Raw genomic sequence first — 968,226 nt, 5'->3', positions numbered from 1 at the left:
CATGCCTTTATTTGTTTATTTTTATGTGGTGCTGAGGATTGAACCCAGTGCCTCGCACGTGCAAGGCAAGCGCTCTTCCACTGAGCTACATCTCTAGCCCTGGTCTCAAACTTTTGATCATCCTACCTCAGCTTCCTGAGTTCCTGGGACTACCACCACATCCACCCAAGCCTTTTGATCCAGGGATTTCCTTTCTGGGAATTTCAGGGAACAATCTTAAGTTAGGACAAAGCTATTTCCTATGAGATATTTGAAGAACATTTTTTGTTTGAAGAAATATATATATATATATATATATGAATAAATAAGGCTGAGTGTGTTGGCACATGCCTGTAATCCCAGTGGCTCAGGAGCCTGAGATAGGAGGCTCACAAGTTTAAAGCCAGCCTCAGCAAAAGTGAGGCACTAAGTAACTCAGTGAGATCCTGTCTCTAAATAAAACACAAAATAGGGCTTGGGATATAGCTCAGTAGTTGAGTGCCCCATGAGTTCAATCCCTGGTACATCCCCCAAAAGAACAAATTATATATATATAACATGTATGTATATATAAAACATGTATGTATATATATATGCATGTGTTACATATATTTATATAAATATGCATGCATGCTGTCAAACCCAGGGCCTTGCACATGCTAGGCAAGTATTCTACCACTGACCTATAATTCCCAGCTCAAGAAATCTATCTCTATGCATATATATGTTACATATATATGATATATATGTCCCCAGCCACCCCCCAAATATACATATTTTTTGTGTGGTGCTTGGATTAAACTGAAGGCTTTGAGCACACTCTACCACTGAGCTATTCCCCCAGTACCTCCCAAGAAATATTTTTGCAACAGTAAAATTTAGAAGAAATGGTACCAAGAGGGGAATGATTAAAAACCATGAGGTACACCTGCCAGATGGAATATTCAGAGCTTGTGAATTGATAGTAATGTAGCCTATTTAATAAAAGGAATAAATTCTTACAAGGTTAAGCAGGTATGCAGTATTACTTCAATATAATATACAAATCTCAAATTAGTCATACCAGAATGGAGAGGACCATCACAAATGTTAACAATGGTCAAAAAAATTACTTGAGCCCTGTGTGATAGCACATGCCTATAATTCCAGTGGCTCTGGAGGTTGAGATAGGAGAATACCAGGTTCAAAGCCTGCCTCAGCAACTTAGCAAGACCCTGTCTCAAAATAAAAATTAAAAAGGGCTGGGATGTGGCTCAGAGGTTAAGCACCCCTGGATTCAATCCCTAGTACTAACAACAACAACAACAAAAAGTTACTTGAAAACCTAAATATGATGGGTGTGTACTAAACTGCTGTTCAATATTTAAATTTTATTTTAAAAACTGTAAGAAGTAAAATGGACTTAAATGTCATATCCATAACATCCTTCCTGTCCTACTATTGAGACAGTGATGGCACATTAAAAGCAGTTTTGGAGTCAGAAAAACTTAGTCCAGATGCCACCTCTACCTAGTAACCAGCTGTGGGACATCAGATAAGACATTTCATCACTCTGAGTTTCTGTTTCCTCCTCTGTAACATGGCATGATCATATCCCTAATTGTGCCTACTTTATAGGGTTATTTTCAGAATGAGACGATTTAGAAGGTTTCTTTCAATTTCTTTCAACCACTAGGTAAGTTTCCTGGTTGCCACCAGGGTCCCCAGCACATATCTGGTGCATAATAGGTGCTCAGGAAAAATTTGAGGCAGAAGGGAGAAATTTTCTTCTTTTTTGGACATCAGCTTTTCAAATTATTTCTCCTTCCTTTCTTGAATTGTTCTAGTCAAGCTCCAGATTTGGGGGTTCCATGTGTTCTCACTGTAACAGGAGAAGCCCATTTTAGGAGTCTCTAGCATTTACCAGATCTTACCAATTTCTCTTGGCTAACAAAGGCCTATTCCTGGGCAGTGATTCTTGTATTTTCTCTCTGATCCTAAACCCACATGCTCCTAATTTTGTTATGTGGAGGGTGCTGGCAGCCCTGGACATTTGGCCTCTAGAGTTTAGGACCTGGCTTACAAAACGCACCCACCACCTGCTCTCTTTCAGCCACTCAATTTTCTCATCTGTAGATTGAGGGTCATGGTATTGAAGCAAATAACACATTTCCTGTAAAGTGCTTGACACTACCCTCAGAGGGTCCTTTAAAGAATCATCCTCCCAAGGTTGTGTCTTAATATTTCCTGAGCTTTCAACTAGTGTTGAGATAGGAAATCCTCTGAGGAGCTCAATTTTCATTTGCTGTGAAATTTATGGAGAATATTTTTCAATATTTGATTCTGATGTTCAAATGAGAAATTGTTGGAAATTGTCAGGAAAACTGGATATGCTGTTGCTTCTAATATTAAACATTCTGAGACTAATTTCCTTTCTTTCCTTCTTTTTTAAAATTGGGTACTTGGGATTGAACGCAGGGGTACTCTACCACTGAGCTACATACCCAATTATTTTTATTTTTTATTTTGAGACAGGGTCTCTCTGAGCTTCTTAGGGGCCTACTAAATTGCTAACACAGGCCTTGAACTTGCTATCCTCCTTTCTCAGCCTCCCTAATGGCTGGGATTACAGGTGTGCACCACCATACCCAGCTAATGAGCTTAATTGTATTTTATGAAACTCACTGTGGGTATCTTTCATTTGATGCTTGCTTAAGTCCTCCTGAGGAAAAGGGAAAGAAAAATGGAGAAAGGAAAAAGGAAGGAAGGGAAAGAAGCAGATACAGTCTGAAAGGAATGCTCGGTGTGCCACATGCTAACGGTATCAGCTAGGATATAGGTTTGGTTTCTCTAACAGACACCAAAAATAACTGTGACTCAAATAAAATGGAAGTGTACAACAGCCTAGCCAAAAACAGACCCTGTCTGACATGGTGACTACATGGTAAGAGGGACCCTGGCTGCCTCTCCTCTATTGCTCCATAGTTGGTTGGGATTGTCTCTGACCCTGTTTGAAGATGGCTTGACACCACATTTCATCTGACTTCAACGGAAGTGAGCACATAGCACAGCCCTTGGGAACCGTGATCACATAGTTACACAAATCTCTTCCACCCTCTACTCACATCTTATGGATCAGAACTTAGGCCCATGTTCAAAGAGAAGCTGGGGTATTGAGTCTTTCAGAGGCACAGGTCTAACTAAAAGTCAAGCCTTCTGTTCCTATAGAAGAAAGACTTTGGAGGACATCTACTGCAACCAGTGTTTTTCTTTGCACATGCTTGTGCTCCCATCTCCCTGACTTGACTTTTACCCCCTCTAATCAGTCCACTAGCAGAGTATGTTCTGATTCAGAGTGCAGTTATGGCACTAATCTGCAAACCAGCCATAGTTCCCTAGTACCTAGGAAAGTGAGTCTCAGACTTTAATGGACACCAAGAATCATGTAGAGGACATGTTATTTTTAATTATTTATTTATTCCTTTTTTTTTTTTTTTTTTTTTGCAGTTCTGGGGATTAAACTTAAGGTCTCACACATGCTAGGTAAATGCTCTACTACTGAGCTACATTTCTAGCCCATAATTCTTAATTTTTTTTTTTTAAGGCAAGGTCTCACTGTATTTTACAGGCTCGCTACATACTCCTGGGCTCAAGTGGTCCTTCTGCCTCAGCCTCCCAAGCAGGTGAAGCTGCAGACATGTATCTCAGCATCTGACTCAGAGGGCATGCTAAAACATGGCTAAATCCTATTCCCAGAGTTTCTGATTTTGGAGGTCTGGGGCCTGAGAATTTGCATTTTTAGCAAGTTCCTAGGTGAAGCTGTTGCAGCTGGTTCAGGAACCATACTTTAAGATTGGCCTGTGGGGCTGGGGATGTGGCTCAAGTGGTAGCACGCTCGCCTGGCATGTGTGCGGCCTGGGTTCAATCCTCAGCACCACATACAAACAAAGATGTTGTGTCCGCCAAAAACTAAAAAATAAATAGTAAAAAATTCTCTCTCTCTCCCCTCTCTCTCTCTTAAAAAAAAAAAAAAAAAAGAACTATTGGCCTGGAGGAAGCTGAACATGGTGGCACATGACTATAATCCCAGTGATTTGGGAGGCTGAGGCAAGATTGCAAGTTTGAGGTAAGCCTCAGTAACTTCACAAGACCCTGTCTCAAAAGGACTGGGTATGTAACTCAGTAGTAAAGCACCCCTGGATTAACCCCTAGTACAAAAAAAAAAAAAATTGGCTTGGAGAATAAACTCCATGCTAAGTCCGCCATCTAAAGCCTCTCCCAGCCTCGTCTCAACCTACTTTCCAGCTTCATGTTTTACCCTTCCTCCCCCTTCCACACACCCAGGGCTCCAGTCACACTGAAGTTTTCACCTCTCTCTAAGCAGGCCAGCTGTTCACACCTCTGTGCCTTGCTATTCCTTTTGTCTGAAATGTCATCTTCTGCCTGGCAACTTCTTTTCCACATCCTTCTGAGCCTCTCTGGACTCTGATCTATTGTTTTTTTGGTTTTGTTTTGCTTTTTAATTTGTTCTAATTAGTTGTACATGACAGTAGAATACACTTTGACACAATGTACACAAATGGAGGACAACTTCTTCAAAGACATGGACAAATTTCTAGAGACATATGACCTACCCAAACTGAATGAGGAGGTCATACATGATTTGAACAGATCAATTTCAAGTAATGAAATAGAAAACACCATCAAAAGCCTACCAATCAAGGAAAGCCCAGGACCAGATAGATTCTCAGCTGAGTTCTACAAGACTTTCAAAGAATAATTAACACCCAATACTCCTCAAAGTAGTCCATGAAATAGAAAAGGAGGGAATCTTTCCAAACTCATTCTATGAGGCTTAAATCACCCTGATACCAAAACCAGACAAAGACACATCAAGGAAAGAAACTTCAGACCAATATCCCTGATGAACATAGATGGAAAAATTCTCAATAATTTCTGGCAAATTGCATACAAAAACATATTTAAAAGATAGTTCACCACGATCAATTGGGGTTCATCCTAGAGATGCAGGGTTGGTTCAACATATGGAAATCAATACATGTAATTCATCATATTAATAGACTTAAAAACAAGAATCAGGGACTGGGGTTGTGGCTCAGTGGTAGCACACTTGCCTAGCATGTGTGACACACTGGGTTTGATTCTCAGCACCACATACAAATAAATAAAATAAAGGTCCATCAACAACTAAAAAAATTTTTTTTAAAAAACAATCATATGATCATCTCAATAGATGCAGAAAAAGCATTTGACAAAAAACAGTACAGTTTCATGTTCAAAACACTAGAAAAACTAGGGATAGTAGGAACATACCTCAACATTGTAAAAGCTATACATGCTAAACCCAATGCCAGCATCATTCTAAGTGGGGAAAAATTGAAAGTATTCCTACTAAAAACTAGAACAACACAAGGGATGTCCTCTTTCACTTCTATTCAACATCATCCTTGAAACTCTAGCCAGCCAGACCAATTAGACAAAAGAAAGAAATTAAAGGTAATTAAAGTAAAGAAGAACTCAAACTTCAGTATTTGCTGATGACATGATTCTATATCTAGAAGATCCAACAAGTTCCACCAGAAAACTTCTAGAACTAATAAATGAATTCAGCAAAGTAGCAGGATATAAAATCAACACCCATAAATCAAATGCATTTCTATATATCAGTGATGAATCCACTGAAAGAGAAATTAGGAAAACTACTCCATTCACAATAGCCTCAAAAAAAAAAAAAAAAAGCCTGGGAATCAGATTGAGGTGAAAGACCTCTATAATGAAACTGCAGAGGGCTGGGGATGTGGCTCAAGTGGTAGCGCGCTCGCCTGGTATGCGTGCGGCCTGGGTTCGATCCTCAGCACCACATACAAAGATGTTGTGTCCGCCGATAACTAAAAAATAAAATATTAAAATTCTCTCTCTCTAGCTCTCTCTCTCTCTCTCTCTCTCTCTCTCTCTCTCTCTCTCTCTCTCGCTCTCTCTTTAAAAAAAAAAAACGAAACTGCAGAACACTAAAGAAAGAAATTGAAGAAAACCTCAGAAGATGAAAAGATCTCCCATGCTCCTGGATAAGCAGAATTAATATTGTCAAAATGGCCATACTACCAAAACGTTATATGGATTTAATGCAATTCCTGTTAAAATCCCAATGACATTCTTCATAGAAATAGAAAAAGCAATCATGAAATTTATTTGGAGAAATAGGAGACCCATAATAGCTAAAGCAATCCTTATCAAGAAAAGTGAAGCAGGAGACATCACAATACCAGACCTTAAACTATACTACAGAGCTATAGTAACAAAAATGGCATGGTATTGGCACCAAAATAGACTTGTAGACCAGTGGTACAGAATAGAGGACACAGACAAATCCACATAAATTCGGTTATCTCAAGGGTGCCAAAAACATTCCCTGGAGAAAAGATAGACTATTCAAAAATGGTGCTGGCAAAACTGGAAATTCTTGTGTAGCAAAATGAAGTTAAATATGTCTCACCCTGCACAAAAATCAACTCAAAGTAGATCAAAGACTTAGGCACTAGAACAGAGATCCTGTTCCTAATAGAAGGAAAAATAAGCCCAAATCTTCACCACATTGGCCTAGGATCTGCCTTCCTTAACAAGACTCCTAAAGCGCAAGAAGTAAAATCAAGAGTCAATAATAGGATGGATTCAAATTAAAAAGCTTCTTTTCAGCCAAAGAAACAATTAATAACATGAAGAGAGAGCCTATAGATTGGGAGAAAATCTTTACCACATGTACCTCCAATAAAGCATTAATCTCTAGGATATATAAAGAACTCAAAAAAATTAACTCCAAAAATATTAATTAATAAATAAAACAAATCAGTAAATGGGTTAAGGAACTGAACAGACACTTCACAGAAGAAGAAATATAATTGATCAGCAAATATATGAAAAAGTGTTCAACATCTCTAGCAATTAAGAAATGCAAATCAAAATTATGATTTCATCTCACTCCTGTCAGAATGGCAATCATCAAGAATACAGGCAACAATAAATGTTAGCAAGGATGTGGGGAAAAGGTACCCTCATATATTGCTGGTGGGATTGCAAATTGGTGCAACCACTATGGAAAGCAGTATGGCAATTCCTCAGAAAACTGGGAAAGGAACCACCATTTGATTCAGCTATCCCACTCCTTGGTTTATACCTAAAGGACTTAAAATCAGCATAGTTCAGCAATGCAGCCACATCAATATTTATAGCAGCTCAATTCACAATAGCTAAATTATGGAACCAACCTAGGTGTCCCTCAATAGATGAATAGATAAAGAAAAGGTGGTGTATATACTCAATGGAATATTACTCAGCTTTAAAGAAGAGTGAAATTATGGCATTTGCCAGTAAATGGATGGAGTTGAAGAATATCATACTAAGCGAAACAAGCCAATCCCACAAAACCAAAGGCCAAATGTTTTCTCTAATATGCAGATGCTAATTCACAATAAGGCGGTGGGCATTAGGGAAGAATAGTTGTTACCTTAGATTAGGTAGAGGGAAGTGAAGGGAGGCGAGGCGAGGGGAGGGGTGTAGGGATAGGAAAGATAGTAGAATGAAACAGACATTTTTTTTTAAGTATTTATTATTTAGTAATCGGCAGGTGCAGCATCTTTGTTTGTATGTGGTGCTGAGGATCGAACCCGGGCCACACGCATGCCAGGCAAGCGCGCTACCACTTGAGCCACATCCCTAGCCCCAAATGAAACAGACATTTTTAAAAAATATTTATTTCTTTTAGTTGTAAACATACCTTTGTTTTTATTTACTTATTTTTATGTGGTTAGGTTCAAACCCAGGGACTTGCACCCACTAGGTGGGCGCACTACCTGAGCCACAACCCCAGGCCCCAGACATTATTACTTTGTGTATATATATGACTACATAACCAACATGATTCTGCAACATGTACACTCAGAAAAATGAGAAATAACACCCCATCTATATATGCTATGACAAAGTGCATAAATGCACTCCACTGTCATGTGTAACTAATTAAAACAAATTTAGAAATTTAAAAAAAAAAAAAGCACATAGTGGCCGGGCAGGTAGAGCACACCTGTAATCCCAGCGGCTCAGGAGACTGAGACAGGATGATTGCAAGTTCAAAGCCAGCCTCAGCAAAAAAAGCAAGGCACTAAGCAACTCAATGAGACCCGGTCTCTAAATAAAATACAAAATGGGGTTGGGGATGTGGCTCAATGGCCTAGTGCCCCTGAGTTCAATCCCTGATACCATAGGAGAAAAAAAAAAAAGCACACAGTGGCTGGATGAATGAGTAAAAAAAATGGATAAAAATCAAGATCCACCAATATGTTTTCTGCAAAATAATTCACTTAAGGACACACATAAGTTGAAACTAAACAGATGGGAAAAAGATGTTTCATGCAAAAGGTAATCTCATAGAGCAGGAATAGCTATACTTGTCTCAGACAAAACAGGCTTGTGTCAAAAACTGTCTTCAGAAATACAAAAGTAATTTTTTAAAAAAAGAATACATTTTGACACATTGTACACAAACGGAGCTCAACTTCAACTTCTCATTCCTCTGGCTGTATATGAGTATAATCATGTTTGTAGATATGGTAATAATATCTGTCTCACTCCACTGTCCGTCCCATGCCCACGCCCCTCTGATGTGTTGTTAAATCACTGTCTGCCCCAGGCGCCTACAGACTTAGTGCATTCTTTTAAGATGCCTCTGTCACCTTTGACCATCCAGTATCTTCCCATCACCTGAGCTTTAGTCACTTCATAGCTCTCAGCCATGTCAATAATGTCACTGGGTGAGACACAGAAGTCTGAAAGAAGAAATGGAGGCTAGTATAGGGCATCAGTAAGTGAATGGAATAACTGGGCACGTGAAGAATAAATGAACCTTGAGGGAGGACATGGCTCATGTGTAGTTCTCTCCACTGAGTCCTGAGCCCCAGGCCAGGAATGAAATTTACTCCCTGACTCTGTTTCTCCAGAGTTCCAGCCATTATTTCCTTCTCAGCAGGAGTTAACTGAGAGGCAAAGTGTTCCCCAGAGCACTCAGGACCCTACCCCCCCGCACACACCATGGGTCAGAGCTGAACCCCTCTACTTTTATTCCCCTTGGTGTTTCCTTTTCTTTTTTGGTACTGGACATTGAACCAAGGGGTGCTTTACCACCAAGGTCCCCAGCCATTCTTATGTTTTATTTTAAGACGGGGTCTTGCTAAACTGAGGAGGCTGGCCTCGAACTTGCAATTTTTCTGCCTCAGCCTCATGAGCAGCTGGGATTACAGGCGTGTGCCACTGGGCTGGCTCCCCCTGCTGTTTCTCAGGGTACTTGGGATTCTAGAGAAACACTGTTGTACATGGTGGCAGCCTGCTGGGGCCAAGACACAAAAGCCTTTCCTACAAATTACTGATAAAGTACCGGATGGTTTTATTTATTTATGTTTTTCAGAATGTTTTAAAATTAAAATTTAAAACTTGAAGTCCTCAAACTAATTTCCCCCTCTTCACGGGGAACCCAGCTTCCTCCAAACCTCACAGGGAGGTCCCTTTGACTCCAGATGTAAGAATCAGCAACTTAGTGAGACCCTGTCTCACAATAAAAATAAATAAATAAAAAGATCTGGGATGTAGCTCAGTGGTTACACACCCCTGTGTTCAACCCCAGGTATAGAGGGTTGGGGGTGAGGGAGGGAGAGAAAATAATTGGTGATTTCACAACTGATCCTTGAAAGTTTGGTCTTTTCCTTAGTGAGCCAAGCCCACTCAGTTTTCTAACATTCTTCCTTCTATTTATAAGATCTACCTTCCTCTCCCTTACAATTCTACTCAACTATGGGACCTCCATTCCCATTCCACCTCCTCCACAAAACCATTTCTGTTTCTGGAACTCTCTACCAATGACGCCTACCATACTTATGGTCTTGGCCTAATGCATATGGAAATTGAGTGGTTAATTAAGAGCAGAGGTGTCCACAAATAGGGCTACCATGTATGCTGCACAGGTTGGGCACTATTCATGTAGAATAATGGGACTGGGGTCCCACTGAGTTATATCCTGAAGAGGCTCTACCATGAAATCAAATGGACTGACATTGAATACTCGCTCAACTACTCAATTGTTTGACTAAGCCTCAGTTTCCTCATCTGTGAATGGTATGGATGCAATTCGTACCACCATATGGAATAATTGGGAAGATCAGGTAGTTGAACAAGCTTCGGACAATACTTGGAATCTGGCTAACATTTACTGAGCACATAATTTCATTATAATTATTGTTATAGCTGATTTCTCATTTCATGTATGGGTTTCTTTTTTCTCTGAAAAGGCTATGAGCAATTTGGGGAAAATGGGTCACTCAAAAATTGTAGCAGCTTATCCCTGCACCTAAAGGGAAGCAGGATCTCATGTTGTCCCCTCTTAGGACCCTATGCTATTTCTCTTTTTGCCAAAGTCCACTTCTACTAGTTAGGGCATTTTTTAAGTTATAGATGACAAAACTTCAGAGCAAGCTAGCTTAGGCTAAAAGCAAGATTTATGGGCTGATGTAACTGGGAAGTTCAAGGGAGGATCAGGCGTGGCTTGATCCAGGCCTCTAGCTACATCATTGGGACTCTATTTCCTTCTCCATCTCTTGGCTCTGCTTCTCCGAGTGGATTTTATTCTAAAGCAGATTCTTCCACATGGCAGGCAAGTGGGACAGTGGGTGGTCAAAGCTTATCATCTGTGGCTTATGATCCAGAAGGAAGTGACACTCAGCATCCATACAGGAATCTTAAGGAGGGCCTGAGTGGCCAGGTTGGGTTACGTGGCCATTCTGCAGGCCAACCACTGTGACCAGAGGGATGGGGTGCTGTGATTGACCAAGCTGGGGTCATGCATCTACCCTCATTTGACAGTGACAGTTACACAATATCCACATGCAAGAGGCAAGGGATATTTATCTAGCAGAAAGAAATTTGCCGTCTTCCTTACAGCTCAGTTCATACGTCACTTCCTCAGGGAAGCTTCTCCTCCCCTGTGCCTTCTGTGGACCTCAACTTTCCCACAGTAAATTATTCTCTGACTCTCCTTCAGATTAGTCTGGGAACCCGAGGCAGGGACAAGAGCTTATTTATCTGTTTCTCAGGCCTAGCTTCCTCCCCAGGCTGAGCTGCTGCTGGTGGCCTGTCTAGCATTCACTGCCCCCTCCCTACTCAAACCAAGTTGGGTTCCACCCTTTCCTCCCAAGGCTGTGGCATAGTGAAGTAGCAAACTCCACTCTATAGACTAGCTTACACCCATTAGAGTCATCCCTTGCCAAGGGAATGTTCCAGGAACAGGCATGTGAGCCCTCGTTTGGGTAGCTGAGACATACAGATACCTAAGAAAGAGCTTTTTGCTCTTCTGAGTGGGCCCTGGGAGCCAGCCAGCTCCTGATCTCTCCAGTGCTGGATATAAATGAGGGAGCATTTGGCCTCAGCTGCCATGGCCTGTCACCCCACAGCTGGCAGGGAACCCCCCTGAAGAGGAAGCTGACATGGTGGAGGGTAGTGGAGTGACAACTGAAGAACTACACCCTTGATGGCCCTGCGAGTTGCTGGATTGGCCCATCCTGAATTCAACCCTGCCGGGAGCCCTGCCACCATGTTTCTGGGGTGTTCTGCTACCTGTAGCAACAGATATCCTCAGGAAGGTGTCCCTGACTAAATGCCCCATTGAGTGGGCCAGGCTGGGCTACAAGTGTGCCCTCTTAGACCCCCTGCCACGCACACAGTCCTTCCCACCTCACAGTCACAGACACTCAAAACACCTGGATGTTTTCTGTTTTTTTTTTTTTAAAAACCACAGCAGTCACTTTATTCTTAAATTTGCACTTTACAAAACCACAAAGGAGAAGTCCTTGGTGGGGGAAGGGAGTGGGGGATGGTGAAGAGGGAAAAGAGGGAGACCCAGAAACTAAGCCTTGCCCCTGGGGACCAAGCAGAAACTGGACCCCAGGACAGCCCAGTAGGGCCTCCTGCAACCTAGCTGTACAGAGCTAGGCCTAAAGACCTCAGAAGAGGGCTGCAGTCCTCTAACTACTGTCACCATTTGATGGGCAACCATAAGCCAAGGCTTTTGCACCCAAAGAAGGAAGTGGGCCTGCACCAGGGCTACCCATCAAGCAGCTTCAGGATGCTCTCACGCTCCTTCAGGGTCTTCCAGGCCTGGTCCTTTTCCTTTTTGGTGGGGGTCCGCTTCTTCTGCCGGGCAGCCATGATCTTGCGAAAGGCATCCATGACCTCATTGTCTGCCATACGGACCCGTTGCCTTAGCTCCTGTCGGCTCACCTCCTCCTTCGCCAACCTGTGGGGAAAAGGGGCCATGCTCTTCCCATCTTCAGAATGTGGCCCCTCCCTCCAGACTCAGCCCATCATCCTCGGCTGGCACTTCTGTTACCATTTCACACAACCGTTAATGAACACGCTTATATGGTGCTATGGCTAGCCACTATTTTAAGCTCCTGAAAAATACGAACTCATATTGATCATGGAGGAGGCTGTGCACATGTGAGGCAGGGGGTATGTGGGGAAATCTCTGTACCTTCCTCTCAATTTTGTTGTGAACTTAAAACTGCTCTAAAAAATATGTAGACACACAGACTTTGATTGATCCTTCTAACAATCCTGTAAAATAAGTACTGTTATTCTCATGTTACCAATGAGGACACTGAGGCTCAAGAAGGACAAGAGATGCCCCAAGATCCCACACTTAGGGAGATTTGGAGTAGGCTGGCTCCAAACTCTTTTTGTTTTTTAAAATTTTATTTATTCTGCTAGGTGTGGTGGTACACACCTGTAATCCCAGCAACTTGGTAGGCTGAGGCAGGAGGATCACAAGCAACTTAGTGAGGAGACTCTGTTTCAAAATAAAAAATAGAGGGGCTGGGGCGGGGCTCAGTGGTAGCGCACTTGCTCTGCATGTGTGAGGCACTGGGTTCAATTCTCAGCACCACATGTAAATAAATAAAATAAAGGTCATTCAACAACTAAAAATAAAAAAAAATAAAATAAAAAATATAAAGGAGTGGGGATGTAGGTCAATGGTAAAATGCTCCTGGGTTCAATCCCCCCAAATTTTTTAAATTATTCTCATTTATTTTGGGGATCTTAGGGATTGAAGACAAGGCACTCTACTACGCAACTACATCCCTATCCCTTTTTAAAAAAGATTTTTTGAGGGGGGGACTGGGGACTGAGTTCAGGGGCATTTGGCCACTGAGCCACATCCCCAACCCTATTTTGTATTTTATTTAGAGACAAGGTCTCACTGAGTTGCTTAGCACCTCACCATTGCTGAGGCTGGCTTTGAACTTGAGATTCTCTTGTCTCAGTCTCCCAAGCCGCTGAGATTACAGGCATGTGCCACCACATCCGGCCCTTTTTAAAAAGTTTTGACACAGGGTCTTACTAGTTGCCCAAACTGCCCTTGAACCTGTGATCCTCCTATCTTAGGTTCCCATGTTGCTGGGATTACACGCACGTGCCACCTCACCCAGCTCCAAACTGTTTTTAAATAACACTGTTTAAAAAGTGTTCTGGCGCTAATAGGAGATCTGTTTACTTCAGCATCCATATTCCATAGCAGCCTAAGGCCTTAGTAGGCCTGAGGCCCATAAAGTAGGGAGTGCTCAATCAGTCCCTCCAAGTAAGATCTGACTTGTAAATTCCGCTGATGGTGGAAGTGAAGTTCATTAAGAGATCTGGTCCAACCTGTTACTTTTTTAGAAGGAAGCCTGCTGCTTAGGTAAGGAGTGTCTTGTTTAAGACCCGGTAGTTGGTCCACAGCAGGGCTCAGGGCTATCTCTGGCCTTCTGATAGTCTTAAATTAACTCTCCACTGCTCACTACCTCTGCAGCTACACATGTGACTCTTCTCTCTTCTAGCTCTTTCTCCCCTTCCCTCTGTGCCTCTTTCATTTGTATTTCTTCTTCTTGCCCTTGAGAGGAAACATGAACTAGAAAGAGGCTTAGATTCAGCCTTGGGCTCCAATCTCAGCTTGGCAGTTTAATGGCCATGTGACCTTCAGCAGAGCATTTCATTTCACTGGACCTTTATTTCCTCATTTGGTAAACAGGGAAAATACTACCTACTACCTGGGTGGTTGTCAAGATTAAAGGAGAAGGTGTGCAGAAAGCCCTGACACATAATAGGCACTCAGGACACATTAGTTCCTGTTATCCTTAAAACCCTACCAGCTTGTCAGCAACTACTTCTGGGAGTGATGCATCTCTTTTTCTTTTCTTTTTTATTGGTATATTACAATTGTCCATAAAGGTGGGATTTGTTGTTATATATTAGTACATGCACACAATATAACAATATAATGTGGCCAATACTGAATGGCGCATCTCTTTACTGATCATCTACCAATAGACTGGAGGTCCTTTGCTCTGCCTTTCTTCCTAGCCCCCAGGAAAATGTCAGAAGAGATGCTAAGAGCTGGCCAAATGAACAAGTGTCTTGCCTTGTCAGGGTTCTGTGAAAATAAGACACAGTACCTGCCTGAGAGAAGCAAACAATCTTGTATAGGTTGTTTCTTTTCTTTCTTTTTGGTACTGGGGGTGCTTTACCACTGAGCTGCATTCCCAGCCCTTTTTATTTTTTGAGACAGGGCCTTGCTAAATTGCTTAGGGCTTAAGTTGCTGAAGCTGGCCTTGAAGTTGTGATCCTCCTGTTTCAGCCTCTCAAGTTGCTGCGTTTACAAGCATGTACCACTGTGCCTGGCTTGGGTTATTTCTTTATCTCCCTAATAACAGGACAGTTCCTACCATGGTCTTCCTCCAAATGTCACCTATATCCTTGTTGTGATCAATGTAGGGCAAGATGGATGGGAATTCATATAAAATGAATAGCACCATAACTGATTCCCTAAAGATTTTTTTTTTCCCCCACCTGGTTCTGGTGACTAAAACCAGGAGCACTCTGCCAGTGAGCTACATCCCTAGGCTTTTTTTTTTTTTTTTCATCTTATTTTTACACTGAGATTACAGGTGTATGCCACTGTGCAGAACAAGTTTTAAAACACTGGTCACTTTCAAGTGATAGACCAATGAAAATCATACATGTCCAAAAAAATGTTAACAGTTGATCAATCTAGGTGGAGAGCATATTGGTATTATTGTATTATTCTTTCTGAATTTTCTCTTTGAATGAAGTTTTTCATAATATGAAATTAAACCATGAAAGAAAAAGAAAATAAGGTGAGGGCAGGAGACAGCTCAGGGGTAGAGTGCTGGCCTAGCATGTGTAAGGCCTGGATTTAATTCTCAGCACTACATATAAATAAATAAAATAAAAGTCCATTTGCCGGGCTCAGTGGTACACATTTGTAATCCCAGCAGTTCGGGAGGCTGAAACAGGAGAATCGTGAGTTCAAAGCTAGCCTCAGCAGTGGCGAGGTACAAAGAACTTAGTGAGACCCTGTCTCTAAATAAAATAAAAAATAAGGCTTGGGGTGCGGCTCAGTGGTTGAGTGCCCCTGAATTCAATTCCCCTGCCTCAAATAAATAAATAAAGTTCCACCAATAACTGGAAAAAAAAAAAAAAAAAGGCTGGGATGTAGTTCAGTGGTTAAGAACTTCTGGATTCTAGCTCCAGTACCAAAACAAACAAACAAAAAAAAACACAACCCTCAAACACCAGGCATAGTAGAGCACACCTGTAATCCCAGTGATTTAGAGGGCTGAGTTAGGAGAAGAACAAATTCAAGGCGAGCCTCAGCCACTTAGTGAGAACCTTCTCAAAGTAAGAAAATAAAAAGGCTAGCAATGTAGCTCAGAGGTAGAGCATCCCTACGTTTAATCCCCAGTACCGAAAAACAAAACAAAAATCCCTCAAATCAATCAATCATAGGTGCCTGAAGGCCTTAGTCCTGTGGAATGAGACTCCCTCACGAGGCATAACCAGAGGGGTGTTGCCTAACACTGATATTTTTTTTCAAGACTTTCCTGGTGATGCAAAGGCTCAGCTAGATTTGAGAAGCCTGTCTAAAACCTTGAGAGGTGACCAGCAGTGGCTGAGGCCTCCTTGGCCTCTTCCTTGAAGCCCCTGGACCATGCCTCCGGTCCACACTCACCTCAGCAGGTCGTGCTTCTTGGTGCGGTTGTGAGCACTGAGTGCCTTTAGCTCAGCCTGTCGTTTGCGCAGCTCAGCAAGGACCTCATCCTCTGAGTCCTCTGCAGGGCGGTCCTCGGACTCCAAAAGGCCCTGGGCAATCAGCTCTTCCTTGATGCGGCTCTCCAGGGACTTGGTATGCGGCACACTGTGGGGCATGGCAGGCCCCCTTAGTCTCCAGAAAATGGCCCCTCAGCTCTAGGGTTATTTTGGAGGGGGTGTACTCAGAGGTTCCCAGGGATTCCCAAGGTCAGGGAACACTTTCTATTTGCTCTGCGAACCCCCTCTATTTCCAAATATAGATACATACATATACATATTTTCCAGATTTTGCTATATATTAATTATAATGTTTGCTATAAATTACTCCAGGGAAAACTATGCCTTCACATTTAAATATATTTTAAATAAAAATAGGATCATACTGTCCATACTGGACTACAATGAATAGTTTCACCATTTGTTACTCTATTGTTTATATGCTTTTATGTCAATTAAGTATTTTTTTAATATGATTCATAGTTGCAAGTTACCTCATCATATGGAGGTAGGACAACTGAGCCAACAAATCAAATCCCCTTCAGTTGGGCATGCAGGCTACTTACACTATAAGCAGTATGAACTAGCCTGTACTCAGCCTGTGTATGCAGAAATGCTGGGCTAGCACTCATGATGAGACTTCTACTGGGCTTTACTAGACTCCCCAGCCTTGCTGTTAATACAAATCTCCCCACATCAAGATGAGCAGAAGCCAAAAGCCAAGCAAGGGCCAGGCTGTGAGGTGTAGACAGGATGTCACTCACCTGAAGGGCTTGTTCTGATTGCGGGGAGAGGTGCTTGCCCCGTCGGCCCCTGATTCTTTCCCAGACATGTCAGGAATAGGAGAGTCCTCCATAGGGGAAATAATATTTTCCTGGAAGACCACAGAAATGGGGTGGAAAGAGAAAGATTTGTAGTATTTCATTTTTCCTACTGATCTTCATAGATAAGCCTTCAGGGGCCGGAAATACCCTTTAATTTTTTCATTTCACCCTTTTCTGGGAAGCCTTCGAAAAAAGTGTTGATCATTCTACAAATTCCTTTTTTGTTGTTGTTGTTTTGGGTATTGATACCAGAAACAGGAAACACAAAAGAATAATGATAATAACTCAACAACAGTAGTAGGAGCAGCTAAGGTTGATAAAGCATTTGCAATGAACCCTGCACTGTGGGACATGTGTGGGAGAGGGGGCGAGCCGACCCAACTGTGCTCTCCTTTCTTCCATAATAGCTGGGTACAACTGCATTTCCTAAGTTCCCTTGTAGTCAGGTGTGGCCATGGAATACTTTTCTCCAGGGGAAAATAATCAAGAGATGTCCCAGCCAGTTATGGCCCCCAAAGCTTCCTTTACATATTGCTCCTTGTTGCCCATCACAGTGGTGTATACCTGCAATCCTAGTGACTCAGGAGGCTGAGGCAGGAGGATCGAAAATTTGAGGTCAGCCTCAGCCAACTTAGCAAGGTCCTAAGGAATTTAGTGAGACCTTGTTTCAAAATTAAAATTAAAAAAGACTGAGGATGTAGCTCAGAACCTGGGTTCAATCCTCAGAACCAACCAACCAAACATACTCTTCCATTTTCAATCTTTGTAGGATTGAAGTAGCAATCACACCCAGAGTGACTGTGCAAAGCCACCATAAGTGGGCATCTGTCTTGGTGGTGTAGGGCCATGACCTTCCCCTACCTCTACCTTATTCAACCTGGAACATGTGCCCCAGATTGTTATATGAGAAATAAATTATTGTCTTTGAGACAAAAGAAGAAACTGAGGCTCAGTGAGATGAGAGGTTGTGCCCAAGGTCAGGCAGTGGGTATTAAGATAAAGACCCTGAAGTAAGGGTTTGATCCTACCTTTGCCTATTAGCTGTGTGATCTTAAGGAAACTTTTCTGAGCCTCAGTTTTCTCACATGTAACACAGAGCTAACCACTGTCATTGCTCGCATAAGATGTGTGGAAAGCCTCACACAAGACTTAGCCCTTTGCCTACACTCAGCAAAAGAGACTGTAGAGAGAAGCTATCTTTGGAGGTTAGAGACTAGGAAGGATGTGAGACTAGCTTCTAGAATATAGTAATGTTTTATTTTGTGATCTCTAGGTTGGTAATACATAAAGCTGATAAACATAAAGCTCCTTCTCCTTTTATTTATTTTTTTTAATTTTTTTGTACAGGGGATTGAACCCAGGGCATTTTACCACGGAGCCACATTCCAGTCCTTTTTATTTTTAATTTTGAAACATGGTCTTCCTAAGTTGCTCAGGGTTTTTCTAAGTCTCTGAGGCTGGCCTCAAATTTGCCACCCTTTTTTTTTCGGGGGGGAGGGGTACTGGGGATTGAAATCAGGGACCAACACTCAACCACTGAGCCTCATCCCAGCCCTATTTTTTTGTATTTAGAGACAGGGTCTTAGTAAGCTACTTGGTACCTTGATGTTGCTGAGGCTGGCTATGAACCTGTGATCCTCCTGTCTCAGTCTCTCAAGCTGCTGAGATTACAAGTGTGCACCACTGTGTCCAGCCAAACTTGCCATCCTTCTGCCTCAGCCTCCTGAGTCACCACACTGGATAAAGCATTTTTTTTAAATTGCACATGGACACAATGCCTTTATTTTATTTATTTTTATGTGGTGCTAAGAATCGAACCCACTGCCTCATGCCTGCTAGGCAAGTCTTCTACCACTGAGCCACAACCCCAGCCCTAAAGCATTTGTTTAAAAAGGAAATGTGGTTCCTGTTTTGAGCTGGCATACCCACCTCCACCAGGGCCTGCAGGAGGCGCTGTGTGAGGGCACCAAAGGGGCACCCATCTTCTGGCTGTTCATGCTGGGCCTCTGACTTCTTCAACAGGGCATCCACATCTGAGGTAGACAGAATAGAGAAGGACAGGTGGGCTGAAGATGGAAACCCAAGTCCTGGCCTGGGGTGGGACAGGAAGGGAGGGGCAAGGAGGAAGGAACCTACCTTTAGTGTCTAGTTCAGTCAGCGGCCCCATGAGGCCTTTCTTCTTGTCAGCCACAGCTGCTGCCCGGGCCCCGTCCTTCTGCTCTTCCAGCAGGTCCTCCTGGGCCCAGCGCTGGGAATAATGCTTCCCCAGGGGTGGGATCTGTGGGAGAAATGCCATTTATCCTTGAAGGGTAAACACTAGCTGGCCATGCATAGAGCATGGAAGGCTCTGCTTGCACTTGACATTGCCAGCAAGCTTTCCATTCACTTATTTTTACTGTCTCCCAAGTCCTTAACCCAGGGTCATAGGTGGTGCCACATACAGATGAAAAGGGACAAAGAAGATAAAATCTCTACACTCACATTCTAGACAGGCACATAAAGAACCAAAACACAGCTGGGCACAGTGACGCACACCTGTAAGCCTAGCAATTTGGGAAGCTGAGACAGGAGAATTCCAAGTTTAAGGCCAGCATCAGTCATTTAAGCAAGAACCTCAGCAACTCAGTGAGACCCTGTCTCAAAATAAAAAATAAAAAGGGGTGGGGATGTAGCTCATTGTTTATATGCTTTTATGTCAATTAAGTATTTTCTTTAATATGATTCACAGTTGCAAGTTACTTCGTCATATGGAAGTAGGACAACTGAGCCAATAAATCCCCTTCAGTTGGGCATGCAGGCTATTTACACTACCTGGGTTCAATCCTGAATTGAAATGATTTCCTAACTATAGAATCCAAAATAATATGGACATATGGGCTATCTCAGTCACAACTATTGCCTCCACAGAAGAGAACTAGGAGATTCTGCGTGAAAGCAAATTATTTTTTGTGTTGCTTGAGCTTACTACTGCCTATATGGATTGCTTTTTCAAGTAATATGGTGGCTGTTTTGTTTTGTTGGTTGAGTATTGACCATAGAGCCTCTCAAAAGCTAAGCATGGGTTCTGACACAGAGGTAGAACCTGTCCTCAAATTTTTAAAAAAATTCAGACACGTGAAATTAAAGAGGTAGATTCAAGGTGTTGTGGTAGTACAAATATGAGAATATTTTGCTGTGAAATGTGAAGTCATTTTGGTGGTGGTAATATGAGATCAGGGCCTTGAAGGGAAAGTCAATCCCTCAAGGGGAGAAGAGCTTATGTATAGGCCTAGAGACCTAGAGTGATGGCAAGGTACTTGGCAGGGCTGGTAAATACAGCAAAGAAGAGGGATGTGGCCAAGGAAACTAGAGAGGGGCACTGGGGCCGTATCACCATGAACCAAGACACTTGAACTCAATCCTGTGGATAACAGCAGCTAGGCCAGGCCTGGCCCACGTCATAAGCACCTCTAATTGTGGCAGGCGAGCTATCGTAAAGGACCCCCCCCCCAGGTACTTTCTTTAATAAAATATGCTTTTATTTTCATTGTAGAAAAATTAACTTTTAATGTGGGCATAGTAGTGCATGTCTGTAGTCCCCAGCCACCGAGGGGACTGAGTCAGGATTGCTTGAGCCCAAGGGTCAAGGCTTACTTGGACAATATAGTGAGATCTGTCTCTTTAAAAATTCTTTTAAGCTGGGTGTGGTGGCACAAGCTTGGAAACAAGCTTCAGGAAACAGGAGGCAGTAAGATCACAAGTTCAAGGACAGCGTGGGCAACTTAGTAGGACCCTGTCCATAAATAAATAAATGGGCTGGAGATATAAACGGGTATATCTCCAGCCTATTTATTTATCTATCTATCTATCTATCTATCTATCTATCTATTTATTTATGGTGCCCTTTGGTTTGATCCCTAGTATCTCTCATACACACACACACACACACACACACACACACACACACACACACAATTCTCATATATTAAAGTAAACTCAGTCTGAGGCAGGAAGACTGTAAATTCAAGGTCAGCCTGAGCAACATAGTGAGATCCTGTCTGAAAATAAAAAATATAAAGGGCTGTGACTCGGTGGTTAAGCACCCCTGGGTTCAATCCCTGGTACACCCCACCCCCACAAAAAAAGAAGCTCTATAAAAGGTGAAGGCTTGAACCAAAGCAGAGTGGATAGAGATGAGGGGACAAGGGGGAACTTCACTGATGAAGCTGCCTGAGGCTGTGGTGCCATATCTGGGGTCCAGAGAAAGAGGTACAAGAAGAAAGCTGAGAGTCTGAGCCTGGAGTTTGGATAGGGTAATGCAGCATACAGGGGGCTGCCAGGGTAGGGAAGGGCACATGATGCATGGCTCTGCTGTCTGATTCTGAGGCACCACTGACCCTCTTGTTCTCCCCCTTGTCTGTGCAGGCCCAGCATTTCTACCTTGTAATGTTCAGCTTCATCTTCTGGGGGTTTCAGGAGTTCCTCCAGCGTGCGCACCTCCTCACTGGTGATATCAGCACAGTAAGGCTCCACAGAAGCCCAGAACCTGTAGGGAGAAGCAGATCCTGAGTGAGTACCCTTCTGGGCCTCAGTCTTGGGTCCTCCCACTATGTTCTCTGACCAGAACCTGTTGGGGGCATCATTCTTGGGGATCCGTGGCACATCGATTGGGTCATCAGTAAATTCATATTCCTGGATCTTGGGTTGAAGGTTTTTGGATTTGGGTCGCCCAGGGCCAGGGCCTGGCCCATGTCCAGCCTTCCCTTCCAGTTTCTGCTTCTTGGGTTTTCCATGTTTAGGGGGGGCTCCAAGCTCATGGTCTCGACCCAGTTTCATGAATCTTCGGTCACCTTTCTTATCCTGCCAGTCAGTAAGGATCTGAAATTTACAGAGACTGTCACTGAGAAGGAGGGAAGACATAGAATAACTCTTTTTTTTCCAATGAATAAATTAGGATCTAGAATTCAAGGAGGCTCCAGGATTTCCCCCTTACTGTTTTGCTTAACAAACTCCTAATCATCCTTTAATGGATCTTTTATTTATTTATTTATTTATTTAATATACTGTGCTAAGGAGTGAACCTAGGGCCTCACACATGCCAGGCAAATATTCTACCACTGAACCACAACTCTAGCCCCTAAAACTCAGCTTTCATAGGATTTTACTCACATACTTCTCAACTTTCCATTCACCTATCTGCCTGTAGTCTTATTCACCTATGTATCACCCAAGCTAGTCACACACAATAGAAAAGTCAAATAAATGATCAGACCCCAGTGCATGTAAGCCCTGGGGAAATATGCTGGAGGTGACTTTTTGTGAAGACTCCCAGTAAACTTTAATTTCAAATGTCAACCGCCTGCAAAGCTTTCCTTGCTTCAGTTACCTAGCTTCCTTGGTTTTAAAACACAACTGATTGTACCACAAATCCTTTTAGGTAAAGTTAAAATGGCATCTCCTCCCTCCCTGAATCTGGCACCTTGTACTTTCACTGGAGACCCAATCATGTTGACTCATCACACTGCAAAAGCACTATACCTTGTCTCTTTACTGGACTAAGCTACCTGAGATCAGGAAACTTATCATAACTATCTCTATTCCCCAAGATCCAGATTGGTGCCTAGGACTTGGAGCTCTGGGGATGTTAATACACTGAATAAAAATAACTGTAATAGTAGCTATAACATTTGGAATGTTTACTTAGTGTCAGACACTGGGTTGAACCTTTGCAAACATTCTTTTAATTCTCACAAAAGATCTAAAGTGAATTCTATTGTTAAGCCCACTTTGCTGACAGGCTCAGAGATAGGAGCTAAGTTTCTCAAAGTCACATAGGTAAGAAACATCAACACTACAAAGTGCTTAGGCAAAGGTTCAAATCTAGATCTCCCCATTCCTTTTAGTTGGCAAGTTCCCTGATGGCAAAATGATTCTAAATTATCTCCCTCTACTGATTAGCACAGGACCCAAAACATAATGGTAAGTGGGATCAATAAAAGCTTAGTGAATGAGAACACTTGCAATTTACAAGGATTATGAACATTATATGTATTTAATGTATCACATGAGCTGTTTGTGTATCTCTCTCTTCCCATCAGTCCCTCAACCTCAGCATATGAAGCTAACCTAATGACCCACCCCATAACTTGACACAGTGCATTTCCGGTGATGTCCCCTCTTTGGGGTATCACCTGGGTTTCAGCCTCCAGCACACGCAGACGCCGGCTGGCAGAGGACAGCAAAGTCTCAAGCTCCAGCTGCAAGGTGTCCAACTCCTCAATGCCGATGCCATCATCCTCAGAGCGGGCCAGCACTGCTGTGTAGCGAGGACACACCTTCAAGTGGTCCACAGATTTGAAGTCATGGAACTGCAACGGGCAGTCCTTTAGCTCACTCATGGCCCAAGAGATGTAACCCTGTGGAGCTGGAGAGGAAAGGGCTGTTGATGGGAGACAGTGGCATGAGAAAAGCCCAAAGGCTTCTTCCACTGGGAAATTCAACAAGAAAGTCAAGTTTCATCCTTACTAAAAAGATTGACAGCACAGGTCCTATTTACAAAGCACCTACCATGCACTAAGCTAGGTGCAGAGCTTATCTTACTGAATTCCTCACCCACCTCCATAAGCAGGGACCACTGTGATGGTCTTTTTTACAGAGAAAGAAACTAAGACTCTGAAAGGGTGAGGACATGCTTAAGTTTCCAAAACTCAACTTGACCCCAGGTAGTTCCTGAGTGTGCAGTCTCTGTGCCCAGGCTTCCTGATGCCCTTCCCTCCTGTTCTTCTCCTGAGTCTCTGAGTTTCAACCATCCCTCTCCTTACAACATTCTCTGTGCCTCCCAGCCTCTCCTTGTTTCATCCTATTCCACCTTTTCCCCTTTCTATGCCACCTTGGCTGGTTTGGAAGGCTGGTCGGGAGACAAAACTGAGTTCAAGCCCATTTTCTACTTATGTGCCCCTGAACACGTTATTTAAACGGAGTCTCAGTTTTTCCAATATGCAAAATGGGGACAAAACAAGAGGTCTCTGTTTCCCCCATAGAAGTATGAATCTGTAAAATGGGGACAACAGTACCTACCTACCTGGGATGTGCTGAGGATTAAGAGATGATGCCCAGTTCAGTGCCTGGCACCGAAGAAGTGGGACTGCTTAATGGCTGCCCCACCCGTGGGTAGCCTCAACGTCCCGCCTCCAGCGTCCCCGTCCTCTAGAGAGCCCCTAACGCAGCCTCCACCCCCTCTGCCTCCTCTCTACGGCCTCCCGCGGCCCCCGGGCCGCAGGAGGGGGCGGGGAGCCGTGGTCTAGCCGAGCAACCGCCCCGGAACTGGCTATGGGCGGAACCCTGTAGTTGACGCGGGGGCGGGGAGATGGCTAGGGCGAGCCCACTGAGGCCAGCGGGGGGTTGGGGTGCGGGCAGCCAGCGAGCCTGCAGAAGGCCTCTGTAATAGGCCTCCAGAGGACCCTTGGGGACAGCCCGAGGCCGGGGGCGGGGCTCGGCAGCCGAGATCTCCGCGCGGCAGTTAGCTCCACCAAGCCCCAGGGGCTGCAGGTAGGAGGGGCGCGGAAAAAGGATGGGGGCACAGCGCCGGAAGGAACGTAAGCTTCTCCGCCTCGGCTTGTCCTAATTTGGTGCCCAACCTGAGGTCGGACTGTACTATTGTATGATAGGGGGAAGGCTACGGGAAAAGGAGGCCCAAGAGTCGAAATCATGAGGGAAAGATGCATGGGTGGAGGGAAAAATTTGATTAGTAATTTGGAGCTTCAGGATTTTAAAGATACCATGATAGCCCCAGCGTGAAAATTTCATGAAGATCCAAACGTTCCTAGACTGTCTTGCCCTGTTCTGAAAACAAGATGGTGCCGCCCGGAAGTCCGGGCGGAGACTGCGGCTGCGCTGCTCACGAAAGGGCAGTCGTCGCGGGGCCGGCCACTTCCGCACTTCCGCTTTCCGGCCCAGCCAGCGCCCGCGATGGTGAGAGAGCCGGGCCCCGCGCCAGGGACCCCCTCAATTCTGTCTTAAGGCTTCGGGTTTAGGGGAGATGCTACTTCGCCGCGGTGACCCGGGGCCGAGGGGTGTCAGAGAGTGTGGGGGCACGATGAGGGTTGGATAAAGGGTGGGGCGCGGGCCAAAGTGAGGAAGGGGCAAGCAGGGAAACTGGCTGATAAGAAGCAGGCCTTGCGGCTTCCTGGTTGGGCATGCCAGGCAGGTATAGAATATTCCTGAAGCATGGAGGAAGCCGGAAACGGGGTATCTAGGCTTGTGGTAGTGCCTGAAGGCCCGCAGTAGGCCCAATAGCCTTGTCTTGAGGCCGCTGAAGTATGTATTAGGGCCATTCCCTTGTCTAGACTAGAGCTTCAGTGAATACACTCCCTCGTCCTCTCTTTCCTTCTTGACTCCACTGTTTTACCGAGTCAGGTGCCCACTTTTCCTTGACCTCCGGTGGGTACCTCCAACCTTTTTTCTATCCCAGTGGAAGGTCACTCTTTTTGTTGCCTCCATTCACGGGTCATCCTATTCAGAGCTAAACTGTGTTGACTTTATGTAAAGTCGTACTGTCCATCCCTCTCTTCCTGGGAATCTTTCCCTTTCATATATGTGATAGTTCCAGGGAGTTGTGACTGTGGCTCACCACCTCTCCCTCTTATCACTTTTCTTGCCTCCAGGCTTTGGTGACCTGTGTTCTGGTGACTCCTCAGTCTGCATTCCCAGCTGTCATTCAAGGATCACCTAGTTGTTTTGAAATTAGACCACTAGTTCAAAAGCCAGTCTAAACCGCCTATTCCTCCTACTTTTCATACCTCGCTGAGAAATATGGTTTATTTTTGTGGTTCAGGAGATAAAATTCAGGGCCTCATTCATGCTAGACAAGCTCTCTGACACTGAACTACCTCTCCATGCCTCTGTGTGTGTGTATGTGAGAGAGAGAGAGAGAGAGAAGGGAATGTCCTTGGAAAGGAATCTGGGGTGCTCTACCACTTTCTCAGCGCTTTTTTATTTTGTTTTATTTTATTTTGCATTAGGGTCTGGCTAAGTCACCCAGGCCACTTGGGATCTTCTTATCTCAGCTGCTGTAGTAGCAGGTATTACAGGCATGCACCATATCTGGCTTGATTTTTTAAAAAATTCAAGTTTGAGACATTTCATCATACTATCTTATTTTATCCATAAAAGTAAGGCATCACAGGGTTGGCCACCTAAATTTTACCTTTATATTTATTTTTTTTATTTATTTTTTTTTATTTTATTTTTTTTAATAGGCAGCACTAGATTTTTTTTTTAAAGAGAGAGAGGAGAGAGAGAGAGAATTTTTAATATTTATTTTTTAGTTCTCTGTGGACACAACATCTTTTGTTGGTATGTGGTGCTGAGGATCGAACCCTGGCCGCATGCTGGCTGCCAGGCCAGCGCGCTACCGCTTGAGCCACACCCCCAGCCCCATACCTTTATATTTATTATCTATAAATGTTGACAGGCATGTAACCATTGCTACAATCAAAGTACAGAATATTTTCATCACCTCACAACATTTTTTCCAGTCCCTTTGTAATCCTCTTCTTTTCCCCAACCCCAAATACCACTGATTTTTTTCTTGCCCTTTTAGTTTTGTTTGCTTTTTCCATATTGTCTTATATATGGAATTCTTTCATGTACTAGCTTTTTATTATTATTATTATTATTTTACATGATGCAGGGGATTAAACCCAGGGCCTGGCACGTGCTGGGCAACCACTACCAATGAACTATACCCCTGTTCTCTAATATATAGACTTTTAAGTATGGCTTTTTGCTCTAATACATTTGAGATCCATTCATGTTGTGTATATCATAGTAGTTATTCCTTTATTGCTTAATAGCATTTTATTGTATGAGTGGACCGTGTTTTTTTTTTTTTAATATCATTATCTTCTGCATCTAATGTCAGTCCTTGTGGTTCTCTGTCCTCTTTACTGTCCCTGTCCAGGTTCTCATAAGAACTTCTTGAATAACCCTCTCTGCTGTATGTCTCACTTCCCTCTCCAGCCCATTCCCCAAAGAGCCACTGTGCAGCTGAAGTCATGTAACTTCCTCCTCAGAAAGCCCCAGTTTAAAAGAAGAGCTAACTTAGTAGCCTAGCGTATAAGATCCTCATGACTTTAGACCAGCCTTCTGTTGGCAGCTTCATCTATACAATCGAAAACGCTTCACATGTACAGAAACCTTATACTTGTTACTGCTATTGGAACTCCTAATGCCCTTTTTGTTTTTTTAAAGAGAGAGTCAGAGAGAATTTTAATATTTATTTATTTTTTTCTTAGTTCTCGGCGGATACTACATCTTTCTTTGTATGTGGTGCTGAGGATCGAACCCAGGCTGCACGCATGCCAGGCGAGCACGCTACCGCTTGAGCCACATCCCCAGCCCCTAATGCCCTTTTTTATTCTATCCTTGTTATTTCATTTTTTTCTATAGAAAGTTGGTAAGACATTAAATGAGGTACTGAGCTAGCTAGGTCCAAGCTATGTAACTGAATGAGGTAGACATTGTTTACAGTCTGGTGTGAAAAAGAAATCACTTTACAGGGAGACATAAAAGATATGTCATGGTAAATTATAATAAATGCAAAGAAGGGGGAAGTCAAGAAAGATTTCTTTGAGGAAGGAAGAGGCCTTCCCTAATAAGCTGAGCTCTGAAGGATTGGAGCAGAAAGAGGAGGAAAGCTTTAGATAGGTGTTCAACTTGTATAATGTCTTGAGGTGAGAAAGAACTTGACTAATGTAACTAACCAGTGTAGGTAGAAGCTGATTCCTCTACTGGGAATGTTTTTATTCTATTTTTTTTTTCCTCATTGCAAACTCCTCATCCTATATCCAGTCAAAACCAGTTTTTTTTTCTGTCAATATAGATTACTTATAATTCTGATTGTTTTGTACTTCGTCCTACATTAAACCACATGTCCTCCACCCAGTTGAGCTATTTGAGGGCAGAAATGATCTACACATCTTTGAATTCCCAGCTAGCTCACTGCCTGGCAAATGGTTGACTCTGTGCTTATTGGCTTAATGTAGAGGTTAAGAACATTCACCTGGGTACCTCTGGATCAATAACTTGGCACCTTTTACATTTGGAGCTGGATGATTCTGTTGTATGTCACAGGATGTTCAGCATCACCTCTGTCCTAACCATAATCCTAACCCTGTCCATTTAATACCAGTTGTACCCAGACAAGTCATGACAATCCATATGTTTATTCTGAATGTCTCTTCTCAGGCAAAATTGCTTCCTGTTCAGAACCACTGCTCTACACTTAAGACTGAAAGGCATCTTGAAAGCCTAATGGGTTCTGTTCACTGTGACATTCCATAGCTGGATGCTCTCAGGCCAGCCTGGCTCCAGGAGAGCTGGAGTAGTGGACCAGTGGGGTGGGTGAGGCAGATTCTGATTCTCCCCAACTCTTGTTTTTTTTCTACAGACTGCCACTCTCCGCCCCTACCTGAGTGCCGTGCGGGCCACACTGCAGGCTGCCCTCTGCCTGGAGAACTTCTCTTCCCAGGTTGTGGAACGACACAACAAGCCAGAGGTGGAAGTTAGGTAGGAAAGGAAAACATCATCGGGGGCAAAGTATTAGTACTATTTAGGCAGTGCCATGAACTGGAATTGTCAGGATAGCTTCAGTTCACATAATTGCTGCCGAGGTGAACAGTGATTCCTGATTTGGAGTGAAGAAAAGAGGGTCAGTGGGTTGGCAGGGCAAAACCCAGGGGAATATTTCTTTTGGAGCCAAGATTGCCTGAACAGGGCTGTTCATGAAGTAACTCCTGTGGCTTTATTGAATTCATTGGCAGTTTAAGCAGAGTTTGGATAATTTGGTTATCTGAGATGCCATCTCTACACGTCTCTGTTGTTGTTGTTGTTGTTGTTGTTATTACCGCACATTGAACCCAGGGGTACTCTGCCACTTAGCTACACCCCCAGGACCACCCCCTGATACCTTTTTTTTTTTTTTTTTTTTTTAATGTTGAGACTGAGTCTCTTAAGTTGCTAAGTCTAGCCTCAAACTTGTGATCCTCCTGCCTCATCCTCCCAGGTTTCTGGGATTACTGATGTGCACCATCACACCCAGCTACTGTTATGCTTCTTAATATACATGGTTTCTAATAGACATTTAAAAATATTAACAGCTCACAGACTGCCACAGTTAACTACCCTAGAGATATCAGAGATTTGGAGGTGTTAAATTGAGACCTGAGCTTATAGGAGTCCCAATGGTACAAAAGTGAATCATTCTAGGTTAATAATTAAAGGACTTTAGGGCTGGAGATGTAGATTAGTGGAAGAGTATTTGCCTAACATGCATGATGCCTGGGCTCAACCCTCAACCATGTCCCCCCAAAAGAAAAAGAAATTAAAAGAGGCCAAACTGTGTTTATTCAGTTTTAGCCTGTCATTATTCTGGAACAGGTGCTTTCCTCATCCCCTAAGTGGCATATTGGTTTGCCAATTATTAAAATCAGCTATCTTTGGCAAAGCTCTTAACATGTAGTAGGCACACTGTTTAGACATTTGAGCCTTTTTGATTTCTCCTAATCTTCACCTGTGAAATAAGAATCAGAGTCATTTTACAGATGAGGAAGTTAAAATTCCAATCCTGTGACATGTCCAAGGAACATAACAGGAAGCTGAATTTCAAAACCTTTTTTTCCTGACTCCAGGGCCTGTGCTCTTTTTGCTGCAGAATATGCTCCCTGGCTTCTGTCTTGGAGCATTCTTGCTTGTTAATCTTCTATAATTTGGATTCTATGGTCTCAGTGATGATAGGACCTGCTGTTAGGTCACCTTAACTATTCTTTCTCTAATAATGAGGTCTCTGTGACTTTGTGTTTTCAGGAGTAGCAAAGAACTCCTATTACAGCCCGTTACCATCAGCAGAAATGAGAAAGAAAAGGTGCTGATTGAGGGCTCCATCAATTCTGTCCGGGTCAGCATCGCTGTGAAACAGGTGAGTCACCATGCAGGAGGCCCATAGTTAGGAGCTCTCTTCAAAGTAAAGGGTCCCCATTTAACAGACCAATGTGGCATATTTAGTTTAGGTTCTGCTTGCTTGAATGTACTCAGGAAATGGTTTGCCAAAGCAGGTCAGAAGAAAAATATGAGCAGTTATGTCCAGTAGAGTAGACCTTGCTGTGGATTAGAATGCAGCCAAGGTTGTAGGACAAGTTAGGGATCAGGTCACAGAACCATTCTTTTTTTTTTTTTTTTAATATTTATTTATTTATTTTAGTTTTTGGCGGACACAACATCTTTGTATGTGGTGCTGAGGATCGAACCCGGGCCGCACGCACGCGAGCGCGCTACCACTTGAGCCACATCCCCAGCCCCACAGAACCATTCTTAAGGAATGAGGAATACATTTACTTAAGAAAAAAAGCAATGCTGGTACCAATTTCATAGCCATACTGTCTGCCACTGCCACTTAGTTTAAGAAATAAAGTACTGGAGCTGGGGTTGTGGCTCAGTGGTAGTGTGCTTACCTAGTATGCATGAGGCACTGGGTTGGATCCTCAGCACCACATAAAAATAAAGACAATAAAGTCCATCAACAACTAAAAAAGTACCAATTCTACTATGTTTCCTCAAACAGCATTTCACCAATATCTATACTTCCTGCTACCCCTATAGTGCTTGACATATTCATGTACGACCTAGATGGTTAATTTACTTAATAGATTTTGAATTTTTGACTTATTTCCCCTTTCTCAAATTGGAAAAGAAACTTTATGCCATAAATGGAAATACAGTATCACTTTCCACAATCTATTACAATTCTAAAAATAAACACAATAAAAACAATGTTATTCAATTCAAACTAGATACTATTGCCTACATAAAGCTCCAACATGAGGTCTGCTGTCTTTATTCAAAATGTAAGATTGCAAAAGCCTGTGATCCCAGCTGCTAGGGAGACTGAGTCAGGAGGGTCACAAATTCAAAGCAGCCTCAGCAACTTAGCAAGAACTTGTCTCAAAAAAGGGCTGGGAATGTGGTTCATTGGTTGAGTGTCCCTGGATTCAATCCCTGATAATAAAAAAAGGAGATCAGCTAGATATGGTGGTTGTAATCCCAGTGACTCAAAAGGCTAAGGCAAGAGGAGTTCAAGTTTGAGGCTAGCCTCAACAACATAGGGAGGGCTTCAGCAATTTAGTGAGACGCTGTCTAAAAATTAAAAAAATAAAATGGAGGGCTGGGGATGTGGCTCAAGCAGTAGCGCGCTCGCCTGGCATGCGTGCGGCCCGGGTTCGATCCTCAGCACCACATACAAACAACGATATTGTGTCTGCCGAGAACTAAATAAATAAATAAATAAATTCATCTCTCTCTCTCTCTCTCTCTCTCTCTCTCTCTCTCTCTCTCTCTCTCTCTCTCTCCCTCCCTCTCCCTCTCCCTCTCCCTCTCCCTCTCCCCACCTCTCCTCTCTCTTTAAAAAAAATAAATAAAATGGACTCGATGTAACTCAGTGCATGTGGCCCCTGGATTTAATCCCTAGTACAAAAAAAAAAATGAAATTGATCAAATAATGTTGAGTTCATGTATGTAACAACAAATTTCACTATTATGTATAATTAAAATGTACCACTAAAAAAATAAATAAATGGAAGATCATCGGGTATAGAGAGGTATTAAGGGCATTCTAGCACCCAGCTATAGAATTCTTCTTTAAGAAATATTGAAATAGTTCAAAAGGTGAAAACTTAGCCGGGCTCAGGGGTGCATACCTATAATCCCAGCAGCTTGGGAGGCTAAGGCAGGAGAATCACAAGTTCAAAGCCAGCCTCAGCAACAGCAAGTCACTAAAAGTTGTGAAACCCTATCTCTATAAATAAAATACAAAAAAGGACTGAGGATGTGACGTGACTCAGTGTTTAAGTGTCCCTGAGTTCAATCCCCGGAACCCCACCACCACCCCCCAAAAAAGGTGAAAACTCTGTTGATTGATGTATAGTGACATTAAAACAGAGACTACCTAAAGTTGTCTCAGTTACCCTGGGTGGTATATGCCACATATTTAGAGAAGTAGTGCACTGTGAAACGAAAAAGAGAGTTTTTTTTTTTTTTTTTTTTTTTAATAATGGCCTAGGCCTGTAATCCCAGCTACCTAGAGGCTGAGACAGGAGGATTGCAAATTCAAGGCCAGCCCCAGCAGCTTAGCAAGACCTCAAAATAAACAAAAAGAGCTGATGAAGATGTAGCTTTAGTGGTGGAACATCTTTGTTTTCAATTCTCACTACTGGAAAAAGCAGAATGAAAGAAATCAACAGGAATCATCTAGGCAGTACGATTGAGGATCCTTTTGCTGGGCATGGTGGCACATACCTGTAATCCCAGAGAGCCGGGAGGCTGATGCAGGAGGATCACAAGATTGAGGCCAACCCAAGAAACTTAGCGAGACCCTAAGTAACTTAGTGGGACCCTATCTCAAAAAGGGCTGGGGATGTGGCTCAATGGTAAAATGTCCCTGGGTTCAATCCCCAGTCCATAAAAAAGGCAGCTTTGAATGGAAATGTGGACTGTGAAAGAGCTGATAAGAGGTTTGCCAGAATTGCCCCCTGGAATGGATTAGGATGCTGTTACAGTAATGCTTCATTAGGATAGGGGCCCTTAAGTAGATCCTCCTTTCAGTTGGCATCTATGTCCCCACCATTCACAGTTCTGTCAGTGATTGACCACAGTACCAAATCCCACTGTCTCCCATGGGCCTGAGGGCAATTGGGTCCAAATACCAAGCTACTAGTTGTTTTTGGCCTCCCCGTGTCAGCTTTAGAGAACCATCTTTTTTCCTTTGCTCTCACCAGGCTGATGAGATTGAGAAGATTTTATGCCACAAGTTCATGCGCTTTATGATGATGAGAGCAGAGAACTTCTTTATCCTTCGAAGGAAGCCAGTGGAGGTAAGACCTTATATATCTATGTCTCTAACTCCTGAGATTCTGTGCCTGAGTGGCCTATAATTGTCTGTTGAGCCAGAATTGCTACTTCTTAGGTGTTTTTTTTGTTTGTTTGTTTTTTTGTGTGTGTGTGTGGGGGGGGGGTGATGGCTATTGAACCCAGGGCTTCATGAACACAAGGCAAGCACTGGGCTACAGCCCCAGCCTGCTACTTCTGTAGCTATAGGATATCCCCTGACTGAGGTGAGAGTCAGCCTTCATCTCAGCTGGAGTAGTAGCAGACAAGATTAAAATCTTAGGGTCTATACATCACTCATTACCAGAGTCTACAATATAACAGCAGAAAGAGCACAATGAATTAGAAACCCTTTTAAACGGGTTAGGGATATAGCTTAGTTGATAGAATGCTTGCCTCGCATGCACAAGGCCCTGGGTTCAATCCCTAGCACCACAAAAAGAAAGAAAAAGAAATCATTTTAAACTCTGCCACCAATTTAAATCTTAGATTTTCAAAGCCACAGTTAACATTGGGTCAGTTGTAGTCTGACTTTGTACTTGACTCCTTTACACAGACTCCCTACCAGGTGAACTTAAAATATCCCTACCAGCTGCAAGGCAGAGCATGGGCAGAACAGGCAGATGTATTGATTAGACACACCAGATGTGTCCGCCAAGTTTTTCCTCATCTTGAGCCAAATTCTCTCTCCTGGTCTTATAGCTAACTTCAGTGGCCACATAGAGTAAATAAAATTGCTCTTTATTACACACCCTCTTGTAGTAAAAGACATTCTTACCTGCCAAGTCTCACCCCTCTTCCATGTTATCTATTCTCTGGAATAAAGTCTTCTTTATTATTTGATTGGATTATTCTGAAGCAAGATTACAAGTCCCTTCATTCTCCCTTAACTTATTTTGAATGCAGGGCTTTTTATGCCACAGATAGTTTTCCAGAGGCATCTGATATATACAAAATTCTCTTCTGGGTTCAGTTGTTTGGATCCACAGGATGTGGACTCCTAACTGACAGGGCCAGTTATCTTGGGAGAAGATCACAGCCAGCTGGAAGCATGTGAGTAAGTAGAGTAGAAAACCTGGCCAGTTAAGTGTCCCCTGGGGCTAATTCTCTTCTGTTTCTTCTCTTCCTCCTCCCTACCTTCCCTAGGGCTATGACATCAGTTTTCTGATCACCAACTTCCACACAGAACAGATGTACAAACACAAGTTGGTGGACTTTGTGATCCACTTCATGGAGGAGATAGACAAGGAGATCAGTGAGATGAAGCTGTCAGTCAATGCCCGTGCACGTATAGTGGCTGAGGAGTTTCTCAAAAATGTAAGTAGGGGGCCTTCCTGCTTTCCTGCCTGAGGTGGAAGGAGTCATGAGTTGTGTGGAGTTAGCACCTGGTGGGAAAGAGATGCCAAATTTCCACATCTTAAAATGTCCACAAAATTCTTAACCTATTCTAGTTCAGCTCCCAAGTGAGGCTAGGGAAGTGCATGTGCCAAGTTTCCAGAAACATAACAGTTAATCATCTTGTAATTCCATTTCTCAAACAGAATTAAATATCTTTCTTTAGTGTCTGTTTCTGAGGCTTCAGGTCCTGATTTCCTCAGCCTGTTTCCCATCACTTTGATGGCTTAAGGCCTCTGGATCCCTCTGAAATTGTTTGTGCCTTTCTAACAGAAAGGACTGCAGTTCTGAAGAGGAGGTAGTGTTTACATTTAGAAACTGATGACATAGTTGTTCTTGTTTAGATATTCAGGACAAGCCTTCTTAGGCATTTTTTCCCCTTTCTTCCAAACAGTCTTTGGTTTGTTGATATGTTCCACTCAAAGTTGACTGTGATCCCCAGATGGTAGGTTTAGTGTTTACTCCTCCCAGTTCATACAGATCACCCAGAAGGAGCTCAGATTTCTAAAAATGGAAATTTAACATACTTCCCCTGGGATTTAATCATACTGAGGGTGGCCCAGTGCACAAAGTCACTGTACCATGTGTGCAAGGGAGTAGTCCAGCTGCCTACCAGTCAGACCTCCTGGGTGTCAGTCTGTTTCCTTTGCCTACTCAGCTATCTCACTGAGCCTCTCAACTAAGCCTGAGTTTCCTCAGCTGTGAAATGAGGATGCTATTAATATTTACCTTTCAGAGTGTTGAACTTTTAATGAGATCACGTATGTCAAATGTAACACCCGATACCTAGTAAGCTTTCTGTGTATGGTGGTATGAAAGTTTATGCCCAGGGCACTAGGAGGCCTCTAGATTCAACTAGCATGTTCACAATTCCTACTTAATATTCAAAACAGGAGTCTAATACTCCCATGCGTTTGACATGTGAAAAATGTAGTGTGTTTTTTCTCCTATTTAAAAAACACAAAATTCTGCTAGCCACAGTGGCGCATGCCTATAATCCCAGTGGGTTGGGAGGATGAGACAGGAGGATTGCGAGTTCAAAGCCAGCCTCAGCAGTGGCAAGGCGTTAAGCAACTCAGTGAGACCCTGACTCTAAATAAAATATAAAATAGAGATAGGGTTGTGTCTCAGTGGCCAAGTATCCCTGGGTTCAATTTCAGAAAACCCAATCTTTTGAGTTAAGTGTTACTGTGTGATTTTTGCGATGTGGAGGTACTGGGGATTGAACTTAGTGGTGCTTTCCCATTGAGTAATATCCCTAGCCCTTTTTATTATTTTGAGACAGGTGTTCACTAAGTTGCTGAGGGCCTCACTAAATTGCTGAGGCTGACCTTGAACTTGTGCTCCTCCTGCCTCAACCTCCCAAGTTGTTAGGATTACAGTAATGTATGCCACTGCGCCCAGCAGGTGTTACCATAATTATAGATGAATAAACTGAGGTCTGGAAGTTATTTAATCACCTGCTAAAGGTTCCAGAGCCAGGAAGTGGAGGAACTAGATGTGGAATTGGGTTTTCTGATGTAAAGATCTAAGACAGTACCTCAGTACCTGGTGGGGTTACAAATTCAGGTACATACACAGGTCAGGCAGCAGCACATGTGATCGAGGTGGGCTGAGTGGCGACCTGGGCCTCATTTGAGGAACATTGCCACCATGTAGCTCCAGCCTGTTGTACTTTTCGAAAGAATTCCAAATCTAGATTTATATATGACATCTTCCATGTTATCAAGGTTGGCAGCTAATTCATAGTCTTTTAAGCACCACGTGGGCTAATCTTTGGGCTATGCTCGGTTATCAGCCATTGATTCACAGCCTCTGGCTTATTAAGTATTGTTCTTGGCACCATGGGGGATACTTGAGGGCAGAAAATTTTCTAAGGCCTGTGCTGGTTGGAGGATCGCCCAAAGCCGTATCCCTCTCACCTTGGCCTGCAGAGTTCCCATGTCTTTTTGTTTTTTTATTTTATCTTTGGTATTAGGCATTGAACCCAGGAGTTTTTGACCACTTGAGCTACACCCCAGCCCTTTTTATTTTCTGTTTTGAGACAGAGTCTTGTTAAGTTGCTTAGGGCCTCTAAGTTGCTGAGGCTGGTCCTGAACTTGTGATTCTTCTTCCTCAGACTCCTGAGTTGCTGTGATTACTGGAGTGCACCCTGCACCTAGCTCTGAGTCCCCATGTCTAAAGAAGGCACCTTCAGTTTATATGTTAGACACTGACAGAGCTTTATGGCAGCATCCATAGCAACAGTCTAGGGGAACTGTGGAGAAGCCCTCGATACTTATCTAGTGCTAGATTTAGGGTCAGTCCCCCCACAGGTCTCTGCTGAAGATTGGCTGAGTTAAGAGTGTGTTCAAAGGATGTTCTGGGACCCAGCCCCACCCTTCAGAACTCTGTGTACAGTGGCAGCTCTCAGATCAACCCACCATCCTGGAGCAGGCCCACCCGGATACAATAATAACCACCATTCACTGCCTCTTGGTTCTCTTGACAGTTTTAAACCATCTGGCTGGATCTCGCGGCCTACCCCCTCAGCCTCTCCCTGTGTCTCTGCGAAAGCATCCTGGAGTCACTCCCCAGAGCGGCAACGGCAGCAGCGGCAGCAGAAGCGGGGAGCTGGGTCGGGTGGGCACTAGGTGCGGGAGGGGGGGGTGGTGTGCTTGCTAGCTGGGCAAGAAAGCAGCAGTGGACCTGCCCCAAGGCCACACGTGCCTGGTCAGGCTGGCTTCTGATGTTCAGTCCCCTGGGCTGGGACAGATTTTTTTTTAACGTCTTGAAACTTAAACTTTGTGCTTGTAGGAGACTGTAACCTTTTTGTCTTTTTTTTTTTTTAAACAAACAACCTCCACCTCCAGTGGCTGTGACTGGTCCCAGTGATTGTACCTTATTGGTCGCTGTGGGTCTGGGCGGGCCTGGAGCCAGAAGGCGACTACTTTTTCTCCCCTGTGCTACCCCAGGTGGGGAGAGAGGGAGGTTTTAGACTCCAGTTTCTCTCCATTGCTGTCTTAATCCCAAGCCTCCTTGGGCCCAGTAGAAGTGGTGGGAACCCTCTATGAGCTTCCTGAGCTCTGCCTGAAGATGGCCTCCCAGCATTCAATGGGGACAAGGGCTGAATCCATGAGTACCAGCCATACCTAGGAGCTGGAGCCCAAAAGCCAGGCAACTTCTGGCTTCATGGGGCCGCTTGGTGCCCTTCCAGCTAAGAGGGGCCATGGTCATGCTTTGTCTCAGTGCAGTGCCTGTGCTAGAGGTGTGGAGAGGTAAGTCCTCCTCCAGAGCTCCCCCTGGGCCCTCTCCGCCTGCTCTGGCTCCTCTGCTCCCACACGCTCGGTTTCTTTTCTGATTCTAGTGGATCCTCCCACCCCTGATTAAAGTCTCTTCTTGCCCTTTTGGGGCTGCATGAGGTCTGAACTCTGTGTGTATATGTGAAGGGAAGGGAGGTGGTGCTATTTTTATTTCCTGAGACCAAGCAGCTGGTGCTTGGGCCTGGAGCTCCCCATCAGTCTTATAGATTGATCCTACCATTATCCCTGCCAAAGACTCCAACCCAGTGACCATTGCAGTCCAAGTACCATGTGTTTCTGAAAATGTTCTGTCTATTCAGTGTTGGTGCTTTTCACATGATCTCATGTGGGCTAAAAGATAACCTCAGAGAAACATCTGTTCTATTTTTGGATAAGAAAACTGAGGTTCAGTGAGATAAAATAGATTGCTGCAAGTCTCCAGACCATGAGCAAGAAGTTTAGACTTCTGCCTGGGCTAAAGCAGTAGTTATTTCTTTTGGTACCAGGGGTTGGACCCAGGGGTGCTTAAGTACTGAGCCATATCCTTACCCCTTTTCATGATTTATTTTGAGACAGGGTTTTTTTAAGTTGCTCAGGGCCTTGCTCAGTTGCTGAGGTTGGTCTCATATTTGTGATCCATCTGCCTCATCCTCCTGAGTCTCTGGTATTACGGGCATGCACCAATGTGCCTGGCTTCACCTTTATCTATTTAAATTACTATAGTTAAGTGAAGTTTATAATCTGATTCCTCAGTTTCACTGATGTCATGTTAAGTATTCAGTAGCTACAGTGACTAGTAACTACCATATCAGCACATATATTTCCATTGTCAAAAAAAGTTATATTGGATAATGCTAGACCTTTTTTAGTGATAACTTGAAGTAAACAAAACTGATTTATGTTTGAGTTCTGACTCTTGTTGCTAGATTTGGATAAGCTGTGTATATTCTATGCCTCGGTTTCTTTTTTAAACTGGGGATTGAACTCAGGAGTATTTTTACCACTGAACTACATTTCCAACTCTTCCTTTTTTTTCGGACAGGATCTTACTAAATTGCCCAGGTTGGTCTACACCTTCCAATCCTCCTGCTTCAGCCTCCCAGGTAGCTGAGATTACAGGCATGTGCCACCATGCCTGGGTCAGTTTCTTGATCTCTGACATGGAGACTATGAAAGTGAACTGACACAATCTCTGCCACACAGGCACTGAATGAACCACTAGTTGTTTGTTCAGTATCTGAGTTGTCTGATAAATTCCAACATGCTAGGCTTGGGGATATCCCTGCTTTGAGAAGACTTGGGAGTCCAGTAAAAGCTAGGCATGTAAATAAATATATTGAAATGTTTCATATGTATTGTTGGAACTCTTGGGACTGGGAGGGGGCCATATGTAGAGGAGGGTATAAAGCTTCTATAATGGTTGGCCTTTGAGCTGAACTTCACAAAAAGATTTTCTTACAGATGGCCAAAGGGGTCTCTTGAAGGGAGGAATAAAGAAATAATAAAGGAAGGAGGGGCTAGTGGTGGGAACAACTTGAATAGGTATAATCCCCTTTATGACATTACCTCTGTGACCTCCTGCCTTGCTAAATTAGCTAGGCTCTCCTCAGAGGCACATGGCTATGTTGTATCATTGCAATGAATGTGAAAGGTACTCACAGCAAAGTGCGTGACCACGAGTGTGTGGCAGTTTCTTACTCCCCTCTCACAGGATGGCATTTACCAGGTGAGCCAGCAAGAACCCTGATTTGTGGCAAATTTCTCTCCCAGGATCCAAAGTTCCTTAAAACCAGATTTGCAGGCTAATGAGAACAGACTGTGTGGTTTTAGTCAGCTGGTTCTCAGGTCTTTTGGGATACCCCAGCTAAGGGGGTTTGGGAAATGTAATCTTTGGTGTCAGTTGGACAGGTAGGTAGTTAAGGGACCTACCTTCACTGTAAGAACGGAACTGCCCAGTGACTGGGTTCCAGCCAGGATTCTCCTGGACTGCACTTGCATAGGCACTGCTCAAATTAGCCTGTCAAACTGCTGATTTGGTCCTTTGTGATCAACAGGTGAAACCCCATTGAGTGATAATCACAGGAAGATATATATAAGTGTGCATCAGACCTGGGTTCCAGTGTTGCCTGTGAACACTGGAGCCATATTGCCCCTATGACTTTTGAGGATAATACTTTACCACTTTCTCTAAATGGTCATTTACAATCGTGACCTTTTGAGTTTATTTTGCATTTGATTTGAATGATGATCAGTTTTTCTGTTTGAGTTACCAGGAGAGGAGGTATGTGTTCTGCACCCATGATTGCTCCCTGTAAATACAGCCTCGACTTTGATTTTCATATCTGGTCCCCACCACCACCAAACTTACTAGCCGCATCTGTCTGCTAGGCTCTCAGATCTGAACTGGGCTCACTAGGCTCCAGCCACTCTGGCTGCCTTGTATTTCCCCAGAAAGGGTCTTCCCTTTCGAGGTTGCCAAAACTGTTTCCCCTGCCTAGAATGCTAAAATGTTACCTCTTCAGGGAGGACATCTTTGCCCTAATGTGTACTTCTTTCCTGGTTTCAGCTCATTGCTTATTCACTGCCCTCATACCTGTAGCTATTTTGTTACTTGCTGTTACCCACACTGGGCTATAAGCCTCTTGGGGTCGGGGTTCACTTGTCAATCCCCAGCCCAGTACTTAGCACGTGGGTGGCCCTCTATAAATATGGTGGGGGGCATTCCACGCAGGAACCGCTGGATAAGGAACCAAGATTCCAGCCCAACGTTCTGTTCTACCCTCAGTGCCTTGCCCATCAAAGGGTTGGGGATAAATGAGGCCCAGAGCCTGGCTCACAGTGGAAAACCCCAGCTTCTCTGACCCGGGGTGGCTCCGGAACCCTCGGGTCTGATTGTGCCCGGGGGAATGGTTTCTATGGTGACAGCAAACAGAGGGCGGGGCCTGAGTGCGTCTCTGAGAGGCAGCGCGGGGAGGGAGGCGGGCTCCAGCGCTGGAAGGGCGCGCGCAGCGAGGGGCGCATGCAGGGCCCTGGCGGGGCACTTCTGAGCACCAGGGAACTGGGCCCCGTGAGCCAGGGCTCGGCCACCTGGTTCAGCCAGGATCAAGGCCCAGCGTGCAGTTGGCGGCAGAAGCCGCAGCCACCAGATCCACACACCAGTTCCCCCGCCTCTTGGCCCTGGGTTCCCTACCCACAATACCGGCTGCCTGGGAGGCTGCCATGGCCGGGGCCCGCCTCCACCCAGCCCGAGGCGAGTGGCGCTGGCCGTCAGCGCCTAGCCAGCAGTGCTGGCTTCATGCCCTGCCTAGGCCGCTCCTCCGAGACTTCTGCCTGCGGCACTCGCGCCCAGGGCGGTGCGGATCCCCACCTATTCAGCCCCCGGCCTGCCCAGGTCCTGGATGATCCCCCCACGCAAGACGGTGAGGCCCAGAGCGTTGCCTGCCCTGACCGGTGGCAGCTGCAAGAAGAAGCATGGGGACGGAACGAAATGGTGTCGGAAGAAGAGTGGCAGTGGGTGGGCGTCCTGATGAAGGGTGGAGGGAGGGAAGAGGGTGCCAAAAAGACCCCGGGCTAAGCCCCAACCTATCCCCACCCCTATAACGCCTCTTTCTGCAGGATCCCTTGTCCTCTGGCGAGGATTCTCCAAGACACCTCACCACATGGGCCGGCTCAGAAACGCCAAAATCCACGTGGAGAGAGCTGTCAAGGTCGGAATGGGTTGGTGGGGAGGAGTTTAGAAAGGACCCTGGAGTAGTTTGTCCTGCCTCCTTGTGGTATTTTTGTCATGTCCTTCAAAAACAACCAAAAAAAAAAAAAAAAAAAAAAAAAAAAAAAAAAAACCTCCTTAATTCTACACTCATCTTCCAATACCTCCCCATTTTCACTTCTCATTCAGGGCCAAACTTCTTGACAGAATTGTCTGGGCATTGTTCCACTTCTTTACCTGGAATTCACTCCTCAGTTCCCTTCCCTCTGATTTTCTGCCTTTCCCATCCCATTCCTCTTAATAACTACTCTCATTAAGGCCCTTCGTGACCTCCAAGGAGCCAAATCCAGCAGCACCTCTTCAGTCCTGCCATCTTGATTGAGTTGCCTGTGGGTGTGCACTGATGCCCCACACACCCATCCTCCTTAGCTATCTGACTGCACACTCCTACTTTTCTTTTCTCTCTTTCTGGCTGCTGCTTTTCAGTTGCTTTGGGCAGCTTCTTAGATATTAGTGGCTCCATAGATCCCTACCCATGCATGCTGCATGCATGCTTCTCTCTGGTTGTGAGTCCAATGTGCTGCACCTACTGCATACCCTCTCCAGCCCCCTAGTTGACATCTCTACCCAGAGTTTATCAACATTTCAATCTCATGCTCTGATATCCTACCCAAACTTGTCATTCCTTCTAGTCTGGACTTTCTCATCTCAGTTGTTCAACCTCAAATCCAATATTTCCGTTTTTTTTCACTACCACATCTAATCCCATCAGCAAAATCATTCATCTCTGATTCCAAAATGAATACCATCCCCACACTTTTGCCCCATCTTCACTGTAAGCACAACAGCCTTCCAAACGGTCTGTTTCCATACTTGTTCCCATCTTTTTTCCATACAGTAGCAAGCCAAATTTAACAAAGCTTCCAACTAAGCACTTCCTCACCTAACCTTTATTGCTTTGTGCTACTCATATAAAAACCCACATCCAAGGGCTCAAGCCTGCAGGGCTGTCCATGGTTTGTCCATACTACCTACCTTCTCATGGGCTCTCCCTTCATTTTCCAAACTGCACTCACCCTTTCAGTTCCTTTTGGTCTCCATTCTGCTTTTGAGCCCTTGCACATGCTTTTCCCTCTCCCTACACTGCCATTTGCTCAGCTCTGTATATTCATGACTCTTTTGATCTTCTCTAACCATGTATTCCTAAGTAGTTTCTCTGGGTCTCATTAAGTATATAGATTTTACACTGTCTGGATTTAAATCCATACTCTTGGGGTTGGGAGTATAACTCAGTGATTGAACTGTGCTTAGCATGGGTGAGGCTTTGGGTTTAATTCCCAGCAGAAAAAGAAATCTCTTTCACTTAACCATGGTATGTCCAAGCTACTTAATTTCTCTGCATCTTTATTTCATAACCAGTGAGCATCTAATAAAAATGTATGTCATTGTAAGTAATACATGAAGCATTTACCACATACTCAGTAAATATCAGCTATTATTGCCAACATTGTTACTATGCATATTTGTTTATTTTGGTACTAGGGGATTGAACCCAGGGGCACATTACCACGTCTCTATAAAGCCTTTTTTTTTTTTTTTTTTTTAATTTTTAGACAGTTCTTGCTTAGGGCCTTGCTAAATTGCAGGGACTGGCCTTGAACTTGCAATCCTTCTGCTCCAAATTCCCAAGTCATTGGAATTAACAATCATATACCACCACCCCCGGACACTATGCATATTTATTTCCCTCCATGTTTTTTAGCTATTTTTCCCAGTGGAATATAAAAATTCCCTACAGAGGCCAGCTTAGAGGCAGAGACTGTAACTGGGTCACTACTATATCCCCTGTGTTTGGCACCTTGGCAATGCTTATTGAACAAGTCTCTATCTCTCACCTTATAGCAGAAGAAGATCTTTATGATCCAAGGCCGCTACCCAGTGATCCGGTATCTCTTACGCCGGAGAGGCTGGGTAGAGAAGAAGATGATCCATCCCCCGGGCACCGCCCTAATGCCATCCCAGAAGGATCTGGACAGCTCAATGCTAGGTGATAGTGACACCACTGAGGAAGGTGAACAGTTCCCTCTCTTTCCACAAGACCCCTCCCAGTCTTCTTCCTTATGTTCTCACCATCCCAGGGTTGAGGATTTGTACCTATGGGGCAGGGACATGGCTCTCATCAGGTCTGGGCTCTGCATACATTGAAGATGAAGAAGAGCATTATCAACAAACACAGCTGTTTGACTTAAATGGCCTTCTGGAATTTGATGACCTAGATGGGACACATGCTTTGATGGTGAGTGTCCTGGGGGCCAGCTGAAGCACAGGATTGGCTGGAGGGTGGCTATTCAGAAGGAGAGGTCTGGCACCCAATGGGGTGACCTCAGACAAATCCTTTTCTTCTCTGGGTCTCAGTTTCCCCATCTGTATAAAGATGATTGTTTCTCTAAAGGCTGGATAGGCCCCCAGAGCAGTGAAGGACTCAGTGGGGCTCTGACAAGGCTGTCACATCCTCTGCATGCTAGTTATCCCTTCCAGGTAAAAAATCTCTTTGTTCATCTGCTTCCTTTGCCCTTAGCAATTGAAGGCTCATAGGAAGGGCTTACACAACTCTGAGAGAGGCTGGTGAGATGGTGTGGAGGACGTGTGTGGAGGTTAAGGACACTTGGATTCATTAGATTGGCACTAACTCTTACTAAGTTGAATTATATGAAATAGCCATTTCTGCAGGTCAAGATAAGTTGAAAATCGGTAGTTTCATGTGGTTCAGCTTTGTGAACCCTGGGGTAGGTCGTTTACCCTCCGTGTACCTCAATTCCTTCATCTGTGAAATGGTAGCTTCTACCTCATAGGGTTGGATGAGGAGTCAATGGATTAACATAGAAAGTATTTCAAACAGAGCATAGCATATGGTGTTATTAGTTACTAATAATCCTACCTCCCAGATTTTTAGAAAGGATGGAGAGGTGGGGACCACAAAAGAACCTCTGTTACATGCTGTGTGCACATCAGTTTGGAGGCTGTGTCCAGCTTCTGGCAAGTGACTGATGGCCATGGGTCAGAGAAAGGTCCAGCATTCTGTTGTAACACTCAGACTAAGCCTGCTCTCTTCTGGCCAAGCATGTGCCCTGGAGAAGAAACGCCCTTCATGCCTTACACAGAAACGTTGTGAGGACCACAGGATAGTTTGGAAGTATCCTGTCCTTTGTGCTCAGGAGGGTTGGGGAGAAGCTGCCCACACTGGCTTCCCTGTCTCTATCTCCTCCCCAGTCCCGCATGGTTCGGAATGAGACACCTTACCTTATCTGGACCACCCGGCGAGATGTGATGGACTGTCGCTTCCTCTCTAAGGATCAGATGATAAACCACTATGCTCGAGCTGGCTCCTTTACTACAAAGGTGGGCTCCTCAGGGCAGTAGGCAGGACAGCTTCCAACCCCACCCTTAGACTAGTAGTCCCAACCCCGTCTTTCCCCTTGTCAGTAAAAGAAAGTTCTCAGGAAAGCAGGAGATAAATAATTCAGTGAGACCTGAAGTCAGAAAGACTTGGATTCTAATTCACCCCCTGTGGGATATCTGGTAGTGTAGACATCTTGACTAAACTGGACTCCAGCTGGATGTGATGGTGCACACCTATAATCCCAACGGCTTGGGAGGCTGAAGCAGGAGGATCAAAAGTTCAAAGCCAACCTCAGCAACTTAGCAAGACTGTATCTCAAAACAAAAAAGGCTGGGGATGTGGCTTAGTGGTTAAGTGCTCCTGGGTTCAATCCTTGGTACCAAAAACAAACAAATAACTGGGCTGCAGGATTCAAATAGGATCTGAAGCCCACACAAACACCAAATCCAAACTGTGAGCAAGGGTACATCTGGCTAATGGCTTCATTCTGTCTTATCTCTGATAGCAAGTGGCTTTACATCTCTGAGCCTCAGTGTCCTCATCTTTAAATGATAATAGCAGTAAGGCCTGTTTTCTAGGGTGAAGGATGAAGAACTTTATAAAATGGTCTGTCATTTTATCATTGGCAGAGACTTGGAGAGGAATTCCTAGACGAGGCAGGTCTTTAAGGATATGAATGAAGGGTGAATGGGATTTGTGACAAAGGGGACCACCAGGCAGACATGGATATAGATGTGAGTAAGTTAAGCCTAGTGAGTGGAATAGAGGCTCTGAGAGCATATGGGCAAGGTCTTCCTGACTGGATGTGTGCTGCCTGTGAGGGAGTCTCTTAGAGCTCCCTGGGCAAGTCCTACCTGCCCCCTCAGCAGCTAACTCCATAGGTGGGTCTGTGTCTCAATCTCCGGAACTTGCCCTGGTTTGATGAGGCTGACGCTGACTCCTTCTTCCCACGTTGCTACCGCCTGGGTGCTGAAGATGACAAAAAAGCCTTCATAGGTAAGGAGAACCCCCAGCCCCAAGCCTGGACCACCCAGGCTGAAGGACCAGGACTAAATCTCTGGCTCACACCAGGGAATAGCAGGCCTCTCCTTATGCCCTCATCTACCCCAGTTCCTTCCCTATCCCCAGTCCTACTATACCCTCACTTAATGATACTCCTAGCTTGGCCAGCCCTGACCTCCAGAAAACTTAGGTAGCTTGCTTGTATTCTAGAGCAGGTTCTAAAAGTTAGTGGTTGGTTGAATTCGGAATCCAGAATGGATTTCAGGCTTATGTCAAGTTCTATTGGCTGGATTGGGTTCCATGAAAGACTATAGGTTGTGAGTTTCTAAGGCAGAATAGCTTCCAGCTCCACAGTATGTTCTAAATAGAATTTGGATCCAGGTCAGATGCTAGGTCTTAAGTTATGTTCCAAATCTGAACTAGGTTTTGGGTCAAGGTTTGGGTTCTTAGGCTAGAATAAGTATCAAAAGTATATAAGGGGGGCTAGGATTGTGGCTAGAGCACTTGCCTAGCACATGTGAGGCATTGGGTTTGAGCCTCAGCACCACATACAAAAATAAATAAAATAAAGTTATTATGTTCATTTACAACTAAAAATATTTTTTAAAACTGTATGAGGAGCCGGGCGCAGTGGCACATGCCTGTAATCCCAGTGGTTTGGGAGGCTGAGGCAGGAGGATCACGAGTTTAAAGCCAGCCTCAGCAGCTTAGGGAGACCCTAAGCAACTTAGCAAGACCCTGTCTGAAAATAAAAACATTAATAGGGATGAGGATGTGGCTCAGTGATTACTCACCCCTGGGTTTAATCCCTGGTACAAAAGGGGAAAAAAAAGTAGATGAGGAACTGAAGAAAGAACTAAGACTTAACAGACAATCTGGTCCACTCCAGATTCTAAAGACAGAGTATAAGCCAAGTCCAGTCTCATTGTCACATTCTGGGTCTGAGAATACAACTGAAACAGGATCCAGGTTCTTATACAGGTTCTAGAGTCAGAAAAGGTAGAGTCAGGTTCCACATCCAAAATAGGGCAAGTCACGATCAGGTTCCAGAACCAGAACAGGCCTTGAGCCTAGGGGCTGAGCAGGGTATCCCCTGCCCCGGGAGCAGAGGACTTCTGGCTGACAGCTGCCCGCAACGTTCTCAAGCTGGTGGTGAAGTCGGAATGGAAGTCATACTCTGTTACAGAAAAGGAAGAAGCCGCAAGTAAGTACTGTGGTTACCTTCACTCCCTTACCCACCGTGCTCCCATTATCCATATCCATATGACCATCCAACACCCTTCCCACCCTTCTTTTCATCCATGTGTTCACCCATCCATCCATCCATCCATCCATGTATCCATCCTCCCACCTACCAACCCACTGTTGATCTCCTCATTCACCCACTTGCCATCAGCACATTCCCTATCCATTTATCCACTCCCCACTTTCCTTCCCATCCTTCTACAAAACCATTTATCCATGTATTATTCTATCTTCTTAACTACTGTTTATCTACCTTCTAGTCTGCTCACTCATCCATTCTTCTATTTCCCAACTTCCCACATACATGTCTTCTGGTTTGTTTGGTGATCAGCCTGTGCATGGGCCTGGCATGTAAATGAGCACCCTACAGAGAGCATCCTCATCCTTGTCTGAGGGAGATAGATCTAGGAGAAGGAAGAAGTGAACCTACAGTTTACAGGAGTCCTGAGCACCCTATGTGACCAAAAATAAGGAACATCTGGGACTGGGATTGTGGCTCAGCGGTGGAGCGCCCGCCTAGCATGGGCAAGACCTGGGTTCGATCCTCAGCACCATATATAAAATAAAGGCATTGTGTTGTGTCCATCTGCACCTAAAAAATAAATATTAAAAAAAATTTTTAAAAATAAGGAACATCTGGGAGTAAAGGGCACACAGAAGAACACAGCCCATTACTTGCCCCTTCCCTTTATGGATTTAGCTCCTACCTCCAAGCCACTAATCCTTTAAATGCAAGGACTCCTTAGCCAGGGATTCAGAGAAGTAAAGGGCAACTATAAGGGAAGGAGAAAAAAATCCCTGTCTCTTCCCCATTCTGTCTCTTACATAAGTGTGTCAGGTACAAGATGACTCTTATTATGTGCTAGGATCAGTAGCACAGGGGTCCCCTACTGGGCAGAGACCCTGCATTTAAGCTTTCTCTGGCAATGGGCTCAGGTGTGGGTCAGGCTGCAGGGGGTTAAGGGCTCACTTATATTTCAGGATGTTCAGGAATGAGTCAGGGCTGTAGATGTGCATTGAGTCTTCTGAGATGTCAGTTTCTAGAGATTCATTTTCAGGTGTGTGTCAGGGCCTCGCACTGCACATGTAAGGTTAGTGTTTCTATGGGTTGATGATGATTGATTTATGTCAGGATTCTGGGAGTGAGTAGATTTCTGTTGTGTTTCAAGACTTAAGAAGTCATATTGGGGGCTGGGGATGTGGCTCAGTGTTAGAGTGTTTGCCTGGCATGCATTCAATTCCCAGCACTGTGAAAAAATAATAAAATAAATAAAGAGGCCATGTCAGGTTTGGTTTCATGTATATCTAGGTTCAAAGGCCAAGGTTTCCAGGTGCAGGGTCTCAGATGTGTCAGAGGTCCCAGGGTTAGAGAGGCTACAGCTATGTGCTGGGGCTTTAGGTGCTATAGGACTTTGGGGACATTTAGGGTGGAGTGGGGGCCAGGGATGAAGTGCTAGAGTTGCAGGTAAATTTCGAGCAAAACCTCAGGTAAGTGACAAGTCCCAGGGCAGCTGGGGATCCGGGTTCATGGGAGGCCTCAGGTGTCTTTCAGGTGAGGCCTGAGGTGAGTGACAAGCCTCGGGTTGGTAAGCACTGTAGCATGTGTCATTTTACCTTCCTTGATGTGTTCTAGTGACAGACAGACTCTTCCCTATCTCTGCAGGAGAGAAGAACCTCAAGAATCAGGAAAAAAAGCTCATGACAGTGTCCCCAGAGTTTGTGGATGAGGCCTTGTGTGCGTGTGAGGAGCACCTTAGCAACCTGGCTCACATGGACATCGACAAGGACTTGGAGGCTCCACTGTACCTCAGCCCTGCGGGCTGGACCCTCTTCCTCCAGCGCTACTATCAAGTGGTCCAGTGAGTACTCCTGCAGCCAGGGCTATGGGCTGAGGCAGGTAATTAGGAACAGACTCTCACAATCTAACACAGCCCTCGCCTCCTCCTGAAGCCTCTCATTTTTGTTCCTATTGCTACTCTTCAGCTCAGGAACCCTCAGGGATTCCCACTGCCTCCTTGATAGAGTCCAGACCACTCTTCCTGGCTCTTAGCACAATGTAGGCACTAAGATGATGGCCTGTGCTGTCAGGTAGACCTAAGTTCAAGTCCTGGCTTTGCAACTTCCAAGCTCTATGACTTTGGCAACATCATTAATCTATTTGAACTTTCCTTTTCTGGACTGGTGGTATAGTTAAGAGTGCTTGCCTAGAATATGCAAGGCCCTGGGATCGATTTCCAGCACCATTAAAAAAAAAGACAAGTTCTAGTTTGGGGAGCCAGATGATAACCAAGTAAATGAATGGATCAGGTGGGGGTGAGTGATGGGAAGAGAAAGGTAGGGGAGCTATGATACAGATGTGCTTCAGTGAATTAATCTAGAAGGGAACCCACCTATCAAGCATTGTTAGGTCTAGATAAAGAGGACAGGAATGCCAAAAAAGCACCTGCAGATGAACTAATCAGGCATTTGAATCCTGGTTCAGCCACCAAGTGGGTAGCCTTGGGCAAATACCCTAATTTTCCAAGCTTTAGTTTACTTTCCTCTAAAATGGGACAGGTGATACCTCCTTGAAAGGGCTGCTAGAGAATTAGAGATAATATATGGAAAGCCCTTGGTGTGGTGCCCCATCATTTGGAGCTGGAATGATTCAGTTTTAATAGGAAGGGAGTGGGCAGAAAATGGAATATTGGAGTGGAATGTGAACTGGGAAGTAAATGGGATTTACTCAGTCATTCCTATTGCTATGGTCTGGGCAAGAGGGCTCGTGGGGTGGCTTGAGGGTGAAGATGGAGGATTGAGAGAGATCAATGTGGATCTCTAGGGGGAAGGCATGACCAAGGTGGTTGAACCATGGCCTAGGGGGAAGGAGGATATGTCTCCCCTTGTCCTGCCCTCCTGCCTGCCCCCAGGCCTTGCCTTGCCCAAGTCCCACCATCTCTCCACAGTGAGGGGGCAGAACTCAAGCATCTGGATGCACAGGTCCAGCGCTGTGAGGATCTCCTGCAGCAGCTGCGGGCTGTGATGCCTCAGATTGATATGGAAGGGGACCGCAACATCTGGATTGTGAAGCCAGGAGCCAAGTCTCGTGGACGAGGTGGGGGATCAGCCTTTGCTTTTTGCACCAATACCCTGTGACCTTATCTCCCATTAGAGGCCAGGGAGGTTAATAGTGCCGTCTGCCAAACTGGATTGACAGCCCAGCTCTGTCACTAATATTCTTTGTGACCTAGAGCAAGTCACATCACCTATCTGAACCTCAGTTTCCTCCTTTGTGAAGTGAAGATTGATAAAGCCTTCTACGAGGTGAGATTAAATGCAGAGTACACCTTAAGTTGTAGGTCAGCATAGTCACCCCCATATGAGGGCTGCTGGGATGATAGTCCCAACTGTTCCTCTCCTGCCCCTGAGTTTGGATCAATGCTTTAGGTAAGTTTGGTGACACTCACAAGCACTTAGTTGCTTATTATCTAAAGGATCTCAGATTTCACCAGCACATCCCTATAGTCCTAAGGCCAGGATCCCTAGTTCAAGGTTAGCCTTCCCCTACTTAAAAGACTTCAGGCAGGGTTAATTAACCTTTTCTGTGCCTCATCATCATCACTGGTAAAATGGAGCCAATACTTCCTGAGAAGATTAAATGAGTATAATGTTTATAAAGCATTTAGAAGCCATGCATGGTGGCACATGCCTGTAATCCCAGCAACTGGGGAAGCAAAAATAAAATAAAAAATAAAAAAAGCTAGGGATGTAGCTTAGTGGTTAAATGCCCTTGGGTTTATTTCCCAGGACCAAAAAAAAGTACTTAGGTCCTGGACCTGTGCATAGTAACTGCCACATTGATGCTTCTATTATTAGCTGTTATTCTGACTCCTCAGCCAAGTGTGACTGGAATTTGAACAGGAAAGCCAGCAGTGCCTTAGCCCGGCCTTTAAAGACTGTGAAAGGATGCCCAAGAGCTAGAAAACAGATTTCAGTATCAGCTTCTTTCGAATACTGCTCTTGGGTGGGTTTTTTTATGCCAGGGTGAAGCCATTGCAGCTCCAAACATTGGAATGCTTCTCTTGAGGATGTCACATTAAAACCAGGAGGGCTGGAGATATAGCTTAATAGTCGAGTACTTGCCTAGCATGCTTGAGTCTCTGGCTTCAATCTCCAACACCACCAAAAGAAACTGTTAAACAACTATCATTCACAGTGGTACACACCTGTAATCCCAGCCACTGGGGAGTCTGAAGCAGGAGGATTTCAAGTTCAAGGCCAATATGGGCAACTTGGCACGAGACACTGTCTCAAAATAAAAAGGACTGAGGATAAATCTCAGTGGTAGAGCACCCCTGGGATCAATCCCACAAAACAACAACAACGAAAAAATCATTGGAGGATTCTTTTCTTTTTATACCTTAGAAATACTTGACTTTTTCCCCAATCATGAAAATATGTGTTTATTGTTTTAAAAAATAAAACAAAACAATATAGGAAATTAGAAGCAAATGTCCCTTGATTTCACCAAAAGATAACCTATTAACTTTTTTTTTAAAAGAGAGAGTGAGAGAGGAGAGAGAGAGAGAGAGAGAATTTTTAATATTTATTTTTTAGTTCTCGGCGGACACAACATCTTTGTTGGTATGTGGTGCTGAGGATCGAACCCGGGTTGCACGCATGCCAGGCGAGCACGCTACCGCTTGAGCCACATCCCCAGCCCAACCTATTAACTTTTTAATGTGTTTCTATCTACACTTGTTTCTATGCATTTGGTGTGTGTATTATAAGTCTTTCTCCTTTTTTAAATTTTTGGTACCAGAGATTGAACCCAGTGGCGCTTAACTCTGAGCCAACTCCCCAGCCCTTTTTATTTTCTATTTCGAGACAGGGTCTCACAAAGTTGCTTAGGGCCTTGCTAAATTGATGAGGCTGGTGTTGGAATTTCGATTCTCCTACCTCAGCTTCCTGAGCCATTGGGATTACACTGCACCTGGCAGTTATAATTTTTAAAAAACATTTCTGTTGAAGATGAACACAATACCTTTGTATATTTTATTTTTATGTGGTGCTCAGGATCAAACCCAATGCCTCACACGTGCCAGGCAAGCGCTCCACCACTGAGCTACAACCCCAGCTCAGCAGATGTAATCTTTTCTTATACAAGGCATTATGGTCTTGGGCGAGGCACAGTGTGCATACTTATAATTCCAGGGTCGGGAGGCTGAGGCAGGAAGACTGTAAATTCAAAGCCAGCCTCAGCAACAGCGAGGCACTAAGCAACTCAGTGAGACGGTCTCCAAATAAAATTCAAAAAAGGGGGCATGAGGCGCTCAGTAGTCGAATGCCTCTGAGTTCAATCCCTGATAACCACCCCACTCAGAAAAAATAAAAAGATATTATGTTCGTGGAAATCCTGATGATTGGTCTACCCACCACCCTTTTTTAAAAAAATATTTTTCTAGTTGTAGATGGTCACAATAACGTTTATTTTGTTTATATATTTTTATGTAGTGCTGAGGATCAAACCCAGTTCCTCACACATACGAGGCAAATGCTCTGCCTCTGAGCCACAACCTCAGCCCTACCCACCACCTTTTTAAAATATTTTTTTAGGGCTGGGGATGTGGCTCAAGCGCAGCACCACATACCAACAAAGATGTTGTGTCCGCCGAGAAGTAAAAAAATAAATAAATAAATATTAAAAATTCTCTCTCTCTCTCTCTCTCTCTCTCTCTCTCTCTCTCTCTCTCTCTATCTCTCTCTCTCCCCCCCCTCACTCTCTCTTTAAAAAAAAATTTAAAAAAGTAAAATATTTTTTTAGTTGACAATGGACCTTTATTTATTTATTTTTTAAATTTATATGTGGTGCTAAAATTTGAACCCAGTGCCTCACACATGCTAGGCAAGTGCTCCACCACTGAGCTACAACCCCAGCCCCATTCTGGCCCTTTAGGAAAAGATCGAGACTGGGAACCAGGCACAAGTTTTTCTGTGCCATTGGCAGGCAATAGGCTACTTTGGGCAAAGGAATGAGATTATTTGTGATTTTGTGTCTGGTGATATGATTCTGATATTTACTAGCATTAAAGCTATACCTTAAGCCAAACAAGCTGGTGCATATTCGAAATCCCAGTTCAGAGGCTGAGGCTGGAAGCTTGCCTGAGCCCAGGGTTCCAGACTAGTCTAAGCAACATAGTGAGAACCCTGTCTAAAAAGAAAAACCTTGATGGGCAGATTCAAAGTCTCTGGGACACAGGTCCGCTGTGTTAGCAAAGCAATAAAACTTCTTTTTTCCTTTTCCTCAAAAAAAAAAAAAAAAAAAGAACATTTTCTATCTAGAAGAAAGTCTAAAATAGATAATCATAATCAACAGGGGGTTGGGTAGGATTTGAACAAACACAATTTCATACATTCTTGCTGGGACTGAAAATTAGAAGAACATCTTTGGCAATATAAAATGAAGAATGTGGGGCTGGGATTGTGGTTCAGCAGTAGAGCACCCCCCCCCCAGCACGAGCGGGACCCAGGTTTGATTCTCAGCACCACATAAAAATAAAGGCATTATGTTATGTCCATCTACAAAATATATATATATATATATATATATATATATATATATATATATATATTCTCTCTCTCTCTAAAAAAAAAAAATTAAGAATGTACACACCCTTTGAGCCAGCAAACCGATGGCTAGAAATTTATTAAACAGGCGATAGTAATATGTGTTAACATTTATTGAATGTTTACCTTTTGCCAAGCCCTATCCCAAACCCTTATCCTGCTTTAATTTGTGTAATACTGTGTAACCAAGGCATGTTTATTCTCCCATAACCTGGAAGAAAATCCTTAAGGATTCCATAAATGTTTAGAAGCAGTAGTTGGTTGCCTCTGAAAAGGGAGATGTATTTTTAATATGCCATTTTTTTTACTAATTTTTGGGTTTTTTGGTTTATATTTTGTTAATTATTGGAGAAAAATAATATATGCACATACTTTTAAGCCCAGTACAAAAAATAAAAGCAGCAGCCCATTACATGGCAGGACACAGTGGCACATTCCTATAATTCCAGTGACTGAGACAGGAGAATCAAAGAGTTGAGGACAGCCTCAGCATTTTAGTGGGACCCTGTCTCAAAAAGTTTGGGGAATGTAGCTCAGTGGTAGAGCACCTCTGGATTTAATCCATAGTACCTCAAAAATAACAAAAAAATCGATACTATTCAGAAATTCTCAATGCATATATTCCTTTTTCAATCAACCCAAAATGACTTGTTACCAAAAAAATTAAAATCATTTTCAGTTTCCCAAAGGGAACAGGATACTAATTGACAAAAGACATCCTTACCCATGTGGCCTGACAGTTTTGTGGGGATAAGGGCCAGCCCAAGTTTGACCTCCTAGACCCTGATTACCCCTTTTCCTGCTAGGCATCATGTGCATGGACCACCTGGAGGAGATGCTGAAGCTAGTGGACTGCAACCCCATGATGATGAAGGATGGCAAATGGGTGGTACAGAAGTATATTGAGCGCCCCCTGCTCATCTTTGGCACCAAGTTCGACCTGAGACAGTGGTTCCTGGTGACCGACTGGAACCCACTTACTGTGTGGTTTTACCGCGATAGCTACATTCGCTTTTCCACACAGCCCTTCTCCCTAAAGAACCTGGACAAGTGAGCCCTACCACTCACCTCCCATGAACTCCCAGACTAGTTGGGGAGCTGGCAAAACAAAACAACACAACAACAAAAAAAAGCAATGAAAATATGCAGTGGAATCTATGCAGCATTGCTGGGTTCCAAACACAAACTGAGCAGGCAGGCAGGACCTCTATCCATCCAAGCATCTTTCCATCCAACAGATATTTACCAAGAATGTACCCTATGCCATTCATTATTCTGGGCACTTGGGATACAACAGAAACAAATGGAGATCCCAGCTCTTAAGTGCTCATATTCTAGCAGGGAGAAACACACAAGCATTGATATAATAGGATAAAGTGCAATATGTGTTTTAAAAAAAGAAAATATAGAACAGGATTAAGGGATGTCAGTGGAAATTCCAGAGGAGAAAGGCAAGATGTGATATTAATTTGGTTGGGGTGAGAGAAAACCTTGCTGAGGCTTCAGTTCAAATTCCATCTCTGTACCTTCCAAGCTGTGAGCCTTTGTTCAAGTGAAAATCTATTTAAGAGCTGGAGATGTAGAGTCCTTGCCTAGCATTTGTAAGGCCCTGAGTTTGATCTCCAGCACCACACATACAAAAATACTTGAACCTGGCTGGGCATGGTGGCACATGCTTGTAATCCTAGCAGTTCTGGAGATTGAGACAGGAAGACTGTGAGTTTAAAGCCAGCCTCAGCAACATAGTGAGGCCCTAAGCAAGACCCTGTCTCTAAATAAAATATAAAAAAGGGCTGGGAATGTGGCTTAGTGGTTTGAGTGCCCCTGGGTTCAATCCCTGGTACCAAAAACAAACAAACAAAAACCTTAAAGCTCACTTTCCACATCTGAAGAATGGAGGAAGGTAATATGAAAGTGAAAACTGTTGATTATCAAGTGCTTCATGTGTGATAGATGCTAAGCACTTTATGTACATAGTTATTTTTCATAAAAGCCCAATGCAGTAGGTACTATCATCCCTATTTTATAGGTTCAATGACTTGCCTAAGATCTTACAGCTAGTCAATGTGAAGATGGGCTTGACTTCATCTTGACAACTACAAGGCTTTATTCTTACCTACCTGCTTATCTTCCAGGCATTGGGAGGACAATCTGAGACTAGGCACAAGCACTTAATACTGTGGCTACCATGATTGGCACCCACAAAGCCTCCTGAGAGATAAAACTAATTGTCGCTCTAGAAGAATATAAGGTCCAGGCCTTTGTCATTCTTGTCCTCCCCAGTAGGGCCCTATTTCAAGTCGAACTGACCAGCCTGGCCCAGGGCCGATGTCGAAATTTTCCTGCCCTCCCTCATTTTGGAGAGGTGGGGCAGCAGGAGCTAAGCCCCAATTTTCTTTCTTTCCTATTTTTTTGGTAACTGGGATTGAACTCAGGCACTTGACCACTAAGCCATATCCCCAGCCCTATTTTGTAATTTATTTAAACACAGGGCTCACTGAGTTGCTTAGTGCCTCACCGTTGCTGAGGCTGGCTTTGAACTCACAATTCTACTGCCTCAGCCTCCCAAGCCGCAGAGATTATAGGCATGTGCCACCGTGCCCGGCTTGAATCCCAGTTTTCTACTTTGTGTTTCAGCTCTGTGCACCTCTGCAACAACTCTATCCAGAAGCATCTGGAGAACTCCTGCCATCGCCATCCCATGCTACCCCCAGACAACATGTGGTCCAGCCAGAAGTTCCAGGCCCACCTGCAGGAGATAGGGGCACCAAATGCTTGGTCCACTGTCATCGTGCCTGGCATGAAGGCTGCTGTGATCCATGCGCTTCAGACCTCCCAAGACACAGTACAGTGTCGGAAGGCCAGCTTCGAGCTCTATGGTGCTGATTTTGTATTTGGTGAGGATTTCCAGCCCTGGTTGATTGAGATCAATGCCAGCCCCACCATGGCACCCTCCACAGCTGTCACCGCCCGGCTCTGTGCCGGTGTACAAGCAGACACCTTGCGTGTGGTCATTGACCGGCGGCTGGATCGTAACTGTGACACAGGAGCCTTTGAACTCATCTATAAGCAGGTAAGGTGGAGGTGGAGAACTCCAGGGAATGTGCCTTCTTTTCTAGGCTGCTCCAAAATGAAGCACAGGGCTCTGCAGTCAGACCAGTTCAAAACCTGGGCTTGAGGCTGGTTTTGCCAAGTTGTCCTAGTATATAACCACATCCCCTCCTCAGTTTCCTCATCTGTAAAAATAGAGATATTACCATCTTTCTCATGAGCTGAGTAAATACAATGAGTTAATTTGCCTGGATAATACTTCTAAAAGGCATGGACTCTGCGACATCCTTGGATTCAAATCCTGGATCACTAACTAAGCTGTATAACTTCAAACAAATTCCCAACCTCTAGGTGGTCTGTTTATTCATCTATAAAGCAAGAACAAAAATACTACCTAATTCATAAGATTATAAGAATTAAATAGTTAATATAAGTGAGGTACTTCAGAATAGTGCCTGGCATACAGTAAATGCTGTACAAGTTTTAGCTATTGTTATAACCTAATAAGATTGTTATTTCATGAAAAATAGCATCACTTGTAAAGTGCCTGGATTATATATAGTAAGAGTTGATTACAGGCAGCTGCTATTATTTTTAATAATCTTTTGGGAGTACTGAGGACTGAACCCAGGATCCCTTTACTACTGAGCTACTTCCCAGCTTCTTTTTTTTTAATATTTATTTTTTAGGTGTAGTTGGACACAATACCTTTATTTTATTTATTTATGTTTATGTGGTGCTGAGGATTGAACCCAGGGCCTTGAATGTGCTAGACAAGCGCTCTACCGCTGAGCTACAACCCCAGCCCAGCTCTCTATTTTATAGGATAAGGTAGGGTTCTTAAAAATTAGGACTGGAATTGGGTGTGGTGGCACACACCTGTAATCTCAGCGGCTTGGGAAGTTGACACAGGAGGATCGCAAATTCAAAGCCAGCCTCAGCAATGGTGAGGTGCTAAGCAACTCAGTGAGACCCTGTCTCTAAATAAACTACAAAACAGGACTGGGAATGTGGCTTAGTGCCTGAGTGCTCCTGAGTTCAATCCCTGGTACCCCCTCATACCCCCAAATAAAATTAGGGCTGGACAGTTCATGAGAATGAGACAAAAGGACTGTGAATTTAAAGCCAGCCTCAGCAGTTTAGTGAAGCCCTAGGCAACTCAGTGAGACCCTTTCTCTAAACAGAATGTAGAACAATCAGTTGGAAAGCTATTTTCAGTTTTGTTTTTTTTTTTTTTTTGAGCTTAGGAAGTAATTTATTTTTTTCAGTTAAGGATCTTCTGACCAGCATTCTGTTTCTGTCAAAGTTTGGTTATATACAGGAAAGGTGCTGATCCTATGAACTACCCCATTCTCTCTGGGATTATAGGCATGTGCCACTGCACCTGGCTCCAAATGTCTTTTATTGCTGATTTGTTTTTTAGGCCAGTGTGTAATCACACCCTGTACTGGTGGTTTTGTCTCTAATCTTTTTAAATCTAGGACAGCTCCACTACCCCCCCCCATCATTTTGATCTTTTGAAGGGACCAAGCTGGTTGTTTTATAGAACTGTCCTACATCCTGGATTTATCAGATTGTTTCCTTGTGGTGTCATTTACTTGGTCTTCTGTTATCTAGATGTCCTGTAAACTAGAAGTTGGGTCAAACAGCTTGAATGAGGTTCAGGTAAAATATTTTTAGCAAAAATACAACAGAGGTGACTCTGGGTACCTCTTGTGACATCACAAGGAACCTACTGTTAGAGTGTCTCATGATAGATTAATGATGCTGAATTTGACCATGGGTTAAGGTAGTGGCTACCACGTCTCTCCATTGGAAGCTCTTCCTACCTTATTAATTATATTGTGTATTAGTCCATTTTCTGTTGCTAATAACAATACCATACACAGGAAAAATTATAAAGAAAAAAGGCTCGTTTGTGCTCACAGTTCTAGATGTGCAAGATCAAGAAGCCACATTTGCTTTTTTTGGCTTTCTTGCTGGCAGTGTCCCAAGGTGGTATAAGACATCATATGTCAAGAGACAGAGGCACTGGAATGTAGTTCAGTGATACAGCACTTGCCTAAGCACATGCATAAGGTCCTTGGTTCCATTCCCAGTACCATACAAAAAAAAAAAAAGAGAGAGAGACCCTGGCGCAGCAGCGTGCACCTATAATCCCAGATAATCAGGAGGATCACAAGTTCGTGTCCAACCTCAGCAATTTAGTGAGGTCCTAAAAAAAGAGAGACAGAGAGACATGCATATGTGTCTGTGTGCCACCAACGTTTAATCATTCAGGCTCTACCCTGATGACTTTATCTAATCCTAATCACCTCCCAAAAGCCTGACCTCTAAACATCATAGTCAGATTAAGTTCCCCCCTCTTAATAACTCACTATGGTGATTATATTTCAAGACATAAACCCTTGAGGGACACTCAAAACATCCAAACATAGCACTTTGTAAGATGGTACTTTGGCTGTCTTCAACTTACCCATTTCCTGTCATACTTTCTACTTGTTTTGATATCCAGTTTTGATTCTTACCTATTAGAGTTCCAATTTCTAGTTTTATTGTTCACTCTACGTTTATTAAATGAGGTTTCTGCCAGGTGTGGAGGTGCATGCCAGTAATCCCAGAGGCTCAGGAGGCTGAGGCAGGAAGATTGTGAATTATTCAAAGCCAGCCTTAGCAATTTAGCAAGGCCCAAAGCAAGTTAACAAGACCTTGTCTCAAAATAAAACATTAAAAGGGCCAGGGATGTGGCTCAGTGGTAAAGTGCCCCTGGGTTCAATCCCTGCTACCAAAACAACAACAAAAAAGAGGTTTCTTCTGTAAAGATGACCTTTCTCCAATCACCTAGGGCTATTTGGTAGCTCAGGTTTTGCAATGGTTTTATTCATTTATTCATTTATTTCAAAACTCAGGGTATTCTACCACTGAGCTACATCTCCAGCCTTCTGCTTTTTATTTTGAGACAGGTTGGCCTCAAACTCATGATCCTCCTGCCCCAGCCTCCCGAGTAGCTGGGACTATAGGTGCACATAACCATACCAGGTGTGCTCTGCCTTCTTTATTTATTTTTATGTGGTGCTGAGGATCGAACTCAGTGCCTCACATGTGCAAGGCAAATGCTTTACCAACTGAGCTACAACCCAGCCCCAATGCTCTGCCTTCTTTAAGGCTCTTAGTTTCTGCTCCCCCGTAACTTGAGTTCATATAAGGTTCCAGGCAGTCTCTAAGCCTGCTGTCTATGTGGGTATCATAAGTCAAATTCTCTCTGTAGAGACTCTGATTGTTGGCAGTGACTTGTAGAACACAGCCACACATATTTCATCATGAACTGGGAGCACAAGGAAACTGAGAGGGCAGTAGATGTGGAGGTGTGGTTGTGGGGACTTGACTGGAATTCCCTCCTCTTCTGAGTTACTAGTCCCTGGGGCTCTGTGACTTCTTGATCCCTCTAGGATTAAGGGATCTCCCAGAGGACAGAGGTGGGCTTCCCATTTCTCAGCTCAGTTTTGATTCTTACCTATTTTATTAGAATTGCAAAAAATGCAAATTTCTAATTTTATTTTTCATTCTACATGACCAGGTGCTTCAGAGGTGAATTCTATCCATCTCTGCCCTGGGTCCTGCTGCAAGGATTCCAACACAACTGACAGGGCCTTGTCTCTTCTTCTTGTCCACAGCCTGCAGTGGAGGTGCCCCAGTATGTGGGTATCCGGCTCCTGGTGGAGGGTTCCACCATCAAGAAGCCCACGGCACTGTGTCATCGGCGGATGGGGGTCCGCCCATCACTCCCTCATCTGCTAACCCAGCAAGGCTCTGGGGAAGGCAAGGAGCTAGGGACCCCTACCCACAGGTCAGCTTCCAGGAAAGTTGCTGGGTCCAGGAGCCAGGGGCACATTGAGAAGCCAGACTCCACTGCTACCACCTCCGTCCCCGGGAAGGGGAAGAAAGGCAAGACAAAAAGTGCCACAGCCCTGCTCTGCCCCATCCCCCATAAGTGGGACCCTCCCCCAAAACCAAAATGGGCTACATTGTTACCATGACCTGTGTTAGTGGGAACAGGCAGTCTCATTCCTTGAAAAGACTGCCACTGAGTATGAGGATGACCTCAATCCCTGGGTAACAGCATTCCCTCAAACACCCGTGTCCCAAAGTGATTTCTTCTGTTCTCTAAGCCCCTCAACCACTTGGATTTGCCCTACCACCAGAACCACCAATAGAAGGAAAGAACCACTACTCACAAAGTAATCTTTTAAAATATACAGCCAAGTAAGCATTGTCCTCTCCAGAGTCTGTCACCCTGCCTGGACTCAGTCCCAGGGTGCTCAGTCTCCAGAGTCCAGGCTTTTGCCACAGCAGTATTCTTCCTTTGCTTCCATGCAGAATGGCCTTTGGGGAAGAAACTAATCACTTAAATGTTCACTACCACTACCTAACCAGCTCCTTTAGTCTTCACAGCAACCTAGTGAGATAGGTGCTATCGTCCCCATTTTCCAGCCGAGGTAGCAGAAAGTTTAAGGAAGTTGCCTGAGGTTGCACAGCCCAGAAGGGGCAAAGCTGGGATGCAGACCCAGGTCTGTTGGACTCCAAACCCTGGATTCTTCCCACTGCCTCTGGAGGAGGAACCGGGAGGGCTCCACTGCCCTCACCCTGCCCCTGTCTTCCCTACCCTGTGCACATACCCTGTTGGGCAGCAGGGCAGCTGGTCAGCCTCTCTAGGCCCTCACAGCTTCCCTTGCTCCCACAGCCCCTTACCACTTCCCCAGCCTCCACGCCAAGGCACGGCTTCCTTCTTCCTGTGTGCTCCAACCCCAGGGGCGCATCCTCAGAGTGCAGCCCTGCAAACTGGTGGGCACTAAGGCCCTGTCGCCCACAGGCAAGGCCCTGATGACTATACCAACGGCCAAGGTTATGATTTCCCTTCCACCAGACTCTGACCTCAAGATGGCACCCAGCATCCCAAAACCAAGAAAGGTGGGCCTGGATCAATGACTCATACCCTGGTGGACAGTGCTGAGCACTGGGGTCAGGGCTGGAGGGCACAGGCAGAGAGCAGCTCCCAGGCTGCCCAGAGGGTGTGGGTTTGTCCCTTTCTCAGCAAGGGACCAATATCAGATAAAAGGGAAGGACTTGTCCCCCTCAAAACCCCTTCCTATACAGATTCCTGATCATCTCTCCCTTTCTCCCCCCCTTTCACACCGAGGCTGTTGCTCCCAAGCGCCTTCGAGGTCCCCAACCTGCCCGTGTCTTGTGGCCTCAGACCTTTGAAGTCGGAACTCTTCCCAGCACTCACAGGAAGGTCAAGGGCAAAGGCAAGTTGAAGGCCAGACTCTGCGACAAACCCAAGGCAGAGGCATACCCTGTGAAGAGGCTGAGCCATCCTATATCCCTGCCCCTTACTGATACATTCCAGAAGCTGAGGGGTACAGAGGTTATGAGGCTAGGGAAATCTTGCTCTGTTCTTGTGGGGCACTGCCTCTGTCCTGGATCTAGCACCAAATAAAGAGGAGGAAACGAACTGTGGAATTGTGGTAGGCTTTGGCTCCACCACTATTGGGTGAAAAACAGATGGGGTGAAGTCTCTACCCAACAGTCCAGATCAAGAGCTAGCAGCAGCCATAATTCCCACTTAGTGACAGACATGGGACTTCCTGTTCAGATACTTCCTTGGTATGTCTGAGCCTTCACTTATATATATATATGAGGAAACTAAGTCTGAACAAGAAGATGTGGCTTGACCAAGATCACAAGGCAGTGAAAAGTCAGGGACACATTGCCAGACTGTGGACCACTGGGAATCCCTAGCCCCAGAGGCTGAGCTGGGCTGGCAGAATGACATCCAGTGGGCATAGAAACATTTACGATACAACACAGGGAAAAGGGTGGACCTTGCTGAAACCCCAGCCTTTCTCCAGAGGGTGTGGGTTTGTCCCTTTCTCAGCAACAGACTAATATCAGGTAAAATGAAATATCCAACAAACCACATCTGTGTGTAAAAATTTGGTATTACCTAGTCTTAATGGATTGAATGGTGGCCCCCTAAAAGATATGTCTGTCACCTGCATGTATGTCCTTAAACAGGCAAGGAGTTTTGTAATTGACGATCTTTTTTTTTTTTTTTTAAGAGAGTTGCTCTTTATTTATTTATTCATTTATTTTTTAAAGAGAGAGTGAGAGAGAATTTTTTTTTATTGTTGGTCGTTCAAAACATTACACAGTTCTTAATACATCATATTTCACAGTTTGATTCAAGCGGGTTATGAACTCCCAACTTTACCCCGTATGCAGATTGCTGTATCACATCAGTTACCCTTCCATTGATTGACATATTGCCTTTCTAGTGTCTTATGTATTCTGCTGTCAGTCCTATTCTTTACTATCCCCCCTCCCCTCCCTCCCCTCCCCTTTTCGAGAGAGAATTTTTAATATTTATTTTTTAGTTCTCGGCGGACACAACATCATTGTTGGTATGTGGTGCTGAGGATCGAACCCGGGCTGCACGCATGGCAGGCGAGCGCGCTACCGCCTGAGCCACATCCCCAGCCCAATTGACAATCTTGAGATGAAAGCACCCCAGATTATCTGAGTGGTCTCTAAACCCAACAATAAACATCTTTATAAGAATCAGAAGAAATGATAAGAGATATGGGAGCCAAAAAATCCTACTTCCATTTTCTTAGATCCTGACTAGATCATAGAATTAAATTACATAAGCTATATTAACAAGAGAAAATATGCCTATAAATTTAATGTAAGTTTGACTTGGCATGGGAGCCCTTATAAATGAAGACCCAAAGAGGCACAGTCAGTTACTTATGATTCCGGCTCAGATAAAGAATAGTTGTGAAGAAGCCACTAAATTATGCAAGGAGGATTAAAAGATGGGAGTTGTTTATTTGCCATGCTTGGGATGGAACCCAGAGCCTCACACGTCCTACACAGGCACTCAACCATCGAGCTACCATCCTCAGCCCTGGAGTTATTTAGAATTCTCTTGGTTTTGACATCTTAGGTATAAGTAGGGATGCTGTATATTTCTAGCACAGGGAGAGTACCTTTCATATTGGAATGGAGTTTCATCTGCTTTTAAGAAGCTGCACAAAGGTCAAATTGATGTTTTTCTATTTTGCCTAATAGGGATGGAACCCAGGGCCTATTAGGCTATGTGAGTTCTCTGCTACTGAGCTACACACACAGCCCGAAAGTGATCTCACACCTACTGCCTTTCAAGTTCCATACAGTCAATCTGCCAGGGTGGATTTTTTTTCCCCCTCCCAGCACTGGGGATTGAACCCAGAGAGAGTTGACCACTAAATGATATCCCCAGCCATTTTAACTTTTTTTATTTTTTTTTAAATTTTTATTTTTTAGTTTTTAGCAGACACAACATCTTTGTTTGTATGTGGTGCTGAGGATCGAACCCGGGCCGCACGCATGCCAGACGACCGAGCTACCACTTGAGCCACATCCCCAACCTTAACTTTTTATTTTGACAAGTAACTGGGATTATAGGCCTACACCACTGCACCTGGCCCAGGGTGGTATATTTTTTAACTCCTTCAATGACCATGTGAAACTGGGTGTGGTGGTGCCTACTTGTAACCCCAGCTACTTGGGAAGTTGAGGAAAGAGGATTACAAGTATAAGGCCTGCCTGGGCAACTGAGTGACACCCTGTCTCAGAATTTTATAGAAAGACTGGGGATATAGCTCAGTGGTAGAACATTTGCCTAGCACGTGTAAGGCCCTGGGTTCAATCTCCAGCACACACAAAAAAAGAAAGACAAATTAGTATGGGATACTGAAAACCACAGAAGAATATAGGAGTGGTTCTCTCCTAGAGCTCTTCATTTTGGATTTGCCGCCTTGGTTTTGGATTTCTGGTCTCCCAAAAGGAGAAAACCCACTTCTATTTTTTTTTTTTTTTTTAACTATTCAAGCTTGTGGTAATTTGTTAGGGCAGCTCTAGGCAGCTTTTTTTTTTTTTTTTTTTTTTTTTTTTAAGAGAGTGAGAGGTGGAGAGAGAGAGAGAATTTTAATATTTATTTTTTAGTTTTCGGTGGACACAATATCTTTGTTTGTACGTGGTGCTGAGGCTCTAACCTGGGCCGCAGGCATGCCAGGCGAGCACGCTACCGCTTGAGCCACATCCCCAGCCTCTCTAGGCAGCTCTTGACACTAGTCAAGTTGAAGGTATAAATGCTATGACCCAGAAATTCTTGTATCCCTGAACCAGGAAATGAGTGCAAGCAGTTTCACAGTAGCTTTGTGGTGACAACCAAAAGATGTAACTGTCCAATTAATGGTAGAATGGATAATTGTGGTCTGTTCAAATTCTGGAATTCAAACTTACATGCCATACAAGACAACTGCAGGTCACAATGTAGAAGAAGAGCAGGTTGCAAAAGAATACACACAGCCTGAGCTCTTTTTTGTTTGATAATTTTTGGTACCTGGGACTGAACCCCAGGGCGCTTAACCACTGAGCCACATCCCCAACCCTTTTTATTTTTCATTTTGAGAAAAGATCTCACTGAGTTGCTTAGGGCCTCTCTAAGTTGCTGAGGCTGTTCTTAGACTTGTAATCCTCATGCCTCTGCCTCCAAAATCACTGGGATTACATGTATCTGTCACCATACTTGGCAGCATGAGCCCTTTTATAGAAGCATCAAAAACGACAAAAATGTAGGGTGTGGTTGGAGCACACCTGTCATCCAAGCAGCTCAGGAGGCCAAAGCAGGGAGATCACAATTTAGAGGCCAGCCTTGGCAACTTAATGAGACCCTCACAAACTTAGTGAGACACTGTTTGAAAATAAAAAAGGGTTAGGGCTGGGCACAGTGGTGCATGCCTGTAATCCCAGGGGTTCGAGAGGCTATGAAGCAGGAGGATTGTGAGTTCAAAGCCAGCCTCAGCAATTTAACGAAGCACTTAGCAACTCAGCAAGACCCTGTCTAAATAAAATATAAAAAAGGGCTGGGATGTAGCTCAGTGGTTGAGCATCCCTAGGTTGAATCCTCAGTACCAAAAAAAAAAAAAAAAGGATTAGGGATATAGCTCACTGGTAAAGTACCCTTGGGATCAATCGCCAGTACCAAAGGTGGGGGGAAAAAGGCAAAATGAAGAGTATTGTTTAGAGATACTTAAGCATGTAGTATAACTTAGAAAGAAAAGCAAGGAACGAATCCTTGAAAGTTGAAAAGTGGCTTCTAACCTAGACTGAACAGAACCCCTTAGGGATCTTTTTTTAAAAGACTGATTGCTTGGGGGGGGGTGTAGCTCAGTAGTAAGGGGGTATGCTTAGCATGTGTGAGGAAGCCCTGGGTTTAATCCCTAGCACTGCAAAAATAAACAAGCATTGCAGTCAGGATCTCCATGCCAAGCCAATTAGGTTAGAACCTTTCAGCTGCAGAATCATGGGGAGTCCTAGGGATTTAAACTTCCTAGGAGGGGAGGAGGATTCTAACATGGGCTCAGGGTTGGGAATGTTGCTCTGCAGAAAGGAGAGGGAATATATCTATGTGCTCCAAGTGGGGTTTATATGAGTATCATTTTATCATTAGTCTTTGATATTTTAGGCATTATCACCATGTTTGATATATTTCAAAAAGTTTTGTGTGGGGAGCGGCTAGGGATGGAATCCAGGGCCTCCTACATGCTAAGCATAAGCTCTACCACTGAGCTACATCCCAAGCCCTACTCTATGTCACTTCTTTTTTTGAGGGGGTACTCAGAATTGAACCCAGGGACACGTTACCACTGAGCTACATATATTTCCAGCCTGTTTTATTTTTTATTTTGAAACAGAGTCCTGCTAAATTTCCCAGGCCTGGAATTATGATCCTCCAACCTCAGTCTCCTGGGTCACTGGGATTACAGGCAAGCACCACTGAGCCCAGCTGTTTCACAATTTTTTATTTTATTATTTATTTATTTGGTTCTGGGGATTGAACCCAGGGGTGCTTAACCAATGAGTCATATTCCTAGCAATTTTAATTATATATTTTTTATTTTTATTTATTTATTTATTTTTTTTTTTAGAGAATTTTTAATTTTTACTTCTTAGTTCTCGGCGGACACAACATCTTTGTTGGTATGTGGTGCTGAGGATCGAACCCGGGCCGCACGCATGCCAGGCGAGCGCGCTACCGCTGAGCCACATCCCCAGCCCAATTATATATTTTTTAATTTGAGACAGAGTCTCAGTCACTTAAATTGCTGAGACTGTTCTTTTTTTTTTTTTAAAGAGAGAGAGAGAGAGAGAGAGAATTTTTTTAATATTTATTTTTTAGTTTTCAGCAGACACAACATCTTTGTTGGTATGTGGTGCTGAGGATCAAACCCGGGCCGCACTCATGCCAGGCAAGCGTGCTACCGCTTGAGCCACATCCCCAGCCCTCTGAGACTGTTCTGGAACTTGCAATCCTCCTGCCTTAGCCTCCCAAGCCTCTGGGGTTACACCACCAAACCTAGCCTCACATTTTTTTTTTAAAGTAAAAAGTCTAATATATCCACTTAGATGGAGATACCTGGAGTAGTCAGTTTCATAGAAAGTAGAATGGTGGCTACCAGGGACTGGGAGTGGGGGAAATTATGAGTTAGTGTCCAGTTGGGTACGAAGTTTCACTTTCAGAAGATGAAGACCTTTCTGGAGGTCGACAGTGGTTTTGGTTATAGAATACATTAAGTACACAATTACCAGGGAGCTTGAGGCAGGAGCATAACTTGAGCCCAGGAGTTTGAGGATAACCTAGGCAACATAGCAAGACCTCATCTCAAAAGAGAGAGAAATGGTTAAGATGGTAAGTTATGGTGTATTTTTTTTTAACCACAATTTTAAAAAATCTAACATCTCTTCCTAGTCAGGTTCAAAACAGAAACTGCCAAATAAAAAGACCACATATTCAAATCAGCAGAAAGCATGGTCCATGGTAAATATTTACTTTCTCAGCAAATCTCCAAATCCAGATCATGAGGTGTAGGAGCTTCTATTATTTCAAGTCCAGACAGAAGTCACTTGCCCAACACCACACAGCAAGCAAGAGACCTAACCAGGTTTGCCTGATCACAGAGCCCAGGACCTTACATCATGGCCTTTACCATGTTGAACACTGATCTCATTCTCTTTGGGCCTGGCTGGCCACAGGCCCTTTCCCCTCAGTGTACTCTGCTCTCCAGCTATGGGGTCAGGAACAGAGGCCTATTGTTGGCAGAGCCCCAGGTATTGCAGGGTCCTGGAGAAATAAGGGGGCAGGGGTGCCAGAAGCTCCATGGGGGTGTCCCTGGGCCCAGGGCCTGGGAGGAGAAGACGATGCAAGTGAAGGTGCAAGGGCAGCTGGGAAGACTGGGAGGGAGTCAGGTGCAGGCATCTGAGGAGACCTTCATCCAGGACCTGGAGAGGAGTGAGTGAGCACTCAGCCACCCATGTTCCCACCAGCTAAGGACCAGCTCTAACCTAAATGGTAGTGAAGTGAGCACTTCCTCCCTCCTCCTCCCCTTCCTCTTATGGCCTACAGCTATTATTCATTTCCTCTCTCTGTAGGAAGACACACATGCATGCACACACACACACTGGTTTGGGATCCACCAAACCAGTTTTCTCCTGGGTGCACAGCTAAAGTTTCTTCTGTAACCCCTCATGCAGTTTGATAAGGCCATGTGATTGAGCTCTAGCCACTGAGTGGAAGTACACATGCCACTTCCAGACCTGTTTCATAAAATCCTCATCCATATGAATCTACACTGTCATCATCTGGCTGGATTATCAACAGCCTGGGCTCCTGAGTGCCTGGAACAAAGCCCGCTCCACATCCACTCCCATGTAATAGATTTCATGTAAGGAGGAGATCACTGATTCAGAGCCTGGACGTCAGGATTACTTGTTAGAGTAGGCAGAGCAGCCCTCATACACACAACCTGTGTTACTCCCCTGCACCAGACTCAAAGAATAGCAGACTTAGAAGGGCTTTTAGAAATCAGACACTTCAACTCCCTTATTGAACAGATGGGCAGAATGAAGCCCAAGAAAGCAAGTGTTTGAGCCACACAGCAAGACAGGGGTACAGACAGCCCTGGAGGCCAAGAGGGTTGTCTCCTAGTCCCAAGCTACATAGCTAATATCTGGAGATGCTGGCCACCCTCACCCCCAACCCTGGAAGGAAGTAGGAGCTTGGTACCTGATTCTGGGGCTTGGTGCTCTGGGCTGACAACAGGAAGCGCTGACCCAGGACAGTGCCCAGGCGAGCAGAATAGGTGTGGTCCCCAAGCAGAGGGCAGAGTTGCAGCATCATGTGTACCTGCAGCTGACCAGGGAACACTGGGTGACAGGACACAGGAGAGATAATAGGCAGCTCCTTTTTTCATCTCAGCCAGGACTATCCGCCCTGCTCCCCTCTGGGGAAACACTACCCCATTCTCAGATCACAAGGAGGCGGTGAGGTAGCCCCTGCCTTCTGGGCAGGGCACAGGAGCAGCTCCTGGCAATGTACCTAGCCTCTGGGGCTCCACCCTGATGTCTCCACCTACTGGCAATGAGGACTGCTCTTTCCTGCTGGGGTGCTCAACTGTGGAGAGTGACACTGGAGTGGTCACTTATACCCTTAGGTCCATCAAATGCCCCCCAGGCTTTTAGGGAGTCACCCTCTTTCACCCACCCACCTTGCCTCCCAGATCTAAGTACAATTCTAAAGGCCGTGAGGCTCCAGACCCACCTGTCAGTGGCTGCAGCTGGACCAGGGCACAGCCTGAGCCTGTGGCCATCACACGGAAGTGGCTGAGAGTCCTTTTGACTCCTTCCAGGATGTCCTTTCGGGATGGGGACTTTACTGGAACTACCTGTGGTGTGAGCAAACTTCACATATACCTGGGAGCTATACCCAGTTCCCAATAGACTCAGGCTAGGCCCATAGTATAAGAGAAGGTCACCCACTTATGTTACGGGACAAGAGAGAGCCAGCCACCCCAGTCTGGACCTGGGATTCCTCTGCAGGACTAATATATCTGGAGGGACCCCTCTACTTCCCTGCCAGTCCCCAACTCACGAGATTGACGCCATCAAAGCATTCCAACCTCAGGGCAGCCTGGATCTTCCCCTCAGCAGTAGCTGGGATCCCATTGGTGATGGCACTGAGAATGGTGACAGGAGGAGGTCACCAAGTGGCTTTCTGGGACCTCCCTTCTGTTCTAGAAGCCTTCCCCTCACTCTCACCAGTAGGTGGCTGTGGGTTTCTGGGCCTTCCTTGAGTGGGTGAAGAACTTCTGGAGGCGGCTTGCTGTCTGGGGACAACTGGAGAGAAGTACAAGCCCAGAGGCTTCCCTAAAAGAACAGGATAAATCACACAGGTTACTTTGGGCTTGCTCACAAAAAAGGAGACCCTATGAAGGAACAATGACTCACTTAAGGGCAAAAAGAAACGCCAGGACTATCACCCAGACTTCCTGAGAAAAAAGGAAGGTCTCCCCTTGTTGAATACCAAGACTATGTAGCTCAATGTATTTCTCATTTTGCCCTTGCTCCCAGGGAACTCAAGCGTCAAATGTCAACAATGAGCCCCAATTACTAAGTGTCTACCAAATGCCTGGTGCTGTACCTGGAATTTTACATATACTAACTGTCAAATAATTATATTCTCTATCTGCATCACTTACTTCCCAGGTGCTTGGACAATGTGAAGCTCCTGCTCGCTGAGCCCCAGGGACTGACTCAGCTCTGGCAGCACTGAGAGCAATGTAAGCTCTCCTGATTTTCCTGGAAAATAAGAGGGGAAAGTACAAGTTTCTGCCATAGGCCAAAGCTGAATTCCACCATCCCCTTCTATTCATATTCCCCATCTCAGACACATTGAACCCCCTATAGAATTTCCTCCCCATAGCCCTTGCTCATACCTGTCACTGGCAGACCCTGGGGCTTGTTCAATGTCACTAGGGGTCCTGAAACATATATTGCAAGAACAGCAACAAAGGCAATGTTAAATCTTTATGCAGAACTTAAGAATTTACAAAGCACCTTCCCATTCATCTTACCATGGGACACCACAAGGACGCTCAGACAAGAGTTATCAACCTCACATAAGCCAAACTTCCTGCCACCTCAGGGCCTTGGCACTTGCTGTTTCCACTGCCCCAGATTTTCACAGGCCTGGCTCCATATCATCCTGGCTCAAATGTCATGAAACAGAGGTGTGAATTCCCAATGTACTGTGTCCCCCCACCCAGTTCCTTGCCATCATAACATCCTGATTAACAGACTGATTTTTGTGGTACTGGGGATAGAACCTAGGGGCACTTTCTTTACTCCTGAGCCATATCTCCAGCCCCCACCTTTTTTTTTTAACTACTTTTTTTTTTTTCTTTTTGTACTGAGGATTGAGCCCAGGGGCACTTTATCACTGAGCTTCATCCCCAGTCCTTCTTAATTTTTTATTTTGACCCAAGGTCTAGCCAAGTTGTCCAGGCTGGACTTGAACTTACAATCTTCCTACCTTAGCCTCCTGTGTCTCTGGGATTACAGGCATGATAACACTGTTTTAATTTATTCAAAGCACTGATCACTAGTAACATTTACTTGCTGATTAAGCAATTTCTCTCACTAGAAGTAGGATAGGAACCATTTCTCTCACAGCACTGCAGAGTCCACCCAGGACAGTGGGTGGCACATGTTCAGCACATAATTGAGGAAATGAACAAATCATTAAAGGTTCAGAGTTTACCAAAGTTCAGGAAAATGAGGTTATTTTTCAAATGTCACACAGCAAACTGCTTACAGAATCTAGATACATGTGACTCCAAAGTTAGTATTTTGACAATCAATGAACAATTTATTATTACAGCAATTTTTGTTACTGATTGCCTACTATTGGTAAGACTGCCTGGTTATTTACACCCCCGCCCCACCACCCTATTCCCATTATGCTGAGGCTCAGAGAGATTATGTGGCTAGTCGCAGTTTACGCTGCTAGTGGGAAACAGAAAAGGATTTGGCTCCAGGGCTGTAGCCAACACCCCAGAAGGCTGGCTCAGGAGTGAGTCTCTGTTCTGGGTCTCTGTGCAGCAGTCCCTCCATCCCTCACCTTTCTGGTCCACCACGGCTTCCCTAAGCACATCAACCAGCTCCTCCCTGCTGAGGTTCTTTAGCTGCAGCACCCCCGGGAAGGGCTGGTCCCGGGGGACACCCGACCGTTTACTGGAGCCCTGTGGTTGCAGCTGATTCCTGGAAGAGGTGGGAGAAGCAACAGGGGAATCACTGGTTTGGCGAAGTTCATTCCATTTCTATCTCCGCCCACCTCTTCTCAAATCCTGCCTCCTCCAAAAGCCTCAAAATACCCAAGCTGGGTTTTTGGGAAATTGAGGTTCGACTTTAACTTCCACAGCGGAAGGATCTAAGGTTCAGAGAGACCCAGGAACTAGTTTAGGGTCACACAGCGGAACCAGGATTAGAACCTACAACGTACGTAAATCCTTATTTTGTACATCCCCTCCCCCTGTCGTAATCTCCCTCCTACACGAAGGTGAGGGAGTTTAATCACCGAGATTTGGTGCTATAGCCTGAATCCTTGGGCGGTGCGTGGGCCCCCAGGCCCCTCCACCAGCCACTCGTGCCCCGACCCAAAATACGGAAGCCACCCATCTTCTGAATAAGACTAGTGCGCATGTGCGTTCAGAAGGGCATCCTTGCTCACCCACTGCACGCTGATTGGTCAAATCAACTGTCAATCCGAATATTGGGGGAGGGACTGAGAGCCTTGAGAAGGTGGGGCTTCGCCTCCGCCCGGGAGGGAATGCGCAAATTCGCGCCGTTGATTTGGAGCCAAGCAAAGCGCTACAGCGGTGTTTACCTGGGGTGGAGGTCTAGTTTTAAGACAAAACCAGTAAGGGCGAGGTGTTCAGATTGCCGTTCAAACTCTTAGGAACCTTCCAATTTAAAGCTAGCAGTGTCAGGGCTGGGGATGAGCTCAGGGGCAGAGCTCCCGTCCTGGCTCGTGTCACCACCGCAGGCGAAGGGCGCTGTCACTTTCAATTCATTGCTCTCATTAGCAAAAGACTATAAATAAATAAATCTAAATCCATCGAGAGGAGTGGTTAAATCAATTGCAGCACATACATAAATTTATTGTGAGTTCCAAGTAAATCAAACTTCACAACATATGAAATCAAAAAAGCAAAGTAAAGGGGTAAAGGGGCCGGCGCAGTGGCGCACACCTGTAATCCCAGCGACTCAGGAGGCTGAGACAGGAGGATCTAGAGTTCAAAGCCAGCCTCAGCAACCGTGAGACCCTGTCTCTAAATAAAATACAAAATAGGGCTGGGGAGGTGGCTCAGAGGTTGTGTGCCCCTGAGTTCAATCCCCCTTACCAAAAAAGAAAAGTAAAGCACAGTGCGACTAGAACATACATACATGTGTGTGTATATTTATTCATTGTGTTATATACTAATCTATTCCTTAAAGGCATACAGAAATGGGGAGGAGTCAAAGGAGATGCTATGGTTTGAATGTCTCCCCAAAATTCATGTGTTGGAAATTTACTTCCTACATTTATATTAATGTCACTTGGAGGCGGGGCCTTTGGGAAGTAGTAAGGATTACATGAGGTCATGAAGGTGGGGCCCATATGTTGGCATTAGTGTCCATGTAGGAAGATAGACCCTCTTCCTCCAAAGCAAGAAAGCTCTGGTTGGGGGGGTGGGGGGGTGGGTAGAAGTTTAGTGGATTAGGGGAAGGGAGGGGGTATAGAAAAGACAGTAGAATGAATCTTACAGAACTTTGTATGTTCATGTTTGAATACATCACCAATGAAACTCCACATCATGTATGGGATCCTAAGTAGAGGAAGTTATACTCCATGTGTGTATAATATATCAAAATACACTCTTCTATCATGTATATATATTTTTAAAATATTTTTTATATATTTATTTTTTAGGTGTAGATGGACACAACGCAATGCCTTTATTTTTATGTGGTGCTGAGAATCCAACCGGGGTCCCGCCCATGCTAGGCCAGTGCTCTACCGCTGAGCCACAATCCCAGCCCCTGTCATGATGTATATCTTAAAAAAAAAAAAAAAGACCTCGCCATATGCCCAAAACACCTGTGCCATACACTTGGATTTGGCAGCCTACAGAAAATGAGCTAAATAAACTATTTTTAAAATAAATTACCTAGTTTTAGCTATTTTGTTATAGCAACAAAAAACAGACAAAGGTAGAGATAAATATGATTAGTTATTTTTATCCTTTAGGACTTGTTATGGTTTGGGTATGAGGTGTTCCAGGAAAAGTTCATGTTAGGCAGTGCAGAAAAAGTTCAGAAGTGAAACCTTTCGATTTTGAGAACTGTAACCTCACCAGTGGATTAATCCATTTGATAGATTAATAATTTGGATTACTGGATGGTAATTGTAGGCAGATTGAGTATGACTGAAGAAAGCAGATCACTGGAGTGTGCCTTTGGGGATTATAATTTTGTCTCTGGCTCCTTTAACTCTTTGGTTCTGGGCTTCCATGAGCAGATCAGTGCTCCTCCATCAAGCCTCCCGCCATGATGTTCCTGTCTCATCGGGGACTCTGAGCAATGGAGTCAGCTGACCACGAACTAACCCTTTGAAACGTGAGTCAAACTAAACTTCGCCTCCTCCAAATTGTTCTTGTCGGGTCTTCCAGTTATAGTGACAAAATGCTGAAAAACACAAAACTATTCAAATTTTTTACTTCGTCAATATATTTCTTCTTCACACCCTTCCACACAAAGTTTAAAATCTAAGCCAGAGAGCTGGGGTTGTGGCTCAGTTGTAGAGCGCTTGCCTCCCATATGTGAGCCCCTGGGTTTAAGCCTCAGCACCATAAAAATAAAGGTATTGTACCCATCTATAACTAAAAAAAAAAAAGGAAAAAGTCCAGTGTGGTGACACACGCCTGTAATCCCAGCAATTTGGAGGCTGAGACAGGAAAATCACAAATTCGAGGCCAGCCTCAGCAACTTAGCAAGACCCTCAGCATCTTAGTGAGACCTGCTAGCACAAAAAGACCAAATTTCACAAATCAGCTCAGTGCTTTTATTCAGGAACCAAAGTTTCACACATGAACAGGGGAAGCAGGGACAAAGTGACTGCGTAGTGGGACTCACTTTCCTGGTGGAAAATGAGCCCCCAAACAACAAAAAAAAAAGGGATTTGGATTATATAGATTATCCTGAGAGGTGATCAGTTTTCTTGGGCACTCAGGAATTTGGAGTCTAATTGATCAGTGAATGTGTCAGTTTTAGTGCTTAGGAATTTGGACTTTTGAGTTGGGGATCTGTGTTTCCATGTCTGAGGGGAATTTACTCTGAGAGAGATCAATGCCTCCCAGATATTTGTCACTTCAGGTATAATGAAACACCTCCTCCCACTTGCAATAAGCATTTGTCTTGAGGGAAGAAAGCTGTCAATGGATGGTTTTCTTTCTCAGGTCATATTATCTTGGGAATTTTTCATTTTCCATATCTATAAAGACCCTATCTCAAAATTTAAAAATCAAAAGGGCTGGGAATGTGGCTCAGTGATCCCAGTACCAAAAAAAAAAAAAAAAAAAAGACACAACTAAACCAAAAGACTGATTCATAATATTTTTTTTTTTAAAGAGAGAGTGAGAGAGAGAGAGGGGGATAGAGAGAGAGAGAATTTTTTTAATATTTATTTGTTTTTTCTTAGTTCTCGGCGGACACAACATCTTTGTTTGTATGTGGTGCTGAGGATCGAACCCGGGCCGCACGCACGCCAGGTGAGCGCGCTACCGCTTGAGCCACATCCCCAGCCCCTCATAATATTTTTTAAATATGCAAAAATAGAAATAAAAAAATTAAAAGACAAAGTCAGGTATGATCCCAGCACCTACGTAGACGGACGCAAGAGGATTGCAAGTTAGAGTTCAGCCTTAGCAACTTAAGGAGGCTCTAAGCAGCTTAGAATGACCCTGTCTCAAAATAAAAAATAAATAAATGGATAGGGGATGTCTGTAGCTCAGTGGTAGAGTGCCTCTGGGTTCAGCCTCCAGTACCTAAAAAATTTTTAAAAAGACAAATACAAAAGTCTGGCCTTGTATAAATCTGTGATTCTCAGAGTTGAAAATTATGTCATTCCTAACACTTAGTATAAAGCCCATTTGGATTTAGTAATTACTAAGACAAAGGGTTGGGTTACCAAAGCTAGTCTGGGAAGCTAATGCTGGCAGCTGTCCCCTGCCCTGCAGACATGTGGGAAAAGCTCCCAAATTCAGCCAAAGAGAGCTTTCTACTCTGGGTTATCCTGCAACTTGCAAGTTGTGGTGGAGGCTGGCTCCATGGAGTGGGTCTTCTGGCAGAGAGGCATAACATTTGTATTAGCACACAAGTTATTCCTGTTCCACTCTTGCTGGAACAGTGGCCTACCCACTCACTGCTCCTGTAAAGTTATTAATAACTGAGTTGGAGAGGGGCAGTGCAAGCTGGTTTGTCCCAAGCTCCATTCCTCCCAAGACCAGGAGTTTCACAAGTGAGTCTTGAGTGACTGACTGTGGTCTCTTGGCACTGAGCCCTCTCAGCCCAGGGGAAATTAGGTTCTTCCTTTTCTTCCAGGAGCTCAGGGTCTAATGGAGTCAAAGCAGCTGTAGGAAGTGAAGAGAAAAGTGCAGTCCTTGGGGAAGTGGGGGGCTGGGAAGGCAAAATTCCAAAGAGCAAAGGAGCCAGGACCTCTGGAGTGCCAGGGGCCAGTCCAAGTGGGAGAATGGCCTTTCCTGGACCAGGCACCGCCAATGGAGGAGAGGTCTGCTGCAACTGTGGTGGGCTGTGAGCCAGACCCTTGAACTTAGTTTTTCCTTAATTCTTTTTTTTTTTTTAAATATTTATTCTTTTTAGTTCTTGGCGGACACAACATCTTTGTTTGTATGTGGTGCTGAGGATCGAACCTGGGCCGCACGCCTGCCAGGCGAGCACGCTACAGCTTGAGCCACATCCCCAGCCCCAGTTTTTCCTTAATTCTTGCTCCAACTGGTACTTGAGTGCAGAGCGGAACTTTAAAAAGGATTCTCAAATACTGAGAGCTTATAACAATGCAGTTATACCCTCAAGGTGGAACATTTTTGCTAAATTTCTTGTCAGTCTTGTGCATCTTTTTTTTTGTACCGGAGATTGAATTCTGAGGTACAATCACTGAGTCCCGTCCCCAGCCCTATTTTGTATTTTATTTAGAGACAAGGTTAGCACCTCACCTCTGCTGAGGCTGGTTTTGAACTCATGATCCTCCTGCCTCAGCCTCCCAAATCATTGGGATTATGGGTGTGCGACACAGCTAGTCTTATTCATATTTTTTAAAATTAACTATTTGGGCATGGTAGCACATGTTTGTAATCCCAGTGATCTCAAGTTTGAGGCCAGCCTCAGCAATTTAGGTAGGCCCTAAGCAACTTAGTGAGACTCTGTCTCAGAATAATAAATAAAAAGGACGTAATTTGATGATAGAGCTGAAAGGAAAGTGACCACAACACTCGGAGTGACCAAGAGATCTTTTTGCAGCAGTGCAACAGAGGAGAAAAAAGAGAAAGAGAAAGAGAGAGAGAGAGAGAGAGAGAGAGAGAGAGAGAGAGAGAGAGGGAGAGAGGGAGGAGAGCATGCACGTAAGGGAAACAGAGAGATCAAGAGAGAGAGACAGAGCAAGAGAACAAGAGAACAAGAGAGCAAGAGAGAGAGGGGCCCAGCAGGAGGGAGTTTTTATAGCCCAAATCCAACGGGGCCTCTGGGTCTGCAAGCTGCCTTGTTGGCACAAGGGGGGGTTGAATGTTCCGCTTTGACGCAAACAGGTGATAAAGGACCAGACAGAGGGGGGTTTGAGTGCGTGGGCCATCCTGCAGCTAACATTTGTTCAGCCTGCCCTGCAGATAACATAGTTTAGCCTGTTCCGCACCTAACAAGAGCACCCCTGGGTTCAGCCCCAGTATCAATAACTAAGTCAATAAATGACAGCATGATCCTATTTATATGACATTTTTAAAAAGGAAAATTATATTGGCAGAAACCAGTGATTGCCAGAGGTTTGGGGTGGGAATAGGTGAAGGGGGGATAGATGAAGGGACGTAGGAAGAATTTAGGGCATGCTGGAAATGGTGGTTACGTGACCACCATGACCATATTTGCCACAACTTATTGGACTATATGTATTTTTGTCTTTCTTCCTGGTAGTAGGAATTTAACTCAGGGGTGTTCTAACACTGAGCTACAGCCCAGTCCTTTTTTTATTTTTTTGGACAGGATCTTGTTAAATTGCTTATGGCCTCAATAAATTGCTGAAGCTAGCCTTGAAGAAATCCTCCTGCCTCTACCTTCTGAGTTGCTGGGATTATAGATTGTGCCATGCACCAGCCTTCATGCTTGTTTTGTGAGTTGCCTGAGATTGAAAAATGCCAGTTCACACCAATGAGACATGAATCTTTACATTTGAAGCTACCCTACGGGCTTATTTTTTTTTTAATTTTGTTTTTGTAGTTGTAGATGGATACCATGCCTTTATTTTATTTGTTTATTTTTATGCAGTGCCAAGGATTGAACCCAGTGCCTCACATATGCTAGGTAAGTGCTCTACCACCAATAAAAGCTCACTTGAAATCCTGAGGTTGAAAGTTCTGAACATGCCAGTCCCAGTGGTGTACAACTATAATTGCAATGATTTGAAGGCTGAGGCAGGAGAATCATAAGTCTGAGGCCAGCCTCAGCAACTTAGCAAGATCCTGTCTCAAAATGAATAATAAAAAGGGTGGGGGGGGGCTGAGGCTGTAGCTCAGTGGTAGAGCACTTGCCTCGTAAGTGTGAAGCACTAGGTTTGATCCTTAGCACCACATAAAAATAAACAAATAAAATAAAGGCATTTTGTTCATCTTCAACTACAACAAAAAAAAATTTTTTTAAAGAGTTAGGGATCTAGCTCAGTGGCACAGTGCCCCTGGGTTCAATACCCAGGTACTAAAAAGACAAGAAAATTCTATCATGAAAGATAAACTAGCAAGCTAGGATAGTAGGATAGGCATTAACAGAGAATTGCCTTATTGCTTGACTAGTACTTTTCCACCTCAACATTTAAAAAGTTGTTATAAAATGTGACAGTGAGGAGTGAGAAGAATGACTAAATCCACCAATGGAAGCTCTTCCAATAGGCAAATTTCATTTTGAAGTTGACCTGGTATTGGTTACATCGTCTGTTCAAGGCTCAGATTCAGCAGACTTTAAATCCAAACTTGTGTGGCTGGGGATGTGGCTCAAGCGGTAGCGCGCTCGCCTGGCATGCATGCGGCCCAGGTTCGATCCTCAGCACCACATATCAACAAAGATGTTGTGTCTGCCAATAAATAAATAAATTCTCTCTCTCTCTCCCTCTCTCTCTCTCTTTAAAAAAAAAATAAAGTCTCTGAAACACCCCTTAAATGTTTTTAAAAAAAAAAATAAATAAAAAAAAAATAAATCCAAACTTGTGGGTTTTTTTTGGGGGGGGGGTAATTGGGGATTGATCCCAGGGGGCACTTTACGACTAAGCTACATCCCCAGCCCTTTTTATTTATTGATTTTATTTCTAAGTTGCTTTTGATCTGGCTTAGTTGCTGAGGCTGGCCTCAAACTTGTGATCCTCCTGCCTCAGCCTTCCAAGTTGCTGGGATGACAGGCATGCACCACTGCACCCAGCTGTGATGGTTTTTTTTTTTTTTTTAAAGAGAGAGTGAGAGAGGAGAGAGAGAGAATTTTTAATATTTATTTTTTAGTTCTCGGCGGACACAACATCTTTGTTGGTATGTGGTGCTGAGGATCGAACCCGGGCCGCACGCTTGCCAGGCGAGCGCGCTACCGCTTGAGCCACATCCCCAGCCCTGTGATGTTTTTTTTTAAATAAAAAGTGCTGTTCCCTGTAATGCCACCTCATACAGAATTATTTGACAGTGGATTCTTCTCTTGCTTTGATCTTTTCCAACCTTCCAAACAGAGCCCCACCCCCAAAGAACACAAGCAAAGAGGATGTATTTGTATAAATAGTTTATTGTGAACTCTCTACTCTCATACATTAGTGGGCTTGACGATTCACTCAGGAGTAGGGTGGGAAGGCAAGAGAGAGGGAGTGGCATAAAGTGCAGCATGTGGAGACAGATTTTTGAGGGACAGACTGAGGGTGACCAGTCTTGGTCAGCTAAGCTACCTGGGGAAGGAAGGAGCTGGGTCAGGCCAGGAACCTAAAGTTCTCCTTTGACCAGCCCACCCCAGGGTCCCAGTCCTTCCTCTGCTTCCTTATTCATGGTCTTCTGCAGTGAGGGAAGTATGGGGGAGGTAAGAAGCTCTCTAGCTGCCAGGCTTGTGGGTGCTACCAGCTGAGCACAGGGTCCCCAGTCTCGTCCTGGGCTGGTGGAAGACCTTGAAATCTGGGCTTTCATTGCAGTATCTTCAGACAACTCGGAATGAGGGATGAGGCCCTGGCCTTGGAGGGCTGCACTTCTTCCTCTGTGGCATCCAGGAACTGCTGCATGTAGCAGGAGGTGCCCAGCAGCATGTGGCCTGTGGCCTGCATGCTGAAGAGGACCCAGCGAATCATTTCCCTGGGGACGGGCAGGGATGAAAAAGCACTCAAGTCAAAAAAATGAACACTGTCCCTCCATGCATCCTCTCAAATGCATCCTCCCCCAGATTCCCACACTGGCCTGGAGGAAGTACTTTCAAGTTAGCTTTCTCCATTAATAAAATGAAATGTCCACTGAGATAGAAAGACTAAAAACACTTCTTGATTTTAGAGCAACATGCAAAAAGGAGCAAGGGTTGTCTTCCCTCTGCCCATCGAACTGGGTTAACAGAAATTAGCTAAGCTATCTGAAACCTCAACTTTCTCATGCAAAAAAAAAAAAAACTTTCTCATGCAAACTTAGGCTCCTTGAATAAGGCCTTTATTTGTATTTTTTGTAGTGCTGGGGATTGAATCTAGGGCCTGGTGCATGCTAGGTAAGTACTTTACCTCTGAGCTACTAGCCCACCTCTAGATTTTTTCCAATTATTTTATTAATTATTTAATTAATTAATTATTTTTAAAGAGAGAGAGAGGAGAGAGAATTTTTTAATATTTATTTTTCAGTTTTTGGCGGACACAACATCTTTGTTGGTATGTGGTGCTGAGGATCGAACCCGGGCCACACTCATGCCAGAAGAGCGCGCTACCGCTTGAGCCACATCCCCAGCCCTATTTGATTAATTTATAATAATATGTGGGGAGGGGTGCCAAGAGTGTGGTTTGTGGCTCAGCAGCAGAGCACTTGCCTAGCACGTACAAGGTCCTGGGTTTGATACCTATCACTGCAAAAAATAAAAATAAAAAATAGAGAGACATACATATATACACGCATTCATATACTCACATATATTTATAAAATGAAATAATATACTTGGGCTGGGGATTTGGCTCAAGCGGTAGTGCGCTCGCCTGGCATGCATGCGGCCCGGGTTCGATCCTCAGCACCACATACCAACAAAGATGTTGTGTCCGCCGAGAACTAAAAAATAAATATTAAAAATTCTCTCTCTCTCTCTCTCTCTCTCTCTCTCTCTCTCTCTCTCTCTCTCTCTTAAAAAAAAATAATATACTTAAGGGATATAGCTGAGAAATACGCCCATTTCTCAAGTTTGAAAACTGAGGCTTTAAACCTAGCTCACCAGCTGTAAAATGGAATGAATTTCTGTCATATGCTACAATACAAATGAGCCTCAAAAAACAGTATGCTATGGGGCTGGGATTGTGGCTCAGAGGTAAAGCGCTCGCCTAGCATGCATGAGGCACTGGGTTCAATCCTCAGCACCACATAAATATAAAATAAAGACACTGTGTTCACCTGTAACTGAAAAATAAATATTTAAAAAAAAATCAGTATGCTAGGGCTGCGGATGTGGCTCAAGCAGTGGTGTGCTCGCCTGGCATGTGCGGGGCTCTGGGTTCAATCCTCAGCACCACATAGAAAAAAAAAATGAAATGGAGATGTTGTGTCCACTGAAAACTAAAAAATAAAAAAATATTGAAAAATTCTTTCTCTTTCTCTCTCCCTCTCTCTCTCCTTCTCTCTCTCTTAAAACAAAACAAAACGAAAAACAGTATGCTAAGTGAAGAAAGCCAGTCACCAAAGTACAAATATTGTGTCATTCCACTTTTATGAGGGACCTAAATAGAAAAGTTGAGAAAAAGTAGAATAGAGGTTGCCAGGGCCTAAGGGCAGGAGGAATGAGGGTTATTATATAAGGGGTACAGTTTCTGTGTTAGGATGATGAAAAAGTTCTGGAAAAGGATAGTGGCCATGGTTGCACAACATTGTAAATGTACTCAACACTACCAAATAGTACACTTAAAAATGATGAGGATGGTAAATTTTATGCTATCAATATTTTATCCGAATTTTTATTAAAAAATGTAGTGACGGGACTAGGGCTGTAGCTTGGTGGCAGAGCGCTTGCTTGGCACGTGTAAGGTGAGAGGCACTGTGTTAGATCCTTAGCACCACATAAAATAAAATAAAGGCATTCGGTTCATCTACAACTACAAAAAAAATTTTTTTTAATGTAGTGACAATACTAAGCTAAGTCCAGCTTGCTTTTGATTTTTTTGGGGGGAGGGAGGGGAGCAGAACCAGGATTGAAGTCAGTAGCACTTGGCCACAGAGCCACATCCCCAGCCCTATTTTGTGTTTTATTGAGAGACAGGGTCTCACTGAGTTGCTTAGTGCCTCACCATTGCTGAGGCTGGCTTTGAACTTGCAATCCCCTTGTTTCAGTCTCCCAAGCTGCTGGCATGACAGGTGTGTGCCACTGCGTCCAGCTGCTTTTGATTTTTGATAATGATATATCTACTTTGCTTAGGTCTGAGAGTTTCATTTCCCATAAATGGACTGAGTTTAAAGGCTAAAACTTCTTGCTTTAGATTTTGAAATCTGGTAGATACTGACAGCAAATCTCATATCAAGACAGGGAATGGTATGGCAATATGACGGGGGAAATAGCTACTGGGGAAAATAGAAGCTTTAGCCACAGAACCAGGCTCCAGTCTGCCCCTGACTTGCCTCTGACAGGTAGCACCTCACAGCCTCAGTTCCCCCTTCTGAGATTGGCTACACAGAGGGGAAACTAAACAAGCCAAGTGGTGCTGAGGATTGAACCCGGGCCGCTTGAGCCACATCCCCAGACCCAATCACATACATTTTTATTAATTCTACTCTGTCCCCCTGCAATGTCAGGGATGGAACCCAGGGCTTCGGTGGTGCTAGGCAAGCACTCTACCACTGAGCTACACCCCCAGCTGATTATTTGAATAATTCTTTGATTATTCAATAATTGAATAATTCTATGATTATTGAATAATTCTATGATTATTTGAGTAACTACTATGTGCTGGCATTCATCAAGGTTCCAAAAGCAACAGACATTCTTGCTCTCATGGAACCTTGTTCTTGTTCTCATGTCTGATTCATCTCTGTATCATTAGTTTGTAGCATAGGACCAGGCACACAGTAGGTACTCAGGAAACACTAAATAAAACAATTGTGGACAACTAGAATCTAGCAGAAGAAACTAGCTGGAGGCCATGCTCTGCTGCTATCTAGTTTTGTGGCTTTGGACAGATTGTATCACTTTGGGATAAGAATTCTCCAGAACAACACTGGGGCAGAAGGATTTGGGAAACACATAACTGTACGTGTCTTATGATTTCATATCCTTTCATGTTTCTTGTGATACGTGATTAAACTTTCAAAAGAAAAAGTTTAAGACAACACAAGTGCTTCTTCTCCATTGACATACAAATTAATTTGTCCCTATGGAAGGAAGTTTATTTCAACTCTTCTACCGCCATGGAAAAATTCAGTTTGTTTTCTATAAATTTTTAACTCATCATTATCAGCAGAACTACATATGTGGGAATTTGAATTGTTCTTTAAACTGATTGTAACTTCTTGCTAGTTCTCTCATTAATTGATGAGTTCAATAAAATCTTTGACACATGTTTGTTTTTAAAAACTTGATTCACTGGCGCAGGGTGCAGTGACACACACCTACAATCCCAGAGGCTCAGGAGGCTGAGGCAGGAGGATCTCGAGTTCAAAAGCCAACCTTAGCAACGGAAAGGTGCTTAACAGCTCAGTGAGACCCTGTGTCTCTAAATAAAATACAAAATAGGGCTGGGATGGGGCTCAGTGACCGAGTGCCCCTGAGTTCAATGACTGGTACTACCCCCCCAAAAAAAACAAAGTTGATTCACTGCTCATTGCTGGAGCATGTGTTCAGTGTATATGGGGCTCTGGGTTCAATCCCTCCCTTCTTTTTGCCCCAAAAAAGTTAATTAGAAGACTGCTTAAGAAAACTTACTTTTTTAGGTGAAAAGATGCAGTTTGCCGTAGTAGAAGGTAAACAACTACCTGTATCAAGGTTCCATCATGGAGTACCTGTACCCCTCTGGCACACACTAGGAGTGCAACTCAAGCACTTAGATATAATTGTAAGTCCTACATGAATGCTTACTGTTATGCTTGTTACTCCAGTGCCAGACCTAGGCCCTGAGAAGGGCAGGGCTCCATATGGACAGATAGGGGCTCTGCCATTGCTCTGTACCCACTCCGACCCCACTTCACCCCAGTTCACTCACTTCACCATGCTCTTGGCTTTGTAGCAGTGTAGATCATAGGAAAGGGAGTATGTATTATAGAGTGTTGCCTTCACATTCAGGCAGCCAATGAAGTCCTGTGGGTTCAGCTTGTACAGGTCAAAGGTTATGCGGGCCACATCAATCTTCTTGGTGGGCTTATGGGAAAGTTGGTACCTAAGCCCCTGCAGCAAGACAAACGTGGTTGGCATACTTCAAGACTTCTCCAAAGCTCTCAGTTTTCTCCCCTACATAGGTAGGAGCTCACCTGTTTTGATGGAGGCTGCCATTTCTCCCCCTTTTGGAGGACCATGAACACCGTATCATCTGCCAGGGCTTGGAAATACTCTTCTGTCTCTACAATTGTGCCATCTTTCTCCAGCACCAGGGAGAAGGGTTTGTTTGCCAGCATCAAGACATCCCGAACCTGGGGAATAAGGTTAGTGATGCTTCTGCCATCCACATGTAGCCACAGAGCTGGGTGTGGAAGACACTCATCATACCACTTCAGTTGCCAGGTAAAGAGCCAGGGTCTCAAACCAGGAGATGGCACAGAGACCCAGGCATCATTCTACCATGGCATCCCCAACAAAGATTTTTATATTATGGTACCTCTTGGTACTTGACCTCAGAGTTAATAGTCTAGAACAGTGCAGTCCAATAAAATATAACAGAGGTTATATATATGAAATTTCATATATATATGAAGTTTTAGTGAGATATAATTTATGTACAATAAATTTCACTCTCTTAAAGTGCTTTTCAGTATACTTGCTAAGTTGTACAACCATCATTACTATCTAATTTCAGAGCATTTTCATTACCCCTGAAATAAACCTACTATCCATTTTTCCCATTCCCCATCTCATAGCAACTTTCTACTGTCTGTATCTATGGGTTTGTCTTTTCCAGACATTTCATATAAATTGAATTATACAACATGGGATCTCCTAAGACTCACGTCTGAGAATGTTTTCAAAAATCATCTATATCATAGCATGATTCATTCCTCATTTTGGCTAGTAATATTCCACTAGATATGTTAATGTTCATCAACAGTTGATGAACATTAGGGTTGTTTCCACTTTTTTACTATTATAAAAATGCTGCTGGGAACTCTTGTGTACAAGTTTTTTGTTTTGGGGTGGTTTTTTTTGTTTTTTTTTGTTTTTTTTTGGTAGTGGGAATTGAACTCAGGGGCATTCAACCATTGAGCCAAATGGAAATAGTAGTAACTACCTTAAGGTTTTAATTAAAATAAATAAATTAATTAAATAAAGGTACCATGTCCACCTACAACTAAAATATATATTTTTAAAAAATGTAAGTGTTCTTTTTAAAAATATTTATTTTTTTAGCTTTTTTAGGTGGATATAATATCTTTATTTTATTTGTATGTGGTGCTGAGGATCAAACCCAGTGCCTCACGCATGCCAGGCCAGCACGCTACTGCTTGAGCCATATCCCCGGCCCTAAAATTGCAAGTGTTCTTGAGTTCACTTCCTGAGTTTAAATGCCAGAATATGGTCAGGCACAATGGTCACATCTGTAATCTCAACTACTTGGGAGGGTGAGACAGGAGGATCTCATTTGCCCAGCCAACCTGGACAACTTAGTGAGACCCTGCCTTTACAATAAAATAAAAAGGGCTGAAGCTAGGTGTGGTGTCGAATGCCTGTAATCCCAGTGGCTCAGGGGGCTGAGGCTGGAGGATCGCGAGTTCAAAGCCAGTCTCAGCAAAAGAGAGGTGCTAAGCAACTCCTCGAGATCCTGTCTCTAAATAAAATACAAAGTAGGGCTGAGGATGTGGCTCAGTGGTTGAGTACTCCTGAGTTTAATCCCTGGTTACCACCCCCACCTCCCAAAAAAAGGGCTGAGGATGTAAATCCAGCACCCCTGAGATTAATCTCTGCTACTACTACTATTAATAATGATAATAAAAATCTCAGAGAATAAACTCAGCCTCTGCCTCTGGAAAATGGAAATTGTAATAACTGCCTTAAAGGTTTTAATTAAAAGAAATGCTGTAAAATGGGCTGGGGATGTGGCTCAAGCGGCAACGCCCTCGCCTGGCATGCATGGGGCTCTGGGTTCGATCCTCAGCACCACATAAAAATAAGGAAAAAAAATAAAGATGTTGTGTCCACCAAGAACTGAAAAATAAATATTAAAAAATTATCTCTCTCTCTTCTATCTTAGGAAAAAACCAAAAGAAATGCTGTAAATCATCTAGCAGAGTACATGATCCATAAGCAGCATTTACTACATTTGTATACTGTCTTGATTGAAATGGAAAAAAACCCATGACATGTCATAGAATATATATATTTATATAAGAATAGGCCATCCCGGACATTTATAACCACATTATTAATTATTTTGGAATGACAGAATTCTCACATTTCTTTTTTTTTTTAAGAGAGAGTGAGAGAGGAGAGAGAGTGAGAGAGAGAGAATTTTTAATATTTATTTTTTAGTTCTCGGCGGACACAACATCTTTGTTGGTATGTGGTGCTGAGGCTCAAACCTGGGCCCCACGCATGCCAGACGAGCGCGCTACCGCTTGAGCCACATCCCCAGCCCCCTCACATTTCTTTAAAAAAAAAAAACTTTTTTAAGTTTTAGATGGACACAACACCTTCATTTTATTTTATTTATTTGTATATGGTGCTGAGGACTGAACCAGTGCCTCACACATGCTAGGCAAGCGCTCTACCAATGAGTTACAGCCCCAGCTCCTCACTTTACATTTCTTGATTGATTCACTAGAGAATATATTTTCCTGCTTAAAATTCTTCAAAAGGGGTCTGGGGTCAGCATTACACCAATAGATTAATATGCCTAGCTTCCAGATCCTGATTTTTGAAATACCATTCTCCTTTGAAATGAAGCAGAATTTTTAGAAGAAAAATGGCCAATCCAAAGACTAGGGCAAGGAAAATACAAGATGAGCCTGCAGTAGGATTCCCTTCAGACCTGTCTATCATCTTGAAAAGATGGAGTCTCACTGTTGTTCCTCCTCACATTTTTTGGCAATAGGACTCTGAGTGGAGGACTCCAAAGCTCAGTGGCTACAAGAATCTCCTTTTGAACCGGAGACAACGAGGCAGGACACTGCATAGGAATCAGGAAGCAGGTTTATTTGGCTATAGCCAGGTTCAGAGGGCAAAGCTTTCTCTGTAATCAATCAATCCCCCTGAACCCCAAGTTCAGGCAGTTTCAGAACTTTATACCCAGCATGTAAGGGAAGGGGCTCAGAAGTTCACAGTCTGCAGAAGTTCACACAAAAGCAGCTTTTTTCTTTCACCTTTCTGGGAAATTAACCCTTCAAGGACAACACCTGAGAAGGGGAGAGCTTCTTCTCCCCTTTCTTCCCTCCCCCTGCCAGCTGTTACCATAGAGCCCAATTAGGAACATCTTTTCTTATCTTTGGAGTAAACATCTCTGTGAAGCTCTGGCTCAAGACCAGAGGCCTTGTTAAAGGATCTGTCTTTTTTTTTAATCACACCTTGCATTTGCAAACACACTTTGACAAACTACTACACTGGATATTCCATAAATGTTTGTGAAAAACTAGTAATGGGGTGTTTAGCACCTGGAGTGCTGATCTCTTGTAGCTGGTGGCCAAATAAGATAGAGCAATAGGAAATACAAAGTTTAACTACATTGAACTCTTTTGTAGAGACTCATGCTGATAGTCCTAAGATCAATTATGGTGAAGAAGATTTCTGGAGAAGCTTAATTAAGATTTTCTGTGAAAGAGGGTTGTGCCACAACACCTTGGGTGCTAATATCAGAAAGGAAGACTTTCCACCCCTGTCAAATCCCAGCTCATGACCTGGAAGACAGGGGCAGCTGGCAGGGCCAGCTCTCAGCCAAGGCCCCAGGACTTGGACTGTGTGGAGTACAGGCGGGCCCCTCACCTTGTGGAGCAGGTCCTTAAGGCTGTGTGCTGTGACACCCTTGCGCACTCTCCGATCTGCTGTGCTTACTCTGCAGGGCCGGGCCCTGGGGGCCTCCAGGCTGGGCTCAGACAGCAGCTGCTGGGTCACCACTGAAGTGCTCACCGCCACATGCCTGGGGGAAGTTGGGAACATCAGGATGAGCCACTTATCTACCACTTTAGACTAGGATCATCATGTGCCTCCTTCATCCCACCCAGACGGTGGGATGTGCTCCAGATGGCCTTACTCAGAAACCTACACAGACTCTGATGGGCATATAAGTCACCTGCAGATCTTGCTCAAATGAAGATTCTGATTAGTGTGGGTGGGACGGGACCTGAGGGTCTCATATGTCTAACAAGTTCCCAAGTAATGACAATTTGGCTGGTTCTTGGACCATGAAGAGTAGCAAGTTGATAAAAGACCCACCCAGCATTCCCCCAAAGACCACTTTCTTCTCATGGCCTTGCTAATTTCACCTGTAAAGTGGGATGAAGTCGGGGAAGCCTGTGAGATGTTTTTGGACACTGAGGTGCACAAAGCAGAACCAAAGGAGTGGAGAGAAGATGGAGCTTGGATTTGCATAGGCCCAAGTTCAAATCTTGGCTCTGTCACAGATCTGCTAGGTGAGGGAGAGTGCCCACCCTGTGCCTCAGTTTCCTTATCTATCCATTTGGTATAATGACCCCTGCTTCCCATAGTCATTGTGAGGCCTACCCAAGATCAGGAATGGAAGCACCAAGCACAGGGCCTGCCCACCTCTACCCCAAGTGTGGTCGTGGCTTGATGGGTGGCAGCGTTCACGTCACCTAGGGGCTTCTCAGACTTGCAAAACCCCAGGTACCACTTCAGATCTCCAGATCAGAATCTGTATTTTAACAAGATTCCCACGTGACTTATGCAACCATTCACATTTGAGAAGGTCTCACTCACAGCTCCTAGGTAGCTCTCCTACCCCTCCACCATTGACTCTCCTTACCTGGACAGGGACTTGGGGTAGAGAAGGCTGAGGGACTTCATGGCATAGTCCATCCTCCTCAGCTGGAGTGTTTTGGATCTGGGAAGGAGGCAGAAAAAGGTGGTTAGAGTGGGAAGGAAGGGTGTCCCTCTCTCCTGTCATTGGACACAGTACAACTCAGCCTCCGGTCCAGCAAGTCCCAGCACTGGTCTCTCATCCCAATTCACACACACCAGCCCCATGAATGTCTATGACCAAGCCACAGGCTCCCATCCTCATCTCTATGCTCAGGCTCAGCTCCCCTGGTAGCTGCTCCCCTGCCCCAGCTCCACTCACTCCATGTTTCTCTGTCACTGGCTCCGTCACACTGAACAGGGATCCCAAGTTGGGGCTGAAGAGGCCCTGCCTGGGTTGCTCCTGTCCCCAGGGCAGAGTTCACTTTACACTGGCAGGAGGTGAGTCACACCACCTCATGCTTGCTTCTGGGGACCTGAAGGTCACCTATAGTCCAGAGACTTCCTAGGCAGCCAGCCTGGTCTGAGCCTGCCCTCTCCCATGAGTCCTTAAGCAATCAAATCACTCAGACTTCCCGCTGGCCCAAAGAACTTTCTGTGATGGTGGAGATGTTCTGTTTGTGCTCTCCAGTACCATAGCTTTGAGCCACATGGGGCAATCGAGCACTTGAAATGTGGCTAATATGACTAAGAAGCTGGATTTCTAATTTTGTCGAATTTTAGCTAATTTCAGTTTAAATTGCCACTGTGGCCTGTGACTCCTGTCACCCACATTGAACAGCACAGGTCTAGGCAGGTAGCCCTGGGCTCACCTGCCTCCACGTTTACTCCTAAATCACCACACTGAAACTTTTGCATACTCCAAACCTTTTGCACAAGTCACTCCTTCCTATAATGTCTTTCCCTGACAAGGAACTGAATGTTGAGTCTTGAAGCCCCAGTTTCTAGCCTCTCCAATCCCTGGCTACCTGGCCTTGAGCTGCTCGCTCTTATTTTTAGCACCAGCATAGAGTGTGCTGGGCACAGAGCAGGGGGCACAAGGAGTGGGCATGGAACAAAAGCCCCCTCCCCAGACAGGTAGCATCGCTCTTCCAAGATCTCCAGGCTCTCCCCAAGCCAGCCCCCACAGAGGCCGAAAGCCCTGCTTTCGCACTTAGTACTATCTCAGCCCACTTGCTTTGGCCACATTCCTCAGTCCTGTCCCTAGGAAAACTCTGCCAATCACCACCACACCTGCTCTCCAGGAGCAAAAACACCCCAGACTCCTCACCTCCCCCTCACAGCCTCCTAGCCTCCTTGCAATTGTGCCCAGCCTGGCCCAGGCCTCCCTCCATTTTATTTCCAGTTCCCAGGAAGCCACTCCCCTGGCCTTCAGCCCAGCCAGGGAAAAGAGCATAGGGAGTAAGTTTGCAGCTCTCCCTAGGGATTCCAAGCCAGTCTGATTTCCAGAAAAGTCTAGAAAGGAGGGAAGAAGGCATGTTTTGAAAGCTTTGGAAATGGGTATGGTCCAGACCATGCTATCAGGTAAGAGGGCACAGAAAGCAGGCATATGCAAGCTAGGATTCTACCTCTGCCCCACATGGGTTGTTTCGGTTCAAACCAGTCCTCTTTCTTCTGTGAGCCCCACAGAGACAGTGATTCCTGTTTTATAGGGTTGAGGTGAGGATTAGTGATGGTAACGGTTTTGCAATGTGGAGAATGGATGGAGTGATATTGGTGTTATTCACGGTAAATTTTAAAAATAGCAGAAAGTAAAAGAAATTGAAATGTGTAGTGGGTAAGAGTGTTAGATTGGCTGTGGAGGCTGAGGCAGGAGGATTGTGAGTTCAAAGCCAGCCTCAGCAACTTAGCAAGACCCTAAACAACTGAGTAAGACCCTGTTTCGGGGTGGGGGATGGGGTTGTGGCTCAATGGTAGAGCACTTGCCTAGCATGTGTGAGCACTGGGTTTAATTATCGGCACCACATATAAAAAAATAAAGTCCATTGACAACTAAAAATAGTATTTATAAAAAAAAAAGACCCTGTTTCAAAATAAAAAATAAAAAGGGCTGGGAATGTGACTCAGTGGTAAGGCACTCCTGGATTCAATTCAAAAGTAAGATCTACAATACAGCAATCTCTCTCTCTTTCTCGCTCACACACACATACAAACACACCCCTATGAGAAATGAAAACATGTTCACACCAAAACTGTATACAAATGTCACAGCATATCTCTTAAAAGCCAGAAGGTAGAACTATCCCAAACGTTCATCAATTGATAATGGGTAAGAAAATAGAGTATATACACAGTATATCACTTATCAAAAAGATAAATAAAATATTTTATTAAGAGATACATGTTACTATGTGGATGAACCTTGAAAACATTATGCAGAGTAGGGCTGGGAATGTAGTGCCATAGTGGACTGCTTGCCTAGCTTCCACCAAATCCCAATACGTAATGTTTTGTAAAATAAACCCCATAATGTTTTATGGGGTTTTATTTATTTATTTATTTGTTGTTGTTGTTTTACAAACCAACCCCAAACATTATACAGAGTGCAGCAGGGCAGTCACAAAAGATCATATCATACACCTACTGTCTGATTTTGTTATGGACCAGAATACATGGACAATGACCAAACAGACTCCATTTTACCCCGAGACTCCGTGTCATATAAGAAATGCTTCTCCCGCGGGAATACTCTGCCTCTGTACCTATCTATAGTTGCTTAGCATGGCATATTTGGCAACACAAAATGGCAATTCTTCTACAATGTAAAATTGTTCTCTCTTTGGTTCCCTTTTTTCTTGGCCTGTCAGAGATTGATTGTCTAGACATTAGTAACTATTCTCTATCTTGTACTCAACTAGGGTCATTTTGACCCAGTTCCCTTCTGCTTGCTTGTTGTTATGCCAACCTGGAAAGTCCCCTGGGAAATACCAATGTACCCATTGCATTGTTTCCCTAACTACTCAATTCAGCTTCTGTACCCCTGCTTGCTTGCAGCTACGTAAAACCAGACGTGGTTTTTGCAGGGTTTTTAAAAACTATTTTTTAGTTATAGATGGATGCAATATGTTTATTTTGTTTATTTATTTTTATGTGGTGCTGAGGATTGAACCCAGTGCCTCACATGTGCAAGGCAGGTGCTCTGCCACTGAGCCGGCCCTAGCCACATAAAGAACTAATTTTGTGGGGGGGGGTTTGGTGTTGGGTATTGAACCCAGGTCCTTGTGCATGTGAGTCAAGCACTCTACCAAGTGAGCTATATCCCCAGCCCTAGTTTTTGCCTTTACAGACCCTGAAATTCTCAGGCTCCATGCTATTCTCCAATTTGGACAAAAATTGGACAAAATAGACTTGGTACGTTTTCTGAGCAATCTGCCCTGTAACAATTCTACATGTATAACATGCCCAGAATAGACAAATCTATAAAATCAGAAAATAAATTAGTGGTTGCTTAGGGGTGTGAGTGTAGAGTGAGAGGGAAATGGAGAGTAGCTGCTATTGGGTGCAGGGTCTCTTTTAGGGGAAAGAAAATGTGCTAATCTGTTTATCTAAGTACAATGTATTTTGGTGTTGGTTGCACAACCCTATAAATATACTAAAACTCATTGAATTGTATACTTGATTGGGCAGATGAATTATTGGGTAGATATGTATATATATATATATATATATATATATATATATGTATGTGTGTGTGTATGTATGTGTATATATATGTGTGTGTGTGTATGTATGTGTGTGTGTGTATATATATGTGTATATATATATGTGTGTGTATATATATATATATATATATATATATACACGCCATCTGAGCCTGACATAGAATTATATTTTAATAAGGTGGCACATGCCTATAATCTCAGCAGCTCCAGAAGCTGAGACAGGAGGAGGATCTCGAGTTCAAAGCCAGCCTTAGCAATTTAGTGAGGCACTAAGCAACTCAGTGAGACCCTGTCTCTAAATAAAATGCAAAATTGGGCTGGAATGTGGCTCAATGGTTAAGCACCTGTGAGTTCAATCCCTAGTACCCCCCCAAAAAAAATAAAAACAAATAAGAATTTAATCTTATCTTTCTTTTAGCACAGGGTTTTCACACTTTAGTGACTCATAATCACCTGAGGGCTTATTGAGGTTCAGATTGCTGGGCTCCACCCCAGATTTTCCAACTCAGATATCTGAAATGGCATCTAAGAATTTGCTTTTCTTTTTCTTTTCTTTCTTTCTTTTTTTTTTTTTTTTTTGTGTGTGTGTGTGTTGTTTTTGTTTTGTGGTGCTGGGAACCAAATCCAGGACCTCCAGCAGCACCATGCTCTTCCATTGAGCCACACCCCCTGCCCCAAATTTACATTTCTTTCCTTTTTTATTAATTAATTAATTAATTTGTTCTAATTTATTATACATGAGAGCAGAATGCACTATAGTTCATAGTACACAAATGGAGCACAATTTTTCATTTCTCTTGTTGTACACAAAGTAGAGTCACACCATTCATGTTTTCATACATGTATCTAGAATAATGATGTCCCTCTCCACCATCTTTCCTACCCATGTGCCCCCTCCTTCCCCTCCCTCCCCTTTGTTCTATCTAAAGTTCCTCCATTCCTCCCATGCCCTCCTACCCCCATTATTGATCAGCATCCACTTATCAGAGAAAATATTTAGCCTTTGGTTTTCTGGGATTGGCTTACTTCAGTTAGCATGATATTCTCCAACTCCATCCAAACACCATGATTTTATTCTCTTTTAATGCTGAGTAATATTCCATTGTGTATATATACCACAGTTTATTTATCCATTCATCCGTTGAAGGGCATCTAGCTTGGTTCCACAATTTAGCTATGCTATTGTGAATTGTGTTGCTATAAACATGGGCTTCATGAATGCTAGGCAAACACTCTACCACTGAGCTACATCCCCAAACCCTCTGTAGTTTTCATTGTAGAGGTTTTTCACCTCTTTTACTAAGTTGATTCCCAAGTTTTTTTGGTTTTTTTTTGAGGCTATTGTAAATGGGGTAGTTTTCCTTTCAGAGGATTCGTTACTGATGTACAGAAATGCATTTGATTTATGAGTATTGATTTTATATCCTGCTACTTTGCAAAATTAATTTATTAGTTCTAGAAGTTTTATGGTGGAATTTTTCAGATCCTCTAAGTATAGAATCATGTCATCAGCAAATAGTGATAGTTTGAGTTCTTTTTTTCCTATTTCTGTTCCTTTAATTTCTTTCATCTGTCTAACTGCTCCGGCTAGAGTTTCAAGGACTATGTTAAATAGAAGTGATGAAAGAGGGCATTCCTGTCTTGTTCCAGTTTTTAAAGGGAATGCTTTTGATTTTTCTCTATTTAGAATGATGGCCTTGGGTTTAGCATAGATAGCTTTTACAGAGTTGAGATATGTTCCTATTATTCCTAGTTTTTCTAGTGTTTTGAACATGAAGGTGTGTTATATTTTGTCAAATGCTTTTTCTGCATCTACTGAGATGATCATATGATTCTTATCTTTAAGTCTATTGAAATGATGAACTACATTTATTGATTTCCATATGTTTTTTTTTTTATTTTTTTTAATATTTATTTTTTAGTTTTCGGCGGACACAACATCTTTGTTTGTATGTGGTACTGAGGATTGAACCCGGGCCGCACGCAGGGCAGGCGAGTGCGCTACCGCTTGAGCCACATCCCCAGCCCCTGATTTCCATATGTTGAACCAACCTTGCATCCCTGGGATGAACCCCACTTGATTGGGGTACACTATTTTTTAATATGCCTTTGGATTCCATTTGCCAGACCAAATTTGTATTTCTTCCCTTTTTGGGGGGTACAGGGGATTGAACTCAGGGGAACTCAACCACTGAGCCACATCCCCAGCCTTGTTTTGTATTTTATTGAGAGATAGGGGTCTCACTGAATTGCTTAGCCCTTGCTGTTGCTGAGACTGGCTTTGAACTTGTGATCATCCTGTCTCAGACTCTCAAGCCACTGGTATTACCTCCACTGTGTGGGCCCAAGTTTGCATTTCTTTTTTTTTAACTTTTTGTTTTTGGTTGTTGATAGACCCTTATTTATTTATACGTGGTGCTGAGAATCAAACCCAGTGCCTCACACATGCCAGGCGAGTGTGCTACCATTGAGCCCCAGCCCCAGCCCCAAAATTTGCATTTCTAACAGGTTCTTTTGTAAAGCCAAAGTTGTGGCTACTGGAACCCCACTTTGAGAACTGCTGGTCTAGCACTAGCTATATGATCTAACTATCTAAACTTCAGTTTGAGCTGATCAATGGGGATACAAATAGCTCCTACTCCATCAGGTTTTCACAAAGATTAAAAGTGATATCAGGGGACTGGGGATGTGGCTCAAACGGTAGCGTGCTCCTCTGGCATGCGTGAGGCCCGGATTCGATCCTCAGCACCACATACCAACAAAGATGCTATGTCCGCCAAATACTAAAAAATAAATATTAAAAATTATCTCTCTCTCTCCCTCTCTCTCACTGTCTCTCACTCTCTCTTTAAAAAAATAAATAAATAAATAAAATTTAAAAAATAAAAGTGATATCAGTCAGATGTAGTGGAGCTTGCCTTGTGTGTTATTCTACTCAGAAGACTGAGGCCAGAGGAATCTCAAGTTCAAGGCTAGCTGGGCAATTAAGGGAGACTCTGTCTCAAAATCAAATTTAAAATGGGCTGGAGGTGTAGCTCAGTGATAGTGTTTGCCCCACATGAGAGAAGCCCTGGATTTGGTCCCCAGAATGACAAAAACAAACAAACAAACAAACAAAAAAACCCCCACACATATATGCACACACACAAACAAATTTAAGGCAGACCAAGGGCCACGGGAAAAGTGTAAGAGTTCAAACACTACATACCAGGGAGGAAGTTCTGGGGAAAGGGTCAGGCCCCTCCCTTGGACATTCACGCCTCAAACATTTATTGAACATTCCTTGTGTACTTGGTGTCCAATGACAGGCCAATGGATGACTCAGAAGCAATCTGGATCTTGAGAAACTCCAAGTACATGGTGGAAAGCAGACTCAGAAAAAGACAAGAGATAACACACGCAAAAGCCAGAGAGCATCTGTCTGTGGGGGAGGGTGAACCTGAGGATTCTGCACAGTGCCTAGGAGAGGAGCATGGTTTGGGCTTAGTTAATGTATTCAATGAACATTTTCTTCAACTTTTACACTATGCCTGGCAGTCAGTGATTCTGGGGACACAAATTATGCTGTTCTTGTTTGTTCCTTTGGAGAATTCATCTTCCAATGAGGGAGGCAATGTCTAAGCATGATTCTCATACTCTATGCATGAAAAAAATCAGAGCAAACGTAATTGCACACACCTGTAATCCCAGGGACTCTGAAGGCTGAAGGATTGCAAGGAGGCTAGCGTCAGCAACTTAGCAAGACCCTGTCTCAAAATTTTAAAAAGATTGGACATGGTGGCACATGTCTGAAATCCCAGCAGCTCAGGAGGCTGAGGCAGGAAGATCATGAATTCAAAGCCAGCCTCAGCAACAGTGAGGTGATAAGCAATTCACTAAGATCCTGTCTCTAAATAAAATACAAAATAGGGATGGGGATGTGGCTCAGGGGTTAAGTGTCCTTGGATAAAAAAAAAAAAATCCCAAACTCTGTGTTTTCAGCTTGTAACACTATGAGCAAAGTCAAGACATGCAATGAGCCAGGCAAACTGGCCCAAGCCTGTGGTCACTGCTGCTTGGGAGACTGAGGCAGGAGGATGCCTTTAATTCAAGAGTTCTGGGAAAACATGGGCAATATAACAAGATGCCTGTCTCTTAAACAAAAACAAAGAAAACCCTGACATACAATCTATAGGGAAAATACAGGGCTGGGGATGTGGCTCAAGCGGTAGCGCGCTCGCCTGTCATGCGTGCGGCCCAGGTTCGATCCTCAGCACCACATACAAACAAAGATGTTGTGTCCGCCAATAACTAAAAATTAAATATTAAAATTCTCTCCCTCTCTCACTCTCTCTTTAAAAAAAAAAAAGAAAATACAGTTCAACTAACATTATATACAAGAAACTAATTCATTTTCTTTCTCTCCCTGTCTCTCTTTTCCCTTCCCCCTCTCCATATAAATTAAGAAGGCAACACAATAGAAAAATGAATATAAGAACATAAACAATTCAGCTCAAAAAATTTTACATAAAAATATCAAATAACCCAGTTAATAAGTGGGCAAACAAGTTAAACAGACACTTCTCAAAAGAAAAAAATACACATGACCAACAGATATTTGAAAAAAATGTTCAACATCATTAGCAATTAGGGAAATATAAATCAAAACTACACGGAGATTTCATGTCATGTCAATGGCAGTTATCAAGAATACAAATAATAATAAATGCTGGAGAGGATGTGGAGAAAAAGAAACACTTTTACATTGCTGGTTACCTTAGCAACAGGTTGATAGGGCGGAGGAAGTGCTCTGAAGGCATTTCAGTCCCTCAGGGGGCAGTCTCCAACTTCCAGGACTCTTTCAAATTGCCTGACTTAATCCAACCTGACTTGATTCACCTATCTATACCGACTGCCTGAATAATTCTGTTTTCACCAGCGACTTGGGAGGCTGAGGCAGGAGGATTTTGCGTTCAAAGCCAGCCTCAGCAAAAGTGAGGCACTAAGCAACCTAGTGAGACCCTGTCTATAAATAAACAAAATAGGGCTGGGGATGTAGTTCGGTGGTAGATTGCCCCTGACACAATCCCCTGCACCCCCCCCCCTTCCAAAAGAAGGGAGGGCAAGGATAGGGCTATGGTTGATTGATCACCTACTGCACTGTAGGCATTATGATTGGAAGACTGAGGACAAAGGGAGATTGGGGGGGGCTCAAATGGTTACATTTCAACTACATGGTTTAGATGACAATAAATACACTCTTTTTACATATTAAAAAACGCAGACTACATGGTTAACTTTTTAAAAAATCTTTATTTTATTTATTCATTTTTGTGTGGTGCTAAGGATCAAATCCCATGCCTCACACATGCTAGACAAGCACTCTACCACCCCAGCCCTACAGGTTTAACTTTGATAGAAAAGAGAACATAAATCTCACAGAGGTATCACCACCACCCATTTTCGGAATGTTTTCATCATCTCACACAGAAACTGCTCCCATTAAACAATAACTTCCCATTCCCCCATCCATACTTCTAGGCAACCAACCACCTTTCTACTTTCTGATTTTACAGATACTATTTTATTTGGAAATTATTTCTTTTTTTCCTGTCCCTCCATTTGGATTTATCTGGCATTTCTTTATGATGAGGTTCAGGCTAAGCATCTGACAGGTGTATCACAGAAGTGATGCTGTGTTCTCAATGTATCAACCATTGAGCCACATCCCCAGCCCTATTTTGTATTTTATTTAGAGACAGAATTTCACCCAGTTGCTTAGCCCTTGCTCTTCCTGAGGTTGACTTTGAACTCACGATCCTCCTGTCTCATCCTCCGGAGCTGCTTGGATTATAGGCGTGTGCCACCACCCCAGCTGATTAAGCAATTTTAACCAATTTTTTTTAATGTTCATTTTTTTTTTTTTAGTTGTAGTTGGACACAATACCTTTATTTTATTTATTTTTATGTGGTGCTGAGGATCGAACCCTGGGCCTCAGGCGTGCAAGGCCAGCGTTTTACCGTTGAGCCTCAACCTCAGCCCAATTTTAACCAAATTTTGGGGATTTATGAATGATGAGTGCTGGCATGGAGCAGGGTGAAAGAACACTTCCTGGCAATCCGTTTCCCTGGCTGTGAAATGAGAACACCTGCGTCTTAAATTCAAGTTGGAGCTTAATAAACAGTCAATGCAGGAGAGGACTTAGGGCAAACTGCACGCGACGCCTAAATTGGAGATTAATTTCCTGCGCGCTCCACACGCGCAGACGTGGGGAGGGGCCCGAGAGAGCGAGAGCGCATGCGTGAGGGCAGTAACCACAGAGGCGGTCCTCCCGGGACAGAGAGGCCGGAAGTCCTCCTCGCAGAGTCGCGCGGCCGTTGGGTAACTGTGCTGAGGCGGCGCGAACAGGGTCCCTGGGGTTCTTGACTGTGTAGTTGTTGTAGCCGGTGGGCGCGAGGGGCTCTGGGGTTCTGTTCGGACACAATGGCGTCTCGGGCAGGCCCGCGAGCAGCCGGCACCGACGGCAGCGACTTTCAGCACCGGGAGCGCGTCGCCATGCACTACCAGATGAGGTATGAAGTGAGGCGAGGAGCACGGAGGCCTTCCTGGCTGGAGCCTGCAAGGGTCTGGGAGGCAACACCAGTCCGGTTTCAGCGTTTTACTCCCCAGACCCGCACACCTCCCCAGCCCTCGCCGCCCGTGACGGCCTCCCCGGTTCTGGGGAAACCCCATCACCCCCGCGAGCTCCACCCATTGATTCGCCCATTGATTTTGCGTTAGGGGATCCAACCCTTCGTGGGCTCTGGAGTCGCGTAAATGCTGGTCATGCCACGTGACCTTGGAAACTTGAAAACCTCATTTCTACTTGAGCCTCTGTTCCCTCATCTGCAGAGGGAGAAAATAATCCACCTTTTAGATTTTGATGAAGCATTAGCGAATGACTCGTGTAAAGGACATAGCATAGGGCCTATCACGTAATAATACATGGTAGTTGTTATATTCTGGGCAGTTTCGGGGAATGTGTAAAATGGGTCCCTGCCTAAAATGAATTTTGTAAAAAATCCCACATAAGGGCTGTTTTCTACATTCATTTATTCTTTCCATAAATTCTTGTTGAGCTTCTACCCATTTTGCATTGTGTTAGGATACAGTAGTGAGCAAAAGCAGATGTAGTCTTTGTTTGCATGTCATACCTTGAAGTTTATTTTAAACCAGGCACTGTGGCACATGCCTTTGTGTAGACACAGTTACTTAGGAGGCCGAAGCTGGAGGGTCGTTGGAGGCCAGCCTGAACAACACAGGGAGACCACAACTTTAAAAAAAAAAAAAGCAACTCTCAACCTTTACCCCTCATAAAGCTTGAAGTCTGGAGGTGTTTGACACACACCCCTTCCCCACACTTTTTTATAATGAATATTTTTAAATTAAATTATTCTCTTTATTAAATTCATTGACTCCTCCCAGGATGTTCTTTACATCTTTCTTCAGGATTTTGAAGAATGACAAGCTCTTTGGATCCTCACTTCATTTTCAACCTTAGGCCCCTGCCTAAGGTGTCCTCACAACCCAAGCAATGTTTTCTTGCCTACCCAGAGCAGAAACATTGCCCACTGGAGTATGAGAAGGATACATTTGGGACCTGAGAGAATTCAAAGAATAGAAGAAATATTCTTTTATATGAAAAATCTATAACTGAAGAATGGGCAGCCTTAGCTGGGTCCTTGTTGCCAATACCTTCTCTCTCTAGGCTGTAGTCCTCTGGTGCAAATAACATTACAGCGTTATTCTGCCTTTAGGCCATTTATAGTCTTTGCACCTTCATGTCCTGTTCCCCTCCTGTCCACATTCAACCATTTGGTTTCCTGGAACACAAATGCTTATGCCTTTGTGCCTGCATGCTATTGTCTCTGCATAGAATGCTCATCTCCAGCCATCTCTAGAGCTTGAATCAAATATCCCAGTTGAGATAGCCTTCTGTGACATTCCATCCCATACAGAATTGATTCCTTTCTCGTGATCCTGTATATCTTGGAACATACATTTACTAAAGCGTTTTTTCATTTTTTTTTCCTCTAATTGTTTTTTCCTCTGTTCTTTGTGCTCAACCTCTGTCAGACTATATCATTCAAATTTGTATCCCCCTGTCCAGTAAAATTGCCTGGCATATAGCTGGTGGTCAAAAAAATTTGAATGAAAGGTGTTTCTCCCTCTGCTCTGCCCCACAGTGTGACCCTCAAGTATGAAATCAAGAAGCTGATCTACGTGCATCTGGTCATATGGCTGCTGCTGGTTGCCAAGATGAGCGTGGGACACCTGAGGCTCATGTCACATGATCAGGTGGCCATGCCTTATCAGTGGGAATATCCATATTTGCTGAGCATTGTGCCCTCTCTCTTGGGCCTTCTCTCCTTTCCCCGAAACAATATTAGCTACCTGGTGCTCTCCATGATCAGCATGGGGCTATTTTCCATTGCTCCACTCATTTATGGCAGCATGGAGATGTTCCCTGCTGCTCAGCAACTCTACCGCCATGGCAAGGCCTACCGCTTCCTCTTTGGTTTTTCTGCTGTCTCTGTCATGTACCTGGTGTTAGTACTGGCGGTACAAGTGCATGCCTGGCAGTTGTACTACAGCAAGAAACTCCTAGACTCTTGGTTCACCAGCACACAGGAGAAGAAACGAAAATGAAGCCTGCCTGATTGATGGACTTCTCTGAGTGAAGCCCAAGCCTCCCTTTGAGCAGAAAAGGCTAGAAGAACTGTTTGTAAATCTCTTCCGGTGATTAAGGCAATTGTCATGTTGGCACCTAGGGTAGACTAAGCCCAAGTTCTGGCTTAGAGTTCTCCTACTGCCATCTGCTGAGGTGGCAAAACTATATTTAATTTATTCCTGATTGGCTAAAACTGGGTGACCAACAGATGTGAAACTTCAGTTGGTTGAAGTTGAGCCACTTAGGACTTTTTCTTCCTTACCTTGCCTCCTCTTGGTCATTCTCCCCACTTCCATCAAGACCAAAGGAGATAAGGAATAAATCATTCTATTTTAATCAATAGGGCAGGAAATATTTGGGAAACTGCTCTCCCTGAAGGCTGTGCTCTCTACTGAAAAGCATTTTAATTAAGTACAAAGAACCTCAATAAAAGTTAAGACTGCCCTCTCCACCTTGTTCCTTGTGTCTGGGATTTGGTAAGAATGTGAAAGGTGTGTTGGAGTAGCCTTAGAAACAGGGGTAAGCAGCAGCTCTCTAAGAAACTTGGCAGTAGCTGGAAAGAAATGAACTGGGCATGGGAAATACAAGTCATAGTTGTAGTCCTGCAGCTGATTGGCATGAACTCCCATGGGTAGACACTTAGTTTCAAACTACCCATAACATGGGCCACTTTCATTTATCTAGCCTGGGTTATAGACTCGTACTAAATACTCATGTTTATCATTTATGTGCACGAAAGAATTTCAAAATACCTTTGTGCACAGGAAGTGTGAGCTGAAGTAAATCAGACAAAAGGTTTATTTTGGCTCTTGGTTTTGAAATTTTCAGTCCCTTTTCAGTTGTCCCATTGCTTTTGGTGAGGTAGTAAATCATGATGGGAGCATGTAGGGGAAGAAGCTACTCATCTCATAACAGCTGGGAATTGAAAAAGAGGAAAAAGTCTCAATATCCCCTTTGAGGGCACACCCCCAGTGACCTAACTTCCTTCTATTTGGCTTTACCCCCTAAAGATTCCATCATCTCCTAGTAGGGCCACAGGCTAGGGACCAAATCTTTAATACATAGAGCTTTGAGGGACAGTATCCAAGCCATACCAGGAAATTTAGCGATCCAGTGGGAAAGAGCTGTGTATGTAAAGTAACCAATAAGAATAGGATCTAATGGTATGGAGCAGATAATTTTTAAAAATATTTTTTAAGTTGTTGATGGACCTTTATATTTTGTTTACTCATTAATATGTGGTACTCAGAATCAAACCCAGTGCCTCATGAGTGCTAGGCAAGCACTTTAACCACTGAGCTACAACCCCAGCCCCCTGAAGCAGATAATTTAAGTGGAAGGCTGTGGTTGTAACTTAGTGGTAGAGCATTGCCTAGTATGTGTGAGGTAATTTGTTCAATCCTCAGCACCACAAAAAAATAAATGTGTCCATCTACAACTAAAATTTTTAAAAAAGAATAGAAGTGGAAAAGAAATCTGTTACTGAAATAACACTTGGAAGTTTGATGCACAGTAAATATTTATTACATGAAAGATGAATGTCCCTTTGCACTTCATTATGTATGAATGATGCCCAGACCTACAACTGTAGAGCTCTGCCCTCTCCAAAATTGTAGTCATTCTTTATTCTAGAAACAGGATTTCTGTACTGTCTTTATTACACACTTATGATAGTTTTAACTGCAGAACCTCTTCCTTTAGATGTCCTGTTATCTCAAACTTATGTCCCAAATTTAATTCTGCCTTCTGACTCATATTCATTACTCTTCCTGCATCCCTGTGTTCAAGTGAGCCTTCCAAGAGCATAGATTTGCATAATCTTCCATTCCTATCTTTTGGCAGAGGGGAAGTTAAACCCAGAGCCTCACACCTGTTGGGCAAGTACTGAGCTACATCCCCAGTCTTTTTTTTTTTTTTTTTGGCGGGGAGGGGGGTTTACCTGGGATTGAACTCAAGCATATTCAGCCACTGAGCCATATCCCCAGCTGTATTTTGTATTTTATTTAGAGACAGGATCTCACTGAATTGCTTAGCACCTTGTTGCTGAGGCTGGCTTTGAATTCATGGTCCTCCTGCCTCAGCCTCCAGAACTGCTGGGATTATAGGCCTGTGCCACCACACCCAGCTAAACAAACTTTTAAACATAAGTACTGGGGATTGCACTACTACTGAGCTACATCCCAACCCTTTTTATTTTGACACAAAGTCTTGCTATAATTCCCAGGCTGGCCTTGAATTTGGAATCCTCCTGCCTCAGTCTCCTGAGTAGCTGGGATTACAAGTGTGCACCACCATGCCTGAACTCCTTTTCTTTATTAACTACCCAACCTTCAGTATCTGGTATCCATTACTATGATACCAGAGTACTTAGAGCTATCCAATGAAGACCTTGAACATAAACATGTAAAAGTTTAGGGGCTGGGGATGTGGCTCAAGCGGTAGTGCGCTTGCCTGGCATGCATGCGGCCCAGGTTCAATCCTCAGCACCACATACAAACAAAGATGTTGTGTCTGCTCAAAAATAAATATTAAAAAAATTAAAGAAAAAACATGTAAAAGTTTATTCTTCTCTCCCAACTCCCCCACCCTGCCGGCAAAAGCATTTCTGGTTTAGCCAGAAACCTGAAAGTCACATGACACCTGCCTGTTCAATCAATCGGCGAGACCCAATGATTCAACCCCAAACCTACTTCTCTAGGCTCTCTGTCCTACAGCTGGCACTAAGTCCATCACTGTCTCTTGCCACCTGGACAGTTGCAACGACTTCCAGTTAGTTTCCAGCCTTGACTTTTGTCTCATTACAATCCAGTCCCCACCCAGCAGCCAGAGTAAGCTTTTTCAAATGCAAACTGTACCTTATTCCCCTCCCTTAGCTTCTGCCTCCTGCTAGAATAAAACACACATAGAGCCAGGCCCTATGGGGCACGCCTGTAATCCCAGAGACTTGGGAGACTGAGGCAGGAGTTCAAAGCCAGCCTCAGCAAAAGCGAGGCATTAAGTAACTCAGTGAGACCCTGTCTCTCAAAATACAAGATAGGGCTGGGGATGTGGCTTAGTGGTCGAGTGCCTCTGAGTTTAATCCCCGGTACATTTGCCTAATGGGTATACATAGGACATACAAATAGTGTATGCAGTTGCTCCAACAGACCTTAAGAATTGGTCAGGAAGATCCTGGAACTGCTGTACCATGGTCTGTCCAGAGTCTCTGCATGGCAAGGTTAGCACCAAAAAAAGAAGGGAGGGAGGGAGGAAGGAAGGAAGGAAGAAAAGCTGCCAGAGATCCCCCATAGGTGCTCTACCTGAGCATGTGCAAAGGCCTGTGCAGATCCAAGTTCCTGACCTGGTCCGCTAGTAAGCGTTATTAGACCATGAGGTCTTGATCAGGTCATTCAGACACAAACCATAGGTGGGTCAAGTCTCAGTCACACTTAGGGAACACAAGGCCTCTGGGCCGAGGTCCTAAACCACACCCCTGTTGCCTTCATACTAGTTGGCCACCTCTGATTCCAGCCATCCAGTTACTTACCTACTTACTCCTCCCGTGTTGACACTTGCCAGTCTCCTCCCTCCTACAAGGAAGGGACTGCTGATCTCTCACTGTCGTAATGCCTACTTTCCTTTATTCTTCCAGCCATTCCAATTTTTCTCTTTGTTGTTTACTCTGCCAACACCGCTAAATCTAGTACCTTCTGTGGTCAACAGGATCCAGAAACCTTCTGATTCCAAGCAGTATGTTCTGGCAGGAAAAAAAAAAAAAAAAAACGGGAAGACAGGGAGATAGGGTGGTATATTCAGTTGTGTGTTGGAACAAGTTACCTAATTCCCCTGAGTGTTTCCCGGTCAATATAATTGGGTCATAAGCCTGACCTCAGGGGTTTTAGTGCCAATAAAATGAGATTAAGTGAGCAAAGCATTTGATGCTGAACCTCATCACAGAAGTTTAGCATTATTGATCTCAGTTTAGCATTATTGATCTCGTCCCCCACTCTTCCTCAGGATGTCCTGGAATTCATTCCTATGCTTTTTTACTTTAAATCCTTTTGGGAACAGGCTCCACACTAAATAAATAAAAGTAAGCCAGGAGGGCTGGGGTAAAGTGTGCGCCTAGCGTGCATGAGGCACTGGGTTTGATCCTCAGCTCTACATAAAGTAAAATAAAGACATTGTGTCCACCTATATCTAAAAAATAAATATTAAAAAAATAAGCCAGGAAAACAATAAAATGTAGACCTACTTTTCTCTTTTTCCCTATTTTTTCATCTTTATTCCTTTTCTACATGCTCCTTTTCTCCCCCTCCCCTTTCCCTTCCCTCTCCCAACCTTCCCTGGTATCTCCATTTTGTTCAAATCTCCATTTCTTTCTTTTCTGCTTTAACCAAGGTCAGAGAGAAATTAACCAAATATTTTCACTTTGAAATTGAAATTGGAAGATTCAGAGGTCTAGAAGGACTAGTGTTACACAATAGAGCCAAGCTTCTCATTTCATGCCTAAGATTTAGAAAAACTCAATTATTTATAAAGAGCAAAGCCACTGACTTGTAGAGTTTGGGGCAAGGCTTCCTAGCCCATTCTTTTTTTTATGTGTGTGTGTGTGTATGTGTGGTGTTGAGGATTGAACCCAAGGCCTTGTGCATGCGAGGCAAGCACTCTATCAACTCAGCTGTACCCCCAGTGACTCCTAGCCCATCCTTGGTATGGCTAGACCACCTTTTCTCTCTTCAAATTTTACTAATTTGTTGCACAGATGAGCTCCAAGGCCATAAAACAGCACTATGTCAGGCAGATCCTTGGTTCAAAGAGCAGAAGAGGATCAGGCAGTGGGAAAAGAGATCACAGGATGCTAGAAAGAGCATTTGAGTTGCGAGGGCCTAGCAGAAGTGGGGCTTCCTGGGCTATAGACTTTGACCTTGTCTAAATCACTCTCCCATCTGCTTCCTTATTTCTCTTTATGAAATGAAAACAATAATTCTCACTTATCTGTCTCATAAGGTGCTTGGCTCAGATAGGAAAATGCTTTGTGAAGTGTGAAACAGATAAACTAGTTAGATGAACTGTATCTAACTTACATTTGTTCAACTACAGAGCACCAAAATTTAAGAGATTCACTACTAGGTATTGGAAAAACATAAAGAATAAGAATTTTTATCGTTTTTTATATATTTTTTTCAGTTGTATGGACTCAATGCCTTTATTTGTTTTTATGTGGTGCTAGGATTGAACCCAGTGCCTCACACTTGCAAGGCAAGCACTCTACCACTGAGCTACAACTCCAGCCCAAGAATTTTTATCCTTTAGTGAGCTCAAAAGGTAGAGGATGTTTTTAGGATAATGGATAGGATGAGGCCTTCAGGTAGTGCACCTGAACATTTAGGCCAAAAGAAGGTCATGGTTAGAGCCAGGTGGGGGGTGTGTACCTGTAACCCCAGCTACTTGGGAGGCTGAGGCAGGAGGATAACAAGTTCCGGGCCAGGCCTGGGCAACTTAATGAGACACTCTCAAAATAAAATAGAAAAGGCTGGGGATATAGCTCAGTAGTAGAATGTCCCTGGATTCAATCCCCAGTACAGCTAAAAAAAGGAAATAGAAGAAGGCTTTGATCAGGCTACTGAGGGTTTTTAGGATTAAGTTGCCGACGGACAAAAAACAACCTCAAAATGCTTTGACTATACTGAGTATGCCCCCAAACTTTCCTTCTACTGTGGGTGTCACCAATATTAGGGCTGAAGAAGCTCAAGTACTCCATGAGGGGGAGGAAGCTGTGGGATGATGGGGAGGGTCCCCACACAGATTGGAGCCTTGTCAGCCTTTTCCTGCACCGGAAACCACAGGAAACCAGGTCAGTGTGTGGGGCCCGCTCCCTCTGCTCCAGGGCTCATCTATGAGCTCTGGGGCTTCCTTAGCAGGCTGTACTGTTTAGTGGGTCCTTGAAGCTGGAGAGCCCTTGACATGAAACCCTTTGCCCAAAAAGTCTAATGGGTAGAAAGAGCCAGCCAGATGGGGGAACCAGGGTAACATTGGGGCATATAAGATTTCTGTGCACCCTATAGTGTCTTTTTCTTTTTCTTTTTTGCTCAACTTTAAAATGTTTTGTCACTCACCTCTAAATTTTCAGCATCCAGCATAGAGTAGTGCTGCTTAATAGCTTTGTTAGTTCTCCAGGTGAGGGGAAGAAGCTTGTGTCTATGGGAGACCTAAATTCAAGAGCATGTTAATGGATGGGTGTTTAGGTGTAGGAGGGGTTAAGAAATGGGTACACCATCCCCCAACTTGGTAGTGGCCCCTTTCCTGTTATTTCTCTGCCACTGCAAGAGCCCCTGATTATTTCAGATGGGAGCGAAAGGTTTTCTAGGGAACAAGTAACCCCAATCCCTTTGCTTGAAGAAGGAATGTGACCTAGCCTGCTGGTTAGGATCAAGGAGGAGCTTTGGGGCAGGGCGGGGCCTGGGCAGGGTAAGGCGAGGGCTCCTGCTGGTACCGTACTCCTACTCCCACTGCTGCACAGCAAGGCCCTGCTGCCCACCTTCAGGCCACAAAGCCATGTCCTGGGTTCCCTGAGCCCCTAGAAGCCCATGGAGAGTCCTAGACCAGCAACCCTGCTACTGCCTCTCCTGCTGCTGATCATTGGCCTCTCTGCCTCTTCTGGGATTGGCTGCCCCCACCTGCCACACTGGATTACCCACTGTCTACTGGCCTCTCATATGGTAAGGTGCCACTGCTATGGGGGGACACCTGCCTGGCACAGGCATAAAGCTCCCCACTCCTCTACCTGCCAGTTCTTACTTCTCTGTCCCTGTGTTCTTGTGGCAGCCACAGTGTGTCCTCTAAAGTCTGGAAGGGATTGTGAAGGTCCTGGTGTGCTGAGGGCCTGGGCAGGGTGGAACTGGGAAGAAAAGAGCCACGGTGGAGGGCTTTTAGCCATGGGATTAAGAACTGGATAGTTCCTAGCAAAAAGCCCAGGGAGAATGCTGCTTAAAGGGAGTATCTTCTATTAATATCTCTTTTCTTCTTTTTGCTGCTGGGCCCTGTGCCTTCAGGACAGGAGTTTTCCTGGTGAGTCTTATTTCCTGCCCCACTAGTGCCTCTTACAATCCCTTTTGTTCTATATCCCCAGTGAGCCCTTTATTGTACTGTTTGGTTCCCACCCTGGGAAGTAACGTAAATCAATGCAAAAGTGCAGGACAGCCTGGACTTGCCCGGCAGTTTACCCCAAACTCCATGAGTAGCCTCTTTTACTTAAATCATCTTCAGATTCTGAGCTATATAGTAGTGGTGGAGAACTGATTGTACCACAGAGACAGTCTTTCTTCTGACCTGTGGGGAGGATTAAGTGAGGAACATGGATACATCTGGCAATCCATGAATGTGGTTCTTCCCCTTAACCAGTCCTTTACTCATAATAATACAAAACTAATTATACAAATAATACAAAACTAATCCTTCATATTTTATAGTACATTCTACTTGGCTAGGCATTTCCTCACATATCATCTTACTTGATCCTAACAGCCCTGCTTTATGAATGAAGAGGCAGATAGGTAGGTCCCATAACTTGCCCACAGTCACATGCCCAGGATGTAAATGTCAGAGTTCAGCATGAAATCCAACGGTTAAAAATCATCATCATCATATCATCATCATCATCATCATCATCATCTAATTGGTCTGAAGGAGGAGAGACCTCTTTATTTTTTATTTTTTGAGGGACCTCTTTACACCCTGTCATTTCCTTTCCTTTCCATCTTGCATAGGAAATTCTGTGCCTGCTGTCTGTCATACCAAGTTGGCTCTCCTTCTCTCCACAAAGCCAAGGCATGCGTGGGTCTGGTACTGGCCCTGCTGTTTGTGCCTGCATCAGGTATCAGAGCCCTCAGGTATGAGAAACAGCCCAATGGAGGTGTGAACTGGGGACCTTTTTTTTGTGTGGGATACTTAGGCTGAGGCAAATGGGACCTGTCATGGTAGAACGATTGTCAACCACAACAGAGACTTAGAGCATCCTCAAATATTACACCATGACTGATATCCACAAGTGTAACTGTATGATTCTGTGAAGATGTTAATCTCTTCAATCAATTCGAAATTTGGGCATTTCTATTAACTTGAAGGTTATTATTTCCTATTTTTTAAATTTTTTTTAGTTGTAGATGAACACAATACCTTTATTTTATTTATTATTTTTTATATGGTGCTGGGGATCAAACCCAGTGCCTTACAACATGCTAGGCAAGTACTCTATCACTGAGCCACAACCCCAACCCCATTACTTTTTATTTTTAAGGTAGGATATTCTTTCTTTTTCAACTATATTTTCATTGCCTTGCATGGTTACATACTAAATATTCATATATTGCTTAAAAATTAGAAATTTCTAAGTTTTTACTATTAGAAATAATGCTACCTTTGATCCAGGCATGGTGGTTCATTCCTGTAATACCATTTATTCAGGAGTCTGAGGCAGAAACATCACAATTTTGAGGTCACTGGGCAACTTTGTGAGACCCTGTCTCAAAACAAAAAATAAAAAGGGCTTGGGATGTAGTTCAACGGGAAAGTGCCTCTGAGTTCTATTCCCCATTACAAAAAAAAAGAAGAAGAAATAATGTTACAATGATCTATTCTGAATATATGCATGTATCACTTTTCTCTTCTTAATAAATTAACTGTTTTTTCATTATGTCTTACTTTTTTATATAAATATTTATTATATTTTTAGGTGTAGATGGACACAACATAATGCCTTTATTTTTATGTGGTGCTGAGGATCGAACCCGGGTTTTGCCGGTGCTAGGCGAGTGCTATACCGCTGAGCCACAATCCCAGCCCCTCATTATGTCTTACTTTTGAGGAGTAAAGAAGCTTGGCATCATTATGCTTCTTGATAAGATGACTTACAATCTGGGTGTGGTGGCACATACCTGTAATCCCAGCACTTCAGGAGGCTAAGGCAGGAGGATTGAAAGTTTGAGACCGTCCTTGGCAATTTAGCAAGACCCTGTCTAAAAATACAAATAAAAAAGGTTGAGTATATACCTCAGTGGTAGAGCATGCCTGGGTTAAATCCTCAGGACCACAAAAAAATTAAATAAATAAATAAAATAACTTATTACCCAACATTGGACCACATCTCCAAATAGGAGAGAGGCATTGAAGCCTAGATACTAAGTATGTCCTCCTCCCCTGTGCAGGCCTTCAGAGGGCCTGGTTCTACCTCTTGCTGCTGAAATCCAAAAAGTCTTACAAGTTCAAGTCCTCTCAGAGGCACAGGATGCCAGCATCTTCTCAGGTACTCTCTCTGCCAGTTTCAGCCCTGCCATGAACCCTGTAGCCCTTTGCTTCTTAGTGTCTCATTTTATTCTCTAGCCACATGAGGGAAGTTGAAAATGTGGAGATTACAGAGTAAGGGAAACTAAGGCCAAAAGAGGTTGTTCAACTTGCCTGTGGTTCCTCAGGTTCCAGAGGCACAAATAGAAGCCAGATTTCCTGATTCCTGACCTAAGGCCAACCTTGTTCTCTGCTTTCAGTGGAAGCTGCTAGGTAGCTGCACCCTGTCTGAGAAGGACCATCATATTTCCATCCCTTCCCCAGACATCTTTCAGAAGGGGCTGCGCTCTAAAAGGACCCAACATTCGGATCCAGAAGTAGTGGAAAGTCTCCCCAGACCAGGTTCACAAAGGAACGAAGGTAGGCGTGGGGAACAATAGGAGTTTGATTGAGTTATGTAGTGCTACCTGCTAAGCCCAAGTGACAGCCCAAGTAACTGAGTACCTAACTCTCCTAAGGACCTGAGTTCTCCATTGATTTTCTGCCTGAGGCACGGGCTATTCAGGTCACCATTCCTCCAGGCCCAGAAGTCAGCGTGCGTCTTTGCCACCAGTGGGCACTGGAGTGTGAAGAGCTGAGAAGTCCCTTTGATGCCCAGGTATGGAGTGTCATCCCTCTGTAAAACAGAGCCAGGTCATGCTGGGTGCAGTGGCACATACCTGTAATGCTAGCTACTTGGGAGGCTGAGGCAAGAGGATTGCAAGTTCAACACCAGCCTGCTCATTGAAGACCCTGACTCAAAATAAAATTTTAAAAATGCCTGGGGAAGTAGCTCAGTGGCAGAGCTCTTCCCTAACATGTATTAGACCCTGGCTTCCATCCCCAGCACACATGCACAAAAAGAACAAGAAAGAAAGAAGCTAAAACACCAAGTGCTATAGCAGATGGGGAGAGTGGGGAGCAAGGTCATTGTCCCAGACAAATTGAGGTGTCTAGCATTAAGCCTTCTTTGGACTAAATAGGAAAAGCAGGGGTCCTGTTACTTGGGAGGAGAGAAAAAAGAGGGACAGGCAGAGTCCTGGAGCGACCAGGAATGATGAGTAGCAAAATGAGTATGTTTTGTACCCCCAATAAGACCTTCAGTGTGATTCAGCTTGCATTAGAAGCCTTTTCAGGGCTGGGGTTGTGGCTCAGCGGTAGAGCACTTGCCTTGCATGCATGAGGCCCTGGGTTCGAGCCTCAGCACCACATAAAAATAAATAAGTGAAATAAAGGTATTATGTCCAACTACAAATAAAAAATAAATTTAAAAAAAAGAAGCCTTTTCAATTCCCACAAGAGGTTCTTATCAAGGGGATCAGAGTAGTGACATGTCTTGATACCCTCCCTTCTCTCATCCTTTGTTCTGCCCCTCAGGGAATGAGCAATTCCTCAAACTCCCTGCCCTGGCCCTAACATCTCACTTCCACCTCCAGTTTCCACAGAAGCCATGTGTACAGTTAGAACAATTTGCACAGATTGATGCCATACCCCAGAGGCCCTCAACACTCTTCATTTATTCAGTGGAGTTGATAACTCACAACTTCTCTCTTATATTAGTATATGGATTAACTTAATTAATACTATTAATACCCTGTCTGACATATAGTTGGAGCTCAATAAATCCATACTCCTTTTCCTGTCTTTTTCCTCCTCACTCCGAGTAGAATACCTAGAGAAAATGCTCAGAATACAGAACAGAGACCCTGAGAGGAAATTTTTCAGTGTAAGAAATAAATGCCATATAAGAGAAAAATAGAGTATGTGGGCCAATGTCCCAGCTTCCTCTTGCCCTTGTTCATGGTTCCCATATTCTCTTTCTCAGATGTCTCTTCTGACCCTTTCTGTCTCATCAACAGAAAATCGTTCCTGGGGGCCACACTACAGACTTGCCTTATGAATTCCTTCTGCCTTGTCTGTGCATAGAGGTGAGCAGAGGAAAATGTATGGGTTGTCGGTGGCTCCTCAGTCAAGCATCTCTCTAGTAAGTCAGGTTTTTAAAAGAACTGGATGGGGCTGGAGGTGTGGCTGAGTGGTAGAGCACTGCCCAGTATGTGTGAGGTCCTGGGTTTTATCTATAGCACTTAATTAATTATTTTCCTTTTAAAATTAATTATTTTAAAAATAAAATTAATTATTTTCCTTTGAGCCTTAGTTTCTTTATTAAAAAAAAAAAAAGGAAGAAAGGAAGGAAAAGATTGAGTGTGACTGAGATGTTTAGGAAGACTGGTACCAGTGTGGTTATGAGCTATATGTAGTCCAAAGTGGAAGAGTGATCCAATCAGCCTCACCCAGATCCAGCATTCCCTGTGCAGATCTGGCTCAGCCTATAGAGAAAATACTGTGTGTTCTGGGGAATGTTCTAGCCCCAAATTCTTCTCCCATCTACCCTTCCATTATAATCCTCCACCTTTCTGTATAAGTCTGAGGTGCCTAGCACAAAACCTTGTTTGGATTAGACAAAAAAAAAAAAAAAAAAAAAAAAGGCAGGGGAGTGTCACTGCAGAGACCAGACAGCAGGCACAGCAGAGAGCTGGAGCAATGAGCAACTGCCAGGTTGGAAAGCAGTTGGGTACTTGGGCAATTCAGAGTGAGGGTAACAAAGGGTACTGGGCACCTTGGGAATGGTCAAGGTGGAGGCCTGGGCAGGTGAAAGTTGAGGAAGGTGAGCTTTGTAATTTTCTTCTTGCTGGGACTAGTTCTCTCCAGGGAGAAGAGGTTTCAGCCCCTCACATGTTGATCTCTCTCATACTCTGGAGTTCTTCCCCATCTCTGCCCACACCATACCTTGTCTACCCTCCGCGGTGCCCTGCTGGCTTGGGTAGCTTGCATTACAGTAAGGTAGAACCAGAATGAGTTTTAGGTCTGAGTGATGCAGGGAATGCTACTCCCCTGACTCTCTCTCCCATTCCCCCAGGCATCCTACCTGCAAGAGGACACTGTGAGGCGCAAAAAATGTCCTTTCCAGAGTCAGCCTAAAGCCTGTGAGTGCTTCTTGTATGTACTGTAGTGCACACACACCCTCTGTTTCTCTTAAACACCCATCACACACACATGCACACACACACACACACACACACACACACACACACACACCCCACCTGTATTGGAGGAAGCCCCACAAGGCATGCAGGCACTTCCCCCTGCAGTTTTGTCTGCCCATCAGCCTGCCAATAAGCCTGAGGGTACTGAGCATTGTAGGACTGTGAAAAGGTCAGATGAGATCCAGGATGTGGTCCTGAGAGGTAGGGCCAGAGACTTGGGTTCACCCCTCAGCTCTGCCACTTATTTTCCTTTGAGCCTTAGTTTCTTCATATATAAAATCATGGAACTTGTGCTGCTTCACTTTCAAACTATAAATCTTTAATAAAATATTACATGTGAAGGTGGTCTGTGACATCTAATGTGCTGCATGCACATTGTCCTCCAGGAGAAACAGGACACTGACACAAATAAGTAGCACCAGGCAGTCCACAGCACATGCAGGGCAGAGTTATAATTAAGGGCTAGGCTTTGGGACATAACCTCAGAGAGGGGACGAGCCCATGAAGGCTGTTGTGAGCAGAGACATTCCCTCAAAGGATCTAGGACCTGAACTAGGTTCAGAAAATGGGAGGATTTAGAAAGAAGAGATAGGAGAGGAAGGCATTCCAGGTTCTGCAAGGAGCCTAAGCAGATTTCCATCATGGAGTACAGCAAGGGGCTGGCTGGAATGGGGCCAGGATGGAAAGAAGGATAATAAAAGGATAGAAAGGTAATCAAAGAGACTCAGAAGTAATGTTTACTCACTGAGTACCTATTCATGCCAGGAAACATGCTGGACACTCCCACATCATCTCCTGGTACCACTGGGATGGGGGCAGCAAGATGGGCCTAGAACAGGGCTGAGGCCTTACTCTTTGACCCTGCCACCTGCCCAGATGGCTCCGACTTCTGGAAATCAGTGCACTTTACTGACTACAGCCAGAGCGATCAGATGGTCATGGCCCTGACACTCCGCTGCCCACTGAAGCTGGAGGCCTCCCTGTGCCAGAGGCAGGATTGGCATGGCCTCTGTGAAGACCTCCCCAATGCTACTGCTCAAGAGTCAAAAGGAGTGAGGACAGACCTCTTTCCCCTCACTTAGGTGGGCAGGCTTGGGACATAGAGACCTTCCTAACCAATACTCTTCTCTCCCCCAGTGGTACGTTTTAGAGAAGGTGGACTTGCACCCCCATCTCTGCTTCAAGGTACAACCATAGGCAACAGAGGAGGGGGAGAAGGAGTGGGTGATTCTTGGAGCTTGCTGACTTGCCATTTCTGAATTTCTCAGTTCTCCTTTGAAAACTCCAGCCATGTTGAATGCCCCCAGCAGAGCGGTAAGTCAGTAAATGACCTCAGTTAGAATCCCCTCCCCATATTTCACCCTTACCCAGCTGTGACTGAACAAACCCCAGTCCAGCACTGACTTCCCTGTTCACCATAGCCCAGCCCCAATCACCTTCCACAAACAGGGTCTCTCATATCCTGGAATGTGAGCATGGACATCCAGGCCCAACAGCTGGTCCTTCACTTCTCCTCGAGGATGCAGGCCACCTTCAGTGCTGCCTGGAGTTATCCAGGTTTGAGGCCGGACACCTTGATTCCCCCTGTGTACAGTGTCAGCCAGGTATGGCCCAGCCAGGGCTGGCTCTACTAGGTCCTGTTGTTTAGATCATGGCCCACACATCTACATGCCACCTTGGTGAGACAAATCCTGGGTGGGTGGAAGCAAGCAAAGCCCTGATTTCTATCTGGTTAATTTATTTACCAATCAGCCTTTGTTTAGCTGGTCCTCTGTCAGCCAATGGGTCCTCAAAGGGGCAATTTCTAAACCTTTCAGTTCCTGTACTGACACTGTCCTTTCCACATTTAGCTATTCTCTAGTCCACCTGAACTGCTGCCACATTTCATATTAATGTCATCCCTGAACACAGCTCTCCTCTACCCATCTCTTATTTCCTCAAGGCACCTGAGCAGAAGTTCTCTGATTCTCTCAAAAGTCAGAGCCCCTAGAAGCCAAAGTGTTCTCTATACAATACTATGAACAGATTTAACACCATATGTAGACTAAGAACAGTTTGACTAATAGACTCTCTTCTGTGTATATGATATAAAAACCACAATCAAACATACCCACAAAACCACAGCACCAAGCTGACACAGTATGACTAGCTTGTTCCAGTTCTTTCTTAAATGCTCACTTGCAGCATTTATATATATATATATATATATATATATATATTTGTTTTGCATTATATATATATATATATATATATATATATATATATATATATATGGATTCCCAAATAGATAGATAGTAGCAAACACATAAGACCAAATTATATGGGATAGCCTAAAAGTAAGACCTAAACCCATTGATTCGTATGGAAAAAGACTGCCTTCCTTTTGAGAATCAAAAGGAAGATATAGTGATTTGAGAATCACTGTATCACTATCTGCTTACAAGCTGACTGGAGAGTTGGGTCTGAGACAGGTGTGAGGCATTGGGTTAGAGCACAGAGGGTACTCCTCAAAGATGGAGACTGGTCAATCCTCTATTTCTCAGAACACAGAGGGGAGCCACATCCCACTTGTAGACAGATAGCAATCATTTCTGTTCAATTCAGCATGTATTTGAGGACCTACTCAGTGCTCATCCTGTATTAAGTCCTGGGAGATACAGGAGAAGTACATAAATTACAGAAGTTCACTGTCTAGTAATAGGTACTACCAAAAAATGAATATATACTGCAGTTTATTAAAAGAGCATTCATATACATATTCCCTTTTGGTGCCCTCAACCCTTTAAAATATAAAGATTATTGCTCCCTGGGTACAAATGAAGAAATTGAGGCCCAGGGAGAAGAGGTAATCATTTCCATGCAAAAATCAGACAGCTAGGATTACAAAGGCAATAGTTAAGCCTGAATGTAGGTTTTCTGACTCCATAACTCACATTCCTCACAATATTACCTCCTTTCTTGGGTGGGAAAGTAAAGGGAGCACATAGAATTAGCCTCTCTGGTTTGTGAGCTGCTGAAGGACAGAGACAGTGTCTGTGACCACCTTCCCCAGGGCTTGGCCCAAAGTAGCACTCAGAAGATGTGTGTTGTGTGACATCTTTTCAGGAGTTGAGATCTGGGAAAGATCAGTGGGAGCTGCAGTAGCCAAGGAATCTTGACTGAAGTGACACTTGGGTCTATAAACCTGGGTAGAATATTTTGGGGGTGGGGAGAAACTGCATAGGCAAAGACTCAGAGGCTGTACAGAGCCAGATTTGCTTCTATGGGACAATCATTCTGCTGTTTGTTCTTACAGACCCAGGGCTCAGGCCCAGTGGCAGTGGACCTCATCATTCCCTTCCTGAGGCCAGGGGGCTGTGTCCTGGTAAGGAATCCTCCTACCCTCACTCTGTGTATACTCCCTAGCATCTGCTCCTCAGGTAGTAAACATGGAAAATATTGTCTGAAAAACTGGCTTTAGCCAGAATAGTTTTTTAAATTGGATATGATTGTCATATTTACATTTTTTTAAAGCTGTATTTCAGCTTTTCCTGAAAAATTAGAAAAGCTAGGGCTCTATGTCCACATTTGGGCATGGTGACAATGGTCTAGGGCTCAGCTGTGTCTGATTGTTTCTGCTTTCCAGCTCCCTCCTGTAGCCCTGGCCAACTTTGTGAATTTACTTTTTGAGTTTGGCCACATCACACTTGCACTTGCCACCCCTGCCCTGTTCTGTGCCAGCCTGGGAACTGGCACACACACAGCCTGAACTGGAAGCATCCCCTAGCCAGTGGGGACTTCCCTTCTTGTCCCCACACCTCCTCACTCAACTCCCCCTGGAAGGCAGGGATGTTGTGGCTCAAAGGGCAGGGGCTCTGTACCCTCAGGTGTGGAGATCCGATGTCCAGTTTGCCCGGAAGCACCTCTTGTGTCCTGATGGTGAGTTCTTGGGAGAGAGCTAACAGAGGTTGGGCGCTGAGGAGCTGGGTTTGGCCTCACCCTGCTTGACTCAGTCTCTCATAGACGCCTGGGGCTCTTGACCCTGGCACTGCTGGGCCTCACCACCCTACTGGGCGTTGTTCTGGTCTTCACCTGCCGGCGCCTACTGCCAGGTATGTTCACCTGGGGGTAACCAGAGGCTTTAGACGAGCTGACTCCTAGGTTAGTTGCTCCCTCCTGTCCGCCCCACCCCCCGCCCCGCCCCGCCCCGCCCCGCCCCGCCCCGCCCCGCCAGCTCCCGACCTGTGCCCCTAAGTCTCTCAGGCCCCCAGTGGGCATAAATGGTTAAGGCAGAGCAAAGGGTCCTCTGTAGGTTATCTCGGTACCAAGACAGTGGGCCAGAGGCCAGGGGGGCAAAACTCCAGTCTGCACGGAGCTTGCCAAGTGTTGTGTGCTCCATAAGGTGTGACTTTATTTAATTAGCCCACAAGAACCTTATGGGTCCAAGCTGCCCTAGGTACTGACTCTTCAGCACAGATAGGAGGCAGCGGGGGTGGGGGGGGGTGGGGTGAGGGAGTCACTCTACGATGTAGCTGGGGAGGAGAGGGCCGGTGTAGCTGGGGAGGAGAGGGCCGGCTGTCCCTTGCCCTCCCCCGCCCCGCCCCACTCTGTTCAGGTGTTGCTCCCACCCTCAGGCCGGGGCAGAGTGCGACTGGTGCTGCTCCTGCACGCAGCGGACTCAGAACCTCAGCAGCGCCTAGTGGGAGCTCTGGCTGAACTGCTTCGGACAGCGCTGGGCGGTGGATGCGACGTGATTGTAGACCTGTGGGAGGGGACACACATGGCACGAGTGGGCCCATTGCCGTGGCTCTGGGCAGCGCAGGCGCGCGTGGCACGGGAGCAGGGCACCGTGCTGCTGCTGTGGAGTGGCGCAGGCCCTGGTCCCACCCAAGGCCTGGATCCTGGCGCCACTTCCCTGCGCGCCTTGCTCCGGGCTGCCCCGCGCCCGCTGTTGCTGCTCGCTTACTTCAGTCGGCTCTGTGCCAAAGGCGACATTCCTCAGCCGCTGCGCGCCCTGCCACGCTACCGCCTGCTCAGAGACCTGCCGCGCCTGCTGCGGGCTCTGGGCGCTCGGCCTTCCACCCGAGCCACCAGCTGGAGCCACCCTGGGGCTCAGCAGTGCTTGCGTGGCCGTCTGGAGCTGTGCCGCCAACTAGAACGTGAGGCCGCCAAACTCAGCTGCCAAAGCTCGGCGGGGTTCCACAGCAGTCCCAGATGTTTGTGGCCACAGTCTGTAGGGGCACTGACTGAGACCCCAGAATGAGCCTTTGGACCTGGATTCCTTAGGGGATCTCTTAAGGACTATTGACAGAAAAGCCTTCTTGTCTGCCTCCTAATCCAAGAGGCCTAGCCTGGGCCTCATAGTTTTGGGTTTCCTTTTCAGACTTGCCTGCCTCTTACAAACTCTAGGGGAGAGAGGTGCCCTTCAACTGAGAACTCAGACCCAGGTTCTGATGGAGAGAGGGCCCTCTTCCCACTCGAGCTCTCTAAAGCTCCAGGAAGAGCTGTCTGCCAGGGCTCTAGTCCATGCTGGAGGGGATGCCACAAGGGTGGTGACTGCAAGAGCTGTCAGTCCTTCAGGGGGTTGGAAGAAAAACACCTGGGGCCAGGGTTCTCCATATTTTTTGGACCAAGGGAGGACTCTTGACCAAGGAAAAGTTGCTTTGGTCCTGGGTGACAAGGCTAAAGGTGGAGCAGGATCCAGAAAGATGAATAAAAGTGTACATTATAAAGGACGGAACACAACATGCTTCTCTAGTATGGCTGGAATGCCAAGTTGGAAGAGGGTCCCTGTGAGCCTGTGAAGTATGGGGGATATGGGGTGTATGGGGGGGTTGTATCAGTTTGTGAGTCCAAATCTTCTGCCTGCACACCTACACCCTTGACCATGCGTTCTCACAAGTAGTACCTGGGCAAGGCAAAGGAGGACCAAGCAATCTCCTGGATCCTCACAGTGATTCTTTCAAGAGGAGGGAGGAGAAACACAAGCTCTACTAGGTGGTGTGTTCATCCTCCTGTGATTAGCCATGGCAATAGCACAGGCAGGACTTCGTCCTGGCTCTGGGTCCTGTTTTCCTTCCCCCATAACATACTTGAGCCTAGTCTGGGCAGTGGGGAAAAGCTACTTTCTGGTACCTTTTAGAGCTCCTGTCCCACAAAGGGACAATGAGACCCAGGAAAGTGTGTGAAAAGGGACCCGAGGTATCCCTAAGAAGGAACCCATTGGCCCTGGGATCTCAGGTTCACAGGGGAAGTGGAAGTGCCCCAGGATTGCCCAAGCCCTGGGCTGGATTCAGTTGGAGCTCCTTTTTAGGACTCCCAGGATGAGTAGGAATTCCCTTGCTCAGCTATGATGCTGCACCGTCTTCCTGGGGTCCCCTCCCAGTTAGGTGTCAGCTATAAAGGAGGAGGAGAGGCCACCATCCCAGTGCAAGACTGCTGGAAGCCAGGATTGGTGTGGGTGGGAGGGACAGGGCGGGGCGGGAACAGCCGGTTGCCTGCTGGGAGCCAAATCGAAAGCACTCGGCTGGAACTGGGACTGGAGTCAGGGCTCCCAGGAGTGGGAGCTCATAAGCTCTCAAGTGCTGGGACCCCTGAGGCTGGGGAGGGATTCCAGCTCCACTGCCCACAGACACTGGGCTGAGTGGGGGCTGGGATAGGGTGTCTGCCCCCCCGTGTGGGGGGGGGCAGGACAGGGCCCCAGGCCTGGGTTCTTCCTGGCACCTGGAAGATGCCTGTGCCCTGGTTCCTGCTGTCCTTGGCATTGGGCCGAAATCCCATGGTTGTCTCTCTGGAGAGGTTTGTGGGGCCTCAGGATGCTGCCCGCTGCTCTTTGGTGAGTCGGAGGCCCTGGGACGGTTGGGGAGGCTCAGGGTTCAGGCTACAGCTCATCAAATCCTTAGTCTGGCTCCTGTCACTGCCACTGCCACCAGAACCGCCCTGGCTGGTCTGTCTGGTATGGATGGGGGAAGAGAAGAATAGGAAGGGGCTGGTCCCGTCTTCTTCTGGAGGGAGACTTGAGATAGAGAACTTCAGAAAGAGGTGGAGGGGGAGGTTGCTTAGACTTGGGGGTATAAATTCTGACTCTACTTTCCCTCCCTTCAAGGGCCTATCCTGCCACCTCTGGGGTAAGTATTTCCACTTTTTTGTTGTTGTTGTTTGGTACTGGGGATTTAACTCAGGGGAAAACTTGACCACTGAGCCATATCCCCAGCCCTTTTTTGAATTTTATTTAGAGACAGGGTCTCCCTGAGTTACTTAGTGCCTCGATAAGTTACTGAGGCTGGCTTTGAACTTGTGATACTCCTGCCACAGCCTCCCAAGCCGCTGGGATTGTGGGTGTGTGCCACCACGTTGGGCAGTATTTCCTCTTTTATAGAGAAAAGAACTTTCCATGTTGATGAAAGGAAGAGAAACCTTCCTAGCCCCATGCCTACTCTGCTCACCCTCATCCCAGGAAGAGCTAAGCTCCTTGGTGCTCTGGGATGTAGGTACAACTAAACTGGGTTCTGAACAACTTCAGCTTCCACCCCACCCTTCATAAACAGATGGTGATGTGCTCTGCTTACCTGGGAGCATCGTGTCCACCCCAGGCCCTGTGCTGGTGCCCACGCGCCTGCAGACAGAGCTAGTGCTGAGGTGCCACCAGGAGACAGACTGTGACCTATGTGTACGTGTGGTTGTCCACTTGGCCGTGCAAGGTGAGTGAGTCATCCTGAGACTGCATGTGTACATGTCAGCATGTTTAGCACAGGCATGAGGGCCAGGGAGTATGTCAGGCAGTAATAGGCATCTTCAGTGTTGAGATGACTGGCCAAAGGACTCCATGGTCCACCTGGTTTCTCGAGGCCTGGCCCATGCTTCTCAGCACTGGACTTTTTAGAAGGAAGCCACGCCCAAAGCCAGCCCAGAGCTGGGGATCTGATCTGGTCCTTGCTCTCTGGTCCTTCCAGAGCATTGGGAAGAGTCTGGAGAGGAAGAAAAATTTGAAGGAGCAGCTGACCTGGAGCTTGAGGAGCCTACGAATGGTAAGAAGAACCTGCTGGCCCAACTGGCCCTCACCAGGGTCCCTGGTCCCTGCCCATAATCCCTGGCCTGCCTGACACCTGCCTGTTGCTCACAGCCTCTCTGCAGGCCCAAGTCGTGCTGTCCTTCCATGCCTACCCTACTACCCGCTGTGTCCTGCTGGAGGTGCAAGTGCCTGCTGCCCTGGTGCAGCCTGGTCAGTCTGTGGTATGTGAAACCCTCCTTCTCACAACCAGAATAACCACCTGCTAGATATGAACTCTAGAAAACACTTTCATATGCATTATTTCCCTTCGTGCCTCTGTTTTTCTGTGTGTAAAATGGGCTTGAGAATATCCTACCTCATATGTTTGACTTTGTGAAAAACTATCAAGGAGAGTTCTACTATTTCATCCCTATTAGCAGTACATGGGAGTTCTAATTGTTTCCCATCTTTGTCAACACTGGTATTATAATTGTAAAATTTAGCCATTCTACTATGTGTATAGTGGTTTATCATTGTGGATTTTTTTCCCTCTCTTGTCTTTCTTCTTTCTTTTTTCCCTTCCTTCCTTCCTTTCTTTTCTTCCTCTCTATCTCCCTTCTTCCCTCCTTCTTTCCCCCCTCTTTTTTTTTTCTCTCTCTTTTTTCTTAGTTGCCTATAATCCCAGCTACTAGTATGGCTAAGACAGGAGGATCACCAGTTCAAGGCTGGCCTCTGCAATTTAACAAGGCCCTGTCTCAATAAAATATACAAAAAGGCCTGGGGATGTAGCTCAGTGGTAAACTACTCCTGGAGTCAGTCCCTAGTACCACACAAAAATAAATAAATAAATAAATAAATTTGGGGGGTTACTACTTTAAAAAAAAAATAGTCCTACTGCATATGGCTAGGTTTTCTTTGTTTTGTTTTTTTTGGTGCTGGGGACTGAACCAGGGCCCTGTGCATGCAAGACAAGCACTTTACCAACTGAGTTATATCCCCAGCCCTGCATATGGCTGTTTTAAGAATTAAATAAATTATTATCTGTAAGACACTTTGTATAATACCCAGTGCTGAAGGATATCAATAATTTTTTTCCTTTCTTTTGTAATACTGAGAACTATCCCCCATGAACGAGGCATTGTTATCACCCTTATTTTCCAGATAGAGAGACTGAGGCTTGGAGAGGGGTAGTTTGTGGTCTGCATGCACTTCTCCAAACTCTTGAATAAGAATCCTGCCATCCCATGGTATATACACCTGGTTCAAGGTGTTGAGACTTCTCCCTGCCTCAGGACTCACACATGTTTCAAAGAGCTATCTTTGCTAGGGTCAGATCACTCAAACTCTATGACTACTCCTGCACACCTGGGCCCCAGCTAGAAAATTGTACAATGGGAGAAATTCTTAGCCCACCTCAGTCCTACTGAGGCACTGGGTATGAGAACCACTTCTGTAGGGAGGGGTGTCCCACATTTGTGCTGGGTATCTCATCAGCTTAGCTTTGGCCAAGTGGTCCAGGCCAGCAGAGGTTGGGGCAGGGACTGGGATAGCTAGAGCCCATTCTTGCCTTGCCCACGCTGCTACAAAGGATGTTTGCTTCAGAATTGGAGACCTTCAGTGGGAACTCTGATGGTAGATTTCAGGCTATTTGGTATAATGGAGTCATTGGTTAGGAAAGGCAGGTGGTGAGCAGAGTGGTCCATGCAGAGAAGCCCAAGCCCTCAGTCTGGATTCTGAGCCCTTTACCAGGGCCTCTCTCCAGCCTTCTACCACCTTTTCCTCACAGGGCTCTGTAGTGTTTGACTGCTTTGAGGCTGCTGTGGGAGCTGAGGTGCGAATCTGGTCCTATACTCAGCCCAGGTATCAGAAAGAACTCAACGTCACACAGCAGCTGCCTGGTAAGTGCCTGCAGAACCTCAGAAGCCCCACATCCTAGCTTCTGAGTTTCTGTCCCCTCCAGCCACTCCCCTCCTGCTTTTACCCTCTTTCCCATTCACCATTCATCTCAGGCAGGAGTCTGAGTTTTGCATCCTCTCAAGGGACTGATTCAGTCCCTCAGGCCTCCTCTCCCCATGTGACACAATTTTCCGGCCCCTCCGGAAGAGCTTTGTGCACTGGATAGATGTGGGTAGTATTTAGGGGACAGGGTGTTCCCCATGGGTTGGATTGCCCCCCTTTCTGTCTATGGTGCCCAGTCCCACTGGAGGTATTTCTGTGATCTCTCTCTCCAGACTGCAGGGGGCTGGAAGTCCGGGACAGCATCCAGAGCTGCTGGGGTAGGGGCTAGGGCCATTGGGCTGGGAAGAGGGAGGAGCAGGGTTTAGAGTTCATGTGAGGGACTCTTGGAGTTAGCTTCAGACTGGGGCTGCCACACTCACAGAGCCCATTCATTCATTCATTCATTCATTCATAACACATGAAGTATGGCAGCTGCTATCTGTGCCAGGCAATGGAAATAACAAAATTAATTTCTCACTTATAACAAATATTTATGCATACCAGGAACATCTAGAAGCCCAAAGCATTGTCAAGATTATGGTGGTCTCATCCATATATCAATTATAATAAATCTGTAATAAGAGCTAAGAAAGGCAAGTTTCTGATTTTTCTCTCCTGTGTGCACTATTTGGATTTTGCTTTCTTTTTTTTTTTAATTTAAAAAAATTTTTTTTTGTAGTTATAGATGGACAGAATGCCTTTTAGTTTATTTTTATATGGTACCGAGAATAGAACCCAGTAGTGCCTCACGCATGCTAGGCAAGTGCTCTGCCACTGAGCTGCAGCTCCAGCCTGGGGTTTTTCTTTTTTGTTGCTAATTTTTTTTTTTTTTTTTGTACCAGGGATTGAACCCAGGGGCACTTAACCACTGAACTACATCCTCAGCACCACCCCTTCCCTTTTGTGGGGGAGTACTGGGGATTGAACTAGGGCACTCAACCACTGAGCCACATCACCAGCCCTATTTTGTACTTTTATTTAAAGACAGGGCCTCACTGAGGTTGCTTAGTGCCTCACTTTTGCTGATGGTAGATTTGAAGTTACGATCCTCCTGCCTCAGTCTCCCGAGCTGCTGGGATTACAGATGTGCACCATCATGCCTGGCTTTTGTTTTGTTTTTATTCTCTGTGTATAACATACATATAGAAAGGTATGTAAAGTGCATTAATTTTAATATCCAGATCAATGAGTCTTTACATATATGTACATATATAAGTATATATGTGTGTGTGTCTGTGTTATATATATATACACATACACACTACATACACACACTTGCATAACTGGAACCCAGATCAAGATTTAAACACTGTGATTGGTTTTTTTAGGATGTAGCTAAGTGGTTAACCCTCCCCCCATTCAATCCCCAGTACCAAAAAAAAAAAAAAAAGCTTAGCTTACATCCTACACTTAGCTACATCCTACAACCCCCCTTTTTAAAATTTTGATACAGGTCTCACTAAGTTGCTCAGGGTCTTACTAAGTTTAGGAGGCTAACTTTAAAATTGTAATCTTCCTGCCTCAGCCTCCCAAGCTGCTGGAATTATAGGCATGCGCCAACATGCCCAGCTAACACTGTAATTTTTTTTTTTGGCCAGAGATTAAACTCAGAGGTGCTTAACCACTGGGCCACATCCCCAGTGCTTTTATAATTTTTTTTAGAGATGGGGTCTTGCCAAGTTGCTGAGGCTCTCTTTAAATTCATGATCTTCCTGCCTCAGCCTCCCAATCCACTGGGATTAATTGTGATTTTTTTTTAACTATTAAATTTTTTCAACTTCATTTTCTTTTTGTTTCCTTAAACTTGGCCTGCCTCTTTGGCAATCCATAAAGATCCATCAGCACCAGAGCTTTGAAAACACAGATGTACATCCTGCATTTCATTTCTTGATTCATTCAATAGACATTGCTTCACTTATTCAAAAGATATTTACTGAATAATTACTCTGCACCAGACATTGGGGATAAATCAATAAACAAAACTGACAAAACTCCCTGATTTATGGAGCTGGGAGCGGGACTGGGGTAGGGGCAAGGGAGGACACAATAAACACATGGAGATATGAAGTAGACACTAAGTTAAATGGTGATTAGAGCTGTAATAAAATTCAAGGAGGAAGGATAGGAAGGTTGGGGTCTGTAGTAGTGGAATGACCTCATTCTAGTGAAGGAGGTGATGGAGGAGCCATTTGAGAGACAAGGGTTCTATCGGGGAGAGAGTAGCTGGTGCAAAGGGTCTGGGGTAGAAATATGTCTGGTGTATTTAAGAAGTAGTAAGGAGGCCAGTGTGTCTGCAGCAGAATAATTAAGGACATAAGTGCTAGAGAATGAAGTTAAAGAAGTCACAGTATCTAGATTGGGTAAAGACTCCATCTTTTACTGGGAGCTCTAGGGGAGGACCATATATGGGTTCTGAGAAGAGGAGAGTGGTTTGTTTAATAGAGATTACAGGATCCAACTGACTGCAGAAGAAGAAGCAGGGAGAAGAGCTATCCCAAGATCATATACTGGGACCTCTATGGGCTTGACCCTAAGTCAGTGGCTGGGGACAAAGTCTGGTCTGAAATGGAGATGCAGAGGACACACCCAAAGCAAGGGCCTCCTAGTGTAAGAGATTTGAAGGAGACCAAAGGGTCATTTGGTAAGTATGGCCCAAGCTTAGGTTTGTAGCAGAGGTGAAGGAAGTCTAAGCTGCCCTCTTTCCCTGTGTCTCCCCCACCAGCCCTGCCCTGGCTCAATGTGTCTGCAGATGGTGACAGTGTGCACCTGGTGCTGGCCGTTTCTGAGGAGCAGCACTACAGCCTCTTACTGTACTGGAATCAGGTCCAAGGTCCCCCCAAGCCCTGGTGGCACAGAAACCTGGTGAGGCTTTTCCCTCTCTGAGTCCATTTTCAGTCCAAGCCAGTGCTTATACTAAGAATGTGCATGTCTTACCAAACGGGATCCTTAAAGAGGACACACACAAAGCAAGGGAACATTGATAGGGGAACTTTAACTTGTTTGATTTCCTTGTTTTCTCCAACTTCTCTCCTTATGCTTCTCCCACAGACTGGACCACAGACCATTACCTTGAACCATACAGACCTACTTCCCTGCCTCTGTATTCAGGTAGGAGCAAAGTCTAGCAGGGCACCAGGAGAAGGGGACTGGGAAGATGTTGAGAGGGTAGATGCCACCTTCCTGGTCTTACAATCCTCCATACTGTTCTTTGAGGCAGAGACTCCTCCTCCCTTGACCCTTACTGTGCTATATCTTCTGCCTATTATATACCTAGAATGCTCTTCCTGTTCCTCCATCCATATTACTCCTGCTTATGCTCCATAGTCCACTGAGACATCACCTCCAACTTGAAGCCTTCCTCTGTTCTTTAATTTCCCTCTTTGTGCTCACATGGAGAGTAGAGTATATGCTGTAGATTCAGACTGTTTTTAATCCTTGCTCTTGTCATTTGCTAGCTGTGTGATGTTTGGGGAGTCACAACCTTTCTGAGCCTGTTTTGTATCTGTAAAGTGGAAATATAATCGTACCAACTTCATAGGGCTATGAGAAGGAAGTGCAACCACATTCTGGCTTAAATTCTGATTGTACATTTAATTGGTCATCAGGTCCTATTCATCTGACCTCTCCACATTAGTGTCTTTCATTCTGTTTCTCCCTGCTTCTATCTCAGTTCAGTTTAGGCCTCTGTCATCTTTCTGCTATACCGTTTCAATAACTCCAGCCCCATCTTCCTTCCCATCACTTCTATGGCATTTTGGACCCCATACTCAATCCCCAGTTGAACCTTCCCCATTAGGTGTTCCCCACAATTCCCTTTTATAGGAATTTGGTATGTCCAGTGGAGCTATTTACTGAGGTACAACCACCTCTGTGCCTTTGCTCAGGCATTGCTCGCTCTCTCTCTCTCTCTGAACTGCCCTTACCTCTTTCCCTACAACCAAATTTTCCCAGCTCATATGGCATGTCTTTCCCAGAGCTTTTCTCTAACCACCTGGCCTCTCCTAGCTCCAAATCCACTTGTACTTCCTCTTTCCTTCCTTGTCTATGTATCATTTCTTTTCATATTTGGACAACCATTAGCTGCTTCTTCTACACGATAGATACTCAATATATACTCAAAAATGATTGATTTATTTCCTAATTTATGTACATATTTTATTGTGACTACTACTGTTTGTGATTACCTTGAAAGCAAGCAAAGCTTATCTAATTTAAATATGATAACTTTGCCAGAGCCTTGCACAGGGCCTGGCATATAGTAGGTGCTAACTAAAGAATGAATGAATGAATCTCTACTGCCTAGCACAGAGGTAGGACACATAGCAGATGTTTAAGAAGGAAATGTTTGCTGTAAGTTAACTGTCTTCATTGCCACACACAATGCCTAACCATATAGTGGGTGCTCTTAATTAAAAGTTTGATGAATAAATTAATAGGTGCTCTTTAAAAAATCTACTAAAAGGGCTTGGGGTATGGCTGGGAGGAAAGGTGCTTGCCTAGGACGTGTCCCCAGCACTGGGGGAAAATTGTTGAATGAAGATATTGCCTGTATTCGGCAGAGTGTTTGCTGACAGAATGAATTTTTGCATCTCTAGAGCTTTGTAAAGGGTTGATGAGACCTGGTAAGTGCTTATGAAATATCAGCTGAGTGACTGTGTCCCTAGTGCCTAGCAGAGGACCCTGGTACTGGCTGGTAGAGGGTTGGAATGAGTTGGGTGAGTTGAATAGAGCTGAGCAGATCCCTTTTTTCTTTCCAGGTGTGGCCCCTAGAGCCGGACTCTGTTAGGACCAGCTTCTGCCCCTTCAAAGAGGGTAAGCAGATCTCCAGAGGTGAGATTGGGGTCAGCGGGGAACCAAGCCGGGTGCACCTTGACCCTCATGCCCTCATGCCCTCCTGCAGACCCCCGCGCGCATCGAAACCTCTGGCGTGCCACTCGGTTGCGGCTGCTGTCCCCGCTGACCTGGCGGCTAGACGCGCCCTGCTGGCTGCCCGCGGAGGTGGCGCTGTGCTGGTGGACACCGGGTGGTGGCCCCTGCCAGCCGCTTGCCCCGCCCTTGCCCCAGGAGAATGTCACTGTGAATGTAAGCAAGGCCAAGGGCAGTGCCCAGGGTGGGGGATGGGAGGGAACCCAGGGGTTCATTTTTACTACCTGACCTCTTCCCTGCTTTTTGCAGAAGGCCAACGAGTTCCCGTTGCTGAAAGGCCACCCCAATATCTGTGTCCAGGTCAGAATGGGATACCAGAGCACTGGGTTTGGGGCCAGACACGACATAGACACAGAAGTCAGTCTTCTGCTTGTACTTTGTTCTTCACTCCCTAAGGCATAGTGGTTACCAGCATCCTCTTTGGGAGTCCCCCAGTGTACTTCAGCAATGCATAGGACCCTATGCACTTCACCTCTCTGAAAGTCAGTCTTCTCATCTGTTTAATGCAGATGATAATAACTACTTCCTAGAGTTGTTATGAGGATGAAATGAGAGAAGTGCTTTGCCTCAGGGGCTGGCACAGACCAAACACTCAATAAGTATAAGTTGCTTTTATTATTGCTCTCATAATCCTATTTCCCCATTTGTAGAATAGGTTGCTCTACAGCTTCAAAGGGTGGTTATATTCAAGATTTATTTATTGAGCATCCACTTTGTGCCAGGTACTGTTTTAGGCCCTGTGATCTGCAAATGAACAAAATAAAAAATGCTCCCTCCCCATACATAGAACCTATTTTCCAAAGGAGAAAGGCAAATAAGATACCATAGTGAGTAAATTAAAGTACATAGTAAGTATGTCAAGGTGGAATACAAACACTATGGTAAAAGGTGAAGGATTGGGGCTGCAATTATAAATGGGGTTGTCAGGTGAGAATGGAACCTTCTCTTTGAGAAGGAAATGTAATAAAGTGCTTGGTTAGGACATTAAAAGAGCTTTAAGATCAGGTGTGGTGGGGCTGGGGATGTGGCTCAATCGGTAGCGCGCACGTGGCGTGCGGCCCGGGTTCGATCCTCAGCACCACATACAAACAAAGATGTTGTGTCCGCCGAGAACTAAAAAATAAATAAATATTAAAATTCTCTCTCTAAAAAAAAACAAAACAAAACAGATCAGGTGTGGTGACTAATGCCTGTACCCCCAGCAACTCAGGTGGCTGAGGCAGGAGGCTCACAAGCTTCAGGCCAGCCTCTGCAATTTAGCAAAATTCTCATCAACTTAGATACTGTCTCAAAACATAAAAAGGGCTGGACATGTCATTCAGTGGTAGAGTGCTCCTGAGTTCAATCTCTGATACCCGTCCCCCGGAAAAAAGAGCTTGAAGGGTCATCAAGCCCTTAAGTGCAGATGACTTTGCAAGGCTGAAACTAAGAAAGATGAAATTACTCCTAACCAAGGAACTGTGAAACCATACCTGCCCAACCTCAGCTCCACAGTGCAGATTCCAACCTGGCTTACTCTTGTCTGCCCCTTCTCTTTTGTCCTTTCTGGCCTTGGCTTTCTGTTTTCTTGTGCCCTTAATTCCAAGCAGGTGAGCAGCTGGAAGAAGCTACAGCTCCAAGAGTGCTTGTGGGCTGGTGAGTGGGACCTATGGGGAGGCTGTGACGAGGCCACTGTAATAAGGGTGAACCCTGGAGGTGCTGGGGGTGAAGGTCAGGGCATGGGAGGGGGATAAGGGGCAACTCCCAGCAAGACTGGATCTTGTTCACAGTCACCTGTCATTCTTTCCAGACTCACTAGGGCCCCTCAAGGATGATATGCTGCTAGTGGACACACGAGGCCCCCAGGACAACAGATCACTCTGTGCCTTAGAACCTAGTGGCTGTACTCCCCTACCCAGTCGGGACTCCACGGTGAGGGATAGTGGAGGCATAGATCTGTCCAGCTCTATCTCACCTGACTTCAAATTTTCACTCCACTTTGTGTCAAGGCTTGTGCTAGTCTTGGGGGATGGATGTGTGAATGTGTTCAAATGTGTGACTTAAACCTGGACCCTGCTCTTTGGCCTCTCAACTCTCCCAGCGGGCCTCCCATTCCAATTCTGCCCATCTGCAGCCTGGTGGTTTCCCCAGGGTTCTGACCCCAGGTGACAGTCCCCATTCCTTTCTTGGCAGAGGGCAGCTCGCCTTGGAGAGCAGTTAATAAAAGACCTGCAGTCAGGCCAGTGTTTGCAGGTGAGTAAATGGCAAAAGGGCCTTGCCCTAATGCCCAAGGGCAATGGGCCTAAAGCTAGTCCTCACCTATCATTTGTATTTCTTTTGCAGCTAGCCTTGGGGAGGTTGAGGGTAGAAGAAGCATAGTTCCTATCTCTGTGGAGTTCACCACTGGCTAGAGACCAGTAAACCAATACTTACACCCACAGTGCTAAGTTTGGGGTCCCAGAGAGAGTTTCAAGGAAGGATCTCATCCTGTGGGTCAGATTTGGCATGGAGGAAATCCACCTAGAGAGTAGATAGCTTTAAAAAGTGCAGAGTATGGTCTGGGATTGTGGCTCAGTGGCAGAGCCCTTGCCTCACATGTATGAGGCTCTGGGTTTGATCCTCAGCACCACATAAAAATAAATAAAATAAAGGTATCGTATCTATCTACAACTAAAAAAACATTTTTTTTTAAAAGTGCAGATTATGGGCTAGGGTTGTAGCTCAGTGGAAGAGCACTTGCCTAGCATGTGTGAGGTACAGGGTTCAATTCTCAGCACCACATACAAACAAATAAAAGTCCATCAACAACTAAAAAATATTTTTTAAAAAAGTGCAGAGTAGAGTGCAGAAACTTACAGTGTGGGGGGAAATCTGCATGTCCCAGGCTGGCCAGAAACTGGTGGATATTGAACACCAACCTGGAAGGAGGTTCTGGACTTGGTTGTTTGTGTCTTGCAGTTGTGGGACGGTGACCTGGGAGCACTATGGGCCTGCCCCATGGACAAGTGTGAGTATTACAAGAGCTGCCCTTCCTCTGCATACTCGGAGCTAGAATCTTGACAGGGACCATTCCTGAGACAGCACATGCAATGGCTTTGTCCTTCCCTGCACTCAGATAAATCAGAGGGTCATTCCTTTATTCAAAAAAATATGATGAGCCATATGTGGTGGTATTGGAAGATTGCAAGTTCAGGACCAGTCTCAGCAATTCAGTGAGACCCTGTCTCAAAATTTAAAAAAGAAAAAGAAAAAAGAAAGATTTTAAATTTAAAAAGGACTGGGTGGGCTGGGGTTATGGCTCAGTAGTAGAGCACTTGCCTAGCACCTGTGAGGCACTGGGTTTGATCCTCAACACCAAAAACAAACAAACAAAGGTATTATGTCCATTTACAACTAAAAATATTTAAAAACAAAAAAGGACTAGAGGTGTAACTCAGTGGTAGAGCACCTCTGGGTCAATCTCCAGTACCACAAAAAACATGAGTGCTTACAGTGATGCCAGCATCACTAAAATGATACAATCCTGCCCCTACTAAAAGAAGATAAAAGATAAGCCAAATAACCCATTACAATTAGTAACTATGAGCTACTGAATATTCACAAAAGTGTGAGCTTACAATAGGGTGAGCTACTGAAGTTATAGAAGCCCTCTAAAATGTTCAGAGCTAAAAAAATAAAAATAAAAAATAAAATGTTCAGAGCTGTAAATGCATATAATGGAGACCTACATGAGATAAGGGGTTCAGAGAAGTTTCTAGACACACTCTGAAGGCTGACCTAGGTGATGGGAACAGGAATACATTTTTATGAAGACTATGAGATACTTTTCTTGAGAAATTCCAAGGTAGTATGGATAGAAGGTCCTGGTCAGACAGATCTCTGTCATGAGATGAAGATGCAGAAGCCAGGCAGGGAATTTAGGTTTTATATTTACAGCAGCAGGAGCTTCCATTTTATTGAAGGGTTATAATAAAATGTGTATACATATTTTTTAATTTTTTCTTTTTTAAATATTTTTTTAGTTGGACATATTTTTATGTGATATATATTTTAAAACTTAGGGCTACAATTTTTTAAAATATTTTTTTAGGTGTAGTTGGACACAGTGCCTTTATTTTATTTGTTGTTATGTGGTGCTGAGGATCGAACCCAGAGCCTTGCATGTGCTAGGCGAGTGCTCTACTGCTGAGCCACAACCTCAGCCCCTACAATTTTTTTTTACATTTATTTTTTAGTTGTAGGTGGACACCATATCTTAATTTCATTTTTAGTGGTGCTGAGGATTGAACCCAGAGCCTCTACCACTAAGCCCCAGCCCCAGCCCTCTTTTAATATATTTTTAATTGTCAATAGACCTTTATTTATTTATATGCAGTGCTGAGAAAGGAACCCAGGGCCTCACACATGCTAGGCAAGCCACAACCCCAGCCCTAAAAAAGTATATTTTAAAAAGATCTTTGAAGATGCCACAGAGGAAATGGATTGGAAGCAAAAAAAGATGGACTGGGGGGCTGGGGATATAGCTTAGTTGGTAGAGTGCTTGGCTTGCATGCACAAGGCCCTGGGTTGATCCCCAGCACAAAAAAAAAAAAAAAAAAAAAGATGGGTCAATGATACCAGGTAGGAGGGTACTAACAATCAATGGAGACAGGAAGGTCAAGGGCCAGTAACCCTAGGCTTAGGGGACAATGTTAGCTAACATTTGAGCACTTACAATGCTTGGCATCCTATAAACACTTCATGTGCAACTCTATTAAGTTGGTACTGCTGTTATGTCAATTTTACAGCCATAAAAACTGAGGCAGAATGTAAATTCACTTACAGAGGTTCGCCTAAATAGATGAAGTTATGTTAATGCACTGGCTTTGATTTTGTGTTTTTGGCAATGAGTTCATTTCTTTTTGTTTTATTACTATTTTTACTTTGTTTTTCAATCATATCATTTTTGTACACCTGTTTTTCACCTCTGTGATGTGGGGTGAAAGTGTAAGATTTTGCTGAGCATGGTGGCTTGCACCTGGGCCAGCCTCCACAACATTTAGCAAATCAGTGAGACCCTGTCTCAAAAAACAAAAAGGACGGGGGTGGGGGGGGGTAGTTCAGCAGCAGGGCACACCTGGATTCAATCCCCTGTACACCAACAAAACAAAACACAAACTAAACAGAAAAAGAAAGTGTAAGGTTTTCTAACTAGCCGTTTTCTTCCCTGGCTTTCTCAGACATCCACAAGCGCTGGGTCCTGGCGTGGCTGGCCTTCCTTCTCGTTACTGCAGCGCTGATCCTCTTCCTCTTTTTAAAAAAGGATCCCGTGAAAGGTGAGTGCTTCCCGGCTCCCCAGGAGGAGGGCCACAGTGGGCTTGAGAGTTCCCCGAAGGAAGGGGCGGACGAGCTCACTGGCTGCCTAGGCCCTCTCCCTCGCAGGGTGGCTGAGGCTCTGGAAGCAGGACCTCTGCTTGGGGAGTGAGTGTGAGCGTGCGTGGCCTAGGACTGACTGCACGCTGAGGCCGGGCCGCTAGCTTTCTCATCTCTGCCCACACCTCTGTCCTTTCTCGTAGTGGCCGCTAGGGGCCGCGCGGCTCTGCTCCTCTATTCCGCTGATGAAGTGGGCTTCGAGCGCTTGGTGGGCGCGCTGGCGTCGGCGCTGAGCCAGCTGTCGCTGCGTGTGGCCGTAGACCTGTGGAGCCGCCGTGAGCTCAGCTCTCAGGGTCCTCTGGCCTGGTTCCACGCACAGCGGCGCCAGACGTTGCAGGAGGGCGGTGTGGTGGTCCTGCTCTTCTCGCCTGGGGCCGTGGCGCTGTGCAGAGAGTGGCTGCAGGACGGTGCAGCTGCGGCCCCAGGGGCGTACGGCCCGCACGACGCCTTCGCCGCCTCGCTCAGCTGCGTACTGCCAGACTTCTCCCAAGGCCGGGCGCCGGGTCGCTACGTCGGGGCCTGCTTCGACAGACTGCTCCACGTGGACGCTGTACCCGACCTGTTCCGCACAGTGCCGGTCTTCTCACTGCCCTCCCAGCTGCTGGACTTCGCAGGCGCCCTACAGGGGCCCAGCGCCCCCCATCCCCGGCGGCTGGAGGAGTGGGCGGAGCAAGTGTCCCAGGCCATGCAGCCCGCTCTGGACAGCTGCTTACAGTTCCCGGGAGCCCCGGAGCTGAGGCGTGGGATGGAGCCTGGGGCGGGGAACTGGATTTGAATAAAGGCAGACGCTATTTTTCTATGGTCATTGCCCACACGTGCCTCTGTGACGGAGCAGCTAGGCTGGCAAGTCCTCTTTTAACCCCGCGGCCCTTTAAAGCCAAGACAGGTGCAGCCCGTCGCCGCCTCTGGTTGGTTATCGTGGGGTGACGCAATGGCACATGGCCCGGCGCTATTGGCTGGGAGGCAGGCTCCGCCTCCCGGACTGCGGCGCTGGTGAAGGTTGTACGTTTTACGCAGGCGGTGGTGGCCGTGGCGTTGACGAGACGTCGCTGGCGGCGCGCAAGGGCTGGGGCTGTAGCTGCTCTTCCCTCCTCCGCGGTCTAGGCGGGTCTGGATCCTCCCCTGCCGATTTGTGAGCCGGGACTTTGCCTACCTGCGAGGCTCCCAACCTGATCCCCTGCTCTTCATATCCGGATCCGGGCTCCTCCCAGGACTGGGGTTCCAGACTCCTCCCCCAAGACCGCCCATCCGGCCTCCTCTCTCCCAGTATTTGGAATCCGGCCCCTTCTCCCTAATTCTGCGGATTTGATCCCTAATAACTCTTATTGGGACCCTAAAACAATGGGCTGACTCCTGTCCCTTTGCCAAGGATTCCGGCCATTTCCCCCACGGTAACGGGGATAATTTATTTATTTTCTGGAATTGAAGATTAAGCAAGCTTCTTTCTCCACCCAACTCCACTCCCTCCTCTCTAATACCCCACGTTATTTTCCTTTACTGATAATTACGCAGGCCTTGGTTCTCTGCCCTGCGGCACCTCAGAACTGACCCTTCCATTCTCTCCTGGAACCTGACTTCTCCAGTGAACCTTCCTCACCCCTTCTTATCTGCAGGTCCTTAACCTGGGAAAAGATGGCCCCCCAGTCCCAGAAGGACTTAATCCCAGCTCTGCTCTGGGGCCTGAGCCTCTTCCTCAGTCTCCCAGGTCCTGTCTGTCTCCAGCCCTCTCCTCTTCCCCATTCTTCTCCCCCACCTGAACCCCATCCTTGTCATACCTGCCGGGCACTGGTCGACAGCTTCAACAAGGTTGGTGCACCAACAGCCTTGAGGGTGGGGGTCTCAGCTATTATAGCACAGCAGTAGTGAGTAGGAAGCTCTCAGAGGCACATCTGCATGGATTCACATCTTGGTCACTTACTAAAACTTCGTTACTGGATGACCATAGGCAAGTTGCCTGTCTTTGTCTTAGTTTCCTGGTCAGTTAGATAGTAAAGTGCTAGAATGTGTCAGTCTCTGTAATTAGCTATTATTAAATGTCTTCATGTCCAGGGCCTGGAGAGAACTATCCGGGACAACTTTGGAGGTGGAAACACTGCCTGGGAAGAAGAAAAGTTGTCTAAATACAAAGACAGGTAAGGGGTTGGGCCAGGGAGGAGTGTACTCTTGTCTCCCAATCTCAGCCTTGGAGCTGTTGGGGAGCACTTACTCAATGAATATCGCAGAACATCTTTAGTACAGGAGTAAACAAAGAAGCAAAGTCCAGTTTTCATGGAGCTTTAGTTCTAGTAGAGGAGATGAGGAATGAATGACTAAATTATGTCAGATGAAAAAAAAAAAAGCAACAAGGTAGATTACAGAAGGGTGGGAGGCAAGATGTGAAATTTGAACAGAGACCTGAAGTAAAGAAGCAAGCTGTGTGAAAGTTTGGGAAGGGATTTGGGCACAGGGTAGGACTGATCTTGATCTATGTCAGAAATGGCTGGAATGTAGTGAGCAAAAGGGAGGGTGATGAAAATTCAGGACAGAGGCCCAGGCATTGAAGGCTACAGAAAGTAGTTTGGATTCTGTTCCGAGTGTAATGGGAAGGTTTTGAGTAGAGAAATGATGTGGTCTTATTTATTCCTTGAAAAGATCATTAACACTGCTGTAACAGGGGCCAGAGTAGAAGAAACAGACTCCTTTGGGAAGCTAAAGAACACCCTAGGCATGAATGCAGCATGAGCTAGCGTGACATCTGGTGGTGGATATGGTAACAAGGGGTCAAAATCTGGGTATATTTTGCAGGCAGACAAGTGGAACTCATTGATAGATTTATTATGGAGGTATGAGAAAACTAGAATAAAACACTCTAGCCATTGAGTGAATAGTGCATGTGTTTTCTGAAATGGTAAGACTACAGAGAAGATTTAGGGGAGAGGTGGGATCAGGCACTTTGTTTGAAGGTGTTGGGCTGAGATGTCCACTACACATCCAAGTAGACTCCATTTTACTCTGTATCTCAGGGGAGAGAGGTAGAAACTGGAAACAGGAATTTGAGGGTTGTCAACAAATAGTCAGTACATAAAGCCACAAGGAAGATAAGGAAGATTCAGAAAGCCGGACCTGAGTGCCCTAAGCTTTCTACCTTTTCTTTCTTTTTATGTACTGGGGATTGAACCACTGAGCCACATCCCCAACACTTGTTATTTTTTATTTTGAGATGGAGTCTTGCCAAGTTACTTAGGGCCTTGCTAAATTGCTGAGGGTGGCCTTAAACTTGTAATCCTCCTGCCCCCAGAGTTGCTGAGATTATAGTTGTGCATCACCACACCTGGCTACCTTCACCTTTTCAAAATCTGATGGAGAAGGGGTCAATGAAGACTTGGAGTTAGACCTAGTTTGTAATCTTGGAAAGGTCACTTATCCTCTGTGAGCCACAGTTTCCTCACCTGTAAGAGAGGGATACTAACACCTGTTTTGCCTCTCTCATGGGATTGTGGAAAGAGTTAAAAGATTATATTGTGATGCTCACCAGAGATTAAAAGTTTTGCTGTACCAGGTGGTACATGTCTGTAATCCCAGCAACTTTAGAGACTAAGGCAGGAGGTTTGCAAATTTCAGGTCAGCCTGGGCAATTTAATTAGAATCTGTCTCAGAATAAAAAATTAAAAGGACTGGGGATGTAGCTCCAATAGTAGAACCACCCTAGGTTCAAACCCCAGTACAGCCAAAAAAAAGAAAAAAAAAAGAGTTTTGTTATTCTATGATGGTCAATCTCCTTTTCCTTGGTGGTCCTCAGTTTCCTTATTTAGGAATGAGGGGATTGGCCAAGATGACCCCTTGGCTATAGTGACTCCTGGGTTATTTCTGTTGTTTTGTTTTTTAATCACCTCCTATATGCCAACCACTGTGCCAAATTTTTTAAGTACACAGTACACCAAGTTTTATACATTAATTTTTTAAAAATTGTGATAAGATACACATAAAAAATTTACTATTAGGAATATTTAGTACATTCACAGTGTTGGGTAACCATCCCCACTATCTATTTCAAGAACTTTTTTTTTCCCTCCACTATTGAGACTTGCACCTGGGGGCTCTCTACCACTGAGCTACATCTCCAGTATTTTTCATTTTTATTTTCTGAAAGGGTCTTCCTAAATTACCAAGGCTGGCCTTGAACTTGCAATTCTCCTGCCTCAGCTTCCGAAGGAGCTGGGATTACAGGGGTGTGTCACAGTGCTTGACCCAGAATATTTTCATTACCCCCACCTAAAACACCATACTCTCCAAGTAGTCATTCCTCATTCTTCACTTCCTTCAGGGAACCACTAATCTGCCTTATTGAAGCAGAAATTTCTATGGTTCCTTGGGAATCATACTGTATATTTCATAGCTTTTGGGGTCTAGCTCATTTCACTTAGCATAATGTTTTCAAGTTTCATCCATATTGCAGTATAGTATTCCTTTTTATGGCTGAATAAGTGAATGGATATACTGCATTTTGTTTAAACATTTATCTATTGATGAATATTTGGGTTCTTTCTACCTTTTGGCTCTTACAAAGATTGGTTGCTGTGAACATTTATGTACAAGTTTTTGTTTAAACACCTGTTTTCTGTTCTTTTGGGTTTATGCCCAGGAGAGGAATTGCTGAGTCATATGATGGCTCCATGGTTAACTTATTGAGAATCTTCTTTTCCATGATGGTTGCTCTTTTTTTTCTTTTTATACCAGGGATTGATCCCAGGGGGCACTTTATCACTGAGCCACATCCCCAGCCCTTTTTTAATTTATTATTTTTAGATAGGATATTGCTAAGTGGTGTAGGGTCTTGCTTTGTTGCTGAGGCTGGCTTTGAACTTGTGATCTTCCTGCCTCAGCTTCCCAAGTTGCTGGGAATATAGGTGTGCGCCACCATGCCCTGCTAATTGTGCCTTTTTTTTCTTTTAAAAAAATTTTTTTTGTAATTATAGATGGACAGAATTATATGATGCGAAGGATCGAACCCAGTGCCTCACATGTGCTAGGCAAGCGCTCTGCCACTGAGTTACAGCACCAGCCCTAGTTATGCCATTTTTTATTCTAACCTATAGGGTAGAAGGGTTCCCAGTTTCTCCAATTCCACTCCAACATTTGTTATATGAAACACACACACACTTTTTTTTTTTTTTTTTTGGCAGTGCCTCAAGCATGCTAGGCAAGCACTCTACTACTGAGCTACATTCTCAGTCAGTCCTATGATACATACTTAATCATATCTACTCAGCAAGGGTATATTCTGTTGTTCACTTGAAGAAACTGAGGTGTCATCTAACAAACCTGCAGGGAAGGTATTGCCCCCATTTTACAGATAAGAAAAACAGGTTCAGAGAGGTTTAGTGACTTGCCCACAGTCACACAAGTAGATTTAAAACCATAAACAATATCCCTTCCATTATGTTCTATGGCCTCTCCTTTGATATTGTCACAGAACAGGAAGGGTAGAGAGATCTGAGGTTGGTGGATGGGGCAGAGCATGTTCTGACCACCCTGCCTTGTTCCTACAGTGAGACCCGCCTGGTAGAGGTGCTCGAGGGCGTGTGCAGCAAGTCAGACTTTGAGTGCCACCGCCTGCTGGAGATGAGTGAAGAGCTGGTGGAGAGCTGGTGGTTTCACAAGTGAGTGACATGGAGGCCTTCCGGGAGTAGGTTACAAGCAGGGCCTGGTGGCAAAATCTTAGCTTGGCCAAGAAGTATAGGGTTGTGTGCATGTCCCAGTTCAGTGTCTTCCAACCCCAGATCTTCCAAGGACTTGCTGGAGGACCCAAGCTCCCGTGCTGAGATAAGAAAAGAGCATGATCAGGTGGCCTTATGGCCAAGATGGGTGGAATCAGAGATTCTGTGGGCAGTAGGGGGCTGAGCAGCACCTCTGACACTGTCTCAGAATCCCCTCCCTTTTACCTAACCTGCCTCAGGCAGCAGGAAGCCCCGGATCTCTTCCAGTGGCTCTGCTCAGATTCCCTGAAGCTCTGCTGCCCCTCTGGCACCTTTGGGCCCTCCTGTCTTCGTGAGTTTCTCAAGTTCCTCTTGGGGAATGGGAGGGGTTTGCTAAAGCCAGGGATTCAGTTCTGACTCTACCTCCTTGTGAGCTGAAGCTACTCAGATAACTTCTCTGAGTGTCAGTTCTTGGCTGCCTCAGGAGCAGGTAAGATGAGCAAATCAGTGGGCTAGGCTTTGAAAAAATATACAAGCGCTAGACTGAGCGAGATGCAGTTGTGATTATTATCAAGTTGTGTTATTATCAAGAGAGCTCCCTTGCCCTCTTCATTTCCTGCGCCAGACCAGACTAAGTTACCTTCCTGGGGAGGAGCAGGGGTTGCCCTGAACCCCGATTATTCACCATTGATGCCCCTCCCCAGAACTGACACAAGAGCTGAACTTACTACCAGCTCCTGAAGATAAAAGGCTGGAGCTATTAAGATGGTCAGTTCAGTCTCTGTAAAAGATTTGGGAGGGATGTAGCTCAGTGGTGGAGTGCTTGACTCCCATGTATGAAGCCTTGGGTTCAATCCCCAGCACTACCCAAAAGGGGGAAAAAGATTTTTAACAAGCTATGTTATAGGATATAGATTGTGCAGTTTTATGACCAAATATGTAATCATTAAAATAAACTTTCCTCTCCAAATGTATTTGATGTTATGCAAAATATACTCTTCTATGTCAAGGTGGTATATATGGTCTCACCCAGTTTGGTGTCTGCCCACAGCTTGTCCTGGGGGCACAGAGAGGCCCTGTGGCGGCTACGGGCAGTGCGAAGGGGAAGGGACACGAGGGGGCAGCGGGCACTGTGACTGCCAAGCCGGCTATGGGGGTGAGGCCTGTGGCCAGTGTGGCCTTGGCTACTTTGAGGCAGAGCGCAACGCCAGCCATCTGGTATGTTCGGGTAGGTAACCAACTGTGTGGTGGTGGGCAAGGGCAGAAGGGGCATCTGCCTGCCCATCCTCATACCACACCTATTCCACCCAGCTTGTTTTGGCCCCTGTGCCCGCTGCTCGGGACCTGAGGAATCAAATTGTTTGCAATGCAAGAAGGGCTGGGCCTTGCATCATCTCAAGTGTGTAGGTAAGTGGTGCCTGTGTGGTCCTGGGGAGGGTGGGCATTTTTTTCAACACACACACACACACACATACAAACAAACACATGTGCCTGAGCTAGACAACACAGTTCTCATCTTCATGGAGATTTCACCCTGGCTGGGAAGGCAGAAAAGTAACCAGTGGAGATTGACCTGTCTGGTGAGGGGTGGTCTGGGATGCAGCTCAGGGGAGGTAGTGGTGAGAAATCAGTGGCTTCCTGGAACATGTGTCACTTTGGCTAAGACTTGAATATTGGAGAATGTTTAGCCAGAGAAACAAGGACACTGAATGTAGGGTCAGGAAACCTGGGTTCAATACTTATTTTGGTTCCTGCTTTGCCACTTAGAGGGACTAAACCATTGTTAATAGAAAGATTCCCAAAAGACTGTGACTTGAAGAATGTAGAGATTTATTTATTGTTTTATATTACAGTCCTGAAGTGAGTGGGCCAGTCTGGCAGGGAAGCTCTGTTTGTCACAGTCATTCAGGGACCCCGATTTCTTCTTTCTTACTACCTAGTCCTCCCCTTGGGCATTATCTGCGTGTTTATGCTGAATCACAGGTCCCTGAGATCCATGTCCAGACATTTAGTAAGTGAGAAGGGGAAGATTGTTTTAAGGCCAGGCCAATAGTGGAGTACATTACTTTTGTTTACATCCTGTTGTTCGGAAGTCAATCCCAGGGCCACGCTCAACTCCAAGGCAGGCTGGAAACCATAGTCTCTGCATGGGCAGCTGAGTCTAGCTACACCTCTACTTCTGTTTGTGGGAAGCTTGTCGTCTCTGCCACAGCACATAATCCTAAGCAGGTTTATTCTTTGACCATCCTGGCCTCAGTTTCCTGCTGATTATTTAAATAAGGATTGAAATTCCCACCCTTTCCATCTCTGCAGACATCGATGAGTGTGGCACTGAGCGAGCCAACTGCGGGGCTGACCAGTTCTGTGTGAACACAGAAGGCTCCTATGAGTGCCGAGGTCTGTGTCTGTCCTGTGGAGGGGATGTGGGTGTGAGGAGGGGAGGAGGAACTGCTGCATGCCTCTCCCTCCAAAATTCTGTCTTCTCAGACTGGAATCCCCTGGGCCTCCTCTTTTGGAGCACTTCCCCAGGCCTAGGGGCAGCTGTCATGTTTGTCTCTCCCTTCCCTAGACTGCGCCAAGGCCTGCCTGGGCTGCATGGGAGCAGGGCCAGGCCGCTGCAAGAAGTGTAGTCCTGGCTACCAGCAGGTGGGCTCCAAGTGTCTCGGTGAGTCTTCTCTGATGGGACCGGCATCTGGGAGGGCCTTGTCTACCGTGAATTGAGAGGGGCTGGAATACAGGCAGGGAACAGAAGGAAAGCAGGTGGAATGTAGATTGGGCAGCAACAGAGGGAAATGTCAGGTTGTGAATGGGATTGAGTCAGGGTGCTGCATGGGGGGGCCTTGCAGTCAGCACTGTGACCTCTCCCCATTCTCCCCCCACCAGATGTGGATGAGTGTGAGACTGCAGTGTGTCCAGGAGAGAACGAGCAGTGTGAGAACACGGAAGGGGGTTACCGCTGTATCTGTGCTGAGGGCTACAAACAGGTAGAGGGCATCTGCGTCAAGGAGCAGATCCCAGGTGAGCCTCTTCTCCAGTTGGCAGCAGCAGGAATAAGCTATTGTCCCATCCCCACTGCCACTCAGTCCCCTAGGAGGCTGCACTGAATTCTGGACCCTGCATCTTCTTTCCAACTTGGCTTTTAGTGGCTTTACCTCCCAGGGAAGAATGAAAATTGAACTTAGGATCAAGTTACCTTGCTCCCTAAGCCTGTTCCTCATCTGTTCAGTGGCACCAGTCCCTGTCTCCTGTGACTGAGAGCTGCCATAGCCCCGAGGTGTGAGAAGAGTAATTACAGCCATGACCTTAGGGACTACTTCCACAGCTCTTATCTTGCCTGACATGCTGTTCCAAGCACACGAAATGTTTTAACTTATTTAGCTCCTTGAAACAACCCAAGGCCATACAGATTCTCATCCCCATTTTATGTATATGGAATCTAAGATGCAGAGAGGCGGAACAACCTACCCAAGCCCACATTGCAAGCAGGTTGCAGAGTTGGGATTCAAATGGGGATGGTCTGGCACTGGAACTGGACTACACATAGTATGTGTTCTGCCCCCAACTTGCCCATTGCATGGCCTTGGACCAGCCCCTCCATCTCTCTGAGCCTGCTTTCCTTTTAGCAAGACTTGGGTAACTGCCCCTTGTGGAGTCATTCTGAGCGGTAAACAATGCTGTGTGCCTGGTGTGCTGTGCAGGCCTGGCAGCAGTTGAGTATGTGGGAGTCCTGGGATAGCTCCAGGAACTGCCAGGAACAGGAGTAGGAATGACAGGCTGCATCTTCTCCTCCTCCGCAGAGTCGGCGGGCTTCTTCTCAGAGATGACAGAGGATGAGCTGGTGGTGCTGCAGCAGATGTTCTTTGGTGTCATCATCTGTGCATTGGCCACACTTGCTGCTAAGGGTGACTTGGTGTTCACTGCCATCTTCATAGGGGCTGTAGCAGCCATGACCGGGTACTGGTTGTCAGAGCGCAGTGACCGAGTGCTGGAGGGTTTCATCAAGGGCAGATAATCCCTGTCACCACATGTAGGTTCTCCTCCCACCCAGGCTGCCCCCACTGTTGGGTCTCTCTCCAGATAGACACTCAGGGCAGCTTGGTTTATTTTGGAACGTGGGATTAACACCCCCTTTCTGCCTTATGGAGGAGCACAGGCTCTCAGGCCTGGGCAGGCGTGGCCCCTGTGGTGAAGAAGTAGCCCTGATGCTGGATCTCATGAAATCTTTGCCTGTAGGGGTGGGAGGGGGGACTGGGCAGCCTTCACAACAGTATTGTGAATTTGAAAGGTTTCCCCTCGGGGTGGTTGCTAGAGAACTTTGGCTCCTGCCTAGGATGAGAGGGGTCTCCACAAGGAGCAGGGCTTCCTCAGCCCTCTCCTGCCAGCTGCATGCTGCCAGCTCCTTTTCTGTATTCACCCCATCTCCCTCAGCCATCCATTTATTTATCCATCTCAGGAAATAAAGAAAAGTATTGGAAAATGGAGTAGCTCCAGTCTTACTACTTGTCTCCCACCACCGCCTTAGGGAAGTTTTCTAACATTCTGGGAAATTGAGAGCTGACCTGAAAAAGTAGAGAGAAGACAGAAGGTTGGCCCTGGAGTAGTGTTAAGAGGAGGAGGATAGAAGAACCAACCTAAGTGAGGGACTCTCTGTGTTCAGAACCAGCTGTCATTTGCAGAAGGACTTAGATAAATGACTTTTACTTCTAAACTTCACTCCTTTCATTCCTAAAATGGGTCTGATAATGTTTTTCAGGCTTCATGTGAGAATTTTTTTTTTAAATGTGTACTGGGAATTAAACCTAGGGGCGCTTTACCACTGAACTACATCTGCAGTCCTCTTGTGAAATTTTGAGACATGGTCTCTCCAAGTTGCTGAAGGTGGAATCGAACTTCAGACCTTCCAGCTCAGCCTCCCGAGTTGCTGGGATTATAGGCGTGCACCATATTGCCTGGCCTTAATATGATAATTAAATGAGATGAGGGATGTTGAGAGCTGAAATCAGTGCCCAGCAGATATTCTGGTGAGACACTGATAGTTGTCATTAACAAAGCCTGGAGCAATTTGTCCTCTTGTTGGACACTGGAGCCTGGCTTGAGCAGAGGGACGCGTGGGCCAAATCTTAAGATTTTATTTCTTTGGCACAAAGAGGACAGTCAATCTGGACAAGCAAGGCTCATCTCTCCTCACTGTGGGGAACCTGTTCCCTGTTCCCGACTTTCAAATCCATGCACCTCCACCCTGTATTCCGTGTAAGTCACGGCCTCTGTGCAAAATACCTGCTGAAAAAAATAGAGAGATTTAAAAAAAAAAAAAAAGTCGGGGGGTCGAGTTCACGCCTGGCTGTTGGATGGGGTCGGGTGTGCTGTCAGGTGGAGGCCCAGGAAAGCCAGTTTTTCAAACGGTCAATTGTCCTGGTACGCCATAGCACAGGGTCCAGGTCCTGCAGCGGGACAGCTCAGAGCTCTATGGTGTCGCTGGAGGCGCTGCGGGAGTCCCCAGCCTTGCAGCGCGGCTTCACCTCACCTTGGGGCTCCCCAGGCCGCGCAGGAGAGGATGTAGGGGCTGGTGTTGCAGCGGGCAGTAGCTGCACCGTGCTGGGAAGTTCATCTAGGGGTAGACTGTCCACCGACGACAGCCCATGACGCCATGGATTCCAACTGATTTTGAGCGAACCTCTGGAGAAGCTGTCTAGGGAGCTGCCAGAGGCAGCTGCCGTCCCGTCTGGCGCGTCCACTACGTGCGGCGGGACAGGCCCGCGCACGCGCACATCGCTGAGTGACCGGCAGCGGCCGCGGAGGAGCGAAGAGCCCGCGCCGTCGAGCTCAGCGTCCGGGTGGCTGCCCCTGCGCGGCCGTAGAGCGCCCCCGGGCGGTGGGGAGGCCAGGCCGCGCAGGCCGCAGCGCTGGAACACGCTGTCTCTCACTAGATGTTCCCGGAAGAGAGCGGCGTCGATGCTCCGGCTCAGGTTGATGGGCGATGGGGGCCTCAGGTCTAGCTCGCTTAGCGACGGCGCCGGCCCCGGCCCCATGCTGCTGCGGGATATTCCCGGGCCATTCAGGGGACCGCGACCCAGCGACGCAGCTGAGCCCCAGGCTCCTGAATTTGGCGTGACAGGCGGCCCGCCTTCTGCCGGGTTGCGGATGAGGCTTTTGCTGATGTCCAAGCCGCCTGTGCCCATGCCACTGGGTCCTGCATAGCAGTTATTGGGTCGCTCAGGCACCTCGCTCTTTCCAGACGGTGCAGGGCACGCCAGGCGCAGCAGCTTAGCCCAGCAAGCGTGCTCCGTGGGCGGCCTGGGTCGTGCAGCGACCAAAGCGGCCAGAGCCAGGGCGAGCGCCCACGTCAGCTCCAGCAGGCGCAGCCAGAAGTGGACGCCCCACCAGGCCCACGAAAAGCGGCCCACCCGGCCTGGGCCTGGGTACAGCCAGAGCGCGGCCGCCAACTGCAAGCCGCTGGCCAGCAGCCCCAGTGAGCCCGCTACGGCCAGCAACCGAGGACCTGGGCTGGCATCCCAGCCCCGAGGGCCTTCCAGCAGGCGGCGACGGCACAGGCATAGCGTGCCTAGAGCCACCGACGCGCCCCAGGCGCAAGATAAACCCTGCGCCAGGAGGTTTAGCACAGGCTTCACGGAGAACAGGTCTGTCATGAGCAACCCCACGCCGTGCACCAATGCCACAACCCCCAGCAGGAGCGGGTTCTGTAGCGGCTGTGGCAGCCCCACTCCCAGGCCGAGTAGGGTCAGGGCCGCCAGGGCCGTGAGTAGCAAGGGGAACGGCAGGTTGTAGAGCACCAGGCCAGCACGCATGCCCAGCCGCGCCTGTGCGCCATAAGGGTCGGTGAGCATGTAGGCAGACCGCAGCCCTGAAGCTACCAGCACCAGCACCGCGGCTACCAGTGCCAGTCGGGGTCCCGCCAGGGCGGCTGCCAGCGTGGCCAGTGCCAGTAAGGCAGGCAGCAGGAAGAGGACTCCCACCCCATAAACATGCAGCTCCCAGGAAAAACTCAACACCCGTCGCAAGGGCCCCCAGCGCAGGGGGGGTGCGGTGGCGTTGGCTGGGGGGCTGGAAGCAGGCGCTGAAGCTGTGGAGCTGGCTGAGGGCTCCGGAGGGGGCGGCTGGCCCAGGGCTCGCTGCGTAGTGACACGAATGAGGCCCCTTCGTGAGGTTGATGGGGCCTGGACTGGGGGTGCCGGGGGATGGCTTTGGGGACGTCCAGGCCACTCCTCCGCTTCATCTGCAATAATATTAAAATGCCTTTTGAAAAGTGCTCTTGATTTTCCAACGTTCTCTACGGTGGTTGGCAAGTTTAACATTTAACTTCTCTAAGAACATCCATCAAATGAAGAGAACAGCACCTGCCTCATCGAGTCGTGGAGAAGAATGTTTAACATGGTGCTGGATGCCAGTGAGCACCCAGTGGGTGTGAACCACCATTTTTATTAAGGAAACTATTAAGGAAATCCCAGCATTTCTCATCATGGCCTGCATATTGGAATCACCTGCAGACCAAGGAATCAATTTCTTGTAATGTGGCCTGGAGCCTGGGATTTTTTTTAAAAATATGTATTTTTAAATTACCTTTATTTTGTTTATTTAGTTCGTTTATGTGGTGCTGAGAATAGAACCCAGTGCTTCCTGCATGCTAGGCAAGCACTGTACCACTGAGCCACAATCCCAGCCCTTTTTTAGTTGTTGATGGATCTTTATTTTGTTTATTTATATGTGGTGCTGAGAATCAAACCCAGTGCCTCACACATGCTAGTCAAGCACCCTACCACTGAACTACAAGCCCAGCCCTCACTGGGATTTTTGCAAAACTCCTCTGGAGATCACAGCACCAAACATGTCCATGTTACATGTTACAACATTCTAGCCCCTCACAAAAGAGCAAATGACTTCTCTCAGAGTACCCAGTAAGTATTAATTTATTATCCTCAGTTCTTGAACAAGGTCTTTGCCAATTTCTTTCTTTCTCTCTCCCCCGCCCCTCCACCCAGGGATTGAAGCCAGGGTCATTTTACCACTGAGCTACACCCTTAGCCCCTTTTATTTTTTATTTTGAGACAGAATATTGCTAAATTGCTGAGGCTGGCCTCAAACTTGCAATCCTCCTGCCTCAGCCTCCTGAGTTGCTGGTATTACAAGCATATAAACAATTTCTTTAAGCAAGTATTTATCTCCAGTTACTCCTGAGCTCCCTTTCCCCTCTGCGAACATCACATGGGTTCCTGATTATTGAACAGAGTATACCCTCTCCCCCCCAGACCCCAAGCCATGCCCTCACCTGGCTGCAGGGCTCCCATAGGGCTCTCTGTTTGGTTTGTAGCTGGGCCAGGGTCTAAGAGACCAGGGATGAGGGACTTGGGGGTTCCTGGAACCTCCATTGCTCCTCTCACCCGCTGTGGGGAGATGGGGTCTGCTCCATTCATTGCTGCTATCTCTGAAATGATTTTAAAAAAAAAAGTCCAAATGAGGAAAATGGGATCTCAAGTCACACAGAACTGGGGTCTTCGACTGCCCAGGAACATTATCCCTTCCCACCCCTGCTCAGCACCCTTTCTTTGATATCTACCTGGCTTTGGCTGCCCATCAGGAGCCTCTGAGGCTGGAGGATGTGTGGGCTGAGGTCCTGGGGGATCCTTAACATCAGGGAGGTCCGTCTGCATGGGCTGGGGACCTGGGGAGCTGACTTCCCAGGTTTCCCCAGCTCCAGTCTTCTTGGGAGGCTCCACTGGTAGCTCCTCAGCAGGAGGAAGGCTTCTAGCCAATGCCAAGTCTGGCCGGGACCCTGCTTCCTGAGTGAGTGCCACCTCAACTGGGGATACTGAGCCAGCATTGGGAACTGCTGGATCTTGTTGGGTGAAGAGGGGGCCTTGAACTGCTTCTTGGAAATCCTCCTCATGGCTCACCTCTTCCTCTAGCATTGGCCTCTTGACAGCACCTGCGTGGGGCTCAAGAGTGTGGGGAGTGCCCTGGGGGTCTGAGGGAGAAGTCTGTGGGAGTCTGATCTTGGCTTTGGCCTTTAGACTCTCATCTCTAGGTGGTGGCTGTTCTGCTTGACCTTGGGGCTCCTGTGGGAGGGGAGGAACTGTGGCTACCCTGCGTTGAAGCTTGGGAGTTGGAATGAAAGGGAGGTCGGGGAGACCCACTGGGTGGGGGACTGCTGCTTCTGGCTCTGGAGGCTCCTGTGAATCAGGGGGTCCTGTCCAGCCCTGGGAGCTGGGCCCTCGAACTATCTGGAGGTCATCAGTTACTGGGAGTCGCTGTCCCTGAATCCCGTGAGAGGCTTTGGGCCCATGCAGAGCTGGGCCAAGGGGAGAGTCTGCAGGCCTCTCGGGGCCTTCAGCAGGGACCTGGGGGACATTAGAGTGCCAAGGGCCCTCATCACTAGGGTTCTCCCAGAGGAAGTCAGAGGCCTGGGACTCTGAGCCGACAGGGCCCTTGGGGTGGGCTCCTGGGGTCAGGTGGGGTTCTGAGTCCTCAAATGGCCTGGGAAGGCCTCTGCCCAGAGCAGGGCCAGCCCCCAGGTTCAGCAGCAGTAACAGCAGCAGGAGGCCATGCACACGGGGCCGCGGGGCCATGATCTACTCTGATGTCTGGTGTAGAGACCTCAACTTCCAATCCTCACTGGATGAGCCTAAAAAGAGGAGAGAGGATGGTGTGAAGGTTGGGGGTTCCTATGGCTTCCCCCAAGGGACTGATGGGAAAGAAAGAAGAGACACAGGCAGTAGCTTCTCCCCTGCTTTTAAAACTGCATCTTTGGTCATGCCACTTGCCCTGCTTCAAAACCTTCCATGGCAGGGCGCGGTGTCACATACCTGTAATCCCAGCGATTCAGGAAGCTGAGGCAGGAGGATCTCAAGTTCAGAGCCAGCCTCAGCAACTTAGCGAGGCACTTAGCAACTCAGCAAGACCCTGTCTCTAAAGAAAATACAAAAAAAGGGCTGGGGATCTGGCTCAGTGGTTAAGCACCCCTAGGTTCAATCCCTAGTACCAAAAAAAAAAAAAAAAAAAAAAAACCCAAGAATTAACAAACAAATTCCATGGCTCATCTCTAGGTGGTTGCTGTTCTGCTTGACCTCGGGGCTCCTGTGGAAGGGGAGGAACTGTGGCTACCCTGCGTTGAAGCTTGGGAGTTGGAATGAAACACTGCCCTTAGGAGAGAATACAAGCTCCTTTCCTGGCCTTCTAAGGCCACAGCCAGCCCCGTCTGCTCACCTGTTGTCCTAATTCCCAGGGCTTTGCTCCTGAGTGCCCTCAGCTTGAATACCCTCTGCCTTCTCTTTCTTTACTAATTGAAATTCTATTTTTGAAGGCCCAGCTTCAATAAGAGAGTGGAAGACAGGAAGAAGAATGTGCACCTGTCTGAGGAGGGACCAAGCTGGAATCCCTGCTTTGCCATTTACTGGGTGAGTGACTTGACTTTTTTTTTTTTTTTTTTTTGCCACGCTAGGGATCCATGCCCTCGGCCTCACATGTGCTGGCCAAGTGCTTTACCACTGAACTACAACCTCAGCCCTTTTTATTTTATTTTGAGACAGGGTCTTCCTAACTTGCCTGGGCTGTCCTTGTGATTCTCCTGCCTTAGCCTCCTGAGTTGCTGGGATTATAGATGTGTTCTGACATGCCTGCCCTTTTTTTTTTTTTTTAATACTTTTTAGTTGTAGATGGACACAATACCTCTATTTTATTTATTTTCTGTGGTGCTGAGAATCGAACCCAGGGCCTCACATGTGTGCTAGGCGAGTGCTCCAACCACTGAGCCACAACCCCAGCCCTTGACTTCAATTCTTTGCTTCACAGTTTTCTCATCTATAAAGCAAGATTATAAGAGCATCTAACTTCAAGGGGGTTCTCATGAGGCTTAAAGGAGAAAACATACAGGACCAGGCCTATAATAGGGGCTTAGTTAACGTTAGATCCCGATTGCTTTTCCCTTTATCCAGAAAGATTTTTCTCCCCATTCTCTTTTTTTAAAAAAATTTTTTTTATACTTATAGATGGACAGAACATCTTTATTCATTTTTACATGGTGTTAAGGATGGAACCCAGTGCCTCAAACATGCCAGGCAAGCGCTCTGCCACTGAGCCCCACCCCAACCCTCTCTGTTCCTCTTAACTATTTTTTTTTTAATATTTTTAGTTGTTGATATTTATTTATGTATTTATTTATTTATATGTGGTGCTGAGAATTGAACCCAGTGAGCTACCACTGAGCCATGGCCCCAGCCCCCCTCTTAACTCTTCCAACAAATAGATTGAGCACATTCTGTGTGCCAGGTCTTGGGGATAAAGCAGAGAATGAGATTGCCCTCATGAAGAAACAGACAATAAATAATTTTAAACAAGTTAAGCTATAAAGGAAATAGAACAGGGTTAAGAAAGAGAGGGATGAGGGCCTCTTTACACAGGGGGTGAGGGCAGGAAGGCCTCTCTGGAGTGATAACTAAGCTCAATGTTGAATGCTAAGAAGGTTGGAAGGAAAAGCAGTTGGCAGAGGGTTCAGAGAGTGCAAAGGCCCGGAGACAGGTGTGAGCTAATGAGTTCAAGAAATAAGAACACTAGTGAGGCTGGAGCACAAAGGAGAGAGCAGAAGATGAAGTCAGAGTCGGGCGCGGGGTGCACACCTATGATCCCAGCAACTCAGGAGGCTGAGGCAGGAGGATAGGAATTCCCAGGCCAGCCTCAGCAACTGAGCGAGGCCCTGCACAACTTAGTGAAACCGTGTCTCAAAGTGTTTAAAAAGGGATGGGAAGGTAGCTCAGTGGTACAGGCCCCCTAGGTTCAATCCCAGTAACCACTGTCCCCCAATCACGAAGGCAGGGGCTAGATCGAAAGGTGTTTTGCAGGCCACCATAAGGCCCTTGGATGTTATTCTTCATGCTCCAGGAAGCCGTTGGAGACAGGACCATGGGAACACCAAGGGAGAGAAAGGCCAGCACAGATACCCAGGAGCATTAAAGCACTGGCTCATTTCAGCCTGGGCCCCCTTCCTCCAGGAAGCCTTCCTTGCCTGACCCTCCTAGGCCCTGGTTGTCATGGTTCTACATGTAATAATCTCCTTTCTCCCCTGCGGGCCAGGGCTCCTGTCTCTTTAATTCATACCTCAGTTCCCAGTGTACACTTGGCCCTGGTGGGTCTTCCCTAAAAGGTTCCAGGACAAGGGTGCCATGGTGCCAGGACCGAGGCCTTGGTGTGTTTAGGGACACAGGCCTTGTTCTTTCCCTTTCTGGGAAGCAGCTGTCCCCAAAGCTCCCAGGTTACTGACCCTTGGTGACTCCTATACACCTTGAGAAGCTGCCCCCCACCCCAGGAGAATGCCCAGGCTCAGCAGTGGTGGTGGACGATTTCAGGGGGGTTCTAAGACCTCAAATCCGAATCCAGACTCTGCCTTTACAGCCTGGTTCGTTGGTTTCTTAGACATTCCCCAAGCATGGTGCTGTGCTCCCAGCCCAGGGGAGGGGCTGGAGACCCTCAAACAGGTCTCAGTTCCAGGGTTGGAACTAAGGGTATGCAGAGGGTGACCCAGAGAGGCCCTTCTGTAACACAGGTACCAGTTATTAATAGTGCTCCTGGGCTGAACTACCCATTAGGCTCCTGTGCTAAGCTTAGCTCTAGGTCATTCTGCCCTCCTTTTACAAGCAGGTGGGAGTATATCCATCTCCCAAGGGAGGAAAACCAAGTTCAGAGAGGTTGAGCAACTGGTCCAAGGTCACACAGCCAGCCGAGTGGACACACCAGGGGAAATGAAGCCCACTATGGCTCTTCTTGCCTAGGGGATTGGAAAAGCTTTGCAGAGGAGGAGCTGGTTCAGTTGAGCCCTCCGTGGTAGAGATGCCATCTGCCTACCACCCCCATCGATGGGAGAGATGTGGGCACGTGCAGATAAGGCGGGGGCTCGCCCAGAGCTGGGGACCCACTGCTGGAGAGACGCTGGGGGATGGGGAGATTTCCCTGCCGCAGGACGGACGGAGAGAATGGCCTGGGGGCAGGGCGAGGGCTGCCGCAGGGCGGCCCGCAGGAGCTGGTCCATCTCCGGTTACCTCTCTTCCTCCTCCCTGGTCTCCTCTCCCTGGCTCCGCGCCTTCCCGCAGTGTCCCTGCTGGGGGTGGGCTCCGTGCAGGCCTGGTCGCCCGCACCCTCAACGAGGGCTGCAGGCCACGCGCGCTGCCTGGGTCCTGCGTCCCCCCTCCCAGGACCGGCTCCTCACCTGGGCGCAGCCCCTTCACCTTGCGCGTCCCGCAGCCGCTCCCCGCCGCAGCCTCGAGATGCTCAGGCTTGGCCAACCGCGCCCGGCGCTGCCGATGGAGCCCGCCCACAGGAGCGCGGGCCGCTTAACCCTTTCCCCTTGGGTGGACGCTTCTCCCAGGCCTGACCTCCCTTCTCTCAGAGCTTCCCTCGGAACCGAGCTGAGGTCGCCTCCCAGGGACGTGGGTGAACCTGCGGCATCCCTGCAAGTAGGACAGCCAGCCTCCCTCCGTGTGCATACCTCCCAAGACGGGGAGCTCACTTCCTTGATATCTTGTGGGGACACACACAGGCATGCGTACCCACCCACTGGTAAATCCTCCCTGCAGCTTGGTGTGTGTATTCTTCCCATCATTTTCCAGTGCAGTTACATATACAATTACATAAATAGGAATGAGATCATACCGTCTGTGTGGTTTTTGTAACTTGCTTTCCCCCTTCACGGTACAAAGCATCCTGGCACACATCTCCCGTATGTATCCAAAGGTCTACTTCACTTCTTGTGTTTGCTGTTGAGAATGCCTGCCTGTGGTCAGCTGGTAATCTTTATTTTTTCCTGTCCCTTGTGGTTAGATATTTAGCTTGGGTTTAGCCACTGACTAGCAGGAATAACGGAGTGGGGCCGTTCTTGCACATTGACACCTGTCAGACCTGTCAAACCGTTTGCTAGCTGAGGCAGGGTTAGGTCTGTGGTTGTGTACATTTTCATGTCTGATATCAAATGTCCAAAGGTCCCTCTTTGGATTGTTCCTAACATACTAAGTATCCACCACTACACTCAATGCATTCAGGGAAATCCACACGAGAAATATATATGAGTGCTTGGTTGGCTGTGGTGGCACGTTCCTGAAATCCCAGTGACTTGGGAGGCTGAGGCAGGAGGATGGCAAGTTCAAGGCCAGCCTCAGCAACTTAATGAGGCCCTTAGCAACTTAGTGAGACCCTATTTAAAAAAATAAAAAAATAAAAAAGGCTATGGATGTTGCTTAGTGGTAAAGAACTCCTGGGAGTTCAGCAGCCAGTGCAGGAAAAAAAAAAAAAAAAAAGAAAGAAAGAAAAATTCTTTCCAGAATTAAGTTAAACCTCCCTCCCAGTGGTTTCCTACCTCTGGCTATGCCAAGGCCTACATCATGTGGTTCTCTCTCTCTCTCTCTCTCTCTCTCTCTCTCTCTCTCTCTCTCCCCCTCCCTCCCTCCCTCCCTCCCTCCCTCCCTCCCCCTCTCTCTCCCTCCCTCCCCCTCTCTCTCCCTCTCTCCCTCTTCTTTAAGATGGGCCTCAATATCTTGCCCAGGCTGATGTTGAACTCCTGGCCAGAAGTGATACTCCTGCCTCAGCCTCCCAAATAGATGAGGCTCCCCTCTCATTTCTCTGAAGTCTTCCTCCATTTCAGCCTTCCCTTTTAGAACAGGATTCTGGGCTCATGGTTGTGGCGTCTCATCCTGTTTGCTTCTTACCCACTCCATGGTGCACCCCTTAAAGTACGACTCTTGGGGGAATGAACCCTGTTGGCCATAAACTAAGCTTTCACCTCCTCTTTCCTAACATCTACTCCTGTGTTAATATGACCTCTTCTAGATTGATTTGCAGTGTCCCTCAAGGGCTCATGTGTTAAGGCTTGGTCACCAGCCCGAGGTGCTGCTGGGAGGTGGTGGAACATTTTGGAGAAAGGGATGAGTGGAAGAAAGTTAGGCCACTGGGGGTGGCCTTTGAAGGGGTTATTTGGACCTCAGCCACTCCCTCCCTCTCTCTCTGCTTCTATGAGGTGAACAGACCTCCCTACCACATGCTCCTGCTGTCATATACCGTGCCACAGGAGGCCCAAACCCAACAGGACCTTATAGTTTAGATATGAGTGTCCTCCCAAGAGACAATGCAAGAATTTCCAGAGGTGAAATGATTAGATCACGGGAGGCATGACCTTATCTGTGGATTAATCCATTCATGTGGATTAAGTGGGTGGTAACTGTAGACAGGTAGGTGTGGCCGTATGAGGTAGGTCACTGGGGATGTGCTTTGGGGGTTTATGTTTTTTTTTCCTGGGAGCAGAGTTCTCTCTCTACTTCCTGGCCATCCTGTCCTGAGCTGCTTTCCTCTGCCACACCCTTCCGCCATGATGTTTGGCCTCATCTTGGGCCCAGTACAATGGATGCAGCTGACCACAGACGGAACCCCTGAAATTGTGAACCAAAGTCAACCTTTTTTTCCTTATGAGTTGCTTATCTCGAGCATTTTGTCACAGTGACAGAAAGCTGAGTAGCACATGACCTCACGCTAAATGGATGTTTTTGGAGGTCAGGTCATTTTGTTGATCAATATGGATCTACTAGGTCTTCCCTATCTCTTGTGTGCTCTTGGTTTCCTTTTCCTTTTAACTTTTTTATAGTTGTAATCGACAGAATGCCTTTATTTTATCTGCTTACTTTTATGTGGTGCTGAGGATGGAACCCAGGGCCTCATGCATACTAGGCAAGCGATTGACCGCTGAGCTACAGCCCCAGCCCCTCTTGGTTTCTTGATCCTCAATCTAGCATTTGACCTGTGTTGGTTATTGCTTTTATCTTGGTAGATCTGGCCAGTTGTTCTGTCCTTGTTGGATGTTCTCCGGATCTTGATTCTATGTATAGCAGATAACTGGCATTTTGGGGGATTGTCCAAAATCTTCTCCTCTGGACAGTCTTAGAGGTCACTTCAGAAGCTGCAGGGTCCAGATTCCTCTTCTCGCTGCTGCCCCTGGTGACCTCCAATGGACCTCCTTTTGAGATGTCAAGATCCCCTTAGCAGCTCAGCCTGGCCTGGTTCTCGTCCTCAGTTTCTTCTGGGGGGGGGGCAGGTGTGTGTTCAGCCCCTGTCCGCAGAACCGCCCTCTGGCTGCCCTCTTTGGAATCAGGAGCCCCAATCCCTTAGTGTTTCCAAGCCACCCATTGGCAGGGGTTCCGAGATCCCAGACAAAGGCAAGAGAGATCATGATCCCTTTGGCCAGAGACCAAGGTGAAAGCTGATCCTATGGAAAGAGGAGACGGGGAGTGGAGTGAATGTGAGTCGGGAACATTAGGCACCAGGTGTGGGCGGGAAACATCTCAGCTCCAGAAGGATCTCTCAGCTTCAACCTGGGGACTCTGGGATGGCAGGGGTCAGGCCCTGGGATGTGTGGGGGGGAGTGGTGGCCGGTAGCTCCCATTGAGGTACACACCTTATGTGCCTTCTTCTTTTTAAGCCCTCACAACAACCCTGTGTATTATTATGCTCTTCATTTTACATCTCACAAGTGGAAGCACAGAAAGGTGAAGCAACTTGTTAAAGGTCACATAGCAGCTAAAAAGGCCGAAAGTCGGACTTTAATGATGATGACACCATTCTGCCTCTCTGGAAGAGCCTCAGAGAGAGAGAAGAGAGGAGGATGAAAACTCCATGCCTTCCAGATGGCCCCTGTAATTTGGAATAGAGTCTATGAAAACAGGCCCTCCAACTGGGAACTCTGGGTAGAGAGGACTTCAGACCAGCACGTCTGGAATCTATTGGGAGCTGTCACTCAGAAGTACCCTGAGGGCTTCCAAGGAAAGAGAGAAGGAAGGAAAAGGTAAGGGAGATGTGGCTGGCAGAGATGAATTCTCAGGCTTGGATAGTGCCCAGAACAGTGGGCCGGATTTTCGTTCTGGCTGGTCACTCTGGAAGGCACAACTGATAAACAAACGCAGGGCAGGTGGGACCTGGTGCGGGCTGGTGCACCTGCCAGCTGTCCTTAGCTCTGGGAGTGTGGCAGTTCTGCTGGCCAAATCAAATCTTCCCCCGTCACCACCACACACAGTGCTGCGGATTGAACCCAAGGGCTTGTGCACGCGAGGGACACATTCTACCAACTGAGCTGTATCCCCAGGCCCCAAAATGAGTCTTAAGGGCTCCTGGAGTCTTAAGCCATTCTTTCTCAGATTTTAACCTCCAGCAATACCAACTAAACAAACCTGATCTTTTTTATTTTATGTTTTAGTATTTATTTTTTAGTTATAGTTGGACACAAATACCTTCATTTTATTTATTTTTATGTGGTGCTGAGGGTCAAACCCAGTGTCTTGCATGTGCTAGGTGAACGCTGTACCGATGAGCCACAACCCAGTCCCCAAACCTTTCTTTTAAACAAGTTATTTTTGGGGGGGGGGCTGGGTGTAGTGACACACACCCATAATCCCAGTGATTCTCTTGAGAGGCTGAGCCAGAGAATTGCAAATTTGAGGCCACTGAGCAACTTAGCAAAACCCTGTCTCAAAATAAAAAAGATTAAAAAATGGGTTGGGGATGTAGCTCAGTGATAAAACACCTCTGGGTTCAATCTCCCATTCTGAAAAAGTTATTTTTTTTTTTGCTGGGTATAGTCGCACAGGCCTGTAATCTCAATAAGTCAGGAGGCTAAGGCAGGAGGACTGCAAGTTCAAGGCCAGCCTCAGCAATTTAGTGAGATCCCCAGAAACTTAGTGAGACCCTGTATCTAGACAAAAAAATAAATAAAAGAACTGGGCGTGTAGGTCAGTGGAAGAGCACCCCTGGTTTGGGTGGGGACTGTGAAACAGTAATTCAAGCCACTTGAACAAGTGTACTGTGATTGTAATTGTCTTCCTGGACATTTTGTTTCCTCTCGTGGTAAGAACTGCTTAATTTTTCATTTGCTCAATCTATGCATCCATCATCAGTGCATTCTTCATCCTTTTTTTGAAGATTGGATTTCCTCTCCAGACAAGAATATTTTCTTGTCACAGAATTCACCAGAATGTACAAATAACATGGTTTCTTCAACAAATGATGGGCCTGGTGGTGTGGGGTACAGGGGAAGGAGGGAGGGAAGGTGTTACATAAGAGAGATTGAAGAGAACATAGCAACCAAATGCCACAGGAGGGCCTCGTTGGGATCCTCCTTCAGACAGACTTGATGTCAAAAGACATTTTAAGACAACTGGGGGAAATCTGAACGTGGACCAGGTCTTTGAACATGGTAAAGAATAGGCATGCTTATGTCACAGTGGCCTTGAAGGTTGTTATTTATTTACTTATTTGGGGTCCGAGGGATTGAACTCAGGGGCACTGAATCACGGAGCTCCATCCCCAGCCTTATTTTATATTTTATTTAGAGACAGGGTCTCCCTGAGTTGCTTATGTCCTCGTTTTTTGCTGAGGCTGCTCTTGAACTTGTGATCCTCCTGCCTTAGCCTCCAGAGCTGCTGGGATTACAGACGTGCGCCACTGTGCCTGACATTATTTATTTTTTATTTTTGTTTTTGTGGTGCTGGGGCCTTGTTCATGCTAGGCAAGTGCTCCTCCATTGCTTTCATGGGTTAAAAAGAATTCCTTACCCATTAGAAATACTTGCTAAGATGTTTATTTGTGACATGATATCTGGGATATACTTTGCAAATATTCCAGTCCCCACCCCCACAAAACAAGTGGTTTGGGAGATTATATATTGATAATTATGAAACAGAGTGACAGATACACAGAAGTCTATTATACTGTTCCCTCCGCTCTTGTGTAGGCTTGAAATTCTCCATAATGCAACATTAAAAATGAAAAAGATTTGAGAAACAGAAGAAAGGAAAAGGGTACGCTGGGCTGGCTCACCCATCTTGAGAGGGGGTTGCAGAGATAAAGTGTTTAGCTGGAGGTCGGGCTCAGTGGTGGAGCACGTGGTGAGCATGCGTGAGGGCCTGGGTTCCATTCCCAGAGTGCTCGACTAGCACTCGTGAGGCACTGGGTTTGATCCTTAGCACCACATAAAAATGAAATAAAGATATTGTGTCCACCTACAACTAAAAAATAAATATTAAATTTATTTTTTTTTTAACTGTGTGATTTGTTAGGTACTCACTCCCTGAAACCCAGGTTTTTGAACCCTGTGGGTCTTCCCAGGCTGACTCCAGTGAGGCAAAGCCCAGAGCTGGAAGAAAGCCAAGGTGGGACCAGGTGGGAGCAGGGCAGCTGGGCTGCGTTAAAGCACAACAGAAGCTCCGGAACGTGCTGGCTGGCCCCTGAGAACCCTTTGCACCCAGCGACACAAGGGTCTCCTTGATAGTCTTTTTTTTGGGGGGTAGGGTCAGTACCAGGGCTTGAACCCAGGGGTGCTTAACCCCTGAGCCACACCCTCAGCCCTTTTTTATATTTAATTTTGAGACAGGGTCTCGCTAAATTGTTAAGGCTGGGTTTGAATCTGTGATTCTCCTGCCTCAGCCTCCCAAGTTGGGATTACAGGTGTGCAGCATGGCACTCAGCTATTCAGTGTTTTTTTTCAGTAGACTCAAACAGTTCTCATCTATCACCACATTATTATTATTATTATTTATTTACATTTTTCTTTTTTTTTATTTCTAAAAAGGGCAACAGAGGCCATCGCCCATCCCTTTGCCCATCTCTCAAGACTGACTGACCCATATTCAACTGCTATTCACATGGAACCCTTCTCCATTTTGGCCTTCAAAGTTCTCATGAAGATTTGCTGCTACCTCCGAGATCTGCACCTGTGGCAGCTCACAGGGCCACGCCCTAGGCTTCCAGGCTCACCACAGTGGCCCTCCTCCTCCTTTAGCAGGTCCACAGGTCTCCCTCACCTTGCCCCTGTCCATTGTGTTAGCTGGTCTGGGCCTATGCTCCAGCACCATCCATTTTCAGGGCTAGTTGATTCTGACACTCCTTAGCGGATTCCAACTTCCATTGCCCTCCTCCTCCTTTCAGGGCTAGTTGATTCTGCAGGTGAATTGATACACACTCCTTAGCGGATTCCCACTTCTATGGCCGCCTCCGTCCTCGTCCTTGTCCTCCTCCTCTTCCTTCTCCTCCTCCTCCTCCTCCTCGTCCTGGTCCTCCTCCCCCTCCCCCCTTTATTTTATTTGTTTATTTTTGTGACCCAGGGCCTCAATGCATTCTAGGCAAGTGCTCTGCCACTGAGCTACAGCCCCAGCCCTATTATTATTTTTAATATTTATTTTTTAGTAGTATTTGGACACAATACCTTTATTTATTTTTATGTGGTGCTGAGGATTGAACCCAGGGCCTCACATACGCTAAATGAGTGCCCTACCACTGAGCCACAACCCCAGCCTTCACCACATTATTATTATTATTATTTTTGTGTGGCACTGGGGATCGAACAGAACCTCATATATGCTAGGTAAGACCACTGGGCCAGCTCTTGTCACGTTCAGCTTTAGAACACTTCCTGTATCTGCTAGTTTACATCTGGAGTGTCCTCCAAAGGATTATGTGTTGAAGACCTGGTCACCAGCCTGTGGCTCTCTTAGGAGGTGGTAGACCCTTAAGAGGTGGAGCCTAGTTGGAGGAAGTTCTGTCATTGGGGGGGCGTGTCCGGGGAGAGGATATTAGAACCCTGGCACCTTCTTTTCTCTCTGCTTCCAGCTGCTGTGAGGTGAGTAACTTTGCTTCACTGCACACTCCCACTGTGATGTGCTGTCTTGCCACAGGCCCAAAAGCCACATGAAGTTAAACCTCCCAAACCGTGAGCCAAAACAAACCTGTTTTCTCCTTTCAAGTTGAATTTCTCAGGCACTTTGGCACAGCAATGGAAATCTGCCTAGTACATTACCTCCAACAAGAAAATCAAGACCCATTAGCAATTACTTCCCAGTCTATGTCCCCCAAACCCTGGCAACCACAAATCTACCGTGTATCTCTTTGGATTTGCTAATTCAGGATGTTTCATAAACCATGGGAGGGGTTATGGGTGTGGTGCAGTGGTAGAGATGAGTTTAACATGTGTGAGGCCCTGGGTCCCATCCCCAGCACTGCAAAAAAGAAAGGAAGAAAAGGGAGGAGTATGTGTGGTGTGAGGATTCACGGTTCATCTGTACTGTAGCGTCAGTACTTCATTTCCTTTTATTGCTGAATAATATTGTCATATGATGTACCATATTTTATTTATCCATTTATTAGTTAATGGGTAGTTGGGCTGTTTCTCACTTGGTGACTTTATGAATAATGTTACAGCTGGATGCCATCGTGCATGCCTGTAATCCCAGCAACTCAGGAGGTTGAGGCTGGAGGAGTTGGAGGTCAGCCTGGGCAATTTAGCAAGACCTTGTCTCAAAAATAAAAGGGACTGGGGGTGTAGTTCAGTGTAAAGTGCCCCTAGGTTCAATCCCCAATACCCGCCCCCTCCAAAATGCTGCTATGAATATTTGTATGTTTTGTGTGGAATGTTTTCATTTGTTTTTACTACTTGTCTATTGATAGGACGTTTAGATTGTTGCCTTTCTCCCTTCTACTGTTTTCATTGTTTCCATAATCATTAGCACATGGCAATAACTGCCTCACATCTACTGCTTGGCTTGTCTATTGGCAGCACTGGTACAAGAGGTGTTCCAGTGGCATGCTATTAAAGGCAATAGCAAGTCCCTCTTTAATTTCTGTATTTAAAATTCACCCGGGGGGGGGGGATTTTTTTTTTTTTTAAATGGACCAATTTTGAGAGCCTCCATGTTTCTAGGTGAGCAGATGAACCGGCACATTGCTTAGCCACTTAGAGCACTTACCCTTCAGCTTAAGATCAGGGAATACCCTGTCCATTTTGTCTATCTGCTAGCAGATCTGCTGGGTCACCTGGAAATTTTGTTAGCTTTTAGAGGACTGCCAGACTTTTCCTAAGTGGCCACACTATGTGATCCCCTTTTGATGGAAGGGGAGACTAAAGCCCAGAGAGGGGAGGTGTATTCATGCAGAACCAGGCAAGGGCGAGTGTAGGAGCAGGCACTACTGCTCTAGGGGAACCCAAGGACACCCCATTCTGACCTCTGGACCATCTCACTCTCACTTCAACACTCTGCGCCCCTTTGCCTCAGTCCCTCCCAAAAGCTCCCTCCTCTACCACCATCAGGGTCAAGTTGCTTCTGAGATGACTCATGAGCTCATCTGCCTCTGGCCTTAGATTCTCAAAGAGGTTCTGTGACCTTAAAAAAGGGTTTGTTATATAAGGTTTTGTTTTGTTTTGTGTGGGGGATGGAACCCAGGGCCTTGGGAATGCTAAGCTCATGCTCTAGGGCTGAGCTACACTCCCCAGCCCCCTCTCTGGGTTCTTTGTGGGCATGGGTCACATCTCTCACTGTTACTCTCTCCAGCACAGGTCTCAGACACTCATAACTGGTGGCAGAAGCTATCAGTGACCCACAGAGGCAACACTTTCACAGGCAAAGAAAAAACAGAACGGTTTAATTTGTAGAGTCAAGAGTCGTTTGTTCTTGATTTTTACAGTGCTCAACATGCAAATTACATCCATCTCTTGGTACAGAAATGGGTCTCTGCCATTTCCCTGGGATTGTTAATCTAGACAGAAAGATTCCTGGGCACCCTGATCAGCAGCTGCCTTCTCTCCCCTCTGACAGTGATATGTGAATTCTCTCCTGTCCAGAGTAACTGGGAAATGAGGTCTTTCGTTCAACTGAGTAGCCATTTACAGTACAGCACCATTGATTTGTCAATGGGTTTGATATATTCTGAAGTCTAGATCAAGAACTTATATTATTGAACCTGTCTTTGATAATCCCAAAGGCACTTGAGAAGCCGGCAGTGCCTCGGGGTCATTGATTTTCACTGGACAATGTTAAGACTTATCAAAGATTTGCTTATCAAAAGTCTGCCCTGGCCCTGGGTATTCACTCTGAACAAGGTTTGGACACATTTTCTGTGTCCTTCTGTGGGCTCAAAGTGAATAATACAGGGATATTCATTTTGCTCATCCATAGTTTCTAAAATTTGGGACGTGAAAAAGGTGTACTTTTGTAAAGTTAAAAATACCAACCAAAAAATTAAAGGTAAAATGCAGAGGGGAAGGTGCTTGGATCCCAAGAAAACAGGAGTTCAATGTGGTTAGAAGTCAGGCTGACTGAACATAATAACTAGTTATAATTGACAATGCTTCTTCGAAAGACGGAATTTTTGCTAAGTTTTTATATATTATCAGTAGCTTGAGTTTTCCCCTTTCTCTGACTGTCACTACTAGAGTCACCAGAAGGAAACTTTAAAACACTTTTTTAAATAGTGAATTGCTGGCATACTCCTCCTCTTTCCTCTAGTTTCCAACGTCAGGGGAACCCAGCTCAGACAAGAACGAGCCTTGCTGCACGCCCGCCAGCCCTTGCACCCTCCTTTTTATTCTCAGAGGCTCCAGCTCCAACGAAAGTTACAAGGTTAAATGCTACTCTTCGCTCCTGACACAGCTAATCCTGGTTCGGTCTTCAAAAAATAGATGTTTGTAATTCCTTTTTGAACATGCCTTCAAAGTGGAGGTCTTTGGCCATGAGCTCCTCTTCTACATCATCTAGTGCCCACTGGTGATCCGTCAGCTCCAGAGCTTCCCATTCTGTCTGTAAAGGAAGAGAAGAACAGGGCAGGGAGAGAGGGGCTTGTTACTGACAGCTCTGGCTGACATGGAGGATTCTACCAGAAGCCGGCTGAGCTATTCACATGTGTAAGCTCACTGTGAGGTAGAGCTACTGCCCTCTCCCACCACCTCTATTTAGATTAGAAGACTCAGGCTAAGAAGGGTCACAATTTGTTCAGAGTCACTGGTATCAGTAACTGATGCAGCTGAGATTAAATTTAGTGCCTATGACTCAAAAAAGTGCATACCCTTAAAGCTCATGGTCACTAAGCACCTACTTATGCCCTGCACTATCCTTGAGGAATACACAATAGTTTAGTGCTTTGTGATTCTGAGTCCTTGCCATCCTGGAGGAAATATCACTAAGGGGTTTAAAAACATTTCCTCTAACCTTATGTACAAATACATGACATTTCATTGTGGTTTGTGGAAATCTAGTAATTTGCTACCAACTTCAACAATGGAAGAAAGAATGATACTATGAATCATAAAACTGCTTTGGAATATAATTATATTTACTTGCACGGAAGCTATTAATATTGAGCAAAACAACATTTGTTTCTTATATTCTGCTTGTTAGAATACCTACTTTTGCCTTAGTGAGTTTTAAAAAATGATTCATGAATTTTTAAAAATATGTATTTTTTTAGTTATAGATGGACACAATATCTTTATTTTATTTATTTATTTTTTTATGTGGTGCTGAGGATCAAACTCAGGGCCTCGCATATGCGAGATGACTACCGCTGAGCCGTAACCCCAGCCCCCTTCATGAAATTTTAATACAATGTTAGCAATACAAATGTTAGTGCATGGGTAGGTTTTTTTTTCTTTTTTTTTACCTCCACATTTTCTATTGGTACACTGTAGTTGTAAATAATGGTGTAATTTGTTGTTACATGTTCATACATGCACACAATATTTGGGTGTGGTTTTTTGCGATAAAATTCATATGCTAGAAAATTCACCTTCTTAATGTATCCAAGGTGTGGTTTTTAATACATTCACAAATATGTACAAACATTTCCACTAATTTCAGAACACTTTTATCACCACAGAAAGAAACCCCTCTCTAAATGCAGGCCAATCCCTATTACTCACTTCCTTCAATCCCTAGCAATAACCACATTATTTCCTGTATCTTCCAGTTCACTTATTCTGGAGATAACATGGCCTGTCCTTATTATTTCCTTTTACTAAGCATGTTTTCAGGGTTTATTCCTGTTGTACTGTTTCAGCACCTCATTCGTTTTATAGCTGAAAAATATTCTATCATATAGACAGTGTATATATACTCCAAAAATATCTCATTTTGTTTACCCATTCATCAGTTGATGAGCATATTTGGATTATCTGTTTGCTTTCTAAAGTGGCTGCACTAGCAATGTGGGAGGGTTCCAATTTCTCCACACTCTAACCATTTGTTATTATCCATCTTTTTGACTGCAACCACCTGAGTGGGTGTGAAGCAGAATCTCAGTAATTATTTTTGCAGTATTGAGGATGGAACTCGGACCCTCACACATGCTAGGCAAGGGTTCTACCACTGAGCTATACTCCAGCCCTTTTTTTCTTTTTCAGGGCAACCAAGAGATCTTTATTGCAGTGGCATCTGATTAATAGGGAAGGAAGAGAGAGAGAGAGAGAGAGAGAGAGAGAGAGAGAGAGAGAGAGAGAGAGAGAGAGAGAGAAGAACAGGGTAAGAGAGAAAAAAAGAGAGAACAAATTGTGTGTGTGTGTGTGTGTGTGAGAGGGGGGGGTGGTGAGAGGAGAGATTGAGAGAGAGAGAGAGAGAGAGAGAGAGAGAGAACATGAGAGCTATATTCCAGTCCATTTTATTTTTAGAAAGTATATTTTATCTAAGAAATCACTGCCTAGTCTAAGGTCACAAAGATTTAAGCCCATGTTTTGTTTTTATTTTTTTGTGGTACTGGGGGATGCTCTACCTCTGAATTCTACCACCATCCTCATCCCTTTTTAAAATTTTAAAAATTTTGAGACAGCATCTTATTAAGTTGCCCAGCTGACCTTGAACTTAAGTCCTCATGCCTCCTGAGTTGCTGGGATTATGGTATGCATCATTAAGCCTATGTTTAATGTTTTTTATGACTTTTATTTATTTAAACAAATGTTTTTGGGTTGCAGATGGACACAATACCTTTATTTTATTTATTTCTTATGTGGTGCTGAGGCTCAAACCCAATGCCTCACATGTGCTAGGCAAGTGTTCTACCACTGAGCTACAACTGCAGCACCCCCATGTTTAATTTTAAAATACCATAGTTGTATCTTTTATATTTAGGTCTTTGACCCAGCAAAAATACTTTTTGAACATTTAATATTTTTATTGGAATAAATAATATGTACAACATCAAGCCTGCCACTTTTAGCCATCAATCACATTCACGGTGTTTTATAACCATCTCCAGTATCTATTTCCAAAAACTTTTCATCCTCTGAATAGAAGCTCTGTTCCCAGTAGGCAATAACCCCCACTGTCCCCTCTTCCCAGACTCTGGTAACTGCTAACTCACTTTTTATCTGTATGGATTTTCCTATTCCACATATTTCATGTGAGCAGAATCATACAACATTTGGGTCTCTGACCCATTTTGACTTAATTTTTGTGCATACTGTGAAGCATGCTTCCATCTTCATTCTTTTTTATGTAGAAATCATTTTCCTAGCACCATTTGTTCAAAAGACTATTCTTTCCTTCACAGAATTGTCTGGCATTGTGGCTAAAAATCAACAATTATATGTTAGTATCAAATGATCATAAATTTATTAAATCATAGCTATGCATTTATTTCAGAACACTCAATTCTATTGCATTAATCTACGTGCCTGTCATTTTGCCATTACTTCAGAGTTTTGATTACTGTCTTTGTAGGCTTTTGAATCAGGAAGTATAAGTCCTCTAACTTGTTTTCTTTCAATTTTAGGCAATTTTGGGTGTCTTATATTTTCCTGTGATCTTCACAATCAGCTGGTTTCTGTAAAAAAGGGAGGTAGATTTTGATAGGGATTGTGCTGAATCTGTAGGTCAATGCAGGGACTACTTTCATCTTAACATGATGTTCTTATCTATAAATATAAATGTCTATTCATTCTAATTTAGATCTTTAATTTCTTTTGGCAATGTTTCTGGAATTTTCAGGTATAAATTTTACATTTCTTTTGTTGGGCTTATTCCTCTTTTTGAAATTATTATACATAAGTGGAATTTTTTTCTTAATTTCATTTTCAGATTCTTTGTTACCAATGTGTTGAAGCAGTTAATTTTTTTCTTTTTTCATTTAGAGACAAGAGTCTAACTAAATTGCCCAGGCTGGTCTCAACCTCATGATCTTGCTACCTTATTACAATGCACCTGATTACATCTAGTTTGCATATATTGATTTTTTTTAATGCATTAATTTTTTTTAAATATAGTTGTAGTGCTGAGGATTGAACCCAGTGCCTCACAAATGCTGGGCAAGTGCTCTGCCACTGAGCTACAGCCCCAGCCCTGTATATTGATCTTGTATCCTAAAACTGCCAAACTCGTTTTTCAGCTCTGATGGTTATTTGTGGGTGTGTGTGGATTTCATCTGTAAAGAGAGGTAGTGTTACTGCCTGATTTATTTCCCATGCCCAGCTGTCCTGGCTAGAACATCCAGTACAATGTTGAATAGAAGTGGTAACAGAAGTGGCAGATATCCTTGTCTTGTTCTTGATCTTGGGAGAAAAGCTTCCAATCTTTCACCATTAAGTATGATAGTAGCTGTAGGGTTGTTTTTTTTTTTTTTTAAATAGATGACCTTCATCAGGGTAAGAGTTTCCTTTTATTTTTAGCTTTTTTTTTTTTTTTTTTGTTTGTTTGCAGTGCTAGGGACTAGAAGTAGGGTATTTTTAGTTTTTATCATGGAAAATTAGTGAGGTTATATAGGATTTTATATAGGATTTTACAAATTCCAGAATCCTTTAATGAAAAGGCTTTAAAGTACTGACACTTTATGGATGCAGTGAATGAATGACTTATGATGCTGGGGATGGAAACCAGGGCCATTTGAATGCTAAACATGTTCTACCACCGAGCTACATCCTTTGTCCCTATGTATTTATTTATTTTTAATGCAATTTACACCTGATGTCTGCCAGGTTCAAGAAAGTTTAAAGTATCCCATATGTTACCTGGGGCCTTTGAAAGAATTGTTTTATAGCCTCATTTACAGTGTGGATTAAATTTGGGTGATCATTTAATACCAGTGAAAGTGCCAAGAATCTCCAATTAACAGACGATTCTGTCTCAGGAACAAAACACACATAAACTTTATTTTTCCTACTCTAAATTCAAATAATGAAACCACACTACATTTACTGCAGAGCTTTTCTTGTTGTTTGATATCGGGTGGGAGAGTGGGTCTCACTATGTTGCCCAGGCTGGCCTTGATTTCCTTCTGCCTCAGCCTTCTGAGTACTGGGACTATAGGTATGGGACACTGTGCTTGGATTGAGAATTCATTTTTATTTTTTGTTTAATTTTTTTTCTTCTTTTCTCCTTTTGTTTTTGAGAATTTGTTTTTAAAGTATAATAATCCCCCCTTATCCCCAGATGATCTATGTTCCAAGTCCACCAGTGAGTGGATTCCCACGACTGCAAAGCAGTACTAAATATACATATACTATTCTCCCTATACATACATAACCTCTGATTAAGTTTAATTTACAAATTAGGCACAGCAAGAGATTTAACCTGAATACCTAGTAACAAAAATAGACCAATCACAAGAATATGCTGTAACAGAAGATGTGAATATGATCTCTCATCTTCCATGAGGTGGGTTGTGTGGGATGTGGATGCACTGGACAAAGGGATGACTTGTGTCCTGGGTAGGACGGAAGAGGACAGAGCAAGATTTCATGACACTACTCAGAACAGTGCAGTTTGAAGACTGTGACCTGTTTATTTTTGGAATTTTCCACTGAATATTTTTGGATGCAGTTGACCGTGGTAACTGAAACTGTAAAAAAGTGAAACTGAGTAAGAGAGCATTGCTGGTTCTGGGAACCATTCAGAGCCTCAATAAAGCTCTGGAAGACAATGAAGCGTACCTTGAAAGCTTTGTTGGTGTCTGCAGGCATGGCCATGGCTGCTCCGGTCATCTGCTCCTGCATCATTCGTGATTGGTCAGCGGCTGCAGTGTAAGACATGCCAATGTGAGTGCTGAGGCTCAGCAGGCACCCCTGCACCCTTGTAGAGGAATGAGCACTGCACCGCATTTAAGCTGCCTAGCAGTGGGTTCGAAAACTAGACAATTGGCCCTGTCACCCACTGGCTGCGTGATGCCAAGCAAGTCACTTTACCTCTCCTGAAAAATGGGGATGACAAGAGCTGGAAAACAGAAGGGAACTAAAGGAAGCTCCAAAGTTTATTTCAGACTTCAATAACAACAGCTACCAGATAATGAGCAACTACTATACGCCAGATTCTTTGCCAACTGCTTTGTGCATTCTTCCTTATCTACTTCTAATCACCCTGTAGATAACTCCCAAGATCCCTATTTACAAGACAGCAAAAAAGACAGGATCAGAGCAGTTAAATAACTTGTCAGACGTCCCCACCATTATATGAGAACCAGAATTAGTACCAGCAAGGCCTCTAGTCAGTGAGCTAACTGAGCCATTCAGGCCTTCTTTAGTCTTCAGATTAATGGTCTTCATCACTGGTGCTGGATTCCCCAGGGGTGTCAGACTTGGGGAAACCAAATGATGTCCCAGTGATTGCCGGAGAAAATCAGATCTTCAGTTTGGGCCTAGGAATTTTGAATATGCTTTCAGAATATTGAATAAACTTAAGGAATGAAGCACCATATCTGAATGTGCTAATGAACAGTATAACCTATATTTTTCTTGCTCTAGCATGGATGAGTCATCTATTGAAGTTTTTGCTTATTGAACTTGATGTGCTTCTTACCATTATCTTGGCCCAGAATCAGAGAGTATATGCTCCGAAGCCCAAATACATTGAGAAAGTACCAGGATGCAGAACTCACCCTAGCAAAGCAAAGTATTAATGAAGTTTAATTAATTTCAGGATTAATGAAGTTTACACGTTCGTACCAGGCAAAGTTGTTCAGCATATGTAAGGAAATCACCCAGGATAGGCTTTATGCAGCCAAAGCACAACCAGAGAAGAAATATAAGTATTAAGACAGTCTGACCAATATAGAAGTATATTAAATAAAAAGTGAAAGAGTCCTCCTGTTTGGTATTCCATTCTTTAGAAAAAAATCACAAGTGTTGGTGTGTTCATGTGTTCTACACTTAGGAAGGATTAGAGGTGGCTTTCAAAGCTGAGGATGACAGCAACTGGGAAAGCATTCCAAGTTTGAATTTTATCACCAAGGCTTCCTTTATCTTAAGTTTCCCACCTTGCCACTGAAAAATAATTTGCATATGATAAAACTAAAGGGAATATGAAAAAATGATACATAAATGGAAAGGTTCTGTACTTCATTCCAATGCTTGGGTCACAGGAGTCTATTTTGGTCACTTCATCAGGTTGTAGGTAAGTAAATGATCTCTCTGTGTGCAATATTGCTGATGTATTTGCAATGGTAATTCTTCACTCAGGCTATAGTTTCCCCTCTGTCCTTGACAGTATCAGACACATACCTGCTCAGAAGCTTAGAAAAGATAAATAAGCTTTTCTTTAACCTATGGAGCTATTGCTTAGCCCAAATGAGAGTGGAAGATCAGAGTTTAGTAGAATCATGCTGCTCATATGAAGTACAGCTTTTCTTCTATACTAGAGCTGTGCAGACTCAAGACACTATCAGCATCTGGTCTGCTCCACCCCTCCCACATAACCAGAGATGCCTCTGCTCAAACCCAGTGAATCCAATCACTGCTGGTGACCCCCATGGTCCATCCTCCTCCTCTTAACTGGTTCTTGCAGAAGCCCATGGTGTTAATGGAAAGTGATGGAACATTTTGGGGCTTAGTGGGAAGTCTTAAGTCATTGGGAGTATGTCCTCAAACAGGACTGGGGGTGTTCTTCCTCTTTTCTCTTTCAGGACCTGACTACAAGGTGAGTGTTTTGTTCCATGATTTGCTTCACTACAAGACCAAAGCAATGGGGCCAATTGTTCATGGACTAAAACCTCCAAAACTATGAGCCAAAATAAATCTTTCTTCATAATAAGCTGATTATCTTGGGTATTTGTTATGGTAACAGAAAACTAATACAAACATCCACTCATAAGCTCCAGGGCACTACTAAAAGATTGGCCTAACCAGAGTTCTTTGCTTAACCTTTCAATTTTTAAGGGGGTAAACACATCCATCCTTGTATTCCTAAGCCCTATGAAAAGAGACTGACATGTTCTCTTTTTTTGCAAGGCTTATGTAAAAACGGCTATAATCCAGCAGGGACATTTTGAGTGGCGTTTTAATGGGACAAAATGCAAAATTAAAATAAAAAAAAAAACTATTCCCAGTGAAATATGCAAATTTGATCTTTAAGAGACACTGGTTTTAGATTTTTATTAGTTAAAAGAAAGTTCTTACCAGGATGCATCTAATGTGAGTAGCTCGATTCCTTGCTGTAGCATAGGCTTAAAACGAAGGGTCAGTGGAAATGGCACCTTGGCTGCAGAGAAGAAAGAGAAAGTTCACAACCACTCCAAGCTGTTTTTATTTTTAGAGCAGTCGAAGTGTGAATGCACAGCACATATTCTTTCCCTAAGGAGGTGAGAACTGAGAGCCACACAGCTTTTGGAAAATGATTTCCACAAGGAAATCAGTGGCAATTTCAGAAGGAAAAAAATAGTCAAGATGTTGCTGTGCTCTAGTTTTCTTGAATAATACCACTTTCTAGGTGGCTGAAGAAGCAAGAACTCAAACTGAGCTGTGACCTAAAATTCAGAAGAAATTTATATTGATCCATTAAACCCCGAGTGGAACAGGTACACACAAAGACCTACATCACTAAGAAGCCACACTGATTAAAACCAAATCAAATAAAACAAACAGAAAACTTACCCCAACACCTAGTAAATGAAGTAAAAAATAGAAGTAGGCTTCTTTCTATCCTATTAACTAGAATACCTATCAGTTGTGGAGGTCAACTAGCAGGTCACTCATTTGAATCTCTATTAGTAAAAAAGCAACCACATATGAACTTAGGATTGGTTTGGAACAGGGTTGCCATAACATCACAGCAGATTAATTTTTTTGTTGTTTTTCAAAGAATGTTCTTGGTTTCCATAAGAAAACATAAGATCTGTGATGTTAGGGTCTCAGTAACACTTGAATTTCTCTGAACAAGGGCAGGAAAAAGAACACAATGATGTAAACATGAAGTCTACAGGGTCTGTAACTTACTTGTAACAAAGCCTGAAAATGTCATGTTGATCCATCCACCAATAAGAATCATAGGGAGGACATTGGTGACATTCCCTTTCATCATGTCTGTGAGCATAGTGGGATCTAAAATAAAAGCACAAGAGACCACTAGGTTTTACCTCTGTTGGCAAAGACCATCTCATTTTCTGTGATTTTTTTTTTTTTTTTTTTTTTTGGGTGGTGCTGGGGATTGAACCCAGGGCCTTATGCATGCAAGGCAAGCACTCAACCAACAGAGCTATTTCCCCAGCCCTCTTGTAAATTATTATTATTATTTTTTTGGTGCACAGGGCCTTATGCATGCAAGGCACTCTACCAACTGAGCTATATCCCCAGCTCTCTTGTAAATTTTTAATATATTTAATGATTTGAGTAAGATGTGTTCATTGCTAAAAAATGCAAATAACAGAAATGTACGATAAGGATGGTTCCTCTCAGTCCACTCTCTAAACACTTTCAACTATTCGTAGCATATCTTTCATCTTTCAATTCACACACACATACTATATATATGTATATATTTTATATACATATATGTATATATTATATTCCATATATTCTGCTTCTTTCAATTTTTAAAAATTTGTTCTAATTAGTTGTACATGACAATGAAATGCATTTTAACACATTGTACACAAATGGAGCACAATTTCTCATTCCTTCTCATTCCACCATACTATTCTGCTTCTTAATCATCCCCCCCACTTTTTTTTTTTTTTTTAATTTGGCATTGAGGATTGAACTCAGAGGTGCTCTACCACTAAGCTACATCCCTACCCCTTTTCATTTTTTATCTTTGAAACAGGGTCTTACTAAGTTGCTCAGGGTGGCCTTGAACTTGCAGTCCTGCCTCAGTCTCCCAAGTAGCTAGAATTACAGGCATCTGCCATCATGCCTGACTTGTGCTTCTTCATCTTTTAAAATGAATAATTTTGTGAAAGGGTTTTCTCATGGGGATAATATCTATCCCTCAATATTTTCAGTGTTTAGGCAGATTCTACTATATGGTTGCACCATTTATTTTTTGATAGACCTAGAGGTTGTTTCCAATTTTTTTTGAGACTAAACAATGCTTCCAACACCATCTTGTACATACTTGCACGTTTATGTAAGTATTTCTTTTCTTTTTCTTTTTTTTTTGGGGGGGGGAGGGTATTGGGGATTGAACTCAGGGGCACTTGGCTACTGAGCCACATCCTTAGCCCTATTTTGTATTTTATTTAAAGACAGGGTCTCACTGAGTTGCTTAGTGCCCCACAGTTGCTAAGGCTGGCTTTGAACTCGAGAGTCTCCTGTCTCAAGTTCCTGAGCTGCTGGGATTACAGGCATGAGCCAACGCCGCAGGCTATGTAAGTATTTCTGTAAGATAAATTCTTTAAAAAAATTCTGGATCAAGGGGTTCATATATTTAAAATTGACAGATGCTAGGACTTTGTGGCAGGGTGTGGTGGTGTATATTTGTAATCCCAAAGACTTGGTAGGCTGAGGCAGGAGGATAACAGGTTTGAGGGCAGCCTGGGCATCTTAGTAGGATCCTGTCTAAAAAAATAAAAAGGGCTGGGATGTAGGCCAGTGGTAGAGCACCCATAGGTTCAATTTTTAGTACAAAATAATAAAAAAGATTAGAGGCTTGGAGTATAGCTCGGTGGTAGAGTGCTTGTGTAGCAGGTGCAAGACCCTAGGTTCAATGTGCAGCAATGCCACTCCCCCCAAAACAAAACAAAAACAACAAAAACAAAAAGACATAAACCGTCAGGCTATCCTTCAAGGAGGCCCCACCATTTGATACTCTCACCAGTGATGAGAGGGCCTAATTTCCCTCGACCTTGACCATAGTGACTTTGGTCAATCTTTTAATTTTGTCAACTTAATGGGTAATAAATAAAAAATGGATATCTTGTTTTGTTTTGTTTGTAGTACTTGGGCTAAACCCAGGGCCCCACTCATGCTAGGCAAGCACTCAACCATTGAGCCATACTCCGAACCCTTTTTTAATTTTAATTTTTTTTTTAAATTTCAAGACAGAGTCTCCTTAAGTTATCCAGGCTGACCTTGTGATCAGGCTGCCTCAGCCTTCCAAGTAGCTAGGATTATAGGTGTGCACCACTGTGCCTGGTAACATCTTATTTTTATTTGTCTTCTGTGGATTATTAGAGAAATCAAGTATATTTTCATATATACTTTTGTGGCTTGGAAGTTTTTTCCTAAATTGTGTTAATTCTAATACCTTATTCATGGGTTAAAAGAACTAGTTATCTCAAGAAATGAATACTAAAGTGAGAAAATAGTCAACAAAGAAAAATAAATTATTTTGTTTTACTTTACATTGTATTTTTCATAAGGCAGAAGTTAGTGGAAGTCAGGTATCTGTTGGAGCAGACATTGTAGGATGGACTAAGCAATCGGGTCTGACCAAGAACTGGTTGCTACTGGGAGGGAGTCAGCTCCTCCTCATTTAGGCAGAAGCTGGGTAGCCATCTGTCAGCAATAGGATCTAGGCAGTGGGTGGGAGCTGGGACTGGAAAGCAATCTCAACTGTGCTCCACAGAGCCATGGGTCTTGAGAACTAGCAACGAGGAGAGACCTAGGGACAACAGTGTTGGCTTCCCCACTTGATCAGCTTTTTAAAATTTGCTTTATAATCTGGGTTCCCAGGAGATTTATTTGAAAAAGAGAACTCCACTATATTAGATCTATATTAGATCATTTCTAAGGTCACTTACATTATTAGTTCCTATAATTTATTTAAATAAAACTACATCTGCCCTGCCTTCCCTCCTCCCCCTCTCACTCAGTACCCCATGTAAACTTTTTTTTTTTTAAAGCAAGAGAAAAGGAATAAACATACCGGTCATAGGAGAAGGTGGCACTACCTTTCTTTTAGTTTTTTTGAAAAATCCATCCTCTGGGTTGTTGAAGTAATATTTTCGTGTCAAGAAAGACTAGTAGGAAAGAAAACGCTTTTTAAATCGAAGAACTGTGACATGGCAAGTTTTCAAGTGACTCCCCAGAGATTTGGTCAGAAGAGCCTTGGAATATGCTATTGCCCTCAGAGCTGGCATCCTACTTGGCAGGCGACCTGACACTTTAGCTGAGTCACATTTAAAAACAATTTCCTAAGAGTGAGGTCACAGTGACAGCAAACACCACTGGGCCACAGCTTAATTACTGAGTGGCCAATCTCCAGTTCTCCCCAAAGAGTCCCCTTATAAAACATTCAGATTATCTACTGATCTCCACAATCAATGGTGGAGCTTTTTAATAAAAGATAAGTAAGTACCTGTTTGGGAATGTATTTTCCATTTTCCCTGAGGACTCTGCTTCGAATTAGGACTTGGCTGAAAAACATGACCAAGACAATGAGATTTTTAAAAGTGAAACACTAGAAGAAAATGAGAGTATAAAGTAGAAGATCTGTCTAAACACGAGAGGACCTATTTGGCAACAGGTACATGTGGAACATTCAAGTATCCTAAAAACCAGCATGACATAATTAACCTTACATTCAGGTTTTCAAAAGAGCAGTCTTCCAAGTGACTGTGGTTCTGTACACAGATTTCTAAGTCAGGCATATTTGGGATATCACACTCAGTTTTTTTTTTTTTTTAAATTTATAATGAGCCAAGAAGGAACTTTCTCTGAGGGAAAAGAGTAGAAGTTGGATGTTGTTCAGAAGATGTGGGGGCTGGAGGAGGGGAAAGGCATAAGATAAAAGAAGGGAAGAAATTCTTAATATGCACAGAGCAATGAGGACAGGTAGCCAGGTCCAGTGGTGCACACTTGTAATCCCAGCTATCTGGGATGCAATTTTGAGGTCATTTTGAGTAACTTAGCAAGACCCTGTCTCAAAATTTTAAAAAGTGAAAAGATCAGGTGTAGCTCAGTGGTAGAGCACTTGCTTAGCCTGCACAAGGCACTGGGTTTAATCCCCAGCACTGGCAGTGGGAGTAGGGTGGGGGAGGGTGGTTGCATATTGTTGTGGGGGACACAGACAAGAAGAAATGAGAAGTCTCAAGAAGATTATTATCTGATTGACAACAAATAGAAATGCCACTCAGGATTCCAAGTATAAGTTCTCAATAAACAATGAATAAATGAAATTATTTGGTGTTATCAGGGCACAGTTGATCACTAAAGATAATAGTCCATATAACTAAGATATAAATAGCAAACAGAGAAAAGAACACTGTTCTTTAACTTTCCCTTCTTTACTTCTGTGTACAAACCACCTGCTGTGAGCATTTAGTGCCACTAAACATATCTCAGCTTCACTGTATGTTGGCAGTGCTTGATGGCACCTCTCCTTTGCTGGTGTTACCCTATCAAGCCTAAATACTTTCCTCAAGCCCCGTCTTTCCCACAATCTCTTCCTGATGCTGGAACTCTTGTGGAACTTTCCCTGGTTTCCCTCCTTTTGGCCTTGTTATATTATACAGTTGACTAAACACAAGCTACAGAAGTGACCTGTAATACGTTCTGTTCCTTGGGAGCTAAAGTTACTCAGAGTGTGGCCTATGTATCAATGCTGGTCTGTGACAAGGTGAATACAGACATATACTCACATAGAGAGTAAGGGTTTAGAGACATAATAATTTGATATTACCAAACATCCAAGCATGTGATCAAAATATTTTAGCCAGTTGGACTAGAAATCAAAAAACAGCTGTATGAGATATGACTCAGTGGTAAAATGCCCCTGGCAGTATCTATCAATCCCTAGTATCTATCAGTTAACCAATTAATTAAAAAGAAATAAAATTTAAAAATAAAAAAACCCCCAAACTGGCCCTTTACCACCAACAGTTTAAGAAGCACTGGATGTAGAAAAATGAATGAAAAGTTAAGCTCTAGAGTTCAGTTCAAATCCTGTTTTTGCCATTTATTAGCTGAATATCTTGGCCAACTCCCTTCAATTCTTTAATCCACCATTCACATTCTGTAGAGTAACAAATTTATGCTTTCAATGAAAATATATTTCTTAAATTTCTAATTGTCAGGTACTGTATGAGGTGACATGAGCAGCAGCGATCAAAATGCAAATATCTCATGATGGTATAATTCTAGTGGGAAATGCCAGGAGTGGTGGTGCACACCTGTAATTCCAGAGGTTCTGGAGGCTAACGCAGGAGGCTTGAATGAGGTCAGCCTCAACAACTTGTGAGACCCTGTCTCAAAAATAAAAAGGGGTGGAGATGTAACTCTCTACTAGAGCACCCCTGGGTTCAAACCCTAATACTGCCCCAAACAAACAAATAAAACCAAAAAAGTCTGATGGGAGAGAAAGAAATGAATCAAATAACCACATGAGCCAATGTGAAATTTGACTGTTATATTCTAGGAAGAGAGATGGATGGAGAATTCCCCCATTCTGCAAAGTTAAGGTCTGAAAGAAAACCTTGCTGAGAATATAGGATTAGGTTGGAATCTTATATGGGAAAATGCTGGAGGGAATGTTATGGACATAGGCCCTGTTGCAGGAGTTAAGTACTAAGTCTCTGAGGACTATGTGGTGAAGAGGAGGCTAGAGAGGTGGGCAAGAGCTGGACTACACAAGGCCATGTGGATCCTACTTACTAAATCATGAAGAGCAAAAGTGAAACAATGGAGGGTTTTAAGCTGAGTCCTTTGTGTGTATTATCTCATTTAAAGCTGAGATCCATCACTATATTTTTCAAAGTCTATAAATCCTGTAAGAAGTTTTTAATTTTGTGTTTTTATTCTGATAAGTATCTAAAATAAGTCATTTACTGGTTGTAAAGATAAAGCTTTGGTTATCTGCAACTGAAAGACCTTTTCTTAGAATAAAACTTTATTTTTTTTTAATATTTAGTTTTTTAGTTGTAGTTGGATACAATACCTTTATTTTATGTGGTGCTGAGGATTGAACCCAGGGCCTTGAGCTTGCTAGGAGAGCGCGCTACCACTGAGCTACAACGCCAGCCCAAAACTGAAGTTTCCTATTCTTGTTTTTTTTGTTTTATAGTATGAGGGGATTGAACCCAGGGGTGCTTAACCACTGATTCACATCCCCAGCCCTTTTAATATTTTTAAATTTTGAGACAGGGTCTTGCTAAGTTGCTTAGGGCCTGGCTAAGTCTCTGGTTCAACTCTACTTCCTCTCAACTGTTAAAATTAGGTTTCAGAATCTAATTCCATTTTCTTTATGAGAGGGGCACAGTTTTTATGTTTATAAAATTTCTAAGCACCAAATAAACATATGAGAAATTGTACTTTATGAAGAATAATATACCACCTAAGAAACTAATGTAGTACTACTTTCTGTGATATTCATCTATATTCACCATCTATTAACTGGTCCCAGTTAAAGTGATTTTTTAGTGAGGTGCATATATATGACTTCTGCATTATGCCTTATACAACAATTGTGCCCAAGCTCCTATGAAATATAAATTACCACAAATTACTTTTCTTTTATTTCTCCTGATTATTACAACTAGATCATAATGTTGCTTTAAAAAAATAATTCCCCTGTGGGCTGAAGAATTAGTTCAGTGGTAGAGTGCTTGTCTAGCATGAGCAAGGGCCTGAATTCAATCCCCAGCACAAGAAGAATGAAACCAAAACCAACCAATCAACCAAACAAACCCAAACAAATTCATATTTAGATTGTACCAACTGTGAATTTCATTTTGGAGATGGAAAAAAAAAAAACCCCAGCTGTGGGTCTGATACCATTCAGAACCACAGCTCTAAAATGACATAGTAAAAACCAGGATAGAAAATTGTGTCAGAATATCTATCATAGCAGGAATGGTGGTTAAGAATCATCATAGTATCTGGTAAAAAAAAAAAAGAATCATGATAGCAGAATCAGTGAACCAACTTAGGTTCAAGTACATGCACAATATTTTACAACTTTGGTTACTCTGGGAATGCTACTTAATTTCTCCAGGTTTCCTTTTCTTCAACTATTAAAATGGGTTTAGGATTACCTAACTCAGAACTATTGTAAGGATAAAATGAAAATAATTTCTAGGTATCATTGAATGCTAATTATCTGAGCTCTCTCCACCCTGCATTTTTCTATAGGATTTCTTTTTGTGGTAAACTGACTTTTTCCCTCTCCTAATGTTGGGATATTGGGGATTGAACTCGGGAGCATTCTACTGCTGAACAAAATCCTTAAAATTAAAAAAAATTTTTTTTAAGTTATAGATGTATACCTTTATTTTATTTATTTTTATGTGGTGCTGAGGATTGAATCCAGTGCCTCACATGTGCTAGGTGAGTGTTCTACCACTGAGCCACAATGCCAGCCCTGTAAAAAAAACTTTTTTGAGATAGTTTCAATAAGTTGTGCAGGCTGTGCTTGAACTTGTAATCCTCCTGCACCTGTCTTCACAGTGGCTGGGATTAAAGGTATTAGCTACCACATCTTGTTGTAAACTGACTTTTAAAGATTGTTTCCAGGAGGGTGGCTCAGGTCAGTTCTGAAATTGATGTCACAAAAAAAATAATCCAAGTGGCTAATTTGTAGTAAAATGGAAAGAGCCCTAGGCTTGGCAACCAGAAGACCTGGCTTAAAGTCCTGAATATTATCATATGTGACCATGGAACCCTCTTAAGCTTCAGTTTCTATAAAATGGGAAAACAGTACCTACCTCATAGTTGCTCTGCGTTTTAAATAAGTAATTTAGCATAGTGCATGGTACAGAATAAGTATTTAATAAATGTTTGCTTATTATTATTGTCAGCATAATTGGTAAGGACAACTGAAAATGATAAATTAGTTTCCCATACTTCAGTAGCACTTATACTATATGTACTTAATATTTTTAGATATCAACTTTTCTTCTGCCTGTATTAGTTTTTAAAAAAATATTTTAAGTTGTAGATGGACAAAATACTTTTATCTACTTATTTATTTATTAAAATGTTTTTTAGTTATAGGTAGACACAATTTCTTTATTTTACTTTATGTGGTGCTGAGGATCCAACCCAGTGCCTCACACATACCAGGCAAGTGCTCTACCACTGAGCCTCAACCCAGCTCCTATAAAATTTCAGCAAATGGAAATCCAGTATGACTTGCCACAAAACAAAGCAATTTTAAAAATAAATACAATAAAATCAAAACAACATTAAATTTTCCTTAGATACTGTCATCTGTGGAAAACTCTTTAAAAAAATTTTTTTCTAGTTGTTGATAGACCTTTACTTTATTTATTTATATGTGGTGCTGAGAATGGAACCCAGTGCTTCACGCATGCCAGGCAAGTGCACTACTACTGAGCCATAGCCCCAGCCCATCTGTGGAAACTTCTGAACCTGATGCTTGCTCTTTTTGTTAAAAAGAGATTCCTAAGTAATCAGGAGGGGTTAAAGATATAGTACCACTTGATTAAGATGGTATCTGAAAATAATCATAACAATTGGCTGAAAATTGTTATTTATTTTAATAGAAGGGCATGTGTCTGGATACCATCTAGAGCCATCTCAAATTTGTTTCTGCAAATACTAAATGAAAGCGTGTGGGGAGGAAGTTGCCTTCACTATAGGAGGGAAAATGATCTTTACAAATCCACACATCTCTAATGGCACTTTTACAGTTTGCAAAGCATTTTGTTTCTTAGCATCTCTGCTGATCATTACAGTAATTCAGTAAAATGCGATTATCTAATATTATCAAAGAATAAAAAGACCTGGCACTCAGTGGGCACTTTTCCTAAGGAAAGGATGGGATCGGACAGTTCATAGATAATCCCACTGAGAGTTGGCTACTAGCCTAACAATGTTAACAAACGTTTTTTTTTTTTTTTTGAGCACTAATATGTCCCAGGCCCTATGATCAGGCTTTAAAGATGTCACCTAATTTAATCCCCACGTCTGTTCTATGAGGTAGGCACTGTTATAGTTCTCATTTTAGAGACGACAAAAGTGAAATACAGGTAACGGCCAAGGTCACCTGCCAGCTGGGGCGCGACGAGAACTCAAGTAAACTGACAGAACTCCTGCACTTTCTTGCCCAAGGTCACGAGGAGTGAAGGCGGCCGGTTAGGGAAGGGTGCTGACCTGTCGGAGACTTGTTCCTGGGTCAATTTCTTGTCGCTCTGCAACAGGATGGACACATAGTGGCGGATCATGCCTACGAAGAAAGTGATGATAACGATGGGTAGGACCACCCAGAGGCGGATGTTGGAGTCGAGCAACAGCTCTGGCCCCGCCATCTTCTCTGAAAGCCGACTGCCAGCCGCAGGGAGTCGAGTTCCTCTTGGATTTCGCCTCCGGGCCTTCTAACGTTCCTCAACCTGGCTGGCCAGGGACTCCGCGACTGTCTTGATCCGCCGCTCACGGTTTCCAGCTGGGCCACCGGGCGCCGACTTCCGGCGCGGAATTTTGACGTCATTCAGCGGCGCGCCTCGGTAGCGTCAGAGCGACGTCGCGCCGGGCGGGAAAGTCAAAAGTGAGGGGCGGTGACGACTTCTGCGTGTTGAGTGGATCTGCAGTTGGCGTCGCTCGAGGCTTCGCGCCACTGGGGCCTAGTCCCTAGGTCCAGGCTGAGCCCAGCCTTTAGTCTGGGGCTCCGCGCCCGGAACCTGGCTTCCTCATCCGCCCTATCGTGGGGTAATTCCCTCAGGTACCTCCAGCGTCGTTACAGGGACGAAATGAGAAGGGACGCTATCGCTCCCATCCCCCAAACCCGAATGGTCTGGTTTTGGTGACTGGCCTCATCCCCTCTTCCTTTAGACTTTTCTGGAAACGAGGTGGTGTCGCACGTGTTGAGGGTGTGTGCTCTAAAGTCGCAAGATCCTTAGTTGTCTTTGTTTTTCTATCTGCAAAATGGCCGACAGTGGTTTTACAGTATTAAATGAGGTAATGGATAATATAGAAGGATTAACACATCGTAAGTGTTAATCCTTGTTGGAAGCCATTGTTAAGTACTGGTGGTAGTTAATGTAGATTCCGGAGTCGGTCTGCTGGAGTTAGAATCCTGGACTATGGGAATAATAATTGTAATATTATTATTTTTATATTACTTTTATAATTTATAATATAATACAAATTTATATTATTATTACTATTATAATTCCTCCCACAGATTTTTGTGAGGAAAAAATGAATTATTAAATACAAATCACTTTAATTAAAAAAAGCCCGGTAGGGCACCTAAAATACTGATAATTTATAACTGATTTAAGCGGGTCGGCAGGCTGAGAAAGGAGCACCGCACGTTCAAAGCCAGGTTTGGCAATTTAGCGAGGCCGAAAGAAAATTAGCGAGATCTTGCCTCAAAAAAAAAAAAAAAAAAAAAGGCTGGGGATGTGGCTCAATCCCCTGGATTCAATCCCTGGTACAAAACAAAACAAGAAGAAAAGACTTTCTGGGGCTGGGAGCGTAGATTAGTGGCAGAGCTCTTGCATAGTGCATGAAGCCCTTGGGTTCCATCCTTAGCCCTAGGGGTAGGGAGGACTTTCTCTGGGAAATTGTCCTTGCTTTTCTTCTCCACCTAGACTAAATTTCATTGTAAGCCTTCACTCAGAGTAACCTGTATTTTCCTTTTATAGGATTTACGCAACTGAAGTTAAATGTATTAAGACTATTTGCCTTTATTCTGTAAACTCCCTCTGGGCAGCGTTCATGTCCATCTTGTTCACAGTTGTAACCCCAGCACCTAGCACAGTCCTTATATTACATTGAATTAATGAGTTAGAGGACAGGTGTCTTGAATCTCAGAGGAATAGCTGTGAATTTTCTCCTTTTAGGAAGTGTTCTAGTGAAAGAGGAAAGTAGGAAAACAAGTCTTGAAGAATTGCCCAAATATGGGAGTTGAAATGTATTGAGCACCTGGTGATAGAATTAGTATGAAGACTAAAATTCTTTTGGTTTTGGAAAGAACATTTATTTTTTTTAACTGTAATTTTGACTTATCAGAATTTTGCTTCTGGAGGATAATTTTTTTCCTGTCGTTTTACTCTTGTAAATTATTTACTCTTGTAAATTATTTAAGTGTGGAGAACTTCACTCAAAATGATTTCCAAAAGAACACTGTCAAAATCTGAGGATAAAGAGACCCTGATGGAAGATGCCTCCAGTAAGTATTTGCCATTTATTGCTTTATTTCCTATAGGAAATGTATGAGACATTTAGTGATATGTAAAGTTTTTACTTTTCAAGTGCTAGGCATCATCAAGGCCTAATAGATACAGCACAAAGAATCCAGTGTCAGGAGATTTGGGATAGAGTTCTCTCTCTGTTTCCACATATAACTTCAGGCATACCCCTCTAAGCATCAGTGGCTACATTCATCAGAGGAATTTGTCTTATCTGTGGACTTCTGTACATTATCTCTGTGTTGGGACACAAAGAAAAGACAGTTCCCATCTTTTTAAAAAGCCTGGTCTTTTCTACCTTAAAAAAAAGTTAAGGTAGCTATGGTAGTGATGTACAAAGGAAAGGTATGTGAAAGCAGAGGCAAAGAAATTGTTTAGAGCTTTGCCCAAATGAGAATGTGACTGACAAAGACCCTAGGAGTTTGGAAGAGAAGAGACTGAAAGTTCTTTTCATTTATTAAACTCATTTAAGGGCTAGAGTTGTGGCTTGGGCTGGGGTTGTGGCTCAGCAGTAGAGCACTGCCTTACACGTGCAGAACCCTGGGTTCGATCCTCAGCACCACATAAAAATAAATAAGTGAAATAAAGGTATTGTGTCCAACTACAACTAAAAAATAAATATAAAAAGAATCATTTAAGGTTCTAACTGATTGAAGTGTTCTTTCTTATTAGGGTATAGGAATTTAGGTCTGACTCATGGTCAAATACAACTGATGTTGATGAAAATGTTATTGACAATATTTAGAATTAAGAAATAAAATTTTAAGGCTAAAACTCTGTTAGTAAAGGCTTGATTTAGGCTCTATCTGTTGGTGAAGGAATTGTAGAATACAGACAAATTGATAAAAAAAATTGAAACTGAAGAAAAATAATATAAGAAGTTACTAAATGAAGATTTTGTACTTTCAAAATACTGTTCTCCAAAAGGGAAGAGACTTCTGAGTTAAATTTATGAGAAGGGATTTTGGTTTTTTTGGTGTGATGAGCAAACTGAATCTTTTCTAGTTATGCCTAAATTTATTTTTTTCTTTTGGGTTCAGGGATTGGACTCAGCGGCATTCAACCACTGAGCCACATTCCCAGCTCTATTTATATTTTATTTCGAGACAGGGTCTCACTGACTTGCTTAGCATCTTGCTTTTTCCTGAGGCTGGCTGTGAACTCGTGATCCTGTCTCAGCCTCCTGAGCTGCTGAGATTATAGGTGTGCACCACTGTGCCTAGCCTAAATTTCTTTAAGGAAGGTTGAAAGTGGTCTTTGTTTCATTCTGTTTAAGGCTTTGTTGTTGGTTTTTTTTTTCTTCTTCTTTGTTAGGAGGGATTAAACTCAGGGCCTATCCCCAGACCTTTTTCTTTTATTTTGAGACGGGGTCTTGCTAAATTGCTTAGGGCCTTGCTAATTTTCCAAAACTGGCTTCCAACTTTGGATTCTCGTGCCTCAGCCTCCCCACCCCCATAGCTGGAATTACAGGTGTGCACCACTGTGCCTGGCTTGTTACTTTTTATTGGTTGAAAACCTTGGGATGAAACCAATGTGTGCTTTGTATTAAAGATCTGATGTAGGAGAACTTATTCCATTCTGGTTTTTATTTATTTATTTATTTTTGCATTACAATTCTTAATACACCATTATACAATAATTTATCATTTCTGATTACATATAAGGTATGTTGATACCAAATTCACATCTGTATTTTGTATAATGATGAGGGTCTCCTTTCATCCATGCTATTCCCCTCCATTCTGTTTTTGTATACACACCATTAATTCTCAAATTTGGTGTACATCAGGATTACTACCTGAGGAGTTTGTAAAAAAAAAAATTAGACTCCTAGGTGCCATTCTCAAGATTTCACTCAGTAAGTTCTAGAATTTAGCCTGGGAATATGCATTTTAATAAGCTTCTCAGTGATTTCAATACAGTGGTTTGACAATAACTTGAGAGAACTGACTGCTTTAGGTTTTGGGTGGAAAGCATTCTGTTTATTCTTGTTTCAAGTGGTATAATTTGATTTCTTCAAATGAAAACCTGGTAAATATAATTCTGTGTGCTGCTTGTTTTATTTTTCTATTTGGAAGTCACTATTGCTGACCATTGTTAGAGATAGTTCATTTCACTGTAGCACCAATTCTAGTCTTAATATTTCAGGAACACCCCAGATTTCCTCTCAAAGGTATTATTCCTGGATTTACATTTTAATCTTTTTAAAAAAAAAAAAAAAAAAAAATATATATATATATATATATATATTTAGGTGTAGATGGACACAACACAATGCCTTTATTTTTATTTTTTGTGGTGCTGAGGATTGAACCCGGGTCCCGCCCATGCTAGGCAAGCACTTTACTGCTGAGCCATAATCCCAGCCCCTTAATCTTTGTTTTACTTTTTTTTGTCATAATCTTTAAAATTTTGTCTATTTTCAGGAACCAGGAAGAAATCACTTTCCAAAAAGACAAAGGAATCTTATGCTTCTAATGAAGTTGAAGAAAATGACAATGTCTTTGTAAGACTTCTTAAGACATCAGGACTTGTTCTTAAAACTGGAGAGAATCAAAATCAACTAGGTAATATTTTATCTAAATCTATTTTTGGGGTTTAGTGAAAGGTCTTAGGATTAAATCGTGTATTTTTCTACATTGAGAGGCAGTGAAGATTAAAGATGAGTAGATCATCTGTCAGGAGATAAAAATGAAATTACTTTTTAGAGAATATTGTTTTATTCTGTTGTCCTGGTTAATGCACATTAAGTACTTCTAATTTTTTTTTTCCAGAAAAAAAAAAAAAAGTTATATGCTAGTATTCTTCCATACTTTCTTGTGAAAAATATATTAATATCCAGGAAGTAAATAGATCTGTGTCAGAATAATTTCAGAGAAAAATGTGTAGAGTTATATAAGGCCCTGTTTTTAGGGCATAATTTATTCTGTTGTGCTAAGGTTATGGCAGGTGTTTTTTTAGGACACTTAGTGACTATCCTCTATTAAAACTACATCTAGGGGCTGGGATTGTGGCTCAGTGGTAGTGTGCTTGCCTAGCATGTGTGAGGCACTAGGTTTGATCCCTGACATCACATAAAAATAAATAAAATAGTTATTGTGTTAAAACAACAACAACAACTACATTTTTACTGTGGGTTTAGGAAGGTTCAAACAAAATTAGGTTGAAGATATTTTAAGTGGTTTTATCAGATTAGAGACTCAGATCTTTTGGGAAGAAAACTGTTAGATGTCACAGACCATGGTAACCAGTTGTCTTTCTTTCCTCATAGCTGTGGATCAAATAATTTTCCAAAAGAAGCTATTGCAGTCCCTGAGGAAACATCCTTCTTATCCCAAAGTATGTATTTTCTCTGGTATTTTTGATTTTTTCAGCAGTCCCTGAGGAAACATCCTTCTTATCCCAAAGTATGTATTTTCTCTGTTATTTTTGATTTTTTGTCTTTCAATTCCTAATTCCTCTGGAATTAGGAATTGAAAGACACTTGCAAATTGTTGAGTGGGCTAGAATGATTTTTAGTTGACAATAAATGTTAAAACTGAAAATCTTACTCTTTTATATTTAAAATCTCACTAAGGTGATAGAAGAATTTGTTGATGGCCTGGAATCTTACATTGAAGACCATGACAGTTTCAGGAATTGCCTTTTGTCTTGTGAACGTCTACACGACGAGGAAGCCAGGTGTGGAGAGGAGGCATGCAGCCTCCATAAATTCATTCTCTTACAGTAACTGGCTTGGGTGTGGGGGGTACAGATTTTTATAATTTCACTTTTGATTTGTAGCTCGTTTTTCCTCAGAGTTTAAACCTAAACTTAAAATTGTTAAATTTGTGATTTTAAGGCTAAGCACTGAGTGTTTTCTAGACTACTTCTACCTGTGTTGATAGAATTTAAAATTCTCTACCTCTCTATCATGATCTGTATTTCTTGTCTAACAAGATTATATAGTGGCCACCCGCATACCTGTAATCCCAGTGGCTTGGGAAGCTGAGGCAGGAAGATCATGAGCTCAAAGCCAGCCTCAGCAATTAAGTGAAGCCCTAGGCAACTCACCAAGATGCTCTCTAAATAAAATATGTGAGGCACTGTCGATCCTCAGTACCACCTAAAAATAAACAAGTAAAATAAAGGCATTCTGTGTATCTATGACTACAAAAAAACAGGGGGCTGGGGTTGTGGTTCAGTGGTTAGGCACTGCTGGGTTCAATCTCCAGTACCCCACCTTCCTAAAAAAGATTATATTGTGGGCTTAATCTTTAGATTGTGTACCTAACCAGTTTTCTGGAGAAAAGATAGTAAAAATGTTAAAAAAAGGAAAACAAAATAGTAAACAAATGTGTCTTTTATAGCATGGGCGCATCTTACTCTAAGAGCCTCATCAAACTGCTTCTGGGGATTGACATATTACAGGTGAGACTCTACTACTTTTTCTGTGAACATTTGATAGATATGATTTGTGGTATGTGCCCAATTATAAGTGGCTAGAACAGGGCAGAGTAGGGTAATTGGAGAGTTTAAGTTTGCAACAGCCTTATCATAGCTCTTTTGGTGAGCTGAGTCTGTTAGGGTTATTTAGGGTATTATTTACATCTCTGAACTGTGCCCATTAGTCCCTCTCATCTGGCAGTCCCTTTTATTCACTCAGCATCTAAGTCCTCTTTCTGAAGGCTGCATCCTGTGTGCACTGAGAACCTTATAATCTTTATCTCACTAACATTTGCATCATTTCCCAATTAGCTTTTTAGTTCCGTAATAATTTAATTTTTCCCTTTCCTTCCCCCTCCTTTCTTTTTTAATGTATTGAGTGTTATGTAGTGGTATATTTTAAATATCTCAAATTATATAAAATTAATGTACAGTGGAAAGTCTCCTTCCTATCTTATCCACCATTTTTCTTCTCCCCATCTTTTATCTCTTCGTTTTCATTGGAAATCTTTTTTTTTCTTTTAATTTAGAAAGAATTTAATGATTCTGTACACTTCTAATTACTAACCACATATACTTGTAGAATATTTGGAAATAGTCTATAATACCAAGTACAAATATACTAGCCTCTTTTTTGTTGTTTTGATATTTTTTTTTATTGGTTGTTCAAAACATTACAAAGCTCATGACATATCATCGTTCATACATTTGATTTAAGTGAGTTATGAACTCCCATTTTTACCCCCAATACAAGTTGCAGAATCACATCAGTTACACATCCACATTTTTACATAATACCATATTAGTGTCTGTTGTATTCTGCTACCTTTCTTATCCCCTACTATCCCGGAAATAAAATATAATGCTTACCTTAAGTCTAAGAGCTCTTGTCCTCTGTCTTCTCTTGAAAAAATATTCGATAATTTTTAAAGACTACATTTCATGGATTAACAGTTATATTTGTTCATATTTTATTATCTGATTATTTTGTCTTAGCAATTGATTTTTAATATTTCAAAAGACATTATTCGTATCTTTGTATTTTAGCAGCTTATGTTCAGTATCTATGTGAACATTCTTATAATTAAGAGGACATTAAGAGCTCTGGTGGGAGAGAATTCTGGCTAATTATATATTTCTGTTGTGTATTTTGAGACTATCTTGTAATGCTCTACATTTTCTTTTTTAGCCTGCCATTATCAAAATCTTATTTGAAAAGTTGCCAGAATTTCTTTTCAAAACGTAAGTGAAGTTTTTCTGGAATACTTTTAGCACCCTGATAGAGTTGTTTCTCTCTGGAACATCATTGTTTTCTCTGAAGACCATGTTAATTATGATGCCAGGTTCTTACATGAGTACTAAACTTTTATTGGGGTACCTTTCTTTGAAATTTCATCTATTATTGGCTTCATAAGAAATTAGCAGAAATTTGGTTAAAAATAAATAATATATATGTATGTACATGCATGGGATTATTCCTAGTGCCAATTGACTGGAGGCAGGTATTCTCTGAATATTGTTCTTTACCTTTTTGTTTTTATAGTGTGTGTGTGTACTACATATTTTTTAAAAGTTTTTTACATTTCATTTAATTTTTTATTTTTAATTTTCTTTTAGTTGTAGATGGACATAATAGCTTTATTTTCTTTGTTTTTATGCGGTGCAAAGGATTTAACCCAGTGCCTCATATGTGCTAGGCAAGTGCTCTACCACTGAGCTACAACCCCATCCCTGCACTATCTATTTTAAAAATTATTATGTCATAAAAAACTGAACAGTTTATAATAGAAAAGTAGACAGAGATCGTGAACAGACAATTCACAAATGCAAGAACATTAAACATTAAAAGTTTAATTTTATTAGCAAAGACACAGTTTTAAAACAATAAATGAATTCATTATTTCCATTCTCAAAAGAGTCTTCTATGTTGAGTGTAATTAACAGGCATGTGCATTCATTGCTAATGAGCTTATTAATTTGTTCAGTCATTTGAAAAAAAAGAAGTTGTACGTAAAACCTAAGGTTTTGGCCATGCGCATGGAACATGCTTATAATCCTAGGGGCTTAGGAGGCTGAGGCAGGAGGATTGTGAGTTTAAAGCCAGCAACTTAGGGAGACCCTAAGCAACTCAGTGAGACACTGTCTCTAATTAAATACAAAAATGGGCTGCAGATGTGACTCAGTGGTAAGAGCCCCTGGATTTATTCCCTTGTACAAAAGAAAAAAAGGAAAAGAAGAACCTAAGGTTTTAGGTTGATGTAGCATAGTAGTAGAAGTGTGTGTGAGGGTCCTGGGTTCCATTCCCAGCATCACATATACAAAAAAAGACTTAAGATTTTGCATACCCTTTAATCCTCACTGCTCTCTCCTGTTTTACCCCAAAATGTTTACTAACTGAAAACAAAGACATAAGATTATTGTCTAAAATAACAAAAAATTAGAACTGGTTATAGATTAGTGATTGAGCTGTTATACAGCATGCAGGAGGCTCTATGTTCAGTCCCCAGCACTGCAAAACAAAGCAAAAGAAAAACAACAAAAACCCAGACAAGAAAATAATAAATAATTGTGAACAACTGACATGTTAAAAAATAGAAACATCATGTGGTCATTAAAATTATACTGACTAGGGCTGGAGTCATGGCTCAGTAGTAGAGTGCTCATCTAGCAGTGCAAGTCCCTGGTTCAATCCTCAAGCACCATATAAAAATAAATTAAAGGTATTGTGTCCAACTACAACTAAAAATAAAATATTAAAAAAAGTTATAATGACCATTTGATGCCATACATTAATTGAAAAAAAAAACCCATGTTATAAATCAATGTCTTGTTTTAAAAAAATATAAAGCATAATAATGCATTATTAATAGTGGATATCTTCGATATGACAGATACATAGTAATTTTCATTTTCTCCATTTTATGTCCTATACATAATATACTTTGAAGATGCATTTTTAAAAATTTCAGGTTTTAGATGATGCTTTATGTTCTGGCTAAGTCTTTCTTAGTGCTTAAGATGGGCTGTGGTGGAAGGAAGGGAGGGCATGGGGAATTACTGGGGAATGAAATCTACAAAATTATGCTGCATCTATGTATGAATATACTAGAGTGAATAATAATAATTCAGTAATTAAAATACAATATTAGGGAGATCAGTAGAGCAGTCAGATGGGAGCTGGAGGAAATGAGGGAAAGAGAAAGTACTTGGGAATGAGATTGATCATATTATGTCCATGTATGAGTATAGTTTAGTGAATCCCACTATTATGTATAATTACAATGTACCAATACAAAAATTTTTTTAAAAGATTGGTTGTAGTAAACAAGGACCAAGAATACTGTTAAGAAAAGGAGCTGGGGGTAGTCCAAAAATTTAGGTTAGGAGGAAGGCATAGATTCTTATTTTGTGGAAAATAATAGTAACTGAGCCAACATTTCTTCATAAGTGAAGAAATGCTTGTCATAATACTTTCATGAACATAATCTAATTTGAACTCATGAGTTTTCATAGCAGTTGATGTGCTTGCCTTTTCTTTTTCATTGATGTAATAAATTTTTACCTTTTGAAAAATATTATTCTATTCAGTTTTAATTTGTTAGCTTTCTATCTTTTAAAAATTATATTATTAAGGTCGGTGTGATGGTGCATGCCTGTAATTCTAGGGAATCAGGAAACCGAGGAAGGAGGATTCTGAGTTCAAACCCAGCCTCAGCAACTTAACTAAGGCCCTGAGCAACTCTGTGAGACTCTGTCTCTAATAAAATATAAAAAAGGGGGGCTAGGGTTGTGGCTCAGTGGTACAGTCTTGCCTGGTGTGTGTGAAGCCCTGGGTTCAATCCTCAGCACCTTGTATAAGTAAATAAAGTAAAAAATCTAAAAAAAAAATCCCAAACAAAAAACCCCAACAATCATACATTTTATATATATATATATAAAATATATATAAATAAATATATATAAATAAAAGGGCTGGTGATGTGGTTCAGTGGCTAAATGTCCTTGGGTTGAATCCCTGGTATAGAAAAAATTATATTAAGAAGTACTATCTTGGGGCTGGGGATGTGGCTTAAGCGATAGCGTGCTCGCCTGGCATGCACGGGGCACTGGGTTCGATCCTCAGCACCACATAAAAATAAAATAAAGATGTTGTGTCCACCGAAAACTAAAAAATAAATATATATAAATAAAAGAAATACTATCTAGCCCTATTTTCCCTTCTTTCTAAACTCTCTCCAGCTGTAGCCGTTGCTAATAGTTTGACGTGTCTTCTTCCAGACCTCTTTCTTAATATGTGTAACCCTATGTCTGCTGCTTTTTGGTCTAGCACATTGCTCAGTGCGTGGAAATATTTCAGTAAATGTTAATTGAATGAATGGAATATTTTGCACAGTATTAGGGCTGTTATAGAAAAGTCAGAAAGGCTAAGATCTGGGGCAGGGAGTGTAGCTCAGCAGCACTTCCTTAGCATGTGAGGCTCAGTGTTCAATTCCCTGCACAAAAATAAAATAAAAAACAAAGTCTAACTTCCTTGAATTCTCATTCTAACATTTCAGTGCAAACAGTGATGGAATCAACATGCCTCGACTCATTTTCAGTCAATTAAAATGGCTTGACAGAATTGTGGATGGCAAGGTAGGCTTTGGAGCTTTATTATTCATATTTAAAGAATGTTTTTTGTACTTGCCAAACTTTTAGAATTTGTAGGGTTTTCCCCCTTGTTTTTATGCTGAGCATTCACACTTTTCCGACTATCCATTAGTTTTTTCCAGTTTTCATAATTTGAGAATTATGATTATTTTTCCCTTTAAATTTTTTCAGAAAAGCTTATCTAATTATAAAATTAGATATCATTTAATATATAAATTAAATGTTTGTAAATAAATTACTTTTTCTAAGTGAAGAGATTGTAGTGTATTTCTGAAGTGATGAGATACCAAACCATCTTACTTCACTACAATTGTTTTAATTTGATTACATATTGAGGAACATTGTAAAAGTTTTTGTAGTTATATGATTTGTTATCCAAGCACCTTGATAAGGTTAAATCTATTTTGAGCCAAGTGCTTTAGGTTCAATTTTCTTCAGGAGTTTATAAATTCATCTTTCTAAGTTGACAGACATTCTGATGCTAAATTTCTGTTTGGAAGAATATGAGTTTTTGGGGTTTCATCTGGGATGGAATTTGGGGTCTACCAATTAACCATGTATCCTTGGGTAATTCATTCATACATTTAAAATATGGGAATTATTGTAAAACCTCATAGTTCTGAAGATTAAATGGAATAATGTATGTAATAGACCTATTAGATAATATACTATCCATCTTATATTTTTTTCTGTTTTGTTTTATATGAAATTATCTGGGCCATTTGCCTCTAAACTTAAGTTTTGAGCTTGCATCTGTAGTTGAGATATTGTACAAAAGATAACTTGAGCTCTGCATTTTATGAGTAGGTAGTGTTTCTGTATTCTGGATAATGTGCTGCAATTCTAATTGTGTCCCTCACTGCAGGACCTTACCACCAAGATCATGCAGTTGATCAGTATTGCTCCAGTGTACCTGCAACATGACTTTGTTACCAGCCTACCTGAGATCTTAGGGGATGCCCAGCATGCTGATGTGGGGAAAGAACTCAGGTAGAGGAGCACTCTGCTACTGTCTCAAAGAGGCACCAATATGGGAGCTTTATTGCTGCAGTGTATAGAGTGGTAGTAATATGGTATCAAAGGAGCATGATATATCTATCTCTCAGGAATAGGGCATGGGATTTGACTTGTATTTTTAATGACAGGTATATATTTGAATAGACCCATCTGTTTGTTTTTTTTTTTCCCCAATATTTTTTAGTTGTAGAAGGACATAATACCTTTATTTTACTTTACTTCTTTATTGGTGCTGGAAATTGAACTCAGGGCCTTGTGCATGGTAGGCAAGCACTTTATCAACTGAGCTATATTCCCAGCCCTATTTTATTTTTATGTGATGCTGAGTATTGAATCCAGTGCTTAACATTTGCTAGACAAGCATTTAACCACTGAGCTACAACCTAAGCCCCAAGACCCATATACTTTTTAAAAAATGATATACCTGTGAATGAAGGTGTCTTGATTAGGATTAGGTATATAAATTTGGCATGTAAGAATTTGAACATGATGACTTTGTTTCCTTAGCATTTCCTCCAAGGAATTCTCAATCTGACTTGCACATCACGATTATTTATGGATTTTTTAAACATCTACATTCTTTCTTTTTTAAAATTCCAATTTGTTATACATGACGGCAGAATGCATTTCAATTTATAGTACACATAAAGCACAATTTTTCATGTCTGTGGTTATACACAGGGTTACATCATTCGTGTCTTCATACATGTTCTAGGGTAATGATGTCCATCTCATTCCACCATCTTTCCCACGCCCCCTCCCTTCCTCTCCCTCCCCTTTGCCCTATCTAAAGTTCCTCCATTCCTCCCATGGTGGCAGCCTACTCCCCATTATGGATCAGCATCCACATATTAGAGAAAGCGTTCGGCCTTTGGATTTTGGGAATTGCCTTACTTACCGTGATATTCTCCAACTCCATCCAATTACCTGCAAATTTCATGATTTTATTCTCTTTTAATGACAAATAATATTCCATTGTGTATAGTTTCTTTATCCATCCATTTATTGAAAGGCATCTAGGTTGGTTCCACAATTTAGCTATTGTGAATTGTGCTGGTGTAAACATTGATGTGGCTGTTTCACTGTAGTATGCTGTTTAACATCTACATTTTTTGATCCTTAGACAATTCATTGTAATATACTCCCTGCATTAGACCTGTTGCTGATACCCATTGCTTACTGCCATTCATTTGAAAAATAGTACTATAATTGGTAGATTAGTAATAAAGAAGGGAGAACTATATCCCTAGAATATAGCTTCTGTATTAATGTAACTTTTTACTTGTCCTAGAGGTAGTTTTTAAAAAATTTGAATTCTGCACTTGCCTACTTCCAAATGTGTCCAGTGATTTGCTTTTATGCTTTTGGGCAGGATGCTCCCTTTGGGTACAGTCCTAACTGTTCACTTTGCCTGCTTCCTGCCAGCTTGTTCTTTTGTACAGCCTTCTTTTAGAATCCATCCCTATACTTTTCACTACTGTATGCTCCTATAGCACCCTGCATATGCTTCTTTTATATTTAATCATGCTCTATTGTAATTGTTTTGGTTTTCTTTTTTTTCTATTTTCAGGAAGGACGTTTGCCAAACTCAATAGTGACCTCTGGGTAGTTGGTGTGGTGAAGGAGGGCTTCTTGTTTCTTAATTTATTTACTTGAATTTTTATAGTGAGCATATATTATTTTTTTGTAATGAAGACAGCTTCTAGTGAAAAATAAAATCATTATTTTAATTGGAACTTAGTACAACTGGCCCTCTGTATGTACATCCTCTGATTCAACCAACTATAGATCAAAACTATTCAGAATAAATGCTGCATCTGTATTAACATGTGCAGACTTTTTCCTTGTCATTTTTCCCTAAGCAATATAGTAGAAGAGGGGCTGGGGTTGTGGCTCAATGGTAGAACACTTGCCTAGCATGTATGAGTTACCGGGTTTATTTCTCAGCACTGCATATAAATAAATAAAGGTTCATTGACTAAAAAATATAGCAGAAAAACTATTTACATAGCATTTACCTAGTTTTAAGTGTTATAAATGATTCAGAGATGATTTACTGTTTATAGGGAACTGTATAGGGCATATCCAAATGCTATGCCATTTTACGTAGGGGACTTGAGCATGTATTCAATTTGGTATCCATGAAGAGTGGGGTCCTGAAATCCAAGGTCAGATACCAAGGGACAACTGTGTATCCTGTCTTCCCATAATCTGATGAGTCATTTTTCTCAAGTGTTTAATCTGCCTAGTTCTCTTTAAACCTTTATACAACTTTGTTTTTCCAACATTCACAGTGACCTATTAATGGAGAATACTCCCCTTACTGTCCCAATCCTGGATGTCCTTTCCAGTCTCCGACTTGACCCAACCTTCCTATCTAAGGTAGGAAAGACTGTGCTCTCCAGAAACAGGGCCAGCTTTTTGACTCTTGGAACCATTGTCAATTAGGCATTACCTTGGAAGAAATTATGTAAAGAAAATTGCCCTTTCAAACTGTACTGAATGACATTTAATCTTTTATTCTTTTCAGTGAGTTTCAGATGCTCTAAAGTTAAAACTTTGTCTCAGCCTCCTGAACTTCTGGGATTGCAGGCATGCATCTCTGTGCCTAGTGGGATAACACTTTTTTATGCTTTCTTAGATCCAATTGTGAATTTGGGCTTCAAAATGTAAGACAATACACTTGCCAGCTGTTTGTGAGGATGTTTTTGCATTAACAATTGAAAACTTGTAATTTGGAGGATAGCAAAAGAAGGCGTTTTTTTCCCCTCAAGTTGTGTATGGGAAAACTGAGAGTTATGTTTCTGATTGTACCTAAGAAGTCAGTTTGGGGTTGAGGTAGAGACATGGAAATAGTTAAGGTTTTTGTGCTTTCTAATTTTAGGTCCGCCAGTTGGTGATGGGTAAACTGTCCTCAGTTGCTTTGGTTGACTTACCTGTGATAATCAAGTTCATTCTTCATTCCATAACAGCCACCAATGCACTTGAGGTATAGTAGTCTTTCCTGCCCAACGTAGATAAAAGTACATCAGGATAAATTTATTTAAATTAATAGGTCCATATTACTCTTCTCTGGCCCCAAACTAAATGATAAATACTGATTAATCCACATAGCATTCAGGGAAAAGAATGATACTATGATTGATTATTATGTATAAGCCCTTACAGGAATTTCTGTGTACCTCAAAGAATTCTGGAATTTGGGTGTGACATACTATACCTGCATTAACCATTGTCATCAACTATTTCAATGTTGCCTTGTCCAGCATTTAAACTTTCTTCAGTCTTTAAGGGGTTGTTATAATTCTATCGAGAGAATGGGCTGTCTCTATCCACTATGACCACAACAACATGGCTAATTTTACTTTCTTCAGGTAATTTCTGAGCTTCGGGAGAGGTTGGATCTGCAGCATTTTATTTTGCCATCAATGTTTCAGGCTTCCCAAATCAAATTGAAAATTACAGGAGCAAGGTAATAGAGCTTTTGACAGTTGCCATTCTTTTTCTAGCAGTAAAAGAAAAGTTTTCCGACATCTGTTTTTTCTGAAAGTCAGGACTGTTGGAACTTAATACTTAAAATTTACAAATAATGGTACATTCATGTACAGTACCATTTAGTTTCTCACTTCGTGTGTGTGTGTGTGTGTGTGTGTGTGTGTGTGTGTGTGTGTGTGAGAGAGAGAGAGAGAGAGAGAGAGAGAGAGAGAGAGAGAAACGCCATTCAGATCACTTCCATCTGGACTGCAAGTTTTTTACATATGCGATTATGACTTGCTCCCAGGTACCTGGCTAGGAAACAGGTACTGAGATGTTCTTTGGTTAGTAGAAGAAATAATTTTTTTCCCCTCTTCTACTTGTAGTTCTTCAGAATACCAAGAAGATGACAGTCCAAACTGTGTTATGCTTCTCTTTGATATCTTAAAGTTGACTGTTAGGTATGAGAAAATCATTTCAGAAGCCTGGATTAAGGTGAGTGAGATCTTTGGACCATCATGGAGGAAAGGGGTGTAAATCAGTGATGGATAATGTAAGTAAAATAAGTAGAAATGAACACTCATTTTTACCCCGTATACAGATTGCAGAATCACATCAGTTACACATCCACTGTTTTACATATTGCCATACTAGTGTCTGTTGTGTTTTGCACTTGAATCAAATGTATGAAATATGATATGTCAAGAACTATATAATGTTTTGAACAACTAATAATAAAAATTTAAAAAAAAAAAAAGATAAGTAGAAATAACTGGGCATGGTGACACACGCCTATAATCCCAGTGTGCAGGAGGAACATGAATTCAAAGCTAGCCTCAGCAAGACCCTATTTCTAAATAAAGTATACTCAGTGGCTGAGTGCCCCTGAGTTCAATCCTGTTCCTGTCCCCCACAAAAAAAACGTAGAAATAAAAACTAAGATAAAAATGATAGATGATTGGCAGATTGGCTGTCAAGTCAGGGAACAGGGCATGCTGAATAAGGCATTAAGAAATGTTCCACTGATGTGTCATAATGTTTTTGTGACCCCTTTTTCCCCAGGCAATTGAAAACATTGAGTCTAAGCACAAGGTAATGCTTTTGTCCTACGAATTTTAAGTATTATAGTCTAAGTAGTGACTTCAGCTAGCTTGTTCTGTTTTCTCTCTCCCTTCAGTTGTTCCTTCTGTGTCTTCTCTAGCTCCTCCAATAAATAATTGCTACTGGGCAACTTGCCAGATGGTCTGCTCCTACTGGTTAATTTTTGCAGCAAAATAAGCCTATAGTATCCAGAAAGAGAAATCTGGACATTTCGAACATAAGTTGTAGTCAAAGAAAGTGACATCTCTACTTGAGTCAGTCCTATCCCTGCTTTGTCTGATAACCCTTTCTTTCTCCTACCTGGTGGAATTGTTGAGATGATGGCATTTTGTGTTTTACTTTATCCATGTAGTCCTGAGTAGATCAAAGTCTTCCCACTGTCAAGATCTGGTAATGGTCTTTCTCTTATTTCTAGAAGCCAGATGATTGAGTTTCTTACCTACTGATTTGATCTCTCTAAAGCTTTTTTTTTTTTTTTTAGTTGGAATCTGTTTTGTTCTGTGGGATTTTTGTTAGACTATTCAGTTGTTTTTGAAAGACTATCTTAAAAGCTTTTCTGATATGGAATAAAAGACTGAAAATAATATTTTTTAAAAAATAGTTTTTTAGTTGTAGGTGGACATAATACCTTTATTTTATTTACTTATTTTTATGTGGTACTAAGGATTGAACCCAGTGTCTTTCTCATGCTTGGTAAGCACTCTACCATTGAGACACAACCCCAGCCCACAAAACAGTTTTTTTAATGATGAAAATATATTCTGGAATTGGCAAGTGATTTGATCTTTTTCTTTTGATAAATGTGAAGATGTTCAAAATTACTTCTTTGATAATATCACTTTCACTTATGTTCTGATGTGTTTTTAAGACATACCAGAGGTTAATAATCACGGCACTTTATTTCTTTGAAAAATATTTCTGGCTTTTGTGAAAATTGAGGCACTCCCATGGGAGTATGTTGAAAAAGTAAATATATCTATTCTGAGTTTTAATGGGAAAATATTGAGAGCCACTCTTTTATTGTAGTAAATGTACTGATTTACTAACTATTTTCATCTGTTGTGTACTTATCAATAGAGTTTCGACCTGGCAATGATTTTCATCATTTATAGCACTAATACTCAGGCAAAGAAGAACATTGAGAGGGTGGTAAAAAACAAGATTCGATCTGGCTCCATTCAAGAAGACTTGCTCGAGAGTACTTTCTGTATTCATTATGTGGTAAGTGTCAGAAAGTTTGGCAATATTAGTCTGACATATAGAGAGAGGTAACTGTTCCTATCCAGTGTAGAATTCCTAATATCTTTGCTGAGTGTTTATTTTTCAGAAGGAGTTCCAACATTTTAAAACATGTGAGAGGTCTGAGGGCATAGCTCAGTGGTAGAATGCTTGCCTAGCATTCACAAGGCCCTGGGTTCAATCCCCAGTACTTAAGGGAAAAATCCAACAAAATAGGATTATTTTTTATTTATTTTTTTTAATATTTATTTTTAGTTTTTGGTGGACACAACATCTTTGTATGTAATGCTGAGGATCGAACCCGGGCCGCATGCATGCCAGGCGAGCGCGCTACCACTTGAGCTACATCCCAGCCCACAAAATAGGATTATTACCTTGATTGAGACATTATCGTCTTAGTAAACAAATCTAAGGTTTTTTTTTTTTTCTTTAAGATTGATTTTCATGAAATTAAAAGTAATTTTAACTGACTTAAATTCAGTTCTTTTATAGGAATTATTTTAATTCAGGTCTTCTAATTCTGCCCTATAAGTTGATTTTTAATCTAAGATAAAAGTCTTCTACAGCTGCCTGTCATCTCATTATTGAGACTTTTGAATCTTTTTTTTTTTAAATATTTTTCAGTTATCGACCTTTACTTATTTATTTGTTCATATGTGGTGCTGAGAATCGAACCTAGTGCCTCACACATGCTAGACAAGTGCTCTATCACTGAACTACAACCTCAGCCCCAGAGACTTTTTAATCTTAATTTTGCATTTGTCATTTTACTTGTCTGGTTCTCTGCAACTTGCAGCTTTGGTAAATTGGCCTTATAAAATCTTGTCCAAAGATGTTTGTAAAAACCTTGAAAAAAATAGGAACCAGAAGAATGCTAGTAGAGATGTAAATATGGATCTGTTGATCCATTTGTGTTTGAACATTTGACATTGAGAACCACAGGTGATGATTCTTATCAAAATGTGAACCATTCAAACTGGAATTTCAGAAGCTGGGAGTAGTGTTTTGCTAGCTAAATATTAGAAGGGTTTGGCTTAGGAATTAACAAAAATATGTAGTTGCGTCTTAAGATTTTATATAGAAAATGGGTTTAATGTTTGTATTATTATGTTATGTATTTTGTGGAGTACTGGGGATCAAATCTAGGACCTCACACATGTAAGACAAGCAGTCTACCACTGAGTTATAAGTTATCCCTAGCCTTTTCTTTTTTTTTTTGACAAAGGGTCTCACTAAATTTCCCAGGCTAGCCTTGAACTTGGAATCCTCTTCCCAAGTCAGTGTGTGCTACCATGCCCAACCAAAAGGGATATTTTCTTAAGAGATACTAGTGGTTAATAGCAACTCTTAGAAATAACCATTATTTCTAATAATTATTTTATTAATTATTAAATAATAACTAATTATTTCTAATAATTAGTTTTTCCCATAGTTTGTTTTCTGTTTATTCTTTGCTTTTTCAGGTTCTGAAGGATATTTGTCCATCCATTCTATTACTGGCTCAGAGTTTGTTCCACTCTCAAGATCAAAATATAATTTTGTTTGGCAGTCTCTTATACAAATACTCATTTAAGTTTTTTGACACTTACTGCCAGCAGGTATGTTGAAATATTTATTTTGGTTAAGGAGGTAAGAGAATGAAAGAATTCTGAGTGAATTGCATGTGATTTAATGTTTGTTTCTTCAGTTGGAAAGCATTAAAAACTGGACTTTAGGAAAGGTAAATTCTGTTCCCCGTCTTAAAATGAGGAGTCTGATGTGGGGTATCTTGTGAGCTTCAGAATTCTTTAGGTCTAAAATTAAAGTCCAAATTCATTCTACTTCAGATAGACATGGTTGAATGGGTTGGGTTTTTAGGTAGTTTTCCCAGTACAGGGATGACAAACTTAGCTTTAAATAATAAACTCCGTTTGATCCTAGAGTTGTCCCTTAAAAATAAGTATAGTAAAAAATAAATGAGAAATACTTAAGTTCTAACACTGTCCCCATGAACACGAGACACAAAATTTAATAGTGCATATCCAGAGGGAGGGCTATACTTGTGGAGAGTAATTATGAAAGCTAAGTAGCTCACCAAGATGCTGTCTCTAAAATACAAAAAAGGGCTGGGGATGTGGCTCAGTGGTTGAGTGCCCCTGATTTCAATCCCTGGTACCCTCCTCTTCTCCAAAAAAGAAAATCTATAAAACTTTTACCTCCTTGAGTGCCATCTTTTCAAGAAATTTCAACAGATGATGTCCAACCTTAACTTTAGGAGTAAAATTCAACTCATATGGGAAAGAGAAAGAAAGATACACCAAGGATCAAAATCAGGAGGGCTGAGATAGTGTTCACTGATAAATTGTGGGAAATAGGTTAAGATGGGATGGGAGTGAAGTTCCATTGTCTGAAGCCAATGACAATGAAAATTAGATAATAAATAATAAGATCAGGTGAGTTGTGATTTTATCAAAGGAGAACCTGGAAGTTCTTGAGCATGAACCCCTTTCGATAGACGGTGCCATATTTTTTTTTCCCCACCCTGTCCTATTGACTCTCTCTGCATTGTACAGGAAGCAGTTGGTGCCCTAGTGACCCATGTCTGCAGTGGGAATGAAACGGAAGTTGATACTGCATTGGATGTCCTCCTTGAGTTGATAAGATTAAACCCATCTGCTATGAGACTGAATGCTGTCTTTGTAAAGGTATGTCTTGGCTCTTTTGTTGTATGTATTGAATAATTTTTCTTTGTTGAATGTGTTTGAGAGTAATCTGATGTCTGTTAGTAGTCATTTATTTTACATTCTTTAGATTCTGAGCATTATAATGGGTGGAAGGAAGTACATTGATGGGCCAATAATAGGAAAAAATGACTCATCACTTACATATTCATTCAGTAAAACTTCTTAATACTTAACTATGTGCCACACTGTTCTGGGTGCTCTGGATGTAAAGATCTTTGCCCTTGATGATAGAGATTAAGACACATAAGCAAGTCACTGAAATAGAAATGATGAAGTCTGTAATGAAGAGAAATTGCTATAGGTATAACAGAGAAGGAATAATTAAACTTGGTTTGCAAAGCTGGAAAAGCCTTCAAAGAGGGGCTACCATTTGAGTGAGGTGTTTTTTTTTGTTGTTGTTGTTTGTTTGTTTGTTTTTTTAAAGAAAGGAAAGACTCCAAGAGGAAGGAAGGAAGGAGTGAGTTCTGGAAGAGAACAGTGTGAGCAGAAGCAAAGTAGTGCCTAAGTCCATGTGTGTCTGAGTGATGATAAGTGGAAAAGCATGGATATAGAGTAGGGTATGGCAGGAAGTGTTAGGAATTGAGACTGGTAGGACATAGGACAGGGCCAGGTATAGAGGGTATCAAAACCATGCTAACACTGGATGTGGTGGTGCATTCCTGTAATCCCACTTGTTTGGGAGACTGAGACAGGAGGATTATAAGTTCAAAGGCAGCCCGGGCAATTTAGTGAGACCCTGAATCAAAAAGGGCTGGGGATGTACAGTAGTAGAGCACCCCTGGGTTCGAGCCCTGTACTGTAAGAATCAAGCAAACAAATCATGCTAAGGAGTTTCAGTTTGATTTTATAAACAATAGGGAGCCAGTACCGACTTTTTTTTTTTTTTTTTTTTTTAAGAATTGGGGATTGAACTCGAGTCTCACACATGCTAGGTGAGCACTTTACCACTGAGCTGCATTCTCAGCACTTTTTATTTTATTTTGAGGCAGAGTCTCACTAAATTGACCTGGCTGGCTTTGAACTTGAGATCCTCCTTAGCCTCATGAGTAGCTTTGATTATAGCTGTCCACCACCATTCCTGGCTTGCTAATAAAGATTTTTATAAGAAGTTGACCTAATCACATATTGTGGTTGGATTGGAGACCACTGAAATGGTCCAAAGGAGTGAGAATAAGAAAAGAGAGGGAATGATTTGCTTTTAAAGACAAGTTAGTGTTACCATCCATATGATTATCAGGAATATTTAACAAATGAGGAACAGAGAATTAGGTCCAAATTTTGTATCTTAGAAAACTATATGATTGGCTGTCAATTTCCTGAGCTGAGAAGAGCCGGAAGAGAGTGCATCTTCTGCAGAAAGGATAATGAATTCAGTTTGTTATCTCCATATGTACCTGATTATGGAAAGTTGGAAATTCTGGTTTGGAGCCTAGGGGACATGTGTGGAGGAGGGTTTAGTTTGAATGTGCATATATCAATAACCATACAGGTGTGAGTTAAAGTGAGACAGCTTTTGAGGCGGAAGCCCGGAGAATGCAGAAATTTTGAGAACATTAAAGTGGTAGACTAGAGCAAATGTCCATGCAAGGAGAATGAGAAAACAAGGTGAATAAAATGAACTAGCAGGATGTCAGGTAGTAAAAGCTCAGTTGAGGGGCTAAGGTTGTGGCTCAGTGGTAGAGTGCTCACCTAGCATGAACGAGCCACTGGGTTTGATCCTCAGCACCACATAAGTGTAAAATAAAGATATGGGTCCACCTAAAACTAAAAAATAAATATTAAAAAAAAAAAAGCCTAGGTGAAAGGGAGCTTCAAGACTCATGGATTTTCTATAGTGTTGGATGGTATAGAGAATGAAGATCGATAAGAAGCCATTTTCTTGGTCAGTTAAGCTATCTCTGGTAACCTTTGTCAAAAGAGTGTTACTTGAATAACGAGCAGTAACTTGGGGGTATGGAGTCAACATTTGAGAAAACTTAAGGGGGGGAGAGAGTAGCTTGAGAGAAAAACAAGGGAGATATATTTAGGTGATGAGGTTTGAGATAACTTGTGGACCAAAATAAGGATTCAATAGAAAGGAAGAAATAGAAAATATTCTTTAATTAATTAGTTGAAAATTTATAAAGCTAGTACTACGTCATCCTCAGGCCACCTTTGAAAGGCCTTCTGTTATCCCTTTATAACAGAAAACTGAGGTGTTGCCCAAGGTCAAAAAGTACAGTTTCCTGGTGACCTCCTCCAGATCTGCAGAGACAGGATAAATAATTCATGGAGTAGAAACTGGAAAGGGATGACATCATAAGGAGTAGGATTGGAGACAACTTTTGGTGGAATATTGTTTTCACTGAGAAAAAAAAAGGAAGAGTGGAAATAAAGAATACAGTGAAGTCAGAGGTGTACTAGGAAGACAAAGCAGAGGTGTTGAAAGCCCTGATTCAGAGTTCAGAAGCCAACGTGATAAGGGCAAATATGCCAGACTCAAGAGTATGGAGACTTTATCTTTCCTGGTGGTGCTTCCTAGTCTCTGATAATAAGATGGGCTTACAAAGCTTCATAAGCCCTTTAGCTTACGTTCAGAATATGAAATCTTTAGGTTCTGAGCATAGTGTTCACAAGTTAAGCTTTTTGTGAATAGCTGTTGTGCTATATGTTTATGTTTCTTACAAGGATTTTAAGTTTCTGATTTAAAGAGAAAAAAATGTTAGTCACTAAACTCACTGTTATTTTACTCCCATCACAGGGTATTTTAGATTATCTGGATAATATGTCCCCTCAGCAAATACGAAAACTCTTCTATATTCTTAGCGTGTTGGCATTTAGCAAACACGAAGCTAGCAGCCACATTCAGGTAAGAGTTTGTGTGTTAAGAAAGAATCTTTACTTCTTTATTAAAATTTTGCTAGGCAAATCACTCTAAACTGTTCAGTAGTGATGTAAAAGAGAATACATAGTGACAGTCCCGAATTTTTCATTCTTTTCTTACCATTAGCATTAAGTGCCTACTGATTGCCAGGCACTGAGGTGCTTGGTAGATTGGATCTTATGTCTTGGAGAAACTTGGTCTTTTGGAGTAAAGATGGGTTGGTAAAATCAAGAAAGAAAAGCTGTTTAGGCCAGGCATGGTGGTGCATGCCGGTAATTCCAGTGGCTCAGGAGGCTGAGACAGGAGGATCATGAGTTCAAAGCCAGCCTCAACAGTGGCAAGGCGCTAAGCAACTCAGTGAGACCCTGTCTCTAAATAAAATACAAAATAGGGTTGGGGATGTGGCTTAGTGGTCGAGTGCTCCTGAGTTCAATCCCTAGTACCAAAAAAAAGAAAAAAGCTATTCAGGTTCTATTTTGAGTGTTTTAGAGATTTTTTCTTCTTAAAAAAAAAAACTAACTCTCTCTTTCCCTCTCCCTCCCCCTCCCCCCACTCCTCTCTCTCTCTCTCTCTCTCTCTCTATATATATATATATATATATATATATATATATATATATAGAAAAATTTCTCTATATATATATAGAAAAAAAATATATATATATATATAGAAAAATTAAGAGCAGTTAGGTTGGAATTGTAACTCCTAGTGATTTTGTATCTTTAGTGCCACCTTGTGGTGGTAATCTGTATTGGACTATAGATTGAACAACCAGTGCTTTCTTAATTAAAAAAATATTTTGGCAAGATAATATATACATGTGATACAAATTTCAAGATGTATAGAAGGGGGCTGGGGCTGTAGCTCAGTGATAAAGCACTTGCCTAGCATGTGTGAGGCACTGGGTTTGATCCTTAGCACCACATAAAAATTAAAATAAATTCTGTGCATTTACAACTACAAAAAAAAATTTTAAAAAACCCCAAAATGTATAGAAGATATATAGTGAAAAATAACTCCATCTCCCCCAGTATTCTAGGCGTTTGAATTGTCTTTCTCATGACAGTATCCCTATTTATATCTTTCTGAGAGTTCTGAGCATTTACAAATTTGTGTTTATCTGTGGTCTTCCCCTCCCTCCTCTTATTCTATGTCTTTGCTTTTTGCATTTAGAAGACTATTGGAGATTGCTTCATTATCAATGATGTAAAACTACTTCATTATTTTAATTTTTTATAAGGTATTGATTCTATTTTATATATATTTATTTTTTAGTTGTAGTTGGACACAATATCTTTATTTTATTTATTTTTATATGGTGCTGAGGATTGAACCCAAGGCCTCACATGTGTTAGGCAAGCACTCTACTGCCAAATCCCTTCATTATTTTTAAATTAGTAAAATATACTTAACATAAAATTTACCATTTTAACAGTTTTTAGGTGAATAATTTAGTGGCATGAGATCATCATGATAGGGCAAATAAGCCAGAGAAAGGAGAAGATGCTGGAATGGCACAGCAAAAGAATCTATGGGTGCTGGGTTAAAAAAAAAAAAAAAAAAAAAACTAGACCAGGAAGGGTTCTATCATTTACTGTGTGATCTTCAGCAAATTGTTTCATCTCTCTGAGTTTCAAATTTTTCCTCTAAAATGAAAAAGATTGCTTTAAGGTTTGGAGACAAATTATAAAAAATTTCTAGAACATTGCCTGGCTCAGAAAGACAAGTATTGAATGTTTTTTCTCCTGTGGAATATAGGGGAAAATTTTAAAAAGATCATGAAAGTAGAAGGGAGTCTGATTAGAGAAGGTAGAAAGGGAGCAGGGAGGGGAAGGGGGCTAATGGGGATGGAAATGATCAAAATGTGTTATATTTCCCTGCTCTCAGCACCTACTAATCTCTAAACCACTGTCTATGGATTTGTCTATTCCAGATACCTCTTATAAGTGGAATCATACAATATTTTGTCTTTATGTGTCTGGCTTATTTCACTTGGTATAATGTCTTAAAGGTTTGTCTATGTAGTAGGATATGTCAAGACTCACTCTTTTTTTTTAATATTTATGTTTTGGTTGTTGTTGGACACAATACCTTTATTTTATTTATTTATTTTTGTGTGGTTCTAAGGATCGAACCTAGGGCTCACATGAGCTAGGCAAACACTCTATCACTGAGCCACAACACCAGCCCCCAGAATTAACTGTTTATTATAGCTGTATAATCAATTTTATATATACCACAGTTTGTTTCATTTATTGATGGACACTTGGGTGGTTTCTACCTCTGGCTATTTGAATAATGCTATTATGAACATTGGTATACATTTGTTTTAGTTTCTATTTTTGGATGTATACCTAGGAATAGAATTGCTGGGTCATTTGGTGATTTATAATATTTTGAGGAAGCCAGGAACAGGGACATAACCATATAGAACATCCACCATGATGATAACAACAGTTTGTTATTGAAAGTCTATCATGTGCCAGGCAATGTTCTAGAAATTTTTTATAATTTGTCTCTAATCCTTAAAGCAATGTTTTCCATTTTATAGAGGAAAAATTTGAGACTCAGAAAGATGAAACAATTTGCTGAAGATCACATAGTAAATGACAGAACCCTTCCTACTCTAGTTTTCTTTTAAGCTCAGCATCCATAGATTCTTTTGCTGTGCCATTCCAGCATCTTCATCTTTCTCCATCTTTCTCTCATTGCAGGATGACATGCATCTGGTGGTACGAAAGCAGCTCTCTAGCACCATATTTAAGTATAAACTTATTGGTATTATTGGTGCTATCACCATGGCTGGTGTCATGGCAACAGACAGGTATGCGTGAAGATTCTGACTTATGTGTCTCAAGATCCATCAATCAAGTTGCTGCCTTAGAAAATAAAATGTTACTTTGTGCTTTAACAGTAGACATTAAAGCTGATAGAAACCAGGTGCAGTATTGTACACCTATAATTCTAGCTACTTGGAGGCTGAGGAAAGGCAAGGCTAGCCTGGGCAACTTAGTGAGATCCTGTCTCAAAATATTAAAGGGAGAGCCAGGCATGATGGCACACACCTGTGATCCCAGTGGCTTGGGAGGCTGAATCAGAAGGATCATGAGTTCAAAGCCAACCTCAGCAATAGTGAGGTGTTTAGCAACTCAGTGAGACCCTATTTCTAAATAAAAATACAAAAATAGGGTTGAGGATGTCCTCAGTGGTTGAGTGCTCCTGAGTTCAATTTCCAGTACCAAAAAAAAAAAAAAATTAAAGTGGACTGGGGATGTGGCTCAGTGGTAGAGCGAGGCACTGGGTTTGCTTCTCAGCATCGCATATAAATAAATGAATAAAATAAAGGTCCATCAACAACTAAAAATTAATTAATTAAAAGGGCTGCAGAAATAGCTTAGTGGTATGGTGCCCCGGTTTCATGCTTCAGTACTGGGGGTCGGGGGAGTCATAAGAGAAGTTAACTAATGTCTTTTGCTACTTTTCTATCTTCCCTTCTAATCTTGACTATGTATACCATATATAGTATTTACAGAATTGTGATCAAAGTCATTATATTTTGTTGGTTAAAAACTAGGAATTGGGCTGGGACTTAAGCTCAGTGGTAGGGCTCTTGCCTAGCATGGGTGAAACATTGTCTTTGATTCTTAGCACCACATAAATAAATAAAGTCATGCTACCCATCTTCAAAAAAAAAAAAAACACCTCGAAATTGCCCAGAGATACAGTTCTAGAAGCCTTTCATTTAAAAAAAAAAAAAAGGAGAAATTTGATCTTCCTGCAATGTATTTTTTTCTGTATTTGCTCCTCATGTAGGCAGTGAATAGTGCAGGTCTACATTGCTGTGTTAATTCTGTCTAAAACTTCATGTTTGGTATGAATAAGGTCTTCCTTGTAGATTTCCTCCCTTTTTACTCCCGGATTGTAACATCTAAAGTCACGTTGGATTTGGGGTTTGATAACAGTGTTGCCATTTCAAACTGACATTAGTTTAATTCATGCTTTTTGGAATTATTTATCAGAAATTCCCAAGACCCCAGGATACATCCTTAGAATCAGCATTAATAATCTGAAGAGGCCGCATTGTGTATTGGTTAAGAATTTATTCACTGAAGCCACACTGCTTGCCTGGAGTCAAATCTTCTTTGTGTACTAGCTGAATGATCTTGGGCAAGTTACCTCACATCTGTTAAATGAGGACAATGATAGTATTAAGTTCATAGTTACTGAATGTATTAAGAGGTTAGAGCAGTGTCCAGCATATAGTGTACACTTAAGAAGTGTTTGCCTTAAGCAGGCATGGTGGTTCACATCATAGTTCCAGCTACCCAGAAGGCTGAGACAGGAGGATCACTTCAGGCCAGGGGTTCAAGAGGCCAGCCCGAGTCAACATAGGTAGATCCAATCTAAAGAGAAAAAAAAGTACTTGCACTTATTTGTATTATTTTTACTAATTTGTTGTGCCCTTAAAAAAATGTATGAGCTGGGTGTGTTGGCACCTACCAAGGTCTTAGCACTTGGGGAACAGAGACAGGAGGATTACGTAAGCCCAGAAGTTTAAGACCAATCTGGGCAACATAGTGAGACTGCCTTCCACACCCCAAGCCAAAACAAAATAAAAATCATAAAAATATATATTAGAGGGGCTGGGGATGTGGCTCAAGCAGTAGCGCGCTCGACTGGCATGCGTGCAGCCCGGGTTCGAGCCTCAGCGCCACATACCAACAAAGATGTTGTGTCCACTGAAAACTGAAAAATAAATATTAAAAATTTTAAAAAAAATATATATATATATATATATATTAGATAGCTAACCTTTGCTCTAATCCACATTTTTGTGGACAAAATATTACTCCTCCATGCCTCCTCCATGCCTTCTGCCTCAGGGAAGGCAGGGTTCTTAAACTTATAAATAAATAAAATTTTACAAAATGAAACCAAAATTCTTGTTTCTAGAATTATATCTGCTTTGATCCAAAGGAGAGATGACCTGAACAATGAGCAGTGTACACAGGTGAGTTTGTGCAGTATAGTCAAATATATTTATGAGTAATAGGAATTGTTTCTCATTACTGTCAGTTCACTAGAAAGAGTACTTGTTTTTAATAATTTGATTTCCTGAACTTATACCTCTTATGATGTTTACCATTATCGGCATACTTAGAATCTATTGATAGACCCTATTTCTATATCTGTTTAATCTCTAATTAAACTATAAATTAAAAAAAAATTTTTTTAGTTGTAGTTGGACACAATGCCTTTATTCATTCATTTAGTTAATTTATTTATTTTTACGTGGTGCTGAGGATTGAACCCAGGGCCTTTCATATGTTAGACGAGCACTCTACTACTGAGCCACAACCCCAGCCCCTAAACTATAAATTCTTACCAAGAACAATGAACCATGTTTAAAGAGTAGCAGGGTGGTTCCGTGTTAGATCATTTACCTGGTGTGTGCAAGGCCCTGGGTTCCATCCCCAGCATAGCCAAAAATGAAAAAGAGTTGCAGGTTGGTTGGAGTATAGGAGATAATAAGTGTACAATGGGAAAGTTGGGCTTAAATCTAATTCAGAGGGAGCCATGGTTATAGTTCAGTGGTAGAGACTTGCCTAGCCCATGTGAGGAATTGGGTTCAATTCCCAACACCACATAAAAATAAATAAACAAATAAATAAAAAGGTATATAAAAAAATAAGCTAGTTCAGAGATAGAAAACATAGGGAAGTGAATATCGGACAGATATTTTTTTATTTTACTTTTTAAGCAGAGGTAATCCTTAAGTATTCTTAGCATAGAATTGAAATAATTGTAGCTTTTGCTTTAGAAAAAATTAATGAGACTGCATATGTCTTATATATTAGAGAAAGCATGTGGCTAGATAGAGACAAGACTAGTCGGGAGGCTCAGGAAAACCTCAAGTGAGAGGTAGAGCTTTACCATTAATGTTGGAAGGAGCTTGATATTGAATGGAGCAAATGGAGCTTAGGGAGGGGTGAAGCATTCATTCTCTTCCACCACTCCAGGTGACCTCCTTGCTGCAGTTGGTTCATTCCTGTAGTGAGCAGTCTCCTCGGGCCTCTGGACTTTATTATGATGAGTTTGCCAACCTAATCCAAGAAGGGAAACTAACTCCAGAAACCTTGGTAAGGCTGTGACTTTTCTTAAATCAGTAAAGCATGAGAGCCTCAAGTTCTGTCTGTTACAGTGTGAAAATAGATTATCCTGCGATTTCTCCCACATTTTAGTTGGAAAGGCTGTTCTACCCTTCCCTGTTTCAGGGCTCTCCTCTGATGCCTCCTTCTCATGATAATAGTTATGAAGAGGAGGAGAAGGAGGAGAGTTGATGGAGGTGTTGATAGACATCATTTGTTTGAGAGCCCTATTCTATGCCAAGTACTCAGCTAAGCACTTTCTATGCATTCTCTCTTTCCTACTTTCTCCTTTTTAGAAATGAGGAACTGAGGCTTAGAAAGGTTAACAATCATTTGTCTAGGGCGAGTACATCTCTATCACAAGTACATCCTGAACTACTGTCTCTTTTTTGTTTCCTGAAGGAATGGATTGGACCAACTGTCTTTAATGATTTCCAAGATGCCTTTGTGGTGGACTTCTGTGTTATTCCAGAAGGGTAAGTACTGGTTTGGTAGTAGTGGTAAAGAAGTTGCCTCAGTTCAATCAGTAACTGTTGCAAACTTCAGAATACCCTTGATCTCAGCCAAATCTGCCCACTCCCTCTGTTTCTTTCCTCCAAGCCCCCAACACTCCTGCACCCCCAACTCCAGAATTGCTAAGATTGCCCACTTGTTCTATTCCCCATTTCTAACTTTTCTCCATAATACTTTTGTTTGAAATTGGCTTGTTCTAGTGGTTTCTCTTATAACCTTACTTAATCCTGAGCTTGAGCATCAGCTTTTGGGTTCTCTTCACAGTGACTTTCCGTTTCCTGTGAAAGCTCTCTATGGGCTGGAAGAATATGATACTCGTGATGGGATCGTCATCAACCTCCTGCCACTGCTATTTTCTCAGGAATTTGAAAAAGAGGGAAGTCAAATGACTTCACAGGAACCAGGCAAAAAGTCAGTACAAGTATTCTTTTCTATAACTCTGTTGATATTTTGAATGTTTATAGGAAATGCCCATAGTTCTTTCCATCTGAGGAAAACTTGAGTCAAAAAACTTGATTCCAAGGGGCTGGGATTTTAGCTCAGTGGTGGAGCACTTGCCTCACACTTATGTGCTACCAGGTTCAATCCTCAGCACCACATAAAAATAAATAACAGTTATTATGTCCATCTATAACTAAAAAATAAAATATTTTTTAAAAAAGACTTTATTCCAAAAGAGATGGTATTTGGAGGGAATAGAGAGACTGAAACAGAGTTCTTGTTTTTTTTTTCCTTGGACCCTAGAGTTGAGATTTGTATTGCTCTCTGAGAGCCAACAGATGTTCTGTGAGGCTATTTTTTCTTATGTTCATTACTTCTTTCTTTCCTCTCATGAATATTCTTGGCTACCTCTGTCTCTGTCACACCTTCCTTGATCTCAGTTCTGCTTCACGTTCATTCCACATACTCTTCACCTTCCTATAATTTAGGTGATTGTTTGCTGAGCATTCTTGCCCTTTGTTTCTTGCCATTTGTTATAAAAGTAGACATTTATTGTGGGCATACTTTCTAATTATAAACTTGAGCTCCTAATAGGCTTGAACTAACATAACTGTGACTATTGAGTGTGTTCTAGCAATGGATTTTTCTTTCCCAGATTGGTGTCTCCGTTGTGCCTGGCTCCCCATTTCCGGTTATTGAGACTTTGTGTGGCAAGACAACATAATGGAAACCTGGAGGAGATTGATGGTCTCTTAGGTATAGGAGAAAGCTCTCAAATCCTTTCTTCTTTGTGACCTTTTGGTATACATAGACAAGGACCAGACCAGTACATAGTGTATGTGGAAAGCAATTTTCTAACTTCATAGAGTGGTATAGCAATAATGATGGGATTCCAGAGACAAAATAGTCTGAATGGAATCCCATATGTTAACAGATCAATTGTTGTTGTAGTTTCATATTACCTCCTAGTATTTCTGTCCATAATTTTTATAGAAACTTCCTAATTATATTTGTTGTTTGCTGTGTAATATCCAAGTATTTTTTTGAAACTAGTATGGAAGTATTTTTTGAGGTGAATCAAAGCTTGACCCTCAAATATGAAATAAGGTGAAAAGTTAGTAATCCAGGGGCACAACCAGATTTTTTTTGGTTTAAGCTAAAGGTGTTGGAAATGTTTTTTCTTCTCCTTCAGACTGTCCTATATTCCTTACTGACTTGGAGCCTGGAGAGAAGCTGGAGTCCATGTCTCTCAAGGAGCGTTCCTTCATGTGTTCACTCATATTTCTTACCCTCAACTGGTTCCGAGAGGTGAGCAGAGTTGCTAGGGTATTTTACCTATTGGCCATAGTTTTTTTCAAAACAAAACTGTTTTCTTGGCTCTCATAAGACTCCCTGAAAAGTGTCCACCAAGCACTAATGCCTGTGTGCCTCTCTAGGTATTACATCCCACATCTCACTACTCCCCAACTCTGTGTACTTCTTCAACTCACTAAATCAAAGTACTTTGCTCTTGTAGCCCAGCTTTGCCTCCTCCCAGCCTCCTCTGCTGAGAATGAACTCTTCACATCTCCACTGTGGAAATGATGCTTATTCTAGCATAGGCATGTGCTGTTGTTTGGAATAAGTGAGATGAGTGCTGGTAGTTTACCTTCCTTCAGAACATGTTTGTGTTTGACAGCAGTGGCAACATCTTTACTACCCTCTCACTGACTTTCCCTTGCATTTTATTTCAGAGAATGTTTGCGCGCTTCAATGAACTTAAATTTGATTGTCACAGTTTTATTTTGATATGGGCAGGAGAGGTGTTTGACCTCGTTTTACACATAGGGTTTCATGTGCAGAGTTCAAAGTCATTAAAATGTTTAAGTGCTGAGATGATTTCTTTATGTTATTTAATTCATACAACAACTATATTTGTATTTTATGGTTGAAGAAATAAAATCTCAGAAAAGTTAGATTGAGCCAAGGTCACAGCTAGTAAGTAGCAGAGTAAGACTAGAATTTGTGTTCTCTAGCTATTCTACTTTTTTTTGTAAAGTAATATAAAGTAGAACTAGGGTTAAAAGTCATCTTTCTTGTATTTTAGCCTAGGGATATATTTTCCTCCTACCACTTTGTTGAGAATAGTTACATTATTGACTTTGTTAATCAGCTTTCCATCACTATTAACAAAATACTTGAGAGGATTAACTTTGAGAAAAGGTTTATTTTAATTCATAGTTTTTGAGATTCCAGTCCATTCAGTTGCAGCACTGCTTTGAGCATGTGATAGTGCAGCACATTATGATGAGGAGCATGTGGTGGACCCCCCATAGCTAGGAAGCAAAAGATGAATAAACGGCGGTCCCATAAGTCCCTTCAAAGGCACACCCTCTGATGTCCACAGAACCTTCCCTGAAGCCCCACCTCTAAAAGGCTCTACCCTTCCCAATAGCACCATACTTGGGGAAATGTGAGCTATTTTTTCCCCCTTTCTTTCTTTTCTTTTCTTTTTTTTTTCTTTTTTTTTTTTTTTTTTATAGTGCTGAGGCTTGAACCTAGGGCCTTGCATGTACTAGGGAAGCATTTTACCACTGAGTCAAATCTGCAGGCCTATTTTTTTCTTTAAAGAAACTTTTTTTTTTCTTTTTTTTAAGTTGCAGTTTGACATTTATTTATTTTTATGTGGTGCTCAGGATTGAACCCAGTGCCTCGCACATGCTAGACAAGTGCTCTAATGCTGAGCCACAACCCCAGCCCTACAGACCCATTTTTTATTTAGGATCTTGCCAAGCTGCCCAGGCTGGTTTCCAACTTGTGATTCTCCTGCCTCAACCTCCCAATTCACTGGTGTTACAGTCATGAGCCACTGTGACTGACTACCACATTAGCCTTTTGGGGATATTCATGATCCAAACTGTAGCACAGACTAAATTCACAGATATGCTGCTTAGTGACATCTTTCAGATCTGGGAAATAATGCAAATAAGATTAAAATCTAAAAAGTTCAAAATATGAAAATGTAGTTTGCATTTTGCAGGTTGTAAATGCCTTCTGCAGACAGACATCACCTGAGATGAAGGGGAAGGTGCTCTCTCGATTAAAGAACATTGTAGAACTGCAGGAAATTCTGGAAAAGTACTTAGCAGGTAAGGAAGTCCTATATTGGTAGCCCTAGTAAGGTCAGTGGCAAGGAAATAAGGAACTAAGCTGTTGAGCCTGGCTCAGTGACAGCAGTTTCCTATACCTCTAGATCAAAGAGGATGTGTGCTCAATAAATTTTTATTTTTATTTTTTAGTTGTAGTTGGATACAATATCTTTATTAATTTTTATGTGGGGCTGAGGATCAAAGCCAGTGCGTCACACGTGTGAGGCGGGTGCTCTACCACTGAGCTATAGCCCCAGCCCTGAACAAAATTTTTGATGAGTACTTCTGTTTTTCTCTGAGAGATTCTATTGCTTAAGGAAATAAAATATAAAAGGAAATAAAATATAAAAAATTATATGCCTAGCATGTGCAAGGCCCTGGGTTTAATCTGTAGTAGTGCCCCAAAAACTATTTTATATAAAACATTGGTTGGGCTATTTTAAAGTTACTTTGCTACTTTAAAATTTATTTATTTATTTGCAAGTATAAGCAGAAAATTACTTAAGAAAGTAAGGAGTGCTAAGTATGGGCTTTCTCAAGAGTAAGAAGCCAGGGCCGGGGTTGTAGCTCAGTGGAAGGATGCCTGTCTAGCACATGTGAGGCACTGGATTTGATCCTTAGCACCACATAAAAGTAAATAAATTTAAAAAAAAAGGTATTTTGTCTATCTACTACTAAACAAAATTAAAAAAAAAAAAGTAAGAAGCCTATTTATTTATTTATTTATTTTTTAAAGAGAGAGTGAGAGAGGAGAGAGAGAGAGAGAGAGAGAGAGAGAGAATTTTTAATATTTATTTTTTAGTTCTCGGCGGATACAACATCTTTGTTGCTATGTGGTGCTGAGGATCGAACCCGGGCCGCACGCATGCAAGGCGAGCGCGCTACCGCTTGAGCCACATCCCCAGCCCCCTATTTATTTATTTATTTTTGCAGTGCTTGGAATTAAACCCAGGGGAACTCTGCTACTGAGTTACACCCCAGCCCACCCCCTCCCTCCCTCTCTCTCTCTCTCTCTCTCTCTCTCTCTCTCTCTCTCTCTCTTTTTTAAATATTTATTTTTAGTTATAGGTGGATACAGTATCTTCATTTTATTTTTATGTGGTGCTGAGGATGGAACCCAGTGCCTCCTCATGCATGGCAGGTGAGCGCTCTACCTCTGAGCCATAGCCCCAGCCTGGCCCCAGCTCTTTTTAAAGTTTTAATTTATTTTATTATGTTAGTCTTGCTAAGCTGCCTAGGCTGGCCTCAAACTTATGATCCTTCAGCGTCAGCATCTGAGTAGCTGGGAGTATAGATAGGCATGTACCACTGTACCAAGCTACTTTGCTGTTTTGAATGTTAAACTTACAGTGACCTTTTGCCTTCTTAAACATAGTCATGAGGGCTGGGGATGTGACTCAAACAGTAGTGCACGCGCCTGGCATGCGTGCGGCCCGGGTTCGATCCTCAGCACCACATACAAAGATGTTGTGTCCACCGAAAACTAAAAAATAAATATTAAAAAATTCTCTCTCTCTCTCTCCTCTCTCTCTCTCTCTCTCTCCTCCCCCTCTCTCTCTCTCTCTCTCTCTCTCTCTCTCTCTCTCTCTCTCTCTCTCTCTCTCAAAAAACAAAAAACAAACAAACAAAAAAAAAAACATAGTCATGAACCAGGAATAAGGATTAAGACCTTGCTGGGTGTGATAGCATGACTGTAAACTCAGCTACTTCATAGGCTCAGGGTAGCCTGGGCAACTTAATGAGCCCCTGTCTCAAAAATAAAAAGGACTAAGGGTGTATTAGCAGAACATTCCTGGGTTCAATCCTCATCAGTACCCCTCCCACACACACACAATAAATAAATGTATGTATGTATAAAGACCTCTTCATACCTTTTGATTATTAAATAAACTGGTTGTTTTGAAGTGCTAGCTTGATTTCTCTGAAGAAAATATGAAGCCTTTCTTAAATTTCATCTAAAATAAAAGGGTATAAAGCAAACTGCTGTGTGATCAAATGTTATTAATATTGTTAGGTTTTAAATGTTAGTCTGCTTATTTTTAGTCCTTATCTGTTTGGTTATTTTATATCATCATTTAGAATGGTTTTATGTTAATTGATCATTATCAATCATGGTAATATAATTTCTGTAAGTTCTCTGGCCATTTGCTTATGAAAACAATATCAGTTGACTTGAATGTATCTTACAAAAATTCACTGCTATAATTGGTAATTTTATTTTTTTTTAAATGATTTTTTATAGAGAGGGGGGAGAGAGAGAGAATTTTTAATATTTATTTTTTTAGTTTTCGGCGGACACAATATCTTTGTTTGTATGTGGTGCTGAGGATCGATCCTGGGCCGCATGCATGCAAGGCGAGCGCGCTACTGCTTGAGCCACATCCCCAGCCCCAATTGGTAATTTTAGAAATTGGTTTTTAGCCAAATGAGTGGTTGCATCCCATGTCGGATGGTGATATATGGTTGGTGTACATTGGGCTTCTGCCTGCTCTATTTCAGTCACCCCGGACTATGTTCCTCCTCTTGCAAACTTTGACTTGGAAACTTTAGATGTAATACCTCATAGCAATTCTGCTGCTTCAGCAAAAAACAGAAAAACAGGAAAGATAGGTGAGTATATTCTTTTGTCTTACCGATACCTGAGCCATGTTGAATTAACCCAAGAGGTTATATATTGAGGCATCAGTAATTGGAAAGATGATGTAATTAAACCTCTTTGTTAGTAGACTTATAAATGTACTATAATTTGGTCATAAAATTACTTCTTTTACCTGTAGGTAGTGTTCAAAGGTTATTTCTTGAGAGCAGAAAAATTTGGCAAAGCATGTGTTTTGATTCTTGAGTTTCTTTTTCTCTTTGAAACACAAGGAGGAAGGAAACGAAAAGCAGATGGCAGCAAAGCACCCTCCCCTGACACACTTTCAAAAGAGGATAATTCAGAATGTGATGCTGTGCCAACTGGTAGAAGCCAGCTAGAGAAGGTATTGGAGTGGTGGGTGTGTGACAAAGGTGTGCAGCAGCCCAGTAAGATCGTTAGAGAGCCAGCTTTATTCTCCCAGCCCTTGGAGGACTCTCTGAATAACAAAATTCAAATTATACTTCTAAATCCTCTTGCCTCCCATACACTTAGTTGTTTTCCCTAATTATTTTCTTGCATGTTTTACTTCCCTTGTTCTGTACCCCAGTGGTACTTGAATTCTCTCTCATAGCAATTATCAAGTTGTCAGTCTTTTAAAATTATATTTCTTAAGCTCTTTCTCATTCTGACCCCAGATTATCAATTTCTCAATGAATTGAGATAACTTGAAATGCTTTGTACAGTTTCTGGTAATTGATTAGTACCAGAACTTTGTACTATTCATGGAATGGTTTTCATGTATTTGTGAAATTGCCTGAACCATGTGGAACCCAATTATTTCTGTTTTTCAGTTACCACTTTTTAATGTAATTTATTATGTATGATTCCAATAATCTTCCTATGGTTGGTATTAATGTCTATATTTAATACATGAGGCAACTAAGACCCAAGGAGGATGAGTAACCTGCCCAAGGTTAGACAGTAAGTGCTTGAGCTAGGAGTTGAAGCCAGATCATCTTCTTAGCCCTAAGCTCATATTTTTCTTTACCAAATTATAATGTCATGATCTGCTTAATATTTTATCCCTAAGCAGAAGCCAACCAAGAGTCTTGGTGTTGACTTATATTTCCACATGAAATTAAGTGCTCTGCCTTAGAATATTTAGGGATTTTTGTGAAAAGAAGGTGATGATGTAATGGAAATGTAAATTTTTGCATAAAATTAATGTGTATTTGCACTTTGGAATCTTCTTTAAAAATTAGATTGATACGGGGCTAGGAATGTGTAGTGTGTTGGTAGATAGTATCAATGGTTCCCCAGTATTGCCCAAAAAAAAAAAAAAAAGTTAGATTAATACAGAAGACCTTTTTTTTATTCTCTTGGTTGCTGATACTTTCTTCCCAGGAGCTCACAGGGAAGGAAGGAAAAACATCAGTGTCACTACAGAATTACAGTGCATTTTTTCGAGAGGTGGACATTGAGGTCTTCTCTATTCTGCATTGTGGACTTGTGACCAAATTCATCTTAGATACTGAAATGAACACAGAAGTAAGTGACATACTGGGATCTTAGAAATTAATCATCTTTCACAAAATTCCTAGCTCTATTTTTATTTCAAAAAGAACACTGTGACATTGAAATTTTTAGAGGGCTGTGGGCAAGGCCCTGAGTTCAATTCCCACCACTGAAAAAAAGGAAAAAGAATGATGACTTCAAATGCCTTTATATGTGAGAATAACGATGCGTATTTGTGCTCGTCTTCTATGGTGTTATAGACTATAATAAAATATTGTGCTGATGATGTTATTCTTGACTTTAGGGTAATAAACTACTTAGTTTACTTTTGTAGAGGAGCACTGTTCTGGTTTATAGAGGTCAAAGCTATGTTTACTTTTTTAGGATGTTGAATGTCCACTAATGTAGACAGTGGGAGTAAACTAGTACTTTTAGCATGATGGATGCTTTCAGATAGGTTATAATCTAATAGAGAAAGTAGAGATAACTAGCAGTACCTGTTCTATTGGTGGCCTATAATATATTAATAGTCTGAACTAAGTGTGTACAAAACTCTGATAAGAGAATGGTTTTTATAATAACAGATTTTTTTAACCTGATACTTGTAAGAATATAGGCACCTTTAGAATATGATTTGTATTTTTTTTTTTTCATACTACATTAGTTTCCCCATGGAGATTCTCCATAAATGTGTGTTAAGTGAATAGTTGAATGTGAGACTATTTCACCCTTTTCACCTATGGCAATGTAATATACTTTCTACCTGTAGTTTATAATAGTAAAATATTAGGAAAAGAAGTATATTAGGTGCAGTTGCCTTGAGTTAAGTCATATTTTTATCGTAGTATATTTAAGAGATACATTTTGGTTACACAGGTGGAAAAATACACAAAGGAATTTATTTCTAGAGAAAAATTATGACTTCTAATGTATACTGTGTCTCAAATTCCTACTTTAATAACTTGAGAATTTGTTTTATTTTGGAAATGCTTGACTTTTTGATAAGTTAATAGAACACAACAGCCATTCTTTATACGAGATAGGGAAATTTTTTTCTTTTTTTTATTAGAAATTTAATTCTTCACCTGTTGGGAGGAGTGTTTATGAAATGTATCAAAAATAAAATGACTAGGACATATCTGGAATTATTCCATCTTTCTTCTATGTCACAGGCTACAGAAGTTGTACAGCTTGGGCCTCCTGAGTTACTTTTCTTGCTGGAAGATCTCTCTCACAAGTTAGATAATATGCTGACACCATCCTTTACTAAGAGAAACCCCTTTCTCAAGGTTAGTGTAAGTACAAGTTTAGAACCTGGGTTCAGTGGATTTGGAAACAAAGCTTGTGGTGGTGAATAATTATCACTTTCTTTTGCATTGTGTTTGGGTCACTGGGTAAGATGGTGGCAGCCCTATTGCCAGATCATATTCACCTTGAATTGAAGGATTCTGGACTAGCCTAGCACACATGAGGCACCAGATCTGATAGCACTGCAAAAAAAAAAAAAAAAGGAAAAGAAATGGAAACCTAGAAAACACAAAAGATACCCATAATAAGACATTTACTTCTAAATTCCCTGAACATTCCTGAATTCTCATCTATGCACAGGTTTTGGGTTTTTTTGTTTTGGATTGTGGTGCCGGTGGCTGAACCTGGGGACTCACAAATGACCAGGCAAGGGTTCTACCACTGAACTACACCTCCTGCCCTTAGTTTTTGGTTTTAACAGCCTCCTAAACTAAGCCTCAGTATCATAATCAGCTGCCTAGAGAGGCCAGAACCTCAGGTATGTACATAATGTGGACCTGCTGGGGGAAGCAATTGATGGTGCAAACAGTACAATGTGAAGGTCTTGGGTATCAGCACTTACACATTGATAGTGATAGTTACTTGATTCTTTGTACTATTTGTTCTAAATTCCTGTCTACCTAAATGATTTTTTTAATAGAACACTTCACAAATTTGTGTGTTATCCTTGTGCAGGGGCCATGCTAATCTCTGTATTGTTCCAGTTTTAGTATATGTACTGCCCAAGTGAGCACAGTGATTTTTACTTTTGTCTGAGTTTTATGTCTTTAGTTATGATAGGTCTGTACTTCTTAATCAGACACCATTCTTCCTCTAGAAAGGTTAATCTCTTAGTCATTTGGAAATGGAACAAGATTTTTATCCCTTTGCTGAATATAGTCTTAGACAAATAACTCATTTCTCCCACCCAGTCCTACTTAATGACATAAGTTTGACTAAACTCCATGAGGAACATGTAGATTCAGAAAAGATGTCTAACAATTTCTTCTCTTATAACTCTGAATTTATTGTAGAATAAAGGAAACCGGAATATTGGATTCTCACATCTCCATCTGAAGTCTGCCCCAGAAGTTGTTCATTGTGTTGTTCAACTGCTGACCCCGATGTGTAACCATCTGGAGAATATTCACAACTATTTCCAGGTCAGAAGACTATCTTATCCTTATAAGTGAACTGGAGATTTCCTTTTCAAAGAAAAATTGAAATTAGGATAATTCGTTTTTCTTTTTAGAGCTTAGTTGCCGAGGATCATGGTGAAGTTGATGGACCAGAAGTGAAAGCTCAAGAGCACCACATAATGGCTTCCTGTTATCAGAGGCTACTGCAAATTTTTCATGGAATTTTTGCTTGGTGAGTGTATGGGAAGTATGATTATAGACAGAAATGAATGAAAAAGTACTTAATTTTACTTGATGATTACGCGCTGGGATGTAGATGGATAGGCCCCAGTCTTTAGGTAACAATGGTGATTTAGTCTTTTTCATTTGCTCTAGCATCCTCTGGGTCTTATGGGGCCATTATCATTAACCTATTTGATAAATTGAATGACTTGCTGATTAGCTAATGATGACAAATCTGGCCATATTATTTCTTTTGTTTCCTGTCGCAAATGTTCTATAATAACTTGGAAGACTGTTACTTAAAAAATTGTGGTAGAGTGCTCACCTAGCATGTGGGAGGCTCTGGGTTCGATTTTCTATACCACATAAAAAAAATAAACTAACAAAATAAAAGTATTGGATCCATCTACAACCAAAAAAGAAATTCTTTAAAAAAATTGTTTCTCAAAAAGTTGTAAATAAATCACAGATTTTGTAGTAAAGAACTGAACACAGTGTGAGCTAGAATATTTTTGGGCACCATGGAAGCAGGTAATCAGGCCTTTAAAGGGTAGGTGGCCTTTGGGAAGGTTATCAAAAGAATTGAAAGGCACAGCATGGGTGAACATAGACAAAAAGGATGTCTGTCCCATAAATTTGATTCCTCAGAGCTAGGTCCTGTCCCCTCTCTCTTTTCTACACAGGTTTTCTGGGTAGTCTTACCGAAGCTTAAAGTTATGCCAAATTTTATCCTTTGAGCTCTAGGCATTTATATTCAATTGCCTACTCAACACCCCCTTAAGATGTGTCAGTAAAACCTCAGACTCATCACATCCCAAGCAGAATGTGTCATCACTGTTCCTCCAGCTTTCTCTGGCTCTGTCAATGGTACCACTAGTTGTCTGAGCTCCAAATTAGGAGTTATTTTTTGCCCCTTCCTCTACTTTCTAACCTTTCTCTCTCCCACATGTGATCTCCAAATTCTGTTGACTTCATCTCTGGATAACATTTAGATAACCATCTGTCCTCTCTCCACTGCTGCTAGACTCCCATCATCTCCCACTTGTACTAGATTAGTCTCACAGTTGGTTTCTTTGCCACTGTTTGTCCTGCCTGGGTCCATTCCTCACATACGAGTCACAATGATCTTCCCAACACAGACCTAATCTGATCTTGTCCTCGTTCTGGTCTCTGATTTGCCTAGTTTCTCAGACTTTCTCCTGCCGCCTCCTGCCCCACCTGTTGTCTTTTCTTCTGCCTGTAGTCATATTGAATTCGAACTAATTCAGCACCCTACATGGTTTTCACTTAAAAGGCTTTACAGGGGCTGGGGATGTGGCTCAAGCGGTAGCGCGCTGGCCTGGCATGCATGCGGCCCAGGTTCGATCCTCAGCACCACATACCAACAAAGATGTTGTGTCCGCCGAGAACTAAAAAATAAATATTAAAATTCTCTCTCTCTCTCTCTCTCTCTCTCTCTCTCTCTCTCTCTCTCTCTCTCTCTCTCTCTCTCTCTCTCACTCTTTAAAAAAAAAAAAAAAAAAAAGGCTTTACACATACTCATCCTCTGCCAGGATCCCCACACTTCTTGATCCTTACTCTTTTCTGACACATCTAATCTCCTGAGAGCTAACTTCACTTCTTCAGTGACATTTTCTTTAGCCCTTAGACTAGGTAAACCTTTTTTATGCCCATCTAGTCCCACTTTCCTCCTACCACTTTTGTATCCTCTTATGATACAATATCACATTTTTCAAAAAATGGCAATTCTTTTTTTTTTTAAAATAGTTTTTTAGTTCTTAATGAACCTTTATTTTTGTTTGTAGTGCTGAGAATCAAACCCAGGACTTCACACATGCTAGGCAAGTGTTGTACTGAGCCACAATTCAAACCCCAAAACATCACATTTTTTATAATTACTTGTTCACCTGTCTTCCCTGTTATACTTTGAGCTCCATGAAGGCAGATATCAGTCATTTTTGTATTCTCTATACTTAAAAGTAGTCCCTGACAACATATTTGTATAAACCATCAAGGAGATTTATTTATTTATTTTTAAAATTTATTTATTTTTTTAAAAGACAGAAGAATTTTAATATTTATTTTTTAGTTTTCGGCAGACACAACATCTTTGTTTGTATGTGGTGCTGAGGATCGAACCCCAGGCCGCACGCATGCCAGGCGAGCACGCTACCGCTTGAGCCACATCCCCAGCCCAAGGAGATTTATTTATGACAGATGATAAATGAAAGGATGTTTTTTATTTTTAGTTATTAAGGAAATTCAAATTAAAAGAAACTTGGGGTGCAGCTCAGAGGAAGAGCACTTGTTTAGTGTTTACTGGTGAGGCATTGGGCTCAATCCCCAGCACCATAGAAAAGCACAGTGAGATAGTACAACACACTAACATAGCAAAATGAAAAAAGATTTTATGCCATGTGTTGGTGAAAATGTGGATCAGCTGATAATGCTCACTTGTTGTTGGTCTTACTTTGGAAAACAGTTTTGAAAGTTTCTTGAAAAGTTAAACAAATACCTACCATATGACCCAGTTGTTCTATCCCTATTGTATTTACCCCCCCAAAAATGAAAACACATGTTCACACAAAGTCTTATGCATGAATGTTTATAGTAGTATTATTTGTAATAGTTACAAAGTAGAAATAACCCAAATGTTGATCAGTTGGTGAATGTATAAATAAATCATGATATATATATATGGGGGAATGCTACATGCAGCAACATGATAAATACATATGCTAAATAAAAAGCAAGAATATAAAGAATCACAGTATTTGATTCCCTTTATATAAAATTCTAGAAAAAGCATATTTTATAATGATGGAAAATTATCAGTTGTTGCATAGCATTGGGCAGGAGGTTCGAAAGAGGAATGGATTACAAAATGGATTACAAAGGAGTGTAAAAAATCTTAGGGGGTTGATGGGTATATTCAGTATCTTCACTCTGGTGGTCTCATGAGTTTATAAATCAAATCTGATCAAATTCAGCTTTTTAAATATATATAATTTATTATTCATCAGTTATACCTCAAAATGGTAGGGAGAAAACCTGACACATAGCCCTCAGAGTACATTTGTTGAAGGAAGGGCAAATAGCACTGGTGATGTGGAGAATGTTTCTGTAGGAGAAGGTCTAGGGGTCACATTGTACTGAGCCTTGAAGGTCTTGCAGAATTTAAAAGTGCAGGGAAGCAGTTTGGAGTTCTGTGATCATAGCCATAATATAATGAAAGCATTTTAAGAAAATCTTTTTGGCAACAGTGTACAGACAGTGGGAAAGGATGCAAAAAGATCAGCAGGTGGGGCTGGGGTTGTGGCTCAGTGGTAGAGCACTTGCCTAGCATGTGTGAGGTTCTGGGTTCGATACTCAGCACCACATATAAATAAATAAAGGTCCATTGACAGCCCAAAAATACTAAAAAAAAAAAGAAAAACCCCATAAACACAGCAGATGTTGTCATGATCTGTGCATGTAACGACAGGGACCTGGCCTGGAATGATAGTCTGGACTTGGGGAGAAAAGGGACAATTAGAAAATCCAAGATAAAATTGTTAAGACAATTTATTAACGTAGAGAAATGGTTAAGTACTTTATTGAGCACCTACCGGGGACTGGACATTAATTTAGCAATTTGACAAAAGACTGAGGCTTACCTCTAAAATGTAAGGAAGGAGAAGAGTTCCTTGCCCCCTTGATAATAAGCCTTGAACCAGGCTTGGTGGTGCATACCTATAATCCCAGTGGTTTGGAAAGCTGAGGCAGTAGATTTAAGTTTGAGGCCAGTCTCAGCAATTTATCAAGGCCCTAACAAACTTAGATCCTGCCTTAAAAGAACAAGGGCTGGGGTTGTGGCTTAGTGGCAGAGCGCTTGCCTTGCACATGTGAGGCATTGAGTTTGATCCTCAATACCACATAAAAATAATTAAACAAAAGAAAGATACTAAAATCAGCAAGAACAACAAAAGACTGGGGATGTAGCTCAGTGGTACAATTACCTCTGGGTTTCATCCCTAATACACAAAAAAAAAAAAAGAAAAGAAAAAAAAGAGAACAAGCCTGTGAGAGGACTGTTAGGTCCTTAAGGATGGACTATTCTGGATGTACCTCAATTTTATAATCTGATTCTTAGAGTTGAGAGTGGATTTGTCAATTGAGGATGATGCAGACTGGAGCTGAGGATCCTGAAATACTGTTCAGGTAATCTTCCTGAAACCCAGCTAACCCACCTTACCTTGTCTTTCCTTTAGGAATGGATTTTTTAACCTTGGATATCATAATTTTCTGTATTCAGCCCTTGAGGTCCTCGCTAGCCGACTGAAGCAAATAGAACATGAGCAGTCATTGGAGGAATTGGTCAGGTGGGTCAGATGCATGTCCTAGAGTGTTTTCCCAAGAGACTCTCAGGAGCTGGATTGTCAATTTCCTTGAAAAGGGCTGGGAATATAGCTCAGTTGGTGGAGTTCTTGCTTCACATGCACAAGGCCCTGGGTTCAATCCCCAGCACCAAAAAAAAAAAAAAAAAAAAAAAAGTCCTTGAAAAATTTTAGGATTCTCAGTAGTTGGGAAGGAAATTGATATTTTCAACACTTTTTTCCTCAGCATATGAGCTTTCTCACTTACGTATTTGGATAAATTGTGCAACATTAGTTATACCATGCTAAATCTTCATGCATACATCAGCCCTTGAATGTGCCTTTTCAGGTAATGATCATGAAAACATTAACCATCTGCATTCAGGTCTTGAGTGTCCAAGGACTTCCTCTGTCTCCTACCAGGGTTGGATATGTAGATAGCAGCTAGTTATCACTAATGGCCAGTCTCCTTTCTCCATCCTTAGAGGAAGACCATATGTGACTGAGGGCAAGGCTATGGAGGAGGGAGGTGAGAATATAATTTAAAGGACAGGCTGTCAGCCTCCTATCCAGCATCAGCCAGAGTGACTTGGTCTTTCCCTCTCCTCCTTGATAGCCTAGGCCATCACTATGTCAGCAGTCAGTACTTGTCTTCCTGCCTGTAGGGCAGGACCTTATTTTAAATTGACTACTTTTAGAGGTATAGCTCAGTGGTTGAGTATTTGCCTACTCTGCTTAAGGCCCTGGATTCTATCCTCAGCTCTGAAAAATGAAAGGGAGGAAGGAGGGGGGTGCAGAGAGAAAGAGAAAATGTTTAATTTGACCTCTTTCTCACCAAACAATCAGGAATTGACTCTGGTATCACTTTAACAACAATTTAACAGTTCTAGACTGATTTTCATTCCCTATCTCCCGTTATTTTATTGCATTGAAACTAGACTGTGTATGATGCATTCATTAAAAGCTGTGTTTTCAGCCAGGCAACTTAGTAAGATACTCTCAAAATAAAATTTGAAAAAGGGCTTGGGGACTGGGGTTGTAGCTCAGTAGTGGAACATTTGCCTAGCATGTGTGAGGCACTGGGTTCAATTCTCAGCCCCATTTAAAAGTAATAATAATAAATATTCATTGACAGCTAAAAATATTAAGGAGGTGGGGTGCTGGGAATGTAACTAAGTGGTAGAGTATTTGCCTAGCAAATGTGAGGCCCTGCATTTGATCCCCACTACTGGGGAAAACAAAACAAATAAACTATGCTTTCTCTGCATTGTATTATAATTTCCTTCCATATTGTTCTCTGTTGGATACCACATCTCCAGCCCTTTTTATTTTTTATTTTGAGACAAAGTCTCATTAAGTTACTCTGGCTTTGAATTTGTAAACTTCCTGCCTCAGATTCCTGAGCCTCTGGGATTACAGGTGTGTGCCACCATACATTGCCAAACTTGGATTTTAAACATGATTTTCAGTTTTCATAAGTCTTTGAAGGGCAACTAATTTATCAGGGGTTACACAAATTGCATTTTTGACATACATGACCCTTTTGAGGCCAGCATTCCATTCCTGGGGTGCTCTTTTACCCTAAATTTCTACATACACAGAGTTTTCTTTTAAGATGCTTAAAACTTGGTCCTAAAGCACCTGAAAATGAGGATTCTGATTTGGCTCTCATTTACAGAGAAGTTGGGCAACTCCTGTGGATTTTAATGTGTCTTTAATACATGTGATGCTATTGTGTTTTGTTGTTTTGTTTCTTGTCTCCTTACAGTCAGAGCTTCAATTACTTGCAGAATTTTCATCCCAGCATTCCTAGTTTCCAGTGTGGTCTTTACCTTATCAGACTTTTGATGGTCCTGTTGGAGAAATCTACAGCTCCTGCTCCAAAGAAAGAAAAAATTGGTGATGGGCCCAATTCCTCTTTTTCAAGAATAGAATTAATGTCTAACTCTAAATTTGGGGCTTCCCAGAACCTTGTACATTTTTGCATGTAAATCTCCACAAAGTCTTGGATATGCCCTCTTTGACACCAAAGAGGCTATTTTTCCCTAAGGATCTCTGATTGACTTCTGCTGACATTGCTTAGTGTGACATTGGTCAGCTGTCTAGAGGATTTTTTTTTTCTTTTTTTGGTACTGAGGATTGGAACCCAGGGCCCTAGCACATGCTGTCCACACACAAACTCTTAACACTGAGCTGCATTCCCAGCCCTGGATAATTTTCTGTTTGGTTCAAGTTTTAATCATATCCTTTAAAAAAGAAAAAATAATTGGGGACTGAGATTTAGCTCAGTGGTGGAGTGCTTGCCTAGCATGTGTGAGGTACTGTGTTCAATCCTTAGCACTGCATAAAAATAAATAAAGGTATTATGTCCATTTTCAACTAAAAAAATTTTTTTTAATTATCTGACACATTTGACAAAAAGACATAAACCATGAGGTTAATAAAGTGGGAGAAAAATATGGGAAGATTAGACAAACTCTAGATAGGGCAAAGGGGAAGGAGGGCAAGGGGATAAAAAAGAATGAGGTGGACATTATTACCCTAAGTACATGTATGGAATTACGAATGGTGTGAATATACTTTGTATACAATCAGAGATATGAAAAACTGTGCTCTATATGTATAATATAAATTGTAATGCATTCTTCTGTCATATATGACAAAATAGAATAAAAAATCTTTAAAAAAAGGGAGAAAAAGATGAAATCAGGATCAGGTGTGGAGAAAGTATTAGCCTCTTCCTTGACTTTTCTTTAACTGTATTATATCATAATTCTTGGAATACATCTCACTGATTATACATCCTAGTTAATAGCACAAACAGCAGCATGAAAATGTGAAACAGTGCTTTGGGAAGGGCCACTGACCTGCCCACCAGGAGCACGTTTGACTTTCCCACTGCCCAGCGGTATCCTTGTGTGGCTCTATTGGTTTATGTTCATAGCAGCCTTCTAAAAATTTTTTGATAAGACAGGAACAACTTAGTAAATTTAGAATAATAATCCCTTTGATCAATGATCATCCCAAAAGCCTGGAAGACAAGTGAGGTTATCTGATCATTATACATTATATACATACATTGAAATGTCACTATACCCCACAATGTATACAATTATTATATTTCAAAATAAAAACTTTAAATATATATTTTTTAAAAAGAGGTCATTTTCCTGCTAATGAGAACTCTCTGTCTTGTTTTCTAACAGCTTCCCTGGCTAGACAGTGCCTCTGTCGGGCATGGTCACATGGGGAAAAAGAGAAGAGCAGCATCTTTAATGAGCAGCTGCATGATATGCTTTGGTGAGATGTTTGGTTTCTTCCATAAGCCAAATACCCCTTTTCCATTTTGCTACTGATGGGATTTCTCCTCTGGTTAGGGGAGACTTGAGAGCAATGAAGTAAGTTTAAACTAAACAGAATTTGGAATCTGGATCTTAAAATCGTCTGCTTCTACCTTCCTATTAGTTAAAACTGTTAAAATATAGAGGAAGTGGAGGAGTCTGCAGTTGTATCCTACCTTATTAATCAGCCAAATACATCTATTGTCTACCATATTCAAGATGTATTAATCACTTCCAAGGTGTCTGTTTCTAATTGGGTCTCATTTACTTTGCCTTTGGACAAGTATCTGGAATCTGTTATTAAAAATAAAAGCCTGGGGCTGAGGCTGGGGCTCAGTGGTATAGCGCTTACCTAACATGCATGAGGCACTGGGTTCGATTCTCAGCACCACATGAAAAAATAAGCAAACAAACTAATGGTATTGAGTCCATCTTTAACTTAAGAAAATAAAAATAAAAGCCTGAAATTGTTTTTATGGTGTGCTGGGGATCAAACCCAGGTCCTTGTGCATGCAGGGTAAGCACTCTACCAACTGAGCTATATCTCCAGCTCCTGAAATTGTTTTAAAGCTTAATACCAGCCAGGCTTGGTGATGTATGCCTGTAAGCCAACTATGGGGAGGCTGAGGCAAGTTCAAGGACAACCTGGGCAACTTACCAAGACTCAGTCTCAAAAAACGAAAAGGACTGGGAATGTGGCTCAGTGGTTAAGTTCTTGCTAGCATGCATCAGACCCTGGGTTTAATCCTCAGTATTGCTGGGGCTGGGGGAAGCTTGATGTTTGGTAACAGCTCAAGAAAGAAATCTGAACTACTTAGAAGTTCAGTAACGTGTTCATACTCCTTCAACTCTCCATGCAGCATCTACCTGGAGCACACAGACAATGTTCTGAAGGCCATAGAGGAGATTGCTGGCATTGGTGTCCCAGAATTGATCAACTCTCCAAAAGATGCATCTTCCTCTACATTCCCTACACTAACAAGGTAAAGGAATTCTTGCCTCCAGTTCTCTTTTTCGGATATGTTTACATTGTTTAGTGTTTAGTGAATATAGTTTCCAAATAACCACCTTACTCCTCTAATTTTTTTAAAAAATATTTATTTTTTAGTTGTAGTTGGACACAATACCTTTATTTCACTTATTTATTTTTATGTGGTGCTGAGGATCGAACCCAGGGTCTCATACATGCAAGGTGAGTGCTCTACTACTGAGCTCCACCCCTCTAATTTTGATACATTTGGTAGGTACCATCTTTAGTTAGTCTATGCATTCCTTCCAGGAGCTCTCAGTCAAACTATGTGAGTGGGCCTTATTGTGGAATAAATTGTCAGAAGTTACAGTTTGAAAGGAGATGAACTTCTCCTATCTATACTTTCATCCTTTAAACTTGAAACTAGGACTGGGGATGGTAGCTTAGTGGTAGTGCATGCCTACCATGCATGAGGCCCGGGTTTGATGCTGAGCATCATAAAAAATATGTGTGTGAGTGTGTGTTTGTGTGTATGTGTATAATATAAGCTTCAGGCTATTGTTCTAATATTTTAACCACTTTGAGAAGGTGATTGTCATATATAATCATGTATGTCTCCATGAGTTTGTGTCTCCTATCAGTAGTTATACTTGTATAGTCTTTCAGATTTATAAAGCACTTTAACATTCTTTATCTCATTTGATTGATCTTTTTAATAATTCAATCAGGTAGGTATCATTACCCCCATTTTACTGTTGAGAAAAGTGAGGGTAAGAGAGGGACTCTCTCCAGCTTATGTAAACAATAAAATGAATGTGGAAGCAGGATTAAACTTGGGTCTTCTCCCTACTGCTTTACTGCTCTTTCCATACCGCTCTATCATCTCCTTCCATGAAGCTAGCTCAGACCCATTGTTTTGTAGGTCTATCTACTTGGACCCATTTCTGAAGCCTTTCCACTTTCCTATTATCTTTTCAGTGGACCCTAGTGAAAGAACATTCAGAGGGTTGGGGGAAGAATTATTGTGGTTCCTGACTTCTTCTTGGGAAGTTCTTCCTAAGCAGTGCATCGTTGTAGGATTATGTGTACTTGTCCCTATTTTAGGCACACCTTTGTCATTTTCTTCCGTGTGATGATGGCTGAACTTGAGAAGACAGTGAAAGGTCTCCAGGCTGGCACAGCAGCAGACTCACAGCAGGTGGGTCAGATGCTCCCCCACCAAGAAATGGACTCTGGATTTCTTGGAATTTCCTGATCCTGCTATTTCTTGGGCCTAGGGTTTCTCCTGAGCTACTTACTTTGAGTTACCAAAATACAGGATATTTTTCAAAGACTCCTGGTTTAATTTCCTTTCCCTCTAGTTGGAGGTGAGAATTGGGCTTTGTTTTCCCTGGCCACTGTCCAATTTGTCACTTGTTTGCTAGCATGAGGTAAGTTAATCTGTTTGAGATGCTATGGATCTTGGCAGCTTGGCTAACCAGAACTGAACTGGATTGTTGAGATCAAAGGCTAACATAGGCAGTCAGAAGCCACTGAGATCTGCTACAGAAGCTGTACCTACTTGGAAATTCCTGAAAAGACACTCTATCAGGCACTCCAATGTTATCACAACATGTAGGCCTTAGAACCATCTTGTGGGTGCACTGGTTGCCACATTTCTTTGGTAGCATAATTAGCTTTAACCTCTGAATAGCTGTGTGATTGAAGAACTGTGCATTAGTTGGGAGTACAGGATAAGAATAATTCTGTGAGCTGTGATTTAGAGGCATCTGTTTGGTTGTCTCCAGATTCATGAAGAAAAGCTTCTCTACTGGAACATGGCTGTTCGAGACTTTAGTATCCTCATCAACCTGATGAAAGTGAGCATGGAGGCTCCAGTTATCCAGATAACTGCGGAAAATGAGGCCCTGGCTTCCAAAATGGATCCTGTTTGCTCCTGTCCTCACCCTTCCTGAGACGTATCTCCTCCATACACACACATTTCTATTGTCTTATTGCCTGTTCTCCTGCCCATCCATGCTAACCCCTTTCTCTCCTAGGCAATGTCTTTTTCCTTTTCTTCCTGCCTCCCGAGACACACAATAATAATACTTATTCTCTGTCATTTTCTCTCACCTTGCTCTGGGTCCTCTCTAATCTCACTCCCTTTTCCAACCCTCAGTGTCTTCATTATTTTTCGAACTAGTGCTTTCTCTCCAAGATTTTGTTCAGGTTGGTCCCTCAGCCTTGGATGTCATTCTCTTACTATTTCACTTCACTTATAAAAAGTTTTTCTTAAAGCTTCTGATCAAGGTTTTGGCCCTCTTATGTCATATTCTAACATCTCCAGTTAGAATCAATCTCTTGTCCCTCTTTGCTCATTTCTTCCTTTCTTTGACTTCAGTTATGGCAGTTACTCTTTCTGTAAATTAATTTGTAATTAAACTGTTGATTTGTTGTCTTCGTTTTAGATTTCTCTGCAGTACCCAGAGCTGTGCTGGGATGCTCAAAGGAGCCATCCTTAGCTTTGGTTTCTTGTCTTTTCACCTCCAGGTATTTGATAGTCATCCTGTTCTGCATGTATGTTTGAAGGTGAGAGCTTTACTGGCCCTGTTCAATATTTCTTCTTGTGGTTGTTCTAAAGAGGCCTCAGCTAAAATGAGTTGCCAATACCTTGCATATGTCAGAGGCTGTAGGATCTATTCTATGCTAACAGCCTTAGGGAAGGCAATAGATATGTTAGCTCAGTGGTACAGTGCTTGCCTAACTTGTGCAAGACCCTGGGTTCCATCCCCAGCGCTGTTTAAAAAAGAAGAAAAAAAAGAGGGAAGAGGAAAGGCCTTTGGTGGCCTTGTGAATGTGGAAACTGATATATTCTATGTCTTCATGACTCCTCTCTATAGGGATTTCCCAGATTAGCTCTAGATTTGATAGTAAACCCAATGGGAATATTGTAGAGAGAATGCTTCTTTCCCACTCCTGATGTCTCCTTCCAAGTGGGTTGGTGCCCCATTCTATCTTCTGGCCTCTCTACTCTCATACACTGGGAGATGGGAGAGTCGGGGACAAGGGATGATTTCTTTGATCTGGTAATATTGGAAATTGGTGTGGGCTCCCTCAACCCTACACAGTTTCCTCCTCTTGGGAGTCATTCATCCTCAAGAGTTGCAAGTTCCCCTTGCTCCTCTCTGCCTTTGGCCTTTCGCTGTGTCTGGAATAGGTAATTCATCAAATTTTGGGTTTTGTAACAGACAATTTTCATATTAAACTATCTTCTCCAAATTAACCTTTTGGACTACTCCCAACTATTTTTTACATATAAAAAAGGAACATAATGCCTTTGGGCTGGTGATGCTATGCTGCTTCAGCAGGGGCCTTTCAAGTGAAAAAAGTCACCAGTGTCTCTTTTCTTCAGTATGGACGTCTCTTTGTGGAAGCATTTCTGAAGCAGTGTATGCCACTCCTAGACTTCAGTTTCAGAAAACACCGGGTAAGAGCAGAGAGCAAAGAGTTACTCTCAGGAGTTGCTTGGGGACTGCTTTTATGGCTCAGTGCTTGCCTAGCATGCATGAGGCACTGGGTTGGATCCTCAGCACCACATAAAAATAAAGATATTGTGTCCACCCAAAACTAAGAAATATATGTATTTTTTTAAATCAAGTTGCTTGGAGGGTATATGCATAGTGGCTTATGGAGTAGGGTAGGGGTGGGAGTGGGAACAGTCTCCTTGCTCACATTCTGGGCAGAACTGTTTAGACCCCTCCTGTGCCTCTGCCCTAATGGTGCTTTTTTCTCTTAAGCTTGATTTCATTGTGCTACTGCACTCCCAGGACCTTGTATTCAGTTGATTGCTACTTTGTGCTTCCCTAGGTCTACTCTGGAATAATAAAGATGGAGTTTATTTGTGTCACAAAATACTTTGCTGTTTTAAAGAACAATCTTGATAGTTTCTTTAGTAAAGTAGTACCCAGGGATAGATTAGTGAAGTAAGGAAAGAAACAAATTATTTCTTATACATATTTAGCAAGTAAAATTTGCAAAACACCAATAATAAAACACCTAGGATATTTGGTTAATCCCTTATAACCCTAAAAGAGAAAGGAGAGGTGGGGAAAATTGAGATGTAACCTATTTAGCTCTATAGTTAATGTCTTTTGGCAGTAGGGGCAGAAATGGGACACTAGAGAAATGTCTTTAGGTAATTCTGTTTCTGAGGGCCAAATAAAGACGATTGTCACCATAGGCTGCAACCTGTAGAATGTATCATCTTTGATTCCCTCAGTTACAAGGATATCTTGCATCTAAAATGAAATGAGAATATTTCATGCTGCATTTATGAATTTTGTTATCTTAGGAAGATGTGCTGAGCTTACTGGAAACCTTCCAGCTGGACACAAGGCTGCTTCATCATCTGTGTGGGCATTCCAAGGTGAGAGGAGAGTAGGTCGGGCACTGCTGGCTGGATCTGCAAGTGCTGTTGGGAGTTCCATTGGTTTATTTACTTCTTCCTTTGTTACCCCTTCTTTAAGCCTTTAGATCTTAGACTGTGTCCAGAGGCATTTTATGACTATTCAGATCCTTAGTTGCTGGTTGATATTGGGCAATTGTCTAAAGGGAAGTTCTGCATCTGTAATTTGATTCAGATCCCATAGCCGTTCTCTAGAAATGCTTCTTGGGTGAGGAATATAGAATGCTACTGGATGGCTGGGCATGGTAGTTCACACCTGTGATCCGAGCCACTCAGGAGGCTGAGACAGGAGGATCACAGTTTGAGGCCAGACTGGGCAACCTAGTGAGACCCTGTCTCAAAAAAATAAAAAGGACTGAGGATATAGCTCAGTAGTAGAGTATCCCTGGGTTCAATCCCTAGTTAAAGAGGAAAAAAAAAAAAAAAGAGATCTTACAAAGTGCTCTGGGTGGGAAAAACACTAGATCACGGGTGGCACTATTGGGCAGGGTATTGCTAAAGCAGCCATCTCAGATTTTCCAGCTGGACTACTTAGTTGTCAAGGGGCACATCTGTTGTGAGAACATTTTTGCATTGAAGGGTTTTTCTGCTTGAAACCCTCTTAGAGTTAATAAACCATTGACACCTTTTTTTCTGAAGGAACACGGAATCCTAGGGTTCTATAGTCACTGGAAAACCAAATGATTCTTTGAGCCAGTTCCTATTACTTATTTCCTCTCCTGGTTTTAAGTTGAAAAGTTCTGAGCAATAGAATTTTAAGGACTCTGCTAAGCAGAGTTTTTTTTTTTTTAATATCCTTGTAATATTGGCTCAAGAATATTTTTGGTGCCAGGTAAGGTGGCGCATGATTGTTACCCCAGCAACTCAGGAGGCTGAGACAGGAGGATTACAAGTTCAAGTCGGGCTTCAGCAACTTAGTGAGACCCTGTCTCAAATTGACAGGGCTATGTTGTCATTCAGTGTACAGATTTATGCTTGACAATAAGATCAGATGAGATGTATGTATGTATTTTCATTCAGATTCACCAGGACATGAGACTCACAAAACATGTGCCTTTACTCAAAAAGACCCTGGAGCTCTTAGTTTGCAGAGTCAAAGCAATGCTGGTCCTCAACAATTGCAGAGAGGCTTTCTGGCTGGGCAATCTCAAAAACCGGGACTTGCAGGTAAGCCTTTGGACCACCAGTGCTAATGCCTCATTCCCATTCCTTGATAGAACATCAGAAGGAATGTAAGGAAGGTCACTTAAGCCCTGCTTTGCCAATGAGACTGCTTTGAAGTCTGGTTGTTTAGTTTTTAAAGCTAGGGTACATTGCTGTGGTCTCTAGTCACAGGCTGTACTAGAGACAGGCAGCAAATGTGCCATTGGTGTAAACAGGTCTCAGAAATAGAGCCAGATTGGTGCAGTCCTCTCCAAGGCAGTTTTAAGCCCTAGTCTGTATTTTTCCCAAAATCATTTTGGCTAACTTTAACAAATGAACATTTCTAGGGTTCTTATAGTTGTCTGATTGAATGAAATTTTGTGTTGATCATAATATTGCTTACAGCATTTTTCATAAAGGATCTAAGCCCTTTTTTTTTTCATGCTGACAATATCATAGTTTTATAATTGGTTATATGTGAAAATAGACCCGAGAATTAGCTTCTTTTGTTCACCTAAGCTGTATGAGATTGATTCTATTTGAGAAAATTGAAACTCAGAGAAGTAACTTATGTAAGGCCTGTCAGCAGCAAGTGAGTGGAGCCAGAGTTTGAGTCCAAACGGTTCTGATCCAGAGTTGATGTTCTTCAACCACTTGACTGTTCTTCAGCCTCTTCATAGCTGTTTGTGGTTCCTGTGTTGGAACTTATTTACTTTAAGATACCAGGGAGGGCTGGGGTTGTGGCTCAGAGGTAGAGAGCTTGCCTAGCATGTGTGAGGCACTGGGTTTGATCCTCAGCACCACATAAAAATAAAGATGTTGTGTCCACCTAAAACCAAAAAACAAATATTTAAAAAAAAAAAAAAAGAAAAAAAAATACTGGGGAAACTAGATCTGTATTCAACGATAACCAAAAGTCACTAATACATTCTTGCCTTGTAAATCTACTGTGATACTAGAATACAAAGATGAATTCTTTTTTGTAGAAATACATATTATATCAGAGCCACAGGCATCCCAGAAACCTGGGGTTGAGTATTCCTTCCCTAGATGCTGTAACACAAGTTGGTGTTGGTATTTTGAATGACTTAGAACATCTTTGTATTGCTCAGCCTTTCTCCTCCTACGAACCCTAATGTAATCATTATAACTCACCATTTGTCTCTGTCCTTCCATATTTAGGGTGAAGAGATTATATCCCAGAATTCCCAGGAGAGTACAGCAGATGAGAGTGAGGGTGGCACGTCATCCCAGCTCACTAAGAGCAAAGCAACAGAGGTATCGAAAGGGCACCAGAGTCTGGCATTGATGGTTTCATGTTAACTGTTGTGAATTGGTAGAATGCAGACCTTTCCCTGCTTATATTTGATGATATAATACTATTTCTTTACTTATGAATTCTTTGGGGCCCAGAAAAAAGAGTTCCACAATTTTAGAATCATTTGAGTATCTCAAGCTGTGGCATGTGTTATGGAGTTGAAAATTGTCGTCCAAGTGACCTGGGCTGTGGCTCACTAGTAATACCTGTGCTTAGCATGCAAAAGTCCCTGGGTTCAATCCCCAACACTAAAAACAAAGGAAAAAAATTTTCCCTTCCATTGTGTATTGTACTGTTTTCTACAAACTCATGTATGAAACTATTTTAGAAGGAAGAAGAGTTTAGTATATTTTCTAAGTGCTGAGAAGATGAGCTAAACTACTTAAACATGTTTGAATAGACAAGAATAAGCAAGTCAGCTTGGTGGCCCACACCTATAATCTAGATGGCTCAGGATGCTGACGCAGGAGGATTATGAATTCAAAGCTAACCTCAGCAAAAAAGAGTTGCTAAGCAACTCAATGAAACCCTGTCTCTAAAATACAAAAAAAAAAAAAAAAAAAAAGGGATGTGGCTCAGTGGTCAAGTGCCCCTGAGTTCAATTTTTGGTTCCCCCCTAGAGTCAGAAGTTGCTACCACATAGGAATAAAATAACAGAACTCCTTTTTTTTCAATGCTTTTGTGAATTTAAAGAAGGCTAAGTAAAAATTTGCATATAATTATAAAATTTGCTATAATTCAAGTGGGTCATGGACATCAAGAAGTTCAGATACAAGAATTCCTGCTGTATGTCCTAAAGGCCGTTTAGTACAAAAAATTATTTGCATAGTTCTCTGTTTTAATGTATAATATGCCTCCTGCACCTGAAGCAGGCAGGTCCCTGTTAGCTTTGTATTTTATCCTAAACAGACCTACCATACTAGATTTTCGAAGCAATTTTATGTGTATTCCCTGTTGAATATGCCAGTACTTTTAATATCTATTTCATTTTCTATTGAAGCATATTGTGATTTTGTTTATGTCACATCCATGTAGAAGAGCTGGATGGGGCTGGGGATGTGGCTCAAGCGGTAGCGCGCTCGCCTGGCATGAGTGCGGCCCAGGTTCGATCCTCAGCACCACATACAAAGATGTTGTGTCCGCCGAAAACTAAAAAATAAATATTAGGGGCTGGGGATGTGGCTCAAGTGGTAGCGCGCCGCCTAGCATGCGTGCGGCCCGGGTTCGATCCTCAGCAGCACCACATACCAACAAAGATGTTGTGTCCGCCGAGAACTAAGAAAAAATAAATAAATGTTAAAATTCTCTCTCTCTGTCCCCCCCCCCTCACTCTCTCTTTTAAAAAAAAAAAATATATTAAAAAATTCTCTCTCTCTCTCTCTCAAAAAAAAAAAAAAAAAAGAGCTGGAAAGCTATGGCCAATTTTAAAAATCATGAAAATTTGGTTTGCTTGCAGTATGGGATAAGTCAGTATCAAAATGATCTCCATCCATGGTCTTGGTTTAGAGCTCAAGAATTAAGATGGTGTTACATGCCTATAATTCCAGCTACTCAGGAGGCTAAGGGCAGAAGATTTCAAGTTCCAGACTAGCCTGGATGACTTAGGGAGACTGTCTCAAAAAATAAGAAGGGCTGGGGATATAGTTCAGTGGTAGAGCACTTGCTTAGCATGTGTGAGGCCCTAAGTTTGATCCCCAATACTTCAGTAAAAATGAGAAGAACCTCTGGTTCATTTTACAAAGAAGGTATTATTCAGCTTTTCATCGCTGTGACCAACATATATCCAAGAACAACTTAAGAAGAGGAAAAGTTTATTTGGGGCTCCCAGTTTCAGAGGTCTCAGTCCATAGACATCCAAGTCCATTTCTCTGGGCCTAAGATGAGGCAGTGCATCTTGGCAGAAGGGTGTGGTGGAGGAGCACTGCTCCACTGTGGCAGCCAGGAAGCAGAGACAGCAGGTGAGGAAGGGGCCACAGGGAAGATGAACCCCCCGTTCACTCACACCTCCTGTGACACTTTTCCTTGCCCCATCTGCCTACAGTTACCACCCAGCCAGTCGATTCAAATTAGAATAATTAGGTAGCAGGTCTCATAATCTAATCATCTCTCCTCTGAATATCCTTGCATTAACACAGGAGCATTTGGGGGTCACCTCACATCTAAACCATAACAGTGGTTTAAAATCTATCATTGGTTTCAACAATGAAGTAGTATAGTATATATCGGTGGGAACTTTTTTGCAATTCATTGAGTCTTGTAGATCAATGGCCTAAAATACTTGTCCTTTGCTCCTTAGGATGGTGAAGATGATGAAGCAAGTGATGGAGAAAAGGAGCAATATAGTGATGAGAGTGACGACAACTCTGATTAGACCCCAAGAGGCTGCTGCTGTCTTTCCCTTCTCTGCCACTCTCTTACCATTTTGTATTCAGGGTTTGAAATCTGCTCTTTCTGTTTGGAAGTATCCTGTTTTGTCCTCCAAGAGGGGGTTTATTTAATTTGTGAATTTCACAGATTGTCTATCATTGTCAAAGTCCTTGGCTTGGAATCCCAGTGAAGCATTGTTTCTGGTTTGGATAAATGTGGCTGTGCTGTACTGCAGAGTAAACTCTCTCAGTCATGATTTTGGACTTTGTGCACTAGTTTTGAAACAGATTTATTCTAGAATTTAGGCTTATATCACTTTAACAAATAAATTCTAAGTTTTGCCTTAGTCACCTTTTTCTTGTTTAGATTTCTTTTATTATTCAAGGACTAGGTAGAATTGAAGTTTGTGCAGAGAAATAATAGGGATAGGTGCCAACATAGTTTTTCTACTGAAAATCATCTCCTCTATTACAAGGACTGTTCTCACATATGATGGCATCATCTTTGTGATCTTTCTAGAGAAGTGACCTGAACTTCTTTCAATACTCAAGACAGAATCAAAAGGAATATTTTACTACCTTATAATTTTTTGGATCCTTATAGTAGTATAAGACAAAGGAAGAAGAGGCATCATCAAATTTATGCTGACTTTGCATACATATAATATTTATTTCCACATTATTCTGAATTGCACCTATAATCTAATTACAAGAATACTACAAAATTGTTTATTAGAAACAGAACATTATGAATATACTTCATCTAAAATGGAGGGCTCTCCTTTCTTCTGCCAAAAAGCCCAATTTCAGTGCTGCTACCAAGTTCTTTCTTGCCAGGCTGTAAAGATTGTTTAATATTTGTTAATATTTCTACCCATTTAAGTACTATCCTGAGGTATTGTTTTTTGGTCATTGTTTTGATGGAGGAAGGCTATTCAATTTTTAAACTAATTCTTGACTCATATAAACATTTTTGACCCCATCTTCCTCTGGTACAAAGAAATGCACACTCCTTTCTCAAAATCCCCTTTTCCCCCAATTCATTATTGTCTTTGGTGTTTAAGTGAGTTCACAGTAGGCTCATTGATTTATATGGTTTAATGGTTCTTTATCACATGTACATGTCAATGCTAGTTAGACTCTTTTAAATGGTCGTTTCAACTTTACAATGGAAATGTTCTCCCTTGCACTGTTATCACTGCCCACCCTCCCCTTATTTTGGAGAGACAGGGGCTCCTGAATTATCACTGCTTCACAGGAAAGCAGAATAGCTGGGGCAGTGTCACAGTTTCATTTATGTGAACAGATTTGTGTAAGCTTCAGGTACATACCAAAGAACATGGTGTGAAGATTGGGGGGTCAGATGGGGACCCTTTACTTGGAGTGTTGTAAGGCGAAGGTGCACTTCTTATATGTTGCATATAGCAGGAGGATGGAGCGCAGCATCTGTTTGCACATAGTCACTGTCATCTGAATCTGAGGCTCCTTAAGTCCAGTGGGCCACTGGTGCTCCCTGCTGATAATTTTGCAGAAGGCTGACTTGTCTGAAACTCTGAAGATCCCAGTCCACTTGGGTGGCTGAGCCGTGATGACCCTGCCAAAGACAGAATCCACTCCACTGAGGCGGATAGGCTGGGGCTTCCTGACCAGTCCTTTCTTGTTGCTCATGGTTCGGAGCTCTGACGTGTGGCAGGGTAACTTGGGACTCACTCCAGTTTCCAGGAACGGGCTGTCTAGGACTAGAGTGACCTCTTGAAAGCACAGCTGCACTTCAAGGTCAGAAGGGGTATGTGGAAAACAGGGGGAGGCCCTAAAGGGGTGCTTGGAGGAAGGGGTAGGTGTTGTATGCCGCAGCCATTGGAAGCTCTCATCCAGTGGGGTCCATGGTGACCAGAGCTGATATCCTGCCATTGACAGTCCTAAAGGAGAGGAATCAAAAACATGGAATTTCCCCGGCGAGGTCATGGCCATGACAGTTCACATCTGTTTCATTACTGACTTAAACTTACTTTGTGGTTCCCACGAACAGATTCCATTAGTGACAGGGTATTAGTAATTCTAGAAAGGACAGTAGGGGATGGGGATGGTAATGAGTATTGAATATGATATGTGCACTAAAATTCTATTAAACCTTTTACAAGCCTCTGAAGGGAGGTTTTAACTCATCCTACAAATGAGGAAATGGATTTGTCTGACATGGAATGTCCCAGTCCATTGTTGGGACTTGTGCTGTGTTGGTAACTGCTCATGACAGAATATATGCCTCTGGGGTGACAGAGGGTGCTGGGACTTCATGATGAGATCTTATTATTTGAGATTAGAAGCAGCTCAGGCCATATCTTAAAAATAGGTCACCCTTAATGCCATGTATTTTAACATCAGTGGTTCCCAAGTATGCTTTCTGGTGGGAAGTAGGTAGAAATGCAAATTCTTAGGCCCCAATTCAGACCTCAGAATCAGAAACTCTGGGGTGGGGTCCAAAAACCTGCATTTATACAAACCCTCCAGGGGACTCCACTGTACTTTTCAGTTCAAGAACAACTTACAGTGTTCCTTTTAAGCATTTTCAGCCAGCTTGCACTATTTTTCATAATGGAGACAGTCTCCTCCCTCTTGCCCCTAAGAGTCTGTTTCCTGATACAAAGGGAACAGCTCTTCTGAGTCCTAGGCAACTGGGGACCACCTTAGAGGAGTTACACCAGGCTGAGGGGAAACACTTCCACGGGCGAGTCTCTTAAAATATTCTAAAGCATTTTTTTGTTTTTCTGGGTATGGGTTTTTGTTTTTTCATCCATGTGAGACCCACTGACCCACTGGTTAAGATCTTGATGATGATGATGATGATTTTGTCTTTGAAGATGAAGGGTTGGGAGGTGGGCTGGGGATACAGCTCAATTGGTAGAGTGCTTGTCTCACGTCCACAAGGCCCTGGGTTCAATCCCCAGCACCACCTCCCAAAAAGGGGTGGGGCGGGGGGGGGTTGGGAGGAGATTGCTAACTCATACTTTATCCAAGTAGATTTGGAGCTTTCCATCATTCTGTTTCAAAACTGACAATACTTAAGGGCATTACTGATTTCAAGAGATGCTCACATTTCTTGAGTATCTACCTTTTATGTCAAGGGACATATATAGCAAATCCCTTTTCTTTCTAGCCAAGTGTATTTTTCTCTCTTTGCTTCTCCCACAAAATACAATGGTAGATTTGATCTCATCCCACCCAGTAATTGTCATCATTGAGAAGTTGACAGCTTCACCATAGTGTTGAAGCAATGAAATTCATCTTTTAAAAAGAATTGTTGGTGACATTTCAACCCAGAACTGCCCCAGCAATGGTTAGTATGAAGGAGATGGGTTGGTTTACTGCAGCTGGTATGTTCTCATGTTCTACGCAGCCTTCCTGCAAATTACTAAATATTCAAATATCTGGGCTGCCTTAGGATGAAAAATTGGCACCCAAGGGATAATTATCTATTCCAGTCTCTGAAGGGCTTTTGATGCAAGATATCTTGACCTTAAAAACATACATACAAGATTGGGGCCACTTTGGTATGCCACTATGACAAAATGGGATGAAGAATATTAATTCCTCTGAACATATGCCCCCTCCCCCCCCCAAAAAAAAGAAGTCAAATCCTCAGGATCCTTTTCTTGACCCTCCTAAGAGGAAACAGCCTAAGATAAAAGGCTTTGTCACATGTCCAGCCTGAATATTCAGAAACAACATGGAAGAGAGGGCTTAGCACCCCTTCACACAAGGTTTAAAAATGGTTCAGCCCATCCCAAGCAAGAAGTCACTGTCACCCATTCCAGGAGGGATTGAATAGGAAGTCTACTAAAGCTACTGTAATAGCTCCGAAATAGGGAACACCTGGTTTTTCTGGCCCCAAAGTTTTCCCTTTCATACCATTCCTCCCATTCCAAGGGACCCAGTCCCTTGATTTCCCCACCTTGGAAAGGGGAACGCAGCGCCCAAATGCAGCTGAGGTCCTCGTGAACTGTGTGAACAGATCCCGAGGAGCTGGAGTGCTTGGAGAAGGGGCTTGTCCCCCTGGGACCCCTCCCCGGGTGCGGTGGCCAGACGGCGCTGGCCGAGGCGGAAGAGGAGGTGGGAGCCCGGGCCCGGTCCCACCATCCGGGCCGGGGGCTCACCTGCTGAACTCCGCGGGCCGCACGCTCCAGAGTGGCAGCAGCATCTTTTCTCCACCGGCGCTTGGCAACCGCCTTTGTGACCCAGGACCCCTGGGGGAGAATCCGAGCCCCGCCCCACTGGGAGGTGTCAGGATTGGCCTCCCACTCACTCCTTGGAACGCCTGGTCCAGGACTCAGGTTTCAGCAGGGCTAGTTAGAATTCCTTCCCATCCCCATCCTACCGTACCTGTGAGCCTTTGATCAGGTCACAGAGAACAGAAACCTCCACCACAAAGGCTGTGGTCAGGTGTAAAAATCCTGGACCTGTAGTTAGGGATAAAAATCTGTATCAAGCCGTGGGTGGTAGTGCACGCCTGTAATCCTAGCAGCTTGGGGGGCTAAGTCAAGAGAATCAGGGGTTCAAACCCAGCTTCAGCAATTTAGCGAGGCCCTAAGCAACTCAGCGAGACCCTGTCTCTAAATAAAATTCAAAAAAGGCCTGGGGGTATTGCTCAGCAGTTAAGCATACTTGGGTTCAATCCCCAGTACTACTACTACTACTAATAATAATGTGTACTATTACCCTCTGCCTATATTCAGAATTAAGGACCGAGGGTCCTGAAGGCTTTTGCTGCTGTATTGAAATGATCCAGTGCAAGGAGACAGAACTTATTACAAATGTTTGCCTGTCAAGAGAGGAAAAAAAAAAAAATCTTTCCTTGACTTCCTGATTGAAAACCTGTCTGCTTCTGTTAAACTTCAGGATTATTCTTCTGGGGAATGGTGGCGTATGCCCTGTAATCACAGCTACTGGGGAGGCTGAGGCAGGAGAATCGAAAGTTCTAGATCAACCTGGACACCCTAGTGAGACCTTGTCCCCCTAAAATAAAAAGGGATAGGGTGTAGCTCAGTGGTAGTGCATCCTGGGTTCATCTACTAGTACTCACAGGTTGGGGAGGGCAATTCTGTTTCATGTTGCAATGCTGAAAAACTGATGCTTTCATCATACTGAAAAAGTGACTTGTCAAGTTTGTAAGCATTGCTTCAATTGCCCTGGATGGCTGAGGGAAGGAAGGAGCCCACCAAGCTAACTCCTGAATCCCCAGTGCCTATCTACTGCATTGTCCAGCAGTATTTGTGTGTGGGGGGAACTAATGGCCCACCTGCCTTTTTCTTGTACACCCATAATTGTCCTAGCACAGCACCATTAAGAATGGTTACCTTGGGCTGGGGATGAGTTCCTGGAAGTGTCATTTATCATCCCTCCAATTGTGATATATAGCAACATATGGAAAACCAGAATCTCCTCGTATTAGCTTTTTTATTCCTGCAATGAAATAGCTGAGGCAGGTTACTTATAAAGGAAAAAAAAAATTCTTTACCTTGCAATTGTAGAGGCTGAATCCATAACAATGTGGTGTAGGCTCTGGAGAGGGCCCCATGGCACATGGTGGCAACATTCATGAAATATGGAAATACAAGGAGAGGCAGGAAGCAGAGAGGTGGGAGGGGCCGGCCGGGTTCAGGCTTTTATAACAACTTCCCTTCTGGAGAACTTGCTCCAGGAGGCCAGTATTACCTTTCCAGGGCAGCCCTAATCAACTAACACATAGTTGCCACTAAAGAAAAATATGTATTGTTTTCCCCTTCAGTTTATCATGTGACATTTTGTTGCCAAAATGATCATAATTAACATTTCATGACTGCATAATATTTACAGTATTAGCCATTCTTCCATAGTTATACTACTACCACGAAGAACATCTTTGTGGTTAAAGTGGTATTTGTGGGTTTTTTTCCCCACTGATTTTTTTTTTTAATGAAATGATTAGGGGTCAAAAGCTTTGAAATGTTTTACTTGGCGATTGCTACCAGATTGCAAGATTCCTTCTGAAAGGATGATACTAGTTAACATTGTGACCAACTAACTACCTCTGACCCTACCTATTCTGGCTTGGCCTCTCCATCACTGGATCTTATCGTAAACGTTTATTTGCGTTACTGGGAACTGAATCCAGGGACGCTCTATCACTGAGCTAACACCCCAGCCCTTTTTATTTTTTTTTACTTTGAGACAGTGGCTAAGTTGCCCAGGCTGGCCTTGAACTTGTGATCCTCCTTGCCTTTGCCTCCTAAGTCGCTGGGATTACAAACGTGAGCCACTGTGCCCGATTGTTGCTATGCTTTGCTCATTTGTTAAACGCAAAGTGGGACGTCATATTACATGGTGCATCATATGAAAGGCATTTCCTAAGTGACTTGTATTTAGTGTGGCTTAATCAACCATGCCTGTCTTACTCCTGAGACAGATTGCGCAAAAGATCTTGGAGCCGCTAAGGGAGGAGGCTAGGGGAGCCCACGCGCCCCCTAATGACCAGAACTGCCAGTGACAGGCGTGGGTGTGCAGCTCGCCCAGGGAATTCAGGCATCTGTTTTCCAGGGCGTGGGAGCGGAGCGAGAACGCAGGCGAGGGCGCTACAGTGCGCAGGCGCACCACAATGTCGGGGTTTAGTGGTTACCGATTGGGCGTGGGCTGGCAGCGCAGGCGCACTGGCGGCCTATGGGGTCGAGGCGCCGGCGCACTCACTCTTCTTCAGACGGCCGCCATGGCGGGACAGGAGGATCCGGTGCAACGAGAGATTCACCAAGACTGGGCGAACCGGGAATACATTGAAGTCATCACCAGCAGCATCAAGAAAATCGCGGACTTTCTCAATTCGTTCGGTCAGCGGGCTAGCTGGGGGAGGCGGGAGGCCTCGGAGGCGGTTCTGCAGGGGCGCGGAGGAGGAGCTTTCCGGGGACCCCCGGGAGACTTCTGCTCTTGCCGGTTTTCGCTTCCTCCTTTAGGCCCCACCTTCCCCCCCCACACACACACACCTTAGGCTCCACTGGGCAGTTCCTGTGAGGTTGCCCAGCCCTAAGCTGATGGTTTCGTTGTCATCTCTCTGGACTCATTAACAGGCCCTCTCCCCAGACACACCCGGCAGCGCCCTCCGCCCTCCGTGGGATTTCTTCTCCTCAGTGGTCTCCTCGTCCTTTGGGCTCCGATCCATTCCAGTCTCCACTTTGCATCTAGACCGTGCAGTCTTGACAGTGTCACTACCCAGTTTAAAGACTCCTCAAACAGTTCCCCGTCTCCTTCAGAATCAAGTCAAAACCTCTTTCTTTAGTCTCTTTTAGTCGCCCCCTCTCATCCATTCACTGTTCATTCTTTCCTGTCTTCAGTGTATGCTGTACTCAGAATGGTAGGCGTGAGATCAGAGTTAAGGCCCCGGTCCTATAGGGCCTTGAAAATGCCCTCTTTATGGATGGTATATTGTTTATAGTAGGTGTTCTGCCTTCTTCTAGCTCATTCTTCCGAGCAATTGTTCTCAGTAGAGAGACAACTTTACCAGAATCTCTCCTGGGTGTAATGCTCGTGACAGTCTTAAATTCTTTATGCACTGTTCATATTCTTCTGGGCAGTAACCTATAGTAGAAACTTCTACCCTATGTTCTCCAAGTGTTTCAGACGTCTTGGTGCTGGATAGACCTTCTAAGATCTCTTATTTTTTAATTTTGGTGCTGGGGATTGAATCCAGGGCTTTATGCTTGCTAGGCAAGCACTTTACTACTGAGCTACTTCCCCAGCCTTGGATAGTGTTTCTTATGATGTCTAATAATCTTTTCTTGGTACCACTAATTCAGCAACATCAAGTAGTTAAGATTAAATAGGAGCCTGAGCAAAGGGATACATGCTTGTAATTCCAGCTCCTAGGGAAGCTGAGGCAGGGGGATCAACTAGCCAAACCTGTCTCAAAAAAAAAGTGCTGGGGATATAGCTTAATGGTAGAGTGTCCAGTGTTCAAACCCCAGTAGTAGAAAAAGAAAAAAGATTAAGTAGGAAAAGCTGATTATTTAAAAAAAGAAGAATTGAGAATGAATTAACTGTTCTGTAGAGAGGACTGTTCCTTGTAAGGGTTTAAGGAGTAAGGGTTTTGTCAGTGGGCTGAAGGTGTAGCTCACAGGTAGAGCATCTGCTTACCATAGAGTGAGTACTTTAGTTCCTTTCCCAGCCTTGTTAAATAGCAAAAAAGAGGCCGGGTGCAGTGGGTGCATGCTTTTAATCCCAGTGGCTTGGCAGGCTAAGGCAGGAGGATTGGGAGTTCAAAGCCAGCCTCAGCAACTTGGGCAAGATGCTAAGTAACTCAGGAGATGCGCTCTCTTAAAAAAAAAAAAAAAAAAAAAAAGCTGGGGGTGTGGCTTAGTGGTTAAGTGCCCCTGGTTCAATCCCTGGTACCAAAAAAAAAAAAAAAGAAAAGAAAAAAAAAAAAAAGACTAGTAGTGTAAACATATTCACACATAAGTTGCTGTAGAAATGTTGGTAGAGGATGGTAATCAGGATATTATAGAGCTCATGTATCTAAAAAAGAACTAATTTTTTTTCTTTTAAGAAATACAAGTGAAGGAATATGATTTGGTGGAAAGAATGGATTTGGAGCTAGGAGACCCAGAAAGGCTAGACTGATTGATTTTAATGACCTGAAGATATTGTAAAAATACAGGCCTTTTTACCCTATTACTCTTGTAGTTTGGGTACCCTCAGATTTTTTTTTTTTTTTTTAAGATGGGGTCTAGCTATATTGCCCAGATTGGTCTTGAATCCTTGGATTCAAGTGACCTTCTCTTATCCTCACAGTGCTATGGCTACAGGTCCATGCTACCACACCTGGCCTTCACTGCAAATCCGAAACTCTTTTTCATTCAGTCCCAAGACTCATCCTAGGAGTAAAATGTACCTGCAAAAACAGTTCAGGATGTAATTCCAGTGACTCAGGAGGATTGAAAGTTTGAGGATAGCCTGGGCAACTTAGCAAGATGCTGCCTCAAATAAAATTTTTAAAAGGGCTGGGGATATAACTCAAAGATAGAAAGTTCCTGAGTTCAATTCCTAGTACCCCTCCTGCCCACACCCCTCCTGGGAAAAGAAAAATTTAAGAGAAAAAAAAGTTGATGTATGGAGTACTAAGATTATATGAAATAAGCATTCAGAGAAGTATCGGACAGCAGGCATGTACAACTGTGGTGACGTGTGCACACTATTAAGCATCCTAATAAGGTAGCATTTGCTGTGAAAATCTGGTGATAATGTATATATTAATACAGTCTGGTTTTAGATTTGTCCAGCTGCTGAATGCTTTCTCAGTGTTTTTTATTTGAATCAGTACATATTTAATGGGATCTGAATATGACTGGAGTTTCTGCAGTTGAACATTTTATATTCTTCAGTGGTGTTTATCCATGTAGGCCAGTAGCATAGTATCATTACTAGATTCTGGTTCATTACCAGATTGACCACTAGAGTAGAAGCAGTCAGCCAGGAAGGAACTCTTCCTCTTACCTCTCCCACCCTACCCATAATTTTGGTGTGTCTCTTTTCTTGGGAAATGACAGGTTGTCAGAGGTGATATTCATGTTTTTACTAAATGGCATACATAATGTGTGCTTTTGAGATGAAAAACAGATGAAAAGCAATTTGATCCTGTTGAAAATGAGAGTGTATCTAGGAATAGTGGGGTATGAGGTGCTCCTGTGCAAGCTAGATCTGGGAATTAGAGGAAGCAGCTCTAGCAAACAGGAAACAAGACTGAAAAGAATAGGGCTATAGTGGCACACATCTGTAATCCTAGTGACTCAGGAGACTGAAGCAGGAGGATAATTAGTTTGAAGGCAGCCTCCACAACTTAGCAAGGCCCTGTCTCAAAAGGGCTGGGGGTGTAGCTCTGTGATAGAGCACCACTAGGTTCAATCCCTAGTACCTCTCCACAAAAAAGTGGGGGTCGGGATATAACTCAGTGGCAGAGCACTTGCTTAGCATGGGAAAGGCCCTGGTTTCCTTCCCCAACACTGTAAAAGAATTTTTTAAAAAATTAAAAAGAAAAGTGAAGAATATTCAGAAAAGCCAATTCTGAAGAGACAAAGATTAGTGGATTCCAGAGAACGAGGGGAGGTACAATGAGGAATGAAAGTACTAATAGGTACAGGTTTCTTTTAGGGATGATGAAAGTATTCTAAAATTGGATTCTGGTAATGATTGTATAACTTTGCAAGTAATACTAAAAACCATTGAATTGGATACTTTATGCAGGTGAACTCTTTGGTATGTAAATTACCAAAAAATAAGAGTAGCAGGCTGGGGATATAGCCTCAATTGGTAGAGTTGCCTCACATGTTCAAGACCTTGAGTTCAATCCCTGCAATCACACACACAAAAAAATAAAGAGTAGCAGTGAAAATAGGCGAGAGTGAGAAAGAAAAGTATAAAAACAGTAAGAAAAATGAGTAGAAAGTGGAAGACTTGTGCTGTAACCAAATTTTAAGAGGTGTGGGGAATAAATTATAGCTCCATAGGCTCTGTAATTTTTAATAACTTTTTTTTTTTTGATGCCAGGGATTGAACCTCATGCTTGCTAGGCAGGGGCATTCTACCACAGAGCTACATCCCCAGCCTCTAATGATTGTTTTAATAGTTCTTCATAGTTTGTTATACTTTACAGACCTTTCCTTTAATGCTGGGCATGTTTTTGTTTTTTCACCATCATAAGTAATAATGATGAACATTCTTGTTAAATCTTCATGTAAAGGGGAAGTAACAACCAAAGACCAAATATGCTAATAACTTAGAGACTAGAAGTTCATCCACAAATGTTCAGATAGATTCAGAAAAGGTTGATTGTGTTCTAGTAAGACCTCCCAAATGGAAGTTGAACTGGGTCTTGATGGAAGATGTTTAGGCAGGCAGGATGAGTAAGATTTGAACAGGATGAAATGAAAGTTGAGGCAGGATCAGAGTGTAGGCAGATTTGTCAAAATCTGCTGAAGCACTTTGCAAAACAGCCAGGGAAGAGATGAAAAGGAAAGTTGTTAGGGTGTTGAATCATTGTGTGGGAGACTCTCAGGGAGTGTATGTTTTAGATATAAAAAGTAAAGGTTATTGAGAGATATGACTGAGCGACGATGTTGGAGGAGGTAGTGAGAAATAATCACCATGCTTTGATGCCTTTCTCTTTTTTATGTTGAGGGTAGTTGGAAAAAGAGAGGTCAAACAGTTTAGGTGAGAGGAGTTTGCAGAGGAAAAGTTATTTTGGGGGAAATCTAGGTTGCATTTTGGGTGAGGTGAAAGGAGACTAGAAAAGGTAGAGGAAAAGAAGGGATTTGGGCTGTTTTTCACAGATGGAGTATGGGTTCCAGAGGGTTCTTGATGTTCTCTGAGTTTTCTCTAGTCCTAAAAGGTCTAGGCAGATGAAGATGAAAGATTAAGTATACTTCTAGGATTGTGGTAATGGTGTGGCTTCCAAGAGCTCAAAAACTTTTGATACCTTATTTCTTCTCCTTAATATCTGCTGTTTTTTGGCCTCAGCTTTTCTCTCTTGACATTACAGACATTACATCCCTGACTTTTGATGGTCCAACGTTAGACTTTTTCAATTTCACCATGGTTTGAAAGCAATATACATGCAGTAAAAACCATACTTCATTTTCCCCCATGCTGAGGATACAACTCAGGACTTTTCACATGCTAGGCAAGTACTCAACCAAGATAAGGGCTGGGATATAGCTCAGTGGTAGAATGGTTGCCTAGCATGCACAAGGCCTTGGTTTCAGTTTCCAGTACCACAAAAACAAAAGCTGTACATGGTGGTACACACCTGTAATCCCAGTGACTGAAGAGGCTGAGGTAGGATAATCAGTCACAAGTTTAAGGCCATCCTGGGCAGCTTAGTGAGGCTCTAAGCAACTTAGTGAGACCCTGTCTCAAAATGAAAAATTAAAAACGGCTGGGGATGTAGCTCAATGGTAAAGCACCCCTGGGTTCAACCCCTAACACCAAAACAATATTGAGCCACACCCCTAGCTTGTCAACTTCCTGTGGGTTTATTGGACATAACCTCATCTTAAGTTTGGGCATGTCTATTTTCTTTGCTTTGTCACTTCTCCTTTTTTCCCCTACATTTTTTATTGGTACATTATAGTTGTACATTATGAAAGGATTTTTTTTAAGTGTTTGCACATGCACACAATATGTCTCCTCTCTTGAAACTTAGTGGCCTTTTGTACATCCTTAGTGTGTTAGTTTTCTATTGCTGCCATAATAAATTTTCACAGATGTAGGAGCCTAAACTAAATAAATGTATTTTACTGTTGTGTAGGTCAGAAATCCAACACTGATCACTAGGTTGAAATCAAGGTGTCAGCAGGCCTTCCTTCTGGAGATTCTGAGAGAGGGTCTACATCTTTGCTTGTTAGATTGTTGGCAGAGTTCACTTTCTTGTGGTGGTGGGACTGAGATTTGTTTCCTTGTTGGCTGTCAGCTGAAGCTATTTCTAGTTTCCAGAGATCACTTACATCCCTTGGCTCATTGCCTCCTCGCCTTTTCAAAACCAGCAATGATAGGTTGCATGAGTCTTCTTCATGCTTTAAATCTCATCTCTTTCTTCCATCTCATTTCGACCTTCTACCATTGTCATCTATATTTTATGGACTTGTATGATACATATTTACAGGTTCCAGGAATTAGGGCACGGACATGTTTTAGGGGCCACTCTTCTGTGCCTTCTATCCTTAGTAGGTTGTTCAGTAGCATCTGAACAACTGTGCTTCTAAGATCCTTCTCACCTTGTCCACTCAGGTCCCATGTATACTCTGCATTATGTATTATTCCTCTTCTTTAGCACAGGATGTGTTTCTGTGTACTGTGTGTGGGTGCATGTGCTTACATGTGTTTGGAGTGACATTAATCCTGAACATCAGTCTCCTTTTACCAGATATGTCTTGTCGTTCAAGACTCGCAACACTAAATGAGAAATTGACAGCCCTTGAACGGAGAATAGAGTACATTGAAGCACGGGTGAGTATGATGGGCAGGGGCTATCCCAGAGAGAATGCATGTTTCCATTTACTATTGAGAAAACTGAAAGCAGAAACAGGCGTAGAGGAATTAATTACCTTGCCTGGATTTAGGTATCTCTGACTCTTAACCTTTGATCTGAATGATCTGAAAAAAGTGTTGTTTTTTTTTTTCCCCCAAAGGCTCCCTTAGTCCCTTTGAATTTATCTGAATGTCAATTTTCCTTTGACAGGTGACAAAAGGTGAGACGCTCACCTAGAACTATGCTGTTCTGCTGCTGGGAAGTTGCTTTACAGAACACAGGCCACGTGGGAAAGGCCCCAGCAGCCTTCAGCTCCTTGTCTCCTTAAAGAACAACAGGGCTTTTTCTTGTTTTTCTTTTTTCAAAAGTGTGGCCTTTGGGCTCTGCCATGTACCTCTGGGAGTGTGATGTGGCATGGGGAAGAAGTCCAGGGGAATTGTTGGAAACAACATTAGGCATTTTACCTTTTCAGTAACATTTTATGGACCTACTTATCAATGTATTTGAGGTGTTCAAAGCCAACAGTCTGAGGTTCTTTGTTAAGGTCCTTTCACTTCTGTTTCTCTCTCAGACTTTTCTCTTTGCCTCTGCACTGATTCTGTGGACAGTCTTTGTCTCATTCCCACCTTGGATAGGAGGTGGGGGGCAGTCCTGCTTGAGATACTTGTGCACTGGCAGTGGCTGCCAGAGAATGTTATTGCAAACCCACTGATTTCCTTTTTTGGGGAGGTCAAGGCCAGGCCCCCACCTGGCTTAAAGGGACATTTCAGAGTTTTCTTTCTGTCACTTGGGGTGTCTATGCCTCTCATATTTCCTTAATAAACTCTTCAACTTCATCTGGCTGCTTTGATTGTGGTGGGGAGAGAAACTATAGATGGTTTTATCTAGGTCACAGAAGCGCTATATATAGGATTATTATTCTAATTTACAACTTTCAGATGTAGCTGTTTGATTCAAAGCCTAGGTAGCTTACCAGCCTGAGTCCTGGTGTTTGTACTTCAGCTAACTAATTCATCCTGGGAATCGTTTGGTCATTCAGTAGGAGACCAAGTATTACTATGCAGGCACTTTATTCACCAATAAAAGAAAGCACTGAATCAGACATAATGGTTATATTCTGTTGAAATACCAGCATCCACAAAATTTAACCACAATCCAGGGCAGATTATCAGTTTTACAAGATTCAAGCTAAATATTTACTTCCTTTGAAAAGCAAACCCTGGAGTTCGGACAGAAGAGTCTATAATGGTTCATCCTGGTATGCACAGCTTTCTATAAACTTGGACCAACCTGCTTCTGAAGGCTTTTGTCCAAAATCAAATCTCCACTTTCATCACATGGAATTCATCGTGTTCTGCACACACTAAATTTCCTCTACACAAGTCATATTTGCCATTCAAAGTCTAACTCAAATCAAATTTCCTCCAGAAAGTACCCACAGACTTTTCCATTCAGTATTTGCCCTGTCCTTTTTCTTGGTTCCTCCTGTCACATTGTGCTAACACTGCCCTTCAGCTCTGGATTTGATCTTGTTGTATATGCACTCCATTCCCTTTTTCCTATACTGCCCAGATGGATGCCTTGAGGAAGGTGTGTAGTCAGTAAATACTAATTAAACTGACTTGCAGAATTCAAGCTGTGTTGCACTGAGTTCTTTCTCTGTGTGTGTGTGTGTGTGTGTGTGGCTGGGGATTGAACCCAGGGCCTTGTGCATGTGAGGCAAGCATTCTACCAACTGAGTCAAAAATCCCAGCCCCTGCACTCAGATCTTTTTTAGAACCCCTGGAAGACCATTTTTAGTAGTACAGATGGAGCATCCATGAAATTCTCCAAAATCCAGTACTTTCTGAGCACCAACAATATGATACCACATGTGGCAATTTCTGTATTTGACCTCATGTGGGCTGCTGTCAAAACAAGCAACCTACACATATAAGATTAACTTCAAGCTATTCTATGTGTATAAAATGTATATGAAACACTAAGAGATTTCATATTTAGACCTGGGTTTCATCACCAGATTATCTTATGTATGTACAAATATTTCAAAACCCCCCCCAAAATCTGAAAGCTGAAAGACTTATGATCTTTGCATTTTATATAAGGTACTTGTATTTAAAAATAGAATCTTATAGTGGAGACAGCTGACATCCTTTACCGTGGTAAGTGCTCTTTTCAACATTATTGAGCTCATGTAGAATATTTTAAAAGAGTCCCTTGAGTGTTATTCATAATATTTTACCTGTCCTTTTTCTTGGTTCTTTTCCAGGATGAAAAAGCACATTTAAAGGCCAAGTGTTAGGTCTTGTGCTCTGTAGTTCAACAGACATTGGCTTCTGCTATGTGTGTAAGGACCATAACATGAGATGGTAATAGGGGAAAAGTAAGGGTAACGCATATATGCAGAAAGGCCCTTTTCATGGGATATGTATGAAAATGCTCACGTTTTATCGCCTTATTGATGCCCATCTGTTAATTTATTGGTATTACAATACTGAGTTTCTGGGTATGGTGGTGTATGCCTGTTATCCCAGCAACTCAGGAGGCTGAGGCAGGAGGATTACAAGTTTTAGGCCAGCTCCAGCAATTTAGCAAAGATCTAAGCAACTTGCTAAGACCTGGTCTCAAAAAATAAAAAGGGCTGGGGATGTAGCTCAATGGTAAAGCACCCTCGGTTCAGTCAGTCCCTAGTACCACAAAATGAAATTAAAAAGAAAAATATAAAAAGGGCTGGAGATAACAGCTCAGTGGTAGAGTGGCCCTGGGCTTAATCCCTAATACCTTGTGTGGTGGTAGGGGCGATGTAATGAATGTTAAAGAGTTAGTGCCCTAAGTACAACATAGGCTGGAAAAATAGCAATTGGTATATACCATTTGTTTTGGAGAAACTGGTAAACCTGGCCTCCTCTAGTGACAGCAATTCCTACATCCTGCATGGTGCTTTAATTTGTCCTGTATAATCATCCCCTGTTCACACCAGGCCCTGGCGTTCCAGGAGATGTGTGTGTATACACACTCACCCTCTAAGTTATTGTTACAACATGTTAAGTGCTTTATGCATTTTCTTTAATTTCATCCTCAAACAACATTCAAGTTGTTTTGTAACACATAGGCATATAGGCATTCTTATCTCTAGGTGATGGTTAGGAACAGGTTCAGAGAGGCTGCAACTTGCTCATGTCTTAAGAAGTAAAGACGTGCTGGATTTGGGCCCAGATCTACCTCACTTACAAACGTCTTTAATCAGATAGGCATGATGGCACATGCCTGTAATCCAGCAGTTGGGGAGACTGAGGCAAGAAGATTTTGAGTTAAAAGCTAGCCTCAGCAATTTACCGAGGCCCTAAGCAACTCAGTGAGACCTTGTCTCTAAATAAAATATAAAAAAGGGCTGGAGATGTGATTCAATGGTTAAGTGTTCTGAGTTCAATCCCTGTTACCCCCAAAATAAATAAACTGCTCTAGCCAGATCTGAAACTGATTTTCTTATTCCTAGTCCAGTGCCTTTTCACTACTCTCAAATATTTTAAGCAATCATGCACCCATGCAAGTCTTATATACCTCCTTATATACCTCCACACTATCATTCTTTTTCATCTTTGGGGATGGAACCTAGGGCCTTAGCATGGTCAGCATGTGCTCAGCCCCTGAGCCATATCTGCCTACGCTCGTTCATTTGTGAAGATGGTTTCATGAATTTCCCTTGCAGAATCTGGACTACTACTACTGGTGTGGCTTCACTTCTGCCAGCTTTCCTTATATTTTATATATATATATATTGTAGATGGAAACAACACCTTTATTTTTTATTTATTTTTGTGTGATGCTGAGGATCGAACCCAGTGCCTCACGTGCTAGGTGAGCTCTCTACCGCTGAGCCACAACCCCAGCCCTCTGCCAGCTGTCTTTTTCCAGAGGCTTCTCACATGCCAGGAAAGTGCTTTATCTCTGAGCTACATACCCATCTCACTATGTGGTGTTTTCTGAAAGTCTTGCCTAAGAAATTTAATCCATTCTAGCACTTCCTGTAGCTATCTCTGAGTTACAGATGCTTCTGGAGCAAAAAGAAACAGCTCTATTTGGTTGGGCTCCAGTAACTGGGATTTTACTTGCAAGTTGCATCTTTGTTCCCAGCTTGTTGCAGTTCATAAATAGTGTTATGCTAAACCACCATTTATTTTTGTCTCCAGTGTGTCACTAATCAATTTATGCAGGCATGGTTCTAGAATACTAGCATTTCACTCTCTTTGGGGACGATAAAATTGCTTTTTACATTTTAATCTAGGTTTGCTGAATGGTTTTTTTTCTCTTTTTAAACATTATGTTTAATTCTCATAGCAAAGCTAAGATGTTGACAAGATGGATATTTTAAACTTGAGATTCAGAAGTTAAAAAGTGTTTCCAGAATACTGAATTTTATTGTTTTCAGTTGCTTCATCATAATGGAAAATTGGATTTAGTCCGTTTTCTTCTTCCTAGGTTAGATAATACAGAGAAAAGACCCACATTGTGCCTCCCTTCCTTTTGTTACAAAACCTTACTGGTCTCTGAAGAAAGATTATGCTGAAAAACTTTCCTGTTTTCTCCTGTAAGAAATGAGCTAAATTTTAAAAATCAGCCATCCAGCTGGATGCAGAGGCACATGCCTGTAATGCCAGCAATTCAGGAGGCTGAAGCAGGAGGATTACAAGTTCAAGGCCAGCTTCAACAATTTACTGAGGCCCTAAGCAACTTTAGCAAGACTATCTCAAAATAAAAAAATAGAAAGGGCTGGGACTATAGCTCAGTGGTAAGCACCTCTAGGTTCAATCCCTAGTAACAAACAGTTGGACAACTGGGTTTGGTGGCCCATGCCTGTAATCTTAGCAATCAGGAGGCTGAGGTAGGAGGATTGCAAGTCTGAATTCAGTCTCAGCAACTTAGCAAGATCCTGTCTCAAAAAATAAAAGACTGGGGATATAGCTTAGTAGTAAAGCACCTCTGAGATCAATCCCTAATACCACAAAACAAAACAAAAACAGCTTGAGGACTGGAGGTGGAGGTTTACCTCAGTGTTACGCAGCATCCATGAGCTCTGAGTTCAATACCAACACCACAAAAAATAACGAAAAAGAAAAACTTGAACTGGATTTTAGAAAGCAGAAAAAAGGGGAACTGATCATTTGGCATTAGAGAAGTACCTACTTCTCAGCTTTCCTTCTGTTACTCAAGCCTTGAACTACTACCTCTTGCATTAAGTTAAAGAAGTACACATAGGAGCCATGTACCATGGCCTGTCATCTCTGTGATTTGGGAGGCTGAGGCAGGAGGATCACAAGTTCAAGACCAGCCTCAGTATCTTAGTGAGACCCTGTTTCGAAAAAGAAAAAGGACTAGGGATGTAGCTCAGTGGTAGAGTGCTACTGGGTTCAATCCCTAGTAACCCCCTCGCAAAAAAAATATACACACATAATTTTTATACTATGTATGGTATACTGTAAGCCATACTAAATGTGGTAGAAAGCCCTTTTATCTCTAGGCTCCTTCCACACATTTGTATTCAAACAGTTGCCTGCTGCCCCCACTCTTCTGGAGAATGATAGATGAAACTTGTTCTGGTAGTTTGTAGACAGTTGCTGCCATTAATAACTACCAAAATGTGATTGGGCTACTGGTAGAGTTCAATGGTAGAACACTTGCTCGAGGATTTGGGTTCCATCCCCAATACCACATAAGAAACAAAAAGAAAAGCTACTGTTGTAGTCAGCTTTTCCATCACTGTGCCCAAAATACCGGATAAGAACAATTTTAGAATAGGAAAAGTTTATTTGGTGATCGGTTTCAGCAGTTCACAGATGGCTGACTCTTACCCGAAGTAAGGCAGGACTTCATGGGGGAAGAGTGTGACAGAGGAAAAGTGGCTCAGGACACAGCCACCAAGAGCTATAGAGAGAGCTCTCCTCACCAAGGCAAAATATAAACCCACAAAGCACACCCACAGTGACTCACCTCCTCCAGCCATACCCCACTTGCCTACGGTTACCACCCAGTTAATCCATATAAGGGGATTAATGCACTAATTAGGTTAAGACTCTCAACACCCAATCATTTCATTTTGAACTTTCTTGTATGAGCTTTTGGGGGTCACCTAATATCTAAACCATAACACCTACCTGCAGACTAAGTTGTCAAAGTTTAGTATTAGCTACAATTAAAACTCAGAACATTAGGGCAAGTAAGATTATCTTTGAGATACTCTTTGTTTCTATAAAAAAAAGAAGCAAACCCAGATAAGCCAAGTAATTATACCCACTATAATGGCAAAGCCAAAACTAGAACCCAGTCCTTATTCCCAAGGTCAGTGCTGAGTCACTCATGTCATAAGGGAGTTTCATTTTCTGTACCATGCTGGTCATTTATCAACCTCTTTCTGGATCTCACTGACCATTCAGAGCAAAAGGGCAGTTGCCCCGTGGCATTTAGTCAGGTGGTGTCCATTGGCATAGACATTTGCATTTGAGGGTGTCTAGGACAAGTTTATCTTTGGCTCCTTTGGGCTTTGAGACTAAGAGGGAGATTGATTGGTATTGTGTCTCAGTCTGCATCTCCCAACCATAATCTGTGAAGCATTTTTCAGACTCACAGAAAATCTGTAAGAATAGTACAAAGAATATATGGATTCATCACAAAACAGTTTTGAATTGAGATTATCCTCAACCTGAACTCATTCAATGTGACAAACTCAGTGTTTCAGAGTGAATACAGGGTGGGCATGGTGGTGTACACCTGTAATCCCAGTGATTTAGGAGGTTGAGGCAGAAGGACTGCAAATTTTAAGCCAGTCTTAGCAGTTTAGCTAGGCCTTAAGCAACTTGGCAAGACCCTGTCTCAAAAAAAAGGACAAAAGATAAGTGTAGTCAAGGATGTGAGGAAGAGAGACCTTTTGTATATTTGGGGGAATGTACATTAGTATGGTCATTATGTAAAACAGCATGGTGTTTCCTTAAAAACTTAAAAAATAGAACTACCATATGATCCAGCAGTCTCACTACTTGCTATGTAGATGGTCCATAACCTAGAATAGCTTTACTATTTTTCAGCTTTACAGTGGTTGTAAGCACAATAGACTTTTCAGTGGAAATTATCGTTTCCCGACTATGCAGTACTCTTATGATGCTGTGTGGCAGCACTGAGCTGCAGTTCCCAGTCAACCAGGAAGTCGTGAGAGTAAACAACCTATGCAGGGTACTGCATTGCTAAACTTTTTTTTTTTTTTTAAACCCCTGTAGACGGTTTTGAACTCTCTACCACTTAGCTACATTCCCAGCCTTTTTTATTTTGAGACTACTTAGTAATGTAGTTCCTCAGTCTGCAATCTTCCTGCCTCAGCATCCCCAATTGCTGGGATTACAGGGGTGTGTCACCATGCCCTGCAGCTGTGCTATTTGATAGACTAAATATAATTAAATGTAATTATATAATTAAACTTCAATTGAAATATTTTCGCCTTCTGAAAATTTATCAAGGCACAATTCTGAGCACAAGTGAAAGAGTATTTGAAATACAAAGGAAATGAAATCAGTATGTTGGGGTTGGGGATGTGGCTCAAGCGGTAGCGCGCTCGCCCGGCATGCGTGCGGCCCGGGTTCCATCCTCAGCACCACATACCAACAAAGATGTTGTGTCCGCCGAGAACTAAAAAATAAATATTAAAAAAAATTCTCTCTATCTCTCTCTTTCCTCTCTCTTTAAAAAAAGAAATCAGTATGTTGAAGAAACATCTGTACTCCCATATATATAGTAGTTATAGCCATAATAACCAAGATATGCTCTTGGTGTGGTGGTGCACACCTATAATCCCCATTTACTTAGGTTTCATCCCTAGATCACAGGCAAAACAAACAAACAAACAAAATCTTCTTAAACTTGTTTAAGCGCTTTCATATGCACAAGTATCTGGTGGTTCACGGGAGGTTGAGTCAGGAGGAGCGCGAGTTCAAAGTCAGCCTCAGCAATTTAGCGAGGCCTTAAGCAACTTAGTGAGACCGTCTTAAAACATACAAATGGGCTGGGGAGTGGCTTGGTGGTTAAGCACCCCTGGGTTCAATCCCTGGTACCAAAAGCAACAACAAACACCGGCTATACTTTTTTGTTTCCAGGAACTCTTTCGGTGAGCGTGGGAGGGGGGGGTGCAAAGGTGGGAGGGAAATTTTTTCCCTTAGGTTCGCTGCTGTGCATGTTAAATTTTGTAGCCCAAAGTAGAGACGAAACAAACGATGAGTAAGAAAAACTTTAAATGATAGGGCAGATGGTAAGAAAAACGTAGCAAATACCTTGAAAGTCTTAGGAACGAAGGAAGATTAAGAGAGGAAATCGCGGTAGAAACGCGACAACGGAACACACCCACTCCGCCCCCGGCTCGAGGTCCCATCTGCGCACGCGCATAGTCTTCGCGGCTGCGTGTTCTATGCCTGACCGAGAGCGCGCGAAGAGTGGCGCAGGCCTGCCCGGGGCGCGCACGCACGTCCCGCCCCGCGTCCGGCCCGCGAATCCTGAGGCCACCGGGCCAGGGTTGTCTAGGCTGTGGAAGTAATGCCCCGGAAGGCGGGGAGCCGGGAAGGGGCTGAGGAGGGCGCCGAGGAGGCAGGCGCCGAAGAGTACGGCCCTGAGGAGTACGGCCGGGAGGAATCGGGAGCTGAGGAGTCCGGTCCGGAGGAGTCAGACCGGGAGGAATTGGGCGCCGAGGAGGAGATGGAGGCCGGGCGGCAGCGGCCGGTGCTGCGCTCGGTGAACTCGCGCGAGCCCTCCCAGGTCATCTTTTGCAACCGCAGCCCGCGCGTCGTGCTACCTGTGTGGCTCAACTTCGACGGCGAGCCGCAGCCCTACCCCACGCTGCCGCCGGGCACGGGCCGCCGCATCCACAGCTACCGAGGTACGAGGCCCGGCCGCGCCGCCTGCTTTGTCCCGGGGCGCGACGCGAGCCCTCGCGGATGCCGATGCAGATCGCTGCTCCGCTCCCTAGACCTGTGGACCGCAGGACGATAAAGCGATGCTACTCAGTCCTTCCCCCATCCTGGAAACCAGGGGAAATTACTGTTTTTCCTATTTCATGGTCGAGGAACAGAAGCCACACAGACGTAGTGACAGATCCAAGTTGATGATGCAGGTGGCAGAACCTTCTTTGTAAAACTGAAAGATTTACATTTGAAGGTGGCTTTTCCTCCTTTCAAGTGCATTTATCCCCCAAATGTGGCTCCATCTCTAATGCCTGTTCGTTCAGCCCTGATATTCCCAGTGCTTCAGTTTCAAATAGGGTCCTGCCATCGTGGAGACCATAGTCCCATTGGGGAGAGAAAATCATGAATAGACAAAGAATAAGCCAGTGTCATAATTGCTGCGATAGGAGCAGAGCTCAGGGGGTTGTGGGAGCGAGGGAGGGGATTGTGGTCTCAGTTCAGAAGCAGGGTTGAGTAGAAGTCAGCCAATCCAAGAAATATGAGTTGAGTTGTAGGCAGAAGGAACCTCGTGTGCCAAGACTGGGGCCTTGCCAGAAGGGGTGGTGGGTATGGAATGGTAGGAAAAGAAGCTCGGAAGTAGCCCTAGTGAAATAGGGCTGTTTGACATAGTCAGATTTACATACCAAGAGGCTCACCCAGGTTGCAGAGGGGCTTGGAGAGGGAGAACTACTTACTGGTCTACCGGTTAGGAAGCTGTTGTAAAAATCTTGGTGAAGGGAGGCCCAGGATGTGACTCAGTGGTAAAGCGCTTGCTTAACATGTGTGAGGGCCCAGGTTCAGTCCCACCACCGCCAAAAAACAAAACAAAACAAAAACCCTGGTGAGGGATAACCAGGCCTTATCTAAGGTGGAGTCAATAAGCTTTCCCTAGCTCAGGCAGAGAGTAGTCCTACTCTGGATTAATTTTCCTAATTTTCTTGTGCTGATCCTTCTTGATGGGTCTTTTCTTCTTTTAGGGTGACATACTTAATAAGCTAATGAATTTTTTATGGTACTGGGGTTTGAACCCGTGACCTCATGCATGCTAGGCAAGCACTGTATCATTGAGCTACATCCCCAGCCCTCTCCTTTTTCTTTTCTTTCTTTTTAAAATTTATGTAGAAAAGAAATGTATTTTTAATAGTTATAGGTTAAGAAATCCTCAGTCAAGGGCCACATCTGCTTTGAATCTTGTGTCAGTCTTCTTGCTGTATTACAACATTAAGTTGTGTCTCAGCCTTTTAGACCAAACTAATGTTTGAAGAGGAAGAACACAGACACAGTGCTTCCAGGGATCCATATTTCTGTAGAACTTATTTTATAGAGGAAATTGTGTGAATTTTGTATTCTTCAAAATTTGCCTTGCTTAATACAAAATTATTTTAAAATGTGGATGTACTTAATGCTACCAAATTGTACTCTTAAAATAGTTAGTGTTAAATTAGGGGGGAGACCCCTCTCACCTGGGTATATTTTGCCACAGCAAAAAAATTACCAGTTTAAAGTTCTTAAAATTTCCCACCCAAATCTTCAAGTACTTATGCCCAAGGAAGGAGTGCGATATTTATTCTGAGCTTCCTTCCTCAAATGGAATCTTGGTTCTGAAGGTTTGCCTCCTTCCCTGTGGCCCCCCCCCCATTTTCCCCATCATTTGTTAATTTTGCCTGTTCATACAGAATGCACCCTATTTTTGTCTGGCTCATTTCTCACACTATGCTCTTTTTTTTACCTCCTTTTTGAGAATTAGATATGAGGAACCTGTGGCTTATTCTCTTACTATTTGCAATGTTTATTGTGACTTGCAATTGATTACTTGACCTAGGCTTTGCTTTTCTGCCCAAATTTTAGATTTGGAGCCCTAGGTACAGGTTCTGCATTCTGTGTGTTGCCTAGAGCAAGTGACTTGCCTTCTTTAACCAGTTTTCTTATCTGTAAATAGATCCTTTTTAAGGATTGCTGTTGTTATTGATGGTGGAAAGACTTTGTGACTTGTCGGCAGAACAAGAGGCAAGCACTTCATGTATGTCAGGGGAGAGAGAGAATAGGTGCCTTGACTTAGACCAGTGTGTCTCCTTAACAGCCTCTGCTTGTGTTAACAGGTCACCTTTGGCTCTTCAGAGACGCAGGCACATATGACGGGCTTCTGGTTAACCAAACTGAACTATTTGTGCCATCTCTCAATGTTGACGGACAGCCTATTTTTGCCAACATCACTCTGCCAGGTACTGATGCTCAGTCTTTTTAAAAAGATAAGATTGTTCCTTGGAATAAGTAGAGGATAGGTTACTTGGAGTACCATTTCTTACTATTTTTTGCTAGAGGTTGGTGAGCCTTCTCATTCAGTCTTTTTATGCTTTGTTCTCTACTGTAAATAATATTTTTTCATATGGTGTGTGTGTGAGTGTGTGTGTGTGTGTGTGTGTGTGTGTGTGTATATGGTATTGCATATTAAGTCTAGGGGCTTTTAACCACTGAGCCACATCTCCAGTCCTTTTTAGTTTTTATTCTGAGACAGGATCTGGCTAAGTTGCTGAGGCTGGTCACCAATTTGTGATCCTCCTGCCTCGGCATCCTGAATCACCAGGATTATAGGTGTGCACTACCACTCCTGTTCAATAGATGTGTATTGAACAAAGATGTTTTGGTATCTCAAAAGCACTCTGGGCTCTTAAAAGATGGTCTAAACTGAATATCTGATTGTAGAATTATGGATGCCATTTGGAATAGGCTTGTCCCTAGGGTCCCAGAAGAATAGGAAAATAAGATATCATGGGGCTGGGGTTATGGCTCAGCGGTAGAGTGGCCGCCTCACACGTGTGAGACCCTGGGTTCGATCCACAGCACCACATAAAAATAAATAAACAAAATAAAGATATTGTGCCCATGTATAACTAAAAAAATATTTTTTAAAAAAGATATCATGGCTTATTTGTTGACTTCTGGTGTTATATTTTTAATTTAATCCATTTAAACTCTGTGTCAATGAGGGATTAATAAATCAATGAATTAAAGATTAACACCATAGTTCACTATTCGTTTAAAGCTCAAAATATTTTGTTAAGTAGAACCCTGTGAAATTAAAGTTCTTCAGAAAAAAACAAAAAACCCAAATAAGTACCTATGGGCTCATTGGGGTTAAAACTAAAATGTATGTATAGATACTGTTTTAAAGAAGTGGGGCCAGACTCAGTGGTGCATGCCTGTAATCCTAGCAGCTCAGGAGGCTGAGACAGAAAGATTGAAAGTTCAAAGCCAGTCTTGGCAACTTAGTGAGGCCCCAAACAACTTAGCGAGACCCTGTCTCAAAATAAAAAATAAAAAGGGCTGAGGAATGTGACTCAGTGGGTGTCCCTGGGTTCAATCCCTAGTGGAAAAAAAAATGGGGGGGGTATACAAAATGAGCACTGTTAGGTTAAATTTTGCCTCATATGATACCTTTAAAAAGTTAGTTCCCCAGTGAGATTAAAATAAAAATTGAGTTATTCCTAAATCTAGTTACACACTGGTTTTGATATCCATTGCAATATGGCAACAGCCCCTAAAACTTAAAAAAAAAAAAAAAATCTGTTCCAATTCTGCTGCCTATGCTGAGTTCAGCTTGGTGTTTATTTTGTAGACTGGCAGTGTTGCTGTCTTCTGCTGGCAGGTGGCCTGGGGTTGGGCCCCTCTTCCAGGTGGTCTCAGGGACTGTCCCTCCCGTGTGCTCTCTCCAGCAGTGAAACTCAGGGCTCCTGAGAATGTAAAAGCAGAAGTCACCAGCCCTTCTTAAGGCTTAGGCTCAGAGAAGCCAGAATCACCTCATCTGCCTTCATTTAAGCAAATCACAGTCTCACTTTCAAGGGGAAGTTACCATACAGGGGCATGAAACTCATGAGGCATCCATTAATGTCACACACAACATATGTGCTCACCTTTTTCTTTTTTTAACCTAATGTAAGGTTCGCCTTTAGTAAACATACTTGCTGGGATTGGCAGAGCCTTTCACTCATTCCTTGCTCTGAGGCCTAAGCCTGCCACTGAGGATTTGGTTTCCTGCCTTACAGTGTATACCCTGAAAGAGCGATGCCTGCAGGTTGTCAGAAGCCTAGTCAAGCCTGAGAACTACAGGAGACTGGACATCGTCAGGTCCCTCTACGAAGATCTGGAAGACCATCCTAATGTGCGGAAAGACCTGGAACGGCTAACACAGGAGCACATTGAAAATCAACGATTGGAATAGGAGACTGAAGAATTTAATTGAAGTTACCGTTCCTGCTTCTCAGCTTTGATCATACTGATGAGGATTGATCTAGATATAGGACTGGTCGGTACTTACTCTCGGTTTCAAAATATCTTTTTTGGAGTAAAATAAGCTCCCATTGCCTAGAAAGAAGCACGTTAACTGACTTCACTAGGCGCTGTGATGCTTAGGGGCGAATGTCAGAAGTGTCACTTAGTACCTGCTCTTTCAAGAAGTACTCACCAAGAGAAAATATTTGCATTTTTGCCTCCTAGTAAGTCAGGAAAGTTTCAGTGTAAGGATATTTGTGTAAGTAATTCAGTGAGAATTGCAGCATGTTCTTTAATGGTAAGAAAGAGGCAGTGTCTGCTTTTAAGGGACATGTGGTGGTTGGGGATATGTCCACCTCCCTCTTTTACAAGACTGCAACGTCCTTGAGACAGGGACAGGTTTTCTCCTCTTTGAGACCCTAGTGCCTCGGACACTGTGCGCCTTCAGTCTGATGGATGATTTAGAAGAAAGCTTTTGGAGGGTTGGCCTCCTCTCTTGTTGAGGGGAAAGGAGGGAGGCCTTAAAGTGTGTGCAGTAAAGAAACATCTTAAAGGGAATCATTTTTATAGAAAGCACTTTTTCTAAGTGTTGCACTTTTCTTGCCAACTCTTGTTGCAATACTGTTTTATTAATGTTTCTAAACGAGGATCAGCTTTCCATAGCCACTGTGATAATAGTGTTTGTGCTTTTTGTTTTTGTTTTTGGTACTGGAGATTGAACCCAGGGGTGTTCTACCACTGAGCCACCTCTCCAGCCCATTTTTTTTTTTTTTATTTTGAGACAGGATTTTGATAAGTTGCTGAAGGTCTTGCTAAATTGCCAAGGCTGGCCTTGAACTTAGAATCCTGCTTCAGCCTCTCAAATCGCTGGGATTATAGGCATATGCCACTATGCCTGGCTGATAATAGTGTTCTTGTAACTTGACGTGTATCTAGGCAATAGCAGGAAAGAGCCATCCTCATGTTTAATTTAGTGTGGAAGAGCTCCTACTATAAAAAAGTTGTTGCCAGGCGTGGATATCTGTTCCTTTATGTAAAACCATTACATTTCTCTTCAGTTCAGCATTTGCATCAGTAGGACCTGGTCACACTTTTTCCTGGGATGTGGAGAAGCCAAACCCCTCTACCCTCAGGCTAGTTACTCCCAACAGTGGGATTGTCTAGGAGCCTGGAACGTTTTACAGTTTTATGAACGTTCACATCCTTTCTTATAGATTGGATTCAAATTCAAAACTTAATTCAGACTTACTTCTTTGTAATTAATATTTTTTGAAAAAAAATCCTTCCATGAGAGAAAATTTAGAAGAGACAGGAAAGTTAAAAAAAGAAAAAAAAAAGATCCCAGTAGACACACTACTTAAATACAACTGCTGTTAACCTTTTCAACTAATTTCTTTCAGCCTCTTACAGGGCATATTTTGTTTTATTGCTTTTGACTTGGTTGAGATCATAATGCATATACAGTTTTGTATCTTACTTTTTCATTTAACTTTATAACTTAAATATTTTTCCACATTATCATAAGCTTTTTATAAACATTAGCATAGTCCTTCTTTATAATTAGTGTTTGGGGTATTTCTTGGCATCTTTAGTTCCTTTGGGCACAATCCTATGTTCTAAAACCAGAGTGAAGAAATGAGACAAATGTGAATAGTTTTCCCTATGCCCTTTAAGCATCATCAAATCTTACTCCTCTCTTTCAACAAATAAATTGGCTTTTTTTTTAGCATGTTATAGTAGTTTTAATTCAGTGACATACCTCTAAATATTTAATTTTCTGTTGAGGAAACAAGGGTGAAGGGGGAGAGTTCCCTGTGCAGCTGTGGGTGGTGTGGTGTGGTGTGGGACAGGGTGGAAGCTGTAGGAAGTCAGCTGGTACCACAATAGGTTCAAGGTTGTTTTAGCTCTTTAAACTTGTCTTTGTGTCAAAATGAGATTTCACATTCGTCCCATGAAAACACACAGGTTGAGTTCTGTGTTTTTTGAGTGGAGACTGAAGGAAGTCAGCTGGTGCTGCAGTAGTTTAATGTTGTTTTTATTTCTTTAAACTTGTTTGTGTGTCAAAATGAGAGTATATGTGTCAAAATGAGATTTCACATTCCTCTGGTGAAAACGCAAGGTTGAGTACTGTGTTTTTTGTGTTGTCCAAGGAAAACTCAAAACATATAGCATGAGTAATGTTGTTTTCATTTTGAATCCTGTGAATGTATTAAATGTATTGTTCTTAAGAGATTGGGATGTTTCCTGTTTTGATTTTTTTTTTAAGGCTGTTTAATATATTAAATGGTACAGAGTACAAGAAACAGGTAGGGCAGGTTATTTTAACCTGATTTTTCTCTGAGAGAGTTTTGAAAGCTGTTTGCTTAATGGCTTTGTGTGGGATGGGGAAGCAAACACAAGTAACCTCATTCAAGTCTCTTTTTCCAACCTTAGGTTGCATATGTATTTATTTATTTAACATTGCTTCTTCTAGCTTTATTGTTTTATTAGAATGAAATACCATTGAGAAAAAAATTAAGCACTGCAGAAAATTTTTAAAAAGGAAAGCATTCATATGGAAACAGTTTTTCTTTCCGCCCATGAAAACAGGACCAAAAAAGGTAAGTTAATATTTTTACCAGCAGCTACATAGAATCATAGGAGAGAGTGCTGGGCTAGAAATTAGAAGTAGGGCTGGGGGAATACAAATAGGTCAGTGGGGAAGCACTTGCTTAGCATGTGAGGGGACCTGGGATCTGTCCCCAGCAACACACACACACACACACACACAAAAGATGGGAAGTCGAAATTGATGCTTTGCTTTCTTGATTCATGAAGTCCAGTCTGCATCTTTTAGGTTTTTTTGACATTATAATTCTGCATCTTGGGCTGGGGGTGTAGCTCAGTGGTAACATGCCCAAGACTCTGGCTTTTATTCCCAGGAGCAAAAGAATAAAAAGTAAGTTGGATATGGTAGTTCATGCCTGTAATCCCAGCTACTTGGGAGACTGAAGCAGGAGGATTGAAAGTTCAAGGCCAGCCTGTGCAACTTAGATGCTGTCTCAAAATTAAAAAATAAATTAAGGGGGCTGAAAGTATAGCTCAGTGGTAGAATACCTCCCAGATTCAATCCCCAGTACCACCAAAGAAATAATAATAAAAGGCTGAGATAAGCTAGGTAAGGTGGAACACCTGTAATCTCAGGTGTGGGAGACCAAACTTGCACGTGATTAAGTCATTCTCCCTGGCTGGGTGCTGAGGTGCTCAGTCGCAGAAATGTGGCAGAGCTTTCCCCACCCTTCTTGGGTGCAAGGATCAGTGTCTTGTGCATGGGAGTGTCTTGCTACAGCCCCATGGGTGAAGCTACGTTCACCTGTTCCTTTGTAATATAACCCCTTGCCCTGTTTAGGATAGAATCTTCCTTGGAAGTGCCTTGTGTGTGTCCCCTTCTCTTACTGTGCCCTTGGGTGTGACCTATCCAGGTGTCAGTCAACCTGCTGATAGTGGACATCATGAAGATACTCAGCCCCCTGAAACCTGATCCTTGCCTCATTTGAATAGCTTCTCCTCAATAAAAGGGGTCAGCATGTGCTCTCACTCTTTCTCTTTTTGCGGACCCTTAAGGTCAGAGGAGCCATCACAGTGACCCCAAATAAAAAGGTATCTCTGTCTCTTGTGTGGTTATTTAGTGTAGCCCAGTTAGCCCAGTTCAATTGGAGTGACCCCTGACCCTTTTAGTCGTGAGAACAGAAACCCTGCACTCAGGGGCTCAGGTGGCTGAGGATTGCAAGTTTGATGCCAGCCTTGGCAACTTAGTGGAAACCTGTCTCAAAATTTAAAAAAGAAAGAAGGGCTGGGAGTATAGCTCAGCAGTAGAGCCCCTGGTTCAATCCCTAGTATTGTTGAATAAAAAAAGTAAATACATAAATACATAGAAAAAGAAAGGGATAAATAAATGGGAGACTATGCCATTAGAGAAAAGGGAGAAAGATGAGGGCCTTGGTTCTCCTTTGTCCCCTTGCACCTGGGTTGTAAGTGCTTTCCTCCTCAGCCTATCAATCCATCCTAGTCTTCCACCTTGGAGTCTATGTGCAACTCTGCGAATACCCTAGAAGAGCATCTCAGCACACTGAGACATGCTTCACTTCTGGCCTCAAGGCCATAGATGTCCAATCTCTGAGCCACATCCCCAGCCCTTTTAAAAATTTTCTTAAATTTTGAGATAGATTCTCATTTGCTTAGGGGCTTGCTAAATTGCTGAGGCTGGCCTGAAACTTGCCATCCTCCTGTCTCTGTGTCCTGTCACTGGGATTACAGGTGTTTGTCTCCCCCGCCCTGCCCCCAGGTTCCTGCTAAGTTGCCCAGACTGGTCTTGAACTTGCAATCCTCCTGACTCAGCTTCCTGAATAACTGGAGTTATGAATATGCACCATTGTGCCCAGCTCATTTTAGAGAATTTTTTTTTTTTTTTTTTATTTTCGGCCGACACAACATCTTTGTATGTGGTGCTGAGGATCGAACCCCGGGCCGCACGCACGCCAGACGAGCGCGCTACCGCTTGAGCCACATCCCCAGCCCCCCAGCTCATTTTAGATGTTCTCTATAGACTGTATAATTTGGTCTCATTTGCTTCCTTCACTCAATGCAAAAAGTTGTAGGGGAATGATCAATCCCACTTGTGAAAAACAAGTGAAAAACAATGAAATTGTTACTGACCTAGCCCTCTTAGACCTAGAGTTGTAGAAATAAACAAAGGACCCTGAAATAATTTAAACATGCAAGGGTTTAAGAACTTCTATTCCAGCCAGAAGGGAGATAGCACTTGGGGGACAAAGATCCCTGGAGAGAAGAGCTTTTATGGCATCTGTGGGGCAGGAAGGAGCTCCAGGAGCTCAGCCACTTGATATTATACATACAGGTGGCACTGAAGTTGCATCTTTGCACATCTCATTCCCTTGGGGGGTGTTTTATTATGCTAATAAGATAAAGGTAATTGTGTCTTACTTTAATGGTAACTATTTTACCTATGCATTTGTTACTCATCTGGGAAAGTCTCTATTATTATTTTCAGAGTAGTGCAGATCCAGCTTTGCCTGACTTGGGCTGGCATGTCTGCTGACCGACTGTGTGGACTCAGACAGCTAAGCCCACTTCCCTAGCCTCCCATCTTTGGGGCTATTACCTCATTTCCGTAACCTTAAAGACTAGCCTACCTTTTAACTCCTCATTTTCTGGAATGGGTGTCAATTCCATAAGACTGCTAGCTTGGCTATATTTCCCCTGAAAGGTATTCATTCCTTAGTTCTAAGGGGTCCTATTTTGCATAGGAGAGGGGTCCCTGACCATGTCAAGGTAAGCTGTCCAGGGTCACAAAGCCTATTGATGGCAGAAGTGAGATTTGGTCCCATGTCTTCTCACTTTGATTTTAGTTTCCCTCTGTGGCAGCCATACTCCCAAGCTGGTGTTTACAGCTACATGTTATACTCAGTGCAGTTGCCTAACCTCTTGAAACCTATTTAGCCCTGTATAAAATGGGAATAATAAGTTGGATGTGGTGGTGCACAACTATAGTTCCAGCTATTAGGGAGGCTTAGGCAGGAGGATTACTTGAGCCAGGAGTGCAAGGCCAGCCTGGGCAATGGAGTGATTCCCTATCTCAGCAAACAAAAAGAATATAACACAGGCTTGTGAGAATTACCTAAAATCAAACAGGGAAAGCACATTGTAGAAATAAAGAAACAGTAGTTAGGGTAACAGGCAATTTGTAGCTAGTGGGGAAGAAGAGTTTGGCACTAGATTGCTTGAGTTCACATCCCATTTCAGTCACTTTGTACTTATATGATTTTAGGCACATTATTAAATCCCAGCTTGGCCACTTGTATATGTGTGATTTTATTTTATTTTATTATTTATTTATTTTTAGAGAGAGAATTTTAATATTTTATTTTTTTAGTTTTCAGTGGACACAACATCTTTGTTTGTATGTGGTGCTGAGGATCGAACCTGGCTGCATGCATGCCAGGCCAGCGCGCTACCACTTGAGCCACATCCCCAGCCCTATATGTATGATTTTAGGCACTTTATTTGACCTGTATCTCAGTTCCCTCATTTGTAGGATGAGGGTTAATCACCATACCTACATAGAGTCATTGTAAGGAGTAAGTAAAATAATCTGGGTGCAATCTGTATATAGTTAAGTGCCTAATAAATATTAGCTATTATTAGTATAAATTCTGTTCCTCCTACCTCGGTCATGTAAAGACAACTTTGGTACTGAGGATTGAACCTTGGGGCACTGTACCACTGAGCTGCATCCCTAGTCCTTTTTTCTTTTCTTTCTTTTTTTTTTTTAATTTTGAGACAGGGTCTTGCTTAATTGCTGAGGCTAGCCTCCAACTCGCGATTCTCCTGCCTCAGCCTCCTGAATGCATGAGGCGGTGTAGTGCCCAAAGCCCTGAAAGTGGACTTATAAGGCTTCCCGTGGCTGTCACAAAATGCCTGTGCCCCTTCTCGCCAGGGCCTTACTTTCCCCCGCCGCACGGCCCCTCCCGCTAGTCTACGTAAGACCGAGCTGTGCGGCTTATGACCGCTGGGGGGCGGTGGCGGCCGGCGCGCCCCGCCCACTTCCCGCGCGGCCCTCGAGCCTAACGCCAGAGCCGTGGCATCCGCGGCTCGCGACACAGTCTCTCTGGGGCCAGCCGGCCAGCCTGACATGGCCTGCTACATCTACCAGCTGCCCGCCTGGGTGCTGGACGACCTGTGTCGCAACATGGACACGCTCAGCGACTGGGACTGGATGCAGTTCGGTGAGTGGGGCCCCGGGCGGCTGTGAGGTACTCCGGCGGCTGAGATTTCTGTACCCCGGCCTCGCCGTGTGGCCCTGTGTACCTCCTTTTAGCCTTCTGGAAGGTAGGGTGGCCTTTGAAGACTTGTGTCACAAGGCTGTCGTTGGGTGGTCATCGCCTCTACCTTGCTTTTACAGTTTACAGGCAAACGACATTTACGGAGCGCTTCCTCCGAGACGGGCGCTCTGCTCTCTCTGATCCCCGCGCGGCCCGGGAAGGGCGTCCTCCTCACCCTGAGTCGCAGATGAGGCAGAGGAACTTGCCCAGGGGTGGCCCAAGGCAGAGTGGGTGGGATTGGGAGCCAGGGCTCACTACCTTGTAAATCCTCGTTGCGTTTTGCTTGTTGTTTGTGGCTTATGATTGGCCGAGAGCCCTGGCAGCTAGGGAGAGGATGCGTGCGTGATGGGCTCAGCTTCCAGCCTCCTTCACTTGTCAGCTGTGGGACGTGGAGACGGTTTGTTACAGCTGCTCTGTAAAGTTGTTCTAAGGGAGGAAAATACTGTGTAGAGAGCACGCAACACTAGTGGTAGTCTTATAAGGAAGTGAAAAGAACAATTGTTATTCTTGGCTATATGATTTAAATCAGTGTCCAGGTGGCACCTAATTTTTAAAATACTGTCACATATCTTTTTTTCTTTCCACACCTTTTATTGGTGCATTATAGTTGTATATAATGATGAGGTTTGTTGTTTCATATTTGTACATGCACACACTATGACAATATAATTTGGCTAATATCACAATCCCCAAATACTTCCCTTCACCTTCCCTTCCTTCCATCTGTTGGTCCCTTTTCTCTACTGTTCTCTTTGCTTAAAATATAGTTATATATTTTATTTATTTTTTAATATTTATTTTTGGGGCTGGGGATGTGGCTCAAGCGGTAGCGCGCTCGCCTGGCATGCGTGCGGCCCGGGTTCGATCCCCAGCACCACGTACCAACAAAGATGTTGTGTCCGCCGAAAACTAAAAAATAAATATTAAAATTCTCTCTTTAAAAAAAAAATATTTATTTTTTAGTTGTAATTGGACACAATATCTTTATTTTTATGTGGTGCTGAGAATCGAACCTTGTGCTGGGCAAGCACTCTAGTGCTGAGCCACAATTCCCCTAGTTATATATTTTAATTAAAATTTTTAGATTATAAAATACACCATTTATCCAAAACCATATATACTACATATGTGCTGTGTATACACACACACCCACACACACACACAGTCGAAATAATAATAAAATGAACATGTATGTGTTTTCCATCCAGATTGAACAAATTGAATATTTTAGGGCTGGGGGTGCAGGTCAGTGGTAGAGCACTTGCCTAGAAATGCTAGGCCCTGGGTTCCATCCTCAGTAAAAAAGAAAAAAGAAAAAAAGAAAACAACAAAAGAAATAACTTGTATTTTAATCTAGTGGTTTTCAATCAGGGGCACTTTCGCACACTAGGGGACACTGCTAATGTCTGGAGAACTTGTTTGTCACAACTTGGTCAGTGCAGTGGATAAACACCAGGGACATTGGTATCTAGCAACATCCAACCCAAAGTGTGAATGGTGCTGAGGTTCAGGAACCCTGTTTTAACCCAGTAAAAACAATACATACCCATTGTAAAATACTGTGGGAAACAAGCAACAAAAAGATTAGCTCAGACTGCTTCTCAGAGATAACCATCCTGAGTATTTGGTGCAGGAAGTCACAATAGCAGCTGATGTATCTTGGCTTCTTACTGTTCATCTAGAGTTCATCTATTCCTCCCATGCCCCCCCCCTCCCTACCCCATTATGAGTCAGTCACCTTATATCAGAGAAAACATTGAGCATTTGTTTTTTGGGGGATTGGCTGACTTCACTTAGCATTATTTCTTCCAGTGTCATCCATTTACCTGAAAATGCCATGATTTTATTCTCTTTTATTTGAGTGTATTCCATGCCACATTTTTTTAATACATTCATCTACTGAGCGGCATCTAGGTTGGTTCCATGATTAGCTATTGTGAATTGTGCTGCTATAAATATTGATGTGGCTGTGTGCCTGTAGTATGCTTTTTTAAAGTCCTTTGGGTATAGACTGAGGAGTGGGATTTCTGGGTCAATGGTGGTTCCATTTCCAGTTTTCCAAGGAATCTCCATACTGCTTTCTATATTTCCACCAATTTGTAGTCTGTGAGAATGTCTTGCATCTAATTTTCTAGGTGACTCTGTGTCCCATTTCTTGGGTGACTTTATTTGAATGTTTCCTGGTCAGTGACCAACTGTGGGTGGGACGACTTCTGATTTCTTCCACATTAGGCCAGCTCTTAATTATAAGCAATAGAATAACTTATCTTCCTAGAAAATTGATTTAGAAGGCACTGTATGATTTAAAAAAAAAAAAAGCTGGGAGCAATAGTTCATTCCTGTAAACCCTGCGATTTAGGAGGCTGAGGCAGGAAGATCACAAGTTTGAAGCCAGCCTCAGCAATTTAGCAAGACCCTGTCTCAAAATAAATAGGGGATGTAATTCAGTGGTAAAGCACCCCAGGTTCAATCCCTAGTACCAAAAGAAACAAATAAAACAAAAATCTAGCCATACAGTTCATAGAGCTGGAGCATATCTTAAAAGGTAGAGCATGTACTTTGTGGATGTGAGGTCCTGGGTTCAGTCCCAGCACCAAAAGCAAAGATAAATAAATAAAAAAGGCATAATTCACATACCATACAATTTACCCATTTAAAGAGTAGAGAGGGCCTGGGATTGTGGCTCAGCGGTAGAGTGCTTGCCTAGCAAGTTCCATCCTCAGCACCACATAAAAATAAATAAAGATATTGTGTCCAACTACAACTAAAAAAAAAAAAAAGAGTAGAGGGTACAGAGCAGTGGCATTCTCCACAGTCTCAGAACATTTCTATTACTGCAGAAGAAACCCTGTACCCCTTAAATGTCACTCTAAACATTTTTCTCCAATATGCCTATTCTGGATATTTCGTGTAAATGGAATCATACAGTGTTCATTGTCCTTAGTGATTGACTTCTTCTTTTCATTTAGTTGTAGATGGACAGGATATCTTTATTTTATTTATTCATTTTTATATAGTGCTGAGGATGGAACCTAGTACCTCATGCTTATGAGGCAAGCACTCTGCCACTGAGCTCCAGCCCCAACCTCTCTTTCTTTTTTTTAATTGCTGTGCTGGTGATAGAACCCAGGGCTTTGATATGCAAAGCAAGCACTCTGCCACTGAGCTGCACCCTCAATTTCTTTTTAAAACAAAAATAATGTTGTTGAGCAAGGCACAAACCTATCATCCTAGTAGACTTGGAAGGCTGAGGGGGGAGGATTACAAGTTCAAAGCCAACCTCAGCAATTTAGCAAGGCCCTATGCAATTTAGTGAGACCCTGTCTCAAAAGAAAAAAGAAAAAACATGGCTGGGGATGTGGCTCAATGTTAAGTGCCCCTGGGTTCAATTCCTGGTATCAAAACAAACAAACAAACAAACAAACGAAGAACCCCACAAAACAAACACCAAACAATGTGGGGGTACAGGGATGCATGTCTGTAATCCCAGCAATTCAGGAGGGTAAGGCAGGAGGATGGCAGGTTCCAGGCCAGACTCAGCAACGAAGTGACACTCTGTCTCAAAAAAAGAAACAGCTGGGGCTCAGTGGTTAATTGCTTCTGGGTTCAATCCCCAGTACCTAATATGATAATAATAGTACTAAGTGATATTTCATTGTATGAAAGTACTACATTAATTTATCCATTTGCTAGTTGATGGGAATTTGGGTTCTTACCACTTTTTGGCAATTATGAAAAATGTCTTTGGATGTTTGTATATAAGTGAGTGTGGACATGTGTTTTCATTTCCGTTTGTCTATGCAGTATGTACCCAGGAGTGGAATTATTGAGTCAAATGTTAATTCTTTTGAACCATTTGAGGAACTGCCAGATTGTTTTCAGAGTGGCTGAACCAATTCACATTCTTACCAGCAGGGTAAGAGGGTTGGGATTTCTCTGAGTCCTGGTCAACCTGTTAGGGTCCCTCTCTTGTTTGCCATCCTGCCAGCTGAGCAGGTATGAGGTAGCATCTAGCTGTGGTTTTGATTTGCATTTCCCTTGTGACCAGTGCTGTTGAGCATCTTTTCACCTGCTTATCAGCCATTCTTACATCTTTGGGAATACCTCTGGGTTTGCAGCCGCTGGAGATACCAGAATTTCCCACAGGAATTGAGGATGTAGTCTACCCTCCTCACCTGACTTGCCAGCTCCAGCCCCTCTGACCTTTCCTTCCACTCCCTGTTCCCCCTGCCTGAGCCTCAAGGGCCTCCTACGTCCAGACTACTCAGGGTCTTTGCATTTAGTTCTCCCTCCCTGCCTTTTCTATGCCTCGTGTTCTAGTCTGTATTATTTTCCTCTTGTTGGTAAAACAAGTTACCACATTTGAATGGTAATTAAAAACCGCACAAATTTATTATCTTACGATTCTGGAGGTATCTTTTGGCTCATGGCCCCTCCCTCTGTCTTCAAAGCTAGCAGTGCAGTGTCTTTTAAAAAAATTTTCTTTTTGTAGTTGTAAATGGACAGAGTGCCTTTATTTGTTTATTTTTATGTGGTTCCAAGGATCGAACCCAGTGCCTCACACATATTAGGCAAGCACTCTGCCTCTAAGCCCCAGCCCTAGCTTGGCAGTTCAGTATCTTTAGATTTCTTTCCAACCTCTGTTTTTGTCATCACTTCTCTGAATCTTATACTCTGCCTCCCTCTTATGAGGATCCTGGGAATCACACTGGGCTGATCCAGGTTATCCAGGATGATCCCCTCATCTCTGAATCCTCACTCATCCCATCTATGAAGTTCCTTTGCCACACTGGGTACTACACTCACCCAGATCTGAAGGTTTGAGACACTGATGTCTTTGGGGTGGGCATTATTCTGTTGGCCGTTGCCCTGTGGGTCAGCTCACTTGGAGAGGCCTTTTCTGCCCGCCCCCCCAAGCTCTTTAGTCCATTGTGGGTTTCATTTCCTCCATTCCACTCAGTGAGCTCTGTATTACCTTACTCCTGATATGTTTATGTCGGTCTGTCTCCATGAGATAAAAATGCCACCAGGGCAGGGACCTTGCCTGTTTAGTTCACTTCCATATTTCCCAGAGCAGGACCCATGACATACTTCTCACCCTGCAGAGACTGCTTTGAGCCCATGGCTGGCTAGCTGTTTTAGGTCAGAGGTCACTGATTGGGTGCTGATTGTGCAACCCAGTCACTTGCTCTCTCTGGGTCTCAGGACTCAGATTTCCTCATTAGTGACATGAGCAAGTCCCTCCAATCCTAAAAAGTCTTTGCTGACATGAGTCATTTTAGAAAGAGAGAGTCTCTCTCTGAGATGATTGTGGTCCTGGGAGGAGGGTGTAGGGGCGTAGGAAGAATTCTAAAGTGAAGTGGAAACTCCCACAGTCACAAATATGTATGTTCTTCTGGATTTGACATCTGTTGCCTCTTGATTGTTTCTCTGTGATTGCAGTTGTGGCCCTTTTTGCTGTTGAAGAAATAAATGCTGGGGGCTGGGATTGTGGCTCAGTGGTAGAGCGCTCGCCTAGCATGCATGAGGCACTGGGTTGGATTCTCAGCACCACATAAATGTAAAATAAAGATATTGTGTCCACCTAAAACTAAAAAATAAGTATTTAAAAAAATAAAAAAGAAATGCTGGAATCTGAGTTCGTGTAAAGTTGGCAACTTTTGAGGCTATGTGCAGTGGAGCCGGGGATGAGAGGCTTTTTAGTGGCCACCTTGTTTGCTGTGCCAGGACTGTGCACAGCCTGCGCTGCCTCGCCCAGCTGTGTGACTTCAGGCCTGTCTGAGCCCTTATTTTCCTCCTCCATAATGCTGCTCTCACAGAGTCATGGAGAGGTAAAGGGATGCCATGGGTGCAGAGGTCCTTGGGGCTTCCCCTTCCTCCACCCAGGGACATCTAGCTGGTCTGGAGCAAGGGCATTTGATGCTGGAACAAGTCATTTCAGGAGGCTGTGCCATCCTTGCTGAAGCCTTTGAGGATAGGCCAGGTTTCCACGGGATTCAAGATCTTGAATATGGAGGGACAGCGTGATGGTCTCCACGTGGGATTCCTCATTGACTAGATGACAGGGTTGCTTGACACTTGTCTTTTTTTTTTTTTTTTAAGTTGTAGATGGATGAAATACCTCTCTTTTATTATTTATTTATTTTGATGTGGTCCTGAAGCTTGAACCCAGTGCCTCACACCTGCTAGGCAAGCGCTGTACCACTGAGCCACAATCATAGCCCCTATTTGTGTCATCTTTTCTCTATGCCAAGCTCTACTCCAAGCATTTCTGTTCTTAGAGCTCATCTAGAGCTTGTTCAGCAGATGAGGAAGCTGAGGCCGGAGAGAGGTGAAGGGCCTTCCCCAGATGCACAGCTTGGGTTCACATCTGGCCTTGGAACCAGGGTTTGGCCTCTGTACTGTTTCTGTACTGTCCTGCTCACTCTTGGTGTCACTATGACAAGTGCCTGAATTAATTCACTTAGAAGTAGAAAAAGTTTATTTTAACTCATGTTTTCAGAGATTGCAGTCCATGGTCAGTTGGCCTCATTTTTTGGGGCCTGAGGCAGCACATCTTGGTGCAGAGCCTGTGACCAAGTAAGCTGCTTACCTCGTGGCCAGGAAGTGAAAGAGGGGAGGAAGAGGAAAGGATAGGGGGTCCTGTTATCTCCTTTACTGGTACAATCTCCAGTGATCAGAACACCTTCTTCTAGCCTCACTTTAGGTTTGTACTACCTCCTGAATGCGACCAACTGGGACCAGGCCTTGAGACACATTTATAAACTATAGCACATATGCATATGTTATTTTTTTTAGTTCTAGATAGACAGAATACCTTTATTTTATTTTATTTTTAAAATTTTTTTTGTAGTTGTAGATGGACAGAATACCTTTATTTTATTTGTTGATTTTTATGTGGTGCTGAGGATCCACCCCAGTGCCTCACACATGCTAGGCAAGGGCTCTGCCACTGGGCTATAGCCCCAGCCCTTATTTATTTATTTTTTTATGTGTGCTGAGGATGGAACCCAGTGCCTTATGCATGCTAGGCAAGCGCTGTGCCACTGAGCTATAGCCTTAGCCTCCACATGTTTTTTTTATCTATAGGAAAAGGTCTAGACTAAAGGATGCAAAAATGTTCCCAGTGGTTTTCTTAGGGTCTTCTAGGTGGTTAGATTGTGGATACTTTGATTTCTTCTGTTTTCCTAAGGTCCTACAGTGACCAGGTATTGAGAAGAAAAAATAAAAAAACCTGTGACTTAGCAGAAGCCCTTGGTAGTGACTCATCCTCTCAAGATCTCTGCCCTGTCCTGACCCCTTTTCATGGGTGTGGATAAAGGCTGATAAGCCAATACCTTAAGATACGTCACATTCTTGGAAACTTAAATGTCTAAGCTAGAGGCTGGGTCAGCAGAGCCCTCTCCCTGCACACGCAAGGCCCTGGGTTCCATCCAGCGCCATGAAAGAACAAAAGGAAAGAAAAAGAAAAAAGAAGTTCAAGCTGGAAGAACCCCAGAGTTTATTTCCTGTTTCTCCTGGATTAGCAGGGGTGGAAAGTGCATCCCAGAGAGGGAGCTGAGTTTCCACTGCCAGCAGCCACAGTGGCAGTGTAGACTTGTCTTTCCCACGACATGCCCCACCCCATGGGTGGGAGGTGAGCACATGACAATAGCATTGTGTAGGGAAGGGGTGTGCTGGAACAGGGTTCCTTCCGCTTCCCTCTACTCTTTGTAGGCTGGAAGCAGCTTCTGTCCCCACTGACATCACTTCCTACCAACCAGGATTCTGGCCTGGGATTTCCAGTGACTAAAGTTATAACTCCAAAACTTTCCATTCCTAACTGGGCACTTCTCCTGCGGACTTTTTTTCTGCGGGAGGCCATCAGAGCTCTTCCTCATCTCCCAGAGAGGAGAGACATAATCTAATGTCACTCCCTGGCTCTGAGATTTTCCATGATGCCCCAAGGCTCTATTTTCTGTTTTGAATTTAGGGGTGCTTTACCACTGAGTTATATCCCCAGCCCTTTTTACTTTTTGCTAAGTTACTGAGGGTCTTGCTAAATTGCAGGGGCAGGCCTCAAACTTGCTATCTTCCTGCCTCAACTTCCCGAATCTCTGGGATTACAGTCATGCACCACTGTGCAGGGATTGATTTTATGTTTTTCAAATAGAAAAGCCACATGGGGTTTTAGTTTACTCACTTCAATATCTCTAGAGTTTGTCGCAGACCTAGTATACAGCACAGGCTCCATGATATTTTATTGAATGATGAATGAGTAAATGAATGATTTCTTGTTCACATAGATTTTTGCTTCATGATTTCTGAAATCCTGGAACTGAAGCTTAGGTTTGTTGTTTGTTCTGTGGTGTTGGGGATCATACCCAGGGCCTTGCACATACTAGGTCAGCACTCTACCACTTAGCCACACCTCCCAGGCTGTTTTATTCCTAGTTTTAAAAAAATGCTTCTTTCACATAATAATAAAATAGATCAGCTATAATAACATATTGCAATAAATGTTATTTAAAACCTATGGGCTGGGTGTGGTGGCCCATGCCTGTCATCTCAGTAGCTCCAGAGTCTGAGGCAGGAGGATCATGAGTTCAAAGCCAGCCTCAGCAAAAGGAGGTACTAAGTAACACAGTGAGACTCTGTCTCTAAATAACATACAAAATATAGGGCTGGGGATGTGAGTCAGTGACCCCCAACCCCCGCTCCCCCCCCCAAAAAAAAACACCTATGAAGTATGTATAACTAATTAAAACAAATAAAAAAATAAAAAAGGGTGGGGGCTCAGTGGTAGAGCGCTTGCCTACCATTCATGAGGCATTGGGTTTGATCCCCAGCACCATATAAAAGAATTAAATAAACAAAATAAAGGTATTGCGTCCATCTACAACTAAAAATATTTAAAAATAAATAAATAAATATGAAACAAAACAAAAGACTCAAGTCATTAAACTTAGTGGAATAGTGGTTTACCTTTAAAAATGCCATTTATGGGGCTGGAGTTGTGGCTCAGTGCTTTTGCTCAGCATATATGAAGCACTGGGTTCGATCCTTAGCACCACATACAAATAATTAAATAATATAAAGGTTTAAAATGCCATTTATGAAGAGCTGTAACAATTTGAAAAAAGTTTATGCCATAATAAATCAGAGCAGGATTCAGAATCTGTTGGACAAAATGTCTGGCAAAACCTATGCTTAAAAGTTACTGTGTGTGCAGTGGTGTGTGCCTATAATCCCAATGGCTCTGGAGGCTGAGGCAGGAGAATCACGAGTTCAAAACCAGCCTCAGAAAAGGAAGCATTAAGCAACTCAATGAGATTCTGCCTCAAAATAAAATACAAAATAGGGGGGCTGGGGATGTGGCTCAAGCAGTAGCGTGCTCACCCGGGTTCGATCCTCAGCACCACATACAAACAAAGATGTTGTGCCTGCCGAAAAACTAAAAAATAAATATTAAAAGATTCTCTCTCTCTCTTTCTCTCTTTCTCTCACTCTCTCTTTAAGATAAAAACAAAAACAAAAACAAAAAAAACAAAATAGGGCTAGTCAAGTGCCCCTGAGTTCAATCCCTAGTACCACGCCCCCCCCACCACAAACAACAAACAAACAAACTACACTTAAAGCTATGCCTATATAGTTGGGGTGATTTTTGGAAAGGGAGAGAGTACCCTAGTGGCCTTGGGGAAGGTGGTGGGATGCTGTGTATCCTGCTCCATATTTTCTTTAGTTTACAAGCATTAATTGTATGTAAAAATTGAGAAGAAGGAATGCATTATTTTTGCTATCACTGGCCAACAGTGGCTTCCTACAGATTTTGTCTGGTATTTCAGAATTTAAGGAGGCACCTACTCTCATGGTCCTGCAAATGCAGAATGAGTCCTGATAGCCAGGGCAACTCCAGGGGCCTCCCTGGCCCTGCTGCCTCAGGCTGACCCTGCCCAACTCTGCCATGCAGTGTCTTCTGTACAGTGAATAGGATGAATGGAACTCCCTGCTGTGTGGGGTGTCCATTCTAGAAGGGAATGTGGGAGGAGTTCTGTTCCTCACTGAGGTTCCAGAGGGTGAAGTGACTGTCCCTAGCAAAGAAACAGCATACATTCAAGACTCCTGTCTGTGTGTCTCTCGTCCTGTGATCTTTCTCCTGCCTTGGGCAGCAGCCATGCTGATACTTATGTGCCAGTCCCCATTGGTATTCAATAGGATCAGTGTGGAGAATGACAAGCGGGGAGTACTCTGCATAGTGGGAGTGGCTAGGTTATTGTGGGGAATCCCTCAGAGGGATTGCTGCTCTGCTCCGACTTTAAGCAGAATTCTCTCTTGCCCTCCAGCCTCCAAAGTAATCCCAGACCTGACCCAGCTGCGGAAGATCAAGTCCATGGAGCGGGTGCAGGGCGTGAGCATCACCCGCGAGCTGCTCTGGTGGTGGGGCATGCGGCAGGCTACCGTCCAGCAGCTGGTGGACCTCCTGTGTCGCCTGGAGCTCTACCGCGCTGCCCAGATCGTCCTGAGCTGTGAGTAACCAGTTGGCTTCTGCAGAGTTTTGGCGTGGGCTGTATTCTCTGGTCTTAGAACCTTTATAAGCACCCTGCACCTACTGTGATCCTAGAGATAGAACCCCAAGCCTTGTCCATGCTAGGTAAGCACTTAGCCATTAGCTCAGCCTTAAAACCTTTTTAATTTTGTGATTAAAAAAAAAATTAAGAGCTTGAGATGTAGCTTAGTGGTAGAGTGCTTGCCTAGCATACATGACGCCCTGGGTTCTATTCTTGGTACTGCAAAGAGAGGAAAAAAAGAGAAGGATGGGTTATCTATTTAAAAAACAATTAAGTGAAAAAAATTTAAAGGTCTGATAGCTGTTACATAAAAATTCAAAATAAGGCATAGAATAAAAATAATTCGGGGTTGAGGATGTGGCTCAAGCGGTAGCGCGCTCGCCTGGCATGCGTGCAGCCCGGGTTCGATCCTCAGCACCACCTTCCAACAAAGATGTTGTGTCCGCCGAGAACTAAAAAATAAATATTAAAAATTCTCTCTCTCTCTCTCTCTCTCTCTCACTCTCCTCTCTCACTCTTTCTTTAAAAAAAAAATAATTCACATTGCCCTGTTTATATATCTTAAGTGGTAACCACTGTTAACAGTTTCTTGTCTATCATTGGTAGAAACTGTCTCTCTGTCTGGACAGCCCCTGTTAACACGCTAGGGCACCCAGTACACTGTTGTACACTGATGTTTCAACCTAGCACTAGGTCTTGGAGACTGTTTCATGCTGACATATTTTTTATTTGATTGTTTATGTATTTATTTTGTGTGGTACTGGGATGGAACCCAGGTTTTTTGGGCATGCTAAGCAAGCCCTCTACCGTTGAGCCACATTTCCAGTGCTGACATATTCTTTTTAACAGAGATTTGGGTTGTTTCTAGCTTTTTCCTCTTCTATACAGCATCATGATGCACATCTCTGGACGTAAGTAACTGTGCTCTGCACACGTTTTGAGTATAGCCATAGAAGACTTTCTAGCATTGGAGTGGCTGGGTTGGAGCTTTGCGTATTTCAAGTTTCATTTGCTGTTGAGATCAGTATTACTAAATTGTTCTCCTACAATCATAGTGGGAACATATTTAGCAGCAATCATATCTCCCTGCCTGGAAGGGTAGCTGTGGAATTGAAGGGTCATAATGTGATAGGTGCCTCATGTTGAGCAGAAGGCAGTAGGGATGTGGCGCCTGGTTACCTGGACCCCTCTCTGTCCCCAAGGACATCCCTTCCATGTGGGTCAGGGAGCCATTCTGAGCCCATGGCTTGTGTCTAGTACTTGTTTGGTTCTAGAAATACCACATACCTGACAGTTAGTCCTCTGCCCTCAGAGAGCATTGTCTTGAGAGGAGGCAGTTAATACGAAAAGAAGTAAAAGTGGATATACCAGTTAAAGAAAGAAGCCAATAGGACAGAGTGACCAGGTAGGGGAGTCTTCTAGGACAAGTGGTCAAGGAGGTACTATCTGCTGAGATGAAACTGCAGGAGTGGAAGGGAGACAGTCACATGGAGTTGGGGTAAGAGATCCCTGGGAGAGGGACCAGTTGGTACAAAGGCCCCATGAAGCCTGGGCTGTGGAAGGAGATGGAGCTGCCTTGTGTGGGGTTCCTGAGCTGAGGATAACCTCGCTGGACCAACACACCCAGGTTCAGCACTTGTCTGAATGTCTCTGAGACCCTTCTGGAATCAGGGAGGGTTTCCAGAAGGAGGGGCTTAGAGCAGGGGACCGAGGGCTGGGTGCTTCGAGAGCACCAATCTCAGATAAACTGGGGGCATCTAGAGCTGCAGACCACTTGTAACTTTCAGAATCACTATGAGCAGATCACACTGGGTGGGGAGGCCAGGCAGGATAGCAGGATTGTCATTACTCTTCAGCTGCCAGGGGACTTCCCAGGACTTGGCATGCTGAGGGGACCTAGAGATTTCACACACCAAGACTTCCTGTCAGAAATAGGGACAGTCCTGCTCCAGTGGGCGTGACATTCCCGCATGAGAGACTCCAGCTAGGCTTGTTTCTGCACAGGCCTGTGATCTACAAATCTAGTCAGTGTCTCTTGCGTGTGTCAGGTCCTTTCCCAGGCTTCTGCCTGGCCTGCCTCACCAAGCATGCCTTCCTCAGCTTGGGAAGGTGAGCTGCCCAGCACACAGCCTGCCCACCTTCTAGAACCCACCCGAAGCCCCTCCCTGCCCTGTTCTGGGACTTTAGACCCATGTGCTGTGGTTAGTCAGAGAGGCTCAGGTGCTTTAGGATCAGTGCTGAGGCAGTAATTTGCTCTCTGGTGACCCTTTCTTTCCTTGGGCCCCAGACCACACCTTTGTCCACTGAGGGAGCTGGGCTGGATGATGTGCAGAGTCCCCCTCTGGCTCCTGGTGTCTTGGCCCCCGTTAACACTGGTTACATGGTAGTGTGACCAATACCTGCCAACTGGATTGGCTTCTCTGTGTTCCCAGAATCTGGTGTGTGGCAGATGCTGAGAAATGATCATTGACTGGATGAGCCCTAAAGTATTTTTGAGATAATTATTGGTAAAGTCCTATGAAATCCAAAAGAGGCAAGGAGAGGGCCATGGGCGACGGCAGGAAGAGCTGCTGGCTCACGTGTGATCAGGAGCACAGGGCTCGGGACCAGGCCTGTCTACTTTGGGGAGGGATGCAGTGAGGCGAGGCCTGTGCAGACCCCACTGTTGCCCTGTGGAGTGGGCTGAGGTGTCCCAGGGGGACACACTTCTTGTGTGAAGTGTGCCCCCTGGGTGAAGGCAGTTCTCTGAGGACTGAGACACAGATCCCGGATAGACACCCTCTTATGGATGTCAAAGCCTGACTGCTGACTTTTGTGAACAGACTCTTTGAGGTCAAGAAATAGCACAGGGCTGGGGATTTAGCTCAGTTGGTAGGGTGCTTGCTTTGCATGCACAAGGTCTGCAATTCCTCAGCACCACTCAGAAAAAAAAAAAAAAAAGAGCACAGCATAAGATTTAGGGAAAAACACCCATGTAGCAGGACTGTGCCTCAGCAGGACACTCACATTCAGGAGTACTTTCGAGGTGCTGGGTCCTCTGTGGAGTGCTTGGCTCCCTCTAGCAGCCTTAGAGGGTATCAGGAGCCTTTCTCCACCCAGGAAACCAGGCCTTGCATGGCTCACAGCCTCCTCCAAGGGCCACAAGATCACGTCTACCTGTCTGCATCCAGAGCCTTCTGCTTAACCTGTCATTGGAGCTTCAGTGGCAGGAGTTGCTACTCAACTGTGGGCTCTCAGCCCTCCCAAAACACCAGTGATGTCCTGCCCATCTGCCTCCGTTCTGTAGAACCTTCCTCACCCATGCTCTCCTGTTCTGCCTCCACCTTGCTCTCTTCTGATCCCCTCAGCTCTGCTGATTTGAGTTGCCTGAGGAAGAGGGACGAAGGCTGTTTCCAAACCATAGTCTCCTGGCTGTTCTGCATAGGGCATCTGGTTGTATTTTTACTATTGCTATGAGTCCTGAGGCAAGGCATTGCCCCTTTCTGTGTCTTGATTGTGGCAGTCCCTGTCACTTTCTAGAGGTAAACATTCAGGCCGTTTGTGGATCATTTTAAGTTTCTATAATCACCTTGTCACCCCCGCTCCAAAAAAAAAGGTTGTTGCTTCCCTAGCATGCACAAGGCGCTGGGTTCAATCCCTAGCACCATCAATCCGCACCCCTCCCCAGTTATAACATTGTTTAAATTTATTACTCAGCTGTACCTGGCAGTCTGAGAGACTGATTTCTGCCAACTTTTTTTTTTTTTTGGTGGTACTGGAGATTGAATCCAGGGCCTCCTACATGCTAGGCAAGCACTCTACCACTCAGTTACATCCTTAGCCCTTTGTCTTTTTTATTTTAAGGCAGACAGCTAAGTTCTTGAGGCTGGCTTTGAACTTGTGATCTTCTTTTTTTTTTTTTTTTTTAAGAGAGAGTGAGAGAGAGGGGAGAGAGAGAGAGAGAGAGAGAGAGAGAGAGAGAGAGAGAGAATTTTTTAATATTTATTTTTTAGTTCTCGGCAGACACAACATCTTTGTTGGTATGTGGTGCTGAGGATCGAACCCGGGCCGCACGCATGCCAGATGAGCATGCTACCACCTGAACCACATTCCCAGCCCTTGTGATCTTCTTGCCTCAGCCTCCTGAGCAGCTGGAATGACAGGCATAGCCATCTAGCCCACTGAGCTCCAGGAATTGTGATGCACTTTAAGTTTAAGGACATCTCAGATACCTGGTTCTGTGGTTTCTGACTTCACCTCAGTGGGCAGCAAGAGTGGAACTTCCTTATTCTTTACTCCCTGAAGCCTTATCTGAAGTGGAGTCAGAAAGCATGTGCTTTTACTGAGAACTCCTTGGTTTTCACATCCTTTTCCTGCTGGTGTGGGTTTGAGGGCCCAAAGGGAGTTGGGGGGAGTCAAATAATCACAAGGTGTTTTCTTTTTTTTTGATGTACTGAAGACTGAACCCAGGGGTGCTTTACCACTGAGCTACATCCTCAGCCCTTTTTATTTTTTAATTTTTTGAGACAAGATCTTGCTAAGTTGCTGAGGCTGGCCTCCAACTTGTGATCTTCCTCCCTCAGCCTCCCAAGAGGCTGGGATTACAGGCCTACATCACTGAGCCTGTTTGCTAATCACAAGCCTTTATCAGACCAGTCCTGTGGTTTCTTTGGTGATACAGTTCTCACGAAAACTAGAAGCTTCCAGTTTATTGGTTTCTAATCACTTCTGCTGTGGTTATCACAGCCAAAGATCCAGCCTAGACCTATCAGTACTGAACCCTGACACCTTTTATCTTTCCTGCACTGGCTTCTAAGCTTAGTTGCCCGCCAGTCCTAATTTAAAGTACTTACCAGGTGCCTCACTTGATGCCACTGGAACCAGTTGGATGGGAAGTGTCAAAAGACAAAAAGTATAATTTAAAGATTTACCTGGTATGAAGATGTGAGGAAAAAAAATAGTGTTACCTTAGATTAGGTAGAGAGAAGTGAGGAGGGGATGGGAGGGGATAGGGAGATAGGAAGGATAGTAGAATGAAACAGACATTATTATTACTGTGTGTATATATGTGACTACATGACCAATGTGATTCTACAACCTGTATACTCAGAAAAATGAGAAATTATATCCCATCTGATTCAAATGTATGATATTTCAAGGTCATTGTACTGTCATGTGTAACTAATTAAAACAAATTAAAAAAATAAATTCCTACATAGCAAACTATTAAAAAAAAGATTTACCTGTCTTAATTTTTAATTCTAGAGTTGTACATTGTTTACTCTATGTAATAGCGTAAATATACCAATGAGGAACAGCAGAGGAGGTTGGATTTAAAGACAAGACAAAGCTGAGTAAAAGAAATAAGGAGCTGGTGATGTAGCTCAGTGGTGAAGCATATGTTCTGCATGCATGAACTCTGGGCAGAATTTACTTTTTTCATATATATAAATGATAGAGTTCTCACGAAAACTAGAAGCTTCCAGTCTCTTGGTTTCTAATCACTTCTACTGTGGTTATCACAGCCAAAGATAAACAATATATATGTTTTTTTTCTTTTCAATTTAGAGAGAGAGTCTTGCTAAGTTTCTTAGGGCCTCACTGAATTGCTGAGGCTGCCTTCAAACTCTCAATTCTTCTGCCTCAGCCTCTTGGGCTGCTGGGATTACAGGTATGTGCCATCTTGCTCAGGGTAAAGTAGCATTTTTCAGACTATGCTCTCTAGAAGAAAGATGTCTCCTGCAAACAAAAGGTTCATGTAGCTGGGCATGGTGGCGCATGCCTGTAATCTCAGTGGCTCAGCAGGCTGAGGCAGGAGGATCGAAAGTTCAGTCAGCCTTAGCAAAGGGGAGGTGCTGAATAACTCAGAGAGACCCTATTTCAAAATTAAAAACAGCAAGGGTTAGGGATGTGGCTCAGTGGTTAAATGCCCCTAGGTTCAATCCCTGGTACCCCATCTAAAAAAACAAAACATAACAAAAAAAAAAAACGATGGTCATGCTCCTGAGAGAACTTGGTCAGGCTCCAGGCCTAGTTGGTGAATGTGAGGTAGCTCTAGAGCTATCTTAGAAGCTTAGGAGCAGGAATTGGGGCAGAGGTCATGGTATCTCACAGTGGCTTCCAGTGAAAGGCAGCGCTCCAGGGGCTTGAATGCCATCAAAGGAGGTGGTGCTACCAGTTTAGGAGCTGAGCCTGTGGGTGGAACTTGACAGTGGGGTCTGGCTGTGAAGATTGGTGCTGAGAACCAGCTGTGTCTAACAGTGAGGTGAACTTTTCCATATATATATGTTTATTTGTTTATTTTTATATTTAGGCAGGGTCTTGCTGAGTTGTGGAGGCTGGCCTCTCACTCATAATCCTCCTTCCTCAGCCTCCCACATGGCTGGGATTACAGGTGTGCACCACCATGCCCACTCCATTTCTCTTGTGTCCTAGAATCTGAATGAGATTCAGTGCTAAACCAACAAAAACACTTACCCAGGACTTACGATGAGCGAAGTAGGGACACAGCCATTAAACCACCAACCTGGTCAGCTTTTATCTGATGTGGGAGACAGATACAATAATTACACAGATGCACTTAACCAGCCATAGTGTAAGGACTCAAAGAAATGTACAGAGGGCAGTTTGGGTAGGCAGTGTTACTGCTGTTGACCGGTGATGAGTCCTTGCTTCCCCAATGTTGAAGAATAACACCAGAGAAGCACGCCGAGGCAACGTCAGAGTAGAAATTAGAAGTTTATTAAAGGACAACAGAAAAGACTTCTCCCGGAGGAAGAAGGGGACCCAAGAGGTGGAATCAGTGGAAGTGCGGTTGTTTCCCCTTTTTATAGTTCTTTCAGTGATGGAATGTAGGTGGGAAGGCCTGAGGGGTGGGACACAGGTGGGCCAAAGAAGTAATAGGCCTAGGGATGTTGCTCAGTGGTCGAGTGCCCCTGAGTTCAATTCCTGGTACCCCACCACCAAACAAAAACAAACAAACAAACAAAAACCCAACCAACCTCTTTAGCACAAACCATCAGAACACTTATTATCTTTTAAAGAATGGAGTATTGTTCAGTTCTAGAACCCCAAATGAAGTCATTTGATATTGTTTAAGGCTGGGTACAGTAGTGTACGCCTGTAATCCCAGCGACTCAGGAGGCCAAGGCAGGAAGATTGCAAGTTTGAGGTCAGCCTCAACAACTTAGGAAGACCCTGTCTCAAAAAGGGCTGGGGGTGTAACTTGTCTAGTATGTGCATGACCTTGGGTTTCATCCCCAGCACTGTGTACATTCACATGTGCAAAATTGTGATTTGAAAACTTACTACCACCCTGTGACTATGAGGTTCCTGATGCTTCAGGTTGCCAAAGGGACTTGGGAGGTGATCAGGTTTTTATTTTCCATCTGATATTACCATCTTCCGGGGACTTTTTTTTTTTTTTTAAAGTTTTGCAATTTTCACACAGTCTCTTGTTGGTTATGCAATCCTGACGGTTTCAAACTTGGGGTTTGACATCTCTGCCAAAGTCATTTCCTTCCTGGAGCAGGGCTCTTTTTGAGAGGGGAATTTTGGGCTGCTGCTGAAATGAAACAGGAGAATGGTCCCTCTGTTTTCCAAAGAGGCTGGGCTGTTGCAAGGCCCAATAAGGGTTTCTGGGTTTGCTCTCCTGAAAGGTTCTGCACATCCACCTCTTTCTGCCCTCTTGGGAAGAACAAAACAGGGATCAGATTCTGACCCCAGGGTTAATAGGTCCTTGTTACTGGAGCTGGAATTGAGTTGGGCCAAGACTCCCAGGGCAAGAACTCAGGGTCTCTGGATTCTAGGAATAACTTGTATTTAGCACGCAATGTATGTTAGCAAGCATCTTTTCTTGTTATTTTTATTTTATACATATGGAAACTGACTGAGAGACAAAGGACCTTGCCCAAGACCACATAGGACTGAGATGGGAAATGAGGTCTGCTTGACGTTAATCCATATTTGAGTAGGTCACTAGATGGCATGAATATTCACTTTTCCCTTCTAAAAAATGGGTACAGACATTTCCCTGTTTACTTTGCTTGTAAACCACGAAGCTTCACTATATAAAAAGTATGGTATTGTTTTAGTTATTGCATTGAGGCTCATGACATAACCTGACTTTTCCTCCATGTATTAGTTCTTCCATAGTTAAAAAAGTGTTAATCATTGTTGGTTTCTTGGGAGTGTTGTGATAATGAACAGAGGTGCATGTGCAGTGCATTTAAACTGGTCCCCAAGTTTTCAGAGGGTGGGTAAGGTGAACTTCCATTTATTTATTTTGTTTTATGTTTTTTGCAGCTCTGGAGATTGACCCCAGGATCTCATGCATGCTAGGCAGGTACTCTGCCACTGAGCCAAATGCCCAGCCTAGCTGTCATTTGGCTTTTCTGCTTGACTATGCTCCTCTGTATTGCAAGTTTTGGACATAGATTATGAATTAATCAGGACAGGTTAGGTCATGCTGCAATAATACAACCCCCAAAATCTCAGTTGTTCAACACAATTAAGATTGACCTCTTGCTCCTGTGGTTTTCTATGGGTCAGGCCACCTCCTGCTTTGTTCTGGAAGTAACAGCATCTTCACTTAAAGCCCATTGGCCAGACCAGTTTTATGACTCCTTCCTAATTGTAAGGGGGGCTTGATATGAGAGGGGAATTAGTGGGTGTTTGGTAACATTGTCTCATCCAGAGGTTATCTCTCTAGGAGCTTATGAGAAGTTTCTGCCTAACAAGGTCCCCTTGGTCTCACTCTTGCCAAGCTCTTTGACCTCATCTCTACCAAATCCTTCCTCTTTCCCTTGACTCCTTCAGCTTGACCACTAGGGTCTTTATTCAAGGGGATGTGCCAAACTGTTTTCTGCCTTGGGACCTTTGCACATGTTGCTCCTGCTCCTTTAAGCACAGATTTCTCCTCACCTCTTCTGCATTCTTCCTGTGGCTGGTTTTCTTCATCTTGTGGGTCTCTGATTAAATGGCACCCACTCACTGAAGTTCTCCCTGGCCACCCTATAGAGGTAGGCCTATTAGGCCACCCTCCTTTAAGCTTCTTTAATTAGATATCTTTTTTTTTTTTTTTGTATTGCTGGATGGAACCCAGGCCCTTGCTGATGTTAGGCTGAGCTACACCCTCATCCCCTAGAGAGCTTTTATTTAATTAGCTAAATGTAGAGATTCAATCCATTTGATGAAGGATGCATCCTAGTCCCTAACAGCAAATGAATGAGGCACCTTTGTCACCTTGGCCGTGGATGAGAATCTCTGGAGAACCAGGGCGAGAGCAATCCAGGAAGACAGATCCTGCCCTCAGATTTGCCTGATTTTATGTCTCCAGGAGGTTGGAGACCGGAGATGAGGAAGGAAAGGTGCCTCATTCCTGGTATGGGCAGCTGGCCCCTGGGTTAAGCTGTGGATGAATCCCTTTCCTTTGTTTTTGAAGGAATCCATTTCATCCAGGAGTCAGCTTCAGAATGAAAACAAATATATAGATATTGCATCACTGTCTAGTTCAAGGGTGAAGGGTGGGGGATTTCCCAAGTGTGCTCACCAGGGAAGGACTTTGTGGGCAGCTGAGCCCTGTTTTCCTCAGTGAGGAGGCCTGGATTTGCTATTGTGCTGAATGTCCCCAGGCAGCAAGTGAGGGCCCTGGGGTCAGCCAAGGCCTCAGCATGCAGAAACCTCCTTCAATCCTTTGCATGGAGGAAGGTGGGAATAAGTACAGAGTGTAAGTCAGTGTTCTAGCTTCCACTTTCATGGAGTAAAAGACAGACCTTTGCCCCAGAGCTGTGATCTGAATTAAGTAGGCCACACTTGGGGAAAGTGCATAGAGAAAGAAGTCCTATCCAGAGTCGGCAGGGAGGGTTGTGGTAATTTTTAACTGTAGTAAATAATAATACCTTGAATCTTTCTCTCTCTCTCTTTCTCTCTCTCTCTCTTTTTTTTTTTTTTTGGTATTGGGAATTGAACTCGGGCACTCAACCACTGAGCCACATCCCCAGCTCTATTTTCTATTTTATTTAGAGACAGGGTCTCTAAATAGTGCCTTGCTGTTGCTGAGGCTGGTTTTGAACTCAAGATACTCCTGCCTCAGCTTCCCAAGCTGCTGGGATTACAGGCGTGTGCCTCTGTGCTCTGCTTAGTCTGTGTCTCTTGAGTACTTATTCATCTCATGGGAAGTCTTAGGTGGTGGAGGGTCCAGTTCCTCATCTGATTGTCAGAGGAGGAAGCAGAGACTGGGGGAGACCACCTTGGGGGAGCCCAGCTGCAGAGTGCAGAACTGATGGAGTCCATGCCGAGCAAGTGCTGGGAGGCCAGTAATTGATTCACACTCATTAGAGAGAATGCAGGACATTCCCAAAATACAACGGAGAGAGAAAGAGAAATGCCCATCAACCAGCCCTGGTGAGTTGTGAATGGGACATACCGAAGTGCTGCTGCCCCCACCTGCTGTCTTCCTGCCGCCCCAGACTCCACTGTCACTCTGGTTTAGGTCTGCTGTCAGCCTCAGTTGTCAAAATCACCCCCATCTAATCTGATTGTCTGAGAACCAAGTTGTCAGCCTCTTCCTGCTCACAGCCACCAGCTTCCCGTTTGTCTTCATAGGCCCCCAAGCTGCCCACTCTGCTGTGTGCCATGAGGCTGGCCACAAGGGCACAGGCAGGGGAGAGCAGGTCCCCGCCTCTTCTGCCACCACCTGGCTCTTGTGTCGTTTTGCCCCCTTGGCCGTATCTTTGGGGTCATTCACCAAGTTGCCACCCACCTGGATTCAGTTTCTATGAGAGCATTTAAAATGTGGAAAATTGTCTTCTATCTTCCATGCTTCCTTCAGAAGCCCTCAATGGGAGCCAGAAGTGTGTTTTAGGTAGCCATAAGGGACATTCTCATCACACTGAGCCTCTGGGTAGGGCCAGGAGGAGGAGGGTTATCATTTATTTCAACTCCCCTGAAGAGGACAGGAAGCTGGGGGTGGGGGTTAAGAAACTTGGCCACAGGCACTCAGCTGCAGTGATGGAGGCTAAGGTGGCCCAACCCGTAACAGAAGCTTTTTTTTTTTTTTTTTTTTTTTTTTAAAAGAGAGAGTGAGAGAGGGAGAGAGAGAGAGAGAGAGAGAGAGAGAGAGAATTTTTTTTAATATTTATTTTTTAGTTCTCGGCGGACACAACATCTTTGTTGGTATGTGGTGCTGAGGATCGAACCCGGGCCGCACGCATGCCAGGCGAGCGCGCCACCGCTTGAGCCACATCCCCAGCCCCCGTAACAGAAGCTTTAACCACTTACTCCTGGAGAAGAAAAAAGGCATAGTTCTGGAAGTGTGAGGCTGTCCTGTGTGTCAGGGATGAGAACTCTAACCAGCTTGCTTCTTGGCCTCGACAGACAGGAAGCCCAGATTGAACCCTCTTTACCCCTATTTATGAACATTTGGCTTCCTTCACCTCATCCTGCATTGCTGTTCTATTTTTATTTCACCAGCATCTTAGGGTGGCAGCCTGAAGGAGTGGGCATTGTATCTGCTTAACAATCAGAGAGCAAATTTCCAGAGAACGAGGACAGAGAGGCCACATTTTCCCTGTCTTGCAGGTGTTTTTTTTTGGTACCAGGGATTGAATGCAGAAGCGGTTAACCACTGAGCTCCAGCCACAGCCCTTTTCATTTTTTTTCTTTTGAGACAGGGCCTTGCTAAGTTGCTGAGACTGGCCTCTAACTTGTGATCTTCCTGCCTCAGCCTCCTGAGCTGCTGAGATTATAGGTGTGTGCCGGCAAGCGGCTGGCCTGCAGCTTTGATTGTAGGAAAAGAGGCAAAGACCTGTCCTGCCTCTTCCAATTCAGATCACATATCAGCAAATCCAGGGCAGAAATCAATATGTTTAAATTTTTTTTGCTTTGTTTTCTTCTTTTGTGGTGTGGGGGATGAAACCCAGGGCCTTGTGCATGCTGAACCACGCCCCAGCCCAAGTTGTCTGATATTTATTCATTTTATTTATTGTTTGCATTTAAAAGACATTTAGCCAGGCCTAGTAAGTCACACCTGCAATCCCAGCTACTCAGGAGGCAGAGGCAGGAGAATCTCAGGTTCAATGCCAGCCTGGACAATTTAGCAAGATCTGTCTCAAAATAAGAAGGGATGGGGATGTCACTCAGTGTTAGTGTACTTTACTAACATGCATGAGGCCATGGGTTCAATCCCCAGTATTGCCATTAAAAAAAAAAAAAAAAAGACATCCAAATCCAGAGCACACTGAGACAGCTGTCAGCTGATGTTGGTGCTGGGTGTGGCCTTCCAAGTGTGACTAGGTACCTCCTGTGTGGGAGGATGGCTGTCACCCCAAGGGAACCGCCAGGTTTCCTTGAAGGCTGGTACCCTGTCCCCGCCCCAACGCCCTTCTGTTACCACTGTTTACCACGAGTCCTTGCTTCCCTGAATGCTGAAGTATAACACCAGAGAAGTGTGCTGAGGCAAGTGGAGAGTGGAAAGTGGAAGCTTTATTAAAGGATAGCAGAAAAGACTCCTCCCTGGAGGAAGAAGAGAACCTGAAAGTCAGAATTCGTGGAAAGGGGAGGTCTTCCCTATTTTATATCTGAAGTCTTCTTTTGTCCTCCCACATCTACCTTTTGTTTCCCACTATCTTGCAGTGATGGGGCATGCAGGTGGGAAGGCCAAAAGTTGGGATATGGGTGGATTGATGGGGCAGGGAGGAGTAATCTGGGCATTGGAAGGGCCTGGGGTGGTTTGATTGGCACCTCCCTGTTTGCTGGGAGTTAGTTCATTAACAGTTCTTTAGGACGGGTCTGGGCCTTGGGGACATTAAGATTTCAATTTCTCCAGGTGTTGTTCCGGTTTCTTGGATTCCATTCTCCACATTAGTCCCAATTTACCTAACTACACTAACTACTTATCTTTAAATCTGGCATCACTTCCGTGTGATCCAGAGTGCCACTGTGTGTCACTGAGGAAAGAAAAAAAGAGACAGAAGAGCTGGACTCTCCCTAGGATGAAAACAGAGAAAGGAGCTTCCTATATTCCACAAGGTTGGAGCCCTCAGGGGTCACCAATTGGGCTGGTGGTTTTGATGTTCCCACCAACTATGACTTGACAAAGGCAAAGATTTGTACTGAACGAAGATGTCATCAGGGGGTGGGGCACTGAAGATAAGTGAGGCCAGATGGCCTCCTTCCCCCAATGGAAACTAAGGCTCATACAGACAGGGCCAGGTGCCTCATCTGCTGTGGCCAGGGCTGTGTACAGTGCAGATGGGACCCTTGGGGAGTGTCACACACTGTGGGCCTGGCCTCTGTAGGTCACTATTGGGGACCCTTCCCCAGCCAGCACGAGGGAGCCACTTCTGCCCTTGGGCTTCACACATGAGGTAACAAGAATGCCACCAATGTGGTGATTGGAAGAACATGGCATTTCCACCCAATGTGGTTCTGTGGAAGGAAGGTGATAGGAGAGAGGCAGTGTCCCTGGCCAGAGAGCCTAGGCTGGGGAATAAGATGCCTTGAAATGGCATGAAGTGGCCCTTCCTCCACACCCTGGGAGCGGGCAGCTCTGTCCCAAACCTGTTTTTGAGTCACTGTTCTCTTGTAATTATTCTAATTGTTCTTTGCTGTTGTTGTGTACCACGACCCATTGTTCCCTTCCTGCCTGCGCCTGTGAAGGCAGGACACCATGGGGCCAGGTGGCTGCCGGGAAGGAGCTGCTGCTAGAGTCCCTCTGCAATGTGAGAGGACCCTGGGGGGAGGGATGACATCCTCTTGGGGAGGTGCCTTCCTGACTCAGGCCCTGCTCCTCTCTGCATCCGTCCGTCCATCCATCCGGGTCTGGTCTCATAACTTCCATGAGTCTGTTTCCTTACCTCAGACTTCCAGGGTGTTAGGGGAGGGAGGGTACTTGGAGTGAGAAATAGAACATGGGGGGGGGGTAAAAGCACAAGTTAGTCAGTCGAATCAGTGGAGGGCTGGCGCATGGGCTCACATGCTTAGGAACTGGGCCAGCGGTGTCCCCAAGGCAGGCTGCTCACTAGGGTGTGGAAGATCCATCTTAGTCATTATTTGAACTCACTTGCTCACTCATTTTTTTTTTCTTAGCAAGTATTCTTTACTTTGCAAATAATGAATGATCATTGTTGAAAAATTCCGTGATATGAATAAACCAAAAACAAAAAAATATACAATATAAAATCCCTGCCACTCTCTCCACCCAGAAATAATCACTGTCACAAATATTTTGATGTATATTCTTTTTTTTTTTTTTAAAGAGAGAGTGAGAGAGGGGGACAGAGAGAGAGAGAGAGAGAGAGAGAATTTTAACATTTATTTATTTTTTCTTAGTTCTCGGCGGACACAACATCTTTGTTGGTATGTGGTGCTGCTGAGGATCGAACCCGGGCCGCACGCATGCTAGGCGAGCGCGCTACCGCTTGAGCCACATCCCAGCCCCCTTGATGTGTATTCTTCAGATTCCTTTTCTCCTTCTCTCTTTTATGTATCTGTTTATTTATTTTTATTTAGTTACTGGGATTGAACCCAGGGCCTTGCATATGCTAGGCAAGTGTTCTACCACTGAATCACATCCCCAGCCCTTTTTATTTGTTTATTTTTATTTTTAGGCAGGGTCTTGCTGAGTTGTGGAGGCTGGCCTCTCACTTATAATCCTGCTGCCTCAGCCTCCCAAGTGGCTGGGATTACAGATGTGCACTACCATGCCTACTCCTTTTCTCTTTATATATATAGACTTCTTCTATACTTTTACACGTATTTTACAACAAGCTATTAACATATGATATATGCTCTTCTGTTGCTTACTCTTTTTATTCAACAGTATGTTCTTAGCACCTTTTCATGTCAATGGATAAAGTCAAAGATCTTTTAACTTATTTTTATCCTTATTCCAGAGTTCAGTTAACTATAAGCCCATATGCCAAATCTGGCCTGCCTTTTGTTTGTATAAATAAAGTTATATTGAAACACTGATGAATTTACGTAGTGTCCCTGGTTGCTCTTGTTGCTATGATGGCAGAAGAAACCATTGGAGGCCCACAGAGTTTCTAGTATGTTCTGGCTGGTGCTTGTCAGCTCTTGCCCTATGTCTTGTAACTGATCTGGTGGGTTTCCTTCCTATCTCTGTGACTCACAGCACCTTTGGGGTTTCTCAAATCCATGTCAATGGGAAGTGATTGCTCTTGAGGAGCAGAGGACTTCTGCAGCCAGCCCAGCCTGCCTCTGGCTGTATAATTGTGGGCAAATCACTGACCTGCCCAGGCCTCAGTTTCCCCATATTTAACAAGGATGAGACACAAAGATGTAAGGATTTAACTTCTCTGACACTGGGCCTGGACCTGACTTGGTGGGTCCTCTGTTGCCCTGCTGAGTAGCATGTCTACAAACTGGGGAAGGGTACTTGTGTTGCATGGCTTATGGAGGGAACCTGTAGGACAGCAAGAACTTTTATGCCTCTGAGTGTAAGGAGCAACTTAGAGGGACAGGTTTTTATTTTTTATTTTATTTTAATTTATTTTAGAGCTGGACTGGAACCTAGGGCCTTGTGCATGCTAGGCACTGAGCTGCATCCCCAGCCTGGGAATTGGTATCTTTCTTTCTTTCTCTTTTTTTTTTTAAGAGAGAGAGAGAGAGAGAGAGAAAGAGAATGAGTCTTAATATTTATTTTTAGTTCTTGGCGGACACAACATCTTTGTTTTTTGTATGTGGTGCTGAGGATCGAACCTAGTGCCTCACACATGCCAGGTGAGTGTTCTACCACTTGAGCCATATCCCCAACCCTGGATATCTTTTTTGTTTGTTCATTTTTTTAGTTGCAGATGGACACAATACCTTTATTTTATTTATTTATTTTTATGTGGTGTTGAGGATTGAACCCAGTGCCTCACACATGTTAGGCAAACGCTCTACCACTGAGCTACAACTGCAGCCCTGGGATTGGGTATCTTTAACTTGCTCATATGCTCACGGGAAATGGATGGTGTTTAAAGCCCTTTCACACTTGTGTTCTCATTTCCTTCTTACATCAGTCCTGCAAGGGAGGCAAGTGGATGTTATTATTATCAAGATCAGGTAAGGAAACAGAGGCTCAGAGATGGAAAGTCACATGTCTGAGGTTACACAGCTGTGTAACACAGAATGTCAGAGCTGGCGCGTTACCATGCATCATGGTGCATAGACTTGATCCAGAGAGAGAAAGACCCTTCATCCCAGGCACTCTGTGAATCTAGGGCACAGCCAAGTCTGTTACTTCCAGGCCCGGCCTCTCCATGGCTACCCTATGCCAGGAAATGATAATGACCTTCTTTCCATCTTGTTTTCAGGGAAACCAGTTCCTGAAACCAGACCTTCTTTCCCAGCCTCCCCAGAGGTGGTGAAGCCAGGATCTGAAGCAGCCTTTGGGAGAAACACCCAGGATGAGCAGGAAAGGGGGCAACCCTTGAGGCCCACTGCCTTCCCAGGTCCAGGTATCTTCAATTTAATTTGATTTTTTTAACTTACAGCAAAAATGTTTAAGGAAATGAGGATGTATCTAGAAGGACAATCAACTCAGGATATCAGATCAGAACTTTAGGGGTGGGGGATAGAAAAATGACAGACCTTCACAGTGATAAAGTACAGTTAATGATGTCATAGATATGTGTATATTCATGGAGACATGTCCACATATAGTGAGTTAAAAGTGGGGAAAAAAAAAACCCATGCCTGTAAGCCCAGCAACTCAGAACCCAAACAGGAGGATCACTAGTCCAAAGACAGCCTCAGCAAGTTAGCGAAACCCTGTCTCAAAATATAAAGGGCTGGGGATGTGACTCAGTGGCTAAGTCCCTCTGAGTTCAATCCCTGGTACCAAAAAAAAAAAAAAAAAAAAAAAAAAAAAAAAAAGTGAGAAAAAACCCATAGTTCTAGCACTTGGGAGGATTGAGACTGAAAGATCGCCTGAGTCCAGGAGTTCCAAATAAGCCTGAGCAACATAGGGAGACTCTATCTTAGCAAAAACCAAAATCCAAAAACAAGCAAAAACCAAAAAGTAAAATAAATTGGTAACAAACAAAAATATACATATGGACTGGTAGTGTAACTCAGTGGTAAAGCATGTGCTAAGCATATGTGAAGCCCTGAGTTTTTATCCTTAGTACCTAAATAAATAAATAAATAATCCAAAAGGACATATAGAATTTGTTACCTTCTTAATATGTGGTGCTGGGGATGGAACCCAGGGCCTTACATAGGCTAGGCAGGCACTCTACCACTGAACTACATCTCAGCTCTCATTTAGAATCATCTTTGTCAAAAGCAAAAAATTACTCAGTAATTAAGGACCTTTAATCCTTAGCCAAGTATATGAGTTAGGTATTATTCTTATCTCCACTTCACCAATGAGGCTACTGAAGTACAGAGAGGTCACACAGTGTAGCCAAGGTCAGGGGTTACCATGTTTTACTGGTGCCTTCCCAGTCGCTGGCATAGGTCAGGCCTGCATGGGGACTCTGAGCTGGGTGCCTGACCCCATCTCTGTCCAGAGCCCAGCATTCACAACCCAGCCATGGAGAGAAGAGGGTGCCCTCCCCAACGCCTCCTCTCTGTCAGTCACAGTTCTGCTCCTTTGTCCTGAGGGACCTGAGATAGAAGGAGAGTGACCCCTTCAAGGGCACATGAGTAGGAAGAGGTGTCTGGGTCAAGGGATCTGGTTGCATAAGTCCCTAAGTACTGCACATGCTGCTATCCCAGAGCCTGGCAGACCACTTCAGATTCATCTCCTTCCCCTGTGTCCAGACAAGGGCTGGGGGACAGTTTGCCAGATGAGAGGATGTCTTAGTTGATGGATGGCTTCCCAGGAGAAACCTATAGTTGGCTTCTTGGTCTTCCTCTTGCCCCTGTAGCTGAGTCTCACCTCCTCTCTCTTGTGGCCTTCTGAGTGGAAGCCAGAGATCCCAAATCCATGAAATCTGTTTACTGACACAGTTTCCAGAGGCCAAGGAGCGCACTGGCCAAGAGGAGCAGGTCTTTGGCATGAGGCAGACCTGTATTTGAATCCCATGGCTGTCACTTTCTAGCAGGGAGAATGACTCAGCCTTCCTGTACTTTCAGTTTCTTCATCTATAAAAATAACAGAACCCATTCCATGTTGTTGGAAGGATCATACACTTCAGTGTTGCCAGGTTGGTAGTGCTCACTAAATGTTAGCAGACACTAGGAACATTCCAGACACCCCAGCTAGGTTGAGTCTGGATAGTTTCCTGTAGCTAAACATACATTTTTTAAAAGTACTCCAGATGTGGTGGCACCTGTCTGTGTTCCTAGCAACTCAGGAGGCTGAGGCAGGAGGATCACAAATTTGAGGCCAGCCTTAGCAACTGAGCAATATCCTCAGCAACTTAGCAAGACTGTCTCTCAAAATAAAATAAAAAGGGCTGGGGATTTAGTTCAGTGGTATAGCATTTGCCTAGCACAGACAAGGTCCAGGGTTTGATACCCAGTACCTGCACCACCCCACACATACACACACAAAAGAAAAGAAAGAGGAAAAATAAATACAGACTTCTAATCAGTAATTAAAGATAAAGGGAACCTGTTCAATAGCCAGAGTGAAAAATAAGATAGGGGAATTCTAGCCAGGCACTCCTCAGGATGGAGCAGGTAACAGGTGTAGCAGTTCCTTCCGGGATTCATTATCCCGGTTACTGTAAAAACAAGCGTCGCCTTGTCACCTTTGCCACCAGTCTTTGCACTGTTTACTTTCTTGCATGGCCCGGGTGTGCCTGGCAGGTCCAGATGATCACTGCAGTGTGAGACAGGAAGTTGATGGTCTCTTTGCCCAAACTAAAAATAAGAGAGTAATCATTTACAGCGTCAGATCAAGGCCTGCTCTGTCTTAGGAAAACCCTAAGATTTTACATCAGAACAGCCACATGGGGATCAGCACAGGGGCCACACCTACCTTATTTAGAGTCACAGGAGATGAACCTGCATTCCATCTAGAAAAGCAGGTGTTCTACAAAGAGTTCTGAAATAAGTGTTTGCTTTTTTGTTGTTATTGTTAACAGTTCTCAAAGGGTTAACTCCAGTGTTTTGGAGGCACTTATGTAGATAGTGCCTCCCTTGACCTTGCTGGATAAAGGAGGCGTGGAAGTGCATTCTGGCTCCCAGGCCTTCTGAGGTCCTCTGTGAAGTTCACAGAAGAGGCCAGTTGCTTACTGGCTGTGGGACACACCAGCCCTGTTTCCTGACCCACTTGTGGCTGTTCTTGTTGAAGATCTTCAACATACATACATGGAAGCCACACAGCAGTCCCACCCATGCCACCCCACAGTACCCATCACCCACAGGTCACCCATGACCCATCTTGCATCATTGGCTATTTTGACCTGTTCTCCTATTTTTCTTTAGATACTCTCTCTCCCCCACCCCCAGTACTGGGGATTGAACCTAGGGATACTCTAGTACTGAACCACCCCCAGCTTTTTTGATTTTTATTTTGAGACAGGGTCTTGCTAAGTTTCCCAGGCTGGCCTCCACCTTGCCAGCCACTTGCCTCAGCCTCTGAGTCCCTGGGATTATAGGTGTGCCACCACCTTACCTGGCTTAAAACATTTTCTCATACAGGAAATTCCATACACTTACAAAAGCAGAGTTTAATGACCTTTCCTGTCCCAATCAGCTTGCTCAGTAGTGATCAAACAATGATGAAATTCTGATTACAGTTGTCCCTTAGTTACCCATGGGCCTGGTTTCAGGACTTCCATGGCTGCCAGATTGTGGACACTCTAGTCCCTTAATTACAGTGTTGTTTGCAGATAACCTGTGCATGTATTCCTGTCTATTTTCAGTCATCTCTAAATTTCTTGTAATACCCAATACAATGTAAGTGTTGTATAGATCGTTGTCAGACTATTGTTTAGGAAATAATGACAAGAAAAAATTCTGTCTGTGTTCGGCACAGATACTGTCTGTTAAGCCTATTTTCCATCTGAGCTTGGTAGACTGCATTGGTGCAGAACCCATAGCCCGATGCACTTTGAACCAGACCCTCAATGGCAGGAGAATCCCTCTCTTCCTCTTCTCTCTGCTCTTTGGACATAGGGAGTCTTTGAAGATTGTTATTGCGGGTGCTGGAAGTCTAGCTCAGTGGTAGAGTGTGTGCTTAGCATATGCGAGACCCTGGGTTCCATCCCCAGTTCTATCTCTTCTACCATAGTCACCCTGAGCATGGGGAGCTAAGACTAAGTCCCAGCGCACCTTACCCGACTCATCCATTGTGCTATATGTCCAAGCCCCATTCCCTTTTACCAGAACCACAGGGACAGATGCAGCCTCTCTCCTGGCTAGTAGCCTTCCTGGCATGGGATAGACCTTAATGATCCACCCAAGTCAAGAGATAAATAACACACGTGAAGCATTTAAAAGTGGGCCTGGTGGATCTGCTGTGCTGGGCCCTCCCGCTGCCCTGCCTCTGCATGGCGGATCCACTGCCTCAGTCCCTCCCACCCCACATCCACTTAGCAAAAAAGTTTCCCCACGGGGTGATGGCAGCAGCCTGGGAGACTGAGGCAGGAGAATCACAAGTTTGAGGCCCAATCTGGGCAACTAGTGGGACTCTGAAAATTGTTGTTTTGGGGGCTGGGGGGTAGTAGTAGAGCACCCCTAAGTTCATCCCAGCAACCCCTGCCAACCTGTTAAAAAAAAAAAAAAGTTTCCCATCTTTCAAGGCCAGGTCTAATGCTCCTTCCTCCCTGAAGTCCTCCCTTTTCCCAGCCCGCTGTGGTCTCTTCGGCCTCTGACCATCATGGGCTTTGACCTCAGAGGTTTCTCACTGCCTTGTGAGCTGCTGTGGAGGCTTCTAGAAGGCATGCTTGACAGCTGGTTGGGCTGACTGGGTGGTGGCACAGGGCAGGGGGAATCCTGGCTCTACCACACACCAGCTGTGTGGTCTTGGGTGTGGCCCCACCTCTAGTGCTTCCACATCTCCATCTGTCAAGTAGAAGGGTAAACAGCACCTGTGTTGTCACATAGCTTAAATGAGGTGATGCCCACCTGAGGAGTGTGTGGCCTGGTGTGTGGTGAGTGGCAGGAAGTGGCAGCACTGAGAAAGTGCCAGTCTTGGTCTGGGGACTAGATGGGAGCCCACCCCTCAGCTCCTCCCCTTCTAGGCAAGTCCTGACCCCAAGTCCTTCCTTTCCAGGGTCCGCTCCAGCCAGAGACCAGCACCAGGCCTCTCTCCCGATTTCTTCTAAGGAGGTTGTGCTTCATTCCTCAAGACCTCACCTCCCCACCTCACTGGATTCAAAGGTAAATCCCCACTCTGCTTCTACCCCTTTCTGCACTGCCCAGCTCACGGAGCCTCTCATTTCTTCATCCTGAGACCAGTTTGAAGGTGGGGAAGAGAAGGGAGACCCATGAAATTACTCGAGCCCTCTATGACTACAGGCATAGGCAGGCAACAAAATCTGCAGGGGTGGAGATGAGTGCACTTCACGGAGTGCATTTTTCTTTTCTTTTCTCTTTGTGAGTTGCTAGGGATGGATCTCCGCGTCTCACACATATCGGGTAAGCGCTGTGGCACTGAGTTACCCTCCAACCTACATACATGCTTTTCATGGATTTCCCCATTATTTATGTTTAAATGAGAGACGAGCTGATTATTGACCTCCTTCCTCCCCAAATGTGTGGACACGGTGGTCATTTGCTTATAAACCCCCTCCCCTACCTTTTTTCAACTCACTTGTTCTGGGTTGAATAACTCAGTCTGAGTTAGCCTGTATTTTGAGTGATTTTGGGTTTTAGGATGCACTAACGTGGGTGGTGGGTCTTTAGTACGTTTGCCTTTATGGGCCCCTTCCTTTGCTAACAGAAACAAAAAAACAAAAAACAAACCAAAAACCAGAATTGTCTTTTCTGACAACATTAATATTCATATAAATATTAATCCACATTGGATTAAAATGAAAACCCTCAGCTGGGAGTGGGTGCAGTGGTAGAGTGCATTCTCAGAGCACATGAAGCTTTGGGTTCCGTCTCAGCACTGCAGAACAAAACAAAATCAAACAATTTTTTTGATTCTAAAAATACATTTATCTTCTAATTTTAAAAGAAACTAACATGTTTTCATGGTCCTTAAAAGTATTACAGGTTCAGTGTCTTGGGTAGAAGGCAGCTGCGTGGATCTGATTAATGAACTTCCGCCATAAAGAACTCTTTCAAGGGGGCTGGGGTTGTGGCTCAGCGGTAGAGCGCTCGCCTAGCATGTGTGAGGTTCTGGGTTCAATCCTCAGCAAGACATTAAAAAAATAAATAAAACAAAGGTACTGTGTCCAACTACAGCTTAAAAAAGCGTTAAAAAAATTTAAAAAAGAACTCTTTCAAGCAGGGATTTTCATTTTAAAAAATGTTTTTAACCCTGGTGTGGTAGTGCATGCCTATAATCCTAAAGATTCAGGAGGCTGAGGCAGAAGGATTACAAGTTTGAGGCCAGGCTCAACAACTTAGCAAGACCCTGTCTCAAAATAAAAAATGAAAAGAGGCTGAGGGTATAGCTCAGTGGTTTAGCAGTAAAGTGTGCCTGGGTTTGGTCTGTAGTACCCTCCCCCCCCACCAAAAAAAAAAAAATGATGGTCTAATCCCTTAGGGGAATGATCATGGTATATTATCAAGAGGAAAATAACCAGAAATCCAAGCTGTATATGTGTGCAGCATAGGCCTGTTTTTGCTCAATAAATCCTGATGTAGCTCACTGGCAGGAAATACACTAAATTTTAATAGCAATTAAATGGATAATGGGATTATGGAGAATATTGTGTCCCCAATTTTCTAAAACTGTTAATAAAAGCACATATAACTTTGCCAAATTTCAATTTGTATGTATCCCTTTTTAAAAAGGGAAAGTGCTGAAGGAGAGCATCTTTTTATAGGGTTCCATGTGCACCAAGACTCTGAGACTGTAGAGAATCACGCTTGGTTTTATGAATCCATTCCCCACTTCCAGAAGTCTGGAGGCCTAGCATCCTGCCGTGTACAGGACTGAGGGCACCAAGTGTGGCAGTTGACCAGATGTGTGACCTCACTTCATTTATTTGACTCCCTACACACCAATACCTTAGTGAATCTTCAAAATGGCCGGGGTACTGTTGTTATATTTGCCAGTGGGGAAATTGAGGGGTTGAGTAATTCATTCAAGGTCACAGAGGTACAACTGGGATCTGAGCTCAGGCCCACCACTTCCTACTGAATAAGATGATCAGCTCTATTCCCTGAGCTCTGGTTTCCAGGGATCTTGGAGGTAGCAGGGGAAGCAAGCTTCCACAGTAATCTCAGTCTCTCTCTCTCAATTCTTAGGACTTCAGTACCTCCGTTCCACAGCAAGAAAAGTGCTCAAACATGACTGAAGAAAACCTTTTCTGGAGTGAGGCAGAAGTGATCCAGGCAACAGGTGACTTTGATCAAAGCCACAGAATCAGCGAAGGCACCTTTGCTGATGTCTACAGAGGGCAAAGGCACGGGATGCCCTTAGCCTTCAAGAAGCTCAGAGAGGTGAGCCTGATAGGTTTCTAGAGAGGGGTGGAGGCTACACAAGAGAGGTTGGGTTTTCATTCATGTTCCAGTGTCTTTCTCCACAGACAGCCTGCTCAAGTCCAGGGTCAGTGGAGAGGTACTTCCAGGCAGAGGTGCAGCTTTGTCTTAGGTAAGTTCCCCTTTAGAAAAAACGCTTTGTCCAATTATGATAACAGATAGCCCCTCTATGGTGCTTTCTATGTGCCAGGGGGGTGTGAAGTGCTCTGTGTTGTCTCTCTTCCTCTTCTTATAAAGCCACTAATGCTGTCTTAGGGGCCCCACCCTCATGACCCCATCTAATCCTAATTACCTCTCAAAGGGCCCACCTTTAAATACCATTAACATGTTGAATTTGGAGATTAAGTTTCAAGCACATGAACTCTAGGGGGCATATTTAAATCAGCATATAAACTCATTCAGTCTTCACAAGAATACTATAACATAGCTACTATTATCACTTTGTTTTACAGATGGGTGAGTGGAGGCACAGAGAGGTTAAGTGTCTGGTCCAAAATCACAAAGCTAGTAAGTGGTAGAGCCACTTACTGATGAACCTACATGGTCTGTGTCCAGAATCCATGCTTTTCCCATGTAGCAAGTATGTGCATAGGTTAGAGTTATAAAGGAAACCTGGCTCATTCCATCCCCTGCTTTCCATGTGGGAAGAAATATGTTTCTGTCCCATGCTTTGATATAGGCAGAGACTTATGAATTGCAGCTCTAATGGTGAATCCACTTTAAAATTGTAGCCCACTAGAATTGGGGCCAGCAAATGCAGACCCACAGGCTAAATCTGGCCCCACTTATGTTTGTACAGCCTGAGAGCTAAGAATTGTTTTTACATTTTTAATTGGTTGGGAAAAAAGTACTCTATGACACAAGAATATTATATAAAATTCAAATTTTGGTGCCTATAATAAAGTTGCATTGGGAACATAGCCATAATTACTCATTTCTAGATTATCTGTACCTACTTTTGTGCTACAGGGTATGGTTGAGTAGTTGGAATAGAGACTGTATGGCCTACAGAGTCTAACCTATTTACTAAGCAGTCCTTTACTGGAAAAGTCTGCTGAGGTGCTGGGAATATAGCTCAGTGGTAGTGCACATGCTTAGTAAGTGTGAGAATGGAAAAAAAAAAAGACGGTTTACTGAACCCCAGGGTAGAGTAATAAAGGCCTTCAAAAGTTATTTTCAGCTGGGTGCAGTGGTATATGCATAAAACCCCAGCTACTTGGGAGATCGAGGCAGGAGGATTGCAAGTTTGAGTTCAGCCTCAGCAATTTAGTGAGATTGTCTCAACATAAAAAATAAAAAGGGCTAGAGATGTAGCTTATAATGGTAGAGCATCCTGGGTTTAATCACCAGTCCCACAAAAACAGAAGTTATTTTTAAATTTGCTCATTTTACAAATTGATAAATTCAGACCAGAGAAGTGAAGTGGGGCTTCCAATTCCAGAGCTGGGTGGGGACTGGGAAAGCTTTTTCACAGTCCTGGGAACTTTGTCCTGACTCTCCCTTCATGGACACATATTGACCACCTATTGCATGCTGGCCACATGATGCATGATTATTATGGAATAATGCATGATTACTAGGGAGTATTTTAAGAAATATAACTTTGAGTACTGGGTGTGTAGCTCCATGGTGGAGCCAGCATGCATGAGCCCCTCCCTAGGTTCTATCCTCAGCACTGGGAAAAAATTATTAAAAATAAGAAAATATATGAGCTGGGATTGTGGCTTAGCAGAAGAGCGCTTGCCTAGCAATGGCAGAATCCAGGTTTGATCCTCAGCACCACATAAAAATAAAGGCAATGTGTTGTGTTCATCTACATCTAAAAAATAAATATTTAAAAAAATATTTAAAGTACCATAGCAGTGTGTATTAATATTTTATTTTATTTTGTGTGTGATACAGGGGGTTGAACCCAGGGAGGGTATAGTATAGCTATACTACTGAGCTACATCCTCAGCTCTTTTCATTTTTGATTCAGGGTCTTGATACATTGCTCAGAGTGGCCTTCAACTTATGATTCTCCTGCCTTAGCCTTCTTCTTCTTTTTTTTTTGGTACCGAGGATTGAACTCAGGCACTTGACCACTGAGCTACATCCTCAGCCCTACTTTGTATCTTATTTAGATACAGGGTCTCACCAAATTGTTTAGCACCTTGCTTTTGCTGAGGCTGGTTTTGAACTCGTGATCCTCCTGCCTCAGCCTCCCAAACCACTGCGATTACAGGTGTACACCACCATGCCCAGCCTGCCTTAGCCTTCTAAGTAGCTGGATTACAGGTGTGTACCACTGCGCCCAACATTTTTTTTTTCTTTTTGCAATGCCTTGAACTTACTAGGCAGGTACTGTATTACTGAGTTACACCCCCAGGCTTTCTAAAATTTGTATTTTGAGAGAGGATCTTGCTACGTTGCCAAAATTGACCTCAAAGTTGCCATCTTCTTGCCTCACTGTCCCAGGTCACTGGGATTACTGGCAGTTGCTGCTGTGCCTGGCATTATTTTGATATATTTTCTTTCATTCTTTTTCTTTTTATTGATGGATATAAGTGTACACAGTGCACATCTCCATCAGTGCAAAAGGCTGCCAGTGCCTTGCCAGGGGGTCCCTTTTCCTGCCCACGAGGTTATAAACCACCACAGAAAAAATTAGTGAAGAACAAAAGATACAGAGTCAGAAATAGTTTTGAAGCAGAGCACCTGATAGATCCAGCCCACACAGGAGTTGGAGCTGGACAATTAGAAAATGGCTCCTGTGGTTTATTTAAGGGTGTACATCAAAGCAGGGATAGGTTTCAGGGATGGAGTCTTGCTTCTGATGTTTTGCAGTCAACAGGTTGATTGTCATCTTGGCAGGTCAAACCCATCTCTGAGAGGCTGTGCTACTACAGCAGGTCATCCCATCTCTGGTACTGTGGGGGACCAGGCAGAGCTGAATAGGGCTCACATGAGTTTGGACGGTTACAGCCAGAGGAGATTTCCACTGGAAGAGTTCCCAGACACCAGATTCTCCTATTCATTGACTGCAATGCCGATTTTTGGTTCACACATAGTGCACGGATGGCTCTTGATACACACACACACACACACACACACACACACACACACACATACACACACACACATACACACATACACTTTATTAAAACTGGAAACATAATTCTGCTTCCACTTTGGCTTAGTGCCTGGGTAGAGTTGGCAGTCGCTCCCTCATTCATTGATTGAAATAATGGAGCCATCCATCCCTTTCCTAGGCTCCAGGACATGCAGACCTGAAGCAGTTGGTCTCTGCCTTTGAGAAGTTAATGGTCGAGTGGGGGACTGGCCTATAAATAACTAATAGGCATGACGAGTGTGGATAGGAAGTAGAGGGGGATAGAGAGATCAGGCAGAAGGTGGAGGGAAGCAGAGAGGCAATGGGATGGGATGGGGGTGACCAAGGCCAAGGAGAGGGAAATTAAGGGGCATTTAGAAAGCTGTCTATGTGACAAATAGTGACTCATTAGATGGGGGAGGTAAGGAAGCGTCCAGGAAGCTGGATAGGTGATGTGCCCATTGCAGATATAATAAATACAGATGGAGAAGCAGGTTTAGTACTTGCTGAGCCTAAGATGACATTAACTTGAGTAGCAGGATACAGTTAGACATTCAGGTGTGGAGCTGAGGATGGGGCTAGGAGTCAAGGGGTTTGGGATTGTTTCTAATAGCAACAGGAGGCACTTAAAGCCAGCTGAGGAGCTCAGCTGCAGGAGACTCTTATTTCAGAGGAAGGCAAAAGAGAAGGGTCTTAGTAAAAAAAGTCTAAGAGTGGCCAGAAAGGAAGGAGGTGATCCTGGAGGGAATTGTGACTGAGACCCAGTAGGAAAGGATGGTGGGGAAGACCTCCAATCCCAGAGTCACACTGTCATGGAGCTGGGTCCTGGCTTCACTGCTTACTGGCTGTGGCCTTGGGCAAGTTCCCTAATCTCAAGGCTTCTGTTTCTGGAAATGGGTTGGTAAAGGTGTCACACTGCAGGGAAGTACAGCAGGGTGAGGTCATTAGGGGTTGGAGTGTGTGGCACCTTCGAGGTTGCCATGGCCTTGTGGGTGGAGAGGGTGGAAGTCTTTGGCTCTTCTTGTTGTCTGAATTGTCACTGTGCACTGATGTCTGATTTCAGATGTTGCCACCCCAACATCTTACCTCTGCTGGGCTATTGCTCCGGAAAACAGTTTCACAGTCTGATCTACCCCTACATGACAAATGGTTCTCTTCAGGACAGACTCCAGAGTCAGGTAAGGGACTGAGTCATAATCAGAGAACAGGAACAGGAAGCACCCAGTTAGGGAATCAAGGTAAAGGACTTATTGGAGGGCAGAGGGGAGAGGGCCACTCGGAGAGGACCAGGGATGGCTTTGAGAAGAGAAGATGGATCAAGGGAGATAAGATCTGAGTAAATGTTTTCAGGAAAAACCTATGCAAAAATTATTTGACAAGAGGCATGTCATTCAAGTCAAGAGCAAGCCAGAGGTATGCCATAGTACTAATTAGGTTCATCATTGTTCTGGAGGTAATAGCCAATGCAGCAGGATAAGAAAAATAATTAAGAAGAAAGAGTATAGAAAAGTGGAGGTGAATTTTTATTACAAATGTTAGTCTAATATATACCTTTTTGCTTATGTATTAATGGACTGTCCCTGAAAAGATATGTAAGGAACTGGTCAACTGGCTGCCTCTGGGAAGGATAACTAAGTAGCTGGGATACAGAGTGGGAGGAAAACTTACACTATCTTCCCTTTGATACCTTTACCATCATGTGAATGTAATACCTGCTAAAATTTGTAGTTTTTAAAATAGACCTCCTGACAGGTTAGAGAGTTCCTCCACAACAAATTGTTGCTTCCCTTGGCAGGGACCAACGAAACCATTAATTGTGATGTATGAAGGGTCACCAACTGTTCCGAGCTCTCACCATGTGCCAGATACCTTGAGAAGGGCTTTACATGTGTCGTTTCTTTTGGCCTTGCAACAACAAAAAAGGTCCCTCCCCCGTTGTCCAAAAGAGGGGTCTCTGGCACAGGGACAAAGTGACTTTCCCAAAGGAGCACATTTGACAAGGGTATGAGCTGAGCCGTTGATTGGGTTCCTCTGGCTCCAGATTTTGGTGTTTTTGAGAAGAAATCTATTAACAGGGGCCATCCAGGCCAGTTGTTGGGGGATATGGGAATTAAAACAGTGGTTGAAAAATAGGTGGTGGTTTCGCCTGGGAGATTCAGTCTCAGAGCAGAATTGCCAACGCCTGGAAGTGGGAGGCTTCAGCCCACCCTGCATTCCTCTCAGAGCACATGAGATGGGCTTAAGGCCTACGAACGAGGCATGCAACACAAGCTCCCTAGCTTCTTTTCCAGGAGGGAAATCTCAAGAGCTGCCCCTGTCATGGTAAAAATGACTGCTGTTTATTGAACATGTACTGTAAGGCAGGCACTATGCTTTTCCACCCCTGAATCTTTACATTAGTCCTATTAAAACAGGGATAAATCTTCCCTTTTTTTTCTTTTCCTTTCCTTCCTTCCTCCCTCTCCTTTTCCCTCTGTTTTCTCTGTCTCTCTTTCTCCCTCCCTCCTTCTCCCCACCCCTTCCTTCTTTCCTTGCTTTTATTTGAACCCGGGACTTTACACATAGTAGGTGAGCACTCTACCACTGAGTTACACCTCCAGCCTGATGTTTCTATTTTTACCCAAGGAAGCAGCCTCAGAGACATTAAATGTCTTTACCAAAGTCACACAGCTAGTGTGTGTCGTGAGGGGATTTACACACAGTTCCGTCTGATGTCAGGGGCCATAGTACCATGTCAGTGAGTCATGTGGCTGAGCCCTGTTGTGAGGACAGACATGAAGGACTAGGGGAGAGAGGAGACCAGGACCAGTCCATCAGGACCTTAGGAAGGGGCAGGAGTGACTGTTTCTACACTTTTTCTTTCTTTTAGGGTGACTTGGAGCCCCTCCCCTGGCCCCAGCGTGTCAGCATCTGCTCAGGGCTGCTCTGTGCTGTTGAGCACCTGCATGGCCTGGAGATTATCCATGGCAACATCAAGAGGTGAGAGTTGGGTTGGACTCACCAAGGGCCTGGGCTACAAGGCTGGGCCTAGCACTAGTTCTTGTGTCTCCTTTCTCCCTCTGCAACTTGTCTCTTTGCTTTTCTCTCCCCACCTTCCCTCCCCTAGATATCTTCTTTCTCCTTGTTATGCCCTCAGAATCATTGCTTTTGGGCTGTGCCTTCTGGTTGCTCTCTGCATTCATGCCTGCCTGACTTTATGTTTGTCTTCCTGAGCTGCTGTTTTCACAGCAAGCCCTCCGTGCCTCAGTGCATTTCACTGTCTACTCAGCAGCCATTGTGGACCCCATTCTTGAGCTTTGGGCCATGTCTGCAAATCCTCCTGGGATTTTGAGCTCCCTGATCTTCTTAGAGACCCCGTGCACTGTTGCTTGTGTATCAAGGTGATAGCATCTTGTCAGGAGAGCTTCCTGTACTCCAGCTTCTCAGTATCATGTGTTCAAGAATAGAGGTCACAACATGGGTTTCAGCATCCGCGATTTTTAAAAGATTTCTGAAAATCTGATAAAATCAGCTGTGGAATCACAAGACTCATAGTTCCCCAGAGGCTTATCTCCATTTGACACATGCAAATGTGGAAGCCCTTTCCTTTTTTCTCTCCCCTGATTTTCATTTCATTGAATTCACAATTGTATTGTCAAGGAAGGAACTGGAAGGGCTAGAGGTCATCACTGGTATGTATACTATCCTGACTCATCAGTGGGCCTTTTTTTTTTTATTATTATCTACACATGACATTACAGTGATCTTGGCAATTCATACATTTGTATCATTGGGGTATAATTTCTCATTTTTCTAATTGTACAGATTGCAGAATCACACTGGTCATAGAGTCACCTGAGCCTTTGGTTTTTTCTTTCTTTTTGTAGTACTGGGATTGGAGCCCAGGCCCTTGTGCACACTGGGCAAGTGCTGTACCACTAAGCTGCTCCCCAGCCCAGCCTTTTTTTAGCTTGTTTCAATTCCTCCCTACACAGATCCTTAGTCCTAGATAATAGTTGACTGGTTGCCAGTTCATCTTCTGTTTCCTCTCTTTATTTCCCCACATTGAGTATCAACCTCGTGGTTAGTGACTCCATAATCTTCCATTAAAGGGTTTTACCCATAATTTACTTAACCCCTCCTAACAGTGAGTGTTGGAATTGGTGTCTACATTTGAAGATACACATGTCACCTAGCTTATCTCCCCACTTTCAAATTCTTTCCCAGAGTTATTTCCCATCAATGAGATAAATGGGTCAAAGAATATTTTTATTGTTTTTTGTAAAATTTTTTATTGCCCTTTTTATATTGCCCTTAGGATCTGGGATGCTGATATTTTGACTTGCATCAGCCATGCAGAGCTGGGGTCAGAATAGCTTTGGAAGGGACCAGATTGGTGCACTGCATGGGCTTGGCCAGCTGAGCTGATCAGGGTTGACATTTGTGGGGAGCAGGAAGGCTCCACCTCTGTAGCCACATTCCTGGGGCAACAAGACTAATTTTTTTTAAATTTATTTTTTAGTTGTAGTTGGACACAATACCTTTATTTTATTTATTTATTTTTATGTGGTGCTGAGAATCAAACCCAAGGCCTCATACATGCTGGGCGAATGCTGTACCACTGAGCTACAACCCTAGCCCAAGACTAATTCTTAACTCCATCCTCATTTGTTAGAGGAAGTGGGTTCCCAGTGCCCTGCCTTTGCCTGACTGGTCTGGCTCTTGAGCTCTGTGTTAAGGGTCTTCAGTAATTCCACCACTTCCAGGGGCTGACATTGCCTACCCCTAAGTCATCTTCCAAAAGAGGGTCCATGGCAAACCTTCCAGCTTAGAATGAGAAGATTCTCTTTGCTTTTCCACAGCTCCAATGTTTTGCTGGACCAAAATTTCACCCCCAAGCTGGCTCATCCAATGGCTCACCTGTGTCCTGTCAACCAAAGGTCAAAATACACCATGATGAAGACCCACCTTTTCCAGGCCTCCGCGGCGTACCTTCCAGAAGATTTCATCAGGGTGGGGCAGCTGACAAAGCGAGTGGACATCTTCAGCTGTGGAATAGTAAGAGCTTCCTTCTTGGCTCAAACTTGGGTCTGTACTCATTTGCCTTCCCAGAGCTGCTTTGTAAGCCCAGGATGTAATGGGTTCTGGGGTGGGGGGACATACGTATGTGATCGACTGTATATGGTTCAAAAAGGCTAAAATATTTCCTCTTTGGCCTGTTAGAAAAAATGTTTGCCAATCCTTGAAGTAAAGGCATTCCTGACTGTCTGGATTCTAAAAGGCTATAGATATTATCTCCTGACTTACCTAATTCCACCCAGTCATCCATCAGTTGTTTATTTGTGGGGTTTCCCTCATTTGTCCACTGTGCAGCCATCTATCCTGTGTCCAGCATCCATTTGTCCAATAGCCATTTAGTGCCCATCTACCCAGCCAATATTCCTCCCTGCCACCACCTCCAACCTTGCCCTTTGTGACCGTGCACCAGGCCCCTGGGGTATAATGTAACTACAACACATTTCCTCCTTCAGGAGCACATGGTCCAAATATAGCAATCCTCAAAATATTTCTCTGTATAACACACCCCAGTTCCTTGAGATCTCTACAGGATCTATGTTGTTAGACCAGGATGCAAGAAAAGACCCCTGATTCCAATTAAAATAAAATTAAAGCAAGCTTATTATTTCGACCGGCCGGGCTGCCTCTCCCAACAAAAACTGCGGGAACAAGACAGCCCTGCAACTTTCTTGCAGCCCAGCTTTATAGCCCAGAAAGTTACACAAAGGGGGGTTACAGATAACACAATTCTGAGGAGCATAACACAAAGGCTAGTTTACATTTTTGCTGGCCCCGACATCAGAATTTATGAAGGTCATTAGAGCCTCAGAGAGGGTCATTATCTGGCCAGGGAAGGCCAAGATTGATGAGGCATCACTAGTTTCAGAGAGGGCTGCTATCTGGTCAGAAAGAACCAGGCATGGGTGAGTTCAAGGCACGGGCAGGCATTCCAAGCTAGTTCAGAATTTGCAAGAATTCATAGTAAAACTGAAATTATCTTTTCATGGCTTTGTGGTGAGATGGCTCTCAATTTTAAGAGAAAATCAGGCTGGGTTTATCAGTGTGAAAAGGGTTTTATAGCCAATCATGTTTGGAAAATACTGGGTTGGTTAACACAGTCAAGCAGGGTTCTTTACGTTGTGAATTCATCAGAGAAAGGTATCCTGAGGTTCCGTTCACTTGACCTTGTTTTCTCAGAGTATCTGTCAACGTCAGTGTTCCAGGGAACCCAGTCTGGGAAACATTGGCTAGAAAAGCGGCAGCCTGTTTGGCTGGGCCTTGCCCTCTCTCTGCTGCTCCAGTCTTGAACTCTGCATTTCCTGTCTCTGACCATGATATCTTACCCAGTAACATCTGCCACAAAAGCCCTCATCCGGACCACTGTGGGCCAGATTCAGCTGCCTTCTGTCTCAGCTTGTCTAGCTCTGCTGGTTTGCTCGCCTCCCTTGGCCTATTTTGAATTTTCCTGTTCCTTTAAGAACCAGCAGGCCAGGCATGGGATACATATCTGTAATCTCAGCTACACAGGAGGCTGGGGTGGGAGGATTGCAAGTCCAAGGCCAGCCTGGGCAACTTAATGAGACCCTGCCTCAAAAAATGAAAATGGTGGGAGATATAGCTCAGTAGTATAGCACCCCAAGATTCAATCCTCAGTCCTACAAAAAATAAACAAATAAAAAATTTAAAAAGTGAAAAAGAATCCATAAGACTGAACTCCTAAGTGCTAAGCACCTAGACCCAGTTGTTACTTTCTATCCTGTGGCCTAGATTACATTACCCTTATCTCTGGGCCTCAGTTTTATCTTCAGTAAAATGGGGATAATGGTACATATGGGATTATATATGTAAACTGGTTAGCACAGTACCCTGCACACATCGAGATATTTATTTATTTGTTTATTTATGCTGGAGATGGGGCCTTGTGTATGATAGGCAAGTGCTGTACTACTGAGCTGCTCCTTAAGCTCTCCCAAGTATTTTTTTTTTTTTTTTTTTGTGGTACTGGGGATTGAACCCAGGGGCATATGTCACTGAGCTATATCTCTGGCCCTTTTTCAAAGTCCAGACTGGCCTCCATCTTGAAATTCTTTTCCTTCAGCCTCCTAAATAGTTGGGGTTACAGGCCTGTGCCACTGGGCCCGGCTATTAGCATTTTTAAAAATATTTATTTTCAGTTTTTCGGTGGACACAACATCTTTATTTTATTTGTATGTGGTGCTGAGGATCAAACCCAGCGCCCTGTGCATGCCAGGCAAGCAGCGCGTTACCGCTTGAGCCACATCCCCAACCCTATTAGCATTTTTTTAAAAATATTTTTTAGCTGTAGTTGGGCACAATACCTTTATTTATTTATTTTTATGTGGTGCTGAGGATTGAACCCAAGGCTTTGCACATGCTAGGTGAGTGCTCTAACTGCTGAGCCACAACCCCAGCCCCCCTTAGCATTTTTTTTTAAATTTCTTATAGTTGTGGATGGACAGACTGCCTTTATTTTGTCTATTTTTGTGTGGTGCTGAGGATCACACATGCTAGGCAAGCGCTCTGCCCCTGAGCTACAGCCCCAGTCTCTTAGCATTTTTTAAAAACTTTTTTATAGTTGTAGATGGACAGAATGACTTTATTTTATTTGTTAATTTTTATGTGATGCTGAGGATCGAACCCAGTGCTAGGCAAGTACTTTGCCCCTGAGCTACAGCCCCAGCCCTCTCTTAGCATTTTTTTTTTTAGAGAGAGAGAGAGAGAGAGAGAGAGAGAGAGAGAGAGAGAATTTTTTTTTTAATATTTATTTTTTAGTTTTCGGCAGACACAACATCTTTGTTTGTATGTGGTGCTGAGGATCGAACCCGGGCTGCACGCATGCCAGGCGAGCACGCTACCACTTGAGCCACATCCCCAGCCCCATCTTAGCATTTTTTGATGAGCACCAAATAACTACTGTAAATGGCTCATCCATTACAGGCCCTGTGAAAGGGGCAGAGGAAATATTTGCTTTGAACTGGCTCCAGTCCCACTTGCTGCAGTGGTGCCCTCTGCTGCCTCCTCCTGGCCACTGGGTCATTCAGCCAGTAAATGGCCCCTATTCCACCTTGGCTGAAAGAGAGTTTTGGGAAAAAGATTTGACCCCAAGGGTCAGATGTTCATTCCTGTAAAATTCTCATGTGCTTGATCCCTATTTCACAATTAGGACACTGAGGCTCAGATTTTAATTACTTGTCCAAAGATCCCCTACATATGGGAGGAACAGTCACAGAGTTTGAACTCAGCCCTTTACCACCACACTTCTCTCTGCTGCAAATTCTTGTTCAGAGGTTTCCTGTTTAGTAAGATACATATCATGGTTTTACATAATGGTGAGGTTCATTGTTAGGTGTGCATACATGCACATGATATGATAATATAATTTGGGTATAATATCATTCTCCAGTATTTTCCTTTTCCTTCCCTTCCTCCTTTCCCTGGTCCCTTTCCTCTGCTCTACTGATCTCCCTTCAATTTTCATAAGACATTCCCCCCAACCATTTTTATTTTTCCTTTTTCTTCTCTAATTTTTACATATGGGATAAAACATACAGATTCTTGACCTTCAGAATTTGGCTTATTTTGCTCAACAAAATGGTTTCAAGTTTCATTGATTTTCCTGCAAATGACATAATTTCATTTTTATAGGTGAATAAAACTCCATTGTGTCTATATACCACAAAATGAAATAATCTTTAAAAATAGCACGTTGGAAGCCAAGCAAAGTGGTGCATGCCTGTAGTGAGGCTGAGGCAGGAGGATTGCACATTTGAGGCCAGCCTCAGCAATTTAGTGAGACCCTGTCTCAAAGTTAAAAATAAAAAGAGCTGGATGTAGCTCAGTGGTAAGGTGCTCCTGAGTTCAATATCTTTACGAAAAAAAAATGTGTATTGGAGCTGGGCACAGCGTCACATACCTATAATCTCAGCTAGTTGGGAGGCTGAGGTGCAGGAGGATCAAGAGTTTGAGGCTGCCTGGACAATGCAGCAAGATGTTGTCTGCCAAATAATAACAACATACACACATTTACACACTTGACTTTTTGAATTCCATCCTCCTGTTTTGCTGTTGGTGAGACTGCTGGCAGCTGGATGACATCTTTAGTTGGAGGAATATTCAGTGATATTCCCATGTCCCAGACTTTGAGCAAGTGTCTGCTGGCAAATGGCAGAGCCATCCTGGGGCTCAAACTGCACTACAGAGAAGCTTTTCTTATGGCCAGTTCTCCCGCTGACCTCGTGCAGGAATGTCAGAGCTGAACTGTGATAACTCCCTGTTCTGTTCTCTCCAGGTGCTGGCAGAGATCCTCACTGGCATCCCTGCAGTGGATAAGGACCGAAGCCCAGTTTATCTGGTAAGGGACTAGGTCACTTCTGGCCAACAGGCTGGTACCTGGGGGTCATTGCTGTGTGTAGGGAGGTCTGGGTCCGTTTTAAACACACTCATGAGGCCTCAGTCCAGGATTTGATTTGCATTTGTGCAAAGTGACTTTCACCGCCCATCTCCATTGGCCAAACAATTTCTTTCTCACGGTGGTTGAATTTAGAATGGGTAGGGAAGACCCACTTCTTCTCTATCTATCAGGCAGTTAGATAAGGTTGTCTTCAACTTGGTCAAAGTTAATTTCTGCCCCTTTAAGTGGGTTTTTTAAAAAAATAATAATAAATGAGGTTTTTGTAGGGCTGGGGTTGTGGCTCAGAGGTAGAGTGCTTGTCTAGCATGCATAAGGCACTAGGTTCGGTCCTTAGCACCATGTAAAGTAAAATAAAGACTTTGTGTTCACCTATAACTAAAAAAATAAATGGGGTTTTGTAATAAAAGCAGTACTTTTATAGGTCAAAGATCACATAGACACACACAAACACAGTGTCATTTCAAAAATGTGCTGACAAGGTATGACTCTGCTCTGTGCTAGGCATTTTTCATATGTAATCTTTTGGAATCTTCTCAAAAATTCCCATGATGGGATCATGATGATGGTCCACAGATGAGGAATGTGGGCTCTGAGAGTCACCTGAGACCTCAGAGTCGTACATGCCACAGTTCTGACTTGGGTCCCTTGGGTTCCAGATCTTAAGCTCTTGACCATGACACTTTTCTGAGTATTTAACTATTGAGACAGCCCACCCATCCAAACTCACCATTATCGTCCCCATATTGCTGCTGAGAAAGCTTAGGCTCAGGTGCAGTGAGGGTGTGGTGCCACATGGCAGGGCTAAGATTGAGTCCCTGCCTTCTGCAGAATTGCTCAGGGGCTGCGCCAGCCCAGGGTACTTTCCCTGCCCAGATGTTGAGACCATTGGAAAACCAGCTCTGTGTGTGTGTGTGTGTGTGTGTGTGTGTGTGTGTATGTGACCCCAAAACACACCCTGTGCTCTAGAGTGGGGAGCCTGTTGGCCTTCCTTTCTATATAGAAAAATCACCCTTGTCCCTTTGCTGAACTCTGTGGGCTCCACCCCTTTTGGCTCTGGATCCCGGATGCTGTAAAGAGGGCATAGATCCAATGTGGATGTGGTTTGGGGCCCTTTAGGGGTGATCTTTCTTTCCTGACTTTTCCTCGAGACATAGTCCCTAGCATTCCTCTGGGACTCCCTGGAGAATGTCATATGAGGAGGAGGTTTTTTTTTTTTGTTATTGTTGTTGTTGTTATTCTTAAATGTTTTCCACAAATGTGGAGGGATATCATTTTTGATAACCCTTTTTTTTTTTTTTTTTTTTTTTTTTTTTTTTTTTTTCAAAGAGAGAGTGAGAGACAGAGGGGGACAGAGAGAGAGAGAGAGAGAGAGAGAGAGAGAGAGAATTTTAACATTTATTTATTTTTTTCTTAGTTCTTGGCGGACACAACATCTTTGTTGGTATGTGGTGCTGCTGAGGATCGAACCCGGGCCGCACGCATGCTAGGCGAGCGCGCTACCGCTTGAGCCACATCCCCAGCCCATGATAACCCTTTTTTTGAAATGAGGGGACAATTAACATTTGATCCCCAAATCTAACCACTTTGTGTAATGTAATTTTTTTTTTTTTTTGGTGCTGGGGATTGAACCCAGGGCTTCTTGAATCCTAAGCATGTACTTTACTACTGAGTTATATCCCCAACCCCTGTCATATTTTAAATTTTAACAAAAACTTCTTGTAATATTTAAATACTACTTAAGTAACATTTTTTATTTCAGTCACTCCATACACTTGGCTTAGGAAACCCAGCAGCTCAGGGACTCCATTCCTCTGTCACCATCATCCCTTCCTACTTCAAGGATGGTCACTTCTCCAAACCCCTTGTCATCACGGACAATTTTAAAGCAAATCCCAGATATTATGTGATTGTACACATGAAATAATTATTTTCTTAGTTCCTTGATATGATTTAATAACCACTCCTTATTAAGAGTAGAGTTATTAATGGAGCCAGAGCCTCGCACATGCTAGGCAAGCACTCTACCACTGAGCTGCACCCCCAGCCCCACGGTTGCTTTTGCAAGGTAGTTTGCTTGTGGACCCAAAAAAGTCCTCAGTCCAGTTGTTTCTTATGGGTATTGTCTCTCGGCCCCTCCTCCCTTTGCCTTTTGTATGTCATTGCATTTTTGTGAGTCAATAGTAGACTGCCCCACTGTGTCCTTATGGTGTCTTTCACTTGTTTCTCTGTTCCCCGTATATTTCCTGTGCCCTGGCTGCTGGCAGTTCAGACTAGGTGTGGGTTCGTGGGTTATTGTCAGTGCACTTCTTCCAGGTGCCCTGGGCTTGCAGTTGCATCACAGGGCCCTGAGCCCTATGTCCTACTCATATGAGTGGTGAGTGCTGAGATTAGCTGCTGACTCCTTCATTGTGAAGTCCCATCATCCTGTCACAGCCTGTTCTCAGCAACTCTTGCTGATGGTGGCTAGATAAGACCTGTCTTTCCATCAGGCTGCTGCTTTTATCAGTCTTGCAGCATAATAACCCCGAGTAGTTTCTGGTTCCATTCCAGCCAGTGGTAACCTATGTGCCTGTCAATCACAAATCTCGACTGTCACTTTGAACACCATTATTTATTTAATTTTATGATGCTGGGGATGGAACCCAGGGCTTTGCCAATGGTAGGCAAGTGCTCTACTATTGAACAACACCCCCAGCCCCCATTACACTTTTTAAAAATATAAACATTTAAAAGGCAGAGCTCATACAAGGGAATTGTGCAAATGCACCCCTTATCAGCTACAGGTTTCTCTCCAGGTATTGAGCTTGTGGCTGCTCCTCAGATCTTCACACCACGCATTGGCTGGATGGGGAGACTGCAGTAGAGTGGGATTTGTTTGCTTATTTATTCATTTATTTATTTAGTTTTTGAAGTAAGCATCACGACCCATGACTGATAATCTTTCAGAGTTGTTTTTTCTGAATTGTAAACATACTTGTTGTAGTTTTTCTTCCTTTTTTCTTTGGTACCAGGCATTAAACCTAGGGGGTTTAAAAACTCAACCATATCCCCAGCCCTTTTTATTTTTTATTTAGAGATAGGGACTCGCTAAATTGCTTAGGGCCTTGCTAGGTTGCTGAGGCTGGTTTTGAACTGTGATCCTCTTGCCTCAGCCACCTATGTCACTGGGTGCCGTAGTCTGGTTGCAGCAAACTAATGGGGGGGGGGTGACGAGCAACTTGTGAAGACTGATACAGCAGGAGTGGAAGCCGTTTATTGTAAGACAGTAGGGGTATATATAATAACTAATTACACACAGCTTATCTTAATTAACATAAACTAGACATAGTAGTCAACCAATAAGGAATCATCATCTTAATGATTACACACAGCTTAACCCAATTGACATAATCTAGACACAGCAGTCACTCATTAAGGAATCTCTATCATCTTAATGGCTCTCTGGCGTTCCTTCTCAAACCACTCCCTCTGGCAAAGTGCCAGGCGCCATCTTGACTTATTTACAGACCCTAACAACTGGGATCACAGTTTGGCACCAGAGTGCCCTGGCACTACCCTTAGCACTCTTGTGTCTTTTGATGGTTACAGCTCCTGTTCTGAAATTCCCAATTCCCAACTTTTCCATTCATTTTTATTCTCTCCTGAAGAACCTGCTGGCAATGGCAGTGCCCAGGATTTAGTCTTCTGTAGGGTAGGCACAGGCAAGGGTAAACTTCAGAACCTGCTTTGTGCCCCAGACTTCGACCACAAGCTTTTTCATGGGGACCTTGATGGCTATGGAGGCAGAAAGAGCCCATGTCATTGTTAGCAAGACTTAAGTCATAAATGTGAGTCAAGTGCTCAGCCTACAGTAAGTAGTGTGCAAATGACAATTGTCACTGGAGTTTACCACCCATGGGCTATTGCATATTGATTCTGCATCAGGTTTCCCACTGTGCTGTGGGTACATTATCCTGATAATGTTTGTGTTAGTCCTAGTAATGAAGTATTTTTGTTACCCTATTTTCCTGCTGAAGCATCTGAGGCCTAGAAAGGTCAGGCCCTAGTGGTTGTGGGGTGAGGGCACTATGGGATGCCTTAGGTATATAAGGAATTTTAGATTTTCCAATTCCTGAGTATTTTTCTCTGGTGTTTGGGACTTGGGTGTTTTGTTTTATTTATTCACTTTTTGGTACTGGAGATTAAACCCAGGGGCATTTTACCACTGAGCTACATCCCCAGCCCTTTTTATTTTTTATGTTGATATAGAGTCTCACTAAGTTGCTGAGGCTGGCTTTGAACTTGGGATCCTCCTGTCTCAGCTTCCCGAGTCCCTAGGATTATGGGAATGTACCACTGAACCAGGCCTGGGCATTTATTTTTAAAATGTCCTATGTGTCTGAGAAGGTTTTGAGGCTCAAGGGCCATCCTGGAGGTGGGCAGGGCAGGTGGGTGACTGCCACAGCCTGCAGCTCACAGGGATCTCACACCCTTCTTCCCACAGAAGGATCTACTCCTCAGTGAGATTCCCAGCAGCACCTCCTCATTCTGCTCCAGGAAGACGGGTGTGGAGAAGGCAGTGGCAAAGGAGATCTGCCAGAAGTACCTGGAAAAAAGAGCAGGGGCGCTGCCAGAGCACTGTGCTGAGGCCTTGGGCACAGCCATCTGCCTCTGCCTGCGGAGGCGCAATGCCAGCCTGGAGGAGGTGAGCTGTGCCCTCAGATGGGCCTCCCTTTCGGAGGATGCCTGTGCTTGCCTTGCCAGGGCTTGCTGGGCATGATCTCATAAATAAGGGCTGTCTTTGGTGACAAGTAGAACCTACTGGAGCGCTCATGAGCAAAAAGGGGCAGTGTGTGGACAGTGGGGGAGCCTGAGAGCAGGTATGTGGCTGGGCCAGACTCTCTGATGTTTACAGACTCTACTTGCTTTCTCCAACGGTCTTTCATTCCCTCCTCTTCTCTCTGGGTACCTCCTTCCTCTTTTCCTCCACCCTCTTTTTTTTTTTTTTTAAATATATTTTTAGTTATACACAGGCATAATGTCTTTATTTCGTTTATTTATTTTTATGTGGTGCTGAAGATCAAACCCAGTACCTCACATATGCGAGGCAAGTGCTCTGTCACTGAGCCACAACCCAGCCCCCTCCATCCTCTTTTTGAGGGTGGGAAGTAGTAGGATCTGGAGATCTACATGAAAACTCATTGTGTGTTATATGTGAAATCTGTAAATTCACACCTGTGCATTTTTTTTTTTATACTGAGGATTGAACCCAGGGACACTTTACCACTGAGTACATCCCCAGCCCTTTTTATTTTTTATTTTGAGACAGGGTCTTGCTAAGTTGCTGACAGCCTCCCTAGTTACTAAAGTTGGCCTGGATCTTGCGATCTTCCTGCCTCAACCTCCTGAGTCACTGGGAATACAGGCGTGCACCACTGCACCCTGACCACACACTGAACTTTTTACAAGACACTGAGGAAATGTGATTTGTTACTATTATTATAGGACTGCATGGCTTGGTGTACACCTCCTGGGGAAAAAACAAAGGTCTTCATGTATGCCTTTGGTGTGTGTGTGTGCATGCACGCACACAAGCATGTGTGTGTGCAAAAGTGGAATTAACGAATTTAGTGGTTCATTTGACCAAACAGCAGAGAGGGCCAGCCTTGCTCTGCTTTCAGGACAGTTAGACCCCCTGGTGAGTCACTGTCATGTGTCTATGTCTCTGGCCCTGTCTCCATCTCTTGCCTTGGGGTTCTGCAAATGGATTTCCTGTGTTTGGTGGGGAGTCTGGTTCCACTAGAAAGCAAAGGGCACTCTTTCCAGCTCAAGATGGGAAAATCCTAAGGAAGGATTCCGGTTGTCTCTCTTGGGTCATGTGCTGAAGCCTGGACCACTCACGTGGCCAGAGGAATGGGGTTCTATGATGGGCCCGTTTGGGCTCGTGTGCTGTCTCTCCTTTATGGCTATGGGGCCAGGAGTCAAGTTCAGATCTTTTCAAAGGCAGGATGCTGTTCTTCCAATAAAACAACAGCCATTTCATGGTTTAGTGTGTCTCTCCCGAGGCCTGGGTGACAAGGTTTTGGCTTTCGATTTTAGAAAGGGTTCTTGACAAGTGCTCTTCTCCCTCCGCTCCAAGGCGCATGGCTCTGTGGCTGTGGTGGAGGAGTGGTTCCGAAGTCAGGAGACCTCGCTGCCTTGGAGCGGGTTCTCTGAGGGCACAGGAGCTTCCTCCAACACTCCTGAGGAAACAGATGATGTGGACGATGGTAGCCTTGATGCCCCCTCCTCTGTGAGGGCCTCACCTGTCCCTGCAGAGAACGGAGAAGAAAGGCTACAGGACACCAGAGGAGTGGAGGCAGACTCCTCTGAGGCCTGCACTGGCCCACGGGCTCCCGAGAATGGTAAGCAGGGAAGGTCCTCCAAGGACTTTTGCACCCTCCTTGGTGTGTCCCTAACTTCTACCCATCATTTCTTCCTCTATTGCCCCTTTCACTCCTTTCTTTAGTTATCTATTCATTCACCCACCAGCCAGTTGCACAATGAGAAACCCAGGAGTTATCCTTTTTTTTTTTTTTTTGAGAATATGTAAATGTTATTTAATTAAATCAATAGCATATGTCAATTTTAGGAGTTATCCTTGACATTTCCCTCTCTTCCTGAACCTCTCTGTCTCCATCTCTGCCTCTCTTTATCCACAGGCTAAACTTCTGTCCTTCATGTGGGATGACTGCACAGCTTCCCTGCATCCTGCTTTACTCACTCCAGTCCCTCCTTTACCAGTTCTTTCTCTGGAAGCCAACTAGAGTGGTTTCTATATTTATATATGTATGTACGTATTTCTCTGGTGTCAGGTGGAACCCAGGGCCTCACATACGCCAGGCAAGTGTTCCACTGAGCTATACCCCCAGCCCTAGAATGTTTTTTGTTGTTGTTGTTGTTGTTGTTGTGTTTTGGTATTAGGGAATTGAATCCAGGGGTGCTTTTCCAGTGAGTTACATCCCTTCCTCTTTGTTTTTTTATTTGGAGACAAATTCTCATTAAGTTTCTTAAGGCCCTACTATGTTGCTGAATCTGGCCTTAAACTTGCAATCCTCCTGTCTCGGCCTCCAGAGATGCTCCAATTACAACACCATGCCAGCCCTGTAGTGGTTTTTAAAAACAAAGTGCTCATGACACACCCTTGTTTAAAGTCCCCATCTCAGAGACCAAGTCTGAACTCTTTCTCCAGACCATCAAGGGCCGGGTGTGGCCTTTCCCAGCCTACCTCTTCATACTCATCAGTCATTTCTAAGAAACCTTCCATTCCTGTCACATCCAGGCTTCCTTCTGAAATAAAAATTAGGAAGATCTTTTCTATGAAGTGTTCTGGTCCCCTTGATATGGCTCAATAAATATCTAGGCTCAGACCACTCCTACTGCTGCTCCTCCCAGCAGGGAGAGAGAGGCTGTAGTGTTGTGGACTCTAAACCTCTTTCCACTGTGGAGAGGAGCATGGGAGCCCCCTCCTGTCTGGAAAGGTGGACTTCCTTGCATAAACATGCTTGTTATCTGAGGCCTGATTGAAAAACCTAATTTAAGGGAGACTGTGCCCTTTCAAAGAATTATAACTTTTGTTCAGGTTGCTCTTTTTTATTTTCCATTGAACTATAGCTACAGAGACTTCATGGGAAGTTGAGATCAATGAGGCCAAACGGAAACTGATGGAGAACATCCTGCTCTACAATGAGGAACAACTAGACAGTGCTGAGCTCTTTGGACCTTGATGACTGGAACATAGCTGAGGAACCTTGTCCTCAATTGGAAAGACAAAGTGTCCAATCAAGGAAAAGGTCTGAGGCAGACTCCAAGTTCTGCCAAGAAACCAACATTAGCTTTCCATATGGAAGGGAAAGAAACTTCCATTTTACCAGAGTGAGTTAGGGACAAGGGACCTCAGCTTTTACAGTCACAAAAATCTACAAAGTGTTCTTCCTGTCTGGGATTTGTTAGAGCCAGGTATCAGAAGAGACTGAAGCAGAAGCCTGGTAAATGGACCCAGGATGTGGGTGATTTTGTGGTTCTGGGGAGACCATGACGATATCCGTACCAGTAAAAGCTGTCACTCCAGCAGCTGTCGGCCCTTGACAACTGATGGAGCAATTCTACAATGCTGATAGTGATTTCCAGAGTTAAGACCTGTGAGTCACATTTGCCAACAACCACCTTTGAACTTCCATACCCTGAAAGGTATTCAACTTGTGTCACAGTGAAGTTCTTGACTTACTCTCAAGGTCTCAGATGTTACATTGCCAGGCACTTGGCAAAGGACTTTCTGAGCTTACTACTTCCTCTTGGTGATCTTGCAATTCACAGATATTTATTAAGTGCCCGCTGAGCATCTGTATCCACCAATCCTACTAATGTTTGTATTTTCAATGGAGCTTTTATTCTTTGTGTTATTTATGGCTGGATGAAGAAGAAAGAGAAATAATCTCATGTCTGATTCTGCTGCTATGGAAGTCATTTAAATTCTGGGACCTCAATTTCTTTGTAAGTAAGAGCACCTGCTCATTCTCCCTGCCTCATTTGTAGGGAGAAACATGTGCAATGTCTACAGAAGCACTTCAAAAACAATACTTGTCCTATTTTATAAAAAAAGTATTAAGTGTGTATTTCTGCCACATTTCCAATGTTTATGCAGTGGGTATGTTTTTGAAAAATCATGTTGAAAATATGTGTAGGAAACAAATGCTATTTTTAATGTACTAGGAGAAATGTCATATTTAAAATAATTCTATTTTTTTGTGAAATAAAAAAAATATTTGTCAATCCAACATATATCTTAAGAGTTGTTTTTGTGTCCGGATGAATTTAAGGTTGCTTGCCTTAGTGATATTTTCAGTTCACTATGGGTTTAATCAGATGTAAACCTCACCATAGGTCAAGGGATATTTATTTCTATATCCAGTTCCTCAGTGGATATTAAGGTTGCCACTACTGTGTTACCTTCCAAGGATCTTGTACTAATATACACATCTATCAGCTCTATAAGGGAATGTGCATTCCCCCACATCCTCAGCTACAAAATATATCATGCTTTGATCACTGCCAGTCTAGTGGGCAGAAAATTATAATTTTATTCATAGTATTTATGTGTTGTGATACTGGGGATTGAACCTCAGGTGCTCTGTCACTGAACTACAGCATCCCCCTCCTTTTAAAGGTTTTAATTTCGAGACAGGGTCTTGCTAAATTGCCCAGGCTGGCCTCAAATTTTGCCATCTTCTTGCCTGAGCGCCCCCCCCCCCCAGTTGTTGAATCATAGGTGAGCACCATTACGCCACCAGGCTTATTTGTGGTTTTTAAATGACTGAAGTTGAGCCATCTTCTCATGTTTAAGAGCTGTTCCTAATTTATTCATTAGTTATCTTATTGGGAGTATTTCTATCTAGTATGAACATCAGTCTTTTATAATATGATGCAAATTTGTTTCTAAATTTGCCCCTTCTTTTGATATTTTTTTGTCAGGCGGATATGCTACATTTTGGGGTAGTCTCTCTTTGAGATTTCTAATCGCAGTTCTGTCACCTCTGTGTGTGTCATTTGGTCTCTCTGAGCCAATTTCCTTTTTCTGTAAAGTGGGTGATAATGCTAAGGACTTGACGTGGGTTCGACGTGCGAATCCGGACATGAAAGCTGCTGGCAAAGGGGGCCGGCCTGAGGCACTGCGGCCGCGCCTCAGCTTCGCGCTTTCCGGGCCCACGTGAGCGGCTCCGCCCCGTCTGGCTTATGACCAATAAGTAAGGCGTTAGGTCGTTCGTAAGGCGTTAGGTCCCGCCTCCACGCCGTTTGACCAAGAGGAGAGCTCCGTCTTGCTCGGAGTTCCGCCCCTTGCTGATTTGAGCAATGGGCGTTCTCCGTTCGGCGCAGGTCCCTCCTCCGCCGCTTGCCGGGCCGCGGGCCGCAGGGCTCCTTCCGGGGGGCGGGCGCCGCGGCGGCCGGAGTGGTCGTAACGCGGGCGGAGGCCGGGCCTGGCTGCAGGACGAGGGCGGGGGGTGAGTGAGCGCCCAGGCGGCGCGGCCGGGCTGGCGTCTCAGCCGCGGCGGCAGGGACGGCTAGACGGCCGGACGGGGTAGGGGGCTGTCCTGAGGCGGCGGGCGGAGGCGCCGCCAGCTCCCAAACGGCGGCGGCGGGCGCCCCTTTCGGCCCGGGGAGGGTCGTCGGGGCCGCTGGAGCAGGGCGGGCTGCGGAGCCGGGTCGGGCCCTGCTCTCCGGCCCGCCCTCAGCGGCAGGGCCTCCCGGCCGCGCGCCCGGCCCGAGGGCTGCGGTTCCGGCCGCCATGTGTGGACCTTAAAGCGTCTGTGGAAGCGCTTTGACATCTGTGAAGGGCTTTGTGTAGCAAACTAAATTGAAGCGCTTAGCAGTCCCGGAAGCGCTTTGAGGTCTGCGAAGTAGCGTGGTGCAAACAGAAGCGCTTGGTGATTACGGAAGCACGTTGTGGGTTTAGAAGCCAACCGAAGCCTTTAGTGAATCTCTAATCGTTGGGACTTCTCCGAAGCGCTTTGGCATCTCTGAAACCTTGAGAACTGTGATGGGCAGTGGAAAGAAGAGGGAAAGGTCAGTGAGGCCACCCGGTGGCCTTGACCTTCTTTCTTTCTGGCTTTCCTTACCCAGGGGGTCGGGTGGCGGGAGGGCTGGTGTTGGAATCCAGGCCCCCTTTTGCCTTGCAGGTGCCCATGGCGTCGGAGAGGCGCAAGGTCAAGTACCACTGGAGCAGCACTTCGGAAGGCTGTCCCAGCAAGCGCAGCTGCCTCCGGGAGCCCAGTGATGTGGCCCCCTCCAGCCGGTCAGCTCACAGCTCTGCGTCGCGTTCACGAGGGGGCAGTAGCTCCAAGCGCCTGAAAGCATACAAGGAGGACGATGTGGCTTGCTCGCCGAGGTTATCCAGGAGCTCAACTCGACGCAGAAATTCCTCCTCCTCCTCCTCTTCCCATTCCTCGGGCCCAGGTGTGGGCGGGGCCGCCTCCAAAGGCTGCCTGATTCGGAGCGCTCGCGCGTTCCTTTCGTCGAAGGGAACCTCTATGCGTCCTGCCAACCCCTCCCTAGAAGAAATGGCTTCTCTGGAGGAGGAAGCCTGCAGCCTTAAGGTAGGTAGCTGCAGTCGGCGAAGCTTCTTCCACGTGGCTTGAGAGGTTTGGGATGGGAACTTTGGTGGGAGGAGACTCAAAAGGATCTTGTCCTTCAAGGTCTCTGGGGGTCTTCCCTACTCCACCCAAATGCGGAAGACTAAGCAGTCTGCCAGGGGTGGCCTGAAGCTCGGTAAAGAGGTACTCTTCAAACTTGGTAGCCTTATGGAACTATTTGGAAAGCTTTAAAATACTTGTGCTTGCTTCCCACACCAGAGAGGAGAGATTCTACTGGGCCGAGGTGTAGTGTGGGCTTCCACATTTTTTTACCTGCTCCCTAGGTAATTGTAAGTGTGCAGCCTGGCTGGAGAATCACTGCAGTAGAAGGTGAATTGCATGCTCAAGCGACAGATGAATCTGTTTTAGTTGGTCATTTTAAGGAATGTTTCCTTAGTATCGAGCTACTCTGAAGCGCAGAGCCAAGGAATTTGGTTGTTGGTGTGGCTTTGCACCAAAGTCATGGTTTCCAGCATTTTGGGGTTTTGTTTGGAAGTGGTTTTTAAGTTGTTGTTTTTTCTCTTTGGGGAGAGGAAGCCAAGTCTAGTTCCCTATTGGAAACGCACAGAGGGTTTCACATGTGCTTGAGGCCCACTGGGGAGTGCTTGAATCAGATTTGAGGAGATATTTATTGAAGGCCTAGTTTGTGTGGTGCAGTGTCACAGGTGTGTGTGATTCTCCTGTAACAAAGACCAGTCTCCAGTTTGCATTGTAAGTTTTGGAGCTTCAGGCCTGAAAAAGTGAGGGGGGACTGTATGTGGGAAAAGTATGTTTATCTTCGGGGAGCCCTTTGCCTAAGTGCCAGATTTTATCTGAACTAAGCACGTGGATTTTTTTTTTTTTAATTCATCAGTTAATGAGCTGAAAAGCTGTCTGGCATAAGAACATGGAATATGATTCAAATGTAAATCACGTAAATATGGGGGCTTTACTCATACAACTTGTCATTAATCCCTCCGAGTGGAATTGGACATATTATCCAAATAATTAGTCGATTATAATTAGCTTCACTGACAAACCTCAAGTCAGGTGGAGGAATTTAAGCTTGTCAGGCAGGAATTTATTTTACTTAGTTTCAGGTGTGCTGCATCCCAGACTGAGGCTGTGCTGATTGGGGTTTAAGACTAGAGGGTGTGGCCAGAGGTGGAAGTGCACACCTGTAATCCCAACAACTCAGGAGGCAGAGGCAGGAGGATTGCAAGTTTAAGGCCAACAGTCAGAAATTTAGTGAGACTTGGTCTCAAAAACTAGAAGGGACTTGGAACTAGAGTGCTTCTGGTTCAATTTCTAGTGGGCAGGGGAGTTTAGGGTGTGGCCCTTGATCTGGATGGGTCTAATCCTGGGGTGAATCCACATTTTTCTCATCAAAGTCAAAGGAGTTTTAGCCCTACAGGATACACCTGTAATCCTAGAGACTCTGGACAGTGAGGCAAGTTCGAGGCCAGCCTGGGCAACTTGGACCTTGTCTCAAAATAAAAAGGGAGGGATGTAGCTCAGTTGGGAGAGTGCTATGGATTGAAACACATTGCTGCCAAAAAAAAAAAAAAAAAGTGAAGGACTCTTGATGGCAGAACCCAGTTTAATAGTTTCAGTAAGCACCTGAGAGTAACTGTGTGCCAGGTGCTACTGGATCCCTTAACTCTGATCACATTGTAGTGGGAGGATTGGAGGTCACATGACTGTCCCACAGTGTGGTATATTGGAGCAGAGAGCCTAGGATGGATGCTGGAGAGCTAGGCAGGGCAGATTACTGCATGATTTTAGTAGCTAAGGGATTTGGATTTTATTGTAAGCAAATTTGGATTGTATTCTAAGCCATTAAAGAGTTCCTATAGGGTTCTGTGCAGAGGAAAGGCAAATTGGCATTGTAGAAAGATTGTCATGCTGAGGGAAGATAACAATCTGATTGTCCATTTCTAGCCCTGCTAAGGTCTCCCTAGAGCTGTATTTATGTCTCTGGTACTTTTCTCCTCCATCCACGCCTTTCACCTTGCACTACAGTCCTATGAGAACTTTTTTGACTGTTAAATCCTAATGTTTCTGAGCAGGCACACCTAAGGGGCACTGACAGAAAAAGCATACCCTTCCAAGGTCACCTTGCCCACCTGTTCTCCTGTGTCTGTTCTGTAAACTTTGAGGGATACATATTTGGCTTTGTGTGCCCCACAACCTTCAGCACAGTTGTGTGTGTCAGGATATGAACATTCAGAAGGGAAGATGTTTGAATATTTTTAGTGGTGCTGGGCATTGAACCCACAGCCTCATGACTGATAGGCAGGTGCTCTACTGGCACTGAGCCACACCCTAGCCCCTGGGCATTTCAAAGTCATTAGAGATTCCTGATGGCCAACCTCACTTTGATCCTTCGTTGACTCCAGGGCAACTGAGAAACTTTCTCAAATTCTAATGTTTATAATCCCTCACTTAAAGAAAAAAATATTGCTTGGCATATTTATGGGGTAAATGTAATATTTCAGTGCATGTACACAATACAAAATGATCAGATTGGGGTAAATGACATCCAGTGCCACAAATACTTATCATTTCTTTGGGTTGGAAGCATTTAGAATCTATGATCTGGAGGTGTGGCTCAGTGGTTGAGTGCTTGCTTCTACTTGGGCTCAATTCTTAGCACTGGCAAAAAAGAAAGTAAAAAAGAATTGTAGATTTTACATATTGAATTTAAGTTTATCAGTCATAGAATGTAAAATAAATATGCGTTAGTGATAGAGCACATACTCAATATGTGCAAGGTCCTGGATAGTAAAAATCCATTTTACTAGCTGTTTGGAAATATACAGTTGTTGTCAGGGCCTTTCTTGTGCCCTGATGATAGGGAATTTGGATAAAGGTGGAATATGATGCTCAGAAGTTTGGGATTTATTCTATAGACAAATGCAGTGCCTTGGAAGGGTTATAAGCAGAGGCAGGACATTGCGGGATTTGCTGGAGAAGAGATAGGAGGGAGCAGGAAGGGAGTCAGTTAGGAAGCGTGGAAATTGTTCTAGGCCACAAGGGCTGGAGTTCTTGCCTTCACAGATGCTCAGACCACGTGGTGCTGCCAGGGGAAAAATCGGGAATTGTTCCTTTTTAAGCCAAGTGATCTCTTTTCCACTTTCTGCCTAGAGTCTGCCTCATCCTAACTTTTATAGGTTTCTTTCACTTGTTGAACTTGCCTAGTGACCTTCATTTGGTTCTTGTTGTCTCCTGCCTCTGCAGCCTTTGTTAGTGTTTCTCACTCTCATAGTTTCTCTACTTTTCTCGCTTGGTTCCAGGGTGTTAGGAGAACTTGAGTTTGAGTCCTGTTTCTGCCACCCATAAGCCATGTGGCAGTTTCCCTCTCTATAAAAGGGGGATGACAGCTGCAGTAGTTCTATTCATTATAAATCCATATGAAAATGTAAGGTATGTTGGCATATTTCTAATTTTTCTTTCTCCTTTAACTACAGTCTTGATCTTTATAGCTGGAATTGGCCAACAGCTGTTGCTTGGATTGAAGGTAGCCTGCTAGGTCCTTAAAATTTTGGAAGACTCCTTTTAAAAATTTGACTCTGGGATGAGGTGTAGATCAGTGATAGAGAGCTTGACTGGTATGCAGGAGGCCCCGTTCCCATCCCCTACAACACTATAAACACACAATTATAACTCTGGAATGGGGGTGTGGCTCATAGTAGAGTGTGTGCTTAGATGTGGAAGCCCTGGGTTCAGTCCTCAGCACCACAAAAACCACCGAACTTAAGATCTAGGTAATGTCTCCCTCCCCCACTCTCTCTTTATCATATACATAAAATAATGCATATATATGTATGCATTTATTTGCAGGGGTCAGGGAAATGGAATCCATGACCTTGCATGTGCTAAGCAGGTGCTCTACCACCCAGCTGCATCTCTCGTTTTATTTTTCTGCTTAGCATTTGTCACTCTCACATAGGTTTCACCAGTTTGTCTTGCCAATCCTCTGGTTTTTCTTTCCCTCACCAACTGGAATATAAGCTCCAGGAAGCAGGTGATTTTGTGTCTTTTATTGAATGTTAAACTCCAGATCTAGAACAGTGCCTTCTGGCAATAATTAGTGCTGAGTACTTGCTGAATGTCTGAGGAGTACATTAAGAGATTCCTGGTTTTGCTTGGAAAAACCAGAATCCATAACTCTGGGTGGGTTCTCCCAAATGTTGGCTTGAGGTGAAGAGCAACTATCCTTCAGTAGGTCCCTTCCATGTTGCCTTGCACCTGGCCTGTGGGGAAGAAGAGGGCAGAAATGGAGAAGCAGCTGAAGGCAGGACAGGGCTTTAAAGGACGAGTCTCAACACAAAATGGGACTAGCGCAAGGGTGTAGCATGAAGTGGAAATGTGACATGCCAGTGAATGTCTAAGAGGCTGTGATGGGCCAAGGGTGCAAAGGTGCCAGGGAGCTGGTGATAATAAGAGACACAGGTACTGTAGAAGCGAACTTGGTAGTTAGCTGTACAGCAGGCCCAGAGGTCATCAAGTTTATTTTTTTTTGTACTGGGGATTGAACTCGGGGGCACTCAACTACTGAGCCACTCCCAGCCCTATTTTGTATTTTATTTAGAGAGAGACTCTCACGGAGTTGCTTAGTGCCTCGCTTTTGTTGAGGCTCGCTTTGAACTTGATATCCTCTGTCTCAGCCTCTTGAGCTGCTGGGATTACAGGTGTGCGCCACCGAATAGCACCCGGGTTTTGCGCATGCTACATAATTGTTCTATCACTGAGCAACGGCCCCGGCCCGCTTCTTCGCATTTATTATACTATTGGCATCAGAGCAGTCTCATGATTTTTCTTTTTTTGGTGGTGGTGTGGCTGGAGCCCATGGCCTTGTGCATGCCAAGGGTGCACTCTACTACTGAGCCATACCCCAGCTTACAAGCTCATGTTTAAAAAAGCCATGGTATTTTGTAGTGTCTGCTTATTGATGGACATCCCTTGGAGTAAATTCCACTTTTCTGTTGTGGAGGAGTGTTTGCTTTTGAGAGGAATTTAATGAGTTAGAACCAAAAATTATAGGGGTTGTAAAATACATTGGGATAAAGGTAAGTCCAGGTCATAGCTAGGGAGATTTGGAGTTGTATGCTTTTGGAATGATTCTTTGTGGGAGGAGATTTTTATGGCTAAGCCATGTCCTCAGCCCTTTTTATATTTTGTTTAGAGACGGCGTCTTGCAAAGTTGCTTAGGGCCTTGCTGAGTTGCTGAGGCTGGCTTTGAACTCATGATCCTCCCCTTGCATCAGCTTCCCGGGCTGCTGGGATTACAGGTGTGCGCCATCACACCTTTTTATGGAGTGTTCTTAATGCCAGGCTGGTATTAGACTGGATCTGAGTTTTACAGGAAATTAAAATTGCAGATAGCCTAGTTTTTTCTTTCTTTTTTTCATTGGTACTGGGGATGGGTCCCAGGGGTGCTTTACCACTAAGCTACATCCCCAGCTTTTGTTATTTATTTTGAGGCAGGATCTTGTGAAGTTTGAGACTGACTTTGAATTTGCGATCCTCCTGCCTCAGCCTCCTTGGAGTTTTTGGGATTACAGGCATGCACCACCATCGCCAGGCCAGTGTAGCTTTCCCTATGGACTCCTGGAGTGAGTGGGGCCTGAGAGGCTGAGACTTCACTTAAGTCTCTAAGGACATGGGCAGGGAGGGTCTTGGGAGAGTGGTCCTGTTTCCAACACCAAGATTTTGGTTTCTAACACCAAGGAAGGGTGATGCAGGGCTTTAAGAAGGCTTTGGTGTGGTGGGAAAGCTCATTGAGGACTCCAAAGGCTGGAGTCTGAGAAGTTGGAGTTCCTTGGTACTGCCTTCTGGAAGCTCACCAGGTCCTTAGGTTTCCTTAGCTCTTAGGTGTGGGACTGTGCTGGCTGGGGATCCTGTGAGCTGCTGTTTGGTGTCTGTTGTGAAGTATGTGCTGGTCGTGGGCTTCCAGGAGCTTGTTCCTTCCAGTGGCTGCAGTAAGAGGGGATCATCTGATGAGCTAAGGAGGTGTGGACAATTAGAATAGCTGCCCTGCAGTTCAGTCTCTTCCACAGCAGCACCTCGTCAGTGGGTGGGACAAAACCACCCTCCGGAGAGGAAAGTGACCTGTCTTACCAATGCTCACTTTCCATTTGACTAGTGGAACCACTGCTGATGTCCCATTTGCTAAGTGCTTCGTGTTTGAAATTCTTTTGGGACCACCTTTTCTAAGTCTTTGTGGTTTCTTTTCCCCCACCAGGTTGATTCCAAAGATAGTTCTCGTAACTCCATGAACTCTGAATTTGCAGCTGAAGCTGAGGGTCAGAATGATGGGATGGAAGAAACAAACAAGGTCCAGAAAAGGAAGAGGAATAGGGTTGGGGACCAGGGCTCCGCAGTGATCTACTTGAAGGCTCTACAGGGCATTCTGGGGAAGTCCATGCCCAGAAGGAAAGAAGCTGCCACCCCAAGGGTGAAGCCAAGCCCAGGAGTGCGTCCCAGCCGTGCCGAAGGACCAGCCGGAAGTGTCACGGTCTCTCCTCCTCAGAAAGAAAAAGAGTCGCCTCCAGAGGTCAAAGTGGAGGAGGAACCTCCTGACACGAGCAGCTTCTGTGACAGAAGGGTGATTGTGGACCCTCAGGAGAAGCCAGTTGAGGAGCCACTTGGTGACCGAAGGACAGTCATTGACAAGCCCTCTCCCCCGCTAGAATTTTTGGATGACTCTGACACTCATTTAGAAATCCAAAAAGTAAGTGTAGATAAAGCATGTACCAAGCATCTGGGTTTGAAGATCTCTTAGATTTTAAATGAATGTTTTCTAGTTTGCTGCATGATATTTTTTATCTGTCTATTGTGGTTCTGGGGATCAATCCAGGCCTCATCACCCTACCTTAGCTACGTCTCTAGCCCTCTAAATGTTATTATTAACTAAAAGCAGAACTTTACTTAACCAGGACTCCAGGAAGCTAGGTGGTGATTATCTTCCAACATTCCTTTTTTTTTTTTTAATTGTAGTTGGACATAGTAGCTTTATTCAATTTATTTTTTTATGTGGTGCTAAGGATTGAACCCAGGGCCTCACCCGTGCTAGGCGAGCACTCTACCGCAGCCCACATTCTTTTTTTTTTTTTAAATATTTTGTTATAGATGAATGTAGTACCTTTATTTTTAGGTGGTGCTGAGGACTGAACCCAGTGCCTTACACATGCTAGACATGTGCTATACTACTGAGTCACGTCTCTAGCCCCCAAGATTCCTTTCAGAATTAATAATAAACCTCAATTTATTGTCCCCCCATCCTGCCCCATTTACGTGTTAGAATATGGGTTTGATTGCTGTAGCAAAGCCCAAATGGAAGTGGCTTTAATTGTAGAGGTTGGGCTTGAGCGATGACTCCTCAGCATCGTGGATCCTGCTGCCATCCCTCCATAGTCTTTTGGTGTGAGATGGCTACTCTGAGAGGGCTCGGAGTTTATGACATGAATACTCGGCCAGTAGGAAGAGGAAAAGAGTAATGCGCTTCATCCCTTTTTTTAAATTTTGGTACTGGAGTTTGAACTCGGGGATGCTTTCCCTCTGGGCCACATTCCTAGTAATTTTTATATTTTATTGAGAGAAAGTGTCTCCCTAAGTTGCTGAGGCTGGCTTTGAACTCATAATATCCTGCCTGAGCCTCATAAGCCACTGAGATTACAAGCGTGTGCTACTGTGCCTGGCCATTTCCTCCCTCTTAAGAGCTTATCTCCAGCCAGGTGCCAGTGACTCAGGAGGCTAAGACAGGAAGATCACAAGTTTGAGGCCAGCCTCAGCAATTTGGCAAGGTCCTAAGCAACTTAGTGAGACTGTCTCAAAATCAAAATAAAAAAGGTTGGGAATATGGCTCTGGCTCAGTGCTGAAGTACCTCTGGATTCAATCCTGATATCCCCTCATAAAAAAAAAAAGTTATGTGTCACATCTGCCCAGACCTATTGAGAAGAGCTGGAAATCTGGCTAACACCTAGTGCAAGGAAGGCTAAAAAATGATCTTCATTGGGGCAGACTTGCATCCACATCAGTTTCTGTGGCTATAATAGAAGGGAAGGATGATAACTGGAGGGAAGCTAGTGATTTTTAATATAGCTTTTGTGGTGGGGGAAGGGGCTATTCCTCTGTTGTCCCCATTTCTGCCCATTCTTTTTTTTTTGTAAAAAAAAAAAAATATATATATATATTTAAAAATATATATATATATATTTTTTTAGTTATAGATGGATACAGTACCTTTATTTTAATGTGGTGCTGAGGATTGAACCCAGTCCCTCAAATGTGCTAGGCAAGTGCTCAGCCACTGCACTACAACTTTAGCCCCAATTTCTGCCCATTCGTCACTGTTGCTCCTCGGTGGCAACCTATTTCAGTCAGCTTTCTTGCTGCTGTGACCAAAAGGCCGAATGAGAACAATTAGAGAAGGAAAAGTTTATTTGGCTCATGGTTTTAGAGGTGTCAGTCCACAGATGGCCAATTCCATTGCTCTGGTCTGGAGGTGAGGTAGCACATCATAGTGGAAGAGTGTGGTGGAGGAAGGGAGCTCAGGACATGGCAGCCAGGAAGCAGACAGCCCCACTCACCAGGGACAAAATAAATACCATAGGCATGCCCCTGTGACCCACCTCCTCCAGCCACACTCCACCTGCCTGCAGTCACCACCCAGTTAATCCCTGTTGGGGTTAATTCACTGATAGTTCTCCTAACCCAGTCATTTTACCTCTGAACTTTCTTGTATTGTCTCACACCTAAGCTTTTGGGGATGTCTCGTATCTGAACCATAACAGCCCTTATCGGCTCTTCCAGCTCTGTGTTTTTGAGTTGCCTCATATTTCTAAATAATATTGTGCTGTTACTGATTTTTCAGTTTTAGAAATCTGTGGATGTCCCCCACAGGGCCATGAGAATTTAGTTTTCTGCTTCCTTTAATAGCACCCACACTGCAGCCCCTCTCCATGGCATCATTTCTGTGCTTGTTTTTGGCAGTATTCGGATTGAACCCAGGGTGCTTTACCATTGAGCTACATTTATCCCCAGACCTTTTTTGTGTGTTATCTTGAGGCAGGGTCTTGCTGGCTTTCCCAGGTTGGCCTCTAACTTTCAATTCTCCTGCCTCAGCCTGCTGATGGGTGGGGTTACAGGTGAGCACCTCTGTGCCTAGCACAGTTTCTGTCTTCTGTTGTGATGTCTATCTGCCAGGAGAGTCTGGAGCCCCAATATGGCTGTTGGGAGTTCTGGGAGTCAGGCTGAGGGCAATGCATGGGTTTCGCTGTGTAGCAGGTATGTGTTGTTCCTGACTGTTTCATAGTCATCTTTCCCAAGCATGAACCTTCTCTTCTGTTGAATGGAGAAAAGGCACACTCATTTGCCTGGGGAGGAGCAGGTAGCTGGGGGATCTCCATCTCTACTTCATTTTGAAGGTCTGATACCTTCTTCATCTTCTTGGAGTCCTGTAGTCTATTTCTGGATTTTCTCCCTGTGTTCTTAGGTTTTGGTCATCTGTGATCTGCTAAGCCAGTAACCATTCATGTGTCTATCTAGCATCCAATTTTTATTTAGTTGCTGTTTACTCTTTATGCTTTCTCCATATAGCTTTATTAAGCCTTTTCTTTTTTCTTTTTTTTTTTTTTAAGAGAATTTTAATATTTTTTAGTTTTCGGCGGACACAACATCTTTCTTTGTATGTGGTGCTGGGGATCGAACCCGTGCCGCACGCATGCCAGGGGAGTGCACTACCGCTTGAGCCACATCCCCAGCCTTTTATTAAGCCTTTTCAAATGCATTTCCTGTGATTTTTAGAAGGGTTTTTGGGTGGGAAGGACAAAAACCACACGTGCTACATATAATTGGAAATCCCACATGAAGGTTTTATAAGCTAATTTCCCCACTAAATGTACATGGTGGCTGTGTTTTCTGTCGTGTAGATTTTTGTCTTGTTTGGTTGCCTACAAACCTAATCATATGGATGAAAATTTCAGTTATATCCACACTCCTGTATTTGTTTGACGGGGTGCTTGGGTTGTCTCCCTTGGGTATAGGGTGGATTAACACATGCATGAATGTTGGGATAGCATCAAAGCATTTGGGTCCAGATCCTGGCCCTGCTGCCTGAATTGTGATACTGAGAAAATCACTCACCCTTCTTGGGCCCTGGTTTCTTCCTCTGTCAAAAGGGATAGTTCTTCAAATGTGATCACAGTTAAAAATAATACAGGGGGGACTGGGGATGTGGCTCAAGCAGTAGTGCGCTCGCTTGGCATGCGTGCGGCCCGGGTTCAATCCTCAGCACCACATACAAGCAAAGATTACTTGATTATGTAAGTCCTGCAGGGATTTAGATGATGACATGGTAAGTTTGTGATATATATTTCTAGTTAGATGTGTGGTTTTTTGGGGGGGAAGGGGCTCTCAACCACTGAGCCACATCCCAGTCTCATTTTTGTGTTTAGAGACAGAATCTTACTGAGTTGATTAGCACCTCGCCATTGCTGAAGCTGGCTTTGAACTTGTGATCTTCCTGCCTTAGTCTCCCGAGCTGCTGGGATGACAGGTGTGCACCACAGCACCTGGCAAGACGTGTGTTTTTTGAAATCACTTTTCCCTCTGATTCTGCTGTTTCCCTACTTTTACATTTCCTTAAACAGCTTCATCAAACCTTTTCACATGTCTTTGACGTGTGTCTTTGTCACTAGAGTTACTTTTTGAATTACTTAATGTGATTTTTGTATACTTCCCTGAGAGAATGAGAGATTCTGACTCAGAAGGTCATTGATGAGACCTGGAAATCTTTCTTTGTTTTAAACAAATCCTGAGCCCTGGTTTTGGAAGTTTGGAAGTTTGGAGTACAGCCAGAAGACACCATCTGTCCTTCCATCTGAATTGGAATTTTATTCTTCATTTATTTTATGGGATGAAACCTAGGGCTTTGTGCATGCTAGGCAAACCCTTTATCACTGAGCCACACCCTGTCTCTTTTTTGACAGAGGGTCTCACTATGTTGTCCAGGCTGGCCTTAAATTCCTGGGCTCAAGCAATCCTCTCTCTGCCTCCTGAATAGCTGGGACCACAGTCATGTGCCACCATACCCAGATGCAATTTTTCCTTTTTCACTTTTAAGTTGGTATGTTATGAACATAACAGTAGGGTTTGTTATATATTCTTACATGCTGACAGTGTAACAGTCTAATTTGGCCAATGTCATTTTCCAGTATTTCCCCCTTTCTCTCCCCACCTTCCCCCTTGGAATTTGATTTTATTAACTCTTACATTTTTAAACCTTTTCTTGGAAAATTTAAAACATTTATGAAATACAGCTACACATCCACTGCTCATCTGCAGCAGAACTCCCTCTAGTCCTGCTAGTCCTGCATTGCTGTATCCCTTTTCTCTCCACGAAGTATTTTAAGGCAAATCCTCTCTCTCATATCTTTTCATCCATAAATATTTTGGTATGCATCTCTAAAAGGTAAAGGATCTATCTATATATATATATAAAAACAAACCCAAAGCATCCTCATAGGTTTATCATACAGAAACACAAACACACACTCTCTCCCCCCCTCCCCCCTCTCTCTCCCCCCGCCCCCCTCTCTCCCCCCCTTGAATGATCAGTTACCCAGTCAGTGATTAAATATCCCATTTTATTTGAAACAGGATCCAAATAAGAGCCATATGTAGCAATTTCTAAATATGGCAAGAATCTTAGTCTCTAGATTCTTCCTTCTCCCTGTTCCGATTTGTTTGTTGTAAACAACAGGGTCATTTGCCAGGCAGTTTCCTGTAGCTGAGATTTTGCTGATGAGATGTAGCATTTTTAGAATCTGCATATGGTCCTGTTCCTGGAAATTTTACTTCGTATTGTAGCTATTCCCATCACATTGCAGGCACACTGATTTTTCCTTCTTCCTGGAGTTGTTCTGAGATTATTACAACAGCACCTCCAGCTGGTTTTTAGGTTCGTTCTCTCTGTCTGTCTGTCTCTCTCTCTCTGTGTCTGTCTCTCTCTCTGTCTCTGTCTCTCTGTCTCTGTCTCTCTCTCTCAGGGACTGAACCCAGAGCCGTGTGTGTATGCTGAGCAAGTACTCCACCACTGAGCTACACCCCGAGCCTGTGGTTCAAAAACAGAAGGAATTTAGTGAAAAGGAGCTTTCTAACACTATCTTGTTTTCCTCTGAGAATATAACTCCAGCCCATGGCTTATTCTTAATATACAAGAAGATTTCTAAGATATTAAATTATTTTATAACTAGTACAATCAATTTAAGAGTGGCAAGATATGCCTCTATAGATGTATCTACAAAAGAGCTGGATTCCAATTATGCTAATTATGTGAGCCCATAGAAAAGAGAGACTTAACTCCTAGTTGTACATATGCTGAAGTAGAGGGACAATTCCTGTGATTGTGCCAGTGTCTCTTACTGGAACATTCAGGAAAAGCAAAATAATACTCCAAAATTTGTTAAGCTCAGGCAAGATTGCAGTGTTTCATTATCTAGGTTGATGGAAATTTTTCATTATAAGCAACCTAGTCTTCAAAGGATTGTTTTCCCTTATAGATTAATTTTTAAATATGTATTTTTCTGAGTTATAGGTGGACACAATACCTTTATTATATATTTTTTTATCTAATTATTTTCATTTTTTTAATTGGTTGTTCACAACATTACAAAGCTCTTGAGCTTTATTATATTTTTATATGGTGCTGAGGGTTGAACCCAGTGTCTCACGCATGCCAGATAAGCGCTCTACCACTGAGTCACAGCCCCAGCCCTTTAGATTAATTTTTAAAACTTTTTTTTAGTTTGCTTTTTATTTTGGTGGTGCTTGGAACCAGGGCCTTATACATGCTACCACTGAGCTATACCCCAGCTCGTTTTGTTTTGTTTTATTTTGAGACAGGGTCTTACTAAACTGTCTAGGCTGGCCTGGGATTTGTGATCTTTTATTTTTTTTAAAATGCTGAGGATTGCATCCAGGGCTTCTTGAATGCTAATAAGCATGTGCTTTACTACAGAGCTAAACCCCCAGCCTATCTTCCATTTTAGAAAAGATTCTACTTTTAAGATTTCTGTTCCTCAAGAAAGCAGTAGCAGAAATATAACTGGCAAGTTTAAAATGGGAAATTTATAATTCATTAATTTTTGTTGCCAATATTTATTTTTGGAGTATAGATAAAGATATGAAGAATTAGTATAGACAATAGAAACTTGTTTTTCTGTTTTAAGTCAGTTTATCTGAAATGCTGTTTTAGTAGTGATTTATTATTTTTTACCAGAGTGCTGGATATTGAATCCAGGGGTGCTGTAATACTGAGCTACATTCCATGCCCTTTTTATTTTTTGTTTTGAGACACTGTCTTGCTGAGGCTGGCCTTGAACTTGTGATTCTCCTGCCTCAGCCTCCTGGGTAGCTTGGATTACAGGTCTGTGTCATTGTGCACAGCTCAATTTATTTTAACGTGTTATATTTACTTACAGAAACACTAAAGAAAAGGTCTCCTGGTCAAGCTAGCTGATGCTGGGAATGTAGATGGCTTTATTAACAAGAAACTGTGAGACTGAAGTAAAGTATTTTTTGCATAAGTTTTTATCTGTTTGCTTTAGTACATTTCTCTAGGCCTTGTCTACATCAAAATTATTGGAGAATTAAACATAGACTCCTTTGCCCTCTCTGGACCTACTGAATCACAGTATCTCAGGGTGGAGTTTTTAAGAATCTGTTTTTAGGATGCTCCTCTGGGCTGGTCAGATAGCTCAGTGGCAGAGCACTTGCCTAGCATGCATGATGAGTTCCATCCCCAGCAATGCCAACAAGAAATAAGATTCTCTTTTGTTGGTGGGGGTGTGAAGCTGAGCTCTGGAACCACTGCACCATTTATTCTACAGTGTAGTTCTGTGGATATTTATGGGCATTTCCTGTTTGCCCTGCCCTCTTCTGGGCATATCATCTGACCTTGCAGAGCCTGTGTTCTATTAGGGCTAAATTGATTTAATGCAAGATTTGGTTGTTTAGGTAACTGTCACTGGTTAGTGGCTTCAATAGAGTTTTATTTTGCTTTCAATTTTGTGGGTCAGGAATTAAGAAAAGTCTGGATTGGGCAGGTCTCGCCTGGCGGCGGGTGTCTTTCTCATGTTGCGGGGGCTGCAGTCCTCTGGCTCACCTAGGCTTGTCAGCCAGGTTGTGGGCCACCTACTGACACCTACGTAGCAGGCTTTTTGGCAGAGTGTCTTAGTTCTGTATCAATTCTCCCCAGTGCTGGCTTCACGGAGGAGCAAGGTGGGATCCCCATGAAGGTACACTACTTCTCTTTTGCATTCTAGTGGTTGCAAGTGAGTCACTAGTAACCCAAGGGGAGAGTTACAGATCCTGTTTCCCAGTGAGGTGTAGTGTCAGATAGCTGGAGGGTACATCTTAGTTCCAATGGTTGTGGTTTTGCGTCTTGAAGGTATTGGAGCTATTTTTCGGCATCACTACTTTCTCACTTTTCTGGAGAGCACTGTTCCCAAGAGGGATCATTAGAATAAGGACACAGGTGAAGCATCTCCTTCAGGGTGGCATTATGACACCATGATCATGGGTTTATTCCCTGAGCCTTCTGTGCGTCACAGCTGCCGCCTGGCCCACTTCTGAAAGTTGTAAGCTGAGGAGCCATCGCAAGGCCTCCAGTGTGGCCTGAGAAAGGAGCCAGAGTTGGTGTTCTTCTGGTGCCTGTGTGTATCAGTCTGCTTGCTGCTGCTAATAACACAGGGTCACAGCCTGAGTAAGTTATAAAGAGGGTTATTTTAGCTCAGTCTTCTGGTTTGGATCTTGAGATTAAGAGGCCATGTCTGGTGATGGCCTTGCTGGTAGAGACTGAGGTAGGGCGGGCATCACCCCCACGTGGTGAGAGACAGGGAGCCCGTGTCTTCCAGTCTCTTCCTTCTCATGAAGCTACCATTCGTCCATCTTGGGGGCTCCACCCATCTAATTAGGTGAGGAGCTCACCTGATTCCAGCCAGTTAGAGTGGCTGCCCATGTACCCCCAGCATTGACAGAGTTCTGTTCCCACGGGACAGTTGACCCATTGGTGTTTCTTTTCTTTTCTGCAGCATCAGGAGAGGGAGGTGGTGATTGAGCACCCCTCTTCAGGAAGCGACTGGTCTGATGTGGATGAGGTCTCCACGGTCAGATTCTCTCAGGAGGAGCCCATTTCGCTGAAGTACTCCGCAGTTCCAGAGCCTTCTTCCTTCCCCACTGATTATGTCATGTACCCCCCTCATTTGTACAGTAGTCCTTGGCGTGACTATGCCAGTTACTGGGCCAACAGTCTCAAGACTCCTGGCCATCCCTCTGTGGGCAGCAGCCAGGACACGGTGCAGGCTGGGACAAGCAGCCACGGCCTCCTAAGTGATTATCCCCCCACCTCCACAGTGAGCTCCCAGAGCACCTCCAGAGACCTGGAGGCCACGAATGAAGGCAGATCCCAGAATTCCCGTTCCCTGCGTTTCTCCAGAAGCTCCGTAGAAGAAGTGAAGGAGAAAAGAACATTCCGAGAGGAGTCTCCACCTCGTCCCTGTGGTGGTCAGGCATCTGGCTCTCTGCCACGGAGCCACTGGGAGTCCAGCCTGGAGGAGGGCTTCATAGACACCCACTGCCACTTGGATATGCTGTACTCCAAGTTGTCTTTCAAGGGGACCTTTACAAAGTTCAGAAAGATTTATAGCAGCTCCTTCCCCAAGGAATTTCAGGGTTGCATCTCTGACTTCTGTGACCCTCGGACACTGACGGACTGCCTGTGGGAGGAGCTGCTGAAGGAGGACCTAGTCTGGGGGGCCTTTGGCTGTCACCCCCATTTTGCACGTTACTATAGTGAAAGTCAAGAGAGAAATTTGTTGCAGGCCTTGAGGCACCCCAAGGCTGTGGCCTTTGGGGAAATGGGCTTGGATTACTCTTACAAGTGTACTACACCCGTCCCAGAGCAGCACAAGGTAACCAGGCTGTCGGTGGTCACTTGTTATGTTTATGTCTTTATCCCTTTAGCTATTGAGACCTAACAGTGAGGTTTCTCTATTTATAGAACTAACGAATTTATAATTCCTGTCCAGATCTGTGGATGTCATTTGTCAAATACTTTACAAGCCATTTCTTATCTTTCAGCCCTTTTTGAGTCTCTTGTTTTGTGGAAGTGGGGATGGAATCTAGGCACCGAGCTGTGCCCCAGCTCACCAGCATGCTTGGGGACCAGGGAGGAGAGGTGTCTTCCGACTTCTCATGGCTAACAGCAGCATGAACCTTTCCTTCTTGGGAAGTAGCCAACTTTGGGTTTTGTTTTTGTTTTTGTTTTTTAAAATTAAATATGTTCATTGCAGGATATTTGAAAAGTGCCAAAAAATTATGTGTAAAGATCATTCTCATTCACCCTAAGATTTTGACTTGCATCTGGTCATTCTTTTCCGCCCAGTACTTTTTGAGCATGGCGTTGTGAGGGTGAGACTCCTTGCAGTATTTCAGTGGAAGTTTCTGATTGGGGAGGAGAAAGACTCTTTTTGTCCCACCTGGTGCCCCAGGTGGAGTTTGTAGCTGGACAGTGTCACTCTCCTGGGATTGTATAGAGGCTTGCTGGGTTGGTCTGGATCCCAGTAGGCTCCAGGACTGGAGTGGAAGGTCCCCCTGTGCAGAATTTGGCTCACCTGCTTCTCCTTCAGTGCTGTCACATCTGGCTCAAAGTGTAATTTATTAGCCAGAATTGAAGACACAAACAGCTAAGGTTGAACACAGGGGAAAATAGATTTTTAGGAAAATGAAACAAATGTTTAATATTCTGCTTTCACAACTGGTGTTTATGGTGCAGGGTGGGGATGATATGGAAAGAGCAGCAGTTCAAGCAGAAACACAGGAGTATTATACTGAATAGTATAGCTGATGCTCAGTGGATGCTAACTTGGTGCCAGGAAATGTGATAAGTATTACACAGTACCTTTTTTTTTTAATTATAAGGATCAGCAAGTGTGGTGGTGTGTTCCTGTGATCCCAGTAAGTAGGAAGCTGAGGCAGGAAGATCACAAGTTCAAGGCCAGCCTCAGCAATTGAGCCAGACCCTGTCTCAAAAAATAAAAAGGACTTGGGGTGAAGCTCAGTGGTAGAGCACCCTAGGTTCAATCCCAGAACCAAAAAAACAATAGCAATAAAACAAACAATTCCTATTATCTAATATTTTCTGGAAGGAGTAGGGGGAGAGAGGAATGCTAAAGAATTGGAGATAAAATGGGTAGTTAAGCTGTTAACCAGAGCTAACTACTACTTTTTCCTTGTGTTGTATTCCCACACTTAGCTATCTAAACCTTCAAAGGTAGATCCCAGACAGTTAATGTCTAACTTGTAAGTTGCACACATCAGACAATAGAATTCTTTGGTTCAAAAGCCAGAATGGAGCTTCCTTCCCCTCCCTGATGCACCTGCCTCCATTTGTGCTGGATTGGAATTAATTGTGGAGGTAGCTAGTGTGCAAGCAGTGCCTGAGGCTTCCCCCAGGAGAGATGGGTTAGCTCTCCATCCCTGGAAATAATGGCTCAGTTGGGAAGCAAGAGTTCATGCAGGCCATGGAAGTAATTACGCTGGGTAAATAATTTACCTGCCTTTCATTCACTCTTCTTTGTCATCTGATGAGAACAAATGCTTGTAAAATAGCTCCAGCCACAAGTTCCTGTATGCTAGAGAAAGCTTCCTCCATCTTTAATGTATTTGGATTTTTTTTTTTTTTTTGGTACTGGGGATTGAACCCAGGGGCTCTTTACCGCTAATCTATATCCCCAGCCCACCCCCCTTTTTAAAAATTTTTTTAGGTATAGGTGAACACAATATTTTTATGTAGTGCTGAGGATCGAATCCAGTGCCTCACGCATGCTAGGTGAGCGCTCTACTTCTGAGCCACAACCTCAGTCCTTTTTATTTTGAGACAGGGTCTCACCAAGTTGCTGAGGCTGGCCTCAAACTTGTGATCCTCTTGCCTCTGCCTTTTGAGTTGCTGGGATTATAGGCGTTTACCACTATACTGGGCAAAATTTGAATATTTCAAGAAACATTACACATTTAATGTTATTTCCCTTGGAAAGTTGCAAGGGATAGTGGTGGCTTGCCTTAAAATACCTATCAAAAATCAAGGAAATGTGTATTACATAGAATGTGCTTTTTTTTTTGTACTGGGGATGGAACCCAGGGAAGCTTAACCACTGAGCTGCATTCCCAGCCCTTTTAATATTTTATTTAGAGATGAAGCCTCACTAAGTTGCTGGCTTTGACTTCATGATCCTCCTGCCTGAACCTCCTGAGCTGCTGAGAGTACAGGTGTGTGTCACTGTATCTGGCACGTATATATGCTTTTTAAAAAAAGGAAATTACAAAGGGAATAGTGCTGAGAACCACAGCCGAGTCAGGATGGCACCAGAAGGAGTGGTTAAGAGGTGATGCCAGTGAGCCATTAAGATGATGATAATTAAGTTATAATTGCTGTGACTGGATGATGCTGGATTGGGACAGGTTGTATATGGACCCCTGCTGTCCGGCAATAGGGTGACTCCAGGAATAAGGTGGTTCCTGCTGCCTCGGGTTCTCCCTCCGGAGAGTTCCTGGAAAGTGTGCGTGGAGTGCTGGTGGAGTTGGTGGAGTGCTGGTGGAGTTCAGGCAATAAAGGAGTTCCTGTTTGAACCTACAAGTGCCTTGAGGCGGCTGGGTTATTTTGTGTCCAGCCAGACTGTGGTAGAATAGTTTTGAATTTCTTTCTAGTTTTAAAAGTTTTGCCATTTCATTTAACTATACCTTGAAAAATATGCTTTTTGATAGCTATGCAATGTTCCACTGCAAGGTTATAGTTTTTTAGAGGCATCAAGTAGAAGGTGGAATTGGAGTATTTTGAAACCTGCCTCTGAGGGTTCAGGGAGGGGAAGATGAACAGGCAGCAAATGTGTCTGGGCCACACCTGTAGTTGCTACCTGCTCTTTAAAACCCCTACTGAGCTTTCTAAAATTCTGGTGTCTGTGGTCATTTTCCTTTAGTTGAAAACACAGGTCAAACTAAGGGTGCATCAGAGTTAGTATTGGCTAGTGTCACTATTGTAGGAAGAGGTGGCATGAGAAATAGACTTGTAAATGTCATTTTCTGGTCGCTATCACTTGACTCTTGTTACCAAAAATGTCTTCGTATTCACTGCTAAAAATGCAAACATGAATTATATTCTACAGTTGAAAAAACTGCTCATGGATGCATTAGGTTTCAGATGTGATGATTTGCTCATAATTAATACTTGTGTTCTTAATCAACCTGGTCTTGTTACAGGACAGAACATTACATTGTCAACAACATGTGCATTTTACTAGCAAGGATTTAAAAGTGGCTAGAGTTAAAAAGAATGGAGTGGCTGGGCAAGATGACGCATACCTGTAATCCCAGGGGCTCAGGAGGCTGAGACAGGAGGATTGCCGAGTTCAAAGTCGGCCTCAGGCACTAAGCAACTCAGTGAGACCCTGTCTCTAAGTAAAATACAAGACTGGTGATGTGGCTCAGTGGTTGAGTGCCCCTGAGTTGAATTCCCAGTCCCCCCCCCGCCCCCCCAAAAAAGAATGGGAGTGGCTGTGTAGGTATTGACCTAGAAGGGTATCCAGCTTGGGTCAAGCACAGGAGGCAAGCTGTAGTAAATAGTGTTTATTTTTTTGAGAACCACCAGGCATTATGCTGGAGGGCACATGGGTGTACAGCCCTTTTGCATAGGGAAAGGTTTGAAAGTTGGTACCTTCTTGGTAGTAGAGGTGGGCACAGCCATGTGCAGGACTTTAACTTTGCCCTTTAGGTTCTCCATCCCTGTCTCTATATCCTAAGTAAGCCTTGTGAGCAGTGACTGGGCACCTGCTTCCCTGTTGGTACTCTGGCACTACAGCTTCTGGCTGCCTGTCACTTGCCTTCCCCACCTGCTGGGCTCCTGCAGCGCCTCCTGTAGGAGCTTGTGTATACTGCAGGTGCTTGGAGCACTCCCTAGCTCTATAGAAAAAACCCAGTATGTGTCTGATTGTCACTCTATTATATCATTTGAAAATAGAGAATTGGGGGCCACAGGGGTTCAAGAAGCAGTGGGCTCTGAAGTGCTACTAAGCGGCTGGTGTTTGTCCCTTTGTCTCCTCCTAGGTATTTGAGAGACAGCTGCAGCTGGCCGTGTCTCTAAAGAAGCCCTTGGTCATTCACTGTCGAGAAGCTGATGAAGATTTGTTGGACATCATGAAAAAATTTGTACCTTCTGACTACAAGATCCATAGGTCAGGAGGCTGCTGCTTCAGCGGGACATGAGGCTCTTCCCTGTCTGGGACATTAGTTGGAAAGAGGAGAGCTCAATGAGGAACACAGTGGTCGTGTGTCTTTTCTTTCTTTTTGAGGCCCCTTTGGGATCTGAACCCATATTTTGTCTTATTCAGCATGTTTTCTGAGGAGTCAAGTATTAAGTTGAACCATGTGAAGTTTCTGAGGATTGAGAAACTTGCTTGTTTTTTGCTCACAGTGACTTCATTTGGCCTTTGGTTTGGGCTAATACCCAGAAACTGCCAGTGGGCAGAAAGGGGATTTCAGTTCTCAGAAACAAGGACCACTGACCCTAGGAGAGGCTGTGGTGGGGTCCAGCACATGGCACTCTGGGGCACCAGAAAAGATACTACTTTCCTGTATTGAATTTGAAAACTCCTCCCCCCACAGTTAGCATTAAAGTCCCAGGGTGTGTTTTATCTGAATGGCATCTTTAAGTTCTTCAGCTCAGTTTGGTAAGCTGCCTTGAACTCCTACCACCTGTGTGTACCAGTGGTGGCCTGGCTCAGGGATGCCCCAGGGGAGCTGCCCAGGTATACCTGGGTCACTTTGGGCTTTTGTATGTTGAGAGTGGACTGAGATGGGCTGTGCACAGTTGGGCCTTTATTTTGCCATGGATGGGATGGTCAGGAGGTGACGCCTGAGCTGTTTTTTTTTTTTTTTTTGTACTTGGGATTCATCCAGGGGTACTTAACCACTGAACCACTTCCCCAGCACTTTTCTTTAATTTTATTCTGAGGCACAGTCTGGCTGAGTTGCTTAGAGTTTTGCTTAGTTGCTGAGGTTGGCTTTGAACCTAGGATCCTACTGCCTCTGAGCTTAATGATGGGCAAGAAGGGAGTCCAGAGCCTAGAAGAGGCCTTCTCAAAGCAGAAGAGCAGGTGGGAATTTCAGGCCTCTGCTGCGTTTTGGGTGCCTAAGGAGACAGAGCAGGTGGCGCACCCCAGAAGAGGGACATAGGCCCTCGGATCTTATGAACTGGTTGGATTTTCATTGCCTCTTTTTGGGCTGACTTTAAGGGAATGTGAGTGGTGGTAGGCACACCAGGGCTAATTCAGCCCAACGGGGTATTGCTGGAGGAAGCCCTGAATTTTTACGTATGTTGCACTAGGAGCATTAAACAGCTGTACGTTTAGAGAAGAAAATTCACCTATGGCCCATTCTCCAGTGTGTTCATAGTTCAACAGTAGGCCTCACTGTTACGTACTTGGGAGGACTGGTTTTAATTCTTTAGGTTCCTTTGTGCTGCTGCTGTGTGTTCACAGTGGTGGTTTTAAGTGGGTGTATCGTGTTGTGCAGTAGGAGAGGGGCTCGTGAGCACCGCTCCCCCAGTGGCAGCTTGGGTCTGGTGGTGTTGGAACCCCCTCTTGTGTGTGTACTTACTGTGGTATTCTTCCCTTGGATGCAGCCTCTCCATTTCTGGGACTCCTAAAGGGGGTGACCAGCTTTAGGGTTGCTGCCAAGGGCACTAGGGGCAAGCCCTGACCTAGAGCTCTCCCCACAGGCATTGTTTCACCGGCAGCTATCCGGTCATTGAGCCCCTGTTGAAGTACTTCCCCAACATGTCAGTGGGCTTCACGGCAGTCCTGACCTACTCCTCCGCCTGGGAGGCCCGGGACGCTCTGAAACAGATTCCACTGGAGAGAATCATTGTGGAAACGGATGCCCCTTACTTCCTGCCTCGCCAGGTAGGGGTGTTTTCAGGCTGAGTCGAGGCACTGAAGAGAGAGGGTGGGGAGGGTGGTGGTCGTCCATTAGGGTTGGCAGGGCCAGAGCCCCAGTGACTTCCAGGCCCCACCCTGGGCTGTGTAGATGTTTCCTTGTTGCTCTGCAGAACCGAAAGTCAAGGGGGCTGAGAAGCTGAAGGGTAACCGCTCTCTTCCAGGCAGTGCAAAGCCCTACCCTGTAGAGGGCAGTCCACGGAAGCGTGGGACCCTGCTCACCCAGAGCCCCCCTGACTAGGACTCTCCCTGCACCTGCAGGTAAAGGGGTCTCTGCAGGGCAGCCCCGAAGAGGTCCTTGCTGGGGAAGGGACGGGAGGGAGTCCTGTGTTCCGCCTGTGCACAGAAAGCACAGCGATGTTCTGAATGTTTGGTGTCTTCCAGGTTCCCAAGAGCCTTTGCCAATACGCCCATCCGGGCCTGGCCCTGCACACGGTCCGAGAGATTGCCAGGGTCAAAGACGAGCCGCTCTCCCGCACACTGGCCACCTTGCGTGAGAACACCAGCCGCCTCTACAACCTCTGAGCAAGGAGGGTGCCCTCAGGAGTCGCCCAGGAAAGGTCATGAGATTCACATGATGTGCTCTGTAAAAATCAGGAGAAGAAGGTCTTTGGCTGCCTTATCTTAACCTAGACAATGTGAACACGTGAGTTTGATGCCTGACTTGTGCTTAATGAACTTGGCCTGGAACCGTCTTCCTTCTCTCTTCCAGACCCTGCAGGGCGACCAGTGGTCCCTCAGAACATTGGCTGACCTCCAGCCCCACCTGTGTCCTGGGTCAAGGATGTATCTGCGGAGCCCACTGGGACAGAGGGAACCAGGACAGGCTATCTGCTTGCGACCTCGCCTCAAGGCTTCAGCTTCTGGCTGGCGGATGGGTGGCCGCGGAGGGTAGGTGCTGCGGGAACAGCATCTGGGCTCTGCCTGCCAGCCAGGGTGCTCCAGGGCAGTTGGCAAGAGCAGAGTGTGACTGAGGGTCTAGAGTGTGCCAGTTTGGGTCTCTGTTCCCTGCAGCCTGTGTTTTAAGCAGTGTGTGAATAAAGTCGCCTCCTGCTCGCCGCAGCACACGTGGGCGTGCAGCTGGGCCCCTGCTTCTCAGTTATGGAAATGGACTCCCATGTGGGAAATGTCTCGGGAAAACTCACTGCTCCGAGGTTTGTTTCTGGGAACCAGCAAGGTTGCACCCTTCCCTGGATAGCTCTCGCGTTTGCCTTTCACTGTTTCTTTGTCGACTCCAGTGTGGGCACAAGTGGGAGGATTGTGGCTGCGCTCCAGTTCCACCATACAAGTATGGAGGGATGCAGTGGGCGCTCGTTGTCCATGGGAAGTGCTGGCTGGCAGAGGTGCAGGGCAGACTGGGCACTGAGGAAGGTGTCCCCACTTGCGGAAGCCCCAGGGCTGCTGCTTGGTGTGGTAAAGGGTTAGAGTTAAGTCTGCAGCGTGAGGTCCCTGCCAACTGGGTGCTAAGGGCCCAGCTGCCCCTGCTCCCTCTGGATTGCTTGGCCGCGCAGCTACCCATCGAGGGCCCACCCAGGTGGACAGCTGAATTCATACAGGTCTTGGGGCTCCCTGGGGTGGTGCAGCATGAGCAGGCTTGTGTCTCTCCCAGTGTCCCTTGCCTTTGCCGCCTCTGCTGTGTGTGTGTTTTAGGAGAGGGCCTTCTGTTGGACTTGGAGCAGCCGAGTCATCTCAAGTTCAGAGCTCTGCTCTGCTCTCTGCTGTGCCTTGGAAAGGTGTGTGCCTCACAGGCCCCAGAGGTTATGATGGCCAGAGGTCAAGTGTGAGTGGACTCCTGAGCTTTGTTCAAAAGGGTCCTCACCCTTATCTGCAGTTTATTGGAAGCTTACATTGTACAAGCAGTTCCTTACTGTGGATTCCTCTAGGTGTTTCTCGAAGGCACATCTGAAACCTGTAAGCTGAAGGGGATGGATTTACTATTTCCTTTGTGCAATGTGTACCGTGCCCCTGCAACACAGTAGCTGGCCTGGGAAGCAGGCCTCGGTGTCCATCTCCTCTGTGTTTTTGTGCCTCAAAGTTGCCAGTGTGGGGAAATTGGGGGGCCTTAGTTGCTTGTTGGAAATATTTAGGGGGCTGCCAAGTCTATCAGAATGCTTTACTATCACCCAGGTGAACAGCAGCATAGCCACGTCCTTCAAGGACTACCCCTGTAAGTCAGCACTGCCTGCCTGTGAGGCGGGCTGTGTGATGTCTCTGAACTCAGTCCCCTGCAGGGGAAGAGCACAGGATGCTGTCTGCCCGCTTTTTCCCAGGACTTGGGACTGTTGTGTACGCGAGTCACACGGTGAAACCTTATCTCTGTGGGGCTGGCGGCGGTTTGGCCTTGTGTTAGGTTCTGTTGGTTGGTGGCTGGCTTGATGGCTCTTACTTGCTGCCAGGGTGCCTCTGTGCCTCCCTTACTTCGCCATTTCTTTCTGGAATAAAGTGGCGGATCCTCTCTCCAAGTCCCGTTTGTCCACGTCTGTCCAGAGTTCTCTGAGTGATGCAGAGATTAGCCCAGTGTTGGCCGGCTTTGTGACCTGGGCATCTGATGTTGGGAGACATTCCAAGTCCGTGCGTGCCTCGCTGTAAAATTAAACTGGATGTGAGAACAGGTTGTGACTTCCTAGCAGTGCAGAGGACATAGTTGACGTTCCCCACTTGAAGGAGAGCAGTGGAGGAGGGAAACTCCAGGACGGGGGTGTGATGAGGTGGTCTCTCCAGTGCTTTTGGTGGAAAGCTGGAGGAACTTCTCTTTTAGTGTTGGCAGGCAGTTGGATGAAGGTGTTGCTGGTGGGCTTTGTTGTTTGGGTGCTGGGATTGGCCCAGGGCCTGGCATCTGCCAGGCCAGTGCTGTGCCTGGAGCTGCACCCCAACCCCCGTTCTTGGTGCTCCTGGACGTAGCTCGTGGCTAGGAGGGAAGGCTACTCGTGCAGAGGAAGGCTCCCCAGCAGTGCTCCAGGGAGGCCGGGCCCGTGCTCCAGCCGCACCTCACATATCGTCCATAATGTGTTTCCAGCATGTTCTGTGACTTTGAATCTGTTCCTTCTCGGTCAGACATGTTCGGCTATCTGCTCAGTGCTGGTCTGCCTGGGGCTCTCCTGGTGTGTCCATCTTCCTTTAAGGGGTGGGTTTGGGGTTGATGCTGATCATTTACTGTTGCCACTATGTTTTTTTTCCGCATCATTTATTTTTTATTTTTTCCACAATATCTTATTTTTATGTGGTGCTGAGGATTGAACCCAGTGCCTCACACGTTCGAGGCGGGCACTCTACCACTGAGCTACAATCCCAGCCCCTCGTATCATTTATTTGTATTAAATAAGGACGAATGGCCAAGGGGTTGTGCAGCGATGGAACAGCAGCCCTACTGGTCCCTGTCAGTGCTCCTCAATGTGGTTTAATGAGGGTGTGGGTTCAGAAAGATTGCCTAGTGCGGGTGCCTCACCTCTGTTGGTGCATGGTCATGGGAGAGGCTCGCACACCTCTCAGTGTGTGGTAAGTTGAATATATGCCCTGTTGTACTGATCACAAAATAAGAAACATTTTTTTTTCTTCATACTGGGGATTGAACCCAGGGGTGCTTAATCTCAGCCCCACTTTCCCAGCTCTTTCTTTTTTTATTTTCAGACAGGGTCTCGCTGAGTTGCTCAGGCCGGCTTTGTAGTTGCCATCCTCCTGCATCAGCCTCCCCAGTTGCTGGGATTACAGGCATGTGCTACCACACCTGACAAGAAATTTTTTCACATGGATATTTTTTTTTTCTTGAGCACATAGTCTTGCTCACCCTAGGGGTACTTACACCCCACTTCAGAGACCCTTAAGTTGATAGTATCATTAAATAATGCATGAAGAGCTGGGCATGGTGGTGCACACCTGTAATCTCAGTGACTCTGGATCCTGGGGAAGGAGGATCTGAAGTTTGAGGCTAGCCTCAGTAACTTAGAAATTGTCTGAGAATTTTAAAAAAGGGCTAGAGGTGAGGCTCAGTAGTAGAGCACCCCTGGGTTCAATTCTCAGTACCAAAAAAAAAGAAAGAAAATCCCATGAGGTGTGTTTAAGAAAACTAACATAGGAACAGGATAGGAACAGGGTTAGAGTGATACCAGCAGCAGGACCAGGAAGCAACGCTGACTGGGAATTGGAGGAGTCAGATGGGAAGAACTTGCACCTGAGAGGCTGCTGTAGGTGCCTTGTGGCCTTGGGAAGATCACTGTGTTCTCCAAACTTTCAGCCTAACCAAAGAGGCTGGCTGTGAAGGTGAACTGAGATCACGCTGATCTGCGCAGACATGAGAGTGGTGCCTGGTGCAGGGCAGGGCAAGTCAGTGGTGGCTGCTGGGGTCACTGAGTGCCTCCTCTGTGCCTGAGCCTTTGCCAGGTACCCTGTGGTGTTCACTGTGTAGGTCTGGATCTTGGGGCTGGTCCTTCTGTTCTGGCCGAGTCCAAAGCCCCCAGCTTTGCATCACCTGGGGCCTCCTGGCCCTGCCGAGAGGCCCAAGTCTGGGTGCAACTGAGTGGGCTGGAATGTGGGGGAGGCAGAGGCAAGGTCTTGGCTTTGCAGGGGCAGGGGAATATCGGGTGACCAGCAGTCCTCCCAAGGCTGGGTCCCCACCTCCACCCTCATCCAAGCCCAGTCACTGTGTGGTTTTTCACCAGGTCAGTTGATTTCCTGGGCTACTTGGACCGTACTGGGGCCACATCAGGGAGGGCTACGGGCAAGATCCGGGGCTGTCTGGCTTAGTGTGTCAGTGCTCAGATGCCCTGGGGGCGGGGGGAGGCCCTTCCCTCCACTCCACTCCACTCCACTCCAGCTGCTTCCTGCCCTTCCCTCCACTTCTGCTTCTTCCTGCCCTCTTGCCACCTTGCTGACTCCCTAGTCCCTTCAACTGCTTATGACAATCATGTTTGTTACTGAGGCTGAGACAGATGCTTTTGGGAGAAGGACAGTGACGGAAACCACTGGTTGTCGCCGGGTCAGGCACCTAGGTACTTGTCCTGGAGATGGGAGGGTGTATGTGTGTGTTTCTGCCTAGGGGACAGAAACAGGACTGGGGCAGGAGAGATGGGGGAAGGTGGAAACAGGACATCTTTTTTGGTGTGTGCTGGCCTTGTTGCGGGCTTACTGGCCAGGTGTGTGTCCGTCATGGTAGCTGCTGTCCTGTGTGCAGGCCGCCTGGTGCTGTGTGGGGACAGGATCCGCGTGCCTCTAGGCTGTGTTGTGTCAGCACTTGGATGGGCTGGGAGGTGCTGGAGCCCTAGGTTCCTGGGCCTTCACAGATAGGAGGGATGAGGACGCACGGACCACATGGTTCCTCAGTGGGGGTGGCAGTTGGATTGCAGAGTGAGGGCCTGCCCTGTCTGCCAGTGGCCATGGCATTGGCTCTGGGATGGCCGGGGTGTTCTTGGAGCAGGACATGGCCCCTAAGCCCTGTGTCATAGTTTTGCAGGGTGTGCATGTCACCCCCACCTGGTTTCTGCAGAGTGCCCTGGGGCTCATTCGTCTGCATTGGGAGTTTGGAAGGATCTTGTCTCCCTCCCTCATATGGCCCATTTATTGTCGCCAGCACTGGGAAATCAGCCCTCAGATGCTCATGAATGTGAACGTGACCGATGGTGAGGTTCCTCCTGGGGAGAATAGGGTCTTGAGTGGAAGAGGTGGGATCGAAGGGTTGGGGCTCATCTCTGCTGTGAGCTGGACTTGGGGCAGTGTTTGGTGATAGCTACCTGGTGCCAGTGACATAAGCCAAGTGATGGCCAGCCATGCCCAGACCTTGGTCCAAGCATGGGGAGGAAGGAGGGGAGGTCAGTCCAGCCCGGTCTGGCAGGCCTGAGAGGCGTTAAGCACCTCCTTGATATCTAACTTCAGGTATATTCTGGAATTTTCTCATGGTCCTGTTTTAATCGCCGTGACTGATCTGGAATGGGAGTCGACTCGCGCTGTCTCCTAAGGCTTGTATGTTCATAAAGACATTGCTGGTTGCTGATCAGAATTGCTGATTGCTGATCAGCTCCAGTGCAGCTTTGAAGCCTCGTGGAGGCGCGAGGCCCTGTCCCCCTCTTCCCCCTGTTCCTCTTCTTCTAGGACCCCGTCACACACTCCTCCAGTTAACCTGCTTGAAGGGGCAGGTTTAATTTGGGTTTCTGGGCATTGGTGTGTTCTTTTCTCTTCCCATTGACCGTGGACTAAGATTTTTTTTCTAATAAGATATGAAATTTTCTTTCTTTGTGTGTGAAATAAATCCTGCTTTTGAACATTTGGCATAAGTGAAGTGTGAGGTTTTATTCACTCAAACCTAGTACAGGAGGACTGGGGGTCGTTGCAGAAGCAATCTGAATGCCAGATTGGGAGGAAAGCTAAGAGCAGGCCCATCTTGGAGGTGGTCACTGGTCAGCCAGGGCCTCTGAAAAGCAAGAGGTTGGGTCACAATTCCAGGCTACCCTCCTGCTGGCCTTCTACAGTGTGATGGGGGAGGCGACATGTGGTGACGGGGATGGGGAGCATTTGTCCTTGGAGTTGGGAGGTGGTGTTGGAGTGTGGAGTGTGATGCTGGGCAAGTCTCCTGTTGGGGTTCTGGTCTCTGCAGCAGGGTGAGCACCCGCTGCCTACATCATGTTGGGGTGCATGTTTGTGAGGAAGGAGTGTGGCAGATTGTCCCCTTAGGGACAAGCTGGGGTCTTTTAACAGATACTTGGGGATTCAGAATGAATCCAGAATCCTTTGCGTATCTGGCTGTGGAGCCTCTTCTGAAGGCAGCTGAGGCTCCAATTCCCATGTGATGTGCAGTTTCATGGGCAAGATGCTGTCACACCAGGTGGTTGTATGCACTCATGATGGGCTCTGGAGCCACTTTAAGAAGTCTAGGCTCCCCTGGGCCCTAGAGCTGGCTAAGGTGCCAGTGCTTGGAACATGGTGTTCTTTGACAAAGGCTTTGAGCTCACCCTGCTCCGTGTGGCTCTTCAGGACCAGCCTGGCTGCTTCCTTCAGGGATTTGGGGAAGCTGTTGGAGGGGCAGAGTTGGGGAAGGAGGTGTCTTGTGTCACCCAGCTGGCAGGCTCTGGCCAGCTCAGCTCCCATTTAGGATTTCATGGCAAAGGGATTAACCTGACCCAGAAAAAGACTCACCTTTGGCCTCTTCCCAAAGGATGTCCTGAAGAAACTTCCTCAGGGCCCGGCTGTGCTGCTGGTACTGAGCCCCAAACAGCTTGATTGCCATGTCAAAGGGAGCATTGAACTGGGGATAGAGCAGGGACGTCAGGATCTCGCCCGCCCCTCTTCCCAGCATGTCCCCTCACTGGAGGAGGCTGGGTTCTCCTGACTGCTATCTTGAGGACGTTCACCAGCCTCTCTTATGTATCCTGGCCCTAGCCTCAAGGGGGTCTCCTAGAATGTGTTCCCACCCCCTTATAATTTGGGCAAGATTGAATCACTGGTGGTGGTCACGTTTCAGGCCTGTGGGGAGGTTTGGGGGGCAGGGTGTTCCCGGCATGCAGGCCACTAACCTGGCTGAGGTTCTGGCCCCACCTTTCTCTTTGCTTCCTTGTGCTTCCTCCTGCTCCTCCCTCAGGCCCAGGAAATGAAACTGGCCCCTGACTTTTTCCCAGAAAGATGCTCCAGGCCAGATCTTTTCTTCTTAGGAGGAGACTGTCCTCCTTCCCTGTTTCCAAGCCATCTTCTGGGATGGTTTACTGGGGCTCACACCCTCCGGGGTAGATGGGAATGAGCTACTTTTGTGGCTATATCGTAGATCTCTCTGGAGAGCAGGCACGGTACCTTTCTCTTTGCTGGTGGTCACCTTGGTGCCTGGCTGTGGTGGTCACCCAGTGTCTGAATGGGTGGGTGATGGAATCTTAGTGCTGGAAGGGAGCCCGGGCTAGTCCTCACAGCAGGAGCCCAGAGAGGCTGAAGAGCCTGCCTGAGGCCACAGAGGCAGATGAGGGCAAGGACTAGAGCCAGACCTAAGACCCACCCAGGCTTGAGTCCACACCAGGTGGGCTCAGGTTCCCGGGTGGAAAGAGGCTCTGGGAGTGGCCACGGGGAATGGCTGCCCCTTCCCTCTGCAGATTTGGTCTCACTGCAAAGCTGAGTAGGGTGCAGGGCTGGTTTCTTTAGGGACTGGGGTTTTCAGGTCCCTCCTGTCCCTCCTGCTGATAGACCAATTTTTTTCTACCCCTGTGACCACTATGTATGGTCAGGTCACCTTGCAGTCCTCTTGGGAATCGAGGGGTGCTGATTGTGGGATGCCAGGCTGCTGTGACATCGGGATGGTGTAGTAGGGGCAGGTGTGAGGTGGACTGGCTGCATGAGACCTGCGATAGCCCCTCAGTGTTGGTCCTGGTTGTCTGTCTGTCCAGTGAAGGCGAGGCTTGGTCACAGAGGTCTGAAACCCGATTCCAGGGGGAAGGGCAGTGCCCAGAGGGAGGCCCAGTCAGGCACACCCAGGGCCACCCAAGGCCACCCGGGGCCAGCAGCTGCTCTGGGCTGCCCCAGCCCCCTCTGGGCATTCCTAGCTTGGGCTCTAGTTGAGGTAGGTCTTTCTTCCAAGGCCATGTTCATGTCATTCTGGACCCTGTCCCCCTCTGCACTAAGGCAGAGAGCTCCGCTGACTGGGGGATGGCTGTCCCCCAGCTGGGGCTGGCTAAGCCACAGGAATGGTTCCTGGGCTTGGCTGAAGGATTCACGCCATTCCCTTAGGAGCCTCTGGGGCTGAGAATATGCCTGGGTCCTAGTGAGGAGCAGAGCGGGGTTTGGAGAGCTTGAGGTTGTCATTGGCCCTTGACCAGAGAGAAAGGTAGGAACAGGTAAAGGAGGCTGAGGGGAGGACTCGCGTCCTTGTTTCTCAGGTCGCAGAGGCCACTTCTAGGCCATCGTGCTCCATGTGTGGTCACCAGATCCAGGAGGAGGAAGAGAGGCTGCACCCAGTCCTGACCTTGGGCTCCATCTCTGCCACGTTGGCCCTGGCACCTTGGGCAATCACCTCTCTGAACTTCTGCTTCCTGTCTGCATAGTGTGGATTTTAGTGTCACCTTGCTTACTCCACAGGTTGTGGTAGAGATTAAATGGAATGGAATGAGGGAGACCATGGCTGGGGTGCAGCTTCGGGGGTAGACCCCTGACCTGGCATGTGTGGGGTCCTGGGCTGGATCCCAACATCACAAAACAATAGAACAGTTGTTGGAGGAGATCACAGCTCGAGGCAAACCCCAGAAGAATCCCAGGGTAGCTCCAGAGGGGTGTCCCCCTGGGCACAGACCCCCAGCCAGCCTGGGGAGGTTGCACCAACTGGCCCTGTAAAATCCCCTTCTCCCTCCTCGCCTGGAACTGTCTCAGGTCTTCCTTCCCTGTGCAAGATATGTGAGAGCAAAGACCAGCCTGCCCTGCTCCGTCCTTTCTTCAAGTGAGGTCAGTGCCAGAGCCTGAGCTGGCAGCCAGCTCCCCTGACCAGGGTTCTGTCTGGAGCACTCCCGCCCACAGCTCTTACTCCTGGTGCCTTGGCTCTGTGCTCACCAGCTGCCTCTGCAGCCTGCAGACCTCCAGCACCTTCTCTCTGCGGTTGGGGCGGGGCGGGCTCCTCACGTTCCCGCACTCTTGTACAGGTACTTGGCGACAATATTCTCTGACCAAAAACCTTGTGGAGCCCAGTGCAAAGCTCAGCTATCTCAGTGCTGATTTAGAGTTATAATTTATAATCAATCCTCGAGCCCCTGTTCTTAGCTACCTGTTCCTATCCTGGCCTCTTCCCCTGCTTCACAGCCACAGATGCATAAAATGCAGAACCACCAACCCGGATCTCCAGCTCGTCCTCTGCGCCATCCGCCTGGTCTGTGTCCTCTTGGTGGAGCCAGCCATCGATAGCTCTGGGCTGCAGTTTGGCTGGTGGCTTCTTGGACTCCTTTCTTTGCTGAAGAGGAGAGTGTTCTCTTTGGGTCCTGAGCCCCCTGGCCGCCACTCCCCCCCCCCCCCCCCCCCGTGTCCTTCTAGAAACGGAATCAGGCCAGTCCTAGAGTCCTCCTTTGTGCTCTGGGAGAGGCACAGGCCTGGAGAGGTGGAACTGCTGCCCCAGGTCACGTGACTGTTGCTAAGTGGGGCAAGACCTTCCTCTCCCATCAGAACGTGGGGCTTTGCAGTGGAGGGGCTCACCTGGGCTTTCTGATGTTCGGGGCTCAGGAAGCTGGAGCCTGCCATGGCCACGTCCACCCAGAGCACACTGAGGAGCAGCAGGCTGCAGATGGTCCCCGCAGAGAACATGGCTTCAGGTGGCTCTGAGGGAGAGAGGGTTTCCAGGTTGCCTGTCTCATCCCCTTGATGTGCCTCAGAATTGTTTGGGAAGGAGCCCAGCGGACAGGTGAGGGGACTCGAGGACCTGAGTGGTGACTGTGAAGTAGGGAGGGTCTCCCTCTTTAAGGTTGGGGAGAAATAAAGGTTCTGTGAATCTTGGTGTGGCAAACACTTGGGGTGTCCACCCCAGTGCTGGTCGTCCCAGTCCCTGATGATGAAGCTGAACCAGCAGGATCTCCAGGGGACAGCCTGGGATTGAGGCAGCTTTTAAATCGAGCGCTGTCCCTGAGCCGTCACATTGACCTTGGTTGTCCTTCTCCCCTTTGTGAAAATGGGTCTGCTGAGCCCAGAGAGGTTAAGCAGATGGCCAGCAGGCACACAGTAAGGCAGACCTTTAAGCACACACAGACATAAAGAGGAATGAGCCTACCTGGGATTCCTGGTAAGGTGGTGCCCCAGGGGCCCTGTGGTCCTTATATAGCAAACCTGGTGTTTGTTTTAATCCAGCGACCTCATCTCAGAGGCAGCTGGCTCCTGTGTGGGCTGATGGACATTCCTGGGAAACTAAAAATGTTCATGTCCTCTGGGTAGAATCAACAGTGGAGGTCACCTGCCCTGCAGATTGCTGGGTTGGCCCAGGTGGGACTGCTCCAGCTGCCTGACCCTGGGGGAGGGGAGGGGAGGGGGGAGGTGAGGTGAGGTAGGGTCCCGGCTCTGCTACCCTTGACCCGTGACTAGGGATGAGGCGCTTGTTGCTCCCTTAAGAGCAGGTGTAGGGTGGTTTCGTCTGTGGCCACACTTGGTGTTTTCCTGGTAGTACCAGAGGCTCTGGGCTTGGCCTTGGTCTTGGCAGTTGCTTTTGTTTCCTTGGAGGCGCTGGGGACGGACCACCTAGAGCTCCATCAGCCACACTCCATCCCCTAACAGCTCGCCCTCCCCTGAGGCTGTGGTCCTGAGGGCGAGGGGAGGGAGACTGAGTGGACCTGGGGAAGTCCCCAGCCCAGCACTGGTGCCTTCCTTGTGAGCTGTTTGGCCCCAGGCAGATCCTGGGAAAGACACACAGGCTGCGCAGTACTTCTGAACCAGGCCCACAGGACTTGCAAGCAGGTGCCAAGGCCATCGCGCCATCAGCCCAGGAGTTCCTCACTCCCCGTGCTTCCTGTAGATGCTGACAGCTGCTCCCCAGGGTCCAGTGAGTCACCTGTGCAGAAGCCTCACTGTTGAGAGGAGGGACTCACTTCATTCTGGGGCTTGGCTACGGTGGGAAGCTGCGCCAAGTGGTGGCCTGGGGCAGCCTGGGATGCTGAGTGCTGTGCGGGAAGGTGCAGGTGCCGAATGGGCTGTGCGGCAGCAGGGCTTAGTGATCAAAGGGCTGGACGTGGTTTGAGGTCCTGTTGGGGTGGCCTGGAAAACTGCCAGTCTGAGAAGTTTGAGCTCTGTCTGTGGGAGGGCGGCCACGGAGCCTTTGACCTGGGAGAGCCCAAACCATAGCATGGATGAAAGGGTTGAGAAGACTTGAAAGTCCCCGGAGCCTGAGCCCTTTATTTTATGGGGAGAAAACCTAGAAAGCAACAGGGCTGCACTTTGCCCAAAGCCGTGCAGATCTGGGACAAAGCCAGGACTCCTTCCTCGTGATGTGGTGCTTTCCGATAGCCATCTGCTTCCATGGTGACCATGGTGTTCAGGAAGATGGTCGGTTCTGAGTAGGACTGGGGCAGGTCGTCCAGTCAGGAGGACAAGGACAGCGGAACAGACAGTTGCCAGGATCCACCCTGACTTACGAGGTGGCCTTCTGTGGGGATTGGGCCCTTGTAGAGACTTGGGGAGGAGGTGCAGGCTGGGCTGCATCCCTAGGGAGAATGTGGGGGCTAAGAAACTCCTGGAGAGAAACTTTGTCATCTACCAGTGGTGGCCGACATCCCCGCGTCCCAACAGCTCCTGTGCTTTCACAGCCTTGTCATCACCTGAGCCCAGGAGGGGCCAAAGGTGGAGATGGAGAGAACTCTGGAGGCCTTGGAGGCCTGTGGGTTTTTCCAGAGCCATTCCCACCACAAACACTCCGGAACAGACAGTGCCTGACCATGGCGACCAGGCACCTATAGGGGACAGGAGCCGGCTCACTGTGTTGATCTTAGATAAGGCCACCCCCAAGCAAACACCCCCTGCTGCTCTCTTATCTTTAGGGCACTAAGAGGTGGCAGGGGTTGAAGATCCAGGTGCATACCACAGGGTCCCCGAGGAGCATGGGGAGGAGGGAAGAACAGGGATTAATGAGAACATGGGAGAGAGGCCCAGGAAGCACTTCACGCCCCCCCCCCCCAATTGTAGAAGTGGAGTACAAGTCTGACTGGAGAATGCAGATCTGACCCAAAGGAGTGGGGAAGACCGTGTGACGGGGGGTCCAACATGTGGCTGTTTTCTTGTTCTTTAAGTTTGGATAATAACCAAGACTAATTGGGCAGCTTTCTGAGAGTGGGGACCTGACCCGACCCAACTGGACCTGGCTTTTTCCTGGAACTTAGTAGGGGTTTAGTGTTTGGTGATGTCCTTCCTGTGTCCGCTTCCTGGAGCCTGTCCTTAGCGATTGCTGTGTGTGGCTGCCTCTGAGAACAGGTTACCTGTGCTCACTCCTCACTGCAGTTTCTTCTGTTCTGATAATTACTTGGTTGTAGGAAGCACGTTTGTTTTTTAACCACTTTGGCCAATCGGCCTGAGGCTGATTTGGGGGTTATAAAAGAGATGATGATTTGAGTTAGGTTTTTTTGGTGGGCACCTATGTACGACTTCTAGTACAGCATTTTCCAATAGAGATGTAATGCTATTCTCGAATGAGTTTTATGTGTAATTTAAATTTTTCTAAGAGCCATATTTAAAAGTTCAAAAAAGAAACAAGTGAAATGAATTTTAATAACTATTTTAGTTAACCACTACATCTAAAATATTATCACTTAAAGGTATAATCTGTGTAACAAATTCATTTATTTTTTGGTACTGGGAATTGAACTCGGAGCACTTAACCACTGAGCTGCATCTCTAGCCCTTTTAAAATTTTTTTATTTTGAGACAGGGTGTCACTTAAGTTGCTTAGGGCTTCACTGAATTGCTGAGGCTGGCCTTGAACTTGGCATCCTCCTGTCTTAGCCTCCTGAATCACTGGGATTACAGACGTGTGCCGCTGTCTGGCTCAGTGTAACAAATTTATTAATGAGATAGCTTGACTTTTTAAAATTAATCTTTGAAGCCCAGAGGGCATTTTATTCTAGTGGCAGATTTCATGTTGTCAGTGGCTGCACGTAGCTCCTGGCTACCAGGAGGGACAGTGCTTGTCCTCGTGTCCAAGCCAAGCCTCCCACTGGGCTTCCCTCTTCAGGCTGTCTTGGGATTGTAGCCCCAACAACTTGCTTCTTTCCTGTCTTTAGACTCTTTCTTGACAAAAGTGTGTGCCCTTAGCCTTAAGAAATGACAGGTCCCCAATCTTGGAGAAGTCTAATTGACCCCAATCCCGCCGTCCCCTCACATCACCACCCCAAGAATCCATTCCTTTCCCTATGTCCACTTCTTTACTGGGGACTGACCCCTCACCCTGTCACCTGATTCCCCTCATCACTGTTCTCACAGAGGTACTGATGATCCACACTGGGGCCTGCAGACCTGAGTTGGGACTCACTGGGCTCAGTGGGGAGCTTCTAAGAAAGCAGATTGGTAAGATCTCCTCAGATTTGGATCCAGGAGGTCTCTGGAGCAGGCCCCAGAATCAATTTTATCAAGTATTCCAGGTAATTCTCTTCTGAGTATAAAATAATACTTGCTTTCTAGCAGAAGATTTGAAGGTGTGTATGTGTGTGTGCGCGCGCATGCTCTTTCTGGAAAAATTCAGACCTATAAGAGTAGAGCACAATATGAGGAGGCTCCAGGGTTCCACATCCATGTTTTCTGTCTCCAGTATGGCTGTTGCTTTCTCAGGACCCCACTTCTACCCCTGTCTTGTGTACTGGGCCCCGATGGACTCAGAGGAAGCAAGGATAACCCGGTTTTGGCCCTGGCTGATAAGGAATGGTGCCACCAACTCCAGACTCTACCGGGATTGGGGACAAAAAGGACCAATTAAAATTATTTTTTAAATAATGAATGGAACCCAGGCCCTTGCACACCTGCAAAGCTTGTGCTCTCTGGCTGAGCCACACCTCAGCCTCAGAAGGGTTTTTAAAGCAAATCCAAGCATGGTGTCAGCTCATCCTTGGAAATAGCAGTGTTGACAGGTTACACGATGCACGTGGGTGGCTTGAGTCAGGATCCAAAGTCCAGTTTTTGTTGAGACACTTCCCTTCCTCCACCCTTCCATCCCAAATCATTTATTTTTAAAAAAGCTGTTTGTCCTGTACCACGTCCCACACTTTGAACTTTGTTGGTTGCTTTCTCATGGCATTGATTAACTTCTGCCCCGCCCCCAGTGCTTTCTGGAAACTGGCAGCTACACCTGTTCCTGGACACTTGGACTCACCTCTTTTGGTGTGAAAACGTCTTCCTGGTGCTATGAATCTACCGCTGCGCCACACTGCAAGGCTGTTAACATTGGCTGGTTCTATTTTTCTTAAGGATAATTCACGGGCATCACCAGATCCATACTTGTTGAGGTTCCCCATTATTACTAAGGGTCTTACTACCCTTGTCCACACCTGTGATTAGGGGTTACAGATGGCCTAGTGCCCTTCCGTGTTTATTAGCACTTTTTCCTTCAGCAGTTACTTTATTACCTGGATATACAGGAAAGGCAAGACAATGGCTTCATCATTTTTCTACTTAGGAAGTGCTGGAAAGCCAACCTTTGAAAATTACTGTCATTTTCCCATTACAAAGTCATGGGTTTTTATGTATGTTCTGTTTCAGTTAATTACAGTCGTTGGTCTTTTTGATGCTTCCCCATTTGACTAGTGGATTCCTGGGTGCTTTGGGCAGTGACCCCACAGTCTTTTCTTTTTTCCTTTAGTACTGGGAATTGAACCCAGAGTGCCCAACCACTGAGCCACATCCCCAACCTTTTTATTTTTTGAGACAGGTTCCCCCTAAGTTGCTGAGGCTGGTTTTGAACTCAATTCTCCTGCCTCAGCCTTTTGAGTTGCTGGGATTATGGGTCTGCGCCACCATGCCTGGCTCACACAGTCTTTAATAGCTTTTTTGCTTTCTGTCCCAGTAAGACATCTTGGGCCCATTTTGTGCATTTTCATGTCTCAGACCAAAAATCAACACCCGCCCCCCATACCTTTTCTTCCTTTTAAAGAAGACTTGGTTCCTATCAGTGGCAAATAGTTTTTAGAGACCACAATCTAGGTGTCACGTAGATACCAGAGAGGTAAAGAGTGGCATGAGTTCATGTCTGCAGTTCTACTTTCCATAGTTTGAATCACCTCAACTTTGATCTGAAAATACTACATGGAAAATTCCAGAAATAATTCATACGTATTTTCTATAATTTTGTTTCTGTTTTGAGCCAGGGGTCTCATTGTCGTCAGGCTGGTCTTTCAAACTTGGGCTCAGGTGACCTACCTGCCTCCCTTGTAGCTATAACTATAGTCAGATGCACCCAGCTGAAACATTTTAAATAACTTCTATTGCATATGTTATAACTGTTTGTTTTCATTATTGTTGTTAATCTCTTATGTGCCCAGATTCTACTTGAACTTCATTAGAGCTATGTTTGTAGAGAGCTTAGTCCTGGTGGTATCTTCAGTCATCCACTGGGATCTTGGAACATGTGCATAAGGTGACTACTGCAGTTCCAGAGAACCTCAAAAACCAGGTTTTTGCCCTTTCTTTTCCCATTATTCTGAGACATTGATTTCTGATTACCTTCACAAAATAATCTCTTGTTTGCTTTTACTATAGCAACATACTTTCAGTATAAAGGATAGTTCAGTAACTGCTAAGCATGAAACTATTTAATGTAAGCACTAGGGGTATAGAGTCAAAACATCTTTATCTTCTGGTTCCTGAGCTTGATATAAAACTTATATTTCATTCAAGGTTTTTTTCTAGTTTTTAGGAAATTTTCCTTCATGGTTTTGTTAAAGGTTGATTTCTGGAACCACGTAAATGCTTTAACAAGGGGCATTTGGAGAGTACGTCTCTTGCCTGTCCCTTCTACTCTTCCTTTTCTTCCGTAACTATCTTGTTGTGACTTTATTCTTTGAAAGTGTGTTACTTCAATTTCCAAATGTCCAAGGATTTTCCATGTATGTTATTGATTTCTATTTCTAGTTTCCTTTCATTCTTGTCAGAGTATGTCCTATATGATTTTTGTAGCTTGAGGTTTGTTTCAAGGTCCAGAAATTGTGTAAGTATCCAGGTGCAAGGAACAAAGGTATTGTGGGTGGGTGCTGTGTTGAGGCAGCTGGGTCAGGCTCTGAGCTATGGCTTTGTGGATTCTAACCTCGCAGATGCTTGCTGGAAGAGGAGTATGGAGATTGCCCACCAAAATGGTAGATTATTTCTTGCATTTCAGAGCTGTTACGTGTGTCCACATACAGGATTACATCTCTATCCCCGTTATATTTGTTGTTCTCTTTTGATTAATATCTGTACATTACATACATTTTTTTTCTAGTACCAGGCACTGAACACAGGTGCTTTACCACTGAGCTACATCCCCAGCCTTTTTAAAAAATTTTTACTGTGGGGCTGGGATTGTGGCTCAGTGGTAGAGTGCTTGCCTAGCATGAGCTGGACCCGGGTTCGATTCTCAGCACCACATAAAAATAAAGGCATTGTGTTGTGTCCATCTACACCTAAAAATCAATAAATACTTAAAAAAAAAAAAAAAAAATTTCCCTGATATGGGGCCTCGTGGAGGCTGGTCTCACAGGTGAGTACCACACTGTGTCTGGGTGTTATTTTTTAGTGTTCTACTACTGAGGCATGTCCCCCAGCCTTAAGGGGGGGGCCTTTGAGATTTTTTTCTCTTTTGTGATAGGGTCAGACTGGCCTTCAAAGTAACTGTAGATGGGTACCACCCCACCCAACTAATTTGGTTTAAGTCTCCCATTGAGTCACACTTGGTGCAGTAATTTTGTATTGGATACTGAACACTATTAAGAGCTGGATTTTTTTTCTCTACAGAATGTTGGGCTTTTCCCAAACATTGGAATTACTTGTTTGGTCCTTTTCAGGTATGGCTCAGCCTTTGCTATAGAGCTCATTCACGGTGTGTTACTGGGGCATGAGGCTGCCTTCTCCTAGGGCTGTATAGTGAAGTCGTTCCACTGTCAGGAGGTGAGCAAGGGCCAGAGATTGGCCTGTTGCTTTCTGGCCACTAGTTACCATTACAAGGATGAAGTGTCCTGCCACGTTGCCTTGACTTGGCTAAGTGGTGTGAGCTACGGAGCACACGGCTTGTTGCAGCTGACTTGACCAGGAGCCTCAGCCATGGTAGGAAGACAAAACCATTCTCCATTTGTTGAGGGCATCTGTCAGTAGATCTAGGAAGCCTGTCCTTTGCTTGCAGAGCAGAGCTTGTTAGGAAAGGCAGACCTGGACATGAGGCTAACCTGAATCAGGGACACCCCTGTACTGAGGAGTGTGCATGCCAAGGGGTCAGACAAATGGGACCACATCAGACTTAAACACTTCCACGTAGCAAAGAACACTGGCCGGAGAAATTATCTTCATATTGGATAAGGGGTTAATATTTGGAATACTTGAAAATTTACTCTAGATATAAAGGTGGGTGTTTCTGCTCTCTAAGGCCTCTACTGTTATTTCAACCAAAGTGCTTCCACTTTCTTCCATTTTATTGCTGAAAAATAAGGGAAGGATGCAGTCAAGGGGTCCATGTTTGCCTGACCACATTCACATCACCCCTCAAACACTCTTACCACTTAGCAGAGCCTGGTCAGTGCCCTTCTGGTCCACTCATCTGCATCAACCTTCAGGGTGGAGTCCTCACAACTGTGGTGCCTTCAACATGAAGTGAATCTTGAAGGAACTCGCACTGAGGCAGGTTGAGGTTTTGCCTCGTTAGGGGTGTGTTAGGAAAATGAAGAATTCTAAGCAATATGATTTTTATTTAGTTTGGGAACAACCTCCCCCCCAAATAATGCCCCAACCCAAAGGTACATAAAAATGGCCAAAAGTATTTCAAAATAATAGATTTGAAGTCATTTGTAGTTTCTTCAGGACATCAATGCTTTGAGCCGGGCAGTAAATTACAAACCTCATAGAATCGCGTTAAGGCAGATGATCGATCTGTGGTAGCATTTGTAAGTGTTCCTAGGAAGACGGTCCGGGTGGACCTGGGTGCGCCTCTTCCCACTTGCTTGGTCAGTTGTCCCAGTAAGGGGCAGTCCTGGAGTGGCAGGTGGGGAACCAGGCCCCATCTGTGTTGTCACTGCTCATTCTGCTGGCCCTCTGTGACGGAAGCTGACACGGAGCCCTGGCCCTTATTCACGTCACTGATGCAGACCCACTGCCCGTCCACGGACTCCTTCCACAGGGTCACCTACAGGTTAGCACAGTGTGTGTCACTCATCAAAATGAGGTAAAAGCAGGAATGACACCCACGGAGTTGGTTATGGTTTCACAACCTGACTTCAACTTGGAGGTTAAGTTCTTAAGTCAGTAGTGTGCCACTTCTACATTGAGGAAATAGCTGAGAGCAGGCACAAATCTGTCTCTCTGCAGAGTAACAAAATCTAAAAGAACTCCGGAGATAGAATAATGTGTCCTTTGTAGGAAGCCACAGTCCAGCATCTGTGCCTTGTAAAGGTTGCCACACATAAGTCTGGGCCTCACGGGGAGGGCGGGCCTGATCTATCGTTGTAGGACCTCAGCTGCCTGCAGAGGGTCCCCACCGTCTACCAACAAGTAAACAATATGCTCAGTAAGCTTTAAAGTGGGCAATTATTGACACCTAAAGAAAAGGTTAAGGGTGGTAAACTTTACCCCTTCCCTCCTGCACATAGATTTAAAAAACGATTAGGAATGTCACATCATACAGGGTGGGCTGTCATTCCAGCCCTCACCACTCTGGTTCCCAACAGGGAAGTGTGAGATGAATGTCTGTCTTGTTTTGCACCCTGGAGATGGGACCCTAAAATCAACACCTAGCCCTACTTTTTGAGATAGGTTTTTCTCAGTTACTAAATGCCGAACCACTGGGATGATAAGTGTGTACCACGAGCAATAGCTTCTAACGTCCCTTCCAACCCACTAATCAGATAGGCAGAGTGGACGTACCTTATTGTCTCCACCAGAGACAGCCAGGATGTTGGCGGTGATGGACCAGCTCACATGCCACACCACATCGTTGAACTTATGCAGTAACTTAGGTGACCACATATTGCCTGAGGCATCATCACAGGTCCAAATGAACACTCGCCCATCCTGGGAAAAGAGGTTGGAGTTAGGACTGTCTACCCTGAGGCACTTAGGCACAAAGGAGAAAACAGGAGCAGTGGCCTATCAAGCCACTTAAGGGTATGTAGCTCCAACAGTGGACACATAAAGGTACTGTGTCCACCCGGTACTAAAAACTGTTTCACTCAACAATGGCTTCTCACTTTCAAATCAAAACATTCTTGTGGCCAGATGTGCCTGTCCTACGTGATTCTTTCCTGGGCACCTCCAGAGGGGAAAGCAGCCCTGACTGCTGGCAATTCCACTGTTATGTGTGGGTCGGGCCTGACCTGGGAACAGCTTGCGATGGTGCTCGTGGGCAGGCCAATGGAGGGGGCCCAGGCGACATCGCGAACCCAGTCGCTGTGCGCCTCCAGCTTCTGCTCTTCTTTCCACTGGCCGTCCTCCTCCTCCCTGTGGGAACAGCACAGGAGCATTCAGCAGGGAGCTGTGCCACCTTCCTCCCCATCCCACAGGCCTCTGCTAGAAGTGTGGTGACCTTTTAGAAAAAGGGGGTGGGGGGAACAGAAGTGACCTTGTGATCTAGCACTCCAGCCACTCACTTCCACAGCTTGATGAGGTTGTCACAGCCCCCAGATGCAAACTTCTTGATGTAACTGGGCTTCTGTCCTGACGGCTGGTCTATGAGACTTCCGGGGACCACGGCAGGGGCCCAGCTGACTGCATTGCAGCCAATCTGTAAAGAGGGACCCAGGTGACGAGCTTGCCCTCTGCACACACCTGAGGCTGGTAGTCACGTCTCCAGGACTAGACAACATGGCCCTTGAGAGAAGTATTAGGCACGGACAATTCTCTCTCAAGGAAGCCTAACTGCATCTACGCACATGTAGAATTAGGGACTTTACGTGAATGGAGGCCACACTGGGGTCCAATAAAACCACACAGATAAGCCCTTGGCCTAATGAACTCTGAAGCACTCTGGAAACCCGCTCAAGAAACAACCACCCCCCCACCTGAGAAGCCTCTCACTTTGTCCCCTCCTAACCCAGGCTCCCCTCCTGTGCCACCCATGTGCTCACTACATTAATCCATTTAATTAGGACAGTGGTGCTGATTTCTCTCTTCATAGTTTTCCTGCTGAACAAACGAGAGTCACCTGACCCCTAGGCTCAGTTGGGCTCTTCTGAATTCTTGACGCTCATCTGGAGCCAAGACTGAGCAGGGCGAGGGCTGTGCTACTAGGAAGTGCCAGGTTGTTGATACGTGGCCTAGGTTGGCCACTCTGGGCTTCATTCTAATCCAATAGCTATTGGATCCATATGCTCATTTGACAGGTTTTATTTAGTTCACTTATTTTTGTTACTGGGGATTGAACTTGGGGGCACTACCACCAAGCCACGTTCCCTCCACCAGGCTCCTCACCTTTAAGGTTTTTTATTGAGAGACAGTGTCACACTGAGTTGCCAAGGGCCTGGCTAAGTTTCTCAGGCTGGCTCTGAACTCCTCCTGCCTCAGACCCAACTCACTGTATTGTTGTCCCCCTCAGTCTGTGCTCAGCTTGGCTCCTCTGACACCACCTTACTGTGTCCAACACAGCTCTGATCATTTCTCTGCAGGTATGACGTTCTAGGCTTTCCCTGTACATTTCCTGCCTCAGACCTGGGATCCCTCTGGTTTGAGAAACTATTTCAAAATTATAATCTGGGTTCTAGGGATGCTCACAGCCCCAGAATTACATGTGGCTTTGTCTCATTTCACACAAAACTTTCTACTGCCAACATGGTTACTAAAGACATTTAAAGAGACTTTGCAAATGTTTTTTCCCCATTCTCCCTCACGCTGTTCATCCCCACCACTGGGGAGGGAGTCTAGGGGTGCTCTACTACCCCCCACCCAGCCTCCCTTTAATTGAGATGGACACAATATCTTTATTTTTATGTGGTGCCGAGGATCTAACCCAGTGCCTCACACACGCAAGGCAGGCGCTCTACCACTGAGCCCCAGCCCTCCCTCCTTTTTTTTTTAAAAATATTTTTTAGTTCTCGGCGAACACATCTCTGTTGGTATGTGGTGCTGAGGATCGAACCCGGGCTGCATGCATGCCAGGCGAGCGCGCTACCGCTGGAGCCACATCCCCAGCCCCCTCCCTCCCTTTGAGACAGTCTGGCTACACTGCTCAGGCTGGCTTCCAGCTTGTGATCCTCTTATCTCAGCCTATCAGCAGCTGGGATTATGGGTGTGTCCTTGTGCCCAACTCCCTTGAATATTTTATGTTTTTGGTACCAGGAGTTGAGTCCAGAGGTGCTTAAACACTGAGCCATATCCCAGCCCATTTTATTTTTTGAGACAGGGCCTTGCCAAGTTTTTGAGGCTGGCTTTGAACTTGTGAACTGCCTGCCTCAGCCTTTTGAGCTGCTGTGATTACAGGCATGTGCCACCACGCCTGGCTTAGATACTTTATGTGGCCTTCTCTGGTGCTCAGATAAACCCAGGGCCTTGTGAATACTAGGCACACACTATCACTGAGCAGCACCCCCAGTCCTGAACTCCTTTTTCTTATGCATGAATCTGTGATAATCTAACTTGGTTTTGCCCAACTTGTTTTTTTGTTTAAAGTCCAATAATTTTACTAGAATTGTGTCTTTCTTGGTGACTCTGGGTTGATGTTCTTTTTTGGTACCAGGTATTGAACCCAGGGGCACTGATCCAAATCCCCAGCCATCTTTATATTTTGAGACAGGGCCCAAGTTGCTGAGGCTGGCTTTGAACTCATAATCCTCTTGCCTTAGCCTCCCTAGCCCCTGGGATTACAGGTATGTGCCATCGTGCCTGGCGTGGGGTGATGTTCTTAAATACAGAATTAGATCTCTTAATCAAGTTTCAAATCCTTTAAAGGTTTTCTTGAATCTTTTTAGTATTTCGTTTTCTTCAGAGACTTATTGGTATATTTCCCATTTGCCTCTATGAAAAGCTTGCTCCTGTACTTCTAATTTCATGTTTTCTATTTCCAATTCTTTCCTGAGTTCCGTTTCTTCATTTTTGAGTTTCTCCAATTTTGACTTGTGCTTTTTTTTTTTTTTTTTTTGGTACCAGGGATTAAACCCAGGGTTGCTTAATCTATGAGCCACATTCCCAGACCTTTTTATTTTTTGGTGGTGTGTGTACTGTGTTTTTTAAATAATTGTTCTTTTATACATGATAGAGTGTATTTTCACCTATTATACATATAACTTCCCTTTCTTGTGGTTGTATGAGTTTCGCTGGTTGTGTATTCATATAAGAACATAGGAAAGTTATGTCTGATGCATTTTACTGCTACTTTCCTATTCCCATCTGCCCTCCTTCTCCATCTAATCCAATGAACTTCTGCTTTTCCCTCCCCTGCCCCCTTATCATGTTACCACCCAAATATCAGAGAAAACCTTCTGCCTTTTGTTTCTTGGGATTGGCTTATTTCACTTAGCATGACGGTCTCCAGTTCCATCCATTTACCAGCCAATGCCATAATTTAATCTTTATGGCTGAGAAATACTCGTGTGTGTGTGTGTGTGTGTGTGTGTGTGTATGTACACATATATAAAATGAATGATCTGGGAAGGGTGGCCAGGTGTGCCTGTCCCGATTCTTCTTTGGGAATACCCCTGGGCATACACACATACACATATACACACACACACACCACATTTTCTTCATCCATTCATCTGTTGGAGGGTACCTAGGTTGGTTTCCATAGCCTAGCTTTTGTGAATTGAGCTGCTATACACATTGATGTGGCTACTTTTTGAGTCAGGGTCTCACTAAGTTGCCGAGGCTGGCTTCTAACTCACAATCCTCTTGCTTTAGCTTCTTGAGCTGTTGGGATTACAGGCATGTGCCATCAGGCTGGGCTCTCCTGATTTATATACATATCTCTTACCTTGATTTGCAACAGTGGTTACAGTTTGATTCTTTATGTGGGCATGTCTTTGCAGTGTGCTCTCCTTGTAGGGATATTATTTGTGTAATTTTTCTTGGGGTGTCAGTGGTGCTGGGGATGGAACTCGGGGCCTTGAGCATGGCAGGCAGCACCAACCGTTACTAACCTACTCCCAGCCTAGTTTTCTGCTTTATTTATGAGATTAGTGTAGTGATGAAGGTCAGCAAGTGGTGGCTCACAGCAGTTCCTGACCCTGTTTCTTCCCAATGTTGGTCTAACCTCTTCTATCCTTCTGTGTCCCTAACTGGCTCAATTCTGATTTCACCCCAGCAGTCTCCCCTTGTGACAGGACTTGCAGTTCTTTAGTCTTTCCCACTGTGGTTCAAGAGAGTACAAGACCCTCCCAGGCATTTCTCTAAAGAGGACATTAAAATGGCTAGAACCACAGCAACCACCACCTCACACCCACCAGGACAGCACTGACCACAGAGATGGCTGTTGGTGAGGATGTGGAGGAGGAGTACCTCGTGCTGCTGGTGGGAACACAGGATGACGACATGGTTCAGCAAATTCACCTCGGTGCACCCAGGGGAAACCCACCCGTTGATGCAGAAACCTGTCCCTGAACATTCACAGTAGCATCTGGTCATGACAGCTGAAGGTGCCCATCAGCTGGGGAATGGCCAAACATGACATGCACAGCCACAGTGGGAGCATGATTGGCCATAGAAAGGAACATGCAAGACATGCTGTGACATGGGTGAGCCCTGAGAATCTCACAATTGTTAGTTCCTCCTTTCATTCATGAGTTTGTGAGAACAAGGCACAAGGCAGCGGCTCCATAGGTGTGTCCCCAACTGTCCACACTGTTTTCTGGACAGTTTCAAACTTAAGGTCCAATGCCCAGGAGCACATGGAACTCAGACACTGTGATGCTTTCTATAGCCACCTCAACTCTAGGGGTCCCAGTGGCTGTTGCAGGGCGTGTTGACCAAACCGTCCACAGCTAAGGCAACAGGGGGGGTGGGCTGCTGCTGCCCCAGCCCTCCCCACCGGGGGGCTTACCAGGAGGAGCCAGTGCTAACCTTGCCCTGGGCAGTAGAGGCTGTGCAGCTGCTCGGGCTTCAGAACAGGAGGCTCAAGCATGTGACCAGCAGCCCTCCTGGCCCACAACTCGCCACCCCCCAGGCCACACACAGCACTACCCTCTGCATGAAGGCAGGGGCTGGACTTACGGTGTGAGCGTTGTTGATCTTCTTCACTTCCCACTGACCTTCCCCGGTGTAGGTCAGCAGGGAGATGGCCCCATCCGAGCTCCCGCAGGCCAGGATCAGGCCGTAGTCATGGGGGGCCCAGCACACAGAGTTCACTGCAGAGGGAAGGAGGGAGGGAAGGAGGGAAGGGGCAGTGAGTGGGGACAGCAGGCACGGAGCTGCAGACCATCAGTTTCCCAGATCTATGGCTTTACTACATTTCTAAAATAATTGTAGGGATCACTGCGGGCAGTTGTGATTTTGTCAAAGATACAATTATCTACTAACATTATCATTTCATCATTGGTCTTCAAAAGAGTAGAAGGAAAACCACCTGAGAATAAAGGCTGGTACTTAAATGAATAAACCTTAAGGAAAATTCACTGTGTTGTGCTTACGCTTCTCATTTTGCTCTGGACTGGCTTTGGATTTGGGGCCTTATCCCAACCTGTGAGGGGCATCAACCCGAGATACCCACAGCTAGGGTGGGAGTGAGGGACTAGCAGAAGGCCAACCAATCCCAGGGGACAGATAAGCCCCACTACAACAAGGGAGCTAGGACTTCAGGAAGGACAGAGTCCCTCTTCACCCAGGGGTTGACTGCCCACCAGCCCCATGTACCGGAAGAGTCGTGTCCCGAGTGCTCATGGGTCTTCTCCCAGGTGCCGTTTTCCTCTTTCCAAATAATGACTTTCCGGTCGTAGGAGCAGGAGGCCAGGATATTGCCATACATGGGATGGGCCCAGGCCACCTGCCACACAGGACCCTCATGCCTGCAAGGGGAGGGGTTGGAACTGCTCAGGGGGAGTCAGGGAAACCCAGGGCTCTGCCAGGCTCTATTCTGGAGAGAACTAAATAAAGTCTGCCCAAGAATTCCAAAAGGGGGGCTGGGGCCGAGCGGTAGAGCGCTTGCCTAGCACGTTTGAGGCCCAGAGTTCGATCCTCAGCACCACATAAAGATATTGTGTGCATCTACAACTAAAAAATAAATACTAAAAAAAATTTCAAAAAGAGACAGTACAGAATGCCACTGCCACAGGGACACTTACTAGACAGTGAGGACCCTAATGTCCTGAGAGGTTGAGCACCTTGAGGTCATAGTCTTTTGACAGACAGGACTCCAGCAGCCTCCCTGTGGCAGCCACGAGAAACCTCGCTCTGACTGCGGCCAGCAGTGCCTGTGTCCACTGTTGTCTACACCCACAGGTGATCAGCACCTGTAGTTGGAGTCACAATCCACTCTCCACACTCAGCTTCTGTGTGTTTTACTTTGATATTTTTCATCTGTTCAAAAGGCACGTCCTTCCCTTCTCTCATCTGTCCATTCACCTGCTGGCAGGCATCATCTGCATAGGCTGTAGCAGGCCTGGCACGAGGGCTGCTCCTGTGGTCAGGGAGGGCTGCATGCTTAGCACACAGCGGGCAGCCTGCAGGTACTCAGGCCCCTGCAAACCCACTCCCCACTCCCCAGCTCTGGACTTCGGGCCAGGGTCAGATCTCCCTGTGGCTTTTTTTTGGGGGGGGGGGATTTGTTTTTTAGCTGTAGATGGACACAATACCTTTATCTTATTTATTTTTATGTGGTGCTGAGGATCGAACCCAGGGCCTCACACCTACAAGGCAAGTGCTCTACCACAGAGCCACAACCACAGCCCCTTGACTTTGTCTATTTAAAAACGGACCGATCAATAAGATTTCTTTCACAAGGTGGTCACAAGGGTTAAATGTGATAACTCACATTCAAAGCTTAGAAAAATGCTTGGTACAAAAAGAAAAAAAAAAGGATGTGGGGGGAAAAGGTACACTCACACATTGCTGGTTGGGACTGCAAATTGTCGCAACCATTATGGAAAGTGGTTTGGAGATTCCTCAGAAAACCTGGAATGGAACCACCATTTGATCCAGTTATCCCACTCTTTGGTTTATACCTAAAGGACTTAAAATCGGCATACTACAGTGTCACAGCCACATCAATGTTTATAGCAGCTCAATTCACAACAGCTAAACTATGGAACCATCCTGGGTACCCTTCAACAGATGAATGGATAAAGAAAATGTGGCACATATACATAATGCAATCCTACTCAGCCTTAAGGAAGAATGAAATTATGGCATTTGCTGGTAAAAGGATGGAGCTGGAGAATATCATGCCGAGTGAAATTAGCTAATCCCCCCCAAACCAAAGGCTGAATGTTTTCTGATATGCAGATGCTAACTCAATAAGGGGGTGTGTGTGGCTAGGAAAGAATAGAGGTACTTTAGAATAGACAGAGTGAAGGGAGGAGAGGGGGTAGGTAGGGGGTAGGAAGGAGAGTAGAAAGAATCTCAGACATTATTACCCTACGTACATATATAACTACATGACTAGTGTGATTCTACATCATGTACAACCAGAAGAGTGAGACATTATGCTCCATTTACGTATGATGCATCACAGTGCATTCTACTGTCATGTATAATGAATGAGAATTAAAAAAAAAAAAAACTTAGCCTTTAGCTCTGAAATTTAAACGAGACAATGTTAAAAGTGTGCTGCGAATCCCTAAGAGCACTGTTAAGACAATGACAAGACATGAGGTGCTCCTGAATGGCAGCGGTGTGTCGCCCACGACCCCACACACTGTGCAATCCTCATGGCCACCATTTCAGAATCTCACCCTGTGGGTTTGCTTTCTACAGCTACTTGTGATGCCATTATCTTGGGTTCAAGTTCCTCTAAAGAGCAGACCTTAGAAAAGGGGTGTGTGTAGGCAATTTGTTTTGGAAAACAATCCTATAACTAGGAAGAGGAAAAAAATGGTGAAAGGGGAAACCAATCCACTGTTATATTTTTGAGCCGATTCCTACAATGTGGATTTGGGAGAATCAATTGCTGGGAACCTTTGCAGAAACACGGGGAATACACCCCAATATTGTCTGGCCAAGGCAGGGAAGCAGCAGCATATGTCTACTGGCTCTAATGCCATAATTTAATAGGAACATCACTGACCTGGACCTCAAGGTTTACATAAGACTTGGAATGTCGAGATGTCTTATTCTGCCAGACTCATCTCTACCACCCCCTTGGTATTTCTCTGAAGTAATTAAAGTCAGATTTCTTAATGACACATGCACACCCATATTCACAGCAGCACAACTCATAAGAGCCAAATCATGAGAACCAGCCTAGGTGTCAGTCAACAGATGAATGGATTAAAAAAATGTAGTATAGGGGCTGGGGCTCAGCGGTAAAGCACTCGCTTTGCACGCACAAGGCCCTGGGTTTGATCCTCAACACCACATAAAAATAAATGAGGGCTGGGGATGTGGCTCAAGCGGTAGCGCGTTCGCCTGGCATGCATGCGGCCCGAGTTCGATCCTCAGCACCACAAACAAACAAAGATGTTGTGTCCGCCGAAAACTAAAAAATAAATATTAAAAAATTCTCTCACAACCAACAATAAAAATTAAAAATAAATAAATAAATAAATAAGTGAAATAAAGGTATTGTGTCCAACTATAACTAAAAAATAAAAAATATATTTTTAAAATGTGGTATACGTACACACAATGGAGTTTTATTTGGCCTAAAGAAAAAAAATTATGTAATTTTCAGGAAAATGGCTGAAACTGGTAAGCATATGTTAACTGAAATATAACAGACTCAGAAAATCAACAGTCATGTTTTCTCAATTATGTGAAAGGTGGAAAGAAAAACAGGGAAAAAGGATTTCATGAAAATAGAAGGGGGACCAGTGGCTCGGGAGGCTGAGGCAGGAGGACCACAAGTTCAAAGCCAGCCTCATCAATAGCAAGGCACTAAGCAACTCAGCGAGACCCTGTCTCTAAACAAAAAATAGGGCTGGGGGTGTGGCTCAGTGATCAAGTGCCCCCAGGTTCAATCCCCTGTACCCCACCCTGGGGTGGGGTACAAAAAGGAGGGAGCCCTTTAGGATAGAAAAAGTGAAACTGGAGGCACTGGTGATTGATTTGATCAAATCATCATGGGGCGGGGGGGGGGGGGGGGGGGTGGCGCGGGTGCGGGAAGACCACCAAACCAAACCCGCTCAATGCCAGGAGATGCCCTTGGTTACTTCTCTGCCCTAGAGCAGCAGCCACTGCACCCTGGATGGACAACACTATGTTCCCAACACCTGGGAAGGAGCTGCTGATGGCATTGAACAGACTTGAGTCCCAGCAACGGGCAGAGTTCTGACGGAAGCACATGTTTGGCTGTGTCTTTCACATCATTTGAGCATGAGGAAAACCTGCAGGGAGCTCAGCTCCTGCACAGGACTCTGGCAGCTGGCTCCTCAGTCACTTGTCCTCAACACCCAGGGGGAGGGTGACTTTCAGTCTCATTTCTCTAAATGGGTGACTTAGTCTGCTTTAACGCAGCTCAATACATCCTGGCACCTCTGTCAGGGCTCTGCTCCTGGGCAATCTAGCAAGGTCAGGGATGCTCAGAAGAGGGCACAAAAAAGACAGAAGCTGACCACACCGACCCCCTGATCTTGAAATAGGAACCCAGACATTGAAATCAACAACTGATAAGCCCACAGATGGGCTGACTGACTCTAGTGGCACGTCTAATAACCATTGTGATGCAAAGTCACGGTATTGTAAGAGCTACAACTGCAATGTAAAATGAAAATACCTGTGACATCCATTGGTGCCAAAGTGGCAGGCACTACAAACACTACTGTGGTTTCTGCTGCACCTCCAAAATTGAAGGAAGTGTGAAATATCAGTCACGAAAAATAAAGGTGATTCTTTCCCCCCTTGCTCCAGTTCCCCGAACCCTGTGTTCTTCCCACAGCACCTTGTGGATCTCAGGTTAAAATCCACAACTCTGTGAAAGGCAAGGAACTTGGGGGTGAGCAAAAAAGTGATTCAGGATCTCAGTAGGGAGAAGGGGAAATCAAACATATTCAATCAACACCTGCCATTGGCAAACAGAACAACAGATTAAAAAGTTTATTCTTATAGTAAAGCTCTTGAGATCACATAGGCTAAACCATATAAAATGGCATCGTTTACCACTTTTTTTTCCCCACATTCTTTTTTTGGGCCAGGGATTGAACCCAGGGGCACTTCAGTAGTGAGTCACATCCCTGGCCTTTTTTATTTTTTTGAGAGACAGGATCTTGCTCAGTTGCCAAGGCTGCCCTCAAACTTGTCATCCTCGTGCCTCAGCCTTCCAAGTTGCTGGGATCACAAGCACGAGCCCCCACACCCACTGTTTAAATTTTTCAGTACCTGCTCACACTGAAGATGAACTGGGGGCTGGCTGTGTAACACATGCTCCTTGGGAAGGAAGCAGGATGAGCCCATCTTGAGGGTATGTAGATAAGGATTCAAGAGGTCAACTGCCTCACTTGCCCCAAGTACTCTAGTAGGAGTGTGGGTGCAGATCCGGGATTCACAGCCGGATCCACCTGTGCCCTTACCTGCATCCCCCCTAGGGGCATATGCTGAGGTCAACTGGGGTGTTGGGACCCAGCCATCTTTGCTAAATATACTTTGGGGTTGCTCCGAATCCTGGCTCCATCCTTTCCTCAGGCTCAAGGCAGGGCCTGAGGTGTCACATGATTCTGGCAAACCTTCTCTGGGCTTGCCCACACTTACCCCCTGAGGTCGGCGATGAGGATCTGTCCCCCATTGCGCACATCGAAGATTTTGACGGACCTGTCTGAGGAACAGGTTGCCAGGCGGGTGCCATAGTAGTCCATCTGGGCATCATGCTGCAAAGGAAGGACAGCTTAGGAAGCCTGCAGGCTGGGCAGGCGGGGTGAGGGCAGTCACCAGACAGAGACTAGTTTGGACTAATCTACCCGGAACTCACTTTTTGGTATCGGGAATTGAACCCAGGGGCACTTTACCACTGAGCCACCTCTCCAGCCCTTCTTAAGACAGGGTCTTGCTAAGCTGATGAGGCTGCTCTGAATTTGTGATTCTCCTGCCTCAGCCTCCCAAGTCCCTGGGATTACAGGTGTGCACCACTGCATCCAGCCACCCAAAACTAATTTGATCTCAAAGAATTGTCATCACTAGGCAAGGAGATACTCTGTTAAGTGATGTCTTTCCAAAAGGGACAAAACAAACCATACTCAGCTGGTTTTACATACCCTTTACACACTCTCAGGAAGGTCTCTTTAATCCTGTTCTGTTGGGTGAAGATGGGGAAACCAAAGCTGGCCCAACCCCCCTTTCTCCTTTCTCTCAGGCTCCATGGTGTATTGGGAAAGGTACAGAGGTCCAGCTCAGCCCCAGAACCCAAGGCTAACACTTGAAAATAGGTCCCAGACAGGTCCTCGGGACTGCACACAGGGTCCCACTCAAGATATTTGGGTTCCTGACTCCACCCAGAGGCCCTTTTCCATACTGTTGTGCCTAGTAACTCTGACTCCCACCCAACAGAAACAACATCTTAGGTGTCACTGGCTGTGCCACTCATGAACCAGATTCCCAATGCTGCCTGACCACCCAGAGCTGGGCTGGCTCCTGCCCACAGCCCCTTCTCTCTGGGTGATAATTCCTCTGAGGCACTGTGCCTACTGCCCTCTACCCTGGCCCTTCTGCTTGCGGGCTTTTCCCTATTCCAAGGATGCTATTCCCTAACTGTCCTGCCTGGAGGGTTTCAGAAGTGATTAGCTGTCACCCCTGTGGTCACCATGAGCAAGCGTGCCCTGTGAAAGGAAGCATTCCGTGTGTCTGCCTCGGCCCATCTTTCTCACTGCCCCACCCATGGAAAACTGACTCCTCTTTGGAAATCAGCCCCCCTCCCCTGCTGTGTTGGGTCTGGCTTTCTGGGGGGCAGGCAGTGCAGGTGCATTCCCCAGGTTCTTCTCCAGCAGGTGCTACCACACTGTGAGAGGAAGCAAGGCATAATACCAAAGAGATTCAAATCCTAGCTCCTTATCTTATCTGCTGTGCAACCTTTGGGTAATGACCTCACCTCCTTCAGCTTTAATTTCCATATTTAAAAATGGTCTAATGACTGCTCTCTGCTTCAATATTTGTAAGGCAGTCTGACGGAGATATGAATGAAAAGTAGTTAGTATGGGATCTGATGTTTAGTAAGCAAATGTCCATAATTATGATTTTGCCTCACCTGCTTCCTAAACTCATGCAAGTAGGTAGCATAGCCACTATTCTTCCCATGAGGCTTATAAAAGTTAAGACAGCAGCAATAGAGCCTCACACTGGATCTTCCTGCCCATGGTACCACGCTGTATCCAAGGAGGTATGGTCTCACAGCTAGACTGCTTGTGACTAAACCACAAACAGATTAACTCTGCCATTAGGCCAATTCTCAGAAACCTGAAAGCAGCTATTGAGTGGCCAGGCTGAGGGTGGTAACCCAGCATGAAACACTGTTTAAGCCTGTGTCCTGCTCAAAAATTACCTGTACTCCGTGGCCCTACACAAAGCAGCTTGGGCTTTCACTGTGGCTGCTGGCTGGCTTTCTACATCATCTTCCTTCTCTCCTCATTTAAGCCCCTTTGCAGAGGGACCAAGAAGTGACAGCAGGAGGAAGACTGGGAAGACAACAGTCAAGCCTCACACCCATTTGGCCTCCAACCCAGAGCAAGTAACTGTGTTGGCCAAAGACCAAGGGCTCTGAGTGACAAACTGCTCCTAAGCACCCCTCAGCAGGGAGGTCAGACTATCATAGTCCTGCTAACTCAGACGACACTGCTGACACTACTGGGAGAATGACCACGCCCCCTGAGGCTACAGCCTGAATAGCCACACCTGGGTTCATAAAAATGATCAATAGAAAGGGGAATGAAAAATCCATGCTTTGTCCCTCCCACAGAAATGCCCATGCCCAAAGCCCCAGAGGGAGGATTAAATACTCACAATCATATCCTCATGGGATGTATCTACGGTGTTGATTACTGATACCTGGAATCAAAGATGGTACTAGTAAATTAACTGACAGCAGAATGCAATATCTCCTCATTAAGTCCACTTTTTTTTAAGTTCTTGACTGCAAGAGGTAGTTGTCTTTGAGAAGTTTACATGGTAAGATAAATATTTTAACATTATAGGAGTCCTAGGGGGTAGCGGTAGTCATGGAGTGGACCTAGATGAGAAGGAGCAATTGGCCAGATGGCGAGGGGTGGGCGAGTACTGTCAAAGCACAGGGATAAACAAGCAGAGACCCAGAGGTCAGAGAGCTCAATGTGAACTGCGGAATGACAAGGTCTGCCTCTGAAGGTGAGGTGGAGCCTGGAGGGAGTTAGAGTCCACGTTCCCTTCTTGGATGGCAGCCTCTGAGGTCCCAGGCACTTTATGCATAACACGATTAACATCTACGACTTGGAGACTTGATTCAAACTTCTCCTGAGTCAGCTCCCTGGTCTACCACTTGTGATGGACTCTCACACCTAGTGGCATCCAGGTTTAATAGTTTGAAGGGCTGGGACACAGGTGTTACGGCATCAACCTCCTCATTCTGTGAGATATAGCTCAAACGAGCCCCCCCCATTAAAGATTTTCAAATCCTTGACTGGCTGGACTCTTGTGTAATAGCCCCGCACCCCTACAACACTTTGTGCTGTTTCTTCTCCCCACTAGAAGGGGAGCTCCCTGGAACCCTGCACTTAGTCATATGCAGTTTTGAAACCCTTCAAATCATCTATTGCAAACACAAGGAACTCGGTGACTATTTGCTGAATGAATACATGAACAAAAATTCACTACTTTTTCTTTGCTCAACTATTATTCTCTTAATTCACTGGATAGAAAAGGAGACTTGAAAAGATTTCAGTTTGGAACTGACATTTCTTTCCTTTTTGTTTTGATACTAGGGATTGAACCCAGGGATGTTTTACCACTGAGCCATACCCCTAACCCTTTTATTTATTTTATTTATTTTGAGACAAGGACTAAGTTGCCCAGACTAGCCTTGAACTTGTCATCCTGTCTTGGCCTCCCCAATTGCTAGGATTATAAGCACGTGCCACCACGACTGGCTGATACTGACATTTCTTAACTATTTCACCCAGTTCATACTTTCTAGCACAAACCTTGCAAGTATAAAATCTGACTTCACTTTTCAGAAAGATGCATCACGGGAGAGGATGGTAGCAAAGCAGGTCAGAGGCGCATGATGAGTAAGCTTCAGTTTTCTCATAAAATTCTAACACCTGCAAAAGTGGGCTCCCAGGGTCCTCAAATGCAAGAAAGGAAAAGGAGTCTCCTGTGCGTTGAACTGTCAGGATACAAAGTGCTTTCACATGTGCCCTGGGAGGTACCACGTGCAGAGTCAATTACAGTCACCTGACACACTAAGGCACTGAAGAAGCCCAGAGAAAAAGAAACACCTGTCAAAGTCACAGAGCTGGGGAAAAGAGTCATCCCCTAATTTACCAACTCCCAGCCACAATCCACAATCCACTAGACTCTGGTCCACTGAGAACATAAAATAGTTGTTGCGCCGAATTCCCTAAATCCAATGGCTGAGAGTGAGTCAGGAAGAAAGTTTGCTGACAGTCTCCTACTGGATTACTAAAGGACTTTAGAAGCAGCATTCATTTCTAACCACCTTCATCCACCAGCCAAGATTGGCGAACCATGCTTGTAAACAAGTGTGTTTTAAAGCCTTTTGTTCTCCCAAGAAGAATGCAATATCCCCTCATCAATATCTCCTCCTCTTTATCCTGGCGGATAAAGGATAATAATAGCCTGAATATAATTAATATAATAATCTGTTAATATCACTGTTAAACAGTAAGAAGCAGCACTCAAAACCAATTCATCTTTTCAGAATCACAAGTAATTTAGAATGAAGTGAACACTGAGAATAAGTGCTTCCAACTTTATTAAGCCTAAGAACCAGAAGCCAAAAGAGCAGCAGAGTAGCTCGCTGCAGAACAAGAACTAATCCCAGGGCTCGCATTCCTGGGTTCACGAAGGCTCCCTCAAACCTGCAGCTCGGGCATATCCACTTCCCTAAGAGCATGCATTTACCACAGGGTACCAAACTCAGTCTGGAGACTTCCATTCATGAGTTCATTCATGCTCATTGAGCTGAACAGTAAGCGGTAGACACCACAGAAATTTTAAACAACGGCGGCCTCATTCAGTTGGTCTTTCCTGAACCGCCCCTCATACCTGGGGACGCTGTGCTCAACTGGTCACAATTGAGCTGTTAGAGGTGGTAGGCGGCAGAATGGAACGGTTAGGAAGGTTCGAGAACTCAGCTCTGCCCCTCACCAGCTAGCTCTGCAAGAGGCTTTACCTCTCAGCGAAAGCTTTTCTCGTCTGCAGGGTGACGACACCTTCACGAGGCTCGGCGGGCGGAGATTACGAGCAACACCTGGGGTTTCTAAGGCCTCGATATGGCGTTTGGGGTTTTCAATGGCGGAAGGAAAAGGACGGGGATAAGAGGAAGGCAGGGCAGCGGCGCGGCCCGCAGAGCCCCGGGAGGTGCCGCGGCCTCGTCCGGGTCTCTCGCTCGGAAAGGTCCACAAGGACGCGGACAGAGCACCCAAACCTCCAAGTAGTGAGGGGGGAGCTGAACGGCCCCAGCCCGGGCTTTGAGCCTCAGCGTGGCCAAAGCCTGGGTGTGGTCCGAACCCTGCTCCGCGACCCCAGCTGAGCTGAGGCGAGAGCGACTCACCATAGCTGCTGCTGCGAGAGCGACTCCCGGTCTCGGACGTGGCAGCCTGAGGCGTCGCGTCCGGACGTCTCACTTCCGGCGCCGTGTGGGCAGGACTAATGGCCCGTCGCTCTGAAGCCTCCGGGTAGCAACACGCTCGGCTTGCGCGGAGGCCCGGCGTCTTCCACAGGCCGCGCCCCGCCCTTCTGTGGCTCCTCCTCTTTATCCTGGCGGAACGCGGGAGATCCATGGGGCGGGGTTCTGGTTGCCCCGGCGACCCGGGGGGGGGGGAGGGCGGTTGGACTCGGAAGCTCGAGGGAGTTAGCTATCCTGACCTAGCCGTCCCTTTTCCTGAGACCTAGAAGCGAAAGCATTAATAATGGCAGCTTCACGAGCCCCTCGGCGGTTCTGGGTATGACCGGCTTTTTGATGAATATTGGAAGATGATTACTTTTGTGGGGGTTGATTGGACTGGTCTTAGCTCTTCATTTTTGGTCCCTCCTAAGGACCGCCCTGCCGTCCCTAAGCCCCAGGACCTATGACTTTAGAGACTCCAAATTTCCCCTTGCAAACGGAAAGCCTGCGATCTGTGAGGCTGGCTTATCAGGTAGATTCCCCCAGGCGTGGAGGGAGCTCAGCCAAGCTCCTGTGTCTGGAGTCCAGGAGTCCAACCCTCAGTGTCCCCAACTCCTCCTAGATGCCTGGCTTCCCCAAGGGAGGGCAGCCAAGGATCTCTCCACAAGCACGTGGACAATTCCGCACTGCAGGACAGAGCCTGGGCCACACATGGTCTAGGCCCTGGCCCACTCAAGTACTAGCAGCTTACAGGGGAGACTTGCTTTCTCTAGTGAATCACAGTCCTTCAGTTTCCTCTGTAGAAACTGGGGCTAAAAGTCCTGCTCAGTGATGTCCCCAGGAAGATGTTGATAGGCACAAGCTGTCAAGGAGCATTGGAGAGGAGGCCAGGGGAGTTCCCTGTTAAGTAAGCCTCAGGAAGCAAGCCAGCCTTCCACCCCCACCCCAACTTCTGAGATTTATTTCTCTCCAATGAAGAAATATTGCGGGGGCATGAGGGGGTGGTTTTTTTTTTTAATATTTTTTTAGTTAAAGATGGACACGATATCTTTATTTTATGTATTTATTTTTATGTGGTGCTGAGGATTGAACCCAGTGCCCCAGTGCCTCACATGGGCGGGGCACACACTCTGCCAAGCTCCTGTATCTACAACCCCAGCCCAGAGGGAGTGGTTCTTAGGGTAGAGCAGGGAACACAGCGGAGGGGGACCTGTTGGTCTCCTGTTCTTCAAGGGATCCCTAGTCTTGGTTGGGTAGTTGCACCACTGATCTTCTGGGTGATAGGTCAATTCTTTCTGAGCCAGTGGGAAATTGGCATAGAGGCATATTAGATATAATTTAAATGTAATGCAGCAGCGTAGTCGTTATTAATGAAATTTCCTGGTGTAAACATTGAGGTTGAAGAAAGAGAAAATTTGGGACAAACAATGGTACAATTCATATTTGTACTCACAAGATATTTGGAGTGGGACTGAAAGACTTTGTTGTAGAGAATTTTAGGTGCTGACCCTGTCATCAAGATGGACAGGTATCAGTACCATATTCCTCTTGCTTATTATATGAGCAAATCCTTCATTCACCTCTCTGAGCTGCTGTTTCCTTCTCTGGAAAGTGGGAAATATAATACAGGTTGAGTATCTCTTACCTGAAATGCTTGGGAGCAGAAATGTTTGATTTTTGGGGATATGGAAAATTCACATATTCATAACGAGATGGTTTGGGGACGGGACCCAACTCTAAACACAAACACTTTTATGTAGTATTTTTAATAAATTTTTGCATGAAGTGAAGTTTTGTGGTGTGAAAGTTTTACTCATGATGTTATATCAGCATCCAAAATATCTTTTCTTTTTTTTTTCCAAAACATCTTTGGATTAGGGATGCTCAACCTGTAATGCTGCTTCTGAGAACTGATGTTAAATAAATGAACCTTGGATGTGTAATTACTTGGAAGTAGGATGGGCCAGTGGTTCTTGTTCTAAGCATCAGTTCAACCCGAGAAGAGCTGGGATTGTGTGTGTATAAACCTCAGCTTTTGAAGCAACATTGAGAACTGTTTCTCAATCTGGGAATATTCTCCTTCTCTTCCGATGCTCAGCAGAGCTTGGCAAAGTTCAGACTCCCTCTGTCTTCCCCCTCCCCAGTGGAAGATGCCACCTGTATCCTATGTCTGTATTTCCCATCTCCTCCCTCTGGTTAATCCCAGACCCCAAGTCATTCTTAGCTTTCTCTAACCTGTGCCCTTCACCTCCCAGTCCCTTTGGCCCAGAGTTTCTTTATATCCTCTGGAGGCCTTTCCCCCCATTCTCTCTGAGATGGTCACGTTAAGTTTGCCTCCTTCATTTGGTGGGTGGTCAAAAGGTGCGACCTAGTAGAGGGAGAGCAAAGTGTCCTTCCCAACCAGGGGCTTGATTTCCCCAAATCAAGAGGGTGGGGGCCCAGCTGTCCTTCAGAAAAAGGCTTTGTGATGGGAAGCATGCCTGCATTTCCACGTGTGCATTTATTGTTATTGCTCAGTATAGTGTTGAAAAGGCAGACAAATCCCATTAGTTACAAAGAGCACAAGCCAGAGATACAGAGAAATAAAGAGTGTACAGTAAGAGCACAGTCTCTTCCCAGCCCCGATTGTCCCAGAGCCCCCCCCCCCCAGAGCCCGGGCAGCTTATGGAAGCTGGAGGCGGCACCAGTCCCTCACTACTCTGTTATAAAAGATGTGCACACAAGAGTTAGCAAGTGTGGCGACCCCCGAGAGGAACGGCTCGGGAGGGAGAGCACCACAGACATTACAAAACAGACTGAGGGGCTGAGGGGTGGCCCCAAGAAGCCTCGAATCTCTTGTTTTTTGGAGGGGGTGGTGATGGCAGCTGCCCAGGGCCTGGTATCTTTCCCCCTTGCTCCATCTCCTGCCTTTTGGGTGGTGGGATCTCTACATTTAAATCAGGAGAGCTTGATTTGGAACCTGGAAAAGACCTGGGGTTTCCTGTTGTCCCAGTATGGCCTTGGCTCTGGGAGACCCTAAAGCCTTCAGGAAGCAGCCCTTCCCTGCCAGATCCTCTCAAGTGGGGTTCAAATGTTGCTGCGGGAAAGATTTGAGGGGGAGGCTCGTCAGATGCACCAGGTTGGCAGCCTCCGGTAGGCAGAGCAGGAATGGGGTGAGGGGAGGAAGGACACAGAGAACATCCGGGCAAGAAATTTCTGTATCTCACAGGCGCTGAAGCTCTGAATTAAATAAGAGGGGACCCCCACTCTCTGAAAAAAAAAAAAAACAACAACACCTGAAATAAAATAACCAAAAACCAGTTCAGGAAGTGGAGACACGAACAAACGTTTCTCCCATGAACAGTACAGCGTGGGCCCCACATTCTCTCCGAGCTCACCCTCATAGCTCTGGGTCTAGGAGAACCCCTTTTTATCTTCTGATGATTGGCGGAAGATGGAGGGTCCACCTCTGCATGATCATGAAGTGACTTTGGTTCCTAAGCTAAGGCTGGGTGGGGGCTCAGTGGACTCTTCCTCACAACTCCTAGGCCTGGGCAACAGGTGAAATGACAGGAGGGACATCAGGCTTCCTTCGAGATTCAGGATTCCCCTTTTGTCCCTTCTGACAGGACACACTGAATTTAGTGACCCTGGGGAGCAGGAATTACAATGTGGGGAGAGGGATGGCACATAGGGTGACAGGACCCAGGATCTGGGCTGGGAGGAGGGCAGAGGATGGAGGTCTTGGCAGATTTTTAACATTATCTCAGAAGAATAGACAGGAGAGAATAACTAGGAGATTTTGTTCAAGTAGGGCGAAGGAGACTCACCCTGCCATAGAATAAAACATTGCAAAGTGACAGTAAGCAAAACAGTGTGGCTGGTGCCAGAGGAGACATCCAGATGAGGGAATAGAAGAGAAATTGCAGAAATAGGCCCAAGACTCCATAGGACGTCAGGAGGGATAGGCGCGCCATTTTAACACAGTTGGGCAGAGGGGCTCTTGAGTGACAAGGTTCAGAGTCCTGGCTCAAGAGCAATGTGCTCTCAGAAGCAGGGTGCCCCCGCTCTTGCCAGTTCTATGCTGGGGTTGAGACATGGGGCCCTGGTGAGGGTTGCTGGAGCATTGGAGGCCGCTCCTGAGTTAGAGAAAGCCCCGTATTGCAGGAGGAGCCCTCCCTTCCCTCCTCCACAGGTAGGTCAACCTGTAGCATCAGAATCACTGAACACGTCTCTGCTTTTCCCTCATCTCTTTTGAGTTGGGGAGCTTAGAACTCAGAACCACCCCTCCTACCTTCTCCTAGAGCCTGGGTCTAGAGGACAGGACAGAAACAGAGTGTGTAGTCCAAATTAGAACAGCATAATTTACACAGTATATATTTACTATGTTCCGCTTGATTGGTGTTTCTTTTTCTTTTCTTTTTTTCCTGAAACCACATCTCAGAACCACACCGTGGGAGTCAGAAGAGTCGGCAATTGAAAGCATACCCATTGCATAGTATTAAATGAACAGAGACGGTGAGTTCTTTATTTACAATTATTGTCTAGATAAAAAAATTCATAAAAACAGATGAATGGTCATAAATTATTTACCCCCTAATGGGGTGATCTGCCAAACGTACCCCATGCTGCTAGATATAGGACGCAGAGTGCAAGCTTTGTATACTACAGTGAGTTGTGACAAACCAACCATTTCCTGTGTGCGTGCGTGTGTGGATGTGTGCAAGTTGGAGAGTGAGGGGTCTGTGTGTGTGATTGTCCATCATTCCTGACGAGAGGAGACCAGACGCCCATGTGGGGCCTCCCTGGTGGCTTCCGTGGATCCCCGTCACCCTGGCTGGGATCTGCTCAGAGCACCCCTCCCATTTGCCTTGCATCCCGGCTCCAGGAGCACAGGGGAGTCTGGTGAGCAAGTACGACCATCCTGATATCATGGAATGAGGTCACAGAGACGTGATTGAACAAAGAAGGGGAAGATGGGAAAAAACGTGAGAAAGGAAAACTCCAAAAGAAACTACCATGTTCCAGGGCTGCCCCAGGTTTCCTGCGTGCCGGTCTCTCCTTCCTCGGAGGAGCGAGTGGGCTGGCTTTGGTGGTGTTTATACTAGAATCCAATAAGCACATCCGAGGGTGGTGTTTCCTCTGCTGGATACATTCAGAGAGACTTCTTAGCGACACTCAGGCGATGCTCTTTTGCACGGAAGGTCCTCCTTAGAGAAAGATTTTGCCAGGTGGGATGGGCTGACTTTGAACCCCAAAGCTGTCAGGTTTTTCCACAGCTGTGCAGACACGGGCCCTCCCAGCTGACTATGGCTCTTTTCCCGGTGGCTCTCATCTTGGTAGTGGAAGAGTTCTCTGGGCCTGGAGAAGGGGCAGGGGCCAGGCGGACACGAAATGACTGTGGGGAAGGGTCAGCGTGAGGAATGGACTTTGCAAGCGAGGCGGGAAGTGTTTGGTTTTCCTTGAAGCATGGGACATCATCGATCATGGTATTCAAAATGTCTTTTGCACTGTACAAGTTTATGGAAAAAGATTGTATGCTGAAAAGTCTCAAAGCAAACTTTGTATTAAATACAAAAGTTCTTTTATGAAAAAAGCTGAGACCCACAAAGTGCTTAGCAGTTAAGAGGCCGACAGACAATTAAATAAGCTCTTATTAAGTGGGATTACTAGTGCTGTTATTGTCTTGGGGGGAAAATAGCCACCTTTTCTGACCTGTGATATGGGAGGGTTTCAGAATGGCTTTCTGTCTGGGGAAGCAAGACTTGCTGTTACAGGTTACAGTATATATTGTGGCTAAAGGAAGACAATTTGGTTTTAAAAATCACACTGAATACATCTCAATATACACATCATAAGGTTCATTCGGATCTAAATAGTGCAGAGAAAAAGGCTATTCTTCTTCAAAAATAAAAATAAAAGCAGCAAGCCATACCGATCTTCATCCAGTGTGCCAACAGCTTATACGCTGCCATTTATAAGGAAATAAACTTCTAAATTACTAACTAAAAAAAAAATCAACACAATAGCATTTATAATATTTCAACACTACCTCAACCTCTGTGCAGACAGCGCCAAAGACAACCTATTTTGGAAATGCTCTTGGTAAACTCAAGCGAGTTTCATTGAGAGAAAAGTCTTGAGCCAGTGCTTTTGACATCCTTGGGTCGTGACAGCCGCTGGTGCCACAAACCTAGGAAACCTTCTCTCCTCTTCTCCCTTCGTCTACGGAGCCTGTGGCTGAACACCTCTGGATGGATCCTCAGTAGCATTTGGCTTCTGCCTGAGCCTCCCACGGTAGTGACGTCATTGAACGGAAATAGCAGGCAAAAATCAGAGCATGGCTATTGTAAAACATCGAGGATGCAATCCAGGGGAAGTGTCTGTTGGGCCGAGCTATTTTTATAGCATCTCAGCCACCAGTGTTCTTGAACCGTACAAATAGCCAAAGACATTATCTACAGGTTTGTAAACAAATTACATTCTTCTTTTAGGACATAAATAAGTTAAAATAGAGCAATTTAAGCAGAAACAAGGCAACATGCCGGCAAAGAAACTTTATATATCCATGTATATATATTTTTATATATATATATATATATATCTACCTATCTATATGGACGTATACAGTCTTGGAAAGTATACGTTGATATAGATACAAAGAAATGGATATAACCTCGTGAGTGTCTATGAAGTTCTTCGGTTCCATTGGTGCAAATCTACTAGGCGAGTTAAGCTCTGCGATTTCAAAAAGTTATTAAATTAATCTATACAACTGAGACCATGCTGCGCAAGCATTTCAAAAACTCACAGACCAGTGGATCGGATAAATAGTCTCAGAAAAGAGTCCTGTTTGCAGTTCCCGCCTAAGAAAACAAACGAACAAAAAAACCCCTCCCCCTCTCCAACCCCCCCAAAACCAAACAAGGGGAGGATGGAAAGTGTCCAGTACATTCATGCGGGGGGACGTGGTGGCCGGGTGGGTGCATGGCTGGTCCATGTCTTGAGTGGGAGCCAAGAAAGGCTCCCTTTGGGATAACTGCTCCTTCCTCCCAGAGGCCCCCGGGAACCCGGCCCTTGCCTCGAAGTGAAAAATTGTTCAAACAGCATCGCAGCCAGAGAAAGGTCTGTGGGTGGAAACGTCGGGTTTTCTCTCCAGTATTTGGTTTCCTGGGGTTGCTCCTTGCTGCGTGGGTGAGTCGGGTGCCTGGAGGGGTGGGTGCCCGGGAGCGGTGGCAGCGGGTCCCTTAGGGCGGGCCGGCGGGTGGGCAACAGGGTCCTCAGCTAAAGCGACGTCTCCAGGCTGTGAATGGGGCTCCCTGGACTTGAAGAGGTAGCTGATTTGCTCGTGTCGGTCGTCAGGTTGATCCCGCTGTCGATGGCGCTGTTGTTCTTGTTGAGCGATGACGGCGGGCTGGAGTTCTGCTTGAGCGCGGCATCTTCTTCCAGGTCGGTGTCGTCGATGAGGGGGATGTGGGGCTGTGAATCTTCGATCCGGAATTCGGGATGAGCCATGAAGTTATGGATGGAGGTTCGAGACTCGGGCTTTTCTAACCCTTCATAGAGAGAGCTACGGAACGCCTTCACGACGCGGATCTGCAAGGGAAGCACAGGGCTCAGGAGCAGCCCTGGGGCCTGTGGGGGCTGGGGGTGGGGCTCAGAGGATGGGGCTGGAGGAGGGTGAGGGCAGCAGGCGGCTGGAGTCCACAGTCGCTGGGTGCTATGTGCATCGCAGGGAGGGAAGAATGGCAGAGGGGCTCAGGTGATGTGCATCCATGAGCTGGTTTTTAAAAATGGCTTTGGTTTTGGTCAGAACTACAGTATTAGGACAGGAGGGGTCATCAAGCACCATGAAAGAGATGCTGGGACACAGTGGTGAACGGAAGCATGGTCCACTCCAACGGGCACCCCGACCTAGTGAGAGACTGAGCCTGGTTAACTTGACAGCAGAGGTTCGACCATGCAGAAGGGAGTGGGGGGCGGGGGAAGAGACGGGGAAAGAGGAGAGGCTTTTTTTTTATATTATTAATTTTAAAAATAAACCAAAAAACCACACACAGTTAAGAAACCAAACCACATGGAACAGGTTACGTGTCACACAGTAAAGGAACAGGAAGGAGAGACGGCTGGATGAGCGGGGATGAGAGAGGACACATGAGGCCAAACAGAGAACAGGGACATCAAACTGAGGCAGCAAAGCGGATGAAGCCAGCTCAGGTCTTTCTGAGGCGCAGAGCAGAGGCAGCCAGAAAGCACGAAGGAGCCGCAGATGGATGACATTCAGGGGGCAGGGAGCATGCCACAGCAGGATCAGGAAACCACACAGCACACACAGACGGACACACGGCTACACTTGGAAGCCTGGACAATGTGAACGAGATCGTTTGTACCCAGCGTTTCTTTCCTTCATGCATTTGGGAGGTAAACACTCGAGTATAGACTCACAGCCCTGGCCAGTCAGTGGAGCTTGCTTTGGTGGTGGTGGGGGGTTCTCTGGTTTCCTGGGGTGTTTTGTTCATTTCTTTATTTGTGCTTTGAAAACACAAAACCAAAAAATGAGGCCAGAAGCAGATGGCCATGCCCAGCCTCCCCGGGCAGTTCCGGGGGGCGTGTGCAGTGTTTCTTGTCAGTGGTGAGCCACTGAAGACTGGAAGGAGGCTGCTCATTGGGTCTTCAAGGACAGTGGACGGGGACTTGGAAGTAGGAAGAGACCCAAGTGTGGGCTCTGGCTCTGCTGCCTTTTGTGCCTTGGCTGTGGGGGACCCACACTGTCTCTCTGGTCATGCTCTGTCCTGCCTTACAGGGTGCAGAGGGGCAGGACCCTCACCTGGGAGAGAGATGTCCCCTCTCTGGGCTCTTGGGAGAGGGAACATGCCTGTCACCTCAGGGGACTGATGGGCCTCAGGACAAAGGTGCCTTGTGCTCTCTTCCCAGCCCCAACTCAGAGCAGAGTGAGAGGTGGAGGAAACACGGTGGCTGGGTATGGAGTGTGTAAGGGGGGTGGGGCCGAGGGGCAGGGCCTTGGTGACACCTCCAGCCTGCAGGGAAGCAGAGGACCGTGGAGATGGTTGTGGGGAGGCCCTAGAAGTCCCAGCCTGAGCTCTCGGCTAACCCCAGGGCTGGCTCCTCTGATGGCATGGTGTGGAAGCCTGTTCCCTGGGGGTGAATTTTCTGGGTGCCTCTGGTTGGTGATTCTACGAGTCATAACTGAGGCGTATTTCCCTGTTTCGGGGGGAGGGCTTCTATAGCTCTCATGTGCGCTCTGCCTTCTGAGGACGAACACGGGGAGAGTTAACTTGGGTTCTGCTGTCGTCCTTCTTGGTCTGATGCCAGGTCACCCCTTTTGGCTCTCTCCTCCCCCCGGAGTTCCCCTCTGCTGTGGGCCATCAGTTATCAGTGCTGACTTCTGCATGTTTTCTAAGGAGCATCTCTGTCTCTCCAGAGTCCCTCCAGAGTCCAGCACTTGCTGGAATCATGCTTTAAATCAGAGGCAACTGATGCCAAGCAAGAGTTGGCCAGACACCGCATTAGTGCTGGCACTTTGTGATGGCCCTCTTGGCTGCCCTGACTTCCGTATTGGTGGCTCTGTAGAGAGGATAAATACTCGGATCTCTGGATATTTGGGCCATCACACCATTGACTGAGAGAAAATGGCAGAACAAAACAAAAAAGTCCTCAGTTTTCTCATCTGTGAAATGGGAGTGATCAGTGTCACTGGCACTGCCCTAGTGCATGTGCTTTCTGAGGCTGATGTGCAATGAGATGCCGGCTGGAGCACTCGGTACATGTGTGGGGGAAGGGGACAGTGGCAGGCCCCTGTCATGTGACTGACAACGCAGAGGGGACGACACACAATGAGATGAGGCCCTTCCACCCTCCCCCTGGCATGGAGACAACAGAAATAATGAACTGCTCTGGACAAGACTGTGGGGACAAGACTTTTCGGGACACCCCGCCACGGCCATCTCAAGTCTCCACTTCGGTTCTCTCTGTGGCTGAAATGGAAAAAAATATATATGGGAAGAAAAAAAAATGCTCTTCCATCTCCCCTCCCTGCCTGCCGTGGAGATGGGACTTGGGGGCAGAAACCAAGTTTGGGTACAGGGACCAGGAAAGAGGAAGGGCCCAGTGGGCGGGATTCAGCTGGTGTGGCTTGGTCAGCACAGGGCACCTGGCACTACAGGAGGGCTCTGGGGGATGCACAGGCCCCGCTCTGAGACGGGTCCGGGGTTCCACATACTCGAATGTTTACCCGGCTTCAAGGAAGCCAAGAGTCTGGGATTGATTCACATTCATTTCAGGCTCAAGGTTAAAGACTCACAACCTGTTTTAATTTCACTCTCTCTTGCTGAACTCTGTGTCCAGGGTTCTCTAGCCCTCTAGGGAAACAAACACATGGCATATTCAGACAGTAGAGAGGTCTGGGGTCCCCCCAACCCAGAAGCAAGCCATTTTCTCACCAACCCAAGTCTCTCTAAATGAGTTACCAAAATGCTAAAGAGAGGTCCAGCTTTCTGTCCTCCTCCTTGTCTTGATTTCTCTTCCTCACTGTACAATCCTTGCCCTAGCAGTCCTCAAAACCAGGACAGGTGGTCCCCTGTCTGTCTAGGGAGGCATGGTGTCCAAAATGTGGCCCAGGCCTGGCTCACAAGTGGGTCTGAAGGAGCAGGAATTCACTGATGAACACAGAACCTGCTACAGACTTGCTCGGGACAAAGATGGCTTGAGATGAGTTAGGATTTGAGGGGGAGAAGGGGAAGAAGAGGCCGCCGTGCAGCCTGGCGTTTGAATGGGGTTCTGGTCACCAGTGGGAAATCATGCTGCGTCTCGTTCCCTGCCAGGCTGGGGGACTTTTCCTAGTGAATCTGTGGGTGTGGGCGCCTGTTGTGGAATGAAAGTTCAGCCTCCATGCCTCCAGGTCTGTGGACTTGTCTGGGAAGTGGTACGGTGTGATGAGACAGTGAGGGGACAGACTTCCTGCCACTCCTTTGCTGTGGGTGTCTGTCAGTGTCTTCCTCTGTTCCACTAACATGCTGGTAGGCTGTCCTTTCTTCCTAGTCATTTTGTGACAGGATCTTGCTAAAGTTGTCCAGGCTGGTGATCAACTCTTGTTGGCCTAGGGACAGTGGTTTGACTTCTCTAGGGACACACAGACTGCAGCTCTCTGTGCCTCAGCAGGCACATGGCCATCTTTGCTGAAGAGCCCCCAACGTGTAGATCCTGCTTTATGGGGGCAGCCCCTGTCTATCCACCCAATGGGGCCCTGCTGCTGTGTCCTGGACACTTGATTCAAACCTCCCTGTGGGCAGGAAGCATTTTGGCTTCTCAAGGGACCTTGCCTCATATCTAGAGGGTCCTCAGAGTCCTTGGAGACCAGAGGAGGTGACATTGTTATGGAAACTATTCAAGCAAAGGACTAGGGATGTTTACTTAGGGTTTGCACAGTGACCCTCGTGACCAAATGTATATGTTGAGACTATAGAGGTTGGGATCCCTCTTGGAGCCAGTGCCCTTGGGCAAGAAGATGGTGAGGTTCTTTTTGGGATCCTATGCCCTTCTGGGATCCAGTTATCGGCTGGACTCTAAAACAAGAGGGTAGGAACGCTAGGTTAATGGCGATGGGCTTGGGTGAGGGAGTTGGTGTGACCAACCCCACTGGGGCTTTTGGGAGAATGAGGGGTCAGGGGTGAGGACCAGTAGGTCAGCTTTGGGACAGCCTCTGCCTAAGCTCCATTCAGAGGCTTTTTCCAAAGTTGAGGTCAGTTGGGATAAGGGGGGGGGGGCTGATCTGGGCTGGAGGGAGTTTAAAAGTGGGAATAATGTGCATTTCTCTGAAGGAACAGTGCTGTCCCATTACTGGCCTCCTTGAATGGTTTTACAAATGACACAAAGAAGAGTGAGAAGGAGGCGTGGAGGTGTGAGAGGACTGAGCTTTCTTCTTGATCATGAGGGCTAAGCTGAGGGACTAAACCCAGGGAAGGTCTGCCAAGGCTGTGTGGGGGCCCAGGAGTGTTGGGTGAGTTCTGTCCTGGCCGGTGCAAAGAACTGTGCTTCAAGAAAGAGGCTGAAAGAGGCCAGGCAAGGTGGCACATCCCTGGGATCTCAGTGGCCAGGGAGGCTCAGGCAGGAGGATCACAAGTTCGAGGCCAGCCTTAGCAACTTAGCAAGGCCCTGTCTCAAAAATAAAAAATATAAAAAGCAGGGCTGAGGATGTGGCTCAGTGGTTAAAGGGAATGGAAAAAAGAACTGAGCTTGTACCCAGGAGCCACAGTCCTGGCAATCAGGGTCACCAAGAGCAATTCTGGAGTCACCAACAGGGGCATCTCCATGCCAGAACACTTGGTGACTGCACTTCTAGACACGTGGGGTGCTGCGCAAGGCCAAAGTTAAGCTACTACAGGGACAGGAAGGAGTAGAACAGTCATCTGGGTGAAGGTCACCACTGAGGTGAGGGCTTTGGTCTGAAGGCCAGAGAGGGTGGGACCAAAGTGTTTCCTGCCCAGAGGGAGCCTGGCCGTGATCTCCTAGGGACGGCACCTTATGGGAACGTGACTCAGACACAATCTGCTTACATACATGTCCACATCCCCTGGCGCATCTGGTCACCCCATCGCTGTGTTTTTGTGCTAATGAATGAACATTTTCTGCATCCTTCCTGCAGTCTTGTGAACTGGGCAGGAGATGAGTGCAGGCCATGGACAAGATCAGGTTCTTTGTGGTCATATGGAATGGCTCCCACACCACACACAAGTCCTTCCTGCTGGGGAGGGAGGAGTGTTGCGGCTGCTGTGGTTTTGGGTGCAGGTAGGGGCACTTCATGAAGCATCAAGAGGTAAGGCCCAGAGTCTGTTTCCCTCTGTCTGGTGGGAACACTGGACCCAGGGACTCCCTTGAGTGTGTGTGGGGGTCTAACTAGAGACAAAACCAGGGAGCATCTGGGAAATACACACTGACTCCTTCTGGGGCCTAAAGTCATGGAGAAGCCAGGAAATCCAGAGATGAGGGATGAGAGACTCAGGTCAGAAGGGGCGGCATGAGGAGCGGAGGAAGGAGATGAAGGAGGGGGTCACAGTCCCAGGCTATCCCTCAGACCCTCAGATAAAGAAGGACAGGATGCCAAAGGTTAGACCTGAACGCTCCGAGCCTGCTGGCACCCAGAAGAGATGTGAGGCATGCCCCATGCCCATGGGCAGGAGCCTTGTCTTTTCCAGGAAGGGGTCAGAAATTTAGTGTGTCCCAATTTCTAGTAGGGAACAGTGTTTGTAAGTCCCCTGATGCCATCAGATGGGCAAGGGGAGGGACATTCTAGAAGGGAGATTTCAGAATTTTTGGACTCCTGACTGATGGTGACCTCTGGCCTACAGGGACCTCTTGGCTTGTCTGTCCCTCTTGGTCATGATTTCCCACACTGTTAGGTATTATCTGATCATCTGGGAAACCCGAGATGACATGGGGTCCCACTGTGACCCCTGAGGGGCTTTTACCCTGACCCACAGTACCCATTGCTTGACTCTGACTGCAAGATTGTGACCTTCAGGCCAACTCTGACCCTGGTCCTCACGGGCTAGGCTTTTCCTGACAAAGTACAACTAAACTCGATGACACTCTGGCCAGCTCTGTGACTGCCTGTCATGGCCTCTGGGACCTGTGGTGGACTGAGACCATTAGATCACTGAAACCCAAACCCTCCTGACCGCTGGTGATCCTCTGACTCAGACCTTTGGACTGCATGTGACCCTAACGACACTGGTTGGTTGTAACCCGTGGACCCAGCTGACCCTGGCCTGCTGAGTGACTGGCTATGACCTCCTGACCAACTGGGACCCTCTTCAGTGGTAGTGACCCCTTAGCCCCCTGGGCCTGACGTGACCAGCTGCCCCCCATGTCCTCTGGCACCCCTGCCCCTGCCCGCCCCGGGGGCTGGCGTTGGTGGCGCCAGCAGAGGCGGTAAGGAGTCACACTCACGCCCAGCTGCAGCAGGAGGAAGGCTGGTCGGAGAGGAAAGAGCATTGGACAACGACACGCGACTAGGGCTAGAGAGATTGGCTACGTCCTGGCTCTGGCTGGTGACGGAGGACTGTCTCCGCAGGGCCCCTTGAAAGGAGGCCCCGCTCTTGAATGTATTGACTACTTCAATCTGCAACGGAGGAGAGAACGAGACAAGTTGCGAGAAGAACGGACACGACAGCTACACAACTGACAGGCGCAAGGTCACGAGAACAGCCGCAGCCACGGCGACAATGACGACGTCACTTAAATCAAAACAAAAAATACCAGACACACTCCAAGGCTCTGAAAGATGTCTGCTTGGCTCCGGGCCCATCGGTAGGCCCCAGGGTCCCCGGGAGGACACAGGGTTCCAGCCTCTCCCCTGTGCTAAGGGCTGGGGACCGTGGCTGGGGGAGGCTGGGGGTGAGCATGCTGTTTGGCCAGAAGAGTAGCTGCTCAGCCTCCCTGGGCCAGGCCTGGAGCCAAGAACATTGTGGTGGGGGCCCTGGGGTGGGCAGACCTTGGTCCAAATTCTGGCTTTTGTCACTTACTAGCTAGGTGACCTTGGGCAAGTCCCCTGTCTGAGTCCTGTTTCTTGTCCTTAAGAAGGGGCAAAGCCATCTACCTGGCAGGCTTATCTGCAAACGGTAAACACCAGGCCCACGTTAGTGCTCAGGAAGAGGCGGGAATGGAGGTCCTCTGCTCATGCCCACTCTAGAAACTACACTCTTTGGTCCCTCCAGCAATCTGGAGACCTGCGAGGCAGTGACAGTCGCAGGGCTGGAGCCACCGGATGCTCTGCCCCCACAGAAAGTGGGGCCACTGGGGTCCCGGCTAGGGAAGGGGGTGCCCAGGCTGCATCAGGTGGCTCTGGGTCTGAAACCCACTCCCTGTCCCATCTGGGTCATGCCATCTCAGCAGAAGGGCCCCCTCAGGGGCTGAGTGGCTTCTAGAACTGGGGAGGCAGACCCACCTGTCCTCTCAGGCCATAAAGGTCAAATGAGACGAGGTTTGGGAGTGGCCCTGTGGGGTGAGAAGTGGCCCAGGGGAGCCACCGGCTGCACAGGACAGAAATGAAGTTGCTAGTCCACCTCTGGAGACCGAGGTGCAGCGGTGGCTCTTTGCCAAGCTTTCCCAGAGGGTCAGGGAGGGATCAAGGACGACCTCCCCAGCTGGAGTGCCCCTGGTGGTCTCTCAGGTCAGGAGGCCTCTCTCTTGGTTTCTTGGTCCCCTTTTGACCCCGACCTCACAGAACGGTGACAGCGTGCCTATGAACAGCCTCTGACTGGGGGAGGGGGCTCTGGATGAGCATGAGGCTTGTGGAGGGACATGGTTTTTACATGCCACATGGTGGTTCCCCATGCGTGTGCGTGGCAGGCGCAGGTGTGTCTGTGTACCTGGGGAGAGCCACCTTTGCTCCCCACGGCCTGTTTAACACCTGTGGGAGTCTGGGGAGTGTCTGGAGCCCTTGTGGGGGCAGAGGATGCGCGTAAAGGTCTCACCCCAGGGCCCTGAGAAAACCTGAGGCAGCCCTGGCCTGTAGCTTCCACTCAGCCTTGCCCTACCCCTCCTGGTGGCTGTCCCCAGCCACCACAGTCCCCTCACTCACCTCAGCCCTCAGAGCTGCTCCTCTACCACCCTCCCAAGGGACTTCTCCTGGAAACCCAGGGTGGGATCGGCCCCTGCATTGTCTCCTGGGGGGCCACGGTGTGATGGAGTCCTCCTGAGGGGGCTGCTCTGTCCTTGTAGCAGCATGAGTGTGTGTGTAAGGAGCGTCGTGTGCGATGGCTGGTGACAGAGTGAGGGCTGGTCTGGGACCTTGCAATGCTCTTCGCAGGGCGCTATGAAAGCCCCCTGGGCCTGTCTGTGGCCACCCTCGGTGCCAGAGCCACCTCTGGGAGTGGCAGGCACACACTGACCTCTGCCACCACCTGCCAGCAAGGCCTGGGCCCCACCCTGGGGCTTCCTGTACCTGTGTCTGAATCCGATTCAGGCCCCGGAACCACAGGATCTGGCCGCGGCGCAGCTCCCTCTCCGCGTGGTCGATCTCCTCCACGTCCTCGTTGAGCTCCTCCTCGGGGATCTCCTCCTTCTGCGTGAGCCTGCCTGCCTCCTTCAGGAACTTGAGCCTGCTCGTGGGGATGGTGGCGATGACCTGCAAGGGACACCACCCAGCAGGGGTTCAGGGCAGCCTGTCCTTCCAGCTTCTCCTCCACTTCCTCTCCCTCCTCCTCTACCAGCTCGTCCAGCCCCAAGACCCACTTGCTCCTTAGCCCATCTCTCCCATCCCTTGGCTCAACTTTTTACAAGTTCTTGTTAACTTGCTTTTTCACTCACTTGTCTAGACTCAGGGGCACAGTGGGACCTCTGGAAGACATCAGACTGTGACTTGGAAGACATCAGACTGTGCTGGTTGTGTAGCCCTGGGCAGGTCATGTACTCTCTCTGAGCTTTGGTTTCCCCATCAGTGAGGATGCAGCCGGGCGTGTAAGTTGCTGTGTAGACCTTCTCCTATGGCTGGCCCTCAGGTCTCCCGGGTTCATTTCCCCCTGAGGTCACTGGTCATGGGATCCCCAAACTGGGGGAACAAGGGCATAGGTCCTGGTGGCCTGGGGCTAGCCAATCTTGGACGGGGAAGGCAATATGGGAAGGGATGTGCCTTCTCCATCTGAAGGCTTCCCAAATGGCTTATCCATGGGTCCGAGGCCCTTAAATCCATGAGGATAGACACTCAGCCTAAGGGTTCCCTGGGAGTTTAGGGACAACACTGTCCACTGATATTGACCTTAGTCCTTCAGTATCTGCTCCCCCAGATGCTGAGAGCTTAGAGTATGGCTTCAGTGTGATAGAGATGGCCTGGTCCCAAGAAGTGCCCAGAGAAGGGGGTTCCTAGATCAAATTGAGTCTATCAATTTTCCAAAGAAGCTCCAAATTTTAAAGATGAAACTCCTGGGTATAGTGGTCATTTCAAAATGAAACCTGTAATCCCAGCAACTTGGGAAGTTGAGGCAGGAGGGTCACAAGTTCAAGGTCAGCCTAGGAAATTTAGACCCTGTCTCAAAATTAAAAATAAAAGGTGCTGGGAATATAGTTCAGTGATGGAGACCCACTGGAGTTCCACCTCCAGTTCCAGTACTGCTGATAACTTTCTTCTGTATCTTCTAGTTAATTTTTCTCACTGTGGCTTCCTACTCTGGCTTAGGGACAGCCATGAAGGAGAAAATTATGTCTCAGGCCCATGGGGTCCCCACTGCCTGGGTGTCTGACACCTTGGAAATCAAGCTCCTTGGGCCCAGAATGGGCTCTGGACACCTACCCAGCACCTGAGTCATGAGCAAGCAGAATTGTGATGGCATGTGTGTGTGTGTGTACATGTGGGTACACTCAATGCTCATGTGTGTGTGTAACTCGGCAAACACAGGGGAGGGAACTGACTGAAGAATGTCCTGGGATCAGGGCTAGAGGGGTCACCAGAGAGTATTCCCAAAGCCAGGGAAGATCTCTTGTGACCCCAGGCACAGTACTGCATCACACTGCAAACATGGCAGGATTTGTACCTCTGAGTCAGGACACCACTGACTAATGTCCCCTTTCAACACACTGGCTTCAGGCCCTGAGCCTTGGCAGGCCACAATGTCTAGCTAGCACTTAATAACATTGTGTGCTCATGACATTAAACTTTTTGTTAGCTTCTGTTTATGGCAAGTGACTGATTTTCTAGTTTTGTTAGTAATATAATGTTGCCTTTTGAAGTAAATTTGTTAAAAAAAATCCCGAAGTGATTAAAAAATATTAATAATAGGAGCAATGGTAAATTGATAAAAGGCAAAATTCAGAGTAGTGGCATGCAGATATCTAGCATTTGGGACCTGGACAGGCCCCCACTGCTCAGATGCCCAGAGATGGTGAGGGCCTTGCCTGGGGTGGCAGTGAGTCCATGGCAGAGCCAGGACCCATTCCTGGGGGCTCCTGGATTCCCTGTCCAGTGCTCTTCCCTTCCCCTGCAGAGAGGCACCTCCTGCAACCCCCAGGAACCCACCTGGCCCCAGACGAGCTCTCCCAACCCGATGAATATGCACCACATCCACTGGTCCAGCTGCAGCGGCGAGCAGCTGAAGGGCTTCCCTCCAAACTGCACGATCACTATCTGGAGGTCAAAGGGAGCAGAGACACAGGCCCTCAGCGGCCGGCACAGAGGGCTGGGGTGCTCACTGCCCAGCCCAGCCCAGGTGAGGTCAGGGGCCTGGCTACCTGGATGGCGAAGGTGCCCAGCACGATGGTGCAGAAGATGGGATTCCGGAAGATGCCATCGAAGACGTTGCGCTCGCCATGGATCTTGCGGGCGTTGATCTCATTGAAGAGCTGCATCATGACGAAGGTGTTGAAGATGATGGTGTAGTGCTCTGAGGGTGGTGAGTGCAGGGGGGCGTTCCTCCCACTGTCGATCTGGAACATCTTCTCGCCTGCCAAGCCGAGAGGGCAGGGGCTGGGCTGGGAGCAGCAGAGGAGGGAGGCACGGCTGGAAGCAAGGGGCAGGGTACAGCCCGCACTGCTGCCTGGTCAGTGAGGGAAGGGTCAGCAAAGCCCTTTTCCTAAGGGGCAGGGGGCAAAGACCTTGGGGAGCTGTCTTCCGCCTTTCCTGTGGAAATCTGAGAAAGGTGGAATGCCAGTTGCATACTAGGTGACATTGCTTATAAGAAGTGACCCTAGATTGGCAAGTGCATCTGGACCGGGAGGACAAGAAAACCTGTGGGAAGCTGCTATGGTTTGCCAGTGTCCCCCAAAGGCTCAAGTGATAAAGGCTTGGTCCCTATCCCACAGTGCTATTGGGGTACTTTCAAGAGGTGAAGCCTAATGTGGGGGTCTTACGGTCCCTGGGATATGCTATCAAAGGGGATTCTGAGACCCCAGCCTCTTCCTCTTCCTCTCTTACACTTCCCCTCCATGTTGGGCAGTTTCCTCCAGCATGTACCCCCTCACCACAGGCCTAAAAGCAACAGACTGACCATAGACTGAAACCTCCAAAACTGTAAGCCAAAAATAAACATTTCCTCTTTTCAAGTTGATTATCTCAGGTGTTTTGTTACAGCAACAGAAAGCTGATCACATGGAGGCCATAGATTTGAGCTTCCCTGACAGTTCTGCTGCTTGGCACTGAGCATGCCCTTGCTGAGACCTCTGGAAGCTCATGGGGCTGTTATAAGAGATCCCCATTCCTATGTGAGTGTGGGGCTTCTAGGCTGGGATGGCCTCGGAACCACCCTTTTGGGCGTCATCCTTTCACACCTGAGCTGTTGCTTGGGGTGGTCCCCAGATTGCTGCATGGATGCCTGTTGGTGGCATGTCTGATGCATCCTGTATCCTTTTGTAAAACCTCATGAGCTGGTGCCAGGAAGGTCATGGAGTTTTCTGGGAAGAAGGTGTCCAGCCAAACCCAAGAACGGCAGGTGATGAAGTCGGGGTTGGGTGGTGGTGCGGGCAGCAGGCAGTAGGAGCCCCAGTTCTCCTGCCTTTCTCCCACCACTTTCTCCTAGTGTCTCAAGGTTTTCTTTCATGTGGCTTCCTCTATAGCTTTTCAGGATAATTTTTACAACAGTAAACTGTGTCCCGACAACACATCACTTTCCAGATTTACAGAAGGTGACTGCCTTTTTTGGACTGAGACCCTTGCCGCGCCACCATGCAACTCTGGGTGTTGAGGGCGCATGCTCATTAGCATTGAAAACCCAGCTCCAGGCTGGGGATGCTGCACTGGCCTGTCTCTGTGTGACCAACCCCTTCCTCTTCCTGGGTTGGGGACCATGACCAGGGATAGGCTTTGCCAGGATCATCTCGGAGGCTCCACAGAAACCAGGCCATTCTTAACCCCAGCCAAACCTGATTCTCTTTCTAGTTCCTCCTCAGACCAGCTGTGTGCCCTTAGGTAAGCACCTCACATCTGTGAGCCTTGGTGCCTTGGAGTAATGGGGGGTCAAGGTACTATAATTTGGATCTGGAGTGTCCACCAGAGGCCCATGTGTTAAGACTTGGTCCCCAGGGTGGTGCTACAGGGAGGTGGTGGAATCTTTGAGAGATGGAGCCTTGTGCGAGGCTTTCTGGTCACTGGGGCATGTCTTCGAAGGGGGACATGGGCCCTGGTCTCTACTGCTCTCTCTGCCCCCTGGCTCCCAAGGTGATCAGTTTTGCTCTACCCCATGCTCCTGCCATGAAGTGCTGCCTTGCCATTACCCCAAACAACAGGGCCACCTGACTGTGGACAGAAACCTTCAAAACTTTGAACCAAAATAAACTTAGATTCTAAGTTTTCTTGGGTATTTTATTACAGTGACAGAAACAGCTTCCTAACACAGGAGCAAGGGCACCTGCCTCATGGCGTGGCTGGAGGCCTAAATGAGGCAGCTTCGGTGGAAGCATTGTGTAAGTGGCTGGCAGTTACACAGACGTCTCCATGAGGACGCCTTCCCTGGTGCAAGAGAAGGTGCTGGAAGAGGTCAGGGAAGGGGTCCCAGCTCTGATGAGCTGACATGAAGTGCACTCCTCAGCCCTGCACCTACCTTGTGTGATGTGCACTCAGACCTGGGAGCTGCAATCCATGGAAAAAACCCTAGATTTGGGGTCAGCTAGGCCTGTGATGGGGACAGGCTCTGCTCGAAGCTCCCTCTGTGACCTTGAGCAACTTACTTTACCTCCCTAAGCTTGAGCAAAATAGGAAGGTGGCTGTGAATCCAGATGCCAGGTCTGGGCCAAAGTGTCCCTGGAAGGTGGTGACAGGGCCACTGAGGATGTGGGCAGGGGGCTCACCAACGAAGAGCAGGGTGAAGATGAGGGTGAGCTGGTAGACTGCGTGGCCCAGGATGTTCTTCATCATGGTCCGGGAGATGAGGGGCTTGTTGCGTCCATATGGCTTCCTCAGAAGCAGGGTCTCAGTGGGCGGCTCTGTGGCCAGAGCCAAGGAAGCGAATGTGTCCATGATGAGGTTCACCCAGAGCATCTGCACAGCCTTCAGAGGGGAGTCCTGGGGAAGTGGCCCAAGGAGAGCTCTGTCACAGCAGCCAGCCCCTCCTCTGCCATAGAGTGCTGGTAGGATGTGACGGAGGTCACATGAGGCTGGCCTGCCCAGTGGGTTCCTGAGCAGGTGCACAGCAGGTTCTAGAAGCCTCCTCTGGAGGACTGTGTAGAGCTGCCCACCTCAGCCCTGTACCCCACCACCCCAGGAGAAGGCAGAGTCCCCCAGGCCCAACAGCCACCAGCTTCTTGTAATCTTAGCTGCATCCCCGCCACCTCCCTCCCCCCTTCTCCTGGCCATGTCACAGCACAGCCCCTGCCACTCCCCCTTCCCTGCACCTCCTGCTGCCTCTTTCCCCTCAACTGTCTGTGGCTCAAGTCTCTCCTTTCCATGACCCTTGTTCCCAGTTTCTCCTTGCCTTTTATTATCCTACGTTATTCTAAAAAGCCTCTCTTTGTGTTTCTATGAATTTAAAAATAATACATTTTCAAGCTGGGAAATTTTGGCACATAAGGAATAGCAGAGGAGGCTAAAAGTCTCTGGGGATCTCACAGAGGTTACCACTGCCCCCATTCTGGTGTGTGCCCTTCTAGACCTCTCGCTGACTGAGATGGGAGAGTACCGCGTGTCGGGCACAATCACAGCGCATGGTCTCCACTGCCTGAAGGAGCTGAAGCTGCTGGTCGCCCTCCCTCCTCCTGCCCCGTAGGCCTTGTCCACAGCTGTAGGCTTGGCCCCTCTATGTCCTCAAATGCCTTTCTCCGTCACCAGCCACTTCTGTATCAGATTGAGGGATCCATCTTCCAGCCACACCGCAGTGCCAGGCCACTCCTGACCCCACTCTCCTGGTCCTCCCTCCTTTTAAAACTGGGTTCCTGGGCTGGGGTAGTGGCTCAGCAGTAGAGTGCTCGCCTGGCACGTGTGAGGCACTGGGTTTGATCCTCAGCGCCACATAAGAATAAATAAAAAAAATAAAGGTATTATGTCCAACTACAACAGCAACAAAAAAATATTTTTAAAAAACTGGGCTCCTGTGGCCCCTTCCTGGGCCCTGCTCTCCTCTGCGTACCTGTCTCCCTAGCTTCAGGGACCCACCTCCTCCCACCTGGCCTCTCTCCAGCCCAGATCCCTGTGGCTTTAGCCTTGCCCATCTGGGGCCCATGGAACACAGCCTTCAGGAAGCCCACCCACCCTGACCCCTCTGCCTGTGCCCATGCGCTCACTCACCTCCTAGGCAATTGTCACAGCCCCTCCTGGCCAGCTCCCCGGCCTCTGTCCTGGCTCAGCCGTCCCTCTTGGGCTTCCTCCTGCCCCTCAGCTTTCTCTGATTGAGTGCACCTCAGGGACTGGTCCACCTATTCCCCCTGGTCCCTGTTCAACTGGTAGTTTTCTTGGAACCTCAGTTTCCCCACCTGGTACCAGTTAGATCCGAGAAGCAAGAGTTTCTGTTGCCATGGCAGTGTCCCCAAGCTGCCACTAGAGGGAGCTTCTCATCCACAGGAGAAGAGAGGGGACTCTTCCCAGCAGAAGGGAGAACCCAACCATCCCTATCTCTGCTCTTCACTCCACAGGGCTCTGACTTTCAGACTGGGGCAAGCAGTGGTCACCAGCAGTGTCCCCATGACTCGGATGCAAGAGAGGGGAGCAGGGTTCCCAGGGCCACACAGCTTGGTAGTAGTGCAGCACTCTGGGATTCTGGGGCTCCTGAGTACAGGGGCTTGAATACTGAGGTGGCTGCTGGAAGGCATCAGACCTCAGGGACCTCCCAGGGCTGAGGCAGCCTACCCTCTTCCTCAGGCCAGGCTGGTCAGCTCCTGGAGGAGGTAGGCTGGTAGCAGTACCAGGAGGCTTCAGGAGCAGTGGTAGGTGCCTCTCCTACTCTGAGCCTCAGTTTCTGCCTCTGTCAAATGGGAATCATCCCAATTCCTGCCTCAAAGTGAGGACGCAGTGAGGCTGAAGACCTCCAGGTCTTGCTTTCTAAGCAGGCCTCACCTAGCCCAGAGGACAGGGCTGCATGAGACCCAGAAGAAGTGATCTGGATAAACAGATTCCCGCTTCCTGTACTGTCCCCATCCTGCCTCTCCCAACGTCACTGCAGAACCAAGGCCCCTAGGGGCCCCGCTGACCCTCAGCTGGTCCCGTGATCTACATTGGGCCTGCACTGGCCCTGTCTCCCCCTAGCCCTGGACCAAGAGTCTGGCCAGTGCCTGGCCCAGGACCATGGGGGTGTAAGGCTGACATCTTCCACTTACTGGGCCACCTGAGCCATGCCACCTCTCGGGGCCTCATTTCCTCCACTGCACCGGGGCTGGCACCTGCACAAGGAACTGTGATGCGGTTCCTGGCAGGTGCTCCAATCACGTGTGCCCCAATTCAGGCATTCTGACACAGCTCAGGAAGCTCTCAGCTGGGGGTCTCTGCCCGCACCTCAAGGACCCACCTGTGTGATGCATGCGCCTGTGAAGGCCACGATTACAGCCACCACGTTGACAGTCAGCTGGAACTGCAAGAACTTGGAGATGCTATCATAGACGTTGCGACCCCACATCACCGCCTTGACGATGCTGCTGAAGTTGTCGTCTGTCAGGATGATGTCTGAGGCCTCCTTGGCTACATCCGTGCCTGCGATGCCCTGTGGGGACAGGGACAGGAGCCTGGAGGGGTGGCCGGGGGAGGTGAGTGGCTCTATACTGCTGTCCCCATCCCTGGCACATCCTCAGCCCACCACAACCCGCTCCTGTTCCATCCCAATGGGCCCAGCACAGCCAGACCACACACAGGGACACACACAGACCCCCACCTGGGCCCTGCCCTGGACCCTCTCCTCCCTCACCCTCCTGCTCTCCAACCTGCAAGTGCCCCTTCTTGCAAAGCTCTCCCTGAGCAGAAGGACTCCTCCCTTCCAGGAAGACCTCTGGGGCCAGGTGGAGGCTGGAGAGCATTGAATGCACACAGGGCCTAAGGGTCAGCTGAGTGTCAACTGGGGGTCCCACAAGCCACTTCAAGGCTATGTAGCCTATGTGCTCCTGCCAGATTCCACCCCAGACCCCTGAGAGCCGCTCCTACCATGGCGAAGCCCACGTCAGCCTTCTTGAGTGCAGGCCCATCGTTGGTCCCATCCCCGGTCACGGCCACCACCTGCCGCTGCTCAGTGTGTGTGCTGTCGATGATGCCTGTTGGGGACAGGAGTATGCTCAGGGCCTGGGCCAGCCCTGAGCCTTGACCATGGCCATGGCCCCCTCTTTGGCCCCTGCTTAGCTAGCCCCTGCTGGCGTGGCTCTTCCCAGCACCTGCAGGGCATTCTGGGTACTTGGTTAGCCCAGGGCTGGCTGGAGGTCCTGTGTGGTCTGGGTCCTGTCCACTTTCCAGTACTGTCTTTGTTTCTTACAGAACTTGGCCACACTGGCAGCCACCCTAACCAGAAAAACTGTCCCCTTGGTCCCTCTGCTTATACCCAGGGCCCCTCTGCTCTCCAGGGATTCTCAAGGTTTCTCTGGGGTTCTACCATCTTCCCTACCAGCACCTTCCCCTTACTACTCTGACCTTGGCCTATCTCCAGACACTCATCCTCAATAAAAAATTCAACGAAAATGAGAATGAACAGATGACACGTGGCCCCAGTCACCAGGTGGGTCAGTGGAAGAGGGTAGGTGAAAGGTGTCATCATCAGGGCCCACTGGAGTGTGTGGGACTTGTTACTCATGAAGCTACCAGGCAGAGATGGCCATGGGCAGGACAGATATTTGAGTGTTGACCTTGACTCTTATTCCACACAACAGATGCATCACCAAGGCCTTAGATTTCTGGCTCCAAAATGTCACCGAAGTCCTTTGCATTCTTTCCTGATCTCTGCAACTGGCATTTCCACTGTCCCCTCACTAACTTGGGGCACCCTGGAACTTGCTGCAAGACCCTGTTTGAACCTGTCCCTTGCCCCTCAGAAAAGCCGTTCACTTCTTCCCTGGGCCTCATGATAACATGCAGGAACCTCTGAAACCCATGATCGGGCCTCTCCACTCTGATCTCTTCTCTTGCCCCTGGACCTGGTCTCTCTTTGCCACATGCCTGGCTGCCACTGGCCTCTGTTCCTATAAAGGCTGTTCCCTGGGTTGGATATATTCCTGTCACCCACCTATAGCTTCAGCTTGGATGCCACCATCCACAGAAGTCTTCGTAGTGCCCTGAAGACCCCTGTCACTCCAAGAGCATCCCTGTAACTGCTGCCTCCCCTACCCCCTGAGCTCCCTAACTTGGGGCACTGTCCCCTCTAAATTGCTCCCCTCAAGACCTAGCTCCCATGCCTGGTGCCCCTGAATTGCCACCACCCAGTAGCCAGCCCCAAGGCCCTCTGCCCTGGACCTGGTCTCTCCAAGCTGGTCCACTCGAATGCACACACGAGGCCTCTGTCCTCCCTGGTTCCCTCAGCCTGCAGGGGGCTGGCTCCTCTGTGGCTAGATGAGGGGGGATTCTTTTCTCTGTGGCTGGTAATGGGCTTTTCCTGTTCCCAACAGAGCACAGATCTGGGACAAAACCCTCCTGTGGCTGTCTCTTCTCACTCTAGGCCCAGTGTGGCCCTGCCCTGCGTGGCTACCGGGGGCTTCCCTGTGGCCACATCTGTGTCCTGACCCTCCAGACCACATCTGTCCTCCTCTCCCACAAGCTTCCGTCCTGGCTTTCCTGTCACCCATCACTCCTGCTCCTCTGGTCACTTGTCCTTGGTTCTACTGGCATTCTTGGCCACTGCCACCACTCAGGTGGGCACTCCTGGGTTTGGCAGCTCCCCAGCTCTTCCTTCTTGTTCCCCCAGCCAGGCCTGTGTCTCAGGCCCCGCACTCTTCCGCCCTGAGGGCCAGCCACTTCTGGTCAGCTCTGCTTGATTGTCAGAGGCCGCAGCGTGGCCAGTCCTACACTGAAAGCATCAGTTTTCCTCAGATCTGTCTTGTCTCCTGTGACTCCTGGTGCCCAGCTGCCCACCTGAAAGGCACTGGGTCTGCAGTGGGCCCTCAAACAGGCAGACAGCAGAGGTCCTGGGCCCCTGCCCCTTCAACCCCTTACAATGTCCAAACACCCGGCTCAGACTTCCACCTGGAAGGGTTTCTCAGACTTGCTGACGGCTGGCCGCCCTGCCTGCCACCATCTGGTCCTTGTGGCACGCTAGGCAATCCTGGTGGTCCCTCTTGCCTGCAGGTCACTCTCCCAAAGCAGGCTGGGTTTTATGAAATGGTGGTCTTTTCCACATGACCCTCCCACATCCTGACCTTGGGGTAACAGCACAGGTCACAGCCACCTACGTGGCAAATGCTGTGGTCTGCAGGATGTGATGCCACCTGCCTCCTCCAGTCTCCTCCTCAGCTTTCCCTCTTCCAGGACTCCCATCCAGGTAACTGAATTTACGTTCATTCCTTGGTGTGCTGGGGAAAACGTTTTTCTCTGGACAGTTCCAGTGTGGTTCCCTGTCCTGTCTGAAATCCAGACCCTTCCTCCTGGAAACACCTTCCCCACCCACCCCTTGCCTTCCATGGCCTGTGACCTGACACCCTGCCCAGCCAGAGTCAGAGGGCAGCAGCAGGCCCCAGCACAGCCTTCTCTGCCACCCATGCAGCCTTTCACCCTCTGCAGGGACACTGCCTATTTAGTGTCCACTGCCTGGGACCTGCACCACGAATTCCAGAGGGAAGGACCACATCCACCTAGATCAGGGCCTGGATATAACAGGTCCTCAATAAATGGTCACTGAAAGAATAAATAAATGAATTGATGAGCAAATGAGTGAATTAATAAGAAATGAGCATGGGTTAGAGAACTTTTGCTTCAGTATCTGTGCTTCAGGGCTTCTGTTTCTGTCCCCAGGCTAGATCTGCCTCCATTAATGTCCCTGGGTGACACGTTTGAGACAAGAATCCTAGACACCTACGGATGACCTCAGGCAGAAGCCTGGATCCCACAGTCAATTTACAGATGGGTAAATTGAGTCCCAGAGTGGAGAGTCTTGTCCACGGCCACAGAGCAGGTCAGCAGCAGAGCCAGGACATGAACCAGAAACACCTAGAACCTGGCCCCCAGAGCTTAGCATGTGTTGTGCTCTCTCTGGGCGGAAATGGGGAGAGAGAAAGACTGAGGCATTGAGCCTCACTGCTCAAATCGCTGTGCCCAGGACAGCCCATCCCCGAGTCTCAAGATGCCAAGCACACCAAGGCTCTCGAACTCCTGAGCTCTGGGGCCAGACTGAGAGCAAGTGAAGAGGGTTGACTTTCAGATAACGAGCAGTAGCAGTCTGTCAACCACAGAGAGCAAGATCTGTATAAAGTCACTCAAACTCGACATTTAAAATCCCCACTGGCCAAATAAAACATATCTGTGGTCCCCATATGGTAACTGAGCCATGAGTTCGAGACCCTAGATGGGCCCAACCCTAATATTTCTTGGAGGAGTTGGAGGCCCAGAATAGAAGGCTCACAACCTCCTTTGGGCCCTCAACAGGCATCCCTGGGCCGAAAAGCATCCTTTTCATAAGAGCATCCCCAGATGTGTAGACTCCCAGAGAGGGTCCCTTCCCCACGTCCAGTTGTATGGAAACACCAAGTGCCAGGAAATGAGGATTGGTCTCTGGCCTCAGAATTTCCCAAGACCTCCCACATCTCACCTTTGACCAGGGTGTGCTTGTCTGTCGGGGAGGAGCGAGCCAGCACCCGCAGTTTTGGCCAGATCTTGTCAATTCGCTCCTGCTCAATCTGCAGAGGGATGAGGGAGAGGGTCAGCAGGATCAGGGAGAGAAACTGAGGATTGAGGAAGAGCCCAGAGTATACTGGCTGGTCTCTGCACAATCATGCATCACAGCGCCTGTGCCTCCCAGCTCCCCGTCCCATCAAATCTAGTCCCTCTGAGGACATTTACCCTGGGACACGTACCTCCCCCTTCTCGTTGCGGATCCTCCGGTTGAACTCTTTGCCCTCCAGACACAGGAAGTCTTCCCCAGGATGGATGATACCACACTTGATGGCGATGGCCCGGGCCGTATTGATATTGTCACCAGTGACCATGCGGACAGTGATACCTGCCCGCTGGCACTTGCGGATGGCTTCTGGGACCTAGACAGGAGGGTAGGATCCATGGGGGAGGGCACCACCCCTGGCAGGCCCCCGCTGCCTTCATGGGTCTCAGAGTGAGCCCTTCTCATAGGCAGCTCCACTTAAAGTGGAGTAAAAACCCCATGAGATACTGATGGCACAGATAGAATACAGGCCATAGCTTCTCTTCCTGTGTCCATGGCAGACATTGTTAATTGATCACAGTATCCTGGATTGAACCTGATGTGGGCTCAGAATTCCCAGCCAGAATCCCAGGCAGCCAGCACCTACTGACCATGATAGTCTCTCCTGAAACCAAACTACTGGATCCCTCGAACTGCATAATGCTTTGGAAAGACCTTAATGAACACCTTCTCAGATCAGGCTCCAGGCCAGAGTACAGAGCACCTAGTACACTTGAACTGGACCAGCTTTATCTACAAGCTCCATGATAAGTCTGTTTGTGTATTTTCAGGCTTTTTTTTTTTTTTGAGGGGGAGATGTTTGCATTTGGAGGCATTTTATTTACAGAATGTGACATTGGATTAGAATAAATCCGAATGACTATGCTGTCACTTAAAATAGGACATTTTGCTGAGAGTAAGGATTGCATCCTGCCTTCTCTGACTATAATGACAGACTGATGTTTGGGCCAATCGGGTCAGATTCAGACCCAGCCCAGCCAATCTGAAGGCGGCAAGGCCCGCCACCCCCTAGGCCCCAGTAGCTTCCCCAAGCAGAGCAACCAGGATTTACCCAGCAACCAGGATGTGGAAATTAGCCTGGAGCTGTGGCAGCCCTTTATACAGAACACAGATCAACTGAATGAGTGATTCTTACCCATAGGCAATAACAAATAATAAAATAATAAGACTATATTTGCTGCAGAATGTCTTTGAGGGGGAGAGAACACATCAAGGGCAGAAAATCCAGTTGTCCAGAAATACGAAAGCACTAAAGCACATTGGAATTCTGGACCCAAGAGCTGAGTCGTGCACACCCTAGTGACTGAGGCCTCACTCCCATGCCTCCTCTGCCAAGCCACTGCTGAGCTTGGAAATGCATTTCCCCCTAAAGAGACCCCGAAGTCCTAAGCCCCCATAGCTCTGAAAATGGCCTTACTTGAAGAAAGGGTCTTTATGAAGGTAATTACACTAAGTTGAGGTTCTCAGGAAAAGCCCTCATCCAGTATAACCGGGTCCTTAGGCACAGAGGAAATTTGGATGCAAAGACAAGCACAAAAGGAGATGTCAGGGGAGGGAGAAGGCATGCCAAAGAACAACAGAGACGGTCAGCAAACCTCTAGAAGCTAGGAGAGTGGTCTAGAGCAGGCCCTGCCCACTCCTGGATCTTGGGCTTCAGCCTCCACAACAGTGAGACAAATTTCCACTGTTTGAGCTGCTCAGTGTGTGGTTTACCTGCTGCTCAACAGAGTTCAGTCCTGATAAACCCACCGTTAAGTTGAAAATATTAAAAGTAAAAAATGCACCAAATAGACCTAACCTACTGAACAGCCAAGATGAACATCAAGTACCGTGAGTTGTTCCCCCTCGTGATCATGGGCTGACAGGCAGCCGCGGCTCACTGCCCTGCCCAGCATCAAGAGGTTTTTCTGCCCCATTTTCCTAGTCTGGAAAAAGATCCAGATTTGAAATTCCAAGTACAGTTTCCATGGAATGAGTATTGCTTTCACACCTTTGTGAAGTCAAAAAAATTCAAAATCTAATTATCGTTAGGTTGGGGGCTATCTGTACTTTGTCATGGCAGCCCTGGCAAACTGATGAATAAAATACTTAGCATCTACTATAGTTTAGATCTTGAACGTCCTCCAAAGGCCTGTGTGTTCAAGGCTTGGTCCCTAGACTATGGTGCTATCGGGAGGTGGTGGAACCTCTAAGGGGTGGGAGGTCTTAGGTCACTAGGGGTGTGCCCTGGAAGGGGACTATGGAATCTAGGTCTCTTCTTCTTCTTTCTCTTTTGCTTCTAAGCTGTGATGTGAACTGCTTTGCTCTGCCATGTATTCCCACCATAATGTGTTGCCTCGACATGGGCCAAAAAACAATGGGGCCCAAACAACCATGGGCTGAAACCTCCAAAACTGTGAACTCAAACAAACCTTTCTTCTTTACAAGTTGATTCATCTCAAGCATTTTGTTATAGTAACAGAAATCTGACTAATACAGAATCCTTTCCCATCTCCCTGCCTTTGCCCATTCTGTTCCTTCTGCCCTCCCTCAACCTCTGTGTATCCTATGTTACCCATCTTACATGTAAAATGCTTTCAGCTCATGAAGCCATTCTGAATTCTTCCAATCCAGTGGGATATTTCCTTAAACTATTCTCAGTAGTTTCTTCTATCACTCAGACATTTGTTCATTCAATGAACTGTTATTGAACATCCTGTTCAAGGCACTAAAGATGCAGAGATGATTAAGACTGAAACCCCAGAGGCATTGATCTGGTTGAAATATGCTTTCCACATAAATAAAATTGCTGTTAATTTTTTTTTAAAAAGGCTTCTTTTGCTAAAATTATCCTAGATATTTCTCACTGAGGAAAAACAGCCAGGAAATGGGCGCTTCCTGTTTTCATTAAATAAAGGCTTTTAAACATCTGTTGTTTCTGGTGACAGCCGTTGTCTGTGACTCTAAGGGCTCCAAACACCCCCGGATAACCCGGCAAGTCCCAGACCGCCATTCTCCTGATGGCTTCATTGATGTTGGCTTCCGTCAGCCTCAGCAACGTCTCAGGGTGGGAGTTTTGGCAAATATGTTTTTAACTGATTCTTGCCTTTGGTGGTCTCCAGGGGGGAAGGCAATGTGGAGATTCACCCCACTGACAGCTGGGAAACCAAGGGGGGCATAAATCATCTTCCTCCTATTGCAAAATGAATCCTAGCATGTCTAAGGACCCTAGAGGTGGCCCAGGTGGAGGCCATCCTCCTTTCTGGGCCTGGGCAGGCTGGAGGCGCTATGCAGGGTGAACCGAGCTCAGCAGAGTTTGCAGAAATGCACCCACCCTAGGCATGGATGCTCCCAGAGGGTCACTCACAAAACCGGTGACAGTGCTGCTGTGGAGGTGGGAATTGGGGACTAGCATGGTGGTAGGGTTATTTCACACTTCTGTACTTTCTGAATTTGGTTCCATGCACACAAATTACCTATCCTAAAAGAGCAAATCAGTAAGACAACTGTATCCACTGGGCTCCTCGGGGCCTGCACCCATCCCATGCCCCCCAGGGGGAGACGCAAATCAACAGGACTGAGCTTTTATGCTTTCAGGTCGTGTCCCCAGCAGCCCTGACATGTCCCAGGGTTGTGAACATCAGACCGTTCAAGCGTCTGGTTTTTCAGATGAGGAGACCAAGGCTAAAGGGGATACACCTGAGGCCACCTAGAAGGAGTGGCAGGGGCAGAATCAGAGCCCACATCCTCTGACTCTGCCAGGCCACTGCTGTTACATTCAGATTATGTCCTGAGGGCAAGCCTTTGGGGCACGGGAGAGGGCCAAGATGGATTCCCTGATGGAAAGAAGGATGAGCAGATGAGAAGATAGAGGCACAGAGAGGGCCCGTGGCTTATTGGTGGTAAAGTTGGGGGCTGGCATCCAGGTCCTTTCCAAGTCTGCGTCTGAAGCCACTTACTCTTGATGACCCTGCCGCCAACAGCAAATGCCAGGGACCCAGCTCTGCTCCTCTCAGGCCCTGGGTGTGGGGAGTCTTTCCTCAACCTCCGGACACAGAACGACTTGCCCCTTCTGTTTTGTGGCATCTAGGCAAAGGCCGTGGGGCAGAAAGGCAGAAACCTGGCCTAATTGGGACTCGCTCAGCCTCTTACAGGGAGTCTCTGGGAACATCCCCGTCCCTCTGTGGGCCTCAGTGTTTCCATCTGCAAACTGGGATGTGTAGAAAGCTGTCTGGGTGAGATGAGGGTTCAGACCACTAGCCATGCATCTTGAGTGACTGTGAAGACAGTGGGTGTTGATTGGCATTAACAAAAAAAAGGAAGGACAGAAAATTCTGCACTACGTGGCATTACTTTGTGAAATTCTTGGGTTGGTTAAGCGTGTGTGCTGACTTGAGTCATGACATAAAATACATTTCTTCTTATTTTGGGTCAGGGCCCAAAAAATGTTTGTACTGGATTCTCTTTCCCAGCCCACCTCAGAGGTGTTTCCTCAGAGGCGCCGTGGTGATGAGCCAGGAGCTCACGGAGGGGTGGAGGAGGCTCTAGAAAGCAAGGACAAGGGAGTCCCCAGGGCGTGGTTAGGCCCCGCCTCCTTCTGCAGGGAACAAGCCACTGCGGCCTGTTCTGAGAAATTTCCAGTAAGGAGGTAACGCATCGCCGTGAGGCCTGAGCCCATTAGCGGTTGGTAATGAGCAGGCGTCCCCTGGGGGAGCTGATAAACGGCCTGTGTACCCGGGAGGGCTGCGGTCTACAGAAAAACACACGCGGGCTCTGGTGCCAAGCGCCAAGCTCCAGGGTGCTGATTGTCTTTGCTGTTTTAGGATCGGGGTAGGATGAGGGGGCCACAGTGAGACCCATTTGTGTGTGTGACAAGAGGAGGGAGGGAGAGAGACAGAGAGAGAGAGAGACTTGAGCACTAGATACGGTGTTGGAAGAGTGGAGTTCAAGTCCATTCATTCTCATTCATTCTACAAATCTTTATCGAGCACCTCCTGAAGGCTCAGCTGTGGGTTAGGGGACACAATGTGTCATTGGATCCAGAATCTATGGGGAAGGCGGGAAGAAAGGGGACCTTCATTTTGGGGCCATCTACCTCATACCAACACTCTGCTTTTGTTCATTCAAAATGGTACGATCAGACCCTTCACAATATCCCAGGATGTGTGTGTGTGTGTGTGTGTGTGTGTGTGTGTGTACACATCGGGGAGGATATTATTATCCGAAGTCTGCAGATAAGAATCAGAGAGCTTATGTAACTGGCCCAATGCCTCACAGCCAGCAATTCTGGCACTCAGGATCCTGGTCCGTCCCATGCCAGAGTTCATTCACTCTTTGATTCCTCTCCCTGATGCCTGAGTGGAATGTAGAATCTTACGGCATCAGGCCCAAGAACTTGGAGGACAAAAATTCTACCCTGTTTCCCTTTAAAGAGGGGAAACTGAGGCTCTGAGAGAACAGGGACTGGCCAGAACATGGTGTCAGGGCAGGAGGGGACACGGAGGCTGTCCCTGCTGGCACACTCCACACTGGGCAGTCTATCCTCCTCCCTTCCTCCCGCCACACTCCAGCTCAGGATTCTTGTCCTTCTCTCTGCAGGATACAGATTCAGCTAAAGGAGACTGAAGACCTACTGTGTGCTGAGTACCTGTTAGGGGCTCTTCCACAATCACCACCTCCATCCATGTGAGGAAGGTGCTGTCACCTCTGCCCACCTCCTGGAGAGTGTGACCTGACACTGAGAAACTGATGGGACTCCATTTTTGAGAAACCAGCCTCAACCTCAGAGCAAAGCCTGTCCAAGGAAGGGGGCGTGGCCCTTGTCCTTGGAAAAACCCACAGAGCACTCCTAGGCACATACCCACCCTGCTGAGTTGTTTGCAAATAACAGGAGAGATCTGCAGAGCCAAGTGTCCCTGACTCAGTCAGGCTAGGTGAGGACCCATAGCAACCCCCTAGCAACCACCAATCAGCATGAGACAGGGAAAATACCTGGGATGCCAGATGACCCCCCAGTAGTTTATGGTGGTTGATAACATGTTGGGAAACCATGTAGTTTAGACATACACCCCTCATGGCTTAAACCAATCAGTTCAAACGAGTCCCCCTCTTGTACTAACCAATCACCCCTACCCAACTTGTTCCCGCCAGGGAATGCACTAACCAGTGTTAAGAGTTGTTGTTTGACTTTCCCGCGGTGTGGAATGATTTGCTGTGTGATGTTGTGACGCATAGAGTATCCCCAAAAACCTATAAGATCTCACTGAACAAAGGACTGGGGCTCACTCCCTGGGACCGCTGTGAGTCCAGGCTCGAGCTTGCAATAGAGACTCTTGTGTGATTGCATCGGATTTGGCTCCTGGAGGTCCCACGAATTACATGACACCGTGACTTGTGCGAGCTCTGTTCCTCTGAATGTCAGAGGGGTTACCAGGCAAGCTGGCCAGGGGATGGTGATTGCTAAACTGCACCTGGACAGAGAGAAGTGTAAGTACTGATGGGGACACGGCACTTGGTGTTCTCCTGAGAGAGCAACGGCCCTTGTCATTGGGTGTGTCCTTTGCCCAGGCCTGGAACCTGGGCCGAGGGGCTTGTTACCAGAGCTCCTGGTTCCTGTGAGGTAAAAGGCTTCTAAGGCAGGGAACTCCCCACACCTGTCCCTGGGGGGGGGGGACAGAGGGAAGGGCACCTGGCGGCGGGGAGGACAGGCCCCGCAGCAGAGCACCAGGACCTTACCTCAGGCCGAACGGGGTCCTCGATGCCCACCACACAGATGCAGGTGAGGTCATTGAGGATGTCATTCTCGTTGTCCCAGTCGGGCTCGGGGCTGCTGGGGAAGTCACGGTAGGCCACACAGATGGTGCGGAGCCCGTCGCAGGCCATGGGCTCGATCACCTTCTTCACCATCTCGTCCCTGTCTCGGGGCCGGAAGACCCGGGGCTCACCTGCCCCACTGAGGATTTTGCAGCACCTGGGGGAGAGTGAAAGGCAGGTGAATAAGGCCCAGCCAAGGGCCCAAGGGGTGTTCCCCTGCCCACTGGGGATGTCCAACTGGCCACAGAGTTCAGGCAAGGCCCACCCGGTCCATCTCCCATAATGCCTCAGGACTAGGTGCACCCACAAGCGCCCAGGTCTGAGGTAGGGTAAAACCAGGTGACCTTAAAATATCTGCCCAAGGCCATTCAGCAAGAGCAACCCTGCTTTGGTCAGTTATATGTGTTATCTACAAGGTTTCACTTGAGAAATTAAAAAAATGGTTTCCAAAGGCCATCAAACCTCGGCTAGCAGTTTTTGGCCCCACTTGTGTACTAGGATCAACTGGGGGAGCATTTAACAAATACCCACGTGTGCATCCTGCCCTCGGGTCTCCAATTCAAGTTATCTGGGGTAAGTCCAATGATCAATGGTTTTTAAAAAAATCTCCCTGGGGTGATTTGCATGGGGCTGCTGGCGCTGAGAACCATCGGGCTAGATCAATCCCTTCAATGTACGAGCCAGGAAACTGAGGCCCACAGAGGACAGTGACCTGCTTAGTTCCCCAGGTTTATCTCTGGCACACAGAGTCAGAGGAACTTGCCTGATGAAAACCAAATAACTACCACCAACCAGGCCTATGAGAAGGGAAGCAAAATTAAGAAGTGTGACTGTGGGTAGAACATCCTGAGGATCCAGTCTCTCAGAAGGCAGGGAAGACTCTTATCTGTAGATATTTTTAAGAGGATATAGTTAAAAAAGTGGTGGGCAAGGGGTGAGTCTTGCTGTGTGACCTGGTGCTAGATGGACTCTCCAGTCCAGGGGTGCTGCTAGGTCCAGCATGGACGATGCTGGCATTGCATGGCCCAGAGGCCCCCAACCCCCTCCTCCAGCTCGGCCCTCAGCCGGCACCCTGCTGGCCACTTACTTTTTGAGCACGATCTCAGAAGCACCCTTGCTGTACATGCGGAAGCTCTCGTCGGGCATCTTGATGACGGTGCTCATGGACTTGCGCACGGAGTTGAAGGTGTACACCTTATATAGCTTCTCCTCCGGCATCTGGCTGCGCACAGGCTCATAGTCCTGCTTCAGATCCAGCACAAAGCCCAGCAGGCCGCATTCTGTTTTGTTACCCACCTGCCGAGGCAGGCCACCCTCCTTCTCCGGGGGCTGTGGAGAGAGGCAGGTGCGGCTCATACAAGGCAGGGCCCAACCCCGGGGAGCCCTGGGTCCACCCTTTGCATCTGGCCTGGGACGTAAGCCACTGCGTCCCAGATGGAGTCCTGACTCCAGATGCAAATCATGAAGCAAGACAGCTTTTAATAATTATATAAATTATTTCAAATAACTATGAATTATTTCAAGCATAAAAGAAGATAATGATAGAAACAGTTGTGTACCTACCACCCTACTTTGTAGAATCTTGACATTGTGCCATATTTGCTTCAAAATTTTCTTTCTTTTTTTTTAATATTTATTTTTTAGTTGTAGTTGGACACAATACCTTTATTTTATTTATTTATTTTTCTGTGGTGCTGAGGATCGAACCCAGGGCCTCGAAAGTGCTAGGCGAGCGCTCTACTGCTGAGCCACAACCCCAACCCCCAAATTTTCTTTCTGAAGAAGCAAAACATCTCAAAGAAAAGTTGAATCCCCTCTGTATATCTCTTCTCATCTGCTCACTTCACCCTCGACCCAGAATTAACCTTTATGTTAAATTTGGCTTTAGTTGTTGCCATGTATGTGTTATTCTTAGATAACTGTGGATTCACATGCAGTAAGAAATAATACAGAGAGCTCTCATATATCCCCTTTGTCCAATTTCCCCCAAAGTTAACTTCTTGCTTCATCAAAGTACAGTGTCACAAACACCATCAAACTGGCCTTATTCAGATCTCACCAGCTTCTCTTCCACTGTGTGTGCACGTGTGCATTTAGTTCTTCACAATGGCATCATGCCTGAATTCCCATGATTACCACCAATGTCAAGATATAGGACAGTTCACCGCAAGGGGCCCCCTGCTACTCCCTGGTGGCCACAATCAACTCCTCCCTGGCCCTGGCCATCAATAATCTATCTCTACCCTTTTGTTATCCCCCCCCCCCTTATTGTGGTGCTAGGAAGTGAACTCGGGGTCCCGGGCATGCTAAGCAGGTGCGCTACCACTGAGTTACTCCACCAGCCTGCTTCTGTCATTGGAGGCATTGATACAGGGAGTCGCACAGTAGGTTAATTTGGGAGATTGGCTTTGTCCACTCAGCATAATCTCCTTGAGATCCAGACAAGCTGTTCCATGTGGCCATGATTTATTCTCTTCATCAGCTAAGTAGTGTCCCACCGTGTGGATGGATGGGTCATCTCTTGTGATTTCGACTCAGGTTGAGCCAAGTGAAATGGCTAGTTCTGCATGTCAAAAATGGCCCAAAGGTGGCAATTTCATGAGGCCATTTAACCTAATGTCTATCCAGGTAGGACTCTTTTGCACGTTGAGCACTTCAGACCTGGGGACTGTACACATTCTTCTGTAACTTGCTCTACTCACTCCACATTCCATTTGTGAGATTCTATGTGTTTTGGTTCTAGTTTGTTCTTTTTAACCTGTTGCGTAGATTTCATTATACGAATAGGGTGCGATTGATTGACTTATCCCTTTTGGTCCCTCCCTTTATTCTTCTCGCTTGTTCTTCAGCACTTGCTACATCTTGGCCCTGTGCCAGCAACATTTGCTGCAGAGATTCTCAGTAAAACAAGGGCTGCCTCTCTCCCCCAGCACCCTTACCCTCACCTGATTTCGGCCTCCACTGTTATTCTGGGTGGGTCCTTCTCCCTTTCCTGCTGGGCACAGTCCCACTCATGTTTTAAGGATCAACTCAAACATCTTGTATTTGAAGATTGCCTCTGGGGGACTATCTCTTGTGTTCTATTCCTCTCTGGGTTCTCAGGGGTACTGCAGAGCCCAGCACACAGTAGGTGCTTGCCAACTGCTTGAATGGCTCAAGGCAGCCCAGTCTTCGCATGTTTGCAGGTCAAGGCAAGGTGCTCCACAGGGGCACTAAGGGGGCACTAGCCCCTTGCGGTGGGAAGGGAAGATCTGCAGGTATGATCCACTCCCTTGGGTGCCCCCACACATGTGCACACCCACACAAAGCACTTGACATTAATATGCAGTCACTCAGGTGGAGGTGGCTTGGGGAGCAGGAAAAGCCACCAGAGATAAAAAAATCAAAACCAGAGAGCTATTAAAGAGGGACAAATAGCAAGAAACATGCCTGTCCTCCTCCGTCCCAGTAGTGACATTTCATGGGTCTCAGATCGGCCTTGCATGCTGGTCCTCAGCTTCCTTGAGATTGCTCAAAAGAGCAGGGTGGGCAGGAAGAACAGGGATTCAAGAAGATGCCAGCTTTGTAGGGACCCTCCATCGTCAGTTATGTCCTGGGCCTATTCTCCCCTTCTGCAGTTAAGGTTCAGGCCCAGGAGGCAGGTCCCAGTCACATGGAGACACAATTATTGACACACACAGTGGTCCTGAGACCCAGGAAGGAAAGAGACTTAGAACCTAAACGTGTTCTCAGTTTCTCCATCTGTGAAATGGAATGGGTAGGAGCAGATGGTTTCCGAGAGAGAAATCAAAGCTTTCCTTAAAGTAGACTTTGGTGAGGGATGGTGGAGGGGAGAAGGTCCGTCAGCAGGTGACTTGGGGACCAGGGAAGGGGACAAGGCTCAGAACATCTTCCCAGGTCCCATGACTACATCAAGCACCTTGCAGAGTTGCCCTCTCTATGCTCCATGATGAGATTTCACTTGGAAGCAGAGAAATCTTTGATATGACTTCCCATTTCTGGCATTAGGAAAATAAATTCTAAAAGCTTCTTTTTTGTTTCCACAATATGTTGTTAGGCTCTAGTGTAATATATATAAAATACAATTTTATAATTAACTTTCTGGTGATTTCCAGAGTTTTATGTATGTTCCACAACCGTTTTTTTTTTCTCCCCTCTCCACTAATGAAAGAAAATGACGACTCCAAGGACTTAAATAAAAATGCCTAATTACTTATTTGCCCAAGAGAGCTGAGCAGTCATGCCTGCAAAACACCCAACATTTTATTACCCTCTGTGAAATATTTTAATTTTCCTCTAAAAGGATTTCAAACAATCCATGGTTACAAATAGCAAGCGCTGCCTCCTCCGTAATTCAATTTGTTTCCATGAACTTGAGCTCTGAAATCGCCTACACGCGTTACTAAGAAGCGTGCACCCTCCCCTTTTCTCTTTCTGCATTTTTTATCCTGACAAGCTCAGAGGTTTCGCTCTTGCTGTAAAAATTCCAAGAGCCTTATTAGCTCCAGGACTCCAACTCTGCAAAGGAGTTAAGGTGTTGGTAGTGTTCCTGTTTCTAGGGACAGGAAATAGCCCAGGAGGGAAGTGACCTGCTCTAGGTCACAGTCTCACTGAGGGCTGGGGCCCGGGGCTGTCCCTTCAAAGCTTTATCTGGTACATTTCCCTGCTCGGCTGTTGAGCCCTTTGGGAGTGCGAGGTGCAGCCATGGGCGTAACTTGGGACAAGTCATGCTTCTGATTTGGAATGCTGGATGTTTGGGAGTGAAACAGATAAAAATCAATGAATGATGATGAATTATAAATAACAAACTATAAATATACATGATCCAAATTGTAAATAATATCTGCAAAAAATGAGATTATTAAAAAATCCAAAGCATGTATCACCTTGTATCCATTAAGATAAGTATTATTAAAAACACTACCAACAGGGGCTGGGGATGTGGCTCAAGTGGTTAGCACGCTCGCCTAGCATGTGTGAGGCACTGGGTTAGATTCTCAGCACCACATAAAAATAAAATAAAGATATTGTGTCCACCTAAAACTAAAAAATTAAAAAAAAAACACCACCAATAAAAAAATCCCAGGAAATAACAAGTGTTGGCAAGAATGAGATGGAACGGGAACTCTTGTGCATGGCTGGTAGGAATGTAAAGTGGTGCAGATGCTGTGGAAAACAGTATGGCAATTCCTTAAAAAGTTAATTTCCAAGTCCAAATCCTAGGTACACACCCCAAATAACTGAAAATAGAGACTTAAAGACATATTCGCATACCCATGTTCACAGTGGTGGTATTCACAGTAGCTAAGAGGTAGAAGCTATGTGTGTGTCCACTGATGGACGAAAGGTAAATAAGATGTGGCCTATCTGTGCTATGGAGAATCATTCAGTCTTACAAAGGAAGGAAATTCTGACACATGGTACCATATGGGTGGACCTTAAGGACATGCTAAAGGGAAAAATGCCAGTTACCGAAAGACAAATACTGTATGGATCAACTTATATGAGGGACTAAGAGGGGCTGAATTCATAGAAAGCAGAGTGCTCCCCAGGCACTGAGGGGAGTGGGGATTGGGAAGGAAGAGTTTAATGTGGTACAGAATTTCAGTTTTGCAGGATGAGAATTCTCTGGATGGGTGGTGGTGATGTTTGTGGCACAGTGTCAAGGTACTGAATGCTACTAAAATATACATTTAAAAATGGTCAATTTTATGGTATGTGTATTTGACCACTATTAAGAAGGAAAAAAAATCAAAAGAAATTCCATGATTAATTGCTACAGTTTGAATCTTACATGTCCCCTAAAGGCCCATAGGATAAAGGCCTGGTCCCCAGCTTGGTGCTATTGGACTCTGGAGGGGACTTTAAGAACTGGGGCCTAGAGGAGCGAGCTCTTAAATATTGGGACCTCAGTCTCTTCTTCTTTCTCTCTCACTTCCTGGTTGTGAGCCTGCAGTCTTGCTCCCCCAGGAGCCACCATGATGGGCTTCCACAAGCCCAAAGCAATGGTGTTCATGAATCATAATCTGGAGGCTCCAAAACTGTAAGCCAAACCCCATTCCTTTTTTTTTTTTTTTAAATAAGCCAACTTACCTCAGATATTTGTTACAGGGACAGAAAGCTGACAAACACAATAGGGAACCCCATGGCATGATAAGCTGCGATGCGAGGACGGACCTTGGAAGTGAAGCCTCTCTCGATGCCAGACTAACCACCAGCCCCACCTCAACGGTAGCCATGACCAGCTCTCCGAATGCCTGCTCTGTGCTCATTGCTTCCCTGAGCTCTTCACATGCGTCCCCTCATTGCACCTCCACAGCTCATTCCACAGTTATGCACATTGAGCAGGACGAGGTGGTGCTGGTAAGAAGCAGCTGAGCCAGGACCCAGGTGGTTCCCTGGTCTGCTCCCCACAGCGCATGCTCCCCGACAGCATCTGCCTCTCCCCTCCAGCACTGGAGACCACTGGCTAATAGCAAAGTGGAGGGGCCACTGAAGAGCCCTGGGGGCGCAGGGCAGTGTGCCCTGCTCCTCTCTGCACACACCTCTAGCACGGGATGGTGGGGAGCCATCCAATAAGTGTCAAATAAACTGACAAATCGTTTTATGTCTACGTCTGGGCTGCCACTCACCAGATGGAAAGGAATTTAGGCAAAATTGGGCTCCAGAACTGTCAACTAAGGGACTACCTCTGCTGGAGAGCTTCTCAGGTGCCAGGTCTGAGGAGAGTGAGGTGGCCAAGCCAGGCCAGCAAGCCACAGGACCTTCCCTGGAAGCTGCAAAGGCAGATGTGGGTGTCCAGGGTGACAGAATCCCCCAGCTATGCGGAGAGATCTTTGGAAAGTAAACTCTTTGGAGACCTTTCCAAGCTCACGGGTGCTTTGTGATGGGTGGTATTTGTGATGTGTGCGCATGTGCATGTGTGTGTGTCAGTGTGAGAGAGACAGAGAGAGAGAAAGAGCAGGCAAACGGGGAGGGATTAACAGCTCCATTAAGAGTTGGGCTTCATTCCACCAGGGATGATTTGCTTTAAGTCACTTTAAGTTACTATCCCAGAGATAGGAACTGCAAAACTGGTCCCTGGCATTTCACCTACCAGAACTAGACCCTCACTTCAACCCCCATCTCATGTCTTTCAAAGTCCCTTTCAGAGCCTTCCACACCCTCTGGCCCCTCTGTCTTGTCAGGAGGCCAGCTGCAGAGCACAGCCTGACTTGGGGGACTTGGAGGCTCATTTGAATGTTAGGTTGAGCCCTGAGTTGAAGCCTGGAGCCCTGGGTTTGGGGCGGTCTCTCTGCTCCTCAGTCACTTCCCCTTTTCCTATACTTGGCCCTTCTCATCCTCTGTCCAGGTTCTAATGTTTACTGAAAATACAATCCAGCAGATTCTTCCTGCTGTTTGGGGGTTCCTGGGGCTAGGCATCTGGGGTTTCATTTTTAGTTTATTTGTTTTTAGGTACTGGGGATTGAACCTGGGGTGTGCTACCACTGAGCTACATCATCAGTCCTTCTTGCTTTTGAGACAGGGTCTTACTAAGTTGCTGAGGGTCTTGCTAAGTTTCCGAGTCTGGCTTCGACCTTGCAATCCTCCTGCCTTAGTCTCCTGAGTGGCTGGGATTTCAGGCCTGTGCCACTGCACCTGAAATCTAGATTCTAACTAGAAGAAGTTGGCTTATCTGTTCAGGAAAACCACACTGTTCCAGGGCAATCCTTCCTTCCTAATCACTTTGGGGGCTCCAGGGAGATCAGTTTCTCTCCCCACAGTTTATGATTTTAGATGCTTGACACCCTCTTTTATCAATTCAGCTCCGCATGCATCCATCTGCAGTTTAATAATTCAAATGTCACCTGGAGAGTCACCTGACTTTATAAGAGGCCTCGTAAGATACAAAACTCAAGCCTGCTCGGGTGGTTGATATGCAGGCGAAACGTGGGCAGAGAAGGAGATCATTTTCCCAAGAAAGCTCAGTGCCTCGGGAGTGTGAGGAAAGAGCTATTTCCATCGAAAGCTCAGCTGTGGCTCAGAAAGAGAGTGGCACGTTGACAGGGAGACAAGAAGCAGCCAGGAGAAAGTCTTAACGTACAAAGAGTTGGAGGCCACAAAGCAAATGTCAGGGTGTGCCAGGATTTCTGAAGCAGGGAAGCAATTTTTGACAAAAAGAAGACTCATGTAGCTTCCCCTGGGGGCAAGGGAAGTCCCTAATGATTAGAAATAAGAGTGGAAAGAGCCCCGCCACCTACCATCTCAGAAGGGATGGGCATGGGGCTGAGGCTGGCCTCCTGGGGCCTCCTTTTCTGGCCACCATTCCTACAACCTTGGCCCTTGTACCCGCCTCACCTGTGTTTTGAGTGATTCTTTTGGGTCCCGTGAGGAGAAAGACTACTGGGGACTTATTTACTACCACTGAGCTTTGCCTCACCCTTCAGACTAATTTTGCATTATTCTGGCCCTCAAAGAAATGCCCGGGCCACACACCACCATGTTTTCTGAATAAGCCATGAATTTTAAGTTCTCTGGGCCTGCCTGGAATGGCCCTCCTCCCTGACCACCATGGAGAACTTCTCTGGAATTTTCTGGACTCAGCTTCATCCCTGGTCTTCAGGAGTGACCATGGCAGGTTACTTGAGGTTTCTGAAGCTCAGTTTTCCTAGCTGCAACATGGGAGTGGTCCTGTTTGGCCTGATGGGATGAAAGGGATGTGTAGGGTCAAGCGAGACTGACCGGCAAAGCCAACTGCAGAGGCTCAGAAAGAATCATGGTGGTAATGAGAGTAATAACTGATATGGACGGAGGGCTTGTTGCACTGTCCTGGGTACTCTGCCTTCATTAGCCTCCTCTAGGTGCCACTGCTGGCTGGTAGCACACGCCTGTAATCTTAGCAGCTCTGGAGGCTGAGGCAGGAGGATTGCAAGTTTGAAGCCAGCCTCTGCAGCTTAGCGAGAGACCCTGTCTCAGAATTAAAAAATAAAAAGTGCTGGGGATGTAGCTTAATGATAGGGAACCCCTGGGTTCTTTACCCACCCTTGCAAATACGCATGTAATTTGTTCATGTTTGAAAGAAGAAAGGCATCAGCCAATTAGGAGCTCTCTGGTTCAACCAGCACAGCCTGGATGACTGAGGGAAACTGCAGAGTCAGCTTGGTAAGTTGGAGGGGTTGACAAAGCCCTGGTGTTGGCCAAGGAACATGGAACCTCTGGCTGTCACAGGAAGAGGTCACAGAGACCCCTATTAATTCATAGTCACCCATTCACTCATCTACCCCGACACACACCCATCTACCTACTCACCCTCCACCTTCCATTCATCTGCCCATCTGTTCCTCCCTCTCTCTGCCTTCCTGTCCTCTCATTGATTATTTATCTATTTATGGATCAACCAATTCACTTACCAGCCCATCCACCCACTATTTCCCAAAGGCCTATGCTGAGGGGACTAGAGAAGACTCAACTGTGTCTCTCGTTCTCAAAGACCCCACAGCTGGGCTGGGGATGTGGCTCAAGTGGTAGCGCTCTTGCCCAGCACGCACGGGGCACTGGGTTCGATCCTCAGCACTACATAAAAAATAAAATAAAGATGTCGCGTCCACCGAAAACTAAAAAATCAATATTAAAAAAATTCTCTCTCTCTCTCTTAAAAAAAAAAAAAAGAAAAAGACCTCATTGCTTGCATCAGATGGTGAGAAGAGACAGAGGATTGTTGTCCTCAGGAAGGGGAAGACACGGTGTGTGGGAGCCCGGCTGTCACCAGGGTCTCATTTTCCTTGGCCAGGTCCATTTTTGCACGGGAGCAGATGAGTCGTGAGAGTGAAGGGCACGGCTCCTCCTTCCTGCCCACCTCCTCTTGCATGGATTCAGGGCGTCCTGCAGTCTAGATTTCCCATCCTGGTTGGGAGATGCCTGGACTTCTACCCTGGACCAAGCTGCCTTAGCCTTTTTACTGTCTTCTACAGGATGAAGAAAGGGTGGTCCCCGAGAGCCCCTGTGTTCCATGGCCTAGTTGGCAGGGCCTGGGTGGGAAACTTACCCTGAACTCCAGCCCTCGTTCCCAAGACCACCACAGTCTAATGGTGTTGTGGGATTGGTTTCAATGACTAAGAATCTGGCTGGGCCCCTGGACTCAACAGCTGGCTATAAGGTGGCCAGAGGTTGACTTTGCTGCTAATTGACTTTGGACAAGATCCTTTTCCCTCTCTACCCTGATGCCTCTGCTGTAATTTACTTACTTGCTGGTCTCTGCATTGCCAAATGGAATCCTCCTATAATTTTATTGCTGAATAACCACCCAGTCATCCTGTATGCTAATTATGTGCCAGGTGTGGTGCTCAGCTCGTCCCACTTACTGATTTGCTCCTCACAATAATCCTATTATTTTACCCAAGAAACTAAGGCACCGAGAAGTTAAGTAACTTGTTTGGATTCAAGCTAGCGAGAGGTTTGAACCCAGGCTGTCTGGCTCCAGAGTAGGAGTCTTGACCACTGTCTGCTCATACCAGAGGCTCTACTGTCCCTCCCACACTGATGGCTGTCAACAAAAAGAATCATGTGGCCATGATACTTTCAGGAAAGAGCCAGAAATACAGGCACAGGAGTCCTAGGATCCCAGAGTTCAAGGTATAGCAGCAGGAGACCTATGTGACTACTGGATTACAAACCAAGGACCCCGATTTCCAGGTCTCTGGCCTGGCCCCAAGCTTAAGCAGCTGCACCTTCTCCCCAGGTGGACTCACTGACCCTTGGTCTCTTGTGCCACCTGGACACAGCCTCAGTCCACCAATATCTGGAAGTGAGATTCTAGCTTTGCCACCGCTATTCCCGAGACCATCTGAGATTTAACACCTTGGAGAGGTTTCAGCAGCTCTCCTGATTGATCCAGGGACTTCCTTACTGTAAACTGAATAATCTACGTCTCAATCCAAGCCCACCGCACAGGGCTTTGCCCACATGGCTGCCCCCATGGCTGGAAGCCTGTTCTGGGAATCGCCGCTCCCCTCTCTGCCACATCTGCAGGACAAACTCATTCACAGCGTGGCGGTTATTTTAGGAAGGCCGGGGGGAACCAAATAAAGCATCGCTGATCTCTCTTGATTCCCAAATCAGGGGAGAAAGGAGACAAAAATGTCATCTCTGGCATCACCCGCAGGGTTCTCTGTCACCCGTCTGCACACGTTCTCCGACCTACTTTCCCCTCTGTGGATTCTGCCTCTCTTGGCCTGCAGCTCCAGAGTGATGGGGGTGGCCGTGAGAGGCAGAGCGCCGGAGCCGCCTTCTTATCCCCACAGCAACCCCCAGTCCCTCGCTGCTGACTCATGCTGCTGACTCCCCAACTTGGCGGCTCCCACAAATCCCACCGGATTATGAAGGCTGCAGCTGGCTCCCGGCTGAAGGGGAAGGTCAGGGCTCGGGCACATGTGGAGGGGAAGCAGAAAGCTCTGCCGATTCACCCCGATGCCCATGAAGCAGAAATGCCCTGCATCTGGGTGCCCGTGGCCATCTGGATGAATGAACTCTGGGCTTCTCGTCCATAGTCCAAACGCTGGTTAATTACCAAGAGGCAACTTGTGTTTCTAAACCCAAAAGGCATCACAGCATGATGAGACTAAGTAGCATAGCTGAGAGAGTAAGATGATTGTTATTTTATCTTATTTTATTTTAGTTTTTGATACCAAGGATTGAACTCAGGGACACTTGACCACTGAGCCCCCTCCCCAGCCCTATTTTGTATTTTATTTAGAGACAAGGTCTCATGAGCTGCTTAAAGTGATTTTTTTTCATCAAAATAAATAATTTTATTACTCTTATTAACAACAGTGATATTATTGGTGGCAGATTGTTTATAAAAATGGCCACAGTTTTTTCCCTTCTATGAATCCATGTCCTAAGCAGCACCTCTCAGCCAGAGGCAGAATCTCTAATTCACTCTGTGAATCTGGGCTGGCCTCCCAACTTGCACTGCTCAACAGGATGTGTCAAAGTGACAGTTTACAGCCCAGTTCTCAAGAGACCCTGAACACCTCAGTTCTAAGAACCCTGTTGTCACCATGTGAATAAGCCCAGACTAGCCTGCCAGAGGAGGTGAGACTACACGGCAGAGCAGAGGTAACCTAGAGGAGGCCAGGCCAGATCAGCCAATGGTCCTGCCAAGATCAGCAGAGCTGGCCACTTGAAGCTCTGCAGATGCTTGAGGGAGCCCAGCTGAGACTGGAAGAACCACCTTGCTGAGCACAGCCAGAACCACTGAACTGCAGGATTGCTAGCTACATAGAGCCAGCTCTTAGTCCCTGTGGGGGATTGGTTCCAGGACCCACAGCAGATACCAACGTCTTTGGATGCTCAGCCCCTTAAATAGAATGGCACAGCATTTACACAGAACCCACACAATCCTCTCCCATACTTTTTAACTTGTCTCTAGCTGACTTATAATACTAATCTAAATATTACATGTAAAGAGTTCTTTTAGTGTATTGTTTAGGAAATAATGACAAGGAAAAAGTCCATATAGTGCTGTACAGATGCAACAATTCTAGTCCTAACTAGACTTTTTTCTGCATATTTTTTACCCACAGTTGATGGAATCAGCATACGGAATCCATAGACATAGAGGGTGGACTGCAGTTTCATTTTGTGTTACTAAATTCTGAAATGTGTGTGTGTGTGTGTGTGTGTGTGTTTTTGAACCAAGGGGTGCTTACCTACTGTGCCACATTCCCAGCCTTTTTAAAAAGTTTTTTGAGACAGGGTGTCACTAAGTTGCTTAGGATCTAAATTGCTGAGGCTGGCCTTGAACTCTCAATCCTCCTGGCTCAGCCTCTGGAGTCAGAGGGATTACAGGGGTGCACCACCATGTCTGGCTTGAAATATTTTGTTTTGTTACATAGCATAAACTAATTAATAGAAACATTTTGGCAAGGGGATCAATGGCAGGATTTAAAAAAATAATCAATGGTAATAATTAACAATCTTTTCTGTTTGATCACACAGACATTAAAGTTAGAAGAATATCAAATCAAACAGAAATGAATTGCTTATTATCTGATCACCCGGGAATGCATCAGCAGGAGTTGAGAACGACAATGCCATCCTTCAATCTGCCCAGTACTTCTGTGTTGCCTCATGGACGGATTCGCTCCCTAGCCAAGGCCTCAGGTACCTCTACGTCATCTCATGGACGATGCGCCCCTAGCGGAAGATGCCACAGGTGCCCACTTACCAGAATCTTGGTGGTGTAGGCGCTGTTGATGGCGATGGCGTTGACCAGCAGCTCCATGGTCTTGGTGTTGATGGAGCTGGGATCCGGGATCTCCTTGTAGTGGACGTCACCGACGTAGGCCTGCACCACCGTCATGCGATTGGTGGTCAGAGTGCCTGTCTTGTCCGAGCAGATGGCCGTGGCGTTGCCCATGGTCTCACAGGCGTCCAGGTGGCGCACTAGGTTGTTGTCCTTCATCATTTTCTGGGAGAAAGGGCAGATAAAAGGGCGATGGTGAGGAGGGAAGATGGGGGAGATGGGGTGCCTGGGGGGGAGCCCTGGGTGATATGGAGTAACTGAGGCTGAGCCTCGGTTTCCCTTTACCCTCTGCACGTCAGAGATCTTGGTTATAAAGGCCTCTTACACCTGGACTTCTTTTGACTGTTATGGCCCTTTTCTTTCTCTTTTATCATTTGAACCATTTAAAAGATTACTTAATTTTTTTACCTCAAGATACAGAAGTAATCTACATCGTCTATAGAAAAAAAAGGTGGAAAAATATATGAAAAAATGCTCATCATCTCTAGCAATCAGAGAAATGCAAATTAAAACTACGCTAAGATACCATCTCACTCCAGTAAGAGTGGCAGCCATTACGAAGACAAACAACAACAAGTGCTGGCGAGGATGCAGGAGAAAAAGGCACACTCATACATTGCTGGTGGGACTGCAAATTGGTGCAGCCAATTTGGAAAGCAGTATGGAGATTCCTTGGAAATCTGGGAATGGAACCACCATTTGACCCAGCTATTCCTCTTCTTAGACTATACCCAAAGGACCTAAAAACAGCATACTACAGAGACACAGCCACATCAATGTTTATAGCAGCACAATTCACAATAGCTAAACTGTGGAGCCAACCTAGATGTCCTCCAGTGGATGAATGGATAAAAAAATGGGGCATTTATACACAACGGAACATTACTCATCAATAAAAAATAATAAGATCATGGCATTTGCAGGGAAGTGGATGGCATTAGAGAAGATTATGCTAAGTGAAGTTAGCCAATCCCCCCAAAACAAATGCTGAATGACTTCTCTGATATAAGGGAGGTGACTCAAAATGGGGTTGGGAAGGAGAGCATGGGAGGAAAATTACCCCTAGATAGGAAATAGGGATGGAAGGGAAAGGAAAAAGGGGAATAGCATGGATGGTGGAAGGAGACTCTCATCATTATATAAAATACAGATATGAAGATGTGAATTCGGTGCCAACATACCTTATATACAGAGACATGATAAATTGTGGTATAAAGGTGTATTAAGAATTGTAATGCAAAAAAGAAAAAAGTAAAAAGAAAAAATAAAAAAAATTAAGGTTGGGTCTCTCTTGATTACTTCAAATATTTTACTCTTAACTGAGCATAAATAATTATTCCTTATTTGGTTATGGATTTTTCTCAAATGTATCACCTTCTACTGGTGCCTGTTTTTCAGTGTCTTTTCAATTTTGCCAAAGGTAAATAAGTTTAGCATACACGTGTTTATAGATATAGGAAACCATTTGGAGAAATATCAAAATATGAGTGTCATTATCTCTCAGTGATAGAATTTTAGATTTTTATTGACTTCTTTTTATAAAATCCATAGATTTCATTTTTCTATAATGAGCACATAACTTGCACCATAAAAACTATGAATTCCTTTTAAATAAACATATACTAAAAGGAGAATGAAAAGTGAGCCATCAACTGCCACCTAGAACAGCTACATCTTATTATAAATTTAAAAAGAACAAATGTTGATGTATAACAAAATGAAACCCTACTATACATATTATTATTTTTACAGAGCCTCCCCTTTTCTGGCTCAATCCCTGCTTCTTCTAGGTTCTTAAACAAGTAATGAAAATAAAGTAATTTTCAAAGAACCACCATTTCTCATGCAGGTACCCTGACAAGTTGACCCCACCTGGGAAGGAAGGGCGAGCAAAGCCGCTAGAGGCTGAGTCAGATGGAGTTCTAGTCTGTGCCTAGAGATTTTTTTCCCCTCTTGATACCAGGGATTGAACCGAGGGTGCTTAACCACTAAGCCACGTCCCTGGACCTTTTTGTGTTTTATTTAGAGAAAGGGTCTCAATGAGTTGCTTAGGGCCTTGCTAAGTTGCTAAGGCTGACTTTGGAATTGCAATCCTCCTGCCTCGGCCTCCCAAGCCACTGGGATTACAGGCATGTGCCACCCTGCCAGGCTGGGCCTAGAGATTTCATTTCCTTTATTCTTGCTCCTCATTATAATTTTTTACATCAAGGGTAAATAAGAGTGCAATTTGAATAATTTTACCAGAGGTTTAAGTTAGATACTGATAGGATTATTGCTATTGAATTTTCCTGATTATAACCCGTGATAATAATGCCAATAAATATTATGCTGAATGGTTGACCAACATTTGGAATTTGCAATACACTTTACATTCTGCAACGAGCCTTTTGCATTTATTTTCTTTTCTGATGGTGTAAGAATCCCATGAACCCTGAGAAGATCTATTTTGGTAACTGAAGAAATCTAGACAAAGAGATTAGACCAGTGAGGTTGAAGGTTGGTGTTTCAACCCAGCTCGACTTAACCGCACAGCCTAGATCATTCCATGGAGCCTCAACCCATCTGCTCCCTGAAGAGGGTGGTCTACTAGGCTTGAGAATCCCTAAGTTGAGACTTTCCAATAGGGTAGCTCCAAAGTGTACATGGAAAAAGCACAGTGCATTTTGAAGACACTATGAAAAAAGAATAGGTAAAAGAAATCTCTTTATAATTTTTACATCAATCACATGTTGCACTGATAATAATTTGGATATATTGGGTTAAGTCAATTGCATTATTAAAGTCATCTTCACCTGTTCCTGTTTTACTTTTATGTGGCTACTTGGACATTTAATGTGGCTCACATCTGTTTCTCCCAGGCAGCACCAATGCAAGTGGTCACTGCTGGGCTCTTGATGGTGACTCCCAGATCCAGGCTCAGAGAGGAATCGTCTGCTTCTCCTGGGCTGGGCGCTCTAAGTTTATCAAGTGACTGCAGAAGTAACATGACCTAAGATGACCAAAGCTACCAGGTGCCAGATATACAAACTGCAGACAGCACAGGAGCCTAAGTTTGTCTAGACACACGGTTCCTCCAAACCGGGTCTGTGAAGTTTACAAGGAGATCCCCAGCTCGGTGGGGTGGCTGTGGAGCCCCTACTCATGGCTATGTAAATATTGCCCTCTCTCGTCCCCGGGCTCCCGAGGAGCATCTTCATGTGACCTGTTTGGGTTTTGGTTTGTGGGATGGAGTTTCTCTGAAAACCCTAAAACAGAGAGAACGATCAGGGCTGTATAGATTTCACAGAGCTGCCACTTCCTGGCACCAGCCTGGAGATCTCTTTTCTGGATGAAATTACACCGGAGAGCTCAGCCCAAATTCCAACTTGGAAACAGATGCTCACTGTGCCCTCCAAAAGCCCTGCCAATTTCTTGGAGTTGGGGGGCCTTATTTATAAACACGACCACACCTCTGCCCTTGTGGGCGACATCATGGCATCAGGACACTGGGTGAAAAGAATCCAGAGCCTTGCCCTCCAAGGTGGGGAAACCCCGGAGCAAAGGGAAGAAATGAGCAGGACGTGAGAGTCTTGGAGTGACCCACAGAAGGTCAGACTTGTGGTGTCTGGGACCCACGGATGACCACTGCCTGGGCTCCCAGACCCGAGCTGCCCCAGTGAACATCCACCGCGCAAGAGTCCTTCATTTAACTGCTTCTAAAACCTCTCAGTCTATATCCAAGGTGAAGAGGCTTCTGTTAAATTAGGCTTCCCTTGTTTTCAGCTTACCTCTCTCACACTTTTTAAATTGCGGCCTCTGAGGTTAGTTGTGTGAATACTATGGCTACGAGGGGCCTGTTACTGTGGCTGCCAGACCTCTGCCTATGTTCAATGGGAGGGGGATAGGTTTGGGCCTCAGAGCGATATCTGGATTTTATTTAATTTTTGCAGTACTAGGGATGGAACCCAGAGCCTCATGCATGTGAGGCAAGCACTCTGCTACTGAGCTACACTCCCAATCCTATTTTATTTTAGGGGATTGAGCTGATTGTCAAGACAGATCTGGAGAATTTATAGTAAGTGCAGAGTTTTGACTCCTCTTGAAAGATGTGTGAAGATCTGACCCCCGATCCTGCAATCCTACAAGGCGACATTTGGCTGGGCTAAATAGTGGAGACCCTTTTAGCTAGGGCTGGGCTCTTGGGTCTGTCCCCAGCTTCCTCAGGTGTCTGAGTTTTGGGGACAGCAGACATCCTCTCTGAGCCCCTGATGTGTCCATATGCTTCTTGGCTCATCTCCCAACCCCAGCACCAACCCTCGGGCCCCTCCCCAGGCTCCCGGTTGGGGATGTCAGCTGACTAGTCCTGCATTCCGAGCTCACCTTCACGGAGTAGGCCAGCGAGATGGTGACAGCCAGAGGGAGTCCCTCGGGCACAGCGACCACCAGCACCGTCACACCAATGATGAAGAACTTGACAAAGTACTGCACGTAGACCGGCGTGCACTCGGGCAGCCACGGCTTCTTGTTGACCACGAAGGTGTCCACGGTGAAGTAGAGCACCAGGATGATCACGGTGATGGCCGACATCACCAGGCCTGCAACACAGGGGGATACCTGCTCAGAAGGCTCCAGGCAGGGCCCAAGGGGCCCCGAGAAGTGAGGAATGGACTAAACACTTGGCTGAAAGGTCCCTGGGGTCTAGCAGAACTCAAAGCACTTCCTAGCTCTGCTCCTTCCTTGCTCTGTGACCTAGAGCAACTCCTTGGTCCTCTGTGAGCCTCAGTCTCTTCCTCTGTACCATGGGGATGAAGATTTCCTTCACATAAAGTGCCTAGCACAGTGCCCACCTGACACTTAGCAGGTGCTTCAGAAATGTGTGCCAAAACAGGGAGGTGAAGTTGAAATCACTTATTTCCTCATTTTTTTTAAAAAAAATCTTAGTTGCTGATAGACCTTTATTTATTTTTTAAAAATTTTTTAATCTTTATTTTTTAGTTTTCAGCGGACAAAACATCTTTGTTTGTATGTGGTGCTGAGGATCGAACCCGGGCCGCACGCATGCCAGGCGAGCGTGCTACCGCTTGAGCCACATCCCCAGCCCTAGACCTTTATTTTATTTTATTTTTTTAAAATTTTTTTTAGCTGTTAATGAACCTTTATTTTATTCCCTTATTTATATGTGGTGCTGAGACTCGAACCCAGTGCCTCACACATGCCAGGTCAGCGCTCTACTGCTGAGCCCCAGCCCCAGCCCCTTTCTTCACTTATTGATAAATAAATACCTTTTGAGCATTTATACCAGTCACATAGTAGTTCCTAGGCTACGAACTAGAGGCACAGCAGTTACAGCGTTCCTACCCTTGGGGACCTGATGTTCTAGAGGAACAGGCATACCACAAATAGATCACACAGTCCACAAGATCATTGAGATGCTGCAAAGAAAAACCAAGCTGATGTGACAGAAGGTGATGTGGCAGGGGAAGTTGTTTCAGCCAGGATAGCCAGGGAAGGCTTCCTGGAGGAGGTGACCTTTGGGCAGACACAGGAACAACAGGAAAAGGAAACTGAGGCTCAACAGGAGAAATGTCTTGTTCATGGCCATAGGAGATCCTGTAGCAGTAGGGATGCCGTTGGCAACCTCCCGAGATCCCCTGGGGTCTCTCTCACCAGTTCAGTGTGCCCATCTCCCACCTGTGGCAGGTGCCACAGAGACTGCTTACATCTGCAGCCTTTGCCAGAGGGAAGTGGCAGTGGGGGCGATGGGAGTCCCCTTGTCATGGGAGTGAACCAGCCCCCATCTGGGTTCTAGTGAACCCACCCACCAACCAGTGGCTGATGTGGGGGGTCTCAAAGCCCAGGCCCTGCTGCAAGGTGGACGGGCCCCCTGTCATGTGACTCATGGTCCTGTGGAATCAAGTGGAGACTAGGAATGTTCCAGAAATCTCAGTGGCATCTGGCTTCCTCCCCTTACTGCAGGCTCCACATGAGAAAATCTCGGGTAAATCCCTCACCACCCATCTCGGATCTGCTTGCAGGAAATTCAGCCCAAGAGGTAGGCTGTGAAAGGTCAGGGAGGGAGGGGAGGGAGGACTCTGAGGGCCATGGGGCTGTTGTCTTCTTAGTCTCCTCCCCTAACCAATGCCACCTTCCCATGGAGCCTTGTGCCTGTGACAGCGATGGTGGGGACAGAGGAAATCCCTGGGCCCGTCATTCCCCACCCCCACCTCCAGCTGCGGGGCCTCAGAGCCGGGCTCTATCCCTGACAGTCACAGGGGCGGGAAGCCAAGCTCCCAGCAGCCCGGAGCTGTCACCAGGCCCCCGAGTTTAAATATAGACAGCCGGGCCTATAATTTTCCTCCCTCCCCCTGCTGTGGTGTCTATAATTAGAGCCAGGGAGACAGCCACGGAGGAGAGCAGCCAGGTGGGGAAGCCTTGGCACTGGCTGTATCCTTAGCCAGGAGGGGCAGCGAAGGCTGTGTTGCTTCTCGGGCCAGGGGGCTGTCACCAGCCACCACGTGCAGCCACTACCTCAGTTGGGAAGCCCCGCTTGTTTGGCTGGAGCGCAGATAATGGGCTTCTCCCCGGGCTCCTGGCATACCCTCGGCCTCTTTAATCTTTCCTCTGCACTGCAGCTGGTGTGGTTCATTATAAAGCCCCAATCCGTCCCTGCCCAGCCCTACTCAAATCTCTTCCATGGCTCCCACTGTCCTCAGGATAAAAATCTGAGCTGCCTAGATCTCCAGGCTCTGCAGAATCGGATCCCTCTTGAGTCACTGCATGTGCCAAGGGCTAAGTCCTCTGTATACATAATTCCCTTTAATCCTCAGAGCAACCTGTCAAGTGGGGATGACCTGTAACCCCATTTTACAGGTGAGAAGACGGAGGCTCAGAGCAAGCTGATGATACTTGGCCCAGTTCTCACAGCCACGGATGGACTGCAATGTAGGCCGTCTGCCCCGATCCAGGGTTTTACCCTCCTTGTTCTGCCTCACTAAGTGCTGAGTGTTTACCGCATACAGGACTCAGATTGATGGCTATGGCAGGAAAGGCTGGGCTTCCAGGACCATCTCTTTCTTATTTATTTTTTGGTACAGGGAATTGAACCTGGGAGTGTTAATCCCTGAGCCACATCCCGAGTCCTTTTTATTTAGTTTAAGATCGGTTCTCACCAAGCTGCTTAGGGCCTTGCTAAGTTGCTGAGGCTGGCTTTGAACTTATGGTCCTCCTGCCTCAGCTTCCTGAGCCCTGGGATTTACAGGGTGTGTGCCCCACCCCCCCGCACCCACCTGGCAGGACCCTCTTTTTCAGGGTGACCGAGGCCAGCCTGGGGTCTCACTGGTGGCTTCAGTCCCTCAGCCCCCACCGCTGCACACTCACCCGCCTTGCCAATCTGCACTGCCAGTTTGGTGAGCTTGCCCTGCAGCACAGACTTCTCCTTCTTGTGCATGTTGGCCTTCTTCTTGTCGTCTGCGTCGCCACCCTCGGCACTCTTGAGGGGCTGCATCTCCATGGCGGCTGCCCCGTCCTGCTGTTTGGCTGGAGGAGGCAGAGCACGCACATGCGCACACACACACACACAGACACACAGATGCGCACGCAGGTCAGCCTTCAGGGTGGGGATGCTGGCACCCACCCTGCCTGCCCAGTGGAGGGGCTGGCTGCCCCGACTGGGCCCCCACATGGTGGGCACAGGAGCCCAGATGGAGTCTTGGGCTGCCAGGGGTCTCACTGCCTCAGAGAACACGCTCTACCCTGGGCTGCCAGCAGGAGTGGACTGGGGTCCCCTTGGGGCCTGAACCAACCCACACACCCTACTCAAAATGGACCCTTGGTCTTTCCCATAGTCAGATAGGAAAGAAAGTCTTGGGCTTTCCCAGCATGCCCCTGGGGCATGCTACTAAGATATTGAGGATCCAGCAGACAGGAGGGTCAAAAATGAAAAATGAGAAAGACGTTTAAAAGGTAAAAGAGGGTGAACCTCTGTGCACAGGTACCTAGTCCCCAGTCAGTATGGCCTCTTCAGCATGGGACTGAATGGAGGACCTGTGGCCCTTTTTTGACAGAGATTGGGCCAGCCCTTAACCTACCCCATCCTTCGACCTGTAAGGATCTCAAAGAACCAGTTTTGAGTCTGCAGCGGAATGGGCCGGGAGCCCAAAGGCTGGGAAGATGCTGGCCCAGGAGTGTCCTCTCTTCTCCCCAGGGACACCTGGCACCATGAGTATCACAGCTACATCCCCAGGGACACCAGGCCTCGTAACTAGCCTCCACCTCTGGTGCAATCTGGTGTGGGTGGGGAGGGGCCCGCGCGGACCACAGAGGCTGGGACAGAGGTTTACCTTTGCTCTGGCTGGAGTCCACATTGCCATCTTGCATTTTACCTACACGACAAAGAATTTTAACAGACAACAGAGAACAGACGGCACATGTCGGTCATCACAGAGACGTAACAGGCCTTGGACATTCATGTCACAGATGGAGGAAGGACTGAGCGGTTCAGGTGCTGCGTAGGCCCGCAGACCCAGGGCAAGCTGGCTGCCAGGCCGGCCACAGGGGGCTGTCACACATCTGAGTGACTCTGGATTCTCTAGGGGACTCAGGAGAGAGGGTTTCTGTTGCAATCACCTTGGCCCTGAGTGTTTTATAGATTCAAGGACCATATTTGAGAGTCAAGGGGACAGAGTCTGCTGGCAGGAAGCAGGAGAACTCCAGACCCCCCTCCAGTGAGGCTTTTATAACTTTTTGACAGCTGTATTTTGTGGGCTGGGAGGGGGCAAAGGGGAATGTTCAGCTACAACCTTTTTGTTTCCTTGTGAAGGGAAACATGTAAACACAATGGAGAAAGAGACAGAAAAAGAGGGAGGGAGGGAGAGAGGGAGGGGGAGAGAGGGAGGGAGGGAGAGAGGGAGGGGGAGAGAGGGAGGGAGGGACAGAGGGAGAAAGAGAGAAGGGGGGATTGATTCTAGAATAAGCAGAGTCTGGATGATGTACGTAGTTCTGTGTCCCTTTGTATCTGGCTCCAGGGGACAGTTCTACTTTTTCCTCATCTTTCTGAAGGGCTAAGAAGCTATTGCATAGATGACAACCAGCCCAATGTTCCTGACAATGACCAGGGCAAACAGTGAGCAAGAAGTCCCCAGCATTGGTCTTTGAGGGGCCCTGAACATGTCGGGGGGCTTCATGAAGCATCCTCATTCCCGAGGGGAAAGCTACGACCCCTGGTTAAGGGGACTTTATTCTGCAGCTCCGGCCACGGTAGGCAGGACAAGTAGAGTCAGTGGGTTCCCTTGGGCAGCCCCTTCCATGCCAGGGCCTGCTGCCTAGCACAGGGGAAAGGGTGACTATGGGGATCCCCGCCCACTAAACAGGGCAGCCCTGGCCCAAGTGGGTGGCACTGGTGGCTGCTGTGTCTCACCTGGAACAGCTGCCTCTCTCCTGTACCCTCTGGTCCCTTGGCCTGTGCCGCTCATCTGGATTTATTCCTCTGGGCCTTGCTACTAAGGGAGGGGTCTGAGGGGGCCAGCATCTGCTGCCACGCCCACCAGGAATCAGGCTCGGGTGGCCTCCATGATTTCATGTGATCCTGTCCATGGCCTCCCCATGAAGGGTACTCTTGAAACAAACCCATTTGCAGATGAGAAACTGAGGCTCAGAGGGGGAGATGGCCCACTGACGTCTCTGCAGGACAGTGGACAGCTGGCTCCAAAATGTGTGCGTGTCTCCACTCTGCTGTCTCATTTCCTGAAGCCCCTCTGAGCCCAAGGAAGGGCATCGGGGTGGTGCTGCTGGGACAGAGTTCCTGAGGGTCCCTGGTTTGGCACCAACTAGCTGTGTGACTTCACATCTCCCAGCCTTGGCTTCCACCTTTATCCCAAGAGTCACCTCCCATAGTGTTCAAAAGTCACCTTCAGCTGGGAACAGCGGCATATGCCTGTAATCTCAGTGACTCAGGAGGCCGAGGCAAGTTCGAGGTTAGCCTAGGCAACTAAGAGTGACCCTAAGAAACTTAGTGAAACTCTACCTCAAAATAAAAAATAAAAAGGGTAGGGGATGTGGCTCAGTGGTAAAGTGCCTCTGGGTTCAATCCCCGGTACTTAAAAAAAAAAAAATTCACTCTCTCAATAACCACTTGCATGGTTCAGCCTTCTGCCATTTAAAAGGTCTTTTGCAAGGGTCATCTCTTGTCAGTCCCTGCAAGGTGGGGTGGGAGGGACTGTCAACAATCTCATGTTACAGATGAGGAAACCGAGGCCAAAGGATGTCCAGAGGCAGCCTGCATTTACGGGTAACCTCAGCATCACCTTGAAACCACATGATTAGCTTGTTAGCATTTCTGCACCCAATTTTTAGGTGACACACAGGAGGGAACTGGCTTCCCTGGTCCCTGCTCGTCACGTTCTGTTCCAGTGTCCATGCTGGGCTGTTCTCACCAGCCCTCAGAGCAAGGCTGGGGTTTAAAGAGAAAGGCCCCCATTGGTCTATTGTTAAAGTCTTCCTACTGGATTTATAAAACAACAACCAGAGAGAAGACTTTTCAGAGCAAACAGGAATGAACAACAATTATTTTTATTTCTTAAAATAATTTTACTAACTAGGCTAAGGGGCACCAGAGGACTCAGCTTCAATAGTCTCTTTTAGAAGGCTCGAAGGGGCCTTTATTTGAATTGCATATTATCAGATGCCTAGCCGGTGTGCGTGCCCATTAGACCCAGCTAGCAATTTCCTCTTTTATTGCCACAGTGATCACATGGCTAGAAAAATAATTGCCAATGCATATGTTGGAGGGAGGGAGTACATTGTAGGAGTGCTTTGGTGCAGATGGCCTGGTTTCTCAGAAACAAGGGACTTATTGGGGACTCTTCTTGCCTGCCTGGCTCTGCACTGTGATGGGACAGCCAGCTCTGGTCCTATGAGGGACCAGGAGGGTGGGCTGTATTTCAGGGGATGTGGCAGGATCTGAGAGCGGGGCTGGGAGGGGTCTCGGAGGCCCTTCTCTTCCAGATGTGGCTGTTTCTGAGTCCATTCTCTTTGAACATCAGGAGGGATAGAGGTGAGAGGAGCACAGATTTGGAGGAGACAGACCACCAGCTAGGAGATCTGGAAAATGCCACTTCTCTGTGCCACCCTCTCCTCCTCTGTGAAATGGGTCCATATCAACTAAGGTGATGTTCATGGGATGCACCTGCAAAGTGCTGCATAAATGTTAGGAGTTAATGGTTATACGTTATGACTCCTGCTTCTAATAATCTAAGTGGTGTATTAAATAGCCATATGTGAACAAGCATAAAAAATTAAGCAATTAAGGAAATCACACCTCCAGGATGCACGGAACACATCTATCTTTGAGATGTGGAGCTTGGGGGAGTAGAGTTGGGGGATGCTGGCACCCCAACTTTTTCTACAACATCTAAGTCATCATCAAGATTTGGCTCAGAGGAAGGGGATAAAATTACAGTTAATTCTCTCACTTATCAAGGCTCATAAACTTTCATGGTGCTCTTTCCTAGAGCATGAAAGGTTTGTTAAAATTCAGATTCTCATTGTGTTGGTCTGGAGGTGGGGCCTGAGATTCTGCATTTCTAACAAGCTCGAAAGCGATGCCCAGACTTTGGGTCCTCCTGGCATACAGCAGTTTCCCAAAGTGTATTTATGGGGCATACCCATTCCTCAAGATTCAGCCAGGAAGGGTCCTCCTGTCAAGTCAGCTTGGGCACCCTTTATGAGTCTACAGCTCTCTGCTACCCATCAGCAAGTTCAAGGTTTGAGCAGTTCTGCAAGTGAGGAAGAAATCAATTCAGACCAGGAGTTCTCAAACATCTTTGACCACAGGATCCTTCTCTTAGGGGAAAGACCTCTCCTTGTAAGGTTCACTCCATCAAGAGATCCTGGTTCAGGAGGAGCACACACTTTGGAGCCAGCCTGGTCTGGGTTCTGGGTTGAGATCCCAGTTCTGCTACTTTCTTGCCCTGTGTTCTTGGGTGCACGTCTTGGATCTCCTTGAACCTCAGTCTCCTCATATTTAAATTAGAGATAATAAAACCTGTGTCATGGGGATTAAATAAGATGGAAATCCTGCAACAGCACCTGCATATAACAGATAATTAAGAAATGAAAGTTCCTTATTTCTCCTACAATTTTTTCCCTCTGGATGCGGGGGGTTTGGGGCTGCAAATTGGGAGTGAACTTGACACCCCCCTCCTTTTTTTTTCTGGAGCTGGTTGGCATAGATGGGGTCTGCTGCTCATTACCTGGGGGAAGTGGGTACCAATGCCTGATGCCTTCTTGCCCCAGCTGTGGGTTTGCCCATCTCTGTTCTGTCACCTCTCAGCCAGCCCTCCCTGACGTGTGACACCTCCCACATCCCAAGCTGTTCTTCTTTCTCCTCCTGGGCCTGAAATAGACCTGCACCCAGATTAGCATTCTGCTTGCGGAAGCGCCTTGTCTAGCCCCTGACATCTTCTAGGAGCTTCCATAGTTGGTCACTTTGCAGACAGGTAGCTTGACAGAGGTCTGGGGCAGAGGCTGGGGGCGGTGACAAGTCTCCATGCTTTGCAGGAGCAGTGAGGAGTGAATGAAACAGAGGATGAGAGAACTGTGGCCCAGGGCCTGGTGTGCAGGGACACCAGAGAAAAAAGACATTTCTGTTTCTTCCTTGGCTTATCTGGAGTCATGTTTTCATGGCTTTGCCATAATGGCACTCAGCAATCCCGGAACAGCCTGGTTGATAATCATGTTACCTAACTTTGGGGCCGGGGCAGTATCTGAGTCAACAGAAGCCTCATCTGTCCTGAAGAGAACTAAATCTTCTGGAGGCTTGGAGGCAAGTGCATGAAATTCCTCCCAGGCTGTGCGTAAGGAGGGACAGATGCAGCCCCCAGCTACACGGGGTAACCCCGCCCTCACCCATCACCCCAGGGGGCAGTAAGAATGCAGAGTCCCACAAATGCCCCAGCACAGGCAACAGCAAGAAACACCAGTCCACATCGGAGGGACAGAACTAGGCCCGAGCCCAAGCAAACCCCCTGCCCGTTAGCTCCGTGAAAGAGAAGAGGAAGAAAACTCCACCGGGCTCAGCCATGCTCTGGGGTGGGGCCGAGGAGCTGAACCCTGGCTTGGGTCCTCCTGCCTCCAGGGAATTTTAGTGGAGGCTGGGAGTCTTCACGGGGGACCCAGATGCCGGCTTCAGCTCAGGTCCAGGCCCCAGGCCATCTTCCCAAAGCCAGGGCAGAAATGCACTTAGTCGGAGGGCCACGCCAGGTGGGACACTGCTTCTTGGGGGCCAAATCTGAAGCCAAAGTCATGTCCCACACTTTGGGCTCCCCTGGGGGCAGTTCAGGGCCCCAACAGGAGCCAGCACCTTTGGGTAGCTACAAGCAGGTGTGGAGATGGTTTCCGGCTGTGGCTCTGCTCTTAAGCGCCTGCCCCATGTGAGAGGGTGACTGTCCCAGTGCGAGATCCCATGCACATCCGAGATCTGTGCAGTCCAGAAGAGGGAGAGAAAGCCCAGAGTTGGGAGCGGAAGAGAGAGAGGCCCGTCCAACCCAGACCGAGACTGACCATTGCCATCGGAGACGTACCATTGACTAGGCTGGCCCTCGCACTATCTGCAGCGTTTGAAGCTGCCACACCGTCTGCCGCTGCAGGGGGAGGGGTGGGAGGGATGGAAAATGCAGTGTGTCACAATGGAGAAAAGCAACAAAGATAAAGACATGAACCCACTGGCGGGAAAACCATGTGACTCTACAACAACAACAACAACAAGTCTCCATTGGAAATCAAGAAACTCAAATTTGGGGGTGGAGGTGAAATGTTCCCAGGGAGATGCCACAGGGGTGGGGTGGGGGGGACTCAGACAATGGAGGGTCTTGAAATAAAACATGGAGGATGAGCAGGGTGGTCAGGAGGATGGCATTCTTCCGTGGTGAGGTCTCAACAATGTTGGCCCAATGGGTCAGGTAGGCCCCATGTTGGATGAAGGGGTCTGGCTTCCCATCAGGACCAGGAGGCCCTATGACCAGGAGTCAGCTCAAGCTGTTCAGGGAGGGGTACAGTGTGTGCACCAGCCATGCAGAAGGGCTATCTGCTAAGATGGCCATCACTGTGTCCTGGTGGAACAGCAGCAGTGGTGGTGACAGCTGTTAGGATCTTGCCTTCTCTCAGGGCACTTGCCATCACTAGCTCTTCCTTCCCTAATCTGCATACTAAAGATCGCCCTGGTAACCCCCTGATGAGATAGCCTTCTGTTTAAAAGGTAGCATCAAGCACGTCTCAGTTTGTACACAAGCAAAGGTGTTAGTGAAGTTTTCTTAATTTAGCAATTAAGAATGATTTGAGATGGACAACATTCACATCCGTTGCTCTTTCTTGGGGGACTGGGGTTCTGTGGGGAGGAGGAGAATGAGACCCTGTAGGGTGAGAGATGCTGGTGGGTGAGGCAGACATGTTGTGTGGTGGGGGATGGGAAGCCAGGTGGACTCTGGGGTGTGAGTGGGGGTGTCGGGGTCTTGTGTGCTGTGAGGTGTCATATGCTGGTGTGCAGGGCTGCGGTGAATGGGCAGAATGGGGTGGTATCATATGGTACAGTGAAGTCCCGTAAGGCAAGAGGTGGAGTGAGGTGCTGGTGTGTCCTGCTGGTCTGGCATCCCATGAGGGCACAGAGGGGCATCTGTAATAGGGCCACCTCCCACTGGGTGCTGGTGTTCTAGTGTCAGGCCCTGGTGACCAAAAGCTGCAGCTATTTCTAAAAGCCCCATCTACTCTAAGGGGTGTCTTACTGTACCTGGTAGCTGAAGGCCATCCCCCTTCTTCACACCTGTGTGATGATTTTTGAGACATGTTAATGATGGAGAAGCACACATAGCCTCATCTGCACACACGCACACACACACACACACACACACACATATACACACACACACACACCCAGGTCATTCTGAAATGGGAAATTGCAACTGGCAGGCTCTAAGCTGTCTCCAGTTGAGACAATGGGATGGGGGGATGGGATGGGAGCGGCTGAGTTACTCATGATGGCCTGAGATGCTGGCCCATCTCCTAGGTTTCTTGTGCCACGTCCCCTCTGCATCCCACCTCTTCTCCCTCCATGAAGCTGGATCTTTCAATATTTTGTCTCACTGGGGCATGCTCAGAGAGGGACCCTGACTACACTCCAGGGCCACTGAGACCTGCCTTCCCTATAGCTTTTCATAAACACAGGTCTGGCTTGTGGGAGCTTCTGGGCATCCTTGTCCCTGAGTTGAGCCCAGTGAGGCCAAGGAGGTTCATACAGGCCACAGCATTCTGCCCAACTCCCTATACCTCGTGCCAGGCCTGGCCACCCTGGCCACAGATTCTCCCTTGGTCTATGGACACTGTCTTGATGCCCCCTGGATGTTCCTTCCAAGATTCTCTCCTCCATTTCAACCTTGGCACCCCTTTGCTCTCTCCAGCCTCTTGATTTCCCAGACCACAGCTCAGATCCAGTGTTCCTGCTCGTGGGGGTCGGTGCAGAGTCACAATCTCATCATCTTAGGGGACCCACTGAAAATGGGTATTGCCCTCAGGAACAAGTAGACTTCAATCCTGACCCAGGCTCTGTGCCTGGGTGGCCCCTGAGAGCTGGAGATAGCAGAGTTGCCCTCGAAACCCAGGCAGGGACCATCTGCCCCCTTATCTCTCTTCTTCCCAGGCTCCAGAAGTTCTGGGTGTTGGGGATCCTCCCCTGGAGCTTAGGGAAGAAGATAAAAGACTGAGGATGTGAAAGGGGGGCTGACTCTGAGACTGAGTATGGGTGTCAGGTAAGGAGCAGGGTGTGCTGGGGCCCAGAAGCCCAGATCTCTGGATTTGGGCCTGGCCTGACAGGATTGGGGTTTCTCACAAGAGCATCCCTTATCTGTCCTGAGAAGCATTTCCTCCCAGGCCACACCCACTGCACTGCTGGGAGTCAAATGAGTTCTTATTTTCAAGGGGAAGGAAGGATCAGAACTGGGACAAGGTGGCAGCTTGAGGGGGAATCAGAGAGGTGGCCTAGAGCAGTATATTTACAGCCATGTGTTTGGCCATCTTTCCCAGAATATCTACTGCCCACGTATGGGACAAGTCTATGTTGGGTAGCTTTTCAGCTCTGCCTAGTGGAGTTGACAATGGTGGCAGGAATAAATGTCAGTGGGAATTTCTACTCAATATCAAGGTGATGAGACCTATTCATGCTGGCTGTTTCTGCTGCTTGAAACAGAAGACTCAACCTCATGCTCGGCATCCCTGGCCTGGCCCCAAGGGGAAGGAGGGGCCTCTGTGACATGACTGGACAAAACAGAGACTGGGACAAGACCCTAGAGATGAAACGGACAGAGCCCACCTGGCCCCAGCAGGGCCTTGAGGATGGAGGCGACTGTTGGTACAGGGCGTGGACACAGAAGGCACTTGTTAACTATTTTGCTGACTAACAAATAAACAAAAACAACAAAAAATGTGGCCTTAAAAGCTCCTCTCCTGGTCTGCAAGGGGGGTTATGCTTACCTTTTTTGTCTTTCTTCTCTTCCTCTTCACCACCAGCCCCCAGCAAGGTAAAGATGATGCCAGTCTGAGAGTTCACACCTACAGCAGTCACCACCATTCTTCCTGAGCCCTCCATCACATGGGTACCTAGAGAAAAGAGCAAAAGCCAAGTTATCATTACATCCTCCAAACTCCCTCCCCAGAGGAGTAGAAGGAATGGTCAGCTCCCAGCTCTTTTGCTACAAAAAATTGTAGGGTGCCACCTATGGTTAAAGTTCACACTGTATGTGTGTGTGATGAGTTTCTTAAGATGATTTCACCTCAGGACAGTGCCAGGATGGGCCTGGGGCCGAAGACTGCTGTCCTTCAGTTCTCAGGCCCTCCCAATCATCTCCAGGCTCACCACCTATTACCCTGTTCTGGAAGGTCATTTTCTTCCTCTGTCTCCTTCTCCCTCTTCCTTTTCCACAGTAACAGCCCAAGCTGGGGGGTAGTCCCTCTTTTCCTTATCAATAGTATGTGGAGCCAAACCACATCCTGCTTAATTCTGCAAGTAGTAAAGAGGAGCCAACTGAGGACTGAACACTGCTCAAAATGAGATCTATCTTCCCTCCTTATTTGTGGTTCAGAGGTTTGTGAGTTTGGATGAGAAAAATATTATGCCTTTGTTTTCATAAACCTCTGCCATTTACCATTTCTTCCAACCATGAATACAGAAATGCTATTGGTGCACCATCACACACATTACAAAATTCTCAGATTTTTTTTTGTATCATTTTTACAGCTTTGCAGATTTTGTGGCTAGTTTTCTCTATTTTTCAACTATTGTGGTTATTAAGCATCCTGATGGATCTTGTTGTTCAGTGTGTTAATCAGGAAGCACATACATTTTTATACCACTTATTTTTATACTTCTTTATTTCAACATATGGTTTTCCTTGAAATCAAGTATTTTTTTTTCTTTTATTTTCTCTTTTTGGTACCATGGATTGAACTCAGTGGCACTCGGCCACTGAGCCACATCCCCATCCCTATTTGGTATTTTATTCAGAGTCAGAGTCTAACTGAGTTGCTTAGCATCTTGCTTTTGCTGAGGCTGGCTTTGAACTTGTGATCCTCCTATCTCAGCCTCCTGAGCCACTGGGATTACAGGCATGTGCCGCCTCACCCTGCAAAGCTTTATTCTAAGAAGAGGTGGCACTTAACAATGCCACACTTCCCCAGGGGTTCATGCTGCAAGAAAGATTAAGGTCCCCCTTCCCAGAGTTTCAGATTTCTCAAACTAGAATTCTTTCAATGATCTGGAGGGGCAGTTGTAAGAGATGAAGTGGCTATTTTTTTTTTTTACTGGTGCATTATGATTACACATAATAGTGGGATTCATTTTGAATTCTTTATAGATGTACATAACATAATTTGATAAATCAATTTCATTCCCATCATGACCTTCCCTCCTCCCTCCCCACCTCTGATTCCCCACTCTACTTTCTTGGTCTCTCTCCTATTTTTTTTTCCCCAAATGCTGGGGATAGAACTCAGTGCCTTGCACATGCCAGGCAAATGCTCTACCACTGAGCTACATCCCCAGCCCCCTCTCCTCTATTTTCATAAGGTCCCTTTTTACACTTTGTTCTCTCTAGCTTCTACATATGAGAAAACATGTGACCCTTGACATATGGAATCTGACTTATTTTGCTTAACATATAATCTCCAGTTCCATATTTTTTCCTGTAAATGACATATTCATTCTTCTTTATGGCTGAATAAAATTCATGGTGTATATATACCACATTTTCTTTACCTGTTCATCTGTTGGTGGAACCTGGGATGGTTACGTAACTTGGCTATTGTGAATTGTGCTGCCATAAACATGGGTTTGCATGTATTGTTATAGCAAACTGATGCTCCGTATACACAATGGAGTTTTATTCAGCCTTCAAAAGGAAGGAAATTATGATATACTTTGAGGACATTGTGCTACATGAAATCAACCAGTCATAAACGGACTATAAATACCATGTGGTCCCACTCATGTAAGGTCCCTGAGAGTAGTCAAATTCATAGAAACAGACAGTAGGATGGGGGTTAGCAGGGGTTGGGGAAGAGGAACAGGAGAGTTTTAGTTTGGGAAGACGAAAAGTTCCAGAGATAGACAGTGGTGGTGGCTGCACGAGTGTGAATGTGTTTAATGCCACTGAGTTGGATGGCTGGGCCCAGCCTGGGAAGCTGACAGAATCTACATAAATGAAGTCTTGCTCTCCAGACACCCATTTTTCCTCCAATTTTAATTTTTATCATTCTGGGTAGAAAACTTTCTACAGTGCATCTTGCCCTTCCTTTTTAAATGCAGAAGTAAGAACCCTGTTCCTGCCTGATGTCGTGTCTCAGGCCGTCCTTATGCTGTGCCCACAGTAAGTACCATACGGAGGGGAATCCCAGATGTTGCCCAGGGGAGGCCTTGGGACCTCTATACTGAGGCTCCACCCTCCAGGACTTGCTTCTGGAACTCAATTCTGCTTTTTAAACACTGGGTGCTCCTTCTCCATGTTTTCTGGGTGCAACCTGTCTCTAACACCCTTTCTGTTGATTTCTGATTTGCTTGGGATTTGAAACCCAGGTCAGCAAATTCATTAGAATCTTCCTAAAACAGCAGTCCATGGGTTCTGAGCCAGGACCCAAAGCATGTTCCTTATGCGAGAAATCCACTCCCTCTTTTCAAGGGGTTCACCTGCCTCATTCCTTTCCTGCCAGGATTTGTGTAATATCTTGTGTGTGTGTGTGTGTGTGTGTGTGTGTGTGTGTGTGTGTGTACATCTGTGCACTTGCATGCCTGTGCATGTGTGAATGTGTGCTACACTAGCACCTTGGCACGAAGATCTTAGGGTCTTAAAGTGCTCTGCTGAGAGGCAGACAGACACCATCCAGTGTGCTCCCTGAAGGCAGGAGAACGGCATCCTGTCCTGACACAGATGTGAGAGTCACATCATGAAGGTGTACACATTGGGCAGGAGGCCCGGTGAGCTGTCAAGAACTCAGATTCTCAGGCGGGAGAATTCCCAGGACAGGAATCTCATGCAGGGAATCGGGGGAGGGGGAGGGTAACCCCGAATGAGTCCAGACGCTGACTCTGGGCTGAGCAGGCTGGCCTGCTGACTTCCCATCTCAGGTTGATCCAGGAGCCACCCAGTCCCCACGAGGCCCCATGTCAGGACCTTGGTCATTGAAACAACGTCTGACAAAACACTTTCTGCGACGGCTTGTGTGGGGCTGTTGCCTACCACCACTCGATCAATGAGAAAACTGATATCATGTCAGGGAAGGGGGGTCAATGGAGACTTCAAAAGAGGGAAAGGGTCACACACGGTTGCACTTACAGAGTGGAGACGGCAGTGACAGCAACCCAGCTAGACAACACCTATTGCGTGGCAGGTACAGTGCTACCCAACTCGAGCAATTATATCACGTGATGCTCACGCTGGCCCTCAATTGATGCAGGAGGAAACTGCAGTTGTTGGGGGCGGGGGGGGGAGTTGGCTTGTCCAGGGTCCTTGGCAAGGGGCAGAGCCAGGGTCTGAAGTCTCTGCCTGTTGTCTTGGTCACTTGCCACTCTACCCAGGAGACAAGGCCTCAGTAGCTGGGTCTCCAAGACGTGAGTAAAGAAAGTAGGCTGAGAAATGAAGGTGCCGGTCCTCTGGCTTGGGTGGTGACAGGGAGGCTGCCATTCACCTCCCAGCACAGATGATGGAAAAAGATGCAGGGGGCCAGTTTCCACCATGATAATCAGACTCAAATCACCTTCTAATCTAATCGCTCCCATCGCAGCAGAGAACTGGCCGCTCGGCGTCGTATCTGGAGGCAGGAGGGGGGAGGAGGAAGCCAGAGGCCAGCTTGGGGTGAAGTCCAGCACAGCGGGGTCCTCCGGGGCCCAGCACTAGATGGGAGCAGGGGGACTGGAGGCATCCACCTTCCCCTCTTGGCCCTCATCTCCTCCTCAAGGCTCAGGATGAAGGTCCCTCCCTGACTCCCATGAGAGGATTTCATCTTCCTCTTCTGAACCAGCTCCGTGGCCTTCCTTGGGGTACCCCCTGGTTGGCTCCCCAGGGAGCCCCTGGCAGGAAGGGCCTGTGCACATCTCCCCCAGGGGCCTCCTCAGCAGAGCCTGGGGTGCAGCTGCCACTGTAGTCCCTTCCTTGGGGACCTCCTTTTTTGGTATCTCCCATGGTGGGCACGTGCTGCATTTAGAATGGAGAATATACGCTCCCCTCCCAATCCACTGTGTGGCCTTACAAAGGCCACCTTAGTCCTGCTTTGCCCCTGCTTCCCACACCTCCCTGGGTGGTACCCTTGTCCTCCTGCCAGAGGAGGAATGGCATAAACCAGCCTGTGCTCCCCAGGCTCTGCCCGATCAGCTCTGGAAGTCCCTTGCAGGGGGTGATGCCTGACACCAAGGCTCTAATGTTGGGACAAGAGGCCTGGAGCTTAAGGTCAGCTGACTCCATCTCTCAGAGGAAGAACAGCAGGGTCTCTGTGGAAGGGAAGAGGCGAGAGCCCTTTGGATATGGTGCCCTTGCAGTAGGATCTCACTGTGCATGGTCCCTTGGGCACTGCTCTGCAGCCCCTACCTCTCCTCACTACCCAGGGAGCCCCTCGGAGCACACAGCACGGGGCGTGGGACATGGACAGAAGGCCCTGGGCTGGAGAGCTAGTCTGGTGTCTGATTCTGATTTGCTGAGGGGCCTAAGCCAGCCCCTCGCCTCTCTGGGCCTCCGTTTTGTCCTCTGTGAAATGGGAGGGTTCTGGCCGAGGTCACTACCTCTCAGCCACGGTGGAAGGGCATTCTGGGAAATTCTAGGCAAAGGTAGGAGGGGCCAGTGTGACAGCAGTGGGTCATGTGGCAGACACTCAGGGCTCACGAAGGCACGCTGCAAGCCTGGTGTTCCTAGCATTTGGTGGGGGGAGAGAGGAAGGAAGAGAAGGCATATTAACTGAGCACTCGCTGTGTGCCACAGACAGTCCAGTGGCTCTTCCTACTTCCTGAGGTCATGTGAGGGCAGAGCTGGGATGGCCAGCCCAAGGGGGAGGTGGAGGCGGAGCAGCGGGGAGCTGGGTCAGTCAGCCGTGGAGGGGGTGCCTCCCATCCGCCAATGAGAGAAAGAGGAGCCCAAGGGCAGTCAGGCCTGGAACCAGGGCTCCTTGACCTCTTGGTTTGGCCCCTGAGTCTGTCTTTGCCCAGGGAGAAGGGAGAAGCAGCCACATCTCCTAAAGGGCCTCCTTGGGTGAAGAGAGATCATGAGAAGGGAGAGGTCAACTCGAGGGCTTAGGATTCCCCTCCTGGCACAAGCACTAAGCTGTGTCAAGAGGATCCCCTGCCCAGTCACTCTTGTCCCACCCCCTTGTTATTAATGCAGCTGGCAAAGCGTCCCCCTCACAACAGTCCTAAGAGGCAGGTTTTGGTGCAAACGCAAGCCCAACTCCCTCTGCCCACCTGTGGCCTCTCTGGCTCAGAGAGGCTGAGTGACGGCCCAGAGTCACACAGCAGCAAACAGCGGAGCTGGGACTTGGACCCGTGCTCTATCCACTACACCCCGCTGCCGCTCATGGAGAAGAGGCAGGGTAGTGTAATGGAGAGAGTGCGGGCCGAGTGGCAGACAGGGCCTTCTGCTGTCATGGTGTCGTCTTAGGCTCCCTGAGGTGGTGGCCATGGTGGCAGGTCCGGCTCTCGGCTGGGCCTGGCCTTCCACTTGGCGGGGTGGGCAGCAGGCATGGGAGGTAGGCAGAGTCCCCAGAGGGCTTACTGATGTCTTGTGCAACCTTGTGCTGTCACTACTCTGGCTGGGGGGGACAGAGGCTGGTGGGGGTCCTGCCTGTGGGATGCTCCCCCACCCTGGCCCCCGGCTTCAGCCCCCTCCTCTGATACCCAGCTGCTGTCTACTGTCTCCAGTGGAAGCTGATGCAGGGGCTTCTGATGGGCCACGCTGCCGGGTGACAGTCCCTGTGGACCCTGGAGGTGAGCTGGGCTTGGGCAGATCCCAGGGCTGGGGGGACCAAGGGGCGGGGTTCATCTCCGGCTCTGCCTCTGCCCCCTGTGTGGTCTGACACCCCTTCCCTGGGTGTCAGTTTCTTCGGCTTCAATTTGGGACAAGACCAGAGTTTTCTAGGGGATATTTGAATCCCCTGAAATGCTGCAAAATCCCAAGTCTGGACATCTCTTTCTTGTAAGAGGGATCATTGCTTCTGGGGGGACTCTCATGGGGATCATGGTCGACAAGCATTCATAAAAATAGAAATAACCAAAAACCAAGACAAAACACTGGTCTTTCATGAAAGGCAAAGCAAAGATGAGGGGCTGTTTCAAGTTCAGGGGGGCTGGAGAGACAAGAGAGATTTCAAGAGTCCTGCAGGCCTGCTGGGTGTACATCTATAATCCCAGCGACTCAGGAGGCTGAGGCAGGAGGATTGCAAGTTTGAGGCCAGCCTCAGTGACTTAGCAGGGCCCTGAGCAAATTTTAGTGAGACCCTGTCTCGAAAATGAAAAATATAAAGGGCTTGGGATTTGGCTCAGTGGTAAAGCGCCCCTGGGTTAAATCCCTGGTACCAAAAAAAAAAAAAAAAATGTCCTGCAGGCCCTGCATCCCATACCCTGTGCTGGTGGGACAGGGACAATCAGTGGAATGTGATCGTGGATAGTTCATTAGGGAATAATTTCTTATCAATGTCAAGTTTCTGGATTGTGATGGCTGTGGCATGGTCACTTATGGGAATATAGTAGTTCTTGGCGATCCCCCTGCAGGGCTGAGGGAGAAGGGCCACACCCCTGCAGGAGGGGAGAGACTGAACGGGAGCCCATCACTACGATCATACCCGGGTTCTCCTTGTACCATTTTTTGCCACGTTTCTGGAAATTTAAAATGGTCTTAAAATACAAAGCTGAGAAGATAAATAGACCCAGGTCAGAGTTTGCTCTCCAGGGACCATCTGTTGTTTGACCACATGAAAAAATTAGAATTCCGTCAATTCTTGAACACTGGGGGACAGTGCAGAACATCTGGATTTCTGGTTCTTGCCAAGTGAGCTCTGTGGCCACCCAGGGTGGTGCCTGGGGCAGCTGTGTCCTTGCTGGGCTTTCCCACAGATGTGGGGTCGGAGATTCCTGAACCTTCCTCCCCCGGCCAGTCTGCAGATATGTGGGACTTGGGCTTGCACAGGACTGTCCGTCATGGGGGACAGTGTGTGACTGCCTGAGCCTTCCCACTGCACGCAGCGCCCCAGGTCTGTGGCATTTGGAAAGGACAGTCACCTCCATGCATGCCTGTGGTCCCCACAGCGGCCCTGCAGGGTAAGTGACAGGGGTCATAGCACAGACACAGAGATGGAGGCTCAGCGGGGGTGAGGGCCCTGCTCGGGGTCACAGGCCAAGTGCGGCTGGGACAACTGACTAGAACTGGAGTGTTCTTTGCCTTCTGTAAAGCAAACCAATGTGTCGGACGTCCCTAGGCGGTGTCTGAAGCACCATGAGGACCCTGTGAGTGCCCGCAGACTTGTCCTTCCGTTTCTCAAGGGCTCAGCATGGCCTCTTTGCAGAGGTAAGAGGCTGATGGTTTCTGGTTATTCACAAAAATTAGCCTCCGTATTTGTTCTGCAGGGGCTCAGGGCCTGGGGAAGATGGCAACCAGGAAGACCCGCCCCCTGGAAGAAGCTGGAGTCGGGAGGACCTGTAGGGTGGAGTGGAGTGGGCAGCCCAGAGGGGCAGGAAAGGGCAGACATTGAGATAAAGAAGACAGGGCGAAGGATACTTCTGAAGACTCCATATGTCCACACACCCTCTCCCACTGGGGTTAACAAAACCCATTTTAGACATGAGGAAACAGAGGCCCAGAGAGGGTAAGAAGATTGTCTGGAGTCTCCAGCCAAGGAGGGCAGATATGGGGTAGGAACCCAGGACTGTTTTACCCCTGATTCCAGGCTCCCCTCTGGGGACAAGGAAAGGAAACAACAAGCATCTTAAATAGCTCTGTGCCAGCATGATGCTAGGGTCTCCACCTCCATTTTATCACTAGTGCCATCCCTATCAGCCTCAAAGGTAAAACGAGGCTCAGAGAAGTGAAGCAACATGCCTGAGGCCACACAGCCAGTTCATCTCTCAGTGGCCATTTCACAGCCCTGCTCATACTCAGTGACAAGGAACTCACTGCCCTGTGGACAGCCTTATTGTCCCTGAACAATTCAGAATGTTCTAGAATTACTCTCTTTCCATTTACACTCCTTCCTACTAGGCCAGTTATACCCTTTCTTTTCCCCAGGAGCCTGGGTGGTCATCTGCCTTGGTCCCTCCTGGACACTGGATTTCCGCTCGCCAGGCTGCAGGCTCATGTGCGCCCTGGGGTGATTCTGGGGATCCCGACTCCGCCCTCCCTGCACTCATGGGCTCTGAGCTTGCTGGGCACACTTCCCACAATGCACCAGGACAGACTTGCAGGCCAGGTGGCCAGACACCTGCCAGGTCCCCAGCCTTCCGGGGGCAGTGTAAACCGTGGAGCCCCCAGGGCTGGTCAGTACCCCTCCTGACCTCCCAGGAGGACATCCCGACACCCTGGCGGGTACCTCCTGACAGGCAGAGGCTAGAGCCTCCTCCTCCTACGTGGTCTTCCAGCTAACTGGACAGATCAAGACCAAAGCCTGGGTTCAACATGGGCTCAGGGACTCCAAGTGGCTTCCTGGGTCACCCCTCTGTCGTCTCCGTGCTCACAAGCCACCTACTCCTGAGCCGATGCCAGCCTGAGATTCACAGGACTCACCCAGACCCCTACGGAGACCTGGAGGGCCCTGTATTTGTCCCCAGTCCCCAATCCTGCCCCACCCAGGGGGGAGGAGCCTCCAGGGTCTAAGGGCCACTAGGCCTCAGCTCTCTTGTGGGATCCCTTGGCCTCTGGGGGCTTCTGGCTCCCCAGAGACATCCACAGCCCCTCCCCAGTTATGAGGCTTCTCCTGGGCAGGAAGAAGGGATGCAGAGATGGAGAGACGCTCCCCAAGCCACTGGGATCCCCCACAGCTCCCCATAGCTCCTGTTTTGTCTCCTGCCCTGGTTTTTTCCTCTGCCTTCAACACTCTTGAGGATTTGGCCTCTCTGCTGCCTTTGGGCCCTCCGGTCTCTGCTCAGAGTCCTGTGATTCACCTGGGCTGGCTGCCTGGCTTCCCGTCCATCTCTGTGCATCTGCCTTTTCCAGGGTCTCTCTGCACCTGTGCCGACCTCTTTGGCTGGTTTGTGATGCTGTCAAGCCAGCGATTCTGGACATTTTCTCTCCCGGGGCCCCTGCCAGCATCCTCCCTTCCCACTCCTTCTCCAAACTCTCTGGAACCTTCATTGTCCATCCACTCAGGCCCATGCCTTCCCGCAGCTCTTGCGGAACAGATGACTCACCCAGATGCTTCCCCCAAAGATGCTCACCTTGCCAACCACCTCATCCCAGAGGTCAGAGCCAGGGCCGAGGGGCTGTGACCATCTCTTGAGGTCTCATGTGACCCTGAGTTCCCAAGAGAGGGTACTTAGGACCTTCCGTGGTTGCTCATTCAGACCCCAGGGCCTTTGCACTGCTGTTCCTCTGTCATGGATGACATTTTCAGTGTTCCACTTTTACAAAGCCCCTCAGAGAGGCCTTCCCTGAGCAGCTGAGGTCCTGACCCCCTTCCTCAGGGCCTCTTTCTCACTACAGTGATCTGTCTTCATCTAATAAGTCATTATCTATAATAAAGTCACCTATTTGTTCCTGGCAGTCCTGTCTCTGGAGGCGGGGGGGTAACAGGCTGGCTCTTCCTCACCTGGCTCAGCTCACATGCGGCCTCCACGAGAGGCTGTCCCTAACCTCTCCACACCCCATCCTCGTGTCCTGCTGGTTTTCTTCATATACCTGTCACTCTGGGCATGTCCACTTGGCCTCCTTCTCTCAATTCACCACAGGCTCTGCAGGACTGGCCTTGCCTGCCTCAGCCACTGCGGTAGCCCCAACACCTACCACGGGGAGCCAGGAGCACACTAAGTGTCTGCAAAGATTGTCACCAGATGGATTCTTTCTCATGCCTGATGAGAAAGCGTTGGTGTTTGGCTTTTGAGTAATCCAAGTCACTAGAAGGTACGTTCCACAGGACGAGGGGTCACTTTGAAGTGACTGTGACAAGGTTGACTTTCTGCACTGTGCTAGCTCCAAGGTTCAGAGCATCGCCAGGTGCCCAGGAGGCTCACTGTAAGTCAAGGGACAGCCTTCTCATTGAGGCCTGAGCTTCAGAGAGCCCAGAGCCCAGGACCAAGGTCCCTGAGCTCCTTTGGCCTCATGAAGGGGACACTCAGGCATCGCCCTCCTTGTGGGGGTGGGAACCAGCCCACTGTGGGGCCGCAGCTCACCTGACAGCAGCATGGGGTCTTTGTCCACGGACTTGCGCACCTGGTCAGACTCCCCTGTCAGGGAGCTTTCATCGATCTTGAGGTCATTGCCCTGGATGAAGAGGCCGTCTGCAGGGAGGAGGTCACCTGGTGGAGGAAGGACAGGGGAGTTGGCCAGCCGTCTCAGGTGGTCAGAGAGACTGGGACAGTCCATGGTGCAGGAAGGTTCTCTGCTGAGGACCGGATGCCTAGAGCTCCCGGGGTGCCTGAACCAAGATGGCACCCACCAGAGGCCAAGGCGTAGCTCAGGACTGGGGCCAAGTGAATGGTGCAAGGTCTGGGGAGCAGAGGTTGGGCCCAGTGATACTGAAAACACAAATGGGCAGGTACTTCACAAAGTGCTTCTGTTGGCCTGGCCTGGAGTGGGAGCCCAGGTGGTTTTCTCCATGATTCACTCTTTTCCAGTCTCAGCCATGTTTGGGGAGATTCTTTTGGATGAGACCAGTCTGACTTGGGTAGGCTGAGGGGATCCCCAACCAAGGCACCTCATCCGGGGAATCAAGACCTCTCAGCTGAGGGAGGAGGGGTGCTCCTCTCCCTGCCCCATGGTCTGCCTCTACTTACCCAGAACATATCTAGTCAGACTCTCTTTGGTGGCTCCTGCCCACTTTCCCGCTGGTAGTATTATAGGGCCAGAATATTTGCTCATCTACTCCTGCTTCCTCTAACACCTCTGCTAGCCAGCGACCTTCCACCACAGCCAAACCAGGGATGGGAAATAGATCTCATCTCACAAACCCCTTCGGAGTAGAAATGGTCCTTGGAATGTTGTGTTGAGAAGGCTTCAGAGCTGTCCCCAGTCTCTGGGCTGTGATCACTTGGTAATATCTGCTACGGGTGGGAGTTTGGACGGAAGGGATGCATGTGCTAAGTACTTGCCATTTCTGATCTAAATGGGTTCTGGGGTCCCATCTCTTCTAGGATTTCAAGGACCCTGGAGCACAGCCTGGCTTGGGATGTGTTCAGGGACCCTGCCCTGGTTCAGCCGCTCTCTGCCTCTGCCTGGCCTGTCCCACCTCTGTCCAGACTCCCGGCTTTTGAATGTGGCTCACCGTATTTGATCTGGGCGATGTCCCCCACCACGATCTCAGCCACGGGAATCTGGACCACCTGGCCAGCCCGGACCACCGTGAACTTCTGCTCCTGCTCAATGCGACTCTGCAGGCCCCGGAACTGTTTCTCTTTGCTCCAGTCATTGAAGGCTGTGACCAGGACCACGCAGATGACGGACAGGAGGATGGCGGCCCCCTCGATCCAACCTGCTTCTGCCTCTCCTTCATCCTCGGCCCCGGCCTGGGCCGTGGCACATCCTACAGGGAGAGCAGAAGGGGTCAGCAAGGTAGAAAGGGCCTCTTGGCCTGGGTTTAAAGTCCAGCTCAAGTAACAAATATTAATAACCAGATGACAATAATCCATTTGTTCAGCGGGTGCCAAGCTGGGGGCCAAGAGCTTCCTGTGGCTCAAATCATAAAAGACTCTGCCCATTTCACTGAGGTGGAAGACGAGGGTTCTCGCTCAAGCTAGGAAGGGCAGGTAGGGAGCTCAGATGTGACCTCACGCAGTGTGGCTCAGGGCCCATTATCTCAGCCACTTCAGTTTCCTGCCTCCCCTCTCCAAACCTCAGCTTTCTCCTCTGTAAAATGGGAGGCATATTCTTTATCTCAGTGGCCTATTGTGAAGGTTGAAATTTAATGAAGGTTTTGAGATCTTGCACGGCCTGGCACAGACGGGTCCCTCTCCTCCACTTACATCCAAAATGGGGCCTAATTTATGAGAAAAGTGAAAAAGTAAGGTTGAGAGAGAAGGAAGGCAACCAGTATTTGCCAAAAAAGGGTAATTTTGTTCATATCCCCTCTTTTTGATCATTCAACAATGGTGAGACAGACCTCCAGGCAGTGGGGACAGCAGGGTGGTGGTGGGGTGAGGGGATAAGAACCACAGTCCTGGGCCTGCCTTCCAGTGCTCTGAGTGACCTTGGGTGACCCTGGGTGAGTCTGTCCTCCCTTGGCTTCAGGGGCCTCATCTGGGCTCAGCACACGGGGCTTCTCACCCAGCCCCTGTTGGATGACAGCTGAGCACGGGCCCCACTGCACAGTGATGACTCCGACTCAGGCTGCAGGCTGCCTGTTTGACCCGCAGTGACCCAGAATCCCATACCCTGGCACCACCGAACCTCCAAGCTGGGCCTTCTGATTGCTTGAGGGCTGCTAGGGCCCATGTGATGAACAGAGAAAGAAAACACAGGGTGCATCAAACCCAGGGCCTCAGACTTGGGTGCTCAATCCCTGCTGTGCTGAGGTGAAGTCTTCCTATCGTCTACTGGCCTGTACCCCAAAAGCATCCCGAGAGCGAGAGGTGTTCCCCCTTGTGCAGATGAAGAACATGAGGCCCAGAGAGGTGAGGTACCACGGCCAGCTGAGATCAGGCCTTTTTATCCTCTGGGAGTTGGAGAGCAGCCGTCTCCATGGAAGGGCCCCTGAGCAGTGTCTGACCATCCACCCCCGAGGAGCTCAGAGGGGCTCCCTTCCATGGGACCTAGACAGGTGGTGGGGAAATCTGCAAAGGCTACGGTGTGCCAAACATTGACTTTTACCCTCAAGCTGACTGAGAGAAGAACGGTGGTTCAGAGAAGAACAGCAACTCACCTGGGTTCATGCAGCAGATCTGGGATTTGCAACCAGGACCTGGAATCTGACATCAGACCAGGCCTGCCCACTGCCTCTGTCTGCCACATACGGGCCTTCCAAGGGAAGGTTACTAAAGACTCGTGGCTGACGGTCTAGAAGCCCAGTTTGGTCCCAAAGAACAGATAACAGTAGTTTCAAGAGACCCTAACAGAAGTTTCTGGAAAACCAGGGGTTAGAAGCAATATGATAAGAAGGCCACATGGGAGTGTTTGTGGCACTCTGCTCATGGGAGAGTCGGGGTTAGGCTGGCAGCCCCGAGCTCACGAAGGCAAAGCATCACTGTGGTCGAGCAACATGTGCCACTGGAAAATTCCAGGTCTCAGGCTGCACCAGCTGCTTCCTGCAGGCCAGTCAATTATGTCACCATGTGGGGTTCTCAAAGCTACTTCTCCCCCTTGGGAGTTTCAGGCATTTCCAATAACTTTAAACTGCTCAACCAGACCAGGCCCTGAGGGTAAGGTCATCACCGTTGTGCTAATGAGAACTGATGCTGGGCCAGCCCCGAGTTTGAATCCTAGCTGCACCACTTAGCTGCAGCATAGAATCCTATATTCTTCTCATATGCAAAATGAGGCTGATGATGGGTGTTCCTTCAAAAGGTGGTTGAGAGGGGGCTGGGGCTGTGGCTCAGTGGTAGAGCACTCGCCTAGCACACGCAAGGCCCTGGGTTCGATCCTCAGTACCACATAAAAATAAATAAAGTTATTGTGTCCAACTACAAGTACAAAACATAAATATTCTTTAAAAAAGGGTTGGAATGTGGCTCAGTGGTTGAGTACCCCTGGGTTCCATCCCCAGTACCAACAAACAAACAAAACATGAGAAACACAGATGCACCTTGCTAGATGAAGCTTAGCACACTTGGCCCTCTATATCGGTGAGTTCCAACCAACCAGAAGGAAAAATAATAAAGGAAAATAATTTGGGCTGCACTAGCATGCATAGTTTTTTTCGTTATTATTCCCGAAACAATACAGTATAACAACTATTCACCTAGCACTTACATTTTATTAGGTACCATAAGTCATTGAGAGACAATTTAAAGTATATGGGATAATGTGTGTATGGATTTTGGGCCAGTACCAGGACACTGTATAGAAGAGACTTTGCATCCTCGGGTTTGGTGGCCACATGGGTCCTGGAACTAATCTCCCATGGATCCTGAGGGGCGCCTATATTGAAATTCATTATTTTGGAGCTGAAGGGTGGACGGGGGAGTCGACATTATAGATAGAAGCCTGCTGCTTTGTTTCACAGGACTTCTGGCGCCTGCCGCCTTTATGTGCTCTGTGATGGAGAGGCCATATCCCCTGTCCTGTGCTTCCTCCATGGGTCCCCAGACAGCAGTTACTGGAGGATTCGGATGCTCCCTGACCAGGCAGTAGAGAGCTTGTGGGCTCTGGAATGGGAAAGACCTGGCTTCAGTCCCAAGCTGTTCTGTGTGACTTGGCCTCTCTGAGCCCCGGTTTGGAAAGCTGTAAAGTGGGATGGCCCCAGGGCCTTGGGAATCCGGGGGCCGACCATATGTTGGACTGATAAATGTTGGTCCTCCCATTTCCAAGAGCCCCTCTTCTTGAACTGGCTCACATAAGCCCAGGGCATGGTGGTGGGGTCTGCACCCTGTTCTCTCAGCTCTCAGCCCTGTCTGCTGCCCTTGCTGATTCTATATTAAGGTGCCTCTGGGCCTTGAAGGGCACTCGCTCTGCCAGCAAAGATGGATTAGCTTCATCTCCTTTTGAGAACTGTCTGATGGTCCCATGGTGCCTCGGGACAGCCAGAAAGTAGATCCCTGAGGTGGGCCTTCAGCCACTCAGGAGCTGGAGGACCCTGGAAGTGACCCCTGTGCTCTGGTGCAAACAGGGTGAGAAGAGAAAGGAGGGAGGAGGCGGGTGGGCAGGTCCTGTGGAGTCTCCCCTGGGCCCTTGGACTGGGCTGGGGACAGGATTTGGAGACTGTGCCTTCAGGTACAAAGTGATGTGGGTGAGGGAATCACAGGCTGTGGAGTGTCCACAGTGTCCATAGCCCTTCTGATTGCTTTCTTGCTGGTGGCTGGGATTGCTTTACATAGCAGAAGCCACAGAGCCAGCCCTCAACCCCAGGTCTTCAAATCCTAAATTGGGGATCCTTCCGGACAGCTCACTCCCATCCAGCTGACCCAGTTCATCTTCCATGGTTTTGGGGAGAAAGGATAAGAGCCCTGAGTGCCCTGGAGTTGAACATTGTCAAACTAGGCAATGTCAACAGAGTAATGATGTCACTACCGGACAAGGGCACAGGTCAGTGAACAAATCTCGACTGACCCCTGACTATGGGCCAGATGCCGAGCTCCACTCCCTGCACACACTAATCGCATTCTGCACGGTCACTGTGCTGGGCCGGGGTCACCTGCCCCATTCTACAGACATGGAAAGTGAGGCGGCACAGGGAGGGTCACTTGCTGGGGACTCACTGTGCCTGGACATTGCTCCACGTTTTCCGTCTGCTGAGAGCAAGCCTCCTTCCTCTGGCGGGTGTGTGGTTGGTGGGGAACAGCCAGACCCCGGGGCTGCCCGGGTGTCGCATCCTTCTGCCTGCCCAAAACCTTTTCTTGGAAATGATCCCAGATGTGTGTGCCTTTCCTCTCTGGCCCTTTGAGACCGTCCCCACCCAGGGAAGCCCGAGGCCTGGCTTGGGGCCACTGTCCTCATCTCTGGGAACCATTCCAGGTAAGCATCCTCTCCTCCCGGGCTTTAGTCCCCTCACCTACCCAGAGGTGGCGGCTGGGGATACCACGTGCCTGGTTACCGTAAGAGCTGGGGGCTGCGTACATCAGCGCTCAGCATGGAAGATGGTGGTAGGTGAATGCGCCAGGTGCACACTGGGGACTTGGGAGAAGCTGTTGGGTGCTGTCCAGCTTTCCTGGGGACATGGTATAAAGAAACTGCCCGCTGCCTTCTCCCTCCCTCCCTCCCTCCTTCTGCCTGCAGGGCTCCATTCAGGTCTGCAGGAGAAGCAGAGGCCCCTCTCTGGCTCCAGTGGGCGTCCCCAGGAGCCATACCACAGTGCGGCAGGCACGAGCGCCAGGCATGGGGATGTGGAAATTGTGGTCTAACCTGCTCCCATTGCCCCTCTCCGCTGTGCCGCAGAGGACCCCAGAGTTGGGTGCTGCACAAGATGCGCCTCCATCTACCCACAGATGCTGCAAGTCTGGGTCCCGAGTGCTGGCTCTGCTCGGGCTCTCCGGGACGTGCTCCAGGGTCCTGCATTCCCTCCAGTCCCCACAAGGGTCCCCCAGGGTAGCTTCCACCCCATTTTACAGCTGTAAACACTGAGGCTGGGAGCATCGGCATGCTGGTCTGTGCAGGACTGGGCCCTGAGCCCAGGCTCCCACCAGACTCTGGTGCCTCCTGGCAGTTGGCAGCTGGCGTTGAGACAAACCAAGGCCAGAGCCTGGGCTCTCAGGAGAAGGACCACCCTGTGGGGCTGTGGCACCTGCAGCTGCCTTGGCCCCAGACCCTGGCCTGCATCAGGGCCCAGAGGCAGAAAGGGAAGAGGTGTGAAATCTCGCCTTGCTGCCTCCACCTCAGGGCCTCAGGCAGGTCCCTCCCTCCAGGGGCCTCATGTCTGCACCCCTGAGATGCATGCGATGGCGGCCAGCCCTGGAGCTGAGGGGCAGCTGTCCTGGAGCTCGATGCCCCATCCATGCTCCCCCCCTCCCTGCCAACACCTGCTCTCTGAGCTCTAGGCCTGCACACCATTGGGTCACACAAGGCCATCTGTCTGGGTGGCAGTGACTCAGTCCTGTCCCTCTCTGAGGAAATGCAGCCAAGGGACAAGAGCGAGGAGCCAGAACGCCTCCGTCTGAGTCACGGTACTGTTGCTTCCTCGCTGTGTGGTTTAGCCAGTCTTAGCATCCCAGGGCCTCGGTTTGCTGGGTAATAATAGGACCTACCCACAGGGCTGCTGTGAGGACTGAGGGTGAGAAATGGACTTCCACCACCACAGCTCCCAAGTAGTGGCAGCTATAAAAATGCCACAAGTCTGATCATCACTATGTGTTTGTGTTGTTTCCTTAGGTTTTGTTCGAGGCTTATTCAAGTAGCTATATTTAATCTTCTTCTAGGTTTGCTTTGACATTTCTGCAGAGAAGGCTGCCCATCATGCATCTCTGAATAATGTCCTATGGGAACGTGCATCCCAGAATTCATTGTGAGGAAAAATGTCATCTTCCTCCTTGTGGACAACTTGAGCTATGCAAATCATCTGAATTCCCTTGCTTCCCTTGATGCTGGGAAGCTCATGTCAAACGTAGATCTCAATCGTGGTAGCAACTGTAGCTGGCTTATTTGTTTCCATCCTTTTCCTGTTGGCTTTCTGTGAGATGTGTCCCTCTTATGTCTTTATATCCACTATGGAAAAAATTCATGTGGGGAAAAATTTTATTATTATTTTATTATTATTTATTATTTTATTATTTTGTATAGGATTGAGGTAGTTATTATTTTATTATTATTTATTATTTTATTATTTTGTGTAGGATTGAGGTAGTTGCTCTAATACATCTGGTTATCCAGTTTCTTGAGCAACTTATGTTTGGGAGAGGGCAGAGCGGCACATGTTCAAGGCACCTCAGAGACTACATCTTTCATTGGAGAAAATGAGGCCCATTATGGTTATCTCTTACATACTACTAGCATTTTTTTTTTTGCTTGCCAGAAGCAGTGACTGTAGGATGACCCATGTACACAACACATTTGTTAGAAGATGCGTCATTATCATTATAACAAAAGAAAGTGTTTGCAAGGTCTGATTGAAAAAAAGCACATTATAAAGTGATCAAACAACAAAGCAACGTATCTTACATAATCCCACGTATCCACGGAGTGTGTCTAGCTACCTGCCTGCCTCTAGGTCACAGTGGGTTCTCTCTGGGTGGCGGGGTTACAGGTGGTTTTATTTTTCTGCTTTGTGCTTACCTACATTTTAGACTTTTCCTGTAGTGAGCTTGGATGGCTTTTGCACTATGTTAATTGTTTTTTTTTTCCTATTTAAGGAAATGTCTTTCAGGGAAAGTTTGAAGCCTTGGTCACCATAAAGGGGAGCGGGCATGGAGTCAGCGATCCTTTGGGACAGGACCACGGAGAGGGAGAGGTGCACAGGGACCAATAGGACACAAAAGAAGTGATCTGAGAAGGAGGACCAGGGCAGCCACAGCCCTGGAAGTGGCAGTCCAGCACCCACCACGAGACCCTTTCTTACCTCTGCACAGTAACCCTTTGAGAGAGGATCCCTTGTCCTGTTTTGCAGATGAGGAAACAGAGGATCAAAGAGGGTATGTGGCTCACATAAGCAGGAAGCAATGGAGTGATTTAACCCAGGGGCATGTGACTTTGGAGGCTGGTTTTTTTTTTGTTTGTTTGTTTTTTGTTTTTGGATGGTGAGGGGCAGTACTGGGAATTGAGCCCAGGGGTGCTCTACCACTGAGCTATATCCATAGCCATTTTTCAATTTTATTTTGAGACAGAGTCTCACTAAGTTGCTGAGGCTGTCCTCTAACTTGTGATCCTCCTGCCTCAGCCTCCTGCGCAGCTGGGATCACTGAGATTACAGGTATGTACCACCACCCCTGGCCAGAGGTTATGCTTTTAATTACTTCATTTTATTTCCACACCCAGAAGGGAGTATTGGGGTACAGGGAGAGAGAGAGAGAGAGAGAGAGAGAGAGAGAGAGAGAGAGAGAGAGAGAGAGAGAGAGAGAAGAGAAGGGTAGGTATCAAGACAAGGGTGGAAAGGGGAGAGAGACTGATAGAGAGAAAGATTTCAAAACTTCCCATCCCACTCTTTCTGGACAGAGGTGGAAAAGGCCCAACAGGAGGTACTTTAGGTCAGCCCTGCCCCTGCCAAGTGAAGGCCTCTGCAGGCAGGCGGAAGAGTAACAAGAACCATCGAGAATCATACAAGGACAGGGCCGCCCAGCCTTGGCCTGAGCAGCACAGTGTGCCAACCCCTGCTGCAGGAGGTGAGGTGCAAGGAGTCACCTCCAAGATAAGCCAGTGACTTGGGGGTTCTGAGAAGAAACCCAGCTGGAGAGTCCCTCAGATGTTGGTGTGGCCCAAGGGCCGGGACCCATGAGGGACCCATGAACAGGGCTGAAGCACCATCAAGTCAGCGTGTCAGGAGTGCACAGGGCAGGGGGTTCAGGCTTTGTCCCCAGCGGTGAGTGCCGGGAGCCCTTGCAGAGCAGCCTGGATGGATGTCGGGGTCACCGTCACCCTGTCTGCAGCACCCATCTTCATGAACAGCATGTGACTGTCTTAGGAGGGACCTGGCCCTGGTGTCTAACAAACTCCACAGCAAACCCAAGGACTCTTTTTGGCTGGGTGCTGTGGTCTGGAAGGTCTGCCAGGCCCTTGCTTTGGGAACTTAATCCTCACATTTTCGACGGGACCTGGAGGTGAGGCTTTTGGGAGGTGATGAAGGTCATGAGGGCGGGGTTCCCGTGATGGCATTAGTGGCTATGAGAAGAGACCCGAGCTGGCAGCTTGCTCTGCCTCACTACTGGGTCCCCTCCGGCCACATTAGGATGTAGCAGGAAGGTCCTCACCAGACGGTACTGGACTTCCAGCCTCCAGAACCATGAGAAGTCAATTTCTTTTCTTTAGAATTGACCTCGCCTGTGACATTCTGTTCTTGCAATGTAAAACAGATACTGGGTAACCTGGAGCAAGTTAACCCACTTCTCTGTGCCTTGGTTTCCTTGTCTTTCAGATGGGCACAATGATGGCCCCTTGCTCACGGGGTGTCTAGAAGACAGCTCAGCTCAGAGCTTGGCACACTGTAAGCGCCTAATAAGTGCTCATGGTGATTGCTATTCCTGTTGGTCTGATCCTTGCATTTCACACAAAGGAAGACTGGATACTGAGGGCTTTAGACTGCTGCTCACTCGGTGTGTGTGAGGCCTCAGTTTCCTCATCTGGAAGCAGTGGTGGCCCTGGGCCCTGGGTGCCCTGCGGTGGGGGCACTGTGGCCAGGAGTGCATGCTCCATGCGGGGCGGGGATCAGGGGGTCTGAGGCCCCCGACCTACCTTCGTTGCTCTCGCCAGGCGGGTGGTAGAAGGACAGTCCCAGGGAGATGATGGCCGCAATTTCCAGGATGATGAGCGTCACATCCTGCAGGGCTTCCCACACGAGCTGCAGGAAGGTTTTTGGCTTCTTTGGAGGTATAAAGTTTTGCCCAAAAATCTGCTTCCTCTTTTCCAGGTCTGGGGCGGTGCCTGGTAAACCTGTGGACAGAGCACAGAGAGGTGGGCAGGGGTACCCTGGAGGGACGCATGTGTGTCCCCAGGAACTGTGGGGCGGAGTGGGGGGGAGTCAGCAGGAAAGTTCTTGGCACCTGACCCAGGGGCCCAGCACTTCTGTGTGCTTCAGGCTCTTGGTGGCTCCTGTCAAATGCCAGAGACACGGGGCAGTGGGCCAAATGGTCCAGCGAACACCAAGGCTCCGTCTTGCCTGCCCTAAATGTGTTCAGAGCACCGACATCAGCCCCCAGCTGGGCAGAGCGTCTCCCACGGGCCTCTGTTACCATGAAGGACCGGGTACCTCCTGTGGTTATGGAAGGCTCCACTAGAGTGGGAACAGGAGGCTGTGCTGGGTGCCCCTGCACCATCGCCAAGGTGAACAGGGGTCAAGAATAGCCATGAGAACTGCATAAGATAATCCATGCAGTCCAGGACAGGGCCAAGAGCAAGACAGGAGGTGACTTCCCGGGGCCACATATGGAAGGTGCTGGAAGCCACGTCTGGTGGGTGGGAGATGCTCAGCTGGGCTGGACCAGGGCAGCGAGGGGCAGCCAGATGTCGGCCTTATCATGCAGGGCCTGGATGGATGGCGCAGCCAGGTTCACTGCCAACTCACTACTTCTTCATTTCCATATAGTTCCTCCAGCCTCAAGGGCCCCACCCCACCTCCTTCCTGCTCAGCAATTGAGGGAAGCATCTCATTATCTTCTGGTAACTTCTGATCTATGCTGTGGCCCTAGCGGTCACCACTGAGCCTCACCCCATCAGGCCAGGCAAGTCAATGGCTGGGAAGGGCTTTCTGTGCCCTCTGTCTGTTGGCCCCCCATAGAGGTCAGCCCTTCGCATGTTGCTGTGTCGTTTTGTTTCTCTGTGACAGCTGTGCTGTCTCACTGCTCCTGCCTTTGTTCCTGTGGGCCAGGGACATCCTGTCCTGCCATCAACACCGGGTGCCGTCCTCAGCCTCTCTGAGCAGCCTCCCCTCCACCCCAGGTAGACAGCGGCCTCTGCCCTTACCTCTCCACCCCCCCCCCTATCACAGCAGGGCTTATGGGTTTGCTGGGCCAGTTGGTTTTGGGGGCAAAGACTGGACTAATGCCTATTTCTCAGAGCCTGGCGCTGGAGGTCATGGCGGAGAACGTAGCGCGAATGGCTCTGTCAGTTGGGCATGCTCAGCCACATCTCCCCTGTGGCTTGATGACAGCTGGATGGGGACAGGGAGGGGCACAGACCTCTCACTGGACCTCAGGCCTCCAGCCTACTACTGAGAAGGGAGAACTGGAGGAAGCCCGGGGGTGGGGGGGCTGGAGTGCTCAGTTGTATTCAGGGGAACTTAGTGGATGAATATATGACATGGCGCTAGGACTCTAAGTCTGTAGTTCATTGGCTCATTCATCCATCCATTGGCTCAGTCTGTGTCTCTTTCTTTCTGGTACCAGGGGTGCTTAACCATTGAGCCACACTGCCAGCCCTTTTTATTTTTTCTTTTGAGACAGAATCTGCCTAAATTGCTTAGGGCCTCGTTAAAAGGCTGAGTCTGGCCTTGAACTTGCAATCCTCCTGCCTCAGCCTCCTGAGCTGCTGGAATTACAGGCATGTGCTGCTACCCTCAGCTCAGTCCCTATGTCTGGAGCCCCTGCTGTGGCCAGCTTGGTGCTGGGCACTGGGGAGAGGTATGCATGGGACATCCCCGTGGCTCATGGACACAGGAGCTCATGGAGCTGGGACTCTGGCAGCCTGGGGTTCAGGGGTGCAGGGCAACCGGCATGTTCCGTGTCTGGAATTCCAGGTGCAGAGCCTCCTCTGAGTGACTCCTCTGAGCCACAGTGAGTCCTCCACTGGGGGCCCGAGAGCCAGGGGGCTGAGACCCCAGGGGAGGACTGCACGTTCCCAGGAGGCCCTGCACCAGCCTCGCCTGCAGCATGGACGCTCTGGACAGCTCTTGTCCTGCTGCACAGTAAGAAGAGGGAAGCCCAGCCCAGGCACGCCCATTTTATGGATGGGGGCCTGAGGCTTCCCAGTCACCAAGCTGCTGCCTGGGGCTACTCTTGGGCTGTGCAAAAGGCCATTCCTGCCTGCTAAAAGCATGTGGAGACGTCTCCACGGTCCCCTGCTGCGGTGCCCATCAGGGGTAACACCTGTATTTGAAGCAGAGATTCTAGAAGCTGCAGGAATCTCCCTCCACGTGTCTGATTGTGCCCACGGCCAGGGCCTGAACTTCCTTGGGCTTTATACTTTCCACTAAAAGCTCTGATTCCTTTAGATGCCCAGAGGGGAGAAGCCATCATAGTTCTGGTCACCATGGTGTAAGAGCTCCAGGTCCCTCTCTGAGTGTGTTTTGATGGGGGAGGGAAGCTTGGGAGGGTGCTGGACCTCTGATGGAGAGGCCACGATGGCCAACACTAGCCTGGTGTGGCAGTGTGCTGTGCCTCAGGCCACTGACTTCCCTTCTCTGAGCCTCAGTTTCCTCATCTTGCTAACGGGGGAGTTCACCATGATGGGTGAGTCCCCAGGATCTTGGGGTTCCAAGGTTCGCAGGCCCTGAAGCGGTCCTGCTGGGCTCTGTTTTTACCTTTAGGGGGCTCTTTGTGAGGTCTGGTGTAAATAAAGGGCTTAGATCAGAAAAAAGATGGGTGAGGGGGCAGCTCAACTTCTCTCCCCACCCCCCCATGGGCAGAGACACGAGTCTCTGAATCTTGTGAGGCTCTCGGTTCAGATGCGCTGGAGCCTGGAGTGTGCATGGTTGGTTGGTCGCGCTCCCGGTTCCGAAAGTCAGGCCACAGCTCTGGGAGGTTTGTCGTGCTGGGGACCCACACACTAGGCCCTGCCATCTGAGGTCCTGGGACAGCAGACAGGGTGGGGACTCCAAATTCGAATAGCCGTAGGTGCTGGGCAGGTTTGGGGAGTGAGAGGAGTAGCTGGGTGGCAGACAGTGGGGAGTGGTGGGGACGGGGGCAAAGGGAACACTGACGCTTCTAAAGGGGCAGATGTTTCTAAGGGCTCTTGTGGGGGAGTATGTACCCAGCGAATCAGATCTTCCAACCCACGAGAAGGAGGACAGGAGGAACTTGACAGAACATCTCCCCAGTGAAAATATTTCAGAGCCAAATACAACAAATCTATGGGTGGGATTCTGCCCGAGGTTGCCAGTCTGAGACCCCCCAAGGCTGTGGGTCGGAAGAGGGGGAAGGCTGGGAGGGAGGGGCCAGGGCATAGAAACTTCTCTCTCTCTTCCTCCTCTTTTCTGGGCAGCACCCCACCTAACACCAGGCCCTGTCCTGTTCCCCACAGGCTTCTGGGGGCCTCCTGGGTTATTCCCATGGTCAAAACTAACAGGAAGTCTTCACAACGACAAATTCCCCAGAATATACACCCTCCAGTGGTTAGGCTCACAGGGTCTCCGAGATGGCTCATGGTAGGTCCTGGCATCTCACTCCTGGGCCACGTTGGAGCTGGGGATGCCAAGCCCCAAGAACTCAGGTGGGTTTGGACTTGGATATCCTGTGTTCAAATCCCAGGTGTGAGTTACTTTGAGTAAGTGATTTTTGCCCCTCGGTCCTCAGTTTCCTCATCTGCAAAACACAGGCAACAGCAGGGCCCACTTCCCAGGGTTCGGGTGCAGCTGCCGTCTCCACATTCCACGTCAGGGCCAGACAGGGTCCCCACATGGGATGTGAAGGGATGGTCTAGAAGCGGGTTGAGGGTGGGTGACTCTGGAACCTTGCAAGCAAAGACAGTGGCTTTGAGAACCTACAGGTGGGGTGCTCGCCTGGTCCAGCCCACCCTCCGTGTCCTTCCCAGGACCCTCAGGCTCCCCACCTTCCTGCTAGATACCGACATGCCTATTTTGGGGAGCAGACACAACAGAGACTGGGGTGAGGGATGAGTGGTGTCAGAGATTCAATTTAGATTGTGGAGCATCTCGCCACTTAGCATATTCAAAATTAATACAGTGTGTCCAATGTTCTTGGACACGCCAGCAAGGGCCTAAAAATTCAGGAAAAATAATGCACAGGACAGAGGCTGCATGGGGTGCGGGTATTCAAGTGAGAAGTTTATTTTTATTTATTTTTATTTTGTGGTACTGGGGGTTGAAGCCAGCGGCTCTTCACTTACTGAGATTCATTCCCAGACCTTTCTATTTTTTTTTTTTAATTTTGAGATAAGGCCTCAGTAAGTTGCTGAGGCTGGCCTGGAACTTGTGATCCTCCTGCCTCGGCCTCCCAAGTTGCTGGGATTACAGGCATGCGTTACTGGGCCTGACTGAATTTTCTCTCTCTATATAATTACAGAGCACTGGGCGGGGAGTTGGGTTTGAGTCTTGATTCTACCACTGACTGGTGAGTGAAGCAACCCAAGGCCCCCCCACTTAAGGTCACACGGCAAGGAAAGAGAGAGACAAACCCTTGGAGACTCAGTTTTCTTATCAATAAAATGGGAGGAAGTAACCCCTACGCTGTGGTGGGCCACTGTTAGAGGAATGGATGTGAATATTCTGGGCAAACGGTGGGAACACAATCTGTGTGCCTTCATGGAAAAAAAAAATTTTCAGCTGTTGTCCAGATTCTTTTACTGGGGCCAGAATTTGGGTGTCCTGTCATTTATGTAAGAGAAGAAGGCCACAGCTCCCAGAGTGGGGGTTTCGGTTGTACAGAATCATTTGCTGTGATGGCTGCTTGCTGTCACTGGACATTTGAGGCGTGTACCTCCAGCTGTCCTGGACACTGATTGGGTTCTCTCCCAGCCTCTGAGCCCTCGCCCTGTCACCCCCAGTCTTCTGTTTCCAGTGAGTGGCTCCCTCTTAGTCATTTCAGACTCGACTTTGATGGCTGCTAATAGCTCTCTCAGGCTGTCAGAGGGGTTTTTTGGTTGGCCCAGTATTTCTTAAAAAAATGGGAAATTTTCACAAACATAAGAAATGCAAGCACTTCTAAATAGAAGTCCTCACGTTTGGCTCAGGGAGTCATGTGCCCCTACCTAAGGGAGTTGGAACCGATGAGTGACACCTCTCTGATGCGAACACCAGCCCCACCTCTGCTCCAGTAAGGAGCGCTGGGGGCGGAGGAGGGGACCATGCATGTCAGCTCGAGTTCTCTTGGGTGCAGAGGGAACTGACTGCACCTTGTCTGTGAGGCAGATTGGTGGGACCGGAGATACGATGTGTGTCAAACGTGCCTGGCACATGTTGGCCTTTGTGATTTCTGGATGCAGTTCTTACTAGTTGCCACCGCTGCTACTAACTACCACGGTACCACCACTGCACTATGGGCCTGGACTGTGTGTCTTTGGTATTGCCCTCTGAATTGCCACCTATTAGATCACCACCCTATCTGAGATTGCCACCCTGACATATCATACCTCTCTGTAGGTCCTGAGACCTGGTTTGAATCTATCTTTCCTTGCTGTGTGATCTTAAGTAAATGGCTCACTCTTTATGGGGGGCCTTGGGTTGCTTCACTTGAAGAGCAAACAGAACCAAGGCTCTGTGCACTGTAACGTTCTGCTGTTGTGGTCACCCCACTGTGCAGATGTGGACCCCGAGGCTCTGTTGGAGCCTTGTGGTCAACCTGCCCTACTCCAGCCTGATCCAGTCAGGGGTCATCTACACCTGCTCCCAACACACACCGACAGTGACCCCACCTGATCAAGCTGACCGGAAACCTTGGTTCACACCAGCCTAGTCCCTGCTACTCCGGGGTGCCTGGGAAATTTCAATTGAAACCAAAGATGAGTGTTTTCCTCTATAGCTTCCTGGCCCTGCTACTTGCATTTATGAAGCAGAGACAGGGACCAGGTGAAGGGCACCCAGAAGGCAGGTGTGTGACTTAGTGAGTGCAAGAGGCTGTAGGTGCACAAGTGCATGCTCAGGAGTGCGGCCAGATGGAGGTGTACGGCACTGGGCTGTCCACATGTCCTGTCCCCTGTCAGAGGCCAGGCAGAGCAGACAGATTTCAAAGGCACCACAGCTGGGACCTGGGATTTCTTGGTGGCTCAAGATACAATGGTGAGATGGATCAGGAGACTTGAAGCTCCCGTGGACAGCTCTGTGCCTGTGGGCAGGTGACTTCCACTCCGCCCTGCTTCCTCATGTGTCACCTTCCAGCGACAACAGCGTCAACCTCAGAGTTAAAGGACCTTGTGCTTAGCAAGGCGCCCGCCCCGTGAGGACTTGGTTAATGTCAGCGGCTGCTACTACGCTGTCCTGACAGAGCCACCTTCAAGGCCCTGGCTCCTAACTTAGTTGCACGTTGGTGTCACTAGGGAGCTTCAGAAAAATGTTTCTGGCTCGGCCTTAACTCAGAGGTTCGACTCCACCATGGCCCAGCCTTGGGGGGGCTGCAGAGCTCCCCGGGATTCTGCTGTGCATCCAGGGGTGGGACTGCATGGTCCCCCTGGGCAGCAGCAGCACCTCAGGCTCCGCCTGGACCTGCTCAGTGAGACAGGACGCAGCCTGGGGTGGAGCCAGCCCTCTGCGGGAGGTGGGCCTGGGCAGGCAGAGGTCTGTCCTCTTTGAGCCTCGCCAGCAGTCCTGGGTTCTTGCTGGTGCCCTGAGAGCAGCAGCTGGTCCAGATCACACAGCGGGGCCGGGGTGACAGAGCCTGAGGTGACAAAGTCTGAGGAGCGTGGTCAACCCTGCACTTTTCTGTAAGGCTTTCCAGCTCCCCAGGGCCCGTCTCCCTCCCTGAGAGCTGATGACAACAGACCTCGGTTCCCAGCCTCCCTTGAGGCCACGGCACAGGTAGTGAGTGCGGCCAGTCAAGAAGCTGACCCAGTGGGCCGAGGTGGAGGGGAATGCCGGCCACGCTCTCTGTCTCCTACTGGCACAGACGAGGCTGCAGGAGGACACTAGGAACGAGGCGGGCAGGGAAGGACCCGAGGAGGAGATTCCATCAGCGTGGGGCCGGGAGCTAATCCTGCAGGGTGGTCTGACAGTGTCCCTGCCCTGTCCACAGCCCCTCCTGGCTCCCCGTGCCCTTCTCAGCTGTCCACCTCCTGGGCTCACAGTGGCCTCTCTGAGGTTGTCCCAAAGCCACCCCCTGCCTCCCTCCCAGGCACATCATGTTGATCCCACTCCGCTGCCAAGCCACAGGCCCCATTTCTGTCTGGCCTCAGTCTTGTCTCATCTGGCTCCTAACCCAGGCCATCCCCCTCCCCTCATCTGCTGACCTATTTAATCTTCAGAAGTGCACATGGGCATTTGCTGCCTCCTCCTGAAAGCCTTCCCTGATTGACCCAACAAGAGTGGTCTGTCCCTCTCGTCCCCAGAGAGCATTTGTCACCCAGCTCTTTCCTTTGATAGCACACATCCATCAGCCATTTCTCTCAGGCTGGGGTTTGGCCCTGAAGGTCAACCAGCAACTGAGATCCACCCTTTGTGTCTCCACTGCCTCCTGGACCTCTCAGTGCCACTGTCCCCTGGTAGGGGGAGCTGCCCAAGTCTCTCCACAGCAGGCCTTGGAAGGCTCCCTCCCTCCCCTGCCTCTGAGGACCAGAGATGGAGAGGTGGATGCTGAGGCTGCTCAGGGCTCCGCACAGGTGCCGAGAGACTGGGCTTGACAACTCTCTGCAGTGAACCCACCATGCACAGGCCTGCCCTGTGGCCCGAGGGACCAGGGGCATATGCAGTTTACGGTCACAGTCATGTATTGATGATCCCGATGGCCAGGTGCAGGGTGGGGAGGTGTCTTTCTGGTACACAGTGGCCTCACGTGGGGTTGTCTATGGACCCAGAGTCTAATAATCACGAGCAATCATGCAGAGGGGGTAGGATTTACAGTTATGCGCTCACATGCAGATGTGGAGCCCAGCTGTGCACACAGCACTTGACCGTGAACCTGAGTACCCATGGTCACAGCACTGGGTGGTCTCTAGGTCCACAGATGCGGTGTCCACTACTTTATGTGCTCACAACTGGACATCAGGGAACAAGGACACAGATGATATGCACCTTGACCTGATCCCCATGGGGATACAGGATTCCATCATATCTTTTTGCAGCGCGGACTGAGCTCCTGACCTTCCTTCTCGGCTCCACAATTTCCACTTGGGCAGGGATTTGGAGAAGGGGGTGGAGGGTGGTAGTGGGGGTCTGGTCCGAAGCTGTGAAAGTATGAATTACATATACCAAGGAATGGGGGTCCATTGGGGCTGGGGTCCTAAGGTTTACAAAATTTTAGTATGCCTAGTTACATTTGCATTTTAGATAATTAGTGTAAGTTCTGTTCGTGCAATATTTGGGACATACTACTGATCAAAAATTCTTTGTTGTTTAGCTGAAATTCAAATTTCGCTGGGCATCCTTGACTTCCCTTTGTTAAATCTGACAACTCTACCCCCAAGGGTCCCCAGTCCCCTCCCTTGGGTCCACTGTTGGATCAGAAGTCCTGTGGCCGGCCAGGCTCCCACTCCCAATGGACAGGCAGGAAAACAGAGGCACAGAGATGGGGAATGACGTTACCCAGATGCAGGGTGCGGCAGGCTCTTTCCTCCTGGCCCTGGCCCGTCTCACCATGCCGTGGAGACACAGGAAGGGGACGCTCGTCTTGCTTATAATGAGCCTTATCGTACAGAAATTATGGCCACTGCAAATCCTCCCCTGTCAACCCTACTGAAGGTATTTGATTCAACCTGTCCTGAGGTGGCTTTTTCCTCAGCCCCTGAGAATCCAGAAAAGCCATTTCTACTTCTCTCTAGGAGAGGGACCTAATGTTTAGACACACCCCAGGGGGACTTCCCCATCCCTCCAGGAGGGGGCGCTCCACACAGCTGCCCCCTGTAGCCTCCCAGGGCGGGTTGCAAAAGCAGAAGGTGCTAGAGTCCCAGTCTCCCCTGCCGTGACTCAATGAGACCTTGGGCAAGTGGTGCTCCTTTGTGAGCCTCGTTGTGTCATGTGCAAATTGGGCCACGGATGACCTAGCTCTGCCCGCTGGGGTAGATGAAAGAAAGTGCAGCATTAGAAAGTCTCCAGAACTGGGCACAGTGTCCCTTTCCTTCCTTTGAACTCCAAAGCTACCTCCATGGGCATCGGCAGCCACAGTGGATGTTTTCTCATTGTCCTCTGACTGCAGGTGACCCCTCCAATAATGTGGGACCACGACCTCCCACCAAGGCCCCCACTATACTGGGGCTGCAGACACTAAGTATGCACACGTGGTCTCACATAACCATCATTTTAAACTGTGTGTAGCTTGCATTTAATTTTCCTGGCTGTTCTGTAAGATTGGGATTATAGATAACTTCATTTTTACAGATGGAAAGACTGAGGCTCAGAGAGGTAAAGACCCTTGCTCAGGGTCACACAGCTAGAGTCAGGATGTGAACGCTGCTGTCTGAGGCTCAACAAACTGTATTCTTGCCGCACCATGTCAGGCTTCCTGAATTAGGATCCAGCGCTGAAATCAAAGCCAACAATTCTGCCATTCTCCTGTTGCTCTCAAGACAGCCTTTTCCCATAAACAGAGATTTGGCAATGGACAAGAGCTATCTCCCAGGGATGCCAAGCACCTGAAGGAAATTGCGAAAACTTAGTCACCAGGCAGGGTGTTGCTAAATATTTGTGTTGTCACTGTGATGTGGGCTCCTCCATTAGCATCAATAAAAGTCTTATACTTTGAAGGGAAGGAAAAAAAAAACCTACAAGCCTCTCAAAAGCTCACATTTTTAGAAAAATGCATTTCTGTCTTTGGAAAGCAAGTAGGCTAAATAAATTGTGGTACATCTAGTCCACAGTAAACTGCACAACAGCCGAAAAATGAGATCCATTTATATGTTCTAACATAGAAGGTTCTTTAAGACAAACTGTTGGATAAAGACAACATTGAACATTCCAGCGCAGCATGTTCGTTCAATTCCACTTTGTAGAATGAGAAACTCCACAAAATAGTCTGTATTTCCCATGGGTATCTAAGGGTATGTGTAGCGAAATGTCTGTAAGGATCTGCTCCAAACTCACGATAGCGGTGTCTCAGGGAAGAGGCGGTAGGATTGGCTACAGTGGTCAAGATTTGACTAAAATGTTTTAATTTTTAACAGGAGAATGTGTTCATGTTTTATTTGAATAATTCAAAGTTTAATCTGAAACTCAAGGTGTGTTTTCATAGAACCTTTGGAAGAAGTGGACTTGGGGACAAGCATTCCCAGGTCACAACTGTGGCTTCCTAATTTGCTACCAGCACGTCCTCGACTGAGTCACTTCACCGTCTCTGGGTTATAGGACATGGTGCCCAGCTCAGAGCCTGGCTCTGAAGGTTGATATCAGGCAACGGGCGTGGCATGCCAGGGACAGAGGAGAGGCTCAATATATGGTCCCCGTCATCTCTTCTTTCCCTCTGGGTCCCGCCTGTCTCTCATCTTTTGACCTAAGTCTGCAATCTTCTTCACACAGAGCAAGACTCATCTCAGATCTAACTGCCCCGTTCGGTGGCCTCCATATGGGTCTGGGCTGATGGCTTCAGTGGCCACTTCACTGATCTCCCGGCTCTGACTCTCAATTTAGTTTCTATGCAGCAGCCACAGGGAGGTTTTAAAAGCATAAGGGTCATTGGGTTCATGTCAAGCCCTTGCTGACTACACTCAAGGCCTCCTATTACATGCAGGTAAAATCGCTCTCTTTACCAAGACCTGGATGGCTCCTATGGAGAGTCCTTGCTCTCCTCTGCAGTCTCACTGTTCCTTACCCACCACTATGCTATGTGCCCAGCAAGATCAGCCTCATTTCTGAGGCTTCAATATGGGGTTTTCCTGCCTCAGGGCCTTTGCACATGTTGTGCCCTTACCAGGAAATCTCTTCTTTGCATTTGTACCTGACTTAGCACTTCCTTTGGCTAAGCTCCCCTGCCGGCCAGGTTGGACTCCCTTCCAAATATTCACATAACTCCCTGAAAATTCCTTTTATTTGAATACTTCATAATGTAATTGGCTTTTTTCTTAGTGGAACCCTTCATGACTGTGAGCTCCATGCAGACAGGCACTGTTGAAATATAGGAGATGCTCAGTAAACTCGAGGCCTCTCCTAGACACCTGTACAGGAAGATGGGGTGAGGAAGGGGCCATGCTTAACTCCAGAGCAGTGTCCACCCTGATGGGCACCTTCAGGCTGAGGACTGGGGAGCAGAGCAGAACCTCAGGGTCTCCTCCGGTCACCTTCCTCTCTGCCTGAGGCCACACAGGAAATGCCTCAGGACACACACATCCACCGTCTCTGCCCCAGCTTGGGACATCCCTCCAACTTTCCACTTACTGCCGGGGCAGGATGGGTGGGGGAGGCTGCTGGTGAAACCCAAGACCGGAATCAATGCCAGGAAAGTAGAGGCCCTCACCTCTGTGACGGGGCTCCTCCTTGCTCTTATAAAAGGCAGCTCGAGGGACCGGAGGGTCCTACCAAGAGACTTCCCCCTCCTGATCAAAGAGTCTGGGGAGTGGAGGGAGGGGACAGGAGAATGGGAAGGGGCCGAGAGGGAAGCTGGAGTGACACAGGGAGACCCCAGAAAGCCGAGTGGGTCCCTTGTGCAGGGCGGTTTAGAAAGTGCCTTCACATCCACAGTCACGTGGGAGCCTACAAGGTGCCCGCGATGAAGTCTATAGTTGCAGACGAGGAGACCGTGGTTCAGACAGGACCCAGGGTCACGCACCTAAGCTTCATGGTTTCCTGTGACCTCACTTTGTTAGCTTCATTTTACAAATGGGGAATCGAGGCACGGAGATATAAAGACACTCATCTTGTGGATTTCCACTCTGGGTCTGTGTGAATTTAGAGTCCAGGTCTTACCCAGTGCATCACAACCCCCAGCTCACGAACCCGGGCTTCTCTTGCCCTGTGTTAACTCCATGAAGGAGGCTGGAAAAGGATGACGAGGTCACCCATTTTATGGGTCAGGAAACTGAGGCCCAGAGAGAGGGACGATTATTCTCCAAAGGCCAACTTTTAAGGGCGCCTGGATGGTTCCCCCTGCCTCTCGTGGAACAGAATGTTCTGGAGCCTGGGACTCTGACATGTTCCTTACAGCCGGCCTCCTCAGGCTGCAGGCTTTAGGGGCCCTCTGGAGTCAGAGACATGTGGGTTTGAATGCTGGCTCAGTCGCTTACTAGTTGCACGACTTCAAACAAGTTATATGAGCAGTTCTGAGCTGCTCAGTTTCCTCATCTTTAAAATAGGTATAAATGGCCGTGACCTCCTAAGATGCACTTGAAGATCAAAGGCAGTCACGTACATAATGCACTCAGAATACACGGAAATATACCAATGAAAGGAAGCCATCATGGGCACTATTATGATCTAAGGAGCTGTCACACTCTCTTCTTGTGTCCAGTACCAAGACCCTCAGTCCTCCCCGACTCCACAGTGTGGGGTACAGCCCCTGAACATGCTGGTCACATCCCTCTCACACGCCCACTGGTTCCTTCTTCTCTTTGGGGATTTATTAGAAGCTGGGAGGTCAGGAAGTGCCCACTACTGGGAGCCCCAGAGTGCTGAGAGTTTCCCAGGCCCTGTCCCGCAGGGGAAGGGAGGCAGGGTCATGGCTCCGCCTCGAGCTCTTGCAGAACAACTTGGATGAGCAATGCACATGCTTCCTACTACAAAGGTCACTGGGGGGGGGGGGCTGAGCCCCAGGTGCCTGCAACAGGAGCCAGCGTGACAGCAGCCCCGACTGGGTGTCCTCTCTCCTCTGTCCAATGCTCTTCACTACCTCACTCTTTTTAAAAACGATTTTATTAGTTGTTTATGGACCTTTATATTATTTTTCTCTGGTGCTGAGAATCGAACCCAGTGCCTCACACATGCTGGGTGAGCGCTCTACCCCTGAGCCCCAGCTCCAGCCCCTACCTCACTCTTGAGATCACTCCCCAGAACACAACCTGCACCCCATCCTGGAGAATCCAAAGGAAGGCAGATGCCAGGGCAGGAGGCTCAAGCCTGTCCTGGGCTCTGGTTCCCAGGTTGATGGATTCGTCCTTGCTGGGCCTCTGCTTGCTCTGGACTGAGGGGCTTGGATTCACTTTCTACTCCAAGGGTATCCTCTCTCCCCTTGTTGCTCAAATATTCTGAGATCCTCCAGGACTCTTTCATAGCTGAATCCGTCATTCATGAAGCCATCAACCTGTCCTTAATCTAGGCCCCATTAATCCAGGGCACCACAGCCATTTTGTGGAGATCTAAGAGACCCATCCGCTCTCTCCTCTGAGCTCTGCCCCACTGGTCACCTGCCTGGGGGCCCTTCTGGCAGAGAACAAGGCCGGAGTCCTGTGTTGGACCATGGTATTTGGTCTCATTCATTCATTCACTCAATAAGTCGTGACCCGTGATTGTGGGTCATACACTGGAGAGCAAAGATGTCAGTGCCCATCTCCTGGGTTTGCTCACTCCTAAAAGCTCTACGGGGCAATGCTGTGGTACGATTCCTACCATTTTGTAAATAGACCTTTCTCTTTTTCCTCTGGGGGGCTGAGTGCATCCTGTGTTTGTTAGCAACTGTTACCCACTTCTGCTTGTGTCTATTTTGCATTTCGTCCCCCTCCTGTGAGTCCCTGGGGTTCTCTGCCTGCCTGGGAGGGGCTGTGTCTTGGGGGCCTGTAGGAAGGTAAAGGGATGAGTCACTGTCCCCTCCCCGCACTGGATTATACCTGGTTGCTTAACAACCAGGAACGCACATCTCCGCCACCACTCGCAGTTTTATGGGGAGACGTGATGAGACACCGTGTTCCGGATGAACCCTTAAATCTCATTCCATTGAGTTCTTTGCAGCCTGAGGCCCCCAAAACCAAATGAACCAAGCAGAGCGCTGAGACATTTGAGGGACGAAGACTGCAAGGAGCCGGGGCTGGGGTCCTGTGCACGCCCTCCCTGACAGGCCGGGCCACGGTGTGCAATGAGTGGTGAGAGGAACCCTCAGGTGTGAGTTCAGAGCTGGCTTTGACCTGAGCTCAGGGCTTAGCTGGCCTGGCCTTACCTGCAAACCTGAGGGCCGAGTACCTGCATGTCAGGCCTTTGGGGAAAATAAAATAATCATGTATTATTATTTTATTTAATAATAATAAAATTATTATTTTATTATTATTAAATAATAATAATTGCTCTCCAGGGTCCCCTTCACTCTAGAGGGAAAAGCCAGGCTTCGGCTCCTGCCACGGCCCTACAGGCCCCACCTCCAGCCTTTGTCCACGCTAAGGTCTGCTCTGCCCCCTGATCCTGGGCTCTCAGAGGCGCCGCTCTGGGGTTTCCTAGCTTGGCCCCTGGTTTATTTCCTCCAGAGCTCTTGCTGCAATTGACGGGCTCCATCATTTTTCTCTCAGCGTGTTTTCTCGCTAGCCACCCACGCTAGAATACAAGTCCCACGAGGGCAGAGACGTTTACTGATGTGTTCACTGTGGTATCCATCTCTCTGGGCCCAGAGTTGGGTCTAGCACATAGTAGGTGCCCAAGAAACATCTATGGAATGGATGAATTTAAAAACATCAGTTTCCTGGGGCTAGAGGTATAGCTTGGTGTAGGGCGTGCGCTTAGCATGAGTAAAGCCCTGGGTTCCATCCCCAGCACCATAAAAAAAATAAAAAATAAAAAATAAAAAGTTTCCTTATACCTGATGCTTAGCAGGCGTTCATGGGCCTTAGCTGACACCCTTCAACTCCATACTGCTTGGACTGCCATCTACTGAGGGCATTTACCAGGGATTGAACCCAGGGGCATTTTACCACTGAGCCACATCCCCAGCCCTTTTTACTTTTAATTTTTTTTTTGAGACAGGGTCTTGCTAAGTTGCTTAGGGCCTTGTTAAATTGCTGAGGCTGGCTTTGAACTGGTGATCCCCCTGCCTCAGACCTCCGATTTGCTGGGATCACAGGTGTGCGCCACCCTACTCGGCTGGAGGCAATTCTTTATTACATTATTTATAGCAAAAAAAAAATCATCAAAATATTCATTAGTGGAAAACATGCTAGGAAAAAGCCACCATCCATGGCACTTTTCAGGGGCGAAACTTCAGAAGGGAGCTGGCATGACATGCCCCAACAGTTTCTGAGGTTTAAAGGCACCTAATAGGGAGAGAAAACCGTGTGAGATCTCAGGGGGACAGGAACTGACTGGGAGCGGGTCCTGACCCGGGCAGGCCTGGCTCAGATCTCACCTCTGTGACCTGTAGGTGCGTGACTTTGGGCTCTCTGTGCTCCACATCCTCGTCTGTAAATGGGGATAATACTGAGAGGAGAGGCCACGACAAAGTGCGCCTCCTCTGTCCCCCAGCGCGCAGGACACTTTCCGCATTACAGGCCTGAAGCCGGGCTGGCTCCTGACTTGGGACTTGTTAGGACAGTTTAGGAAGCCTTAGGGGGTGGGGCAGTGGGAAAGCTGGCAGTTCCAGATCAAACAGCCCGCAGTCCTGGGGAGCCAGAACATGACAGGGACAGTTCTGCAGCCCGGCCTCCCATTAACGACAGCCCTCAAAAACCCGATTATTTCAAACGCCCGGTGCTGGGTGCTCCACATTCTCCGGGTGTCTGGGTAATTAGACCTCCCAGGACTTCAAGAGGAAGCTGCAGCTTCCTGCTGGAAGCCAATCTTGCTCAGTTTCTATGTCCCCGAGGCTGACAAGGGGCCTGCAGGGGGCGTGCCTCTGCTAGTTCAGGTCACACTTGCTCTGGGGCTGGGGATCTTCCCCCAGGACTCCACTTTCACGGGAGTCAAAGGGACAAAGCTTTCCTCATCAGGGACAGAAGGAAGAACAAGGGGAGTCTGGTTAGGGTGTGCACGGGGACAGAGGCAGAGATGTCACTGTTGCCCTTGGCCAAGGCTGCAGCGTCTGATGTCTCATGTCCCCCCCAAAGCTGAGCTGGGGTTCTGGGAGTGGGTGAGGGGACATGGGGGTCCTTAGCTCATGCCTGTGCACCTCCAGGGCACACACTCGCTCCTGAGTCCCTGCTGGGGGTTCAGAGGCAAATGAAACCACCTCAGATTTGACAGGTAGAAAATTCCAAAGCCTGGTGTGCATGGCATGTGCTGAGCCGCCCCTCTCAAGTCAAAGGGAAGCCCTTTAGCCCTTCAGGAGTTGAGCTAAAGTGTGGGAATACACAAAGCTGCCCCCATCACTCAACAGCTGGCCTCTGTGGGGATTTTTTTCCCCCTGCAATAGGGGGCACCCAGGGCTCTCCCCACATGTCCATTCCCCAGGGACTGGCCAAAGTCTGTGACCTCTTTTTCTTTATTGAATACTCACTGGCCTCTTGGGACTTGGCTCTTTCTCCCAACAGTGCCAGGTCCTGACAGACCAGCCCTGGGCCTTCGGTCTCGTATCTGGGCCTGATGTGTGCCTTGGAGCCTCTAAAAACTCCCAGGCTTCTGAGCCAGAGCCTCATCCTCTTTTGACAGATGGCTGGCTTCACCCAGGTCTGCGTTTCATTCCCGCAGCTGTGTGACCTGGGCAAGTCAGTCAACATCTCTGTGTCTCCGTTTCCTCAACTGCAAAATGGAGTTAGCAGGGATCTCCTGCTGAGGTGTGGCAGCTGTGGGTGTAACGGGGCTGTTCCTGAGGGATGCAGCAGCACCTGGCCTTGGTTCTCTTCCTAAATCAGATCCCCAGCCTCTGCTGGCCACCAGATGAGCCTCATTAAGGAGGCAGCAGGTGGGGTGAGGTTTGCAGTTGGCATCTGATTCTTCACCCTGGCCATCTGAGACCTGGGTCTTCCCAGAGGGCAAGGGAGTTCCTGGGAGGTCAGGGACGCACCGGGCCCAGCATGCCACCTGCCGGTATGTGGTAGGAAACTCGAGTCTTTAGGGGCTCTTCCCACCATCTGAGGACCCCTGCGATTCCCACTCAGGCTCATCTGTCATTATGGGTACTAAGGAGACTCTGCCCTAAGAGACCCTTCAACCGGGGGCATCTATGTTCTTTCAGGGACAGGTGGACCTCTAAGTGTGGACACCCAGGCCACCCAGGCAGCAAGACAGGGGGCAATTAGAAAAGTTAGCTTATTCTCTTCCACTCCTGGGGAAGGTAGAGGGCTAGACTGGGGGTGGGCAGGGCTGCTCGGAGCCCCTGTGCCTCTCCTGGCTGGGTCCTTGGTTTGCTGTTCTCTGGATAACGCCCTGGACCCCTCTTTTTATTGTACTAGGGATTGAACTCTGGGGCACTTAACCATTGAGCCACATCCCCAACCCTTTTTAATTTTTATTTTGAGAACAGGGTCTCACTGAGTTGTTTAGCACCTTGCTAAGTTGCTGAGGCTGGCTTTGAACTTGGGATCCTCCTGCCTCAGCCTTCTGAGTTGCTGGGATAACAGGCACGATGTCCAGCTCTGGGATTCTTTATAAGGATTCTGGGACTTCAAGTAATTAGGAATTTTTAAAAATAGAGATAGCATAAAAGAAAAAAAAGTACAACTTAAAGAAATCATCTAGAAGAGGAAAAAAAAATGTTGTTTTTGGCTGTCCAGGGGCACACCTCTTTGCTCTTTGAGGTTAGGTCTCCCCTACTGTGAAGATTCTTGGTGGCTGTCAATCAAGATGTCTCCACCTTTCTGTCCTAAGGGTGGGAGGGTCATCAGGCTGAGCCAATCACCTCCCAGAGATGCTCTCCCCCTGGATATGGAGTTAATGATTGGTTGCAGTCAGCCTTCACCTGCTGGTTAAATTTCTAGGTATTTTGTGAACTGATTGTTAATTACAGCCATCATTAGAATTCAATGTTATAAAGTTATAATTACGTAAATTATACTTTAAAAGGCAATAGACACCCTCTACACGTCACTTCCTAATTGTTTTAGTAAATTTTACAATGATTGATCCTCTGGAATATCATATGGTGCTATGCATCTCTTCCCAACTCCATGTTTACCAATGTCACCTTGGAACCATGCTGGCAGAATTTACACCACACACACTACAAATGGGGACTCCTCCCGCATAAAGGGTCAGCGGGCTGGGTTTCCGACATCTACCAGCATGGTGCCACTGGGAATCCTGAGTGACACCAGGACCCAAGATAGCTGGAGCAGATTGCTTCCATCCCCAAACTCCCCCAAGGGACACTTGCTCTGCCAGTCCTGCCACCGATCAATGCATACGTCAGTTTCCTTCTGAAAACCTGAGCTAGTTTTCCCAGACTTTGCTCCATTTGGGGAGAACACTTCCACCATCCTCCACGGTCTCCATGACACTGAGCAGCCAGCCTACAACCAGCAGCCTCAGGGGACCCCCTGTGAAGACATCACCACCAGGGCAGAAAGAGAAGCTGAGAGGAAAAACCGTCATTCCGATGGCATCTGCTGTCCCAACACAGGTGCGTTCTAGAAGTTTTCTGCCCGTCTCTTTTCCTTGCCTCTGTCCTTAGGGAGTTGCTGTCGTTGTTGGCACCACAACACCGAACCCCACTATTTTTATCGTTATGCTATTTCACCAGCCTCATCTATGGTGCTTTGTGCTCAGTGTGACAATTGTTTTCTGGGTGGTTCTAATAGGCCCGTGGAGTAACTGAAAGGGACTCAATGCTTCTCTTCATGTAGGGCATTCAGACATTGTTATCTCCCCTGCCCCTTAACATCACACAGGGATGTGATTACAAAATCTGTGACTCTGGGTCAGGAGACCCGAGTTCTGTCTGGTTCTGTACCAGGTGGCTGTGTGAGCTTGGGCAAGACCTTTCCCTCTCTGGACTTCAACTGAACCCATATGATGTCCAGGATGATCCTGTCGATGACGATAATAACAATGGCAATTTCCATCTCTGATGTGCTTCCTGGGCTAAGTGTGTTATGATGTGCACCAGCTCATTTATGCCTTTCAACAGCGCAGGAATGAGGGCAATTTCACAGGCGAGTACACGGGACCTGAGAGGTGACATCATTTGCTTGGCACAACATGGCTAGTAAGTGGCGCAGCTGGATTCAGACCCAGGGACGTCTGTGTCTTAACTGTCATGCTGCATGGCTACTTTGTAGTACCTGCGATTGCACGGGGGAGCAGGGTCACTGTAGAGGTGAACAGTTACCCAGTTAAGAGGAGGCCATCATGGTGATCCACCGTATGAGTCTGGCCCGCCGTCTTGGTCCGTGTTAACAGAAACCACAGGCTGTGAGGCTTGTAGACAACAGAAACTTCCTTCTGGTGGTTCTGGAGGCTGGGAGTCCTAGGTTCAGGTCTTGGGGTCTGGTGAGGGCCTACTTCCTGGTTCATAGACCCCATTTTTGAGCTGTGTCCTCACCCAACAGAAGGGAAGGGCTTCTTTTATCAAGGTGCTGATCCCATTCACGAGCCTCTGCCCGCAGGACCTACCCAGTACCCAAAGTCCCACCTTCAAATACTGTCACTCCAGGGGCTGGGGCTTAGCAGTGAACTCTGGGGGACACAAACACTCCCTCTGAAGCCCCCGCTGATCTCCTGGGCTCAGCCTCCAGCACTGAGGATCCCCTGCTGCTCCTAAGCCACCTGGTCTGGGGTACTTTTGTGTAGCTCCCTGGAACACTAGTAGAGGGACAGGCAGCGGGGAGAGGAGAGGGGACCCAAAGGCTGCCATGGAGACCACAGAGGAGGGGGCTCAGCCCCCTTCACAAGTCCAGGGATGACCCTCCTGGGCTGGGGCCCTTACCTACTGTGTGCTGGGGCAAGTTCCTTCTGTCCCAGGCCTCCTTCTGTCCATGTGTGCCCTGGGATTGCAGGAGAAAGTGGCCCCGGAGGGCTCATCCAGACCTGTGGTTCCAGGGATCCGTGAGTCCCCTGGCTCTCTTCCCAGCTGCCTGGATGGGGCTGAGCTGCAGTATGGGGGGGGGGGCGGCTCCAGGGAGTGCTGTTCTGCTGTTCTGGCTGCACAGGGCTCCCAAGGGCTCATCCAACAGCCTGCCCGCCTCAGCAAAGACTCTCTCTTTCTTACTTTCTCAGTTGCCTTGTCTAGTTGAATGCCAGTCCAGCGTCGGACACCCTGATCATGCCACACTTGAGTGCCACACCCGTCCTTAACAAGTGCCCCTGCTGAATCTCCTGTTGCACATGTAGGGACTATACTCTGTAGTGGGCAGGGCCGAGTAGTGGGGAGGCATGCAGAACCCTGCCCTCCCGTGGCTGGCCTCCTCTGCAGCCTGGAGACTGTAGAGAGGGGACTCCTCCACAATCATCTTTGTCACAAGATGTTCCACCTCCAGGCCCAGCCTCTGCAAATGCACAGTGCCGAGCCACAGACCTTCCATCTGGCCTCACACTGTGCTCCTCTCTGTCTTGCAAACTGCTTCCAGGTTGACACCTCTGTCCCCCTTGACCCCCACTCATGGTGTGAGTCCTGCTGCTTCACACTCACAGTCCCTCCTCTCTGTCACCCCAGCCCAGGTTCAGCCATGATCTCTCTCTTTCAAATGCCTGCTCCTCCCTTCTCACAGGGGTGTCTCCTTCCCAACCACACTCACCACCAGCTGGCTTAGCCACATGACTCCTCTGCTCCAGAACCTTCAGGGGCTCCCGTTTGCCTCAATTTAGGCCCAAACTTTCTGAGCAATAATCACATCTGTTTACAGAGGTTTCTAACATGGGATCAGAAGTTGCCTGCCTGGATTTATATCTAGTTCCTCCACTCATTAGCTGTGTGACCTCAGGCAGGTGATTTAACTTCTCTGTGCCTCAGTTTCCTTGTTCATAACAAGGGAGGTGATGCAACTTGCACTTACCTCCTGTGGTTGTTGGGAGGTGAAAGGAGGTAATGATGTGTGCCCAGATTTTAGAACAGTGTCTGAGACATCTCTAAATAAAGCTCAATCACTCTTGATTATCATCACTTCTCTATACCCTCTGCTCCAAAGCCTGGCCAAACACAAGGAGCTGTTCTTTCTTTCACATCCCCTTCTTTCTTGCCTCTGTGCCTTCGTCCCTACCGTCCCTTCTGTCTGGAGTGCCGTGCCTCATGGCAAACCCCATTGACCTTTCAAATGCTTTAGTTCTAATGCCGCCTCCTCCGTGCAGCCCTCCTGGGTCCCCCAGCCAGAAAAGCTGGCTCCTGTCTCTCAACTCGGTGACACGTCCAAAGCTTTTTCACAAGAGAAGCGGGGCCTTGCAGTCATACAAGGGTCATTTTGTGGACCTCAGGACTTTGCAGGGGACCCTCTCTTTGGGGCGGAGGCTGGTAGGGGCAGGTGGGTACCAGGGAGCCGCCGGCTGAGGTGCTCATTTCCACGGACTATAAATAACGTTGGGCCTGAAACCTCAGCGGGGGCCTGGGCTGCACCAGGAGGAGTAAGGTAACCGCTGGGAGGCGAGGGGCATGTATAAGTATCTCACCCTCCCTGTCTGGGCCTCTCAGGTGACAGGCGGGCCTGGAGGGACAGGCTGTTCCAGCTGTCTTGAACGAGGCCTGGGGTGCACAGCGGAAGTCACACTGACATCAGAGTGGTCCAGGCTGCAGTTCCTGAGGACAAGTCTCACCCCTTAGCCATGCGATGGGTGAGGAAACTGAGCCTGGGGGAGGAAATTGAAAACTAGGGTCCAGGCCGCAGTTTCTGTTGCCAGGAAATGCCCATGGGCTGGTCAGCTGCCAAGTCCAGGCCTTGGGAGCCATCAAGGGGAGGGCCAGCTCTGAACCGAATGTGTCCCCAAAGTTCCTGTGTGGGCAGCTCAATCCCTAATGCAACAGTGTTCAGAGGTGGGTCCTTTAAGAGGTGATTCATGGATGAATGCCATTAAGGTGCGGGGGCTTGCTTTGCCTCTTCCTCGTCTCTCAGGCACGTTCCCGTGCTCTCACCCCCTTCGGCCTCCCCTTGGGATGATGCAACAAGAAGGCCTTTGCCAGATGACCCGTGACCTTGACCTTCCCAGTTTCCAGAACTGTAAGACACACATCTCCATTCCTTGTGAGTTTTCCTGTCCTAGGTGTTCTGTTGGAGCAGCACATCAGGGACTAAGCCAGACCCCAAAGTCACCTGGTAGGGAAAGGCTGCTGGGCAGAGCTGTGGGGCGCAGGGACTAGGGCACCGCCCTGGCCCAGGCTGTGATGGGACTTTTGCCAAAGCCCAAGGCTTCCAGGTCACGGGTTTTCTCGACTGGACCAGTCTGATGTGTGCACTGCTGGGGTCCTGAGGTGGAGAGTCTCACAATTCTAGAATGTCTGAGCCTGGAGGGGCCTCAGACCCTTCCAGACCCACCTACACTCTGTATTTTGCAGATGGAGGGACAGAGGCTCAGAATGGAGGAGGATAGGGTCTTAGTCACTAAGGGCCAATGTCAGGCAGGTCCCTGCCTCTTCCCCATCGTCCATATCTAAGCACAGGGGATGGCCCGAGCACCCTTTTCCTGCCCAGGCACATTCATCCCTCTGGGACCCAGCACATGTGGCTAGACTGTGCTCAGGGTGGGGCAGCTGCAAGATGGAAGTCCCTTAAGGTCCCACTGTGAGCCAGGCCCACCACGTGTCTCTCATCTAATGCACAGTAAGTAAGGGCCCTGGGAGCTGGAAATTATCTTCTCCATCTCACAGATGTAAGAATGGAGGCACTCTGAGGACTCCTATGATCCAGAATCCGATCTGGGCTTGTAGATACTCTAGTTTGGCATTTTTTTCTAGTCTTACCAAAATTCTTCTGCTCAGAATATTTTCAAAAACTAAGCCAGGTGCAGTGGTGCACACCTGCAATCCCAGCAGCTCTGGAGGCTGAGGCAGGAGGATTGTGAGTTCCAAGCCAGCCTCAGCAACATATTGAGGCTCTAAGCAACTCAGTGAGACCCTGTCTCTAAATAAAATATTAAAAGGGCTGGGGATGTGGCTCAGTGGTTGAGTGCCCCTGGGTTCAATCCCCAGTACCACCGCCCCCCCCACCCCACAGTCCATGGCTGGGGCCCTCTGCCCTTTGAGATGGGTCCCAGGCTCCAGGAGCAATGAGTTCCTCACTCCTCCCTAGGCTACCCCAGTTCTCAGCCCAGGGCCTGTGCCCCTGTGCTCCCCCTGAGACTGGACTTCTCTCCCCCTTGCTGCACACCCAGCTCCTCCCTGTCCTTCAAGGCCTCACTAGGGACACCTCTCCCTATTTTGTCCCCCATCAGTCAGAAATGGTGCCCTCCGACCTTCCCCTCGTTCTCTCTTGCTGTAGTTATTTTTGTCAACAGCAGACACTGGGTTGAGGAGATGGTGGGTGCACATTTAGGGACCAGACAACCTGGGGACTGCTCCTGTCTAGGCCCATTTTTAATGGAGGTGCTCTGGGCCTTGGTTTCTTTCTCTGTAAGCTCAGTGACATGGGGATGAGAGGGACATCATGTGACATGATGCCTTTGCACCTCAACACCCCCTTTCCTGGGGATCTGTAGGAAACTCTGGGGCAGGGGATCCTGGAGGGGGATCCCGTCTCCTTCCCTGTGGCTGGGCTGAGATCCTGGCTCCCCTCTTTCCTATGGACTCCTGCCGTCCCCTGCACCCTTGGAGTGGCTTCCTGTCTGACTCCCTTTCCCCCTTGGTGGAGTAGCACTGTGTTGATGCGGCCCATCCTCACCTCCCCACCTGTTCCAGGTGCAAGTCACATCATGCAGACACTGCTCCCCAGGAGTGGGATCCAAAGATCCCTTCCCAGAAGGGGACATGTCACCCAAACCTGCACATAGTAGATGCACAACGTACTTGTTCAACCAATTTGTGTCTGCCTCCGTTACTGCTTGCCGTGTTAGAATAAGGGGGCAGCCCTGGGGGTGCTTATTGAATGCCTACATCCAGCAGCTCTGGGAGGTGGGTGTTAGCGTCACATGATTTACAGATAAGGAAACTGAGGCTCAGAGAAGCAAGTGACTTGTTCAAGGACCTGGGATCCTGCGATTTAAAGTCAAATTTCTCATTCTTTCTCTTTTTCGGAGCACACCCTGGGCACCCACTGTTTGGTGCACATCTATTCTGCCAAATGATGGTGTCTTCACCATAAGAATCAGGCCCCATCCTCTTCAAGCCTTTGTTTCCTGCTCAGGACCCTGCATCAAGGATGTGCTAGAAGGGCGTGGCCCTGATATGTCTGTGCACAGTAAATGACAGCCATCAGCAGACTTGGGACATGGGCTTTTTGCATGGTGGGTCTGTCTAAGGTGAGGTCCTTTGAAAATCCTCCCCCACACATCTCCTCCACTACCTCCCCGAGTGCCTGGCTGCACAAAGTACCTGCCAGGCCAAGCCACATCGCTCGTGGGCAGTGAAGGTCCCTCATTCTGCTGGACCAACATGGAAGCCCACAGGTCAGCTGTAGGGTGCACTTTCTCTAACCATTCTGTGCCCTCCCCTGCCACCTCCTGACCTTCAGACGGTTTGCCTGGGACAATGCATAGCATGTATTGATCGACTCGTGGGTTTATTTTATTAAAGATGTGTGGGTGGCATTCTGGAATGCTTCTACACGTGATTCATCAAACCTTCATATCAAGCTGCTTTTAAGGGACTTTTTTTCCCATGCTGGCAGCGGTGGTGGGGTGTGTATGAGTTGCTGATATGAGGCTGACACGTTATTTTTATTTTAAACCTACAGACTCCCTTGCATTGCTCAAATCCAAGGATGCACCCAGATACACTGCCTTTCTCTCTCCACTATTAAAACCCAACGTGTCCTGTAAAGTCACCCAGAGAGTTCCCAGAAGAGGAGAATAATGTCCACAGCTTATGCTGATATAGCACCTACCGAGTGCCAGGCATGAAGCTGACACTTGAATCTTTATGGCAATATTATGAAAGAGGACCTGTTATAACCCCGGGTTACAGATGAGGAAACCGAGGCAGTGCAGTTAGAGAACTGGTCTGACATTCTACAGCTGGGTAAGAAGTTGAAAACAGGATTAGAACCGCCACAAAGTCAGCCTCCTCACTGCTGTGACACTCCCCTGCCTGATGAGGCTCAGCGGATGCCTATTGCCCTGGTGTAATTGTTAACACTGTCATAGTTTGGCTGGTGACACCGATGGTCATGCTAACTCTGGCATTCCTAAATGCTACTTTTGTTCCTCAGCCATATCTAAGCCATTTCTGAGACCCCACTCACAGCCCAGAACATTCCTTTTTTCATAAGTCAGTTTAAGATGGGTTTCTGTTCAATAGAACCCTAGTGGATAGAAGTGCCCAGTAAATACAAGCCTATTCTTTTGCAGAATACTTTCACAACATTTTCAACTCACTGAAAGTGGCCCAAATCTCATTTCAGAGAGAAGAAAACAGGTTGCAAGAGTCTGACAAACCTACTTAGTGACAGAGGTGAGACGGAGATACCTCCCTAGGCTTTGTGCCTTCTCTTCCTTCACCCCCACATTTATTTGAGAAGGTGGCTAGCTTTGCTCAGCCTCTTGAAATACTTGGGAGAATCATTTTCCCCCCAGGCCTGACAGAGTTCAAAGCCTTAGAAAGAAGCCTGGGCCACTTTATATGGAGCCCCCAGGGAATGGGGAGGAGTCCCCCCCTTTCCCTACCTAGAGGCTGCATCTCAGCAGCCCCACCTCACCTTGCCAGGACCTGCTGAGCCGAGAGCTGGGGCCCAGTGGTCCATGGGGAGACAGAAAACATGGAGAACTGTGCACACAGAGGTCCCGGCTCACTGCCCCACAGCCTCCCTGGTGCCCAGCTGGCCAGGGTACGTGGATGATGGGGTGCTGCCGGCCTCAGGGGCATTCTCCTTTAATAGCGTATGTGACACGAAGCAGCCACCTTCTGTGCTCTGCCTCCTGCCCAGGCCGAACCCCTTTCTCTCTCCCCCCTCACCTGGGCAGCTGTGGGATTCATGCAAAATTAACCAGAGGTTCCGTTTCGCAACACACGGCAGTATCCAGTTCCCACCCACCCCTCACTGCCCCGTCTTCTTTGACCCTTTGATCGTCCCCAGCAGGAAACAGAGTGGTGGACACCTGACAGGGCCCTGTCTGAGCCATCCCTTCTGACAGCCCAAGGTGCAAGTTTAGGAAGTGAAGGCTGAGGGCCACCCAGCTGTGTGGCTCAGGGCCGCACCACACGGGGCCCTGGGGAACTGAAGCCAACTGTCCCGTGGGTGACACTGGGTGTCCTGTGTCCTGTCTCTGGCCTGCAGCTTCCGTCCTGGGCAGCAAGACATGCCAGGACACCCTGTCTTCTTCTTCTTTTTTTTTTTTTCTCTTTTCCTTCCTTCCTTCTTTCTATGAATCTTTCTTATGCCCCTGGGCACTGAACTAGGTTCTGGGGACTGGCCCCCAAACCGGCCACCCATGTTTGTGCCACCGAGAGCACGGTGACCCTGCACTGGACACTGTCATATCTGATGGCCTCTTTCATGGGGGTGGGGCCCAGGCATTTTGTTTTTCAAAGAAATGTTTGGGTGTAATAGGAACAAGCTTCATAAACCCGCCTTGTTGGTCGCCTGGGCGGGGACTGTTATCATGCCCATTTCACAGAGACGTCACCTGGGGCCCAGAGAGCTTGGATTTAACTCTCTCAGTGCCCCTCAGAGAGAAGCCCCTCAAGACTGCAACTTTACTGCCCCAGGCTGGAAGAGTGTGGAAGGGAAGGGAACAGAAGGTGAAAAGGGAAGGACGTCAATTAGAACCATAGTGGATGAGGAAGGAAAGGTGCTCAGGTAGGACAGAGCGGGCCAGGGTTACCCAACAGGCATCACCCAAGTCAGGCCCCCAGGTGGAAAATCCAACACCAGTTTCTTTGGTGCAACAGGCCGTGCCGTGGGTGGGATGTGGCTTCAGACTCCATCCATCACTTTTAGAGTTCTTTCTGCCTAAATTTAGCTGGATGTGAAGGGGACGGCTGATTTATGCAGGGCCTGAGCAGTTTCCTGCAGCATGAGTGACTTGGGGGCCAATTCTGGACTCACATCAGCAGAGAAGTGACGGGGTGTGTTGGGAGTGGCCAGAGCCAGCACAGCCCAGACTACCTGGCTTTTAAGTCAGAGTTGAGACTGGAGGCTAAGCATTTCTTTAAATGGTGGGAGGTTCAAACAGGGCGATATAAGAGTCAAGGTAAGGAAAAGTGTCCCTGGTGACCCCCTTCTACTCAGGGCTGCCTCAACAGTGGACACCAGAGAGGACTGTTCCCAGGTGGACATGCTCAGCTTGAGTTGTATGGAGCCGGGTTCAAAGCCTGCTGGGCCCTCATGATCCTCATTTGTAAAACAGGAAAACACCTGCTTTCAGGAGCATGCGTCATGAGGGAAGCAGAGCAGTCTAGTCTAATTCAAAGTGTTGCTCCACATGAAGACCAGGGATCCAAAAGAGGCACACTGCACCCTTTCTGGGGACTATGACTGCTTCTTCCAGAATAATGACTCCCAGGATGATAACAAGAAGGGCTGACATAGCGGGCACACAGACCCTGGGCACTCGGCTTAGTCTCATTCAACGTGTACAGCGCATCTTATTGACAGGGAGGTGGAGGTGCCTATTCTCTGAGGCTGAATCCTGGCACAGAACCACCGACATGTCTGCACGACTCCCAGCCACCTCAATTTGTCCTCACCACGACCCCGGGAGGTCATCACTATTGTTATCCCCATTTCACAGATGAAAAGCGGAGGCACAGAGAGTTTGGTGAACATGCCCAGAGACCCACAGTGGACAAGTGGCAGAACTGGGATTTGAACCCAGTCCATCCATGTCTGGGACCTAGAGCCTTCTGCTCTTCTGCTGCTCCCCAGATCTCTCCCACTCCTACCCCTGCCATATCCCAGAGATCCTTCTAGAACAAGAGATCCTTCTAGAGACCAAGACAGCAGGAATTTGAGCTAATCCTACAGTGGACTTTCCTCCTCAAAGATCTTCCTCTCAACTGTCCTCATGAGAAATCAGGAAACCAAGGTCCAGAGAGGTCAGACCAAAGGCCCAGAGGTACATGGCTGGCAGGCGGCACAGCGAGTCAGAGATGTCGTTCTTTCAGTTTTACAGATGGCAAAACTGACTCCATCAGCTTTTACATAATGAGGAATTTCTTGAGCATGCCAGAAGGCTGCAGAATTCTAAGACAGGCTGCTCTAGCTCACACTATAGTCTTTATTTCTATTTCTTCCACAGCCAAACATGAACACCTCTTCCTCCAGGAAGCCTTCTCGACCATTGCTGCCCACCTGCCTCACCTCCCTGTGAGCCCTGGAGTCCTTGCTGCTCTTGGTCCCCTGATGTTTGGCCAATCAGCTGCCTGAGCTGCTTCCCAGGGGCTGGGGACTCTGTGGCCACATCTTAGGTTTTCCCCGGGTGCTTCCCGAGCCTTCCTACATCAGGCTTAGGCCAGTGCTGGGTGAACAGAGAGCACAGAGAGCAGACAGGGCCCACCCCTCAGGTTTGTGGGTGCTTCTTCTCCCCAGTAGGGGAGTGGGGATGGTGTCAAAGAAGGCACCTGGCACTGGCTCTGCACAGGGCTGGACCTTGACCATGTACTGCCCAATTCCCTGGGGCCTAAGAGCTTTTCTTGTGGGAGGGGATGGTGGATCTCTTAACTTGGAGTCCATGGCCCAGTTTCAAGGGGGTGTGGAACCCCATCTGTGGCAGGCAGTGGCTGTTCCTGGGGACAGTGATCCCAGCTTCCTTCAGCTTTTCCCAAGAGCTGGGACCCTGAGATATTCAAGAATTTCTGACTCAAGGGAATATCCTGGTTCCCAGTCAAGAGGCAAAGGCTGCTCAGGCAGCTCTGCCTCCTCACAGGCCAGGGTGCCGCCCTGATGGTGGGATGAGCATGGTCCATTCTGCCAGGGATTTGTGGTCACACAAGACTGGGACCCAGGAGCCTCCAGCAGAGCCTGTGCCCATCTTAGGGCCACAATCGGCCATCTTCAGGCCTTGAGTTAGAATTGATGCTTCCCTCTTCCCTCCCCTCCCACTGAATTGTGACCAAACAGCACCACGAGAGGAGATTCACTTTTAAACTTCTGCCTGGGCTCATCCTACAGGCACAGTGTCACTGAGAGCAGTCAATATGAGAATAGGTCTTAGTTTTGCCTCCTGACCACAGACATCCAGGAGTTGCAGGGTGTGGCAGGGAGTAGGCATGTGTGGCCACTGCACTGTCTGGCTGGCCCTGGTGGGTCCCAGCTGAGCAGCAGGGCCCATGACGCAGCCTCTATAGAAATGAGTTCAGGATTAGTGACCAGCAGTACCCAGGCATGGGGACTGGGGGACAGATTTCTCCAATCTAGTTGCTGTCTGCCTCCAATCCAGGTGTGATCTACATTTGGGGGACAGACTGTTATCCACTTCTAGAATAATCATACTTACTGAACACCTACTGTATACCTAGCGCTGCACTAAGCACTGTGTAGGAGGCATTGACGGCATGTTACAGAGAACAGACCAAAGCTCAGGGCAGTTTTTGTGCAAAGTCACAGGACTGGAAGAGTCAGGCAGGGCCTTGGACCCATGCCTTTGGGACCTTTGGTCCCCTCCTGTGAAGCCCTAGGAGCTAAAAGCCTCTCTCTGGAAATCCCAAGCCTGATTATTTTGACAATTGCAAGAAAACCCCACTTTCACCCTCAGGGAAAGACAAACAAGGGTATCTGTCACCCTGCCTATCATGGCCCATCTTCTTGCTGCCCTGTCTGCCCAGCAGTTCCACAGTCCACAGGTGCCCCAAGATCTCCAGCCATCCTCTACTGGAATCTGGATTTGCAAGAGAAGGACGTGACTTCAGCCTGGCCACAGGGTTCCCTTGGGTAGCTGGAACCAGATGCACCTGCAATGCTGTGGCTCCTGCCCAAGCCCAGATGATGATGCTCTTTCCCCTGGCCTCTCCAAAGTTGCTGACGCCCAGCTAGAACACACTAGCATGGCAATTCTGGCAATTTTCAGCCCACTTCTGACACATCTCTGCTACTAAATATTATGAATAGAGTCCCTGGTGCCAACCCAGTGGCCACCAGGCCTGCAGCCCTGGGTTCAAGTCTCCCACACTTACCTTCCACAGGTGAGGTCTTGAGGCGCCGGCAGATGGCTTCAGTGTCCCCGTAGGTCTCCTTGATCTTGACCACAGCCTCTGTGCCCCGCAGCTCCATGAGGGAGCGGAGCTCCTCCAACGTGCACCCAAACTCACCCCCATGGCTCGACTCATTTCTTTGGTTTTTGGAGTAAAAGTCGCTGTTGGTCATATCACCCATGTTTGCTGAAGTCCCTGCTCAGGGTGGGCCCAAAGGTCAGCACTGGACAAGAGGCTTCTGGGTGATGGCTGCGTGTGGCTGTTCTCAGCACACCCTCACTGGACAGCTGCAGCTCCAGGTGGCCGACTCCGGGTCCCGGGGGGAGGGGGTGGCTGAGGTGGGCTGGCAACAGCAGTGGTGAGCTCCAAGGTGTGTCCCCAGGTGGGGGGCAAGGTCCAGGGGCCAGAGGGGCTCAGGGCTGTAGACCCAGGAGTCTCCATTCAGTGGGGTCCATGTTGCTACCTGGAGCTGGCATCTACATGGTCAGGGGTGGTGGCTCCTGTGGGGATAAGCAGAGAGTAGGTCAGGCACTGGAGTCCTCCTGAGACAGGTGCTCAATAAAATCCAGGCTGTAGGTGTGCATACATGGCCCCAAGTAACACACACACACTGAGCACACACACATACACTCTCACTCAGGCATTAGTTCAACAACTCCCAACCACCTAGCAACGCTGTACACCCGAATGGTTAGCAGCTCCCGCCGAATGCCCTTCAACAGGGCAGCCCAAGACACAGCCTGGTAGAGCCTCATAACACACCCTGATCCCCAATTTTCCATGCTGTGTAACATGCTGAGTTCCGACCAGCCCTGTGCCCACACCGTCTGCCATGCAATACCCAAAATGCATATTCCTAGCCCCCCCCACCCACTGCCAGACACACGCACCAACACTCAGGCCCCCCACTCACACCACTCTGAGGAACAGCCCCACCCTGTCACACACTGTCACACTTCTAGGCATACAACTTCATATCCCCACCCCTGCCCCACCAAACACTGTGTGCACACCAGACCCCGTTTCCTTTTTTCTCTGACTACGCTTGTTTACCCACATCCCAGCCCCACAAAATCTGAGACATGCCCTCCCTCTCCCTAGGAACACAGGCCTCTGGACACACACAGATGACCACTCCCATCCACGCCACCTCTGCCCGTAGTACATTCTCTTCTCCCCACATTCCTTCCCCACTTGGGTTTCACAGGCACAGGGAAGGAGAAAAGATCCCCATCTCCACCCACAGCCCCCAACCATGTTAATCAGGGCCCTTGGCCTGGCTAGAGAAGCCTGTCATCTATATATTCATGAGGCACAGAATTGAGCCTCGAGCTTGGTCCCTCGTATGAGCTCTGGTCACGGAGCCCTCACCTGGAACCTCCTCACATCAGAACCATGGACAGTGGCCGATTGATTGTCCCTCTCAGGAGCACAGGAAGAGGGAGCCCCACTGGCTTCTCCCTGCCCGCCAGGCCACCCTTGAGGGAGTGCAGCATCTGTGGGGCTGCCAGGAGAGAATCCAATCTGCCCAGACACCCAACACCAGCGACCGAGGCCCCGGCAAGCGTTGGGTGACAAAGGGCCCCTGCTGAGCTCGGCTGAGCCTGGCACAGGGACCTGCCCCGCCCAGCCACAGACAGCTGGCCATCTTGGGCTCGGGACAAAGAGGGGGAAGGGGCCCAGGACAAGAAGAGAGGACTGAGTCCCCTGACCCAGCTCCAGACCCCAGCGCTCCTCACAATCCTTCCCTCTTGCACACATTTTAGAGCTGAGCATTTGGGTCATTTAACTTTCCCAGAGGGTGCCCAAAGCTCAGAGAGTGAAAGGAAATTGTCTTGAGCTATAGAGAACAAGGAAGTGGAGATGCTCAGAGAGTGGGGTGGTCTCCTGGCTGCCAGCCCAGGGCTCTTCCTCTCCCTTGGGAAGCAACCTTCTTTCTCTCTGAAGTGCCCGGTGGGCGGGTGCACTGTGTAGGCTGCAGCTAAGACACAGGATCTGGAGTCAGAGCAGTCCCCGTTCAAATCTGAGCTCTCCTACATCCTGGTGTGGGACCCTGGGCAAGTCCCTTCACTTTGGAGCCCAGGTTCCTTCATCAGTAAGATGGGGATAATAATAGTCACTCTCCTCTGTCCCCTGGCTGCCTCTCAATTCACTGGGGATAATGAACTGTGTTAAAATCCACTTTGTTTTCATCCAGGGTGTGCAGCCTCCCAGCCAAGGGTCAGGAGGAGCTGGAGGCTTTAGAAGAAACTGCCACACCTTACAGAGGAGCACTTTTACTCAGGGATGCAGGAAGAAGCAGTGCCCCCTGCTCATTTGGGACCAATGAGTATCTCATGGAGGAGACCATAATATGGACACACTGCCTCAAGAAGAGATCAAGTATATGGTGTGCTCGGTACTCCCCCTTCCAATTATGCAGAAGTGTTCCCACAACTTGGCCACTGGAGTACACACTGTTCCCAGAACTCATGAACTTTGACCCTAACAGAACAGGTGAGGTGGGGTGTGGCCAAGTACATCCCTGAAGAACAATGATCCAGTTCCACTCTCCCCACTTCTTAAACACGTGCAATGAATCAGGCCTGTGTGCTCTGCATGTCATCTCATCCATGTGGGGACTGGGGTGTAGTTAGTGATAGAGTCCTTGCTTAGGATGTGCGAGGCTCTGGGTTTGGTCCCCAGCACAAAAGGAAAAAGGTGCCTGTTCATATAGTGTAATCCACTGAAGGTAAATTCTCAGGGGGCAGGTGGTCAGTATATTATGTGCTGCTCTGTCTAGAAAAGTATCTCATTCTTCAAAAGTGCCCAGTAAATAATTGTTGAATGAATGAATGAATGAAAAGCAAGCAAACAAAATCTCATTGCATCCTTACGACCCTGAAAAGTGGATACAGTGATGATACCCATTCTACAGACAAAGACAATGAGGTTCATAGGAATGAAATCATTTGCACAAGGTCACACGGAAATGACAGGGAGTGAAAGGTCTTTTGGACTTGAAGCCTTGGACCCTTTTCTACCATTCCATAAGAAAGGTTTGACTGAAGCCTGTTCCAGGACCCTGAGCCTCTCTGGAGACAGTGTTGGTGTTTGGATTTGGGTTAGATGCTCCTTTTCCTCTTCTAGAAGTCTTTGAGGGTCCTTAACGTGCCCCATCTCCAGTCTAGAATCTGCTGCAAGGGGAGATCTATCAGAGCACGTGGGCTTCTTTCTCAGGGTGGGGTGAGGCCTTGGGCCCAACTCAAAGGTTGCGCAGGGGCTTTTGTGTTAAGTAGAACCACCCCCACCAACGCCCCCCGCTGCCCACCCGTGTGAATGTGTTATGGGTAAGTTGAGGAAGCTGTGTAAGGAAAAATAAATGGCTGGATCAAGACAAGGATAGAGTGTGGCAGACAGGGCTACAGCCATTAGGAGAGAAGGGAGAGAACAAGGTTAGGGCCCCTTCAGGCCAGTGCAGGATGAGAGGAGAGATGGGTCTGAGATGCTCAGGGAAGGCAAAGTCCTTGTTGGAGGCTGACTGGAAGCCTTGCAGAATGGCCTTTGTTTTCTCAGGGTCAAGTGGGAGTTGAGGAGACTTAGACCTTCGGTCCAGAAGGATCTTAGAACTGACCTGTAGCCAATAAGTGTGCAATAAGTGTGGGCCAGATGAAAGCGAGGCCAGTTGACCATTTTCAACCTCCAGACTCACTCTGACCTTCCTGATGGAGCAGGGAGATCAGTCTGTGATCCCGAGATAGCCACCCAGCTTCTCCTGAGTCTTAGTTTCAACATCTGTAATTTGGGGATGCTAACATGTAATACTGCTAAATTAGTGACATGTGGCAAGCATTTATTGAGCATCTGGAGTCGGGCACTCTAAATGCTTTCCAGGGACATTTCTTTCAGAGATGCTACTACTGTAAGGCATAAAGAGTAGGGACTCTGGAAACCACAATATATGGATTCAAATTCAGTTTCTTCACCTCCCAGTAGAACGGGAAGCAAATAAATTTTGCTTTCATTATCTTAAAAAAAGCTGGGGAGGGGGCTGGGGTTGTGGCTCAGTGGTAGAGCGCTTGCCTAGCATGTGTGAGGCCCTGGGTTTGATTCTCAACACCAAATAAGAATAAATAAAGTAAAGGTTTTGTGTCCATGTACAACTAAAAATACTAAAAAAAAAATGTAGGGTTACTCAGCAATAAAAGACAATAAAATCATGGCATTTGCAGGTAAGTGGATGGAGTTGGAGAAGATAATGCTAAGTGAAGTTAGCCAATCCCAAAAAATCAAATGCCGAATGTTTTCTCTGATATAAGGAAGCTTATTCATAGTGAAGTAGGGAGGGAGAGCATGGGAGGATAGATGAACTCTAGAAAGGGCAGAGGGGTGGGAGGGGAAGGGAAGGAGCAGGAGATTAAAAAGATGGTGGAATGATGGATATCATTACCCTAAGTACACAAAAGAATACACGAATGATGTGAATATACTTTGTATACAACCAGAAAAAAAAGTAGGGGAAGGTAAACAATACTATCTAGCTCATCAGAGTTATGAGGCTTAACTGAGTTGTTTTATGTAAAATGATTATAACCCAGTCTGGCATGTGGTAAGCATTTGGTAATTATTGTGATTCATATTAATATATCCAGCCATTTTATGAAACAGTCTTGTTATTTCCACACATACGCAGAAACAGAGGCCAAGCAAGGTGCAGCAAATTAGCCGAGGTCACCATGGCCTGGTAGCGGTGGAGGGATTTAAACCCTGGCGGTCTGGTTCCAGGGATATACTTCTAGGCAGGATGCTTTGGGGCCTCCCATGGTGAATCTCCCTCAAGGGGTTCTTATGAGACTTAAATGAAGTACCATATGTGAACCAAAGTGTTTTGCAAACCACAAGGGACTTTTTAAACCTGAGGTGCTGTTTTCTGTCTGTCCCCCTGCTACCTGCAGCGTGGCTTACAGGCACTGATAATTACATCTCTGACAGCACGAGCTATGAGAATTGTTAGCAGCAATTATGTCTGTGATCACAATAGTAGGCATGAGTTAATGGTTACTGTCAATAGTAATGACTATTGTGTTAGGATGAACTGTGATGTTCAATCATCTATCTGCCCACTCACTCACTACTACCTGCCAATCCATCTACCCACTCACCCACCCACCCACCCTCCATCCATCCATCAATTTATCCATCTACCCACTCACCCATCTACCCACTTATCCATCCATCCACCCATTTACTTATCTATCCATCCATCCATCCATCTATCTACACACCCACCCATCCATTCATCCATCCATCTACCCACCCACTTATCCATCCATCCATCTACCCACTCATTCCCCCATCCACCTTCCATCAATCCATCCTTTATCATCTACCCACTCATCCATCTACCCACTTACCTATCCATCCATCCATCCATCCATCTATCCACACACCCACCCATTCATTTATCTACTCATCTGTCCATCATCAATTCATCTACCAATTGAACCATTCATCCATCCATCCATTCACCCACTTACTCATCCATCCATCTATCTACACACCCACTCACTAATTTATCTACTCATCTGTCCATCCATCCATTCATCCACCAACCCATCCATCCATCCACCAACCCATCCATCCATCCATCCATCCATCAACCTATTCATCCATCCATATACCCACCCTTATCCATCCATCCATCTACTCACTCACCCACTCAACCTACCCATCCATCCATCCATTCATCTACCCACATACCCACCAGTATGTCTGTCCACATCCATCTAACCACCCACCATTTGTCCATCTATCTATCCACCTACCCATCCACTCTATCCACCTACCCATACACTCACACATCCATTCAATGGTGATATTTTGGAAAGCTACTTGGTGCCAGGCACTGAGGAATGGAGACATGGCCTCTGCCCTCTAGGAGCCAACAGTGGGGAAGAGACATGATTAAATTAGTGATTTCCATGACTTGGTGAGTTTGCCATGATGGGGATTCTCAGGAGCTGTGGATGCCCAAAGCAGGAAGATCTGACCTGGCCTAAGGTATTGGGGAAGGTCGTTCCTCTCAACTCCAAGTAAGAAATATTTTCCCTATAGGTTAAGCAGAATTTAAGCTAAAAATACAGGAAAAACAGAAATACACAAATTTGTCTAAGTGAAGGTTGGAGGAACATAGTGAAAGGTGCAAGAAGGGACCAGGGTGAGCAAGGATGGATGCAGTCCTAGGATAACAAGGTGGAGCCCTAGGACAACAGGCACTGATAACAAGGTGGTGCTCTGCCCCATAGGTGACTCATCTTCTGTGCTTCTTCTGATGCTGCTCATCCTCAGCCCCCGCATCTCACAGGTGCACACACAAGGTCACCTTTGTTCTGGATGTCTTGCCTGTTTTTTTCCCTTTCTACATTACATAACTCATTGTGGTTACTTGCTCTGGCTGGGAAATTTGCTCAATTCAAAAACATGGGTTCCCCAGGCACTGAAGCACTTCATGATGTAATACAAATGATCTTCCGACAGGTCGACAGAACTGAAGACCCAGAAGTTTGCAGAGACTCTATCAGCTGCCTGAGTCCTACAAACCTGCAGCCCACACATCTGTACTGAACCTTCTCAGATCCTGGGTTTCTGTCTTCCTGCCTGCCCCAGTGCCCTTTTCTTGGAAGCCCAGTTGACCATCTAGCCCACAAGTTCCTGGTTCCCAGATGATTCCTGGATTGTAGCACGTTTCACATCCACTTCTCAGGACTGCTTAACTCTATCTCCTTTCCCCAGGAGCCTGGGAGCACCACATGGTGAGCAGCCATGTCTGTTTTGTACCAAATGCAGTGCCTGGCACCCAGAAGGAGTTCAATAAATAGGTAACAAATGAATGAACATCCGTGCCTGCTGCCTATAACATTAGATATGTTTTCAGACCTCAGTTTCCTTGTCTGTAAAATGGATGATTCTTATCCTCCCTACTTTGTGGGTGTGCTAGGGGTCAGGAAAGCTATCAGAATTGGTGGTGATGATTTTTTCTCTGAGCTGCAGCCCCTTCCCTCCTCTCCCCAGCATCCCTTCTGAGTAAGAGATGGGGTTATGAGGCTCCGCCGGATTCTGATGTTCTTGTTGCCTTATCATGTGTCCCACCTTTCCATGGCTGAGGGACTAAATGAGCCATATGACCTTGGAGAAGTCACTTCACATTGCTGAATCTCATCTGTCCTACAGGCTGCTACAGGGACCCAGTGAGACCCAGCTCCCAACTCAGACCAGATGTTCCATGATGCTGGCTTCCTTGGGAGCCCCTGCCTCCCCTGGTTTTTAGCAGATGCATCTTTCTCATGGTTTCTTCACGTGGGCCACCTACAGCCAGCTCTCAACACTGCCTGGGTGGGCACCCTGTCCTAAGCCAATGTGCTCAGGGCCTGGGTGGGGCATACAGCCAGCTCTGGCCTAGAGAGTTCAGTGAGAAGCTCCACTCCTTCTTCCCAGCTCCAGTGGAGTGACCTTGAATAAGCCTCTTTCCTCTCTGGGCCTCCCTATGTGGCCAGTGAAGGAACTGGACTAGGGCTCTCTGGGGTCCCTTCAAGCTTTGAAGCTCCAAGCCCTTCAGAATCCAGGAGAACATTCTGACAATATTGGATTTATGCATTTCGGTTTCATCTTATTAGCATTTAAATGACTCCGTATTGTTACATTTCAATGACTCAAGAATAGGTTAGGGGCACCTTAATAAAAAGTCTTTGCCACGAGGGATGCTGGCAGAGGAAGGAACAATATTTTGGGAGGAGTTAATTTGACAAAGAAGGAAGCTATCTTTCAAAGGCAGAATTAACACACCACACACACACACACACACACACACACACACACACACACACACCACAAGCCAACAGCTTTTCAGATCCTAACTGAAAGATGGTGGCTGAGACAGTTGCAAATGAATTATGTGCTAAAAATAACTTTCGGATGCCAAATCCTTCTGTTTTAAGATGTGCTGAATTTAAATGCCACCTGAATATGTATTTTTAAAGTCACCATTTCCTTTGAATCATCACTGGCAGCAATGACTGATGTAGGGACCCAAGACCAGTATGGGGGGAGGTCCCTTGATGACCCAGGCCTATCTCTGTTGAGTTATTGGTTGTGCAACTTGGGCAGGGCTCTTAATCTCCCTGTGGCTCAGTTTCCTCATCCATAAAATAGGGACAATCCCACAGTCACCCTTACAGGGTTTTGTAAGGATTAATTGAAAAAGAGCTTATCATGGCTCCTGGTCATGGTACACGTGACTAGGACAGCGATATGATCCTAACTGTGTTGTCCTTAAAACAGAACTCAGATCTGACTCTGCAATGCTCTCAAAGCTCCCTGTCATTCCTCAGATGACTGGGATGTTTGCAGCTTGTGGGTTTGGTACACAGGCTGGCTTGCCCTATGTTCTGATCTGGAAAAACTCACGCTAGTACCCATGGAGTAGGTCATTTTCTTTTCCTCTCTTGGTTGCAAATTCTGTCCTTTCTGTAGGGGCTGCCCTGGTCCAGTGATGAGGAGACATTATCTCTGTGTTGATCCCAGAAAACAGGTAAGTTCAGCCTGGCAGCCAGGGACGGAACAGCAGCTCCTCCCTTCTCTTCACCCAGAGTCTCAGCCATCTCTCACACATCTCTTCCTGCATGTGGAGGGACTTTCCTCTGCACATGTGCATGAGACAAGAGAGCCTGATGCATGCAGGGAGCATGAGGGTGTAGTTGTGTGGTGTGTGGGGTGAGCGTGGGTGTGCGGTCTGTGTGGATGTGCTGGGGCCCTGGGAGTGCATCAGGGTGGTGTGTTAGCACGGGGCATGGCTGAGTCAGGAGTGCAAAAATTCTAGAGTTGGGTTGGGTCTGTAGTCAGTGTTTTTCTGTTTTGAGAGAGGGTCTCTAGAGTGGTGTGAGACCCTGAAGGACAAGGTATACCATCAGGAGTGTGTGTGTGAGCCAGCCAGAGACATCTGTGCCACCCCCACCTCTGGGTGTGCAAGCACCATAATGTGCGTGTGCATCAAAGCTGACAAGGACAATCTCAGCTCTGTTCTCACAGTTGAGGAGAGAGAACAGGGAAGGAGGGAAGAAATTGAAAATGTATACCCCAGAAGCAAATTTGGTGCTATTTTTAGACAACTCCTATTCTGTTAACCAGAAAAGGAACATCTAAAAAAGTCCAGAAATCCCACAGAAACAGCCTTGCATCAGCCTTGAAGGCACAGGTGGCACAAACAGGGCTGGGGGTGGGTGGAGAGGGACCCAAGGCTTTTTGTGCAGCTTGTCATCCTCAGGGTTAACTGTCTCCACTGCCCCTGCTCTCCAGCGGGGTCACCAGTGTTAGATGGCAGGAAAACCCCTTTACTGCTGGTCTTTCAGGCCTGAAACAATACCCATCTATCTACCCACTCATTCACCCATCCATTCATCCACTCCTGTGCCCACCCACTCATTCATTTTCCCACCCACCCACCCATCCACTCATCTGACTCTTCATCCATTCATCCGTCCATCAGCTGTCTGTCCAACTATTCATCTCTCCATCAATCCTCCCACCCACCCAACTAATAAGTCTAACAAGGTGCTTCTCAGTCCCTTTTCTGAGCACTGGGATTGTAGAGAGAGCAGGAAAGATGCTTAGATCCTCCTTCCTGGCTGCAAAGGGTCTGATCACTTTGCTACAAAGAGCCCCCATATGACTCCAGAGGATCTGCAGGTTGAGTTGGGGAGTTCCTGTACAGGGTTTAGTTCAGATTGGGGGAGGATGTATCCTAAATGGCCCTTTCCTGGGAACCAGGTCCCTGGGGTCCTGATCTTGGCTTGACCACTACTGTTAACAGAAATTGCATAGCAAAAGCCTTCCATGAGCTGGGTCTACTTTAGAGGCAAGGAGGATGAGGTTCAGAGAGGTTATGGATGGCCAAGACCATATGGGTAGGACTTGATACAGTTTAAATACAATATGTCTCCTTCAATTCAAAGCCTCTGTCTAACCTCTGTGTCCCGCCTCCTTTTTTTTTTTTTTTTTTGAGACAGGGTCTCACCAAGTTGTTGAGACTGGCCTCAAACTTGCTATCCTCCTGCCTCAGCCTCCCGAGCTGCTGGAGTTATAGTTGTGTGCCACTGTGCTTGATGCTTCTGTGTTCCATGATTCATAGTTTGGCCTTGGGCCACTGTTCCCCTTTTGGTAAAGTGAGGAGGTGAAATGGATAGATTCTCAGTCTTGAAGGGCCATTTTAGCACCCTCCTTAAGGATTCTCCCGTCCCAAGATTCTTGCTTCTCAGGAGACACACAGTAACCTGACCTTCCTTGATGCCACCTTGTCTCCAGTGGAGAGGGATGTCCCAATTGCAAGCCCAGCCCTGCTTGGCTGGAGGCTGAGGGAAGGAGAAATGCCCTAGAATCAGGGAGGCATGAGCTGATTATAATTCACCTTCTTCCTTTGACATCCACTTCCCACCCCCAGGCCTCAGCACAACAGCGTCTGCCTTTCAAGATTCGTACCCTTTATGTGCTCCAGGTTTAGAAATCTTTGCTTTAAAAAAAAACCTTTGTGAGTTTTCTGATGAATTTAAAATAGGAAAGTCACTAGCAGTTGGATATGAGAAAGCCCAGTTGAGGAAGCAAAGGGTTGTGGGGCAGCTGTCACCTTAGACTGCAAGGAAGGGGCTTGCAGTGAGAAGGCTGAGGTGCTGGCCTTCCTGGGGTCCACCAGCTCATCTCCACGTTGTTCTCAGGCTCCACCAAATGCCTCTGCCAACCCTCAGCTCTTCTCTCACCCTAAATCCGGAACTTTTAAAGTCTCCTTTGCAGCTTTGGCTGCTCCAAGCCTCTAGATCCTAGCTGGCCTAAGTGACCAAAGTGAGTCCTTCTGCATTTAGCCCCTCATTCTTTCTTAGCTCCTGCTCCGTCTCGATGTATTACAATCAGAGACTGGAAGGAACGACAAAAAATGATGGCGACACTAACCCCATGCCCACTGTGTGCCACACACTGCTCCATGCATTCGCCATCTCACTTAGTCCTTCACAACAACCCTGGGACCCAGAAACTTTCAGCACCGCCCCCTTTTTACGGAGAAGACAGAAACAGAGCGAGAGAGCTAGCCCAAGGCCCCATGGTAAAGGTGGCCAGCTCTATGTCACACAGCTCTATGTCACACACTCTGGAGTCCCCCGGGCTTGCTCACTGTCCTCTCTCCTGCAGGCCAGCCTCCTGCCCTTCTTTCTGTTTCTACAGTAAGGCCCAGGGTTCCTCTGTGGCCGGCACACTACCACACACCACAGGCTGTTTGATGGGGCCTCAGGCTTCACCTCTGACCGTGGAAGGAGGGGGCCCAGGAGCTGACTCTGGGTTGAAGTGCTGATGGATGAATGGAGGTGCGTGCAGGGGAGGGATTGGGTGGCCCCGAGGCCAGGGAACTTGATAAGGGCAGACCTCTACCCCCTGCGGGCTGTCAGGAGAGGCTGGGAGTGAGAGCTGTCCACGTGGTCCTGGTGCTGAAAGACAGGAGGGGGGGATGACAAAGAAGCAGGCACTGACTGTACTGGGAGCTGTCACTGAGGTCGTGGTGCTGATCGGGGAGGTAGGGGTGGGCTTTGAGGATGAGCTGTCCGCATGCCGTGGTGCTGACAGAACAAAGCATCTAGAAGAGCTTTCTAGGACAGCAGGGCTGACCTCTGGAGAGTGGGGGCGGGCAGGTAAAGCCAAGGTGCGGCCCCTGACTCAGGAGCAGGGTGTGGGTGCTGGAGATGGCACTGAGCCTTTCCCATGAGTAATTGAGCAGGCATCGGGAGCTGATGCCCGATACCAAAGGCCTGGTTCTCAGGCAGGGAGACTGTTCCAGTGTGCAGGCCTGGGCAAGATAAAAACCATGAACTTTGCAAAAGGCCACGGAGGGCCATTTAAGTGCACAGACAGAAAGTCCACCTTGGTCCGTCAGTGCCATCTGCCCCAGTGCTAGAAATTCCACCAACTAATGAAACATTCTTTTGTATGCGCCTCCTTTCTTCCCTTCAATTCCTTTCAAGACAGGGAGCATATTTAGGTGGTGGGATCTCAGTGGGACTGAATTGATTGAGTTCTTTCCTTCGTGGGGTGGAGGAGAAAATTTACTCACAGAAGTGCTGGGGATGTGCCTAAGTTGGGAGATGACTTTTGAAAAGCCGAATGGGTCCTTTGGGCCCAGATCAGAGAAACAGGAAGCTAAGACCTGGGAGAAGGTCTTTCCGTGTGCCCGAGACTGCAGAGGCAGGGTATCTAACTATAGGGAGAGAGAGGGATTAAACAGGCAGAAAGTAGGACTCTTGGAATCAAGGGAGTGGAGGAGTCAGAGTGACAGATCGCAGTGGGATTCGTGCATGTGTGGGGGTGAGCTGTCTTTTGGCTCCTATTTCTCACTCTTGTGGCCAGTCACTGTTCTATCTCTTCTAAGCTCTAGCAGAGGTGTCCCTGGTTTGGTGACTGTGTCCTCATTGCTCTCCATGCCTGAGCCCAAGCTATCTCCACCCAGAGTCACTTGTTCCTCAGACCGGAAGGAGGTGAATGAGAAGACCGGAAGCCAGAGAAGGAGCCCAGAGCAGGTGAGAATGAGTTGGAGTTTGTATGTGGGCTTAGTCCTTCCCCTGTAGCAAAGGTATCCTTTCCTTCCTCTCCCAATAAGGACTTCTCCAGACAGAGCTTGAGGTCCCCAGAATGGCTCCTCAAAGAGGGGGTCCCTGGAGGGACCCCTGAATTGACATCACCTGGGGGCTTATTAAAGCCTGAGTCTTCAGCCCCCACCTTGCAGGGATGGATGAGTGTGTGGCACTTGGGGATTTGAAAGGAGCACAATCATTGCTCCAGTGCTTTGGGGTTTCCACCCCCCTTAGGCTCACTTTCTCTCATACCCATCACTCTCTGGGTCTGGGTTCTAGAATCCTACTTTGCTCCTGTGGCTTCTGGCTCAAAATCACCCCAGTCGCCTGTCCCCAATCATCCAAATGGCACTTCCCAATAGGCCAGGCTGTTAGTGGCTCCTGGGGATGGCCCGCACCACCCAACTCCAGGGCCCTTGCCAGTCCTCACATCCTTGCCCACAGTAGATGTCCCCACCCCTCCTCCTTCTTCCCACTCTTCCTGGGCTTCTGTGGTTTGTCTGTTTTGGACCAACTGCAGGCTTTACCCATGGTTCTGTCCTTGACCCCTGAAATGTCTGGTCTCCCCTGGGTGATGTCACCCATCTGCCATCAGCTTGTATGCTAACACGAGCCACTCCCAGGCTGACCCTTCCACCTCGCCCTCTCTCCCAAGCTCTAAACTGACCTTCCTATGGCTGCTAAGTGTCCTCTCTGAGGGTGCTCCAGGCTCTCAGACTCCTTTGAATGTCCTTTTTTTTCCTGTGACTCCTGTGTTCCACAGAGCATCTAAAGTGCCCTATCTTGACTCTGCTCCCTCCCTCATGTCCAATCAGAGGCCCAGACCTGAGAATCACTGGGCCAGGGCCCATGTGCCTTCCTGTTCCTCCCCTCCCCAGACTCCTACCCTGCTTTAGGCTACTCATTCACAACCCCCTAATCAGTCCCCCAGCTCTACATTCCCCTGCTTTCTCCACTGTCCCCAGAATGAGGCTGATGATGATCGCCATGTACACAGTAGCTTCTGCGTGTCAGAAGCTGTTGTCAGGCTGTGCATAGGCCTTGTCCTGCAACTTGAAAAGGTAGGTACTTCACTACTTTACACACGAGGCAATGGAGGCTCAGAGAGACAAACTAACATCATGCATAAATTTATAGAGTTGATAGTTTGTGGAGCCAGGAGCAGAATGGTGGTCTAACTCTAAAGCCACCATATTATGCTACCTTTTGTATTTAAGCATGCCATTTTTCTGGATTAAAAAACATCCTTGGCTCCCAGGTCCCCATTTTAAAAACATAGACAATGATCTCCAGGATCCTGCCCAGTTGGCTCCAAGCCAGCCTCCCTGGGCTCTGGTCTAATGGAACGCTCTGCCATTTTCTGAACAACTACTGCATGCTCTTACCTTTTGTACACATACTCCCCCTATTCCAGAAAGGTCTGCCACTTGCTTCTCTACTAATTGAAACATGGCCCTCCAAGACCCAGCCCGAATGCCGACTTCTCTGTGAAATTTTAGTACGCCATGTTCCAAATTTCCACCCCTTTCCACTGGCAGCCCATCAAATGTGGCTCATCCCTTGACACCACCCGCTGCATACTCTGTTGCCAGCTTGCTTCCCTCATGAGCTCCCCAAGAACGGGATCTTCCCAGTCCCAAGCCTAGGATGGACTTTCACTAATGTTGGCTGCATGACAGAGAAAGCCACTGACTGGGGGAAGGACACTGGGAACAATGAGCCTTAGGGTGAAGTCTGCATTTCCAAGGGGAAACTGGCCAATCAGATGATAGGAACAGCATATGCCCAGTATAGCTTCCACAGGGTTGAAGACTGAGCCACAACCTTCTGGATATCAGATCAGTGAACCCATACTTAAATCCTACACAGTAGCTGCTACTGGGATCCCATTTCACAGGTGGGCAAACAGAGGCTTGGATAGGAGGTTGCAAAGAAGGTGGCCCAGGGTCTCATAATGGTTGGATTTGAACTCAGGCAGACTGCTTTCAGAGGGTCTGCTCTGAGCAGTGTTACTGTGGCCACTCAGGTGGTTCAGATTTGGGGTTTCAGCCCAAATGGGGAGTATCCCAGCCCTTCTGGACGGTTCGTCAGGTCCCTCTGAGGACCCTGGGGCCTGCCTCATCCCTCCTTCTCCTCTGCCTCTCTGCCCTCCCCATGTCCTGAGGTCAGGACCAGGACACCCAGAACCTGCCAGGAGGCAGCCTTGGGCTAGGTGCCCAGGCCTGGGGGCTGTGTGGAGGCACATGATGTCCCCCATCTTGAGCGCATCCTGTGCGATGTCTGCCCTGGCCCCAGAGTTGCCTCACCAACAGCCACATCCCCCAGCCCCCAGCCTCGCATGCCCTGGGTGCCTGTGGCCTCTCTCCAGCTCCTGTATCCAGCAGGTGCCGATGAGGCACCATCCCACCTAGAGTGTGGTGGAGGGGGTCCCGGCTAGCTCTGCAGCTCTTGGCCTGACTTGGCATGGCTGTCCTGGCCACTGCAGAGATGAACAGAATCCACTCGGCACCTTGAACAGATGGTACCACTTCTAAAAATAACGTCGCACCACGCTCCCGGGCGCAGCCGAGTCCCCGCGACAGAAGGGGGCGCGGGTGGGGGTGGGGGCCACTAGCTGCTCTCACCAGCCATCTGCACTGGGACAGATGCAAATACAGCCTCCCTGGGGACGCAGGCCCAGGGGACCCCAGCCCTGCTAAAGACAAGCAGAGCCACAGGCCCGGTGCTCAGGCTGTGAGCCCCTCCAAATGAAAGTAAGCCAGGATGCTGTGGGGTGAACGGCCTGGCTCCTCTCTATGCCCATTCTCGAGAGCCCTCCTGCAGGCCCACTCTCCCCCACTGATCCTGGATGGGATCCCTGCCTGGAAAGCCCGTCTCTTTCTTTCTCTGTTAATTTTTACACCTTCTCTAGGTCTTAGCTCTGCAAGCCCTAAGACCATCTCCTCCTGAGGATTTCTCCATTCCCAAAGACTTCTTCCCTCTGTAGATTCTTTTTTTAAAAATTGTAGTTGGACATAATACCTTTATTTTGTTTATTTATTTTTATGTGGTGCTAAGGATCGAACCCAGGGCCTCGCACGTGCTAGGCAAGCGCTCTACCACGGAGCCACAACCCCAGCCCTCTATAGATTCTTTAATGACTTTTTGTTTGACTCACAAAATAGTGGGGTCAGAACCCCTTATGTGAGGCTTAGATTCAGAGAGATCTCAGGATCCTCGCTCTGCCACCACCAAGGGACCATCAAGTTGGCTCTCTGGCCTCAGTTGCCACGTTTCTAAAAACCGGAGACCACAATAGGCCCTCCCTCCCAGGCCACTGGGAGGACAGTGTGAGTTAATCCAGGACTCAGGCCACAGCCTGGCTGTTGAAAGACACCACAAACTGGAATCATAGTAATTTCTAGAAGGATGGATACCCTGAGGTAGAAGGCACTGGCCCAAAGGAACAGAGCAGGTGCTGGCAGAGCTGGGCTCAGGCCCAAGGCCAGTCACAGATGTCACCATCCTAAGCCACCCATTTCCCTCTACTTCCAGGATGCCCCAGGGCAGCTGGTCTGGGTAGGCCTGAAGAACCCCGGAAGACATTCCCTTCCTCGTGTCTCGCTAAGAACCATTCTGAGCCTCCTCTGCCCTGAGCCCTGGCCTGACCTCTTCAACTCTTACAGAGATCCAAGCCTTGCCCAAATCTCTCAGCCGGAATGTTCAAGAGTTCCAAAGTTGAGGTGCTTCCAGAGCCCCAGGAGACCCCAAACCTGAGACCCCAAAGGTGTTCTCGTTCAACTACCCTCACCCCAAGGTTCTGCTCCTTCTGCTTTCCAAGCCCTTCAGTCCTCTCCTCCCGCAAAGCCCCAGATTCAAGAGAAGCATCATGGTGGATGTAGTGGGGCTTTCTTCCCCCAGGGGCTGTGGCTCCAGCTCCTCAGCAGCATTATTATGCATTTTGAAATTTCCTAGAGTGTTAGGCCCCTACCCTGCTGCCCCCAGGGCCTGCTCTCCTTGGGGTATCATCCAGAGCAGTTAGGGGCTGGGTTTCAGATGCAGTCAGAGCCCAGGTTCAAATCTCCAAGTCAGATTCTTCTCCAGCTAAGAAGACACTTCAGTCCCTGAGACCTCTCTGCTTCAAATCTGGGCCTTTGCTGCCTGGTTTCTTGTTATAAGGCCAGAGCTTGTCCAGGGTCGTAGTTTCTTTCTCCAGGGTCAGGGTGCTAGTTCCGAGGGCTGCGGTGTGTGCATCCCTAGTGGCTGACTCAGGTCCACAAAGACTTCAGGCCTGGACAGAGCAGGTCCCTGACCACTGTCCTGTACTATGGTTCCAGGGTCTTAGGAGGGTCCCTGCCCGGAACAGAGGCTACCAAAAGGCATGTGTTTGCAAAACTCATGAAGGGGCTCTGGTTCCCTGAGCGCATTTGAATCCAGAGACTAGAAGGGACCTTAGAGGTCAAAATCCCTGTGATGTTTGATCCTTCCACAGCATCTCTATCAAGTCCTGCCTCTGCTTGTTTGCCTCCTGCCATGACAGTCTTAGGCCAATGTGATGGTTATGCTCTTTAGGTGGGGCTGGGGTTTTCGTCTGGCTGATAATTTTTTTGTTGTTGTTGTACAGTTACGGGGTGCTTCCCGATCTACTCTCAGTATTGTCGGGGCAAAGTCCAATTGTGAGTGTGTGTGTGTGTGTGTGTGTGTGTGTGTGTGTGTGTGTGTGTGTGTGTAGGGAGTGTGAGGAAGCCAGGGGTCATGGCAAAGAGTTTTACTATCTGGAGCAGGGTCAGTCTCCATGTCTAGGAGGTGGCTGGGCAGTGAAAGGGAGCACCCACAAACTTTCTAGAACAGCATAGAAGGCTGGCCTTTCTAAGATGCCTCTTCACTATCTCTGGGCCTGTCTGCAGGGAAGTCCTGAACCCTTGGACTCTGGAACCCCCAAACCATGTCAGCAGATGACTTCAGCTCTCAGGGGAATCTGCCAATAAGGTGTACCCTGAACAAAATGTCAGCAGTATTAAAATGGCCTTTGGAAAGAGTGCTCGTAAAATGCTTTCCGGTTTGAAGCTTGAAAGATCCCATTTATTATTTTTGACTCACAAATAAGGAAACTAAAGCTGGAGAGATTCAGGGGCCTGGGGCCGGTCCTTCAGAGACAGACATCTCCAGGCTGTGACCCTGGAGGCTCATGGGATTAGTCCCGGCACAACAGCCAACCATGGTGGGTTGGCCTGGCTGGGAGATCCAGAAGTAGCTGTCCCTGCTACACTATCTTTGGGCCTCAGTTTCTCCATCTGTAAAATGAGGAAGATGAGCAGATGGTTTCCGAGAGACCTTCACAAGACGACTTGGGCAGAGTCTTTGAGCTCAGGGAAGGGCTGGTAGCACCCCTGCCTCTGATCGTATAGGACACATTTGTGTTCTTGTCTCAGCCAGTTTTTTACCTTCTGACCACTAAATCTCTATGTGGGGAGATTTTCTTGTTTTAATAAATAATAATAATAGTAATAATAATAATAATAATAATAATAATAATAATAATAATAATAAATAATCGACTCAGAGCTGCCCTGTGGATCACCTGCTCTGACTCCCCTTCTCTGCCTGGTGTCCCCTCCTCAGTAAACCCTATGTTAATCCCACTGTCCAGAGTCAACTGATCCTTCCATGTGACTTGGTCATTTATGCCCTTTAAGCATTATTTATCTCTGGGTCCCCAGCACACAGTGGTACCTCACAAAAATGTGCCAAGTGGAAACATGGAAAAGTGGCCCTGGGAACCTGTGTCTTGACCCCAGAACCCGGAAAAGCACCAACTGCCTGGGTCTCAGACCCACCCACTTCTTGAACAAACACTTGTGTTTGAACACAAAGGCAGAGGACATGCACTGGGCACCAAGCGGCCTCCGGTTAGAATAAAAATTAAGGTTGAATAAGAGGAAAGGAGATAATATTTCTGGCAGGGCTATGGCCAAAACATGAAGTCACCAGGGCAGCAGCAACATTAAGGGAACAATCTTGAGAGCAGCTGCGTTTCGCTGCTACCCAGGGCTGCTCCCTGCATTCACCTTGGTTCTCTCATATCATCTTGCAAGGGCTCACCAACACCCCCCTGAGGTGCGTGCTTTTATCTTCTCCATTTTGCAGATGAGAAAACTGAGGTTCGGTCTGTTGGAAGGACAGGCCAAGGTCACACCGACAGGGACAGCTTGGTGGAGATCTGTATCAGGGCCTGAGTCCCAAGGCTGTGCTCCCTCCTGACCTTGGTACAGTATGGACCCAGTGCACTCAGGGCTGCCTTGTGGTTGGAACACAGAATGTTCTAGGGGGAAAGACAGAGCAGGGCTGCCTGCTGCCCTCCTCCCCACCCAAGTGAAGGATCGTGGGCTGGGGCCGGGAGAGGCAGCTCCAGCATCCTCCAGGGAAACCCCAGTGGGATTCTTCTCCCTTCTACTGCTGACAGGTGCGAGGCCGGGGCCCAGGCAGGAAAGGGCGCGGGGGCTTTGGCTGACCTGGCAGGTGGGGTGTGAGGGGCAGCAAGCAGATGGCAGCCCCTTCCTGTGTTTGGAAGAAGTCAAGGATGAAATTCTGGAGCCTGAGCCTGGCCATAGCACCTGCTGTTAGAAACAGCCCTGGGCCAGAGGGCTGGCAGCCGCCCAGCGTGGATTTGCTGACAATGATGGCCCTGGGGAGGCGTGGCCACCAGCTCAGCCCTCTTCCACGGCATCATTAACATGTTATAAATAAGAACCAGGATTGGAAGGGACCCTTTGTGGGTCTTGCTTCCTTTGTCTCTAATCCTGGAGAATGGGACAAGATGCCCATTTTACAAACCAACGCCTTAAGGGGAGAAGTGATGGCTTGACACGGGTCACCCAGATACAGTGTTAGGGCCAGGGTGAGGCTGGTGAGGCACCTCGGGCCTCCAATGTGAGAAGGCCCTCCCTCCCAGTTCCCATCAGTGCCAGATCCGGCTTCCTCCACCATCTGTCCACCTTGCTATTTACTGCCCGGAGCACCCACGGGGTCTATTCGCTCCCACCCCAGCCCCAACAAAGGGCAAGAGGGAGAACCTAGACAGGGATTTCAAACATCTTTTGGTAACTTTGTGGAGGGTGCAGCCGTAAGAGAATCAAAGGGACACCTGGAATTGTGAAAAATGTTGAAAGCCAGGGCCTTGGTGCTCGATGCCCTGAGCAGCAGAGAAGCCCAGGAGAAGTGCTTCACCTCTCATCTGCACATTTGATAAACTTTTGCAGTGGGGAGCCGCCACGGGCCTGGGATGCGCTCACAGCTAGAGAGGAACAGGACTTGGCCCCTGCTCTCAAACAGCTGGGCATCGTCTCCCTGCCCCTTACCTGGCATGGTGCCTGGATATTAATTTAATAAAATTAATGAAAAGATGACACTCAGGGGCATTATCTATATGCTAACCACATTATATGAATCACCTCCTTTGATCCACACCACAAGTTTACGAGGCAGACATTCTTATTTCCCCCACTTTACAGATAAGGAGAACTGAGGCAAGAAAGCTGAAGTAGCATGCCCAAGGCCACGTAGGAGAACACAGTACAACTGTGGATACTCAATATTTGCTGGGTGAAGGAACTAAAATGTGGAAGAGGTTGGGTAGGGAGGCCAAGAACACATGATACAGCTGGGCGCGGTGCATGTCTACAATCTCAGCCCCTTGGGAGGCTGAGGCAGGAGGATCGCAAGTTTAAAGCCAGCCTCAGCAACTCAGTGAGACCCTGTCTCAAAACTGAAGAAAACAACCTTTAAAAAAGAGCTGGGGATGTGGCTCCGTGGGTTTAATTCCCAGGACAGAAAGAAAGAACACATGATACAGAAGGGAAGTGATTCCTTAATTGTGGCCTCGAGGCCCACGCAAAGCACTCTGGGATCTCCAGGAGCTGACATCAGGTCCCCCAAGGAGTCAGGGAATTCTCCAGGCTTTTAGGTAAACTTGGGCTGCAGACTTCCAGGAAGAGGGGACAGCGGCGGCCGCTGTATCAGCTAGCAGAGGGGAGGCTCCGGTTTCCCTTTCTGAGCCTGACCACATGCTCTACCTATAAATACACCCCAGGCCAATGGCCCCTTTCACCCCCAGGAAGTGGGTTCTCAGATAGGCTGGGCCTGGACAGGTGTGGGAGGAAGGGGATGTCCCCCTGGGGCGGGCCCCGGCAAGGGTCCCCCGTCCTGAGCCTTCCTGCTTCCTAGAGCCTCCCGGGAGGGGGCTGCGGCTGGACACCCTGACACCCAAGCCTCCCTTGCGTCTCAGTTGCCAGGCAACCAGGCAGGATGTCCCTCACCCCAGCTCAGGTTTCCAGCGCCCAGGCCTGGCTGAAGGTGTGGGTGTTTAATAACAGACTGCCCAGTCCCGTGGGGGCTGCTGAGACCCATGGATCTTAGAGCTGGGCAGGGCCCGAGTGGTCCTGTGGTCATTTTGCAGATGGACGGACTGAGCATGGAGAGGGAAAGGGAGCTGCCTGAGGTGACCCAGCGAGTGAGTGAGGAGGCAAGGCCCTCTGTGACTCTCTGATGAGGAGGTTGAGAGAGAAATAACCGTCTGCCAATGACAATGACGAGTCTAGCTGCTGCATGTGGGACCCTGGCTCTGTGCCTTCTCTCTGGTGGCCCATCTCATCCTCAAAGTAAACACAGGGAGCTGTGTGTTGTTCACACACCCATTTCATAGATGGGAAACTGAGGCTCAAGGAGAGAGGTGGGTGAATGGCAGAGGCCAGATGCAAACTCAGGTCAGCATGACTCGGAAGTTTGCAGGTTTCTCCCTGAGCTGACCCTACCTTGCCCCTGGGGACCAATAAGAGTTAAGCAGGGACCGAGGGCCCTGCCTCCCAGCTCAGGGAAGGCGTATGAAGGATTCGAACTCATGGCTCCCTGGCCTCCAGGCCTGGACCTGACCCCTTGTGCCCAGTCCCTGGCAGACTCTGGGGCTGAGCCCTTGCTCCAGGCCACAGGGCCTCCCACCCTCCCCAGCAGGGGGGAAGTTTCCAGGGGACAGGACCCCATTCCCCAGTCCCCGAGATGGCCGGCAAGCTCCGGCCTAGAGAGGTGACCTTTGATTCTAGGCCACTGGACCTCTTGCTCGTCCCCCCCATCCAACCCCCACCTCCCGCAACTTGAGCCTGGGCTGGATGGGGACACGCAGGTTGCCATGGCGACAGCACATCGGATACTGACCTGGGGACCCACTGGCTGTGCAGGGGAGGGGCGGGCGTTGCCTCAGAGGGATGGCTGGAGGGGCGGAGGACAAGGGGGCCCTGGGGCCCAGTGGCGGCCGTGGTTGCCGTCTGGGTCAGGCCGGGCACAAGCTGCTATTTATAATTCTGCTGAATGGGCCCAATGACCTGATCTGCTGTCCCACCTGCCTGGGAAGGGAGGAACAGGCCCAGAAATGTCCTGCCTGCCCCCAGCATGGGACCTGCCACACCCCATGCAGGAAGGTGCAGGAACCCCTCACCTCCCTTAGCTTCAGCACCCGAGCCCACCCTGGTCCCCGAGTTCTGAGGCCAGGACAGACTGGAGCCTGGGCTCTGGGCCTCAGAGGGCTTGCGCAGGCCTGTGTCTGTCGTGAGCGTGGTGCGTGGGCGCGCGTCATGTATGTTCTAGGAATTCTCTTACTAGAGGGAGGAGAGGGGTGGGAGGGAGGAGGGGAGAGGGGAAGGGAGAAGGAAGCTGAGAGACACGGAGGGGAACTTGAGAGGCTGGTGTGGGAGGGAGAGGGACGGGGGAAGGAAACGGGGAGGAAGAAGAGGCTGCAGAGAAGCACGCAGGCCCCAGAAGAGGCAAATGGAGGCCTGGAGGAGGCGGGGGAGAGACAGAGGCGGATCAGGATGCTCAGAAACCAGAGCCAAGACGCAGAGGCAGGCCAGAGGGGAGATGCGGCTCCAGGGCGCGTCCCCTGCCACCTGCCAGCCTCAGCCCTGGTGGCCAAGCTGCTGGTCTGAAAGGCACACCCAGCCTCAGACAGCTTGGTGACAGGAGGAGATGGCTTCGTGGCCTGTCTCTGATCTGTCTGCGCAGCTCCTGGGCCAGGGCCAGGGCCAGAGCTCTGTCCTGGGCATCCCTCCTCTGCCCTTCTTGCCACCTGGGGGCCTTGGGGCAGGGCGAGGGCCACTCCAAGGTCGTCGAAACCCGGCTGGAAAATGGCATGGTTCCCGTGGCTCGCCGGGCTGTCCGCCTTCAGATCCGGGTTATTTTGGGAGCTGAGCAGCCAGAAGGCGCCCCTCCTCCCCTGTTCACGGGCCAGTGGCTGCTGACTCAAATCTTCTCTCAAGGAAACTGTCTCCCCCAAACCTAATGTCACTTCTTCTGGGAGGCCTCCCCTGACTCTCCGCCTAGCTCCCTGGCAGACCGGGAGCTTCACGGTGGCGGGGCTGGTTAGGTTCCGGCGCCGAGCACGGGGTTTGACAGCAGCAGCTAATGCTCATTAAGCACTTAGGAGTCCCAAGCACTTGATGGCCACCATGTCACTTAACATCTCAGTAGCCCTGTGTGGAGGCTGCATTAGTCTGGTCTCCCAGCTGGGAAACTGTTAGACTGAGCCCTGATAAGGCCACTCACACAATCCCCAAATAAAATGACCACAAGGCACACAAGCTCCCTGCTCTAACGTTCAGTTCTATAACCACGTCGTCTCTGCTCAAGAATGTTCTATGGCTCCTCAGTTGCCCCAGTATCAAGTCTAAACACCATACCTCATGAGTTCCCTTCCTTCTATTTGTTTTGTCCTTTGGAATCTCATTCTCTTTCCCTCCTCTAAAATTCTAGCCCCCCCATCTCTTCTTGAATGGATTTCACCCAACTGTTATTTAATGAGCACCTATTATGTGCCGGGCACACTGTGCTTGCTCGGTTCTGTTCTGTTGGGGAAGATAGACTGTGAAAAGCTCCACGAAGAGAATAAGGTCTTACTATTAAGACGGTCAGGGAGCCTGTTTTGCAGAATGGATGTGTAATGAGCTGGGGCAGTATGTTCCAGGCAGAGGGAAGAGCAAGGCAAAGACGAGGTGGCAGGGGACAGGGTGTGTACTTAGTAACTCAAAGAAGCAAGACAGGGACAGGGGCCAGATCATGAAAGCCTTTGAAGCCATGGCCAGGAATTAGGATTTATTCCAATGCAGAGGGAGTCCTCTAAAGAGTTTTGGGTGATGGATTAGCACAAATATTTATTTATTTTTGAAGAGCCACCATTCATTAGAGAGTTGACCTTCGAGGTGAAGGTCAAGAACAGGGAGAAATGGATCCTGCGCCCTTGAGGTGAGCAGGGTGGCAATGGCGGTGAAGAGATGGGGGCTGGAGCTGGCAGGTGGTTCCCCCAGGGCGAGCTGGGAGAGGGAGTGGGAGGAGCAGGCAGAAAGTTCCAGCAAGTGGCGGGGGTGGGGGTGCCGCTGCCTTTTACCATGGTGGGAAATTGGGGAAGGAGCCAGTGTTCCCCGGGGGCGCTGGGGAGGCTGGGGTGGGCACCATCGAGAATCTGGTTTTGGACTTGGTGACTTTGAGATGTTCGCAAGATGCCAAGTGGGCAGCTGGATGTATGGGTCAGGAGCACAGAAGAGAGGCCCCGGCTGAAGATAGAAATGTGGGAATCAGCAGCTTAAAGGTGGTATTTACAGCCATGGGACAGGGTGAGATCATCAAGAGACGGAGCTCAGAGAGAGAGAGCAGGGCAGCCTCGGAGCCCGGCTCCCAGCACTAGAGGTCAAATAGAGGAGGAGAAGGGAGCCGTGGGGCCACAATGGCAGACCCGATGAGGTGGCTGCCCTGCTCCAGGGTCATCTGTGGCTCCCTAGTGCCCTAGGAGCAAGGTTCAAAATCCTCAGCCCAACACGCAGGCCCTGCCTGCCTCTCCAGACTCACATCCTTGTCCCCTTCCTTGTAACTTTCCTGCAAATCATAATAGATACCATGTAGAGTTTCACATCTGCAGACTTTTGGGCAAAAGTGGATACTCTTTGAACACGCTGCTCTAGAACCTTCCTCTAACTTCTCGGACAGGCCTAGCAATACCTGCCCTGGGTTTCTAGGGTCTTTGGGACACACCACACTGTCACTGTCTTTCTGGGAACTCCTGGGAGAGAGGGGGCTGGCGCACCTTGGTGTCCTGGATGCAGCCCAAAGTGCTCTTGCCTCACAGTGACCTGTCCCATCACCCACAAGCCAGAAATGCAGGGGAACAGGGGTGGGCGGGGCTTGGCTCACCCACGGGCAGCTCATATCTGGCTGCAGGACAGAGAGGAGTCAAGAAAGTGGCAGCCAGAGGGGTGGCCACACTGGGCGGTTACAGGGCCTCCTGCCCACCACTGAGGTAGGAGGGGACAAAGAAAAAGACGAAACCAACCAAACAAAAACCAGCAACTGGGTATATCCTTCCCGGAGCTCATGACAAGAGACTATGATGTAGGAAATCAGACTGTGCAAGAGGACATGTGGGACTTGGGGGTCACATCAGGCCCTCCACACCCTGCCCAGGCCACTGTCACTCTGTTATTGAATGTGACCCCCTGCAGGCTCCTGGGGAAAGGCTAGCAAGGCATTCTGGGAGAGAGGAGGAGCAACGGGTCCATTTATTGAGCATCTACTATGTGTCAGACACCACTCCATTAGATCAAGGGCTACACAGACAGGGGCTCTGATTCTAGCTGGTTCCAAGGTCTTCTGTCCTGGGCTTCACTGTCTTCAACTGTGAGGTGGGCGGCTGGGGTGGGTGGAGCATCCAGGTTGAGCAGCAGAAGAGTGGAGTTTGAGAATTCTCAACTTCCAAGCCAGTGACTCCTAATTTAGGGATCAAGCAGGCAGTTTGAACTGTCCCATGACTCAGTTTATCCATCTGCAAAACGGGCATGACCCTATCTTCCCCCAGAAGATAACCAGAGGGTGGGGCAGAAAAACACTTGGTGTGACCTTGGTGTCACCCCCGGGGCCATCCCAGATGAGGCCGTCACTAGCTGAGGCCCATGGAGGCCATCAGAGGAGTCTGTGTTTTTCTGGGGAGGGAGCCTCTAGCTTTCACCAGCTTCTCAAAGACGTCCCTGACCCCCAGAGTCCCACGAGGAGCCAGAATCACTGTCTAGTGGAACCCGGTGAACTCCCGGCTTCCCAACGCGTGCTGTGTAGACATGACACCAAGATGGCAGACACAGGAGGCACAGACAACAGGGGTCCGGGGATGGGAGAGAGATCAAGGTTCAAGGAGAGATTCTGTGCTCGGAGGTCCCCAGAAAGGCAAGGCTAAGAAACTGCCCCTCACCCTGGAGTCTCTGTGGCCTCTCTGCAGCTGCCTGGTGAGCGATCCTGGAGTCACGGGTCCCCCTGCAGGCCAGCATGGCGGGAGGCGGGAAGACAGGGAGGGTGCGCTTTCCCAGCAAAACACAAAGCTAATCATCCCCAAGATCCTTTAACCATCCCTCATCAACGTGGGGTTCATAGGAAGCTGGATTTCATCGGCCTCTCCCCTTGGCCCTGGGAGGGGACTGCAGGCCACAGAGCTGAGCAGAGAGTGGTTAACAGGGAGGACCCCCAAGGGTGTCCGGAGAAGAAGCAGACAGAGGGACGGGAGCTCTGTCTCAGCGGGGGCTGCACCTTGGGGAAACACTCGGGGCTGCACCTTGGGGAAACACTCGGGGCTCGCCTGCAAAGCACCCCTGATAGAACATTCTAGAAGCAGCCCAGAAGTGTTTAGTCTACTGCAGTGGATCATAAGGTGGGTCCAAAAGGCAGACAGTGGCTCAAGATACCAGATGGACTCAAGAGCCTGATGTGCGGCTTCCTCTGGCCCCTGTTCCCCGCCTCTCCTCCCGTCCAGTCCCTCACGACAGACTCAACAGCTTTCAGTGTGTCTGGGTTTTCCTTTATGGTTAGTGTTTTCCGAGTCTTCCCTGAAAAATCATCCCTTCCTCCTATGGCAGCTGAAGGTGTTCTCCTATTTTCTTCTAGAAACTTCATGGTTGCAATTTTTATATTTAGATCTATGAGCCTTTTGGATGTATTTTTTTTTTATCGTGGTTAAAACTTTGTAACATAAAGTTGCTATTTTAACCATTTCTAAGTGTCTAGTTTGGGGAGGTACTGAGCACATCTACACTGTTGGGCACCCATCACCACCATCCATCGCCAGAACTTTTTCATCTTAAACTCTACATCCACTAAGCACTAACTCCCTATTTCCCTCCCCTGGCTCCTGACAACCCCATTTTTTTTTTTAACATTTCTATGAATCTGGCACTCTAGGTACCTCACAAGAGTGGAATGGTCCAATGTTTTTCCCCTTAGTCCAGGTTTATTTTACTTAGGATAACATCTTCAAGGTTCGTCCGTGTTGTAGCATGCGTCAGAATTTCCTTCCTTTTTTAAGGCTGAATAATATTCCACTGTATGGATTGAGCACATGTGGTTTATCCATTTACCCATGGAGGGACATTTGGGTTGTTCCCAACTTTTGGCTATTGTGAATAATGCTGCTATAAACATGGGTGTGCAAACCTCTGCCTGAGTCCCTGCTTTCAATATATTTGTGTAAATACCCGGAAATGGAATTGCAAATTAGGTGGTAATTCTATGTTTGATTTTGGGGGGAGCAACCATACTGTTTCCCACAGCACCATTCTGCAGTCTCACCAGCAAGGGATGAGTCTGCTATTTCCACATGCTCTTGCTAATGCTTAGTTTGTTGTGTTTTGTTCTTGATAATGGCCCTCCTAATGCCTGGAAAGCAATATCTCATTGAGGTTTTTGCTTTGCATAATTTCTCTAATTATTAATGACGTTGAGTTTCTTTTCATGTGCTCATGGGCCCTTGGTGTACCTTCTTTGGAGAAATGTCTATTCCAGTTCTTTGCCCTTTATTTATTGGTAGCAGGGATTGAACCCAAGGGTGCTTTACCACCAAGCCACATCCCCAGCCCTATTTTGTATTTTATTTAGAGACAGGGTCTCACTGAGTTGCTTAAGGCCTTACTAAGTTGCTGAGGCTGGCTTTCAATTCGTGATCCTCCTGCCTCAGCCTCTCAAGTTGCTGGGATTACAGGAGTATGTCACTATGCCCCGCTTCTCTGCCCACTTTTGAATTGGGCGGTCTATCATTTTGTTGTTGAATTGTAGGAGTTTGTTATATATTCTGGAAATTAATCCCTTATCAGATGTATAATTTGCACATATTTTCTTCCATCCTGTGGGTCATTAGGATAACATCTTCAAGGTTCGTCATTACTACCACATTCCTAGGGCCTAGCGCGGTGTCTAGCAACGGCAGGTCATCTGTAAATAGTCTGACAGAGAAGTGGGGATGGAGGGAGAAGGAAACACTGATTTTTGTGGAGGAACAAGACTGATTTCCCTCCCAAGGCAGGAGTTCGCGGATCCCTTGAAGCTATAAATCTCAGTGCATGGCCTTCAGGTACAAGGGGGTGACAATCACTTTCTGTAATTTCAGATCTTTGGGGAACATTATTATATGACAGATCCCTTTATCAGTCTCAGTTTCCTCATCTGTAAAGAGGTAATAACAACTCTGCTTTGCAGGCTGAGGGTATCAGAAGAGATGATGTCTGCAAAAGGGCTGAGCTCCACAGAGGTCCTCCGGAAATGACCCAGAGCCTGGCTACACTTCCAAACACAGTCCACGTCTCCTGGGTTCTCTGTCACAATCTTCTCTTCACCGGCTGCCAGATGTGGGCAGGGACACATGCCTAAAAATGGTGTGATGAGAACGAAACCTCTTCTGGAGCAGACAGTGTTCCAGAACATCCCCAGCTACGTGCCCTGGAGAGGCCTAACTCAGTCACCCCTGGATCTGGCCATGCCTGAAGCAGGCCTGACTCCTGGTCATAGCAGGAATCTTGTGAAGATAACTGTATCTCATCTGCTTGGACATTCACCACTAGAGCCATTCTACAAGTGGCCCCAAATCATTTAGCCTAGACCAGTTGTGTCTGGACCCCCTGTGCCCAGCATGCCTAGGCTTGGGGCAGCTCTTCCCCTGCATGCGGACTCTATGGTCAGCAGGGGAGACTCTTAGCTGCCCTTGGTGTCTAATACCCCATGAAGACCAGGCCAGGTCCTGAGCTCTGAGACCCCACCAGGATTCTGATGTTCTCAGGGGAACATGGCCCACCTGGACCCAGGACTGCAGGAGGGGGTGTGACCACGCTGAAGCAGGAGGTGCACCCAACTTGGGGCCTCCTGGAGTCTGGGCTCCCTCCCTCTCAGCCTTCCCTGAGTCCTCCCAAGTCCAGCCTCTTTATTGAGTCTCCATTTCCACCCACTCTCCACCCAGCAGCCAGAGTGCTCTTCCTACAGCATGAATGGGGTCATGTCATTTCCTTGCTTAAACCTTCTGGTGAATCCCAGCACCCTCAGAATCGAGTTCCCAGTCTTCACTGGGATCTACACGGCAGCCGGGCTGCTCTGCCCCTGCCCAATGTCCCACCTCTGCATCTCACACTCTGTCTGCTGCAGCTACCCCGGACCTCGCTCCTTCCCACCTGCCGAGCCCAGACCTCAGAATGGCGCAGGTAGGGGGTCTGCCTGGGGCTGCTGGGGACCTTCCCGAGAATGAAGCTAACACAGAATCAAGGAGAAATGGGAAAAGACCAGACCACATTGGAGCACCAGGATACAGCCACACCTGAAGCCGACTCTCCTTCTGTTCTTTTTTTTTTCCTGTTAAGTTAGTCCCTACATTTTTTTTTCCCTGTGAAGCTAACTTGAGCTGGTATTTATATCACTTCCTTTTGAAGGGAGTCCCAGTTAACTCAGATGGCCAACGCTCTGTCGTTATCCTTATCCCGTCTCCTTCCGTTCTTCCAGAACGTCAGCACGTTTCCTCCTCAGAGCTTCTATATATGCTGCATGAGGTCCCTGCCCAAATGTCACCTCCTTGGAGGGGCCTGTCCTAACTACCTCATGGAAAATAATAACCCTTTATCATCACCCCTACCCCTGACTCTGTTATTTTATTTTCAATAATTTTTTTTTGTCCTCCACCACTGAGCTACATCCTTGTCCTTTTTAGCTTTTATTTCGAGACAGGGTTTTGCTGAGTCTCCCAGGCTGGCCTCAAATTGGCAATCCTCCTGCCTCAGCCTCCTGAGTAGCTGGAATGACCACACCCAGCATAAAATAACCCTGAAACCCATCATGCATATTATATATTTGCTTACTGACTGTCTCCTCCCATGAGGGCAGAAACTGCCTAAGGTGACCAGCTGTCTGGTTTGCCTAGGACTGGAGGATTTCTTGGGACACAGGATTTTCCATGCTAAAACCAAGAACGTCCTAGGCATTGCAGGCACGTGGACCCCCTGGGCTGCTCTGCTTGTTTCCTTTGCAGTCCCACTGGCTGGATCTGTGCCCGCACCCTGTAGGTGCCCCCCACGCAGCCGAGTGGGTGAATGAGCTAAAAAGGCCAGGTGGCCACAGTAGTCACAGCGACTTCGCGGTCAGTCGGTACTGGATCCCTTGTCCCCACTTTACAGATGAGGAGGCTGAGTCTTGAGCTCCCGGCTTGGGCCACAGCACTAGGGCAGCGGGGCAGCCAGGCCGGGCACCAGACTCTCCAGGGGCCAGGCCCTGACTGCTCTGCAGCCCAAGTCTCTGCGCCGCCCGCTCTGCCACTCCAGCAACCCTGACCCCGAAGCCCACGTCCCACTGTGCCCGAACCAAGGGTGGAGAACCCACCCAGGGTAGCCCACTCCTGCCAAGAGGTAGAGGGGCAGATGGCGCAGGAGCTGGGGGTGGAGCTGCCCCAAGTCGGGTCCCTGAGTGTGGGGGCTACTCCCCTGATCTGTATCCCTAGGGCACCTCTGGCCTAGGCCCACCAATGTCCTCAGCAACCACAGCCACCTTCTCAGTAGCCCCCACCCCAGGCCTGGGCGCCACAAAGCACATTCTGCTCCCAGGTGCCTGGACAGAACACCCTGCCCTCTGCAGCCCCCCCATCCTGCCGCCACGCTCTGCCCTGTTGAATGTGCCTGGCCTCCGGGGCCCTGCTTCCCTGGGGTCAGAGCAGGGCCACCAGCACTGGGAGAAGGAATCCTATTCAGTCCTGACAACCAACCTTTATGTAGGTGCTCGGCCTTCTCCCTATTTCATGGATAAGGAAACGCAGGCCCAGAGAGGTGAAGCCGCTTGTCTAAGGTAACACAGCTTCTAAGGCACAACTTAGGCTTCTCAGAGAGATTCAGGGCTGTCTCCCAAGCTCACATGCTCCCTATTCCACCTTGTCTCCCTGGAGAGGGCGATGCTGGAGATGATAAAAGATGCTGTCACTCCCAGAGCCAGGCACCACGCACACATTAATTCTCATTTCCCAGTGCCTCGTAAGGTAGGTACAATTGTCCCCATCTTATAAATCGAGGACGTTGGACAACAGAGGAATCAAGTGATGGGCCAAGGTCGTATGCAGGGATGGTTCCTCATGGAACCGACTCACCCATCTCCACGGGCAGCCTACCTCCCCACCCATTTAATAACTCACCGACGTGTGTCACTGACGCACAAGGCCCTGGCTGGCCTGTGCCCACAATACCCTAAGCAGCGACATCGAGATACAATCCTGGACTCGGTGGCCACCCTGGCTCCTGGCCCTGCGGCCGGCGATCCCTGGGATCCAGCGGGAGACGGACTGGACTTCCCAGCCAGGTTCCCTGGGGTCTGATCAGAGGTCTATGTAGGACTCTCTCACGGGGGGAATGAGGCTTAATTCTGGGATCTCAGCTGCTCTGTCCCCTGCCTGGCCACCAAGGAGCTGTTTTTTCATAACAAAGTGGGGCGGGAGACAGGCCCTGGGAGGTTTTCATAAATCCATTGTTGGAAATTTCCACGGTGGTGGAAAACTTCCAAAATACAACTGCTGGCTGGGTCCACTCTGGCCTGAAGGGTTACTGGAGGCACCCATGGGAGGCACCAGCCCCCCAGCACAGAGCAGGGCACCCAGAGCCTTCAGCGTGGGGAATCCCCTGCCCCATCCCCCAGAAAAGTATAAAAACTCTCCTGGAGTGCACGTCTCTGCCCTGGTTTGCTGTGTGACCTTGAGGAGTTACTAGATCTCTCTGAATCTGTCCAAGGAGGCAGACAGCAGACACTGTGCTCCCTGAAGCGGCAGGAGAGCTGCCTCTGACTTTGGGGCTCCCGAGTGACTGGTGCTGAGGACAGAGGGTTGCCCAGAGACTGAGTCCTGCAACCCTGCAGTCCCCCAAGGGCCCAGGGGCTCCCTGGGAAGGAGAGATCGCCTGGCACCCTGCCACTGGGGCCTGGAGGTGCTGCCCTGGGTGGGCAGGGGCCTTGTCACTGTGCGGTGCTGGTGCCTTGCACATGGGCCTGTGGCTCCCAGGTGTGGCTCCCACGAGATTTCTAGGGTGGGCTGAATGTCAACCTCAGCATCTCGCTGCCTTTCATGAGCCCCCCGCCATCCCACTGCTGGCTCTGGGAGTCCGAGTGGCATTTTGAGCCTCCATAGTCGGCACCGCCTGTACCCACGGGGACTCTGTCCTTGTCACCTGTCCCAGTTCCTGGCTCTCCTCTCGCACCAGCCAGGCCACTCCCAGTACCCCCAGTCCTGAGGTGTCCTGCCTACTGTCCCCAGTGCCCCCAAGGCCCAGGGCGAGAAGCCTGACTCGGTGGCCATGGTGAGACTGGACAACACCCGAGGTAGTGGCACCCTGTCCCCCTCCTTCCACGTCCATGAAACGGCCCCCACCAGCATCCCCGGAGGAGCCCCTGGGCAGGGAGGGCTGTGTCCTGTGTTGCTGCTCTGGAGCACCCGCCCTTCGCTGCTGGGCCCAGCCCCGGGGCTCAGTCTCCTGAGCTGTGAGTGTCCAAACTGTCGGGAGCTTAAGATGAGACTGGGTGGAGGGGACCCTGGCTGACCTGGCCTGGGCCCTCTTGGAGACAGGGGGGAGTCTCCATCTGATCCTGCGTGGTTTCTGCTGCGTGGGGTGGAGAGGGTGAGAGGAGGGAGACGCAGGCAGGGGTAAGGGCCGGAGGTGAGGGAGGTTTCAGCAAGCCAAGCAGCCAGGTCCACCTCTGTCCCTAGCCCAGGACTCGGACAGGGCACTGTGTGCCAACAGCAGAGGGACAATTTTTCAGACGCTTCTAGTAGAGCCATGTGACCTCCAGGCTCCCTGCTGTCATCCCTCAATGGCCTTGAGCCCATGTGGGTCATTCCACCTCAGGACCTTTGCACATGCTGGTTTCTTGGTGGGAACTACTCATCTCCCAGCTGGAGGCACAGCCAGCTGCTTCTCATCTCCAGTGTCACCTCCTCAGTGAGGCTCTTCCTGACCGTCCTGCTCACACTCTCCCAGCAGCCCCTTTGATTCATTCCCTTGTTAATATTTTCGTATGATAATCATCACGACCTGGTGGTTATTATTTTACTTCTTGCTGAGACCTCCTCTGTCTTGTGCTGTATTCCTGCTGCTGTGAACATCCCTGACACGTAGCAAGAGTTCAAGAAATATCTGCCCAGCAAAGAAGTACGCACAAAGACGGACACACAGTAGGCATTCAATACATCCTCATTCCTTTCCTTCTACCCATTCCTAATGTGGCCTTTACCTCTAAGTGTGTGCGTGCATGGACAGATGGGCAGGCAGACAGATAGACACAGACCAAAAAAAAAAAGTCCTCAGATGAAACCAAAGAACAAAAACTCCCGATGAGAAAACCCTGGGCTGGAAGGAGGATGCCAGCTGGGGTCGCTGAGGTTCAAGTTCAGTGGCAAGGCCCTGCCTGGCTCGTCTGGGGGTCTCCACTGAGGCCACAGGAAGTCAGGTTCCCTGGACGGAGCGCTGCTCAGCCTGACCTTCATAGGCCACTAGGCCCCCCGAACCTCTGGCTCTGTGGCCCTGGTAGGGGCTGAAGACCGTGTCTTTGCAAACAGGGACTGTGTTGCATCTAGGCCCTCCGTGTCCCCTGTCAACTCAGAATAAGCAGGTGACAGTGGAGGGCTCGGACCTGGTGGCTGCCCGGGGTCAAAGCCTCCCCTGCAGACAGTGTGCTGTCCTATCATCAGGGGAAGCTCCTCTTCTGCTGGGATCACTCCTAAGGCTCCTGTGATTCCCTGAGTAAAAGCCAAAGCCCCTCCAAAGCCCACCCCAGCCCCTGCATGACCTTGACCTCACCTCGTTCCCCTCCTCCACTCTGCCTGGCTCGGTCCCCTCCGCCCCGCAGCCTCTCACTGTTCCTTCCACCCACGGAGCCTGTGCCCACGGCAGGGCCTGCGCGCCGTCTGCTCCTTCTGCCGGAAAACATCTCCCCAGACCCACGAGCAGCAGCCTCAGGCCCTGCACACGCCGCCGGCTTCTCAGGGGAGCCTCCCCCTGATGCTTCAAACAACCCTCCTCCTCCTCCTCTTCTGGATTCTTCCCCATGCACGGGGTCTCCCGGCCCAGCCACCCACCACGCCCTGGTGACAGCTCTGCTGCGTACAGGTGTGGTTCCCAGGGCCCGGCCCTCAGCACCCTCAGTGACACCCAGGGAGTGAATGGATGCGCCCCTCCACCTCATCCTTCCAAGGACTTGGCGTTTCTTTTGCCAGTGGGTCCCACATATTTCTGTTTGCAAAATCGACTCCCCACTGGATAGCCTGCAGGCCCCTCCCAGGCTGGGGATCATGGGCTCTGTCCTCTCTGCTTCCCCCTCTCGCCATCCTGTCCCCTCCACCAGCCAGGACCCCCCCTCTCCCCAACTCCCACGGTCCCCAGGCCCCGGTGGCCCCTGCCTGTCTTGGGAACCTTGCCCTCCGCTCCTCCTCTGCCCTACCCATCAGCAGCCCAACTCATTACCTTCACTAAAGCCACAGGCCTGTCCTAAAAGACCCATCGGGTGACATCACTCCCTCGCTTAAAAGTGTCCAGCGCACAGCCCTGGGCCTGGCCCAGCTACCTCTCCTGCTGCGTGCTCACTGTCCCCGCCTGGTGCCGTCTGCTCTGCGCGGCTGGTGGCTGCCTCTCACCCTGCTCACGCTGTGCCCTTGCCTGGAGACCCTCCCACTCCCCACCTTCCTTCCACTCCACTGGCTCTTACTTACCCTTCCACTTGGCCCTTCTGAGGTTCCTGTTCCCTGACAGCCTCCATGATGGGCCAGGGCCTCCCGGGGCTCCTATCCACCCCCTTGGCTTCCCCTGGCCTGGCTCCTGGCAAGTACAGCTCTGGGAACAAGCGCCGGTGGCTTAGTGGTTAAGCTGGGGACTTGGAGTCAGCTGGCTGTATGCTCTGGGGCAGGTCAGATGTCAAAGAACCTTGGTTTCCTCATCTATGAACTGGGCATACTGGTGGCCACAGGGCATTGGTTCAGCAAGCTCTGCAGAGCTCTGACACCAGGTCTGATCCACAGGGCCTGATCCACAGTGGTCGGCTGCACTCTCAGGGAATGCTGGGAGGCGTGCGGGAGGCTGGGGCACCCAGTGTATGGCCCCAGGGCCTCCCGTACCTAGCCGAGGCTGAGTCGGGGGTCCAGCAGGCCCCCTTCCCCTTTCTGTGACTCTCTCTTTAGTAACAAGCCTCTATTTGCGTCGGCTGGTATTTAAAAATTCTGGATTATTTGCTCTGGGGGAGAGGGCAGCGTCTGGCAGGTTGTGTTTGTCGGTCATTCTGTTTTCCCTTCTGACCTTTGGGCTGAGTTTTGACTTTGCCTCCTGTCCTCTTGTTTGTGCGTGTGGCTTTTTTTAGCTCATCGTTTGCAATCAGCCTTTTTATCTGAGCTCAGACTCGGTGCTGTGGCTTTGGGTGTCAGGACTCTTTGGTTGGGGAAGGGGCAACGGCTTGTCTCAGGACGGCACACTCTCTGCAGGGGAGGCTTTGACCCCAGGCAGCCACCGGGTACCAGCCTGTGCCGGGCACTGTGCGTGGCCAGTTCCTCCACTCTGCAGCGGAGACACAGAGTCGCTCAAGGAATGGCAGGGCTGACAGATCCAAAGTCCCTGTCATCGGTACTCTGTTGCTTCTCATTCAAACATTGCTGAACCATCAGGAGGGTTAGGATACACTGCTAAGGGACAAAATGAAGCCTGGGGTGTACAGCAAATGATCCCAATTAAAAAAAAAAAAAAGAGCCTTCTAAATCTACACCTGCCCCCCCCCCCAGTATGCAAAGCAGCAAGCCACAGATCCCATCCCATCTCCGTGAAATCTTCAAGTCCAGCCATGACCTCCCAAGTCACCAGGACAGGGAAAGGGCTCCTGATAAAGCTACGGCAGAGCGTCAAGTGCAAGCTGCGGCCTGACCTCAGAGAGGCCACCATGGTGGCGGGGAGGGTGCAGCATCCCCAAATCCACAAAACAGGCTGTGAACGGGGTCCCATCAGGCCCAGGGTGGGACGTGAGGAGAGAGCGCTGCGTTCGGCTGCAGACCCTTCTGTATCGTTCCAGTTCTTTCCACAGCGTGCATTATTTTTGTAATTCAAATGGCTGTGGTTTAAAAAAGGAAAATAGGATTTTTCCAAGCAGTTTGTGCCTCGTTTCTTTTCTGGCCACCTTATGGGTTGGGGATACAGTAAACTGGCAGCTCTGGGGTGTGCTCTGCTCGGGGAGAAGCCTGGGAGCTCTTGGGTAGGGGGAAAATAAGTGTCAGGCAACAGGCACAGGGTACTCTGCAGAGCCTGACCAACTCCTGTGGGTCTGATCAGCAGCAATTTCCCTTTATAAGGGCCCGGCCCCCAAACCCATCATCAAGGGCTCTTTTAAGCTTGAAAGTACACAGCGATGCTGTGAACAATATGGAAAAACCCAATTTATCAAAAAACAGGCCAATCAAGCCGGGCAAAGTAAGGTATGCTTGTAATCCCAGCAGCTCAGGAGGCTGAGGCAGGAGGATCGCAAGCTGGAGGCCAGCCTCAGCAACTTAGCAAGACCCTACTAAGTTACCTACCCAAGCTCACAGAGCAAGGAAGCAAAAAAACAGACTAAAAAGGGTTGGCGACATGGCTCAGTGGTAAAGCACCCCTGGGTTGAATTCCTGGTACCAAAAAACTCTGGTCATGCCTTCTCTGACCTCACACCCCTAATACAGCACACCTCCATTATTCTACCTCACAGCATCACTGCTAAGATGTGGTGGGTGGGATGCACTGCTGCATTGGTCTCTCCAAGGTCCCACGCTCCAGAGAGAATGAACATTGAGGAGAACCTGGCTGTCCCCTCTACCCACTCCCTTCTCTCTCCACCTTCCCTCCCTTCCTGGGCATTCAGACAGGCTCACAAAAGGGGGCACCTCTCCCTGTTCTAGGCCCTCGGATACAAGAGTGAATGAGACAGATAAGCTTCCGATTGTCTACTGGGGAGACAGACGACAAAACAAGGAAAGGAGTACAGGAAACCATGTGCATTGCTAGCGAACCATGATCAATGCTAGAGCAAAATAAGCCCCAGGATGGGGAATGCTGGGGCAGGACGATGTGTGTGGGGGTGTTTTTATGCAGATCAGTCAAGGTTTTGATGAAGAAATGCTGCTCCGCTTGATGAGAATGTGTCTTTCATATACACAAAAAGAGAAAGACAATTCGAAATAGGGAGACAGCATGTGCCAAGAGCCTGAGGCGGGAAAGAGGCTGATGAGTTTGAGGAATCCAAGGGAGGCCAGAAAGCTGGAGAAGAGTGAGGAGAGAGGGCCGGGTGAAGGGCCAAGCCCAGAAGGGCTTGCAGGCTGCGCAAAGGAGTCTGGGAATGATGCTGAGCGTCATGGGAGGCCTCTCGAGTTCTAAGTGGGGATTCCATGATCTGATTTCTACTGTTGAAAGGATTCTCCTGGCCACTCAGGAAGAACAGAGGATTGATGGGGCAAGAGAAAATAAGGGGGACCCGTTTGGAAGGTCACCTCTTCCTTTCTTCCACACGTGCCCCTTCAGCAAACAGAGCTCTAGTGAAATGGCCAAAAGACAAATAAAACACGTTGGCAGGAGCATGACTCAGAGGCCCAGGGCTGCTGCCTGGGCGGCTGTGACCCGGGAGGGGCAGGGAGTCCTCCCAAAGGACAGGGTATTTGAGTGGAGCTTTGAAAGACAAGGCAAGGGACACCCAGGGACCGGCACAGCTTGGACCAAGGCTCAGAGGTGGGGAAACGGCCCCTGGGAACCGGGGGCTGCGATTCACAGCGAATGGCTGACCTCCTGAGCTGGTGACCGAGAGGAACACCGGGAAGCAGTGGAGGGTGCTGGGAAGGTGGGTGGGCTGGGGGCCGGTGACGCACACCCTGGACACAGGCCGTGGAATCTGGGAGCCATGGAGATTCCCGCCAGAGGGACAGCTCTGATGGACACTGTGAGAAGTTCCTTCCCAGGGGCCATGGCGGGCCACGGAGGAGGCTGGGGCAAGACTCAGGGACAGAGGGAAGGTCTTGCTCCCCCCCCCCATATTTTGATTCCATAATTAAGAACAACAACAATAGTTGACACTTCCTAGGGCTTCCTAAGTCTCAGGGGCACTGTTTCAGGCTCTTTACAAGCCTATTAAATTAACTTTATCCTCACGAGTTCTGTTATTTACCTCTGTTTTTCCAAGTGAGGAAATGGAAGCACAGAGAAGTTAAGTTACCGACTCAAGCTCACACAGCAAGGAAGTTTTGGGGAATCAAGTCCAGGCCCCCAGACTCCAGGGTCAGTTCTGAACTGCTGCCTTGCGCTGTCTCCTCCATCTAAGACGCTACGGTTCTGCATGCAGTCATTTGTCTCCATGGCGGAGAAAACCCTCTCTGGATGTGGGCCCCTCAGGCGACATTAACTGACAAGCGCCCATTCATGCTCTGCTGCTCACCTGCTGTGAGACTGGCAGCAAGTCCCTGGACCTCTGAGGATCTGTGAAAGCGATGCGATGACACATGGTGGCCAGGAGGACCATGTGCTGCTAGCTGGGAGACAACAACCTAGCTGCCAGGCACAGGGCAGGACCGTTCATGGTCCTCGACCCACATCTCCATCACCACCATGGGAACAGCCACGTCTCTCCATTAGACAGATGACAAAACTGAGACTCAGCAAGGAACAGGAGCTCAGCCGGGGGACAGACACGGTTGGTGCAGTGCTGCCCCTCGGTACCTGGCCCCCAGATGTGCAACCAGCTACCTCTGATTCCTGCAGGGTTGGCCAGCGTGTCTGGGGGAGAAAGGAGGGAAACTGAGGGCAGGCGAGCTCCTGGGGCCTGGGCTGATGTTGCTAAAGAGCCAGCCTCAAGGATGCCCTGAACTTGACCCTGTGCCCCTGAGGGCAGCTGTGTGTTGGGGAGGCGAAGGCCTGGAGGGAGCTGCCTCTTCCTGTGTTGAGCCCTGGCCTGGCCAAGGCTCTTTTTTTCCTGGGCGCCTGGGGTTGGCCTCTGGTACCATGGACAGAGACCCTGCAGCTGCGACCTTGGGCAATGCCACTGGGGCCGCAGTCTCCCAAGTCTAGTGCATATGGCAAGACGAGGAGGAACTGGGGTTTGGCACGTGGGCTGCCTGGGTCCCCCAGCTCTGTCCTTCTTAGCTGTGACAACCTTGAGAAGCCACCTGACTCTCAGAGACCACGTCCGCTCTTCCATATATCAGTCCAGTGAGGCGGGATGGGGCTTTTGCACAGGGAGGTCTAAGCTCAGGAAGAGCTCAGCCAACAACAGCCCCTGGGATTCCTGCTCTGTTCAGCTCAGAATTCCCTTCCCCAAGGCCGGAGGGGCTGACCCAAGTCTCAGAAAGCAGAGAAAATGCTCAGAAACAGCCCCAGGCCCCCCCGCCGCCGCCAGCCACACAATAGCCCACGTCACAGATTCTTCATTACACTGACCCATTTTATAGGTGAGGAAACTGAGGCCCTGCAAAATCCAACGCATATGATTGGCAAAGCCAGGTCTTGATCCTACACCCCAGCGAGGTGCCTGTGATCTACTGCCACCATGAACCTGGGTCTGTCTCGTCTTCCCAGCAAGAGCCACCACAGGAGCTGATTCATCTCTGGGCTTGGTGAGCAGCCCAGCACCCAGCCCAGCGCACATCGAGCACCCCGTCAATATTGGTTTTATTGATTTACATTCGATCCCCTCTTCAAGATGCCGCGAGCTGAGGAACCCGAGTTGGCTGGGGTGGGGTGAGGAGAAGGGCCTCATCTTCATCTGAAGTGAGTCATGAAGTTGATAAATTTAGAAGAGGCCTAAAGAGCTCTTAATCTCCTGCCTTCAGACACAGGCGAGGAAGAGACTTTGCATCCCAAATGCACAGCATACAGTGGACCGTGTTGGTGGCCTGCTTGGGCCCCTGAGTCACCTGCAGCTCCCACACCCAGGATGCCTGCTATAGAGCCCGGGGCCACCTCTTCTGCACCAGAGCCCCAGGAGGAGAGGGAGCAACGGTCCCCACATTTGTACACATCACTTTGCTCTGAGCGGGAGCTGGAGCTGCCTGGTATCGGGTACAAAGGGCCAGCTACTTGGCCACAGGCAGGGGAAACCCCGGGTGCAGGGCATGTCCCAGAGATCTGCATGAGTCAGTCTGAGGCTCCGGCTAAGCCTGCTTCCTGCTTCTGCCCCTTTCTTCTGTCTCAGCCCAAGACCCACAATGCAATGTGTGCTCCCGAGCGGGGCCTGGTCTGAGCTCCCTCCATCCCTGGGGTTCCCTCCTCTGTGACCTTGACCATCAGCAATGTTTGGGCAACTTCAAAGTCACTGGGGGCCCATCTGGCCCCCAAGTCCTTATTGGGAAATTGCTGGCCAGAAAGGGGCCGTGACTTATCCAAGGTCACTCAGGAGTATTTGTCACAGTTGGGTGGCACCCCCTGCCTCCCGGTCTCCTTTGTGGTCCTGGCACTGCCTGGTGGCTGGTTCAGCCGCCCAGCCAGGGCTTCAGCTCTCTCCAGAAAGTTCTGCCATGTCAACTCTGCAGCAGCCTCCTAGAGGCCCGGGGAGCTGGTGGGGAGACTGGCAGGGTGGCTGGACCAAGCTCCGTGACCTTGGGCAGGTCTTTTGTTGAACTACAAGAAACCCATTAGAAGTTCATCAAATAATAATTGCCAATGCTTCTGTCAAGCACTATGCCTAAGCGCTTTTAATTTTATTTAATCCTCACAATTCTATGAGTTGGATACTTGGGTTCTGCCCATTTTACAGGTCGTAGGATGAAGGCACAGAGAAGTTAAGAAACTTGCAACAGGTCACACAGCTAAGAAGTGGTGGGGCAGGAGTTGGAGCCTGTGCTTTAAATTCCTCCTTGGACTGTGGACTTTGTTGTTTGTTTTAAGCTGCTCTTTATTATGTACCTACTGCATATGGGCACTCTGCTGGGCATGTGAATCATAAGCTCACTGACTCTTCACAAGGGTTCTGGGAGGAGGGTATTCTCTTGCTTATAGTTTCAGACAAGAAACAAGGGTTCTATGACTACTGTCCCCATCTCTCACAAGGGAAAAACAAGACTTGGAGACAAAGGACATACAGCGGGTTGGTGGCCAGGCCTCAGATTTGAATCCCAGCAGCCTGTGTCTAGCCTTGTCCCTAAACACTGTGCTAGATCCCTGCTAAGCCAGGCCCACATGGGAGGTGTGCTCAGCCCTGGGCACAGACGACAGCGCTTGGGAAGGCCCAGGCACCTGGAATCTGTGGCCTTGGTCTGGATGAGCTCATGCCCTCACTCAGTGTGGGCCAGGGGACAGCCTGAAATGACTGCCCAGCAGCCCCCTCCACGGCCTCCCGGGCTCAGCTCTTTGTGCCACCCTGGGGCGCTGACCCAGCCAGGCAGGAGTGAGGCTGAGATGAACTCATCCCCTGGGGCAGCCAGATGTGGTCCAGGGGAGCAGCCCTGACCACGGAAAAGCCGTCAGAGGATAGAAAACCGTCTCTGGATGGGGCACTGGGGACACTCGTTTCCTTCCTTCAAAGTTTCATGGTGTCTGGACCCAGAATGGGGTCATCCACTCACAGCCTTCTCCCACGGGCATTTACCAACCCCAAGTTCCGACAGCATCCAGAGCGTGGGAGGCAGCGAGGTGGGTCTTTGCAAAATTCAAATCTGCCCTCTTTGGACTAGGAGTTGCCCCTTCTGGGGCCATCTGAGATGCTCAGAAGCAAGACAGAAGTTTGACCTATTTCAAATGCCTGTTATGACTGAAGTCCCATTCAAGATGGTTTCCTATCTGTCAACTGAGGTCAGACACAGTCTTTTGAGGCAGGTTTCTTTGACCCTTCTTTACATATAAGGATGCTGAGCTCAGAGAAGCAAAGCCACTGGCCCAAGGTCACACTGCAATAAACACTGGTGTTAGAATTTAAATTCGAGTCTTCTGATGACATTTTAGCACTGGTGTCTCTGGCCCTGAGCCAAGCCTCCTGTGTATGACTTCATCACATCCTCACACAACAAATAAGAGCGTCCAGTCATCGTCCCTTGGTATCTTTGGGGAGTTGGTTTCAGGACCCCTCATGGATGCCAAAATCCCCGGATGCTCAAGCCTCTTATATAAACTGGCATAATATTTGCATGGAACACATTTGCGCACAGTCCTGCAGACTTGAAGTCATCTCTAGATTCCTTAGAATACCTAATGCAACGTGAATGTTATGTGAATAGTTGTTCTACTGTAATATGCAGGAAATAAGGACAAGAAAAAAATATCTGTACGGTTTAGTACAGATGCAATATTTTTGGACAGTATTTTGTGTGTGTGTGTGTGTATGTGCGTTCTTGGTTGAATGGACAGATGCAGAACCCGTGGAGAAGAGAAGGCAAAGCATAAAAAGAAAACCAAGACAGCCCCCATTTAACAGGTGAGGAAACCGGCTCAGGGGTGGGCACCTGACCTTCTGAAACCCTGTGGCCTCTTACAATGACCAGTCGTGAGGCGAAGTGGGGGTGGGGGTTATTAATACTGTCCCCATTTTATGGAGGAGCAAACTGAGGTTAAGTCACTCATTTAACCACGTGCAGCTACTGAATGGTAGCGCTACTTATTAGGAAGCGGCTTGGAACAAGCCATCTCCCTCCCACACAGCAAGTGAAAAAACATTTGTAAAGTGCTTGAGGATATGCTTTAGCTCCTCGTGAGGACTATAAGATTAGTATTTAGGAACTTGGCAATTACCCCACAAGGTCAGTGCAGCACCCCCACTCCCCAGATGAGGATACTGAGGTTCACAGAGAGTCAGCAGCAGAGATTCTTAAGGAGGAACTGTATCTTTCCACCCTCTGCCATGTGTTGGTCTCCTGGGCCCAAGGCAGGCTGCTCCCACACCTCCAGCTCCCCCAACTGCCTTCAGCTCTCCTTGCTGGGGCCTTGGAGCCTGCTAGGCCCTGGGTTTTGATGGGCTAGTTTGGGTTCCCACAGGTCCCTGGGCACCCCTCAGCAAAGCCCCCAAATGGTGGAAAGAAGGCGCACCAGAGACCTAGGTTCAAATCCCAGCCCTTGCTGTGTGACCTGAACATGGTTTCTTTTTACAGGTGACAGTGAGGGAGAAGAGAGGCACTGAAAGGGTCTTAGTAGCCGCAAGACATTCAATAAATATTAGTAACCGCAGCGGGAGAAGCAGTGTCCCCTCCTGCATTCATGGAACCTCGGAATCTGACCTTATTTGGAAACAGGGACTTTGCAGAAGCAATTAGTTAAGCTCTTGAGACAAAGTCATCTGAGATTTGGATGGTCCTAAATCCAATGACAAGTGTCCTTATAAGAAGAAGAGAGGACACAGGGACACACACAGAAAATACGGTGGCATGAAGATGGAGGTAGAGAGTGGCGAGATGCATCTGTGAGCCAAGGCACGCCAGGTGTGCCCACCCGTGCCAGAGGCAGGGGAGACGCAAGGGATGGCTCTCTCCTCAAGTGTCCAGAGGGGACTGACCCTGGCAGGCCCCTGACTTCAGCCTTCTGCCCTCCAGAACCGCGAGACCATATGTCCCTGCTCTAAGCATCCAGTTGGTGGTAATTTGTCGCGGCAGCCACCAACTGCCGTAGCCTTCACTGTGGTACTGCAGGCTCGCAGCGTCTCAGACCCTTCACCGCACAGGCCAGCTGTCCTCAGCAAGGACATCCCCTTCTACAAGGGGACAGCTTGAGACCACTTGTCACCAGCTCAAGCTCACCTGCCAGTGGCTGAGCAGGTCTGGTGGGGACCCAGCTAGGCCAAGGCTTTCTTCCCCGTACCTTGGGACCCCTGAGCATCAGGGCCCCAACCTGCCCACCTGAGACCTGGCAGTGTAGCCCCCACCCCCAGCCTTGGCCCCTGGTCACTCCTCTGGAATGCTCTCATCCTGCAGAGGTTTCCTGGCTGTACACAATGCTTCTAAGGCTTTAAAAACCCTCCTGCTTCCATCCCAGGGTTCTCCACTGGAGACCAGGGCAAACCCTTTAGCATACTGCCTCGTGGCAGGTCTTTGTGGAAGTTTTTATCTGTAGCATCATCCTTTTTTGGGCGAGGGGTAATCCTACAGTAACCCTCTGAAGCGGGCAGCTTAGGTACCATGTTCCCATTTTACAGATCCCCAAACTGAGGCTTAAAGAGGTAAAGGGACTAGCTTCGAGGCCCTAGGCTCCCCCTCAGCGAAGGTGGGTCTCCAACTCACACCTTCTGATTCTCCATCCAGACACATTTGGTCTCCAAGGCTTCCATTTGCTGGGCCATAAATAGGCACCACACCCTGAGCTCAGCACCGCAAGTCTATTGCTTCTCCGTTTTTTGCCTCATGTCAGCCTGAGAAGCGGATTCTGTTACCCCAGGGTCTAGATGGGACTGAGGCTCCACCCTACTGTCTCCAACACCAGGTCTGGTCCCGTTTCCCATCCACCACCAGCTCCTACTTGAGGGGTAAAACCAGCCTGTGTCTGTCCAGGGGGACTGTCTCCCTGCTGGGAGAAATCCCTGCAGGTTCAAGGTTCTGGCCCTGAAGAGGAGAGCAGGGTACAACGGGCACCCAGATTCTGAGTGAAACCTGCACCTCGCTTCCCACATGGCTCCGTGTGCTCGGGGTGGGGGAGCAGTCATTTTTCCCAGAGTCACAGGGCTGGGAAGAGGGATTCCCGGACCTGAACCCCAAGGTCCACGCTGAGGACCAAGGTCCAGGCCTGCTGGGGAGGTAGCTCCCTTTGAATGAGAGAGGTTAGGGGTGGGGAGGGGCTGGTGAGCGGGAGATGAGTTTCCACCTCACTCTGCCATTGAGACTCGGTTTCCCCAGGTGTGACAGGTCTGGGTCCCTGTCAAGGCGATTTCATTCCAAATCCCCTCAGCTCCCTCGAGGAGAAGGGTGGAAACCTTCCAGCATCTGAGAACATGTAGCTCGGGACTTCCGGAGTTACGAGGGGAGGCCCAGCACCTGTCCCACTAGGTGACCGCTAGGGCTTGAGACTCATCATCAGCCCCTTTCTTCCTCTCCTGACCTTGGGGTTGGCCATGTCTAGCAGCAAGATGCTCCCCTGCTCTAGCTCCAAGTCCTCATGCCAATACAACTTCGAGCACAGCACTCTACAGTGACCAAGGCTCCAGGACAGTTGAGGGATAAGGAACAGACACATGTGGCCACAGGTGAGGAGACTGAGGTACATGCAGGGAACTCAAATGACTTGCCCAAGGTCACACAGCTGGTCAGGAGCAGAGGCTGGGGCTGGGCGACTCATTTTTTGATCTGGAGTCAAACGCCTGGTAGGGACCGACACAGGCCCCTGCCACTTTTTGCCTGGGACCACGAGAACTTGGCAAGAACCCAGTGCTTCAGGGAACACGGCGGCGTGACCTTGGAAAAGTCCTTTCATTTGGGTGGGCTTTGGTTGCCCTCTGAAAGACAGAACTTCAGAATGCAGGTGTCTGCTTTGGATTTCTGAGTGAAGCGGTGGCAAAGCGGTCTAGCTACGGAGGACAGGATGGCAGCTGCTTGTAGTTAGATCTGCCTACCACATCAGGACACCCTCTGTACCCCTGCTTAGAGTTTTGCCCCTAAATTCCAAGTTCTTCGACTACTAGTTCCCAAGATGTTGGAACTGGCCTTATCCCAGAAGGTCTAAGTGGGTAGACCTGACTTCTACTTCACTTCTGCCACTTTCCTGCTGTGTGACCTTGAGTGAGTGACTTCATGTGTCTGGACCCAGCTTCCTGTCTGGGACATGGGGATGACAGCACTGTGGGCGGCCCTCTGGAGGTGGCATGTGCAAATCAATGAGCTCGAAGAATCCTAACTGGGTTTCTTCCCAGGTCCCCTGAGCCCTACCTGTGGCTGGATGAGGAGGAGGGAGAGGGGACAGTGGGAGAGGAGACGCAGGGGCCAGCACATGGCACCAGCCACAGACAGCTTTTTGCCCTTCTGGATCTGGAGAGATCTATGGGGGATGCTGGAGGCATCCCAGGCCCCAGCTCTTAGAGACCCCACACTAGCGGGCCAGTTCCTGGTGCCAGGAAGGGGTCAGCCTGGCTTCTGGTGTTTGAGCCGTGCACGGGCAGCAGCTTCGCCCGCCCCCTCCATGGTCTCCTTTCCAACTCCAAGCAGCGATCTCTGCAGAACATTAATAACCCAAGATGGCCTTGCTGAGCCCCACCTCAGCTCCCCGGGAACATGGGCTGGCCTGCCCTTGAGGCCTGTGTGATCCTGTGGGGGCCACATGGGACCCAGCATCCCTCTGTTCTCCTGGACAGTCCCCTAAGGGGCCTCTCCCCAGTGCCCAGCAAGCCACCTGCACGCCCGGAAGCTGAGGGGTGTGTGTATGCACGCAGCATCTGCAGAGGTGCTGCAGCTGTGTGCCTGTGGCCGTCGTGTTGCGTGCACAACTGACATTCACCTGTGGGCACATTCCAGCATGCGGTGCACCTGCCAGTGCAGGGACAGGCATGCAGATGGCACTTGAAGCTCCACACGTGTGTGCCTGTTGTTTTCACACCTGGGTCAGCCCTCACACCAGCACACGCATTGGTGGGTGCTGCTGCTGCAGGGCTCCATGTGCAGGCTGCTGCATCCTGTGAGGGCTGCAAGCAGGTGTGAGCAGCCCAAATTCACAGGTGTGTGTGTGTGTGTGTGTGTGTGTGCTTGTGAGCGTGCAAGTTGCATTTGCGTGTGCTGTGTTCTGCATGCAAGCATGTGGCAGTCAGGGATGTGGGCTGTACTTGCAGGTGCTGGGGTGTATTTGTGAGCGCAGGCATTGTGTGGGTGCTATCCTTGTATCTGTGGGTCTGAGTGCATCTGTGGACATGCATGTGTCCTGATGTGAACGCCACTGGGGGTGTGAAGGTGGCTTAGGTAACTCGGGCCATCCGCATCTTTCCTGGATCCTCCGTCTCCCAGGAGGGCTCCCCAGAGCTGCAGCCCCTTCTTGCCACGGCTCCTTCAAGGAAGTTAGCAGGCGGAGGCCCCACAGCCTGCCTGTGCTCCAAGCCCCCTCCTACTGCTCACGTCAAAGGAGAATTTCTCCGGATGGCGCCCGCTGCTCCTGGAAATGCCCCAAACGTCAGCTCTGCCGCCTCCCAGCAATTTGGAGAACCATGCAGGAGAGAAGGGGAGCCCCTTCCGCACCGAGTAGCGTCACTCCAAGACCCTCTGCCCGACAGCTCGCCTGCTCACTTATCCTTCTGAAGGTCGAGTCAGGTGGAGCCTCTTCGTGGGGGCCCCCAGGGCTCCCCCAGGGCTCCTGGGACCCTTGTCTGATTGGGGCAGGCCAGCCACAGAGACCCCTCCCCATGAAACCTGGGTGAGCAGCGGACAGCTGCGGTGTGGAACAGCCACTTAGCTTAAATGGGGTGGCTGCAGGTAGTAGCCCACCCACTGCAAGTCCTGAACCCCTTGGCTGCATTTCCTGACCCTGCAGGGGGCAGGGAGGAGCCCCAGGTGTCCTAAAGCTCAGCCAGATGCCACAGAGGCTAGCGAGGAACTGGGCTTCCGGGGCCAAAAGTGCCAACTCCACCACCCAGCATGACTGCTGCAAAATGGCCAGGCCACCCCATTCCTACCCACCCTGCTGCCATGGAGGGAACTTGGGGACACGTCCCCGGCACCACATGCACCGGCTGGCCTGACCGAGTGACCCGGCAGGCACACAGCAGCCCACCCCAGCAAGGAGACCCTTCATAGGAGCCTCCCGCTGCCTCTTTCCTGGGTCCCTGGCCAGGGTGGGCAGGGGGCACCCTCCTGTCCTCTTCCTCTCCCTGGGACTAGGCTGAGAGAGGAGGACCTTGCTCCCCCGACACCGCCACCAGCTTGCTAGCCCTTGCATAACATCCTTTGGGGGGCATTTGCAGTCCAGAGGCTGCCGGAATCTACCTGAGACTCCAGGCATCCGCTCCAGTCCTGCTCCAGTCCTCCGAGGCCCTCCTGCTGGGGTCCCCAGCATTCCAGCCCCCCCCAACCCCCAACATACAGACCCTCACACTCCTGTGTCCCCCAGCGGCGGCTCCCAAGGCAGCCTCAGCGGCCGCCAGATAAACAAGCCCTGCTTCCCCCCTCCCCTCCACACTGCCACCACCGCCGCCACCACCACCATCAGCAGTGACAAAAAAAAAAAAAAATCAAATGAAATGAAACAAAATAAAAATGGGTGCGGGAGGAAGGGGAGAGCGGAGTGGGGCGCTTTTTTATTTTTTATTTGCTCATGCCGGGGAGGGGGGATGCCGGTACTTACTTGGCTACGAAAATCACCACCAATCCTGCACGGCTTCCAGGCGGGCAGCCCCGTAATCGCGGTGCGGCAGCTGGTGCCGCGGCTGAGCCCAGCCGGCGTGCCCGGGTCCCTCTGCAGACTGTACCATCCTGCCCGAGCGGCTGGGGGGGCGGGGGGCGGAGGCGCGGCGCCGGCTCTAGGAGAGCATCGCGCCCGCAGAATGCAATCCCGGGGGAGGCGGAGGCCGCCCTCGGCTGCCGGAGGCTGGGGGAGGGCCGCGGGGCGGGCGGCCGCTGGGGGCGCTGGGGGCGCTGGGGGCGGAGAGTGCGGGGCCTGGGGGTGGGGGGGTTGTGTGGACCGAACCACCGCCGTGTTGTTGGCGGTTTGGATTCCTCCCGTGGGAGCCGGAGGAACCAAAGCTGGCAGAGTCCCAGGAATATGCCCGCTCCCCAGGAGCAAGAGGGAATGTCAAGGGCATGGGGAGGGGAGGGGGGGGCTGAGCGCGAGGGGAAGGGGTCCCCCAGAGTGGTGGGAGGACAACTGGGAGCAAAGCTGGGGGGACAACCGGTTTAGGCTTTAAATAGCCCCCAAGTCATCCTTTACTTTCTGGGGACTCTTAGGTTGGGCAGGGGCTCTGGGGCCCCCCTCTTTGTGGCCGGGATGCCCCCAGACCTGGGGGCAAAGGTCGCCTGGGCGAGAAGCAGACTGAACACAGCCTAAATCCGTCTGTGGCTGCAGGGCTCCTGGAGCAGAGCCTGCCGCCAGCTCCCTGCAGCCACCTCAACATTCCCTCTGCAACCGGCCACCCAACTGTGTGCACCCCACCTGCCCTGGGAGGGGGGCCAGGACTGGCAGTAGACCCCTTCAGAGGGTCATTCTGTGACTGCCAGGGGCCCACCAGGAGGGATATACGCATGTGCCTGTACTTCCACATAATCTGCAGGGACATCTGTGTCAAGTTGGGGGCTGGCTGCTCTGGGGGGCTGGCCATGCCTGGGGACCCCAGGGATCCCCTAATGAGGAATCTGAAAGAATGGAACCCCCAGCCAGCTACCCACTTCTTCCTGTCTGGTCTCTGGTACGTCTCTGCCCATTTAATTCTGGGCAGGTGGGATCACCACCCTAGGAGCAAGTTGGGAGGTTAGGGTGGGAAAGGGGCGTCTCCATCATTCCAAACCCCCCTCCATTGCCCTGTCCCCCTTTCCCAGGGGTGCTGTGCTGGAGGGAGGGCACAGAAGGTGGAGAACCTTCAGGATGAGTGTCTTGTGGCACCTGTCAGTGTGGAGGGGGTGCATGGGGGGGGTGGGGGCGGGGGGGGGGCTGCCCCAGGAGCCAGTCCCAGGCTGAGGCAGCTCCTTCTCCTGCTCCCATCCTTTGCCCACCTCTGAGCTGCCCGCCCAAGCGTCCCGCGCTGCCGCTCCATCCCTGGGCTGGCACAGAATATCAATTTGTCTCGTTAAGCTGAAAGTCTGCACTGCACCAAAATCAGAACCCGGCCGTGTGCGGAGGGGCCGCGGGAGGGAGGGCGCCAGGAGCGCCCGCGCAGGGCCCACCAGAAGGACCTGCTGACAGCCCATTTCTGCTCAGCCCCCAGCCCCACCCAAGGGTCCCATCTGCCCCTGGCAGTGACTTCAGTGTTCACAGGATGCTGAGAAGCTAGGGATGCTGAGCCCTAGGTTGTCGGTCAAGGTTCTGGGCAGGGCTGTGGTCACAAACCAGGGAAGGTCTCCTGCTGGGGTTCCCTCAGAGCAGCCCAGGACCCCCGTCAGAGAGACCCCTGCCCCCACACCAACAGCTAGGGCCTGGCAGTTTCCAGAGCAGCCTCATCCTGGGGTGTAGGAGGGAGAATTCTACCCTTTTGCAGGGGCAGATGGGGGGATCTGAATAGCAAACCCTCCACGTGGACTTCCAAGTCAGCTCCATCCCTGATCAGCCCCTTCCCCAGAGGCTCAGGGGCAGGCAGGGGCTACCCCCTCCCCAGGCCTGAGACAGTGCTACTTCCCACCATGGGACCAAGGAAGGGTGCTCTGGGATGGCCGCGATGAGGATGGGCAAAGGGCAGGGGGTGAAAGGCCCTGTGTCTCACACCTGGCCAAGCAAACATGCCTATGCCAGGAATGGCACCATTATTAGTGCACCACCTTTGCCAACTGTGTTCTCTAAGTACAAAACAAATAGCCCCAGAAGTATCCCATTATGAGCCACCACCTTTCATCAATACGACCCCTCTGTGCCCAGCACCCTTGACAGTTTGCCAAGACCACCTGCCAAACAGTAAACCATTTCATTCTTACAAGTGCTGTGGGCACCCAGATGAGCAGGCCCTGTGTGGCTCAGAAGAGTGTGGTGGTGAGGATGAATCTGCACAGCCAGGGAGGGGTAGACTACAAGTGTGACCGAGGTGGTTTCCAGCCCAGGGTTCCCTGTGAGGGAAGGCCAGTTGGGTGAGAGCTGGCTAGGAAACCCATATTTGTCCACTTGGAAGACTGTGTCCTGTCTGCCCAGTGGGCTGGGCCTCACCAATAAGGTACCAATAGCCAAGCTCTGAGGCCCTAGCACTGGCCCCAGGCCAAGATCCCATCTCCTTGGCATCCAAGTCCATACTTCAGTAATGCACGCTACCTATCTGCAGAAGCAGCCCAAGTGTTGAGTAGCATAGTGTGCAGGTGTTTCCTAGAATATACATACTCTGCCTCTAGGCCCATGAACTCCTATTCATTCTTCAAAGTCCAACTCAATGCCCCTTTGCTGGATAGTCCTTTTTGATTCCACAAACTGAGTGGGCTCCTGCTTCTGTCCTAGCTCTGACCAGGATGGCCTCCATGCTTGTCTCTCTCGGCTATGACTACATTGGATGTCTCCAGGGTCTCAGGTGCTACCTCCCAGCAAGTGGTAGGTACCATAGTCAAGGCTTGAAGAGTTTGCTGCTATGTGATTTTGAGTCACCAAGTGCTAGACCCAGAAGGACCCTGAAGCATGCATACTCAATCCTCTCATTTTACAGGTGAACAAACAGAGGCCTCGAGAAAAAGCTATTTGCCTAAAGTCATTCTGAAGGCTGGACTGGCCACAGGCACCCATCTGCTGCCCCTGCCCTGCCTCTTCCTGCAGCACTCATATGTGGGTCATCTGACTTGTCCTTCCAGGATATGTTGGGGGACGGGGCGGGCAGAGGTGTTGGGAAATCAGACAAACAATGGCGCTAGTGTTGCAACTCTGGGAAGGTTGGAAACGACAGGTCAGGGTCATTCATGGGGAAGAGGGAGGAAGAGGCAGGGGCCAGCCAGCAGGTCACTAACAGTTCTGTGTCCAGTCTGATTTGGCTCAGGGTGGACACACTGAGGATCAGGCTTGGGGAAAGGTACGGGAAATTGGGGAAAAGGGGCAGGAGAGCCAGTCTCAACTGGTTTTCGGACAGTATTTAGTTGGCCAGATCCTGTTTTGTCCCCCTTGGAAGAGATCTTGGGGCTGGGGCACAGGGCTAGGGCGGGGAGCTGGGGCCAGTCTGCTGGGGCACCACTGCCCAGGAGAGATGGACGAGGTAGGTACGGACAGGTCTGAAGGAGGAGGATGGGACCCAAGCAGAGGCCGGCAGCGTCCCTCTATGAGACACGGGCTCTGGGTTTCCTGGCTTCTTACAGGAAGCACAGGAAGGGGGCTCACCCACACTTACTTTTTCTTTTTCTGGGTCTTGAGACATGTGGGCAGGGGTCCTTGGCCGCTCTTGGGTGGGGTTGGCAGCTGCCATAAAGAGCTGCGAAGTGGCCCCTCAGGGACAAAGTCCTTACCTAGGGCCCTTCAAATCTCTCTTCTAACCTCCTCGGATCACCCTCGGATCACCCTGGGGTCTGTGGGCATTTCCCTGTTTTACAGAAGAGGAAATGGAGACCTGGAGACCTCAAGGATTTGCTTCAGAGTTCCAGAGCCAGTGAGGGCCGGAGCTGAGAGAGATCAGTTCTGCCCCGTGCAAGCCCCAGGCCCTTCCCTCTGCTCCTGCCTGAAGTGACCCAAGTCTGAGGCAACCATTCAGGATCTCCTAGGTCCATGCCTTTGAGGAGCTGTGGCCACACACTACAGGAGACCGATGGCCTAGCTTGTCCCAGATCTCCCCTCCAGCTGAACGGGAGCCCCAGACCTACTCCTAGGCCTGCCAAGGCCCCAAATTCCCTTAGCCAACCAGGTCTGGGGTGGGGACTTGTGGCCTCCAGGCCTGGGTTCCACTCCTAATATCCGTTTCATGATGTGCGACTTTGGGCAAATGACTTGATGTCCGAGTCCCAATTTTCTCATTTGCAAAATGGGCACCATACTGTCTATTTGTAAATTAGGGGTGTTAATAGAAGAGCATGGGTGGGGTTCCCCAGAAGGCCCCTGGGAAAATGCTGGGGGCTGGTTCTCTTCCAGCCCTTCCTCTCTGTATATGATGGTTCTTGGTTACCATCAGGCCCCCAAATGTCCCCTCCTGCCATTGGTTCTTGTTTCCTCAGTGAGGAGGTGCAGGCCTGGCTTCTGGTGAATTCCAGACAGCCACCGTTCAGGTCAACCTGTTCAGGTCAACAGGGCCTTCTGCACGGTGCCCAGTGTGTGGCCTTCGCACAACCCTGAGAGGTAGGTCCTCCTTTATCCCCATTTTACAGATTAGGAAACTGAGGCACAGCAAGGTAGCTGTGGGCATGTCTCCAGGGGTCAGAAAGCAGCCCCAGGAGAGCCCACTCCAGCCTCCCACCTGGACAAGGCAAGTATGTGGTGATGGTTGCCTCTGCCTCCCTTTTGGGAGGCCAGAGACCAAGGTCAAGGGTTTGAGTTCACACAGCTGCTGCAAATGGAGCCTGTGAGGCCAAGAAGAGAGCTGAGCACTTCCCCTCCTGGGAGGATAGACAGCCTGGGGGATCAGGAACATCTGGGAGGACTGCCTGGGGGAGGCTGCCTCTTCCAGTCTCATCCTGCTACCCCTGCAGGCTAATGCCACCTTGTCACATCTCACACCTCCTGACACCGCCCATTCCCATCCAGCCACCCTGCCTCCTCTGCTCTTCTGCTACCGACCCACCCCCTGCAGCTTTAGCGTGGGCTCTAAATCCCCTTAAACCATTTTTTTGGTCGCCCTGTGTCATCCAGCGTAAGTCCCAAATGCCTCATGACTGTCTCAGACCCGTCCCTCTCCCCTCTGCCCCACACCAGCCTCCACTGCTCCCCAAGCACACTCTTGTGTTTCGACACCTCTGGGTCTTGGCACGCCGCTGCCAGGAACCCCTTCCTTCTCCAGACCTCTGCCTGGCAAACTCCTACTCATCCGTCAAGAGAGGCACTAAAGGGGCTGGGGATGTGGCTCAAGCGGTAGCACGCTCACCTGGCATGCGTGCAGCCCGGGTTTGATCCTCAGCACCACATACAAACAAAGATGTTGTGTCCGCCAAAAACTAAAAAATAAATATTAAAAAAAAATTCTCTCTCTCTCTCTTAAAAAAAGAGAGAGAGAGAGAGAGAGGCACTAAACTGCTGAGCCACATCCCCAGTCCTTTTTATTTTTTTTATTTTGAGACAGGGCCTCGCTATATTGCTGAGGCTGACCTTGAACTTGCAATCCTCCTGCCTCAGTCTTCTGAGTTGCTGGGATTACAGGCATGCACCACGGTACCTGGCTCTGTGTGTCTGTCCCTCTGGGTAGGTATTTAGTGGACAGGAAATAGTCTCACTTGCTTGTGGTACCCCCAGCATTGGGCGCAGAGTCTCAATTATTTTTACTGGTTGAACTCATGAGTATAGGTTTGTTGAATGAAAAACCAGCCCCCTCCCTAGTAGTTTTGAACTGTGTTTGCATCTCTGTAGCTTTGGAAATGTTTTTTGGAGTCACTGAGGAGTCCTGGCCTAGGATTTGCTATTTTCTGAGCCTACTAATGACCTTTAGGAAGAGCAGAAAGTAACCCCCACTTCACTCAAATACTCATGCTCAGAGATGTCCTAACTGGAGTTAGGATGTTGGAGTCCAGGGTTGGATTCCTGGCAAGATGAGCACTCAGAGAGGACCCTGTCCCTAAATGCTCCCTCTCAGTTACCTATGGCCTGACATTCCACCATTAGTGACTCATTTCTTTGGATCATTTCTTTGGATCACCCTGGAGGTGCGGCATTGTGCTGGACCCTTGAGTTGACATTTAAGTGTGTATGTGCTACTTCTCCTTCTGGAAGGAAGGAAGAAACAGAAGGGGTGGGGATATGAATAAGACTGGAGGACTGGACACTACTGGGATCATTAGGGATCAAATAGCCACCTCAGTCTCTGTCCCGTCTGAAGAGCACAGAGGCTACATGGTGTCTTCTGAGCATGCTCACACCCCCCTCACCCTCAACAGCCCCGCTATGTGGAGTGTCACTACCCAAGAGGAAACTGAGTTTAGAGAGGGGAGGCGACGAGCCCAGATTGACAGAGCAGGAACCAGCATCAGAACTCAGCCCGGCCTGGGCTGCTCAGGTGCGGGGGCACTGGCTCACCCCTTACTTGTGGCCAGATGGCTGGGGCTCTCAGAGCCACTTCAGCTCTTCCTTGCCACTCAAGCCCCACTCTCTGGGACCCAGGGTGGCCCACGTGCCTCTTTGTCCTCCACTGCACCAGCAGCAGGGACCCAGGAGTGGGTGCAGAGAGCACGGGAGCTGGGGCTGAGGGCCTTCCACAGAGCCCTGCTCCAGCTGATGGGCTGTGTGACTTTGGACAAGCTCCTCAACCTCTGAGGCCTCAGGCTCCTCCTCTGTAAAATGGGCAGGATGCTGTGTGCTGTCTGCCTCTCCATCTGCTCATTTGTTCAACAAATACCCATCGAGCACCTTGTGCCCAGCTTCTGTGCTATGTGCTAAGAAGACGGTGCAGAAAGAAAAGTCCCTGGTTCTTGCTCTCAGGAGGGGTTACAGACAGATGTGAAATGAAATGATCATGCAAATCAGGGTGTATTTACAGAGGGCTCTAAGACACCATGGAAGAGGCCATGGTTATGTTCAGAAGGAGACCAGATGCCTCCGCAAGAGCAGCAGGAACCATAGAGGGTCTTCCAAGGGGGTCATGACTAAGTAGGGCCTGAAGGCCGAGCATAAGCTCACCAGGTAAAAGGAGGGGGTAGTTTCTTGATGCTGAGAATGGCATATGCAAAGGCCCTGAGGCTGGAAAGAACTTAGGAATTCAGAAGAAATGGAAAGGAGGCCTGAATGACTAGAAGGAGAGAGTAGGCAAGGAGCAGAACAGGGGCTGGAGCCAGGCACACGAAGTCCTGTGATCAATTTATAGATTCCCATTAGAATTGCACACCAAGGTCAGCCACACTGCAGTCACCTCCCACCTTCAATAGGCATTCACTGAAAAATTATGCGTGTCAAGAGCTCTTTGTTAGAGTTTCCCACACATGGACTCTAAATTCTCCCCAAGACCCTTTAAGGTCATTCTGGTCACCATTCTTCATGGTGAAATGGAGGCACAGACAGATCAGGTGACTTGGTCAAGGTGGTCGCGCTGGTGAGTGTACTTGGGATTTGATTCTGAGACTCTTCCTGGGTTTCATTTCCCTGCTCTGGGTCTGGGTCCTGCTTGGGTCCTGCCAGGGGGTCCAGCAAATAGCCCTGGGGAGCAGGGCAGAGAGGAGGTGGGATGGGGGCCAGAGCCGGGCCTGGAGGGGAGGAGAGACAGGAACTAGCTCCCCTAGGGAGACCGGGGTGCTGATGCGGCCTTGCTAGGTTCCTTGAGGTCATCCCCACGGGAGTATTGCACATGCTTCCCAGAGGCTGCTGGGGCCCAGAAACTTCTGGAAAGTCCTTCTGGGATGCACCTTTGGGTGGGTTTATGGAGACAGGCTTTCATGTCCCTCCAGCTAGTCCTACTCTTCCATTTTACAGATGGGGTCCCAGGGCCCAGACAGGGGTCACCTCCTGCCATGGACACAGCAAAGCCAGGGTTGGGAGGCGAGGGCTTACAGCCCTTCAACCCCATAAGGAACCCTCCTGTCACCCTGTGGGGCCTCCTTGCTCAGAACCTGCCCTTGTCAGATGTGCTGTCTCCCTGGGTGGCCCCCTCTGCAGGCCCTGTGTGGATGAGGATCCCCAAAGGCTGGGCCAGCTCTCTCACTAGCCCACCAGCAGGCAGCCCGGGAGGTGAGAGGAGCACTAGGCCAGCCCAGCAGAGGTGGGTCAAACTGTGGGGGACAGGAAACACTTGGACCTCTTCCCTCCAGCCCTCCCAACCCACCAATGATCCAAGGCTGGTTTGCAATGACCAAATAAAAGCAGGACATGGGACGCTCTTGCAAACAAAACAGCTTCTCAGATATAAGGTGGTATTTCTTTGTGGGGGACCACGGAACATAAAGCAGGGTCTTGGGGATCAGAGAGAAGTAGGATTGAACCCCAGCTCTGTCATGTGTTAGTAGGGGGCATTATTGAGCTGGGCACAGGGCCAATTTGAACTTTAGTTTCTACACCTGTGCAAGGGGAATAATGATATCTGGATCTCTGGGAGTTCTGGGAGGCATGAATGACTGATGTGTTTGTTTATGGCACCGTAGTAGGTGCTCAGCCAAGTCTAGCTTGCTTCTCTATCATCTCTATTCTGCAAAGGCAGGAATGCTTTCAAGTTACAGGGCATCTAGTCTTTGGCTTCAAACAAAATTAAAGAGAACTTCAGGGTAGCATTGATTCATTCTTCAGCGTTAATTGAGTACCTATTACATGCCTAGTGGTGGGAGACAGACTCAAGCTTGGCAGAAAGACATTCAGTTGCAAAGAAGGACAGGGAGGAAGGAGGGTTTATGGAGCTCTGTGGGCTGTTGAGGGGTGCTTCTGCACTTAGAAGAGGGGAAGGTCACATTCCTATTTTGATCCTTCCCTGAAAGGGTATTTGCAACCTCCCAGGACCTCCCCCAATGGTGACAACGATCTCCCTGTGACTTGGTGGAAGCTCTCAACTGCCAGAGCCATAGATGAGCTCACCCATTGGCCTCCTTGACAATTGAACCCCTTCACCTTTCTAAGCCTCATTTCTGTCAATCACATGCCGCTCATAGGTACCTCAGGCCTGAGAATGAACTGAGATGCTGCCTGTAAAATTTTTCTCTGTCATGTTATATGCACCATAAATAGTCTTTTAAAAATTACCCACAAGGCCTTCCTCTGTTCCTTGAAACTAGCAGGCCACAAGTAACTCCATTTTGTGGCGTGGCTTCGAGCGTTCTGGAATTGCTGGCCCTGGCTCACAGAGCCAGCCGAGCACATCCGTGACCTCATACTGAGCTTCCACTCTGCTTCCATGGGACTGTTTACCCACAGAGATTGGCCAACACCATAAACCAGGACACCCACCCCCAGAGAGCCTGCTGTTAGCCATGTTCCAGCACACCACAGAGCCTGGGCAGGACCTCCACACAGCTGCCTGGAGCCCACTACCTTCCGGGTCTCAGGGCCCTTTTCTGCCCTGATTCCTTCCATCTCCTCCCTCCGGGAGATGGCTGCCCTGGCCCTGGCCTGGCCCTGGTTCTCATCTCACTGATGCCGATTTCTCTTATCTCTCCTGCCACTGACTGCTGATGGTCACCACTTTTCCTAAAGGGATTTCAGTGTCAGATGAGGTGAACCTGGTAAGGCATTGCCCTAAAAATCTACTGGCCACCATCTCTCTCCTTCTCCTCCTTTATCCTTTCTTGCTGCTGAACCCAAGGGCCCCTCTCCAGTCCTTATCCTTTCCGCCTTGGGTGCCCGAGATAGTACCTCATTTAAATTCTCCTCCTTGAATCTCCAGAACCCTCAACACCCACTCCTTGAACCTTTCCACATCTAAGGTTCTTCCTCCAGTCCCGAGAGTTGTACCAGCCCTGGAACTGGTTTGGTCCTTCCTTCTGCCTGTGTGGCACCGGACAAGTTACTAGACCTCTCGGAGCCCCAAAAGCAATAACAGCAGTATTTGCTAGGCTCTGGCCACATGCCAGGCACCACACTCACAGCTTTCCCTGTTTCCCTGTCTGCAAAATGGGGGCAACCCTGGGCCTCACCCCGTGGAATTGTCTCCAGCAACAGATTTGTGAAATGGGCTTGCTGATGGAAAGCGGCACCCTAACGCTGTTACTCTACTTTGAAGGGCAACGCTTGTTTAGATCTACAATTTTTAGATGTGTTTAAAAAAAAAAAAAAAAGAAAGTGCCACAGGCATGTTATTTATAGTCAGCTCCCGTACAGGTGTTGATCGTTCCTAGGCTGCTCTGCTAAAAATAGCCAACGACAAAGGGCACGTCCGCTCTGCCTACCTGAGGAATCTCCAAAGAGCCAGGCTCTTGATTCTCTGCCTTAGCGATGGGAGCGCTCCTGCCGGCTGAGGGCCAGGCCACAGCCCCTCCAGTGAGTCCTCACTGGAAGGCCTGGGCCCACCGGAGGAGCTGGGGGAGGCTGGGGGAGAATGGGGGTCTCTGGATGCCTGCTAGTCTGTCACTGGGCAGGCATGTGCTGGCCTTGGTCACCTCTTCCCCCTCCCTGCCTGGTGAGAGGTGATGGTGGAACAACTGTAGATTAAAGGGCCTGGCTCCTGGGGTGCAGTGTGAGCCTCAGTTTCTCCACATTCAAAAGAGAGGGTTAAAGGTAAGAGGCAGGAGAATTTGCTCTCGATCGAAGATGCACACAGGCTCTGTTCTTCTTTCCCTCCCTCTGGCCTGCAGACCTGGGGACTCAGGTAACGCACACCCTCTGGCCCCGATAATGGCAACAGAGGTGATGGAGATACTCAGCCCCTACCTGTGCAGTGACTCACCACGCAGGCCGAGGCGGCCGGCAGGGGGAGTAAACTCACTGAGTCCTGGTCACCCTGCTGGGGAATCCCGTTGTCCCCTTCTGACAGATGAGGGAGGGGACGGAGCCCAGGGAGGCGATTTCATATGCAGTCTCATACCAGACAGTGACAGCTCCTGGCTTGCTCTTGGCTCCAGGCACCAAATTGGGCCCAGTGGGAGCGGGACAGGAGGACCAAGAGCTTGCTTTGTCCACAGCTGAGGGAGTGATGGTCATGCACAGGATGACCCTCCTGCAGGCAGGGAGTGGCAGTGGATGGCCAAGCTGTTTCACGTGGCCTTGCCAGTTGGAAGATGGCAGGGAATGGCATTCCAGGGCTGGGCGCAGAAGGTGAAGGGTTGGGGTGGGACTCACAGAAGATGAGGACCTTGGAGGGGAGTGCATGCATCACCACAGCACGGAGGCTCACTTACCAGGGACCAGAACCCCTCAAACTTCAGTAGTGATGTTTGGCAGCCTACAAGTAACACTGCTATCGCTGGGATCCTAACCCTAATCTCGAAGGCCCATGTGTTAAAGGACTGGTCCCCAGGGTGGAACTCTTAGGAGGTGGTAGACCCTTTAAGAGGTGGAGCCTAATGGGAGGTGCTTAGGTCTTTAGGGGGCATGCTCTGGAATGGGTCCCTGGAATTCTGCCCCTCCTCACTGGCTCCACGGTGAGAGGTTTTGTTCTGCTCTCTCTCCACAGACCTGCAGCAATGAGGGCCACTTAATCCCAGATTGGAACCCCCCAGATTGTGAACTAACAACATAAATCTTTCTTCTTTAGAAGTTGATTATCTCAGATATTGCGTCATAGAAACAGAAAGCTTGAATATGCACACACTCAAAATTTGTCTTTGAATCAACTCCCTTAAAAAAATACCAGACACCTATTGAGTGCCATTGGACCTCTGCATCCACAGTTTTCTGTATCTCATATCCAACCAACCACGGATCATTTAAAAATATGTCTATATTTTAAAAATTGCCTCTGTACTGAATATGTACAGACCTTTTTGTTTCGTCATTGTTCTTCGAACAATGCAGTCTAACAGCTATTTACATAGCATTTACGTTGAATTAGGTATTATAAGTCCTCTAAGGGTGAGTGAAAGCGTACAGGAGGATGTGTGTGGGTTCTATGCAAATAATACACCATCTTCCATAAGGGACGTGAGTACCCATCGATTCTGAAATTTGTGGGGGTTCCTGGAACCAACCCCTCTCATTACCTTGGGATGACTGCATTATCTTAACTCTTCAGAGTCACGATATCATGAATTCCCTTGCAATGTGTGTTTTTCTCCTACTACATTAAAATAAGGGCACAGTTATTAAAATAGAAAGGGTGGGTCTGGGGAGGGAGCGCATTGGTGGAGCGCTTGTCTAGCATGTGCGAGGCCCTGGGGGTCCGTCCCCAGCACCACGAAAAATAAAATAAAATAAATAAAAGTGAGAACTTACTCACCCACCAAAATGGTAGTTCTGCCCTTTGGAAACCGTACCCGTGACCTTGGCCCCAGGTTGGCTTCAGGGGACAAACCTGGGCTACAGAAGCACCTCTCAGAGCTCAGGGGCAGGAGAAGCATTCCTGGGGGTCGCTCCTGTACCATGAAGGGCTTGGTATACACAGCCCCAAGCTGAGGATCTGCCCCCCCCCCAAGCTGGGGGGTGTCCGCCTCTCGCCCAGCCACAGCCTCTTGCTGGCCTCAGCTCCCCTGTTTCATTGGGCCCGGGGGAGAGCTCGCTCCTGGACACACCGGTCCCCAGCCAAGCGCCGCTGTGGCCTGCCGTCCTGACCTCAATGACGAACACACATTCCTGGCCTAGTTAGAAAGCCCGTCGCCTCTCATATTTATAGCCACCTCCCGACTCCACCTGGCCTCTGAGGGAGGCTCCACCCTTTCTAGAACCTTTTTTCTGTACATCCTCCCTTCCCTGAGCCCTGCTTTTTCTACAGGTCCTGTCACACACTCCTCTTTGACTCGATTTTGTTCTGGGTGACCATGGACAAGCAGCTACCCCTCCTTGAAAGGAATCTGTAAGATGGGAACCAATGTGTACTCTCCAGACTGGGCTATGAGGGGGATTAAATGAGGTCCTCATTCTGAAATTGTAATGGCTCATGTCTGGGAAGAGCCCACAGTGCACTAGACACACTCAGTTAATTCCTACTACAACCCCAGGTTGGGTGAATGATTGTTACCATGTCCGTGTTGCAGAGGACGAAACAGAAGCACAGAAAGGTTAAGCAACTCACTTAAGTTTGCACAGCTAGCTGAGATTCAAACTAGATTCTACAGTCTATACACTGAACTTGGCACAGAGTGGGTCCTCAGTCATACAATAGATTTGCCACCATTTGTTTCCTGCCTTTGGGGTCTCCTTAATGACTTAAGCACATTGCTCACAGTCTGCAACAAAGTGCTTGGGGTGAGAACAAATAAGGAAGGTCAAGTGCAGGTCATGGACATAGTCCGGTCAAGATAGTCCTCTCAAGGAAGTGACCAAGAATGTGGCTAATGAGAGAGCGCAGCAGGCAGGGGTGGGGATCACAGCTGGGAAGGGTGACCTTTGACAGAGGGGGATGCTGAGGCCCAGAAAAGGGCAAAGCAGTCAGGCGTCCGGCAGGGAGGGAGAGGTGCTGGGGCTGAAGGAGCGGGGACCTCCGTCCTGGCCCTCACCCCACCCTGCCTTCTTTCACCCTTGAATCCAAAGGGGAAAACCATTCAGCACATTTTTTCATATAAAGGTTTTGGGAACTTGTATGCATTGTCCCATGAATGGGTGCAGCTGTGAAAGAGGATTCAAGAGGCCGAAGGAATATTGACTGTTTGGATGTGTGCCCCATGTGCAGCCCTGGGCTAGGCATGTTGCAGTCACTTATTCACTCAACAAACACCTCCACACCAGCAGCCGGTGTGACTGCTTTATACATGGAACTCCTGCTCCAGGACACTCAGCCGCAAGTGCGCCAATGCAGGGGCTTTCGCTTACCCCCGTGGGTGCAGGGACAGCCCACACTCCCTTAGCCACACAGATCTGGCTGCACCCTAACCTCATGGCACATCCTCACCCTGATAAGGTAAGAAGGAGCAGAGGGGAACATGCCCTGTCTTTCTTTCTTCTCTAAATTCAGCCCTAAGATAAAACTGTTTTCAAATTCAAATGAAGCTCCGAGCCTTGGTGGTTTGGGGATCATGGAACTGAGAGAAGTGTCGGGCTGCTTGCCCTTACCCAGAAAATTGATGGCCGACCCTGATTTAATTAGCTTTTTCTTACAGTGATTTAAGGAAGCCTGTAATTAGCCCAGGGCCCGCAGGGAGAGGCCAGGGTGTTGGAGCCAGCGCTGGTGCAGGCGGCAAGGGAGGGGCGGGGGCTGCTTTTAAGAGGAGACTCCGGGCCTTGCCAGGTGATGGAGGTTGGGGGGACACCAGCTGCCGAGGAAGTGTGTGGAGAGAAACCTTAAATACATGCAGCAGGAGAGGAAGGGGCTGGAGGGGAAGGGGGTTGGCTTGGAAACTGTGCCTTTGCATTTTGTTCTGTATAGGACCAGGTTATGTGGCCTATGAGACTTCTGTGTCCCCACCCCACAGCAGATTCAGAGGGTGGCAGTTAGACTAGGTCACTGCAGATAAAGTCTGGGAGGCCTTTACCATGGCTGAGAGGACCTCCCCCATGCCAGGGCTTTCCAGCTAGTCATGGGGACCTGTTCCTAGTTATGAGAAGCTTCCAGAACAGGGTATACATTGCATGCAGGGTAAGTGGCCATTAGCCAGGCATCGGACAAGGTCTTGCCTGAGACCCTTGGCAGCTGTGGGCTTCAAGGCCACATGATCTCCAAAAGGACAGAGCCGGTTTGAATGTGGCTTGTCCCTACCAAAAAAACTCACAGTACAGGTTGATTCCTAAGTGTAGCTGCATGGGAGGTGACCGGGGTCATGTGGACAGAGCCTGCAGGAGTGGGTGAATGGCTTTCTCCCCAGAGCGAGTTCTTGCTCCTGCTGGGTCAGGGGCCACACACTCAGGTTGTTTAAAGCAAGCAACTCCACGGTCTGCCTCATTCTCACACACCCCTTGCCCTTCCGCTTTCTGCCATGAATTACTCTGCACAAGGTCCTTGCAAGATGTGGCTGACCAATCTTGGACTTCCCAGCCTCTAGAACCATGAGCCAAAAGAAACTCCTTTTTTTTTTTAATTATTAATTAGTGATAGCACCAAAAAGTGGATCAAGACAAGCAGATTGTCTCTCTGGGCCTGAAGGCCCTGCAGGCAAACTGCCTCGCATCCTCAGGGGGAAGCCGAGACAGTCCCACCTTGTAGGAAATTCACCTTGACCCTGGAGGCATCAGAAAAGCACCATAAAGAATCAGTTGACCCGGGATTCAGGACCGGGTAGATTATCAGCCACAAACTTTCAACTTGCAAACTTTCACAGCCAGGAATAAAGCTGGTGGTGGCATTATCGATGATGGACAGGTAGCTTTGGGCCCTTCTTTCAGAGTGATTTGTCTCTTGATGCTCATTTCTGAGCTGTTCTGTGGGTGCTGTTAATAACCCCACCATGTCCAATTAGACAGAAGCAGTGAGAGTGTGGGCACCACGGGAGGGGACTTCAGGAGCCACGTGAAAAGCCACCCTTGGAGGCGGAGATACCTCGGGTACTTGTATCGTGTCATCTGAGATACAGAGGCCAACTGATTGGGAGCTACTTGGGAAATTAGTCTGAATGAGATTAGAGAATCCAGACGTGGCCACACTTGGAAAGACCAACAGCATTTGCTGCTGCCACTTGCAGAATCCCTACTATGTGTCCGAGAACATGCCAGGCGCTTTCACATCCATCATCTCTAATTCCCACCGTAGCCCTGCTAGGGAGGCAAATGTTGGCCTGTTTATAGAAGAGGAAACAGAGGGTCAGACTGTTCAGCCAGAAAGAGCAGAGGTTGGATTTGAACCCATCTGTCGGGCCCCAGGGCCTGTGTCCTTCCACACCTCACCAAGGCGGGGAGACAGGGCTGGGATTAAAGGATAGGAGGATGCAGTGGGAGGCTCCAGAGGAAAGCAAATGTGAAATTGAGTTTGTTGAACGTGTGCTTCGTTCTTCCTGTGAGCTAGGCCACCAGATCAAAGTGCCCTCTAGCAGCTCCGGGCCCAGTGCGCCTGCAGCGCTGAGCACCCTTGACCTGTCTCTGTCCCAGTGTATGTGGGCTGCCAAGTCCCGCTTGCTAGCCTTCTCTTTCTGGGTTCAGCGGTGAGGCCTTCTCCCCAGGGCCCCTTGCTGGGTTTCTACCCTCCCCTGACTCCTTACAGGGTCTGCTACCCCAGCCTTGGGCCTGGTACTACTGTCATGGATGTCTTTGGACCCACATCTTTGCTTCTTCTCAGCTGCTCACCCCCTCTCATCCTAACAAACATCTATATAAGGCTCAGAGATATTAACTAGCTGGCTTAAGGCCACGCAGCTAGTGAATAGAAGGCCTGGGATTAGCTCCCACACCAGGCTGCGGTCTCCCCTGTGGCCATCAAATCCGACTCCCTCTGCTGCTCGCCATCCCAATGGCATTTACTGGCTTTAGGCACAGGCCAGGCTGAAGCCAGCACTGTGCTTGTCACCTGGAGGCAGGTGATGAATTTTGGAAACCTTCCAAGAAAGAGACACAAAATGACTTCTCTTGGTGGCTCTCACTGCCAAAATGCACTGAACCCCAAACAGGAGCAGGCCTCCAAAGGACTCATAGTGACACTGTCCATTTGGCTGGGATTTGCAGCTGACAGGGCACTTTCCAAGTCACTACCTCGTGGAGCCCCATGGCAGCCCTGGGTGGGTATCCTGAGCCTCCGTTTACAGATGAGGGGGCTGGGGACTCCGAAAGGTACTGGGGCTTGCTCAAGGTCACGTTCACACATGGTGGGGGGATGACCTTGGATGCATCACAGTTCTCCATCAGCAAGCATGGAGATGATGCTGGCTTCCCAGGACTGCTCCGGGGGACACAGGAGACGGGGGGAGGTCTGCAACAGGGCCTGGCCTGCTAGAGGAGCCCCACAGCTGGCACCTCTGACTCTGCCGACAGACAGAAGGACACAGACGTGGAGACTAAAGAAAGGCCAGAGAGAGAGATTCTCCAGTGGTGGCTTATGCAAACAGGAAGGCTGGCAGCTGCTGGCACTGGTCACGGTGGCCGCTTCTTAACAGTCTAATCCTCTACATGTGTCATCCCATTTTGTCCTCATCATAAGCTATAGGAGGTGGGTTTGATCTTGATTCCCATTCTCCAGATGGGAAAACGGAGGCACGGACAGGGGAAGTCAGTGGGAACCAAAGATCAGTTTTGCCACAGAACAGAAAAAGCAGCTCAAGGGCAGAATATGACGAACCTATAAATTAACCCTCTCCCCTGCAAAATACCCACCCCAAACTTCTGGACCTGCCTCTTTTCTTTCCTCAACCTCTCCAGCCACCTCCTTTATGACAGAACTCAACACCAGCTGCTCCCTGGCAGGCCACCTTGGCCACCTTTGCTCATGGGAAATGCTGAGGTCCAGGATCCCTTGGAATCTACCAACCTAGGAGTGGGGGTGAAGCTCGGGCTCTGAAATCTGTCCTATGATTCTGGAAGTGGTGGAGAGCCCTTGATGCAGAGTGCGAATGGCGTCTGGTGAATTTACATCCTCCTTCAAGTATGCTATTTGGAAGATTCTGGTCAAAGGTCAGTGATCAGTGGGGATCAGTGGGGATCAGTGGGGATCTCCCGTGAGGAGATCTGGCCATGGAGCAGAGGGGGTCTGGTAGACTTCTTGCTGGCCCCACTACATGGTCAAATACAATAGAGTCTGAGCTTTTCTCTCTGGGCCTCAGTTTCCTCTTCCCTAAAATGTAGAAAAAAAAAAACACGAAAAGGAAGCCAAGTGGCAGGGCTAGACTGGAGTAGAAGCTGCAAACGAGCCACTTGTGAGAGCAGCCAGCTTAAAATAAATTTGTTTGTTTTGCTCAGAGCTTAAAATAAAATTGAATTAAATGCCAATGTTTAAAAATTGGAGGACTGTGCCGAAGAACCAAGATTTCTAGCTTCTCTTAAAATATTGTCAAGGCTGCCCACCCTGGAGTTGGCTGGGGGTGGCGGAGGTCACAGAAATGGGCATCGGGTCATCAGGGTTTCCCTTCTTGTCCCACTTCATTAGGGACAGCGTCTCCCCTGGCCTCAGGGTGGGGGAGCTCCTAGTCCCTGAGTCTCCAGCTGTCCTGAACGTGGGGACACTCAACGGAGGGGCTGATTGGAGCATCAAACCTTCCCCAGGCATTTCCTGAATGCTCACTCTCTGCAGGGTGGCTCTGGATGGGGGGGTACAGCCCCAAGCACTCTACACACACCAATCAACCACTTCATCTCCCAACCTCTGAGGAGAGTACCCTTATCATCACACCCATTGCACAGATGAGGACACAGAGGCACAGAGAGGTTAACCCACATGCCCAAGGTCACATCATCAGTAAGTTGTGGCATTGGGATTTGAACCCTGGCAGCCTGGTTCCCAAATGTGTGCTCTCACTGTTATGGGATGCTGTTCCCCTTCCCCCTCTTTTTTTTTTTTTTCCAACTTTTGTCTCTCAATATGGAAAGAAAATCATCAACCTCCCCAGCCCTCATGCCCTGCTCTGTTGGTTACGACTTCTCCCCATCATACGTCAATCGACTCCTTTAATCTTCTCAATAGCCACATAAGGCCTAGGTTCTACCATCATCCATATTTTAAAATGGGGAAATTGAGGCACGCGTTGGAGGCCATGTGGCCAGAGGTGGCAGAGCCAGGACTGAACCACCCTCTCGCTCCCCTGTTTCCCCCCTTCACGTCTTCCCTTCTCCATTTCTTTGTTTACCCCTCGTCCAACACTCAGCTGAGGCTCCATGCCAGGGCCACCCTTGTGCTGGTATCACAGTCACCCAGACACCTACAATACGCTCCCAGATGCAGCTCCATGGAGCAGGCTGGGGTGGAGGGCAGGAGCCTGCTCCCAGAACAGGAAGTGCCCCTGGACACTCCCTCTGGGGCCAAGGCCAGGGGGAGAACTGATTTCCAACTCACTGTTCTGCAGAATCCAAGAGGTGGTCAGAGAAGGGAAGTCAGGGAGCTCCTGATAGCTGCCTGCAGGGTGAGATCCAGCCAGCACTGTCAGACCTGGGGAGGCCCCAGCAGCCCCCACCCATACCCACCCTTTACAGCTGGAGCCTGGACCCAGCTTTTGATCCTGGATCTGCCACTGAACTACTGTGTGGCCCCGAGTAAGAACTCTCCCTTTCTGGGCCTCAGTTTACCCATCTGTAAAATGAGAGCATAAGTCACTGGAGGACTCAAAGTGGCTGCTTGAAGGCCAGATTCAGCCCTTGGATGTGCTCTGCTTGGGTATTTGCAGAACTGTTTTTTTTTTTTTTTAAATCAACTTTGGGTTTTAGAACAGCTTTAGATATACCAAAATACTGTGAAGATACTACACAAAGCTTCTATCTACTCATATCTAGTTTCCACAGTTGTATGTTTCTTATGATTAATGAATCAATATCAATACTTATTAACATTTAATTCAAATTTCCTATGTTTTTACCTAGCGTCCTTTTACTGTCCTGAGTTCCCATGTTAGAGTTAGTCATCATGTCTCCTTAGGTTCCTCTTGGCTGTGACAGTTTTGCAGAAGACTTTTTTTCAATTAAATTTGATTACCTAAGAAGAAGAGTTTTGGGCTACTAGAAATATTTGTATTTGTGTGGTGGTTACACAGGTGCAAATGCATAGAAAATCATCAAGTGGTTAATGCGAGATTAGGCACTTTACCCACTTTAATCGTGTCTCAATTGAAAAAAAAAAATGATGGAGCCGGGTGCAATGGCGCATGCCTAATAATCCCAGCAACTGAAGAGGCTGAGACAGGAGGATCACAAGTTCAAGGCCAGCCTTAGCAACTTAGTGAGGCCCTAAGCAACTTAGACCCTGTCTCAAAAAAAAACCAAAGAACCAAAAAAACAAAACAAAACAAAACAAAACAAAACAAAAAAGGTTGGGGATGTAACTCAGTGGGAAAGTGCCCTTGGGTTAAATCTCTGGTCCCCTCCACTCTCCCAAATGATTGACTCTCCAAATAGCTACACTCCCTATTGTATTCTGCTCAGAATTGATCATCACTTTGTATCATCTGCTTGGTGCCTATAGTTACCCCGCTGCATATTAAGAAGGCTCTTCTAGTTTACTCAGCCATAAAATGGATATAGTAACATCTTCTACCTAATCAGCCTGAGGTGGAGATGAACCGAGATAATGTGTTAACAGTTCTTAGCCTAGTGCCTGGTCCACACTCAGTGTCCATTAAATGGGGATGATTATGAGTATTGCTTGTGTTGTGGTAGCAGTATTAAAACAGGTGCTCTCCTGATGGGTGTGGTGGTGCAGGTCTGTGATCCCAGTGACTTAGGAGGTTGAGGCAGGAGGATTGGAAGTTCAAGGTCAACATTAGCAAGGCAAGGAGACCCTGTCCTGGCTGGAATGAAGTGCTGTGCTTCAAGAAAGAGGCTGAAAGAGGCCAGGTAAGGCAGCACACACCTGGAATCTCAGTGGCCAGGGAGGCTCAGGCAGGAGGATCACAAGTTCAAGGCCAGCCTTAGCAACTTAGTGAGACTCTGGGCAACTTAGGGATACCCTGTCTTAAAATAAAAAGGGCTAGGAATGTGGCTCAGTAGTTAAGCACCCCTGGGTTTGATCTCTGGTACAAAACAAACAAAAATAATAATAAAAATAAATAAATAAGACGGGTGCTTCTCCCAAGGTTTCTTCCTGCTCCCCCTGTCTTGTCTCCTCATGTTCCTCTGTCCTTCAAGACCCTTTAAGATGACCCCCAAATCTGCCCCCATGGCCAGGGAAGCTGGTGGAAGTTGGGGTCCCATTCTTCCCCTTTTAAGGAGCCCGTTGGGGTGCAAGGAGCCCTGCCCAGACACCTGTCACCAAGAGCTGCATCCTGCTCCCTCAGAGACTTCCCCGAGCCAAGGACACAGCAGGGGCCTGGAGGGCTTTCAGAAGGCTGCTCTGGAAACCATGGGGACAAGGTAACTCCCCACCTGGGCTCTCGGCTGGCCCAACTTTTGGGGCTGATGCTGGCTTTCTCTGTGTGGCACCCCCAGGACCTAAGCCTAAAACCAATGAGTTCAGACAGCAATGAGTTTCCAGGTGTTCAAAGACCTCTTACAAGGATATAACCAAGAAGGACAAACAGCTGCTTATAATAACAGCTATGTAGCAGGGCAATAGAGACCAGTAAGGGCCAAAGGAAGGGGTAGGACTGGGTCCTGTCTTGCCCGCTGACTTGCTGTGTGACTGGGGGCAAGCCCCTGCCCTCTCTGAATCTCCCTTTCCTAATAACAATAAGAGCAAACAGTAACAATGGTGACAGTCATGACAATGATAGGGCAACAGTAACTCCTGATTTAAGTTCGAGGTATGGAATAAGCCCACAGTGTGTGCAATATCATTTCTCCTTACAAGTACCCTGTGAGATGGTCCTGTAATTATCTGCATTTCACTTATGAAAACATAAGTGAGGTCAGAGGGTGAGAATTTGTCTGTCTTCCCAGCTGACAGATTTGCAGACACAAGATTCAGACACTGGTCTGTTGGACTTACAGTGTGAGACCTTAACCTGGGCCCCACCTCTGGAGTTGCACCTGGAAACCTGGCAGGTCACTTGCAGGGTTTCTGAATGTGCCTTCGCATAGAGATCTATCTCACAGACTGTCCCTGGGGTGGGGTGGGGGGGGCTCTTCATCAGTATCCAAAGAGCCGGTCTGGACAGGGTCTCCTCCTCCACCCCTCCTCCACCGCAGGACACAAAGCTTCGTAGGTCCCTCCCCACATGCCATGTTTCATCTCAGCCACGCACCTTCACTAGAGACCCAGGTTCCTGAGGGGACCAGCCAGCCCACGATCCCAGCCTCTCCTACCTGGGCCAGAGATGATGGCAGATCCAATGGTGTCCCCTCTGGGTTCCAGGCGACAGACAAAAACCCACACTCTAACCTCTCAGCTTCAGTTCCACCAACCACTGTGGAAGTCTGCCGACTATGGCTACACCCTGTGAAGTGGCCACTGGGTCCAGGTCCAGCTGCCAGCCGGGCTGCCTCCCTCTCTGGCCTGGAGGCCAGCAAGGAGGGGAGAGGCCAGGGTGGCGAGAGGCGGGGGAGCATGGCTGGTCACCAGGGGCTGTGGGCTTGCCTCCACAGTGCCATGACAAAAGGGTGTCTCTGCCAAGTCAACGTGAACAGTGGACATGTCTCTGTGTCCTCAGCTTCCTCCTGGGCCACTGTTCACCTGCTCACGAGGCCCTGATCCTATCAGCGACGCTCTGGCCTCAGTCCTGCTTACCTGGAAATTCTTTTGTTCCGAGGACTCCCTGTACAGATGGCTGGGGAAGGGTCGCCCTGGAAACCAGGAGTGCATCTGGCCCAACCCAGGAAGGCTTTTGACGAAAAGGGACGCGTAGGGGTGAATGGCTGGCCAGAGGCCAGGCCCGGAGAGCAGAGCACCCTGGCCCAACAGCTGGGAGGGTAGCCTCCCCCAGGAAGCCTCTCGGAACAATCTCCACCCACCCCATCGCTGGCCCCACGACTCTCCTTGCTTCTTCCCTTATAAGAGGCCCTGGCTCTTTCTGTTTATTGACAACAGGAAGAAAACATCCTTCACGTGGAGTGACAGGTCCCTTCTTCACCATCCCTGGGGAAAGAGCTAGTTCCATGGAGGCTGTAATCCCCCTCTGTATTGATTTTTTCAAATATTTCAGGTATAAAGAACTTGCCCCTGACTATTTCCTTGCTCTCACGTGAATTGATATTTTGCTAATCACAACTCCTAGTTGACAAACAGAACCTCTAAGTGGCGGACACGAGATCAAGTTAACGCAGGTCCTCCTCCACTTCCCAGCCCCGGGCTTTTAAAAATGTGACTGAAACCAGAGACCACAGTGATGTCTTCTCCTCCAATGCAGCCTGTCTAGGAGCTCTGAGGGTGATTGCTTAGGGGTGATCCCTGGATGGCCACACGAGGTCTTAGTTATGTGCCTGGACTCATCATTTTCAAGTTACACTGGATTTTCTCCACTGTTTTTGACTTTAACTCTGCAGTCACTCCAAGATGCACTGTGTACCTGCTTCTGCTGGTGAACTTTCCACCCTATGAGTTTATAATGTAATCCATCTCGAGAGCTCCTTGCGCTTTCTCTGCAAGTAGTGAGCACCTGCTGTATGAATGTCAGGGGGTAGGGGTACAGAGATAAGCAGGACATGGATTCTGTGCTCAGGGAGGGACAGAAGCGCATAAAGACACTGACATTCACCCATGTGCTCAAAGAGGTTAGGTCTGTTCCTCTGGGTCACACAGCTAGGAGGAAATGGGGCACCAGTTTAAAGTCAGGCATCTTTGAGGATAAGGTCGAAGGCTCTTTCCAGGGCTGAACACCTCCTGGGGGAGTTTACGGTCTAATAGGAGAGAATGTAATTCTCCCAAACTAAACTAAAACAATCTGAACTATCCTACAACCAAGACCTATCTGAAGAGCTATAGGGACAAGGGAAAGAATGATAAATTTTTAATGAGGTTACAAGTGACATGGGGATGTCAGGCATTCCGTTTGGAAGCCCTAAGAAACCAGAGAGCACGCATGCAGATGGGACTGTGCTACGGTAGGAGCTGCGAAGTGATGAGGGAGGCAGGTTCAAGCACGGACTTTGCCAGCTTAGCTCCTTGCTACACCCTCCCGTGCCACCACTTGGAATGAGGTCCCTGCTGCTGGGATCAGCCAGAAGGAAATGGAGAAGTGACCAGGCAGAGAAAACGCCTAGCGGTGGACGGGGCTGCTGAGCAGACCTTGGTTCCTTCTAGGGAGATCCTGCAGGGTTTAGGATGTTGGCTCATAGAGGGAAGCTGGGTTCCCTTCTGGTTCTTCCACTGATGCCAAGGAGGGCAGCCTTTGGCTCCAGGCAAGCCCAGACTGACAGCAACGCCCTTCTGGGAGACCCCACTGCACTCAGGTGCAGCAAAGCGCTTTGAGCATTTCCCTTCCAGCCCCCATGGCAGCCCGAGGCAGGGGGACGCTGACTCAATGTAGAAGGAGAACAGAAGTGGGTCTCATCCCAGAAGGAGAGCTGAGTGAATGGCAAAAGGGAGTTAGGGCTCCCTCATGGTCCTCAAAGCACCTGGGAAGGGCATTTTTCTCCTTCAGGAAAACAAAGACAGGGAGTGACTCTGGAAGGAAGCCTTGTTCCCTCACCTTTTGAAGACCACTTGCTGGAGCCTGGTGGCCCCAGCACCCACATGTCTGACATCAGCAAGTTGCATGCCTACCTGTCCCATGGCCATCCAGCTTGTGACCATCTTGATTGGTGTTCTTATAAAAAGAGGAAATTTGGTCACAGATATGCAGAGGCAAGATGATATGAAGGCAGGGGACTGGAGAGCCACATCTATGAGCCAAGGAAGGCCAACGATGGCCAGGAAACCACCAGAAGCTAGAAGAGAGGCCCAGAATAGATTCTGACACCCCACTGACACCTTGATCTCAGACTTCAAGTCTCCTGAACTGTGAGACAGCAAGTTTCAGTTACGTCAAGCCCCTCGGTTCATGATCCTGTGTTACAGCAGCCCTGGGAAACTAATTTGGACAGCAAGCTCTTTTCCCTGTGCTGTACGGCTGAAAGAGACCAACAAAGTCCCAGAAGAAAGAAGCCTCTGAGGTTCTCCGGATTCAAGGTGATCATCCCCACTGCAGACCACCAGGAGAACAAGAGCCACTGAGCAGCCGATAGTCTAGGGCCCGTCTGGGCACATCATATTTTCTCTTCCCATTTCATCCTTCCAATACTGTCAAGTGGGAGTGCTCATCACTCCCATTAAAAAAAAAATACAGAGGAGCAGAGGAGACAGAGGAGCATTTAAATAACTTGGCTAGGACAATGCAGGCAGGACCTGCACCTGGCAAGGTGAGATGTGTGTTGTGCCACACCACCTTTGCATGAAGGTAGGGGACTGGAGAGATACAAGGACAGAAGCCACGCAGGACAGCTACAGGTCCTTCCCAGAGGCTCAGGGTGTTGGCGCCACATCTTTGCTCTGGCCCCCTGTATTTTAGACTATGAGGCTCTCTGGCCAGGGAGAGGCTGTGTTTTCCTGGTTTCTCTCACTGAAAAACAACACTGCAGGGAAATAGCCAAACTCTCTGTGAGGATAAGCTGTTAAAGAATCATCAAGTACTTTAAAAGCCCTGATTTGAGCAAATTTTCATCTTGTACAAAGCACTTTCATGTATGTGGCCTACAGCACAACCGCAGGTGGGAATTCTAGTCATTCCTTTGTACCCACAGGCTCCACGTCACAGATTCAACTAAGTGGGAATCAAAAATATACTTAAAATGTTGCATCTGAACTGAACGTGCTCATATTTTTTTCTTGTCATTATTCCCTAAACAATATGGTATAGCAACGATTCACACAGCATCTGCATTGTATACGGTATTATTGGTTGTCTAGAGATGAGTACACTGGAGGACGGGTGTAGGTTTCATGCAAATACTATGACATTTTACATAAGAGACTTGTGCATCCACAAGTTCTGATAACCTTGGGTGGGAGGCATTGGGAGGGGTCCAGGAACCCATACCTTTGTCTGTATTTGAAGGAGTGATGCGTTGCTTTTTGAACTATCCTTAGTTGTGATTGCCCGATACATCACTCTGAAGTGAAAATTCTGCCAAATGGAACTTATTTACAAGGAAGGATGCCTGCAATTTTTACCTAGACGGGGTTTCTACTGCGGATGTTTTAGGTGATATTCTGGCACAGAGTTGGAGTAAAACATTTTCCACAAATGTTTTCTGACTCAACTCATCTTGCAGTTCATTTTTTCCCCCAACTCTGGATGCTCCTCTTGGCAGGGATGGAATTTCTCAACTCCCTTGTCAGGAGATTATCTTTCCAATCAGATTGTGTTGATGTTGGATAATCTGTAAAGACCCTACTTCCAAATAAGGTCACATCGTAAGGCTCCAGGGAGGACAACTCAGCTGTTCCAGACTCTCTTGTGGCTCCTGGTGGGTGGGTGGGGTCTGCTCCCACCCCACACTCCAGATCCTCAGGGACCACCCCAGAAGGGCTGCTGCTCAATGCTTGCTAGATGGGCGAGTGGCCTTGACCCAGACTTGGACACGAAGACAGAACTGATTCAGATGATCGGTTCCTGCACTCCGCTGCATTTTGCTAAAAACCTAGACTCCAGAGCCAGACTCTGCCTGGGATGAAAGCCCCTGTGCCTCAGTTTATCCCTCTGTAAAATGGGGATTGTAGCCACAGGGCTGTAGTGAGGACTAACTGATGTGTTTTTAAACACTTAGATCAGGGCCTGGCACGTAGCAGGTACTGTATTAAGTGACCTCTCTGGTTATTTGTTCCACTGCTGCTTTTGTTATTATGAATTCAATTAGCCAAAATGGATTGAAGACCATATGTGTGGAGTCAGCTAGACAGGGTTCAAATCTCAACTGTTCTACTTCTTTGCTGAGTGATCCTGGACATTTGACTTAACCACTCTGTGGCCTGGTTTCCTCCTCTGTGAAATGGAAATAATAAAACTACAGATGTCATAGGCTGGGGTGAGGATAGGGCTCTCGTTGCAGTATCCCTCTCACTGTGAGTGCTAGTATCTCCTAGACACTATTCCTATGATTGATACTGCTGTGACTGTGAGGGATACTCCAGCCGCCCTGGGAAAACCTAAGGTCACCTTGAGGCCTAAGATGGGTTCACCATGGCTGGATATACATCTGAGGCTGGAAGGACACTCATGGGGTCAGGTGGCTCCTCTTGTGTGCCCCTGAATTCTCTCTGCCCGCCACCAGAAACCCAGACCTAGAGCTGTGACCTGGTCCTTCCTGGTGACCACGTGGCCTGTGTCCTCTCCCAGCTGCAGAGGGATGCTCCTCATACATTCATCAGATTTCTGGAACCCTCCTGTAGCTTCATTGCTGCGTATCAGTTACAATCCAGCTCTTCACAGGAGCCCTGTGTGCCCTGCCCCTCGCCACATGCCCACTCCTCTGTCCACATGGCCTGTCAGTCCTGCATACCCCTCTCCAGCCCCGCTGTCCTCCTCTCTGTTCCTCCCAACACTCCCAGCCCTGTTCCTTGAAGCCTTCACATCTGCAGCAATGTCCTCACCTGACCCAAGACCCCTGCATGCTGTCTGCTCTACCATCCAGAGCTCTGGCCAAATGTCCCCTCCTCTGGCCACCTGCCACTCCACCCTGCTTACTTTCTTTGAAAAGCTTATCACACCTTGAAACTGCCTTCTGTATTTAGCACATCACAGTCTGCAGGGTTGTCACCACCATGAGGACAGGGTCTCATTTGCTCTTTTTAATTCAAGGGCACCCAGAGAGGGATAAAAAGCAGACAATGACTGTACACAGAAGTGCTCAAGAACACTCAAGAACAAACAAACGGGAAGCCCTGCTTTCAAGTATCCTTTAGAGAGAAGACAACACAACCTTCTTCTATAATAAAACAGATTCCACTCAATGGTGAAATTCCACCATGTAGTTGCCACCGACCGGGGACAAACCCATGAGGAAACCTTCAATCCATCTCAGGAGACAGAGAAGGGACCTGCCACCTCCTCCCTCTGTGGATGGCTTGTAGATAGCTCTCCTCGACCTCCTTCCTCACCCACGCCTGCCAATAACTGCTGGGTTTAGATGCCCATCTTTCTGTTCTGTATTATCAATTGTTTAATATTCAAGAGATGGCATTAAATAAATATGTGAGCAATTATGTCATGTGTTTGAAAACAATCTGGTCAGTCCCAAAGTGCTTGGGTGAGAAATCAAACTTCATAGAGGCAAGAGGTCTGAGTGATCTCTGAGGGAGGAGGAGAGGCACGGCAGCCTGCAGACCTGCTCCTTCCTGGTTCTGCTCTGGGGTTACTCTGTGCAGGTAGGAGCAGGGGCAGGTGGAAGTCTGCTGTATCTTCACAGTCAGAATCTCACAGTTGCATCCTGGATGCAAAGTTGCTACATGGGGTCTCAGTTTACTCGTCTGTGTAAAGGGCCAACTACATCTACTTGGGGAAGGGCAGGTGCTGGGAGGATGTTCTTAAGGAAGATGAGTTGGATCTGATGCTGGAGATGAGTGGTACAAGCTCTGGTTCCTGATATACCATCAAACCGCAAGGTGGGTGGAGCGAGGTAAAAACAGGCCAAAAGGAAGGGCTTCAGGAGCACATAAAAAGACACAGTTGGTTCCAGCAAAGGGCCAGAGAAATCTTATGGAGCTGCCATGTGTGCTAGTTCTGCAAGGTGAATGGCATTTTGACCCCAGGGAGAGGGCTGAACCATTTCAGTAGCACAGATGAGGAACCTAGTGCATAACAAGTATGTTCCAGCTACTCTGGATTATCTTTGCGTAGCTTTTCTAAGATGCCATTCTGGTCTCCATTTTATGGATTAGGTCATGCTGGCTCAGAGAAGCTTCCTCAGTTGCAAAACTGGTATATTTTGAACTCAGATCTGAGTCCATCTCCCAAGCTCTTGATAACCACTAAACATATTATGACCACTCAGCCAAATGACACTGTTGACCCTCTTAGCTCAAGCATGGGTCACAGCAAGCCCACCTCTGAGGATTCATGTGCAGCCCAGATGGTAGGAGAAGGAACCAGGGCCAGATGATGTTACCAGCCTTCATGTGAGCACCAGTCTGTCCTCCCAGGACAGAGGCAGTGTCAGAGTTGCCGGGGTCCCCCAGCAACAGTCAGGGCTGGGGCAGACCCTGGGAATGAAAACCATCTATCACGTGATGTCCTACTGCCTTCTACTTCCAAGTTCTAATTCAACTGCAAAAGGGTTTCCAGGGAGTTTCTCCAAACAGGCCAAATGTTGCACAATGATACATGTGTCTCCAACAGGATGGGCAATGGTAGGTAGCTGCTTTCAAACACTCTGTGCTCCTGCTCAGTTGACCCTCCATTAATAACCCCTGCTCATGCCGCACTTGCTCTCTACTCAGTTTGCCCTCCTCCCCACAACAAATCCCCAGTGTCAACTCACCCCTCCACGTCTTCTGGTTAAACGAGAGGCGTCAGGCCTTGGAAAATGGGGCCCATGTCTTGCTGGCTCTGGGGACTGGGTGACGAAGTTCAACTCTGGAAAAGGGAAGAGATGGATTGGTTAGGGGCCACATGACCTGACTCAGGTCAGGAAGTAGGGTCGGGAACAGTGGTGTGAGTGTCCCCTGAGTAATGGCTCTGGGCTAGGGCCAGTGTTGGGGGTGTAGATGTAGGGAAAACAGGGGTGCCCCTCCCCCAACTCCCCTCAGGGCTGACGCAGCTACACAGGACCCCACCCCTGCCTTCTGTATTGAGATCTGCCCAGGTGGGTTTCACCACTCCCAGGCCCCACGCTCATCTCAGGGCAGCAGGTCCATCTGCTGGTAGGGGTCAAAGTGGAATCTCCCTATTGGTCGCTGGTGTGACTGTGAGGGCAGAGGAGGTATGGTGCAATTGTCACAGGTGTGTGCTCTAGAGAGACAGAGGCCCTTCTTTGGCTGGTGGCTTTGAAGCCCCTGGTTCCCCACATGGAGAACAGAAAGAATACCCATTTCTCAAGATTTTTTTTCTGAGAGGTAATGATATGCATAAGAATATGCATAAATACTTTGGCTTTAGAAAGATTCAATAAACAGCAGCAGAGACCAAATGGATGTTATATGTGTCTTTATTGGCCCCCTTTTATTGATTGGTCTATCTCTCCACTTGTCCATCCATCCATCCATCCACTCACCCATTCATCTATCATTCATCCACCATCTACCCATTTATTTATGTATCACTTTTTTTAGTTTGAAATAGATATAAATTTAGAGGAAATTGGAAAGAAATGTACAGGGAGGCTCCATGAACCTCCCTCAGACACCCCCCAAATTAACATCTTGCACAACCAGAGCGCATCATCAAAAATAGACATGTGAAATTGCACAATTCATAGACCTAATTCAGATTTTCCAGTTTTATATGCATTTATGTGTGTGCGTACAGCTCCAAGAAATTTTACATGTGGTTTTATGTAATCATCATCACAACCAAGATCCCAAAGTGTCCCATCACTATGAGGCTTCCTCAGGGTACCCCTTTATAGTCATACCCATTTCCTGCCAACTCTCATCCCTGACCTCTAACAACCACCATCCCATTCTCTATCATATTAGTCTTTCAATAATTTAAACATGGAACAAGGCAAGATATAACCATTTGCGGATTGGCTTTTTTTTTTTTTTAACTTGGCTTAATCCTCTGGAGATTCATCCAGGTTGCTGTGCCTATCAATAGTTCATTTAATTTTATTGTTGAGTAATATTTCATGCATGGGTGTGCCACAGCGAGCTTAATCATTTACTCATTTAAGGACCTCTGAGTTATTTCCACTTTTGGGGAATAATTATGTATAATGCTCCTATAAACAATGGTGTACAAGTACAAAGGTTTCACTTATTTGTGATAAATGCCCTAAAGTGCAATAGTTGGGTCACATGATAGTTGCATATTTTAAAAAGAAATTGCTCGGGGCTGGGGTTGTAGCTCAGTGGTATAGAGCTTGCCTAGCATGGGTGAGGCACTGGGTTCTATCCCTCAGCAACACATTACAAAATAAATAAAATAAAGATATGTGTCCATCTACAACTAAAAATATTTTTAAAAAATGATTTTTTTAAAAAAAAATAAATAAAAAGATATTGTTAAACTTTTCCAGAGTAGTTGTACTATTTTATATACCTACCAGAAATGCATGAGTGACCCAACTTTTCTGCATCCTTGTAGGCATTTGGAGTTGTTATTATTATTTTCCATTTAAGTCACTCTGATAGGTGTGGGATGTTATCTCATTGTGATTTTAATCTGCATTTCCCTAGTGGCTAACCATGTTAAACATCTTTTCATGTGAAATGAAAAAATGAGTCTTCAGAGAGATGACTCTTCATGTCTTTTTCTCATTTTCTAATTGAATTGTTTAATTTTTTTTTTTACTTTTGCATTTATGAGTTTCTTTTAAATGCCAGATACTGTAACCTTCTCAGATTTTATGGTTTGCTAATATTTTCTTCCAGTTTATATTTTTTCAATCTCTAAACCGAGGGGCGTTTGTGTGTGTGTGTGTGTGTGTGTGTGTGTGTGTGTGTGTGTGTGTGTGTAAAGCACAAGCTTTTAATTTTGGTGAAGTCCAATTTATCATTTTATTTTTCCTTTTATGGACCATGCGATGCGTTTGGTGTCAAACATAAGAACTCTGCTTCTTAGCCCTAGATACTGAATATTCTTCTCTTGCTTTTTTTCCTAAATGGTTTATAGTTTTTGCATTTTGCCTTTAAGTCTGTGGTCCACTTGGAGTTAATATTTAAAAAGCTTAGACTTAAGTTGACATTATTGTTATTATTATTGTTTTGCCTATGGATGTCCAGTTGCTCCAGCGTCATTTGAGATAGACTGTGATCTTTCCTCCACTGAATTGCTTTTGTTTCCTTGTTAAAATCTTCTGGGCATGTTGGTGTGGGTGATTTCTGGCCCATCTATTTCATTCCATTGATCTATGGGTCATTTTTCTGCCAATCCCATTTGGGCTTGATTTCTGCATAATGAATCTTGAAATCAGATAAACTTATTCTTCTTTTTCAAAACTGTGTTAGTATTCTAGCTCCTCTGGCATACCACATGAATTTTAGAATAGTCTTTTCAACATCTACATAAATATTGTTGGGATTTTGATAGGAATCGCAGAGAAGTGATATCTTTATTATATCTTCCATTCATGAATACAGTGCTACGTCTCTTCCTTTACTTAGATCTTTGATTTCTTTCATCAGTGTTTTACAGTTTTTAGCGTACCAATCCTATAAAAATTTTGTCAAATTTACCCTTAAGTGTTTCATTGCTTTGAGTGTTGTATAAGTGGCACTCCAATTTTTATTTTGGTGTCCACATGTGCATTGCTAGTACAGAGAAATGCACTAGATTTTTATACGTTTATCTTGGGTCTTGTGACTTTTCTAAATTCACCCATGAGTTCTGGAGAGGTTTTGTTCATTTATTCCTGTTTGTGTATGTATTCCTTGGAACTTCTTATGTAGACAATCAAGTCATGTGCAACCAGGGAGATTTTATTTCTTAATTTGCAATTCTTATGCCTCTTCTTGTCTTCTCTTACTGAACCAGCTTGGACTTCTAGCACTATGTAAAGTATAAATGGTAAAATTTGGCATTCTTGCCTTATTCTCATTCTTAGGTGAAAAGAGTCAGTTTATAAGTACTTAGTATAATGTTAGTTGTAGTGTTTTTTTTTTTTTCAAATGCTCTTTATTAACCTGAGGAAGTCCCTACGATTCCCATTTTTCTGATGACTTTTTCATGAATGGGTGTTGAATTTTCTTTTCATTCATTGACAGATATAATTACTAATATTCCTTCTTTAGCCTATCAACATGATGATTTATACTGACTAATTTTTAAATGTTGAACCAACTTGTATCCCTGAAATAGGTTCCCCTGGACCATGGTGCATAATTCTTTTCATACATTGTTGAATTCTATTTATTAATGATTTATTAAAGACTTTCACATCTATATTCATGAAGGATATTGGTTGGTAGTTTTTTATTTTTGTTTTTGTTCTTTTTACTATTTTACAGTTTTGATACTAGCTTCATAAATTCAATTTGAAAGTGGCCTTTCTCTACTTACTGGAATACATTGTAGAGAAATGGTGTTAAATTTCAAACATTTGATTAAGTTCTCCAGTAAAATTATCTGATCTTAGGGATTTCTTTTGAGGGAATTTTAAAATTATGGATTCAATTTAGTAATTATAAGAAAATTAAATTCAAGTTATTCATTTCATATTGGATGAACTGGAAGAGTTTTGCGTTTTTCAAGGCATTAGTACCATTTTCAATTTCTCAGGTTTATGTGAGTAGTGTTATTCATCGTATTCTTTTCCTATCAATGCCTGCAGGGTCTGTAGTGATGCCCCCTATTTCATTCTTGATTTTGGTCATTTTTCTGTTTCTGCCTCTCTGATTAGTATTGCTTGAACTCTGTCAGTGGTATATTGATCCTTTGAAAGAACAGTTTCTTTGTTTCATTGATTTTCTTGTCTTTCTGTTTTAGATTTTTGATCTTCTCGTTATTATTTTCTTTCTTAGGCTTTATGATTTTCCTTTCTTTGGATTGAGATTATTTTTCTCTTCTTTTTAAAAAATTTTTTCCCCAAATGGGAGTTAGGACTATTGGTTTGAGGCTTTTTATCTTTGTGAGTAATGCCTAATGCCATAAAATTTCCCTCTCAACATTGCCTTAGCCATGTCCTACAAACTTTGATATGTTGTATATTTATTTCTATTAAGTTCAACATATTTTAAAATTTATATTTAGACTTTCTCTTTGAATCATGAGTTATTTTATGTATATTATTTAGTTTTCAAGAGGTTGGAGATTTTCATGTTATCCTACTATAATTTTTATTTTGATTCCATTATGGTCAGAGAAAATATGCTCTATAATTTCAACTCTAATTTGCTGAAGCAAGTTTTATGACCCATCTTAATGATCAATCTTGGTACGTTATCTTTGAAAGTTTAAAAAGAATGTGTATTCTGCTGTTATTTGGTGTAGTCCATAAATATTATTAGATCCTGTAGTTCATGTTGTTGTTGAGTTAGTTGTTCTATCAGTTATTAAGAGAGGGGTGTTGAAGTCACCAGCTGTAATTGTGGCCAATTTTATCAGTTTTTGCTACACATATTTCGTAGCTCTGTTGTTTTGAGTATACACATTTCGGATTGCTATGTGTTCCTGATGGACTGATCCTTATATTAAAATAAGATATCCTCTCTAGTCCTAATAATTTTCTTTACTCTGAAGTCAACCATTTCTGATATTAACATAGCCACTCCTACTTTCTTTTGGTTAAAATGTGCATGATATAATCTTTCTGTCCTTTTACTTTCAGTCTTCTCATATAGTATTTGAAATATCTCATAGACAGTGTATAATTGGTCATGCTTTCCAATCCATTCTGCTAACCTCTGTCTTTTGAATAGCATTTTGTTCACCTATATATAATATAATTATTGATATGTTAAGGTGTAAATGTGCCATTTTATTTTTGTTTTCTGTTTGTTCTTTTTATATACATCTACAATCATATCAGATAGTGTTATAATTTTGGCTTCAAACATCAAACATAATTTAGGAAACTCAAGAAGCAAAGGAAATTTAATTGCCTATTGCATTTACCCATATTTTTACTTAAAATGTTCTTGGATCTTTCTTGATGATGTCTCCAAATTCCTAAAAAAACAAAACAACAACAAAAAAAAAAAACCACACCAAAAAAACCCTGCTTCTTTTCTGTTTGGAGAACTTCTTTAGTCTTTTTTTTTTTTTTTTTAATGGATTGTTCCAAGGGGTGTTTTACCATTGCACTACATCTGCAGTCCTTTTTATTTATTTATTTATTTATCTTACTTTTGAGAGTCTCACTAAATTTTTGAGGTTGGCCTTAAACTTGCAATCCTGCCTCAGCCTCACAAGTTGCTGGGATTACAGGTGCACACTGCACCTAGCTTAAGTGGTTCTTTAGGGTAGGTCTTGTGCCAACAAGTTCTCTTCCTTTCCCTTCATCTGAGAATGTCTTAATCTCCCCTTCATTCCCAAAGAATATCTTTGCTAGATATACGATTGATAGTTACTTTTCCCCCTAGCATTTCAAATACTTTAACATGGTTTCCCATGAGAAATCTATTGGCATTCTAATTGCCGTCCCCCACCCCCTGCTACCATATGTGAGGGATCATTTCTATCTCATTGCTTTCAAATTTTTTTGTTTTGATTTTATTTTTCAAAATTTAACTGTTTTTAATCTTGTAATGGTGGATTGCTTTGAATCTATCCCTCTTTGGGGGGTTTGCTTAACTTCCTGAATCTCTGGGGCTTGGGGGATTAGCCATTGTTTCTTCATATGGTTTTAGTCTCTGTGTTCCAGTTTATTGATGCCTTCTTCTGTCCTCTTCTGTCTACTGTTAAACACATCCATTGAGTTTTTAAAATTTCAGACCTATTTTTCAGTTTTAAAATTTTCATTTGGTTTTCCTTTATATCTTCTATTTCTTTGCTAAGACTTCATTTTTAAAAATTTGATTCAAGTGTGCTCATTGTTGTCCCTTGGAACTTTTTTTTTTTTTTTTAAGACTGCTTTGAAATCTTCACTACTAGAATGTTCTAATATCTCTGCCATGGCATTGTTGACATTTATTGTCTTTTTTTTTTCACCATTCAGTTGGAGATTTTGCTGGTTCTTGCTATGATAAGTGAATTTTAGTGGAAACTCATGCATTGGAAGAATCTATTATGAGACTCTGGATCTTGTTTTAACTTTCTATTTCAGCTGGCTTCCTTTGAAATCACTCCACCAGGGGAAGAGAATGCTGGCTTGTTAACTCCAGGTAGGGGGTACAAGTCCCAATCAACCTCCACTGACACCTGAGGGGGATCCTTGCTGTTGGGCAGGACAGGGAGGGGGATTCCAGCTCCCCACTGGGCCTCTGCTGAGACCTCCCTGGCTGGAGGGGCAGTTAGGAGTGCCTGCTACAGCTCCAATGTGGTCTCCTCTGGCACTGTGGGGGTTTGGGGTGAGGTGTTGCTAACTAGTGGGGATCAAAGTCCTGGCTCCCTACTTATCCTTCTCTAGCTCCACTCCAATGGGGATTGGGAGTTTGAGTTTCCTCATTATAGTCTGGTGAGGGTGTAAGTCTAGTTTTCCCACTGGGTCTTTGCTAGCATGGACCTCAGTGTTTTCTGTGGTGTTTGGCTGAAGCAGAGCTGTTTTTGTCTAAAAGTGTGTTTAGCTAGGTCACCCTTTCTGGTTTCTTAGCTGGAGCAAGCAGGCTTCTGCTGGGGATGTGTTTGGTCTGCTCACTGGTATTTTCTCATTTCTGGTATCTTCAGCTTCAGCCCTGGGATATATGGGGCAAAAAGAGAACCCAGAGAATTCCCACCACTATTTCTTGGGGCCTGGGTCTGTGTTCTTCTTTCAGAATTTTCTTATAGTTGTTCTACATACAATGTCTAAGGGTTTGTTGTTGTTGCTGTTGTACTTAGTGGGAGGAATATAGGAAAGTACCTCGACCTCATCTTCCTGGAATGAGAAGCCCCCCTACAACCTCTCAGCAAGTGCTCCCCACCTGCCTGGAGTTTTCCAGAATGCCATCTATTCAAATCACAGTTTCTGAAATCCCTGTCATGTTCCATGGGCTCCCAGTTTTCTGCTTGACTCAGGTGATGGCTCACCTGTCCTGCCAGGAGGTAAGCAGATCTATGAACTTTTAGGAGTATGTACAGTAAGGGGAGACTTGAAAAGATGCAATGTTATTAAAACTAGAAATCCATGTGCGAATCTTTTTCAAGGTCTTAGGGCCTTGCTTCCCCTGCCAGTTATCTTCAGGGGAACACGGGATCTGAATATTCCAGCTCTGCCTCATTTCCCATTTATTGCCAATTCCTCCTCAGAGCTGTGCATTTTCATTTACGAGGTGCTGTCAGGTCTGTGCTTTATTCCCTCCCCTCCCACAGTTCTTGGAGGCAGGCATCACCCACTGTCCTTTATGTAGCACTATGGTTTGGCTGTGGTTTGAGTGTGTTCCCCAAGGGTCCATATGCTGAAAGCTTGATCCTCAGTGTGGTCATGCCAGGAAGTGGGGGAACTTTAAGAAATGAAGTCTAGTGGAGGGTGTTTAGGTCAATGGGGATGCTGTCACTGGAAGAGATTAAGGTAGATCTTGTGGGGACCCTAGCTATTCACACAAGAGTGAGTTGATATAAAAGAGTCAGGTCTAGTCCCTCCTTGTTCTCACTGTATTCCTTTCTTGCCATGTGATCTCTTCTTGTTACTCTTTTTCTTGCCTTTGTGATGCCATCCACTATGAGGCTCTCATCAAATTCAAACTGATGCTGGGGCATGCCTGTGAACTTCCAAAACTGTGAGCTAAATAAATCTCTTTTCTTTAGTTATCACCCAGCCTCAGGTATTGTGTTATAGCAACAGAACACACATTAATACATGTGTGGAGCATCCAGCTTCCAGAAGGCTGTGACTTGCTCAAGACCACTTAGTTGTCTGCTGCCAGAGCAGAGGTTTTTCCCAGGACTTGTGACTCCAGCTTCGATGTCATTTCTGAAACTCTTCAATGTCTGGCTACAAATTCTTCCTGTAGCTTTTTTATTTTTTTCCCTAAGTCAGCAGTTCTCAAAGTGTGTTCCATAGTCTGTGGAGGATTCCCAAAGATCCTTTCAGTGGTCTAAGAGGTCAAACTGTTTTCCTAGTAACACTAAGACGTTATCTGTCATTTTCATAGTGTTGACGTTTGCATTGATGGTGGTACAAAATAATGGTGAATGAAGCTATTGGTGTCCCCCACGTGAAGTTCACAGTTGGCTCCAAACTAAACTGGCAGTTATCATAATGTTCATTTGTTGTGCATTTGTGGTTAAAAAAAAAAAGCCAGTTTCACTTAGGAATGTCCTGAGAAGTGATGAAAATTGTTAATTTTATTAAATCTAGACCTTTGAGAACAAAGACTGGGAAGTTTACATAAAGCACTTCTGCCCACCGAAGTCTGAAGGTTTCTAGAAGTAAAGCATATACATGATCCTTTGTGTTGCCTGTTGAATTAGTTCTTCTTTTATGGAACACCACTTTCCCCAAAAGAGCTACCTGCAAATGATGGTGGTTCTAACTTGGGTAAGTTTGGCAGATATTTTCTCAAAAAATGTACCAAGTGAGCCTATCATTTTAGGGAAAACAACTGACTGTATTTGATAACACGGACAAAATTTGAACTTCAAACTTTGGGAAAACTTTTATCTGCTATCAGGACTTGATGGCTTCCCGGTACCTTAAGATATTTCTAATGAGGTCAGGATGAGGTCACAAATGCAATTTTTTTTGAGACAGTATTACAAAATGTGCAAATGTTTAGAAGATGTACGTGACTCCCGTGAGCCAATATTTTCTTTCTATTTTTTTTTAGTTGTAGTTGGGCACAATACCTTTATTTTGTTTATTTATTTTTATGTGGTGCTGAGGATCAAGCCCAGGGCCTCCCACATGCTAGGTGAATGCTCTACTGCTGAGCCCCAATCCCAGCCCGAGCCAATATTTTCCAAATGAACAATGCATGATGTTATAAAATCATGCCTGGGTAAAAGAGTCATCCAAGTGTAAAAAAAAAAAGGAGGGCTTTAACGTACACTGGTTAAGCATCTCTAGTCTGAAAATTTGAAATCCAAAATGCTCCAAAATCTGAAATGAGCATTGTGTCTACTCAAAAAGTTTCAGATTAGAGGCACATTTCAGATTAAAGGTGCTCAATCTGTCAATACAATGTGAATATTCCAAAATCCAAAAAGCTCCAAAATTTGAAACACGCCTGGTCCCAAGCATTTTGAATAAGGATATTCAATCTATTAATATGAGAAGCTCATTGTAATGGCTTCAGATTCTTCATTACAGCTGATTTTAAAGATCCTAACTGCTGTGAGTTGAACTCTATCTCTCCCAAATTCACAGGTTGAAGCTCTAACTCCGTGAACCTCAGAATGTGACTATATTTGGAGGCAGGGATCTTAAAGGTGGCTATTAAGTAAAATGAGGCTGTTGGTGGAGGCCCTAAAAGGGAAGGGAAATATGGATACACAGAGACACCATGGTTATGTTCCTGTGAGGACACAGAAGGAAATCGGCCATCTGTATGCCAAGAAGAGAGATCTCAGGAGAAACCAAGCTTGCAGATACGTATATCCTAAACTTTCACCTTCCAGAACTCTGAGAAAATAAATGTCTGTTGTTTAAGCACCCATGCATGAGTTATTTTGTTACAGCAGCCCTAGCAGACTTAAACACTATCAATAGTTGAGTTTGGTGTAGTATCATAGAAGAATATCTATGATGATTGGAGAAGGTTATGAAAATACTCTACCTTTTCCTAAAAATATATCTATATGAGATTGGATTTTTCTTCATATACATCAAACAAAGCATCATATCACAACTGGCTAGATACCAAGGAGAATTCTGCTGTCTTCAATTAAAGAGAATTTCAAAAATATAAAACAACATTACTCTTCTAATTTTTGTTTTGGAAAAAAATAGTCATTTTTAAATAAAATATATTATTTTATGTTACCGTGAAGAGTTTACTATTGTTATTTTAAATAAATTAAGAAATAGACTATTGAAGTGTTTGAATATCTAATATGGAAAATACAGAGGGAGATAATCACTTGCATAAGCAACACTCTTTGGTGTCAGTAATTTTGAAGAGTAAAAGGTCCTGAGACAAAAGCTGGGGAATGGCTGATTTACTTCAGCATTTCCCAAACCTCAGTTAATGGATTATGACTGTCATGATGGTTACTATCTGTCCTTTTATTGACTTTATGATTTTTTTCTTAACTTGATTGATTGAAACTTAAATATATTTATTTTAGGAGGAAATTTTTATAGTCCTACCAGGGGAAAACTAGTATAATTCCCAACAAATGAAAGACCATGACAAAGAGTGGGAAAAACACAGGATGTCCTTAAGTTTAATAGATGCTATGGCCCACCAAAGGCCCTGAGTCTGCTCTCAGCTCAAATGGAGTTTAGCAAACATTTGAGAGGGGAGAGGGTGGTGATTAAGGATCCAGTGGATCCAGACAGAACGTCTTGCCTTGATGTACTCGGCAGAAGGAAAGAGGGCTGACAATGGGCGAATTTTCCTATCAGCGATGGACTCTCATTTAATCCCTCCTGAGATCCTCTTATGTACCATTGCAGTACATGCCCTGCATGCTGGGAAGCTCAAACTGAGTGGCATTGAGACTGAAGAGCAGACTCCCTTCACCACTGTGGTTCTGCCTGCTTGAAGGGAGGCCCAGGAGAGGGTCCCTTTCCATGAGCCCCATACCGCTGACCATGGCAGCAAGCCTGACCCCAGCATGCTCTAGCTCAGCCAAGCTCATGGGATGATGGATGCTCTTTGAGCCCTGTGCCTATGTCACACCAGCTCTGGCCTGCAGACAGCTCTCCTTAAGCCCGTGCATGCTGAACTCTTGATCTGTTTTCCTCCCTATATTCCTTTCTTAGGTGAATGGCACCCAGGTCAGGAATGTCTCCAGTGACATTGTTTACAAAAGTAGAACCCTGGGAGCAATCCACATGCCCACCAGCACGGGGATGAATGTGACCTCATCCTGCCAGGGACTAGCTGCCCCGGCCACAGAGATCAATCTGGGAAACACCATGTTGCCCTAAAGCAGCAAATCTCAGAAGGTTACATATGGTATGATAAAAGAAAGGCAAAACTAAACAATATGTGGCGTGAGAAATACCGACATGAAATAAAAGTTTTTTTAAAGTAAAGAAATGGTTGTTTCCTCTGGGAGAGGCAGGGGTTTGGGATGGACTCAATAGCAAATCATTGGTCACATTCTCATGCTTGAGTTGCATTGCTCACAATATACATTGAATTATTAAACCAAAATATGTGTTAGGTAATTTCTTTTGTAGACATCAAATATATTTTTTAAAGAACAAAGGAAAAAAATTTGCAGTTTCTGACTCAGTCATTTCACTTTTCAGGAACTTCTTTTATTGGCAAGTGCAGACATGGTTATGAAAGCATTCATTATAGTGTTGTTGTTTTTAAAATCATGACAATAATTTGAATATAACTTTAATATCCAGTATAAGGGAATTAGTTCAATAAACTACTGAGCAGCCATAGGATAAAATATTGTGCATTTTCAAATGATATTTAATGATCCAGGAAGATATCTTAGCCTCCAAGTGAGAAATATAGATTAGTAAACTGAAAATGAAATAGGATTTCAATTTACATCACCCCAACAAGAAACTTACTATTTTTATGGGTCAGAAAAACAGGTATTACAATGGTACAGAATAGAGGACACAGAGACTAACCCACAAAATTACAATTATCTTATATTAGACAAAGGTGCCACAAACATGTATTGGAGAAAAGATAGCCTCTTCAACAAATGTTGCTGGGAAAACTGGAAATCCCTATGCAACAAAATGAAACAAAACCCCTATCTCTCACCATGCACAAAACTGGATAGAGGACCTAGGAATTAGACCAGAGACTCTGCATCTAGTAGGAAAAAAGTAGGCCCTAATCTTCATCATGTGGAATTAGGCCCCAACTTCCTTAATAAGACTGGTATAGTGCAAGAATTAAAACCAAGAGTCAATAAATGGGATGGATTCAAACTAAAAAGTTTTTTCTCAGAAAAAAAATCTGTGAGGTGAACAGAGAGCCTAGGTTCTAGGAGCAAATTTTTACCCCTCACACATCAGATAGATCACTAATCTCTAGGGGATATAAAGAACTCAAAAAGCTAAGTACCAAAAAAACAAATAACCCAATGAATAAATAGGCCAAGGACCTGAACAGACACTTCTCTTAAGAGGATATACAATCAATCACAAATAGATGAAAAAGATGTTCATCATCTCTAGCAATTAGAGAAATGTAAATCAAAACTACGATAATAAGATATCATCTCACTCCAGTCAGAATGGCAGCTATAATGAAGACAAACAACAATAAGTGTTGGCAAGGATGTGGGGAAAAAGGTACACTCATACACTGCTGGTGGGACTGCAAATTGGTGCAGCCAATATGGAAAGCAGTATGGAGATTCCTTGGAAATATGGGAATGGAACCGCCACTTGACCCAGCCATGCCACTCCCCGGTCTATATTCAAAGGACATAAAAACAGCATACTACAGGGACACAGCCACATCAATGTTTATAGCAGCACAATTCATAACAGCTAAACTGTGGAGCCAACCTAGATGCTCTTCAGTAGATGAATGGATAAAAAAATGTGGCATATATACACAATAGAATTTTACTCAGCAATAAAAGAGAATAAAATCATGGCATTTGCAGGTAAATGGATGGCGTTGGAGATGATAATGCTAAGTGAAGTTAGCCAATCCCAAAAAATCAAATGCCGAATGTTTTCTCTGATATAAGGAGGCTGATTCATAGTGGGGTAGGGAGGGGAGCATGGGAGGAATAGAGGAACTCTAGATAGGGCAGAGGAGTGGGAGGGGAAGGGAGGGGGCAGGGGGTTATTAATGATGGTGGAATTGATGGACACCATTATCCAAAGTACACGTATGAAGACACGAATTGGTGTCCACATACTTTATATACAACCAGAGATATGAAAAATTGTGCTGTATATGTGTAATAAGAATTGTAAAGCATTCTGCTGTCACTTATTTAAAAAATAAAAAATTCTTAAAAGTATTTAAAATATTGGAAAAAAAAGAAAACCAATTAAAATACTGAAAGGTATAGTGGTCCCCAAATCAACATTGGGAGTTAAAAGAAGAATCCTTCTATAAAATGCTTCTATTCTGAGCTGGGGTTGTGGCTCAGTGGTAGAGTGCTTGCCTAGCATGTGTGAGGCCCTGGCTTTGATTCTCAGCATCACACATAAAATAAAAGTTTTTCATTGACAATGAAAAAAAATTTTTTTAAAAATGCCTTTATTCCCCTATTTTCTATGGTAAACATGGTGTGAAGGAAAACACGTTAGCACATGGCGCTTTAGTACTGGGAGACCAGCCTCCCTTTGTGTGGGACTCTCTTCCACATCCATCTCTCAACACCCCACAGCTCCCTCCCCTCAAATGACTACCCAATGACAGCTGGAGTGGATGAGCCCCCATAAGCCTGACTTCAGTAGGGGTGAGAGGAGGAGGGACGCAGGCGGAGACACCCTCTCCCCACCTGCTCTCCCTTCCAGCCTCAGCTTCCTGCCATGGCGCATGCCTGAGAGTTCTCACCTGCCTCAGCCCAGAGCTCTTCCTTCCCTGTTCACCAGCCCCTCTGCCCAGGGCTGGCAGCTCAGAGCAGACTGGAGTCTGGGTCCCACAGCCTGGCCTGGTCATACCCCAGCCAGCAGCCTCTACCCCCTAGTGGGGGCCACTCAGACCCTACTTGGGGGATGGCAAGTCGGCACCTTGGACAGCTCCTTTCCACTGGGCAGTGGTGCACCTGTCAGGGACTCCTGCCTTCTGAGTTCCCCACCCTCCCATCACTTCCCTTCTCCAGAGACGGAAATCAACTCCCAAAGTCCAGCCTCCATATCTGTATTTTCTCCCACAAAGAGGCCACCTGCTTGTCAAATTGACCGACTATGATCTATTGACTTTACTGCTGCCACTGTACAGATGGGAAGATGGAAGTGCTTACAGGGGGATTGCTGTATCCCAGGGTGCACAGCCAATGGTGGCAGAGCAGGATTCAAGCCCAGGCTGTGGGGCTCCTAAAGCTCTTAGATGAATACTGCCCAGCGCTCCAGACCTGCTGTCCTCATCAGTGAGTGCTGTGCACTTGCGCGATGTCCTCTTTGAGTCAAAAATAGGCCCCGAGGCTCAGTTTTGCTGTACCATCTGCCGTACACCAACTCAGAGGCAGAAATGTTGACTTGCTGCAGAGATGGAACGCTCCAGCAGCCAGGAACTGAGCAGCCAGAGGCCCCCACGCTCTCCAAGGCTCCCCTGCCTGGGGGCTGGTCGATTACGTGGGTGCCGAGAGGGGGAGAGGGTCTTGGGTCAAAGGTCAGAGCAGAGGGCCCAAGGTGGGCCCAGCTCTCGGCAGATGGTAGGACAGATTGGTGAGCTGGGAATTAGCAGCGACGGGGCCCGGCACTGACTGCTACTGAGACTGCGTGGCCTCGGGCAAGTCCTCTCCCTCTGGGCCTCAGTTTCCCCACTACAAGAGTTTTGGGATCTATGAGTCCTTTCAGGCCTGAGAAGGTCATATTCTATAGCTGTAGGTCACAGGGGACGTACATATTCCTGGTCCTGTGGGATTTGACGACAGTTGGTGGGGAGAAAAAGGAGTCTCAGAGACTTGAGATCACATCCTTCCTGACAACATCTGTGACAATGATAAAATTACTTCCCTCGCCAGCAGGCTTGGGCAGCATACATGTCCCAAAGCACTCTCACATTTTTTTAAATTTCATTCATCATCTCCATTTTATAGACAAGAGAACAGACCCAGAGAGGGAGAGCAAGTTGCCTTAGGCCACACAGCTGGCTGGCTGGTGGCAGGGAAGTCAGATCCTCGTTGTCAATCATCTGTTACAGGAAACTTGTGAATTTTAGTCCCTAGAGAAGCTGCAGGCATGGGCTTTGTAAGCTTTCACCTGGGGAAGCTGAAGCCCCCAGTGAGGCAAAAAGTATCTTGGTGCCAAAGCAAAAGATAATCCCCCCCAGGAAAAACGTTCTGTTTAGACATCTGCTGATCGTGTTTTCTGTGTTACAAAAAAATAGACCTTGGGCATCCCAGTGGGAGGGCTGGCCCAGTGCCCTCCACATGGTGGCAGGCACTTCTAAGGCAGCTGGAGGTGCACTGGATGGGAAGTCCAGTTTTGGTGTTCTGGGTACTGCCCTGGCGTGTCGGTCATTCATCCTCCAACTTCCTGGAGGAGCCAAGAATGCTGATGGCCAGGCCCCTGCTGGTGGAGCTCATAGCTGTCCCCAGTGCCTGATAACTCAGTAGCACATTGCTGGGTGTAGATTGAAGACTGGGTTCTATGGAGCATTCGGGCATCTGTTTGAATCTCACACACAGTTGCTATGATAATTTGGGTCTTGAATACAAATTAACCTGAAATGAACCCAAAGGCTCATATGTTAAAGGTAGTGTCCCCAGACTGGTGCCACTGAGAGGTGGTGAAACCTTTGAGAGGTGGGGCCTACTCTCAGATCATTAGGGGCATATCCTTGAAGGAGACTGTGGGACCTCTTCTCTTCTGCTCTCCTGGCCATGCGGAGGAAGCAGCTCTCTCCACCTCCCGTTCCCACCATGGTGTGCTGCCTCAGCACAGGCCCCAAGGCAGGGTCAATTGATCATGGACTGAAACCTCCCAAACTAGGAACCAAAATAAACTCTCCCTCTCTTTCAGTTGATTGTCTCAGGTATTTGTTATGGCAAGGGAAACATAAGAATGTAGAGTGCTGAGAAAAGTCCCTCCAAGGCCACCACACAGTGAGTGCTTAATATGGGATCACTCTCCAAGCCTGATACAAAGGAATCCACTTAATCCTCAGAGAGACAGGCCGGTTGGTGTGGCTCTGCTGTGGCTGCCCTGCCTGCCCGTCCCCATCCAACCTCTGTGGTGTAGGTGGGCTCCGTTCACACCGAGAGCCTTCACCTCCTTGTCTGAGCACCTTGTTCGGTTGGCAGGTGCCTCTCCTTGGAGAATAAATATTCCAGCCTCCCTTCCCTTCCAGTGGGAAAACTATGAGCCGTGGGTTTTGCTCTAGCTGTCAGAGTCCCCAAGTGTCACAGAGCCCCAGTTGGCCACAGTCGTAATTAAGTTGCTTAGTAACTCGTGCCTTTTCCTGCCTCATTTTTTCCTCCCTACCAAGGTGTCTGTGCCTCTCCAGCAGATTACTTGCACGAGAATCCATGTCTCATGGTCTGCTTCTGGGAGTCCCAAGCCTAAGGCAAGAAGGCACTAAGATCAGTCCCATTTTAGTGGAATGATTTCTCAGGGTGACAGGGAAAACTCCGATTTGAACCCAGGCCTGTTTAACCTCAGGGGTTTTGCTTTAATTCTCACAGGTGCCAAGAAGAAAGAACTACAACTGAGATTGGGAGTCCAGAGGGAGAATAACTGTGGGAGATTAGTGACTCATTCATTAATTTATGCAAAGACTTTTTTCATTGAAATCTGTTACTTGTCAAGGATCTGAACTGGGGGTGCTGAGGGTACACTGATAAAACACACTGGCTCTATAATCATGCGAACCAGGCTCTAACCATATGTCAACTGTGCGACTTGGGTGATTGGACCTCTCCTGTGAATCACCCTTTATCATCTGTCAAAAGGTGAAGGATCACATGGAGGATCATTGTGTGCCTGTCACACAGGTTGTGGGGAGAGCAAAGGAACAAGTGCTCAACATGTGCTAGTTAGGATGATAAGGATGCCCGTGTTGGACACAGGAAGTGAGATGTGGCAGGAGCACTATCATTTTTTTTACTCAGTTAGGCCAGCCCCTGTGAAATTAATAATTATGAGTTGCAAACGGGTTTAAAGTTTGCATTTTCCTTCACTTTTTCCCCTCCCTCCCTCCACCCCTTCCTTCCTTCTTTTCCTCCTCCTCCTTCCTTCCCTCCCTCATTATCCCTGCCCGCTTTACCCCACCAACCCCAAACCCCACCATCTGCCCCTTGCCAGGTTCTGTGCTGGGCACAGGGACATAGAGATGACAAAGACTCCACCCTCAGGAGTCTCCTGGGGCCTGGAAGAGATAGACAAGTGAGCGATACAGCACAGTGTGGTAAATAAAGTCTAGCACAGGAGAAAGGGACCAGAGGAGGGGCAGCTGATCTGGCCCAGTGATTCTGGAATTCAGGGAGGGAGCTCATGGCTCACAGAGGTTAAGTCACCTACTTATACTCACACAGTTTTAAAAAAAAAAGTCTGACTCCAAATTCCACATGATTTCTAATATCCTGGTATGGAGTCACGTTCTGTTAAGGGTCACAAGGAACCCATAGTAACACTGACTTTTATCACAAGACAGATCTTGAGAACTCAGTCCAAGGGAATCTCTGGTGGCTGGCTAGCCACAGAGAACAGAGCCTCTGAAGCAATATGGAAAGAGCGACTGATGAGCTGAGAACAATATAAAAGCAATAAATGTTTACTGCTATGGTAGACATAACTTCCTGAAACTTAGAACTTTAAGTAGTAGAAATATGACAGAATACTTCACTGAACCATGAATCAGAACAGCCTGGAACATGAGGTATTTTACCTCGCTATGCAATATTGTTTTTTCAGTTTCCTTATGATAACCTTAACTACATAACAATTTTTTTACATAACTATATAACAAATTTTCATTTTTCTTCTTAATTTTTTCTATTTAACACACAAATAATCTGGATCCTAATTTTATAACCTCTGGAGAAGGTACGCTTTTCTTTATGGGATACTTTATAAGAAAAGTTTGGAGGAATCTGAGATACAGATCTCTTGTCTTTTGGCATTCGACACTTTTGCCTTCAGAAAGACAGATTCTCAATGCGCCAATGAGACTCAACAAGCACATGGGCTCTGATCTACAGAAATCCATTTCACAGGACCCCCGTCAAGACTTAATGTATCCATTCCAGGATCCCCAGCTGCCTGTGTGCTGGCATTGCAGGCTCTTCTGATTATGGCAAGGAGCAATGTCACCCCAAAGTCTATGGAATCAGCTGCTGAAGAGTTTTAAATAGTAGCAAAGCCATGCTGGGTGAGGTCATGGTGAAAACCAAGGGGCAATAGTCACAGTTGTTCTGGGAGAGAAGGAAGCTGTTACGCAGAGTTGCACAGCCTGGCACAAACCAAGTGCTCCAACCAGGCCAGGGCTGCTGGCAGGACCCGACCAGACCTGCTGTTTCTTTGGCTAAGTGCTGTAGTCTGGCTCTTCTCGACTTGGGTCCAGCTAGTCAGAGGCTCAGACAAGACCTAGGTATGTGGGAAAGTGTGTGGACCCTGCTTGCCTGCCCTGCTAGAGTCTGTGCCCGTAACTCTTGGCCTGGGCAAGTGTTTCTTTTTTAGGACTGCAGCCAGAGAAGTGGACATCACCCAAATGACTATGCAAATATTTTTGACTTGCCCCTTCTTCCAACGCACAGCTTCCTGAAACTCAGCTCTGATTCGTAATTAGCTCACAGGACAGTTAGGAGTAGCTGGTAGAAGAATAGGTAGTGGATTCAGTGGGGAAAGACGAAAGGCAGCTTGCAGTGAAGCAGGTGGCTTGGCTCTCGGATCAAGCAAGGCAGTGGCGCGTGCATGCGCTGATTTGTAACATGCATGACAGGCAGAGTGGAGGTGGGGCCGGGGGTGCTAACCTCAACAGAGATCTGTGACCATCATCGCCCCTCCTTGCAGAAAGCAATCCTCAATACGACACCTTTCTCTTTAACACCTCAGTCACACACATCTCTCACACGGCCCCTGCTTTGGCAATTCAAAGTTTTGTATAAAGAAATACTTGGCTGTAAATATGCGTTTCTAGCCTACACTGTTATATTTAGAGACAGATTTTTTTTCTTTCTTTTTTAGAAATCAAGAGTTCAAACCTCCAGCCTGACAGCAAGATACAATTGCTCAGGATTGTTTCATTCAAAAAAGAATAAAATGCATCATATTTACCTGCTTGGCTCTGTCTCCGATCCTCAAAGCTAACTGGGCTGGCCAGTGAAGCAGAGCTCTGACCACTGGGGCAGGGAACCTTTGCTGGGGGTGTCCTGGCCATGTGACCTCAGGCATGGCTCAGTTTCCCCAGGACTCTAGGCTCTGTCTGGGCTGCTGGGAGAGGACTTGAGGTGTGTGAGCTGGGCCAGTTCTCTGGGGCCCTCGGCAAATGGAAGTTGTGAACCTTAACACTGCTTCTGAACAATGCCAAAGGTTACATAAGCAACGTAGCGGTGCCTGTCGCGGGGCCTGGTTTTGGCTTTCTGAAACACTGATTTTGAACAATGTCAGAAGTTGCATAAGGACCCTGGCTGTGCCTGCTGTGGGGCCCAGTTCTGGCGTTCAGGAGCTCTGCCTGCAGTGGCATTTCTGCAACCGGAGAGGGAACACCCTTCCCACGGCGCCGCCTCGGTGCAGTGGTGAGTCACACACTGGCAGGGGCGTGGGCGGGAAACCACTTAGGCATCACCATGGAATCTAACAGATTTGCCCCTTGGAGCTACTTTGCAAAGAAAAGGGGAAAGGGGGCTCCCTTCTCCTCCTGCAAGGTGAGCGGGGCGTGGAGGGGACAGTTTTCCTCAGCCAAAGCCCCTCACCACGGATGTGGCTAGAAGCCAAGGCTGGAGAAGGTGGGAGTGTCTTGCATTCCTCCCAAAGTGGATGCTGGCACGGGCTCTTGGGGTGGGGAGCAAACCCCACCTTGTGACTGCCGACCCCAGCCCTGTCCACTCCGGCACAGGATCAGGTTCAAAGGCTCCTGACATAGTTAAAGTCAAAGGTGAGCGTTGTCTGTGTGCGGGGCTGGGCTGACGAGTGCCTTGTGAAGTGTTTTACTCCATTGCAGCCTCAGAACAGCCTGCCTGCTCTTGTTCCCATTTCACAAATGGAAAAACTGAGGCTGGCAGATGCCTGAGATCATGCTGCAGCCATGAAGTGGATCTGTGATTTCAACTCAGAGGGACTTCCTGGGCTCTGAAAAGGGTCAGGAAATCCCCAGGTAGGTGTCTCCAGGCAGCCGAGATGCAGGTGAACAGTTTAGGAAACTGCTGGGGCAACCGTACGGCTTGGTGCGGAAGTGCTCATTTTTGGCATCTGCCACTTTTTAAAGGATGTTCTATGCGTTGCCCTGTTTCCTTTCCAGAACAATTCCATGAAGCAGGTGCTAGTATCTTCATCTCACTGGTGAGGAAGTGCAGGTGGAGCCATTTCCCAAGACCACCCAGGCGCTCTGCCCCCATGCTCTCTGACCTCCAGCTTCCCATCCTTGCAATGGGGCTATATTAGAATCCCAGCCTCCGATGATGTCAGGGTTAAATGAGGAAACGCAAGGGAAACGCTTTAGAAGCTGCAAATGCCACTGGAATACTAAGGAGTATTATTATTTACTAAAATAGCTTGGTGGAGACAAGGCAAGTGAAGCAGAGAATTACAAGGTTCTGGATTCAATCCTAGATTTCTGCAGAGTGCTTGAGTGGCACTCTTCCCAGGACTGGAAGCTCCTGAAAGCAGAGAGCATGTCTCGTCTGCCTCAGTTTCCCTAGAGCCCAGCTTCAGATATGACAAAGAGAGAGTCCTAGAAAACCCTTGGCTGAATGATTCAGGATTAATTCCAGGGCTCCGGAAGAGGGTGGAGGGGAAGAAAAATGGAATCAAGGGCTAGCAGTGGCCTTAGCGGTAGGTGACCAGAAAAGAAACCTTCTAACTGGGATGCTTTTGAGAATGACAAGGACGCTTTTAATAGTCTTGATAAAGTGTGACATATCATCACACTGTCATTTGTGATCTGCTTGTTTCATATGATTGGCATATTGTTCAGGAAACTGAGGCCCAAGAGGTGAGCAAAGCCGGGTGGGAGTCCAGGGCTCCCTGTTCCTTCCAGCTTGCTCTTGGAAGAGGGGACAGCAGCTATGAGTGGGTGGGGCTTGCTTAAGAGGCTCTGCAGTTCTCTGGAAAAAAAACAAAACTGGGCATTATCAAGAAAATCTAAAGTTTCTGTTGGTTAAATATCAACACTTCTGGGCTGGTTACTAAGGGCCTGAGCAGTTGCTAAGTGGCCGTCTGACCTCATGAGGGGCCATTGTTCCGTGCTCAATAGGCATCCTTGAGTGACATTCCCCAACTCCCAAATCCCAGGGGCCCCTGGGGTTCTGTGAAAAGAAGCAAGAGATTATAATGAGCAGGAACAGTTCACAGAACCACGTTTGTTTTCTGGGGGGGGGGTGCTGCATGAAGGTGGGGGGGCAGTTTTTCAGAGCAAGGAGTACCAGTGAGAGGTCCTCAGCTGCTGCGACTAGTGACAGAAATACCCTAGGAATAAAGAACTAGCCCCATGTAGAGGGCCTGACCCTTTATAATCCACTTGATCACATGTCACCCCACTTTGTTTTTAGAGCAGCCACATGTGGTGGGGGTCAAAATGGTCACCTGCATTTCATAGAAGAGAAACTGAGGCTCAAAGAGGGGAAATGGCTTGTCCAAGACCTCCCAGAAGTGCCTTCGTTTCTAGGCTTGGAAGATAGAACAGCAGCTACCCAAAGAAGCCCACGTCCAAGTTCCAGGAACCATGACTATGCTATGCTACAAGCAGAGGGGATCCGAGGTTGCTCATCAGCTGACTTTAAGACAGAAGCCTTGTCCTGGGTGACCTGGGAGCCCAATCTAATGACAAAGGAGGCTGCTGTGGTTTGGTAGAACTTGAGTGTCTCCCATGTGTTAAAGACTCGGTCCTCAGCATGATGCTACGAGGAGGTAGTGGAACCTTTTAAGAGGTGGGGCTTAGTGGGAGGTCTTCAGGTCACTGGGAGCATGCCCTTGAAGGGGACAGCAGGACCCCAGACTCTTTCTCTTCCTCTCTCTTGGCTCCCGGCCATGGTCAGCAGTTTTGCTCTGAGACATGCTCCCTGCTATGCTGTACAGCCTCACCTGGGCAACAGGGCCACTTGATCCTGGACTGGACCTCTGAAACCACGAGCCAAAATAAACCTTTTTTCTTTAGTAAGGTGACTGTCTTAGGTATTTGTTATAGTGATGGAAAGCTGACATGGAGACAGCAAGTCAGTCTCCAGGACTTAAGGAACACGGGCAGCTCCTAGAAGCTGGAAAAGGCAAGGAGACACATTCCTCCCTAGAGCCTCTGGGAGGAACATGGCCCTATCTTGATGTTAGCCCTGTAGACCTAAGTCCAACTTCTGACCTAGAGAAAATGGTCAATTTTAAACCACTTCATTTGTGGCAATTTGTTCCAGCTGCAACAGAAGACTAACCATGGTTAGAAATCCGCAAGTCTCAGCCAGCGGTGGGGCTCAGAGATCATTTAGCTCCTTGGAGCGAAGGAAGCAGGTGGCCTAGAGAAATAAAGTGATTTGCTCAAGGTCCTACAGCAAGTGACAGAAATAGTGGCAGACCTCTGGGTGTGGGTCATGCCTCCTGAAGCTACTGAGAATGTTGTCAACCAAAGAATAGCAACTTCTAGGACACTGTTCTGCTAATCCACCCTCAACAAACCTCATGAGGGCTCTAAGCTGTGAACCCTCTCCCCTTCTGCATCTCTCCTGGGCAGAGGAAGGAAGAAGGCCCATCCTATGACAGACAGGACGGCATTCTCCTCTCCTAGCCCCTGCCAACACGGGCAGCCTTGGACCCAGCGCCGGGATGGTGATTTCCTCATCTGAAAATGTGTACAGCACCCTTCACATTAAACCATGCGAATGAGGTGGGGGCGCACAGTGGGATTCAGTGCCTTCTCCTCTGGGTCTCTCAGCCAGCTCAGGCCCTGCCCTCACAGGCCTCTGGCTCCTCAGCTCAGCTTCTTTTGTGATCTGAGGATTCCTGCCTCACTTGGCATTATCTGGGGCTGGCACACAGAAGAGACCTGCTAGAGGCATGCTGAATGGACCACAGGGTCCATGCCCGAATGTCCCTCTCTCTCCTTGAAAGCTCTTATTCCTTTTTTTTTTAAAGAGAGAATTTCAATATTTATTTTTCAGTTTTTGGTGGACACAACATCTTTGTTTGTATGTGGTGCTGAGGATCGAACCTGGGCCGCACGCACGCCAGGCGAGCACGCTACCGCTTGAGCCACATCCCCAGCCCGCTCTTATTCCTATTGATTTATTCTTTCCTATTTTGTTAGTAAGAAACTCACATTCATTGATCTCTCTTTCTCTCTCTCTCTCTCTCTCTCTCTCTCTCTCTCTCATATGAAACTACTGAAGATTCACAGGAACCCTCTGCAGTGAATATAACATTCACTGCAGATGCACAGATTTTTTTGTAGATGCAAAGAATTGAGGACCAGGGAGGTGAAGTGTTTTGCCTAGGATCACACAGCAGGCAGATACCTAAGTCAGGATTTGAACCAAGGACTGTGTGATCTATCAATTTATGTGTTTTCTACCAGGACTCTAGGCTGTGGTGGTCCTTGGGCTCCCAGGTTCCTGCTATCCCACTATAAGTCACTGCTGTCCTGGTGATGATTCACTCCTTGCCTTCTGGCTGGGCATTTCTAACTGGCATCCTGGGCCTCTCAGCCTGGGTCTCTGTTCTGATATAAAGAGGCAAGTGTGTGGCTTAGGGTGGTCACCAAAGGCTCTAGGAAGGCAGTTCCAGGGGCCCCAAATGTCACTCACTGAGGAGGCAGATGAAGATGCCATACAGCAGGAAGATGCTTGGAAAGTGTGAGAACTTATAAAAAGTTCATCAGAAAAGTGGAACTGCTCTGCTGGGTGTGCTTCAGTTTCTCATAGCCCATGCAGCATCTGTGCTGCCTGAAAGAGGCTGGGTTCCCAGGGAGGCCACGCCTCTGCAGCTCAATGGAACCTTCTGGTTAGAGACTGATTAAGGCAGCAGGCAGTAATCCCAGGGGAGGGTCCCTGGAGACCATCACGCTGCAGTGAGATGCAGGGCAAGGGCCTCAGGGTGGGATCTTAGAGGACAGGGCACTGGAGTTGCCTTCACTGAGTTGTGGGGCAGAAGGAACAGCCTAGGATTCAGGGGTTCTTGTGGGGCACAGCTGCGGAGGGATGTGTTCAGGGGTGGAGAGAGGTAGGGGGTAGCTGAAAGAGGTGTGTGCCGAGGGCAACCTCCTGTTCCCCTATTCTGTCATCATTTATCTCAGAAAGTGGCAGAGCAGGGCTTTGAACCCAGATTCTAGTGATCTGAAGCCCATGCTGTTTCTAGGCCAGTGTGCCAGCAGCAGGAGTGGGGATCATCATGGTGGCCGGACCAAGGTGGCTGGGGAGGAGGAGAGACAGGAGGTCACATGAGGGTCCCACTCAGAAGCTGCGGGTGTGGGGCTGCCTTCTGGCTGAAGATGGTGCCCTGAGGCACAGTGGCCAGTTACACGTGGATATTATGCAGGAATAAGGTGACAGAGGGAGGAGAGGACTACACTGAAGAGCACTGTGGGTCTCAGCTGGCACCTGTGCCTCCTCCTTCAGGTCAGGGCAGCTTGAACTGCTTTTGAAGAACTGCTCACCCCCGCTCCCCCATCCCAGCTTGTGCGGCTTTGAGGGGGCTGACTCTAATTGGGGCTCCCAGGATGGGTATGAGTCCCAGCCTTGGTTAAATGGAACTTTATAGTATCCAGCCAATGATCAGTTGGTGGAAGTGTCTGTGACCCGTGAACCTCTGAGTCACTTAAATATTTTCCAGGATTGCAAGGAACGAAGCACTCTCTTTTCTCTTTCTGCGCTGGTAACTGAGCCAGTAGGATGTAAGGATGTAAACTTGAGCTACAAAAAGGTCACTTTTGCTACCACATAAGGAGCAGTTGCCTGAGGATGCAGCCAACACAGGGGTACAGGAGAGAGAGAGAGAGAGAGAGAGAGAGAGAGAGAGAGAGAATGAATAAATGCTGATGACATTGTTCTACCCCTGGATCCAGCTGGGCCTAAAGCCCATTACCTTGCCACCTCTCAGTTACTCAACCCAATCAATTCCTTTTGTGCTTAAGCCAGCACAAAAGGAAACTGACTCTTTGACAGAAAGTACTAAGTGAAAAAGCTCATAGCCTTCTTGGAATGAAAAAAGGAGGGGGAGGGGATTCAGGAAAAAAAAAAGTTAGGTGAGGGAAGAGAATAGAAGGATAGGGAAGGAAGGCAAGAAAAGGGAAGGGAGGGGTAAGAGGAGAGGAGAAAACAAGTGAGGAGAGTAACAGAAGGTGGCCCTGCACCCTCCAGGAGTGAGGCCAGCTGCTCCTGTCACCTCCTCTGCTATTTATATACTTTGTGGCTCTCCACGTAACTTCACACCTGTTATCCCTGCCCTTCAAACACAAATTTGTTTTCAAACATTTTAGAGATGCTTTTCCTCCCTGAGACATACTGCCAGCTTCTAGGGGCTCCTTGTTTCTGAAGTACAAGTATACCCCTAGGAGGGGCAGTAAGATGAATGACATTAACCACAAATGGGCTTTCATTAACAGAGCACGCTCACACACGCTGCGTCTGATTTACTCCTAGCAAAAGCTGACAGAGAAGTTTCCAGCCTGGTTTCTCATGCGGGACACAGTGTGACTTGCTCAAGGTCTCCCAGCCTGTGGTGCTCTGGTTTGCATCCAGGTCCCTGATGGGAAGGGAAGCCATCTGGGAGGACGAGCAGAACTCAGTGGCTCTTGGGATCCATCCTGGGCTTGATGTTCAAAGAAGGTCCTTGGAGACCCAAGGCCCATCAAAGATAGCGCCGCTTGCCACCTCCCATGGGGAGCTCAGGATGCATCCGGGGTGGTCCATTTCCAAAGAGAGACCATTTAAAATGCAGCCGGCAGTTCAAATGATGGGAACTGTGTAACACTCTTCCTTTCAAGTTTCCACACTGAGCAATTTGGTTTCCATTTTGGGAGGAGAAAAGTGGCTCCGACTTTAAGGAGCTGTGACAAGACCGAAGCTGGCCTCTTGCAGCCTTTGATCATGGTGCATTTAACTCTGACTTCCCAAACCTGAACAGCTGGTCCAGACCCTCTCAAACCTAGAAGGCAATTAAATTTCCACAAAAAAGAAGTAGGAACTCCAGGGATAATGAGACGGGAGCAACTCAAAGGCGGCCGCTGAGCTCCTGAACTGGTGACAGCCACCGCGGAGTCGACGCCCTTTATAATGAGGTGTCCCACGTGGATCTGGACAGCAGATCAGGATGGGAAACCCTCGGAGCTGGGGTTCTGCATTGGCAGTATCCCAGACTTCTCCTGATGGCTGTCGCCGGGCAAGGGACTGGCCTCCTAGCAGGGTCGGAGTTGGGCAGGTGTTGAGGACAGGTGCCCACAACCAGTACCTCACCTGGACTCTCTGATGGGATCCGAAAACCAAAAGAACATCTCATGGCTGGTCCATTTTTCTGAGTGCCAGAAGCATCTCAGATGTCACATAGACCCAACTTGTCCCCCCAATTTTCTTCCTCTGTCTTTCCCATCCTGAAACCTGCTGCCTGCTTCCCTCTCTCTCACCTCAAGGCCATTGCCAAGTCCTCGGAGTCTGCATCTGACACCTCTCACATTCTCTCCCCCTCTACCGCCATCACCCTCACCAGTCATGCATCCCTGATCCCCTGAAGGAATGCAGTCCCTCCCTCCTGGTCTCCACGCTTGCCCCCTACAGCCACTCCCCAAAAGAAGGGTCTTCTGGAAGCCAGATCCTATTACACTGAAGCTTTAACCCCTGGATGGCTCTGTTGCAGCGAGGATGAAATCCAAACTGCACTCATTTCCCGGAGGCATCTGTCCGCCCTCCCTGTAACACCATCTCCTCCCTAAGTTCTGGAACTCTGGCTCCCTTCAGTGTCTCCAGTGTGCAAGAAGGGTTCCTACTCCAGGGCCTTAGCACATACTAGACCTGCCTGAAAAGCATGTGCCCTGCATTCTTCCTCTTGTGGCACCTCACCTAGAGTGGCAGTGTATAGTACCTGTGTGACATTTTAGTTCCTATCTCCTCCATGGGGCTGAGAACTCCTGGGAACATAGAATATTTGTCCTGTTACAATTATAATGCTCAGTGGTTTAAATGAGTGACAGGGAGAAGTCCTTTCACCTGTCCACCCACCCATGTATCTGTTTGTCCCCACTTATTTTGTCTATATCTCTGTTCACCATCCGCCACCATCCATTCATCCATCTACCTACCTTCCCATTTGCCATCAATCCATCCATCCATCCATCCACCCATCCACCCATCCATCCACCCATCCAGCCTGCCAGCCATCTGTCTATTCATCCAAATGCCCACCATCCACTATCTGTCATCACCTATTGTTTACTCGGTAGTCTAGTGGGGCGAACGAGTTAAATAATTGAACTCAATGGCTTGCAGGTGGGAACTAATGTTCACTCTTAAATTTGCATCCCAGCTAATTAGAGGATAGAATTTAAGGCAGGGACCCCATTTCTGTTCAGTATGCTGGTGTTTCTCAGTCCCATTGAATCCAACACCCCTTTTACTACCTTCATAGAAAATTCACAGCTACTATAACCTCCCAATATACGTAATTTTTAAATGGTATGTAGTATCCCTGCTGTAGTGTAGGAGAGAAGAGAAAAGCCAATAGCAAGTGAATGAGCATTTCCATATCCACAAGGCCTCTGTGTGACTCCACTAGGAGATGTTGCCAGACTCTGGGTCCTCCCTGGGCTGGACAGGTTTACACCAAAAAGAAGACCATGTTCAACCGAGGACCGTCAACTCCTCTCATTATATGTGACATTCTGAAGTGAGGGATAATTACCCATATTCGTAGATGTACATCAAGTCACTAGGAATTTGACAGCTACTAACACAGGGCTGTTGTGTCAGTGTTCCAAGTACCAAGAGGTATTAAAATAGGGATGGTTGTTGGTGAAATTGCAGATAAAATGAAGTACAGTTTTCTAATAATTTCCTTTGATAGTTTCATTCCTGGAAATCCCAGGGTATATTAACAGGTTGAGATGTCACGGTCAGGAGCTGGGCTCAGATGTGTACAAACAGGGTTTTCACTGACATCTGCATCCAGTGAGACATTGACATTCAACACTGTGCTGGCTGCAGACAGAAGGTCAATGTACGGGACTGTCCTGTGCATCATGGGGCAATAATAAGTTAGGTCCTTGTTCCTAACTATTGTGACAACCCAGAATTTTCACCCACCCCCAGAGGAGTGTAGCATAATGACAGACAGATTTGGTCCCCTCCTTCCACAGCCATCTTTTCTGATCCCAGGCTACCTCCCAGCCAGTCTGAAAGGGCCAGGGGCTTTCTCCTGGCCACAGCCAATCAAAGCCCACCAAAGGATACAGTGTCCTTTCGGAAATTGGGGGGCCACATGTTGCAACAAAAGTGGATTCGCAACCTCAAGTCCTGAAGCCAAAGCCTGGGATGAGTGACCTGGGGGAAGTCTGGTGGCCTCTGCAATTCCTAGTTTTTTTGAATTGCCAAATAGGAAGAATAATCTCTCCTGTTTGGAGCTGGTCAAACCATACCTGCACTTTCTACTCCTAAGTCAGGTTCATGCTCATAGAGGAGGCACAGAGGTGGGACAGGGCTCAGGAGCCTGCTAATCTTGCTTTGCAACCCCGCTTATCAGCTGAGTGGCCTTGGGCAAGATGCATAACTTCTCTGAGCCTCAATTTCTTTACAGGTAGTAGGGGCTGCTTCACATGGCAGTTGTGAAATATTTGTTAGAAAATTTGTGCAAAGTATTTCTCAGAGGTTCTTCCCCTACGGTAAGCCCTGGCCCTGAATGAATGTTAGCCATCCGTATTTATGTCACAATTTCTATTTTTTAATACTTATGGAACATGAGAAATAGTTGTGTGTAAGAGGAATGGGATGTGGTGGTAGAAAACCAGCCAAGCCACCCTGCTCCCTGCAGTGCCAGATTCATCACCCTCTGCAGCCCACACTGCAAAGGCACATGTGTCCAAGAGGACAGCTGCAAAACCACCCCTGGCTTTCAGGTACCTGGGAGGAACAGAGCTAGGAGTGGCCATGGCGTGAAAGCCCACATACTTGATATTCAAAGAAAGAAAAGCCTCCTGAGCTTGAGATCAGCAAAGAAAAGTCTCAAAGTTCTGCGCTTCAGAGACCCAGGTTCAGGGGGCTGGAACTCAGAGGAGGAAGTTTCCCTCTCCTGCCTCTGTTCTGGCTGGTGAATGATCAGTCCACAACCCGGTATTTTTGGCTCCAGCTGCTTCAGAAATGCCGTTGTGGAAGCAAGGCCTCGGGGAGCCACAGCCTCCTGTTCAGCTTGAACATCATGCGTGACTTCCCCGATAAGATCAGGCAACATCCCTTAATTGCTGCTCAAATGATTCTCATGATGCGCTCCCAGCCCCCGCTACTTGTTACGACCCCAACACGATCGTGGGGTCTCACTACTCAGCACACAGATGTGTAGCTCTGGGGGTCACGTAGCCTTGCTTTTCCCTTCTCCCTGCCTGGCTTTTGTTTGAACAACAGGCAGGTGAAATTCAAACCTACCCACCAACCAGTGTTGGGGGGCCAAAAAGAAAGGATATATTTTTTCAACCAACTGGATAAAATGGGCTGAATATAACCTCTGTAGCTGCTGCTTTCTGAAGAGCCTTTCTCCATTTCTACAGAACCCTGTTCACTCTGTGATGTGGTATCACTCTCCTCTTTTCACAGATGAGGAAAATGAGGCGCAGGGAGGTGACGGGAGTTATCAAAGCTCACCCCCTAAGGAACATCAAAGCCAAGCATGAAAATTGTATGTGGCTCCTAAGCCCACTTTCCATCCAAGAGTAACAGTGATGGAAGTGACAATCAGGAAGGCAATAGGTGCCTTTTATTGAGCACCTACTGCATGCAAAATGCTATCCTGGCTATACAGGTGATGTATTAATTGGAGCCACTCTTCACTCACATCCCCAGGTGGAAGAATGAACCCTGTATTGCAGGTGAGGAATCCAAAGCAGAGGCTTGGGAAGGCAAAGTGACTCGTCTTAGATCCCCCTGGGAGCATGAGTTGGAGCCAACTCATCTTACTCCTTTCTTCTCCCAAAGAGTGGTACAGGTGTTTCTAAATGGCATCTGGACAGTTTTTTTTTTTTCTTAAAGTAGTCTTCTTAAAGTAGAAAGAAAGCCCTGGACATGACATCAGTTAAACTTTAACTACTTTAAGAAAAAAGATTATTTTTATGAACAAGACAAAAATATACAACTAGAACTTGACCTCAGAAGTATTATTCCTTATGATAAAGCCAAAGAGGGAGGGGCTGGGGATGTGGCTCAAGCAGTAGCGCGCTCGCCTGGCATGCGTGCGGCTCGGGTTCGATCCTCAGCACCACATACCAACAAAGATGTTGTGTCCGCCGAGAACTAAAAAATAAATATTAAAAATTCTCTCTCTCTCTCTCTCCTCTCACACTCTCTCTTAAAAAAAAAAAAAAGCCAAAGAGGGAATCCAAATGATGAAAACTAGTGAGTTCAAGAAAGAATGCTGACCTCTACCATTCAAACCTTTTGGGGCACTAAGCTAGAAGGGGCCCAGGGTCAGTGCTCTGGAATGATGGAAGGAGGCTAGGCCTCAGGATGGAAGGGGTCTGCTAAGTGTCAGCAACTCGAGACTGACCCAGAACTTGACCACAGAAGCTGGGTTAGAACTCCTGAGTCTGCTGCCACCTTTGACACTATTTCCCAAACCCTGACAGGGACAGCTGGTCAGCCAGAGGATGGGGGGGCGGGTATTTTCCAGAATGGAAAGAGAAGAAATGAAATTGGGAAGCTAAACTAGTAGCCTAGTGAGGGGCCACTTTGATGGTTTCTCTGGACATGGAGAGAATATTCAAAATACAGCCCAGCCTACCACATTATTCCTGGGGCCTTTATCATTTACCTTGGATACTTAGAGTCTGAATCCCTTCTTCCATCTTGGGAGCTGCCCATCCTGAGACTCAGAGCCCACCTTCCCATTCTAGAAGCTGGAAACACCTGCAACTGGCCTCTCTGGCTGCCCTGGACATGACATCAGGAGCTACTGAATGCAGGGCAGTGGCCTCTTCCTCAGCCTGGTTTGGAGGCCTTGATCCTCACAATCCTGAGCTTTGTTTCCGATCCATGCCTAGGGTTCCTACAAGGCCCCATGGTTATTATTAAATTTCTCTTTTTGCCCAAATCACTCAGGGTCAATCCCTGTTATTTGTAGTCTAAGATCCTGGCAGATCCAGTACTTCATGGGTCACTTGTCCAGGGGCAATCTCAATTAAACTAGGAGGCCCCACAGGAAGAGGTCAATGCTTAACTTCCACAGAGGGAAAGCTCACAACAGGGGAATTACCAGAACAACAAGAAATGCAGGGACCCAAGTTCTAACGCTATTCCAGAGGCACTTTACCTACATCCCCAGTTTTTTTTTTTATGTATTTTGAGACAGGAACTCACTAAGTTGCTGAGGATCTTACTAAGTTGCTAAGGCTGACCTTGAACTTGGAATTCTCTTTTGGCCTCTGTAGTTGCTGGGATTACAGGCATGTGCCCCTGCACCTGGACTTACACTGATCTTGCTGGACATAGTATCAGTAGAACCGCATTCTTCTCTGGAGTTGCTTATCTTCTCCAGCTTCTGCAGCTGTTAACATTCCTTGCTGAAGCCCCTTCCTCCATCCTCAAAGCCAGCAAATGTCCTATCTCTCGGACCCCCTTTTCCATGGCTACAGCAATCCCTGACCAGAGCTGGAAAAGGTTCTCCACTTTTAAGAACTTAGGTGCTTAGACTGGGCCACCAGGATAATCCTGTATACTTGCACAATCAGGTTCTTTAATTATAACTATAAAGTCTCTTTTGCAAGATAAGGTGACAAATTTACAGGTTGCAAGGATTTGAGTAATGACATCTTTGGAGGCTGTTATTCTACACACCTAACCATACTCAATTCTATTACCTAAACCCTGAGCCTATTTTCTCATCTATAAAGTGGGGATATTAAGGTCTTTCCTAGTATTAATAAGAGGATCGAGCGAAAGCATTATCAGAAATGCAGCATTTCAGGGCACACGCCAGACCTACTGACTCAGAATGTGCATTTTTTTTAACAGCATTTCTAGGAGGTCAAGAGGGTGAGTTTGAGGCACATTGGAATTGAGGATTGATTGCCAGGGTGGGACTGAGAATCTGATCACTTGGATTGCACTTCCAGCTCTACCACTGGTTTACTTTAAAACTGAGTGAACAACACTTTGAGCCAAGATGTTGAACTAGATATGATCCACGGCTAACTGCAACCTGGCATTTTATGATTTGGTGACTAGAGTGCCTTAATGGTGAAACGGCAGGCAAGGGATTTTTAGCAGGGTGAGCTTCCTGGCTCTCCTCAAGTCATATCACTAAGGTGACCACCCACTCTGCTTAGCCACATGGACAGCCTGGTCCATGGTTGAGACTCTAAGGAACCCAAGTCTCCCCAGAGGGCTGGGCTGGAGCTATAATAGGTCCTTCTTATGGAACTTGAAACAATGTAAGTTGTGAAATATCACAACTGATTTTTCCCCATAATTAAGGCAGAGTTATGAATGCAGATTTGTCACTTTTCTCTAGAAAAATTGTCTGAATGCAAAAGTGGAGAGAGTTACATGGAAACCACCTGCTGTGTTGAGCAGTCAACTGGCACAAGTCAGTCCCCACTGGAGCCAAGCCCAAAGCTCTACTTTCAGAGTCAGACTTTCTGTCCCCTCCAAGGACAGACCCACTTTCCTCATGACTTCCGGCCCCCTCAACATGGCGCCATCATGATCAAGGCTTGAAAGGCCCTTCTCTCCACCATGCCCAAAGAGACCCACTTTGCCCACCTAAGGCTCCTGCTCCCCAATCCTTGATGAAGATAAATTCTCACATAGAGAAAGTTGGGTTTAAATATGAAATTCTGGATTACTGAACTGGTTAACTTCATCTTTTATTTTTCATTTATCACAAACCCTAAATGAAGAGAGAAATGGCTCTGTATTTTAGTTGTTCTAAGAGTCCACAGAGGACTCAGGTGCGGGGAGGAGGAAGGTGTTCTGGAAATTTCTTCATGCTGTAATTACTCCAAATGAAGAAGGGAGAATATTCCCAAGATGATCTTGGTGCTCCCAGGGCCAATGCCAGCCTTGGAGTTCTCCAGCTCCTCCAGATGGGCAGAAGCTGGGGAAGGCCCTTGTCTGGGGCCAGGAGGACTGCCAAGTGGTGCCAGGGACCAGGTCTCCAGCAGGGATGCCAAGGACTGGAGAAGGTGACTTGGGGCCTCATGCCCCATGGGCTGTGATAACCCACTGTGCCAGGGGAACTAGCACCCTGCCTGCAGTCTCTCATAGCAGACTTCCTGCCATGAGATCCTTTCAGAAGAGATCCTTTCAGAAGGATTTAGAAGCCTCCATGGTTTTATGAGAGAGTCCACATGAGCCAAGCACGGGCATGGGTGTGGGGCACACAATCTGGCAAGATCTGGGGCCTGGAAGGGGCTCGAGCTCAGCAGCTCCAGCTCAGCTCCCAGAAGCCCTGAGTGCCAAGCAAGATGCTCTAGGTGGGCTGGTAAAGTGCTGAAGAAAGCTGAAATCATTGTGGTAGGAGGTGGAGACTCCTGTTCTTAAAGGCACCCTGGACAAATCCTTTCTTGAAGGAAACAAGCTTTGCAGGCTCCTACCCAGCAGGCAGTAGTCTCCTGGGGGACTTCCCACAGCAGCTCAGCTAATCCTTTAAACAGTCTTGTGAGGTAGAAATCATTAAAGGGAGGGAGAAGGGGAATAGCATGGATGGTGGAAGCATTATACAAAGTACATGTATGAAGATGTGAATTTGGGGTCAACATACCTTATATACAAACAGAGATATGATAAATTGTAGTATAAAGGAGTACTAAAAATTGTAATGCAAAAAAAGAGAGCTCATATATAATGGCATAATTTGGCATAAACATACTTTATATACAGTGTTATGAAATATTGTGCTGTGGGCTGGGGATGTGGCTCAAGCATGCCTGGCATGCATGCGGCCTGGGTTCGATCTTCAGCACCACATACAAACAAAGATGTTGTGTCCGCCAAAAACTAAAAAATAAATATTAAGGAATTCTCTCTCTCTCTTTCTCTCTCTCACTCTCTCTTAAAAAAAAAGAAATATTGTGCTGTGAATGGATAACTATGATTGTAATGCATTCCACTATTGTCATGTTTGTAAGAAATAAAAATAAATAAATAAAAGGAAATTATTAATCTCTAAAATAGGGCTCTGGAAGATTACACAATCCACCCCAATTCTTCAGATATCCCAGAATCTGTGTTTTTGTTAAGTTTCTTCTATTCAAAGTGTGGAGTCCAGCTCGCTGTGGCTTGGATTTCCATTGGCCATTTGACTTGTTTTGCTCAACAGAACAAGAGGTATACCAGATGGAATCTTGACCTCAAGGGGCAAGGTGGGCTTCCTCCTGTCCCTTGTGTCTCTGCTGTGACCATGAGAATATTGCTATAATAAACTTGGTGGCTCCAGGCAGAGAGGCTCAGAGACCAAGGAAGCCAGCCAACCCCAGCCCATCTGCAGACTGGTGAGCTGAAGAAGTGCCTATGATTGAATCATTGTGTCTGGCTGAGAGACTGTAGTTATTTTTGTACAGCATTAGTATTTCCATGGATAACCAGTATGCAGGGAGAACAGCCCCTACCTTCTAGAGTTCTAAGGAGGATTCTAGGCAGACAACGCGCGTAAATGCTTAAACAAGTTTCCTTAGGGGAAGTTGAAAGATTTCTGGAGATGGATGGTGGCAATGGTTTTGCAATGACATGAATATATTTAATGGCACTGAAACATATGTTTAGAAATGGCTGGAATAGTAAATTTTAGGTTATGCATTTTTTTTAACCATTAAAAAACCACAAATAATAATCCTGGCTGGCATATATGGAAGTGCTTGGTAAATGTTATCAATTATTAGAAGGTTTCAAGATTGTGGTGAGATTACATACAAGTCAGAGGAACAAATGGCTCTGGAGAGCATGCCTGGCCTCTCCACTTATTTCCTCAAAGAAGGGGTGTTCATTCATGCCAATGGGTGGAAGGGCATTGACCATGATTGCATGAAAAGAAGAATAATGTTAGAGTTAGGAGACTTCTTGGTAGGGTCTAGCTTCAACCTCCTTATTGCAGGAAACTGAGATTGAGAGAGGCAACTCAAGGTCACTCAGGAACTTGGTGGCTCATCTAAAATTGGAAGCTGGACTCCTGACTCTCAATCCAGGGCTCTTTCTGTTCTGCTACAGGCAGGAACATCAGGGCACTTCATCTAATTGCTAATGGTGGAATTTCAGGCCCCTGCAGATGGATTTGGCCATTCCATGCACATCTCTGGCCACATGAGCAAGGCAGCCACCACCACACAGAGCAATTCCTGCCTTCGGGTTCCTCTGACACGGTGATAATGAGGTGAATGCTTTTTGATTTTCCCCCGCCTTCTTTTTTATTCTTCTTTTTCTATTTTTTAAAATTAATTCAAATACATTTCTTCATGGGATCTTTACTCTAGTTTTAGAGTTAATTAAAAGAAAAAAATACATATTAAAAGGCCAATTTGATTACTGCTACATATTACTAATGTAATGAATAATTGATTGGATGTCTGTGTTAATTGCTTCCTGAATCTGTGATTTTGCTGCTAAATATCGAAGAGCTGTTGCTATTTTGAAATTAGTAATGATTCCCCGCGCCCGATGTCAGAGCTTGCCACACGAGAGTATCCCCCTGGGCTTGAACCCGCCCCTGCTTCCTTTTCATCTGCTCCACCACTGCTGGTTCAGTTTCCTCCCTGGATCCTTGTCCACGACCTGCTCCTGAAGCCAGCAGGTCTCAATCTTTGGTCTATGTCAAACTCCCCAGGGAGCCAGTTAAAATGAATTTCCTATCCTTGCCTGGGTTTTTGATCTGACAGGCCTGGAAATCTGTGTTGTTACCAAGTGTCCCAGAGGCTTGGTTGGGGATTTCCTTGTCACAAGAGCTGGCTGGGGTAGAGACACCCTCTGGGCACCAGGCTCCAAACTGAGAGCAATGGTTTTCTCTCCCGGGGTTCACCCATTGTTTCCTAGCTGGTGGGCAGGCAGAGCTATCAGGAAGTTCTGGACCACCCCGAACTCCAGTTATCTAAAATGAACTCATCACTGCCCTGCTTCAACTTGCCTTCGTTTGCTATCAGCTCCCAAAGATGATTTCTGTCTGGCCCTCCTTGCTCAAGCCAGAAGCCGCTTCTATTTTCAAACCAGCCCTTCCTCAAAAGTCCATTCGGGAACCAGATCCTGCCCATTGCCCTTATAAATCCTACTGACATGCTCATTGCTGCTACTTTAAAACATTTGTTTCCAAGACTCTTTTTTGTTCTCCCAAGGATGCTTTTATTGCTTCATTGGTAGTATGCAGCAGCGTCTCTCTCTGAGATGTTAATTATACCGGTATTGGAAGTTTTCTTCTGCTAAGTGCATCATCTCTATTTTCTCCCTGTTCCTTTTTTTGTCTTTTTTTGGTCCCTGCTTCCCTCAGACAAGGGAATAGACAACTGCTGAGCCTGGATGTCTATTTCCACTTGAGGGAGAAGTGCTTACCAGCTGGCTGGGCTCCTTGGAGTGAGGTGAGCTGGATGGTGGACTTCCCTGAAGGGGCAGAGCTGTGCCCAGAGAGGCCCCATGTGGCAGTAGCGAGGGGTGTTTCTTTGGGGGCTGGTGAGACGTCCTGGTGGACTCACTCAGCCCTCTGCCTGGTGTGGGGGGGGTCTGCCTGGCATTCTCAGGGCGCACTAGTCAAGAGGCTTCCCCACGTTGACCTTTTCTTCGGTTGAACTTCACCCCATCCCATCCTTCTGCAAGGCCTAGGTGATGGTTACCTCCCTGGTGAATATTTTGAGTGGTTATTATTTTATCAATTTTCCTATGTCTAATTTCTAGTGGGTCTTTGGGCTTCTCTATACATATACAAATTGTGGAACATGGAGAACGGATACTTTTAAATAATATTTTCTTTGAATGATATTTTTAAGATTAAATTAGGTCAAGAGTGGAAGGAACTCAGCAAAGCTTATGTTATTAATTTAAAAAGTAAACAGGTCTCAGCAGGGTGGAGGAGGAAAGAGTGCATCACTTAGGAGGCAGGAGGCTTGAGGGAACAGGAAGATACATGGGGGTGGGAGACCTGATGAGGACGAGGGGTGTGGAGATGGGATTCTTGGGCTTGCAGGTATGTAGTGGGGACAGCCAACGCACAAGGGGCTAGCTGATTTGCCTCTCAGTGCCTTTGGGGTTAGGACACACCTAGTCCCCTCTTATTAACACTCTTGGTGAAATCACCCCCTCCTGGCCACTGGGTGCTTGGGGTCACAGTACTTTGATTCTCCTTTTCTCCATGAGAGAAATGTAAAGGATAGGGAAGGGATGAGGGTCATGTTCATGTCCCCTTCCACTTAGGTGCCATCATTAGACAAAGCCACCCAATTTGGCTGAATAGAACACTGAGGCAAATGGAACTCAGATGAAATAATGACAGTAAGAAGTCACTGGGAAAAGCATTAAGAATGATTCCCAAACCAGGGCCCATGCACGATAGACCCAGGCCTTAGCAGAAACTGAGAGCTGTGGGAGGCGGGCCCAGGAGCTGCAGAAACCTGGAAATGGGCACGTTCAGGGAATGTTCTGGGGTAAGCAAGTTTCTCTGTTTGATTAGGATGTAGGCTGTGAGGAGGGAGCAGGGAGGCACAGGAGTTCTGTTGGAGCTTTGGGTGTATGGGGAGAGTCTGTAGAGGATTCCAGAGGCCATGGGGATCTATTGAAGGTGCTTGAGCAAGGTGGACCTGCCTCAGGTAGACTTAGCAGCAGTTTGTGTGGGCACATGGTATCTGGTAAGGTCCTTGTTCTAAGCATCAATTGGTGGGGTGAGAAATTTCCCTGGGCTGCCTGACTGGTTGCTCCTGCTGTCTCCGGCAAAGCTGGGCCAGAATGAGGCTCTGGCTTTATGCAAGGTCATGTTTTGGAGTGTTGCCTAAATCTATAGCCTTCTAGGACAAGCTAGGGGTGGGATGATCATTTGAGGGAGAATATGGCTTCTGGAACATTCCAAAGTCTGGGTCTTAGAGGCCCCATGTGTTCAGTTCCAAACAAGGAAGAGGAATTTGAAGCCATCCTTACACAGAGGCATGCATTACCCTTAGTGAGCACTGGGCGTGGATCGCCTCTTCTCCTGCACAATGGCTCTGGGCTGGGAGTGCTGCTGATGTGTTCATTTTACAGACGTGGAGGCTGAGGCTTTGCATAGTCCTGGAACTCACTGCTGGTAGAACCAAGCCTCAACCCCAGATCTGCAAACTGTGCCCAGGCCTCCAGAGAGGGCTGAGACCCTATGCTGCCTTCCTGTGTAGAGACCCACCTGGAGAAAAGGCAGGGGCAAGGAGGTCCGCACAGGTGTGGGCAAGCCTCTCCTGCTGCTTTCCTACCCCAGCTGCTGGGGCCAATGCTAGGGTCAACGCTGAGCTCAGCCAAAGTTTTAATTCCAAGGTCCAAACTCCATTTGAAGAGATGGACAGCAAGATGTGTTTGGCGACAGGTGGGAAGCTATCTTCTTATCAATCATTTCATGTTTGTCTTGTTGTGCACTTGGCAAAACGTATACCTGGTACTTTAAAAAAAATTTTAAAAATTTGTTTTAGTTAGTTATACATGACAAAAGAATGCATTTATGTACTTTATATATCATACATAGATGGGATATAATTTCTCATTTTTTGAGTGTACATGTTGTAGAATCATATGGGTCATGCAGTCACATATACATAAAGTAATAATGTCTGTTTATTCTACTGTCTTTCCTATCCCCACATGCCCTCCTCTCCTCTCCCCTGCCCTCCCCTCCCTTCACTTCCCTCTACCGAATCTAAGGTAAACTGTTCTTCCCTAGTGCCCCCTGCCTTATTATGAATTAGCATCCACATATTAGAGAAAACAGTCAGCCTTTGGGTTTTTTGGGATTGGCTTATTTCGCTTAGCATGATATTCTCCAACTCCATCCATTTTCTGGCAAATGCCATAATTTCATTCTTCTTTAAAACTGAGTAATATTCTATCAATATATATATATATATATATATATATATATATATATATATATATATATATATATATATCACATTTTCTTTATCCATTCATCTACTGAAGGACACCTAGTTTACCTGGTACTTTAATCCAGTAATGCATCTATATTACTCGTTAGGATGCACCTAAATTTTAAAAAATATGATTTAACGACAAATATGGGTTGGGGAAGGAGGGCTGAACTCCTGGTACCCAAAGTGTGTCCATGACAGTATCCATACCACTCAGAGCCAGATGGAAATCCAGGACCTCAGACACCAACCCAGAGCTATTGAATTGGGTTCTGCATTGAACAAGATCCCCAGGAGAATCAGGTGGATGTGGGAACTTGCGGAGCACTGGCCTGGGTGGTCCACCAAATTGCTGCTGGAATGCCTGAGACTGGTGCAGAAGTCCCAGGCACCAGCCCAGACTATGGCTTCTTAGTCTCTCCGTGTTATGGGTAGCGGCTAGGGCTCAGAGAGTGAGTTGTTTTCCAGAGAAGAATAATCGATGACTTCGGGGACAGCAGAGCCTCTGGGATAGGGACTCCACAAGGGCTCCGGGCTGCACAAGGGCTCTGGGCTGCCAGCTCCCAAAAGAACAGTCTCTCCTGGCAGGCCCATGGGGTTGGTTACATTCCCGGCAGTGTGACAGGGAAGGTCAGGGTTACCGGGGAGCCCGGGATCTCCCTGGGGGTGCTGGCGGGGCCCAGGGCACCATGCCACAAGAAGATGAGCACTGAGCTGGGAGTCCGCGGGCCATGAGCCTGGTCCAGTGCTGCCACTGATGGTTTTCAGTCACCACTGCATGTTCAAAAAACATTTATAAGTGCCTCTAATTCTAATGTTGTCCTGAGTTCCATGCCTTTAATTGTGGCTACATAGTCCCAGGACTCAGAATCTCACCAAGCAGCAAGTTTGTGCTCTTCTATCAGAAGCTGTATGATCCAGAGAAAAGGACTCAGTAGCTCTGAGGCTTAGTTTCCGATTCTGTGATATGGGTATAGTTACGTGCCCACCAGAGTGGCTAAAATTAAAATGACTGGCTGTGTCAAAGGTTGATGAGGCTGTGAGGCTACAGGAACTCTCATACATTGCAGGTCAGAGTATGAAATGGACCAGCTATTCTGGAAAAAAGAGTTGCTAGTTTGGAGTAAATCTAACCCTACACCTACCCTATGTCCCAGAAATCCCACTCCAAACAAGAAAAAATGAAAATAAATGCCAGCACAAAGACTTTTGCACAAATATTTATAAAGATGATTCATAATAGCTTAAGACTGGAAATAGCCCAAATGCTCACTGCAGGATAAGTGAAAAACTTTTGATAAAGTCACACAATGAAGTATTACACAGTCCTGAAAAATAAAGGGCCATTAACATGATTGCCTTCGGAGGAGCTGGCAATGTGTTACAACTACGACTGGGTGGAGGGTATGCAGCCATGGACAGGTAAAATCCCCCAGTCATGCACTTGTGGTGTGTCCATTTAACTGTGCAATTTTACTCAAAAAGAGAAAGAGAGGGTGAGGGTGTGTATGGGAGGTAGAATATCATCCCTATTCCTCAGGGGCCCTGAGAGCAATGGTGGAAACAATCACATGTCCTACTCCCAGTGGGTGACCAACTGATGAGTGCTACAGAGAAGCTGGAGTCTAGCACGGGAAGCACCTCTCATTCCTTCAGGCCTGGGTTTCTTGTTCTGTAAAATGGGTACACTGGATACAGAGAGGCCCCGAGGGACTCATGATGCCTGACCCAGGGGCTCTAATAGTGAGGACACTCCTGAGACCCCAACTACAAGGACCACTCTCCCAGGAGCCTACATCAACAGGAAGAGCACAGAGGATCCTCTGTCCCACTGTAGCAATAGAAACAGAAGAACAGCTAAGAACAGCTCCTGCTACGCCACCTTGGAGAGTCACCAGCCTCTCTGGGCCTGCTCCCCTCCTCCACTGGCAGGGAGGGCAGGGGCTTGCTCCCCTTGTGTTCTCTGCACACAGCACCATGTGTGGGACAAGGCAGAGGCTCAGCCCTGCAGAATCCGGATGCTGTGATTCACGGTGCTATTCAAGGTCAGCGGGCCTCCACTGAGGTTTCCAGGCCCCGCCCAGGATACTCCGCACCTGCGCAGTGGGCTCCCCCGCCCACTTTCCTATCTTTGGGTCTCATCCCTGTGGGCAGCACCTCCCCACTTCCTTCCTCTCCTTATCTCTCTGCCTTGTCCTTCTTAGAAACTTTCATGACTGAGAGGAGGGTAAAAGTCTTTCCCCCATTGTTTGTAGCATTTCCGAGATAATAATAAAGGTTGCTCCATAGACCAGGTGTGGGCAAAGCATGGTCTGTATCTAAATCAGGCTGCCATGTGTTTTTGTAGATAAAGTTTCATTTATTTGAACACAACCACGTTAATTTATTTGTGTCTATGGCTGTGTTCACATACAAGAGCCGAGATCAGTCGTGGCAACTGAAGTCATCCAAAAATAGTTGCTATCCTAGCCTTTTAGAGGGAAGGATTGTGGACCTCTACCCTAGACAAGGTTCAGACTATGAGATTTACATGTACTCTTTTATTTTCTCTTCACAGAAACCCTACAGAAGCTCAGGAACTCCTGTTATGCCCATTTTATGGATCTGGAACGTGAGACAATGGGACTTGCCTAAGGTTGTGCAAACAGTAGACAGTGGTGCTGGGATCTCAATCCACCAATGCACGCCCCTGTGTTCTGAGCACACCCTAAACACAAAGCCTAAGCCAATACAATGGGACTAGCTTGCCTGTTGGAAGAAAAATCCACATGCACAAGGGAAGTTTTGAAGAGGGTAAATGGGGCCAGAGAAGCCCCAGAAGGCTCTTGGAAGAGGTAGAATCTGAGCTGAGTCATTCAGGGAGAAGAGACTTAGCCAGATGGGAGGAGGGTGAGAAGAGAGGTTTTGGAAGAGCCCATGAAAGAAATCCAGAAGAGCGGGCCAGATATTTGGGGCAAGGCCAGGGCACAAGCCACCCAGGGAAGGTGGCTCAAAGCTGGTAGACACGCAGAAAATGATGTCTGTGAATGATTCATTCTCAGGGTCCCAAAAGGCTGCTGGGTCTACAGACTGGAGAAGGAGGGAAGTAGGGTGAGAAATTTGTCCCTAGGCATTGGAGGAAATTTCAAATTCCCCAAAAGGACCCAAACCAAAGTGGGTAGCTTTTCACAGGGTGGGTTACAAGCAAGGTCTTCCCTGTAGCCAAAATGTTAACAAAAACTCCCTGAACTAATTAAAAAAAAAAAAAAAAGAGCTTCCTGAGGTCACCAGCCACCTGAACTTGGCCAAGCGGTTTAACTCACGGTGCCTCAATTTCCTCATATGTAAAATGGGGAACGCATGGGGTTGGTGTGGGGTTTCAGGCGTTGATATTTGCAAAGCACATGGAACAGTGCCTGGCACAGAGTAAATATGGAGAAGGGTTTTTAGGTAAATACAGAACACAAATAAGATCCAACTTCAGCAAATATCAACTCCCAACTTTTTTGCCCCAAATGATTCACACGCTGCTCGGAATTCGCTGGGCGCGCAGTGTGGTTAATTTAAACACTGCGGCAGCGTGGCGAACCTGAGCGGCATTTCAATGAACACAAACCTTATTTTTAACAAGACACACTTTGGCACTTGCGAGAACATTTAAAAATACCTTCCCTGTTCCAAAGCAGCATTGTGTGGCAGCCAGGTCCAGGGAGAAAGCCTTAGTTTTGGGGTCACTGTTTTCCTTTGGGACATGGGCTTCAGGGTGTTGGCTCCGGGGTGTTGCCCATCTTGGGTTGAGAGAGGGAAAGAGACTTTGCAGGTGATTGTTTCAATTCCCAGGGTGACAGCCATGGGCAGACATGTCTGCTCCTCTCTGGATGGAGGGAGTCTGACTTCTTTGAACAAACACATAGGGATGCCTACTATGTCATGCAGACCTGGGGACGGCACAGTGGAAGGGGTCCTTGCTCCCAAGGCTGATGTCCCAGCTGGGAGACAATGACAATGGCAGTAAAGATCACTACAGAGAGTTGCATGTGCTTTGGAGAAAATAAAATAGAGAAGTGGCACAGAGAGCTGCTGTCTCTGGTGGCAGGAGAAGTCTTCAGGTGGGGCAGAGAGGGACTCTTGGAAGAGGTGACCTTTGAGCTGAGAATGGAATAGGGAAGAGAAGTTGATCATACAAGAGCTGGGAAGAGTGTTGGTGGCACAGGGAACAGCAAGCACAAACTCCCCGAAGGGGGCTGAGTGTGCAGAACCGAGAAGAGGTGCTGTGGTGCTGAGGGATGCGCCAGGTGAGATCTGATGAGGTCCAGCAGGAGAGAGAGGCAGGCCAGACCCACAGGACAGAGACCCATCTGAGGGTGCTGGGTGGCCTGTGTGGTGTGGAGCTAGAGGCCCAGGGAACAGCGGGAAGCCACACCATGTGACTCCAATTGGTGCCACTGCACTTGGTGTGGATGGTGGTCCTTGTCTTGCTCAATGTGGCAGTTTCGATGGTGCTACATTTGACACACAGAGTGTACTTAATGAATGTTTAATGAATAGACACAAAACCCAGCTGGCCGCATCCTCCTTCAACAAGCACACAGGGACGCCTGCTAATGTACCCACATGGCGGACCCAGAGACAGCACCGTGAACGGGCCCTTGCTCCCAGGGTGCAACAGGCCTTCAATCCTCAGCACATTTGCCTGTTTTTAAATTGAGCACATGCTTCCTGAGTTTTCTTCCTTTTGGATGGTTCCTGTGCTTTTCTTCTCAAGACCTCAGTTGACTTGACTGTGGGTGAGAGGAGCACTCGATGTGATCTAAACCACGCAGCACCCTGAAGCCCTGGCAAGGAGGCTGGAGCTCTCAGCTTGGATGCTAACTAGCCCCATGGTTGGGAAGGACGGAATCTGAATTGAGGCTTGGAATTGCAGTAAAATGTTGATAGTCCGAGTGTTTAAGGAGCCATAAATAAAATAGAGCCTGCCCACTAACAGATTACTTCTTTCAGAACTTCCCTAACATCCAACAAAGTACATGTGGAGTATTTAATGTCTCCTTCAATATATCCAAATATTGCCTCATGAAGGAAAAGCTGATTCCTTGACCATAAGCTCCATTTTGACCCCCAGCATATTTGGGGCCTTCACAGTGAGAGAGGGCTCGGATCTCAGGCTCCCATATTTAATGCAGGCATTTAGTATTCAGGTGGCTGATGACAAACTACGCAAGTTATTTCCAGTAAGTCTCATGAACAATATTAGGCAGCTTTATCAATGGAAGCCCACTAATCCCCCCATCAGAGATTCCGAGTTTCAAGATGAGGAAGGTGAAGGCGGAGGAAGTTTAGGGATGGACGAGGACAGTGACTGGTGGTCTCAGACTGACCTGGGTCTTCTCCCTCCCGATCCTGCACTCTTTTCTCTTAAAAGGGGCTAACACTATCAAAAGCACTGTCATGCCGTGAGGCCAGGAGAGTGCTGTGCAGGACACTGATCCTCAGTCCTTGGTAAAACCTCAGCACAAAAAGGAGACCAAGCAGAGGGGCTGTACCCACAAGCCTGAGGACAGCTCTTGGGAAAATATAATTCTGTAATTTCTCGCCAAGCGCCTACTACTTGCTGGGCCTGGGGAACATTGTGGCAAACTAGACAGATGCAGCCATTGCCCTCCAACAAGGGAAAGTTTGACCAAACAGTAACTATTAAGCCAAAGAAATATGGTAGGGAGTGAGCTTTCAGCTTGGGCTGCAGGGCAGAACAGGTGCTGGCCAGGTGACAGGGTAGGAGGCTGCAGGGAAGCTCAGAGAGGGACAAGACATGCAGAGGGAGGGAGGCACCAGCCCCCTGGGAAGCTGGGGATGGGGAGGACGATCATTTCTGCAGATAGTCTGGTAGCCCCTCAGGGCAGGGAGGAGCATGTGGTGTCCAGGTCACACCTAGTGCCATGAGGCTTGAATTCAGATAAGGTTTCGTGCCAAGACCTTTCTTATTCTCCTCTGTAGATCCTGGCACAGCCCACAGGTATTCAGACCTCGGAGGCTCCACAGATGACATCCTGGAGCTTTCTAGGTGCTTCCTAATGCCTACAGGTACTTCCATACCCAGTGGTTACCTTCATGTGCTAGAGACAGACAGTCTGCCTCTGTACATCTGTGCAGGGTGGGGCTGACGGCTCAGAGCTGAACTTCCTGCCAGAACTCCCTCTTTATGACTTTGTCTCTCTGGGCGGTCCCAATGCTTCACCTTTCCATGCCACATCCCTCAGCGTTCAGCCCGGATCCCATGTGCCCACTCTGTCACCACACCCCCTTCCCACCTCCCCATTTTAGCAAATGTCCACCCTCCTCCCAGACAAATCCCAGGAAGTTATCCTTGATTCCTCTGGGTCCCTCCTCCACCAGCATGTCTGCTGGCTGCATCTCCAATAGCACTTGAATCTGATCCCTTCTGCCTCCTTTTCTGTCCTACCCAGGTCCCAGCTACCATTGTCTGTCATCTGGATGTCTGCAACTTATTCTGCCTTGCACACCTGCACAGGTGTGGACAAGTTCCCACCGTGTGTCCAGAATGGGTCTTTCAAAGGGACATCAGACTGTATCACTGCCCTGCTCCAATCCTTCCAGGGGCCCCCACTGTAATGAGAATCCAGTGGGAGCTCCATTCTCTGGCCTACAAGACCCCACATGATCCAGCCTCCACCCACCTCCCCAGCCTCTTCTCTACCTTACTTCCACAGTCACTTTTTGCACATGATTTCCTTCTCTCTTACTGACATGCAAGTTTACTGCTGCCACAGGGCCTTGGCACTTGTTATTCCTTCTGCCTGGAATGTTTCCTCCGTCCCATGATTCAGAGTTCAGCTCCAAAGCTCCCCCAGTCCTTAAGGCCTTCCCTTATCACCTTACTTAATGCTGTCTCCCTTGTCACTTTCTATCACTTCACTCTGTTTTGTGATGATCTTAAAATCACCTTCTGCATTTGTTAGGCATATTACGCCTCTCTCCCACTGCTAGGGAGCAAATTCTAAGAGAATGTTTAAGTCTAAGAGAATGTAGACTCCTCCCTGATAACCACTGGGCTTCTCTAGCATCTATTATTGTGCCTGGCAAATAAAACAGCAGGTGCTAAATAAACATCTGCAGACTTATTGTCTCCCCCCCCCCCCCCCCCCCCCGTGTTCTTGCTCAGGCTACTCCCCCCTTCCTATGCTGCTCTCCCCTGAGAAGTCTTTTTTTTTTTTTAATTATTTTTTAGTTGTACAAATACCTTTATTTTGTTTGTTTTTTATGTGGTGCTGAGGATCGAACCCAGGGCCTCACCTGTGCTAGGTGAGTGCTCTACCGCTGAGCCACAACCCCAGCCCCCTGAGAACTCATTTTTAAGAGAAAAAGACATCCTTGGAGAAGATAAGTAGTAGCATTTGTTTGCTTCTGATCAAAACCATGATGTTGTTACTTTTACCCAGTTACCTCCTTATTCTGCCATGACTGAAAAAAGTAGCCAGGTGCAGTGGCACATGCCTGTGATCCCAGAGACTTAGGAGTCTGGGGCAGGAGGGTTGTAAATTAGAAGTCAGCCTTGACTATTCAGAAAGACCCCATTGCTTGCTACCTAAATGAATGAATGAATGAATGAATATTAAATAAATAAATAGAGCTAGGGATGTTACAACTAAACAATAAATATTTTTTTTAAAAAAGAGCTAGGGTTGTCACTCGGTGGTAAAGCATCTCTGGGTTTAATCACCAGTAAAAAATAAAAAATTTAAAAATAGAAAAGAAGAAGAAAAGCAAAAAGTAGTATTGGAAACTTATTACCCCATGTCTGCAACTGGGGCCCCTTAACTCAAGTTGCCAGCCAGAGTGGGAGGGTGCTGAACAGGGGGGCGGTGTGTGTGTGTGTGAACTTGAGCCTGACTGGGAGCTTTCCTCCTGTCATCTCATCTGAGGATCTGTCATCCCAGTGGGGCCGACATTGTTGCCATTTTGTAGATTTAAAAAACTGAGGCTCAGAGGGAGTATAAGCGACCCCCCCAGCTCTCACACCTGGGAAATGGTGGGATTTAGACAGGAGGCTGCCTGCCTCTGCAGGTGGAGAACCTCTAAGGTTCCTAGAGGGAGTCTTCTATTTCCATCCTTGAGGATCCTGTTTTTAAACACCTGTGCGTCCTCTGGCTCCTTCTAAGACACTTCTAAGACAGTCGCCTGCAGCCTCTTTTCTCAGAGGTGTTCAGGGGGAGTCTTGATGGATTGCAGTTCCAAAATAAGAATTCTGCTATTTCTCGAAGCTAGACAGAGACCTTCCAGAGAAGGTAGCTTTGCTTAAACACACACGATGCCCAGACATGCTCCATTTATCATGTCATTGTTCTCAGATTCACTCAGGTTGCTACTCAGATGTCACCTCCTCAGCAGCGTCTCTCCTTCAAATAACCAAATGCCCCCTCCCCACCCCTTCACATCCCCCTCATCAGGCTTTCCTCCCAGCCCTGTCAGTTGATTTGATTATACTATAAGCATCATATATTTATTTGTTTGGTTCTTTATGGTCTCTTGCTAAAATGCAAGCCCAAAGAAGTCCACTTTTTCTGGATATTACCCACTGTTACATCCCTACTTTCTAGAGCTGTGCCGGGTACAAATTAATCACTACTGGTTGAGTGAATGAACGATCTTAATTACTATATAATATTCAGTATATATTTTATGCCTTTATGATGTTATTCTGACTTTACTTCCTTTAAATGAAGGTTTTATTGTATAAGTCACAGTGGGAAATTAAAAAAAAAATACCTCATAGATAAACCCAGAGGAAAATAAGAATCTATGTTAATCCCACCTACCATGCCTCTGGTACAGGCAGGAGTACTCTCTTCCAGATTTTACTTATCCATAGATGCATATGTATAATTTTGTAAATTCCTTCATTGAGATACTACTTATCACATGTTCACTGTATTCCAGGCATGGCTCTACGCATGGCTGTTACTGAGATCCTAGATTAGAGCAGGGTTTCTCAACCATGACATGATTGGCATTTGGGGTTGGATAGTTTTTTGATGTGAAGCCACCCTGTGCCTAGCTCCTACCCACTAAATGCCAGTAGCATCTCCCTAGTCATGACAATGATAAATGTCTCTAGACACTGTCAAATGTCCCCAGGGGCAGGAAGTAGGCCAAAACCACTCTACTGAGACCTGCTGGTCTAGAGGAGGAGACAAGTTTTAAAAAGGATCATACGGTACGTTGTCTCCAGTGCCCAGCAATTGCCACTTGCTGTTATTTGTGTCCCTCTTTCCACATCTCTAGACATGTTACTGATGGCTGTCTCTTCTGTAATTGACACCAAGTGTCCCATGGCTGGACACTTAGGCTGTATACCTGATTGTGTTTCAAAGTCAGACGCAAGGACACATAGAGCCCTTCTGCCTAATTCGGGATGGGTATTGCCCAGCCTGACCATCAGAACTGCCACAGATTTCTGGAGGAAAGGATCTCAGGCCCTGCACCTCTCCTCCAGGACCCTCTGAGGGCTTCTTGGAGGTTCCCCTGCTGAGTGATTGAGAGGTACAACTTCACTGCATCTCTACGACAATCCTCAGGGCCATGTTCTTTAGGGGTAGCGACTGACTACAAAATGATCAGGGGATTGTGGGGTTGATGGAACTGCTCTACACTTTCACTAGGGTGGTGGTTGCACACCTGTATGCATTTGTCAAAACTCACAGTGAAAACTTATGCCTTAATTTTTTAAATTGAAAAAAAAAAGCCCTCTGCTGTGTCCTTGGCATAATGAAGGCTCCAGAACCCCCTCTCCCACTCTAGGTCAATCTTGCAAGCCCTGGGCTGCCCAGAGTTGGGGGTCCTTTACTTTCCTTGCTTGGAAGCCAACCCTTTTCTACTCAAGGTGAGGAAGGATGAAGAGCTGCTCTCAGATGGACTGTGCCCCCTAATTAGCATGGGTCTTCTGTCAGTGGCTGCCCAGGGCCATGGGAGCAAGGGGTTGGTCCTGCTCAGAGCATGCGACGAGAGTCTAAGACTAAGGTAAGAGACTCAGAGAGTCTCAGAGTGAGTGTTTACAATTGTGCTGCCCAAGATGGTAGCCGCTAAGCACACAGCTTGGCTACAGAGCACTTCAGATGTCCTTTAAGGTCAGACATTGAGGGGCTCCAGATTTCAAAGGCTTACTATGAAGAAAGGCAATGTAAACCAACTTATTCTTTTTTTCCTCCCATATCAATTACATGTGGAAATAATATTTTGGGTATGGCTTGTTAAATAAACTATCATTGGAATTAATTTCAACTGTTTCATTTTCCTTCTTTTAATGTGGCTGTCTGGAAATTTATAGTTACTTCTCTCGTTTGGGTCTGGAGTGTCTCCCAAATGTCCTTGTGTTAAAGGTGTGCTCCCTCGGATGGCACTAGGGGTAGATGATGGAACCTTGGTGGTGGTGATGGTGGGGGGACGCTATTGGGAAGTGTTAGGTCACCAGAAGGAGATTGTGGGGCCCAGGTCTCCTTCTATGTGTGTCTTCCGTTTCCAGGCCGTGAGTGAGCAGCTTCCTTGGCCACATGCTCCCACCATGATGTGCTGCCTCGCCACAGGCCCACAGCCATAGGGCTGGTGGATCGTGGATTGAAACTGTAAGCCAAAATAAAGCTCTCCTATTTGTAAGTTCACTGCATTAGGTATTTTGTTACCATAATGAAAAACTAATATAATTCCTCACAGTGGCTATTCTCAATATTTGAGAGTAATATGGGTTGCTCAAATTCATTTCTATTGGATAGTTATGGCTTAAAGACTAAGATATTTCACATAAAAATCTAGAATTCTGAATCCTCTTGAAAGCTCTGGGAGCCATGAGCCTGTAGATCAACAGTGAGCCTGGGCTGAGTATCTGCTGAGCTCTTGAGATGGGACATGTGCCTCCAGTTTGCCACAGTCCTCATTATTTCTTTATTTATGCAATATGCCTGGTCCCTATAGACACATGGGTTTACAATTCCTGGTCTACCTACACTTATCTGAGCAATTCCCTGCCCCCACCTTCCACATGTGAAGTAGCTGCAGTGCTGTGCCCCTCAAGTCAACTTACCATCCCTAGGGGACCTGTCGTGGACTTCCCACCATGCATGAACTTCCCCAGAGGGCATCCCAAAGCCCGCCAATACTTCTTTCGTGAATATTTAGTTGGATCCCTAGTATGTGCCAGGCACTTGGGATTCAGTGAGGAGTGGACACGGGTTCTTTTATGTGCACACTCTCCAACTCCCTCAGTTGGTCTCCTCAAGCAATGAGACTCTTATCATCCTTCACACAGCAGGCACGACTTTGTCCCACCCCTCCCCTGTCTCAGAACTCATCAGTGGCTCCAATTTCATGATCAGGGTCAAGGACACCAGCTGACCCTTGAAACCTCCATGACCAGGGACCCGAGGACAGTCAAGCCTCATATAAGAACTCAGCTAGCAGTAGCCTGGCTCCCTTCTACCCCGAATCACCCCTTTAGCTCCCTCTCTACTTATCATTCCCATCTTCTTCCAAGTGTGCTATGCTCTCTCCCATCTGGAACATTCTGTCCCTTGATCCTGGGCTTCGATTGCTCCCTTCCTCTGTTTCCCTCAATGACTAAAATCCTCTCCTACAATGCTTACTCCAAAGAAGATAAAGAGCAGAATGTCAGGCATTATAACAGTCTTAACAGTGTAAATCTCACAAAGTACTTTACAATACAAAGTTGGTATACTATTCCAGATGAAGAAGCTGAGTGAAGATCTTTTAGCTAAGGTGCTAGAAATCCATGTTTCCCGACTTTCGATTTTTTGTTATATCCATTAGTCATCAGATACCCGATGGTGAGGGGCAACTAGAATAATGGGTTCAAGTTCCTGAAGGTAGGAGCGCATGCAGAGGTCCAATACGAGCAGAAGGAAGACCAGAGGACCTGAGTGTGAACATCCCATGTTCAAGTCTGTCCCCATCCAGGGATCCACCAGATGAGGGGCCGGGAAGGACAGGGAAATCACAGATAACTAAGAACTTGACCCCTCTCTTTCTTCATTTCCCAGACACCCCATCCTTTTGGTATCACTATTATCCCTGTTTCACAGCTTAGGAAGCTCAGACTCAGGTGAATATTTAATGCCTCTGGGCTTCTCTCTATAACACAGGAGAATGGAGGGAAATGAACGTGGGGGGGTAGATGAGATTATTTTTCTTACATGTTTAAAATCTGCCACAAATATAGTTAAACACAAATAAATTCACCCAGCTAAGTGGTGGAGCAGACATGGGAAGTCAAGCCCAGGTGACTCTTGCACCCATGTCCTTTCCTTTCTTCCCCACAGAGACTCTGCCCATCTCAACTTGTGGTTTTCTGCTGTAAACATTGTAGACATCCAAATGACCAAGGACCATTAATTCATTCTTTTTTCCTTTTGAAGATGGAAACTTGGGGAACTTTTTTTCCCCAATCACATCCTAGGGCATTATCCCTTCTGAGAAGAGATCTCTCTCTCTCTCTCTGGAATGAAACACAACCATAGAATGCCAATGGTCATGTGTCTTAGATGCCCCCCAGGAGCAAGGACATTCCCACAGTGGCTTTACCTCACCCAAATGTAATATGTAGTATCAGCCCTGATTTACAGATGTAGAAACTTAGACGGGGGTGGTTAAGAATATCACAAGATCAGGAGGAAACAGCTGGAATTTGAACTGGATCTGAGGGACCCTAGGTCCCATGCTGTCATAACCAATACCTTGACCTAGAATAGGCTTCTCTGAGAGTTCAGTGCCTGGACAGAGAAACATCTATTTAATGAGAATCTACATTGGCCTGGCATTGTATTTCGTTCTTTCAGTGCATTTATCTACACAGCCCCAAAGAGAGATATCATCACCCCCATTTTATAGGTGAGGAAGTGGGTTTAGGAGTTTTAACTCAGGTGTGCCTTATCCCAAATGCAGTTCTTTTCCAGAAACTCATTCTCCATCCAGATGTGGCAACCACAATTATATGACCCATGCAAAGGCAGAGCTACAAACTGGGATAACAGCAGTTTTCTGGGAATCCTCAGCTGATCTGATCAGGACCCTGGAGAGCTCCAAGTGACTCCATGTTGATTGGTTCCAGGATGCTGACTTCAGGCTCTCATAGGCCCACCCTGGACAGGTCCTCCTGCTCCAAACTGGAAGCCCTGGAAGGGGTGGCATCTTCAGGCCTTTACTTTGAGGACCCCATCAGGTATCTGGGGGCCTTTGGTGAAAAGAGGCATGGGGAAGATCCTCAGGTTGTGCGTGAAGCAAGGTGTTCAATAGTTAGATGTGTTTCTTATGTACTCCAGGAGTTGGGCATTTCTGTTAGGCATGATCTAAGGTTCTAATTAGTAAAGTGTGCTTAGTGGAGAGTTCCCAATGGGATAATAAGCTCAAGTTCATAAAATGCTTCTCTGTGGCATTATCACTTCTATCTTCACAACAGCTTGTAAGTCAAATAGTGTTCCGTGTGTGCCAGATAAGAAAACAGGATCAAAATCATAGATGACTTTCCCAAGGTCACACAGGACATCACGGAACTGAAGCTTAAACCATGAGATCATTACTCTAAGTTGCTATGACTCATTTAAAGAGACCCTGTCAGCTTCCATTAATGATATTGTGCTCATTAAAACTGGTTACTGATGCTTGAGAATTTTGTTTTGAGAGCAAAATAGTAAACGTGACCATATTCTATCGCCTCTCCTGGATTCCAACATCAATTGTTAGTCAACAGAAATGCAGTCTGCTTACTAGAAGAAAATACTGCTTTTCCCTGTGGCTTGAAAGACTTGTCCTGAATTGGCCCATACTCTGACCTTATCTTTTATCGCTGTCCCCTTCAGGCAACAAACTCCAGCCACAGCACCCTCCTGGCTGCTTCTTGAAGTCACCAAGCTCATTTACAGCCAGACACTGCTGCACTGACTGTTCTCTCTGCCTGGGATTCTCTCCTCTCAGATCTCTGCATAACTGGCTGCTTGTCTCTCTGCTCTCATCTCAAAGTCCCCTCTTCAAGAGGCCCTCCCTCAGCTAAGTAGTCTCCTGTCACCCTATCACGTCACCTTTTTCCATACCCTCCCTGGTACCCAGCAGTATCTGAAATGACCGACTCAATTGATTACTACATCATTTTCCTTCTCTTTCTGTTTAACACCTAGCTTCAGGAGGGCAGGGACTTTGTGGGTCTGAACATCAATAGGTCTCCAGCACCATGCATACTATAGACACCTGGTATGCGTCCACTGAAGGAATAAACACCATTGCATCTCAAGCAGGCAAGACATTCTTAGATTTAGATTCTTCAATGTGTCTGATTGTTTTGAGGGAGATGCCAAGGCTTTGAAAACAAAGTTCTTAAAACTTTTTTTTTTTTAAGTAGCACACCTCAAATGACAGTTATAGAGGGTGGGACTGTCACATCAGAGTAGTTAAGTGTCACATTAGTTGTAGTCAGAAGAATCCATATTTCTTCAAAGAGGAGTAAAAACAGCCCCAGACAAGGCTGTGAATTCCTTGGCCATTGATCTTCCCTGGCTCAGTTTGAAAAGAAGACCAGAGTTTCCCAGAGATGGGCCACTTTCCCGAAGATGGAAACTCCATGGTTCGCTGTCAGCAACAGCCTAAGAATGGAAGGAACAGCTGAGAAAACCTTCACCCCCAGAGTGAGTCAGAGGGAGCCTCGAGGGGTTTGCCTTCCCCAAGCACACTCAACATGAAGAATTCTTGGCAGACCAGGGCACAGGGCACAGCACAGGCATGAGCCCATGCAAGTGTGCATGTACACACACACACACCATCATATCATCATCATCATCACCATCATCATCACCATCACAGGACCTATACACAGCCCCCTCGGCATTCAGAATTCAGGTATCTCAGGGCCATCACAGGGAGACACTACGTTGAAAAGAAAGAGGAAACAAGGAATGGAACTAAAAGAGAGGTCCGAGATGAGCAATTAAGTCATTTTCAAATATTTGCCATGTGCATGCTCGCCCCCATGAGCCAGCCAATGGCATCTGAATGAGATGGTTGAGTGTGGATTCTGGAGCCACCCTCCCTGAGTTTGAATCTTGGTTGTGTATCTCAGTAGCTGCTTAAGTTTCTCCATCAACTCAAATAGAATGACAATAACAACAGTATCTCTGGTTTATAAATAAGTTCTACATGCATCTTAGCTGCTGCCATTGTCATTATTGTCTGCAAATCTTTGAGATTTGGTGTCTTCCTCTATCGGCTGGCCCTCTAGCCACCAACCCTCAGAAGGACCTGGCAAGGGAGAAATGGGAAAAGGACTTCTATACAGGTGAATATCACATCATTAGGGCGGGGGAATTAGAATTGGACCTTGGGTGACACAGCAGGCTGGGCTATGAGGAGGAGAGGCACAGAGTTCAAAATTTCTGTTCAAAGGCAGATATCAAGGGCAGTGGTGGTTGACATCAGGATTTTGTGGAACAGAGTTCCTGGGTTCAAATCTCAGTTATTCTGCTTCTAAATCAAAGGATCTGATCATAAATAAGTGATTCAACCTCTCTGTGACTAAGATCCCTCAACTATAGATGCGATTAAAATACTTCCAGGGGTTGTTACAGAGATTGAGAGAGGTGATACACCTTAAGCACTTAGTCTGACGTCACAAACTTTATATTCTTAAATGACAAAACTTCAGGAAAAACAAGAAGAAGTGTGTTGTCCATATGAAGGAAAAGGAAAAGAAAACTTCACTCTGAGGCTACAGGGATTGAATATAAAAGATCTTTAACCTCCTTCTTAACTTATTTCAGACCTATTCTTACCTCTATGCCTTTGTCTATACTTTTCACCTTGACTTGGGTAAGTTGTAGAAGGATCTTTAGTTGAATAAAATTTACAAACAAGTAAGCAAGCCAACAGAAAACTGGATCTGCACAAATGTTTGCTGATTGACAGTATAACACATGTGATTGAGGGCACAGAGGATGGCATCTCTAAGGTGGTGTCTTAATCCTAGGACAAACCAAGCAGAGGGTGATGACCTATAGTTCCAGGTTACAGTGATGCCATACCTACCCTCTCAGCCACTAATTTAATAAGACATTCATCCCCTCTGGGGAAGGCATATCTTATAACAGGTAAGTGATCCCCCAGCCCCTGCATTACCAACCTAGTCCTTTGCTGAGACTAGCACTGAAAATAATCCTCAGAGAGGGACCTGGTGCCAAGAATCATATTCCATTTCCCCAGGGGCAATAACCGGAGGCCCTGAATCTTTGAGTATTTGGTCCATACTCTAGGCTACAGCTTGAGTAAACTTCCTGAAACACAGCTCTGATGGGAGATTACCCCAACTGAATAACCTCTAATAGTTCCCAGAAGTCTAGAGTCTGGGTGTGGCACTGGAAGCCCCTTAGAGTTGGTTTTCACTTATTCTCCAGCTGTGGCTCCCTCAAGCCCAGATTTCTCAGGGTTGCTTCCCAGAACCGGCTGCTTCCTCCCAAGCACTCCATCTTGGCCATGGTCCCTTCTTTCCCAGGTACTCTGGCTCACCTTCCTCAAGGACCCCCTTTTCTCTTCTTCTGCCTGGATTCCTTCTGGCCCTCCATGACAGGCTGATCCCACCAGACTGTGATTTCCTGTCTGGCTTCCCTCTGGACTGGGCACAGGAACGATGGGCTTTAACCAGCACTAACCAGCTCAGGGACTAGCAGGGAGCGAGGCAGGGCTCAGTAGCTTTGCTGATTGGATGAGCCCCAGCATCACAGAGTTCAAGATGGACTTTAACACTATTGAAATTGGGTAACTTTTATTTATTTGTTTATTTTGGGTGCTGGGGTTGGAACCCAGGGTCTGGTGCATGTTAAGCACCTGTTCTGCCACGGAGCCACACCCCCACCCAGGTCATGTTTTATGTGGAGACTCTGCCCGCAGGTTTTACTTAAGTGTATTTATTCAAACATTTCTGAGTTCATGATCTGCGCCAGGCACTGAGTGAATAAAACAACATCCCTATCCTCATGGGGCTTATGTCCCACCAGGGGGAGATAGTGAATATGAAAGAATTCAGGCAAGTACACAAGATCCATTCAGAAGGATGAGATGGCATGTGGTGTGAGAAGGGATAATCTGGATTCCAGAGGGCTTCTCAGGGAGAACCTCAAAGACACAGGAGGAAGGGGAAGGGGAGCAGGTAAGTGGGCTGGGGCCTCTTGGTTTAGGGATTTGACTGCACTGTTTTGCTGAGTAGTGAACCCTTTCAGGGCAAGAAGTCAGCCTAGGGCTGGTGTAGAAAAGGGTAATTGACAACCGAGGGGCTGGGGTCCTCAGGGGTCCACAGCTACCCACCTGGGGAGTGAACAAAAAAGTTTCCCCCAGCACAGCTTTATACCTGAGCCCCTGCTGGACCTGAGTAACATCATAAAAAAAAAAAATCCTTCTTCTGCCCTCAGGTTTAACTTCCCTGTGAACTAGAAGATGTGTTAATCAGTGGATGCCCAAGGAAGGTTGGCATTCTACAGGGTGAATTCCTGTGCCCTGAGCATTAACCCACTGTGGACCAGCTCACAACTATGGCCCTCACATGCTCCTGGCCACCCCCTGCTTGCCATTTTCTACAGGAGTGGGGTCCAGACACTGGGCCACACGTCACCCTCCTCCTCAGCCCTGGAGCAGAAGGCCAGGGCATCTTGTCAGCCCCAGCCACTGCATATTTAATTAAAATGGAATCACAGCTCACCCAGGAACCAGGGAGGGGCTGGGATAAAACAAAAGGTCCTTTCATGGTGGGAGCTGGCTCCCCTTACAGAGGAGGCCATGGGTTTATTCAAAGCCTCTGGTTTCAAACTCCAGACAGGACAGGCAGCTTGGTTCCCAATCAGTAGGATCTGCAGCACTCTCCCTGCCTGTGGCTTAGCAGTACCTTCTCTGCTTGGACAGGTGGCCTGTGAGTGACTGCATGGAACTGCCTTGGGGCACCTAGGGGTCACTCTGCCACTCACTTTGCTTTCCAGAAACCCGCTTTTTGTGTCTATGAAGAGGGCTGAGTGAGGATTGGGCGAGTGCAATAGTGGGGGGGGGATGATGAGCTAGAATGAGGGAGGCGACAAAAGAAAACAGACAGAGGTCACAGAGAAGCCCAGGTGAATTCCTGGGGCAGGGCAAGGCTGAGAAGTCCCCCAGGAAAGAGGCTGGCTCTGCAGTCATGGCTAATTACCATGCAGCTAAGGACCCACCTGACCTGCTGCCCTGCATTCAAACAATACCCCCAGATTCCAAGACCTAGAAAGCCCCTGAGCCTGCAAAACAGAGGAGGTCCCAAGGTAACAAAGGGTGTCAGCTGGCAGTTCCCCTGTGGGTGCTGTGTGCCTACTGTGCACTGAGCACTGCCCTGTGGCTGGCCCCAGTGGTCTCTGAGGAGGAAACTGGCTGCCAAGTCTGGCAGAGGGCAGGGGAGGTAACCACAATCTCTAGACAGGAAAGGGGAAGACGTTCCCAGAGGCCATGGTTGGAGCCGAGTGTGAGCAAGGACGCTCCAGGAACACTCAGAATTGGCACAGATGAGTCAGGTTGGGTCGTACCTTGTGCCTGAGGCCTATAATGGGAACACCATCTGGCTGGTCCCCAGGACAGGCTCTGAAGCCAACCACAGCATAAGAAGCATCAGCCCTCTGAGAGGAGGCGGGAACGTGGAGGGAGGGGAGCCTGGGCTCTGCCCCATACCAGCTCTGAGGCCTTCCCCTCCCTGGGCCTGCCTCAATTTCTTCATCTATAAGATGGAGGGCATGATCTGCTCCCTGGTTGTGGAGTAATGGTGAACTAGAGGTTCTCTAAGAACCTTGCAATCTAATATTCAGTTGGCCACTCAGAATCAATCTGTCCTCCCCTCACCCCCTGCTACAGCTCTTCCTATGGTCAAGAGCTGACCAAAGCCCAGCAGGCGAGGAGAGGGCCATCTATTATGCACACACACACATACAAGCTCACGTGAGATGGCCTGAAGGGGGAGACCAGGAGCCTGGAATTTACAGCTCAGACCTCAGAACAAGCCAGAACTCAGACTCTGGGAGAATTCAGCGAGACTGATCCCACAAGGAGCCATCCTCCGGTTCCCGCCTCCCTTTTCTCCTGGGGAGAGAGGGGAGCTTGCTTACTTTTCTTCATTTCCCCCTAACTAAGCCTGTTCTTGGGCACATAATTCATTAATATGAGATTAAAGGGATTATAGGCTGCTCCACTCTAAGGTGACCCAGGGCAAACCTGAGGACATGCGTGAAGGGGGCCTCAGGGATGTCCTCCCTCAGCGTGCAGAGTCAGAAACTGAGGCTTGGGCAGCCGTCCTGGAAAGCAGAGGGGGGCAATACGGTGACACTTCCTCTGAACCCCCTTCTTGCCTCCTGCTCTGGCCTCTGCCCCTCCCCACCATCATCACAAGGGACACAGCACCAAAACTGTTCTCACTTTCTGAGTCACAGAATGTGGGGGCCTGTTCTGCAATCGCACTTGCTCTCCATGCTCTTTTGTTCTCCTCTTGTAGGCTCTTCCGCTGTCAGTTCTGGAAGGGTCATAAGACCACTCCTGGGAGTGGCTTTCTGTACAACATGACCCCAAATCGCAAGGTTCAGAGAAGTGTTTTTTAGGAGGCACTAAATGATGAAACGATACCAACCCACGGCGTGGGAATGGGTTCCTGTTCCCTTTGATTCTTGCTGCGTATCTTCAGAAAGAAAGGCTCGCTCAGGATTAATGTGCCTTCAGCCCCTCCCACCTTTGCTGAGCCCTCTCTGCTAGCCAAGAGAGACAGAGCAGACCTCAGGCCGCCACCGAAGGCAGAACTTAATCATATTATTATTATTAATTTCTTTGTATTGATTTTGATGGATAAGCTTCTACTTATTTGTAAAAAAAAATGCTTTTAACTGTTGATGGACCTTTATTTCAATTTATTTGTTTATTTATATGCAGTGCTGAGAATCAAACTTTGTGCCTCACACCTATCAGGCAAGTGCTCTACCACTGAGCTACAACCCCAGCTAGCTTCTATTTATGACAAGTGATATTATTTCCATTTAAGTTATTTAAGTTGCATAGTAAAATTTTTTATTTTTATTTTTTATTTTTTTTTTAGATAATGGAAACAAGTAAAATGGTGACCTGATGAAAAGAATAAAGGGTAAGGCTAGGGATGTGGCTTATTGAGAGTGCATGTGTCTAGCATGTGTGAGGTCTTGGGTTCAATTCCTAGCACTACAATAAATAAATAGATTAATTTTTAAAAAAAGGGAAATGGTGTGGGTGGTTTGAAGATATAATCAAAACAAATGACTGATGCTGGGAAAAACTGATATGAAGGGCCAACGAACTCTACCTGCCTCAGGTGAGCTGGTGGCACCTCTGGGATTTGGAGGAGGCCACACCCAGCACCACCCTCCAACTTTCCCTCCTCCTCCACTCTGGGGACTGATCCATTCTTCTCCCTGTTCTGGGCCTCCCTCTCCTCCTCCTCCTCCTGAATGCTCAGCTCCTTCTCTTCCACCTCCCCCTCTTCTCCTTTGTCCCTAAACCCTATGAAGCTCTAGTTTGGACCATCCTTGCACTGATCAAGGGGCACAAACCTGAATTAATGGGAAACCACTGGGAGACGGCTAGAAAGAATGAGCCCTTGTGGCCAGCCACGGTGACCCTTGCTGAGTGAACCTCCCTCCCCTGGCAGCTCACCTTCTTTGGGCCTGCCTCTTCTCCTCAGTAAGAAAATGACAAGGACTCCACTCCCCAGGGACTACTTGGAGGCTTAAATGAGCCAATGCCTCTAAAATGCCCAGCCCCGCGCCTGGTGTACTTAGCAGATGCTGGCTACGGCTTGGTTCTCTAATAGAATGCAGTAGTTTCTTTTTCGAAGGATCCAACATTGCTGTGAATGTCCTTGCTATGTTCGGTGACACTCTTGACAGCAGATGAGAGTCTTAAAACTGCTTTAAAAATAGATACGAAGCCATTGATAATGTGTACACTCATTGTTGGAATGAAAATGCTGCTACTGAGAGCCTGGCCTCCTAAGTGGGCTTGTTAAGCCATCAATCTGCTTAGCAAACCCTTTTGTCCTCTCAAGTGCAAGTGAGACCCATGTGTGCAAGAATTCAGGGCGACAGAGCTCAGACTGGCTCCTGGGAAGGAGATGTTACTAATGTGGGAACTTCAGGGCCTGCCTGGGTAAGCAGGTGTTCTCTGCCCTATTTCTTCCAGCTGCCCAAATCATGGAGTAGGAGGATGGCAGGTCTTTTATAGTCAGCCACAGTCCCCACCACTCCTTAGTTCTGGCTCTAAGTATCAATCCATCTTGTTGCCCTTCAGCCTTTCTAGAAATAAAACCCAAATCCGAACCCAAGAAGGAAACTTCTTATCCTTCAGGCCACAGAGCAACCACAAAGACCAGGATCTTAGGGAACCTTGAGAGAGTGAGAGGTCCAGCTGGGTGGGGGTGTCACCTGTGCCTTGAGCTCTCCCTCTCCTGAGAGCTGCATATTCAGCCAGAGTGGGTCCCTTGGGCATCTAGACTCAACAAAACCTGAACCAGAGTCACTGCCCCTCCTCCCACTATCCCCACACTCTTCTCCCAGATTCCACACTTTGGTGAACAGTGCCCTGGAGCCACCCACCTGGCCCAGGAAACTGATGGGCACCCTGGTCTCCTTTCCCTTCGACTCTCCAAATCAATCTCTGCATAGATTTGAACCCTCTGGAATCCTTCCTCTCCTCTCGCCCCAGCTAAGTGGTCCAGACTCCCCTGACCTCTGTTTAGAGTCCTGCTGAGCATCTCAGCCCACATACCTGCCTCCTATTTCCCTTTCCCAAGTTACCCTCCACACAGCAGTTGGAGGGATCATGAGACCAACTGCCCATCACTTCATGCCTTTGCCTCTAACCTTACAATCTCCCTGAACCTTTCAGGTGAAGTCTAGGCTCTTCAACTCAACTGTAGAACAAGGTTTGACAGGGCTGGTCGGTGGCCCAATGGTCCGACACAGCCCTGCTAGCACAGAGCTTTACCTCCTCTCATGCCATGAGCTACCTCCTGCCCCACTGTGAGGCCCTAAATCAGAGCTGCAAATTGGTAGCCCCCAGGTTATATTTATTTTATTTGACTTCCCCAGGTTTCTAAGTTGGGAGATTCCACATAAAACCCTGGGTTCCTGGAATCTCTTGAAAACTTAGAAGACTTGGCAATACTAGGCCCTTAAGAGCAACCATTGTGTGGAATTGGGCCCTACTTTCCTTTTAGAGCTGATAAGCACTTTACAGTCAGCTGTAGTCCCCACCACTCCATATTGTCTGTTTTTCTCACTTAGCTCGTGTGTATGGGCCCTGGGGATACCAGAACCTGCTCCCCCTGCTCCTGGTACAGTGCACTTCCTGGAATGTCTGTTTCACCATGTCTGATGGCAAACATCGTCCTCTTACATAAGATGCCTCTTTAGAGCTCTTTAGAGCTTTAGCCTCTTGTCAAAACATGCTATAGCCTTCTGTGCCCCGCATATTCAGTATATATCTCCTTCCAAGCCTGGATGGCAGCAAACCCCCCTCATGTATGAATCCTTCCATCTTTCCCCTTAACCTGATCTGTGCTGGACTAGCCAGCCCCAGGCAGCCTGTTCTAGGCATCCTGGCACTTGGCCAGGAATCAAGGCCATTCCAAATGGTCAAGATCAAGCATAGGCTTTTAGGGGCCACCAATCTTCCCGGCAACATTTGCATTCAGTATCTAGAGAATCTGCCCACAGCAGGACATGGTACCCCTTTTTCCTATTTGTACTTAAGTCCCAGCAGTGAGGGTCAGACCAAGCATGCAATAGGTGCAGGGTAAGCTCCCACTGTATAGGATACTACAATCTCAGTGACTACATGTGGGCCCATTAAGACTCTGGAGGGCATGTGGGGGACACAGCTGGCATTGACTCAGCATGCCCAGCAGCATGCCATGGAGCCTGCCAGAGTACAGCACCGTGAGGGCCTGCAGATGAGGCTGTTTTACCTCTCCTACCCCCACCTCCATCTGCTCCTCCCATGTCGCCTCTCTCATTAAGAAGTCCCTTCACATACCCAGGCCCCACGGTCAACTTTGAAATCACCCCAGACTCTCCCTTCCCCCTCACCGTTGGTCCTCGTCTCTCAAACTCTGTCCTCTGTCCTCCACCTCCAGACTCCACTGCCCTGGCTCAAAGTCAATGCCTCCTTGAATGTGAAAACGTGGCTTTCTCTCTCTCACCCAACTTGTAGGGCAGATTCCTATGACACAAAACTGACTGCGAAGTGCTTGCTTTAAAATTTTCAGTGCCTCTCACCTGTCTGAGGATCAAGTCTAAGTTCCTTTATTGGGCATCAGAGGCCCTTCAGCATGCACCCTTGTCAGTATTTGCTCATGTCTGCCAAGCCTGTCACCACACACTGTCACATTCTGTATGTCCAAATCTCTTTATAGTCACTCATAATGTCTTGGCTGCCTTTGGTCCTCTGAGGAGCTCCTACCCAGCCTTCAAGACCCAACTGAAATGGCCCATCCTCTGTAAAATCTTCTCTAGCACCCTGAAGATTCTGGGCAGACCTTCTCCCATCACAAATTGCATAACACTAGATGGTTGAGATAATCACCCTCCTGGCAAGCTATGGGTATTTCTGGGTAGAGCTTCTGTTATTGTCCTCTTTGAATCCCCTGATATCTAGCAGGGAGCCTGGCATGTCTAAGGCCCTCAATAAACATCTGGCAAAGAGTAAGGGAAGGAGCTAAGGTCATTCGGGGAAGTCCTATAACGGCCTGGCTTTGGGTGCCAGCCAACAGCAACCTTCCTTCCCCAGAATTCTGGGCCACCTCAAGTTTGGGCAGAGCCAAGTCTTGCCGCTGCTTCACAGAATTACCAGGAAAGTGCTCTCGAGCTATGACCTCCTTCAGTCTCAACAGGAATAGTCCAAACACAAGCAGCTTCTTCAGCCGTGTTTTTCTGGAAGTCCCGGAGCCAGTAGCTCCTCCTGGCCTCTGGGGACCCACGGCACCGGTAGTCTCGCTCACTTACCCTCCAGAGTGCGCCCTGGGCAAGCTCTGCAGGAGGAGTGGGCTTGTCCCAGCCCTGCACTCCAGGGCTCCAGGGCTCCAGGGCTCCAGGGCTCCGAGGCTTCGGCTGCGGGGTCTGCAGAGCCAGGAGCTGTTGGGCACTCTGGCTGCCAGGAGCAGAGGCGCTTAGAGTCGCTGCTGCAGAGCCCGCAGCCGCCCCCACCCAGGACTGCGGCTCTGGCAGCCGCAAGGAGCCTGGCGGCATCGATCAGTCCTGCTACTACAAGCCTCCTCGGCACGCCTGGCTGAAGCCCGGAGCTTCCCAAGTGTGTGAAAAGAAAGGGAAAATTAAAGAAACACATCTAACAAAGCCCACTGGAGGGGATTTGGACAGCAAACCATTTGCCAATACAGAAACGCCACCAGATCGGGCCAGGGAGGCCCCCCTGACAAGTATGTGTGAGGGGAGTGAAGGCCAAGGGACTCCGGATAATGAAGGTTAACCCTAGAAGAGCCAGCAGCACCACCAGCATCAGGGTTCTGGTCTTGCTCCACTTTCATAGGTATGCCAGGCCATCACACACGACGAGCAGCAGCCCTTGCTGGTAACACCAGCATCCTTTAGTGTCTCAGGGCTTAAGAAGAACAGAACTGGCATCTAACAGGCTGTGTCCCTGCAGTGCCTGCTGTAGATTCACGGGTCAGTGGGCTGTTTGGCCAGATGCACAATAACCCGTTATACCGCTGGCTCATGCTCCGAGGGCTGGACCTCCCTATGTCTCAGCCCCTAGCACACTGTGCAGCCTCTGATGTCAAGTCATGTTCCAATTTCTATAAGAGGGCTATCATAGTTCTGGAAAAATCTAGGATTCAGTCTATAATCTTACCATCCCAGTCAGAGTGTCTATTTCTGATTCCTTTGTATATATGATAGAAAAAAAAAACCCACATACAGTATGACTGCATATGAACACACACACACACACACACACACACTTTTCCTGGCCCATTATTCTAGGCTCTGACATTGGCCATCCATCTGATGATCCCATTCCTTGAAACCTGACCATCAATTGTGCTCTCTGCAACTACAATGTCTCCATTTCCTTCGCTTATTTTGTGGGGATAGCCCAATATGGGAGTATGTCTAGGATCCTTGGGGCTCTTCCAGGGTTTGAGGTCAAGGATTCCTAAAGTGGGGCCAACATGTACTGCATTTGAGGAGACTGAGCTACTGGGGCTTGTAAAGATGACGGAGTGGGAGGAGAAAGCAACAGAGGGGCCACGTGGGGAACAACGTCAACATGGAACCCAACATCCAGCCTGAGAGAGGATGCTCAGGAAGGGCAGGTGCAGCACACTCAGACCCAGGCTGTGGTCCCGTGGACCAGCTTCCCATCCAACACTGGCCACTCATCACTAACTTGTCCAGAGCAAGCAACTGAGCCTCTCTAAGCCTCAGTGTACCCACAAGTGCATCAGAGAGAGCGACGCCCACCCCGTTGAGAAGTAGAACAAGTCTTCTATGAAATCATGAGCAGCAAACTCCCAGCTCAGTGCTCCGCACATTGCAGCTGCTCCACAGACCTGGTTTCCTCTTTCCTAACTGTCCCTTCCCCTAGATCTCCCAAGAGGTTCATAGAAGATGCTGAGAACCAGTCAAGGAGGTTCCAGAAAACTGTGAAATACGACCATAGCCAGAAACAGGCCAAGGAGGCATGCAAATGAGGACTTCTGGCAGGCAGCATGGAGCCCCCTGGGAAAGAAGAGCAGGCTCTGGGTTTTTAAGAACTGGCCCTGCAGCTGCCAGGTGAGAGTGGACACCCCAGGAGGGGTAAGGAAGTCCCCAGACTCACACACTGCCTGCCTGCAGATCGCACATGTTTTCAGACCCAGTCCCCCAGCCCAAATTTCAGAACCTCTTTTAAAAGGACATATGCGTAGGTGTGGCACATGATTCTCTCCTTCTAGAGGCTTCTCCTCATCCCTTCTCCCACCCCCCACTCTCCCACAGAGTCTGTGACCACACCACTGACATATTCACAGCACAGGAATAGAACATGAGGGTCATGCATTTCCAGGTGATCCTGGATGTTCAGGTTCCATACTGAGAATGTTCTAGGTCTTGTTCACTCTCCAGGTGTTTGATGGAGCCAGGATTCCTAATAAGCAAAGGTGAGTCTTCACCCTCCCTACTTCATATCACCCTGGGTCTTTTCCCTCTGCTCCCTCCTTCCCTCCTTGCCTTCCTTCCTTCCTTCTGCTTTCATGGTATAGCAAAGATTGGGAAGGAAATGGGCAACAGCTGCAAAAGGGAATGTTGGGCCAATTTCCCTGGGCCTCAGTTTCCCCTCTGTGAATAGTGGCATGGGAAGGCCCCTGACTGCCTGGCTACACCATGTGTCAAGGCAGGCAGGACTGTGCCCCTGCCAGGAGGACCGGCTGGAGCGCCTCTTTCAGCAATGGCACTAGCTTATATAAGCACCTGCAGCCCAGCCAGGCTCCCCCCACAGTCCCTCTTGCCCTTACTCAGGTGGGATGCACCCGCTGTGCTAGTGGGAAACAGGACTTGTGGGCTCACAGGCCTCCGTAGAGCCGATACACTGCAGAATCAAACAGCTGCTTCAAGTGGCCATACCTCCTCCGTCTCCTGACTTCTCAGTCTGTCACAATGAGTGGTGTGCCCCACTCCCGAGTGACAGTCGTGATGCTTGGCTTTGGCTGGACATTTTTCTTCCCAAATATTATTTCAGGTCATACTTATGCACCCTGGCAGGGGCGGCCAGGGCCCACTGCTCCCATTTTACAAAGAACAATGAGGGTTTTGAGCAGAAACGCAGCCTGCCCTCGGTGTGTTTTTGGAGCAGGTTGTGGTTGCTGAATGTGGCAGAGGGAGTGGGGGCTACAGCCCTCCCCCAGGAGGTTCCTCTCAGTCTCCCCTCTGCCTCAGTCCTGTCCTCCTTGCACCATGTCCTGACTTGCGGGGGGGCAGGTGACTCTCCCCTTACCAGATGAAGACAGGCCAAAGGGAAAGTAGCCTGCCTGAGGCCACATCACAGGTGATCTGAGCCGAGTGTGCTCCAGGGTGACTGTCACTTTTCTGAGCTACTCAGATGGGATTTAGGAATGGTCCCACTTCTGCTCCATATGGGTCCCTGCCCAGGGCCCTCTGCACTCACTGTCCCTGAGTCATTCCAGCCCATTCCTCCTCCCTACTAACCCTTGCCTGAAAAATCCCTGGAAACTGGCCTTCATCTCTAACTCTGGAAATGCCTAAGGATGGACTGGATGTAAGCTTCGGTTTTCTCACCTGTAAATGGGGGACCATGTCAGGACCCTAAGGATTAATGGATTTCAAGGGCCAGGCACACAGAAGGTACTACACAGAGATAATTGAACTAGTTGTGACATCTGCCCTGATCATCCCGTCAGTAGTGATGTTGCCTTTCCTGTCACCCGCATAGCATTTCTCCAACATGTCTCCAACACACTCTGAGCTCCCAGAAGACACCATAATTTCTGGCTCAGAACTGGGCACACAGGAAGTGTCAGATCATGCTCTCCAGCCACCAGACATGCGGTTGGAGCTCTCACCTGACCTGTTCCTGGGCCCACAGTCCCTCTGGGGTCTTTGTTCCCTGTCTTTGCTTCCTTATTGACCATTATCACCTTGGTCATCTCCAGTTGGCCCTCATCATTTCCCTTTCCCTGTAGCCACGTGGCTCAAGGTTTCTGTGGCCTCCATCTGGCCAAGTCCAGCAGCCACTGATGGTCCTCTTCCTTGACTTGCAGCAGCATTTAATGTCACTGGTCAGCTCTCCCTGTGGACCACTTTCTTGTGGACCCTCCTCCCTCTCTGGCCCTCCTCCTCTGTCTCCATGGCTGCCCCTTCTTTTCTCCAACCACTTACTAGAAGCCTCCAGGTGCACCCACCTGCTCTTTTTTTTTCTTTCCAACTGTACTCACCTCCTGAGCTATCATCACCAGTCCCATGGCTTTTAATAAGATCAATATAATGATCTTTCCCTGAGCTCTGGACCTCTAGATCCAACTGCCTGCTATACATCTCCACTTTGATGACTTTTATTTTTTTTAAAAATTATTTATTTATTCTAATTAGGTATATATGATAGTAGAATGCATTTTGATTCATTGCACAATTGCAGAACAGCTTTTTATTTCTCTGGTTGTACATGATGTAGCGTCACACCATATGTGCAGTCATACATGTACCTAAGGTAATGATGTCCATCTCATTCCACCATCTTTCCTGCCCCCATGTCTCCTTCCCTCCCCTCCCCTCCCTCCTCTTGGACCAATCAAAGTTCCTCCATTATTCCCACACACCCCTCACCCCCAATATGGATCAGCATCCACTTATCAGAGAAAACATTCAGCCTTTGATTTTGGGGGATTGGCTTACTTCACTTAGCATGATATTCTCCAACTCCATCCATTTACCTGCAAATGCCATAATTTTATTCTCTTTTAATGCTGAGTAATATTCCATTGTGTATATATATATGACAGTTTCTTTATCCAATAATCTATTGAAGGGCATCTAGGTTGGTTCCACAGTTTAGCTATTGTGCTATAAACATTAATGTGGCTGTGTTACTATAGTACGCTGATTTTTAGTCCTTTGGGTATAGACCAAGGAGTGGGATAGCTGAGTCAAATGGTGGTTCCATTACAAATTTTCTAAGGTATCTCCATACTGCTTTCCAGATTGATTGCACCAATTTGCAGTCCCACCAGCAATGTAAGAGTTGCATTTTCCCCCACATCCTCACCAACACTTATTGTTGTTTGTATTCTTGATAACTGCCATTCTGATGGGCATGAGATGAAATCTTAGAGTTGTTTTGATTTGCATTTCTCTAATTACTAGAGATGTTGAACATTTTGTCATATATTTGTTGATCAATTATATATCTTCTTCTGAAAAATGTCTGTTCAGTTCCTTAGCCCATTTATTGATTGGATTGTTTGGGTTTTGGTGTTAAGTGCTCTATCTGACAGCATGTGGCAAAAATCTAAACACCTTGAAGTTTATACATCCAAAACATTACTCTCCACTTTGCCCTAGCAAAATATTTCCTCCTTTCCAAGACTTCTGCTAATCCTGGTCAATGGCACCACTATCCATCCTGTTAAATAACAAAGAATTTGACTGGTTTTTGTCCTTGATCTTTGGGAGGGAAGCCTTTACATCACCTGGAATTTCCCAAGTGATAAGATTGCACCTGAGTTCATGCCAAGGTACAGCATGTAGAGCTGAGCACCAGAAACACGAACTATGGGATTAGAAGGGAGGTGCTTTGAGCTATTCAATCTTGGGGGAGAAGATGGACTGGAGATTGAGTTCAATCTCATGGCCAGTGAGTCCATCGATCAGTTCAGTCTATGTCTTGAAATCCTAATGAAACCTCAGGACACCAAAGCTCAGCAGAGCGCCTGATTGGTGAATACATTAATGTCTCAGGAGGGTGGTGTTCCCTGATTCCCTGGGGAGACGGCATGGACACTCTGCGTTCAGACCTTTCAGACCTCTGCCTGTTGTGTCACATCATTTGGCTGGTCCTGATTTCTATCGTTCGTAATAAAGCTACAATCATAAAGACAGTACTTTCCTAAGTGCTGTCAGCTGTCACAGTGAATTATCCCACCAGAAGGATCTGGTCCGAAGTGCCAGTAGCTTGGGGATTCCACATGTGGCTGCCATCTAGGAGGAGGCAGTCTTACTGGGGACTTAACTATGCCCTTTAACTTGTGGGGTTTGTACTGATTCCTAGTGTCTTGTGCTAGAATTGAATGGCAAAACACTAGATGGTGTCAGGGTGTCACTTGGTGACACCCCACATGTCACCCTTGGTCCTTCTCATTCTGTCTCTCCCACACCAGTGTAAGAGTAGGTGCCGTTAGTTCAAATGTCACCTCTATTCAGAACATGGCCCTTCTCGCCTGGTTCAGCCCTTGTCATCATTCTCCCATGATACAGCAACATCCTCCCTGGGCCCCCTGAACCCACCCTTCCCCCTTCAGTCTACCTTACAGATAGCAGCCTGGAGTTCCCTCCCTGCTTGAAGCCCGGTGTGTCCCATTTCCCCTGGAATTAGGACAGAGCCTTCGGTATCTGGTGCCTCTCCTCCTTCTCTGACCTCGCTTCCCACCGCTCTCGGCCCTGTTTGGGATTCGGATTCTTTGATGTTCCTTAAACACCCTAAGCTTCAGTCTGCTTCAGGGCTTTGGCTTTCTCTTGGAAATATTCTGGAATGTTCTTCTGACACCTCATTACCCTCCGTTCTAGTTGGAAAGTTCACCTCCTCAGAGAAGACTTCCACCTGCCAGCCCTTCTCTCTCCTTACCCTGCTTTATTCGTCACAATAGCCCATGGGACATATTATGGCTTGTTCATTTGTTCACTAACGAACTTTCTTAGTGGAATGTCAGCTCCCTGAGGTCAGGGACCTTCCTGAGGCAGGTTTGTCATGTTCTCTGCTGTATTTCCAGTATGTGGCTCAACACTCACTTATCAAATGAATGAATAAATGAATGAATTAAAGGTTCCAAGACACCAGGCAGCCACAAGGAAAGGCACCGTATCAATGACTTGGCGCCTCATGGAACACTTTGCTTTCCAGCTGATTGTTATAAAGACGTATTTACACAGATGTGGAAGGAACCTCAAAAGGGCTTACATTTTTAACAGTGTGAGCAAAAGCAAAAATATGTTTGGTTAGTAGCTAGCAAACAGACACTCTCAAAGCAAAATTGCCAGGTCATTTGCTTCCAAAGTTGCTGAGAGATTAAATAATAAAACACAATTGAGAAAAATATATTCAACATGTCCCATGAGTTGGGTTTCATCTGTTTCTCCCATTTCCTAGTTGTGTGACCTTGAGCTGTAGCATCCTCTCCCTGGACCTTAGTTTTGTTGTCTGCAGAATGGGGAGAACAATAACACCTCCCGGCCTATGTCACAGAATCCCTGTGAGAGGTGGGACAGTGGGAGATTCTCTAGTTACTCATCTGCTTACATCTGCCAGGACAGGAAGCCCCAGGACATTTGGACAAGAGACATAAGGAAGTCAAGACAGAGTGGTTATCTAGAAATATTAGCCATTTCCAACCTCCCAGGAAAATGGCCGAAACAAAAGATTTTGCTGAATCAGAGGGAAATGCTAAGACCAAGTTGTGAGGTGTCATGGGGCCAAGTTTACTCAATCAGCTGTCTCTTCCACAATGAAAAGATCCTAGGAACAGTCCTGGGTCCCACCCTACAGAGCAAGAAGATTGGAAATACAGAAGTTGAGAGTCACTAGGATGCAGAGAGAAATGGGGTGCTGGTGAGGTCAGAGGTCAGAGGTGAAGGCAGAGGGCAGCATCATACAGTCACCATCAGCAGGAGTTTGCATTTTAGCAGGAAGCTCTTGGAAGGTTACATCCAGGAGTAATATGAACTGGTTTATGATTTTTAGATTGTTTTGCTGTGGGTTGTAGAGATTTTATGGGCCAGCTGGAAGGCTGAGGCAGAGGTCCAGCAAGAAACAGTGGTGGCCTGGACTCTATGGTGGCTATAGGTGGCAAAGAGTTGGTGGAGGGAAATTATGGTCAAGACATGGGCAGAAGTGGAGGGGGAGTCAAGGGTGATTCCAGGTTTGGGGTGTAGGCAAGGCTAAGAAGCAGGGCATTGGAAGATATTTGTGGGTGCCATTGCCAAACTCTCACCCCATGCTGAACTCCAACAGTCCAGCTGCCAGCCCTTCACAGTGGTTCAGACCCACAGCGACCCTAACAGATTGTCCATCAGGGCTGGGGAACTCGTTACAGCTTGTGTCAATGTCCTGAGTGATAAAGCATTGCTTCTGCTAAAATCAACAACTTCTATCCTCCATATCCATCTTCCTGTTGCCATGACTCAAGTGGGACCCCCACAGGATCAGCTGCTGGAGGCTTGTTCCCTCAGTATAGGGGTATGGAGAGGTGGCATCTTTAAAAGGTGGAGCCTAGGGCAAGGTGAGTAGAATATCGGGGCGCTGCCCTGGACAGAATTAACGTAGTTCTTGAGGACTGTGGTTAGGTTAGTTCCAGGGACAGTGAGTTGTTTATAAAAAGAGCAAGCCTGGCCTCTGAATCCCCTGGCTTCCTGTCAAACCATGTGATCTCTTCCTGCATGTTCCCACCATTGTGCTGCCATCTACCCTGAGACCTTCACCAGAGGCTGAACCTAATCTTGGACTTTTAACATCTAAAACTGGGTGCTAAATGAACCTATTTTCTTTTCCTTCTCCTCCTTCTCTTCCTTCTTCTCTTCCTCTTTCTTATTATTTTATTTTTTTTGGTAATGTTGGGGCCTGTGCATGCTAGGCAAGTGCTCTACCACTGAGCTATGACCCTGACCCCCAAGCCTCTTTTTTTTTTATACAATGCACAGCCTCAGATATTTTGTTATAGCATCAGAACAATGACTAATACAATTGTCCTATTCCTTCTCTGCACCACTGATTTTATCAATCAAGATCACTTTTGAGTGGATAATAATAAATATTAATTTATAAATTGAAGTTTTAACATCTAGAGCCCATTTTAAGTATTCTTTTTTTTTTATAGCCAACTCCTTGCTTCTCACCTCAGCCAAAGAACTTGACAGTTTCTTAGTAAAATAAATTTTTGCAGGCTGAATTATTTTGCTCTGACCTTGAGCACCCCTTTATGGTGGATGGGATCACCTAGGGAAGGCTGCACAACTGCTTTTGGACCTTGCTGGAGAGATGAGGAATAAGTCGTCAGGTGAGTGGTTTTCTTGAGCATTTGCATCATACCTCACCGGGTCCTCTTAAAGATGGGACCATGTCTTCTGCATCTGCACCCACCTTCCTCCCTCAGTCCCACTCCAGATCCAAGCTCCGTGTTCTGCAAAAATAGATGGCCACAGTCACCAGAAGAGGCTGCCCCTATTTTGGGCTGAATTGTATCCCCTCAAATTCCTTTGTTGAAGCCCTAGCCCCCAGTACCTCAGAATGTCACTGAGCAGATGGTCCCTGACTTAAGATGGCTCACTTACTATTTTCTGCCTTGGTAATGGTGCGAGGGCGATATGCATTCACTGGAAACGGTACTTCCAGTTTTGAATTTGGACCCTTTCCTGGACCAGCCTTATGTGGTACAGTCTTCTCTCTGGCAATGACGGGCAGGGTGGGGCGAGCCGCGGCTCCAGCCAGCCCGGCCATGGCAGCGAGCTCTGTCGCTCAGCAGGCTGGCTGCATTTTATGCATTGTCAACTTTCAATATGGAAGAGCATCTGTAGTTGGAGGTAGGGTCTTTAAAGAGGTGACTGAATTAAAATGAGGTCCTTAGAGTGAGCCTTGATATCCAATCTGATGGATGTCTTTATAGGAACAAATCCTGGACACCAACAGACACCAAAGGAAGAACATGGGAAGACCCAGGGGAAGGCACCTTCTGCCATCCAAGGAGAGATTTCTCAGAGGACACTAGACCTGCCAACACCTTGACTTTGGATTTCCAGTCCCTAGAATGGTGAGAAAACAATTTTCTGTGGTGTAAGTCATTCCTCTGGGGTATTTTGTATTATGGATGCCCTAGGAAACTAACATAGACCCCAAAGCCAGCACTCTTAGGACCACAGTTCCAGGGACAGAAGGGAAACAATGTGACAAGGACACTGGCTTTGGTTAAAAACATATTTTGAGAAAAATCATGCTTTAGAATGAAAAGTGACAGCAGGACCATTTTTTCTCATATGGGAGATCGGCAAAAAAGTCTATGACCAGGACACATGGGTGGGAATAGGCATTTTCTTAATGTGACTACTCTTCTGATTATATAAATAGCAAATGTCTCCCCATGGGAAATGGAGAAAAGGCAGAAAAGCCCAAAGAAGGGAATACATGACCTGGATCTTCCTGCACTTCTGTCTCTGTTTCTCCGATCTCCTTTCCCTCCCTGCTCTCTCCTCTTTCCGCCTTGCTCACTTGTGGTTTTTTCCTGCATATTTATAAAAACAGTTAGGACTAACTTTGGCAAATCGCCTTTTCCCTTAACACTGACAAGTGAAGATGACCCACTACATTATTAAAAAATTCATCTCAAACACAGACTGCCGGAACCTCCATACCTGCATGTGCCACGATGGGCCTCTGCCATCCCTGGCTGCTGAGCCTTCTCATTGTTTTCTATTTTTAACTAATATAAATAAACAACTAATATAAATAAATATCCTTGGAGATAAATCTTTGTACACATCTTGGGCAATTTCCTCAGGGCAAAATTTTCTAGAAGTAGAATTACTAGTTACTTATATTTTGAAAGAGGAAAAATCTTTAAAATGTTCTAGTCAGTTATGCATTTTCTGGGGTACAACTACATCTGACCACACCTGTTCAAAGATTCTTAGGGTCCATGTTGTAATTTTAAACATCTACCAAAAAGAAAAGAAAAAGGAAAAAGGGAGAAAGAGGAAACCTAGATTATCTGTTGATAGCACAAGAAAGTGACATCCAACCTGGCAGAAGAAGAGGTCCCCTCAGGTGGGAATTCCAGGAAGAGCACAGGAAGAGGGGACCCGGTTGCATTTACAACACTCTGTGAAGTGGGCACCCATTTTACAGGTGAACAAACGAGGTGCAAAGTGGTAGAGCCACTTACTTGCCAGCGGACACCAATAGCTTGTTAAGAAGCAGCAGTCAGGGTTAAATTCAGTTTTTCCTGACTCCAAAGACCAAGGGCTTAACCATTAGCCCCACCACCCTAAGGCAGGGTCTGTGGTCACTGGTCTCCTCACCACAGGCAGGGCAGCTGGACAGGGCAGCTCCAGGACCAGCCCACATCAGTCCTGCTCTGCCTTCCCATCATGCCAGCAAGACAAGGATGTGGGTGTGCAGGACTGGGAGGATGAGGGTGGCCATGTGCCCTTTTCTAGGGAGTACAAGCTGACAGTGGCTGCCTGACCCCCACCAGGTGACAACCAACATGCTTACCCTGCCACACTCATCACCACAATGACCTCATAGGCCAGCCACAGTGGTGCTTCAGTCCAGAGAAGAATATACCAATAGGACCATGTCTTACAGGTAAAAGTAGGAAGGGACACAAGGACACCCCAACATGCTCATGGCACGAAGGTGATGAAATAGAGTCATTTTCTCCATTTCCTAATCTTCTAAAACACGGATTTAAAAACAGGGATGCAGTGGGTCTCTGAAGTCAGAAGGTCCTGGATTCCAATCCTGCCTCCTACTCACTGGGTAACCTTAGGCAAGTCACTGCATTCCTCCTGCTAGACAGGGATCATCCTTCCACCTCATGATCTGAAGGAAGAGATTCCTGTCACATCCTTAGCACCATCCCTGGATCAGGGAGGAACTCAGCAATACCAGTTCCCACTCAGATAAGCACCTTGCTGACCCCTGGAAATGCAGAGGGTACAGCTCCTGCCTCGGAAGGAACAGAGTGTGACAAGAAAGAGCTAATGACAGGCTGAGGAGATGAGCACTGGAGCAGAGATGACAAACCAAGTCCACATTATTTTCAGAAATATCACGATTTGGGTCTCTTGTTCCTGGTTGCAAGAAAATGAAAGGGGGAGGCATTGGGGGGATAGGGGTAGGTAAGAGGAGGTACTGGGGAGTGAAACTAAAAAAATCATGTCATATGCATGTACGAACATGCCACAAAGAAATCACCATGCTGTATAATTAATATGCACCAATAAGAATAAAGGAGGCCCGTGTACCTTCTCCAGTATCACCGTTTGCTTTTCCACCAAGACTTACCTGCCCCACAGTCCAGCCCCAAAGCCCTACTATCCGATGGAGTTAATCTGGTCAGATAATTTCTACAACACACAATGAAGTCCAGGGGTTCCTAGACTACCTCAGACAGCACTTGGGAACACATGAAAGTAACATGCATTTATTACATAAAACGCCGAAAACCTCAAGTTGCCCACAATCTCTTAACTTAGAAATCGCCACAGCTAACCCACAGATGACATTTTGATGGAAGCTCGAAAGGCTTCTTCCTCATCCCCTCCCAGGGGATGACGCAAATGGTGATGATTTAGGCACCTACTGGGTCAACTGGGAGCGGGTGTAGGATGCGGAAGTCTCCCCTCCTATCAAACTCCCTGGAGCGACTTCTGATCCTGTCCAGGAACAAAGCCAGCTCTGCACACACCCACCCCAGGGAAGGAGGGTGCCAGGGAAGTAGCAGCCTGGGGCTGCTGGCAGCCATGTGCTGGCTGGTCCCAGAGGACTCCCAGGGCAGCCCCCAGGACAGGGGCTGTCTCTGCAAATGTTTATTTGTAAACAGATGTTCTGAGCCTCAGGCAGGCTTTCAGAGCATGGTGAGGGTTCCAGGCCGCTCCACAGAGCACCCACCGACTCAGGACAGGGACCAAGGACAACACCTCCAGAGCCAGCTCAGAGTCGTGGCTGAGCTTCCAGAAATGTCCTCTGCAGGCTTGCAGGCTGGTCCCAGGCTGAGCCAGTGCCCTGTGTACAGTGTTCCCCTTTCTCAGTCCTCCCTGTAACCACCACCCCCACAGGCTGACTCAATGAGATAATAATGGGCAATTAATCTGATGGAATTAAAAGATACTAAAGTACGAGTGACTGGTATAATAACCATATGACCCTCATCAGAGTATTGTTCTTTGTCTCAATAAGACATTGACAAGTGTACCTTTCTTTTCAGGGAATACCACACCAAGGTAAAGCTGTTAACAGGCAGGCTCTGTGGTAGGGGGTGGGGGACTGGGAAGCTGACGTCACCAGAAGGAAACTGATCCACACTACAGCTTTCAGACCAGCGTCCAGCTTCCCTCTTCCTCTCCTGCTACCCACAGGGTTTGGGGAGTGGCAATAAGAGGTATCGGAGGCTGGGGTGGTTTGGGCAGGGGTGGCTGACTGCACACACAGGTGGTTTGCAATCAAGGGCCTCTCTCAATCTGGGCTGTTGTCATTGCTAATGTGTGTACACAGGGGCAGATGGGATTCTTAGAGCTCTCCAGGTGAACCAGAGGTTTGGGTTGTTACACTCACCTGTCTTCTCCACTTCTCCCAGTCCACGCTCTGAGTGTGGGGAACTCTATAAGAAAACGAAATCAGAAAGGTACATCAGGGGGGCTTGTATTTTTCCAAGTCACAGACTAGTGGCCAGAGATTCAGATCAAGCTGCAACAATATTTAGAATTTAATATTTGAAGCAATTCTAGCATTTAAAAACTGAAGGATTTCAAGCAGAAGATAGGCTTTTGGGCTCCTCTTTGGAGATGTGAACCTCAGAGTTTCCCCAATGCCCAGCATCTGGCCCCTGGAGGCTGGAGCCCACAACCCCTGCAGCAGCTCTGACGATGTGACCTACAAGGTGCAGGTGGGCTTCCTTTTTTGTAGACGCCTCTCCTGACCTTACAGTTTCCTCCTGTCTCTTTTCCTTTCTCCTTATCCAGACCTAGAAACCCAGAATTCAGGAGGGAGAAAGCCAGGCCAGTCCCTTGGAGAAATTGAGGATAAAGTCACATTCTGCACAAAGCTGGTGACGGCACTGTTGTCCTCACTCAGGGTTCCTTTTCAATATCTGGGGACACCTGCATCATTTGAGGAGTTTAACCAAGACAACAAGGAACCTCCATGTACAGTGCAGCTCCCTGGGAGAGCAAAAGTGGGGGGTCCTAGAATCTCTAGTCCTGGGAGGAGAGAGAATGGGTTCCAGACCCAGGCACAGAGAGAGCTGTGTGGAAAAGACGCCCCCCACCCCCCCCCCATAGCAGTTGTCCCCTGTGGTCAAGACAGGAAGCTGGCCCCAGGTGATTCTGAGGGGTGAATCTGGGAGACTAAAGACTGGACATCTCTGCCCCACCACCCTCTACATTCTGCCAGATCTCCCCATTGGCCACACCTAGCAGCAAGCCAAGAAGTCTGGTGAGGCAGCCCACCCAGGCCATGGGAACATGGCAGGCTGGAAAGGGAAAGAAAGCAGACTTCTAGAGGCGAATGGCAGCTGTCTAGCCCAGCAGCTCTGCCTCCCTATATTGTCTTCACCCACCCATCCATATCCATCAGGCTTCAAGCCAAAGCTAGCCAGTCCTGCAGTGTCTGAAGGCTGATTCCATCCCAATGATTATGAATTGGCACTGGGTGCTTGGTGTCCACCCTTTCTGCGACTCTGTTCTGCTGGCCTGAGCCTATGTGGCCTGCTCCTTTCTCCAGGAACCCATCTCCCAGCCCCACTCTGGCACCAGGAGCCCAGCATGTACCCTTATCTTTCCTGCCACCTCCCCAGACTGTTCCTTTCCTCGTACACCCTACAAATTCTTCTCACTATTGAGCCAGGCTGTCCCTTTCCTGGAAAAACGGCCCAGCCCAGAACTCACAGAGATCCTGGAGCAGAGCTGCAGGGAACCCACAGTCACGGGGCTGACGCAGCAGTCACAGAGCCAGAGTGGGCAGCCTGGACGCTCCCTCCCCAGATCCCTTCTGGGAAAAGCACCAGCCTGACAAGAGGCAGTCAGTTACATATAGGATTTTGTAAAACACCAAGCTAGAAGGGATCATTTCTTTAGCATCTGTATTATTATTATTTTTAATCGATGGAGAAGCTGAGGCCAGGAGAAGGGTGGGACTTGCAATGGTCACACGGCCAGAAAGCAGCAGAGTCAGTGGTGTGTTTGCCTGCTAGGTGGTCCCTTCTTCCTGGCCTGGGACACATGAAGCCACCCTCATGTCAGGAGACTGGAGCTCAGCTGGGATTGTTCACCAGCAGCCTTCCAAGCAAGGCCAACCTTGAGTGATTCCTTTGAGCCACACTAGGCTCCTTCACTCCTCACCCCGTCTCTCTGAGGCAGAACTGTCATGATGCCCATGCTACAGAGGAGGAAGCTGGGTCTGGAGAAGTTACCTCACAGGCCTAACTCACACGATAGGTGAGGGCTGGAACAGAGGCAGCTACGTTCCCAGTATGGCTAGAATATCAATGAGGGTCCCCAGCTAGTGTGCTTCCCTTCTCCACTGGGCCTCCGCTGGGTCCTCATGAGCATCGTCCCATTCAGTTTTAGTGGGAGAAGCAGAAGCCACATGGTGAATTAGATGCTTCCTGACCATTTTGCTCCACACACTGTTTCTTTCTTATTTTTTTAAATATACACTTTAAATTTTTACTTGATACCTAATGATTGTACATATTTATGGAGCACAGTGTGATATTTCTTTTCTTTTTTTGGTACTAGGGATTGAACTCAGGGGTGCTCTACCATGGAGCTATATCCCCATCCCCTTTTATTTATTTATTTGTTTGTTTGTTTGTTTTTTAAAAATATTTATTTTTTTAGTTGTAGTTGGACACAATATCTTTGTTTTATTTAGTTATTTTTATGTGGTGCTGAGGCTTGAACCCAGGGCCCCGCACATGCTAGGTGAGTGCTCTGCCGATGAGCCACAATCCCAGCCCCTTTATTTTTTTATTTTGAGACAGGATCTCACTAAGTTACTCAAGCTGGCCTTGAACTTGCAATCCTCCTGACTTGGTCTCCTAAATCTTGGGGATTATAGGTAGGTGCTACCACGTCCAGCTAGTGTGATATTTCAGTACATGTGTACCATGTGTAGTGATCAGATCACAGTAACTGGCATATCCATCATCTCAAACATTTATCATCTCTTTATCTTGGAAACATCCAAAATCCTCTCCACTAGCTATTTTGAAATATACAATGAACTGCTGTCAACCCTAGTTACTCTAGAATGCTATAGAATACCCAGCCCCACCCCATATCCAGTAATTATCCTCTCTCCTTCCTCCCCCAACTTCTACCCTCTCCCCAGCTTTTACTATTCTACTCTCTACTTCTGTGAGATCAAGATTTTTAGCTTTCACATATAGGTGAGAATGTGTGGTAAATGTCCTTCTGTCTCTGGCTTATTTTGCTCAACATAATGTCCTCCAGGCCTATCCATATTGTCACCAATGACAAGATTTCTTTCTTTTTATGGCTAAATAATATTCTACTTCTACACTTTTTCTCTGACTCTCTGTGGACCGTTCCCTGATGTCTCAGCCCATATGAAGTAGAAAGTTTGAGTTCATCCACCCATCCTGCCCAGAGCTCTTCCTGTGATGTTCAAGGGGCTTCCACAGGCTTGATTGGGCCCTTCTGCCCCTGTCCAAGGCCCTGAGCTCATGTAAATGGTGGTGATATCCCCAGGTTATGGGGCAGCCAGGTCATCAGCCGTGGCCCCATTTTCTCCAATAAGGACTGTTGGGATGAAAGATTGATGAGTGATCCGTCCTCACTGGTGAATTTTTAATTATGGAAGAAAGGAGACCCCAGCCCTCAGCCCAGCCCAGGAACTCTGGGAGGATGATTGTTGGATGTCATTGCTCCACATTGACAGCAGCCATGAACCCTGCAGCTGAGCTTGTCTGTCCATACACAAAGGAGAAGGTGGGATGGGGAGGAATTGGTGGGATACTCCCAATTCCCAGTATGGAGTGAAGTGGGGAATGTAATCAGGATATTAGAAAGCCAAGGGCAGGTCTCAGTGCAGGGCCCTGGGACAGGAGCCTGGAGTCATCCCAACTGTCAGTCTACGCTGCTCACCTTTCTACTTTGCAGGTGACTACACCTCTCACCCCGGATCCTCTTTTGGTCAACAAGCTGAGATGGGGCTGATCTCAGAGAGAGGTCCCAGGCTGGAGGTCCTGACCCCAGCCTCATGGAGACCTGGACAAGTACACTACTGCCCCAGAAAAGCAGGATGCCTGTGGGATTACCCAAAACCCAATTCCATCAACTAACCAAGAAATAAAAACCAAGGCCTGGGTATAAATCTTGGTTCTAGCATTTTCTGAAGCAAGTCATTTTGATCTCCGAAGCCTCAGTTTTCTCCTCCACAAAATGGGGATGGAAATGGATCCTGGAGAGAGCTGTGGTGAAGATAAATGAGCAGACTATGGGAAGCACCTAATGGTGCCCCTGGCACTTAGGAAGTTCTTAATAAACCACTATCACTAGGGAGAATGAACCACCAATTCTGATCTCAAATGTCATAAACTACAGAGATCTCACAAAGTATACACACAAAACTTGCAATAAAGAATGGAGCAAGGAGCAAAGACAAAATAGCACCATCACAAAGACCCAGGTGAGGATTCCAAGGCCGGCTGGGGAGGGGTCACTTAGGTGTGGGGATGGCAATCAGGTGAGGCTTCATGGAAGAGGAGGCCTGGACATGCATCACCAACATTTCCATCCTTTACAAGGTCAGAGACTAATCTGCTGTCTTTCACACTGAAGTCCCCTCTAGGAAAACTGGGTGGTAATGAGGTTCCAGTATGTACCTGGCTCTCTGGGATATCACTGTTTAGTCGCTAATACCGTGAGTCACTGGGGCTCCCTGGCTTTCCTAGTACAAGTCCCACCTCCCCAGAAATTTTCCCAGAATTGCTTCATCCTATGTGAATCCCAGTATTTTCATGTGCCAGTTGCACCCAAGATTCAAACTTTGCCCTAAACAGGAGGCTTGCAAGAGAGGAGCCCTGGGTCTTGTGAGATACTTGGAAAATACCAGCCCTTCTCTGGCTTGAACAAGAGTCCTTTAGAGTGAGCTCTTGGGGAGCACTAGCCTTTCAAAAAGCTTCCTAAACCAGACACCATGGTGGAAAATATTTGGGAATTGTTTCATGCTGTATCACCCCACCTCCCTTTCTAAAAATTCCACAGGCAACGAATACATCAAAGCTCTGATAAGGTCTTCAACACAAAGACCAGTTCAGTTTAACTTGACCCAGCCTTGCCCATACTAATTTAACCTTGGATCATTTTTTGGAATAAACTAACATTCCTCAGTACACACACTGTGGGGAATGGGAATGGTAGCCTCAAAGATGTCTCAGATACCTTCCTGCTCTGTCATTCTCATTCAGAGATTCAATAAGAGCCTGAGGTGTGGAATTTCACCTCTGGGTAACTTTTCCAAAGTGTCTCTCTTTCATTTCTGGCCAAGATATGAGGGCACCTCTTCCAGCTCTCAAGGCGGGCAGAATGCTGGAGTTTCCATCACAACAATCTTTGCGGTGCAATCGCAAGTGTCTCCTCTGCAGCAGACCATATGCTCTTGGGGGAGGACCATGCGTGGACACTAGAGTTTGACAGGCTTAGATCCTGAAACCCATGTGTATATTCAATTACTATTCTTACACGTGGAGGCAAGTTGAAAAAATAAAGTGAGCAGTCCAGCCTTGGCACGTACCCAAGGAGGACATCTTGAAATAGCTTACAGGGCTTTCCTGAATTGCTTGCTGATGAAACATCAGCCCTGGTGGAATGAATGAATGAATGAATGAATGAATGAACAAATGAACTGCAAGACCTGCACAAGGGACTGCAAGTGTTAAGGAGAGAAAAAATGTACTAAGACAAAGCCCCATGGTAGGTTTTGAATGATTCCCCTCTTCTGGGCTTTTTGGGCTTATTTTCTGGAGAATGGAGACTAAGAAATACAAGGACAACCCTTCCCCTCTCACTGGCACCTGCTAAAGTGGAGGTGAGATGACAAAGTGGGCTTCTTTTTGATCTTAACAGAGCTGGCAGCGGCGTTAGTATTTCAAATATCCTTCTGAAATCAAAATCCAAAATGGAATATTTTTTAAAGTAAACAATACCCGTGATATCAGTGTAGTTGCAGGAGGTGCCGCACCTCCCAGAGGCTCAGAGGTGGGGGTTGCAGGGAGGCCTTGGGGCAGAGTGCCACTTCAACCTGGGCCTTCTGGCTCCAGTGGGCCACCTGCCTTCCAGGCCAGTGAAGAGGCAGCCGGGCCCTGAGGGCACTGGCGTAACTAAGAAATGCATTTTTTTTTTCTGATTATACTTGATAATGTCACAGGGGCATTCAGAAAGGCTACACTCTGGGGACCCTACGCTGTCATGGGCTTTGGAGACCTGGGTCAAGGGTGGGAAGGGATGAAGCCAGGAGGTGGCTGAAGGTAAGATTAGACAGGGTCAGGGCTGTCTCTGAGTGATGGGCTGCACCTGATGCCCACTAAGCTCCTGGATGGGAAGGCTCAGATTTCCATATTGTTTTCCCTCCTCGGTCAGGATTTGACGCAGATACCACTGGCTTGAGTTACAGAATCCGGCTCACAGCTTCCTGACCCCTGGCTCCTCAGGAGGCTTGGAGAGGGAGGGGGTGAGATTTCAGGAGGGGCTGGGCCCAGGGTGCATCTAGAGGGCTCAGAACAGGGTGGCCAGGACAGCACCTGGGGAGCCCCTCCCCACCCCTGACCCCATCAGGAGGTGCCCCACCATGTGTAGAAGGACCCTTCAGTGGTGACCCTCTCCTCATTGCCACCCAGTGATAGTGAGGCACCCTGCAGAAACGCCTCCCAGGAGAAAGCCTGGGTTCAGTGTAAGCATCCTGTGCATATGACACCTCTCTATGCCTGTGAAATTCTCTCTTGAACAAGGAGAGCAGGTCTCCACTAACAGGAAGCGATGACTCTCTAGAATTTAATAACAGCGGCAATCTGCCTCTTTAAAAAAAAGTTTTTGTTATTCCTTTCTCTTTATGACAGGGGTTACCATTTTGTCCATCTATGGTAGTGATAAAGTGTCATTCTAAAATAAGTTTACTTTGGTTAGAAAAACAGTGAACTAATTTGAATAAAAAGATGAAGGGCTTTTCAGTACAGGCGATCTGATCTGGAGGTGTGGAGGGAGGCCTATGGATGAACAGAGTCTGGGAAACTCTCATCTAGCCCAACCTACCCACACCTCAGATGGGTAAACTGATTCCCAGAAGAGAGGGGTGGTGTCCAACCATACCAAGTCACTTAGTGGCCAGACAAAGACTGAAGAACCCAGGGCTGGGGAGCGAAGACTTTCCACTCGGTTGCCTGGGCTTTGTGAAGCCAGGATACGAAACCCTCCCTTAGGGTGGCCCTCACAGTGTGGGGAAGAATGGGTTTTTAGATGCCTGGGTCCTGGGGGATCTGGAGAGGCTGGAGCAGAGCGTTATTCCTCTCTGTCTCACAGAGCAGTCACAGAATTGGTGTTCAGTGCCAGCTGGTGAAAGGATGGATGATGATTAGATAGTTTCAGAGACGTTAAGTGGAGAGATGGAGATGCAGATGGAGGGAGAAGGGGATGGAAGGCTGGGTGGAGGAAAGGAAGGAAGGATGGATGAGGAGATAAATGAATAAAGTTTCTGGCTGATCACTTGAGGCACTTCCTGCTCCACTTCACCTATCCAAGGGTATTTCCATTCCATTAAGGAACTAGCAGAAATTTCTCTAAGACTGAAGAATTAATGGTGGTATTTCAAATGCCATGATAGACTGGTAGGGACAAAGGACCTTCCTCTGCTCCATTCTCTGCTCCTCACTCCTCCAGTGAGACATTGAGCCCAAGGTGAACACCACAACCCAGAGAGTCCAGAGTCTTCATTCTCTGACCTTGGATGAGCTGCCTCCCTACTCTGAGCCTCAGTTTTCCATTATTTCAGGGGGAGTGTGTGGCTCCCCCAAGGCCTGCCAAACACCAAGCCACCCCGATGCTGATGACAGGCTCTGAACTGTCAGTGGGACTTGGCTTCTCTAAAAGGTGAGCCCTTTTCTCCAAAGAGATGTGTAAGACAGACAGACAGACAAGCAGGCAGATCCCTGGGACAGCACTGGGTTGGGCTCCAACTTCCTTTGCCTTTGGAGCAGAAAGGCTGGTGATATGAGGTCAAGTCCGCAGTTCCTAAGAGATGCATCCCTTCAGATACAAGATCACAATAAAGAGGCACAGACAAATATGTCAGAGAAGAGGCAGGAAGGATAGGATAGGCTCCAGGGTCAGCCAATGCTGGGTTCAAACCTCTCTAGCTCATTGGGCTGTTGTGCACGGCCAGGCTCAGCAGACCCTCCTAGTATGTGAATTTCGAGGGGGACAGCCTGGATCTCGTACATTAGGATCTTCTCCAGGTGGGTAACATGGGGTGGTGTCTTCTCACATCCACAGGTTGACTGAGCACGTAGAATGTGCCAGGCCCTACACTCTGAAGACTCGGTGGTAAGCCAAGGCAGCCCAGTGTCTGACCTTGTGCACTTTACAGTCTGATGATCATTTAACAAATGGTCACTCAATTAAATGTGAAAAGTTTCTGAGACAGGAAACCTAGAGGGAGACTGGGAGCAGTGTGGTGGCCGTGCTGCTGTTCAGGCAAGACACAATGGTGGCCTGGCCTGAGTGGTGGCCACAGAGTGAACAGCAGCCAGGAAAAGCCCTCCTCCAAGCTCTGGAAGGTGCAGGCAAGTGAGGGATGGGAAACCCAGCAGGACCTCCTCAGCCCCTCAGTGGGTCTCTTACAGCCCCCAAACTCAACAGCCCCTCCTCTCCTGGAGCCTCAGCACAGGACAGCTTCCCTGGAGCAGGATGCCCATGCAATAGTTAAGGCAATGACATTCACAATTCCAATCCAGGGACTTTACAGTCTTTCCCCCTTTTCACAACCTATTTTATATTTGATCCTCACATCAACTATCAACATAGGAGAATTCCAAACTCCAACCTCTTTCTTGACTCTCTACGAAACATAAAAACAGTCATCGTAATAACTAGTGGTGCAGCTGATTCCCCTATTCAAGGCAGGTCTGTGCTATACTCTCTGTGAACACTGAATTAGTGAACACCGAACCACCCACTCCCCCGGGAAGTACAGAGCTAGCTAGCTTCCTGAGGGCCCCTGATCACCACATTTTCATCAACTGATTGATAACCTTACTTCATGCATTTTCCTGTGTAAAGACATCTTATTTACTATCTATTGTTGATTCCTTAACACTGAATTCACAACCGAGCATGCTAGCACCCATGCCCGTGCAAAGGCTTTTCCACATATGGATTTCTCTATGAGGCACACAGCTGCCTTCTCGGCTGAGCAACATGAGGATGAACTCACCAAGGCACTTGGGGTCCACTTGGAACAGCTAAATCATCAACAGGAAGCACCAAATGTGACAATCACGGCACCAGATAGAGCACCAAAGCACACGTGCTTCTCATTGGAGCAAAAACACAACACGGAGGCAGAGTGCTGCCTGGATCAGGCCATCTGGGAGTGTACAAGCCGGGCGCCTTGACTTTTTCACTCTGCGCATGTTCACAAATGACCATGAAAGCATCACGAATATTGATTTTAGGGTCACAAATAATCCTATTAAGCAGGTGACTTTGCGAATGACGAGGATGGGTGTGCTGGCATTCATTTTTTGAGGGCTTTCAATGAGGCACATGCCTCTCGCATGCTGGGGAGTCCAGGGCGCTCTGTGAAATTCATTTTCTTGCGTGCACAGTGTTGTACTGTCCTGCCACATGCATAGTGTCCCCCATCCCCATTCTCCCTGTCCTGTGAGAAGGGACTCTTGTTGTCTCAGGAGAGAAGGAGGAAGATTTGGCTGCAAGGATCCCACAGGGGGGAGTGGTGGAGCAGCCAGCTAAAGCTCCATCCCTCTAGGTGTTACCTGCACGTCTTCATTCTAAAAACTGTTTTCATACCGAAGTTCTTAAAACTCTGTTTATTTCCCACTTCCTGCCAAGTAAGCAGTTCAGCTCACAAACTATATTAATCCCTGGCAGAAATTCATTTAAACAAAATATTGCCAAGCAACGCAAAAGCAGAAATCCTCTTACAACCCACATGGGTATCGATGCTATGCATAGACAGAGGACTGAGCCTCTTCGCGTTGGATTGTATATGCACCCAAATCCTCAAGTACAGGCTTCAGGCAGTGCTGGAGGGAAGCCACCAGAACAAGCCCCTCGGCCTAGGAACAGACTGACCACTGGCCTTGCGTGGTTACAAGTGAAGGTCACTGCTCTTTGCTTGTTGGTTTGACTAAGTCTGATGGATGGTGGTGGGCAATGCTTAAGTGCAACCACTTTAATGATAACAGTTTTATAAGATTGGCTAACTTCCCGGAGCCCCAGCTTTCTCATCTGTAAATCAGTTTAGGGGAAGTTAATGCTATTCATATTATTATTATTTATACAGCATTGTTAACTTTATAAAGCACTTTCCTGTCCAGTGGTGAACTCCACTTTCCTCCAGTTGAGGTGATCTCAATTTAGAGATGAGGTGAGCAAGGCTGGGAGGAGGTGGGGAACTGCTTGCTGGTTGCATCACACAGCCTGCCAGAGGTGGAGCTGGGATTTGAACCCATGTCTCTCATCTCCCAATGGCACAGTCTAATTTTTGACTCCCTCAGGTAAGGAAAGAATGGTTTCTTCCTTTGAATGCCTCAATTCCAAACTGGAACCATTTCAGAACTAATCAAGCAGAAAAGGAGGTGGGGGGGGGAGTGGTATGAGCCCAGATTCTCAAACACCCAACTTGGATTTGCAGCCTGATGGTATGTTCTTAAGCAAATTGCTGCTCTATGTCTCAGTCTCCTTATTTGGGAATTTGTAGAATAGTACCTGGCAGCCAGGTGGTTGCAGGATGAAGCAGGGCAATATCTGTAAAGTGCTTATCATGGGGGGGGTGTACTTAGTAAATGCTATATAAATATTTGTTAAATTTTGTTAAAAAAAATTAAACTAGGTATAAATCAGAAGAGGAAAGCATTTGTAGAATTTGTTGTTACTCAACACTTTCTGTTTCTTAATTCAGTTGAACTGCAGGTTGACATGCTGTAGTTAATATTACCATTAATCACCAAGCCATAGGCCCATTATTCTTGTCTTTAGGAACTTTAAGTAGGAAGGAATCCACAAAATAACCCTGCATGTGTATATTATGAATCCATTTTACAGATGAGGAATCCCTAGGCTCAGAGAGGGAGAAGTGACTTGCCTAAGGTCACAGAGCTGCCAAGTGAGAGAGCCAGGGCCCAAATCCAGCTCTTCCAGGTCCATGGTCTGTGCTCCTCATCACTTGGTGGGCCTGAGCCATGGACAAAGGCTCAGTCACTGACTAAGTCTTGGTATGGTCTCTCCAGTGTCACTGGGCCCCCTTGCTGCAGTGGCTCAGGGAAAGTGAGGCCCATTTCTGCTACCAGGGCCAGCTCTCCCTGTGCTGCCTGGCTGGAGGGCTCAGAACTGCTGGGAGGGCATCTGAGGACATGCTAATGGAGAGAGCAATGTCTTTTTGTGACTTTGGATCAGGCCCTCGAGAGACATTGGCTGAGTCAGAGCTCCCTCAAACTGAAGAGGATAAAAAGCAAAGATATGCAGGGCTGGATGGGACCAGTGACTCTGAGCAATAGGGGACAGGGATGGGAGTCCTCGCTTAGCCACCTCCCCACTGTATGATCTCAGACAACTGACTTAACCTCTCCTTATCTACAAAACAGAAAACCGAATAGCTACTTCATTGGGCTCCTGTGAACATGAATACCCACAGATGTTTTTCTCTACCCTGCCCACACACTTCTACAAGTTTTCCCAGGCCAGGTTGATGTCCATTGGAATACAGCAGATACAATTTCTTCCATCCTGGACTTGCAAACACCCCCAGAAACAATATTTCTCTTACCCAAGTCTCATCCTGCCGGAAATCTATGAGTAATGGTTCATTCTTTGAAGTTAACATGTTCTAATTTGTTAATGGACATAGACCAAGAAATGAACCTATCAGTCACTAATGCTTTAGTGTGAATTTGTTCAAAATCAAATACATTCTTTCCTGAATGCTGCAGTCTGGCTGGGCACAAATCACGAGCCACTGAAGCAGGAACAAACTTTATTTCTGAACTACACCAGCACATTCCACACATGCTCCCCGGGAACTCTCCTGAACGCCGCCTCTCAACAAAACTATTGGCAAAATGCCAGGGGCCATTCCGACTCAGCTGTGGCTCTCAGCACCTGAAGGCAAGATATAGGGATGGGGTTTAAATGAACAGTATGATACTGAGGTAGAGGGTGCTTTCAGAGATCAGCAGGGTGGGCAAGAAAAGCTATACACCCGCCAGGGAAGGTGAACTAACTTTACCTTTCACATTCTAGCACATTCTGAAATAATAACCCTGAGCATCAAAGCTTAGAGGATGTGCATCTTTAGGCATCTGACAGGAGCTCCACAAGATCCCCAGCCCAGCCTCCAAACTATCATTGAGACAGGGCAGCCTTCAGAGGTTGTCCACCCAACAGTCATTTTCTCCTCCTTCTTCTCCATGTTGCCAAAACCTAACAGAAGCAAGAAGTGCCCAGTACTCTTTACCCTAAAGTCCCTTCCATCTCAAGATGCTCCTTGAATCCATACTAGCTAGTAAGACTTCGGCTAGAAGGATCCCAAGAAAGATTTCCCTCCCCAGTCTAAAACAGAGCCATGCAAGGAGAGCCCTTCCCTCCATTTCCTTGCTTCCCATCTTTGGATGCTGCTCTGTGGGAGATGAGACTTAAAGCTGTGGAAGCCACTTTGCAACCATGAGGCTTACACAATGAGATAGCATTTGGGTTCTTCCTGAATCAATGCTGGAACACTGATTCAGAAACACAACTGTAGTAAGTTATGAATCACAACATTGCTTCAGAACACAACAGTAATAAGTACTCTCAGGTACTTATTATTAGTACTTCCATGCTCTGCTACCTATATGCATATTGCTCCTAAGTGCTGCACAAGTCAACTCAGGTGATGTGACTTGTTTACACCGGAGTCACTGTTAGTCGGTGGTAGCTGCTTGGTGAGACCCTAACTTCACTGGTTCTAATACCTGTTACATCCCAAGGCAATACTGTTCAACTCAGGCTGGGACACATCCTGAGGGGTGGCCCAAGCTAAACCTTCACTCAGAAAATGTGCTTTTATAGCCTCTCAAAGATGTCCCAAGCCATCCCCAACCAACTGCACAATTTCCTTGATATCAAAGAGCCCCAGGATCCTCTCTCTGGTGCTGTAGGGAAACTATGTCTTAGCAGTGGCTCACAGTGACATTGAGAAAACATAAAGCATATCACCTTGGTGGCCTCTAATCATAGGCTTAGAGAGCTAAGAGCCTAGAACAAGCCATTTAAGTCATACTCCTGCCTTCAGAGGAGTGACTGTCCTTTTCAAGAAAGAAGAACACTTGAATACCTCCTGTACCCGGATACTATGACAGGCAACCAGAAGGGACTCCCGCCTGCCTCCCTAAGTCCCTGGCACCATGAACCTCTGTACACCCAAAACTCCATTAAGAGGTCATACTTTCAGTTTAGGGCTTTGCCCACTGCCAAAACACTAATCTCCCCTCCCTTCCTGAGAAGGAGTCCTGGATGACTTTCTGGAGAGACAGGTTGGGTGGGAGGCTCTATCCCAAGTATAACCAGGGCTTTTTGTTCATATGATCAGAGGTTGGGTGGGGGTGTCAGGGAACGCAACAGCACAGAATCAGCTTGAGGCTGTCACAGAGAAAAAGGACAGGATCCACATGGGAGGCTGTGGCTTCAGGGACCCTTGAGTTGAATCGAGGTGGGGGTGGTCCTGAAGGATAGAAGATGGCACCTCTGACGCTCATAGGGCCATAAGGTAAATGTCAGCAGGAAGCAGGTAACTGGAGTGGGTGGTCCTGGCCTCTGTATGGGAGGTGACAGGGAGAGGTGGGGCCTGGGAAGATGCCAAGATGCTCGGGGTTGTAATGAGCTTCTAATTGTCCACAGAAGTCAGAAACCAAAGTTCTCACATAGTGTCTTCTAATTCGAAGACGGTGGTAACTAATTGCAGTTTAAAATTCTGGGAGGAATAATGCCATGCACACATAATTAAACACATGTCCACAGAATTAGCCCAAGGACCCCCATTTGGAATTTAGGGTTTCAGTAGTTATGAATGTTGCAGGGGGCTGGGGTGGTGGCTCAGTGATAGAGCGCTTGCCTAGCATGTGGGGCACTGGGTTCAATTCTCAGCACCACATACAAATAAATAAAATAAAGGTCCATTGACAATTAAAAAAAAAAAAAAGAATGTTGCAGGCCCCATAATCAGCAAACAGTTCTAAAGACCATGGGCATTTCCCCGGGTGCCACCAATGGCACCCTGAGGACACGAGGCAACACCACTTTCTGGTTGGGAGGTGTCTACAGTGGCGAAGTGGCCCATCCTGCCCTGTTCCAAGAGACACACTCAGACTCTGAGGAATAGTACCTGCTCCCACCTCCCTACTCCGTATTCTGAGCACCCTGGGTGTTGGGGAAAGACAGGAGGCAGCAGTCCAAATGGTCTGCCCCAGCATGGCCCTGGTGGAAATCCCACCAGCACCCCCAGGCAGTGTTTTGTACATGACAATGACAGCATCCACAGACATCTGTTCATACAGGCCTGCTCCTGCGTGACCAGCATGGTGCCCTGTGGAAAACATTCATCAGTCTCTGCCAGCTTTGCCATGACCAGGTGAGGCCACCTCAGCAAACGGTCCCCCAGGGGGTGTTTTACCAAGTGCTTCCTGGCCTTGGCTCAAAGTGATTCCTGCCAGCAAGGGCTAGAAAGGCAGCAGCGGTGACAGCTTCAAGAGTCACTCCCAGGCCTTCCTGCTGAGGCTTTAAGGGACATAGGCAGGGATGGAGGACCCCTTAAGGCCACCCAAATGGGATCCTGGGCCTCAAATCTGGCACAAGTGCTCAAAGGCATACATTCTGCCACTTAGCAGCTGAGCGACCTCCTTCACCTTCAGCCTTCTACGAAGGGGATAAATATGGTGGCCTGCCGACTCCATGGGGGTCAGGATGCGGAAGAACCTGGCAGTGATGTGCTGTTCCTGTATAAAGGTCATTGTCTTCTCCTGGGGCCCATGAATGTCAGCTCTCCAGCTCTTGCCAACAGAGCGACATGTTGCGTCACTCACCCAAGCACTCCCTGCCCACCAAGTGCCAGGGACCTGCAGACAGGAATGTGAGGTGACAGCAGGGCAGGCTGGGCTACCTCCCAGAAGCTGCAAAGCCTCTCATCTTAGGGCTGCTCTTGAAGGGCTGGCTTCAGGCTGCACAGGCCAGGAGAATTCGCCCACTCAGGCCAAGGGGCCTGCAAGTTGGAGACCACAGGGGAGGCCAGGAAGAATTTCTAGAGACAGGGATTGTTCTAAAAGGCAAATCTGGTCCATTGCTTCCCTGATGGACCAGATTAAGTCAAATACAGTTGTCCCTCAGTAACATGTGTGGGGGGGGCAGGTTCCAGGACCCCTGCAGATGCCAAAATCCATGGGCACTCAAGTTCCCTCATGGAACTTCAATTCCAGCCGACAGATTTACCCTCCCACCTGCAAAAAGCTGAAAATGGGCAAACTACATGAAAAGACAGTGGGTTTGCCAGATCCTGGGCATGAGATAGCAATAGTTCAACAATAACTGAGGTCAAGAGATGAGGCCAGTGACTGGCCAGCTCACTGCCTTGAGAGAATTTCTAGATCGTGGCCTGGGGAGGGGCCCCCAGTGGAGACTAGCAGACTTTCTGAGTGGAGGAAGCAGAGCTAAGAGTCCAGGACAGAGCACTGGAGGGGAGAGGGCTGCACAGAGAGAACCCTGGACACTTGCCCAGAGCCCTAGAATATTCAGTGGAGAGTTACATACTTCCCTAATGGGGTGAGGAAGCTGTTCAAGGCCAGGAAGAGGACAAATGGAAGGGTCTACAGGGAGCAAGGCCGGGCACTCAGGGCTGGAAAAAGCAGACCAGAAAACCTCAAGAATCATGAGAGATTAATTCGAATACAGTTGTCCTTCAGTAACATGGGGGACAGGTTCCAGGACCCCCATAGATACCAAAATTCATGGACACTCAAGTCCCTTACCTGGTATCTGCATGGAACCAATGTGCATCCTCCTGCAAGCTTTAGATCATGTCTAGATGACTTAGAATATCTAATACAGTGTAAATGCTGTATAAACTGCTGCCACACTGCATTGCTTATGGAATAATGAGGTGGTATGTTAACATGTGGTTTGGATCTGAAATGTCCCCAGAGACTCATGGTTTGGTCTCCAATGCAGCAATGTCCAGAGGTGGGGCTTTAAGGAAGTGACTGGATCACGAGGGCTCTGACCTCTCAGTGGAGTTATCCACTGGTAGCTGAATGGACTATTGAGATGTGGGAACCTAGCTGGAAGAAACAGGTCACTGGGGAGTGTCCTTGGGGACAATATCTTGTCACTGGCCCCTCCTCTCTCAGTTCCTGGGATGCTAGGAGCTCACACCTTTCCTTTGCCATGCCCTTCCACTATAACAGTCTGTCTCACCTCAGGCCCACCCGACCAAAACCTCTGAAACCATGAGTCAAAAGAAATCTTCCCTCCTCCAAGTTGTTCTTGTCAGGTATTTTGGTCACAGCAACAAAAAGCTGACTAACGAAGTACATGTTCAACAAAGATGAAATTTAAAAAAAATTTTTTTTTTTTATCTATGGCTGAATCCATGGATACAGAGGGCTGACTGTACTCAGAAGAGTTTTGACTTAGCACTGAGGAACAGTTAGCCCTATGTTGAACATGGCTCTGGTCCTACCTAGCAAATGTTAAAAGCAAGACCCAGGGTAGGGTACAGATCAGTGGCAGAGCAGTCACTTAGCAGGTCCAAGGTCCTGGGTTCAATTCTCAGTAGACATGTGCACACGTACCCATACACACACACACACACACACACACACACACACACACACACATACACAACACAACCAGAAAGGGGAAAAACAAAGCCACAAGACCCCAAAGAATAGAACTGCTTCCAAGTAGCAGTTCTATTCCTATACAAAACTCAAGAATCCGTGGGCTGGGGATGTGGCTCAAGTGGCAACGCGCTCGCCTGGTATGCGTGCGGCCTGGGTTTGATCCTGAGCACCACATATAAATGAAGATGTTGTGTCCGCCAAAAACTGAAAAATAAATATTGAAATTCTCTCTCTCTCTCTCTCTCTCAAAAAAAAAAAAAAAAGAATCCTTAATGGAATGCAAAACTGCATTACCCTCAACAATGTAAAATACACAGGGTCTGACACCTAACATAAAAATTACCAGGCATGCACAGAAGCAGAAAACTGCAATCACACTGAGACAATAAATGAATTAATGACCCAGAACTGATACAGATGTCAGAATTATTAGATAAAGACATTGTAATCGTTGTTTTAACTATATCCTATTCTTTCAGAAAGTTAAGTGGAGACATGGAATATACATTAAAACACACACACACACACACACACACACAGAGTGAACTGCTAGCAGTAAAAACTACAATGTGTGGCATGAAAAGACACTGGATGGGGTCCGCAGAGGAAACTATCCAAGAGGAAACAGAGAGGATAAACACCTGAAAAGGCCATCAAGTGAGCTACAGGCCTTTAAGTGGCCTAACAGCCTAATGTCGGTGCAGATGGAGTTCCCATAGGGGAGGAAAAAGAAGAGGTAATGCAGAAAAAGGTTCCCAAATTTGACAGAAAAAAAAAGATAAAACAAGATTAAGAAGCTCAAAGAACCCTCCACACAAGAAGCATTAAAAAAACTATACCAGGGCTGGGATTGTGGCTCAGTGATAGAGCGTTTGCGTAGCATGTGTGAGGAGGACTGGGTTCAACACCACATAAAAATAAATAAATAAAATAAAGATATTGTGTCCATCTACAACTAAAAAATATTTAAAAATAAATAAATAAAGGTATTGTGTCCATCGGCAACTAAAAATGTATATTTTTATAAAACTATACCATGCCTCATTACAATCAAATTACTCAATGCAATAAAATCTTAAAAGTAACAAGAAAAAGTGCTTTATGATAAAACAAAGATAACGATGGATTTCTCATAAAAAAACAATGCCAGTGAGAAGACTTTGGAATATCTTTAGATGAAAAGAAAGAAAAAAATGTAAATCTACTAATGACAGCATTTTCAAAACCAAAGGGAAAATAAAGGCATTTTGAGAGACACAAGACCTAATAGAACTCATCACCAGCAGATCCACACTGTAAGTTGAAGGAGGTCTCTAGGATGGAAGGAAAATGACAGATGGGAATATAAATCCTCACAAGAAACAGAGGGCATTAAAAACAGCAGTAACATGGCACAGATAAAAAAAACCTTAAAAATTACTCAAAACTTCAAAAAAATGATGAGCTGTTTAAGCAAAAATAATAACAAAGCAGCATAGTACTAAAATATGCAAAAATAAAATATATAGCAATAGTAGCATAAAGGTCAAGAGGAGGAAAAGTAGGAGTATACTATCATGGGGCACAGTGCACATGAAGTGGTTTAATATCACTTCAAAACAGACTTGATAAGGTAAAGAACTATTCTACAGATCCAGAACACACCACTAGAATAAGAAAGAACTAGAGCTAGTAAGCTAACTAAATAAATGAAATAGAATCATAAAAATTATTCAATTAATCTAAAAGACAGAAAAAAAAGGGAAAGGAACAAAGAACGGATGAGACAAATAGCAAGATCTGACAAATCTAGACAAAGCTAGAGACAAATAGATTTAAAGTTAACCCTATTGATGATCTCAATAAATGTAAGTGGTCTAAGTCCCTAATTAAAAAGCAGAGACTTTATTGATGTACATAAAGGTAGAATTCACTCTGGCATGTTTATCTACATATGTAGCATAATTTGGTCAACTTCATTCTGCAGTTCCTCCCTTTTCCCATCCCTCCTCTCTTCCCCTGTCAATTCCCTTCCTCTACTTCACTTATCTCCTTTCTGTTATTATAGCCTCCCCCCCACCATCTGTAGGAAAGATGCCTACATCTGTCACTAATAAAATGCAAATTAAAACCATAATAAGGTAGTGCAGTGGCACGTGCCTGTAATCCCAGTGGCTTGGGAGGCTGAGGCAGGAGGATTCCGAGTTCAAAGCAAGCCTCAGCAACTTAGTGAGGCCCTAAGCCACTTAGCATGACCCTGTGTCTAAATGAGATATAAAAAGGGCTGGGGCTGGGGTTCAGTGGTTCAATGTTCCTGTGTTCAATCTCTGGAAACAAAAACAAACAAACAAAAAGCCCCACAATGATGGTTGGGGTTAAAGGTCAGTTAGCCCCTGGGTTCCACCCCCAGCATTGAAAAGCAATAAAAACAAAAACAAACAAAAAACATCACAATTAGATACACTACCAAAGAATTAGAATGACTCAAAAGATCAACAATGCCAAGTGTTGCTAAGAAGGTGAAGCAGGATTCTCATATACCATTGGTGGGAATGTAAAATGGTGCTGCTACTTTGGAAACCAAGTAAGCAGTCTCTTAAAAAGTCAGGCATACATCTATGATACGATCTATCCACTCCACTCCTCTTTACCCCAGGAGAAATGGAAGTATATGTCCACACAAAGATTTATACATAAATGTTCAGAGCAGCATTATGCATAATATTCCCCAAACAGAAATAACCCAGTTGCCCATCAACAGATGAATGGATAATAGTGGCATATGCCAGCTATGGAATACTACTTGGTAACAAAAAGAAAGTACAGACATATGCTATGATAGGTAGAAATATTAAAATAATAATATATTGCGAGTGGAAAAAACCAAACCAAAAAAAATTTTACTAATGATATGACTCCATTTATATAAACCTTTACATGCAAACTTGTAATTTAAAGAGACAAAAGGCTGATTAGTAATTGACTGGACAAGGGACCTAGAAGCAACAGGAGTGGGGGCGGGCACAAAGACACAAGTAAACATCTGAGGTGACAGATGTCTTCCTTATTGATAGTGGTGATGGTTTTATATGACAACATTTGCCAAATTGCATACTTTAAATAAATATATGCAACTAGTCATATATCAGTTACATCTTCATACAGCTTCTAAAAATTTAAGCAACTAAAATAATCTCTTCAGGAGTCTGCACTATGCTTATGCTGATGCCCAGATGTCTACAGGAGGCTGCAAGACCCTGGGAGGACAAGCTAGTGCCCTGTTGTCTCCAGCCTTGCCACAGCTAATCCCCAGGCCACCGTTGTCCCCACCTCCCCACCAGACCTCATGTGCCAGCCTCCGGCCAGGCTCATCTTCTACTTCCCCAAGGATGTGTACACAGTCTTATCACTAGGCTTTTGTATCTGAGGTTCTCTTTGCCAGAAATTCTCCTTCCACATCCAAATTCACCAGGTACCCCCAGCTCATCCCTTAGTTCTGGAAACCTCATTCTTTATGCACCAGGAATCACGCGTATCAGTTTGTATCATAATCATTCAATTCATCTCTTATAGGAGGGTCCAAATCAGTGTTGATTAAAAGATCCCCATCCTACCCCCTGAGCTCTGTAAGTCCAGACACCGAAGTCTGATCAATTTACTCTATAATCCTCAGCACCATGTACATGCATAGAGAATTTATTATGTAGCCACTCTACAATGACTGACTCGTTTAATCTCTAAAGCATTCTCACAAGGTAGAAACAATTATTACCCCACTTTTCTGATGAGAAAACTGTAGCTCAAGGAGGTTAATTAACTTACTGAAGGTCACACAGTCAGAAAATGGTATGTCCATCACTTGAACCCAACTGGTCTGGCTCTTAATCACAATACTATGATGAGGTGTATAAGCTTCAAACATTAGAGCTCAGGCATGGCTTGATCATTGATTCCAGCCTCTTAGTAATACGGTTCATGGTGGGAGGGTGGCGGCTCCCTCTTGTGCCAAGTTAGGTTGGAGGCCCCAACTAACCAGATCATCGTATCCTGCTGACCATGATGACTGGTTAGAAGTGGTCACATGGACCAAGTTTGTTCTACCACGTTCAACAAAACCTAACTGCCGGACTTTTGCTGGAGTACTGAGTTGGACTTGCTTTCTGCTGGTGTAGCTGAGCTGGTAAGATATAAGCTTAGAATTTCTGGGAACATCTATATGACACTGTGGTGAAATCCTGGCTGAGCAGAATCCAGTGCAGAGGCAATCAGAGACAACAGGTGGAGGCAGTCAAATAGGTAGCAACTGAGCGGATGTCTCTGGATCCAACTTTGCCTGAGGCTATCCATTTTAGCTACAAGAACCCATATAATCCCTTTTTAGCTTACAACTGTTGAAACTGAGTTTGCTCAGCTTACAATGAAAATGGTAAAATAAAGATACCAGACAGGGCATGATTAACAGAAACTAATGTGACAGGCCACTGAATATAATAACAAGCGACAAAGAAGCTCAGAATTTCAGAGCTGGAAGAATTTAAAGTGCATACTGTGTACTAATCATTACTCCTGCGAGGCCACATCAAGACCACTGAGCTGGATTTGAGAAGAATGTTTTCTAAACCAGTGTTCATCCCTGAACCCAGATTTTTTTTTCCACACCTCCCCAGTAGACACACCAGTTGTGTTTACAAAACGGCGGTCCTCAGATTCAGCTCCAGCTGACACAGAGGGAGCTCCATGAAAGTGCGGCATTCCCAGATGTTCAAATGGCCTCTGGAAAACTTTGATGATCAGGGAGCTGGTGGGAACTGACATGTCATACCCTGCCAGATGCAAAGATGGGTGCAGCTGAGCAGGAGGAGAGCGCGAGAAGCCATGGGGCTGGGGCCAAGAGAGAAGCTTTGACTGTTGTGCTTGTCGCCAATGCTTGCATGAGAACAAATGAGAGAAGACAAGTGGCATTTCCTCACTTGGACATGTTTTTGGTGGTAGGGGGACAGAAGAGTCCTCACCAACTCACACAGCAGCAAAGGCCCGAGGAGGGCCTCACACTGGTTACTTTTTTGTACACAGGGTACAGACCCAAAATCATACTGACAGTTCTGAATTTCTAAATCTTCCAATTTTTAATTTTTTTTTTTTGAGAGAGAGAGAGAGAGAGAGAGAGAAGTTTTTTAATATTCACTTTTTTTTTTTTTTTTTTAGTTTTCGGCGGACACAACACCTTTGTTTGTATGTGGTGCTGAGGATCGAACCCAGGCCGCACGCATGCCAGGCAAGAGCGCTACCGCTTGAGCCACATCCCCAGCCCAATCTTCCAATTTTTAAAGAAAAAGCTGGATATCAAAATTCAACTCCCTGTATAAATATTTTTATGTCATTGTTGTCATGCTTTGGTGGCCAAAGACAATAAAATAGTTATAGGCCAGGTCTGGCTTTCAAGATGATGGCTGGCAACATCTGGTCTCAGAATAAAGGTGGTGGTCATCCCCCATCTCTGATCAGCTGTAACTGAGAATACGGTTTTGGGAGGTACATTGTGAATGGGAGTGAATTCAGAGGGACCAGGAAAGGAGGACAGAGATACACTTCCAGTGAAGAGCTAGTCAAAAGGAGTAGGAAATGGGGCTGGGGCTGGGGCTCAGTGGTAGAGTGCTTGCCTAGCATGCACGAGGCACTGGGTTCAATCCCTGGCACCACATAAACAAATAAAACAAAGGTATTGTGTCCAACTACAATTAAAATTTTTTTTAAAAAAGGAGTAAGAAATGGAAGGGCCACCATTTGGGGATGACTCATCTATTACTCCTCCACCATCTATCCATCCATCCATCCATCCATCTCTCTACCCACTTGTCCATCCTTCCCTCTATCCCTCCCTCTCTCCCTCCCTCCACGTATCCACCTACTCATCCACTCATCCACACACTCAGCTATTCGGTCATGCACTGTCACAGCCAAGGGCATGAACTCTGGAGCAAGACTCTAGGAGTGGGGGTGGCTCTGCCACTATTTGGCTCTGTGAACTTGGGAAAGGAACTCAACCTCTAGGAGCCTCAATTTCTTCATCTATCAAATGGCACTGATGACCACAGGACTGTTGAGGGAACTGAGAGAGTTAATTCATGAAATGTGTGTTGAAGAGTGGCTGGCATGTTGAAGCTACACCATGTTGGGGGCTAAACCTGGCTATGACCATTCACCCTTCAGTCATTTACAGAGTTCCAGGCACATGTCAAGCACCGTATTTGGAACTCGGTGGTGAATGAGGCCCAGTCACAGGCCTCAGAAGCTGATGGTCTCTGGGAAGCACAGATCAATAAACAGGTAACCTCATAATCTCATTCTATGGAACAAAAAAAGACACTGCATAATGTACACAGCCACTCTCTCACTCAAGCACACATGATGTCTGGTCCGTGTAAAACTCAGCAGAGCCCTCAGCTCATTAAAGTACTCCATTCTTATGTTTAAAGAATACATGATGTTTCATGGCCCATCCAGCTGGAAATAATCCCAACTATGCACAGAGATTTGGAAACAAAAGTGCATGCAAAGTAAAGCGTGTGCTGAACTGTTTTGAGTACTTGCCATGGTGGCCTGGATGACACACCCTGTGACCTCAGACGATTCCTTCAGCATCAGAGTAAGGTAGGGAAGCAGCTCTGGCCCACAACCCTGAGCTCAGTGCCCCCTGCCACTCCCCATGGCACCCAGATCTTGGTCTGACATCATTTCCATCCAACAGGAGCCAGAGATCCTGGGAGAAATGACAGCAGGGCTGGGGAAGGACAGCTTCAAAATGAGCCAGGAACATCCTGTTATGCCAGAGAGTTAGGGGGAGCTTAAGTACACCCACCCCCCACAAGAAGATGTAGGCAGGCCACAAAGACACACATGTCAGGTTGTAGGGATTCCCAGGAACCAAATATGGAATGATTTGGTAATTAAACAGGGTAAAGAAAGATATTTTTTTTGGGGGGGGGGGGAATAGGAATTCATGAATTCACCTAGAAAAATGGATGCATCAATGAATCCCTGAGAGAGAAGGGAGGGTCCTTGCTTAAAGCGGAATGCTGAGGCCCGCCTGGTCCACACCCAGCAAGTGCTGCAGCAGCAACAATCAGAAGATGGATCAGGCAGAGTCACCAAGACAGGCTGCTCTGGGGATTAAGAAGCAGGATTATTTGCATGGTTTCCAAGGGCCTCCCCACAGACTGAAGAGAAGACAGTAATAATACAGTGGACAAATCAAATGACACCTCACCGTGGTAATCAAAATAACCATCTCCGGTGCTGGGCACGAGGGCATCATGTGGCTGTGGCTGTGGCAGCCGGGGAAGAGCATCATCTAGGCAGTGTTCCAGCTAAGACATGCATAACTGGAAGCTAATCCCAAGGAAACATCAGAAAAATCTGAAATGAAGGACATTCTATTAAAAAGAAGAAGAAGAAGAAAGAAAGCAAAGCAAAGCAAAGGGATATATTAAAAATTTTCAATGTAATTAAAGACAAAATAGACTAGGCACATGTTCCAAATTAAAGGAGCCTGCTATAGGTTTGGATGCTGAATGTCTCCCAAAGGTCCATGTATATTAAAAGTCTTGGTCACCTGGGTGGCGTTGTTAGGAGGTAAGGCCTACGAGAGGTCCCTTAGGTCATTGGGAACATGAGACCTAAGTTCTTTCCTCTTTCTCTTTGTTCCCTGACTCATAATGTAAGTGGTTTTGTTTTGCCACATGCTATCTACCAATGCTATCCAGCACCCCCATCAGGGGCCCAAAGCAATGAGTCTGCCTGATCATGGACTGCAACCTCTGAAACTGTGAGCCACAATACACCTTTACACTTTATACATTAATTATCTCTGGTATTTTGTTATAGTAATGGAAAGCAGACTAACACGGAGGCTAAGGAACATGACAACAACAATCAGATGCAATATCTGATCTTGGTTTGCATCCTGGGCTGGAGGGAAAGTAGAGTCAATTGATGAAATTGAAATAAGGGAAGCAGATTAGATAGAAGTAATATATCAGATGCCCAAAGCAGAAGCAAAGAAAGAAAAATAGATTATATTGGACTTCATTAAAATGAAAAATCCTTTTGTGAATCAAAGGACATTATTAAGAAAGTGAAATGACAATCTACAGAATGGAAGAAAATATTTGCAAATCATTTTTCTGATGAGGTCTATTATCCAGAGTAAATAAAGAACTTCTGGAACTCAACAACGAGAAAATAAGTCATTGTAAGAATGAGTGAAGAATCTGGATAGGCATTTGTCCAAAGAAGATAAACACATGACCAAGAAGCATGTGCAAAGATGCTCAACATCTTAACCATCAGGGACACACAAACTGTAACCACAATGAGATACCACTTCATACCCACTACAGTGGCTATCATAAAAAAATGCTTTGGTGACCATGTGGACAAACTGGAAATCTTATACAGGGCTTGTGAGAATGGAAAATGGCAGCCTCAGGAAAACATATGGAAAGTTCCTCAAAGAGTTAAACATAGAATTACCATCTGACCCAGAAGTTCTACTTAGGCTGTGCCAAAAAAGATGCGAAAACAGGGACTCGAACAAAGATGTGTGCACATGTTCATGGCAGTCACAGTCACAGTAGTCAAAAGGCAGAAACAACCCAAATGCCCATCAGCTGAGGAGTGGATAAACAAAATGTGGCATATATACTAATGGAATACTATTCAGTCACAAAAGGGAACGGAGTACTGATATATGTCACAGCAGGGATGAGCCTTGAAAACATGCAAAGTGAAAAAAAATCCAGACACGTACTGCATATTCTAGGATCACATTCATATAAACTGTTCAGAAAATGATAAGTCCATAGAGACAGAATGTAGATCAGTGGTTGCCAGGGGCTGGAGGGAGAGAGAATAGAGAAACTGATTAATGGATATATCGTTTCCTTTTGGGGATGAGGGAAATATTTCAGAGCTATATGGTGGTTACACAACATTGTGAATGTTCTAAATGCCACTGAATTGTTCACTTTAAATGGTTAATTTTATGTTATGTGAATTTCCCTCTCCATAAAAATATCATATCAATGTTAATTTTATGGAATGTATAATTTGCACCATGGCTATATAGAGAATCTCCCTCTTAGGAAATACGCTCTGAAGTATTTCAGGGTATGGGCATATGTTGAATGCAAATTACTCTCAAATGGCTTAGGAAAAAAATACTATGTACATGGATAGATACATGGAAGGCAGACAGATGATAGATGACAGGCTGATAGATGGAAAAAAATTGGGATATAAATGTAGGAAATAATGTATGTACCTGATAAAGCAAATGGAGTAAAATCCCAACCACAGTTGAGTGTAGGTAAAATACATAGGTGTTCTCTGCAGAATTCTTGCAACTATTTTATGAGCTTGAATTACCACCAAGTCAATAATCAAAACTTGGGGGTATACTCAAAATAAGCCAGAGGAGGAAAATTTCACAGGACATTATTCAGGCAGTGGATGAGGTGTGGGTACAGGCAGTGGGTCAAGCAACAGCACTAGAATCACGGAAATTTCCCGTTTGATGCCCACATACTGGTCTGTGTGAGAGGAAGTACATGCTGAATCGTTTAGGAATGAAGGGTAATGAGGTCTGCAATTTACTCTAAAGACATATACCTTCACACATGTGCACACACGGTTTAAGCAAGTGAGGAAAATGTAAATAACTAATGCTTCCGGTTAAAGTATACAGGAGTTCTTTCTGAAGTTACATCAAGACAGAAAAAAGCCACGGAAAGGGAAAGATGGAGTTGGGGTGGGAGACAAGGCCTGAGAATAGGTTTGCATTTGTCTCACCTAACGTTGCCCCAGATGATGTCTAAAAAAATGGTAGACATGACTCCTAAGAGTCCCACATTTCTTTTTTTTAAATTTATTTTTTATTAGTTCTAATCCGTTATACATGACAGCAGAAAGCTTTTTGATTCGTTGTACACAAATGGAGCGCAACTTTTCATTTCTCTGGTTGTTCATAATGTAGAGTTGTATCACGTGTGCAGTCACACATGTACCTAGGGTAATGACATTCTTCTCATTCCACCTTCTTTCCTACCCTCACTCCCCTTCCCCACCCTCCCCTTGGCCCAATCAAAGTTCTTCCATTGCCCTCCCCCCTCCATTATGGATCAGCATCCACTTATCAGAGAGAACATTCGGCCTTTGATTTTCTGGGATTGGCTTATTTTGTTTAGCATAATATTCTCCAACTCCTTCCATTTCCCTGCAATGCCATGATTTTATTCTCTTCTAATGCTGAGCAATATTCCATTGTGTATATATACCACAGTTTCTTTATCCATTCATCTATTGAAGGGCATCTAGGTTGGTTCCACAGTTTAGCTATTATGAAGCCCCATTTTTTTCTTCATCTTTGGTTAGTTCCAGATGGGTTCTAGATGGGGTTTCCTTTTGTTCTTGAATATCTAATCCCTCTATATGTGACTAGAATAGAACCAAGGAGAGGGCTAGGAGGCAAACCTACAGTGTTTGCAACAGAATGCCCACGGCTTGGGGTGCTCACAGTACCTCTGATGTGTTCCCACCAAACCTGGGAGGACACACTTGATCCTGGGCAGGACCCGTGTTGCACAGGTGTGGACAACAGGAAGTACTGCTGGTGGGCAAATATATTCATCCCACAGTGATCGTGGGAGATTTGTTCCAGGATTTCCTGTGAATCTCAATTTTCTTGAAATCCGAGGATATTCATGTCCCTTACACAGAATGATGTATATACTCCCATAGATCATCTTAGATCATCTCTAGATTACTTTCAATACCTAATACAATGTAAATGCTATGCAAATTGCTGTTACACTATATTGTTTAGGGGAAAATATCAAGGAGGAAAGTCTAAACATGTTTGGTGCATTCGCAATTTTCCCCCAAAATATTTTCTATGCATAGCTGGTTGAATCTGCAGACACTGAGGGCCAAATGTGCTATCCATCCTAGGTTCCTAAGAGCTCCAGCCAACGGCTTCCTTAGAGACCACACAAAGCCTTTCTTTTCTGCATCTCTGGATTCACCTGCCTTGGAGACAGGAGAACCACATTGGCAGAGGGTATAGAGAGGCACGTATTATTGTGAGAGTTTGCATTTCAGAGTCAGAAAAATTACTTATTTGGGGACATCAATGATCCTCTGGAAATCTAGAAAGAATCCTAGGTTTCTGCAGATCAGGCTGGTTTCCAACCTTCTCACATTGTCCAGGGGATGCCCGAGAGGGCATGCTTGCTGAGATGCTGGAATATGAATCTCTTTGCCTGCGTGTGCCAGGCCCTAGGAGCTCTTATAGGATGGAGGCCTCTCTCTGCTATTTCTTCACTTAGCCCCCCCCCCTTCATCCTTAAAGTCCCTGCTGGGTACCACCCACCCAGTGGACGTTCAATACTGCTAAGTGACTAAACCACAGAAGCCAAATGAGTTACATAATGAGAACAATCTTTGGGAAAGATTTTTCTGACAGCAGGATAAAGGATGGGCTGGAGAAAAATCTACAACGAGTCCATCCATCGTCACGCGTTCATTGAGCGTCGCGTGTGTGAGCCACTGCACAGAGCTGGGAGGATGGAAAGCCAGCTAAGGTGCCCCGGACTCCTGCCCGGAACCTAATGCAGCTTGAGGAGACACCACGTGGGGCGTTACACAATAATACAAGGCAGGAAGCGCCCGCACACGCACAGCATCAGGATGGCGCAGCAGGGTGTAGTTAATTGCCAGGTGAGTGATGGACTACAAGGAGGGTGGTGTGATCTGTGATTCAGCAGAGCTGTAGGGCTCTGGTGCTCAGTGGGGCTCTGGGGGCGAGGATGAGTGTGGGCAACCTGCGCTGCAGTGCTGCAAAAGGACTCAGGAAGGGAAAGGGAATGGATGGAGTAGGTCCAGCCTCAGGTGGGGAGGTGAGTCCTGCTGAGGCTTCTGGGGTTCTAGCAGCAGATGCTAAGTTCCCATTTGGAAACACGGGGTGGGAAGCCAAGGAGAGGGTAAAAGATGCCCTCTGGGCAAACTAAGCAATGTTTTTCACTAGAGTAGAGAAACCTGAATAGGTGTGGGAAGAGAGGAAGTCAGTGGTGAGGAATAAAACAGCAGGCAGATGAGGAAATAAAACTCCAGCAATGGAGACCAGAGAAGGGCACAGAAAGAGAAGTTAGTCCTCACAGGGAGGGAGCAGGTGGCTATCTGGACCAGGTAAAAGGGAGGATGATGGACTTCACATGCTATGGTCTTATCATTTGATTCCAGGGTGCCCTCTATTTTTTCAAAAAAAAAAAAGGAAAATGATCCTGTAATCAGCTGATATGAGTATTTTCTGCAAATCTGGAACAACTGAGGAAGGGAAGGGAATGGTGATGAGCTATAGAGGGGAGGCATCAGACGGGTGTTTTATGGTCCATATCTACCTGGCCAGTCCTTCCTCAGGAAAAAAAAAATCACCTATGCACACTTAAATCTGTGTTTGAAACCCCAACTGGACACCTATTGGTTCTGTCCAGTAGGTCCAGCCATTTCAGGCAATTTGTGCCTCACTTCTCTTTGCCCACAGGGTTACGGAGGGAGCCGCCATATGACTACAGCATGGCCCCACCCCCAGAGAAAGCTGGCCCCAAATGGACCAATCAGAATCTTTCCCTGAGATTTTAGAATTTGAATTGAGAAAGTGAAGTCTGTTTTTCTTTTTTTTTTTTTTCATCAAAAAATGATGACTGAGGCTGGGGTTGGGGCTCAGCAGTAGAGCACTTGCCTCACGTGTGTGAGACCCTAAGTTCCATCCTCAGCACCACATTAAAAAAAAAAAGGGAAATAAAGGTGCTGTGTCCAACTACAACTAAAAAATAAATATATAAAAAAATGATGACTGGGGGCTGGGGTGAAGCCTAGTGGTTCAGCACTTGCCATGTGCCTAGCCTTGGGCTCCATCCCAGCACAACAAAAAATAAAAGAAAAAAAAGAGAACTGATGACTGGAAAACTCAGGAGTTGTTAGTGGAGTTGGGACAATAAAGGGCAGCTGATTTCAAGAAAAAAAATGAGAGAGAGGGAGAAAGAAAAAGAGAGAGAGAACAATAACAAATGAACAGAGGTAGAGCCAGTCAGAGATTCTTCCAGGCTTCTTGGTGGTCTTCTCTGTCTACATCCACTACCAACATGACTTCATCCATTCTGAGACATGAATGCCTTTTCTGTGTTTATGACTCACTAATTAATATCTCCAGGATGGACCATGGCATCTACCTGCCTGCTCTGCATTTCTCCTTAGTTTCCAGTAGGCATCACAAGCTGAATACATCCCCAAACAAACTCCTGATATTCCTCCCCTACCAAGCTTTCCTGGTCATCGCCATCTCTGAAAATGACATTTGCATCCTCCCTGTTTCTCAAAGTCAAAACCTTGGAGCTTGTCCTTTGCCCCTCTCCACATCCAATCCACACAATCCAGAATCTGACCCTCTCCTTCTCTACCTACCAGCTCTTTCCACCACTGTCGCCTCTGTCCTAGATTAGGACATCGCTAGTCTCACTATTTCTTCCCTAATCATCATGACACATGACTCCTTGACTCAGAACCTCCTTTGGCTCCTGACTGCTTCCAGAATGAGAGAAAAGGGCTTGCCTGGCCCCTGGGCCCCTGTGTGGTGTCCCCCCATTCCCATTCTGATCTTTACACCATCCTGCCCTCCATTCATTCTACATGCTTTACTCATGGGTCTTCTTTCCCCTTTCCAGGCTTTGTTCAAAAATCACATCCTCAGGGAGGCCTTTCCTGACTTATCCAAATGCAACCTTTTCCATTATCCCCTGATCTTTCTCCTTGCTCTATCTGTCTCCATAGTACTTATTATCATGTAATATACAGTATATTTCATTTATTTATTATCTGTCCCTAGGGTCTAAAACAGTGCCTGGCACATAGCTAGATCCCTAAATAAAGGAATGCATATATACATAAAAAACAAATCCCTTGCAGCATGCCAATTCCCCTATTTTGGTATATGGAAAACAGATTTGGATTGTATCCAATCAAGATATGTTCTAACACATATGGAAATTACTGGGAAAATAAGGTGAACAACATGTATGTGGAAGCAGAAGATGAAGGAGATCCAGATGTAGAGTTCAGAAGGAAATTTTCAGTCCTTCTAGCTCTAGAAGAGAATAAGGATGGTGGAAATGCAGATTAAGATAAATTAAGAAAATAAAGGGGCTGAACCAGCTTCTTTTTATAACTGAATGTGAGGGATTAAATTTCTTCTTTGAGACGGAATAACTACTAGTACTGTTTCTAGAACTCGGGTTACAATGCCTCCAAGAAGGTGGAAGGAACTAGATGCTGGTCAAGAGCCTTACTATAAAATTGGCATCCACAGGACTGGGTGTACAAAGTTACCTTAAATTAGTTCTCAAGCCTACAAGACTTGACAGCAACTTAGTAGGAGATATGAACCACCAAAAAAGTGCAGTGTGCGTTGGACACAGGCCGGCAGAAATAGGAATGCAAGGACAAACACTAGCTGTCCCCAGCTGACTATGTTTGAGCTTGGTCACCATGACATCCACTTCTCTACCTCTGATGAATATGGTCCTTGGCCAAACTGACCTCTCACCAGTTCTCCAGCTGATTCCCACCCCTCCATCTGGAAACAGGCTCTTTCCTTGGCTTCCATGACCACCACCTCCCTTGTTCTCTTCCTCTGACACCTCCTTTGATGTCCTCTCCATCACCTCTACAGATGCCCCTTTCTGCATCCAGCAGCTAAGTGGGAGGCCCTCGAGGCTTAGGCCTAGGCCACCTCCTCTTCTCAGATTCTCTCCCATCCAGGCTGGGGCTTCCATTTCTACATATTCACAGGTGACTCACAGGTTTCCGTCTCCAACCTGCACTTCTCTCCAGAGCTCCAGCTTCCCAATGGACACTTCCTCTCAGACAACTCAAAAACCACTCATGCTCCATGTGACCTAAGCAAACTCTCCAAACCTGGTCCTCCTTCATGGTTCTCTGTCTCAGAGAGAGTATCACTCTCTGTCTTGTTGTGATGGCTAGAGACCTGAGGGCAATACCAACACCTCTGCTTCCAAAGCACCAACCCTTCCCCATGTCCCAGTGCTGTTGATCCACCCCAGCCTCTCCCAAACTTCCTTCTCTTCCCTCCATCTCCAGCTGGGGTCTCCATCCTGTCTTCTCTGGACTACGGCAGAAGCCTCCTCACTGAGTTTCCCTGCATCCACGCGTCCTCCTCCATCTGTTCGTCACACAGCAGCCAGAGATAACGGTGACCTTGTTGAGTCACCCCTTGCTGAGCCCCTCCATTTCACCTCCCACTGTTTTTAGAGTATAGATCTGTGCTGTTCATTGCAGCTGCTACTAGCCACTTAATGAATTAATTAAAACAAAATAAAACAAAAAGTTCAGTGCCTTCTTCATATTGGCACCTCAAGTGCTCACCAGTGTTAGCTAGTGGCTAATATATAGGACAGCACAGTATAAAACATTTCTATCACCACAGAAGGTTTTGCTGGATCAAGGCAGAGCTCCCTGTGGTATGCTTCATGCCTGCATGGTGTGGCTCTCGCTCACCCCTCCAGCCTCATGGTGTGTCATCCTCCTGGAAGGGCCAGTCCCCTGATCCTTCTCTACTGGCTGAGAAGCTCCTCATCATGGTCCTTTTTCACGAGCTGTTCCTCCACCTTGGTGTAACCTCTCTTTTATTAGAAGAATTAACTCCTATTCTCTGACCTCAGTTTGGGGATGGATGGGTGGGTGCGTGAAGGAAGAGGGTAGTATATCTAGCTATTGTCAAGGATGTAACTTTCTAGAAAGCCGTTGCCTATTGTGAGAAGGAGTCCTTTAGTTTCTGTCTCATTCCCCTACTTCATTCCAGGGCCACCGTCTTCTGATGCCCACATAGTTTTTTGAACCAGAAGAGAATGGATGACAATAGTTCTAGGTTTCTGTTTGAAATGATGTTACTTCCCTGGAAAGTCAACACAATATGTCTTACTCACCTCATTTTCTTCTCTGTAGAGGCTGAGGCTTCAAGGATTATTGGGATTATTTTCCATGATAAATAATAAGACTATTTTTCATGGTAAATGAAAGAAATGGGCCTTCCTGTACCCACTCTGCCCCAGAGATGGCCTTGTTGGTGTGATTCTGCCTCTATGGGCCAAGGACCTCAGGCTCTGCCCAGAGGAAGTCCCTGAACCCCCAAGAAGAAGGGAAGATGCTCTGCACCATCTGTCAGCAGAAACATTTCCATGTTTAAGATGCAATCCATTACCCACCCACCACACATCAGGGAACACAGAACAGTGTGCAGTTGTCTCTAGATGCCAAACATGAGGCATGGCTATGAGGTAAGATCTTTTCAACTCACTAAGTAGAGTTGTCAGTTTCTGGTTACTTTAGCAAACTAGACCTTAGCTGTAACTTAGTCATTTAAATAACTAGATTAACACCATACACCAATGCTACAGGGTGACGTGAATCCAGGGAAATTTTTGGTAAATCAGTACTTCGATAAATGCATCAAAAGTCAGTCTCTCTGATGTAGCCACTGTGGGAACTGGTACAGAGGCTCCTCCAAAATTTAAACATAGTTACTACATGATCCAGCAATGCCACTCTTGAGTATGAAGCCCAAAGGATGGAGAGCAGGAACACCAATAGATTACTACATTTATGTTCATAGAAGCTTTATTCCCAATAGCCCAAGTTGGGAACAACTTTGGTTTTGAATGAGAAAACAAAATGTGGCATATCCTGGAATATTAGCTGGGTATTAAAAAAAAAAACAACTTCTGATGCATGCTACAACATGGATGAACCTTGAAGATATCAGGTTAATGAAGTGAGCCCATCACAAAAGGACAGATACCATATAATGCTACTTATGTGAGGTCCCTAGAGTAGTCAAATGCATAGAGACAGGGGCTGGGGTTGGGGGAATGGGAGTTAGTGTTCAATGGGCATAGAGTTTCCATCTGGAAGATAAAATGTTCTGGAGATGATGGTGGTGATGGCTGCACATACTGTGAATGTACTTGCTGCCATTGAACTGTACCCCTAAAAATGGCTGAGATGGTAAATATTACACTTACATGTATTTTACCAAAATAAAAAAAGGTGGTTTTTTTTTTTTACAGGGACCTTATTCTTTTAAAATTTTAAGGGAAGTTCTTTAATAGGGGGTTCTAAGGCCAGCAACCAGAGCCACAGGCTGGCATGAGTCCTACGTGGGTTTGTACCAGACTGACCAATCAGGCCACCACTGACTTCCCTTTAATGGGAGTCCCCCAGAGCACTTCAGTGCAAGCCATGTGGTGGCTTTAATTGCATAGCTGCTGCCTATAACCACCCTGGGAACACTCTGTTCAAGACCTTTTTGAGAAGTGCCCAATCTTTGTTAGCTATAGGTGAGCTTGCTTTCTGAAGAGCCCAAAGGCATCCTTAGCCATTTGTGATAGAGATAGGACTGGAGAGGGGAAGGAAGTGCTGAACTGAGTGACCACTCGGGTCAGACACAAGGCCAGACTGGGATGCAACGCAGCTACTTCCCCTGCCCACCCTGTGGCTTCTGCAACTCACCCTTGAGGTGGCCCCCAATGCAGTTTCTAGAATACTCTGCCAAAGACAGACTCCCTGGATGTAAATAAGCACTCAGGTTATAGCTCAGTGGTACAGCACTTAGCAAGCACGCATGAGGCCCTGGGACAGATCCCCAGACCAAAAACATACGCTCATCTTGTAACCCAGTGCGTCGCTAGGACCTGACATACAAAAAGTGTTGATAAACAGTTGCTCAATTAGTGACTGACTAGCTCAAGGAAGAGACAATTTCCTGTAGCTCTGAGTCACTCTGGAATTGTTTCACAAATGGTATTTCATCACCTCTTCTGAAATGAGAACCACCACCTCAGGGGAAGGCAGGGGAAGGAAAGACAGGTATGGGCCAGGAGAAGGCTGCCTGGAGTCCTAAAAGAAGTCCTAAAAGAAGGTTCCCAGGTGGCAACCTGCCAGGAAAAGAACTGGAAGCAGAAATTCCAGCAAGAACCTGTGAGAAGAGAATCCATACTCAGCTCCCTCCAGCATGGAATTATCTTGTGCCATCTGGGGTGGAAGGAATGTGGTGAAATGAACGCTGGGAGTCCGGCAGAGTGTGTAGGGAGGCTGTCTCCATAGAGGAGGGGTCCCCAATATATCAGAATCCCCTGGAAAGCCAGTAAAACGGTGCAGACTCTGGGATTCCCTGGAGATTCATAAGGCCCAGGGCCAGGGAATCTGAATTTTTACAACTCCTGAGAGAGTGACAAAGCTGTCACAAACATACTTAGAGAAATGCTGCCACAGTAACTGACAACATGGCCCCTGTCCTAGCAGCTGTCATCAGAGGCCCTCTCAGGTCATACCTGTTATAAAAATGCCAGAGAGCACAAGATTCTAGTTTTTCTATGATCTAGAGCTTGCAAATAAAACCACAAATGTCTGACAGGTCACAGCTTGTGTGGAGATCCAAACATAAAATAACCTTGGTCAAATGGAAAGGCCCAGTTAAGTGCCTTCTCACTCAGCTTTAGTTGTACGGGTGGCTGCCAGTCTTACCTCTGCTCCTCCCTCTCCATCCCTCCCTGCTCCTCTGCCTCCCACTGGGATTTGAAGACAGTCTGGCTTCCAAGGTATCCCACTCCCTAACCTGCCCTTCTTCTCCAGCACCTAAGCGTGGCCTACCATGCACTGAGACTCTGGCCTCTTTGGGACTAGAAGACACACACATTCTCTGGCCCACCCCAGACCTGCCCAATCAGAATCCCCTGATTAGAAGCAAACAAACTCTACTTTGTAAATCCTCTGGATATTCCAGAGAAACCCACTCTGGTTACCACCACTGTATTCTAGTCCTCTAGACCCTTGCTACTTAAAGTACTGCTTAGGGACCAGGAGTGACAACTTCTCCTGGGAGTTACAAGAAATGCAAGTTCTCAGTCCCCTCCAAATCCGCAGGGTAATGAGCTCCATGTGCACACTAATTACAAATGAATGAGCCCCAAGTTGCTTCATTTGATGGGAGTCACCTGCCTTACACAGCCTCCTTTGTCCCACCCTCTCTGCTTATCTGGGTTAGAAATGATTCTTTCCCTCCTATTAAACAATACTTGCCTTCAGGAGTAACAAGAGAAAAACCTCCTCAAGATCAACTGTGCAAACCTGATTTTAAAAAGTCTACTCAACCTCTTCATCAGTATTATTTATAAGTTGGTAGATTTCAGCTCTTTAAAATCCAGTGCCAGGAGCAGACAGAACATTTGTCCTCTTGGAAAACAAATGTCAGGGAGGGGAAAGACGAACCTTTGAGTCTTCATGGAACAAGGTCTCAAGGCCCCTGGGAAAGGTCTATGCTGGAAAAATTTGAATAAGTCTCCTGACTTATCAGTGGGACAGCTAGGGGGTGGGGTTTGAAAGCAGGAAGAAAAATCTGGAGAGGAAATAAACATCTGTGAATGAAAGAGAAGCATCTCTCTGTGGGTCTGGTCCAACTTCTATCATTTGTCTTCTGTGGCACCCTAAAACAGGATGGGGTCAAGGAGAAGCGGCATGGATCCAGAGCCAACTGGTCCAGTCCTGGACCTCCCAGGGCACCCTGGCCATGTTCTCCTTCCTTCCTCTCCACATTGGAACTGGCTGAGGCACTGTCCTTAACTGGCAGCTCCCAATACTAGAAGGACAGTGTCTAATACCTTAGCGTGGTATTCAGGGCTTCCTAACACCTGCCCTGCCCACCTCAGATCCCCCCACACTCTCAGTCAAATGCAGAAAGTACTCATGAGCACCTACTATGTTCTAAGAGCTACTATGTACTAAAGGCACTTGGGATAAAGAGGGAGAGAGACAAGGACCCCATCCTCAGCTCAAAATCCCTTAGAGAGACTGCCCAGGGGCCACCTCCCTGACATCTTCCTGCAACACAGCTGCCCTGGGTGCCAGCACCACTAGATACAACCATCTCCTGTAGAAGACGCTGGATTCTTTCAGGGCAGGACTGGATCCCCCTACTCTTTGTTTACCACCCTGATGGTGGAAGGACATTACTGTGTGAAGGAACATCTTGCAGTCACCAACTGTGTTTTAAAATGATAACAACTTGCCCCCAAACCCACAAGCCAGGCAAGATGGCAGTTAGTTCAGAGGTGATCGTGTGGATGGTTCCCATCTACGCTAGATGGTCAGGAATACCAGGATGCCCATTTCACGGAGGTGGAAGCTGAAGTTCAGGGAGGAGCAAGGTCGCAGAGCAGGGGAGTGGTTCCCTGGGGATCAGAACTCAGCACTGCTTAGCTCTGGGGCCAGTGACTTGCTTCCTTCACCCTTTGCCCCTGACACCTCCCTCCCTGGTGTGTGTCCCAAGGGGAGATCACATCTGCCTCTGCTTGGAGGCCATCTGAGGCCCCACCCCACGGTGGTGGCAAGCAGTTGTGTGGGCTCAATTTGTCCTTAACAACAGAGCAGTGTCTGGGTCCCCAAGGAGACCAATTCCTATATATCCCCTTCCCCAAAGCAAAGCCCCTCTCCCGGGCCCCAAGTTTGGGGGAGTCGAGCTACTTACAGAGGTTTGCAGGTCGTTTTCAGAAAGATTTGCCTCCAGCCACAACCAAGCGTCACCCAAGGGCACCTCTGCAAGGCTCCGTGGTCATGGGACTCGGCTCCCCTCCACCCAGCGTGGCCCCGCCAGCTTTGCTGGGACTTAGGGACTAATCCTATTCACCAAACACTTGTGAGCCTCGGGCCTGGGTCTGTGGGGCATATTTTTCGTTTGTTTGTTCTCAGAGTCAGAGAGATGATAACAGATCGCTGGAGACACATGAGCAAAGGCATCTGATCTGCCTGGGGCCTTGGAAGGAAAAGGGGACAGCCACCACCTTTGCCTAGTTGGGGTAAGAAGAAAAACTTGATCTTCTTTTCTACAAATTCCAGTCTCCCCCAGCTCAGGAAGAGCCACAAACAACCACCCATATGCCTAAACCAGGACCTGGGAGACAGCTAGGCACCAGCTCACCCCATCCCTCACCCTCGAGCATCACCAACATCCAAGCTCAAGTTGCTCTGAAATCCAGTCTCTCTTCCTCATCTGAGCCACTAGCACTGCCCTCTGGACAATCGTGGTGGCTCCCTCCGGGGCCTCCTGTCCACCCCAACTGTTTACCATCTGATCTTTTGATGATGCAAATTGAACTTCATCCTCATGTCTGCTCTGCGGTTCCCCTCCTTTGAGCTCCTATGTAGCTTCCCTTTGCAGTGGAGATGAAGGATAAAATCCACACACATCTGGTTGCCACAGACATTTGCCTCAACTCACTTGTGAAGCTCTGGCCAAGCCACAGGCTCTTCCCATAGGCCAAGCTCTCTCTCTTCATTTTCCTTAGACCAACTCCTCGAGCCTCCACTTGATGCCACCCACTAGAGACGACAATCCTGACTACAGTGTCCTGGCTGCGCTTCTATTCTCATTGTCAGAGAAATATGGAGGAGGGATTGAACTCAGGGCCAGTTAATAACTGAGACACATCCCCAGCCCTTTTTTACTTTTATTTTTATTTTAAGACAGGGTCTCAAGTGCTTAGGGGCTTGCTAAGTTGCTGAAGCTGGCTTTGAATTTGGGAACAATAGGAAGGACTTCTAAGAGCTGCTTGAAGGACCCCCCACTTCATAAAGAAAGAAAGCAAAAGTCAAAGAAATGTAAGGACTTCCGTTTTGTTTTATAAAGTCAGCAGCAAAGGAGGGAGATGCTCCTGTTCAGCTTCTTAGGGCTCCCCGGCTTCACACTACACCCCTGTTGCTCCAACCTGGGCCCTTTGGGCATTGGGTGCCCAAGGACATTTACAAGCATCCTTTAGTATCTGCAGAAAACTAGTTCTAGGACTCCCTGCTGTTTTGAGGAAGCTCAAGTCCCTTATACAAAATGGCGTAGTATTTGTGTTGAAGCATACACATATTCATGTGTACTTTAAATCATTTCTATTAATATATTAATGCCATGTGCATAGTTATATTGTTTAGGGAAGAATGACAACTTTAAAAGTCTGAACATGTTCAGTATAGATGTAATCTTCTCTATGGGTTGAATCTGTGGATGTGAAACCTGGGGGCTGACTGTAATCAGAAGTAGTATGCGGTTTCGGGGTCACACATTCCCTCTCCCTCTGCACCCCGTCACAGCTGCTTCCAAAAGCAGAGACTTGGTGATGGCCACGAGGCAACCAAGTGGGAGAGGGCAGTGACTCCAGTCGGGGGTGAAAACATCATCACTCTGGCCTTGTGTCAACACTGGACATGGGCCCTGCTCCTCTGCCCTAAGACTGCCTTCTGTCCACAAGCCAGGTGCTCTGTGCACAAGCACTACTCAGAGCGTCATGATCCTCCCCATTCTCCTCCCTGAAGCCCAGGCCCTTCCTGTGCCAGGAGGCCACCCCAGAGGCCAGGGGTGCCCGGCTGTCACTGGTTCACAGTCCCTGTGGCCTCTGGTTCCCCAGGAATTTCCATTTGTACTTCTGTCCTCCCCAGTTAAAAAAATTTGGAGCAGATTTGATCTTTTCTGCTGTCAACTCAGCACCCAGCAAGATGCCTTGGTGGAAGCTCAGGAAACAGATGAATAAGTGAGGGAACAAATCCCCGCCATCTTTCTCCTGCTCCCCTCCTGGCTCAGGAGGCCACTGCCTATGCTTCATGTCATTCCTGGAGAGCCCACAGGTGGCTGTCAGGCACCAGCCCCCAGTCTGGGGTCAGGGGAGGGATGGCTGGCCAGGAGCCACGTCTCTTCCCTTCAAGAATGCCCCGTTCTGCCCACACTACTCTCCAAATTTTGAGATTCCCACCACCTGATGTGTTCCAGGCTTCCCACAGTGGGGTTGCCAGGCAACAGGAACTCTCGCTTCCACCCTGTAGCCTCTTGTAAGGGTCCAGGCAGTGCCTCCATCCTTCCTGGGGCTCAGAGTCCTGGAGACTCAGAAGGCCCCGCCTGGCTTCCTGCCAGCGGTGTGTCCTTGAACTGAGCCACTCCCCTTGGGGTCCTCAGTTTCTCCACCTGGAACATGAAAGAACTAGGCAGGACCATCATGGAGGCGGTCCCTACCAACAGCTTTTCTTTGGTGAATGCTTTTCAGTGGTTCTCACAATGGCCAGAGGAATTAGGTGTTTTCCTCATTTTACACATGAGGAAACTGAGTCAGGGAGACCAAGTCACTACCTCAAGGTCACCAGTTGGTCAAAAGTGGCAGGGGATTTCTGCCTGGAAAACTAGTATTCACAGGTACCACAGCAGGATACCTAGGGGCGCTTCTGAGACATCTCTGGCCAATGGTTGGGTAGATGGGTCCCTGAGGCCACACTTTCTTAGTATAAATTCTCCAGAGACAAGGCAGCAGGGAAGGGTAACTTTAGAGCCTGGCCCTTCTGGGCTTCCTGTACTGAGCATGCAGCTTGGCCTGCATTCTACCTCTGAAGTCCCAGCAGAGTGCCACCCTGTCAGGATGCACCACCCACTCCATACAGACTGCAGCCAGTTACACCAACCGTCTCTGAGCCTCAGTAAAAGCTCTGGAGTGCAGTAGAGTAGGTGAAGGGAACCCCCTTCCTCAGGTGGGAGAATGAGGTCCACAGAGAGAGAGAGGACCCCTGCCCAATTGACATGTCTCCCGTTCAAAACCAAATCCTTGGGCTAGGCCTGGGGCTCAGTGGTAGAGCACTGGCCTAGCACAGGTGAGGCACTGGGTTCGATCCTCAGCACCACATAAAAAATAAATAAAGGTATTGTGTCCATTTACAACGAAAAAAAAAATATTAAAAAAAAAACAACTAAATCCTTTAGTGGTGGTTCCAGTATGCTCTGACCAGGAGCAACATTCAGGGTGACCAAGATGGAGAGAGCCAGGCAGGTGGGACGGTGGCCAGAGGAACTCTGAACTCAGCACTCTTTCCTGTCTTCAAGGTAAATTCCAAGCTCCCTTCCTCCCCATGCAAAATAAACAACCATGACAACCTAATTAGAGGGAGAAGAACTCAGGGATCTATTTTCAAAAATCAAGGACTGCTGTTCCATCTTTAAAAAGAAATAGCTGAATTAGGTGAGCAGGGGTGGGGGAACTCACTATCCTGGCTTCTGGCCTCCTTGGGCTATGTGACCTTGGGCATGTGGGCTGCAGTATTGGGGTGTGGATTCCCAGCCTACAAAATGGGAGAGTGACACTGGGGACTCACAGCAGCTCACTGGTACCCTACAGATTAGGGTCAACTCCATGCTTCTGTGCACTTGAACTGTAGATCTCATCAGTATCACCATTGGGGGCAAGTTCAGAGAAGTTAAGTGGCTTGGACGTGATCACACAGCTTGAGAATTACAGAGCAGGGATTGAAATCCAGATTGATCTAACTCCTGAATCGCACCCTAACTGCCACATGCTTCCAATAATAAGGATAATAATGATAGTGTTGAGCAATTTAATCACATGCTATGTGCCCCTGGCCTCCAGGCCTGCCCCTGCTTTAGGGCCTTCGTGCTAGTTGCTCCCATTTCTGGAAGGCTTCTTCCCAAATATCCTCCTGGCTCTTTCTCTCATCTTCTTCAACTCTTTGCTCAGCTGTCACGTTTCCTGATCCCTCATTTAAACCCTCCGTACTGCTGCTTCTGCACTCCAAACTCCTTGTCCTTTTTGGGGGGAGCGGGAGGCACCTCTCACCATCTATACATCCCTGGATTTTGTTTGCTGACTGTCTTCATGAGACATGCTCAGGGTAGGGTCTTCCTCTTCTTGCTTCCTGCTGTGTCCCCAGTCCCTAGGACAGAGCACAGCACCCCAAAGGCAGCAAATAGTAGGTGCTCAGTGGATCATGGCAAGTCGTGACTGCTCATGGTGACTCAGGAGGAGAGACCCTGTCCTGAGTCACGGGGACAGGTGGTATAAGCCTCTGTAAGTGGTGAAGCGCTGCACTCAGTCCAGCCTGGGGAAGCAAATATCCAATTACTGAGGCGCTGAGGACACAATGGGGGCTGGGGGACATCCTTCTCAGAATCGGGGGCAGAAGAACCCCTGGGAAGCCACCGTCCTTGAAAGATCAGAATTTGGAGCAATTCATCAAATGCTTTTCTCTTCTTGGCCAAAAGCGGACTCAATTTGCTACCCCAGGTGCGACACTGATGGCATCCTGGACTCAGGATCACATCTTTGGGATGCAGTAAGGAGAGTCTGTAGGACCCTCCTGAGTCAGCCGGGGTTAGTGTGCAGTCTCCTGGGAGCCCCTCCCTAGCCCAGCCGCACACTGTTCTTATTCCACAGCTCTTGAGGACACTGCCCTACCCTTTCCCAGCTTCTCTCCAGGCCCAGTTCCTTGATCCCTGTGTCCTGGGTCCCCTCTCCATTGCCCTCACCTGCTTCAGCCCTAGCTGTGGCTTCTAACTGCAAACACAGGGCCTGGGGTCCTCCCCCAGACTCCAGGTCAGACATCTGAGTGGGTCCGGGTGTCTGTATTTTTGACAAGTTCCCAGGAAATTTTTATGTGGGTGATGCATAGACTCCCTAGATGTGGGGTCCCTTGGAGGCTTGTGCCCCAAGATCCTGGTCTTGGTTTGAGCTGATCTCTGTGCTCTGGAGGGTGGTCTGTAAACCTCCTAAGAGACAGGAACACACGCCAACACTATTATTCTCTCACTCTGACCTTCAACTCTCAGTAGGTGCTCAATAAATTCCTGTGGGTCGACTGAGGTCAGCCCAGCTGGGAGAGATGACAAATTCACAAGGTAGAAGACTTGAGAGCCAAAATTATCCCAACAGGCAGAAACGCTGGGCCAGCCAGAGAGAGAATGATATTCAAGGATAGATGAAAGTCAAGCATCTGTACTCAGAAAATTAAGCACAAATCAGTGGGGAATCTGCTTGGTGGTGGTTTATGTGAGAAAGACTTGAGAATTTGAGAGGTATATTTGACAGGGTTACTATGAGTTAACAGTGTGATATGGTTACTTAAAAAAAAGTCAAGTTGAAATTAGGTTGTGTTTAAAGAAGTAAAGAGTATCTAATCAAGAATGGTGGGCTGGGGATGTGGCTCAAGCGGTAGCACGCTGGCCTGGCATGCGTGAGGCACTGGGTTCGATCCTTAGCACCACATACAAATAAGATAAAGATGTTGGGTCCACTGAAAACTTAAAAAAAAAAATTCTCTCTCTCTTTCATTCTCTCTCTCTCTCAAAATAATAAAAAAAAAAGAATGGTGACCATACCTCTTTGTTGGAATAGGCAAACCTCAGCTGGTGTATATGTGACTCTCTGTAAGACAGACATTGGAAGACAGCTATCACTCTGAAAATAATAACAGATGGCAGTTGAGGTTTTCAGGTGGGAAGTATGGCATCTAAGTATCATTTTATTCAGCAAATAAAGTTTAAAAACTGGGGCTGTTTATCCTGGAGAAGATAAGTCTTGATATTAGGTTTTTTAATATCTAAAAGACTCTGTATGGAAGAGGGCCTGGGCTTTGTAAACTACTTAAAGAGAGTAGGGTTCAGATCAGTGGGTAGAAGCTGCGCAAGAAGAAATGAAATCTAATCCTGGAAAAGAATATGCAAACAATTAGTGGTTTTCCAAGAAGGCAGTTGGTGCCATATGAGGTGGTGACTTCCTTGTTACCACAGGTATCCAAGCAGAATTGGTGGCCATCAAGGCCACAGGGACGCTGTGACAGGGCTTTCTGCATTGAGTGGGAGGGCACCGATCCAAAGACTTCTAAGGTCCTTCAACTTTTGAGTCCTCAGACACTTTCAGGTTCAGGCGAGGTCACTTCTCATGTGAACAGAGTTCTCTCTGAGCGTCAGGTGAGATTGGCAGACTTGTCTAGAGACACCCTAGGAATTCAGGAATCCCTGTCCTCCCTTCTCCTGGTGATTCCCAGAGCAGTGTAGAAAGCCCAGTCGGAAGGCAAAGAGAGAAAGGCAGAAAACCAGCGATCCCAAGAATGGGCTCCAGTTCAGCTCCTGACTTGCTGTGGCCTGGGTCCTGCTCTGCGCCTCAGTTTCCAAACAGTGCAGTGGGTTCATGGCTTCTCCAACTTCCCTGGGCACAGGGATCACTTGGGGATCACGTTGAAGTGAAGATTCTGGATCAGTTCAATTTAAACCCTGAAATCCCTCATCCCAAGAAGTCCCTATGTCCTGGGCAAGCTGGGAGGGCTAGTCACCCTAGGGAGGGGCCAAGGTTCTGCATGTTAGGGAAGTGGTGCTGGTGGCAGGCTTCCACTGAAAGCAAGGATCTGGAGTCTCGTTCTCTTCTCATTTGGACAGTCCAGTCTGTGGTTCTAGAATCCTTTCCTCTGCCACACAGGAAAGGCAGGGCTTGGGGTGGGTGCCAAGGTGACTTGCAATTGCCTCTTCTTCAGATTAGGAGACTGGTGGGAAGCTCTGTGGCCCCCTGGTACAGGGGGAGGTTGATGATCACTCTGCATGCTTAGCAAATGAGAAACCCGAGGACTCCGCTGGCCTGGAAGGAGCCCCAAATCCCTAAAGTCACCATGGTTTGACATTTTCACAAATTCCAACCTATGGAGGAGGCAAAGGGACCCTGGTGGTTTGCAACATGGGCAGAGATCCTGACTTATATTGTAATATTTATGCAAATGTCTACATTTACCTGCTAGAGAGCCTCAGAGCAAAAGCAATGTCATTTCATGCAACTCAACAGGTGAACGAATATCCGATAAGGTGTTTTGGGCCTGCAACTTTCTGGCGATCTTTCAAGATAACACTCCTCCACCAGTTAAAAATCAGAGGCTTGAGTTTCTGCCGAGAAAGAACCGTGAACAAACAAGATGCCAAAAACCCAAGCTGACCTCCGCTTTCCCAACCTCTTGGTGCTCTATTTGCCAACCCCATAAGCAAGGTGTGGACAAACTGTGAGCTCAGGAGAGGCCCTGGGATTTGACCCACAGTAGCGACTGGGGTCAGTGCAAGCTTAATTTGAGGCTCCTAGCTTTGACAATTGTGGAGGGACAGAAAAGTTCAAGAAGAAAAGATCAGGCAGGTGCAGCTAAGTTTAGTTAACAATTGGGCTTTTCCAGAGAGCCTGAGTGTCTCCCAGTGCCTGCTCTTTCTAGGATTCCCAGCCCAACAGCCTGCGTCAAAACGCGGCTTTGCAATCGGCACAGGGCGGTTTGGATTAATCATTACTAAGGCCATTCTCATCACTTAGAGTGGTACGCCTGGCGCGGGCCCAGGACACAGCCACTACATTTTAAAGGTTTGCAGATTACTGGCCAGTGAGCAGTAATCTGACCGGGGTGTGCAGAACAAGATTATTAGGGTCATAAATTTTTATTAAAGGTCACTAACAGATTTATAGAAAGCACTGTAAAATGACACTTGTTTTTGTTAGCATGAATCCTACCACTTGACAGAGAAGTTCCTGGGCTGAAGCGAAGCCTAAGAGCTTTCTCTAACAGAGAGGCCTTTGATTCAAGTTCTTATTACCCATGGGGGATCAAGACTGAAATCCCCAGGCTTCTGGGTAAAGGGGGAAGGGTGCCCCAGGGTTATTCAAAGACCCCCTGGCTGTGATGAGCAGAAATAGCACTGGGGGACTCAGCTCCCGCCTCTACGACATGCTGGCTGGGTGACCTGGAGGAGTCATGTCTCCTCTCAGCCTCAGTTTACCCTCGTTAAGAATGGAGTGGAGGCTCACGTGACTGCTGAGAATGAGAAAGTCCTAAACACAAGGTGTCCCAACAGTTCTGCCACTACTGCTCTTCCCACATGGGTGCCAGCTGCCTGAATAGCACAGGAAAGACACATCTGCAATCCTGTGCTGGAAAGGGCTAACCTCAAACTCAGGGGTCTCTGGACACTTGACACTGGGTGCTTCTGAGTGGAGGGTGTCCAGGTTGCTTCAGGGGTTGTCGGGAGTTCTCACATTAACATCTAACTCCAGTGTGTCGGGGAGGAAGAAGGAAGAGAGGAAAGAAACGATAAACAGGCCTGTGGAGAAAGACTAGAAAGGCTCAGACAGAGATGAAGCTGTGGGGGTGCAGGGCAGGTGTCCTTTTCTCCTGCTATATTTTTCTAGACTTTCCATAATAAGAAAAGTGGTGATATAAAAAGAAGCCCAGTCTTAGGCTTTGGGGGCAAGCAGACTGGGATTCAAATCTCAGAAGTCCTTTCCTTATAAAAGTCTTGGAAGAATCATACAGTCCCCGAGTTCCTGATATGCACAACAAAGTAAGACCATGGGCCTCCTCGTGGATGACATCCAAATACAGGAGCCATCTGAGGTAGCCTTCCAGCATCCTCTCCCTCCTCCCTTTGAAGATTTTTCCCTCTACCTGGTTGCTCCTGATGCCATCTTATTATGCCCAGGAGAAGAGAATATGTTTGACAATGAAACCAAACCAGAAAAAGCAGAGCTGAGAAAAAAGAGGGAGAGAAAAATGGGTCACCTATTTTAAGTCCTGGATCAAACCTGACCTGAAGCTTTATTGCTCCTGGATTGTTCAAATATGTGGGTCAATGAACACCCACTTCAGTTATTTGATTGGATTTTTATTACTTATCAAGACCTAACTGGCTCATGAGAGTATATACAATGCATATAAAGTTGCCTAACACAGCACAGGACACATACATAGCTATAGCATGATGAAAGTGGTTTTAAGTTAAAAGGAAAATACTAGATTTTTCTTTCATTTATCAAATTTTTATCTTGAAAAATTTCTGTCCTACAGATTTTCAAGAACAGTTCAATGAGTACTTACATAAATATCCTTCACCTACATTCACCGGTCGTTAACATTTTACCCCATTTGGGCCTTCTGTGTCTCCCCATCCCACCCGCCACACACACACACACACACACACACACGCCCTTTGCAGCTGTCGGGCCATTCGAGAGATCAGTTCATTTCAATCCGACTACGACGCCATAGGAACGAAGTTGTTCTCCCACACACCCACAACTCCCATCCAGGAAATTCAACGTGAACACAGACAGAGTTACACCCACAGCCCATATTAAAGTCTCCCCAGCTTCCCAATGGCTTTGCAACGTTTTTTCTCCCCACAGTCATGCATTAGGCTTAGCTGTCATAAGTCTTTAGTCTTCTTTAATTTAGAACAGTTCTCCAGACTTCTTCCTTCTTGCAATGTTAATATTTGGGGGAGCCCCTTAATTTGGATGTGTCTTGTTTTCTCATGTGCAGATTCCTATTGAACACCTTAGGCAGGAATACTACACAGCAATATTGAAAATGGGGTTTAATTGTAGCAAACATTTTATGGAAGTATCACTGGTATACAGAAACGTGACCAGATACTGCATTCCACCATGTTTCAACGTCTGTCTGTGGTTCATACATTTATGATTACTCATTTCTCACAAGAATAAAGAGTAAATCAGGTCACATTTTTTATGTTTGCAGCCATAAAAAATAAATTTGAGGTTCTGGCATTGTCCTGGCCCACTGCTCGACAGGTACCTCTTTGCTCGTAAGTCAAGCAGGAGATACTACCAGAGGCCTAGGGCACAGCCCAAGAGGCCTGCTGTTCTGTTCCTGGCCTATTCTAACTCATAACAGCTTAACTCATCTTGACCTTGACCCTGAGCCAGGCCACCCATCTGCCTCTGGATTCAATGTTCAGAACAGCGAGGCCCCGGTCATCTGCCCACATCCCTCCTCATTGACTAGTTCCTCCCCTGGTGCACTCTAGCTACATGGCCTCCTTTATTTTCTTATCTCAGGGCCATTGCACATGAACATTTATCTGCCCACGTGGAATGAACTTCTCTCACTCTTCTTGTGATCTCCAATTCATCTTTTAGGCCAAGGTATAACTTTCACTTCCTTATAGAGATCTTCCCAAGATGATGGGTGCTTCCCCATTGCTTGCTCCCATAGCAGCATCAACTTTCCCTTTAGGATTTGATCACAATTTGCAATACTATACTTGTGAATTTATGTTTTTGTTATCCATTTCTCCCACTAGTTCCAGGAGGGCAGAAGTTGTATGTGTTTTGTTTTTATGTTGTGCTGAACATTTAGCACCGGATCTGACATTTTCTAAGTTCAATGAAGATGGGAAAATGGAAGGAGAGAGCTAAAGGAGAGAAAAAGTAGAAGCTAGCAGAACTCTGGCCTCTGGATCTTGTTTTTTCCCTTGGTGGGTTCCAGCCACTTCTACTGGTGAGGTTGGAGTGTCACAGAGCTCTGAGGAACCCTGTGACTGTCCCAGTGGTCTAGCCTCAGACCCTCTAAGCAAGACAGTGGCAGATGGCTGATTGAAACGAGTTATTTCCCCCAAGGAACAGAAACCCCCTCCTTTACCCATTACCTAATGGGTCAAGTCTGGCCACTGATCCTCTATGTGAGGGCTGAGGAGCGACAGAACCACACACACTCCTGGTGAGGGACAAACTGGAGACACAGAGCCTCTGAGAGACAATCTGACTCCAAATTCTGGCAATCAGTAGGAATGCTATCACCACTTCGCCAATGAACAGAATGTCTCTTCAAACCATTGATTCCACATCTGGGGATCCATTCTGACCAAGGAAAATCAAGGAGTAAGGGTGTGCCCAAAGACCCAGATACAGGCAGTTCCCTACAGCATTATTTATAATGGTTAAAGAATGAAAACTTATCTAGATAAAAATCAATTCTTATTTAAATAAATTATGTCTAAGGTGATTATCCATTTAAAATTATGTTCCAGGGCATAACTACTAGCCTGCCTAAAATCCAGGACACGGACAACACCAAAGGCTGGCAAAGATATGGAGCCACAAGAGCTCTACTCACTGCTGATTAGAAGGCAAAATGGTACAGCTACTTTGGAAGACTGTAGCAGCTTCTTACAAAACGAAACCCATTCTAACCATAAAGTCTAGCAGTCACACTCCTTGGTATTTACCCAGAGTTGCTGAGGACTTTTGTGTACACGAAATTCTACACGTGGATGTTTATAGCAGCTCTTTTCACGATCGCCCCAATGTGGAAAAACCATGATTTCCTGCAGTAGATGAAAAGATAAACTGTGGTACGTTCAGAGAACAGAATATTATTCAGCACTAACAAACAAAGGAGCTATCAAGACATGAGAAGACATGAAAGAGCCTTAAATGTATATTATTAAGTGAAAGCAGTCAATCTGAAAAGGCCCTGTAGTGTATGATTCCAACAATACAACATTCTGGAAAAGTCAAAACTTTGGAGACAGTGAGAAGATCAGTGCTTGCCATGCATAGGTCAGAGGGATGGGTGAATAGGCAGAGCATGAGGATTTTTAGGGCAGTGACCCTACTTCCTATGAATCTGTAATGGTAGGTATGTGTCATTATGTATTTGTCCAAAAGCAAACAATGGGCAACACTGAGGACTCTCAGTACACTATGGACTTTGGCTGATAATGTTGCCGTTGGTTCTTCTGCTGTAACAAATGGACCACTCTGGTGGATGGTGTTGATAGTGAGGGGTGTGGCGGGATAGACAAAGGGCCCCCGGAAACTGTCTGTGCCTTCCTCTCAATTTTGCTGTGAACAAGTTTTAGCTCCAAAAATAAAATGAAAAATTGTGCTATAGATGGGCATTTATTGGCAAGGAGAGATACGTGATGCAAAGAAAGGTTAGAATATATTGAATATGATCCTATTTTTATCAAAACAACATTAAGGGCTGGGGCTGGGGCTGGGGCTCAGTGGCAGAGCCCTGGCCTAGCATGTGTGAGGCCCTGGGTCGATCCTCAGCACTGCATACAAAAATGAATAAAATGAAGTCATGCTGTCCATCTACAACTACAAAAATTTTTTTTTTAAAAAATCCAACACTAATGACTTCGAATCACATCAAACAAACCGTCTGTTAGGCCCTGTTCTCAGCACTTTCTATCCACCACCTTGTTTACTTCTCCCACAGCTCTGCAAGGCAGAACTATCGATGTGCCCATTTTATCCATGAGGAAACAGAGGCACAGAGAGGTTAAAGAATTGTGCAGGGCCATCACAGGCAGGCAATAAGGAACCAAAACTAAACCCCAGCTAGTGTGGCTCCAATGTGTGTGTTCCTAACCCCTAGGCTTCACTGCCTGCAGGAAGATACTAATATGCAGTCAGTGTCTCTGGCTGTGGAACCAAGGACTAAAAAAAAAAAAATTTAATTACAATCGACCCCCCGTATTTATGGATCTGTATCCATGGATCCAACCAAAATCAGATTGAAAATATTGGCAAAAAATGTTCCAAACATGTATAGATTTTTTTTGTCACCATTCCTTTAAAAATACAGAACAATTATTTACACAGTATTTCTACTGTGATACGTATTATTAGTAATCCTGAGATGATTTAAAGTACCAGGAGGAAGTGCTGGGTTCTGTGCAAATACTCCTCATTTTCCATGAGGATCTTGAGCATCTACAGGTTTCGGCATCCACAAGGGTCTTGAAACCTGCTAGAAAAGGAGGCCTCCCTCTGTTCTGTTTGTTGGTATAAATTATAAAATATATATTTATTGTTTTTATAACTTAAAAACTATAAAATCTTTGATACTTACTGCTTTTATAATTTAAAAAAAAATGGAAAGGTTTGATAAAGTCTGGGTGACATTGCTAACTTAACTGGATCATCGTGTCCTCATCACACTGTGAAATGAAAAGCTAATTCAAAGTGGGTGTTCTCTGAACTCCAATTGTGGATCAAAAGATGGACTTAGCAGCCCCCAGAGTGGCTGACTAGCAGGGAAGGTGAAAAAAAAAAAGAGGGAGAGAGAGAAAATAAGCTACCCACGGAGAGCAGACACTTCAGAGCTCCAGAGCTTGGCTCTGGGTCTGGGGGCCGAGGTGCTGGTCCTGCCTCTGGAGTTCAGGTGTAGCTGAGGGGCATGGGAGAGCACATGAGGCCGGGGACCCTTCTCCACTCTTGGAAAGTGGGTTGAGAGCTCCTGGAAGCAGCAGACAGCTTGCGCTCCCAAGTTAGACTTGAATTTGACTCGGTTCCACCCACCTGCTCCACGTGTAATCTGGGTTAAGTAACTTAGCGAGTTAAAACCGTAGGGTGACTGTAGTTCACAAAAACCTATCATATATTTTGTGAATAACTAAAAGAGAGGAGCATGCAGGCTCCAAATACTAAGCAATGATAGGAGATGGAAACATTAATTACTCTGATCAGTACATATCATAACATGTACTGAACTAAATATGTACAATTATTGCATGTTAATCATAAGGTTTTCAAAAAGTTTAAGGAGGTGAAAATATTATTAACTACCTTGATTTGGTCACAGTCTACATACATCAAATTATCACATTATATCCTATACATTTGTACATTTAAAATAATAATTAATAAAGATATGGACAAAATAAAAATAGATACAATAATAGTATCAAACTTGTAGCAGGCACGGTTCTAAATAGCCCCCAAGATTTCCATCCTGTGGTACATACATCCTAAATAATCTCCTTCTCCCCATGAGTGTGAGCATGACTGGTAAATACGATATCACTCTCCCGGTCATTTGAAGTTACATAGTAAAGATGAAGGAATTTTGCAGACAAAATTAAGGTTCCTAATCAGTTGACCATAAAATAAGCCAAATGGAGATTACCCTGGGTGGGCCTGATCTAATCAAGGGATCCTTTAGCATCGGGTCTGACTTCAGAGACTTCTAGTCTCACTTCTGTTTGCTTCAATGCACCATGCGTTCTATGGAAATGGATTCTGTTGACAATCATATGAACTTGGTTGAGGACCTTGCATTGGTAGATAAAACCCCAGAGTCAGGTGATTGCAGCTTTGTGAGACCCTAAGGAGAGCATCCAGCTAAGCCTTGTCTGGGATCCTGACTCACGGAAACTGTGAAACAAGGCATATGTGTGGTTTTAAGCTGCTATGTTTGTGATAATCTGTTACACAGCAATAGATAATCAATACACTCTGCCACAGGAATGTCACTGAGATAATGCAGGCTCTGTTTCATGCACACACATCTGTCCTATAACCAGTTATTTGATTCCCTTTCCCTTTCTCTAAATTACAGGGAGCCAGGGTATCTCTAGGGTTGTTAATGTTGTCATATCCTTATGCTCTCTCATCAAACCCACTGCCTGAGACCCCGCAGGAGCCTCCAGTTCCTGTCAAACTTGGGAGATAAACATTGAAGTTAAAGCTGGATGGGAAGAGAAATTCTTGCCCATTTGCCTAACAAGAGACACACAGGAATATCCATGGTACCTGGATCTGTGAAACGGCAGGAAATACCTCCAGCAGGAGGATGGACAAATAGTGTGTCACCTAGTCATACACAGAAGACAATAGAGCAGCACAAGATAAACTAAAGCCTGAAGTTTTTGTGGGAATACATCCTCACATAATAATGACTTGCAGAAAGATACCTACAGCCCAGTGCCAATTATGGAAAGTTTAAAAACATGCATCTGATGCCTGGGAATGGCATCTCCAGGGTGGGGGAAGAAGGGACAAAAATAAGACATTAGGAAGGTTTTTGACTGGGTTTGTGGCTCAATGGTAGAGCGCCTGCCTAGCACAAGTAAGGCACTGGGTTCGATCCTCAGCACTGCAAAAAATAAATAAATAAAATAAAGGTATTGTGTCCATCTACAACTAAAATTTTTTAAAAAGAGAGACTAGGAAGGTTCAATGATATCTACAATGTTTTCTTTCTTAAGCTAGAAGTGGGTACATAGTGTGAAAATGTTAATAGAATGTCAGCTCCAAGAGGGATTTTTGTATTGTTCATTGCTGAAGCCCTAGCACCTAGAAAAGAATTGGCACATAGTAGATGCTCAATGTACTTTAGTTCAATGAATGAATGGTATTGCTTAAATTATTTTCTGTTAGATTCTGTCATGCATATTTAAAAACAAATTTGATGGTCCCACCAGAGATATCCAATTTCCAACCACCAACTTGCTCTACGGCTCAGGGTCTCTACTTTGACATCTATAAAATGGGGGAGTCAACAGACTAGTCTCAGTTTTCCTCAGGGCTCTGTGGTTCCTGAGGATTCCATGGTTCTGATGAATGGCAGGCTAGGCTCTGGGGACTGTGACAGACCACTGTAACTGAGGTCTGTCGCTGAAAAATTTACTCCTCCATTGAACCCTTGGTTACTCTCATTTTTGCAGGACAGGCCAGACTTCGCAGCGGGATATGGTGGCAAGTGCCAGCTCTGGTCTGAATGGTGGGACCTCAGGCAGGCCAGCCACCCCTGAATGCCATTGTGTTCTTGCATGGAAAATGAGGACTGTAACCCACCCTCAACATGCCAGTCAAGGGCTATGACCTGTGTGGCATTAGGTCTCGCTTCTTGTTCCCAAGATATAAGGATCAGAGAGGGGCATGCCAACCCTCTCCCATTGACTGGAAGAAACTGCTTTGTACATACTCGTCCACAACAGTTCCTTGGGATGTACAGGTTCCTGGAGAGCAGGGGTGCTCTCGGGACTCATCTGAGGCTGGCCTCCTGTGGGCTGGATACCCCAGTCAGCAATTTCCTACACCCTCTCCAACCCTCCCTGAGTGCACACTTCCCTGGGCAGCCCCACACTGGGGTCTCAGAGACCTGGTCCCAGGCCATTGTCACCAGAGGCATAAGATTGCAATCTCTCCTCTGTGTGCCAGCCACTTTCTGGTTTCCAAGGTGCTGTCACGTCCCATGCACCCCCATTAATCCTGGCAACAGGCTGGTAGGCAAACATCTCCCCATTTCATATATAAGGGGATTCAGGTACAGAGGATGAAGCGGCCACTGTCACTCAGTCACCTGTTCACACAAGCATTCGGGGTACCCACTGGGTGCAGGTACTGTGGTCCTAAAGATACAAATATAAAAAGCAATTCATAACTATCAGTAACATTTAGGAACCACCTACTGCCTGGCAACAACTATTTGGCACCTACTATATTCAGATGTATTAATTTCTGTACTCTTTGAAGCACACTATGAGAGGCAGGTACAGATGCACGTTGAGTGTTTGCTGGGTGCACTACTCCGCCTGACCTTACTTGATCATCTTGGCCCCTCTGCCAGGTAGGTGCTAATATTAGTTCTATTTTAAGGATCAGGAAACTGGGGCTCAGAGAAGTGAAACCACAGAGGACTGCCCTGGGCTTATAACCCAGGTTCATGCACAAGAAGCTACAATCTATAATCCCTTGGATGAGTCAGATAAAGAGGCACAGGAGGAAGAATGGGAGGGAAGATACAGCTAACATAATATGATGGTGGAAAACTTCCTCACAGGTTGCAGAGGAGGGACTCAGGGCAGTGTTGATTAAAGATAAATTTTGCTGGGCCAGGTGCACACCTGTAATCCCAGCAGCTCAGAGGCTGAGGCAGGAGGATCGTGAGTTCAAAGCCAGCCTCAAGAAAAGTAAGGTGCTAAGCAACTCAGTGAGACCCTGTCTCTAAATAAAATACAAAATAAGGCTGAGGTTGTGGCTCAGTGGTCAAGTGCCTCTGAGTCCAATCCCCAGTATCAAAAAACAAACAAAAAAGATAAGTTTTATTGTTGTTGTTGTTGTTTACTTATTTCTTCATGTAAAGTTGGGGAAGGGGTGAAACACTAATAGGATAAAATGAACACCAACCTTAAGATTCTCTTAAGAGTCAAAGGAGTTCCCTGGAAGGAGCTACACTTGTTCTTTTGAGAATTCCACCACTGAAAATATCATTCCCAAAACCACTTACAAGATTAGCGCTAAATCATTCATGAAAATACATCTCATTATTTTATTTATCTCATTTTGACCTAAAACCTTATTGCTTGAATTATGATCTCTGTTAGACTGTCCTGCTGACACTTTGCTCTTTCTAGAAACTTCTTCTGCCTTTAAAGTGAGCATCCCCAGTGGAGAATGATCCAAGGCAGGAATTGGGCAAAGCTGTCAATACATGCCTCCCTTACTCTCCAGCCTCAGGGGTGGGCAAGTGACCTCACCTGGCCAATCTCAGCCATCTCTCTGACTCAGTGACTCCTCTCTTGGGAGGGCACATGACTTCATCTAGGCCAATCGCTGTCCTCTAATCATTTGTTCTGTAGAGACAGAGAAGGAGAAGACTGGTCTTTGTCTAAGTGAACTGGCCAGAACCATATCAGTCTCACAACTACTAGAAGGCATCTGACCCACCAAGAGGAAACAATGAAGCTAACACTGAAAAGTAGAGCTGAAGGGAGAGGAAAACAGGACCTGAGCAATATGGTTTGAGCCTCTGAATTTAGCTCTGACTGATTTCTTCGCTCTTGTCTTTGGCAGATGTGTGAACCAACAATTTCATTTTTTTTTGCTTAAGCGAGTTTGTGTTGTGATGCTGTCCCCAGCCACTGAAAAAGTTCTATCAAATACCACCCTCCAAGGAATCATCAATTGACGATTTATTCAATAATTATCTATTCAGTACTCATTCTGGGCCTGGCACCGATATGCTGTCTGGCTTTAATGGAAATTAGGATGACAATTTATCATTGATGGAGTCTTTGGGGGAAAGGGGACCCAGTCTCTGGAGGCAATTTCGAAAGAAAAAAAAATGTCCAATATGTCTGACTCAAGTCCATTTTGATAGCAAATGATGATGGTGGCAATGACTGCAACAGGGATTGTGCTAGCAGCAAAATCTAACTGAGTTCATGGCAACAAGTTACAACAGATATTGCCCACTAGATGGCTATTTGACTTGAGATAATACACAATCAAGATGACAGATCAGTCTCTGCTGTTGTAAGTTCATTATGGAAGACAGTTGGTCAGGATGGGGTTCAGGTCAGGTGGACAGAGGACAACAAGCGAAGACTGAGAGATCATGAAAGGTCACACTTTCCAGGGAATTACCTGAAGACAAACTGAGCTATAGAATCACCCAAGTCCAGGTGACAGAGGGCAGACACTCTGCATCCAGGTCTCCTTCTCTGAGGTTCTTAGTGTCCATTTCTTCATCTGTAAAATGGGTGCATTAATTCCCACGGTTTAACCCTCAGGCCCTCTGGGAGGATCACATGAGGAGTTCTGCAAATGGGAAAGGCTCACAGCTTTGTTTTCTAGCACAAGCAGGGATCCAGCCAACTGAGGAAATAAAATCGTTCTCCAGAGTGAAACCAACAAGTGTCCTCACTGGGACCAGATGGGTAGTGAAGAGGCACAGGACCAAACAGATTAGCTTCAAGATGGTGGCTGAACAAGCAGAGTGAAGCTGTGGGTTTTGCAGAAATGACTCTTAGAAAGCAAGTACTGCTGGCATCCCGTGGAGACTGGAAGAGGTGTTTCCACTCAATGTGAGATTATCCGAGCTCAGGGAAAGGTGTCCTCATCCTCCTGAGAGAGGGAGAGACTGTGTGCATGTGTCCGCACACGCACAGCTCCACACAGGCCAGGAAGACACGAGGGGCTTCCGTCCAGCTGATTGTCCACTTGCCAGAGTGCCACAGGGCCTCTTCTGCCTTTTCCTAATGTGCCATAGAGCACCGTCTGGTCTAGTGGCAGGCATGTGTGTACACACAGGACTGTGCCCATGATCCCACAGGTGTGTGACAGCAGCGGGGACCTATGTGTGAACCTTTATCATGGATAAATCTTTGGCTACTAGAATTCTATTTCCATTCCTCACCGATTTCTTCTGTGAGCCCCAATGAGAGAGTGTCCCATTTCTATAAATTTCTTCTTAAGTGACATCTGGGCATCTAAGCTAAAGTCTTGTGAGTACCACCTTTAATCAGAGGGATCCATCTGGAGCAATGGTGACTTTGTTTCAATGAGCCTCACTTTCTCTTGTGGCTAAATTGCAAAATGCTTATGCCATCACTTCTTTCTCCTTCTGTTCCCTTGTCTCTGTCCCCTCCTTACTGGCCTGGAACTCTGTGATTGTCCCACTTGAGGTATGTAGGATGGAGACTTTCATTTGTTTAGCAGTGATAGGTCAAAATGCTTCTCTGACAAAAGGCAGCCTGGTTCATTCTGTTCCCCACAGAAAAGTACCAAGAGATCCGTTAACCTCTGTCCGATGGATGTTAGGCTTGTGGACAGGGACAATGTATTGGAACCTCCATGGGTATCTTTGACAAGTGTCTCTATAAAACAGTATCACTTCTGTTTTCTAAAGTGAGCAATGATTAGTCAATTTTTGTATTATGAGCACCGTGCTAAATGCTTGTCACTGTCCCGCTAAATCCTCACAACAACTCTACTTCATAGTTGAGTAAACTGAGGACACTTTTTAACCATTTATTTCTATACCTTGTAAAAATGAACTAAAAACCAGGGAAGTGAGACTCAATCATAGAATCTACCAATTCTGGGACACTGGGGTGAGTGTGGGGTGCATTATAGAAGCTACCAAATATGCCTGATTTCAAACGAGTATATTAAGGCCCAAGACAGAGGCTGGGATGTTAGAAAGGCAGGGTTGAGGATCTGGAAGCCTATCTTCTGAAAGCAGAAGAGGCTATTAGAATATGGGATTTAGGGCTGACATGCACCATGTGTGGCCCACACAGGCAGGATAGAGAAGCCGCAGCTACACGGAAGACCTCCTCGTACATGTGCATGTTGAGCAGCCACGAACCCTTCTGCACCCAGGTTTTCTCATACACAAAATGGAAATGATACAGATACCTTCCTCAAAGTGTTGCTGTGAAGACTAAATGAGAATCTTCATAAAAGCTTAGCACCTACTAAGCGCTCCAGTACTGTAAACTTTTATGGTCTCAGGGGGCTAATGACAGTTCTTAATGATTCCACTTCCAAATGAATCAAATGTCCAATGCTTTTCCAGTGTTATTTCAGGTGAATACCGTTTTCTTCAATTTAGAATCTGCTAAAAACAACTGTAGAAGAAACATGCTCTATGCAGATTCTTGAAGTTTAGGAGAAAAAAAAAACTAATTAGGTGATAAAATGGTTGGAATAAAAAGGGCCATTGGGACTCAGGTCATCTGTCAGCTGCTAGATGTGTGACCTTAGAAATAATAACAGCCAGTAGCCAATATTTATTGAATAATTCCCACATGCAAAGTATTTATTTTATTATATATATTCATTATATTAAAGATTAATAATTAACATTTTCTATATTAATCATATGACATATTAAGCACTTATGAATAAGTAATCTACTCATTAAATAATTAAAATAACCCACTCAATAATTAATATTAAGTATATTCATTATCTTTATTCATATATATTCATAAGATTCCCCCCACCATCCCCATGAGGAAGGTATGAGATGTCATTTCCACTTATAGGGAACTGAGGCTTTGCCTTGGTTTATCACTTTCCTGCTTCTCGCCTCAGTTTCTCCAATCACGAGGCTAGTCCACTCCTGCCCATCTCGAGGAGTTCCAGGAGGACTCAGAATCGAATGCATCTGAAGTTGATCCTCAAAGCCCAAGTCCTGGAAAGCCAACAGACACCAGCCGTAGTGAGCTGAGGTGTGCCACACAGGAAAGCAGCGCCGTTCCAAGGGAGCCCTTCCTCGTCAGCACGTGGACTCCCCTGCACACACACTAAGCAGAAGAACCCGTCTGCTTTCTTTCCTTCAGTGCTCTTCTTGCTTCCTTGTTTTTAACTCCAACTACTCAAGTTCAGCCGGGAAAGTGTTTATTTAGAGATCGGTCCAACTCTATTTTAGTTATAGATTTGTTCCTGTGGATTTACACCAAATGACCTGAGTCCTCCACAAGAGCCACAAGAGAAAGAGAATTTTCTCTCAGACATGGATGGCGAGAAAGTGAACACCTCTCCACATTGGCATGATCGGTCCCTCAGTCGGCCATTGGTGGCCAGCCAAACCAGCAGAGTCACTTTACCAAACCCTCAAAGTGCTTACTCACCAGACTGCGGGCCATTCCCTTCCCCTGCATACCAGATGGGCCTTGAGGAAGGCCTGGCTTGACTGAGGATGGAGTGCAGAGGAGACCAAATGGGAAGCAGCCCACACAGCCATTAGAGTGGCCTCCAGTTGAAAAGGACAAAGCAAAGCCATTGTGAGAGTCTCTCTCTTTTCTGCACCAGCGTTACCACCTGGGTGATGCTGATACTGCTGGGCACGCGGCAGGGCAGAAGGGAGGCTCATGATGCTGGGAGGGATACAGTCTGGGCAATGTGTGAGGGTTTGACTGAGCCAAAGACATCAGATTTGAAGATCCAATGCTGTCACCTCATTTGTTGGCACAATGTACCTAAAAGGGTTTCTTGGACCTTCTCGTGAAACAAACCCTCAAATTACCTGCTATAGATCTCAATATATCCTGCTAAATTCATCGCCCTGAACCATCCTGAGCCTCTCTCAGAGTAGCCTGGGGCTGAGCCTTGGCGTGCATCAGAACCACTTTCAAGACTTGCCTTTGCCACTGTGGGCTCTGGGAAAACCCTCTCTGTACCTGAATTATCTCAATTATTACAGATGGGGAAACTGAGGCTTCTATAGGTTGTCACTTGTCCTAGTCACTCAAACTTTGGAATGACTTTAACCTCTCTCCCTTTTGAGGAGTGGGAACAATTATATCTATTTCATGGAATTGTCAGAAAAATTAAATAACGGTTCCTCCTGAAATAGAATAACTCAGTCTTTCCCAGATTTAGTGTTGTCCTGGGCCACTAAAGAGAGCATAAAACAAAACAAATAATGGAAAATACTAGGTGAGTCTGTCTAGCAAGGCCAAATAGAAACATAAAGAAAAAAAAAAAAGCTTTCTAGCATCAGTGTCATAAAAGGCCATTTTAACACAGAAAGAATCTTAGAACAAAATGGCCTTAGAACAAGATGAAGTACTTGGACACAAAGAGAGAGCCCAGTGAGTGTCAGTTCCCTTCCCCTTCTGCCATGCTGTCGAGGTGTTTCGTATATCCTCCCTCCAGGGGTGAGCAGGACCCATGTGCCCAACAGAGGAGGGTGTCAACGAGGGTGGGGTGAGCGAACCAGAGGAGGAAGAACATCCCAGAGAGAACAAAACTGAAGGGAGGGGGAACACTGCTGATCCACTGACTTCCCACGGCTGCTCCCCACAGGCAGAGGATTCTGTTCTCAAATGGCAAGGCAAACCCAAGGGCTCCAGGGGCAATCAGACTGCAACAATAATGGTTCTGTCAAAAGAATACCATCCTTCACTTCGAAAAGGCAAAGCAAAAAGGCACTGGGAGGGAGCCACATCACAGCCATGACTTTGTCCACCATCTGGGACTGACACAGACAGGGACAAAGCTCTGATTCCCAAAGAAGGTCCCTTTAAGGTTGATAAGAGGCACAACATTCTGTCTGCTGGGCCAGCAGCCATCGCTGTGGAAGGGCACAACTGCACTTCTTGAGCATGTGTACATGGTAGTGTAGACTGAGCGACTGACAGACGAGAAAAACAGGCATATGTCTACTCCACATCTCCATTGCTCCTTACAAGAGTTTCTCTTTGATCCACAGAACCAGAAACACAAAATGGAGCCACTTTACATATGGGGAAACTGAGGCTTTTATAGGTTGTAACTTGCCCAGCTCTTGAACAACTTCAAACTCTTTCCCTTTTGATGATTAAACTGAATGAGGCAGGTGCCACCTCCAGAGACAGAAAAGTGACTTTGATGGGTGCAGGATCACCCTGAGTGCAACAACACTAAACAGAGAGGAAGGGAAGAGAGGGGGAATCAGGTCTTAGAAGAAAATCACTCACTTCATGACAGGAAGTGGCGTGGTACATTGATTCTTACCTGATTATGAATTATAGGTTAAGCATCCCAACCTGAAAATCCCAAATCCAAAGTACTCTGATACCCAAAACTTTTTGAGTGCTGATATGATGATCAAAAATGCTCAGATCATATTAAAACAATATGCTATACCATAATCATAAGTTTAATTAAATAAAACTATTTCATGTTTAAAAAAAAAAAATGCTCAGATTGCAGAGTGTTTTAGATTCTGGAGTTTTAGATTAGGGATAATCAATTGGAAAATCCATACAACTATTCCAAAATCCAAGAAAGTTTCAAAATCTGAAACACTTCTGATCCTGGGTATTTTGGACAAGGGATGTTCCACTATACAAATATCCACACCCTTTTAGAAAAGCTTTTGAGTCAGATATTTAAACTCAAATCCATAACCACCTATTGAATTTGTTCACAAATTCCTAGCACAGTGCCTGGTATATAGTAGGTGCTCAGCAAGTACTTGGTGAGTCTCAACTGAGTTATTTTCTCATGTGAGAGTCACTTTCTGAAGGCCTACTCTGTATATTCAATTCTTCCTAACTGATGTTTTCAAGTCAGAATGAGAATGTGAGGCACTGGATTTGATCCTTAGCACCACGTAAGAATAAATAAATAATATAAAGGTACTATGTCCATCTACAACTAAAAATATTTTTTTAAAAAGAATGTAAACAGCAGAGGCTCGGGGGAGGGGGAATAGGTACATGTTGGCTGTGTGATTTCTGGAAAGTTCCATAGTTTCTTGGAGCCTCAGGGGTTTCATCTGCAATGTGAGATAGAGATAACTCTACAACCTTTGTTTATAGAATGACTTTTGTAAAACAACCATACAACAGATCATGCTATAAAGAGAAGCATTATATGCCATGAGTATCATGAGGTATGTTCCCAGGGCTACCAAGTTTGACCCTCCCTTTCTGGTTTCCAGGTCCCATGTGCCCCTGTAGCTATGGAAGGATCAAGACTAGTGGCCCCATCTGGCCAGGAGAGGGCTTGGGCTCCTCCCTCTTCCAGCTGTGGTTCTCTGTAACCTAGTCAGCTGGTAGGGCCCTTGAGTCCCATCCTCAGCCTGTTCTGTTAACATCCAGAAAACATTTACTCCTGTTCCTCCACACCAGCTCCTCCAGCCAAATACCAGGAGGCTCAGCTTTCTCCATGAAAGCAAACTGCTGCTTTTCAGAGAACAAACATCACATTGAACACAGGTTGATTTCTATTACATCTGGACCCAGCACCAAGGGCTAGCACCAGAAGTCCCCTAGATTTCCGTGTGCCTGCGCACTTAGAACTTACCAGAAAAAAAAAAAATATGTGCTCTCCAATGAATGTTATATTTCCATTTCTGTGTCCCAGACCTGGACGCTGACGCAGAAGGCTGGAGATTTCCCATCCTCCCACATCACAAGCTGGTGAACCAGGCAATGAAAAATTCCCCAGATCTAACATCAACTCACGCAAACCTCAAAACCCAGACACCGTGGTGCTCTTCCCAGGAAGGAGAGTCACTTTCGTTGCAGACGGTGGTGATGATCTGCTTTATAAATAGTCTAACATCAACTAAGGGTTTGCAGGAGCTTCGAGCTTTTCCCAACAGTATGGATTCTTGCTAAATCTTCCAAGGATGCTATGGTCCAATCCTCACCTTACAGCCGAGAAAACAAGAGCCCAGACAGATGTAGCTAACAGAATGTGGAAAAGCCTGGATTTGAACTCAGGTCACTCCAACCTCAGTCTATTTTACTGGCTGGTTTTGAGAAGGTTTTGATGAATCATATTAAGTCGGGGGGTGCGGAGAGGAGAGGAGACAGAGAGAATTGGTCTTCACAGTAGCTCTATTTTTTTTTTCATTAGTTCAAAATCTGCATATTTTTATAAGACACACAAGTCTGGAGTTGGCAAGCAAACAAAACCCAAGCCAACGTGATTTCGATTTCTGCTCAAAGGGCGGGCAGAGTTAACACACAGATGCAGGCATTAGGATCTGCTTTGGCAGAACGAGCCTAAAATAGCTGCTGTCTATTCCCTGCCTCTCTACCCAACCATCATTCATTAATTTCTGCTTTGCGGGCGCCGAGGCTCGCTGGCTGCAGACAAGTTATCTGGCCTGGCAGCCTTTTTCTGCAGCGGGGTAATAAATGTTCACAAGGACCTGGCGGGAAATGGATGAGGGGACATGTCGAGGTCATGATCATAGCTACCGCTGTGCACGTTCTGGGGGATCCCTGGGTCTGAAATGATTATCTCAGTGACCCCAAGAGCATCTTCATGTTTCATCATCTTGGCTGGACAGTCTGCAGTCCTATGATGAGGACAGCAAGGCATGGCACCAGCTGGTGGGATGTGACTTCTAGGATGTTAGGTTCCTGGGCTCCCCAGAGTGACCATGAACAAACCTCGTACCTGTGACCTCGTCCTTCCCACTAGCCTGCAAGCTTATTAGGACAGTGCGAGGCTTGGTTCAAAGCCATAGAGCCAGGAGCAGTCACAGAGCCTGGCTCAGTCCAGGCCTTCAGGACATATTTAGTGAGTGAATGAATGAACAAGCAGCTTTCAGTTTTCTCCCTGGTTCAGTTTTACTACCACCAAACTCTTCTGGTCATTTAGTGGAGATGAACATTCTTCTTCTTCTTTTTTTTCTTAAACTTCAGATACTATGTACTATGCAAGCGTTCCTTGTGATTGAAAATTCAGTACTTACCTTTTAAAAAAACTCAACTTATATCAACTCAACAATCAGTCCCCCAGGGTCTGTTCTGTGCTAAACCACACATGGGGACAAAGAGAAGGAAACAGCAGATTTCAGAATCATACTCCCATCTGAGTGGGGTGCCTTCCTCGTAGCCCACAGGACACATGTGGTGACTAAGAGCATAGGCTGAGCAGGAGCAGAGAGAAATGAGAATGCACACCTGTCTTGAAAGGCCTTGCGTAGCTGGGCACCGTGGCACACACCTGTAATCCCAGTGGCTGGGGAGGTTGAGGCAGGAGGACTGTGAGTTTAAAGTCAGCCTCAGCAACTTAGTGAAGCCCTAAGCAACTTAGCAAGATCTTGTCTCTAAAATAAAATTTAAAAAAAGAAAAAAGAAAGAGCTGGGAATGCGGCTTAGTGGTTAACTGCCCCTGGGTTCAATCCCTGGTATAAAAACAAAACAAAAGGCCTATACACATGGGCCATATACTCTGTCACAGACTATGTAGGTGGGTGGGGTGGGTGACTGGTTCACACTGTGGCACTGTGTCCCTTGCTTCCTGTCATCTATCATTGTGTGCCTACATGAGGGACTAGACACTGACATCAAATAGGACACATATATGTGTAAACATTTCCCCCAAAATAGGATTGAGAGCAGGCTTAATAAGATAATGCAGAGGCTGTATCCCAAAGCACAAAAGTGTGGAATCATTCTCCAGCCAACAGCTAATGGACAAGAAAGACCTAAGACTTCTTGGGATTGGGGTAGGAAACAGTTTCCTGATGAAGAAGTTGAAAGAAATGGTATCTGGTATCCTCAACCAGTTGTGAGTTTTGGACCCATACTTCACAGTTCTTTGGTGTGGAAAAGCCAATATGCCATTGCTCAGATCCTCACGTTTCTAGCAGACAATCTGAAAAATGGGTGCAACATACTCTTCGCTTCAGCGGCTATTTGAATGTCTTTTGTATGCCGGCCTTGCTCTGGAGTGGGGGGCACCACAAAGAAGAGAAAGGACAAAACTGCCTGCCCTCATGGGGCTTCCATTCTAGCGAGGTGGATGGGCTTGATGGCAGCCAAGGGCACACCAACACTTGGCTCTTCCTTCACTTGATTGTGGTTCTTTGTTCTTCTTAAAACAAATAGCACCCCAAATGCCTGAGTCTGCTTCTTGCTCTTTCCTTGTAGAGACATCTTCTGGAGCTAGAACCATGTTATTAGCACAGAGATGTGGATCCACCTCATTTCCTTGCTTCTGCAAGGTGGAATTCTTTGGTGTGGCTGCTCCATGGAATCAGCTCCCTCTTGTGACAATCATCAAAATGAAAACTCCACAAGGGCAGGGGCCTGGCCTGCATTGTTCACTGTTTTATCCCCAGAGTCTGGCACAGTGGCTGGTCCACGGAGGCACTGGATAAATGATTATTAGGTGACTGAATACATTCACGTTGTTCTCAATGCTTCAATATCCAATGGAGTTCAGTGACCATCTGCATAAGCCTCCCAGGTCTCTGTCACAGACACTATGCAGTGGACTTCCCAGGCCACAGACCTGCGTCTTTATTTTTAACTTTTTATTTGGAAATAATAATTGATTCAATAATAGATTGCAAGGAAAAGTACAGGGAGACCTCCAACTTCTCCCAGAGTTAGCACCTTGCATAAACAGGGTATAATATTAGCACCAAGAAATGGGCACAGAACTAATTTAGTCAGTTACACAGCCAGAGATACAGACACCCATTTCTTTTTTTTAATATTTATTTTTTTTGTTTTAGGTGGACACAATATCTTTATTTATTTTTATGTGGTTCTGAGGATCGAACACAGTGCCTCGCGCATGCCAGGCCAGCATACTACTACTTGAGCCACATCCCCAGCCCCAGACACCCATTTCTGTGTTTGTGTGCAGGTGCACATGCATACATGCACTAGGCAATTTTATCACATATTACCTTTGCATAATCACCACCATCAAAGTATCCAACTCTACCATCCCCATAAGACTCTCACATGACCACTAATTTGTCCCCTTTTCTGTAATTATGTCATTTCACTTATGTAAATGAAATCATGCAGGAGGTAAACTTTTGGATTTGGGCTTTTTTCACTTCTTGAGGTTCATGTAGGTTATTGTCTATGTGAATAGTTTATTCATTTTCATTGCTGAGTATTATTCCATGGAATGGACATACCACAGTTGTTTAACCTGGATTTCAGGTTAACTTAAATAGATGCTGCCTGGTTTCTATTGTTCTGGCATAGACACTGATCATCAGAGCATATAGTCAGTATCTAATTCCTCCCCATTTTTACCAATACTTGAAAGCATGAACATTTTAAACCTCTACCAGTCTGATAAGCAAAAAATAATTTCTCATTGTTTGAAGACAAACATTTTCCTAATTCCACTAATAAGATTCTTCTGTAAAACTCATGTTACATCAAGGGAGTCTTGGACATCACAAATGCTTTAAGGAGGACGGCTGCCAACCCTATCCCTGAAGGCCAATGCTCAGGTAGACTGAAGGCACAGATGGTTGTAGTTAGAGGCTTCATGGATTCAAGCCCTTTCCAGTCTGACTTTGTGGTTCCTTGCCATCCATAAGGGAGATCTGTTTCCCTTCAGCTTACATTTTTGGTGATTCTCTGACTTGCTTTCTCCAACAGAGCAAGTGACACTGCAAATTTTGAGCCCAGGTCTCATTAGTCCTTGAGTGCTTCTGTCTCTCTCCCTCATAACTCTGCTGTGAACAAACTCAGGCTAGCTGCTTGAAGGATGAGACACCACATGGAGCAGAGGTACATGACCCAACTGAGGTCAACCTAGATCAGCCTAGAGTCAGCCACTCTCACCATGTGAGAGCCCACGAGGATCCACAGAGCTATCTATGTGACTTAGAGCAGACCACAGAGAAGCAAGGGAACCCAACCAGTACCAGCGCCACTCAGCTGACCCATAGGTTTGACAGTGATAATACGTGCTTGTTCCCTTACGTTTGAGTTTGGGGCAGCTTGTGGCACACCAAGAGCAAAGCCACAGCCACACAGGAGGAGTCTCCAGCCAAACCAAACTCCCCGAGCACGGTGACATCCCCACAAGAGGTATCTAAAAGGAGTTTCTGACAAGTTGAATTTCAGATATTTTGGTTCCAATGTGAAAAAGTCCCAAACAAGTTCTCTGGCTCCATCCCCGGCCTCCAGCCACCCACTCTAAGTAAGAAACTTGAACAACTTCTGTCAAAGACATTTCGCATCTTAACACAACAGTGGGTGAGAAACCCAAAGTGGTGAGCCGGCCTCCTCCCTGGCCTCACCCTATGAGGCATGGGGGTTTTGCAGATAAAAATATTCTCCCCTCCTCTCCAGCATGGAAGCTGTCCAGGGTCAGCCTCCCACACACTTCCACTCAATTTCTGACTCTGGTTATAAAACCTTGTGCCCAAAAATAGAATTCAAGGGGATTTCATAGACATGTTCTCTGGCATAATTGCAGCGTTCCTGCAAACTTTGAGAAATTCAGTTTCAGGCTCTGAATACACAGTCTTCAAAGCCCTGTCCCCCAGGTACGAAACATCAGGATGAGCTGATTGATCTCCCCTCCCCCACACCCATTGCTGCACGATGAGGGCAGCTGTTCTCAACTTGCTTCTGCCTCATTTGCCTTCCGTTGTTCACCCCGGCACCCTCCTCCAGATTGCTCAGCCGGGGCTGTAGAACCTGCCTCGTCCTCACTGGCTGCTCAGCCTGCTCTGGCTCCCAGTTACTCTCCTGTCCCTCTTCTCCCCTTGCCCTTTCTTTGCTCTCCCAGGACAAAGGCAGCCCCAGACACCCCTTGGTTCTGATCCCTTTAGTCACTACAGCCTCCGCTTTCCACCTCACACAACGCAGGACTTGGAGCAAGGGTGGATGCTACAAAACATCCAGCATGCCCCCCTTATTTTACAGCTGGGACTGGAAAAGCCCGGGAGGGGGAAATTCAAGGTCAAATGTGCAGGGTAGCGACCAAGGCAGAATAGAACCCCAAGACTGAACACCAAGGAGTCGGCTCCAGGTCTGGTTACCCATGAAATTACAAAACAAGGGTAAAAATGAGGCCCATCATAAGAATATTGCTATTTATTAAATTCCTATAATATGCTGGGCACTGAACCCATTGAATTATCATCATTATATTATAGATGGAGAAACTAAGCTACAGAGAAGGGAAGTGTCCTGTTCAAGGTCACACAGCTGTTAAGTGACAGAGCAAAGATTTGAAATCAATGCCGCAGCCTTAAGCCCACCTTGAATCCTGTTATGAATGCTTCTGCCATCCTGCCTTTTTACATCTGAACTTTTGCTGAGTTTATTCTCTCCTAGGTCCTCCTGTCAGTTTCTAGGCTCCCCTTTGCCCACTCATCTCACCACCTGCTGGTCTTAGGTGGGCCCTCAATGGCCATCAGAATGGATCTACCTTCTCCACAGGCCTCATCTCATCCCTTACTGGCTGTGCAATGTTGTGCAAGCAACTTCATATTCAGTTTCAGCTCCCCCGATCCCTAGCACATTGTAGGCTCTCAAGAAGAGTCCTCTTCAGACTCTCTCCCCCTCACACCTGTTTCCTGAGGACATAGGTGATTTTTTCCATCATATACCTCTGCTCACCACAGTGTCCTGTCCCTGTGGGGTCTCCTCCTACTTCTCTGGGTACCAATTGATACCTCCCTTGCATGTTCAGTCTACATTAGAGCCCAGGCCCAATGACATATCTTTCTTTCTAGTGTTTACTACCCAACTAAATTGCAATTTCCTAATAGCTGGTGGCATTCCTATAATCTCTGAAGTACCTAAACCATCCTGCCAAGTTGCCAGAGTATTGGGCATGACTGGTGCATTATGAATCCTAAATATCAGGATTCAGTGGAGAAACACCTACTGATGCATTTCATTCATTCATCCAATCAATCAGTACTTTTCTCTTTCATGCACCAGGCCCTGTGCCAGCACTAGGATAGAGGATGAAATATGCCCAAACCTCTTTCCCTCCCCAGTGGCTTCTCCCTCCACCTTCCCAGCTGGCAGAGCTCTGACTATGATCACATGTTCCCAGCCCCTAGCTCACTCAGACAAACCCTGGTCCATTTATGCCCCACTGGTCCCATTCTCTTGGCAATGATTGGCTTCAGCGTGGCCACATGACCCAATTCCAGCCAATGAAACACAAGAGGAAGTTGGCTGGATGCATCTGGAAAAGAACTCCCTGATTTAAAAAAAAAAAAAATGCCTTCTGCATTTTTGTCTCCACAATGATCTTCTGTAAAGTCGAGATGGAGACTTTCCTCTGAGAGTGGAGTAGGTTTAAATGAGACTACATATTTGAAAGTGCTTGTAATTGCCTGGTTTTGTATAGATTCTGTCACCCACGAGTACCCTTTTCACTACAGAATGGCTCACTTAAAACTGGGCTGGAGCTCTCTTAAATCGTCTCCCTGTACTTCCTCCCCACTCTCTTCTATCCTCTACATCCGGGCCCCACAAACCTTCCAGCCCAGGCGTAATCCCTCATTCACCTCTCTTCCTTCAGACACTTTTGCATGATATTCTTCTTTTATTCTTTCACCCCAAATGGTTTAGTCTGATTCAGTGACTCCACTCTGGGAATTCATCATCAGGAGACGCCCGCTCATTTACCCAGGGGCTCACATCAAGAATGTGACAGTGTTGCCTATGATAGCAAAATTCTGGACACAACCTAAGTACCCATGAGGAAGGGATTTGTTCAATTAATTATGGCAGAGCCACTTATAAAAGATGAGGTGGAGACATATTTATTGATATTTAAGATGCCCATACTCTATTATTATCTGCGTACCTATCAGTCATAGAGAAATATCTGGAAGAACATCTGACAACATGTTAACAGGAGCTAGCTGTTCCCTGGCATTTTCATCTGAGTTTTACTTTCTTCTTTATACTTTTTGATACCATTTGAATTTTATATAATCATTATGTAACAGCTCTATAACCAGGGGGAGAAAAAGCTACTTTTATTTTGAAAAGAGAAAAAATACATATAGACTGGCAGCCAAGATCCACCCTCTTTGGGCAGTCTTCCCTACAGTCATGCGAGGCAGGATTGGAGAGTCTGCTGTACTCCTGCTAACCTAGAACCCCCTCCATGACACCTGCCTCTGCCTGGAAGTTTTCTAGTGCTGTGAACACAGTACTGGGCCGGGCCAAGCTCTATAGGCTAAAAAATTCTCTCTCATTGAGCAGGAACCACTCTTGGTCCTAACTCTGCCTTCAAAGAACAAACCCAGGGCTCCTCTCTCTCTCTCTCTCCATGCACTTGTCACCCTCCACCTCAGACACTCAGCAAGTGACAGTGATTTCCTGGTGGATGTCCCATTCAGGGCAGAGCATGAGCAAAAGCTTGGAGATGTGCAGGCACAGGGCCTATTGTGAGGATGCTCTAGACTAGTGAGACAGCATGAAAAGATGAAACTAGGGCAAAACTAGAAAAGTCCACATTGGCCATGATGGGGAGATTGGCTGTCACCTCACAGGGCAGTGGTTACAGTATATTCAAACACTAAAATTTTTGGCACCATAGCCAAAGTAATTAAAAGACTCAAATGTATCTCAATAAATGCCAGGCACAGTGGCGCATGGCTGTAACTGTGGCAGCTCAGGAGGCTGAGGCAGGAGGATTGTGAATTCAATCAGCAACCTAATGAGGCCCTAAGCAACTTAGCAAGACCCTGTCTCTAAATAAAATATAAAAAAGGGCTGGGGAGGGCTGTGGCTGTGGCTCAGTGGTAAAGCACTTGCTTAGCATGAGTGAGGCACTGGGTTCGATTCTCAGCACCATATAAAAATAACTAAAGGTCCACCAACAACTAATAAAATATTTTTTTAAAGGTGGGGTGCTGGGGATGTGGCTCAGTGGTTAAGCATTCCTGGTTTTAATCACCAATATAAAAAAAAATTTTACCAAGATATTACTATTTCACCTTACATCCTACCTAAATCAGTTAGTGTGGGCTAAGTTAATCTGCAGTGACAAACAAGTCCAATACATTAGTGGCTTAAAACAAAGGCATTTTCCTCACTGATGCTATAGGGCCATTACAGCATGACTGGGGGGTCCTATACTCTGGTTATTGTTCAAACAATCAGACTGAGGGAGGCTCTATTCCATGCTGTCTAAATAGACAATAAACAAAAAGGGGGAAAGTGGTAAACAGCCTGTTGGTTATTAAAGCTTCATACAGAAAAGATGAATCACTTCATCTCAAAGTTCATTTGCAAATGCAAGACAAATGGCTGTAACTAATATCAAAAAGGAGAAAGTTTTCAATATATCAAGTGACTAGAGAAGAAGAAGTTGGAGATACTTCTATATTGCTAATGACTAGCCAAATTCCTATTTTATAACAAAAAGAGAGAAGAGGAAGGGGGGAAGGAGGAAGAGGACAAGGGAAAGAGATGACGTGCATTGATTGGAGTGAGTAGAACTTTCCTAGCCTCATGCTCTTATCTACTCCTGATGGCAACATTTTGGAGATTCCATTCATAGTGGCATCTGTCCCTGATGCCAGTTCTCAAATACTGCATCTCTTACATACCCTGCCTATAGGCGTGCCCTCTTCACATCCTCACCACTAAAGGCTTGCCCATCATGATCGCTGACTGTTCACCTCAACATCTCATTTTCTCAAATAGCATCAAAAGCAGATTTTTCAGTTGATTACACTTTGATGGCCCACCCTGAGTCCCTACACAACACAGAACAACAGTCACTGTTTAGGCATGTGGACTTATCCTAGAGTTGTGTTGTCACTGTTTTTTTTTTGGGGGGGGAGAAGGGGGCTATTTGAATTCATAAGAAATAAAAAAAATCCATCTTATTTTCATGAACCACCTACTATGTGCTAGGACCCAAGAACGCAAAGAAGGAAGAAAGTTAGGAAGGAAGGTTAGCTGGCTCCATCAGTCCCACTTTCTCTAAAGCCCAGTGACAACTGGGCAACAGATGTTGAGACCTGTTTCCATTTGGGGGCACAGCCTATTCTTCCCACAACTTTGCCCTACAAGGGCCTAAAACTTGACTCTTTCCAACCTCCAGCTCATGCAACCTGGGGGGATCCGACAGCAACATCTTTGTACCAGTGAGCTGCTGGCTACCCGGAGTGGAATGAGAAACCCAAGGCCTGGATTAAAGATCTGGCTTCATCAAGCAAAACCACCTTATGAGGAAAGGAAATTGATGTTTATCAAGCCACATCACAGGCTAGCTGTGAGAATGAAGAGATCGACATATTGGTGAAAAGTCCCATCCACGACAAGGTGCGTTGGTGAGAAAGAGTAATGGCTGACATCGTGAAGAGCTTCCTGGGTGCTGTTTTGAGGACTTCTATCTTATCCATGAGATAAGTACTATTCATATCCTTTTTTTACAAATGAGGAGAATGACAGCCCAGAATCCACTTTCCCAAGATCATGTGGACATTAATTTGAGCTCTTCAGGCTTGAATGGTAGGTGCTGCTTTACCTGCAAATGTGGACTAAACAGCCATTGTTTTCTCCTTCTAGAGACCTTTGGGTTCTTCACAACTGGTGTTAGCTTTGGGGAAAAGGAGAGCTTATTGGGTTGAATTGTGTCCCTCCCAAATGATAGGCTGAAGTACCTGCCATGTGACCTAATTTGGAAATAAGGTCTATGTAGATGTAAAAAAATAAGATCAGGTGAAACTCACAGTGGACCCCAATCCAGGAAGACTGCTGTCCTTATGAGGAGAGAGTTTTGGAAGCAGAGAATAAGACACAGAGAGAAGACAGCCTTGTGAAGACAGGTAGAATTTGGAGCAATGCAACTACTAATCAAAGAATGTAAAAGATTTCCAGTGACTGCTGGAGGCTAGGAAGTGGCAGAGGATTCTTCCCTGGAGTCAGTAAAGAGAGAACAGCACTACTGTCACCTTGATTTGGGGCTCCAAGCTTTCATAACTGTGAGAGAAAAATGTCTGTTGCTTCAAGCATCCAAGTTTATGGCAATTTGTTACAGCAGCCTTGAGAAACTAATATAATCATGCATTGAGTGTCTACCATTTTCTGACACACTGGGGAGGTTGAACGAAACAGGAACCCAGAACCTAAAATGTTCAATTTGGCAGATCTGGCTCAGTCATAACTCTGACCTACATAAAATAAATAATAACAAATCTTTTCACTTTTTCTGTCAGATCAAGGAGTTGGACCAGTTATTCTCCAAGGGACCTCTTGGTCCTAAAGTTCTCTGGCCTGCTATGGTAAGGATGGGTGGGAAAGAGCAGGTAGAGAGTCAGCTTCCTCTCTTGAGCCACATGTGTATCACGGTCTTCTCTGCTCCTCTGCCTCCAGATTCCTGCAGACTGCTGCCACTCCTTCTACCCAGGACTGAGCCTAGCATCCAAGTGCCTCTACAATCCCATCCCTGCATAATTCCCTTTCTCTATTCTGTCCAGAGCTCCAAGAAGGATACCCACGACTTTAGAATCCAGAAGTCTAAAGTGCCCCCGCAGGGATGGTGTAAAATGTTCAGGAGATGTTCAGAGACTCTGGAGAGATGGGAAACAGCACCCTAGTCCTTGGGCATCAGAAGGGGAACATCTGAAGACACAACAGTGAGAAAAGCAGAGGCCAAACATCTAGAGGTTAATCATAGGAGTTGAGAGGGTAGGGAGGCATTGAGAGATGCCTACAGTCTCATTTGCCATGTGACCATGGGCAGTTTTCCAAACCTCTCTGGTCCTAAGTTAACACTCCCTGCTTTTATTCAGTAAAGCTGATGATAAAAAGTACATCACATGGCCAGTTCACAGCTGATGAATAGCTACCTGGTTATGGATTCAGGGCCCTAGTCTTCTCCTAGGTGAGTGTGTGTGAGAGACAATAGTATGAAGACAGAACTTGGAGGTGGCAGAGGAAACTGCTCACCTGGAGAGCGGTGATAGAGTCAGGGGTTCAGAAGAAACACTTCTGATTAGAACTACCCATTAAAGCCATTTGTGCTACTACTTGCAGTTCCTGATTCCTTTCTGGGCAGAAGGATATAAAGAGGGCAAAGCATCAAACAGGTACAGATCGTTATTTTCACTTTTATCATTGCACAAGGACACACAAACTCATCTGCTCAGTCTTTGTCATGTTCATCTACCAAACCCGCCCCCATCCCTCAGCCATTTTCTTAGGCTGAGCCCACTACAAGCTTTGATCATTTTCCTAAGTCCCACCTTTTGATTTTTAAATAAGGAGGCAGGTTACTCCACCACTATAGAACCCTGCCTAGATGTTACATTACAACATAACAATCTAACAATGTTTATGGCACCTGAGCTGGGACCAGAAAACGCAGGGAGGCATTTGGTTTCCCTGCTATATTCAGGCTCCTAAAACCAAAGGGTCTTCTCTTCGCTTGGTGATGAGGTTAGCTGTGGCTTGCTCAGCACCCACCCCGCACCCTCACCATTTCTTTACTAACTCGGGGCTGCTTCCTGTTACTTAGGAATCCCATGAAAGCGATGGGGCCCTTTTCCTTATACTCCAAAAAATGCCCAGCCTTATAAGATATTATGTTTGGTACCGTCTTCTGCCCTCCTCACTTCCCTGGGTGCTTCCTCATTCCCCAGGGTCCCTTCTCTAGGGGGAGAATCCTCAGAGTTCACTCTGCCATACCCGCCTCTCCCTAGCTCTGCCCCCAAAGAGGAGGAGTCTTATTTTATTGGACAATTTGGGAAGAGGGATGGGGGTAGGGTCATCAGAACGGCCATTCTTCCTGTTGGGAGCGAGCTTGCTGGACCATAAGCACGTCCTCTGCTCTGCCTCTCTCCCTGAAGGTTTATCTGGGCAGGACAGGACCTCCATGTGGACACCCTCTTGGAGGTCACCTGGAAGGCCCCCATTTGATACCTCTCCCAAACTTGAAGCCTTGACCGCTAACTTCGCCTCTTTGTCTCTGGAAGAAAAATCATGCATCCATCCCTTGGTATCCTCAGTACATTGGTTCTAAGACACTTCCCCATGCCAAAATCCACAGATGCTCCAGCTCCCTCATATGACATTGTGTACTAGGTACACTGACCTTCACATATACTTTAAACCATCTCCCGACCATACTAACACAAGGTAAATGCTTATGTAAGTTATCATGCTGTATTGTTTAGAGAATAATGATAAGGAACAAAATTTATATGTGTTCAATCCAAACATAATTTTTTTTCCAGTTTCCATCTGTGGTTGCTCAAATCCACAGATGTGGAAACTGTGGACAGGGGGGGGTCAGCTGTATTTTCTTCCTCCACTTTCCATCCCTCAAATTGTTGTAGGTGTGTAGAGGAGAGATTATAGTTATGAGGGCTGCTCATGCACAATCCCGACCCTTCCCATTTCTGAGAAGTCCGAAAGAGCACATACTTTTCAACCCAGCATCACCTCACCAGTCAAGTGATTTGGGTCTGAACTCTAAACTTTTTTGAGTCTCAGTTTCCTCATTTATCAAATAGGGAATTGTAATAACTGTTTTTTAGTTTCTGAATTTGACGCTTGACATCTTGAGGCCTTGCTGACCCTGGAGGGACTCCCCACCCCAGGGATGCTCAGTTTCTAGAAAGAGTAAAAGACTCACCTATGACAGTGTGCCTTTCACATGCAAGCCACCAATCCGGAACCCACGCTCCCAGACATCTCCTTTATGGAACTCAGGCATTCTGGGCCACTACTTCCCTGCCTTAATCATCCCAGATTTGGTACCAGATAACTAGGGACAGCCATTATGCCCCAGAGTCTGCTGAAATGAGACAAACTGCTTCCCCTGTCCCACCTGTGTCTTCCCGAAGAAACCACAACAAAGACTCCTGCGCCCTTTCCACTTGCTCCCTCCTGACTGCCCCTGGGGGCTTCCCCAGGCCCTGCCTGGTGTGGCATACCCTCTCCTCTTGGGAACTGTAACTGTCTTTTCTATGTCTCCTGATCTGTTGGCCTTACCACACCTGAATAATAATAAACCTACATTTTAAAACAGGGATAAGATTACTTCTCTCATGATTGCTATGAAGATTAAGATAGATAAACAGCATACAGCATCTGGCATAGGGAAGGACTTCTATTTATTTTTTAATTTTTTAAAATTCATTTTATTTATTTATTTTTTTTGCAGTGCTACACCCCAGCCATAGCTGAGCCTTTTAAAATGTTACTTTCTTTTCTTTTTCTCCTATCTCTATCTTTCCCCGCTCTTTCTACATCTTCTGGCCCTCAACTTTCTTCCACCCTAGATAAGTTACCTAATTTGTAGGAACCAGTGTAAACTGAAAAATCTCAAAAATGACTGAGATTTGCAACATGATGATTGGAGAGCATTAAGTCAAGTGCAAGGACCCTTCTCGGTGCCGCCCGCCCCCTCCATGTCACTCTCACAAAACTGGCCCTGCTCCCTCCTCCTTTCTTCCTTTCCATCAACTTCTCTTTTGCTTCCCAAATCTTTCCAGCTTGACTTTCCAATCCCAGGCCTTAAAAGTTAATCACCCCCTCTTTGTTCTTTGTTACTAGATTCAAATTTTTAGATCCATCAAACTTTAATAATTCCACTTAATTCCGGAGGGAGGAAAGGAGGCCAATCTAAATTAGTAAGAAGTCTGATAAATAAGTCATTACTAAAGAAATGCAGTTTTATTGCTCTCAGATTTATATGGCAACAGAGAGGTGACACAAAGAGGAGGGGAGGGAGAAGGAAGTTAGATTTTTCTGGTATGTGATTTAACAAATGGAAAAGATTTAATTTATAATGAGAATATTTCTTATTTGCAAGCGATATAGCTAAAACCTCTCTCCCTCAACTAAGTTAATATTTCTCTTCTGGGCAATCAGTTTGCTTGGTGAAACCCCTTTGCTGCTATGCGCTGATAAAATTCATCTGCACTGATTCTGTATAACAAAATGACTTCCATGACCTTGCAGGCAGTCCATAGTATAGATTGGATTATGGAAAAGTCAAACAGAAATTCTGTATGACAAATTCTCTCTCTTGCTCCCTTCCTACTGAATCGTTAAGTCTTCAGAGCATCCTAAAATTCAGAAGGTCTCACTTGCCACCCCACGCCATGCTTGGACTTAAACTCTGCTGGTTTGTAGTGTTTCAGAGCTAACACTTGTCCTGTTGCAACTGGATCTGGACCTATTTGGGGAGTGGTATCCCCAAACAGTCTGCATAGCTCACACCTCTAAGCTTTAGCAACCTGGACCTGGAATTATTCAAACCCTCTATCACTGCCATCCCCGAACTCCGACCTCCACAATCTATCAAACTCCTGATTTATGTTTCAAGATCCAGCATAAAGGAAAGTCCCCTCCTCCATGAAGCTGTCTGGTTTTTCCAGGCAGAATCTGTCTCCCTGTCTGCTTCCAAACCACATCAGTTATAGCATTTGCGCTACTGGTACCAGTCACCCGTGGGCCTCTTTGAGAGGACTATGAGCACCCTGGACTCTGGTGTCACCATCTTTGGGAGGCTATGCAGTCCATCAGTTAAGTAGCAGAAGTGGTCCCAGCACCACAACCACCAGGGGCATGTACATGGTAATGCCAACTTCACACTCAGCTTTGTGCAGATTAAATCAGTTGACAGCCCAAGCATGCTTAGCCACAGAGCCTGGCAAAAAGCAAGTCCTCAAAAAATATTAACAGCTCTCTGACATGGGCCTATAAACTCCATAAAATTACAGGGTGGCCATGTATCCCAGTGTGACTGACCCTTTCCATTTATGCCTGTGGTCCTGGTACTGTTATCAGTCACGCCCCTCTTCCTCTCAGAAGTGTCTCAGTTTGGGTGATAATTTATATAGCCAGGCTACCTGACTGGAACTCGGGTCTGTTTTACTTACCCAGGTGTTTCTGGCATATCAAACAGTGCTTAGCACATAGTAGGTACATATTGCAAATGTGTCCCATGAATGAATGTATCTTCAGTGCCTAGCAAATGCCTTGAATCTGGTAGGAACTTTATTGCCAGTTATAGTTGACCTCTGAGTTATTTACAAGTACTTTTTCACTTAGAGAAGGCAAGAAGCAAGGTTTGGTGAGTGAGTGAGTGAAGAAGCCCCATTCCCCACCTCTGGTGCCAGGAGGGCATGCTGCTCCCACCAGACTGTGTGGCAAGAGGGTCTCTTCCTGGGGCTGCAGCAGGGCCCTGTTTTCATTTCCCGATTAGAAATAAGGTATTGATTTCCCTGTGGAAGCAACAGGAAAGCATAGACCAGAGTTGGCCCACGCAGCCAGGTACAGTGGGTTCCACTGAACATTGTATGTAGAGGCACCGGTTCCAGCCAGGGCTGCCCCCACCAGCCCCACCACCACAGGGGAGAACCCACCTAATCTAGGTGCCAGAAGCAGAAGGAAGAGAATGGGAATGATTAACCCTCTCTGCCCTCTCTTCCAGGCTCAGAAAGGAAACTCACAAGCAGGTACCCAAAATATTTTGGCCACAGACCATGCATTAAGCATGATGGTAAGAAGTTTAGGAACATTCACTCCTTCAACCACCAGAAAAGCCCTACTAAGTGGCTTCTCCTGTTTCACATGAGGGGGAAACTAAGTCAGAAAGAGGACGTCACACAGCAAGTAGAAGACAGAGTCCCAGAGCCCAAACCCCTCAGGTGTAGAAACCAAACAGGAGTCTTCACCAATTTACCTTAACCCATCCTAAGAAAGCCCTGTTTTCCTTGTTCCTCTGACTGTGTGACCTTGAGGCTAGCTCACCCTCTCTGGGCCTGATGTCCCTTTTCTGAGGATAATGTTCCAGGAGGCTGTTTCCAGAGCTAGGACATCCCTGACCACCAGGATGTCCCTTTCTCCTGAGGCCACAGGGCAGCGGGGATGATCAGGCCTTGCTTGAGTGAATCCAAGTGTTCAAGAACTTAGTAGTCCACCGGTGAATGCATGAAGCATTCCTGCCCAAGTCCCCCTTCCCGAGGAGTCTTTGACACCTGCCTGAAAAACATGACATTGCGGATCTGAAAGCTCTACTTACTGAGGAGGGGCTTCTGAGCTCATGTGGAGGAGTGGCATGTGTTTAGGGAAGGGCTGTGGACAGGATGGGGGATACCTGGAAAAGGTGGTGAGGCCAGAGATGCGAAAAGCACTTCGCACTGGGTCCTCCACCACCTCTGCTCTTAGAAACTGGAAACCACTTTCGTGGAGAGGAGAAGACCCCAGCCCAGAGTCAGTGTTCATAGCTCTGGACATGTCCCTAATCCAAGGGAAATAGCCAGAAGAAAGGAGATCCCCCAACACTAAAGGGGAGCCAGGTAAAGAAATCAAAGGCAGCCGGGAAGGAGGAAATCTGGGGGCTTCTAGCACCTCGGACGACCCCCACCCCCAAGTTCAGCGCAGCTGCTCAGCCCAGAAAGTTTGCGCGCCACAGGCGCAAGGCTTGCCCCCTCCCCAGCCACAGCAGGCGGGTCTGAAGGCGCCCACCCCCGCCCGCCCCGCCCGCCTCTTGGTGCCCGCTCAAGGTCACTGCTGACAAGGCGCCTGCCTCCGCGGAAAGAGGGGACCCAGGACCTGCTCTGGTTAGGGCTCAGACTCTTGCCCGGTGGGGGTCCCCAGGGCGAGCGCCCAAGAAAGAGAAGCCAGCCGGGAAGGAGGTAGAGACCGAGGGAGCAGGGAAGAGGCCCAGAGCCCCGGGCCGGCCGCCCCTGCCTCACCTGCGCTGGCTCCGGGAGCGAGATGCTGCCGCCTTCGCTGCCGCTGCCGCTGCCGCCGCCACTGGTGCGCGCCCGGCCCGGCCCGGCCCCGCTGCGGCTGTGGCTCCTCGGCCGCGGCTGCCCCGCGCTCGCCTCGCCCCGCGGCCCCGCCGCCGCCCGCCTGCCTCCTTCCCTCTGCCGCCTCTGCCACCGCTGCACTGCGCTCTGCCCGCCTCCCTCCCTCCTCCCTCCTCCCCGCTCCCTCCGCCCCCGCGCGCTCCCCTCAGGCCCTCCCCAAACTCTGCACGGACAGCGCCCCCCTGGATCCAGAGCGCACCATCCCATCCCATCCGCGCCCCCTCCACGCACGTGTAGGGGCGTCTGGAGAAGGGTCTCCAGCTTCTCCCTGGGGCGCCATCTCCAGGTACCTTCATCAGCACCAGCCCCTTACTCACCCCACCCCCATCCGCAGCCTGGCCCTTGAAGGCACCCCTCCCCACTCTTCTCCGTGGGTCACAGTGCCCCAAGGCTCTCTGGCACACTAAAACCTGTGGACCGGTCACACGGGGTGGAGTGAACAGGGATGTGGAGTTGTATAGAGGGAGGCTAGCTCAGGATCCGGAGCTGGGGACCACTCCGGATCCCTTGGGCTCTTAGACCCTCTGGAAAGGATCAGGGAGGGAACTAAGGTACTGGCTGGCCCCAGCCTCCTGCCTGGCCCTGGCTAGGGCCTGAGAAGTCTAGGACAGAGGCCCCAGCATGCCTGCAGAAAACGTCGAAAACCCCAAGCACACGCGGAAAGCACCTCCCCAAGTCAGGCTTCCCCTCCTTGGCGCAGGCCCCAGTAGCTGAAAAGCGGAGCTCCACCAGGAAGCCCGGATGGCCACCTGACTCCCATCGCCTGGGTCTGCTCCATGGCATCAATTAATCATGCCCACTTGCTTATTTATTTATTGGCTTTATAAAAAGCCAAATGCACTGCTCACAAGGAGAGAGGAGAAGATGGGCCCCCACCGGGTGGGAGGGGAGTGGGAAGAACTAGACCATGGTAACTGCCCTCCTCTGGTCTTGACTTAATGAGTGAGGGCCTCGGGGAGACCCTGGGTTCTGGGTATCTCCAACGCCTGCTTCCTGAGAATGGCTGGGACCTTGCCACCCTTCCTAGCACCCACATTGACCATGGCCTGCCTTCTGCAGTCCTAGGATGGGACAGAGGTTATTCACCATTGGGGACTCAAGTCTAAGAGGAAACAGAGGCAGCCTGAGAGGCCAGTGACCAGAAGGAAATCCCACAAATGTGAGCGGAGGTGTCTCCTGGCTCTTCTTGGCTCAGAGCACTGCCTTCTCACTGTTCCACATTTGGCTTGGCACGTGGCACTTGCATCTCCTGCTCTATCCAGGAGCACCCAGAGGACGTTCCTCCACAGATGCCCCACCAACCCACATCTCCTCCCACCTTGCTATCCCAGTAAATGACACTGCAGTGCCTCCTGATGGCCAGCACTAGCCATTCCCACCAGGCCTTCACTGAGGGGGCCTCCACCCACCGTCTCCCCATCAGTCTGCTCTCTTCTCTGTCGAAGAGCTCAACACCTTTCAGATTCTCACAGTGACATGCTCTCAACCTCCCTTCTGCTGCCACAGGAAGCCAGATGTGGATTGTGCCTGGTCTTGCTTTAAAACCTTTCAGAGCTCCCCAATGTCCTCAGAAGTCTCATAGCCTCAGAATGTCATTCCAGGCCTTTCCATGGCCTTTTCTACCTTGATTAACAATGTCCTTCTCCATATGCACAAAGCACTGTGCCATGTCATCCTTCAATGAAGATGTCTTTCCTCTCTTTCAATCAGTGTCTGCCTAGTCATGCTGCTAAGGCTTGATCTTAGTAGTGATCTCTTCCTATGAAAACTTTAGAAACCAGAAAACAAGTTGAAAAGGCAAAAGGAATATGCAGCAAAAGCCACAAAACAAGAGGAATCTCAGTGCAGAAGTGGGTGGCATCATAAAAGTACCAGTGACAAAATTCATTAGCTGTGTGATTTGGGGGCATGGCCTCAACCTCTCTGAGCTTACTGGTGCATCTGTTAAAAGGCTGACCAATTGCATAGCCTCATTTGGCTATGACAAGCATTTAATAAACGTTTGCTACAGTTGCTTGTGAACACCTATTATGTGCCAAGGCAGGGGGGTTTTCAAAGATGATTGGGTAAGGATTTGGGGGACAGCGAGGATTATCAAATGCCTGTAAGGACTATGCAATGCCAAGCAAGGTGGTTTGGCTCTGGCTTATGGCTCTCTTTTCTGGAATCTACCAATAAGAGAAAAGCAACAATGTATGTGAGGTGACAAATAGCAGCTGACAGTGGCTCTGTGTTGGAAGGTAATAAGGCCTGATGGGGACTGTGGCATCTCCCAGTGGAATGGGTACAGCTACTACTCAGCGCGATTCGACTGTGGCCAGGCAGAGTCAACCAGATTGCCAGTTTTGTGTTTTCAGGAGAAGGTGGACGTCTGAATTTTTATGTGAACATTCTTGATTTTTCAATGTCATCAATTAACTTAAAAAATTTAAAACTCTTAAGACCAAACACAACGTAACTGTGGTCAGCTTTTGGCCATCAGGCTAGTAGTTTATGACCTCTAGGTCAGTAGGTGGAAAATCAGTGCTATTTGTTGTCTCCCCTGGACACACACACAGACATCCTCTTCTCTCCCTGGAAGACTGTGGTCATTTCCGTCTCAGAGACACTGTAGACCAGGGAATGGAATGAAAGAGGCACCTCAGTACAGATGGCGGGATGGGGAAGGATAAGCAGGTAAGGATTAGAGCAGAAGGCCTGCTCTGTCCCTGCTGCACTTGGAAACTTAGACAAGTCCCCTGTCCTCACTGAGCCTCTTTCCTCATCTGACAACCGCCAGGCAGTGGGGCAGGGGAGGGTGTAGACCTACTCCCGTGTGGCAAAGGTTACTTGAGGTGACCAGTGTGTGAGAGCTGAGGACACAGGAGGCTGCACTCACAACTCAGAAGCCCATCTGGCGGAGAGGAAGCGTCGCCAATCTGGACACCCAGGAGAAGTCTTACTCCACTAAAAATAGGACCTTGACAGACTCTTAAAATTTGAAGACTTCTTGAGAGATGAAACTGGCAGCAAATGCCAAAGGAGATGGACGCTTCTCTCTGCTGGATGAGGAAGAAGAGATGGGGAAGTGGCTGGCACTTGGCGAGCCAGTGCGCATGTCGCCCCGAGTTCATAAGAAGAGAGAGAAGCTGGGTCCCTACTATCAGCCTGTGAGCAAGGCAGGAGCCAGAAATATTTAAGAGCAAAACTGAGGATGGTTGTGCAATCTCAGGGACAGAGTCAGAAGATAAGCACCAGGGCTCCTTGGAAGCCCCTCAAATCTAGTTCTGACGTTCTGGGATTAAGGGTTCCTTTGTAAATTTCTTTGCTTCCCACAATGACGTCATGTTGCTATTTTAGTCAAACTGAAAGTAAGTGCCCGTGCACAAAATAATAACCTTATTAACAACAAAAAAAGGAGACATCTAAATAAATTAGTGAGATAGACATTCATTAGATGGAAGCCACCTTTAAAAACATGCTCTCAGGGACTGAGGTTGTGGCTCAGCAGTAGAGCGCTCGCCTAGCACATGAAAGGCACTGGGTTCGATCCTCAGCATCACATAAAATAAACAAACAATAATAAAGGTAGTGTGTCCAACTTCAACTGAAAAAAAATGCTCTAAGTTAGATTTTTACCTAACTTACCTGTTACCAGGACCTGTAAAGAGATCCCTGAGACTGAGACAGGTCTCCTTATGGGAATCTCCAGGAGGAGGCTGGACGGGTGTATCTGACACCTCACTCCACCCCATCCTATGATCTAGAAAGTTCGACTCACACACTAAGCAGACATTTCTTAGAAAAACCCAACCCATATACATAGCCAAGGTAAAAGTGCCACCACCCATAAAGATTTCACAGGGCTTTCCTCCTGCTAGGACATGGGACGGGGGGTGAGGGGATCTCCTCTTCTACACATTTCAGATGCTGTGAGGGTCTTTTACAGTAATGATGGAGGCAATTCCTACTTGTGCAAATTTAAAACTTAAATGAAAAAGAAAAAAAATACTAAGTGCTGAAGCAACCTCAAGAAGGAACAATTCAGTCTCCAGAGAGCCATTGATGAAGACTTCAGGGGTGGAACTTGAGCTGGGTTTTGAAGAAAACAGTGAAAATGACCGAAACCACAGTTAAACACTGTTGGGTTCGATGCTTGGTATTTTCAACATGCTGGTTTTACCCTCCTAACAATTCTGCAGGGCAGATATGTGTGAGCAGATGCTGTTGATAGCGCATCCCGCCCTCTGCCTGGAAGGTACACCCAGCCCCCAGCTCTGAGGGTGTTGCCTGTACCCTTCACGTGTACCCTTCTCTGGAGGACATTCTCTTTGGCCAGTGGGAACCACTAGGTGGCAAAAATCTTCTGAAGTGCCATTTACACTCCTGGGTTCCCCACTGGATCAGAGTGAGAATGGTCATCTCCATACATTTATTTAACACATGCGCCTCCCCAGAACCCCCCCCCCCATTACCCCCATAAGACACGCAGCACGCCAGGTCCTTGCAGGTGCAACACAGGGTTCAAAGACATGCATGGCCTTAAGCTGAGATGTAGAAGGGGATCTGGGAAGGGGACAGGTTCATGAAAACTCCAGTTTGCTCAGGAAGGCAAAACTGGACCACTTTAGCAGGGTTTTGGGGTAAGAGGAGGTAGGCACAGGTGGACATAGAGGGGCGTAAGGGAGAAATGAAGAACTGCTTGGAACTCCACTTCTCAGGCAAAAGAATGAGCTTTAGGCTGAACTTAGACCAGTATGGCAAGGAAGGACAACTCCAGGCTTGCAAATATCTTGACTGACTGATTCCTCCATGGTTCTGTATTTATTAAGGTAAAATTAAACAAGGACCAAGAGCTGGTCCTGCAGTGTTGTTCTAAGGATGCAGTCCCCCTTGATATCAGATGGGGACTCTTCACCTCACTTAAAGTCACAGATTTGATGGAGAACACACGGGGATTCCAATTGACTCAGATTTAGTATTTTGCCAGGGATGGCTGTGGGAACAGCTAATGCAGTTGTGGGCAGGAAACCTTGTCAAGTCAGGGACTGCAGACAGTGCTTGGGATGGAGAGGAGTTTCCTGGCCACATTTGGGTTGTGATGAACCAGAGGGACAACTATGTTCTGCAGGACCAGGGAGAATAGGGAGGGGCTACCAGAGATCAGACTGCAGCCCCCAGAGGGCATGGTCTTTGCAGAGACCTTAGGCTGAGCCCCTCTGCTGGGAGAGAATGTGGACGGAGTAACCTCTGGCTCAGTGCTGGGTCGAATAAGGCCCAGCAGGGTGGCAGTGGGTACAGCCACAACTCAGCCTCATGTGTCTTGGGCCAACCAGGAACACCAAGCTAGATTTCCAGTTTCCAAGAGAAGCTGGACATCAGGATTTTTATAAAAACACTCTTGGTTTTTAAATGCATCAAATAATTAAAAACTTTCTAAATTCTAAGAAGACCAAACACAATACAGCTATGGGAAGATTGGACCTAGGATGTGATTTAATCTAGACCCCAGAGAACCTGACCACCCAAGTAGAAGAAGGAGGGTGGCTGAGAAGGAAAGGACTTTCTCCCATAAATATTTGGTCTTTAAATGTCATCTTGGAAGAAGATGCAGCAGCCTTTTCATGGTGAGACTCTGTGTGGCATTCAGAAAAGGTGTTGTTAGTGTCTCTCTGTGTTCCCTTGGCAAATAAGTTTGTCTTTTTGATGGAGAACTTTTGTCTGACCACCAGCCCACATGCAGGGCAAGCCTGCCCTGTGAGGGAGCTAACATCTGCTGTGAGTGATTCTCAAGGAGGAACTGATGGGAGCAGGTGCCCACGTTCTCCAGCTCTCTTGCCCTCGGGCATAATGACCATGAGGTTTGTGTTCTCCAATGGCCTCCACCCTCTGGTTACCGTGGTGGTAAATGGTTTGATGACACTCCCTTGGCCGCCACTCTCCCTGACTCACTCCCTGCTCCTTTTCTGATGGTTCCTGGAAGAACCTCCCTGCACCCGAATCTTTGTTTGTCTCAGGGTCTGTCTCTGGAAGAACAGAAATAGTAGAGCATCCCAGTTAAACTCATGGGCTTTGAGGCCCAAGAACTCAGGTTCAAGCTTCAGTTCTGGTCCCTACCTGAAGCAGGTTCTCAATTTTTCCAAGCCTCCATCTTCTAAGCTTAGGTCTGGAAAGTCCCCAAAAGGCCCAGGTATTGAAGGCTTAGCCCTTCATGTGGCACTACAGGGACGGGACGGAAGCTTTAGGAGGTGGGGCCTGGTAGGAGGAAGTTAGGTGGTGGGGATGCACCTTGGGATATTGGGACCAAAGCCCCCTTCCAGTCTCTCTTTGCTTCCTGGCTGCTATGAGATGCACAGTCCTCTGCAATATGCTCCTGCCATGATGTCCTGTGCCAACACAGGCCCAAGAACCATGGACTGAAACCTCTGAAACATTGAGCCAAAATAAACCTTTCCTCCTTATAAGTTGTTTGTCAGGTATTTTGTCACAGTGACAGAAAGCTGACCAGCACAACTTGTGTTTCAAGTGAGGGTGACACAATAATTGTACCAACCTCATATGTTTGTGATAATTCATCCATTTATGTATTCATTCATTCCACAAATGTTTATTAAACATCTGTGATACACTAGGCGTTGTTACAGGCTGTGGAGACACAGAAGGGAATGAGACAAAATTTCTGAGCTCATGAAGTTCACATTAGTGAGGAAATCAGATACTAAATAAACATAATAGCAGGCAGAGATGCAAAGCTAAAGAGAAAATATAAAACTGAATAAAGAATGATTGGGGTTATTTTAAACTCTAGCAAATTAAAGGAGATAATGCATACAAAGTGTTGCACATGCTGTACGACACATAATAAGCACTCAATAAATGTTTGCTAATAAAATATTCACTACTGTCCTTATTATACCCTTCTCTCCCCTATTCCCTCCCTTCTATCTGCTCATTAATTCAGCTAAGAAATATTTCTTGGTAACCTCCTCAATGCCAGGCCTTCTGCTAGGCTCTAGGGATAGTTTGATGAGCAAAATGAATATCATTCTGACTTTCTTGGACTGATAGTCTGTGGAGAAGATGGTAAAAACACAGATTATAACACATTTGCATACTGAAATAAGCAGTCAGTGGGAAACTAAACTAGGCACTATAAGGGAAGAAATGGGCCTCAACACAGTTCCTTGCAATTCCATACAGATCTACAATTATTTCAAAACCAAAGTTTAAATGAAAACGGGAGGGTAAGCCATGGGGAGCCATTGATAGTTAATAAGTCAGGTGATCTGAACAGACTGGCAGTTTGAAAAGATCCTATCGATTTCCTTGAGGATGTGAGGGGGAAGCAGGTAGGAGGCCTGAGGATGATTCAGGTGAGAGAAGATGCTGGCTTGGACCCTGGTGTGGCAGTGGAGGTGGTGGGAAGGGAAGGCATTGAGAGTTGTTGGGAGGTTTATGGTGACGGGTTATGGACTGGCTTGCTTGGAATGGAGGGAGGGACTGGCCCAGATTTGCAAAAATATCTCTGAGGTCAACAGGGAAGGTTTTTCTCCATTGTAGGTTTCAGGTGGGGCATGGCCACCCAGAGCATGGCAAAGAGCCCTTCTTGTCAAGCTGACAGAAGAAAGAGCAAACAGAACTCAAGCTCCACTTTCTGCACAAAGAGAGGGAACCTCCCGCCGGACACAGAAGGGCTGGGTTCATGGAGCTTGAACTCCAAAAGAAGAGAGGAGGGGTAAGCACCTGGGGGCCCTTGAGCATCCCAAGCCTGAAGAGGACCCTCAAGTCCTGAAAAAATGCCCAGATACACAGCAGAGCCATCACCTGGGTCCTGAAATATCTCAGAGGACTCTGGGAGAAATGCCAGAAGGCTGGAGGCAGAGAGATCTTGTCTTGATTTTCAAATGAGAGAAGTGACATTCTGGAAATTACATCCCCAGGCACTTGACTGACGGCCATTACTGTGATGGGAGGGACCAGTGTGGGTGTCAGTGGCTGCCCCATGCTGGGTCCCACCCAGGCACTGCAGGTGGACAGTGATGGACAGTCAAAGGTGACAGAGCTCAGAGTCGGACAGAGCTGTGTGGTACACTAAGGGCGAGGTTGCGGGGAGGGTCTGTCAGCTCAAGAACACCTTGGAAAGCTTCACAGAGGAGGTGGATTAAAATTGGATATGCACTGTAAAGCCTCAATTATTTCATCAGTGTGGTACCTGCAAATGAATAGCTAGGCCTACCAATGGTCCACAGAAACAGGCTCCCATCCACACAGGAGGCTGGTAGAAAATAAAAACACCTCAATAAGTGGGGTTTTTAAATACATGGTGCTAGACAAATAGGAAGACAAATATCTTTCCTCAGTTGAGGAAAGATAGATAGGGTTTGATCTATATACCACATCCTCCACCAAATTGCTCAAGTGGATCACAATTTCAATTTAATCGCAAAAATATGAGACTATAAAGTTCCAAAACAGAGTGTGGGCAGACTCCTTTAAATCTTAGGAGTCAGACCTTTCTAGCCCTCAAAATCCAAAGGGCAGAAAAGAGAAAAGTGATCAGTTTAACAAGATTAAAAAAAAATCTTAAGATTTTATGGGGCCATCAAAAACCAAACAAAGTATCATGAGCAAAGTCACAGCAATGCAAATGACAAACTGGGAGAAAGGAATATCACAAAAAGTTTAATATGAATAGCTTCTAGAAATCAAGATAGAATAGACCAGCAATCTAATAAAAATGGACAAAGGAGATGAAAAAGTAGTCCATATGTTTAAGAACCTAAAAGGTTTTTTTAAACATAGGTAAAGCTCAACCTCACACATCAGAGAAACATATTTAAAATGATACTGGTCATACCAATAAGGCATGGGGAATCAGGCACTCTCACACGCTGCTGGTGGGAGCGTACATCAGCATGGCTCCACGGAGGGGACTTTGTGATACCTGTCAAAATTACAAGTGCAGCACTCTGACCCAGCGATCCCACTTGGAGAGGTTTGTTCTATGGTTACGCCACCCCATGCATGGAATATGTTATTCCTGCAGTATTGTCTGGGATAGCAAAAGTGCTGGAAACACCCCAAGTGTCTGTCAGCTGGAGACACAGTAAATAAAGGCTGGTCAGCTCACACAATGGAATACACTGCTGCTGTACAAAGAACAAGGAAGCTCTGAATTCAGCCATCAGGAAAGAGCACAAGCTACATGGCTATGTGAGAAAATGCAAAACTCTTGTCTCACCATATATTTAGCAGTCTGCCTTTTAAAAAAATGGCTTTACTGAAATATAATTTGCATACCATAAAGTTCACTCACTTACAGTGACAATTCAATGGCTTTTAGCATTTTTACAAAGTTGCAAAAATAATCTTATAACATTCTCATCATCCCCAAAAGAAACCTTAGTTATAAGAAGTAGGAGAAGGATAAGAAAACACACACATGCATACACACAAAGGCATCCACATAAACATGGCTGTACACATACCACATGTATTTGCATGTGTTTATGGAAGGAAACTGTAGAAGCACATGAGTTAGTACCACAAGTACGATGGGAAATTGTACTGTATGTGAACAGACTGGTGGGAAATGAGCCAGACAAGCCAGATGGGGCCAGATTCTTTAAGGCCTTATGTACCTAGCCAAGGAGGTTTTTACCTATAAGAGTCTTGTGCTGTCCAACAGAACTTTCTGTGAGGAAGAAAATATTCTGAATCTCTGTTTGTCCTATAGTAGCCACTAGCCACATGTGGTTGTTGAGTCCTTGTAATGTGGCTTGTGTGACTGAGGAACTGCATGTAAAATTGTATTTAACTTTAATTAATTTATCTATAAATAGACATATAGTGGCTACTGTACTGGACAGTGCAGTCTAGGCCATAGGGAGCCACAGAAGGTTTTTGCAGGTGAAGAGGGACATAGCCAAATTTTAGTTTGAGGAATTATGTGAGAGATAGAGTCCAGAGGGGCCAAAAGATGTTGGGTTGTTTGGTTGTTGCAACAGTAATGTTTTATGAGGCATTATGGGGGAGGGCGGCCACTAATCCAAATTAAAGGTTCAGAGCTAAATGAGAATGTTCTTGAGAAACTTCTGGAAGAGTATAAGGATAAGATTGCAGATGGTCAAGGTAAGGGAAGAGGTGAAGATGACTCTGAAGTTCACTGTGAGTGGCTAAGGAGACCAGAAGAACATGACGCAGGGCATGTTCTGCTATAAGTGAGAATACTAATAAGCTCAGCGTGAAGAACATTTCCTGAGGACACCTGCTTAAGAATATATAATCCAGGCTCCTTACAGGGACTGCCACCTCCCCACACTCATCTTCTTCCACTCCTGCAGCCTCACCCAGCTCTGGTCATGATGCCTCCTTACTCTTCACCCAACAAACCAAAGTTGTTCCCACCTCAGGGACTTTGCACTTGCTGCTAGGAGCACCCTTCCCCGAGGTCTTCACATGGCTGATGTCTTTGTTTTATTCAGATCTGAGCTCGCATCTCATCTTCTCAGAAGAGCTATCCCTGACCACTCTTTCTAAAGCTGCCTTCTGTACCTTGCAACCTTATTTTTTTCTGTAGTCCCTATCTCTTACTTAGGTCCTGACTTGTTCTCCTCTCATCCTGTAAAGAGGGGACTTTATCTTTTTGGTCCACGTTAGCATCCTTACCACTTATCACAGGGCCCGGCATAGAGGAGGGTTCAGAGAGGAGATGGTGAGGAATGAATAAGGCCAAAATAAGGGAGGGTGGAGAGAGATTCCTACTCCCAGTTTTTTCCCAGAGAATGTTCCAGAGACCTGGGGAGGGGTGCTGTGGCCATCATGGTGACCAGTATCTGTGCCGAGGACATAGGTTTCAGATGGGAAAGACCCAGGGGACAGGGCTTGACTGACAGCAACAATGACCAGCCACTAACAGTGGCTGCTGCTCCTTGCTGAAAGAGATGTCACGTGACCAGAGTGAGGATGGAGCCCCATCAGAACCCTCAAGGAAGAGAGGCCACTGTAGCCCTTTGGCTGCATCTACGGGGTACATCATCCAGTGACAATGTGAGGATGAACAGGGAGCCCTGGTCCTGCCACCTCTTGACCCTGCTTTTCTTCCTGATTCTGCCTCTGGAAGCTATGGGACTGAGAACCTCCATGTTCTCATCTGAAACTCTGGGAATCCTTCTTATTTTTCACAATTGTCTTTAGTAGTATAGGTAACAGATATAAAAGGCTTGGGACACAGTAGGACTGCAATATGTTATTAACTGGGAACCCCTGTGGCTTATGGGGCCTCATCACTGAATAAAAAATGTGGCAGAAAGTCCAGCACAGAAGGGGTGAACACAGTTAGCCTGGAAATGACAGGGCGTAGTCAGAGACAATAGTCAATATCATCATTATAATAATAATGGCAGTCACAGAGCACTGTGGTGCCAGGCACTTTGGAGTGCTTTGCTTTCACCAGCTTATCAAATCCTCAAACAGCCTCTGAGGTAGGTCCCATTCACAGATGAGGAAACTGAGACAGAGAGCTTAAGAAACCTGCCCAGGACCACACAGCCTCTACATGGCAGAACCGTCCTGACGGTCTGGGGCCTGCATGAGCTCAGCCCAGACTTCCCCCTGGCTCTAAGGAGACACATCCTTCACATATGGGGCCCAACTCTACCTGTGAGCCAGAGAACTACCATGATGGGGCCGCACCCCAGCCATCTGGCAATTCTATGTTTGTTGGTCAGGAACCGGGATGCCAGGCAGGTGGCTGAGCCAGGATTTAGAATCAGCTGCTTTAGGAGAAGCCAAGATGCCAGGCCTTGGAACTGAAAGGCTGGATGGGTGGACAGGCTGCCTGACTTCTGAGCCTCGGTTTTTCACAACTGCAGGTAAATGGTGCCTGCCATGCAGGGCTGCTGCCAGCACTCATGGGCTGTCCATGGGCAGCACTAAGCACACAGTGGGGCTCCATGAAGTCCAGGCCCTCCCCCTCAGGAACAAAGCCAAGTGTGTGGAGATGGCCTCGGGGTGCTGGAGACTGGGGGGGGGCAGTGGAAGCAAGACTGGAATGGGGCCAGAGCCCAAACACCAGCAGATCAGGGTCCAGAGTTCAAGGCTGTGCCCAGGGTTAGAGGGGAGGCTGTCATGAAGAATGGAGACCCCAGATTTCAACACCCTGGCCATGACAACATAAAAATCAGGCATCCGCGTGGACAGTGAGAAGGAAAGCTAGAGGATAAACATAGTTTTGCATCATGCATCACATCTTTTGAAAATGCTACACATTTATTAGTTAAAGGGATGATCACGATAACCTCTGTCCTCCTGGTCTTTCCCTTCTATTTTCTGCCCAATATGTGTGCCTTTATGTCAACTGAGCAGGGACCACAACCAAGTCTCCTCAGTGTGAAAGCCCCCAGGAGCCAGTGCTGTATGCCTTCTGACTTGCACGGTGGCATCTGAGGTGTGGTCCAGCACGGCAGACCTCAGAAGCTTGGACACAGACTCCAGGAACCCCTGGATGGCTTCAGGCTCCTGGGGATTGTGCTCCTGTTTGGGGTGGGCTGCTAGGACAAGACACCACAGACTGGGTGGCTTGTAAACAACAGAAATGTCTTGCTTACAGTTCTGGATGCTGGAAGTCCAAGATCAAGGTGCCAACAGATTCAGTGTCTGGTGAGGACCCACTTCCTGGGTCATGGCCATCTTTGGCCATACGATGGAAGGGGGAAGGGAGGCCTCTTTTATAAGGACGAGTCCCATTCATGAGGGAATCCATCTCCATGAGCAAATCAAATACCAAAGGACCCTTCCTCCTACGACCACTGTGAGGGTTAAGATTTCAATGGAGGAATTCTGGGAGGACATAAGCATTCGGTCTGTAGCACTGTGTTAATGTTTGTGTGTTTGTGTTTGTGTGTGTGTGTGTGTGTGTGTGCGCGTGTGCGCGTGTGCTCAGATGCTTGTCGTGGATGCAATGGAAGGAAGGGTGTGCCTGGAAGCAGGTGCAGCAGGAGCAAAGGCAGTGAGGTGGGAAGCAGAATGGTACATGGAGGTTTCTAGAAGAAACTCAGCTTTCTGGAGTTCGAAGTGGGAAGTGTGAGGGGAGATGAGATGGAATGAGTAACTGAGGTCAGAATGCCGCAGGCCTCAGGACACCACGTGATGAGGCTGGGTTCCACCCCGGGGTGGCCGGGAGCCGTGCAGGAGCTCACAGGGTCTGATGTGATCAGAGTGGCAGAGGGGCTTCTCTGGGAGAGCTTCTGCTACCCCGCACCCTCCTCTGCAATGAATACTTGTGGCCCCAGGACCAAAGTCCTGTCATCCAGGTTTCCACACTCCCCCAGCAGTGGCTGCCACCCAGTGCAGCACAACCTGAAAACTCCTGACGCTCAAAGCTTCAGGTTCCATGAAGCACATCAGTGACCTACTTTTTATGTGCTGAGTGAGAAATGTGATAAAACAGATGCTCCTGTAGATTGTCCCAGGGAAGACAAGTGGGGCGGAACTGGGGCATATAAGTGCCAGGGCCAGGCAGGCGGACATGGAACCAATAGAAGAGTGAACTTTCTCATGGTCAGAACGGCCCAGTGACAAGATGGGCTTCCTGGAGCAGTGAGCCTGTCAAGGTGTCCCTCTCGACTTTCCAACAGGCCTGGGCTGGGTGGTTGTCTGCTAAAGCTAGCGCACCAAGACTTCCACAAATTGGGGTAACCATATTCAGAACAGAGCCTCTTAAAAAGTTTGCTTAGAGCAGATGAAGACCTGTGAACAATCTCCGATCCATTTGTTAGAAGTAGCTTGTTGAAAACTGAGTTTGTTTTTTTTATCTCCTTTCTTTTTGTTTAGTTCCCTACTATAAATATTTATTATCCCCTCTGGGATTCAACTACACCAAAAAAGAAGTCGATGGGGGGGGGGAAGAACTCTGAATAATGAGTTCTCTGCAGGGTGGAGAAAATGTTCATTTTAAAAATAACTTGAAAGTGCAGAGAGAGATAGTCCTCATTTCTTCAAGAGGAGGCAAAACCTAAATGACTCCCTGAAGTGTCCAAGGGATTTTTGTGAGAGGTAGCCAATAAAATTGAGCCTTGTTGATTTATTTGTTTGTTTTGATGTGGAAATGGAGCCCAGGGCCTGGCACATGCAAAGCATCCAATCTGCCATTGAGCTTCCCCACTAGCCCAAATTGAGCACCATTTAGAAGATACCTTCCTTCACCTCTGATTCTGATCATAAAAGTAGCTGTTATTTCCCAGTGTGGTGACTTGTTCCTGTGACCATGTGAATATGGCAGATACTTGTGTCTCTCTGGTCAACACTGTGTCTTTTTTTCCTACCTAATATCCTTCCTTGTCATGGACATCTTTTGGCTCTCTGTGCCCATGGGCATCTGGACCACAATGAGGAAAGTGCTGGGGTTGGTGATAAAACACAAACTTGCACTCAAGTCCTGGCCTTGTACCTAGCTTACTATGTGAACTTGAGCAAGTGGTTGACTACACTGAGCCCCAGTTTCCTCATCTGCTACCCGGAATTAATAATTTTTACCTCCCTGAAGTGTGGGGCAAAGAGTAGGAGCAAAGTGTTTCAAAGTCCCTCAGGCAGGGTCTGGTGCCCAGGCTGCTCAGTAGGACTGAGCTACATTCTAAAGGGATGTGTCCAATGCATGGGACAGCAGTTAGGGGGTTCCAAATAGTCCAGACATGCCCCCGCCCCTCCTAGTCTCAACTTGGGGCCACCTGAATAGCTCTGGCCCATGGACTGGGAGCTGGGGAATGTATGTCATTTCTGAGGGGATGCAGGCAAGAACCAACACACTGTCCCCAAGTCTCCCCTTCTAGTCACCGACATGTGCAATTCCATAAGTTGTGATGATCGAACCCAGAGGTCCCTGAGTGACCAGATGCAGAAGAGACTGCAAGAGCAAGAAATGCACCTTTTGTATACAAAGCCACAGAGATTTCAGAGGTTTGTCCAGTCCATTAATTAAAAGAACAGGTAAAATCCATAACAAATATGTATTTTTTAAAAATAATACTTACTGAGCAGTAACTAAACATATGCAATCAAGCATCATTCAACAATAGGGATATTCTCTAAGAAATGCATCATTAGGTGATTCTGTCACTGTGCATACTTGTTAAGAGTGTATTTACACACACTTAGATGGTCTAGCCTACTACATGTGCACACTACCTATTGCTGCTCCTGGGGCCATGCAATGAACAGAAGAACTTGAGATTAGATCAAGCACAGGAGAAAATAATACCAGGAAACAGTAAACACAAGATGTATGAGACTATTGCCAACAGAACGCATGCAGCACAGTTTTATAGTCAACTTTCGTTTTATAAGAAGAAGCAGTGCATTCTAAAATAATGATTACGAAGTATGGTATAGCAAATATATAAATCAATAGCATAGTTGTTTTGCCATTGTTAAGTATTATGTACAGTATGTAATTGTACACACTCCACTGTTACACAACTGGCAGTAGGTTTATTTGCCCAGCATCACCACAAACTCATGAGCAATGTTGTATTATCAACGTTACAATGACTACAGTGTTGCTAGGCCATAGAAATTTTTTTCAGCTCCATTATAATCTCATAGGATCACCGTTGTAGGAGGGTGCATGACTTGCATTTACCAAATGTTGGGCTAGGTGCCAAGGATGCAACAGCGACAGAAGCAGATGCAGAGCAGAATGGCATGTGCTGTGAGGGAGACAGGGTCTAAGGTGGGCACATGAGGAGAAAACAAGGCAGGCCACCTGTCCCTTGTAGATCCTACATGTTGCACAGGTCTTGAGAGCACAACTGTATGTGCCTTGCTTTTGGGTACAGTAAAGTTTGAGAACCAGTGAAGTGATCTAGAGGAAGAAATGGAAGGGAAGTCTGTACACAGGGGCCTGAGTGTTCCCAGTTTTGGAGTTGAAGCTCATGAGCTCCGGCCTGTCCCTATGTTCACAGAGGTGTTACAGCTGGGCTCCCCCTAACAGATGAGTAGATAGGTAGAACTAGGATGAGACAGGTTCAAAAGTTGACCTCTAGTTGTACATGATGTAGAATCACACTGCTTGTGCAGTCATATATGTCCACAGGATAATATATGACTCCCGATTCATTCTCCTATCCTTTCTATCCCCAAGCCCCCTCCCTTTCCTTCACTCCCCTCTGCCTAGTCCAAAGTACCTCTATTCTTCTCTAGCCCCTTCCACTTATTGTGAATTAGCATTCGCATATCAAAGAAAATACTGGGCCTTTTTTTTTGGGGGGGGGGATTGGCTTGTTTAACTTATCATGATATTCTCCAGCTCCAAAGTGCATTCTACTGTCATATATAACTAATTAGAACACAAATTTAAAAAGTTGACCTTCAAATTACATTAAAAAATGTAATAAGCTGGTGTAGTAGCACATGTCCGTAAGGCTGTGCTACTACAGGAGGATCACGAGTTTAAAGCCAACCACAGCAAAAGCAAGATGGTAAGCAACTCAATAAGATCCTGTCTCTAAATAAAATACAAAATAGGGCTGGGGATGGGACTCAGTAATTGAGTGCCCCTGAGTTCAATCCCCGGTACCCCACCAAAAAAAAATGTAATTGTGGACCGTCCTCTCTGCTATCATGGGGATCATGGCATGGTGGTCACCTACAGGAGAGGTGGGAGTTTATTTGGGATGTTTCCTTCCAGAGCCTTTTCTTTGTGGGACTGGTTAGATGATATGATCTTTGCCATTGCAATGGTGCCCTCATGTACCCAATCACTAGTTTTCTGAGAGCCCACCATGTGCTGAGCCTGTCCTGGATATTAAGGGACAGAGAGGAAGGTACATCTCTGAGACCCAGAAGCCCAAAGTCAGCAGCTTAGAGATGAGCTTGGCACTAATGGACATCCCCTTACGCACTACTTGTGAACCTAAAAGCATACAGATGGCCCCATACAATTTTTATTTGATGTAAAGAGTTCAACAACAATGCTTTGTGCTTGCCTCATGCTTGCTTCTGAGACTGAAGTCTCCATCCTGTGAGTGAGAAGCAGAAACTTGAAAAAGTCACACAATCACTTGGAGATCCAAATGGCACATCACTTAATTCCTAATCCAGGCTTCTTTCCAACATACAAAGAGGGAAATAAAATCTCAAATGCACCTGAAGAGAGATTAGGACAAGCTCTGTGCACCCCCTCCAATATTGACGTGTCCTGTTTACCCAAAGGAGTGGCTAAACCAAAACTTAGCAAATGGAATCACATCTCTGCCTCAGCATTGTGCTCCAAAGTGCTGAGGAGGCCATATTCTTTCCCAAGCATCCCAGAAGCACCGGAATGTAAGGTACTATTTGCAGCCTGACCCAATGAATCATTTAGAGCCTGAGATCCAGCTTGGAGAGTGACTGGGCGTCCACTCATCCATCCTCACAGAGCACAACCCAGATCGATGTTCGCCTCAGAGCCTAAATCGGAAACTCAGTCAGCCTCATTGGGCAGGCCATTATTGGGAGCAGCGGAAAGTGGAAAGATTCAGAGATTGCAGGTTCTGGATAGGGGCCAACACTGGATGGTAACACCTGATAATAGTGCCCTGTATGTGTGAAGCATTCCCAAGGTTACAATGCTCCTTCATGCCTGTTATCTGGAGAATCCTCCCTGCAAACCCCGAATCCACCAACTGCATTTATAGACGAGGCTGCCTATGTGGCCGCAGGTCAGCAGACCAGCCCTCCCCCACTGATTTATGCCACTGCTGCCTGCAGGATGGTCACAAAGACCTTCCTTGCACCTGTGACTCACTGCTTTTATCCCCAGGTCACTTATGGAACCATGATGTTTCCTGCATCCTATGAGGGGCTGTTGATACGCATGCCATGTGTCTAGGGAGCAGCCCATCCTCCTTCCTCCCACCCTTCCCTGCTCTTCCAACTTCCTTAGCAGAAGCCCATAACCCCTGCAGAGTGGGCATTAGAGAAAAAGGTGGGAAGAGACCTGGGAGGTAATTTGAGACAAAAGCAAGAGTTCAGGGGAGAGGTGCCAAGAAATGTACTCTGGGCCATGGATGGGTAACAGAAGTTTGGGTCTAGTTGTGCCTTGGGAAGCCAGTGGCCATACTGCAGGGGCTGGATTGGAAGGGAACAGACTGTAGGTGACAGGAGGACAGTGGGGTAGTAAGAGGCAGGGCAGTCAGCCAGGGTGGGGTACCAGGAAGATGGAAGGTCAAACAGGGCTGTGGACAGGAGCTAGAAAAAACATTTAAGAGGCATTGTTGTCTGGCTGGTTGGAACTGAGCAGGATGAAGAAGCTGACCATCACACCAACCTCAGCTCCAGCAAACAAAAAGGAAGAACCTTATGTAAGAAGAAATGCTTCTCCCATGGCACATTTACAGAGTGTCTACTCAATGTTATGCATAGTGGTTCTGAGCTTAAAGTCCAGGACTATAGACCCTTGGAGAGCAATGGTTCACATCCAACACCATACACCTATCACTGAACTCAGAGAATGACAGAGCTTAACTCTAGCCTGCACAGCAAAGGGAGTCAGATGCAGACCTCTCAAGGCTCCCTTCTCAACACTTGCCTGGTGTGGAAGAATCCACACTGAAAGCATTTTGGGGTCTTGGATCCAGCTGGTCTTGGATCCAGCTTAGCATCTAAGCCAAGACCCTGTATTTACAGGCAAGCTTAGTGCCACTGCTCTGATTTTTGGATGCAGGATGGCTTTGTTTGGATGCTTCTGAGATTAATCCCCCTCACACAGGACACTGGCCTGTGGGACCCTGTTCTTTCTAACCAGTGAAAAATAACAATCCTGTGAAAAACAAAAGAGAAACAAGAAGAGTGAAGCAGGTAGCATTGCTATACCAGACCTTAAACTATTCTATAGAGCAACAGTAACAAAAACAGCATGGTATTGGCACCAAAATAGACTGATAGGCCAATGGTACAGAATAGAGGACACAGAGACTAACCCACAAAATTACAATTATCTTATATTAGATAAAGGTGCCAAAAACATGCAATGGAGAAAAGATAGCATCTTCAACAAATGATGCTGGGAAAACTGGAAATCCATATGCAACAAAATGAAATTAAACCCCTATCTCTCACCATACACAAAACTTAACTCAAAACAGATCAGGGACCTAGGAATTAAACCAAAGACTCTATGTCTAATAGAAGAAAAAGTAGGCCCTAATCTTCATCATTTGAGATTAGGCCCCAATTTCCTTAATAAGATTCCTATAGTGCAAGAATTAAAACCAAGAATCAATAAATGGGATGGCATCATTTATTAAAACGTTTCTTCTGAGCAAAAGAAACAATCTGTGTGGTGAACAGAGTCCTCATCCTGGGAACAAATTTTTACCACTCACACATCAGATAGAACACTAATCTCTAGGATATATAAAGAACTCAAAAAGCTAAGCACCAAAAAAAAAAAAAAACAAAACAAAAACAAACAAACAAAAAAAAACCCCAAATAACCCAATCAACAAATGGGCCAAGCACCTAAACAGACACTTCTCAGAAGAGGATATACAATCAATCAACAAATATATGAAAAAATGCTCATCATCTCTAGTAATCAGAGAAATGCAAATCAAAACTAAGCTAAGATATCATCTCAATCCAGTCAGAATGGCAGCTATTATAAAGACAAACAACAATAAGTATTGGAGAGGATGTGGGGAAAAAGGTACACTCATACATTGCTGGTGGGACTGCAAATTGGTACAGCTAATATGGAAAGCAGTATGGAGATTCCTTGGAAATCTGGGAATGGAACCTCCATTTGACCCAGCTATCCCTCTCCTCAGACTATACCCAAAGGACTTAAAAACAGCATACTACAGGGACACAGCCACATCCATGTTTATAGCAGCACAATTCACAATAGCTAAACTATGGAGTCAATCTAGATGCCCTTCAGTGGATAAATGGATAAAAAAAATGTGACATTTGTGGAATTTTAGTCAGCATTAAAAGAGAATAAAATCATGGCATTTGCAGGTAAATAGATGGTGTTGAAGAAGATAATGCTAGTGAAGTTAGTCAATCCCAAAAAAACAAATGCCGAATTTTTTCTCTGATATAAGGAGGCTGAATCATAGTGGGGTAGGGAGGGGGAGCATGGGAGGATTAGATGAATTCTAGATAGGACAGAGGAGTAGGATGGAAAGGGAGGGGGCAGGGGGTTAGCAAGGGTGGTGGAATATGATGGACACCATTATCCAAAGTACACGTATGAAGACTCTAATTGTGTGTCAACATACTTTATATATAAACAGATATAAAAAATTGTGGTATATATGTATAATAAGAATTATAATTCCAAAAAACCCCAAAGAACTTGTATAAAGGCATGAATTGGCATGAACATACTCTATATGCAAAGATATGAAAAATTGTACTCCATATGTGTAATAAGAACTGTAATGCATTCTGCTGCCATGTATTTAAAAAAACAAAATCAATAAAACTAAAAAAAAAATTTAAATGTCCTATCCTATGGGCCCTTTGAGGCAGAAAAAAAAAGGTTCAAAATCAACATATCAGCAGGATGATGATCTCTCTGGAGTCAATAGAGGATGATTCTTTCTTCCCTCTTCTACCTTCCATTGGTTTGCAGGAAATTCCTAGCATTCCTTGGCTTGCACCTGCAGCACTTTGATCTCTGCCTTCAGTGACACATGGCTTTCTCCCATCATGTGCCCATGTCTCTATGACTCCTGTTACCTTCCTACAAGGACACCAGTCTTATTGAATTCAAGGCCTAGCCTACTCCAGTATGATCTCAAGTTTATTAATAACATCCACAATGACCCTATTTCCAAATAATATCACATTCTGAGGTACAGAAGCTTTAGGACCTCAACATATATTTTGGGAGGACATAATTCAACTCATAAAATATGCCAAGATGAGGCTGGGCATGGTGGTACACGCCTGTAATCCCAGCCACTTGAAAGGCTGAGGCAGGGGCTGGGGATGTGGCTCAAGCGGTAGCGCGCTCGCCTGGCATGTGTGCAACCCAGGTGCGATCCTCAGCACCACATACAAACAAAGATGTTGTGTCCGCCGAGAACTAAAAAAATAATAATAATAAATATTAAAAAATTCTCTCTCCCTCTCTCTCTCTTTCAAAAAAAATTAAATCCAACTTAAAAAAAAAAAAGAAAGGCTGAGGCAGGAGGATCACAAGTTCAAAGCCAGACTGAACAGATTAACAAAACCTTCAGTAACTTAGTGAAACTTGGTCTCAAAAATTAAAAAGGACTGGAAGTGTATCTAGTGATAAAATGCCCCCCGTGTTCAATCACCAGAACTCAAAGCAAACAAATAAACAAATGCTCAGAACCAGAGTCCTGGGAAGAGAGAAAGAGAGGGGTAACATGTCAGGCCAGCCTTAGTTCAGGAACAAGGCTGAAGCCCAGTTCTCAGAAGAGACCACATGATCAGGGTAAATGCATCAAGAAACTCCACACAAGGGTCTGTGCTCTACTGGAAACAGGAAATGTGAGGTGACGATGATGATGATCTCTGTCAATTACCATACTGTTAAATGCTCTACATAATCTCAATTAATCCTAATCATAACCCTATGAGTTAGATAGTAGGACTACTGACATTTTATAAATGAAGACACAGAGGTCCAGAAAGAGTAGCAACTTAAAAAAAATGTATCACAGTCAGTGGCAGAGGTGAGATTCTAATTTGGGCTTGACAAACTACAGAGTCTCAGTCTCAGAAAGAGATGTAAGTGGGAGGGAGTATTAAGAGATTTCAGGCATGAACATTGAGAGGTGTCTGCAATAGAGAATTCCAATCATGCTTTGATTTTATTACCAGTGCTTTGCTTTGCATGGAGGAGAACCCAATCTCCATGTCCATGCTGGACTGAACAAGAAGCCAAAGCTAACTGGATATTAGAAGGATGGGATGTGGTGATGGGCAATGAAACATTAGAACATGTATACTATAAACTTGTGGGAATTAAGAGATCCCTCAGTTCATTTGGGCCATTAGAGCAAAACAACCAATGACCAGATAGCTTACACAAACAAACATTTATTTCTCAGTTATAGAGGCTGGAAAGTCTAAGATCAAGGGACTGGTAAATTCAGCATCTAGTGGGGGCCCATAAATGGCTTCCTTCTTGCCATGTCCTCATATGATACAAGGTGTCAGAGAGTTCTCTGGAATCTCTCTCTCTCTTTCTTTCTCTTTTTAAACAGCATAAATCCCATTCATAAGAGCTCCACCCTATGACTTAACCATCACCCAATATCATCACATTGCAAAATATGATTTCAGCACATGTTCATAACAGTGGTTTTAGAAAAAAATAAAGGCAAAATTTCCTATGAAATGGAATAGAGCTTAACAAAAAGAGCCAGATTAACCATACAATCACCCAGGGAGGAAATGAACCCAGATCCCTACCTCACACCATATGCAAAAACTGATTTCAAATGGACTTTAGATCTAAATATGAAAGATATAACAAAGCAGTGTTATTCAGTAGTCCCATAGCATAGCAACTTAAGTGTCAATCAATAGTAAAACATAAATTATCATATATTCATACAACAATAAAAAGGGACAAATTACTACTATGTACAACACGAATATATGTCACAATCAGAATGTTAAACAAAAAAGTTAGAGAAAAAACAATATATACTACATGATTCTATATATAAAAAGTTCAAACAGGCAAATCTAACTGATACCATTAGAAGTCAGGATATTGATTATTTTGGGGGAGGAAAAGGAGGATAATGAATGACAGGTGCAAAGGAAGTTTTCTGGGATCCTGGTAAAGGTGGTCACAGAGGCATGTCCACTGGGATAATTCATCAAGTACTTCCTTATGACTTGTGTACTTTTCCATATGTATATTACAATTAAGTTATTTATCATTAAAATCACCAATTGAGAAATTATCTGCAACAAAGTAACAAAGGATAGGGTAATAGCTTTAAATATAAAGCAAATAAAAGCCCCCTAAGCAAACACTAAGATAACTCACTAAAGAAAAAATTAGCAAAGGAGATTGAACAACTGGTAAAACAGACATTATAAATGGCTTTGTATGTACCAGAAAAAAAATCTTTACCCCAGATAATAATGAAGCAAGTTAAACATTTAAAATAATGTCATGATTTATATTCACACCAGCCACAGTGAAAGGACTTTGTAATACACAGGGCATTTAGTACACTGCTTAGAAGGTCACTTCCTCATTAGCAGAGCCAAATTAGGTCTAGAGTAAAGGATATTCTGTCCCCACATAGTAAAGTTTAAAAGCAAGCCTCACAAGTATCAAACTGTTTTCTAGTGATTTAGCTGCATCTCAGATAAAAGTTCAAAATACTCAAAGAATTCCATCACCATTTTATCTAACAAAAAAATTCACAATAAAAAATTAAAATTATCTGGTAAGCAAATAAGCAGAAAAATGTGACCCTGCTGTGGTTTAAATATGTTTTATTCCCTTAAACTCATGTAGAAACTTAATCTCTAAAGTCAAATGTTAATGGCATTAAGAGAGTGAAAACTGAATTTGGCCATGTTGTATGGAGGTGAGAGCTTTGCAAAGTAACAATTAGATGTTAGGATGGGATTCCCATGAGTGAACCCTAGTAGCTTTATAATAGAGGCCACACATGGATAGAAGTACAATGTACTCCCAAGACAATGTGATACAGGCAAGAGAGACCCTTCCCAGAGCCTATATCATACAGTTTAGATGTCCAGTCTCCAAAACTATGAGCCAAAATATTTTGTCTATTCTCTTTATGAAGTATCCTGCCTCAAGTATTTCATTACAGCAATAAAGCTGTCTAATACAGATCCATAAAGAGCAAAACACTTGCCCAATTGAAAAACACTCACAAATTATGCAGATGATAAAATTAGTAGAATGACATTAAAATACAATTCAAGTATTCAACAAATACTGTATGTGTTCAAGAAAGTAAAGGAAGCATAGGCATGTATAGGAGAGATATAAAAAGTCCCAAATCAGACAAATACAGATTAAAAGTGGAATGTCTGGGATATACAGAGGATTAACGGTAAGTTAGGTCCAGCAGGAAAAAAAATATTAATGAACTCCAGGAATAGCAATAGAAACTATCCAAATGAAACACGGAGGGAAAGAGAAGGAGGAAAAGGAGGAATAGAAGAGGAGAAGGGGAAGTAGCAGGGAAGGGAAAAAGGAGAAGGAAGAGCAATCTGTGAACTATGGAATAAGGGACCTAATGTTCATAAAACTGGAGTCCCCAGAAAAGTGGGAGAAAGGGATGAGAGGGGCCAATAAATATCATATCCAAAGAAATAATGGCCAAATATGTTAAAAATGTGATGAAAACTATAAATACATAGATCCAAGAAACTCAACCAAGCCCAAACACTAGAAAAAAAATCACAAAGCTACACTATACCCACACTGCTTAATAACTATCAACAGAAAATCTTAAAAACAACTAGTGAAAAGGCATAGATCAGATAGAGAATCCAGGAAAAAAAGAAGACTAACAGGCAACTTTTCACTGAAAACATTCAACACCAGAAGAAAGTGGATCATTTTCAAAGGATTGAAAGAAAATTGACAACCTAGAATTCTATACATAATGAAAATATCTTTCAAAGGGAAAATAAACAAAAGGTGTTAATGAAGATGTGGAGAAATTGGAACCCTAATATATCGTTAGTGAGACTGTAAGATGATGTAATTACTAGGGAACCAGTGTGACAGTAATTCAAAAGGGTAAACAGAGCCATGCATGATTCAGCAATCCACCCCCAGGCAGAAGAGAGTCCAAGAAAATAGAAAACAAATTTCCATACAACATTTGGTTGTGGGTTCTGACACTCCATAATACTGATTATAATATTTAAGGCATAGAATGTAAATCCTAAAATAACACTAAAAATTAGGTAATAAGATAAAAGGGAGATGAAATAGAGTCATAAAACCATCCTCAGTTAGTCCAGAAAACCAGATAAAGAGGAAAAGAATAGACAGAACAACTAGAAAGCAAATAATAAGATGAGAGATTTAAACTAAATTATACCAATAATCACATCATATTTAAATGGTATAAATACCCTAGCTAAAAGGCACATGTTGTTAAATTGGATATTTAAAAAAAATACTAGACCCAATTCTATGCTGTCTAGAATAAAACCACTTTGACTATAAAGATAACAATAGGTTTTAAGGAAAAGTACAATAAAGAAAAGGATATACCATCAGATATTAATCTAAAGAAAAATTGGGATAGGTCTGTTAATAGCATGATGTGAATAAAGATTCCCTGGGGGTAAGTTGGTTAAAATGTGGATTCTGGGTTCTACTTGGGGATGGGACAATCCTTCAGGGCTAGTATGCTGTGGGCTCTGAACAGCAGGCTAAGAAGCTGGTGTGGACTTTAACATATATCCAATTCACAGAAGGGTTTGGAATACACTGTGTGGACTACCTGGGTTGTGCTGCAGAATGGAGACAGACCCAGTGAGGTGCCCAGACATGGGGTAATGGAGGCCCCAGACCATTGTAGTGGCCATTAAAGATATAGTTATGGTCTTGAGAGACCACAGAGGTGAGATTGAAAGATAGAAACCCAAGAACAGAGGAGAGGGAGAACAGAATTTGGGCCATAGGAACTCAGAGACAGGTCCATGCCTAGAAATGGGAATATAAGGAGAAGTGAGGAGAGAGACATTAGAGGAAGGAAGCTGATCCATTTAGCATTTACTATGCATCTATTATATGACAAGCCCTGAGCTAGTGGCATCACAGAGAGGTTAGAGATAAGGAAGGTTCAGATCTAAATATACAGAAGCAAAATGAGTCTGCATGACCAGGATCTGTATTATCCTAACCTGCATCACCAATCTCTTAGAATGCTATGGAAGACAGCATTTCCCAGACTTTTTTAGCCATTTGAAGGACAGAAGTATAGCAGTGGTTATCAATTACTGAACCTTACTGCAGGCCAGATACTTTACCTGTAGAACACTCTCACTTTGCCATACATGTTAAAGATGTGAAGCACTCCCCACCTAAAAAAATAAAAATCTCAACTGCAAGTATGTCTCGTTCTTACAAATGCCCATCATTGCTACTGATAAGGTTGGAAGACAGGGAATCAATGTCAAGTCCTGTTGCAAGGAATGAGATAGGACTTCCCACAGGTATAGAGTTATCCCACACGTGAGCTCAATCAAGTTAGGGTCTCTAACTCAGCTCTACCCTCTGACAGATACAGAACCCCCTTCATCAATTTCCTAGACTGCTGGCTACATGGTTGTGCTGGCATAACATGAAAAGAACAGCAGCCAGCAAAGCAAGCTGCAGATGAATTCTACTTTACCTTTAAGAAAAATTTCCTTCATTTCTTCCCTTATAAGACTGTAGGACTGTTATACCCATTTTATAGATATAGAAAGGCTTATGGACTTGCCAAAGGAAACACTACTAATAAATGGTAAGATCTGAACCTAGGTCAATGTGACTGCAGAGCCCAGCCTGTGTAGTGTGGCTTCCTGGGGTTAGGAGTTAGAGGAACAGTGTTTGCAAAATGCTTCTGTACAGGACAATAAAACTATGGTCCTTTTAAATAGATTACTCGGGCAGTAATATAAGATGTGCCAGAAAATAAAGAGATGTTCAAAGAATATTAGGACATGTGAGAACGGCACGAAAGATGGCTGGAGAGACTCAGACTGGCCAAATCTGGGACAATGCTTCAAATAATGGATCATAACCCATTAAATAAAATTGGAATCCGCAAGTCCTTACAGGACACATACATAGATAAGTTAATAGAGAGAAGAGAGAGCTTTTCCTTATGTGGGATTGCTGACTGATAAATGGAGAAGAAATGACAGAATCAGAGAGCCCACTGTTTGCTAGCCATCTTGATACAGACTGTCCCTGACTTACGATGGTGCAACTTAGATTTTTCAGCTTTATGATGGTGGGCAGGCATAAACATACAATGACTGTTTTCAACTTATAATACAGTAGTCAATGAATCGCATGAGATTCTCAAACTTTATTATAGAATAGTCTTTATATTATGTGGTTTTGCCCAACTGGAGGCTAACATAAGTGTTCTGAGCAGGTATAAGGTAGACTGTGCTGCGCTATGATGTTTGGTAGGTTAGGTGTTTAACTGCATTTTCATTATACAGGATTTTCAACTATGGGCTTATCTGGATGTAACCCCATCATAGGTCAAGGTTACATCCAGACAAAATCTTCTAAAACCGGTAGATGGAAGTTTGATGAGGAGTGGAATATTCACGTTATTCCAAAGTATCTATGCCACAGAATACTTTCTGATGACAAAGGGGAAAAGAGTAACTTTGCTGCAGAGAAATCTAGCAGGTACTACACTCTAAGTGATCAAAGCAAAAATGACTAGCAATAGAACAAAGAGAAATTTGGTGTTGCCTGAGGATGCTGTGAGAAGAACATAACACGATTTCTGTTCCGACCAAAAATAGGCAACCTGAATCCAATAATAAAGACATAGCAGCCAAACCACAGTTGAGGGACATTCTGCACCATATGTGGTTCATAATCTTCACAAGGGTCAAGGTCGTGCAAGTCTGTGGAAGACTGAGGAGCTGTTCCAGAAGGAAGGATCCTAAGGATACGTGACAATGAAACACAGTACATGGTCTAGAACTAGACCCCTAGCACTGAGGGCATCTTTGGGATAGTTGGTGAAACATGGAAGGGCTTTGACTATTAGATAATTATAATGTACTGATGCCAATCCTGATTTGGGTGCTTGTAGTTATGAAGAAAATGCCCTTGTTTGTAAAGAACACACATGAAGTATTTGGAGTGATGGGGTATCGGGTTAATAGCTTACTCTCAAGTGACTGGAGTGGAAGAGCTATTTGCACCACAGCTGTGAATTTCTCTAAGTCTGAAATTATTCAAAAGGGGAACAAAAGCAAAGCTTCTTTGGGAAACAAAGATGTTTCCCATGGAAAGGAGAAGAGAACTTTCTGAGGAGTGCCAAAAGCTTCCTTTGTCATCCCATGCAGGGACTACTGAGGCTCCTGGACATTCCTCTCACGACAGAAACACTGCCTCCACCAGTGGCCAAAGGCGTCAGGAGGCACCTGGCCACTAACATCCCAGGAAAAGGTCCAGTAGATTCCAGAGATCTGGGCTGCAGCCACCTCTGCGTACACACCTGCAGCAACTCAGAGCTCATCATGTTACTGTAAGTTGATTTTCATACTAGCCCATTCTAGTTCTTGTAACCTGTAACTTCTTGCTAAAAGAAGGTTGGTCTTTCTGATCTAATCATCAGGTCAATTTTATCCTTAGGTGTCTCCTTCCCTCAACCTCCTAACCCGGGGTTTGGCAGTGAGGGCACCCCCTTGTGTCCAAAGGGCAGGTGCAGCTGCAGCTGCCTCAAGCCAAGAAGCTTCCAGGATAGAGGCATCTCTTCCCTCAACCCAAATACCGTTCCTCCTTGAACCAGTCAACTCACTTACTTCCATTCACGTAGGCATTTGTTCTTAATTTCATTCATTCATTTGTTCAAATGGCCACTGCATACCATGTACTGAGCTTTACTCTGGAAGTAAAAGGATAGATCATTCTCAGGCTTTAGCACCCAGTTCTCAGTCTGATGGAGGGACAGATTTACTGTGCCCCCTAAAATAAGTGCAAGGACTCTGGGAGCACCCATAACAATCTATAAGTATTCTAGGAAAAAAATGATCATAATTATCTCCCTTTTATTCCTGTTGCTGCCAGCATGGAGTTCTCCAAAGCTCTGCCCTCTGCCCTTGAGCCCAGTGTCTTCTGCCCTTGCCTGCAGGGTATCCTCCTCTGACTGTACCTGGCTGACCTAGGGATGCTCTCCCAGGGCCCTACAACTGGCCACAGAGGCATCACTGCTCGGTGGGTCTCTCCAGGCAGACTTGATAGACAGTTTCCTCTGCTCATATGGTTATTGATGACAGTGATGGATAATAGTAGTTCCATCTCGTGAGTGCTTAGCTCTTCCAGGAGCTGTGCTAAGAACTGTATGTTACACCATCTAATCCCTGCAACTGCCCATGGATGTGGATTCTGACATTATACCCATTTTACAGCAGAGGAAACTAAGGCTCCGTGAAGTTAAGACAGAGCAGATCTCACCAGTTACCTCCAGTCACTGAGTGTACAACTTCTTGTGATCTGTACCACATTCCTCATCCTCCCCACAGTTCTCCCACTTAAGATCCCCACTCTCACCAAAGATCAGCTCTGGATCCCATCTCTGGGCAGGTTTTAGAAGGCCTGGCTCTATAAAGACCTTCTAATACTTAACTGCTGCTAGCTATTGTCCTAGTCCATGTTTTGGCTGTTATAGTAGAACACCTGAGAGTGGATAATTTACTAACAATAGAAGTTTATCTGATTCCTGGTTCTGGAGGCTGGGAAGTGCAGGGGTTTGGTACCAGCGTATGTCAAGGGCCTTCCTGCTGCATCATCCCACAGCAGAAGGTGGAAGGGCAAATGAGTGCATGAGACAGAGAGAAAGGGGGCCAAACTCACTTCAAGAACCCACCCCGAGCTGGGGATGTGGCTCAAGTGGTAGCGCGCTCGCCTGGCATGCGTGCAGCCCGGGTTCGATCCTCAACACCACATACAAACAAAGATGTTGTGTCTGCCAAAAACTAAAAAATAAATATTAAAAAATTCTCTCTCTCTCTCAAAAAAAAAAAAAAAGAACCCACTCCCATGCTAATGACATGAATCGATTCATGGGGCATGACCTCATGACCAAATCCCCTCTTAAAGGGTCTCCCTCTTCAAATAAATTTTGACACGGGTTTTGGAGGGTACCTTCCAACCACAGCACACATCTCACTTCCCTTTAGGAGACTGTTGTGTGCAGGGGTCTGGGACTTCCCCAAAACACAAAGCTAGGCAAGACCTCTGTATATCCTGGGGATGGTGACATTTCCATTACCCTGAACTCCCAAGTATCCTGTCCTTAGGTACTCATTGAATATCAGTTGCTTAAAGGAATTCGCTTCCCATTTTAACACCTGACAGTGGTCTAATGCTATCAGAACTGTTTTTGATATCTGGCTAGAATCCTCAGACCATGCCCCATGGGATACTGAGCTGCCACCGGAGGGCAATGGTGTACACTTTGCTGGCGCTGGTATGTCAGACATAGTTATGTGCCTTGTATCGGTGATACCTTATGGAGTTCACTTGACAGATAAAGTAGAGTTTGAGAGCTGAGGACCTCCAGTGCCTGGGGCACACTCAGGTCCACTCCTCAGGACTCCTGTTCCCCTAAAACTCTATGCTCATTCTATCTCCAGGCCTTGCCTTTATGCTTTTCTCTAGATTCTTTAGTAGGTTGGTTCCTTCTCATCTTCAGGTCTCCACTCGATTTCACCTCCTCTGACCACTCTCCCTACCCTGTATCACCCTCTGTCCCACCATCTTGCCCAGCATGATACGGACTGTGCTCTGCAGCCCTCCTTAACTTACGTGCTTGCTTATTCATTGACCTTATGCCTTACAAGCACATAAGCTCCCCAAGAACAGAGACTCTATCATTGGTGTCCCTGGAACGAAGCCTGGCCCATTGTAACTTGTCTTAGTCCATTTTCTGTTACTAGAACAGAATCCCAAGATTGGGTGATTTAGATCTTATAGTACTGGAGGCTGGAAAGTCCAAGGTCAAGGGTCTGCAAGTGATGAGGACTGTCTTGCTGGGTGGGACTCTTGCAGAGTCTGGAAGTGACACAGAGCATCGTATGATGAAAAAGATCAATTGTGCCAGAGAATGCTCATTTTTATAATAAATCCACTCTGTCTATGGCCCATCAATCTCTGGATCCATGAAGGCAGAGCCCTCATGACCCAATCACCTCCCAAAGATCCCACCTACAAATACCATTCATGTACAACTTTGGGGATTAAGTTTCCAACATATGAATTCTGGGGAAAAAACCTTCAAACCACAGCACAGATGCTCAGTACATATTTGTTACATGAGTTAACTCCTCCTCCATCCCAGTCCACTTTTCCCATTCCCTCCTTGCCCTTCTCCTTACCACCACTCTAGTTACAACTGTAATCCGGGGAACTCCACCAGGTGTTGAGACATCCTATAGTGCAGTCTTTCTAGTTCACACTGTCAGACCCCCTCACACACGCACACATACACCATTTTAATGCAGATGGTAATAAAGCCTGTCATCAGAGCTGCATTAAATGTTCCCTGAGGTTTATATCATCTCAGTTTAGAGATGGTGGAACAGACACTCAGGTGGGTTAAGTGACTTGCACAAGCTCACATAGCAACTAAATGGCAGATCTGGGATCTGAACTGTCAATGATCCCCGAGCCTCTTCTTTGCTGATGTCTTTTGTAGTGAATAGTTTTCACATGCATCAACCTTGAGAGTGCATTAGAGTCATCTGGAATGCTCATGAAAACACAGATTACTAGGCTGCACCCCCAAGTTCCTGACTTGGGTGGCCTGGAGTGGGACCTGAGAATTTGCATCTCTAGCAAGTTCCCAGAGCAGGCTGGGCTGCTGGCCTCATGTCTCAAAAACCACTGCCTAAAAACATGTGTATCAGCTCAAACATGGAACTCTGTCTATAGTTTCAGGAGGTTCACAGGCCTATTGTCACCTCTTCAGGCAATTTGGCAATGGGAGAGAGTCCGTGGACTTCACCTTAAGAACAACCATTTAAAGAAACAATGAAAATCTGACCTATCACAACCCCAGGCCCAGAATTCTGTTCAGTGCGTTTTCCTTTAAGTGAGGGACACCTAAGTCTCCATCCCTATTCCCTCTGCAAATCTATAATAAAGTTAATTATCTGACCTTGAAACTTACTGTGGCTGACACTCCATGGAAAGGGCCTCAGCGTGCCTTACCGACGCAAATGATAAATATAGAGCCCGGAGCAATTTCTCTTGGAGATTTCGTGTCAGTATTTTAATAATCGTTGAGCAGAGCCTTGGGAGCCAATTACAAAACTAGGACAGGTTTTTTTTTCTCAAACTATTTGGTTCCAAACTCTGAAAACTTGTGGGCGTCTGATACTGACAGGTCCAGAAGGGTTTTGACATAGTTTCCCCCAAGCATGATTGATGCATAGAGTCCAAAATTTTGTTCTGGTTAAGCAGAGGCCAGGATGCTCCCCAAGTCCTGCCTCCCACCTTAGCCTCCCTTCGAAGCAGTCTCAAAACACCTCACTAAACCTAAGTTACCCTAGGATTTGAACCTGAAGGTTGGAAGCCTGCCCAATGGTGAGCCATGGGCGCTGGGAGCCCTCAGCCTTCACTGTCCTTGCTCTCTCTCTGCATGTCCAGGGCTGGGGAACCCAGCCAACTCACTGGGCTGCAGGGGCCAAGGTATGGGGAAGCTCTTGGGCTGTGAAGAAGGTCAGGCCTCCTGGGGACAGTCTCAGAGTTCAGGACCCTCGGGAGTTTGCCTGGCTTCCCCTTTCCCACTGGTGATTTCCTGACTTCAGGTGCACAGCTGGCACAGGCCTGAGTCCTGTTAAAATTAGATCATCTTCCCGGGGTGCTTGTGGAGCTGGGTGGCACTGTCACTGACGTCAGCATTGATGGCCATTATCATTTGGTCATCAGTATTAGACTTCAAAAATGTCAATTAGACCTTTTCATGACCCACCACCCCCGGTTCATTGTCTCTCCATCACAAGGGCAGGAAAGCAAAAGCTCCTCTAAGTCCTGCTCCAGCAAACCTCATTGACTCCGTTTCTTTACATTCTCCCCTTTACTCTGCCCATTGGCCACACGGGTCTCCTTGTTTCCTGTCCTGTCCTTCCCCAGGGCTTTTGAACAGCAGTTCCCTCCTCTCCAGAGAGATGCATGGTAATTCCCTCCCTTGATTAAGTCTCCATTGAAATGTCACCTTCCCAGATACCCCCAGCCAAGGACACCCCTCTCCCTATAAGCTGCACTGTTTTATCATGATGCCAATTATTACCCATGTAATCCAATTTACTGTGTATATTTATTGTTTGTCTTTTAAAAATATTTTTGTAGATATATGTACCTTTATTTTATTCATGTATTTATATTTGGTGCTGAGAATCAAACCCAGTGCCTCACATATGCTAGGCAAGCGCTCTACCACTGAGCCACAGCCTCAGCCCCTGTTTGTCTTTTTGTCTCTCATGAATGCTGAGGCCAAGTCTAGTCTTTGCTCACTATGGTGTCCCTAGTGCTGTGCTCATAGGAAATGCTTGCTCAATACTGGGTGCATGGATAGATGGATACTGGATAGATGGATGGACGGACCAGTGGATGCTTCCACTGAAGGAGGAGACAAGGAGAACTTGTATGGATTTCCCACTCACCCTACAAGGTGGGATTGCTGGCTCTCTTTTTAAATGTCACAACGGCTCACCCAGGAAAGGAGACTGACTTGTCCAAGGTCACACAGTAGTAAGGGGGGCCCGGACTAGGAATCCATGAGTTTGTGACTCCAGGGCTGTGCATGGGTGGTTACCTACTGAAAGCTCAGATCAGGCACACTGCAGGAAGGACCCTCTGATGGTGATGGAGTACAGGTAAAAGGTGAAAAGGTCAGAACCTGGGGGCCAGGCAGATGGGGTAGCTGTTGTGAGGGGCCTGAAGGGTGTCCCTAAAGGGAGACTGAAGACCAAGGCAGGGATATGGGTGAACTTCATGGTAGGACTTAGAGCAAATGCTCAGTTCCCAGAGTAGGGAGGGAGCTGATCAGGACAGGCTGGTCTCCAAATCCTTTCAACTCCCATACCCATGATTCATGGAGCTAGGTGGCCCCCATGATTCCACCCTGCCAGGATGGCCTTAAGCAGGGCTGATGTAAGAGGTGGGGGTGGACAGGCTGCACTGGGGCTGCAGACCTTACTGGTGAGTTGTCAGCTTCCAGCTAGGGCAACAGCAGACACTGCAGAACCATCAAGGGAGAGAGGCACAGGTTCACTGCTCAGGGCATCCCAGAGCAGCAGGCAGGAATGAAGGGCCTTGGCATCCTCACTGTGAGGACAGTGCGGGGCCCAGCACACTCCCAAAGGCAGGCAGGAGAGAGTGGTTAGAATTTCTCCTCTCCAAGCCATCCAGCTAAGCACATGGGAAAAGGAGGAATGTTTCTCCAGCCCACAGAACATCCTCCATGCTCACTCCAGGAAACACTGCAGGGACACTGGTGTCCTAAAAAGCAGGACAAGCCTGCCACCCAGTGCTGCCCAGCATCACCACAGCAGCCAGACAGCAAAGTTGCTTCTGGTGGCCCCACCTGGTGGTCCCCCCAACCCTGTGTCTGGCTGCTGAGAACAGCCAAGGCCTTCAGAGTTCCATGATGAACCGGAGTGGCCTCAGTCCCTTCTTAACCTGAGAACAGGTTCTCACATCAAATCTGTCAATCTCCATTGTCTTGAAAGTTCAGCGGAAGGACATGAGACCCCAGAAGGGAAGCCCTGTGGGAGATGTAGAATGTCACAGCTGGAGCAATTTACAGTCACAAAATAAATGAGCAGCCAGGACAGGGGTGGACTGGAATATCGGGGTCCCATGGATAAAGGTCACTGTGAGAATGGGGTGACCATGGGGCGGGGCAGGTGCTCAACTGTAAATGGAAATCAACATTCTGCCTGGCTCATCCTTACTCTCTGAGAGAGACAGCTTTGGAGTGAGGAAGGATTATACCTATTTTTTTAATGTTATTATATATAATGTTACATAGCATACATTTAGTTGTATTTCTATGTTAAATATAATCATATATTATGTATTTTACTTATACTTTAATAGTGCTTAACAGAAAGGTAATTATAATAAAAATATAATCATGCACTGCATGATTTTCAGTCAATGATGAACGGCAACTGGAGAATCCCATGAGATTCTATCACACAGGAGTATCACGGCCATCTTAGTGTGAGCATGCTCTATGGTGTCCCATAACATGTTTATTAGAATGTCTCCCCATCATTAAGCAATGCATGAATATAATTAAAATAAAATTAATCATAATTTTCATAACACACTATGACCTGGGAACCCCCCTTACCTGTACTTTGTAGATGAGGAAACTGAGGCACAGAGAGGTGAAGTAAAGGGTCCAGGGTCCAAGCTAGGATAAGCCAGAGCTGGGATTTGAACCCAGGTCCCCTGGCCCCCGGGGCAGAGCTCAGTAGCCATCATCTCACAGAGGCTTCCTGGCCATCCGTACATTCCTGGAGAAAAAGACACTGACTTGAGAAAACTTTCCAAAATTACCACCATCATACGGTTTTACGAACACTGCTCTTTAGTTGTACATGATAAGTACTTTTATATTTCTAAAGGAAAAAAAACAAAGAAAGGAAATAATACCACCGACAGGGCTAGTTGATGGTGAATTTGTGAATTTGATCTCATCTCCCAAACCTGAGCTCGCCCCCTCTCTCCCTTTCTGGGGTCCTGACCCAACTACTAAAGCTTGGATCTGGAATGTCTCCCCAAAGCCCAAGTGTTAAAGCCTCCATTCCCAGTTTGGTGCCAGTGGGAAGTGGTGGAACCTTTAAGAGCTGGGGCTGGTGGGAGGTCTTGGGTCATTGAGGAGGTGTGCCCTTAAAGGGGACTGTGGGACCTTGGTCCCTTCTTCTTCCTCTTTTTCTCTTCAGCCACAGGCTGAATCATTCTGTTCCATGAAACGTTCTCATCATTGCCATCTGCCCCTCCATCAGAAGGGCCTGGTCTACCTGATCATGGACTGAGCCCTCCATGATCATAAGCCCAAATAAACCTTTTCTCTTTATAACTTAATACCCCAGGTTTGTTACAGTGATGAAAAGCTGATGGACACTCCCATCCTTGGCCACCTCTCTAGTTCTTAAAAATGTGCATGGGTCAAAACACAGTTACAGGCAATAAGGCTTCAATAGTGGGATTTGTGGTTCGGTGGATCCAAGGCAAGAGAGAGGAAGGTAGTGCTGAAAGAAGAGACCAAGGGAGGGAGGAGAGAGCTGATGTTTATTAAGCTCCTGACAAAGGACATTGACGTTCCAGGTGTGTTCCCTTATATGGACCTATTGCCATCTCTGGAATGGACATTATTTCCTCCATTTAAAAGATAAGGAGGCAGAGGCTCTGAGACGTTTGGAGATGAAGCCAAGCAGCTAGAAAGAGGCAAAACTAAGATTTGCATCCAGTTCCCTTGATTTAACATACAGAGTTCACTATGTATTCCCTGAGCCCCCGGGGGTGCCCAGACAAATACAGCCCAACTCCTGGCCTCCAACAACTTGGGCTATACTGGAACTTATGTCCATGGGGTTTGTATGACCAGACCTCTAGTTCAGACTGGGCCAATCCTGTGTTTTGGATTGTTGAAATATCAACACACCCATCAAAAAGGATCACTAAGAAGACAGTGCTGTTCAAAGAAAGGAGAGAGCACATGCCGAGAAAAAAGATGAGATGTGGTCTTTTTTAAAAAAATATTTTTAGTTGTAGTTGAACACAGTATATTTTATTTATTTATATGTGGTGCTGAGGATCAAACCTAGCGCCTCACACATGCTGGGCCAGCACTCTACCACTGAGCCACAACCCCAGCCCTGAGATGTGTACTTTTAAGTGACTCTGCACTTGGTTAGCTATGTGACCATGGGTAGGTCACTTAATCTCTCTGGTGTTCTGTTTCTTATCTCAGCCGATCCCCTCATGGTTCCAGGAGAATTGAAATAACATAATGGGTATGAAAGCAACTGAAAACTGAAAATGTTTCACTATCTAGGTAAAATTACGATTATAATAAAGTGCTGCCAGTTGATTTCTGAATAATTCTTATCAATGAAGCTAGTGCTAAGTGCTCAGTCATTACACTTGGAGAATGAGAGAGCGGCTTAGGTCATGGGTGACTCTCCTGTCTGCCTCCTAGTCTCCATCACTAAAAAACTAACTTGCATATAGGTCCTTGGCACAATAGGTATTCCCTCAATTTACAGATGGGGAAAATGAAATTCAACCTGCCCAACATCCCTCAGCTTGAAAATCAGAGTCCAGATATGCCAGGTTCTCTGCCCCTTTCTGTAGCTCTCCTGCCCCTCCAGCCCCCATATAAAAGATGAAGACAAGAAGTGAAGCTGTACGTGAGTCTGCCGTAAGAAGACAACCCCACAACCCGGGACCCAGATCCTGACGAGTGTAGACCTCATTTATCCAACCAGAGAGAGTCCCGAGAAAAGTCAACTAGAGTAACGAAATCCTGAAGAATTCAGCTCTCCGTTTGAGAAACTATTTTTGTCTGAACCAAGATGAAAAGACAAAAGAGAGTGCACCAAAATTGAAGAGAAACTAATTTGGAAGACATAATAGAGAGCAAACTTCTCAAATTTCCTCAGAGCCCAGGAGACGGTGATTATTCAAGAAATAATTAGATGCTATCCTGGGGGTAATGAAAGCTAAAAATGAAGAGGAGAGAAATTGAAAACTGCCAGAAAGGTCACGGGCTGCTCTCAATATATATATTTTCCTTTACAGATTTGAAGATGCCAGAATTAATTTGCAAAAGAACAATAAAAGCTGTTTAAACTAATCAGGGAGGAAACTCAAGTGGGAGGAGCTAAACATCTCACCCATCTGTTCCACATGATTCTACAGGGAAATCCTGGGCCAGATGAATCCTGGTCCTAGAACCAGCAGACCATCCTTTTCTCAAATGGCTGTGGGAGAGCAGAAGCATGACCCCTGCCCAAAGCTGAACTATTCCTTGGCAAACTTTTTTTCTGCAAAAGGATAGTGAATATTTTTGGAGTGGAGGAAATATAGTCTCTGTTTCATTTACTCTCTTATACTTCTGTAGAGTGAAAGCAACAGTAGTCAGTATGTAAATAAATGAGTATGGGCATGTTCAAGTAAAACTTTATAAAAATAAGCAGTAGATTCAATTTGATCCATAGGGCATATCAAATCAAATTCATTCTGTTCACCTGAATGGCTACAGTAGTTCCCATGTGGGCTTTCCACTTGCAGTCTGACCCTGTTCCCATCCACTCAAAAACATTATTAGAAGAATTTTTTGAAACTTAATAAATGGTAGTAACGATGATGATGATGATCACAACAATAATAACAACAATAATATGACAGCTTCTAGCATAGAATTAGAATACTATGTGCTAGGGTGGTTCTTTACTATCTTTTAAAGAAAAAACCCTTATGAAGAAGATAGGGAACTAAGGCTCAGAGAGACTAAGGAAATTACCCAAGATCTCACAGCCAATGAGTGTCAGAGGCAGGATTTGAACCATTCAGACAGCCTGGTTCCAGAGTCCATGTTTTTTACTTATATGCTACTTTTTAATTATATTTTTTCTTGTACTTTACTGTCTCAAGTATGATTTGCTCCAAATTCGTCAGTAGGTTCCCACAGCTTACAGGGTCAAGTCTAAATTCTTCCATTCAGCACACAAGGTCATCTGAGGCTTGAGACATCTCACCTCTCCAGCCTCATCCTTCTCCAGGTCTCATCCCTGCCCTTAACACTCAGAACTGCTTAAAGAGCCCTAAACTCCCAGGCCTTTGTTCATGCTGTTCCCTCTGCCTAGGGTCCCCTCTCCTCCTTCATTCATTAATGCCTGTTCTCCCTTCCAGACTCAGCCCAAGAGTCACCTCTTCTAAATAACCCTCCTTGACTCCATTTCCCGTTCCAGGTTGATCAAGTCACCTCATCTCTTTGGGACTTAGTTTCTATTCCTACAAATTGTTGGAGAGTAGTGGAATGGCTGATTCCCCAATTGCCACTAACACTTTAGTATAAATTACCCTATCAGATTACCTTGGTTGCCTAGGAGTGTTTAGAAGAAATGAAAAACATAAAAAAATAAGCTTGAGGGTAGGGGAGAGAAAGGTTGAATGTTGTGTGACTCAATTTCATTAAAATTGACACTCCCCAAAACCAGAGCATGGCTCAGTTTGTCTGGGAGCCTGGCAGCCCCATCTCCCTGATGTGTTTACGCAGGACCAGGCTCTGTACTCTATATCTGTTTAAGAAGAGCAGCTGCTTGACTTGAACCCAGATTTCCTAACTCCAAAAACAATATGATTTTCCCAGCCCTGTACAAAGAAATTGCATTTGTCAGGCCGAGCAGGTTGATGAAAGCATTTCTTCAGAATCCCAACTCCTTCTGCTCTAATTCTGATCCTCCAAGGAACTTTTAACCTATAAATTAGTTGCTTGACTCTGATCTAAATCTGTTGTACGCCAATGCACTATTCACTATTTTACTCTTTCATCCATTTCTTTGCCTATAAACACCTGGTTTATTTCACTTAGCATGGTAGACAAATACTGCATGATCTCATATTTGTGAAATCTAAAATAGTCCAACTTCTAGAAATAGAGAGTTAGGGTGATAGTTACCAGGGGCTACAGGAAGCAGGAGTTGTGGAAGACCTTGGTCAAAGGTTTCAAACTAAAACCTTATATCCTTGGTCAAAGGATACAAAGTTTCAGTTATACAAGATAAATAAGTTCTGCAGACACAAAGTACCACAGTGTGACTATAGTTAATGACACTGTATTGCATACTTGAAATCTGCAAGAAGGTAGATCTTAAATGTCATGTTCATTAAGTTGATTGTGAGGATTCTTTCCCAATGTATGTCAAATTATCACCTTGTTGTGTACCTTAAATACATGGAACTTAATTGTCAACTGCATATCAATAATGAAGGGGGGAGGGTAAAAACTAACTTTGAACCTTAGCCCAGGATTGTGACTCCTATTCGAATATAGAATGTAATTCTCCCATTCTTCTATCCACATATCCCTCCTCCCATCTTTCCTCCCCATCAGCCTCCCATCAATTTCTCCATCCTTCCCTCCATTTATTCTTCCTTCCATGCATTTTTGTCCCAGCTCTCTTTCCATGCCTAATTTCACTCATTTGTTCACTTGAAAATTGCATGCTACTCTAAGCCAAGCCACCGACAGTGGACCTGGCAGATGGGGTTCTACTCTCATGGTGCTTCCACTGTAGTAGGGAGGACAGACATGAGCAAGTGCTCTCTACCCTGACTGTGGATATCCCCTCCTCGGCCAGTGACTGTAGCCCTGTTTCCTGGGGGCACCCAAGGTCCTGCCTCCACCCTCATCCCCTTCCCTCCCCACCTCTTCCTACCTCTCTCCCAGACTAATTCTTTCCTGGCTTCTTGACCTCACTTCCTCATGCCTTTTTCAGTCCTGGTCTTTCTCCATTGTCAGTTTTCTTACTTATTTTAATATTTACATTCACAACTACCACCTTGGGCTGAACCACTGGGCTCTCTGGTCTAATCACTGCAAGTGCCTCCTCGCTGGCTTCTCAGCCCTCCCCCTGGTCCTTTCTCAACGTGCTGATCCCATCAAACATCAGTCAGATATTGATGTCTGCTTCAAACCCTGTAGTGGATCTCCATCTCACTTGGAGTAAAAGCCAGGGTCCTTACACTGTCCTGTCAGGCTCCACATGATCCTGACCCACCACGTCTCTGGCTCTTCTCCAACTGCTCTCCCCCCCCCACTCACAGGCCAACCACACTTTGCTGTTTCTCAAACACACCAAACGCACCTGCCTCAGGGCCTTTGCCCTTTCTTTTCACTCTACATAGAACAGTCACCTTCAAGACCTCACAGGGCTCAGGCTCTGAGTCCACTCAGGCTCACTCAAGTAGTCTTCATCAGGAGGGCTTCTCTGACCAGCACTCAAGAATAGCGTCTCACCTCCCCAACAGTCTCCATCTTTATTCCTGCCTCTTTTCTCACAGGGCATTTTTGTCTTTTGCTGTCTTTCCCCCATTAGAAAGCAAACCCCATTATAAAGAAGCAGGGTAGGGGTGGGTTTCTGCTTTTATTTATTGTGGTAGCTCCACTATCTAGACCAGTCCCTGGCACACAGTAGGACTTAATACGTATCATAGGTAAATGAATGAAAGAATGAATGAATGTCCACCTCCCTGCTGAATCTTTCCCCTTAGCCTAAGACATGTCCAAGGTGATATTGCTTAAAACAAAAATTGCCTCTTTAGCTTATCATCTTTTTTTTCCTTTCACCACTTTTTGAAAAATTACTCAAAACCTGTGTGTTGCATTACTAAAAGCATAAATATTTCAGGGCCCTGTTCACAATAGCCAAGACAAGGAATCAACCTAAGTATCTGCAGAGGAGTGAATGAATTAAAAAAATGTGGCATGTACACTAGTGGAATATTATTCAACCATTAAAAAGAATGCTAGTCCGCCATTTGCAGCAACATAGATGGACTTGGAAGATGTTACACTAAGTGAAATAAGCCAGACACAGAAAGCACACACGGTATGCCTTCACTTCTATGTGGAAGCTAAAAAGCTGATCTCAAAGAAGAACAGAACATTATTAGCACTTGGAGAGGACAGATGAGAGAGGATTCCAGTTAATGGCTACAGGATACAGTTGGATAGGAGGAGTAACTCCTCAGGTTCCATAGCACAGCAGGGTAATTATAGGTGACAACAATTAATTGAATAATTCAAAATAACTAGTAGGGTGGATTTTGAAAGTTCCCAGCACAAAGAAATATATGTCTGAGTTGGTGAATATGCCAATTACCCTGATCTGATAACCATGCCTTGTGTACATGGGTTGAGATGTCACAGTGTACCCCTCAAGGAAAAGGGTTGCATGACACAGAGCAATAAAAATTAAAAATAACTTCATGATGTCACAGAGCTAAAAAGGCCTTCCCATGATCCCATCACGACCCACAGTGACTCCCTTTGTCTTTCTCTGTGGCCTCTTTGAATCCTTAACCAGGTGCAACTACTTCCTACATAAGTGCTGTCACCTACCATCCCCTGCACGAGCTGACAGATGTTTCAGGTGCAAGGTGGCTTCAGGACAGTAGCTCCTAAGCTTCCTTCATTTTCATTCCACTCCTGATCTTTTGACACTTCCTCACCCTCCCCCACTCTCTTTAATTCAACATTTTTCTTTAAAATAACTCATTTTTAAAATTTAAATAAAGTTCTTTTTAAAAGAAACTTTATGCAAAAAAAGGTGACAGGCCAACATTAGAATGTAATTATAAAAATAAAGTAAAACAAACAATGTGATTAAATTCTAGATGGAGACTGTTCGGGGGCGGGGGGGGGTGTCTCTGGCCCTGGACCTTCCCATCCCGACCCTTGCTCTTCATGAAAAGTGATCTGAGAGTGTCAGAGACGCATTAAAATCCCACGAGCTCCAAATTGAAATCCTCCAAAACTCAATCTTTTTCTGAGAGGAGCATGAACCACTCTTTGGAAGATCCTTTCTGTCACTCTAACAAATATCTGAGATAAACTAACTTATAAAGAGAAAAGCTCTATGTTGGCTTACAGTGTTGGAAATCTCAGTCCATGATCAGCTGGCCCGTGGCTTAGGCAGCAGATAATGGCGGAAGTGCACGGTGGAGCGAAGCCACTCACCTCATGGTTGAGAAGAAAAAAGAGGAAGCAGAAGGGGTCAGGATCCCAAGATCCCCTTCAAGAACATAACTTCAATGACCTGAAGACCTCCCGTAGGCTCTACCTCTTCAGGGTCTCATCCCCTCCCCATGCGTCAAGCCAGGGACAGGGCCTCTAGAACATGGGCCTTTGGGGGACCACTCCAGACTACAGCAGGCCTGAGATGGTGGGAAGGGCAGCAGACTTCTAGACAGCGTGGGGCTAGTCCTGCCCAGCTATGAACCTGCTCACCACCTCAGTCACTTCTGTCCCCTGGAACTCAGCTTCCTTGTTTCTAAGAGAAGCAAGTTACTTGTGGGATTTCTAACAGTTACAATCCACTGGGTTCTATGTCATCATTGTGTAGCATTTTAAGTGAATGTAATATTCCACAAAATTAATATACCACAACCCCCTGAACCTTACTATAGAACATTTATATGGTTTCTGGTCTTTCATGATTCTAATGTCCCCCACTCCAAGAAAGTACTTTTTCTATTTTTAAATGATTTCATATGATACATGTGTAGAATTGAGATTCCTGATTCAAAGCACATGGGTCTTGAATCTCTGGGGCCAACACTGCCCCCCGCCCCCCCCCCCCCCCGCCAAAACACACACAAGGTTTGTAGCATTTCAGAGCTGCAGACACAGTCTGGGAGGATGCTCTGTAAATGGGCCATGAACATTAGGAATATGTGACATAGTTTTAGACACACTAACTCATCTGGGGCTTGGGGTAAAGGTATGAATCGAAGGGGGAAGAGCTCATTCTCCTTCAGGCAAGATTGTGCTTTGGCTCAGAGCTCAGCTCTTGGAAGCTCTAATGGCTGCCAATGTTTTCCCTCTTTGCCCAAATCTCCGCTCTTCCCTTTCTCTAGTTCTCGGACACCAAGAACAAAGTAAAGGATTCAGAGAGAAGCTTTCCATCTTTGCTTTCTCTTTCCAGTTGTTCCTTAACCTGTTTTCCTCCAAGGAGGAGGCCCTCAGCCCTGGTGTCCCTAGCTCCCACCAGGATGGGAAACCAAAAATGCACCCAAGACCTTTGAGATTGGCTTCGATGTTTGGGAATATTTTATCCTTTGTTCAGAGGGAGAATGTGTGATTTTTCTAGAAGTTTCTCTTGTTGCTTTCTCAGACATGATTTCTCAATTCCACACAGCAATGGCAAAGCTTTCCTCTAACAACCTCCCACTATTGACTCCTGTGTGCGTGGGTCAGCTCCTTGGGGGAGGGACTCAGGTCTGTCTTGTTCACAGCTGGATTTATTGTACAGAGAAATGTATGCCTGGCCCATAATGGGGGTCAGTTCCTACTTGCTGAATGAATCAATGTTGCAACCATGTTCCTCCACTCTGTCTGGGGGTGGTGTAGGAATGGGGTTGCTAGAGTTTGGATGTGGAATGTATGTCATGTGTTAAAGGCTTGGTCTCCAGCAAGGTGCCACTGTGGGGTAGTGAAACCTTTAAGAGGTGGGGCCTGGTGGGAGGTCTTTAGTCACTGGGCTGTCCTCTAGAAGAGGATTGTTGGACCCATGCCTCTTACTCTTCTCTTTCAGTTTCTGGCTGAGGTGAGAGGTTTTGCTCTGTCATATACACCTTTCATGATGTGCTGCCTTTCTAGAGGTCTCAAAGCAATGAGACCAATCCATCATGGATTGAACTGTCCAAAACTTAAGCCAAAATAAACATTTCTCTTTATAAGTTGATTATGTCACATATTTGTTTACACAAGAACAGAAAGTTGACTAACACAGGAATAAAGCCATTTCAAGTCAGCTCTCAGCCTCAAAGAGAAAGGAAATTTTCTAACCCCATGACGGATTACAGAGAAATAAGGATTTTTAAGATAGAATTTCAGGATTTTTCAAGTTCAAATTCATTATGTGAATAAAGTGAAATCAATACTAATCATTTTCTTCAGAAGATAATTAGAATGCATAGCTTTCTGAACTTGGAGAAAGAGGACACTCCATCTAAGAAGAAAAGGGAGAGAAAAAGACAAGAGAAAAGAGAAAGAAATGAAAGAAAAGCAAGAGTGAAAATAGAGAAGAAAAGGAGAATGTGTTAAAGAATAAAAGCAATCAATGAATAGAAAGCAAAAAATTCTAACCCTATGTTGAAATAATTTAAAAGATCATTTAAAAACATTGTGGGGGGGCTAGTTTTAAACCTGGTTTAAAATAGGTTTCTGAATGTTTTCAGGGTGATGTGCAAAGCCGTCCCGAGCTCTGCATTCTGACATTGGAGAGCAGTGCCTTCAGGGGAAAAGTGATGCAGGGATGCGGAGCCGGCATCTGGTACAGGAACGGAAGCCAGGAGCAGGTCAGGACCCTGGAGAGCTCCAAGCTCAACCTTGTCAGACAAATCTGACCAAGCCAGAAGTGTTTCTGACATTTCAAGTTCTGGAGCTTTCTGTTCCTTTGTTAACAGGGATGCAGAGGCTAAAAAAAAAAAAAAAAAAAAAAAGGAATCTTGGAATACTGGGGTTGAAAGTGCCTGTTGCTGATCTCCCTCCGAGATTCCAACCTCTGATCTGACTAGTCACCTGATCACCACCCTTGCTGCTGATTGCTAGGTCCAGTTATATTTGATTAGAAGGACCAGCCCCTACTTTGCCCATGTTATAGGCAACTTAGTGCTCTAGAAACGAAGTAAACTAGTCATGAGATGATGCCTCACATTCAGAATGAGAAGCAGATGTACAAAAGGTTGGGGGCTGTGGCTCCAATTCCTCCTTAAGAGAGTAGAAATAGATTCCTTGGGGTTCCCATAAGGGAACCTATCTAAATATCCAATCTAAAGTCCCCATTCTTATGGTCCAGTATGTGCAAATTCTTTGTACTTTACCTTACCTTGTTTTCCTCTTTCCCCAGAAGAATATCTACAATGAAAGAGCTACTTAAAAACCCATAAACAGCCTACTTTCTATGAGTAATGGTCGTCATGCTTGTCATAGCTCACTGGATAGTGGCTGACTCCTCACTGCTTAGAGAACATATAAGTCCCCACTCTGTACCAAATTTTCCTTGGCTTAGGTCTGGCCATAGTTTAGCTTCTTCTGGGGCTCATCACTGGGAACTCATCGGCCGTGAATGCAGAAGTTATAAGGCCCCAGTGGTCACAGCAGTACAAGATGGCTGGATCCTGGAGCCGCTTTGCAGCAGGAATCACAACACAACTTAGAGGAAAAAAAAAAAACGTTCAAGGTCAACAGTAAAGACACAGATCCCAGCACCATGGTAGGGACAAGAAAATGAAGTGTTCTGGATTCTCAAAAGAGAGCCAAGCCATCAAAGGTGGTGCATCTCCCAGGGCCTACAGTACACTCCTGTTTACCCCCGGCATATGCTACAAGATGTATGAAAATGTGGTCTCCTGTCGCTGAGTATCCCCTCCCCTGGTCATGACAAGGTCAAAAATTCCACTTGCAGATGACAGGTTTTATTGGGGGTTGTGAACTACCGTTTCTGCATGCCTTCATGTAGAAGGCAACCACTGTCTGAGGGACTTCCAAAGCTGGCCGCTAGTTTCAGGTGGAGCAGGGCTTGGTGAAGCCCCCTTTCCTCTCATGACACTTTCAGTCTGTGGCCTGGGTCCACTCCAAAGCCCTCCTAATACTGATGCTACTTGGTACTATTATCTAGGAGAGGTCGGCCCTCCAGCTGCATCTTGGAACTACATGGGGAGATGAAAAGACAAACCAATGCCAAGGTCACACCCAGACCTCCAACATCACATCAGAATCTGGAGATCAGCCAGGCCAAACCACAGTGGTTTTCAGAGCTCTCCAAGTAAGGCCAGTGCAGCCAAGGTCAAGAGCCACAGCCCTCCTGGGCCACTGGATAGTTCTCCTCCTGGGAGAACTGAGAACGGCAATTCAACCACCTCTATCACCACTGGGCTGAGGAGGTGCCCCATCCACAGAAAGCAGTTTTTTTCCAATGCCTTTTGCACTGGTTTCTATTGCAAGTAAAACTCACGGGATCTTAAATGGCAATGCTGAGGGCTGGGGTTGTAGCTCAGTGGTAGACCACTTGCCTCGTATGTGTGAGGCCCTGGGTTCGATCCTCAGCACCACATAAAAATAAATAAAGATATTGTGTCCATCTACAATTAAAAAAATATTTTAAAAATGGCAATGCTGACCATTTTAAGGTTTATTATATGAAAAAGATAAATATCAGGGACAGCATTAAAATAAAAGATATAGAATGCGTGACCACCAAAGCTGTCTCCTCACAAGGATCCTGAGAAGGTGGGTGAGATCTCTAGTACTGTGTCATGTCAATATGCTTTTCTTTTCAGATCAGAAACAACAAACATCTACACTTAAAATATTATAACCAGAAGCACAAAAGGAAGCATCAGTGGGGCTTCTTACACCCTGGTGGTCACGCAGGCACACACCTGCTACACAACCAGCCTCCACTCAGAGCCCCCCCAAGGGGCTTGTGGAGCAGGTGCAGGTCCTTAGGGTCATCATTATCAACAGACAAGGCTGACAGGCTGTCACAGCAGCTGAAAACTGCCTCAGACTATGGCTACAAATCAGGACCCTCTTGCCTTCATGCCAGGGTCGGGGGTCAGAACTGTATACGTGCACAACCTGTCACTTCAGCAAAACAGCCCAGGCTGATTCAGGACCAACTGCAATAAACTTTCAGTACTGCTTAAATAAAATATGCTGTCCTTAAACCTTGATACTCAGGGTATGGTCTTCCACCCACAGCATGAGGGTCACCTGGCAGCTGTAGAAATGCAGAATCTCAGGCCCCCTCCCAGACCTATTAAATTAGAAACTGCTTTTCAAAAATGCATCCACTCAAGAAGCCCTCTGCACAGTTATGTCTGAGGCTTCAGCCAGTCCCCACGCCCACCAAGTCAGCTCAGGCTGGCTGGGGTCTCCTTCATGGGCTAAACATGAGTGTGGGGGGGTGGGGAGAGCACAGTTCCTATGGTCTGGTCCACCTTGAAGGGGTCTCAGCATTACTGAGGGCTGGGTGACTGTGCTGCTGGCACAGGGTCACTGGTCCTAGGGGTCCATGAGGACACTCCCACCACTGTCCCTTTTCTTCTACCCAACATAAGAATTCAGATGAAGTCAGATTAGAGTTCCAGTCAGTAAAGCCTTCAAGGCGAAATCAGTATGACAAATTTACTGTTAATACTACTCATCACAAAAACAGTTAATACTGAACACCCATCTTTGATCAACCTATCAGCTAGCACTGATTTGGGCATCCAATCCATACCAGGCACTACACCAGTGCTTCGTCCACATTAGCCCATTCCTCTGAACAACCCTACAGAGTAAATGGTTGTTATCCCCATTTTAGAGATGTGGAAACTGAATCTTAGGTTAGGTATCTTGTCCAAGGTCACAGACTAAACAAGCAATGCCATGACATGGATTCAGGTACATGATTCCAAAGACTCCACTCTTATCTCCTGCCCTGCTCTTCTTTGGGAATTGACCCCACTGAACCTTCTGGGGTTACAGAAGCAAACATGCAGCTATAATTTGTGCCTTTGTGAATGCACCAGTCTAAAGAGGAGTCATTTCTGTGAACATGTGGCATAAACTCAGCTTTACTTATATTCAATCATCTATTTATATGAAAATCCTAAAAGCAGAGGATATTATTATTCCCACTTGCCACACTGCAGCAGGGTTCAGAGAGGTTGAGTAACTTCCTCAGGGTCACACACAGCTGGGCCTGACAGGGTGTGGAAGGAGAGGGCCAAAGCTGCACATTCCTGAGCCAAAATTTTGGAGTCCTCTACACTCCAATGGAGAGAGGCTAGTGTCTTCTTTGCCACATTCCCAGGTTCCTTGCCCCCACTTAGCTGTTCTCTGCTTCCTTGCCTAGGACTCTCTCCCTTTACCTGGAATGACCAATGTGACGGTCAAATGAGCCAGTTCATGTATCATCAACAGTGGGATCCTGACGTGTCAGTTACTTCTCTCAAATCTCATGACAGCTTTGAGGTTATGCAAAAGTCACGCCGCCCCCCTCACTATTAATAGGAAGTTAATAGGGAGCATGAGAACTTTTGAACATCAGCAACATTTTTAAAAAATATATTTAGTTGTCTATGAACATTTACTTATATGTGGTGCTGAGAATCGAACCCAGTGCCTCACACATGCCAGGCAAGCATTCTACCACTGAGCCACAATACCATCCCTCAGCAACATTTTTTAACATTTCCCAGCTCATAGGGAACATGTAGCCTCAGATCACTAAGATGGCAGCTCCTCTGGACCCAGCACTAGCTTTCAGGGGCTCAAGGGGCAAAAGCCAATGCAATAGTGCAATGCAATCATTGGCCACATGAGGGCAGAACATACCCATACAAAGCCTGGCTCTAGCCACAGTGGTTCTTGGGATGGGGAGCTTACAAATGTGTCCAGAGGAAGGAAGAGGTGCTGAGCTCATGCACCCAGCACCATGAGAGCTGCAACCATGGTGCCCACCCTCCCTACTCTGCCCATTTTTCTTTCTCCTTCTCCCCTACTCATAGATAGCACCAGATCCTCTAAGGTCAGTGATTTATTTGAGGGTTAAAGTCACAGGCTAAGTACCTTCCTGACCCTTTCCATTCAGCAAATAGGCACTGTGCACCTGTTTCATGGCATACAGTGTAGCAGGTGCTGGGGATTCATTTGTCACAAATAGGCAAAGATCCCTGTCCTCATTGAGCTCCTGGTCTAATGGAATTTATTAGCTGCCTTCCTCCATACATTGTACTGTGTAAAATGTTCAAATCTGCACAAATTTTTTTTTAAATTGAACAGTGAACCCCATAGACCTACCAACTTATTAAATAACCCTCTATCCATACATTCTAAGTTTTGATGCTTTCCAAATAAGTGTAGATATTCCTAAATCTCTGTTGTAAATCATCATTACTTAGAGATCAGTGTTCACTGGATTTTTGGATTGTATTTTTTGCTTTTATTTTCTTGTAGTGGTGACTGAACCCAGGGGTATTTTGCCACTGAGCTACATCCTCAACCCTTTTTAATTTTTTGATTTTGAGACAAGGTCTCATCAAGTTGCACAGGGCCTTGCTATGTTGCTGAAGCTGGCCTCAAATTTGCCATCCTCCTGCCTTGGCCTCCCAAGGTTCTAGGATTACAGGCATGTGCCACTGCATTGGGCTCATTTATGTTCTTTTAAAACATGAATCAAGGTCCAGTAAACGCCCAGATCTTAAGTGCACAACTGAATGAGTGTTGACAAATGCAAACATTTATGCTCCTAATATAATCAAGACATAAATATCATTAGCTGTCTGACTAGTTTGGCAACTTTGCAATGGTTTTACAACTTTTGTAATTAGTTTTCTTATTTAAGAAAATAAAGTTGTTGAGGAAATTAAGTTAATAAAATATGGCCACAATGGACATGGGATACCGAGTCAGCATGGCTGGAATGGAATTCTCACTCCACTAATTTCTGTTTGACTTTGGAAAAGTTGCTTAACCTCTCTAAGACTCTGTTTCCTCCCCAGAATTCAGTCATAAAACTTGCTTTTTAGCACTAGTCTCAACCCTGGATGACCTGAGGAACTTTTAAACATGACCAGCTGATTGATTCCTAATTATTTGGAAATAAAAAAATATATGTTCTGATTGGAGAATGATTGGAGTTAGAACTAGGTTCAGGTAACTCTTCTGCAGACCTGGCAGACATTGGTTAAATACACTTAAACTCTCTGGGCCTCAGTTTTTCCATCTTTCCAATGGCTGCATCATAGGCTTGTTATGAAGTACAGATGAGCTAATAGATACGAGAGGACAAGTTTCCACCCTTGTGAAATATTATTTAGAAACTCTGGGATCAGAAAGCACCTCCTAAGTCTTAATTTGACAGAATTAACCATTTTAAATAAGGATAACTAAGGCACAGAGAGATAGTAAACTTTTTATTATACCTGCGTTAATGCATCCTGGCCCTGCTGACGCCTCAGACCCCTGGGGTGAGTGACCCTAAACCACTCATGTCTTTCTTCCTTCCAATAGCTCTCCTAACCATACCAGTCTCTCTTTCCTATTTTGCTTTCTTTACATATTAATAACTTGTTACAAATATATGTTCTCTATTGTGTAGAAATAAAGAAATGAAATTTGTGGCACGTAAATCTCCAGTACCCATTCCTGTGCCCAGGCATTAATCACTGATGATTGACAACCTTTCCCCACTGAGTCTGTGGCTGTCTTAGATGTCTACTCCACAGACTCCTTAACCAAACATGGCCAAATTATCAGGGTTGACAGATGAAATGAAACTTCTCTTGCCATTTTGCTGATATGAAATTTGAATAAATACTGGCTGGCAATGTGAGCTGCCTTGCTTCTCCAAAGAGAATCAATTCTTCAAGGATAGGACCATGTATTATTTTCTCTTGCATTTCAACAAAGTTCCAAGCATGTTAAAAAAAAAAAGGCATCCTTAAGTTACCCCTCTTTGGCTGGAAAGGTTGTGTGCCATGGTGCGGAGCTCATGTCTTTGGATAAGACAATCCTGACTTCTAAACAACAAGACTCTGCCACTTACTGGGGCAAACTAACTTCCTTTCTCTGAACTTGGTTTCCTCATCTGCAAAATAGAGGAGCACACTGTCTCTCTTGTAGAATTCTGTGAGCCCCTGTAGGTAAGGTCCTTTACATAGTGCCTGGCATAGAGCAGGTGCTCAGAAATGACATCTTACGTCAACAGCATGCTTATAGAGATAAAGGAAGAAAGATGTGAGCCCAGTGTAGAAAATAATGTCAGATTCACTCACTGGAGCCTGAAGGAGAATTTTAAAAGATAATATTACTGCTGGAGATAGGTGAGTGCATGATAACTACATGTCACTTTACATGGTGGCTGATATAGGTATTGGTTATTGCAGAGCTGGTATCTTCTGGGACAGAATTCTATCAAGAAATGCTTGGGTGAATGTGTGCCTGCAGAGCGCATGGTATGTAGGAGACAAGAAAGTGAAGGTAAGGCCATGCCAGTTAGCTCACTATGCTGGGAAGGTGATGAAGAAGGTGAGCCTGGCAGGTATCAGGAGAAGGCAGCTGGTGAATCATTCCTATCAAGGAGCAAGACACTACCTGTGGGTGTCCCTATGGGTGAGAAAAACCATGCAGCCACCTGGGAACAGGTAAGAGCCAGGGATCTAGGGAGACAGGTGTGAGAGAGTTGTCACCCTCTGAGTATGGAGCTGTGGAAGAGGGTCCCAGGCTTAGGGCCAGGGATAGTAAAGAATAAGAGCAGGGATTTGGGTCAAACAATGAGGCTTCACTCAGGACAGTGACCAAAGAAAGTGCAAGGTCAGAGAGCTGGGTCACCTATGTCCCCGAACCAGCAGTCAGCTGCAGGGGCAGGGGACGGTGCAGTGTACCCACCCCTTCCACCCCTTTTGTAGCTCTAGAGGTGCCTTGGCCTACCCGCTTTCCCGAGCAGCCCCTCTGGCCCAGCAGGGCTGAGCAAACATCACTGGCCTCTCCTTGTCAGCAGCTGTCAGAGCACATTTGTGACAGCAGCCTTCATCCACGCTCCAGGAAGTCAGCAAGGCTGGGTGCTTCAGGGAATGGCCATATTTAGTGATGCCTAATATCCCTGGATGACATCAGTGGACTCATTTCCTGGCCCAGGCAGTGGAAAATGGGACTGGGATAAAAAGAAGAAAGAGAAAGAAGGAAAGAAGGAAGGAAGGGAAAGAGGAGGGAAGGAGGGAGGGAGGGAGGAAACTCATTGGAAGGAGGAAACTCCGCAAATGTTCTAGAACTCCAGAGTCCCACACAGGGTTGGTCGTGATCATGTACTTGTCCCTCAGGATCCCAACCTCTTGCCAGGTCTCAAACCCATTTGGGGGGCACCAACATTGGGATTCACTCTCCAGGGCCTTGAAGGAAATGGGGAAGAGTGGCATGTGTGTCAGGCCCCACAGCCTGCAGTCCAACCCAGCTGGGCTACTTCCTGGCTTGGAAACCTCTGGGCCTCTCTGGGCCTCAGTTTCTTCACCTGTGCATTCCCTCTCATCCTGGTGGTTACAGGTCTAAATCAGTGTAAATATATGAATGGGGTCTTTGGCCTGCAAAGTACTAGATATATATTAAGCCCAGTCCTCCCCAAAATCCATATAGTAATTCATAGGGGCTTATTCTGGCAGGGCAGACTGGGAAGTAAATGGCTGTGTCTGAGTCACATCACATGGTTATCCTACCTTCTTTAGTGTCTTATTTTCAGCTGGGTTCTTTCCTTATAACAGTTGAAAAAGAGACTTTCAATTACTCTTTAATCATACCACATACTTTCAGGCCTCAGGGCCTTTGCTCAAGCTGGTGCTCTGGCCTGGAATGCACTTTTCCTCCCCAGTTTGCAAACTCCTATGCATTCTTCAAGACCCAACGCCAGTGAAAACTCCTCAGGGAAGCCTGTGGTGCGTCTGAAGTCCCTCCCTCAGGCAGAAGAGGGGAAGCCTCCCTCCCACAGACCTCCAATGGGAAAGCTGTACCAGAATAAGACCAGTGAGAACAAACTAAGTTGTCATGGTGTGTACCTCTCCCACACTCTCCCAGCCACCGGGCAGAGCCGACCTGAGGCAGTCTCTGCCTCCATGATGCTGTGACTCTCTGTGTTGGGGGTGTGTGGCCACGGAGGGGCAGTGGTCACAGGGGAGCCAAGAGGCAGCACCGAAGGCCGCTTGTTGTCATGGAGACAGGGCCCCGTGGGCCAGCCAGGCCCGGGCTGGTCAGTGAATGAATAAACGTGGCCCATTTTTCTGCCTTTGTTTGGAGCCTCCCTGCGGCTTCCTGCTGTCAGCCCCAGCTGTGGGGAAGGCGGAATTTGCCTGATATCGCTGAGCCGCCGCCTGGCAGCGCCAAGCCTGGCCTGGGCCGCCCCACGCCAAGATTCATGCCCAGCAAACAAGTCGCACTTTGTTCCTGTGGGAAAGTCCAGCCTCTCAGGAAAGAGCCCTCTCTCTGCCGGCCCCTGGTCTGGGGACGCAGTGAGGCAAACAAAGCCTCCATCCGCTGGCGACAATTCATGGGCCCCAACGTCCACCTCCGTACCCAGCGAGAAGACGGATCTGCTCTGGGAGGTGGAACTCCAGGCCATCCCTTTGTCCCCCTTATCCGGAAGGCCCTAGATGCGAACTGTCTGGCAAAAGGTTTCCTTGGCCTGCCCTTGCCCGCCTCTGGTTACAGAGTGTTCGGGGAATGGGTGTGAGGCAGGTGGGCCTATATGGGGACAGCATCACCAACAGAAGCCAGCAGCTGCCCAAGGCTCCACAGAGGCCAGCCTCACCCCTGCACCCTGCACTGAGGCCAAGGGGAGTGGCAGCCTGCTCATGCCCTGGTGCCGTGAGAAGTCCCAAACGGCACCACTATCCAGATGGGTGGCCTTGGCCTCATCACAGGCACTCTTCTGCCTCAAGAGGCTGTGCCCTCCTGGCTCCTCCCAGCTGCCTCCCAGGATGTCTCAGTGGTCAGTCACAGGAACAGCAATGGGGAGTGACTTTATTTAGTACTGGTGTGTGCTGTCTCAGCCAAGGGCATCCTAAGAATTACTCCACTGGAAAGGTTCTCAAGATGAGAATTCACAAGCTCAAATTCACAAGCAAAGGTGTCCACAGGAAAAAAACAGGCTGGTAACAGGACAGAAGGATGCAATTCAGAGGGAAGGGAGTGGAGGCTCTTGGGGATCCTTGCTCCACCTCGTATCCAATGACCCAGCACTGGCAACTGTTACGGTGTGGGAACGTGGGTCCAGCTATGTTGAATCTTCTGTTTTCTAAGGAAGTTGGAAATACGGATTTTGATGTGAAATTTCCTAATTTGTGAAAATGCGAAACTAAACAATATATTCTTCATGTCTAAAGTAAAACTGTATATAAAACTTGGGGATGAGAAACATGAAGTTCAGCATGTGATTACCTCTTGGGGATGAAGGGGAGGGTCTGGGAAGGGGCATTCAGGGGCTCAGCAGTCTTGAGGTTGGTCTGTTTCTTTATCTGAGAGGTGGATCCATGGACAGTTATTGTGTGATTCTTTGTCTTATGTGGTCATGATATATTCTTCCTTGGAGGAATATGTCATAGAATCAGCAATAATTTTTTTAAAGAGAGAGTGAGAGAGAGAGAGAGAGAAGGAGAGAGAGAGATAGAATTTTTAATATTTATTTTTAGTTTTCTGCGGACACAACATCTTTGTTTGTATGTGGTGCTGAGGATCGAACCCGGGCCGCATGCATGCCAGGCGAGCGCGCTACCGCTTGAGCCACATCCCCAGCCCATGCAATAAATTTTGTAAAAACTATCTAGGAACCAGATCACACTTATTTGAAGACTCTATCCAATCCCCAGGTCACCCATTTGTGACACCTCCCCTGTGACTTAGGTACTATTTTACTGAGGAAGAACCTTGGACCTCAGGGGTTTAGGTCACATACCCAAGTTCACTCAGTTTTCCCTGATTCTCCCAGAAGCAGAGTTTGAGATGAAGGTTTGAGGGATATGATCCCAGAAAGCACCAACTGCAGAGTGGACAATGAGAGAAGGAGGGGGAGACACCAAAGTAAGGGAAGTACATTAGGAGCCCCCAGGGACAGAACAGATAGGATATCAATAGAGACACATGAGGGGAGCTATTGGGGGAACTGGTTCATGGGATTATGAAGGCCAGAAGCCCCACCATAGGCCTTATGGCTGGAGACCCTTGGATGTTGGCAGCATGGCTTTGAACAAGTCCAAGGATCTCAGAACTGGCAGGGGGGTGGCTATAGTGTAACTTGTACTCCAACTGAAGCCTGAGAACCTTGGGGAGTAACTGGTGCCAATTCTGGAGTCCAAAGGCCAGAGGAACCTAGAGTTCTGATGATCAAGGGCTGGAGACGAGTGACCAGCACCAGGGGAGGGAATGAATTCATTTCCTTTGCCTTTTTGTCCTGCCTGGGCCCCTAGCCAATTGGTTGGTCCCTGAAACACTGCCATAGACATACCCAGAAATCATATTTTAGCAACCATCTGGGTAACCCCTAATCCAGTCAAGTTGACACCCAAATTAACTATCGCATCAAGTAAATAGTCCCTTTGGGCAAGTGGAGCTCAGTCCTGCCTGGGACTTCTGGGAAATAGTATAGATATTCTGTCCAAAGGACAAGGTTGCTGAGATTTTTCCCTCCCACTTCCATCAGACATTGGTTCAGGGCTGCTCCCAGGAGGCACGCGTTCCACAGTATGACTAGACCTTGGATTGCAAGAATGGAGCGTCTCTGAGGCCAGAGAGAGCCTTCAAGAAAGGGATTCAATGATGGCTGAGAGGTGTGCCCAAACAGGTCAGAGTGAGGAGCTAGAGCAGGACACTGACAGTGCCTGCTACAGTGCTTGGACCATTTGAAAGCCAGGTCGCTGGGCTTCTTTCACTATGATGTCACTTGCCTGCTCAAATTCTCATACCTGAGTAGCTCCCTACTCTATATCTACTGAACAAAAACCTTGTTTCACCCCCATTCCACAAACACTTCACAACCAGAGGCTGGGGGAAGGTCTAGGGTATCGTGTTTCCAACAGTCCTGTGTGATCCTGATGAACACTGGAGTTCCAGAACCATTGGCATAGGAGAGAAAGAGTGGGGCTTAGCCTGGCATCCAAAGTTGCCACCACACTCTGCTTTCTACCCTGCCCTACCCTTCCCTGTCTCAGTCCCCTGGGCCATGCCCCCTCAACCTGCTCCATTATGTCTCAGAGGAACAGCCGGTTCTGGAAAATGCAATGCTTACAGGAAAGTTCATGCACAGCAATTTCAGACTTGTGGGATTTAAGAAACTGCCCAAATTGAGGGTTTTTGAAATTACTCCACTTATCTCTTCTTGGCCTTAAGATTTCTTTTTATAAATTGAGATGATGGAAATGTTTCTCCCTTCTATGGAGAGGCATAAAGGGAAGCAATTCCGTTTTGTAACCCAAAACACAAGCTTTAATTTTCTATTTCCTCTGTAGCCACAGTAAAGCTGTTAATCTTTAAACCTGCACTGATATCCCCATCTTGGATGTTAAAAGGGAATCTAAAAGCTCCCTCTTCTTCCCTCTGGTTTATCTGAATAGAACTCTGTGAAACAGACATGGGCAGCCAAAGCCTTGAGATCATTAGGGAGTCCTTCAACATGAGGAAGGTATCTGTACTCTGTGGTACAATATTTAGTGAGCATCTACTATGTGTCTGGCATGGTGCTGGGTTGTGGGAATACCAAGGTAAGCACACACCAGCCCCCACCTGCTGTGAGACAGCTGGAACACTGGATGACTTCCCTGCCATCCAGTGGGAGGGGAGACACAAGGTACAGGGCTTTGACCCTGATCATGGTACCCTGCCCCAGTGAGATATACCTAGAGCCATAGTGATAACACTCACTTCCTTGTGCCATTTGGGGATGCGCCATAATCAAACCTGTTGCAGAATCTGGCTGGGGCAGTTTCTATGCTATCTCCTTCCTCACTCTTTTTAGGCTCCTTCTGAGCATTTGGAGAGTTTGCACAGAGTGCTCAAGTTTCATTCTCTGTCTTCTGGGTCTTTCATTTTCGACATACACTGGGAAAAATACCCTGGTCGAGAGCTAAGATGTCTTTTATATCAAACATTCTGGTTCTCAACAGAAGATCCCTGGCTGTTTCAGGGATCAATAAAAGGGTCATTCAAACCAGTGGGGGGTATGGCTTTCCTTAACATCAGTCTTTTTGGTGATGACTATCTCACTATTCTTGCAAGGAAGGTCAGGGGACATGATCTGAAAAGTAGAAGAGTATGTCAGTTTAAGTGGGTTCCTCAGTTCCCCCTGCACATTTAATGACATGCTGGGCATGGAGCATGCACTGAGCAATGAGGGTCCATAGAACAACAGATTTTCAGACAAGCCTTTCTTTAGGGTAAATGGGGTCCAAGGACCAGTTGTACCTCTAGGAGAAGGTTTATGATCCAGGAAATGTGAGAACATGTACATTGTTGTGAGGGTCCCAGCAGGATGAAGATGATATTGACAGAAAGTCACCATTAATGTTATAAAAAGCTCTAAAGGGCTGGAGTTGTGGCTTAGCAGTAGAGAGCTCGCCTAGCACATGCAAGGCCCTGGGTTTGATCTTTAGCACCATATAAAATAAAATAAATAAAATAAAGGTATTGTGTCCAACTACTACTAAAAAATAAATATTAAAAAATATCATCATACAAAGTTCTAAAAAAAAAATCTAAAAGTTCACTAAAGGCAAAGTCCAAAGAAATGGACCTGTTTGGTCTAGAGATCAGTGATAAGCCTGGTGATAGTACAGCATGTACCCTGGTGGGGGCTCAGGTCTCTGCCACCTCCTATGTCCCCACAGAGACAGTGTCATCCATTCTAGCAGCTCATAGTATGAAGCTTCTGCCAGCATCAGAATCTTGATTCTTTCATTCTCTGGGGTCAATATTCTCCTGTGACCCATCTGGCTGCAGTCTGTCTGCTCAGCAGGAGCAAGAATCTTCTTGAAGTCAACTGCAATTCCTTACTGAATACTGACTGCTGCTCTGCTAGACCAAGTCTGTGGAAGGGCAATTTCTAGATTTATCATCACCCAGCAATGGTTTCCAAATGCAATTGCCCACTGGAATATCAAAAGGAGTCTTAAAAACACCCATGGAGAGTCCCCCCAAAGTGATGCTATGTGTTGGTCTGGGGTGGAGCCTGGGTGCCATGATTTCTTTAAAAGTTAATCATGTGACTCTTACATTCAGCTAAAATTGTGAATGCTGACACAAAACAAGAAAGAGGTCCATATAACTATCTTCTTCTTGAAAACTAAGAATGTACATTATATGAGCGGTCTTGAGAGAAACTGAAAGAAAGACCCATTTCACAAACTTATTTAGCTGTGAAAACCTTTTGTCTCCTGATACGGAAAGACATCTACAGAGTACATGTTAGTACATTCTGGGGACACAGCCGAGGGACTGCAAAAAAAGGAGCTTTCAGCCAATCTGTAGGGTGAAGTGGTCACCAGGGTAGTGGGAATGAAGTCTCTACAGAGACAGGACATTCTGATATTTGCCCAAGTGGAAAACTTTGGAGTTGATCAAAATATTCACTTTCCCTACACTGACCTCTGGCTTGGTCATCAGACTGGTTAATGAAATGTGAGAAGGAATGACATATGTCCTTTCTAGTGTTAAAATATGAAGAGCCACTTCCTAGTGTCACTGAGTTCTCTGATTTTCTTCTATCATGAGGCAGCAACATATCAGATAGAGGCTTCTCCCATAGCCTGAATCCCAGAATAAAGGAGAATAAAAGAGACATGAAAAAGAAAAAAGCAATCTGCAGCAGACAAGTAAGACTTGCACAAGAAAAAAATCTTTGTAATTGCAAGCCACTGAGATTTGGGAGACATTTGTTACTACATCATAACTAAGCTTAGACTGACTGATGCACCCATGGACATGGGACTGATGACATGCTTGTTCTTGCCATAGGAGCTAAGCATTTAGATTAAGTGCTGTTCAAACTGTCTGTATGATTTGAATTTTTCCCTCTTGAGCATGTATTTCATTAGAAAATTTAAAAAGTATTTAGAAGTGTTTTAAGATTGACCTTCACAGATGAAATCTTCCTTCTGCTCAGGCTGGCAGAGTTTATTGGAAGCTTTAAGTGCATTCTTTGCTCAAATAAGACAACAAAATGCCTTTCCTGGAGGAGATGCCTAACCTTTAAAAAATATCCTTTCAGAACTTGGATGTGCAGAAGGAAACGCTTTGGGGGACATGACTTTAAAATCAGTGAACGTTATTTTTGGTCTGTGCCCAACACACACAGGCTCTGGGTCACCCACCTGGAGGGGAAATGGCTCAGTCAAAATGTCAAGGCAATAACTTCCACAAGACCTTTCAGTTTCCTGCTCTGGGGACAATTAGGCAGCAGAGAGTAATGTATACCCAGCCTCAGAAGAGATATCCAAGAACAGCATGGAGCTCATCCTTTGACTGGCTCACTTAAAGCCAGCTGGATCCCCTAAGTTTGACCCCTATTGAAAAAATATCTCCCTCAATTAACCTATCACAGCATTTGTGATTCCACCATTAAAACTTTATCCTTCAAAGCCTTCAGGCCTCCCACAAAGCTCTATGATGGTACTTTGCCAAGTAGAATCTGTGAGGGAGACTGTTTCCTTGTGAAGAGGAACATGTAATTGGCATCAGTTTAGGGACCTAAAGGATGATATTATGGGATGGAAGTGAACCATAGGAATCACCAAGTTCTGCTCCTTCTGGCCATCTAGACATTCTCTTTGTGAAGACCTGGTCAGGGCTCTGCAAAGGGCATGATTAGTGTTCAGCTGAAATGAACAGGGCAACTCAACCTACAGTTAAAAAGCTGAACCAGTTCCTTCCTACTGCAAATAGCAGCTATCACTGAGGTAAAGCTTGAATGGGGAAACCCTGAGCACAGAACAGTGATGGGAAGGCCTTCTGAGGTCTAACTTCCACCTCACTCTTCCAATACTCCTCTCTATTGAACAAACAAAGGGTATGGAGCCACATGGTCAAAGTACATCTTAAAAAAGTGTAGGGTGCTTTGTTTTGTTTTGTTTTCCAGCTGAGAAAAGGCCCAGGGAAGCAGAACCTGAGCTGTAGTTTACAAAAAAAAAAAAAAAATTAAAAAGAGGCATAGAGGGAAGGGGTGGGAACTAGAGACAAAGTTTTCCAGCTTCTCTGTGTTCAGAGGAGCCACCTCATACTATTAAGCTGCTACTCAAGAGTAGTTGGGGAGGTGTGAGCCTCTCAAATAATCACTCTCAATGGGTTTACGTCAGGACAAGAGCTCCCAAAGTGAAATGTCTGAACGAGAGGTGGGGAACCTTTGAAGATACCCTAAATACCCAAGTATCTATCATATGTGAAGAACTCCTACAAATCAATGAAAAGACAGATAGCCCAACAAATGCCTGGGTTAAGGACTTAAACAAGCACTTCTCAACGAGAAGTTCCAAAAAGCCATTAAGTATGTGTAAGAAGGTACAGCCTCATTACTGATCAGGGAAAGGCAAATTAAAACAACCAATATAACACTGAAGAACAGAAGCTTAACATGGAACATTATATACCATAGGTATTTTCACGTCATGTTAAAAAGCAGAACGGTGGAACACAAGTCCACATGCATCCAAGGTGCAAAAGCTCTTCCTGTGCTCCCTCTCATTCCCTCAAGATACTCTGGTGTCCCCAACCCCTTCTGTCCTCCCATCTTCAGGGAAAGGCTCCATAATCCCATTATGTGACTTGGCCAAGACCCCTTCTCCCTACAAGCCTCAACCATCTCAATCAGAAAACAGGAAATTTGAACAATATAAATTTCAGAGTCTCTTTCAGCTTTCATATTTGGAAATTTCCCATTGATAATCAAACTCTCAGCCCCTTCCCTTCAGATTAAAATTAGGTCCAGGTTCAGGTCAGGGATGGAACTTCCTTACATTTCAATATGACCCCTAAGCAACTCTCTAATGCCAATTAAAGACAACCCTCTATGGCAATGGGTCCCAAACATGGTTCAGAATTTCTTGAGAATACATGCTAGTAATCTGCATTTTAAAATGTTATTGTATGCTTCATTGACACATGATAATTGTACATATTTATAGAGTGTGATGTATACATTTTGATAGATGTATACAATATATATAATGATCAAATCAGGGTATTTAATATATCTATCATCTCATACTATAGGTAACCACATTGTAGTGCATATGCTAAAATAACTAGAAGAGAGGATTCTGAATGGAAATCATCATTTTTAGACACCTCCCAGGAGATTCTGATGAATTGAGGTATGAGAAATACCAGCCTCCCATTCAGAGAATTTATGCTGGCCCAAGCTTCCCTAATTGGCACCCAAGTCTTTCTACCTACCTGTGCCTCAGTTTCCTTAGACTCAGAGTGGAAATAATGACTTCATTTAGCCTCTGTCAGGCGGACAGAGACACAATTGGCTCCTGGGGCAGTGAGGCAGGGTGCCTGATCCAATTCTCCTACTAGGGAGAATTCTAGGCTCTGTGGCTCCTGGCAAGGCTGGGTTGGGGTGAGGAGGAGGAGGCCAGCGCAGGCCACCTCATAAATCACAGGCCAGGAAACCAGGGCAAGAGCCCCTGCCTCGATATATACTACACATTAGATGCTTCACTGGTGTCCCACAAGCGAGCTTTGTGAAGCAAGGCTCGGGGAAGAGGGTGGGCAATTACCAGAAATCAAACTGTGGGCCAGCTCACCCCCAGGGTCTCCAGTTCCACAAGCCTCCTCAGGCAGGGGCTTGAAACATGGCTTTTTTTTTTTTTTTTTTTTTTGGACGGGGAGTTTTTGGCTCTGAGTTTGAGGGCACACAAAAGGCCCTCAAAAAGGAGACAGAAATCTATTACCCGCCTGTCCAGAAATAGCCCCGGGTGAGGCTGGGCTATAGCCAAGTGCTGAGAAGTGGACCTTGGGGAAGGGGAGGCCTCTGCAAGGGGAACAGGGGCTGCTGGCTGCAGGGAAGGGCTGCAAGGGAACACTTTAGCCTCAGGAAATTGTGGAACAGTGGCTTTCATTCCAGACTCCCCAGCTGTTGAGGAATCCCTCATGATTGTAAGACGCAGTGATGGATCAGCATTCAGGTGCCCAAGCTGTGCATCAAGTAGTGGGTTCAGGTGAGTCTGTACCAACCAGAGAGGGCGCCCTTGACTCATTCATCTGCCAGAAGGGGCGCCTTTGCCTCATTGATACAAAGGCTCTATATAGACAGTAGGAAGCTCTGGCCAAACCTACCTCCAAGGCTGCTTTGCCCAGCCAAGGGGAGTGTGGAAGGAAAAAAACAGGGTGTGCCTAGTGGCTGAGTGGGAATCCACAGACCAGTCAGCACCCGTCAGCATACAGAGAACATCCAGGTCAAGGTCAACAGCACTTGCCCACTGGGTATTATCCTAGGGCTGAGAATTGTAGAGAGGGACTAGATGTTGGCTCCCAAGCTACTAGCTTATTTACTGAATGGGCTTAGAGGTTGGGGTGATCCTGTAAAGGTAAATATGTCCTCCTGAGATGGGGGATGAAGGTGTAAGGAGGATGCCTGACTTAGCCACCCTGCAGGGTTCCCCATCATCAGAACTCATTAATTTGCACTTTTTCTCACCATCTTTGCACCATCCAAGTCTACATCTAGACTGCCTCATTCCTATCCATCAACTTGGCAAGAAGTGGAGGAGGGAGCCCGTAGCATAGCAATTTCCTGAGCAGTAATCAGGATGGTTAAGCAGGTACCAGGTGGTCAGGGAGACTCCTACTAAAGTAAACAGTGCCTCCCCTCCATGTGACTTGCCCAGCCCAGAGGCCACCCTTGGAATCACACCTCAGAGGTTTTTTTTCTCTCCTACTTTGAAAGGTTCTGGGGAGGCCAGGCAGAGTGAATGCTCAATTAAATGCATTTAAAGGTAATGAAGTGTAATGTTCCTGCTGGAAATGCAAAGGCAGCTGGGAGATGAGGAATAGCAGCACTTCCAGCCAATTCTTGGGGTCCCAGATTTGTGGCCAGATAGGGGTGGAGAATTTTGGGGAAAGGATGTCAGATACGAATACATGACTCTGAACAAGGGCACCCAGTAGATGGAGGGTAGACAAAATGTTCTATAGAAAGGAAATGAAGGCTGACACCTAGCAGTGGCAGTATTGGAGCCCTTTAGCCTGTCTATAAAGGGCTAAGAGGAAAAGGACACTTGGATTGGAGGTTTAACTTGGAGACAGCCTATATGCCAACTGTTGAAGACATTGAGCTTTGCACCAGATACAACTGGGGTCAAATCATTGGGTTTTTTTTTTTTTTTTGGTAGGAGGGGTTACTGGGGGTTGAACTCAGGGGCACTTAACCATTGAACCACATCCCCAGCTCTATTTTATATTTTATTCAGAGACAGAATCTTACTGAGTTGCTTAGCCCCTTACCATTGCTAAAGCTGGCTTTGAACTTGAATTCTGCCTCAGCTTCCCAAACTGCTGGATTACAGCATGAACCACCATGCACAGCTGAATCCTTGGTTTATCACACACAATTTAGCTGATCTTGACTAAAAGATTTCACCTCTCGAGTCTCAGTCTTCTTATCTGTAACATGGGAAGCGATAGTTTTGTACTTACTTCTAGGGTGGGCAGGAAGGTTAAATGGGAGAAGGCATAGAGTACTTAACATGTAGCTGGCACTCAATTGTCACTAAGAAAGACAGATGTTTGTGGTCTGATACAACAAATAATAGCACCCGTCAGCATACAGAGAACATCCAGGTCAAGGTCAACAGCACCTGCCCACTGGGTATTATCCTAGGGCTCAGAATTGAGCCTACTATGTGGAGTTCTTGCCAAACACTCTTATGCATTTACTCATCTACTCAAACCGGGAGAAGGGAGAAGCAGAGCCTAGACAGACTAATTCAGCAATAAGGAAGGGTTCACATGATAGTCAGCAGGGACAGCAGGAGGGCAGTCATTAGTCATCCATGTCAGAGGAAAGGAGGAGACTCCAGGTTGTAGTGGTCCTTGGAGGCTAGCAGGCAGCAAACATGCCTTTATTGGGATGCCAAATCTGTGGCCTGCATGCTACCACCCTGAAGCCTGTGTCTTGGGTCAGTGTAACCAATCCATCACAGACTGTCCCCCCCCACCCCCCGCCAGAAGTCTTTCTCAATAAGGGTTGCAAAAAGATGTTAAATCAACTTGCTGTCTTTGTACTCAGATGAACTCACAAGGAAGGGGTGGTGGGTGTGAGAAACATTCCTTCACCTTACATAGGGGGTGTTGCTCTCAGAACACCAGCCTTCAAAAAAGTACAACCTCTATGGGCTAGTGGGGTACTAATTCCCTTTTTTGCCATAATGTACACAACTCTGTGGGTCAGGATTATCTCAGGAAGGAGCAGGGACTGAGTCTGCAAGTTTAAGAGCTCTAGGACTGCAGCTGAGCACAGACTGGAAGAGGCAGTGGCCTCCAACAGCCCCTCTCTCAATCAGTGCCTCTGTTTCCTCATTTGGAAAATGCCAAGAATGGTACAAGCTCTCAAACAGCCTCAATTTTTCTAAAACCAAGCTGTCCAACCCACCACAGAGTTGTCTCTAAAGAAGACATTTATGGCAAGGAGCAGCCTTGCGTCAAGCCCCAAAGAGCTTCCCAAGAAGAACTGAGGGTTCAGAGTCAAGGTTGAAAATCTCCAAAGTCAGGCTGGGGTTGTAGTTCAGTGATACAGCACTTGCCTAGCATGTGTGAGGCACTAGGTTTGATTCTCAGCACCACATATAAGTAAATAAATTCTATTGACAACCAAAAAAAATAATTAAAAAAAATCTCCAATGTCTGACAAGAGCCCAGCTGCATTAAGCATATTATGGCATTTCTCAGAGGTTCCTCTGTTGTCTAGTTCCAGGTGTGAATTGTTCATTTTATGCTTTCCCTGATTCAATCACTCATTTACCCAGCCAGCAGGTGCTGCCTCCTCTATGTCACCCTTAGCATGACTCAGGAAGAACTAGAAATTTCTGCCTTCCAAGGACTGGCATTGCTTCTGTTTTACATTCTCCAGGAAAATATCTCCCCTGCTAGGTTCTTTCTTATCACCCCTCATTTCCATTATTGTATTTTTTCACTTTTATTCACCTTTCTCAGCTCAGGGTGGTATAACTTGAAGTTAGTCTGCACTATTTTGAGTTCATTTAGACTGGTGATATGTGTCTTGATGCCTTCTTATAGGCTAGTCAATGAATCAGAGAGAGTATGCACACATATTTTTTAAAAAGGATGAAAGATAGTATAGATGAGATGTAGAAGCCACTACTGAGACTGTCTTAAGTCTTCACTTTATATCTAAAATACTCTTTTTCAATGCTCCAGCTTTTGGTTCAATGGACACTCCTTCCCTTTACACTTGATCATAACATGCTCAGAATGGTTTTTGCCTCTTACTACCATCTGGCAACAGATCCAAGAGCTGGTGAGCAAGCTGCAGTGTAGCTGGAGGAACCACAGCCAGTAGGGATTAGGGGAGGAGTCTGCAGATTATAGCCAGGATGGATGGTGAGGCTACAGGTCAAGGCCCAGGACCCGGGAATGTTTAGTTGAGGATGCAGGGTGAAAGCAACAGTTAATCAGTTACTAAAGCAAGACTGGGCTGGGTGTTAACAATCAAGAAAAGTACATCCCTGAGTGGTATCTGAAATCAAGGCCTTCACTGTGGACTACAGAATTCGACTTCACTCTACACAATTCAGTTCCCCCTAGCAAGTTATACAGGTGTTTTTGAGAATAAAACCCATTCACCTGGCAAGCAGGTATACTGCCTTACAAGGCTCATTGTATTTACATTTGTGCACATCTCATAATGTAAGCTAAACTGTAAGGGTGGAGGCAGGGGGCACAGTCCTTGACTTCTTTTTAATGCCCATAGAGGGCAAAAGTAACAATGACCTTATAGGTGGCTGCTTCTACTTAGGGCCATTTTGAGGACTGGTGAGATTATATATAAATCACAGGGTACCTGGCTGCATGTAAAAACTCTCCATTGTGGGCTGGGGTTGTGGTTCAGTGGTAGAGTGCTTGCCTAGCATGTGTGAGGCACTGGGATCAATTCGAAGCACCACATATAAAAAAACAAATGAATAAAATAAAGGTCCATCAAAATCTAAAAAAAAAATATTTAAAAAAACTATCCATTGTCTGTTATTCTTCCTTACTAATAAGTACATGTTTACTAATTGCTTTTCTTATTTGTTTGCAAGTATCAGGGCACAGAGACATAGGAAATGTTCTTATCCATCAGGTAGCCTCTGATATTTGGGGGTGAAGAAGAAATTCAGAAAGCAGGAAGTGACTATTGGAGGCAGGTATAGCAGCATGAATCACAGATACTATAACTTAATGATTTGATTGGTAAAAGCTCTCAAACAGCCTCCTCTGTTAGATTAGCCTTCTCTATTATATTGCTTGGGCTGTCAAATCAATGTACCACAGATCGACTGCAGCCATGGACATTTGTTTTCTCCCAGTTCATGAGGCTGGCAGCTCAAGACTTGAATGTGGTTTCCTCTGAGGCCACACTCCTTGGCTGTCTCTCTTGTTGCCTCTTCACGTAGTCAGCCCTCTGAGTGGTCACCTCTGATGACTTCGTTCTTATAAGGACACCAGTCACTGGATTAGGGGCCACCCTGATGGTCTTATTTTACCTTACCCACCATTCTATAAATTCCATCTTCAAACACAGTCATATTTCAAGATACTGGAAATTTGGGCTTCAACATATGGAACAGAGAGCGGAGGCACAATGCAACCCTAACAACTTCTACTCTTTCTACTACACCATTGCATGGGTTTTGTGCTCTCTAAGAGTGCTGCAGTTTTCCCACTTCCCTGAGAACCACAGCAGCCTGTGAGGTCTGGTCCTGGGCATCACCTTTACCAGGGTCACAATGTCTGTCTCCATCCTGCCCTGTGGAACCAGCTGGGTGCAAACTTACTCTCATGCAATGCTTGAAACAGTCCCTGTTCTCTCCCCACCATGCTAACTGCTTCCCAAAGAACAGCACACACCTTCTGAACAACACAAGAGGGCCAGAGTCAGGAAAAAAAGTTGGTGTGAAGCTTTCCATGGCTCTCAGGTCCCCTGGACTCTGCTAATCTGAAATCTCCTGATCCAGAGAGTGGAGGGAGACAAATATTGGCCTTGCTGATGGGTGGGGCATTTTAACAAGGGTGGACCACTTACAGGATCCAAAATATTCCTGACTTACTGTCGACACTACCAGCTGACATGGGAACTGCAGGAGAAGCCTGCACTGGAGTCCTGGCTCTACCACTAGGAGTAGTGTTGGGAGTCGCCCCGGCTCCAAAGACTAACTTCCCCATCCCCCAAGAAGAGCCCTCCAATGGCGAGCCCTGCTGGCTTACATGATCCTGCCGTCCAATGGTGAGCCCTGCTGTCTCACATGATCCTTACCCACCAATCAGACTAGGCCTGCTGGCTCACCTGATCCTTACCCACCAATAAAAAAGCACCCTGTGCCAACTGTCAAACTACCCTGGGCTCTATAAATATGCAGAGCTGTTCCTCAATAAACAGGCATTTTCTCCCACCGTTCTTTCAAGTAGTAGTTACATTCCATTCTAACTTTGGTTTCTTGTCTTCAGAATGGGGTTACAGGTTGCTGTAAGGCCAAAAAAGGACTGTGGAATTTGGATGGGAGGAACCATTCCTCATGCTGGGGAGTGGTGTTCCATCTAAGAGTGAGCATAAAGCTGTCAGCCCTGCAATGCAAGCTTCAGTGATTGGCCCAAAGACCCACGTGAGGCCCTGTACCCTTGGGCTCCACCTTCCTAGACTCATCTGATGTTCCCTGGCAGGAAAGTCATCTGTGCCTCTCTACTCTTGCTCAGCAGTAACTTCTACCTGAATGCCCTTGGCCTTTCTTCCAAATTCCTGCCTCTCCTACCCTGTTCTGCTCTGCTCTTTCAATATGGGACTCAGTGCTTTGGGAGCAGACATTGGTTCTATCCCCTGTGCCATCATTTACCAGGTGGGTGGCCCTGGCCATGTTATGAAAACATACCAGGCATTTTATCTTTTTTAAAAATTCCCTTTTGAGAATACATCTGGAGTTAATTCAGACCTCACATTAAACTTCCTCTGTCTTCCTAACTCATCTCTGTATCCAACCGAAGGACAAACTGGGACACATGACCAACTTTGATTAAGAAAGACGGATTCAGCAACATTTCCTGGACACATAGATGGCATAAAGCCCCTGTGGCTGGAATAAGGCATACTGAGTGTGGGAGTGCCACATCCTCTGCTCATGAGAGCTTGATACACATGGTCCCCATTTCTGATGGTTCAACTGAAGACATTTTGACTTCAGCACTGTGTGAAGGCAAGCCATACTACCATGCTGTTTGTCACTTACAGTAAAGTGCTCACTAAGTTACATGAGATGTCCAAACCTTTATTAGAGAACACACCTTGTGTCGGGCAACTTTCCCAACTGCAGGCTAATGTGAGTATCTGAGCACATTGAAGGTGGGAGAGCTGAGCTCTGATGTTGGGTGGCTTAGGTGTATGACATGCACTTTGGAGGTGTTCATTTGGATATGTTCAATATATTATGAGCTCACTGTACTCAAAGACTACACTAAATCTGTTGCTCCACCAAATCACTCACAAGTGCTCTTCAGTGCTCAATTCAACATATTTTCTCTTAGTTATGTCACCCACTTCCTCAGTTTCATGTCCACCATTACTTCAATGACACCCAGGTACATTTCCCACATGAGCTCTCCCACAAACCCAACACATGCAGCCAAGAGTCACCTGGATGCATCCACCAAGATACCCCACAGACAGTGCACACTTAAGAGGTTCAATGTCAAAGTCATCATTTCCTCCCCTAGCCATTAACTCTTTCTCCTGGGTCCCCCAGGACAGGAACAGAGGACCTATCAGTTACCCAAGCTAGCACTTGCTATTCTTTCTCAAACTCATGCTATTTACCAGGTGGCTCTTCCACTGGAGAACTTTCTTGATCTCCAAATGTCCCTCCAAGATGTGAGCCACTTATATCTGTTGCCAAGACAACAGGAATAACCCCTTCTCATATTGCCCTTCTCTTCCATCAAAACTTTTCACCTGCCATCTAGGTGAGTTTTCCAGAACATAAATATCTGACCTGGTCATTCTTCTGCCTTGGCAAGTTCAAGATGACTAGATGATGTGCCAAATGAAAGCTGGGACCTCATTTACCATTTTTATGATTCATGGTCCTGGGAGAAGATAGATGGTTCATACACTAAGGTGGATATTGGGGGACATTTGATAACAGGACTCGTGACAACAATGTGAGCAGAATTTTAAAAGGGCAACAAAGAAGGCAGAGCACCCAGGGCAAGTATATTGGAAGCCTTGGCCAGCCTAGGCATGAAGAGTCAGGAAAGGTGGTCACCTTCACCCAGAGAGAGTGGCCTGCCAACATCTGTGGCATGGGAAATTTGTTCACTGCTGACCTCCAGGGACAGATCTGGGATGATAAATCTCTCTCCCTTCATCCTTTGGACTCTTGCTAGAGCTTTGTCACCTCAAATCAACAGCCAGAGGCATATATCCCTACTGAGACAGTCCATCTGCAAGGTCAGCCTTTGGGGACACAGAGCAATGCAGAGAAGGGTGACCAGTGGGCCCAAAGGAAGCAGTAGAAGAGGCCTGTGATAAGGATGGCATCCCAATGTCTTGGCTTGGCATTTGAAGTCCTCTTAAATCTATCCCAACCCCCATTTCCACATGTCCTAGGCCCAACTTCCTCTTAGGATGCTGCTTCTTGTCCAACAAAATGACACCCTGTCTAGGAAGCCAGTCCTCCCTGTCCTGGAAAGTTAGCCTCTCTGTTCCCATTGACAGAACTTATTCCTTATAGGATAAACCACTTTCTATTCAAATTTCTTAACATGTCTCTCTCCCTCTCTCTCCCTATCATTAGAAGCACCATCATATTTATCTCTATATCCCTAGCATCTGGTACCTATTACATGCTTAGTAAAACATTAACTAGTAAATTAATTTAAAATGACAGAATAGAATTATGAAATATGATCATTTCTAATGCCCGAGTTGGAGGTAATGAGTTTTTCTCTCCCTTGCCAAAGATGGTGAGGGTTCTTGTACCTTCTGGTTTTTAAAAATTAATGCAATGTCTTATGAATTTGCAATCAAAAGTTGATTCAGTTTTGTTAATGAATACTCAAGGTAAAAGACCCAGAGGGCACTTCAATTCAGGACTAAGCAAAGCCAGACACAGGGAAGTTGGAATCAAGGGAACCATTCCCTCAGTAGCAGTAGACTATGCCAGTTTGCAACTCCTGCTTTGGCATCTCAAGCATCATAAATTAATGGAATTGAAAGCCACTATTTGGAAGCAAAGTTTACAGTCCACTTACCGTTAGAGAGGCATTTTGTGGACATGGGCTATAAAACTTGTTTTCATTTCGATGTTTTTAAAAATCTAATTTCCATGCAAATAGGAAAGGATGTGTTTAGGAGTGTCAACTTTGGGATTTGTTTGAGCATCAAGCTGCATGACTAATATTTGGGGGTTGGACTGTGTCCAAGGACACTTAAGGAATTCCAGTATTACAAAGGAAGCCAAATATGTTGTGATGAGAGAATTTGCTGTCCCCAGCAAATAAATGAGCTGGCTCAGAAGAAGAGCCATTTTGCATTGTCCATTGGCCTCTGAGCAATTTTGTTCCCAACAACCTGAAATCATGGAAGGAGAATCACTATTGAAGCAGTGGTTAAAAACTCTTTTATTCAAATTATTTTTATTTTATCTATTTTTTAGTTGTATTTAGACACAAACCTTTATTTTATTTATTTTATGTGGTGCCCAGGATCAAACCCAGTGCCTCGCACATGCTAGGCGAGCACTCTACCGCTGAGCCCCAGCCCCAGCCCCTTATTTAAGTGCTCTTAAAGTAGGATTTTAAATGTTCAGATGAAGAAAAAAATGAAAAATTATAGGCCTCATGTGGGACAGTCTCACTAATAGAGTTTTAACAAGTAATTCATTTTTAAATTTAATGCAGTAAAAAACACTGAGAATAAACCTGAACTTTGACAATGATGGTAAGGAGGAAGGTAAAGATTTAGTTGCCCAGAATCGATCTCCTGATTAAAAAGGAAAAGAGTCATCAAAATCAGGTGGAAGGAAATTGGGGTACAATCATAGGTTTAAGAAATCTTTCTCAGAAGATGATACACAAGAATTCAGCTTTGCTCTAATGTATAAAGAAAGGTCTTTACATTTGAATGAGAAAAAAATGAAGTAAGAGAGGTTGGTAGCATTGCAAGTTCTTAAGTTTGAAAAGTGAAGTTAACTTATCCTATCTGGAATAGCCAGTGAATATATAGTTAAAAGATTTCTGAAATAATCAATTTCAATGCTCCATACAGAGAAGCAAGCAGTTGAGCTAAGGACCCAGGAAGCCCTAAAAGCATTATTTCTTCCTAACATCACTCCAAGACCAACCTCAGCATATGTGACATTTGAAATCAGTTCAAGTTTAATATGAGAAAAGATGCAGTTTGGATTTGTCATTTTCTCTCTTATTCTAAATCTAATAGCAAGACCTCATATTTCAGAGTAGTTGGATGGTATTTTCCATTGCTTTGATAAAGAGTTAGATCTTCCTCAAAGAGAAAACAATAATACATACATATGATTTGTTCTTAGTTATACACTCTGGGTTAATGTCCCAAATCTGCACTCATTGCTGCCTCCCCTAGCAGCCATCTCCATAATTGCAGGCCTGCATCATTTTACGTACCTTGGCCAAGGTACTCCAGGGTAAAAGCTAACAAAAAAAATTGATTTCACAGAGATTCTTGGTTTCTTGTTTGTCTTAAGAAAGACAAACTTAAGACAGGGCTTGCACTGACACAGGGGCTTGAGTACAAAAGAGGCTTTGGACCTTTCTTCCCAGATTAGAAAGGTTGGTTGTACCTGAAAGGTCTGCAGCTTGTCATCTATTGATCTGAACCTTTGTTTTATTCTTATTCCTGCTCCAAGAACCCCAGGTTTGCATTTCCAGGTTGCTGTTTTAGTCTAGTAACCCAACAACCACTCCAAGGTACTCGATGACCAGAAAGGCAGAAGGGATACAGGGAGAGAGGATTTTTAAAGATGTGTGTGTGAAGAGGAAGCAGGGTGGACATGAGTGAGAGTAAAGTCGGGAGGAAAGGAAGAAGGAAGACAGGGAGGAAGGAAAAGGAGAGAGAAGATGGGAATGATGAGAAAGGAGACCATTATGGTTTGGATATGCGGTGTTTACCAAAAACTCATGTGAAAGACAATATAAGAACATTCAGAGGCAAAATGTTTAAACCGTAAGAGGTGTAGCTTAATCCATTGATATGGATTAACTGGGTAGAAACTGTAGACAGGTAGGATGTGGGTAGAGAAGGTGTTCTTTTGGGGTATAGTTTTTGTTACTGGTGAGTGGATCTCTTTCTGCTTCCTGATTGCCATGTCCTGAGCTGCTTTGCTCTGCCATACCCTTTGGCCATGAAGTTCTGTCTCATTTCGGGCCCAGAGATATGGACTGAGACTTCTGAAGCTGTGAGCCAAATAAACTTTTCCTCCTGTTCTTGTCAGGGCTTTTGGTCATAGCAATGAAAAAGCTGACTAAAACTGAAACATGAATAGAGAAAATAAATGGAAGAAAGGGGGCTGAGACAGAAAAAGGGCAGACAGGAAAGAAAGGGCCTATGTCCCCTGAGTTAAAAGTCACCAACAGGATGCAACCTCTCACGGCGACTCAAGACCAGCAATGGTTGAAATCAATGCCCTGATATTTACCCTACATAAGGCAGATAAGGCTCATCCAGGGACACCAGGACCCCAGGGATGCTAGAACACAGGACCTCCCTTTCTCCCCAGACAGGAGCGCCAGGCAAGCTGTTGCTCAGGGTTAGAGTGCCCTCCATTAGGAGATGGGTTTAGGGGTTGGTGCCTTCCCTTTGCTTGTTTCTGACCCTGACCTTGCTATCCCCACATCTATATCCTGGAGAGTTCTTCTGGGTTCTGTTTTATTATGATCCCAGCTTCCAGGAAGTTCTTGGCCTAAGTGTTTTGGTAATTGAAGGAAAAGATTTTCAGAGAGATGCCTTTACAATCTAAAAGAGCTCAACTTCTGGCTACTCTGAACCTGGTGGAATATGTTTAAAAGTTTTCCCTGAATGCTAGGAGACTCCCAGCAACCTTTATTTCTACTACATGTTAGCACAGAAGATGGGTTTAGCAAAAGAATGCCTCAGGCCCTCCAAAATATGTCCCTACACTAGTAAAACCAACAATCTTTAAACATGCACTTAACAAGTAAAATGTGGTCACACAGTAATGCAATATTTTCTTCTCAAAATGTTGAGATGACCTTTCTGGACTTGTCCATTGGCAGAGTGAGTATATTGATGAGCCACTTAACATGGAGCTGATGTTCACACCAAAAGATTGAAACCAATATGTCATAGGGATATTTGTACTCCTGTGCTGATTGCAGCAGTATTCACATTAGCCAAGATATTGAATCAAAGTCTCCATAAATGGATGAATGAATTTTTGAGAAAGTGCTATATATACTCAATGGAATACTATTCAGCACTAAAAACAAGGAAAGAGCATCATTCTGAGTGAAATAAGCTAAACACAGAAAGATAAATGTCATATTTCACTTATATATGTGGAATCTTAGAATGTTTTTTCAGGGAAGTAGAGAATAGAAACCAGAGGTTGGGGGTGGAGCATAAGAAGAGTGGGAAGAGAGATCTATTGATCATAGAGTACAAAGTTTCACATTAGAGAAGGAATAAGTTTTGAAATATGTTGCATAGGTTAGTGACTAGAGTTAACCATAATGTATTGAATATTTCAAAATAACTAAACTAAATTTCAAATGCTTCATCATAAAAAAATGATAGGAAAGAGAGGTGATGGATATGTTAATTTGTTTTAATCATTTCACATTGCAAGAAAACATATATATGAAAATGTACAATTATTATTTGTCAATTAAAAATAATATTAACATAAAATATCAATTCTACATCATCTTGTACAGAAAAGAATAAATATTTCCCAATCTTTTATTTTGAGATGACATAATCCAGATACCAAAACTGATAAGAATACTACTACAAGCAAAGAACATGATAGGGCAGTATTGTTCATGAATACAGATGCAAAAATTCTAAACTGTATATGATGATATATAAAAAAGAAGATATAACTAAGTAAGACTTAATTTAAAAATGTAAGAATTATTTAATATTCAATCAATATAATTCACCATATTCACAGGAAAAGTAACTTTTTTCAACAGATTTAGAAAAAGGTCTCCACAGCTAACACTGTAATGAATGATGAAATATTGCACTCTTTCCCCTGTGTGGTCAGGAACAAGATAAGAATGTCTATATCTGGCTCCTAATCTAAGGGACAAAGTAAACAATTAGAATAAATAAGTGAAGTTGTCAAGGTCAATCGATACAGAATTGATACACACAAATCAGCAAGTATAAAAGAACTTGAAAAACATAAATTATGTTCTTAAATAACAATGGAATAAACTAAGAAATTAATACTACAAAGATATGTAGAAAACGCTCGGTATTAGGAATTAAACATACTCCTAATTAATCTATGGGTAAAGAAAAAATTACAAAGGAAGTTAGAAAATATTTTCAACCAAAGGAAAATAAAAATAAAATTTATGGATGCAGCTAGAACAGTGATTAATTGAATTTTTATACTGAGAAAAAGCATATATTAAAAAAGTAGAAAGATTCCACAACCCAGGCTTTTAACTTAAAAACCCAGAATAAGAACAGAATATCAAATCCAAAAACAGTAGGAAAAAAATCATGAAATAGAATAAAAGAAATACAATAAAGAAAAGTAAAATTTGATTCTCTAAGAAGTTTAATAAAACTGATAAACCTCGAGCAGACTACTCAGGAAAAATAGAAAAAGAGAAGATATAAATTACCAATATAGGAATGAGAGCAGATATCACCACTCTACAGACATAAAGGTTTGTTAAAGAGATATTTTATGCAACTTAATATCAACAAGTTCAAAAATTAACTGGACTGGAAATTTCTTTAAAAAGACATTAATTAATAAAGTTAAACCAAGATAAATATATATCCTAAATAGCCAAAAATCTAATAAGTGGTTTAAGTTTGAAATTAAAATCCTTCCCACAAAGAAAACTCCACCCAGATGGCTTCACTAATAAATTATTTAATATCTTTAAGGAAGATAATACCAATTCTACATTAGTCTCAGAAAACTGAAAAAGGGGATCACTTCCCAATAGATTCTATGAAATCAATATTAACTTCATAGCAGACCCAGGCAAAGACATTATTAAAAACCTCAGCAACAAAAATAATATCTTTTATGAATGTCGAAGAAAAAATCCAAAATTTTAGTAAGCCACAACTATACCATATAAAAGAGTGGAGTTTATTCTAGAATAAAGGTTGTTTTTACATCTGACAATCAATCAGTTCACCATTTTCACAGCATTAAAAAAGAAAATAACAGTGAAAGCACATAATCATTTCAATAGATGAAAAAAATTAAGAAGCAACTGACAGAATTCAAGAATAATAATCTATAATAAAAACTTAAAGCAAAATACCAATAGAAGAGAACTCAACCTAATAAAGATGATGTACAAAAATCTACAGTAAGTATCACTATCCTGGATGATGAAGACTAAATACTGTCTCCTAAGATCAGAAGGGAGGCAAGAATGACATCTCTCACCACTTCCATTAGATACGTCAGAGATCCTAGCCAGTGAAAAGGAAGAAGGCAAGAAAAAGGAAGAAGAGGTATAGAGTTTGGAAAGGAGACACAGAATGTGGAAATACCTGTCTTTACTGGTAGCCAACTAAAGTCTTTGTAGAAAATTCATAAAAATTTACAAAAATGAAAACAAACAAAAACCCAAGAACTTATAAGTGCTTTTAGAAAGGTTACAGGTACAAAGTTAACCCAAGAATTAAGTGTATCTTTATATACTAGAAAAAAACAATTGGAAATTAATTTAAAAAAACACCACTAACAATGGCATCAAAATTATGAAATATTTAATTGATGAAAAGTTTAGTGATAGATTTAAAAAAATACACAAGCAAAAACTTCAAAATATTACTGACAAAAATGAAAGAAAACCTAAACAGATGGAGAAATATATCATGTTCATGAATTAGAAAACTAAGTATTGTAAAGATGTTGATTCTCCCCAAATTGATCTATAGATTCAATCAATCCCAATCAAAAACTATCACATGGATTTTTGGGTAGAAATTGACAAATTAATTCTAAAACTCATATGGAAATTCAAAGAATCTAAGATACCCAAAACAATTTTGAAAAAGAACAAGTTTAGAGGACTTACACTCAAGACTTCTTATAAAATAACTGTGATCAAGGTAGTACAGCATTAGCAAAAGGACACAGTATCAACAAAAGAGAATAGAAAATCTAGAAATAGACCGGTCAATTGATTTTTCAACAAAGTATAAAGTTGAGTGAAGGAAACATTAATGATCCTTGAACACCTGAATATTCAAAAGCAAAAATAAATCTGGGCCCTTAGCATATCATATCACTCTATAGGCAAACAACAATTCAAAATGGATCACCAACCTACATGTAAAAGCTAACGCTACAAAACTATACCAGAAACTATGAAAACAAAAACCTTTGTAACGTACCTTGAGTTTGACAAAGGTTTCCTTAAAAAAAAAAAAAAAAAAAAAAAAAAAAAAAGCATCAACTATAAAGAAAAAGAGTAGGTTAACTGGACTCCTATCAAAATGGGCTGGGGTTGTAACTCAGTGGTAGAGCACTTGCTTAGCACATGTGGGGCACTGGGTTTGCTTCTCAGCACCACATAAAAATAAATAAATAAATGTATTTTAAAAATGTACATTGATACTGTTAGAAAAATGAAAAGGGGGCTGGGGATGTGGCTCAAGCAGTAGCGCGCTCGCCTGGCATGCGTGCGGCCTGGGTTCGATCCTCAGCACCACATACAAACAAAGGTGTTGTGTCCGCCGAAAACTAAAAAATATTTAAAAATTCTCTCTCTCTCTCTCTCTCTCTCTCTCTCTCTCTCTCTCTCTCTCTCTCTCTCTCTCTCTCTCTCTTTAAAAAAAAAAGAAGAGAAAAATGAAAAAGTACTATCACAGGCCAGAAGAAAATACTTGAAACATATATGTCAACAAAGGAAGTGTACCTATAACCCAAGAAAATTAATGGGCCAAATCTTTAAACTGACACTTCACCAAAGGAGATATATGGAGGGCAAATAAGTGCATAAAAAGATGCTCAACATCATTAGCCCTTAGAAATGCAATTTCACACCACAATGAGATGCTATCACCATGCAACCGCTGGTATAGCTAAAATTAAGATGGATCACTTCAAATGTTAATGATGATATGGGCCAACCAGAAATTTCATACTCTGTTGATAGCTTTGGAAAACAAATTACAGTTTCTCAAATTGTTAAATATACTTCTATCACAGGAACCAGTCATCTCACTCCCTCACTCCCAGTTATATACCCAAGACAAAAGAGATGAAAATAAGTGCCAACAGAAAAGCATGTACATGAATGTGCATAGCTGCTTTATTTGCAATAAGCCCCAAACTGGAAATATCTCAAATATGTATCCATAGATTTAAGTGAGCTGTGTTGTATCTATGCAATGACTACTCAGCAACAAAAAAGGAACCAAGTCGTTATATGAAGCAAAACATGGAATAGGAAGGGACAAATTGCAAAGAGTCATAAGGAAATTAGGGAAGTTGATGTTTTCATTATCTTGAATGCAATTATGATTTCTGAGTGTGTGTGTGTGTGTGTGTGTGTGTGTGTGTGTGTGTGTGTGTGTAGCTACTCAGGAGGTTAAGTCAGGAGGATCACTTGAGCCCTGAAGTTCAGGCAGCCATCTCAAAAAACAAAACAACAACAAAAAACCTTATTAATTGTGTACTGCAATCATATACAGCTTTTTGTACCTCAATTACACCTCAGTAAATCTGTAAAACTCAATCATATTTATACAACTATATTTTTATAGCTATACACAACAGGAAAATTAACTTTTTAAAATGTCATTTACACTAACATTGAAAATGAAAAATACCTAAGAACTAACCTAACCAAAGATATGCAATCTCTCCACATTGACTATTATGAAACATGACTGAAACATCAAAAGGGACTTATGTCAATGGAGAAACATTCCACATTCATGATAGGAAGAATCAACATTGTCAAGACCTCAATTCCCCTTGAAGTGATCTAAATTCAATGCGATACCAACCAAAACCCCAGTGATTTCTTTTAGGAGAAACTGAGAAATTATTTTTAAAATATATATGTAGGGCTGGGGCTGTGGCTCAGCGGTAGAGCGCTTGCCTAGCGTGTGTGAGGCCCTGGGTTCAATCTTCAGCACCACATAAAAATAGATAAAAACTACAACTAAAAATAAATATTAAAAAAATTTTTAAATATGCATATATATATATATATATAAATGCAAAAAATCTAGGATATCCAGAACAATCTGAAAGATCAAAATAAAGTTGAACAACTTAGGTTATCAGGCTTCAAGTTTTAGTAAAAACACAAACAAACAAACAATGACAACAAAAAAAGACTAGAGAGTAGTTAGGATAGTGTGGTACTGAAATAAGAATAAGTAGATATCCATGAAATATAATAGAGGCTCCAGAAAAGATCCACACCTATATAGATAAACAGAATAGCTACTGTAATTTAGTAGAGAAAGGATTTTTTAAAAAATGCTGTCAGAGCATTTAGATATCCTATATCTAATTGAAATGAAGAAAAGAAATAAAAAAATGAATCTTGCCATCTTGCCACCTTGTTCATATCTTAAATAAGAGTGAATTCCAGATGGCTCATAGATTTAAATATGAAAGTTAAAACAATATCACTTTTAGGAGAAAATACATATGCCTTTGAGTATGCTAAGATTTCTTAAACTGAAAGCAAAAGCATAAGACTTGGAGAGAAAAACAATGAATTGAATTAAATTAAAATAATTAAAAGGTTCAAAGGAAAGATGCATACATCGTGGGAGAAAAGCTGCAATACCTTATATCTGATAAGACTAAAATGAAGACAAGAAAAACACCTAAATTTAATAAAAATTCCACATGAAGTAAACAACCCAATGGGAAAATGGGCAAACAACCTGAAATAAGCATTTGCAAAGGAAGGTATCCAAATAGTCAATGAATATTTGAAAAGTACTAAATATCATTATTCACCAGAGAAATGCACAACGGTAAATTAAAAACCCAATACAATATTGCTACACACCCTGGAAAATGGCTAAAATTAAAAAATGCAAACAAAACCATATGCTGGGAAGTATGTGGAGGAAATGGAACTCTCATATCTTACTGATAGAAGCACTGACTGTCAAAACCATTTTGAACACTCTTTTGCAGATTGAATGATCTGGGATACATATACTCTGTGATACAGCTTTTCTACTTCTTAAATATATACCTAAGAGGAATATGTGCATATGTTCACTGAAAGATGTATAAAAAAAAATGTTCCTTGTAGCACTATTCCTAAAGCCTCAAATGGAAACAACTCAAATGTTCATTAACTATAGAATAAAACAAAACTGTAGTATCTTCCCACCATGGAATTAAACAAATTATAACCACATAGGTGAAGTTCAACCCAGATAATGTTGAGTAAAAGAGCAAGATACAAAGAGTACATATAACAGGATTTTGTTTATATAAAATTTATGCAAAGGGAAGAGTAATCCATAATGTCGGAAGTCAAGGTAGTTGCTATTCTTATAAAGGATGGTGACTGGGAGTGGGCATGAAGAGTTCTAGTGCTGGCCATTTTGTTACTTGATCTAGGTTCTGGTTTTGCAGGTATATTAATTTTGTGAAAATTTACCCGGCTGTACAAATAGATTTGGATACTTTGCTTATGCATGTCACATTAAAGAAAAAAAGTTTGACTTACTGTAGAAATCTCTGTGATGGGGCTGGGGATATAGCTCAGTTGGTAGAGTGCTTGCCTGAATTCAGTCCCCAGCACCAAAAAAAGAAGAAAGAAGAAAGAAAGGAAGGAAAGAAGGAAGGAAGGAAGGAAGGAAGGAAAGAAGGAAAGAAGGAAGGAAGGAAGGAAGGAAGGAAGGAAGGAAGGAAGCCCTGTGATAAAAACCAGCATGATGCTGGAGACAGAATTGGTTGGGGTAGTCAGTCAGAAGGGATCCTTTGGGGAAGGGGAATTTGACTGAGAGCTAGAAGGAGAGAAGAAACACACCAGGAAAACAGCAGCAAGGAAGAGCTTCCTAGCAGGTGCAATAGCATCCACGAAGGTTGGGAGGCTGGGACTGACTACAGCAGGGAGCTGCAGCTTGAGCCTGTTCTAAACATCTCACTCCAACCCTGAGTTCTGTGAGGTCACTTCTTTTTGTCAGCTTTGTCACTCTTGAAACCAAAACACCTGAAAAGAACAATTTTAGAGGAGGAAAGGTTTATTTTAAGAGAAAAAGGGTTTCAGAGGTCTTATCCCATAGACAAACCAACTCCAGGACTGGGGATATGGCTCAGTTGGTATACCCCGCACCATGCACAAGGCTCTGGGTTTAATCCCCAGCACCAAAACAAAACAAAAAAACAACAACAAAAAAAAGATAATCAACTCCATTCTTTGGGGCCTAAGGTGAAGCAGAACATTATGGAACAAAATATATGCCCCAAAGCCACGCCCTTGATGACCCACACCCTACCTGCCTACAGTTATCACTCGGTTAATACCTATCTGGGGATTAATTCACTGACTAGGTTAACATGTTCATAACCAATCAATTCAGCTCTGAACTTCCTTACATTGTCCCACACATGAGTTTTTGTGGGACACCTAATATCTAAACCATAACAGTCATGTTGGTAGCTTGGGATATGCAAAGAAAATGGGAAATTAGCAAATTACATAAATCTGGACTTTTTCCTTCCAGTAATCAATTGGCAGGAGGACAATGATTTTAGTGTAACAGACTTACATCTTTAAAATTCACTCTATCAGGTCCTAGGATTGTGGCTTTGGTACTCAGCTTTCTTCTCTCTTATACTGGTAAAAAGAAAATGACTTTCATTGAAGGCAACTAAAGAAGAAATATGCTTTCACTTGTCAGTTCATTATTTTTCTGTAGTACAGAACAGAAATTGACAAAGTACAGCTTATGGGTCAAATTTGGCCCATGTCTGTTTCTATAATTAGATATATTTGTGTATGTATTTTCTGTGGTTTGTATTTGTGTGGCAGCAGCAGAGTTGAGTTGTTGCAACAGAGCCCACATGGACTGAGAAGCCTAAAATCTTAGTTATCTGACCCTTTAAGTAAAAAGTACGTTAACCTCTGTAGCTCTGCAATAGTCATCCAATCCCATTCACCCTTGGGACTACTACTTCCTGTATGTCTGTCAAAAACCCAATGCAGCATGCCTGCCAGTATGTTCCTTTCCACAGGTAAATCCTCCCAGTACTCCACTTGAGAAAGTGGGCTGACTCTCCTCAATCAGACACCAGGGAGGGGGACCTTATCTCAGCCAGGCAGTAAGAGATTCAACTTCCAAAACCTGCCTTTTCAGACCAGTTCTAGCACCAGCTGTTGGAGGATGGGTTCCCCAAAAGTGCTGAGATGGGGGTTAAGTTCAGATCTTTATTAGGGATCAATACCTATGAAAGGAAGAGAAAAAAGTTAAAGCCCAGTGAAATTTTGATAAAGACTCAGCTAATCATGGTGGGCGAGGAGAGCTCTGGTTCAATCTTAATCATCAGTGTCCTATGCCAGCTGTATTGGTTGGACCTCTGTACCCCCAGCTGGGAAGGGAATGACTTGGGTGAGGGGGGTTTCTACTGCTGAAGCAGATGCTGAAGGAGCTTACAGCTGGAGATTATACCCTGCAGCTGGGAGGCAAGGCCTCCCTGAAGCAGGATCTGGGCAGCATGAACCAAGGAAAGTCTACCATAGTCCCATCACTCATGATGTTTTGATATTCCAACTTCTTTCCATAGGGACGCCCTTATATAATTTCTTCTGCCCAACTTCTAAAAGTCTGCCCCTAACAAACTGACCACATTGATGAAAGGAGGTAAATTTATAATGATTGGTGGGCTACTGTGTACTAACTATTTTATGAATGTGACCTCATGAAAGTAACCCCATCATAATGCTGCAACCTTCAGATGCAGAGACTGAGATTGCTGTGTAAACTGACCTGCCCAGGATCACAGAGTTAGGGAGATGGTATTAAGATATAGTCTGAGCTAGATGGGTGGCACACACCTAATCTCAGTGGCTCAGGAGGCTGAGGCAGAAGGATCACAAGTTCAAATCCAGCCTCAGCAAAAAGTGAGGTGCTAAGCAACTCCGTGAGAATTTGTCTCTAAATAAAATACAAAATAGGGCTGGGGATGTGGCTCAGTGGTTCAATGCCCCTGAGTTCAATACTCCCACCCCCAAAAAAAGGATAGTCTGACTTTAAACCATATTTTTTCCACTATAGCCCACCACAATAAAACAATTATTGTGTGTTATAACAATTTATCAAAGACAATGGGACCATTGAGTCTGCATGAGCTGGCAAAGTAATTCACAAAGACATAGGGACATGTCTCACTGGGTATCAGACATTGTGCTAAGCATTCAACATGGACAACCCCCACAGCAGCCCCTGGAGAAGATGCTAATTCATTCCCCTTTTGTAGATGGAGAGGTTAAGTGACTTGCTGAATGCTAACTGTCACACATGGTCTGTTCAAGAACTGCATACCATTTCTTTCTATCCTAGGTAGAGGAAAGTCCATCTCCACCAAAAGCAAGTACTGTTAGTTTTCTGGTGTCCTCCTAGCAACAGGAGACTATAAAATTTAAGCTTGGGAAACATTTACAATAACACAAGTAGTCCTATAATTGTGTTCATATAGCCCCTGAGACCCAGGTACACAGGATGCAATCTACTTGATATAGTAATGACAGGGTTTGGAAAAGGGGGACAGAAGTGGTATCCCATGGGAGGAATATAGGAATGATAGTCAATCAATTTGGGGATCCTTTTCTTTGTCCCAAATTTTTATCTGTTGCTTCTCCACTTAAAGATCCAGCATTATATGAAGTGGCATTTGCCTAATTTCATTTTATAATATGATAGTGGTAAACAGCATGGGCTCTGGAGTCAGCATTTAAATCTGGACTCTGCTCCTTATTAGATGTGACATCTGCTAACTGTTTTTACTTCTCTGAGCCTCAGTTTCCCCACTATCAGGTCTGGTTTATAATATCCCTTTTCCTGGTGTTTTCATGAGATAATTTATAAAGTTAAACACAGAACAAGCATGCAGTAACACTGAACTGATCACTACAGAACCCGGGCACTACAAGACCTCAGTTCTTTGGCCAGTCAGGTAGATGCCTCCCACTTTCAGCTCAACATCTCTCCTCAGCACAGAAGCCCTGTCCCAATAGGCTGGGATCACACTCATGTTCTCCCATTCCATCTTCAACTGCAGATAATACCACCTCCCTGATCCCTGACCAAATATGAATTCTTCCTACAACCTATCAAGAATAACATCTTGAAGACGCAACATGAGAAGTTGGCCTCTCAAGCCAAGTTCAAGTTGATTTGAATTGCATATCACTCACTACTTGTTAGCTGTGTAGCCCTGGACATGTTTCTTAATATCTCTGAGCTTCCAATTTATCCTATGCACTATGGGAATAAAGTCATACCCACTTCATGAAATTGTGAGATCCATGGGTATAGATATGAAGGCTCTTTGCACCTAACAACCACACTGAAGGTGCACAATAGATGTTTGCTCTTCTCTCCTTTTTCTATTTCCACCTATTCAAAGCAAACACTTTCACTAATAACCCCTAAAAGAGCCTTTCTATACTTAGCAGAGGACTTTCTACACCCCTGGTAGCATGTTTGCTACCAAGAACAAAATTCAACATTTATTATCTAATCAACTCTAACAATACAATAATGGTTAATTGTGTTATGTTTGAAAGTGGAACCCAGTTCACACTCCTAAAATCCACACAATCTTGTGGGTAGAGACTGATTCATAAACCATAATTTTTGAGAATTAGAGGAACATGTAATAGACCATTTACTTCTCATAAGAACCTTATAACCTAAACAGTATTTTTGTACTTATGTGTCAGGTGAAGAAACTAAGATTAAAAAGGCACAGTGGTAAGAGACAGAAGTAGGATTTGGGCTCAGGCCCTTCTTGCCATAATTTAGCTGTAATAAATATAGGGTCAGTGGATGAACCTCATCAAACTTTCAATAGAAAAGTAGGCTAGTCATTCAAAACTTTTTTATCTTTGATTATTTTCCATGTGCTGATGATTGGATTCAGAGCCTTAAACATGCTAAGCGTATGCTTTTCCCCTGAGCTACACCCTCGGCCTCAATGTTTTAAATAGGAGTCAGTTTCAGTTATTAATACTACCATTGGAGAACTATCTTAGAAGGAAGGAAGACACATGCCCCAAAAAAGCTAGGTCTATGATACCTTGTTTTGAAAAAGAAAGGTCTGCTGGAATCATAAGTCAGAGGTAGAGGAGGTGAAGGTGGCATGTGGTCTAATCCCTTCATTTCTAAGATGAGTGAAATGGGGCTGGGATCCTGGCTTAGCAGTAGAGCACTTGCCTAGCACGTGCAAGATGCTGGGTTTGATCCTCAGCACCACATAAAAATAAATAAATAAAACAAAGGTATTGTGTCCAACTACAAAAATATTAAAAAAAAAAAAAAAAAGATGAGGGCTGGGGATGTGGCTCAAGCAGCATCGCATTCACCTGGCATGCACAGGGCACTGGGTTTGATCCTCAGCACCACATAAAATAAAATAAAGATGTTGTGTCCACTGAAAACTAAAAAAAAAAAAAGAAAATTAAAAAATTCTCTCTCTCTCTCTCTCTTAAAAAAAAAGATGATTGAAATGGGGTAAGAAAAGGGAAGAGAACTATTTAAGGTCACAAAGAAATCACTGCAATGGGTCTCCATAGTGGCTATATATCAATCCCAAGGAATATTATTTTTTTAAAATATTTTTTAGTTGTGGATGGACCTATTAATTTTATTTATGTTTGTACATAGTGCTAAGGAGTGATCCCAGTGCCTCAAATATGCTAGGTTACTGCTCTACTACTAAGCCACAATCCCAGACCCCCAAGGAAGACTCTTAATTGGCTCTTTGGGGTGAGATGTTTATTCTTACACAAATCATATGGCCTTGGGGCCAGAGGGCAGTCCTAGCCATGAGAAGGGGACAGGACAGAATTCCTGAGTGACAGCTGTACCAAAACACTCTTCCTGAGATGCCACAAAACTGGCTTATTCTCAGGACTTGGGTGTGAATGTTCTCTCTTCAGACAGGCCACTCCCAACCACTCCACCAAAAGTAGAACTCTCTTCTCACCCTGTTGGTTTGTGTAGTGTTGTCTATATAATTTCATACTTGGATATTAACTTATTTTTCTTTCCTCATTAGAATATAAAGAAGCTCATTGACAAGAAAGGCCTTATCTGATTTATTCAGTACTGTATCCCCAGTGTCTAGAATAAAACTTAATAAATAATGGTGCTCAGGAAATATTTTTAATTGAAAAATGAGGACATCAAGAAATAAGAATGATCTCTTCAAGAACTGTGGATTGGAAACTCAACAGCTACAGGCAAAAGAATTAAACTGAATCCTTATGTTATACCATATACAAAAATTACCTGAAACTGGATCAAAGTCTTAAGTATAAGACCTAAAACTATAAAACTCAAGGAAAAAGTTTCATGACATCAGTCTTGGCAAAGACTTCTTTGATGTGACACAAAAAGCACAGAAAACAAAAATAAAAATGGACAAAAGAGATTTCATCAAACTAAAAATTTTCTTCAGAGCAAAAATAAACATTCAACAAAATGAAAAGGCAACCTATGGAATGGAATAAAATATTTGCAAACCATGTATATAATGAAAGGTTACCATTCAAGATATTCAGGAAACTTCTACAACTTAAGACAGAAACTCCTGAAACTCAATAGCAAAACAAATAACCCAACACATTAAAAAAATGAGCAAAGGAACTAACTGAGTAGACATTTCTCCAAAGAAGACAAACATAATGAATTGGTATATGAAAAGGGACTCAACATCACTTTCAGCAGGGAAATGCGAATCACAACCACAGTAAGACACCACTTCATACTAGTTTAGATGGTTATTATCAAAAAAGCAAAATTTACTGTAAATAAGGATATAGAGAAAAAGGAAGCTTTGTATACTGTTGGTAGGAATGTAATAGTACAGAGATTCCTTCAGAAAAAATTTTTAAAACTACTATATGATCCAGTCAATCTATGTTTAGGAATGTATCCAAAGGAACTGAAGTCAGGGTCTTGAAAAGATATCTGCACTTCTATGTTCACTGCAGTCTTATTCACAATAGGCAGGAAGCAAGATAAACATCCATAAATGGACAAATGGATACTTTATATACAAACAGAGATATAAAAAATTGTGCTCTATTATGTGTAATAAGAATTGTAATGCATTCTGTATTTAAAAATAAAATCAATTAAAAAAGAAAAAGTGATATATAATACAATGAAATATTATTCAACCTTGTAAAAGAAAGATATCCTGTCATTCGTGACAACATGGATGAAATTAGAAGACATTATGCTAAGGAAACAAGCCAAATGCAGGACAAATACAAAAATGAGGAATCTATAGCAGTTAAACTCATAGAAGCAGAGAGGGAAAAGGGTTTGTCAAGGGGGAGGAGAGAAACAGTAGGAATCAGTCGAATGGTACAAAGTTTCAGTTACATAAGGTGATTAAGCCCTAGAAATGTACTCTATAGCATAGTGCCTACAGTTAACAATACTGAACTGTAAACTTGAATATAATACCCTGAAACCTGTTAAGAGTACAAATCTTGCATTAAATGTTCTTATCATCACCATCATCATCAACATCAAAGCACAAGAGGAAACTTTAAGAGATGATGGGCATGTTTATAGCCCAGATTATGATGAGGGTTTCACAGGTGTATACTTTGCTCCAAATTCACCAAGTTATATGTATTGATTTTTAAGTCAATAATCCCTCAATAAAGTGGTTTACAGAAAACAGGGAGTGGGGGAGAAGTTTCCCAAAAGATCTGATGAAAGGGAGAAAGGAAAAGCAGGCTACTCAGATGGCATGACAGCATCTTATGACACCCTCCTATGATGTTTTTAGCAATTCATTTTTAGCAAAATCAATAAAGCAATTACTTTTTCAATAATAAAAAGTGAGGTCAGTCAGACGTCTGGAATCTTTGGTTTCTCATCTACTTCCCTAGCTAGATGGCAGAAATGAGGACATATTTATCTCTGCATGCTTGGCACTGAAAGAGCCTGGGGCAGAGTAGTTACTCAAATCAGGGTTTTGGATGAGTAAACCCACTTGTAACGTCTTAGTACTAGTTTCTAAAATGTTAATGTGCATTTGAATCATCTGGGGATCTTGATGAAATGCAGATTCTGATTCAGTAGGCCCAGGATGGGACCTGAGATTCTCCATTTCTATTAAGTTCCTAGAGGCTGTGCAAACCACGCTTTGAATAGCAAAACTTACGTCTATTGACAGGGAATCTGTGGGCATTCCACTATGAAACAAAAATTCAAGAAGGATTTTCAGAAAGAAAAATGTCAGGGGGATCAGGGAGGTGGATTCTAGTTCCAAATCTGCTATTTAAAAGCTATTCAACTTGGAAAAGTTTCTATACCTCTCTGAATCTCAGTTCCAGTTGCTAAGTTGCCCAGCCCTCCTCAGTGTCTGAGCTGCCATAGTCAGGGCTGGGAGCTAGGGGCAGAATCCAATGCCAACTGGATCCCTCACTGCCCTTAATAAGCTTTAAGATCTTATGCAGGGTTGGGGCTGTGGCTCAGTGGTAGAGCGCTCACCTAGCACGCGTGGGGCCTGGGTTTGAGCCTCAGCACCACATTAAAATAAAAATGAATGGAATAAAGGTATTGTGTCCAACTTAAAAAAAGATATTATGCATTAATATGCAATCAAGAATTAAGACCAACACATACCATAGGAAAGAATCCTAGAATTCTCCCAGCTACTACCCAGCATGTTGACCTCTAATTTTGTATTTAACCCTACTTTATAAATTATCTCCCACCCACATTCTGATGGTTTTCTTATTTCTTCCTTTCTCTTTCTTATTGAAGATTGGATCTAAGGGCACTCTACTACTAAGCTACATCCCCAACCCTTCTATTTTGAAACAGAGTGTCACTGTGTTGTCCAGGCTGGACTTGAACTTGCAACCCCTTCTGAGTTGCTGGGATCACAGACATGTGCCACCATACCCAGCTGTTTTCATTGGTCTAACAGAGTTTTTTTCTAATCACCAGAACCACATTCTTTTTTTTCATATTCCAGTGCTAGGGATCAAACCAGGGCTTTACACATGATATACAAGAACTCTACCGCTGTTGGATTGTGGGATATTTCTTATATATAATGTGCTAATCTGGGGATGGCAGCCAAGCTGAAACATAAAATTCATCAATGTTTCATATACACCTGGTACACAAATGTTGAAGGTAATTTTAATATATTTTCAATGGGACTTCATTTTGACTGTGACCCATCACGTAAGCTCAGATGTAAAGTTTCCTATTGTGACATCAGAAAGTGTTGAATTTTAGAGCACTTTGGATTTTGAATTTTAAATGGATAAATAAAATTTAATAGAACACTATTCATCCACAGAAAGAAATGCAGTACGAATAAATAATATAATGTGGATGAATTTTGAAAACATTATTACATGAAAGATGCCAAATACAAAAAGCTACATGCTTTATAATTCCACTTATATGCAGTGCTCAGAATAGGCAAATCTATACAGATAGAAAGTAGATTAGTGATGTCTAGGGCTAAAGAGATGGATGGAGAGTGATTACTAAAGGATAGAGCTTCTTTGTGGGATAATAGGAACTAGGGTGTTTTGAGTTTCCTGTACTAATGATTGTACAATTTTGTGAATATACCAAAATCACTGAATTGTACACTTTAAATGGACAATTCCATGGCATAAGAATTATGTATCAAAGCTGTCGATAAAATGTATAAAGAAAATATTAGATAATACTACAATTGGCACTTGAATATGAAAAACAAAACATTGAGGAAAGAGATATGGCAAAGTCTGAAAAACAGTGGATTAGATCAGCCATCAGTCTAATAACCCAATAAGTTGAATGTTGTTTTCCTATTATAGAGGAAACTAGCCTCCAAGAAACAAATCACTCATCGAAGGGCATAGAATGTGTGACTTTTGAACCCAGGTAGCTGACTCCAAAACCAGTGCTCTTACCAAACATGCTATTCTGCTTCCTAGGCCCCAACCCCCAAATCCAGTATCCAGTCATACTCTCAGCAGTCTCTCTTATACCCGACCTATACCAGTGAGCACATACTGCTCTGACTTGGGCTTGGAGACTGCGACAGATGGTAGTTTCCATACAGTGGGGATAAACAAGCTCATTGTACAGAGAGGGGCACTAAGGACCAGGTCACACAGGTAGTCAGAGTCATCACTGAAACTCCTGGGAGGGGGGTCTAAGGCCAAGATAAACAGCTGGTCACTAAATATCCAAAGGCACTCTACTACTTGGAAAAGTTTCTATACCCATATGTAGAACTATCTGGAAGAAATGTATTCCTACTTGAGACCATATTTCCCAGATTATCTTGCAACTAGGTGTGGCCCCAGATGAGCAAAGGGCTCAGATGTGGATTTACTGACCTTTACTATAGATAGTCCCAACTTTTCTTGCTTGATGCTAATTGGGCTGCCACAACTGGGGGGCTTAAACAACAGAATTTATATTCTTATAGTTCTGAAGTCTAGAAATTTTGAGATCAAGGTATCAGCAGGGTTTGTTTCTTGTCAGGCCTCTTTGCTCTTAAAAGAAGCCAGAGGAAGTGTTTTACTGCTCTTTATGTGACTTTCCCTGTGCACATGCATCACTGATCTCTCTTCTTATAAAAACACCAGCTCTCTTGGATTAGGGCCCCACCCATAGAACCTTGTTTAACTTTATCATCTCTGAAAAGGTCCTATCTTCAAATATAGTCACTCTAAGGTACTGGGGGTCATGCTTTAACATAAGAATTTTAGGGTGACACAGGATTCCACAACAAATATTTAAAGTGTTTTATGTGTCTTGTTAAAAATCAGGGAAAAGATGGAATTAATTTAATGGTATATTTTACTTAATGTAGTATATCCAAATATTGTCATTTTTCAACATGCAATCAGTGTTCCAAACATTTTTATATTTGGTTATTAGTACCAAGTCTTCAAATTGCAGAATGTGTTTCATATATCAGTTGGGATCAGCTACATTTAAAGCTCTCAGTAATCGCAGGTGACTGATAGTAGCCCTATTAAACAGCAGTTTTAGGAAGTGGCATTGCCAGGTCTACCAGGCACTTCTATGCCTTAGCCCACACTGTTTTTTGGACATGAAACAGCCTACTCTCCTTCTCAGATCTGGGCTCTTGCTCAAACTTCAAGGGCTTAACATAAATGTTACCTCTGCCTTAAGTCTTAACACAATCTCCAGAGGAGGGGTTCACATTCGTATTCCTACTGGACCTTGTATCCACCTCTTCTTGAGTGACTGCCATGCTGAATGATTAATTTTAATATTTATTTTTTAGTTGTAGTTGTCAGTACTTTATTTATTTTTATGTGGTGCTGAGGATCAAACCCAGGGCCTCGCATGTGCCAAGTGGGCTGAGCCACAACTCCAGCCCCTGGATGACTAATTTTTATGTCACTAAAAAGCACAACCACTCAGAAATCAGTATGTTGGGTTATCAGAATTTCTTTAAAATTTCCAGTGAAAAGAGAGGCGGGGAGGGAAGGAGGGGGAAAGAGAGGAGAGGGAAAGAGAAAGAGTTATAATTTAAAAAGTGATAGAAAACATGGCTTAGAGTAGCATTGTTACCAGAAGACTGAACCACATATTCGTACTACATATTTGTACATGCACACAATACAACAGTGTGAGATTGCACGTATCCTTTTTTAAAAAATTAGTATATTTCTCTTTTACATAACTGTCAAAAATACATTGAAAAATTGGAAGGATGACTCTTTCATTAAATTTGTGGCTTTCATCACTGAGTCCAGGCAGGAAACTCTAGTCTCAATTCTGAACCAGGAAGTAGGTAGTGGAGGCAGGTTGCACATGGTAGAATGCACATCCCATCCTTTTTTTCAATAATTTCCACATTTTTTATTGGCACATTATAGTTGTACACAGGTGAGATTTGTTGTCACATATTTGCACATGCACACAATATAACAATATAATCTGGCCAATATCACTACCCAAGACTTCCCCTCTCCCTCCCCTTCCCACCATTTGGTCCCCTTCCTCTACTGATCTTCCTTTGACTTCCATGAGATCTGTCCTTTTCTTTTCCATTTTCCTCTAGCTTCTGCATATGACAGAAAACATACATCCCTTGACCTTCTGCGTTTGACTTGTTTCAGCTAGCATGATGGTCTCTAGTTCCATTCATTTTCCTGCAAATGACATAATTTCATTTTTCTTTATGGCTGAATTAAACTCCATTGTGTATTCCTCTCATCCTCACCATCTCATTTTCTTCATACCACATTTTCTTCATCCATTATCTATTGATGGACACCTAGGCTGGTTCTATAGTTTGGCTATTGTGAATTGTGTTGCTGAAAACATAACATTCCGTTCTTATTAAAGCAAGGTCTTAGAAGTGGTCTACATCTCTTCCAGGTACATCCCATTGTGCATATCTTAGGAGCTTGGCCACACTTACCTATAAGTGGAAACTACACTATGATAAGGGGAAAATGATGAAGTTAGGGGTAACAAGATAAAGAACATGAATATCCAAAACTAAGTCAAAAATTTGAGCACCTAGATTTGCAGCCGTCCATCATGGGGGTGTCTGGCCATGCAGAATGCAAGTGCAAGTGGCAGTCAGTGAATGCTCCCCAAAGCAACCTATAACCAAAAATGATTGGAAGTTATTGAATAAACATGCCCACTTTTTAACCCACGGTTGGCATAACTTTGAGACATTCTAAAATGTTCCCAGAGTCCCCAGAGGTACTGAGCTAGTTGCCTACATGGTAACCTGTTTTCCTCCCATTTCATTTCCTGAATCCTCTACTCATGCTTCCTGGGATCACTTCCAAGGTACAGTGCTTGATTCTAGTTTACTTCTGGGAGAGCCCAAATGAAGAATAGATCTGGGATTCCTGGAAATCCAGAAGAAAACTAAATATAACTGTTGTATTTAGAAAGCAGAAGACAAATCAGTTATTCAATTGAAGCAAAACATTTTTCTCCTCCCTACCTTTTTCCACTTCATTTTAAGCAGCACTAATTACAGCCCTACTTTCCCACTGTCTGGTCTTTTGTGGTATTCATTCACATTTGTCCTCCCTTGGACCTATAAGTTCCATGACCATTCATTCGCTGCCCCTCTTTTTTTAAAAAGCTATAATTGTTAACTCTAATTATTTTGTACATATTAATTGTACATGAGAGAAAACATTCAATACTTGTCTGACTTGTCAATTAAGATGAAGATCTCCAGTTCTATCCATATTTTCTTGAAAATGACACACAATTTCATTTTTTTGGTTGTACAATACTCCACTATGCACAGGTACCACATTTTTTAAAAAGAGAAATAGAGAGAATTTTTTTAATATTTATTTTTTAAATTTTCGGCAGACACAACACCTTTGTGTGTGGTGCTGAGGATCGAACCCGGGCCACACGCAAGCCAGGCGAGCGCGCTACCGCTTGAGCCATATCCCCAGCCCCACACATATACCACATTTTATCTGCTCATCTGTTGATGGGGATCTAGGTTGATTTCATAACTTGGATATTGTGAATAATGCCCTGATGAATATGGGTACCCAGATATCTCTATGGTATGTTGACTTTTAATTCCTTTGGATATATACTCAGACATTGTATAACAGGATCATATAGTAGTTCTATTTTTAGTTTTTGAGGAAATGCTATACTATTTTCCATAGTGGCTGTACTAATTTACATTTCCACCAATAGCACATAAGGATTCTTTTTCCTCTCATCCTCACCAGCATGTGTAATTTTTGGTTTTCTTGAAAATAGCCATTCTGATTCGGGTGATAGGATCTCAGTGTAGTTTTGATTTGCATTTCTCTGATGGATAAAGATGTTGAGCATTTTTTCATGTATTTACTGGCCACTTCTTCTTTTGACAAGTGACTATTCAGCTATATTGCCCATTTATTATTAGAATTACTTTTTTTGAGGTCTTCATATACTCTAGATATTAATCTCCTGTCAGACAAATAGCAGGCAAGAATCTCTTGCCATTCTTTAGGCTGTCTCTTCATTCTGTTGATTGCTTCTTTTACTGTGCACAAGTTTTTAACTTGTTGCCATCCTACTTATCAGTTGTTACATTCCCTGAGTTATCTGAGTCCTGTTCAGGAAATCATTGCTTATATTTTGAAGTGTATCCTCTATGTTTTCCTCTAGTAGTTTCCAATTTTCAAGTCTTACATTAAGGTTTTTGATGCATTTTGAATTGATTTTTTTTGGGAGGGGGGTACAGGATGAGAGTTAGGGTTCTAGTTTCAATCTTCTACAGAAGTTGAATCTTTCCAGCACCATTTGCTGAAAAGGCTATCTTTTCTCCAATTTATGTTTTTGGATCCTTTTTGGAGAATCATATGGCTGTAGATGTGGGTTTATTCCTGAGTTTTCTATTCTGTTCCACTGGTCTATGTGACTATTTTATGATAATATCATGATGTTTTTATTACAATGACTCTATAATATATTTTGAGATAAAAGATTGTTATGCCTTTGGCATTGTTCTTTTTGTTCAGAATTGTTTTGGAAATTCAAGATATTTTATGCTTCTAAATGAATTTTAGGATTATTTTTTCTAGTTCTGTAAAGAATGTCAATGGGCCAGGTGTGGTGGTGCACACCTGTAATCCCGATGGCTCAGGAGGCTGAGACAGGAGGATTATGAATTCAAAGTCAGCCTCAGCAAAAGCACTAAGCAACTCAGTGAGATCCTGTGTCTAAATAAACTACAAAATATAGGGCTGGGGTTGTGGCTCAGTGGTCAAGGACCCATAAGCTCAATCCCCAGTAAACCCCACCACTACCACCAAAAAAGAATGTCATTGGTATATTGATGGGGTATTACATTGAATCTGTAGATTGCTTTCAGTAGTGTGGCCACTTTAACAATATTAATTCTCCCAATCCATGAATTTTGGATGTATTTCCATCTATTAGCATCTTCTTCAATTTCTTTCATCAGTGACAAAACCATACTAAATAGGAAAAATCTGAAAGAATTTCCTCTAAAATAAGGAATAAGAGTGTCTCCTCCCTTCACTCTTATTCAATACAGTACTGGAAACTTTAGCCAGAGCAATCATGCAATAGAAAGAAATATAAGAGTTACAAGTAAGAAAGGAGGAAGCTGAATTATCCCTGTTTGAGGATGATAGGACATAAAATCAATATACAAAAAATCATCGTCTTCTTATACACCAACAATGAACTTGGTTGAAAAAGAAAACAAAAACCCCATTCACGAGAGCCTCAAGACATAAATAAGCAGATCGTTTTTTGCCTGGCAGGTCCAGTGTGCCTGGGCAGAGGGCATATGGGGGAAGACAGAGCTTGACAAGTGGGGCTCCAGGTGGGATATTCTAGGGTAATGTAAGCAGATTTGTCATCTGGGGAATCCCATGGCTGTTTGTAGTGGACTCTGGGGCCCTTTTACTAGTGTAAACAGAGCATTCAGCTAGAGCTGTTTTAGTACCACTGGGAACCTAGGTGTGACTGAGAAGATGACACAGTTGCATGTGATAGACCACAGCACCCTGGGGAACACCCCATATCATCACCCTCCTTGGTGTACCTATGTCTATATCAAGAATGGGGTGGACAAAGTCAGCAACTGAATACTGCTGGTCATCAGGGGACAGAAGAAAAAGGCATTCATTGTAGACATCACAGGCCTGGCCACTGAAGGACCCCCAAGTTCGGCTCTAACAACATGGTCCTCACTGAGAACAATGGGAACCCTGTAGAGATCCAAATTAAAGTACCCATACCCAGAAGCCTGTGCCAGAGGGAAGGTGAGTATTCCATGGTGCCAGCCATTGCCGGGAACTTTGTGTGAGCAGAGCCCAGGCCTTCAGCTGCAGGGGACTCATGAAGAGAGCAGTTTCAAGAACTGCATCTTTGCTGAGAGGAAGCCAGGTTGCCAAGTGGTTGCTATGCTGGATCAGTGTCCTGGGAGAGAATAAATATTTTCATGTAAAAAATAATAATATAAATAAATAAATAAATAATGCTTAAGAATTACTCTAACCAAGGAGATGAAAGATCTCTATAATGAAAATCATGAAATGCTGGGGTTGTATGTATCTTGAAGAATCATTCAGTCAGTTCTTGATCTATGATCATAAGAAATAAGTATCTGAGCACCCTTGAAATATAGTAGTCCCCCTTTAAGTACTTTCAACCACAGTGTGGAAATATTAATGGAAATTTTCAGAAATGAATAACTTGTCAGTTTTACATAGTTTTAATTATAATAAATTGTTATTATTATCACTGTTAACCTTTTTTTGTGCCTAGTTTACAAACTAATCTTTATCATAAGTATGCATGTATAAGAAAAAACAGTATATCTAGGGCTTCCTACTGCCCATGGTTTCAGGTCCCCACTGGGAGTCCGGGAATGTACCCCCCCCCAGAATACTGTACAACTACAAGGCACTGTCTCTCTAGGGCCAAAAAGATATATGATCAAGAAATACATGATTCATTTGACAAGGGACAGCATGGCCTTTTACCTGGGTCAATTGTGGCCTATCATAAGGGGCTTGGGATCATCCTCTCACACAATTCCAGGGGGCACTACAGAGTGACAACATGAATGGTACCCCAGAAGTTGAGCTTGTGTGGAAGATTCAATAGCCCTGGGAACCCTATCTATAGGTAAATGCAAATATCTTCGATGTGACACTGATTTTAGACATCTGAGCCAGGTAAGGGAGTAGATAAAAATCACAGGAAATCTTAGAACATAAGGAAGCATGTGTGTTCACACACAGAGATGCTAGCCAACTCCAGAGAGAACGATGCAAGCGTAAAATCAAGTGTTTTGGAATTTGGAACGCATTCTCCCATAGAAACAGGACCCAGATGGGGGCTTCTTAGGTTGGCATCCAGGATATAATGATTAAGTTCTGAGCCAATGTCTTTGGGTTAGAAAGACATTCCTTAGAAAAGGAAGAAGTTATGAATTTACTCCTTCATCCTCTACTTTTTTCCACCTAGAAAAAGAAGACAACAAGTTTATGTGGTTAAAACCACGAGAAGAGTTCTGAAGTCAGACATTGCAGGATGTAAAATATAAATCAGAAAACTTGGTTGAATTCTGGCTCCACTGTGTGATTTTGAATATGTAGATCAACCTCCCTAAGCTTCAGTTTCTTTATCTTTAGAACACAGGTACTTCTATGCTGATGCCACAATGTGCAGTGTAAGAGAGATGGGGTAAATGAAGGCCCAAGTACAGCCTGTGGTAAGTTTATCAATCACTTTTACTATGCAACAATCTCAAAATCTCAGTGGCATATAAGTAAGTATGCCTCTGGCTCCTGTGACTGTAGGTTGGCTGTGGGCCTGAGGTTTGGTTAGGGAAATCTCTGCTCCATTACCTCCTTTTGGGACCCAAGATGGAGAGGCAGCAGCTACATGGAGCAAGCATGGTTGCAGAAGATGAACATAGGGAGTAATCACTACCTGGACAGGATAGTATTTTGATTAGCTTTTATGCTGCTATGACTAAAAGTTCTGACCAGAACAATTTTAAAGGAGGAAAACTTCATTACAGGGCCCACAGTTTCAGAGGTCTCAGTCCATGGACAGCCGGCTCCATTCCTCGGGGCTCAAGGTGAGGCAGGACATCATGGTGGAAGAATGTGGTAGAGGGAAGCAGTTCACATGATGATCAGAAAGCAGAGAGGTCTCCACTTGCCAGATGCAAATATATACCCCAAAGCCATGCCCCAAGTCTCACCTCTTCCAGCCACACCCTACCACTTCAGTTAATCTCTATCAAAGGAATTAATCCACTGATTGGGTTAAGACTCTTAAAACCCAATCATTTGTCCTCTGAACTTTCTTGCATTGTCTCACACGTGAGCTTTTGAGGGATACCTTACATCCAAACCATAACAGATAGTTTCTATAATGTGTAAAGGTTGCAAATGTTGTTTTATCCTGCGTGTTACTATCACCAAAGAGCCCTGAGCATTTCCTTCAGAATTCATGAAGGGGAGCATTAAACTGGGTTTATAAGAGCTATATAAGATGAGCAAAGGGGAGCATCTGAGAGGACATGAGCAAAAGTCACTACTGAAGTAAGGCAGCTGTGGTGCATAGGCACAAAATGGAGCAGAACCATCAACTGCTTCATAGGATGTTGTAGTTCAATGACCCAAAAGATGTGCCTGATACCTTCCCTTCCTTTCTTACCACCTCCAATCCTAGATTAAGTCTTTGGATGTACTCCCACAATATAACATTTACCTTCCTCTGTCCATGGTCTAACGTGTCATCATCTTTTGTCTGGACTACTGCAGTACCTTCTTCACCCTTACCTGCCTGTCCTGTAATCTATTTTCACACTGGTTAACAGTGGTCTTCCCAAGGTGAATATGCTCTCATGTCAATCACTGAAAAAATGCTTCATGTTCAGGAGTAACATCCTCCACACTGTGCATTCCAGCTTTGATCCCTGTGATCATCTTCAGGACCCCAAACCCCTCATAATCCAATTCATTACTCCTCTCTATTCAGGCTTCCAATTATTTGTCACTTATTCAGAGAGCCCTTCCTGCTCTCCTCAACAAGATCAGAGCCCTCAGTTACAAGCTCTTCCAGCACCACTGACCTCTCCTTTGTAGCATCTCCTATGATACGATATGATATGATATACCTAAGGTCACAGAACTATCCATCAACAGAATCAAGTCTGGGTGCAAGCAGACGATGTGGTCAGTACTAAGCCTCTCTTTGGTTCCAAGTTACTTTCCAAATGTCTCATAGAATCACAGTTGCTCAAAGCAAGTAGTCCCTGGAGTTAATGATGCTGTGCATCAGTACAAATTAAAAATGTAATTGGATTTGAAGATTTACAAAGATCTGGGGTGATAGGCTAATACTGCAATATTAAGATTGGAATATGCCTCTAACTTCTGATGTAGTTATTGACTTAATAGATGAGCCCCCTAGCTACTATGTGGCTACTGAGCACAGGTACTATATTCAGCAATGGGAATCATCTGAAAGAAAATAGAAATATCGATGGTGTAGCACCTGAGAAAAATGGCATTTACTTAGAAGGAAAGGCTGGGACAATCAGATTATGGGGCAATGTGAATAAGAAGGTCAGAAATTTGGTTTCATCCTGTAGGAAAAGAAAAGCCAATGAATGAAGGCTTTTAGCAAGAGGTCCCTTTCTTCCTCCTCCTCATCACAATAAAAATAATGGTGACTGTTCACAGAGCACCTATTGAAGCTATTCTGACCACCCTTTGGGATCAGAACTAATATTAACCCCAATTGAGATGGATAAGGAGCCTTAAGCAAAGAATTAACAGAACCCATATGTCAGAGTCTGGGTGCAACGCCCTATCTCGCCCTGAACACCCTATAGAATCTCTGCTTTCAAACATACTCCAGACAGTATTGGAGGGAGAGGGTAGAGATAGATGCCATGTTGGGAGCCATCAACATTTCATTGGGTTGGTTCAAGGCAGGAGAAAAGCCAAGCTTCAGGAGAGAGAAAGGGGAACCAGAGAAGCAGAGAGAGAAAGACAGCTGAGGCTCTCAGAGTACAGGAAAAACCACACAGGTGGAATTTTCCAAAGTTCAGGAGGGAGAGCGGGGCAGAAAGTTACCTAGTGGTCAGGCAGGATGGGGATGGGAAAAGAACCATAGGATCTGTCAGATGAAGAGGGCTTTGGGGACTTTACAGGCAGGATTTTCAGAGGAGTGGTGGGGGAGGGCGCCAGATTGCTGTGGGCTGAGGAACGAGTGGGAGGTGAAGACAGGGCGGACGCTGCGACTCACTCTTTCAAGCACTAAAACGGGAGGGGGAAGGGAAGATGGCCGAGGGGAGGGGTTTCTGTGGGGATGGAGACACAGAAAGACTGGTGCCGCTGGGAGCCAAAATGAAAGGAGAAGCAGGCAGGCGTTTGAGGGCTGCAAGAGGTGGGGAGCTCTCCAAGGAAGGACCGGAGGGAGGGCATTGAGTCCCAGCTCTGGCGGAGGCTTCCCCCGGGGCTGTGCAAAGACCAGAGGTGCCCTTGGTTTTCTGTTACCCTAACAAACCTCAGGTAATCAACTTATAAAGAGGTAAGATTCATTTAGGCTCACAATTTTAGGTGTTTAAACCCAAGGTAGGCTGGTTGCTGACTCGTCGAGCCTGAGGTGAGACAGCACCTGAGAGCAGAAACAGGCGGAAAGCTGCTCCGCTAGAAGATGGCGGGAAATGAAAAGAGGAAGAGGAAGAGGCGGGGCCAGGCTCCCACAATCCCCTTCGAGGCCACACCTCCAATGGCCGCAAGATCTTTCACTTGGCCTCATCTCTTAAAGGTTCCGCAGCTACCCAATGAGCACCACAGGCTCTTGACCAAAGCTTTGACACATGGGATTTTGAGGGACACCTATCCAAACCATACCAGCCTCTTTTTCTTAATAGCCACAGATGTTGACTGAGTGCATACTCTGTGCCATGTCTTGTCCTAGGTTCTGTGGCTGTTATAATGAAGAGGAGAATTATAGCATCCTTACAATTGACAGGGGAGACAAATAGCAAGATGCCTAATTAAGATGTGTGAGTCTAAACATGATAACATTAATAATGGCTAAGTGTTCATTGAACACTTCCAAAGTGTTCAGTACTTTATGACCATTTTTTCATCAACCTTTCACCAACAATCCTATGAGGCAGACACTGTTGGAATTACCTTTTGTAGATCAAGAAACTGAGGCACAGATAGGTCAGACGACTGCCCAAAGTCATTCAATCAAGATGAGCAGATCAGGAATCTCCTCCTCGATTTGCCTATCTCCAGAAACAAGCACTTAACACCTCAACGTCTGACTCAATGTGTATTTGAGCAGGGGGCACTAGAATGAACAAGCCTGTGTCTGCAGGATGGGAAGAAGCCTAGCCCAGCCGTATGGGCTTCACCTGGAACTTGTTAGAAACGCAGTCTCCAGCCCACCCCACCTACCAGGCCAGGATCTGCAGTTTAACAAGATCTGCAGGTGCCGAGCGTGCACATTAAAGTTGGAGGTGTCTGGCCTACTTCTTAGTAGGGATGGGAAACTGAGGCCCCACCATTGGCAGGTTACAGAGAATGGTGGAACTTTAGGGTTTGGTTCTGGAGTCCACCTAGTCCTGAATGGGAGCTTCCACTCTTGTCCTAAGAGAATAATGACAGCAGAAAGGATGGGCACCGCCGGCGCTTGGCGCGCGCAAGGTGCTTGGCGCGCGCAGGGAGCTCGGCGCGCGCAAGGTGCGCTCGCAGGTTCTCGGGGCCCAGTTGGGCCCCGGCAGCGTGGGCGCCCTGCGGGCCGGGCCGCCGCGTCCCATTCTCCGCGCTGGCCCGGCCCGGTCCCTCAGCTCCACCCCCTGCCTCCCCCTCCCGCCCGCTCGCGCCTCCTGAAAAGCCAGCCCGCCCGGGGCGGCGGCGCAGAGCCGGGCCGGCGCACGAGGCAGCCAGCGCGGCCATGACGGCGGAGAAGGCGCTGCCCCTGGGCAATGGGAAGGCTGCCGAGGAGGCGCGGGAGACTGAAGCGCTCGGTGGTAGCGGCGGCAGCGGTGGCGTCGGCAGCGGGGGCGCGGCGCCCGCGCGCGACCCGCGCGACAAGCGCGACAAGGCTGTCCACGAGCGTGGCCAGTGGAACAACAAGGTGGAGTTCGTGCTGAGCGTGGCCGGGGAGATTATCGGGCTGGGCAACGTGTGGCGGTTTCCCTACCTGTGCTACAAGAACGGAGGAGGTGAGGTGGCACGCGACAGGGAGAAGGGGAGGGGGTGCCGCACGCTCCATGGGGGTGGAAAGACGGGGGGTGGGGGGTGGGCGAGCGCGAGACCCCCCTCCTGCGCCTGCGTGCAGCGGGACCCTAAGGAAGAGCCTCGACCCCAGGCCACCTGAGTGAGCTCACCCGCAGGCACGGCCCACCTGTTCCAGGAAGCGAGCGTGCCTATGGGTTGCTTCGCACCTCAGTGTGCCACCTGCCAGTGCGCAGGGACTTGCCCGCCAGGAGGGATCTGTCCTCAGCATGAGGTAACAGCTGAGACCAGCAGGCCTTTGATTTTGGTATTTTCACTGGCATTTTGACAGGAAACATTTAGTCCTTTTGAGCCTCAGCTTTTTTTTCCTTCTCCACTGGAAAGGGACTCTGGCTTATTGCCTCAATGGTCTTGGTTTGGGGGAATTTGCTCAAGTGCCAGGCACCTCGGCTTCACTGTCACCTTTCTTGCAGACGAGGAAAGTAAGGGTCAGAGAAGTTCCTCATTTAACTAGTGGTTTAAGATGGGATTCTGGGACCAGAATCCCATCTTAAACTGGAATTGGGCTGACAACGGGGAGAACTTCTTACGTGAGCCTTTGCTGTTAGCTTTTCTGCCTCACCTTTTAACTTTGCTCTTAGGGTCATTTCTGGGGCCAATATATTGGGACTCTCTGGTGGAAGAATTGGCACCAAGCAGTCACATTTATTGCCCTCAGAGTCACCCACAACACAGAGCAAGGACACTGATTTAATGTTTTTGAGAGGTTAGAGATTGTGGAAGGGGGAGAGGGAGAGGAAGGTGTTGAGAGAGTCATTTGTAGTAACAACGTCTCCAAGTCAGTTTGCCAGAAGAGGCAGTGGTAAATCTATGACTCTCTCAGTTCAGAGAAAGGGCTCTAGACTTCAAGACTTCCTTCTGTCACATCAACAGGACAGCCCTGCAAGTCCATGGGAAGGGATCTTCCAAAATCTTCGGTGGCATGTTTCTCCAAGAGAAAGCCTGTGCCAGTACAGTCCCCGTTGACTCTTTTATGGTACCCCCCTCCTCCTCCAGTAAATCCTTAAACAAGGTGGCTCAGAAGTCGGCTGGCAGGGCCAGTGTTGGACTTCCTGCGGGAGCTGCTTGCAGGGAGAGCAAGAAGGATACTGCTGGGCCCAGGCCCTTTCTTTGGAGACATTCATTTTGAAGGTACAGGCTGCTGCAAGCCTGCTTTGCACTGGTAATGAAGTGGCCACTTATGTTGGTGGTTTGGCAAGGCGGGTACAGGGGGAGTGGACATGGAGACCCCAAAAGTGCCCTGTGCCCTCAGCTGTGAGTCCTGCCTCTCTTGATAGACTCAGCCTTTGTAAATTGTGATGTGCACTTGGAAACCTGTGGAAACTCTTAAGGGGAGGCCCAAGCCAAAAAAAAAAAAAAAAAAGTTTGAATATATTTGTTCATCCAGGCAATTATTGTGCCAAAGTAATAAGTGTTCCTAAAAGCAAAAATTGGGTAAATTGGGTTAATTACAAATTCTGCCACAGATTAAAAAAAATGTTGTAGTGAGTGAAGTTTAAAAATGAGTCATTGCTGGATTTTCTTTTCCTTTCTCTGATTTGCCGAGAGTCTCCATTGGGTACACAGATACCCTGGCTTGATTGAGTTAGTTATTTTAGGGATTACAGTACAAGCTTTATGAATACACAGGCCAGAAGGCTTTTACGAAGTGCCATCTATTAGGTTTCAGAGGGTTCCCAGGTAAATTGCAGTGTATTAAGGAATGATTTCAGCTTTTTAATCAATTAGATTTAGATTCAGTAAACAGATACTCTTATTTCCTTTCACACACTTTTGCCTTTTTATATAGTTCAGCTGTCTGTATATCCACAGTTTCTCCTTTTTTTTCCTCAAAAATCTACATAGCTGTACTCATAGATGCCAGTGATAGTTTAAAGTATTTCTTTCCCAATGTGAAATTTTGAATTAGTTGCTTGCCCAGAAAAACCTAAGACCCTTTCAAAACCTGGTAGATAGGACCCTGTTATCAGGATTGATCAAAATTGTTGCTATTAATCCTTGCAGTTAAAGAGGCTTCATTTAGTAAAAAGCAATTTCAGTTAAAGGCTTCATTTGTGAGATCAGATGGTCGGAAATAGCATGTTTTCATGCTTTGTTATTAGACTGGAGAAAGAGGACGAGGGATTTGGAAAAAATCCCCTTCTGTTTGTAATAGCCCATGTTCACCTCAGTTATTTAATTTGTTTTGCAGAAAGGCCCAGGCAATGGATATTGTGTTTCAAGATAGGAACACTAAAACTGAGGGTGGTCTTTTCCCAGACTGATCCCAAGCCAGACTTACTGGATAGATTCTTGTTGTAAACTCCATACAATTCAACTGAACAACTGGGACTTGCATATAGGGATGATTAACTCTTTGAAGCCTGATATTGTTCATGATATAATTCCCTGAGAATGCCTTTTCATTATGAAAAAAAATATTTTTTCAGATCATTCTGAAAGTAAATAATAGAAAGGGATCTCCCTTACCTAGACTGTTGACATCACTTTAGAATGAAAAACAAAAGGTATAGTATTCAGGATGGTAATCATCTTGACCTATGTCAAAGCACAGAATCCATAAATTAAAGAACTGAGCAAATAAAACCCTTTCTTTTATATTGTCTTCATAGCTACCCATTAATTCTGGAAGGTAAGCAATATAGACATTAAGGATTAAAGTCCCATTTTACAAATGAGGGAGCTGAGAATCCGAACTGTGCGGTAGACTTGCTTAAGGTCATAGATGGCAGAGAGCACAAACCCGGGGCCACACTTTCTGACCCTAGTTCCTAGCTGAACTGGAACTCAAGCTTAGAGACCATCACATCTTGCCTGTGGTAGGTGCATATTAAAGATTTCCTGTGCCAAACATGGAATGATGAGAAAAGTTTTAATCTCACTCCTTCATCTCCTTCCAGGGGCATTCCTGATTCCCTATGTGGTGTTTTTTATTTGCTGTGGGATTCCTGTCTTTTTCCTGGAAACGGCTCTGGGGCAATTCACAAGTGAAGGAGGCATTACGTGTTGGAGGAAAGTCTGCCCTTTGTTTGAAGGTAAGTGTTGATTTCATGAGAAATAAAGTTTTGCCCCCAAAATGTCAAGCTACAAAGAGTAGCTGAAGGCCGTTAGGAAAAGATAGAAACTCAAAATTGTTCCCTTTCCTTTATCCTTTCAGGAATTGGCTATGCAACGCAGGTGATTGAGGCCCATCTAAATGTGTATTACATCATCATCCTGGCATGGGCCATTTTCTACTTGAGCAACTGCTTTACCACGGAGCTCCCCTGGGCTACCTGTGGGCATGAGTGGAACACAGGTATGGACTGCAGGGAGGGTCTCTCTGCTGGTGCTGGTGGAGGACCCGGGATTGGGGTCTTATCCTTGGCCTCTGGGCTCTTGTCATGAGTCCAGTTTCCTGGGAGTGGCCTTACTGGTCTGGGTATGTTTGGTTAGTTACAGCCTAAGCTGAGCTTTGGTCCATGGTTAGGAGAATGGTGATGCTCTTGGCTTACTTTGTTAGATGCAGAGAATGAGCCCCTGGGGGACAAGGTGTAGAGTAGGTACAAGTGTTAGATTCAGAGAACTGGATCCCCAGTTTCAGCCCTACTTCTCCAAATGGCCAGTTTTCCTCTGTGACAGGAAGGGGTTAGACTCGATGAAGGGCTGCAGATGAAGGGCCTTTAGGCTGATCCATCTTTAGATCAATGAACAGCAAACTGAAAAATGTATTTGTTTTTTTACCAGAATTTTAAAGTCTGAATGTTTCATGTGAAAAATCCAGACTTCCAGCTTCTCGTTAAAAATTCAGAGATTTGGCAACATTCCTACTTGGCAGCAATGGCTGCAGCTGAGAAGCAGCTATTGCCTTTGGGTGACACATCTGTCCTCAAGTTTCCAGTGATCCCACCCAGATGACTTTGTTCATTTGCTTTACCTGTTCAGCCTAGCTTGACATTTGAGTTCAGCAGCTGCCCCCTTCCGAGAATGGATAATACTTTTGATTTGATAGACTGTTTTGTTTTTCAGTTTTAGAATTGGGTTTTATAATCTAGGGAAGAAAAATCTGTCCAACCTATTTCTGAGATGGCTGTGCTTACAGCAGGCATCACTAATTGATTACAGCAATCTCTTCTTTTGAGTCTAGTCTTAGGCTTGGAGCTCTTATCCAAGCTCTGGGCAGCTGCTACCTTTTGACTAGAATTGGGGCTCACAGTTAACCCACTCACCATCCATTTTATAATCTGTGGTGAGATCATGTCTGGAAGTGTCCTCTTAGCAAGACTGGGTAGGGTGCTGGTCACCAGCAGACAGAACTGAAGGCATTAGACCTGGAAATTTCTGAGATCTATTTTCTGTTCCCCATATGACTGTCCCCTGACACTCGCATCTTGTGGTGGCTTCACTGTCTCTCTTCAGAGTGTTGTTAACCTTCCTTTCGCAAGGGACCTTAGATGTTCATCAAACTCAAATTCAAGGGCATATTCTTGGAGGCCTGTGAGTCTTCCGTGATAATTTAATTGTGGATATTTTGAGAACACTCTGAAAATATGTGCATGTTCTGAATCTTAAGCTGAAGATGGTCAGGAGAGTCCACTACCTGAATTTGCATGTGTTTGTACTCTAAGAGCAATTCATGGCAAATAGAATGATAGTGGCCAAGGGAAAGAGAACAGAGAGAGGTTTAATTCATAAATGGTCTGCTGGGGGAGTGAGGGTTTGGCTTAGTGGTAGAGTGAATGCCTGACATGTGTGAGACCCTGGGTTCCAACCCCAGCATGCCAATAAATAAATAAATAAGGTGCATTGGTACTAAGCAAAGTCCAGTTGAGAATTCAGTTAACTGTATGAATGAAGGTTTTGCACAAGTGTAACCAGCAGAAACTAGTTGTAGAATTGAGACTCAAATAGCCTGTGGAAGAATGAGGCAGATGATCTCCACAGACTCTACTGTTTACCTGTCAGGTGCATTTTTTTTTTTTCGGTTGGGGGAGCAATTTAAGTTCAACAAAGGGCATTATCTACAGTCATGTGATATTATCATTTTGAATTGTGTTGGTTCCATAGTTGAGTTGGTATTTGGCTTATAAATTTAATCTTGCTCTTCTAGTTTTATGACTTATAAAACACAAAGACTTCCCTAGCCCATTGTCTATTTGTACATGATTAAATATCATTTTAATAAAAATAACTCATGAACCTTGGGTGTCTGCAGTATTTTTTTTAACTTTAGGCAAAAACGTGAGAAACTTTATTTTATTAATTGATTTCTTGTATTTTATTTTGAGCCCAGGAAAAGGCCCAAGACACATCAAGTCATTTTACTTATAATTTCAGGTTTCTAGACTCCTCTTAAGACTGACTGTGAACCTCTAGACCACTTCCTTTCAGAATATAGTTAGCGCTTGCCACAAGGAACCAGAGAGGCATTTCTGCAGTGGACCACCAACCTCTTTGTTCCACCAGTTTGCAGTCCCCTTTCTCTAAGGCATGTGAACCCTTGCAGTATGCAAAATATCATACACAGGAATATAATTTTTTTCCCCCAAAGATGGCAGATGTAATTTGAATGGTTCTTACACACACGAGAAGAAAAAATGTACCAGAGCCAAATGGGTGCTGGCCACTGTTCTGGATGCATGAGGTTCTGAGCGAGCCAATGTAGGAAGCCCTGTCCCTAGGCAGCTTACAGTCTGGTGGCCCAGGCAGCTCTAAACAGAGAAGCACGGGTTCCATGGTGGCTGATACTACCAGGCATTCACCATGCCAAAGAAAATGGAGCCCTGGCTAGAATTTTTTCTCTGTTCCTTCTTTAACTGGTGGGTGGCTTTCTAGAGGAAAGAAAAGGTGCGTGTGTGTGTGTGTGTGCACGGGGGTGTAGGGGGGTGTCCCTTGACTTTTTCTGAACCTTAGATTCTTTCCAAAATAGATGGAGTTAGAGAAGGTAATTCCTGGGAGGGCTTTTGAATTCTGGCTTGCTTAGGATTCAGGGGAAGGAGATCAGGGTTGGCTTCCTGGAGGAGTAGGAGGGATTAATGGGTTGCTCTGAGCCTTGACCAAAGAGCAGTAGGAGATTTTTACTTGAAATTCCCTTGGCCATCAAGTTTCTGAGGAGAGGTCTTCAGTAAGTCCTTTCTGATGAATTGGATCCTCTAAGGGAATGACGGAGAAACCAAGGATCTTTTACGCATGTAGCTTCTCACCATTTTATCCAATCCTGACATCTTTATAAGGCAGATTGTAGTATCAGCCCCCCCACAACTCCCCACCCCCCCCTTTTTTTTTTTTACATAGAAGAAAAATCTCAACTGTATTTCTGCCCTACGGACATCACAACTAGATCATTTCCTTAAATCTCCCCCTTCAGTCCAGTGAGGGCCACTGGGTAGGAGAGATAAATACCATAGACAGGACTTGGGGCACAAAATTGGAAAAAAAAGCAAAAATGGTTTGGGAATAAGGTTGGAGGAAAGAGCGGGATGGGGCCTGTTGGCTGGGAACGGAAGAGACTCAAGTCCCCTGCCCCCAGCCCTTTCCTCCTATCCTGGTCAGACCGAGCCTCTCGTGAACTATCAGGAAAGCATTGATTTCCACCCCTAATGCTCTTGGAGTCATGTTTGCTTGGAGCGGCGAGTTAAAGCTACCAGCATTGCACCATCAGCGCTGAATGTTTTCCCAGCTTTACCCCTCGCGAAGGTTAATTTTCTTGTATGTCTTGTCTTTTTTCACCACTGTAGAGAATTGCGTGGAGTTCCAGAAACTGAATGTGAGCAACTACAGCCATGTGTCCCTGCAGAACGCCACCTCCCCCGTCATGGAGTTTTGGGAGTAAGTGGAGAAGCACTTGTCTCCCTCAGTTGGTGGGGACTCTGTCCTGCTTTTGCTCATTTGACCTTGCCCGCATGCCTGGGCAAAACCTGACCTTTCCTCCAGCCTGGAAGTTCCTGGCTTCTGAGGGCTTTTTCTTTTTTAAAAAAATAAAAAAAGAAATGTATTTTCTTTTAGTTGTAGATGGACACTAATACCTTTATTTCATTTATTTATTTTTATGTCATACTAAGGATTGAACCCAGTGTCTCACATGTGCTAGGCAAGTGCTCTACCACTGAGCCACAACCCCAGCCTCTTTTGTGGGCTTTTGATTATTTGAGAAGCAAGTGTGAAGATCCTCTGGGGTTTCCTAAAGGGACAACAGAGAGAAATGCCTTCTTGTTTTTCGATAACATGTCAGCATGCCTAGTTGCTTATTAGGGCAGGAAGTGTGTGATAAAAGGATAGTTTAAAAATTCATCTCGAACAAAAGAAGATAGAGCGTGTTTGCAATAAGTGAAGTCAAGAGTATATTTAGCCTCACAGAAGTCTCCAGGGAGGACAGGTCTGCTTGCTCTCCGTAGCTGAAGTGGCATGTGGAAAGGAAGCAGATTCACTTTAATGGAGAGAAGTTTCAAAGAGGCAAGTTTCAAATGTGCTTAAGGAGGAAGTTGGTCTCACAGTGTTGTCTGAAACTACTTCAGAAGATTGTGAGCATCCTTTACCTGGAAGTGTTTGACTGGAGTTAGACTGCTGATTACCATCAGAGATGTATCAGAATCCCCTGAAATTCTAAGCAGGACTGTATGGGTGGGCATTTCCCTAGAAATGGGCATAGTTTCATCAGAGTTCCAAGCATACAGTTGTCTTAGTTGCACACTTTACAACCCGAGGAAGCATTATGTACATTGTGAAATGTGCTCTCCAGGATTATATAGTATACAACCTGTATAGCCATACCCAGAAGCCCTGACTTTGGAGTTTCTAAAGTAGAAGAAGGATTATCTCCTGCCCCAGGGTATTGAAGAGATGTTTCCTTTGAGTCAAAGTCTGGACTGAATGCTTTCTGAGATTTTTTCAGGCAAAAAAGACCTGGCTTCATTGAAGAACCCTCTCCTTCCCTTATGCTAATTAATAATAGTGTGTTTCATGAAGGATTGTGTTTTATCCAAATACCATTTTTCTCTTTCCCTTTCTAGAAATCATTATGCTGAATTTAGATTTGTAATCCTAAAGCACATCTTTAGCTTGTTTCATGCCTCTAATAGTACCAAGGTCTCGCTTACATTTTTTTTATATATTTATGTTTTAGTTGTAGTTGGACACAATACCTTTATTTTATTTATTTATTTTTAGGGGGTGCTGAGAATTGAACTCAGGGCCTCATATGTGCTAGGCAGTGCTGTACTGCTGAGCCACAACCCTAGCCCTCTCTTAGATATTTAAGAAACAAATTATATCTATGGTATCCATTACTAACATGTTTTACAACAACTTTGTTTCTTTGATCAGTGCTGGTTTGGAGATGTATCCATATGGTTAAGTGTAGCTTTGGTTCTTTATTTCCCCCACACTGCTGTATATTGTTGTATTATATGAATAGCCTACATTGTATTTATCCAGGTCCTCTTGATGGACTTTTAGCATGTTGCCACTAGTATTAGGCACACTTAGTGAATGTCTTGTCCAGTGCTTTCTTTAGTACCTGAGTGGTTTCCAAGCTGTGTAACTGTCTTGTCTGTTAGCTGGTTCTTGTCAGAAAACCTCGGACCTGGTAACTCACAAAAAGTTATTTCTTGTAGTTCTAGAGCTTGGGAGGTGCCAGGTCGAGAGCCTGGCATATGGCAAGGGCCTGCTGCTGCATCATCCCATGGTGGAAGGCAGAAGGGCAAGAGAGTCAAGGGGGCCAAACTCATCCCTTTGTCAGGAACTTACTCATCAATAACTAACCCACTCCCATGGTAATGATATTTATTCATGGGGTCAGAGCCCTCATGATCTAATCACCTCTTGAAGGTTCCACCATTCAAAACTGTTGCATTAAGGATTAAGTTTCCAACATGGGAATGGTGGGGGATCATAGTAATACCTAATAGTGGCTTTGGCGGTTTGTAGGGTACATGCATGGTAATTTTTATCAAATATTAGATAATACAAAGTGATTCCCTAATTTACATTCTAAATATGTATGTGTGCAAGAATTTCTGCTGCTCTATGTTTATGGAACACTTGGTCTGGTCAGTCCTGTTTTGTTCATAAAATGGGTGTGATTGGTATTTCACCATTTTAAAGTTGTATTTCTCTAATTACTTATGAGGTTGAGCACTTTTTCATGGTCTTTTTTTAAAAATGAATTTGTATCTTCAGGTTCATACTCTTTTCTATTTGGATTGTTTGTTTTTTTCCTGTAGAAAGGAATTCTTGGTACAGGCTAGATGTTAATCATTGTGCTGGAAATATATTTTCCCAGTGTGTGGATTTTCTTTCTCATTTATGGTGTACAGAATTTTCAATTTTATTGAAGTTATATTTGTCAATCTCTAAAGAGATTGGTTTGCATAATTGGCATCTAATTTAAGATATATTTCTGTACTCCAAAGTTGTAAAAAAAAAAAAAGTTATGTATTTTCTTCTAAGAGTTTTGAAGTTGTTGTTTTTTCCCCCACATTTAGGAACATAGTCTTTTTATTTATTTTTTACTTATTTTTTATTTATTTTTTAGCTTTAGGTGGACACAATATCTTTATTTTATTTTATTTTATGTGGTGCTGAGGATCGAACCCAGTGCCTCACACATGCCAGGCGAGCGTGCTACTTCTTGAGCCATATCCCCAGCCCCAGTCTTTTTATTTTTTATAAATTTCATTAAAAATTCTTAAAATTTTTGCTGTGTATAAATTTTGTTCAGATTTTTATTTTTTATTTTCATATAAATAACCAATTATCCCAACAGTACTTCCTGATCATTCATCCTTACTCTACTGACTTACAGTGCTATCTTTTATATATCATTTTCCCAAAAGCACGGATCTGTTTGGGGCTCACTGTCCTGTTTCATTGTCACCTTAGTCTATCTCTGTGTCGATACCAAAACTATAGTTTTATGTAAGACAAGCTCTGGCAAGGCAGCTTCCTCATTTTTTTTTCCTTTCCAAAGTGTTCTTAGTGTTCCAAATATATTTTAGAATCAGTTTGTTAGATTAAACAACAGTAACAACCATAAAGAGAAACAAAAAACTCTGGGATTTTGATTGGAAGTCTATTGGAGAAAAGTGACATCTTCATGATTGAGCCTTTCTACCCATTTATTTAGGACTTTTAAAATGCTTTGTAAAGTGGCACTACTTAAATGTGTTCTACCTAATAGTGGAATTGGTGGGTTGTAGGGTACATGCAGTAGCATTCAAAACTCCTGCTTATCTACCCCAGACCTAGTGAATCACAGTCTCAAACTGAACATCTGTAAAATATGTACTGGAGAGGGGGCTTCTGTGCTAAGTGAGACTGTGTGGTTTATTCCTGACTTCAGTGAACTATAATCTCCTGAAGGAATGTCACAGAGACATATTTTTGGACTAGCACCTTTAAAGGGTCTACAAAATGCAGTTTCCATACTTCCTTCGGGAACCCATTCCAAAGTCCTAGACTAGATGTGGTCTCTATGTAAGTTCCTGGATTTTTTTTTTTTTGCACCATTCATTCCCTTGGTATCATGTATACAAATCTTTAGTTGAATATTAGTCATATTATATATTTGTTCATTGTGTTCACTGACAGGCAGTCATGAAGCAGCACCTGTCTGGTTTGACTCACCACTGCCAGGATATGGAAAACCCTCAATGAATATTTATAGAATAGATGGATAGATAAGAAGCAGGGAGGCAATATGTTCTAGAAAATACTATAGGAGATGTGCCAAGGGGCCCCTGGCAAGAGGTCATGCTGTCATTAATATTCCCACTCACCAGCATTGATTAGTTCCAGGACCTGTTTGCAGTATCCATATCACTCACACATTTTGGCCACCACGTGGCAGGAAGGGACAGATGGTCTGCATTCTCTGTGTAAGGACCTTTTTGCCAGCTACTTGGCCATTCTAGATGAATATGCATGGGAGAATGAACTCATGAGTTGGTTTCCTATTTAGATTGCATCTGTATTATCTACACAGTGTTGAATTCTGTATTCTAAAAGTACTCCAATAGTGGTGTGACACTCATCCCTTCATGACATGCTTTTGTCAGACAGCTCCAATTCATCTTTTCCCCAGAGATGAGCTTGGGATGCAGAGACTGTAGGAGATGTTGATAGCATCCTGTGAAAATCTGTTGAGCCACAGAAGCTTGAGGAGGGCTGAAAACTGTCTCTTGGTGAGAACATCCATGTACCTGAGGCTAACCCAAAGCCCCAAACTTATTCTCCTGTAGAATAAATTGGAATCATTTCCCTCCTCCCCCTGAAATCTAGCATTTCACTAAACTCTGTCTGGAAAACACTTTGCTAGGAAGAATTTTTTTCCTTAAATTCAATTGAAAGTTAGTTTCTGGGGCTTTGGATAAAGCATTCCTAATTCCTTTTCCATGTGACAGCCCTTCAAATATTGGACCCACTTTCCTAAAAAAAAAAAAAAAAAAAATTTTTTCTTACCAATTCTCTTTGCTTCCTCTCCCCTGATGTGGCTTGTTCATGGATTCTCCAGTTCTGTCCATGACTTTGGTGTGCTGGCTTCTGTCCTTGCCCTGCCCCCAACTCCAGGGGCCTCATTCAGGACCACGCTGCTTGGTTAAAGTAGAGGCCTTGGCTGACTGCTCGTTCATTCGTTGCACAAATGTTTGCACTCCTGGTGTGCATAAGAAAGACACTGTGCACATTCAGGCCAGGCAGAGTGAAAGATAACATTCTAGTCTCTAGACGCAGAGGTGAAACCCAGCCCATAGATTACCATAAAGTCAGTAATAAGGTGCCACTTTCCTATCCACAACTGGATGTGGCTTTGCCTTGCCATGGGCACCTGACCCAACCCACCTCCCATCTTAAAATTTCATTTCCTTTTTCAGGACATAATTCCTATTACTGATTTAGTTAGTGAGAAACACTCGGGCCCCTCTTGATTCTGAGCCTGGCAGGGGGCCTATGGGGCAGGGACAGCTTGTCTTCCTAATGTCAGATTTTAAAACCAGACCATCCTAGTTTCCCTTAGTAACCCATTATGCATTGGCATCCATGCATTTATCTAAATATGTTTGCATTTCTAAAATTTGAGTCTGTAACCTCCAGTGGGATCGAGTGCTCTAAAGTGTGTAACTAAAGTGTCATGACATGAAGTGGACCTAGATTTGTCTTCCCTTTCTCAGACCCCATGTCCTGTACATCCAGGGTTTTGTGAGCAATCTCACTCTCCCTTCATATACAATCAGAATTGCTTTTGCTTGCCTTCCAATTGAGGAACATGTGTTGAGCACATATTGTGTGCAGGGCCCAAATTAAGCTCGAAGGGTATTCAGTTCTCCTTCTTTATTCAGAAGGATGAGGCCTTGTCTTTCTGGATTATCTTCATCTTTTTTTTTTTTTTGTCTTTCTAAATTATATGGACATTTTAATTGATTTTCTTTGAACATGAAATTTGGGATCAGAGGTGCTGGAGTGAGAACTGGTTCTTTTGGGGGGATAAGGCACCTCCCTGTTTCCCTCCTACACTCATCTTCCTCTCTGCCTTGCCCTTTGGACATCCTGGGCTTATCTGAGGGTCATTTGGCTTTTGTGTTCCCTTTGCCTAGAAGAACCCTCTCCAGATCCTCATGTATCTGGCTCTTTGTTATCCCTGAATCTTAATTCCAGTGTCATTTGGGAATCCCACCCTGACCAACCCACCAGGATCAGCACCGCAGACACGCTCAAACCCATCCCTCTGTTTCAATGTCTACCTAGTTCTCATCTGAAATCATTATATCTTTGTTAATGTGTTAATTCTCACCTTCCTCCGTTTTTAAGCTCCACGCTGGCAAAGACCACATCTGATTTACTTGTTATTGTTTTGCCAGCACATTCTAGGTTCCTATTAATAGTTATTGAAACGAATAAATGAAAGCGGGAATGAATGAATGAATATTTCCTAAGCCCTTGAAGTTCAGTGTCCTCATCTATAAATTGCAAATGAGACAACACCCACCTGATGATAATGGGCTTGATAATAGTTTCCCTGTACTCCACACTTCTTTGGAAAGCATTAAATGCATAAGTAGAATGCTTATGACTGGTTCTCCCATCTGTGAAATGGGGATTGTCTTAGTCAACTCGCTGTTGCTATGACAAAATACCTAAGATAAACAATTTAAAGGAGAAAAGATTTATTTTGGCTCACGGTCTAAGAAGTTTCAATCGATGGTCAGTTGTGGCCCTATTGATTTGAGACTGTGGCACCACAGTATGTCATAGGAGGAGCAAAGATGCTCATCTCATGGTGAGAGAGACGAGGAAGGGGCCAGGTCCCCAACATCCCCCTTCAAGGGTGCACCCCCCGTGACCAAACCTCCTCTCGCTAGGACACAACTTTCTAAAGGTTCCACCACTTCTCAGTAGCACCATGGACTGTGGCCCAAGCCTATAGCAACTATGATGATTCCCTGCCTTATCAACCTCTCTGGGTTGCTGTCAGGATTAAATGATGTAATTTATTTTGAGAACATTGTAAGTGGGGTGTGTGAGATAGTTCTTATTATCTGAGGCACAGTATCCCATTCCAACCCTGTTGCTGCAGGTGCAGATTCATAGCTGGGCCTGAACTGCCAAGCCCCAAGCAGAGCCTGCTCCTTTACCTCAAATTTCAGGGTCAGACATGCTTCCCAGATCTTCCCTCACTGAGCACTGTGCATCACCACCTAATTTCTGCTAGTGTTAGGTTACCTGCCTCCACTCGACTCCACCCCAACCCCACCTGATCACCCTGCACATGACTGTAGATTTTAGTGGGCAACTTCGGCAGCCCAATTTAAGTCATTGCCTCCTCCACCTGTCAAGTGCATATCCCTGGGCAACTTACCTATCTTCTCAGGGCCTCACTGTGCTCCTCTGAAAATGTAATGATAATTCTACCTACCTCTTGGGGTTTTTCCAGAGCATTAAATGAGTTGATGTTTATAAAGCATCCAATGCATGGTCATTGCTCAATAAAAGGTAGCTACTTACAAGGAAGTCTTTATCCAGATCTTTGAACGTCTAAATGGCTGCTTTTCAGCCTTGTTCAGAGAAGGCTCATCACCCAGACCTTGTGGTTGTGGTAAACTCTCATAGTGGTTGTGGTAAACTCTCTTAATACATTTTGATTATCTCTTTCAAAGTTCTCTGAGCATCTACTGGGTGCTGGGTACCGAGTACCTCATCTGTAGCCAGAGAGATGAAGATGACACTGTCCCTCTTTAAAGGAGCTGTGTGAAGAAGCAGCCCTCTGGGGAATGCTGGGGAGTGATAGAAGAAAAAAAAATTTGAAATACCAGATAACAGGTATCTGTAGGATCCTTGTACAGAGCCAAGTTGCCTGGATGCCTGGCCTTTGGGAAGAGTTTCCTGCAGATGGTGATACTTCAACTGGGTTTTGAAGGGTAAATATAAGTTCATGTGGAGCACTGTGGACTGAGTGAGTGGCATAGCAGGAGGAGGGAATGACAAACTCAGGGGTCCAGAGACCCGAAGTTGTATGTTGAGGCATGTACATTTCACCTGCAATGCTCCTACTATACCTGGAGGCTGGGGAATGATGGGGAACTTTGCTGAGAGGCAAGGCAGGGTCAGAGCATCTGTTCAACTCCATCTGTAGTTCTCCCCTCTCTCTCTCATCTTGGTTATCAGATCAACTGTGGCAGTACTGCAATGCTTGTGTTCAGGTAACTCTTCTTTTATTTTAACAATGGCCCCCGAGTACAAGATTAGTGATACTGTAAATTCAGAGATGCCAAAGAGAAGCCATGAAGTGCTTACATTAAGTGACAAGGTAAAAGTTTTTGACTTAATAAGAATCACATGCTGAGGTTGTCAAGATCTATAGTAAGTTATTATTATTAATCACTTACTGTGTCTAATTTATAAATTACATATTATCATGGGAAAATGTATAGTACATATAGGGTTTGGTACTATCCATGATTTTAGGCATATAGTGAGGGTCTTGGTATGTTTACCTCATGGATAAAGGGTCATTGCCATACAGGTCTTTAGTGAGCACTATGTCAGGCATCAATTTAAGTTCTAGGATGCAGCATGAGCAAAACAAAGACTCACCCTGGTGAAGCCGACTATGCAAACCGCTAAATAAGCAGAAACTATGACATTAAATTGAGACCAGTCTCTTAAAATGCAGGCAGGGTGTGGGAGTGTCTAAGGGTCAAAGTGGATCTCTCTGAGGCAGTGGGATTTGAGCAGAGACCTGAGAGAAAAGGCAGTGATCTGTGGGTATCTAGAATAAGCTCTGAGGCCAAGGGAACAGTGGGAGTGGGGAGTGACCTCACATTGGGAGGATATATGCATGTTTGGAAAAACAGCCAGGTGGCCAGAGAGACTGGAGCACAGCAGAAAGGACCTGGGCCCCCTCTGAAGGGTTTTCAATGATTCTGTGGGATGCCTTGAAAGGAGCCAGACATTTGAGTCTGGGAAAAAAGCAGAGCCCCCAGGTTGCTAGGAAGAGGTGCATGGTGTGGTCCAGGTATAGGAGGAGGCTGAGAAAAAAGGAAGCTGGTGGCATTGGGGCCCTCAGCTGTTGGAGAAGGCAGGGGCAGAAGCAGTCTTGGAGGGTGATGAGTCCTTTGGCTTGGCTGTGGCATGCACCTGTCTGTCCCTCTGATTTATTAACATTTCTGTAGCCACCCACCTGATAGAAGGTTCCTTCTAACCTCGCATGTCCTTGGAGGGCTTTTCCTGATAGAGGCAGATGGGAAGCTCCAAATTTGCTTGGACTCCATTTTTTTTTTTTCCTAGACAGCAGTAGCAGCCAAGTTAGCAATAGCTGTCAGCGTTTGGGCTGCACATATGCTTCATCCCCAAAAATCCCACTTGTGGAAGTTTATTCTGGGACATGACCACATTAATTATGTACATCCTGAGCATGTCCATGGCAGCACTGTTTATGGTACTTTAAAAAAAAAAGACAAAGGAAGTGTAAAATGGCTTTATATATATGATATCCATTAGATAAGTTATTCAACAACTACAGAAAAAAAAAAGAATGAGGCAGAAGGTGTGTTAATACAGAAATGATTCCTAAAATTAAAAGGTGAGGTATAGAAAGTTGTATATGCAGGTTGAGCATTCTCCTATGAAATGACTGTGAGCAGAAGTCTTTTGGACTTTTTTTTTTTCATTTTGGTTTTGGACTGTTTGTACATCCATAATGAGATATCTTGGGAATGGAACTCAAGTCCAAACACAAAATTCATTTCTGTTTCACACACACATCTTACACAGCCCGAACATAATTTTATACAGTATTTTTAGCATGCCTGCATTTTGACTGTGACTGTCACATGAGATCAGGTGTGGAATTTTCCACTTTTGATACCATGTCCGTCCTCACAAAGTTTTGGAGCATTTCGGATTTGGAATTTTCAGATTAGGGATGCAGAAAAATACACGTGTATGCCTTTGTGCTCATGGGACGTCTCTGGAAGGATGCACCAGATATTCTTCACAGATTACCAGAGAGTAGGACCAGGGGATAAGGGAGGAGATGGCAAGACAGAGAAAGAGTCTTGCTTTTTTTTTTTTTATTGTACTGTTTTGTAGTGTTTGAATTTTTAAAAGCTAAATCTAGGAACATGATTATTTTATAATAAAAAAAAAATCACAAGAGGGCTGGGGCCGTAGCTCAGTGGCAGAGCGCTTGCCTAGCACATGTGAGGCACTGGGTTTGATCCTCAGCATCAAATAAAAATAAGCAAATAAAATAAAGATATGCTGTCCATCTACAACTAGAAAAAAATATAGGACCTATGGAATTACAGAATAAGCTTTCATTTATTATAATGATTCCTCCTGTTTGTGGGACAAATCCCATTTACAGCCCAGGTTTTACCCCACTAATCTTTATGTTTTTGTTTATTTATTAAATCAGTTTTGTTAACGTTGGCTCATTTAAATGTTAAGTTAGCCCTGTGAGGGGGGCAGAAGAAGAAATCTCCATTTGCACCTAACTAAACACAGTCTTGGAGGCACTGAGGGGTTGCCCCAGCTTGTGTACCCAGAACCCAAAGCCAGCCCGTCTTTGGTTCCCACAACACCTAGGCGTCTCCAGTTTCTCCTGCCTCTTGCTGTGTGTGCTAATCCTGAACACAGAGAAGCTCATCTTCTCTTTAAGAAGGGGTCCTTTTGTTCTCTGTCCCCACCAGTGAAGCACTTGAGACCCCTGAATACAGTCAAGAGAACAGGAGATTCATCAAAGCAAACCCAAATCTGAACTTAGTTACCAGAGTGGGATCATGACCATTTTATTCTAATCGTTTGACTGTTTAACTGCAAAAACAGAAAATGAAATAAGCACTTAATACCTAAAGGTATATATTTATGTAACAGATTATAAATAACTTATAAACATATTTCTGCACACCCCACCCCCTAAGAGCTCATTCTGTTAACAATTCAGAGTCTCTTCCTGTTGGCATTGCCTGTACCTTTAGGATTGTTCTCCTCTCTTTAAATTCTTTGTTCTGAAATCAAATTCAGCTCTTGTACCAGCTCCCTTTCATAGATCTGGTTTCTCCAGCAGATCCTTGGTTTCCTTATTGCAAAGGTGATTTCTGTCTTTTTGTTTGTTTGTTTGTTTGTTTGTTTTTTGGAAGAAAATGTGGAAAGTATATTTAAGTAAAAGGAGAAGAAAAGCACACAATAGGATTTCGGTTTCCAAGCTGCTGAAATAGGGGGGATCGTTGCCAAAGTTCTTCATTCCAGCTTCCTTGTGTCCACCGGACCCTCCGCTGGTGGCCATCCCAGAAGCCCAGAGCAAGCCTTCCATTCATCAAGTAGCATGAAGCACTCCTCCGCTGCCAAGGAAACTAGAGAGATGGAGGCCCAAGGGGGAACCCAAGGTCTCTCTCTCTTGCCCCTACAGGGAGCCCTCTCCCCTAAGTCATCTGCACCAGGGGTATTCCTGGGCCCAGAGCCCCTGATCCAGGAATGACTAGTTTATGCTTCTGAGGATGATGCAATCTTAGCACCTCACTGCAAGCCCTGCTGAAGGTAGAGGTGCTGTCTGGATGCACAGTTGTTGCAATGCTATATACAAGTACCGTGGTGTGGGGACTAGCGACTTGGGCCTAGGAGACAGACAGCAGGGATTTCAGCTCCATCCTTTCCACTTATTAACCTTGGGCTTGTTGCTGAAATCCCCCTCACTGTCTTGGTCTGCAAAATAGGAATGATTGTTTTGGCAGCAGTAGTCGTCACAACTACTACTATCTTGATTCTTTTTTTTAAAAAAAAAATTATTTTTTAGTTGTAGATGGACACAATATCTTTATTTTATTTATTTTTATGTGGTGCTGAGGATCGAACCTAGGGCCTCGCACATGCTAGGCAAGTACTCTACCGCTGAGCCACAACCTCAGCCCTACTATCTTGATCTTTAGGGTATTTTGCCTGTGACGTCAGCAAGGCAGGTATTGCCATTTTCACCTTGGGTTTCTCCCACTCTATAATGGGAAGGAGTTATTTTCTAAACTGATAGTTTTGTCTGAGGTTCCTTCTAGGTCCTGATGGGTGCAATGGGGGAAGGGAGGTCCCATTTAGTTATTAAGCACCTACTGTGTACCCCAGCCTTGCACACAGCCCTCTGGGCATGTTTCTTCCTTTAATCTACCCGCCCAGGAGATGAATGACATGACACCACTGTCTATATCCACATCCAACACAGGGAATCTGAGAGGTTAAGGGACTCATCCAGAGCTCCACTCATGGTGAGCCAGAGCACCAGTAGGACTTCTACCTGGCCTCTGATCCCCCACCTGGGTCTCTGCTGTTGCATGCCCTTCCAACCTGGGCCCCGGATGCATTCAACTGCCTGTGTTTCCACAGGCACAGAGTTTGATTGGCATGTGCCTACTCTCGGCAGCCCCCTCACCGCAGCCCAGTGCATCGAAGCTTGTGAAGGATATTTTTTTTTTTTTTTAGCAGGTGGGGAGTATATTTGATAGAAAAAGGAAGAGCAGGAAGAAGGAAGGCTTCACAGAAGGCCCCAGTGGGTGGCAGAAACAAACACAGCTGTTGGGTCATGTCTTCCTGAGGCTTCAAAGTGTTCCTTTAGGTTCAATGACTTGAACCTCATTTTAGAAAGAATACTGTGGCTTCCAGCCGAGCTGAATGTGAGACCCATCCTGACTCTAATCTGCCGTGAGGACAAGGGGTAAATTGATGCTTGCTTGTGATGTGTACCCTGCAGCAGTCCAGCTGGTGGCAGGAGGCATTAATGAATCGATGACTTTAATTCAGGGCCAGGAACAGAAGAACTCAGAAATGGCGTCATCTTCATTTTTTATATATTTGGTACTTGGGATTGAACCCATGGGTGCTTAACCACTGGGCCACATCCCCACCCCTTTTTAATATTTTATTTAGAGACGGGCTCTCACTGAGTTGCTTAGGACCTTGCTAAGTTGCTGAGGCCAACCATGAACTCATCATCCTCCTGCTTCAGCCTCCCAAGCAGCTCAGATTATTTTTAATAAAACTATACAGATTTGTGTGTGTGTGTGTGTGTGTGTGCGCGCACACACACACACACACACACACACACTTGCTCACTGAGTAGTAGAAGACATCCAGGCTAGGGAAGGATCCCTCTAGCTGGGGACAGTTTTAACTCCTCCACCTCCTAACGGGCCCTTGAAGAAGTAGTCCTGAACTTTCACTCCCTCCTGGTTAGAGCAGCAGAGCTATAGACGGACCCGAAGTTGAGCATCCACTTAAGATTTTCAACTTTATGCGGGCATGAAAGTGATAGGCATTTGGTAGACTGGGTTTTTTGGATCTTGAATTTGGACCTTTTGTTGGGGTAGCAGTATGCGGTCACATCCCTTCTCAGTGCTGGGCAGAGCAGCCAGCCACAGCTCCCAGCCAGCCCCACGACCGCAAGGAGAAACGAGTGACCCTCTACAGTGTACCTTGTTGCTCAGCCGTGATGCCCAAGAGTTTTAGGTGTATTCGGTGCATTTTCAATTCAGGGTATTATCAATTTCATGAATTTATCATGTGGGATCCGATGGCCAATCTGTCTACCACACTCCAAGGTCAGCGTTTAAGGGGCAGTGGACAACATACCCCCCTAGGCCTGGTGAGCTCCTCTCGGTCCGTGCAGGCTCCTCACCCCCCACACTCACTTTTATTTTGGAGCTGAGGCAGATGAGGGTGACACTGGAAGAACAGACCAGAGGGGACCTTCAGCAGACCCCACTCCCCCCTCCTATATCCTATGCCTCTCCTGACCACTGCCCAGCTGTGACCAACCATGGCTCTCAGCCAGCCTCCGCACAGAGACCTCAGAGGGTCTGTCTGAGTGGGGCAAAGGGGTTTTGCCTTTGTCTGAACTCTGGGTTGTTCATTGATGTGGAGCTGCTGTACCTGGGGACCAGGGGTCTGGGAGAGACTTTTGGGCCACCTACATTCTGTCGAGGAGGAGATTAAGTGCAGGAATCGAGGCCCTGCAATCCCAGGCCTGAGGTGGGTGAGGCCCTTTCTGCTGTATGGGGTCCAGATTTCACTTGTGGGAATGGGCTGCTGTGACCTGTGCTGGGTTCCAGAAGTTGCAGCAGTCCCCCTTCTGTTTCTCAGCCTTCCCCTGATATACTCTGCCCCCTGACTTCCAGAACGTCTTCCGAGGAGGTACAAGTTTTGGGGGGCTTTCCCCTGTGTTCCTGTTGCTCAGATTAGCCTCACTTCTAGACTCTGTCTCTGTTTCTCCCTCCCTCCTGCTTCCCTGGGTCTTACCCTAAAGCAATGGAGCAGCTGGACAGGCATTGAACTTGGGCTGGGGAGTCTGGGGTGCAGGCATTAAAAGTGCTCGGTGCTTTATCCTGAAGAATGTGTTCTGCATGATGTTAGTAAGCACGGCAATTCCCTCTTATTCCTGGGGAATACATTCCGAGACCCCTGGTAGATAACTGAAACTGTGGATAGTACCAAACCCTATATTTTTTCCTATACATATATACACACATACCTATCCTAAAGTTTAATTTACAAATTAGTCACAGAACACAATTAACAACCATAACAATAAAATAGAAAAATTATAATATACTGTAATAAAATCACCAGCATCACTACTCTCATACTTTGTGGTCATTAGTAAGTAAAATCAGGGCTAGTTGAACGCAAGTTTTGAGATACTGGGATAGTAGAGTTGATAACTGAGACAACTGCTGAGTGACGACAGGTAGCATATACACTGTGGATACATTGTAAAAAGGATGAAAGACGGGGGAAAGTGGGACAGTGCAGTATTTCATCACTGTGTTCAGGATCCTTTGCAATGAGACACCTACAAATTGTTTATTTCTGGAATTCATTTAATATTTTCTAACTATGGTTGACCACAGGTAACTAAAGCCTTGAATAATGGGGAGTGGAGCTACTTTATTGTTTTGGAAAAAGTGAAAACATGCTGGGAGGGTGTATCTTTCTTAATAAGTTTTTAATAGGTTTATTGAGGGATGATTTACATGCCATAAAAGATACACCTTTTAAGTATACAGTTCAATCATTTTTAGTAAATTTACCTGGGGTGATGCCATCACAATACAAGTGTCACCCAAATAGGACTTCTCACACTCATTTACAGTTCATTCCTACTCTCAAGCAACTACTCATCCACTTTATGTCTCTTGCTTGTGGACTTGCTTAGTCTAGATATTATATACAAAGGGAATCATATAACTTGTGGTCTTTCATGATTGGCTTCTATCATGAAGCATGGTAGCTCCAAGGTTTATCCACGAAACCTATGGCATGCATGGATCAGTACAGATTGCCCCTTAACTGCAGTGCCTGGGACCAGAAATGTTTCAGATTGCAGATAGAATATTTGCATATGCATTCTGTGATATCTTGAGGATAGGTCCCAAGTCTAAGCACAAAATTAATTTGTGTTTCAGAGACACCTTGTACACATAATGTGAAGGTAATTTTAGACGATACTTTCAGTGTGTCTGTGGTTTTTTATTGTGACCTGTCCCATGAAGTCAGGTATGGAATTTTCTACTCATGTTGTCATGTCAACACACAAAAAATTTCAGATTTTGGAGCATTTTAAGGATTTGAGATTAGGGATGCTCAACCTGTACTTTATTCTTTTTTGTAGTCAGATAAAATTCCATTGCATGAATATGTCATGTTATTTACCCATTCATCAGTTGATGGACATTTGCGTGGCTCCCACCTTGGGCTGTTAAGAATAAAGTTGTCATGACATCTGGGAGGATGTGTGTTCTTTAGGAATCTTTAGCCGACGTCAGGGGTCAGCAAATTATCTTCCAATTCCCATCTGCTGCTGTGTTCTTTGTAAATAAAGTTTTATTGGAAGACAGCCACACCTCTGCTTTTACAAATTGCCGGTGGTTGCCCTCACTCTTTAGGGACAGAGCTGAATGGTTAGAGAGGGACTGTGTGGCCTGCAAAGCCTGAAGTATGTACTGTCTGGTCCTTTATAGAGGAAGCTTACTGAACTCTGGCCTGGGAGTGCCTGGTGCATAGGGAAGAGTGCACTTCACCTGTGGATTGACTTGATACTATGTCTGGGGACCAAGGAAGCACCTGGTGAGGTGCTTGTGGGATGGATAGAATTTTGATGGCTTGGGAGAACCAGGAAGGACATTCCCTGTTAAGAGACCAGCAAAATTGAATGCCGGAAAGTGAAGAGGTGCTGGGGACTGATAGGGACTTATGTGGCCAAAGAGGAGGGTTTCTTTTCTTTTTTCTTCTTTCTTTTTTTTGGGGGGGTGGGGTGGGGTACTGGCGATTGAACCCAGGGGCACTTTACCACTGAGCTCCATCCCCAGCCCTGTTTATTTTTTATTTTGAGGGTCCCACTCTGTTGCTATGGGCTTCATTTAGTTGCTGAGGCTTGCCTCAAACTTACTTGCCTCAAACTTGCCTCTTGCCTCAGCCTCCCAAGTCACTGGATATGTCACCACTCTCAGGTTTCTGCAAGGATGGAAGAAATTGGATAGGTCACTTCAGACTCCTCAGGCCAATTTAGGTTCTCAGTTCTGCTCCTTGGCTCCCAGGGGTCCTGACTCTATTCACAAGGATACAGTTCTGGTCCATCTCCCCCAAGATAAGGTGGAGGTTCTGAACTGTCACTGGAATTCGACATACGTGGCTCCCTGTTGTGTCTCTGCCTTCCTGGACATGTCACCTCTCCTAAGCCACAGTTTTCTTATCCATAAAATAGGAAGAAGAGTTGCCCTCCCCTCAGAAGGTGCTAGGAAGGTGAGATGACCTTCTGCACTTGGTATGCCAGGCCCTAGTGGGCAGGTGGGACATGGCAGCTGTCACTGCCCGTGGAGTCTTGTGACCCATGTATAATATTCTCCCCGAGGGCAGAGCAGCATGCTCATTCGCCCTGTAGTTATGGTCCTTAGGGGTGCTCGTCATATAGGTAGCGCTCAGAAAGTGTCCACACAAGGAATGCAGGATGCCAAGCCCTAAAATTCTTGCCGAGAAGGGGCTTCGCTCTATCTGCATCCCCAACTTGGTTTCGGGCCCTGCGCTGTGGACATTATAGGAGTCCCCCCGCCCCCATGCACGGGAAGAACTGGGGGAACTGCCCTTCTCTCTGCACTGAAAACTGTGAGCAGAATCCCCAAGGCGGCTCCCCCTCCCCACCAGGGGCAGGAAAAGCACACTTGTTTTGGTGATGGGCCTTTTTTTTGTTGGTGCGTTGGTTGCTTTGGGAGACCAAGCAAAGCTATTTATAGCTTCGCCTCCATGCCAGCTTTTAGGGCAGTCTCTACGTCCCTGGCAGCACTTTCCTCCATGGCAGGTTAAAGAAAGGTGATCTGTTTGTGGGCTCCGTGCAGGGCATGAAGATGAGGCCTCCCCAGGCCCAGGCTGGGAGCTGTTCCCGCAGGGCCTCTCCCAGGCTCCCAGCTGGAGGGAGGGGCCCGTGCTGTTCTCCAGCTTGGCTGTCTCTGGTCACACCAGCCCTGGCTGCTCTGGGAGGCACTTTTCCTCTCCCCAGAGCCCGCCCCTCTGTGTATGTGAGACACCAGGAGGGAAGCAGGTGTGTCGGCATCAGAAAAGAACTTGGTTCCAAATTCCAGGCTGGGCAATTGGCTTCACCTCCCTGGGCTTCAGTTTCTCAATATTTAAAAGGGGTCAGTAGTCGGTCCTCCAGGGGTTCTGAACCCCAGGATTCAACCAAGCATGGATTGAAAATATTTAGAAAAAAATTATACCTGTCAGATCTGTTTTTCCCCTTGGCATTGCCTAAACAATACAGTGCATTAACTATTTGCATATCACTTGTATCTTCTTGGGCAGTGGCAGTAATCTAGAAATGACTTGAAGTACAACAGGAGGATGTGCACAGGTTATGTGCGAATACGGTGCCATCCTTTATAAGGGTCTCTAGCGGTCGGTCGTGGACCTGGTATCTGCAGGGTTCCTGGAACCAGTGCCCTGCAGAGACAGAGCCGGCTGTGATGATCCCCTAGCAGCAGTTAGTGGCTGTGAGGACCGAGCAAAGGGGAATGGGAGCCTCTCCCATAGCACCCTGCGCTGCCAGCTCCTTTCTGTTTGGTTCCTTCCCCCATCTCTTAATGTGGACGCATTCGGTTTGCTTTTGGTTCACTTCTTGGTTTCCCCTGCTCCTTCCCTCCCTCTCAGCCCTGTGGAAAGGATGTCTCCACCCCTAACTCCTCCACCTGTGGATTCTTTCTGTGCCGCATCTTAAAGCCATTACCCGCTTTCCTCCTCTCTCATCCTCATTCCCTTCTGGAAACTTCTCCCTCCCCATGTACCATCCCGGTCACTCCAACCCGAAAACAAGCATGGCTAAGACAGGCTGGGAACCCCATGGCCCCTGTAGTTTCCTGTAAGAGCTAAACTTCCTAAAAGAACCACCTCACTTAGGGTCTCCCCTCCCATCTGCTCCCCACCCAGTCTCCCCCACTAGGCCCTTCTCCCATCTCACCCTAGGCTACACCAGGGCATTTGGCACTGAGCTGATTGACCTAGGAGACTCTATCTTCCTTTGCCTCTGGGGGCACCCCTCATATGGTCTGGCTCTCTGCCCGCCCACTCTTGGCCTCCTTCAAGGGCTCCTCCATTCCTCTCTGTACTCTCGAATGTCAGGATTCTGAGGACTCAGGTGCAGGACCTGTCTCCTCCCCTTCCCCAGCTCTCAGGGTCCTCAAGTGTGAATGTCCTCCCTGCCTCTCTCATCAAAACTTTGCCTCTGGGTGTTGCATGGACCTGGTGGACCCCCTGCCCCGCCCTCACCTCAGAATCATTTTGTCTTAACAATTGGCCATTTATCACCTTCTGCTTCACCCTGTTTGCTGCCTCTCATCTGCTCAGATGATGACCCGCCCTCCTTGTCTGTCCAGGCATCCACAGCGGGAACCTGGTGCCAGCCCAGCCCTCTTCCTCCGCTACCCACCATGCCAGGCAGTCACTTTCGGACTCCACCACATTCAAACCCATTCATTTCTCTCCAGTACCTTTCCCATCCCTGGACCCAGACCCTCCCCATTAATTGTCTGAAGGCAAAATCCTCTACATTAGGCCCCCTGCCCTGCCCCGCCCCACCCTTCCTGCCCATTCTTCCTGCTACAACCAAAGAAGATTTCCTGGAACATACATCTGGTGGGGTCTTGTCCCCATTTAGACCTTTCTAGGCTTCCTCCATCCTCAGGATGCAGCCCCGGTCCCTCAGCAAGGCCTACACTGCACCTCATCCTTGTGCCACTTGTCACCCCAACTTGGCTGCACCGACTGACCAGAGACACCATGCCCTTTCCTGGCCTCACACAGCTTTCTCTGCAGCTTCCCAGCTTTTGCCCTTGGTGGCCTTTCTGCCTCAAGTGCCCCCACCTTCTTTGTTAACTTTCCTCTACTTTGAAGGACCTAGCCCTATCCCCCAAAACTCTGATACTGCCCTCAATCCTCAGAGAGGGTCCCCCGCCTTGCCTCGGGCTTCACCAGCCTCATCTCTCCATGCTGTGCTCTAACTACTCCTTTTCTGCCCTTCCCATTAGGCCTTGAGCTCTTTCAGGACCTCCGGGCTTGGCCCAGTGTGTGCTTGATGGCACTTTCATAAGAATTACTTGAATAAATTAATAACCTGCATGAATGGCTGGTGCCATACACTCCTTTTATCTGGCTCACAGAGACATATAAGATAGCTTTGTGGTGTGCGTGGACTGTAGCTTTAGTCTATAAAGAAGGAGGAAGGCAGTGAGTGATTCCAGGGTTAGGAGGAACCGGGGGCAAAAAGTGTGGGCTCTGCAGACAGAACCCCTGGACTCTAGTCCAAGCCCTATTGCATGCTCCTGATGTGACTTCGGTGGAGTTCCTTAACCAGTCTGCACCCCATTTTCCCATCCTTGAGATGGCAATGGCTTTTGAACCAGTCTCAGGGACAGGGGTGGGTTAGATTCATGTATGCTTGGAGCGCCATGGAAGGTAGACATCCTTATTCCCATTTTACAGGTAGGGAGGAAGTTAAGACTAGACAAGTGATGTCACCTACCTAAGACAGAGCAACTGGCAAGATGCAGATCTGGGATTTGAGCCCAACATGTTTCTGCATGTGCCAAGGGCTAGACACAATACCTGTAAACTCTGATTTTAGCATCTGAGTGGAAATCTCCAGAAATACATTGCTATGGCCTGAAAAAAGGTGTTTCAGGAAGAATCTGTTATAGTGCCTGCAATATAATAGATATACAATAAATATTATTTGTACACATGAATCCCCCCAGAGAGGCCCAGCTCATCATCTGCATTTCCTACGTCCGGAATGCTATTGGGAGGTTCATTCCTGGGCCCTTGCTGGCCAGCATGTTGGCAGTGAATTCTTCCTTATTCAGACCTCTCTTCTGTCCCAGCGCTTCATCAGGGAGGGTCATTAAGAAAACTTTTTCCCAGGAAGAGCTGTGCCTTCCCCCAAGTCTCAGAGTTGATTGTCCCAGCCCCCACACTCTCAAAGGCTGCCCTGTGGATTTCAAAACAACCCAGCAGGCTGAGAACTGGCTGCTGAGCCCCGCTTTTTTTTTTTTTTTCTGGAAACTGAAGGTCCATTCCTGGTGAAAATCAGTATCAGTAAATTCATCCTCCGTGGCTTTCAGTACTCTGCTTCCCGTTCTGACAACGAGGTTGTTCAGTTACAGGAGAGGGCACCACGGCAGACGGCAGGACTCAAAAGTTGGTAGCATCCAGAATGTGCAAGAGAGGGGACGGAAGCCAGCTCACTCCTGGCAGCTCTGCCCATCCTGTCTCACTCCATCGCTATGCAGTTTTAATATTCGTGTCTCTGGTTCAGAAGACAACCATATCAAAGAATGCATGGATGGGGCGGGATGGTGGCTCAGTGGTAGAGCATTTGCCTAGCACACTCAAGACACTGGGTTTGATCCTCAGGACCACATAAAAAATAGTAAAGTTACATATTTTAAAAATGCATGAATTTGTGTGCATGTGCCCCTGCTAGCTATGAAGGCCCTGTAAGTGTGTCTTTCATGAAAAGTTCTGAGTCGGGGGCGAGAGTCACACCCAGGTTATTATCATCTGCCGTGACCCAGTTTCCTTGTTACTCTGGTTATACCTTCTCACTCACCACCTGATGGGCTGTCACTGGGATTGCTTGGGTGACTATATGTAAGGCAGTACATATACGTCAGCTATGAGGCTCCTAATCTGGGGACAAGAGAGTTGGTGGGTACCCTCAAATTCCCTAAAGGATCTCAGAAGAGTCTATTTCTAGGGAGAAAAATCTATCCCTGCAGTAACTTCTCAAAGGATCCTTATAGTATGAGCAAGAAATAGACTTTGTTGTTTTATACTATTGAGATGTTTGGGAGCTCTTGTTGCTGCAGCATAATCCAACCTATCCTGACTACTTCAAGGGGTCTGGGAAGGTTTCCTGGAGGAAGATATTGAGCCACACTTTTGAAAGATAAATGCAACTGAACCGGAAGAGGAAGAAAATAGATGCTTCCTTCCCAATTTCCCTTTACTTAAAAAAAAACATTAAAAACCACTTGGATAGCATTTGTAGCTCATTCCGTTATGACCAGGAAACCTCCCTCTATGGTGCTCAAACCTCATTGTGGTTTAGAAACTGGGTTTGTAGCTCACTGGAAGCCATTCTGCAAAGATTGGGGTTCCGTGGGTCTGGGGTAGGTCTCAAGAATGTATTTCTGGCAAGCAATCTAAGGACCCTGTACTGGGATATGCTACTGTTATAATATGGATTCTCTTAAAATCCTCTTCTGTAATAATGCCTAACATTTTTAAACAAAATCAAGCAGGAGAGCTAACACGAAAGAAGCAAATCAAATAAAGGTCATTATCATAAGTGATCGGCTTCTTTCTTGGAAGAAGTAGTAGCTTGAGCTTCTTTTCTATCCAACTTCTCCTAGTAGAGTGTCAGAGTCATATCATGCTTACCTTTAATCCTGAGTATCTAATAGCGTGCCTGGCACATAGTAGGTGCTCAGTAAAGGTGTATTGAAACAGCTGCTCCCGCTTCTCCTGATCCAAAAAGCTGGTTTCCTTTCTAGTAACTCTGATTCTGCACACAGTCTGATTTTGTTTGGGGGCCTGCCTGATTTCTCCCGTGGGGGTTGGGGCTGGAGGAAGCCTGCCGACCAGTGCTAATTGGTGTCATTGAGTAATTAATGCAGAATCAGGCCCCGAGCGGATTCCCAGGGAGACAGACACTGAGGGCTGCTTTCATGCTTGGTGGGATGGGAGCTCCTTTCTCAGAGGACATTCTCAGAGCACCGAGCCGACTGGCACAGACTGGTGGGGGGTGGTTTGGCAGCCAGAATGGGGTTCGTGGAGCAAGTTTAGGGGGGGTTTGTGTTGGTGCCACGGCTCTGCACAATATGGAGCGTGGCGCGTTTGACTTTAAAGAAACACAAACCCAGGCGTGGGCTCTGGGAGCCAGGCCCGTGTTGACTCTGAAGAACTGATGGGTTCCAAGGGAAGGCTGTGGCTGGAGACATTCGCCCAGCACACCCAGGTCCCCACTGTCTTGTGGCCTGGGCCCTCTGGGATACCCTTAACCTATGGCATGATATCAAAGGCTCCAGGTATACCTTCCCTTTTAACCCTTCCTGCTATTTCCACTCTCCCGCTCTGCACACCCAACTCTCTGTTCCCGAAGTGCACCCGCCCGCCTTCTTCTGAGTTGAGCTTAGCCCATTTCCTTGACCTAAAACAATATGAATTCCCTCTTTCTGTTGGCTCAGTTCCACTCATCTTTCAAAAAGGGGTTCACACATCACTTCTGTCAGGAACATTTACAAACTCCCTGAAGCCGTCAGGATGGGATGGTTTTTGCTGCAGTAACAAGTGCTCAGAGAGCAACATAGCTTAGAACAACAAAGTTTAATTCTTGCCTATTCCATCTGTGACTTGGGATGGCATGAGAGCTCAGGTTCTTCTTCAGGGGCTCGGGCTTCTTGAGGCTGTGTCTTGACACTTTTCAATGTTTCAATAATGATAACAAGGGAAAGGGAGGCTGGTGAACCATGCTACCTGCCTGAAGCAAATCCTGTGGTTACCCTTGAGTTTGTCAGGATGGGGGTATGCAGTCTTCCCTTAGGAATATAGAAAGTTGTGGATGGTAACATGGTCTCCCAGGCACCCTCAAGATAGGTGGCTCTGGTCTTCCCTAACCCCCTGTGCCATATCTTTTTGCCCCCAGGAGAGAGGATACATAGAAGCAAGGGGCTAATTCTCATTTCTTTGAGACACCCAGGCCCAGCCCAGGGTTTGGCTTAGAGAGGATGCTTGGCGAATGGCAGGGGTGGGTGCATCCCTTCCCTTCAGACTTGGCTTTGCTGCATGTGGACCGCAGTGGGCCATCATCAGCCCCATGACTCTCTACCTTCCTTCTGTAGGCGCCGGGTCCTGGCCATCTCTGATGGGATCGAGCACATTGGGAACCTCCGCTGGGAGCTGGCCTTGTGTCTCCTGGCAGCCTGGACCATCTGCTACTTCTGTATCTGGAAGGGGACCAAGTCGACAGGAAAGGTAAGAGTTCTCATCTTTGAACGACCATGGGCAGTAGAAGGCGTGAATCATCCTTGTGAGAGCTCACAGTTGACCTGGAACATTCTTCAGGGTTCTGATTGTGAATACCAACTTTTAAACTGAGTGGTAGGAAGAGCACTGGAATGGAAATCCACTCCAGAGCCCAGAGTTAGCTCCACTGCGTTTCTGCCACGCACCTCACGGCTGTGCATTTTTACCTTCTGAGCTTCCGTTTGCTCATCTGTGAAATGTCTGATCCTTTTTGAGTTGAGAGCCACATAAGATAAGGTGGAGTTAAAGTGGATCAGAAACTAGGAAATGCTAAACTGTTAGGATTGATTCTTTTATCGAGACACAGCTCCAGGCATGCACCAGGGCAGGGGGTGCCGGCCGTCACCACTCACAGACTGTCTTTCTCACTCACCTGCAGTCTGTGGAGGGAAGAGCAACAGCTTCCATCTTGCAGCTTCACTGTGCCACATGCACCAGGTGGCCTCCAGGGTTGCCACCTGATCAGGGGAAGAGAAGTGGAAGAAGGCGGCCAGCTCATAACCACCTTGGCCTGGAAGTTACACGTGTAACTTGGCTCTTCCGCTGACGGGACTGTGGCCAGCACCCAAGGCACAGCCTTACCTAAACCACAGGGGAAGCCAGGAGCTCTAGGGAAGCACAGAAACCTTTGGCCAGTGAGCATATCATGTGCCATAAGGATCAATACAGAGGTCAGAAATGTGAATTTCCTGGAAAAATCCAGCTCAGTTATGTATTTTACTTCACAAAAAAAACAGAAGGGGTAGGGCCCAGGGAGTTAAATGCCAACATTTAGAAATTAGGAGATTTCACATAGAAATTCTGATTCTCTTATCCCTTGGACAGTAAGATTTGGCCACACCAGACTTGGCATACCCACAGCAGCGTGTGGGTGAGTGAGCAGTAGCCTCCTCCTCCTGGGAATGTTCTGGATGGCCACAGTCCCCACCGTGCCTTATTGCCCCTGATGCTGTGGCTAAGTCTCAGAGCTGTTAGTTTCCTCTTTGTTGCGTCACAGAAAAGAAGCAGATAAAGCATTCTGCATGCCTGAGTGAGCCCCCATCACTCCTTGGCCTCCTGGCTGTGATTAACATGTTTCTCATAAGCTGGGTTCTAAGTGTTTGGCTGGGGCAGGGGGCTGGAGATAAAGCATTCAAGGAAATGGGAGCTTAACCACTTGGGGCCCTTATGCAAAAGATGGGTCTGCTTCATTCCTACAGGGCCGATAGGATGAAGGGGAAACTACTGGAACGTTAGAGGTGGGCTGGCCTATGGGGGGAGGCTAGGAGAACAGAGCAGCATGTGAAGAAGGAGGGTTTACTAAACCTAGTCATACTGGTGCCTGGGGACCACAGAAAGTAGAACGGGCACACGCATGTCCCTTCAGCCACGGTGATTCTGCTCCTGTTTGCTTTCTCTAGCTCGAATCATAAAGGCAAAAGGACTCGCCTCTTTTTTCCAAACATAAAATCGTCGCATTAATATTTGACTTCGGTCTGCATCCAGGCTGTTCCTCGTTCCCCTCTTTGCTGCCTCTTCTGGCCAAAGAAGAGGGGACCCAGTGGAGGGGTTAAGAAGCAGGGTCTGCAGTCAGCACTCAAACCCCAGGTCTGTCACTCACTCGCCGTGACCTGGGGCACATCAGTTCACTTCTCCAAGTTTCCATTTCCCCTTTTAAGCAGCGAGATGGGCAAGAGAGCGCGCTGAGTGAGAGTCAACTGCGAGGATGTGCCATTGAGTGCGTAGCAGTATGTGTGACTGATACGGATTAAATGGGGGCTTGTAAATTTTTTGTTGTGTAAAGATAAAACATACTCATTCAAGAGAAGTAGTTTCTGAGTATCTACCACACATTTAGCATTATTCATGGTATATCCAAAATCGAGTACAGCACAGCTGAAGTCCCACCCAGGTAACACGTGGACGTGCCTGTGGTGGCAAAGAGAAGGGAAGAGGTATTGTTACCATGGCTTCCACGGCCACCACTTCTTGGGAATCCATGTGGAGACCTTTGGGGCCTTGCGGGACTTTATGTGGTCAGGAGAAGGGCTTCCTGGATGAAGTTTTGGTACACCGGCTGTGCCCGCATGTGGCCTCCATCTCTTGGGTCACAGCAGAATCTGTTTCCACCCAACCCTCAGGAGAAAGCTCAGTGTCATGGTGGTGCCACATGGCCCCTGGCTGGGTGACGGAGCCCAAGCGATGAAGAATTATAATGTGAGAACTGGGGTTTCCAAGAAAGGCAGGCAGGCTTTGGTCTAGGAGATTTCCAAAGAGGCTTGTGGGGAAGGTGAGGAAATAACTATTCGTCCTGTCTTTTGCACACTTGGCATTCTGCTAGGTGTCTTCCTTCTATGTTAGTGCATCACACCTCCCCAGTGGGGGAAGTCGTTGATGTCTTTGTAGGTGGACAGCCAGAGGATAGGAGCCATTAAGCAGCCTGGAAATAGTGGTATGGCAACTCTGCACCTCAGCGCTGACCACAGAGCTACGGGATCCTTGCCTCTCTTGGGCTCTTGATTGACGTGGGAACCTTGTGTTGTTTTGAGTGATCACCCTACATACATCTTCCCGAGCCTCCGTTTTCTCATCTCCAGTAGAAGTGGTAACGGTAGCAGTCGTGACAATGATCCACAGTAAATAGTTAATTATTGTTTTTTAAATTTTTTAGTTGTAGTTGGACACAATACTTTTATTTTATTTATGTATTTATTTTTATGTGGTGCTGAGGATCGGACCCAGGGTCTCGCACACGCTAGGCGAGCGCTCTACCGCTGAGCCACAACCCCTGCCCCAAATAGTTAATTATTTATCGAGCATTTCATCCTGTCTCGCATGCCTGGGCCACTCAGGCATGTGGAACAACCATGTGAGGCAGGAGCTATTAGCATGTCCATTTTATGGAAGAGGAAACTGAGGCTTAAAGGGATTAAGTAACTTGTTCACAGACCCTCCAGTAGGAAGCAGAAGATTGGGATGAAAATCCAAGCATTGGTGACTACACAGCTCATATTCTGGGTATGTCATTGTTACGCTGCCCTCTGTAATGTGGGTACAATTAATGATTTTCCTGTGGGCTGGTTAGAAAGTGGCGATTAATGAGATAGCTGAACATATCATAGGCTCTTTATGATTGTTGGTTGCAGTATCTAAATGGTGCTTTGAAGGGAAATGCTGAAATCTAATGAGCCAAGGATCTTATTGAAGGCTGGGTTTCATAGATTGCTACATGTCCCGCACCCAAGGCCAGCATTAGCATCCAGGATGAAATGTGGTTTTCCAGAGCTGTGAAATTCCTTAGAAACCATCCGGTCCACCCGTTCCCTTATTTTTATGCATGAACACACTGAAAGGGGAAGGGACTAGTCCAAGGTAACATAGTGTCAGGCCAGTAACAGGAGCCCAGACCCCCAGCACTTTATAAATGATGAGATCCAGTGGGTCATGTCTTGACAGTTGAAGAGGGGTCCAGGAGTCCCTGAATCATCAAGTGAACTCTTTAGAGGACGATGTGGCACATTTGTTTCTGTTTATTACTTGCTTCACCTTGGAGGTGAGCCCAGTGTCCAAAGGTCTTTTGGGTTCTGTACAAAAACAGCTAAAAATAAAACACTGGGTCATCTGAGACTTCCACAGCAGTCAGAGTGGCCCATGGCCCCCCGACCACGGGACCCTAAGCAGAGCCACTTTCATGGAGCTGTAAAGGAGGGACAGATCCATTCCCCTGGTGTCGTCCAGGTGGTAACTGAGTTGCCATTCCATCTTCAACTCCTCCCTGGGGGGTCCAGCCTGCTTCCCGTGGTCAGACCTCAGCAGAAATTTCTGTGTATCATAAACGTTCATTTAAGGGATTAAGTAACTGGCTCAAGGACACTCTGGTGGGAAACAGAAGACTGGGATAGAATCCATGCATTGGTTCCTAGTGCCCTCTTACCTCCAACTTCAGCCCAATGCAGTCAGCACTTCCTGTGCTCAGGAGGTAGACATCATAAATCCGGCCTTTCAGCAGACAGATTTGGGATCAAGTTACACATTAACAGGTGTAGGAACACCCCAAGTGAAGTCCCAGCAGTGCTCTGTAGCAGGGTCGTCAATGCATGGACCACAGAGGCTTTGCTGGCATCAGCATCTCCCCCGGAGACAACTAACACCATAGAGGCTAGTGTTCCGGATGGCCTCAGAGTCAGAAGAGCGATCCATAGTCTTAGAGAACCTCCTTGGAGCCAGAGAGGTACTCAAAGGTCCCAGCTTAAGTGCACCGCAAGGAGCCTGCTCTGTACCTGTCGCTGTGTAAACCCACATAGAAAGCCTGAGTTCCACCCGTGCTTCTAGCTCTGTCGGGGAGGTGGGGGATACCATGGTGAAGACAGTGGTTGATCTGGTCCCTACAAAGCCTGCAGCCCTCTAGGGCAGGACACAACCAGGAAAGCATTCCTAATGCAGATAGTGTTGGCATTAAAAAATACAACAGCTATCTTTAAACAGAGACATGAGATGGGAGGGAAAGGGAGAGAAAAGGGAAATTGCATGGAAATGAAGGGAGACCCTCATAGCTATACAAAATTACATGTAAGAGGTTGTGAGGGGAATGGGAAAATAAACAAGGAGAGAAATGAATTACGGTAGATGGGGTAGAGAGAGAAGATGGGAGGGGAGGGGAGGGGGATAGTAGGGGATAGGAAAGGTAGCAGAATACAACAGTTACTAATAGGGCATTATGTAAAAATGTGGATGTGTAACCGACGTGATTCTGCAATCTGCATTTGGGGTAAAAATTGGGAGTTCATAACCCACTTCAATCTAATGTATGAAATATGATATGTCAAGAGCTTTGTAATGTTGTGAACAACCAATAAAAATAAATAAATAAATAAATTAATTAATTAATTAAAAAAATATACAACAGCTAAGCCAAGCAGATTGTAAAAACCTGGGGATTCTAATGGCGGAGAATTGTCTCCCAGAGTATTGCCATATTGCATGTCAGAACCGGGAGGCATCTGGGTTTCCTTAAGTAGAAACCCTGTTTTATAGGAAGTGGAGGCTCAGAGAGTGTGGTGAAGTTTGCCCAAGGCTACCTGCTTGCAAGGGGCAGATGTAAGATTCAAACCTGGGTGTGACTGCCTTCCCTAATTAAGGTCTTCCGTTGGTCTGTACCTCCAGCAAGGGAGGAATGTGCACATTCAAGGCAACATGTCCCTGGAAGTTCTGAGCACACGGGAGGCACTTATTAATTTTATCTTTCTTTCTTTTTTCTTTTTTGGTACTGGAAAATGAAGTCGGAGGCACTGAACCATTGAGCCACATCCCCAGCCCTCTTCTGTATTTTATTTAGAGACAGGGTTTCACTGAGTTGCTTAGCGCCTCACGGTTACTGAGGCTAGCTTTGAACTCAAGATCCTCTTGTCTCAGCCTCCTAAACCGCTCGGATTATAGGCATGTGCCGCCTGTCCCAGTAAAATAGCTGCAGTTTTAGTGCTATATAACTATTCTTTCACTGTCTAGATTCTATTGGAAATTCTAGAAATTCCATATGGACTTTAAAAAAAAAATACTGTCTCAGCCAGGCACAGTGGCACATGCCTGTAATCCCAGTGGTTTGGGAGACTGAGGCAGGAGGATTGCAAGTTCAAAGCCAGCCTCAGAGAAAGTTAGGGGCTAAGCAACTCAGGGAGACCCTGTCACTACATAAAATACAAAATAGGGCTGGGGATATGGCCAAGTGCCCTGAGTTCAATCCCTGGGACCACCCCCCCCCCAAAAAAAAAACCCTTTCTCAATCATATATTAAGTCCTGAGAAACAGGATGCTGAAATATTTGCTTTCTCTAGAAGGAAACTTCCAAATCATGGCTTGTCAGCTTTCATTTTCACTCAGGATATTTGAAACCAAGTGACCAGAATGTGGAGACATCTTTGTGGTTTTCCCGTGTATCCGTGTTTTGTTGATCACCCAATGTCATCTTGCCCACTGCTGCCACCTGCCACTGCTGCTCCTCCTCCTGGTCTCAGAGACCTGAAACTATTAAGTCACACCCACTTACACATTCAGCAAGCATTGAGCATTCAGTAGCTCCCCAGTACCTCCTGCGGGAAAATTGATCTTAGAACTATCCCTTTTGCGCAAGCATCCCACCAGGATGTACATGATGCACCTGAGTTCTTCATATTCTACAAAACAATGATTTCAAATTATTTTGAGGGGTTCTTCTTTCCATTCTATTTTATCACACTGAAGCCTACACAATAATGTTCCAGTTTTGTGCTATTTTCTTAGTAACTCTATACATACTTGTTGAAGACTGAAAGGCCCTACGCAACTTAGTGAGAGTCTATCTCAAAATAAAAAATTAAAAGGGCTGGGGATGTGGCTCAGTGGTATAGCCTCCCTGGGTTCAATCCCCTGTTCAAAAAATAAATAAATAAACCAAAGCCTGAAAAAACTTTGTATTACTACGTATCCTCCTCTTGTGGCTCTGTTAGGCCTGATGTAATCCAACATTTGGTTGTCTAGGCCTTGAGGGCCAACTGCCTGTGTTTAGAAGCAAAGTTTTATTGGAACACAGCCACATCCATTTGTTCACATTATCTTTGGCTGCTTTTGTGCTACTAAAATGGCAGAGTCGAACAATGACAACAGAAACTGTGTGACCCACAAAACCTAACATACAGGTTCAGTATCACTGATCCAAAAATCTGAAGTCCGAAATGCTCCAAATTCGAAGTTTTTTCAATGCTGGGATGATGCTACAAGTGGAACCTTTCACATTGTGAAACTTTGTTTTGTGCACCAAATTAAATTATTAAAAACATAGGTGCTTTTAGAAGAGGTATTTGAAACAAATGAATTCATATTTAGACTTGGGTCCTATCCCCAAGATATCTCAGTATGTATATGCAAATATTCCAAAAGTCAACCCAAAAAATCCAAAATCCAAAGCATTTCTGATCCTAAGAATTACATTTTTTCCTTTTCTTTCCTTCCTTTACTTTTTGGAGGGGGTACTGGAAATTGAGCCCAGGGGTTCTTTACCAAAACTGAGCAATATCCCCAGTCTTTTTTAAAAAATTTTTTTAATTTTTTTTTTTTTTTTTTAGTTGTTGATAGTCCTTTATTTATCTTACGTGGGGCTGAGAATCGAACCTAGTGCCTCACACGTGCCAGGCAAGTGCGCTACCTCTGAGCCCCAGCCCCAGCCCATCCCCAGTCTTTTAAAATTTGTTTTATTTTGAAACAGAATCTTACTAAATTTCTGAGGCTTCCCTCCAACCTGTGATCCTCCTGCCTCAGCCTCCAGAGTCACTGGGATTACAAGTGAGCACCCCTGCACCTGGCTGGTCCCCAGTCTTTTTTGATAAAGTTTGTTTATTCAACTTGTATTCAGGATCTGACCCTTGACGGAAGTCATCTGTGGACCGATAGTACAGTCTAACCTCATGAACTAATTTATATAAACTTTCCCACTTCACAAGAGATGAATATGATGTCATCCAAAGTATGGCTGCTGGGACACTGAGAAGTGGCACGGGTGGTTTGCAATGGGAAGCTTTTCTGAAGAATCCTTAAAATCTCCTCCTTTTAGCCCAAAGTGTTTTGTCTTTTCTATCGAGATGCTCAAGTTTGCTAGGAACGCTGTTCGTTCACGCAGTCATTCGGTCACTCATCCCCTGAGTGTTTACCGGGCACCTACTATATTCCAGGTACTAGACTAGGGCTCCTTTTCAGGTGGTGAACGAACCAGACTCTGGAGCTTATGGTCTTTGAGGTCAGAGGTGGAAAAGAAGCTTCAGAAAATGCCGCAGGAGGGAGGGAGCGGGCAGTGAAAGGGTGGGACCTCCCCAAAGAGGACAGAGCCTCTGCACACCACGGGAAGGGCAGGACAGAATGGAGCACCATGAGGTTCTCAGGTGGAGAGGGCCCGGTGAATTTGAGAGGCAAAACACAGCCAGGCCTGGAATCAGTGATGGAGGGAGACAGAGGCAGGAGATGAGCAGAGACACGGGCAGCGGTCAGGTCTCATAGGCCACGAAGAGAGCCTCTGAATGTGTTTAGGTGGGAGGGGAGCATGGTTTGGTTTTCTTCTTTCCAAGCTGCCTTCAGATGCTTGATGTGGATGGATTGGTGGGGGACAGAGGCCCCGGACATCAGGGACTTGATGGTCGCGGGATGGAGAGAGGTGCTCAGACAGAGCCCCTGTTTAGGGTGGGCATCCTCATTCTGTAGGACGCGCTGCAGCGTGGGACTCCGAGACATCGCCTTTTGAATGAGAGTGACCACCCAACCTCTGGCCTAGACGCTCTGCCCTCCATAGACAGCCATCCCCGCCCACCAGATAGTCACAGTGTCCCCTCACGTTGCTCCCATGCCACCTCCCCAGCTGGCTGTCGTTCCCTGCTCTCCCTCCTGCCTGGTCCTCCTCCTGTCCTCCTCCCGGTGGATGATTTATGGATTTTTGCCCCTCGTTTCCTGGTCTCCAGGAGCAGTGGCTGGGAGGGGAGGGCCCTGCAAAAACAATTCTGACCCTTCCCCGCCTCCTCCCGTTGCCCCTTTAAAGGAAGCTGCAGGATTAGCTGGGATTTTAAGAAGAATCATGCCTTTTCACTGCTTTAGGGCTCTGTTTTTATTCTTTTCAAAGCTCTAGGACACCAAGGCAGGAGGAAGAAGAAGAAAAAAAAAAAAAAAACCCACACACAGACAGACACACTCACCCAGAAACAGCTGCAAATAGCCTTGAATTGATTTCTTTTTTTTCATTGCTTTCCCTCATTCACCAACAAGTGGAAGGGCTGGAGGTGACACAAGGACTCCCAAACAGACCATGCCGTCTGGATAATGGTAATACGAAAGCAAAGGCCGGAGGGGAGGGGGCGCCTTCTTCCACCAGGGATGTGTTCGGAGGCCTTAACCCCTTCAGGCCTCAGAGCACGCCTCAAGGAAGGCACTGCGGTCACAACCCATTGCACAGATGAGAAGACAGAGGCTCGGGGGGCTTGTGCTTTCGGACCAGGGAGGGGATGAAGTCAGAGCCCGTGGGGTCAGGGTGGAGCCAGGTGGGCCCCAGGCTGATGGGAAGGTGGGCCGCGGTTTGCAGACCCCCGTAGCTGCCAGGTGCAGACCCAGCCTGGATGGGGCTGCGGGAGGCTCCTCCTTCCCCCCCAGCAGGGGAAACCATCGGGAGCCCCACACAGACAATTTATTCTTCAGGAGCACCCTATAAAGTGTCTAATGGGTTCAATGAGGCATAAAGCAAGAGTAAAAGGGGGGGGGGACAGAGGGAATAAAAGGGAGAGATGTGTGAAAGAGCAGAGAACAGGCCCAGGAAAGGAACTGGGCAGCGCTGTCCCTCGGCCCTCAAGTGGCCTTTGTTGCTGCCTGAAGCAAGCCGGAGAGCGGCCTTGGTGGCGGGCTCTCTCCCAGCGGCTGGGGCCCGATGTCTGCATTCAGAGAGGAAACTAGAGCGTTCATGAGGTGCATGCAGAGCACCCAGGCAGCCGGCTCGGGGAGATCCCCTGCCCCGGGGTCCCCCAGAACCTGAAGATACTCGAAGCCAGCGCCGAGGGGTCCTCTGTGCAGCACTGGAAGCCCTTCTCACACCACTGTGGTTCGGGGAGAGGGGTAGATGGTGACATTAAGTCAAAAAAGAGCCCAGCATCTCCATTCAACCCTTTCTCTGGCCTTGAATGACGGGGCTTCACCTTTAGCAGGAACCCTGGCAGCGAGGAAACTTGGAAAGGAGGGAGGCTTTGCGACTCAGTAACACTGTCTTTATTAAAGCACAAAGGCCCCCCAAAGTCCGAGTGATTGCTGGAGGGGGGGTTGTTCTGCGGGGCTGGCCAGCTCTGCAGAAAGCCTTCAGGGCCCCCAAGCGGGGCCTGGCAGGAGGTGGGCACTGTTAACCCTTCCTGAGCGCCTCCCGAGCACCTGGTGCTGCGCCCTGCGTGCACAGGTCTCCCTGGGATACGGGAAAGCCACCTTCCCACGTGGCAGGCACAGCTTTGCCCTCAGCACAAGATGAAACACAGCGCTGTTGGGAAAATAAAACCAGAAAGGAGTGGGGAGTTTATTTTGCACCTGTCGAGTGTGAGCGCCGTGGGAGACACGATGAAGATGCAGTGAAGGGGCGCGGGATGAGCAGGTGTGGGGACTTGGGTCCTGCCCAACCTCTGGCCAACTGTGTGCTTTAGTCTAGGCCACCCTGCACTTTTTGGGGCTCTGCCCGTGCATGTCACTTTATCTCTTTGGGTCATTTACCTCTGTTTGCCCTGATATTGAGCTTAGTTCCGAAAGTGTGGTGACCAGTGGGGAGTTGTCCCCAGTGAGAGGATGAGCCCATGTTGGGCATTCATAACAGGCAGCAGGGCTGCAAGACAGTGTGTATTATCTATCCAAGAGGCTCCGTCCGAACTTGGGGTGACTTGTGGGCTGGTTCTGACAGGTGACAGGAGCACTGATTAGCAAAGGCCCCTGGGGGGTATTTGAGGTGACAGTAAGGGACAATGTAAACCTTGGCAGATAGTGGACTAGAGAGTCGAGCCACAGCTGGCATGTCACAGAGGTACCTGCTTGCTGTCACCAATAGACAGGTGGCCAGCATCCCACCCCCACCCAGGGCAGGTGGGATGGATGGAAGATGCCGTCTTCCTCCTTCGGGGGACATGTCACATCAAAACCATAACATGGACAGATAACTAATCCACAAACTCAGCCCTGTTCTCTCCCCAATGAGATCCTGGTATGCTTGAGAACACACAGCCAACCATCGGCTACATAAAATACCTCCCACTGAAGGAAGTAGGCACTCATCACCGCCTGTTTTGCAGACACAAAAAAATGGAGGCTCCAAAGGTCTAAATCACAGGTCAAGGTTAGTTCCTGGTAGTGGAGCAATGATCTTGATTCCAGAGCAGCTTGCTGGCCCCAGAATAGGCAGGTTCAGACTCTCCATCCCTGGTTTTACCTGCCACACCCTGCCATCTTTTGCACCTCCAGGAAACCCTGGATCTCCCCCACCCTCATCCTTCTCAGCCTGTTCCTCATTCCCACGACAGCCCTTGTCAGCATCAGCAGCTGCCCCACGATCACCTCAGCTGCTGGGTCATGACCGTCAGGCTTGGGGGCCCAGAGAGATTTCTCATCACATGGGGCAAATATTTGCTGAGCGTGTCTCGTGTACTGTGCCCTGTGCCAGGGACTGCAGATGCCAGCTCTAACGGAGTTTCAGGCTGGAGCGGGAGTCGGGCCAACAGGCAGTTATAAAATCCCCCTGGGCCGAGGACAAGCAGGTTCCCAGGAGTTAGTGTCATCCCTCACTGGAGGATGATGTAGGGACTGTGATTAGCTGCTCACAGGAGAGAAAGGGGACTCTAGGGGGAGCAGGGACAGTGTGGACATGGCTCATTTCCCTCTTCCCTCCCTCCCTCTCTTCTGCTTTCCTTCCTTCCTTCTTTCCCTCTCTCCATCCCTCTTCTTTCCTGTAGATAGATAGATAGATGGATCAATTGGTCGATCGATCAAGGAGGTCTTGTTGCATATCAGGGATGCCAAGAGCATCTGTTACCTTGTCCCTAGGGTGAGTCACATAGCGTGTACTGTAAGTGGTCACACAGTCCATTTCAAAGTAGCACTAAGTATGTTAGGCCTGTCGTGTGCTGGGACCTGTTTGGTTGATGGGGGTGACAGTTCCATAGCACTTCCCAGGACAAGTCTCTCTCTCTGCCCACAGTGGCTAAGGAAACAGCAGATGGGGAAACATCCTGGAGAAGACGAGTGAGGATTAAAGCAGGGCGGATAGAAATGTGTGCGGCTCTGAGTGTTCTCAATTCCCTTGTCTGAGAACCAGGAGCAAATGGAGGGTAATCCCAGGTGGAAGGGGAGGGGGCGTGGCACAGAGCAGCAGAGTCAGGGAGACCCAGGTTCAAAGCTCAGGATCTCTCTGCAAAACTCGGGAACATTATTTACGGAACACCTGCTGCATGCCTTCTGTGGGGTTCAGCACTCCCCTTTTACCACTTAATTCAACCTTCACATGAGGCTAGTCAGGCAAGTATTGGCAAATCTACTTTATACCTGAAGATGCAAAAACCCAGAGAGAGAAATGATAGGCACAGAGTCACAGAGTGAGGGAAGGATTCAGCATTTGAACTCAGGTGTGCTCGGGTGGATCCCAGACTGGTGCTCAGTGGTATATGAGTACCTGTCGCCTCCTCGCCACAACGATCCACCATTCATCCACCAGGCAGAAGAGAGTAAAGGCCTAGGGCTTTGCCTCTGGATCCAGGCCAGGGTGGGCATGGATCCTAGCTCTGCCTGCAGGGTGGTCTTGGGCCTTTCTTTGCCCCTGAGCTGCTTCCTCAGCTTCAACTGAGGACATAAGAGCACCTGCTTCATTCTAAGGCTCATGAGAGAGGATAGTGTGGAAACACAGGCAAGGCGCTGGGCCTCCAGGGAACACACAGCTGTTGGCGTCATCGTCATTTTAACTTTATTGCCTGCAATTTTTATAAACCCATTCCCAAACTGCAGAGTGTTCTCAATCTGATGGGCGAGTGAGATTGAATTCACTCACCTAAGGACAACCCGCGTAGTAAATACTCATCGTCAATGGCACCGTCAGTGTAGGGAGTTTGGCTCAGGAAGTTACTGTGGCCCTCCCGGTGACTTGGAAAGGCCTCCCAGAAACAATGAGACTCAAGCTTCCTTAGGAAGGACAGGTAAGAGGAAGGGCTAGAGCTGGGCCTTCCAAAGGATGAGAGGTGAGGAAGGTGGAGTCTAGGGTGGCTATGAGGTTGGGAGGCAAGTAGGCTGGGCCAGACTGCAGAATAGGGAGACAGAGGTGCCAGACCAAGGTCCATGAGAATTGGGGAGCCCTTAAAGGTTCTTGAGTAGGGGCATATTCTGGGAAAGTGGAAGTGGCACCGAATAGCCTCACACAGTGCCGTATGCTGTGACAGCAGCTGTCTTCTTTCCTGTTTGACAACCCCCGATGTGTGATGAACTAGAACCCCCAGTGAGAACACTGGCGCCAACGAGAACACACTCTGCAGAAGCCAGACAAGATCTTCATCCTGAATCATAATCATGTCATGTCACAGTGATGACTGGCCCTGTATGTATTAATAATCAGAGTGCCAACATCCAAGACAGAGTGCTTACTCTATGCCAGCCCCGATACTGGAGCCTCTTCAAACCCTTAACGATTCTTAGGTCTCTCATGGACCCCAAACTCCTTGCTTATGACAAGGAACTTAAAACAGACCTTGACCAGCCTGAAATGCGATTCATTAACAGTCTTCCTGTACAGAGCAGTTCAAGCAAATAGCTTACCTTGCTGGTGCACACCTGTAATCCCAGTGGCTCAGGAGGCTGAGGCAGGAGGATTGTGAGTTCAAGGCCAGCCTCAGCAATTTAGCAAGGCCCTAAGCAATCCTATCTAAAAATAGAAAATAAAAAAATGTCTAGGGATGTGGCTCAGTTGTCAAGCACCCCTGGGTTTAGTCCCTCGAACTTACATAAATAAACAGAAGATGGACACAATGCCCTAGCTATGTTATAGGAAAAACCAAAAGGCAGCAACTTCTAAGTAAAACAACACACATCCTTCAGTGTTTAAAATGCTCAGGCACATCAGAAACCATGATGAACTAAAAAAATGGGCATGAATTGTAAGGAATGTGTACAGATGTGAGATGGGAAAGCCCATGATGTCCCAAGGCATGTTGTCAATACTATTCTTCTGTGTTGGACATCTTGAAATAAGAGCTAAGCGCATAATAATATTTTTGGATCCCCAATATTGCAACAGTGACTAGACCGACAGAAGACTGTTGGCATTGGTCACTCGGATTCCACGGGGCAGTATTTACATTAGTGATACAACTTTCTGAAGTACTGGACGATGCTTGGTAATATACTGGATAAAAGAGGGTATGTCCTTTTCTCAATTTATATGGTAAATGTGTTTCTGGAAAATTCAGCATAAATTAAAATGAGGTTAAAAAAATAAATTCTTTGGTGCTCAGGGCCCTGGATTCAATCCAACAATTCACTGAAATCCGTTATTTTTGTTCCCACATTATAGATACGCACACTGAGGTGCCAAACCTGCTCTAGGTCAGAGCTGGAAGTGGAACCTACTCTGGGTTTCTACTTCACCATTTCATGTGATACTGTTTTGTTGTTTTATGGAGTAACATGGCTTCAAATGAATTCAACTTGCATTTTTTAAAAATATTTATTGTAGTTATTTTATTTATTTATTTTTATATGGTGCTGAGGATTGAACACAGGGCCTCACATGTGCTAGGTGAGCGCTCTACCACTGAGCCACAACCCCAGGCCCTCAACCTGCATTTATTAAACACCTCCTGGTTCTAAGTATCCTAGCAAGTCTAGAAGACACAGAAGTAAATAAGACTTGGTGGGGTGGTCCAGAGAGAGAGAGAGAAACATGGCAGAGAAAACGAATGGAAGAAGATCCGTGTGTCCAGAGTGGACGATCCTCAAGGGGGAGTAAAGAGAGGCTGCAAGGGTTGGCAGGGGGCTTGTTGGCGATGCTGATAAGAAGTTGAAAATAATGGAGAGTCACTGAAAGGCTTAAAGCCAACAGACGATGTATCAAGCTTTCTTTTTACAAAGCCACTGTGACTGTAGAATGGGCACCAGATAGAAGACAGCCACAGCTAAAACACAGGTGGTTCCAGTAGGAGACGGTGACAGCTTTGAGCTGAAGAGCAGAGGATGGGATTAGGAAATGCAGAGGAGTGTGAATTCACCACCACCCTACCATGTCTGAACACAGAGGGTGAGGGAGATCGAGAAGTCCAAGATGAAACCCAGGGTCCAGGCTTGAGTGGCCAGTGCACTGTGGGGCTGTTGGGTGAGATGGAAGAATATAGTAGGAAGCAGAGATGTGCTGGGGTTGAGGGAGAACATTCATTGCTTTGGAGACTCATCAGATTTGCAAGTGCTGATATTTGGGCAGCAGACAGGAACGTCCAAGCTTAGGAGACAGGCCTGTGGGGTGCAGCCCCCTCCCTCTGTGTCATGATTCCTTTATCTGTGGCCCATGGGTGCTTCAGGGGGCCTGTGAATCACACACACATAGATATAAATTATGGGGTCATATGGATATGTACATTTTTCTAGGATGAGGATCCCTAGATATCATCTGGCTTTCACAGGGACCTATGTCCCCCAAAGGAGAAGCTTCTGATATGACACATTTCAAATGATCTGAGTTATGACATCCTTTTTAATACAGCCAAAAGTTATCTGATGTTTCCAATTAAGAAGGGCATTTATCAGAAATAACAATACCTCCAATTAATCTGCACATTACCTTGGCATTATTTCTGTATGACACGTGAAGTAGTCACACAGGACTCTGGTTACTCTGAAGTGTTTTGTTTTGTTTGTTTTTAACTTCTCCCAAAGGAATGGGCAGCTCCTCTTGTCCTCAAATGTGTCACTTGCAGTATTATTTGACAATCAGTTTGCATGTCCAGCAGTATCAGAACATAAGGTAGCTTTCATCTACTTGGGGACGTCTTCTTTTTACTCTTTTTAAAAAATGTTTATGGGGCTGAGGCTGTGGCTCAGTGGTAGCGCGCTTTCTAGAATGTGTGAGGCACTGGGTTCGTTCCTCAGCACCACATATAAATACATAAATAAAGGTCCATTGACAACTTAAAAAAATATTTTTAAAATGTTTATATATATTTAGTTGTTGATGGACCTCTGTTTTATTTATTTATTTGTAAGTGGTGCTGAGAATTGAACCCAATATCTCATACATGCTAGACAAGCACTCTACCACTGAGCTACAACCCTAGCCTTCTTTTTTTTTTTTAACTTTTTGTTTTGCTATATTGGGGTTTGAACCAGGGGCCACTGAGCTCTATCCCCAGCCTTTTTTGTTTTGTATTTTGAGATCAAATCTCATTAAGCCAACAGAGTCTGGCCTTGAACTTGAGAGTCTCCTGCAACAGCCGCCTGAGTTGCTGAGATTATAGGTGTGCACCACCATGCCTGACTGGGTATATTCTTTTGCTAGACCCTGAGACTACTTGACTATTTCTTTTCAAGAAAATATGAAATCATGATCCTATCTCTAATGATTTAAATTTGCTTCATAATATTAAATTTCGCCCCCTATTTCTGCGCCTTTCTCTAGAAACATGGTGTGATCTTTTTAGGACATTCTAAATATTATACAATTGGTTGAAACTAAGATATATTAACCAACAAAGCCCATAGCTCAGTGGTAGCAATGACAATGGAAACAGCTAGGACTTTCTAACACTTTGGCAGTGGAAACTTCTTTATTGCTGCCACCTGGGAGTTTTCCTGATTTACAGAGATAATAAGGTAAACAACTGCTATGGATTGGGTATGATTTATCTTCCAAGGGTTTGTGTGTTTGGAAGCTTGGTCCCCAGAGTGGTGGTGCTGGGAGATGGCGTGGAGCCTTTAGGAGGTGGAGCCTGGTGGGAGGTGTTTAGGTTAGTGAGGGAGCTTCCCTCTGAAGGGATTAAGATAGCTCTCATAGGATGCCTGAAGTCTTGCAGTAGCAAGCACAACCTCTAGATCACTCGCTGGCTTCCAGTTTTGCAGTGTGGCCTCTCATTCATGCCCCCACCATGATGTCACCAGGCCTTCATGAGAGCCGAGCTGATGCAGGTGTCATGCCCTTAAATCACCCAGTGATCTACACAAACCTCTTTTCTTTATGAATTTAGTCTGCATCCGTTATTTCATTATAGTAACAGAATACAGCAATTTTAAAAACACGTGCCTTAGGACTGAAGGAGTTGCTACTGAAAGAATAGGCAGATACCTAGTAAGAGAATGCAAGAGATGGGTAGAGGAGGGAAGAGGAGACCTGAGGCTAAGAGGAGGAGAAACCAGAAAAGAAAATGATGAAAGATTCTCTGAAAAATAGAGAAAAGCCAGGATGATGGCTTATGGAGATATGAAGAATTCTAGGAAGTGGGAGGAGGGCTAGAATATATGACCTGGGAATGTCCACTGGAGCCAACAAGGATAAGCAAGAGCATGAGCAGCACTACAGCTTCATGGAAGTGCCTCTCTCCATTTCAAAAGATTAACTCATGCAGAGGGGGGAGAGCGGGATGCTGAGATCAAAGAGGACACATCGGGGGTTGTAGCTTGAGTGACACCATTGTCCAAGAAGGGGACACAGAAGGAGAGTTAGATCTGGGGAAGAGAATAATGGCTTTGGAGTTGAGCATATGGAATTATAGGTCATCTTCTTGGGAAATCCATGTGGGTAGACATATGGGATTTGAAACTCTGAGTCAGAAACTCCAGGGATACCACCTGGTTGATGGGGGGGAGGGGGATGAAGAGCATCAGCACATTGGTGGCTCCTAAGAGCATAGAAGAAAGTGAAAAACCCAAGAGAGTGTGTGAGAGAGAATAGAAGAGGGGTGTCTTAGTCTGTTTTCTTCTGCTGTAACAAAATATTTGAATCTGGGTAATTTATAAAGAAGAGAAGTTAATTTGGCTCATGGTTCTAGAGGCCAGGAAATCCAAAAGCATGGCAGTGGCATCCGGTGAGGGCCTTCTTGCTGCATCATAACATGGCAGAGGGCATCACGTGGTGAGACAGACCCAGCGTGCTCAGATCTTCTTCTTAAAAAGCCACTAGTACTGTCATGGCGGGTCCCATTCCTCATGACCTCATCTAATCCTAGTCACCTCCAAATATCATTAACATGTGACTTTGAGGATTAAGTTTCCAACTCATGAACTTTTGGGAGGTACATGGAGACCACAGCAGGGGTAAGACTGGACTTTGAGGAAGCAGCTTAGAAATCTGCAGAGAGTAAGCTACAGAGCTAGAGGACAGGGCTTATTCCTGGGACCAACAGTATCTGGTACTTAATACATGCTAATCAGAGTTGGCTGATGGATTGGTTGATTGACAGATTGACTAAAAGAATGCACAAAGAAATGAATCTGTTGGGAAAGAGACTTTAAAAATGGAGAAGGGAAACAGAAAATAAAAGTCTAATCAAGAAAAGTTTTAAATCTGCCAGGATAGAATAAAGTCAAGCACTAAGAAACCATTAGGATGGACTGTTATGGGTTCCCTGCTGTCCTCTGCAATTTCCACTGGGTAGAGAAGTGGGAGCACAAGAGAGATTGCCACCAACTAAGAGAACAGAAGGTGAGCATAGATTTTTTTTTTTTCCAAGAAATGGAGCAGTTTGAGAAGGAGCACCAGCATATGATAGCCTTCGAAGGGATCCCATGGTGCTCAGGATTCCTGAAGAAAGACCCAGAAGAGCCCAAGTCCTTGATTGATTAAGCGCATCTGCCTTTGAGAAGAGGGGATGCACACAGGAACCAGGCAGCACCCCACTGCAGGTGTAACCCCTGGATATTGCTCTCTTTGCACCCTCATCACCCGACAAGTGTAAGGAGTAGACGGACGCGGGGTTGTATTTCTCATCCAGCAGCGACCCCACCGCTGCTGGTGAATCCATACCGGGGAATGGTTGCCATGGAGACACCAGCCTTCCAGTCCAAGAAGACGGACAGGGTTTAAATCATTCTTAGCCAAGGTACCGAGTGTGTTTTCCAGGCGATGAATAATAGCTCCTAACACAAGTGCAAGCTTGGCTGGGCATGGCATAGAATATTTATGTTGCCTGGGCTTGTTGTTGGATTTGTTTTCATTTTTGTGTTCTTTATGGTGGAGCTCTGCAAAAAAAAAAAAAAATCAATAGCATTGACTCCCTGGCTAATCTTAATTCACCATGAAATAGGCTTAAACAGTAGCCTCCCCCATCCAGTGACTTCCAGATATCCTGTAGACAAGGATTTAAATTGAGTCCAACCATCTTAATGAGCGTGGTTGCTATTTTAGGATCTCGTACCCTGGCATGCAGGGTTTGTTTCTTAACCTTGGAGGTGACTTTTCTCGGGTCAAAGAACCCCGCCTGCTCCGTGTCCTGAGTCCTTCTTTTTAAGGAACTTTCTTTCTCCATGCAGTATGCTCTAGATCCAGACTCTGGGAGCAACAAGAACATGCTGTTCCCCCTTCTAAGCCAAGCTCCAGGAGCAGCTCTCTTGATGTTCCCCCAAAAGACTCATGTGTTGAAGGACTAGTCCCAGCCCATGGTGCTTTTGGAGGTAGTGGAACCCTCAGGAGATGGAGCCAAATGGAAGGAATTTGCTGAAAGTCAGGATAGAGAAGTGGCAGAGACTGGATGTGAGCTTTGGTTTTTTCTAAAGTCAAGACCCGTCCCTGAATCGATGCCATTATTGCTCAGGCTGTGCTCTAGGCTATTTGAGGAGTGTTTCATTCTGCCTGAGTGGTTCGTGCTGAGTCCTGGGAGACATGGTAATGATTGAAATGGCCTTGAAGGTCAATGTGATTTTGGTAGGCAGGGAAGGAGGAAAGATCTTCAGGTGAAGGGTGTGGCAGAAGCAAAGGTAAGCAGGCAGGGAAGTGCAGGGTTAGTCCAGGCAATACCAGAAGATGTGGCATGAGATGATCCTGGTTGGATCAGGGGGACTTTGGATTCCCCCAAGGGTCCATGCAGTGGTGGAATGCAGGCTTTGGAGTCAGATGGATCTGAGCTTGAATCCTGCATTCCTCTGCCCACGCAATCCTGGACCAGTACATAACTTCTGGGTACCTCAGAACTCAGTGAAACGGGCATGATACTAGTCTTTGTTTATATGATTGACATAAGAATAAGGCACACACAGAGCAGATAATAAATATGAGTTTCATTGGTAGTATCTCCTGAACTGGGTACTTTTCCTTCCTGAGTCCTCAGTTTCCAACCTGACGCCCCTGGGTTGTTAAATAATGGAGTCATGGAATCTCAGAGTTGTAATGAGCCCTGGGTGCAGGTGATCTTTGCGGTCTCAATCATCATGGAATAGAAAGAATAACCCCATTCTCGGAGCACCTAAGTGATTTGATTCTTTGCCCCTAAGGCCCCTGGCACTGAAGATTCCCTGATGGTCTGATTCTTCCCTTATGGACCACCAAGAGCTGGGAATGGGCAACTGGGGTTCGTGGCTCAGTGGTAGAGCACTTGCCTAGCACATGCGAGGGCCTGAGTTTGATCCTCAGCACCACATAAAAAATAAATTAATTAAATAAAGGTATTGTGTCCAACTACAACTAAAATAAATTTTTTTTTAAAGAGCTGGGAAAGGCATTTTAACATCAGTATCTGAAAAGTCTCAGCCATGTTACCTGGATAAACTGCGCCTGAGTTCCCAGCAACAGAGAGCTCCTCCGTCTCTTACCTTGTCAGGTTCCTGGTGTGTCATCAACGTTTTTCCATGTGCTCTGGGGATATAGCTCAGAAGTCAAGTGCTTGCCTAGCAAGGCCCTGGGTTCCATGCCCAGCACCACACACACACACACACACACCAAAAAAAAAAAAGAAATGATCAAACATTTTCAACATTTTCAACATTGTCCTTAGCTTCTCCTGAGAGTCTGGCTTCCCCTTTTATAGGGCATGTTTTGTCCCCGTCTATTATTTGTCTGTCATGAACACACCTGGGTCCCATTCGTCTCTTAAACTCAACTTCTGAATGTCTTTTTTTCCCCCTCCTTTTAAATTGGAATTTGGTTGTAACCAGGTTTCATCCTGGTATAATTCCTTCCATTCCATGTAAGTACCATCGGTACCCTGGCTCCTGAGCTGCCCCAGCTGATGGCTGGAGTTGGGACTCCATCGAGGATTCTCATCTCTAATGGCCACTCTGGCTGACTCTTGACGCCCTCTGACCTTCCTTTGAGAGTGGCTGCTGCAACTCCTCCTGAGGGCTGAGTGTGCTTCCTGCTGCCCTGTGATTTTTTTCTTCTCCCTAGATTCTGTCCACCCAGATTTTCCCAGCCATTGAGTGACCACCTCTTAACTTCAGCCTTCCACTCTTACCACATTGCCATTCACCCCCGCCCCATCTGTCAGAAGAACCTATAAGGATTCCCAAGAGCTACTTCCTACCCTCCGCTCTGTCTGCATTCTTGAACCCCCAGATAAGCTGTTCTCTGCCAGCCAAGGCCACGCACTCACTGGGTTGGAGAGGCCTTGCTTTGTGCCCAATGCTGGCCAGCAAAGGCCATCCCCAACTTTCTCATTATTAAGCAACTTGTCTGTGTCATGCTTTGCATGTTGATCTCTAATCTACCTCACGTCATCATGTGAAATAGACATTATCCTCATCTCACCCATGGGGAAGAGGGTAGCTCAGTCAGGTCTCACTGATCTTTCAACCCGTGCCCATACCTTGTGCTTGGTGATGGGGTTCATACCGAATATCGCCCTTCCACCTGTTTCTAAAACCATCCAGAGAAGGCTAACACAGTGGCTTCCAAGAATTGGCGGTATCTTTGGCAGGTCTGTTCCAACTGCTCCTTTAATTTTACAGACTAGACCTCTCTAGAGGCTACTTGATTCTATTTGTTGATGTTTCTGCTCGGTTCCAGATGGAGAAGGTGGTCACTCTCAGTGGCCCACCTTCAAGATCCTCAGTTCATCCTCAGAATCTTCTCTTCATGTCTGAGTAGAAGGGAACAACGTGGGCCATAGGGGAAGTGCCTCCATTTAATAAGAAATAATAGAATGGGAGAGGACCTCCCCAAGATCACAGAGCCAATGAGTGGTGGATCTTTAGGCTCCATGTTTCACTCTTATTATGGAAACTTTAGAGAGCAAGAATGTCAACAGTGACTTGTTTCTGTTGCCCATAACAGTCTAGGTGTGAGCTGCTGAGGTTCAGGAACCTAGTCATCTTCTCTTTTGTTGCTCAGACTTCCTTGGGGTGTCGCCTTCATTTATAAAACCTGAGAGACCTTGTCTTCATTGCAGCCCATGGAAAGGGCAAGAAGGTAGGGATAAGATACAGCCTTTCCCTTTAAGGACCTGACCTGGAAGCTTTATGTAGCACCTTCATTCATACCTTATTGGCCAGACATGGTCACATGGGCCCATTTAGCTGCAAGGGAGTCAGGGAAGTATTGTCTTTTCTAGGTAATCAAGGATCCAATCAGAAATGAAGGTTTTGTTACTGTAGAAGAGAGAAGAGATTTTAGCAGAGGGCTCATGGTCTCCATGCTGTGATAGAAGGGCAGATAGAACTTTCCTTTCCCATCCCATAAACTCCTCCCAACTCAAATCCTATTCCTCAACACCTACTCTGTGTGCCTCCACAACCCAGTTCAGGGATAATGCCCTGAAACCTGTATCCTAACGCAGGCCATGTTTTGTTCTATTATTTTAGTCACTACACAAGGTCTAACTTTCACAGCAAAACCATTGCTTGTTCAAAAATTATGACTTCAGTTTCTTGTGGAAATATTGCTGCATCATTAAAATACTATTACCTGCTCAGAAGAAATACTTTTATTTCCTGATGAAAACACAACTCTACCTATTAAGAATTTGGTGGCTTGAAACAAACAAATTCCCAAATTTACAATTTACAAATGTCCCACGTTTACAATTTCTGTTAGAATGTTCTAGAATGGCACATCCACAAGTGGGGGAAAAAATTGTAGGGAGGCCAGGTATGTCTATGGTGGCCTCCTTTACTAGAATCTTTCCCCCAAAGATTAGTGATACCTTTATTGGTGGCTATGCCAGATTATTTGGTGACTGTTGTAGTGTTCTTTCCTGGGAACTTGGGTTAATGGTGTCTAAAAAGCTGAAGAGTGTGGGGAGGGATCTGTTAATATTCAAAAGAGTGGTTGTTTAAGGATTGCATGTTCAGTGCTATGCTTGGCGACCCTATGGGATGGCCCCAGGCACAGAGGTGGGGCTAATTAGAAAGGGAAGTGGGCGGAGCTTCGTGGTGTTTCCCTGGCTAGGTTAGTGGGCAATGAATTTCTGCCAAAAGTCAGGTGAGAAGATGCTTGAGGTTAAGGACAGTGAGAGAAGACAGGGGTTGAAAGTAGCTATAGAGAGCACATGTAGCATATGTGGTGGAGAGAGGGGACTTCCTCCCTAGCTTTCCTGGGTTTTATCTGCAAAGTAGAGACAGAACCCATTCAAGTGGTATGAAGATCAGTTAGAGACAGTATATGGGTCACCTCTGGCACCCAGTAGATGTTCAAGTTAACTGCAGGGTCTTCTAAGGCTCTGAGTAGCTGTCTCAGAAGATTCAGGCCAAATCATCTTAAGGACCCTGGAGAGCTCCAAGGGAGGACTGCATCTTTGAGAAAAGGGTTGCAGTCGACAAACGGACTGTTCTAGAAAACACTGTGACAGCTGGGAAGTACTTCACAAATCGTCCATCTGGTCTTTCTCACAAATGCAGAAAGAAATCTTCGCATCCATGGGATGATTTTAGTGATGCACAAATGCAGATTAGACAGCATCCAGTCACCTGCTGGGACAGCCACCTCCTTTTCACATCTCCTGAAGCAAAAGGGATGCTGAAATTCTGGTTTACCTTAGCACCCCTGTTGGACTTGCTGCTTTTGCTTTGAAGAAAGGCAGAGCATGGCTCTGACTCGACACCTTTGGCTAGCATTTAATCACATTTTATTTTTACTGCATTTATTCATTTGTGCTCAGACATAATAGTTTTGTGTGTAGTGATAATTCAGCTTTCTAATCCTACATATTTACTAGCATAAGATTTCTAAGTGATTGCTAGGTATGGTGGAGGAGTGAAGGCCTGTAGTCCCAGAGGCTCGGGAGGCTGAGGCAGGCGGATCGCAAGTTCAAAACCAGCCTCAGCAAAAGTGAGGTGCTAAGCAACAAAGTGAGACCCTGACTCTAAATAAAATACAAAATAGAGCTGGGGTTCTAGCTCAGTGGTCAAGTGCTCCTGAGTTCAATCTCTGGTACTGCCCCCCCACAAAAAAAAGACTTATGGAAAATGTTAAGTAATTGAGAGGTAACACACATACTTGGGACAGTAGTTAGAAGAGTGATTCAAGTTTGGATTAGTCTGCCGCTGCCTCTTTGCTGGTAGTAAAATGCCATCCCAGAGGGGTCAATGCCTGCCCCAGCTGCCCACATGTTGCATCTGCTGACCCTGGGTTCTCACCCCCGTGCCATTTTGCTTTTTTCCAAATGCCTTTTGAACAACACTCAAGTTTCCAGCTGACCCCATTAGCCTGAAAAACTTGGGGAGGGGCAGCCTTTCTCCGACTTCCCTGGCATTCCCAATGATCAGACAGTCTCTCTGCTCTGAAATAAATAGTTGTATCCTGGAAATAGGGGGAGAAACAATTCCCCACAATTCCAGTATTGGAATGCAAATGAGCAATTAGAGTCAATTAAGACAGGATACAGTATAATTACCACCAATTGCACTAACCTTTCTATTCAGAAGGACTTGACCTGCTGAAGGGGAATTAAACAATAGTAAAAATCCCTTCTTAACCAAGGGGGTGTATTTGGGGGCAGCCAGGCCTCCTGTCACCAGACCTGAGATGTCTGACAGGTTAGACCCGCCTTCCCCCACGCCCACTGCTCTGAGTCTGAACCACTCCTGGCAGCAGCAGCCAGGCTTGATGGTACCTTGTCAGAGACCTTATTGTGCCCATCACTGAACGCTGCATAATTTAGCAGAATGCCTGAGCCCTGCAGCAGCAGCCTCTTGCCTCTTCCAGACAAATCCTAGGTCCTTAGACACGTTCAGCGGCACCCAGCTTTGCCAGGAAGCACCTTGCACTTGAACTTTCCTGCCCTCTGAACTTGACCTCCTGGTCTGTCTTTCAAAACCAAATTCCTCATGACATTCTCACTGATAATCACACCTCTTAAAATCTGGCCCAAGATTTCTAAATCCTGATTTATGTGGATCCTGCATTTCCTGTGGAGACAGAACAAAACCGTGTTCTTAAAGACCTACGTTCTAACCTGAGTTCCACCTCTCAGCCTGTTTTTTTCTTTTCTTTTCTTTTTCATCCATCTCGTAAGTATGGTTTGAGCACAGCTTATGGTTTTGCAGGTGCAGCTTGGAAAGTAGAAGACAAAAATCTTATATTTTAGAAATCTTAAACCTTTATGAGGCAAGGAAAGTGCTGGCAGAGAACACTTCTTGGTGCCAGGAGAATTCTGGAATGGCCTGAGTGGTGAATGTGGGTGAGTCTTGGGGAGAATGTAGCGATGGTCCTCTCTGCCACATCTGGGCAGACAGCATGGTTTACAGGTTCAGAGAAGGGCGGTGCCTATAGTAAGACACATTTCAAATTGACCACTCTGAGCCCCTATTTCCAGACCTATGTAAGACAGGACGGTGACTTCTCAAGGGAGGGCTGGGCATTTGACTTTGAGGAGTCCTCAGTCCTATTGTGGGGATATAGACACACAGAAAATGAACACCTTGGGTGGCCAAGGGCTGGAAACAGATCCTGTGGACAGACAGAGGCTAGGAAGAAGCAAGAAGTCCTTAAGAAGCCTGGCGTGGGGCCAGGTGCCATGTCTATAATCCCAACGGCTCGGGAGGCAAGAGGCAGGAGGATTGCAAGTTCAAAGCCAGCCTCAGCAACTAAGTGAGGCCCTAAGCAACTGAGCGAGAACCTGTCTCTAGATAAAATATAAAAAGGGCTGGAGGTATGGTTCAGTGGTTCAATCCCTCATGCCCCAAAAAAAGAATCCTGACATGAAGAAGGATAGAGACAGACCAGAGCCACACGGGAAGTTTGAGCAGAGCCGATTTTTTTTTTTTTACCTTTATTTTATTTATTTATTTTTATGTGGTGCTGAGGATCGAACCCAGGGCCTCGCACGTGCGAGGCAAGCAGTCTACCACTGAGCCACAACCCCAGCCCAAAGCCGAATTTGATTTCAGGATTATCTCACTCAAAGCCCAACCTTTTCACTAGATCCCACCACCTTGAATGTGAGGCTGGGTGGGGAGTGGGTAGACCCAGAGGAGCCAGGAAGAGACATAGTCAATTAGTATTTTTGCACCTTGGGCTGCAGCATGGACAACATCAGGCTGTCACGGTGACTAAGAAGGAAGCTGATAAAGGGCCCTGTGATGGGGAGGGATGAGGTGCGATTTCAGAATACAGCTGGAGATGAGATGGGAAGGATTTGGTCCCCGACTGCGTGTGGGACAAGCTAAGGAAAGAGGCGAGGCTAACTTGAGTCTGAGCCCCTGGGTCACCACCTGGGGGCTCCTAGGTGTCCCAGGGGGCAATGTTCTGTGGCCATTTCTGCATCCTTGGCTGGTTCCATGTCTTCCTCGCCTGAATCAGCCTCTCCCATTCCCATTTATACTTGGCCACTCAGCTCCTACTCACTTTGACAGATCCCGTCTCGCAGACCCCGGAAGCGCTTTTCCCACTATCTGTGTAGCCTTTTTTCCCATGGGATCCTGACTGTGCATTATCATGACCTCGGAAGTCTCGTGCATATATGCATGCACACAGGCACCCGGTCTTTCCTTGAGGTCAAGGCTGAGGTCTTAATGTGGTAGAGCAAGGCAGGAACACTGGCAGCTAAAGAGCTGACAGGCTGTGGTTTTGCACGCTGACACACAGCTCTGCTTACTGACACACAGCTCTGCTTACTGACATTTAACCCTGGAGGCTTGCAACGGCTGACAGGTATCTGCAGAAGATAAACCACGGTAGGAGAAGCAAGAAACAAAGCAATGGGGAGAGAACAATCCCCCTTTAGGCTTAGTGCAGTAAAAGTCCCTAAGACCTGTGAGCCAAGTGTCCCTAGGCTGTTGACATGCTTGCACCCATATAAGGAATATAGAATGCTCCCTCCAATAGAATTGCATCAACTTCCTTGCCTTGATGTACCCCAAATGTGCTTATGTATAAAAGTAAGAGCTCTGCTATGCTTGGGGCTCAGACTTGGGGAATTATTCCTCTGGGGAATGGTGCCTCTAATAAAGTTGCTTCCAGAACTCAAGGGTCCTGACCCTCACTTCCCACTACCTTTCCATTCTGGTAAACCTCAGGAGACTCTTGAAAATGTATAAATGAAACATGGACAAGATCACAGGTCGCAGAGAGAGGAATTCCATCTCCACTGATTACGGGGTCTGCCTGGAGAACTGGGTGGAGGTGTCTCTGTGGCTGCATCCAGGCTTGGCTGCAAAGAATGCTGTGATCAATTAGTGGTGCCTGACAAGAGCACAGGAGGGGCGAATGGGAGCATTTGAGTCCTTTATGAACAATCTCCTGATGACAGGACCTGTATGGATTTTGACAGCCTTCAGCTGTTCTCAAGGAAAAAAAAAATGAAATGAATGTCCAAGTGTCTGGTGTGGCCAAGGATAAACACAGATTAGAAGGAGCTTTTTAGAAGAACTGGAACCAGCAACAGATTCCGATGTGCTCTGCGTTGCATTTACAGCTTTCATACCACCCTCCTCTGGTATGCATTACATAATGGTGCCCCTAAACCACCTTTTGTACCCCTAACTCGAGGCTCTCAAACCTTAGCTTACAAATGAATTTTTCTAGGGTAATGTGTGCCAGCCAGTGGTTTACTCTTGGCAGCTAAATGCGTCTGCACTCAGGTCTTTGGGCAATTCATTTGAATATTTTATTTCCTTTATGGTTTTGTAAAAGGAGAATAAAAATGAAGTTGTGGATTCCAGTGGAGGGAACGTGGCTCTGCTAAAAGTAATTGAAAAAGCAAGAGCATTCATTTAGACCTCTAAACAATAGAACGGCTTCAAAAATAATCATCAGCCACTTAATGAACCATGTCACTGTAGTGGTCAAGGAGTCACTTATGTAGATTGCCTGGGCACAGCCTGGGTACATTTAGCCAGGGTCATAAGTGACCCCCCGCCACCTACCAACACCCTAGAGAGACCCAGTCCACTCCATGGAGACTGGGCAGAGCAAAACTGGCAAGGTTAGTCACATTAAGGCAGTCTTGCAGGTGAAGGACAAATCTCTTAAGATTTTGAGTTGTTCTTGTGTTTGACGTGGTAATGTTCTGTTCCTTAAATTGTCTGAGCATGGGAGGTTAAGGTGGCTAAGCCGGAGAGATATCATGAATCTGGAAGAGGTCAGCTCCTGGCCATTGTGGATAAATTAATCTGTCACACACGACAGAGCAACTGGAAATTATTCTGTGAAAGCAACAAATTGTTAGCCTCAACCTGTCTTTTTGTCAAGTTAAACTCACTGACTGGGGACTGGCATTCATCTTGGAGGGAAAAAAAAATCCAAAACTGACATGAGATGCTGAAGATCTATCCTAGCTGGTGCCTAGAAAGCCTAATGAAAGTGGAGATTGTATAGTACTGGGCAGGAACCATCAAGCATTTATTGGTTGCTGGCCTCTTATTTATTATTAATATCAATTGCTGACCTCTTTTTTATTATTAATATCAATTGCTCTTCTATGTTTGGCTTGTGTGCCCCTTTTTTTGGCTCATATACGACAGCAAGAAATTATGTTGAGTGTGTGACATGTCAGTTGAACCAGTGGTTGACTTGGAAACAGGGTTGCAGGAGTTGGTGGCTCTAGGGACAATGCCATCATTGTCATTGATTATAGAAGTGGGTGGATAAAATGATCCGACCTTCCAGGTTATGTCCACAGGACCTATCATCATTACCCCCTGTTGGCCCCGATTTCCTACTTTCTGAGGTCTGGGTTTAAATCTCTGCTTTGTCACATATTCATGGAACAACTTAGCTTCTCTAAGAGTATCGTCTCCCAGATTGAGAAAATAACATGGCGTTCCTGTGGCTCTCCTGGTGGGTGAAAACGTGATCTTGCAGTCAGGCAGGGCTTGCTGTGAATCCCACATCTGGTCACCATTTGTTGCTGGGTGACCTTGGACAAATTACTGGTGACCTCTCCCAACTTTCTCATGTATAAAAAGAAGACAGCTACACCTTTTCAGAAAATGAAGTCCTGACCAAATGCGATCTTTGTGTGTTACCTGGCATAAAGCAAGGACTCTGCTTCCCTCTTCCTTCCATCCCCTTTTGCCATGTCCTGAACTCCTCTTATCCTCTGTGAACCAGCATCTGTGTCACCTCTTTGGAGGAGCCTTCCCTCACTGCTCTTGTCACGAGCTGCTTCCTCTCCATCCTCTCTTGCCCTCCCCTGCCTCCATGACCCCATTATCTGTTTTCGGCATGTCTGTCTTTTCTACCAGTTGAAAGTCTCTTGGAGCAGAAATCCCATCCCCCGAGTCACCCTTATTTATACATTCCCAGGGCTTCGCTCAATGCTGGGCCCTCAGGAGCATCTGTGGTATCTGAGGGAGTGGAGCGAATAGGCAGATGGCTGAGCGAATGAATGAATGAATGGAGCGAAGGACTGAACTCTCCTGGCCACGGAAGCCTTGGGCTGAGCAGGAGTGAGAAGTGAAACCAGAGCCAGGCTCAAAACACAGGGGTAAACTGAGTCTGCACCATCACGGAGGATCCTTCATCTCTGGGTCTGCGCATTTGCCGCGAAGGCCCGGACTGTCCTCGGATTCTCAGAAACATCTCTGGCTTCTTGCCAAGTTGCTGGTCTAAAGTGGTGGAGCAGTAGGCCCCGCCCCGGGGGATGCAACCAAGGCATTGGAGAGGAGGTGACAAAGGAGAAAATATGAGACCTGGCAGGACACCAAGCCCCACAGGGACCTCAGGTGGGAGGTGTGTCCAGTGCGTGCGTGCAGCCCCCAGGACTGAGATTCTGGTAGCGTGCGAAGGTCTGCCTGATCCCATCTAGGCGGCGTTTGTGCAGGGAAGGTTTGTGCATCTTCCACGTGCCTCAGCTCTTACCTGGAATTTGCCAGCAGAAGGGGTCTCTCAGGTTCATTGGATCCAATCACCTGCCTCTATAGCTGAGCAAGCTTAAATGACTTCAGGCCCATGCCAGCGGCTTTTCCACCCCAGTTTTCTTTTCTCCCCTCTCCTCCCTCCCTCCACTCTGTTCTCTTCTTTCTTCACCTCTCCTATCCTATCTTGGGATCTAAAACCTTGATTTTTATTAAGAGCAGTATTTTTTTTTTTCAAAACTGTGGGTTGTGGCTCATTGGTGCATTATGAAATGGATTTTAAGGATCGTGACCAGCCTCTTAGAACATGAAACAGAGCTGGGCATGGTGGCACACACCTGTAATCCCAGTGACTCTAGAGGCTAAGGCAGGAGGATCACAAGTTCAGAGCCAGCCACAGCAACTTACCAAGGCCCTAAGCAACTCAGCGAGACCCTGTCTGTAAATAACAATAAAAAGGACTGGGGATGTGGCTTAGTGGTTATGCACCCTGGGTTTAATCCCTGGTACGAAAGAAAGAAAGAGAGAGGGGGGTGGGAGGGAGGGAGGGAGGAAAACGATGGACAATATTACCATGTGTCACACATGCAACTGATTTTGTGAAACTCCTTTTCAGCTCAGTATGCACTGGGTTGTGATAATATATTTCTTTCCATGGGCTGTAGTCAAAAATGTTTGAGATGCAGTACCATCAAGCCGATTGTAGGCCTCAGTAGGTATTTTCCAGAAGATCCAGTCCTTGAAGGGACAGTGGTAGGAGACAGTGCAGGACAACAGGCTGCATCTGGGGTCCATTCTTATTGCTTTACTAGGAAATTCTTCTTCCCATTGGTCCCTGCAGGGCCCACCACTGTCACTGGTTTTTTAAATTATTTTCCTATGGTTAGAATCTTAACATGAGATTTACCGTAACTTTTTTTTTTCTTTACATGCAGCACTGGAGATGGAATTCGGGGGCTCACACATGATAGGCAAGCATTCTACCTCTGAGCTACATTCCCAGCCCTCCCTTAAATTTTTAAGTGTGCTGGGCCGGGGTTGTAGCTCAGTAGCAGAGCACTTGCCTAGCATATGTGAGGCACTTAGTTCAAGCCTCAGTACCACATAAAATACATAAATAAAAAATAAAGGTATTGTGTCCATCTATAACTAGAAAATAAATATTTTTAAAAATTAAAGCCGGGTGCCGTAGCACACACCTGTAATCCCAGCAGCTCGGGAGTCTGAGGCAGGAGAATCCCAAGTTCAAAACCAGCTTCAGCAATGGCGAGGCCCTAAGCAACTCAGTGAGACCCTGACTCTAAAGAAAATACAAAATAGGGTTGGGGATGTGGCTCAGTGGTCAAATAACCCTGAGTTCGATCCCCAGTACCCCCAAATAAATAAATAAATAAAAATGAACTTTTAAGTGTGTAGTACACTACAGTTAACTCCAGATACAGTGCTGGACTGCAGATCTCCAGAGCACATGCCTCTTACTTGATGGGAACTTTATGCCCATTAACAAATGACTCCCTATTTTTCCTCCCTCACAACCACCAGTTCAAGTTCATTCTTTGATTCTATGAATCTGACTATTTTGATACCTTGTATGAGTGAAATCACACAGTCCAATGGGCTCTTAGTGTTGCATCTGTGGATTTTACCCAAATAGATAGAAACTATTTTTTAAAACCTGAGGATGTAGACTTTTCTGTTGCTGTTGTTCCCTAAATAATGCAATCAAGTGACTTTTTTCCCCCCCACGGTTGAATTACATCAAGTATTATAAGACATCTAAAGGTCATTTCAAGGATACGAGAGGATGAATCAAGGGTCTCTGCAAATACTAGGCCATTTTATTCATGTAAGGGCCATGAGTATCCACTGATTTTGATACCCATGGGACTGCTGCAGCCAACCTGCTTGGTTGGGATGGCTATGTTTGTTATTCTGTGACTGTGATACACAGATGAATAAGAAAGAAAACATAGTGTGTACATACATTGACATAGCAGTCAGCCTTCACAAAGGACAAGATGTGATGTGCAGCAAAATGAATGAACTTGGGGATGTTGTGCTAAGTGAAGTAACCCCGACACTGTCACCCCTTCTTGAGTCTGTGCTCTCCTTTTCCCGGGCAGGTTGTGTACGTCACCGCGACATTCCCCTACATCATGCTTCTGATCCTGCTGATCCGAGGGGTGACGTTGCCAGGGGCCTCTGAAGGCATCAAGTTCTACCTGTACCCCGATCTCTCCCGGCTCTCAGACCCACAGGTAAGGGCTGTCGACTCAGTGTCACCCACAGCCAGTGGAGGAAGCTTTCTGCAAACCCCCAGCACCCCCAGAGGCTCAATGGCCAGTTAAACAAGTTGGAAACCTGTGGACCTCTTCTCAGGACACAAAATTTTAATGCGTCCATTAAATTTGTAGGAAATCAAAGATATCAAAATACAGTTACATTTATAAAAGGCAAATTTGTCACATAGGATATATAGGCACTTTTTTTAACGGTACCTTAAATAGCAAGATCCACAAGCAGGTCTGATAACTACCAGTTGAGGATTCCTTATTCCAAGTGCTTGAGACCAGAAATATTTTAGAATTTGGATTTTTTTTTTCTAATTTTACAATATTTGAATATACATGATGAGATATCTTAGGGAGAAGACCCAAATCTAAACACAAAAATTATTTGTTTCATGTATACCTTGTAGACATAGTTCAAAGGTAATTTTATACAGTGCTTGTAACAGTTTTATGCGTGAAACAAGTGTTTCATGTTATAGGATTTTTCACTTGTGACATATGGACACTCAAATTCCAGAGACTCGGGTGGCTGAGGCAGGAGGATCACAAGTTCAAAGACATCCTCAGCAACTTAGTGAGGCCCTAAGCAGCTTAGAAAGATCTTGTCCCAAAATAAAATATAAAAAGGGCTAGGGATGTGGCTCAGTGGTTAAGCGCCCCTGGGTTTAATCCCCATTACCAAAAAAAAAAAAAAAAAAAAAAAAAAGGTCAGATTTTGGATTCTGGATTAGTGATGCCTGGTACCGTGATTTCAAAACAACCCTGAGCATACATGATATTTTGAGATGGCAGTACCACGGTATGAAAATATCTAGGCTTTCCATTGCTAATGGTACTGGAGGTTATTGCCTGCACTTGCATTCGTAATTGAAGAAAATGGTAAATTAGGAGTTAGTTGAAAGTGCAAACATTTTTTTTTTTACCCTACCCAAGAGGACAGATCTCTGCAGGGGTGCATCTTAGTGAGAGAAACTTCTTCCTGCAGGGGTAGCTTTCAGAAAGAAAAAAAAAAAAAAAAAGAATTGGAGAAATTGGCTAACTTATTAGTCGTCTTTGGAAAGGCATTGACTGGCCTGAGTAGCAAGTACTAGTGTTTATGCCTAAGCTTCTCTAAGTGGGTGCATGGTGATGTGCCTGGAAGTTCATTAAACAAGAGATGGAGACTGAACACCTAACCTGCCAAGCCCAGAGGCTCTCAGCCTCCACTGCATGGCAGAAGTTTCTGGGGAGCTTTTAAACATTCCAGTTCCAAGAGCACAGCCCAGACCAATTAAAAGAAACTCTGGGGATCGTTCCCAGGTATCAGTATCTTTAAAGTTCCCTGGGCAATTTCATCATGGAAAATAACGTACTCAGAAGAGTGGGCGAGGAAGCACCCATCTTTCTCTTAAACATCGATGGATCACATGCAATCTCTGTATAATCTTCAAGGAGAATTGAAACTTGCAATGTCAGGTTTGTGATTTTTGGCCTCCCTGTGTTAGGGAGCTTGGGTGGGAATATCCGTGGAGTACTGGTACATGGACCTCATCACAGTGAACGAAAAGGGACTGTGGAGTGGAAAGAGTGCTCATTTTTGTCTCAGTGTGCCCTGCCTTGCAGCTCAGGGCACCTCTAAGCACCTCAAGTGCATCCTGAGCTGTAGGCAGAATTCCCAGGAAGAAGGAAATTGGCTTGTGACCATTGGTCTTGCCAAACCCAGCCTCTCAGGGCAGAGGCTCATCTAAAGAAGCAGCTTTAGAAAACTCTGGTCTGTGTATTTTTTGTGAGATCTGTACTTTCTCTGCCTTGATCCAGAGCAGATTTCCTCTTGTCTCTTCTGCTCCTGGACTTCCTTTTCCTGGTCTTTGGAAGGGGTGGTCTTGAGCATTCCCCAGAGTTTCTAAATCTGATTAATCATCAGAATACCTGGGAGCATTTTTATTTTTAATTTATTTTTCACTTGTAGTTGGACACCATACCTTTATTTTATTTTATTTTATTTTTTATGTGGTGGTGAGGATCGAACCCAGGACCTCACACGAGCTAGGCGAGTGCTCTACTACTGAACCACAACCCCAGTTCCTTGGGAGCTTTTTAAAAAGGAGATTCCAGGCCACAACCCTGGAGATTCTGACACCTGGGCATCTATCTGTCTGTTTTTGTGTGTATGGACATAAAAATCCAGGGTCTTGTACATGCTAGACAAATTTCTCTATCGCTAAGCTACATTCCCAGCCCCTGAGCATTTCTGTTAAGAAGCTTCAGAAGGGGTGAGGATTTATTTAGCTTAATGGCAGAGCTCTTGCCCAGCATGCACAAGGCCCTCAGTTTGGTCCTCAATCCTGAAAAAAATAAGAAGCTTCAGAGGTGATTTTGATGATGGAGGGGAAAAAAAAAAAAAAACGTTGAGAATTCGAGTGCTCTGGTGCATGCCTGTAATCCCAGCTGCTCAGGAGGTTGAGGCAGGAGGATCACAAGTTAAAAAAATAAATAAATAAATAAAAGGTCTGAGCATAAAGCTCCATGGTAGTGCACCCCTGGATTCAATACACAGCACTGCAAAAAAATAGTTCAGAAAATATGGTTGGTACCTATGACCTTAGAATCCTATACAGAGAGAGACAGACAAGTAGGAGCACAGAGGTAAGGCCAAGCCATTCACCGTTCATCTCTTCTGCCCTAATCATCCCAATTTCCTATCATTTCCTTCCTTTCAGGCCCCGGCTTCCAGGCCAGTTTATATCCACAGGGCTGTTCTGTGGAGCAGTCACTTGGAGTACCAGGGAGCACACTGAACTGGGAGTTGGGAAGTGGGTTCTCCTAGTTCTGCCCCTCATCCTGACCTTGGACAAGTTCCCTCCCTTTCCCATTCTGGGCCTGAGTTTCTCGCTTGATGGTATGAAAGATTGAATTCAGTCTGTGATTTTTTTCAGAGTAGAGCCAGACAGGCCACTTGTGTAGGGGCTGGCAAACTATGGCCCTTAGTCCAAATCCATCCCTCTGCACATTTTTATTTTGATTCCTGTCTGCAGGAGTCCAAACACCTCTGCTCAGGTGTTTTTCTTGTTTTTCCATTAATAACAGATTGGTAGAATCGGCAATGCTACACAATGAATTACACAATGAAACTCCATGGACAAATAGAATAAGCTCTCCAACCATAGATGTAGAAATGAGTCTGTTGGTGGCTTAAAAATGCAAGGTGCTGAATAACTTTTTTATTAGTACCTTGTAACTTTATATAATGGTCGAATTGTTACATATTTGCACATGTGCAAGATTTAACAATATAATCTGACACTGAGTAACTTTTAAAGTTTCTGACATTTTTTTTAAAAGAAGAAGGACTTCAGAGTAGATATTCATGTTTGCTTGAATTTGCATAAACTAAATAAAAACTAATAGAAGTGATTATTCATAGCGAATGGGCCCAGAATTTTAAAAAAAGAAAAGTCTATTTTAATTAATTCCCAGTCATATTTTCAGAGTCTGGAATTTTTATGGGGCATTTTATTGAGTGGAGTTATGTCTGCCTAACGTGACCCATTGCAACCTGCAGAATTCCAGGCTCTCAGAAAGAAACGTGTGCCCTACAGATCACACAGCTCGTACAAATGGTCTAGGTGTCAGCCTCAGTGGAATTCCGTGTCCCAGGCATGCAAAAACAGCCACCTCAGGGAGTGCCACGGGGAACCTCTTAGAAGCTATGTTCCCAAATATCAGCCAAGAGCCAGCCTACAAGCAGAGCTTCCCTGCATACCTGCAAAAAACTCAAATATTTACTCTTTGGCTCTTCCTAGAAAAAAGTTCGCTGACCTCTGCCCTGGAGAATCCCCATGGGCACATGAGCAGGGAGAGTGGCCTCTGACCCTCACATGACCCCACTCTGTCCATGTGGCTCTCTACTTGTGCTATCACCACCCTACTTCAGGCTACCACCATCTCCCATTTGAAAGCTAGACTACTAGCCTCCCAACTGGTCTTCCAGAAATGACCTTTGACTCCTCTAGGCCACTCCCCATCTAGCAGCAGAGTGATCTTTTTGAAATGTGAATCCATCAGGCACCTATTGCTTATATCCCCTCTAGGGTTCCCTGTGGTCTTTGGAATAAGATCCAAATAGTAGGGCCCCCAACATCTTCCAGAAGGCTCTTTGTTGCTGCATCCCCTGTTAACACTCTCCCTCTTTCAATTCATTCTAGATAATGGCTTCCTTTCAGGACCACAAATATATGTATTCTTTCTGCCTCAGGGTCCTTGCACATGCCTTTCCTATATTGGAACTGTTGACCCCTTCCCCCACAGAACCTGCCTTCCTCACTGTGGCTAACATCCACTCATGCTTTAGGATTCATTTCAACCAGCCTTCTCAAGCAAGTCTTTCTCAACTGCCCACCGTGCACCATTACCACCCAGTACTCCATACTCATTTTTCAAAGTACCTATGTTTGCAGTGAAATATCTATATAATTATATGTGTATGTGTGCACATTTTTATCCATTTGATATCCATTTATTTAACAGGTATTTGCTGAGTGCCTCCTTGGTGTCAGACATTTTTATGGGTATTTAAGATATGGTAGTCAACAAAACGAATCCCTGACCCAGGAAGCTTATATCATAGTTAGGGCAGAAGGCACTAAACAAAATTGAAATGCAAAACCTAGAATCTACTAGACGGTGACAGATACCCTGCAGACAAAGTAAGGCAGAGAGAGGGGTGGAGTGCTGGAGAGAGAGAAGGATACTCCACAGGGTGATCCAGGAGGGCCTGGCTGAGGAGACAGCTTGGGACAAAGTCTCATCTGTCCTCCCCACCAGTGGCCCAGTGCCCAGTACATAGTAAGATGCTCAGTAAATATTTGTTTCAATGAGTATAAGAGACAGAGCTCTTTCAGTGTTTGAAAATGTTGTGTTTCTTTAACAAAAAGTCTAGTAACCTCAGGTTACCAAATCTGTAAGCTGTAATGTGCTTTGATTCTGTCTTAATAATGGCAGGAAACCTAAAGGCATCATGTGCATGTTCTCAAAAGCCCCTGTTAATCGTCAGGGGAAGAGATAAAGATAGCGGCCCCAAGAGGGAAAGAGGAAAGAAAACTGCTTGTAAGCTGGGTTTTGTTTATTTGGAAACCGGGGTGTGGTGCAGGAAGAGCCCCAACACGTCCTGGTCAGCTGGCCCCATCTGTGAACATCCCAGACCATGAAGAGACAGGAGGGCTCTGGGTTCCATTCCTGCCTTTCCACTCTTGGTGCTGTGGTCCTGAGTTAGGTCCCTCACCTCTCTGGGGTCAAATGCTCTCTTCCCTACAGTAAGGATCACAGGTGGTAGGTACCTGCCTGTCCCAGCAGGTGGCCTTGAAAGTCAAATTTCCAGGAGAGCCAGGGGTGTAGCTCAGTGACAGAGGGCTTTGCCTGGCATGTGCAAGGCCCTGGGTTCCATCCCTAGCACCAGAAAAAGAAGGAAAGGAAAGGGGCAAGTCAAGCATGGTGGCTCAGTGGCTAGAGAAACATTATTTTTTTGTTTTATAATTAAGCATTTATGTAATTTGCATTAGGAGATAAACCTGAGACATAAAAGACATTAATAGCATGTCCTCATTGTTGTAATGGCTAGAATGAGGCCATATATGATATGTTTATCACACAAAACTCATCCATACCAACATATACATGCTATGCACGTGTGCATATATGTATCATATGTGATTTAAAAGAAAGATTCGTTTTAAAGGCAAATATTAAATAAACTTTAGAACAAATATAGACAATGACAAAAAATGGTTCAGGTGGAAAGTAGTTGGCTGTCATTTGGGACACAGTGCTGCTAGACCGATCCTTCCAAGGCTTCAGGCAACCACAGAGTCACCTTGGAGTCGCCAGAGGCACAGCTCCAAGTCAGGGCAGGTTAGATGAGCTGCCTGCTGCAAGTATTTTCTCTCAGGAGGTCAGTATAAGGTTCGGTCTTATCTTTCTGGTTGGCATTCTCCAAGTCCTGATTGTTTTTGTCCCTGGTATTTTTTCTGAGTAACGATCCTGACTTGGTTTCCCATGTGCACTTCAAACTGCACCCGGAATAAAAGTTCCCAGAAGGAGCAGATAGGCCCAGTTGCTTGGCTGGTCTGGGAGTGTGGGTAGCCCCATTTGTTTGGGGATAATCTTGAAGTTGCAGTATTTAGGCCTCCTGAGCCCGGGATGCACTGAAGGGGGTCACTTTGTCATTGCCAGAATCCTCCAGTGGCTGGTCAGTCAGGAAGGAAGGCTGATGGATCGGAAGGAAAGCCCCTGGGACCCCTCGGGCCTCCGGGCTACTCCATCCAGTCCCTCCGGATGGGGCCTCCAGTGGACTGGGGGCTAATAGCAGGTAAAACTAGCACTTAAGGGGAAGAGCCTCCAGGTCAGATGCTGAGATAATCCCGTGTACATCTCATCTGTCACCAGAGCCCAGCAAATTTATCCCACCAGCAGTGATCAAGTGTGGGTGCGCCCAGGTCCTGGGTGCAGAAGCACATCTGCCCTCCTGTCTCCAGGAGCCGTAGTCCGTGGGGAAGCGCAGGCTCACCGCTCTTCTTCCAGGTGGTCCCCATGGTCTAGGCAAGAACAGAGCTTCTGGACCATCCTTGAGGTCCGTGAAGGGCGGGTGGCAACCTGTTGTCGGTGATCCCCATGCCAACACCTGCCAGCCGCACGTGCCTCTGGTGCAGCAGCGTGGAGTTCAAGTGCGGGTATCCCTGGTGGCTGATGGACCTGGCATTAGACAGCACCTGGGTTCCCTGTCTCCTGGGGCCTGAGGGGCCAGCCAGTCCCTGTGCTGCCATCACAACTGGGGTGGTCCATGTCATCATCATCACCAGTGTTGACTTCTCTCAAGATAGGCCTGGGACCAGAGGGGTAGGACATGTGCAGGTCACAGGCGAGGCGGGTCAGTCCCCAGGGCGCCTCCTCCCACTCCCCCAAGGGAAGCCTGGAGGATTCCCCAGTTCCGATCTCCATTGCTTGCAGACCAGGGCCGCCTCCCCTTCCCAGCAGGCTTGCAAGGGGCTCCAGGTTGCCTGTTCTTCTGCGCTATGTCATTGACATTTCTGAAGGCACATCAGGTATCTGGTGCAAAGCTCTGGGCCAAGAGGAAAGTCCCCACCCATCAGGAGCCTTCCCGGCCTCTCTGGGCTTCTGTGACAGGGAATCTGCTGGAAGGCGGTGCAGTGTTGAGACAGAGAGCACGTTCACAGCAGCTCCCTCTGCCTCTCTCCCCGACTAGGGAAGCCAGAGAGTTCTAGAATGGGGTATCCCACAGGGAGCTCAGCCCACCAGGAGGCAAAGGGAATTATTCCCACTCCCCCCTCTTTGAAGCCTCGCTCATCTGTAAAATGGGTTGATACTTTCTTCGTGGGTCGAGAAAGATAACCGTGGAAAGTGTGTAAAAGCCCATCAGGGGGCTGGGGCTGGGGCTCGGTGGCAGAGCACTTGCCCAGCGTGTGTGAGGCCCTGGGTTGGATCCCCAACCGGGCAGGCACCCAGCCATAGTAGTCCCGGAGCTCCCTGACCGCCATCTGTAAATGCCACCCTCTTCTTCATCCTGGCACTTCCCGTCCAGTCCCCCAGCTGGGTTCCTCCCTCGCCTCGGTCAACATCTCAGACACTGTTCCAAACCACTGTTCTGTGTCTGTTCCATCACGGGTGGACAACAAAGGAGATGCTCAGTAGATGTTCCTGAAGAATTTAAGGAAGAAAGGGAGGGAGGGAGGGAGGGAGGGAGGGAGGGAGGGAGGGAGGGAAGGAAAAAGGAGAGAAGGAAGGAGAAAAGGAAAGGAAGGGAAGTTCTAGCCGGGCCTGTGTTCTTTTGTGTTAGATGACGCAGCTTCCCTGCCGTGGCTCTGCCAATAGAGCCTGATGTCGAAGGAAGCAAATTTGAGTTTCTCTGCCACTTCCCAGCTGGGTGACCTTTAGCCGGTATCTTTCCCCCTCTGGGCTCAAGGTTTCCACCTGTCCCCCGGGAGTAAGAATACCCACCACACAGGGTGGCCTTGAGACAAATGTGCAGACAACTTCCAAAGCACGCCTGGTTCTCATTTTAGGTGCCCATGCCCAGGGCCTGGCGCATAAAAGGGTTCCAGGAACACCAGCGGTGTTCCCCGTTTTGGCTTGCACCTTACTAGCTCTGGGCAGGACAAGTCCGGGCCCCACAGCCCAAAGGGGGGGGCTCTGAACTCGGAACCAAGTGCCTTTATTTTAGGTCCAGTAAATTAAGTTTCTCGTCAAGAACTTGAAGCAACACAGCAGCTCGGCCTCTTTGTGCCCCTGTGATTTGCATTCTGTGGTCTGTTATAACTTTCTAAACATCTATTTGTCTTCCCTGTCAGCCCTCTGTTCTCTCTGAAGTGTGGAGTGCTTCCACTCCATTTTGTTTCCCCCCCCCTCAATTTTTTTTTTTTTTTACTTTCTTGCCTTTTCAGTCTTTGGGGAGCCAAAAAAAGGGATCTTGTAAGAAAACCCATTGTCCCTGCCCCAGATTCCTGCCACTCTCCCTCTGCATTGTGTTTCGAGTATGTATTTTCCAGGGCAAGAACAGAAAAGGCCCGTCACAGGTCCGGATCGCAGGGTCTGCTTTCCCAGGGCACTGGGACACCAGTTACCAGAGTGTGCCGCCAGGGAACCAGACCGGAGCCTGAGGCCAGAGGTGTCTGAATCCTGGGGCTGGGGCAGACCTGGGAACCTCAGATCTCTCCTACCTCCCCGCCCCCTGCCACCCCACAGGAGGCCCAACTAGGGGAAAGTCAGACCTAGTTCAGAACCCTACCTGCTGAACCTTGCAAATATGACCATGGAATCTGCTGCCACCTGGTGGCAGTGTACTCTGATTCTCAGCCAAGGACCCAGGGAAAAAGAAACCTCTTTCCGGGCTGCGGGAGCTTTCAAAACAAAATGTCTATATCAACCTTCAGCTTAGAGACAAATGTAAAAAGATTGTAAACATCACCGATGCAGGGCTCATTCCCCGGACTGGAGAGCCCGCAAGGTTTCCTTTCAACCTATTTGGTTCTGGGTTTGGGTCCCTTGACTGTTTCCACCAGGACTGGTTTGCTGTGTACTGGGTTCCAGGCGCTGGAGATGTTCAGTCAGCTCACACAGGGTGGTTCTTTTCAAAGAAGTCCCAGGCTCTTGGGAGAGACACAATTAAGTGCCTGCAACAGTGGTGAGGGGGTGGTGCTGGGTTGGAATTGACCTGGCCATGTGCTTCTTCGGGTCTGCAGTTCAATTCCTTGGGAATTAAAGATGCATTACTCATCTAACATCATGCACAAGGTAGCAGACCTTTCTTCTTTTCTTGGCTCCTTAAGATTCCTTGAGTCGCCCCCCCCTGTGGGATCAGAATTCTTGTGTTTACCCCACTGGGATTCTGTGCATTGCTGAGATTCTGTGACGTTAAATAGTTCCACTTACAGGTTTGCTCAAGGTGAAGTTTTGTGGTTTCTAGTTCCAAGCCATTTTAGCAGCACCATATAATCAGCAATCTTGGAGAATGAAGAACTGCATGGGTACCTATAAAATTAGTGATCCTGGGGCTGGGGTTGTGGCTCAGTGGTAGAGCACTTCACTAGTACACGTGAGGCACTGGGTTCAATCCTCAGCACCACATTAAAAAAAATAATTTTAAAAGCTATAAAAGGGCTGGGGTTGTGGCTCAGAGGTAGAGCACTCATCTAGCAAGTGTGAGGCACTAGGTTCTATCCTCAGCACCACATAAAAGTGACTAAAAAGTAGACATTTTTTAAAAAGCTATAAAAAATTCTTTAAAGCATCATTCTCAGAACATTTAATTAAAAAATTTTACGATAACTAGAGGCTGAGGATGTTAGCCCTGTGGTAGAGCATGTGCTTAGCATATAGGGATTTGATCCCTAGTATGAGAAAAGTGTAATCACATTAGTGAACATATACGCCAGGTACTGTGCTTTAGAAACATGTCACTTAATTTATCCAGTTTACTCAGTCAGCAAATAATTAATGAAAAGATTATGTTCTGAATGTGGAGGCTAAGTACCACCTACAAGTAAAATTCCCAGGACCTATAAGGTTTATACCTGCGTCTTCAAGGTTTGATAAATGAGGGGACTGTGGTTCACAGAGGCTAAAGTTTTCATGGTTAACCCTTGAACCCAGGTGAGTCTGACTTAGAGATCACAGGGTGCAATGTGGAAACTCTGTTGGATCTGATTTTCTCACTTCTCTCTGTCTGCCCAACCTTGGGTTGGCAAGGTTGGCTTGGAGTCTTTGAGATCCCAGCCCTGGATGTCTAATTCACCAGGTTTAGTCCCTATGTAATGCAGAAATATCCTCAAGGATAATCTGCCTCTGCTGGATCCCTCCTGCGATGGGGAGGCCTGTGTACTTCAAGTCTTGGGATATATTTGTAGTACCTACCTTAAAGTCTATAGTAAATACAGAGTCCCATTTTTTCAAGAGTGTGAATCCTGTTTTCTTATTTTTTTTTTTTTACTTGACTGATAGTTTTTGATGAAATACTGCATTTTAGGAGTATGTTGTAGACACTCTGGATTCCGTTAACTTCCCCAGAAGATTTTTTTTTTTAATTTTAATATATATTTTTTAAAATTATTGGCTAATCACCTTGAACTTGCTTAGGCTCACCTGTGTTTTCTGAATGCAGACTTGTGGTAATCCAAAGTTGTTTTCCAAGCCCTTCTAACTTCATAGGACCCAGTAGGACTTGATAGCATTGTCCCTTATAGGTCTTGTCAAGGCATGGCTCTGCACTTCATTAAGCTAGGTAGAGAGTCAGTTTTGACACAGTAACAGTGGTTCTCAACTGGGGAAACTTTGCCTCCCAGGAGACATTTGGCAGAGCCTGGAAATATTTTTTTCACGGTCAGAGTTAAGGGTGCTACTGGCATCTCCTGAGCAGAGGTCACAGATGCTGCTGAAACATCCTACAATACACAGGGTAGCCCCCACAACGACAACAAAAAATTATCAGAGTAAAACGGTCCGTAGTGCCAAGGTCAAGAAACCTGTGGGTCATTCTGTGTCTCATTTGAGTGCCAAAGATGAAAATCTGGTGTGGACCGTATCTCCCCAGCCCAGCAGGCAAGAGCCTCAATCCCCTGGTGGTGTTCCTCCACAGCCAGTGTTTGGCCCCCAGCCACTCTCCAGGGGAGTTTAGGTGGTCTCACACCAGGTGTCCATCGCCCACCCTGTCACAGCCTCATAGGAAACCTCCTCATGCCCTACCACCCCATGCACCTCTCCCCTAGTTCCTAGTGTCCCTTACTGTGGATTCCAGCTGTTTCAGCCATCCCACTCTTTATCCTCCCTCCTGTGCCTGGTGAGGGCACACAACTCTGCTCGAAGAACCCAGGCTTTCTGCACCCTGTTCAGGAAAAGTAGGCCGAGCATCTTGCCCTGAAGATTTTCCACCGCCGGAAAACAGCTGCCTCCTATATATTTTTCTGCTTTGACAGTTGCTGTGTCAGGAGCGCTGCTGTGATCCCAGCTACTCCAAACCGGAAACCAAAGTCTTACTCCCCTGCTCCCCACCTTCCTCTACTAGTTGAGGTTAAAATCCAAACTGCTGTCTGTGGTCAAGTCTAGTGCCTGGTCCCCAACTCCTGCATGGCCTGGGGTTCATTCCTACTTTTGGATTGTGACAGCTGCCTGGGCTACGCCTCCTTTCACTATTCCTGTGGCTGGCTATGTCTCATTCTGCAGGTTTCGGCTCCAATATCAGGTCACCTCTGACCAGCTGAGCTCAAACATCCCCCTGTAAGTCTCATGGCTTTAACAAAGCCCTGTTGTCCTTAATTCACAGGGCTGATGGCTTTCTGGAGTGTGGACGTGTTCAATGGTAGTCCCCTCAGTTAGAATTTCAGCACTTTGTGAGCAAAGAGCAGGTCTGTCTTGTCTACTTCAGACTCCATAGCACCGGGCAGAGAGTCGGGTACGGGGGAAGCTCCTAGGCAGCACTGGATGGATGAATGGATGGTTGGTGGACAAATGGATGGATGGTAGGTGGATGGATAGATGGTGGGTGGATGGATGGACGAATGGTGGGTGGATAAATGAGTGGATGGTGGGTGGTTGGATAGATGAACAATGGGTGGGTGAATGGATAGTGGGTAAATGCATGGTAGATGAATGCATGGTGGATCAGACGGTCAGATGGTGGTTTAAATAAAGGAACAGAGGAGAAACAAATTATTTCTAGTTGCACATCCTACAGAAGACTTTATGAAATAGGTGGTCTTTGATGAGGAAGGGACGGCTGCTTACTTTGGTAGTTAGCAAGGACCGGAAGTAGGAAAGTCTACGTACATGCAGGATTTGGTCAGCAGTTCATTGTGGCTACGGATAGATTTTGTGATGCCTAAGACATAAGGTTAAAACAACAGAGTGACCACCCTTCAGTGGGAACCTGAGCTGTGAAGCCAAAAGGGTGGAGACTTCATTCAGTGGTCTATAAAGAAGTTATTGAATGTTTCTGAGCATGAGATTGGCATGAAAAGAGCTGAAAACTTCAGATAGTTACTCAGACAAGAGGGAGGCTCAGTCAATCTGGGCAGCAAAGGGTACACGTGACCATGCTGTGTGACCATGGGCAGGAGACTCACCTCCACTGAGCTTCAGTTTCCTCTCTTCCAGAGAGCAGGGTCCCATCTTTTATTCATTCCCTGCCCCCATGCAGACGTGGCAAGTTTAGATGAAGCCATACGTGTAAGCTCCTCCAGATGTTATAGAAAACCTGAGCAAGTAGAGGGGGGTGAAAGAATTAGACACACATCAAATGACCTTGAGATTGGTGTGGGAGGGCATCTAGCAAAGGAGGAGTCTTTGTGCTGTGGATGGGGAAGGCTTTGCAGTCTGATAGGGGTATGTGAAGAAGTATGTGATGTTATGGGCAGCTGTGGCTGGAGCTCAGTGGTTGTCTAGCTGCTTCTAGGAGCTCAAAGTCTCAACAAATGAAAGGGATAGCAGGGTCACTTCAAAGAGACGTCGGTAAACATTCAAAGTGCATGCATGGCTGTGCTCAGGAGCACAAGGGGTGAACCGGGTAGTGCCTTGCCCTTGAGGATTTTGCAGTCTCCTGGAGGTGAGAGCTGTCACCATGATGTAGTCGTAGCAAGGACCTGGGAGAGCTCTGGATAGCAATGCGCCAGGCTGCACCAGCACAGGAGAAGATGGACCCGGTGCCCATATCCAGAGATTCTCATAGGAGGCATTTTGTTAGAAATCTTGCCTCATGTTTATTCATCAGGAAAATATTTATGGAGCACCTGCTCTGTGCTGGGCATTGTGCCAGGCTCTGCTTTTTAAGTGAATCAACAAAAATGCACCAAGTTGTCTACTCCCGCTAGACATTTGCTGGGCACTGTGGGGGAAGGGGTGGATGCGTAAGACATGTTTTCTGTTTTCTAGGACAGGAGTTTTCAACTGGGGGAGGGACCCTCCTTCCCCAAAACTGTATATAAAATATTGTGCAGATTAGCGCTTCAGATTAATATATTTTAATTTTTTTTAGCAGTTTTGGGTTTACTAAAAAAATTAAATAGCATTCTTAGTTTCCCTCATGTCTCAGTTTTCCCTATTATTGTTAGGATAGTCTATTATTATTAATTATTATTATTAAAGCTGTATTGATACATTACTGTTAGCTAAAGACTAGTTTGCATTATAATCCCAGTGGCTCGGGAGGCTAAGGATGGAAGATCACAAATTCAAAGCCCCCCTCAGCAAAAATGAGGTGCTAAGCAACTCAGTGAGACCTTGCCTCTAAATAAAATACAAAATAGGGCTGGGGATGTGGCTCAGTGGGTGGTCGAGCTAACAACAACAACAACAACAACAACAAAAAGACTAGTTTGCATTAGAGTTGGCTCTTAGTGTTCTACATTCCATGGATTTTGACAAATGTACAATGGCATGTGCCCAATATTATAAAATCATACAGAGCAGTTTCCCTGCCCTAGAAGTCTTCTGCATTTTGCCTACTTAATCCCTCCCTCCTCCTGAACTTGTTCCTAAATCTCTATTTTTACCTATTCCAAAATGTTACATAGTCGGAATCATTCCGTAGTTGGGAAAGTATGTTGCCTTTGCAGATTGGCTTTTATTTCCCCTCCACTCAAACATTACTACCTAAAGTTCCTCCAGGCCACCCACATCAGGGAGCTTGTCAAATGTGCTGACCTCAGGACTCATCCCAAATTGCTCCATCAGAATCCCCGTTTTAGCAAACCCAGCCACCTCTGCACCACTAGTGGATTTGTGCACACATGAAAGTTTGAGGAGTAAGAAAACCGTTATGGTGTGGATATGAAGTGTCTCCCAGAAGCTCAGGAGTGAGATGATGTGAGAAGGTTTAGCCGGGCATGCTGCCATGCACCTCCAATTCCAGCATCTCAGGAGTCTGAGGCAGGAGGATTGCAAGTTCAAAGCCAGCCAGTCTCAGCAACTTGGTGGAGGCCCTAAGCAACTCAGCAAGACCATGTATCTAAATAAAATGTAAAAAAAAAAGGGCTGGGGCTATGGCTCAGTGATTAAATGTCCCTGGTTCAATCCCTAGTACCAAAAAAAAAAAAAATACTTGAGAGAGCTGGGGCTAGAGCTCAGTGGCAGAGCACTTGTCTGGCACATGTGAGGCACTGGGTTCAATCCTTAGCACCACATAAAAATAAACAAACAAAGGTATTGTATCTCACGACAAATAAAATATTTTTTAAAAAATTAACAAATAAATGCTATCCATCTACAACTAAAAAAAAATCTAAAAAGAAAAAAGTTTAGAGCTGAAATGTTTGAGTTATAAGTGCCTTAACCTAATCAGTTCATTGATCCATGGATAGTGATTAAGTTGTAGGTAACTGTAGGCAGGTTTCGTATGGCTGGAGGAGGTGGGTCACCAGGGATGCACTCTTGGGCTTCATATTTTCTCCCTAGTGAGTGAAGCTCACTCTCTGCTTCCTTATTTCCATGTCCTGAGCTGTTTTCCTCTACCACACCTTTCTGCCATGCTGTTCTGTCTCACCGCAGGCCCAGAGCAATGGAGTTGGCCATCTGTGGAATGAAATGGGCCCCATTTAGGAGTTGTTCACCTTCTAGAACCACAGGAGTGACACACCATATCGAACTGTTTAAATTGAAATTAAGGCCAGGTGTGGCGGTGCCCACCTGTCATCCCAGTGACAGGGGAGGCTGAGGCAGGAGGAGGATCGCAAGTTCAAAGCCAGCCTTAGCAAAAGCAAGGCGCTAAGTAACTCAGTGAGACCCTGTCTCTCAATAAAATATAAAATAGCACTGGGGATGTGGCTTGGTGGCCAAGTGCCCTTGAGTTCAATCCCAGTACCAAAAAGAAAGGAAAGAAGGAAGGAATTAAATAAAATTTACAGTTCAGTTTCTCAGTTTCACTAGTCAAGTTTCTCCACATATGGCTAGTGGCCACCATATCAAGGAGCGTAGAGACAGAACATTTCTATCATTTCAGGAAATTCTATTGGATGACAGTGATTTATAAGAAAAAAAAAAGACCCCAAAAGCAGGACAGTCTGTGGAAACTGGAGCTCAGATTGAACTGGGTGCTTGAAAATGGAGCATACTGTCAGCCCCTGAGAGTTTCCTCCTTCTGCCACTCGGGGGCCTGCTTATTCCCTGCAGAGATCCAGGAATGCACCTTGAAGACTTAGCACCAGAACTGTGGTGATGGTTGCCTAAGGCATTAAGGACTGTGGCTGAGATTCACCTGTGCAGCGCTGCAGGAGGCCACGGTGGCTGCGTATGCAGTAGCATCCGGGTGGGAGGAACCGGTCTTCCCTTGAACACAGGGGAAACACGAGAGATGTAGGTGCTGACCCAGTCAGTGTGACCGTGACTAACTTTACTCTCTTTCTGAACAAGAAAATGCCCCAGGACACGAATTTCCCTCCAGATTCCATACTACTGTCATTATCCCTGTTTTATAAACTTCATAATTCCGCTTTATTACTTCTTAAGACTCAGTACTTGGATTTTACAGCATGATTTACCAATTTCTTCGCTCTTTATTTTCATTCCTCTCTACAGAATGGAATTTTCTTCATATTGAAGTACATTCTCTAGTACTTTTTTTTCCCCCACAAGGACCTCAAGGAACTAATGGTGTGTTATCACCCTCTTGGCTTGAAAGACGTTTGTCTCACTAACTCTTGAGTGGTAGTTTAGCTGGGTATGGAATTCCAGAATGCTGTGAATGTCTGCATGTGTGTGGTATTGGGGATTGAGCCCAGCGGTGCTTTACCTCTGAGCTACATACCCAGCCCTTATTTTTTTTTTTTTTTAAATTTCAAGTCAGGATCTCCCTAAGTTGCCAAGGCTGACCTCAAACTTGCAATCTTCCCACTTCAGCCTCCTGAGTTGCTGGTATCATAGATGTGCAGCACCATACCCAGCCAGGATAGTAATTTTTGAGTTACGTTTTTGAACTTGGGTGCTCATATTGTGGGAGCAACATATGGTCATAATCATACCTGGTACTTCCATGCCGAGTCATAGTCTTTAGGATGGGGTTCTCCATCTTCTTCTTCACTATAAGACTTTCCCTTTCTGGCTTCTAGTTTTTTGCAGTTAGCCCACTCAGCTTTTTGTCATGCCTGAAGCCTGTAAAATCTTAAATCTGTTCTTGGAAAGGAATTTAAATCCTAGCTTTTCAGGCTTCTGTTTGGTCCCATGGATTGCTGGGTCTAATCCTCCTCCTCAACTTTCAGCTTTATCTCCTCTTAATTCTGGCATCTGGAAGAAGTTGCTATCTTCCTTTCAAGCCAGGCTATGAATTTAAAATGGCAATTATTTATCATATGTGTTCTGTATATTCCATAATTTTTAAACTGTCAGCATTTGCTTCTCTTTATATGCTAGTCTTCATCATGACAGTGAGTATCCATAAGTGATCCAGGGAGATTCAGTAGAATGTTCAAGTAACAAATTAATATTAAAGAAAAGAGGGCTGGGGATGTGGCTGAAGTGGTAGCGTGCTCGCCTGGCATGCGTGCGGCCTGGGTTCAATCCTCAGCACCACATACAAACAAAGATGTTGTGTCCGCTGAGAACTGAAGAATAAATATAAAAAAATTCTCTCTCTCTCTCTTTAAAAAAAAATATTAAAGAAAAGACCCCCTGATCATGCATAGTAAATTCAGTAGCTCAGTTTTAATCATAACATCATATGTCCTTGGTGATGAGGTCCTATTTCATACTGTCCATGATTATATTTTTGACAGCAAATTTGGTTTCTTATACATAGAGTGAAATTATATCCATCAAGATAACTGGGCAAAGAACCACATGTAGCTCGTTTATTTGCTCCTTTAGCAAGTTGGAAAGCCAATACATACGTCCAGCTGCTGCTTTTGTAGATGAGTAGCTGGGTTATCAGAGAGAGGACATGGGTCAGTGGTGCCACCGATGGTGCAGAACTACTCCGGGTCAGAAGAATCCCCATTTGAAACATCTGCCACCTTTCCAACTTTGAATCTGTTTCCTCACCTGTGAAATGAAGAGGTCCAACCCATGTGGAATCAGGTCCTGACTCACTAGCTCTGTGACCTTGCGCAGGTTGCATAACCTTCTGGGCTTCCGTCTTATAAGTGCTACCCTCTCTACATCAAAGGGTTGTGGAAACTATCAGATCCACTGCCTTGTGGGAATGAGCTCTGAGAAATACAAGGGCTACCAAGAGGTGGACGTAAGTCTCATCGCTAAGAAGCCGGGACCAGCTTCTGTAACTCCTCCATGGTTCAGAAGGCATGAGCTCTGCAAGCTTGGGCCCTTCTGATGATTTCTGACCCAGCACAGCTTCAGGAGAGAGCAGGGGTTTCTTGTGTCCTTAAGCCGCAAGCTGACGGGGGCTTTGATACCTCTTGGTTTGCTGGGACTGTGACATTTGATGTCCTCCTCTGTGAAAACTCAGTGGCGTGTGAATCTCGTGTTCCATTTCTCTCACTTCTCATATGCGAGCCACACACTGGAACGCCCTGCAGGGCAAGTGCCCAGTGCCGTGTAACTTTCGCAACGAGGTCAGACGGAGCTCTGCTCCTTGATCAGAGCCTTAGTGATGTTCCAGATGGCAGAGGACAGTGGGCTCAGCTCAACCTCCAAAGTCACGTACGCCTCGGTCATCGCATTTCCCACCCCCACCCTCAGGAGGCAGTCCTGCGTGGCGGGGAATTTCCCATCTTAGAATCAGGGGACCCAGCTCCGTCACCAGCATGGAGCAGATACTGTCCCTCCCTTGTGCCAGTGTTCTCCCTCAGCCATAAAACGAGGGCACAGAGTAAAATCACTGGTTGTCCATCTTCGTCCTGCCCATCACCCCTTATTTTTGTCTCTCCCCTTTCACCCTGCCCCGTGGGCTGCCTCATGCTAGCAGGAAGCTCCTATTAGCAGTTGTGTATGTCTGATTGATGAAAGGTGACAAAGCCCAGGAATTAGTCCTTAAAATGTCCTTTGGGAGAAACAAATTTCAGAGAGAAGAGGTGATTTTTTCTGTGGTCAAACCGATGTTTTTACATGTCGTGTTGGCTTTTCCTTGCTGTGACCCAAAGACCTGACAAAAAGGAGAAGTATTTTGAGCTCACGGTTTCAGAGGTTCAGTCCATGGTCGGTCAGCGGACTCCATCACTTTGGGCTCAAGGTGAGGTAGGGTATCATGGCAGAAGGGTGTGGCAGAGGAAAGCTCATGGCAGCCAGGAAGCAGAGAGAGAGAGAGAGCGCGCGCACGAGTGAGTGCCCCTGAGTGTTCCAAGGACAAGATATGAACCCCAAAGGCACGCCCCCAGGGACCTACCTGTCACCCAGTTAGTCTGTTCAAATTATTAATCCATCAAACAGATTCATCGACTGATTTGGTTACAGCTCTCCTAATCTGATCGTTTGTTTCACCTCTCCAAACATTGTCTACTGGACCTTTTGGGGGGAACACCTCATATTCAAACCATCACCCATTATGAATCATCGGAGAGGGGGGAACGTTTTACCTCTAAAGTTTACACAGATGCTAAGATTTTATTAAGATTTATCCCAAGGTCATGGAAGTAAATAGACCGAAAGGCCTGGATGAATGTCATTCCAAGCCAGCACACGGTTAGCATCCTTGGCATGATCCCTGGCTGCTCTTGATCGTAACCCAAGAGAATCAGCCAAAACATGGAACGTATCTTACTCCATTCTGCTTTCCCAGGGCTGCTTGCACCTGGCTGCTAGCAGGTGCGCATTGAATGCCTATTGTCAGATGCGATCATCGTGTCAGAACCACACTCCTGCCCAGGAAGGTGGTGGTGCCATCATAATTGTCCAAACCTCCAGACAGGTGACAGAGCTGCTGGAAAAGACCCAAAATCAGGGGGAAAAGAAAGGGTTCCTTAAGAAAGACCAACATAAGAAATAAATAACAGACATGGGCTTCTTCAGGGAGTGCCTCGGAGAGAGACCCACTGTGGAAGGACCCCCGAGAGTCGTGCAGGGTGACACTCGTGGAGGCAAACTTGGCCCTTCTTGTTCCTTACGGACCTTTCTCCCTGGAAGACTGTTCCACCTCATCCCAAAGGGAATTTGTGACTAAAAGTCAGGTTTAAGAACAGCTCAGATAAATCCCCACTTCACAGAGGGATGACGGCAAGAGTTCAGAGTTGTTTTTAATCTGTAACGTGCTGTCACGGAAGAGACACACCAAATCCCAGAAATTTCTTAAATTTTCGGGTCAGTGACTCAACTCTAGTTCTGGCTCCTGGCATCACCTGGGCAGGGCAGGGATTGCCTTGGTTTACCCCACTGATGCACAGGGCATCACAAAGTGCGTCTTCTCAGCAGATCATCCCCTGGGAGTGTCCCCCTTCGCCCTCCTCCCTGACCCCGCCAGTCCCCACTGCTAGGATGGGAGTCTCCCTCTGCCCCACCCGGTGGGTTCTGCCGCACAGGGAACACCCACGTGCCCACCCGGTGCATGCCACCAGTGCCATTCCTCTCCATCCACCTTGTGACAGACCTCTGCAGCCTCCTCTCCACCTGTCTTAATTCTTCCTACGTTTCAAAGTCAGACGTAGGCGTCAGTGCACTTCACCACCACCCCCCAACCGAGTCAGCGTTCATCTCTCCGTGTTTTTCTGACCGGCCACGTCAACATCCATCTCTGGGTTTGTTTTTCAAATGATCCTTCTTGGTCTTGCTGCTCAAGGCAGATCCCTGGGGGAGGCGCCGTGGGAGGCATGAGGAGTGAGGACACGAGTTCACTCGCGGTGGCTTTGCCCCAAACCCGAGGCCATGTGTCCCAGAGCACCCTTGGAAGGGAGTGATGTGGCCGCCTGTCAATCCTCCTTCATCGCTCTGGAGTTAGCCACCCGTCCTGTTGGCTTGCCCTGAGAGACCTCACTGTGATGAGGACTATGGCCTCAGGGTGGGTGGGGTGTCCAGCCACCCCGCTGTGGTCATTCAGTCACCCCCACCACCCCCTCCCCGACTGCTGCTCCCGCTGCCTGGGCACATTGACTCCCCAGTATCTGACTTTGCTTAAAGCTGTCCACTCTTCCCTTCAAGGAGCAGAGGATAGGCGTGCGAGCAGGTGGCCGTGTGACCTTGAGGGCTGGCAAGAATTCTGAGAGGTAGAAAGAGAACAGTCCATGGAAGGAGGCAGCCGGTCGCCCGGTGTTGAAAAACAAAATCTATGTGATTGCTGGATCCGTGGACATTGGAAAGCCCAGCAAGGCATGGGAGCTGAGAAGGGACACAGATGCCCAGCTGCTCTGCCCAGTCCCACCTCTTGGTGGAGGTAGAAGTGAGGGCTTGGGGCAGGCATAGGAAGATAAATGCCAAGTGTCGTCACTCATCTGTGGGATCTAAAAACGTCAAACTCATAAATGCAAAGAATAGAATGGTGGTTACCAGAGGCTGGGGGTGGACACGGACTGAGGAGATGCTGGTCAGCGGACACAGACTTCAGTTGGATTGGAGTGAGTTCAGTAAACCTGTTGTATAACTTAGTGACTCTTATTCATAGTAGTGTTTGAATACGTTTGCCTCTACCTTCACATCTGTGGCCTCTGCACCTGTAGATCAAACCAACCTTGGATTGAAAATATCCTATAAAAAGAAAGGAATTGCATTTGTACTGAGCAATTGCAATACAGACTTTTTCTTGTCATCATTCCCTAAGAAAATATTTCAACTCTTTGCATTCCATAGCTCTCCTTCCTAGGAGTGAGGAGCAGGATAGTCGGGGCTCTGGGACCAGCTCCCGCCCAAGACCTAAGAAGGCTGACTTTTCTTCTGCTTCCTCATACGGGGCTTGCTAGCTCAGCCCCCAGACCCTATGAAGATGCTGGCTCAGGATCAAAGTAGTAGCCTTTCTTGGTCCACATTTGCATTTACTGTGAGCCAGGGCCACACTTCATCTCGTGTTTTCTTCAGAACAGCCCCGGCAGCTTTTAGCTGTTCTTATCCCCATTGTGCCCACAAAGAAACTGAGGTTCAAATAAGTGACCTGTGTATGTCACCCAGCAGAGCTGGAACTCCACCAACTTCTGTGCCTCCTGGGCAAGCTCTTGTCTAACTCCTTGTTCCTTGGGTACCTGCTAAGTTCCAGGAACCTACACAGAGGATGGGGGTGGGGCGTCTTAATTCTGTACATTCTGCATATCTGGCAGGTGTATAATGCTCAGAAAATGTTGAGGCCCATAGTCCCACTGACTGTGAAGCTTCCTAGCAGCAGAAAAACCCAGATACCTTCTACCCCAAATTCCAGTGCAGTGCAAGAATTTCCTCACCTGCATCCCCAATTCTTGGTGACCTCTAGCCACAGGGGGCTCTGCCCAGGAAGCTCTTCCACTGTTAGCTGGGATGGTCCCCATTCCCCGGCCAACATGGATCCCCTCTGGAGGCTCCTGGGGGCAGAATCTGGGGCATGTTCACGTTCACTGTCAGAATTCTACAGGAATGGAGGAGCACCTTCCTGCTTCCTTGCTGTAGCTACCAGGGGTGTTTTTCTGCATGGGAACTTCCAGCCAAAGATGCACCGATGGATAATAAAACACCACGGAGCTCTGGAAGGTCCATTCCATCCCCTTGCTGAAAAGCATCCCTATTAGGAGCAAAGGTCCTCTCTGTCAGGTTTTAGCTCGCTCACCATCTCTGGTAGTAGACATCTCTCCCCATAGCTGGACTGAGAACAGAAGAGTGCTGGGATTGATTAGCAATGTCTGTTCCATGCATGGGGATGGGGAGGTGGGATGTGCATGACACATATTTGCCCTCTCCATTGCAAATCCAGCTTTCCTATTTTACAGATTGAATGACAAAAGCTGGGAAAAAAAGAAAAAAAACTTTGGGGGACACCACACAGGAACTTTGGGGGCAAGCCAGAAAGGGAGCCAGGTGTCTTGTCCCTTTCAGTCCACCAACTCGCCTCCCTTGGCCTTATAGTTAGGTCTCTCCCTGAGCCCTGAAGCCTCCCTTCCCATGTGCTGGAGACTCTACAGACGCTCAACAAACATTTCTCTAATGCTGACGCAGTGCCAGGCAATGCGGGAAGTGCTGGGGGTGCAGCTCTGTGGACACTACCCCGGCATGTGCGGGTCCTGGGTTTGATCCCCAGCACTGAAAAAAGAAAAAATTCTTAAAGATCTTCATTTCTTTGCCTGAGGCAGAAGTGCACCCAGAGGTGGCTCCCTCCCTATCTGCTGCCCCATGGCTCTTGCAGGGCACAGGGCATCCCCGCTTGCCATTTCTTTTCCTGGCTGTCTGCCTTTGAGCCAATGCCATGGTTATTAGAGGAGAGAAAGTGGCTGCAGGGGGCAAGGATGAGGCTCCCTTGAAGGGCCTGCTCGGCGGACACAGGAGAACGTGGCAGCTCAGGGCCCAGAGGACCCTGGCCAGGTGCTGCCCTGTGGGACGTGGGTTCTGCAGCCCCAATGCTGCTGCCAGCTCGGGCCCCCCTGCCTCCGTGGCTCTCAGCCAGGGGTAGGTAAGTACCTCCTGCCTCAAGGTCATTTGGAAACCGATGGGACATACTTAAGGTTGCCACTGCAGGTACCTCTAGCCTCTAGAGAGTGGAAGCCAGTGAGATAAACAATTGTTATGGAGCTTCCAAGAAACTGAGGCACCGTTAGAACCCCCACCTCAAACCCTGATCGAGTCAGAAAGATTTTCAGACATGTCACTCAAAGTAACAGGGATGAGTTTACTGAAGGCTAGAATTATCCTCTTAACCTTGTATTCCCATCAGCCCCATCCGTCTGTTCCCCAACACAATGAACAAGACAGTCTTACTTGATGAATTGCATTATCCAAATGCCAACAGCAGGACTGGGAGGTAGCTCAGTGGTAGAGTGCTTGCCTAGCATGTGTGAGGTCCCCTGGTTCAATCACAGCGTTGCCAAAAAGGGAAAGAAAAAAAAAAAACTCAAAATGCCAATAGCATCCCCTGGTGAAATTCTGCTGTCGGGGGGAGTCCTTGGCCCGGAGCAGAGCCCATGAGCCTGTGTGGGCAGCACTGGAAACCCTCAGGGCTGAGAAGTCACAGCCCAACCTTGCTGACACTTGTCATTTCTCTCTGAATGTCCTCCATTTAAACTCTTTGGCCAATGAGGCTCAGGTGTCCCCTGTGAGGGGTTCAGGGGTGAATATACACACAGCGCCCCCAGGATCCTAACCACATAAACCAGAAGTCACTGCCACCTGCCGAGTGCCCGCAACCGCCCACCCACTTCCTCTGTTCCCTGTGCCGGGGACATGGCTGTCCAGCCTCCCAGGCAAAGCCCCAGCCACAGTGTCCACCTGCACGCCCCAGACTCCCCCACCAAGAGACAAACGGCTCCTCACCGCCCACCATGCAGACCTTCAGCCCAGTGACACTTTACTGGCAGGGTCCCCCCGGGTCTGCCCCAGGGCTGGCTGCCCGGGGAAGGGCTTGGCAGCTGAGCCAGAGGCCACAGAACATGTCTCCAGTGGGCTTCCAGGCCAAGAGCCCCAGCCCCTTCCCACCACTGCCCTGCCCGCCTGCCCAGCGCATTAGCATTTAAATGCATCCAAAGTCATCTCCACCAAAGCCTCTTCCCCCATTGAAGCCACTGGGGAGGGAGCATTTGAATCCTTCCCTGAGACTCCCCTTCCCTCAGAATGGCCATACTGTATTCATCTGCTTCTGTATGTGGCATTAGCCGAAAGAGGGAGAGAGGGCGCCTAGCAACCCAGAGGAGGCTGAGAAAGAGGTGGGAAGGAAGTGATTTTCATGTAATTATTCACTTCGACAAAAGCCGTTGTCAGGTACACACTGGAAACACAGCTGTTTTATTATTCTCCTAACCTACTTTTAATCTTTTGAGAATCCTTCCCAATATAAAAGGCAAAAAAAAAAAAAAAAAAGAAAGGGCTTAATTCAGCCATTTTCTGCCCGGGAGCCGTATAAGTTATGTTTTTTTTGCCTCCGCCGAAGGGCCCCACTTAACAAAAGTCGTGTTGTTGTGTTGTTGGTACGTGTGTGAGTACGAGAGTGTGTGTGTGTCTGTCTGTCTAAAAAGAAAACGTTAAAGAACGAAATGGCTGTGAGCCCTGAGTACAGGGAGGGCTCCCAAGCCCGGTCCTGGATCCTTGGATCCAAAAGCCAAAAGCCGCGTCTGCTGTTGGGGCTGGCGGTTTTCATGATCTGCTTGGCCAGAGCCTGGGGAACACAAGGAGCCCAGGAACCGCGAAATGTTGGCTCTTTCCACCCATCACTGGTGCCTGCGCGCATGGCCCTAGGAGGCAGGTACCTCTGCTCTAGAGCTGCGCAGCCACGGTATTTAGTGCATCTTAGAAATCCGATGAGCTCACCTGGGTGGGGAAGGAGACTGGGCTGCTGGGAATAGCCCAGGAGCTGTTGTGATAGCGTCAGCCACCGTAAGAGATCAGAAGGAGGGGATGGAACACACTTTCCATCCATTACATCTTGAGCCAGAGAGGTGAAGAATCTTGCCCAGGGTTACACAGCAGGTAAATAGAAGAGCAGGGCTCCACCCTGGCTCTGCTGGTCCCAAAGCTTTTGTCCTTTACATAAAGCCCCTGCAAGGGTCAGAAGGAGGCACCTGATGACAATCTTGTTTCATCTGGTCCCCTTGCGCACAGGGTTTTGGTCAAGGGCAGGCCGTGACTGTGCACATTGGCCACCACACGTCTCTTTAAAGATGAATGGACCAGGACTTCCCCTCTCTGGCTGCTGGCTTTCGCATCAATCCAAAGGAGATGATAATAGTAGGGGCCATGACTGTGAGGATGAATGAAGCGAGTTTAACACTGACAAAGCGCCCATGTGTTGAAGGTCTAGTGAAGGCCATTGACTTCACTGCGGTCATCGGTCATCGGTATCGCCAGCGGCCGGCACCTCCTCTCACTGTGCTTTCCCAGCGGGAGGCACCGATGTGTGTTTGTCACCTCAAGGCATCAGTGCAGCCCACTCTGGGATGGCCTGCTGGGCCAGCTTCCGGGCACAGCCCTTTGGCCCTGCCCAGTAGCTCTGTTTGCAGACCTGAAAGCATATCTCTGCAGAAACTTCTTTCTGTAGCCTGAGCCGCCTTGGATGCCCTAGCAAAGCTCACCTTCTCCTCCAGCTCCCTTTGCACTCCCCAGGGCAAGAGCTGCCCCTTCACCAGGGAGGGCGGAGCCCTGGCCCCCAGTGCCCTCCTCTTTCCTGCTCCTCCCCAAACTCGCCCCTCCCTGCCCGATGATGTCGGGCAACATCCCTGTCTTTGCTTATTGCCCGTGTGTCCTGCTGGAGTGTAAGTAACTTGCAGGGAGAAGCTGGGTAAAGTTTAGTGCCTGCTACAACCTTAACTATAGGAAGTATGCCTGGCACACTTGCATATTTATTGTGGGGGGGGGAAGAGCCTTTTATTTGATCCAGATTTTCAAATATCTACAGGGATGATATGTGGACATGGGGAAGGGCGGATTTTTTTTTTTTTGAGAGAGAGAGAGAATTTTTTTTTTAATATTTATTTTTCAGTTTTCGGCGAACATAACATCTTTATTTGTATGTGGTGCTGAGGATGGAACCCGGGCCGCATGCAAGCCGGCGGAGCGCGCTACAGCTTCAGCCACATCCCCAGCCTAAGGGCAGATGTTTGAGCAAGCATCTCCTGCTCATTACTGCTGGTGGCTAGGCTTCCGAGTCCTCTCCTGGGGCTCCTGCATGGTGTCTAAGAGCTGAACCCTGTGCCCCCAGTGACGTGTGCACCACCACTGGGGATGACAATGCCCACCTCGGGCAGCGCTCAAGACACATAGTCTTGTAAACTATTAAGTGCCATCCTTATGGTTGGAGGCATCCATCGTGACAAATGGGACTTCTGAGTGTGGGGTGGGGAAGAATTTGTTCTCTTCTACCACCGGCACGTCCTTGCTTCTGCCAGCAAATGTCATTGAGGATCTATGCCGCACAGCCCAGTGCTAGGTCTAGCTGGGACAGCAGGCTACACCCTGATTCATGCTCTATTGTATACCTATTGTGTACTGGGTCCTTGAGAACCAGCTCATTAGAACCAGTTGCCCTGAAGGAGGTGAGGTTGCCCCAGCGCTAGAGGGTGGGCCCACCTCCTCTCAAGGGGCTCCACTTCCCTATTCCCATGCAAATCTGTCCTCCTAACTTCCGAAAGCAGACCGCCTCAGTCCGTGCTGCCAGAACGCCCCCCATTCATTGCTGCAGAGCACTGGGAGTGATCGGTGGCTCGGTGGCTGACCCAGCTTCCTTGGGGTTCGCTTTCTGGAGATTATTTTCCCTTCAAATTGTGTTGGGGAAAAAGAAGAGAGGGCTCCTTTGTCTCTGCAGGTTCCTGGGAGATGCTGGTCAATGGGGCTCAGTTGCTCTGTCCTACCTAAAGCCGCAGCGCGGTTTGAGTCTCAGCCGAGACTCCAAATCTACTCGGCAGACCACATGGCCCCTGCTCTTCTCCAAACTGTAGATCCAGATCGCCATGAGTGGGTTCAGACCCAGCTCTCCCCTTGACAAGCTGTTTGACTTTCTATGGATCCATTTTGTCTTTGGTGAAAACGGCGACTGCGCTACTTAACTGGTGAGATCGTTAGACAGATGATGAGATTTGTACATGAGAGGCTCAAAGACATAGTAGGCTTCGGCAGATGTTAACCCGAGTTTCTGGCTTCCTAAGGCACCATCAGCGTGATGGACGCGTCCATGATGTTGGATCAGCCTGGTCTCTTTTCTCAGCGCCCCCAACCCTTTCTTCTTTAGTCCACTCATGCCAATGGCCACCGGGATTTTGTCCGATCTCTCTGTGTTGTAGAATTCCTAGTTGAGGTGAAACAGACTTGAGGTGATACCTTAGTGGAGGTAATGCTCTGTGTCCACCAGCTGTTTTTTTTTTTTCTCTTCTTGGATAAGTTGGAAGACGACTTTTCCCAGATTGTCTTGCCTGTAGGTTGGGACCACGTGGGTTGGCTCTAGTCAACAAATGTAGGCAGAAATGACCTAGCAACTCCCGGGGCAAGCTCTTTAGTACTCTTCGAGAAAGCCTCTGGCTCTCCGTTCCTCTGCCTCCTAGGCTGTGTTGGAAGCTGGTATTGAGATGGCGTATAAGTAGGAATTCGTGTCTGGCCAGTGATGGAGTGGAAGAGAGTCCCTTCACGGTCTGCGTGGAGCTTTGTGTAGTGGGTTAAGCCACTAAGGTTTCAGGATTTAATGTTTAACCCAGCACGGCCCTAGCAGAATCATCTTAACAAAAATAGCAGCTCACGGATGACATGGGGGGGGGCTGTTGCATTTTTGCAACCACAGGCATATGGTCACAGTCTCTCTCCTGTCAGTCTGTTAATGAGCTCAGTGATGCGGAATCCATGTGAAGACCTAACGTGGTTCTTCGTGGGACTTCTTCAAGAAATCTAAGGTTGATGTTCTCAGGCTTTGCTCTTCTCTACAAGCATGTGCCTCAGCAGAAATGTTGACATCAATGAGCAAAGGAACTGAACAGACACTTCACAGAGGAAGAAATGTGACTGGTTAGCAAATAAATGGAAAAAAAAAATGTTCAACATCTCTAGCAATTAGAGAAATGCAAATTAAAACTACATTGAGGGGCTGGGGCTGGGGCTCAGCAGCAGAGCGCTCGCCTAGCATATGCGAGGACCTGGGTTCGATCCTCAGCACCACATAAAAATAAATAGACAAAATAAAGGTATTGTGTCCAACTACAACTAAAAGTAAATATTAAAAAAAAAACTACAGTGAGATTTCATCCCACTCCAGTCAGAATAGCAATTATCAAGAATACATGCAGGGGCTGGGGTTATGGCTCAGCGGTAGAGCGCTTGTCTCACATGCATGAGGCCCTGGGTTCGATCCTCAGCACCACATAAAAATAAATAAATAAAAGTAAGGATATTATAAAAAGAATACAAGCATCAATAAATGTTGGCAAGGATGAGGGGGAAAAGGTACCCTCATACATTGCTGGTGGGACAGCAAATTGGTACAACCACTATGGACAGCAGTAATGAGATTCCTCAGAAAACTTGGAATGGAACAACCATTTGACCCATTTATCCCACTTCCCGGCATACACTCAAAGTACTTAAAATCAGCATATTATAGTGACACAGCCACATCAATGTTCACAACAGCTCAATTCACAATAGCCAAGCTATGGAACCAACCTAGGTGCCCTTCAAAGATGAATGGATAAAGAAAATATGGTATATATATTCACAATAGAATATGACTCAACCTCAAAGAAGAATGAAATTATGGCATTTGCCTGTAAATGGATGGAATGGGAGACTATCATGCTAAGTGAAATAAGCCAGCCCCAAAAAGTCAAAGGCTAAACATTGTCTCTGATACATGGATGCTGACTTTTAATAGGTGGGAGTGGGAGAAGGATGAGTGGGGGTTCACCAGATTGGACATGGGACAATGGGGAGAAGAGAGGGGGAATGGGAAAGACAGTAGAATGAATCGGACATCACTTTCCTATGTTCATGTGTGAATACATGACCAGTGAAACTCCACATCATGTACAACCACAAGAATGGGAAGCAATATTCCATGTATGTACAATATGTCAAAATGCATTCTGCTGTCATGTATAACTAAAAATAACAAATTTTTAAAAATTATTTTAAATGTTGAAATCAACATGCATAGCCCAAATGTGGAAAATAGAGGAGACCAGTGGAGAAAGTTCTGGACCTGGAGTGAGGAAGACGTTATGTTACTAGTAAAATCCTGATGTTTTGCGAATCTACATCTTTGGCCCAGACCTCTGTGTTTAGCCCTTGATCTGGTTCCTGAACATCTCACTTGATGTCTCAGACTTGCCTTCTCTAGATTAATTCTTACCCATTTCTCCACATTACACCTACCACCTCCTTAAAAAAAAAAAAAAAAAAAAACAAAAACCTCAGATTATTCTCTAGTGTTGTGCCCCTATCTACCGTATTACTTAAATCTGGATATTCTTCTCTGACCTTCAATCAACAACAATTTCAATTTTTACAATTTTTACACTCTTCCTTGTAAAGATTTCTTGAGAATCAACAAGACAAGTTGAAAACTGAAAAATATATATATATATATATATATATATTTTAAATTTCCCAGAATGTCCCCAAACAGAAATAAGATAGTAAAATAAATAAATGAAATAAAAATAAATTAAAAGCAAAACTGTGAACAGTAGCTGCATCATAGTAAGGTGACCCCAGAAATGGTCAACAGACGTGTGAACGGCAGGCCCAACCCCAACTGCAGCAACATCTGCATGATTTTAGTTCTAGAGGAGATGAAGGTGAGGAGGAAGGCAAAGGGAATTTTGCAAACTCAAGTGCAGGAAACTCAGACAGCACTCATACAATCATCCCTAAGAAAGGACCCTGTGAGGGAGCAGAAGCCTAGTGGGCCTGAGAACAGCAGCCCACACTAGGAGGGTCCTGTACAGACCCCAGGTCCTCGGTCAGTAGGGAGAGCTGCGGGTTTAGGCAGAGTTCTAGGCCCTGGGAACCGCAGGGACAAAGAGCTGAACCAGCATTGCAAGAAGACCGACCCTGCATCAAGGAGACGTTACTGGAAGCAGAATCCAATTTGAGCAGGACAGAAACACTAGAGGAAATGAAAAGAGACATTTTGGACAAAATTGCCAAAAAAAAAAAAAAAGGAAGAGATGATAATAATTTCAAAGAGTACTGTGTGTGCAGACATAGTTTTAAAGACTTATTAGTAATAACAAAGGAGGGAGCCCTAGAACCACGAAGATGGGAAATCCTACCCTGAAATGCCTCTGTTCCTAAGAGTAGGAAAAACTTCATCTCACCTACAGGTCTGCAACAGAAGAGGGGTATGGTCAAATTTCATGCAAAGCTATCATAAAAATATTATAAGATAGTGTCCCCATGGGTAATGAATACATTCTACAAAGATGGGCCCGTGAAACAGCTCAACATTGGGAGGGAGTACCAGGGATTGAACTCAGGGGCTTTCCACCACTGAGCCACATCCTCAGCCCTACTTTGTGTTTAGAGACAGAGTCTCACTTGAGTTGCTTAGCACCTTGCCATTGCTGAGGCTGGCTTTGAACTCGCAATCTTCCTGCCTCAGCCTCCTGAACCTCTGGGATTACAGGTGTGTGCCACTGCACCAGGGAAACTTAATATTTCTTGTTTGGTTGGTTTGAGTTTTGGTACTGGAGATTGAACACAGGTGCACTTAACCACTGAGCCATGTCCCCAGCCCTTTTTATTTTTTATTTTGAGACAGGGTCTTGCTAAATTACTTAGGACCTTGCTGTGTTGCTGAGTCTGACCTCGAATTTGCAATCCTCCTGCTTCAGCCTCCTGAGTTGCTGGGATTATGGGCATGTACCGCCATGCCCGGCAAAACTTAGTATTTCAAAACAAGCTAAAAGAGAACCAAAGGATACTGTGAATAAAATAGCATAAATGTAATTATCCGACAAAAAAAAAAAAATTGAAAGGAGTGCCAACAAGGATAGCTTACAACAGGAGAGTCATTTCAGAAAAAATAACTACATAGGAGGAATAAAAGAATGAATAGTGACCTTGGGTAACATCATAAGGTAAGGACAGAAAGGAAGAAAATAAAAAATAGAGCCAGATAAAAATGAACAAAGGGATATTTTTCCTCCTGAAATAAAAAAAAAAGACTTGTAGTTGAATCTTTTCTTAAATGTATCTTAACTGATGCATTAAAACATAAAAATTGTACCTAGCAATGGGGTACCATGTAACGTTTTAATGCATATATACATGGTGTAATGCTTAAATGAAGGTAAACATATCTAACTCCTCAACTGTTTGTCGTTTCTTTTTTTTTTAAGAGAGAGAGAGAGAGAGATAATTTTTTAATATTTATTTTTCAGTTTTTCGGCAGATACAACATCTTTATTTTATTTGTATGTGGTGCTGAGGATCAAACCCAGCACCCCGTGCATGCCAGGCAAGTGCACTACTGCTTGAGCCACATCCCCAGCCCCTCTTCTAGTTTTTGAAGTGCTCAGTACATATTGTTATCTGTAGTTGTCCTGCTATACAATATCCCACCAGAATTTCTTACTCCTCACTGCAGCTAGGAACCTGTTGATCAGTCCTTCCCCATCCCTCCCACCCTCTACTCTCCTCAGCCTCTGGTAACCACCATTCTACTCTCAACTTCTATGAAATCAGCAATCTTAGATTCCACACATGAGGGAGATCATGCAGTTCTTGTCTTTCTGTGCCTGGCTCATTGCAATTAGGATAGCACTCTCCAGTTCTATGTCCATTGCTGCAAATGACAGGATTTCATCCTTTTTATGGCTGAATAGTATTCTATGATGTCTGTGTACCACAATCTCTTTTTCCATTCATCGGTTGATGAAGACTTAGATTTTTTTTTCCCATTTCTTGATTATCTTGAATAGCACTGCCATGGACAGGGGAGTGCAGAAGGGTGTGAACTTGATCTTGAAGAAGCACACCACAAACATGAGAAAATCAACCCCAAACAGTCAACATTAAGACATGGTCCAATAGAACTATTGGGCCGCCAAGAGAGAAGAAAAAACTCAATGGGGCATCCAGGCAAAAAGAAAAAGTGCATTTTAAGGGGAAGTTAATTAGTCTGGCAATCAGTCTTTTCTACAGCAGCACTTAGTGCTGGAAAAAAAAACTTATTTCAGATGGTCAGAAAAAGAGAAGTGAGGATTTAACGTGCAGACCAATGGACTTTCAAGTAAAGCCACAGATGAATTACTATGCACATACAAGAATCCAGGACCTACTCCCATGATGTTTTCCAGAGAAATTTACTAAAAAACAAGCTACAGATAACCAAAATTACTGGCAAGGTATTGATGGAAGGCCTAGAGATGCTCATTTAATTTATAGTCACCTGTAGAGTTTACAGATAATGGGTGTAGGACAGGACCTGATGTGTGTTGGTTTGTTCTAATAATGCATATAAAATCTGTGTACTAAAAATTAGAAAGTATACAGGAGAAGTATCACAGAATAATTTCACAGATTGACTTTTTTTCCCTCCATACCAGCGTTTGAATCCAGGGGCACTTAACCACTGAGCCACATCCCCAGCCCTTTTTATTTTTTTATTTTGAGACAAGGTCTCACTGAGTTGCTGAGGCTAACTTTGAACTCATGATCCGCCTGCCTCAGTCTCCTCCCAAGCCGCTGGGATTATAGGTGTGCGCCACCGCATCATAGAATGACTTCTTAACTGGAAGCAAATGAATATTTCTTCATATTTGATGCTAGGGGAGAGGGAACGAAGAGAAAGATAGTCTAATGGCTTAATTTCTTATATCCCTTGCTGTAGGGAACCATCAGACAGGAATAAAAAGGAATGACTAAAGGTACTGTTTAAAGGTTAGGGTTTAATGGTAACCATTAGAAGGAAAACAACAGACTTTTTCCCTACAGAAGTAGGAGAGCAAGAAGGAAAAATCATTTGAGTACACACACACCCCCTCTCACCTGGACCAGCATGCCCTCTTCTGCATCTTGTCCAATGTTGAAAGAAATGTCTCCTCAATCACTCCTCAGCCTTTTGATGAAGATCAAGTGTAAAATCGTCTCCTCCAGGAGACATACAGCCTTCTCTGATTGCTGAAGCAAATAGAACTCTCTCTCTCCTCCAACCCTACTTACCTCTCTCGGTACTAGACACCAAGTTTTGTGAATGTTTCATTTATTTCTCCTGAGGTCAGAGATGAAGTGCTGTATAAAGTGGTATGATACCATTTTGAGAGTTTGGCACAGAATTCTGCACACAGAAGGTGCTCAGAAAGTGCTGGGTCATCGGTAATTCACCATTGATTGAAGGCTTGGGGTTTACACACTCTGGGATTTTTCTAAGAGCTTACCATTGCTATTAGGCAAAAGATACCAGTTTGAAGTGACCGTAATTCAATTTAACTGACTTAGGAAAAAGAGAAAATTATAGACCTCTGAAACTGAATGCTCTAGGGCAGCTAATTTCAGGAATGACAGGATCTAGGGACTCAAGTCATAGCACCAATCTCTGTATTTCTTGGTTCTGGACTCCTTTCTTTCCGGTATATTGGTTTTATTCTTAGGCAAGCTCTTCCTTCATGGTCAGTTATGGCCTCTGTAAGTTAAGGAGCTTAGCATCCCCATCAGAAAAGAAGGTGTCCAGTTTGCAAGAGTCCAGTAAAAGTTCCAGGATTGAGTCTCATTGTACGGGGAACCAAATGCCGCAGTCTGGCGGGGCACAATTCAGGAGCCACTTGTCAAAAGAAACGAACTCTATTTTTAGAACCACACACACCACACCATGCAGCTCCTCAGGAAAAACCCTCAGAGCCCAACTGCCACCACCGGCTTCCCACAAGCCTCTCAACCTCCCCCACTCCTCCTGCTCTTGAGGCCGATTGGCTGGGTTGCATGGGCGGAGCCAAAAAGTCCCCCAATGAGCAGCTCCATGGTCTGAAAGGGCGGGGAAACAGCCCAATGAGCATCACCGCAGAGGAACCAATCAGTTGGCAGCTGGAAGTTTGCTGGGGCCGCTGTGAGCCAATCATCAGCTGGCAGCTGGAAGTTTGCTGGGGCCCCTTGGCTGTGGCTCTCAACATTATTGGCTTAGCTTGCATCATCTGCTCATCCCTGAGCCAATCACTGGGGTCAGGAGAAATGCTTTGTTTTGATTGGCCAGCTCTGCATACTGGGACCTCCCCTGAAGCTCCCTGTGAGTCAGGGAGAAGGGACTCCCCAAAGGGAAATTGAGCTGCCCCTGGCCACAAAGGGGAGGTAGATGCTGAGTAGGCAAAAAAAACGGTACTTTCCCTATTTTAGCGTTGTTTCTAATGAGCAGACTGCACGAAAATGACTTGCTAGTGATTTCACTGGTTTGGGGACACATCTTTGGGGCATGTGGATTAAAATTTCCTTTTGGTATTTCTGACACAGAGGGTTTTTACCACTGTGGTATGGAGGGTGGAGAGCGTGGGAAGAGCCCCTCTACTGGATGGCGGGGTGCTGTTGTGAGGGAGCAAGCTTTTTCTCACCTATCTCAGGGACTGACTCTCTCTGGTCTGCCCACTTGGCCTGAGGACAGTGAGGGAGGGACCCTCATTTGCAGAAGACTCCAAGGTGAGCGCATGTGCAGGAACCAAGCGTCTCAGTGGCCACACCAGGTCCCTCCTGCTTTCTGCATCTCTCTGTATGGTTTACTTGCCTTTTGAGTGGAAAGGGGAATTCACTAGAGAGAGCAAATGGGGAAACTGAGGCATAGCAGGAGGAATTAAAGATACACCCATTTTCCTTCTGAACCTGCCACATTTTATTTCTCCATAGGACCCTTCCTATGAATATTTAAAGCAACCTCAATTTCCCACTTGTAGCAAAATTTCTCAAGTTCTTTTTGGAGGGGGTAATGGGGATTGAACTCAGGGGCGCTCAACCACTGAGCTAAATCCCCAGCCTTATTTTGTATTGTATTTAGAGACAGGGTCTCACCGAGTTGCTTAGCACCTTGCTATTGCTGAGGCTGGCTTTGAACCCACGATCCTCCTGCCTCAGCCTCCCCAGCTGTTGGGATTTACAGGCCTGCGCCTCCACATCTGGAGAGTTCCTTTTTTTATTTTTTATTTGTATTCCCTCTTTCCATTGCATCCTCTCTGGTCTGCTGGTGTTCTCCATCCCCAGCCCCACTTCATGAAATAGCTCTCCCTGAATTCTTCATGGAGCTGCAAGATCAGACCCAATGAGCCAGCTTCGAGGAGGAAAAATAATAATAATCCATGCCTTAGATCAAGAGGCAAGCCCTGGATTCTGTTGAGTGATGTAACGGATTTGAGCAACTCCAGAGTAGAGTGGCCTGAAGCAGGTAATCAGATCCCCAAGGGAGAGGACATATAGATAGTTGATCTGGAAATGAGAGAGGTTGGGGGTTCAGTAGGGAGCCACGATTTCTTCAGACCTCTAAAGTCCTGACAGGCAGAAGAGAAAGATGCGGTCCAGTGACCCCAGCAGTTGGAAAGGAATTCTTCTTATTTTAAAAAAAATGAGCTAACAGTCTGACTCTCTAAAGAAGAAATCACCCGTGTCTAGAGATGGTGCCCTTCCTGTCATTGATGGCAATCAGAGAATCTTCTATCAGAAGTACTGAGAACAGAGTCCTTTGTTGGGAGAGAGGTGACACCAGGGGACTTCTGAGACTGATTCCAAATCTCAAAATCCAAGCTGTATCTCAGTGGTAGAAAGCTTACCCAGCACGTGTGAAGCCCTGGGTTCAATCCCCAGCAATGCTAAAGAAAAAAAAAATCTGAAATTCTGAGACCAGTTAAGCATGCATCTCTAAAGATGGGCCTCCATGGATTTGCATCCACCCCTTCCCAGCTGTGTGATCTTGGGCATGTTACTTACCTTCTCTGTTCCTCAGTCTTCTTAGGCTGTAAAAGGGAGCTAACAGTCCCTCCTGCACATGGATACTGTGAATATTCATGTGGTCATGTGTCAAGGTTCAGCAAGATGCCTGGCACATCATAAGTGCCTAATAAGTGCCAAATGCCATTCTCTAGAGGGTACATAATGCCCAAGCAGGAGTCTCATCAGCTGCATTTGGGCTCTAGCTGCAGATTTTCCTTGGTAAATTCCGGGAGCCGAGCTCCAAGAGAGCCCCTGGTGACGGCTTCCCTGCCTCCTCTGTGCTCAGGGAGGCTGTCCAAATGCAAGCCTTGAAGAGTCTCCCGACTGTGTTCCTGTGGTCCAATTAACCACCAGGAAATGACAGCGTTCGTTTGGCTCACACATGACTTACCTTAGGAGCAAGCATGCACCCCCACCGAGGGGTGGTACTCCTTGCTTGAATGACAAGTTTTTTCTCCACTTTGCAGGTAAGGACAGTGTGCCTCAGAGAGCTTAAGTCACTCTTCCAAGGGCACACGGCTGAAACCAAAGTCCTCCACATCCAAATTCATTCCACACTGTGAGCTTTTATCCATAACCTCCCTCCGGAAGATTCTGGGATTCACTCAGAGCGTCCTATGTATTTCATCAGGAAGTCCACAAAACTAGGACTTTTAAAAAGAGGGTCCTGAGAAGATTAGGAAGTTTGGTGGTCCCTTTGTGGACGATTTTATGGTGGGTGGGGGATATCAGAAAACAAGACACCCCCCCACCACACACACACACACACACACTTGACCTCACCTCTCTGCCCACTTCGTTGTCCTTCCTGCAGGTGTGGGTCGATGCTGGGACGCAGATCTTCTTCTCCTACGCCATCTGCCTGGGCTGCCTGACTGCTCTGGGGAGCTATAACAATTACAACAACAACTGCTACAGGTGAGCACCCCCGGGGCCCCGCCTGCCCTCCTCCCTGCTCCCGGAGACCCTTCTGCAGCATCACACCAGTCCCTTTAGCTGCCTGCCTTGCAGGGCCCAGGAGGGAACATATGGGCTGTTTGCTGACCTCCTCCTGCCCACGGGTCAAAGAGGGGGCCACCAGAGGAGGTAGGGCTACTAGTGCAATCAGAGTATGCGGCAAGGTGAATCCGCCCCCCCAGAATCTCTCTCTCGCCTCTGTCGGTGTCACCTCACATGGAGGCACAAATTTAGCCCAGAGCCGGCAAGGAACTTGCCCAAGGTCACGCAGCTCACTAGTGGCAACATCAACATGTGACCCAGGTGTTCCAACATAGAAGGGCTTATCCTTCCACCATCTATTCACAAATAGGCTTCCTTGCCCGTCTTCCTTGACTGTAGGGTTCTCTCCTGTCCCACCTGGAGTGGCTGCTGCCCCGCCTTGCCCCTTGGCCTGACTGGCCTCCCATCCTGACCTCCTATAGATGGCCACACCCAGGTGGCAAGGGGAGCCCCACAGCAGGGCTGAGACCTGCATGTGCCCAGAGTTTCCCAGCAGCACAGGGGGCAAGTGAAATCTGTGCCATGATTATCTGTGGGCTGAGGTCTCTGCACCTCTGGACTCAGAGCCCTGCACGGGTTAGGGGAGTACTTACAGGTGGATGGTAGAGGGTCTCTTTCTAAGACCCCCAAGATCACCAGAGACAAGACTGTGGAATAACGACAGCAAAGCCATTCCCCGTCACATGTTGGTGGAGAAAGGAAAGGGGTTGGCACAAGTGATTCTGAGATGAATATTTGGGGGAGATAAGTTAGATCCTCAAACCTCATCCCATATAGTCACATAATACAGTTGACTAAAGAGTTAAATTTTGAAAGGGAACTATCCTCAAATAAGGAATAATAAAATACTTAATTTCAGAATGGGAAAACATGTAAAAATCATTAGAAAAAAAAAAAGAAATCACAAAGGAAGAGAGTGACATTGGCTCATGTAAAAATCTACAATTTTTTTTTTCTCTTTTGATACTGGGGATTGAACCCAGGGGTGCTTAACCACTGAGCCCCATCCCCAGCTCTTTGTATTTTTTTATTTTGAGACAGGTTCTCACTAAGTTGCTGAGGCTGGCCTTGAACTTACAATCCTCCTGACTCAGCCTCCTGAGTTGCTGGGATTATAGGTGTGCATCACCACACCCAGCAGAAATCTAGATTGTTGGGGCTGGGGTTGTGGCTCAGTGGTAGAGCACTTGCTTAGCACGTGCGAGGCCCTGAGTTCGATCCTCAGCACCACATAAAAGTAAATAAATAAAATAAAGATATTGTGCCCAACTACAACTAAAAAATAAATATTTTTTTTAAAAAAATTTAGATTGTTAAATGTTAGACTTCTAAACTTTAAAATTTTCTACAAAGAAATTTTTTTAAAGAGAGAGAGAGAGAATTTTTTTTATATTTATTTTTCAGTTTTTAGTTGGACACAACATCTTTATTTTATTTTTATGTGGTGCTGAGGATCCAACCCAGTGCCCCGCACATGCCAGGCGAGCGTGTTACTGCTTGAGCCACATCCCCAGCCCTATAAAGAAATTTTTAAAAACTGTTCAAAATAGCCTAGAGACTGGGCCTGGGAAGTCAGGGGGCGGAAATGTCCCCCCCCCCTCATTTATACCTCCTATATCATTAAGACATTTTTCTGGTTTTTTTTCTATTACTATGAGTACTTATTGACTTTAATTAAAAAAAAAAGTTAGTACAAATATCTACATGTTGTATTTTATTTAGATGTTGATGGACATTTATTTTATTCTTTTTATTTATATGCGATGTTGAGAATTGAACCCAGTGCCTCATGCATGCTAGACAAGCACTCTACCACCAACCACAGCCCCTGTATTTTTTATCTCTAAATAAAATATGACAATCATCCTCAAAACTAAAGGGCGTAGTAGTATATAATATGATATTCAGTGGGGTTAGATCCATACTATGTTAAGGTGATGAATGTGTCAATATGAAAAACACTAAAATACAAAAGAAAAATAAACTACATCCAGGCACAGGGGAGGGGCCCATGCCTGTGATCCTAGCTACTGAGGCAGGAGAGTGCACAGGGCGGGTTAATGGGCAATTTAGGAAGACCCTGCGTCAAAATAAAAATTAACAAGGGCTGGATGACGTGGCTCAGTGATAGAGCACCCCTGGGTTCAGTCCCCCGGACAATGAAAGAGAGAGAGAGAAGGAGGGAGAGAGAGAAGTCCTATTAGGGCTGGGTGTGCAGCGTGGTGGTGGAGTGCATGTCCAGCCTGCATGAGGCCCTGGGTTCCATCCCCAGCACAGCAAAGTAAGTAAATAAGAAGAGAGAAAAGAAAAATAAGCAACAGACTCTTATAAAAACCAGATTATTTTTCTCAAGTAGAACATGAGCAGTAACCCAAAAACGAATCCCCGTTCAGTGTAGGTGAGGGCATGTGGGAGGGGCGTGTTCCCCTGGGCCGGGAACTGATGACCACAGAACCTGACCGCGGCCTGGCTCCCGTGGAATCGCCACTTGAAAGACCTTTTGTGGATGGTCCATCCCCTCCCCCATTCTCCCTGACTCTATATAAAATACAAAATAGGGCTGGGGAGGTGGCTCTGTGGTCGAGGGTCCCAAATTCAATCTCTGGACACTGGGAATCCCGTGGTCACTGACTATCCCCTCCAGCTGGGCCATCAGGAGCAAGAGGACACCAGCAAGTTTCCTCATTCTCCCTGTATCCTGTGGGCCTGGTCTCGTGCTGGCTTTCATGCCATAAGACACCCATTTGTCACTTGTACCGACAAGGAGACAGGGGCCCGTGGAATTTAAGTCACTTGCTTGTGTTCCCATAGCTGGTGATAGAATATGGCTTTCCTGGCCCTGGTACCCCTATTCCTCACTACCACGGATGGCCAGTTCCTTCCAGGCTATTAGATCTGAATCTGGCCGAGGCTGTCTTGTCACCAGTCTGGGTCCCTGGGCAGTTGCTTCTTCCAAATGTGCACCCGAGTGACCGATACCAGCTACCCCTCAATCCCTCTGCGTTCCCATCCAACAGCTAGGGATTTTATTTTATTTTTTTCCTTTCTGTCTCTTATCAGCAGAAGAAAGCAAATACCAGAGGTGACATTGCAGAAATCAGAAGGCTCCTTTTAGTCCTGTTTCAAAATCGTTCTGCAAGCGGGTCCTTCCCATCTCAGACGGAGTAAATTAATACCCTCTCTCCTGACAGCATAATCGCTTCTGGAGGTCTTACCAGCCCAAGCTGAGCTCCTGCTGACTTCAAAGCACTGGTTATGTAAGGCTTTCACCTAAGCAGTGCTCGAGCTGGCGCAGGGAAGGAATTAGAGGGATGGGAATGGACCCACGCGGACAGGGGCGAGCGTCCCCCCAGAGCACACAGCACTAGGCCACAGCTGCCTGGTTGCATGGATGCCCCGGGGGCTGGCGAGCAGGTCACAGGGATGGAAGGGACCCTAGGACCCTTGAGAGCTTCCCTCTCTGTCTGCCTGTCACTCTGTGGTTGGAGGAAGTCACCCGAGAGACCTCTGCAGGAAGATGGGGATTTTGTAACTGGGGACATTTTCTTTTTCGCCCTCTGTATGGATGCCCAGAGATAACTGTCCAAAGCCCCGGGCTCTGGAAGTCTTACTTCTTGGGGGCACATCATTTTTGTTCAGCTCCTGGAAATAGCATCTCAGACGCATCCCAAACTTCACAACTGACTGTGAGACTTGCAGTAGATGATTCTCCTTTTCTGGTCCTCCAGGTCTGAGTGAAATCTAGTGTAGGGCCTGACACGCTGGCTGCAGCTCCTTTAAAAATGATATAGGAGCCTGGCATGTGTGGGGGGGAGGTGAACACCTGTAATCCCAGCGGTTTAGGAGGCTGAGGCAGGAGGATGGTGAGTTCAAACCCAGCTTCAGCCAAAGCAAGGTGCTAAGCAACTCAGGGAAACCCTGTCTCTATATAAAATACAAAATAGGGCTGGGGATGTGGCTCTGGGGTTGAGGGCCACATCCTGAGTTCAATCTCTGGTACCCCAAACAAATAAGAATAATACAGGAGAAGTCCAAAATGTAGCCCACGTGGAGGCAATGCGTCCATTGCATTCCCAGCACCATCTCATGTCAGTCTGTTCAATAAAGCAGGCCCATTTTACCCCAGACTCCAGGACCCAGGCAGGAGAAGCAGATTTGTCTCTGCCTTAAGAAGAGCTTGGCCCTCATCCAGGCCTGGACTGAGTTTCCTGTATAGCAGAGGCAAATGAGTTTTGCAGATAACGTGGCAGGGCTACCATCCCAGCCAGCATTCACAAAGCAATTTAAAAAAAAAAAAAAAAAAAAAACCTGTATCAGTCATCCACTGCCACATTAATGCTGTGTAACAAACAGCCCCAGACCTCAGGGAAGTTTGACCGTAAGAAACATTTTCCCTTACTGCTCTCCAGGCTGCCGGTCAGCCAGGGAAACTCTCCGGGCTGAGGGTTGGGTGAGTCTGACTCCAGGCCAAGCTCAAGTGCGTGCCATGTGTGTGCATTCTGGGGTCCAGGCTGAAGAGATGGCAGCTCCCCTGAGGAATTCTTCTCATGGAAAATCACAGAAATGATAAAGGACAAGTCCAATTAGGCCAGCACAACTCAAGCCTCTGTTTGTGTCACATTGGCTCACGTCTCGTTGTCCACAGCCAGTCATGTGGCCAAGGCCAGAGTCGGCGGGGCAGGGAAATACACCCGTCTCCAGGGAGAAGGGAGCAGGAGTGACAGCTTGCTGAGAGTGATTTGATGGGACACAAATCCCAAGAGACCCAGTTCCCCAAACAGCTGGCCTCGTCCTGGGTGAGATCAGACCCCAAATAAAGATACTGCAGGGAGAACTGGAACCCACGGGTCCGGACTCCTAGTCCAGAGGCCCTCCCTTAGAAATCATCGTGTCAGTCGCCAACCATGTTCTTATCACCTTTGGTTGCATCGCATGAAGCACAGTGTCAGGAGAAGAGGAGGTGAACGTCTCACTCCGTGCCCGAGCCTAGTGCCTGGGTATAATAACTGAAGAGGGGCTTGGTGAACGGGGTACGTCAGAGATCAGGAGCAGGATGAAGAGCTGGTAACGGAACTGGGATGTTGAACTGGGAGAACAGAAAACTCAAAGGGATATAAGTCCACTATCTTTAGATCTCCCCAGCCTGAAGGCATGCCAGGCTATTTTTTTTGAGGGTAAAACCAAAACTTCCCAGAGGAAAGCAGGTTTGGGTCTCATGCAGTCTAAGCAGTTGGTGTAGTCCAACAGGGGGAAGGGACTACTGAGAACAGGGGAGGGTCCTGCCACCCACTGGGTCACTGTCCCGCCCCGAGTCATGGCAAGGCATTGACGCAGGCCGTGTGCCCAAGCCACAGCCCCACCCATCCTCTTTGGTGGCTGGGATTCTGGGAGGCAGATGCCCCGACTTGGCAACAGGCTGAGACGTCAGGGATCCGTTTCCTCCAGGTTGTCGAAGCCCTGACATTTGTAGTCTGATTTCTCCTGGGCTTTGTGCAGCGGGGGCTTCTTGGCCGGCGAGTCCCTCTCCAGAGCAGATGAGAGCCCCTGACCCAGTAAATCCCTCCACGAGAGGGTCCATGCTGGAAGGGGCTACTCCTCATAGCAGCAGAACAGAGACTGAGCCGTGAGTTCTGTGACATGTGGCTCTGGTCGGCAGCAGCTGGTCCCAGAAGGATGTCACGATAAAACCTCTTCTCCAAGAAGCAGCTGGAGCACCAGGCGTGAGGTCCCAGTTGGTCCCCTGGCTCAGAGGCAGCCGTCTCACAGGGAGGCTTCTCCCATCCTCTCAGTTTTGAGTTCCCAGGAATATAATCCTCCTTTCCCTGGCTTTCTCTCTTTCCAAGGATTTAGGGGGACTTTGGTTTGTCTCCCAGGTTTCTTCTCGCTCAATCTGCACTGTACCACATGCCAGCCTCCGTTCCTTCCTTCACCACCCCCTCTCCGTGCTTGTGATCCATGCCCTACCTAATCTTGGAGAAATGCAGGAGAAGCTGTGTGACCGTGGGCCAGCCACCTAACCTCTCTGAACTATGGGTGCTTCACCAGGGAAATGGGGCTGTGCCTGCCCTCACTTCCCTGCCTGCCACCCCCCACAGCGCTCAGGTGGACAGTGTTCCGGCAATGCACCCGTCCCGCCCACTCTGACCTGAGTCCCTCTTGCTGCTTCCCCACAGGGACTGCATCATGCTCTGTTGCCTGAACAGCGGCACCAGCTTCGTGGCCGGGTTTGCCATCTTCTCCGTCCTGGGCTTCATGGCATACGAGCAGGGGGTACCCATTGCCGAGGTGGCAGAGTCAGGTGAGTTTGCCGCAGGTTGGGGGGGGGTCTAAGAGGCCCCGGGGGAGATGGATGAGCAGAATGTCGGTGCGGTCTTCATCTCCTGGGTTCAGGTCCTGAGAGGTGATTCCACCAGTCATCTACGGGCCGGGACCTCAGGAGGGAGCACCTTCACACTTCCCCTCACTCCTGTAACCCAAAGCCTTCCTCGGCCGCTCATGGGTGCTACACTCAGCATGGGCCAGGCTCCTGGGGTTTCATCCTCCCATGCCCACTCTGCCCAATTTCAGTGGTCTGTTCCCTTTGGCAACATAAGTCACTCCCTCGTACCGCAGGGCCTTTGCACGTGCTGCTCTCTCTGCTTGGAGAGTCTCCCTCCCTCCCCTGTTCTAGATGTAGGATCACCCCAGTTTGTCATGGCCTTAAGTGTAGATGGACGTGTTTGTGTCAAACCCAGCGTGGGCAAGGATGTGGTGCCAGTGGTTGAAAACCCTTCCCTGGGTTTTCATGGTGTTTGAATTCTGGGCAGATACACTATATGTTTTTTAAAAAATACAAAAATGGTTTTGTTTGCATGACATAGGAAGCTAGGCTCCAAACTCAAGTGCAAGTAGGTTTTTCCCATACAAGAATGTCCAGGGGGATGGTCTGTCAAGGGCGGCGCAGGGCGGTCTAGCCTCCTTGGGCTTCCATCTGCTTGATGCCAGTTGTGCCCACCTCCACGGTAAACAACCGCGCTGCCTCCCTGGTGAGCCCCAGTGCAAAGTGTGGCTACCTCTGTCTGCTGTGCAGAGTCAGGGCCAGCACCCTCTGACCACCAGGCTGGGCAGGCCGGCGAGTGTGGACTTCACAGGAGGAAGCTGTACCTGCTCGGGGGCCCTCCCTTCTTGGGATTGTGTGTATCAGACATAGACATGGTCCCTGCAGAAACCAGGGGTCCAGAGCTAGACCAGAGGTTTGCAAATGCAGGCAAAGCTCTGTCCCTGGGCCCCTGCTCTTTGGGTAGGAGATAGCTCACATGTGACCTCATATGATTCTTAGCTCAAAATACCATGATTAGACAGCTGCCGGAACACTCAGAGGAATGTTCCAGAACACCTATGAGGCTGAGCTAGGGAGGCAGAAAGTGCAAAACTCGCTCGATCCTGCTCTAATCCCGGTGCCCAAGATTTGCTGACCTTCCTCGAATATCCCCTCGTCTGTCTCTCTGGTACTCCTCGCGGTCCAGGTGCTCTTTCCTGATACAGAGATTTTACACTGCTTATAGTTGAGTCTTACTTTGAAATCCAGACTGATCATATTCTGCCTTCTAACTGGAGTATTTGGTCCATTTTTCAATTAGTGATATGATTTGGTCCTGAAGTCAGCTTCAAAGAAGAGAATGTCAGAATAATAATCAGAAATGGGAAGGGACAGATGTGTAGAGGAGGTACAAAGGGATACGTTGTTAACTTTAAGTCGACTCTGCTGAGTTATAGATGTGTATTGTTAGCCCAGCTCCTTAGAAAATAATAAAACAGAGCTAAAAAAGCCAACAAATGGAATAAAACCGAGTATCAAAAAATACTGAGAAGTTGAACAGAAAGCTGGAGATGCACAACAGAGTAGAAGAAAGCAAAATAAACAAACAAGAGAAGACCAGAAGGAAAACAAACACAAAGGGCTAGGTGGGAACGTAACTGCATTAGTGATTACACTAAGTGTGAATGGATCAAATATGTCAACTAAAAAGGAGAGATTGTCAGACTGGATTTTTAAAAAGTGAGATCCGATTATAAAATATCTAAAAGAGGCACCTATTAAATTTAAAGACACAGAGAAATTTACCAAAAAAAAAAAGAGAGAGATATACCATCCAAACAATAAGCATAGAAAACTGGCTTTGCTGTGTTTGTATTAGAGAAAGTAGACATCAAGTCAAAGTCAAAGGGTACTATTAGAGAAAAAGAGAGATGTTTCATAATAACAAAGGGAACAATTCATTGGGAAGATCTAATGATACTAAATATGTTTATGCCAGATAACAGAGATTAATACATAACGCTGCCAGGCATGGTGGCACACACCTGTAATTCCTGTGACTGCTCAGGAGGCTGAGGCAGGAGGATCACAAGTTTGAGGTTAGTCTCAGCAACTTAGCAAGACCCTAGCAACTTAGAAAGACCCTTTCTCAAAATAAAAATAAAATAAAATAAAAATGGTTGAGAATGTAGCCTAGTGTTAAAGTGCCCCCCGGTTCAATCCCCAGTACCAAAACCTGGAGGGATGAATGGACAGACAGACGGACGGACGGACGGACAGATGGACGGATGGATGGATGGATGGATGATAAAAGCTAAAATAAATAAAGCTAAAACAGAAAGAACCAAAGGGGGAAATAGACAAATCCACAATCATACTTAAGAGATTTTAACATCCTTGACTCACTAATGATAGAACAAGACAAATTATCAATAAAGACGTAAAATATGAACACTGCCAATCACATCGACTTAATTGACATTTACAAAAATCTGTACCCAGCAACTGCAGAGTATAATTCTTTTCAAATGGACATGAAATATCCACCAAGATAGAGCGTGTCCTGGGCCATGAAATAAGTCTCAAAATATTTCAAAAGAATTAAATTATATAGAATATATTCTCTGGCAACCACCGAGGTAAATCAGAAATCCTTAACGAAATAATATCCAGAAAGTCCCCAAATGCACGCAGAGTAAGCAACACGTTTCTAAATATTTCATGGTTCAAAGAACAAAACACTTCAAGCTTCACAGTAACGAAAACTTAACATATCGAAATTTGTAGGATGCAGTTAAAATACAGTGACGTTGACAGCTTTAAATACCTATGTCAGAATGAAAAAAAATGCTTACATTTAAAAAAAAAGTTAAGTTTGAATCTTAAGCAGGAAAGGAAATACAAATTAAGCCAAAGGTAAATAGAACAAAAAAAAATAATAATAAAGATAATTGAGTTAGCTTTGTGCTGCTGCAGGGGTCAGAATTCCCAGCCAGAGCAGCTGAGAGGAGGGGAAAGCTCATGTTGGCTCTTGGTTTCAGAGATTTAGCCCACGGTCAGGGGACTCCTTTGCTCTGGGCCCCAAAGTGAGGCAGAGCCTCATTAAAGGGACAGACATGGTTTATAGGAAAATGATCATAGCTTCAAGTGGGTGGTGAAGGGAAAAAACAAGAAAGAGGTAGAGCCCCACAAAACAGCCATGACAACAATAGAGAACCCTAAAATCCAGAAATAAAGAGGAGAACTCACCCTTGCCCCCACCGGCAAGACAGAACCGTGCTGAGTCCTCGGACTTTACAGATGAAAGAGGAGGCTGTTAAACCAGGAAGATTATCAAATACCCAGCAACCCCCCAAACGGACTCGACTTCATGCATACACAGCTACCATATAAAGTCAGGAGTAGCCAGTCAGAATGGCCATCATCAAGAATACAAGCAACAATAAGTGTTGGCAAGGTTGTGGGGGGAAAGGTATGCTCATACGTTGCTGGTGGGACGGCAAATTGGTGCAACCACTCTGGAAGACAGTATGGAGATTTCTCAGAAAACTTGGAATGGAACCATTTGACCCAGTTATCCCACTCCCTGGTTTATAACCAAAGGACTTAAAATCAACGTACTACAGTGACGCAGCCACCTCAATGTTTATAGCAGCTGAATTCAATAATAGCTAAGCTATGGAACCCACCTAGGTGCCCTTCAATAGATGAATGGATAAAGAAGTTGTGGCATATATTCACAATGGAATATTACTCAGCCTTTAAGAAGAATGAAGCCATGGTGTTTGCCAGTAAATGGATGGAATTGGAGAATATCATGCTAAGTGAAATAAGCCAATGCCAAAGAACAAAAAGCTGAATATTTTCTCTAATGTTAATTCATAATAAGGGGATGGGGCTGGGGAAGAATTGCGTTACTTTGGATTATACAGAGGGAAATGAAGAGAGGGGAGGCCATATGGAGGTAGGAAGGATAGTTGAATCAGACATTATTTCCCTCTTTGCATATATGATTACATGACTGGTGTAACTCTACATCATGTACAACCAGCAAAATGAGCAGTTATACTCCATTTATTTATGATGTGTCAAAAGGCATTCGACTGTCATGTATAACTAATTAGAACAAATTTTAAAAGACATTAAAAAAGAAAAGAATAGAAGTTTCCCACAGATCAACAAACAACCATACCTTTCCTCTGAAGACCAAATATGAAGTAGAAAGAGATTGTAAGTCAGCCCTCACATGTCTCTGTCCATTTTCCTGTGGCTATCACAGAACACCTGAGATTGGGTAATTTATAAAGAAAAGGTTTGTTTAGCTCATGGTCCGGGGCCAGGGAAATTCAAGAATGGTAGCTGCTTTGGGTTGAGAGTATTGTGCTGTGTCACGTAGCATGGCAGATTTGGCGCCTATGCAAGAGTAGGGGAGCAAGGAGGGCCGCAGAGAGGGAGGGGACAAAGGAGCCCATTCACTTTTGTCACATCCTGCTCTCAAAACACCACTCCATTCTCAAAAGAACTAATCCCGTCTTCCAGAGAAAGACACTAATCTCTCTCCCTGACTTGATCACCTCTTAAAGACTTTGTCACCTCTTGAAGGCCCCACACCCCCAAAACCGCTAACCAGATTTCAATGTGAGTTTTGTCCAGGTCAAACCGTATCCAAACCGTAGCACCAACAGAACTAGACATAGTCAACTGGGAATCTGAGGATGCGGAAAGCGACCTAAACCAGAAATTCCAAACTAACAAGTGACGCCGGGGGCGGAATGGGAGATGGACAGGAAGAAATGGAGAGAGTTCATTGAACTCAGGGGGGAAAAAAATGAAGAAAAGAAAAAACAAATCGTCTAGAACATGAAGGAAAAAAAATGACAAGGTATCCCAAAGAAAATAGTCTTGAAAAGGAGCATTGAAGAAAGACAGAAAAACACCGTGGAACGTAGGCAAAGAAATAATATTTATATTATCAGAGTTCCCGAAGGGGAAAAAAGATAAAAACTAGTGGCCACGGAGGTCGTGTTTAAAACTATATTCCAAGGAAAATTTTCAGACATGAAGAGCCGAGTCCACACATTGTAAGAAACCCCCTCAGATGCCAGGAATAATCAACCCAGAATAATGAACTCGGAGGCACTCTGCTAAAGCCGCTAGCCTTGAAAGATAAAATCCTCCAAGTCTGCAGGCAGAAGAGATCAAATAGCCTGCAAAAGCAGGAGCCCGGCACCCCCAAAACCGACTTCCAGAGTGCACACCAGGCAACGCTGGAGCAGCCCTTTCATCTCGGATCCCGAAAGAGGAAACTTGGATCAAAGCTTTAACACCTGGCCACAATTTTATTTTTCCACTATCAAAGCCACAGAAATCCATTCTCAACGTTGAGGAATGTGGGAGCTCTGCGCCCATCAGTCCTTGAGGGAACTTGAGTAAGGGGTGACTTCGAGCCAACCTCACAGTGACCAGGAGAATGTCCAACAAAAAGATGCACGGTGAGGGCTTAATGGTGCTTAATTGGGGCTGGGGTGATGGCTCAGTGGTAGAGTGCTCTCCTAGCATGCATGAGGCACTGGGTTCCATCCTCCGCACCACATTAAAAACAAACTAATGTAGCCACCTAAAACTTAAAGATACATAATAAATATTTTTTTTAAATGGTGCTTAATTGTTGCTGGGGATGTAGCATGGTGATACAGTGTGTGCTTCCTGTGCACAAGGCCCAGGCTTTCATCCCTAGCACCAATAAATAATAAGAAGAAATTAAATAACACACACGTGTGTGTGTGTGTCTGTGTGTGTGTGTGTGTCTAACACGAAAAGCAATGCAGAGAAGAGAGAGGAGACTAATGTAGAAATGCCGGATATTATCTGTCATAAAGTAGAAATTATCCAAATAACACATGGAAGGAAAAAGGAGAAAAAGAAAAATAAATTGAAAAAAAAAAAAAAAAACCTCTGTTTTGTAGACAATAGCTCTGTTAAAGAATATGGAAGGGAGAAACCTGGGAAAGCTGAGTAATAAAGGTTTAAATAAGAAAACAAGGGCTTAACAGCATTTATAAAAATAACCACTGGAACACAACCTTCCCGAATGCAATAAAAAAAATAGAGAGATGGAAACAACACTTAAGTCATTGAAAAATGTAACAAATACTAAAAAAAAATGTAATAAGAAAAATTACTCAAGGGGCAGTTAGGGTCAAACGTATCAATCATATCAATAAACGTGAGTAGGCTTGACTTACCTATTAAAAGGAAAAGACCTTTGACTTGACTCACAAACCTAGATCCAAGTCTGTCCTGCACAGGAGAGTCACAGCTCAAGCAAAGTTGGTTCACAAAGACTGAACATAAAGGGCTGGACAGCCGGAGCAAAGCTCAGGTCACAGTAGGATCCACGCCCAAGGGTGTTAAGCACTACCAAGAAGAACACTTTTTTGTTCCAGTTTACAACACACAATGTAATATATGCACCAAATAACACAGCGCAGCACAAGGCAGAACCTGCAGGAGGTGCAAGGAGACTTCATAGAAACAGAGAAAGCACACCATACTAAGCACATTTATCATTAGAGATGAAAGAATGAAAATAAACTGACTTCCCCGCTCAAAACAACACAAAAACAAACAAGCAAAGTGAACCACAAAAAATGCATAGGGAAGCAAATAGTCAAAAGAAAAGCAGAAATTAGTGAAACAGGAAAAGAATTAAAATCCTGGTTTAAAAAAAAAGAATAGACAAGTCACCATTAAATCAAGAAAAAAGGGAGGGCAGGCATGGTGGCCCACGCTTATAATCCCAGCAGCTTGGGAGGCTGAGGCAGGAGGATCACAAGTTTGAGGCCAGCCTCAGCAACTTAGCAAAGCCCTAAGCAACTCAGCAAGACGCTGTCTCTAAGTAAAATATTAAAAAGGGCTGGGGATGTGGCGCAGTGGTCAAGTGTCCCAGAATTCAAACCCTGATACCAAAAAAAAAAAAAAAAGAAAGAAAGAAAGAAAATTGGGCACCAGCCTAGTACCAACCACACAGGGACTGACTCCACCAGCAGCTCTCTCTCTCTCTCTCTCTCTTTCTTCCCAGGTCCCGGCCTGGCCTTCATCGCCTATCCAAAGGCTGTCACCATGATGCCTCTCTCCCCGCTGTGGGCCACCCTCTTCTTCATGATGCTCATCTTTCTGGGCCTGGACAGCCAGGTAAGCAGCCCAGAGGGAGAGGGGCCGGGGAGGCTGGGTGCTCTTTTTTATTTTTTTATTTTTATTTATTGGGACCAGGAATTGAACTCGGGTACTCGACCCCTGAGCCCCATCCCCAGCCCCATTTTGTATTTTATTTAGAGACAGGGTCTCCCTGAGTTGCTTAGGGCCTCGCTTTTTGCTGAGGCTGGCTTTGAACTTGTGATCCTCCTGCCTCAGCCTCCCGAGCCACTGGGGTTACAGGCGTGCGCCCCTGCGCCCCGTGGCCAGGCACTCTTCCTAGGAGCGAACCTTTGGTCCCAGCCACCGCCCCTCCTGGTAACACAGAGTCCCACGCGTCCCAACCAAATATTCCAAGGACCCCAGAGCACAGGAAGGCACCTCTTCCTTCCTCCCTCTGTGTTGGGGTCGCCGTGACACAGCCTGGGTGGCCACTTGGTTCCCTTGGCATGTGGGAGCTGTTCTGGGTGGGAAGCTCTACAGGCAGGATGCCCAGTTTTAACAAGATGGTGCAGCCCCCCCGCCCGCCACCCCCGAGCCACCTGCCCAGCCAAGCCTGTGCAGGACAGTGCCCAGGTTGGCCCAGCAGATACTGCCCCAGCCGTGCCTCTGCACAAGTCACTTAGCACGGTCAGTGTAGGCGGCTGTCAACCCAGCCAAGCTCAATTCTCCCCTTGAGCCGTTCCACCTCGGAAACTGCTAAGCCGGGCTGCAGGAGCCCGGGTGCTTCGGCTGATAATCTTCTCATTGTTGCGGGCAGAATCCTCTGAGGGATCAGGGATCAGCGCTGGCACATGACAGGACAGGCTGCCTGGCAAAGGAGGCGGGGTTGGAGCCACGGCTGTGCTTGCCGTGTGCCTGGGCTGTGTTCTCAGTTCATTGTGGGCCAGGGACCCCTTTTGCTGCCCCCATGATACAAAAGAAACCAAGGCCCAGAGGTGCCAGGTCACTGGCTGGAACCCAGGTCCGCGCCTTAGCTGCACACTCCAATGTCTCTTCCTCTCCTTCTTTGCTTAAACCATCTTCCTTGAATCCCCTCCCTCCCGGGACCCTGGAGAAAGGGTGAGCAATGCCAGCCCTTGCTGTGGAGGCAGAGCCTGGGCTTTGGAATGGGGCAGGGCTGGATTGGAGTCCCAGTGCCAGGACTCTCAACCAGCTGTGTGGCTTTTGGATAATCACTTTACCTCTCTGTGCTTCCTTCCCTTGGTCTGCACAGTATAAGGATGGAAATATCTTTCCTAAGAAGGTAGAAATGAATCATAAAGGATTTAAGACCAAGAAGTCGCTCCAAGGAAGGGGTCTGCCAACATGGTGCCCATCAGAAAAAAAAAAATTTTTTTTAAGTTCTTCTCCAGAAAAGGGGTCATGCAAGAGATCTGCCCTCAGTTCTCTGAGAACCTGGGAGCAGGGGTGGGTATGGTGTTGGGATATTGAGTCTGGGTATTGACCAGGCAAGGAGTTGGCCTGCCTGATTGTGTCCAACACTTGGGATTCAGATGCTTCCATTCAGCCGTCCGTGCCTGGACAGTTTGGCCCAGAGATGGCAGAAACACAGGAGCTGGGTGTTGTCCTCCAACCAGCAGAGCCAGAGGCCAGGGAACTCGCACGGCCCTGGAGATCACAGAGCCTGCCTCCAGGACAGTGACAGAGGGAGAGACCCCTGCCTTGCCCCAAGGGCCAGGACTGGGTCTCATTTAACTCATTTAACCCCAGGAAAGGGGCCAGCACATAGACAAGACTCTGCATGCTGAGTGACCCTGGGCAGGTTCCCTCCCCTCTCTGAGCAACTTTGCCCTGGTGTGTCAAGTGGACACGCCAGGTCCCTATTAGTGCTGGGGTAGCCGTCACGATTCCCGGGCCCCCCCATCACGGGAGTGAGTGTGGGAACGAAGCCTGAGCCGGGTAGCAAAGGAGGCCGGGGTTTAACCCTCCGCAGCGCTCACCCAGAGCCAGCAACCCCAGGAACGGCCTTTTTCTTGGGTTTCACACCATCCCATCTCCTCCCCCACCCACCCCATCCAGTTTGTGTGCGTGGAAAGCCTGGTGACCGCCGTGGTGGACATGTACCCCAAGGTCTTCCGGAGGGGCTATCGCCGGGAGCTGCTCATCCTGGCCCTGTCGGTCATCTCCTATTTTCTGGGCCTCGTGATGCTAACAGAGGTGAGTGGCACGCGTGGCCGGGTGCAAACGCCAAGTGCCTGGGCTCTGGGGCAGGCAGGTCCCTCCTCTGGCCCTGTTTGGCTGCAGGAGCCTGGGCAGGTCTAGTACCTTCTCTGCCCCCCCCAGTTTCTCCTCTTCCCAACGGGTCGAGGTGAGAACGGAAGGCAGGTTGCCACCGGGTCTGGCCTCAGCCGCGCTTGGCTGACGGTAGCTGCTGTTGCCAGCAGAGAGGGGTAATGCCCAAGGGGGCCCTTGGGTTTCGCCAGTAGTTAAGAGCGTGGGGATGCCTGGGTCGCGGCTGTGAGTAAAGTGGTTGCCTCTGATCTCTCGTTCAAAGCAGGCTTTTCGAGGGGCCACATCCGAGAATAGGCATCGGTGATATTTGGGACCTCCGGGGCACTGTGTTCCAGCTCCGGTTTTGTCCGTGGCCCCGTCTTAACCAGCTTTTTCATTGCTGTGAGCAGAGTGGCCCACAAGTCCAACTCGGAGGAGGCCTCCGCCCATAGATGGCCGGCTCCTTTGCCGTGGGCCTGGGTGAGGCAGATCGATAGGGTGGAGAGGTGTGGCGGAGGACAGCAGCTCAGCTTGTGGCCGGAGGAGAGCAGCTCAGCTTGTGGCTGGAGGAGAGCAGCTCAGCTTGTGGCCGGGTCAGGAAGCAGAGAGAGAGAGAGAGGGGGGAAAGGGGGCTTCGGGGCAGATGCACCCTGCCAGGGCACGTCCCCAGTGACCCTACCTCCTCCAGCCACACCCACCTCCTACAGTTACCACCCAGTCCGTCCATTCAGCCTGGGGTGGACTGCTGGGGCCACGGCTCTCGTGACCCAATCATTCGATCTCTGAAGAGTCCTGCATTCACAGGGGCTTTGGGGGACACCTCACGTCCAGACCAGCCTAGTCCCTAGTGTTGCTCTGGCTGGGCCAGCAGGCGATTAAGGAGAACCGGAGCTGACCCTTGTCCAGGCTTGTGGCCCCAGAGTTGGCTCAGGCCTGGCCCCAAGCCGAGGACGCTCAGCGGCATTATTCCAGGCTCTACTATCGCTGCTTCTCGCCTGACACTCGGCACCTAAGCAAGTGAGGGGACAGGGCGGCGCGGCATTTCCTGGCCCCTCTCACCTCTCCCCACACGGGGCACCCCGGGCGCTGCAGTGAGCAGAGCCTCATTAAGCACCCATTAATCACGCAGAGCAGAGTCTTTTGTCACATGCAAACGCGGGGGTTAACCCGATGCCTTGAAGAGGCCAACAGGGACAGGGTTACCAGAAGAGCAAGCGCTGGCACAGGTGTCCCCGCCTTGGAGCGCTGCCCACCCCCAGCTGCCCCCACCCCCGTTCGCAGAGCCTCTCCCCTGCCTTGGGTCTGCCCACGGGGTGCCTCAGGACCTCCAGGGACCATCAGGAAACCAGCGCTGTAGCCAGCTGCAGGGCAGACGCCCTGGCTTCACGCGCCAACCTCCGGCCTCTGCAGGGACATATCTGTGGGCCATTGCACCAGGGAATTTCTTTAAATTGCCAAATGGACCGTGTCCGCCTCCGCCTTCGTGGTAATTGCTGGCCGGATCTTCTCCCTCATTTATATACATTAAAAGCTCAGCTCCAGGCCAGCCATCTATCCTCCTCTCGGGCAGCGTGGTGAGTGGGTAAGGCCCTGAGCCCTGCAGCCAGACCGCCCCTCGGAGAGCCGGCTGATGACCTGCAGGAGGGATTCTCGCCTCTCTGTGCCTGAGTTTTCCCCCAGTAATCGCTGGGGATAACCCTAGTCCCTATCTTGTAAGCACATGGGGACAGTCAGACAAGTGGATTAAGACCCAGGATGCAACCGGGCCTACAGTGGCACACCCCTGTCATCCCAGCAACTCAGGAGGCTGAGGCAAGAGGATTGCAAGTTGGAGGCCAGCCTCAGCAACTTAGCAAGGTCCTAAGCAACTTAGCAAGACCCCGTCTCTAAATAAAAAAATTGAAAAGGGCTGGGAATGTGGCTCAGTGGTTAATATCCCACGGTTCAATCTGTAGTACCAAAAGATAAATTTTAAAAAGAGAGAGAAAGAGAGGAAGGAAGGAAGGAAGGAAGGAAGGAAGGAAGGAAGGAAGGAAGGAAGGAAGGAAAGGGAACAGCCGGGTACTGCTGTGCATGACAGGAATGCGTTCTGAGAAGCCTGTCCTCAGGCAACTACTTTGTTCTATGGAGCATGACTACAATGTCACCAGGCAGTACAGTCTTAGGAGACTGCATATATGCAGTTCATTAAGAAACATCATCAGGGGCAGGGGCTGTAGCTCAGTGGCAGAGCGCTTGCCTAGCATGTGTGGGGCACTGGGTTCGATCCTCAGCACCACATAAAAATTAATGAAAAAAATAAAGGCCGTCTGTCCATCCACAACTACAAAAAAAAAAAAATCATCAGTTGAGACATAGCTGTATTTAACAAATGCTTCGTAAAAGGCTTCCTTGATCTCTTTGGTGGTTTTGTTTTGGTACTAGGAATGGGACCCAGGAGCGCTTCCCCACTGAGCCATATCCCCAGCCCCCTTTACGTTTTACTTTGAGACAGGATCTCTCTAAGTTGCTGAGGGCCTCGCTGAGTTGCTGGCTCTGAACTCACCGTCCTCCTTCCTCAGCCTCCTGAGCCACTGGGAACCTTGTTCTGTTCTTCACAGATAACGTGCATGGAAGGAGAGCGGTTAGGAAGGGGACCTTAAGTTGGGACTGAGAAAGCCAAACCCACTGCAAGTCTCAGGGGTGCCTCAGACCTGCCTCCTCTGCACTGTATCGGTCACAGACAGGAGACCGCAGATCAGATATGGCCCAGAGGGTGGTTTTGTGACGCCCCTAACACGTTTCTTTAAAACATGAACAAGTCGGGCTGGGGTTGTAGCTCAGCGGAAGAGCACCTGCCTAGCATGTGTGAGGCACTGGGTTCAAGTCTCAGCACCACATATAATAAATAAAATAAAGGTCCATCAATAACTAAAAAATATTTCAAAAAAACATGAAGAAGTCACCAACTAGTCAAAAAATTTCCTTGAATATCTGGCCTTCTGACGTCTCCTAAAAAATCCACAGATCTGGCGTCGCACCTACACACCCCCTCCCCAACAGTCATCACCCAGAGCTGTGTGGCCAAAGGGGCTATGTCTCTCTGGTTAGCCATGCTCCCCACCACTCCCCTATGCCCATCCTCCCATAGACTTTCAATCATCTCTAGATGATGTATCACACCTACTACAATGTCAGTACTGGGAAAGTAGTTGTAATTTAGGGAATAATGTCTGTCCATGTTCAGTACAGATGTAGGGATTTTTTTTTTATTTTTTCCAATTATTTTCGTTCTGAGGTTTGTTGAATCTGTGGATGCAGAGGGCCATCTATATATTACAGAGGCAGCGCATTCATCCCCTTCATCCCACAAAGATTGACTGTGCACCTACCGGGTGCCACCCTCTGGGCCAGAAACTGGGGCATAGTTTAGGATAAGCCAGAGCCCTTGTCCCACAGACCCACACTCTGCATGATTCCATGTGCATTTATCAGGGACCTACTGTGCGCCATGCCTCGTCCAAGGGCTGGAGGCAAGAGGAGGACCGGTGTGTGGGGCCAGGAGTGAGAGCTCACAGAGCAGCTAGTGGGGAAATTCTTTTTGTTTTATAACTGTGAATCCCTAACACATGCTTTGGAGGCCCAAAGAAAGAATGAGGTTGAGAGGGGTTTTTTTTAGAGGAGATTAGATTTGATCTGAGCTTCAAAGGAACTTGCCAAGTGAAAGACTAAGTTGTCCCTTGCTCTGTCCGAGAGGGAGTATGTTGAAGAAGGGAGGAGGACAAGTCCCAGCCCTGAGTTAGGGAGCCGCAGGGTGATTTTAAACTATAGAGTGACACCGGTGGAAAGGTCCCTCAGAAAGCTGGTACCCAAAAGCATTGCAGAGGGTGAGGCTGGAGTCAGGGAGGCTCTTCCGGAGGCTGTTAGCACCATCCAGGGAGATGTGCTGAGGTTTTCCAACCTTGACTCTGATATTCCGTTCCATTTTTTTGGCCCTCGGGCAGATGGCAAAGGAGGGGCTGAGGCAAGATAAACCCCTCACACAGTCCCAGCAACCCCCAGGATGTTGGTGCAGTGTTTAGGGACAAGCCGAATCCCCATCAGTGGTAGCTGCAGAGCTGCAGAGCAGAGAGGCCCACCCAGAGGCCAGCTGACTGACCCTGCTCTCTCTGTCTGGCATCTGTTCCCTCACCTGCAGGGAGGCATGTACATCTTCCAGCTGTTTGACTCCTATGCGGCCAGCGGGATGTGCCTTCTCTTCGTGGCCATCTTCGAGTGCGTCTGCATCGGCTGGGTGTACGGTGAGTGGACGGGCACCTGCGCACACTCGGCTGCCTGTCTCGGCCCCGGTCCTGGCTGGGCCCTGGTCTCCGTGGTGGTCCTTGTCTGTGTGAGCCTCTTCCCCTTTTCTCTTCTGGGGCCCCTTGGCCCCTTCCCACGGTGGGGGAGACCTTCCTGCTTGTACATACCTGCAGCACACGGGGAGGGGCTCAGGGCCCAGGCACTGTGACCTCGGGCCAGTCCTTCCCTAAGCCTCAGCTTCCCCCTCTGTGAAATGGAGCAGCCACGGCCCTGACTCTGAGTAGGAGACATGATGGGTGAAATATCCTGCGCAGTGGTTGGCCCTCGGTGACACCTGCCTCTGGTCCTTCCGTTCCCCAAACCAATCCCAAGTGCAGGCTGCCAGGCTCAGGGTCAGGTGGACTGTGGCTGGGAACAGCCACCTCTGCCCAGGGTCCGTCGGCTTCTGCCCTCTGGCCACGCAGGTCAGCCCCCCTCGCCACACTTGGCCTCTCCAGAGGGCTCACCTTCCTAACCTTTCTCCAGAATCTCCTTGCTGCTCTCTGGACCTGGCCTCCCAGGTCCGGAGAGCCCTTCTCCATCAGCCGTCCAGAATCCCTCCTGCCCACACCTTATTCCAGACCGCGCCCCCCCTGTGTCAGTCACCTTGGCGCCACTGTAACGCAGCACCTGAGACGGGCTCCTTGTGAAGTGGGAGCTAAGTTCATATTGGCTCCCGGGGTTCAGGAGATTCACGTTCAAGGTCGGGTGGCCCCATTGGTGAGAGCCACACAGCGTCGGGAATACGTGTCAGGGCCTCTCAATCCAGAGAGCAGAGAAAGAGAGATCAGGCAGGGTCCCACAGTTCCTTTGGGAACCCCCCAGTGACCTATGGGCCTTCCATAGACCCCCACCTCCTGCAGGTCCAGCACCGCTCCCAATAGCACCGCCCTAGGGACCCAGCCTTTAAGGAGGTAACTTTGGGGGACATAGGACATCCAAATCCTAGCACTTTTTGCTAGGTGTTAAGTATTCGATAAGGTCCCTGCTGCAGTCTCTCTGTCTCAGGGTCAGACAGAGTATTACCTTTGGGGCAAGCACTTCTCCCAAGCAAACAGACAGACACCCAACCTCTCCTGACTTTTGTACTTGGCTGCCTATCTGCTTTATTCTGGACAGGAAGCAACCGGTTCTATGATAACATTGAAGACATGATTGGCTACCGGCCACTGTCACTCATCAGATGGTGCTGGAAGGTCGTGACCCCTGGGATCTGCGCGGTAAGAGCCCCACCTGCAGCCCCTCCAGTTCCCCGCCTACTGGGTCACCCACTTTTCCACACTGTAGCCCTTCAGCCTGGCAGAGGCTGGTACTGAGAAGGCTCATGACCCCCTGCGTCCAAGCCACCGGACACCCCGGGGAGCTGGGGTCACAGGGCCAGGCTCTGGGCATGGCAAGGCAGGACCCGGCTCTGCCACCCAATCAGGGTAGGTGACCAAGAGCAAGTCTCCTCCTTGGGTTCAGTGTACTCAAGCTAGGTGCTGGAATCTGCTCCTTGGGGGTGGAGGATTACGTGAGTGAGAAAGTGTTGCCTTGTCATTAACAAAGAGGGTGACAGAGGTGGGGAGAACTGGGACTCGTGCTCTTCCCTAAGACCAGACTACAGAAGGGCTTCAACGAGAGCATTTTTATTTAATTTTTTTAAAAAGCAAAAACAAAAAAAAAAGCAACCAGGCACAGTGGCTCACGCCTGCCATCTCAGCAGCTCGGGAGGCTGAGGCAGGAGGATCGGGGACCTGGACCTGTCTTGGGTGAGCGGGGCTGAAGACCCTCCCCGGGGACCTCTCTGTCTCTCTGCAGGGCATCTTCATCTTCTTCCTGGTCAAGTACAAGCCCCTGAAGTACAACAACGTCTACACCTACCCTGCCTGGGGCTACGGCATCGGCTGGCTCATGGCCTTGTCCTCCATGCTCTGCATCCCGCTCTGGATCTTCATCAAGCTGTGGAAGACAGAGGGCACGCTGCCCGAGGTGAGACGGCTCCGGAGCAGGGTCAGGAGGGCGCCCACCCGGGGGGCAGAGAGGGACACAGGGAGGGCTGGTGAGCAGGAGCAGAGCCCGGCCCGTCTCCAGGCCTTAGCTTCCTCATCTGGATCACAGGCCTGATGGAACCTGTCCCTACCCGTCACACAGGGAAGCCATGGCAGACGTTCATCGTTCCAGTTGTGTTGAGCGTGTCTCTGTGAGGCCCTGGGGCGGGGGGTGAGCCAGGTGTGAGCTCGGCCTCAGTTTCCCCATCTGTCAAGTGGAATAACAGCAGCTCCTAAGGGATAGGGCCGATGAGGATGTGGAAGTCCACACAGGGAAAGCACAGGACCAGGACCCAGACCGGGCGGGAGTAGCCAAGTGTTAGTGTTCAGTCTTCTGTTTGCTCTATTCATCCTGACATTTGGGGACACCTATTCTGTGTCACCCCCTTATTGGGCTCTCTACCCGCTGCATCTTTTGCACTCCTCAGAGCAAACCAAGCCCCTGCAGTTAACAGGTCAAGGAGATGGAGGCTCGGAGAAGTGGAGTCACTTCCTAAGATCCCACAGCCCAAAGTTAGCAGAGCAATTTTTAAAAACAGCTTTAAGTGCATATCACAGAATTCATTCGTTTCAGATACACAGATCAATATTATTTTAATAGCTTTCCATAGAGTGCAATCATCACCCAAAATCAAAAACTGTGAATCATTCACAGTTCACCCCTGTTCCCACCTTAGACAACCACTAATCCACTTTCTCTATCTGTGGATTTGTCTATTCTGGTCACTTCTTAAAAAGGAACCATACAGCATGTGGTCTTCTATTAGCAGACTTTATTTTAAATAAGCCCGTCTTATCCTTGGGTACTTGCTCTCCCTTTACTCTCCTTCCCCACCTGCCAGTCAGAGGGTTGAAGTCACTTTCTGCAAACCACAATGTTTGCTTCATGGTACGCACTGTCCTATGTAGTTTACAAATACTAAGTCATTTAATCCTGTGAGATGCAGATGCTTATCACCTGTACAGATGAGAAAACTAGCACACAAAGAAGTAAAACAACTTTTTCCGGTGGGTGCACACCTGTCATCCCAGCAGCTTGGGAGGCTGATGCAGGAGGATCACAAGTTCAAAGCCAGCCTCAGAAACTTAGCAAGGTCCTAAGCAACTCAGTGAGACCCTGTCTCACAGTAAAATACATAAGAAAGGTTGGGGATGTAGCTCAGTTGTTGAGTGTCACTAGTTTAAAAAAATCTCTAGTTTAAAAAAAAAAAAAAGAAAGAAAGCAACTTTCCAAAGAGACACAGCCTCTGAAAAATGGAGCCGGAACTAAAGTCTGTGTTCCTGAGCTTTGCTGCCTCAGCTTCTTTGACTGAACTGACCGTGCTCCATTTCAGGGCCCCGTTTCTGCCCGATGGCCACATCACACAGGGATGGCAGAAGTTGACTCTTGTCTCCTAGCTCAAGGAGAGAGGGAGTCAGGAGTAGGAAGTGTGTGTGCAGAAGCAAGTTCCAACTCAGAGTCAGTGTCACCCAATTCACCTGCTCACAGAGGGCCCTGGGCACCCAGCCAAAAAGAGCAAGCCAGGAAGGAAGGTCCCTACGAAGCCTGCTCATGCCCAGAGCAAGTCAGGCTCCTCACTGCTTGTAAGGAATATGGGTCGAAGGCAATTGGTTAATTCTGATCTGAGACCAAACACCTCCAGAAGGGAGCCGCCCTCGTGGCTTTAAAAGTTCACCCACTGGACGCCCGCGCACTGACTGAACTTTCAGATGACCTCTGGACGTTCAGAAATGTTTGGTGCTTCCTGCTAGATCCCCAGAGATTTTTTTTTTTTCTCAGCCCCTGTGTGTTAGAAAAGAGGGAGAGAGAGTACAGGCTGCTCTCCTGAGCTTCCTCCATCTCCCTAAACTTACACCCCTTCTGACCCAATGAGACAATCTGACCCTGGACAACGTGACTTATGAAATCATGAGCAACGTCTCTGAAGGCGGTCAAACCCAGCTTCCAGGCCTCACACACTTCTGCCCACAGACAGGAAGAATCTGGAGGGAAAGTGGGGACCACAGGACCTGCCTTGGAGAACTGCCCTGAGGGAAAATCATAGAAGTAATGTGTCAGTACCGTGGCTGGTCACCTCATCTGAGCCTCGTGACAATGCTAGACAGCCGGTGCCCTTATTTTACAGATGAGGAAACCGAGGCACAGAGAGCTGAAGTTTCTTGCCCTTGGGCAGGGGTGGAACTGGGACCCAGACCCGGGCTCCTGGGTCAGAGCCTGGGCTCTGAACCCTAATCTAGGTCAACAGCCTGACACGGTGCCTGACACACAGGAGGCACCTATCAATCAGCCCCAGTGCACCAGCCTGACGCTCCTATGCGGACACTGTAGGTTTAGTTTCTCAGGCCTGGCAGGGTCAGAAAGAGAAGACCTTGAAGGAGTTACCTCCTCAATTCTTTGCAGCCCTCCCCCCCCACCACCTCCACTCAGGAAAGCGTTTCTGATTGGAAAGGGCCTCCCGAATCCTGGCCTCGTGTCTTTTCCTCGGGGAACCTGGGAAGTCCTGATGAGGTTGATGTGGGGTCCCGTTCTGAGAGGCAAGAGGTGGGGGATGACAGCCATCCCACTGTGTCCAGCCGGCAGGGCCGTGAGCGTCGGCATTCCTGATCACGATTAGTGATCTGCATTTGAGCAAGGCCCCAGGAGCACATTACACACCCGTGCATTGCCCTGTGTGCTGGCAGGGTGAGGACATCCCTTTTGTGGGACAGGTGCCCATCCGTCTGGGAGTCCTTGTGTCAGCAGCCCTTCCAGGAAGGAACTGTTAACCCATTCCATAGAGGAGGAAAAGGTAGCTCACGGAGGTTAAGTGCAGTGGCTGAGCGGCGATTCAAACCGCAGCTCCCAGGTCCCCTCCCGTGGGTCCTGGTCGTAGCTCTCAAGTCCTGATCACCTCTCACAGGCCACGCGCGCGCGGTAGGCCACGGTCTTCTGCACATGCCAACGTTGCTCCTTACCTAAGGCCAGGGGTAGGGAAGACCCACAGGAGCCAACACACCATTCAGATCAGATGAGTATGGCAGAGCCAGGGCCGGGACCCCAGTCTGACGACTCCACAGGCCTGAGGCCTTCACCTGTGCAGAGAGGGAGAGGCAGAGGCTGAAGCCCAGACCCCCCCCCCCACCGCCCCTCTCAGACCCGTTCTCCTCTCCAATCATCTAGAAACTCCGGAAGTTGACAGTCCCCAGCGCCGATCTGAAAATGCGGGGCAAGCTTGGGGCAGGCCCACGGACGGTGATGGTTAATGACTGTGACGCCAAGCTCAAGGGTGACGGCACCATCGCCGCCATCACAGAAAAGGAGACGCACTTCTGAGCCACCTCCCTCCCGCCACCTCAAGGCTTCGCTTCTCTTCTCTTCCCTCCCGTGTGTTTAAAAAAAAAAAAAAAAAAAAAAAATGAATACCTGAAACACATACTTCTCCTAATGCTAGGGGCTTGCTCGTTTTGCACAGGATGTATTAACAAGTTAATTTCCAGCCGGCCACCGTACCCTCTGGTTTAAAGCCAGAGCCCCCCCGCCTCGCCCTCTCCCAGTGACCATGGAAGTATCCACCACAAGATAATACTGTACATTGACTAGCACACCCTTCTTGCCCTCGGGTGGTTTTGATTAGTGTTTTCTAGGGATTAATGTATCCTATTGTAAAACTTTTGTACTTGGGCCTGGGGGCAGGTGGGATGGGGAGTGAGGCCTGGCCTCCTCTGTTGGCCTTGGAACCCACCCTGGTCCACGTCTGGGCTTGTCCCTGACCGTGGGCAGCCGCCCCTCCTCCGTGCCCCCAGGGAGTGTTTTACTCTGAGCCTTCCCTTGGCCATGGACATGGGGTCTGCAGACTCAAGGTCATGTGGCAGAGAAGGACTCCTGATTTGTAGGACCACCCCCCCCTCTCTGCCCTGATCTCTCGGGCACTACCTTCCCTCCGCTGGGCTTCAGTGTTCCCATCTCCCCAGCTGCGGGAGGAGCTAGAGCAGGTGACCTCTTTGCCTCACTGCCTTGCAGAGCTGCCATTGATATCAGCTTCTCCTGTAGACCCGCGGGCCACCTCTGCCCTCCCCGCCGGACCCCCATGCCCACCTGCTTCTTTACAATCGGATGTATCACGGGACAATGTGGTGGCGATGTGTGTTTTCCTCCAAAACTCTGTTTGATGTCATCCCTGTTCCTAGAGACGGGCGGGGCTTCCTCCCATCTGGGCCTCCCCGTCTCCAGGCTCTCTGCTGTCCCCCTGAGTTCTGTCCCTCCATCCCAAGCAGGGCTGTCTGGAGCGGCCATGGGGGCTGGTCTCTGGAGTCGGGAGGCAGCATTTTTTTTCTCCTTGCAGCTGCCCCAGCCAAGATCTGCAGCCTCCCAGTGAGGCCCCCGGAGCCAGGTGTCAATCTGAGCCCCTCTGTGTGCCCAGGGCCACTTCTTCTCCCTCTTGCTGCCCCCTATGCTCACCCTCTTGACTGTGCTGGAGGATCTTATGTGGAAGCTTCTTCTCCACACTTTATTCCGGGGCCATCCCATCTGCCCTCTGTCCTCATCCCCTGCTAAAGAGGAGAACCGGCCATTGCTCCTGGCTCTTGCTCTGTGTGAACCTGGGGTCTTCAGGGGAGGCTGGTACTGCACCCTCCCAGCCCGGCTCCCGGCCTCCCTGGCTGGTACCCCCCTCTTCCCTGTTCCTCGGCTGTTGGAGGTCAGAAAGGTGAATTCTTTTTTCCTTTCCAAACTAAGGCTGCATTTTCCTACAGGGCACCCACGTGTTGGATTCACCCCCAAAGTTTCCAAACTGCCAGGTTCTCTGCTCCGACCAGCCCCCATCTAAAACTGGAAATTTGCTCCGAGGGACGCCCAGCTCCCACTCGGGGCAGGTTGGGGCACCTTGTTCCGGAGGGCCCCCCCCCTCGCCTTGGTCACACAGCTCAGGCCTGCCCATTCATTGGTGGAACGTCCAGTGTCCTCCTCATGGGAAGGCCAGTGTCACCCTGAGCTGTCTGGCCCAATGGACTCCGGGAAGATGGCCTGCGTGTGTTGGTCCTCGGCTGCTGTCCTCCCGGCAGTCAGGGAGGGGGCTTCCCAATGCTGCTACTGTGTCCTCCACCACCAACTCCCTCACGGACGGACCGATAGATCTCTGAGGTCTCGTCTTGACGGACACACACACACGGGGTACATCTGGCACTTAACACTTGACACTTAACACTACTCATCGGGCAGGGGTGGAGGGAGGCCGTGGGTGTGGGAGTTTTTATTTCTTTTTTTTTTTTTTCTTTTTTTTTCTTTTTTTGTAATTTCCTACTAGTGTGTTTGGGTAACTTTAGGGGGGTGGGGCGGGCAGCGTGGGGGTGGGGGGAACGCATCATTGTGATGACATTTTTGATATTCATTAGAAACAATACATCCTTTCTGAGATATTTACAGTATTATTAAAAAAATGTAAAAGGTTGTACTGTTTTGCATAATGAACGTTTTTACTGGGGATCCAAAGGGCACAAGACTGCTTACTCATTTTTAAAAATTAAAGAAGTGAACTACCACATTCTTGTTCCCGGCAGGGTGATATTCTTTGAGTTTTTCTTGTTGTTGTTGTTGTTGAGGGAATCGTTGTTTTACTCCCATGATATGCCTGCCAAACCATCCTGGTTCCATGTTTGGAGTTTATGGTCAGCATTGCTGATCGGAAACAACTGGAGCTTCCGTTTCTTTCCGTTCACTGTTGATGTGGCACAGTCTGGCCACTTGGTAGCCGCAGGTTTTCCTCCATTTGCCCACACGAGCTTGCAGGTGGCTGGTAAAGCTCTGAATCCACACTAGCTATATCCTGAAGGAACAGTTCCCAAGCTCCAACAGTGTTTGTAATATTGCTTAGAACTTAGACGAAAATCTCTAAATTTCTATCTGACATTTCCAAACGTCCGCTCAAGACCACAGAGCACATCTTGTCCTGCCAGTCCACAGTACAATCAGCTCACCTCACAGTGTCTGCTCATTGCTATCCCACAATTTTTTTTTCTTCCAGTCCTGATCTCAGTGTTTACTTGAACCTGTCTGAAACACACATGTATGGGCAGCAAGACAAGAAGAGGTTGAATCACAGAAATGTGGGTCTGTCTCCTTTCCAGGAAACCTGATTGGTAGACCTTGAGTCTACAGAATTGGTAACATGAGAAATTATTTTACACTTCATATCTAAACCATAACAAGTTCTGCTGACTGAGGGCAGGAGATGGATGTTTCAGCTCAAGCTGAGAGAACAAGTTCACCCTTTCTCCACCTTTCTCTTCTACCTGGGCCTTCCACAGACCAGATGTTGCCTGCCACCCACATTGGCAAGGGCCATCTTTTTTTACTTGGTTCAAAGATGCAAATGAGCATCTCTCCAAGAATCACCCTTGCAGACACACCCAGAGGCAATGTTTTACTAGCTATCTGGGCATCCCTTAGCCCAGTCAAGTTGGCGTGGAACTACCGTCACATACCACTTTTGGGAGCCTCTGAGTGCCACCCCAACTATCACTAGGGATGGATCATCAAGGCCATGGAAAAGCTACAGAAGGTGGTGAAGACCTTGCAAGAAGCCCTGAGGGTCTTTAGCAGCCTCAAAATCCTTTGGTCCCACAGGGTACCTCTTGAAGCCTCCATAATTTCTCAGAAATGACAGAATCCCACTGGAACTTGCTGAGAGGGACAAGGGGATATATGAGACCAGCGAGAGGCACTGAGGACAGAAGGTACCACCAGAGCCCCTGGAGACCTGAAAGATGTCACAAGGTCCTGGGAAGCCAGTAGAATCATGGAGCCATCAGTGAGTGATACAGGTGTTTGAGAGTTATGAGGGCCGAGGGACAGGAGTTGTAAGGGGCTGCTGAAAGAAAGGGAGACTCACTGGAGCTGTGGGGGGCCTTCAGGGTACTTAGTCACTATTGAAAGTCATTACAGCCATATCTATATCTATCTATATCTATCTCTCTCTCTCCGCCGCCCCCCATTATAGGGTAGAGAGAGGGGACTGAAAACTGTAGCATGAAAGAAGAATCAATTATTGATCAATTAAAGGATGATTTACCTGGGACAAAGCCAGGCATTTCCCATAAGCCTCAAAACAACCATAACTGTGTTTTTGGGTTTTTTTTTTTTTTCCCATTTTAAAGATGCATAAAACAACTCGGAGAGACAGGAGGGAGAGGAGCTCTTTGAAGCCAGGCAATTCAACCCAGAGCCGTTCAGTTTTTTCCTTTATTTATTTATTTTTCTTTCATACCAGGCTTGGCCCCAGCGGCTATGGCAGGGAATGGTCAACCCAGAGCCTCTCCTAATCCTTTGCCTTCCCACCCAGAGTCCTGGGCACAGACAGGCAGGCTGCAGAAGGCTGGCCACCAGGTGGCGCAATTGCTAAACCCAGACGGGTGAGGTCCAAATGGAAACGGGGACCCTCCCAAGAGACCAAGGGTCCAGAGGTCCCCACCTGGGTGCTCCAGTGAGGGACAGAAGGCTGCCTTTGATAAACGGGTGTAAACCATTCTCATAAAGCCCCGCCCGTACCCCATCTGCCAGACACACCTGGGTTCAGTTCTGAACTCCACCTCCTGGCTGGCTGACCTTGGGCCAATGACTTTACCTCTCTGGTTTCAGCGTCCTCATCTATACAAATGGACAGAATCAGCCTGTTTTGGTCAGCTTGTTCGCAGTGATGACCTAAAGACCTGACAAGAACAATTTTGGAGGAGGAAAAATATATTTGGGGGCTCAGGGTTTCAGAGGTCTCAGTTCATAGACAATTGACTCCATTCGGGGGGGGGGGGCGGCGCTCTAGGTCAGGCAGAACAGCATAGCAGAAGGGTGCAGCTAAGGCAGGCAGCTCAGGACATGGTACTCGGGAATCAGAGAGGTGTGTTCACCAGTGACAAAATATGAGCCCCAAAGACATGCCCCCAGTGACCTACCTCCTCCAGCCACACCCTACCCGCCCAAGGTTACCACCCAGTTAATCCCTGGATTAATGCACTGATTAGGTTAAGGCTCTCAAAACCCCATCATTTCACCTCTGAACTTTCCTGCATTGTCTCACCCATGAGCTTTTGGGGGACACCTCACATCTAAACCCTAACAACACAGTCCCTCTGGATTAAATGAGATGACAGTATGCGCCCAAGTGTCTGACCCATAGGAAGAATGAGATCTCACTAAATTGCTGAGGCTGGCCTCGAACCTGTGATCCTCCTCCCTCAGCCTCCTGAGCCACTGGGATGACAGGCGTGCACCACTGCACCTGGCTTTTACTAATTATTTTTTAAATGAAGAATATTGATTTTACCTTTGGAAAAAAAAAAACAAAATCAATGAAGCTGTTTTTAAAAATCCTCTCTCTCCGCCACCGAGAGGTTGGTCCCAAGTGAAGACTCTGAGGGGAAGGAAAAATGATTCTCTTAAGGGTTAAAGAAAGTGGTGAGCAGGCGTGGGCAAGAGCAGAGCCTTGTAGACTCTCCTCCAGTCCTGGGCTCTGGCCTTCCCTGGACAGCACATTAAGCAGCACCCCTCCTCTGGGCCACGTAACTCTTCATGACATCCACAGGCATTTCCTGGGCTTGTAGCTTTTGATTTGCCACAGCTGCTGGAGACGGAGAGCAGTGTATCATTTGCCAACAGCTGATGCTACGCCAGGTCCTGATTCTGTCTCATTTGTGCATGGGGCTAGTTCTCCCTGAAGACACCCATGGAGGCAGCTGGGATTGGCAGCTCAATGGACAGATGAGGAAACTGAGGCACGTGCTTGCACCTCTCACTGCCTTCTGGAGATTTCCTCTTGAATGTTTCCTTTGGGCATCTCAAACCCCATTTTCCCAGCGGAATTCATCTCCTCCACCTCCACCCCCAGCTGGTCTGTCACTCCCCCTCTCAATAAATACCACCGCCACCCCACCACATATTAGTGATGCACCCACCCTGCCCTCATGAGGCCTACATTCTTGTCAGTGGAGACAAAATAATGAACATCTAAAAACGTGGACATACACAATGTGGCAGAAGATGATAAATAAAGAGGAGATGAAAATAAAGTGGGGAAGAGGCGGAGGGGAAAGCCAGGGAGTATGGGTGGGGAAGTTGGAAAGAAAGGGAGCTCATGGCTCATGGGAAAGGGCGGTCCAGGCTTCAGAAGCAGCATATGCAAAGGCCCTGGGGCTGAAGTCTCTCTGCAGTGTCCACAGGGCATTTTGGAGGCCAGGGCAGTAGAAGTAAAGCCAGCCAGGGGAGAGAAGAAAGAGATGATGAGCAGATCAGGAAAAGCCTCAGGGGCTGGTGTAGATGTGTATAGAGAACACCAGGAACCACAGGTGAGTTTTCAGCAGAGGATGGACACATTCTGATTTCTGTTTTAGTAAGACCCCTCCAGCTGCCAAGGGGGGCTTGGGTGAGTTAGCTGTTGTAATCCAGGAGAGAGATAATGGAGTCTGGGCCAGGGAGACGGAGGAGAATTGTGAACTGGTTCTGGATATTTTGAAGGTAGATAAACTAGATTTCCTGGTGGATTGGAAGTGGGGTGCAGAGAGGAGTCAAGGATGATGGGGAGACCCACCCACTCTCTTCCCTCCATCCCCAGCCACTGTGCTGGGCCATCCACCATCTGGACCATGGCCACAGCCCCCTCCTCACCTGCCTGTCCTGCCCCCTCTTCCTGTGCATCCTCCCTCAGCACCTACAACCAGGCACTGGACACCTGTTGATGCCCAGCATAGTGGACCTAGCCAGAGCACTCCCTGCCACACTCCTTCCAGCCACCAGGCTGCCTGAGAGTTCTCACCCAGTAGAAATGGGGGGCTGGGAATCAGGGTGTCAGTTGCAACATTAGCCTGACTGATTCTAGGTCACCAAAGCCCCAATGTCCACTCCCCAACCTGCCCAGCCCCCAGGGCCAGCTCCACAATCAGCAGGCCCCATGGCCAAAGAGCTCCAGTGGGCATGGGAGGCTTTCTGGGGGCCATGGCAAGGTGTGGGCCTTCAAAGAAGCTCAGAACTTAGTGATATCAAATGTCAGCTTTGGATGTGGTGGTGCATGCTTGTAATCCCAGCGGCTAGGGAGGCTGAGGCAGGAGGATCATGAGTTCAGAGCCAGCCTCAGCAAGTTAGCAAGACTCTAAGCAACTCAGCGAGACCCTGGCTCTAAATAAAATACCAAAAAGGGGGCTGGGGAATGTGGCTCAGTAGTTAAGCACCCCTGGGTTCAATTCTAGGTACAAAAAAAAAAAATGGTCTTTGACATCTCAAAGCTGCGGATATAAGTCCGGGCTCTACCACTACTATCATCTGTGTGACCTTAAATAAGTCCCTTCACTTCCCTGAGCCTCACTTTGCCTCATCTGCAAATCAGTACCCATCATTCCTAGATCTTTTGCAAGACCTGGGAGTTACATTAGAGCGTTGGCTTACCTTAGCCCAGAACGGTGTGTCTTAGGACCTGTCGAGTGACCTTGGATAAACCCCTAACCTCTCTGAACCTTCATCCCCTCCCCTGCAAAATAGAATCCACCTCTCACCAAAATAATAATAATAATAATAATAATAAAGAATAGAAAAAGCAGCTGACTGTGCGCTCAGCACATAGTAGGTGCTCAGCCAAGGTGCTAGCTTGGATCTCACCCCAGAGGCAGCTGGACGCATTGCTCCAGTGCCCCCCTTCCCAGCCAGGGCAGCTGCAGGCCCCAGGGATGGGGTGTTTTGGTCTCCAAGCCGCAGTGCGCTCCGCAGAGCTCGGCAGAGTCCCCGGGCGAGCGGACAAAGAGCTGTTGTTCCCGCAGATCTAAAATTGCCTCCCCCTGATTGCTGCTATACAAACCCGGGCTGCGGCTCGCTTCCCCATCCAGTTGGGTCTATTTCAAGAACACGCTGATTAGCGCTGATTGCGCTTTGATTAGGTGGCGAGCGCACCACCCCGCCCCCTCCCCAGGCTCCCTGGGGAGCGCATGCTCCTGCGCTCCCTCCCCCACCCCGGGGGCCACCATCCAGGCCTGGGGTGCATCACACGGCGATGGGGTCCTCATTCTGCCTCCACCACCACGTCGGAC

The 968,226-nt window shown here is 46.4% G+C and overlaps 21 protein-coding genes, 3 long non-coding RNA genes, 1 other non-coding gene and 1 pseudogene across 69 annotated transcripts; 14 read left to right on the top strand and 12 right to left on the bottom strand.

Moving 5' to 3' along the window:
* Positions 1-11,819: 11,819 nt before the first annotated feature.
* Tada3 (transcriptional adaptor 3) lies at positions 11,820-24,564 on the bottom strand. Of its 2 annotated transcripts, none has more exons than XM_021732030.3 (9): positions 24,039-24,564; positions 23,153-23,385; positions 21,589-21,839; positions 21,402-21,507; positions 19,119-19,260; positions 18,912-19,015; positions 16,923-17,032; positions 16,082-16,267; positions 11,820-12,310 (listed from the first exon to the last, which is right to left on the bottom strand). In XM_021732030.3, the coding sequence occupies exons 2-9, from the start codon at positions 23,357-23,359 to the stop codon at positions 12,118-12,120; spliced, it is 1,299 nt and encodes a 432-aa protein (XP_021587705.1). In that variant the 5' UTR covers positions 23,360-23,385; positions 24,039-24,564; the 3' UTR covers positions 11,820-12,117. The 2 variants fall into 2 exon arrangements, with proteins under 2 accessions (XP_021587705.1, XP_005333881.1); XM_005333824.5 differs by having other exon boundaries at positions 24,043-24,564.
* A 223-nt stretch (positions 24,565-24,787) lies between these two features.
* Positions 24,788-37,692, top strand: Arpc4 (actin related protein 2/3 complex subunit 4). The gene is made up of 6 exons (XM_005333822.5): positions 24,788-24,932; positions 28,411-28,529; positions 29,826-29,937; positions 32,789-32,884; positions 34,044-34,214; positions 36,784-37,692. Exons 1-6 carry the CDS (start codon positions 24,930-24,932, stop codon positions 36,787-36,789), a joined length of 507 nt encoding a protein of 168 aa, XP_005333879.1. The 5' UTR covers positions 24,788-24,929; the 3' UTR covers positions 36,790-37,692.
* A 154-nt stretch (positions 37,693-37,846) lies between these two features.
* Ttll3 (tubulin tyrosine ligase like 3) lies at positions 37,847-62,095 on the top strand. Of its 6 annotated transcripts, none has more exons than XM_078033506.1 (14): positions 37,847-40,992; positions 41,189-41,280; positions 43,182-43,350; positions 43,445-43,575; positions 44,550-44,678; positions 45,561-45,675; positions 46,790-46,885; positions 48,590-48,785; positions 49,872-50,020; positions 54,339-54,582; positions 56,170-56,605; positions 60,258-60,528; positions 61,508-61,551; positions 61,781-62,095. In XM_078033506.1, the coding sequence occupies exons 1-14, from the start codon at positions 40,593-40,595 to the stop codon at positions 62,078-62,080; spliced, it is 2,772 nt and encodes a 923-aa protein (XP_077889632.1). In that variant the 5' UTR covers positions 37,847-40,592; the 3' UTR covers positions 62,081-62,095. The 6 variants fall into 6 exon arrangements, with proteins under 6 accessions (XP_077889632.1, XP_021587700.1, XP_021587697.1 ...); XM_021732025.3 differs by having other exon boundaries at positions 61,454-61,551; XM_021732022.3 differs by having other exon boundaries at positions 61,325-61,551.
* Rpusd3 (RNA pseudouridine synthase D3) lies at positions 46,455-72,245 on the bottom strand. Of its 3 annotated transcripts, none has more exons than XM_078033508.1 (9): positions 72,101-72,245; positions 71,645-71,784; positions 70,461-70,505; positions 70,224-70,323; positions 69,784-69,891; positions 69,617-69,701; positions 69,287-69,410; positions 68,753-68,892; positions 46,455-46,858 (listed from the first exon to the last, which is right to left on the bottom strand). In XM_078033508.1, exons 1-9 carry the CDS (start codon positions 72,223-72,225, stop codon positions 46,823-46,825), a joined length of 903 nt encoding a protein of 300 aa, XP_077889634.1. In that variant the 5' UTR covers positions 72,226-72,245; the 3' UTR covers positions 46,455-46,822. The 3 variants fall into 3 exon arrangements, with proteins under 3 accessions (XP_077889634.1, XP_005333877.2, XP_021587707.2); XM_005333820.5 differs by lacking the exon at positions 46,455-46,858 and adding an exon at positions 62,749-67,968; XM_021732032.3 differs by lacking the exon at positions 46,455-46,858 and adding an exon at positions 67,858-67,968 and having other exon boundaries at positions 68,753-68,878.
* A 7,339-nt stretch (positions 72,246-79,584) lies between these two features.
* On the bottom strand, positions 79,585-90,502 carry Cidec (cell death inducing DFFA like effector c). Of its 2 annotated transcripts, none has more exons than XM_013362192.4 (6): positions 90,407-90,502; positions 89,144-89,221; positions 88,144-88,297; positions 84,489-84,647; positions 84,224-84,405; positions 79,585-80,153 (listed from the first exon to the last, which is right to left on the bottom strand). In XM_013362192.4, the coding sequence occupies exons 2-6, from the start codon at positions 89,194-89,196 to the stop codon at positions 79,988-79,990; spliced, it is 714 nt and encodes a 237-aa protein (XP_013217646.1). In that variant the 5' UTR covers positions 89,197-89,221; positions 90,407-90,502; the 3' UTR covers positions 79,585-79,987. The 2 variants fall into 2 exon arrangements, with proteins under 2 accessions (XP_013217646.1, XP_013217645.1); XM_013362191.4 differs by lacking the exon at positions 90,407-90,502 and adding an exon at positions 89,459-89,616.
* An 8,596-nt stretch (positions 90,503-99,098) lies between these two features.
* Positions 99,099-101,937, top strand: Jagn1 (jagunal vesicle mediated transporter 1). The gene is made up of 2 exons (XM_005333818.5): positions 99,099-99,350; positions 101,004-101,937. The coding sequence occupies exons 1-2, from the start codon at positions 99,262-99,264 to the stop codon at positions 101,464-101,466; spliced, it is 552 nt and encodes a 183-aa protein (XP_005333875.1). The 5' UTR covers positions 99,099-99,261; the 3' UTR covers positions 101,467-101,937.
* Positions 101,938-107,558: 5,621 nt separating this feature from the next.
* Il17re (interleukin 17 receptor E) lies at positions 107,559-119,546 on the top strand. Of its 2 annotated transcripts, XM_078033505.1 has the most exons (16): positions 107,559-108,189; positions 108,523-108,538; positions 109,237-109,359; positions 110,674-110,771; positions 111,010-111,169; positions 111,268-111,407; positions 112,648-112,716; positions 113,706-113,772; positions 114,709-114,884; positions 114,970-115,017; positions 115,101-115,146; positions 115,282-115,436; positions 117,128-117,196; positions 117,699-117,750; positions 117,825-117,923; positions 118,446-119,546. In XM_078033505.1, exons 1-16 carry the CDS (start codon positions 108,058-108,060, stop codon positions 119,072-119,074), a joined length of 2,079 nt encoding a protein of 692 aa, XP_077889631.1. In that variant the 5' UTR covers positions 107,559-108,057; the 3' UTR covers positions 119,075-119,546. The 2 variants fall into 2 exon arrangements, with proteins under 2 accessions (XP_077889631.1, XP_040146600.2); XM_040290666.2 differs by lacking the exons at positions 108,523-108,538; positions 109,237-109,359; positions 110,674-110,771 and having other exon boundaries at positions 107,564-108,189.
* Positions 118,198-118,916, bottom strand: LOC144371173 (uncharacterized). Its single transcript, XR_013431322.1, has 2 exons — positions 118,778-118,916; positions 118,198-118,573 (listed from the first exon to the last, which is right to left on the bottom strand). It is a non-coding gene; the product is annotated as an uncharacterized LOC144371173 (long non-coding RNA).
* Positions 119,547-120,301: 755 nt separating the features above from the next.
* Il17rc (interleukin 17 receptor C) lies at positions 120,302-134,921 on the top strand. Of its 3 annotated transcripts, XM_005333813.5 has the most exons (18): positions 120,302-120,646; positions 120,917-120,938; positions 121,359-121,511; positions 121,764-121,838; positions 121,934-122,043; positions 123,588-123,699; positions 124,033-124,077; positions 126,522-126,661; positions 126,848-126,907; positions 128,557-128,611; positions 128,700-128,881; positions 128,975-129,025; positions 130,315-130,360; positions 130,515-130,636; positions 130,898-130,957; positions 131,663-131,711; positions 133,924-134,019; positions 134,260-134,921. In XM_005333813.5, the coding sequence occupies exons 1-18, from the start codon at positions 120,542-120,544 to the stop codon at positions 134,889-134,891; spliced, it is 2,115 nt and encodes a 704-aa protein (XP_005333870.1). In that variant the 5' UTR covers positions 120,302-120,541; the 3' UTR covers positions 134,892-134,921. The 3 variants fall into 3 exon arrangements, with proteins under 3 accessions (XP_005333870.1, XP_013217670.1, XP_013217669.1); XM_013362216.4 differs by lacking the exon at positions 124,033-124,077 and having other exon boundaries at positions 120,303-120,646; positions 126,549-126,661; XM_013362215.4 differs by lacking the exon at positions 124,033-124,077 and having other exon boundaries at positions 120,304-120,646.
* A 171-nt stretch (positions 134,922-135,092) lies between these two features.
* On the top strand, positions 135,093-144,272 carry Creld1 (CRELD disulfide isomerase 1). 3 transcript variants are annotated; one of them, XM_078033498.1, is made up of 11 exons: positions 135,093-135,248; positions 135,730-135,922; positions 136,166-136,248; positions 139,645-139,755; positions 140,052-140,143; positions 140,843-141,019; positions 141,103-141,198; positions 142,105-142,188; positions 142,361-142,456; positions 142,675-142,809; positions 143,589-144,272. In XM_078033498.1, exons 2-11 carry the CDS (start codon positions 135,749-135,751, stop codon positions 143,801-143,803), a joined length of 1,263 nt encoding a protein of 420 aa, XP_077889624.1. In that variant the 5' UTR covers positions 135,093-135,248; positions 135,730-135,748; the 3' UTR covers positions 143,804-144,272. The 3 variants fall into 3 exon arrangements, with proteins under 3 accessions (XP_077889624.1, XP_077889626.1, XP_005333869.1); XM_078033500.1 differs by having other exon boundaries at positions 135,108-135,302; positions 135,625-135,922; XM_005333812.5 differs by having other exon boundaries at positions 135,108-135,507.
* Positions 144,273-144,904: 632 nt separating this feature from the next.
* Positions 144,905-153,390, bottom strand: Prrt3 (proline rich transmembrane protein 3). Of its 4 annotated transcripts, none has more exons than XM_078033496.1 (6): positions 153,002-153,390; positions 149,610-149,712; positions 148,364-149,428; positions 148,076-148,231; positions 145,316-147,025; positions 144,905-145,071 (listed from the first exon to the last, which is right to left on the bottom strand). In XM_078033496.1, exons 3-6 carry the CDS (start codon positions 149,370-149,372, stop codon positions 145,010-145,012), a joined length of 2,937 nt encoding a protein of 978 aa, XP_077889622.1. In that variant the 5' UTR covers positions 149,373-149,428; positions 149,610-149,712; positions 153,002-153,390; the 3' UTR covers positions 144,905-145,009. The 4 variants fall into 4 exon arrangements, with proteins under 4 accessions (XP_077889622.1, XP_077889623.1, XP_077889620.1 ...); XM_078033497.1 differs by having other exon boundaries at positions 144,905-145,068; XM_078033494.1 differs by having other exon boundaries at positions 144,905-147,025; positions 153,002-153,389.
* On the top strand, positions 147,023-239,622 carry Fancd2 (FA complementation group D2). Of its 5 annotated transcripts, XM_078033490.1 has the most exons (45): positions 147,023-147,704; positions 150,107-150,200; positions 182,769-182,852; positions 185,298-185,438; positions 186,143-186,210; positions 186,449-186,552; positions 187,221-187,281; positions 188,486-188,538; positions 191,853-191,931; positions 192,812-192,936; positions 195,258-195,345; positions 195,848-195,952; positions 196,338-196,435; positions 196,824-196,932; positions 197,500-197,529; positions 198,616-198,759; positions 200,241-200,375; positions 201,330-201,461; positions 204,241-204,348; positions 207,078-207,187; positions 209,317-209,374; positions 210,384-210,503; positions 210,915-210,988; positions 211,290-211,436; positions 212,122-212,222; positions 212,659-212,774; positions 214,486-214,594; positions 217,094-217,204; positions 217,463-217,575; positions 218,577-218,720; positions 219,860-219,976; positions 221,009-221,137; positions 221,227-221,345; positions 225,586-225,696; positions 227,459-227,589; positions 228,897-228,990; positions 229,892-230,014; positions 231,106-231,199; positions 231,789-231,860; positions 232,534-232,572; positions 233,396-233,470; positions 234,335-234,409; positions 235,469-235,615; positions 236,774-236,869; positions 239,206-239,622. In XM_078033490.1, the coding sequence occupies exons 3-45, from the start codon at positions 182,789-182,791 to the stop codon at positions 239,278-239,280; spliced, it is 4,344 nt and encodes a 1,447-aa protein (XP_077889616.1). In that variant the 5' UTR covers positions 147,023-147,704; positions 150,107-150,200; positions 182,769-182,788; the 3' UTR covers positions 239,281-239,622. The 5 variants fall into 5 exon arrangements, with proteins under 5 accessions (XP_077889616.1, XP_021587693.2, XP_077889617.1 ...); XM_021732018.3 differs by lacking the exons at positions 147,023-147,704; positions 150,107-150,200 and adding an exon at positions 181,176-181,397; XM_078033491.1 differs by lacking the exons at positions 147,023-147,704; positions 150,107-150,200; positions 231,789-231,860 and adding an exon at positions 181,176-181,397.
* Positions 162,208-180,987, bottom strand: Emc3 (ER membrane protein complex subunit 3). 2 transcript variants are annotated; one of them, XM_005333810.3, is made up of 8 exons: positions 180,833-180,987; positions 175,080-175,137; positions 174,648-174,741; positions 171,779-171,883; positions 170,963-171,044; positions 169,368-169,447; positions 168,506-168,588; positions 162,208-163,391 (listed from the first exon to the last, which is right to left on the bottom strand). In XM_005333810.3, the coding sequence occupies exons 1-8, from the start codon at positions 180,985-180,987 to the stop codon at positions 163,263-163,265; spliced, it is 786 nt and encodes a 261-aa protein (XP_005333867.1). In that variant the 3' UTR covers positions 162,208-163,262. The 2 variants fall into 2 exon arrangements, with proteins under 2 accessions (XP_005333867.1, XP_077889627.1); XM_078033501.1 differs by having other exon boundaries at positions 163,288-166,404.
* On the bottom strand, positions 220,626-220,729 carry LOC120891936 (U6 spliceosomal RNA). Its single transcript, XR_005736523.1, has one exon. It is a non-coding gene; the product is annotated as a U6 spliceosomal RNA (small nuclear RNA).
* A 736-nt stretch (positions 239,623-240,358) lies between the features above and the next one.
* Positions 240,359-260,861, bottom strand: Fancd2os (FANCD2 opposite strand). Of its 5 annotated transcripts, XM_078033502.1 has the most exons (3): positions 244,788-245,925; positions 243,653-243,729; positions 240,359-241,194 (listed from the first exon to the last, which is right to left on the bottom strand). In XM_078033502.1, exon 3 carries the CDS (start codon positions 241,184-241,186, stop codon positions 240,650-240,652), a length of 537 nt encoding a protein of 178 aa, XP_077889628.1. In that variant the 5' UTR covers positions 241,187-241,194; positions 243,653-243,729; positions 244,788-245,925; the 3' UTR covers positions 240,359-240,649. The 5 variants fall into 5 exon arrangements, with proteins under 5 accessions (XP_077889628.1, XP_040146724.2, XP_040146697.2 ...); XM_040290790.2 differs by lacking the exons at positions 243,653-243,729; positions 244,788-245,925 and adding an exon at positions 260,627-260,861; XM_040290763.2 differs by lacking the exon at positions 243,653-243,729.
* Positions 245,952-253,150, top strand: Brk1 (BRICK1 subunit of SCAR/WAVE actin nucleating complex). The gene is made up of 3 exons (XM_005333807.5): positions 245,952-246,129; positions 252,210-252,292; positions 252,525-253,150. Exons 1-3 carry the CDS (start codon positions 246,012-246,014, stop codon positions 252,549-252,551), a joined length of 228 nt encoding a protein of 75 aa, XP_005333864.1. The 5' UTR covers positions 245,952-246,011; the 3' UTR covers positions 252,552-253,150.
* On the top strand, positions 260,798-267,790 carry Vhl (von Hippel-Lindau tumor suppressor). The gene is made up of 3 exons (XM_005343104.5): positions 260,798-261,225; positions 263,389-263,511; positions 265,333-267,790. Exons 1-3 carry the CDS (start codon positions 260,886-260,888, stop codon positions 265,506-265,508), a joined length of 639 nt encoding a protein of 212 aa, XP_005343161.2. The 5' UTR covers positions 260,798-260,885; the 3' UTR covers positions 265,509-267,790.
* A 142-nt stretch (positions 267,791-267,932) lies between these two features.
* Irak2 (interleukin 1 receptor associated kinase 2) lies at positions 267,933-327,885 on the top strand. Of its 3 annotated transcripts, none has more exons than XM_040290737.2 (13): positions 267,933-268,158; positions 282,762-282,944; positions 299,288-299,431; positions 304,147-304,253; positions 306,297-306,491; positions 306,578-306,642; positions 310,685-310,799; positions 312,491-312,600; positions 314,463-314,658; positions 318,968-319,030; positions 323,574-323,774; positions 325,209-325,473; positions 326,723-327,885. In XM_040290737.2, the coding sequence occupies exons 1-13, from the start codon at positions 268,113-268,115 to the stop codon at positions 326,833-326,835; spliced, it is 1,803 nt and encodes a 600-aa protein (XP_040146671.2). In that variant the 5' UTR covers positions 267,933-268,112; the 3' UTR covers positions 326,836-327,885. The 3 variants fall into 3 exon arrangements, with proteins under 3 accessions (XP_040146671.2, XP_021587692.2, XP_005333863.2); XM_021732017.3 differs by lacking the exons at positions 267,933-268,158; positions 326,723-327,885 and adding exons at positions 270,130-272,343; positions 325,771-326,716; XM_005333806.5 differs by lacking the exon at positions 267,933-268,158 and adding an exon at positions 270,137-272,343.
* A 1,096-nt stretch (positions 327,886-328,981) lies between these two features.
* Tatdn2 (TatD DNase domain containing 2) lies at positions 328,982-353,117 on the top strand. Of its 4 annotated transcripts, none has more exons than XR_001230012.4 (8): positions 328,984-329,668; positions 329,782-330,198; positions 336,461-336,949; positions 345,313-346,191; positions 350,378-350,505; positions 352,050-352,233; positions 352,431-352,527; positions 352,651-352,787. XR_001230012.4 is itself a non-coding variant. In XM_005333805.5 (8 exons), the coding sequence occupies exons 2-7, from the start codon at positions 329,788-329,790 to the stop codon at positions 352,789-352,791; spliced, it is 2,232 nt and encodes a 743-aa protein (XP_005333862.2). In that variant the 5' UTR covers positions 328,986-329,668; positions 329,782-329,787; the 3' UTR covers positions 352,792-352,826; positions 352,979-353,117. The 4 variants fall into 4 exon arrangements, 2 of the variants coding, with proteins under 2 accessions (XP_040146772.2, XP_005333862.2); XR_002484849.3 differs by lacking the exon at positions 352,431-352,527 and adding an exon at positions 352,979-353,115 and having other exon boundaries at positions 328,985-329,668; positions 352,651-352,872; XM_005333805.5 differs by lacking the exon at positions 352,431-352,527 and adding an exon at positions 352,979-353,117 and having other exon boundaries at positions 328,986-329,668; positions 352,651-352,826.
* Positions 353,118-358,525: 5,408 nt separating this feature from the next.
* Positions 358,526-370,451, bottom strand: Ghrl (ghrelin and obestatin prepropeptide). Of its 2 annotated transcripts, XM_021732016.3 has the most exons (4): positions 362,404-370,451; positions 362,048-362,164; positions 359,389-359,497; positions 358,526-358,666 (listed from the first exon to the last, which is right to left on the bottom strand). In XM_021732016.3, the coding sequence occupies exons 1-4, from the start codon at positions 362,509-362,511 to the stop codon at positions 358,647-358,649; spliced, it is 354 nt and encodes a 117-aa protein (XP_021587691.1). In that variant the 5' UTR covers positions 362,512-370,451; the 3' UTR covers positions 358,526-358,646. The 2 variants fall into 2 exon arrangements, with proteins under 2 accessions (XP_021587691.1, XP_005333861.1); XM_005333804.5 differs by having other exon boundaries at positions 358,526-359,497.
* Positions 370,452-370,578: 127 nt separating this feature from the next.
* On the bottom strand, positions 370,579-387,818 carry Sec13 (SEC13 homolog, nuclear pore and COPII component). The gene is made up of 9 exons (XM_005333803.5): positions 387,671-387,818; positions 384,904-384,948; positions 382,666-382,781; positions 377,680-377,831; positions 377,041-377,174; positions 372,492-372,625; positions 372,219-372,342; positions 371,770-371,916; positions 370,579-371,032 (listed from the first exon to the last, which is right to left on the bottom strand). Exons 1-9 carry the CDS (start codon positions 387,671-387,673, stop codon positions 370,919-370,921), a joined length of 969 nt encoding a protein of 322 aa, XP_005333860.2. The 5' UTR covers positions 387,674-387,818; the 3' UTR covers positions 370,579-370,918.
* Positions 387,819-392,204: 4,386 nt separating this feature from the next.
* On the bottom strand, positions 392,205-734,731 carry Atp2b2 (ATPase plasma membrane Ca2+ transporting 2). Of its 13 annotated transcripts, XM_078033484.1 has the most exons (27): positions 734,580-734,731; positions 655,832-655,877; positions 579,352-579,446; positions 502,248-502,765; positions 472,207-472,404; positions 463,508-463,765; positions 462,417-462,542; positions 452,042-452,167; positions 450,306-450,338; positions 449,104-449,163; positions 443,866-443,907; positions 442,904-443,062; positions 439,907-440,121; positions 435,470-435,712; positions 423,350-423,591; positions 422,185-422,419; positions 415,607-415,786; positions 415,342-415,429; positions 411,765-411,871; positions 411,139-411,330; positions 408,494-408,707; positions 405,944-406,155; positions 405,732-405,839; positions 403,665-403,847; positions 401,669-401,840; positions 398,028-398,082; positions 395,171-395,299 (listed from the first exon to the last, which is right to left on the bottom strand). In XM_078033484.1, exons 4-26 carry the CDS (start codon positions 502,444-502,446, stop codon positions 398,075-398,077), a joined length of 3,600 nt encoding a protein of 1,199 aa, XP_077889610.1. In that variant the 5' UTR covers positions 502,447-502,765; positions 579,352-579,446; positions 655,832-655,877; positions 734,580-734,731; the 3' UTR covers positions 395,171-395,299; positions 398,028-398,074. The 13 variants fall into 13 exon arrangements, with proteins under 13 accessions (XP_077889604.1, XP_077889605.1, XP_077889607.1 ...); XM_078033488.1 differs by lacking the exons at positions 398,028-398,082; positions 401,669-401,840 and adding an exon at positions 402,244-402,330; XM_078033483.1 differs by lacking the exon at positions 398,028-398,082.
* LOC120891569 (uncharacterized) lies at positions 403,806-406,753 on the top strand. The gene is made up of 2 exons (XR_005736079.2): positions 403,806-404,179; positions 405,700-406,753. It is a non-coding gene; the product is annotated as an uncharacterized LOC120891569 (long non-coding RNA).
* Positions 734,732-826,417: 91,686 nt separating the features above from the next.
* Positions 826,418-827,199, bottom strand: LOC144371371 (uncharacterized). The gene is made up of 2 exons (XR_013431435.1): positions 826,893-827,199; positions 826,418-826,519 (listed from the first exon to the last, which is right to left on the bottom strand). It is a non-coding gene; the product is annotated as an uncharacterized LOC144371371 (long non-coding RNA).
* Positions 827,200-829,756: 2,557 nt separating this feature from the next.
* LOC101973657 (large ribosomal subunit protein uL14m pseudogene) lies at positions 829,757-830,258 on the top strand (annotated as a pseudogene).
* A 5,492-nt stretch (positions 830,259-835,750) lies between these two features.
* Positions 835,751-962,705, top strand: Slc6a11 (solute carrier family 6 member 11). The gene is made up of 14 exons (XM_005333864.4): positions 835,751-836,100; positions 839,074-839,208; positions 839,331-839,471; positions 842,890-842,980; positions 866,071-866,203; positions 898,069-898,203; positions 934,946-935,049; positions 941,304-941,428; positions 948,510-948,622; positions 950,645-950,782; positions 955,014-955,116; positions 956,276-956,376; positions 956,957-957,127; positions 960,347-962,705. The coding sequence occupies exons 1-14, from the start codon at positions 835,830-835,832 to the stop codon at positions 960,497-960,499; spliced, it is 1,914 nt and encodes a 637-aa protein (XP_005333921.4). The 5' UTR covers positions 835,751-835,829; the 3' UTR covers positions 960,500-962,705.
* The last annotated feature ends 5,521 nt before the right edge of the window (positions 962,706-968,226 follow it).

This window comes from Ictidomys tridecemlineatus, chromosome 16 (assembly GCF_052094955.1).
Source record: "Ictidomys tridecemlineatus isolate mIctTri1 chromosome 16, mIctTri1.hap1, whole genome shotgun sequence".
NCBI classification, from domain to species: domain Eukaryota; kingdom Metazoa; phylum Chordata; class Mammalia; order Rodentia; family Sciuridae; genus Ictidomys; species Ictidomys tridecemlineatus.
This window is presented reverse-complemented; position numbering and strand designations above follow the sequence as displayed.

Bases quoted from the DNA above. Each gene is read 5' to 3' on its own strand.
- Tada3 (XM_021732030.3), bottom strand. From the start codon at position 23,359: ATGAGTGAGCTAAAGGACTGCCCGTTGCAGTTCCATGACTTCAAATCT. The intron at 16,268-16,922 runs GTGAGTGACATC...CATGCCCCACAG, and splicing joins AATCAGAACAAGCCCTTCAG to TGTGCCGCATACCAAGTCCC. The intron at 12,311-16,081 runs GTGAGTGTGGAC...TTTTCCCCACAG, and splicing joins AAGAAGCACGACCTGCTGAG to GTTGGCGAAGGAGGAGGTGA.
- Arpc4 (XM_005333822.5), top strand. The intron at 28,530-29,825 runs GTAGGAAAGGAA...TTGTGTTTTCAG, and splicing joins AAGCCAGAGGTGGAAGTTAG to GAGTAGCAAAGAACTCCTAT. The intron at 32,885-34,043 runs GTAAGACCTTAT...TACCTTCCCTAG, and splicing joins TTCGAAGGAAGCCAGTGGAG to GGCTATGACATCAGTTTTCT.
- Ttll3 (XM_021732022.3), top strand. From the start codon at position 40,593: ATGCAGGGCCCTGGCGGGGCACTTCTGAGCACCAGGGAACTGGGCCCC. The intron at 56,606-60,257 runs GTAAGGTGGAGG...TCTTGTCCACAG, and splicing joins TTGAACTCATCTATAAGCAG to CCTGCAGTGGAGGTGCCCCA. The intron at 60,529-61,324 runs GCAAGACAAAAA...TTGCTCCCACAG, and splicing joins CCCCGGGAAGGGGAAGAAAG to CCCCTTACCACTTCCCCAGC.
- Rpusd3 (XM_005333820.5), bottom strand. From the start codon at position 72,225: ATGCGCACTAGTCTTATTCAGAAGATGGGTGGCTTCCGTATTTTGGGT. The intron at 69,892-70,223 runs GTAAGTGATGCA...CTGTTCTTTTAG, and splicing joins ATTGTCCAAGCACCTGGGAA to GGAAGCCTCTGGGCTTGTAC. The intron at 67,969-68,752 runs GTACCAAGCTCC...ACTCCTCTCCAG, and splicing joins GCACCAAGCCCCAGAATCAG to GTCCTGGATGAAGGTCTCCT.
- Cidec (XM_013362191.4), bottom strand. The intron at 84,648-88,143 runs GTGAGGGGCCCG...CTTATTCCCCAG, and splicing joins TTAAGGACCTGCTCCACAAG to GTTCGGGATGTCTTGATGCT. The intron at 84,406-84,488 runs GTGAGCTCCTAC...GTCTTGCTGCAG, and splicing joins GGCAGCCTCCATCAAAACAG to GGGCTTAGGTACCAACTTTC.
- Jagn1 (XM_005333818.5), top strand. From the start codon at position 99,262: ATGGCGTCTCGGGCAGGCCCGCGAGCAGCCGGCACCGACGGCAGCGAC. The intron at 99,351-101,003 runs GTATGAAGTGAG...TCTGCCCCACAG, and splicing joins GCCATGCACTACCAGATGAG to TGTGACCCTCAAGTATGAAA.
- Il17re (XM_078033505.1), top strand. From the start codon at position 108,058: ATGGAGAGTCCTAGACCAGCAACCCTGCTACTGCCTCTCCTGCTGCTG. The intron at 114,885-114,969 runs GTGAGGACAGAC...TCTCTCCCCCAG, and splicing joins CTGCTCAAGAGTCAAAAGGA to TGGTACGTTTTAGAGAAGGT. The intron at 117,924-118,445 runs GTATGTTCACCT...TCCCACCCTCAG, and splicing joins CTGCCGGCGCCTACTGCCAG to GCCGGGGCAGAGTGCGACTG.
- Il17rc (XM_005333813.5), top strand. From the start codon at position 120,542: ATGCCTGTGCCCTGGTTCCTGCTGTCCTTGGCATTGGGCCGAAATCCC. The intron at 121,839-121,933 runs GTAAGAAGAACC...TGTTGCTCACAG, and splicing joins GCTTGAGGAGCCTACGAATG to CCTCTCTGCAGGCCCAAGTC. The intron at 130,637-130,897 runs GTGAGGGATAGT...CTTTCTTGGCAG, and splicing joins TACCCAGTCGGGACTCCACG to AGGGCAGCTCGCCTTGGAGA.
- Creld1 (XM_078033498.1), top strand. From the start codon at position 135,749: ATGGCCCCCCAGTCCCAGAAGGACTTAATCCCAGCTCTGCTCTGGGGC. The intron at 136,249-139,644 runs GTAAGGGGTTGG...TTGTTCCTACAG, and splicing joins TTGTCTAAATACAAAGACAG to TGAGACCCGCCTGGTAGAGG. The intron at 141,199-142,104 runs GTAAGTGGTGCC...CCATCTCTGCAG, and splicing joins GCATCATCTCAAGTGTGTAG to ACATCGATGAGTGTGGCACT.
- Prrt3 (XM_040290682.2), bottom strand. From the start codon at position 149,372: ATGGCCCCGCGGCCCCGTGTGCATGGCCTCCTGCTGCTGTTACTGCTG. The intron at 148,232-148,363 runs GTAGATATCAAA...AAATCATTTCAG, and splicing joins TGATGGGCAGCCAAAGCCAG to AGATAGCAGCAATGAATGGA. The intron at 147,026-148,075 runs GTGAGGGCATGG...ATATTATTGCAG, and splicing joins TATGGGAGCCCTGCAGCCAG to ATGAAGCGGAGGAGTGGCCT.
- Emc3 (XM_005333810.3), bottom strand. From the start codon at position 180,987: ATGGCGGGGCCAGAGCTGTTGCTCGACTCCAACATCCGCCTCTGGGTG. The intron at 171,884-174,647 runs GTATGTTTATTC...CTTTTATTTTAG, and splicing joins GCCACCTTCTCCTATGACCG to ATCCCACTATGCTCACAGAC. The intron at 163,392-168,505 runs GTACGCTTCATT...CTTCCTTTACAG, and splicing joins ACACCAACAAAGCTTTCAAG to ACAGAATGGGAAGCTCTGGA.
- Fancd2 (XM_078033490.1), top strand. From the start codon at position 182,789: ATGATTTCCAAAAGAACACTGTCAAAATCTGAGGATAAAGAGACCCTG. The intron at 231,861-232,533 runs GTGAGCATGGAG...TTTCACCTCCAG, and splicing joins TCCTCATCAACCTGATGAAA to GTATTTGATAGTCATCCTGT. The intron at 232,573-233,395 runs GTGAGAGCTTTA...TCTTTTCTTCAG, and splicing joins TTCTGCATGTATGTTTGAAG to TATGGACGTCTCTTTGTGGA.
- Fancd2os (XM_040290763.2), bottom strand. From the start codon at position 244,869: ATGAATGTTGCCACCATGTGCCATGGGGCCCTCTCCAGAGCCTACACC. The intron at 241,195-244,787 runs GTAAAGAATTTT...CCTCTCCTTTAG, and splicing joins TCAGCCTCTACAATTGCAAG to GACTGTCAATGGCAGGATAT.
- Brk1 (XM_005333807.5), top strand. From the start codon at position 246,012: ATGGCGGGACAGGAGGATCCGGTGCAACGAGAGATTCACCAAGACTGG. The intron at 246,130-252,209 runs GTCAGCGGGCTA...TCCTTTTACCAG, and splicing joins GGACTTTCTCAATTCGTTCG to ATATGTCTTGTCGTTCAAGA. The intron at 252,293-252,524 runs GTGAGTATGATG...TTCCTTTGACAG, and splicing joins TAGAGTACATTGAAGCACGG to GTGACAAAAGGTGAGACGCT.
- Vhl (XM_005343104.5), top strand. From the start codon at position 260,886: ATGCCCCGGAAGGCGGGGAGCCGGGAAGGGGCTGAGGAGGGCGCCGAG. The intron at 261,226-263,388 runs GTACGAGGCCCG...TTGTGTTAACAG, and splicing joins CCGCATCCACAGCTACCGAG to GTCACCTTTGGCTCTTCAGA. The intron at 263,512-265,332 runs GTACTGATGCTC...CCTGCCTTACAG, and splicing joins TGCCAACATCACTCTGCCAG to TGTATACCCTGAAAGAGCGA.
- Irak2 (XM_005333806.5), top strand. From the start codon at position 272,250: ATGGCCTGCTACATCTACCAGCTGCCCGCCTGGGTGCTGGACGACCTG. The intron at 306,492-306,577 runs GTGAGCCTGATA...CTTTCTCCACAG, and splicing joins CCTTCAAGAAGCTCAGAGAG to ACAGCCTGCTCAAGTCCAGG. The intron at 319,031-323,573 runs GTAAGGGACTAG...TTCTTCCCACAG, and splicing joins ACCGAAGCCCAGTTTATCTG to AAGGATCTACTCCTCAGTGA.
- Tatdn2 (XM_005333805.5), top strand. From the start codon at position 329,788: ATGGCGTCGGAGAGGCGCAAGGTCAAGTACCACTGGAGCAGCACTTCG. The intron at 330,199-336,460 runs GTAGGTAGCTGC...TTCCCCCACCAG, and splicing joins AGGAAGCCTGCAGCCTTAAG to GTTGATTCCAAAGATAGTTC. The intron at 346,192-350,377 runs GTAACCAGGCTG...GTCTCCTCCTAG, and splicing joins CCGTCCCAGAGCAGCACAAG to GTATTTGAGAGACAGCTGCA.
- Ghrl (XM_005333804.5), bottom strand. From the start codon at position 362,511: ATGTTCTCTGCGGGGACCATCTGCAGCCTGCTGCTCCTCAGTGTGCTC. The intron at 362,165-362,403 runs GTGAGCCCCTCC...TCTCCTCTTCAG, and splicing joins CCGAACATCAGAAAGCCCAG to CAAAGAAAGGAGTCCAAGAA. The intron at 359,498-362,047 runs GTTGGTGGTTCT...CTCTATCCCCAG, and splicing joins AGGACGAGCTGGAGATCCGG to TTCAATGCTCCCTTTGACAT.
- Sec13 (XM_005333803.5), bottom strand. The intron at 382,782-384,903 runs GTGAGTATTTAA...CTTCCTTTGCAG, and splicing joins CATCCCATGAGGATATGATT to CATGATGCCCAGATGGACTA. The intron at 372,343-372,491 runs GTGAGTGGCTGG...CTGTTCCCACAG, and splicing joins AACCTCATCAAGCTGTGGAA to GGAGGAGGAGGACGGCCAGT.
- Atp2b2 (XM_078033478.1), bottom strand. From the start codon at position 502,446: ATGGGTGATATGACCAACAGCGACTTTTACTCCAAAAACCAAAGAAAT. The intron at 450,339-452,041 runs GTAAGCATAACC...ATCATCACACAG, and splicing joins AGAGAAGAAAGACAAAAAAG to GTGTGAAGAAGGGGGATGGC. The intron at 423,592-435,469 runs GTAAGTGGGCAC...CTCTCTCCACAG, and splicing joins CCTACACCACCAAGATTCTG to CCCCCGGAGAAGGAGGGTGG.
- Slc6a11 (XM_005333864.4), top strand. From the start codon at position 835,830: ATGACGGCGGAGAAGGCGCTGCCCCTGGGCAATGGGAAGGCTGCCGAG. The intron at 955,117-956,275 runs GTGAGTGGACGG...TATTCTGGACAG, and splicing joins CTGCATCGGCTGGGTGTACG to GAAGCAACCGGTTCTATGAT. The intron at 956,377-956,956 runs GTAAGAGCCCCA...GTCTCTCTGCAG, and splicing joins TGACCCCTGGGATCTGCGCG to GGCATCTTCATCTTCTTCCT.